Genomic DNA, 1,014,375 nt, shown 5'->3' with positions numbered 1-1,014,375 from the left:
ATGTTTCAGTTGGTATCAAACTCTTGCAATACTTTTATAATTTTAGGTTGATCCTAAATCAAAAATCTGCCCAGCTCCCAGACTTTCAAAAGCACTAAACAATGGGGGAATAGCTTTATATTTTAAAGAGTCTGTGGATTACTACAATCTGTAACTAAAACAATTTTTGGCACAAAGTGGTACATTGCTTCAATTAAAACCAGTAACCATTTAGAGGATCTGTTAACCATTCACTCATAACTCATTTCAACTCTCTGTATGCCAAATAATCTGGTTGACTGCCTTCATGAAGGAGATGATCTTTGAACATGCAACACTAAAGTATGAAGACACCAATCATTATGCCTCACCACCTTGCACAAGCAGCCAGTCTTGACATAACATCTTTGCTTCAGTTTACCTTTGGATAAATCCCAAACGTGGAGATAAATAATAGCTATCCACTGGCATTTTACAGTAAGCTCACAGAATGGTGCGGTTGGATTGAGGTATTTGCTACAATATTTTGCATAGTTTATGTGCAATAAGAAGGATGAAATTGCAAAAACATGTTTACAGCTCATCGTGACAATGAGAAAAGAGGATAAGAAGGACCGCTTTGTGGCATGGTGTGGAAACAATCATCTCATCTTGAACGTGACTAAAACAAACGAGATGATTGTTGATTTTAGGAGAAACAGGAATAAGTCAAAAACTATTTCCATCATGGGAGAAGAAGTGGAGGTGGTGGAGGAGTATAAATACAGTGCCTTGCGAAAGTACTTGGCCCTTTGAACTGGTCAACCTCTTGCCACATTTCAGGCTTCAAACATAAAGATAAATTCTAATTTATGTGAAGAATCAACAACAAGTGGGACACAATCGTGAAGTGGAATTAAATTTATTGGATGTGTCAAACTTTTTAAACAAATAAAAAACTGAAAAGTGGGGCGTGCAATATTATTCGCCCTTCTTGCGTTAATACTTTGTCAATAATAATAAGCTGTCAATAATTACAGCTGCAAGTCGCTTGGAGTATGTCTCTATCAGTTTTGCACATCGAGAGACTGAAATTCTTGCCCATTCTTCCTTGCAAAACAGCTCGAGCTCAGTGAGGTTGGATAGTGTTCGTGAACAGCAGTCTTCAGCTCTTTCCACAGATTCTCGATTGGATTCAGGTCTGGACTTTGACTTGGCCATTCCAACACTTGGATATGTTTATTTGTGAACCATTCCATTGTAGATTTGGCTTTATGTTTTGGATCATTGTCTTGTTGGAAGATAAATCTCCGTCCCAGTCTCAGGTCTCTTGCAGACTCCAACATGTTTTCTTCCAGAATGGTCCTATATTTGGCCCCATCCATCTTCCCATTAATTTTGACCATCTGCCCTGTCCCTGCTGACGAAAATCAGGCCCAAACCATGATGCTGCCACCACCATGTTTGACAGTAGGGATGGTGTGTTCAGGGTGATGAGTTGTGTTGCTTTTACGCCAAACATATAGTTTTGCATTGTGGCCAAACAGTTTGATTTTGGTTTCATCTGACCAGAGCACCTTCTTCCACATGTTTGGTGTGTCTCCCAGGTGACTTGTGGCAAACTTTAAACAAGACTTTTTATGGATATCTTTGAGAAATGGCTTTCTTCTTGCCACTCGTCCATAAAGGGCAGATTTGTGCAGTGTACGAATGATTGTTGTACTATGGACAGACTCTCCCACCTCAGCTGTAGATCTCTGCAGTTCATCCAGAGTGATCATGGGCCTCTTGGCTGCATCTCTGATCAGTCTTCTCCTTGTTCGAGATGAGAGTTTAGAGGGACAGCCGGGTCTTGGTAGATTTGCAGTGGTCTGATACTCCTTCCAATTTCAATATGATTGCTTGCACAGTGCTCCTTGAGATGTTTAAAGCTTGGGAAATCTTTTTGTATCCAAATCCGGCTATAAACTTCTCCACAACAGTATCTCGGACCTGCCTGGTGTGTTCCTTGCTCTTCATGATGCTCTCTGCGCTTTGAACAGAACCCTGAGACTATCACAGAGCAGGTGCATTTATACAGAGACTTGATGACACACAGGTGGATTCTATTTATCATCATCAGTCATTTGGGACAACATTGGATCATTCAGAGATCCTCACTGAACTTCTGGAGTGAGTTTGCTCCACTGAAAGTATAGGGGCCGAATAATATTGCACGCCCACTTTTCAGTTTTTTATTTGTTAAAAAAGTTTGACACATCCAAGAAATTTCATTCCACTTCACGATTGTATCCAACTTGTTGATTCTTCGCATAAAATTAGAATTGTATATCTTTATGTTTGAAGCCTGAAATGTGGCAAGACGTTGAAAAGTTCAAGGGGGCCGAGTACTTTCGCAAGGCACTGTACCTCGGTGTTCACCTGGACAACAGACTGGAGTGGAGATGCAACTGTGAAGCCATTTACAAGAAGGTACAGAGCAGGCTGTACTTCTTGAGGAAGCTTAGGTCCTTCGTTGTTTGCAGCAAGATGCTGCATATCTTCTATAGGTCTGTTGTGGAAAGTGTGATCTCTTCTGCCATCATCTGCTGGGGAAGCAGCATCAGAGCCAGGGACTTAAAAAAGCTCAACAAGCTGATAAAGAAAGCTGGCTCTGTTCTGGGGACCCCTCTGGAACCTCTGGAGATCATTGTGGAAAGAAGGATTCTTCATAAAATGAAGAACATTATGGAGAACCCTGAGCATCCTCTTCATGAGACTGTCCTACAACAACAGAGTGTCTTCAGTCAGAGGCTTCTTCAGATCTGCTGTAAGACAGAACACTACAGGACGTCCTTTCGGCCCACAGCCATCAGCATCTACAACGGCTCTTTGAAGAAACCTGCATAATATGATCTACAACAACATTTAATTTCACTTTGGGATTATTAAAGTATTTTTGAATTGAAGTAGCAAAGACACATTTTGCCTTTCTTGTGTTGCTGTATGTCTTGCATAATTATAAGTACAACAGAAAGTGCTTCAGTGTTAATTGTAAAATGTTGAAGTTAGAAACATGAATTTACTGTGGGAATGTCATTGCAAAACTATTAGACTTATATTATGAAGCACAAGCAATAGCTTAAATAAGTTCAGGTGTAACATTGGAACTCCACTGTGATAAAACCAATTAGTACAACTTAATTTAATGAACCCTTTTTGGCATTCACGTTTTTAGGGATATTCTAGCAGCATATGAGCATTTAGCTCATAAACAGAAATTTACTTCTAAGCCCCTGGGAGTGAATGAAGGCATAGGCATGGCCATTCACCTGCCCCCAGCGGAGCAGGGAACCCCTATTGTATTTGTACTGTTTTTTTATTATGGTTAAAAGCCCATGCAGGTTAAGGTTCCAAGCCCACTGAGTGGGCAGAACAGGGCATGCAAGGCATGTGGTTGATGCAAGCCATCTTCAGGGGATGCAAGCCATCTTTTTTTCCTCACTCACAGCGGCACCCCCAAAACTTTTTCATAGGGGGTCATCATCAGCCCAGATGATGTTTTACGGTTTCTTTAATAAGCAGATTCAGGTACCAGTTACGGGTGTTTGTGTTTCTACAAAACAGAATACATTAATAAAACATTTTGTATAATTCTTTGTAATCACAATGTCTCATAAGAGTAGATTACTGTAGGATCTCTGCTCCTCCCCTTCTGGTTGGTTCTGGCAGCTCATTGTCTGCAGCTGCAACGCATTCTCCTAATGAGCTCATGGGCTTCTTAAGGTAGCTGTTGATACAGACCTTTGCTGGAACATAACCTCAGTTATGTGGACTCCTGTCTGTCTGCCTATCCGTCTGCCTGTCTGCCTGTCTGCCTGTCGACCTGCCTATCTGCCTACCTGCCTGCCAACATCTGGTAATACTCCCTCCTAAGGACTGCACTGTAAATATTCTCATCACCAGTACTCTCTCTCTCTCTCTCCTTGGATTCCTGGGTTTACCTCCTCCTCCTCTGGCTTCTGGACAACTCCAGCTCAAGATTCCTTAAACAAAGTCTACAGTAGAAATAAACCTCATTTACCGTCTTACCGTCCTGTGTGCTGAGTCTGTTTCATCCTCTGGTTTTGTTCCACTTCGACTATCTAAGCAAGTCATGATAGATTACATAAATATTACAGCCACAAACTATAGTTTTAGCCCAACTAATTGGCCCAAAGGCCTTTATTTGAAACCTGAACTACATTTGATAATAAATTAAATATACTGTTTAATCATTACTTCAATCCTATGTTTCAATCACTTCTAATGTGGAGATTAAGTTAGAAAAAGGCAACTAAATATAATACAAATCACCAACTCAAGGTAAAAACATATCTTCGTTAGCCAAATCTCCTATTAAGTAAAATGAAGAAAGTAAGTATGAAGAAAATGTCCAGAACAACAAACCGAAATTAACAAATTATCCTTATAGATCAGTTTACACAACTCACCAATCTTTTGGACGTACACTCTCAAAGGTACTACAGGTCTTGTCCACATGAAATGCTGCAGCAAGAGTTCTGATGAAAATTAAAAAGAAAGATCATATTTCTCCTACTTTGGCTACCCTTCATTGGCTCCCTGTTAAATCCAGAATAGAATTTAAAATTTTCCTCCTCACATATAAAGCCCTTAATGATTTAGTTCCATCATACATCAGAGATCTGATGTTCCATATGTTCCAAACAGAGCACTTCACTCTCAGACTGCACGGTGGCGCAGTTGGTAGCACTGTTGCCTTGCAGCAAGAAGGTCCTGGGTTCAATACCCAGCCGGGGATCTTTCTTCATGGAGTTTGCATGTTCTCCCTGTGCATGCGTGGGTTTTCACCGGGTACTCTGGCTTCCTCCCACAGTCCAAAGACATGCCTGTTAGGTTAATTGGTCAATCTAAAATTGCCCTTAGGTGTATGAATGGGTGTGTGCATGGTTGTTTGTGTGTTGCCCTGTGATGGACTGGTGACCTGTCCAGGGTGTACCCAGCCTCTTGCCCATAGACTGCTGGAGATAGGCACCAGCTTCCCTGTGACCCACTATGGAAGAAGCGGTAGAAAATGACTGACTGTTAGTAATACTCAAAGTTTCAAAGGAATGAGTTATTACATATTCCATATGGGAAAGGTGAGGATAAATCAATAGTCAAAAGAAAAGAAGTAGAAATATGGCAGAACAAATTGGAATGAAGACAAGAAAGAATTTTATATAAAATACAAAATACAAAAATCAGTAGTAACAACTTTGGAGAAAGAAGCTAAAGAGAAGAATAACAATGATGAGATTACAGGTACAGTACAAACCAAATGTTTGGACACACCTTCTCATTCAAAGAGTTTTCTTTATTTTCATGACTATGAATATTGTAGCTTCACACTGAAGGCATCAAAACTATGAATTAACACATGTGGAATTATATACTGAACAAAAAAGTGTGAAACAACTGAAAATATGTCTTATATTCTAGGTTCTTCAAAGTAGCCACCTTTTGCTATGATTACTGCTACGCACACTCTTGGCATTCTGTTGATGAGCTTCAAGAGGTAGTCACCTGAAATGGTTTTCCAACAGTCTTGAAGGAGTTCCCAGAGATGCTTAACACTTGTTGGCCCTTTTGCCTTCAATCTGCTGTTAACCTGCGATTTCTGAGGCTGTTGACTCGGATGAACCTATCGTCCGCAGCAGAGGTGACTCTTGGTCTTCTTTTCCTGGGGCGGTCCTCATGTGAGCCAGATTCTTTGTAGTGCTTGATGGTTTTTGAGATTGCACTTGGGGACACTTTCAAAGTTTTCCCAATTGTTCGGACTGACTGACCTTCATGTCTTAAAGTAATGATGGCCACTCGTTTTTCTTTACATAGCTGCCTTTTTCTTGCCATAATACAAATTCTAACAGTCTATTCAGTAGGACTATCAGCTGTGTACTGTATCCACCTCCTGCACAACACAACTGATGGTCCCAACCCCATTTATAAGGCTTGAAATCCCACTTATTAAACCTGACAGGGCACACCTGTGAAGTGAAAACCCTTTCAGGTGACTACCTCTTGAAGCTCATCAACAGAATCCCAAGAGTGTGCGGAGCAGTAATCAAAGCAAAAGGTGGCTACTTTGAAGAACCTAGAATATAAGACATATTTTCAGTTGTTTCACCCTTTTTTGTTCAGTATATAATTTCACATGTGTTAATTCATAGTTTTGATGCCTTCAGTGTGAATCTACAATATTCAGTCATGAAAATAAAGAAAACTCTTTGAATGAGAAGGTGTGTCCAAATTTGTGGTCTGTACTGTAGGTCATACATTTTTGAATGATGTTCTTTATATAATAGGGAAAACAACAAATGAAAAGTGTAAGGGTTGTGGAGAAAAAGAAAAGTTTAACTGAAAGAGAGAAGCTAAAGAGAGAAGCTAAAGAAAAACTGTAGAAGAGGCACGGCAAGAATGAAGTTTGAAAGGAATTTTGGGAACAGAAGGGGACAAAGAAGAAACTAATAATGTGGAAAAGCAATATTTACATTTCTACAGGATACAAAACTGAAAAATAGAATTTAGTTAGTGGAGCTTGTGGCGTTACATACGCTTGCAGAGTAGATAGCGTTGTGCACCCTTAAGCTGTTTGCAACGTGCCATTAAAAGAAAGGAAGAAGAAGAAGAAGAAGCGTCGAAGGTTCGTTTCACGGTACTGGAGATGGCGGGAACAGGGGGCGGTTGTTGAGACTGGCTGGTAGGAAAAAGTAGGATCAACTAATCGCTGCCGAGATTGAATTTTGATAACAGTATCGAGCAGATAGATACTGAGAAATTATTTACTTTTGGAAGTGGCGGTAAAAGCCATAAACTGGTATGTGAATGGTTCAGAATGGACACACAGGAGGACAATATGGACTTTGATGAATGGACGCCAGTAAGTAGAGGGAGAGGACGGGGAAGAGGTAAAGCAAAAGAAGGAAATATGTTAGAAAGCCAAAGGAGTAAAAGAGAGCTGGAAGAAAACAGTTATGAAGAAGAGAGAGTATTTAGGAGGAAAATTGGAAGGGAAGAATGTAAAATAATATTAAAGATAAAAAATGAATAAGAAAAATAGAACCTGAGTCCTATTTCACTATCTAGAGAGAAAAACAAAAAGATGGGAGATGTTGAAATGGTGAAGGTATTGAGAGATGGAAATATACTGGTGTCGTGTTAAACCGAAGAACAAAGAAGAAAGGCTTTAAAAGTTGAAAACATTTGCAAGAAAACTTTGACTGAGAGGATTACAGGAGAAGATAAAATCATTCAGTGGGGTAATTTATGGCATTCCTCTGGAGGAAGATATAGACAAATTTAAAAAAAGCATTGTTGGTGCAAAGGTAAAACATCTCAAAAGATTGACAAAAAATATAAATGGAGAAAGAGTAGGAAGCCTGTCAATTTTAATAGACTTTGAAGAAACAGTGTTGCCACAAAATGTCAAAATAGGATATTTGAGTTTTTCTATGAGGCCTTTCATACCCCCACCACGAAGATGTTATAAATGTCAGAGATATGGCCACATTGCAGCTGTCTGCAAAGGTAAGAAAAGTTGTCCAAAGTGTGGAGAAGATCACAGAATTGAAGATTGTGGGGAAGAAATGCAGGAACAATTTTGCAATTGTGGAGGGCAACATAGAGATTCAGGGGATGTGAGGTAAGGAAGAAAGCATAAGAAATTCAACAAATTAAAATGACTAAAACCATAAGCTATGCTGAAGCAGTCAAAAATGTCCAGAATGAAAGAACAAGGAATGCAGGTCAAATTAGGATTCCAGATTATCAACAGAGAAAAGTAGAATCAGAGGAAAATGTCACAATGTCTGTGGAAAAACTGATATTATTTGTAGCTTATGTCATTAACTGCACTGAACAGGCTAAACACAAAACAGAAAAGATTAAAATAATAGTCAGAGGAGCAGAAAAGTTCTTAGGGTTTAAAGAAGGATCTTGGGAATATATTAATAAAACGTTGGAAACAGATGGGAGGCCAGGAGGAACCCCAGCTGATAGAAACATATGATAATATTACAATGGAATGCAAGAAGCTTAATTGCTAATGGACAGGAATTTAAAGGGTATATAGATGGAATTGATGAAAAACCAGAAATTATATGTATACAGGAGACTTGGTGAAAGCCAAACCTAGATTTTGTGTTTAAAGAGTATAATAGAGTATAATAGTATCAGAAGGGATAGACGAGGAGGATGTGGAATATTTAAAAAAAACAAGGAATACAATATCAGATATTAGGAAAAGGTAAAAATTTTGAATACATAGTAGTTGAAATTTATGATAAAAAAGAAAAATGTAAGATAATACATTTTTATAATCCATGTAAAATATTATTATTCAAGTTGTTGGATGAATTAATGGGGTATTTAGAAGGAAAAGTAATTTGGTGTGGAGATTTTAATGCTAACAGCACATTATGGGGAAAATGTAATGATAAAAATTGACAAATTATTGAAGATATAATGGAAATGAAAAATCTGGTATGTATAAATGTTGGAAGAGGAACAAGAATTAATGTAAAAACAGGTACAGAGTCTGTGATTGATTTAACAATTGAATCAAATTCTTTAGCTAATAACTGTGAGTGGGACATTGACAAAGATACAACAGTAGGCAGTGATCATTACCCCATTAAAATTATAACAGGAACATTAAGAAATAACAGGAATACAGGATTAATTAAAATATGGAACTTTAATAAGGCTAATTGGGGGAAATTTAAATATTTAATTCAAAAGAAATTGGAAGAAATAGATGAGTCAATTGATATAAATAGTTTAAATATAAATATGTGTAAAAAAATCTTACAGGCTGCAGAAGAGTCAATAAAAAAGGAGGAAGACAGAACAATAAAACAAATTGTGCCATGGTGGACAAAAGAATGTAGTGAAGTAATAAAACGAAGAAATAAAGCCTTTAAAGCATTAAAAAGTAACCCGATTTATCAGACTCTAATTGAGTACAAAAGAAAGAGAGCAAAGGTAAGAAAGATCATTAAGAATGCAAAAAGAGAATATTGGACAAACTTTTGTAATACTGTAGGGAGAGAAACAAAAATTTACCAAATTTGGAAAACAAAAGAATGAATGGTATTAGAAAATAATATGGATATCCTATATTAAAGTAGATAATGCAATTATAACGGAAGATAAAGAAAAAGCTGAAATATTAGCTAAAACATTTAATAAAATTCATAGTTCAAGTAATATTAGTGAAGAGGGAAAGAAAGGTAGGGAAATCACAAAGATGAAATATAAAGACTTAATGTGAAATAACGTAGATACAAATAATTTAATAAATGAGCCATTTACAAAAGGAGAGTTGAACTCTGTAACCAGGAAAACAATGTTAGTGAGCAACTAACTTTTATTGGTAAAAAAGTTAGTTGCTCACTATTTGCGGATGATGGAGCTATATGGAAAGGGGTCGTAATATCAAACTTATTGAAAAGAAAAGAAAATACAGGATGAGATTATTAGAATAGAACAATGGGCATATCAATGGGAATTTAAATTCTCAGTGGAAAAAACAAAAGTAATAGTGATTATACAGAAAAGGAAAATAGAAAATATAAAACTAAAATTATACAATCAAGTTTTAGAACAAGAAAAAAGTATAAAATTTTTAGGTATATGGTTTGATGAAAAAATTAGATGTACATATAGAAAAAATCATAGATGAATGCAAAAGAATATTAAACATTATGAGATGTATGGCTGGTATTGATTGCGGAGCAGATCGAACAGCATTAAAAAAAATTTATACAAGATTAATTAGATCAAATATTGATTATGGAAGTATAATTTATGGATCAGTAGCAAACACACATCTTATAAAATTAGACAATATACAACATCAAGCTTTACGAATGATGCCATTAGATCTAAGAAGGAAACAGTTAGCAATAAATTACTGGATAAACTTACAAAGCAATAATCCGGATCATCCCACACGTGATCTTTTAAAACCATGCTGGGAAAAAGAAAAAAAAAAACAAATTAAGAGTTTTGGTTGGATTATCAATAGTATAGCAGAAGAACTTCAAATATATGAAAAAGAAATAAGTTCAATGTTGCCTTTGCCAGTAGTACCACCGTGGCTATTACCAGAAGCAGTGGTGGATATGGCATTGATGGAAAAGAAAAAGGATCCAAAATGTAGTTTAGATTCAAGTATAATACTATATAGAATATATAAACAATTACTATCATTATGTTCAGATTTACACAGACACATCAAAAACAGTTGAAAAAATAGGAATAGCATTTGTAGTACCAGATTTTAAAATAAAAGTAGGAATAGGAATTACAAATGGATTATCAGTATATTCAGGAGAATTATTAGCCATATTGCTAGCAGTGCAGTGGGTGGAGGATATACAGGTCCTTCTCAAAATATTAGCATATTGTGATAAAGTTCATTATTTTCCATAATGTCATGATGAAAATTTACCATTCATATATTTTAGATTCATTGCACACTAACTGAAATATTTCAGGTCTTTTATTGTCTTAATATGGATGATTTTGGCATACAGCTCATGAAAACCCAAAATTCCTATCTCACAAAATTAGCATATCATTAAAAAGGTCTCTAGACGAGCTATGAACCTAATCATCTGAATCAACGAGTTAACTCTAAACACCTGCAAAAGATTCCTGAGGCCTTTAAAACTCCCAGCCTGGTTCATCACTCAAAACCCCAATCATGGGTAAGACTGCCGACTTGACTGCTGTCCAGAAGGCCACTATTGACACCCTCAAGCAAGAGGGTAAGACACAGAAAGAAATTTCTGAACGAATAGGCTGTTCCCAGAGTGCTGTATCAAGGCACCTCAGTGGGAAGTCTGTGGGAAGGAAAACGTGTGGCAGAAAACGCTGCACAACGAGAAGAGGTGACCGGACCCTGAGGAAGATTGTGGAGAAGGGCCGATTCCAGACCTTGGGGGACCTGCGGAAGCAATGGACTGAGTCTGGAGTAGAAACATCCAGAGCCACCGTGCACAGGCGTGTGCAGGAAATGGGCTACAGGTGCCGCATTCCCCAGGTCAAGCCACTTTTGAACCAGAAACAGCGGCAGAAGCGCCTGACCCGGGCTACAGAGAAGCAGCACTGGACTGTTGCTCAGTGGTCCAAAGTACTTTTTTCGGATGAAAGCAAATTCTGCATGTCATTCGGAAATCAAGGTGCCAGAGTCTGGAGGAAGACTGGGGAGAAGGAAATGCCAAAATGCCAAAAGTCCAGTGTCAAGTACCAACAGTCAGTGATGGTCTGGGGTGCCGTGTCAGCTGCTGATGTTGGTCCACTGTGTTTTATCAAGGGCAGGGTAAATGCAGCTAGCTATCAGGAGATTTTGGAGCACTTCATGCTTCCATCTGCTGAAAAGCTTTATGGAGATGAAGATTTCATTTTTCAGCACGACCTGGCACCCGCTCACAGTGCCAAAACCACTGGTAAATGGTTTACTGACCATGGTATCACTGTGCTCAATTGGCCTGCCAACTCTCCTGACCTGAACCCCATAGAGAATCTGTGGGATATTGTGAAGAGAACGTTGAGAGACTCAAGACCCAACTCTCTGGATGAGCTAAAGGCCGCTATCGAAGCATCCTGGGCCTCCATAAGACCTCAGCAGTGCCACAGGCTGATTGCCTCCATGCCACGCCGCATTGAAGCAGTCATTTCTACAAAAGGATTCCCGACCAAGTATTGAGTGCATAACTGTACATGATTATTTGAAGGTTGACGCTTTTGTATTAAAAACACTTTTCTTTTATTGGTCGGATGAAATATGCTAATTTTGTGAGATAGGAATTTTGGGTTTTCATGAGCTGTATGCCAAAATCATCCATATTAAGACAATAAAAGACCTGAAATATTTCAGTTAGTGTGCAATGAATCTAAAATATATGAATGTTAAATTTTCATCATGACATTATGGAAAATAATGAACTTTATCACAATATGCTAATATTTTGAGAAGGACCTGTAAAACCATTAAAAGCAATAATTTGTTCAGACTCAAGTTCAGCATTATTAAGTTTAAAACATAATCATTCAGATGGTAGGCCCGATATTTTGTTGGAAATTAATATTAGTGTTTTTATGGGTACCAGCACTTGTAGGATTTAGGGGGAATGAGATGGCGGACAGGATAGCAAAGAAGGCAACACAGAACAACATTAGCTTTATAATTAATATTAGTAGGTCAGAGGCGAGAAATATCATTAAACAGAAAATCAGCAAAGAGTGGCAAAAAATGTGGAATGAAGAAAGGAAAGGAAGATGGTTTTACAGAATCAACAAGATAGTAGGAGAAGTAAGAACTGGAAGAAGAGCAGAAAAGGACTTAATTCTACATTGTTTAAGATAAAGAAACATAATACAGGAAAATGTTATCATTGTGGAGAGGAGGAAACAATAGAACATGTAATATTGAAGTGTCAGAAATATGAGCAAGAAAGAACAATTTTGATGAGAGAATTTGTAGGTATTAAAGAAAATTTTTATTTGATAGATACTTTGCAAATAAGTTTAGTTAGCAGACATATTCAAATCATAGTTAGATTTAAAAAAAACTAAATTAATAAATAGAATTTGATGTAATAGTAAATAAGATTTAAAACTATGAAGAACCACACTCCATACCAGTCAGTGGCGGTAATGCACACCATAAAGTTATTTGCCAACCGCGAAAAACACTACAAGAAGAAGAAGCGTCACGTCCCGTCACGTGACTGCCATCATATGACCATTTGCGTAGACTTGCTGGTTAACGTTAGGAAAATGGCAGCATTTCTACAGTGGAGGAAATTTGTGTTCTTTGACAAGGACACGGTGAAGGATCCTATAGATAGCTTGAAAACATTTGCCCTTCCTAAAGGAATATCGGCCAGCGATTCCGGCCGGGGCCATGTTGTCCTGGGAGATATCCTTCTGTGCTGCAGTTAATGTTATGCTAGCTAGACAACTGATCTGATGCTTGCCCAGTGTTAGGCTAAAGCCAGACTTCAGAGATAAATACACATCCATCTCAGAAATCTGTTGCAGTTAATTTGGAAGTTGGAAGCGTAATCTGTCTGTTTCGAGACTAGTGCAGACAAGTGAAACTCCAGGGAAAATGAGCGAATTAACTAGTGAGACGAGCTATAGCTACACACGATGTTCCCCTGCTGAGCTGCGGATTACATCCTCAAGGTAAACATAGACTTGGGCTGATGAGTGAATAAAACTTGGTTTGTCTTTATTTATGTGAAATACTCTTTTGTGCGGACTCTTGTCTTATAGTTGAACTGCGATCAATGAACGTTATTAATTACACATTTTTGTCTTTGTTTATTTTGATGGATAAAGCCTGGTGAGGCGATGCCTTCCTCTTCTGATTAAATGTCCAGATTTGACCGAATCAAATCCCCATTCCATTGATTTTATATTAGGCAGTCTAGAGAAAAGTTATTTTCGGATTTTAGTATGAAGAGGGAAGTTGGATCCAGTAACTCCATGATCTGTGATGATGGCATCCAGACTGTTTTTGCAACAGTACCTTGAAGGATAAATTAATGACAAATGACCTTTTGTCCAGTTTTTTACTTAATCATTGAACTATAGGGGTTGGACAATGAAACTGAAACATCTGGTTTTAGACCACAATAATTTATTAGTATGGTGTAGGGCCTCCTTTTGCGCCCAATACAGGGTCAATTCATCTTGGGAATGACATATATGACATATACAAGTCCTGCACAGTGGTCAGAGGGATTTTAAGCCATTCTTCTTGCAGGATAGTGGCCAGGTCACTACGTGATACTGGTGGAGGAAAACGTTTCCTGACCCGCTCCGCCAAAACACCCCAAAGTGGCTCAATAATATTTAGATCTGGTGACTGTGCAGGCCATGGGAGATGTTCAACTTCACTTTCATGTTCATCAAGCCAATCTTTCATCAGTCTTGCTGTGTGTATTGGTGCATTGTCATCCTGATACATGGCACCGCCTTCAGGATACAATGTTTGAACCATTGGATGCACATGGTCCTCACGAATGGTTCGGTAGTCCTTGGCAGTGACGTGGCCATCTAGCACAAGTATTGGACCAAGGGAATGACATGATATGGCAGCCCAAACCATCACTGATCCACCCCCATGCTTCACTCTGGGCATGCAACAGTCTGGGTGGTACGCTTCTTTGGGGCTTCTCCACACCGTAACTCTCCTGGATGTGGGGAAAACAGTGAAGGTGGACTCATCAGAGAACAATACATGTTTCACATTGTCCACAGCCCAAGATTTGCGCTCCTTGCACCATTGAAACCGACGTTTGGCATTGACCAAAGGTTTGGCTATAGCAGCCCAGCCGTGTATATTGACCCTGTGGAGCTCCCGACGGACAGTTCTGGTGGAAACAGGAGAGTTGAGGTGCACATTTAATTCTGCCGTGATTTGGGCAGCCGTGGTTTTATGTTTTTTGGATACAATCTGGGTTAACACCCGAACATCCCTTCCAGACAGCTTCCTCTTGCGTCCACAGTTAATCCTGTTGGATGTGGTTCGTCCTTCTTGGTGGTATGCTGACATTACTCTGGATACCGTTCTCTTGATACATCACAATGACTTGCTGTCTTGGTCACAGATGTGCCAGCAAGACGTGCACCAACAATTTGTCCTCTTTTGAACTCTGGTATGTCACCCATAATGTTGTGTGCATTTCAATATTTTTGAGCAAAACTGTGCTCTTACCCTGCTAATTGAACCTTCACACTCTGCTCTTACTGGTGCAATGTGCAATCAATGACGACTGGCTACCAGGCTGGTCCAATTTAGCCATGAAACCACGAATGATGCGATGGGAGCGAGTGATTTACATTTTAACTCTATGTAGAGGCGCAAAGCAATGCAAAGAACGCGATGCGAGCGGTACGATTAGGGCGAATAGAGTGAAGCCGGAGCAAAGCGAAACCTTTGATGGACGTGAAGTGGATTTTGCTGGAGTTGGAAAATCAGAACTTTTCTGTCAATTTAATTAGGTATTGCAGTCCCTGCAAAGAAAGAAGGTAAAACAATGCCTACAACCCGCAAACATCACATATATAAAACGGACAGAAACATTCATGAACACATAGAATAAAGGATGGTTTGTGGGTGGCTTTGAAAAAAGCTGTTGAAATTTAGTCCTAAAAAGGACTGTTCAATAAGGCACAAATAAGGTTGTGAAGCACACATGGCCTTCACACCCAGCTTTCTATTGAGCTGAGATTTATTTACTAACTGAAGACAGATGGGTAGGCGTTCTGCAGCGGGGATGCGGTCCCTGTAGTTGGTTTATTTGCCCCCCCAACGCGGAGCAGCAGGTCCTCAAACTGGGTCCTGGATAGACGGAAGTACCACTGAAAGCGACCGTTATCCAGATGCTGCTAATGGAGTAGGTGGTACTACTCTCCAAAGGGGTTCTGTCTCTGGAGAATCTGGGGAACCCAGAGACGTCGAGGACGGTAGCGTTGTTCGACTTTCCATAAATAAAGCTCCGTGACTAACGTACAATCCAGGTCTGCCATGTTTAGTTGAACCCGGCAAGCAGCAGATAGGAGATCCTCCTATTGGATGGCGCGGTGAAGGGAGTGGAGCGTTGTTGGCCATTGGCCATGCGAATTGCTGTCGAAATGTCAGGTGAGCGACAGTACATAAATAAGGCGAAAAATTTGCTGAAATGGCCGTCGGTCTGAACGCACCATAATAGCTTAGGGGCGCAATGGTACATGTATTCGTACTAACACTATCCAGTTTGGTACTCACTAAATGAATGCATAGTTTTATACCTGAACACATGCAGAATGTTTATGTGCGAAACTTAAGTGCGCAATACAATGTTCTGTAGTGCAACTTTAAAAAGCGACACCAAAACTGAACCGAAAGGAGTCCCCACTACACAGTGCTATTTGGAAACATTAAGGTTTCTCATGCACCTACAGAGGAAAAAAGAAACGGTGGACCAAACCAGAAGTTCATGTTGGTGTCAGGCAAATTCAACAGTTATATGGTCTGTAGGTCACTCTTCACCTAAATTCCTATAAAATACTCAGGTACAGTTGGGATGCAAGGTTGTGGAAATATCCAAACAGCCACAGAGGGATTTAAACATGTTTATTCTAAAATTGTTTATTCTAATTAAAAAATTTCTGAACATTAACACCGACCATTTTTAAGTCGTTATATTGATGCATAATCAATCTATCCAGGGATTGGGTATGTCTGCTTATACTACTTTATATATATATCGTATTTTCCGCACTATAAGGCGCACTTAAAAACCTTTAATTTTTTCAAAAAATGACAGTGCGCCTTGTAATCCGGAGCGCCTTATAAATGGATCAATTGGTTAATTGGTTGATCCATACTGGTTGTACACGGCGCTCTGTCAAAATGTTTCAGTACGACTGGTAAACTACAAAGCCGCACCGCTTGCAGCATTACGGCTACCGTAGTCAGGGGCGTCGCCGAAGTAATAGCGGTAAACACCTGTACTGTGCTTACTCCTAGTCCAACACCACTTGTGTGTGTATAACGTTTGAATGTACTGTTGCAGGAATTGCCTGAACTATATGTGATTAGAAGCTCAGTGTGTGGGCTGTATGTTTCGTGTGTGTATGGAAGATGTTGACATTACTCCTCCGGATAGAGGTGGCGCTGTGTGCTGCCGTAGCTGAGAATCAAGAGTGAAGGAGTGACGTTGGTATTGTGTGTGTGTGGGGTGGGTAGAGACGGCGACCGGAGCAGTGGTGTATGAGTCTGTAAGCCCTGTGTTTTTACGTGCTGCAAAGTCATTAAAAAGAACCCCGAATCTCGTCAACAACTCAGTGTTTTGATGCTGTTTCTTCATGCTCAACTCAGCAACGTATGAGTGAGGGAGTTAACCCCGAGGAAACTAGTAACTTCGGCCCTGGAGAGAGCGTCTCCCCTGTGTCATCAGACTACGGTCAGGGGACAGAAACAGGAAAGGTTAACAGTACTAACGTTTGATTTAGTGCATCAAACTGTTTCTTTTACGTGTTTACTGAATCAGGGAAAAGTTCCCTTTCACGTTTTAACTAACGTTTGATTTCAACTTCATAGACTCCAATGCATTCCTAACGTGCGGTTGGCTCTATTCAATAGAATTCTATGTAGAGGAGACCTTACCATGAGAGTGAATGGAGTTATCAGAACGCTGGTTTGTAGTGTATTAATAAAGTTTGACTGACTGACTTATCTGACTGTTTTGTTGACATTCTCTTTAGCACAGCTCCATCTAGTAGATGCATAACGCAACCCCAGTCAAACGTTTGACTGCAGTAGCTTCTATTCTATGCGCCTTATAATCCGGTGCGCCCTATATATGAAAAAAGTTCTAAAATAGGCCATTCATTGAAGGTGCGCCTTATAGTGCGGCAAATACGGTATATATAAAGATTCTTTGATTACTGCTGACCGAAGTAAAAAAAAAAAAAAAATCTTGCACATTTGTTTTTCTTGATTGAAGTCCATGGTACCGAACTGTGACTTGAAAACCTGAATACTTACCAAACCATGACTTTTGTGTACCGTAACACCCTACTGATTATTAAATGTTATTTTTTAAAGAATGCTGTTTACTATTGATGCTTTTATTTGTCTTTGAAATTGTCTTTGTCCTTATCCTTTTGTTGTCAATCTTTCATAACATACTGTCTTATTTTAGCTTGTGTTCTTTCTTGACTGTTTTTCCAAAGGGTCATCTTATGGTCATTTGCTTGTTTCCCACCTATTGTACATTTTGGATTTTATGAAATAGGAGGAGGAAGCAACAAAAAGAACAAAACTTCTAACGCCTAAGCATCAGTGGTGTATTGTTCAGTCAGTCTAAATGTGATCAGTTGTTCCACTGGTGAGATTTCTTTATTTGTAAATTATACTCTTGAAACCCAAAATTTGGGTCCCTTTATTTAACACAAATGTAGAGCAAGTATATGAAAAAAACTGAATATTGTGAAAAGGGTAAATATTTTTTGTTACTCGTTTAGATTCATTACATATTTATTGGAGAAAATAAGTATTTGATACACTGCTGATTTTGCAAGTTTTCCCACTTACAAAGAATAGAGAGGTCTGTAATTTTCATTGTAGGTACATTCAACTGTGAGAGACAGAATCTAAACAATTATCCAGAAAATCACACTGTAGGATATTAAAATAATTAATTTGCATTAAATAAGTATTTGATAACCTGCCAACCAGCCGGAATTCTGTCTCTCACAAGCCTTAGGTTTTTAAGAAGCCCTTCTATCCTCCACTCATTACCTGCATTAACTGCACCTGTTTGAGTGTTTGGACATGTGTGTTTTAGACAATTAACAAGTTCAGTCAATCAGATTCCATCCTCCCACCATTAGCAAGAACAAGGAGCTAGGGACAAAAATCTAGACCTGCACAAGGCTTGGATGAGCTACAGGACAATAGCCATGCAGCTTGGTGAAATGGCAGCAACTGTTGGTGCAATTATTAGAAAAAACTCAAAATGCCAGTCAATCTCCCTCGGTCTGGGGCTCCATGCAAGATCTCACCTTGTGGAGTATCAATGGTTATGGGAAAGGTGAGGCATCAGCCCAGAACCACATGGGAGGACCTGGTCAATGACCTAAGGAACGCTGGGACCACAGTCTCAATGGTTGCCATTGGTTACACACAACGCTGTTATAGAATCAAGTCCTGCAGCACATGCAGGTTCCCCTTCAAGACATGTCCAGGCTTGTCTTAAGTATAACCGTAACCATCCGGATGATAAAGCGGAGCCATGGGAGGTCATGTGGTCTGATGAGACCAAGATAGAACATTTTGGTCTAAACTCCACTCACCGTGTTTGGAGGAAGAAGAACGATCAGTGGAACTGCAAGAAGACCATCCCTACCATGAAGCCTGAGGGTGGAATGTCATGCTTTGGCGATGCTTTTCTGCAAATGGGTCAGAATGCTGGATCATACTGAGGGGAGTGTGGATGGGGCCATGTATCATGAGAGTTTGGGCAGCAACCTCCTTCCTTAAGTTAATAGAATCGAAGATGGGTCTAGCTGGGTCTTCCAGCATGATAACAACCCAAAGCACACAGCCAGGGCAACTAAGGAGTGGCTCCGTAAGAAGCATTTCAAGGTCCTGGAGTGGCCTAGCCTGTCTCCAGACCTGAACCCAATAGAAAATATTTGGGGGAAGCTGAAACTCTGTGTTGCCCAGTGACAGCCACTTTCAATTGTTTTAAATACTTGTTTCCTGCAATAAAATGCAAATAAATTAAACATTATACAATGTGATTTTCTGGACTTTTGGTTTTTATATATTCTGTTATAGTGGAAGTGTACCTACAGTGAAAATTACAGACCTCTCCATTCTTTATGAGAAAACCCTGCTAAATCAACAGTTTATCAAATACTTATTTTCCCCACTGTATAGTAAAATCTTTCAAGCATTTTCTTTCTTGTCATTTTGATGCTTATGGCTTATAGATAATGAAAACCCCAAATTCACTGTCAAAGAAAAGCAAAATATTGTCCAAAAGTTCAGTATTCAAAGCTCATTGTGTCATACTAATCAGCTAATTAACTTAGACTGAGAAACCATTTAGAGAGGCTCTAATGGTCTCTCAACCTGTGTCAATAGGCTACAAAATCATAGGGAAGACTGCTGGCTTGACAGATGTCCAGAAAACAGTCATCGACAACCTTCTCAAGGAGGTTAAGCCAGAAAAGGTCATTCCTACAGAACTGGTTGTTCAGAGTCCTGTATCTAAACATATTCATCGAAAGCTGAGTAGAAGCAAAATCCTTTTAAGAATTTGGAGCAGCTTCATAATGAGTGGACTGAGACCGGAGTCAGTGCATCAAGAGCCACCACACAGACGAATCCTACAAACAGGCTACAAATGTTGCAGTCCTCGTGTCAAGCCACTCCTGAACTTGAGACGTCAGAAGCTTCTTCTGGGCTGACAAGAAAAAGAGCTGGACTGTTGCTCAGTGGTCCAGTTTAGTCCAGTTTAACGTTTCCAAAGTCAGTGATGATTCTGGGTGCCTTGTCGTCTGCTGATGTTGATCCACTGTGTTTTCTCAAGTCCACAGTCAACCTTGACATCTACCAGGAAATTATACAGCATTTCATGCTTTTTTCTGGTGACAAGCTTTATGGAGATGCTGATTTCATTTTCCAGCTGGACTTGGTACCGGCCCACACTGCCAAAGGTACCAAAAGCTGGTTTACTGACCATGGTGGTACTGGACTTGACTGACCAGCAAACTGACCTGACCTGAACCCCATAGAAAATCTAATTAGTGAAGATGAGAGACATCAGACCCAACAATGCAGATGACCTGAAGGCAGCTATCAAAGCAACCAGGGCTTCCATTACACCTCAGCAGAACCACCTCCATACCACACCACATTGATGCAGTAATTCATGCAAAAGGAGGCCTGACCAAGTATTTGGTACAGAGAAATTAACATACTTTTCAGAAACCTTTAATTTCTGTTTAAAATATCCTTTTTTATTGATCTTATGTAATATTCTAGTTTTTTAAGACACAGAATTTGGGGTTTTTGCTATCTGCAAGACCTAATCATCAGAATTACAAGACATAAAGGCTTGAAAGTTTTCACTATGTGTAATGTAATCTGTACTCATACAGATTACACTTTCTGAATTGATTGACAAAAAATACAATAATCTTTCAGGATATTCAAATTCTATGACATGTACTTGTATTATCTGCCTGTTGGGGTAACATTAAACTTCTCCATTTACTTGGACTGGACTTTATTGAACGAAGCAGAAACCGAGCCACAGATAGAAACATGATGTCCCTGTACAGATATCAAACATTTTAAATACAGGTAGGAATAACTATATAAAAGTTGACATAAAATACAGTCTTTAGTTGCTACACATCCTAAAATGTCTTGGCATAAATATTCTTAACTCCATAATATCACATATGGAGGGCCAGATCTGGCTGCTGATGCGCTCCCTGCAGCTGACCTGGTTCCAGGCCTACAAGCTGCGGGTGACCCACCTGTACCAGCTGAAGCAGCACAGCATCCTGGTGTCCGTGGGGCAGGACGAGCATGGCATCAACCCTCTGGTAAGTGCGGCCTCCTATAGTCACACACATGTTTTCTCATTGCTTTCTACCTGCTGAGATCTGAGGCTTGGGGAGGAGGGGCGGAAGCAGATTTGCCTCAAGTGCACCTTTTAAGCTTTTCACTTTGTGTTCCAACATTATACGCCTGTCTGTATAAAAAATCAGTGTGTTGTAAATATGAGAAATACATTTGAATATTAATCAAGATTAAAAGTTTAAGATATAGAAGCGGCACTAATTTTTCTTAGTGAGACCCACAGATATATAGCATAAGGACTGAATGGTGAGCCCACCCGTAATGTGCTCTTACTTTCCAGGTGAAGGTCTGGAACCTTGACAAGAGAGACAGTGGGAATCCACTCTGCACCAGAATCTTTCCTGCAGTTCCCAGCAGCAAACCAGCTGAAGTGTCTTGCCTTAGTGTACATGAGAACCTGAACTTCATGGCTATTGGTGAGAAAAATCTCCCCACGTTATAGTAGTTTTAGTCACATGTTTCACTGTTCCAGCTCAGTACCAGTGTTTCTTGGCAGGTTTCACAGATGGTAGTGTGGTTTTAACCAAAGGTGACATCACCAGAGACCGTCACAGTAAAACTCTGACTCTGCATGAGGGGAGCAGCCCTGTTACAGGACTGGCCTTCCGTCAAATGGCCAAAATTACACATTTGTTTGTTGCCACTCTGGAAAAAGTCTTTGTAAGTGTGTGTTCCACTGAAGCCTTGCAGTGTTTTCAAACAGCATGTCTGCCAGTTGATCCAAGAAGTTCTGACCAAATCACTTTTCTTTCTGTCTTCTGCATAGTGCTACACTCTATCTCACAAAGAGTATCCGAAAGTGGAGCTGGATACCCACGGCTGTGCCCTGCGCTGCTCATCCCTGGCAGATCCGTCCCAGGATTCCCAGTTCATTGTGGCTGGGGATGAATGTGTTTACCTGTACCAGCCTGATGAACGAGGGCCCTGCTTTGCTTTTGATGGCCACAAGCTTCTAGCCAATTGGCACCGGGGATACTTGTTCTTACTGATCAGACATGTGAAGTCACCCAACAAGTAAGAACAAAAATCTGGTTCATTGATCATATATACCACATACAGAAAGTTAAGGATATTTAGCTTTCTGGTGAAATTTATGAAAAATGTTATAAGTTCACACTACAGTGATATTATATCATGAAATAGGGCACTTAAGTAGAAGCATGCAATAGTGATTTCCTCATTTCAAACTATTTATTAAAACAAAAGACAACAACAGTGGTGGGTAGAATACAACAAAACATGTCTTTGTCTCAGCAACGTGTCATGTGACCTTGAGCATCAGTTAGAGCGTCTCCTACTGTTCATAAGTTGACTTATTGTGTGCTGAGTCTTGGCATCTTCTTGAAGGGTGGCCGTTGCGTCACTAAAGTTACGAGGTACAGAGTTACGAGCCTCTAGATGGTGACTCGGCTGATCCCTTAGGTTTTCAATGGGATTCAAGTCTGGAGAAAATACAGGCCACTCTATTCAAGGTACCCTAATCTCCAGCAGTTGTTCCCCTAATGATGGGACCTTGATGAGCTGGAGCATTGTCCATGAACATAAAATTAGGTCTATGTTGTTCATGCAGGGGCCAAATGACTGGATTAATGATGTTATTCAGGTAGCACAGGTTTGTCACTCTCCCATTCACAAAGTGTTGAGCAGTTTTATATTGGCTAGACACACTTGCCCACACTAACACCACCATCACCTCCACCAAAGACAGGTCTGGTGACAACAGTTGCTGATGCATAGCACTCTCTTTGACGTCTCCACCACTGTTGGTGGCCCATGGCAGACGATGATGCCTATCCTTGGTAGTGTGGTTAGGTACCCTTGCAGGTAGTCTAGCATGCAGACCACGCTGATGTAAACGGTTTTTAAATGGTCTGACTTAACACTTGGGTACCTCTAACCTCCCTTAAATGTGCCTTGAGGAAGTGGCTCTGTTCACTATGAAGTGGTCATCAGTGTGGTATGTGACCAGACTGCTGGTGACACTCTAAGCTCAGGGGCAACTTCCATCTGAGAACTTCCGGTTTGAAGCCTTGCAATCACAATTACAGGAGGTCAGAACCCAGGACCAAGTATGTGTGACCTCATAGTAACAAGAAGCTCACTGCTTAAGGAGTGAGTTTCTTGTTATTATCATGTCATCATGATTGTTAACCATGACTACTCACACATTTTGGAAACACACTGCTTTTACTGCACAAAAAGAACACATTTTTAACAATGTTTTAATTTTTTTCAGTTTTAATTTTTTTTTATTAATACTTTCCTGGTTTTACAATGCAGCCAAATGTTTAAGTCTTACATTTTTCTCAGATAGCAGGTAATTATTCGGGCTTTCTAAATGTGTCAAAACATTCAAAGCATTTTTATTAAAAGCTGAAAACCAGGAACCAAAACAATCTAACATGACTTTGTTGTAGCTCGACTCCAACAAGGACTCTAAGCAGACCATTCAGTGTATGCACGAACTCAGCGGTTCTCAAACTCTGTGACTGAGAACCTAAGAAACTTTCTGTGCCCCTGATGCCATAACAGAATGCCACACACATACCTATGGGAACTCCAAAACAAAACTTTACCAATTATAAATGTTTTTCTTCCTAATCTAAGACTTTTTTTGATACTTTTGTGTTGGAATCAGATTTAGATTTAGACTTGTTGTTATTGTGACAAGCTGAATTCTTCTGGATATTATTTTCTCTGTCTGAACTATCCTGAAAATCCTTCAGTTTGCTCTCTTTAGTGCTATGCCTCTTTTGATCTGTATAAACTCCTAAAATGAGGCTTCAGTTCCTTTTCAGTCATTTGCAAACACATACTTGATTTTACTCCAGTTTGTCCACGAGGTTAGATTCATGATGCTGCATTTGCATGTTGATTGCACTGTAAAGAGTGAATACATGAGCAGAAAATGGCCATTTTAAACACACTTGTAACAGGCAGATAAAGCCCAACATTATTCTTACCTCAGGCACATTTATAAGTATTTTCATTCAACTTAGAAGTTGGTTTCTGAAAGGAATCGAGACAGGCATTCCTTAAAAGATAAAAAAACAATCAAGAAAAGACTCCTGATTTTATTTACATTTTAATGGACTGGTATGCTAAATAATCTATAAGCATTTTAAAGATTTGTTTTCGCTGCACTAATGGCCTTTATTTGATTTTTTTTTTAAGTAGGCAGACAGGAAATGAGGGGAAGAGAGCACAAAGCACAGATTGCCATGGCTGGGACTCAAAGCAGGGGACTGAAGCCTCTATACATGTGTAGCGTGCTCTACTGCTGCGCATGTGCCGCTCCCTCTTTATATGATTTTTAATAATAAAAAAGTTTAACATCAGGCTCCAGCGATTAATAAACAGTGTACACGAAGGAAGCTGCTGACTGTGTCTGTTTTTACACCCAGAACAGGGTTTGGCAGCAGCGAGAGCTCACTGTCAGAAAAGCAGGTTTTAACCATTTATGACCTGGACAACAAATTCATCGCCTACAGCGCCTCATTCGATGATGTCATTGATGTGTTGGCAGAGTGGGGCTCCTTCTACATTCTGACCCGAGATGGAAAAATGTTTGTTCTGCAAGAGAAAGACACGCAGACAAAACTGGAGGTTAGCTCAAAGAGTGTCATCTGAAACTGCATTTCTAACCACCTTCGAGAAGTTTAGTATGTCTTTCACTTTGTTTTCACAATGGTAGTGTCTCTTGTTGTCTGTTAAGATGCTTTTTAAGAAGAACTTGTTTGTCATGGCCATAAACCTGGCTAAGAGCCAGCACCTGGACAGTGACGGACTGTCAGAGATCTTTCGTCAGTACGGCGATCATCTGTACTTGAAGGGAGATCACGATGGTGCCATCCAGCAGTATATTCGGTAATTCATCACTAATCTGTTTCCAGAGCTGCACCATTTATTGCCTCTTATTGGTTTTTGATGATTCTTTTAGTCAGACCTTAAGCGTCTCTTTAACCACAACACTCTTTTTGTGATATTTTAGACAAAGGGTGCCATGAAGGGTTTATGGTCAGCAACTGCAAAGCTTTCCATCAGTGTTCTCACTCTTTTTGTTCTACTGTGTTTCCACTCAGCACCATTGGGAAGCTGGAGCCTTCATACGTCATTAGAAAATTCCTGGATGCACAGAGGATTCACAACCTGACGGCGTATCTGCAGGCCCTTCACCGACAGTCCCTGGCCAACGCGGATCACACCACACTGCTGCTTAACTGTTACACCAAGCTGAAAGACAGCTCCAAGCTGGAAGAGTTCATCAAGGTGACTCTTGACAAGTTAATAGCGATAGAGAAAAATAAAGGAAAAGGAGGTCTGACTCTTGTTTCATTATTACTTTGCATACAAAGTAATAATGAAACAAGAGTTTGTGGTAAACAGGTCTTAGAGCTGAGCTCATTCTAATGTTTTTGTGTCTGTATTTTCTCAGAGCAGTGAGAGTGAGGTCCATTTTGATGTTGAGATTGCCATCAAGGTTCTTCGTCAAGCTGGGTACCACAGTCACGCCGTGTTCCTGGCTGAACGGCACCAGCATCATGAGTGGTACCTGAAAATCCAGCTTGAAGACCTGAAGGTGAAACATTTATGAGAATGAACTGATCTTCTGGGGCTGCTGATGGCACGGCTCAATCAGGACCAGTGGATGCCAGTTATGTGGCAGCCTCATAAATGTTTTACTTTTTCCAAAGCTGCAGTTCCACGACCGACCTGTTCAGCTCTATGTTTTACTTACCATCATCAAACATGTACCCTCTCGCATTACAAGAGGCTGAATTATAGTTGGATTTGAAAAAATGGCACTGAGAAAAGGTTTGATTTTTTTCCAAATGAGATGGTTCTCACTGAGAAGCCAGATGCTTACACAGAAGCACATATGAATGGTTATGAGTTCATCCTAAAGATACATTTTTGTGTTTTTTGTGTATTTAAAAGGGAGCACATTCAGTCACACTGAATAAGATCTTTGTAAGTGGAAGCTACAGAAACGTCTTTGGAATTCTTGATGACATGACATAAAACCTCAACTATATATCTGTAGAAAATGATTTAGTTCTTTCTGTTTAGTCCCCTGATCTGTTACCAGTTACTGTTTCCTTGGGTACCTGATACAAGGTGTTTATTATTAGCAGGTAAATCTATGCCTACCCAGTGGTAAATGACTCTTTAAGAAATTAACAACCAAGAGTTAAGACTACTGAGATAAGCTCAGAGTATAAACAGATGAAGAAATGTTGCAAATTTCTTGGTTACTCATAACACTAAGTCAATCATACTTTGTTTTTTCTAACTGCAGAACTATCAGGAAGGTCTACGGTACATTGGGCGTCTGCCTTTTGAACAAACTGAAAGCAACATGAAGCGTTATGGCAAGACACTCATGCACCATGTTCCTGAAGGCACCACATTACTCCTGAAGCGCTTATGCACCAATTATCAGCCCAGTGGAGACTCAGTTGAAAAAGTCAATTTGGACAGTAGTCTGTTTGTCAAGGTTAGAGAGTCCTGTGTAATCCTGCCTGATTAGTCGCTGATATCTATCAGTGCTACTGTCTCATGTGACTTCTGTGATTTTAATTCAAGGCAAATTCTGAAGAGTTCATCCCAATTTTTGCCAATAACCCTCGAGAGTTGAAAGCCTTCCTGGAGCACATGATCGAGGTGGACCCCCGTTCATCCCAAGGTGTGTATGACACACTGCTGGAGCTCCGACTGCAGGATTGGGCACATGAGCAAGATCCTGAGGTTAGTGCCAAACCAACAAATGAGATGTTATTTAACATAAATACCTGTATCTCTTTAAAACTTTGAGAGCTTTGTTTTCTAATGCGCTTATATTTGGCAGAAAAAAACAGTCCGGCAGGGAGAAGCTCTGTCACTGCTCAGAAGTGACAACACTGTGTTTGATAAGGCCTTGGTTCTTTGTCAGATGCACAACTTTAAAGAAGGTGTCCTCTACCTGTATGAGAAAGGCAAACTGTAAGTATTTTACTTTGTTTCCTTAGAGCAGGGCTCATCAGTCACATGTGCTCAGACCAGAACAGAGTTGCTCTCAGAAGGTTACAAATGACTTGAAGTTTTTATTAGGGGTTTACTTATAAATCACTATACATAAGTTCATTTTATGTAAAACACAAATTTAAGAAATGTTTCTTTTATTTCTGTATTTTCTTGGTCATTTCAAATCAATTCAATTCAAAAATACTTTATTAATCCCAAAAGGGATTAATAGTCCATTTGATCATTTTCATTTTACCCTAATCAATAAGTTGGTCTATTCAACATCACGCTGTGGCTGCCATTCTTTCCATTCTTTTCACATAATCCACTTGTCCAAATCCAAGTTAGCTAAGGCCTACCTATGTAGGGTGACAGGTGTGTCAGTGAGTCACCATAATCCAAATGTTTTGGATTTACGCTGCTTTAGCAAATTTCTGAAAGGAGTGTTTTCACACCCTGAATACGGTTACTGACCTGAAACTGACCCTTCACCCTTTACTTGCTCTTCATGTTATAGTGGCTGAGGAAGATAAATGTGTTACTGATGTAAAGTGTTGGGGACTGTCCTTCTTGCCAGGTATTAATTTGCATTAATTTGCCCCTTATGTATGGATATGGTTACCTGCAGTCGTTCAGCGCAGGATCATGGTGACGCATCCAGCTCAGCAGTGATTGGCCCCAGCCAAATAAAATTGTTTTAACTTACTTTAATGTTTAATCGTAAAACTGTATCAAGTAACAGTTTGTTTATGTAATGGTTTGCCTTGGTCAAGTCGCTTTTTGACTTTGCTTTTGTTTTTCCAGGGGAATGCACTGAAAGTCAATATTTGTATTTATGATTTATATATTGCATTACTGCTCAAAGATCTGAGAATTGAACAGTTGTCTGAATGAGCAGGTGTTCATTATAAAGATTGCCTTCATTGTATTTTCATTACATAACTTTAAGATTTATGTGTATGTGCAGGTACCAGCAAATTATGCATTATCACATGCAGACTGAGGAGTATGGAAAAGTAGTAGATGCCTGCAAGCGTTATGGAGACCAGGAGGGCTGCCTTTGGGAGCAGGCTCTTGGATACTTTGCCAGAAAAGAAGAGGACTGTAAGGCCTATATCAGTGAGGTCCTACATCACATTGACCAGAAAAACCTTATGCCTCCATTACTTGGTGAGCTGGTTGATGTACTATTTCATACCACGGTGTGTTCCAAAAGTGCAAACAGACATGATCATTCTCAAACTGTAATGTAAGACTTTTTGTTGATTAGGTTTAGTGGTGCTTTGCATGCTCAAGATAGGCTTACACAATTTGTTAACATGTTCCATGTCCTAACATTGAATCCTTATAAGCCTGATTTCAGTCCGTGACTGGCCATGTTTTTTCTCTTTTCCCCTCGTTTATATTCCCTGCCTACCACAAGGTTTTACCTAACTAATAGTAATAGAGCACAAACTGAGCATTGTGGATTTTGGTGGTTCTTATGAAACTTAATTGTATGCCTGATTTTGTTACCATGAGAAATGTGTGGAGTGTGGCTGCATTTTTTATGAGGGTTGATCCACAGCGTAAATAACTAATTCTTGTCCAATCAGTTGTGCAGACACTGGCACACAACTCAACGGCCACTCTGTCAGTTATTAAAGACTACCTCATCAATAAGCTGCAGAGAGAGAGCCAACAGATAGAAGATGATGAATGTAAAATTTGCCAGTACCGTGAGGAAACTGCTCATCTTCGCTCTGAAATCCAGGAGTTGAAAGCGAGGTGAGTCAAATAAAGGGAAACAACTCATTCTTGAAGCTCTAATGTCGCATTTGACCAAACCAAAACTGACAGAAGTGTTTCCACAGTGCCAAGATATTCCAGAAGACCAAGTGCAACATGTGCAACAGCCCCTTGGAGCTTCCATCAGTACATTTCCTGTGTAGCCACTCCTTTCACCAGCACTGTTTTGAAAGCTATGCAGAAAGCGATGCCGAGTGTCCAACATGCACTCCAGAAAACCGCAAAGTCATGGATTTGCTGCGCGCTCAGGACCAGAAGCGTGATCTCCATGACCACTTCAATCGACAGGTAAAAGTTTCTGAAGGAAAACGTCTTCAAATCGCTTCTTTTCTGATGACATTATTTACCTTTTTTGCTTTCATTTGTCTTTAACAAACCTATGAAAGTATTTTACAATATTTTAATCTTTTTCTGTATTCTGTGTTGTCTTCTGTTCCTGTTCTAAAACATTTTTTTAAAGCTCCGAAGCTCCAATGATGGTTTCTCTGTCGTGGCTGATTATTTTGGTCGAGGAGTGTTCAACAAACTGACTCTGGTCACTGATCCTCCAGGGAGTAAAACTGCTGCGAGTTTAGAAGTCAACCTGCAGCGAGACCTGCTGATCCACACCAAGCGAAACAGCTAGACATCCCAGTCTTTAACTATGTTCATAGGCGACACTCAGACCAACTACTCAACCTTATGCTTGCATGGTCATTAATTTATCAGCAAAGGCTCCACAAAAGCTTTATGCTGGAATTTGTTTTCTGAATCACAGTTTTGGAAATGTATTTTGTGTTTGCTTGTAATTCTTGCTCAAAGAGACTAACCATTTTTCACGAATATGACGCTGTTTATGAACTGGATAATTAATATTGTGAAAATAATTACGGTTTTTCCCTTACTCTTCATGCAACACTTTCTCTAGACCATCTAAACTTGAGACATTGTCTTTGATCATCACATCTAGAATTTGTATTTCGGTGTTATTGTTTGTAACAAGCTGTTCACAAAGTTTAACCATTTATTAATAATAAATGCCTCTAAACCACAAAAATAAAACTAGTTTTAAAGGTGATTAATTTTCTGCTATGGTTTTATTTTTACAACAATTTATTTTTCATTAATTGGGGCCTCTCCTTGCTGGTCTATTTAAACTACTGCTTTGTCACATAAATTGATCACATGTAGATATGATGATTTTAACTGGCCATAATTTGGGTTACTCCATAAATAAACCTGATGTGTTTAATATTAATCTCTTTATTCTGCCACAGTGTTATTTTGGACCTTTTGTAGAAAACATTGTGTTGCTTTAAAAATGATGGATGTGGGGCAGCATGTGGTATAGAGATAGAGCAGGCCCTGTATGCAGAGGCTGTTGGTCCTCACTGCATTCTTTCTGCGTTTGATTCCTGACCTCAGGACCATTGCTGGATGTCTTCCCCCTTCTTCCTCTGGCCATTTCCTGTCTGAAAACTGACTTCACTAGTGCCACATACAGGTCCTTCTCAAAATATTAGCATATTGTGATAAAGTTCATTATTTTCCATAATGTCATGATGAAAATTTAACATTCATATATTTTAGATTCATTGCACACTAATTTAAATATTTCAGGTCTTTTATTGTCTTAATACGGATGATTTTGACATACAGCTCATGAAAACCCAAAATTCCTATCTCACAAAATTAGCATATCATTAAAAGGGTCTCTAAATGAGCTATGAACCTAATCATCTGAATCAACGAGTTAACTCTAAACACCTGCAAAAGATTCCTGAGGCCTTTAAAACTCCCAGCCTGGTTCATCACTCAAAACCCCAATCATGGGTAAGACTGCCGACCTGACTGCTGTCCAGAAGGCCACTATTAACACCCTCAAGCAAGAGGGTAAGACACAGAAAGAAATTTCTGAACAAATAGGCTGTTCCCAGAGTGCTGTATCAAGGCACCTCAGTGGGAAGTCTGTGGGAAGGAAAAAGTGTGGCAGAAAACGCTGCACAACGAGAAGAGGTGACCGGACCCTGAGGAAGATTGTGGAGAAGGGCCGATTCCAGACCTTGGGGGACCTGCGGAAGCAGTGGATTGAGTCTAGAGTAGAAACATCCAGAGCCACCGTGCACAGGCGTGTGCAGGAAATGGGCTACAGGTACCGCATTCCCCAGACCTGGGCTACAGAGAAGCAGCACTGGACTGTTGCTCAGTGGTCCAAAGTACTTTTTTCGGATGAAATCAAATTCTGCATGTCATTCAGAAATCAAGGTGCCAGAGTCTGGAGGAAGACTGGGGAGAAGGAAATGCCAAAATGCCAGAAGTCCAGTGTCAAGTACCAACAGTCAGTGATGGTCTGGGGTGCCGTGTCAGCTGCTGGTGTTGGTCCACTGTGTTTTATCAAGGGCAGGGTCAATGCAGCTAGCTATCAGGAGATTTTGGAGCAGTCATTTCTGCAAAAGGATTCCCGACCAAGTATTGAGTGCATAACTATACATGATTATTTGAAGGTTGACGTTTTTTGTATTAAAAACACTTTTCTTTTATTGGTCGGATGAAATATGCTAATTTTGTGAGATAGGAATTTTGGGTTTTCATGAGCTGTATGCCAAAATCATCTGTATTAAGACAATAAAAGACCTGAAATATTTCAGTTAGTGTGCAATGAATCTAAAATATATGAATGTTAAATTTTCATCATTACATTATGGAAAATAATGAACTTTATCACAATATGCTAATTTTTTGAGAAGGACCTGTATTGTCTTTAAAATTGTGGAAGGGATTATGAAATGATAATTAGTACTAAGTCCAAATTTATTCATTCCTCTGGTAGATTTAGGTTTAGGTTAAATGTTTCTTGTGACTAAAAGTGATATTTGCGTTTTGGAGTTGACTGACAGTTTTTGTTTTTTTAAACGTTACCCGGAAATTTCGTCATTTGAGTTTCGCCCACTACTGCACGTGGACCAATAGGGTGTAGCAATAAAAAAAACTTAAGCCTCGCTCACGTTTCGTGGACCAATCATTCAACAGTGCGTGGAAAAGGGTGGGCGGGGCTGAATCTACAGAAACAATGCCGGTACGTCAGAACAACAGAGGTTACGTATCGGAAATAAAGACGTGTCCTTACACAATAAGAGCACAAGTGTTTTTTTTTGTTATTAGAGTAAAGCACTTTGGCTTAATTTTTAATAGAAAATATGTTTTCCATTAAAGATCAACGTTGCTACCATCTTGTAAACGCTTCCGGTTAGAATATACTACGTAGGGTCCTCCTATTCGCTCTGTGTGTTTTTAAGGCAAACCGGAAACGGCGTATGTGAACATTGTTAGTATGATAACAGTCTTGTACCGGCTGCATCTTCAGTGGACCCAATGAGGTAACGCCGCGTTCTGGGCCTGACTGCAACTAGTAAGTCGGTGATAAGGGGAACCAAACTTGGACAACAGAGAGGCTGCAAATCTAGGCAGTACCTTGTGAGCTGGTGTTAGAAACCCACACTGAAAACCCAGTGTGTGAAAACTCCTGTACAGCTTCATCTGATCACCTGAAGAAGGTAAGCTTGTGTTCTGTTTCCAAATAGCTAGCTGCTTGTGCGCCTTCTCTCTGGCGCTTTATTTCCGCTTAATAACGCTATTGTTTAATTTGTGGAGGATCGGTTTGTGTTATAAACATATAGTCGAATCTAAAGGTTACTTGTTCATTCTTTCAAAGCTAAACATGAATAGTTGGGTTAAACTTTAACTCCACCTCAGGAACTTACCTTTACTTCAACCAGTACATGCCTCTGTTTTCTAAACACCACAAGACAGCATGAAAAAAGTGAAATGATCATAACATTCCAGAGAGGAGGGGTGAAAGTTTTACTTTTCTCTTCATTTGTAGCGGCCTTGTCTCGTCATGCTCAGTCAGAGGTGCTGAATCGGATCTTAAATTGAGGGGAGGGGGGACCATCAGGCCCACTGACATTTAGGCGCATTCTTCATTCATTGTTCAGTGCCAATACTTGAGGTTTAACCAGAGGACATCCTGACGGTCTGTGTAATGCCACGTGTTTGCTAGCTGTCTACACTCAGGTGGGAGCAGGTGAACTTGGCGTCGTTTAATACATTTAGGCCTAGAAATATTTGGGCAGTGACACAAGTTTTTAAATTTTTATTTTAGCTGTTTTTGAAAACATATTATTGATATAATTATATAACCAATATGGGCTTAAAGTGCAAACTCTCAGCTGTAATTTGAGAATATTCGCATCCAAATTAAAGCAAGGGTTTAGTAATCACAGCTCTTTAATAGTAGCTGCCTCTTTTTCAAGGGACCAAAAGTAATTGGACAATTGACTGAAGGCTGCAATAAAAATAACAATGCTGCATGGGCTCTAACCTCCTTAACCTGTCATCAATTAAGCAGTTAAAAGGTCTGGAGTTGATTCCAGGTGTGGCATTTGCATTTGGAAGCTGTTGCTGTGAACACACAACATGCAGTCAAAGGAGCTCTCAATGCAAGTGAAACAGACCATCCTTAGGCTGAAAAAGGAAGAAATCAATCAGAGAGATGGCAGAAATGTTAGGAATGGCCAAATCAACAGTTTGGTACATTCTGAGAAAAAAAAGAGTACATTGGTGAGCTTGGGAACTCAAAAAGGCCTGGATGTCCAAGACAGCAGTGGTGGATGATTGCAAAAATCTTTTCCATGGTGAAGAAAAACCCCTTCACAACATCCAGCCAAGTGAAGAACACTCTCCAGGAGGTAGGCATATCAGTATCTAAGTCTACCATAAAGAGAAGACTTCATGAGAGTAAATACAAAGGATTCACCACAAGGTGCAATCTATTAATCAGCCTCAAAAATAGAAAGGCCAAAATTGCCTTTGCCAAAAAACACCTGAAAAAGCCAGCCCAGTTCTGGAACAGCATTATTTGGACAGATGAGACTAAGATCAACCTGTACTGAATGATGGGAAGAAGAAAGTTTGGAGAAGAATTGGAACAGCTCATGATCCAAAGCACACCACATCTTCTGTAAAAGATGGTGGAGGCAGTGTGATGGCATGGGCATGCATCGCTTCAAATGGCACTGGGTCACTTGTTTACTAATTATGTGACAAAAGACAGAAGCAGCCAAATTAATTCTGAAGTGTGTAGGGATGTACAGGGGTTGGACAATGAAACTGAAACACCTGTCATTTTAGTGTGGGAGGTTTCATGGCTAAATTGGACCAGCCTGGTAGCCAGTCTTCATTGATTGCACATTGCACCAGTAAGAGCAGAGTGTGAAGGTTCAATTAGCAGGATAAGAGCACAGTTTTGCTCAAAATATTGAAATGCACACAACATTATGGGTGACATACCAGAGTTCAAAAGAGGACAAATTGTTGGTGCACGTCTTGCTGTGACCAAGACAGCAAGTCTTTGTGATGTATCAAGAGCCACGGTATCCAGGGTAATGTCAGCATACCACCAAGAAGGACGAACCACATCCAACAGGATTAACTGTGGACGCAAGAGGAAGCTCTCTGAAAGGGATGTTCGGGTGCTAACCCCGACTGTATCCAAAAAACATAAAACCACGGCTGCCCAAATCACGGCAGAATTAAATGTGCACCTCAACTCTCCTGTTTCCACCAGAACTGTCTGTCGGGAGTTCCACAGGGTCAATATACACGGCCGGGCTGCTATAGCCAAACCTTTGGTCACTCATGCCAATGCCAAACGTCGGTTTCAATGGTGCAAGGAGCGTACATCTTGGGCTGTGGACAATGTGAAACATGTATTGTTCTCTGATGAGTCCACCTTTACTGTTTTCCCCACATCCGGGAGAGTTACGGTGTGGAGAAGCCCCAAAGAAGCGTACCACCCAGACTGTTGCATGCCCAGAGTGAAGCATGGGGGTGGATCAGTGATGGTTTGGGCTGCCATATCATGGCATTCCCTTGGTCCAATACTTGTGGTAGATGGGCGCGTCACTGCCAAGGACTACCGAACCATTCTTGAGGACCATGTGCATCCAATGGTTCAAACATTGTATCCTGAAGGCGGTGCCGTGTATCAGGATGACAATGCACCAATACACACAGCAAGACTGGTGAAAGATTGGTTTGATGAACATGAAAGTGAAGTTGAACATCTCCCATGGCCTGCATAGTCACCAGATCTAAATATTATTGAGCCACTTTGGGGTGTTTTCCTCCACCAGTATCACGTAGTGACCTGGCCACTATCCTGCAAGAAGAATGGCTTAAAATCCCTCTGACCACTGTGCAGGACTTGTATATGTCATTCCCAAGACAGATTGATGCTGTATTGGCCACAAAAGGAGGTCCTACACCATACTAATAAAATATTGTGGTCTAAAACCAGGTGTTTCAGTTTCATTGTCCAACCCCTGTACTTTCTGCTTAGATTCAGCCAAATGCAGCAAAGTTGATTAGATGCCCCACAAACAAGCAAAGACCCAAAAACAAGCAACAACTGAAGACAGCTGCAGTAAAGGCCTGGTAAAGCATCACAAAGGAGGAAACCCAGCATTTAGTGATGTCCATGAGTTCTAGACTTCAGGCAATCTGCAAAGGATTCTCAACAAAATATTGAAAAGTAACATTTTACTTGGGGTTATGCTTATTTGTCCAATTACTTTTGAGCCCCTGAAATGAGGAGCGTTTGTATAAAAATAGCTACAATTCCTACATGTTTCATCACATTTTTGTTCAATCGCTTGAATTAAACCTTAAAGTCTGCATTTCAATTCCGTTTTTGTTGTTTAATTTCAAAACCAATGTGGTGGCATGCAAAGCCCAAATCATGAAGATTGTGCCACTGTCCACATATTTCTGGGCCTAACTGTACAGGTCCTTCTCAAAAAATTAGCATATTGTGATAAAGTTCATTATTTTCTATAATGTAATGATGAAAATTTAACATTCATATATTTTAGATTCATTGCACACTAACTGAAATATTTCAGGTCTTTTATTGTCTTAATATGGATGATTGTGGCATACAGCTCATGAAAACCCAAAATTCCTATCTCACAAAATTAGCATATTTCATCCGACCAATAAAAGAAAAGTGTTTTTAATACAAAAAACGTCAACCTTCAAATAATCATGTACAGTTATGCACTCAATACTTGGTCGGGAATCCTTTGGCAGAAATGACTGCTTCAATGCGGCGTGGCATGGAGGCAATCAGCCTGTGGCACTGCTGAGGTCTTATGGAGGCCCAGGATGCTTCGATAGCGGCCTTTAGCTCATCCAGAGTGTTGGGTCTTGAGTCTCTCAACGTTCTCTTCACAATATCCCACAGATTCTCTATGGGGTTCAGGTCAGGAGAGTTGGCAGGCCAATTGAGCACAGTGATACCATGGTCAGTAAACCATTTACCAGTGGTTTTGGCACTGTGAGCAGGTGCCAGGTCGTGCTGAAAAACGAAATCTTCATCTCCATAAAGCTTTTCAGCAGATGGAAGCATGAAGTGCTCCAAAATCTCCTGATAGCTAGCTGCATTGACCCTGCCCTTGATAAAACACAGTGGACCAACACCAGCAGCTGACACTGCACCCCAGACCATCACTGACTGTGGGTACTTGACACTGGACTTCTGGCATTTTGGCATTTCCTTCTCCCCAGTCTTCCTCCAGACTCTGGCACCTTGATTTCCGAATGACATGCAGAACTTGCTTTCATCCGAAAAAAGTACTTTGGACCACTGAGCAACAGTCCAGTGCTGCTTCTCTGTAGCCCAGGTCTGGGGAATGCGGTACCTGTAGCCCATTTCCTGCACACGCCTGTGCACGGTGGCTCTGGATGTTTCTACTCCAGACTCAGTCCACTGCTTCCGCAGGTCCCCCAAGGTCTGGAATCGGCCCTTCTCCACAATCTTCCTCAGGGTCCGGTCACCTCTTCTCGTTGGGCAGCGTTTTCTGCCACACTTTTTCCTTCCCACAGACTTCCCACTGAGGTGCCTTGATACAGCACTCTGGGAACAGCCTATTCGTTCAGAAATGTCTTTCTGTGTCTTACCCTCTTGCTTGAGGGTGTCAATAGTGGCCTTCTGGACAGCAGTCAGGTCGGCAGTCTTACCCATGATTGGGGTTTTGAGTGATGAACCAGGCTGGGAGTTTTAAAGGCCTCAGGAATCTTTTGCAGGTGTTTAGAGTTAACTCATTGATTCAGATGATTAGGTTCATAGCTCGTTTAGAGACCCTTTTAATGATATGCTAATTTTGTGAGATAGGAATTTTGGGTTTTCATGAGCTGTATGCCAAAATCATCTGTATTAAGACAATAAAAGACCTGAAATATTTCAGTTAGTGTGCAATGAATCTAAAATATATGAATGTTAAATTTTCATCATGACATTATGAAAAATAATAAACTTTATCACAATATGCTAATTTTTTGAGAAGGACCTGTATCTGTGAGAGTGAGCTTGCATGTTGTAAATGCCCCGGGACATAAAAAAATAAATGGACTAAATGCCATGCGCATGTGAGAATTTAAACTTTTTGAGATATTAAACAAGAACAATAGCATATTTTTGCTTTGAAATCAACTAATGTGCTGGTCTTAAGTGTGGGTCAGTTCCTGCTCACTGCCAGTCAGTTTGATGAAAGAAGGCTTCTATACTTAACTCTCCCTTACAAATAAATAAAACAAAATCTGGTTGTGGAAAAGCACAGACAGTCAACTCCAGCCTAACTTGACAAACTAATGAACCAACTAACACAAACTATTGCAGTATAAACAGCAGAACATCAATAAGCAATGGACAACTACTACTACATTGTTGCTTAACTCTGTATTAATATTACAGTAACACAGTATTTTGTACACATAACTGTATTAATCAATATATATTATTTCAGTAGTAGTAGTTTGTTTCAAACTAGAGCTAATTAGATCATGTTATGCTTTTTAAAATCTGAAATCGTTTTGTCTTTACAGCTCATCATGGGAGTGTGGGTTCAGATGTTGGTTGCTCTCACCTTCCTCATTCTAGCCCTGTTCCCCCCTTTCACAGGTAATGATCCTTCAGTATGCAAAGATGGTAAAAAGAACGTCCTGGTACATTTGATAAGGATTAGTCGCAAAACGGTTGATCCTTGATAAATGGCTACAAAATATTTGACCTAAGTGCCTTACTAATCAATGCAAGCATTGATACGTTCTCCAGTTCTCCCAGCTAAATATAATGGTTGTCTTTGTGTTTGTAGTGACTGTAGCTGTCATGTCAATTGACCTTGGGAGTGAGTGGATGAAAATGGCAATAGTAAAACCTGGAGTGCCCATGGAGATTGTACTCAACAGGTGAGTGGGAACTGGTGTTTTCTTTATGATCAGATGAGGCCAGATAATCACGATGAAGCACGTATACAAAAGTTTAGATTTTCTGAAGAGATACTTGGTGATATGGAAATCCTTTTTCCCTCTTCTTCAGGGAGTCTAGAAGAAAAACACCCACAGCAGTGTGTCTTAAGGAAAACGAGAGACTCTTTGGAGACAGTGCATTAGGAGTGGTATGTTCTTTCAGTTTCGGTAGACCAACTCAGATATGTCATCCTGATCCAAATCACTGCACTTGCAAAGTACAATAAGTTATCAAAAATGAATGCACATCACTATTATATGGTGTCATTGATCACTGACTTTGTGTTTCAGTCAGTGAAAAATCCCAAAACGGTTTATAGACATCTCCAAAGCCTTCTGGGTAAAAGGCATGACAACCTCCAGGTGAAGATCTATCAGAAACGTTTTCCTGAGCATCAGCTGCAGGATGACCCAGTAAGAGGAACAGTTTACTTCAACAGCTCACTGTAAGTTTTAATTTTTCCATTCTTTTGAATATCCACATTTGTGTATTCCTTCTTATATTTCCTCTCTAAAATAGGAGCTATGTCAGAAGAGTTAAAAAGAGGAAGAGGAAAAAAATAGTTCCCAAATAATTTTCTTCAAGGATTGTGTGTTTGCTTCAAACCTTGAAATGTGGTGTTTTCAAGGACTTCAAATTGCTTGAATTTTGAATAAGTACTTGACAGCCACTTTGTGTTTGTATCCGGAACTGCTGATGTTTACTTACCTTAATTGGTGTCTTTGCATAAAGTTCTCTGAAGCTCACATATCCATATCCATGGAACATGTCTAATTCTCATTGGTCTGTGCCGTTTGAGATGTGTGCAGATGAACTTCTAGCTAAATAAGCAGGACAGGGCTTGATTTGACTATTACTTTTAGCCCGTCATAAGAGGGGAAGCCTAACGATCCTATCTACAGGTCCTTCTCAAAATATTAGCATATTGTGATAAAGTTAATTGTTTTCCATAATGTTATGATGAAAATGTAACATTCATATATTTTAGATTCATTGCACACTAACTGAAATATTTCAGGTCTTTAATTGTCTTAATACGGATGATTTTGGCATACAGCTCATGAAAACCCAAAATTCCTATCTCACAAAATTAGCATATTTCATCCGACCAATAAAAGAAAAGTGTTTTTAATACAAAAAGCGTCAACCTTCAAATAATCATGTACAGTTATGCACTCAATACTTGGTCGGGAATCCTTTTGCAGAAATGACTGTTTCAATGCGGCGTGGCATGGAGGCAATCAGCCTGTGGCACTGCTGAGGTCTTATGGAGGCCCAGGATGCTTCGATAGCGGCCTTTAGCTCATCCAGAGTGTTGGGTCTTGAGTCTCTCAACGTTCTCTTCACAATATCCCACAGATTCTCTATGGGGTTCAGGTCAGGAGAGTTGGCAGGCCAATTGAGCACAGTGATACCATGGTCAGTAAACCATTTACCAGTGGTTTTGGCACTGTGAGCAGGTGCCAGGTCATGCTGAAAAATGAAATCTTCATCTCCATAAAGCTTTTCAGCAGATGGAAGCATGAAGTGCTCCAAAATCTCCTGATAGCTAGCTGCATTGACCCTGCCCTTGATAAAACACAGTGGACCAACACCAGCAGCTGACACGGCACCCCAGACCATCACTGACTGTGGGTACTTGACACTGGACTTTTGGCATTTTGGCATTTCCTTCTCCCCAGTCTTCCTCCAGACTCTGGCACCTTGATTTCCGAATGACATGCAGAATTTGCTTTCATCTGAAAAAAGTACTTTGGACCACTGAGCAACAGTCCAGTGCTGCTTCTCTGTAGCCCGGGTCAGGCGCTTCTGCCGCTGTTTCTGGTTCAAACGTGGCTTGACCTGGGGAATGTGGCACCAGTAGCCCATTTCCTGCACACGCCTGTGTACGGTGGCTCTGGATGTTTCTACTCCAGACTCAGTCCACTGCTTCCGCAGGTCCTCCAAGGTCTGGAATTGGCCCTTCTCCACAATCATCCTCAGGGTCCGGTCACCTCTTCTCGTTGTGCAGCGTTTTCTGCCACACTTTTTCCTTCCCACAGACTTCCCACTGAGGTGCCTTGATACAGCACTCTGGGAACAGCCTATTCGTTCAGAAATGTCTTTCTGTGTCTTACCCTCTTGCTTGAGGGTGTCAATAGTGGCCTTCTGGACAGCAGTCAGGTCGGCAGTCTTACCCATGATTGGGGTTTTGAGTGATGAACCAGGCTGGGAGTTTTAAAGGCCTCAGGAATCTTTTGCAGGTGTTTAGAGTTAACTCGTTGATTCAGATGATTAGGTTCATAGCTCGTTTAGAGACCCTTTTAATGATATGCTAATTTTGTGAGATAGGAATTTTGGGTTTTCATGAGCTGTATGCCAAAATCATCCGTATTAAGACAATAAAAGACCTGAAATATTTCAGTTAGTGTGCAATGAATCTAAAATATATGAATGTTAAATTTTCATCATTACATTATGGAAAATAATTAACTTTATCACAATATGCTAATATTTTGAGAAGGACCTGTACACGCTGAGATTGGTGCCAGTCTCCATTGTTCCCCTAGTTGGGAGTTTGGAAATATGAGAAAAAAGCTAATTAATTTTGTTTCTTTTCTGACATTTTGGCAAACATTTCTTTTTTAAATGTGGTTCACTTGAATTGAGTTACTGAAGTAAATGAATGTTTCAATAATCTAATTCATTGAGATGCGCTTGTGTACAACAAACTTGTGAAACCAAACTTTTTCTTGTTTGGGTGAGTGTTATCAGAGTGGGAACTAGAAGGGGTCCTTGTTTTTAAAGGCACATATCACAATAGATTCCAGCAGTTCCAGATATCTGCCTGATGGTGAAAGCACAAGAACAACATCCTAACTGTCCTAAAAAACTACCGCCTTCAGCTGTGTGTCTGTTTTTTGGGGTAATGATGCTTTATTTTGCAGCACACATGGAAGTGTGGTCTTGCATCCTCAGTCTGAGGTTGGCCGATGACAATCTCTGCACTGTCAAACAAATAATTTTGTCTTAATTACCACTGATTCTATGTTTGTTTTTTGTGAAGAGATGCCTTTCATTTCAGAAAGGGACTTCTTGGACGAAAGAAAATAATTTAAAATCTTAAGATCGGACTTTAACTTTAGATGTGTAGTAAATAAATGCCTATATGCAATTTATTCCTGACGTTAGACCTTAGATATTTACCTTGAAAATTGCTTGAATTTGACTTTGCAACACATAAGAACCCTGCTATGTATTTTTGTTAAAATCACAGAGACAACAAAAAACAATTTTATTTACCGCTAGAACCATTGAGAGTTCAATTTTAACACTAGCTTTGTCCCAGGTGTTGCTCTGAAACGAGACCTCTCCACATCACACCTCTTGACTGATCCTAAAGTGGATCTCTTTAATATCTGTTCAGTTATAGAATATTTGTGACCTAAAAAGGACTTCATAACAATGTAACATTTAGGCCTAACTGCAGTGTGGGTTATTTTTAGTCAACTGAAAAAGTATAAATACAGTAATCCTAGCCAGCACATTACAATATGCCTGTTGCTATGGCGACTTGGGTCTTCCTGGTTGGTGATTTTGGTCAATCAATAAACATGACTGCAAATGGCAGCAGATTATCAACAACCTTACACTCTACAATATTTGAAACAATGGGCTTGGTTTTTTGGGAATGTTTGGCGTTTCTGCATCTTCAGTCTAAACAAGAACCTGAATCCATTTATTGTATTAGAAATCTTTTATTCCATTTGTAATTATGAGGAAGAAAATGTTGTTAAATGTTCTTTTTGTGGGTCATAAGGACCCCCTCTGGTGGTTCTATTGGGCTACTGAAATGTTAATGAGAACATTTACTCCCTTCAAAGCTCATGTCAAAAATATAAATCAAAAGGTTGTAATGAATTAAATGTTTGATTTTTCCAGAATAAACTGAAGTCAATCAAGGAATTGCTGTGGCGTTTGCATGTGTAAAAAATATTATGTCCAAATATGCAGAAGAGTGATGTGCATTCCAAGGCCTTGGGGTTCTGAGTTGTTGCATTGAGCTGATTAACAAGAAACATAACCTCTATGAAGCAGAGGAATCGGTTGAGTCATTCTGAAACTGTTAGAAAACATATTCAATTCAATTTCAATTCAGTTTCACTTCAGTTTATTTATATAGCGCCAATTCACAACACATGTTGTCTCAAGGCAACAGTCAGGTACATACATTCCAATTAATCCTAACAATTGAACAGTGCAGTCGGAGTTAGCTTTTTATTCAAATTGGATAAAAAGTTTTTCTATCTAAGGAAACCCAGCAGATTGCATCCAGTCAGCTCAAAGTTTGGGAAAATGTGTGCAAGTTTCAGTGGACTGGGTGTGTTATGAGGAAGAACAATGTCATTTGTTGGAACAGAGGTGGTATGCCTAAGAAAAATGCAAATGTGTTATGATTCTCTTGTTGTCAGCCTAATATCATGAAACCAGTACAGGATGCTGCTGTAGATATGGGGACATCAGTTTCAAGATTTTTTTTTTTTTTAGTCTGGTGATTCTTACTGGTTTCTTTTGATCTGTTTTTAACTCGTTCACTTGTAGAGAGACACAATATTCACCTGAGGAGCTGCTGGGGATGCTGCTGAATTATTCACGTGAACTGGCTCAGGAATTTGCAGGTTGGTTGGCATGAGAAAGATGATTGGTTGTAATCCAAAAACTGAGAATATATCAAGGACACCTTTTTCCTGTCATTCTGTAAAACTCACAGAACAGCCCATCAAAGATGCAGTCATCACCATCCCAGCCTTTTTCAACCAGGCAGAGCGTAGGGCAGTCCTGCATGCTGCACAGATGGCCGATCTAAAGGTTCTTCAGCTCATCGATGACAATGCAGCTGTGGCTTTGAATTATGGTGTTTTCAGAAGGAAAGATATCGACGGCACAGCCAAGGTGACTCCCAGCAGTATATGTTGAGTTGTCTGTATCTTTCAGATGCAGACTGATATATTCTTCCTCTCATCCAATATTTAGTGCAGGATAGTAAAGGTGTGAACCTGTTTCATTACAGAATGTCATGTTTTATGATATGGGCTCAGGCAGCACGACAACCACCGTTGTCTCATATCAGACGGTGAAAACCAAAGAGTTTGGTACCCAGCCACAGTTACAGATCCGAGGAGTAGGGTGGGTGCAGTGATCGCTAATGCACATGGCTGCTTACGGCTTCAGTCAATACATAGACTAAGGTATGCTTCATGTCGTCTGGGTGAAGGTTTGATCGAACTCTGGGGGGCTTTGCAATGGACCTGCGACTGCGAGACCACCTGGCTATGCTGTTCAACAACCAAAAGAAGAGTCCGAAGGATGTGAGGGACAACCACCGAGCCATGGCCAAGCTTCTTAAAGAGGCTCAGAGATTGAAGACTGTGCTGAGTGCAAATGTTGACTTCATGGCCCAGGTGAGCCGAGAACATCCTGCATCCATATGCATGAGGCTCAGTGCTGTGTGTGCTCCACAACAAACTCAGCCGTTTAAAATGACAAAAAAATTTAATTCTGGAAAACAAAGAAGTGTAACATGTCACTCCTTTTAATACTTCTGGTTCTACCTGAACTGATGACCCTGCAGACCAGCAAAAGCAGTATAATATTCTGGATTAGTACTGAGTACAGCCACCTGATAACCATGAGGCAAACTACTGAGATGTAAAAAATGAAATACCTGAGGCATAAAATTTGTTCCATCATGTAAAGTTTCTGTTGATCTGATTCTTTTTTTTTTTTTCATGCTGCTAACAATAGCAGTGTTTTGGTGGCAGTCAGAGTAGATTTTATGAAATGGAATGAATAAGAACATCTTTAATCAGCTCACACATGCTGACAAATATAAAATTCCACTGCACCATGCATGCTGTGCTGTGGCTATAGGTTCATCTAATTGATTATATCGTTAGCCTCATAGCATATTTATTTGAGTCTTATTAGCCAAAATATGACTCGGACAATTATGCTATGAGGCTGAGAGTCAGTGATTTGCAGTATTCACTCTTCCTGGATGTGCATGAAGAGACAATGGAGAGGAAAACTCCCTTTTAACAGGATGAAACCTCCAGCAGAACCAGCCTCAGTGTGAGCAGCCATCTGCCACGACTGACTGGGGGTTTAAGAAGGAAGAGCAGACAAACATAAACACAGAAGAACTGATCCAGGAGTACTTTCTATGTGAAAGAAAAGTAAAAAGTTAAAGGCAGTAGTAACTCTTAAAGTGGCTTCATCTAGGTGAGAAACACAGCTGAACAGATAAGTTCAGTTATCAAGTCTATAAAACATATCTTGCAAATGTCAGTTTATGTATAGCTCAGTTCTGAACATGTTATAAATACTTGTTTCTTTGTCACTGTGTTTTACTTTAACATGACCCATGTTTAACTGGTTGCCATGCCTTCCCCTCATCCTGCAGGTAGAAGGTTTGGTGGATGATATAGACTTCAAAGCAAAGGTGAACAGAGCAGAGTTTGAAGAACTATGTGCTGATCTGTTTGAAAGAGTGCCCGGCCCAGTGCAGGATGCCCTCACCACAGCAGATATGAAACTGGTCAGCATGTCCTCTCGCACTTCTTTCATTTAGATCCAACTAACTTGCAGACTAACAAAGTGCAGTTTATTCTGTCTAATAGAACATATGTACCTTCATCCCTGTCACAATAGTATTTTTAAACAATTTTCTAACTGGCAAAAAGTTATCTGTGCACAAAAGTTGCATCTGAAATAAAAATGAAATATTTTATATTTCTGCAAATTGTCAACAATTGACCCACACTGATTACCTTGTGCTACAGCTGTGACTATAAGTTGTCTTTCTGTCAACAGGAAGATATCGAGCAGGTGATTTTGGTTGGGGGTGCCACACGTGTCCCCAAGGTTCAGGAAGTGCTGCTCAAAGCTGTGGGGAAGTAGGTGTAAACACAATTTTACTGACGTTCAATTACTTAATTTAATTAAATGGGATGCATTCAGTGATGTTTCATTAAAGAACTGAGTTGGTTTGTGTTTGCAGAGAGGAGCTGGGGAAAAACATTAATGCAGATGAGGCAGCAGCGTTGGGTGCTGTATACCAGGCAGCTGCTCTCAGCAAAGCCTTCAAGGTGAAACCTTTCCTGGTTCGAAATGCAGCCATCTTCCCTATTCAGGTTAGACCTGCTCCTTCAGTATGTTGGCCTTGTATTGACATCCATTGACAAATTAAGCTCTTCATGAAGTGCTTTGCTTTGGTGATCTTATATGAATACTTTAGACTTTATTACGAATTATTATGCTGTAAAGGAACGGACTAAAATCGAATTGGACTTTGTGCGTTTTTGTTTTGGCTAAACGGAATGTTTCTGTATTTTAGAGTTTAGCAACCTGAGTGAACTTCTGTTGTGAATTAGTGCTATAACATCAATAAACCTGACAGAAGTAAAATGCTTTCATTCTTACAGGTGGAGTTTAACCGGGAGGTGGAAGAAGACGGGATCAAAACCCTGAAACACAACAAGCGGATCCTGTTCCAGAGGATGGCGCCTTACCCTCAGCGGAAAGTCATTACCTTCAATCGCTACACTGATGACTTTGCCTTTAATATCAACTATGGAGACCTCAGCTTCCTAAGTCAGGAGGACCTCAGGTTTGCTTTAAGACTTTCTGCTCTAGCAGAGACTGATAAAACTTTGTAAATTTTGCTGTCAGCGACAACCAATATAATACAAACCAAAAAGATATTTGTACATTTTTATCTCCTAATGAAGTTTGCTAAAATGTTGATGTTTTATTCTTTGTGAGTAATCTTGGTCATGGTTGTGTTTTGCAGTGTGTTTGGCTCGCTGAACCTGACTACAGTCAAGCTGTCTGGAGTGGGCGACAGCTTCCAGAAGCATGCAGATGCAGAGTCAAAGGGAATCAAAGCTCATTTTAATATGGATGAAAGTGGAGTATTCCTGCTGGATCGGGTGAGTTCCTCTACCAATTTATGCTCCAGCTGTAAACACCCTTTAAATTAACATTGTGCATTTAAAGGGAAAACGTTATGGAGAGATCTACTTCACTAAGGGAGGATTTTGTGTCCAGAAATTCACATTGTTTAAATGTACTCTTCATCACAGATGAGCAACCAACATGGACAGAATCTGCAAACGTAATCTAATTTGTTCATAGGAACAGTATAATAATTCTAAATATCATTAACAATCAGATAGTAAGACAAATCACAAAGAAACAAAAACGACTGACTAGAAACTAACAGAAAGGGTTGAGCGTTAAAGCACCTGGATGAAAAGGGATTACAAAACCTGAAGCAACCATCAAGTGTGGAAATCCATAAGAAGGAAGAGCCAGGGTGGGAGAAATCAAGTTGTATTCAAAATAATAGACTACTATAACTGAACTAACCAGATCTATCCCTGTTTTTGGTATAAATCATATTACCACATGGCAAATAACTTATATGCAGAGTCCTGAGTCTGTGTAACTGAATAATCTAACTGAAAGAGGTGTGGTCAAAAAAAAAAAGCAGAGTGGATTTCAATTACTGAAGTCATTCATTCAGTGAAGAAACAGGAGTCAATGAGATTACCCTTATTTAAGGATGATGCCAACACAATGTTGTACATGCAACTTCTCTCTGAAAACCTGACAAAAATGGGTTGTTCCAGGCATTAATCAGAAGAACAGCGTAATTTGATTTGAGGGGAAAATAATAAAGAAGTGTGGAAAATGATCTCCAATGCTTTAAAACAGAAGCAACACCAGAGAGACGTGGATGAAAGTGAAAGACTATGATTGGAATGGATCGAAGAATAGTCAGAATAACAAAGACCAATGATAAGAGTGATCAAAGAAGGTGTGAAGTTATCTGTGAGATTAGCTTTACAAAGGCGTTTTCCAATTGTCCCATTACTATTGGCAAGAAGCCTCCATAAAGTCCCTCTGTTGAAGAAAAGACGTGCTGAAGAGGAAACAGTTTGCCAAAGAACACTTTAATTGGCCTGAAGAGAAACATTTGGTGGACAGATGAAAGTAAAATTCTTTTCCAGTCTGCATTCAGGGGATCATGGATCAGTTTGCATATATCAAAATACAGGTCCTTCTCAAAATATTAGCATATTGTGATAAAGTTCATTATTTTCCATAATGTAATGATGAAAATTTAACATTCATATATTTTAGATTCATTGCACACTAACTGAAATATTTCAGGTCTTTTATTGTCTTAATATGGATGATTGTTGGGTCTTGAGTCTCTCAACGTTCTCTTCACAATATCCCACAGATTCTCTATGGGGTTCAGGTCAGGAGAGTTGGCAGGCCAATTGAGCACAGTGATACCATGGTCAGTAAACCATTTACCAGTGGTTTTGGCACTGTGAGCAGGTGCCAGGTTGTGCTGAAAAATGAAATCTTTATCTCCATAAAGCTTTTCAGCAGATGGAAGCATGAAGTGCTCCAAAATCTCCTGATAGCTAGCTGCATTGACCCTGCCCTTGATAAAACACAGTGGACCAACACCAGCAGCTGACACGGCACCCCAGACCATCACTGACTGTTGGTACTTGACACTGGACTTCTGGCATTTTGGCATTTCCTTCTCCCCAGTCTTCCTCCAGACTCTGGCACCTTGATTTCTGAATGACATGCAGAATTTGATTTCATCCGAAAAAAGTACTTTGGACCACTGAGCAACAGTCCAGTGCTGCTTCTCTGTAGCCCAGGTCTGGGGAATGCAGCACCAGTAGCCCATTTCCTGCACACGCCTGTGCACGGTGGCTCTGGATGTTTCTACTCCAGACTCAGTCCACTGCTTCCGCAGGTCCCCCAAGGTCTGGAATCGGCCCTTCTCCACAATCTTCCTCAGGGTCCGGTCACCTCTTCTCGTTGTGCAGCGTTTTCTGCCACACTTTTTCCTTCCCACAGACTTCCCACTGAGGTGCCTTGATACAGCACTCTGGGAACAGCCTATTCGTTCAGAAATGTCTTTCTGTGTCTTACCCTCTTGCTTGAGGGTGTCAATAGTGGCCTTCTGGACAGCAGTCAGGTCGGCAGTCTTACCCATGATTGGGGTTTTGAGTGATGAACCAGGCTGGGAGTTTTAAAGGCCTCAGGAATCTTTTGCAGGTGTTTAGAGTTAACTCGTTGATTCAGATGATTAGGTTCATAGCTCGTTTAGAGACCCTTTTAATGATATGCTAATTTTGTGAGATAGGAATTTTGGGTTTTCATGAGCTGTATGCCAAAATCATCCATATTAAGACAATAAAAGACCTGAAATATTTCAGTTAGTGTGCAATGAATCTAAAATATATGAATGTTAAATTTTCATCATGACATTATGGAAAATAATTAACTTTATCACAATATGCTAATATTTTGAGAAGGACCTGTACTTGAAGAGAGGTCATGTTACCTTGTGCTGAAGAGAAAATGCCCTTGAAATGGGTGTTTCAACAAGACGACCCCAAACACACCAGTAAGGGAGCAGCTTCTTGGTTCCAGACCAACAATATCAAAGTTCTCGAGTGGCCAGTCCAATCCCCGGACTTTAATTCAACTGTAAAAATGTGGAATATTGTCAAATCATCCTGGGCTGGAAAACCAATTCACAGATGCCAGAGTTTTATCGATTCCACGCATCACAAATGTGAAGCAGTTTATAGAAACAATATTTATACAAATATTAGTGTAGTGATTCACAGGAAAGATAAATCATAAAGAATTTTCATTTATACCGTAATTTTTTCAGTTTCTAAAGAAACTTGCAGACACCGCCATTTTATTCAACAGCACAATGTTAATTTTTCTTCATTTTCTGTAATCTGACAAAAAAATTATCACATTTTTCTTCATGGTTTGATTTAGAATATGTGTTGTGTTCCCAGTGCAAGGAAATAAAAATTATTCTATCCATTCTGAGCTTTGCTCATGTTTTTTTTAAACACGCTATTATTTTTGAACACAACTGAATCACCCTGCTGTTTGGCTGTTGTCAAATTGGTGCAGTAGTAATATCCCTGCTGCTTAATTTATACAACATACATTCATAGGAAGACATTTTAACCCATTATTTGCCTGTGGACTTTTTCCAATGCATAAGAATAACCTTAGCTTCTACTGAAATCCACAACAGGATAACCAAATCTTATCTCCTGAGATATTAGGTATCTGTTCTTTATCACCAAGAAACATCGCCTTAGACTAAAGTGGTACTATTCTTTCCAACCACTTAGAATACGTACAACAAATGACCAAAAGTCACTAATTATTGGACATTACCAAAGACGATGTATCTTTTGACACTTCCAAAATAGTGGGTCATTAAGTCCAGGTCTGTTCAGTCTAAATGGTGTCCAATGGTATCTTTGCATGATATGTTGTGTAAATGTACCTTTACATTTCCTTATACAGTGGTGTGAAAGTGTTTGCCCCCTTCCTGATTTATTTTTTTTGCATGTTTGTCACACTTAAGTGTTTCAGATCATCAAACAAATCTAAATATTAGTCAAAGACCACACAAATAAACACAAAAATGAATGTTTTTTTATATGAAGGGAGAAAAATAATTTCAGAAAAGAACATATTAACAGTAAAATGTGGTGGTAGTGTGATGGTTTGGGGCTGTCTTGCTGCTTCAGAACCTGGAAGATTTGCTGTGATGAATGGAACCATGAGTTCTGCTGTCTACCCAAAAATCCGGCCATCTATTTGTGGCCTCAAGCTGAAACAAAGTTGGGCTCTGCAGCAGATCAATGGTCCAAAACACACCAGCAATTCCTCCTCTGAATGGCTGAAGAAAAACAAAGTAAAGACTTTGGAGTGACCTAGTCAAAGTCCTCACCTGAATCCCATTGAGATGCTGTGGCATGACCTTTTAAAAAGACAGTTCATACTCAAAAACACCCATGTGGCTGAATTACAACAGTTCTGGAAAGACGAGTGGACCAAAATTCCTCCACAGCGCTGTAAAGGACTCATTGCAAGTTTACGCTTGATTGCAGTTGTTGCTGCTAATGGTGGCCTACCCAGTTATTAGGTTTATGGGGCAATCACATGTTTACACTTGGCCATGTAGGTTTGGAATTTTTTCGACCTTACTAATAATAATTATTTAAAAACAGCATTTTGTGTTTACTTGTGTTACAGTAAGTGTGACAAACATGCAAAAAAAAAAAGAAATCAGGAAGGGGGCAAAAACCTTTTCACACCACTGTATATATTCCAGTATTTCTAACCATTCTCATCCAGGCGTCATTCTCAAACAAAGTCCCAAAACCCTTTCCCCACAAAACCGGGGGGGTTGCTGTAATCCCGGCTGTGGTTCTCCTGGGGTTCCTGTGCTCTGGGGGGCCTTTGGATGTCTGTGGTTCGGATCTCCTCCGTATCTATCCCAGGTCAATTCAATTCAAAAGTACTTTATTAATCCCAAAGGGAAATTGAATAAATTAAATAGAAATTAAATAGGTCCAGGAGGTCTGTGGCTCCTCATACTCACTAATTGCATATTTCTATGGTGAAACCTTGTATAAACAAGCACGATCACACTCAGACCCACAGGTGTTTAGATTCAGGTGTTAACAGATACACAAATGTTCTATATTGAGCCGCATTTACCACTAAATACATCTTGCATTGATAAGTACTGTGCACTTTTTGGTAAAAAAGCTGGTAATATGGATGTAGGGTGTTATCTTGTATGTCTTCATCCTTCTTTCTTTCATCCATTCTTTTCTTTTCTCCTCTCCCCTTTCTGTTTTTGCCCCACCTCTCTCAGTTTTGTGCTTGTTTTTTTTCCTTTTCATTTCTGACTTCGTGTCCATAACAATTGAAATAATCCCAAAGCTGTTTTTTAATAAAGTATCTTTTATAAAAATCAAGCAGAGCTTTAAAGCGTTAGCTGTAATGCTCCACTTGTGAAAGTAAATCTGTTGGGCTTTTTCTTGCCACTTGGACAACAATTCTGAGCTACTCTGCTGGACAGGACATAATAAAAAAAATAAAAAAATCAGGTTTTGAACCCAAAGTTTAACAGAGCTGCGAATAAAAATTGCCTTCGGCCCTCTCTTTATTTACACTAATTAGATGTAACAGTCTCCTCACATTATCCATTGTTCATTGATCTACTTTCCATAAATCCTACTTGATCTGAATGTATAATAGCTGGTGGTATTTCTATAATAGCTGGTACTACTTTTATATATCTTTCATTATATATCTCTTTTAACACTAGTGCCAGGATATCTGTAAACTGCCATTAAAACTAGACAGGAAACCTGTGTAACCCAGGTGATTTCCCATTTCTTCATACTTGGTCCAGAATTATTCCCCGTCATAAGATAAGATGGACTTTATTGATCTCACAATGGAGAAATGATCTTGTAGGGTGCAGATAGTTATGAAAAAATTGCAATCAAAGAAGAACAAGGTATATGTGCAAAAACAAGTGGTAATAATAGAAAAATATAAAATAACATGTATAATTAGTAGCGGAGGTGATTGTGCTAAAGTGACAGTGATTGCAGGTATTTACAAATACAGAGGTCGTTGGGGCTGCCCAGCAAGCCTGCTTGCTCAGGAGCCAGTTTAGGTTAATTTAGATCACTAAAGTTTGCCAGTTGCTCTTTTTTGGGGTATGTAATGCCTGAAAATATTGTTGTAGGACCTTTATTCATTTCCTTGGTCGTGGTCACCGCTGTGTTCTCTTATGGCTGGTATGGAATTACAAGGTTTGCATTGTTAACTTTCTGGCCAGCAGTTGGCCATTTTTTTTTCTCTTTCCTCATAAAACGAAGTCAGCAAACCTAAAGCATTTTCTACTTTCCAATTGTATATTTCCTGGAGTTCAAACATCAGTTTACAAATGTTTTGATATTTCTGGTCCAAAAAACCTTCCGCAAGTTCGGTACTCCTATAGTAGTCTCCTATTGCTTAATCTCGCCCATATCTTCCCCCTTGCTCTTACATGCATATGCTTTGATTTTTCTCTTAATAAAGGCTTTTCATGCTTCCCATCAAATTGATTTTGTTTCGGTACTACCCATGTTTTTCAGAAAAGAACTGGAGATCATCCTATAAAAGTTAAATGTCTCATTAGACACCAGTGATGTCTCCATTTCCCGTTTCTCTCCAAATGTAATCTATAGCTGCATGGTCAGATAGAGCCATTGCATTCATTTTACGGTATGTAGCTTGCTTAGCGATGATGTTTGATATTAGGAACATATCAGTTCTCGTGTAAGATTTGACAGTGTGATTAAAAATGTTTGTCTTTCATGGGAAATATTTCTGGTCATTTCTGCCCATAATCCTTCCAGGAACTGTCTTAAGACTCCCTGATGGAGGCAGTGTATTTTCCTCCAATTGTTCTTCAGTTCTGAATGTTTGCAGATTCCATTGCAGTTTTGATGCTTTACTGAAAGGTGCAGGAGAAGGTCAAATTCAGTTCAATAAAATACAGTGTATTATTCCTTCTACAGGTGGAGTCTGTCTTTGAGACAATTGTGGAAGAGAAGGAAGAGGAATCTACTTTAACTAGTAAGTGGTAGTAATTTTTATTTATTTTTTAGATTTCCATTATTTTATTTTTTAAGTCACCATCATCATGAGCAATTGCTGAACAATTAATGATCTGTTTTATCTGGTTTATTCAGTAGAAACACATGACGGGGGTGAAATTTGGTTTAACCAATCATCTGTTCTCCACCAATCAGATCAGAATCGGCTTTATTGAGGCGACTGTGGCTCAGTAGGAAGAGTAGTCGTCTTGCAATCAGAAGGTTGTGGGTTCGATTCCAGCTTCCTCCTGCCATAGGTTGATGTGCCCCTGGGCAAGGCACTTAACCTCAAGTTGCCTACCGATCTGCGTATCGGTGTATGAATGTGTGAGGGTTAGTGAGTGCGATTGGGTGAATGTGGCTCTAGTGTAAAGCACTTTGAGCTGGAAAAACTTTATGACTGGAAAAGCGCTATATAAGTTCAGTCCATTTACCAAGTTTGTGCACACAAACAAGGAATTTGACTACAGTACACTTTGCTCTCCCTCTGCGTCTCTCTCGTTTTTTCCTGTTAACCTTACATGGGTTAACTGTGGAACACTTCCGGTTCCTAGGAACCACCACTTCTCGAAACTTGAGATAGTCCTTACACAAACAATGTTCAAAAAAAGGCCCAGCAGAGACTGGACTTCCTGAGGCAACTCAAGAAGTTCAACCTTCCACAGGAGCTGCTGGTCATCTTCTACACTGCTATCATTCAGTCTGTCCTGTCTTCATCCATCTCAGTGTGGTTTGGTTCATCCACAAAACAGGACAGGTCCAGACTGCAACGAATAATCAAGACTGACCTTCCCTCCATCCAGGACTTATACAGGTCTAGGGTCAGAAAAAGAGCTGCTAAAATCTCTGCAGACCCCACTCACCCTGCACATAAACTTAGGCATTTACCTTCGGGTGGCACTAAAGAGCGCTGTCTGCTAGAACCAGCCGCCACAAAGACAGTTTCTTCCTCAGGCTGTTTCTTTGATGAAGACTTGACAGTTTCAGAACCACACCATGCATACGTAGACTGATCTCCACTGAAAAAGTGCTATTAACTAATGAGTGCTATTCTTATTTCAGAAGACTTAAAAACTAGGTCCAAAGCGCTTTTTTTTTTTTTTCTGACAAGATTACACCTCATAGCAAAACGATGTGGAGGCAGCAAAACCTTCAAAGTGTATGGTCCATTAACTTAGAGTTAGTTCAAATCTGCTGAAGAGCCTTACATTTCACCTTAATATTCATCCCAGCAGTGATCTGGCAGATTCTGAATTGCCTGAGGGATTCGTTTCCAATCCGTAATCTTGCAAATTTTAGTTGTAGTTTTTAACCGTTAACAAAATTTGCTTTATTTCAGAACTGGGCAACACGATTTCCACCTTGTTTGGAGGAGGGTCCTCTGAGCCTACTACAAATGTAACTGAACCTGTCCAGGTAACTGTCCCTCAGTCTGCATGGCCACACAGCAATAGGATCCAACTCATAACCTGGCTGTGTAACAATATGATTTTTCTGTATTTATGTTTTAGATTCTGTCACTATGATAGTCCCTATGATAAAAATTAGAGACTTCTAATCCTTTGCAAGTGGGAAAACCTGCAAAATTGTCATTTTATCAAATACTTGTTCACCACACTGTATTTTTTATTTTCTTTGTTCAGGAGGAAGAAGAGGTTCTTCCTGAATCTGCAAAGGAGAACAAGGAGGGCCAGAAAGCCAAAGATAAAGAGACTAAAGATGATTTTGGGAGAAATACAAATGAAGAGAAAAGCCAGGAGAAGTCAGAGGACACAACCAGCAAAACTGAGACCCCGGTAAAATAATAATAATTATAAATAGTTAGCTGTTTGGACATCTGCTGCAGTTGTTAAAAATGTTATCTGTCCTCATTTAGGAGGAAAAAGGTGGAGAGAAATCAGAAAACGCAGAGAGTGAGAAGAAGGAAAAACCTCAAGTGAAAAGAACCAAGATATCTGAAGATGTCACGATGGAACTTCTCATCAATGATGTTGTGGATCCCACTGCTGATGACATTCTTTCCTCCAAAAAGAAGTAAATGTTCTAAATTCTTAATTCTTATATTGTGTTGTCTGTTTAATCTGTAAAACCAATGATTTGGTCTTTTCAGGTTACAGGATTTGACTGACAGAGATCTAGCAAAGCAAGAAAGGGAGAAGGTTCTTAACAGTCTGGAAGCCTTTATCTTTGAGACACAGGTAAGTGACAGAAGCTAAACAATTATTGTCATAAAAGTATTTAGCCTGATTAAGACCCAATATGAATAAAGTAGCTATGTTTGCTTTATGTGTGCAGGAAAAGCTTTACCAGGAGGATCACCAGCATGTTGTGACAGAGGAGGAACAGGAGCAGATCTTAACCAAGCTGAGGGATGCTTCCGATTGGATGGATGAAGAGGGCTACACCGCCACCACCAAGGAGCTCAGAGAGAAGCTGTCTCATCTTAAAAGCCTGTGTAAGGACATGTTTTTCCGAGTTGAGGAGCGGAGGAAGTGGCCAGAACTCCTAACTACCCTCGACAACATGCTCAACACATCGGCGTTCTTCCTCAGGTGGGTGTACAGCTGGGCAACGTAAGAAAGCTGTTTAAAATATCAGTCGAACAAAGGTCGAAGGAAGCAGTATAAGCTGGTTATGGTGCATATCTTTCTAAAAATTGGAGTAAAATGGATCATTCCAGACATTATTTAGAAGAATGGCATACTTGAATTTTAAAGAGAGGCAGTATAACGGCACAAATAATGGGCTGCTCAGCTGAAATGGTTTGTAAATGCTTTACAATGGAGGCCAAATCAAGAAAGATATGGAAGAAAATAGACTATTTCAATGCATCAAAGAATAGCCAAAATGACAAAGACTCAGCCAATCATCAGCTCATGTGTACCGTTTAACTGTTTATACTGTAGCAATTATAAGATGGCTATTTGTAGCCAAGCTATCAGCATATTGTTTTGCACATATTTGAATACATCAAAATACTTTAAATTGCTATGTTGCCTTTTTACACAAAAATTTGCCAATAAGTGAGCAGTATTTTGGTTCCAGACCAACAACATTACCATTATGAAGCGCAGTCCCTAGAACTTAATCCAAAGAAAACATCAAACATGCTGTTCTGAAGGCAAAACCAAGAAATGTAGTGAAATTGTGGAATGTGGTTCCATCATGCTTTACTGGAATACCTGTTTGTGGTTGCCAGATGTTGATCACAGATGTGAAGTTCTGAGAACAGAAAAGTTAAATCTTGGAGCATTTTTCAGTTCTACTGTAAAACTTTGAGTTTGTAAATATAGATTTTGACACAGCTGTTTGGGAACAGCATATTTTTTATTTTCCTCACACATTTGATCCCTTTTTCTTTTTTTTGTTTTTAAATGGAATGTGCATTGTTCTCACTGCATTCGTCTCCATAGAAAGAAAATGTCTTAAAATGGAAACTTTTTTTTTTTTTTTACTATTTTGAACACAGCTGTATGAAGCATTTTTTGTACGCAGGTTTGGACTGAGCTCTTTTTCTTTTACAGGAGTGCCAAACTGATTCCAGAAGATGACCACATATTTACAGAAGTTGAGCTAAATATGTTGGAAAAAGTCATCAATGAAACTACAGTAGGTGGTGCATATTAATTGTTGCTCTTGGCAGCTGTGAATGGGTGTTGCTCTATTTTTGTGATTTGAAGGGACTCTGCTGCTCACTGGTAGAAGACAGAAACACGTTTACAAGCCTGAAGCAGTGGCAATTGCTCTCAGACTGCCAGGGAAGCTCAGCTTCCCCTAAAATGTCAAAAAAATAAGTGATCAAATATATACTGTTGTGTGTACATGTCATTGACTAAATATGCACTACAACACGCTCAACTTTGGTTCAGAATCAGCTTCTTATCACTGGTGACGACGCGGCTTTCCTCTCACTCATTCCTGCAGCTTCACAGTGCTTTAAACAGTGAGTTCAATAGCGAAGCAAAAATGCTGGGCTTTGTCCCGCCCATTGGATGCTCAGCGTTTCTGAGGGTCTATGGGGCAGTGGGCTGGCCTCGGCTGGCTCAGACGCTCAGCTTCTGCATGATGATTGGATGATCTGCCTGAGGCTGAATCCCTTTTTGATTGACAGCAAAATGAGCGAATCCGCATTCTTGAAATTGAGCTTCCCCTCCTTGAAAGACCAGCATCCGCCACTGCTAGTAACGCAATAATTTTCATTCCCGCCATCTTCCATAATTCAACAATTGTTTTTTCTGCTGGTTCATGGACACCTTTCTTTAACTGTTCTATCTCACTAAGTTGTGGCAGTTTTTCTGTTGAATGTAGTCTATTATCTTGGTTGCAAGCTATAATTTAAGCTTCAAGTATGAAAAGCTTTTTAGTCCTTTCATATTGTGTTAGTTCTGGCAATCTGGCCTTTATGTTTGACATTTTTCTGCTGCAGATTTGGAAAAACGAGACTGTGGCAGAGCAGGAGAAACGATCTCCACGGGAGAGGCCAATTCTGCTGTCCAGAGACATCGAGTCCAAGCTGGTCCTGCTAGAACGGGAAATGAATTATCTGCTCAACAAAGCCAAGTTTGCCAAGCCCAAGCCAAAACCTAAAGCCAAAAATGAGACGAGCCCTAATGCAGGCAACAAAGCCAATGCTACAGCAGAAGAAAAGGTTATACCTTCCACAGATGAAAGTGAGAACCCGAAGACTGGTGGGTTATTAGCAGAGCATGTCTCACTTTGTATTGCACATGTTGTACATTAGACTTTAATACAATGTTTATTTTTTCCTAAAAGCAGAAAGCTTAGAAGAACAGAAGCTAGGTGAATCTCCGCCCACTGAGGAGAACACTCAACAAACATCTTCTGACACCCAATCACAGCCCACAGAAGAAACAATAAACAAAGGTTAGTCCATCACAGTACTGCCAAGAAATTCAGAATAACCAAGGCACATGGGAAAAGGTCTTACTGTGTTTTAAAGAACTCAAATTCTTCTTGTGGTGGATAAGATTTTTTTGTTTGGACAATTGTCTTCTCCGGTATTGGATGCTGTGAAGCTGGAAGGATTTTTACTGATACTTTTTAACTTTGGACATTTCTTATGATGCATCACCATAGCAACAAGTTGTTTTTGTTTGTTTGTTTTTTTTACAACCGGAAGCACCTGATTAATACCGTTTTTTTACAAGGTCAAAAAAATACTTGAGCTACAACCTCAAATGAATTGAAAAGGAGTCGCCGTGGATTCAGAGCAGGAACAAAGAGAAGAGAGCAAAGGAGGAAGTTCAAACCATCTCTTCCATCGATTCTGATGGGCAATGTGAGGTTGTTGGAGAAACAAGTTGGATGAACTCCAAGCCCTACAAAGGAGCCAGCCGGAGTATCGAGAATGCAGTATTATGTGTTTCACTAAGACATGGCTGCAGGATCATGTCTCTGACTTCAGCGTCTCTCTGCCTGGCTTTCTGACCATACGAGCAGACAGAGATTTAAAGAGGAGCGGCAAATGTAAAGGAGGTGGACTAGCAGTACTTGTGAACAACAAATTGTGTCATCCAGGACATGTTACTGTGAAGTGTCATCTCTGCAGTCCAGATATTGAACTGTTAGTAAGTTTTCGTTCATATTATTTAACCAGAGTTCACCAGTGTTATTTTGGCAACATTATACGTTCCACCTTTAGCTGTTGCCGATGCTGCATGTGATGCCACATGTTGTTGCTAAGCTACAGACGCAACACCCCAATGCATTTGTGGCAACATCTGGTGATTTTTACCATGCTTCACTCTGCTACACTTCCAACGTTTCAACAGTTTTTCAGCTGCTCTACCAAAGAAAACAAAACGTTTCATTTGTTTTATGCAGATTTCAAGGACTCATACATCTCTAAAGCAAGACCTCCTCTAGGCAAATCAGATCACAATCTTGTTTTTCTCTTCTTGAAATACACTGCTCAAAAAAAAAGGGAACACTCAAATAACACATCCTAGATCTGAATGAATGAAATATTCTCATTAAATACTTTGTTCTGTACAAAGTTGAATGTGCTGACAACAAAATCACACAAAAATCATCAATGGAAATCAAATTTATTAACCAATGGAGGCCTGGATTTGGAGTCACAAAAAATTAAAGTGGAAAAACACACTGCAGGCTGATCTAACTTTGATGTAATGTCCTTAAAACAAGTCAAAATGAGGCTCAGTATTGTGTGTGACCTCCATGTGTCTGTATGGCCTCCCTACAACACCTGGGCATGCTCCTGATGAGACGGCGGATGGTGTCCTGAGGGATCTCCTCCCAGACCTGGACTAAAACATCTGCCAACTCCAGGACAGTCTGTGGTGCAACGTGACGTTGGTGGATGGAGCGAGACATGATGTCCCAGATGTGCTCAATCGGATTCAGGTCTGGGGAACGGGCAGGCCAGTCCATAGCTTCAATGTCTTCATCTTGCAGGAACTGCTGACACACTCCAGTCACATGAGGTCTAGCATTGTCCTGCATTAGGAGGAACCCAGGGCCAACCGCACCAGCATATGGTCTCACAAGGGGTCTGAGGATCTCATCTTGGTACCTAATGGCAGTCAATCTACCTCTGGCGAGCACAGAAATGCTACCCCACACCATTACTGACCCACTGTCAAACCGGTCATGCTGAAGGATGTTGCAGACAGCAGATCGCTCTCCACGGTGTCTCCAGACTCTTTCACGTCTGTCACATGTGCTCAGTGTGAACCTGCTTTCATCTATGAAGAGCACAGGGTGCCAGTGGCAAAATTGCCAATCCTGGTGTTCTCCGGCAAATGCCAAGCGTCCTGCACGGTGTTGGGCTGTGAGCACAACCCCCATTTGTGGACATCAGGCCCTCATACCATCCTCATGGAGTTGGTTTCCAACCTTTTGTGCAGACACATGCACATTTGTAGCCTGCTGGAGGTCATTTTGCATGGCTCTGGCAGTGCTCCTCCTGTTCCTCCTTGCACAAAGGCGGAGGTAGCGGTCCTGCTGCTGGGTTGTTGCCCTCCTACAGCCTCCTACACGTCTCCTGGGGTACTGGATTGTCTCCTGGTAGCGCTTCCAGGCTCTGGACACTATGCTGACAGACAGCAAACCTTCTTGCCACAGCTCGCATTGATGTGTCATCCTGGATGAGCTGCACTACCTGAGCCACTTGTGTGGGTTGTAGAGTCCGTCTCATGCTTCCACGAGTGTGAAAGCACCACCAACATTCAAAAGTGACCAAAACATCAGCCAGAAAGCATAGGTACTGAGAAGTGGTCTGTGGTCCCCACCTGCAGAACCACTCCGTCATTGAGTGTGTCTTGCTAATCGCCAAAGATTTCCCCCTGTTGTCTATTCCATTTGCACAACATCATGTGAAATTGTCAATCAGTGTTGCTTCCTAAGTGGACAGTTTGATTTCACAGACGTTTGATTTACTTGGAGTTATGTTGTTGTTCCCTTTAATTTTTTTGAGCAGTGTATAAGCACCTTGTTCACAGGCAACCTGTAGTAAAGAGAACTGTGAGAAAATGGTCACAGGAAGCTGAAGAAGCTCTGCAAGGTTGCTTTGAGGCTACAAACTGGGACGCACTGTGCCAGCCACATGGAGAGGACATCAATGCCATGACTGAGTGTGTCACTGACTATATAAACTTCTGTATGGATAACATCATCCCCACCAGAACGGTGAAATGCTTCCCCAATAACAAACCTTGGATCACCAATGACCTGAAGGACCTGCTTAGCTAGAAAAAAAGAGCCTTCAGAGAGGGAGACAGAGAATTATTGAGGAGTAAACAGAAGCAACTTAAAGTCAAGATAAGAGACAGCAAGGATGTGTACAAGAAGAAGCTGGAGAGCAAGTTCCAGCAAAACAATATCAGAGATGTGTGGTTAGGGATGGAGAAGATCACGGGCTTTAAGCCGGACGATTGGACCGATGAATGACTGGACAGAGCCAATGAACTGAACACATTCTTCAATAGGTCCAGTTTAGAAACAAGTTCAGCATCCTCATCTCCTGCTCACAGCCAAACAGACATCCCACCTTCCTTTGACCCACAGCTGTCCAGTAGCACCTCAAATGTTTTATCTTCCACCTCAGCCCTAGACCCTTCTGCTTCTACATGTTCGCCTTCAACCATATCAGAAGATGCTGATGCTCCTTCGTCTCCCCCGTCCACCTGTGTGTCTCAAGAAGTCAGGTGAAGATGCAACTGGAGAGACTGAACTGGAATAAGGCTGCAGGTCCAGATCATGTCAGCCCTAGAGTCCTGAAGGGCTGTGCAGAGCAGCTCTGTGGGATTCTGCAGCACCTCTTCAACCTTAGCCTGGCCCAGAAGAAGGTTCCAGTGTTGTGGAAGACCTCCTGTCTTGTTCTGGTACCAAAGAAAACTCACCCATCAGTCCTCAATTACTTATTGAGCTGTTGCCCTGACATCCCACATCATGAAGGTCCTAGAGAGACTCCTGTTGGCCCACCTGAATAAGCAAACAACAAACTATCAGGACCCCCTTCAGTTTGCTTATTGCTGTGGAGTTGGAGTTGAAGATGCCATCGTACACCTGCTTCAACAATCCCACTGTCATCTGGACAAAGTCAGCAGCACTGTGAGGATCATGTTCTTTGATTTCTCCAGTGCATTTAATACAATCCAACCTGATTTGCTTTGTCAGAAACTCCAGAAGACTAAGGGGGAGGCCTCAACAATCTCCTGGATCAAAGACTACCTGACAAACAGACCACAGTTTGTGAGACTGAAGGGTTGTGAGTCTAACCAGGTAGTCAGCAGCACAGGAGCACCACAGGGGACTATACTCTCACCATTCCTTTTCACTCTGTACACCTCAGACTTCCAGTACAAGACCGACTCCTGTCATCTGCAGAAATACTCGGATGATTCTGCAGTCGTGGGGTGGATCAGAGATGGACAAGAAGCTGAGTACAGGAAGGTGGTGGACCGCTTTGTGGCATGGTGTGGAAACAATCATCTCCTTTGTTTTAGTCACATTCAAGATGAGATGATTGTTGATTTGAAGAGTAACAGGAAAGGGTCAAACACTATTTCCATCATGGGAGAAGAGGTGGAGGTGGTGGAGGAGTATAAATACCTCGGTGTTCACCTGGACAACAGACTAGAGTGGAGATGCAACTGTGAAGCCATCTACAAGAAGAGACAGAGCAGACTGTACTTCTTGAGTAAGCTTAGGTCCTTTAGTGTGTGCAGCAAGATGCTGTATATCTTCTATAAGTCTGTTGTGGAGAGTGTGATCTCTTCTGCCATCATCTGCTGGGGAACCAGATCAGAGCCAGGGACTTAAAAAAGCTCAACATGCTGTGGACTCTTCTGGAACCTCTGGAGATCATTGTGCAAAGGATTCTTCATAACATAAAGAACATTATGGAGAACCCTGAGCATCCTCTTCATGAGACTGTCCTACAACAACAGAGTCTCTTCAGTCAGAGGCTTCTTCTGATCTGCTGTAAGACGGAGCGCTACAGGAGATCCTTCCTGCCCACAGACATCAGCATCTACAACGGCTCTTTGAAGAAACCTTCAGAATGAGCTACAACAACATTTGATTTCCCTTAATTAATAAAGTACTGAATTGAAAATGCACAGTTGGATGTTCTGGATCAGTAACACTGAGGCTACCTAATAACCTAAATGTGGAAAAACATTCAGAAACTTTTCAGTTACAGAATGGTTTTCATATTATGTGCCATTATTTGAGTGCATTGTAGCAACAACACTTGTGTACCCTATAGTTGTCATTACGTCAGAACTCGGCCCCCCAATATTTCAGTTCCGTTTATTTGTGAAGTGCTAATTGGCACTTTACAAAAAAGGTACCTGCAGTATATAGAAAGCTAGTATAGCCACAACTGTCCTAGCACGCATTATCAGTCTCTGAAGTTTTCTGGCTGTGGAGATCGTCTCTTTGGCTTTTATGCTTGGGGTACAGTTGAGGCGCTGAGTTTTTGATTGTAAACAGCAGATGCCGCTGGAGATAACATCTGCGTGTATTCAACAAGTGGTAGCAGAAGAAGAGTAATTACTAACTAGAAAGTTTTTAGAAGTCAGTGTGACATCTGGCAATGTTTATTATCTCTGTTTATATTCAAAAAGATTCCATGCATATACTTGTAAAAACTGACGTGTTTTCAGACTGCCTAGTTGTTTGTAGTGCAGCTCACGCAGCTGCTACAAAAATAAGTTTGTTCATGACCCACCACAAAGAAAACACCACCATCAAATGTGAAGGAGTCAATATTTGGTATAATACCAAATGCCAGCAGGGCGCACATTTGAGTAACTGGTTGACTGACTCGGAGCTGCTGTACTTTCTTCACCCAGCAATACAGCGATAGTAGCAGGGAGTTCCTCACGAGGAGCCTTTAAAAGCAGATGTTGCATCTAACCATCTAATAAGAAGAAGTTATTCAACCCTAACAACACTATACTAACTTGTACTGACATCTGCTGTTGTGTATTTTCTTTTTTTCTCTAATACAGCTGTAAACATTGAGTTCATAAAAAGCTAAGTAAATCCAGACCTAACTGTATCCTTCTCTCGTTTCTGTTTAGAGTCTACAGAGGCCGCTGCACATGGAAACCACGTAGAAGATGAATTATAACAACTGGATCTGTGTTGGGAAAAAATATCACTATTTATTGACACATTCTCAGCTTTTTAATTGCCCCCTCTATTGTTATCCCCTTCCCCACCCCCCCACCCCGTTTTGAAAATCATTTTGAAAAGTCTGAATGCTTTAACTTTGGATGGCCAATCTGCTTAGAATGGGCCCGAACTCCACTGGTATCGGCCCAGCCAGTGTGGTGCCACTGGAGAGGATTGCTTTTGTATGATTCTTCGGGGAGAATTTAAATTGTTTTATTTTTTTATTTTTTAATCTGGCACAAAGTTGTTAGGCTGTTTGCTAAACGCTGTGAGCAAAGCATAAGGGAATTTAATTTCAGCATATCAGCAGTAATTACCTTTTTTGTAACTATAAATCTGACATTTACAGAGACCTACTTGATTAAGCAAGACAGGTTTTAATGGATCTGCAAACTGGAATACTGGAAGCAGTGTCTCCAAAGGTCCCACAGCATTTTTACCTAATCATCCAAATATCGGAGAGTGGTGTCTGATCCACTCCACATTAACAGAGCTTAGTCAGTGGTGAATATACCAGCTCTCAGTAGTTGTTCTTACTAGCTTGCATATGGTCGAGCTGTATTAAAAGAAAAGAGAAGCTTGGCCAGCTGTGGTCCGTCATTTAGCTATAAAGCTAAAGTATTGCAGATGATATGGTCAGTTTCTCCAGTGATTAGGCCTACTCCTCAGTCAGTCTTTTGTCTGATGTCTGCATATTCTCTGAGAAGTACTTGATGGTGTGAATGGTAAATAAGTCAATGGAGTGGTGTCACTGTTTTTTTTTTTTTTTACTTTTATACACCCTATGTGTTTTTTTTTTGTTTTTTTTTTCCCTCTCCAAACTGGTTCCAGTGCTAAATCAGAGCTGTTGCTGTTTGGGCACCAGTTGTTCATGTCTTCTACACTGAAAGAATCTACCCTTGGTCTGTCAAACTGGTTCTTACTCAGCCTGGTCAGAGAAAAAAAAGGCTTTCTTCTTAGTTCAATGTTTAAACTTCCAGGGTTGGTTTCAGTTTTAGTCTGAAAAATTTAATACTGAATTCCGAAATTGATTAAAACATTGAGTGAGCACTAAGGTAACATAAGGTCACTCTTTTTGTTTGACTTCGCTTGTCATAGTGAAGGAAGACCGATGTACCGCATTGAGTTTCTAAATTCCCATTTTTCACTTTGAGGCTTAAGTGTGTATTCACATACACAGTTATTTAAAACAGTAACTGGTGTTTGAATATTTGTTTTGGGGATATCAATGGAAATAATGTGAGCTGATAAGATAAACTGTCTCCCTACAGAAAATCCAAGCAGGAGGATCTAACATTGATTGAAACGAATGTCAGAAATGATGTTAAGGCAAACCAACCAGTTCTTTGATGTGGTTTTATAGAACCAGTTAAGAACCTGGTTAGTACAAGCACTTCTTTACAACTGGAACTGCTTTAACAAAAGACCCTTACCTATGATGCACCAGAACAGTCTCACATGCTTTCATTGGAGCTTTGGGTTGGATTTGTGATTCTTTGGAGCCAATGGAAAAACTGAAGTCAGAAAAAGATTAAATGTTTGCTTCTAAACCATAAAGTTTTTTTTTTTTTGTCATTTTAATTAGTCAATTTGGGTGTGAGTACATGTTTAATTTTACATTGAAGTAACAAAAAAAAAAAGTTGAGCACGTCCCAGAGTCCACGGCAACATCTGATCAGTTGCAGCTCTGAAGTATTTTTAAAAGCCTGTCTGCTACATGTAGGTGATCAACACTTAAATATGCTCTACTTCAGGTGACTTATTGCACACTGAAATGCTCAAACCAAATTGTTTCACTGATAACTTGGTTATTGAGAAGAAACTATTGAAGTCCTTTTAGATTTATTTATTTTAAATGTACATTGAAACATTTTGTCAAATGCAACCATGTGGAAGAGTTTTGTTTCTTTTTGTTAGCATACACACACACCTAGGGATGGGTCCCTTTCACATTTGAACTGATATGGTATCGATGCCCGTACTTTGCAATCAATACCAATACTCAATGGTCCCAGTTTTCCATACTTTTGTGTATGTTTGTGGTAATAAATGTGCATTGCATTTTGAAAAGTGGAGCCTTACTTTCGAGCGCTTTGCATGGCTGATAGACCATAATCGACCACCCTTCCACTCCCTCAGTGTCACAATGATGCGTTTAGGAACCGAAACATGGTGCCGTTTGATTTTACGTGAAATGGTACGCTGTAGTACTGACAGAATTTGGTCAGTACCTATAAAGGAAAGAATTCATGACCCGTCCCTACATATGCCTCAATTATTGTTTTTTAAGTGGTAATACCCTTACATCATTGAAAAACAAAACACAGCTCACTTTTGGTATTTTATATTGGAAGTTAACAATTTAAAGTTTATATTTAAAGATTAAAAGGAAGTGCTTTGCTCTGCTTGCTTTAAAGTTTTTTCTAAAGCCCCATGTAACAAAAGGAGTGACTTCTGCTCCCTACTATTCTCAACCTCAAATGGGCTATTCCATTTTCATCACATATAAAATCCAGGAAGTGCAGTGTGCTTGAGCAAAAGGCGAGGAGGACCAGAGAAAGACGAAGCAGGTTTATCAAGCGGAGCGGAAAAAAGTGTGAAAACATATTTTTCAATATTCCTACAACCGCTTTGGGTGGCAAAAATATTCACGGGTATTGGCCCATTGCAAGTGTGGACAGGGAACTGGACTGGATAAAGGACTGACGTCCAAGCTAGAGACACACTTGTATGAGCTGTAAAAGGACAACAATAAAAGGCTGCTTTAGTTGTAAATTCAAGGACTTGGAAAAAGCTCAACAAGCTAATAAAGAAGGCTGGCTCTGTCCTGGGAACTCCTCTGGAATGGTCACCAGTGGAAGTTCATCTAACTAATGGAAAACAAATCTAGGAAAGTTTTCCCTCCTTTCATTCAGGATCATTAGCCAACTTTTTATGTTATTTGCATCTTTCTGTTCCTTATGAAAAACAGAGCTCAAACAAAACTTTCTCAGAAGCCTCACTCTGGTCAGTGTCAAAAGTATTCATGATCAAGGTCACTATCTCATCCTGTCTTAGTCTTGATTTTTATCACAAGGAAGTTTGGAGTTTTATCCTCTATAATAACTTTACCCTCAATAGTTTTGTGGATCTCAGGTTTTTTTTATAAGATTGTGTAAATTTCTGACTGAACACTGAAGTGGTGTCTCCACCTAATGCAGTGCCCGCCATCTTATCATGTACGTTTCATGCACTAAATTCTCAGCTATATAATGCAAATATCACTTAATTCAGTCAGTCATGTTTATCACCACTCAATGACATGGCTCACTGCATATCATGGTTTGGGAAAAACTCAGGTTTTCATCTTGTCCTCACAGCTGTTAGTCCTGGAAACAAAATGAAGCAGAAAGCTTGTGCCAAGGTGACATGGCACAATAATATAAGACCAGCTTCAGTGCAGTTCTGCCATCAGCACACATGAAGCTGAGTCCACCTGAAATCACTTGGTTATTCAATTAGCAGACTGTTTATTATAAGCAAGGGGCAGATTGGGTTTCAAGAGCCGGTCTGCAGTAGGCGTTTGGCGAGGTCAGGTTTAAATATTTAACAGCAAACTTAATATAAACAAAAGTGGTTTTATTTTGACAGTTTTCTACAATTACAGAAAATATTCTTCCAGAATATTTTAAAGATCAGCTGCATGGGGGACAGTTCTTTGTACTGTTTCCATGCAGAAACAAGGTCTTCGGTTTGAATCCCAGCAGAGGCCTTTCTGTTTGTATGTTCTCCTATAGGATCTGTTGCTTTCTCTGGGTACTCCTGCTCCCTCCCACAGCCCAAAAACATACATGTTAGGTTAATTGATCACTTTAAATTGCTCTTAGGTGTGTGTGTGTTGGTAGGTAGTTGTCTGTCCTGTGTGTTGCCCTATAACAGACTGGCAAACTGACTTGAATGTACTCTGCTTCTCAGCCACCTTCCAGCAGTGGCAATTCAGCAAATTTCATAGAGGCTTTGTCCTCTCTGTAGCTGTTTCTTTGTGTTTGTCCGATATGGAGACATGATCCCTATTGTAGACATACATCCTCTTGATGTTTTTGGAACAATGCACTCCTATTTTAGATGTTCAATGAAAGGGTCTTTCTGGTGAATAAATGTATAGACCAGTGGCGGATGCTGGTCTTTCAAGGAGGGGAAGCTCAATTTCAAGATCGCTTGAATCAAAAAGGGATTCAGCCTCAGATAGATCATCTAATCATCATGCAGAAGCTGAGCGTTCAGGCTATTGAACTCACTGTTTAAAGCACTGTGAAGCTGCAGGAATGAGTGAGAGGAAAGCCGCGTCGTCACCAGTGATAAGAAGCTGATTCTGAACCAAAGTTGAGCGTGTTGTAGCGCATATTTAGTCAATGACATGTAGACACAACAGTATATATTTGATCACTTATTTTTTTGACATTTTAGGGGAAGCTGAGCTTCCCTTGCAGTCTTAGAGCAATCAACACTGGTATAGACAGATGCAACCAGGTGGCTAAATTTGAAATCTGTGTTGACCCCAGGAAGCCTTGCCCCACTAACACTGTTACTAAGAGGAAGAACAAAACAATTTGGTATAACTCATTAAAATTTGATAAGTTGTTTGGAAAAAGTACACTGTGAAAACTGCAGCTCCCCACTCACGTGACCGGCCTGTGTTCCTCTGCTAATATGGCGGACGGGTTGACGTGTTGCTGCAATGGGTTACAGGCATGCGTCTTAATGGTACGTGTGCAACAAGAGACGCCATCATCGGTCACCAGGCTACACTGCATAAAGGCGCAGGCGTTACTCCTGTATCAGCTTAGGGATAAACCATCATTTATAGTCATGTCTGGCAGAGGGAAAACCGGAGGCAAAGCCAGAGCCAAGGCCAAGTCTCGATCCTCCCGAGCCGGGCTTCAGTTCCCGGTTGGTCGGGTCCACAGGCTGCTGCGCAAAGGGAATTACGCGGAGCGCGTCGGCGCCGGAGCCCCGGTGTATCTAGCGGCTGTGTTGGAGTATCTGACCGCCGAGATCCTGGAGCTGGCAGGCAATGCAGCGAGGGACAACAAGAAGACCCGGATCATCCCCCGCCACTTACAACTGGCCGTGCGCAACGACGAGGAGCTCAACAAGCTGCTGGGTGGTGTGACTATCGCTCAGGGGGGAGTGCTGCCCAACATCCAGGCTGTCCTTCTCCCGAAGAAAACCGAGAAACCGGCCAAGAGCAAGTGAAAAAACATTGCTGTGGATCAACCGCTTTTATATCACTGTCCTCCCTTTTCTGTCTTTCTAAGACGAGGCAGTGCTTTGATTTGTGCTGTCTTCTTCATTAAACTGTCCCGTCGCTTCATGGAAGCAGGAGGCTGGAGGTGCCTGTGGGACATATCTTTTTTTCTTTAAGCAACCCCGAACGGGGATTTTGATCAGCTTTAGTATAAACCTATTTAGGGTACGTCGTTTATTTGTGGTGATTTCAATAAAGGGTGTTGGAACTGCTTTTTGTTTTGTTTTTGTCATCCGGGTATTCAAAGCGAGACAAAAGGCTCCAATGAATCCCCTTTCTCAGGGAATTTACCACTAGCTCTCACTCCTTTCTCCAACAATACATCCGGAAACATTTCCAAAGCATAGTCGGTTCTTTTTTTTTTTCAGTTACATACATGGAAGGTTCAGTATGCCTTAATGTGTTGGGAAAGTAATTATTAATCCTGCTAAACACATTATTTTTGTGCTTAATGAATATATATATATATATATATATCTCCATACTGATGTAAATTTGTTGGGGACAAAAGGATGCCACATCATGAGATGAAAATTAAACCACAGAGGGCTTAATTTGATGCGTTGTAAAATGGGAGTTTTACTCTCTTTACTCTCTGTGCGCCCCTGGGTCCGTTTCTCTCCAGTTCCGAGACCTAACCAGTAAAACCAGCAAAGTATTTACCTAGTGAAATAATGAGAAATGGTTAAGTATAAAATCGAGATGTAATGCCAAAATGATCAGTATACTGAGTGACATTCACCTTCGGTACCGGGCCCCCCTCAGCCCATCTTAGGGATGAACCGAGAGGAGCAAAGAATATAGTGTGAGTCCTGCTTTTATCTATGCCTGTTCTTAACCCTCCTAAAGGTTGTCATCCTCTTGTATCAGTTTATCTTTGACTATGTGTTGCGTCTTATGTGATATCAGCAGTTATGTTTTCTAAGCTGTAGCAGTGAGCGGTGCGGCTGATATATTTCATTAGGTCAGCAAAGAGATGATTAGAAAAGGCCACAGAATCATACATAAATAACAATCCCCCTGTTGAGGTGGGAGAAACACACCTCTCATCAATCAATGTGTCTAGTGCATATGGACCTAAACTAGAATATGGGAGGCAGTTCCTTCCGTCCATCGCATAACTCCGTCCCCCAAACGGAGTACCATCTCTATAGTAACTGCCTGCAGCCCTCAGTGTGTGCACCCCCTCTGTTTCCCATAGAACAGACACATGCTGATGTGTGTCTCAAATTCAAATGATTAAAACATCCCAAATAGATAATAATAACCTGTTGAAAAATTTAAAACAACAAAAATAATAAAAAGCTAGAAGCACAGCGGAAATAAGCAGCACAATGCGTATCAGTATATTGTAGACCCTGAATCGTAAACCCTGTTCAATTATCTATTCCAGTTGTCTGGTCCCCTCCAAGCCACATGAAAGGGTTGGTTATCCTCCTGGTGTGGCATCCTCGGTTTATGGTTGTGATTTAATTTTGCTCCCATTTTCAGGCTGGCTCTGAACAATGGGTTTCCTCTTCCTCATAGCACAGTATCATAATTTCTCCAACACTTTGGTTTGGTTCCATGGGATCCACATCATCACTTGTGCTCAAATATTCAGTGGACAACATCAGTGTGCTTTGGCACCACATCCATTTGATATTCTGGTAATCTCAAACCTCTGGTATCACTGGGACCAATCGCACGATCAATACACCTGAGGATGAGAGCTCAAATGCACGTTGCACAACAGCAAACACAACCTGTGATCAGCACAGCAGTCAATGAAGTGAATATACTCACCAGTAGGTTTCCCCATTTTCCAGACAAAGTCTCAAACATGTTTGTGAATTGTTCATCGATTCCTGAGTGCGATTTTAATTCGATGGACAGTGATTACAATCCTTTTAGGGCCTTCGTTAGAGATCCATCAGTTGCTGTAATTGTTGGGAATAAAAGAACAACAAGCCTCTCCAAAAACACCACACAACCTTCTTCTTTTGCTAGGATCATATCCAAAGCTATTCTAATTTGACAAGAAATAATTTCAACATCGAGTTTACACGGCCTTCAGTTGTCTCTCCTGTTTTGCCGTTGTGTCATTTAAAAGATTAGAATCGGTTCTAACAGGAAGCAGTTTGTATTCTAGCAGACATATCAAATTCAAAAACACATTTTCTGAAAGTTTCCCCCTGACGAAGTAGGCCAATCGGTGTCAGGGAATCCTGGATGGAGAGGGAAACCAGGGCACATCTTTCCTGTCCAGTCAATAGGTAGTCACCCCCAAAGCAATTATTCCCCATAAATCAGTTCTGTTCAGCAGCAAGTAAAGTTCAAGGCCTTGTATGAAGTTAATTTACAATCTAAGTTGTAAACAGCATCATCTATAAATAAATAACCCAGAAGCACATGGGAAGTTATAATTTCTATTCATGAAGTTAATTGAACTGATTAAATAGTTGAACACTCCTTTAACCCTTTATGCAATTTATCCCACAATGTTTCATATTCACAAAAGTTAACATTTGTTTGTTGATTATTCACACAGTTTTACTTTAGAAATCCTTCTCCCTTTTGTGATTTTTGATTTTGTGACTTTATTTCAAATTTACCAGGACATACTCCTTCAAACTTTAACCCAACAAATAGAATTTTTATTGTTTACTTCTTTGTCATGTTCCCTCTGTTGAAGTAACCCAGCCCACTCAAACATTTCTGAAACAGGTTCCACATAATTGTATTTTGTTAGTTGAAAGCAAAAAGATGAGTTAATCTTACCTTATGACGTTATGGTTACTGGAATAAATGTATTTAGTTCCACAAGCACATTTTTGATGTGTTAGCTGGAAATGAAATGCTAAGTCAAAAGATATCCAATTGAACCTATTCATATGTTCTTCCTCAGGTGCTTTCTGATTTCTCTGAGGTTTCCTTCGGAGGACGTCTCTCCCTTCCTGCTATATGATCTGCTTACCTTAGTTTTGCCCTCATCCAGAGCTCCATTTGTTTCTCCTGTTGGTTCTTTGGTTAGAGCCTCCTGTGTGTTATGAGACAAAAACTTCACAGCAGATTAAAATCTATGAAAACGTCAGTTGTTCTCTCTGTGAATTCAGACTGGGTTCACACCCCGACTGAAGAGAGGAGGTGAAAGGTCAGGCCATGGTTCTTCCTGTCAGCAACTCATGGGGAGTTAAACCCATGAGCTCAATGGGTGATGATCTGATGTAAAACATCACCAAGGGCAGCGCATCCAGCCACTTCATTTTTGTATTACTTTAGCCAATCGCTTTTTGATTGTGTGATTATCTCTCTCAGCCGACCTGGTGAAAGTGTCAAGGACATCTCTACATCCTTTCACTCTGTTGTCAGTACCCATAAAATCAATAACAGTTTCCTTTAGGGCTTGTTGGGAACAGAAAATGCTCCAGTACCTGTTTTCATGAGAATCTTATATGTAGATAATATAACAGAGTCATCTTCTCACCTTTAACCAAAAATCATATTTATATTGTAACCCAGTTAGTTGCTAATATATTGTCTGTTAACTAGTAGCCAATGTTAGATATGTTCAAACAGTTATTTTCCATAATTTTTGAAATCATCCCCAGAAAAAAGTATTCGCATCATTTACCATGAAGGTGTCCAGTGTTTTGGACAACCTCCTTTTCAAGCACGTTGATAATTTGATTATATCTACCTAAATTAGACCTTTAGGGTCCTTCCCCGTAACCTCTACCCCCAATACTAGATAACAGTAATTTACATATTCTGTACAAACTTAATTATACCATTATTTAGTTATTCATTCCTGTTAAACTTTTGATCACAATTACCAATATATCCATTTTCGTTTTTCCGTCCTATGATTATTATTTCTTTTTGTTTTCTCTGAAGTCTAAAGGTTAGTCAGACAAACCTTTGAGACAAACATTGAAACAGAAATTTAGACAAACTTAAGACATACAACACATGCCGGCTTCAGCCTCCCCTCTTAAAGAAGTTTGGGCGGCCAAATATTTTACCATCAAATTATTCAACCAGAACCCTATGGCAGAATGACAGGTTCTATTTGGTTCTGTTCCCATCCCAAAGAGAATTTAGATCCACTTTCACCACAAGAAAATTCATAAGAAATTTAAGTTTTCACCCTCTGAAACTAAAACCCAGAAAATTGTTCCAACTTGCGAGCATCTGAACACACATAGTGAACACCGACATTAGAGAAACACTAATAAAAAACAAAACCTGGTGCACTCTAAAACGTTCATTAGTTGTCTGAACACAATTATGAATCAAAACCCAGAACAAAAATGAGCTCACAGAACCTAAAACATACCATTTGATCCATGAACCTTTCACTCATGTGGCCCACATCATTCATATCTTGGGCCTTCATTCATTACACTCTTCTCAGCCACACATTTTCAACCCACAAACACAATCTTTCGATTCCTATTGTTCCTGAACCCCAGAGATCTCATGTTCTAAGTAATAATGTGTCAATGGACCCATTTGTCAGGCTGGTCCCAGCCACCTTTTCAGGCCTTCTTCACCTAGGAGAAAAATAAATGTTTAGGGTTATCGCTCACATCATCAGGCAATATAGTGGGATGACTCTTCATCAACCTTTCCAGAGAAATCATGAGTATTGTGACCAGCAATGCCTGAAAATAAACAGTTTGATCATACAGCCATCCCAGTACAACAATTTATCACAGACTTGGGTAGTGAAATCAGCATTTTTCTTTCTTTTCCCATCTTCATTTCACAACACATAATCATATTTGTACATTGTTATTTCCATTATTATTATATACAAAGAAGACAAAAATAAACAACATTGCAGTCTTGCTGTGTACCAGCGTATGAAGGAATAAAAGAAGATAATAGCAAATAGATTAGTTATAAACAGAATCATTTCGTTCAGAAAAAGGAAAGTATAGCCTACCTTTGTAGCACCTGGTGGTCTGACACAAAATCTATGGATACTTGACCTCTTGTCACCCTTTTGCAGCATCAAGTAGTGAAAGTTGAAAATTAATTTGTACTTTTGCCTACCACAATAAACCTATTTCAGCATAAATCGGTATGTATAATCCGCCAGGGATTTTATTGTTTTTAATTCCATCAATTAAATCAACTGTATCATTTAATGCAACTACCACTTTTGGTGAAAACCAAGTTTTAAATTTAGGATATTAATTTTAATCTTGTCAGAAGGCAATGGTAGACTTATTCTTTTCAAATTACATAAAGTTAACAGCATTTTTCCTCCTGCTGTAAGTCTTAAATGAGTTATAGTTTTTCCAAGTTTAATCACTGCAATTAATTGTTGTAAAGTTTTTCAAAAATTATCTTTTGGAGTCAGATAAAATCTGAGTCTAACTGGTCGAACTAAAATCCTAAATTTAATATTGGTTGGAAGCCTGTTGCCTTAAAATTGTCACGTTATCGTTCTGATAATATTTTTTACCTTCCAGCTCGTAAAAGAATTTTCCCACAACTGGTGCTGCCAGTCCTAGAACACGCTGATGTTATTTATGGCCATGCCACAGAAATCTTCATCCCCACAAACTTTGAAATACCCCATATTTAGGAATATTTAATCCAATTTAATTCACAACATGGCCTGAGAAATACTGATCAGTTATCTTTTTGTGTTTTACACCAAGAATTAGGAAAAATTTGACATTTGGCATTTCAGTTAAAAGCTCCATCAGCTTGGAATACTTTGCCTCACTTACTTACTGTATCACTGCTATTCATATTTCTAAGATGCCTTTACTTACTTTATTGTAAAACATCTTGCTCTTGCTTTCAGTAAGTCCAAAAGTTCATGTATTCTGGACTTAATCCTCACAGAGATATGCACATGAACTCTGGATCTGTGTGTGTTGTCTTATTTTGTGTTTTGAAGTTAAGTGTATGTGCCATGCAGTTGCTATGCTGGTGGTTGTGAGAGTGTGTGTTTGTGTGTCCTTGAGAATGTTGTTGGTATTTCTGTGTGATTTTTTTTCATACTTGTTTGATTCGTATTACTGCTGTTTATCTTCCTGTTCTGCAAGGACCCTTTCAAAAATGAGATGGTGCATCTCAAGGGGTTACCCCTGAAATAATCAGGTGTCAGTGCTGCCAATTATACTTTTTATTTCTTTCCATACATAATATGTGTCATGATAGGGTTAAATAAAGTCAAAATCAGGTTGAAGGACATTGGATCTTCCCTACAAATGTTTCTGTTTGGCCATGATAAAGCTGCTCTCTTGTAATCATCTGGTTCCATAACAATTTTTGTGGTATTCATCAGCAAGATTATAATGGCTCTGAAGGTTCTATTCTAATCTAGCTTTATTTTGATCTATCTATATTTTTTAATGCAGTAAGTCCTTATTATATTTAAGAATGGGGTCACTAGTTTTTATTAGATGCTATTATTTTAATAATGCTAAGTGCTAATTTAATTAGTTCTAGTGCTTTTTTTAATGTCTTTCCATACCTCGATTACAAAACGTTGGATTTGTTTTATGCAAATGTTAAGGACTCATACATTTCTACAGCAAGACCTCCTCTAAGCAAATCAGATCACAATCTTGTTTTTCTCTGGTCAAAATATGAGCCCCTTGTTCAGAGACAACCTGTAATAAAGAGGACTGTGAGAAGGTGGTCACAGGAGGCTGAAGAAGTCCTGCTAGGTTGCTTTGAGGCTACAGACTGGGACGTGCTGTTCCAGCCACACGGAGAGGACATCAATCCCATGACTGAGTGTGTAACCAACTATATAAACCTCTGTGTGGATAACATCATCCCCACCATAACCGTGAGATGCTTCCCCAATAACAAACCTTGGATCACCAGTGACCTGAAGGACCTGCTTAACAAGAGAAAAAGAGCCTTCAGAGAGGGAGAGAGAGAATTATTGAGGAGTAAACAGAAGCAACTTAAAGTCAAGATAAGAGACAGCAAGGAGGTGTACAAGAAGAAGCTGGAGAGCAAGCTCCAGCAAAACAATGTCAGAGACGTGTGGTCAGGGATGAAGAAGATCACGGGCTTCAAGCAGAAGGATGATCAGACCGATGGAGGTCTGGACTGAGCCAATGAACTGAACACATTTTTCAATAGGTCCAGTTTAGAAACAAGGTCAGCATCCTCCTCTCCTGCTCACAGCCAAACAGACATCCCACCTTCCTTTGACCCACAGCTGTCCAGTAGCACCTCAAATGTTTTATCTTCCACCTCAGCCCTAGACCCTTCTGCTTCTACATGTTCGCCTTCAACCATATCAGAAGATGCTGATGCTCCTTCGCCTCCCCCGTCCACCTGTGTGTCTCAAGAAGTCAGGTGAAGATGCAACTGGAGAGACTGAACTGGAATAAGGCTGCAGGTCCAGGTTGTGTCAGCCCTAGAGTCCTGAAGGGCTGTGAAGAGCAGCTCTGTGGGATTCTGCAGCACTTCTTCAACCTTAACCTGGCCCAGAAGAAGGTTCCAGTGTTGTGGAAGACCTCCTGTCTTGTTCTGGTACCAAAGAAAACTCACCCATCAGTCCTCAATTACTTATAGAGCTGTTGCCCTGACATCCCACATCATGAAGGTCCTAGAGAGACTCCTGTTGGCCCACCTGAATAAGCAAACAACAAACTATCAGGACCCCCTTCAGTTTGCATATTGCTGTGGAGTTGGAGTTGAAGATGCCATCGTACACCTGCTTCAACAATCCCACTGTCATCTGGACAAAGTCAGCAGCACTGTGAGGATCATGTTCTTTGATTTCTCCAGTGCATTTAATACAATTCAACCTAATTTGCTTTGTCAGAAACTCCAGAAGACTAAGGGGGAGGCCTCAACAATCTCCTGGATCAAAGACTACCTGACAAACAGACCACAGTTTGTGAGACAGAAGGGTTGTAAGTCTAACCAGGTAGTCAGCAGCACAGGAGCACCACAGGGGACTATACTCTCACCATTCCTTTTCACTCTGTACACCTCAGACTTCCAGTACAAGACAGACTCCTGTCATCTGCAGAAATACTCGGATGATTCTGCTGTCGTGGGGTGGATCAGAGATTGACAAGAAGCTGAGTACAGGAAGGTGGTGGACCGCTTTGTGGCATGGTGTGGAAAGAATTATCTCATCTTGAATGTGACTAAAATAAAGGAGATGATTGTAGATTTTAAGAGAAACAGGAATAAGTCAGAAACTATTCCATCATGGGAGAAGAGGTGGAGGTGGTGGAGGAGTATAAATACCTCGGTGTTCACCTGGACAACAGACTGGAGTGGAGATGCAACTGTGAAGCCATCTACAAGAAGAGACAGAGCAGACTGTACTTCTTGAGGAAGCTTAGGTCATTTAGTGTGTGCAGCAAGATGCTGCATATCTTCTATAAGTCTGTTGTGGAGAGTGTGATCTCTTCTGCCATCATCTGCTGGGGAACCAGATCAGAGCCAGGGACTTAAAGCTCAACAAGCTGATGAAGAAAGCATGCTCTGTTCTGGGGACCCCTCTGGAACCTCTGGAGATTATTGTGCAAAGAAGGATTCTTCATAACATAAAGAACATTATGGAGAGCCCTGAGCATCCTCTTCATGAGACTGTCCTACAACAACAGAGTGTCTTCAGTCAGAGGCTTCTTCTGATCTGCTGTAAGACGGAGCACTACAGGAGATCCTTCCTGCCCACAGCCATCAGCATCTACAACGACTCTTTGAAGAAACCCTCATAATGAGCTACAACAACATTTAATTTCCCATTGGGATGAATAAAGTAGTTTTGAATTGAATTGATTGGTCTCTTTTTATGTGTAGGATTCAAGAAGGGTCAGAGTATTGTGTTCATTAAATTGTGAATGTGAGTATTAAATCTGAACCATAGATACCATTTTTAAAATCTGGTTAAATTATGTTTAACTGTAACTGAGTCCTGTGGAAAAAACTCATTCCTCGTCAGTTTAGAAGGCTTAATAAAATTGAACACAAAAATGAAGAGCATGTTATGTATTATAATCTTAGTTTGTCTTACCCAGTTTTATAAACACACCGTACAGTTTCAGTCAGCTATAAATTACATTTTGTATTTATTTCAAGTAATTAAAGTTTGTTTCAGTTAACTCACGTTTTCTCCATTTCAGTCCAGTCCAGTAATTCTGTTAAGGTTCATTTCATCTTGTGTTAAATTTGAGTTCAATTTGATCATTCTGAACCTGACTGGAAAAAGTCCAAACATCTGTTAAAATCCTTTTGTTTCATCATAAAGAACTGACCTAATATTATTATGGTACTGTTGAGGATCAGACCTGCCCTTGTAGTCTAATTATTATTGTGGCAACCCTTACGTGGCATATAGATAATACCTTATTTAATAAATAACACTGAGTGTCAGACAGTTTAAAATGTTTTTACCCTTCAACCAGGCGGTCCATGGCCAGGGCTGCCTCCAGTTTGAATCGTTTCCCCAGACCTAAAAACTCAAAATTCCAATAAGTTTTATATCAGAAAACAATTTCAATTAAATGTACCCTGCCACATATACCAATATTTTTTTTAATGAAACAGACATTCATTTCACAAAAACAGACAGACAAAACGGACAGACATTTGGCAACATAAAAGTTTGATTACCCTCTTTGTAAAAGAATTGTGAAAAAATTGAGTACAGGTCTATGAGCTTTCTTATGTTTATCAGTATTTTCAATACAGGTAGAACTGTTGCTATCTTTATATGATTTGGAAAAATTCTGGAAACCTTATTGAGATATAAGTTTGGCAATGATCATCAAAACATCCGAGTTTTATTAGCGCTTTTAAGGTCCCTCAAAAACACTACAATGAAATCAGTCCTTCCCATTCACACACATTCACACACTGACAACTTTCCCCATGACTGTCATGAATATCCGCTTAATGGTTTTTATGATTTTATGTTTTTATAATGTAAAGCACTTTGAATTGCCCTGCTGCTGAAATGTGCTATAGAAATACATTTTTACTTACTTCTCTGTGAGAGTTCATTTGCAAACATTTGAATATAGTTTTTTTTTTATATACAGGTCCTTCTCAAAATATTGTCCCATTACTATTGGCAAGAAGCCCCCATAAAGTCCCTCTGTTGAAGAAAAGACGTGCTGAAGAGGAAACAGTTTGCCAAAGAACACTTTAATTGGCCTGAAGAGAAACATTTGGTGGACAGATGAAAGTAAAATTCTTTTCCAGTCTGCATTCAGGGGATCATGGATCAGTTTGCATATATCAAAATACAGGTCCTTCTCAAAATATTAGCATATTGTGATAAAGTTAATTATTTTCCATAATGTAATGATAAAAATTTTACATTCATATATTTTAGATTCATTGCACACTAACTGAAATATTTCAGGTCTTTTATTGTCTTAATACGGATGATTGTAGCATACAGCTCATGAAAACCCAAAATTCCTATCTCACAAAATTAGCATATTTCATCCGACCAATAAAAGAAAAGTGTTTTTAATACAAAAGCGTCAACCTTCAAATAATCATGTACAGTTATGCACTCAATACTTGGTCGGGAATCCTTTTGTAGAAATGACTGCTTCAATGCGGCGTGGCATGGAGGCAATCAGCCTGTGGCACTGCTGAGGTCTTATGGAGGCCCAGGATGCTTCGATAGCGGCCTTTAGCTCATCCAGAGTGTTGGGTCTTGAGTCTCTCAACGTTCTCTTCACAATATCCCACAGATTCTCTATGGAGTTCAGGTCAGGAGAGTTGGCAGGCCAATTGAGCACAGTGATACCATGGTCAGTAAACCATTTACCAGTGGTTTTGGCACTGTGAGCAGGTGCCAGGTCGTGCTGAAAAATGAAATCTTTATCTCCATAAAGCTTTTCAGCAGATGGAAGCATGAAGTGCTCCAAAATCTCCTGATAGCTAGCTGCATTGACCCTGCCCTTGATAAAACACAGTGGACCAACACCAGCAGCTGACACGGCACCCCAGACCATCACTGACTGTTGGTACTTGACACTGGACTTCTGGCATTTTGGCATTTCCTTCTCCCCAGTCTTCCTCCAGACTCTGGCACCTTGATTTCCGAATGACATGCAGAATTTGCTTTCATCCGAAAAAAGTACTTTGGACCACTGAGCAACAGTCCAGTGCTGCTTCTCTGTAGCCCAGGTCAGGCGCTTCTGCCGCTGTTTCTGGTCCAAAAGTGGCTTGACCTGGGGAATGCGGCACCTGTAGCCCATTTCCTGCACACGCCTGAGCACGGTGGCTCTGGATGTTTCTACTCCAGACTCAGTCCACTGCTTCCGCAGGTCCCCCAAGGTCTGGAATTGGCCCTTCTCCACAATCTTCCTCAGGGTCCGGTCACCTCTTCTCGTTGTGCAGCGTTTTCTGCCACACTTTTTCCTTCCCACAGACTTCCCACTGAGGTGCCTTGATACAGCACTCTGGGAACAGCCTATTTGTTCAGAAATTTCTTTCTGTGTCTTACCCTCTTGCTTGAGGGTGTCAATAGTGGCCTTCTGGACAGCAGTCAGGTCGGCAGTCTTACCCATGATTGGGGTTTTGAGTAATGAACCAGGCTGGGAGTTTTAAAGGCCTCAGGAATCTTTTGCAGGTGTTTAGAGTTAACTCGTTGATTCAGATGATTAGGTTCATAGCTCGTTTAGAGACCCTTTTAATGATATGCTAATTTTGTGAGATAGAAATTTTGGGTTTTCATGAGCTGTATGCCAAAATCATCCGTATTAAGACAATAAAAGACCTGAAATATTTCAGTTAGTGTGCAATGAATCTAAAATATATGAATGTTAAATTTTCATCATTACATTATGGAAAATAATGAACTTTATCACAATATGCTAATATTTTGAGAAGGACCTGTATATTCTTATAATACACATAATTTACTCATAATCCTTTTTGTTTCCATTAGGTCTGTTTTAAATGCTTCAATTCTTTTTTATTCCACCAAGAATCAATAAGGTGGTGTTAGTGGGGTCCACCTTGAAGGTGTTGTTTGTCCGGTTCGTCCAGTCTGGAGAAGTGTCATGTTATCATTGTCAGGTCAGTGAGGTTCACAAGTCAGTCAGAACCTTGGTCATTTGGTCTCGGGTCGTTTGGTCATTTGGTCTGTGCACATAATGTTTCATAGATCCAGCCTATGATCAGTCAGCAAAACTTCCACACAGTGTGATGTTATTTCTGCGGTAGGTGAAGTTGTTAGTGTATCATGTAGACTGACATATACTGTTGCATTTGGAGAGGATCTCAGATTAAATAAACATAGTTAGAGCTTCAATCCAGGTTCATTTTATGTCTGCAGACTTTAGCCAATTTTTCTTTTTGTATACATAGTTCTGTTAGCTCTCCATACTAACCCATGAGATGCTGGTTTGAAAACCTGCACCTGTTAACATTTTACTCCCATTTATCTTTCAACTTCCCCTGGATCTTTATTGGAGAAAATGAGTGCCATCGTCTTATCTCATGATTTCAGGCTCTCCCATGGTGTGATTTCCTGGTCTTTCCCTTTTTAGAAGGAACCTTTTCCTTCAGTTTTGTGTTCTGCTCCCATGTCAATGAAATCAATCATTATTTGCTTCCATGAAGCACTGTGGAGTGGAACGCTGCCCAGTCCTGCTTTTAATGAAACCTTTTGATTAAACTATTTGCAGATTTCACACGGTTGCACAAAATATGTTGTGACATTCTTCAAATTATCCTTCAATTTATGACTTTTGAGAAATGGGACCTGTTGCTCTGAACCAGCACAGTGACTTCTGCTGTTTTCCTACTTCCCCCTGTTGAGAGAGAAAAGGTTATCATATCTAAGGTTTTACTTCTAGAGAATGACATAAACTTCTGGTGGGCCGGTTTTGGCCCGCGGGCCTTGAGTTTGCCACATGCAGGGTAGTGTTACAATCTTTATCAGAGCTCTCAGCAGAGACAGGCCTCTGCTGTTTGCAGAAGTTTTATCTTTGTTTTCAGGCAGCTGCATGTCTGTGTCAAGTTTAATGCTGCAGTCATTTCACAGAGCTGAGGAGAGAATTTAACTTCTCTCAAAAGAGGAAAAATCACAAATGCACACAATCTGTCAAATATGGAATTATTTCCTTCTAAAATGAATCTTCTGCATGTGCTTTTCAACTGGCCTCAGCATTATGGCTATGTTAGTTAAAGGCTGCTCTTGCTGTTCTCTCTGTTCTTTAATTTTCAATCTAGTCTGACACCATGCTTGAGTAGACTAGGGTTGTTTCTTGAGTTTTTAACAGAAAGAGGGGGAGGGACACACTGAGTTATAAAACTATTTTCTTTGCCTGTTGTTTATGAATGGCAGTGCTGCTGAATGACAGAGTGGGAGAAAATGATTTACCTGTAAAATCTCCATGAATTTCCAAAATATTCCCACAACCTGCATGTATTTGCACCAGCTGTTAAGAGTCCAATTGTTTTGTGGTTTTAGATGGATTTATGATTCGCTGTTTGCTGAGAGTAAAGACTATTACTCTCATTCATGCTCACTCAGTTTCTCATGGGGCCGCCTCCATGACTTGCTTTTAATTCACAGCACTCAGTTCTGCCCAACCGGGACGTATGACACGCTATGTTCCAAGCTACCGGTCCAATTGAAAGCGCTCTAATCGGCTTCCAAGACACCAGAACACATTCACTCCACCGGAGGATGGATTCAGCGTCCTTGTTATCACCGCTAGGTTTCCAGTCTACACACTTCCTCAGTCCACCGATCTCTTTCACACAGTACAAGAAGTTATGTAAAAACATTAATCATCATTTACAGTACTACTGTTTACCGAGGCGAGCCTGTAAAAACAGGTGGGGACTTATTTTGTTTAACTTCGTACGCAAGTTTTCTGGAGTGTCAAGATCATTGAGTCTAGAGTTGCCAACCGTCCCTTGAAAAAGTATGCGTCCCGTATTGAGCTGAAACGGGACACACGTAGTCCAGTATTATTAGGTAGATCAAAAATGTTCACTAAAATGTCAATGGAATTAATAAATGATGGAGTGTTTTATATTTAACATTACGGTAAATTCATTACCAGCCATATCCTGCTCTGTGACCAATGAGCTGACAGAACCATAACACAGGAATATGACGATACATATTTTGGCTCATCTCATTGGCCAGCAGGTTTCCCCAGCGTCTCTTCGCCGCTCACGCGGCAAAAAAGGCGCGTGCTTGTTCAGCGCTCGTAACCCGCCTCAGGAGATCTACGGACACCGTGAAAGCTCAAACAACGTGTTTCGGCGAAGCTGTCCCACTTTTTGGCAACTGTGCTCTCGCCCTAGATAGGGAGGGAGAAAGAGAGAGAGAGAGAGAGAGAGAAAATAGGTTGTTTCCACATGCACGTTTTAGTTCACAAGTTCAATATTTTTTTCACAACTGTACAGTCATGGCCTTTAAGGCACAAGTGTTTATATTTACAACTTTTCTACAGACTTTTTGTTTGCACTAAATGCACTATTACGTAAATGTTTTGCATTATACTGTTATGCTTTTTTATATTGTTTTAGGTTAAGCAGGACGGAGATATTTTCAAGAGTGGTTTATTTATTTTAGGAGGATATTTATTTTAGTCTGGTAATTTTATTTTGCAAAAAGAATAAATTATTTTATAAATTTCTGAATAATTGTTTTTCCATGGATATTTGTATCAGTCAAAAACATGCATCGAATTAAACTCCGGTTCGAGTCAAATGTTTCCAAAGTCATTTCATCCTCTTGTATCAGTTTATCTTTGACTATGTGTTGTGTCTTATGTGATATCAACAGTTATGTTGTGTAAGCTGTAGCAGTGAGCGGTGCGGCAGATATATTTAATTAGGTCAGCAAAGAGATGATTAGAAAAGGCTACAGAATAATACATCCATAACAAATGTCACAGAGACATTTAAAGTGAAAAACTGAAATTCTCCACCTCAAAGGGTTTGGGAGTGTAGAGGCCAGTCAATGGTATTAAATCCTTCATCCTCCAGGAACTCCCAGCATAATCTTGCATGAGGCTGGGCATTATCATGTCTCAGGAGGAACCAGGACCCACTGTGGTGCAGTTGGTCTCACAGTGGGTCTAAGGATTTCATCTGAACACCTAATGGCAGTCAGGGTGTCATCGTTTATCCTGTACAGGCCTGTGCATTCCTCCATGGATATGCCTCCCCAGACCAACACCAACCCACCACCAATCCAATCATGGTGAACAATGTTGCAGACAGCTAAACGTTCACTGCAGCTTCTTCAGACCATTTCACGCCAGTAGTGGCATTCACCCTGGTCAAATGCAAAACTACTAAAAAACAATCACAATATGAGGAGGGAAAAAATGGCTGTGACCTCTACCTGGAAAACCATTCCTGTTGTTAATTTCATTAACACCAAAACAACTGACAGGGATTAACAACCTCCTCTAATACTTGACTGACCAAATCAATATTCCAGAAGTTTAACTGACTTGGTATTAAACTCTGATTAAAAAGCGTTTTTTTTTTTTTTTGACCAGTATATAATGCCAGCTATACCCTACTGACCAATCAATATTGATGACTTTGAATTTTTCTTTTAATCTGTGGCAAATATCATAACAAAAATGTATCTAGTTCTGAAGTAGTGGACTTGGTACATTGATAATTTAAATATACATGGTGTATGTCTATATCTATATCTAGAAGCATGTCTAGTCTGACTTTAAATATACTTGAGTATAAAAACTTTATATATTTAGTACAGTTATATTTTACAAAGGTAATACATCACAATACATAATTTTTCCTGATCTGAAGGCACTTTTATTTAAATATGTTTTATTCATGGTGAAGAAAAATATGCACATGCGTTTAGCTACAAATGTAAAAAGTTGTTCTATTGGTAAAATATTTCAGATATTTGATCATTGCTATTTTAATGGTCAAACATAGACTATATTATTCCAGGGGGGCAATTTGTTGTTCAGACAGCAGTCACACAAAAACAAGTGCACAACAACATTAAAAGAAAAAGTCTGAGGTCATCTTCACATGGTCAAGTTTACCAAGCTGACAGCAGCAGAAATAAAAGATCAGTTCATTTAACAGCATGGCATCCTGCAGCTCCTTCCTGATGGTAGCAGGGGAAATTCTCCCCGTAGAGGATGGCTGCGATCAGCCAATAGGATTTTAATGTTCACTAGAGATCAGGGGCCGAGTCCTCATAGACAGCTGTTATCTTAGCCTAAAAATTCCTAGTAAAGAGTCATAGGTTGAGAGTGATTCACATGACAGAAATTCCTATCTTAGTGAGGAGGTGTGCTTGACCCCGTTGCAAGGAATGACAGTCTCTTCTAAGAGCTCTGATTGGTTGTTGCAAAAAAAAAACAAACAACAAATGCACTCCTAGTAATCAATAGAGAGAAGTTAACTGATGATAGAATTTAGACAGGATTCAGAAATGTGTAAATAATGATGAGAGAACGTAACAAGAATAAATTATCACACAGCATCAACGTGTTTGAATGTAACTTATTTACATGCTCGTCAATATTTTGCTTATTATTATGTTTACTCTCCATCCTGGTGGTTTTCATACTGCATCTAATTCATATTAATTAATTTCATATTTATATTAAAATTCATCATTTTACTGTGATTGCCTTCCTGTATAATGAGGTTTATTTTGTTAAAACAACTAAAACAAAACAGAGAAAAAAGGTGGAGAAAACTGAACTGAACAGAGGAGCAGAACCTGCTGGTGGAGAAGAGAGGAGTGTTGAAATTCAATTCAATTCAATTCAAAGATACTTTATTGATCCCCGAGGGGAAATTAAAATTCCAGTACAACCCATCCAAACATACATCATGACACAAGACAAGGGGGGACGGGTCACCGAGGCTTTGCTGCCCACTCACAGGCGCTGCCCTTGCTAGATGAGAAAAGAGGCCACATTAGGTAAGTAGAGGGAAAAAAATCATATTTCACACTTTATCCTTAGCAGGATACAGTTTGAGATTGCAAAAAACCTCAGCACAAAGAAGCAACAGTTGACAAAACAACATCATGCCGGGAACGGTGAAGGTGGTGTGAGGGGGTGCATATGTTTATCTTGAGCATGTGTGTGTGTGCTTGTGAGTGTGTGCAAGTAAGTCCATGAAGCACTGTCACAGAGGCCATTGTCCTTGATGATACGTTGGAATGTTCATCAACCGGCCACAAAGTTCTGAGCAGGTCCACAGATGTTCTCAGGTAAGGGAGGGGGCAGAGGGAGCAGAGCGTCATGTTTACATAACTTCCAGGAGAAGTTGAAGATAGCCAGCCATCAAGGCCGTGCAGGGGAGCCAGATTCAGAAAAACACTAATTATTTGGGTTAGGCTGACTCTTAATTTACCGTCAGCCTTGAGAGTCTCGCTGGTGCTTCTCAAAGGCGAATCCAAATAGCCAAATTCCTGGTCTTTCGCCAGATCTGAGCGAACAACTTTCTCCAAGATTTATCCCATTTCACCCCTGAGTCCAGGAACTGCAACCTGCCTGCGATCCTAAGGATCACATCCAGTCTGCGATTCAGCTCACGTAACATCTCAGTCTGAGTGTGGATCGCTCTGAAGATCCCATCACACATGCCAGGCAGCCTTACAATGGCCAGAACAGCTCAGCAGCTGACACTCTCCGAATTTCTCGATATGCCAGGTAACCGCTGACTCCAAAAAGCAGAAATCCTGATATCAAACATCCAATTATATACACATCTTCCACATCCTCAACTGACATTATCGACAAACACACAATCCTCCACTTCTGCCAGGAGTCCATCGTGTATCCAGAGAAAAACGTCCAGTCCGGACAAGTAGATCAGGTAGATTTGGTCCTGGGATCATGGTCTGAACAAACAGATATTCCCAAGCAGATCAATGTGTCGTTCCTTCTGCTTTCAGCACCAGCCTGGAATGTGAGTAGCTCTGGTTCCTGCTGCATTCAGAAGCTAGAGAGGAGATAGCAGAACACTAGAGAGGCTATGGGAGATGTTCAACTTCACTTTCATGTTCATCAAACCAATCTATCACCAGTCTTGCTGTGTATATTGGTGCATTGTCATCCTGATACAAGTCACCACCTTTAGGATACAATGTTTGAACCATTGGATGCACATGGTCCTCAAGAATGGTTCGGTAGTCCTTGGCAGTACGCGCCCATCTACCACAAGTATTGGGCCAAGGGAATGCCATGATATGGCAGCCCAAACCATCACTGATCCACCCCCATGCTTCACTCTGGGCATGCAACAGTCTGGGTGGTACGCTTCTTTGGGGCTTCTCCACACCGTAACTCTCCCGGATGTGGGGAAAACAGTAAAGGTGGACTCATCAGAGAACAATACATGTTTCACAATGTCCACAGCCCAAGATTTGCGCTCCTTGCACCATTGAAACCGACGTTTGGCATTGGCATGAGTGACCAAAGGTTTGGCTATAGCAGTCCGGCCGTGTATATTGACCCTGTGGAGCTCCCGACAGACAGTTCTTGTGGAAACAGGAGAGTTGAGGTGCACATTTAATTCTGCCGTGATTTGGGCAGCCGTGGTTTTATGTTTTTTGGATACAATCCGGGTCATCACCCGAACATCCCTTTCAGACAGCTTCCTCTTGCGTCCACAATTAATCCTGTTGGATGTGGTTCGTCCTTCTTGGTGGTATGCTGACATTACCCTGCATTTCAATATTTTGAGCAAAACTGTGCTCTTACCCTGCTAATTGAACCTTCACACTCTGCTCTTACTGGTGCAATGTGCAATCAGTGAAGACTGGCTACCAGGCTGGTCCAATTTAGCCATGAAACCTCCCACACTAAAATGACAGGTGTTTCAGTTTCATTGTCCAACCCCTGTATATATATATATTAATGTGCAAAGGTTTTAGGCAGGTGTGAAAAAATGCTGTAAACAAAGAATGCTTTCAAAAATGGAAGTGTTAATAATGTATTTTTATCAATCAACAAAATGCAGTGAATGAACAAAAGAGAAATCTAAATCAAATCAGTATTTGGTGTGACCACCCTTTGCCTTCAAAACAGCATCAATTCTTCTAGGTACACTTGCATACAGTTTTTGAAGGAACTTGACTAGGTTGTTTCAATCATTTTGGAGAGCTAACCACAGATCTTCACATCTTTCTGTCTCTTCATGTAATCCCAGACACACTCAATGGTGTTAAGATCGGGGCTCTGTGGAGGCCATACAGTCATTTCCAGTAAGTCTTGTTCTTCTTCAAGCTAAAGATTGTTCTTAATGACTTTGGCTGTATGTTTGGGTTCTCTCACTTAGCATTTTGTAAATTGATCATTTATATTTCTGAAAGCATCCTTTGTACAGCATTTTCTCACACATATATACATATGTATATATATATATATATATATATAAATATATATATACTCTATACAGGTTGTGCTCCAAGCCCAACCTGAGGCCTCAAGACCAAATGTATTATCAGACAATACAATTTGCTGAAAGCTTTTAACTGCATTTTGTGGACTTCCTGATAGTAAAGAATTACAATAGTCCAGCCTTGAAATAACAAATTCTGGACAGTATATTTCAAATATTCGGTTTATTCCTGTGGTGAAAGAAGGTTGTTCTAGAAATCAGTTTTACATGGGACTTAAATGACATATCCTGGTTAAACATAACACCAAGTTTCTTTACTTTATTACCAAGGGTCAATTTAGTTCCATATTGATTAAGTGACAGACTAAGCAGTTTCTTTTCCAAAAAGATGATGACAACTTTGTTTGAATCTAAAAGCAGCAAATTTAAAGTCATCCAAGATTTGTCTTGAAGACATGTCTGTAGTCTACCTAACTAATTCAGCAGGATAAATGTGGAAACATGTAGCTGAGTATCATCAGCACAACAGTAAAAATGTATCCCTGTCTGATAACTTAACCAAGTGGAAGCACATATTTAGGAAAGAGAATTGGCCCAAGCAACCATGTGATACTCCACAGATAACCCTGGAGTGTGAAGATTTATTATTTACATGAACGATCTGGAATATGTCTGACAAATGGAGTTTAAATGAAAATTCAACATGGAAGACTCACCACCCTGCCACGTTCAATCACTCCTCACTGGCTGCACCAATCAATGGCAGGTCCGCACTCCTCCTCGGCCAATCATCTCCCAGGGCATCACTTTTAAAGACCTTCTGCATGGAAGACAGCGCTCTTCTGCTGAGCTTCGACCCTCCTCCACCCCTTCTCCACCATAGGCTCCCAACTCCTTCCATACCAAGGCCTACACCACCACCGGGATTGGATCCTAAAATGTTTATTCAAACCCACTTCATCCTCAGCGTTTATTCTCTGAGCTACAGGGAGCTCAGAGAATAGCCTTTAAAATACTTCTGTTAGTCTATAAATCACTGAATGGCTTAGCACCAAAATACATTACAGACTTGTTGTCAGTGTATCAACCACACAGACCTCTCAGGTCTCCTGGCTCAAATCTACTCTGCAGAACCAGAACCAGAACCAAACATGGAGAAGCAGCTTTTAGTTCTTATGCTCCGCTAATATGGAATAAACTCCCAGAAAACTGTAAAAGCACCGAAACTCTATGTTGCTTCAAATCAAGATTAAAAACCTATTTGTTTAGAGTGGCCTTTGACTGGGCCATCTAAACATTATTAGTTACGTTTTCAGTCCAATTTTCCTTTCATTTTCTTATCCATCATTCTATTCTATTCTATTCTCTTTATTTTATTTTTTAAAATTACCTCTGTTGTTTGATTTTCTGTATCACTGTAATGTTTATCCTCGTGTACAGCGCCTTGAGAGCCTTGATGCTGAAAAGCGCTATATAAATAAACCTGACTTGACTTGACTTGACCACCAGGATCGGATACCAGGAGGGGAAGACTTCCCTAATCATAATCCTAAGATGTTTATTCAAACCCACTTCATCCTCAGCATTTACGTCTTCCTCAGGGTTCCGAGCGCCAAATAAATAATCTTTCATTAATAAACTCTTTAACCGTATTCTTGTTGTTTCTCCATTATGTGAGTCTTTCCAGGTTGAAATAAGATTTAAACCGGCCTACTGCTGTTCCTATAATCCCTTCAAGCCTTTCTTAGAGAAAGCTGTGATCGACCGTATCAAATACAGCACTGAGATCTGATAGGGAAAGTAAAAACACAAGTCTATTATCTGAGGCCATGAGAATAAGAATAGTGGCTTTTACCAGTACTGTTTCAGAATCAGAATCAGCTTTATTGCCAAGTTTGTACATACAAACAAGGAATTTGACTCCGGTACACTTTGCTCTCTGGGTTTTTTTTGTTGTTGTTGTTGCTTGTTTAATGCGTTATAAGATGTTTTTATGCATATATCTTTATATTCTTAAATACATATATACAAATATACACATATACAACAGTGCATTTGCAACTTCAGTATGCAGTTGTTTGGTACTCTATTAAATGTTCATCAGAGAAACAGTCTGCGAGAAGAAACTGTCTCTGTGGCGGCTGGTTTTAGTAAACAGTGCTCTGTAGCGACGGCCTGAAGGTAAAACTCTAAACAGTTTATGTGCAGGGTGTGTGGAGTCTGCAGAGATTTTAGCAGCTCTTTTTCTGACCCTAGACCTGTATAAGTCCTGGATGGAGGGAAGGTCAGCCCTGATTATTCTCTCTGCAGTCCTGATTATTTGTTGCAGTCTGGACCTGTCCTGTTTTGTGGATGAACCAAACCACACTGAGATGGATGAAGACAGGACAGACTGAATGATGGCAGTGTAGAAGATGACCAGTAGCTCCTGTGGAAGGTTGAACTTCTTGAGTTGCCTCAGGAAGTACAGTCTCTGCTGGGCCTTCTTCCGAACATTGTCTATGTGTGAGGACCATCTCAGATCCTCAGAGATGGTGGTTCCTAAGAACCTGAAGTGGTTCCTACTAAGGAAAAATTAAAGAATAAGGAAAACTATAAAAACAAAGCAACCTCACATTACTGGACCATTAGTGTTTAAATTACTCTTCGAAAAAGAGTAAATTAAAACAGTACACTATTTGTCCATATTACGAAGGACTCTTCTAGATGTGTAGAGGGCTATTCACGCAATGAGGAAGTAACACTATGAACAATAACATCAAGTTTTGAATGGGTTGAAAATAGGTTGCTGCCCTCTGCTGTGTTTTTTGTGATAAAGAAAAACTGGAGCAAAGATCTACTATAATGGAGTTTAGACGAAAATGTAGAATGAAAGACTCACCTTTACCTCCTCCACCTTCCAATGAGTTTCTGTGCGTCTCCCGGCCTTCCAATCAGCATCCTGTCCACCTGATTCACCATCCAATCACTTTCCGACGCCTTGCTTTTAAAGGACCTTCAGCTGTGTTCATCCTCGCTTGTCAGCTGAGCTCATCCCTCCTCCACCCCACCTCCACCATCTTCCTTCCCATCTCCTCCCGGCTTCCTCGCTCCCTGGCCGCCAATCCACCACCAGTGTCGGATCGGGGGGAAGACATCTCTAAATCTAAACCTTACAAATGTTCATATTAACTCATGTCATTCTCAGCATTCGTGTCTTCCTCCCAGGTCCGAGCGCCAAAGAAATAACCATGTAATTTCACATCATTAAAACTTTTCTAATTGCCATCCCTTTTCTTTGTGAGTCTTTTCAGATTGAAATGTAATTTTCTCTCAGGGTCAAAGTATTCGGTTAGATTAAACTCAAAGGTTATAAAAATTGGCCAGACAGGACAGGGTTGTTAATAAAAACTGTAATTTGTTTACAGTGCCAATGTCAGAACAAGGTATAAAGACATGAGTGGGTAGATCTGCCAATATTTCGAGTAAAGTCATTTGAATCCAAGATAAGTATTAATGGCTACATTTAGGCTATCACTTTCAGTGTCAATATGAATGTTAAAATCCCCCACTATAATGACTTTATCAGTATTTACCACTAAGTCTTATAAGAAATCTGAGAACTGATCTAAAATTTGAGAGTAAGGGCCTGGTGCATGATACAAAACATGAAACAGAAGCGGTTTTACTGCTTTGCAGTTTGGAAGCAAAACTCTAGGGGTTAAAAATTCAAAAGAATCGTATCTATTAATCAGTCTGGGGCTAATCAATAAATTGGACTGAAAGATGTTTGCTACTTTGCTTCCTTATACAGTATTTGTGAAATACTGTGAAAATGTAAATAATTAGAAGAAACTGACATATGTATACCAGTGGTTTGGCCTAGTGGTTAGAGAGCAGGGCATTTGTGTCCTGAATAGGCTACAAGTACCCTGGTTTGAATCCCACAGCCTGCCAATGGCAGCCCACTGCTCTGTAAGGGATGGGTTAAATGAAGAAGATAATTTCATTTTAATGTACAATTGCAATGACAAATAAAGATTATTATTATTATAATCCTCTTGCTGTAGCCAGCTTTCTGTGAGATAAAATAAATTAATCTGATTATCGCAAATCAAGTCATTCACTAACAAAATCTTTGAAAAGAGAGTTCTTCTTTTCAATAAACCACATATAATTGCTTTATTTTTCTCAGTCAGTCAGTCATTTTCTACCGCTTATTCCATAGTGGGTCGCAGGGGAGCTGGTGCCTATCTCCAGCAGTCTATGGGTGAGAGGCAGGGTTCACCCTGGACAGGTTGCCAGTCCATCGCAGGGCAACACACAAACAACCATGCACACACTCATTCATACACCTAAGGGCAATTTAGAGTGACCAATTAACCTAACAGGCATGTCTTTGGACTGTGGGAGGAAGCTGGAGTACCCGGTGAGAACCCACACATGCACAGGGAGAACATGCAAACTCCATGCAGACAGACCCCAGGCTGGGAATTGAACCCAGGACCTTCTTGCTACAAGGCAACAGTGTTACCAACTGCACCACCGTGCAGCCCCGCTTTATTTTTCTTCTCAGTCAAAATAGTATTTCTTTTAATGAGATTTTATGATCTGTTTTCTTAGGTTAATTTCTAATCTATCTGAGAAAAACTACTGTCTGCCTTGTAACAGAAAGCAGAGCTAAATTAACTTTGAATGTTTGTAATAATTGCTTAACAGAGTGTTGGGCCCACATTCCCACCTTCTGGAGTTGTGTTTCAGAATTAACATACTTAAAGCAGTCATTGTTTGAATCAATCTTTCACAAATTTTCTTAACCTCTTCCACTGAAAATTAGTTTCTCATTCAAGTTTACCAGGGATTAAAAGAATAAGTTTTTAGTTGACTAACAAACCACATAATTGCCAAACTTATTATTATCAATAACTAGTATTTCTGTCATGGATCTGTACAAAAGAAACCTTAATGTTCTCTAGCTTCAAAAAACTGTGTCTGATTCCTAAACCAATGACCTGGATTTTTCATCTTCGAATCACATGACCATCTCTTGAAATAAAAAGTCAGGGGAAACCACAGTTGTGTGATGTCATGGAAGGTCCCTTAGCGAAGTACATATAGAGCGAGTGCAGAGGAAGCTCATAGCGCAAAGTGGAACAGTGAAAGAGTGAAAATGAAGCTGCAGCTTATTGCCTTCTCAATACTTGTACAAGGTGAGTTTACTTTAATTTCATTACTTTTTCAGTGCCAGAATCAGTAAATCATTTGTTCAGTCTTTTTCTTTTTGCTACTTGTCAGAGAATCTTCAGTGGACTTACATATTCTGATCTTTGGTCGAAACGTTTATGGTTTCGTTTTTAATTGTTTGAAGGCAATCTAAATGGCTTCTTATGATAAATTCCCGAATCAAATTAATATTGGAAATGCTATATTACTATAAAATATTCTCAGTGAAGATGTTGTGGCATTTGTACAGATGCCTCTTTGACACGTAGTATCAATCTGTGTTTGCAGACCAATAACACATCTGTACTTCTCTGCAGATACCTCCTGCAGAGAAACTCTGTTTGAGCGCATTGAATGAACGATTCAGGAATGGCTTGAAAAATGTTAAGTTTAAACTGCCAAATTGTGCAGATAATTTATTAGAGCAGTTATCAGTTGATTTACAAGGCAAATTAATAAACCTTAATTTAGTTTCAGATTAAAATAGGAATTACACATTTCAAATAAAACTCATAATGCCCTAGTTGAGAAAAATAAATATTTTTTGTAAAGCTTAAACTCATCAACAGTCTGGACAACTCATATCAGAAGGCAGACTTTTTCTCATAACATGCAGTGTTGCAATAATCCAAACAGTGTTAAATAATGGCAAAGGTTTATGTCTACTTTATATTTTAGAATGTAGGCAGTTGTTTTATTGAGAGCTTACACTTAGAAAACGTTTACCTGAACACCTGAGTTGATCTGTTCATTAAGAATCAGAAATCTCTCTAAGACTTTTAGAAAACATGTCATTAGATATGTGCTAGGCCAAAAGCACTGTCATACCCATTTAGTGGATTAGCGGTTTTGTTCCTGTTTAGGGTTAAGGAGTTTGTCTTTATAAAAATGTATACATTGGATAAATATGAAGATCATCAACAAAACAACAAAAGACTTCTTTATAAACGAACTGCAAGGCAAGCCTACAAAGTGAGAATGCAATTAGGCTAAAGATAGTGTCATGAGGTGAAGGAGTGATGCTAGAAAAAGGTACCTTTGTCATGTATGACTAAAACCATATAAGAGCTGTACTGTCCAACTGTTTACAGTCAAATTTAGTAAATTACTTTTACAAATTTAGTAATGATTAGTAATGGATCTAAAATATTAAAAATAGAGACAAGCTCTTGATGACCTTTCAAGCCCACTGTCCTGAGTGAGGGTGTCAGTATGCCCCCACAGATGTTTTCCAGACAATTTGTGTTTCTCAGCCCACAGGAAAGAAAAAATATTCAAAGCCCCCTTCAGCTGCCTACATCTAATCTATATTTTCTCTCACACCTGTTCCACTATCTCTCTCAGCTTTGAGAAGTGACCACATTATTTCCTGTCACAGCAGTAAAACAACAGGGGGGCTGCTTGCTTGTAGTGCTTCTTTTAATGTCACACCACCTCCACACACACATAAATGGGGCAGAGCAATTACAAACAGGGGAACAGATGAGTCAAACTGTGAGAAATAGCTTTAACCTCTGACAGCTCTGAGAAGGAAACACTCTTTCATTGTTCAAAGCTTTTTTTTGGAATTGTTCCAATGGATGATTGTATGGTGTATCTGCAGGAAAAAGTGGTTCAAACGACACTGTGAGAAATAGTGCAGTCACTGTTAAGAATGTATTTCAAGTTCCAAGTTTAGACTTTCAAGGAACTCAAAGTTCTCTATTCTGTTTTAGTTTCCCTTGCAGAAGAATTCCAGAATGTGACTGTTCTGAAGGGTCAGACTGTTGATCTACATTGTCCCGTTTTCAAAGCTCATCAGGGAAGTGTTGAATGGAGGGACCCAGGCAACAATATTATGTTCTTTAACGGTATTTCAGGTGAATATTGCATATGTCACATGTTCGTGAAACCCTTTTAGAACATTGCAAAATTGTAGAATTATGACTGAGGAGCATTTAAAAGTTTTTTATTTGTATTTTCTAGCATTGAGGGACAAACGATACAGCATCACCAAGTTGTCCAATTCACAGTTCTTCATTAGCATCACCAATGTCACCTTTAAGGACGGAGGTGTGTACACATGCACACAATATGAACCCAAATTGTCAGTGAAGACAGTGAGGTTGACAGTATTAGGTGAGTTAAACAATATAAATGTCAGATACTGAATAACAGAACATTTCTTGATGCAATCCTTTAATTCTAATTTGTACAACAGCGTTATAAGAAATTAATATTTGTTTTTGTTTTTCATTTATTTGAAGATCTTCCAAGAATGGCAGTAACAAGACAAGGAGGAATGTCTGTTGTAAAATGCAGTGCTAAGGGAAACAACCATCCTCCCAAGATCACCTGGAAATTTGAAAATGGATCTGAATTTCAATGTATGTTGAAAAAGAAGAATGGGAACTTAAACTTAAAATGTATTGAGTAAGGACTTGAGTGAGACAACAATAAAAGCACATGACAAATGGCAAAATAGGAAAGTAACCAATAGGTTGATCAAACTAGTGAACAGAGTTTTTTTCATCTTTACTCACCTTAATGGGAATACAGCATATGATGACAATTAAATAAATGTTGAGTTTGGTGATGATGTAAGACGTTTCTCCTGTGTAGTGGCTGACGCTAATAAACACTGTTCTCCTTCACAGTTCCTGCAACTATACATGAAGAACATAACATATTTTCCACAGTGGCAATATTACATGTTCTTCACGAGAAGAGCAGAGTCGCTGTGAAGTGCCTTGTTCATCACCCATACCTGCATGAAGGGCCTTTGATAAATTTTGTAAAGGTTGGACAACAGAGTAAGTACCTGATAACTAACAATTTTTGTCTAATGTCCTCCAGCAGGGAAAATATTCCCAATGGCTGTGGTATTTATTGAAACCAGTTCACAGTAAAGTACTTCTCCAATAAGGGGTGAGATTTACAGAACAGTAATAGTGCAGTTGTAGCGTCATAAAACAGGAAAAGCAGTAGGTTTTTTCCCATCAATTGCTTCATGTCACTGGCTTTGGCTCTGAACCTCACTGACCAAAACAACAGAAGCAAACCGACTGAAATCGTTTCCTCTTTCTGTACACCCAAAATAGTTAGGTTTCCTGTATTAAGTTGAATAACATTTGGGTTGTTTTCAATTTGTTCAGGTGACAGCAACTGTTTGACCTGAGACTTGTTGTTTCTGATCTTTATAATGTAAACTTATTTTCTCACACAGGAAAAAGGACCGTCCTCAGATCTACATCCATTCCATCCACTGTGCAGCCTGAAGGTTCTGTGAGGGGACTGAAGACAACACTAAGATCTTTTATACGTGGTAGCCAAGCAGTACGCTTTACAACCACAAACATAGTTGGTCCCTCATTGGAGTGGTCATCTTCTACACCCAATGAGCTGCTTGCTTCCAGTGACCCCAAGACTTTCATAGTGACCCCTGCACCTACTGCAGGCCCCGCTACATCTGTACTCTCACATCTCAACACTAGTGGTAGGTGAAATTCCTGTTTTTTTTTTTATTTCCCTACTCTATGTCCCGTGAATCATATTGCCAGTATTCATGGATATGTACTGTACTGAAGAGAGACTAAAAAGAAACAGTAACAGCAGAAAAAAACCCGGGCTACAGACGTTGCCACAAATAAAATGTTAATATATTAAGTCAAGTTTCACTTTAGCAGAGATAAATTTTTCACTTAGGCTTTTAGGGGAAGTCCTGTGTTCCTCAAAAGTGCAGCCAACTTGTTCAGGTTTTAGCAATAGAAACTCCACAAAACTAACAGAAAAACCATGAACCCAGATATTTTCAATGCTCTGTTATAAAGCACAGTGTTCTGTTTGTCTACCAGCAGCCAATGTCCTCCTGCCAGTAAAGAATGGATTTAGTGTTCTCTGACAGTGCTTAGCCAGCTGTGTACCAGTGTTTGCCTATGTAAGCTACTGGTGGATCAAGTCTAGACGTTTGTCTCCTTTCATTCACTGAGCCAAGTGAAGCCTGCTAGTAGCTACCATCTATTGGCTCAGCCAAACAGAGCATTGGTTCCTAGACCAGAACCAGTGCTACCATGCCACCAGGGTGAGCTGCCACTAACCCTAAGCTAACTGCCGCATGGGGCTGTTAGTATGTTATTAAACCAGTTCTCACAGTGCATGAAAACTGGCCGCTCACATGGCAAGTAGTCAAAATGGATCCTGAGTTTTCCCTAGAATAGTTTAAATTTAATTAACTGAGACTGTGTGCTGTGGCCTGCAGACCAGATAATTATTGAATTAATCAAAATTGTAGCAAATGGTTATTTTAATGAAAACAGACTTACTTTGCCAGCATATGATGGTGAAAAGATGCTTAAATGATGCTTATAAACACAACTTGGGGGTGGTGGTAGTGGGGGGTGTTGAGTTGGAAAGTACAGACTTATCTATTGTCGACTGTCGCCTAACCTCAACTGTGGGTTATGAAATCACACAGTCTGTTTCCGATGAGAAAAGCTCAGTGTGAGGTTTACACAGTCAATGCAGATCTTCTCTGTGTGAAGGTGAAACACTGAGCATTTGGCAATCCATTTTTCTATTATCTTCAAATAGCAAACATTGGCTGTTTGCATCGTGCAACTTGTTCTGCAGTAAATCATTTTGAACAATAATGTACCATTTTAACTTTTAAAACATTTTTCAATCAATTATACACTTGTTTTCTGGATTATCGTCAGATGGCTTGCTTAACTCTACCTTACCAGACCCAATTTGGATGAGGAATGACATCACCAGTGAACCAACGAACACTACAGGTGTGATATTAATTTTAATGTGTTTGCTGACATCTAGCGGTGAAACCGAACATATTCATTTAGCGTGCTTCTTTAAAACCAACTGGAGCTGCAATAACTAAATTATTCATTCTGATCATCCATCATCTATTCTTGCTTCGATACACCAAAGGCTACCGCAGACAGCCATACAACCACACACACTTTACCTAAGATACACCTAATATGGAGAGTGGAACACTAATTAAAAACCAACAGTTAGAGGAAAAATTGCTAATCTGCAGCTTACTACTTGTTTCTTATATCTTTAAAGGTGGTTTACAAGAGGATATTACCCTGCATAACACTACAGAGAAAAATATCACAGGTAAACACTTTTTAGTGTTAAATAGAAAACTCATATCTAAAAGTCTTGACATGGCATAATCTCTGGTGGGCTTTCAGTAAACTGTGTTATGATGTCTATTTCCAGATTACTTGGACTCCAATAAGCGAACAGGAATGAAACAAAACTCATCCTTATTAGTCCTTCTGGTGACATGCCTCATCTTTTGCCTTCTGGTTGTGGTCATTTTCTTTGCTATCAAGCTCAGGAGAGCACACATTGCCTGGAAGAGAGGTGAGGAGGCTAAATCCCTCTTTCCTATGTAAAAACACACCAAAATCAGTTTGCATCTGCGGTTGCTTTAAATGCTGAGAATGTACAGTATCTAAATGGTGTGCTCACATAGAATGTCCTCCATTTACATATACTTATCATTCACTTTGAAAAAACATCTTACAGTTTTTATTGTTACAGAGAATGAAGATTCCGACCCATCAGAAGCAAGCAGCAAATCAAAATCAAGCCAGGAAGAAAAGAATTCCCAAGGCCAAAGGCGAAGAGGTATGGTAGTTAATCCTATAATTGCTTTCACTTTAATATTAAACTTTGACAGCAGGAACAATAATCCTATTCCTCTAATAGAGTTTAAAACCAAACACTGAATGATTTCTTATATTTAAAGATGAGGGTTAAGTTTTATTTATGAAAAATAAAACTAAATGCAATTTGAAGCTCTAAATATGACCAGGGTATGGGTGTTGCACAGCAGTAGAAGCCTACTGCTTACATATCAACCAGGAAATACTGTAAATGTCATTTATGCCTTACATTTAGATATATATAAAGAAAATGAGTTAAACATTCACATTGCACTATTTCAGTAACTTCAAGTTTTATTTCTAATTTCTTACAGCTACAGTTTCCACTCTCTCTTGGCAGTACTAAGAAACATGGCTTTGAGTAATGTTTTTTTCTCAATGAAAAATCCCTGATTGTAAAATTCTCTCTGTTTATCACACAGGACTCTTCAACACAGTATTCGCACACTATGTTGTTGAGGATCCAACAGCAGTAACTTCAGTAATAAACCCAAATCCAATGACTCCAAAAGAAAGCACCACCATAGGGCAGACCTCCCAAAGTCAGGTGCAAACTGCTGTCAGAAGCGACATAAAAGAGACTTCACTTTAATAACCTGAAATGATGGAAACTGTCATGATGACATCACTGACTGAACTGCACCTGTAACAATGATTCCAGAGTCAACAGCAATTACATGTAGTAGCACAATAAAAGGAGGCAGGTCCTACCTTTGTACTCTGAACCTTTATTATTGTAAACATGTACCATTATGAGATGGTCATTAAAAGATCAGAAACAGCTGAGATGTGTGTGGTTAGGGTCAAATACTCATATGTAAAGTTTTGTTATATTATTTGTGAACTTATAAAGAATACTGAATACTATAATAAATTGTGAAAGACATACGAAGCCAGTCAGTTGCTAAAAGCCATGTATTTATCAGGAAACTATTATTTCTTTCAGTTGAAATTAATTCAGATATTCAATTACTGTCACCAACAGTCATGCTATGGAAAACATGTTTTTTTTTTCTTTCATATGCAATGTGAATATGAAGTGAAGCTGAGGAGGCTGAGGTCATTTATGACTACTACAAAACTGCATGTCTTCTTAAAAATTTGCTTGTTTACATCGTTTAGAAAGGAATGTATATGTTGTACAGCAGAAATGTAAATGTACGTATAAATTTTGTACCAATAAAGATTATTTTGCTACAAAACATTGTATGAGCAAGGATGAGCAGTGACAGTTTCAGTTTTTAACTTCTTTATTTAAAATGTGACGGACAGTTTCTCCCTAAATGCTAACATTATGAAACAGATTTCCTGACTAAGACTTTTTCTCACGAAGGCTGTAACAAACACACGAAACAAATAGAAAAAGATGTACATTAAAACAATGATTATGGCACACTGGGAATAATTACAATAATTAAGAATAACATTAGGAGAGCCCTGTCTTCACTCAGCCGTTTTTATCTAATGGATATCATCGTTTTTAAGAACCGTTTTCAACTTTCGCCATACGTTTACACGTGTAATCAGCACACTCCTAGTGACAATATGCGCTTTAGCCAACGACCTTTTACTTCTGTAAAGGAAGCCATATTTATGCACGTGCTCCCTTAAAAGCGATTATGAAAGGCTCAACCGATAAAACAGGAAATGGTGTGCATCATCAAGAGCGTCATCAGATATCATCAATATCATTGGTGCACTACCCAATGACTCAACGCTGATTGGCTGGGATGCCGGTCATATATAACGTTTCGAGAAGCAGAACGTTCCTTACCCTTCACATCCTAGAGAGGTCTCCTGTCTCTCGCTAATCTCCTGTTCCATCCCAGCATATCTTGTCAACCTCGGCCCAACGATTTGGTAAGATTCTATTTGTCTGTTAGCCGCCTCCTGGCGCTCGACGTCGTTATTTATTTTGGGGAGAGAGCACTGCTTTTGAGATTGCTATTTTTTTTATATAGGTATACTGTTAAACAAAACGTAGTTGAACTCTAATAAAAATCTTCTAATGTTAAGATGACTTAAAACCGTCGTCTATGGCAGAAATTGAGTGCACGTTGATATTTGTCAGCGGCGTGTTCTCACTGCGGTAGGGGGAGGGGTTTCTGAAGCGTTCTCGAATGTTCTCGAATGGCGGTAAAGCTTCCTGCAGTCTTTCCGGGTTTTTGTTGCCGGGTTGAGGCATACTGTTTAATTATTTATTTATTTATTTATATATATATATATAAATGTGTGTGTTTTATTATTTTATTATGCGCATTTACATTTTTCTCTTATTTCAGTAAACATGTCTAAGGGACCAGCAGTTGGAATCGATCTCGGCACCACCTACTCTTGTGTCGGTGTGTTTCAGCATGGCAAGGTTGAAATCATTGCCAATGACCAAGGCAACAGGACCACACCCAGCTATGTGGCCTTCACAGATAGTGAGAGGCTGATTGGAGATGCAGCCAAGAATCAGGTTGCCATGAACCCCACTAATACAGTTTTCGGTATGGAGGTTATGTTCAAAGTCAAAATTTGCTATTCTGTCAGAGCTTTTTGTGACAAATGTTTATGTTGAAAGTATTTTTCTGGAGCAATAAAACATTGCAGTGGCTTATCATTAAGGTGCAGATTCCACTAAAGCTATTTGAACTACCTAGTTTTCCATTAAATTGCTGTCCCATACTCTGTAATTATATTTTGTCGATTTAATTTCTTTTACAGATGCCAAACGGTTGATTGGCCGGAGGTTTGATGATGCTGTTGTACAGTCTGACATGAAGCACTGGCCTTTTACTGTAATCAATGACAGCACCCGCCCAAAGGTTCAGGTTGAATACAAGGGTGAAACTAAAAGCTTCTACCCAGAGGAAATCTCCTCCATGGTGCTAACAAAAATGAAGGAAATTGCCGAGGCTTACCTTGGAAAAGTAAGTTTGTAACTTAACATCTTTAAATGAAATCAGAAATAAGAAATCTAATGGCTTCCTCTCTAAAACTTTCAGACTGTCAACAACGCTGTTATCACAGTACCCGCCTACTTCAATGACTCCCAGCGTCAGGCCACAAAAGATGCTGGCACCATCTCTGGCCTGAATGTTCTGCGTATCATCAATGAACCAACTGCAGCTGCTATCGCCTATGGGCTGGACAAGAAGGTAAGCAGAAAACATACTGCATTACACTTGCACCGAGTCACTGCAGTTCATTTACTAACTGGCATTGCTTTGAATTGGTAACCTTTTAGGTGGGGTCAGAGAGGAATGTGCTAATATTTGATCTTGGTGGTGGCACTTTTGATGTTTCCATCTTAACCATTGAGGATGGTATCTTTGAAGTTAAGTCCACTGCTGGTGACACTCATCTTGGAGGGGAGGACTTTGACAACCGCATGGTTAATCACTTCATTGCTGAATTCAAACGCAAGTATAAGAAGGACATCAGCGACAACAAGAGGGCAGTCCGCCGTCTGCGCACTGCTTGTGAGAGGGCAAAGCGTACTCTGTCTTCCAGCACCCAGGCCAGCATTGAAATCGACTCTCTCTATGAGGGAGTTGACTTCTACACCTCTATCACCAGAGCTCGTTTTGAGGAGCTCAATGCTGACCTCTTCCGTGGAACCTTAGACCCTGTTGAGAAGTCTCTTCGTGATGCCAAGATGGATAAAGGTCAGATTCATGACATTGTCTTGGTTGGTGGCTCCACCCGTATTCCCAAGATCCAGAAGCTGCTTCAGGATTTCTTCAATGGTAAAGAGCTGAACAAGAGCATCAACCCAGATGAAGCTGTAGCTTATGGAGCTGGTAAGAACATGATTAGCAAATGATTTACTAAGGTGACTCATGCCAGTGCTCGAACAAGTTTTAGAAATGCCTCTTGTATCCTCAGCTGTCCAGGCTGCCATTCTGTCTGGGGACAAATCTGAGAATGTGCAGGACCTGCTCCTTCTGGATGTCACCCCTCTGTCCCTGGGCATTGAAACTGCTGGAGGTGTCATGACTGTTCTGATCAAACGCAACACCACTATTCCAACAAAGCAGACGCAGACCTTCACCACTTACTCTGATAACCAGCCTGGAGTGCTTATCCAGGTCAGCACTTTTTTTTATTTTTTTCTTCTTGAAATTGTTGGCCTCCACAGGATCCTGGCCAGTTATTTAATATATATATATATATATTTTTAAACATGTATTGAAATAAACTTATCCAACTTATTGTCTCAACAGGTTTATGAGGGGGAGCGTGCTATGACCAAGGACAACAACCTTCTGGGCAAGTTTGAACTGACAGGAATTCCTCCTGCTCCTCGTGGTGTTCCGCAGATCGAGGTGACCTTTGATATTGATGCTAATGGTATCATGAATGTTTCTGCTGTTGACAAGAGCACTGGCAAGGAGAACAAGATCACAATCACAAATGATAAAGGTGAGTTCTGAGTCAAACAATCAACAGTTACCAAAATATTTCTTGGCAGAGTTTCTGACTACTGTTTGCTTCCAGGTCGCCTCAGCAAGGAGGACATTGAGCGCATGGTTCAGGAAGCTGAGAAGTATAAGGCGGAGGATGATGTGCAGCGTGACAAGGTGTCTGCAAAGAATGGTTTGGAGTCTTATGCTTTCAACATGAAGTCAACTGTGGAGGATGAGAAGCTTGCTGGAAAGATCAGTGATGATGACAAGCAGAAGATCTTGGACAAGTGCAACGAGGTCATCAGCTGGCTGGATAAGAACCAGGTAAATGTTGAGTCTCCTTAGTGTGTTGCACAATCCTAAACTGCCCTAACGTGCAGTGTGTGTTTTTTGTTTTTTTTAAGACTGCTGAAAGGGATGAGTATGAACATCAACAAAAGGAGCTGGAGAAGGTGTGCAACCCCATCATCACAAAGCTGTACCAGAGTGCCGGTGGCATGCCAGAAGGCATGCCTGGCGGCTTCCCTGGAGCAGGGGGTGCCGCTCCTGGTGGTGGATCCTCTGGCCCAACCATTGAGGAGGTTGATTAAACATTCATCTCCTGAAACTACCTCCTGGGATGTTAAGCAAGAAGCCCTCTTAGAGCAGAAGTTACAACAAGCTTAAGAGTGTAATTGAATAGATCACAGCACTGACACATGGAAAACTAGTCTGCATTGCAAGCATTGATTTGACATGTCTGACTATTTTATAGGCAAATGTCACTTCCTTAAAAATAAAATTTCAAACTGAATCTTGTTTTTCTGTAATTTACTGCAACAAATTCACTACCTCCTGTTAACACTTTCTGTTAAAGATAAAGGAGTTTAATTCAAAAGGCAACTTAAGTTCCATCTTTTGTTAAATTGACTACATTTAAATGTTAGCCCAGGTAATTGGGTCTGAATTGAGCAATTGGTAAAATTTAAACTTCTCCCATACTAAGCATTTGCGTCAACCTAAGTTTAGACAACTTTGCCTGCCTGTAGGTAACTGACTCATTTTGCATAGGAATAGCTTTTATTACTGAACTTGTACTAATAGTACAGGTTACCTTTACTGCTCAGGATTTTCACTGATTCTAGTTCCAGACTCGTTACATGTGAGCTGACACATTGCCTGTTATATGCTGTTGCATCTGTAAATCCTAAGGGCCTTTGAATGTACTAAGTTTTAGCTTGTGGGTGTAAAGTATGCATCCAGATGTGAGCATTTTAACTGAACAAGTATTTAAAAATCGGTTCTAAACAGTTCAGTGCCTGTTGCTGTCCTTTTGGAAACTTGAGTCATGTTAATGGGAACAAATTTATCAACTTGGCCAAAGTAATACAAAAACCCTGGGTATTATCCAGTTCTAGCTTTGAAAAGGGGTTCAAGTTTCTAAATTAACTATGGATCCTTTTCTTTTAATCTTTTTTTCAAAGATTAAACTCATGGCTTTGAAAAACACATTCTCAGACAGGACTAGGGAATGAAACTGGTGTCTGCCTTATCAAACAAGTTCATGAGCATGACCAGACCGGTGAATAAATCTACATATTTGGGGCATTAAAGCCTTGAGTTTAATTTCATTCAAGTCAGGTTATTTATGGCACCAAATAATTCTTTTCAATGCCCTTTACAATCACGTGCAATTTAAACCAAATTATTTCACAATAAAAGTCAGTTGGTCACATAAAACTTGGTAAAAAGCTAAGCAAATAAAAAATTCAGCATTAAATCTGAATTTTATTTTTTTTTTTACAGTAAAAGACAGTGCTTGTGGGTTTTTTAATGGTTTTTGTTTTTGGTGCTGGTAAACATGAACTGCAGTATGTCAGAGCTGCTTACTAATGTGTTGGACAGCAGAGATGTTCTCTGTCATGGTGTTAAAAAAGAATATATCTCAGTGCTGTTCATGCAAATGAGCTTTTAGATGAATGAAAATGCAGAACATCCAGGTTTTCCCAGAGTCCATTGACAAATCTTTCAGCCTGTGGTTACACAGTGTGGCCGGTAGGTGGCAATATTTGTTATGATTGAAGTGAGGCTAGTACAAAAACAAATGTGGCAGCAAGAGAGATTCATGTCCTGCCTTTGTTAGTATTCCTGGTAATGTTGAAATGCACAATTATAAGAGCAGTTGAGAAATAAGAAATAATCCATTATCCTAATTCATTAATATAATAAAAAGATTTGTGATTTAACAAGTCGAAAACATTACTGGCATAACAGAACCTCGGTCTTTATCAGTGTTTTTATGCTACTGTTCTTAAGCATTTGTGTCATGAGAATTTCTTATGGTTATTACTATTGTTATATTATTGCTATCATTATTATTATGTTAATGATAGTAATGTAACAATAGTATTAATAATTGCTCTTGCTAATTGCAGTCATAACTGCTATTGCTATAATAATGTTGTTGCTGTTAATATGAATGTATATTTAGTTAGAAGACCTTTGGAAGATGTATGATATTTAGGTACTATGTAATTCTCTATGGTGAGGACATCTCATTCTGGTTTGTTTGCTCACATTCTGTTTTTTCTTCAGGCCCTGATAATCATTTGCCTCCAAATAAAGAAGGTCATTCTCAATTTAATTATGTAGTATGAGTGAGAGTCAGCTTATAAAGTAAATTGTTTCAGATATAAATGACCATGAAATATTCCAACAAAGGACTCATTTCACAGCAATGAGACAGTGGACACTACCCCTGCTTCCATCAGAGGCTGCCTTCTCCAGGCAAGTAAGCTCCTCACACAATGCCACTGCATCGTTTATAAATCTTATGGACATCCCTCATGCAAGCAACGCATTCCTATTTAACAGCTATTCATTGTGCTTCACTATTATATGAACCTATCTCACTAGAAATGTTGCAATAGGATTGTGGAGTACGAACACTTTTGTCGTTTCCTATTCAATGGTTGTCTTAATATTTCACTTGCTTTGTGTTTAGACACGTGTATCTTTGTGAGAAATAATAGGCTGTGGTGCTTTGTCAGTGTTGGGGGTATCACACCTAGCTGCATGTTGTTTATAATGCATTCTCCTACTTGTTTGAGGCTGAGTCATTAGAGAAACATCCCTTACCCTTTTAGCCTCATTGGAGTGAAGGGCCCTACACCACAGCAACTCTACCCCCAACGCACAACAACATGGCAGGAGAATTAGGCTCCCCTCGTCAGCACAGTAAGCACAACAAAGAGGCTCTCTGCTATTTATTTTAACGAGATCTTTTCATCACCATCAGAAAGAACATTTTAGCCTGCAATTTTCAAGCCATTTTATAAGCTGAAAATTGCCATTTGTGAACCATTCCCTCACTAGTAGCACTCAAATATGCTCTCATTAGTGAGCCTGAGGTGAAAATAGAAAAAAATTATCTGTAAATACAGACTCATAATCCCCTTCATGTGTTTCAATTTCAGAAGTCTCTGATAAGGCCTTGCTCTCTTTGTTTGAGGACATCATTATTTTAATAATGGTTTAATGCCCCTTGCTCCTTTGACCTTCCCCTCCAGATCTATGTGGCATTCAGGTGTATAAAAAGGTTTATTTGGACTTAAAATGTCAATTACCAACAACAAACTATGCTTAATGTATTCATGGACAAAATAAAATGCCCTCTTTGAATACTAAACATTGGAATATAAAGAAAATCTTTGCTCAGGCTGCTGCACTAGTGGTAGAAAACAGATGTAGGGAGGGAAGACATAAAGAATCTCCAATTACATTCAAAATACTAAGTAGCAGCAAGGGGCTACTTTCCAAATATACCAATCATCAGCAATTGTATGCAGCTCTATAAAAGTAAAAGCTTTGAGAATATGCTAGACTGTACCAGGTGTGCAGTAACTCAATGACAAGGTAGGAAGAAATCAGCAATGACATTAAAGAAGTAATTATTGCTGCCCCTCGTCCTGGGAATGGCTATAGGGCCATTTCTCAACAACCTGGACTTTATAGAGGGATCTGTACAGGTCCTTTACAGGACTGGAAACCAATTAAAAAATCCAACTGTGCAATGATCAGAGAAATACAAACATATTTGTTTATTAGAAAAGACATATTTAGAAAGAGGCTGAAAAGTTTGCCTTGTGTCAAAGGGTTGCCAGCAGAAAGTTCCCCTTTTCATTACAAGAAATATTCTTAATGGTATAGGTTTGCAAAGTTGCACCATACACAGGTGCCAAGGTGGCCCAAGAACACGACTGAGACAGACAGAGCCAGGGTTTGAACCAGCAACCCACTGGTGACAGGATGAACCCCTACCAATGCTGCCATTCTCGCCCCTAGAAATAAGATAAATTGAATTGATTAATTTATAGGTACCGAGGCGTTTCATCTTTCTAGATGAAACGACTAAAGGAGCTACATTCATTAACATTTACTTTTCCTTCCCATAGAAAGGACTCCTGGATCAGTGCTTCTGTGTTCTTTTTGTGTCTGCTCTATTCTCTCAAACCCCCAGTCGGTCGTGGCAGATGGCCGCTCACACTGAGCCTGGTTCTGGTTCTGCTGGAGGTTTCTTCCTGTTAAAAGGGAGTTTTTTCTCTCCATTGTCTACATGCTCATCCAGGAGGAGTGACTGTTACAAGCCTCTGATTCAATGCAATCTGCTGGGTTTCCTTAGATAGAAAAACTTTTTATCCAATTTGAATAAATAACTGAATCTAACTGCACTGTTCAATGGTTAGGATTAATTGGAATGTATGTACCTGACTTTTGTGAAGTGCCTTGTGACAACATGTGTTATATAAATAAACTGAATTGAATTGAATAGATAAGAAGTATCAGTTATCCTGGTTGACAGTCAACAGATTATTGTTGATTCATCCAACACTAAAACAATCTTAACTGGAGCAGACATAAGTCAGACATAAAAACGCTTGTGCTTACATAACAGATGCTTTCCAACATGAAAGGCATGAAACGCTTTCTTAAACAGCAAGGTGGTGAAGCTCAGTAAGAATGATATATTTGAAACGTCTGTTTCCTCGATACCACAAACAGCAGTATTACAGTGTTACTTCTACTCTGATCTTTTCTTCAGACAAGTTACAGTTTAACAAACAAACACCAGGAGCTGCACTATCAATGAAAATTCATCTTGTGCAACAAAGCTTTTGTTATTTTAAGATTTTTTAAGGATGTGCTAGACAGACTTTCATATTTTGAAAAATAAATCTTTCATGGCAAAATATCAAGTATTACCTAGTGGATTTTACAGGTAATACTTGTTTCATTGTTCCCAAATGCCTTACTGGCTGATCTATAAAACATTTAGACTAATGTACTCTATGTAGACAGAATAAATATGCCGAAACTGCTGTAAATGATATTTTCCTTAGTTTTAAATACATCTACAGCTTCTTAGTGTTCTAGTCAAAACAGACTGTAACAGTTCCTTTGGTGTTAACGGTGGTAAAAGGCTGTGATGGATAATGTAGCTGAGGACTAAATAAAACCCTTACCAATTTAAACCTTTTAAATGTCTATCTTCACTTGTTAAAGGTATCTAAAGGTCAGAAATTTACTTGAAAAGGATTAAAAAACTATTAAGGTGAAGCTATTGGTTGGGTTCAGTGTGAGCCTAAATTGCTTCCTTTTGTTAGTGATTTTCTCCTATGTTCCCGCCTTGGCATACACAAACAGTCTGTTCATTCACTCATATTTCTTGTGTTCCTAAAGTTTATAGTTTTGTTGTCATCTCAGACAATTGCCTCTGGAATATTCCATGTTTCGCTGACCTAGTCTGGAAAATTAGTCTGGCTAAGGAGCCTAGTGGCTTTTCTCTGCATTCTCCTCCACTATATAAAAAGAGCCATGTCTGGTTATGCAGTACCTATTAGGAATTGATGTGTACAACAAGAACATCAGAGACGTGTGGTTACCAATGGGCTCTTAGCCATCCCTGCACCTGGCACAGTGGCATAATTGGTCAGGATGGGATACATGGCCCATTTGTGGGGCCACAGTATTGTTTGTTGGATATAATACCCCCAGTCTTGTTCACCCATCTGAGCCCCAGCACTCTACAATGTCTCATATCATCACCATTTACATAGTCAAGAGCCGTTAGCTGTCTGCAGTGGTAAACAGAGCCAGAGCCTTTTCCTCTCTTTAAATCGTGTTTTTTCATCTTCCCTCTAAATTTGCCTGTCAGCTCTCTATTGCCTTATCTCCCCAAAGGCATGTCTTCTTCAGTGGAGCACCTAGGGAATAAAATCAGGAGCAGTCGTTTGGTTGTAGTCTATTTACTATTTCATTGTAATACTCTGTTAATTGGATGTGGTATAAGTACGCTTGAATGGATCAAAGCTAAATTAATCATAATGCTTATATCACTTTATTGTTATATTGTAATTAGTAAGTTAATGCAATATGTTACGTTTATTAAAATAGATTTTGCTTGAGGGTTTTTCTCTTGTTATTTGCTTATATATTATCTATATCTTTCCTATAGTAAGGCCTTTTATTAGAGTATGCATACAGTATCAATCTCTAGTTATTTAGGGTGTATACATATTGTGTTAACTTATCATCCCATTTGAGCTCATCCTGTGGATTAAGAGTTTGATTTAACTTGATAGATATTAGCTTATCATAAAAAATAACATTGTAATCTACAGAACTAAAAACAATCCATTTTGTTTGAACACATTATTATATTATTTTCCACTGTGTATCAAAATCTTTCTGAATAAGACAGCAGTGTTAAGTGTATAAATAGCTCCAGTTTTCTAAATCAATAGAAACCTCAACAGAAGCTTATTGTTGTTAGACCCTTTTAAAGTACCCCATTTGGTCTTTGACGAGAACTTCAATTTGAAGGCAAGTTGTGACAATTAGATGTGTCATTAAATGTACACAATTTTCTAAGGTCGCAAATGTTTAGCCCCGCTAAGTGGGAGAGTAGCAGTAGAAATGATTGGCTTCCTCGGGGCCTGGGCCTCCTTTGATATAAGACAGAAGTAGCAGATCAATCTTCTGCTATTGCACTCGGCCCTCAGAGTCCCCTCTTCTCTCGCAGGCCCTTACTTCAAAGCCAGGGGAACATAATGTACAATCTTTTAATAGCCTTAGACCAAAGCTCTTGGAAGCTCTCAGCCACTGTATACCCTGCCTCAGTCTAAACACCTAATCAAGATTACCTGGGCTGGCCACAATAGCAGCTAAATGCAATTCAAGATCCACAGAGCCTTTGAAGTCTTTATTGCTAAAACCAGATGTTTCCTGGATATAGGAGGTAATACAGCCAGTTGCAATTGGCAGACTTTGTTGTGATATCCTCCTGCAGAAAAGCAATTATTGACCTCCCATTTTACTAGAGAAGATATTAAACAACTTATCGTGCTCATAAAGCTTTTCTTATTGGGAAACTTTTTCCAGCTGATTGGGATTTTTGTAATGGCTGTTAAACAACAGTGGCCTGGATAATAGGTTAGGTGAGAGTAGAGGAGAGTTTGTGTGTATTTGTTGTGAGTAAGTTTGCATTCTGCTAGTTTGTATTCTAGTCAGTTATGCATGGCCCTTATCTACTGTGTCTTGAATAAGTATTTACCCCTTACAGATTTATTCTGTTTTTGCTTTTTTACTTACACAAATCTTTCAGATCATTACAAAATGTTAATACCAGCAAAGATAACCTAAATAAATACACTGCCTCAGATTATAAATTTCTAAATTCACTGTGATCAGCTACATTTTTCCGATGGATTTCGTCAGCCAAGCCCAAACCTGATTACTGCCAGTCCTGTAGATATCAAGAAATCCCTTTAGCAGAACCTGTCTGACAAGAGGAAGTCGGCTAAAAGTTCTAAGATAAGCAATACATTATGTTCTTATCTAGGGAAAGGAACTGATGGGAAACAAAGTCACTGTCATATTAATCTAGAAAAGGTTACAAAGCCATTTCGGTTTTGGGATACCATTGAACCACAGTGAGAGCCATTATGGAGACAACAGGAAACAGTGGTGAACCTTCCTAGGAGTGACCGGCCTACCACACCTACTTCAAGAGTTCATCAACAACTCAAAGAGGTCACAAAAGAACCCAGAATAACATCTAAAGATGTCCAGGTCTCATTAGAGTTTATGATTCACAAATAAGAAACAGACAAACATACCGGGCAAAAATGATACCGTTAGAGAGTTTCACTGACCAAACCACAGCCGACCAAAAAAAAAAAAAAATTCGCCACATTTGCCAAACATATCGATCCCCAAGTCTTTTGGGAAAATATTCTGTAGACTGATGACACGAAACCAGACATTTTTTGGAAAGGTTGTCTCTCATTTCATCTGGCATAAAACTACCACAGCATTTAAAAAAAAGAATGTTGTACGTTCGTCAAACACAGTGGTGATAGTGTGATGGTGTGGGGCTGTTTTGCTGCTTCAGTATCTGGATAAATTGCCGAGTGATGCAACCATGAATTCTGCTCTCTACCAGAAAGTCTTGAAGGACAATATTTAGTCATCAGTTTGTCACAATTAAGCACAAGTACACGGGTAGGACAATGATCTGAAACACACCAGAATCCAAATGTGATGCCTTGGTCTCATCCTAAATAGTCCATTCATGCTTAAAGCCCCTCCATTGTGGCTGGATTAAGATGGGTCGGCTAAGCTTCCTCTACAGAAATATAAAAGACTTGTTGCCTATCTTGCTTGATGGCACTTGTTGCGATCAAGAGTGGTACAAGCAATTATTAGGTTGTTAGCAGTTATTAGAAATTATTTTGTCATCATTAGAAAATTGCATTTTGTACTTAGTTATGCTAACATTAGCATTAAAAAAAGTTTGAAGATTGGAAGCATTTAAGTGACAAAAAAATCAAAAACAAAAATCTGTACAGGGAAAATACTAGATTTAAATCACAGCAATGTAAAAGCTCTGCTCTGTTATTATTCAGTACTGTAACTAGATGAAATTAATGTTGAATCTGATGAGTTCATGTGATATTTAGTGGTTTACAAGAGCAGATGTTGATCCTTTTTATAAAAAAGTACCTGTTTTTTAACCACTGAACATGCTTTTGTATTTTTTGATGTTACATAGATATTCCATGATGTACTTTATTTTTTGGAATGCATTAAGGGTTAGGGTTAGGGTTGAATGCATTTTTTTTGCAGAAGTGGAAAGAAATCTCCCAAATGATTTTTTTTCCATAACTGTTTTTATTTTGCTTTTCCAATATAGAATACATACAAAACTGGAATTACATGCAGCAAATGAAATACATAAAAAAACAACCCCATAAAACAAAACAAAACAAAAACAGAAAAACAAAACAAGTGCCCCGTCAGTCTCTTTACAGTTCAAGCAGTCCTAGATCTCTTCAAATCCCTTCCGTTTAATGAATGAAATGAAAGGTTTCCGGATATTTTAAAAAATGGGCCCTTTGCTCTTCAGCATGTATGTTATTCTTTCCAGTGGAAGAGATGATGTTATTTGCCGCAGCCACTGATCCAGTGTCGGTCTGAGGGACTTTTTCCAAGATAAAGATATACATCGTTTAGCATTGAGTAAACCTAGATCCATAAGTGCCCATTCATAATTAGTATAGTTGTACCCCTTTGTGTAAAGGCCAAACAGAGACAACTTGGCGTCTGTTTTTACACTTTTGGAAATCATCTTTCCAAAGACATCCCCCAAATGAATTTGATAGATCAGAAATGGCTTAAATAATAAAAACTCAGTTTCATGTCTAGCATTTTTAGTGTTAGTGTTTTAATGTTAGTAAAATCTACACAACTCTACTTGATGTCTGATGTCAAACAGACCATTGCTGGATATGGTAAATCTGGCTCCTCTCATTCACATTGACCTTCACCTTTTTAGTCTCAGAGAATTAGTGACATTGAGTGAAAAAGTCTTCAGTCTGTCAATGCCATTGATCCACTCAGATGGTCCTTTGCCACTGAGGGGAGCCTTAAAGTTGACTAAATGATTTTCATTACACTGTTAACAGACCATTTTCATTTCTCTGCTGTAAACCGAAACATCAGCAACAACTGAAAGGGCAAATTGATGTAATCTGATGTGGTGTAAAATAGGCAGACATGGCTGAAAATGCTTCAGTATTGATACCTTTCAAGTGGTGCTAGTTTTAATCGGTTGCAGAGTTTAGATGATAAAAACAATAACACCTGTTTGTATTTGTCCTTTTCTTCACCTGCAAGTTGCTTTTCCTCTGTATGTATTTAAAGGTGTATGTTAAGCTTTAAGGAGTCTGTAACCTTACATAGACCAAAGTTCCGCATAACTTCTAAACATATAGCAGCTTAGAACACAGTATCTCTTGTTTTTCCATGTTGTTTATGTTTGGTTGATGATGGTGTCCAAATGAAGCAGAATCCAGTTTTGATTAGAGAGTTGTGCATATGGAAACCTAATCTCAGCTGAGCTACCAGAGCTACCTGGTTGTTGCCAAATAGAGATGCCATCTCCATGCATTTAATTACCTTCTTGAAATGTAGAAGCAATCACTGATGGAATTGTTGCTGTGGGGCTTGCCAGACATTATTTAAATAAATAGAAGGGGTGCTGGGAATGAAATGGAAAGGACTGGAAAAAACATCATTACTTCGAGCTCTTGAGCAGCTCCCTTAATGTTGCCAACAGGAGCGGAATAAATATTTTCTCTCTGGAATGGGCAAAGCTGTTTTTTGCTAAATCAGTGGGATTAGATGCATGAGAAACACACTCACAGTCCCCCAGCTAAATAATTTGGTCAGATCATGCAAAGACGCGCCTCAGCCCTTCTTACCCTTGGGAAAGTATTGTGCCTCTTAGCACAGAGATTATCTTGGTTTATTTATTTTATTGTGGTCTAAATGGCTGATTAAGAGCAGAAGCTCTATCCTCTACATGCAAATTTTTGTAGGCGTCCAAGCTACTGCGCCTTTAGAAATTCATACATCTTTCTGATTCACAAAGAAAATCAGGTATAGATCTTAATATTAAGACCAAATTTTAAAACGAGGTTAGATCATAGAATGTAATGGGTTTAACTGTATATTTTGTATTGGATGTCATAACAAAACAGCAGATGGACCTAGATGTTTTAATTTTATTGGTGAGTGGACTATTGGCTATACTGTGTGTTGGTTTTATCTGCCAGTGTGTGTATGTACTGCAAATTTTGTCTTGAAATGTTTGTTCTTGTCCTGCTACCTAGAGTCAATTCTGTTTTGATTCTGTTTATTTTGTCCTCTGGTTTTCCTGCACATCAGATCCATTTGTAGGCAGTTTATTTTCTGTTTAATGTAGTATTTTGTTTTTTCACAGCACAAGAGGCCTTTATTTTTTTTTATTTTTCCAACAGTAGACAGACAGGAAATAGGGGCAGAGAGAGAGGGGAAGATATTCGGCGAAGATCTCTGGGTCCAGGACTCGAACCCAGGATGGCTACTTTGAGGACTATAGAGGTATAGCCTCTATGGGTCGGGTGCTTAACCCTTACACCACCAGTGCTGCGCCCTAATGTTTTAGTATTTAATACGCATTTTGAAATTATTAAGAATTTCTAAGCATTTTAGAGACACTACAGATAGCATCAGCAGGTAAGTTTAAGAATTGTGAAATTTGTTTGTGAACAAAGTTGAAAAGATCCTGTTATTTCTGTACACTCCTGATTCAAAATGAAATATTTCTTTTTTGGATCACATCCTGCCTTTCTGTCCTGTGTGTAGGCCCATTTACCTCTCCAATTCAGACTGTGACAAAATGAATTTTTCAACCAGTCTGATTCTACTGCCTAACTGCTTGATTTCCACCGGTTCTGTTTTCACTGGAGATATCAGTGTTGAACTGGTTTTATCTTGTCACCTACGGCTTAGCTAGACATGAAGCCATTTGGGTACATGATCTGAATATAAATTATTTATATACAAACGGAAGCTTTGTTTTCAAACACATAAAAAAGACACAGCACATTGTTTGTTTTTCTAATAATTTTATAACTTAAATCATAGGCATCGTGTCTTCTTCAGTTAATATGATTTTGCTGTAAAACTAATTTCCCACTTAAAGTTAAGATAGACAAACTTGTAGCTTCTAGGTTTTGGACATGCATTTGCAACATTTCTTAAATGTTTTGTACACACATGGTGCGTGAATGCACAATAAAATGCATTCACTACTGGGCATAATTATACAGTTCTTCCTTGTTCCTTTATAGTTTTCAACTAAGTGTTTAGGCTTTCTTGTAACTTTCCAAAGTGGATCTTTAGGGATGGCAACCGTTTGTTGAAACTTCAAAATTAAAGTTTACTTGGAATACATGATGGAGAAAGTACTCCATTAAAGTGAGTCTGGAAACATCTATGTTGTGTTTTGTTATGAAGGACTCAAACGCAGAGTAGAATTACAGTGAAGAAAAATGTTTTAATAAAAATGGAAATAACTTAAAATGGTCTTGCAAACGAACAAACTGATACAAGCGTCTGTTAAAGGGCAGAACCAGATAAACAGGCATGGTAACAGAAGGTTCCAGTGAAGAACAAGGACAGCTAGTAAGCATACAGGTCCTTCTCAAAATATTAGCATATTGTGATAAAGTTCATTATTTTCCATAATGTCATGATGAAAATTTAACATTCATATATTTTAGATTCATTGCACACTAACTGAAATATTTCAGGTCTTTTATTGTCTTAATACGGATGATTGTGGCATACAGCTCATGAAAACCCAAAATTCCTATCTCACAAAATTAGCATATTTCATCCGACCAATAAAAGAAAAGTGTTTTTAATACAAAAAACGTCAACCTTCAAATAATCATGTACAGTTATGCACTCAATACTTGGTCGGGAATCCTTTGGCAGAAATGACTGCTTCAATGCGGCGTGGCATGGAGGCAATCAGCCTGTGGCACTGCTGAGGTCTTATGGAGGCCCAGGATGCTTCGATAGCGGCCTTTAGCTCATCCAGAGTGTTGGGTCTTGAGTCTCTCAACGTTCTCTTCACAATATCCCACAGATTCTCTATGGGGTTCAGGTCAGGAGAGTTGGCAGGCCAATTGAGCACAGTGATACCATGGTCAGTAAACCATTTACCAGTGGTTTTGGCACTGTGAGCAGGTGCCAGGTCGTGCTGAAAAATGAAATCTTCATCTCCATAAAGCTTTTCAGCAGATGGAAGCATGAAGTGCTCCAAAATCTCCTGATAGCTAGCTGCATTGACCCTGCCCTTGATAAAACACAGTGGACCAACACCAGCAGCTGACACGGCACCCCAGACCATCACTGACTGTGGGTACTTGACACTGGACTTCTGGCATTTTGGCATTTCATTCTCCCCAGTCTTCCTCCAGACTCTGGCACCTTGATTTCCGAATGAAATGCAGAATTTGCTTTCATCCGAAAAAAGTACTTTGGACCACTGAGCAACAGTCCAGTGCTGCTTCTCTGTAGCCCAGGTCTGGGGAATGTGACACCTGTAGCCCATTTCCTGCACACGCCTGTGCACGGTGGCTCTGGATGTTTCTACTCCAGACTCAGTCCACTGCTTCCGCAGGTCCCCCAAGGTCTGGAATCGGCCCTTCTCCACAATCTTCCTCAGGATCCGGTCACCTCTTCTCGTTGTGCAGCGTTTTCTGCCACACTTTTTCCTTCCCACAGACTTCCCACTGAGGTGCCTTGATACAGCACTCTGGGAACATCCTATTCGTTCAGAAATGTCTTTCTGTGTCTTACCCTCTTGCTTGAGGGTGTCAATAGTGGCCTTCTGGACAGCAGTCAGGTCGGCAGTCTTACCCATGATTGGGGTTTTGAGTGATGAACCAGGCTGGGAGTTTTAAAGGCCTCAGGAATCTTTTGCAGGTGTTTAGAGTTAACTCGTTGATTCAGATGATTAGGTTCATAGCTCGTTTAGAGACCCTTTTAAATGATATGCTAATTTTGTGAGATAGGAATTTTGGGTTTTCATGAGCTGTATGCCAAAATCATCCATATTAAGACAATAAAAGACCTGAAATATTTCAGTTAGTGTGCAATGAATCTAAAATATATGAATGTTAAATTTTCATCATGACATTATGGAAAATAATGAACTTCATCACAATATGCTAATATTTTGAGAAGGACCTGTATATACTGAGGAAGGAGAGAATCAAGACAAAAGGAACAGAGGAGCTAATCAGAGGAAATGTGAGGCAGCTGAGGCAGATGGAAAGCAGAGCGGCTGAAGATGATAGAGATTGATTAACAGAGAGCTGAGCAGGCAAACAAAGAGTTAAGCAATCAAGGGAAAAGGTAAACAAAGATGTAACAGAAGTAATACTAAATATACAGAGAACAGAACATAATAATAAAAAAATGGATGGCAACATCTAGCAAACAATAAAGAACACTGAAAATGGCAAAAATTAAAGAACCTAATGACCTGCAAAGAAATCATAAAATAAACACAGTCAGTCAGTCAGACAGAAAATCGAAACCCAAACACCCCAGGAACATGACAGTCTAGGCTTACACCAATTCTTAGCTGGGCCAGAAGAGAAGCGCTCTCATCATGGAGCTTGTAATAGGATCACAGAGCCCAACCATTTAATATGCTTTGAACACTATGTTTCTAAGTCTTTCATCTGGTTAATACCAGTGACAGTGCTGCATAGTTGAAATCGAAAAAATGTTGAGTGGCTCCCAGACTCTGGAACTTTGGACTTGAGATCAATTAACTATGTGCTCTTTTTTAAAAGCAAGTGAAAAACACATCTTTTCAAATCTGCTTTTTATAAATGTCCCTTTTCTTAATTGTAAGAAACATATTGTTGTTGCAGTTTATTGTGATTTCATATCCTAAAAGGTACTATATAAATAAAGTTTTAATTATTTACTTAATATTAGACAAATAAACAATAAAAACAGCAATGGAATACTGTTCCCGCCATCTAATTTTGCTGTTTGTTTGATTACGGCCCTTCACATTGTGAATGTAAGTAACTGGACTGCTGACGATTGCCAGTCACAAACACTGTTTTCAGGTGAAATGATGGTTGCTGCTCTTAGCAGCACGTCTGGTATTCAGGGTCTAGTAAAAGTATTTACATTTTGGCAAGTTGCAGCCTCCAACTTCAGTGTATTATATTTGGTTTTACTTCTTTTTTTTTTTTTTTGCAAAATCTGAAAAGCAAATAATCTCTCAGCTTATCCAAAAACATATGAAGCAAGAGTTCTGTTAGGAATAACCTTGCCTACTATTACTTACAAATGAGCTTTTACACACACACACACACACACACACGCACACACACACAAACACACACACACACACACACACACACACACACACATACACACACACACACCATAATGATAAAGTATAAATGCAAATGTTTTCACTTTTGTTAGGATAGGATAAGCATCCTCACTGACGCACATTATAAGGACGAACTACCTTGGGTACATTGGGTTTGATTATGGAACGCTATGTAACCGGGTTGATGCTGCGGCCACACTTAGATTCATGGTTGGACACCTGCTATTACACATTCTATCAGGTAGACACCAGAATGGTGACACATAGTCTACTGATAAATGCTGAGGGTGTGCACATTCCATGCGATGGAGTGCCAGATTAAAAAACTACATGTGACCTTCTTTAAGGGCTGTTTCGTGACTTTGATCACCGAGCTGGTCCAGGACGGGAGCCTCAGCGCTGATTTCTGTAACCATTCCTCTGCCTTATTAAGAATAAAAGTGTTGAAAGTATAGAACAGTTTAGGAGTCATTCCTTTAAGAGGCAGGGTTTTAAACAGTGGTGTGGCTTCTGGAGGAGCTCCGAGGCATCTAACCGCCAGCAGGGTGGGGTAGCTCGGACAGTTCTAAAGAAAATTAAAAAAAGAGATCGTATCTTCATTGGCCCCGTTCCTTACAGAGCAATTTCCAGATTGCAGGTGTACTGATGGTTCTAATAGGTTCTAAAAGTACAATGGAAGGCAGATCTTTTAGTCATTAGGCAGTTCTCTTTCTATAGACAATACACTTGGCCCCTGACTTTCTGTGTTTAACCCTGTTTCTCTAACCCTGTGCTAGTCAAAGCAATTGTGGGAACTATTGCTGCAACTAACCGTGTTGTACTCTGGCAACTCAGGAAGTACAACCTTTCTCAGGAGGTGCTGATCATCTTCTACGCTGCCATCATTCAGTCTGTCCTCTGTTCATCCATCACTGTGTGATTTGGCTCATCCCCAAAACAGGACAGGTCCAAACTGCAATGAGCAATTAGGTCTGAAAAGAGGATCATCAGGACTGACCTTCCCTCAATTCAGGACTTGTACAAGTCTCGGGTTAGCAAAAAGGCAGCTAACATCTCTGTTGACCCCACACACTCTGGACACAAACTGTTAAGACTTTTACTTTGAGGTTGGCGCTAGAGTGCACTAATGACAAAAACGAGCCAACACAGAGACAGCTTTTTAACTCTAAAGTGTTTTTACATATTGTGGTTGTTGTTTTGGACTGATGTTTCATATAGGATGCGAGCAATGGAAACCAAAGTCAAATTTCTTGGGCATCTAGGTTCAGATGCCCAAAACACCTAAACTGACTTCTTTTAATTTGGAGTAGGAGCGGCCTCTACTCCAAGCTATCCCTGGATGACTGAGCCATATCTTCCAACAGAGGTGGCTCATTTGGAATACTTGTATCCAAGATCTTGTTCTTTCACTTCTCATGACCACATTGCCCAATGGCAATAGACTCGTCTGGGTCCACAGACCACCCCCACAAAGACTTAGGCCTCCGTACATGGATTGCGCACTTTACCTCTGCACCGCCGTGCCCGCCATTGTGATCATTTTTATCTGTTCAATGCAAGGGGTGGAGAAAAATAAGGCATGCAACAAAGAAGGGTAAAACAGTTCAAAATTCCACAGTAAAGATATTATTATTAATGACCTTTTTTGCTTGTTGATAAGCTATGGATACTGTCTAATCATTTTGTTTCTGCCAAGAGATAACTTAAAACCCTGAAGGAAACAGAGCACTTGGAACATTAGTTATTATTAATTGGTGAAATAGATTATTGATGTCCACAAAAGAAGATATGTCAGTAAATATACACTCAATGGCCATTTTATTAGGTACACCTGTCAAACTGCTCGTTAACTCAAATTTCTAATCAGCCAATCACATGGCAGCTACTCAATGCATTTAGGCATGTAAACATGGTCAAGACGATCTGCTGCAGTTCAAACCGAGCATCAGAAAGGGGAAGAAAGGAGATTTAAGTGACTTTGAACGTGGCATGGTTGTTGGTGCCAGACTGGCTGGTCTGAGTATTTCAGAAACTGCTGATCTACTGGGATTTTCACGCACTATCATCTATAGGGTTTACAGAGAATGGTCAGAAAAAGAGAAAATATCCAGTCAGCAGCAGTTCTGTGGGCGCAAATGCCTTGTTGATGCCAGAGGTCAGAGGAGAATGGCCAGAATGGTTCGAGCTTATAGAACGGCAACAGTAACTCAAATAACCACTTGTTACAACCAAGGCATGCAGAAGAGCATCTCTGAATGCACAACACATCGAACCTTGAGGCGGATGGGCTACAGCAGCATAAGACCACACCGGATGCCACTCCTGTCAGCTAAGAACAGGAAACTGAGGCTACAATTCGCACAGGCTCACCAAAACTGGACAATAGCAGAAAAACGTTGCCTGGTCTGATGAGTCACGATTTCTGCTGCGACATTCGTGCCATGTCATAAAGCACGAATCATCTCAGACTGGTTTCTTGAACATGACAATGAGTTCACTGAACTCAAATGGCCTCCACAGTCACCAGATCTCAATCCAATAGAGCACCTTTGGGATGTGGGGGAACGGGAGATTCGCATAATGAATGTGCAGCCAACAAATCTGCAGCATCTGTGTGATGCTATCATGTCAATATGGACCAAACTATCTGAGGAATGTTTCCAGTACCTTGTTGAATCTATGCCACGAAGGATTGAGGCAGTTCTGAAGGCAAAAGGGGGTCCAACCCGGTACTAGCAAGGTGTACCGGTGAGTGTATATGAGAGGTCAAACAAATAACTGGCCCTTTTAAGTCCCAAATCCTCCTTTCTGCTGTCTCCATATGGCGGCTTCTTAATCCAGTCAGAGGTTTCCGATGACTGAGGGCACAAAGCATCAGGTTATTGCTACTACTACTACTACTGCCCAAACACTACTAGTATTACTATACTACTATTACTATAAGATAATGAGCATGTAAACTACAGAGTTGCAGATTCTAAAAAGCCATTTGAAGATGTGTTAGAGGATGAAACGATTAGGAGAGAGGGCGCCTGTGAGGCTTGGGGCCACTAAAGATTACCAATTTGCATTTAATGGTTTAGTATTACTTGTCCTTGTTTAGCTGAGCTGTTCAGGTAGGTCCTCAAAAGAAAGTGACTCAGCAATGCTGCTATTAGTATTAGTACGCTGTGCTCCATTCAAAATGCTTTAATGTCAGCACTGAAACAAGCTTTAATCTGTTGTAACAGACACAATACGGGGGGGGGGCCCTGATGTTGCTTTCAGAGTCCTTCCATAGCCCCTCACTCATCACCCTTAACCACCCAAGTTTCCCACCCTGTTAGCATCGTGTCTGACAAGATTAGAGGCTCAGTCTGAAAAGCAATCTGCTTGCAGTACCTAAGCATAAAAGCAGATGAGCATGACTTGACAGAGAGGGGAAGCTTTGAAAGAAAGGCATCCCATTGTGCCAATTTCCAATGGTTGAGGGAAACTACAATCCCCCTCTCAAGGGCATCCAGTTCAATCTAGAGTGATTAGCTCTCCTTTGTCTGGGACAGCGTGTTGAATCCATGCAGCCATGTATCTTAAATCTTACACACACACCCAAACACGTTTTTTTTTGGGTTTTTTTTAAGGACATGTATTAAAAATACATCAATAGCGCATTAGTTGGATGACAGATTAAATTTTGCACAGTTTTGTAGTGTCTGTGCTCTGAGAGGTGCTAGGAGGAAGGTCCGATTATGATACTGCTTTCTGCACTCAGGGTACAGCAGCCTGCTGCTAAAGGAGCCTTCCAGTGCATTCACTTTGCCATGCAAGGAGTGATAGATCTTATTCAGGACAAAACCTGCATCCCATGCCCTTGGGAATCTGTCCATTCTGGAGAAGTCTGGGAAGCGCACCCAGTTCAGTACTGGTTCAGGTAAAGTGAAGTTGGGAGCAGACTGCAGGAGACACGGCCAACATGTGCAGCAGAGTGTGCGGCAAAATACAAACACAATATACAATTGGGATTTTATGTGACAGAGCAGCATGAAGTGACACCTCATTGTTAAGGTTAAGGAAAATGGTGCACGTGTTTTACATTTGTTTTACAGCGACAAATCTGAAAATGCGTTGTAAATTCCATTCAGCCAATTTATGCGAATGCAAAATTTATTTTCTTTTAGTTTGGATGGTGATAATCACTGAACAACAATTATCAATTGTTGCCAAAAATTCTCAGTTGGATTTGGGCCTGGACTTTGACTGGACCATTCTAACAAATGAAAATGCTTTGATATAAACTATTACTTTGTAGCTCTAGCTGTATATTTAGGACTGTTATCCTGCTGGAAGGGGAACTTCCAGTCTTTTGTAGTCTCTAACAGTTTATTCCATGATTGTCTTTATTTAGCTCCATCCATATATCTACAATTGTGATCAGCTTCCCTGCTCCTCAAGAGTAGCATCCTCGCAGCCGTGCATAACAATGGTGTGTTCAGGATGTTGGTTTTCCTTCTCATTTAATATTTTTGCACATTTTTCAACTTGTTTGCTGTGTCTACTACAAACTAAAAAAAAAAAAAAACTTCTTTAGGCTTTCTTCTTTCCATCCATCCATAAATGTCCTATGAAGTATGTTCTGTAACCACTGGGTGTATGTGTGTAATTGTTGGCAGCCACACGACTCTCAGTAGAATGATCCTATCACCTGCAACAAACTGTGTAGAAAACAAGTGCACCCACAAAAACACAGTGATATCAACATCAGTCACTCATTATATTAGCCAGAAAACTGACAGGCAAGTTTCTACAATAAAGAAGTAGGAGGAGGAACAACAACAATAAATGAGTAAAACATATAAAATCCCAAGAGCTAGTGTTTTACACAGGTATAGAAAAGGTTTGAGTGCAGTAAGAAAATGTATTTAAACTGAAGCTAGCTATTCTATAGACTGTATTAAATCCAGGAGCAGACAGTTTTAAGGAGTGTGTTGCTCTTGGTACTTAAAGGTTTGGCACAAAACAATGTAATAGTACATATATGTGCACATTTACACTGCTAAATAAAATAGAATGACATGTTTTAGACAAAGTGTTGCATCAAGTCAGTTAAACATCTGACATAATAATCTGTTTACTTAAGTAGTGACAGTTGTAGATGTGTTGATATGAATGTGATTAACAACAGGTGAACTAGAGGGGCAAAAATGAGGCAATACACAAAGCAGGATCGGTTTTATAGGTGGAGGCCACTGACGTAGGCCTTACACAGACTGAAGAGCATTAAAGTGCCTGTGACATCGAATTTTCATGATAAGTCCAATTACATTTATGGAAAGGAAACATTAATACAATATTTTAAAAAGTAAATTCATGCCACTGAAATGAACGGTTGTTGAGATACATGGTCGTAAATTTCACTAAAAAGGCATTTCCAGACTACTCCTTTGCGATTTTGTTGTGCTCTTTTATGACATCAGAGGGGAACCCCTGCAGGTAAACTGACTGTTGCTACAACGGCCAACAACACAGATATATTTCAGTCACTATCACAGAGAGATGAAGAGCACAAGTGCTGAGGACTGCGGACGTCGACCATAGTCTATTTTTGCCAGATGCTGGAGCACGGCCAGAGTCAATATGCACGAATCATACCGCACCACCAGGAAACAGAACCTGCACAACATCCAGATTTTCAAAATAATTCACTAAAGACAGACTAGATCTCGCTATATTAATAAATACATACATTTATACATGTATTAGCAGCTGGGTCAACTAAGGTTATAAACCGAGCAATTAATCATTAAATGCACCAAATTAAGCAACAAATGAACTCAGGAAACAAAACACATGAAAATATCTGGATGCATAAAAAGAAAACTTATGGAGTTTAACTTCCACAGAATGAGTTGTTTTGGACTTGCTACCGCATTTATCACCAACTTTTGTTGCGTGAGCTGCGTATGGTTCTTGAAGCACCTCTAGGCTTCGCAGTGGACCGGACCGAAGCAGATACAGTGTAAATCCAGGGTTACAGTAAATATGGCACTGAGTGAAACAACCGGAGGCGAAGTGAGAAGCATTCTTTTTACTTTATATTAGAATCTTCAGAGAAACATTTATTTAAATATATTGTATGCGCCTGTAATTTATCTTATTAGGCCCGAGCAGCAAAGCAGCTGCGAAGGCCTATTATAATTCGAATGTTTATTATTATTATTCTGGCGACAAATGAATTGCCTTTTTCGCGGCTTTAACATATACAAAAAGTCAGCAAATTTGGCGGAGCTATCAGTTGTGTGTGAAATTTACGTATTTTAAGGGTTTCACAAAAGTCGCAATAAAAATGGCACAACAGCGCCCCCCTGAAATTTTCAAAAAACCATCCGCATTGACCTTACTTTATCGTACAGTTATGAAATTTTGTACACTTGTAGAACTCCCCGAGAACTACCCAAAACTCTCTTGCACCCGCATCCTACAACAAACAGGAAGTCAGCCATCTTGGATTTAAGTTTAAATTTTGACCCCATTTTTGCCGTTTATAGCCTCCGTATTTGATCGAACTCCTCCTGGAGATTTTGAATGATCGCCTTGAAATTTGGTCAGTTTGCTCAGAAGGGATGGGGGATCTAAAGTTATCAAAATTGTGACTTTTTGAGCATGCTGAGGGGGCGGAGCCAGGCCTCAAAATTTTACGACTCCCCAAAAAAAATTGAAATTGTTATAGCTCTTACTAGGAAAGTTGCAGACACACAAAACATTCTGGTATTGATCCACATCTGGCCCTGAACAATATTCAATGGTCACATCCTGCCATCATCTAAGCCCCGCCCCCTGAGAACAGGAAGTGTCATGTTTTACTGTAAAAGGTCCAAATTTCACCCCTGTTACCTAATCAACACGAAACTGTCCCTAGTGACAGATAACAAGATGGTCTAAGTTGGTTTGGAACACAGAGACTTTAGGCGGGAGGGTGTGGCCATGGCGGCGTGGCGAGGACAGACGTCACGCCATGGCCTTACGTTGGCCTGTTATTTCCACATTTCTAAGCCGATCGCCACCAAACTCAATAGGATTGATACTGGTCCAGCCCCCTAAAGATTTCCAGTGATAAAATTGGTGGGCGTGGCCTAATTGCTCAACAGCGCCCTCTAGGAGCACTAAAACAACCAGCCCCAAGCCATGCTGTGTCCAAAGTGTATGACATTCAGTACACTTATGTAACTTCCCAGGACCTACAAAAAAGTCTCTTGGATCCATTGTCCAAACCCCACAGGAAGTCGGCCATTTTGGATCAAAGCCACCATTTGGTCTCATTTACACAAGTGGAATCTGAGCGAACTCCTCCTACAGCTTTTGACTTACAGAAATCGAAATCAATGAGTATGGTCTTAAGGCATTGGGCATTAAACGTTATCGAAAGCTTTTTGCTACATGAAAGTATGTGGGCGTGGCTAAGCCTCAAAATCTGACTTCTCGCCATGAAACACGAAACTCTTATAGTTTCTACAAAGAAAGTCACAGAGACATGAAACCTTCTGGGATTGATCTACCTCTGGCCCTGAACAATATTCACTGATCAGATGCTTACATCATCGAAGCCCCGCCCCCTCAGAACAGGAAGTGTCATGTTTCACTTAGTGTGGGCCATATTTGATCTCCTTCAACTAATCAACATGAAACTGTCTCCAATGACAGATAACACAATGGTCTAACTTCATCTCCAGTACTGACAGGTTTGGCTGGAGGGTGTGGCCGTGGCGGCGTGGCGAAATCTGATGTGACGCCATGGCGATACGTTTGCCTCTAAATTACACATGCAGGGTCCGATTTACTCCAAACTCAATATGGTTGATCCTTGTCAGCCCCTAAACAGCTCTATTAGATTACATATGAATTTGGCTCAACGGCGCCCCCTACGACACTTCAAGTGCTCTAGCTCCCTCATGCCTGATCGGATCCACTTCAAACTTACTGTACATCATCATGTATCAAAGCTGGACATGTTGACACAGTCAATACATTACATCACTCTAGCCCCGCCCACTAATAAACACATGACTGTAGCTTCCATATGGAAGGTCCGATTCACTCCAAACTGAATATGCTTGATTTTTCTCACCCCCTAAACAGCTCTATTGGATTACATTTAAATTTGGATCAATAGCGCCCCCTAGGACACTTCAAGGGCTATATCTCCCTCATTCATCATCGGATCCACTTGAAATGTAGTATACATGATCATGAGTTAATGATGGACATTTTGACACAGTCAATTGATGATGTCGTTTTAGCCCCACCCACAAACAAACAAGTGAGTGCAGCTTCCATCTGGAAGGTCAGATTTACTCGAAATTTTGAATGCTTTTTGCCAGACTGAAACTCTGCATGACTGAAAATAATATGACATGTTGCTCAAAGTGCCACCTACTGGCGACGTGTTGAAGTGACGCAGTGTCATCGTATGTAGGAGGCGATGCCAGGCTCCTGCGGTCGCTCAACAGCCCGAGTTGCGCTGAGGGGTGCGAGGGCCTTCAAAGCTGCTTGCAGGTTTCTAGTTTTAATAATTATTATTATTTCGGATTATTAATAATAAAAATAATATTTCTAATTAATAATTATTCTAATTATTAACAGTAACTGCCGATATCCAAATGTGCTTTTGCAATAAGGAAGTGTTCTTACCTGCTGAGCCTTGATCCACTTAGCAACAGCAGCAGCAACCTTTTCTTTGGAGATCTTTACCCATCAGATGCTCTGAACAGCGAGACTATAGCATCTGCTCCAAACTGCTTATACCTGAAAGGTTTGTCATTGAAGTTCACACAGTGAATGACTGGAGACTTCTCCTCTTATGTCACTTCCTGGCAACTTTGGACTTGCAAAATTTAACAATGAAATATGCCTATTTTGTCAAACGGTTGTTTTTAATCATGCCTTTAATGCTAATAGGATATCAATTGCTGCCCAATTTCTTAAATATTAACATATTTCCTTTCAATATCTGCATTTGAGTGAAAAGCGTGTCACAGGCACTTTAAGGAGATTCCAATGGACAGGCAGTCTAGAGAGCTCGACACAGCCACAGACACTCCTTAACCCATCAGCAGGAATGATACCTGCTCTTTTGTACACAGCAGAACAGGATGGGCACTGCTCTACAAGATGACTTGTGGTCCATCACTGGCACTCTGTGCTTTACACTTCTAAACCTTCTTTACTTTTCTTGAACAGTGTACATTCTGGTGAAATATACGTTTGCATTATTTTATTACGTAAACTCCGAAAGCCTCTTTGGCCTCATTTTTATGACTAAAAAGAAAACAATAGTGATGTGACGTTCACAAACGAATCGATTCTTTTGAACGACTCCTTACCTTGAACAATAGGACTCGAGTCTTAGTTAGTGAGAGCTGTTCTTTGTTTTTTACTACTTTGCTTTCTTATAATGCTACTTTTTCAATTTAATAACAGCCCCAGCCCAAAAGTTTAAATTACGTCATAGTGTTTAGGCAATTAAATACGAAAACCGAAAGAGCGGTAGATACAAGCATACAGCGAGCATGCTAATTGCCCACTGTTTGTTTTCGTCACGTGTCATGGTGGCAGGGTGTGCAGCGCTATGCCGACGTAGGCTGCGCGCAATGGGAGAGAGGAGGAGGACAGGAACAGTTTGCTTCTTGCTCGAGGAAAAAACAATGAGTGGTGCAACAAAGTCTGCGCAACCTATTTGGTTAATATTTTTAGTTAAGTGTTGTTTGCCATTAGTTTGTTGTCGAAGAGTTAAATTTAATGGTGTAGTTTGTGATTTTTATTTCTGCCAAAGTAACTCAAGTACACTTTTTTCTCTGCTATTTTGTTTTATTTTGCTTTTTTTATTTTGGTACTATATTACATATAGTGTTAACATGCTATTTATGCACACAACACTTAGTAAAGAACTACATGGGTATATCTTTTTGAAGATTACTTCATCAGCTGTTTTTCTTTTAATTTTCCACATTATATGATCTAATTGAGAAAGATGTGTAGCTCATTAAAAAGGACCATGGGAAATACAGGGGTTGGACAATGAAACTGAAACACCTGGTTTTAGACCACAATAATTTATTAGTATGGTGTAGGGTGTTGAAGCCGTCTCTGCTTCCCCGGGTCCGTTGATTTGGGTACAGGTTTCAAAGAGTGAAATAAACACAAGTACAATCTACTTTATGTTCGCCTCTGCAGAGTGAGAGCCCAACTCTGATCAACTCTTGCTTCCAGCTAGTTTTATTCAGTCTCAAGGGTGTGTTCAACATATACATATATCATGGCACACATGTATAACATAACATAACAGTCCAAATAAGGAATACTTCTGATTGTAACATGCAACTCATCCTCCCCTGTCTCTGGCCTTCCTTGTCCTCTTCTAATTTATGACCTTGCACTCTCTATGCTTCCCACTCCCTATGTTTTCACTCCCCTAGGCCCCTTTTATGCTTCACTCCCTAAGCTTGACCCCCCTATTTCCACACATTGCAGTTACACACATAGATAAGTCATATTACACACATAGATATTTTATATTCTACAATTCCCCCTTTTGAACTCTTATAATAGAGTTCACAAACTAAAATGTCCTTCTAAAGATAAGTAGAAATAATGCAAAAATATTACTGTACCACCTGTAAAAGAGAAAATCATTATACAACATGCATGCATCATATTATGCGTCCATGAATTCACACTCTGAGCCCTCATCTTGGTTATAGTCAATTTGCAACAGTGGCATCGTTGTCTTTGGATCCTTCTGCTCAATTGCAGAGGTGATGAGGCGCACCATCAGAGAACGAATGCATGGGACACAACAACATCCACAGGTTACCATTATAGCTACAAATACTGCAATAGAAATCATTAAAGACATTATCAAACCCTTCCAGTGTCCAAATATCCCTGACTTCCACTCCTCCAGGGGATTATCAATTCCAGAATGTTCATGCATGGTGGCGGAGAGGGTTTTAAGTCCCTCTAAGGCCCTTGACACTGAACCGTCCGGTGGAGTGTTATTGGGAATAAAAGTACAACACATATCTCCAAACATGGCACACACGCCACCCTTTTCAGCTAATAACATATCCAAAGCCATCCTATTTTGAACTGCCATGAGAGAAGTTGGGGCCAATTGTTCAGATAAACCTTCTACAGCATCTCGAGTTAGATTTGCCAGCTGCAAAACATTATAATGAATATAATTAATGCGGTCTACGTTTTTATTGGGAGTTACTGGGAACAAGGCAGCTATAATAGGGATGTTTTCAAATCCAGCTGATATTTGATCTGCAAGTTTATAATCATTCGGGACTCCTCGCGGAACTCCAATTGCATCTATATAGGTGGGGGAACCCTGACTCAGGTCAAAAGTGGTTGAAGTGCTTCTTCTCATAATATGTCTTTCTCCTCACTTTCTCCTGCGAGTGAGTGCCAACGCTTTATCTTGTTGATATGTCACAGAGGTAATATTAGGACCAATTAAAATCAACGGGGCCTGCAATCTAACCATTGCACATACTCCTATGGTGTTATCTGGTATATTAGTGAGAAGTCTATATCCTCCGCAGTAATAATATAATCCTGATCGTGCCCAGAGTCCTATCACTTTCCCAGACGTGGTGGTATTACACCAGTCCGAGGGAATTTGTCCTACATTCACCTTTGGGATGTTTGAGGTGAACTCGAAACAAAAATATGTCCCATTCAGCCTCTGAGGAGTGAATGGTCCTGTCTTAGTATTGTTTGGAATGGGAGGAAAGATGCTAGCTAGCATGGTACAGTTGGCTGGGGTGGCTTCTTTAGTTGGTTGTAACATGCAACTGTACCCCCAAGCATCTTCCGGGTATAAAGGGGCTGGGTCAGTGGTTAAGTGTGGCCTTGCAGATGCACATGCAATGCAGTCAGACCTACTTTGTTCCTTTGCGGTTTGTGTCATCCATTGCAGCCAAAGATTATCATCTGCATAACCTGTGGCCATCTGGATTATGTCTAGAGGCTGCAAGGTGGAGTAATCTACTTTCATCACCCCTTCTAGTTGGTCTTCTGGTTCTGGAACTGTAGGAGTGCTGGTGGCCTGCACCTGGGGAGTTGGTTTATTTAAATTGACTTTGATTAGTACCTGGGGGTCGGTCCCTGTTACCTCTACCCCTAAAGTGAAATACATCACCTCGTCCCACTTGTGAGAGGTGCGATGCAAACCTTCTTGTAACGATTTTACAGACAAAAATAGTGTATTGACACCCCCCAGTGTGCTATGCGTTAACGCCCGTACCAGGCTGATTTGTTTGTCTTTTTCTTTATTCCGTAAATTTATATATGTCAGGGTGGGTGTCCACATACCCGTATACCCCACTGCGTGACCCCGATTTCCGCAAAGCTCGTTTCCCCCATACAAACTCATAGTCCTGCCTGCAGCGCATTGGGTGGACACGTCGACATTGGCACACAAATACACATTATACCCCAAACAGGCAATCGGATTCTTTCCACACTTTATAACATCACACAGGTCAAACCGAAAAGTGGTAGTTGCTCCTAACGTGTAATTTAATTCTAATCCCCCATAACGCTTAAGGCATACGTCCTCAGATGGAGTTACCCTAGACCTTTTGGACACCTTCCCGGAGTGGTTTTCAGAAGATATCTGGAATGAAAGTTCACACAAATACCATAAGATAAACGTAACAATGAATACTGAGATTAACACTCCACCTATGATAAAACTCCTAGAGAGTCTAATTCCCTTTCTTTGGGTACTCATCATTTTTTTAAAACTTATAAAACTTAAAACATAAACATAGAAAGTTAAATCATAACCTGAAAAAGATACAAAAAATCAAAATGTAGTATAAAATATAAAATGTTCGCCAAACGGTGTATTCTGGGGTGGGAGAGAAGCTCCACCACTTCCAGTGAGAGAAACTCAATCCGTCCCGCCTCTCCTTATGCTATTCTTTCTCCAATTCAACTCCCAGGTGTAGACTGACCTGGAGCCTTGCGTTCTCACACCTGGGGATTATTCTGCCCCTTCAGTGGTGTGAGAAATCTGATCTTCAGCTCTCAGGTGTAGACTGACCTAGAGCTAATTTCTCTCACCCTGGGATTATTCTGCCCCTTCTTGGGTGAGAGAAGTGAGATTGACTTCTCCTGTGTTTTCGCTCAGATCCTCCTGGACCTGACAAAGGGATCGTTGAGGTGGTTCTGCTCCTGCACACTGGCTCCAGTGATACCAAGTAGCGCCTTTGCCCTTCAGCCTGACTGCATGGGTTGTCCTCTCTGTGACCTGGAATGGACCGGTCCACCTTGGCTCTGACCACTTTCTTTTGATGACTTTTAGGAGGACCCACTCAGCTTCTGATGTGTTAGTTCCAACCCTGGTCTCTGGTTCTGCTGAGATCTGTTTGGAGAAAGCTGTAACAAGACTGTGGAGAGATCTGTAATAATCACGATGAGACATAGATTGTTCACACTCAGTGAGAAACGGTAACCTTGTTTGTGGACCTGGGAATGGCCTCCCTGTTTGCAGCTCATGTGGGGTCAAACCATGTTTCTGATTTATAGAACTCCGTATAGACATCAGAGCTAATGGCAAGGCCGTAACCCAATTCATTTTGGACAGTGCACAGATCTTAGCCAATTTGGTCTTAAGGGTTCGATTCATTCTTTCAACCTTCCCCTGTGACTGTGGATGATACACAGTGCCAAATGAGTGTTTTAGTCCCAGAAATCTTTCCACTTCCTTGAGTTCCTCGTTTTTGAAATGTGTTCCGTTGTCAGACCTTATTTTAGCTGGAAAACCGTGTCTAGGGATATAATGATTTATCAAACACTTTACCACAGATTTGCTGTCTTCCTTTTTTGTAGGCCACGCCTCCGGCCATCCAGTAAATGCATCCACACACCAACAGATATCTGAACCCATTCACTCTCTCAGTCATGTCTGTATAATCAATGATAACCTCTTTTCCTGCTATTGGGTCTACTGGGAACTTTCCAGGTGCTGGCTTCAAGGTTGGTCTGGTATTGAACTGCCTGCACATCTCACATGAATTAATCCAATGCACTGCCATTGGTTTCAAAAAAGGATGCCACCAGTGTTCAAGATTTTTCAACATTTGCATTGTTCCCACATGTCCTACTCCATGCGCTTCTTCTAGAGCTACTTTGGTAAGACCTGGTGGCAAGATGGGACGTCCATCTTGGCTTCTCCAGAGACCATTCTGATCTTGTGAGCCCCCTCGTGCCTTCCAAACTGATTTTTCCTCAGGAAAGGCCCCCTTTTGTAGTTTCATTACTTCTTCCAGGGTGGGTTCTGGTGTCCACCCTGCTTCTGAACACAGCATTATGTGCCTGGGCTGATATCCTGCACACTGTTTAGATGCCCGGTCAGCGGCCTGATTACCTTGCGCTACTCTGGTGTTACTGCTGTCATGTCCTGTGCATTTAATGATGGCTACTTCTTGAGGGAGCAACAAAGCTTCAGCCAGCCTTTTCATTTCCTGTTCATGCTTAATGGGTTTCTGTCCTGCTGTCCTGAACCCTGTTCTCAACCATTGCTTTAGTTCAACGTGCACTGCACTTGTGACATATGCTGAGTCTGTGTAAATGTTTACTTTCTGTCCTTCTCCTAATTCTAAAGCAGCTATTACAGCCAAAACTTCTGCTCTCTGCGCTGATTGTGCGTCTGTCAGTTCTTCTGCCTGTACTGTGACAAAATCTGTCCCTGTGTCTTCCACAACCGCGTATGCTGCCTTAAGTCCTTCTGTGTCATGTCTGAAGCAGCACCCGTCTGTGTACAGGTTTCGGGCGTCTGTTAGGGATGTACTTTGTAGATCTGGTCTGATTTTTTCATTAAACTCCACTTTTTCTGCGCAGACATGTGGTTCTCCTGATGTCATTCTGTCTGCCATGTTTATTCCCTCATGTGTGTATGTGATGTTTGGGGCCTCCAGCACCTTACTCAGCCTCTGTTGTCTCAGTGGTGAGAGTGTGAAAGCCTGAGAGTTCACAAAGGCCACCACGCCATGTGATGTTAATATGTTAAGAGGGTGTCCCATCACTACATGAGCTGTTTTTTGGATTATTTTAGCCATCCCTGCTGCATGTCGGGTGCACTCATGATGTCTTTGTTCCATGTTGTCCAGCATTACACTTATATACATGAGGACTGTCCTAACCCCCCCTTTTTTCTGGAACAGCACACCATTGGCTGTGTGTGCTGTGACAGAAACATCCAAGTGGAAGGTGTAGCTTGTGAGAGGCTGGTTTTTAAGTTAATGAACGCTTCTTCAGCTTCTCTGGTCCATTCAAGCGGGGCAGTGAGATTTCTCATGCCCTGTTTTTTTGACAAGCTCTCTAAGGGGTGCAGTGAGGTCGGTGTAGCCGGGCACAAAAGATCTGCTATACCCTGTGAGTCCTAGGAAAGACAACATGTCCTTAACCAGGAGCGGTTTTGGGTGAGACAAAACTGCAGATTGGTGAGCTGGCGACATCCCCGTGCCAGGCTGGGAAACAACTCTGCCCAAAAAGTCAACCTGGCGTCTGCAGATCTGGAGTTTGGGTTTGCTAACCTTGTAGCCTTTTTTAGCCAAATGTGACAGGACAATCGCTGTTGCCTTAAGGCTTTCAGCCACCGTGGGCGTTGCAAGAAGGTTGTCATCCACGTACTGAATCAGAGTGGTGTTTGGTGGTAATAGGCAATCTTGGAGAGAGTCTTTTAGAACCTGATTGAAAATCCCTGGACAAAGCGCGAATCCCTGCGGCAAACGAGTGTATCTATACCTATGAGATTTATAGGTAAATGCAAAAATGTCCCTGCATTCCTCAGCTAAAGGAAGGCAGAAAAATGCAGGTAAACCAGCAATGGTCAGGGTTCAGATTTGTCAGAGCCACATACGGATTGGGCACGGGAACGGTAGGGGTGGCCAAAGCTGCATTTATGGTCCGTAAATCATGTGCCATGCGCCATTTACTTGTCCCTTTTTTCTCCACCGGCAGAATAGGTGTGTTCCATGAAGAGGAATGTGCAGACTCTAAAACACCTGAGTTCCAGAGGCCTTCCACTGTATCTTTAATGCCTAGTTCTGCTGCTGGCTTGTGAGGGTATTGGAGCTTCCATATTGGTTGGTCGGTGATCAACTGAAAAGTAATGGGGGAACATTTAATCAGACCTACATCCGTGGGCCCCTCTGCCCAGAGAGTGGAAGGCATTTTTTCCACAACAGCAGCTGCCAGTGGATGGTCTGTTTTTTCCCTGCCATGGTGTCTGTCTAACTGAACATGCTCCAGTGTGCCCACATCTGTGGAGTGGTTGAATATGCGATAAGTGTTACCTGAGGGTGAATAAAAAAGGTTAGGGTTGCCAACGGCTGCCAATCCTGTAGATTCAGGGAGCGTTTTAACACACCTCCAAGTTCACGTGCTTCATGACCTGGGTGCAGAGCCAAAGAAACATGAGGCACGCCATCAGACCACATCCTAAACCACACTTCCTGCTCTCTAGTCAAATGAACCTCAGCCACCACTCCTTCTGGTGCTACATAAATGTCTGTGGTAGCAATGTCCCAGTGCGTACCCTCTAACTCGTCAGCAAAGCTTTCCTGGTAGCATTCACAATTATTTCTATCATAAAACAAGGTGACATGCGGGGGTTCAGGAGGAGGAACATAGGGCGCCAGAGTGGAAACCCAGGATTTCCACCGATGGAAAGCTGAGAGAATGCCTCTGTGCGCAGTGGTTTCAGGTTGCAGCAAAACCCAGTATATATCAGCTATTGAGTCCTGCAGTGGCTGGAGGAGATACTGTCCATGTGAAAAAGAAGTGTTATTGTCACAAAATAACTGGATGCCATTGGGCAGGTGAACTTGCAGTCCATCAGTCCCACATAAAATGGTTGCTCCCAGTTTTTTTAACATGTCTCTACCCAGTAAATTTACTGGTGTGTCTGTGGAGACTAGATAACTGTGATTCAGTATTTGTCCACCAATTTCAGTCTTTAAAGGCTTGATATATGGCAGGACCTGCTTTGCCCCCGAGAACCCCATGACAATTGAAGTCCTGGTGGAGAGTGTGTTTGGAGGAGCCTTTTTGATGGTTGAACATGTGGCCCCGGTGTCCACCAGAAAAGGAAGGCTATTTCCGGACACAGTCACAGACAGCAGGGGGTCCGCAGTCTCGCTGTCTTCTGGGTTCGGTGGGGACCGTCAGTGGTGCTCAGGCCAGCGTCTAGGCTCGTCCCAGGCCGGTAATTGGAGTTGTGGTCCATATGCACTGCGTGCTGGGCCACCTCTGCCTCTGTATGGACGGGCCGGAGGAGCCATGGCGGGACCATAACACCCATACCCTCCGGGTGGACCATTCTTATGGGGGCAATCTCATTGCAGTAATAACACACATCAGCATTACCCAGCCTCCTCTGTGGTCCTCTCTGAAATCCCCTTGCTCTTGGCCCTCCCCGTCTCCCAAAACGACCAGCATGTCCCTGATATGGGACCGAGGCCTGATGCCACTGTCCTGCAGTTTCTTGATTTCCAGGAAATGGAGGAGCCTGAGGGGACTGAGACACTGCACCTTCATACATAATTTTAGATGTTTTACCCTCCTTCTTTTTTTCCCTGATCTTCAGTTTAGCTTCTGCTAATTGCATTTTCAGGAGCTGAGTTTGTAACGTTTTTAATTCACTCTCCTCATCTTGTTTTGCCTCTTTGAGTTTAGATAAATGATATATCAGGTGGCAATCCCATACTGCAATTTCTGATCCATGCAGATCTGGATTATCCTCAATGTTAGTTTTAACCTTCAGCGGTATCCCTCGTAGGACAGCATCCCGGAACCAGTCCCTTTGGGGACCAGCTCTGTCTGGATTAGTTCCTGTCTGTGTTTGCCACACGGATTTGCACTGATCTAAATATTCTCTAGGATTTGTGCTTGCGTTCCACTCAAATTTTGGAATGGTACGTCCTCTGGATACTGGATACATTTGTCTAAGAGCTGCGCCTATATGAGTGGAATATACAGTAAGTGGGACCTCATCTGGTACTGTTGTTGTACCTGCAGCAAGCTCTATGTCCCTACAGCTGTGTGGCTTCATGCATCGTCCAGCAATGGCCCGATAGTCACCTAGAGCTAACGTGGTACCTGCTGTCAGGGAGTTTAGAGTCTGTAACTATATAGACGCTCCTTCTGAGATGGGAGGCAATTTGTCACACAAAGTGGTAAGATCTCCCAGTGCAAAAGGTTTGTATCTATTTGCTCCAAATTGTTGTTGGAACAGTGGACCCATATAAGAAGATTTGGACTGAGTTCGGGGTCTCATGTTATAGCCATGTCCAGCAGGGGGAGGCATAGCCTCAGGTACTAGTGGCATTGGGGTTGAGGAAGATAACACAGCTTCCTCATTTTCAATTGGTGTCTGATTCTGTACTGTAATAGGTGGTGCCTGCATATGATAAGTTACTGCAGTCGGTGGTTCGTCTTTTATCCACCTCCCTGACACTGACATATTAACTGAGCCCTCAGTCACATCGGCTTTCAGAGGTGTGACCAATTCCATATCACTAGGTGAATGGGAAATATACGGGGTGGAACACTTTATTGGGCCAGAAACTGGCCGCAGTTTGTCCCGTAATACCCGGTCAGGAAATGGATCAGTTTGTGGGGCCTGTGATATGAATGATCCTCCAATTGACAATACAGACCCATCAGTGGAATGTGAGGACAGAAGAGAGGTGGGGGCCGAGCAGGGGGGTTCAGGAGGAGCCTGAGCAGTTCCTGGCCGTAAATCACATACTCGGACTTCTCCCCCAGTTACTTGCAGTGTAGGATACAAACCAGTAAGAGGAGAGGTGGGGGCCTTGTGGTGTGATAAAGCGGGCTGATCTGCTAAAAGTTCATATGATGGCGGCATTTCAACTGTACTGCTATCTTTAATCTGTTTGCTCTTCCAGTCTCTGTTCTCAGTCATAGCATGATCACTACTCACATGATCACTACGCCACAAGAATCTCATTTGTAACCAAAACGTTTCGTCTTTTTCTGCTTTATTTGCCAGGTCTTTCCATTTTCCTTTGCTCAACCAACTGCTGTCTTTAGACATTTTTTCAGCCAAATCTCTCTCTTTTCTTGCATTTTTTTTCCTTCAAAATAAACCACTTGCCTAGACTCTGTTTCTCTGTCTTGGTTTTCCCATCTTTTGACAATTCTTCATTTATTTTAGAATCCATCCGTTTAATCAACTTCTGTTCCTCTTTGTATTCAAATGTTTTCTTAATAGCAGTTTTCATTATTAACAGTTGAGTTTCTATCGTCTTCCATACAACATTCTGCTCTTTTGCACTGATATCCATTTCTCTATTAAATTCACTTTCCATCTTATAACAACGACTATCCTTTTTTTTAAAAGATATAGTTCTAATGCGTTATCTCAGTCACTCACTCATTCAAATCTGACCAACTTTCAAGACACCAGAACACATTCAACCCCCAGAAGCCTGTTTTTAGTGGCCTGTGTGTGTGTGTGTCTCACAGCTCATGGACTTAAACTATAAGTCTTGTCTAATGTTTGCCGGAGTGTTGTGTGTCCAGCTTATGCACTTTTCTAACCCTAACAAGTCTGTTTGTTGGTTTATTTATACCAACACACAGCTCATTCTTTTAATCCTAACAAAGTCTGTTTGTTGGTTATTTATCCAACACACAGCTCATGACCGGTCTTACAGTTATAATAACTGCTGTTCACAGCTCTTTAAAAAATGTCAAACTCACAAAACCTTTCTATATCTTAGTGTTATTCCCACCGCTTATATTGTTCCTTCTAAGTTTATGTGTTCATAATCTAAATTTTCACAGAGCAATATTTCGTTACTCATCAAAAACAGCAATCAGCAGTCTATCCTTCTGTTGCCACCGTAAGGTTTCCAGGTAGAAAACTGCACTCAGACACCCGCAATGAGAGACAGCTGCTTCTCCAGTCATACACAAATTTTCACTCACTCCTAACAAGTCTGTAACACAGATTATTTCCTCTGCGCACAGCTCATGAGTTTTTTACCAAAAAGCCTGGTCTTGCTGAATTCCTGTATTCAGCTCACAGTTCATTTATTTTATCACAAACCTGATCTCGTTGGATTATTTCCTCCAACTCAAAGTTTATCACTTCACAGGACTTATTGTCAGACTATGTGTTTGTGCTTTTATTACGTCTGTAATCCGGTTTTACTGAGGCAGAACTCACGTAAAACACGGCATTCACACCCAAGTGTTTTGCCTGATCTTAGTGTATTTACTTTTCTATAGAATTTAAGGTTTCTCAATTCCTTAGGCCACAAACCTAGCAAATAGTAAACCTCTGTCGAGGAGTACTCTGAACCGCCACGTTCGAGAAACTACTATATTTTCCACACAATAACTTTTCTGTAGAATTTGGGATTTCTCACTCTCCCGGGCCTCTGACCCAGCTTAACAGTAGACCTCCGTCGAGGATGTACTCTGAACCGCCACGTTCGAGAAAGTACTATATTTTTCCACACAATACCACCACTAAGTCTTGTAATTCTCTTAAAACAACATCTTATTCACCAGTTTAAATCCTAGTCAACATTTATAACATCCTTTTTCTTAAGTTTTGGCTGACTCAGACTTACTTAGACATCAGACACAATATTAATTTAGCCTATTGACAATCCAAAAGCAGAGTTTTGATTAAACAAGTTCTGCTTACCTGTTCTGTAGTTTTTGGCTAGCCGTGTCTGATGCCTGTTGGTCCTCGTCAGTGGTCTGAATTTCTTTTGCCTGTTGTTCCAAATCCCGGATGAGCCACCAATTGTTGAAGCCATCTCTGCTTCCCCGGGTCCGTTGATTTGGGTACAGGTTTCAAAGAGTGAAATGAACACAAGTACAATCTACTTTATGTTCGCCTCTGCAGAGTGAGAGATGGAGACTCCAGCCAAGTATCTGCGAGCCCAACTCTGATCAACTCTTGCTTCCAGCTAGTTTTATTCAGTCTCAAGGGTGTGTTCAACATATACATACAGGTCCTTCTCAAAATATTAGCATATTGTGATAAAGTTCATTATTTTCCATAATGTCATGATGAAAATTTAACATTCATATATTTTAGATTTATTGCACACTAACTGAAATATTTCAGGTCTTTTATTGTCTTAATACGGATGATTTTGGCATACAGCTCATGAAAACCCAAAATTCCTATCTCACAAAATTAGCATATCATTAAAAGGGTCTTTAAACAAGCTATGAACCTAATCATCTGAATCAACGAGTTAACTCTAAACACCTGCAAAAGATTCCTGGGGCCTTTAAAACTCCCATCCTGGTTCATCACTCAAAACCCCAATCATGGGTAAGACTGCCGACCTGACTGCTGTCCAGAAGGCCACTATTGACACCCTCAAGCAAGAGGGTAAGACACAGAAAGAAATTTCTGTACGAATAGGCTGTTCCCAGAGTGCTGTATCAAGGCACCTCAGTGGGAAGTCTGTGGGAAGGAAAAAGTGTGGCAGAAAACGCTGCACAACGAGAAGAGGTGACCGGACCCTGAGGAAGATTGTGGAGAAGGGCCGATTCCAGACCTTGGGGGACCTGCGGAAGCAGTGGACTGAGTCTGGAGTAGAAACATCCAGAGCCACCGTGCACAGGCGTGTGCAGGAAATGGGCTACAGGTGCCGCATTCCCCAGACCTGGGCTACAGAGAAGCAGCACTGGACTGTTGCTCAGTGGTCCAAAGTACTTTTTTCAGATGAAAGCAAATTCTGCATGTCATTCGGAAATCAAGGTGCTAGAGTCTGGAGGAAGACTGGGGAGAAGGAAATGCCAAAATGCCAGAGGTCCAGTGTCAAGTACCCACAGTCAGTGATGGTCTGGGGTGCCGTGTCAGCTGCTGGTGTTGGTCCACTGTGTTTTATCAAGGGCAGGGTCAATACAGCTAGCTATCAGGAGATTTTGGAGCACTTCATGCTTCCATCTGCTGAAAAGCTTTATGGAGATGAAGATTTCATTTTTCAGCACGACCCGGCACCTGATCACAGTGCCAAAACCACTGGTAAATGGTTTACTGACCATGGTATCACTGTGCTCAATTGGCCTGCCAACTCTCCTGACCTGAACCCCATAGAGAATCTGTGGGATATTGTGAAGAGAACGTTGAGAGACTCAAGACCCAACACTCTGGATGAGCTAAAGGCCGCTATCGAAGCATCCTGGGCCTCCATAAGACCTCAGCAGTGCCACAGGCTGATTGCCTCCATGCCACGCCGCATTGAAGCAGTCATTTCTGCCAAAGGATTCCCGACCAAGTATTGAGTGCATAACTGTACATGATTATTTGAAGGTTGACGTTTTTTGTATTAAAAACACTTTTCTTTTATTGGTCGGATGAAATATGCTAATTTTGTGAGATAGGAATTTTGGGTTTTCATGAGCTGTATGCCAAAATCATCCGTATTAAGACAATAAAAGACCTGAAATATTTCAGTTAGTGTGCAATGAATCTAAAATATATGAATGTTAAATTTTCATCATGACATTATGGAAAATAATGAACTTTATCACAATAAGCTAATATTTTGAGAAGGACCTGTATATCATGGCACACATGTATAACATAACATAACATAACATAACATAACATAACATAACATAACAGTCCAAATAAGGAATACTTCTGATTGTAACATGCAACTCCTCCCCTGTCTCTGGCCTTCCTTGTCCTCTTCTAATTTATGACCATGCACTCTCTATGCTTCCCACTCCCTATGTTTTCACTCCCCTAGGCCCCTTCTATGTTTCACTCCCTAAGCTTGACCCCCCTATTTCCACACATTGCAGTTACACACATAGATAAGTCATATTAACACATAGATATTTTATATTCTACAAGGGCCTCCTTTTGCAGCCAATACAGCGTCAATTTGTCTTGGGAATGACATATACAAGTCCTGCACAGTGGTCAGAGGGATTTTAAGCCATTCTTCTTGCAGGATAATGGCCAGGTCACTACGTAATACTTGTGGAGGAAAACGTTTCCTGACTCGCTCCTCCAAAACACCCCAAAGTGGCTCAATAATATTTAGATCTGGTGACTGTGCAGGCCATGGGAGATGTTCAACTTCACTTTCATGTTCATCAAACCAATCTTTCACCAGTCTTGCTGTGTGTATTGGTGCATTGTCATCCTGATACACGGCACCGCCTTCAGGATACAATGTTTGAACCATTGGATGCCCATGGTCCTCAAGAATGGTTCGGTAGTCCTTGGCAGTGACGCACCCATCTAGCACAAGTATTGGGCCAAGGGAATGCCATGATATGGCAGCCCAAACCATCACTGATCCATCCCCATGCTTCACTCTGGGCATGCGACAGTCTTGCTGTCTTGGTCACAGATGCGCCAGCAAGACGTGCACCAACAATTTGTCCTCTTTTGAACTCAGGTATGTCACCCATAATGTTGTGTGCATTTCAATATTTTGAGCAAAACTGTGCTCTTACCCTGCTAATTGAAGCTTCACACTCTACTCTTACTGGTGCAATGTGCAATCAATGAAGACTGGCTACCAGGCTGGTCCAATTTAGCCATGAAACCTCCCACACTAAAATGACAGGTGAATCAGTTTCATTGTCCAATCCCTGTAGCTATGTCAACGCTCATCTGTTGTTGTTACCTTTTTGGGTCAAATTGTTAATGAATATTATATATAATTTGTGAAGTTTTTGTGTTTCTTGAAAAAATTACTTAGGCCATTATTTTAGGAAAGTGACGATAACACGCATCAGTAGGTTTTTGAGGTGGCAGACGATGGATCGTCCCACACAGCAAGCAGTGTGGTTCTGCATATCCCAGCTGCAACCCCAATTTTAATGCACTTAAAACATACACTTTTACGTCATCAAAACATTTCACATTACCACAGACACACATACAAACTCCATCGGTTGGAGGGGCTGGGTTCGGGGGGCAAGGCATGGTCCCCTTTGCCCTGTGCCTTTGCTGGCTCATTAGGTAGTGGAGGTGTGGGGGTCTGTAACGTTGCCATGGAGGGAGCATTGGGGACCTGCCCTCCCTTGGTGGGGTGTTGTTTGTGCGGGTGCTCAGGCAACGTCCTGGAGTGGTGGGCTCCCATCAAGTGGCTAATAGTAGATGTATCGGGCTGGCCATGGTCATTTAGGCCCTCTACACTTGATGCTTCTGAGTTCCAGTTGCCACAGTGGGCTGATGCATGCCTGGTGTGTTGGGGTATCTAGGGGGTCTCCCCTGCTTGGGGCTTGCTGGTTTCTCTGTTGGAGGTTGACTGGGGTCCTGGACCACCAGGGGCACTGGGTCCCAGGCTTTGTCTGTGCAGTGGAAGATTGGGGTGTGGCTGGATCAGGGGACTCAGTGCCCTGCCTCTCACTGTGTAACTCTTTGGCTTGGGGGCTGCTGCTCCTGTTCTTCACTGACAACCCATCTCTTTGAGGGACCTATGGCTGCCTTGTGGTGATGACCTGTGCTGTGCATGTCTGCCTGGGGCTGCTGTGGCCTTCGGGAGCCAAGTCCACCTGTCCTTTGCTACTCTTGGGTCCTGTATGTTGCAGGCCTTCTACCGGGGTGGGGAGGTGTGGGGGGTGGTGGGGACGGGTGGTGGGACATTTCTAAATCTAAACCTTACAAAGAATCATCTTAGCTCATGACATTCTCAGCATTCATGTCTTCCTCCCAGGTCCGAGCGCCAAAGAAATAACCATGTAATTTCAGATCATTAAAACTTTTCTAATTGCCATCCCTTTTTCCTTGTGAGTCTTTTCAGATCGAAATCGTGGATTCTGCCATTTTCGCTTCATGACAGGCCATCACCTCCCCAAATCGAGTGTCAATAGCTTTGATTACAGCGGCGAGTATGTGAGAAGTAAACTAAGCCTGTGTCATTTTTTCAGATAGTTTAGCTTTCAGGCTTGTGATGGTCGGCACAATCTAACCAAAGAAGCAGTTCTTTTCTCCCTGGAGAAGGTTTATGGAGTAGGTAAGTGGTTGTAGAATAGTTGTGTACTCTTTAAGAAATGCAATCTCTTGTGGGTGGAGTTTAGACATACTGAAGGGATCACAGATGTCATCCAGCTGATCATCAGTGAGGCACATCAATTTCTCAGTGGCATGGTACTCTGAGCTCCACCTTGTCACTGAAGGCACCAGGCATCTCATCTTAGCAATTTCTTCAATGGCATCAGCAGCACTGGATGAGCGGTGGGCTTTGTTCCATATGGCTGCACATTTGGACATGGCAATTCGGTAGTGTTCTGTGAACACCTTGTGATGCTGCTTTGTCCAGGTCTGATGTTGCAACAAGATTTAAAGTATGTGCAGCACAGCGATGGTGAGGTGGCAAAAAATGTTTTTGTTCTTCTTCATCTTGATCTGCCTCAAAAACAGCTGAAACATCAGCAAATTGCACTTCATCTACACCATCAGTTTAGTCCTCTAATTCAGACCCAGACCCTCCATATTCAATAAAAGCTTTCACAAAATTGCTTCCATTATCAATCACAGTTGCACTGACCTTGCCCTGGATTTAAAATTGTGAATGGATCTCAGCAAGCTTGGCAGCAATTACATCATATGTGTGGCGCCCAGTTAGCCGCTCACAGGCCAGCGCTGCAGACCTTCGCTCCAATGTTTCAGGCTCAAGCCAATGGCACGTAATACCAAAGAAACTCTTATGGTGAGTTGTCCATATGTCTGCAGTTATGCAAACAGCTTGAATATTTCAGTGCCTCCTTCATTTTTTGAGTCTCATCTTCAATGCATTGCGGGAAAGTTTTTCTGGACATGGGTACTTTGCCCCCACTGATTCCGTTGATCATTTTCTGAAATTATGCGTTCTCAACTAGTGAAAAAGGTTGCACATCTGCTATAATGTACTCAAACACCAAATCATTTTGTCTTTTTTTGAGCAAGTGTGGAGGTGTCAAGAGTCGTTTGCTTGAGAGGAAGGGGTGTACTTGAGATGGAGTCATCTGATGATGGGTCTGGAATACCCAGTATGGTACTGGGATGTTTCCTCTAAACAACAAAAATACAGAGATCCAGTTTTAATGATTTTTTTTATATATAATGTACAGAGACAAGTAATGCATACAAGTGCACCCAAAATATCATAGATACAGAGAGTGCATTAGTTAAAAAATTTACAATTGTATTTTTATTAAGTAACCAGTTTTGTACATAAAAACAAAGCAATTATTGTTTATTACTAATTTCGTCTTTTGTTTTTTACACAGTTGCATGACGTTTTATTTGTAAATGTATGTATATAAATAGTATAGTCTGAAATATATTTCAAAAATTTGCTTAGAAGCCCACCACTGACGTTTCCAAGTGGTAATCAATAGTGGTAACAACACAGTTTTTCAGGATTATAATCTCTTTACAGACATTTTAATGACATACCTAAGGTAATAAGTTGATTAGTTCAGTGCTCCTTGCTGCATTTAACTTATGTGCGAATAATATTCAGCGGGACAGTTCTGCACGCAGTTTAAACGACACAGCCACAGCCAAGCGTAGGCTATTTGCACCTTTCTTTGTGTATACTAAATAGTATTGTGAACTTACATTCATTCCAAGTGGAGAGCTTTTATTAAAATGGAACCAGGCTCTTTTAAAGTCCACATGTACAAGGAAACCTTCACAAGCTAACGGTAAGCTAAAACGAACATCTACACCGTGACTGTGAGAAACACACATTATGGTAAAAAGTACTATCAAATAATGCACTAAAAATCAAAACTAGAGGCGACACACAGAGGTAATAAAATAACTTACTTTAAGGTGTTTCTTCAGATTAGATGTGGAGTCTTTGGACTCAGCTAGTTACACTGCACGGTTAGATTGCGCTAGCCCCTCTCTTTCTTAAGAGTGAAAAAATGCTTGACTTTCCAGGACGTGAATAAATTTTTTTCATCACCTGAGTTAGGTTGATTCGGCTGTGGTTGTGATTCCAACCACTCCAGCTTCTGTTCTGAATCCATACCTGACGACGTACGTGAACGCTGGTGTGGTGCTAGCTACTCTGAGACAGTGTTTTAGGTGGCAGAATGGTTTTCACTTGTGTTTGACCGAGGGTTGTTGTCTCTGGCTTGTATTTCCGCGTAGGCGGAGCGATCTTACAGTTGGTGTCACGTCAATTATGGAATAGCACACGCAACACATAGACTCTGATTGCCAAAAACATGTATTTATTCATTAATCTTTTGGGGGGCGAGTGGAAAACCCACAAGTATTCAATTGGTATTACAAAAGTAACTGTATTCTAAATACCCAGGTTTAAAATAGTAACTGTAATGGAATACAGTTACTTATAATTAGTATCCTAAATACGTAATGGCAGTACATATATTCCGTTACTCCTCAACACTGCTGACACAGTATCCAAAGGGTTGAAGGTCAAATCAACACAAATTACTTTTACATAAAGTGGCCTGCCTACTTTGATGCTGGATTCAGTCTTGATTTAATAAAGTTAATCATGCAAATAGGATTTTGTCTTCTAATTTGCAAAGATCTTAATTAGTTTTAAAGCTAACTGGAACTCATTCAAAATTCCTTAAAACAAACCTTTGTTCCTAAATATAAATGTTTGCCTATTTTTCTATAATACCACACCTCTCCAGGCAGGTATTCATAAAACAATAATTTACAGAGACTGAGGGCTGTTTGGCTATCAACCTCTGATTATCAGGTGGTGCCCTGACTTGGTCATTTTAATCTAAATTACTAACCCAAATTAAAGATTTTGTTAAGAATTGCTTTGGCATTTTACTAATAGTTATTCACAACCAAACCTTTGGTTACGCAACACTTTGAAGTCTCATTTGAAGGCTGTATAGCTTTTTAAACAGTTAAGATTATATTTAACATAAAGCACCTTTGTAATTTAATTGGTTTTCTAACACCAAACTGTAAAAAGTGAGCCTGTTTGACCAATTTACAGTGCCTTGCGAAAGTACTCGGACCCCTGGAACTTTTCAACCTCTTGCCACATTTCAGGCTTCAAACATAAAGATATAAAATTTAATTTTTTTGTGAAGAATCAACAACAAGTGGGACACAATCGTGAAGTGGAATGAAATTTATTGGATGTGTCAAACGTTTTTAACAAATAAAAAACTGAAAAGTGGGGCATGCAATATTATTCGGCCCATTTACTTTCAGTGCAGCACACTCAATCCAGATGTTCAGTGAGGATCTCTGAATGATCCAATGTTGACCTAAATGACTAATGATGATAAATAGAATCCACCTGTGTGTAATCAAGTGTCCGTATAAATGCACCTGCTCTGTGATAGTGTCAGGGTTCTGTTCAGAGCGCAGAGAGCAACATGAAGACCAAGGAACACACCAGGCAGGTCCGAGATACTGTTGTGGAGAGGTTTAAAGCTGTATTTGGATACAAAAAGATTTCCCAAGCTTTAAACATCCCAAGGGGCATTGTGGAAGCAATCATATTGAAATGGAAGGAGTATCAGACCACTGCAAATCTACCAAGACCCGGCCGTCTCTCTAAACTTTCATCTCGAACAAGGAGAAGACTGATCAGAGATGCAGCCAAGAGGCCCATGATCACTCTGGATGAACTGCAGAGATCTACAGCTGAGGTGGGAGAGTCTGTCCATAGGACAACAATCAGTCGTACACTGCACAAATCTGGCCTTTATGGAAGAGTGGCAAGAAGAAACCCATTTCTCAAAGATATCCATAAAAAGTCTCGTTTAAAGTTTACCACAAGCCACCTGGGAGACACACCAAACATGTGGAAGAAGGTGCTCTGGTCAGATGAAACGAAAATCCAACTGTTTGGCCACAATGCAAAATGATATGTTTGGCATAAAAGCAACACAGCTCATCACCCTGAACACACCATCCCCACTGTGAAACATGGTGGTGGCAGCATCATGGTTTGGGCCTGCTTTTCGTCAGCAGGGACAGGGAAGATGGTCAAAATTGATGGGAAGATGGATGGGGCCAAATACAGGACCATTCTGGAAGAAAACCTGTTGGAGTCTGCAAGAGACCTGAGACTGGGACGGAGATTTATCTTCCAACAAGACAATGATCCAAAACATACAGCCAAATCTACAATGGAATGGTTCACAAATGAACGTATCCAGGTGTTGGAATGGCCAAGTCAAAGTCCAGACCTGAATCCAATCGAGAATCTGTGGAAAGAGCTGAAGACTGCTGTTCACAAACGCTCTCCATCCAACCTCACTGAGCTCGAGCTGTTTTGCAAGGAAGAATGGGCAAGAATTTCAGTCTCTCGATGTGCAAAACTGATAGAGACATACTCCAAGCGACTTGCAGCTGTAATTGCAGCAAAGGGTGGCGCTACAAAGTATTAACGCAAGGAGGCCGAATAATATTGCACGCCCCACTTTTCAGTTTTTTATTTGTTAAAAAAGTTTGACACATCCAATAAATTTCATTCCACTTCATGATTGTGTCCCACTTGTTGTTGATTCTTCACAAACAATTTGAATTTCATATTTTTATGTTTGAAGCCTGAAATGTGGCAAGAGGTTGAAAAGTTCAAGGGGGCCGAGTACTTTTGCAAGGCATTGTAGTATAGATTGAACTTGGCTTCTCTGCAGGGCTTAAACAGTATACACATGTTGATGGGCTCACCAACAGGTCGGAGGCATTCATTTGTGTTGGGCTTGGTTTAGACACAAAGCGCATCAATGAGAAGGAAAATAAGATAAGTGGGATTTCCTTTCTTCCAGCCAAAAGACCGGAAGACAAGGACAGGTAAGTTCCCAGGATGAAGGTGTGTGTATTTCTTTGTAAGTGGATAAATTTTGACTTTGTGTGCATTTGAGTACACAGTTATATTCTAGGAATTAGATTATTACTGAAGACCTTATTTCAGTAACTCAATTCACTAAGTAAAATACGTTATATAGATTAATTACACACAAACTAATGTTTTCAAGCATTTCTTTCTATTATTATGGTGAGTTTATGCTTTCTGCTAATGAAAACTGGACATTTAACATTAGAATATTACATAAGACCAATAAAAAAATATATATTTTAATATGTAAATGTGAGCTTCATGAAAATTGTGTTTAATACGTGCTTAAAAGTTGTTTTTTTCAAAAGATGATTTTACTCTGACAAACGAGCCTCATTGGAACGTATATTCTAATTTACTGAACATGACTTTATTTAACTGTAAAGGCTAGTGCATGCCTGTCTGTTGAAAGATTGTGACCAACCAGGGAGCACTATGAAATATGAGAACATTAATCAGTAAGAACTTATCCACCTATCAGCATTGTTGCCTCTCAGAGATTGCTACACAGTAGAATACTTGTAGACCTCTGGTTTAAAACTTTGCTATAACTCAAAGAGGAAAAACACAGTTACTTGATTTAGAAATTCTAAAATGACCATACAGCTCAACGTGGCAGTTATTTTTGTTTATCTGTGTACAGACTGACTTTCACCTACTGAGTGTCACATGCTCTATGGAAAAATGGTTTCCTCATACTGTTTACACTCAGCCCTTTAAATGTAAAGATAACAAAGTTTCAAAACTGTTAAAAAATACTGTGATAGTCAAACAAATAAAAGCAGTTTGGCATGCCCTGGATTCCCGGAAGTAATACATGCAATGAGTTGCTAAATAACCTAAGCACCAAGGTAAGCACACAGAAGCAGTGGTCCGATTTGGACATTATTTGGGACACTTGGAGACAAGTTATGAATATGCAAATAATTTGAACTACATTGACTTGGCACATATAACAGACACACACACACACATATATAACCAAAGAAAGTAAGCTTAAAAGTCAGTCAGAGATAACTGAAGGACATTTTCTGTTTCTGCTGACCTTCAGTGACCATCAGTGTTGTCTCTGCAATCCACATATTGAACTGTTAGCGTAAGTTTTTGTCCATATTTACTCAGAGAGTTCACCACTGTTATTTTGGCAACAGTTTACGTTCCACTATCAGCTGTTGCTGACACTGCATGTGATGCCATCAGCTCAGTTGCTGCTTAGTGACAGACACAACACCCCAATGCATTTGTGGCAATATCTGGTGATTTTAATTAGCTTCACTATCTGCTACACTTCCAACATTTCAACAGTTTATCAGATGCTCTACCAGAGAAAACAAAATGTTTCATTTGTTTTATGCAAATATCAAGGACTCATACGTCTCCTCAGCAAGACCTCTCCTAGGCAAATCAAATCACAATCTTGGTTTTCTAAGCTCGAAATTTAAGCCCCTCGTTCAGAGGCAACCTGTAGTGAAGTGCACTGTGAGAAGATGGTCACAGGAAGCTGAAGAAGCCCTGTGAGGTTGCTTTGAGGCTACAGACTGGGATGCACTGTGCCAGCCACATGGAGAGGACATCAATGCCAAAACTGAATGTGTAACCAACTATATAAACTTTTATGTGGATAACAACATCCCCACCAGAACAGTGAGATGCTTCCCCAATAACAAACCCTGGGTCACTGGTGACCTGAAGGACCGGCTTAACAAGAAAAAAAGAGCCTTCAGAGAGGGAGACAGAATTATTGAGGATTATACAGAAGCAACTTAAAGTCAAGATAAGAGAATGCAATGAGGTGTACAAGAAGAAGCTGGAGAGCAAGCTCCTGCAAAAAAATATCAGAGATGTTTGGTCTTTGTAAAGTGCCTTGAGACTATGTGTTGTGAATTGGCGCTATATAAATAAAACTGAATTGAATTGGTCAGGGATGAAGAAGATCACAGGCTTCAACCAGAAGGACTTCCACCTTAGCCATGGAACCTTCTGCTTTTACATGTTTGCCTTCAACCAAATCAGAAGATGCTGATGCTCCCTTTGCCTCCCCCTTCCACCTTTGTATCTCATGAAGTCAGGTGAAGAGGTAACTGTAGAGACTGAACCAGAATAAGACTGCAGGTCCAAATAATGTCAGCCCTAGTCCAGAAAGAGTGTGCAGAGCAGCTCTGTGGGATTCTACAGCACCTCTTCAGCCTCAGCTTGGCCCAGAAGAAGGTTCCAGTGTTGTGGAAGACTTCCTATCTTGTTCCAGTACCAAAGAAAACTCACAACGTCTTGAATAACATCAGCAACTAAAACCTGACTGAAAAGAAAATGTTTGTAGGCTCACACCCATTTAGTTCTACAATGTCATCATCAAATCCAAACGGCGCTTTCTAGCTGCTGCACTAAACGCAATCATAGCTCAATGCTGATCATTATAATGACGAGAATATGCCTCCCACATTTCTATTAGGAAATCTTTCACCATACATACTATGGGAGGTACTTAAAATCTTTAAAACAATTCAGGAAGTCACAAAAAAGAAACAAATAAAAAACACCTAGAAGCCGTCGCACACGGAGTCTGCTTAAGGTTTGTTCCCAACACAACTATTATAATTAGATTAATTATAATTATTTTTATAGTATAAAGGAATCATGAGCTGTGGAGGCCATCTTGCCATTGCTATGGTGAAACACATTTGAGCATCACAAATACATTGCACATACTTTGAATGAAAATGCTTTCTATTCATAAAAGCATATTCACTTACAGCTGGTGTCCTTATAGCAGTACGAGTGCAGTCCATAGCTCTGATTACATTCAGAAATCAGCTCCTTGCTGCACATGAGAACCAGAGTTTAGGGGAACTTTACATATCTGAGCAACATACAGATTCGCCTGGCATGGCCTGGCTCAGGGATGACTTTTAAATACCTGATCTGTTGGTCAGCTCCCTGTGAGAAGCTCCAGTTGAAAGGTCTGCAGCGTAGTGAGAACCAGAACTGGCTCCTGCGACGGACGGTTCCTCCTGGTTTCCCTCTGCAACACTGAGGGGAGATCAGTGCAGAGCTCCGAAATAATTGCTGTAGGGAATCTAAACCGGCTAATAAGCCTTGCATCATTATGTGCCAGCAGATGTGTTACAATTCAGTTTCATCGCTCCAGTTTAAACTATAAAAGTTGAAACTCTTAAAAAAACATCAGGTTTGATACTTCATCAATTAAATAAAACTGAATAGAGTCATATTTAAGTGCTAAGTGGGACGCAAAAGTGTCTGCTGTCAACTTTGGAGAGAAGAAGGCATAGATTGCAGAGCAGTCGGTGTTGGGTCAGTTGGATCATGTTTTTTGAATGTGAACATATGCCAGGGGAGGGTTAATAACATAAAAAATAATTTTGTGTCACCAAACAACAATTGAAACAATCAAACACTTTGTATATTGTTAAAATATTGGTAAAACAAACAAAACAAATTCAGTACAATCATTGGAAAATACTTTATTTTTATGAACATAAATGTTCGTTTGAAATTCTTTGCAGGATGGTTATGTGACGTTATGTTTTAAAATCAGCAAAGCTATAATATACAGATTGCCAACCCCTACAGCAAACAATGCTCTTTCAGCACATGAAAACAAAGAAAGCTGGAAGACCTGATAACGTCTCCCCATCATGCCTGAAAGCCTGTGCAAATCAACTCGCTCTGATCTTCACAAGGATCTTCAACAAATCACTGGAGAAATGTGAGGTCCCCTCCTGCCTCAAACGATCCACCATCATCCCGGTTCCCAAGAAACCCACCATCCTAGGATTAAATGACTACAGGCCTGTAGGCCTGACGTCTGTGGTCATGAAATCCTTTGAGCGGCTGGTGTTGAAGCACCTGAAAGACATCACAGGCCCCCTGCTGGACCCCCTGCAGTTTGCTTACCGAGCAAACAGGTCGGCAGATGATGCTGTTAACTTAGGTCTACACTTCATCCTGCAACACCTCAACCACCCAGGTTGATCCTGTCTACTAACAGGATCCTGTTAGTAGACTTCAGCTCGGCCTTCAACACCATCATACCAGACATCCTCCACCAGAAGCTCACCCAGCTCAACGTCCCAGCCTCCACCTGTCAGTGGATTAACAGCTTCCTGACGGACCGACAGCAGCAGGTGAGACTGGGGAGCATCTTCTCCCGATCCAGATCAATAAGTACTGGTGCCCCCCAGGGGTGTGTTCTATCTCCACTCCTCTTCTCCCTGTACACAAATGACTGCACCTCATCGGACTTGTCCATGAAACTCCTTAAGTTTGCAGATGACACCACTGTCATTGGACTGATCCAGGACGGTGATGAGTCTGCATACAGACAGCAGGTGGATCGGCTGGTACACTGGTGCGGTCAGAACTACCTTGAACTGAATCCACTCAAGACAGTGGAAATGGTGGTGGACTTTCGGAGAACACCACCCCCATACACACCCCTCACCATCCTCAACAACACTGTATCAGCCGTGGACCACTTCAGGTTCTTAGGAACCACCATCTCTGAGGACCTGAGATGGTCTTCACACATAGACACTGTTCGAAAGAAGGCCCAGCAGAGACTGTACTTCCTGAGGCAACTCAAGAAGTTCAACCTTCCACAGGAGCTGCTGGTTATCTTATACACTGCCATCATTCAATCTGTCTTGTCTTCATCCATCTCAGTGTGGTTTGGCTCATCCACAAAACAGGACAGTTCCAGACTGCAACGAATAATCAGGAATGCAGAGAGAATAATCAGGGCTGACCTTCCCTCCATCCAGGACTTATACAGGTCTAGGGTCAGGAAAAGAGCTGCTAAAATCTCTGCAGACCCCACACACCCTGCACATAAACTGTTCAGAGTTTTACCTTCAGGCCGCCGCTACAGAGCACTGTTCGCTAAAACCAGCCGCCACAGAGACAGTTTCTTCCCCCAGGCTGTTTCTCTGTTGAACATTCAGTAGAGAACCAAACAACAGCATACAGATGTTGCAAATGCACCATTTTATTATATATGTGTATATTGTACATTGTAAATATGTATATTCTGTAATACAAAAACAAAACCAAAGAGCAAAGAGCTCCACTGATGCAGACATTGGCTGCACACCTCCTCATCTGTAGACGGGGCCACATGCCGGAGAATCTTTGCTCCTTGCGCCGTGTCCTCCGACTGGGCAGCCCAAGCTCTATTCGCATGGGTCTGTTCAACACCAGATCACTTACGAACAAATAATGATTTACTTTGGGTCTCACTCATTGGACTTTCTGTTGTTGACATAAACATGGCTGAAACCAGTTGACAACAGTGCCTTTACGAAGCTCCTCCCACCTGCCTGCTCTTTCTTCAACTCACCACATTTGGCTGGTCAGGGTGGGGGCATTGCTACCATTAATAAAGACCAATTTAAATGCAGACTTCTGCCTTCAGACACTTACTCTTCTTTTGAACTACTCGTGTTTGTAGTTGATTTCTCCCATCCTGTTTTATGTGCTGTAGTTTACCGTGCACCAAGATATAATAAGGGTTTTATTCAAGAATTCTCTGAATCTCTTGGTGACTTTACTCCAAAATTTGACAATCCTTTAGTTTGTGGGGATTTTAATATCCTTATCTGCTCCCTGAATAACCCACAGGCTGAGTTCTTGAGGCTTCTGGCATCTTTTAATCTGACACAGTTAGTAAGCGGAAAAACTCATCATCCTGGGCACACACTGGATCTTTTTTTTTTTACACATGGACTGTCTATCACTTGCTTTGAATCTCTGAGGCTGCTCTCTCAGATCATTTTCCATCACTTTTAAATTAGCAGCTCCCTCTCCAGCCAGTAGACCATTGGTAGTGGCCTGTCAATGTTGCATCCTCACTTCTGCTCCAGCTGAAGAGTTTGCAGAGATTTTATGGATTCAGTTTCTTACATCAATTCTATATGCCACATTATGTCCTAACAACTTCCTCTCTTCTTTCAATGACACCTGTCGAGAGATCCTGGATTCCATTGTCCCTGTTAGGCTCAAGCATCCTAAACCTAAACCTGAGCCCTGGTTACGTAATGTACGTGACCTCAGGAGGAAATTCAGAAAAGCTGAATGACTGTGGAAGAAGGACAAATTGTATGTATGTCTGGTTTTTTTAAGGAACAGTCTTGCTCATTACCAGAGATCCGTTAAAGAGGCAAAAACCCAATTTCTGTCTTCCATTTTCTCTAATAGAAGCCATTGCCCTAGGGTGTTATTTAACACAATTAACTCTGTCTTACATCCATCTACATCTGTGCTGTTAGATAGTTCTGTTACTACCTGTGAGAATTTTCTTTTTTTTTTTTCTTGACAAAGTGACATCTGTTAGACAGGCTTGTTTCTCCTAATAATGTAGTTTTCTCTGCTTTTCCTGTTGGTTCTGCTGTATTCGAGCAGTTCAAATCAGTATCTTTTTCTTCACTGAGCAAAATTGTGCAATGCATGAAAACTACAAATTGCAATCTTGATTATCTTCCAAGCTTTTAATACCATAGGTCCAGCTGTTTTGTCCTTTTTAATTCCTGTTTCAATTCAGGGATTGTGCCAGCTCACTTAAAATATGCTGTTGTGATGCCTCTTCTTAAGAAACCCCATCTTGACCCCTGATTTTATCTAATTTGTTTTTGCAATCTACCACTTGCCCTTTTTATTTAATGTTTTAGAAAAATTGTTTTTATCCAGCTACAACCATTTTTAGAAGAAAATCAGATCACTGAGAAATTCCAGTCTGGCTTTAGATCGCGACATAGCACAGAGTCTGCCCTTTTAAAGGTGCACAAGGACATTGCTATATCTGTCGATGAAAGGTGTCCAGTTGTCCTGGTGCTGCTGGATCTCATAACAGCCTTTAATACTGTGGATCACTCCTCTTGTCTCGTCTAAACAACTATGTTGGTATCCGTGGCTCAGCTCTCAAGTGTTTCACATCTTATCTTACTGATAGAACTTTCTCAGTTATGATTAATGACTTGGCATCCTCCACCCTGCCTCTGTCATGTGGGGTGCCACATGGCTCCATCCTTGGCCCCCTTCTTTTCTCCCTCTAAATGTTGCCACTTGGAGCGATTATCACACGGCACCACCTGTCTGTCCATTGTTATGCAGATGACATCCAGATCTATCTGTCCTTAAAACCAAGTGACAGTAACTCACAACATTGCCTTCTTGACTCTATTTCTGCAGTTAAACAATGATTGAGCCAAAAGTTCTTGTTTTTAAATTAACCAAAGATTGAGCACATTTTATTCAGTAATAATGCCACCACCGATGTTAGTGCTTTGAATTTTAATTCCAGCAATACTGTTAAAAATGTGGGAGACTTTTGACTTTTGATAAGGATTTTAAGTTTAGTAAGCAAATTAATTCAGTATTCAAGTCAAGCTTTTACCATCCTTGCCTTTTATCCAAAGTTAAGCCTTTTTTAAACCACTCAGACCTTGAGACGGCTATACACACTTTTATCAGCTCAAGAATTGACTATTGTAAAACTTTTTATGTTGGTCTCAGTCAGTCGTTACTCAGTCGTCTGCAACTAGTCTAAAATGCAGCTGCCTGGCTTCTTACAGGTACCACCAAAAGAGAGCACATCACTCCTGTTTTATTTTGTTTGCATTGGCTTCCTGTCTGTTTTAGAATAGATTTTAAATTTCGACTGTTTGTTTTTAAGGTTATGAATGGTTTGGCCCCATCTTATTTATCTGATTTGTTGTGTCTTCGTGTGCGTGGTAGATTCCTGAGGTCTTCATCCCAATTTTTATTAAATGTACCAAAGACTATGTATGTTCATTGGGATGGCAGGGCGTTCTCAGTAGCAGCTCCCAGACTGCGGAACCAACTCCTTCCGGACCTATGCTCTATCTCTGACCTGGGCTGTTTTAAATTGAAACTTAAAACTTTATTATGTCGAAAGGCTTTTAATATCCAGTAGTTTGGTGTCACATTATTCTAGCATTTTTATTGTTTTATTGCTGTTTCTGTTGTTGGTTGTTTGCCAATTACCTCTTATAAAATGTTTTTTCTTTATTTTTATGTATGCTTTGTAAAGCCCTTTGGTTGCCTAGTTGGCAGTTTTGAACGGGCTATACAAATAAATAAATAATAATAATAAAAATAGAAACACCAAATGTTGATAGGATGTTGACATCAAAACTGTACATCTGTTCTTTGTTCTTTTGACAGTATATAATAAGCAGAAAAATATCCTTTCTTTTTTGCTTGCTAAGAAAAAAGACATGACATTTAAGTCAAAACTACACAAGTTGTGATGGTAAAATCTAAACTGTAATATGTCAGCACATTTGAAAGTAAACATTACTGTGGTGATTGTTGTGATTAAAAATACATTAACTAAGAAAACATTGACATATGTAAGTAGATTCCCAAGTGCAGCTCCTATGTCTTTTGTTCCAGGGTGACTCTAAATTTTTTCTGTTTTCAGCTGAGCTGGGCCTAATCACTTACCGTACTTCACACAAACCCTTTAAGATGACCTTTTAGCCTGACATGTACAGGTAGGCTGAATATAATGGCCAATGGGGTGAAATAGAATTAAGCTAAACCATTACAATGTTCTCTTGGTCAGCGATTTACTTGTTCATCAGTCTGAATCTGGTTGGATACTATACCCCAGGTTTCTCCACCCCCCTTGGCAGTGTCTTCCACTTTAACCCTTTACATGTTCTATATTTCATTTCTTGATCAGATGAAGTCAAACACTGATAATCACTGGATTAGGTCCCTAAATTTTGTAGCAGTATAACACGCAGTAATTCCTCTCCAACACAAGACACCCATTTTACTAATAGAACCCTCAGATCATTATCAAAGCACTATTTACCTCTGTGCAATATTTTAATGAGATTATAGTCTCTATTTAACCCATCATGGACTCTTTGAAGTTCTGTGTTTTTAGTGTTAAGTCCTTAGATGCACAGTTGAAAACAAATGGCCTCGGTCTTTTTAATTTAATGAGAATCGCTGCCTATCCCAGCTGTGTCTCTTTGCATCTTTTTTCCTTCCACCTACTCATTTTTTGCTATTGAAATCCAGTTAATTGAAGGAGTCTTTCACCACTAAACATGAAGGAGACCAAATTAGCATCTCTTTCTGTTCATCAGGAAGCTAAGGCAGACCTGGATGCTTTGATGTGAAAAGTATGCTTTCAGTTGGCGGCAGGACTCCTGAAAATGAGCTGATGGCCCTGCTATTAGGTCCAAATGCAGATGCGTCCATGTGTTGCAAAACACTTAATCTTTTAATTGATCACCTTCTGTCTGGCCTATTCTCTTTGTGTGTGTGTATGTGTGTGTGTGAGAGAGAGAAAGAGTTTGTTTCCCCCTCACCGCCTTCTTATAAGGATTACATTTTGAAGATGAGATGAACGGCTTTTGAAAAGGTTGAAAAAGATGGTGAATGCAGCATAAAGAACAGCCAGGATTTACATGTTATCCTACAGCCCAACAGATGAAGTGTTTTCAAATCTGTTTTCCAGTCTTAAGTTAGCGGCTTTTACTCACATTATAGTCACAATAATAAACTATAGAAAATAAAACATTTCACAGAAATGAGTAACTAATGCCCATCGTTTGTTGCTAATTTTTCAGAAATTAAAAAATACTCAGAAAACCCAAAACTATTACATTCAACATAATGTACATAAAGTACATGTTAATGCTGTAAACTGAAATCAAAATCAAAACAAATGACAGAAACATTTAAAGGACTGGGTGGAGGGTTAAAAGAAAAGGAAAATCATAAATCAAAAGAAAATTATGTTTTTTGGCCTTTTTTGACAGCTTGAATAATTTGAGGCATGAACCCCTCTAACGGAAACAGATGTTTGTCATGAATAAAGTACCAACATTCCTGTATGGAAGATGACAACTGCTTTGTTGTGGGACTTTTTCTTCCTTATTTTTATTTTTCACCATAATTTTGGATCAAATATGCATCTAGATCCTTAGCTGGCAATGACATTAAATTTAAGCATGTTGAAAACTGCTCTCCAACGAGACCTTCTAAGAAAATGGCTTAATCATCAAGAAACATGCTGGTGTTATAAGAACAGTGTCATTACAAGGACACTTGAAGACTTTGTGTTTCATTGGACCGGAACCAAACTAAACATCCAGCATCATTTCTAATGCAGACTCCTGATTTATCAGTAAACAACTTTTTGTCCATGGCTTTTTCTCTCTCGCCCATTTTAATTTTCTCTGTTTGTGTTTAGCTTTTATCAATATTCTTAAACAATTTCTTTCTTCAATTTGCATGTGTCTTTTTCATTTTTTTATTGTACATTTCATATTTTAAATAAATCATGTTTTCAGTTAACTCTCCTCACCCTCTGATGCCTTCAGTGTTCCACTTTACTGTTCTTTTTCCACAAGCCTTCTAAATGTTAGAATCATTTGTTGCCAATGTCTGTGTAGACTGAACTTGTTGATGAACTTTTGGTTTCACCTAACAGCATGTTTCCTGTGGATCAAGCAGTTGTTTTTTTGATCAGCTGCTCATTAACACACTCAGACTTGTGTGGGTATTTGTTTTACAAATGCATTTCAGTAGTTCTATTTTGTTTCCATCAAGATTTAGGGATTTGATATCTTTTTCTTTCATCTCATCTAAAATGATTTGTAAATTATGGAGTCCAGGTTTTTATGTGAAACAAACCTTAAATGGCACTGCTTTTTTTATATGTGCAGTCCCCTGTAGTTTATTTTAACTACAGGTGAATCATATCTTAATACATGTTTTTTTTTTAACCAGACATGTTATCTTTAAATAATTTTCCACTTTGTCAGTACTTTGTTTGGAGCTAGCTTTGTCTGTACTTACCTGTATGTTGTTTAAGCTCCTATCATTTGCTTTTGCTTTGCCATGGTGATCATCTGACCATAGGTTCAGTGCCTAAAGATGCATTATGGGGTTGTTGAAGACTTGAAGGTTTCGTCAATTAAGGGCACCACATATGTGCACCAGCAATTAGCTTAGAATCAAGTGGACAGAAATGTTGGGAATACTTGGAGAACATGGTCCACAGTTGTTTGTTGATTGACATTTAATCTGTGTAAAAAATGAAATATATCCTGCAAGCTTGCACACCCAATTAATGCTGCTGGTGTGACTTTTTCTAAATAACACAACAAGCATGACCAAATTCTTCTCAACATTTATGTAAATATCTATATATTTTATTCTCTTCCCATAAAATGCCTTCATTTAGTCCGTCAATAAAACACATACCTTTGTAAGTAATTTGCATCAGTGAATTAGTACTAACATTTGCAGAAGTGAACTGGTACCAGCTGATTAAGAGTAAGGTGCAAGGAATATAACATTTTTATTAAATAAACAACATGGATAAAATGTGCAGATTTAAACTGAAAATACTGTGTGAGATCCGAATCTTTCTGGTCCCGACATATCAGTTGCCATCATGACAGGTAGGTAGTTTACATGGATTTACAAAGTTTTGCTTGTACTGCTGGATTCATGAGAATTAAACCAAAAATCTGTCGCCAATTTTTTTTTAACTTTATCTTTTCTCTAAGAATTAATAAATGTATCACTAAAGCCTTGAGCTCTAAAAAACTGCTTTTTATTGCCTCTTTGTGTGTTTTCTACAGAAAGTTAATGCGTCTTACATACAGTGATCCAAGAGTAAAAATGATAATTAAAATAAAAGTGTCCAACAATGCTGTTCTGTTTTTCTGCGGTTAAAAATTGATTTTAAGTCAATTCAATATATCTGTTCTTGCGCCGATTTACAACTGATGTCTCGACGCACTTTACAAAACAAACGATCCAATTCATATAGAGAATTATATAATCAATCCAATCATATGGACAGATTCAAATTCAATTCATTTTAATTCGATCCAAACACGTCTATAATAAATAATAATTTAAAAAAAACTAACCTGAAAAACCCCAGTAAAGCGGAGTTGGCAGCCCTCTGCTGAAGATCACTGAACTAAAGAGGACTGCTAATAAAAACCGCTGTAATTGTGTTTAGTGTGAAAATGAACGAACATTATAGTCCACAGATGGTTTAAATAATAAAAAAAAAATTGTGATATTCGAATTTTTTTAATCTGTCTGTTGCTGCTGAGGTTCTGCGGGATTTGTTGCCTCAGACACTGGCGCTTAAATCACAAGCGGCAACAAACGGCATAGACTAAATATAAAAACCGAGATTTCCCACTGGAAACAAAAAACAGCCGAATAAAGCGAGTTCAGTGCTGTTTCAATACATTTTGGTTATGTATGTATATATTTACAGACATTTTCCATTAATGTGAACAAATTGCAAATAACATTTAAACGGATGAAAAAAGAAAAACAGATCTTTTGGGGGGAATGACAGAGCAGATGTATGAGACGGGCGGAGCACAATACGTTTATAGTACAAAGAGCTAGACTTATGTACAGGAATTTACACAAATACAAAATAACACGAATTTAACAGGTTTAGACTTTGTACGGTAAAATAATAATAATAATAATAATAATAATAATAATAATAATAATAATAAGCTCATACTGAACTCGCGTGTTTCTGAGGAGAAAAGTCAGAGCCTGCGTTTTATTGGTTGAGGCCGACGCTTACAAAACCGCTTCTATAGTAGATGATCTGTGGAGCAAATGTCGTCCTCGATGTCCACGTCGTCGTCGTTTTCCTCCAGCATGTATGAGTCCGCTTCCAGGCCGTGTCTCAGCTCCTCCGCGCTCTTCTCGTTCAGGTCGCTCTCTGCGCTGGAGTTCTCTGCGCAGCGCTCCATCTCTGCGGGAGTTTTGCGCTCATCCTGCGCTTTCCTCAGCTGTTTCTTGTGCTTCATCCGCCTGTTCTGGAACCACGTCTTTACCTGTGGCGAAGAGATGAGGGCATTCAAAAATGAATCCCCTCTTTAGTGCCGTTCTGGAATCCTCCTCAAAAAATGAAATAAGAGATGCTTGATTATATTTATTTTTAGTTCGCCGCAGGGATGCTAAATCACAAATCCACATTTGATGTATTTTCTATTACACGCATACAGAGCTCGCCTTTGTCAAGTAGCCAATCTTAAGCAAAAAAAACAAAAACAAAACGTCAAATAGATCAGATGCAAAATCAAAGCCTCTAATTCTTGTAGAATAAGAAAAATGGAATCTATTATCTATATTTACATCTTGTCTCTCTGATAATTTAATAAAACCTTATAGATCATTTAGGCGCTCTTGGTTTGGTGGTTATAGATCTTCGTTGTCTTAAAACCCATTAAAAATCGGCAGCTATAAAATAAAATAACTGGCCCCAAAAACCTCACCAACTCACTGTAATTTTTTACCTTTTTTCCCCCAAAATGAACCATTCAGATTCAGCTGTTTTTGGTTTTCCCTGTAAGACTATCAGGGTAATTAACACACTGTTGAACTAAAATGTTCTCTGGATACCTGCAGAACCTTCAATGTTAGAGCAGGTATACTCTGCGGGTGGAAACACTATATTTATTAAAACAAGATGCGTGGAAAATGTTTGTTCTTGCATTGGTTCGGTATAAGTGTAAGGTGTGTTTGCGTGCACCTGTGTCTCGGAGAGGCTGAGCGCCGTGGCCAGCTCCACTCTCTCCGGTGTGGACAGGTACCGCTGGATCTCGAAGCGCTTCTCTAGTCCGGACAGCTGAGAGTCGGAAAACACGGTCCGGGCCTTCCTGCGCCGGCAGTGTTTGCCTGGCAACTCTGCGTGGTGCTGGAAAAGAGCCGGCATCTGGATCCCTGTGGAACATCGAACATTTATCTCTGCAGCGCATTTTAAAGTCCGCGCTCGTTCCTAAGCTGCCAAAGCGTCAATACTGTATCAAAGATGGAGATAGTGAAACAACAAATAGAACACAATCCCAAAACAGAAAAAAAAAAATGGATTTGTGCAAGTAAAGCAAATGTATCCTGCTCAACCTGTTTACGACTAAAAGTAGGTAAATAAATAATAAAACCCTAGTCCAACGAAAACAAACTGCCAAAAAGAAATAAATAAAAAAAAAGAAAATTATTTAAAAAGTAATCTGTGTTGCTTTTTTTTATAGTAAGTTGAACCAAAATCGATAGTATTTATATTTCAGAAATAATAAGTTAAAAATGTTAGTTGAAGAAACCGCTGGTGTTTTTATGTGAAGTTCATTTTCAACTAAACTAACTAAAACAGACGAAATTCACGCTTTAATCAAACTAAGCAAATTATTGTTCTATTCCCTTAGAAATAAACACCAATAGCATTTTATCCAGGAGTTTGTGGCAGTTTTCTCTTCAAGGCCTTCATTTGCGCCTCCAGTGCCCTCCCAGTGCTTACCAGGTGTGAAAAAGTACTGGTGATGCTCCGGCTTGTGGAGTGGGTGAGGATGTGGAGCCAGGATTGGCGTCGGAATCAGAGGATATCCATACTCCAGGATGGGCATTCTGGAAGTCAGGGAGCTGCAGAAGGGCGCGGGAATAACCTCTCTCAGTGGCTTGGGTTTGTGCAACAGAATATCCTCAATGAAAAACGACGTGGATCTCTGCGTGGGCGCCGCGGAGGCATAGTTCACACTCATGATAGAGATAGCGTTTTTCCACCTCGGCTTAAACCTGCACCGGCATCTGCCTGTCCCTTGTGAGCTTCCGAGGATTAAATGCACCCTCAGTGTGAACGCTGAAGGAAACGGTGCCGGGCATCACTCAGCTGTCGGTAGGAGGGGGCTTTATAAGAATTATTTAGACAGAGTGGAGGATTGGGGAAGCTGATTGGTCCATCAGCCAATTAGATTTTTATATGGAGGAGATGAGGCAGGCTCTTTGTTCTGATTGGTTCAGACGTATTCAAAGCCCCTGGAAAAAGTAAACTGATTTGGAACAAGCAGCGCACCTGTGACCATACAAGAAATCATTTAAATAGCAGCTAACAATCTGATGGAAGGTTGGGCCACAGGAACCTCTCTGGTCCCGGGCCCCACGTGGAACAGTGCTGCTAGATATCTGAAAATAATACAGCCAAGCCTTTGGTGATTTCTATAAAATTTTATTAATTTAAACAAATAAAAGTAGGCTATAAATTGGAGCGATCTATGTTGTAGGAAAAGGTTTTTTTTTAATTTATTTTTTTTACCGCTTTTAGTTTTCTTGAAGAAGGCACCTCTGATATAAACCATTTCCAGCAGTTGGAAGGCCTGTGATACAATTAGAATGAACTGTTTCTAAACCTGAAAATTAATTCATACTCCCTTTTCATGTTGGATAATTTTTTTTAATAGTTTTGCTGCATTCCTCACAGGAGGATTAGGGGCCACAGGTCTGTCAAGTAATTCTGTGCAGATTGAATGTAATTGTCAGTATTAAAATCTGTGGGAGTACAAGTGTCGCTCCTGCGCCCATTTATGAGAGAAAGCTTTGCGCCGTAATTTGCTGATCCGGTGTTTTCATCACATTTCCAATCAGTCTCCTTAATGCCAAAGTGCCTTAATATAGACAGAATTTGAGCTGCAATGGTATTAGGCAATTAAGAGGAGATTTTCGAGCGGAAGTTGTAATCCTTGGACTGGAGGACAAGATTGAGATGGTGAAAGAACAAATTAATTACTGAGAGTCATTTGCTGCAACTGCGCTGCAGTCTATTAGTGGGCTCAGGTTTTCCTTCATAACTGAAGTTGCAAATATAAAGTGTAATTGCAACAAAAATGGCGTCCTGTTGGTGTTAAAATGGTCCATGCTGAAGCCCACGTTGTCCATCCAGGGCCAAAGTTTTCCAGAACGTCTCCACATAGTCACCTGAGCATCGTTATATGAGCTTTGTCTCTACATAGAAGCGCATCAGAATGACATGTTGCTTTAAAAAGAAAAAAGGCAAACAGCTGACTGAGATGGAAGCACTGATGGATCTGTTCTCGAGGCATTAAGCGGCCTCGTTCATTGTGCAAAACATTTGAGTCGTTGTTGATACGTGCTTTGAAGAGCTGTTTAGCGTTTGTCTTTCAGCTTTTTAAAGCAGACATACAGTGCAAAAAATTACAAGCTTCAGGTCCGAACACTCATGTATGCAAGAAGATCACAAGTTCAGAAATAGATACTTCCACCGCCGACATCTTCACTACGAGTACTACTACTACTCCTAATGATAATAATAACAATAATAATAATAATTATTATTATTTGTAAGTATGCAGACATAAACTGACACAAATATGATTAAATTACTGACCTAGCCTTTTTTTGATCATGTCCTTACATTTAACAACAGCAAGAATTCTGGAATTGACAGACAGACAGTTTATCTGAATAAAAAACAATAATGAATAACAACAACAGTAGTAATAGCAACAGTAATAAAAGCAATGTTAATAATAAATAATGATCATATTAATGATAGTAGATGTACACAGTGAAAAAGGTGACAGGTATTTAGTCCAATTCTGTGGTAGTGTTTCTAACAGGGATGGATGAATTATAAAATATGACTGCAGCTGGGAGGAGAGATTCTCTGTAACGTTCCTTAGAGCAGCCAGTCTATTGCTGAACCTGCTCTGTCATTTGTCCAGTGTTTTTTATAGGGCGAGATTGCCAGTAGTTTTGCCAGCATCCTGTCCTCCACCATCTCCACCAGGGTGACCAGTTAAGAGCCCACAATAGACTCTGCTTTCTTGATGAGTTTATTCAGTCTATTGGCATCTTTTGCCTTGATGCCTGCACCCCAGGCCACTGCAGCAAAGAAGATGGTACTCGCCACAACAGACTGGAAGAACATCCACAGCAAACATTGAAGGACCTGAGCCTCCTCAAGAAGTAAGGCCCTTCTTATAGATGGCCACTGCATTTATGGACCAGTCCAGTTTGTTGTCCAGTGTGACACCCAGGTACTTGTATGAAGCCACAGATCCACATCTGTCCCACCAATACTAACAGGAGAGGGCAGGGGCTTGTACCTCCTGAAGTCCACCACTATCTCCTTCATCTTTTCCATGTTCATTTGCAGGTTGTTCTCCTCACACTACTTTATAAAGCAGTCAACCAGAACATAACTGAAGTCCCTCCTTCTCACCATGAAGTAACAGCCTGTGGATTGTTTTCATGGATTAATGATTATCTTACATTTAATAGGTCACCATGTTTTAAGCTGTATATCTTAGTTAAATTATACCATAAAGTCACCAAACAAAACTTTACCTGTATTATACTATACACAAATATTAAGCCTACAATTTAACTGGACTTCTAAAGTGTTCTTTCTTTTTCTGATCAGAAGAAACATCACAAACAATAAAGTGAAAAATATTATTGGTAAATTTAGATAAAATCAACATTTTTCCTTTTGATCTACCAAGAAATACCGACACAAAAAACAAAACAGTAATATAACCATACATACAATTCTACATCTATACACATAGCTCATCCATATTTCTGAATGTATGCATTTCCATACATGCACAGAGTTTTGTGCTCAGAAAACAGTTTAGTCATTGTAAGGAACCTTATAAGACAAACAGGTCTAATTTACATATGTGTTAACAATTAAATTTGGTCTCAATTTATTTCATATCAATCCAATTAATTTCATTACAATCAAATCATTTGGTCAGGTTCAGGCCTCATTACATAAGGTCCAGTTCAATCAGGTAATTATGTGGTACAGTCAAGTTTAGTTGATCATTTTTTTAAGTCAGTTGGTAAAAAAGTGGTTTGTCTAAGGAATCACAACAGATTGCAACAGCATTGCAGTTCCTCATACTGAACAAACATACAGTGACAGGGAAGAGGAACAACTGAGTCTTAACAGGCGGGAACCTCTATTATAGCCAAGCTCAGTATGAGCGCCATCTACAGGAACCAGCTGAGGATTAAGAGAACCGAAGAAATAGAATAGAAAAACATATACCTACAGCTCCAGGTGTTAATGGTAATGATAATTAGGGGAGCATTAAATGGAAATTATGTAATAATGGGGAGTTGAAGAAAAAAGCAGTGTGAGCAGTGCATCCTCCAGCTGCATAGGCCTATAGCAGCAAAACCCTGAGATAGTTCAATATAAACTGAGTCCCTATCGAAAGGAAAGTGTCTGTCTAATGGACTAAAGCTGGGAGCTGTTTCCACAGGAGAGGAGCCTGATAAGTGAAAGATCTGCTTCTCATTCTAGTTTTAGAAACTCTAGGAACAAGCGGTAAACCTGCAGTCTGAGAGCAACTTTGCTGTAAGAAAATATAGAACTATCAAATATCTAATTTAATATTTAGCTTAATTATTCAGTGCTTTCTATGTGGAAAGAAAAACAAATATATACTAGTTTAACACAGAGGAAATAATGCTAAAATTAAAGAATTATGACCCACCCGTTTCCCAAATCCATGCACAGATGCTGGTGTCTAGCGTTAGCTGTTAATTAGTGATAGGTGGGGTAGATCACCAGTCCCAGGGCAACACAGAAACACACAGGACAAACACACATGTACACACATTAAGGCATAAGGTCAATTTGGCATGGCTGTATCATCTGAAAAGACATCTACACTGTAATGCCAAAGTATTGGGTCATATATCCAAATCATTGAATTTTGACAGTCTTATCACTTCCACAGGTGTATAGAATCCAGCACCTTGGCATGCAAACTTGCCAGTTTGTGGATTGTGGGAGAACCTAGGCTTAGAAGGGGAGAACATAACTCTATGGAGAAATGCCCCGATGAGAATTTGAACCTTGTCTGTGCAAGGCTTTTGTGTCATCTACTGCATGCCTGTGCAGTCCCAAGCTGTGATCTTTCCTTGGAAATTTTATCAAAACTCACTCCAGTATTTTAGATCAGTGGAAGGCTTTTGTGCTTCCCAATAACGAGAAATGCCTTTACAATGTTTTATTTGACACTTAAAGGACATATTAATGTATGAAGAAGAACACGAACAAAACAGTCTTGTGCTGTTCAATTGACCCCCACAGCATGCTGAAGCCAAATGTAGCTTGAGCTATAAAAGGACAAGAAATTGCTCACACAATTGATTATCAGCTATTTTTTAAATTTTATTTTAGAAACATAAATAATACATTTACTCTACAGGCCAAACGTTTGGAACCAAGATCAAATTTGACTGGAAAAGGTAATTAATTAATATACTTTGCAACCAAAAAACATGATGAATTTAAAATATCAAAATCAATTTTACAAATTGTGAGGTATTTGGGGTTTTCCTGCTTAGAGTTTGCTTTCTTCAGACAACTTCCTCTGAATTTACAACAACATGACATGAATAACATATAAATCATATGAAAGCTCTTTGTTTTTCACTTTTGTTCTGAAGTTGTAACTCTTGAAAAATCAATCCTGTAGAGACTCACAATAAGAAACACAAAATGCGATTAGAGAAGTTACACAATGGATGTTTATTTGTTTGGCGCTCAGACCCCAGAGATATCATATTTCTCCTATTTTAGCTTCCCTTCATTGGCTCCCTGTTAAATCCAGAATATAATTTAGAATTCTCCTCCTCACATATAAAGCCCTTAATGATCTAGCTCCATCATACACCATAGATCTGATTGTTCCATATGTTCCTAACAGAGCACTTCGTTCTCAGACTGCAGGTTTACTGGTGGTTCCTAGAGTCTCTAGAAGTAGAATGGGAGGCAGATACTTTAGTTATCAGGCTCCTCTCCTGTGGAACCAGCTCCCAGTTTTAGTCCATGAGGCAGACGCCCTGTGTACTTTTAAGGCTAGGCTATAAAGCTTATAGTTAGAGTGTTTTACATTATCCTGAGCTATCTCTGTAGTTATACTGCTATAGGCTTAGGCTGCTAGAGAACATAATGACCACTTTCACTCACTCATACTACTCTCCAGTTTTGTGTTATTTGTTGTTATTTCAACTTTTAACTCTATGTTCACTATCTGTTTTTTTTCTCTTTTTAGAAGCTACATCCAACCTGGTTCTGTGTTTAGCTTTGGCACCTTCCTGGAGGGGGGCATCAGCAAAGCTGCTGCTGCCAACAACTTAATGCTCACCTTCTACCGATGATACACTTGGCCTACTGCTAGAGACTCTAGGACCTATCAGTAAACATACAGTTTGAGAACAGTCTGGGGATACCGCCATTTTAAATCATGCTCTAAGTAAAACTGTAATATCAAAAATGTTAACATTTTACAATTATTGAGCCTTTGTGATGTCACAGTTTCATTTTGATTACTACCCTCACTTGCACTGTCATATCAGTACGCCAACAGTAGGTAAATGATAAACGACCTGTACTTGTATAACACTCTATCAAGTCCAAGGACTCCAAAGCTCTTTACACTACATTCAGTCATCCACCCATTCATCCACCCGATCACACACTGGTAGTGGTAGGCTTCATTGTAGCCACAGCTGCCCTGGGGCAGCGTGACAGAAGTGGGGCTGCCATACAATTGGCACCACCTCGGGCCGTCTGACCACCATCAGCAGGCAAAGTGTGTGCAATATCTTGCCCAAGGACACAACGACTGAAACGGACAGAGAAGGGGTTCCAACCGGCAACCCACCGGTTATAAGATGAACCCCTACCACAGGCAAGAGTAGACAAGTGGTATCAAGGTAGGTGGTACATAAGGTCAGAGGTCAAAATGGGTTGACAAAATTTAGGTATTTTCAGGCCAACTGAGCTACATGATCTGAGCTGTGACATTAGTATACATATCATTGTGTTCTTAACAGCTCACATTGGTGGAGCTGTTATGCACCACCATCAGTGTTTGAGAAAATTAGTAGATAACCGTCTTATACCAATGACACAGTTAGAGCTGAACTTTGACTCAAGATGGCCACTGATCCTGCTGAAACAATGAGTCTTTTCATGGAACAGCTCCAACATGTTTGCATGTTGGCTCATTGAACTCACTTCATCAATATGAAACTTTACATTGTTATCTCTGTGTGTAATAGCAAGATGATTGTCAACGCTTAACCACTGACATTGCATAAGCTGTTGCTATGGAAACAATTGGGAGGATGTTCCCGATACCTGCACCCTCTATCCATGAGACTTTACATCCTGCACCTGCACCTGCACCTGCACCTGCACACACACACACACACACACACACACACACACACACACACACAAACACACACACACACACACACACACACACACAAACACACACACACACACACACACACATACACGCACACACACACACACGTATTTCTGGTAGAAAGGGGTTGGCCTACGGATCAGTAATTGCATTGCAATGAACACATTATTTCTGCTGGATTGAGGAATGGGGTCACCTCTGTGTATGCTCCACTTTGTTCTGGCCACATGAAACACACACACTTGCATTAAGTCCAGCAACGCTTTGATACTTGATGATACTGTTGCTCATTGTTCAATCTGATCCTACGCCTCTCACCTCTTTTTCATGGAGTGTTCTCATGGTTTAATTTTCTTATTTTTTGTTGTTTTTCTGGTGGGGAAGGGTACAGGATAATAGATACGGTATATCTTGTTATGTCTGAGGCATGAACATGTCACGGAGTGACATTTTGGACTTTGCTTGTGGCTTTGTGCTAACTTTTGTTTAGTTGTTTCCATTTTGGATTGGGCTTCATGTTTATTAGTTTCTTTTCCTCCCTCTATCATTTCCTAGTATGTATTGTAGTCCTGCTTTAGTTATTGTTTTCATTTGGTTTGTTTATTTTGTAACTTAGATTCTCCTTATGGACTCTTTGTTTATTTCTTAGGTTATTGTTTCTATGTTTCCCCTCTAGTTTCTGTTTACTTTAGTTTATAGTTATTCTAGTTCTTTATTTCCTCCTCTGATTTATTCTCTTGCTTAGTTTGTGTTTTCTGTTGTTTATTTAGTCCTTTCACTCTTCCTCAGCCTTTGTATTTGTTTCACCTGTTCCTTCTGCTTCCCTGCCTCCTTGTCGCACCTGTTCTCAGTTCCCTTGATTACCTGCCTTTGTCTTTCCCCAGTATATTAGTTGGTTTGGTGTCTCTGTTCGTCGCTGGTTCCTTGTGTTTGTCACTACCCCTTTCCCTACCATGACTATGTTTTGTTTATGCTTCGCTTATGCTACGTTTTGCCAAGGTACCTGCAGTGTTTTGTAAGTTTTGTATTTTGTCTCTGATTCATACCTGCAGTGTTTTTGTTACGTTTTTGACCTTTTTGAGAATAAACCAAGATGCGGCTGCCAAGCTCTTGTCTGCACTTTGGTCCGACCCAAAATCCCTCTTCGACAGAACAGGTTGCTTTTTGAAGAGCGGTGTGTATTCATTGAAGAGCTTTGTCTCTCTCCTGGATATCATTTCCCTCTGAAGAAGTTCCAAATGATGTCTCAATCCAAACCAAGACACTTAAAGTCCTTTCATCTCAACCGAAAAGTAGTTTCAGAATATCAGTACCATTTGCTATGTGTAACTTTTCATTGAGTTTATTTGATGATCCATCAACTCAGTTTCAAAGAGGCTAAGGAAGCAAATAAATTAGTTTAATCAATTAATATTTTATTTGAGGGCTGTTTTCTCAAACACCCTATTAACTGGAAGATGTTATGACTTACCTGAAATTCTGCACCAAACTTCACAGGAGGAAACTATCCTGCACTAAAATAAAAAACAAACAGACATGTATTTTAGAGACCTAAGTAATGTAGATGGATTTCCATTTTGTCATCTAGTTCTCTGTGTAAGTCAGTTTAAAGTGGACATCATTCCACCATTTTTCACTCTGTTCAAGCTGCTGGGAGTGACACTATATGAGTCCAGATTTCAGTCCTCTTCACCACACCATACCTAAAAACACCCAGACATATCTGAGCTGTATGAAACTAATTTCCTTATTTAAAATAACCCCTCCAAGCATAATATGGTAGAGTGGCATTGATATAAATATTTTGCCAATTAGATTTTGTAGCTTAAAAATAACAGACAGGCAAAGTGCATCATCTGTAGAAGGTGAGCATTAAGTTGTTGGCAACAGCAGCTCAGCAGAAAGAGTGAAAGTGGTCATTATGTCCTCCAGCAGCCTAAGCCTATAGCAGCATAACCACAGAGATAGCTCAGGATAATCTAAGCCACTCTAACTATAAGCTTTATAGCCTAGCCTTAAAAGTAGACAGGGTGTCTGCCTCACGGACTAAAACTGGGAGCTGGTTCCACGGGAGAGGAGCCTGATAACTAAAGGATCTGCCTCCCATTCTACTTCTAGAGACTCTAGGAACCACCAGTAAACCTGCAGTCTGAGAACGAAGTGCCCTGTTAGGAACATATGGAACAATGAGATCTCTGATGTATGATGGAGCTGGATCATTAAGGGCTTTATATGTGAGGAGGAGAATTTTAAATTCTATTCTGGATTTAACAGGGAGCCAATGAAGGGAAGCTAAAATAGGAGAAATATGATCTCTCTTTTTAATTTTCATCAGAACTCTTGCTGCAGACTTTTGAATCAGCTGAAGGCTTTTAACTGCATTTTGTGGACATCCTGATAGTAAAGAATTACAATAGTCCAGCCTTGAAGTAACAAATGCATGGACTAGTTTTTCAGCGTCACTCCTGGATAGGATATTTCTAATTTTGGCAATGTTCCAGAAGTGAAAGAAGGAAATCCTAAAAACCTGTTTAATATGGAATTTAATTTGCATGTCCTGATAAAGAAAATTACTGACCCAGCAAAGCCAACCAAAGCAAAGCGAACTTTATTTATAAAGCACTTTAAAAACAGCAGGCTGTGACCAAAGTGCTGACCAAAATGAATAATTTCAATGAAGACCATATTGGGTGAATTTCATCCCTATTTATGTCCTCTCTTAATAAAAGTCACCACTGCTTCTTCAGTCAGATAATGCACATAAATAATATGCCTTTCCTCTAACACAAACAGTTTTTTGTATAAGTGAATTCAAAGTATTCAAATTCTTTTCCTGGTGTGTTTTCTCTCCACTCTGTAGTAGTAAGAACCAAACAAATTCCTTGACCTGATCTAATCGCACTCTTCTCCCTCCACACAACTCTGTCTGCAAACAGAGATCAACTCTTAAGTAACTGGTGATCATTCTTCTAAATCTGTGTAAATAAAAAGCTTAACATTAGATAACTGCTTCCTGATTGTTTTCTACATGCAGATCTGTCAGCAATTCTCAAACATCACATGTGCCATTACAGAAAGCTGCTGACAGTTATATTGTCTGTTTCAGCTTGTTGTATTTTAGGCCCCTTACACATGGCGATCGTTTACACCACAACGGCGCTCATTTTCCCTCACAATGGCACGATTTAAAAACGGGTCCCATAGTGGAAGGATTTAAAAACATGACTGTCTCAGTTGTTGTGGACACAGGAAAAACTGAATCTTCCTGTTAGGGAAGCCCTGGCACATCCACAGGATTACTGTAATCAGTAGAAATGAATGCGCATCCATAGCATAATGGATGCCGACCTTTTTAAACACCACGGAACTCCCCAGAAGCAAAAGTTGAACCTTGATGTCTGTCCAAAAACACATATAAGTCCTTGATATTCTGAAATGATCATGCCTTTTTAAGCAGGCATTGTTTGTACGCATACACATGTTGTTGAGTTTTGTGTCATGTCAGGGAAAATTAATTTTCCCTGACATGACACAGTTTTAAATATTTCTACTAGTGTGTTGTGAATGGGGATAATTAAATTGCTGTCATTTAGATCTGTTAACAGAAAAAAAGAAACATTTCATTTGTAATGGATTGTTGTCGTGTGCACAGGGACTTATTGTGCAACTCTGGTGTCTAGGCCAGGATTCTTTTACAAAAGAGTTTGAATCTCAATGGACTGATCCTGGTAAAACAAAGATAAAATACATTGGTATCCTATGAATAGGATGGAAATAATCTGCTTCCACATAGCAAGCGATGCACGCTGTGCAATGCTTATGAATCCATTATTGTATATGTGCCTCTCAACGGCAGTGTGCCACTCAATGACAACATCAGTGCACCTCAAATCAGAGACTACATGGTACATGTCCATGAAGGCCAAGACAAAGGAGAAGTCAGCTACATTTCAGTATATTGTGCCCTGAACATAGGATTAAAGACATGTTGTCATTTACACAAAAAACCTATGCTTTGGAAGGACACATTGTACCATTTTTGAGTAAAACATAAGTTTAAATAGTGATTGAAAGGACACGTGAGTTTTTATTAGAAATATTTGCATGTACAATAGTCTCTCTTTAGAATCACTTTGCTCTAGCATCAGTGATTACCAAGTTATAGTGAATGGCAAAACTTTTCTCAACGACTGATGCATTTATTAACATATTAGCTCCCTTTGTGCAGCCTGCTCAGCACTCTTCTCTCCTGATTTTGGCTCTAGCCTCGTGGCGAGCGCTGCACCCTCTGCTTTCCATGTGAAAGCAGCTTTAGTTTATGTTTTACTAATTATCAAAACATAGTGTGTGTTAATGTAAAAAGTTTAATGCCTATGTCTAGATGGCAGGTAAAAATATCGTGGCCTGAAGAGCCAGGAGACACTTGATCTGGTTGCCTGGAGGGCATGACTTGCAATACTACCGTAGTTTACTATCTACTGATCAAGATGACCTACTGACATTTGTCATTGATCCAAATGGTGCCAGAAAGCTTTAAAATGAGATGGATAATTATTGACGGACCAACATCTTGTGCGCTGTCTGAATAAAAAACAAAGGTTCTGCTTTGATGATAAAAGTGTTTTTTGTTTTTAAATGTTCTGTATAGTGAGGCTACAGTGCCTTAGAAATGTCTTTGTAACTCTTTCCAGATTCACTTTGTTTTATATCTGTTCTTGAATTGCTTTAAATCAGGGCATAATGTGTTGCTGTCTTTTTGCTTACTTTTGTCAATTCATGATTTACAAGATTGGGGGTGTAGTCTTAATAAATGAAATCATCATTTAAAAGAAACCTTTTGTATTCATTCAGGGAATCTGTCATGTAACATTTACATTTATTTGATTTGTGACAAAAAGCTAAAACAGAATGACTTTGTAAGGAAACAATAACTTTTGCACAACTCCATTATAACCCAACCTATTGGGTTACAGTGAAGACAGATCTTTTCCACACATTCATTTGCTAAAGTGCAGTAACGTTTTTAACTCTAATTAAAATTGTGCTCTCAGTATTTGAAGCTTTGCAGATGATGCAGACAGATGTTTGAAGAGGAGACTCACACCAGGATAGATCCTTAGGCAATGACCTAACACAATGTTTTTGTCATTCTGACTATCATCTGGTTGTATTTGCTCCTCTTGCACCTCTGTCCCTCCCCGATGCCTCTGACACACACACACACACACACACACACACACACACACACACACACACACACACACACACACACACACACACAAAACCCGAAGATGAAAGGAGAAGAGTAGCTCTATTACCTGCATTACAGCAAGTTGCTCAGACCAATTGACAACAACAAAATGCCCCAGAAAAAGCTTTTTTTCTCCCTTAGATTTGAGTGCTGTACTTACATCTAACTTCATTTTTATAGACCACAGCCTATTTTCTTCCATCTGGAGTGTGGCAGCCAGAAGAGCATTTGATATCCTCACATGCACCATCAAAGTGGACAATATGCCACAGTGACAGAAGAGCAAATCCATGTTTTCTTGAATTCATCCATCTTTTCACAGATTTATTTTGTTATGGGAAGTTCCAATTTACGTGATATCATTGTCCATGCATTTGTTACTTCAAGGCTGGACTATTGTAATTCTTTACCATCAGGATGTCCACAAAATGCAGTTAAAAGCCTTCAGCTGATTCAAAATGCTGCAGCAAGAGTTCTGATGAAAATTAAAAAGAGAGATCATATTTCTACTATTTTAGCTTCCCTTCATTGGCTCCCTGTTAAATCCAGTATAGAATTTAAAATTCTCCTTCTCACATATAAAGCCCTTAATGATCTAGCTCCATCATACACCATAGATCTGATTGTTCCATATGTTCCTAACAGAGCACTTCGTTCTCAGACTGCAGGTTTACTGGTGGTTCCTAGAGTCTCTAGAAGTAAGAATGGGAGGCAGATACTTTAGTTATCAGGCTCCTCTCCTGTGGAACCAGCTCCCAGTTTTAGTCCATGAGGCAGACGCCCTGTGTACTTTTAAGGCTAGGCTATAAAGCTTATAGTTAGAGTGGCTTACATTATCCTGAGCTATCTCTGTAGTTATACTGCTATAGGCTTAGGCTGCTAGAGGACATAATGACCACTTTCACTCTCTCATACTACTCTCCAGTTTTGTGTTATTTGTTGTTATTTCAACTTTTAACTCTATGTTCACTATCTGTTTTTTTTCTCTTTTTAGAAGCTACATCCAACCTGGTTCTGTGTTTAGCTTTGGCACCTTCCTGGAGGGGGGCATCAGCAAAGCTGCTGCTGCCAACAACTTAATGCTCACCTTCTACCGATGATACACTTGGCCTACTGCTAGAGACTCTAGGACCTATCAGTAAACATACAGTTTGAGAACAGTCTGGGGATACCGCCATTTTAAACCATGCTCTAAGTAAAACTGTAATATCAAAAATGTTAACATTTTACAATTATTGAGCCTTTGTGATGTCACAGTTTCATTTTTGTGCTGTTGATTCTTCCATTTGGCATCAGTGAATGAACACATTAAAGGGGACAACAAGAACTAAAACTAAGAGAAATACTCTAATTTTTTTGGTTGCATTTATGAAAGACTTATAGGGCATCTTAATGGCCCTTGAAAGTTATCGACATTGCTGGACAAAATGGGTCTAAAGCTTTACATTACAGCTATATTTTCCTTAAATGCCAAAATCAGTTCTACTGAATAGAATTTTCAAGCCTCCAAATGGCTAATTTGTGCAGAAAGCGTTTTTGCAGCAAATAAATGGCAGCTTTAATCATAAGAGCATGTAGATGCTAGAAGCTCTCCACACCCACCCGTGAGACAGCGGCTTGGACGGGGATAGAAACCTTTCCACTTAACCACTTAAATGAATATATCAAGAAACTAATTTGCCATTTTAATTGCATGATTTAGGAAGACGCTATTTCACTTGCCCCTCTTCCATTTTGGTTGATTTCCAATGTGAGCACACATTAGATTGATCTATGAAAGACTGCAAAAATCACAACACTTAAGTCTTTTCATTTTCCAACCCTAATTAAATAATTGAAATTCTTGTCAGTGTCTGCACTCAAGCCTCACACAGACATTGCAGGCGTGCTGCCTAGCTGAGTAAATCCTGAAAGGCTTGTTTTTATCTTTGCTTGTTTGTAGCTTGTTTTTTTCACCATCAGCCTTTTTTCTTTTTTGTGCTTTAAGAGCCACAGATTCACTCCATCTGTTAAGCTCAAAAATAAATCAGTGCATCCATTTTGTTGAGATTTGCTTGTCCCATTAAGTGATTGCGCACAAAAATGGCAAGGGACATTTTTTCTGATACACTCCCTGACACAGCGCTGGTAGACATTAAGGACACATTATGGAGTCCCATTTTCTCCAAGCCACAAGGATATCCATTAACGTGGCACACAGCCCTAAATTTTTCCATTTTCTCCCTCACCAAACTTGACTTTTCACATTATTTCTGCCTCTGTTTTGTAATTTGCAGCCACAAATTATATCAGGGAAAAGCCATCTTGTAGCATGTGGCTCCCAGGGCTATTTGCCAGGACTTGATTCTGAAGCATCAAAATGGGACCATCTTTACAGCTAATTATGACTGACAGCAGAGTGCTTCAAAGTCCATTCAAGTTGGCCCACACTGCAAAGTTCTTTGTATGTGTGTGCGTGTGTATGTGTGTGTGTGTGGATGTGGTGTCATTTCTACACATGCTGTATTATATGGAGTAATAACTCCACTGCTTTGTAATACAGCAGGGTCTCTAAAACACTGTAAGAATAACTCAACAATTCATCTATGTTGTGTTTGCAGTATTTTTTTGCCTCAAACAAAAATAGTTACTTAGACAAACAGGTTGAAGTGATATTATATGAAATACCCTCCTTTAATTTTTTTAATTGGTACAGGAGACAAAGAGCGGTGATGAGGCATATTTGCCAAAATATTTGGACAAAATAAAAGAAACACCAAATGCAATTTTTGGAATGTTTTTGATCAAATTTAATTAGATCCTTAACATTTTCCTAAGTACAGCAATAAATGATTCCTCATTCATAGGTGAGCTGTTTCTAGTTTATTTTTTCCACGAATAAAGACAAGTCTGACAGCATGTTATGTTTCTCTATCACCTGCTACACCAGGGATTCTCAAACATCCTGTCCATAGCCTAAATCTAATCTCTAGATAAAATCAAAGGTCCAGAACAGTCTGGCTTAACTGTTTATCAGGCTGCTTTTATTTTGTCCTAAACGTTTCTTTCGATTTTTTTTCCAAAATTCCCATTTTTTTAAATTTCTACTTTTAAGAAGTGAACGCAATCTTTAACCTAAAAAGCATATAGTCATATAATTCACTTGTAAAATTTTAACAGTTCAATAAAAAACATATATTAATTTGGTTTAGTTTAGTGTTTTTTGTGGGGCTCTTACATGTCTGCCTGTGAGTTGTCTCGAAGTGTTGTAGCAATAAAAAAGTAGCACAAATGTTTTATATGAAAACAAACAAACTGTAATTTTATAAAATAAAAATCTTCAGTTTTAATTTTAAAATTACACTACATTTCATCTGTATTATATGGTCTGCAGGAGTATTATGACCTATCTCACCAATGTTTGGGATTTCCTTTTTGAAAGTAACAAACAGTTTATGTCCTCCTGGATGTTCAAGACAGTTGTATCTGCCAAAGCATAGACTTATCTGTGATGTTCTAACAACACTCTATATATATATATATATATATATATATATATATATATATATATATATATATAATCTTAATTTAGGTGACATAGAGATATCTAACAGAAAACCTTAAAGAAGGCCACCTATACAACGCTGTCAGGATCTCTTTGTGAATGGATATATTTTAACATTATCCTGATATGTAAACTAATACAGACTGGATTGTTTGGGTCAATACTGTAAACAGAGTAAAAAGTCAACTATAATGTTTTAATAAATAAATGTGATATTTAAAAACTGAAACCCGAAAAAAAAAACTACTTTTTTTTCTACCATGGTATCAAACTGCCTCCTTCATAATCTTACAGTTCCAGCTCTTTATGAACCAAAAATGTTCGTATTAAATCATTTCCTAATTTTGGTCATTTCGGGTTCTGTTCTATGATAAATCCAATAGATGGTGAAAGAAAAGACGTAACAGTGAACAGGTCAAGCGTTGTGCTGGGACAGGCACAATAACAGAGGCGTCAGAAGGCAATTCAAAGGCCACAGCAGCCTCCCGCTACGTTGACATTCTTGTTGTGCTATGCCCATTAATTCTGTTATTGTTGCTGCCATGGCGTCCTGGAGTCCTATCAAAGACTCAACAACCGGTGCTTAACCACACTCCATTCCCAGTTTCTCATCTCCCTCCACCCTCACTCTTGGTTGCATGTTCTGTTTTCTAAGCTATCCAACAGCATTGGGAGTGTGGACTAACTCATTTCATTTCAGCGTGGCTCGGCTCAAAAGACCATTATTACCTTGTAATAGCACGAGTCAAACCCAATTAAGCAAATCTGTATGGGGGCAGATGCCACCCAGTTCCCCACACTCCTTACCTTTTACCCGCAACACCCGCACACTTGTTACATTCAGTCTTTTACGTTCCTGCTGTCACTACACTTTTGTTAAGCCAACTTGATCTCTGGTGCATGATGGACAAGTGTTGCTGAGTTCTTGGTGATCAGTTTCCTCTTACAAGTGAACAAGAAGAAAAACCGGAAACTACCATGTTGTCTGCTGAGCCCATTGGGAGCGGGGGGCGGGGTGTGTGTGTGTGTGTGTGTGTGTGTGTGTGTGTGTGTGTGTGTGTGTGTGGGGGGGGGGGGGGGGGGTTACCAAAATCTTTTAATCCACTGTGAAGGCCAGTGAAATAAAGAGACTTATGCCTGTTTGGTAGCTACAGCGGGAATCCATGCAGCAGTGAGAGAACCAGTCTTCCAGTCTATTCACTCTCATTCAAGCAACATGCCATCCTTTAGCTCCACTGCCTTCTGTTCCTAGGGGTGTAGTCTGTTGGAGTTCACGCTACCTTGGATACTTTTGAAATTTCATCTTGGCCTTCAAACCCTGCTAATTCACTTTGCAGAAAGTTCTGACAAAAATAAAAATACTTTTACAAAAATATTTTTCCAATTTTTATTACCATCTTTAGAGACTATCTAAAGAAAACATGAGATGAATCAATATGACCATCCCAATGACAGCTTTGTAAAACCCCATGAATTCAAACCTTTCATGCTCAAATTCAACAGTATTGCACAAAAAATGTTTCATGTATTTCTCTATTTATAGAACATATAGAAAATTTATATTATTTCAGGCATTTACTTATTCAATAATAACAACATAATTTTGCTATTAAGTTGTTATTATTAAATAATTAAATGCTTGAATTGCAGATGTAACTATCATAGTCAATGAGTCAAAAAGGAGCAGATCATGTAATAACACTTTAAACATATACGTTTGCTATCAGTAAGCTTCACACCATTTCTAACCATAGTGAATAGAATGCTAAAATGCCCAATTTAAGAACAGCTTTTACATACCAAACAATCTTTGGGTATTAATACACTGTCATCCCATACTTTAATTAATGAAATGTTGTAAATGATGGCCTTTAATGCTATATTAGGCTCAACAGACCTTATACAAAATTAATAACGCCCTGGCTATTTAACAGGTTCACACCTTTGAGTTTGAATAATTGACTACAATACCTTTTACAGGTTCAGAGAACACTGTAACATTTAAAGCAACAGAATAGAATAGAATACAATGGAATAGAATAGAACAGAACAGAATAGAACAGAATAGAATAGAGTAGAACAGAACAGAATAGAACAGAATATAATATAATAGAACAGAATAGAATAGAACAGAACAGAATAGAATAGAAATATCTTTTATTGACAGACAAATGGAAGTATCCAAATACACACAACTATAATACAGCAATCTATAATTAATCGCTCACAATAGATTTTTTCCTTGTTATCAACTTCAGTGCATGAAAAATTGGTGATGATGCCTCTGCAAAAAAAAGGCAGTAATCTGTGATTATTACTAATATTATATTATTATTAAGTAATTAAACAAGACACTGCATGATCAGTTATATAAATTATCTTTACTGTGCGCTGTTTGAGAATTAATACACCCCAATAGAATGTTGATCAGTCACTTGTTTGCCTTAAGATAACAGATATTGATCTAATTACACACTGAGAACGTTCACATTGTAAAAGTGATGAGTTAATCTAATGAGCTGCACTGCAGCAGTTACTGTTACCACCTCAGTGTGTATAGAATGAACACGGAGGCGTTGAACAAGCAGGATATTGTTAGTATCTCCCCCGGTGGGTATTGCATGAATGAGAGCACTCAGCCATTTGATTTAAATGTGTGTGATCTCACTTCTCTTTCACTCCCATCTTTGTTGTCTTCAAAAAGGACAGGTCATAGTGGGTCAGTAGACACATGCCCATTAACACACTGTGCATGTGTGTGTGTTTGCATTGCTTTTCTGGATGGAAGGTTTTTTTTTCCTTTTTTCTGTTTTTAAGACTTATCCCTGCTGATTGCATTAACAGTTGGTACCTCCCACTTCCTTGGGGGGCTGTATGTAGGATCTCAAAGATGAGGGGGTTGATGTGGCTCTAAAGAAGCCCTGAATCCTTGGTCTCTGCACCTGAGAGTGGTTCTTGATCCTGACTCTCACAGGGTTTGGCTTATTTTCCCTGACGTCCTCCAACCTCCCCGGCCTTCCCAGGTGTGTGTGTGTGTGTGTATGTGTGTGTGTGTCTGTGTGTGTGTGTTTAAAAATTTAATTAACTAATTAATGGAGACAGAATTGAAGAAAGTAGCCAATTATTACAGATCATCATAAGCTTCTTATTGTAGAAGGGGTGCAGTGTCCAATGTGTGTGTAACACAGCCGTGTTTTCCATAATGTCTAAATTCTTTCTTCCCCAACAGAACAGCTATACGTGTTGAGACTGGATACTCTTATAGACATATTGCCACATCAACAACAGTCTTAAGTTTGGATTTTATTTAACTATACAGTTTGTGTCATGCAGCAGGGGTTTATAAATCTGAATATAGTGCTGTGAAAAAGTATTTGGGGAAAGGAGGAAAACACAGAATTTTGGTGAACCTTTCCAGGAGTTGCTGTTTGACCCAAAATAACTCTAACGACTCATTCAAGATAACATCTAAAGCTCCTCAGACCTCAGTTAAAGTCAGTGTTCAATATTTAATATTAAGAAGGAGTCTGGGCAAAAATTGCATCCATGGGAGAGTTTCAAGGCCAACATCAATTTTGACCAAAAAGAACATTAAGACCCGTCTCACATTTACCAAAAAACATCCGGATGATTCCTAAGACCTTTGGCAACATATTCTGTGGACCGATCAGGCCAAAGTGGTGTTGGGACCTACAGCCATGGATTTCAACATTAAAACTCCGAAGGGGGAAGGGGGGTAGCAGAGAACTTCCCACGATGACACTGCCGCATATAAGCCCCCACCTTTCCACAAGTCTTTCTCTTCCACACCGATGACCATTGGGATAGGAGGGAACAAAGCGTGCTGATGTCTTTTGCTGGCAAAAAGACATAAATTCAACTGGATCCAAAGCCATACGATCATCGATCATATGCAAAGTTAAGTAGAATGAAATACTGTCTGTGTATCCGGTATTTTCATTCATGAACGGGGAAATTAAGGTGTAAGAGTTGCTTACCTTTCTCTCCGAAGTCCTACAGAAGCAAAACTGTGTCGCAGAGAGAGATCCCCGGCAGAGAAGCTGTTTCTACAAGCCGAGTCTGAAGGACGGACCACGGCTTGCACCACCGTGTTTACGGTAACAAACAGCTGGTTGACGGACTGAACGAGTCGCCCAGCTCTCCGGAGCTAACCCTATTGTTCACAGAGCGAACGCAGAGGTTAGCTGAAAGCCAACCGGTTGTTGACTGTGGACGTTTATTCGAACTTCATTGCCCTTGGACAACGTTTACTCACCATGGTCAGAGGTTAGGTTTGGGCAGATTAACAGATAGGTTTAGGATGAAATTATCTAAATGTTTTCATGTTATGAAGTTTTGTTTTGTGGAACCTGGCTATCTTTAGTGCTAGTAGGCTAGCTACGACACGCGCCGGTTCTGTGTTCTTTGTATGTTTTAAAGTTAAAATAAACTTTATTTAAAGGGTGGTTTTAACCAGAACATTGCTCATAACGCGCCGTCCGTGCTTATGCATTTTAACCCTTTTATTAACCCTGGTATTTTAAAGGTATGTGTTGATTCTGGTGCTAAGCTCTCCGCTTCTTTGTTAGCTCAACGGCTAGCCGGTAAGGACACATGGTAGCACTAAGACTATTCAACAGAAAGTTGGTTGGTTTTCAAGCTAGTGAATAATCGTCCCTGAACATCATTTACTAGATTTGATAACTACTCGTAATCGTAAGTAAACACCATTAGGCCCCATTTCTCCATAAAGATTTGGCTCTTTTCCAAAATACCCCTTTTATAATCTTTCTTCGAATATTATTTCAATAACTAAAGGCAGCTAATTAGACACCGATGTGAAATGGTCATCCAGAAGGTTGGTTTTATTCAGTAGATCATTATTTAAAACATTATTTTATTAAAATAATATTTTATCTGATCTTGCATTGTGAAGGGTGGTCTAAACGTTTGCTGATTATTGCCTAAGTTAGTTCCAAGACTAACTTAACTTCACTTCCAGATTCTTCAAGATAATTCTTGGTTCTCAAACATAAACATTGCATGGTAATGTTGCATCACTCTTTTTGGTCATGATTTCCAATCATCTTTAATCAACTTGTTGATATTGTACATAGCCCATTAGTCTTCATTATTCTTTCATTCTGCTTGGTAGTTTAGTTGAATTGTTTTAGCATAGTAAAGAGTTTGTTGATTGAAATATGTTTGACTTTGAGTTGACTTATTTTTGTTAATAAATTCTTGTATTTTAAGAAATTGTGTGAATCCATTCCATATATGTGCAGAGTTTATGCTGTTCAATAATGCCAGAGCTCGTCTCGCACCTTTCTATTTTGTCCTAATACCATCGCCTTAATGGGGCTGGTACTCACAGGACAATCCTTAACAGACCGAAATATTATTTTATAAAATATTAAAATATTAATATTAAATATTAAATAATATTCTCAGATTCATATTTACAACATAGTGGCGTCCCCGGGTGGGCATTATTATGAACAGCTAGCACTGTATATAGATGTGAATGAATAAACCACAACTGCACATTGATATTGATGTACCAAGTGATTAGCTTAAAACCAGCTGTCACTGACCACAATAGGACTCAAAACATCAGAGTTCTAACATCAGATGTCACTGATTATATTTAAATCAATTCAATTCAATTCAAAAATACTTTATTAATCCCAAAGGGAAATTAAATGTTGTTATAGCTCATATTATGTAGGTTTCTTCAAAGAGCCGTTGTAGATGCTGATGGCTGTGGGCAGGAAGGATCTCATGTAGCGCTCTGTCTTACAGCAGATCTGAAGAAGCCTCTGACTGAAGACACTCTGTTGCTGTAGGACAGTCTCATGAAGAGGATGCTCAGAGTTCTCCATAATGTTCTTCATTTTATGAAGAATCCGTCTTTCCACAATGATCTCCAGAGGTTCCAGAGGAGTCCCCAGAACAGAGCCAGCCTTTTTTATCAGCTTGTTGAGCTTTTTTAAGTCCCTGGTTCTGATGCTGCTTCCCCAGGAGATGATGGTAGAAGAGATCACACTTTCCACAACAGACTTATAGAAGATATGCAGCATCTTGCTGCAAACACCAAAGGACCTAAGCTTCCTCAAGAAGTACAGTCTGCTCTGTTCCTTCTTGTAGATGGCTTCACAGTTGCATCTCCACTCTAGTCTGTTGTCCAGGTGAACACCGAGGTATTTATACTCCTCCACTACCTCCACTTCTTCTCCCATGATAGAAATAGTGTTTGACTTATTCCTGTTTCTCTTAAAATCTACAATCATCTCCTTTGTTTTAGTCACGTTCAACATGAGATGATTGTTTCCACACTCTAAGAGAACATTATAACTCGTGACACTCCAGGAGTTCACAAATTTAGACTTTTGTCAAAATTAATAACTCCAATATCTCCGTGCTAGTAACAATCAACTCTGCTACATAGGCAAAATTTTAGATGTTCTGACTGAGTCTGGTTTCTTCTGTGTAAGCAATAACTTGAGACTTGGTTCAACTTCAGTTAACCTCACTGTCCAGACAGTTGCTGCACATCTGTATCCAGAGGCTGTGTTTTGTGTAAGACCACAATTTGAAACTGAATTAACTTTGCAGTTAATTTCAGTATCTGACCTAATTTTGATGCATGTATCCATTCAGGAACTTTATAGTTTGTTTTATAGTTTGAAAAAAAAGGATTTATTGCCAGATTAAATCCCAAATTTAATCCAATCACCCTGCCTGCTATAAAGGGGGGTGAATCAAAAGTCAAATTGCAATTATTACACTTAGGAGGTGTAGCAATTTTCTTTTTCCTTTGCATTGTAAACAAAATTCCCTTAAAGGTTAAGAGTAGTGTCTAATCATATCTCCTACCAAGAAAGGTGAAAAATTAACTGTAAAATCACAAATATCCTTAGAGAAAGGAGTAGCATTGTAACACTTGGAGCATAGTGTTGTCATAAGTCACAGGTTGAATGATCAACTAGTGCACCCATTTTACAATCAAATGTTTCCAATATATGTATAGTCAGATATACATATATAGCTGGACATACATTTGTTAGATGTTGTTGCTTTTAGCAACATTCTCATAACTTTGTTGTTGTTTTGTAGTGTCTGCCAGAATGATGGAATCGCACTCCATTATGAATTCAGCAGATGTGGAGTTGCAGAAGGTGGTGGTTGCTGATCTCATCCGTTTGTCTCCAGATGAGCGGGATGCTTTAAATCCATTTGACCTTGCTGCATGTGATAAAAAGATTCAAGAATTACTTGACCTAATTGAAAATCCAACTAGAGAGATTCTGATTTCAGATGTTCTTTGTCAGCTTATCCTTGTTGTATACGCAGAAATCACAACTGGAAGCTAAAAGATATTCTCAATTACAGACTGACCACCAGATGGCCCTTCAAAGAGAGAATGCTGTGAAGTTTGAGCTCTCAAAAACCGAGGAGAGGAGGGAGAAAGCTGAAGAAAAGTTAGTGGACCTGAAGGCAGATGAGCTCAAGAAAGCTTCATCTCAAAGGGGGGAACAGACCCCCACCGTTCAGGTACCCAATTTGCATTTTCACTCACAGCAGCTGCAGCAGCCACAGCAGGGGGCAGACTCAGACAGCAGGCATCCAGCACCTAGGTCAGAGTCTCCCCTTCCTAAATTTAGCCAAAGTCTCCAACTTACTTCCACAGACCTTAACAGAAATGTTGGAAGTCAGATGGTCTCCAGTGGTTTTCTGCCAAATTCCATTGCAGTGAACAACCACCAACCAAGATGACCAAGTGCCGGACTCAGCGTGCACAAGTGGCCCCATTCAGTGGGAGGACCACCCCTCCAGCCTGATCGGCACCCCTCTCCTTTCTGACTCTGTGTCGACCCCTACGGACCAGGAGAGAAGCACATGGTTCTCAGGTGACTCAATCCAACCTGACCGACCACCACTTGCACAAGTCCATTCATTAGAAAGCTCTCATTTAAAGCATGAGAAGACTTGTCTCCTTCCCCAGAGGTTAGGTCAGGATCTTCCACCATTTCATGAACTTAACCAGCATGACTTCTCAGATGGACGTGGTCCACCTTGGGAGCATGGTGTCCGTTTCAAACAGCTTGAATTCCTTGCTAAAGACATAGAAGTTTTTGATCCAGGTAGCCAGGAGTCAAATATTGATGCTTACCTGTTTGAGGTTGAACATTGTCTTCTTGACTTGCGTTTTCCTTCTGATCGTGAGAAGCTGAGGCTTATTTGGAAAACAACAGCTAAGAGTGTTCACATGTTCATAAAAACTCTTCCTCCAGAAATCAGTGACAGTTATCCAGCTCTCTGTCAGGCTCTTAGAGAAGAGTACTACGTTTACAGAGATGAAGCCACTACCACAATTGATGTTTTGACAGTTTTGCAAAAACAGTACGAACCTCCCAGAGAATATTTCCACCGTTTAAAGACTGCTTATTTTCAGGGATGTTATGCTCCAGGTCTTGAAGAAGACCACACTTTTAAGTCGTTGTTTCTTCACAACCTCCACGTTAGCGTGCAGTATGACGTGACCATGCATTGCATAACAGAGAATCTCTCTATGCAGGAGACTCGTAGATATGCTCAGCTTGTGTGGGAAACACGTGTCCGTTCAGACAGGGCAGGAAAAGGTAAAGTTAGAGTGTTAAACATTCAAACTGAGAACAGGCCTAAGAAGAAGCGCAAAGTAACTTCCCAAGTGATACAACAGAACCAGGGGGGTGGTAACTGGCGTCAGCCAAAAGACAAGCCACCAGTTAAAAGACAAACACCTTTTCACAGTGCAACATCGAACTGTAAGGTTGGTGGTAAAGAGTGGAGCCACTCCAAAGATGTCATCACAAAGGAGGAGTTTGAGATGATCTGCAGGTGCGTTATAACTGAGGTAACGGCGTTCCTAAAAGACCTGGCAAGCTGTTTCAGTCCAGAATCAACCCTGTAAAATCTATCAAACAAGGTATGAAGATGGTAAATAATTTCCAACACCCTATATTCTGTTTTCATCTTTTTCTTTCTTATGGTTTGAACTTCAGAAAGTAAGGTTTAAAAGCAGTATTATTATGGTGTGAAAATTATTACATGACTTTTTTTTTTTTTTTTTTTGCTCTTTAAAACATTTTATTAGTATTAGTCTCTGCCCAAGCCTGCCTCACTCCTGTCCAAACACTAACCTCTGAACCGAAATGAACTGTTGAACTCTGCCTTGCTACAGGACCCCAGTGACTCTTTTCACATGGCTGAGGACGGATTGTTAGCCCCAAAGACTGAATTTAATCCCATTCTTCGGAACTAAAAAGGGGGGATGTTGGGACCTACAGCCATGGATTTCAACATTAAAACTCCGAAGGGGGAAGGGGGGGTAGCAGATTACTTCCAACAATGACACTGCCGCATATAAGCCCCCACCTTTCCACAAGTCCTTCTCTTCCACACCATCGGGATAGGAGGGAACAAAGCGCGCTGATGTCTTTTGCTGGCAAAAAGACATAAATTCAACTGGATCCAAAGCCATACGATCATCGATCATATGCAAAGTTAAGTAGAATGAAATACTGTCTGTGTATCCGGTATTTTCATTCATGAACGGGGAAATTAAGGTGTAAGAGTTGCTTATCTTTCTCTCCGAAGTCCCGCAGAAGCAAAACTGGTCGCAGAGAGAGAGATCCCCGGCAGAGAAGCTGTTTCTACAAGCCGAGTCTGAAGGACGGACCACGGCTTGCACCACCCTGTTTACGGTAACGAACAGCTGGTTGACGGACCGAACGAGTCGCCCAGCTCTCCGGAACTAACCCTATTGTTCACAGAGCAAACACAGAGGTTAGCTGAAAGCCGACCGCTTGTTGACTGTGGACGTTTATTCGACCTTCATCGCCCTTGGACAACATTTACTCTACACTAAGACTATTAAACAGAAAGGTGTGTTGATTCTGGTGCTAAGCTCTACGCTTCTTTGTTAGCTCAATGGCTAGCCGGTAAGGACACATGGTAGCACTAAGACTATTCAACAGAAAGGTGGTTGGTTTTCAAGCTAGTGAATAATCGTCCCTGAACATCATTTACTACATTTGATAACTACTCGTAATCGTAAGTAAACACCATTAGGTCCCATTTCTCCATAAAGATTTGGCTCTTTTCCAAAATACCCCTTTTATAATCTTTCTTTGAATATTATTTCAATAACTAAAGGCAGCTAATTAAACACCGATGTGAAATGGTCATCCAGAAGGTTGGTTTTATTCAGTAGATAATTATTTAAAACATTATTTTATTAAAATAATATTTTATCTGATCTTGCATTGTGAAGGGTGGTCTAAACGTTTGCTGATTATTGCCTAAGTTAGTTCCAAGACTAACTTAACTTCACTTCCAGATTCTTCAAAATAATCCTTGGTTCTCAAACATAAACATTGCATGGTAATGTTGCATCACTCTTTTTGGTCATGATTTCCAATCATCTTTAATCAACTTGTTGATATTGTACATAGCCCATTAGTCTTCATTATTCTTTCATTCTGCTTGGTAGTTTAGTTGAATGGTTTTAGCATAGTAAAGAGTTTGTTGATTGAAATATGTTTGACTTTGAGTTGACTTATTTTTGTTAATAAATTATTGTATTTTAAGAAATTGTGTGAATTCATTCCATATATGTACAGAGTTTATGCTGTTCAATAATGCCAGAGCTCATCTCACACCTTTCTATTATGTCCTAATATCATTGCCTTAATGGGGCTGGTATTCACAGGACAATCCTTAATAGACCGAAATATTATTTGATAAAATATAAAAATATTAATATTAAAATATTAATATTAAATATTAAATAATATTCTCAGATTCATATTTACAACAGTGGAATATTTTTGAATGTGTGTTATGTTTGGTATTAACTAACAGAGCATTTCACAAAAAGAACATAATACAGACAGTCAAACCCTGCGGTGGTAGGGCCACTTTGCTGCTCTTGAACATGACCTGCCGTAATTACTTACACAATAAATTCTACTCTCTGCTGAAAATCTTGATGCAGAATGTCCAGGCACCATTTCATCACTCTAAGCTAAAGTAGACTTTAGTCATGTAGCAAGAAAAGGATGCAAAGCCCACATCTGAGTGGCAAAAACGCTAAATAAAGGTTTTGAAGAGGTCTAGGGACCTTAAATCTGATTGAGATGCTGAGGCATAACCTTAAAGAGGCCATTTGTGCTCGAAAATCCTCCGATTTGGCCCCATTAAACAATTCTGCCAAGAAGAGATGGCCCAAATTCCTCCACAGTGATGTAAAAGGTGGTGGCACAACCAATTGTGGCACAACTAGTTATCAGGGTTAGGGGAAAATTACATTTAGGGCCATGTTGGTTGAAATTGTTTTCCCCCCTAATAAATTACATCATAATTTGAAACTGCATTTTGTATTTAATTGTATTTTATTTGTCAGATATTAACATTTGTTCGATGATCTGAAACATTTATGAAGTGTGCAGCGTTTTCACTGTACCGCTACAGCTTTACAGCTACAGTGCAATTCGTAACTGAATTCTGTTATTTCAAATCAAAAGCATGAAAAGCATTAAGCATAAAGCTCAGGACACATTAGAGAGGCACATTTATTTGTGCTCTGCTTAAAATCAGTCAAATTGAACGTATTTAGAATTAAATTGATTCTAACTGGAAGGTTTAATTCTATTGTTGTTGCCAAAAGAACCAAATATTTCTACATTAGTATTTACATCCCATAGAACTTATTACGGCATTCATTGCTTTAGATTCAAATTAATAATGGTATCAGAAGGTTTTCCCTATTTGAATTTTTGATGGCCTGCTCATCATGTTGGTGAGCAAATCATGTTCCTGCATCCTAACCTGTGTTTATCACACATTTGGTGTTAATAATTGTTTCAAGTAACTGTTTTTCATTCCTAAGCAGCCAATTAATGTCTTGAATCTCTCCTATGTTTTCTACCTCTGTTACTCAGGATCTTAATGGCAATAAGGGAACAAAGGCAGCACTTGGAAGGACGATTGAAGAGGCCAGTACTCAGTAATTAAGTAGTTCATAAGCCAATCTTTTTAATTATCCCCCTTACCAGATCCTACATTCTCTGGACGTCCTGATTAAATGCTTACTGACTTTGAATCCTATGAAATGTTCCTCTCTCCACCTCCTAATGGAGTCTAAAAGAGGAGTCATTTACCAATGGCTTTACTAGGCCGAGAGCCCAGATGGACTCTAAAATGTTACTTGAAAATGCAATTTCACCTGACGTTAGCAGGAGGCTTTCATGTACTTAAGCAGAGGTCATAGAAATTGCAATGCAATTAGCACTCTCCCTTTTAGAGTCTGCTTCATTTGAAAAGCAGTACACACCTTTTCACCACGATTCAGCATTAATCATTCATTTTCAGTGATAAATTGCCAGGCTTATGAGAGCCAAAATGTAATTCTGGCTGGCCACTGCATGAGGCTCCCTCTTAGACTGGATTTGCTAGACGTACATGGGGAGAGCTGAAAGCTTTTGAAAGATTTTTTTCAGGTGAGGACATCATGGGAGATCAAGCAACTTTTAAAAATCTTCGGTGCCACCTATTTAGAAACAAAGTTTAGAGCATGAACATTTTTAGTTTGTTCTGTCTGCAGTGAGTAAAGGGCTGTATTTACAGTCAAAGAACAAGGCAAATGTACTTTAACAAAATGCTATTCCTTTGAAAATATATAGCATAGCTGAAAATATATTACCACTCTCTTTGTATGCATGAACATAGTTTAAGGTTAAAACAATCAGCAACCTCTAAATCACCATAAAAAAACATAAAGTCATTCCAATTTTGTGCAATAAAAGGACTTCTTAAATGGAAGCAGATACTGAAAACTGCCAAGCCTCTTCAAAGCCCATCCCAACTCACGTTGAGCCTCTCAGCAAGATTCTAAATGCAGATAAGGAAGAAATGGGAAATGGAGGCCAAATTGACCCTTTCACAGCATGTTAAGTCACTTTGTATGGGCACCTGGAGCGGCTGCCCCCCTCCCATCAATAAAATAATTTAAAAACACATTATTCTCCTTTAAAAAGGACCTATTTTTCAGACCAGGTGATTCTTAAAAGAACCCAGGGATTAGTGACGCCCTGGACCAGGTAGTTTTAATTCAACCACAATCGATATGACTTAGACTGCTGTTGTGTTGGGAGTGAATATTAAAAAGGCTATTTCAGGTGAAATGTCTCTTGTGCATAGAGTCAATAAAAATAGATGGGGGGTACACAGAACTGCAAAGAATGGACTTCTGTTACAGGACTATGTTTAATTTGTTCAATCTGTATGGGTTTTCTTCAAAAGATTAAAAATAATCATTGGAATTGTGTATGCATAAAATGCTTATCTGCTGAGGTAAATTCTCCTTTTTGTCAATAGTTTAAAACGTATTCATGGAAAAAAAACTTTTTATTCATATTAATAACTAAGGTATTTCATTATTCACTTTCTAATGAATTGGAGAAATGTTAAGTATTGCATAAACAATGCCTTTACAGCAATATTGTGTAATTAAACATATACAAAGCAAGTACAGACTATACAGACAATTACTGCAATGTTTCACTGCAAAGGCTTTTGGTGATTAGTTAAAAAAACATGTTTTGACCAAGAAAATGATCAAAATAACTACATTAGGGCATACCTTTAGTCCCTTGTTATCTGTGTTTTGTTTCTTTGAACATACTTTTATAGATCTTCAGTACTTCAAAACGTCCAACTGATCCACTTTACCAAATTTACAAAGGTTCATTGTTTTATTTAGAGTGGTTCTACACCACTGTAAATGTCGTTTGTGGTTGTCGTTTGTGGTTGTTGGAAAAATGAAGGGTTCAGTTGTTTGTGGTGGAACAAAAACATTATTAGCAAAAACTGATCTAGAACTTGAAATATTATTAGATAATTTAATGTGAAAAGAAAAATAATTAAAAAAAATAAACTGAGAATATTTTATGATCTTTTGGTTTTCTCAAAATGTTAGAAACTGGAATCCAGGACTTATCTTGATCACTATTGCCAACTATGATGTCCACAGTTAGAAACATGTCAGTTTAATAAAAATAGAAAATGGTTCGTGTTTTTTCAAGATATTCACAGCTTAGTTGAATTTAAACAATTATTTAAAACACGCTGCATGTGTGTGTCCTTCTCTATTCGTTTCTGCAAAAACAGCTGCTAGATTTTATCAACAAAAGTTTTTAAAAGTTGCATTTTGTATAGGTAACAAGTTTCAAAAGTTGTATTTGAGTGTGTGTGTGTGTGTGTGTTTGTGCAGAGAACAAAACAACTAAGTGAGAAAATTTGTCATCACCACACCACTGCCTATCGCCCATGGTGCTGCTGTTTTGTTTGTCTTTTTGTGGCTGGATGGAGTTTTCCTATGACTGAGTGAAGCAGTGATTTGGCATGTTAGTGAGTGTGTTGTGGCTAATCAGACAGAGGGGCCACTGTAATGGACAGAATCTGGGCAGAATCACAGCTAGACCTGCCGTGGTGGGGAGTTGGTAATGCAACAATTTTTTTTCCAGTCTTAGCCACCGCTAAGGCGGAAATGGGGTCAGCAAAGGTGGAGGCAGCATCAAATTAACAGCTGTCGCTTTTCACTGTGGAGAGCTGCCTGGAAAAGAGTCTTAGCAATCCCTCCCATCTGCTTTTTGTATACACACGGAAGAATGTATGTACAAATTAAGGGCAGGACCTGTGCATATTACTTTCATTTTGCATCCCAGAATTCAGCCTTTCAGTGAGGTTATACTGAGAGAAAACACAGGGCAGCTGTGTGATGAAATGTGCATGGGGTAATTCAGTCACTCTGTTACTGAATGAGTCTATGTATTTGTAATCATACAGAAACAATTGGCTATTAAACAAATGCATCTCACAGGAAAATAAGACACCAGTGTGTAGATTGAAACTCTCAGTACTGGTCATATATATGCTCATATATATATATATATATATATATATATATATATTCACTGCTCAAAAAAATAAAGGGAACACTTAAACAACACAATATAACTCCAAGTAAATCAAACTTCTGTGAAATAAAACTGTCCACTTAGAAAGCAACACTGATTGACAATCAATTTCACATGTTGTTGTGCAAATGGAATAGACAACAGGGGGAAATCTTTGGTGATTAGCAAGACACACTCAATAAAGGAGTGGTTCTGCAGGTGGGGACCACAGACCACTTCTCAGTACCGATGCTTTCTGGCTGATGTTTTGGTCACTTTTGAATGTTGGTGGTGCTTTCACACTCGTGGAAGCATGAGACGGACTCTACAACCCACACAAGTGGCTCAGGTAGTGCAGCTCATCCAGGATGACACATCAATGCGAGCTGTGGCAAGAAGGTTTGCTGTGTCTGTCAGCGTAGTGTCCAGAGCCTGGAGGCGCTACCAGGAGACAGGCCAGTACACCAGGAGACGTGGAGGAGGCCGTAGGAGGGCAACAACCCAGCAGCAGGACCGGTACCTCCACCTTTGTGCAAGGAGGAACAGGAGGAGCACTGCCAGAGCCCTGCAAAATGACCTCCAGCAGGCCACAAATGTGCATGTGTCTGCACAAACGGTTAGAAACCGACTCCATGAGGATGGTATGAGGGCCTGATGTCCACAAATGGGGGTTGTGCTCACTGCCCAACACCGTGCAGGACACTTGGCATTTGCCAGAGAACACCAGGATTGGCAAATTAGCAACTGGCGCCCTGTGCTCTTCAAAGATGAAAGCAGGTTAACACTGAGCACATGTGACAGACGTGACAGAGTCTGGAGTCACCGTGGAGAGTGATCTGCTGCCTGCAACATCCTTCAGCATGACCGGTTTGGCAGTGGGTCAGTAATGGTGTGGGGTGGCATTTCTTTCCATGTGCTCGCCAGAGGTAGCCTGACTGCCATTAGGTACCGAGATGAGATCCTCAGACCCCTGGTGAGACCATATGCTGGTGCGGTTGGCCGTGGGTTCCTCCTAATGCAGGACAATGCTAGACCTCATGTGGCTGGAGTGTGTCAGCAGTTCCTGCAAGATGAAGACATTGAAGCTATGGACTGCCCCGCCCGTTCCCCAGACCTGAATCCGATTGAGCACATCTGGGACATCATGTCTCGCTCCATCCAACCAACTTCATGTTGCACCACAGACTGTCCAGGAGTTGGCAGATGCTTTAGTCCAGGTCTGGGAGGAGATCCATCAGGAGACCATCCGCCGTCTCATCAGGAGCATGCCCAGGTGTTGTAGGGAGGTCATACAGACACATGGAGGTCACACACAATACTGAGCCTCATTTTGACTTGTTTTAAGGACATCACATAAAGATGGATCAGCCTCTAGTGTGTTTTTCCACTTTCATTTTGTGTGTGACTCCAGATTCAGGCCTCCATTGGTTAATAAATTTGATTTCCATTGATGATTTTTGTGTGATTTTATTGTCAGCACATTCAACTTTGTACAGAACAAAGTATTAAATGAGAAAATTTCATTCATTCAGATCTAGGATGTGTTTTATATATATATATATAAAACATATATAGCAATTGTCCGCTTGCAGCCCAGATTCTTTGTGATTGACCTGACTCTGCATAGCAACAGGGATAATAATAATAATAATAATAGTAATCCGGCGACTGTGACTCAGTAGGAAGAGTAGTCGTCTTGCAATCAGAAGGTTGTGGGTTCGATTCCAGCTTCCTCCTGCCATATGTCGATGTGCCCCTGGGCAAGGCACTTAACCTCAAGTTGCCTACTGATCTGCGTATCAATGTATGAATGTGTAAGCGTTAGTGAATGTGAATGTGGTGCTAGTGTAAAGTGCTTTGAGCGGTCTGTATGACTGGAAAAGCGCTATATAAGTTCAGTCCATTTACCATTTAAGAAAAAGACTGGTCAGTACATGGACAGCAGTACAGTGAGGAGAAAGAACTGCTGTTTTTGCCATGGTGGATAATTTATCTTAAAGGGACAACAAGGATACAAAACCTACATTGATATTCTGGTACGAAATCATGTTATTCTTTCTTTTTCTCTTCTCAGTAGACAGTGTTTAAACCAGCATAGTATTACCACATAAAATGAAAAATGTAAAACGTACCTTTAAGACAAAAGTGGAACACGGTTGTTCTGCTGAGCTAAAACTAGTATAAAGAAGGAAGAGGGCCTGCTTCCTTTGTATGCTGGTGTTAGCCAGTCATCCTTGTTGTGTATTTGGCATGTAAAATATTTGCCGGAATGACTTATTTGGAACACTGCAAGAGCCGCCTGTCTATTTTTGAGTTGATTTTAAAGTTCTTTTATTTGTTTTTAAAGCCCTTAACTTCTAAACTTGCACTTTCCTTCTCAGGGACTATGATCAGCTGACCAGCTGTTGCTGGATGTGCCAAAGCCACACTGGAAGCTCAGACAGGTTACCACCCAATTATGGATCGGTTTTCATTTACAAATAAGCAGGGCCTCTTCACTAACCTATTTTTAAATTTGCTCTTTTGACCTACTTCTTTGTTTTGGCTTTTGCGCCAGTATAGAATTTTTATTTTATTTGTATTTTATTGTTATCTTGATGTTGCAGATTATTACAATTCCTTGTATTTTATTCTAATTTTAAGTACATTTTATTCTGCTTTATTTGTAATATATATATATATTTTTTTACAGCTGTCTTGTTTGTGGCAACTAAAAGTAAATATAAAGCTTTTAGTAGGTATGTGGTGAATAACTCCAAGTACCAGAATATGAAATTTTATATTTTTGCCTGGAAATGTTTTACATTTTAGGTTAATGTAGGCATTAATTATACACCACAGTTCTGTAGGAAAAATATTTTCTTGCTGCACTAGAGACCTTTATTTTTCAAATTTTCAACAGTAGGCAGACAAGAAATGGCAGAGAGAGGGGAAAGATATTTGACAAAGATCTCCGGGTATGGGACACAATCCCTGGATGGCCACATTGAGGACTGGAGCCTCCATACATGGGTCGCACGCTTAACCCTTACACCACCAGTGACGCGAAAATGTTTTAACGTAGTACCGATGATCAGAGCGCTTAAAAATTGTACATAAAAACTACACATTTCCCCAAGACTGACTTATCATGTAAACTTAATTTAGTGGAGTGTGAATCCTCCCAGTGATCCTCTTACCCCTCATGTCCAGCCATCCTCTACTCCACTGTGTGTGTATCTTCTGCTTTACAGAAATATTTTCTTATGATTAGACAGCGAGGGTTTCAATTTCCTGTACTTCTGGACTGATTATCAATGTCTTTATTCCTAAAATAAAGTTTTTACTATAAACATTTTTCTGTAGTTATCTAACATGAATTTGCCTGATGATAAAATAAAAATAAGTGTGTTAATCAGTATTTAGTAGTTGTTGTAAATCAGTCATCTAATGTAAACTAATGATTTAAACTTTTCCTGCTTATGGATCCAGTGCAACTTAAGGAATAATGGAAGGTATTAATCAACTATATAATTCTAAAGCTACTATTACTTATCAGTATCAACAAAATAAATAATTTATTAGCTATGAGTCGTTTAAAGGGAGTAAAGGTGTAATGCCATCTGCTGGACTGAAGGTGTATTGCAGTTTTCTTCAAAACTTCCTCATACCTCATTAGGCTGATTTAAATAAATGTCCTGCTGCCTCTCTGAGCAATGGAAATTGCATCCAAACCCCAGAATTCCTTTTGCCTGGGTAAAACAAATCCTGGGGCTTTAAATCCCGGGCCTTTTGGTAGAAAAGGGGCTCTAGTTTTCAGTTAGTCACAAAAGACACGTGTAAGTGATATGTCTAATGTAAGCTAATGTGAGCATGTTTCCTCCTTACATAAATATGACTCACTGATAAAGGCCACATTCCATCCATAAAATATTATCACACTGTTATAAAAGTGCAACATAGCCTGCAAATCATGCACAGAAAAACATAATATAATTATTAAAAGTTTTCTGCAAAATGCAAATGCACATCTCACTGTGGCTGTGGCAGACATAATCACAGATAGTAGACAGGGAACAGAAGCTGAGTTTTGTCTGCAACAAAAACTAAAAAGGAAAGAGGGGTACATATATAATTTTAGAGAGACTATTAAAAGACTCCATGTTGGTAACATGTAGTTTGCTGGAACAGAAATACTGTTAAAAATCCTATTCACAGGGTAGACACAGATAATATCTGCAAGTAGTTTCTTTCTTATTTGATTTCTTCTTTGCTTTTGAGCAAGGGCTTAACATCCAAACATGACAAAGGATCTTGAAAAAGCAGGTTGATTTGGTATGGGAAGTTAAAAGACTAAGCGGAGAAATGACAGCTGCTGTTCCACTTATGATGACAACAGGATTGCTGTTTTAGTGGCTGGCTGATAAGAACAATGTGGAGAGGAATGAATCCCTTAAAATGATACGTTGCCCACAAAATAAAACGCATCCACCAAATGGAACAAGTGTATTGTTTTCTCAATCAGACACATGAAATGTCTTTCATAGATCAGTATTTGGTGATTGTTTATACAGTCTGTGATGAAATCCATCTTCAGAGGAGGCTGTTGTACATAAAAAACACAGTGTTTTATTTACAGAATGTTATATTATGTGCATCACCTGGCTCATGTGGTTGTCATGCATTCTAAAGAATTGCACATTAACCATATTAAATCTCTTAGTGGCCTCTGGAAAGACATAAAGGGCCACATTCCACTGATTGGTTTATCAGATTACTTTGGTAATAAAATAACAAAACATTCACTGTACTCTAAATGTCGCACAGCAAACTTGTGTTTTTCTGAAATTAATAACAGATTAATAAAATTATTTTTGAAAATAAAAATAGCCAACTCATCACTACCCAACCAGTGGGTCTAGCAAACTCAAACAAGCAGTGAAAGTGAAATGGGAACATTTATCAGAGGAACACTTTTGAAGCATCTTCAACTGCCTCCTCAGGGAGACATTTTATCTTGATTGTTTTCGGGAAAATTAGGACATGAATCTACCTGGACCAGGTTCAGGTGCTGGGGCGGTCTGCCTGTCTCCATCCCCGGAAGGAAGGGGACCACCTCCTGGGTCTGGGGGCTGGTTGTCCCTATGGGGTATCAACACCTGGACCTTGAAGTATAGAGTATGTATGGGGAGTGAGTGAGTGTACGACGTCCATTGCTGTTTGTTTTTACGTTGGGTACGTGTGTGATTGGGACTGTGTGTGCCTGTTTTTTTGTGTCAGGTTGGGTCTTGCACTGCTCCCTCTCCTGGATCAGTTTAGGCCCCCCATTAAATGTGGGCCCTATTTGCTCCCTGCCACACTACCTGCCGGTAGTTGGTGTCTCTGCCCGCTGGTGTACTTGTGGTTCTCGGTGTCCAGGGCTGGGTGCTTTGGTGTGTGTGCAGGCTCACTCCCAGTGGCTGCTTGCCAGGGCCTGGACCCCTGGGCTCTGTCGGGCCTCTGCTTGGGGAGTGATATGTTCCGGGGTCTTGGGTCCCTGGGTCCATGGCTGGATCTGCTCGGGCATAGACTGCTGCCAGCGGGGCCTGTGGGCTTGTCGTTGCAGTTACCTGGGGCTTCTGCACTGTGGCTGCTGGGTGGTTCCCCTGGGACTCTCCCCTGCTCTTCTCTGGGGGGTTTGCGGTAGTGCCGGCGGTGGTTCTCCTGGTGTTCTTGTGCTCTGGGGGGCCTTTGGATGTCTGTGGCTCGGATCTCCTCCATATCTGTCCCAGGTCCAGGGGGTCTGTGGCTCCTCACACTCACTAATTGCATATTTTTATCGAGAAACCTTGTATACACAAGCGCATTCACACTAACAATGTTCTATATTGAGCCGCATTTACCACTAAATACATCCGGCTAAATACTAAATACTCCGGCTTAATTCCACAGTCCACAGACATGCGTGTTAGGTTAATTGGTCTCTCTAAATTGCCCTTAGGTGTATGAATGAGTGTGTGCATGCTTGTTTGTGTGTTGCCCTGTGATGGACTGGCGACTTGTCCAGGGCGTACCCTTTCTCTCGCCCATAGACTGCTGGAGATAGGCACCAGCTTCCCCGCGACCCACTATGTACCTTGCACTTTTCAGTAAAAAAGCTGGTAATATGAATGTTTCTGCAGGTGTAGAAGCAAGCAGGGTGTTATCTTGTATTCTCTTCATCCTTCTTTCTTTCCTCGATTATTTTCCCCATCTCTCCCCTTTTCCTTTTTGCCCCACCTCTCTCTCTTTTGTGCTTTTTGTTTTTTCCTTTTCATTTTTGTCTCCGTGTCCGCGTTAGCTGTAATGCTCCACTTGTGAAAATAAATCTGTTGGGCTTCTTCTTGGCACTCAGACAACAATTCTGAGCTACTTAGCCGGACAGGACATGGTAAAAAAAAAATAAATAAATAAAAAAATTTTAAAAAAGGACATGAATCTGAATGGCTTATTTTCAGAGCCTGCAGGTCATTGATGCCAGTTGCAGCATCAACCAAGAAATCCCTTGGTGGACACCAGCAGTGATGGAAGTTGTCAAGCTGAAGAATGATGCTTTCAGGGCTTGGTGTGCTCTGAGAATTCTTGAAACAGGTATCAGAGAGCAGTATGACTGCCACTTCTGTGCTTGCAGAACCAAAAACTTGGGTGTGGAAGGAATTTGAAAAGGCCATGAAAAAGAACTTGAGTTGGCCCTAAGCAAGTTCCCACAACAGAAAAAACAAGGACTATATGAGGAAGAAGCATATTAAGGATCTCCTTAAGCTAGTTACCATGTCATTCAGGGAGTAGGCTGAGACTGTGAGAAGCTGGATCAATTATCAAGGCAAAGGTTGCTGAAATAATTAAAAAGCTCTCCAGAGGCAGGGCACCAGGAGTGGACATAATTTTCTCTGAGATGACCACATATTGTGACATCTTGGACCCGGGCGGATGAGTGGGTGACCTGGATTATCAGTGTTGCACGGAGACAACATCAAGTTTGAATGGAGTCTTACAGATACACAATTTTTGAAAACAGAATGGTACACAGATGACAGGGTATTGGGTCTGTCCAGTAAGATGCAGTACATCGGTTCAGCATATTCCCCAAGTGAACCATCAGCAGATGCGTTTGTTTTGCTGCTAAGGCCCACTTCGCACTGGATTAAAGCCATGCTATGATTTTAAAATCTGTTTTGAGAAAAACTTCCCTATGGAAGTTGTGGTGGTTTATTTTCTTGGTAGCAGCATCTGGGTCCTGAGGGAGGCATGGGGGAGTGTGTTGACAGTTTATCTATTATGTGCAACTGGGTGCACACCTGCATGATTTCCTCACCAGAGAACTGACCCTGAACTGGCTATGCTGTCACCAAGACTGCAACCTCATCGTGCTCACATCAGGATAGCAGCGCTCCTCATAGGCTACTGCACTGCTCTTAGTTCATGCTTTGTTTTGAACCAAAAAGGATCTCATCATACAGGTGCACCAAACAACTTATGCTCCCCCTGCCAATAACTACTATGCTCTGCTCAGCCTCTGTGTTAATATAACTTGGTGTGCACTTGGCTCTTTGCTGGGCTTCCAGCTGGAACACCAACAAACTGCACAATATCTGTCAAGCTGTTAAAGATAAAGCCCTAGCATCGTTTATTATTCCTAGTGTTGATTAAGGAGAAAGAGGCTGCGAAGGTTAATTATATAAGTTTACAATAGTTGCAGTCATAGAAAGTTAGGGCCTTGGTTTCATTGGCTCACAAACATAAGAGAAGAATAAAGAGATTTGATTGATATTGGTGCATGATTTCTTCTGGCTGCCCATACCAAGGAGCACTGCGCCAGGTTGAAATGATCATAGTAATGTACTGGCGAAGGTAAAATCTCAAATTACGGCCGAAGTTGGAATCTTTAATCAACAGCCTACCTTCTAATGAGGTAGATCAGGAACACAAATACTTTGTACAGTTTCAATTTAGTTTATTTACATAATGCCAATTCATAACACATGTCATCTCAAGGCACTTCACAAAGTCAGGTACATACATTCCAATTAATCCTAACCATTGAACAGTGCAGTCGGATTTAGTTATTTATTCAAATTGGATAAAAAGTTTTTCTATCTAAGGAAACCCAGCAGATTGTATCGAGTCAGAGACTTGTAGCAGTCACTCCTCCTGGGTGAGGATGTAGCAACACTGGAGAGGAAAAACTCCCTTTTAACAGGAAGAAACCTCCAGCAGAACCAGAACCAGGCTCAGTGTGAGTGGCCATCTGCCACGACCGACTGGGGGTTTGAGAGAACAGAGCAGAGACACAAAGAGAACACAGAAGCACTGATCCAGGAGTCCTTTCTATGGGAAGTAAATGTTAATGGATGTAGCTCCTTTAGTCGTTTCATCTAGAAAGAAAGAACAGATAAACTCTGAGCCAGTTTTCAAGGTTAGAGTCTGAAAGAGAGCACATACAGTTAGTTACAGTAAAAGCTCAGTCAATTGCTATATCTAGGAGAGAGAAAGGGTTAAACACTGAAAGACAGGGCCAAGTGGATCATCTGTAGAAGGTGAGCATTAAGTTGTTGCCAGCAGAAGCTCGGACGATGCCCCCTCCAGGAAGGTGTTACAGGTAGATATAGAGTCAGGCCAGGAGTAGCTTCTAGGAAGAGAAAACAGAGAGAACGTAAAGTTAAAAGCTGAAATAACACCAAATAATGCAAAATTGGAGAGTAGTATGAGAATGTAGCAAAGAGAGTGAAAGTGGTCATTATGTCCTCTTGCAGCCTAAGCCTATAGCAGCATAACTACAGAGATAGCTCAGGATAACTTAAGCCACTCTAAATATAAGCTTTATCAAAAAGGAAAGTTTTAAGCCTAGCCTTAAAAGTAGACAGGGTGTCTGCCTCACGGACTAAAACTGGGAGCTGGTTCCATGGGAGAGGAGCCTGATAACTAAAGGATCTGCCTCCCATTCTACTTCTAGAGACTCTAGGAACCACTAGTAAACCTGCAGTCTGAGAACGAAGTGCCCTGTTAGGAACATGTGGAACAACCACATCTCTGATGTATGATGGAGCTAGATCATTAAGGGCTTTATATGTGAGGAGGAGAATTTTATATTCTATTCTGGATTTAACAGGGAGCCAATGAAGGGAAGCTAAAATAGTAGAAATATGATCTCTCTTTTTAATTTTCATCAGAACTCTTGCTGCAGCATTTTGAATCAGCTGAAGGCTTTTAACTGCATTTTGTGGACATCCTGATAGTAACGAATTACAATAGTCCAGCCTTGAAGTAACAAATGCATGGATTAGTTTTTCAGCGTCACTCCTGGATAGGATATTTCTAATTTTGGCAATGTTCCGGAGATGAAAGAAGGAAATCCTAGAAACCTGTTTAATATGGAATTTAAATTACATGTCCTGGTCAAAAATAATACCAAGGTTTTTTACTTTATTATCGGAGGTCAATTTAATGCCATCCAGGTTAAGTGATTGACTAAGCAGTTTCTTTTTTAAAGACTCTGGTCTAAAGACGACAACTTCTGTCTTGTCTGAATTTAGAAGCAGAAAATTTATAGTCATCCAAGTTTTTATGTCTTCAAGACATGCTTGTAGTCTGTCTAACTGGTTGGGCTCATCAGGATTTATGGATAAGTAAAGTTGTGTATCATCAGCGTAACAGTGAAAATGTATCCTATGCTGCCTGATAATTTTACCTATTGGAAGCATATATATAGTAAAGAGAATTGGCCCAAGTACTGAACCCTGTGGTACTCCACAATTAACCCTGGAGTTCAAAGACAATCACATAAAATGTGATTGTAACTTCTACACCCTTTAAGGGCAAAGTATTTTTTTGCAGGTGAACTGCTTCTTTTTCTTAAAGGTGCGTTTCAGCGTTGAACATTGCATCAGCCACTTTCGTGTAATTTAATGTGTGTGTACAGCCATAATGTTCATTTGATTTAGGGAAATGTTTACACATCAAAATATTTTCCAGTACGGTCCAGGGAAATATGTTGATTTATTGCTAATCTCTTAATATCTTCTTTAAGAAATTGCTTAAATTTGGACAACTCTCAGAGAGAGAAGAAGAAAGCAGAAGGAAATGCATGAGAAAAAATGCACGTTGTCTGCAGCTGAAATACATTAAACCTTCTCCATCAGGAGAAATAATGAATTAAAGGCCGCTGTAGCTCTGCAGTTTGCCAGTCAATGTTCTTTAGCTCTCCCCCAAACCACCCCCCTCACCACTCGACACATAGTGCTTCTCTTCCCTTTCCTCTGCAAGCAGTTGATTTGCCATCAATTGCCATCTTGTCTGGTACCATTAATGCACGCCCACAAAAGGATGGCACATCGCATTATCACCTCACTTCCTTTCAAATTAGAGCTGTGCGATGGCACAGCACAGCATGTGACTGGTTAACACTATCAGCTATTTGGAGGTATTGTTCCCTAATACGCAGTGTCTAAAGATTTCATCAGGCATTTGATGACAGAAATAAACCACTGCCCACAGGGAAATTGGACTGATTAATGGACTTATGTGTTGGAGGGGAGTCGATACAGCAGCAGACGCTCACATTGGGATGAGCAGAAATGTCATGGGCCATGAAGGGAGTCTCATCCAAGAAGCCTTGGTCTGCCTCATGCTCACCTCCAGTGTTGCCTGGGTTATGTGCATCCACTGGAAAAGCCAGGGATTAAACCTGTGCTGCCAGCTTTGTTGGCTACATGCAGCCTGTCCGAATTAGAAATGCTCATATGGGTCCAGAGCGTTTTATGTCATCCATTTCACACAAAAAGTCTTACCGTGAATACCAGGAGCAGCACTGAAACCCCATTTCTTTGGCTTTTGTGCTATTATTGTGAGATGGTTTTGTTCCCTCACTCAGACCAGCCCCCCTCAACACTGTTAAGTGCTCTCTTATTCCGCATAATGCACCTCTAACCCGCCATGGAACCCACAGGCGACCTCCTTCCACCATTTTCGGTTTCATAACACAACCTTTTCGCTTGAATTGTTTACAGATTTTAAAGAGGATGCAGATAGATTGCAATCACTCTTTAACAATCAGTAATACAATTGAAGGGGAAGAAGCAGTGGTCCTTACTTCCTCAAAGCATAAGTTAAAATACCTTAAGTATAGAATTTACTTTGATTATATATATTTGAAGTATTTTTTGAAGCATTTAAGTTTAAACAGAATGTTAAAGTTGTTTCATTGCTTCACAACTTACTTTTGCCAGAATCAGTTAAATGCATGTATACACCTTTTCTTTGTACAGATCAGCAGGCTAGCTTGTTGATCTTGGCCTATACGTGATGTGCTGTATGAATGACAAAGTTTCCCATATAATGGTCTAATGACAATAGTTTCGTACGGAACCAGTAACCTTCATAAAACATTTCTCCGAATGAACTCACAATAAGGATTTTTTTTTTAAATGTACCTTTCTTGTTGGGCTTGGAATCCATACTTTACTAAACTATATTCCCAAGATCAGGGAAAGTTTTACAAATAATAGCGACGATTTTAGAGGCTAGTGTTTTCATTCACTCCTTTACAAAGTTACATTTAAATCATTTACAGAAAAATTGGATTTAACTGCTTTCAGATTTGCATGAACTCCCACATACCAAAACTATGTAAAAGTAACATAAGGATGATTTTTAAGGTTAGATTTATTTGCACACAAATTATCTCAGGTAATCAGGGTCAACTGTTAATGAGGGTGTCACGGTTTACTTGATATTGGACCCCAGAATGCAGACGAGCAGGCAGCGTGATGGTAAGTGAAAAAAAAGGTTTAATTACAAAAACTCACACTCAGCAGGAGGCAGGAACAAAACAAACGGGCAGGCAAGACAGGCATGGCATGATCAAAAAGACAAGACTTGGTTAGAGAACTAGACATGAGCATGAGAGATGTCTCCGCGCCGACTAACAGAACAGGTGTGAATATACGGCGTGAAAACCAGGTGGAGCAAGGAGACACATTAACTTGAAGCAGGTGAACCGAATAAACTTAATTAACAGAACAAAACGTGACTGGAGCAAAACAGAGACTCTTGAACACAAACTAGAAAAACATGAAGCAAAAGCATAACCAGGTCCGCAAACCAAACTTGACAAAACATGAACAAAACAAAAGCATGACCAGGAAAATAAACAGAAACATGATTCAAAACTTGAACAGTGAAAAACATAAGGAAAAAACCCGAAAACAAAAACCAAACAACCCAAAATAATGACAGAGGGTTTAAAAAACTTAACTTATTTGACAGTTTTCTTTTTAGATTTGGATTGTGGAACGGGTAAGAATTCATGTGCCTTCAACTCTAAACTTAACTACGTCTATATTGCTTATTGTTCATCCTTGCTTTCATTGCAAGTTTGCTTTACCCTTATTAACTGAGTTTTACTCCCCCATGCTAGATTAAGACATTTTGATATGATGTGATGTTGGATGCTATTACCATGCAAATCAAAAGAGTTCTTGATCATTAAAAAAACCGAGAATATATAGTAGTATGAATATTATTGGAATATAAACAGAAGCATGATCACAACCACAATATATTTAGGAAATGAAACCAAACTGTATGGATGATGGACTGTATGGACCTTCCCAGATTAAAGCCTTGATAGTAGTGCCCTCTGGTGTCCAGTGTTTGAGTAACAGGTCTAAAACCAAATTGCATAAAAAACATGGCTAGAAATATGGAAGCACTGTAGTTGGAGCAGGTTCTGTCAGTATTCTTACTTTGTATCAAAACAAAACGCTTAAAAGGACTCAAAATCATTTTTATTTGCCAGCTGAGCACACTGTGGCTCATTTGCACATCTTTTTTCAGGCAAAGTACATGGGGGACATTTATAAAATCCTTCTATAGTATTGGATCATGAACCAGACACCATTAAGGTTAGGACTTTGTTCTATCACCTTTTTGGTGTTCTTTGGTAGACAATATAAAATAGCAATCTTTATAATTCTCATTACAATATTTTTGTGTAGCAGCTGACAGATCAGCTTTACAGTCTAACTTAGACTCTAGTTTTAAGATGGACAGTGATTTTCCTTGATGGTCAAATAAGGGCCACCGTTAAGTCTAGTTTTTATCATTTAAGAAAAATAGCAAAGGCAAAATCTATTCTTTCAAGGCATCAGTTGGAAACAGTAACCCATGCCTTCAGTTCACTCTAATTAACTCTATCTCGGAATTAGCTCACTTACAAGCTTGGAGCTGGTTCAAAAAGGTGCTGCACGCATTTTAACAGGAACACATAAAAGGGAACATGTTACCCCTATTCTGGCTTCGCTCCACTGGCTGCCTGTGTACTTCAGAGTCAATTTTAAAGTTCTTCTGTTTGTTTTTAAGGCTTTACACAGCCTTGCCCCCCCTTATTCAACCGAGCTTCTCCACTACTATACTCCCACTCGGTAACTTCAGTCCGCTGACCAGCTGCTTCTGGTGATTCCTAGTTCCGGGCAGAAGCTTAGAGGGGATAGAGCCTTCTCTATTGGGCCCCCTAGTTTATGGAATGTTTTATCTTTGCACATTTGACAGGCCCCTTCACTGTCCATTTTTAAAACTCGTTAAAAATTTATTATTACTCATTGGCCTTCAACCCAACTGGGACTTGATGTTTAATTGTTTGGTTTTTACTACGTTTACATTGAGTTTTTAAGTTATTTACATTGTTGTATGCTTACCTTTGTTATTTTATTTAATGTTCAGGACTTTGTTTTAGCTGTGATTGGTGTTAAATCACTTTATAAATAGAGTTGCTGAAGATGATTTAAAAAATGTACCAATTTATTTAAAAAACTTATCAATAAAAATGTGTAGGTCAATAAACACAATAAAGCGGTAAGTTAATTAAAAGAGTGCCATCTTCTTATGATTAGAAAAAACTGAAGATAGGTAGTTTTTAGGTAGTTTTGCCTTGTTATCCGTTGTTTGCAATTTCAACTGAAAACCTGAAACTGATCTCAGATGCAGGCTGCTGGCCATGTCACTGATTTGATATGCCTTTCCAGAAGAAAAGTAGTAATGCTTTTAGCACAGAAACAAAAAGCATTATTATGTTGAAAACAGATTTAATCATTACCAAACCAATTTCCAACAATGGAATGAAAAACATATATAATACTTTAATGTCCACCTGTTTGTTTCCTGTAGAGGTAATGACTGCCATCTTCCCTGCTCCTTTTCCTGACCTGCATCCCCAGATCATTGTTGACAGTATACATCTTTCTTCATGCAGTCATCTTTATACTGTATGGTTCACTGTCATGGCACAAAACAATATTTCCAGCATCAATTCCATGGACAATGCAGATTTGGGATTCATTACTGAATGTCACTTCCATCACATCATCCACAGTCCATGACTACTTCTCCTCAACCCAACGGAACCTTGCTTTCTTTGGTGTAGATCAGAATGATAGTTCAGTCGGGTGAAAATAACATTTATTTATTTAATTTAATTTAATTTAATTTCTTGTTTTTTTTGCCATATCTGGGATTTATGTCCTTTTTTCACAACATCAAACAGCTGACTGAACTTCCTCCTTGATTCCATATTTTTGGTGGTAGTGTGAGTTATTGAAGGCAATAAGAGTGCCTACACAGAGGAGGTGCAGGGAATCACTGATTGGTGTTTAGACAACAACCTGACACTGAACGCAGAAACGACAAAATAATTCATCATTGACTTCAGGAAACAGAAGTAGCAGCATTAGCCACTTCTCATTAACAATGACAGAGTATCCAGTTTTAGATTTCTGGGAACACAAATCTCAGAGGACCTCACATGGACATCAAATAACAACTTGTACTCGTACTAGTCATCTTCTGCTTCTGGGACCGGGTGGCTGGGGCAGCAGACTCAGTAGAGATGCCCAGACTTCCCTCTCCCCAGACACCTCTTCCAGCTTCTCCGGGAAGAGCCCAAGGTGTTCCCAGGCCAGAGACAGCCACCTTTTTCTGGTCAAGAACCATGGTCTCGGATTTGGAGGAGCTGTTCCTCAACCCAGCCTCATATGCAAAAAGAACAGACCACTGGTCCCAAAACCAGACCCCTCCGGCCCTTGGCTACAACTTGAAATCCTGTCAATGAAAGTTATGAACAGGGCCGGAGACAAAGGGCAGCCCTGCCAGAGTCCAACATGCACCGGGAACAGGTCCGACTTAATACAGGCAATGCAGACCAAACACCTGCTCCGCTTGTATGGAGACTGGATGGCTGCTAAGAAAGGGCCTCTAACTCCATACTTCTAGAGCGCCCCCACAGGGCACCACGAGGGACACAGTCAAAAGCCTTCTCCAGGTCGACAAAACACATGTGGACAGGTGAACCCTCAAGCACTCTGTAGAGGGTGTAGAGTTAGTCCAGTGTTCCAAGCCCAGGATGAAAACCACACTGCTCCTCCTGAAGCTGAGGTTCGGACTCTCCTCTCCAATACACTGGCATAGGTCTTACCAGGGAGGCTGAAGAGTGTGATCCCCCTGTAGTTGGAACACACCCTCTGGTCCCCCTTCTTGTGAAGGGGGACCACCAGCCCAGTCTGCCAGTCCAGAGGGACTGTCCTCGACTGCCACGCAATATTGAAGAGGCGTGCCAGCCATGACTGCCCCGCAAGATCCAAAGACTTGAGGTACTCATGGTGGATCTCACCCACCCCCAAAGCCTTGCCACCATGGGTGATGAAAGAGTCCAATTTCGAGTCTCCAGCCTCTGCATCCACCAGGGAAGGCGTGATGGCAGGATTGAAGAGATCCTCGAAGTACTCCTTCCAATGCCTGATAATGTCCCCATTTGAGGTCAGCAGCTCCCCTCCCCCACTGTCAACACTGCTGGAGAAGCACTGCTTCCTTCCCGAGGCGCCGGATGGTTTGCCAGAATCGCTTCGGGGCTGATTGGTAGTACTTCTCCATGGCCTCCCCGAACTCCTCCCAGGCCCGACTTTTTGCCTCTGCCACAGCCCAAGCCGCAGTACGCTTGGCCTCACGGTACCCGTCAGCCGTCTCAAGAGTCCCACAAACAACCACAGCCGATAGGACTCCTTCTTCAGCTTGACAGCATACCTTACTGCCGGTGTCCCCTCAGACCCTTTCTCTCCAACCTCCCCCCTGAATCTGGTCAGAGCTTTCCCGGAGGTGGGAGTTGAATTCATCCCTGGCCAAGGGCTCCTCTAGACGTTCCCAGCTGACCCTCACAATACGCTTGGGCCTGCCAAGTCTGTCCGGCTTTCTCTTACTCCAGTGGATCCAACTCACCACCAGGTGGTGATCAGTGGACAGCTCAGCCCCTCTCTTCACCCGAGTGTCCAAAACATGCGGCCGAAGGTCTGATGATACGACAACAAAGTCTATCATTGACCTCCTGCCTAGGGTGTCCTGGTGCCAAGTGCACTGATGGACACCCTTATGTTTGAACATGGTGTTCATTATGGACAATCCATAACTAGCACAAAAGTCCAGTAACAAAAGACCACTCGGATTCAGATCAGGGAGGCCATTCCTCCCGATCACGCCTCTCCAGGTGTCACTGTCGTTTCCCACGTGAGCGTTGAAGTCCCCCAGCAGAATAATAGAGTCCCCGGAAGGGGCACTATCCAGCACCCATGACAGGGTCGCCAACAAGGCTTTGTACTCCACACTACCGCTCGGCCCGTAGGCCGGAACGACAGTCAGAGACCTATCCCCAACCCGAAGGCGCAGGGATGCGACCCTCTCATCCACTGGGGTAAACCCCAACACAAGACGGCTGAGCTGGGGCGCAACAAGCAAACCCACACCAGCCCGCCGCCTCTCCCGTGGACCACTCCAGAGTAAAAGAGAGTCCAACCCCTCTCAAGGAGATGGGTTCCATAGCCCACGCTGTGCGTAGAGGTGAACCCGACTATTTTTAGTCGATATCTCTCGACCTCCCGCACAAGCTCAGGCTCCTCCCCCCCCCCAGCGAGGTGACATTCCACGTCCCAAGAGCCAGCCTAAGCATCCGGGGATTGGGCCGCTGAGGTCTCCACCTTCGTCCGCCACCTTCGTCTGCCACCCAATCATCTTTGCACCAGTCCCTCACAGTTACCCCTGCAGGTGGTCGGCCCACTGGGGGATGGCCTCGCGTCTCTTGTTCGGGCATGGCTCGGCAAGGAGCAACTCAGCCACCAGGCACTCTCTGGTGAGTCCTGACCCCAGGCCTGGCTCCAGGGTGGGACCCCGGCTCTGCCGTACCAGGCGATGTCACGTGCCTCTATATATTAGTCCTCATGAAGGATTCTTGAACCGCTCTGTCTGACCCGTCACCTAGAGCCTGTTTGCCATGGGAGATCCTCCCAGGGACATTTAAGCCCCACAAAACATAGCCTCTAGGATCATTTGAGCACTCAAACCCCTCCATCACATTAAGGTGGTGGTTCTAGGAGGGGGAGGGGTATATCTTCTAAGCCTATTTAAGCACTTTAAAAAATCTGCATTTTTTAAAGTGCCTAAAATAGAGGGCAACATAACTTCTTTACTTGAAAATCTCTTGGCCTCTAATTTGAAAGGTCTTTTCAGTTCTTATCATGTTTCAAGCTTATGTGTTGTTGGAACAGGATGCCGAATAAGACACCAGACAGAATGGCCAGGGTAGGTCAGCAACTTATATGACTTCAAAGCACTTCTTTGTGTGATTGTTCAGACTACTGGTGCTTTTATCAATAGAGGTATTTATTATAACAATATTAACATACATTTATTACAGTCTGTCACCACTTACACTTTATGTTAAGTTGTTCAGCTGTGTAAAAACACACTGCACATGTCCATTAAGGTTCTATATAATAATGCAAAGCAGATCATCTGGTTTGACAAACATTTAAAAGTTTTAATAAAAATTGTTTATACATTTCTACCAAGATAAAGAAAATACTGAGAAACATGTCAAAAAGACCTGACATGAACTAATTAGGCTTCTAGCGTGAAAGCCACAGGATAAGATATTCATGCAGTGGCTCTCATAAATCCTCTTAGTCAAGGATGCTTTGTGCAGATCCGGCTCAGACAAGACTCAAATATTCACGTCTGCACATAAGCAGACCTTTCATTCTGTCTTCACTGTCCATCCACAAGCATAGTCTAATTGAACTGAATTTTTTCCAACAACTGGGCTTTAACTGTCACTTAAGTGTTTAGGTTGTAACACATCTGTCTATTGCCCCAATGTAAAATTAAGGCTAAGAAAAAGAAAGGCAGGGAGTTGCAACCTGACAGCTTTTACCAAGTAGTTAATGAATGCTTTACTTAGTTTGGTAGTTAATGGGTGGCCCCACACAGATGACTCCTCAGATCACATGTTTTAGTCCGGTGTGGTGTGTGTGTGTGTGTGTGTGATCTAAAATGCATGTGCTTGCGAGACCCCTCTGTGCAATAGAAAGAAGGTTCAGTGTACTATTAATATTGGTTGTTGTGGCAGTCAGGAATTGCTCTAGTTGGAAAGAAAAAGTGAAATTAGGCAGGTTATGGTGGAATGTTGATCCCTGTCCTCTATTACAGGGGCTACTCTGGAAATCAATGTACAAAGAAGGATTCTTCATAAAATGAAGAACATTATGGAGAACCCTGAACATCCTCTTCAGCAGAATATCCTACAACAACAGAGTGTCTTCAGTCAGAGGCTTCTTCAGATCTGCTGTAAGACAGACCGCGGCAGGAGATTCTTCCTGCCCACAGCCATCTGCATCTACAACGGCTCTTTGAAGAAACCTGCATAATATGAGCTACAACAACATTTAATTTCCCTTTGGGAAGAATAAAGTATTCTAAATTTAGTATTCTAAATAAAGTTAGGCAGAGCTTGTGGACAGGTAGGTGTAAGAGGTAGATTGGACCAGTGTTGTGGTCTCTACAAAAGGGTATACCCAGTTGGGTTCTTCAGGGAAAGGCAAACATGCATCCTGGAGTACCTTTAATTGAAATAACTTAGTACGCATATTTAATGGCAGAATTAGCTCCGTTAGTGATTTAATCTATTAGAGAAGAACAGCTAAACCTATAAGTGCTGAGACAATAGTTATAGTTACAAGGTGAAAACGTGGGCACATATAATTAGTCATAGCAGTAGCTTTTTCAGTGGCTTTGTCCAGGACAGAGAGCAGGCTACACAGAATGACACAGAACGAGTTAGCTGTACAATCAAAAACAGAGAGCAAGAAGTTAATTGCAGGTGTAGTTCAGCTGATTGCTCCCTTCAAGAATGACACAGTTTAATGATGGGCTAACATCGAATTCCAGGAAGCAACTTCAGGTTTTCAAGGGTTACTCAGAAGGATACTGGATGGGAGTTCCTGGAGTAAATCCAGAAGGCAGAGAAAAAACAACAGGGAATTAATGCTGAAGGCTGATGTACCAACTACCACGAAAACTAGAGGCTTTGTTACCATGGCAAATGAGGCAGTTGTACAATCGCTCCCGCTGATCATTTTGTCCTTCAGCATGTAATCATGGAAGTAACTGTAGAACCTGATCTGTGTTTGGACTGCTTTGATCCTGTGGAGCTTCCTGAGTTATCAGAAATATTAGCTTCATCTAAACCTTCAACTTGTATGTTAGACACAGTCCCAACCAAATTATTTAAGGAAGTGTTCCCTCTGATTACCAGCCAGATTTTAGATATGATTAATTTATCCTTAGTAAATGGACATGTACCACAAGCTTTTAAGGTAGCTGTAATTAAACCTTTGCTTAACAAACCTTCGCTTGATTGAGATGACTTAATAAATTACAGACCTATATCCAATCTTCCATTCTTATCTAAAATTCTTGAGAAAATAGTTGCTAATCAAATGTGTGAGCATTTACACAGCGATGACCTGTTTGAAGAGTTTCAGTCAGGCTTCAGAGCTCATCATGGCACTGAAACAGCTCTACTGAAAGTCACTAATGATATTCTTACGGCCACAGATAATGGACTTGTGTCTGTACTTGTCCTGTTAGATCTCAGTGCTGCATTTGATACAGTCGATCACAATATTCTCTTAGAAAGGCTGGAATATGCTGTAGGGATCAGGGGAACAGCGCTAGGCTGGTTTAAATCTTATTTGTCTGACAGATTCCAGTTTGTTCATGTAAATGATAAATCATCTTTAAACTCCAGGGTTAATTGTGGAGTACCACAGGGTTCAGTACTTGGGCCAATTCTCTCTACTTTATATATGCTTCCAATAGGTAAAATTATCAGGCAGCATAGGATAAATTTTCACTGTTACGCTGATGACACTCAGCTTTACTTATCCATGAATCCTGATGAGCCCAACCAGTTAGACTTGAAGACATACAAACTTGGATGACTTTAAATTTTCTGACAAGACAGAAGTAGTCGTCTTTAGACCGGAGTCTTTAAAAAAAAAACAACTGCTTAGTCAATCACTTAACCTGGATGGCATTAAATTGACCTCCGGTAATAAAGTAAAAAATCTTGGTGTTATTTTTGACCAGCACATGTCATTTAAATTCCATATTAAACAAGTTTCTAGGATTTCCTTCTTTCATCTCTGGAACATTGCCAAAATTAGAAATATCCTATCCAGGAGTGACGCTGAAAAACTAGTCCATGCATTTGTTACTTCAAGGCTGGACTATTGTAATTCTTTACTATCAAGATGTCCACAAAATGCAGTTAAAAGCCTTCAGCTGATTCAAAATGCTGCAGCAAGAGTTCTGATGAAAATTAAAAAGAGATATCAAATTTCTCCTATTTTAGCTTCCCTTCATTGGCTCCCTGTTAAATCTAGAATAGAATTTAAAATTCTCCTCCTCACATATAAAGCCCTTAATGATCTAGCTCCATCATACAACAGAGATGTGATTGTTCCATACGTTCCTAACAGAGCACTTCTTTCACAGACTGCAGGTTTATTGGTGGTTCCTAGAGTCTCTAGAAGTAGAATGGGAGGCAGATCCTTTAGTTATCAGGCTCCTCTCCTGTGGAACCAGCTCCCAGTTTTAGTCCGTGAGGCAGACACCCTGTCTACTTTTAAGGTAGGCTTAAAACTTTCCTTTTTGATAAAGGTTAAAGTTAGAGTGGCTTAGGTTATCCTGAGCTATCTTCCTTATTTTTTTACCTCCGTCTTCTTCCCTCCCTGTTGGTGGAGTAAGGGGGAGTCAGGTTTAGCCTAAACCGACTCAGTTATGGTTGAGGTGCAAACACATCCTCCATTTCTGCTACCTGTATGACCCCCTCTCTTTTCCAATGGTTATGGTCAATCTGACAGAGAGAGGTATCCCAATCGTTGTGGTTTTTAGTATAACAATGGCTCTAGATGGACAAACTGTCTACTTTTAAGGCTAGGCTTAAAACTTTCCTTTTTGATAAAGCTTATAGTTATGGTGGCTTAGTTTATTCTGAGCTATTTCTGTAGTTATGCTGCTATAGGCTTAGGCTGCTTGAGGATATAATGACCACTTTCACCCTCTTCGCTACATTCTCACACTACTCTCCAATTTTGCATTATTTGCTGTTATTTCAGCTTTTAACTTTGTTCTCTCTTTTCTCTTCCTGGAAGCTACACCTGGCCTGACTCTGTGTCTACCTGTGACACCTTTCTGGAGAGGGGCATTGTCCAAGCTTCTGCTGGTAACAACTTAATGCTCACCCTCTACTGATGATCCACATGGCCCTGTCTTTCAGTGTTTAACCCTTTCTCTCTCCTAGACATGGCAATTGACTGAGCTTTTACTGTAACTAATTATATGTGCTCTCTTTCAGACTCTAACCTTAAAAACTGGCTCAGAGTTTATCTGTTCTTTCTTTCTAGGTGAAACGACTAAAGGAGCTACATCCATTAACATTTACTTTTCCTTCCCATAGAAAGGACTCCTGGATCAGTGCTTCTTTTTTCTCTTTGTGCCTCTGTTCTGTTCTCTCAAACCCCCAGGCGGTTGTGACAGATGGACGCTCACACTGAGCCTGGTTCTGCTGGAGGTTTCTTCCTGTTAAAAGGGAGTTTTTCCTCTCCACTGTCGCTACATGCATGCTCAGTATGAGGGATTGCTGCAAAGTCAACGCCAGTGACTGTCCACTGTCTCTACATGCTCATCTGGGAGAAGGGAATGCTGCAAGTCACTGACTGGATGCAATCAGATGTGTTTCCTTAGACAGAAAACCTTTTTATCCAATTTGAATAAATAACTGAATCTGACTGCACTGTTCAATGGTTAGGATTAATTGGAATGTATGTACCTGACTTTTGTGAAGTGCCTTGTGTTAGGATTATGAATCTGAGAATATTATTTAATATTTAATATTAATATTTTAATATTTTATCAAATTATATTCCGGTCTGTTAAGGGTCATCCTGTGAATACCAGCCCAGTAAGGCGATGGTATTAGGACAAAATAGAAAGGTGTGAGACGAGTTCTGACATTATTGAACAGCACAACTCTGCACACACATGGAATGAATTCACACAGTTTCTTAAAATACAATAATTTATTAACAAAAATAAGTCAACTCAAAGTCAAACATATTTCAATCAACAAACTCTTTACTATGCTAAAACAATCCAACTAAAGTACCAAGCACAATTAAAGAATAAGGAAGACTAATAGGCTATGTACAATATAAACGATTCGATTAAAAAGATGATTGAAAACCATGACCAAAAGAGTGATGCAACATTACCATGCAATGTTTATGTTTGAGAACCAAGGATTATCTTGAAGAATCTGGAAATGAAGTTTAGTTACCAAGCACAATTAAAGAATAAGGAAGACTAATAGGCTATGTACAATATAAACGATTCGATTAAAAAGATGATTGAAAACCATGACCAAAAGAGTGATGCAACATTACCATGCAATGTTTATGTTTGAGAACCAAGGATTATCTTGAAGAATCTGGAAATGAAGTTTAGTTAGTCTAGGAACCAACTTAGGCAATAATCAGCAAATGTTTAGACAACCATTCACAATGAAAGATCAAGATAAAATATTATTTTAACAAAATAATGTTAAATAATGATCTGCTGAATAAAACCAACCCTCTGGATGATCATTTCTCAATGGTGTCTAATTAGCTGCCTTTATTTATTAAAATAATATTTAAAGAAATATTATTACAGAAGTATTTTGGAAAAGAGCCAAATCTTTTTGGAAAAATGGGGCCTAATGGTGTTTACTTAGTTATCAAATTTAGTAAAATGATGTTTAAGGACTATTATTCACTAGCTTGAAAACTAACAACCTTTCTGTTAAATACTCTTTAGTAGCAAGCATGTGTTCTTATCGGTTAGCAGTTGAGCTAACAAAAGAAGCTGATAGCTTAGCACCAGAATCAAACACATACCTTTAAAATACAAGGGTTAATAAAAGGGTTATGATCAACCTTCTGTTTAAAATCACCCTTTAAATAAAGTTTGTCTTAATTTTAAGAACACACAAACAAAGAACACAAAACTGAACATGTGTGCTGCAGATATTCTGCTATCACCAAGATAGCTGAGTTCAACACAAACAAAACCAAACTTCATAAAATGAAAAACGTTTAGATCATTTCAATCTAAATCTTTCTATTATTGTTCTGTCTCGCTGCCCAAAACCTAACCTCATATTAACCATGCTGAGGAGTTGTCTGGGTGACGACGAAGTTTTAAGAGAGCTCTGTGAACGAAGCGGTTAGTTGCCAGTTAACCTCCGGAGCAGTGGCTTGGTGGCCCGTTCTGTCCGCTGACCACACTGCACGTTAACTGCCGTAATGCGGTCTCCGTTGTCCTTCCTTGGGAAACTGCTGCACTCTGCATCGGGCTGGGAACTCTCTGGAAACAGTTCACTTCTGCAGATCTCAGAGAGAACAGTCAAGCAATGCTTGTACCTTGATTACCCCGTTCATGAATGAAAATCACCAGACAGTGATTTATTTCTACTTATCTTGTGCATATGATTGCATGATCTTATGACACCCTTGGATCCAGTTGAAGAGTTTATGTCTGTTTGCCAGCAAAGAGACATTAGCGCGCTGTCTCCTCCTGTCCCGATGATCACCGGCATGGAAGAGGTCGGACCATTGGAAGGGGGTGCTTTTATACAGCCAGTGGCATCATGGGAAGTCCGCTGTTACAGTTTGATTGGCTGTGCCAGAAGCAGGTTAATGCAATTTATTTTAAAAGTTCCAGAAAAATTTGTACCGAAGTTTAATGTTGAAATCCATGGCCGTGGGTCCCAACACTTGAGACGACATGTGTTGTGAATTGGCGCAATATAAATAAACTGAATTGAATTGAATCAGCTGATAAATTACAGATGAATGAGTAACTTCTAATATCAGCCCTTCCTAGAAAAAAAAATCAGCTGTGCCGGGAAGGAGAGAGCATGAGACAAACACCAAACATAACTCACAACCCCAGAGTAATGAAATTAGACCTTCAGATTAGAGGTTTGGTTGTCTAGCATCCTCTAAGAGCAGTGATTACACATTTTTTGTCATATTTTATATGTATGTGATTTTAAATGTGACCTGTTGTGTTGCTACTCAGAATCAAAAAATCCTTTATTGCCATTGTCACAAGTAAAATGAAATTGAGAAAATAGCTATCTGGCATTGCATAAAAAACAAAAGCACTGACCAGAAAAACCTACAGCTGCTGCAACTGTGTGCACCACAATACTACTCATACTGTAATTCCCCATACTGCTTGTAAATAGAACACCAGAGGAAACTGCTACTTTAGCTTTGAACTGGTAAGATCCACATAGTTCATTATAAAACAACCTTCATGGACTTCCATGATCGTTGCTTAATTTTTTTTCTTATGAAGGCTACAGTTCTCACTAAGCTGTTTTTTTAACTACTGCTTTTTTGGCCATCCTCCCATACTGCCGCTGCTATGGGTATCACAACATCTGGGTCATGTTTCCTTAGAATAAATGGAAAATCCCTTTAAATAAGGGGAATTCCTGCTCCTCTTCCATTAGCTTTAGCCCTGCTTTGAAGGAGAAACTACTATCTGTAATTTCATCAGGTTTTCAGCAGCATCTGAAGATGCATGTAAAGGGACTGTACACAGTATTGAACACTGCTCAGCATGCCATTCATTGTAATTATTTCAACTTTATGTTGCCATGTGGTGCTATCAATTGAACTAAAATGTTTCTTTAGCTATTTATGTCTTGTGTATTTTTTTTAAACCTTCTTAAATGCAAAAAAACAAATCTCCAGAACTTCCTACAGGGTGTTGTTATTATTATTATGAATATATTATTTAATAATAATATTTTGTTGAATAATAATTTGGTCTGTTAAGTGTTTTCTGGTGAATACCAGCCCAATAAGGCGGTGGTATTAAGACAATAATGAAAGGGGTGAGCCAAGCTCTTGCATTATTGTAAAGCAAAACTCTGCATACACATGGAATAAATTCACACAATTTCTTAAAATACAAGAATTTATAAAAAAAAACAACAAGTCAATTCAAAATCCAACATATTTCAATCAACAAACTCTTTACTATTTTAGAACAATCTAACAAAACTACCAAGCAGAATAAAATAATAAAGAAGACCAACTATGTACAATAAGAACAAAAATCAAAGATAGGTAAAAACATTACCATTCAATGTTATTTATGTTTGAGAACCAAGGATTATCTTGAAGAATCTGAAAATTAGGCAATAATTGTTAAACCTTCAAACAATCCAAGATCAGGTAAAACATTATTTTAATAAAATAATATTTTAAAGAATGATTTGCTGAATAAAACCAAAGCTTTCAGTGGTAACTTTCCCCCAACAAGTAGCATACACTTATTGAACACCTTGATGTCAATAGCTTGCTGTGTTTGATGACACTTGCGGCTATTTTGTATGACTGTGTGGGTTCTGTTGACTTCTTCAGGCCAAGCCCTTCAGCTTGCTCTGGACCAATTTGTTGCCAAGTGTGAAGCTGCTGGGATGAGAATCAGCTCCTCTAAAGCTAGGGGCACAGAACACAATTCCTTTGCCCTATTGTGCCCTGATTCCCAGTCGGGAAAAGTATGCATCTGTCTGCACTAGTTGAGGCTACAAGCCATTTTATCTTTATCAAGTAGGAGGATTAAGGCCACATCTGCAGTTATGCGAGCACTGCTCCAGTCTGTTGTAGCGAACAAAGAGCTTAGCCAAAAAGCGAAGTTCTTAATTTACTGGTCTGCTTACATTCTGACTGTCAACTATGTACATGAAATATGGCTAATGACCGTAAGAATGAGAACCCGGATACAAGCAGCCGAAATAAGCTTCCTCCTTAGGGTGGCTGGACTCATCCTTAGAGATAGGGTGAGGCACTCCATCATCCAAGGGGGAGTTTGGAGTAGAGCTGCTTGATTCAGGCATCTGATCACTATGCCTTCGGTCACCTTCATTTTGAGGTTTTCCAGGGATGTCCCACTGGAAGAAAACCCTGGGAGGACCTAGAACTTGCTGTGGGAACACGTGGGATATACAGGCCTAGGAAAGACAATTTTTATTCAGCAGTGAATACAGGTAATGTGACTATTTTACTGCCAAGTAGCCAGACTGGTTTAGATGTACTGAAAGAAAAATATCCCAACAATCTTGACCAGACTGTAAGGCTATAGCTCAAACCAGATATGTACATGCACTGTATAAAAAGACACACCTTTTTTCTAACTGTCTGACATTAAATCAGGTTAAACATTTTAGTTTACAAACAAAATCCATTTGCTAAATGCCAGAAAAATTTAAGATGAACAGAGATGGGTGTATTCTGGTGCAAAATGTGCATATCAAGCAATGAAACTTAAAAGCAGGGTTCCCCTTCATGTTTAAAATTAACTAGTCACCAAAGATAAATATCAGCAATTTTACTTAGCCACATGTAAGGCGGATAAGCCAAAATATGAGTGTAGTTTTGGTCAAAAAAGAAACTTCCATGGTTTAAACTGAACTCAAATATATTTTATTGCCATTTTTGACCAATAACTTCACAGATATTGAGATTTTTGGGTTTCTTTTGTGTCTCCATTTTCACCATCTCCTGGTTGTTTACAATGTTCTAAATAATGTTGCCATACTTAGTTCATTTCTTTGTGGTTCTTAGTGTCACTAAGGTCTTGCCATATTATTTCGTTCCTTTAGGCTTAGTTTCTTACATATTTCTTGTTGTCTGTTTTCTGTGTATTCTAGTTTACTCCCTTAGGTTAGCATTTGACGTTTCCCCTTGGTTTAGTGTTTTCTTGTATCTTAGTTCAGCTCCCCCTGTGTTATTTAGTCTCCCTTCTTCAGTTTCCCTGCTTACCTTCTGCCTCAGCTCCTTTACATTATCCCCTGATTCACACACCCACATCCTAGGTCATTCTCCACAGTTCCATCAGTATTTCAGTATTTAAGTTGGCTCCTCATCAAAGATCACTCCTCAGCGTTCCCAGTCCATGGCCTTCTGCTGTTTCTTGAGTGCCCTTTTGTGGTCTACAGCAGAGTGTCATTCCTACAATTTCCTCTGAGCAGCTTTCAACACCAGAACCTCCTCATCTCCTGAGAGTAGCAGAGGGCTGGCTCTTTGTCGCCCCAAAGCACCTGAGGAAGCACCTAACCTCAACCTGCCGCCACATCCTTTGCACCAGTCCCCCGATAGCGTACCATGGTTTCTCCCAGTCACTTAGCCAGCCTTCTGACCTCCTCTGCCATTACTACCGGCACTCCAGAGCTCATCCGCTGTCGCAGCTGGCCTCCAGACCTTCTATGCTGTTTGTGTCCAGGTCAGCTTCTACAACTCCTCTATCTCAAGCCCCAGCTATTCCATGGTACTCTGAGGTTCGTTTACTGGACCTGTTGCCCACCAAGCTTCACACCTCCTTTGGACACTCCGGTTCACCTGGCAGATCTTTGTGTTTCCTGTTTTTGATTGTTACTTGCCCTTGGGTTATTCTGCTTTTCTGGGGTCTGTTATATTCTGTAGGTGTAAGGTTTTGGTTTTCTCTTCTGTTTTCAAAATTATCCCATTGTTTATTATGTTTTAATTGATCTTGTGGTACTTAGCTCATTTTTGGTGGTTATTAGTTCTTTCATTCCATTAAATTTAGTTTCTTACCTATATCTTGCATTATGTTCCCTTTGTATTCAAGCTAGGGTTAGTGGCTTCTAAAAGTATTCAAACCCCATGAACCTTTCCACATATTGTCACATTACAACCACAAACATAAAAATATTTTTATTGGAATTTTATATGAAAGACCAACACAAAGTGGTGTACAACTATGAAGTGGAACGAAAACTATACATGATTTTAAAATGTTTTTACAAATAAAAATCTGAAAAGGGTATTGTGCAAAAGTACTCAGGCCCCCTGAGTCAATACTTTGTGGAACCACATTTTGCTGCAATTACAGCTGCAAGTCTTTTAGGGTAGGTCTCTACCAGCTTTCCACATCTATTGACTGAAATGTTTGCCCATTCTTCTTTGCAAAACAGCTCAAGCTCTGTCAGATTAGATGGAGAGCATTTGTGAACAGCAGTTTTCAGATCTGGCCACAGATTGGGTTTAGGTCTGTACTTTGACTGGGCCATTCATTAATATGTTTTGTTTTAAACCATTCTATTGTAGCCCTGGCTTTATGTTTAGAGTTGTTGTCCTGCTGGAAGGTGAACCTCCGCCCCAGTCTCAGGTTTTTTGCAGACTCCAACAGGTTTTCTTCCAAGATTGCCCTGTATTTGGCTCCATCCATCTTCCCATCAACTCTGACCACCTTCCCTGTCCCTGCTGAAGAGAAGCACCCCCAGAGCATGATGGTGCCACCTCCATATTTGACAGTAGGGATGTTGTGCAGAATGATGTGCAGTGTTAGTTCTCCGCCACACGTAACATTTTGCATTTTGGCCAAGAAGTTCAAATTTCAGTCTCTAATAAACTTTCTTCTATAAATATGAAGCAGAGCATTACAGCATTAGCCGTAATGCTACACGTATGAAAGTAAATTTGTTGGGTTTCTTCTTGGCACTCCAGACAACAATTATGAGTGCTACTCTGGCAGACAGGACACAGTAAAAAAAAAAAAGATCGATTTTGGTCTTGTTTGATCAGAGCACCTTCTTCCCCATGTTTGCTGTGTCTCCAACACAACTTCTGGCAAACTGCATACAGGACTTATTATGGTTTTCTTTTAACAATGACTTTCTTCTTGCCACTCTTCCATAAAGACAACATTTGTGCAGTGCATGACTAACAGTTGTCCTGTGGACAGATTCCCCCACCTGAGCTGTGGATCTCTGCAGTTCATTCAGAGTCACCATGGGCCTCTTGGCTGCATCACTGATCAGTTTAAGTAAGTTTAGGTGGACGGCCTTGTGTGGATGGTTTCCATTTGTGCCATACTCTTTGTATACCACTCTGTGTTGGCCTTTCACATAAAATTCCAATAGAATATATTTATGCTTGTGGTTGTAATGTCACAATATGTGGAAAAGTTCATGGGGTATGAATACTTTTACAAGTCACTCTAGTTATGATACTGTCTGGACCACTTCGTAACTTAAAATGTGAAGTAAAGGCAAATAAATCTGAAAATTTGTCACATAAAGGTATATCTATACTCATGACTAAAAGGAATGCTTTTTTCCATAAAACTGTCCAAAGTTCTACAATTACAATTAAACACAATATGAACCTATAACATAACACACCTTGCTCTGCTTGCCAATGGTACAAACTGCTACAAGCAAAATAATTCCTGCGGCGCCATTAGCGTATGTCACATGTTAGCTAATAATAGTGGATTTGCTTATTGGCATGTAAGTTTAAAGGTGTTTGTAATTCATGTTACAGTGCTGAGTTCTGGCAGTTCTAGTACTAATAATTTAAAGGGACAGAAAAATAACTAATTACAGTATGAATGCAGCCAACATTTAAGTGTAAATGTTTATCACAAGCAAACACTCACCACTGTGGTAAATTGCGGCCAAACTGAGCTCATCACAGAGCACTTTTATTCTCCATGGGCGATGTGGAGAGTGGCAGCAACACAAAGGACCACATGACAGATCGCAAATGCACTCAGAGATAAAGAACTTAATTTCACGAAACATGTCCTGTGGTCTAATGAAACTAAAATTGAAGTGACTGACAGTAATGACAGTTGCTAAACAGTTGCTACAAAGAGAGTGTGTAAGTAAATTTTCAAAATAATTGGCATCAGGAGTTAGGAACAATATGTGGAAATATTGAAGCAACAGCTCAAAACATCAGCCAAGAAGTTAGGGAGAACAACATAGCAGATGTTTTTGAATGGCCATCACAAAGCCCTGAATCTCAGTCCCATAGAAAATTAGTGAAAGAGTTGAATAATGCTGAAAAAATGTGTGAGCACGGCAGCCTTCAAACCTGAGCTAGATCAGGAGGAATGGACCAAGATAGTTCCATCAAATTACTGAGAGAAGCTTGTTGAAGGATACGAAAAACGTTTTACCCATCTTAAACAGCTTAAAGGTAAGGGTACCAAATTTTAAGGAAATGCTTGTAAACTTATGAATTTAAAGAAAGTAAAAAAAAAAAAAAAATTACTCTCATTTAGTCAGAAAAATATGGTATTTGTCCATGTAAGTACAGGTAGTATATTTTTGTGCATCATGATAAGATCTTTTATTTTATATATTTTGTTTGTTAAAATTACATTTATATAATGAATTAGTTACATAAAGTGCAGACTCAACTTTAATTTGACAGTGTCCACATACAAACAGGCAGAAAGGTTAGATTTGCATCCTCCTCTTTTTAAAAGGACGAAAAGTTATTGGACAATTGATGGATGGATGGATGGAGATACATCATAGTAATTTACTTCTCTACGTCTCTGTTTAAATCCAACTGGAAAAATACAAAGTAAAAGAGCCTCTTTCCTTATTTAATAATAATAATAATAACTTTATTGATCTCACAATGGATAAATTATCCTCTCCATTTAACCCATCCCATAGAGAGCAGTGGGCTGTGCATTCAGGGGCTAAGGGTCTTGCTCAGGGACCCAAAGTGGCCGGCTAGGGGATTTGATTTGAACCAGGGTACTTGTGGCTTCTCCGGGACACAAATGCCCTTTATATTACTAGCATCTTTGGTCTGCTTTTGTCATGAACAAGATAATAATGTGACGTCACCTATACTCTGGATGAAGGTTATGTGGTCTACAGCAGAGTGTCTGGGTGGGCATTTGTGGCCCTTGGAATAATTTTTGTGTGGTCTTTTTTTGTTAACCATGTCCTTTACAGGTAAGGCCTTAAAGCTCTGCTTGATATTTATACAAGAAACTTTATTAGAAACTGCTTTTGGATTATTAAAGTTGTTACGGACATGGAGACAGAAATGAAAGGAAAAAAAAAGAAGCACGAAAGAGAAAGGAGGGGCAAAAAGGAAAAGGGAGAGAAGGAGGAAAGAATGGAGGAAAGAAAGGAGGATGAAAAAAATACAAGATAACACCCTGCTTGCTTCTACACCAGCAGAAATGTTCATATTGCCAGCCTTTTTACCAAAAAGTGCACGGTACTTATGAATGCAAGATGTATTTAGTGGTAAATGCGGCTCAATATAGAACATGTATGTATCTATTAACACCTGAATCTAAACATCTATGGGTTTGAGTGTGAGTGCGCTTGTGTATACAAGGTTTCTCCATAAAAATATGCAATAGTGAGGGTGAGGAACCACAGCCCTGCCCCCCTGGACCCGGGACATATACGGAGGAGATCCGAGCCACAGACATACAAAGGCCCCCCAGAGCACAGGAACCCCAGGAGAACCACCGCCGGGACTACCGCAACCCCTCTTGAAAAGAGCAGCGGAGAGTCCCAGAGGAACCACCCAGGAGCCACAGTGCAGAAGCCCAAGGGAGCTGGAGCGATGGGCCCACAGGCCGCGCTGGCAGCCGTCTACGCCCGAGTAGTTCCAGCCATGGACCCAGAGACCCGAGACCCCGGGACATATCACTCCCCAAGCAGAGGGCCAACAGAGCCCAGGGGTCCAGGCCCTGGCAAGCAGCCACCGGGAGTGAGCCAGCACACACCAAAGCACCCAGCCCCGGACACCGAGAACCACAAGTACACTGGCAGGCAGAGACACCAACCACCGGCAGGTAGTGTGGCGTGGAGAAAATAAGCCCCCCATTAGATGGGGGGCCTAAACAGATCCAGGAGAGGGAGCAGCCCAAGACCCAACCTGACACAAAAAACAGGCACACGCAGGCACAATCACACATTCCCACCCTCAAGCGTATGCATAAAAACACTCACAACCACGCACCCAACGTAAAGACAAGCAACAATGGATGTCGGAAACTCACTCACAGTGAGTATATCCCCTTATACTCCCAGGTCCAGGTGCAGATACCCCATAAGGGCAATATGCCCGCGGACCCCCAACCCAGTCCCCAACGACCCCCATTCGGAAAGGGGGCCATGTACAAAAGAAGGGTGTACATAGTCCAAACTAGCCCGCAAACCAGAGCCGTCACAGAATGAAATAGTCCGAACCCTCAATGAATTTCGATCCTAACCCATTGAGCCCCCCCCCCCCAATAAACTCCAACATAATTTCCCCCACGGGGCCACCCCCAACCAGCACAGATTTAGAACACATGCCCCCGAACCCCATTGACTGGAATCCCCTCCCTACAGCACATGGGTACGTCCCCACAGTCGAGCTTCATCTCTGAAAAGCCGACGAAGTGACCCACACAGTGCAAGCTCCACACACAGCCCCTCTTCAAGCACCCCCGCCACATCCTGCCCCCAGCTGCATCAGCTTGTTAACTCACTTTGGAGCAGTGGTTCCCAATCTGTTTTACTTAGATACCCCCAACAAACTGAGTTTAAACTAAAATTCAACATGAAAGACTCACCATCACCTCCAGCTTTGTCTAATTACTCCCCCATGCAGCTCTGCTCCACCAATCAGTGTCAAGTCCGCATTTCTCCCTGGCATATCATCCTTCAAGGCTCCGCTTTAAAAGATCTTCATCCATGGAACCCTTCGTTCTTCAGCTGAACTTTGACCCTCCTCCACCCCATCTCCACCATCTGGCTTCCAAACTCCTTCCAAATCTCCTCAGGCCTCCACTCCACCACCAGGATCGGATCCCAGGGGGGAAGACACCTTTAATTCTAACCCTAAGATGTTCATTCAAGCGCATGTCATTCTCAGCATTCACGTCTTCCGCTGGGGTCCGAGCGCCAAAGAAATAAACATTCACTAATAAACCTTTCTAATTGCATCCCTGTCTTCTCTTTGTGAGTCTATCTGATGCCATAAGCACACTAGTAATAGATACACATATGGGTTAAAGCACAATATGATGCAATTAAAGTTGTTAAAACAGTTGTTAATTGTTTATTTTCTTGATCATTAAGCAGTCACCAAACGAAGTTTATTTGCATTAGGCTAGACCATCAGCCACAAAGCCCAGTGTTTGGCTGACACCAGGAACCACCATCTGGTAACTAGACCCATCAGGCCACAAGATAAAAAAATCACCAACCACCAAATAAGAGGAGAACTCTTATTTGAGGAGAATAACAGAGACCTGGAGAAACCTTACAGTCACCAAAAAAGCTAACTGCTGCAATCAAGGAGCAGCAGGAGGAGATATGAAGATCACTTAAATTTGTGTCAGGCGAGCTCAGTACTCAGCAAAACAACAAGGTTTGCTTCTGGGTATGATGAAAGAAATCAAACAACTAAGGAATCATGCTAAGGATGATGAAAACAGGATGTTGGGGGTACAGGAACGGAAAGACAATCTGGAACAATACAAAAGACTAGGTGATGTGATTATAAGTGGGGTGGAACATGAACATTGAAGACGTGCAACAGCTTGAGACATGGAGAGAATGCCTCAACAGAGGAGCTGCAGACACGTCGATATTGTAGCTTGTCCAAATCTGTTAGAAAGAAAATAGGATTTCTACTTAGAAACTCATCTGACAGAGAACACACAAAATTAATTGTTTACCTGAAAAATTAAAAGCATGTATAACAAAGGGAATAATCACAGCTTGTAAAAAAATTATACTTCATAAAAAATGTTTAAAAAGTGACCTAAACAAATCATAAATAATTTATGGTACATGAAAATAAATTAACAAATAATTCAACCTGGAAAGACTCACATAAAGGAGAAACAACAAGAAGATGGTTAAAGAATTTATTAATGAAAGATTTCTTTGACGCTCGGACCCCTGAGGGAGACGTAAACGCTGAGGATGAAGTGGGTTTGAATAAACATCTTATGATTATGATTAGGTACGTCTTCCCCCCCTGGGATCCGATCCTGGTGGTGGTGTAGGCCTTGGTATGGAAGGAGTTGGAAGCCCATGGTGGAGAAGGGGTGGAGGAGGGTCGAAGCACAACAGAAGAGCAGTGTTTTCCATGCAGAGGGTCTTTAAAAGTGATGCCCTGGGAGATGATTGGCTGCCGTTGATTGGAGGAGCCAGTGAGGAGTGATTGGACATGGACGTGGTGAGTCTTCCATGTTGAATTTTCGTTTAAACTCTATTATTAGATTAAATAAAAGGAACTACTTTCAACAGCTGAGTAATCTCAGAAAATCTTGAAAATACTACATAACTTCATAACTATCCTATCTAGAAAAAAAAATACAACTTTACTGATATTAAAGAAATTGCAATTGAATTTAATCACTACTTTGAAAACGTTGAATATATATTGTAGTATTGTGGAGTTAAAAGATACAGATGATATGAACAGAAATATATTTTTAACAAAACAATTACTAGCTCTGTTAAGGGAGTTAAAGAAAAATAATTTTATCTTTTTTTTTTAAATAAGATAATGAATTGTCTAAAGACTCAACATAAAATGAGATGTGGATAATTAAACATATTACTGAATTTGTTGTAACACCTGACACAAACAAGTCCTTTCAAACATGTATGTTTCCAACTCAAATTCAAATATTAAAAGGCATTCCCATATAAAAATTGAAGATAAACATCTGCTCCCCAGTCACAGACTAATCTATTTTGTTTATCAATTTTCTGAGATGTAAGGATTATGATTATTGATTAATTAATATTTATCAAACATTATAATGAAAAAATCATTATTTAGGAAAGTAATTTCTTAACCAAAAATCATTACTTATGAATAGAAATCAGAGATGTCCTCTAGTGTTGTAATTATGGGCTCAAAGCTCTTAATAATTACAATTAGTTATTTATCATTAATAATTGATAATGTCACTGTTTATTCAACTGCTTCACCGAAGGTGGGGGAACTTGGACCTTATTTTGGCAGATAAATCACTCTTGCACGAAATAAACACAATTCTCTTATATACATATATGTGAAGATTTATTGAAGCAATATAGCTCTGATATACCCCCATTCTGGTCCAAAAACCTTCACCTCACTAACAAGCACTATTCAACACAAAGGGATAAAAATTATTACCTAACAATAATAATAAAAGAAAATATAAGTGCATTGAGTGTTTAGAGCACTTAATACAAGAATTTCCATTACAACTCCTTTCTTCTGATTACAAGGTAAACACAATTAAAAGGGAAATTCTTCAAAACCATCTCCCCTCTCAGCTAACAGATAATCCAAAGCCATTCTACTTTGCAAACTCATGTTCTAAGAGCTTGCTGCTCCTTGGTCAGAACAGTGAACCCTTCCTCTCTAATAATGGGCTGATTGAATTATAAGTTGTGACTGTAGGTAGTAAATGAGCTAGATAACATACTCCAGACCAATTAGCAGGCAGATACAGACATGATCTATTTCCACACATACAAACCATGTTCTTAGGACATGAGTACCCATCTCTACTAGGAAAAGTAACAAGAACCCTGGTTAATTTACCTGCTTGACCATACAACTTACTTCCATTCGGTAAGGCTGTAAGATTAAGAGTTAACACAAAGGGATCTGGGACCAAAGATCCTGAAATGGTAGAAGCAGCGGTTCTGATAAGACATGACTCAAATTTATGTCTTTTGATTAAAGCACATGAAACAGATATAATAGTTTTGCAACATTCTTTCTTCCCAAGGAAATAAGGTGTGTTTTCCTCCTGTGCGATACAAATATCTGTACCTATATCTGGATATCTTATTGATTCCTATTACCCCAAAATCTATAAAGAATTCCTGTAGTAGCACATATTAAATTAGGCTCACTAGAAAATCTACTAACATTTCTGCTTTGCCTTACAATATATATGTATGTTTCCTATGTGTCTCTCACTGTGGTGTGTGTGCAGTGAGGCAAATGACCTTATGATTTCTAACTTTCAGGCAATGCAATGGCCTTAAGTAGATTCGGAAATAACGTTGCACTGCCCAAGGGATTGTGCCCTTGTAAGAACAGTGTTCTTCAACCACCTCTTCAATCACTCGCCAGTGATCTGCTCACAGTTCTTTGTCTTGTGGTGGTCCGCTGTCCTCACACCTTTCAGGCCGTGGATGATCCAGTTGGAAGATGACTTGTGTCCTGGAAGCCAGATGACGCTGGAGGAGCTGGAGCTTTCCTGCAGCTTTCCTGGGTGACTAGTAGGATCTGATATGGGCCATTCCAGCGCCTGGACTTCCTGTGTTTTCTCCTAAATTCTCTGACCAGAATCCAGTCGCCAGGAATAAAGGACTGGAGGGTGGAAGTGGCTGTTTCTGGTAATGCAGCCTTCACCGTCTGTGAAACTTGAGAAAACACAGTGGACAGGTTTTGACAGTAAAACAACATCCTAACTTCACACAAAGATGTGGAAGAAAATGATCTTGGCAATATCCCCATATTACTTTATTCTGACATTCCCCTCTTCTGACGCAGGGTCCAACCCATGCGACAATCCAGCAAAAGGTTTAAACAAGAATGTTCTAGTAACTAAGATCACATTACATAGAACCAAATAAATGAATTCTGACATAACTATGTGTCACTATGAATTTAACGAAAACTACATAAATAAAATCCAGATGTTTTTAACTAATTCAGTTCCATTAACAACAAAACACAAACTTCAGTTGTTGTACAGTTCATCAATATCTCACTTAGAAATAAGTCACATATCATCCTGATTTGTCTTGTATGAAGATAAGTATTAGATTAATGGAAATCTAATGTAATCCGGATGCATAACTTTTAATAACTAGAATAATTGACCCTGAATATTCCACGATGAAAGAGAACTTGCTTCTCTAAAAGAATTAACTGGAAAGTATCAAATGAGCTAAGTTATCACTCTTTTGAAGATGCTTTTCTAACCCTAAAATAATATTTTAACCCGCTATATCTGTCCACGTCAAGCGTCACATGAGCAGCGGTTAATAAGCGTTCTTCATTGCAGAAAAAAGGAAAAGATTTATGCAAATGTGTGTGTGTTTGTACGTTACCCCCATCAGTTTCTAAATTGCTTCAGAGTCAGACAGTCATGGCACACAGTCCTCTATCAGTCCAAAAAAACAAAACACCCAGGTCCTTCCCAGGTGTGTTGGTGGGACACTCACTCCTTGTCCACTTTAACTTCTCCAGGAGGGAGAAAGAACTTTGCTCTGGCCTGTTTCTCTTCTGCCCGCATAAGATGTGCTTTCAATATAAATCCAGTGTATTGCTCTTCTGGCTCTGGCAAACAGCATGGATCATTGTGCATCTCAGTGGGTTTGGGCCAGACTTCTTCTGAGTTTCGTTCTGGTGGAAACTCACAATGTGATTTGCAGCAAGCAGGCAGGCAGGCAGGCTGGCAGGCAGACCCTCTCTCTCTTTCAGGCCAGATGTTGCACTCAAATCCCATATATATATGTGTGTGTGTGTGAGACAGAAGAAAAAGTTTAGTATAGGTTCAGATTTTGCACACAGAAATATTATCAGTCAGTCAGTCAGTTGTCCACCTGCCTGTCACTTCCTTCCATAACATGCACTATACTCCTTTCTTTTCCGACTGATCGCAATATTTAAGACAAACGAAACTTCCTGCAGGAAAGTTTTAACTATTTAACACCGTAATTGATGCACTCTGTGCTTTTTAATCTTTTTCTTATGTTTTTTATTTTTCTCATCTCCATCCATCAACTGTTTTACTTGAAACTATTTAAACTATTTAACTTATTTACACTCAAACTTCCACTCTGTGAAAAACCAAACTTATCTTCCCAAATTAAAGCACATTTAACACAATCATCCCCACCTTTTCCTTTCATTTTTTAGGAGATGATGGTTAATGTGTAATAATAATAAAAAATATATATATATACATTATATCATACAGAGCAACTTCTCACCCAGATATATTTGTAGACAAATAGTTCGGATCCAATCGGCCAGAAGCCGCAGGCGGGCACAAGGACTCCCCTCCTTAAAATGGAGGTGGACTGAGGACAATGTCTCCAGGCTGGCTAGACGTCCGTGTCCCCTCCTGCGGTTTCCTCTGACACGTTAGATCCTGTTCGTGACGCTAAATTGTTGTGGAATTTTCTTATCAAAGAAGGAGAGAAATTAACTCATTAAAAGAGCACTGGGCTTTGTCTTTATAAGTTTTATTCAAAGGCATTCAGCGTTTGAAGACCCTGTCACTGAGCTTAGTCAGTGAAACAGAGTCCCGATCGACATTTAATTTCATTCCCTTCTGGCGAAATGCTACCAACCAAATGATCCAGTTCCCTTATGGCGGAACTACCTAGTCGTTTCTGATATCCTTGTGGCGAGATCCTACCTAATTTATCTCCATCTCTTTTCGGCGAGATAATACCTTTCGAATTGCTGTCTCCTTTCGGCGAGACACTACCAGCGACTTCCAACTTTCTTTAATATTGAACTGTCTGAGCTCACTTCTAGGTGACTCTCCGGACCCCCAGAGTCCCCCGGCGTCGAGCGAAGCAGTTAACCTATACCGGCCTGATGTGAATTTACACACCGGGGCTTTCAGCCACCAAGCCTAGGTGCGGCTGTGAGGTCCTTCAGTCACTGCAAAAAAAACAAGATTAGGTTAGTTAAAAAAATTATCCAGCGTCGAAGGACCGAGTTAATGTTAGGTATTAATTAGTCAACTCAGAGGAAAGAAGTATGACACAGGGTCTCTGTTCTTCTTGCGCAAGAGGTAGCTCACATTTTGCAGCGCAAATCTACAAAGTGTTGGCACCCCTCTCTCTTTATTTGTACATGCTGGTTCACACACAGTTCAACAAACATTCAGGGTGTGTGTGTGCGTGGGGTCAGAAAGGTTAGGGTGCATGTGTTTTGATTTTAAACAGAGAGGGAGTGGGGACTTGGTACGAGCAGTCCCTAGATGTTGCTGATAGTAGCATAACTCACTCCTGTCCCCCATCTCCCTTTCTGTGGCATCAGAATCAGAATCAGAATCAGAAAAGCTTTATTGCCAAGTACGTTTTTGGACATACAAGGAATTTGTTTTGGCGTAGTCGGTGCAATACAATACAAACTAGAAAATTTCGGAAGAAATTTAGACGGGGCCTGCCTCTTGGTGCGTGCTTCTCGGACCGGAGCTTGCTATATTTTTATTGTCTATGCTATTTTCTATGCTATTATCTGCTTAAAATATTACTAGTAACTCTGGAAGACTGAGGCCTTTATTTTGAAATTTTCAGTAAGCCTTATTTTAAGAGGCCAACACTGGGTGAGCTCCAACATTAGTGTGAAGCCCATTCCTGAAATGATCTATTGTTTAAAATGCAAAGGCTTTTATTTTGTAGAGCATGTTTTGTCTTATTTTGAAAGTCCAGCATGGTTTTCCCTTCAGGTCTGGGTTAGTTCCATTAGTTAAATAGAACCCGCTTGCAATTTAAAAATCATTTTCTATGCACTTGTCAGCTCACAAAATCCATAGTAACTGTGGAAGGTGTGGGCTTTTATTTTGGAAGTTTCAGTAAGCCTGTTTCAAAGGACCAGCATAGTCCCATTCCCATCACTGGAGGACCTCCAACAGTAGTGTGAAGCCCACTCCTGCAATCATCTATTGTTTAAAGGCTTTTATTTTGTATAGAATGTTTTGTCTTATTTTGAAAATCAAGCATGGTTGTCCTTTCAGGTCTGGGTTATTTGTATTAGTTATATAGAACATGCTTGCTATTCTAAAACAATTATGTATTTTATAAGCTTTAAATAATCATTAGTAAGCATGGAGGGTTGATGAAAGAAATTGACCTTTAGGGTTAATCACAGTTGTGTGGGTGTTGAAACAGCAGTACATGCACAAAATGGCCACCATGTAGTTGCCTCCTATGAAGATGGACAAAGGGTTAGGGGTCGGGTCATGTTTAAGCCATAGAAATGAATGAATATCAATTAAAGTAAATGCAAAGTCCTCAGAAGGATAGTAATCCATGCATGTGTGTGTGGGAGTGTGTCTGTGTGTGGGTGTGGGTGTGTGTGTGGGTGTGTGTCTGAGTGTGAGACAGAGAGGCAGAAAGAAAGACAGAATCACATCCAGACATATACTGTAGGAGATACACAGAGCTATAAATAGAACAGTGAGGAATGAATCAGCCAATCAGCAAAGAGCGTCAGTGTAACGTGACACCTGCTGTTTCTCACTCACGCAGCACCTCACTCTCTGTCTCCCCTGGTCTAGGCATTATAACATGGAGGCGCATGCTCCTGAACTACTGGCCATAACTCGGAAACCGTAGGGGCGATCGATGTCATTCTTGGACCGTTTTTATCAGAACGGACAGGGGATCGAGAATATTAAAACATTTTTGTTGAAAATATAATAATAAAGGCACAACACTGGGTGAAAAGAGAGGGAAAATGGAGAAAAAGGCAAAAATTCCTGAACATGCTCCCGAACAAAGTCTAATATCTCGGAATCCGTACATGGTATTTGAAAATTTTTGAAACTGTGGGCGACAGCTATCCCTTGTCCCCAATCATGGAGATTTTCATAGCTCTATGTCATTCACAGTATAAAATATGATTATGGAAATAAATGGTGTCACTCATGGATTACAGGTCAAGCTCTCATTGAAAATACATGGGAGAAGGGCTACAGAAATCTACTGACTCTTGGCGATTGAGGGGTGTTTGACAGAAAACTATGACACTTAGAACAATTTTGAAGTTATTGTGTGAAAGCAGAGGCCCGGCACTACAAACTGACCGACAATTGTGACTTTAGAGCAAAATCTGTGGCCGTGAGGGCCAGTTGAAACTCATTTTTCCTGAAAAAATCCCCTCTTTTTACACTCTAGTAACTGCCATCTCCACTGTTAAGAGTGTGATTTTCTGGCAAACTTTGTGTCGCTTGGAGTCTAATTTTAGAGAAACCGTAGCAGTTATCAACAAACCGTTTTCATTTCTCAAGAGCCGGCGGATTTTCCTACAAACTGAAAGTCAAACTGTGTTTCTAGGTGAAAGTATGGCGATACAGTAAGCCTCAAAAACAGTGAATTTTGAGGATTCCTTCGCCCCTGACTCCATTCATTCCTATGGGGATTTTGGGGGGTGGTTTTTCGTTAATTACGTTGCCATGGTAACTCGAAACGCCAATAAAAGTAATAGCACACCTCACGGGACCGAGCCGGTCGTTTTGATGTATATATTGTGGGGGTGCACGCTGCGGTTCGGGCCGCATTAACGGAGACGGAAGAAAAATAATAAAGAGTCCAGTTTAGAGGTGCATAGTAATAGGTGCCTGCCATAGCAATGCATAGGAGAGCAGTGCATTGCATTGCGGTGCCTGCCATGCATTGCTATGGCAGGCCCCAATTAAACAGTATAAACATATCTACAATATAATATAAATATATGTGCACAGCTTTAAGTGAGTGAGAGTAAATATAGAGCAGTATAAGATGCAAGAGAAATACAACAGTGCAGGTGATCATTGTGCAAGTATGGCAGTGCATGTGGGAGGGAAAAGCGCTTTGTCCAGACATGAGTGATAAACAATACAAAAGTTTTCAAACCCTAACACAATGAAAAAACTCCAGTAATAAAACTGGGGAAAAAGCAGTGGTCAGGCGAGGTCCAGACCGCAGTTGCTTTGAATGGAAAAACTTTAAAAGTCCAACTTCTAACTCCTGGCTGATTTAGGATCAGCCGGGCAAAAACATGAACATGCACTTTGCCGATTCAGCACACTTGCACATCAAATCAAAACAGCTCAGCATAAAACACTTCAATCAGTATTGCATGCAACAAGCTGATACCTTGGATTAACTACTGGAGATTCTAAATCAGGTTAACTATGCCTCATCCTGCTCAGACCTCTAAATACACCTATCCAATGTAATATAAAAAAAAACGAAAATACTTTGACGTTGATTTCTTCTCTCCACTGGTTGAGGATGGGTCAGGTCTGAAGAAAAATGGGGAGGGGAGGATCAAGCGTCCGTGATCAACTCTAGAAAAAAAAACAATAAACTTCTCATCCGTTCAAAACGGGAAAAATATGAAGAACCGTTTAGTCGACTGAATCACAAGGGGAAACTCATCTCCTTGGAAATAAAACCTCTGTGGGTTTCCACCTTCGCCGGGTGACGGCGTGGTCTTCGATTGATATATGAATCTTCTGACCTTCTTGTATCAGACAGATTTCCAGCTATCAAGCTCTTCTCGGAATGGCCGTGTGGAGGAAACGTTCGTCTGCGTACTTTTGTCTCTAAAGATATGCACCTTCGTTGCTTCGTCCCGTGAGACACGCTGGAAATGGCAATGAAAGTTTATTTTCTGCTGCGATGTCTGTTGAGCAACATCTGTTGAGCTGCGCACGTTGAACTGCGCTGCCAAGTTGGTCTGTCCAACCAAAATGGATGACCCCAACAGAGATCTTAAAACAACTGTTTCTGTAATTTTATAGAAAAACTGTGTATTGACTGACTGCCAGTATGGATTTAGCTAATTTAATGGAAAACAGAGAACTTACTGTCAGACTCATTATTAACTTTAAAAAAATAAGTAGATATCCAGCGTTCTTTCCATGCCCTTGCCTGATCTACACGCTCTGACCTCGCTTTTTTGTCACAGATTCTCCTGCCTTGCCTTGCTCTTGCCGGATTCTTGCAGTTTCTGATTTCTGGACAGCAACCCTGTTTCTGGTCCTTCGAGTTTTGCCTAACCCCTTTCGTAAGCCAGCCTAAGCCTTGTGAATGATCTCTTCCTGTTTTTCGGATGTGGATTTGATCTCAGATGAGTTGTCAGTCACTGCTGCAGTGAAGTAAGCCTGTGACATCCATTGTCTCACTGAGACCTGCTGTGACATCACTGCCACTGAAACATTCCTTTGGAGATTAGAGGAGCAAGCTATCAGGACCAAGTTCTTCAATCAGTCTCTAAAAAGGTTAGTGACTTTTCTTCTGGGTCTTTCTGTGAGCCTTGATGCTGTTTCAGCCACTAAGCTCTCCTCTCCACTTACAGTTTACTGTTCGCTCCTGCAGAGGTCTCCTGAGTCCCACCAGCTTAATTACCAAAATAAATACTTTAAAAGCTCTGTGTTTGGTTGAAATGTTGGGTCCACATTCTGGTGCATTACAAAACATTGCTGAAAACCATGACCAATAAAATGATGCAATATTACTATTCAGTGTTATCTATGTTTGAGAACCAAGGTGTATCTTGAGAAACCTGAAAATGAAGTTAAGTTAATCTTAGAACTAACTAAGACCAATAATTGGAATACCTCCAAACAACCAATCACAATGAAAGATCAGAAGGGTAGAGAAAACATTATTTCAATAAAATAATAGTTAAAGAATGATTGGCAGAATAAAAACAACCTTCTGGGTAATTAATTCTCAGTGTTGTTAAATTAGCTGTCTTTATTTAGTGAAATAATATTTAAGGAAATATTTTGAATGGTAACCAACAACCATTCTGGATAACTGATTCTTAATAGTGTTGAATTAACATTTAGTAAAAAAATATTTAAGGGAATATTATTTTCTAGATTGAAAACTAATTACCTTTCTGAACAGTTGATTCTTAATGTATTAACTAGCCTTTAAAAGGGGTAATGGACTACTAAAATGGCGATGAGGAACATCTATGAACTTATAAGATGGCGGCGAGCTGTGTGCAAACATCTGACTTCCCTGTGCTAGCCTCAGGTGTTAGAAGCTGTAGCTAATAAAGGAAAGCTTATAGCTTGTGTACTACTTCCTAAAAATCAAACATGTAACTTAAAAAACAATTAATAGAAGGATTAAAATGTATATAAGCCTTGAAGGTGCGCTACAGCCGATCTGTGTTTAAAAAGCACCTTTTAAATAAAGTTTGTCACATAACAAATAACTAGCCTCAAGGCTGAAAGGTTTGTTCACATTAGCTGAATAAACAGCCTGCTAGCACTTAGATACTTCATCACAAACAAAGAAAACATAATGAAATAAACAGTATTTAGATTATTTAATCCTAAACTAATATTTTCGGCTCAAACACCACCTCTTACGTGAACCGCTCTAGGGCCTAGGGTCACAAGTTCAGGAGCGAAGCTGTCCCTGTCCCGTTCAGCCACGTGGCGGGCAGAACAAAGGACTGGTGGATACCCTCAGTAGCAGCAGGGGTTTGGGCTGCATCAGCAATTAGAACTGGGGGGATTCCAGCTGTGACTCCTCCTCCCTGGGCTGAGCTAGAAGTAGGTTAGAATGATTTAAAGAGGTGCACGGGGGTTCATACCAGCATTTGTGTACAGTTCAGTCCATGCTTCATCCATGTTTTTATTCCATGGCCCAAAACACTATATTGCCAAACGTTTTTGTCAGTCTACTTTTACATGTACATGAACTTTGACGACAGCCTGTTCTTAGTCTGTAAGGTCCAATTTGTTAATGGACCCACAGTTGCCAGCAATAGAAACTTTATTATTCTGTAAAACAAGGTTTCCACAAGGTTTAGCAGTGTGTTCATAGTTAGATGAGCAAATCAGAACTGCAGCCTCTGGTCTAATTCATCCCAATGGTGTTCAAGAAGGTTGAGGTCAGGACTTTGTTCAGACCAGTCGGGTTTCTCCACACCCAACTTTATACACTTCCAGCCATGGAAGTGATTGGAACGCCGGAATTCACTGATTTGGTGGTGTGACCCAGTACCTTTGGGAATAGATTGTATGTAGTGATATAAACTTCACTTTTAACAAAAAATAAATTAATACTAAACTGTAACAAAACTACATTTGTAATATTTAGCAATGGTCAAACAAAATAATGTCAGTCTCATGATGAATGTTATTCCAATTGATAAAGTGATTGAAAACTGATTTCTTGGAGTGATAAATAATCATGAAATGTGCCAATAGCCTTATATAATGCAAAAGGTGTAATGCAAAAACTATTGCATTATGATATAAAACAAAGACATGCTTGAACATAAAACTCTATAAATGTAATACTTGTTCTAATCGTTCTATACATGACTTCTTCTGTTGAAGTAGGGGGTAATACGTATAAAACCAACATTAAACCAATTTCTAGGCTACAGACAAAATATGTAAAAATTATAAAGAGTTAATAATTGAATTATTCAATGAATCAAACATTTATTAATTACAAGGCTTCAAATTATACAATTCAGTAGAACATTAGTGTACAAGGTGTACATAATCAATGGTCTAATAAGGTATAGATTATGTAACAATCTCTGTCCTAATTTTATTTAGAAGTAGTTTGATATTATGGAAATAAAGTATGATTAGGAAAAAAAAATAAAAAGAGATGCACCTACAGTATGTCAGGGTAAACGTGTAGAAAAACTGTGATAATGAATTAAGACACTTTGTAGGTTTTTAAAAAATACAAATAGTGACAAACAAATATCAAACTGAGGTTTGATTATTTTGTGAAGTGTGATATGTATAAATTACTGCATTGATTGGGAATTATATCTCTGTTGGTGTCGTTCCTTTTTTCTTCCTGTTTTCCATAGTAAAGATTAAAAAATGCCATTTGTGTGAAAGCTTCAAATCCAGCCCAGATGCCTCAGTGTTGAATTTAATATTAGCGTGTTATTATTTTTTAAATGTGCGAAAGATGTTGAGTGTCTCCACCCCTCACAGTGCTTGTAGGCCAACAAGTTGGAATCACTGCTCTAGAATAAACTTCTGTATATCAACTATTGCACCTAAAATTTGCAAGAACGAGCAACTAACGTTTGCCTCAATTTAAAGGCTATTTTACAGTTATTACTCCCGGGGAATCACAACATCACTTACTGGTTGATGGATTTCCTGTCAGTTGCACTGCCTCTTTTCATTTCATGTACAATTTATAACTGGGGTTCAGCTGTGGTTGTCATTATTTCGTTCATACCCTGCTGCAGCCACATCTTTATCGCTAAACTGGTTTTAATGTGCATGAGAAATATCTTTCAAAGATTCATGCTAACTTTAGCCAACAGACAGAAATGCTTTTCTGCCGTACAAATGCTAGAACTAAACACTATTGACTGAATGCTGGGGATGATCATAACTTGGGTAAAACCTTCAAAGAAATGTTATTTCACAAAGAGGCAGCAGAGGGCACTCAACTCATATATTTGAAAATTGCAGCTGCAGCAGTATTTTATAAACAAGAAGGTGTTTGAACTGTTAACATAAATATGTAGCGTTAGAAGCATTTCTAAAGGAAGATGGGTGTACTTTATTAACCATGGACCTTTTACTATAGTGGGAAAGGATTTACTTGTAATTATTTTTCATTCTAATTTATTTCTTGCAGTAATAACTTTTTTTTATTCCCCCTCCTTGTTAAAGGTTTCCTAAGCTAAAGCATTAAATCACGACACATTTCTGTACTCTGTGTCGTCCTCACCTGTGATGAGGCCTACCATGGCAAAGTTATCAGAGAATGTTTGTAGATGGCAGCTTGTGGAGTTGATGTTGAGAAGTCTGCAGTGTAGAGGGTGAACAGAAACAGGCTTGTGTCCTCACATGCTGTGGGAGGCCAGTGAGGTAGTCCTGTATCCATTTTTGTCAGAGAGACCAAAATAGTCAGCTGCAATAGAGAACCTGCAAAATCTGGAGGTGTGTTGTAAGACGTATTGCATCACTTCCTGTTTGCACTCAGTGGATTGTTTGGTGTGTGAAGACTCTCTCAATTTGGGCCCTGTCCCAATACCCACACTACACCCTACGCCCCTCTATGAAGTGTTTACTTTGTACAAGTGCATGTAGGGGTCGGAGTGCGCAGGTTACAAGCGTGCAAAATTGGAGAATTGGGACAGTAGCGGTTACGTCATCGACTTGCACCTCTCCACCGTAACTGCAACATCAAAAAGGGTGGGAACCAGCACTGTTTTCACAATCTTGCTGCTTAAAAAATATTTTAAAACTGCAGCAAGCAATTGTTTTGAGGAGAAGAAAGTGCAGGAAGCGAAGGAGGCTTTTACACCAGACTCTCGCCGCGGCAGTGTTTGTTTGAAAGGCAACTTCAGTGTTATGGCCTACTGACTGCCCAGACTCACTCTGAACCCAGTGGTATCTTACAATGTTGAGCGTGGAAAACCAGTAAAATAAATATTTGTCGGCATGCTGTCTAAAGATTACGCAGTTCTTATTATTCTGATTTGATGGCTGGTTACGTTGACGGTTGTGATTGGTTTTTGCTCAGAACATCATCTTCAGCAGTGAATTGTGGGTAGTATTAATATTAAAGTATTAATATTAAATATTAAATAATATATTCATATTCATAATCACAACACTGCCCATGGATCACCACCAACCCGTCTGCATTTCTAACAGATTTTCCCCGCTCAGCGACACACCCGCTGAGATGCCGCCTCGCTAACTGGCAGCTCCATAGTCAGAAATGTGGCACTAGAGACACCAACGATCTTAGTCAAATGTTTGCCAAGGGCCAGAACAAGTGACATCAAATCCTACCTGAAACGTCTGGCTAAGGATAGGTGCAAATACAGTAAGACCGTTATTTATGCTGGCTGTAATGACACCCGGTTGAGCATTTAGACTGTAATGATCTGTTTGAAGAGTTTAAATCAGGTTTCAGAGCTCATCACAGCACAGAAACAGCTCTGTTGAAAGTCACTAATGATATTCTTATGGCCTCAGATAATGGACTTGTGTCTGTACTTGTTCAGTTACATCTCAGTGCTGCATTTGACACAGTCAGTCACAATATTCTCTTAGAAAGGCTGAAACATGCTGTAGGGATCAGGGGATCCGCACTAGGCTGGTTTAAATCTTATTTGTCTGACAGATTCCAGTTGCTTCATGTAAATGATAAATCTTCTTCGAACTCTAGGGTTAATTGTGGAATACCACAGGGTTCAGTGCATGGGCCAGTTTTCTTTACTATTTACCATGAGTTGGTAAAATTATCAGGCGACATGTGATACATTTTCACTGTTATGTTGATGATACTCAGCTTTATTTATCTATAAGTCTTGATGAGCCCAACGAGTTAGACAGACTACAGGCATGACTTGAAGACATAAAAACTTGGATGACTTTAAATTGTCTGCTTCAGAAGAAGACAGAAGTTGTTGTCTTTGGACCTGGAATCTTTGAAAAAGAAACTGCTTATTCAATTAATTAATGTGGATGGCATTAAATTGACCTCTGGTAATAAAGTAAAAAACCTTGGTGTTGTTTTTGACCAGGACATGTCATTTAAATCCCATAGTAAACAAGTTTCTTGGATTTCCTTCTTTCACCTCTGGTATATTGCCAAAATTAGGAATATCTGGTCCAGTAGTGTTAATATTTAATATAAATACTTTAATATTTTATTAAATAATAATTCGGTCTGTTAAGGGTTGTCCTGTAAATACCAGCCCAATACGGCAGGGGTATTAGGACAAAATTGAAAGGGATGAGCCAAGCTTTGGCATTATTGAACAGCAAAACTCACACAATGAATTCACACAATTTCTTAAAATACAAGAATTAACTAAGATAAATAAGTCAACTAAAAGTCAAACATATTTCAAACAACAAACTCTTTACTATGCTAAAACAACCCAACTGAACTACCAAGCAAAATGAAAGAATGAGGAAGAATAATGGGCTATGTACAATATAAACAAGTGAATCAAAGATGGTTGAAAACCATGAGCAAAAGAGTGATTCAACATTACCATGCATGTTATTTATATTTGAGAACCAAGAATTATCTTGAAGATTCTGGAAATGAAGTTATGTTAGTCTTGGAACTAACTTTACTTATAGTTTGGTATACCTTCAAACAACCATTCACAATGCAAGATCAGATAAAACATTATTTTAATAAAATAACATTTTAAAGAATGATTTGCTAAATAAAACCTACCTTCTGGATGACCAATTCTCAACGGTGTTTAATTAGCTGCCTTTTCTTTAGTAAAATAATATTTAAGGAAATATATTTTTGAATAAGAACCAAACCTTTTGGATAAATGGATCTTAATGGTGTTTAATTAGTTATCATGTTTAGTAAAATATTATTTAGGGAAATGTTATTTCTTAGATTGGAAACTAACAACATTTCTGGGTAAATGATCCTTAGCTGACTCATAAAGTGGGCAACTACGTGTTCCTAGCTGTTAACAGTTGGAGCTAACAAAATAAACTTGTAGCTTGTCATTAGAATCATACACATACCTCTAAAATACCACTAATAAAAGGGTTGAAATGCATAAGCGTGGGTAGCGCATTATGGCCGATCTTCTGTTTTTAAAATCAGCCTTTAAATAAAGTTTGTCTAATCTTCTCTGCTCAAACACTACCTCTTATGTGAACCATGCTGAGGATCCTGGGCGTTGAGACAAACATCAACGTGTGAATAAACAAAGGGTTAGCTTGCAGCTAACCTCCGTAGCTATGGGGTGGGGCGGAACATTATACAGGCCCGGCCGAATTCCACACAGAGCGATACCTTTGTCCTTCCTTCAGACCGGGAAAACCGTTCCACTCTGCGTTCTAAAGTTAGGGTCTCTGCTCTGCTGAGAACTCTCTGGAAGTTTGCTTCAATTTGCTTCTGCAGACCTCAGAAAGAAAACTTTAATTACCCCTGTTCGTGAATGAATACTGGATACACAAGCAGCAATTCATTCCTACTTAACTATGTGCATATGATCCCATGATCGTATGACACTTTTGGATCCAGTTTGAACAGTTACGTCTGCTTGCCAGCAAGAAGACATGTGTTGGGACCCACAGCCATGGATTTCAACATTAAACTCCAGTACATACTTTTCTGGAACTTTCAAATAAATTGCATTTAACAGACTTTCAGCCACAACTTCAGAAGGGGGAAGTGGGGTAACAGAAGACTTCCCATGATGCCACTGCCTGCATAAAACCCCCACTTTCCCACAAGTCTTTCTCTTCCACACCGGTGACCATTGGGATAGGAGGGGAACAAAGCGCGCTGATGTCTCTTTGCTGGCAAAGAGACATAAACTCTTCCAAATGGATCCAAGAGTGTAATACGATCATTGATCATATGCACAAGATAAGTATGAGTGGAGCTCTGTTTGTGTACCCAGTGATTTCATTCATGAACGGGGAAATTAAGGTGTAAGAGTTGCTTACCTTTTCTCTCCGAAGCCCCCGCAGAAGCAAAACTGTGTCGCAGAGAAATCCCCAGTAGAGAACCCGTTTTTACAAGCTGAGTCTGAAGGAAGGACAATGGCCTGCACCACCGTGTTTACGGTATGCACAGCTGGTTAGCTGGTTAGCTGGAGCTAACCCTTTTGTTCACAGAACGAACGCACCTTCAACCCCCTAGGTTAGCTGAAAGCTAACCGCTTGTTGACTGTGAACGTTTCTTCAAGCTTTGCCCCTTGGACAACGTTTCCTCACCATGGTTCATGAGGTTAGGTGTTTTGGGCAGAGACAGATTTAGGATGAAATGATCTAAACGTTTTTCATTTTATGAAGTTTTTGTGAAACTCGGCTATCTTAGTGCTAGCGGGCTATCTGCAGCTCACGTGCCCTATTTGTGTTCTGTGTTTGTGTGTTTTTAAGTTAAGTCAAACTTTATTTAAAGGGTGATTTTAAACACAGAAGATTGCTCATAACGCGCCGTCCGCGCTTATGCATTTTAACCCTAAGCTATCCGCTTCTTTGTTAGCTTAACTGGTAACCGGTAAGAACACGTGCTTGCTACTAAAGAGTATTCAACAGAAAGGTTGTTGGTTTTCAAGCTAGTGAATAATAGTTCCTAAACATCATTTACTAAATTTGATAACTACTCGTAATCGTACTCGTACTCTTCGTCTTCCGCTTTATCCGGGACCGGGTCGCGGAGGCAGCAGACTCAGCAGAGACGCCCAAACGTCCCTCCCCCCAGACACCTCTTCCAGCTCCTCCAGGTGTAGCCCAAGGCGTTCCCAGGCCAGCCGAGAGACATAGTCCCTCCAGCGTGTCCTGGGCCGTCCCCTGGGCCTCCTCCCGGTGGGACGCGCCTGGAACACCTTCCGAGGAAGGCGTCCAGGAGGCATCCAGTATAGATGCCCAAGCCACCTCAACTGGCTTCTCTCGCTGTGGAGGAGCAGCGACTCTACTCCGAGCCCCTCCCGTATGGCCGAGCTCCTCACGCTATCTCTAAGGGAGTGCCCGGCAACCCTACGGGGGAAGCTCATTTCAGCCGCTTGTATCCGGGATCTCGTTCTTTCGGTCATGACCCAAAGTTCATGGCCATAGGTGAGGGTAGGAACGTAGACCGACCGGTAAATCTAGAGCTTCGCTTTTCGGCTCAGCTCTCTCTTCACCACAATGGACCGGCACAGCGCCCCCATCACTGTGGCAGCCGCACCGATCCGTCTGTTGATCTTCCGCTCCATTCTTCCCTCACTCGTGAACAAGACCCCAAGATACTTAAACTCCTCCACTTGAGGCAGGAACTCCCCTCCAACCTGAAGAGGACAAGCCACCCTTTTCCGGTCGAGAACCATGGCCTCGGACTTGGAGGAGCTGATCTTCATCCCAGCCGCTTCACACTCGGCTGCGAACCGCCCCAGTGCATGCTGTAGGTCTTGGCTAGAGGAGGCCAGCAGGACCACGTCATCTGCAAAAAGAAGAGACAAAATCCTCTGGTCCCCAAACCAGACCCCCATAAAAGTTATGAACAGGACCGGTGACAAAGGGCAGCCCTGCCAGAGTCCAACATGCACCGGGAACAGGTCCGACTTAATGCCGGCAATGCGAACCAAACTCCTGCTCTGCTTGTGCAGAGACCGGATGGCCCCTAGTAAAGGGCCACTGATTCCATACTCCTGCAGCACCCCCCACAGGGCATTACGAGGGACACAGTCGAATGCTTTCTCCAAGTCCACAAAACACATGTGGACCAGTTGGGCAAACTCCCATGAACCCTCGAGCACCCTGTAGAGGGTATAGAGCTGGTCCAGTGTTCCACAGCCAGGGCGAAAACCACACTGCTCCTCCTGAAGCCGGGGTTCGACTATCGGCCGGATTCTCCTCTCCAATACCCTGGCGTAGGCATTACAAGGGAGGCTGAGGAGTGTGATCCCCCTGTAGTTGGAACACACCCTCCGGTCACCCTTCTTATGTAGGGGGACCACCACCCCAGTCTGCCAATCCAAAGGCACTGTCCCCATCCGCCACACAATGTTGAAGAGGCGTGTCAACCATGACAGCCCCACAACATCCAAAGACTTGAGGTACTCAGGGTGGATCTCATCCAACTCCGAAGCCTTGCCACCACAGAGCTTTTTAACCACCTTCAGCCTGGGTGATGAAAGAGTCCAATCCCGAGTCCCCAGCCTCAGTTTCCACCAGGGAATACGTGATGGCAGGATTGAGGAGATCCTTGAAGTACTCCTTCCACCGGCCAATAATGTCCCCAGTTGAGGTCAGCAGCTCCCCACCCCCCTGTAAACAGTGTTAGCGAAGCACTGCTTCCCCCTCCTGAGGCGCCAGACGGTTTGCCAGAAATGCTTCGGGGCCAACCGGTGGTCCTTCTCCATGGCCTCACCGAACTCCTCCCAGGTCCGAGTTTTTGCCTCTGCCAACGCCTGGGCCGCGGCAGGCTTGGCCCCACAGTACCCGTCAGCCGCCTCAGGAGTCCCACAAGCCAACCACAGCCGATAGGACTCCTTCTTCAGCTTGACAGCGTCCCTTACTGCTGGTGTCCACCGCGACAGGCACCGCAGAACTTACGGCCACAACTACGGGCAGCAGCATCGACAAGAGATGTGGAGAACATGGTCCATTCAGACTCTATGTCTCCAACATCCCTCGGAATCTGGTCAAAGCTCTCCCGGAGGTGAGAGTTGAATACATCCCTGGCCAAGGGGTCCGTCAGACATTCCCAGCAGACCCTCACTATGCGCTTGGGCATGCCAAGTCTGTCCGGCTTTCTCCTCCTCCAGCGGATCCAACTCACCACCAGGTGGTGATCGGTGGACAGCTCAGCCCCTCTCTTCATCCGAGTGTCCAAAACATGCGGCCGAAGGTCTGATGATACAACAACAAAGTCGATCATTGACCTCCTGCCTAGGGTATCCTGGTGTCAAGTGCACTGATGGACACCCTTAGGTTTGAACATGGTGTTCATTATGGACAATCCGTGACTAGCACAGAAGTCCAATAACAAAACACCGCTCGGATTCAGATCGGGGAGGCCATTCCTCCCAATCACGCCTCTCCAGGTGTCACTGTCATTTCCCACGTGGGTGTTGAAGTCCCCCAGCAGAATAATGGGAGGGGCACTATCCAGCAACCCGGACAGGGACGCCAGGCTCTTTCCAAAATATTTCCTTAATAATATTTCTTCAAATATTATTTTAAGAAATAAAAGCAGCTAATTAGACATCGTTGAGAAATGGTCATCCAGAAGGTTGGTCATATTCAGCAGATCATCATTTTAAACATTTTATTAAAATAATATTTTATCTGATCTTGCATTTTGAGGGGTTGTCTAAACGTTTGCTGATTATTGCTTAAGTTGGTTCCAAGACTAACTTAACTTCACTTCGAGATTCTTCAAGATAATCCTTGGTTCTCAAACATAAACATTGCATGGTAATGTTGCATCACTCCTTTGGTCATGGTTTTCAATCATCTTTAATCAACTTGTTTATATTGTACATAGCCGATTAGTCTTCGTTATTCTTTAATTCTGCTTGGTAATTTAGTTGGATTGTTTTAGCATAGTAAAGAGTTGATTGAAATATGTTTGACTTTGAGTTGACTTATTTTTGTTAATAAATTCTTGTATTTCAAGAAATTGTGTGAATTCATTCCATATATGTGCAGAGTTTATGCTGTTCAATAATGTCAGAGCTCGTCTCACACCTTTCTATTTTGTCCTAATACCATCGCCTTACTGGGCCGAAATATTATTTGATAAAATATTACACTTAAATATTAAATAGTATTCTCAGATTCATAATCACAACACATGCACGCTGTGCCTTTCCTGTCCGGTTCCTGTGGGGATCCGCATGGAAAGAGACATGTTTGTTGGAACATGGGGTTTTTATTCAAGCAGTGACATCACGGGAAGTCCGCTCTCCTTCTGCTCCTGTCTGTGCTGGAAGTAGGTTAATGAGATTTAATTTGAAAGTTCCAAAAAAGTTCTTACTGGCCTTTAATGTTGTAACCCATGGCTGGGGTCAAACATTAAAATACAAGAATATGGGCTCATAATACAAACCACAAAAAAAACGTACCTTGCTGCTTTCACCAGGGTAATGCAAAACATAGATTTGTCTTTTACACAAACATTTGAATCCTGCTTACAATTGTTTTACAGCCAAGGCACACAATAAACAAAAACAACTAATTGAAAACTACAAATAGCATTAAATCAAAACTAAATATTTATAAACAATCAATGCAGTGTTTATCAAATAGATAAACATCTATGAACAATCTACACAGTTTGGAAATTCATTTTAACAATTTGCACATTTCATTTGGATAATTTACAGTCCATTGCAGCTACAGTCTCATCCTACTCTCCAATTTTGCATTATTTGCTGTTATTTCAGCTTTTAACTTTATATTATCTCTCTGTTTTTTCTCTTTCCATAAGCTAAATCTGACATGGCTCTGTGACACCCTCCTGGAGGGGGACAAGCTGCTGCTGTTGCCAACAACTGAATTCTCACCTTATACAGATGATATACTATGCCCTGTCTTCCAGTGTTTAAACCTGTCTGTTTCCTAGACATAGCTACTGGCTCAGCTTCTACCGTGACTAACTGTATGTGCTCTCTTTCATAGTCTAGACTTGAAAACTGGCTCAGAGTTAATCTGTTTAGCTGTCTTTCTCTTCTAGATGAAGCCACTAAAGGAGCTATAACCATTATAGTTTCACTTCTCTTTCCTATAGAAAGTACTGCTGGATCAGAGCTTCTGTGTTCTCTTTGTGTCTCTGCTCTGTTCTCTCAAACCACCAGTCGGTCGTGGCAGATGGCCGCTCACACTGAGCCTAGTACTACTGGAGGTTTCTTCCTGTTAAATGGGAGTTTTCCTCTCCAATGTTGCTACATGCATGCTCAGTATGAAGGATTGCTGCAAAGTCAATGCAAACGATTGTCCACTGTCTCTACATGGTCATCCAGGAGGAGTGAATGCTGTAAGTCACTGACTCGATTCAATTCGCTGGGTTTCCTTATATAGAAAAACTTTTAACCAATTTGAATAAAAAACTGAATCCGACTGCACTGTTTGATAGTTACAATTAATTATAATGTATGTACCTGACTTGAATTCGGTATGATTTGATTGAATTGACTTTGTAAGGTGTCTTGAAATGACATGTGTTGTGAATGGGCGCTATATAAATAAAACTGAATTGAAATTAAATTGGGACAGGCTGTCGTTCACTCTTGCCATCTCCAGCCTGACCCTCGGTGCAGGAGGTAGATGATGGCATCATCCACCTCGATGTCAGGTTGGTAGGCAAACTGCATCGGATCTCAAAGACCTCACCAGGAGTAAAGTCGGTCGACGACCAACATTTCTAGGGTCTTCATTAGACGCTAGATCAATGCTGCGGGCCTGTAGCTTCTGAGGTTTTTCAGATGTTTGGTCTTTAGCAATGGTACCGCACAGGAGGTCTTGCAAAACTGTGGTACTTTCCCCAACTCTTGGCACATGTTGAACATGTATCCCATGATGCCAAACAGTTGATCTGCCGAACACCTCAAGAGTCTGGAGCTGATGTTATCTGGACCTGCAGCCTTTAGCACCTTGATTTTTAGCTGCTTGTTCCTCACCTGAGGTGCTGAAGGGAAAAGGCTGGTGGTGGGGAAGGGGGGTTGCAGGATGAAGTCCTCTGAAGCAGAGGTCGTGGGTAATGGCTGAGAACTGAGGTCTAAAGTTTTGTGAGGGACAGAAGGGCAGTCATTGAAGATAAGGGAGTTGCATCAGGGGAGACTGGACTGGGGAATGATCCTGAGACATGGCTACAGGATCATATCCCCGACTCCAGTGTCTCTCTGCCGGGCTTTTTAACTATACGAGCAGACAGAGATTTAAAGAGGAGCAGCAAATGTAAAGGAGGTGGACTGGCAGTACTTGTGAACAACAGATGGTGTAATCCAAGACATGTTACTGTTAAGTGTTGTCTCTGCAGTCGAGATGTTGAACTGTTAGCAGTAAGTTTTCGTCCATATTATTTACCCAGAGAGTTCACCAGTGTTATTTTGGCAACAGTTTAAGTTCCACCTTCCGCTGTTGCCGACACTGCATGTGATGCCATGAGCTCAGTTGTTGCTAAGCTACAGACACAAAACCCCAATGTTTTTGTGGCAATTTCTGGTGATTTTAACCATGCTTCACTGTCTGCTACACTTCCAACATTTCAACAGTTTGTCAGCTGCTCTACCAGAGAAAACAAAACATTGGATTTGTTTTATGCAAATGTCAAGGACTCATACATCTCTACAGCAAGACCTCCTCTAGGCAAATCAGATCACAATCTTGTTTTTCTCTGCTCGAAATATAAGCCCCTTGTTCAGAGGCAACCTGTAATAAAGAGGACTGTGAGAAAATGGTCACAGGAGGCTGAAGAAGCTCTGCAAGGTTGCTTTGAGTCTACAGACTGGGACGCACTGTGCCAGCCACATGGAGAGGACATCAATGCCATGACTGAGTGTGTAACCGACTATATAAACTTCTGTGTGGATAACATCATCCCCACCAGAACCGTGAGATGCTTCCCCAATAACAAACCTTGGATCAACAGTGACCTGAAGGACCTGCTTAACAAGAAAAAAAGAGCCTTCACAGAGGGAGACAGAGAATTATTGAGGAGTTTACAGAAGCAACTTAAAGTCAAGATAAGAGACAGCAAGGTGTACAAGAAGAAGCTGAAGAGCAAGCTCCAGCAAAACAATATCAGAGATGTGTGGACAGGGATGAAGAAGATCACAGGCTTCAAGCAGAAGGATGATCAGACCGATGGAAGTCTGGACAGAGCCAATGAACTGAACACATTCTTCAATAGGTTCAGTTCAGAAACAAGCTTCACATCCTCCTCTCCTGCTCACAGGCAAACAGACATCCCATCCTCCTTTGACCCACAGCTGTCCAGTAACACCTCACATTTTTTATCTTCCACCTCAGCCCTAGACCCTTCTGCTTCTACATGTTTGCCTTCAACCATATCAGAAGATGATGATTCTTCCTTTGCTTCCCCCTTCCACCTGTGTGTCTCAAGAAGTCAGGTGAAGAGACAACTGGAGAGACTGAATAGGAATAAGGCTGCAGGTCCAGATCATGTCAGCCCTAGAGTCCTGAAGGCCTGTGCAGAGCAGCTCTGTGGGATTCTGCAGCACCTCTTCAACCTTAGCCTGGCCCAGAAGAAGGTTCCGGTGTTGTGGAAGACCTCCTGTCTTGTTCTGGTACCAAAGAAAACTCACCCATCAATGACTATAGACCTGTTGCCCTGACATCTCACATCATGAAGGTCCTAAAGAGACTCCTGTTGGCCCACCTGAGTAAGCAAACAGTAAACCATCATGACCCCTTCGGATTGCTTATCGCTGTGGAGTTGGAGTTGAAGATGCCATCATACATCTGCTTCAACAAACCCACTGTCATCTGGACAAAGCCAGCAGCACTGTGAGGATCATGTTCTTTGATTTCTCCAGTGCATTTAATACAATCCAACCTGATTTGCTTTGTCAGAAACTCCAGAAGACTCAGGTGGAGGCCTCAACAATCTCCTGGATCAAAGACTACCTGACAAACACAACCCTTCAGTCTCACAAACTGTGGTCTGAGTCTAACCAGGTAGTCAGCAGCACAGGAGCACCACAGGGGACTGTACTCTCACCATTCCTTTTCACTCTGTACACCTCAGACTTCCAGTACAAGACAGACTCCTGTCATCTGCAGAAATACTCGGATGATTCTGCAGTCGTGGGGTGGATCAGAGATGGACAAGAAGCTGAGTACAGGAAGGTGGTGGACCGCTTTGTGGCAAGGTGTGGAAACAATTATCTCATCTTGAATGTGACTAAAACAAAGGAGATGATTGTAGATTTTAAGAGAAACAGGAATAAGTCAAAAACTATTTCCATCATGGGAGAAGAGGTGGAGGTGGTGGAGGAGTATAAATACCTCGGTGTTCACCTGGACAACAGACTGGAGTGGAGATGCAACTGTGAAGCCATCTACAAGAAGAGACAGAGCAGACTGTCCTTCTTGAGGAAGCTTAGGTCCTTTAGTGTGTGCAGCAAGATGCTGCATATCTTCTATAAGTCTGTTGTGGAGAGTGTGATCTCTTCTGCCATCATCTGCTGGGGAACCAGATCAGAGCCAGGTACTTAAAGCTCAACAAGCTGATGAAGAAAGCATGCTCTGTTCTGGGGACCCCTCTTGAACCTCTGGAGATTATTGTGCAAAGAAGGATTCTTCATAACATAAAGAACATTATGGAGAGCCCTGAGCATTCTCTTCATGAGACTGTCCTACAACAACAGAGTGTCTTCAGTCAGAGGCTTCTTCAGATCTGCTGTAAGACGGAGCGCTACAGGAGATCCTTCCTGCCCACAGCCATCAGCATCTACAACGGCTCTTTGAAGAAACCTTCATAATATGAGCTGCAACAACATTTAATTTCCCTTTGGGGTTAATAAAGTATTTTTGAATTGAATTGAATGGTGAATGACTGATCAAACCTTTTGAGGAACTGGTTCAGATCATTCACCCACTCTTAAATCTCCTACAGCCTGGGGGTTTGTTTTGCTACCTGAAATTGTCTACAGCCTCCACCAAACCACACTAATGTTTTCCTGCTGCTGTTGGTCCTGCACCTTGCTCCTGCAGCTGTTTTTCCCATCCCTGATCTCCTTTTTCAGTTCCTTCTGCACAGCTCTTACCTCCTCCGTTTTTTCTGATCTAAATGATCTCTTCTTCTCCTTGAGGAAAGCCTTTATTTAAGGGTTGATTCAGGACTTTGTTGAGGTAAAATAATTCCACCACATATAATAATACAGCCTCAACACCCCAGTCCAGATGTTGTGAGAAAGAACAGATGAAGAGGAGGAAATTAAGATTAACACAAGTTTAATTTGGTAAGTGATAAGTCCAATAATTCCCAATGCATACTGAATACAAAAGAATGATACAAACAAAGAAGAATTTACCAAAGGGCCCTTTGGGAGAGACTTGGTCAGCAGCAAAGCGAGGCCGTATCACCGAGTGGTCTGCCTTACCATAAATGTTAAACCATATTATACCTTTTTCTTCAAAGCTTACTGACTGACCCTCCCCTCCAAGAATTATTACAAAGTCTGTATCGGCACTGTAAATTAGCCAACCCCCATGTGAGTACTTTATTATCTATACCATGCCCAACAGCTGACATTTATTGTTTTACTGCCCATACAGCTGGCATTTATTGTCCACAGCTGCTGGGAACATCCTAACACCCCTGCTCCAGCCTGAAGCCTGCTGTGACCCCTGACTTCTCCCACTCAGACTCACAATACCGTATTTTCCGCACTATAAGGCGCACCGGATTATAAGGCGCACCTTCAATGAATGGCCTATTTTAGAACTTTTTTCATATATAGGGCGCACCGGATTATAAGGCGCATAGAATAGAAGCTACTGCAGTCAAACGTTTGACTGGGGTTGCGTTATGCATCCACTAGATGGAGCTGTGCTAAAGAGAATGTCAACAAAACAGTCAGATAAGTCAGTCAGTCAAACTTTATTAATACACTACAAACCAGCGTTCTGATAACTCCATTCACTCTCATGGTAAGGTCTCCTCTACATAGAATTCTATTGAATAGAGCCAACCGCACGTTAGGAATGCATTGGAGTCTATGAAGTTGAAGTTGAAATCAGACGTTAGTTAAAACGTGAAAGGGAACTTTTCCCTGATTCAGTAAACACGTAAAAGAAACAGTTTGATGCACTAAATCAAACGTTAGTACATTCACAATATAGTAGCGTTAACTGTTGAATTCTCTCGCTGCTGCTCTATTCCCATGTTCGACTGCGTAGCTGACAGAGTTTGAACTCAGCATCGTAAGCGTGTCTCTTGAAAGGTGTAATTTTGGGGTCGTTATACACACACAAGTGGTGTTGGACTAGGAGTAAGCACAGTACAGGTGTTTACCGCTATTACTTCGGCAACACCCCTTACTACGGTAGCCGTAATGCTGCAAGCGGTGCGGCTTTGTAGTTTACCAGTCATACTGAAACATTTTGACAGAGTGCCGTGTACAACCAGTATGGATCAACCAATTAACCAATTGATCCATATATAAGGCACTCCGGATTACAAGGCGCACTGTCATTTTTTGCAAAAATTAATGGTTTTTAAGTGCGCCTTGTAGTGCGGAAAATACAGTACATGTTATTTTAGTCCTATGCTGCGAACTGAACTAATAGTATGAAAATAAATAATTTTAATTCTCAACAACTTGTAATTGGAAAAAACACCTTGCCTTCATGAGGGGCATGCTGTCAATGTCCTCACTATGAGGAGCACAGAGGTTTTCTCACACAATGGAACTAAAACAGTCTCTCAGAGCTTCTTCATTCTTCTCAGACCATCTCTTTATTGTGCATGTCAAAGTTGGTTCTCTGTGTACAAGGGGTTTATACACAGGGTGGAGACCAACCCAGTTGTGATCTAAGCCTCCTAGGGGAGGGAGAGGTGATGAGCTGTATGCCACCTTGGTGTTGGCATACAATTAATCCAGTATTTTATTGTCTCTGGTGCACTGGGTAACATACTAGGTGAAGGTGTGGGGAGTAGAGGACAGGAAGACATTATTAAAATCTCTAGAGATCACAAAAAGGGCATGGGGATGCTATGTTTGGAACCTGCTGGTAACAGTGTGAATGACATCGAAGGCTACCGCAGCATTAGCAGAGGAGGGAACAAACACAATAATTGCGATAACATATGTAATCTCCCCTGGCTCATAATATGGTCTTTTGCCAATAGCTTACAACACAATGTCCTTACTGCAGAGCATCTTTTTGATAGTTAAGAATTCTAGAATTGTGCCACTCATGGTGGTAGCATGTTGGAGTAACTCTTTTACTTTCATTCTGATATACATTTTGAACTCCGATTCCTCTAGAGGTGGATAAAAAAACCTTTTTTGGAGGATTATCCTCTCTGGTATCGTATGATGTCTAGCTGGAAGGACTTTTTACTTTTGGATGTTTGTTATGATGCGTCAACATAGCAACAAGGTGGTTTGTTTTACAACCGGGAGCAGCTTATTAATATCTCAAAAGCTCAAACAATACTTCAAGTAAAACCCCAAATCCCTGAACAGTTGAAAAGGAGGCCCTGTGGATGTCGAGCAGGAGCAAAGAGAAGAGAGAGAAGGAAGAAGTTCAAACCGTCTTCTCCATCATTTATGATGGGTAATGTGAGATCATTGGGAAACATGTTGGATGAACTCCAAGCCCTACAAAGGACCCAGCCAGAGGATTGGGAATGCAGTATTATGTGTTTCACTGAGACGTGGCTGCAGGATCATTCAGGGTCTTTCAGCCAGGCTTTCTGATCATATGAGCAGACAGATATTTAAACAGGAGCGGTACACGTAAAGGAGGTGGACTAGCAGAACGTGTGAACCACCGATCTGTCAGGTGTCGTCTCGGCAGTCCAGATATCAGACTGTTAGCAGTAAAATTTTGTCCATATAACTTACCCAGAGAGTTCACCAGTGTTAGTTTGGCAACGGTTTATGCTTCACCTTTAAGCTACAGGCGTTTGTGGCAATATCTGGTGAACCAGGCTTCACTCTCTGCTACACTTCCAAAGTTTCAACAGTTTTTCAGCTGCTCTACCAGAGAAGACAAAACATTGAATTTGTTTTATGCAAATGTCAAGGACCCATACATCTCTAATGCAAGACCTCCCCTTGGCAAATCGTATCAGAATCTTGTTTTTCTCTGCTTGAAATATAAGCTCCTTGTTCAGAGGCAAACCGTAACAAAGAGAACTGTGAGAAGATGGTCACAGGAAGCTGAAGAAGCCCTGTGAGGTTGCTTTGAGGCTACAGACTGGGACACACTGTGCCAGCCACATGGAGAGGACATCAATGCCAAAACTGAATGTGTAACCAACTATATAAACTTTTATGTGGATAACAACATCCCCACCAGAACGGTGAGATGCTTCCCCAATAACAAACCCTGGACCACCAGTGATCCGAAGGACCTGCTTAACTAGAAAGCACCTCGAGAGGGAGACAGGGAATTATTGAGGAGTATACAGAAACAACAATGTTTTATCTTCCACCTCAGCCATGGACCCTTCTGCTTCTACATGTTTTTCTTCAACCAAATCAGAAGATGCTTATGCTCCCTTTGCCTCCTCCTTCCACCCGTGTGTCTCAAGACGTCAGGTGAAGAGATGACTGGAGAGACTGAACCAGAATAAGGCTGAAGGTCCAGATCATGTCAGCCCTAGAGTCCTGAAGGCTTGTGCAGAGCAGCTCTGTGGGATTCTGCAGAACCTCTTCAACCTTAGCCTTACCCAGGAAACAGTTCCAGTGTTATGGAAGACACCCTGTCCTGTTTTGCTACCAAAGAAACCAACCCATCAGTTCTCAGTGACTATAGACCTGTTGCCCTGACATCCCACATCAAGAAGGTCTTAGAAAGACTCCTGTTGGCCCACCTGAGTAAGCAAACAATAAACTATCAGTTTGCTTATTGCAAACAGTAAACCATCATGACCCCTTCGGATTGCTTATCGCTGTGGAGTTGGAGTTGAAGATGCCATCATAAACCTGCTTCAGCAAACCCACTGTCATCTGGACAAAGAGAGCATCACTGTGAGGATCATGTTCTTCGATGTCTCTAATGCATTTAACAAAATCCAACCTGATTTGCTTTGTCAGAAACTCCAGAAGACTCAGGTGGAGGCCACAACAATCTCCTGGATCAAAGACTACCTGACAGACCACAGTTTGTGAGACTGAAGGGTTGTGTGTCTAACCAGGTAGTCAGCAGCACAGGAGCACCACAGGGGACTGTACTCTCACCATTTATTTTCACTCTGTAAACCTCATACTTCCAGTACAAGACAGACTCCTGTCATATGCAGAAATACTCTGATGATTCTGGAGTCGTGGGGTGGATCCGAGCTGGACAAGAAGCTGAGTACAGGGAGCTGGTGGAGCACTTTTTGGTTTGTAGTGGAAAAAATCATCTCCTTTGTTTTATTCACGTTCAAGATGAGATGATTGTAGATTTTAAGAGAAACAAGAATAGGTCAAACACTATTTCCATCATGGGAGAAGAGGTGGAGGTGGTGGAGGAGTATAAATACCTTGGTGTTCACCTAGACAACAAACTGGAGTGGAGATGCAACTGTAAAGCCGTTTACAAGAAGGGACACAGCAGACTGTACTTCTTGAGGACGCTTAGGTCCTTTGGTATTTGCAGCAAGATGCTGCATATCTTCTATAAGTCTGTTGTGGAGAGTGTGATCTCTTCTGCCATCATCTGCTGGGGAAGCAACATCAGAGCCAGGGACTTAAAGCTCAACAAGCTGATGAAGAAGGCTGGCTCTGTTCTGGGGACCCCTCTGGAACCTCTGGAGATCATTGTGCAAAGAACGATTCTTCATAACATAAAGAACATTATGGAGAACCCTCAGGATCCTCTTCATGAGACTGTCCTACAACAACAGTGTCTTCAGTGAGAGGCTTCTTCAGATCTGCTGTAAGACAGACCGTTACAGGAGATCCTTCCTGCCCACAGCCATCAGCATCTACAATGGCTCTTTGAAGAAGCCTGTATAATATGAGCTACAACAATTAATTTTCCTTTGGGATTAATAAATTATTTTTGAATTTGAATTAAATGACCAGAGTTGTACCATCTCATTCACAAACACTCCAAAACCCCTTCTCTCGTCTTACTGCTCTCGTTGGTTCTGTCAGCACACAATAAATGTTACCCATTCATGTTTATGTGTGTGTCGGTAAGCAGCACAGTTAGCATGGTAAGTCATGTCTCAGTTAGCATAACCAAGATGCTCTCTCAATAAGGCAGTTGAGGCAAGGGAAGGGCTGCCAAGTCATCCCGTTTGTTGGGAAGGGATCTAATATTTCCCATAATGATAGATGGAATAACAGATCTGTACCTGCTCCTCTGGTTGCGACATCTGATGCTGGCGAGGGTCCAATGCCTCTTCCTTCTCAGGGAATATTGGGTGGAAGGCGGCACAGCGGAGCTACCGAGTGCTATCAACTCATCTCTGGTGTAAACAAAGGGATCATGGCTGCTCACGTGGTGCCAGAAACAAAGTTTCTGTAAAAAAATAAAAACAAAGTCATCCACAAAATGGTTCACTCCTTTGCATGTACAAGATGGAAAAAGAAAACTGACAAAGAAACACACAACATGTCTAAATGTTATATTTTTAAAGAGAAAAACGCAGGACTAAATGGGAGCTGCTGAAACAGGCTGCATGCTTAAAATGTTACTTTTAAGACAAAAAATTATTTTGTACTGCAGGAATCTCTTTAAAGATGCTGAGATTGTTTTTCTGTCTAACATTTTCTGTCTGGTCCATTCTTAAGCAAACATAAATTGATATAGAGGTAATAGTTTAATACGACTAGTGGTCTTGTGTTTCCCTAGGTGGCCAGCCCAGGGAATGGAGTGGCCCAGATTAAGTACAACATCTCGGGCCTCTTGTGGGACCACTAGCCGCTTTGCCTGACCACACCAATGGTAAAGTATGCTGTTCTGTAAAAAATACCCCTCTTTGTTGTTGCCAAGCTCACCCTCAGAATCCTTCTGCTTAGCTCTCAAAAAAATGGCTGACAGCGCTGGGTCATTTTGTTGCACTTGAAAGATGTTTATTGGCATTTGAAATCCCAATGGTTCATCATGGGTAGCCTCATCTGGCAACTTTACAACAGTACCTCTAAACTTCTCTTGCTTTCTTTGACTTCTTGATTTCTTAGCTCTCCCGGGTTTAGTTTCTAAGTCAGCATCAAAGAAAGGTAAGGTACTCAAAGTTGGAAGATGCTCATTCACTTCTTTAGCTTTGGTCCTCGTTATAGCCACATTACAGTCTTTTGCTGGTTTTAACAAATCATAGAGCACTGGCAGGTCTTCAACCAAAACTACTGGGAATGACAGGTTATCAGCCACACCTACAGGTCCTTCTCAAAAAATTAGCATATTGTGATAAAGTTCATTATTTTCCATAATGTCATGATGAAAATTTAACATTCATATATTTTAGATTCATTGCACACTAACTGAAATATTTCAGGTCTTTTATTGTCTTAATACGGATGATTTTGGCATACAGCTCATGAAAACCCAAAATTCCTATCTCACAAAATTAGCATATCATTAAAAGGGTCTCTAAACGAGCTATGAACCTAATCATCTGAATCAACGAGTTAACTCTAAACACCTGCAAAAGATTCCTGAGGCCTTTAAAACTCCCAGCCTGGTTCATCACTCAAAACCCCAATCATGGGTAAGACTGCCGACCTGACTGCTGTCCAGAAGGCCACTATTGACACCCTCAAGCAAGAGGGTAAGACACAGAAAGAAATTTCTGAATGAATAGGCTGTTCCCAGAGTGCTGTAACAAGGCACCTCAGTGGGAAGTCTGTGGGAAGGAAAAAGTGTGGCAGAAAACGCTGCACAATGAGAAGAGGTGACCGGACCCTGAGGAAGATTGTGGAGAAAGGCCGATTCCAGACCTTGGGGGACCTGCGGAACCAGTGGACTGAGTGTGGAGTAGAAACATCCAGAACCACCGTGCACAGGCGTGTGCAGGAAATGGGCTACAGGTGCCGCATTCCCCAGTCCTGGGCTACAGAGAAGCAGCACTGGACTGTTGCTCAGTGGTCCAAAGTACTTTTTTCAGATGAAATCAAATTCTGCATGTCATTCGGAAATCAAGGTGCCAGAGTCTGGAGGAAGACTGGGGAGAAGGAAATGCCAAAATGCCAGAAGTCCAGTGTCAAGTACCCACAGTCAGTGATGGTCTGGGGTGCCGTGTCAGCTGCTGGTGTTGGTCCACTGTGTTTTATCAAGGGCAGGGTCAATGCAGCTAGCTATAAGCAGATTTTGGAGCACTTCATGCTTCCATCTGCTGAAAAGCTTTATGAAGATGAAGATTTCATTTTTCAGCAAGACCTGGCACCTGCTCACAGTGCCAAAACCACTGGTAAATGGTTTACTGACCATGGTATCACTGTGCTCAATTGGCCTGCCAACTCTCCTGACCTGAACCCCGTAGAGAATCTGTGGGATATTGTGAAGAGAACGTTGAGAGACTCAAGACCCAACACTCTGGATGAGCTAAAGGCCGCTATCGAAGCATCCTGGGCCTCCATAAGACCTCAGCAGTGCCACAGGCTGATTGCCTCCATGCCACGCCGCATTGAAGCAGTCATTTCTGCAAAAGGATTCCCGACCAAGTATTGAGTGCATAACTGTACATGATTATTTGAAGGTTGACGTTTTTTGTATTAAAAACACTTTTCTTTTATTGGTCGGATGAAATATGCTAATTTTGTGAGATAGGAATTTTGGGTTTTCATGAGCTGTATGCCAAAATCATCCGTATTAAGACAATAAAAGACCTGAAATATTTCAGTTAGTGTGCAATGAATCTAAAATATATGAATGTTAAATTTTCATCATTACATTATAGAAAATAATGAACTTTATCACAATATGCTAATTTTTTGAGAAGGACCTGTACATTCAATAAATATGGTTGTCCTTGTACTTCAATAAATATGTCAGCAGTAGGGTAAGGTTTCTCATCACCATGCACGCAACAGATTGGGATGGTCTCATAAGTACTGTGATGGAAATTATTTTAAAAACATTCCACAGTGTGTGACCTTTGGGTTACCTCACTCCCCTGAACCTCTGTGTTATTGGAGAAAGCTGTATAAGTCATTATCAGAAGTTTAATGGTTAAGGCCATTTTTTAGGGTGATGCCTTTGGGAGAGTAGATGGTTGTTCCTAGGTAACCTTGTCACCTTTGAACCCGAGAAGGGTCTAGGGTCGTAAAACACAGACTCTTTGCAGTTGAGATAACACTGTCATGTTCTGGTATAAATACTGTGTGTAAATGTTGATCGGGGCTCTGTTTCAACTGACTTGCTAGGTGATAGAGTCATTCAAACGCTGAATGCCTTTGAATAAAACTTATAAAGACAAAGTCCAGATTTTCTCTTGTTATGAGTCAACTTCTACCCACTTTGATAAGGAAATTCCACAACAATTTTAGCGTCACGAACAGGATCTAACGTGCCAGAGGAGACCGCAGGATGGGACACGGACGCCTGGCCAGTCTGAGAGTTGTTCTCAGTCCACTTCCATTTTACGGAGGGGAGTTCTGGTGTCCGCCTGCGGATTCTGGCCGATTGGATCCGAACTATTTGTCTTCAAATATATCTGGGTGAGAAGTTGCTCTGTATGATATAATGTATATTATTATTTTTTATTACACATTAACCATCATCTTCTAACTAATTAATTAGGTTCCAAAGTTGCGAGAGGGAGGACATCAGCTGAGGGCCCGGTTACCCTGCAAAAGGAATGGCAGGGAGGTTCTTATTGGTAACAATAAGATAAAGCAGAACACAGGGTTTTGCGGGTGGTTTTTAGCAATTTTCTACACCTCATAAAGGAGAAAAGCCAGTCGGCAGAGGTGCCGCTGAACAGGTAAAAAAAAATGGTTCCGGAACCTTGAGGCATCAGGGGTGTCTCCTTCTTCATACTCTGATTTATAAAATAATGAAAGGAAAAAGTGGGGATGATTGTGTTAAATGTGCTTTAATTTGGAAGATAAGTTTGGTTTTTCACAGCATGGAAGTTTGAGTGTAAATAAGTTAAATAGTTTAAATAGTTTCAAGTAAAACAGTTGATGAAAAAATAAAAAAAAACATAAGAAAAGATTAAAAAGCACAGAGTGCATCAATTAAGGGGTTAAAGAGTTAAAACTTTCCTGAAGGAAGTTTCGTTTGTCTTAAATATTGCGATCAGTTGGAAAAGAAGGTAAAAGTGAAAAGGGACATTAGAGATGCGAAAAGAAAGTTGTTTTAGAAAGGAGTATAGTGCATGTTGTGGAAGGAAGTGACAGGCAGGGGGACAACTGACTGACTGACTGATAATATTTCTTTGTGCAAAATCTGAACCTATACTAAACTTTTCTTTTGCCTCTCTCACACACAAATACACACATAAATGGGATTTGAGTTCAACATCTGCGTTTTTGAGTCTGGATTTTACCAGAACCTGCCCTTCTCCATGGCTACTCCACCAGAGACGCTTCTCCAGCACAGCCTGAAAGAGAGAGATCTGCCTTCCTGCATGTTGAAAATCGCAGTGTGACTTTCTACAAGAAAAAAAAAACGAAACTCAGAAGAAGTCTGGACCCACTGAGATGGACAACGATCCATGCTGTTTGCAAGAGCCAGAAGAGTGATACACTGGATTTATATTGAAAGCATCTTATGCGGGCAGAAGAAAAACCGGAGCAAAGTTTCTTCTTTCTCCCTCCTGGAGAAGTTAAAGTGGACAAAGAATGATTGAATGTCTCACCAACAGACCGGGGAAGGGCCTGGTTGTTTTTTTGGACTGATAGAGGACTGTGTGTGTAACAGTCTGACTCTGGAGCGATTAAGAAACTGATGGGGGTAACGTACAAACACACACACATTTGCATAAATCTTTTCCTATTTTCTGCAATGAAGAACGCTTATTAACCGCTGCTCATGTGACGCTTGCTTTACGTTGACAGATATAGCGGTTTAAAATAATATTTTAGGGTTAGAAAAGTATCTTTAAAAGGGTAATAACTTAGCTCATTTGATACTTCCCGGTTAATTCTTTTAGAGAAACAAGTTCTCTTTTGTCGTGGAATATTCAGGGTCAATTATTCTAGTTATTAAAAGTTATGAAAATGCAGAGGAAGTTACTACATCTTCAAAACTCAGCAGTAACCATGTGTTTCTATGTTATTCTCAAGACAGATCTCATGAAGGAGTATTTTTAAAACCCAACGAATGCGTAAAACCTGATGGGTTTCTCCTTCAGGTATTATTTTTTGTTGTCAGATTTTGTATCCCATAAATCTAATGGGTAGAGACCTCGTTAAAACAGGCTTAGTTCTACTGCAGATGGTCTTCATACAGTCTCTGACACAGTATTTACAGTTTGGTGCAGTTTTTGTCCACAAGTGTTAACTGACGCTTATGGAAAGTACAAATTCATTGTTTTTCACAGCAGCTGCTGGGAAGAGGTTATATTAGGTTTTTTCTTCCCTCTTCTGATTCATGCAGCGTATTTATTTACACTGTACCTTATATCAGGTCCTGACAAAAACTATGACAGGCTTGGTTCTGCAGTTTCCTTTTTTCTCCCTTTGGAGAAGGAAAGGACACCTAATCAGTTCTGTGCTGCACAGAAATATTAAAACACTTGTTGTTTTCTAAGATATCACCAGCTAAAAACTTTTAAAACTTTTGAGAGTAATTGGTTTTGTTAAACACATTTTCCTTGGTAAAAACAAACCTTTAAAATGAGAATGAAAAATTGGGTTATTTAGAAAGAATCTGATTGGACAGTGGTACCACATAAAAATTAAACTAATCTCATGTTTCCTAAAAGACTCTGCATGAAAAGGCCTTCAGAACCGTGGAGTTATTTTCCACCACAGTACCAAGTTTTTTAAGCATGCTTTTTCTTTATTTTAAAACAGATCTGGTTTTTGTTTTGTTTTTGGCTTTTTAGCATAATGTTTGTGTGAAGCTTCTTATGAACTGGGTTAGGAGCAAATATGATCTGAGGTAAATTAGGAGCTGTGAACTAATAATTTTAAATCTGATTATTGTCCAAGCAGAAATAATATATTTAGCCAATCCTTCAATCTCTGCAGAAAGTTAACACCATTGTTCAATGCAGTAGTACTCAACTTGTGGTTCCTGGACTCCTGAAGCCCGTGAGCCATAGATTTTAGGTCCATAAAATTATAATATTTAATTAAAAGTGGACCGATTACCTATTAAAATAGATCTAAGCCAATGATGAGTTCCAGTCATTTGGTGGCTTTGAAATGCAATAATACTCAAAATTTCTACTCTGGGGAACACAGATTGGGGTTGAAGAGTTTTGTTTTGGAACCAAGGTTAGGATTTTTATAACGGAATCAAGACAAGTAAAATCCTTCATTTTAGGAAAAGAAAAGAAATAAAGGCCCTCTTAACAGTAAGAGGATGGTCGGCTCAAACTCCAGTCTCCTTGTTTGATTTCTTAGGGTTTTAAAGATTAAAAGAATACATAGGAGTAGAAAGGTACACAAGGTAATTTCAGATTACTAAGAGATAAAATATTGGAACATTTATCAGCATTTGGATTATTAAAGAGGGGTTCTAGTAATAATTTTCTCCCCAACTCTCAAAATTTAAATAGCCCAAATTAAAGAAAATGATGTTTGTTCTTTTTTAAACACTATGTGGGAAAAAGTCCAGTTTGGAGACAAGCTTCTTATCTTAATTTCTGATTAAGTCAAACACTGCAGTTTTGTTTAGTTTGGGTATACCATAAAAATGTCAATGCTGACTTTTCTAATTTCCCCTCGGGGATCAATAAAGTATCTTTGAATTTGAATTGAATTGAATTAAAATACTTATTTGCATTTAACTTGAAATTCTGCAATACAGCTATGATCAAATTGAGCCAAACAAAAAGAGAATTATAACAAGAACTCTCAGGATTGTAGTTATTATTATAGAGTTACAGTACAAAGAATTAGCAAAAGGTTTCAGAATCAGTAAATTTGGATTCATTTAAGAGAAAACTGTTGCTGTGCTTCTAAATACTTTGAGATCGTTTTGGACTATGTGCACTCATTTTTTTTAAAATTTAGGAGAGAACACAGGAAGTCCAGGGCTGGAATGGCCCATATCAGATCCTACTAGTCACCCACACCGCTGTCAAGGTAGCAGAGCGTGTTGCCTGGTTACATGCATCACACTGCAGGAAAGCTCCAGCTTCATCTGGCTTCCAGGACAAGTCATCTTCCAACTGGATCATCAACGGCTTGAAAGGTTTGAGGACAGCGGACCACCACAAGACAAAGAACTGTAAGCTGATCACTGGCGAGTGATTGAAGAAGTGGTTGAAGAACACTGTTCTTACAAGGGCACAATAATCCCTTGGGCAGTGCAACGTTATTTCCGAATCTTACTTAAGGCCATCGCATTGCCTGAAAGTTAGAAATCATAAGGTCATTTGCCTCACTGCACACACATCACAGTGAGAGATTCTTTCCTCCCACTTTGACAGCGAGACTGACTCTGAGGGGGAAATCTCAGATGCTTTTATCTAACTTTTATGTTCATTGCTTGATATTTATCATTATGGTATTATTACAAATTTGAATGTGTTCATTTCCACTGTTGTTTAGTTGGACTATGGAAGCCTAACTTCCAGCAGGTTAGAGTTCCTGTTTCTAAATATATTTCTAGAGGAGCTTCCTACGACCGCCCACATGTATCAGACTGGTAACAGGGCAGCTTGAAGCCACTCAGGAGAGACAGCAGGATTTTTTGTTTTTTTTTGTTTTTTAAGTTGTGTTTATAATTTGTTTTCTTTGGAAAAAACTGTTTGCTTTCAGTACCAGAAGAAAGGACATTCCACTTCAAGGTCACGATGCAGTTAAATGGAAGATGGTCTGTTCTGATGCTAATGATTGGTATTGCAAGTATTTTTATAACTCTTGTGTTCATTTTGGTAAAGGTACAGCAAAGACAATGTGTGGTTAATCTGACTAATAATACTCATCAGCGGATTCGAAGAGAGATTCATCACTTTCCTGACTACTATGATCATACTGATAATGTTTAGTGGCAACTGATGCATCAAAACTGTGACGAATTATAGTGTAACGGAAAGCAGAAATGTTAGTAGATTTTCTAGTGAGACTAATTTAACATGTGCGTCTACAGGAACTTTTTATAGAATTCGGGGTATTAGAAATCCGATTAAAGATCCAGATATTTGTATTACACAGGAGGAAAGTACACCTTATTTCCTTGGGAAGACAGTAGGTTGCGAAGCTATTATATTTGTTTTATGTGCTTTAATCAACAGACATAAATTTGAGTCATGTCCTATCAGAACTGATCCTTCTACTATTTCAGGATCTTTGGTCCCTGATCCCTTTGTGTTAACTTTTAATCTTACTGCTTTATCTGAGGAAGGTTTCACTGTTCTAACTACGGAGCAGCAGGCTATAAGAACTATGAGTTTGCAAACTAGAATGGCTTTGGATTATCTGTTAGCTGAGAGGGGTGATGGTTTTGAAGAATTTTCCTTTAGTTGTGATTATCTTGTAATCAGAAGAAAGGAGTGTGATGGAAATTATTTTAAAAACATTCCACAGTGTATGACCTTTGGGTTACCTCACTCCCCTGAACCTCTGTGTTATTGGAGAAAGCTGTAAAAGTCATTATCAGATGTTTAATGGTTAAGGCCATTTTTTAGGGTGATGCCTTTGGGAGAGTAGATGGTTGTTCCTAGGTAACCTTGTCACCTTTGAACCCGAGAAGGGTCTAGGGTCGTAAAACACAGACTCTTTGCAGTTGAGATAACACTGTCATGTTCTGGTATAAATACTGTGTGTAAATGTTGATCGGGGCTCTGTTTCAACTGACTTGCTCGGTGACAGAGTCATTCAAACGCTGAATGCCTTTGAATAAAACTTATAAAGACAAAGTCCGAATTTTCTCTTGTTATGAGTCAACTTCTACCCACTTTGATAAGGAAATTCCACAACAGTACACATACTACTTGGTACAAGTAGTCTGTGAACCAAGGTCTGAGTACTGCCAGTATCTATCAAGGCTTTATGTCTTCTCCCATTGATTTTTACTGTGGTCATTCTCATTGGAAATTCCTTTTCTTGTTTTACATCCGAGTCTTGGCATGGCACAAAGCACATCTGGGTCAGCTTTAAAGGGTTTTGTGGACACATAGGTTTGATGTGCCCTTCCAGCCCACAAAGGTAACAAACTGGAATTCTTTTATTAAATTTATTATGAATATTTGCAGGCAGTTCATTTCTGGCGGGGATTTTACTCACACCTGCTGCTGAACTCTGTTAATGCCGAGATGGAGCTGGCCTACAGGTGTCCTTGTCTTTAAAGGAAGTGTTACTCCATGGCTGGCCCTTCCTTCGAGCAGCCACAAACACATCAGCGAAGGTGGAGGCTTCTGCAGCTGATTTCCAATCATGCTCTTTTATCCACACCTGGAGCTCAGGGGACAACATTCTTAAATACTGTTCCAGGATTAATATTTCACCAACTTCTTCCACTGTTTTACCTCTGGGTAGAATCCATTTCCCAAACAACTCCTTTAGCCTCACATACAGCTCTTTGGGGCTCTCATCAGGATAAACATACAGGGAATGAAACCTTTGTCTATAGGTCTCTGGATTAATGTCATACTTCTTCAAAATTGCTGTTTTCACATTATCATAATTTAGTGTCTCATCAACATCCATATGAACATAGGCACTTCTTGCCTTACCCGTAAGGAGAGGAATAAGCTGAAAAACCCAATCTGCTTTTGGCCATCTACAGGCAGCTGCAATTCTTTCAAATGTAACAAGGAAATGTTCAATATCATCTCCACTTGTCAATTTCTGCAACTTTGGCTCAAGAGAAAATTGCGACTGACCTGAAGATATATTGACTGGTGCAGATATAACCTGGGCCCGCTGAACAACTTCATAGTCATCCTCCTGTGTTTCTGGATTAGTTGAAGAGGGTACAGGGAGTGGAGATGTGCGGACCTGCACTTCCATTTGTAGTAGCTGAAACTGATGTTTTAAGGCTTTAAACCGCTGTTCCTGTATCTCACATTCTTGATTTAATTTTACCTCCCGTGCCCCCTGCTGGCCCATGAACGCCTGCAAAATCCCAGTCAGGTCTCTCAGTGTTGGTTCTTTATCATCTTCACCCCTAGTGTCTGCTGCTATTGTAAAAACTCCAGCCTCCATTTCCTCTTCTCCAGCACATGGTTCCTCTGTTAGTTGGGTCTCTGATTTGTTTTTCCTGGCTCCCCGGTGCATGGTCAAAAAGGGAAAAACATGGAGCGTCAAAAAAAGCAAAAAAAACCCCAAAAACTGCCAAAAACAAAAAAAACTGTGTCCTCAACTGGCAAATCCCTCTCCTGACACCATGTGTGAGGGACCGAGCTGGTCAAGCATGAGGACACAGTAATAATTTTCAAAGAACATGGGTTTTATTTCCCCAAAATAACAAAATTCGAATAACGGTTACGGTGCCCTTAAAAAGAGGTCCAGTAAAGAAGCTAAACTCAAGACAAAAAAATCAGGGTTAAACATAACAAAACCTCAAACTAACTGCTCAAACAAACAAACTGACCTCCTACAAACAAAGGGGACCTAAATACTGGCTGATCAGACCAGACTAACACACTGAGGAAGAGGGAAGGAAAACATATACAGAAATTTAACTAACACAAATAACTAAACACAGTTAGCTTAAAAATGTACTTGAATGACTAATAACTAAACAAAATAAGCAAATCACAAAAACAAAGAGAACTTATGCAAAAATTAGAATAAAGACTCCATGGTCTTCCCCCATGGTGGAACTCCAGATGGTATCACCCAATCAGTCAATCTGGAATTGGAGTGTGCCAGCCGGAGTCCATTGCTTCTCTTCAAGATACTCCCCCACAGCACCAGCAAAGAAAACACAAAAAATGTTAAATATTTGACAAAATTAAATATACAAAAGTTAACCAAATGTGCGCGCTACAATTAGAACTAATGCATTTCAATATTGTCAAATGAAAATATAAACAGAAACCCATGTATTTTTGCTGCAGTGAATGTGTATATGGAAACTCAAAATGAAAAAGTGTTTGTGTGTGGGGTTACCGACTGTGTGGCTGCAGGTGTGGCCATCACACTTCCGCTAACACTACTTCAACAACTGACGTACTTTTCCCATCTGCATAAACATAAGTTACCATGACTTTGGTAGGGGTTACTTTAGTTAATGCTTCTCCATAAGTTTTATCTGGTCCAGGAGTATTTTTATACCACATGGTAATATGTAGATCATCTGGTGTCATCTGATCTTGTAGTCGAGTATTGACATTTCATCCTTCTGTTAATAAAGCTGTCCCTATGTCTAGGGGTGGCTTATTTGGAACATCCAGTGAATAGTGGTAATAACGTGGTCCCACTCCTTTTAACACGAAATAATCTCCTTGGCTGAGTTCTGCTTTTCTCTTTACTACAATATGTCCTTCTGAGGTCGGAATTAATGCTAACCCCAGATGTAATAATCCATCTCGTCCCAATAGATTCACCGGACACTCAGGGAACATTAAAATAGATAGCTGGCATGACTGTCCATTGGGATCTCTTATCCAAACTGGTTCAGACTCACAGACTTGTGTCAATTTCCCACTAGCTGACCTTACTGTTATTTGTTGATCACTAAATCTGGAATTTGGGATTGTTTCTCTACAGGTAGTCCTGCATGCTCCGGTATCACAAAGAAAAGTAATTGATTTTCCATTCAACAGTAAGGTAACTTCCGGTTTTATGCTATCTAGGGAGAGAAGGTCCAGGAAATTTAGGAGGATATCTGTCACAGTGGGGTTTTGGAGTGGACCGAAGCGCAGACAAGAGCCTGGAACCAGCATTTCAAAAAGCAGTCTCTCAGCTTTAATCAAAAAAAGTCAAAACGTAACAAAAATACTGCAGGTACAGAACAGGGTCGAGATCCAAACACTTACATTACAGATACTCCAGGAACAAGGAGACTCAAGGCAGGGATGAGGATAAAGGGTCGAGTTGTAATGCAAGGAACCCACAAAAACATAATGAAACAAACCAACTAATATGCAGAGAGAAAACAAAGGCAGGTAATCAAAGGAACTAAGGACAGGTGAGGCAAGGAGGCAGGAAGGCAGAGGGAACAAGTGAACCTAATACAAGTAATTAACAAGACACCGAGCAGACCTAAAACAAAACTATAAACAAAGATAAAAATAAAGTATAGGAATCAGGGATAAACATGAACTGAAGGAAACTGAGAAACTGAAGGGAACATAAGAAACACCAAATCTAAGAACGAGCAAGGAACCCATAAAGCAAACCAGATTACAGAGTAATGAAACCTAACACCACACAGACTGAACTGACAGGAAGGGAAGCAGAGAACACAAGGTCTAGGAAGTAAACAAACAAAATGTAAACAATAAGTAAACACAACTTAACCAGAGGGGCTGGAGAAATATGATAATCAGTAAACAAAACAAAACACAAAGTCCAAAATGTCACATCCTGACAATATCCTGCCCCTGTGTTTCTGTTTTTTGTTTTTATCGGTGTCTGAGGTACTAGGAACAATTTCACTTGTTTTCTGTCCTAGTCATGCTGAATCATTATTTTTCCTCTCAGGACAGTCTCTGGCCAGATGTCCTTCTGTCCCACAACACCAACACCCTGAGGTGTATTGTCTGTAATTTCCTCTGCTCACTCCTTTCTGACACCTGCGGTTTTGTCCTCTGCCTCTAAATCTTCCTCTTCCTCTGTTGTTTTGATAATAAATCTGTTCTTCTTCTTCTTCTTGCTGAAAAAAGGTGTTGACTATCTTTTTTGGTTTTTTATCCTTCATTACTCTTTCTGCATGGAGGGCATGATTAACATAGTCTTTTAGATTTGCTGTGGGGAACCCTATAAAATCTCTCCTTACCCAGGTATTAATTGCATCCCTGGAACCAGCATGTAGTGCATTTTTTTAACTGCTGTCGATAAGCTCCTTGCTTGTTTTCATCTTCTTTTAGACCACTATGTATTTTAAACACTTTTGTCAGTCTAATCCTATATTCTTCAAAAGGCTCTTCCTCTTTTTGTTTCACTCTGGCTATTTCTGCATAGTCAGCTCTGCGTCTGTACCTGACTGTAAGCCTATTGATTAATTCCCTCACTCTGTTTGTTCTGCTGTTAAAAAGAGTAAAATATTTTCTAAGGTTACACAGAAAAAAAACCATGTCATGCCATGAACCTCCGTGACACGCTGAACAGCCTTCAGCGTCTAAAAACAATAATAAAAAAATAAACACAAATAAAACATACATGAGGTACAGCCATGGTGGGGATGGATTTATTCACCAAAGGGACTCATTTTATCCCATCCAATCCTGTCAAACCTCATCAGATCTTTGGTACAAAACAAAAACTTTCCACCTACTCTTTTTACTCCCTTTCTTTTGTCCTGCTGTTCTACTTTGCAAGTCCATCAAAAATTATTTCTTAGCCCTCTGACCTTTTCTGCTTTCCACAAAAACGTCCATTCTTATCTCCTGCATCACATCTCTCTCTTTTTAGTTACTTTTAACTAATAATCTACATCATCATAACCTTCTTTGTAAATTTTTCTTAAATCACGTGTACTTTTAATGTACTTTTAATTATTGCATCCTATAGATTAACATATTTTTTAGAGTTTAAACGACCATCATAATGATATGTGGTTATCCATTTATCTAAATATTTTAATTTTAATATTTTAATTTGATCCTGTGCTTCTATAAATTTCCAATCTTTGCATTGTTATTCATTTTTTGTTTATTTTATTCGTGCCTTTTTCCGTTTTTTTTTTTTTTTTTATTTGGTCCAGCATATAAATACCTAGGGTATTCTAAATACTGGATTATTCTGCTCAGTAGGGTGAAAAATCTCCTTTTGTGGTAATTCTCACTTCAACTCTTTCGAGTGGAGAATTCTTGCCTTTGCTTCCACAAAAGTTAGTCACTTTCAATCCCACTGCTTTGGTATGAGGCAAAACCTAGTGGTTTAAATCCTCCATTCATTTCTCACATGCACACATTTTAAATGCGGAATTTTCTTAGTACTTTTGTTTAAATACTTAAACGCGGACTCCGCCATACGTGAAACGCAGAATTTTCAGTATTACTTTTTAATACTTCGAGGACTCCGCCGTCATTTACACACGGAATTTTTAGTATTTACTTCTTAATACTTTTCCAGGACTCAGCCGTCCTACTTTTACCTGTTAGGGCCTAGGATTCACAGGGTTTTATTTCACGCAATGACCCCCAGTCATTCGTCACACTTTTTAAGCCAAATTCAACTCACCACTTTGTCCTCTCCTCTCTCTCAGAGTTCCGTCAGCCGTCAGACCCCAGCGGGCGGGCCGAGATCCAGTCCCGGAAAGGGTCTGCAGTCTCCCTGATGAAGACTGCCGTGCGCACAAGCTTTACTGGTATCTACCAACCCGCTGGAATCATCAGGCGTAATTGGAATCTGGCTCCGAAGGACCAAATTAATGTCAGGTTTAAACAACCTAAAATACTTATAACATCACAAAAAGAAGAGAGAGACAAATAATTAGTTATTTTACTCGCAGTGAGGAGAATGGACAGTTACAAATCTCCTACCGCTCTGAAAACCATCTGTCCGACCCTCTCTTTTTATTATCTTTCGGGGGTCCCTAATTACAAAGAACGTTACTCTCTAAGGATGGGAAAAACAGCTGCATCGTAAACAGGTCATAAACACCATTATCTTTTAACAACACACTTCCACAGTCTCCTCCAATCTTAGGATCAGTGCGTCTTCGTTCAGCGCAATCAGCCTTCATCTTTATGACCTCCTCAACTGCTTCCTCCTCATCTCCACTTTTGATGGTTGCCTGCAGACAACTCACACATCTTCACACATATTCAAGGAAGAACTGAATATAATTTATTTCTCCTTTGACTCATCACGATTAGTGGAACTAGGGAGTGGACAAAGTTGGGACTGCAATGCAAATCCTATGTATTGCAGTCCGTTGTGGTGAAGAGAGAGCTGAGCCGAAAAGCGAAGCTCTCGATTTACCGGTGGGTCTACGTTCCTACCCTCACCTATGGCCATGAACTTTGGGTCATGACTGAAAGAACGAGATCCTGGATACAAGCGGCGGAAATGAGCTTCCTCCGTAGGGTGGCTGGGCACTCCCTTAGAGATAGGGTGAGGAGCTCGGCCATCCGGAAGGGGCTCGGAGTAGAGCCGCTGCTCCTCCACATCGAGAGGAGCCAGTCGAGGTGGCTCGGGCATCTATACAGGATGCCTCCTGGACGCCTTCCTCAGGAGGTGTTCCAGGCACGTCCCACCGGGAGGAGGCCCAGGGGACGGCCCAGGACACGCTGGAGGGACTATGTCTCTCGGCTGGCCTGGGAACGCCTTGGGCTCCCCCTGGAGGAGCTGGAGGAGGTGTCTGGAGAGAGGGACGTCTGGGCGTCCCTGCTGAGTCTGCTGCCCCCGCGACCCGGATAAGCGGAAGACGACAAGTACGAGTACGAGTACTCTTTAGTATCAAGCATGTGTTCTTACCGGTTAGCATTTGAGCTAACAAAAGAAGCTAATAGCTTAGCACCAGAATTAACACATACCTTTAATAAAAGGGTTAAAATGCATAAACGCGGACGGCGTGTTATGATTAATCTTCTATTTAAAATCACCGCCTTGGGCCCCCCCCCGGAGGAGCTGGAGGAGGTGTCTGGGGAGAGGGACGTCTGGGCGTCTCTGCTGAGTCTGCTGCCCCCGCGACCCGGTCCCGAATAAAGCGGAAGTAGACGAGTATGAGTGCGAGTACGAGTACGAGTACGAGGAAGAACTGGCTTATTTTATAAAATGGTAACTTCCACCAGGTGTAGGAGAAATCATTTAACTTTGAGAAACATCTGGTATTAGGGAGTTAGCTTGGATCTTGGTTGCGCATATTTGAAACGAAGAAAGCTTTTGTCATCTTTTGACGGATTTCAAGCTGTTGAAAACTTGGCAATTGCTGGATTTTGGCAATGTGGAGAGATAAGGGGCTGATTTTCTTTTGTTATTATTATTATTAATATTATGATGGAGTAGCAGCTGTGTGAATGCACGACACAGGGAGAAACCTAAAACGACAATTTTTCTTGTCACTTGGTTTGAGTTGGAAGGCTGGGGCTACCCTGCTTGAGCCACAGTTTAGCCAAGTGAGTTTGCTTTTTCTTCCGGTTTACAGAAAGAGTTGATTACACTAACATGACACTAGCATCAGTTGTTTGAAATGAAAAAAATTATTAAGCAGTAAGCAAATTTTCATTCTCTTTGTTTTTAATTGGATCCTGTTAGCTCAGGTGCTGAATACACAAACTGAGTGAACTGGCTAATTTTGGGTTAAACTGTGATAGTGGAAAAAATTACATAGGTATTCCTGTTTAATATCATTGACAGTCTGGTCAGCACTTCTGGATATCATCAGGATATCGTCTGTTTTTCCTATGTGTGTCCTAAATCAGCTTCTTGTCTATAAAATGCCCCGTTGAGACCAGATCTACTCTTGCCAGGCTCGCATGGCGCCTGGAATGCAAGGCCTTCTTCTGATGTGGAGGTTTTGTTTACCCAAGAGAAGATCTCTCTCTTCACTCCAGAGGTAGATATCTGATGCCCAAGGACTGTTTTATCTCCTTGTCTCCCCTGTATTGTGAACTACATTTTCAGTCTGTGAAAGAGCTATGAAAGGTTAGCAAGTTCCTATCTAGAGCAGAGCGGGCAGACCAAGACACTGGTTTGATGTATTCTCTGTCCGTTCTCAATTCTTGCAAGAATTAAAGTGCCACTTTGATGAATTCTCACCGATCTCCTTTGTTAACGGAATTTATTGAGGTGCATTTCTTTATTTTCAATTTACAACTGCAGCATGATTTTTCTATCCAGGAAACAAACTGACTAATGCTGTATGCGAAAATATTTAGTTTTTACCACAAACACATCTGTTATAGAACTAATAAACTGTTATTTTTAATAGGAATCCTACTACCAAATACCAAAAAAATTTTTTTTTAAAATTATTTTAGGGTTCATAAAAATTCTTAATTAAGTCTCTTCTGTGATTGCAAAAATTAAAATGCTGATTCAATTCAGGTTCGCGAGGGAGCTGGTGCCGATCTCCACCAGTCAACAGGGAAGAGGTGGGCTCCACCCTGGACAGGTCGCCAGTCCATCGCAGGGCAGCATATAGGGCCAACAACCATACACACACCAATTCACACCAACTGAGAGAGACCGATCAACCTAACAGTCATGTTTTGGCCTCTAGGAGGAAGCCAAAGACAACCCACGCATGTCGACCTCAGGACCTTTTTGCTGCAAGTACACAGTGCTACCAACTGCGCCACTATGCAGCCCACAATTCAGTTCAATTCAATTTAGTCTTTTCATTTTGTTTAATTTCCATTACATTTATTGAAAAAATACTTTATAAATCTCCAAAGGGAATGAAATTCTGTTATAACTCATACTATCCAAGTTTCTTCAAATAATTATTATAGATGGTGATGAAGACACCCCCTTATTGTATTACAGTCTTGTGAAGACAGCCCACTTTAAAGTTACCCACCTTTCACACAATGCAACAGGAAACAACACTCGTCAATGATTTTTACCTCTGCCTTCCTCCCTCCCTGTTGGATGGAGTAAGGTGTCAGGTTTAGCCTAAACCGGCTCAGTTATGGTTGAGGTGCAAACACACCCTCCATTTTTGCTACCTGTATGACCCCTTGTCTTTTCCAGTGGTTATAATCAGTCTGACAGAGGATGTATCCCAATCCTTGTGGTTTTTAGTATAACAATGGCCACCTTTGGGCTCTACATGGACAAACTTTATCAGTTTATTATTTTACTTAGTACCCCAAAACATAGCCCATTCTAAAATGGCCAAACTCTAACACTCAGTAGTTTATTCTAACCTCCCCAACAACCCCGCACCATTCCAAACCCTTTGTTAAGTTCCTAGAGACGACATGTGTTGTGAATTGGCGCTATATAAATAAAACTGAAATGAATTGAATAGTGGAGGAAAATCTGGATGTTCTTTATTTAATGAAACATCCTTCTATGTACAATCAAATCTAGAGGAGTTCCCAGACCAGAACCAACCTTTTTTAATAGCTTGTTCAGACTTTTAAGCCACTGACTCTGATGCTGCTACCCCAGCAGATGATTGAGGAGGGATCACACTCTCCACAACAGACTTATAGAAGATATGCAGCATGTTGCTGTGAACAACATGCTGCATCCAGAAGTACTGTCTGCTCTGTACCGTCTTGTAGACAGATCTTCCAGGTAAATGCAGAGGTATTTAAACTCCTCCACTACCTCTACTTCTTAATCCAGGATGGAAGTGCTTTTTGGCATGCCCATGTTTCACCTAAATCCACAAACATCTCCATTTTTTAGCTCACATTTTAAAATTTTAAATGAGCAAATGATTGGGTTTAAACAGAAAGCATGATTGTAGATATTTTCTTGTGTATTTAGTTTTTATTGGTGAGGCCCTGTACCTTGGAGAAATTACAGGAGCTGGATGAACTGGTGTCTGGAATAGAATTCTCTATAAAGCCTCAACCCCAGTTGGTTTGTTAAAGAATCTTCTTTTTTGTATCAAGCAGCTTTTCTTTCTCTGGTAGTGTCTTTTTAAAGTATTTCTTTACTATTTATTTAATATCATATTTTTCACAGTCCATATGATGATGTCCAGATATTGTAACACCAACCTTATAATTGAGATGCTCACTTAATTTTGGAAAGTAGCTGATGTATTTCCCCAACAAGGCAAACATGCTCAGTATCTGTCATACTGATTGTTGTTACTTTTATTGACTGTTTAGCTTTAGAAGAGTTAATCTAACAGGAAAGGTCACATCATATTCTATTTGCATAGTGAATATTCAGTTTTATCATTGTGTTTGAATTTTGCAGACCTTTACCTGTCTGGCTGCTTTCTGGTTACAGCTTCCTCTTTGCCTGAGAACTTCTCAGTTGCGAAAAGTAGAAAAAGCAAATATTTTACCAAACCTCAAAAAATATCAAATACATTTATGTAAAAATTTTGAATATTTAGAAAAATATCCTACACATTTGTTGGGACCCACAGCCATGGATTTCAACATTAAACTCCAGTACGAACTCTTCTGGAACTTTTCAAAATAAAGTGCATTAACCTTCTTCTAGCACAGCCAGGAAACGGGATAACTGCAGACTTCCTGTGACGCCACTCCCCAAATAATAGCACAGCTGTTGCTACATCCGCTGTCTTTCCACACGGCCTCTAGCGGGACCGGTCAGGGGAGGCCCAGCACGCTGATGTCTCTTTTCTGGCAAACAGACATAAACTCTTCAAACTGGATCCAAGAGTGTCATACGATCATCGATCATATGCAAAGATAAGTACGAATGAAATACTGTCTGTGTATCCGGTATTTTCATTCATGAACAGGGGTAATTAAGGTACAAGCATTGCTTGACTTTCTCTCCGAGCCCTGTAGGAGCAGACAGGATGGGCCGCCCAGCTACAGCTCCGGAGCTAACCCTTTTGTTCAGAGCGAACACACCTTCAATACACACCTTCAATACCGAGCTAACTGCTTGTTGACTGTGGATACTTTCTTCAAACTTCGCCCTTGGACAACGTTTCCTCACCACGGTTCATGAGGTTAAGTGTTTTGGGCAGAGACAGATTTAGGATGAAATGATCTGAACGTTTGTCATTTTATGAAGTTTGGTTTGTTTGTGTGAAACTCGGCTATTTTAGTGCTAGCAGGCTATCTGCAGCACACGTGTTCAGGTTGTGTTCTTTGTGTGTTTTTAAAGTTAAGACAAACTTTACTTGAAGGGTGATTTTAAATAGAAGATTAATCATAACACGCCGTCCGCGTTTATGCATTTTAACCCTTTTATTAAAGGTATGTGTTAATTCTGGTGCTAAGCTATTAGCTTCTTTTGTTAGCTCAAATGCTAACCGGTAAGAACACATGCTTGCTACTAAAGAGTACTCGTACTCGTACTTGTCGTCTTCCGCTTATCCGGGTCGCGGGGGCAGCAGACTCAGCAGGGACGCCCAGACGTCCCTCTCTCCAGACACCTCCTCCAGCTCCTCCAGGGGGAGCCCAAGGCGTTCCCAGGCCAGCCGAGAGACATAGTCCCTCCAGCGTGTCCTGGGCCGTCCCCTGGGCCTCCTCCCGGTGGGACGTGCCTGGAACACCTCCCGAGGAAGGCGTCCAGGAGGCATTCGGTATAGATGCCCGAGCCACCTCAACTGGCTCCTCTCGATGTGGAGGAGCAGCGGCTCTACTCCGAGCCCCTCCCGGATGGCCCTGGAGCCAGGCCTGGGGTTGGGACTCGTCGGAGAGCGCCTGGTGGCTGGGTTGCTCCTCGCGGGACTCGCCTCCACGCACAGCGTGGGCTCTGGAACCCATCTCCTTGAGAGGGGTTGGACTCTCTTCTACTCTGGAGTGGCCCACGGGGAGAGGCGGCGGGCTGGTGTGGGTTTTCAGCCGTCTCGTGTTGGGGTTTACCCCAGTGGATGAGAGGGTCGTATCCCTGCGCCTTCGGGTTGGGGAGAGGTCTCTGACTATCATTTCAGCCTACGGGCCGAGTGGTAGTGCAGAGTACCCGGCCTTCTTGGCGTCCCTGTCGGGGTTGCTGGATAGTGCCCCTCCCATTATTCTGCTGGGGGACTTCAACGCCCACGTGGGGAACGACAGTGACACCTGGGAGGAATGGCCTCCCCGATCTGAATCCGAGTGGTGTTTTGTTATTGGACTTCTGTGCTAGTCACGGATTGTCCATAACGAACACCATGTTCAAACATAAGGGTGTCCATCAGTGCACTTGGCACCAGGACACCCTAGGCAGGAGGTCGATGATCGACTTTGTTGTCGTATCATCAGACCTTCGGCCGCATGTTTTGGACACTCGGGTAAAGAGAGGGGCTGAGCTGTCCACTGATCACCACCTAGTGGTGAGTTGGACCCGCTGGAGGAGGAGAAAGCCGGACACACTTGGCAGGCCCAAGCGCATAGTGAGGGTCTGCTGGGAACGCCTGGCGGAGCCCTTGGCCAGGGATGTATTCAACTTCCACCTCCGGGAGAGCTTCGACCAGATCCCGGGGGATGTTGGAGACATAGAGTCCGAGTGCACCATGTTCTCCACTACTAAAGAGTATTTAACCGAAAGGTTGTTAGTTTTCAAGCTAGTGAATAATAGTCCCTGAACATCATTTACTAGATTTGATAACTAAGTAAACACCATTAAGCCCGTTTCTCCAGAAAGATTTGGCTCTTTTCCAAAATACTCCCTTAATAATATTTCTTCAAATATTATTTCAATAAATAAAGGCAGCTAATTAGACACCGTTGAGAAATGGTCATCCAGAAGGTTGGTTTTATTCAGCAGATCATTATTTAAAACATTATTTTATTAAAATAATATTTTATCTGATCTTGCATTGTGAGTGGTTGTCTAAACGTTTGCTGATTATTGCTTAAGTTGGTTCCGAGACCTTCACTTCCAGATTCTTCAAGATAATCCTTGGTTCTCAAACATAAACATTGCATGGTAATGTTGCATCACTCTTTTGGTCATGATTTTCAATCATCTTTAATCAACTTGTTCATATTGTACATAGCCCATTAGTCTTTGTTATTCTTTAATTCTGCTTGGTAGTTTAGTTGGATTGTTTTAGCATAGTAAAGTGTTTGTTGATTGAAATATGTTTGACTTTGAGTTGACTTATTTTTTTTAAATAAATTCTTGTATTTTAAGAAATTGCGTGAATTCATTCCATATATGTGCAGAGTTTATGCTGTTCAATAATGTCAGAGCTCGTCTCACACCTTTCTATTTTGTCCTAATACCACCGCCTTACTGGGCTGGTATTCACAGGACAACCCTTAACAGACCGAAATATTATTTGATAAAATATTAAAATATTAATATTAAATATTAAATAATATTCTCAGATTCATAATTCCAACAACATTAGTAGCAGAGTCGAAACACTGTAGCATTCCTTACTAACATACTAACAGAAAAACAACACAAACAACACAACTAATAAAACAACTTTTTGTTGTCAGTCAGTCAGTCATTTTCTACCGCTTATTCCATAGTGGGTCACGGGGGAGCTGGTGCCTATCTCCAGCAGTCTATGGGCGAGAGGCAGGGTACACCCTGGACAGGTCGCCAGTCCATCGCAGGGCAACACACAAACAACCATGCACACACTCATTCATACACCTACGGTCAATTTAGAGTGACCAATTAACCTAACAAGCATGTCTTTGGACTGTGGGAGGAAGCCGGAGTACCCGGTGAGAACCCACGCATGCACGGGGAGAACATGCAAACTCCATGCAGAAAAACCCCAGGCTGGGAATCAAACCCAGGACCTTCTTGCTGCAAGGTAACAGTGCTACCAACTGCGCCACCGTGCAGCCCAATATGTAACTTTTTGTTACATATTGTTTTTTTCATAAATACTGCAACAACATGGTTTTGTAAGTTTAATGAATTAGACAGTATTACATGAAGTTGAATATCTGTTGGTGCATTGAGATGATTTTGTTATGATGTGACCTCCAGGGACCAACAGGGTGCCAAATTGATTATAGAGCAATGATCTCTGACAAGTAAGCTATTTAAAAAAAAAAAAGGGTGGGCCACCATGTTTAGCCTTAAAGCTCAAAGCAGGTGACCTGGTCTCCCTATTCTCAGCAGCAAGCGGAGCACTCTCTATTGACTGCACATCCAAATAAACAATAAAAAACTTGTCAAGTGCATAACTGAGATATAATGTATGTTTTTAGCTTGGTGCTCAAGCACTCTTCTTTTTTTATCTGCCCAGGGCAACAGCCTATACCAAAAACATTCATTGAACGTTTCCAGCAAGTTATTTACTGGTTAATACAATGCATTTGCCTTTTTCTTTTTTTTTTGCATCAGTATAAACAAACCTATTTGTAACTGGTGTGTGATTCTGCTCAGCTCTATTGGGAGACATTGGGCAATGGTTCAATGGTTCAGGAGAAGCTAATTTGTATAGCTAGACAGTCACCAAGTCACTAGGTTTTCTATTGATGGTCTGGTACTGTTCTGCCACAGGTCTTCACTGAAAGAAGTCAAGAATGTGCATATGAGCGCTGGCTGAGACAATGTTCTAGAGGGAAATAATATAAACCTTTAAGAACATTTCGTTCCTTCATAGAAGCATCACACCACAATACAATTGTGGGGTTAGGCTGGCTAGTCATTATTCCCACTTCCCACTGATATCTGTCTGCCTGTCTGTATAAATGCTTACTAACCCATCCTTATATTTGGAGACTGTAGCTGGTTATTGAGTTGAGAAGATTTTACACAGGTCTAGATACATATCCAGTCAGATGTCGGATGGTGTATTTAGAAGTAGGAAAAGAAAGAATGATTCTTAGTGCATTTACTTTTCATTTAATTGTTAGTTGTTGCTTTAACACTTCACTTTAATAGGTGTCAGCCTGGGTGTGGTTAATGAGTTTTACTAATCTGACATTTATTATTGAAAGGGAGTGTTTTTATGTTTTGAATTTGAATGATGAAAAGCAAACCTAAACTCCTGAGTTTTAAACAGGCATTCACAATTTTTTCATTGGCTGCTGTTGCCCATGATTCCACCTTGAGCTTTTGACAAAAATCAGTCTTTCCTCTGGACAAGCACTTGTGCTAGACGAGCACCGGTTTTACTTGTGTACATAAAGCCGTAACTCCAGTTGAGCAGTCACTGTCAATCAGTGTGGACAAACAGAAGCACTGATCGGCTAAATATAGGCTGCACAATCGTAAACAATTTATAATAGATTTTTTATGAAATTGCATGCATAACAGTGAACTTCTATGTAAGTGTTTCTAATAAAATTCTTAAACATGTTCTTAATACTCATGTTCTAATTAATTGATGTGTAGCAAGCAGATTTCAAACAGGTTTGATTAAACAAGAACCTGCTACTGTACATAAAAACATACTTGATATGATATATTATGCTTTTTTTAACAAAATGATTTAATAACATTTCTTAACTATAAGGACTGTAAAGAAAGATCACATTTATTTCTACTTTAATATGTTTTCTGCCTTCTCTGTGGGCACTTTGATCAAAATTTGTTGTTTTTAAATGCGCTATTTCAACAAAATTGGGCCAGAAGTATGGGCCAGATGATTCTTATTTAAAGTGGAAGGCACTGCCACGGCCAATGAGTTCTATAGGAAGAGCTGAATTACAGTTGGAGAACCCTCAAGCTCAGCAAACTCTGGTAGAGGTCACTACCAGACTTTTGTGAAGTGCCTTGAGATAACATGTGTTGTGAATTGGCGCTATATAAATAAACTGAATTGGTAGAGCTTGTGGAACAGTTCAAATGGAAGGAGTGTAGGTTTTTTTCAAATGTATATTTTATCTAAGTAGGTGTAAATTGGAACTCGATTTACAAATTGTCAAATTGGTTCAAGGAGGGATGTAAATGTCTCCTCCTTGAACCTCCACTTTAACGTGGTGGAGGTGTTTGAGTGCTCAAATGATCCTAGAGGCTATGTTTTCTGGGGCTTAAATGCCCCTGGTAGGTCTCCCATGGCAAACAGGCTCTAGGTGACGGGTAAGACAAAGAGCAGTTCACAACACCTTCCAGAAAGACTAGGCATGTGACATCGCCCGGTACGGCGGAGCCGGGGTTCCACCCTGGAGCCAGGCATGGGGTCGGGACTCGTTGGAGAGTGCCTTGTGGCTGGGTTGCTCCTCGCAGGACCCAGCCGGGCCAAGCCCAAATGAGAGACTCGAGACCATCCCCACGTGGGCCCACCACCTGCAGGGGGAACCACGAGGGACTGGTACAAATAGGAGACCTTGGTGGCCCGATCTCTGGATGATTAGGCTGGTTCTAGGGATGTGGAATGTCACCTGCTGGGGGGGAAGGAGCCTGAGTTTATGCGGGAGGTCGAGAGATATCGACTAGAAATAGCCGGGCTCACCTCCACACACAGCATGGGCTCTGGAATCCCTTTCCTCGAGAGGGGCTGGACTCTCTTCTACTCTGGAGTGGCCCACGGGTAGAGGCGGCGGGCTGGGGTGGGGTTGCTTTACTCAGCTCAGCCGTATCATGTTGGGGTTTACTCCAGTGGATGAGAGGGTCGCATCCCTGCGCTTTCAGGTTGAGGACTGGTCTCTGACTGTGGTTCATACGGGCTGGGCTGTAGTGTAGAGTACCTGGCCTTCTTGGTGTCCTGCATAGTGCCCCTCCTGAGTACTTCATTATTCTGTTGGGGGACTTCAACACCCACGTGGGAAATGACAGTGACACATAGGGAAGCGTGATCGGGAGGAATGGCCTCCCCGATCTGAATCCGAGTGGTGTTTTGTTATTATTATACATCAGTGCACTTGACACCAGGACATCCCAGGCAGGAGGTCGATGATCGACTTTGTTGTCGTGTCGTCAGACCTTCGGCTGCATGTTTTGGACACTCGGGTGAAGAGAGGGGCTGAGCTGTCCACCGATCACCATCTGCTGGTGAGTTGGATCCACTGGAAGATGAGAAAGCCGAACAGACTCGGCAGGCCAATGTGCATAGTGAGGGTCTGCTGGGAACGACTGGCAGAGCCCTCGGCCAGGGATGTATTCCCACCTCTGACAGTGCTTTGATCAGCTTTGACCATATTCCGGGGGATGCTGCTGCCTGTAGCTTTCGCCGTAAGGTCTGCGGTGCCTTTCATGGTGGCAATCTCTGAACCTGGTGGTGGACACCGGCAGTAAGGGATGCTGTCAAGCTAAAGAAGGAGCCCTATCAGCTGTGGTTAGTTAGTGCGACTCCTGAGGCGGCTGACGGGTACCGTAAGGCTAAGTGTGCCGCGGCTCGGGCTGTGGCAGAGGCAAAAACTTGGGCCTGGGAGGTGTTCGGTGAGGCCATGAAGAAGGAATACCAGTTGGCCTCATAGCCAATTCTGTCAAACCGTCTGGCGCCTCAGGAGGGGGAAGCAGTGCTTCGCCGACATTGTTAACAGTGTGGGTGGGGAGCTGCTGACCTCGACTGGGGACATTATCAGGCGGTGGAAGGAGTATTTTGAGGATCTCCTCAATCCTGCCATCACTCATTCCCTGGTGGAAGCAGAGGCTGGGGACTCGGGGTTAGACTCTTTCATCACCTAGGCTGAAGTCAAGTCAGGTTTATTTATATAGCATCACCCAGTTGGTTTAACAGCTCCACAGTGGCAGGGCTTCGGTGCTGGATGAGATCCGCCCTGAGTACCTCAAGTCTCTGGATGTTGTGGGGCTGCCATGGTTGACACCCTTCTTCTACATTGCGTGGTGGTCGGGACAGTGCCTCTGGACTGGCAGACTAGGGTGGTGGTCCCCCTTCATAGGAAGGGTGACCGGAGGATGTACTCCAACTATAGGGGGATCCCACTCCTCAGCCTCCCTGGTAGGCCTACACCAGGGTATTGGAGAGGAGAGTTCTACCGATAGTCGAACCTCGGCTTCAGGAGGAGCAGTGTGGTTTTCGCCCCGGCTGTGGAACAATGGACCAGCTCTACACCCTCTGCAGGGTACTCGAGGGTTCATGGGAGTTTGCCCAACTGGTCCACATATGTTTTGTGGACCTGGAGAATGCATTCGACTGTGTCCCTCATGGTGCCTTGTGGGGGGAGCACCAGGATTATGGAGTCGGGGGCCCTTTATTAGGGGCCATCCGGTCTCTGTACAAGCGGACCAGGAGTTTGGTCATATTGCAGGCACTAAGTCAGACCTTTTCCTGGTGCATGTTGGACTCCGGCAGGGCTGCCCTTTGTCACCGGTCCTGTTCATAACTTCTATGGACAGGATTTCTAGGCGCAGCCAAGGACAGGAGGGGTTCTGGTTTGGGGACCAGTGGATTTCGTCTTTTCTTTTTGCAGATGATGTGGTCCTGCTGACCCCCTCTAGCCAAGACCTATAGCATGTGCTGGGGCAGTTCACAGGCGAGTGTGAAGCAGCTAGGATGAAGATCAGCTCCTCCAAGTCCGAGGCCATGGTTCTCGACCGGAAAAGGGTGGCTTGTCCACTTTAGGTTGGAGGGGAGTTCCTGCCTCAAGTGGAGGAGTTCAAGTATCTTGGGGTTTTGTTCACAAGTGAGAGGAGAATGGAGCGGGAGATCGACAGACAGATCGCTGCGGCTGCCGCAGTAATGGGCGTTGGGGTGAAGAGAGAGCTGTGCCGAAAAGCGAAGCTCTCGATTTACCGGTCAAGTCAAGTCAAGTCAAATTTATTTATATAGCACTTTTCAGCAACAAGGCACTCAAAGCGCTGTACATGAGGAAAAACATTACAATGATACAGAATGTCAAACACAGAAAAACAAAGCAAATCACATTAATAATACTTGGGAGTTTACTGGTAAGGGCTGGTTCTAATCCAATCTTTCTAATAGAGGTAAATAGATCATTAAGTCCTCTGTGGTAAGGAATTCATCCTGTGCTACGAGAAAGGTCTAAACTTTCAAAAACTAGCTATGTTTGGCTTTCACTGGTTTCACTGGTTTGAAATTTGATCAATTACGTTGAGAGACCAGCTGACCAAATCCATAATATACAAGTTTGGAAGATATGCAAAGCGAGGCTCTGAGAAAAACAGACAAAAAGCAGAAGCAGGGATGAGGAGGGAGGGAGAGAGAGAAAACGCGCATGTACTCCACCGAGAGCAAGAGAAAAAAAACACATTTAGGTCGGTGTACGTTCCTACCCTCACCTATGGCCATGAACTTTGGGTTATGATTGAGGCGACTGTGGCTCAGTAGGAAGAGTCTTGCAATCAGAAGGTTGTGGGTTGAATTCCAGCTTCCTCCTGCCATTTGTCAATGCGCCCCTGGGAAAGGCACTTAACCTCAAGTTGCCTACCGATCTGCGTATCGGTGTATGAATGTGTGAACGTTAGTGAGTGCGATTGGGTGAATGTGGCGCTAGTGTAAAGCGCTTTGAGCGGTCTGTATGACTGGAAAAGCGCTATATAAGTTCAGTCCATTTAACATTTACCAAAACAAATTCCTTGTATGTCCAAAAACGTACTTGGCAATAAAGCTTTTCTGATTCTGATTCTGATTCTGATTCTGATTCTGATTCTGATTCTGATTCTGAAGAACGAGATCCCGGCTACAAGCGGCTGAAATGAGCTTCAATTCAATTCAACTGAGTTTTATTTATATAGTGCCAATTCACAGCACATGTTGTCTCAAGGCACTTCACAACAGTCAGGTACATACATTCCAATTAATCCTAACCATTGAACAGTTCAGTCAGAGTTAGTTTTTTGTTCAAATTGGATAAAAGGTTTTTCTGTCTAAGGAAACCCAGCAGATTACATCTAGTCAGTGACTTGCAGCATTCACTCCTCCCAGATGAGCATGTAGAGACAGTGGACAGTCACTGGTGTTGACTTTGCAGCAATCCCTCATACTGAGCATGCATGTAGCGACAGCGGAGAGGAAAAATTCCCTTTTAACAGGAAGAAACCTCCCGCAGTACCAGGCTCAGTGTGAGCGGCCATCTGCCACGACCGACTGGGGGTTAGAGAGAACAGAGCAGAGACACAAAGAGAACAAAGAAGCACTGATCCAGGAGTCCTTTCTATGGGAAGGAAAAATAAATGTTAATGGATGTAGCTCCTTTAGTCAATTCACCTAGAAAGAAAGAACAGATAAAGTCTGAGCCAGTTTTCAAGGTTAGAGTCTGAAAGAGAGCACATACAGTTAGTTACAGTTAAGCTCAGTCAATCGCCATGTCTAGGAGAGAGAAAGGGTTAAACACTAAAAGACAGGGCCATGTGGATCATCGGTAGAGGGTGAGCATTAAGTTGTTGCCAGCAAAAGCTCGGACGATTCCCCTCTCCAGAAAGGTGTCACAGGTAGACACAGAGCCAGGCCAGGTGTAGCTTCTAGGAAGAGAAAAGAGAGAACAAAGTTAAAAGCTGAAATAACAGCAAATAATGCAAAATTGGAGAGTAGTGTGAGAATGTAGCGAAGAAGGTGAAAGTGGTCATTATGTCCTCAAGCAGCCTAAGCCTATAGCAGCATAACTACACAGATAGTTTCAGTTCAGATTATTTAGTTAAACGGCACTTATTTACAACAATGGCGTCTCAATGCACCCCACAAAGGGTCCCACTGATGGTTATTGTTAAACTAAAAACCACAAGGATTGGGATACCTCCCTCTGTCATACTGATTATACCCATTGGAAAAGAGAAGGGGTCATACAGGTAGCAGAAATGGAGGGTGTGTTTGCACCTCAACCATAACTGAGCCGGTTTAAGCTAAACCTGATTCCCCCTTACTCCATCCAACAGGGAGGGAGGAAGGCTCCCTCCCTGATAACCTAAGCCACTCTAACTATAAGCTTTATCAAAAAGGAAAGTTTTAAGCCTAGCCTTAAAAGTAGACAGGGTGTCTGCCTCACAGACCAAAACCGAGAGCTGGTTCCACAGGAGAGGAGCCTAATAACTAAAGGATCTGCCTCCCATTCTACTTCTAGAGACTCTAGGAACCACCAGTAAACCTGCAGTCTGAGAGTGAAGTGCCCTGTTAGGAACATATGGAACAATCAGATCTCTGATGTATGATGGAGCTAGATCATTAAGGGCTTTATATGTGAGGAGGAGAATTTTAAATGCTATTCTAGATTTAACAGGGAGCCAATGAAGGGAAGCTAAAATAGGAGAAATATGATCTCTCTTTTTAATTTTCATCAGAACTCTTGCTGCGGCATTTTGAATCAGCTGAAAGCTTTTAACTGCATTTTGTGGACATCCTGATAGTAAAGAATTATAATTGTCCAGCCTTGAAGTAACAAATGCATGGACTAGTTTTTCAGCATCACTCCTGGATAGGATATTTCAAATTTTGGCAATGTTCCGGAGGTGAAAGAAGAAAATCCTAGAAACCTGTTTAATATGGGATTTAAATGACATGTCCCGGTCAAAAGTAACACCAAGGTTTTTTACATTATTACCGGAGGCCAATTTAATGCCATCCAGGTTAAGTGATTGACTAAGCAGTTTCTTTTTTAAAGACTCTGGTCCAAAGACGACAAATTCTGTCTTGTCTGAATTTAGAAGCAAAACATTTAAAGTCATCCAAGTGTTTATATCTTCAAGACATGCTTATAGTCTATCTAACTGGTTGGGTTCATCAGGATTTTGTCACGGTGGGGTTTCGGCGTGGACCGAAGCGCAGACAAGAGCTTGGAGGCAGCATTTCAAAAACAGTCTCTCAGCTTTAATCAAAAAACAGGGTCGAGATCCAAACACTTACATTACCGACACTGCAGGAACATGGAGACTCAAGGCAGGGATGAGGAAAAAGGATTGAGTTGTAACGCAAGGAACCCACAAAAACATAATGAAACAAACCAACTAATATGCAGAGAGAAAACAAAGTCAGGTAATCAAAGGAACTAAGGACAAGTGAGGCAAGGAGGCAGGAAGGCAGAGGGAACAGGTGAACCTAATACAAGTAATTAAAAAGACACCGAGCAGACCTAAAACAAAACTATAAACAAAGATAAAAATAAAGCATAAGAACCAGGGATAAACATGAACTGAAGGAAACTGAGAAACTGAAGGGAACATAAGAAACACCAAACCTAAGAACGAACAAGGAACCCATAAAGCAAACCACATTACAGAGTAATGAAACCTAACACCACACAGACTGAACTGACAGGAAGGGAAGCAGAGAACACAAGGACTAGGATGTAAACAAACAAAATGTAAACAATAAGTAAACACAACCTAACCAGAGGGTCTGGAGAAACATGATAATCAGTAAACAAAACAAAACACAAAGTCCAAAATGTCACATCCTGACAGATTTATGGATAAGTAAAGCTGAGTATCATCAGCGTAACAGTGAAAATGTATCCTATGCTTCCTGATTATTTGACCTATTGGAAGCATATATATAGTAAAGAGAATTGGCTCAAGCACTGAACCCTGTGGTACTCCACAATTAACCCTGGAGTTTAAAGATTATTTATCATTTACATGAACAAACTGGAATCTGTCAGACAGATAAGATTTAAACCAGCCTAGTCCTGTTCCCCTGATCCCTACAACATATTCCAGCCTTTTTAAGAGAATATTGTGGTCGACTGTATCAAATGCAGCACTGAGATCTAACAGAACCAGTACAGACACAGGTCCATTATCTGAGGCCTTAAGAATATCATTAGTGACTTTCAGCAGAGCTGTTTCAGTGCTATGATGAGCTCTGAAACCTGACTGAAACTATTCGAACAGGTCATTGCTGTGTAAATGCTCACACATTTGATTAGCAACTATTTTCTCAAGAATTTTAGATAAGAATGGAAGATTGGATATAGGTCTGTAATTTTTCAAGTCATCTCGATCCAGCGAAGGTTTCTTAAGTAAAGGTTTAATTACAGCTACCTTAAAAGCTTGTGGTACATATCCATTTACTAAGGATAGATTAGTCATATCTAAAATGGGGCTGGTAATCAGGAGGAACACTTCCTTAAATAATTTGGTTGGGATTGGGTCTAACATACAAGTTTTAGGTTTAGATGAAGCTAATATTTCTGATAACTCAGGAAGCTTCACAGGATCAAAACAGTCCAAACACAAATCAGGTTCTGCAGTTATTTCCAATGTTGTCTCACTTGCTGATGATGAAGTAATCATCTTTGGGAGTATGTCAAAGATTTTCTTTTTAATAGAATCAATTTTATTTAAGAAGAATCCCATAAATCATGACTGCTAAGAGCTAAGGGAATGGATGGCTCAACAGAGCTATGACTCTGTGTAAGTTTAGCAACTGTACTAAAGAGAAACCTAGGATTATTCTTGTTCTCTTCTATTAATGATGAGAAATAAGCTGTTCTGGCTTGGCGAAGTGTCTTTTTATACAACAGTAGGCAATTTTTCCAGATTATGTAGGAATCCTCCAGGTGTGTAGAGCGCCATTTTCTCTCCAATTTTCTAACATTGTACTTTAAAGTATGCAGCTCTGAATTAAACCAAGGAGCCTGCAATGATGAAGAAACACTATGAACAAAAGAATCAATTTGTGAAGGGGCAGAAACAGAATTATTGCCCTCCACTGTGCTTTTTAGTGATAATGAGGAAATCAAAAGTGGAACTTTGAAGGTTGTTACAGCATCGCCTGATAATGATCTACTATAATGACATTTTCTTTCAGGTGTGGAGTACTCAGTTAAATTAAACTCAAAGGTTATTAAGAAATGGTCAGACAGGACAGGGTTATGAGAAAATATTGTTATGTCTTTACACTCAATGCCATATGTCAGCACAAGGTCCAGAGAATGAAGACAAAGGTGGGTAGGTTTGTTAATGTTTTGAGCAAAGCCAGTTGAGTCTGAGATAGCATTAAACGCTACGCCAAAACAAATTCCTTGTATGTCCAAAAACGTACTTGGCAATAAAGCTTTTCTGATTCTGATTCTGATTCTGATTTAGGCTATCACTTTCAGTGTCAACATGAATGTTAAAATCCCCCACTATAATAACTTTATCTGGATTTAACATTAATCAGATAAAAGGTCTGAAAACTGATCTAAAAATTGAGAGTAAGAGCCTGGTGGACGGTACAAAACAACAAACAGAAGTGGTTTTAGTTCTTTGCAATTTGGATGAGGAAAACTAAGGATTAAATATTCAAAAGAGTTGTAACTATTGATTGGTCTGGGACTAATCAATAAATCGGACTGAAAGATGGTTGCTACTCCTCCTCCTTGCCCAGTACTTCGAGGAATGTGAAAATTTAAATAATTAGTTTAGTTGACTCATTTATAGTAACATACTCCTCTTGCTGCAGCCAGGTTTCTGTGAGGCAAAATAAATCAATCTGATTGTCACAAATCAGGTCACTAACTAGCAATGTCTTTGAAGAGAGAGATTTATGTTCAGTAGGCCACATTTAATTGTTTTATTTTTATTTTCGGTCTGAGTTGTGTTTATTTTTATGAGATTTTCCTGATTTCCTCCTTTTAGATAATTTTTTAATCTATTCAATTTTGGCCGTGGGCAAGACACTGTCTTGATAGGGTAATGGGTGGGTAGCAGTACAGAAGCTGCAGAGAGGAGTATTAAACTACGACCCTGCTTCCTGGTCTGAACCCTGGGTTGTCAGAGTTTTGGAGAACTAATAAATTCGGCCAGATTCCTAGAAAGAAGAACTGCTCCATCCAAAGTGGGATGGATGCCGTCTCTCCGGATCAGTCCAGGTTCTCCCCAAAATGTTCTCCAGTTATCAATGTAACCCACATTGTTTTCTGGACACCACCTAGACAGCCAGCGGTTGAATGACAGCATGTGGCTAGACATGTTGTCACTGGTCAGATCGGGGAGGGGATCAGAGAAAATTGTCCGACATTGTTTTGGCAAACTTACACACCGAAGCAACACTAACTTTGGTGACCTCTGATTGATGTAACCGGGTGTCATTACCGCCAGCGTGCAAAACAATCTTACTGTATTTACACTTATCCTTAGCCAGCAGTTTCGGGTATGATTTGATGTCGCCCATTCTGGCCCCTGGTAGACATTTGACTATGGTTGCTGGTGTCTCTAGTGCCACGTTTCTGAATATGGAGCTGCCAATTACCAGAGTTGGCTTCTCAGTGGTGTGTCGCTGAGCGGGGAAAATCTGTTAGAAACGCAGACCTGTGGTCTGTGATCTAGGACTATGCTTTCTACGTAACGTCACCCAGCCGGCCTGAGGCCCCGGCTGCGCAGGCTCTGCTGGAGGACTGCTACGGGGGAGCTACCCTCGGGGGAGCTACCCTCCGGGCCTCCAATTCTGACACCCTCGCCTCCAAAGCTACAAAAATGCTACATTTATTACACAAGAAACAGCAGAATGGGTAGCCGTGGTGGAGCTAAAGCTAATGCTAAGCTAGCGACCCCTTACCACTACTAGAAAAACCGTGTAAGACACGGAGAGTCCCCAAATGTTAAATACAGCAACAGAGCATGTGTTTTAACGTTCTTATGTATTAAAACAAGTAAGAGATATCACAGTAGAGAGAAATCAGATCAAACGAGAGACCCTTCACACACAAACAATTCACCAAGTGCAACAGCGAAAACAGGAAGTGACGTTACCCAGAGCTCCAGCCAACTCTTAGGGTTAGATTCCTTAGAATCAACGTCTTCCTTCGTAGAGTGGCCAGGCAATCGCTTAGAGCTCGGCCATCCGGGAGGAGCACACAGTAGAGCCACTGCTTCTCCACTTTGAGAGGAGCCAGTTGAGGTGGCTCGGGTATCCATACCGGATCGGGAGGAAGGCACATCCGGCACATCCCACAAGGAGGAGGCCCAAGGGATGGCCCATGACACGCTGTCATACCTGCTTGTGTTTTGAGTTCTTGAGTTTGTCTTTTGTTATTTTACCTGGTCTATTCCTTTGTTTTCTGTCTCCCTGCACCCCAAGCCCACACCTGTTCTGTGTTTTCCCCTGATTGTCTGGTCACGTGTGTCATTGGTTCCGCCTGCTGTCCCTTTTTTTATTTAAACCCGTTTGTTTATTTTGTTCCTGGCTGGTTCCTTAAGTGTTGTTTGTGTTTTGTGTGCTCGCCTGATACCCTCTCCGTGTCCAGCCATGAGCAATAAAGTGTTGTCTTACCTGCAAACTTCGAGCTTCAGGAGTTCTTCCCCGAATATTAGTCCAACAGAAACCCACATTATGACAGAAGGAACCAGCCAACGGGACCAAGCGGGAGGAATGGTGAGGGAATTCAAGAGGGGTGAGGTTCTGGCCAAATAATTTTTTCACCTGGTGACCTTGCCCAGCTAACCATCGAGAAGGCTGGAAATAGCTGGCAGCCTCCAAGACTGGCTCGAGGTGAGGAGGGATTTTTTTCCCTGATCCTCGGATCCACCACAACATTGAGGTCCAAGTGAGAAAGGGCCCTGGAAGAAATCATCGCTTCTATGAGGAGATCTACTACTCCCTCCTCCACCTGCCTCTCCACCGAAGCTCGACACGGTTTTCCGACTCCTAATCCTGTTCCTGGTCCAGTTCCGGAGGGGTTCATGGAAGAACCGCCTCCACACCCCGATCCTGTTCCACGTTCTGTTCCAGAGGGGTCCCAAGCCGAGCCGCCCTCACACTCTGTTCCTGCCCGTGAGGGGCTCGCGGATGGACTGCCTCCACTTCCTGCTCCTGTTCCCGGTCCTGTCCTGGAGGGCTCCGAGGACAAACTGCCTCCATCCCTGGTTTCCGTTCCGGAGGAGTTTGTGGAGGACCCGTCTCCACTTCCTGTTCCTGTCCCTGAGGGGTGCGAGGACGCACCCTCTCCGCTTGCTGTGTCTCGGCGGCTCTGCCGCAGATCTCCACAGCCTGGCCAAAGGTCCCAACGGTCTTCACACCGCGCCTCTGAGCTCCACTATGGGTTCTCCTGGTTCCACTGCCGACCGTCAGATCATCGGCACCTACGTCGCCGGCCTATGATCGCCTGCCCCTACGTTGCCGGCCCGCTGATCGCCGGATCCTAGTCATACATGCAAAAGTTATTTAACAAGTTAACAGGTTAAATTACCACAGCTGATGTTTAATTGATTGACATTCCATTACACTAAATCAATACACAGTGACCTGGAAAGCAATAAGAACACACAATTATAAAGGAATTTGAAATGCATGGAAAAAGTTTCTTTATAAGTTTTCTTTTAAAGTTAAAGAGTAGGTATTGTGTTCAGATAAACTAAACAATAGCACCAAGACCCCAAAGACTGTAACTATCCATTGTCCATTAAAAGAATTTCAATGTCAGGCCTAGGACTGAACAAGAAAAATAATAAACAATACCTTTTAAAAGTAAAAACTAGCTAAGCTGTCTCTGCATTAAGCTACATACAGGTCCTTCTCAAAATATTAGCATATTGTGATAAAGTTCATTATTTTTCATAATGTAATGAAGAAAATTTAACATTAATATATTTTAGATTCATTGCACACTAACTGAAATATTTCAGGTCTTTTATTGTCTTAATACGGATGATTTTGGCATACAGCTCATGAAAACCCAAAATTCCTATCTCACAAAATTAGCATATTTCATCCGACCAATAAAAGAAAAGTGTTTTTAATACAAAAAACGTCAACCTTCAAATAATCATGTACAGTTATGCACTCAATACTTGGTCGGGAATCCTTTTGCAGAAATGACTGCTTCAATGCGGCATGGCATGGAGGCAATCAGCCTGTGGCACTGCTGAGGTCTTATGGAGGCCCAGGATGCTTCGATAGCGGCCTTTAGCTCATCCAGAGTGTTGGGTCTTGAGTCTCTCAACGTTCTCTTCACAATATCACACAGATTCTCTATGGGGTTCAGGTCAGGAGAGTTGGCAGGCCAATTGAGCACAGTGATACCATGGTCAGTAAACCATTTACCAGTGGTTTTGGCACTGTGAGCAGGTGCCAGGTTGTGCTGAAAAATGAAATCTTCATCTCCATAAAGCTTTTCAGCAGATGGAAGCATGAAGTGCTCCAAAATCTCCTGATAGCTAGCTGCATTGACCCTGCCCTTGATAAAACACAGTGGACCAACACCAGCAGCTGACACGGCACCCCAGACCATCACTGACTGTGGGTACTTGACACTGGACTTCTGGCATTTTGGCATTTCCTTTTCCCCAGTCTTCCTCCAGACTCTGGCACCTTGATTTCCGAATGACATGCAGAATTTGCTTTCATCCGAAAAAAGTACTTTGGACCAATGAGCAACAGTCCAGTGCTGCTTCTCTGTAGCCCAGGTCAGGCGCTTCTGCCGCTGTTTCTGGTTCAAAAGTGGCTTGACCTGGGGAATGCGGCACCTGTAGCCCATTTCCTGCACACGCCTGTGCACGGTGGCTCTGGATGTTTCTACTCCAGACTCAGTCAACTGCTTCCGCAGGTCCCCCAAGGTCTGGAATCGGTCCTTCTCCACAATCTTCCTCAGGGTCCGGTCACCTCTTCTCGTTGTGCAGCGTTTTCTGCCACACTTTTTCCTTCCCACAGACTTCCCACTGAGGTGCCTTGATACAGCACTCTGGGAACAGCCTATTAATTCAGAAATTTCTTTCTGTGTCTTACCCTCTTGCTTGAGGGTGTCAATAGTGGCCTTCTGGACAGCAGTCAGGTCGGCAGTCTTACCCATGATTGGGGTTTTGAGTGATGAACCAGGCTGGGAGTTTTAAAGGCCTCAGGAATCTTTTGCAGGTGTTTAGAGTTAACTCGTTGATTCAGATGATTAGGTTCATAGCTCGTTTAGAGACCCTTTTAATGATATGCTAATTTTGTGAGATAGGAATTTTGGGTTTTCATGAGCTGTATGCCAAAATCATCTGTATTAAGACAATAAAAGACCTGAAATATTTCAGTTAGTGTGCAATGAATCTAAAATATATGAATGTAAAATTTTCATTATGACATTATGGAAAATAATGAACATTATCACAATATGCTAATATTTTGAGAAGGACCTGTACATGTGTTTTTTGTATAAAGCAGTACCAAACTGTCCTCTGACCATCTTTTCTTAAATTTCATTTGCAGAATGAGGAAAAAGAAAATTATACTCCTATACGTTAAAAACAAGAAACAGCTTAGGTATTCTGTAAATCCTTTGACATATACTGTAATAAAAGACGGATTAACATGTCTGTGGGCCCTGGACACATACAGGCCAAGAGGCCTAAAGTAGTACATAAAAGAAATGTTTATTTGCCAAGCATTTTGTTATGCAGCACACAGTTAGGCTGCACTTTGCCGTTTAATTGCCATCAACAGTCTGTTTGTTTTTACTTAATAAGCCTGTCTGAATGCCACTGAGCAACATACAGTATAATGATAGTAACAATCATCCTGCATTCATTATAATTTTGTTTGATTAAGATTCATGCATTTACATATAATGTTAACCATAACAACTCAAACTGGTAGTAAGTTCAAAAGAACAATGTGAAAAAAAGCTTACATTCCTCCTTGATGAACTCTGCAAAATTATATTAAATGTTAGCTCCTGTACCAGTTTGGAATCAATAAGTGACAGGTTGTCAAGGCATCTGAGTCATCCTGGTACTTAGTTCAGTTTTAATTCTGGCCAATTGGGAAAAGGAACAATCAGGTGGTGACAGGTAGTGTCAGATAGAGACTCAACTAATGTGTAAATTGGGAAATATTACCTGTAACCACAATAAAGTACCTATGTCTGAGAGACTAATGTCTAAATCCAGCAGATAGGCAAAGGACATCAGGTTTGCTTGGCCCATAACCTCACCATCAGTTCTGCTGTCTGACATGAACAGGGCTCCAAACAGGTCACACAGATGCTTCCAAACATCCACTCTATGGCTGGGGGAGTTTATCAAGTCATCAATAGTCACAATAAATGTCTCCCCTAGTAATCTTCTTTTTCATTACCTGTTGTGTGGATGGTCAAATTTGTACATTTGACACACACACGATGCTTGGCATAGCTTCATTTTAAAGTCTGCAAAACGATCAGTTTGTATTGAGACAAAATCAAGCAGATACTACAAAAAACATTCCACATTTTAGATCTATTAAACCCCTTACAAAATGCCCTAGTGTCCTGATGATTCCTCTCCGGTAAAAAAATGTCATTTTTTTTTTTAACCAATTTTCTGAACTCTGCCTATCTTGTGATGAATATATTATGAACTATGGATCTGTTTCTCGTGAAGTTCTGAACTGACTGCTTAAGGAGAAAAAATATCACCACTGCCTGAAGTCAAACTGCTTCAAAATGATCCAACTTCAAGTGTACAAAAACCAAAGCAGATTTCATTCTAATGATTTTTTAAAGCTGTGTGTGAAAAGCAACCTTTTCATGATATCAGCTTTTAGAACCAACGTCAGGAGCAAGAACTGTTAGTAGTTGATTTCTGTCTGACTTTATGAGTCACATCATCACATTATTGTGGAGAAATGTGGACCACACTCCTTTAAAATATTACTTCAGTTCATTTGAGCTTTACAAACATTATTTTATGCACAGCTCCCTTAAATTCCCTCTAAACAATTTCAGTTAGGTTAAAGGCTGGAGTTTTACTGGACATTTGCAGTACAATGATTCTTGATTTTCTTTTCAAGCTATTCTGCTGTAGACTTTTGCTGCTTTTTGGGAACAATGGCCTGTTAATGATCAATTTCAGCCAAGCTTGGCTGTTTGGAAGACGGCCTGCCATTTCAGTCTGGAATACTTTGGTATACATAGGTTCATGTTCAACTCAATCACACCAAGCTGCACAGGTTGTATGACTACAAAACAAGCCAAAATCATCAACCATCCATCCTTGGAAACAAGGATGACAGTATGAAGTGCTTTTGCTTATGCTGTGCAGAAACACTTCATACTGTCATTACCAAGGGCGGATGACAGCTATAATACACTGCATCATGTTACCAAACATGCTGCTGTGTATTATAGCCGTACATCTCTGCTTTGGTCTCATCTATTTAAAGGACATTGTTCCAGAAGTCTTGTCGTTCAGTCAAATGCAGAATTGCAAACACCGCTTGAGCTGCCATGATGTTTTTAAAGAGAAGAAGGAGCCATTCTGGCAACCCTTTTAGACAAGCCATTAAACATGGTTAAGGTTGCAGATGTAGCTCTTGGGCTTTCTAGTTTTTCTTGGCTTGGCTCTGACATTGGGTTGAATTGGTGGTATGTCCACTCTTGGCAACTTAAATGGTTTCCAGTTGTAGATTATCTTTTTACTGTAAAATAATGCATTTGTTTTGTTTGGAAATTTCTTCAAACTAATCTTAGATTAATCAATCCAATGAACCTCAGCAGTTGGCCAGTAGCACTAAACTCACATCTAATGAAGACCCTCGAAAGGTTGGCATTTTCACCTTTGGGGGAGGTATTCATTTTCACAGTTTTTTTTTATTTCTTGTAAATAGTCTGTTGTCAAACATAGCTGCACATGTTGTACATTGCACACTATTTGAGTTTACTGTAAAGTCTCTTTTTCTTAATTTCTGTTTTTATATTTTTATCCTTGTGTGAATCTGCATGCTTTGACTTGCCTGTCACTTTGCAGCTGTTACACCTGAGGGACAATATATGTTACTTCTATTGTGGTCTATACAGAGCAATCTAGAAAAGATGGAGGATGAAATTACTTTTTATCTCTGTATCTGCATGAAATTGAAGCAGGGTCCCTGAACACCAGTGCCTACGAGCCCCTGGGGGTGCTATTCCTACTTTGCTACATGAGAAGATTTTTGAAAGATAATTCATTCTTCATTTCACACAGAACATTTTGTGTTTACACAGAAAATACTTTATTTCCATACAAACACATATATTGACACTCTGCTATGCTTACATGCAAACACTACTTGTACATACAGGTCCTTCTCAAAATATTAGCATATTGTGATAAAGTTAATTATTTTCCATAATGTCATGATGAAAATTTAACATTCATATATTTTAGCTTCATTGCACACTAACTGAAATATTTCAGGTCTTTTATTGTCTTAATACGGATGATTTTGGCAAACAGCTCATGAAAACCCCAAATTCCTATCTCACAAAATTAGCATATCATTAAAAGGGTCTCTAATCATCTGAATCAACGAGTTAACTCTAAACACCTGCAAAAGATTCCTGAGGCCTTTAAAACTCCCAGCCTGGTTCATCACTCAAAACCCCAATCATGGGTAAGACTGCCGACCTGACTGCTGTCCAGAAGGCCACTATTGACACCCTCAAGCAAGAGGGTAAGACACAGATAGAAATTTCTGAACGAATAGGCTGTTCCCAGAGTGCTGTATCAAGGCACCTCAGTGGGAAGTCTGTAGGAAGGAAAAAGTGTGGCAGAAAACGCTGCACAACGAGAAGAGGTGACCGGACCCTGAGGAAGATTGTGGAGAAGGGCCGATTCCAGACCTTGGGGGACCTGCGGAAGCAGTGGACTGAGTCTGGAGTAGAAACATCCAGAGCCACTGTGCACAGGCGTGTGCAGGAAATGGGCTACAGGTGCCGCATTCCCCAGACCTGGGCTACAAAGAAGCAGCACTGGACTGTTGCTCAGTGGTCCAAAGTACTTTTTTCAGATGAAAGCAAATTCTGCATGTCATTCGGAAATCAAGGTGCCAGAGTCTGGAGGAAGACTGGGGAGAAGGAAATGCCAAAATGCCAGAAGTCCAGTGTCAAGTACCCACAGTCAGTGATGGTCTGGGGTGCCGTGTCAGCTGCTGGTGTTGGTCCACTGTGTTTTATCAAGGGCAGGGTCAATGCAGCTAGCTATCAGGAGATTTTGGAGCACTTCATGCTTCCATCTGCTGAAAAGCTTTATGGAGATGAAGATTTCATTTTTCAGCACGACCTGGCACCTGCTCACAGTGCCAAAACCACTGGTAAATGGTTTACTGACCATGGTATCACTGTGCTCAATTGGCCTGCCAACTCTCCTGACCTGAACCCCATAGAGAATTTGTGGGATATTGTGAAGAGAACGTTGAGAGACTCAAGACCCAACACTCTGGATGAGCTAAAGGCCGCTATCGAAGCATCCTGGGCCTCCATAAGACCTCAGCAGTGCCACAGGCTGATTGCCTCCATGCCACGCCGCATTGAAGCAGTCATTTCTGCAAAAGGATTCCCAACCAAGTATTGAGTGCATAACTGTACATGATTATTTGATGGTTGATGTTTTTTGTATTAAAAACACTTTTCATTTATTGGTCGGATGAAATATGCTAATTTTTGTGAGATAGGAATTTTGGGTTTTCATGAGCTGTATGCCAAAATCATCCGTATTAAGACAATAAAAGACCTGAAATATTTCAGTTAAGTGTTCAATTCAGAAAAAAAGAAATATCATATTTCTCCTATTTTAGCTACCCTTCATTGGCTCCCTGTTAAATCCAGAATAATCCGAATGCAGGTCTACTGGTGGTTCCTAGAGTCTCTAGAAGTAGAATGGGAGGCAGATCCTTTAGTTATCAGGCTCCTCTCCTGTGGAACCAGTTCCCGGTTTTGGTCCGTGAGGCAGACACCCTGTCTACTTTTAAGGCTAGGCTTAAAACTTTCCTTTTTGATAAAGCGTATAGTTAGAGTGGCTGTGTCACGTTCTGAGGTTTAGGTTGACAAGAGCTAGGCAGCAGCATGTTGTAGAAAAACTTAACCTTTAATTCCAGAAGTTCTTCTCAAAGAAACGAAGCAAAGAACACTCCAGGTACAAACATAGTCGAAATCCAAAACTTACAAAAGTTGACTCTGCAGGAACAGGGAAAACTCTGAACATAGTCGAGAGTAGAGAACGGGGTGGTGAACGGAAGGAACCAGCCTCAAACACATAAACCAGACTAACTAATATACCGAGGGATAACAAAGGGCAGGTAATCAAAGAAACAGGGAACAGGTGTGACATGGAAGCAGGGAGACAGAGGGAGCAGGGGAACCTAATACGAAACTAAAGCATGGGAGACTACTAAACAAGGGACTACTTGCATAAAGGGACTACTTAACAAGACAGTGAGCAGACCTAAACGAAACTATAGACCAAGATAAATAAAGCATAAGAATCAAAACATGAACTAAAGGAAACTGAGAAATTGGAGGGAACAACAACCTAAGATCTAAGGACTAAATAGAAACCATAAGGAAACCCTGACTACAAAAGTAAACAAACCTAAACCAACACTGATAGAACAAAATGAGGATGAAGCAGAGGAAAGGAGGACAAGAATAAAAGTAAACCACGATGTAAATGTAAGATAGTGACATAAATATTCCAACAAATGGTGCTGTTGTTCTGTGGGTGTTCTTTGGAAATGCAGCAGTTCTGGGATGTTTGTCCTAGTAGGGACACCGTAGCTCTGAGGTTTTGCCGCGAAAGCTACTATATCCTACACAGTTTGCTTTTACTGCCTGTAAGGTAAGCTGCATCTGCTGTGTACTACAATACAATATACACCAATAGGTGACTAATATTGTTCATGCAGCTAATTATTTAGGATGTTAGAAGGGTTAAATAACTGAGTTAATGTATGTTTACCAAACTACTGTTTTATTGACAAGATTTAAGTTATCACACAGACACATATTAGAGCAGTGTTTATGCTTGATATTTGAAGACGGTGAAGATGACGCTAGAAGAACCACTGTTACAAAGTACAGTTAGTGCAATGTGGGTGCATACTATTGTCTGTTGTATGCTGTTGAACTGAAGAAGACAATTACTTTATTTTATTGTTTTATTTTGTTCTAAACAACTGAACGTGCTAAACACAGTTTGCTTTTACTGCCTGTAAGGTGAAAGAAGAGTGACTGGAGGAAATAAATGCTTCAAGGTCTCGCCACAACGCAGAATCCTGTGTCTGGTGCCTCTGTTTCCGCCTGGAACACACCTCACCTACATCCAAAACACAACGCAGAGTTCACGGAGTGTCTTCCACAAGCTACGGACGCACAGAGGGACAGATTGGGTTACATAAACAATAACTAAAGCTGACCTAACAGGAGGGAGAACTACAACTATAGAAACTAAACATAAGGAACTAACACAGAATATAATAAACCACAGAAAAGGAAGAACAGAGGAAGATGAGGAAGAACAGATAAAATAAACTAGTAAACAAGAAGAGCGCAAAGAGAACAAATACCAAACCATAAATAAACACAGAGATACTAAATGAGAAACTAAACTAGGGAAGACAAGGGAACTAAAATAATAACAAGAATAATCGTAATGATAATCATAAGAAAACCATAACAAGTAAAAAGAAAGAAACCACTAAAGGAACTAGGAGCGAGAGAACTAAACAAACATGATACAAAACCCAAAAATAGAAACATCTAAACCAAAAGTAACACAAAAACCACAAAGTCCAAAATATCGCACCCCGACAGGCTGAGGTTATCCTGGCTATCTCTGTAGTTATGCTGCTATAGGCTTAGGCTGCTGGAGGACATATTGACCACTTTCACACTCTCTGCTACATTCTCATACTACTCTCCAGTTTTGCGTTATTTGCTGTTATTTTGCTTTTAACTCTATGTTCTCTCTGTGTTTTTTTCTCTTTCTAGAAGGTACATCTGACCTGGCTTCATGTTTAGCTGTGGCACCTTCCTGAAGGAGGACGTCGGCCAAGCTGCCGCTGCTAACAACTTATTGCTCACCCTCTACAGATGATACACTTGGCCTTGTCTTTCAGTGTTTAACCCTGTCTCTCCTAGATATAGCGACTGGCTGAGCTTATACTGTGACTAACTGTATGTGCGCTCTTTCATGGTCTAGACATGAAAACTGGCTCAACGTTCGTCTGCTAAGCTTTTGTAGAATATAAACTATCTATGTGTGTAACTGGAATGTGCAGATAAAGGGCATAAATTGGTGAAGGACAGGGGGAGTAGCGGATAGGGAGTGCAAGGTCATAAATTGGTGAAGGACAGGGGTTGCAGCGGACAGGCAGTGCCGGAGACAACATAAGATGAGTCTGCTAGTAGTAATAACAAGAAGCACTCCTTATTTGGACATAAGGAACTGTTATGCTATACAACTGAGTGATATGATATATGTAAAAAAGGAAATGTTGAACACACCCTGGAGACTTAATAAAACGAGCTGGAAGCAGAGAGAGAGCAGAGTTGTTGCTCGCAGGTGTTGACTGGGGCATCTCCCTCACTCTGCGCAGAGGCGAACTTAAGCTGATTGTACTTTGTGTTTATTTCACTCTTTTGAAACCTGTGCCCAAATCAACGGACCCGGGGAAGCAGCTTGGGGCGTCATCCGGGATTTGGGAAAACAGGTGAAAATTGGGATCACTGACAAGGACCAACAGACACCGGACAAAGGCTTGCCAAAAACTACAGAAAAGGTAAACAGAACCTGTTTTATCAAACTCTGCTTTTGGATTTTCGATAGGCTAAATTAATATTGTGTCCGATGTCTTAGTAAGTCTGAGTCTGCTAAAACTTAAGAAAAAGAGTGTCATAAATGTTGACTAGGATTTAAACTGGTGAATAGGATGTTGTTTTAAGAAAATTACAAGACTCAGTGGTGGTGTTGTGTGAAAAAATATAGTAGTTTCTCGAACGTGACGGTTCAGCATATGTCCTCGACGGGGGAGTATGATTAAGTTGGGTTAGAGGCCCGGGGGACTGAGAAACCTTGAATTCTACATATAACTGAGAACAAGACCAGGCAAATGCACTGTGTATGAATGCTGATGAGTAACGGAGATATTTCTCTGATCTGCCGCCAGTAAATGGACAGTCTCCTCCTGGCCCATCACCGAATGCTCCTTCCCCCTCAGCCCCCGCCTCTCTCTGCTCACATTCCACTGCTGGGTCTGCACTGTCCTTTGGAGGTTCATTCATTTCACAGGCTCCACTAACTGACCCATTTGCTGACCGGGTATTACGGGACAAATTGCAGCCAGCTTCTGGCCCAATAAAGTGTTCCACCCCGTATATTTCCCATTCACCCAGCGATATGGAATTGGTCACACCTCTGAAACCAGATGTAACTGAGGGCTCAGTTAATATGTCAGTGTCAGGGAAATGGGTAAAACAAGAACCACTGACTGCGGTAACTTATTATGATGCTGCTGTGCAGGCACCACCTATTACAGTACAGAATCAGTTACCAATTGAAAATGAGGAAGTTATGTCATCTCCCTCAACCCCAATGCCACCAGTACCTGAGGCTACTCCTCCCCCTGCTGGACATGGCTATAACATGAGACCCAGAACCCAGCCCAAACCTTCTTATATGGGTCCACTGTTCCAACAACAATTTGGAGGAAACAGATACAAGCCATTCACACTGGGAGATCTCACCACTTTGTGTGAGAAACTTCCCCCTATCGCAGAAGGTGCCTCTATATGGCTACAGACACTGGACTCCCTGACAGCAGGCACCACTTTAGCTCTAGGTGATTACAGGGCCATTGATGGACGATGCATGAAGCCACACAGCTGTAGGGACATAGAGCTTGTTGCGGGTATAACAACAGCACCAGATGGGGACCCATTTACCTTCTCTTCCACTCTCGTAGGCATAGCTCTTAGACAAATGTATCCAGTAACCAGAGGACGTACCATTCCAAAATTTGAGTGGAACGCAAACACAAATCCTAGAGAATACTTAGAGCAGTGCAAATCCATGTGGCAAACACAGACAGGAACTAATCCAGACAGAGCTGGTCCCCAAAGGGACTGGTTCCGGGATGCTGTCTTAAGAGGGTTACCGTTGCAGGTTAAGACTAATATGGAAGATAATCCCGACCTACCTGGGGCAGAGACTGGAGTATGGGTGCGCCATCTCATGCATCATTTATCTAAAGTCAAAGAGGCAAAACAAAATGAGGAGAGTGAATTAAAAACGTTACAAACTCAGCTCCATGCAATTAGCAGAGGCTAAACAGAAGGTGGGGGAAAAGAAAAAGGAGGGTAAAACACCTAAAATTATGTATGAAGGTGCAGTGTCTCAGCCCCCTCAGGCTCCTCCATTTCCTGGAAATCGAGAAACAGCAGGACAGTGGCATCAGGCCCCGGTCCCATATCAGGGACATGCTGGTCGTTTTGGGGGACGGAGAGGGCCGAGAGCAAGGGGATTCCAGAGAGGACCACAGAGGATAGTGCTGATGTGTGTTACTACTGCAATGAGCCTGGACACTGGGCCCGAGATTGCCCCCATAAGAATGGTCCACCCGGAGGGTATGGGTGTTATGGTCCCGCCATGGCTCTTCCGGCCCGTCCATACAGAGGCAGAGGTGGGCCAGCACGCATCGCACACGGACCACAACTTCAATTACCAGCCTGGGACGAGCCTAGTCTCTGGCCTGAGCACCACTGAAGGTCCCCACCGACCCGAGAAGACAGCGGGACTGTGGACCCCCTGCTGTTTGTGACTGTGTCCGGAAATAGCCTTCCTTTTCTGGTGGACACTGGGGCCACATGTTCAACCATCAAACAGGCTCCTCCAAACACACTCTCCACTAGGACTACAACTGTCATGGGGTTCTCGGGGGCAAAACAAGTCTTGCCATATACCAAGCCCTTAAAGACTGAAAATGGTGGAAAGACATTGAATCACAGTTATCTAGTCTCCACTGACACACCAGTAAATTTACTGGGTAGAGACATGTTGATAAAACTCGGAGCAACCATTTTATGCGGGAGTGATGGACAGCAGGCTCACCTGCCCAATGGCATTCAGTTATTTTGTGGCAATAACACTTCTTTTTCACATGGACAATACCTCCTCCAGCCACTGCACGACTCAATGGCTGACATACACTGGGTTTTGTGGCAACCTGAAACCACCGCGCACAGAGGTATTCTCTGTGCACGGGAAATCCTGGGTCTCCACTCTGGTGCCCTATGTACCTCCTCCTGATCCCCCGCATGTCACCTTGTTTTATGATAGAAATAATTGTGAATGTTACCAGGAAAGCTTTGCTGACGAATTAGAGGGTACGCACTGGGACATTGTCACCACAGACATTTATGTAGCACCAGAAGGAGTGGTGGCCGAGGTTCACTTGGCTGAAGAGCAGGAAGTGTGGTTTAGGATGTGGTCTGATGGCGTGCCTCATGTCTCTTTGGCTCTGCACCCAGGTCATGAAGCACGTGAACTTGGAGGTGTGTTAAAACGCTCCCTGAGCCTACAGGATTGGCAGCCTTTGGCAACCCCCAACCTTTTTTACTCGCCCTCAGGGAACACTTATTGCATATTCAACCACTCCACGGATGTGGGCACGCTGGAGCATGTTCAATTAGACAGACACCATGGTAGGGAAAAAACAGACCATCCACTGGCAGCTGCTATTGTGGAAAAAATGCCTTCCACCCTCTGGGCAGAGGGGCCCACAGATGTAGGCCTGATTCAATGTTCCCCCATTACCTTTCAGTTGATCACCGACCAACCAATATGGAAGCCCCAATACCCTCACAAACCACCAGCAGAACTAGGCATTAAAGATACAGTGGAAGGCCTCTGGAACTCAGGTGTTTTAGAGTCCGCACATTCCTCTTCATGGAACAAACCCATTCTGCCAGTGGAGAAAAAAGGGACGGGTAAATGGCGCATGGCACATGATTTATGGGCCATAAATGCAGCTTTGGCCACCCCTACTGTTCCCGTGCCCAATCACTATGTTGCTCTGACAAATCTTAACCCTGACCATTGCTGGTTGACCTAGCCAACGCATTCTTCTGCCTTCCTTTAGCTGATGAATGCAGGGACATTTTCGCATTTACCTATAAATCCCATAGGTATAGATACACTCGATTGCCGCAGGGATTTGCGCTTTCTCCAGGAATCTTCAATCAGGTTCTGAAAGACTCTCTCCAAGATTGCCCATTACCACCAAACACCACTCTGACTCAGTACATGGATGACATTCTCCTCGCAACACCCACTGTGGCTGAATGCCTTGAGGCAACAGCAATTGTCCTGTCGCATTTGGCCAAAAAAGGCTACAAGGTTAGCAAAGCCAAACTCCAAATCTGCAGACGTCAGGTTGACTTTCTGGGCAGAGTTGTTTCCCAACCTGGTACGGGGATGTCCCCAGCTCACCAGTCTGCAGTTTTGTCCTATTCAAAACCACTCCTGGTTAAGGGCATGTTGTCTTTCCTAGGATTCACAGGAAAGATCTTTTGTGCCCGGCTACACCGACCTCACTGCACCCCTTAGAGATCTTGTCAAAAAACAGGGCATGAGAAACCTCACTGCCCCGCTTGAATGGACCAGAGAAGCTGAAGAAGCATTCATTAACTTAAAAACCAGCCTCTTGCAAGCTGCACATTTGGCACACCCAGATTACACGTTGCCATTCCAGTTGGATGTTTCTGTCACAGCACACACGGCAAATGGTGTGCTGTTCCAGAAAATAGGGGGAATAAGAACAGTGCTAATGTACATAAGTGTAATGTTGGACAATATGGAACAAAGACATCATGAGTGCACCCGACACGCAGCAGGGATGGCTAAAATAATCCAAAAAACAGCTCACGTAGTGATGGGACATCCTCTTAACACATTGACATCAAATGGTGTGGTGGCCTTTGTGAACTCTCAGGCTTTCACACTCTCACCATTGAGACAACAGAGGCTGAGTAACGTGCTGGAGGCCCCAAACATCACATATACACATGAAGGAATACACATGGCAGATAGAATAATTACCGGTACACCACATGTCTGCGCAGAAAAAGTGGAGTTCAATGAAAAAATCAGACCAGATCTACAAAGTACATCCCTAACAGATGCCCGAAACCTGTACACAGATGGGTGCTGCTTCAGACATGACACAGAAGGACTTAAGGCAGCATACGCAGTGGTGGAAGACACAGGGACAGATTTTGTCACAGTACAGGCAGAGGAACTGACAGACGCATAATCAACGCAGAGAGCAGAAGTTTTGGCAGTAATAGCTGCTCTGGAACTAGGAGCAGGACAGAAGGTTAACATCTACACAGATTCCGCATACGCTACAGGAGCGGTACATGTAGAACTCAAACAGTGGCTGAGGACAGCATTCAAAACTGCAGGACAGAAACCCATTAAACATGAACAGGAAATGAGAAAGTTGGCTGAAGCAAGAAGTAGCCGTCATTAAATGCAGAGGACATGACAGCAGTAACACCAGAGTAGCACAAGGGAACCAGGCAGCTGACCAGGCAGCTAAACAGTGTGCAGGCACATAATGCTGTGTTCAGAAGCAGGGTGGACACCTGAACCCGTCCTGGAAGAAGTAATGAAATTACAAAAGGGGGCCTCTCCCGAGCAAAAATCAGTTTGGAAGGCCCGAGGGGGCTCAGAGGATCAGAGTGGTCTCTGGAGAAGCCCAGACGGACGTCCCATCTTGCCACCAGGTCTTACCAAAGTAGCCCTAGAAGAAGCACACGGAGCAGGACATGTGGGAACAACGCAAATGTTGAAAAATCTCGCAAACTGGTGGCACCCTTTTTTGAAACCAATGGCAGTGCGTTGGATTAATTCATGTGAGATGTGCAGGCAGTTCAATGTTAGACCAACCTTGAAGCCAGTACCTGGAAAGTTCCCAGTAGACCCAATAGCAGGAAAAGAGGTTATCATTGATTATACAGACATGACTGAGAGAGTAAATGGGTTCAGATATCTGTTGGTGTCTGTGGATGCATTTACTGGATGGCCGGAGGCATGGCCTACAAAAAAGGAAGACAGCATATCTGTGGTGAAGTGTTTGATAAATCATTATATCCCTAGACACGGTTTTCCAGCTAAAATAAGGTGTGACAACGGAACACATTTCAAAAATGAGGAACTAAAGGAAGTGGAAAAATTCCTGGGACTGAAACACTCATTTGGCAATGTGTACCATCCACAGTCACAGGGGAAGGTTGAAAGAATGAATCAAACCCTTAAAACCAAATTGGCTAAAATCTGTGCACAGACCAAAATGAATTGGGTTACTGTCTTACCATTAGCTATGATGTCTGTACGGAGTTCTATAAATCAGAAACATGGTTTGACCCCACATGAGCTGCAATGAACTGCCATTTCCAGGCCCCCAAACAAGGTTACCGTTTCTCACTGAGTGTGAACAATCTATGTCTCATCGTGATTATTACAGATCTCTCCACAGTCTTGTTACAGCTTTCTCCAAACAGATCCCAGCAGAACCAGAGACCAGGGTCGGAACCACCACCTCGGAAGCCGAGTGGGTCCTCCTGAAAGTCATCAAAAGAAAGTGGTCAGAGCCAAGGTGGACCGGTCCATTTCAGGTCACAGAGAGGACAACCCATGCAGTCAGGCTGAAGGGCAAAGGTGCTACTTTGTTCTCTGATGGTGCGCCTCATCACCTCCACAATTGAGGGGAGGGATCCAAAAACAACGATGCCACTGTTGCAAATTGACCATAACCAGGATGAGGACTCAGAGTGTGAATTCATGGACGCATAATAAGATGGATGCATGTTTTCTTAATGATTTTCTCGTTTTACAGGTGGTACAGTAATATTTTTTCTTATTTCTACTTATTCTTAGAAGTACTTGGTTAAAGGACATTTTGGGGTGTGAACTCTTATTGAGAGTTCAAAAGGGGGTGTTGTAGAATATAAACTATCTATGTGTGTAACTGGAATGTGCAGATAGAGGGCATAAATTGGTGAAGGACAGGGGGAGTAGCGGATAGGGAGTGCAAGGTCATAAATTGGTGAAGGACAGGGGGGTGCAGCGGACAGGGAGTGCCGGAGACAAGATAAGATGAGTCTGCTGGAAGTAATAACAAGAAGCACTCCTTATTTGGACATAAGGAACTGTTATGCTATACAACTGAGTGATATGATATATGTAAAAAAGGAAATGTTGAACACACCCTGGAGACTTAATAAAACGAGCTGGAAGCAGAGAGAGAGGAGAGTTGTTGCTCGCAGGTGTTGACTGGGGAATCTCTCTCACTCTGCGCAGAGGCGAACTTAAGCTGATTGTACTGTGTGTTTATTTCACGCTTTTGAAACCTGTGCCCAAATCAACGGACCCAGGGAAGCAGAGACGGCTTCGACACTGTCTTTCTCTCTTAGATGAAGCCACTAGAGGAGCTATAACATTCCAATTGATCCTAACGCTACATGCTCATCCAGGAGGAGTGAATGCTGCAAATTACTGACTCGATGCAATCTGCTGGATTTCCTTAGATAGTGTTTGATAGTTGGAAATGAATTGGAAAAAAAAGGAATTAAATGGAATGTATGTACCTGACTTGAAATCTGTATGATTCAACTGAATTGACTTTGTGAAGTGCCTTGAGACGACGTGTGGTGAATTGGCACTATATAAATAAGACTTAATTGAACTGAAATGAATTGAACTGCCCTCATGACCCAGTCCCAGGTAAGCAGAAGACGATGTGTATAAGTAGAACTAGTATGAGTATAAACACTTTTATGCAAGATTTAGAACAGTATGTGACATAAAGCTGCCGATTTCCTTTCACTGAAAAGGCATAATGGCAAGTTTGAGCCAAAGAAAACACAGCAGCAGCTGTTTTTTCTGATGCCAAAACAGTAATACAAAGTTTAATAATATCATTGGATATTATTGATAAGGGCAACATGGACAGTTCAGCCTGGGAGCATTATAAGAGGGGTGCCTGATTGCCAATTAGAAATTAAAAAAATGATCACCTTTTTACTTCTTAGCTGCGCCTGAATTGGTTGTGTAGTGCATTTTTGCAAGTAGATTTAGTGAGTTGGGCCCCCTTGTATTAAGTAGGCTAACCTGTTTGCTGCTGACAGCAGGTCACATGACTGGGCTGCAAACCATTTTCCCCTGAAAGCTTGAAAGGGTTTTCTGGATTTTAGTTGGTTTTGAGTAGGCACATTTCCTTGCAAAAATATCATGATTACTCAAGGTGAGGTGGTGTTTGTTTTTTGTCAAGTTACTAATTTTATTTATAAAGTTATGGTTTGAATTGTAAAGGTCAGGCTGGTGATGATTTTGGTGTACTTTCTTCTGTTTGTTTGAGTTTTTGGGGTTTTCATGGAGCAAAGCCTTATAAAAACACCTGTTTTGTTTGAGAGAATGAAAGCTTTAATAACCTTCAATAACTTCTCTGTTGAGACCATCGAAGCAGTTGTATGTCCAGGCTGGCATTCATGCAAGAACCGCCAAGTCCGAGTCAGTAAATAATTTACACCTTCCCAATGACTATGAGTTACTCTGGACTGGCTTCTTAAAAATAAATGAATACAAAAATTAGCGAGTCTTTTAAACAACTGAATAAAAATAGATCCGCTAAATATGACTTAATTCAAAGAGCCGTAAATCCTATCTATATTTCTCAAAACATTGGTTAGTTTGTCTCGCTCTGTCTTTTTCTTCTCGTTAAAGTTAGTTGAGCGTAAAACAGAACTCCACTGGAGGTCCAGCCCATCAGGGCATGGTGCTGTTCCTTGGTTGGCAGCCTCTGAGCCAGGAAGCATCTTTTTGTCATTTTGCTTTGGATTCACTCATTTATCCAAGCGTTTTTCACTCATTCAATCATAAAACAAAGTGATTTACAGACATGAACGGTAGGTTTCTTGCCTAAAGTTTTTATTTAATAATAATGTTTAATAATTCAATAAAACACAATATGTTGCCTCTCTGTTTTGTCGCAGTTTTGGGTCAGGTTGTGACCCAAAACTTGAATACTGATCCTGACTTCCTGATGGCCCCAGAAGATATAATCCCGATGAAAATCTCTGGCCTTTGTTGGACCTTCAATAGCAATTTAAGCAAAACCTTCTAATATTCGATTTTTATTAAATACACATTTAACAATTTGGGCATATTTACACACTTGGGAGTACGGGAAACTGCTTGTATGTTTTTATCGAGCTAGTTACAAAAAGGCCAATAATGTCTAAGTAACAGCAGAAGAAAAGTGGCCGGTATTAGCGCTACTTTGGCTAATTGATCAAATTAGTGCCGGATGTGGGTTGATTTGCGCTTCAAAATAAAAGCCTCTCATAATGAACACCTGAGTATCAGCAGGTGTCTCTTATTTGATAGCAACAAGCCGGAAGAGATCGCCGCCTTTGCTGGTAACTTCCCTCCTTCTCTGCTTGGATCCTCGCTGGTGAAGGTGGGAGTTTGTTGTGCTCTGCATCGACAGATGTTTAACAGCCAGCTCGGAGGACTGGAAGAATTGGGAGAACTGGATTTTTTTGGATTTTCACAGATCGCTGATTTCCGAGTCGACCCCAGCAGGCAGCCGATCGACTGACAGCATGAAGAATCCGGTGTACTGGGCTGTGCTGATCGGAATGACGATCCTGTTCATGGAGCAAGGTAAATGTTGGAATACTTCTTATTGTCGCTTATGTGTGGTTTGTATGCAGTAAGGTTGCTGTTAATTAATGTGATGCTTTGCTGATGTTTCGGAAGGCGTTTGCTCCTTTCTGACCGCATCATGACAGCCGGCTAAGCTTCTACTTCAGTAAAGCGATTAGTGAGATGCAGTTGAGCGCTCTTGGCTTTCTTGAAGTATTTTTACAGCAGTTCTGTTGGGCTGCATCCTGTGAGTATTCTGTAAAAGTTTAATCGTGTCCAGATGATCCTGACTAATCAGGTTGTTGTTAGTTTTTTTATTGTTTACATGTTTCATATCAGTAATAAGTATAAAAGAGAGAGGAGGTGAAGCGTGCATGCAGCCAGGGGTCACTGTGATACACCTGCAGCGGCTGTCCTTTTCCCTGGTGTTTTCTCCTTGCTGTTTCTCTTTGCTGCAAAGTTGATTACGCATTAGTTCTTTAATCCACATTGACAGCATGGTCAGGTCACACAAGTTAAGCCGTGTATTCTCCTCTGGCAGCTTTACTCTCTGAGTGGAGAACAATGGAAGAGCTCAGTCTGTCTAACCTTGTCTACACCTGTCATTAAAGTCCCCTCAGGTACCAGACTGAGGGCTGATGCGTAGCTTTGCCTAAAACAGTCCAAATGTTAAATGTGGTTTATCAGCTCTTATCTAAATGTTATGGATTTATCCTTCTTTACTTTTAAGCTCAATTATCAGTGTACACATATTCTGTAATTCCTCTTTGCCCTTCCATAATTATCCCTTGAGTCTGGATAGAATAGTTAAATACACCAGTGAATTGATAAATCAGCAAAATAATGAAATCAAAGACAGCAAGTGAACATTTTGTCCTTAAAGCTGATGTGTTTAGCAGCTGGGAAATGAGTTAACATATGCATTGGAATTTGACAAGGACCAACATGTGATGGCTGGAACAGTGAGTCCCGGAATTAGGTAAGTAGGGGCTCCTCAGGTCCTCCTCAGAAATGAAAGTCGATAACAAAAATAATATTTGTACAAACATACTAAATATATACATTTTCCAATGGAAACAAAATAGTTCTTGCAAACAAATTATAATGATATATTGGTAGTTGATGCAGTTTGCATTGTTGTTATACCCCAGTTTATTTTACTTACTAGTAAATGCTTGTATACTCGAACAGTAGTTGGGTGTCGGAAACTGAGAAGGCTGGCAACCACAGAGCTAGAAGGTTGGATCAGAAGATCTCCAAAATTGCAGCTGTGTTGGGGTCAGTCTGACATGGTCATCATCTATAAAAAGTTGTCCAAGGAAGGACCATTGGTTAATTGGCGACAGGGCATTGATGCATATGAGGAGGGAAGGCTTGGCCATGTAGTACGATCCAACAAATGAGCTACTGAATCTCACATTTCAGAAGAACTTAAATCTGGTTCTGATAGCTGTCAGAATACACTGTGCATCACAGGTTGTTGTGTATGGGCCTGCATAGCTGCAAACCAGTCAGGATGCCAGTGCTGGGTGCATGACCTGGACTGACGTAGTCTTTAACTTTCCTAGATCAATCAAACACCTTTATTACAAACACAAGTTATTTAACACAGAGTGAGGTAAGTATCATTACTGAGTTAGTAGTAGCAGTAGAGGTAGTAATAGCCTTAGCTGTACTAGCAGTGCACTGAGAAACTGGATGGTGACTGGAATTGGCCAATTTTCTTCCGGATTGGCCGGTTGGAACCCTAAAAAAATCCAACCTTGTCTGATCAGTGAACACGTTTATATGTAAGCGATACCAGGTTCCATGGACAACAGCACTCTTAGGTGTGGAACCTGTTACTGAGTAAAGAAGACTCATTGTTACATTTTTTCATTACAATTGATGAATTTAAAAATTAAATCAGAGGAACAACATAGGTTTAAGGGGCTATTTAACATGAAACTGCTTCCTCTAACATGTAGAAACATTTCTGCTTTTCATTTAGACTGCAAAAGAGCAATACTTTAAGCAAATAACCGAAAGGCTCAAAGAAGTATTGCAAAGTTAATTTGTTTTAGCCTTTTAAGCTTTAAACCTCTGTCTGTCATGGGACATGACTTGAATTTGAAGATGTTGGGAGCATTTTCAGGCTAACTGAGATAACCCCTAACAGAAAATGCTAAAGATAATTAAAAATGTGAACTCCTTAAATATTTTGTTTTAAAACAGAAAAACCCTTCTCTACAGCAACTATTTTATCTCACACACAACATGGTCTTTGACCCTTTCTCTTATAAATAATGAATGGCTGCTCAAGACAGGCTCAAAAACAAATATTGTCTATGCTGTTTTTATACTGTATCTAGTTATGGTAAGATAAATCGGTTAAAAATTGTAATGACTGGTTAAAGCTTTACTAAAAATGGAGATTGAAAATTGGCTGAATGAATGTATATATAGAGTAGAATAACAATCCATGTTGCTATTTGCTAGAGTACAAAACAACAGCATACAGATGTTGCAAATGCACCTTTTTATTTATATATGTGTATATTGTACATTGTAAATATGTATATTCTGTAATGCAAAAACAAAACCAAAGAGCAAAGTGTACTGGAGTCAAATTCCTTGTTTGTATGTACAAACTTGGTAAATGGACTGAACTTATATAGCGCTTTTTCAGTCATACAGACCGCTCAAAGCGCTTTAGACTACCGCCACATTCACCCAATTGCACTCACTAACGCTCACACATTCATACACCGATACACAGATCGGTAGGCAACTTGAGGTTAAGTGCCTTGCCCAGGGGCACATCGACATATGGCAGGAGGAAGCTGGAATCAAATCCACAACCTTCTGATTGCAAGACGACTACTCTTCCTACTGAGCCACAGTCGCCTCTTGGCAATAAAGCTGATTCTGATTCTGAATCAGGTACCTTGTTTATCTTGTTTATTTATTTACCGTTTCTCTTCTAATACATTAGCAAACAGAACAAAAATAAAATTTATTTTGCAGCTGTCATTCATGAGGTACTGTTTTAGCTTACATAAACACATACCATAACAGTAACAGCAACTAACTAGATTAACTTGATGAAAATGTAAAAACGATATGTGAAACATGTAAAAAAGTATTGTCCTTTTCAATCATAGTAACCTGCGGAAGTGTCTGACTGCTGACCACCATTCCCAGTTATCTTTTTATCACTCACTTTATCTCCAAGCCTCATCGTTTTTTTAAAAGAAATTACTACAGGCTAAAGTGGATTAACCTGTTTAGTGCACATCAGAGCAACCTGTGTTAATGTGTGAATTGACGTGCCTAAAATTATGCACCAAACCGCTCTGCCACTTACTGATGTGTTTACTTACTTACTGCACCTCACAAATCCAGAGTAGGCATACAGCTTTTTTAGATGCTAATGCATCAGAGTAGTACTGCTATGTAAAATGAGTTCTGTTTGGCGCCGTCTGCATTTAGCTTGCTGGCAGACATTGGAAACAATACTTTTCCCATCACATCTTTACTTCTGTTGCGCATTGAGTTCTAAAAATATTTACGTGGTTCTATATGTGTGACCATTCAAATTTACCATTAACATTTTTTTGTAGTCAATATCATTGATTACCAAAACTAACTGTAGAGCACATTTTGCATAGGTGCACTCTTAACCCTAAGTTACAACAGTGATAGTCCAATGTCACAAGCTATTAAGTTAAACAGACAAAGCACTAATTTCAAAGGCCCCATATACATCCTGCTTAAAGTTAACATTGTACTTGCTGTGTTGTAGTCAGTGGCTGACTTGACTCATGTTTCTTTCTGCATGTCCAGACAAGGTAAAATCCTCAAAAGCTTTCCCTGTAGGGCAAAATTTTATTAAAGGCACAAAATAAGGGCTGGAACATGTCAGCCCTTATTTAGAGGAATATATCATTTAAAAATGCCACTGTCCTGTTTGATAAAACAGTAGAAAATAAAACACTTACTATAAGTGTTAATATCCTTTATGAAAGTATGTACATTTGAGTCAGTTGTGTGTTGGGACCCCAGCCATGGGTTACGACATGTACAGTTATGCACTCAATACTTGGTCGGGAATCCTTTGGCAGAAATGACTGCTTCAATGTGGCGTGGCATGGAGGCAATCAGCGTGGCACTGCTGAGGTCTTATGGAGGCCCAGGATGCTTCGATAGCGGCCTTTAGCTCATCCAGAGTGTTGGGTCTTGAGTCTCTCAACGTTCTCTTCACAATATCCCACAAATTCTCTATGGGGTTCAGGTCAGGAGAGTTGGCAGGCCAATTGAGCACAGTGATACCATGGTCAGTAAACCATTTACCAGTGGTTTTGGCACTGTGAGCAGGTGCCAGGTTGTGCTGAAAAATGAAATCTTCTGCCCTTAATAAAACACAGTGGACCAACACCAGCAGCTGACACGGCACCCCAGACCATCACTGACTGTGGGTGCTTGACACTGGACTTGTGGCATTTTGGCATTTCCTTCTCCCCAGTCTTCCTCCAGACTCTGGCACCTTGATTTCCGAATGACATGCAGAATTTGCTTTCATCCGAAAAAAGTACTTTGGACCACTGAGCAACAGTCCAGTGCTGCTTCTCTGTAGCCCAGGTCAGGCGCTTCTGCCGCTGTTTCTGGTTCAAAAGTGGCTTGACCTGGGGAATGCGGCACCTGTAGCCCATTTCCTGCACACGCCTGTGCACGGTGGCTCTGGATGTTTCTACTCCAGACTCAGTCCACTGCTTCCGCAGGTCCCCCAAGGTCTGGAATTGGCCCTTCTCCACAATCTTCCTCAGGGTCCGGTCACCTCTTCTCGTTGTGCAGCGTTTTCTGCCACACTTTTTCCTTCCCTTCAGACTTCCCACTGAGGTGCCTTGATACAGCACTCTGGGAACTGCCTATTCGTTCAGAAATTTCTTTCTGTGTCTTACCCTCTTGCTTGAGGGTGTCAATAGTGGCCTTCTGGACAGCAGTCAGGTCGGCAGTCTTACCCATGATTGGGGTTTTGAGTGATGAACCAGGCTGGGAGTTTTAAAGGCCTCAGGAATCTTTTGCAGGTGTTTAGAGTTAACTTGTTGATTCAGATGATTAGGTTCATAGCTCGTTTAGAGACCCTTTTAATAATATGCTAATTTTGTGAGATAGGAATTTTGGGTTTTCATGAGCTGTATGCCAAAATCATCCATATTAAGACAATAAAAGACCTGAAATATTTCAGTTAGTGTGCAATCAATCTAAAATATGTGAATGTTAAATTTTCATCATGACATTATGGAAAATAATGAACTTTATCACAATATGCTAATATTTTGAGAAGGACCTGTACATACCGTGAAGCATGGAGGTGGAAACATCATTCTTTACACTCTTAGAAAAAAAAATTACTTAATTGAACCTTTAAGGGTACAAAGGCTTATCACTATGGTGGTACCCACAAAGGTGCTGCTTGTACCCTCAACAGTGGGTACTTACTTGTACCCTTATAGATTGTATCTCATAAGTTCAGAATTGTACCTTTGGTGACAATGTTTGTACCCTCTTAGAAAAGTAAAAAAAAAAAAAAAAAAAGAAACAGACAAAAATGACTTCATTTACTTTTAACTGTATAAAACCACCCCAAACCACCACATTCACACATTCTTAGGTAATGTACAAAATGAAAATTTATTTTTCTATTTTCACATTTCAGGTTTTTCATTTCATTAGAAACTTACACACAATGTCGAATTGTAACATACAAAATGTCATCAATTGAGTACATGTCCTTTGCCTGAAAGTCCATTTCATCTCCTGCTTTCAGTAAAGTTCATTCTACATCAACTTTTACTCTGTATGCATGAAAGTGGCGGTCAAACGATAGGGGAATCAGCATAGTTCAATATGGAACTGCTTGAAGCAGATCCTGTCTGATTGCAGACACAGTGGTGCATTGAAAAGTTTGCACATCCAGCTGGGGCACCTATTGCAAAGTTTGCAAATATGCCGTCCCTTGGTCAAACGCTGGGAAGCTGGATTTCCACTGCTTGTGGGGTCAGGTTAGTGGTGGGTGACTGGTGGGTGACTGGTGGGATGGGACGAGAGCATCTCCCTCTCCCTTGTGGTGAGATGAAGTTACCATGGCTGGGACCACTGCAGGATGGCTGCTCATCAGAAGAGAGAACGCTGATGGAAGAAAATTGGAAAAATTGTCAAGTCCCACACTCAAAATCATTTGCAGTGTAGCTTAAATTTCTCCAAACTGAAAAAGTTTTTTTCAATTACAAGTGCTTCATTTTTCCTCATTTTACACATGAGAAATAAATAACTATATACAACGCAAAATGTCAGTACCTGTCACCGGAGGACTCTTCATCAGTGGGGTAAGTGCTGAAAGTAGAATGGATAACAAATGAAAATCTTTCATTTTTACAGTAGCAGCAAACACAATGATTTCTATCATTGTAATATACAAATAATAGATGTGTCTCACATTATGTTACATAAACACTTTCTGGCAAATAATAATAATGATAAAATTGAGCTAAACACAAAATTTGTTCTAAATCTTACAAACTATTTATGCTAAAAACATACCTCAGTTCAGAAGAGGAATCCTCCACGCCACTCTCCTCTATGAACCGTAGCGGCCGTTTTATAGTCGTTGCCGGTCTTCCATACATTATATGTGTGTCTTGTAAAATGTAGACACAACCAGAAACGCGCAGAAACACTCAGAATACCTACTATATAACGTTGTCTAATGCTAGCTTACTCCATACTTCTTTCTATCTCCTTTTCTCCCTCTCTCGTCTTTTTTCAAAGCTGCGGTTTTCGCGGTAGGGTTCACATTACCGTAATATACACCCAAGAATATAAGTCGACAGGAAGCAGTGATTCGCAGCTCTCTGTGAGCGTTGTAAGTTTTCAGATTGAGCGAACTTTCACGGAGTTACGGTAATACTATTTCGGCCGTGCAAGGAACATAGCGCCGGCGCTATGGCGGTACTTAAAGGGTTAATGTTCGTAATTTCCATGACCTCTATGCGTGTTCAGCAGATGATCTCACTGACAGCGAAGTTATGCTGGAATGATCAAGACGCAAGAAAAAAGTGTTTCAAGGAGTTTCTATATCATGGCTATTGTTTGTGATTGGCTCCTAATCAGAGTTTAGATAATCATACATAGAATCCTCTATTCTCGTCTATTTGTTTTTTTACCAACCCAAATCTGTTGGCACATGTACAGAAGATTATTTCTCCATATCGTCTGACATTTCATCTATGCCTCCTTCTGGCCAAAGACAGAAAACATTTTTGCGTCTCAGTTAGCAACTGAATTTCAAACGTGCTAAATTCACGCACTAAAATTCTGCCCGCAATCCCTTTCAGGTTTGGAAAATTGCATTGCGATGTGCGGGTTGCACATCCTTGTCCCATGCATTTGCACATTTGGGTCATTATCATGTGTTTTGCATTTTCATGAAGGCAGACACGCTAAAAGGTTTGCGCCTGCAGTTCTGTTGATTTTGCACACGCAATCCGATTACCACGTCATTTGTAGCTTTGCGGAGGCATACAGGTTTGCGTGCGGTTTAGTACACGCAAACCTTTTGAAGATCAGGCCCTAACTCTTCTCACCTTTGGTGCCATGACAAACTGAGAAATCTCACGGCATAACAGAAAAACATGCTAATATTTACATTGTGTGCCAGCAGAAAAGGCAACAACCTAAAAAGGCACCATTTCTGAGAGGCAGATCCAGTGACACCAAATTTCTGTAATCTCTCTGGTAAAAGCACTGGTTTATTAGCTTTGTCATTTTGACCAATGCATATTTATTGCAGTTCTTTATTTATCTATTTTATTGTTATGTGCTTTTCTGTTTGAGCTTTGCAAATGACTAGTTTCATAACAATTATACCCTCCAACAGATCATGCATTATGCCCAGTGGTAAAGCTTTTGGAACATCAAAATACTGTAATTTGTCAAAAAGAGTGGAACTATTAACACCATATGTTGCTTCATTATCAGGATTCTGTTGAATGGGTGCAAGGTGGCACTGATGAACCTCAGATGTTCTTAAAACAAAGCTGTCTGCCTTGAACAAGTGTTTAATATCATCATAAGTAGCCATACAATAGCAACAAATTCTACCAGAGTTAAATGACATTGTGAATCCACTCACCAGATAAAGTTGCAAGAGCAGCCCTAACTGTGTGCTCAGTGTCATTTTCAGTGTAAAGTCAACAGTGGCAAGTTTTTCAAGATTATCTAGTAGAGATTTTAAGACGACATTCAAGCCAAACTGCTTAACAAATGAGTACCGTACCAACAATGCTAACTATATGTCTCTGCTGAGATCTATGCCTTTTATGCAAATTCCCTACGCTGTAATGAAATGCACATAGTTTGTGTTTGTTTCGAAGATTTACTACTTCAAATTCATCTTCATAAGAAGGCAGCCGCAGTCATTTGGATGAGCTTTGAAAAAGGGGTGTTGTCTGAAAATGCTGCCATCACAATAGTCTGTTAGAAACTTATTGTCCATCTTTGGATTATGCTCAGAAAAGATATTATCCTGAATGTCATCATGTGAACAATAACTTTTCAGCACTTTATTAATGGGTACATATGAATATGAGGCAATGGTTTTTCCTACTGAGTTTCTTAACTTATAATGGATAGGTTCAGTCATATCAAGCTTAGATTTGCAATGGTTTTTCATCAAATATGGAGATTGAATAGCCTTTATTTCTTCGCTAAAAAAATCATTAGAATGGAAGGGACTGGAACATTTTCCAGTTCTGGAGACTTTGAGATATCAAAACCACTTTTCTGCATGTGGTAACCAATAAAAGCATCATAATTCTCCTTGAAAAAAACACATAAAAAATTTAAGATTATCAACAATCTGCTCTTGAACAGAAACTGGAAGATGATTTTTCTCTGCATTTTAAAAGACTTTAAGATTTTTTTTAAAACTAATTAACAGCTCACCATAAGAGGGAGGAGATTCAATAACTTTTTCTGTCAAAGGTACACCGAAGTTATCAATGTCAAGCTCACCTTCACTTTCATCACATTCGTTGTTAGGACCTAAAATTTTGACTCTGTTTTCTGTACACATGTCGTCTAAAAGACTCATATTTCATAAATGTGGACTGTCAATCAGCTTCATCAGCTTAATCAAGGTGAAAGCCCTCCTTGGGCTTTTGGGGCAATGGTAGGGATGAGGCATAGTGTCAATAGAGATTTATTTTCCTGGTGACAGTTAACGGTAGAGGCTGGTCCCCATCCTCAAATATTCTTTCAGTGTACCTTTGGAGGAACAAAGGTGTTAGAGTGTTCTTCAGGTATCTTGGGTATGCCAGGTTGAAGATGATGTAAGTACAGAAAGCTGAGATGAGCCTTTCATCAACTGTTTGGGTGTGATACACCACAACATTGTCTGCTTTCCCAATGATTGTAGGTCTCCTGGTAAAGTCCATTATACAGTTTTGGCCAGTCAAGTGAATTGTTGTTTATAGGGATGTGAATATTACAGTCTAGGGAATTATCTTTTCTGTTCAATTTGCATTATATTATTAGATAGAATGCTTCTTTCTTTTAATGTTAGGAGAAACATTTTCCTTTTTGTTTTTACAGCGCAGGTTGCTAAGGTTCCTATAGCTCATAAACGGATATTGATTAGAATGAATGCAAACACTGGTTTGAGATCATTTATTGCATAATTGCAGCATTAATAGTAATAATAACAATACAATAAAAAAAAAAAGCAACAGCCCCACTTTGTAATAGATACCGCAAAATGTAATAATGTTATTATATAATGTAGGAGAAACTCTTGCCAAAGGTCTTAATGGTTCTTATTACATTTTATGGCAATTATTACAAAATCTGGTTTCAGTGACAATGGTTTTTGAAGCCAGGATTTTTTATATTTAATACATAATGCAGCGGTATCACATAATGCAGCATTACACAGCCTTACAGTGTGAAGTAGCTAGCAGTGTAAATTAATCAAATTGTAAACATACCTCGGGGTCGAGCTGTCTCCACCTTCTGGTCTGGTTCCTGAACGGTCCGAGAATGAACCGCTGCCGGGTTCCGACCCCTAGTGGTTCGGAGACGAGCCACAATCTGTTCCTGCTCCTGTCCTGGGGCAGCTTGAGGTCGAGCTGCCTCCACCTTCTGGTCCTGTTTCTTAGCGGTCCGAGGACGAACCACTGCCTGGTTCCGACCCCTAGTGGTTTGTGGATGAGCCGCTTCTCGGTTTGGTTCCTGGGTGGTTCAAGGAGGAGCCGCAACCTGTTCCTATTCGGGAGGAGCTTGAAGCTGAGCAGCCTTCACCTCCGGTTCCAGTTACTGAGCGATTGGTGGACGAACCGCAGTCTGCTCCAGTTCCTGGTCGGGACGGGTTCAAGAGAGAGCTGTCTCTTCCCCCTCTTCTTGTCTTTGGGGGGTTCGGGGATGCACTACCCTCATCTGCCATGCCTCACCAGTCCCGTCGCAGATCCCTGGAGCACCGCCACAGACCTCCATTGCGGGCCGCGTTTTTGGTGGATCTGAGAAGGATCCCGGCTATGCCGAGCTGGCCTCGGGTGCATCGGTCACCCCGATGATGGTGCCAGGACGAGCTACTGCGAGAGTTCATCAGGCGTTTCCACCAGTCTCATGCTTTGCTGCTGGACTATCGATGCTGACCGCCAGGTGAGCTGGTTCTTCATCGCCAGCTGCCTGGGTCCCATCCCTGCTGTTGCTGCCGCCTCCTGGACCTCACCGTCTTCATTGTCCTGTCCCTCCTCCCTGAACCTTTGGTCTGGGATGACCACCCGGGTTGTCCGTCTTGAACTCTGGTTAGGTAAGGGACGATGGCGGTTGCCCGCAAACCGAGACCCTCTCCGCCCACCCTGGTCAGGTTGTGTTTGTTTTGCTTGGACATTTGGGGCATTTGAGATCCGCCCTTGGGGGAGGAGCTATGTCATGCTGTCCATTCCTTTAGTTTCCATGCCATTACTGTCCGACTCAACATATTTCTAAACAGACTAATTTGTCCTTCTTGTAAGGGAACACAAACACAGAAAAACAAATCAAATGACAATAATAATCCTTTGGGGTTTACTGGTAAGAGCTGGTTCTAATCCATCTTTCTAATAGAGGTAATTAGATCATTAAGTCCTCTGTGGTAAGGAATTCATTCTGTGCTAGAAGAAAGGTCCAAACATTCAAATACTAATAATATTTGGCTTTCGCTGGTAATCCTTCTGAGAAATCTGAAAATCTATGAAAAGTAATGAAATCACACATTCATGTAAAGTAAAATAGGAGGAAAAAAAATCATATTTCAGAATATTAGCAGAATACAGTCTGAAGTAGTACAAAAAACCTCAGCAGGGGTAAGCAACACACACATAAATTACAATTTAGCAAGGGTATGGTGGAATCTTGAGGGTGCGAATACATAACTCTGAGTGTGTTTGCAAGAATTAGACTGTCAACACTGATAGAAGCACCATTGTCCTTGAGAAGAGAGGTGGAGGTTTTATCAATCTGCCGCATAGTCCTATCAGCACACAGCTGGTAGGGGAGTGCTGGGGAAGAGCGTCGTGTTTATATAACATCCAGGAGATATTTTGTCGATTGCCAGTTAGCAAAAGTTGCCAAGGCATCTGGGACGCCAGATTTAAAAAAACAATAAATGTTGTGGTTCAGGCAGTTGTGAATTTCCAACCACTTCAAGAGTTTTACTGGTATGTCTCAAGTGCAAATCCAAATAGCCAAATTTCTGGTACTTTCTGTAGATCTCGAGTGTACAACTTCTCCAAGATTATATCCTTTTACCTCTGTGTCCAACCGCTGCCAGGCTGCAATTCTGTTAAATAATCGTGTCCAGCTTGCGATTTTGAGTGTTGATCGCTCTACAGAATCCATCCAACATTGCAGGCAGCTTTGGAATGCTTTGAACAGCCGCCCACATTTTGTGAATCACTCGATAAGCAAGGTAACCTCCAACTCCAAAAAACAGAAATCCTGTCATCAAAAGTCCAGATATGTACACATCGTCTACGTCCTCGACCGACATCATAGTCAGGCACACAATCTTTTCGCTGTTGCCAAGAATCCATTGTGTATCGAGAGAAGAACTTCCTGTCTGGACAAGGGGGCTCTCCTTTACCCTGTCTTCCCATTGAAAAAATTTGATCAGTTACGTTGAGAGTCCAGCTGACCAAATCCAAAATTTACAATTTTGGAGGATATGCAAAGCGAGGCTCTGAGAAAAATACAGACAAAAGCAGAAGCAAGGATCAGCGGGGAGGGAGGGAGAGAAAACGCGTGTCTTCCACAGAGAGCAAGAGAAATCAATCACAATTACAAAACACAATAAAAGGTGCATACCCTTAATGCAGATAGGTATGTACTCATAGCCATCTGCATTATGTGATGGGAATAACGACGTTAAAATAAACGGCGTTACTCTTTGAATTGAATTGAATTAAAGGCGTTCCTTTTTTCAGTAAGGAGTAATCAAACAAATTACTTTTTTCAACGTTACATCGTTACTGTTACTGACACAAAATATTAAATGAGGCACGTTATAAACTAAAACTTTATTGAAGCTCTTGTCATGTGTCGTGGCTCACAGCCACAAGAGCTAAGCTGTTTTTCTTTGGTGATGGAAGGAGCGACAGGCGAGACAATCGCAGAAGTGATGATGAGTGGAGAACAGGAGGGCTTCTTAAAGAAGAACTAACAGGCCTGTGAGAGCCAGGATTCTTACTGGTTGTTAGGTGATTGAACGCAAATGTCATGCAATAAGATGCATGTTAATTACTTAACATCACACAATGTGGTTTTCTGGATTTTTGTTTTAGATTCCGTCACTCACAGTTGAAGAGCACCTAAGACTTCTACAGGCTTTGCAAGTGGGAAAACCTGCAAATTTGGAAGTGTATGAAATACTTTGTTCACCACACTGTAGTTCCTTAGAAAAATTCATTTAAATATTTCAAAGTTGTATGCAAATTGTTATTTTATTTTTTTAAATAGCAGTTTCTGGTTTCATCAGTGGAGATGCATTACCAGCACATCTGGTCTCCATGAAATACTACAACACTCTGTGGCGTCTGCACTGCCACCCAGACAGAGGTTTTCAACCCTTTAAAACAAAGAAAAGGGCCAGTACAGGGTGACACAATATTGGCTTGCATTCATGTGGGAAAACCTACAAAATCAGCAGTGTATCAAATACTGGTTCTCTCCACTGTATGTTAAAATTGGCAGTAATGGAACAATAACAACTCATAAACACTAAGTAATATGACTTAGGAAGGTGACAGTGGCTACTGGCATTTACCGATCATTTATTTAATAGGTCTCAAACACGGATTTTATAATCAACCTTTAGAAAATAGAACGTTCAAAACCAGAGAGGAAAAATATCCAAACAATTAAAAAAAACGCCATCTAGACCTATATTTATTATATTTATGATTTATATATTTTCCTAAATTTATGATGACATTACATTTTCCACCCACCCAGTTTGTGAAGTTGTTGTGTTTAGTTTCAAATGAAGTAAAATCATCATGGAGCTAACAAAGACAGAAAGACATCTCTTTGAAAACCTGAGTTCAGGTTCATATATCGCGTCAAGTAATACACATACTAGATCTGGTTTAGCTTCATTAGATACTAGAAAATGTTTCAAAAACACTTGACGAAAAAGGTTCAAGATCTCAGCAATAAGCTTTAAAAACTTCCCTCATTCTCGTGTCAGCTAAATAAGTCCTGTCCTATCCAAGTAACAGCTTGGCTAATTTTCTTTGACTGAAGTAAAATATATGCACAGATAGTGAAGACTGGTTCACATAAATGTTAAATGGAGAAACTAAAACATTTAGCTGTAGTTCCATTTAACAACCATCCCTTCATGAAAACTTATTAATACAACAGTGGAGAAAAAAAGATGATTATACTACCAGAATTGAAAAACTGTCACTGACCATGAAATTATAGAGACTGCTCACAGTGGAATTGTACCTTGCACACTTGTCCACATTGATCCATTGGACATGTAGAAAAGATTTCAAAGCACATGACTTGCAGAATTGGCAAATGCACACCCTCATGTTTATGTTACCACTGTGTCATCAGAATGAGTGTTTTCCTAGGAGTAGACTTATCTTCATAGTGACCATGCGGATATGCTCATTGTTTAACAAAGTGTGAAACAGTTCTGAATAGTTACTAATATTATCCATCCCTCAAATAAACATGACAAACCAATGTTTATATCAGTAGAGCCTTCTCTTTGTTGTGTTTAAACTTCAAGTGTTCTCCCATGTTATAGTGGTGTGGTTTATGTCAGAACTGTTTTTAAAAAAATATATATTTGTGTTTTGTCAATTATTTATAATTAATAACAAACCTTTCGACAGAACATGATATATTGTTGGAAAGCCTGTTCATTTTCCTTCAAATAGTGCCACAAATAATGTTTGTGGGTTGAGGAACACACTTGAATGGGTTACACCCATGAAAAACCTGTAAGACCCTGTCAGTGGCAAAGAGGTTATTCTGCAATTGACACTTGTTTGGTGTCCTTTTTTGAATTCTGTGACTTGACTTTGAAGAAATGAGGTATATTAACAATTTATGTGTTTATTCATTTAACAAATAGGGGCCTAAGTAGTGTATCGGAGAGCTTTACAGCCTGGTACTTTCTCATGCTGGTCACAAGCTTGGTCACACACTGTTGTGGAATGACATCCCATTCCTAATCTAGCACTTGTCATAAGTCAGCCAAAGTGGTTGTTCTGGACACGGGCAAACCACTAAAGCTGATCCCACAAGTGTTCCACAAAATTGCACAGTGGGGTTTAGATGTTGACAGCAGACACCTTTTTAACATCCTCTTTACTCAGAAATTTTGAAGATAGTCTCTGAAAACCCTGCTCTGTGGGGGCGGGGTGTCAGGTTCAAACAACCTAAAATACTTATAATCATCACAAAAAGAAGAGAAAGACAAAGAATTAGTTATTTTACTCGCTGCCAGGAGAACGGACAGAGATGTGCTTTCAGTTACAAATCTCCTACCGCTCTGAAAACCATCTGTCCGTTCCTCTCTTTTTATTTTCTTTGGGGGTTCCCTAGTTACAATAAATGTTGCTCTCTAAAGGATGGGAAAAACAGCTGCAATGTATACAGGTCATAAACACCATTATCTTGTAACAACACACTTCCACAATCTCCCCCATCTTAAGATCAGTGTGTAAATTGTTCATTAAATATAAGTGTCCTAAGATGGTCGTTTTGAGTTGGAGGTGCAGGACCAAAGCGCAAGCAGGAGGACGGGAGTTGCATGGAGAGTTGAAGAATATTTTAATAACTGATGTAAAACACGGATCTCAGGCAATGTACAGGCAGGAACAGAGAGACATAGATACGGGGAAGTGCGCAGAGCGTCCAACAGAGAACAATGAAAACCAGAAGGTGTAAATACTAGGGTAAGGATCAGACTGGACCAATGAACAAAGCAGGTAAACAGAAGGAATGAAGAGCAGCTGGTAGAAGATGCATGACAACTCAAGGAGGGAGGCTATTTAACGCAGCTGATCAGGGAATCCAGAGAAATAGCAAAACATCCAAGTGGACAGAAATAACTAAACAATGGAACCAACTAAAGAACATTAACAGGGAGAAACAGATCTACAAGGAAATACAAACTAAAACATCTAACCTAGGAATCCAGGAAAATAACAAAAACCTAAACACCAGAATAAATCTAATAAACCTGGCAGACCTGTAATAAAGCAGGGTGCTTGGAGCGGGGCTGTGTGTGGAGCTTTTGTGGGTGTGGCTTCGTCAGCTTTTCGGGAATGGAGCTTACCTGCGGGGGTGTGCCCCTGTGCTGTGGGGAGGGGATTCATGGTGTTTGGGTCTGGGGGCATGTGTTCAATATTTGTGTTGGGGTTGGCCCTGTGGGGAAATTCATGTTGGGGTTCATTGGGGGTGGGGGGCTCATGGGGTTGGGATCGGAATTTGGGGAGTTGGGACTGTTTCATCCTGTGGTGGCTCTGGTTGGCAGGCTAGTTTGGACTGTTAGAATTATGATTGTTGATTAATTAATGTTTATCAATAATTATAATTAAAAATCATAATTTGACAAAATTAATTTCTTAACCAAAATCCTCATTTATGAATCGAGACCAGAGATGTCTTCTGGTGTTGTAATTGTGGCTCAACACCTTTGATAATTACAACCGTTAAATACTCAGTAATAATTAATAACTATTACCAGAGATGTCACTGTTTAATTGACCATTTCTGCCGAAACGTGTGGAACTTTTAACCTTATTTTGACTGACGAATCACTCTTGCACAAAATAAACACAGAACCCCTTCTGTTACCATCTATGTGAATATTTATTAAATCACAGCCCTGATACACTCGCTCTTCCGATTTAATAATCTTCACCTACTCAAACATGCAAAGTTCTACATTAAAAGGGGGTAAAATATCTAACTAAACAATAAAGTAAAACAGCAGTGGGTGCGTATGGGATCAAACCAGCAGTTATGGCAAAAATGATAATATGACAAAAGGGGTGTGGTGGTGAGTGGAGGTGGGGGCGCAGCTCCAACTGTAACTCAGTTATACTCAGTCATAAAACCTCCCCCAACTCTTGAGCAGACAAAGGGTTATAAAACATTTGGTGGCAAGCTTGCAAGCAGTGAGGTTGAAGACAAAGAAAATGGGGAATTTCACCATGAGGTTATTTTAACAGTCCAGTCTCACAGCGCACCTGCGCTTGCTCTCAGGTGTTCAATAACCCCGCAAAACACACACACAAAGCTGGGTAGCACAGTGGCTTCCAGGCATCCAACACGGCACATCAAAGTTTCAATAAAAAGGTTACATGCACATATCATTCAGAACACATTAGATTAAATAGCGAATCTCATCGCACTAAAACCTCCTCTACCCTGCCCAGACTTTCTAAGAAAAAAATAAATAAAAGATGGGTTTTACTTGTTGTCGTCTTCCTTCTGAGTGGGGTTGAGAGAGAATGGGGTGGAAGTTGGAAGTTACTGTGCGTCCACAGTTAACTTTAGGAAAAGCGGTCAATCTTCGTCCTCTGGCCTCCTTGGCGAAAGGGAAAATATGATCTGACCATCACAGTCCTAGACCAAGACAAAACACGGTGGCGATTCGTCTCCTCAAAACTCCATGTTTTTTAGTTACATGTTAAACCCACGTCTTCGATCGGCAAAGTGAAATTTCTGGCCTTCTTATTCCAGAAACCTCAGTTATAAATTCTTCGTTGGCCAAAGAGAGAGAATAAATTAAATCCACTCGGGACTCTTCTCCAGGTGATTCTTCAGATGTTCGTAAACGTACCACGGTCTCCAGCTGAAAAGCTAATGTTCAAAATGGGCGCCTTCATAAATAGCGCCCTGTGACATCAGACTTGGGGCGCCCCGTCATATCAGTCGCAATGTCCGATGGGATCTGTAGGAATGGACTGTCCTGGATACAAAATGGCCGATGCCGTTGGAAAGGCATAGTGACGTCCAACAACGTGCAAATGGTCCAATATTCAGCAAATAAGTGGTTCAACATTCCCCCCTAGGTTCAAAGGGTGGGATGAATCGTAGTATTTGAAGCTACTGGGACCATTCTGTCCTTTGCTGACCAATCAGGGATTCGTGGCATAGCAGAACAAACAAAACTGTCTCTGTGTTCCTCAAAACCTATGACTGGGCAGGATAGAGGTTAGCCTGTGCAGGACTAAACTCTGACTAACTCATACCTTTCTACATTGTTCAATGAGAAAATACAGGACAATACATTCATATCACCATTACATTCTTTGGTCATCAGCTTTGGTATCCCTGAGACAAACTGAAACAACAATAAAAGACACCATATATATATATATATATATATATATATATATATATATATATATATATATATATATAAAGCAAAACAAAAACAAACCAAGAAAAACCAAAAGCATGGTTCTTAGCTTATTCGTCCAACCAACTTCCATTAGGCGCTGGAACCTGGCTGTGTCATTGGCAAAGGTGGTGCTATGAACCATGGGGAAATGAATGTGGGGGAATCAATCCTGACCTGTAAACGGCTGACCTGCCTGTATGCGGTGTGTAATCTAAAAAAAACCGACTGTTTAAAACAGGTTTAGGCTTAAACCATTATCTCTTCCAAATGATGATGGGTTTTAATATGACTCTTGTCTCTAAACTATCTAGATGTGAAAAGAGGGAGAAAAAGAGTAATTGAATTGCAGTACCTAGGCTATAAGCCAGGTGTGTTTGTGGAGGTTGCAAGGTGTCTGCTGTGGTGGACTTAGGATTTCTCTACTAAGTTCAGCAGAACTAGGCCAGTAGGTATCTGTGCCTTGGTGGGACTGTCTACAAATGAACCAACCTCCTTTAATAAGATTTTGCATGAAATCTCTGGCAATGTGTGTGTCCATTAAATCATTCTTAATCACTTCTGTGAGGGTATGCAGTGCATGCAGAGTGTTAATGGGAAAAATATTGTGCCAACTTACAGTTTAATACTGTGTCCTAGAAGGTAGTTATATGTTTAACTGATTCTGTTGTAGAAAGTTGTTAGCGATTAGTGCATGTTAGTGTGAGTTCATGAAACATTCACCTATTTAACTAGTCCTACACACTGGTCTCTCCTTTCCCGGACATGGAGACAAGCTCTGTTCTTGGGGAGGGGAGTTCGATGTAGGACTTCATCTGGTTCAGCAAAACAGCAGCAGCTGGGATGACGGTGTCAACCTTTTCTGACAAGCATCCAACCCACTTGATGAAGCTGCATGTCACAGTTAGGAGGAATTTGTTACCTCCTGTTAATTTTGGAGTTGGTTCAACCCAGTTGGTCTGAAGGTGGAACCAAGGTAATGTAACCCCCCTTCGCTGAAGCGGAGGTTGACTGATTGGCTGGGATGGCTGAAACTGGCGGCAGGTTAAACATCCTTTGATGTAGACCTGGGTGTCGTGAGACGTTGGAGGCCAGTGCACCATCTGTTGGAGGGTGTGGAGTGTGACTTTGTAGCTCCTATGGCACCCTACAGGAGAGTAATGGGCGTAGGATAATGTGACCCCCCTTTGGTTTGTTGGAACAATGTCCACAGCATGGGAGAGTTGTTTGATGCCAATCTGCACACTGGAGGTACACACTCTGTCTGTCTTAAGGAGAGGGCGGAGCCCGTCTGCTAAAAGGAGTGTGTGGCTGTGTTGTGCCTCAGTTACGAGGGGGTCTTTTTGGCACAAGCGGTCATACAGCTCTCTAATGGTTGATGAATTTCCCAGCCAGAATTCTAGTAGCACTTCTGGTATGAACATGGTTTCCAGGTGTACACCTTCCACCACTTTGGGGTTGTAAGTGTCCACACCTGGGTTCTTTAAAGAGCCAAGCAATGCATGACTGCATCTGACAGGAGTTTCTTGGATGGCTGGGTGCAGCTGTGTCTCAGAGGTGCACATGACCGGCTCTGATGAGGGCCTGAGAGGTTCTTCGGGCTCCTCTAAGTTGGTGATCTGGTGGGCCACAAAGAGTGGTTTGCTGCTTACACCCAGTGGGTTTTGCACCTTCGCCTGGACTCAGAGTTGGTCCTGGTGGCAGTCAATGAGTGGGGCCAGCCTGTCCAGCAGGTCCTGGCCACCAAGAAAAAGCTCTTTGTTTAATGTGCACATATAGATGGGGTGCACCAGAGTCATGTCTTCGAGTGTGATGTCCAGCTCCACCCAACTAGTGATGCATGATTGGTTTTCGGTGCGGCTGGTGATGATTACATCACAAGTGTCGGCCTGAAATGGTTCATTGAAGGAGAGCATGGCTCTAATAACCTCCTCAAACATGATTGAGCACATCAGGTTGATCTCTGATCCTATTTTAAAATGGAAACTCAGTTGGAAACGTCCTCCTATCATGATCAGACAGTATAGATGACGTGCATGTCCATGAACCTGTTCTTCACATGGGTTCTGGTTGAAGGCATTTCCTGTTCTTCCAATGCAAGGCTGTTCCTTTCTGCATGTAGCCGTAAAACCCTAGCCTCGCCCTCTGGTCCCTTGGTCGGGCGAGCACGTGTTTCCCACGCCATCTGAGCATATTTGCAGATCTCTTGCATGCTCATGGTCTTGGTTCTGCAATACATAGTAACATTGTATCGCACACTTTCATGAAGGTTGTGGAGGAACAGGGATTTAAAAGCATGTTCCTCCTCAATGCCGGGCGCATTGTGTCCTTGGAAGTAAACAGCTCTCAAGTGCCGGTAATACTCCTTGGGTGCTTCGCTATTCTTTTGCTGGATAGTGAAAGCACCAAGTGTGGCGGAAGCCCGGTCCGTGTTCACAGAATATTCTTCCCTTAAAGCTTCGCAAAGGGTTGAATAACGGTCTCAGACTGCGGGGGTCGGGCTCTCCATGAAAACATGGACGCTCCTGGATGTTGTCTTCCAGATGAGCTTCAGTTTTTCCCGTACTGTTGGGCAATACAAATCTAGAAGACAACGTTCAACTTCCCTAAGATAATCATCAATGTTTGATTCTGCACTATTAGGGTCGAAACGCTCTATGTCTTTGGCAAGGGACTCAAGCTGGCGGGTGCGCAATCCACTCTCAGGGATTGGTGCCGGCCCATCTTAGTCATCATCGGAGAGTTCACTCTGGCTGCACTCAGGGTGTATCAGTGCATCACGCCTCATCCTCGGAGGAGGCAGTGGAGGCTGCTCCCGGTACAACGGTGGGTCTTGTGCTTCCCGGACTCGGGTCCTGGGCAATGGTTGAGGGCAGGGTAGGAACCACCTGAATCCCAGGGGCGGCTTTCCTGTCGCCTTGGCGGAGGTGAGAGATCGTAGAAGACCGTACTGCGAGTCAAGTTTGAAAGCTGCTCGCATCTGAGCCGTGAACTATTTACACCTGCTGGGTCCCCGGCCAGGTACCATTCATGGCTGCTGATTGCAGTGGGGTGGGGCACCGCACCACTGAACCTATTCTGACTACTCACACCTGTTCTTGCCACGGTCTGTCCTTTGGTGGGTTTTTAATGACTTGGAGCAACTCCTGAATCCTGGCTTCACATTGCTCAATGCCATAATCATTGAGACCTTTACGCTCCTCTGGGGACAACAGAATCAATGACCCAACCACCTCTTGTGCCTGAATTCCTATGGGGTCCTCCACCATACACACATCTCCAGCTGCAGTCTGGGATGTTCCCTCCATCTTTGGCTCAAAATGCACAATGCAAACACACAAAACTGTTTATCTATTAACCACCACTAAAGAAATGAGCAGCAACGCAACAGACTGAGTTGCTCAGTGACCAATGATTACTAAATTAATTAGCAGCACACAACAGGCTAAGCTGTTCAGTGATTAAATGATTGCTAAATTAATTAGCAGCACACAACAGGTTAAGGTGTTCAGTGATTAAATGATTGCTAAATTAATTAGCAGCACACAACAGGCTAAGCTGTTCAGTGATTAAATGATTGCTAAATTAATTAGCAGCACACAACAGGCTAAGCTATTCAGCTAGCTGTCTGATTTCATATATGTATCTTCCAGGTGTATGGGTTTGCTTAAAATGGGCACACAGGTTTGACCGTTCAAACTGTGGCTTACCCAAGTCTATGCTTTAGTGGGAGTAATCAAGCAAACACACACAAAAAGGGAAAGAAAGAAGAAGAGAAAGAATGTAGAAATAACCCAAAACCAAATTCAATATAAAATTTAAAAAATGGGAAAACGAAACTAAAACATTCAATGCTGTTCTTAGCTTTAAATAAATGTTAGTGTTCTCTAATATGGGTCACCTACCTTCCTGTTAGACAACTAAGTTAGTTTTATGAGTCAGATCAAAACATGCTTCACACAATAAAACCCAGCAAAAACGTTTAAATTTTATCCAAAAGTGGTAATGAATGATCTGTAACTTCAACTTTCAACTTAAGTTATGCCCTTTTGATCATAGGTGATGGAATTATCTGCCTGTGTTAATGAATTGAGTGATCAAAATAAAGGTAGGAAATGCAATTCTCACTAGTGACCACCAGATGGTATTGAGTGCAGGCCTGCGGTTTGGGAAATCCAGCTGCAATTGCAATTTTATTAAATGGCCACCAGATGTAGGTGTTGTTCTCTACCTGGCTCGGGAGAATGTTGGTCACAACTGTAATTACGCCCAGCGGACACTGGGGGCAGGTCTGCTGCTTATCAGCGCTGGTTTTCAGCAGCTGATGCAGCAGGGCTGGCCGGCTGGAAATTAACTTTAAATTTTCCACAAGTTAAACCAACTTTCACCCTGCATCCACAACAAACACCTCTGAAAGATTATTTTACCCTCTGCAGCAGAACTGAGCAAACTAGTCAAAATATCCCCTAATTCACAAACGTTCTGTGCGAAAATCTCACAATAAAACGTCTAGTTAACGGAGATCACAATTGTTTATTCTGTGCAACAGTGATTTGATGTCTGTCTTTTTAAGGCCCACCCAGGGACGCCATATGTGCAAAATGGGCGCCTTCATACATAGCGTCCTGTGATGTCAGATTTGGGGCGCCCCGTCATATTAGTCGCAATGTCTGACGGGATCTGTAGGAACGGACTGTCCTGGATACAAAATGGCCGATGCCGTTGGAAAGGCATAGTGATGTCCAACAACGTGCAAATGGTCCAATATTCAGCAAACAAGTGGTCCAACAGGACCATGTAGACCCCTCTTTTGTACATGGCCTTCTCTCCGGATGAGGATGGGGGTCGTCCAGGCTGGGGTCGCTAAGGTTCAGGCACCCGCCCAGCACCAGGGCTGGGCTAGCCTGGAGACAGGCAGGTGCTGGGCTGGGGCGGTCTGCCTGTCTCCACCCCCGGAGGGAAGGGGACAACCTCCTGGGTCCTGGGGCTGGTTGTCGCTATGGGGTATCGGCATCTGGACATGGGAGTATAGAGTGTGTATGGGAAGTGTGAGTGAGTGTACGACATCCATTGCTGTTTGTCTTTACGTTGGGTGCGTGGGTGAGTGTTTTTATGTGTACGCATGAGGGTTGGAATGTGTGATTGTGACTTTGTGGGCCTGTTTTTTGTATCAGGTTGGGTCTTGGACTGCTCCCTCTCCTGGATCAGTTTAAGCCCCCCATCAAATGTGGGACCTATTTCCTTCCCACCACACTAACTGCTGGTGGTTGGGGCTTCTGCACTGTGGCTGCTGGGTGGTTCACCTGGGACTCTCCCATGCTCTTCTCCTGGGGGGGTTGCAGTAGTCCCGGCAGTGGTTCTCCTGGGGTTCCTGTGCTCTGTGGGGGCCTTTGGATGTCTGTGGCTTGGATCTCCTACGTATCTGTCCCAGGTCCAGGGGGCCAGATCTGTCGCTCCTCGCACATAAGCGTGATCACACTCAGACCCACAGATGTTTAGATTCAGGTGTTAACAGATACACAAATGTTCTATATTGAGCCCCATTTACCACTAAATACATCCAGGATTTATAAGTACCGTGCATTTTTGGTAAAAAGCTGCTAATATGAATGTTTCTGAAGGTGTAGAAGAAAGCAGGGTGTTATCTTGTATTCTCTTCATCCTTCTTTCTTTCCACATTCCTTTCTCCTTCTCTCCCCTTTCCCTTTTTGTCCCACCTTTCTCTCTTTCGTGCTTCTTTTTTTTCTTTTCATTTCTGTCTCCATGTCTGTAGCAATTGAAATAATCCCAAAGCAGTTCCTAATAAAGTTTCTTTTATAAATATCAAGCAGAGCTTTAAAGCGTTAGCTGTAATGCTGCACTTGTGAATGTAAATCGGTTGGGCTTTTTCTTTGCTCTCAGACAACAATTCTGAGTGCTACTCTGCCAGTTAGGACACGGTTAAAAAAAAAAAGGAAAAAGAAAAAAAAAAAAGAACATACCACCTACTAGTGGCATGGTGTGGAATCTACACCTTTTTCAGGTGTCTACTGTTGTCGATAAATGAAGATTGTAATAAAAAAACATCATTGTGTAGTTGTGTAACAGAAACAGGAAAATAAATCCCATTTTCAGTGGATCTCTGTCTTGCAAACAGGGCCTTTGTCTTTTCCTCTTTGTTTGCCTGGATTGTGGTGCTCCGCATCTTTTGTGACAGTTTGAATGTTCGCCCAGTACGTGTGTGGGTTCTCTTTGGTATGTGTGTGTGCATGGTTGTCTGTTCTGTGTGTCTTTGTGTTACCCTGTGTTCTTTCACCAATTAGGTTTTTTACTGCAACCTAAAAGGTGTGACATCCTTGCGCGCAATTGCAGGTGTGCAAATGAGGCGAATAGCCCCTTGCAGCAGCTCCTCCATTTCACTAGAGAGCAATTCTTTGCTCCAGAGAATTTCTCCTTCTCTGAAGCTGTATGTGAGGTGGAGCAGCTTCACCTCACACATGGTCTCTGAAGAACAAAGGGTCCGTAGTTTAAATAATAACAACGCTGCTCCTTGCGCTGTGAGCCCGTGCCACTTAGAAATCATTGTTTAATAAGTTACAGTTGATCAAGGGCTTCTTATTAATAAAGTAGTACACAGATCCTGGTTTTAACTCATCTGAAGTCTGATTGACTGATTCAAGGTTTTACTACGGTATGTACCACATGTGTAAACAGCCACAGTTATGTACATATTGCTCGCTAGTTGTGTTTGAACAGATAAGGCCGATTTCTAAAAACTGCTAATTATCAGTATATCTTATTGACCTCAAAACTTGTTTATCCGTAATTAACCTGTAATTTATTGTACATCCAAGTATCATACTGTTCTTTAAATTTGACATAAAAATACCATTAAAAAGATTATGTTAAAAAAAATGTGTACTAGAGCTGATTTTCTTTAAGGTGAGGCTGGTTGTTAGTGGAAGTTCTAGCAGAGAGTGATTCATGCTTTTTGCTGCAGATACCAAACAATCAGTACACTGAAAATGGAAGCATGGTCTCCACTGACCTGAACGGTCTCCAATTCCACTCACAGTAAGCAAGCAGAATCTTACCCATAGTCAGATAACCAGGGTCTGTGCAATTACTTCCCAAATTATTTCAAAAGGTTCCATCAACCCATCCATTTTCTATACCCGCTTCCTTCGCACAGGGTTGCAGGAGTGCTGGTGCATATCTCTAGGGGTCTACGGGCGAGAGGCAGGCTACACCCTGGACATGTCGCAAGTAGATCGCAGGACAACACACAGACACACAAGACAAACAACCATGCACACACCCATTTACACCTAAGGGTAATTGAGAGAGACCATCAGTCAAAAAAGTCATGTTTTTGGCCTGTGGGAGGACGCCGGAGTACCCAGAGAAAACCCAAGCATGCACAGGGAGAACATGCAAACTCTATGCAGAGAGGGCCCAGCCAGGAGTCGGACCCAAGACCTTCTTGCTGCAAGGCAATAGTTCTCCCAACTGCGCTACTGTGCAGCCCCATAACTAAAATAATAAAATCATACTCATAAAGTCATAAAAAATTTATTAAAATCGCTTCACCACATTCTGCTTTGCATGGATGGTCTTGTTATGTTCTTTAACTTAAATAAATGATTCGGCCTATAGTATATCATGTGCTTTTACTATAAAAATTTACATACTGTGATTTTCATGCTCATAATGAGATTTATCAGTTTGGTGGTAAGCTCAGAACAATTTCAACCCACATCAGATATCAAATGGAGTACACGCCTTTATGTCAGACACTGTAGGGTTGTCACAAAACAAAAATACCAAACTTGGTAGTTATACTAAAAAAAATAAATTATACTCGATACCATTTTCGATACTGCTGCAACCTTACATGTTTTTTCTAATATAGAACAGAAACATTTTACAAATTAAAGTGTGACAATATTCTTATTGTCTTAAATAGTACAATCCTTGTAATCACAGGCCCTGCTGTCACTAAGCTGTAGATCAAAAATAAATGAGAAGAATGCCTGCAAACCCTCCTTTAAAAGTGACAAACTTATCAGTTTTTTAATTGTAAGAACACAGTCAGTCATAGCTGTGCTATGCCATCCAACCCTCAATACATTTTTTCTCAACATGCATTGGCAAGAAACTAGTAGAATTATCATGCCTATTACAGTCAAATTACTGCATCAGATAACTAAATAAGGCCACCTTCACAACAGATTAAGGCCACCTCATGGTATCTGTTAGCTCTGCAATTGTAAGAGATGTCTCTGATGCTCATCAGTTTTTTCCAGCTGCTTTTCCAGCCATCCCATCCCAATACTTGCTTTCAATAGCATTTTTGCAACTTGCAGAATTTCCCTACACATAGAGAACATTTTATGTGCTTCCACTGTCAGTTTCAGCTTTTCAAGGGATAAGGCAACACTATGAAAAATTAAAAAAATTTGTCAATACTATATGTAGGGGGAGGTTTCCCATCCCATAACTTTGGCCCAGCATTATGCTCTTGTGCCCATATCTTGATGAGTGCGGTCAAGAGGATTTGCTTACATAAAACCCCAAGTCTGCAAGTTTTTCACTAGTCCCTCTGAGCTAAAAATGCTGGAAGTTGGGTCTCATGAGTCGTCCAGTGACTGATATGAAGTTCTAGTAAAAATCCTATTAGCCTCTACTTGTGCTTTTTCCTCCTCGTTGTCCTCAGTCCTCATCACTAAATATGATACCAGGGCTTTGTAGTTTCAAACACACCTTAGGCATTTTGACTGCAATCTGAAAAAAAATCACAACTCACAGCACAGCAGTTACCCAAAAACCAATCCATGCACATTTTGGAGATGTACGCTCCTCTTTCCAGCTAAGAACCCTAATCCACAGGGAATCTTGCACTTACCATTATATGCAAGGAGTCTGATGATGGCAGTGCATTAACAGCGCTTTAACTGATGTGCAGATTATGTATGTTTGTTTCAGCTGCTGGGTGAGACCCAGCTACTGGGTCTTGCAGCCAGTGCAGTGGGGGAACACCACCCACACACAACTGAGCCACCAACAGCTGTGAATAAATTGGAGTGTTGGCAGCCAGATGTGAAAGGGAAGAGATTGTTGCCTTTACATAAGGTCAGCGTAGCCAGTTCTGCTTCAAATTCTCTGCTAATTAATCCATGGTGGTGTGTGCAGACTACAAGTTATGTATAAGCTATAAGTGCTGCTAACTGGCTCCTTCAGGCTGCCCGCAAAGAATAAATAATAAAAAAATTACAATTTAATTAAAGTATGTGAATAAGCAGACAAATAAAACACCACAGTGTGCACAAGCAAAGAATTAGTCTGTCAAATCCAAACCATAATTAATATCAACCATAATTTAGTAAAAATCCTATTTATTAAATAATAATAAAAAAACAATAATTCCAGAAGTACAGGTAACTGATATCGTGACTGTATGAGGACCAGTAGAACAAGGTATGTGGCGGTAGGGCGTAGCTGGGGCCCCACCTTGAAGCTAGGCCCGGTGTCCGGATTTTTATCAGTGGCTGCATGACATCACGGGGATTCCAGCTGTGACTCCTCCTTCCCAAACTAAAGTAAGAGTGGGTTAATGCATGCATTTAAAGGTGCAGTTCCTACCAGCATCTTAGATTGTGCGCAGTTCAGAGTCTATGTTTCATTCACGTTTTTATCCATGACTGGGGGCACAGTATGGCTAAACAGAATCACTGACCTGGTTCAGATGTGAAAACTCAGTAACTCAGACACACAGGGAGGGGCAAGAGCTTTAAAAACAAATAATAAGAGTTTATAATATCTATTCTAAAACATACAGGAACTCAATGTAAAGACGATAAAACAGGTGTGATGTGTTCCTGCTGGTGGGTGTTAGATAAAAGGTGAGCTGCTGCATTCTGAGCAAGTTGGAGGCGTCTGAGGCACAGCGGGGGGACACCGATGTAGAGAGCATTGCAGTAGTCGATTTTGGAGTTGATATAAGTGTGGCCAGCCTTTTTCACGTCAATGTGGTTTAAAAAAGGCTTGACCTTGGCTAAAAGACGTAGATGATAAAAAAATAGATTAAATTACTGAAACTATTTGTCTATCAATTCTAAAATCCTTTTCAAATATTACCCCTAGGTTTTTAAGACAGTCACTAAAATTGACAGAACGCCAAAGTCATTGACAGCTTCATTGCCAAATATTATCCATTTGTTTTTTGTTCGTTTTAATAACAAAAGATTCTTGGGCACAGTGGTGGCACAATGGGTAAAGTGCCTGACCCATGTCCGGAGGCTGCAGTCCTTGACACAGCTGTCACGGCTTCGAGTCCCGGCCTGTTGACCTTTGCTGCATGTCTAATCCTCTCTGTCTCCGCATAATTTCCTGTCAGTCAGCATAATAAAGGCCACTAGTGCCACAAAGAAATTCAGGCTTAACCAACGTTTGACTGCAGAGATGCAGTCAAGAGAGTGTTGTGCTTTGTTGCGTCTTGGGCTTAGAGGTAAATACATCTACAAGTTATCTGCATAGCAGTGGAAATTGACATTATGTTGAGTTATTATAGATCCTAGCAGAAGCAAGTATAATGAAAATAAAAAAGGGTCAAGAATGGAGCCCTGTGGCACCCCACACAAAAGAGGAGCGCTGCTGGAGGAGAGATTATTCATCATAACACAGAAGGTTGTGTTGGTCAGGTAAGAGGAGAACCACTTTAGCACTGTACCACAGAAGCCAATATTCATGCTGATGGGACAGGAGGACAGAGTGGTTTATAGTGTCGAAGGCTGCTGTTAGGTCTAGAAGCACCAGAGGTACAGGGCACCCAGAGTCCACTGACACTTCAGGATGGATCAGAGATGGACAAGAAGCTGAGAACAGGGAGCTGGTGGACCGCTTTGTGGCATGGTGTGGAAACAATCACCTCATCTTGAACGTGAATAAAACAAAGGAGATTATTATAGATTTTAAGAGAAACAGGAATAGGTCAAAAACTATTTCCATCATGGGAGATGAGGTGGAGGTGGTGGAGGAGTATAAATACCTTGGTGTTCACCTGGACAACAGACTGGAGTGGAGATGCAACTGTGAAGCCATCTACAAGAAGGGACAGAGCAGACTGTACTTCTTGAGGAAGCTTAGGTCCTTCAGTGTTTGCAGCAAGATGCTGCATGTATTCTATAAGTCTGTTGTGGAGAGTGTGATCTCTTCTGCCATCATCTGCTGGGGTAGCAGCATCAGAGCCAGGGACTTAAAAAAGCTCAACAAGCCTATAAAGAAGGCTGGTTCTTTTCTGGAGACTCCTCTAGAACCTCTGGAGATCATTGTGCAAAGAAGGATTCTTCATGAAATTAAGAACATTATGGGGAACCCTGAGCATCCTCTTCATGAGCCTGTTCTACAACAACAGAGTGTCTTCAGTCAGAGGCTTCTTCAGATCTGCTGTAAGACAGACTGCTACAGGAGGTCCTTCCTGCCCAAAGCCACCAGCATCTACAACAGCTCTTTGAAGAAACCTGCATAATATGAGCTACAACAACATTTAATTTCCCTTTGGGATGAATAAAGTTGTTTTGAATTTTGAATTGAAGGGACTTTCAGCAGAGCAGATTCAGTTCTATGCTGGGATCTAAAGCCATATTGAATTTTTTCTAAACCGGAATCTTCTTCAAAAAATAGTTGAAGTTGCATAAAAACAATGTTTTCTAAAACTTTGGAAAGGAAACGATACACTAATTCAGTAGCTCCAGATTTTGATGTGGCGAAGCCCTAGCTTGTAGCCACCCTGGGTGATTCTCTCCTTCCCTCTTTATTGTTTTGCGGCTATGTGTGCTTCACATATTCATGGATTGCTGCAAAATGTATTGCTATAGTTGTCATTAGTGAAAACTATACTATACTATACTAGTAGTGTCAGCAGTGAAAATTAAGATCCACAAATGACTACTCCCTTACTCAGCTTCACAAATCTAGTCTTCAGTCAATCATGGTACATTCAAAGTTCGTGTGGCTTGTCAGAAACTCCCCGAAGCATTACCTTTGTACCCCAAACGTGCAAGTCCTCTGACCTCAAAATAAAGTAACTTATCCACAAGCCACCAGTAAAAATAATTACAACCATCTTCTGACTTGTATGCTTTCAGAGTTTATTGTGTTTAAAGTTTAGAGTAGTTTATCACTTTTGTCCCCTTGGACCTTTACTTTGGACTGAATCTGGATTTGGTAATGTGCACTGCAAATAGTAATTTCTTTTCAGTATTACAAATAGAGCAACAGTGTCTAAACATTGATCTCACCACCTTTAACATAGACATTTTGGGCTCTAGTAAAAAAAAAAAAAAAACTCTTACTAGACCTTTTTCTTTAATGATTGAATTATTAATTCAATTCAAAAATTACCTATTTTGCTTATTGTTTGCTGAGTGTCTTTAAACCTCTGTATCCTTTTGTGAATCTTCAATGGTCTATGTCTTAGATACTTATAGATTAAGTAGATTATTATTGTGGTTTTCACAAAAAACATACATAAATAGAGACAATCCCAGACCACACAGGAATGATGCTGAAGGTAAAGTCTATTCAAATCACCCTGCACTGGTTTGAAGGTGGAGACAATGCTGTGCAGTTCTCTGAAAATCCATTGTGATCTCTCATTGGAGCATCCTTTCTTTTACGCTAGCCTGCAGCCAAGAAAAAGATTATGTATTTCTGGCGCTGGCAACTCCAGCCAGCACCATTCATATTTCTTCCCAATTATGTGTTCCAAACATCAAAGGAAAAACAAAGGCTCATACATATGCCTTTTGTGTATTCATCTAATTCCCTGTGGGAGACTAACAGAAACCTATTTTTCCTCCCTTTAACAGTTGTTCTTGTTGCTGTATTAATGCTGATCGGTTGATGGTTTCAATTTCTTTAGATTTACCTTCCACTATATGCCTGCACTCATGTTTTCTGTGTTTTGAAACATATTCAGACAGGGACATACTGTTTATTAGAAAGACTGTAATGCATTGTGATGTGGTATGGGGTTTTTGGGACTTTTTTGACTTGTGAATGCACTCCCACACACATGCACTCCCACACAGTAAAAGTGGTGGACAAATTTACTGGTGTGTTTCATATGAAAGTAAACCCACAGTAGGATCATCAATAGTTTCACACACTTATGGGGGCGATGGAGAAGCTACAATGTTATCTAAATATGTAAGTTCTATAGAATGAGAATGACTCGGTCCTGTGTCAAAGCTTTAACTACTTCACCTCTTTGAAGATCCTCAGAGACTCTCTCACCAGATGGTGAGTCTCTAAGAAGTTGTTTGCACAGGGAATCTCTTTGCCATACAACACAGTAACCGGGAGTTAATTTTGCCATTACTATGCAAAAATATTCTCTGTTCATTAACCTAAGGTTTTAGCTCAAGCTTTCAGCCAGGAAGTTTGTGGTTTGATCCCTGGCTTATAGAGCCAAAATGATCTTAGGAAAGATATTAAACCTAACATTTTTCAAGATGCATTCATTGATGCATTCATGTCAGAAAAAATGTTATTGGTATAAAGAATAAACAAAGTGTGTACACAAATGTGTGCTCTAGTTTGTATCAGGAAAGCACTTTTAGTTTGTTGTGCTGCACTACTTAATGGTAGACAAAAATTGATGATTTTAAAGGAAACCTCTTTTGGTTCACACACTACAACATTAAAAGCAAAGATGTATAAATTTTGCACCCATAACACCTCCAGTGTTAGCATGTATCCCAGCCAGGACCTGTCTTATTGTGAAGTTAAAATATGCAGTAAATAACATAGGATAAAAGGATCTGAACAAAATTACTAGAAGTATTGTTGTCCCTGAGATGAAGTTTTCTCTGTGTAAGAATCTAAGAGAAATAGGAGAGCAAAACTATGTCCTTTTCCATAAGAGTTAAGCTGCTGGTGAAAAGATTTCCCAGAGCAATCCTCCTTTTATTGAATATTGTTGACCCTGACTGGTTTAACTTAGGCATTCAATCTGTGGACACACTGCATCAGTATGCTGCCAGGTCATGCCAGTCACAACATAAGATAAGATCTGATTGGTGTGGAGGTTTCTACTTAAAGAAGACTTAAAGCTAGCTGTTTGCAATCCAAACAGTGAGGTGTTTACAATGAAGTCAGGTGGAAGCAAAAGCTGTTTAATATGAAGCAGTATTTTCTACAAAGACTTGTTGCTGTTCATTCAGGCTGCCTACAGTGGAGAGCAGAATGAAGGAGGTGCTGTTCATTGCACTCATTTGTCTTTGGCCCAGAGCCAACTTAAGTGTATACAATGGAGACTTACAGGGGTTGGACAATTAAATTAAAACACCTGGTTTTAGACCAATGACATATACAAGTCCTGCACAGTGGTCAGAGGGATTTTAAGCCATTCTTCTTGCAGGATAGTGGCCAGGTCACTACGTGCTACTGGCGGAGGAAAACCTTTCCTGACTCGCTCCTTCAAAACACCCCAAAGTGACTCAATAATATTTAGATCTGGTGACTGTGCAGGCCATGGGAGATGTTCAACTTCACTTTCATGTTCATCAAACCAATCTTTCACCAGTCTTGCTGTGTGTATTGGTGCATTGTCATCCTGATACACGGTACCGCCTTCAGGATACAATGTTTGAACCATTGGATGCACATGGTCCTCAAGAATGGTTCTGTAGTCCTACGCACCCATCTAGCACAAGTATTGGGCCAAGGGAATGCCATGATATGGGACCCCAAACCATCACTGATCCACCCCCATGCTTCACTCTGGGCATGCAACAGTCTGGGTGGTACGCTTCTTTGGGGCTTCTCAACACCGTAACTCTCTCGGATGTGGGGAAAACAGTAAAGGTGGACTCATCAGAGAACAATACGTTTCACATTGTCCACAGCCCAAGATTTGCGCTCCTTGCACCATTGAAACCGACGTCTGGCATTGGCATGAGTGACCAAAGGTTTGGCTATAGCAGCCCGGCCGTGTATATTGACCATGTGGAGCTCCCGACGGACAGTTCTGGTGGAAACAGGAGAGTTGAGGTGCACATTTAATTCTGCCGTGATTTGGGCAGCCGTGGTTTTATGTTTTTTGGATACAATCCGGGTTAGCACCTGAACATCCCTTTCAGACAGCTTCCTCTTGCATCCACAGTTAATCCAGTTGGATGTGGTTCGTCCTTCTTGGTGGTATGCTGACATTACCCTGGATACCATTGCTCTTGATACATCACAAAGACTTGCTGTCTTGGTCACAGATGCGCCAGCAAGACGTGCACCAACAATTTGTCCTCTTTTGAACTCTGGTATGTCACCCATAATGTTGTGTGCATTTCAATATTTTGAGCAAAACTGTGCTCTTACCCTGCTAATTGAACCTTCACACTCTGCTCTTACTGGTGCAATGTGCAGTCAATGAAAACTGGCTACCAAGCTGGTCCAATTTAGCAATGAAACCTCCCACACTAAAATGACAGGTGTTTCAGTTTCATTGTCCAACCCCTGTAAGTATTTCAGCCAAGCTTGTCTGTTTTATTATTTTGAGCTGGTATGGAGCATGCTTGGTTTGGAAATGCAGGGAGCCTTTTGGAAATATAACTTAAGGTCTACATTGTTTATGAAATACACATGGACACTGATGTTTACAGTTTGTAATTCATGCTGCATTGACCATAAATATAAGGTGCTAAAGGCAGTTTTATATGTCAAATACAAATCATTTTGCTGTCAAGCAGGTATTTACTATTTCAAAGCAAGCACAGTGGGATGCTGGCTCTGCTCCTTTATGAATAAACAATGACCACTCAGGAACAATGAACAGAAAGGATTTGACTTTTGGTAATTCTGTTTCTTAAGAAGAAATCAGTCAGCTAAAACTATTATTTTCACCTATTATTAGAATGCTGAAAAGTGTCCTATTTGTTTGTGACAAACATGAAGTCAATTATGGATAATTAAAAATATTTTAATTATAAGTTCTGATCTTAAAATCCAAAACCATTCCAGCATACATACTGAGACTGGGGGCTGGCTCCACAGGAGATGTCTGATAACTGGAGCCTCTGCTTTTGGACCTCAACATAAAGAGAATGAAAACAAAAGCACTAATACAAATTAATATAATTAATGGCAGAAAATATCTGGCCAGCGATGTTAATGAATTGTGTTATGAAAAAATCTGTTTCTTGCATGCACCAAAATTGTTTACTTTTGTAGTGAAATGCTAGCTACCCGTGAAGTACAAGACGGTTATGACTCAAAGGTCAGAAGTGAAAGTATGTGACGAAGGGGAAAGTTGGAGTTGTTACACCCATGAACCTCTGGGGTTACTGATTTGCCCCACAAGGCACTGAAAAGTAATTACCTGGTTCTATATGAGGCGATTTCTCTGCCCAGGGGATAACCTTTTAACTACAGTATAACAGCCTCTAATCACCCTGACAAGTAATACAGGAGATGCAGGAGTTCACATTCACAGAGAAAGGAGAGCCTGATCAGTTAATTTATCACAAATGCAGAAAGAAGAATATTGCAGGGCTTGGTAAAAGAGGTAAAAGGCAATTGTTACACTCAGAAGCTCTCATACAACTTATACTGTTTCATAATACTCAGCCCTATTTCTTTTATATGCAGATTTGTTTGTCCCTCAGACAGGACACAACCTATTCATTCTTGATAAAGCTGTTTTTATTTGGCTGGCTATGTCATATTAGGTTGAATTTTCCTGACCCACATGCAAAACCACACAGAGACAATTTCAAAGTTTTCTGAAAAGGTTTATTTTCACTGGGGCAGGAAACAGAAGTTTGATTCTTCTGTGAAGGAGAGTGGGAATCTCCAAAAGGATCATAGTGAGGGAAATGAGTGGGCTTACTGTCTGGATGCGTACTCTACAGCTCCAAGGTGGGTAATCATTCAGGTGGTGAGCTAGCCTGAATGGGTTGTTGTGGGGAGGCTTGGATTAGAGTCCGTGGTAGTGATGGAGAGCGGGAAGGCAGGGTGAAGCGGTCAGGTGCTGTGGGAATTTGGCTTGGTGAAGAAAGATCCAGTGCAGCAACAGATCTCAGTGCATGACAGGAAGGAAACCGGGATCGATCAGCATCTTGACCTGGAGAGCAGCAAAAGAGGCAGGCTTGGCAAGGAGGATTTCTCAAAAGGTTTTCACAAAACGTTCACAAAAAATAGGCAGAGTGAGAACTGGGAGACACCGAGGCTTGAGTTACCACAATCATGGACCGTCAGGCAAAGAGTAGTTGTCCCACAGCTCCAGGCAGATTGTCAACAGGTGTGCTGCATCAGCTGCACACTACGCCCACCAGCGGCTCTTCACGAGGCAGAGACTCACAAACAGACAGACATACACAGATCATGACAGCCTTCAGCAAAAAAATGAGGTGAAAAAGACCAAAACCATTTACAAACTGTTAACTCAGAGAGCAGGGAAGTAGGGAATACAGCTGGGGAAATTAAAGAAAAAAAGGTAAGAAAGCAATGAGAGAATGAACTGAGAAAATGGGATGTAGGTGAGAGAAATGAGAACAGCAATGATTTCTTTGTTCCATGTTGGTCCTCTTTCTAACAGCCATAGCAACCACAGCTCAAATTTGAGTTGCCAAGAAAATGGATATCAGTATTCCTTTGAGCCTTCTTCCCTCTTTCCCCACTAACCAGACTTCACATATGCTGCTTTTATCAACTATGCGTGTTTTGAAGTCAGAGCTACGTGATGCTCCTCAGGTGTTTTAGACTCACTTTGCAGTCTAAAGCATTGGTATTAATTATGTGCTATAGAGCCATTTCTGTTGGTGAGAATATGGCATCACAATTAGTTTGAAAATAGTAGTTTGAAAGCCTATTCCTCTTTTTGAAACTAGTTTATTTTAGATCTAAATATCACATTTCATAAAGTTATGACCTATTGACATTAATTACATTGATACTAAGATAATGCTAACATACTGTTTTCCTCACATTAAGCATCATCCCAATTACCTTAAAACAAAACCACAAGGGTTTACGCTGCTATTTACAGGGTCAGTATGGCAACCTGTCACAATAAAAGACTTATACAGCAATCTGAGCTTGAAATAGTATAACGCTAAGAAGAACCGCTTACAGTATCCTTTCTACTCAGAAAACACATCCATGTAAATGCTGAACATTGTGTGTTCAGGCTGCAGACTGTAATTTATCCATGACAATTGTCATTTAATACAGCAGCCAAGTATTGGTGAAAGTTTTAAGAAAATTAGAAAAAAGTATTACAACTACTACTTCTACCAATAATAATGGTAAAATTGATTGGTCTTGGTCCTATGCGCTGCTGCATGTTTTTTTCTTTAGCAGTTATGTTTTTTTTTAAATCATGTTGTGATTTAGATTGATCATTATTTTACTGTTAAAATAATAGATATTCAGTGTTTCAATACAGTCTTTGCTTTTATTACTTTTCAGGTCTGGATCAGTATGGAAAAAAGAAAACAGGAGTATGGGAAAAATGTTTCAGTTTCTAAACTTTATTTTTTATTTCTCACTTTTCACTTAAGTTAGTTCTGTTCTGTTTCTCTTTATTCTTTATTATTGTGTGAATGCCTACAACATTAATTAATAAAGAATTAATACAGATTTTCTCTTTATTCTTATTCTTATTATTATTGTTTGAACGAAGGCATTCAACACTATTGAGGTGCTGTTTCTCTTTATTCTTTATTATTATCAGTGAGAATGCATTCTCACTTATTGTTTTCCTGTTTTTCTTTATTATCAGTGAGAATGCATTATAATTTTTTACAGGGTCACACCTCACAGACAGATTTTTGTAGAAACTTCAAAAGAGTCAAGATTGTTTAGCAATGCCTGCTGATTCATGAATCAAATGGATAGCCCTTATAGTTTCCGAGTTATTAGACGTTGTTCGAGAGCATGTTCGGGCAGTTTTGTCATTTTCTCTATTTTTCCCTTTCTTTTCACCTGGTGTTGTGTCTTTATTATTATATTTTCAACAAAAAAGTTCCGCTGTCCCTCCTGATAAAAACGGTCCAAGAATGACGTCGATAGCCCTTATGGTTTCCGGGTTATGGGCGGTAGTTCGGGAGCATGTGCCTCCGTGTTAAAATGCCAGGCCAGGATGAGACAGTGTTGGGCTGCCTTAGTGAGAAACGGCAGGTGTCAAGTTACACTGACACTCTTTGCTGATTGGCTGATTCATTCCTCACTGTTCTATTTATAGCTCTGTGTATCTCCTATTGTATATGTCTGTATGTGACTCTGACTTTCCTTCTGCTACTCTTCTCACCATGTCTCACACTCACACATACACACACACATCCGTGTTTTACTATCTTTATGAGGACTTTTCGGTTACTTCCTTTGACTTCCATTAATTTTCCATGATATTTAGTGCCTAACCCTGACCCTAACACTAACCCTAACCCTAACCAGTTAATACCTAACCCTAACCCTAACAATAACTCAATTCATACCCTAGTCCTAACCTAACCCCTGTCCCAAGAACGGAATTTGAAAAAGAGAGGACCAGGAAAATGTCCTCACTTTGTCAAAATGTCCTCACTTTGCGATAAAAATATGAAAAATGGTTCTCACTCAGCAACAAGTACAAGAACACACACACACACACACACACACACACACACACATCCATGGATCCATGGATTACTATCTTTTTGAGAACTTTCCATTGACTTCCATTCATTTTCATTCATTTCTATGGCCTGAACCTGACCCTACCCATAACCCTTTGACCATCTTCATAGGAGGCAACTACATTTTGTGTGGGCTTCTTGAACAGCATGTACTACTGTCCCAAGGTCAGAGAGATTTACAGGATACTGTGCAAAATGATGAAAATGCAATTTATTGCCATTTTTAACTGGTCTTCAGATTTTGATCAGGAGTGTGTATATTACCAGTTGCCTGAATTTGTTATTTTGAAATCCTCTTATTCATTTGTATTAGCATTAAAAGAGGGGGAGCGGTATCTGATGGGGTGTCAGGATGTGCAATTTTGGGTATTGTGCTTGTTCATTTGTGACTGTTCTGTATATTCTGTCCCTTTGGTTTATTTACTACGTTTCATTATTTTCTCTGTTTTCCTGTGCTCTCCTATCCCCTTCTCAGTGGCCTACTAGTTCCTCCCCTAGGCCTTAGTTCCCTTTCGGTTATTATTTACTCAGTATTCATTTCCCTTTATATTTGCAGTTCTTTCCAGCCTTATTCCTAGTTTAGCTCCCTGTGTTAGTCTTTATTGTTTCAGTTCATTCTGACAGGTTAGCTTGTAGTTATTGTTTGCCACTATATTTAGTTACACTTAGAACCACTACATGTAGCAGCGAGAACACGGAATCTCACTTTCTGCCCTCTGCCAGAGCAGACAGCATGAAAAGCCATTCCTTCCAGCAGTGAACCACAAAGAGAAAATGTCAGCATAATATCCAACTTAAAACTAACATCTTACTTAAACTTAACTTCACTGAAGGACTACACGCTGACATTTAGAGAGAAGGAGAAGGACTATCTGTCACGGTGGGGTTTTGCAGTGGACCGAAGCGCAGACAAGAGCTTGGAAGCAGCAATTCAAAAAGCAGTCTCAGCTTTAATCAAAAAAGTCAAAACGTAACAAAAACACTGCAGGTACTGAACAGGGTCGAGATCCAAACACTTACATTGCAGACACTGCAGGAACAAGGAGACTCAAGGCAGGGACGAGGATAAAGGGTCGAGTTGTAATGCAAGGAACCCACAAAAACATAATGAAACAAACCAACTAATATGCAGAGAGAAAACAAAGGCAGGTAATCAAAGGAACTAAAGACAGGTGAGGCAAGGAGGCAGGAAGGCAGAGGGAACAAGTGAACCTAATACAAGTAATTAACAAGACACCGAGCAGACCTAAAACAAAAACTATAAACAAAGATAAAAATAAAGCATAAGAATCAGAGATAAACATGAACTGAAGGAAACTGAGAAACTGAAGGGAACATAAGAAACACCAAACCTAAGAACGAACAAGGAACCCACAAAGCAAACCAGATTACACAGTAGTGAAACCTAACACCACACAGACTGAACAGACAGGAAGGGAAGCAGAGAACACAAGGACTAGGATGTAAACAAACAAAATGTAAACAATAAGTAAACACAACCTAACCAGAGGGGCTGGAGAAATATGATAATCAGTAAACAAAATAAAACACAAAATGTCACATCCTGACACTATCCAATCAAAATGGCTTGAGGTTAGAGTCGGACATCCGACTCCAACCTAATATCCAACCCCTCCCCATCCCGCAAGTTGCAGGTGGGGGTTATTGGTGGCAGAGCATATTATGATTAATATAGTTTGTGTTTATTCATCAGTGTAAAAAGCCATTATGTCACTTGGTCTTTCTCGTACTCGTATTCATAGTCTTCCACTTATCCGGGACCGGATCGCGGGGGCAGCAGAGACTCCCAGACATCCCTCTCCCCAGACCCCTCCTCCAGCTCCTCCGGGGTTAGCCCAAGTTGTTCCCAAGCCAGCTGAGAGATATAGTCCCTCCAGCGTGTCCTGGGCCATTCACTGGGCCTCCTCCCGATGGGACGTGCCTGGAACACCTCTCGAGGAAGGCGTCCAGGAGGCATCCGGTATAGATGCCCGAGCCACCTCAACTGGCTCCTCTCAATGTGGAGGAGCAGCAGCTCTACTCCGAGCCCCTCCCGGATGGCCGAGCTCCTCACCCTATCTCTAAGGGAGTGCCAGGCCACCCTATGGAGGAAGCTCATTTCAGCCGCTTGTATCCGGGATCTCGTTCTTTCGGTCATGACCCAAAGTTCATGGCCTTAGGTGAGGGTAGGAATGTAGACTGACCGGTAAATCGAGAGCTTCGCTTTTTGGCTCAGCTCTCTCTTCACCACAACGGACCAGCACAGCGCCCCCATTACTGCGGCAGCCGCACCGATCCGTATGTCGATCTCCCACTCCATTCTTCCCTTAGTCGTGAACAAGACCCTGAGATACTTGAACTCCTCCACTTGAGGCAGGAACTCCCCTCCAACCTAAAGTGGACAACCCACCCTTTTCCGGTCGAGAACCATGGCCTCGGACTTGGAGGAGCTGATCTTCATCCCAGCTGCTTCACGCTCGGCTGCGAACTGCCCCAGCACATGCTATAGGTCCTGGCTAGAGGGGGCCAGCAGGACCACATCATCTGCAAAAAGAAGAGACGAAATCCTCTGGTCCCCAAACCAGACCCCTCAGGCCCTTGACTGCGCCTAGAAATCCTGTCCATTAAAGTTCCATTCCTCCTGATCACACCTCTCCAGATGTCACTGTCGTTTCCCACGTGGGCATTGAAGTCCCCCAACAGAATAATGGAGTCCCCGGAAGGGGCACTATCCAGCAACCCTGACAGGTTCGCCAAGAAGGCCGGGTACTCCGCACTACCGCTCGGCCTGTAGTCTGAAACCACAGTCAGAGACCTGTCCCCAACCCGAAGACGCAGGGATGCGACCCTCTCATCCACTGGGTTAAACCCCAACACGAGACGGCTGAGCTGGGGGGCAACAAGCAAACCCACCACAGCCCGACGCCTCTCCCCGTGGGCCACTCCAGAGTAGAAGAGAGTCCAGCCCCTCCCAAGGAGATGGGTTCCAGAACCCACGCTGTACGTGGAGGCGAGCAAAACTATTTCTAGTTGATAACTCTCGACCTTCCGCACAAGATCAGGCTCCTTCCCCCCCCATTCCACGTCCCTAGAGCCAGCCTAAGCATCCGGAGATCGGGCCGCCGAGGTCTCCACCTTTGTCTGGCGCCCAATCCTCTTTGCACCGGTCCTTCACGGTTCCCCCTGCAGGTGGTGGGCCCACTGGGGGATGGCCTCACGTCTCTCGTTCGGGCTTGGCCCGGCTGGGTCCCGCGAGGAGCAACCCAGCCACCAGGCGCTCTCCGACGGGTCCCGACCCCAGGCCTGGCTCCAGTGTGGGACCCTGGCTCTGTCATACCGGGCGACGTCACGTGCCTCAATTTAATAGTCGTCATGAGGGGTTCTTGAACCGCTCTTTGTCTGACCCATCACCTAGAGCCTGTTTGCCATGGGACACCCTACCAGGGGCATTTAAGCCCCAGACAACATAGCTTCTAGTATCATTCGAGCACTCAAACCCCTCCACCACGTTAAGGTGGCGGATCAAGGAGGAGTGGTCTTTCTCTATATACTGTATATGTGTGGATTGAGGGCAGGTTTTGAGTGGGGTGGGACGGGTACACAAATAGTTATGGTCAAATCACCAACCAATTCAAATATTTTTATTTTCAAAGACTATTTTGCTGAAAATATTGTGTTAAAAAGATATATAAACAAGGTTTTCATTATTTTAGCAACAGTTTGGCAAGCTAGAGTGAGACAGATGAAGCAGGAGCTGATCTTACATCTCATCACCATCATCACATTGTATACAGGTCCTTCTCAAAATATTAGCATATTGTGATAAAGTTCATTATTTTCCATAATGTAATGTTGAAAATGTAACATTCATATATTTTAGATTCATTGCACACTAACTGAAATATTTCAGGTCTTTTATTGTCTTAATACGGATGATTGTGGCATACAGCTCATGAAAACCCAAAATTCCTATCTCACAAAATTAGCATATTTCATCCGACCAAAAAAAGAAAAGTGTTTTTAATACAAAAAACGTCAACCTTCAAATAATCATGTACAGTTATGCACTCAATACTTGGTCGGGAATCCTTTGGCGGAAATGACTGCTTCAATGCGGCGTGGCATGGAGGCTATCAGCCTGTGGCACTGCTGAGGTCTAATGGAGGCCCAAGATGCTTCGATAGCGGCCTTTAGCTCATCCAGAGTGTTGGGTCTTGAGTCTCTCAACGTTCTCTTCACAATATCCCACAGATTCTCTATGGGGTTCAGGTCAGGAGAGTTGGCAGGCCAATTGAGCACAGTGATACAATTTCCTTCTCCCCAGTCTTCCTCCAGACTCTGGCACCTTGATTTCCGAATGACATGCAGAATTTGCTTTCATCCGAAAAAAGTACTTTGGACCACTGAGCAACAGTCCGGTGCTGCTTCTCTGTAGCCCAAGTCAGGCGCTTCTGCCACTGTTTCTGGTTCAAAAGTGGCTTGACCTGGGGAATGCGGCACCTGTAGCCCATTTCCTGCACACACCTGTGCACGGTGGCTCTGGATGTTTCTACTCCAGACTCAGTCCACTGCTTCCGCGGGTCCCCCAAGGTCTGGAATCGGCCCTTCTCCACAATCTTCCTCAGGGTCCAGTCACCGCTTCTCGTCGTGCAGCGTTTTCTGCCACACTTTTTCCTTCCCACAGACTTCCCACTGAGGTGCCTTGATACAGCACTCTGGGAACAGCCTATTCGTTCAGAAATTTCTTTCTGTGTCTTACCCTCTTGCTTGAGGGTGTCAATAGTGGCCTTCTGGACAGCAGTCAGGTCGGCAGTCTTACCCATGATTGGGGTTTTGAGTGATGAACCAGGCTGGGAGTTTTAAAGGCCTCAGGAATCTTTTGCAGGTGTTTAGAGATAACTCGTTGATTCAGATGATTAGGTTCATAGCTCGTTTAGAGACCCTTTTAATGATATGCTAATTTTGTGAGATAGGAATTTTGGGTTTTCATGAGCTGTATGCCAAAATCATCCGTATTAAGACAATAAAAGACCTGAAATATTTCAGTTAGTGTGCAATGAATCTAAAATATATGAATGTTAAATTTTCATCATGACATTATGGAAAATAATGAACTTTATCACAATATGCTAATATTTTGAGAAGGACCTGTATCTGCCTTGAATTGAACAATGGTGACGTGAGAAGAGCTGCTTTAAGTAAACAACACTCCAGCATTCCCCTTCTACGCATTTGATACAATAGCATGTTTGATTTCTTGTTAAGTTTGGATAATTTCTGCATTGACCAGTAACGAAGGGTCACACAATGCTATGAAGATGCTTAGTCCACAATGGGGAAGACGGTCACGTCCCAGCAAACGTAACCTAACCCCATCCTGACACAGTAGAACACCCCAACAAAGCCACAGATATACTTTATAGATGTAAGAGTGCCTCGATAAAATGCATTTATTTAGTTCACCCCTAAAAAACCCTCCTAATTCTTAACTCAGACATGCCAAGGTCCCTTCTGATTACTGACACAAAACAAAGAGTTTAACTCCAACATTGTATGTTTACGATTTAGGGGTTAAGAGCAAATATTTCTGTGAATTTGTCGTGAAAAAAATCTGAAAGAGTTATGGTATAAAAATTGTGCTTGCAACAATACCTCTTAAAATGTTGTGTACTGGACAACATTTTGAGAGGTATATAGGAAGAGACAGGACATGACCTTACCGTAAACCTACTGTCCTCTGCCACATATAATAAGCTTTGTTGTGAAGAATTACCATATTTATTTACGTTTGGATAAACATTCATAATGTTAAGACACGTTTATTCTGTGTCAAAAATTCTAATTGGTTCGCTTTTTCTACATGTTTCTCTCTTCATGTTATGAGCTCAATCCCCTGAAGATTCCAATTCTCCACTGCAAAACTTTGTTCTTCACTGTCAATTATAGTAGGCCAATGTTTCCTCTCACCCTATTATTACAAATCAGAAAACAATTACATATCACTCTGACTGCATGATTGCCTCCTGTCACTCGAGCCCTTTTTTCCATAATTGAATATTTAGCTCAATGATCACTCAGAGCACTGATAAAAGAGGCTCCCACTTACAGCACACTTCCTCTACGTAAGCCACCCTGCTTTGTTGATGATAAATGTTTGGTAGAGGAGAACATTTGGTCTGATGGTGTGCTATTAACCACCCACAAGACAGGCCTCCAGATAATGAGTGATAAATATCTTCCTTTCAGTATTTAGCCTTTTCAACAAAGAAACTGCCCCTGAAATACAGGTCCTTCTCAAAATATTAGCATATTGTGATAAAGTTCATTATTTTCCATAATGTCATGATGAAAATTTAACATTCATATATTTTAGATACATTGCACACTAACTGAAATATTTCAGGTCTTGTATTGTCTTAATACGGATGATTTTGGCATACAGCTCATGAAAACCCAAAATTCCTATCTCACAAAATTAGCATATTTCATCCGACCAATAAAAGAAAAGTGTTTTTAATACAAAAAACGTCAACCTTCAAATAATCATGTACAGTTATGCACTCAATACTTGGTCGGGAATCCTTTGGCAGAAATGACTGCTTCAATGCAGCGTGGCATGGAGGCAACCAGCCTGTGGCACTGCTAAGGTCTTATGGAGGCCCAGGATGCTTCGATAGCGGCCTTTAGCTCATCCAGAGTGTTGGGTCTTGAGTCTCTCAACGTTCTCTTCACAATATCCCACAGATTCTCTATGGAGTTCAGGTCAGGAGAGTTGGCAGGCCAATTGAGCACAGTGATACCATGGTCAGTAAACCATTTACCAGTGGTTTTGGCACTGTGAGCAGGTGCCAGGTCGTGCTGAAAAATGAAATCTTCATCTCCATAAAGCTTTTCAGCAGATGGAAGCATGAAGTGCTCCAAAATCTCCTGATAGCTAGCTGCATTGACCCTGCCCTTGATAAAACACAGTGGACCAACACCAGCAGCTGACACGGCACCCCAGACCATCACTGACTGTGGGTACTTGACACTGGACTTCTGGCCTTTTGGCATTTCCTTCTCCCCAGTCTTCCTCCAGACTCTGGCACCTTGATTTCCGAATGACATGCAGAATTTGCTTTCATCCGAAAAAAGTACTTTGGACCACTGAGCAACAGTCCAGTGCTGCTTCTCTGTAGCCCAGGTCAGGCGCTTCTGCCGCTGTTTCTGGTTCAAAAGTGGCTTGACCTGGGTAATACGGCACCTGTAGCCCATTTCCTGCACACGCCTGTGCACGGTGGCTCTGGATGTTTCTACTCCAGACTCAGTCCACTGCTTCCGCAGGTCCCCCAAGGCCTGGAATCGGCCCTTCTCCACAATCTTCCTCAGGGTCCGGTCACCTCTTCTCGTTGTGCAGCGTTTTCTGCCACACTTTTTCCTTCCCACAGACTTCCCACTGAGGTGCCTTGATACAGCACTCTGGGAACAGCGTATTCGTTCAGAAATTTATTTCTGTGTCTTACCCTCTTGCTTGAGGGTGTCAATAGTGGCCTTCTGGACAGCAGTCAGGTTGGCAGTCTTACCCATGATTGGGGTTTTGAGTGATGAACCAGGCTGGGAGTTTTAAAAGCCTCAGGAATCTTTTGCAGGTGTTTAGAGTTAACTCGTTGATTCAGATGATTAGGTTCATAGCTCGTTTAGAGACCCTTTTAATGATATGCTAATTTTGTGAGATAGGAATTTTGGGTTTTCATGAGCTGTATGCCAAAATCATCCGTATTAAGACAATAAAAGACCTGAAATATTTCAGTTAGTGTGCAATGAATCTAAAATATATGAATGTTAAATGTTCATCATGACATTATGGAAAATAATGAACTTTATCACAATATGCTAATATTTTGAGAAGGACCTGTAGGTCATTTTTCCACAGTACACACAAAGTGCTAAAAGACTGGCACTGTAAAAAAATACCTTTAGGAGATTAAAGAGTTTGAAATGAAAGTGTTGCTTGGGCCATGGCTCATAAACCCGTACCAACTAGTATATATAAGTACCACTGGGCTGCCCTTAGTGGTACTCTGTTAATTGTTTGCAAGCTAAATATGAGAAAATTTGTTCTGACTTTGTGCTAATAAGCATCAAAGGGCAAAAAGGTTATTTGTTCAAGCAATTTGATCTCTGCTTCATCAGAAACTACTGGAAAGTGGAAATAAAATTCCAATAACTCATAGAATGAACTGAAGCACACCACATTGAACCAGAAACGAATCACGGATATGCTCAATGACCAGCCTAACTGTGGGGTACTATTAGCAATTCAAGTTAATAAAAATGTCATTTTTTTAGAGATGGAGATAAATGGTGGGTGATTATGTTGGGGGGCGGGGTTGGCAGGGTTGTAGAAAAATTTGTTTTTACCAAGACAGAGACCGATGATTGTCACTCAGAATCAGCTTTATTATAATCTTGCAAGAGAGAAGGATTTTTTACAGCATTGGAGATTTGCTCAGTAGTGCTGCCAAATCGTTCTGCCTAGACAAAGCAAAAGTTCTCCTTATAAGCTACAACAGTTTTCAAGGTAACTTGAGAGACCCAGAGAGATGAGGTCCCCGACATAATCTTAACAGTGTGGCATACATATTATCTCACACAGGTGCAAGCAGAAGGCTGAGAAACCATTATACTAAGACTAAATAAGAGAAGAATGGAACAACACTGAGGGTTTCTAATAATTTTGTCAGTTCCTGCGGAGAATCAAGGAGCAAAGAAAGCAAGGCACAAAAATTTTCCATAACAATCCACCCTTTTCGATCATAATGTAACAAGTTTCATATGTTATTGAACACCCAAGAAGATTTTTACTGAATGACAATGAAGTAATGTTCAAGAAAATGAATTTCAAAATGTGAATTGATTAGTAATAAAATTAATAATGAAAACGAATCAAAAATTGATTATATGAAACACAGTAATAAAAATTGACTAAATAATGTAAAATGAATAATGAAACATTATCACAAAGCTAAACACTAGAACAAATCTACTATAACTGTCATCCTCTTTGTTGGAAACAATTTGTCACTCTGATGGAAACAAAACATCTCTCCAATCAACAATCTTTTAAGGAATGATCAGATAAAATAAATACACAAATAATATGAAGAATTCAAACACTCAAAAAAATTAAATGAAGAAAATATAGTAGAATATATTAGTACACCAATATACTACCAAAAGGAAATCATGAGTTATCAAATACCTTGTGTGTGTTCGGTACACTTCTACATCATTAGAATTAGGAGGATTATTTGAATAGATGTAAATTGAATATTGGTAAATTTATTAGAAAGCATCATCATCATGAGAGTCACTTTCAGACTCATCAGAGCAATCCAAGGGTTCCCCTTCACCTATGACGAGGGGCATCTGATATGACCTAGAGGTAATCAATCTATTAACTAGAATACACAGGCAAGGCACAGCAAAGGATACTTGCGAAGGTGGCAGAAGAAGTCATACCTGCAATAATAAAACCCTTCCATTTACCAAAGGTAGCAGTAAACCAATCAGACAAAGAATCAGCACCAGAGTCAGGGTACCAGGGAGCCAATTTGCATAATCCATCCAGAGCTCTGGTTACTGAACCATCAGGACCCATTATTTGGAATAAAAGTACAACATAAAGGACCAAACATGGCACAAACATCTCCCTTTTCAGCCAACGATATGTCTAAAGCCATTCTGGTTTGCCAAAAAATAAGAGAACTGTAGGATAATTGGTCAGTTACGCCAATACATCTCTGGTGATGTTTGCTAAGCGCTGCATATTGTAGTGGACATAATTAATGCAATCAACGTTTTTGTTAGGCGTAATCCAAAGACATATTGATTCAAACCCATTGGCTATAGGATTGGCTAACTTATACTCATCTGGAACACCACATGGGAGAGCAGGAGTAGTGAAAATTTGTGGTCTGGCTGAAGAACAGGCAATACACTCTGTCATGTTAGTGCTTTTAGCGTAAATGCAAACACCAGTAATACCTAGAACATCATCAGGAGGTTTAGGTTGATCCACAAACTGAATTTGAAACAATCCCAGTGGGTCTCTTCCGGAAACATCAGCTCCTAAAACCAAAACAAGTTCATTAAGTTCTGCATGATTAACAGTAGGTCAGGGGTTCTTCCACATTTCTCTGACAGTTATTACCAGGGGATTATATCTAGTGGTGTCAGCTCGTTGGGTGGACTTGTCTCTAATCAAACTGATGTGTTGCTGCCGGCCCTGTGGAATATAGTTAGAGTTCAGGTTGACATAACCTTTTGGATTTGAATTTCAGTACACATAAATCCAGTCCGGACACCATTTTCCAGTTGCTAGCCTCCCAGGTGTGCGGACACAAATGTACACATCTGCATTCTGAAACCAACTGTCATAACCTCTGTGGGGTACAACGTCACAGAGGTCAATCCTCGCTGCCGCTGTGGTATTCTTAGGGTTACCTTTACGGTTACTTGTCTCAGTTGTTCTGATGTGGAGACAGCTCTGTCAGACCTGATAAGCTTTGATAAAAATAAAAAAAACATGGAAAGAATAAACCAACATAACATAATGATGAAGACAGAGAACAAACATGCAAAAAGTCCCATCTTCTGTACATCTTCAATTTGGGAGACTTGAGGTAGATAAAAGACATCTTCTCATCCGTGATCTCATTTAAAGCAAATGTTGCACTGCCCAAGGGATTATTATGCCCATTGTAAAAACAGTGTTCTTCACCCACCTCTTCAATCACTCTCCAGTGATTAGCTTACAGTACTTTGGTTTGTGGTGGGCCGTTGTCTTTCATGGGGTGATCTCCTTTCTTTACATCCTGTGATGGTTGGAGCAGGCCTAGTGCTCCAGCCCGTTGGCTTGGGCCGACGTCCCTCAGGAGAGGAGTCATCTGGAGGATTAGGAAGCCGTCTGCGGTAAGCAGCCACTGCTCGAGCCACCAGCAGAACCTTGGAATGGACTCTGTTTGCGTTTGGACCTTCGATGTCTCTTCCTTGGCTGGTCCAATAAACCTTGCTGCAGTTGGTGTAATCTGACTGCATCCTGCTAATGGCAGACAGCTCCACCTGGAGAGAAGGCTCAATATATGGTTGCAGACAAACTTCTACAGTAATAGCTGTTTTCAGTGGCCTTCAACAGTTCTAGAATAAATAAACTATTCTGTGTTTTCATTGCACCAAAACAAAATGAAACTTGTGTCTACCCTTATTTTGCATGAAATTAAATTGCGGTGGTTCATTATTACCCCAGGTGCTTAACTCAGTTTGCATCATAATAAAGCTCACAAATCTTCAAATAGGGGTATTTACTTTGATAAGTAAGACTGGTCCATTCTGAGTCTGCATTTTATCCACTGTATCACTTGGTAATGTCAAACTTTAGATCTGCTGCAGTCTGAACTCCTTTATTTCCAACAATTGGTTCAGTTACTGAAGGTTAAAATAATTAGGCCCGAGCAGCAAAGCACTGCGAAGGCCTATTGTAATTCAAATAATAATTATTATTATTCTGCCGCGAAATGAATTGCCTATTTGGCAGATTTAACATGTATGAAAACACGCAAAATTTGGCGCTGCCATTAGTCGCGTGTGAAATTTACGTATTTTAACATGTATGAAAACACGCAAAATTTGGCGCTGCCATCAGTCGTGCGTAAAATTTACGTATTTTAAGGGTTTCGCAAAACTTGCAATAAAAATGGCTCAACAGCGCCCCCTAAAATTTTCCAAAAAGCCTCCGCATTGACCTTAGTTTATCGTACAGTTATGAAATTTGGAACACTTGTAGAACTCCCCAAGACTTAGCTAAAACTCTCTTGCACCCATGTCCTACAATAAACAGGAAGTCGGCCATCTTGGATTGAAGTTTCCATTTTGACCCCATTTTTGCTGTTCACAGCCTTCGTATTTGATCACACTCCTCTTAGAGATTTTGATTGATCGGCTTTAAATTTGATCAGTTTGCTCAGAAGAGATGGGGGATCTAAAGTTATCAAAATTGTGTCTTTTTGAACATGCTGAGGGGGCGGAGCCAGGCCTCAAAGTTTGACGACTCGCCAAAAACATTTAAATTGTTATAGTTCTTACAAGGAAAGTCGCAGACACACAAAACATTCTGGTATTGATCGACATCTGGCACCAAACAATATTCAATGGTCAGATCCTGCCATTATCTAAGCCCCGCCCCCTGAGAACAGGAAGTGTCATGTTTTACTGTGAAAGGTCCAAATTTCACCCCCGTCACCTAATCAACACAAAACTGTCCCCACTGACAGATAACAAGATGGTCTAAGTTGGTTTGGAACACAGGCACTTTAGGCGGGAGGGCGTGGCCATGGAGGCGTGGCGAGGAGAGACGTCACGCCATGGCCTTACGTTTGACTGTGATTTCCACAATTCTAAGCTGATCGCCACCAAACTCAATAGGATTGATACTGGTCCAGCCCCCTAAAGATTTCCAGTGAAATAATTGGTGGGCGTGGCCCAATTGCTGCACAGCGCCCTCTAGGAGCACTAAAAGAACCAGCGCCAAGGCATGCTGTGTCCGAGGTGTATGAAATTCAGTACACTTATGTAACTTCTCAGGACCTACAAATAAGTATCTTGGACCCATTGTCCAAACCCCACAGGAATTTGGCCATTTTGGATCAAAGCCACCATTTTGTCTCATTTACACACGTCGAATCTGAGCAAACTTCTCCTACAGCTTTTGACTTCGAAATCAATGAGTATAATCTTAAGGCACTGGGGATCAAAAGTTATCAAAAGCTTTTTGCTACATGAAAGTATGTGGGCGTGGCTAAGCTTCAAAATCTGACTTCTCGCCATGAAACACGAAACTCTTATAGTTTCTACAAAGAAAGTCACAGACACATGAAACCTTCTGGGATTTGTCCATAGGATGACTGGAACAATATTCAATGGTCAACTCCTGACATCATTGAAGCCCCGCCCCCTGACAACAAGAAGTGTAATGTTTCACTTAGTGTTGGCCATATTTAATCTCCTTCACATAATCAACATGAAACTCTTTCCAATGACAGATAACACGATGGTCTAACTTGGTCTCCAGTACTGACATGTTTGGCTGGAGGGTGTGGCCATGGCGGTGTGGCGAAGTCTGATGTGACGCCATGGCGATACGTTTGCCTCTAAATTACACATGCATGGTCCCATTTACTCAAAACTAAATATGGTTGATCTTTGTCACTCCCTAAACAGCTCTATTAGATGACATTTCAATTTGCCTCAACAGCGCCCCCTACGACACTTCAAGAGCTCTATCTCCCTCACGCCTGATCGGATCCGCTTGAAACTTACTGTACATCATCATGGATCAATGCTGGACATGTTGACACAGTCAATACATTACATCACTTTAGCCCCGCCCACTAATAAACAAATGAGTGTAGCATCCATATGGAAGGTCCGATTCACTCAATACTGAATATGGTTGATCTTTGTCAGCCCCTAAACAGCTCTATCAGATTACATTGGACTTTCGATCAACACCGCTCCCTAGGACATTTCGAGTGCTCTATCTCCCTCATATATCATCTGATCCACTTCAAATGTAATATACATCATCATGGATCAATGCTGAACATGTTGGCACAGTTAGGGCCACCCACTAAGAAACAAGTGACTGCAGCTTTGATCTAGAAGTTTGGATTTCCCCCAAATGTTGAATACTTCCCGCAAGACTAGAATTCTGCATGAGTGAAGATCATGACATAACGCTCACAGCGCCTCCTGGAGGTCACATTTGAAATTGAACGGCAGGCACGTAGGTGGCGTGCAGGAGGCGATGCCAGGCTCCCGCGGTCGCTGCACAGGCTGAGTTGCACTGAGGTGCGAGGGCCTTCAATGCTGCTTGCAGCTTTAATTTTGTTTGTATTTTTACCTTTTCCATTAAGCAGAAACTACTTTAAGAATTACATGGATCTTCATCAAAATATCCAGCAAAGGAGAATTAATCTTTTGACTAATTTAGAAGAATTAATCCCGTACATTCAGACAGGTTTCTTAGGATGAGGCCTTGGGGAGCTGGGCACCAGTTTTATAGACAAAACACAAAATCTCACAATGTCACAAAGTCCTCACTGGAGATATGAGCAAGCCTCCCCATAGTTATAGTACTGCTCCCATACGTGCTAAAACTTTTGTAACGCAGTGTTTCTTTTTTTTTTTTTATTAAGGCTGACATCCCCTCTTTGTACGCATGGTTCAACCCATTAGTCAATTTAGCATTTCTCTTTTGTCTTTAATGATTGAAAAAAATGTTTTAGCAACCAAGACCACATTAAATATAATTTAAAGAAATTAAGAATCTATTTCCTTCTTGCCAATAGATTGCTCCTCAAAAGGTTCATTTTTTACATTAATATAAAATCTATTTTCCCTATTAGACTGTTTATTTTATAATTGCATTAGCTTCAGTTTGTGTAGTGTTGGACCACTTGTTACTGAGTATTGGACTATCTGCACGTTGTTGGACGTCACTGTGCCTCTCCAATGGCATCGGCCATTTTGTATCCAGGACAGCCCGTTCCTACATATCCCATCAAGCATTGCGACTGATATGACTGGGCGTCCCAAGTCTGACGTCACAGGACGCTATATAGGAAGGTGCCCATTTTGAACACACGCCTTCAGCTGGAGATTGTGACCCGATCACCAACATCTGAAGCATCACCTGGAGAAGAAGATTCCTGAGTGGATTTCATTTATTCTCTCTCGTTGGCCAATGAACAATTCATAACTGAGGTTTCTGGACTAGGAAGGCCAGAAATTTCACTTTGCCGATCGAAGACGTGAGTTTAACACGTAACTAAAAACACGGAGTTTGAGGAAACGAACCGCCACCGTGTTTCATCCCTAGTCGACTGCTGATGGTCAGATCCTATTTTTCCTTTTCGTCAAGAAGGCCAAAGGACGGGGACTGACCGCTTTCTTGGAGTGTAACTGCGGACGCGCAGCAACGCTTTAAAACCCCCCCTTTTTCCTCTCACTCGCTGCCCCAGAAGGAAACTTCACCAAGTAAAACCCATCCTTTATTTTTATTTCTTTATTAGAAGGCCTGGGCAGGGTCAGAGGTTGTAGTGCGATGATAATCGCTAGTTAGAATCTCATGTGTTCTGAATGATATGTGCATGTAACTTTGTTATTGAAACTTTCATGTGTTATTTTGATATCTGGAGCCGCTGCGTTCCTAGCTCTGTGCGTGTTTTACCATCTGAGAGTCAACGCAAGTGTGTTGTAAGACTGGACTGTTAAAATAATTCACCATTTTCCTTTGGCCCCAATATCACTGCTCGCTAGCTTGCCGTCAAAAGCTTTATAACCCTTTGTCTGCTCAGGAGTTGGGGGAAGTTTTATGAGTCAGAATAACTGAGTTAAAGTTGGGGCTGCGCCCCCCACTCTCCACTCGCCACCACACCCCTTTTCCATATTCTCATTCCTTCTTTTTGCCATAAGTGATGGTTGATTCAATACACACCCACTGCTGTTTTCTTTATTTTTGCTTAGTTAGATGTGTTACCTTGTTATGTAGAATTTTGCATGTTGAGTAGGTGAAGATTAATAAATATCCACATAGATAAAGAGAGAGTGTTTTGTGTTCATTGTGTGCAGAAGTGATTCGTCAGTCAAGATAAGGTTAAAGTTCCACACGTTTCGGCAGAAACGGTCAATTAAACAGTGACATCTCCGGCAATAGTTATTAATTATTACAGAGTATTTAACGGTTGTAATTGTCAAAGACGTTGAGCCACAATTACAACACCAGAAACATCTCTGGTCTCGATTCATAAGTGAGGATTTTGGTTAAGAAATTGATTTTGTCAAATTATGATTTTTAATTATAATTATTGATCAAGATTAATCAATCAATAATCATAACTCCCAACAGTAGGTAATGTGGCATTTTCCTTTAAATTTCATTTGAAGTCATGCATATAATTTTAACCTAGTTAGAACCACATAGGATTGATGCTTTTAAAATATTTATAGCTTTTGTTAGCTCCATGTTTTAGCCATTTACATCATTAGAATTATTCATTAAGAATGAATTAATTTATCATCATGTATTTCAAATGAATTAGTATTAATTAAATTGGTCTCAGAGTTCAACACTGTGAAATTACCTAAATACATTTTTGAAAAAAAAAACCTAGTTGTTTCTATTTGCAGTCACCTCAGTTTTAACAATAAAACATTAAATGTTATGAAGTTCATTTTAATATTTCAATTATAAATGAGTCACATCATCTTGATTTGTCTTGGTTTAAGATGAGTAAATTTAAATCATGCAGGTTTAATGCATAAATCCCCCCAATTGAACATAATCATTAATTATAGTATAAGATTATGACTCAGGTTTGTTATCAAAATATATTCCTTATTTGTGGCATATCTTGAACTTTCAGCTAGTTTAATTTATTGGCACCAGGATAAAGTTTTCAGTCCATTAAATCCCCAATGATTCTACAAGCAAAACTAATTATTTGAATCAATCAATTTTATAAACATGCATTTTAACACAGTTATCACAACAAGCCCCCTTTATTATTCTCACTTTTCTTTCAAACAGTGTTGAACTCGGGAAGGGAGGGGTGTGCGTTTCCATGGAAGTTAAGGTGTGTTCAAACCTGGTAGGTGGGCGGAGCCAGGCGGAACCAATCCCATAGGCTGTCTATAGGTGGGCTGTGGGTGGTCCCCACAGTTCTGTCCTTCTAACCCATCTTAGTGGACCTTAGACTGCAGAACTGTTAACATCAACTTACATCAAAAACACGCTGCTTCTTAGGAGTTAAGAAGCTTTCCTGAAAACTGAAGGTTTTAATCAGTCTGGGTTAGAAAACATTATTCTAAACATGAATTATTATAGAATGCAACATATGAACAAACAATCATTCATTCCAATGAAACAAAGACAAACATCACATCACAGACAGAGACACAGTTGGCCAAAATTTTGTAAATATCAAATTTTATAAATGTTTTAATGATGTCAAATCTACTCAGTGACTTAATGAAGCTTCAGGAATTTAAAGACATTTTCAACAATCTCTTTTCAAAAATGTTTTTCTTAGAATATCTCCAGATGCTTTGATTGATAATCATCAGGATCCTGTTTAAAGATAAGTGCACACAATTCAAAGCGATCTCAATTAATTTAAAAGCACTGCAGCAGTCTTCTCTTATATGAATCCAAATGTTCGGATGTGGAAACTCTTTGCTAATTCTTCATACTTTAAACATTGTAATGACAGCAGAGTTCCTGTTAAATTTCTCTTTTTGTTAAGTTTAATTTTGAACACAGCTGTATTTCAGAATTTCTCTGCTCAGGTTAAATGCAGACAATTATTTTTAGGCTAGCATTGACAATTTATGGTTATACCCAGACACTAAACAAACACAAACACTGCAGTGTTAAAACTTAAACAGAAAAATTAACAATTCAATTTAATCCCCAACTAGATTTTATTTCACTATAGCACTTCAAAAGGGACTGGACATAATTTTCTTTAAATCAGGGTTATTAAAGTTTTGAAAGTTGGGGAAGAAAATTATTCTCAGGATCCCTCTGTTATAATTCAAATGGTAGAAAATGTTCCATTATTTGAAATATTGGTAATTTGAAATTATCTTTTGTGCTAATTTAAAAATATATTTTGTACTAATTTAACATTTGTTTGGTACTCCTAGGTAGTGTAGGATTTAATTATTCTTTTACCCTATAAGTCCCCAAAACTGAAACCTTTATTTTCAAACTCATCCAAGTTGTCATGAAATCAAACATTTCTCCCTGGGGAGGAGACTGGAGTTTGAGCCGCTCTTCCTCTTTAATGTTAAAAGGGGAGCCTTTATTTATCCCTAAAATAAAGGACTTTACCTGCCTTTTTACCCCATAAAGGTCTTTCCAAGGATTTTTATTCCTGAACCCTAATTACTTCTGCCTTTTTTCTGTTATAAAGGACTTTAGTCACTATGAGTTTTAATTTCCTGAATCCTAACCCTGGCTCCAAAACAACCTTCAGCCTCAATCTGTGTTCCCCAGAGTAGAAACCTAATTTGAGTATTAATAGATTTTAAAGCCAGAACCCATCATTGGCTTAGATCTTTTATTTAATAAGTGCAGTATTTTTTATTTCTCATTTTTATTTGAATGTACTCTGCTCAGTTAAATGGCATACCTTTAACCTTTATTGATTTATTTAAATTTTCTTCACTGACCCACAATCTATGGCTCACGGGCCTCAGGCGTCCAGGAACCACAGGTTGAGGACCACTGCTTTAAACACTGATGCTAGCTTTCTGCAGAGATTAAAGAAAAATTGATTAAATACATTAAATATTTTCAGACTAAAGGGTTTATTATTTCTGGCATCAACAATAACAGATTTGGGAGTTTCAATCACTAGTTCACAGCTCTAAATTAGCCCCACATCATATTTTCTTTTAACCCAGAGTTCATAAGGAGCTTCAGACATTATAATAAAACGACACAGATCTGTTTTGGATTAAAGGAAAAGCATGCTTCAAAATTTGGTTCTGTGGTGGGAAATAGTTCCACAGTTTCTGGAAGAAGGCCTTTCTAAGCAGAGTCTTTAGAGAACATGATATTAGAGATTTTGTGGTACCACTTGTCCAATTAGATTCTCTCTTACCTTCAGAACCAAAAATACATCTTTCCATTCTCATTTTACAGGTTTTTGCCAGGGAAGATGTGTTTAACTGAACCCATTACTCTGAAACATTTTGCTGTTGGGGTGTTAGAGAAAATAACAAGTGTTTTTACATTCCAGTGCAACACAGAAGTGATTCGATTTTCTTTCTTTTCCCAGAGGAGAAAATGCAGAACCAAGATTTTCATAGTTTTGTGGTACAGTGTAAGTCAGCAGGCTTAATAAAATCAGAAGAGTGGGAAAACCAGCTAATTTAACCTCTTCCCAGCAGCTGCTGTAAAAACAATGAATTTGCACCTTCCATTCAAGCTCTAGTTAACGCTTGTGGCCAAAGCTGTACCCCACTGGAAGTACTGTGTCAGACTGTACGGAGACCCTCTGCAGTAAAACTAATCCTATTCTCAGAGGTCTCTACTCGTTACATTAACGGGGTACACTCTGACAACAGGAAACGATGCCTGAAGGGGAGTCCATCAGGTGCTACACATGTGATGGACTTTAAAATGCTCCTCTGTGGGATCTGTCCTGAGGCTGACATAGAAAACACATGGTTACTGCTGAGTTTTGGAGGTGTTTAAAATTCCTCTTTCTTTTAAGGACTTTTAGTAGCAATATTTGATCCTGAATCTACCATGATGAGAGAGAGAACTTGCTTCTCTAAAACAATTACTTTATGACTTTTGGAAAAGAATCTCTTTAACACAGGAATAACATTTAACCTCTTGTTACTTTTGTCAAAGTCAAAACCACATCAGCAGCAATCTTCATTGCAGAAAAACAGAAAAGATATTTGCAAATGTCTGTGTGTTTGTACGTTACCCCCCTCAGTTTCTTGACTGCTCCAGAGTCGGACTGTTGTGGCATACAGTCCCCTATCAGTCCAAAAACCCAGGCCCTCCCCTGGCCTGTTGGTGAACATTTGCTCTTTCCTTGTCCACTTTAACTTCTTCAGAAGGGAGGGAAAACTTTGCTCCAGCCTTTTTCTCCTCTGTCTGCATAAGATGTGCTCTCAAGATAAGTCCAGTGTAACGCTCTTCTGGCTCTGGCAAACAGCATGGATTGTTGCCCATCTCAGTGGGTTTTGGGCTTTTTACCAGACTTCTTCTGAGTTTTGTTCTGGTGGAAACTCTCACGCTGTCATCTGCAGCAGGCAGGCAGGACCTCTCCCTTTCAGGTCATGCTGAAGAAGCGTCTCTGGTGGAGTGAAGTTGTGGGGAGGGCAGGTGTCTAATGTCCAGGGAGTGCTCAAATCCCCATGTGTATGTGTGTGTGTATGTGTGTAAGAGCCAGAGAAAAAACTTTAGTACATGTTTCAGATTTTGCACAAGCAGAAGTATTGTCAGTCAGTCAGTCAGTTTTTCACATACCTGTCATCCATTGTCTTTTTTTGTTCTATTTTTCTCTTTTGTCGCTTCCTCGGTTCTTTTTAATATTGTAGGGCTGCACTTGGTGCGTTGTGGTCCATATTTTTTCACACGTTTTTCCCTGGGGAGGAGGAGGTAATCCCTTAGAACTGAACCGCTGTCCCATACTGACAGCCTTGCCACACCCTTTACTTACTGATAATGGGGGGAATATTCTTTTAAAACCTGCAGACGTCTCCACAAGAATTTAAAGCTTTCTGGCACCCTAATCGCCTTCCCCCTAACTTACTGGTTAGGAGAGCCTCACTCAACCGTACATGGAGGGTCTCTACTGATGAATCGCTGTTCATTGCGGTGCAGCGTGGCATCAACCGTGCCAGCGAGGTCTGTGCACCTCGCTCCTGTTCCAAGGAGGGAAAAATCCCAGATGCCCTTTGTCCCCAGTAGAAAACTGTCAGTTTTAACCTTTTAGTTAAAATTTAAGAAGTCCTTATTATTATTAACCCTTTTATTATTTTCTCTATTTCTGCTTTTTTTTTATATTTTGCAATTTAATTTATAGGCCTTTGGTTATAATTATCAAACTATTAAGCAAATTAATATTGATGAAATTAATTAAATCATGCTGATTCATTGTTTCTCATCATCTCTAAGAAAAATAATATGGTTCTTTTGGATTCCAGCGCTGAGTCTCTAAGAACACCGAGTCAGCAGTCCTCCTCCCCTTAACACTAAAAGGGTTTGAGGCAGGGAAGCTCTTCCCAGGTTGATCAGACACTCCTGCTGATGTCCTCGGAAGAACCCAGTCAAGGAATCCCATCCTCGTTGCCATTTGTTGTAGAAAAATTTGTTTTTACCAAGACAGAGACCGATGATTGTCACTCAGAATCAGCTTTATTATAATCTTGCAAGAGAGAAGGATTTTTTACAGCATTGGAGATGCACTCAGTAGTGCTGCCAATCATTCTGACTAGACAAAGCAAAGGTTCTCCTTATAAGCTACAACAGTTTTCAAGGTAACTCTCATGATACCCAGAGAGATGAGGTGAAACCTGTTGTCCCAGACATAATCTTAACAGTGTGGCATACATATTATCTCACACAGCTGCAAGCAGAAGGCTGAGAAACTATTACTCTAAGACTAAATAAGAGAAGAATGGAGCAACACTGAGGGGTTCTAATACTTTTGTCAGTTCCTGTAGAGAATCAAGGAGCAAAGATTGCAAGGCACTAAAATTTTCCATAACAGCAGCCTTCTGCAGTCAATAGGTACAGACCCCCAATCCTTCTGTGGTCCTCAGATTAGCTTAATAACTGTGTAGAGAGCTTGAAGGTGTATGCTTCCATGGCTAAGCAGCGACACTGTATTGCTACGTGTAGTTGAACTCGTTGTCTTGAAGTCCTGAATGAGGAACCATGTGTTGTGTTTTTCACTGTAGGAATGGCAATATAGTGTTCAAACTACTAACGTTAAATAAAAGATTTCTTTTTATTTAACATTAGTCTTTTTGTTTTCTCAATTCTCAAAAATATGCAAATTAGGGTTTTGGTGGTACAGACATTGGCTTTCTCAGTCCACATGACAAATGTCTTCAGTACAATAATCTGCTGATTTTATTGACTCGAGTGTTTCACAGACATTAGGCACTGTATGGACCAACAAATAAATATCTATTGTGAGAATTGGTTGGGCTTCATTAACGGAATGTGGTTTTTAGTGTACAATGACTTTGAGCGGACAGCAGGACTAAAATTCTATTTATTCACAATTTCATTGGTGACTTGACATTTAGCACATGCTTTATCCCTAAAACAAACTGGCAGGAAGGCCCCAGTGCTGCCACAGTTGAAAAATGATGGTGGTCCAAACCATAAATCTCACAGCCTGGAAAATTATTTTCTGACATACAATAAAAAGCTATTTTGTGCATGAAACTCCAACTTCCAGTTAGACTACAGATAATAAAAATATTGTACTCCTGTATTTCACAGTTTTGTTTGGCAAAATGATGTTATTTAGCTTGTGGTTCTGAAATCAAAGGAGGACAAAAACAAAACAGGTAAGAGATGCAATCAAAATTAAGTTAGGATCAAATATTTCCAACCATTATACCATTATGCAGATAAACAAATAAACAAACAAAAAATATGGGAATACAGCAGAGAGACCAAGGTCCAACAGCTCCTTCATCACATCAAAACAATCCCTGCTCTGTGTGCAGGTTGGTGTGTGTGTCTCTACCTCCTCTGGTGTGACCGGCAGGTGTGTCCTTACAGCTGAAGTTTACCAGGCCTAATCAGGAGAAGCCTTAAGAAGGATGGATTCCCTAAGGCAGATTCCAGATTGTTTTGCTCCATGAGTGGAAACCAGTTTCCCAGTTCATGCTCTGTTTCTGGATTCCAGTTTTCTGCCTCCTCCATCTAAGAGCTTGTTGATTAACTCACCTCAAAACTCCCTATGCAATTCTCCTCAGTGTTCCTCTACCCGCTCACCTGCTACATGCTGTCAGGACTTCTCTACAGCCCTCCACCATTACTGCCTGTCCATCCTCCAGTGCTTCACCGCCTCTCTCGTCCTTTCCTGGAGAAAGAAGAAAGAAATCATTACCAACAAGCAGCACGTACCACCACCTGCCAATCTCATTTTACTTCTGAACACTGTTAATTTCTTTGCACCAAATACTTGGTCAGGCCTCCTTTAGCATGAATTACTGCATCAATGTGGTGTGGTATGGAGGTGATAGAGGTGGTTCTGCTGAGGTGTAATGGAAGCCCAGGTTGCTTTGATAGCTGCCTTCAGGTCATCTGCATTGTTGGGTCTGATGTCTCTTATCTTCCTCCTGATACTCAATAGATTTTCAGTGGGGGTCAGGTCAGTTTGCTGGTCAGTCAAGCCCAGTACCACCATGGTCATTAAACCAGCTTTTGGTACCTTTGGCAGTGTGGGCCGGTGCTGCTGGAAAAAAAAATCAGCATCTCCATAAAGCTTGTCAACAGAAGAAAGCATGAAATGCTCTAAGATTTCCTAGTAGATGTCTGGGTTGACTGTAGACAGAAAACACAGTGGATCAACATCAGCAGATTAATGGCACTCAGAAACATCACTGACTGTGACTTACTGTGGACATCAATCAACATGGATTATGTGCCTCTCCACTCTTCCTCCAGACTCTGGTACACTGATTTCCAAATTAAATTAGACCAATGAGTAACAGTCCATTCTCTGGTTAAAAAGTGGCTTAAAAATTAAGAATATAATATTTGTAGCCAATATGTAGGATTCATTCGTGTGCAGTGGCACTTGATGTGCTGACTCCAGTCTCAGTCAGGGCTCCACGAAGGGCTTGACCTGAGAAACGTGGAATGTGGGATGAATCCTCATGGAGTTGGGTAATCTCAGTCGTACAGCAACAGGGTTGATGATCTTGGAGATTGGGAAAGGTCCAACAAATCGGGGTGCCAATTTCCGGGATTCTACCCTTAATGGGAGGTCCTTGGCAGAGAGCCAAACTTTCTACCCCACCTGGTACTTAGGGGCAGGGATCCATCTCCGGTTGGCCGTTCTTGACTGAACCAGTGACATTCTGATCATCGACCTCCTGGCCTTTCTCCATATTCTTTGGCACCTTAGGGCAGCCGCTTGGGCGGACGGAACATTAGCTTCTCTCTCCTGAACTGAAAACATGGGTGGCTGGAAACCAAACACAACATGAAAAGGAGACAAACCAGTGGCACTTGATTGCATAGAGTTCATGGCGTATTCAACCCAGGGCAAATTTTGTGACCACTTGGTCGGGTCAGACTCACATAATATACGAAGTTTGGTTTCAGCTTCTTGGTTGCCTCTCTCGGTTTGGCCATCAGACTGAGGATGAAACCCTGAGGAAAGACTAACAGAAATTCCCAACAACGAACAAAACTCCTTCCAGAAACGTGACACAAATTGGGGTCCTCTATCGGAAACAATGTCATTTGGAATTCCATGGAGCCTGAAAACCTCTTGAGTCAATATCTCACCCATCTCCTTAGCAGATGGAAGCTTCTCCAAGGGGACCAGATGAACCATTTTTGAAAATCTGTCAATTATGGTTAGTAGTACAGAGTGACCATTAGACCATTAGGCTTAGCTCGACAACATTGAGTGCATTCAGTCTTTGACATCCTTGACCAGCGATGGCCACCAAAACTGAGTTCGAACTGTCTGCTCTCATTTAGTTTGTCATCCAGGAATCAGCAGAACCATTCAATGACAAGACTCTAGTACCTTAGGCACAAGGCGTTCAGGGACAAAACAGTGGTCAGGTGGACATGATGGTGGGATAGGCAGATCCCTAATGGCTTCCTGGACCTCCCTTTCCACCTCCACTCGGGACACAGACAACCTGACGGTTTCAGGAAGGATAAACTCCTCTTCACCCGCAGACTGAGATTCTTCAGGCTCTTGAATCCGGGATAGGGCGTCAGGTTTGCCATTTTTACTCCCTGGCCTGTAAGATAGGGAGAAATTAAAACGACCAAAAAACAAAGCCCACCTAGCCTGTCTGGGGTTTAGCCGTTTTGCTGATTTCAGGTACTCCAAGTTCTTATGGTCAGTCCACACCATAAACGGCTTCTTAGTCCCTTCCAGCCAATGTCTCCACTCTGTCAACGCCAACTTGACAGCCAATAACTCTTTGTCTCCCACGTCGTAATTCCGCTCAGCCTGTGGAAGAGTCCTTGAAAAGAAGGCACATGGGTGAACACGATCATCCTCACCTCTTTGGCTTAATACAGCTCCGACCCCAGTGCTTGAGGCATCCACCTCCACGATGAACTGTCTCTCTGGGTCAGGAGACCGTAACACTGGAGCTGACGTGAAGAGTTCTTTTAACCTATTGAAGGCCTTCTCTGCATCCTTATTCCACACAAATTTCACCTTGGAAGAGGTAAGAGCATTTAGGGGAGTAGCAACCAGGCTGTAATTTCTAATAAACCTCCTATAGAAGTTTGCGAAGCCCAGAAATCTTTGAAGCTGCTTGCGATGAGTTGGAACAGGCCATTCCAATACGGCCTTAACCTTGGAGGGGTCGACAAGCACTTGATCTGGGGAAATGATGAAGCCCAAAAAGGAAGTGGTAGTTATGTGGAACTCACATTTCTCTGCCTTGACGAACAACTGGTTTTGGAGAAGACGCAGGAGAACAGCCCTGACATATTTTCTGTGGGTTTCCAGATCTTGAGAATAAATCAGTATGTCATCAAGATAAACAAATACGAATTGACCCACCATGTCTCTTAGAACGTCATTGACCAATGACTGAAAAACTGCAGGAGCGTTAGTAAGTCCAAATGGCATGACCTTGTATTCATAATGGCCCGTAGGCATGTTGAAAGCCGTTTTCCACTCATCTCCTTCTCTAATTCGGACCAGATGATATGCATTCCTTAGATCTAGCTTAGAAAATATCTTGGCTCCCTGGATCTGATCAAAAGCTGTGTTCATGAATAGTAAGGGATATCTATTTTTAACTGTTATCTCATTAAGGCCTCTATAATAAATGCATGGTCTCAATGAACCATCCTTCTTCCCAACAAGAAAGAAACCAGCACCTGCAGGAGAGGAAGAGGGTTGAATGTGCCCTGCCTTTAATGCCTCATCAACATAACTCTTCATGGCCCTGTGCTCTGGACCAGACAATGAATAGGTTCTGCCTTTAGGGGGTGATGTGCCAGGAAGCAAATCAATAGCACAATCATAAGGTCTATGGGGTGGCAGAGCTGTGGCCTTGATTTTATTAAAAACCTCCTTTAAATCATGGTATTCTTGCGGTACCTTGGATAAATCCAGATAGGTCTCCTCAACCTCATTTTCCACACTGACTTCCGTAGCTGCAGACAAAAGACAGTCAGCGGAACATAACTCAGACCAACTCAAAACTTCTTTTTTCTTCCAGTCGATGTGAGGGTTGTGTTTCTGCAACCAGGAGGCCTCTAGGACTACAGGAAGTTCAGGAGAATTAATGATCATGAAAGTTACTTTTTCTTGATGATTACCTCCAACTGTTAAGGTAATCTCCTCCGTCCTGAGATGTGAATTGTTCATGCTGTGACCATCCAAAGCTAGCACGTTTCTTGTGTCAGCTGACGGAATAAGTTTTATGCCGTTCTTATTTGCAAATGTTTCGTCCATAAATTCAGTATCTGCTCCTGAATCAATAAACACGACCCCCTGGAGAGACAAAGAAGAGGTTTGAAAATGGGCAGGAAACAAAAAGGAGGAGGCAGATAGTTGACTTCGGCTCAGTAGAGACCTCCCTTCCTCTGCTGAGCCTGTCCTTTTAGTGGACACCTGTGTGCTAAATGTCCCTTCTCTCCACAATAAAAACAGAGCTTGAATCTTCTCCGACGATCTTTCTCCTCAGGGGTAATCTTGGTTCTGCCCAATTGCATGGGCTCACAATTATCATTTTCCTCAGTGAGAGGTGACCGACTCCTTCTCTCATACCGGTGTGCAGAAACCTGAGTTAATGATGAGCGACCCCTCTCATGGCGCTTCTCCTTCCTTCTCTCTGCCAACCGAATATCAATGCGAGCAGCCAAATCCTCGAGTTGTTTCAGGGAAGAAGGATAATCACGGGTCGCTAGTTCATCCTTGATGTCTTCGTTTAATCCTTTCATGAATGCATCCATTTGTGCTGCCTCATTCCAACGGCTCTCTGCAGCCAACAAATGAAAGTCAATTATATAGGTCGAGACAGGTTGATCACCCTGTTTGAGGGACAATAATCCTCTTGTGGCCTCACGACTTGGAATGACCGGGTCAAAAACTCGAATGAGTTCCTTAGACAAAGTTTCATAAAGATCACAAGATGCAGACCTGTTATGCCATTCAGCAGTTCCCCACTGTTTTGCCTTTCCTGCCAGCAGAGATATAACAAACGCCACCTTGGAACGTTCAGTGGGAAAGGATGACGGCTGAAGCTCAAAATGAATTTCACACTGAGTTAGAAAAGCTCGACATTGGTCTGAGTCATTGGCGTGGCTCCCTTACCTCTGCTCCTCTGCTTCTTGCTGTCCCAAACACCTTCACTGCAACGAGAAACGGAAATATGTAAATCTTTATCTTCAGCGAGATCTAGTGTCCTAAACTATAAGATCAGCAATGACACTGGCTGAGGAGGAAATGAGAGGTCAGATTTTATAGACAAATAATATATCTGGAAATCCTTATGAAGAGAAGAAAGGACGTCCTTAAGAAGAAATGTGAGATAAATAGTGCTCCTGCATTAAAAAGGCATAGTATAAGAAACAAGTTGATTGTATAACAAATTTACTACACTTAAATTTACTGCAAGAAGATCCTCTGGTTTAGAAGTTTGGAAAATCTCATTGGCATCATTAAAACCCAACAGGGACAAAGCTGGAGAAAGAGATTGGAACCTACAGGACCTGAGCAGGTGGATCTCCGTGTTACTTGGGCGTGGTTTCTTTGTGACGGTGGCGGCTCAGAGACAAGATTGCCAGAACGTAATATGGAAATTATTTCCTCCATGCCGGAACCCAACCAGGAAAGGGTCTCATCAACGTGAGTATGCCACTGTTGTGCTGGCGATGGGTCCATTTTTGGCCAGATTTCTCTGCTACGAATCAGAAAAAAGCGGACCCAAGATTCAGCCAGACACAGTACTGAAAGTTTAAAAGGTTTATTCAGCCACAGGAAAACGTCACACAGGTAACACTCCTCACAGCTTCCAGGAATCACTGAGGCAGAAAGAGGGATTAGTGTCTTGTAGTCTCTCCAGATTTTGCAGGGATCAGAAAAGCCAATAACCTGCTTTTGTCTTGAGTGGAACTTGAAACCCAGAGGGGAAACCTCAGTGGGTGGCAGGCAGTGATCTCCACTGCACAGGTAAGAAGTGACTCCAGGCTGAATAATCCGAGGGCTAGGCTGGCTCAATAATCCAAGGACAGAAACAGGGTCAACGATTGGAACAAGAGGCGTCAGGCAAGGTGCAGGCAGAGGCATAAACCAGATGCAGGAAACAAGGTCGGCAACCAAAATCCAAATAGTCCGACAGGGAGCAGGCAGAGGCAAAAATCCAAAAGGCAAGGCAAGGTCAAGAACAATGATCAGACAGGAAGGAACGCTGGATATCTACTCACACGAATGGCTTTCAAAAATCTGGCACTGTCTGCTTGTCAGAGTCAGTATATATCAGGGAAGACACAGGTGCTTGGCATTCCACAGATTGCACTACACTACAGCAGCCACCAGGTGCATCTAATCTGCTGATTGCAGCCAGGGCGACAGGGTAGAGCAGACCTGCCAGAATCATAACAAGTTGAATCTAAATAAGATTAAACATTCAGTGTAAAATAGCCCTATCATTTGTTTTATGCTTTTGTATCATTTATGGCAACACTCACAAGATGCTTGGGAGAGATGATTGTGATGGATCTCCAGTCTCTGCTTATAGTAGAAGACCAAGGTTTCAAAGGATTTGTGAGAGCCCTTGACCCGAAATATAAACTCCCAGGAAGAAAAAAGCTGATAGAGACTCATCTTGTAGAGATGTTGGATGAATGCAAATGCAAAATAAGGGCATCTTTGCAAAATGCATCTAGTTTTGTACTTACCACTGATAGGTGAACTTCAGTGTCCAAAGAGGAATATTTGACTATAACATGTTATCTCATTGAAAACTTGTAAATGAGGGAATTTGGTTTTCAAACCCACACTTTCCATGGGGAGCATAATATCAGTTTAACGCTTTAAAGAAGAATAGGGCATACTGTAACTAACATTGTGACAGACAATGGTACACATATGGTTGCTGCAGTGCACATGGCTGGATAAAGACATCAACCATGTTTTGCACATAGACAAATTTTATTTGTGAAGGACAATTTTCACCACAGAACACAGGCCACACAAAGGCTCAGGTTGAAAGTGGTAGGGCACAAGCTAATCCAGTCAGTACACACCCACTGGAATTCAGTTCTTTACATTATAGAGTGGCTTTGTGAAAAGCCTTTTAAGGATTAATGCATTGTGCTTTAATGACTGAGAATCATCCCTCATCATGCAAACGGTAAATGTACTGACGCCATATGAGGAAATGACACGGGCAGCTTCTGCTGAAAAGTGTGTTGCAGTCTCCAAACTGATTCCGCTTATGTCACTCATTCACAGGGCTGTAGCAGCCTGTGAACTTTAAGGCAGCTCCTTTGCCACACAGGAATGGGTAAACCTATTCAAGCCTGTATTATCTACATGTAATAAAACAAAGACAGAAGTTAGAGAACACTTGGAAAATTACAATGCTTCAACATTCTGTCAAGATTATCAGAACCAGAATAAGCTTTATCGCCAAGTTTGTACAAACACTGAATTTGACTCCGTTCTCAATAATAAAGAATATCTTTTTTAAATGTACAGGGGTTGGACAACGAAACGGAAACACCTGGTTTTAGACCACAATAATTTATTAGTATGGTGTAGAGCCTCCTTTTGCGGCCAATACAGCATCAATTCGTCTTGGGAATGACATATACAAGTCCTGCACAGTGGTCAGAGGGATTTTAAGCCATTCTTCTTGCAGGATACTGGCCAGGTCACTACGTGATACTGGTGGAGGAAAACGTTTCCTGACTCGCTCCTCCAAAACACCCCAAAGTGGTTCAATAATATTTAGATCTGGTGACTGTGCAGGCCATGGGAGATGTTCAACTTCACTTTCAGGTTCATCAAACCAATCTTTCACCAGTCTTGCTGTGTGTATTGGTGCATTGTCATCCTGATACACGGCACCGCCTTCAGGATACAATGTTTGAACCATTGGATGCACATGGTCCTCAAGAATGGTTCGGTAGTCCTTGGCAGTGACGCACCCATCTAGCACAAGTATTGGGCCAAGGGAATTCCATGATATGGCAGCCCAAACCATCACTGATCCACCCCCATGCTTCACTCTGGGCATGCAACAGTCTGGGTGGTACGCTTCTTTGGGGCTTCTCCACACCGTAACTCTCCCGAATGTTGGGAAAACAGGAAAGGTGGACTCATCAGAGAACAATACATGTTTCACATTGTCCACAGCCCGAGATTTGCGCTTCTTGCACCATTTAAAACCGATGTTTGGCATTGGCATGAGTGACCAAAGGTTTGGCTATAGCAGCCCGGCTATGTATATTGACCCTGTGGAGCTCCCGACGGACAGTTCTAGTGGAAACAGGAGAGTTGAGGTGCACATTTAATTCTGATTTGGGCAGCCGTGGTTTTATGTTTTTTGGATACAATCCGGGTTAGCACCTGAACATCCCTTTCAGACAGCTTCCTCTTGCATCCACAGTTAATCCAGTTGGATGTGGTTCGTCCTTCTTGGTTGTATGCTGACATTACCCTGGATACCGTGGCTCTTGATACATAACACATAAGACTTGCTGTCTTGGTCACAGATGCGCCAGCAAGACGTGCACCAACAATTTGTCCTCTTTTGAACTCTGGTATGTCATCCATAATGTTGTGTGCATTTCAATATTTTGAGCAAAACTGTGCTCTTACCCTGCTAATTGAACCTTCAAACTCTCCTCTTACTGGTGCAATGTGCAATCAATAAAGACTGGCTACCAGGCTGGTCCAATTTAGCCATGAAATCTCCCACACTAAAATGACAGGTGTTTCAGTTTCATTGTCCAACCCCTGTACATACAGTACAGACCAAACGTTTGGACACACCTTCACATTCAAAGAGTTTTCTTTATTTTCATGACTATGAATATTGTAGCTTCACACTGAAGGCATCAAAACTATGAATTAACACATGTGGAATTATATACTGAACAAAAAAGTGTGAAACAACTGAAAATATGTCTTATATTCTAGGTTCTTCAAAAGTAGCCACCTTTTGCTTTGTTCCGCACACTCTTGGCATTCTGTAGTTGAGCTTCAAGAGGTAGTCACCTGAAATGGTTTTCACTTCACAGGTGTGCCCTGTCAGGTTTAATAAGTGGGATTTCAAGCCTTACAAATGGGGTTGGGACCATCAGTTGTGTTGTGCAGGAGGTGGATACAGTACACAGCTGATAGTCCTACTGAATAGACTGTTATAATGTGTATTATAGCAAGAAAAAAGGAGCTAAGTAAAGAAAAACAAGTGACCATCATTACTTTAAGAAATGAAGGTCAGTTAGCCCAAACAATTGGGAAAACTTTGAAAGTGTCCCCAATTGCAGTCGTAAAATCCATCAAGCGCTACAAAGAAACTGGCTCACATGAGGACCGCCCCAGGAAAGGAAGACCAAGAGTCACCTCTGCTGCGGACGATAAGTTCATCCAAGTGACCAGCCTCAGAAATTGCAAGTTAACAGCAGCTCAGATTAGAGAACAGGTCAATGCCACACAGAGTTCTAGCAGCAGACACATCTCTAGAACAACTGTTAAGAGGAGACTGTGTGAATCAGGCCTTCATGGTAAAATAGCTGCTAGGAAACCACTGCTCAGGACAGGCAACAAGCAGAAGAGAGTTGTTTGGGCTAAAGAACACAAGGAATGGACATTAGACCAGTGGAAATCTGTGCTTTGGTCTGATGAGTCCAAGTTTGAGATCTTTGGTTCCAACCACCGTGTCTTTGTGCGGCGCAGAAGAGGTGAACGGATGGACTCTACATGCCTGGTTCCCACCGTGATGCATGGAGGAGGAGGTGTGATGGTGTGGGGATGCTTTGCTGGTGACACTGTTGGGGATTTATTCAAGATTGAAGGCATACTGAACCAGCATGGCTACCACAGCATCTTGCAGCGGCATGCTATTCCATCCGGTTTGCGTTTAGTTGGACCATCATTTATTTTTCAACAGGACAATGACCCCAAACACACTTCCAGGCTGTGTAAGGGCTATTTGACCAAGAAGGAGAGTGATGGGGTGCTGCGCCAGATGACCTGGCCTCCACAGTCACCGGACCTGAGACCAATCGAGATGGTTTGGGGTGAGCTGGACCGCTTAGTGAAGGCAAAAGGGCCAACAAGTGCTAAGCATCTCTGGGAACTCTTTCAAGACTGTTGGAAAACCATTTCAGGTGACTACCTCTTGAAGCTCATCAACAGAATGCCAAGAGTGTGCGGAGCAGTAATCAAAGCAAAAGGTGGCTACTTTGAAGAACCTAGACTATAAGACATATTTTCAGTTGTTTCACACTTTTTTGTTCAGTATATAATTCCACGTGTTAATTCATAGGTTTGATGCCTTCAGTGTGAAGCTACAATATTCATAGTCATGAAAATAAAGAAAACTCTTTGAATGAGAAGTGTGTCCGAACGTTTGGTCTGTACTGTATGTACACAATTTGCTTTACAATGGAATATAACATGAGAACAGTCCAAGTACGCATGGTTTTCAGTCAGGTGTTCATCAGAGAAACAGCCTGGAGGAAAGAACTGTCTCTGTGGTGGCTGGTTTTAGCAGACAGCAGTCTGTAGCGCCGACCTGAAGGTAAAAGCCGAAACAGTTTATGTGCAGGGTGTGTTGGGTCTGCAGAGATTTTAGCTGCCGCTCTCCTGACCTTATACCTGTATATGTCCTGGATAGAGGGAAGGTCAGCCCTGATGACTCTCTCTGCAGACCTTATTGTTCGTTGCAGTCTGGACCTGTCCTGGTTGGTGGATGAGCCAAACCACAGTGATGGATGAACAGAGGACAGACTGAATAATTGCATTTTAGAAGATGATCAGCAGCTCCTGAGGAAGGTTGTACTTCTTGAGTTGCCTCAGGAAGTACAGTCTCTGCTGGGCCTCCTTCCGTACAGTGTCTATGAGTGTGGACCATCTCAGGTTTTGAGAATTGGTGGTTCCTAGGGAAGTGGTCCACAGCAGTGTTGTTGAGTATGTATGTGGGGTGGTGTTCTCCAAAACTCCACAATTATCTCAACAATCTTGAGTGGGTCAAGTATTATGCAGAGGATTATAATAACAATAACAGCCCTTATTAGACTGGGCCTTGCAGGCATAAAGTGCTTTTCTAGTACTGATGTTTCAAACTGATGGTTAGATTTGTCTCAGTAGCTCTTCCAGGAGGACCCCATGTTGACCTCCATAGAATCATCCCTACTCTTTCAGGACGAAAATATATCCTGCAAAAGCAATGCATAAAGTTCAGGATCTCCAGCATTGCCAGCTCACCACACTCGTGTTGGCAACAACTTTTAAGAATGTAAGAACTTTAAGAGCAGATATCAGTTGATTTCTGTTTTGTTTTTTTAAAATGACTTCATAATATCTGATATAAAGGTTTAGGGATGTCTTTAATGTAATTCCTGAACTGGAGGGCCTTCTCTATAAGGACAGGGTAGTAGGCTTTACGGCTAAAGGAGACTGTCATTGATTATCACATACAGTATATTAAGTAATAGAAGATTTTAAATGTCTGCATGAAACGTTTTACATCATACTGCTTTTTCCAAATGTGTTTAAAATTAAAATAATTTCAGTAAATACATACATGTATTTAAATTTAAGCAATTCGATTCAAACAGCATTCTCTGCAGCAATAAGTAGTGTTTGCAATGAGACCAACAGGAAAATGCATCAAATGTACAAACTACAGAAAAATAAAAATGTAATGAATGTATAACCCAATACGTAATTTCTACAAGCAGCATTATAATATTATATCAGTTGGAAATCATGTCCTGTTTTATTGCTGTTTACACAGAGTTCGTATGAAACAAATTTCATGCTGATGAACTCATCTGTTTTCAAGCTGAGCTTCACAGTAAAAATTACTGAATATCCGAGAGGATTTTGACAATGATGTTTGGATTGTGAAGACACCAGTTTGAGATTATTTTCTCAGTCAGTACTGTTTGAGAATCTTACAGCTACAGTAAAAAGAAGTTTACAATAGCTGTTCACATCTGATTCCTGAATGCAGGTAGAAACGATGAAGACAGCAGAGCTCTTTTGAAGAAAAACAATTTTTGGAGTATATTACCAATTTTTTGGTGCTTTCATGGAAGTTTGCTGGAAAGGAGTCGGGTGTACAGGATTTTAGGTGGTTAAAAAGTAGGATTGTCTGGAAAGAAGCATGGAAATTACTGTGGGAATGAACAGTGACTCAGACCGGCAGTATAAAAGGAGAAGAAATGTACATATTCTGTTTATTGTTAATGTTTTCAAATTTGATGAAGTTTGTTGGAGAGGATTCAGGTACAGGTAAAGTACAAACTTTCTTGCAACAGTTTACTAGTCTGAAACTTTTCCTGCTAAACATTTTCCAAATAATTTCTTCCATTATTCCACTCATCCCTCTTAACCCTTAATGTTCTGGAATAAATAACTGATATCAGATGTTTAACTTATGGGTTAAGTCTTTCTAATTATTTGGGAAGTGAATATGTTGTTACCTGGATCTCTTAGTCTGTCATAATTTTAGTAATTTGTTTGACCCACATGCAAACACACTCAGGAAACCAGAAAAAGTTAAAAGGTTTATTTTACAAGTTTGATAAATGTGCACAGAAGATTCAGTCGAAGAGGCTCAGGTTTTGCAGAACTCCCTGGAGAGAAAGGTTCAGATTAGTTCAGAGTTCTTTTAACAAAATGTCCCAGAAGATCCTAACACACTTGTTTACTTTTGTCAAGGGTTGTAAATACTCCGGAGGGGTTTTACCGTTGAGAATGGGAGACGTCAGTCCAAGAAGAACGGTAATGCTCCCAAGTCCCAACATAATCATACTCCAAAACTTTTTCATTGGAAACGGATCTGAACAGCACACAGACCAATCGAGCACACATAATGTCTGTCTATGAAAAAATGCTATTTGAACATGTCCAGATTGAGTTTTGACATGAAAACATATTCTCAATTCAAATTCAAATTCTAAAATAGTTTTTTAATTCTAAAGGGAAATTAAATGTTGTTGTAGCTCATATTCTGCAGGTTTCTTCAAAGAGCTGTTGTAGATGCTGATGGTTGTGGGCAGGAAGGACCTCCTGTAGCGCTCCGTCTTACAACAGATCTCAAGAAGCCTATGACAGTCTCATGAAGAGGATGCTCAGGGTTCTCCATAATGTTCTTTATGTTATGAAGAATCCTTCATTGCACAATGATCTCCAGAGGTTCCAGAGGAGTCCCCGGAACAGAGCCAGCCATCTTTATTAGCTTGTTGAGCTTTTTTAAGTCCCTGGCTCTGATGCTGCTTCCCCAGCAGATGATGGCAGAAGAAATCACACTTTCCACAACAGACTTATAGAAGATATGCAGCATCTTGCTACAAACACTGAATGACCTAAGCTTCCTCAAGAAGTACAGTCTGCTCTGTCCCTCCTTGTAGATGGCTTCACAGTTACATCTCCACTCCAGTCTGTTGTCCAGGAGAAAACCGAGGTATTTATACTCCTCCACCACCTCCACTTGTTCTCCCATGATGGAGATAGTATTTGACTTATTCCTGTTTCTCTTAAAATCTACAATCATCTCCTTTGTTTTATGCATGCTCAAGATGAGATCATTGTTTCCACACCATGCCACAAAGCGGTCCACCACCTCCCTGTTCTCCGCTTCTTGTCCATCTCTGATCCACCCCACAACTGTAGAATCATCCGAGTATTTCTGCAGATGACAAGAGTCTGTCTTGTACTGGAAGTCTGAGGTGTACAGAGTGAAAAGCAATGGTGAGAGTACAGTCCCCTGTGGTGCTCCTGGGCTGCTGACTACCTGGTTAGACACACAACCCTTCAGTCTCACAAATTGTGGTCTGTTTGTCAGGTAGTCTTTGATCCAGGAGATTGTTGAGGCCTCCACCTGAGTCTTCTGGAGTTTCTGACAAAGCAAATTAGGTTGAATTGTGTTAAATGTACTGGAGAAATCAAAGAACATTATCCTCACAGTGCTGCTGGCTTTGTCCACATGAAAGTTGGTTTGTATGATGGCATCTTCAAATCCAACTCCACAGCAATAAGCAAACTGAACAGCGTCATTATAGTTTGTTTGCTTATTCAGGTGGGCCAACCGGAGTCTCTCTAGGACCCTCATGATGTGGAATGTCAGGGCAACAGGTCTATAGTCATTGAGGACTGATGGGTGAGTTTTCTTTGCTACCAGAACAAGACAGGAGGTCTTCCACAACACTGGAACCTTCTTCTGGGCCAGGCTAAGGTTGAAGAGGTGCTGCAGAATTCCACAGAGCTGCTCTGCACAGCCCTTCAGAACTCTAGGGCTGACATGATCTGGACCTGCAGCCTTATTCCAGTTCAGTCTCTCAGTTGTCTCTTCACCTGACTTCTTGAGACACACAGGTGGAAGGGGGAAGCAAAGGAAGCATCAGCATCTTCTGATATGGTTGAAGGCAAACATGTAGAAGCAGAAGGGTCTAGGGCTGAGGTGGAAGATAAAAGATGTGAGGTGTTACTGGACAGCTGTGGGTCCTGTGGGTCAAAGGAAGATGGAATGTCTGTTTGGCTGTGAGCAGGAGAGGAGGATGCGAAGCTTGTTTCTGAACTGAACCTATTGAAGAATGTGTTTAGTTCATTGGCTCTGTCCAGACATTCATCGGTCCAATCTTCCGGCTTAAAGCATGTGATCTTCTCCATCCCTGACCACACATCTCTGATACTGTTTTGCCAGAGCTTGCTCTCCAGCTTCTTCTTGTACACCTCCTTGCTGTCTCTTATTTTGACTTTAAGTTGCTTCTGTTTACTCCTCAATAATTCCCTGTCTCCCTCTCTGAAGGCTCTTTTTTCTAGCTAGGCAAGTCCTTCAGGTCATTGGTGATCCAGGGTATGTTATCGGGGAAGCATTTCACCGTTCTGGTGGGGATGGTGTTATCCACACAGAAGTTTATATAGTCAGTGACACACTCAGACATGGCATTGATGTCCTCTCTATGTGGCTGATGCAGTGTGTCCCGTCTGTAGCCTCAAAGCAACCTCACAGGGCTTCTTCAGAGAAGTAAACCTGCTCATTGCACAGAATATTATCACTACTTGAAATTCTGTTGTTTATTAACACCAGGATTCTACCAAGGTGACATTAGCTGCTTAATTAGCAGTCTGGTATTTAAAAAGACTCCAGACTGCACTCGTTGACCTTAACGAGTTGTTATTTTCATATTTTACAGAAAATTGCTGTAAATGAATAATAAAACTTATGACTAAAAATACTATTTATTCATAAAATTGTGGACCCATGGATGGGGTCATGTTTTTGGTGCCACATCGGTAACATCATCAGGCTGCACTTTGTTAGGTGAGGAAAAGTCATAAAAGACTCAACACACAAGCTTTTTTATTGGAGCTGTATTTACTTTACAATGCCTCACTGCGATGCTTTTGGCTGTAATTTCCAAACTAAAGGAAACAAAAACTAAGTGAGGAAATTGATAGTAAGCTACAGCATATGCAGTTTGGTCTACAGTACATTTCTAGTTATTTTGAATGTTCACAGAGCTCCCAAGAATCCCAAACGGCAACCAATGCTCAAGCTAAAGACATAATTTTTGGTGGTTTTGAGTCAATGAAAAATCACTCAAGCAGTGCTTAAAATGTGGTTTCTTTACTATTGTAGGCAGTAAATTGAAGGGTCATATTTGTAACTTGAGCTATAATGTATTAATGGCTGTAGTTACAGATGGAAGCTTGAGACCAAAAAGCAGAAAACCTCTTCACAACATCAGTGTTTTTAGTAGAATTCACATTACAAAGTTTGAACGTTTCTGTAATAACATCAAAAATAACTGAAGATACATATTTTTAAATAAGGAAGAGGGTTGTGTTTCCTGTATTTGTAAAAACATGGTCTTAAGAAGAGAGAGCCTTAGTTACCCACCTTGCAAATATAAAAGGATAGACTTGTGCTCTGGAGAGCAGTGAAATAACTGTATTTAGTTTGCGAAGACAAAAAAGTGACACAAAAGTATATAACAGATAAGCATTAGTATTTCGACCCAATATTTCTCCAGAAATCTACAGTAAAATTATTAATATTTATTTTTTACATAAACATGTATGTGAAAATTGTAAATATGTCATTAATATGAATGTTCTTAAGGTTACTTTTCTGTTTTCTTCTTAATTTCTCAACCGTTGCTTGAATAGACGTCTGGTCTGCTCTATTACCGTAACGCACCTTGTATGCATGAAGCTAATCTTTAAAAGAGAGCTAACGTTGACTGGCGTGACTGTTGGCTCACTTCACTGCAGTGAACTGTGCTGGGTGACACAGAAAACATAACAGCAATAACCCCGATGATTATGCCAGAAAGCACTGAAGTCTTGAGTGCTGTGCTCTGCGTATTCCGTGGCTCTTAGGGTATCCACAATGGCGTTGTTGATGCTAACGTTCTGGAGAGCAATTATCATCCCGATCATTTGAAAGATGTCATCCAAACAACTCAAAATGGTATTATGTAATAAATTATTCCCCTCAGTTTAATCTGCTAAGGTAACCAGAACTGAATGAAGTTCAAGAAACTCCACCATCCTTCGTAAACCCTAAGCTGGTACAGTAGCTGCTCAGGGAGCAGGTACCCAGGAAACTAATCTCTATGTAAGGCTCAGCCAATGAGGATGCAGGTCCAGCCTGTTGATGCTGATTGGCCCACAGTCATTCAGTTGTAAAGTGACATTATGAAATAAATGGCCATGGGGAGAAATCACCCTAATAAAATAAAAGCTGTTTTTTTTTTTTATTAAAAGCTGACTTTAAAAAAATGACATTTTGAAATAATAAAAAAAAACCCTGCTGGAATTACACAAAAATAGCCTCAACAATAATTTCAATTATTAGGTTAAAATTTTATATGAAAATTATTTTATTTTATAAAGCTGATTTTTTAAGGAAAATTAAATCTATTTCATAATAATGAGCTGAGAATTTAATATGCATTCAATTATTTCATTGTCACATTTAATCATTATTATAAATTTATTGATGTAGATACTTATTTCATAATATTTAATTTATTTATGTGATTTGGCATTCCATACACCACCACCATGAGTTTATTAATTCATTAATGGACCGTGGCGGCTGTGTCACGTTCTACAAAGGAGCTTGGTGGTTGGAAATCATGAAAGGATCTATGGACATACTTTAAATATGATTCAAATGAAAGAAAAAACAAATGTATTCTAGAGAGAGACGGATAAATATGCCCACAAACTAGGTGGGAAAAGAATACAAATTGGCTTGTGATAAATTTCATTGTAAGCTTAAAGTTTTCCACATAATTGCACATTTAAATCATTCAGTTGCGGTCTATATAAAGTGTAACTACCATCCTTTGGTCTGAATTCCTCATTATTGTAGCTCTACAGGCTCCTGTTCTGAGGTACGTCTGAGAACCACTAGTTTTGGTGCAGCCTATTTAAATGCTATTTAGGCACTTCACACCCTGCCCCCCTCCAGTTCACAGAGCATTCCACTCCACGGTGTCCAGCCATTTTGTAATTTGATAACAGAGATACAGTTATCTAGTGGTACAGAAACCTTTAATTCCCAAATTTATTAAAAGCTGTCAACAACAGAAGACTTGTTCATCCAGCCTTACTGTGCAAAACTGCTGTAATAATGATGTAATAATACTAATCAAAACACACAATACAGTTATGTCATCCGGGAGCTCCTCCTAAACAGTTAGTGACCACACAGCACAAACATAAGCAGAAGGCACGATGCCACTGTTATCAAAACAAGGGCCAGGACTTCGCCAAACCTGGTGCAGAAACCTGAAGTTCTCTTCCTTTTGGGTATTTCAGCACCAGCCTGGAATGTGAGCAGCTCTGGTACCTGATGCATTCAGAAGCTAGAGAGGAGATAGCAGCACAAACTTCTCCACAGACGGGGAGCGTTGTAGATGACCATTTAGGCTACTGAGATCATCATGTACAATACAGCTACCTATTCTCAACATTTACATCTTCCTTCTACACTCACCAGCCACTTTATTAGGTACACCTTGCTAGTACCGGGTTGGACCCCCTTTTGGTCCATATTGACATGATAGCATCACACAGATGCTGCAGATTTGTCGGCTGCACATCCAGGATGCGAATCTCCCATTCCACCACATCCCAAAGGTGCTCTATTGGATTGAGATCTGGTGACTGTGGAGGCCATTTGAGTACAGTGAACTCATTGTCATGTTCAAGAAACCAGTCTGAGATGATTCATGCTTTATGACATGGCGCGTTATCCTGCTGGAAGTAACCATCAGAAGATGGCTACACTGTGGTCATAATAGGATGGACATGGTCAGCAACAATACTCAGGTAGGCTGTGGCATTGACACAATGCTCAATTGGTACTAAGGGGCCCAAAGTGTGCCAAGAAAATATCCCCCACACCATTACATCACCACCACCAGCCTGAACTATTGATACAAGGCAGGATGGATCCATGGTTTCATGTTGTTGACGCCAAATTCTGACCCTACCATCCGAATGTAGCAGCAGAAATCGAGACTCATCAGACCAGGCAACGTTTTTCCAGTCTTCTATTGTTAAATTTTGGTGAGTCTGTGTGAATTGTAGCCTCAGTTTTCTGTTCTTAGCTGACAGGAGTGGCATCCGGTCAAGGCTTGACATGTTGTGTGTTCAGAGATGCTCTTCTGCTTGCCTTGGTTGTAATGACTGGTTATTTGAGTTACTGTTGCCTTTCTATCAGCTCGAACCAGTCTGGCCATTCTCCTCTGACCTCTGGCATCAACAAGGCATTTGTGCCCACAGAACAGCTGCTCACTGGATATTTTCTCTTTTTCAAACTATTGTCTGTAAACCCTAGAGATGGTAGTGTGTGAAAATCCCAGTAGATCAGCAGTTACTGGAATACTCAGACCAGCCTGTCTGGCACCAACAACCATGCCACGTTCAAAGTCACTTAAATCACCTTTTTCCCCATTCTGATGCTCGGTTTCAACTGCAGCAGATCATCTTGACCATGTCTACATGCCTAAGTGCATTGAGTAGCCGCCATGTGATTGGCTGATTAGAAATTTGCGTTAACGAGCAGTTGGACAGGTGTACCTAATAAATTGGCCGGTGAGCGTATGTATATAGGGCTTAGATTATTGTACTGTATCTTGTTTAGAGTTTGTATTTATATGTATTTGAGTTTTTCCAATTTTTACCAACTTTTATTTTATTTTTTGAAAGCCTTGTACAGTATGGAAATATTATATATATAATAATTCTGTATTATATTGTTTTTTAATTTTGTTCACTTTTTATTCATGGTCATTTATTATTGTTTCTATTATTTATTTATCCTGCCTAATATTACCTTACTAGAGGTGCACCTTTAACCTGTCCTGCTGTTGAAGCCATTTAATTTCCCCCTAGGGGGATGATAAAGTTAATCTAATCTCTATATTCATAATTATGTTATAGAAATTTCAATGCTCATTTATTTGACTATTAAGAGGGTGGATCCCTGTGCAATTGAAACGGTAGCGTTTAATTAATTAACTGTTATTAATTGTTCGGAAAATATCCCTCTTCTCTCTCTGTCTTTCCATCATCTTCTCTACTTAAGACACTCTTAGGCTCACTAAATGTCCTCCTCACTACTCATAACATTTCTTAATTCTTCATGAATAACTTTTAACTTACAGAGGAAAAATTCTAAGAAAAAAGATTTTTCTTAGAATGATGTCACTAGGAGCTACTTTAAGTTTTAGGATTCTTTGTGAATATGGGCCCAGGTCTTTTACGAGATCACTTTTCGATAGTTAAACTAGCATAAGTATTCTACATGTACCTCGCCCTGTTCCTTATATCTGTTGCTGACCTGAAGATGCTTACCAATCTCTATGAATTTTTGAGCATTGGTGTGAGTGATTGGGTGATTGTGGTTCTACAGAAAATTGCTTTGAGTGGTCGGTATGACTGGAAAAAAGGCTAAGCTTAGTTGACTTACCATTAACTAATCACTAATCACAAATATTAAACAAATCTTTAACCAGAGGGGCAATCATGTCATCAAAACCTGTGAAAAATATCCATACAATGAAATTGCAAAAACACATTTAAAAAACATTTTACTCAAAATGTATATTCCTGTTAGGTATTAATTAGTCAACTCAAAGGAAAGAAGAAATCGACACAGAGTCTCTGTTCTTTTCTTGCGCAAGAGGTAGCTCACACTCTGCAGTGCAAATCTACAAAGTGTTGGCACCCCTCTCTCTTTATTTATACATGCTGGTTCACACACAGTTCAACAAACATTCAGTGTGTGTGTGTGTGTGTGTGTGTGTGTGTTGGGTCGGAAAGGTTAGGGTTCATGTGTTTTGATTTTAAACAGAGAGGGGGTGGGGACTGGTACGAGCAGCCCCTAGATGTTGTTGATAAAAGCATAACTCACTCTCCCCCATCTTCCTTTCCGTGGCATGTGGGAGGGACAAGCAGTTAGAGCAGACATGAGTGATAAACAATACTAAAGTTTTCAAACCCTAACAATTCCATATCCAAAATAACTTTTTGATGCAGAAGCTAAGCTAAACCATTAGATTGTAATTAAACATTATGATCTAATTTTCTTTATGGCAAAAATGAAACACACCCTCTGTTAATTCTTTACTCTCTCTCTACTAGAATTCTGGAATTGTGCCGCTCAAGGTAGCAGCAGGTTGGAGTAGCTCTGTTACTTTTCATTCTGATTATTTTTAAAGACTCTTGTGGTGGATAAAAATAGATTTTTTTGGACAATTATCTTCTCCGGTATCGGATGTTGTGCAGGTGGAAGGATTTTTGCTGATATTTTATTACTTTTGCAAATTTGTTATAATGCGTCACCATGGCAATGGAATGGTTTTTTTGCAGCCGGGAGCAGCTGGTTCATATCTCAAAAGCTCAAATAATACTTCAACTACAACCCCAAATCCCTGAAGAGTTGAAAAGGAGACGCTGTGGATGCAGAGCAGGAGCTAAGAGAAGAGAAAGAAGGAGGAAGTTCAAACCATCTCCTCCGTCGATTCTGATGGGCAATGTGAGATTGTTGGGAAATATGTTGGATGAACTCCGAGCCCTACAAAAGACCCACCCAGAGAGTAGGGAAGGCAGTATTATGGGTTTCACTGAAACACGCCTGAAGCATGGCTGCAAAGAGAACTCACCCATGAGTCCTCAATGACTATAGACTTGTTGCCCTGACATCCCACATTGTGACGGTCCTAGAAAGACTTCTGTTGGCCCACCTTATTAAGCAAACAAAAAACTCAGTTTGCTTATTGCTGTGGGGTTGGATTTGAAGATGCCATCATACACCTCCTTCAACAAACTCACTGTCATCTGGACAAAGCCAGCAGCACTGTGAGGATCATGTTCTTTGATTTCGCCAGTGCATTTAACACAATTCAGCCTGATTTGCTTTGTCAGAAACTCCAGAAGACTCAGGTGGAGGCCTCAACAATCTCCTGGATCAAAGACTACCTGACAAACAGACCACAGTTTGTGAGACTGAAGGGTTGTGAGTCTAACCAGGTAGTCAGCAGCACAGGAGCACCACAGGGGACTGTACTCTCACCATTGCTTTTCACTCTGTACACCTCAGACTTCCAGTACAAGACAGACTCCTGTCATCTGCAGACATACTCGGATGATTCTGCAGTCGTGGGGTGGATCAGAGATGGACAAGAAGATGAGCACAGGAAGGTGGTGGACCGCTTTGTGGCATGGTGTGGAAACAATAATCTCATCTTGAATATTAATAAAACAAAGGAGATGATTGTAGATTTGAAGAGAAACATGATAAGGTCAAATACTATTTCCATCATGGGAGAAGAGGTGGAGGTGGTGGAGGAGTATAAATACCTCAGTGTTCACCAGGACAACAGACTGGAGTGGAGATGCAACTGTGAAGCCGTAAACAAGAAGGGACAGAGCAGACTGTACTTCTTGAGGAAGCTTAGGTCCTTTGGTGTTTGCAGCAAGATGATGCATATCTTCTATAAGTCTGTTGTGGAAAGTGTGATCTCTTCTGCCATCATCTGCTGGGGAAGCAGCATCAGAGCCAGGGACTTGAAAAAGCTCAACAAGCTGATAAAGATGGCTGGCTCTGTTCTCGGGACTCTTCTGGAACCTCTGGAGATCACTGTCGAAAGAAGGATTCTTCATAAAATGAAGAACATTATGGAGAACCCTGAGCATCCTTTTCATGAGCCTGTTCTACAACAACAGAGTGTCTTCAGTCAGAGGCTTCTTCAGATCTGCTGTAAGACAGACCTACAGGAGATTCTTCCTGTCCACAGCCATCAGCATCTACAACGGCTCTTTGAAGAAACCTGCAGAATATGAGCTACAACAACATTTAATTTCCCTTTGGGAATAATAAAGTATTTTAAATTGAATTTATGGATTTTATGTCATTTTAATTGAAACTCAAGTGTATAAAACCACATAACAAAGATTCAGCCCAGTCAGGATTTATTATAAACAGCTGAATACAACATGGAAAATATGAAAAGTAAGTACACCCCAGTTACAAAAAATATGTACAAAATATGTAAACCCTAGAAATTACCATCAATAGGTTATATAAACATTTTATTTGTCATCTGTCCTTGTAAAGTGAATCCAAGGGTTCCCTTCTAAAAAGTAAAACATGTGTTTCATTCTTTAAGAAGAAAATTAGCAATTTCAACCCTGTTTTTTCTTACAGAGGTGATGAGATGATTTCAACAAAGCCTCCACTCCTAAATAATTCACTGTATTAAATCTGATCGTATGTCTACATACATCATTGCAAGCTTTTAAAGCTCCACCTGTTTGCCTCAAGTAACTTGGTAAATAGCTTAGTTTGATACTAGATGTTTTTATGTGTCTCATTCTACCCTGATAAGGATTTTTAAGGCTATGATTATGATAAGTTTAATTACAATTATGACTGCAATCACAACAGTAATTGCAAATGTAAACAGGCATCGCCTTTAATAGCTTGAGTTAGTGATTTAGGAGACATGGAGGACCTATAAAACCTATCTTTTGAGCTTAATGTCTCTCCAACATGTAAGGACATCTAGCAATGCCTTTCCCAGTCTATCTGCAGCGAATCTTAAAAATCTTACAGCTCACTTCAAAGTACAGCCTATACAGGAAATCACTTTGAAGGATCTCTGAGGATAAGTGAATCTCAAAGAAGAACCTGAGCACCTTTACCATCAAAGAGTGTCCATTGGTTATCTTAAGGCCCAGCTTTAGGGAACAAAGAGGAGTGGAATGCTCTTCCCTGGTGAAATCCAGCAGTGAAGCACAATGGACTTTGAATTTGAGTTGGTGATTGCATTGGGATTACCACAAGCGTGGTAGATAATAAAAAAAAAAGTCGGGAAGAGAGTTAGGTGATTGTTCTCTATTAATATTCCAAATATGTCCCTATCATCTTCCATCTGTAAATCACCAGATTTGAATATCTTTTTAAGCCTATAGAATGACAATGTCATTCTGGGATGTCACTGTTTTCTTGTGGATTTTTGTGTTTATTTTCTACTTGAAAAACTCAACTTAAAAACTTAAAAATTATTCTGTTTCAGTTTATCACAGTCACCATTACAGGTCAGTTTTTCTACAGCTAGAGTTTAATGCACACAGGTAAATAAGCGGACTCCAGAACAGAGTAGTGTACAGCTTGAAGAAGCTGCAGCTTATCAGTTGCACATCCATGAAGAGAAATCTTTCGTTTCACCACATCCCAAATGTGGACTGTTGGTTTGAGTTCTAGTGGGTGTGGAGGCCATTTGTGTACAGTGACCTCATTGTCATGTTCATGAAACCAGTTTGAGATTGTTAGAATTATGAATCTGAGAATATTATTTAATATTATTATTTTAATATTTTATCAAATAATATTTCGGTCTGTTAAGGGTTGTCCTGTGAATACCAGCCCAGTAAGGCGATGGTATTAGGACAAAATAGAAAGGTGTGAGACGAGCTTTGACATTATTGAACAGCATACACTCTGCACATATATGGAATGAATTCACACAATTTCTTAAAGTACAAGAATTTAGTAACAAAAATAAATCAACTCAAAGTCAAACATATTTCAATCAACAAACTCTTTACTATGCTAAAACAATCCAACTAACTACCAAGCAGAATTAAAGAATAGGGAAGACTAATAGGCTATGTACAATATAAACAAGTTGATTAAAGATGATTTTGGAAAAGAGCCAAATCAGTCAGTCAGTCATTTTCTAGCGCTTATTCCATAGTGGGTCACGGGGAAGCTGGTGCCTATCTCCAGCAGTCTATGGGCGAGAGGCGGGGTACGCCCTGGACAGGTCGCCAATCCATCGCAGAAGAGCCAAATCTTTTTGGAGAAATGGAGCTTAATGGTGTTTACTTAGTTATCAAATTTAGTAAAATGATGTTTAAGGACTATTATTCACTAGCTTGAAAACTAACAACCTTTCTGTTAAATACTCTTTGGTAGCAAGCATGTGTTCTTACCGGTTAGCAGTTGAGCTAACAAAAGAAGCTGATAGCTTAGCACCAGAATCAAACACATACCTTTAAAATACCAGGGTTAATAAAAGGGTTAAAATGCATAAGCACGGACGGCGCGTTATGATCAATGTGCTGTTTAAAATCACCCTTTAAATAAAGTTTGTCTTAACTTTAAAAACATACAAAGGACACAAACCGACACGTGTGGTGCAGATAGCCTGCTAGCACTAAGGTAGCCGAGTTCACACACACAAAACTTCATAAAATGAAAAACGTTTCGATCATTTCATCCTAACTGTTAATCTGCCCAAACCTAACCTCTGAACTGTGGTGAGGAATGTTGTCCAAAAGACGATGAAGTTTGAAGAAGGTATCTACTGAACAATGTCTTATATTCTAGGTTCTTCAAAGTAGCCACCTTTTGCTTTGGTTACTGCTCTGCACACTCTTGGCATTCTGTTGATGACCTTCAAGAGGTAGTCACCTGAAATGGTTTTCCAACAGTCTTGAAGGAGTTCCCAGAGATGCTTAGCACTTGTTGGCCCTTTTGCCTTCACTCTGCGGTCCAGCTCTGCCAAAACCATCTCAATTGGGTTCAGGTCCCGTGACTGTGGAGGCCAGGTCATCTGGCGCAGCACCCCATCACTCTCCTTCTTGGTCAAATAGCCCTTACACAGCCTGGAAGTGTGTTTGGGGTCATTGTCCTGTTGAAAAATAAATGATGGTCCAACTAAACGCAAACCGGATGGAATAGCATGCCGCTGCAAGATGCTGTGGTAGCCATGCAGGTTCAGTATGCCTTCAATCTTGAATAAATCCCCAACAGGGTCACCAGCAAAGCATCCCCACACCATCACACCTCCTCCTCCATGCTTCATGGTGGGAACCAGGCATGTAGAGTCCATCCGTTCACCTCTTCTGCGGCGCACAAAGACACGGTGGTTGGAACCAAAGATCTCAAACTTGGACTCATCAGACCAAACATGGTCTAATGTCCATTCCTTGTGTTCTTTAGCCCAAACAAGTCTCTTCTGCTTGTTGCCTGTCCTCAGCAGTGGTTTCCTAGCAGCTATTTTACCATGAAGGCCTGATTCACACAGTCTCCTCTTAACAGTTGTTCTAGAGATATGTCTGCTGCTAGAATTCTGTGTGGCATTGACCTGTTCTCTAATCTGAGATGCTGTGAACCTACAATTTCGGAGGCTGGTGACTTGGATGAACTTATCATCCGCAGCAGAGGTGACTCTTGGTCTTCCTTTACTGGTGCGGTCCTCATGTGAGCCAGTTTCTTTATAGCGCTTGATGGTTTTTGCGACTGCACTTGGGGACACTTTCAAAGTTTTCCCAATTGTTCGGACTGACTGACCTTCATTTCTTAAAGTAATGATGGCCACTCGTTTGTCTTTACTTATCTGCTTTTTTCTTGCCATAATACAAATTCTAACAGTCTATTCAGTAGGACTATCAGCTGTGTACTGTATACACCTCCTGCACAACACAACTGATGGTCCCAACCCCATTTATAAGGCTTGAAATCCCACTTATTAAACCTGACAGGGCAAGTGAAAACCATTTCAGGTGGCTACCTCTTGAAGCTCATCAACAGAATGCCAAGAGTGTGCGGAGCAGTAATCAAAGCAAGAGGTGGCTACTTTGAAGAACCTAGAATATAAGACATATTTTCAGTTGTTTCACACTTTTTTGTTCAGTGTTAATTCATAGTTTTGATGCCTTCAGTGTGAAGCTACAATATTCATAGTCATGAATAGTCATAAAGAAAACTATTTGCATGAGAAGGTGTGTCCAAACTTTTGGTCTGTACTGTGTGTATATATACAGTGTATATACATATATATATATATATATATATATATATATTTTAAACTACTTTCACCCCTGGGTACAGTAAGTAGGTATAGTACTTCAATATATTTGCAGACATACAATTGGAACCATTTAGTTAGATTCACTATAAAGTTTTACTTTAAACTTATACTGTTTTTGGTCAGACACTAATTTTCTTTTGTAGAGATTTAAGGCTTTGTGATGGTCACCCGCTAACATCGACTTTGTTGTTTTAGTCACTTGTAACTAATTTGGTTGGCACACTTAGGGTTATTTTGGAAGACCCATTTGTGCCCACCCTTTAACCTCCTGGCTGATGTCTTAAGATGTTGCTTCAATATTTATCCCAATTTTTTTCCATGATGCTATCTAGTTTTTGAAGTGCACCCATCCCTCTTGCAGCAAATAGTGGAAGATATTATCAAGCTTGTGCGATTAGCCATTTTCCACCACATGTACAGATAGTCATGATGGCCAAACTCAATTTTAGTTTACAACATCTCTCTGACCCACGGCAAACCAGGTGAAACACAGCAGAAATCTTAGCATTGCATTGTATTAGACAGGCAGAGACCATAGACACATTCCTGTGGACAGTCTGTGGGGGGGCTGCCTAGAGCAGCAACATGTTTCCTACAATAAAGCTCCCCACGATTTGAAGAAACAGCATCCCAGTGACTATTTGTATAACAATGTACTCTACCTGTGCATATACATCCATGTTGAGAAAGAGTAAAATAGGGAAGCAACAATGGATAATGAAAAAATACCTCACAGTGGACCATTCACACAATAAAAAGAAAGATAAAACTACAGTTCTTGGAACAGGATCACCGCAAAACTATGATCTGTTTTGGAAAACTATTCCAATAGTACTGATGGTTATCATTGCAATGTTAACTGCTTAGTGAGTGTTTATCTCAGGCTGTTTGCTTTCTTCACTCTTGTTTCAGCATGGCACTTTATTGAAGAAATAAATAGAACTGCATATGCATTCTACTTTATCCATTGGGCTTTGGCTGAGGGAATTATTGAAGCATATTGGATTCATAGATCATTGTTATCGGCCAGGGGCTACTAGTATTATTAATATTCTGACTGTAAAGATCACTGAAGTGTTCCCCTGTTCCTTCTGGGTTATTACAATGTTCTTCTCAGCTTCAAGATTTTTTTTGTCTACTGGCTGTGAAAAATAGTGTAAAGTTAATATTTTCTTTTTTCTTCTGGAATTGAGCTCAGAGAATTACAGATGCATTTTTTAGCTAGTTTGGTGTTGACTGCTATGTAACTAATGTTTTTATCAAGGATTTTCTGCTGTCTCTTCATATAGAGTCAGTTTAGTAAAATGTATTTATGTTGAGAAACTGTGGAAATGTGTTCTTAGAGAGCATGCAGCTCATGTCTCGACTATGGAGTGTATATTTATAGTGTATTGAACAGTGAAATCTTTAGCCTAAAGTGGATGTTTCTGCTCCAAGGTTGTGCATTTTTTATAGCAGGTCCTTCTCTATCCATTGTACACACTTCATGTTTCAATTTGTTTCCTTTTAGAATCTATCATCAGTGCCATGTAAAAACATTAGATAACTTTATAGGTTTTTGACATCGTGGGCAGCCTTTTGTATTGTTGTGCCTAAACCACTTTTGGATCTAAAAGGTGAAAGTGAACTTCAAGTTTTCTCTTTACAGCATGTCTGCTTATGCAGTGGTAAAACAGATTTTCAGACTTTGTGAAAATCATTGTGCTTATTTGCATTTTCCAACTTCATCATCATCTAAGGGAATTTCAAGGCTTATAATATGTGAAAAAAATAACGTTGGCCATGTGTCTCCCGGCAATATCATCCTTTCAAAGAGAATGTATGACAGAACAATGAATGATGAAGATTGATAGGAATTTGCCTTTTAAACAGACTGTAGCGAAAATGAAAAGGAAGGGCTTTGGGGGAAACAAAGTATTCCTTTTATAGTTTCTTTTGTGAAACTTCAGTCTTTTTTATCGGGACAGTGTCTTATTAGGGCAGAGGGTAGAGGCCTGGTATCTTTAGATGCATTTGTACTTCAGGTGTATTTCATCAACTTGAACATTTAAGAACCCAGATCAAAATGTTCTTCAGTTAAATAATTCCATGGTAAAATAGGTTTCCTACCAATATAGGGAATGCTACTTTTCTTAATCCACTGTAACCTCAGGAACTGAGTGACTTATAAAATGTTATGCTTGAGTTTTGTGTGCACAAGATTAGTTGGAACACCATTAAACTATGTGAGGAAAAGAATTCATATTTCCTTATGTTAAAACAGAGAATTAACATTCTTGTATTAGTCCAGCACATCAGCAAACAGCTATGCACAGAAACATCGTTAGAGGCAAGACCTGAGCTGACTGAGGACGGTAACTGTATCAGCCAGAAGTTGTTTCACATCTGCTGCAACACAAACCTCTACAGAAGATCCTTCCTCTCCACAGCTAGAACCATGTGACTGTTTAAAGAAACTTAGAGAATGAGCTGCTACAAACACCTAACTTCACCTCAGGATTATTTTAAGTATTACTGAGTTGAATGGACTTGATTAAAACTAAATTAAATTTAGGGAAATTCTGCTGGCAACATGAAGTGAAATGTTAAAGGTAAAAGAAGTGCAGCAAGTGTAATGTATATTGTTCTTTGACTGTATTGAATGTATATTGTTTTTGTAGAATGTTAAGTTTAACCATTTCATGTGTCAGACCCTAACTCTCTATCATTGTTTCAATTTTGCTGCCCGATACCTGTATGCTGAGGTCACATTGCACAGAGAATATGTGTACATGTCAACACAGGCCACTGTTGCAGATGTGCATGTATTTCAAATTTGTCCTAAAAGAACACATTACTGATTAAAGCTTCCAGTTTCGGTCATCTGTGTCAAATAGAATTTGAGTGCATTGTATTATAATTGGTATTAAATTGGAATCCCTGCAATTGAATTTAAATCTTGATATGATTGGACTCATTTGGTTTAATATGCCTGTATGTGAATTCGACTTGTTTGCCTTGTAAACTTGTAAACGGCATTTGTTAACCAGTTATTACATTAACTGAATTTAATAAAATTACTGCAAATGAAGGAATCTGTACAATGAAAATGCAACAACTGGTCTATTGAATGCACTGTAGCGGTGAAATGGCAAATATAAAATGACAAATAAACTCTTTTTTTATCACATTTGTTTCAATAATGTTAAAAAACTAGAATATAAAATATGTTTCGTTTATGCTCTGATTTTAGGATAGAAAAATGTACAAATAGTTTAATAAACTCTATTAAACCTAAAAATAGTGATGCCTGTGTTTGTGGTTCAAACATGAATGGTGGAAAGTCTGTATATGCCAGTGTATGAAGGAAAATTCCAAAAGACAGTTTCAGTGAAAACCTTGTTATCTACATTCCCTCTTCCAGCTTTCCCTATTTCTTTCTGTTTAATACTGAGTTCAGAAAGAAGGATGTTCAGGCAATTACTGCCTGGCCAGGCTGTCTCCACACTGACACACTTTCAGTTGTGCTGTGAAGAGCCCCTATGTCAAATATATGCAGATGTTATGGCATGTGGAGTTGAACAAACTGATATGAATGTGAGACAATTGATTAAAAATAGAAGTAAATTGGAGAATTTGCGGTCACCTCTTCTCGTTGTGCAGCGTTTTCCGCCACACTTTTTTCTTCCCACAGACTTCCCACTGAGGTGCCTTGATACAGCACTCTGGGAACAGCCTATTTGTTCAGAAATTTCTTTTTGTGTCTTACCCTCTTGCTTGAGGGTGTCAATAGTGGCCTTCTGGACAGCAGTCAGGTCGGCAGTCTTACCCATGATTGGGGTTTTGAGTGATGAACCAGGCTGGGAGTTTTAAAGGCCTCAGGAATCTTTTGCAGGTGTTTAGAGTTAACTCGTTGATTCAGATGATTAGGTTCATAGCTCGTTTAGAGACCCTTTTAATGATATGCTAATTTTGTGAGATAGGAATTTTGGGTTTTCATGAGCTGTATGCCAAAATCATCCGTATTAAGACAATAAAAGACCTGAAATATTTCAGTTAGTGTGCAATGAATCTAAAATATATGAATGTTAAATTTTCGTCATGACATTATGGAAAATAATGAACTTTATCACAATATGCTAATATTTTGAGAAGGACCTGTATAAACCACAGCTGCATAATATCAGGAAAACTTGTGATAGCTGAACATTGTGATGCCGATATAAATTCCAACCTACATGTTCCAAATTTTTTATGTGTTTGCCTTCATTATAATGTCCCTGCATCTCTTTGTGAGCTTAAGCATTCTGGCCGCTCAAAAAATATTGCTCAAGTGTGGCTATCAAGGGCAGTGAAAGTCCATGCAACTTGTCAAAAATATTACTGGTATGAATAATTTGCTTGTGTTGGGGTCATCCATTTTGGTTGGACAGAGCGACGAGGCTGCGCAGTTCGACTTGCACAGCTCAACATGTGTCGCAGCTCTGATGTCACCCGGGATTATAAAACCCACGGAAAACAAAACTTTCATTGCCATTTCCAATGTGTCTCATGGGATGATGCAACGGAGGCGCATATCTGAAGAGAAAAAAGCTTGCAGGCAAGGTAAGTTTTCATCCACACAGCCATTCCCGGAAGAGCTTGAAAGCTGGAAGGTCAAAAAATTCATAAACCAATCGAAGACCCTGTCGACACTCCAGTGCAGGTGAAAAACCCATAGAGGTGTTTCCAAGGAGACGAGTTTTCCTCCTTGTGTTGTTCAGTCGACTACAACGGTTCCTCATATTTTCCCCGTTCTGGACGGAGGAGAAGCTGACCATTTTGAGTGATCATGGACGTGTGACACCCCAGCCCCCCATCGTTTTTCTTCAGACCTACAATCCATCCTCACAACGGAGAAGAGGAGAAATCAACCAAAGTAATTTCGATCTTTTTCCCTATTAAATCGGATAGATTTAGAGGTCTGGGCGGGGTGAGGCATAGTTCATGGTGATTTAGAATCATCAGTAGTTAATCCAAGGTATTAATTTGTTGCATGTAATATTAATTTAAGTGTTTATGCTCAGCTGTTTTGACTTGCTGTGCAAGTGTTGCTCTATTGCGGAGCACGGATGCGATAAGCAAGGTGCATGTTCATGTTTTTCCCCGGCTGATCCCAAATCAGCCTGGAGTTAAGAGTTGAACTGTTAAAAGTTTTTCATTTAAAGCAGCTGCGGTCTGGGCCTTGTGGCCTGACCACTCCTTTGTCCCAGATTTATTACTGGAGTTTTTCCACTGAGTTCCCGCCTCAGAGTTTTATGACCCTTTGTTTGAGATTTGGGATGATCAGCTGTTAGTGGCAAAGGGCGCGGCCCCACCGTTCTAACAGCTGATGGCCACTATCGAGACATCAGTACACCAGGAGGGCTTCACTTTCCAAGTAAACCCAAATTGCACATTTTGTGCATAAAACTGGTGGTTTGATCTTCATAGACACTCAATGCGCATATGTTTTTCATTAGTGAGAATTACAGTTGCAACCACAGAAATTAAATAATATAATTAGTTTTCCATTAACAAAGGCAGATAATCCCATGACCAATGATCAAAGGATATAACTTGAGCTAAAATTGTTATTGATTATTCATTACCACTTCTGGTCTGAAATGTATGTATTTTTGCTGGGTTTTCTTGTGTGTGAAGCATGTGTTGGTCAGACCTATACAACTAACTTTAGCTGTCTAACTTTGAAGATCCTCCTAGAAGGTAAATTACCCGTAGTGTGCATCAATAAAATTCATTTGAAGCTAAGAATAGCGTTTTAATGTTTTAGTTTGCTTGTCCCTGTTTTAAATTTTTTTTTCTAAAAAGAAAATTATTCTTTTTTTTGTTTTGCTTGATTATTTCCATTAAAGCATAGACTTGGGTAAGCAAACCTGTGTACCCATTTTAAGCACACCCAAAACACCTGCAATATATGTATGAATCATACAGCTAGCTGAGTGCTTAGTCTGTTTTGTGTTGCTAGGTGACTTTAGCAATCATTCATAGAACAACAGCTTGGTCTGTTTTGTGTTGCTGTTAAATGGTTTTAGCGGTCATTCATAACTGAACAGTTTGGTCTGTTTGTGTTACTGCTAATTGATTTTAGAGGTCGTTTATAGTTGAACAGCTTTGTTTGTTTTTTTTTACATTGTTTTGTCATGGGGCATGTTGGTCAATAAAACACCCCAGGCTGCAGCTGGAGCTGTGAGTCAGGAGGACTCCACAGGAATGCAGGCACAAGAAGTGATTGGGTTGTTGATTCTGTTATCCCCAGAGGAGCGTAAAGGTCTTAATAATTGTAGCATTTAGCAATGTGAAGCAAGGATTCAGGAGTTGCTCCAAGTGATTAAGAATCCACCAAAAGACAGATGTGTTAGGACAGCTCACTCTTTTATATCAGCGAAGATTAATGTTGGAAAGAGACCTGTGCGTTAATCTGCAATTTAAGCTGGATGACAGTTTGCGGACAGTGGATGTCTTTAGGTGGAAACTATCAGAAGCTGAAGTTAGGTTGGAGGCAGCTGAGGGTAGCCCTCAGGACCCCCCCCCCCCAACATTACAGGACTGAGGGGCAGAGATAAAACCCACCTCACAGGTTAAAACCTTTGAAGGTGGTGAGCTATACCTGTAACACCGTGAAAGAACCTTCTGCTCAGAGCTGGAAAACGTAGAAGCTGCTCTCCAGAGATTTCCTTCCCAAGCTTGTGGTTTTCCCCACACAACCACAGAGTCCACAAAAAGGTATGAGTAGGCAGATGAGATTCAGTGGTGCGGTGTTCCACCCCACTGTAATAGACAGCCGTGGACTCAGTAGAAGTAAATAGTTAGTTCATGGTTTAGGGGCAAGCAGCACTGTCCACTACGGTCCCTCACCTCCACCAAGGCGACAGGAGAGCCATCCCTGGGACTCAGGTGGTTCATAGCCCCCTCAACCGCTGCCCAGAACCCGAGTCCGTGAGGCACAGGGCCCACTAGTATACAATGAGCAGCCTCCAGTGCCTCCCCCAAGGGTGAAGGGTGATGCCCTGACACATGAGGGATGTAGCAGGAGTAAACCAGATAATTACTCAGCTGGGCCAGCACCAATCCCTGAGAGTGGATTGTGCACAACTTGTGCCAACTTGAGCCTTTTGCCCAAGACATAGAGCGTTTCGACCCTAATAATGCAGAGTCAAACATTGACGATTATCTTAGGGAAGTTGAACGCTACCTTTTAGACCTGTACTGCCCATTGGCTCCTGAAATGTTGAAGCTTCGCAACACTTAGTGCCTTCGCTATCCAGCAAAGGAAACATGAAGCACCCGGGGAGTATTACCGGTGCCTGAGAACCGCTTACTTCCAAGGACACAATGCTCCCAGCATAGAGGAGGACCATGCTTTTAAATCTTTATTTCTCCACAACCTTCATGAAAGCGTGCGATATGACGTTACTATGTTTTGAGTTTTACAGGTGCACACAGAGGACGACAGTCCTGTGTTTGAAGGCCGAGAAGTGCCTTCAACCAGAACATGTTAAGAACAGGTTTACAGAACAACGTAGGTTTGGTCAGCAGGACCGGGGTGGTACCAAGTACCAACCAAAGTCCAAGTTGCCGGACAAATTCCGGTCGAACAGACAACCTGACCATCACGTGAGGCCCAAAGGTAAGCCTGATGGTAAGGACTGGTGCCAACATGCTGGAAGGACCCTGAAGAGAGATATGGAGGATGTCTTCTGCAATGACAAAAACAGTGCGGCAGGCATGCGCCCAACCTCCTACATCATTAGAGGCAGCTGACCATCCGGTGAAACCGGATCCAAAGCTCCTGTCAGCATGACTAGGCGTGGACCCAGTCTCCATAGCCACGAGAGCCTACCTGAGCAGATGGGGAGACAAACTCGAAGAACCCCTTGGGACCTCACCAGGAGAAACACCACAAACCATTTTTCTAAGGTTCTTAGGTGAACTGAACCAAAATAAACATGCATGTCACATATACTGTCCGACCATTGTTGGAGGACATTTCAAACTGAGTTTCCATTTTGAAACAGGATCAGAGATCACCCTTGTTGGAGAAAGTGAGTATAGCAATGCACTCCCTCAGTAAACCATCTCTGGTCGAAGCTTGTGATGTAAGCATCACCAACTACATCCAAGACCACATCAGTAGTCAGGTGGAGCTGGACATCACAACCCAAGACGTGACTCTGATGCACCCCATCTATATGTGCACATTGAACACAGAGCTCTTACTTTGTGGCCAGTACGTGCTGGATAGGCTGGCCCCGCTCATTGACTGCAACCAGGACCAACTCTGGGTTCACATGGAAGTGCCTAAACCACTGGGTGCAAGTAGCAAACCATCCTTTGTGACCAACCACGTTGCCAGCCTAGAGGAGCCCAAAGAACCTCTCAGGCCCTCGACAGAGCCAGACATGGACACCTCTGGTACACAGCTGCACCCTGCCACCCAGAAAACTCTTCTCCAGAGTCATGCATAATTTCTTTGCTCTTTAAATAACACTGGTGTGCACCTGAAAACTATTTTCATTCCAGGAGTACTCCTAGCACTCTGGTCGGTAAATTATCATCAACCAGTAGAGAGCTGTATGATCACTTGTGCCAGGACGATCCCCTTTTAACTGAGGCACAACGTAGTCACAAACTCCTTCCAGCAGACTGGTTCCGCCGTCTCCTTAAGACAGCCAGAGAGTGCACCTTCAGTGTGCAGACTGACACAAAACAGCTCTCCCATCCTTTCAGCATTTTGCCATCAAACTAATGGGTAGTCACATTAGTCTACACCCATTACTCTCCTCTAGGAGGTACAAAGCAACACTAAAAACACTCCAACAGATGGTGCTGTGGCCTCCAACGCCTCAAGACAGCCAGATCTACATCCAAGGATACTTAACCTGCTCCCAGTTCCAGCCATCCCAGCAACTCAGTCAACCTCTGCTTCAGAGAAGGGGGGTTACATTATTGTGGTTTCACCTACCGACCAACTGGGTCGAACCAGTCCCAAAATCAGCAGGAGGTAACAAATTCCACCTGTGACATATAGCTTCATTGGTTGCTTGTCAGCACCAAATGACACTGCTTTTCCAGCTGCTACTCTTTTGCTTAACCAGATAGAGTTCTATATATTGAACTGTCCTCCCCTAGAACAGAGCTTGTCTCCATACCGGGGGAAGGAGAGACCAGTGCGTAGGACCAGTTCAGACAGGTGCATGTTTCAACACTTACACTAACATGCACTAACAACTTCCCTTCCACAGAAACCATTAAAAATAGAACTACCTTCCAGGACACAGTGTTTAATTGTATGTTTGCACACTACATTTCCATTAACACTGCATGCACTGCTGACACTCACAGAAGTGATTAAGAATGATTTAATGGACACACAAGTTGCCAGAGATTTCATCCAAAATCTTGTTAGAGAAGTTGGTAGATGCTTGGAGTGCAATTCCATCCATTCAGTCATTTTCTATACCGCTTCTTCCATAGTGGGTTGCAGGGAGCTGGTGCCTATCTCCAGCAGTGTATGGGCAGGAGGTGGGATACACCCTGGACAGGTCACCAGTCCATCGCAGGGCAACACACAAACAACCAAGCAGACACTCATTGACACACCTAAAGGCAATTTAGAAAGACCAATTAACCTAACAGGCATGTCTTTGGACTGTGGGAGGAAGCCGGAGTACCCAGAGAGAACTTGCTTACTTGTTTCCTGCTACTGACTGCACATTGTGTTCAACATAGAGACAGTTTGGGGAAAGAAACTGTCTCTGGGCGGCTGGTTTTAGCCATTAGCGCTCTGTAGAGCCGACCCGATGGTAAAGGTCTAAACAGTTTGTGTGCAGGGTGTGTGGGGTCTGCAGAGGTTTTAGCTGCCCTTTCCCTGACCCTAAACCTGTATAAGTCCTGGATGGAGTGAAGATCAGCCCTGATGCAGACCTGATTGTTCATTGCAGTCTGGACCTGTCCTGTTTTGTGGATGGGCCAAACCACACTGAGAAGGATGAAGACAGGACAGACTGAATGATGGCAGTGTAGAAGATAACCAGCAGCTCCTGTGGAAGGTTGTACTTCTTGAGTTGCCTCAGGAAGTACAGTTTCTGCTTGGCCTTCTTCCAAACAGTGTCTATGTGTGAGGACCATCTCAGACATTGAGGTGGTTCCTAGGAACTGGAAGATATTTACAGTAGTCAGTGTTGTTGAGGATGTTGATGGTAGGCAGTGTAGGGAGTGTTTTCTGGAAATCCACAGTCACCTTCACTGTCTTTAGCGAGTTTAGCTTCAAGTAGTTCTGAGCGCACCAGGGGACCAGCCAAACCGCCTCCTGTGTCTATGCATACTCATCACTGTCCTGGATCATTCCAATAAAAGTGGTGTCATCTGTAACTTCAGGAGTTTCACAGATGGGTCCACTAAAGTGCAGTCATTTGTGTACAGAGAGAAGAGGAATGGGGAGAGAACACACACCTGCAGGGTGCCAGTGCTGATGGTTCTTGAGCGGGAGAGCGGGAGAAGATGCTTCCCATCCATTTGATACAGTCGATCACAATATTCTCTTAGAAAGACAGGAATATTCTGTAGGGATCAGGGGAACAGTGCTAGGCTGGTTTAAATCTTATTTTTCCAACAGATTCCAGTTTGTTCATGTAAATGATAAATCATCTTTAAACTCCAGGGTTAATTGTGGAGTACCACAGGGTTCAGTACTTTGGCCAATTCTCTTTACTATATATATGCTTCCAATAGGTAAAATTATCAGGCAGCATAGGATAAATTTTCACTGTTATGCTGATGATACTCAGCTTTACTTATCCATAAATCCTGATGAGCCCAACCAGTTAGATAGATTACAAGCATGTCTTGAAGACGTAAAAACTTGGATGACTTTAAACTTTCTGCTTCTAAATTCAGACAAGACAGAAGTTGTAGTCTTTGGACCAGAGTCTTTAAAAAAAAAACTGCTTAGTCGATCACTTAACCTGGACGGCATTAAATTGACCTCCGATAATAAAGTAAAAAACCTTGGTGTTATTTTTGACCAGGACATGTAATTTAAATCCCATATTAAACAGATTTCTAGGATTTCCTTCTTTCACTTCCGGAATATTGCCAAAATTAGAAATATCCTATCCAGGAGTGACGCTGAAAAACTAGTCCATGCATTTGTTACTTCAAGGCTGGACTATTGTAATTCTTTAATATCAGGATGTCCACGAAATGCAGTTAAAAGCCTTCAGCTGATTCAAAAGGCTGCAGCAAGAGTTCTGATGAAAATTAAAGAGAGATCATATTTCTCCTAGTTTAGCATCCCTTCATTGGCTCTCTGTTAAATCCAGAATATAATTTAAAATTATCCTTCTCACAAATAAAGCTCTTAATGATCTAGCTCCATCATACATCAAAGATCTGATTGCTCCATATGTTCCTAACAGAGCTCTTCGTTCTCAGACTGCAGGTTTACTAGTGGTTCCTAGAGTCTCTAGAAGTAAAATGGGAGACATATCCTTTAGTTATCAGGCTCCTCTCCTGTGGAACCAGCTCCCCGTTTTAGTCCGTGAGGCAGACACCCTGTCTACTTTTAAGGCTAGGCTTAAAACTTTCCATTTTGATAAAGCTTATAGTTAGAGTGGCTTAGGTTATCCTGAGTGATCTCTGTAGTTATGCTGCTATAGGCTTAGGCTGCTGGAGGACATAATAACCACTTTCACCCTCTTCGCTACATTCTCACACTACTCTCCAATTTTGCATTATTTGCTGTTATTTCAGCTTTTAACTTTATGTTCTCTCTCTTTTCTCTTCCTAGAAGCTACACCTGGCCTGACTCTGTGTCTACCTGTAACACCCTCCTGGAGGGGGGATTGTCCAAGCTTCTGCTAGCAACAACTTAATGCTCACCCTCTACCGATGATCCACATGGCCCTGTCTTTCAGTGTTTAACCCTTTCTCTCTCCTAGACTTAGCTACTGACTGAGCTTCTACTGTGACTAACTCTATGGGATTTCTTTCAGACTCTAACCATGAAAATTGGCTCAGAGTTGATCTGTTCTTTCTTTCTAGATGAAACGACTAAAGGAGCTACATTCATTAACATTTACTTTTCCTCCCCATAGAAAGTACACCTGGATCAGTGCTTCTGTGTTCTTTTTGTGTCTCTGCTCTGTTCTCTCAAACCCCCAGTCGGTCGTGGCAGATGGCCGCTCACACTGAGCCTGGTTCTGCTGGAGGTTTCTTCCTGTTAAAAGGGAGTTTTTCCTCTCCACTGTCGCTACATGCATGCTCAGTATGAGGGATTGCTGCAAAGTCAACGCCTGTGACTGTCCACTGTCTCTACATGCTCATCCAGGAGGAGTGAATGCTGCAAGTCACTGACTGGAAGCAATCTGCTGGGTTTGCCTAGATAGAAAAACGTTTTTATCCAATTTGAATAAATAACTGAATCTGACTGCACTGTTCAATTGTTAGGATTAACTGGAATGTATGTACCTGACTTGAAATCTATATGATTTGACTGAATTGATTTAACACATTTCAAAGTTACCCACCTTTCACACAATGCGACAGGAAACAACACTCTCCAATGATTTTTTACCTCTGCCTCCCTGTTGGATGGAGTAAGGGGGAGTCAGGTTTAGCCTGAACCGGGTCAGTTATGGTTGAGGTGCAAACCTGCCCTCCATTTCTGCTACCTGTGCGACCCCTTCTCTTTTCCAATGGTTATAATCAGTCTGACAGAGATGGGTACCCTCAATCCTTGTGGTTTTTATTATAACAATAGCTACTAGTGGGTTCTAGATATACAAACCTTATCAGTTTATTATTTTACTTAGTACCCCTACACATAGCCCATTCTAAAATGGCCAAACTAACACTCAGTAGTTTATTCTTACATCCCCAACAACCCTACACCATTCCAGACCCTTTGTGAAGTGCCTTGAGATGACATGTGTTGTGAATTGGCGCTTTATAATTAAAACTGAATTGAATTGAATTGAATCCTTACCTCCAGTCAGTCAGGAAGCTGGTGATCCACTGAGAGGTGGGGGCTGGCACTCTAAACTGGGTATGCTTCTGGTGGAGGATGTCTGGGTTGATGGTGTTGAAGGCCGAGCTGAAATCTACAAACAAAATCTTTGTGTACGTCCCTGGGTGGTCAAGGTGGTGCAGGATGAAGTATACACCCAGGTTGACTGCACTGTCTGCTGACCTGTTTGCCCAGTAAGCAAACTTCATGGGATCCAGCAGGGGGCCTATAATGTCCTTCAGGTGTTTCAACACCAGTTGCTGAAAGGATTTCATGACCGCAGACGTCAGAGCAACAGGCCTGTAGACATTTAATCCTTTGATAATGCTTTTCTTCGGGACCGGTGTGGTGGTAGGGCATTTAAAGCAGGAAGGAACCTCACATACTGTAGTTCCAGAGACTTGTTGAAGATATGTGTGAAGATGGGGGTTAGTTAGTGCAGGTTTTCAGGCAGAGAAGGGAAACACCATCAGACACTGGAAGATCCTATTAACGTCTTCTTCTCTGATCTTTAGTGCAGGCATGGGGAGAGAGGAACGGCTTGTAGTTATTGGTGGGAGATATAGTTTGACCCTTTGTGTGAGATTGAGGTGTGAAAGGCTGGTAATCAAACCTACAGAAAAAAACAGTTCAGATCCTCAGCCAGGCCCGGTGTCATCACAGCATGGGGGATAGGGCTCCTATAGTTGGTAATAGTCTGCAAACTCCTCCACACTAACCCCCAGATTCCCCATCCTCCATGCTTGCTCGGTTCTGTTCACGTCCGTTCACGTCCATTCACGTCCGACCGAAGGAGCAACTCCGTTGTTATGTTAATTGATGAGGACGGTTCCACATTGTGTCAGGACTTGAACAACGGATGAACCCAGAATGCAGACTAGCAGGCAACATGACGGTAGGTGAAAAACAATTTAATAAAAAACAAAAACTCACTCACAGATGAGGCTGGAACAAAACAACAACCGGGCAGGCAAGACAGGCATGGCATCATCAAAAACAAGACTTGAGCATGAAAATGAAAATGAAAAGATGTTTCCGCGACAACTAACTGAACAAGGTGTTTAAATGGAGCATGGTAAAGGTGGAACACAAAACTGATTAACATGGTGCAGGTGAACCGAATAAACTTAATTGACAGAACAAAACGTGACTGGAGCAAAACATGGCTTGAACAGAACGCAAATCCAAGGAAACAAACTAATAGAAATATAACTAGAAAAACATGAAACGAAAGCATAACCAGATCCAACTTGAACGCACATGAACTAGAAGACAAAAACTAAAGCATGACTAGAAAAACAATAAACAGAGACATGATTAAAGACTGGAGCAGTGAAAAACATAAGGAAAAAAACAGAAACCAAAAACCAAACAACCCCAAATCATAACACAGTGTCTTTGTGCTGAGTGTTACTCATCTCTATTTGTTGGTTCTAATTAGGATCAGGTGGTACTTAGAGATACTATTAAATAACAGAAAGTTAACATCCCTTAAAGAATGACTAATGTTAAGGAGCATGAAGCAGTTTGGAGATGGTCTCGTGACCTTTACCTTTAACATGGATATCTAACATCTTTCTGAGCTCTCCAGACAGCTCCTGCTCTGGCTTTCTCTGTTTCCTGTAAGTGTTGTAAACACAGTGGTACAAAACTAGCTAGCACAATGTTCACTTTTAATAGGCTGAATGATAAGCCATGATCAATGACCTCTTTAGAGGTACTATTAAATCTGTCCATACTGATTAAGCATATGTTTGTAGAATAAATAGCATATTCCTTTGGTTCATTGCATACTGAAGGCTTTATGGTACAGATAAGACAATTGCTTTTAATTGAATAATTTTTCATAATGTTTTATTGATCTGCAAGAGTACCATCAAATGTTTCTGTGAAAGTACATTCACACATTTGAAACCATTTACAGCCATGTCTTCACTGTTATTAAAGTTTGCCAAGATGCTAAGTTTTTGTCAGGAGAGTAATGTAAGGAAACGAGTTTTCAAAAAGAAATATAACAAACAGCATTTCGAAAGAGCATTTGAAATCAGACAGTGACCTGTTTACTGAGGCAGAAAATAGGTTAATGTTGCTCATATTAAGCTGGAGATGGCATTTGATTTCCTTCCTGAACCACTTAAGGACAACTGAGGTGTAACCAGGAAGAATGTGTCATCATACTGTATATGAGGGTTAGTCAATAAAATGATTTGGCTGTCCACAAATTAATCAAAAGCACAGGGCCAAATTTCATGGCATAAACTTTTATATTTAAAAGTGAATTTTAAAGGCAGGATTTAATATGTCTACTAGTGTTTTTACAATTAAGCCCGAAATTATCCATACCATGGATACAGTCGTAAAAATATTTTCACCTAAAGTTTGTTTCTTAAATCAGACAAGCCTCTCTAAACACAATCAGATTGTCATCTTCTAAATAATCAGTGGAAACATTTTATTTGGCATTACTGCTATCAAACAGTTTTTAAAATTGTTGGCAGCTTTTTTTGTGTTTCCACCTGTATTTTGATGATTTTCTTTCAAGTCTTTGAGGTTGGAAGGGTTCCTTCCCACATCCAATTCAAGGAGTATGAATAATTTTGGGCTCAACTGTTTGTTGTTAGTACCTAGGACTGCACAGTACGACAAAAATATATCTTCTTCAATGACAACATAAAGAGTTATGTTGTTGTTCAAGCAGTTACTTGTATGTTGTCGCAGTTCTTAATGATATGTGCCATTCCTTCATGCTTAATAATATATTTGGTGATGCTTGTTGATTAAAGCAGCAGGGAATGTTTTACAGGCTCATGAAGCCGTTTAACTAAAGTCATCAAAATATTTTTTTTCCATGTAAGTTTTTCATTGCCAATACAGACGACATGCCAGATGCAGTTTTTTTAAATACAGTGTTGCTAAAAAGAAAATATTTTTCTTATTACATTTTCCAGTATTTGTATATATAACTCAACAACATGCTATCCTGATATAATTTTGAACCAACATTAACTTTAAAAATCCATAAATACAAAATATATCAACCTATTTTCAAATAAAATGCTATGATGTCACTCTTTGACTGATGTTAAAGAAACACTTCAGTTATTTAATAGCTCATGTACCTCTCACAACCACTTGAACTTAATTAGAACCTAAAAATAGAGATGAGTAACACTCTCTTCTTATGTATTTGGGGTAACAGCTAGGCTTATCTCAAGGTATCTGAGAGAAGCAAGATTTGTCTCAGGAGAAGGGATACGCAGAAATGGGTGGCTGCATGGTTTGTGCATCTGTAGCTTTGTGTAGAGCAATTTTTTTATAGATAAATATATTGTAAACATGATCTCTGAACAAAGGTTGAAGGAAACATCTTCTTACCCAACATACAAGAATAATGTAGGTAAAAAGACCCTGATAAACTGAGTTTCTGTCAGATCCTGGTCATTTTTGCCTGCTACTAACCCTCTTCCACCAGTAGGGGCGTTAGGAGCTGAGTTCTGGGTGGTCAGGTGTTTCGCATGAGTGTCATCAGCTGGAGGACTATAAGAAGGAGGCAAGCCAGTACTTCGACGCCTGAGTGTTTTGCCTCTTCGTGGTTGATCAAGCCTCGTTCATGAGAGATATCAGAAGGAACTTACCAACAGTTTTTAAGGACTCTGGATTCTTGTTTTGTTCCGCTGGCAGCCAGATCTGACGTTGTCCTCACAGCTTCAAGCGAACCCTGTCCACCCTCCACCATAACTCTCAGGACTCACCTGCTACGGCAGTGTTGCATAGCCCGCCACTCACCAGGATCACAACCTCTCTCCCTGGCGGACTTAACCCTACCCAATGTAAGCTTTCTCTATAGAGTATGTTTGAGAATTTCAGTAGTGGTTCTTACCTGCGTCTGTTTTCCCTTGCAGTCTCCCTGCTACTTCTGTTTCCTGCACCTGAGCCTGAAAATAAAGTTTTATTAAACGTTTCTCTGTTTAATCATGTTTTTCTGCATGTGGGTCAAGTCGGCCTTAAACAATATGACAGAACACTCAGGCCAGCCGGACCCCGCAAAAAAACTACGGAGAACCGTTTCGGAACAGGGTCTGATAATCCAGGCGCATGACTCAACCCGCGGTTCGCTCCTCGAACAACAGCGACAGGTTAGTCAACAGCTGGGGGAGATGACGGCACTCATGCAGCACGCCCTGAGTGTAACAACTACAGCACCACCGCGGGCCGCTGCGGAGCTTCCTGTCACGCAGCAACTTCCGCATGGCCGAGACGTCACTTTCCCCTGCCTGGAGAAGTTTTCCGGTGAGGTGGGAGGTTGTCGTGGGTTTTTGTTGCAATGCTCCCTAGTATTTAACCGTTCCCCACAGTCTTTTCCCCATGATGATGCAAAGGTATCCTATATTCTAGGTTTGTTATCTGGTAGGGCACTCCGATGGGCGGAGGCAAGATTTACTAATTATAATCATTTTGGCTGCACTTACGACGAATTTGTGAAAGATTTTAGATCCATTTTTGACCTAGAGATGGGTCAGACTGATGTGGCTCGTAGATTGTGTATGCTTAAGCAACACAATCGACAGCTCACGGAGTTCTCCATAGAGTTTCGAACCTTAGCGGTTGCGTCTGGTTGGAATTCCAGTGCCCTGAAGTCAATGTTTTTTCAGGCTCTAGACGAGAATTTAAAGGATGAACTAGTTTAATTGGAAGAACTGGAGAACCTAGATGAATACATTGATTTAGCCCTCTGGTTGGATATCCATATGCGGGAGAGGAGGCGGACCCGCGCTGAGCGGTTTTTTCCTAGAGTGCAATCTTTTACCACTCACCAGACGCCGAACCGGCTGGTACAGGCTTCAGGTCAGGCTGAGTCTGAGCCCATGCAGCTCCGACGGGCACGGTTGTGTGATGATGAGCGGAATCATTGACGAGAGGCCAGGCAGTGTTTTTACTGTGGGTCCCCAGAGCATTTTGTGTTGGCTTGTCCAGCTCGGCCAAAAGGTTGGGTCCGCCGGTTCTAGCAGGGCAACCGGTGGACCAGAAGCCTCTTGGCATGCCCTCACGTTTCACATTACCTGCCACATTAGTATTTAATCAACAGAGCCTAACTCTTTCCGCCCTTCTAGATTCAGGTTGTGAACTGAGCTTAATTGATCAAGATCTGGTAAAACATGAACCATTAACCATGCCACGTCAAGTCTTAGCCTTAGATGGCCGGATGCTCCACAGTATAACCCATAGAACACTTCCCTTGGAATTGGTTTTACCTGGTAATCATAGGGAGCTCATCACTTTGTTTGTATTTCCCATAGTACAGAGCTCTCTAGTGCTAGGGTTTCCTTGGTTGCAACATCACAACCTGCATCTGAGTTATGGGTAGAGTCTTGGTCCACACAGTGTTTGTCATCCTGTCTCCATTCAGCTGTTCCTCATAGTACTCCTGAAAAGGAGAGAGAGGTTGAACCCACCGATCTTACTCAAATACCATGTGAGTATCATGACTTAAAATCAGTATTTAGTAAGTCTCGGGCTCAATCTCTCCCAGCGCACCGTGAACCTGTTCGTTTTTGTTTACCTTGATGACATTTTGGTCTACTCTAAGACTCCTGCAGAGCATCGCCGGCACGTCCGGCTTGTCCTACAGCGCCTTTTGGTGAATCAGTTGTACGTGAAGGCCGAGAAGTGCGAATTCCATCAGTCTTCCATCAGCTTCCTGGGCTTCGTCCTTGAGGGTGGGCAGGTTCGCGCCGACCCCAACAAGATCAAGGCGGTGGAGGACTGGCCTATTCCAACTACTCGGAAGGAGCTAAAACGGTTTCTGGGCTTTGCCAATTTTTATAGGAAGTTTATTCTGAACTACAGCCAGACGGCCAGTCCCCTCACAGCCCTGACGTCATCCAAGGTGCCGTTCATCTGGACTCCGGAAGCAGACAACGCATTCGGCGCTTTGAAGACCAAGTTCACCCAGGCACCAGTGCTCGTTCATCCTGATTCAGTAAAGCAGTTTGTTCTGGAGGTGGACGCTTCGGACACCGGGGTGGGAGCGGTGTTCTCCCAACGCCAGGACCTCGACGCAAGATTCCATCCGTGTGCCTTTTTCTCCCGTCACTTATCTGCGGCGGAAAGGAACTATGATGTAGGTAACAGAGAGCTCCTGGCTATTAAGCTCGCCCTGGAGGAGTGGCGCACTGGTTGGAGGGCGCTGAACATCCAGTGCTGGTCTGGACAGACCACAGAAATTTGTCTTACATCCAGTCAGCAAGACGGTTAAATTCCAGACAATCACGTTGGTCTTTATTTTTTTCTCGCTTTAATCTATTGATCTCTTACAGACCTGGTACCAGAAACACTAAGTCAGATGCCTTGTCACGACAGTTTTCCTCTAGTGAGACGGAGAATCCTGCCTCCTAGCTGCACCTTTGGAGCCGTGACCTGGGAGATTGAGGACAGCGTGCGGCAGGCCCTCCTTGCTGACCCGGGACCAGGATCTGGACCACCTAATCGGATGTATGTTCCCAGTGCCGTTCGGTCCCGGCTCATTACCTGGTTTCACGCTTCAAGGTTTGCCGTCCACCCGGGAGCTCGTCGGACCATTGCCACTATAACCAGATGCTTCTTGTGGCCCACTCTACACCGGGACGTTAAGGACTATGTCTCTGCTTGTAGAACTTGTGCTCGTAATAAGGCATCCAATCGGCCGTCTGCTGGCCTTCTGCAACCGCTGGATGTTCCTCCTCGACCTTGGTCACACATCATCGTGGATTTTGTCACTGGTCTTCCAAACTCTCACGGTATGACAACTATCACGACTATAGTGGACATATTTTCTAAAGCCTGCCATCTTGTACCCCTCAGAAAATTACCATCCGCTTTCCAGACTGCCAAGCTTATGGTCAAACACGTGTTCCGTTTGCATGGGATTCCCCAGGACGTGCTGTCTGACCGGGGGCCTCAGTTCACCGCCCAGGTGTGGAAGGAGTTCTGTGCAGCGTTAGGGGCCAATGTTTCTCTAACTTCCGGTCACCACCCGCAAACCAATGGCCAGGTAGAGAGACTGAATCAAGAGATGGAGGCAGCTCTACGCTGCGCGGCATCTTCCAGTCCCACTGACTGGAGCGACCACTTGCCCTGGATGGAATACTCACACAATTCACATGTGTCCACTGCCACTGGTTTTTCCCCATTTGAGGTCTCGCTGGGGTTTCAACCGCCCGTTTCCTGTGGATGAAAAGGAGATTGCTGTTACCTCTGTACGACAGCACGTCCAGCGATGCAGATGGATCTGGGCGGCTACCACCAAGGCATTGCAGCGGTCTGCTGCAGCCAACAAGCACTACGCCGAGAGAAGACTGATACCCGCTCCGGCCTATCGCCCGGGTCAGCAGGTGTGGTTATCTACACGGACTGTTCCGCTCAAGTCTCTGTCCCGGAAGCTATCTCCAAGGTTCATCGGTCCTTATGTTATTGATTCTGTGGTTAATCCTTCATCTGTACGTCTACGTTTGCCCCCTAGTTTCCGGGTCCATCCTGTGTTCCATGTATCTCAGATTAAGCCTGTCCAGTCCAGCACGCTCTGCCCTCCGGCCGTGCCCCCTCCACCCACCCGGGAGTTCCTAGGCCACCCGGCCTACTCAATCCGCCGGATTGTGGCCTCCCGTCGACGGGGAAGGGGGTGGCAGTTCTTAGTGGATTGGGAGGGTTACGGTCCCGAGGATTGCCTCTGGGTTCCCCGGTCTTTCATCCTGGACTCTAGACTGATTCAGGACTTCTGGTCGTCCCAGGCCAGTTCGTCTGGACTGCCCGGAGGCGGTCGTTGAGGGAGAGATGGTGTCAGATCCTGGTCCTTTTTGCCTGCTACTAACCCTCTTCCACCAGTAGGGGCATTAGGAGCTGAGTTCAGGGTGGTCAGGTGTTTCGCATGAGTGTCATCAGCTGGAGGACTATAAGAAGGAGGCGAGCCAGTACTTCGACGCCTGAGTGTTTTGCCTCTTCGTGGTTGATCAAGCCTCGTTCATGAGAGATATCAGAAGGAACTTACCAACAGTTTTTAAGGACTCTGCATTCTTGTTTTGTTCCGCTGGCAGCCAGATCTGACGCTGTCCTCACAGCTTCAAGCGAACCCTGTCCACCCTCCACCATAACTCTCAGGACTCACCTGCTACGGCAGTGTTGCATAGCCCGCCACTCACCAGGATCACAACCTTTCTCCCTGGCGGACTTAACCCTACCCAATGTAAGTTTTCTCTATAGAGTATGTTTGAAAATTTCAGTAGTGGTTCTTACCTGCGTCTGTTTTCCCTTGCAGTCTCTCTGCTACTTCTGTTTCCTGCACCTGAGCCTGAAAATAAAGTTTTATTAAACGTTTCTCTGTTTAATCGTGTTTTTCTGCATGTGGGTCAAGTCGGCCTTAAACAATATGACAGTTTCAGCTGACCGGAGATTGAAATTCATAACTACAGCTTTGTGCACATTAGGGATGGACAAAATAGCCTATAAGCTATAACTCAGTAGATTTGGCCTTTATCGTGATGTAAATAGACATCACGATATTCAAAATTGGCATGTTTATTACTGTATTATTGTTGGACCCCTTAGTGGTTCCCAATATTTTTTGACTTGTATAACCTCTGAGCCATTTTGTTGTACCACAGGTACCCCCTCAGTCAAATGTGTAAGCGAAAATAGAATGTACAACAACTAATTATTAAATGAAAATCATTTTATTTAAACTCCTTAAGTTGAACATTTAGTTCTTTGGCATTTTATTCTTTTCAGGTCAAATTAAACATAAAGATAACTCAGTTGAACTGAACCGAATTGTTTCTGTAAAATTGAATAAGTAATCTAAATAAATACAAAATGCTGTTGTTATAACAAAAACATGAGCTCCTTTGAATATGTCCCCAATAAACAAACATTTAAACGTAAACAAATTAGGAACAGATCACTTTCAGGCTCACTATATCAGTTTTACGTTGTTGTCATCATTTAACTGTGCTGTGACGAGACACCTGAGCTAGCTTGTCTTTGACAAGTTTTGATAGATCTAGTGGCAGCTCTTACTTTTCTCTCTTTCCCTCTCCCGTGTAAGGATTATGATTATTGATTAATTAATATTCATCAAAAATTATAATCGTCTCGTCGTCTTCCGCTTTATCCGGGACCGGGTCGCGGGGGCAGCAGACTCAGCAGAGACGCCCAGACGTCCCTCTCCCCAGACACCTCCTCCAGCTCCTCCGGGGGGAGCCCAAGGCGTTCCCAGGCCAGCTGAGAGACATAGTCCCTCCAGCGTGTCCTGGGCCCTGGGTCTCCTTCCGGTGGGACATGCCTGGAACACCTCCTGAGGAAGGCGTCCAGGAGGCATCCGGTATAGATGCCCGAGCCACCTCAACTGGCTCCTCTCGATGTGGAGGAGTAGCGGCTCTACTCCGAGCCCCTCCCAGATGGCCGGGCGCCTCACCCTATCTCTAAGGGAGTGCCCGGCCACCCTACGGAGGAAGCTCATTTCCGCCGCTTGTATCCGGGATCTCGTTCTTTCGGTCATGACCCAAAGTTCATGGCCATAGGTGAGGGTAGGAACGTAGACCGACCGGTAAATCGAGAGCTTCGCTTTTCGGCTCAGCTCTCTCTTCACCACAACGGACCGGAACAGCACCCCCATTACTGTGGCAGCCGCACCGATCCGTCTGTCGATCTCCCGCTCCATTCTTCCCTCACTCGTGAACAAAACCCCGAGATACTTAAACTCCTCCACTTGAGGCAGGAACTCCCCTCCAACCTGAAGAGGACAAGCCAGCCTTTTCTGGTTGAGAACCATGGCCTCGGACTTGGAGGAGCTGATCTTCATCCCAGCCGCTTCACACTCGGCTGCGAACCGCCCCAGTGCATGCTGTAGATCTTGGCTAGATGGGGCCAGCAGGACCACGTCATCTGCAAAAAGAAGATACGAAATCCTCTGGTCCCCAAACCAGACCCCCTCCGGCCCTTGGCTGCGCCTAGAAATCCTGTCCATAAAAGTTATGAACAGGACCGGTGACAAAGGGCAGCCCTGCCGGAGTCCAACATGCACCGGGAACAGGTCCGACTTAGTGCCGGCAATATGAACCAAACTCCTGCTCCGCTTGTATAGAGATCGGATGGCCCCTAGTAAAGGGCCCCCGATTCCATACTCTTGGAGCACCCTCCACAGGGCATCATGAGGGACACAGTCGAATGCTTTCTCCAGGTCCACAAAATAGACAGACCTTACGGCCGCAGCTACGGGCAGCAGCATCGACGATAGATGCGGAGATCATGGTCCACTCGGACTCTATGTCTCCAACATCCCTCGGCATCTGGTCAAAGCTCTCCCGGAGGTGAGAGTTGAATACATCCCTGGCCAAGGGGTCCACCAGACGTTCCCAGCAGACCCTCACTATGCGCTTGGGCCTGCCAAGTCTGTCCGGCGTTCTCCACCCCCAGAGGATCCAACTCACCATTAAAATCATAATTTGGAAAATATTAATTTCTTAACCAAAAATCATCACTTACGAATAGAAATCAGAGATGTCCTCTGGGTTTGTGATTATGGGCTCAAAGCTCTTTAATAATGATTAATTATTAACCAAAACCACAAACTGTCACTGTTTATTCAACCGCTTCACCCAAGCTGGGGATCTTTGACCTTGTTTTGACAGATAAATTACTCTTGCACGAAATAAACACAAATGCTTCTCTTAATTATATATATGAAGATTTATTGAAGCCAAATAATCCTGATATACCATTTTTCTGGTCCAAAAACCTTCACCTAACTAACAAGCACTGTTCTACACAAAGGGAATAAAAATGACTACCTAACAATAATAATAGAAGAAAAATATACATGCATTTAGTGTCTATGAAGATCAAACCAGCAGTTTTATGGACAAAATGTGTAATTTGGGTTAAATGGAAGAGAAATCCTCCAGGTGTTCTGATGTCAAGCTTGCAACGATCAGCTGATGAACCGGTGGGGCCACGCCCCTTTAGCCACAACCAGCTGAAAGCCCCAAATCTTTAAATAAGAGTCATAAACTCTGAGGCGGGAACTCAGTGGAAAAACTCCAGCAATAAAACTGGAACAAGGAGGGGTCAGACCATGAGGTACAGACCGCTGTTGCTTTGAATGAAAAACTTTAAAAGTCTGACTTCAAACTCCTGGCTGATTCGAGATCAGCCGGACAAATCAAAACACAGCTCAGTATAAAATACTTCCATCAGTATTGCATGCAACAAGTTAATACCTTAGATTAACTACTGGTGATTATAAATCACCTTCACTATGCCTCATCCTGCCCAGACCTCTAAATGCACCTATCCAGTTTAATATAAAAAGAACAAAATTACTTTGAGCTTGATTTCTTCTCTCCACCGGTTGATGGATCAGGTCTGACGACAAAGGAGGAGAGGCGGGGATCACGCGTTCATGATCAAATTATGAAAACAAAACGGTAACTTCTCGTCCGTCCAGGAGGGGAAAAGACGAAGAACTGTTAGTCGACTGCATACGCAAGGAGGAAAACTCATCTCCTTGGAAAATAGAACCTCTGTAGGTTTTCACCCGCGCTGGGTGTCGGCGTGGTCTTTGATTGGCAAATAAATCCTCTGATCTTCTCGTATGAGACAGATTTCTAGCTTTCAAGCTCTTCCGGGAATGGCCTTGTAGAGCAAAAGTTCGCCTGCGAGCTTTGTTTCTCCAGATATGCACCTCCTATGCGCTGTCCTGTGACAAATGGCCCCGAAACTCTGCATCTCAGCCTGTTTATACTCCCAGTAACGTCAGAGCTGCGACGTCTGTTGAGCTGCGCATGTCAAAATGTGCGACCAAAATGGATGGCCCCAACACCCGGTAGCGGAGCGTCGTCCATGTGAACAACTATGATATCCCTGCTCTAGTCTTCCCCACCTGTAGTTGTTTTATTGTGCCTTTTGTGCTCTTTTGGTTGATAAAAGTTTGGTGGATTTTACACCTGGGTCCTAATAAAGCAACACACATCCAAGAATTATCCCTACTAACTGATGATGTTTACCCCTCATCTTGGAAATAAAATATTAAATGTTTCCACGTACACCCGGTTGAGAATCACTGCATTTATGCAATTTTGAACTTGACTGGAACTCCCCTCTCCCAGAAGCATTACAGCTGCCCTTTTCCCTAATTCCACAACAGAAGTGACATTTAGTCCAGTTACGAAACAAAAGTTAAGCTCCAGTTTGGCTCCTAAACCTGGAAACAGTTGGGTAGGATTGCAAGTCAGTCACTCAGTCAGTCAGTCATTTTCTATCGCTTCTTCCATAGTGGGCCATGGGGAAGATAGTGTCTATATATATATATATTTTTTTCTCTTGCTCTCAGTGGAGGACACACGTGTTTTCTCACCCCCCCTCCCTGCTTATCCTTGCTTCTGCTTTTTGTCTGTGTTTTTCTCAGAGCCTCGATTTGCATTTCCTCCAAACTTGAAAATTATGGATTTGGTCAGCTGGACTCTCAATGTAAGTGATCAACTTTTTTTGACGGGAAGACAGGGTAAAGGAGAACCCTCCTGTCCAGACAGGACGTTCTTCTCTGGATACACAATGGATTCTTGGCAGCAGCGAAAGATTGTGTGCCTGACTACGATGTCAGTCGAGAACGTAGAAGATGTGTACTTTTTTGGACTTTTGATGACAGGATTTCTGCTTTTTGGAGTTGGTGGTTAGCTGCCTTATCGAGTGATTCGCAAAACTTGGGCGGCTGTTCAAAGCATTCAAAGCTGCTTGCGATTTTGGATGGAGTCTGTAGAGCGATCAACACTCAGACTGAAATGTTAAGAGAGCAGAATCGCAAGCTGGACACGATTCTTTAACAGAATCGCAGCCTGGCAGCGGTTGGACTCAGAGGTTAAAGGACATAATCTTGGAGAAGTTGTACACTCGAGATCTGCAGAAAGTACCAGAAATTTGGCTATTTGGATTCGCAATTGAGACATACCAGTGAAACTCTTAAGGTAGTGCGAAACACAACTGCCTGAACCTCAACATTTATTGTTTTTCTAAATCTGGCGCCCCAATGTGGCCTTGGCAACTTCTGCTAACTGGCTATCGACAAAATATCTTCTGGATGTTATACAAACACAAAGCTCTTCCCCAGCACTCCCCTACAAGCTGTGTGCTGATAGGACTATGCGGCCGACACACTTAGACTTATATATTCGCACCATCAAGATTCCACCGTACCCTTGCTAATTCTTTACTTATGTGTGTGTTGCTTACCCCTGCTGAGGTTTTTTGTACTGCTTTAGACTGTATTCTGCTAAGAATACAGTCTGCAATATGTTATTTTCCTCCTATCTTACTTTACCTAAATATGTGATTTCATCACTTTTCATAGATTTTCAGATTTCTCAGAATCAGAATCAGAATCAGAATAGCTTTATTGCCAAGTACGTTTTTGGACATACAAGAAATTTGTTTTGGCGTAGTCGGTGCAATACAGTACAAATTAAACAGTATAAACATATCTACAATATAATATAAATATATGTGCACAGTTTTAAGTAAGTGAGAGTAAATGTAGAGCAGTATAGGATGCAAGAGCAATACAACAGTGCAGGTGATCATTGTGCAAGTATGGCAGTGCAAGTAAAGCAGGAGTCCAAGCTGAGCGTTAATGTAACGCATAGAGTTACAGGTTACAAGTGTCCTGTCAGCAAAAAAGGGGGGGTGTGGGGGAAAGGGAGAATGTCAAGGTGGTTTCCGGGCTTTGTTAACCAGGCTGGTGGCAGATGGGAAAAAACTGTTCTTGTGGTGTGAGGTTTTGGTCCGGATGGACCGCAGCCTCCTGCCAGAGGGGAGAGTCTCAAAGGATTACCAACAAAAGCCAAATATTATTAGTATTTGAAAATTTGGACTAAAGCTGTTTTTACACCAATGACCATAGATTTTTAGATTTCTTAGAAGGATTGTATTACAACTATTTCATACCAGTGAAAGCCAAACATTATTAGTATTTGAAAGTTTGGACCTTTCTTCTAGCACAGGATGAATTCCTTACCACAGAGGACTTAATGATCTAATTACCTCTATCAGAAAGATTGGATTAGAACCAGCTCTTACTAGTAAACTCCCAAGGATTATTAATGTAATTTGATTTGTTTTTCTGTTTGATTTTTTTGTATCATTGTAATGTTTTTCCTCATGTACAGCGCTATATAAATAAACTTCACTTGACTTATCTCCAGCAGTCTATGGGCGGGAGGCGGGGTACACCCTGGACAGGTTGCCAGTCCATCGCAGGGCAACACAGACACAAACGACAAACAACCACACACACACTCATTCACACCTAATTTAGAGAGACCAATTAACCTAACAGTCATGTTTTTGGACTGTGGGAGGAAGCCAGAGTACCCGGTGAGAACTCACGCATGCATGGGGAGAACATGCAAACTCCACCCAGAAAGACGGATTTCATTAAATGACATTACAAGCTAGGGTTTTAGGTTAAAAGGTAATTGCAAAGAAATTGGTTAAGCAATCAATAAATAAAGCAGTATTAATTTGAGATGAAATAGAAAATATTGTCAAGACAGAAAGCACACTTAATGTAATAACAACTGTTTTACAAAGCAAGCAAGTTACTCATCCCTTGCTGTCAATGCAAATGATAAAGTTCAGCATCCGAGCAATTGCTTTGGTAATAATTTCTTCTTTATACAGTTAAACTGAGTAGTAACTCTGCTTCTGGTTTATCAGCTTTTGGCATACAGCATATTTTGTGTAGTGTCTTACTGAAGGGGAATTCCTATATATCAGGAGAAATAAATCTCATACACAGAAACACAAATATTTTGCAACAATGACACAGCAGCATTCTTCCATGCATGCCCAGTATCTGCTCAAGAAACACAACAATTATTTGAAATGTGGGCTTTTCATTAAGCCCAAGTTTCTATATTAAAAATATTTTTTTTATTCCTCCGATTTAATATTTGTTAAAAATTTTTTTTTAACATGTCCTGTCCAGCAGAGTAGCACTCAGAATTGTTGTCTGAGTGTCAAGAAGAAGCCCAACAGATTTACTTTACCAAGTGGAGCATTACGGCTAACGCTTTAATGCTCCACTTGATATATATAAACAAAACTTTATTAGAAAATGGGTATTATTTCAATTGCAATGGATACAGAGATGGAAACAAAAGGGAAGAAAAAAGAAGCAAGAAAGAGAGAGAGGTGGGGCGAAAAGCAAAAATGGAGAGGAGAAAATAATAGAGAGAAAATAGGATGAAGACCCTAGAAGATTGCTCTACACCTGCAGAAACAGCATTGCTACCAAAAAGTGCACAGTACTAATGAATGCAAAATGTATTTGTTGGCAACGTAGCTCAATATAGAACATCTGCGTATCTGTTAACACCTGAATCCAAACATCTGTAGGTGTAAGTGTGAGCGTGCTTGTATATACAAGGTTTCTCCATAAAAAAATGCAATAACAAGTTTAAGGGGCCACAGACCTGCCCCCCTGGACTGACGACAGACACGGATGACATCTGAGCTACAGACATCCAAAGGCCTCCCAGAGCACGGGAACCCCCAGGAGGACCACTACTAGGAACCACCTCATGCGTACACATAAAAACTCTCACAAGCACACCCCCAACGTAAAGACACACAACAACAGTGCCTGCCAGGCAGACCACCCCAGCACCAGTCCAGACTAAAAAATAAAGTAAACATGCAACTGCCGGGTACCCGCATTCAGCCAACCAGTCGCACCGGGCTGAGCACAACCTGCCAGCAACCCCTGCGCAGGTAAGCTGGTTAAAAATCTTTAACTTTTTCTCTCTGGTGCCAGCTACATTCACATTTCATGTGACAAACCTTGGTTTGCCCATAATTGTGCGTGTGTAGTTGGACATCGTATGTCAACATTGAAACAGATAGCCCCAAGTGAAATCATAGTTGGTACTTGGGGTTGCCGGATGTAAAATCCAAAAGAAGAGATATAGCAGAGAAAAGACAGAAAATTAAGAATGTGCTGGAGGTGAAAGATAGAGGGTTGTGTTAAGAAATATTTGTGTGTGTGTGCATACGTGTTTGTGTGTGACAGAAAGAAAAAAGTGACAGAGAGATGTGGTAACAGACCGACTGAGAGGAGAACAAAAGGAGTGGATACTCAAAAGCCCAGCCTTGGGCCCACCTCCATCTAATAATGTAAACATTATGCTGAGCTGTGCTTTACATTAGATTATAACTCACTTATCTAACCTCTTATCTAACCAGTGTTATGCACTGCCTGGCCTAAAAAAAAGTCGTGACCAAAAAAAAAAAAAAAAGGTCACACACTTTTGATTATGAATCTGAATATATTATTTAATGTTAATACTTTAATATTTTATCAAATAATATTTCGGTCTGTTAAGGGTTGTCCTGTGAATACTAGCCCAGTAAGGCGGTGGTATTAGGACAAAATTGAAAAGGGTGAGCCAAGCTCTGACATTACTGAACAGCAAAACTCTGCACACACATGGAATGAATTCACACAATTTCTTAAAATACAAGAATTTATTAACAAAAATAAGACAACTCAAAGTCAAACATATTTCAATCGACAAACTCTTCACCATGCTTAAATAATCCAAGTAACTACCAAGCAGAATTAAAGAATAGGAATAGGGAAGACTAATGGGCTATGTACAATATAAACAAGTTGATTAAAGATGGTTGAAACCCATGACCGAAAGAGTGATGCAACATTACCATGCAAAGTTATTTATGATTGAGAGCCAAGGATTATCTTGAAGAATCTGGAAGTGAAGTTAAGTTTGTTTTGGAACTAACTTAGGCAATACTCAGCATACCTTTAGACAACCATTCACATTCATTGGAAAAGAGCCAAATCTTTCTGGAGAAATGGGGCTTAATGGTGTTTACTTAGTTATCAAATTTAGTAAAATAATGTTTAGGGAACTATTATGTACTGGATTGAAAACTAACAACCTTTCTGGGTAAATATTCTTTAGCAGGCAAGCACGTGTTCTTAGCTGTTAGCAGTTGAAGCTAACCAAAGAAGGTGATAGCTTAGCACCAGAATCAAACACTCACCTATAAAATACCGTTAATAAAAGGGTTAACATGCATAAGCGCAGACGACATGTTATGATCAATCTTCTATGTTTAAAATCACCCTTTGAATAAAGTTTGTCTTAACTTTAAAAACACACAAACACAGAACACAAAACTGAGCCTGGAGTTCTACTGTTGTTTTTCTTTGACTTGATTTCACGATAATTCAGGATTTTTTACTGGCCGCATTTCTTCTCGAAGATGATGGGTCCCCTCTATCCTTTGAGTTTTATATAATGCGTTTGGACAGTTCTTAAATCTTGGTAGTTTCTGCAAGAAACATCTCCTTAAATGTTTTCTCTGCTTGATGCATGCCAATGAATTACCCTTCTGAAACAGCTGACATCTTTTTCACGATCACGGGATTTTTTTTTCTTTTGACATGGTTGTTTAAGAAATGAGAAGCAACTCATTGCACTAGTTGGGGTCAAATAACTTGTTGCCAGCTGAAACATAATCGCCCCTGCAGTAATTATCCAATGGGAGGCTCGTACCTATTTGCTTAGTTAAATCCAGATGGCCACTTTTTTTTGGCCAGGCAGTATATGTTTTACACAGCGTCCCAGCTTCATTGGAAATGGGGAATTTGGAAATGTTGTAGATCCAGCTTAACTAAACCTGACCTGACAAATTTGATTGTTTTCTTAAGTAAACATTTGAAATTCTAAAAATATTTGTAAAGCTAAAAGCTGATTTTTATTACATAACATATTTTTAAATGTTGCCCCTTGAGTTTCATGACACCTACAACACCAGTCAAAACTTTGGACACACCTTCTCCTTCAGTGGCTATTTTTATTCATACCTCTGGGAACTCCTTCAACACTGTTAGAAAACTATTTCAGGTGACTACCTCATGAAGCTCATTAAGAGCTTTCTTTGCAACATAATTCTATGTACTTTTGCTTCATTGTTTTCATGTCTTTACTATGTATCTGTTTATATTATACATACTATGTGTCAGTATAAAAAGCATAACGTAGGGTTTGGCAATGGTGGCCAGTAATAATCCAAATTGAACCACTACCTGAAACATTGCTGAAAACTACAGAACACAATATATTACTGATCTGCATTAATGACTATCAGTAATAATTAGTAATAATGTTAAACCTTAACAGTTCTTTCAGTCTATGCTCACAAGTACAAACTATACTGAATAACTTAACTCACAATCCAAGACATTGCTGCGTACACAGTGTGTAGCTTTGACAGCGGACAGAATGTGATCAATGCCTTTAACTAAACAGCACGGCCAGGTCACACCAATGAAAGGTTTGTTTCACTCACTAAAGCTGAGGCCTGACTAAAGGAGGAATGCAGCATGGCGTTTCTTCTTTTAGGAAAATGTCCCAATTACTATGTTAATATTATCCTAAAGATGCCAAATAAGCTCACTTTAATGTGGTTAAGTCGAGACTGTCTTGTAGAACTGCATCTGCATCTGTTGGAAACACTGCAAAGGTTTCCAGATAATTCATCAATTAAAAAAACCCAGGAAAGTACTTTGTGAAGATGAACAGGGGCTACTGTATCATTGGATGTACACTGCTCAAAAAAATAAAAGGAACACTCAGATAAAACATCCTAGATCTGAATGAATGAAATATTCTCATTGAATACTTTGCTCTGTACAAAGTTGAATGTGCTGACAACAAAATCACACAAAAATCATCAATGGAAATCAAATTTATTAACCAATAGTGGCCTGGATTTGGAGTCACACACAAAATTAAAGTGGAAAAACACACTACAGGCTGATCCAACTTTAACGTAATGTCCTTAAAACAAGTCAAAATGTGGCTCAGTATTGCGTGTGGCCTCCACGTGCCTGTATGGCCTCCCTATAATGCCTGGCATGCTCCTGATGAGACGGCGGATGGTCTCCTGAGGAATCTCCTCCCAGACCTGGACTAAAGCATCCACCAGCTCCTGGACAGTCTGTGGTGCAACATGACGTTGGTGGATGGAGTGAGACATGATGTCCCAGATGTGCTCAATCAGATTCAGGTCTGCGGAACAGGCGGGCCAGTCCATAGCTTCAATGTCTTCATCTTGCAGGAACTGCTGACACACTCCAGTCACATGAGGTCTAGCATTGTCCTGCATTAGGAGGAACCCAGGGCCAACCGCACCAGCATATGGTCTCACAAGGGGTCTGAGGATCTCATCTCGGTACCTGCCGTGCGGCCCTCCAAAGAAATGCTACCCCACACCATTACTGACCCACTGTCAAACCGGTCATGCTGAAGGATGTTGCAGGCAGCAGATTGCTCTCCACGGTGTCTCCAGACTCTATCACGTCTGTCACATGTGCTCAATGTGAACCTGCTTTCATCTGTGAAGAGCACAGGGCGCTAGTGGCAAATTTGCCAATCCTGGTGTTCTCTGGCAAACGCCAAGTGTCCTGCACGGTGTTGGGCTGTGAGCACAACCCCCATTTGTGGATGTCGGGCCTTCATACCATCCTCATGGAGTCAGTTTCTAACCGTTTGTGCAGACACATGCACATTTGTGACCTGCTGGAGGTCATTTTGCGGGGCTCTGGCAGTGCTTGTTTGATTGTCAATGAGTGTTGCTTCCTAAGTCGACAGTTTAATTTCACATACGTTTGATTTACTTGGAGTTATATTGTGTTGTTTAAGTGTTCCCTTTATTTTTTTGAGCAGTGTATTTTCAAGAACCAACTATATATGCTGCAGTGTCCTGCAAAGAACTGCCTCATCCGCCATAACTGCCAAAGCTGATCATCAAGCAGACAGACTGATGATGGGTCCAGTCGAACCCATGTACACCAACATGGCTGCACATGAAACATGATTCAATTCAATTCAGTTTCAATTCAGTTTATTTATATAGCGCCAATTCACAATACATGTTGTCTCAAGGCACTTCACAAAAGTCAGGTACATACATTCCAATTAATCCCAACCATTGAACAGTGCAGTCAGATTCAGTTATTTATTCAAATTGGATAAAAAGTTTTTCTGTCTAAGGAAACCCAGCAGATTTTGTGAATGCTGCAAGTCAGAGACTTGCAGAGTGTCAGAGTGAATGCTGCAAGTCAGAGACTTGCAGCATTCACTCCTCCCGGATGAGCATGTAGAGACATGGGACAGTCACTGGCGTTGACTTTGCAGCAATCCCTCATACTGAGCATGCATGTAGCGACAGTGGAGAGGAAAAACTCCCTTTTAACAGGAAGAAACCTCCAGCAGACCGACTGGGGGTTTGAGAGAACAGAGCAGAGACACACAAAGAATACAGAAGCACTGATCCAGGAGTCCTTTCTATGGGAAGGAAAAGTACATGTTAATGGACGTAGCTCCTTTAGTCGTTTCACCTAGAAAGAAAGAACAGATAAACTCTGAGCCAGTTTTCAGGGTTAGAGTCTGAAAGAAAGCACATATAATTAGTCACAGTAAAAGCTCAATCAATTGCTATATCTAGGAGAGAGAAAGGGTTAAACACTGAAAGACTGGGCCATGTGGATCATCGGTAGAAGGTGAGCATTAAGCTGTTGCCAGCAGAAGCTTGGACGATGCCCCTCTTCAGAAAGTTGTCACAGGTAGACACAGAGTCAGGCCAGGTGTAGCTTCTAGGAAGAAAAAAGAGAGATAGATCCAGAATATTATGTATTTAATTACAACATGGAGCATGAGGTGTAGCCTCTCAACAAAAAAACATTAAAACGTAGTATGTGAGTGCGACAAGTCAGTGAATTTAGCCCGCATCAAGTTCCCACACCCCTCTCATCTTATGCCCTGCCCCCTCTTGTCAGATTGGAGCCAAAGTGTATAAGAAAGAGTTGAAACTGGAAAAAAAAAATAATTTGAAAAAGAAAAAAAACTGATTTAAAACTGAGACAGGAAAAAAATGTAAAACATAAAAATGTGTAATGAAGTTTTGACGAAAATTCAATCGGGAAGATTCCCTCCTACCTCAGCCGGTCCAATGGCTCCTCCATGCGTCTCCGCCAATCCAAACAGCACCAAGCCAGCACCTTCTCTTCAGCCAATCATCTCCAAGGCTTCGTTTTGAAGATCCTAATCAGCAAGGTTCTCTAGTTCTTCCGGTGAGCTTTGAACCACCTGCTCCCTATCTCCTCCTTCTGGACTCACAACAACCTGATCCTTCAGGCCTCCACTCCACCACCAGTCGGATCCCGGGGGGAAGACATCTCTAATTTAATCCTAAAAATCCTCATTCAATCCCTCATCCTTCACAGCGTTCAGGTCTTCCCCCGGGGTCTGAGTGCCAAAGAAATGTATATAAAAATAAACTTCTAATACCCTTTCTTTGTGTTTTCCATTTGTGAGTCTTACAGGATTGAAATAGAAAATCAACTGAATGATGTTTTCAGTCGAACCAGCTTTCCATAAGATGGCTCCACATAAAACATGAGCATGTTTTAATTACAACACAAAGAGGAGAGAGGTGTGTGTAGCAACCGAGCAAGTGAACATTAAATGCTGGTACCTAAGTGCTGCAAGTCTCCAAATGAAGTCCCCCACTCTGATGATGGAAGAGTGATTAATGTATCTAACAGTGGAACTGAATGTCATAACTGCTGTGCAGGCATTTCACATAACTGAGTCGACAACAGCAGATTATGGCTTGAACTCCTGGCCAACATGCACAGAAATCAATCATATAAAAAAATATAATTAAGTTTAAATAATGTTGCGATTATGAATCTGAGATAATTATTAAATATTGAATTTTAATATTTTATCAAATAATATTTCGGTCGGTTAAAGGTTATCCTGTGAATACCAGTAAGGCGATGGTATTAGGACAAAATAGAAAGGTGTGAGACAAGCTCTGACATTATTGAACAGCATAAACTCTGCACATATGGAATGAATTCACACAATTTCTTAAAGTACAATAATTTATTAACAAAAATAAGTCAACTCAAAGTCAAACATATTTCAATCAACAAACTCTTCACTATGCTAAAACAACCCAACTGAACTACCAAGCAGAATTAAAGAATAGGTAAGACTAATGGGCTATGTACAATATAAACAAGTTGATTAAAGATGATTGAGAACCATGACTGAAGGAGGGATGCAACATTACCATTCAATGTTTATGTTTGAGAACCAAGGATTATCTTGAAGAATCTGGAAATGAAGTCAAGTTAGTCTTGGAACCAACTTAGGCAATAATCAGCATACCTTTAGACAACCGTTCACAATGCAAGATCAGATAAAATATTATTTTAATAAAATAATGTTTTAAATAATGATCTGTTGAATAAAACCAACCTTCTGGATGACTAATTCTCAACGGTGTCTCATTAGCTGCCTTTATTTATTAAAATAATATTTAAAGAAATATTATTAAGGGAATATTTTGAAAAAGAGCCAAATCTTTCTGGAGAAATGGGGCTAAATGGTGTTTACTTAGTTATCAAATTTAGTAAAATGATGTTAGGGAAATATTGTTTACTGGATTGAAAACTAAACCTTTCTGGGTAAATATTATTTGGCAACAGGCACGTGTTCTTACCTGTTAGCAGTTAAAGCTAACAAAGAAGGCTGATAGCTTAGCACCAGAATCAAACACACACCTTTAAAAATACCGTCAATAAAAGGGTTAAAATGAATAAGCGCGGACGGCGCGCTATGATCAATCTTCTGTTTAAAATTACCCTTCAAGTAAAGTTTGTCTTAACTTTAAAAACATACAAAGAACACAAAACTGAACACGTGTGCTGCAGATATTCTGCTAGCACCAAGATAGCTGAGTTCAACACAAACAAAACCAAACTTCATAAAATGAAAAATGTTTAGATCATTTCATCCTAAATATATCTCTCCCCAAACTCTAACCTCGTTTGAATTGTGTTGGGGAGGAGTTGCCCGGGCGACGACGACGTTTGAAGAAAGCTCCCTGAACAAAGGTTTAGCTACCAACTAACCTCTGTAGCTGTGGATGAAAGACGGCTTGTTCTGTCCGCCAACCAACTGCACATTACCGTAACTACGGTGATGCGGGGCCATTGTCCTTCCTTCAGACTCGGCTTGTAGAGACAGCATCTCTGCACGGAACTCTGGTGCACAGTTTGCTTCTGCAGGCCTCAGAGAGAAAGTAAAGCAATGCTTTTATGAATGAATTCTTTCAAGAGTAATTCATCAGTACTTAACTTAGTGCATATGATTGCGTGATCTTATGACACCCTTGGATCCAGTTTGAAGAGTTTATGTCCGTTTGCCAGCAAAGAGACATTAGCGCGCTGGGCCTCCCCTGTCCCGGTCCTGCAGAGGAGCACTGGAAGAGATCGGACCATTGGAAAGGGGGCTGCTTTTATACAGCCAGTGGCATCATGGGAAGTCCGCTGCTACCTCCCCCCCTTCCTCAGTTGCTAGAAGTTGGTTAAATGCAATTTATTTGGAAAATTCCAGAAAAGTTTGTACCGGTGTTTTAATGTTTCCATGGCTGTGGGTCCCAACAATAAGATTCACAACAGTTCAAGTTTGTAAACACAATCATTAACCTTGTCACTGCTTGTTTCAGCCTCTGCGCCCTTGTTATAGGGAGTTTTCCGCTCCACTGTGGCTACATGCATGTTCAGTATAAGGGATTGCTGCAAAGTCAATGCAAGCGACTTTCCATGTTCATCCACGAGGAGTGAATCTGACTGCACTGTTTCATAGTTAGGATTAATTGGAATCTATGTACCTGACATGAAATATGTATGATTAGACTGAAATGACTTTGTAAAGTGCATTGAGACATCTTGTGTTGTGAATTGCAGCTATGTTAATAAAAAAGCTGAATTGAAAACTGAATTATAGTCCATCATGGCTTGTGAATCATCAGAATCATATTCTGACTCTTCCGAATCCACATTAAAAATGGTCACTCATCCAGCATTGCAACACACTCCCCTTCAAACTCAGATCTTTCGGTCATGCCTCATTGTTTATAATTATTCTGGCCCTTATGCCTGTCCCTAACACCCCTTATAGCATCAACCCAGGAGTTCACTACACAGAAACATTAGTTTGGGTGGAATCTGTAATTAGACTGTCATCATTTTTGTGTCCTGCTATGTTTTTATTATATCTGTACAGTTGTTGTAAAGTAATATTACCACTGGTCATTTACTATTAAGAAAAAGTGTAAACTATGTTTTAATACACATTTGAAACATTCATTCTTTTTGCTTTGTTGGACAGAGATTTTTTTAAGACACTGAGTTTTATGAAACATGTTTTTGTGAATAAACAGGAAAGGAAGCTTTTTCAGTGTTTCCTTGGCATTAAGACCAACTTAGAATGAGACAAGCATAAAAAAATGCATACTGAAAACACTGATTGAAGATGTTTTACAACACAGTTTAATAATGTGAGAAACCCTCACGCCGTGATTTCCAAAAACTGGAAATTGTAATTTTTCAGAAACATACATAAAGCCTAGTCTCATTCTTGTATGGCCTTGTACCTTGAGCCTGATATGTCACAACACCACTTGATAAGCAGAAACACTCTACAAGAAAGCAAGGGCCCTCATCCAACATTCCAAAGAAATGTATAAAAGTTCCATTGTTCGGTTGCACATATGAGTGAGAGTGTTTGTGCATTGCTGCCTGTCCTGTGTGTCTTTGTGTTGTCCAGTGATGGACTTGTGACCTGTCCATTGTGTACCCACCCATTCATTAACTGCCGGAGATAGGCAGTAGGTGCCTGCCACCTTGCAAAAACAGAGTGGTTATAGAAAACAGAGGAATGGATGTACAAATCAAAGCCATCCCCTGTTGGCCATTTTGGTGATTCGTGATTAAGCCATTAGATTAAACTTTATTTTTGCTTGATACGTAGTTTATTAGCTAACATTTAAGTTCAAGTACAATCTTTAAGGTCACCTTTGATGTTGCACTGCTTCTTTGTAGCTTAATTTTCTTCCTCTTCTGGTTCCATCAGGAAACCCCACAACATTAAGCAGAACACGAATCCATTACTATAGCACTTAATTCAGCTTTTTTACTGCATGTTGACACCTGCAATTTATATAAATCATGTGTGGTTATGATGAATATAGATGGAAATACCAACTTGGCTGGGGGAGCACATTACATACGTCCCTTGGCCAAATTGCTCCAAACTGAGTCCCCAAAGCTGGTCATATTGTTCTATTGTGAGATAAAAAATTACAGTATGGAAATCAGTGTAATAGCTTCTTTTACCTCAGTTAGTTAACATAGACTGATGAAATATATGCACTGTATATTACATTTCCTTTAGACATTTTTATTTAGTTTTTTTTCTGTTTTGGTAAAACCCATGTATAAGACACATGACCCTTGTTTATACCCCCTGCCATTCTGTTGCAGTAGAATGCAACGAAGTAGCTTGACTTCATCAGAAAGATTGACTGTGTGACACGTAGCTGACCTTTCTTCATCCTATTCCAACTGCCAGCCATTTATTTCTTGTATACCCCTAAAGCAGGCTAAATGTGTGCTTCACTTAGGGGAGCTACCACAGGAGGAGAACATTGTATCTTTCCCCCATCAAGCCACAGAGGATAAAGGAGACTCTTCTTTTTCAATCCTTCTTCGCTCTTCTACTAATTCTGTTTTGTAGTCAGACTTGGGAATGGAGGGAGAGGAGATCAGTGAAGGAGGAAGGTGCGGAATACAGATCAGTAGCAGAGAGAACTCATGCCCAGATTATTCAGTCTGCCTAATTGACCTCTAGTTCAGAGACAACCTGTGCTGCTGCACAGTCTGCCCTTCCCCAGACCACCTCAGACTCCCACCCACCATGATGTTATTATACATGTTTTGTACGTGTTGTTGCAAATTGGAACGCTTGGAAGCCATCTGTCTTTTTTTGGAGTCCCTCCCTCTTTACTCTTAGAAAGGCAAGACAAAGGAAACAAAGTCAATTCTTAATCTTTACAGCAGAGGCAGGACCATTCAATCCCCATTCATGTTTTATAGATTAAAATAGAATAGAATTTACAGGAAATTGCTTTGTTACAGCAGCACCACTTATGAAACACCAAAAACAGAAGTGAGCTAATGTTGATCATTGTAAATCTTATACATTTAAGTAAAAATAAGAAAGAAAATCTTTCAGTTCACATTAGGCACAAGGTGTTATTCCTGATTTATGTTTAACATTCCTGGCTGTGTGTTTCCATATAAAATCATCACTATCTTAAATTAATTATTATTATTAGTAGTAATTATTACATTTTACGTTCAATTTAAACATTAAAATCTAAGCAGTGTTTTGTCAACATTAGTTTTACATGGCTGTGACAATGCAGATCTGTTTCCCAGCAGACCTCCCCAAATATAGCTGCTCAGTCTAATGAGATTAATGCACTAAAATATCATGAGATTTCATTTAAATCTGTGGGAAAAATGACAGCAGTAATACTGGGCATTTTAGTACAGGTTGTCTAGATTTTTATTCTGGTATCAGTAAAACTCTCATTGCAAAGGAACTCAACATAAACACTGTCCCACATGCACATCCTCCTGGGACCTCATCAACACACACACCAAAGGAGCCATACAATTTATTTGTCAGGTCATTGACAGATACACTGTTCTCACTTAAGCCTCATGGGCAGCAATAATACACTCATATTTTTTACTCGAGAGAGAAAAAAAGCAGAAGATGTGAGATATTTCTTATGAGGAATCCATGCATTTTCGTGTCTTTGTGGGTTTTGTGCTGTTATGTCCGTTTGGATCATAAATGGCATGTGGCAATACTGGAGTGTTACTGGATGCTACTGCCCTAGCAGCACTTTTCAATTCAGTTTTTATTTATATAGTGCCAATTCACAACATATGTCATCTCAAGGCACTTCACAAAGGGTTTGGAATGGTGCAGGGTTGTTGGGGAGGTTAGAATAAACTACTGAGTGTTAGAGTTTGGCCATTTTAGAATGGGCAATGTGTCGGGGTAATAAGTAAAATAATAAACTGATAAAGTTTGTCCATCTAGATCCCACTGGTGGCCATTGTTATACTAAAAACCACAAGGATTGGGGGTATCTCTCTCTTTCAGACTGAGTATAATCATTGGAAAAGAGAAGGGGTCGCACAGGTAGAAGAAATGGAGAGTGTGTTTCCACCTCAACCATAACTGAGCCGGTTTAGGCTAAACCTGACTCCCCCTTACTCCATCCAACAGGGAAGGATGAAGGCAGATGTAAAAATCATTGGAGAGTGTTGTTTCCTCTTGCATTGTGTGAAAGGTGGGTAACTTTAAAATGGGTTCAGTCAATTCAATTGAATCATATAGATTTCAAGTCAGGTACATACATTTCAATTAATCTCAACTATCAAACAGTGCAGTCAGATTCAGTTATCTATTCAAATTGGATAAAAACGTTTTTCCATCTAAGGAAACCCAGCACATTGCATCGAGTCAGAGACTTGTAACAGTCACTCCTCCTGGATGAGCATGTAGAGACAGTGGACAGTCACTGGCGTTGACTTTGCAGCAATCCCTCCTACTGAGCATGCATGTAGCGACAGTGGAGAGGAAAAACTCCCTTTTAACAGGAAGAACCAGGAACCAGGTTAAGGGTGAGTGGCTTTCTGCCACGACCGACTGGGGGTTTGAGAGAACAGAGCAGAGACACAAAAAGAACACAGAAGCACTGATCAAGGAGTACATTCAATGGGAAGGAAAAGTAAATGTTAGTGGATGTAGTTCCTTTAATCATGTAATCTAGGAAGAAAGTACAGATAAACTCTGAGCATGAACATAAAGTTAAAAGCTGAAATAACAGCAAATAATGCAAAATTGGAGAGTAGTGTGAGAATGTAGCAAAGAGGGTGAAAGTGGTCATTATGTCCTCCAGCAGCCTAAGCCTATAGCAGCATAACTACAGAGATAGCTCAGGATAACCTAAGCCACTCTAACTATAAGCTTTATCAAAAAGGAACCTTTTAAGCCTAGCCTTAAAAGTAGACAGTTTGTCCTTCTAGAGCCCACTGATGGCCATTGTTATACTAAAAACCACGATTGGGATACCTCTCTCTGTCAGATTGACCATAACCAATGGAAAAGAGAGGGGGTCATACAGGTAGCAGAAATGGAGGGTGTGTTTAGGCTAAACCTGACTCCCCCTTACTCCATCCAACAGGGAGGGAAGAAGATGGAGGTAAAAAATAAGGAAAATAGCTCAGGATAACCTAAGCCACTCTAACTATAAGCTTTATCAAAAAGGAACGTTTTAAGCCTAGTCTTAAAAGTAGACAGGGTGTCTGCCTCACGGACTAAAACTGGGAGCTGCTTCTACAGGAGGAGCCTGATGACTAAAGGATCTGCCTCCCATTCTACTTCTCGAGACCAGTAAACCGGCAGTCTGAGAACGAAGTGCTGTGTTAGGAACATATGGAACAATCAGATCTCTGATGTATGATGGAGCTAGATCGTTAAGGGCTTTATATGTGAGGAGGATAATTTTAAATTCTATTCTGGATTTAACAGGGAGCCAATGAAGGGAAGCTAAAGTAGGAGAAATATGATCTCTCTTTTTAATTTTCATCTTTTAATACACCTTTCAGTGGAGATTCCTGAGTTTGTGCAATAAGCCAAGGCTGCTAATTGAAGTCTTGTACTTGGTGTGATAAGATAAACTTGCTTACACCATCTGTTTTAGTTCATCCAGAGATGAACTAAGACTCAATAAATGTAAGAGCAATATCACTGTTTTCATAACTTACATTGCAAATTAACATAAGGAAAGACGTTTTGACCTGCAGTTCCATCTAGTTGGAAATGAAAAAAGAAACAAACCTGCAGTTCAATGTTGATTTACCTCCTGGTTTATAACATTATATCAATAGTAATAGGTTGTGTGTGGCTGTTTCAACCTGTGTGTTTTACCTTCAGCACAAATATTACCAGAGTCAGAAATCAAATGGTGTCATGGGATGATCTCACTGACATCTGTTCTGTTTTCTGACAAAGGTTTCAGCACTTCAAAATGAGCACTACATTTGGTGAGGTATATTTCTCTTCTATACAACTGGTATATGATAAATAATGTGCAGATTATCACGTGGTGGAATTCACGTGTACTTTGGTGTGTGTCTGTAAAGAAAATGGGTCTGTGAGGGCTTGATCTTTAAAGATCCCAAATGGCTCATGCTAATTTGTGTGTACTATAAATAAATTGCACATGCAATAAGTGGGCGTGCTGCTCGCAATCTTCAAAATTGCGCGTGCGATGAATATTAGGTGCAAAACAAGTGCAGACCGCCCAATTTAAATGAGGAAATTGCGTGTGGTACTGGCTGGCTGCTACTGGCTAGAACAAGAGGAAAAGCTAGCAGATCCTCTGCTGTGTTACTGGAAATATGCAGGGATTGATCCAGTTGCTGATTTTTTCCTTCTGTTCCGTTCGGCCCTTGCTTTTCTCGACTGTTACATTTGTTAACTTTTGTAGTCGTGACAAGATTATTTTTCCTATCTTGCGTGACGTAATTCGCAACAAATTGCCAATCAATATTAACAAATTAACAGACAAGCATGTCTGTCAATTTATTACAAGTTTGCCTTACTTGTTCTTTTAATTATTTTCGGAGATTAACTGGGTTCTTTAGTTTTTTTGAGAGTCTGTGTTTGAAGAGTTCAGAGTTAATGATAAACAGCCATAATATTTAAGCCTGAACGTAATATTAGCTATAGCTTTGCTAAATTTAACGTCATAACTGTCCTACAAATAATTTAAATTGAACATTTATGTGCATAAAAATAAATTATTTTCCAATGATTTTACTGAATTCGTTTGGTTTGTTTTGCCAATATTTTAACGATATACGTGTTTGATTGTTTCAATTGTTTTTTGGTGACAAAAATAATTTTTTACTGTATAAACAAAACCCTCCCCTGGCATATATGTTCACATTTAAACAATATAATCAAACTGATCCAGCTCCAATTGCTCTGCAATGACACAATGTTACTGTCAATAATGCAATGTGTTTAGTTTAGGTTAAAGCATACATTGTCTTTTTCACCACATGGAAACACTGCCTTTAAATGATGATTTATTCACCTGCTAAGAAGTCATTTAACATCTAGTTTGCAAATGAAGGATTTAATCTGCACTATAATGTCTTTATTTCTTTCCTATTAATTATATTACCAACATAAAAGCACAGTGGGTATTTTGCATGATGTGCGATTACAGTTAACAGGCTGTGCGCGCTAGATCATTAATGTTCGTATATTCCATGACCTCTGTGCGTGTTCAGCAGATGATCTCACTGACAGCGATGTTATGCTGGAATGATCAAGACGCAAGAAAAAAGTGTTTCAAGGAGTTTCTATATCATGGCTATTATTGTTTGTTATTGGCTCCAAATCAGAGCTTAGATAATCCTACATAGAATCCTCTATTCTCATCTATTTTTATTATTATTTTTTTTTCAACCCAAATCTGTTGGCACATGTACAGAACATTCTTTCTCCACATCATCTGTCATTTTGTCACAGCAGACATTTTTTGCATCCCAGTTAGCACCTGAATTTCAAACATGCTAAATTCACGCGTTAAATTGCGCCCGCAATCCCTTTCAGGATTGGAAAATCACATTGCGGGTGGTAAAGGATTACATTTGCATATCCTCCTCCCATAAAGTTGCGTGTTTGGGTCATTATCATGTGTTCTGCATATTCATGAAAGCAGACAAACTAAAAACCTTCAGTACACGCAAACCTTTTGAAGATCAGGCCTTAAGTGTATAACATGAATTTGCTTCTCTGCCGTGTTGGGCAGAGTAAAGTTTCACAGCTAGTTGCATAAAGTAGGAATTACATTGACAAGTACTTACACCGAACTTTTAATATTTACTTCACTTGTTCGTTCTCGCCTTTTACCTCAAGAAAAATAAAGTAGTGTCGGTACTTCCACTTTGAAAATGCAATCTTTCCCTCCAGACCCGACATTGTTGCAGCTTACATCTGCTAGTTTGTCTGAGCAGGGCTGCTGTGTGCATTTGTGATTTCTGTGTACACTAAACACTGCCTCTAATTGGCTTACTATGAAAGCTTACTCTACCTTAGCCAATTATTATCACTTATGCATTTTTGTTGCCTCTCGCTTCTCCCTTCACGAAAGAAAAACAGTTTAGCTCTTGTGGCTGTGAGCCATGACAGATGACAAGAGCTTCAATGAGAAGCTTTAGTTTATAACTCACCCTATTTAATTGTCGGTAATGGTACTGGTGTTGTAACGCTGAGAAAAGTAATTCATTTGATTACTCGTTACTAAAAAAAGTTTCTTGTATCCATACCCCTTGAACCTTTCCACATATTGTCACATTACAACCACAAACATAAATATATTTTATTGGAATTTTATGTGAAAGACCAACATGAAGTGGTATACAACTGTGAAGTGGAACAAAAAATTATACATGATTTCTTTTTTTTTACGAACAAATAACTGAAAAAGACATTATACAAAGGTATTAAGCCCCCTCAGTCAGTACTCTGTGGAACCACCTTTGGCTGCAATTACAGCTGCAAGTCTTTTAGGGTAGGTCATTAGCAGTTTGCTGATTTAGTGACTGAAATTTTTGCCCATTCTTTTTTGCAAAACAGCTCAAACTCAGTCAGATTAGATGAAGAGCGTTTGTGAACAGCAGTTTTCAGATCTTGCCACAGATTCTTGATTAGGTTTAGGTCTGTACTTTTACTGAGCCATTCTAACACAGGGATATGTTTTGTTTTAAACCATTCCATTGTAGCCTTGATTTTATGTTTATGGTCGTTGTCCTGACCACCTTCTCTGTCCCTGCTGAAGAGAAGCACCCCCAGAGCATGATGCTGCCACCACCATATTTGACAGTGGGGATGGTGTGTTTAGAGTGATGTGCAGTGCTAGTTCTCCGCCACACATAGCGTTTTGCATTTTGGCTAAAATGTTAAATTTTGGTCTCGTCTGACCAAAGCACCTTCTTCCACTTGTTTGCTGTGTCTTGGCTGCTTCTCTGATCAGTGCTCTCCTTGTTAAGCCAGTAAGTTTAGGTGGACGGCCTTCTCTTGGTCAGTTTACAGTTGTGCCATACTCTTTCCATTTCCAGATGATGGATTGAACAGTGCTCCGCAAGATGTTCAAAGCTGGGAAATCTTTTTATAGCTTAAGCCTGCTTTTAACTTTTCCAAAACTTTATCCCTGATCTGTCTGGGAAGTGTGACAATATGTGGAAAAGTTCAAGGGGTATGAATACTTTTACAAGCCACTGTATATGGTCATTAATTTCACTAAAAAGGCTTTTCCAGACTACGTGATTTTGTTGGGCTCTTTTATGACGTCAGAGGGGAACCCCTGCAGGTAAACTGACTGCTGCTACAATGGCACTAACACAGAGAGCAACAGAGAATCTGATGTTTCTTTAGATTTATTTCACTCATTATCACAGAGAGAGATAGCAGAGTCAGGAGAAGAAAGTCAGCCTTAATCCTATGGCAGAACACTGCGGCGTGCGGACGGCCATCTAATTCAACCAGTCTATTTTTGCCAGTCAATAAGCATGAATCGCACCACCAGAAAACAGAACAAACACAAAATCCGGATTATCAAAATAATTCACAAAAAATGGACTAGATCTCGCTATATTAATAAATACACACATGTATACGTGTATATATAAGCAGTTATTCACATTGATCAATTAGATCAGTTACTGGGTTAACTAAGGTATTATAAACCGAACAATTAAACATTAAATGCACCAAATTAAGGAACAAATAAAGCTTCTCTGCACTCAGTGAACTCACCCGTTGTAGAACAAAACCCGAGAAAATATCTGGATGCATAAAACATGAAAAATGAACCAGTTTAACTGGTTTAACTTCCACAGAATGAGTTGTTCTGGACTTCCACACAACACAGCGCGCCACGACGGCAAAGCAAGGAACCCGGGCAACGCTACCCCATCCCCCGCCCACAGGCGCAACAAGGCAGACACCACGAGCACCGCGCCCACAACGGAACCCCCTGAATCCACACCAGGATGGGACAACTCACCCGGCAAGTGGTCCCCGGCTAATAGCAAGCACCCGGGGCCGGCGTCCCCCACCAAGCTCCTTGCAACCACACAAACACACGGGCAGGCTAACAGCTCCAGGCCAAGCACAACCCGCCACTGTTTTTAATGCAACTTGGCTTCTACCTGAACAGTTTATCATTGGTGCTCACACAATCAATGACCAGAGACCTCCCCTTAGACATAATTTCTAAGTAACTTTGAACGTGCAAAATTTATCATCGAAATATGCTTATTTTGTGTCTTTTATCACGTCTTTAACCCTAAAATCATGTCAATTACTGCCCTATTTTTTCAATTTTAAGATGTTTTCTTTCAATTTCTGCATTTGTGGGAAAAGCGTGTCACGGGCACTTTAACTAAATGATGTCAAGGACAAATTTCACTCTGCAGTCTAAACACACAATCATTATTTATCCTGTTGTACTTCCATGAGTGGAGTTTGCTGTTTTAATTAGTTTTATTAGTTTATTTATTTATGTTATTTAAGGTTCTGAATGCAGTACATTTTGAAGATTTGCAGGAAGTTGTTTCTCGGTTAATTTTTAAAATACTAACTGTCGAAAATGTTATGATGGTAAGCATTAAAACCAGTAAATGTTTTATCAGTAATTGTTTTTCTGCCCCCAGTTTTAAATCTACACTGAAGAAAACTGATTTCAGACAAACTGGTCAATCAACATGATCTCTTGTTTGCTATACCTAGCTGTTCCATGTTAAAGGAGCTATTTTATTTATTATATATGTCATGACAAAACCTGAATCAAAGACGTCCAACGGTATTCAAAATAATTCTGATGCAGATCGATGTGATGAAGGGTACTTTTAAAAATTTAAAGGAGCCATAACATTTTGTATTGAGGCAGCATTAGCAGCTACGAATGGCCACTTGATTCTTTTCACGTCATTATTTTTGTTTAATTTACAAGGACAAAGTGTAGGTAGGATAAAACTTTAACAATGTGGGCATTAAAAGCATGGGGCCCACATAAAAAGAATTCGTACAGAACTCCAGGGACAGTCTCCTTTAAAGAAGGGAAATTTGTTCAAACCCTTCTGTAGACATTCGGTTTTGTTGACAAGGAGAGCCTGGTGGTGTATTATAGGCTTGTGCTATAAAACACATGGCTCAGAGGAGCTGAATTAAGGTGTGCTGAAGGAAGGTGAAGGTAGGATAGTTTCTTGATGCAGGTGTGTGTTTGATATCATCTTTTTATATAGTGTCCATACAACACCAGTGTCATGATATGACATCCTTGGACTTGGTTTGTGTTTTGTGTTAACTTTTGTTTAGTTCTGTTTCCCTGTGTTGTTAATCAGTTCCACCTGTGCCCTCTGCCTCCCTGCCAGCTTGTCACACCTGTTCTTAGTTCCTGTGATTACTTGCCTTTGTTTTCTCCCTGTATATTAGTTGGTCTGTGTTCTTTGTTCTCTGCTGGTTCCTCTGTTTATTTACTCCTTTAATTATGCGGCTGCCAAGCTCTTGTCTGTACTTTGGTCCGATCCAAACTCAGAAGCTGACATTAGGAACCAGCCAGAAAAAGGACCAAGCAGACAAACAAGAAGAGCTGAATAAGTGGGTGCGACAGCAGGAGGATAATTTGAGAGAAAGGTATGGAGAAGAGGTGGAGATTGTACCTTCACCCATGTTGCTCCAGGAAATGGAGGAAGCTGAAGGACGCCAACCGACACCGGTAACTCCAGTCTCCATACCGTGTCGGATCCGCTCCAATTTGCCTCCAACAGTCTCAGCCACCCCCGCCTCTTCATGCCGCGGTCGCCCACGCCACAAGCGCTCCACCCCAGCTGCAGCAGCTCCGGCCGAGCTCAACCTGCTCACATCTGCTTCGCCGGAGCCATCCTCGTCTGCAGCGGCCCCTGATGCGGCCGAATTCCCCGCTGGTTTCAGCTCCCGCCCTGGACGACGTCGTCGCCGCGGAACAGTCGCCATTGGGGAGGTTCGGATGGGCGCCTCCAACCCTTCTATGGAGGGTCCATCTGCCATGGCCTCCTCGCAGCCGCTTTCCCCGGAGTTGGTGGGTGGTCACCCAGCGCCCTCTGCAGGTCACGGGTCGCCGGTGCAGCCTCCAGCCCTGAGTTGGGTTCAAGCCAGACTGGAGAAAATGAAGAAGGACTTCATGGAGGGACGTTGCTGTAATTTTGTGCTCCATCTAATGGATCATCCAGAGGATCTGAATCTGGTGCACTCTGTTCTACAGGCCAAATTCATTGCGGAGGGATGGCTCGACGCTCCAGCTCCTCTTTCTGCTGGAGGTCCTCTCAACCCTCTTCTTGTGGCTGTTAGAGCAGCAAAGAGCTCCACGGATTATGAGCCACAGCCGTCCACCGTCAAGCTTCATGAGCCACAGCGTGCTGCCAAGCCTCTGAACTCACAGCCTGCTGCTGCCGCCGGGTCTACAGAGCCTCAGCCGGCCGTCGCCGCCGGGTCTTCAGAACCTCCGGGAGGAGCCTGTGAGTGGGCTACCTCTACTTCCTCGTCTGATCCCGGAGGAGCCTGTGGACGGGCTGCCTCCACAACCGGGTCCGGAACACCTTTTGTTTTTTCTTTGGGGGGTGCTCCTGGCTTTACAGCCTTACACACATCCACATGACAAACAGCCTGACATAGACACACAGCCTGACACACAGCCTGACACACAGCCTGATATAGACACACAGCCTGACACACAGCCTGACATAGACACACTGCCTGATATAGACACACAGCCTGACTCTTTGCCTGACACACCAGAGCCTGACTCTTTGCCTGACACACCAGAGCCTGACTCTTTGCCTGACACACCAGAGCCTGACTCTTTGCCTGACACACCAGAGCCTGACTTTTTGCCTGACACACCACAGCTAGACACACCAAAGCTAGACGCCAGGTCCAAGCCTCTGCGGCCCCTGCCTAGGCCCAAGTCTTTGCCGCGGTTCTCGCTTCGTCGCAGACCGCCTAAATCCTTGCTTCATGGGTTTGCCTGGCATCTCCGCCGCCGGCCTCCGGGCAGCCTGCATCCTCGCCGCTGGTTGCTGCACTGCAGACCTCCGAGACGCCTGCATCCACGTCGCAGACCTCCGAGACACCTGCATCCTCGCCGCAGACCTCCGAAGACCTCGCTTCTTGGGTTCCTCTGGCCACGTCGCCAAACTCCTGACCTTCAGCTTCTTCGTCGCTGGCTTCTCTGCCGCTGGCCTCTGGATCATCAGCCTCTTCGCTGGCTACGTCACTGCAGGCCTCCAGAACACCGGCTTCTTCGCCGCTGGCTTCGACGCTGCCAGCCTCCGGATCATCGGCCTCTTCACTGGCTACATCGCCGCAGACCTCCACGGCTTCGCCGCCGACCGCTCAGAACTCTGTGGTGCAGGTCCAGTCGCCCGCCTGAACTCTGTGCCTGTTGGGGACGACCTCCTGGTCGCCCGACTGAACTCTGTGCCTGTTGGGGACGACCTCCTGGTCGCCCGCCTGAACTCTGTGCCCATTGGGGACGACCTCCTGGTCGCCCGCCTGAACTCTGTGCCTGTTGGGGACGACCTCCTGGTCGCCCGCCTGAACTCTGTGCCTGTTGGGGACGACCTCCTGGTCGCCCGCCTGAACTCTGTTTTTTGTTTCTGGCCCTCCTTCCGAGGCCCCCCTCCGCCCACCCTGGTTGGAGTATTTCTGTGTTTTGGACATTTGTGTTTTCTAGTGGTCGTCTGGGATCCGACCTTGAGGGGGGGGTTATGTCATGATATGACATCCTTGGACTTGGTTTGTGTTTTGTGTTAACTTTTGTTTAGTTCTGTTTCCCTGTGTTGTTAATCAGTTCCACCTGTCCCCTCTGCCTCCCTGCCAGCTTGTCACACCTGTTCTTAGTTCCTGTGATTACTTGCCTTTGTTTCCTCCCTGTATATTAGTTGGTCTGTGTTCTTTGTTCTCTGCTGGTTCCTCTGTTTATTTCCTCACTGTTCTGCCATGTTTCATTTCCCTGATCAGTTCTTTGTGTTTTGCTACTTCCTCGAGATTGCTAATTAAAGATGGAGAGTCCTTTAATTATGCGGCTGCCAAGCTCTTGTCTGCACTTTGGTCCGATCCAAACTCAGAAGCTGACAACCAGTTCTGTCAATTGAAAGGATCTGGAAATATTTTTGTGAATTTGAAACAGCCTGGATCATTACTGTTTTCATTATTGAACACTGTGGATTTATGCTATATCAAAAAGGGGAATTTACCCAACTGTTGTAAAAGTTTATTTAACTAACAGTTATGTGAAACAGTATATATTAGCCCCACAGACAAATGTTTGTTATTACACTCTACCATGACCTATTATGGTCAAGTGGCTTTATCAATAGCTGAGAGCTAATATAATATGATGCATTCTAAATGTTATCTTGTTTTTCATTATAAAATTACTAATTAATAATAAAGAGACCTCATAATTGTATGTTAATTATATCTAAAACAATTCAGTTCATTCTCTGTTAGAATATTATGGTTCTAACTGCAGAGCAGCAGTGATGGGAATAACGGGGTTAAAATGAACGGCGTTACAAATGGTGTTACAGTGGTTTGTTCAATCAGCACTGTTCAATGTATCATCCGGAAATGGAAAGAGTAAGGCACAACTGGAAACCTACCAAGACAAGGCCGTCTACCTAAACTTACAGGCCGAACAATCAGAGCACTGATCAGAGATGCAGCCAAGAGGCCCATGGTGACTCTGGATGAACTGCAGAGATCCACAGCTCAGGTGGGGAATCTGTCCACAGGACAACTATTAATCGTGCACTGCACAAATGTGGTCTTAAGGGAACAGTGGCAAGAAGAAAGCCATTGTTAAAAGAAAACCATAATAAGTCCTGTATGCAGTTTGCCAGAAGCCATGTTGGAGACACAGCAAACATGTGGAAGAAGGTGCTTTGGTCAGACGAGACCAAAATTTAACTTTTTGGCCAAAATGCAAAACGCTATGTGTGGCGGAGAACTAGCACTGCACATCACTCTAAACACACCATCCCCACTGTCAAATATGGTGGTGGCAGCATCATGCTCTGGGGGTGCTTCTCTTCAGCAGGGACAGAGAAGGTGGTCAGGACAACGACCATAAACATAAAATCAAGGCTACAATGGAATGGTTTAAAACAAAACATATCCCTGTGTTAGAATGTAAAATTTAACTTTTTGGCCAAAATGCAAAACGCTACATGTGGCAGAGAACTAACACTGCATAGGTTAGAATGGCCACAGATTCTCTTGCCACGAGAATTTGTGGCAAGATCTGAAAACTGCTGTTCACAAACGTTCTCCATCTAATCTGACTGAGATGGAGCTGTTTTGCAAAGAAGAATGGGAAAAGATTTCAGTCACCAGATCTGCAAAGCTGCTAGAGACCTACCCTAAAAGACTTGCAGCTGTAATTGCAGCAAAAGTTGTTCCACAGAGTATTGACTCAGAGGGCTTAATACTCTTGCACAATGCCCCTTTCAGTTTTTCGTTCATAAAAAAAAGAAATCATGTATAATTTTTCGTTCCACTTCACAGTTGTATACCACTTCATGTTGGTCTTTAACATAAAATTCCAATAAAATATATTTATGTTTGTGGTTGTAATGTGACAATATGTGGGAAAGTTCAAGGGGTATGGATACAAGAAACTTTTTTTAGTAACGAGTAATCAAACTAATTACTTTTCTCAGCGATACAACACCGGTACCATTACCGACAATTACCGTACTTTCCGCACTATAAGGCGCACTTAAAAACCTTAACTTTTTTCAAAAAATGCGCCTTGTAATCCGGAGCGCCTTATATATGGATCAATTGGTTAATTGTTTGATCCATACTGGTTGTACACGGCGCTCTGTCAAAATGTTTCAGTACGACTGGTAAACTACAAAGCCGCGCCGCTTGCAGCATTACGGCTACCGTAGTCAGGGGCGTCGCCGAAGTAATAGCGGTAAACACCTGTACTGTGCTTACTCCTAGTCCAACACCACTTATGTGTGTATAACGTTTGAATGTACTGTTGCAGGAATTGCCTGAACTATATGTGATTAGAAGCTCAGTGTGTGGGGTGTATGTTTCGTGTGTGTGTATGGAAGATGTTGACATTACTCCTCCGGACAGAGGTGGCGCTGTGTGCTGCCGTAGCTGAGAATCAAGAGTGAAGGAGTGACGTCGGTATTATTGTGTGTGTGGGGTGGGTAGAGACGGCGACCGGAGCAGTGGTGTATGAGTCTGTAAGCCCTGTGTTTTTACGTGCTGCAAAGTCATTAAAAAGAACCCCGAATCTCGTCAACAACTCAGTGTTTTGATGCTATTTCTTCATGCTCAACTCAGCAACGTATGAGTGAGGGAGTTAACCCAGAGGAAACTAGGAACTTCGGCCCTGGAGAAAGCGTCTCCCCTGTGTCATCAGACTACGGTCAGGGGACAGAAACAGGAAAGGTTAACAGTACTAACGTTTGATTTAGTGCATCAAACTGTTTCTTTTACGTGTTTATTGAATCAGGGAAAAGTTCCCTTTCACGTTTTAACTGACGTTTGATTTCAACTTCATAGACTCCAATGCATTCCTAACGTGCGGTTGGCTCTATTCAATAGAATTCTATGTAGAGGAGACCTTACCATGAGAGTGAATGGAGTTATCAGAACGCTGGTTTGTAGTGTATTAATAAAGTTTGACTGACTGACTGTTTTGTTGACATTCTCTTTAGCACAGCTCCATCTAGTGGATGCATAACGCAACCCCAGTCAAACGTTTGACTGCAGTAGCTTCTATTCTATGCGCCTTATAATCCGGTGTGCCCTATATATGAAAAAATTTCTTAAATAGGCCATTCATTGAAGGTGCGCCTTATAATCCGGTGCGCCTTATAGTGCGGAAAATACGGTAAATAGGGTGAGATATAAACTAAAGCTTCTCATTGAAGATAGCCATGATATAGAAACTCCTTGAAACATTTTTTTTTTTGCGTCTTGATTATTCCAACATCGCTGTCAGTGAGATCATCTGCTGAACACGCACAAAGGTCATGGAAAATACAAACATTAATGATCAAGCGCGCACAGCCTGTTAACTGTAATCGCACATCATGCAAAAGACCCACTGTGCTTTGATGTTGGTAATATAATTAATAGGAAAGAAATAAAGACATTATAGTGCAGATTAAATCCTTCATTTGCAAACTAGATGCTAAAATGAAAAAAAAAGAAATCATGTATAAATTTTGTTCCACTTCACAATTGTATACCACTTTGTGTTGGACTTTCACATAAAATTCCAAAAAAAATATATTTATGTTTGTGGTTGTAATGTGACAAGATGTGGAAAGTTCAAGAGGTATTAATACTCTTACAAGCCACTGTAAGTGTGATCAAATTTTTCCATAATTGAGTAGCCCTAAGGGAAATACAATTTTGTTTCAGTGAACAGTTTTTGAATATATATCTGGTTCCTAGGAACCACCATTTCTCAAAACCTGAGATGGTCCTCACAAATAGACAATGCTCAGAAGAAGGCCCAGCAGAGACTGTACTTCCTGAGGCAACTCAAAAAGTTCAAGCTTCCTCAGGAGCTGCTGGTCATCTTCTACACTGCCATCATTCAGTGTGTTCTGTCTTCATCCATCTCAGTGTGGTTTAGCTCATCCACCAAACAGGACAGGTCCAGACTACAACGAATAATCAGGACTATAGAGAGAATAATCAGGGCTGACCTTCCCTCTATCCAGGACTTATACAGGTCTAGGGTCAGAAAAAGAACTGGAAAAATCTCTCCAGACCCCACACATCCTGCACACAAACTGTTTAGAGTTTTACCTTCAGGTGGCACTACAGAGCACTGTTTACTAAAACCAGCCGCAGCAGAGACAGTTTCTTCCTCCAGGCTGTTTCTTTGATGAACACTTGACAGTCAGAGTTCCAGAACAACACCATGCATACTTGGACTGATTTCACACCTTGTCCTATTGTAAAATCAGTTGTGTAGATATGTACACAAGAGTGCCAGAGTCAAATTCCTTGTTCGTCTGAACAAACTTGGCAATAAAGCTGATTCTGATTCTAAACGTTTTACCAATAAATTCAGTGGTATTTGTCATCAATATATTTAGTATTATATATTTTTTTATATCTATCAACATAAATGTTATTTTAAACATTTTAAAAGGCTGATTACTGAGTGAAAATAAAATTAAGACATATTGAAAAAGAATATTTTGAGGAAAACAAGCTTATATGTCATAAGAAATATACTGTATATCGGTGTGAATAAAAACCATGTGCAGTTATATACAGTGGAGACAGTGGAGTTAACCTACGGGCTCCATCTTTATGGCATCACAGCTCTTTGCTTCACGCTGTAACAATTGCTAGATGACATATACAGGTCCTTATCAAAATATTAGCATATTGTGATAAAGTTAATTATTTTCCATAATGTCATGATGAAAATTTAACATTCATATATTTTAGATTCATTGCACACTAACTGAAACATTTCAGGTCTTTTATTGTCTTAATACGGATGATTGTGGCATACAGCTCATGAAAACCCAAAATTCCTATCTCACAAAATTAGCATATCATTAAAAGGGTCTCTAAACGAGCTATGAACCTAATCATCTGAATCAACGAGTTAACTCTAAACACCTGCAAAAGATTCCTGAGGCCTTTAAAACTCCCCGGCTGGTTCATCACTCAAAACCCCAATCATGGGTAAGACTGCCGACCTGACTGCTGTCCAGAAGGCCACTACTGACACCCTCAAGCAAGAGGGTAAGACACAGAAAGAAATTTCTGTACGAATAGGCTGTTCCCAGAGTGCTGTCTCAAGGCACCTCAGTGGGAAGTCTGTGGGAAGGAAAAAGTGTGGCAGAAAACGGTGCACAACGAGAAGAGGTGAATGGACCCTGAGGAAGATTGTGGAGAAGGGCCAATTCCAGACCTTGGGGGACCTGCGGAAGCAGTGGACTGAGTGTGGAGTAGAAACATCCAGAGCCACCGTGCACAGGTGTGTGCAGGAAATGGGCTACAGGTGCCGCATTCCCCAGACCTGGGCTACAGAGAAGCAGCACTGGACTGTTGCTCAGTGGTCCAAAGTACTTTTTTCGGATGAAAGCAAATTCTGCATGTCATTCAGAAATCAAGGTGCCAGAGTCTGGAGGAAGACTGGGGAGAAGGAAATGCCAAAATGCCAGAAGTCCAGTGTCAAGTACCCACAGTCAGTGATGGTCTGGGGTGCCGTGTCAGCTGCTGGTGTTGGTCCACTGTGTTTTATCAAGGGCAGGGTCAATGCAGCTAGCTATCAGGAGATTTTGGAGCACTTCATGCTTCCATCTGCTGAAAAGCTTTATGGAGATGAAGATTTCATTTTTCAGCACGACCTGGCACCTGCTCACAGTGCCAAAACCACTGGTAAATGGTTTACTGACCATGGTATCACTGTGCTCAATTGGCCTCCCAACTCTCCTGACCTGAACCCCATAGAGAATTTGTGGGATATTGTGAAGAGAACGTTGAGAGACTCAAGACCCAACACTCTGGATGAGCTAAAGGCCGCTATCGAAGCATCCTGTGCCTCCATAAGACCTCAGCAGTGCCACAGGCTGATTGCCTCCATGCCACGCCGCATTGAAGCTGTCATTTCTGCCAAAGGATTCCCGACCAAGTATTGAGTGCATAACTGTACATGATTATTTGAAGGTTGACGTTTTTTGTATTAAAAACATTTTTCTTTTATTGGTCGGATGAAATATGCTAATTTTGTGAGATAGGAATTTTGGGTTTTCATGAGCTGTATGCCACAATCATCCGTATTAAGACAATAAAAGACCTGAAATATTTCAGTTAGTGTGCAATGAATCTAAAATATATCAATGTTAAATTTTCATCATGACATTATGGAAAATAATTAACTTTATCACAATATGCTAATATTTTGAGAAGGACCAGTATTACGCTGAGGTAAGGGTGAGAACAACTGGTGAAGGCTAGACCATACAAATTCACAGCGGATCACTTCCAGCATTTGAGGTTTTTGCGGCCATCCGGACTACGTAGGCCAGTCCTTTGAAGGATGCAGACCCTGATTTTGGACACAGCACTCAGACACTTCCCTCATGAAGAGCAAAATATCGAGGCACGTGACGTCGCCCGGTACGGCGGAGTCCGGGTCCCACCCTGGAGCCAGGCCTGGGGTCGGGACTCGTCGGAGAGCGCCTGGTGGCCAGGTTGCTCCTCGCGGGACCCGGCCGGGCCAAGCCCGAACGAGAGACGCGAGGCCATCCCCCAGTGGGCCCACCACCTGCAGGGGGAACAGTGAGGGACCGGTGCGAAGAGGATTGGGTGGCGGACGAAGGTGGAGACCTCAGCGGCCTGATCCCCGGATGCTTAGGCTGGCTCTAGGGACGTGGAATGTCACCTCGCTGGGGGGGAAGGAGCCTGAGCTTATGCGGGAGGTCGAGAGATATCGACTAGAAATAGTCGGGCTCGCCTCCACGCACAGCGTGGGCTCTGGAACCCATCTCCTTGAGAGGGGTTGGACTCTGTTCTACTCTGGAGTGGCCCACGGGGAGAGGCGGCGGGCTGGTGTGGGTTTGCTTGTTGCCACCCAGCTCAGCCGTCTCGTGTTGGGGTTTACCCCAGTGGATGAGAGGGTTGTATCCCTGCGCCTTCTGGTTGGGGAGAGGTCTCTGACTATCATTTCAGCCTACGGGCCGAGTGGCAGTGCAGAGTACCCGGCCTTCTTGGCGTCCCTGTCGGGGGTGCTGGATAGTGCCCCTCCCGGGGACTCCATTATTCTGCTGGGGGACTTTAACGCCCACGTGGGGAACGACAGTGACACCTGGAGAGGCGTGATCGGGAGGAATGGCCTCCCCGATCTAAATCCGAGTGGTGTTTTGTTATTGGACTTCTGTGCTAGTCACGGATTGTCCATAACGCCATGTTCAAACATAAGGGTTTCCATCAGTGGACTTGCCACCAGGACACCCTAGGCAGGAGGTTGATGATCGACTTTGTTGTCGTATCATCAGACACGGTGATGCGGGCCATAGTCCTTCCTTCAGAATTGGCTTGTAGAAACAGCTTCACCACCGGGTCTCTCCTCGACACAGTTTTGCTTCTGTGGGGCCTCGAAGAGAAAATGTAAGCAACTCTTACACTTTAATTTCCCCGTTCATGAATGAAAATACCGGATACACAGACACTACTTAACTTTGCATATGATCGATGATCGTATGGCTTTCGATCCAGTTGAATTTATGTCTTTTTGCCAGCAAAAGACATCAGCGTGCTTTCCTCTCCTATCCGGTCCCTCTGCAAGGCCGAGGAAGAGAGCGATATGTGGGAAGGGTGGGGGTCTTATACGGGTAGTGGCATCACTGGGACGTCCTCTGCTACCCCCCTTCCCCCTTCGGAGTTGTGCTTTATTTTGGGTAATGACGCCACAGGAAGTCCGCAGTTATCCCCTTTTCTAGCTGTGTCGGAAGAAGGTTAATGCACTTTATTTTGAAAAGTTCCAGGAATGTCCGTACCAGAGGAAGCTCATTTCAGCCGCTTGTATCTGGGATCTCGTTCTCTCTGTCATGACCCAAGGTTCATGGCCATAGGTGAGGGTATATATATACATATGTGTATATATATATATATATATATATATATATATATATATATATATATATATATATATATATATATATATATGTAGGTATGTATAAAATAAAGAGACCCATTAAGTGAGAAAGGCGTTCTAAACCTTGACCTGTAGTGTATAAATGTGCTACGTGAACTGCAGTCACTGCTACTTTCTTCTTAAAAACAAGACTGGATAAGGCACATGGGAGACACTTGGTGGACGCTCCAAAAGCATCTTTGCAAAGCAGAGTAGACCAAAATAATAATAAGATTTAGGGATCAAATATCTTTTGATTACGTTGTTTATATGAGTAATTGCACAGTCCTAATATCATCATTACATCATTACATTTTTTGGTTCTTTTAAATGACACAATAGGATTGATCAGGAGCCAATGGTGTCACAAATTAGAGCAGAGAGAAACCTTCATTGCCAATATTCATTCCAAATGAACATTTCTCATTATGCCAATCCCAAAAGGTCTGGGCTGCATGATGACATATTCTGTGTGCATTAGTATAGGCAGGTTTTATTTGAGTTCTTCTCATTTCTCTACTGTCCAAAAACATGACCAGTGAATGAGTGTTACTGAGAGATAGAGGGTGTGATTGATTGTTCGTCAGCTTCCTTTCCTGTGCAACTTCTCTCACCCTTTGTTTGCACAGATTCTGTCAGCACAGATGGGTGCATTCCCATCTAATGTTATGTGACACCAGCTCTACTTGTGCAGCGGTCAGAATAAGTATTGCAGATCAAATGTAATCTGATTCTGGGTTCACCCTGGATTCAAATCTATCCATGGCGCATGCATCTGTGATATTTTTAATGGAGCAAGCATGACACAATCAGTAATACAATCACAGCATCTGTCCAGAACAAATCCTTGTTTCTCTGAAGAGGGATGAGGCAGAAGATCAAACATAGCTTGCTACTGTGCCCTTCTGGTCTGCATGCCTGGCTATTACTTTCAGTTTGGTTTGTCTGCCTCTTCTTCTCTGTACACACATCCTCCACCTCCACCACTTGCAACAACTAAGGTATAAACGTTATCGTGCCACACCACACATTATGAGCTAGTTTTTCATTATATTTTTTTTAAAACTCATATTTCCCCTCATTTGTTTGAGCTCACCAACTTGCATCTTATCAATGTTGTGCAACATTGATAGCTTTGACCTTCTTTCTGTCTTTATTTCCCATTTGCTCCTACTGTCTTGTTCTCCTTCAAGTTGTTTGTTTCATTTTGGTACAGTGGTGCAGTATTTTCCAAAACAGATTGGAAGAGAGGGGAAGGGGCAATGGGGGGTGAAGGGCGGGGAGGTGTGCCAGAAGCCTCTGCTCTGTGCCTGGCCTTGTCAAATTGATTGATGAGAAAGGCAGGCTTGTGTTCTTGGCAGGCTGGGGATTCATCCTCCTGGCAGTTCTGATATACTTATCTTGGGTTAAAGTGGCGGCAGCGGTAGAGGTGGGAGGAGTTGCCATCACGTTGCAAGGGTGTAAAAAGGAGATTAAGGTGCTGCACATCATGCTAAATGAGATTAGGCACCATCTGATGCACTTGCTACAATGCCATATGTGCTAGTTTCTAATTTTATTCCTTCTGAACACAACCAGTCAAAAGGCAGAGTCATGCAGGAGAGATGAAAATGAAACATGGTTGAAGTTAATGTTTGTTGTCTGCCTGACACTTGAGCACTGGCAGGCCAAAGCATATATATATATATATATATATATATATATATATATATATATATATATATACAGAGAGAGAGAGAGAGAGAGAGAGAGAGAATATATCTATATAGATAATATATATCTATATCTGTGTAGATAGATATATCTATATAGACAATATATATCTATATCTATATAGATATAGATATATATTTAGATATGAACTGCTGAATAGCTCTCCTTTTGTGATAGATGATGTCTCATGTGGAGAGTTTGGTTTCCTCTGAATTACTTTCAGCTAAACGTTTGTGGAATTTCCCTCTCCTTTTTCTGTAACTTAGAGAGAGTAATGGTGCAACATTGTTCTGATCAAATGTCCAGATCCTTCTGTGCAGCATCAGATGTTAGTTATATTGCCACTGATACACCTTTCCAGAACATGTGGTACAATTAAAGTATCAGCAAATCATTTTAGCAATTGCATTGGTTAAGTTTTAGGTGGATGATTAAGTTAAACCATGCTGCATAAACATAATAGAAGTGCCTTTATCCAAACTCCTGACTTCAAACTGTATTTCTGGAAATGTGGAATAATGTACTTTAGATGCTCTTCTGAGATTCTTCAGAAATACAGACAGATTCTTAAACTAACTGTTATTTGCAATTAAAATTAAGCATTTACCCAAATTGCATCTATTCAAAGTGTTGACTCAGATGGGCTGAAAACAGATGTGCACCACAATCTATCACATAAAATCCTAATAGAATACAGTTCCACTTTTTAGGATGCTGTACTTTAAGACTGATGGATGTTACTGCTTTAGATTTCACACAAAGACTATCTGTGTTTTGTGTTATGTTTAGTTACCAGTTAGTCTGTCGACTTTCTTTCATTCTTTGCCCCTCCCTAACTTTTTCTGTTGGCTTTGTTGGTGCCAGGAAATTGTACATTTGTGTAACATTTCAGCCTTCAGAAATGTTGGTCGGAAAACTATATTTGATAGCTAGTCATTTATAATAATAAATTCCTATTCATAAATACCTATTGGTAGTGTAAACTATTTGAAGGTTTAAAGTTATCAGCCCCATTCTCTGTCTTTAACTTTATGCATTTAGTAAATGCAGTATCTTATTACAAGTCTGTGAGGTTTTTGTTTTCAGGCTATAAGCAGTGGGAAGCACGTATTGATACATTTCTCTTTTATCGCTCTCTCTGTACAATTCAGGCCAGTTGTCCTCCTACCAGAGACTTAATACAGGGAAAAGCCAGAAGAGTACGAATTCTGCCAGTTTGCTCATGCGTGTTTGAAGAAGCAGACTTTGCTCACTGGTGCTGCGTAACATTGTCTCTGAAATACCTTCACAGAGCAACAGCCGGGAAGAATTGGCTGGTGCTGCTGGTGTGGAAAAAAAAGATTGCTTTTGACAGGTTTCTCACTCTGTCATGATTGAGAAGCAACCTCTTATTCACTCAAGCACTCAAAACCTCAGTTGCTTCTTCCGCTTTCTAACATCATAAGCAGGAGGTAACTGCAGGCTCTTCTTCTCTGACTCACCGTTCTGTCACTGTTTCAGCTTCAGCTTCTTGTTAAACTTTAATTTTGTTTTTGTCATATATATTGTTCTAGCTGCACGTCCCCTTATATTCCTCTCAAGCAGAATTAGGTAACAAAAGCACCGTTTTCATGTGCATATCTATTTTAGTAACAGTGTTACTAACAGTGTACTTTTTTCAGTAACGAGTAATCAAAATAATTACTTCTTTCATTGTAACAACACCGTTACCATAACCATTACTGTCATGTCCCACTCGATCTTTCCATTAACCACTGGTCAGCGGATCTGTTGTCGTATTAGGTGAATCTTCAGTTTTATTTTCTTCCAACTTAACTTTCTGTTTGTTTCTCTACAGGTAATAAAACAACAAGTCTTCTTACATCCCTGTGAAGGATAGTGGCCTTAATTTTTTCCCTCTTTGTTGGACGAGTCGACCTTTGCTTCAGATTCTTTGTTATAGAAATGCAATAGGGACAACATTTACATCTCTCACAACGCCTTTGTTGTCAGGTTTGGTACTTATGAGTTTGCCCAGCACAAACTGTCCCCTAAGTGCATTTTGGTCACACAACCAGACGATAACCCCAACAGTGACATTTCTCTTTGAAGTGTGCCACTTGCTTCTCACAGACAGGTTTGGACCTGCAAGTTCCCTCCAGCTTTCCCAGAACTTTGTCACATTCTTTTGCATAGCTCTAAGTCGTTTAAACGGATACCTCAAAAAATCAAATGTTTTTACATCACCACTCTGGGATGCTCGGCCAAGCAAAAGATTTAGGTGTGATATAGTGGATGCAACCCTCTCGACTTTGTAATCTGGCATCTATCGGGTTCTTGTTTGCAAGGTTAGCAGCAATATAAATGGCTGTATGAAATTCACTGTAACTTAGTGCAAATACTTGACCAAGATTTTGGAACGCTCTCTTCACAATGCCAACAGTGGCTTTGGCAGCTCCATTTCTGTGGCATGAGTCAGCTGGAAGGATTTCCCACATCCAGTCAGTCCTGTTTTTTGTTGCAGCTTCTTCTAGACCTGCTATATTTTGGCTGTCAAAGTATCTGTACAGCTCCTCCAAAACTGACTTTGCTCCAATAAAATTGGTGCCTGGATCAGACCAGATCTTCCTTTGGTGAGCTCGGATTGCTGATAACCTCTGATAAGCCATAAAAACCATAAACCACCGCTCTGTCTTTTGTAGTGATGGGAAAGATTACACCATCCTGTGCAACAAGAAGAATGTCTCTCAGGGCATCCTCTCGTTCCATCACAGAGATCACTCCTGCTGAAAAGACTGCCTCTCACTTTGGTTTATCCCCATCTTGATTTTTTACGATAAACTTATTGGCTGCTTATGTGGCTAACATCTACCAGGGTGGCCTCTGCTGCTTTATTGGGGTAGTCTGACTGCAAGGTAATCCCTGCTTCAGCTTTGGTTCTATTGTCCTGGCCCTTGTCGTTATAGCAACGAATGCCATCTTTTGCAATTTAGTGATACTTTCTTTTATGTTAGTAGCAAATTCTTTAGACGATTTAATTGGCCACTTCTCTTCTGGTGAGTTCAAAAACACCAGATCTTGTTGCCATTTGGAATTATTTAAATCTTGAGGGCTGGCTCTTCTGGTAATGATGTCAGCAATATTTTGGTGCCCAGGAATCCACCACCAGTCTTCGGTCCTTGTGTTGCTTTGGATCTCACCAATCATATTTGCAAAAGAAAGTCTAAAATCCATAGCTCTCCTGCTGAATTACTCCAAGAACTGTCTGGCTGTCAATAAAGTGATACCACTTGTTCGGCTGTGCGTCTCAAAAATACTTTTTTAATCTTGAACGCTGCTCCACATATCTCTGCTTAAACAGCCTCACCTCTTTGCTCCATTGGAGTAATTTTGGCCTTAGATTCCACCAGCCTGATGATTGGGCCTTGACCTGACCCGCACCTCAGATACAACACTGCTCCATAAGCACTTCCATCTGAAAATGTAACTGCCAAACAGTCACTGCTGTCATGGAAGGGAGTCAATGCTCTGCTAAACTGGATTTTACCAAGCTGACTATACTCTTCAGAGAGCTTAACTGCATCCTTCCTGAGGTTATTTGAGAGTGCTAAATCCCAGGTGTCCCTTGCTTGGCTGCTCACGTTCTTTGCCCCTTGGAATGCTTTGTGCACCAGGATTGCTCTTTCTGCTTGCCAGGAGTAACCAAGCCAACAAGATCGTACAGACCCGACACCTGACTGAGAAGCTCTCACTGTGTCAAAAGGTCTGGTGTGTGGGCTCTGATTTAGCCCAGCAGGAGGTTTTGCCCCAAGTAGCATTTTTTCTTCCTTTTTAAAAAGTTAATTGCAACCGGGGTTTCAGTGCTCGAATGATCCTAGAGGCTATGTTGTCTGGGGCTTAAATGCCCCTGGTAGGGTCTCCCATGGCAAACAGGCTCTAGGTGATGGGTCAGACAAAGAGCGGTTCGAGAATCCCTCATGATGACTACAGAATTGAGGCACGTGACGTCGCCTGGTACGGCGGAGTCGGGGTCCCACCCTGGAGCCAGGCCTGGGGTCGGGACTCGTCGGAGAGCGCCTGGTGGCCGGGATGCTCCTCGCGGGACCCGGCCGGGCCAAGTCCGAACGAGAGACACGAGACCATCCCCCAGTGGGCCCACCACCTGCAGGGGGAACTGTGAGGGACCGGTGCAAAGAGGATTGGGCGGCGGACGAAGGTGGAAACCTCGGCGGCCCGATCCCTGGATGCTTAGGCTGGCTCTAGGGACATGGAATGTCACCTCGCCGGGGGGGAAGGAGCCTAAGCTGGTGCGGGAGGTCGAGAGATATTGACTAGAAATAGTCGGGCTCGCCTCCACGCACAGCGTGGGCTCTGGAACCCATCTCCTTGAGAGGGGTTGGACTCTCTTCTACTCTGGAGTGGCCCACGCGGAGAGGCGGCGGGCTGGTGTGGGTTTGCTTGTTGCCCCCCAGCTCAGCCATCTCGTGTTGGGATTTACCCCAGTGGGTGAGAGGGTCACATCTCTGCGCATTCGGGTTGGGGAGAGGTCTCTGACTATCATTTCGGCCTACGGGCCGAGTGGTAGTGCGGAGTACCCGGCCTTCTTGGGTGCTGGATAGTGCCCCTCCTGGGGACTCCATTATTCTGCTGGGGGACTTCAACGCCCACGTGGGAAACGACAGTGACACCTGGAGAGGCGTGATTGGGAGGAATGGCCTCCCCGATCTGAATCCAAGCGGTGTTTTGTTATTGGACTTCTGTGCTAGTCACGGATTGTCCATAATGAACACCATGTTCAAACATAAGAGTGTCCATCAGTGCACTTGGCACCAGGATACCCTAGGCGGGAGGTCAATGATCGACTTTGTTGTTGTATCATCAGACCTTCGGCTGCATGTTTTGGACACTCAGGTGAAGACAGGGGCTGAGCTGTCCACTGATCACCAACTGGTGGTGAGTTGGATCCGCTGGAGGAGGAGAACGCCGGACAGACTTGGCAGGCCCAAGCGCATAGTGAGGGTCTGCTGGGAACGTCTGGCAGAGCCCTCGGCAAGGGATGTATTCAACTCTCACCTCCGGGAGAGCTTTGACCAGATTCCGAGGGATGTTGGAGACATAGAGTCCGAATGGACCATGTTCTCCACATCTATTGTCGATGCTGCTGCCCGTAGCAGCAGCCGTAAGGTCTGCGGTGCCTGTCGTGGCGGCAATGCCCGAACCCGGTGGTGGACACCGGCAGTAAGGGACGCTGTCAAGCTGAAGAAGGAGTCCTATCGGCTGTGGTTGGCTTGTGAGACTCCTGAGGCGGCTGACGGGTACCGTGGGGCCAAGCGTGCCGCGGCCCGGGCGGTGGCAGAGGCAGAGGCAAAAACTCGGACCTGAGAGGAGTTCGGTGAGGCCATGGAGAAGGATTACCGGTTGGCCCCGAAGCGATTCTGGGAAACCGTCCGGCGCCTCAGGAGGGGGAAGCAGTGCTTCGCCAACACTGTTTACAGTGGGGGTGAGGAGCTGCTGACCTCGACTGGGGACATTATCGGCCAGTGGAAGGAGTACTTCGAGGATCTCCTCAATCCTGCCATCACGCATTCCCTGGTGGAAACAGAGGCTGGGGACTCGGGGTTGGACTCTTTCATCACCCAGGCTGAAGTCACCGAGGTGGATAAAAAGCTCCGCGGTGGCAAGGCTTCGGTGTTGGATGAGATCCGCCCTGAGTACCTCAAGTCTTTGGATGTTGTGGGGCTGTCATGGTTGACACGCCTCTTCAACATTGCGTGGCGGACGGGGACAGTGCCTTTGGATTGGCAGACTGGGGTGGTGGTCCCCCTTCATAAGAAGGGTGATCGGAGGGTGTGTTCCAACTACAGGGGGATCACACTCCTCAGCCTCCCTGGTAAGGCCTACGCCAGGGTATTGGAGAGGAGAGTCCAGCTGATAGTTGAACCCCGGCTTCAGGAGGAACAGTGTGGTTTTCGTCCCGGCCGTGGGACACTGGACCAGCTCTATACCCTCTATAGGGTACTCGAGGGTTCATGGGAGTTTGCCCAACCGGTCCACATGTGTTTTGTGGACCTGGAGAAAGCATTCCTTGTGCCCCTCGTGATGCCCTGTAGGTGGTGCTCCAGGAGTATGGAATCGGTGGCTCTTTACTACGGGCCATCCGGTCTCTGTACAAGCGGAGCAGGAGTTTGGTTCGCATTGCCGGCACTAAGTTGGACCTGTTCCCGGTGCATGTTGGACTCCGGCAGGGCCGCCCTTTGTCACCGGTCCTGTTCATAACTTTTATGGACAGGATTTCTAGGCGCAGCCAAGGGCCGGAGGGGATCTGGTTTGGGGACCAAAGGATTTTGTCTCTTCTTTTTGCAGATGATGTGGTCCTGCTGGCCCCATCTAGCCAAGACCTACAGCATGCACTGGGGCGGTTTGCAGCCGAGTGTGAAGCGGCTGGGATGAAGATCAGCTCCTCCAAGTCCGAGGCCATGGTTCTCGACCAGAAAAGGGTGGCTTGTCCTCTTCAGTTTGGAGGGGAGTTCCTGCCTCAAGTGGAGGAGTTTAAGTATCTCGGGGTCTTGTTCACGAGTGAGGGAAGAATGGAGCGGGAGATCGACAGACGGATCGGTGCGGCTGCCACAGTAATGGGGGCGCTGTGCCAGTCCGTTGTGGTGAAGAGAGAGCTGAGCCGAAAAGCGAAGCTCTCGATTTACCGGTCAGTCTACGTTCCTACCCTCACCTATGGCCATGAACTTTGGGTCATGACCGAAAGAACGAGATCACGGATACAAGCGGCTGAAATGAGCTTCCTCCGTAGGGTGGCCGGCCACTCCCTTAGAGATAGGGTGAGGAGCTCGGCCATCCGGGAGGGGCTCGGAGTAGAGCCGCTGCTTCTCCACATCGAGAGGAGCCAGTTGAGGTGGCTCGGGCATCTATACCGGATGCCTCCTGGACGCCTTCCTCGGGAGGTGTTCCAGGCACGCCCCACCGGGAGGAGGCCCAGGGGATGGCCCAGGACACGCTGGAGGGACTATGTCTCTCGGCTGGCCTGGGAACGCCTTGGGCTCCACCCGGAGGAGCTGGAAGAGGTGTCTGGGGAGAGGGACGTCTGGGCGTCTCTGCTGAGTCTGCTGCCCCCGCGACCCGGTCCCGGATAAAGCGGAAGATGATGAGTACAAGTACGAGTACGAGTAATTGCGACAATAACATGGAGTTTTCTTTCTCCACAATGTACCCCAGACCAAGCGTTTTTCATCTTCATCTTGCATTTGGTTTGGTAGAATCACGGTCTTTGTTTTCACTCCGTCCTGCTTGTTACTGCAATCCTTCCTCCCACTTTGCCCAGAGAACACCCAAGGTTTTAGTTTAAACCCCACAGCTTTGAGGATGTGCTCCACATTTGTCGTGATTTCCTTCAACCTATCTAGGTCATTATGGGATATCAGAAAGTCATCAAAATAGCTGTTATTTTGAAGAACATCCCACTCCTCTTCAAGACAAGTGAAAGGGGGTAAGTTTGCAGTTTCTCGCATTGCCAGTTGTGCAATGCATCCTGGTGGCTTCTCTTGTAATTGCATAGTCTCCGATTTTCATCCTCAGAGTCACGCCAAAGGAATCTATGCAGATGTACCTCTCTTTCTTCCAGCCAAACATAGTTGTACATTTTTTTTATGTCTCCTAATTCAGCATAAGCTCCTTCTCTGAATCTTAACAGGACAGTGCGAATCTGATTTAGGACATCTGGACCATTCATCAGCAGGTCATTCATACTTATCCCTTTGAATTTCTGACTGCTATTCCGCACAAGTCTTACAGGGGTCGCCACTGAGTGTGCAATGAGGTGGCTAACATACAACACTGGGCCATTCCATTTAATGATTGCTTCCTCAGACAGTTTAATCGCAGCTCTTCGCTCAAGCATGTTATGTACTTGTTCAGTGTAAGCAGCTTTCCACTCAGGTTCTTTGGCCAGTTGCTTATCTGTCCTGAGGAATGTAGCTTCAACTGCTTTTCTATTGTCAGGGCAGGGACGCCAGATATTACAACCATGGGTACTTAGCGTGCCAATGAGATTCGTCTGTGTGACTGTCTCTTGCATTATAAGTGAGGCCCTCTCTCACAACTTCAAGCTCCTCTCCTCAGCAAGACTCATCTCCTTGCTACCCGGTTGACAGTCCTTGCATCCTGCACAAGTAGCCAGGTTTGCAGTATGAATTGTCATCATGTACTTGGTACATGCTCCTACATTTTTGACAGCGGCTCTTTTCTCAACCAATGTTAGCGTCTTGAACTGCTAGCAAAAGTAGAGTCTTTTTCCTGTGCTTTACATCGCCACCGACACAGCCTACAGGGTCATTTCCTGCTTTAACTAACTTGGTTCTAGCGTGTCTTGGCTACTTTCGGGTCTCCCTCCTGCTTGATTCTTCCTCTCTCAGTTGCTCTGGTTGCTCATAAATATTTTCTTGCTCTTTCAGAAATGCCAGATTATCAAACCAGTTCTCTGGTACCACAGCATTTTTTTTATCAGCAGCATAGAGAAGCCACTCCTTCTTCAGAGCTTCAGGAAGTTTAATTTCAACTGACTTTGTCACAAGAGGGTTCTTAATGGCACCCGTGTCTCCAAGGTCCCTTAGGTCCTTAACAGCTTGAATTAACTCCACGATCCTTCTTGGCTGTTGACCTTTAATTGCAGGAATTCTCTGCAGCTCTTCCACTATTTCATTCGCAATGTCTGTCTGGTTTCTATTCCGGTCCTCCAGGACACAAAAAATATCTGGAGTGTTGTATGAGGCAAGGCAGAGATCTCTTGTGATGTCCTCATCTAAACTATACAGTAGTTGCCCCTTTTTTACTTCTTTGGGCCAGTTGGTTCTCCCTGTTTTTGAAGGGCTTCCCAGTCCCTTTTCCATCTATAAAAATCACGCTTATTTCCAGCAAACTTTGGGAGCGATGTTGGTTTCAGCTTAATGGCTGGTAGAAAATAATTCAGGGAAATTGCCATTTGCTCCTCTCTTTCTCTGTCTTCTTTTAGCCAGGCTTGAATGAATTCTGCTGTCCTAGAAACCAGTTTGGGGACACTCAGCTCCAGCGCTCTCAGCCGATCTTGAATCTCCTTCTGAGTGTCACGGGGGATCCACCCTTTCCAACGACAATGAACCTCCTTTGTAACTTTTAACAGCTCCTTCAGGTGACTTAGGGTGAAGTCATATGCCTCCTTTTCCACTCCTAGTTTTATAGTGGCATCGTGTTCACATTCGACTTCTGCTACTTGAAGTGCTATCAACACTTCCGCCTTTCCAAAGGTGCTCCACAGAGTCTTAAGCCATTGACCTCTTTTAAACTTGCTTCACAATTACTTGCAGTTTTTTCCAAGGTCAGCTTGTTGCTGTTGTTGAAATCAGCACGGCTTCTTCATCTTCACCCATTTCTGACTCCACTTCAGTGATAATACCAGCTTCCGTTGCTGTCATGAGTTTTCCAGCCTCAATGTTGAGTTTGTTGAAACTATCTTTCAGTTCTTCTTCAGTCATGTCCTCATGCATCCGAGTTAATCTATTGATCAATCAAGTTAGTGATCTTTTTGCTGTCGTCCTTTCTGTCTTCAGTTGCTCAATAGACTTCTCACTAGCTAGTTCTGCAATATTTCGAATCAATCTTTCAATTGTTCACAGGGGTGAAGGAGAACACAATGGTTTCAGTTACCGTAGCATTTCTCTTATCTCTTCAGTAGTTTTTACTGTCAAGTCTGCCCTTGATTTGTGCATCTTCCCCACTTGAAAGGGAAGGATGCACCTACGCAGTTTTCCCATAATTGGATTCCACTCAAAGACCAAGTAGTTATTTTCTTTTATCTTTCATTTATTAATCAGTGTCAGTAAAGTTGTTTTTTTTAATAGTTGGATATATAAATGCTTTCAAGTTGTTATCAAAATTACTTATTTTTTTCATGTTAAATTTATACATGATTAAACTTTTAACTTCACCTACTCCATCAGTTAAAGTCACAATACACATATTATTTGAACAACATCAAATTCTCACATTAATACGCTAAACATTTACAAGGTATTACGACTACAATAATATATTTTTTAAGTTCAGGTGTAGCAAACACTATACAGTTGTTAATAAGCCCACCAGCATACAGCTGATCTAGCAGCTAAGCTAAAGCTAACAGAAAACAACGAATCTTAGCAGTAAAGTAGCACTAAAGCCTCTTAAAATCAAAGTCTCTGCCTTACTGGCTGCCTCTCTGCTTGTTTGTAGATGTATCCAGCTCTGCACAGGCTTGCCACATGAACAGGTTACTGTCTAAAGTGACAATACACTTGCACTGGCTTCTTTACCTTCTCTGCTGCTTCTGATCATGCTTTCATTGTCCGTCCCCCTTTATAGTCCATGTAGTACAAGCACCCTGTCGTTTAGTCCTGTTCTGTTCAGATTGTCAGTAATTTAACACAATTGCATTATTTTTCTTCTTTTCTTGACTTCACAGAACCGACAGTTAAATGGGCGTTTTATAAACTAAAGCTACCCATTAAAGCTCTTGTCATCTGTCGTGGCTCACAGCCACAGGAGCTAAGCTGTTTTTCTTTGGTGAAGGTAGGAGCGACAGGCGAGACAATCGCACAAGTGATGATGATTGGCTAAGGTAGAGTAAACTGTTATTGTAAGCCAGTCAGAGGCAGTGTTTAGTTTACACAAAAACCACAAACGCACACGGCAGCCCTGCTCAGAAAAACTAGCCGAAAGATTGCGTTCTCAAAGTACAGACACTAGTTTATTCTCCTTGAGCTAAAAAGCAAGAATGTACATGTCAAGAAAATTCTAAAAGTTCGGTGTAAGTAGGCTACTTGTTTATGTAATTCCACTTTGTGCAACTGGCTTAGAGACCTTAGAAAAAAATCTAAAATCATAGACACATTTAAACTTTCCCTGGTAACTTACTGGTAACTTACTGGTTTTATAGTGGAGTAACTCAGTTACTAACTCAGTTACTTTTTGGGAGAAGTAACTAGTAACTTTAACTATTTACGTTTTTAAAGTAACATGCTCAACACTGATCTTAGGAAACCATTTTATTTTCTTTGATCCAAATGAAATATCATTACCATATTAACAAACCTTACTGCTGCTTGAAAAGTGGTTCTGAACCTGAAATATTTTCATGCTCAGTAGGGAATAGTGTAACCAATCTGATTCAGTGAAGATTATTCAGAAATTAGTCCTAAATAAACCTTCTCACTTGTCCAAGTCAGCTTCCTTTGTAGCACAGGTGACTGTATGTGTTCACCATAAACTGCCTCTGTGCCAAACTCATGCAGTTCTTTCTTCAAGGGTTTTTAAAATCAGATCATAAACTATGGAATAAGCGGTAGGAAATGACTGACTGACTGACTGACAGATCATAAATTAACATTAAGATAATTGAGTTTTGACATCACTTAATCTAGTTAGAATTGGCTAAGTCCACATCTCGGTGCATTGAGCAATGTAGATTTTTCCCTGCAACCCTGGTACGAGATACTTTTTTAAATATTAATGCGTGCTTTATTATCAAACTCATCTGTAGTGCTTATTGCTGAAAGGCTAGATTTTAGTCTTATCTAACTCAAATACATGGACGATTATGCTCATTTATATTTTAAGACTTTATGCAGAAATTTACTAGATGTGCCAATACATTTTTCTCCATTTTAGCAGCTAATGATCTATACAATGACTTTCTAAGTCTGAATATAGAACTCTTTTAGGATACAATTTCTCACTTATCCATATTTATTATTCATTTTTCTTAGTCAAAATTATGTAAATTTTCTTCCTGGATTTATTTTTTTTTTTTAACATTTTTTAATTTCATTCCTTTCAGGTCATTGTGTGTATGAACTTGTGTCATGTGGTCAATGTTTAAACACTGAAATTGTGGTTTAGCTGTGCAACCCTAATGTAATACCAAATTTTTGTGAAATATCTTTATGTAGCCTGCCTCCCTAAAACTGTCCACCCCTTGGGGACACAACCATATCTCTGCTATTCACTTACCATCATTAATATAAAGTGCAGGGGAGTTCACTATAATAAGAGAAACTGAGCATGGGCATATTTTACATATTTTGCATTAGAGGAGCCTGTGAAAATCAAATTAACATAATTATTCATTAAATGTGCAAACAATCCAAGATTTTCAATAACCAACAGGCATGCACCTTCTGTCCACAACTGCTCAGTATGAAAGAAACTGCACTGAAACAATGACATCCAGTAGAAAAGTGTAATTTTTAATAATTTGACTTGAAGAATAGGAATTTGGAAAACCTTTACTGAATACAATTGTTTGTGTGCAATAAACTGAAAAGCCAGTTGTCATCATTGACATCTGGAAAGACCATATAAGCAAATATAAATAAAAAATAACAAGCAAGCAAGCAGAGACCTTGACAAACAATAACTTAGGTGTTGCAGCATTAGTGAAATGCACCTAAATAATTGATGACGGAAGTCCTGCTCTGCATGTAAAACGTATGAGTATATATTCACTGCCTTATATACTGCCTTGCTGTACAGCATGCTGTACAACAATAAAGCTTCTGGTTAGATTGATGTCTTTATTTACTGTACAGCAAATGTACTGGTTCTTATTATAGTCACTATGGATGTTTGATGTACAGAAAATATTACAGTCACGTTGGAGGCCAGACTTTAAGAGGACCGCTCCTGCCATGATTAAGAATAAATACAGAAATAAATAAATTACTCAATAAAATAATTACTTGGCCAAAAAGTAGAAATATAAATTAGCGCACCATCAAATGCAACAAAATAATAAAAATAGATGTATTCAATTATTGATCAATTAATCAGATATAAATATATTTCTATTTTAATCCACTATTTTTTATTTAAACTACTTTTCAAAAAAAGATTTTCTTGAACTCTATATTTTTCCTTTGTTTATTTAATGCAAGTGGATTTCTTGCTGTTTTATTTTTTCTACCCCTTTTATTCCTTTCAAATTTATTACCACTCAAGTATATTTCAAACATGTTTTTTTTTTCCTTAAAAATATCTTTTTTCAAATTATTTTCCTGTCCTTTTATTTCTTAAGTACTGATATATTTTCCTCTCTAATATACTCCTGTTGTGTTTTTTACCCAACGGATTTCCCTGAGCCCGTTTATTTTCATCTTTCTTTTTTACATTTCTTGGTCGCTGTATTGTCTTTTCCTCCTCAACATGAGGAAGAAATGTAAATGAGAACGGGTCAGGAATGAGACAGAGGGGGCAGTCTTCTCTCCTTTTGGCTGCGGTCAAGCCTCTTGGAAGTAGCTGCTGAGCCTCTGCCTGGTTCTGAAAAGGAGCTAGCAAAAACAGCTAACTCAACTTCTGTCACGTTGCTAAAGAAGTCAGCAGCATTGTGGATTTGGTGTTAGTTGGGATTGTTTACTGTATCCTGTTCACTCTAACTGAGAGAATACTTCAGTTTGCCGAAGTAGTAAGAGTAAGTCACATTTTCAGATGGGCTTTCAAAATAAAAGCATCACTCAATGATAGACTTTTCACAAAGAGGAAACAGTGCAAGTACTTCAACATTATATTAGCATCTTTAAACATTTACAACACTACTTTATGAATAATATTAAGATATACATTTTTCAAAAATAAATCTTAGTAAATATGGCCGATATTATTCAACATATTAACCTTTTTAAAGTAAACTGTCATTCAAGGATAATTGTTGATGATTGTTGTTGATGAAGAGTTCAGTTTCTATAAATGTCGATATGTTTTATTTATATTTCATGTGGCATTTCTAAATTAAAGCCTCATAAACATGGGGAAATTACCTACATCGTCATCTAATGTGGGATTCCAGAATTAAAGCAATACTAAAATGGCAACATCTAACCTTTTTGTGTATTCATAACACCATTAAAAGAAAATTGTGTCTTTGTAGAATTAAGCTACATCATCTTTATATGTCAATTCATTCATGTCTGATGTGGAAATTTAAAATGAGACCTCTGGAATATTCTAATATTACTTATATTTACACTATAATCATCAGCTTAAAAGAAAAATGTCTGCCAGACACTAATTCCTGTTAAGGTTAGGAGTTGACCATCTGTCAATAAAAGAATACAGTACATATCTGCTGTTAAAATCTGAAGCAATATTTCTCAGCTTACATGCAATATTTTGTCCAGAGGTCTAACACCTGTAGGCTACTCAGATTTGCAAACGTGAGTTACAGTTGTACTGTGAAATATAGTATATAGTATGGGGCGGCTGTGGCTTAGGTGGTAAGAGTTCGCCGTGTAACTGGTGGGTTGCCAGTTCAAACCCTGTTCTATTAGCCTCAGAATGCTCCCTGGGAACCGTACAATGGCAGTCCACTGCTCCCTGAGGGATGGGTTAACTGCAGAGGACAATTTTGTTGGAATGTACAATTGCAATGACAAAAAGAAAATTATTCTAGATTCCTTGTTTCTCCAATAATTGTCTCTACATGTAGGACTACTCTGACTGATGCAAGCTCTGTTTTGGCCTTTACTTTCCCAGGGGGTCAGGCTATTTCTTTGAATCATTTTATAAATAAACATCTTTATGAGGCTTTCATTTAGATATGCCACATTAAGTATAAATAATTAACTCTTGTACTGTTTCCCCTAGTTTGTGAAAAGTCTGTCATTGAGTGATGCATTTATATTGAAAGCTCGTCCGAAAACATGACTTCCTCATACTACTTCGGCAAACTGAAAGATTTCTCACATGCTGGCCTAATGGTGCGTTCACACCAAACGCGGATTCTGCGATAGGAGCGGCCAATTTACATGTTATCCCTATGTAGAGGCGCGTTCAGGAGCGGAGCGGCACGAGGCGGTGCGAAGGAGACGAAGGATGCCGAGCAAAGCGGGAGCGAAGCGAGAGCGGTGGACAAGTCCTTCCGCACTAGAGGATTTGTGAGGATTAAACAGATCTCAGGTTCGAAACCTTGGGCAGCTCACCATCCATTCGAGTCACAGTAATGACCGGGATCTATGGAACCTGGCCAGTTCCCATTTTCTTGACACACTGTCAACCAAGGGTTTGGATATCAGAATCAGAATCAGAAAAGCTTTATTGCCAAGTACGTTTTTGGACATACAAGGAATTTGTTTTGGCGTAGTCGGTGCAATACAATACAAATTAAACAGTATAAACATATCTACAATATAATATAAATATATGTGCACAGTTTTAAGTGAGTGAGAGTAAGTATAGAGCAGTATAAGATGCAAGAGCAATACAACAGTGCAGGTGATCATTGTGCAAGTATGGCAGTGCAAGTAAAGCAGGAGTCCAAGCTGAGCGTTAATGTAACGCATAGAGTTACAGGTTACAAGTGTCCTGTCAGCAAAAAAAAAGGGGGGGGGGGGTGTGGGGGTAAGGGAGAGTGTCAGGGTGGGTTCCGGGCTTTGTTAACAAGGCTGGTGGCAGATGGGAAAAAATTGTTCTTGTGGCGTGAGGTTTTGGTCCGGATGGACCGCAGCCTCCTGCCAGAGGGGAGAGTCTCAAAGAGTCTGTGACTGGGGTGGGAGGGATCAGCCAGAATCTTCCCTGCCCGCTTCAGGGTCCTGGAGGTGTACAGTTCCCGGAGCGACAGTAGACTGCAGCCAATCACCTTCTCAGCATACCGAATGACACGCTGCAGCCTGCCCTTATCCTTGTCTGTAGCAGCGGCGTACCAGATGGTGATGGAGGAGGTGAGGATGGACTCAATGATGGCTGTGTAGAAGTGCACCATCATAGTCTTTGGCAGGTTGAATTTCTTCAGCTGCCGCAGGAAGAACATCCTCTGCTGGGCTTTCTTGATGAGGGAGCTGATGTTTGGCTCCCACTTGAGATCCTGGGAGATGATGGTTCCCAGGAAGCGGAAAGATTCCACAGTGTCAATTGTGGAGTCACAGAGGGTGATGGGGGCAGGTGGGGCTGGGTTCTGCCTGAAGTCCACAACCATCTCCACTGTCTTTAGAGCGTTGAGCTCAAGGTTGTTCTGGCTGCACCAGTCCAACAGATGGTCCACCTCCCATCTGTACGCGGACTCGTCACCATCAGAGATGAGTCCGATCAGGGTGGTGTCGTCCGCAAACTTCAGAAGCTTGACAGACTGGTGACTGGAGGTGCAGCTGTTGGTGTACAGGGAGAAGAGCAGAGGAGAGAGAACACAGCCTTGGGGGGAACCGGTGCTGATGGTCAGGGAGTCAAAGACGTGCTTCCCCAGCCTCACGCGCTGCTTCCTGTCAGACAGGAAGTCAGTGATCCACCTGCAGGTGGAGTCAGGCACACTCAGCTGGGAGAGCTTCTCCTGTAGCAGAACTGGGACGATGGTGTTGAAGGCAGAGCTGAAATCCACAAACAGGATCCTGGCATAGGTTCCTGTGGAGTCCAGGTGCCGGAGGATGAAGTGAAGGGCTAGGTTGACTGCATCATCTACAGACCTGTTGGCTCTGTAGGCAAACTGCAGGGGGTCCAGGAGGGGGTCGGTGATGTCTTTTAGGTGTGAGAGCACAAGGCGCTCAAAGGACTTCATCACCACAGAGGTCAGGGCGACGGGTCTGAAGTCATTAAGCCCTGTGGTCCTTGGCTTCTTGGGAACAGGGACGATGGTGGAGGACTTGAAGCAGGCAGGCACATGACATGTCTCCAGTGAGGTGTTAAAAATGTCTGTGAAGACTGGAGACAGCAGATCAGCGCAGTGCTTCAGGCTGGCTGGTGAGACAGAATCCGGACCAGCAGCTTTCCGGGGGTTCTGTCTTCTGAAGAGTTTGTTTACGTCCCTCTCCTGGATGGAAAGAGCTGTCCTCGGCGTGGGTAGGGGGCTGGTGGGGGGGAACTTCAGGGTGGGGGTTGGAGGTGCCAAGGCCCCTCTTGAGGTTGGAGAGATGGGGGTGGTGGATTGTGGCTGCAGCTGTTGGGGGGTGTCGTGGGGGATGGTTGCAGGACTGTCCCTTTGTCTTTCAAAGCGGCAGTAGAACTCGTTCAGGTCATTGGCGAGGCGTCGGTCGTTGATGGAGTGGGGGGCTTTCGGCTTGTAGTTGGTGATTTGCTTGAGCCCTTTCCAGACAGACGCAGAGTCGTTGGCTGAGAACTGGTTTTGGAGCTTCTCAGAGTACAGTCGTTTGGCCTCTTTCACTGCCTTGCCAAACTTGTACTTTGCCTCTCTGTATATGTCTTTGTCCCCACTCCTGAAGGCCTCTTCCTTATCCAGTCTTAACCTTCTGAGTTTAGCTGTGAACCAGGGTTTGTCGTTGTTGTAAGTCACCCTGGTGCATGATGGTACACAGCTGTCCTCACGGAAGCTGATGTAGGAAGTCACAGCCTCTGTGTACTCGTCCAGACTGTTGGTAGTAGTCCTGAACACATCCCAGTCTGTACAGCCTAAACACGCCTGGAGATTCTCCACAGCCTCACTGCTCCACTTCCTTGTTGTCCTCACAACAGGTTTGCAGAGCTTTAGTTTCTGCCTGTATGCAGGAATCAGGTGGACCATGATGTGGTCGGATTGGCCCAGTGCAGCACGTGGGACGGCGTGATAAGCGTCTCTGATGGTGGTGTAACAGTGATCCAGAATGTTGTCCTCTCTGGTCAGACATTTTATAAACTGTCTATATTTGGGGAGTTCGTGGGTCAGATTACCTTTGTTAAAGTCACCAACGACGATTACTAAGGAGTCCGGGTTGGTCCGCTCCACACTCAGTATCTGGTCGGCGAGCATGCGCTGTGCGACCTGCACATTAGCTTGCGGCGGGATGTAAACACCGACCAGGATGAACGAAGCGAACTCACGGGGGGAATAGAAAGGCTTACAGTTTATGATGAAGGCTTCCAGGCCTGGAGAACAGTGCTGCTGAATCACTGTCACGTCGTTGCACCAACCAACCACTGTTGAGGTAAAAACAGATTCCTCCACCTTTTGCTTTGCCGGAGAGTTCCGTGTCTCTGTCCGCTCTGTAGAGCTGGAATCCTGCCAGCTGCAGCGCAGAGTCCGGTATTAATCCACACAGCCACGTCTCCGTGAAGCACAAAACTGCCGATGAATAAAAGTCCCTGTTTTTCCCCAACAGCAGTTGTAGTTCGTCAATTTTGTTGGGAAGTGAGCGCACGTTAGAGAGAAATATTCCAGGTAACGGTGTTCGTAGTCCACGCTGGCGAAGTCGTACCAGCACCCCAGCCCGTTTGTCCTCTCTTACGGCGTTTCACCGCGTGAACAAAGGTGAGCGCATCTTTGACCAGAATGTCCAAAAATTCCAGAGCAGTAGGCAGAAAAGTTGGAAATAACTCCTCTGGTGTAGTAGCCCTGATGTTCATGAGTTCTTCTCTGGTGAGAGAGCTCCGGGTACCATCACAGAAGACCGTTTTAAAGCAAAAAACAAAACAAAACAATGCGCACCAACACGCCGAGGCGACCATCTGCGGCGCCATCTTGTTAGCTATAGCGCTACAATATCTTGCGAGATCACATAAGATGGTAGAAAGGCAGAGAGAGAGGGCATTGCCAGTAACATAAAAGAACTGCAGAAATCACCCCGGTCACACATGTCCTGTAGTCTAATGAAACAGAAATTAAAGCTTTTGGCCATAATAACCACAATTACATTTAGACAAAAAACTGAGAACACTATCCCAACTGGGATGTACAGGGTGATATGATCTTGTCATGTGGGTGTTTTTTAACTATTTGTGGCACTAGTGAGTAGTTATTTTGTAAGTTTACCGACATACAATGGGTTGGAGAGAGAAGTACGCTTGATGACTGCGTTGAGGACTGTAGCCTCCATACAGGGGTCACACGCTTTACCCCTGCCCCAGCGCCATGCCGCTTCATGTGGGTATTTTGATGGCGTCATGAGTACAGAACATTATATGGGAATATTGAAGCAACATCTCAAGACATTAGCCAGGAAGTTAAAGCTTGGGTCTTCCAAATGGACAGTGACTCTAAGCATACCTTCATATTAGGAACAAAGTGACATACAACTTCATGTAGCTTAATAAACTATTGAGAGAGACACAAATCAAATTTCTGAGATAACTGTTTAAAGGATTAACCGGAGCCGCGCGTAAAAATCCACGTGTAAACTTGTTTTCGTGGGCAAAGCTGATCTACAAACCAGGTGCAAATCGAATTGCGTGTTTAAAATCAGTGGAACAGCGGGCGCAAATGTTTTAGCATGTTTGCCTTCATGAATATGCAAAACATAAGATAATGACCAAAAAAAGGGAAAATTCATGGGAGAAGGATATGCAAATGTAATCCTTACCACTTGCGATGGGATTTATCAAACCTGAAACCGATTGCGGGTGCTGTTTTTGCATCTATATTTAGCACTTTTGAAAGGCAGAGCTAATCAGAAAGCAAAATGTTGTGCCATGTTACTTAATAAACAACTATAAAACCTTAACAGCAACTGAGACCAGAAAACCATCATGTAGCCAAAAGGACATAGAAGGAAAAACAAATACGAGCACCCAGAGAGTGGAGGAGGTAAATACAGATGTTTGCAGTCGTATTTAGATGTAAGTCTGACAGTCAGCTTTTGTAGGTTTTGTAATTGATATTTCATGGTTTAACAGTAGCCATTAATATTTTCATGTTTTTTAAATGTTGTGCTGTTGTTTTTTAGCAGTTTGAGATACTTATATAAATGCAATGATATTATTATTATTATTAATATTATTATTATTATTATTACCTCGAACTCCATAGCCTCAAACTTAATCTTTTTTGTATGGCCACTCTGCTCTCCAAGACTCTCTATTGATTGAAGTGTTTTATGCTGAACTGTTTTGATTTACTATATGAATCCTGTGGAAGGGCAAAAAGCGATTGCGCTCAAGTTTGGATGCATTCATCCTGCTGATTGCCAATCAGCCAGAAATTAAAGCTGAACTTTGGAAGTTTTTCAGTTGAAACAGACTGCAGTCTGGACCTCATGGTCTGGCCACTCTATTGTTCATTCCATCATTTTATTACCCTTAGGCAGTTTGTTCAAAGATTCACTAAAGTGTAGAAAGGTATTTCTGGGCAAATTTGATTCTTTTGAATTTATAGCTCTCAAGGTAAAGAGCCTGGTCCGAACCATGTTCTTGAATATTTACAGGCCTCCTAAGTCCAAAACAAACTTTTGCAGTGATTTAAATGAGCTTCTAGTTGTGATATGTGTTGATGATGACTGTTTAATTATTGTGGGAGACTTTGGACTGTGGGAGGAAACCGGAGTACCCAGTGAGAACCCACGCTTGCATGGGGAGAACATGCAAACTCCATGCAGAAATTGAACTCCATATATATGGATATAATATAATTCATATTGACAATCCTGTAGACAGAAGTGCAATAGAACTGTGACACTAAAACTTTGGTTTGACTCAACATGTTAAACAGGAAACGAACAAACAGGGACATATTTTGGACTTGATCATCACTAAGGGTCTAAACATTTCCAATGTGTCTGTAACTAATGTTGCCCTATCTGACTTTTCTGTATTTTTGAAGCATCATCTCCAATGACTCAGTCAGCCAAAGCGACATTATAAGGACGGTGCTGTTGAAACCTTTAACCAGATTTACTCTTCTACTTCCACTTTGCCCTGTAACACTGTAGATGAGCTGGTAGACAACTTTCATTCTAAAATCTCAGACATCATTGATTCAATTGCTCCAATTATAGTGAAGGTCATTTCTGGGAAGAAAATGTCTCCGTGGAGAAGTGCTAGTCAGAAGTGAAATAATGGAGTGTTGAAAAGCTGAACGCAGGTGGCGAAAGACTGGACTCCAGGTTCACTATAACATCTATAAAGAGAGACTCTACAGATATAACTCACAACTGAAAAATGCGAGAGAATCATTCATCTCTATTGGACCACAGTGCAGCATTCGACACTGTTGATCACTCCATTTTATGAGAGTGCCTGAAAAACTGGGTCGGCATTTCTGGAACAGCACTTGATTGGTTTAAATCCTATTTGAAGGACAGGTACTTTTTGTGTCAGTAGGTAAGTAGGGTCCATGTTAGGGCCTCTCCTATTCAATATCTACATGCTCCCCCTAACTGAGATTATAATAAACAACAACATAAGTTATCATATCTATGCAGACGACACACAGCTATACATTACAATGTCACCAGGTGACTATGAACCCATTCAAGCGCTTCGTAAATGCTTAGAAGGAATCAATGCATGGATGTGCCAATATTTTCTTTAGCTGAACCAAAACAAAACTGAAGTAATAATTTTTTTGGACCTTAGGAAGAGCGTTTAAAGGTTAGCACACAGCTTCAGTTAATACAGCTAGAAACTACCAATCAGGCTCGAAACCTGGGTGTAATGATGGACTCGGACCTGAACCTTCAGAGGCACATAAAGACGATGACAAGGTCAGACAGCTGCAATTGATCCAAAATGCTGCTGCCTGCATCCTTACTAAGACTAAGAAAGTGTAGCACATCACCCCAGTTCTAAAGTCCTTACACTGTATCTCAGAGAATAGACTTTAAAATACTTCTGTTAGTCTATAAATCACTGAATGGCTTAACATGTAAATACATTACATGCTTGTTGTCAGTGTATCTACCACCCAGACCTTTCAGGTCTTCTGTCTCAAATCTACTCTGCCTAACCAGAACCAGATACTGAGAAGCAGCTTTCAGTTCTTATGCTCCACTAATCTGGAACAAACTCCCAGAAAACTGTAAAAGCGCTGAAACCCTAAGTGGCTTTAAGTCAAGATTAAAAACCTGTTTAGAGTGGCCTTTGACTGCGCTATCGAAACATTATTAGTTAATAACTTTCCTTGCATTTTCTTATGAAGTATTTTATCATAAAGTTTTTATTTTTTATCTTTTTTATCATCTTATCATTTTAATTATAATTTTTTATTAATTATTTGTGTTTATGCCACTGTATGCCACTTTTATGCCACTGTAATGTACTTTTCCTCTTATGCCTGTTTACCTTTTTTTATGTACAGAGCTTTGAATTGTCTTGCTACTGAAATGTGATACATAAATAAACTTACTTTTCTACCGGGCTCCTGCCTAAGAGTTTTACGAGCCGTTGTTCAAGATTTGGGGCTATCAGCTGCTAGTGGCTTAGGGGGGTGGCCCTACCGTTCTATCAGCTGATAGCCGCTGACGAGACGCACACATGGAGAAAGGATTCACAGCGTAGTGGTTTTGTCCTGTGTTCCAAGTTAATCCAAATTGTGTTATTTTCATTTGTCCATAAACAGCTGGTTTTATCTCTGTCTACCCTCCAACACATATCCTTATTTTTAGTTATTAGTGTACGCCTTTTGTAGAATAGTGCATGCTTAGTTAGGTGACCGTTGTTGGACCAGAATAGTTTGATTATAAGAAGGACTATTGGTTTAATAAATTTTCACATAGATAAAGAGACAGCGTTTGTGTTTATTTTGTGTCAGAGTGGTTATCTGTCAAGATAAGATTAGAATTCCACGGTGAAATGGTTGATCACACAGTGACATTTGTCATGGTTTTGGTTAATAATTATCAATTATTAATGTTAATTAAATCATTGTAGTTATTAAGTTCTGTGAGCCCAATAATCACACCACCCGGGGGTATCTCTGATCTTTATTCGTAATAAATGATTTTTGGTTATAATTTATTTGTTCTAAATTAGGATTTTCATTTATAATGTTTGATAAATATTTATAATCAATAATCATAAACCTTACATGATGATGTGAATAAACAATAATTTGTGATGTGTGTGTTTAAATTTCACACCTGCTCGCTTAATACATGTTCTGTTGTGCCCTAAACTCTGACAAACTCTAGCTCTGCCTGCTCTGTGCTTGCACTCAGTTCTGTCTCTGCGCTCACAACTTAAAAACGTATATATAAATGAACTACACCACCAGCCAAACACAGACAGGTCTTTTTCATCCATTTAGAGTATTCCTTCCAAATACTGCATTCGGTTGGATGAAAAACAAACAACCACAACCATCAAATCAAAATGCTATACCAAGTGGCAGAAGAAAAAAAAAGTACAGGATGTTAAGGAAAGAACAAGAGAACATAATATAATAAACATTTGGAATTTGTAGCCTAAGAATATTTAGTTAAGGAGAAAAATATGTCTACTTACATTGTGCATTTTAGGTAATATTTCTACATCTCCTAAGCCAATGTTAGACCTGTGAAAAATATTTCAGAATTTGACAGCAGATTTTAAGAGATAGACCAAAGAGATACGACAAAACAAATTCCTTGTATGTCCAAAAACGTACTTGGCAATAAAGCTTTTCTGATTCTGATTCCCTAATATTTTTCTGTCTCATTTTCAGGATTGCATTTCTTCCAGCTGCTTGCAAATAATGAATTGTCACAAAACTTGAAACATCCAAAAGGCTTGTCAGCACTTAAAAGAAATGTTTCATTGTCATAAAGCCATTAAAATCTTTTCCATCTACTATTCTGAAGAGTGTTAATAAATGTCAACAGGAAAAATGAAAATGGATAGAGAAGATTGAAATGGTGAAATTATGAGGGAACAAGTAAATGTTTTGCAAGTCAAAGACAAGTCTTTCCACCCGAATCCTGAATGAAGTCCTGAATAAAGGCATGAAACTCCCAAGTAAAGTCCAAAGTCGAGGCACTGGTAGTCCTTCTCCATGTCCTCACGGAAGTTCTTCAAAAACCGGGTTTTTGCCTCTGCTACCACCTGTGCTGTGGCATGCTTGGCCTCACAGCACCCGTCAGCTACCTCAGGAGTCCCACAAGCCAACAAGAACTGATAGGACACCTTATTCAGCTTGACGGCATCCCTTACTTGCAGTATCCTCCACTGGTTTCAGGGATTGCTGCCACTACAGGCATGGCTATGTGCAGGAGCTATGGGCAGCAGCACCAACAAAAGAGGTGGAGAACATAGTCCTGTTGGATTCTAGGTCTCCATAGATTCCATAGAATCTGGTGAAAGCTCTCTCATCGAGTTGAAAACATCCCTGGCCAAGGGCTCTGGCAGACGTTCCCAGTAGACCCTCACTACATACTTCGGCCTGTAGTAGGGCGTAACAACAATCAAAGACCTCTATCCGACCTGAAGATGCAGGGTGCTACCCTCTCATCCACCGTGGATCGGGTCATCGAGTTCTCCGCCTTTGAATGCCGCCCGATTCCTCCTTGTTCTCTCTGCAGGTGGTGAGCCCACTGAGGATGGCCTCATGTCTCTGGCTTGGCGCGGTGGGGTCCCGCAGGGGTAACAGGGCTTACTGGAGCCAGGCCTGGCTTCAGGGTGGGCCCTGGAGAATTTGCGAGTCAGTGCTGTGGAAGACCAAGTCAAAAGTCCTTTATGGTTTTCTTAAATCTAAAGTAAAAAAATTATAAGTCACATAACTTGAGTCCACATCTCTGCTATTTGGTCCAATAAAGAAATCCCATCAGTTGACTTCAAGATAAGAAGGTTTTCTATGATGGGTTTCAGCAGAATTAAATAAGAACAATTAAAGTTCTCACAATGCTATCATGGTTTTTTAAAATTTTTTTAAATTGACTACAAGAAATGAGAGGGCAACAATGATCTGTTTTAAGCTTAATTATCTAACATTATATTACACGAAGACTTCAGTGTTTAGTTGTTCATTTTATGACCAAATTAGTTTTCTGACTTTCCAACACAAGCACCTTGGACTTATAAGGCAAACTTTGCCTCTGCATTATGATCAAGTGCAATTGGGGACAGTAAACAGAGTTTGAGTATATTGGAAAAAAAGATTTCTCTCCCATGGTGATCACACATGGTGTAGAAGATACTGCAGTATCTTATTATGAGCCGCCCCCAACCTGTCTTCAATCTGTTTTTCATTCTTTCCAATGAACCTATTTCTGTCTCACGGGTCTCAGGTTCATATTTGCTTCTAATCTGAGAATTTCACAGGGAACATGCTTCCACACAGTTGTCAAAACTCCTGTCAGTGACAAATTTGCTCATCTGAACCACAGTGAGTTCACATTTCTGCATGGCTTTTGCTTTCAAGCTGAATTTTAAGTTTTGGCAGAGTTTCGTAAACCTACATATCCGTTTTTATTCCACCTCTTCCTTCCTTTTCTGGGAGCCTTAAATAACAAACCTGCAGGCAAATTATTATTCTTAGTACCTTGTTAGATTGACAGGCATTACGGGCTTTGCACAACTTTAAACTGCCACATGAGAAAGAGCAAATCTATTGCAGCTTCCATCTTTTACTCTGTAAGTTGTGTCAGAACAGAGAGAACTTAACCTTATTTTGAATACCTAAAAAAATATCATGGATTTAAACTCATTTTGAAGATTTGACCTGAGTTTTGTCTTTCCTTCATCTGATTTGTTTATAAATGGTAAATGGACTGAACTTATATAGCGCTTTTCCAGTCATACAGACAGCTCAAAGCGCTTTACACTAGGGCCACATTCACCCAATTGCACTCACTAACGCTCACACATTCATACACCGATATGCAGATCGGTAGGCAACTTGAGGTTAAATGCCTTGCCCAGGGGCACATCAACCTATGACAGGAGGAAGCTGGAATCGAACCCACAACCTTGTGATTGCAAGACGACTACTCTTCCTACTTTTCAGTGTAGGAACTTATGATTATTTATTATAAATATTTATCAAAAAATATAATAAAAAATCATAATTCAGAAGTAATACATTCCAACCAGAAATCATTTTTTACAAGAGATACACTGTGGTGTTGTGATTATTGGACTCACAGCACCTAATAATTACAATTAGTTAATTATCATTAAAATTTAAAATAATTTTTAACTGAAACCCCGCTAAATGTCACTGTTATCAACTGTTTTGCTGAATGGTGTGGAACACTAACTTTATTTTGACAGTTAAACACACTTACATAAAATAAACACAAACTATCTATGTGAAAATTTATTAAACCAATTGTCCCTCTTACAATCAACTATTTTGGTCCAACAACGTTCACCTAATTAAGCATGCACTATTCTACGAAGGGGTAAATTAACAATGAAAAATAAAGATGCGCAGTGAGTATAAAATGAAGATCAAACCAGGAATTCATGGACTGAGTGATCAAAGCTTCGAATTGACCTGGTATATGGAAACAAAATGAGCAGCGTATCGTTTATCCCATAGACTGGGCCTTCAGCAGCGGCATAGCTCTTTACCTGCTAACAGCTGAGAGCGAGCTGCTCCAGCACCCAGTCATAACACCCCAATGCAGGAAATCATTGAAAAACACAAAAGGCCATAAACGGTGAGACAATGGGATGAATAGCACAAGGCTCGGACAGCAGCTTCTGTCTGCTTCCTTAATAATACTTCAATAGTCAAACTTTAACTCCTGGCTGATTGGGGTTCAGCAGGACAAAAACACAGTGAACACGTTGACATTCAAACTTGCCTCTTTGGTCATGTATTAGCTTTGTTTCACCTATTCCTAATAGTCTTAAATATGATACTAGTTACATTACTAAGGTTGGTTCTCCCTACATTTCAACATGTTCGATTTTTTTGTATTAAACTAGCTCCTCGTTGTCTTCCACTTATTCAGGGCGGGGTCACAGGGCAGCAGACGAAGTAGAGATGCCCAGACTTCCCTCTCCTCAGATACCTCTTCTAGCTCCTTTGAGAAAGCCCTAGGCATTCCCAGGCCAGCTGAGAGACATAGTCCCTCCTGCGTATCCTGGGCCATCACCGGGCCTCCTCCCGGTGGGACATGCCTGGAACACATCCAAGAAGCACCCAAAACAAATGCCCGAGCCACCTCCACTGACTCCTCTATGTGGAGGAGCAGTGGCTCTACTCCGAGCTCCTCACTCCATCCCTAAGGGAGTACCCAGCCACCCTGCAAAGGAAGCCCCTTTTTAGTCGCTTGTATGCGGGATCTCTCTTGTTCTCTTGGTCATGACCCGAAGTTCATGCCCATAGGTGAGGGTAGGAACAAAGAACCACCGGTAATTCCAGAACGTTGCCTTTTGCCTTAGCTCTCTCTTTCAACACAATGGACCGGCACAGTGTCCTCATTACTGTGGCAGTTTAACTGTCATTAAACTATATTAAACTAGCTCCTGATGTAAAAGACCCTGCTTCTCTGCCAAGCAACACAAGATCTAGATAATCCTGGTGTACACCAAACATAAGAACTAGTTTAAAGAAAATAGCATAAGCTCTGTTATCAATGTCTTATATAAATACCCCTCTCCACCTTATAGCACCATCTACAAATAGCACATAAACAGTTCCCGCTGTGTCAAAACAAGTTCAACGTTCAAGACATTCATGATCATTGCGCTCCACCTAAGAATTCTAAAATTAACATAGTCTAAACTTGAACGTTTTCCCATTTATTAGTAGTTTTTTCTTGAGATGGAAGTTGTTTAATGTTTCTATGTGAAGTCACATGCAGATTATTAAATTAATTGTGTGTCCTCATGCAATCCCATCTCTGCCAGGTTGTTTATATTTGGTTTGGTCACTTTTGTTCTCTGTGCCCAGGCTATATTTTTCATGGGACTAGTTTCCCATTACAGTCTGCTGGCATTCACATATATTTTCTGTTTTTGTTGCCACAAAGCTAACTAGTTCTGACAGAAAAGTCCCCTACTAATAACTTTGTCTTTAATCATCATAAGCTCTAAGCTCAATGTGGTTTTTGCTCCACTTACCGTAAAATTCAGATGTTACTCAGCTTGACAAAACAGCCACTTACCTAAATGAAAAAGATTATTTGTGTTGTTTTCCAGATACACATCTATGTGTGGTGATCAGAATAAAATAGTAGGACCTGGCAGAATTTCTCAACACTTTTTTATGCTTAAATTGAAAAAACCTTTATATACATAAAAATCCCTATGTATGAAATCTGGATTTGTTTGTCTTTGCTTTGTACATCCCAATCAATTGGAATTGACTGTAAATAAGGCATTATTAATCCCAGAGGAGAAGCAATGTCACAGCATGTCAGTTACACATGCTCCTAAATGTAGTTGAGACATGCGAAAACATTTGGTTTGGAAGCTGATCATTAGCGCCAAATTTAAGAGTGACTGGGACAGTGTGTGTAAAACTGTCAATGCTTTGCAATCAAAGCAGCACACACCCACTGAAGAAAAGAAAAAAATGTTTTGACATAAAGGTGGAAATAAAGCAAAGGACAGTGGCCCATTATTAAAGTGTGACAAAAAGGGATGTGGGTGTAGGGTATAAAGGGTGAGATTGAGGAATTCTTGACTTTATGCCTCTTTGTTTATTGACACAAGTACTGTAAACACAGAGATGCAAAGGAACTTGTTAGAATGCTCTGAATCTGTGGTTTATTTTGTAAAATAACTGTATGATTTCATAGTACAGGTTAAATGTAGTATGAATATGCATCAGATTTCTAAATATTTTATTAAGCCGGGCCAAAATATGCCATTTTGTACAATGTGCATGAACATTACAATCTTCCCTACAGAACACTTGAAGGAGAAAGAGTGCTGCACTTTGTCAGTTTGGTCAAGCAGTGTCTGATTTGTATTTATTCATTAAAACTGCTTTTGTTTTTAAATTTGTGCATAATTTAGATTTAAAATGGAATATTGCATTGCTTCTGGGTGCACAAATGGTACAGGGTCAACAGCAAGTTTATTCACGTTTCCTAATGATCCACAACGGCAAAAGATTTGAGTTCACGCGTCTAAGTTTAACAGACACATACAATAATAAGGTAATCCAGTTTTACGTGGTCTTTATTGAACACTATATAGGACAGCTTTTATTTAGATGGCGGTCCATGCCTACACAAAACTACCTTCAACGGGCCAACATTACTAACATGTAGCTACCCACCATATAGCATTTGCTATATAATTCCTATCAGCATTCCAGTCAGGAACGCTTACCTCTTCATTTCCTAGCTGCCGGATTGTTTGACCAAAATGATGTCACATAGCAACAGCCTTAAAAACAACAATTCTGATTTTCAGCTCTGCTTTCAAGCTTCGTTTAGCTGTTTTTTCATTACATTTGTGCATTATTTCTATCAGAATCTTTAATAAATCACTGTATTAAGGCAAAATGCAAAATGTTTAGGTTTTTTTCTTCATTTGACCTTTAACCGGCAAAAAACACTTGGCCCCTGATGATATTTTCATGGATTTGTACTGATGCACATCAGAGGGATTCATATTAGGATCATTAGATTATTTTACTTACCAAGAAGCCACCCATCCTGTGACTTTAGCAACTTCTAGTCTGTGTTCAATGATGTCATTCATCCAAATTTAATTGAGGTTTTCTCAGCAATTACAAACTCTAAATAAATAATCCTGGTTCACATTAAAGCTAATACTTATGAGATTCCATCAGAAGTGTATCACAGTAGCTGCTGTAGATTTTTCTCACTTTGCCAGAAGTTTTTTTTAAATTGTGCAGTATAAACCTTTTAGAAATATCACGAATAAGGCTACAAACATTTGATAACCCTAAATCCACTTGTGGAGATTACCTGTGCAAAGATTCACTCTGCTGAGGTCAACTAAAGCAAAGTTACAGAGTTTTTAGTAAATACATACCTAGGCGTTTTGCCCATTGGCACAGTATGGCACATATTGGCACCATTTACAAACAAATTGTGTTTTTCCTTGCAATACATAATACGTTTTTTTTACATGTTTGAAATAGTTCATTTTAACATACTTTTAGCGCTATTTACACATACAGTATGTTCACAGAGTTAAACCACTGCTTTTTTTTTGTCTAAACAAACTTTATTTTAGCTGACCAGTACCCACCTTCTCTGTAACAAATAATACAGGTTGATGTTTTTTGTATTAAAAACACTTTTCTTTTATTGGTTGGATGAAATATGCTAATTTTGTGAGATAGGAATTTTGGGTTTTCATGAGCTGTATGCCAAAATCATCCGTATTAAGACAATAAAAGACCTGAAATATTTCAGTTAGTGTGCAATGAATCTAAAATATATGAATGTTAAATTTTCATCATGACATTATGTAAAATAATGAACTTTATCACAATATGCTAATTTTTTGAGAAGGACCTGTACAGTAACAAAGCTAAACTATGGCATTCAGTTATAATTACACCATACTGATTTTGATAAGTTTAAACAGATTTTTTTTATGTTAGAAGAGAAATGATATCTTTACATTTGACTATGCCTCCTCTGTGTACTGCTTCCTGAAAGCCACACTTGGACAACCTTTTAATTTTTTATACGTGTGCTGTCACGGTGTTTCAGGCATACCATATTGAGCAGATGGTTGCCTACATGTGCCAGGGCACTTTTGCTCTACAAAAAGGATATTTCAAGACAGTATCCTAATAGCATGATTAACTTAATTATTACCAGATTCAATTCAATTCAATTCAGTTTTATTTATATAGCGCCAATTCACAACACATGTTGTCTCAAGGCACTTCACAACAGTCAGGTACATACATTCCAATTAATCCTAACCATTGAACAGTGCAGTCGGAGTTAGCTTTTTATTCAAATTGGATAAAAAGTTTTTCTATCTAAGGAAACCCAATCCAGCATTAACATAGGCAGGCCACAATGATGTTATAGTAACCCGTGTTTGCATGACCTTCAACCATTTAGAGTAATTGTGTGCTGGTGCGTGTGTATGTTTGTGTGTGTGTGTGTGTGTGTGTTGTTGTGGAATTTTCTTATCAAAGTGGAGAGAAGTTGACTCACAAGAAGAGAAAAAATCCAGACTTTGTCTTAATAAGTTTTATTCAAAGGCATTCAGCGTTTGAATGACTCTGTCACCAAGCAAGTCAGTTGAACAGAGCCCCGAACGCTATTTTCACACAGTATTTATACCAGAACAAGACAGTGTTATCTCAACTGCAAAGAGTCCATGTTCTATGAACCCAACCCTTCTTGAGTTCAACAGTGACAAGCTTATCTAGGAACAGACCTAACTGCCCTAACTGACATTGTCCTAAAGATGGGTCTGAACCATTAAACGTCTGATAATGGCTTTACAGCTTACTCCCTAACACAGATGTTCTGAGGAATAAGATAAAAAAAAAATCATACACGGTGAAATGCTTACTGCAAGAATTTCCATCACACTCCCCCCTTGTGATTACAAGACAATCATATAAAAATTCTAGCAAACCAACACCCAGAAAAATAATCAAAAGAAAAGAAAAAAAAAAAATATATATATATATATAAATCAAACGCCGTATAGTCATGGCCCCACGAAGAGCTAAGGTTCGCAAATCACCAGGAAAACAAACTGAAAGAGCAAGAATAACAACACCACAAAAGAAAAAAACATCAAAACTCCACATATACCACTAAAATGCTGAACATCAGTAATAACTCCCCAAACACTTTAGAGTTAGCACATCATTAAAGCATCTTAAGCAACATAAAATCCATCGGTATCCATACCTTCTGTCACCTCAAATGCAGAATCATCACAATCATGACAAACAGAAATTAAGTTCACATCCTTATCAACAGGCAACATAGAAAAATGTATCAGTCTCATTACCATTCCCTAACCATTGGAATAATACAACATGAAAGAAACATCAAAATCAAAAAGAAACATAAAAGAATCACTCCAATCTTTACTAACCAAGATGTCCATCCACCAGTAAAGAACCAAGACCAAGGATTCCAAGAGGAACTCATATTCTCCTTCCGTTGGGTCGTCAACAAGTCCTCAAACTTATCATGGATACTTGTCATGTTCTTAGACACATCAGGAATAAAAGTGCAACATTGTTCCCCAATTAAATGACAAACACCACCCCTCTCAGCTAACAGATAATCCAAAGCCATTCCATTTTGCAAACTTATAGCCTGCTGCTCCGTAGTTAGAACAGTGAAACTTTCCTCAGATAAAGCAGTAAGATTTTCTAACTCAACTGACAACTCATTAATCCTATGGGCGGCATTAGCATCACCATAACTAGGAAAAATTGTACCCAAAATCCCTTTCCAATGTGGGATCCTAGCTCTCTTTTGCCGTTTGAGCATTGTCTTCCTCTCTAATAATGGGCTGATTGAATCATAAGTCGTGACCGTAGGTAGTAAGTGAGCTAGATAACATACTCCAGACCAATTAGCAGGCAGATACAGATATGATCTGCTTCCACACATCCAAACCATGTTCTTAGGACACGAGAACCCATCTCTACTAGGAAAAGTAACAAGAACCCTGGTTAATTTACCTGCCATGCCATACAATTGACTTCCATTCGGTAAGGCTGTAAGATTAAGAGTTAACACAAAAGGATCTGGAGCCAAAGATTCTGAAATAGTATAAGGATCAGTTCTGACAGGACAAGGACTAGATGTATTAATGTGGGTCAAGGCACATGAAACTGGTATAATAGTTTTACAACCCTCCGTCTTTCCAAGGAAATAAGGTGTGCTTTCCTCCTGAGCAATACAAATATCTGGATCTTTAATCGGATTTCTATTACCCCAAAATCTATAAAGAGTTCCTATAGACGCACACGTTAAATTAGTCTCACTAGAACATTTACTAACATTTCTGCTTTTCCGTACAGCATAATTCCTCACCCAAGGAAAAATGACCTCCACCAACCGGTTATCTGGAAAGAAAGTAGCTAGAGTATAAGCAGTATCAATAGGAACTGGTACCAAAAATGGTTGATCATTAATAGCATGTGGAATCAAACAACAAACATAGCAACTATCATTTCTTATCTTCCTCACGGTTTGATGCATTAGTTGCCACCAGACATTATCAGTATGATCATAGTAGTCAGAAAAGTGATGAATCTCTCTTCGAATCAGCTGATGAGTATTATTAACACAATTCCTCAAATTAGCCTTACATTGTCTTTGCTGTACCTTTTCCCAAATGAACACAAGAGTTATAAAAATACTTGAAATACCAATCATTAGCATCGGGAACAGACCATCTTCCATTTAACTGCATCGTGACCTTGAATTGGAATGTCCTTTCTTCTGGTACAGAAAACAAACTTGAGCTTTTTCTCAAAGAAAACAAATTATAAACAACTTTAAAAAAAACAAAAATCCTGCTGCCTCTCCTGAGTGGCTTCTGCGCTTCAAGCTGCCCTGTTACCAAACTGGTACAGGTGGGCGGTCGTTGGAAGCTCCTCTAGGTAGGAGGTTCAGAACCAGGATGCTGCTCGGGTGGTGTTCCAGTGAACACCTTGCAGTGCGTAAAATGGACCCAGGTGTCACATTCCTGGACCTTTACGGCAGTGTGAGTCACCAGCAGAATTTGAAACGGACCTCTCCACCGCTTGTCTCTCCAGTGACGTCTCCTGGTATCTCTAATCAGCACCCACTGTCCTGGCTGGAACTGGTGCAGGGGTCTGTCAGCTACTGGGGATAAGGCAGCTTTCACCGTATGATGAGAGAGAGAGAGGGAACGTGACAGAACCTTACAATATTCCAACATGGAATGTTCAAAATGAGCAGTTGTTAGTGTGCTTAGGTTAGTACTAGGTCTTCCCCCTGTATTTGCAGGTCTCCCAAAAAGGATTTCAAAAGGACTCAAATTAGCTCTGGATCTATTCCTCATCCACATATACATAAGAACCAGAGGGAGAGCTTTTGGCCAGGACAAACCTGTTTCTTCACAGCATTTAGCCAACTTATTTTTTATTGTTCCATTTTCTCGTTCTACTGCTCCACCTGATTGTGGGTGGTAAGCACAAAGTGTCTTCAACTGGAAACCTAGAAGCTTACTAATTTCTTGCAAAGCTTTGTTAACAAAATGTGTCCCGTTATCACTGGAAATCACCTCTGGGATTCCCCAGCGGGGAAGAATCTCTGTCAACAAAGACTTCGCTACAGCACTGCTGTCTGCATGTTTTGTTGGAAACGCTTCAACATATTTAGAAAACATGTCCATGACCACTAAACAATATTTCTTTCCTTCAGCAGGTGTCAACTCAATGAAATCCATCATCAAATGCTGAAATGGGAAGCGTGGAGGTGGATGTGCCGCCTGTGATTGTGCAGGAACCCTCGAGGGGTTGTGAGAAGCACAGATCAAACATCTTTTACAATAATTTTCAGCTACCACTGAAAACCCATTTGTATACCAATATTTTTTAACCATATCCAGCATTCCCCCTTTGGACACATGATCCAATCCATGCGTCCATTTAGCAAACCAGGGAAAAAAAAATGTTTAGGCAGGCATGGTCTACCATCAGAAACATGCCAGCCAGAACTGCTGTTAAAGATACACCCAGCTCTTCGCCATTTTTCTTTTTCCTGTGAAGTAGCAAAAGATTGCATTTCAGGAACAGTGACAGCTTGCGGATCAGTCAGAGAAAGAAAAGATTAATTTGAGGAGAAAGGCCTAAAAGCTGCGGTTGCATTACCTGCATTACCCCTAGAAACAAAATCAGACTGTCCTGTGTGCGCAGCACACTTAACCACAGCCAAACGTGCGGGTAACATAATAGCATCCAAAAGATCAGACACTTGTTTAGCATTCAATATAGGTTTTCCATCTGATTTCAAAAAGGAGCGATGTTTCCACAAGGCCCCGAAATCATGCACCACTCCGAAACAATATCTTGAGTCTGTGTAAATAGTCACAGTCTTTCCTTCTGCCAACTTGCAAGCTTCAGTCAAAGCAATTAATTCAGCTGTTTGAGCTGAGTAATGCGCTGGCAAAGGACCTGAGCGCAAAACAGCTGAGTCAGAGCACACTGCAAATCCTACTTGGTTCAGACCTACGGGAGGAAGACCCATCTACATACAAGATAAGATCAGGGTTAGTCAAAGGGGTGTCTTGCAAGTCAGGATGAGGGGTACAAACAACATTTAGGACAGCTGCGCAGTCATGACTTTCACCATCCTCCTCAGTAGGCAGTAGTGTGGCTGGATTTAAAGTGTTACAACGTTTAATTGTAATGTTGGGCATGTCCAATAATATTGAAGAATACCTCAGCCACCTTGCTGCTGATAGATGAGACGTCTTTTGTTCCAGGAGGATGATGGAAACAGAATGTGGAACAAAAACTGTCAATAGATTATATCCAACAATGTCACGTGATGCTAACACTGCTTTCTCAGCTGCAGCAATAGCTCGCAAACAACCAGGCAGCCCAGCTGCAACTGGATCAAGCTTACTGGAATAATAAGCCACAGGTCGCAATTTATCACCATGGGATTGCAACAACACAGATGACATGAAACCAGATTTTTCATCCACCATTTGAATAAATGGCTTGTCAGAGTTTGGTAAAGCCAATGCAGGCGCAGAAGACAGGGCTGTTTTTAAATCAATGAAAGCCAGTTCTGCCTCATCTGTCCATTCAATTTTGTCTGCAGCTGCCAAGCTCCTCCCATATATTAAACTGGCCAAAGGCGCTTCCAGCTCAGAGTAATTCAGAATGTGAGCTCTGCAATAACCTGTCATACCCAAAAATGACATCATTTGTTTCTTGGTGACAGGTTTTGGGATTTTCAGAACTGCTTCAATGCGCTGAGGGGACAGTTTTCTGCTTTTATGTGAGAGAACATAACCAAGAAATGTCACTTCTTCCTGTACAAACTGCATTTTAGATCGTGAAACTTTGTGACCCTTTTTATGAAGATGTTGAAGCAGTTTCAAGGTGTCTTTCCTACACTGATCCGCTGATCCTGCTGATAATAATAAATCATCAACATACTGTGTAAGGACAGTTCCAGGAGACAGAGTCAAATCAGCCAAAGAGTCCTTCAGAGCTGTGTTAAAAATAGTTGCACTGTCTGTTTATCCCTGACAAAGACGAGTAAAACAATATGGCTTCCCATCAAACTCAAAAGCAAACCAATACTGACTGTCCTTGTGTACAGGGACAGAAAAAAACGCATTTGCCAGGTCTATCACTGAAAAATATTTAGCTTCTGGTGGAATTTGTGACAGAATCGTAGAAGGGTTCGGAACTGATGGTGCACGGGCCACAACAGACTGGTTGACAGCCTGAAGGTCCATGACAAATCTCCATTCATCAGGCTCTCCAGGGGGCCTAATTTTTTTCACAGGGAACAACGGTGTTCTCACAGGTGAATTTGGACAGGGTACAATTACCCCAGCTTTAAGGAGGGAATCAAAAACAGGACGAATTCCCTCCAAAGCTTCCTTCTTCAATAAGTATTGTTTCTGACATGGCCTGTAGTTTGATTTAGGAGTAACAACAACTGGCTCACAATCTGTAATAAGACCAACGTCATATTTGTGAGCAGCCCACAATGAATCAGGCAGCTCCTCAAGATCTGCATCCGCAGAAGAAGCCGTAACTAAAAACAGATGTGAATGTGAAATCAGTTGCACTGTACGATTACAGGAAACAACAGTGGGACAATATCTTTTAAAAGCATTTTGAGAAGGAGACGCAAACACATATGGGACATCTGTCTCCCTCCAATCCGTGGCAAGGAGACAACGTCTAACAAAAAACCCCACATCCTTCCATTCCATATTTTCAGACTTGGCCAATGATACATGCGGCACCGAACCAGAAACTTGAAAAAAATGCAGCTGTTCAGAGGTCAAAGTCACAGATAAAGCTGCCGTGCGATCATTCCAGTACATGTCAGAGAGGTGCACTCTCTCATTTGTAATTTTGTACCAACTGTCCTCATAATCAAAATCAGGTCCTTCAGATACATGTGAAGTACAATGCAGATCATCTGCACTCATTAAATCACAACCAGGTGCCACAGCATTTACTGCCAATGTGACAAAATGTTGAGGTACAGGACCAACTGGAAGCTTCCACTGATATGCATATAAGGGTTGATCTGGGGCCCAATGTACTGCAGTGTAGTCATAGTCAAAGTCTTTCTGAGTGTGAACTGTCAGTCCATCAGGGTTTGAAATAATAGCAATATTTAATCTGCACATCAAATCTCTACCCATCAAATTTAAAGGACACAAAGGAGACACCAAAAAAGAATGTTTTAACTGCACTCCCTGTGGAGTGGAACACTTTAGAGGAACAGAAAAACTTTCCCTAACTGTTTCACCTGAAGCAGAGACAGAATGAACATAACGACCACTCAATTTTGGCTGCTCTTTGATACATTTTTGATACATTACAAGTGTAATATGGCCTCTGTAAGCAACCTATGTGAATCAGTATTTTCATGCAACTGTGTGTGTGTTTGTGAAACCTCACGCTCCTTAAGAGACCCCTCCTCAATGCAAGTGGCAGCCAGATCCAGGGTCCCGTCCTCCCCCCGTCAGTTACCGGTGTCCGGCTGCTGCAGTTTCTCTGGACATTCATTCCTCCAGTGTCCCAACTTTCCACAGTTATGGCAAGCATCGAAGCGAGACCACTGTCCCCTTCCCCGGCGTCCCCGGCCTCGTCCTCGAGGAAAAGAATCACGTTGATTTGTACTGTAATACAGGGTCAGGGCAGCGTTATGCAAATCAGTCTCTCTTTTGTCCGCTTTTTTCTTCTTCCTGTCGTTGATAACATCATCGCTGTGTAAAAGCTCCTCAAAACGCACCCCATGTCTCCAACCAACATAAAGAGTCTTAGTTTGTGCTGCGATCTCAGGGAGAAGTCCTTCCATAATATATCCACACAGCATCTTTTCCCAGGGGCCCAAAACAGTAAAGTCAGTGGGGCGCTCCATACCTGAATGTTTATTGAACGCTTCTTCCATCCGGTAAAGAAAATCAGCGACAGTCTCATCAGGACGTTGTTTGACTTGTAGCACGGCACAATCACTCCTCTGTGGAAATTTTGTGATCAAGTCAGTGCACAAATGTTCTATGGCATTATACCATGGTCCATTACGATGATTTAAATCACCATTTTCACCTCCAGTTGTCACGACAAGGCGCACTGCAGGATCTGGCAATCTCAGACCAACTAACTCTCCAGGTTTGATTTTTGCTGCAAGGAGCCGGCAAATTTCTGTGCCGGTAGGTCTCATTTCAAGGCATAAAGCTTTAAATTCCATAGCAAACTTTCTTCCGTCTCCTACGGGATCCGGAAGTAACGCGGCGCTGGCTTGGATGTCTGCTGCAGTCCACGGTCGAAACACCAACTGAGGCTCATTTGTTCCGGCTACTTCCAACATAGGGCATTGATACTCTCCTTCCTCTTTTTTATCTTCTTCTCGTTGTCTTCCACTCCGTAGCCATGTAAACTCATGAAAGCTAACAGGAGAGGAGAGGAAAGGTATTTGCTGGTCCTGTGATGAACCTGGTCGCTGCTCATCTGTAGGCTGGTGCATAATCACACCTTCTGCTCCGCTGGGGCCGCTGTGCTGAGTGAGGTCAGCCTGCACTGCAGGTGGATGTGTGGGTTGACTCACGGGCTGATACTGAAGCGGACTGGCGAGTTGTCCTGGCTGACTTGCGGACAGATTTGCTGGTTGGCCTGCTGCTGGTTGGCCCGCTGCTGGAGGAGGACGGGAGCCTAGATCGAGGTCTGCCATCTGGAGGGCCCGCAACTCCGTCTGTAAAGATGGATATAGACAGGAGGGTGAAGCATCACTAGGTCTATATGGAGGTGGAAACGTGGGGTCATCAACGGCACGACCAGCATTGTCATACCTGTTTCCCACGTCCCCGGACAAATCTTTTCCCCCTGCCATCTGTTTCAATTCAGATTTTCTTTCCCTACGCATAGCCTCCGTAATCCATTCATTCCAACATTTTATCCATTTTTCTCTCTGATCTAAATCTTGTTTTTTAATCCTTTTTTTATTTTTTATTTTCTCCCAATCACCATCCATCAACTGTTTTATTTTATTCAACTGATTTACACTCAAACTTCCACCTTGTGGAAAACCAAACTTGTCCTCCCAAATTAAAGCACATGTAATACAATCATCTCCACCTTTTTGTTTCATTATTTTGTCTGGAGAAGAAGACACCCCTGATGCCTTTGAGGTTCCGGAACCCATTTTTTCTTTTTACCTGTTCAGCGGCACGTCTGCCGACTGGCTTTTCTCCTTTATGAGGTGTAGAAAATTGCAAAAAACCACCCGCAAAACCCTGTGTTCTGCTTTTTGTTATTGTTTCCAATAACAACCTTCCTGTTTACCTCTACAGGGTAACGTGGCACTCAGCTGATGTCCTCCCTCTCGCAACTCCAGAACCTAATTAATTAATTAGGAGATGATGGTTAATGTGTAAAAAAAATATACATTATATCATACAGAGCAACTTCTCACCAGATATATTTGTAGACAATTAGTTCGTATCCAATCAGCCAGAAGCCGCAGGCGGGCACCCGGACTCCACTACCGTAATATGGAGTTGGACTGAGGACAACGTCTCAACGCTGGCCAGGCGTCCGTGTCCCCCTCCTGCGGTCTCCTCTGGCACGTTAGATCCTGTTCGTGACGCCAAAATTGTTGTGGAATTTTCTTATCAAAGTGGAGAGAAGTTGACTCACAAGAAGAGAAAAAATCCGGACTTTGTCTTAATAAGTTTTATTCAAAGGCATTCAGCGTTTGAATGACTCTGTCACCAAGCAAGTCAGTTAAACAGAGCCCCGAACGCTATTTTCACACAGTATTTATACCAGAACAAGACAGTGTTATCTCAACTGCAAAGAGTCCATGTTCTATGAACCCAACCCTTCTTGAGTTCAACAGTGACAAGCTTATCTAGGAACAGACCTAACTGCCCTAACTGACATTGTCCTAAAGATGGGTCTGAACCATTAAACTTCTGATAATGGTTTTACAGCTTACTCCCTAACACAGATGTTCTGAGGAGTAAGATAAAAAAAAAATCATACACTGTGAAATGCTTACTGCAAAGATTTCCATCACAGTATGTTGGTGAGCATATGTGTTCAAATAAGTGTGTTTGTGTTGAGTGGGTTTGAGTGGGAGTTTGTCATCTGGAAGTGTACGTTTGTAAGTGTAGTGAGATAGGTAGAAGGTCTGGAATCCACCTCAGGGTAGCCATATGCCCCGCACCGAAATAGGTCCCCAGCAAAGCCCCCAGGCCAAAGAGGAACAGAGTGAGACGTAGGGCACCGATCCAATCACAGCCCCGCGCCTTCCAACCAGCCCAATACACCAAGAATAACTAAATATTAGGATTTGTGAGAATTTCTGGAATTTACAAATTTTCTGGCTGAATTTGTGACGCCCTAAGATTAAGTTATAACACAGTTACGATAGCTAAAGATAAATCATTAAATGGCATGAATAGTGGAGAATTCAATTCAGTTAATTTACATTTATTAAAAATACTGCATGAACTGTTTGAGGAATCAGTGATGAGGGACTACAACGAGTGAATGTTATTTGAATAATGACTGTTGACATTTAGAAGTTAAAATGTTTTAAGTGAAGGGATTGCTCTGGCCAGAATCCAAGCCACCCAAGCAGGTTCTTTTTCAAAGATTCTGGTCGAAGGATGACAACTTCAGTGTTCTCTGAATTCAGAATCAGAAAATTTAGGCATCTAAGCTTTTATGTCTTCCAGACATTCCTGTAGTCTATCTAACTGGTTGGGCTCATCAGGATTTACAGATAAATAAAGCTGAGTATCATCAGCAGGATAGTGAAAATATATCCCATGCTGCCTGGTAATTTTACCAATTGGAATCATATATGAGACTAAAATACACCCTTTAATCAAAGTTTTTGACAGGTGAACTTGTGACCTTAGGGGGGGAAGAACAGGTGGGGTGGGGGGTGTGACCGAGGGGCGTAACCGTGAATGGTGATTGGATTAGGGGCAAGACCTTAAATGAACCAATTAAAATACAGGGGTGTGTTTAAGGGTGTTATTAATTAATTGTATGTTTTTCAGATGTTAATACATCTGAAAAATACATGCAGCCTTTATACTTTAAAGGTATATTCAACTTAATGCTGGACTGTCACATGAAATCCTAATAAAATGAACTGTGTAACCTCACAGAATTGTAAGTTCATTTTGCTTTACAGCAGGACCCATTCGCTGAATATATGAGCCAGTTTGAATCAGTTCAAAATAGAAAGACCTAAAACTAAATAAAGTAAATAAAGATTGTGCTTCCCTACCGCCATAGAATGAGCAGAACCTTCCACTTCTGCATCAACATCAGAAAGAACTCAACTCCAAGGGCCTCCTCTGCTAAAATGTTTGAGTAAGAGACAATCTGCACCGACCACTTGTAGAGATGATCTAAACAGAGAAACAAATGAGCTGGGGAAAAAAGGTAAGACAAATATGAAATTAACAGAAACTTTACGAACCCTCAGTATACTGTTTCCATGTTATAAACTGACTCTAGCAATGATGTGTTTGTTTGGAATCATGAGAGACTCCATTTTGGAAAAGGAATGATAATTTTAGTTATCTTTGGATTTTCTAAAACATTTTTTTCAACTTAGAGCAATAGTTATCAAGGGATTTAGAGAAAAAAAACTGTTATTTTGTAACTGAACTCCCTGTCAACCTCAACGTCGACCTCAACCTCATCCTTCTGATTCAGTTTCCACACTGAGTGTGTGACACAGGCAATAAAGTGATTAGAGCTCTCCCAACCCCTCCAAAGTTTCAAGACATAGGTTCATGAACAGGTGAGACCCCCAGTTACGGCCTGGTGTATGTCCAAGGTCACTGGTTTCTCACTGGTAATACATGCTTCTAAAATTAAATTGTTGTTTTGGGATATTGGGAATGTTTATACAGACAGCTTCCCATGTCAGAGCTATGTGAGTTATGTCCACCTTCAGTGCAATCCTTTAGGTGTCTTGGACAATCCACAAGAAACAGCTAAATGAATATGTAATTTGGTAAATGGACCTCTTCTGCATTTCAGGGTGCTGGTGTTGCACCCTTAAAACAACTTAAGGAGATTCCACGCAGATCTTCATTTTTGTGCAACTTTATTAGAACAAAACCCGCGGTTCGAGCGTACAGCATGTGTATTTTTTTTTAATTAGAAAAACCAACAAAACTGGTCATGAACTTTCTACATCATGTCGCTCTTAAAGAAATAGTAATATATCAAAATATATGAAATAGAATAAGGTAACTTAAGTGCATATTTAAACATAAACTAAACAAAGTGTTCACACCACTACTAAATTAAATAAGTGCTTGACCCATGACATCAATACACCATGACTTAGGCATTATCACGTTCTGAACATATTTTCAGGGTGTTACACCCTCCCCCACTAAAATAATAAAATGATTGCAGAACATTTTATACTTTGGAACTTAAAGAAATATATCTTTACCAATAACTCCTAGCACACTCATTCTGGTAGTATTCAGCTAGATGGTGCTCTTTCAGAGTAATAACCAATACTACACATCAAATGACTACAATTGCATGTATACAGAAAAAGTTAATTTTACTAATATTCCTGCTTCAGTGTATTAACTTAAGTTTTTGGTACATTGGTAGGCCTCCCAAGTCCATTAAGTTACATATGGCTAAAACTGCCATTCCACCTTATTAAATGTATCCACATTTAACATACCCTGAAATGTAGTACAACTTCTTACAGACTACTTTGACGTTACCTTTCAGAATGCACACTTCCTTCTGTAAATAAACCACTGACTTGTAAGTGTAGCTTTAGTCACCAGAAATACATCTCTGCAAAATGACTATTACACATAACTGAATATTTGCACCAACTGAATAATGAAATATTTACAATTAACTTTAACCACCATGCGAAACCTTTTCCCTATTTCTGCAAAAATATGAAACTAGGTTTCCCTAACTCATCATTGGTGAAGATGGGTTTTGGTTGATGTGTCCTTGCGGAGCGTCGCTCTCATTCCACCTCCTGATCACTCTCTGAAGACACATTTGCATCCTCCTCAGGCATTTCGAGCTCGGATGTCCGACCCTCAGTATCCATGTCTGGATCTTGGTCTATATCTTGGTCCTGTATGTTTCCTCCCTCATCTCCCTCATATACTTGATTTTCGACCTCAGCGAAACCACTGTCATCCTGGAACTGATTTTGTTTCTGTCCAAGTCCCCTAGTTTGGGTATCCCCCACCGGTCGTCTTGATCTGGACTGAAAAACTGGGGCCTGAGGGTTGAGGCGGGGATCGCCTCCCTGACAAGCAACATAGACAGAATACTCATCTTCACTATAACCGTCAGAATCCTCATGTACCCTGTCCCTAGTTTGTTGTGATTGTCTGTTTGCTGGTTTGTTCTGGATGCATTTTGTCTTTGGATCCCCAGCGTTCAATCCATCAGTAAGATAAGGACAGGGTAGTAGGACAATCCTATGAAGAACTCTTTCCCTCCCTTCTCCATCCAGTGGTGTCACCACATAAACTGGGCTATTTTGTCCTCTCCTCTCATTTACAATGTGTACTTTGTTTTCCCAGTATGCACGTATTTTCCCAGGCCCTCCTCTTTCAGATAGGAGGGCCTGGGGCATTTGTTAGTCCAAATGGTATCCTCAGCCATTCATAAAGGCCCCATGGCGTGATGAAGGCAGTGCATGCTCGGCTCTCCGGACTAATAAAGCCCTGATGGTAGGCTTTGGCTTGATCTAAAACAGTGAATCAGGAGTTTCCACCAAGATTTTCCAGGATTTCTTGTATCCTTGGAATAGGATGTGTGTCAGGGTGTGTCTTTTCATTTAATTGCCTATAGTCCACACAGAGTCGAATGGTAGAATCTTTTTTTTCCTCACTATTACTATTGGTGATGAGTACGCAGAAGTTGACTCCTGTATCCATCCTCTACTGAGTAAATCTTGAATGTGCTTTTTCACTTCTTGGTACAAATGTCGAGGGATTGAATTGTACAGGTCCTTCTCAAACAATTAGCATATTGTGATAAAGTTCATTATTTTCCATAATGTCATGATGAAAATTTAACATTCATATATTTTAGATTCATTGCACACTAACTGAAATATTTCAGGTCTTTTATTGTCTTAATACGGATGATTTTGGCATACAGCTCCTGAAAACCCAAAATTCCTATCTCACAAAATTAGCATATTTCATCCGACCAATAAAATAAAAGTGTTTTTAATACAAAAAACGTCAACCTTCAAATAATCATGTACAGTTATGCACTCAATACTTGGTCAGAAATCCTTTGGCAGAAATGACTGCTTCAATGCGGCGTGGCATGGAGGCAATCAGCCTGTGGCACTGCTGAGGTCTTATGGAAGCCCAGGATGCTTCGATAGCGGCCTTTAGCTCATCCAGAGTGTTGGGTCTTGAGTCTCTCAACGTTCTCTTCACAATATCCCACAGATTCTCTATGGAGTTCAGGTCAGGAGAGTTGGCAGGCCAATTGAGCACAGTGATACCATGGTCAGTAAACCATTTACCAGTGGTTTTGGCACTGTGAGCAGGTGCCAAGTCGTGCTGAAAAATGAAATCTTCATCTCCATAAAGCTTTTAAGCAGATGAAAGCATGAAGTGCTCCAAAATCTCCTGATAGCTAGCTGCATTGACCCTGCCCTTGATAAAACACAGTGGACCAACACCAGCAGCTGACACGGCACCCCAGACCATCACTGACTGTGGGTACTTGACACTGGACTTCTGGCATTTTGGCATTTCCTTCTCCCCAGTCTTTCCCCAGACTTTGACACCTTGATTTCCGAATGACATGCGGAATTTGCTTTCATCCGAAAAAAGTACTTTGGACCACTGAGCAACAGTCCAGTGCTGCTTCTCTGTAGCCCAGGTCAGGCGCTTATGCCGCTGTTTCTGGTTTCAAAAGTGGCTTGACCTGGGGAATGCGGCAGACACATGCATCTTTGAATCAATCTCTAGAATGGAGTCATAACAGGCGTAGATGATCGGCGTGGTAGTATAAGGCAGCGGTTGCCTAAATCGCATTTCCAATCTTAACTTTCCGCAGGAAACTCGAGATAGAGCATCTGCGTCCTCTCCCGGGTTAAGGTTAAATGCGAATAGAGAGTATCCTTGATTAAATTTCTGACGTGTTATACTCAGTGGAAGATCTTTTAGATGTCGTCCTCTAGCCGTAAACAAGTTGTAATACTTTTTCTGGCACAGCACCTCATCACTCTCCTTTTTGGTCAAATAGCCATTACACAGCTTGGAGGTGTGTTTGGGGTCATTGTCCTGTTGAAAAATAAATGATGGTCCAACTAAATGCAAACCGGATGGAATAGCATGCCGCTGCAAAATGCTGTGGTAGCCATGCTGGTTCAGTATGCCCCCACACCATCACACCTCCTCCTCCATGCTTCACAGTGGGAACCAGGCATGTAGAGTCCATTCGTTCACCTCTTCTGCGCCGCACAAAGAACCAAAGATCTCAAATTTGGACTCATCAGACCAAAGCACAGATTTCCACTGGTCTAATGTCCATTCCTTGTGTTCTTTAGCCCAAACAAGTCTCTTCTGCTTGTTGCCTGTCCTCGGCTGTGGTTTCCTAGCAGCTATTTTACCATGAAGGCCTTATTCACACAGTCTCCTCTTAACTGCTGTTCTAGAGATGTGTCTGCTGCTAGAACTCTGTGTGGCATTGACCTGTTCTTTAATCTGAGCTGCTGTTAACCTGCAATTTTCCTCTTCAAAACTCGTACATACGTCCTTTTTGAAAAGCTGTCAATGACGGTTAATAAATAATTATAACCATAATTTTCCTTAGCCAGAGCTTGCATTTCACAGAGATCGGCCTGGAACTGTTTCAATGGTCTGGTGACAAAAAGTCTGTTTCTCGGGAGCTTTATTCTTGCAGGTTTATGTAGACTATACGTATCTTCTCCTGATAAAAAATCTCAAATTTTTTCAACCGCAACCTTCTTTCCCGTTTCATCTTGCATAGCCCTCCTCAACCTTTCTATACCCCCTAAACTTCCCGGATTTGAAGGGTTGTAATATACTTTCTTCATCAACCTGCCATCTCTGCCTTATGCTCACTCTGATGATTATTTGTTTAATAATGAGAAAAAACACACCAGAGGGTAGATTTATCCCTATTTTTATTCATATAAACAAGATAAATGTATTCATATAGTCAGTCAGTCATTCAATTCAATGAATGACTGAAAACGTTCGGGAATAACTTTCGGGAAAAGTTATTATTTTCCCTCTTTAATTGTATTTAATAGTAAAAAAGAAAGAAGAAAAATCAGATAATGCATATTAATTCAAGTACTGGAATACTGAAAATGATACAAGTCATCAAACATGTGAGATCAGTTTGTCAGTCTGTAGGACTCTGAAATAGAGTTAAGTTGTTTGAGGTATTTATCTTCGGCCATGCAATCATACATGTCCGCTATTGCACTGTGGATGCCTTGTACCGGTTTCAGTTCGTATAAAACTGTCTCTGCAATTGTTTTCACTCTGAAGTCATCTGCTTGACTTGAAGTATCAGAAGATTCTGAATAGCAGGAACGAGTTTGGGATTTACGAGTCGTCGCACGATGTGTTGAAAGTTGACTTGGTAATAATCCTCCCCAAATACCTCCAGGCATTGGTGCTGACGCTGGCTCGAGTGGTTTGTTATGCACCCATAACAGGTTTCTCTGAGATAGTTCAAACAGGTTATGTTGAATAAATGAAGTATCGCTGTTTTCACCATATTGATGAGGGTTGTTGGGATCCAGCCGTCAATTTCATCCCCCTGGTTACTCTCATCCTCCGCTAAAGGCTGAGGGGCTGGCATCGGGTCCAGTGTTTGTGGAGGGGTTTTGGGAGAGTAGCTGGTAGTTACTTCGTCCTCCACAACCACCTTCTTGTCTTCAGGCTGGATATCTGCGTCTATAGACAGCCATGAATAGCGGCGATGGTGAGTAGAGGTCTGGAGAAGGCGGTGGATACAGTTTCATGTTGTATCCTGTAGGTGATGCAGGACTGAAGTGGGTCTCAGAGAATGAGGACGTTGAGGTGGATGGTGAGAAGAGGCCCGGGGAAGGCGGATGATACGGTCCAATGTTGAAGCTTTCATCGTGCTGAGGAGAGAAGTGGATCTCTGCTCGGTGGTTGTAAAGATCCCTGTATGGTGTTTTATCGTACGCCTCACTCATTCTCAGGATTCAGTTCTCAGTGTCTGTGAGCTTGCCGTTATCCCCAAATATATATCATAGGATGGGGGCGGGTCCTCCGAAGAGGGTGTGGTTTAGACGTAAAACAGGTAACGTCAGCATTTGTTTCACTGACATGACATCAATCCAACAGCGTGAGTTGTGGAAAAGGTTGGAAAGACCCTGTCCAATTTCACTCATCTTCTCTGCCCATGCTTCAAACGGCAGAGCCAGCATTGTCTTGAATATGCCACAGTCCTGATTGAACGCCTCCGGCACAAACAGATCTGAGGGGTGCGTCTGGTTGTTCTTGCATCTGCTTGCCCGAAAAGACCAGCGACGAGTCCCAGTGGTTTTTGACCCCAACACTGCACTAAAGAGAGGTTCGCTCTCAGCTATTTCAACATCGGATTGAATATGAAACATTCTCGCCCATTTTGCAGGTTGAGGAGACAGTTCATTTTTTCCTTCACCCTCCCTCTGCTGCATTGAGACTGTTTCAGGGCTATCATTAAGATGCGGGATTGCAAGCCTTAACACAGCCCAGTCGTTGTGTTTTGTCTAATTGGTTCAATTAATGTCTCGCCCCTAATGACGACATCCAATCAGCATAAACGGTTACTCCCCTCGGTCATACCCCCAACACCACCTGTTCTTTCCCACCCATGACCCCATGACCCCCCCTTAAGGTCACAAGTTCACCTGTCAAAAACGTTGATTAAAGAGTGTTTTTTAGTCTCTCATTTATATAGCAAAGAGAATTGGCCCAAGCACTGAACCCTGTGGTACTCCACAATCAACCCTAGAGTTCGAAGATGATTTATCATTTACATGAACTAACTTGAATCTGTCAGACAAATAACATTTAAACCAGCCTAGAGCTGTTCCCCTGATCCCTACAGCATGTTCCAACCTTTCTAAGAGAATATTGTGATCGACTGTATCAAATGCAGCACTGAGATCTAACAGGACAAGTACAGACACAAGTCCATTATCTGAGGCCATAAGAATATCATTAGTGACTTTCAGCAGAGCTGTTTCAGTGCTGTGATGAGCCCTGAAACCTGACTGAAACTCTTCAAACAGATCATTGCTGTGTAAATGCTCACACGCTTGATTAGCTACTATTTTCTCAAGAATTTTAGATTAAAGCGGAATATAGGTCAGTAATTTAGTAAATCATCTTGATCAAGCGAAGGTATCTTAAGTAAAGGTTTAATTACAGCTACCTTGGCAATACTTGGCAATAAAGCTGATTCTGATTCTTAAAGGCCTGTGATACATATCTATTTTTTAAGGCTAGATTAATCAAATCTTGAATGGGGCTGGTAATCAAAGGGAACACTTCCTTAAATACTTGGTTGGGATTGGGTCTAACATACAAGTTGAAGGTTTAGATGAAGCTAAGATATTCAACAACTCAGGAAGCTCCACAGGGTCAAAGCAGTCCAAACACAGATCAGGTTCTACAGTTACTTTCAATGTTATCTAACTTACTGAGAATGAAGTAATTATGTTCGGGAGTATGCCAAAGATTTTATTTTTAATAGAATCGATTTTATTTAAAAAGAATCCCATAAAATCATTACCTAATTGCATAGAATAGCTATTAAAGATGCCATATTCACTGCAGTGTCTACTACAAATTTTAGCTGAAAATGTGTCAAAAAAACTTATGTTTGCAGCATTGACTCATTTGGTAAGTGCTAATTAGTAAGCAAAGTTGTACATCTCTGAGACTGCTTCAGGACTTCTGCCAAATGAAACTATTTGTCAATAGATTTGTTCAATGTCTTTTTTGAGGGGCACAGCATGCTTTTTTTTATAGCAGAAGGTAACAAAAACTTCATAGGTCTTGAATGTTTTTTTTTTTTTTTTGTCTTATTTTCTTTGTTTTATATCTTATGTTCAGAAGTAACCAGTTCCTTTCTCTGATATTCTTGTATTATTGTGAACTCATTCTAAGATGAGTACAAAAGACCATTTTTTTGTATACTTTTAATAAAGCAGACTGTCTCAAAATTGTATAGGTGGATTTTTCATTTCCTGCAACGTAAAGCAAAAATATTTTTTTAATGAATAACAAATAATATTTACAAGAGAAACAAGCAATCAAAAATAAAATATTTACAGTGTTTAGTTCCCTCAGGGAAGCATTCGATGTCAGTAAGTTACTTAGTGACATTTTTATCTGTGCATAGATCCAGGTTTTTTTAAATGAAGACTGTTTGGAATGCTCGATTGGCTTCCCTAAAGTCACACCAATCTTATCGCCTGTCATTATCCTTGGGCATGAATTTCTGCATTCATTACAGACTTTATCGAACGTTCTGCATGCAGTACATCAGCTAAGCCTTTAATGAAGTCATGCCATGAAGTTTTCCATCTGTAGCATAGCTTAGTTCTGTCAGCATCCTGGATACGCCACCATCTCCAATTTCCATGCAGCAAGTAGCTCGTTGAAACGTTTACTGTTTCAGCTAAAGCGTTGTTGCTAAGAAAAATACATTTCCATACACACTAAGCTTTAAAAAACTTAAATGGTTTTTAGGTAAAACATGAAATCAAAGTATTTTTAGTAAAAAATCAATAGTGTTTGTGATTAATAACATAAGTCCTAATTTTTATAAGAAAATATAGTTAAACAAGATTTGTTTAGTTATGTGTATTTTAACCATCAATCTGTGCTGAAAAACCTAATTCAAATGAGCTGAAAGGTTTGCTGAAACTCTTCATTAAAGCAATGTAAAATAAGCAAAAAAATAACAGTAATTAAAATTGAGTACATTATTTAGACCTAATATTAAAATTTAAACACAATATAAAACCCCACACACACGATCAATTTACAGTTCAGTTCATTACAATGCAGTAAAGTCCAACATTGTTGTATAATTCGTATTATAAATTAAACTAATCAAATTATTTATTTTACAGTTCTTATACAATCTAATTCATGTAAACACAATAAGTGCAATTGCTATATTATACCTCAATGCATTTCATACGACTGCACAGTGACACACTGTTGCCTTGCAGCAAGGAGGTTTTGGGTTTAAATCCCAGCATAGGGTCCTTCTGCATTGAGTTTGCATGTTTTCCCCATGCATGCATGGGATCTCTCTGGGTACTCTGGATTTCTCCCACAACCCAAAAACATGACTGTTAGGTTAATCGGTCACTCTAAGAAAATTGCTCTTGTTTTTGAGTGTGTGTGTGTGTGTGTGGATAGTTGTCTGTCCTGTGTGTCTTTGTGTTGCCCTGTGTTTGGCCAATGACCACTGGAATTTGGCAACAGCCCGCAGGACCCTGCAAAAGAACAAGCGGCTATGGACAATGTATAGCTGTGTCTGTCTTGTAAACCATAGCTATATTAATTAACCCCATAAATACAGTGGACTAATGTTTATTGAACAGCTGCTATGGCAATGAAAGAAGAAGGAATGGACCAGTGCTTTAAATGCATGGCTATCTATTCAGTGAAATTATCCAGTGAACACGGATCAGTGAAGTAAGAAATTAAACTGTAGCCATCACACTGCATAATCACTTCATTAAGACCCAAGTCAGCTTTTTTGAGTTTGTTTTTGAAAATGGAGTGAAGTTGGATGGTGAACAGGGTTAGAAAGACAAATCAATGGGGGGATTAGTACAAGAGGCCAGATGGTTCATAGAGGGGGTTCAGATGGAGTTCTGAGCACCCAGAGTTGAGGAGGAGAGGCAAGCAGATGGCAAATGAGAGGCCTCATAAAATCATATTACCACTGGTGTTATTGTTGTCATGATCACAGGTGCCATCTTCAATAAAGGTGCTTATGTCAAAGACTAGTTTGAAGGTCTTGGGGCTGACTGATTGGAAAGGAGAGCTTTGAAATATGAATATTTATTTGTTTGATCTAGTTGATGGTAATTAGTCAAAAGAGGATTGTTTCACTCAGCAATTCCCATTTGTCTTAGTGCTGATTAGGAACTGAGTAATGTGGAGCTGTTGTGTGGGAGAAGTCATTCGGCCCTCTTCAACCCTCTGCACATTCAGTCCTCTAGTATCTTTTACACCATCATGTGTAACTTTTTTAATGAACCTTGCTTTGCTTCACCACTTATTAGAGTGCACATTTAAATTATTTCTTTAAAAACATTGAGCTTTGTCTGTTGTTAAACTTGCAGTATATTACAAATGTACATGATGTAGAAAAACTAAATGAAAACTTTTGTTTTATCATTTGCTTTGTGAACATTGATCCTTACAGGGGGGTTCATGATCATACTTCTTACTTGGACAAAACTTTTTCTGAGAAAGTCACTTGTTTAAGCTCATTATGTATACCAAGACATTTATGTCACTGTGCAATAATCACCGGAAGTGAAGGGGGTTTGAATCCAAAACCATCATTAGAGGACAATAGGAACTATCACCTGTCATAAGATGACAATGAGCTGAATAATATCATTTCTTTTGACCACTATATTTGGTAATTTGTTGCTTACATTAAAAAAGTTAGCTAAATCTTTGACATGATTTGTTCCTTTTATCAAATAAAATATAAAATTTGATTTGTAGACTTAATCAAATAAAAAACTAATCTTTTTAATTGATCACTGTTTCATTTGATATTCATTTGATAGCCAGTGCAACACTTTAATTCTTCCACTGTAGATCTGTTATCTCAGTTGGTAAACCTTACGTTCTTCTGCCATAGAGTTGGCCAAAAATTAAACGCAAGAAAATATTAGTATCCAGAAAAGTCTATTCCTAATTTATAATGATGGTTACACAAATCAAGCCCAAATAAACAGGGCTCCCTGCATTATCTCTGATGATGCTCACTTTGGTGAGGTGCATGGAAAAGACTTTTTTAAAAAGATCTTTTGGTTTGTTTTAATGCAGCTGTGTATATCTGATAACTTTACACAGAAAAGTTGTTTAAGACTAATTTTTAAATAGTTTTTCTCCTGGCCACCCTTCCAAAACATACTTGCTTAGTCTTTTTGATTCTTTGTGCCATGAACTTTAACATTCAGTAGGCTAACTGAAATGTAGCTCTGACCTTGGGGGAGCTCAGTGTAATATGGGCTGTAATATATCCTTGAATGTTTTCCATTCCATAAACATATGTTTCACAAACATTGTCTCACTTTCACTCTCTCTTGCTCAATTCCTAAGTGTTTTGAAATGACCATATGACCCTTAGAATTATGGGCAACAACAAACTGTACAACTACTGCTGATGTCTTAAATCCTTTACATTCTGTTAATGCACACTCTAATGTTCCTGACAGGCAAACTGCCAAAATATTAGTTTTTATAGAGGTGCTGACAGCTGCTGATGATCACCTTTTCAATGCATTTGACTAGCTGCACCTGGCTGATTTGAACTCTCATTTTCCATGGAAGCAGCCCTGTGGGTATTTTATGACTTGTTGAGTTTGGCAGTACTCATACAGCATGGTGTTCACATGCCTGGTGGTTTCAATCTTAAATACTTATTATTCATCAGAGTTAATGGCAGTCTGTCTTGTAGGGACAATCTTGCTTGAGTCAATGAAGTTGTTTTAAGGATTGCAGCACACACTGTGAAATGGCATAAGGAACTGATGACTTATGCAAAGCAAACAAGTGGTTCTCAGTAACTGAAGCTTGATGTGAGGCAAAGCAGGAGGCAATATTAGCCTTATGGATGACATAAGGCAAGTTAAAAACAAATGCAGAGAAATAAAAACATATAATCTGGGCACCTTTATATATAATCTAAGATAATGAGCTTCATTAAATAAAAAGGCTTTATTTTGTAACCTTCTTCTGGTAGATACCAGTTCAGTTTAGTCTGCTTTTCTGCTTTTCATTCTAAGATTTCAAACATTAGTGTAACAACTATTAACCATGGGCTGCACAGTGGCGCAGTTGGTAGCACTGTTGCCTTGCAGCAAGAAGGTCCTGGGTTCAATTCCCAGCTGGGGGTCTTTCTGCATGGAGTTTGCATGTTCTCCCTGTGCATGCGTGGGTTCTCACCGGGTACTCTGGCTTCCTCCCACAGTCCAAAGACATGCCTGTTAGGTTAATTGGTAACTCTAAATTGCCCTTAGGTGTATGAATGAGTGTGTGCATGGTTGTTTGTGTGTTGCCCTGCGATGGACTGGCGACCTGTCCAGAGTGTACCCTGCCTCTCGCCCATAGACTGCTGGAGATAGGCACCAGCTCCCCTGCGACCCACTATGGAATAAGCGGTAGAAAATGACTGACTGACTGACTATTAACCATATGAGGCAAAATGTGCTGCAGATTCCTTTATAGCAGTAATGGTTTTGAATCCAACAGAAAATAAGAGTTCTATGATTTTCCCTATTTATGCATATTTCACTACTCTTTATCTGATTTTTACTCAGCTCAAAACAAAGCATGACATAATGTGTTTGGATGTGTTTCTTCAACACATCAACAAACAGCAGGAACTTACTGTACTTTTTTTAGTATTGGACTGGCTGATCATTGGTCAGAGCTGACTGGTCAATGCCGATGACTTCATTTCAATTTAAGCAGAACGTTTGAAGGTCTAAAAGAGTCCACCTGAAATCACTCTGTCAATCTAATTATGTGGGAGAATGATTGGCATATAAAAGAGGCAGAGTTACTTCAAGAGTCATTATCAGTCAAAATAGACACATGCAAAGAAACCTCTGTTTCAGAAGGCGGCAAAAAAGTCACTTCTGTCCAAAGGTAAACCCCATCAATGGGAGGCTGAGGTTCTGCAGGAAGATAGACAGCAAAAGACTGGTTAAGAGTTATTCTGCTTCAGATTTTTGGGACATCTGGATGATCTTGAAAACAAAAGACTTGCGCTAACATTGTGCCAAGAGCCACACTACGTAAGTGGTGTGGATTTAAAATTCTGCCAAAGAACAAAGAGCAGGATAACGTTGACCTTAAGGAGCACTTTTTCCAACAACTTATGCACTGTTTTCAACTCTTCAATATACAACAGAAGCATGTAAAAAAGATCAAATATTCCCAAAGCCAATAAAATCCTTCACTGCCAGAATTCTTTGCCACGACTGCACACTGTTGTCTGGGCTTTGGTGAAAGGAAACGTTTTGTTTCTTGCTACTGTGCTGAAAATAATAGGACGATTGTGTCACCAACAAACAATTAAAAACAACAACAAACAATCTGTCAATATTTTGTTCGCCTGCCAGATGACTTGCTGGAAGCACAATGCATCAGTGACAGTGTAATAGATTGTTTAAACATACTGAGAATATTGCATGTCTTTGATTCCCTTCAATCTGCTAGCAGATTTCCCACAAGGTGAGCTTGAAAAAGGAGGAAATTAAAAAGATGACACAAGTGATGTCTCTGCATGGTGCTCTAGTACTTATGTATTCAAGATATGCACACAGAGGTTTCTTTGTACACCTATTGTACACCTATGCTCTCACAGTTGTATACCAGTTGTCAATCATAATAGCCTCATATTTCCCCGAAGCCTTCATGCCGGTGTCATGCAGGAACATTCAGGTGAGTGTATGTACACGTGTGTGTCTGGGCACTGTTGAATCTGGGCATGCAGTTCAAGCTGGTGCATATTAAGATATTTGTCATGTCTTGCATTAAGGCTGTGTTGAGCAGCATTACAATGTAGATGGTGAATTCCTTTGATGAATAATAGAGCACATTTATGGAGCCTTCCAGGGAGCCGAGATACCTAGCAGAAAAAAATGAAAAGAAAATCTGTTGAAGGAAATGTTTGAGAACAAAGGATCATGAATAATTGAAAGGGTTTAGTTTTAAAATTTGCATAATTTGACCTTCTTGAAGGTCACATCTGCTGTTGTTATGTTTGTACCGTTAAAATAATATAGCTCATTGTTGGCTCAGATCAGTCAACACCAGGAGAAGTGATTACCTTCCATTTATCAAAGACAACATGTTCAAGTACAACATAGCCAATAAGTCAACTGATGTCAGCAAGACCTTGGTGTAAATCTGAACTTTAGAAAAACCATTTTCAGCTCCAGATGTGTGGACGTGAAAACTGAAGTCCTAATTATGAGAAAGGCAGAAATCAAACATGATAAATCTTATTTACTTCCAAATATAATACACTGTAAGAAAAGACATACAGGAATGCTAATGTTGTACAAACATGAAAAGGTTTTCTAACATTAAACACTAAGGAAAAACCCATCCAAATATTTTTCAAACCTACCTGAAAGTGGTTTCTTTTCTACAAAGTGTCTCGATTTGTAAATGTAAAATTTTTGTTTTTCTTTTGGGTTTGTTTTTAGCATCTCTATGTTATTATTTGTTGAGCCTTGCTTCTGATCATTATTGTTTATCTTCTCCAGATGGTACTTTATTAGTTCATGGTTCATTTTTAGTTCTGTTACATCTGTTAGGAGTGTCTTTTGGTCTGTGTATCTCTGTTTAGTTGCAGTCATGTTTCGGTTTCCACTCTCAGCCACTGCTACCATAATCAGCTTCATTCAGTCTACCTGCTTTCATGCCAATCAATCTCACTGTTTTCACTTGTTTTTTGCTCTATATGTACAACAATGTACTGTTTTATTCATGCCCGTCTGTTTATGTCAATGCCTGCTTCTGCCTTTACATACCAGATTGTAAGTTTTCACTTTTTTTTTCATTTAACTTTAACTCACCATGCTGCTTTTGCTTGCCTGTCTGCACTGGGGTCCACTCCAGGAACCACATCCTAACACAAATACTAAATGCCCTTGTGTTGAACTCTAATGTTAGATCTTAAATCAGAAGAATTTTAGATATATGTTTAATTCAGCAAATTAAACACAGTTGAGAATTAGTCACCTGAAAGGTTGGTCTATTCAGGAAATAATTTTTTGAAATATTATTCTGTTGAAATAATGTTTTATCTGATATTGCAGTGTGATTGGTAGTTTAAAGGTACCAATTATTACCGAAATTAGTTCCAAGACTAACTTAACCTCATTTCTAGATTCCTCAAGATAATCCTTTATTCTCAAACATAAATAACATTGAATAGTAATGTTGCATCACTCTTTTGGTCATGGTAACTATCTTTGATTCATTTGTTCATATTGTATATAGAGTTCATTGGTCTTCCTTATTCTTTCATTCTGCTTGGTAGTTTAAGCTGGATTGTTCTAGTGTTTGTTGATTGAAATATGTTTGACTTTGAGTTTAATTATTTTTGTTAATAAATTATTTTATTTTAAGAAACTCTGTGAACATATGCCATGAGTTTGCAGAGTTTTGCTGTTCAATAATGCCAGAGCTTGGCTCACACCTTTTCTCTATTGTCCTAATACCACCGCCTTGTTGAGCTGGTATTCACAGGAAAACACTTAACAGACCTAATTATTATTTAATAAAATATTAATATTAAACGTTAATAATTACAACAATGGTATATAATATGGGCCATAACATCGATATCAAACACCTTAAAACTACTTTTTGTGATGAATTAATGGTATAAAATTTAATAGCAGATGGAAAAGAGTATACTAACATGTGCCATTACTGAAGCTGGAAAAGACCATCTCCAGAGTAGGACCATTTACCCGTGAAAGGAAATGCTGGGGAAGTGAAATTGCCTGGGTAAATTTGTATCGAAATGCAACCTGGGTTATCCAAAGCCTTGGGCTTTCTACAAGAAATGGAAAGGGGGATTTTAATGGGAAAATCCAAGTCAAGTCTTAAGTCTTTTCCCCTAATTCAGAGTCAAGTCTCTTAACATCTTAAATAAACATTTCCTCATCAAATCCAAAACATCTAGATGACCTCTAACCTGCATCGCTCTAGGCTAGGATTCTAAATGCCTACTATTTGTCCTTACGCCTAAATTACCACATGAACATTTGATAATTAGCTTTTGATCTTTTAATTGTTATTAACAGTTCTCTTTTAATCTTCAACATTTAAGTTACCATCCAACAACTGCTAAAGACTGCTTTATATTATTTAGAAAATTGATCAAATGTAAAATTTACCCTATTAGAAACATAAATAGCCATTTATGCTCTAAGAAAAATAATAGGGATTAAAACCTAATGCATTATGTTTAAAGGTTACGGGTCACATTGTACTTACTTCCAAAAAGAGAGATTTTAGCTACGCTTTGAAGCCAGATGTATTTACATAAAGTAAATTAAAACACATTTTCCCACCTAAAGGACAAATTACCTCTTCTATGTGAGTCACTCCATTCCGCTCATGTACAAGGTGTTACTATGTAGCGCTGCTCAGTAGAATAATTCTTCATGCTAAAGGCTCATTTTATTTCTTCACTGGCTGATAAGTTAGTGTGACATTAATTCTGTGCATTAATCATTTGCTTTGGACGTTCCATTGTGCTTAACCTTGACTTCAAGACATAGAGAGGTAACTTTTGTGTGTAGTTTCCTTCACTTTTTGATTTGGTTTGAGTCCATGTATATGGGATTTGTAAATGTTTTCTTACAGAATTTATTTGCCCATGGACGATATCAGAATATAGCATCTTCAAATATCCATACATTCAAAATAGAATATGAAATAGATGTGATTCCCTGTAGTCTTGCTTTATATACACTACCGCTGAATCGTTTTAGAACCACTCTCTTTTAATGGTTTTCTTTATGTTTATGACTATTTACATTGTGTGTAGATTCTCACTGAAGGCACCAAAACAGTGAATGAACACATGGAATTATGTAGCAAACAAAAAAATTGTAAAATAACTTTAAATATGTTTTATATTTTAGATTCCTTAAACAATCAGCCCTTTGCTGTGATGACTGAAATATTAACCTTTGGCCGTCTCTCATTGAACCTCTGGGAAGTTCTTTCAAGACTCTTTGAAAAACTGTTTCAGGTGACCACCTCATGAAGCTCATGGAGAGAATCAAATCCATCATCAAAGCAAAGGTTGGCTATTTTGAGTATAAAAATGTTTTGAGTTATTTCCCACCTTTTTGTTTAATACATAATTCCTTGTGTGTTCATTCATATTTTTTTTGCCTTAGATGAGAATCTACAATGTAAACAGTCATAAAAATAAAGAATCCCATTAAGTGAGAAAGTGTATCTAAAACCTTTGACCGGTAATGTACTTTCTAAACACTGTAAAACATATTTTCTACCCTGTAGAACCCTGTAGAGTTATTCTCATCTTTGCGTAGCATCCTCCATGAACAAGGTGTATCCTGACTCCATGTTGAATCAATTATTTGTATACAGTATTATTTCTGTTCAGGGTTGTGATGGGCGCTGGTGGTCAATGGGCATGAGGCAAAGTACACTTTGGACAGATCACAAGTCTATCACAACATTAACAAACAGTATTTGACGAACAACAATTCATGTACTTTAAACCAAGGGCAAATAATGTAACATGTTTTCTTGCTGTGATTTAACACAGCTAACCACTGTGCAGTTGTGCCAACAATTTCCAACGTCAAATCCCCAAGAAAACCTTAATAATATTCTTGCCAAGTGTAGCTAAAGGGAAATGAAAAGAGTGAAATATAGGTCTCAATATTAAATTTTTCATCTGTTTTTTGCAAATGAACTAAATCAGGAACTGCTTTGAATTCTCATGGTACTCGGTGACATTATTCATGGCACACATTTCTTGAATCTAAAATTCTTACAATCTTTTGTGATTTAAAAAAACCAAAAAAAAAAAAACCTGTATGAACTAAAACTAGGCATGATGTCATCCATCATCTTATTTGAATAATATAAACTGCCCGAATGTTTTTCTTTTTTTTCGGCTAAAAATGTACTCCCCTTACTTAGCACACAGTAGAACGAAAGGCTTAGCCTGCTACTTGACCAAGCAAAGGCCTCCATATCATCTGAAGGCAGATGAGATGGAGTGGAGTGGATGTTGATAAAATAAGGCCCAAGTGCACTGAAGCGCCAGGATGTAGTAAATCAGCCATACAATTATTTGATCAGTCATTTGCAACACGAAAATCTGTGGTGATTTGTCTTCCATGATCAGCTAGTTCAGTTACATTACAGAGGTCCCACAGAGAACTGGGACAGTTTTATTTGGTTTGTCCTTTTGGTACAGGATTTGAACTCATCACTTAATGCTTTTACAGCATTTCAAACAGCCTGGAAGGTATAGTGTTTCCATCACTCATTAAATGTCATTATTCATTGTTCTAGGTTTTTTTTTATTTAAATTCTGGTTTATGCACTTTGACATGTTTACATGATTTATCAGCTAAACCTTTTTTTAAAACTAATGTCATAAAAATGGTGACAGATTTAATAAATTAGAATATTATTGAAAATTTCATTTATTTCAGCACCTAAGTTTACTAATTGAAACACATTGTAAAAATCCACAGACTGATATATTCAAGCCTTTATGTTTATTATGATGATTTTCTAAATTTAACATTAGAATATTACATGAGAAAAAAAAATATATTACAGAAATGTGGGGCTTAATGAAAGGTACGTTTAATACCTGCCTAAAAGTTGTCATTTTAAAAAGATACTTTCAGTCTGACAAACAAGCCTTGTTGGAATGCATATTCTAATTAATCAGATGTGACTGTATGTCTCATTTATCCTTTTCAAATATTAGTTGAACTCGATCCTTTATTATGATCTAGACTAATTTTACCTCTCAAGCCTCTCTATCTGTACAACATTGCTTCAACATATTGGAGTTTGCAGACATCAGTTCTTGTACAGCTGATTGCACTCACCTGATTTTTGTTGATCTCTGTTGTATTTGTTTTCTGTTCCCTCATTGTTGGGTTGTCTGCTGTAATCACAGTTGTCTTTGTTGTCCACCTGGTTCCTGGATTTTCTTTCTATCCTGTAAGTTTTTAATTTCATTAAATATATCCATCCACTTTATGCCTGCAATGTCCTGTTGCCACTTGGGTCCATTGCCACCACAAACCATGACACTAAAGGTCCTGAAACAGCATTTCAACCAGGTTGTGGTGTAAACATTGATTGACCCATTTTACCAGTTTATTTATTTTATTTTCCACCATTCTGTTGTAGATTTGCTGCTGCTGGCATATTTATCATGTGTCATGACAACGTTTTGGGCTGCTGGAAAGATAGTTTCACATTTGACTCTAGAAGACTTTAAAAAATTGATAAGCTTATGGAGATTTCAAGGACTGCTCAGGTATGAGAACAGGTCTGAGACTTTGGTCTCAGATGATCAGAGGACAAGTCCTGTGATTCATTTGAATGCAGATTTGCAAACTTAAGGCATGCAGCAAGTTTACAACTCTTCCAAATAAGCTTTGTTTCTTCAGTCTTATAATTGTACTGTGAGGAACATTGATATATAACATAATAATTGAGACCTATAGAATTTGGGATGTAGCTTTTGAGTTTTGCCAGTTTTTTAGAGCGTTACACAGTCTAATTCTTTGTGAAACTGACTACAATATCAGCTTGTAAGAAGACATTTTCCTTCTATGAATGAAGGACTTCAATTGGTTTGGAAATTGTTGCTACCCATCTCATATTGATGGGAAGCAATAATTTCTTCTGTGTGTGGCAGCTAATGTATTTGATCATTGGCATTGTGTTAACACACACTTGTATGCTCTAGATCAAGGGTTACATATGGTCAGGCTACACCATGAGACATATCTGAATTATCTTCTGGTAAAATTTTTTGTGCTTTTTGGTTCTAAATAATTGAAACACCACAACCTGGACAGTTGGTTTACTGCTTTTCATACAAGCAGTACCTGACTGGATACTCAGTGCCTTGAGCATCTATGTGTTGCTTGCACAGCACAATACCCTCATAGCAGGGAGGCAGATCATTGTCATTGCATGCAGCTCTGTAGAGCAGCAGACAGAGGCTGGAGGAGGGAATCGACAGACCTGGCTTCTGTTTCAGCAGCAGAGTTCAGCTGTATCTGTTATAAAATAAAACTGGAGGGATCTATAGAGGCACTAAAGTAAATAGCACATCCAAAGTTTTTTAAATGGTCAATTGGTAATTTCTGGAGGAGAGAGGATAGAGGTGGGGAAGTACAGGAGAATCTAGTTAAAACTTACATGACAGTGGATGTTTAAATTGCAGACTCCTTTTAACATTATGGCCATTGAAACAGACCCCCCTCTACATAGCAAGTTTCAGTTATAAACCCTGCTTCATATCAACAGGCTGTCAACACTCCTGGTGTTTTTAAAACTGGTCCCACTTACTGATAATCAGTGAACTTACATATGAACATGAAATATATAGATGTTGAAAGCAGTGAATTTATCTCAAAGTTTTTTGGTGGTGAACTGTGAACAATACTTAATTACACTCTAACCGACTGGTAAAAAAAATAGTTTTCACCTTGTTAATCCAAACATCGGATAAAAAGATTATTTGTACATGTGAAGGTATTGACATCATCTAACATGAACAATTATCCTTCTTTAACAGTCAGTCAGTCAGTCATTTTCTACCGCTTATTGCATAGTGGGTCGCGGGGGAGCAGGTGCCTATCTCTAGCAGTCTATGGGCGAGAGGCAGGATACACCCTGGACAGGTCGCCAGTCCATCGCAGGGCAACACACAAACAACCCTTCTTTAACAGTAAATATGAAAATAAAGTTCCTGAAAATTTATTTTTTGATACAAAAAGTGGTCAAGTAGATAAATCTTAGCCGGAGTTGCATTTGCTTCATGTAAAATTATCCTGACACTGGCTTGTTGTAGTACCCCACATTTGCACCATCTCTTTTGTTTGTTCTCATTCTGATACTGATGCCTGAATATCACTTGGCTGACTAAATGTTTCCCTTCTGCCTGGTTGTGTTGCTCTTAATGAGAATCACTGGGATCACTTAATGGGAATCACAATATGAGTCAGCAGTAGTTCCAGACCCCAACAGGTGTCAAGTCTGTTTTATCAAAATTTAATTTTTTTCTTTTACTGGGTATGAAGTTTGAGATGTATTTATAGTAGTGGCTCGCCAGTGAAAAAGCTGTAGAAAGCTGTTTTTACTGTAACAGAAATACTGCTCATCCTTGCTGTTTAGTATGCAGGACACCGGGTTTAATGCATAAACATCATGTAAATTACAAATCCTAAAAACTTGACATGGTTTTACACAATGTTTTTCTTAAACAAGAATGGCACTAAAGATGCCAAGAAGTGGTGTAGATGGCAATAAGAATCCAAATGCAGAACACACAGGAGACAGGCAGATGAAAAATAAAAGGACATATGTTCTCTATAATATTGGGACTATCCCTTCACCCTCTTACATAGTCCACATATATCAGGGGTGTCAAACTCCAGTCCTCGAGGGCCGGTGTCTTGCAACTCTTGAATGTGTCCCAAGTCCAACACATCTGAATTAAATGACTTAATCACCTCCTCATGCAATCAAGTTCTATGGAGCCCTGCTAATTCTTTGATTATGTCATTTAGGTGTGTTTATACTGAGACACATTTAAAAGTTGCAGGGCAATGTCCCTTGAGTCCTGAAGTATGATACCAGCGATATATGTGGAGTAACTCTGTAAGACTTTCCATGAGAAGGCAGTACAACCCATTAATGTGATGAAGGAAAATATTTACAAATGTACAATGTAGAATAAATCATCCAGGACTTGGCCTGCAAGATGCAAGAAGGTTCTGCCTAACACAGTCTGCAAGACTAACCCAAAAGCATTAGGGAAGGTCCCACAAGATTGCTCACATAATATAGTAACATCAGTCCAAGGGCTTCTGCTCAGCATATGATCCTCAAAGATCTCCCACATCCGGACAGTTTAATGTTGAAAGACTGAGATGTCTATGTATGCCTGTCCAGCACTAATCTATATTTTAAAATGTAAAGGCTTTTATTTTGTAGAGTATGTTTTGTCTTATTTTAAAAGTCCAGCATAGCTGTGCTTTCAGTTCTAGGTAAGTCCCATTAGCTGAATAGAACCTACTTGCTATTGTAAAATCACTGTGTGTGTGTTATTGTCAGCTTAAAATATCACTATTAACTTTAGGAAATTGAGGTTTTTGTTTTGACAGTTACAGTAAGCCTTATGTTGGAAGGATAAAGTAAACCCACTTCCATCATTAATTAAGGCCCAACAGTATTGTTAAGACCAGTCCTGCAATTATCTGCTGTGTGACATATGAATGCTTTTATTTTGTAGAGAATGTTTTGTCTTCTTTTGAACGTCCAGCATAGTTGTCCTTTCAGGTCTGTGTTAGTTCCATTAGTTATGTAGAACTTGCTTACTATGTTAAATTCCCAGTGTACTATTTTATCAACTTTAAATATAGATAGTAAGAATAGCAAGTTAAATCTTTACAGTATCTGTCAGTTTGAGCTTGAACAGCCAAGCTGAGGCCTTCTCCTGTCAGCAGAGACAGAGTTCTGTTGCCATGGAGATGGCTCCCAGGTTGTCAGCACACGTGTGTCTGTATGTGTGAGAGAACAGCTGCACTTGATTGACTTCCCAAGTCTCCATACCTTTGAATCAGAAAAAGGTGTCCGAACAAATCGCTGCTGTACCATGTACGAAAACCGTACATGGTATTTGAAAATAATAATTCTACTTCATTCACATTATAAGAAAAAGGAATGTTGTCACTCTTGGATTCCTGTTTAAACTGTCACTGAAAATACATGAGAAAAGGCCTTCAGAATTCTTTGACTCCTGATGATTGGGAGGGGTTTGACGGACAACCATGAGACCTAGAGCAATTACAAAGAGATTGTGTGAAAGCAGAGAACCAGTCCTACAACTTGACCGAAAATGGTGACAGTAGAGGGAAAGTGCACAAGCCCTCAAGTTGGACACTTGTGCACTTTGAGGTCAGATGCTCTAGATGCGCGTCAAAAATGCTCTAGACGCGTCAAAGCAAAGTGTGGACAGTCGCGTGTTGGGAGGAACTACCTTTGGTTATTTTCCTTTGCCGGTCTCTTGTGTACAATGGCAGATGCAATCGAGAGAGTGGTTTGGCTTTATTTGGTGAATAATGACAGGACGGCCACAAACCGCGACAATAATGCCCCTTTTCCACTGGCTTGTTTTAGGCACTGCGGCTCCGCTCCACTCAGGTGGGGAGTGGCAGGAGAAGCAGCGAGGAGAGACTCCTCGCTGTCTGGACTGGTGAAGCTCCATAGTTTGCCTGAAGAATTTCCAATTTTATGAGGAAGGTTTTGTCTCAGCCATGACAGTAATGACACAGACTTTAACCCTCCTGCAGTCCTAGCTAAGCGCTAGTACAGAGCGAGGCAGATACGTATGTCTCTTACAAAGCTGAGCTTCTCTGCATCTATTTAATGTTAATTTCAGATTTATATTAAAATTCATCATTTTACTGTGATTGCCTTCCTGTATAATGAGGTTTACTTTGTTAAAACAACAAAACAAAACAGAAAAAAGGTGGAGAAAACTGAACTGAACAGAGGAGCAGAACCTGCTGGTGGAGAAGAGAGGAGTGTTGAAAGGTAGATTTGGTCCTGGGATCATGGTCCAAACAAACAGATATTCCCAAGCGGATTAATGTGTCGTTCCCTCTGCTTTCAGCACCAGCCAGGAATGTGAGCAGCTCTGGTTCCTGCTGCATTCAGAAGCTAGAGAGGAGAGAGCAGAACACCAGAGAACTTCTCTGCAGACAAGGAGCGTTTTAGATGACCATTTAGGCTGAGGATGCTGACTTCATCATGTACAATACAGCAAATACTTTTTATCCTCATTTACATCTTCCTTCTATGTATATAGTGCTTAGATTATTGTACTGTATCTCAACTAGAGTTTGTATTTATGTATATATATATATATATATATATTTTAGAGTTTTTAAAATTTTTACCAAATTTATTTTTTTACAGTCGGTAAATATTTAAATAAGTCTGTACTATATTGTTTGTAATTTTGTTCATTTTTCTTTATAGTTATTTATTATTGTTTCTATTATTTATGTATCATTCCTAATATTACCTTACTAGACTTGCACCTTTAATCTGTCCTGTCGCTTAAACTAGTTAATTTTCCCCTAGGGAGATGATAAGATTAATCTTATCTCTATATTAATAATTGTATGATTGTTATAGACGTTTATATGCTAATTTATTCAACCGTTTAGGGGCAGATTCCTGCGCAATCGAGCCAGCAGTGATTTATGTATTTGCTGTTATTCATTATTCAGAGAATATATCTCCTTTCTCTCTGTTTTTCCATCATCTTCTCTGCTTAAGACACTCTTAGGCTCATTAAAAGTCCTCCTCACTACTCTTTACATTTGTTTACCTTAGGAGCTCTCTTAAGGCCTAAGATGCTTCGTAAAAAACGTTTATCTTACTGAGAGAAAATTCTAAGAAATCTTAGAATTTCTCAAATTCTAAGATTCTTAGAATGAAGTTACTAGAAGCTACTTTTAGTCTTAGGATTCTTTGTGAATACGGGCCCTGGAGTTCAGGCCTGCTTTCCAAATAAGCGGGACAAGCCTGAAATGTCTTACATATTGGTAAAAAAATAGGGATAGTTGGAGGTTAAAGTGGAGGAGGAGGATGCGAGGATTCCATCTGCAAAAGTACATATTGAGATGCTTTCAAACAGAGGCTGAAAATGGTTTAGGGAGTGTTTTTTTTCAAATGTTTATTATTTCGTTATTCCACTAAATCATTGCACCTAAAGTATGTTGCCTCTAAATTAAGACATGTATGCTATTTTGGAATTATTTGAACATCTGCTTGAAAGAAAATACATCACAATTACATAACTGTCAGTGAACCTTAAAATGACAAAGACACACATGCTGTTTCTGAACAGACATAGCCTTACTAAGAAAGTGTACAATGATGCGTTTCTTGGCATGTAGAGTTGATTTTAATGTCATAGTGCTATGTCACCTGAATCACAACCAGAGGTGAATACAAGTCGTACCACATGGCTCCCCATGTCATGATGCCAAGAGTTACTAGCGTGGCCTTCTACAACATTGGCAAGATTTGGACTCTCCCCTCAGCGCAACAACATGTACAAACAATGGCCTTCTGTAGTGACACAGACATTTATTGCTAAACATGATCACTCATCGTCATTATATGCCTCCTGGTCCATAATTCCAAATACAGCTGTCTCTGCTCTGCTGTGAAAGGCAGCCTGAGCATAGGATGAACCTGTAGTATGGTAGTAGTACAGACATGGACATAAAGAATCCAACTGTCGCACAGATGCAGATGTAATGGTTGGTGCATAATAAAACATATTTTTCTTACTGTTTTCTGTCAGGGGTCACTAATACCACCCTGAACTGTGTGAGTGCTCATAGCATCTGTGAGCCCCACATGTCAGACATTTGGAAACCCACAATGTGACCCCCATTCATAAGGTGCTTGAAATGCTGTTTAATGTATTTTTAAGGCATTCTCTGTTTTCGGTCCCTTTACTTTCTGTTTGACTCACTGTCTGATGATCTGATAACTGCCTGTAACAATATTACGTACCGTGGGATGTCATCATCTACAGTATACCGTCTGGTGAAGAAGTTGAAATTAAAACTAGAATAGTTGTGGATCCTTTAGCAACTCTGTGATTTGTGCAAATTAACAAGTCAATATGCTAACTATGGTACAGAAATACACATCAGGATTTCAGACAGCTCTACTCTTTACAGAGCTTCAAATAAACAACACGTCAGCACCCAAAAACCATGAGCCTTCCAAATAGACAAAAAACCTGCAGGGGTTGTGCCAGTGGCTATGTCTATCTATTTTGTTCATTTATCAGACAATTCAATTCAATTTAATTCAATTCAATTCAGTTTATTTATATAGCGCCAATTCACAACACATGTTGTCTCAAGACACTTCACAAAAGTCAGGTACATACATTCCAATTAATCATAACCATTGAATGGTGCAGTCAGATTCAGTTATTTATTCAAATTGGATAAAAAGTTTTTTTGTCTAAGGAAACCCAGCAGATTGCATCCAGTCAGAGACTTGTAGCATTCACTCCTCCTGGATGAGTTTGAGAGAACAGAGCCGAGACACACAAAGAACACAGAAGCACTGATCCAGGAGTACTTTCCATGGGAAGGAAAAGTAAATGTTAGTGGATGTTGCTCCTTTAGTCGTTTCATCTAGAAAGAAAGAACAGATAAAACAAGAACAAATGAAGAATTGAACTAAACTTTGCATTCATGCCTAGCAAGTTTTTTTTTGTTTTCTCAGCATCCTGGAAAGCTATGAGGATGGGGATAAATATAAGGATTATGACAATGATTGTAGTCATATCTTCATTATAACTTGCCTGACAAAGCCAAAGAATATCTAAGAAATTAGAAAGTTAAACATATTCTGAGATGCAATAAATCAAATGTCAGTGAAGTAATTGAATCTCATTTTATGGAAGTCATTGTCAGTGAATATATTACTGATAACACAAGGTCATGCACAAAATTAGAACTGTATGACTTGTTTTATGAAGCCCTTCCTTGTGTCACAGAAAAAGAAGGTTAGCCATAGAGAACATCAGAAAAAGACATCTATTGCACAAAGAACCAATGTGGTGAAAAGCAAGGTTGAAGTATTGGACTGCATCAGGTTTCTTCAACTGCTACCATCAAATAAGTCGTTAAGATTCATGGCACACATAAAACTGATAATGTACATGGTCTAACTGTGATTCATGTCACCTTCAGGGTGGGTAAAAACCTGTTTATGTGATGCACAATTCTTCATTACTTTTTAGTATCTGTTTTCATGCTGCCTGTTATTGACTGTGTCGGCAACTGTTATTGATTGACCTGATGTTTGAAGATAAAGTTGCTAATATGTTGAAAAAAACTGCACATCAAGCAGAGAAAAAGCAATACTGGCATTCAGAATTTCTTTGTTGACTAATACTGAACTTGCTGATTTATCTGTGCCTGAATAACTCAAAATAAGAAGGAAATAAAAAAATCCTTGTTCTTAAAAGTGAGTAGTGTCATAGTTGTATTAACACTTTTGACCCACATACAGAGGAACACTTAGGAGACAGAGAAAAAATTTAACAGGTTTATTTAGAAGATGGTAATGGATCTGAAACAGGAACCGGGGTCGTCACTCTGTACAGAAATGAATGTATGGTGAAATGATGGAAACGGGGACTGAGAAATACTGAGGTTTAGTGTTATTATTGATGCTTACAGGTGGTGGCGAGGAGTCCAGCTCAGGGAGAGAATATTCAGAGCCTGGAGGGAGAGAGGTTGGTTCTGCTGCTTGGTTTAGGGTGGCTCCAAGGTCAGCAGCCGGAATCACTGAGTGGGTCTTGGAGCAATCCAGAATATGATCCACTATGTGTCTTGCCTTGAGGGTGGGCCTTAGGTGCAGATGCTAGGGCGGTTGTTGGAGGGTGGGCAGGATTCGCAAGAGGCAGGTGTGGTTTGAGAACTTGGGACAGTCAGCTGATTCTTGATCCGGAAGATCTTAAGGTTACTTGCACTTGGAGTTTTACATGGACAGGAACTGGAGCCAGGGCTAGAGATTAACCACATTGGCAAAACACTCAGTTAACAGGTAGCACCTGTCGCCCTCTGGCACCGCGAGCTCTGGCGGCGTCTAGAGGCTAAACAATGTAATTAGCATGCAAAAAGACAAAGCAGAAATCCAGGCTCTGACAAGTAGATCAAAACATTCTTTACATTGTACCGGCGTCCAAAAACTACCATGATTTTCTTTCATCCCTTTAATATGACATTGAGAAATAGGAATTCCAGTTATAGGTTTATCTAGCATACTGTCAGATAAATACATGTGTAACCTTAAATGAAGCACTGGAGCATGCAGCCTCCTCCATGATACAATAAAGGTTTACTAACGAAGCTGAGCTGGAGAACTTGAGATCAATTTATTAAAACAGCTGTGTGCCACAGAGCCATGATTCATTTTAATTGAATTGTAACTCTCCTTTGACCAATCAATGCTTAAGCAGAAAAACATGATTAAATAAATGAACCACTCTTTTGGATAATGAAACATGGTCACAAAATGCAAATGTAATCATTTGTTTTTCTCTTTTTGTGTTTTTTTTCTAGGTAAGTGAAACAAACTGCTAAAGCTGATTGAAAGTGGACTGCCTTGAGGTATCACATTCATCCACTCCTGGAACCTGGGAAAGCACTCAGTTGTCAGACTAATGGCATCCTTTGTTTTGTGAAGTTAACATACCCACTGAAAATCAAATGGCTTCATGGAATAAAATCTAGTTCTTCTGCAACAAATTAACAGAAAGAGAGTTCTCTTGGGAACAGGTTAGAAAACTTTGCAGAGGCAACAATGCTCAAGTCAGTTGATAAAGATTGTGTTTCAAACAGGATATTTTCTTGTGACTCATTAAAAACGTAAAAAAGAAAAATAGGTTTTGTAGCATGAACATAGTTTTTAGAGTATTTATTGATAATGGTAACCAGAAAGGAAATGATCGGGCTCTTAAATGCTTTACTCTCAAAGGTAAAATAATTTTTAAGTTATCTTAAAATGTTTTGTAACTATGATGATGTCATTTAGCAAAGTTACACAAATCACTGGCTCCCAACATTCTCTTTTTCTTTTCTTTTTTAGTCTTGGTGTGTTGGTGTATGTTTTATTTTGTATACAGGATGCTGACGGCGATAAATATACTCAGGTTGAGCTGGAAATGTAAAGTGTGAAGCTCCCAGGTGCACTGATCCACCTCACCAACAGACACATAATGTCTGTTGCATTACATTGTATTTGGTTCTAATTATATTAATTTAACATAGTCTGGAAAATTATAATGACCTGTTTAGATAAAGGTGAAAACAAATTAATAATTTAACCAATGAAATAACTTTTAGATTATTATTTTTTTTAGGTAGTTGGGTTGTGACAGTTCTGATTCCAAAAGGACAGACATAGACCTACAACAAGAGACACCTCTGCAGACATTCATGTTTTTACTGTTGGAAAAGGTTTTCGATAGGATTTCAACAACTGCTGCAAGTTAAATAAGCAAATGTGTAACTTGTTTATTTCTAACAGTTTATTTCTAACAGTAGTGCATACCTTATAATGCACTACACTGTTTTCTTGGTTTTTACTGTAAGTTCATATGTGTCACAAGTTCTAATTCCTAAATAAAGAAATATATCATGAGCTAACACTCTGCAGCATAAACCCACATTAAACTGAAACCGTTATGTTTTTATGAGTCAAGATGATTTGTAAGCCTGTTTATTTCCTTTAAAACACAGTATTTGAAGTTAAAAGCACAGTATATGTGGGTTAGGCACTTATTGTGAATGTTTGAATGAACGGTTTTACAAAATAAAGATGCTCCCCTCACCATGGCAATAACACTATAATGTCGGTTCCACTGAGTTTAAGACCCGTGTTGTGGTGTCTGAAACATCTGACAAACACGTAACAAGTTAAACCAGTGGAAAGCTGCTGTCCTGCAAGTCTGGTTGGAATGAATGAATGGATCTTTACCAGTCCTCCACAGGACTTAAAAACATGCTGATGAGGTTATTCCTTCATTTCAATCATTTCTGTCGGAACAGGGACATATCTGGTACGTACAGGACACCAGTCCCTGAGAATGGGAATTGGACACCACTTATGCCCCTGGCTTGATTTGACCTGCCCGGAACAGCCCCACAAAGCTCTGTACGTTGTGTGTTGCATTACCATAGACTCGCTTTTGCTCCATTGAAGGGAACACCTCCTGGAGGCGTGGCTTTATAGCATCATGTGTCGTGCTGCATAACCGCAAATGAAACACGTGATGGCAGTATTGGAGCACTACCGTTCTTCGCCAACCACCAATGTAAAGAAGAAGAAGACCGAGATGCATTACAAGAATAAGAAGAAGGAGCAATGGAAGACGTGGGGCCTGTGCTGTTGCTATTTGTGAGGTTGATTGGGGTTCTTCTTCAGTTCCAAGAAGATATGAACCGAAGATATAAACTCACTTGAATGCACGTTGAAATGACGGTTGGTTTTTTTGCAATCAGTGAACAGCCGTTTGTTCACGTCACATACATTACCGACTCGGCCTCGCTTAGCCCTGCTAATAAGAAGATACCAAAAAAGTAGGTACCAGTACTGAAATAACGGTAATGGAAATGCTTACGAAGCGAGCCGAGTGGAGCCGAGTTGGGCCAAATCGAGCCAGTGGAAAAGGGGCATGAGTCAAAACAGACTCTCAGAGTCTCAGGGTTTGAGAGTCTGCTTGAGGCAGATGATCAAGGGCCTCATGTGCGAAAGAGTGCGCAGCTTTCATACTAAAAGTTTGCAGTATGGAGAAATTCTGTAACTTGAGGGGCACAAAAAAATTCAGATGTACGAAGCCGTGCGTAGACATGTCACCGCACATCCAGCTTTCATACATCCCAATTTGCAGTGGATTTTACGTGGCTGCATGTGGCACTTGGACCGCCCGGTCCCCCCCTCTAAATACATTTGCAAAGTAGTATACGACGCTAAAGTCACGTCACAACAGGTTCAGTGGAACACCACGCAGCAAGGTCTGCAGTCTGCACTTCACTCCACATCAGATTATCCAACCTAAAACTGCTGGAGGGAGAAGGACGGTAAATAAAGCAGCTGTCCCCTTATTGTTTAAATGGAACAATTACTCAATTACAGCCTCCAAGACCAAGTGTCTGGGACCGAGTGAGGAGACCTGAGCCAGATAACCCAGCAGAAGAGCAGCCAGCGGACTGCTTTCCTAGTTTGGACCATGACTGTTGCTCTGTCCCAGAACCCACATTTACTCTGAAAAACAAAGTACTTGTAGGAGTATTTTTACTTCAGTACAGTTTTAGTTACTCAACCCACCTCTGTTCCTCAAAAATGCAACAGACACAGACTTACAGTTTATGTTTGGTCATAAGCTTTATTGTTCAAAAGTTATTTTTTTACAAATGCGGTGAACATCGTTAATCGTCACCTTGGGCAAGCCCTGCAAGCACCTTGTATAAAAAGCCATTTTCAATAGACCAGAAGTTACCCCACCGCATATCCCTGAACACAGAAGATGATGTGCAAAGAGGCTATAAAAGCCGTAACTCACCCATCAGATGTCCAAATAACCATGGCAACGGTGCTGTGACAGTCAAAGAAGCGGTTCCTTTCGGCGGAAAAACTCTAAGAGAGACTGTGTCTGCAGGCCATGATAGACATTTGTAGTCAGTTACAGCAAACCAACAACTTCTTAAATGACATCAGCGACTCAAACCTGGCTGAAAATAAAACGTTTGTCGGCTCGACAATGTGTATATCTAAACCAAACGGCACTGTCTAGCTTCTGTAGTAAGCTCCTTCATAGCTCAATGCTGATTTGTTTTTTCTTTTCTTTCTGCTCTCAGTGGAGGAGGACGCTTTTTCTCTGCCTCCCACACCCCTCCCATTTCTGCCCTGCTTCAGCTCTGTGTCTTGTCTTCTTTTTGGAGCCTCTTTTTGCATATCTTCCAAATTCTTAGTTATGGATGTGGTCAGCTGGTCTCTCAATGCAATTGATCAAATGTTCTCGAGGAGAAGACAGGGTGAAGGAGAGCCCAACTTGCCCGGACTGGACGTTTTTCTCTGGATACACAATGGACTCCTGGCAGAAGTGGAGGATTGTGTGTTTGTCGATAATGTCAGTCGAGGATGTGGAAGATGTGTATATAATTGGATGTTTGATATCAGGATTTCTGCTTTTTGGAGTCAGCGGTTACCTGGCACATTGATAAATTCGGATAATGTCAGCAGCTGTTCTGGCAATTGTGAGGCTGCCTGGCATGTGTGATGGGATCTTCAGGGCGATCAGCACTCAGACTGAGATGTTATGTGAGCTGAATCGCAGACTAGATGTGATCCTTACACAGGATCGCAGACAGGTTGCGGTTCCTGGACTCAGGGGTGAAATGGGATAAATCTTGGAGAAAGTTGTTCGCTCGGATCTGGCGAAAGACCAGGAATTTGGCTGTTTGGATTCACCTTTGAGAAGCACCAGCGAGTCTCTCAAGGCCGACGGAAAATTAAGAGTCAGCCTAACCCAAATAATTATTGTTTTTCTGAATCTGGCTCCCCTGCACGGCCTTGATGGCTGGCTATCTTCAACCTCTCCTGGAAGTTACGTAAACATGACGCTCTGCTCCCTCTGACCCCTCCCTTCCCTGAGGACATCTGTGGACCTGCTCAGAACTTTGTGGCCGGTTGATGAACATTCCAACGTACCATCAAGGACAATGGCCTCTGGGACAGTGCTTCATGGACTTACTTGCACACACTCACTTGCACACACACACATGCTCAAGATAAACATATGCACCCCCTCACACCACCTTCACCGTTCCCGGCATGATGTTGTTTTGTAAACTTGTTGCTTCTTTGTGCTGAGGTTTTTTGCAATCTCAAACTGTATCCTGCTAAGGATAAAGTGTGAAATATGATTTTTTTCCTCTACTTACCTAATGTGGCCTCTTTTCTCATCTAGCAAGGGCAGCGCCTGTGATTGGGCAGCAAAGCCTCAGTGACCCGTCCCCCCCTGTCTTGTGTCATGATGTATGTTTGGATGGGTTGTACTGGAATTCTAATTTCCCCTCGGGGATCAATAAAGAATCTTTGAATTGAATTGAATAATCGCGTGAATATGCTTCCTGTTTTTTCTGTTAGTAAGACTGTCACCACACACACTATGTGAAGTACTTTAAATCTTTAAAGCCATTCAGGGCGTCACATAAAAAAATTGAAAATTACCTTGTAGCCAGCCATCATGCACAGAGGTTTGTTCCCAACAAAACTTATTAAATGAATTATAATTATTTCGATAGTATAAAGGAATGATGAGTTGAGGAGGCCATTGTGCCACTGCATTTGCGCATCACAAATAGGTTGCACATATCTTGAAAAAAATGTCTATTAATGAAAGCATTTTCACTTGGAGCTGGTATAGCCGTATAAGCGCAGTCCATTGATCTAATTACATTCAGAAATCGGCTCCTCGCTGCAAATGAGAGCCACAGTTTAGGGGAATGTTATTAATTAGAGCAACATATGGATGAGGCGGTCCCCTATGGTAGTCATGGCACGGATCAGCGATGACTGTTAAGTACCTGGCCTGTCAGTCAGCTCCCTCTGAAAAGCTCTGGTTAAAAGGACCGCACCGTAATGAGAACTAGAATTGGCACCAGCGATGCACAGTTCCTCCTGGTTTCCCTCTGTAACACTGAGGTCAGCTACATGGCCTGGGCAATCTAAACCGGCTGATAAGCCATGCATCATCATGTACCAGCAGGTCAGTACAATCTCTGAAGAAAATGCTCCCTCCAACTTCTTCCATTCTCCAACTGTGCCAAAGCTGCCATCATTCCACAGTTATGTGCATTTTTTTGCAGCAATTTATGGACATGTGTGATTTGTCTCCAACTTGTCCACCTTAGGAATCATCTAACATGACTTGTTTGGAATCCAACGCTGTTTTATTTTTCATTGAGAATGAAAGTGCCCCTTAGAGATTCACATGCGTTTTATGCTTGTCAGCACACAGATCGATGAGCATTTCTATCTACAGGTGGCAGAAACAGAGGAAGTTTCACAGTTTATATCTGAATGAGGTTGTTTCCATAATTTTCTGAGGTGTGTTAAATTAATTATTTAATTTAATTAATGTCTCACATGACTTTGCTGAAGATGGAAGCCAGGGCTGCTACAAGGAGGAGAAAAACAACGGGCACAGTGATAACAAAAGAAAAATCGCAGCGGGACAACCAACGCTCTTCTCCGGCACACAAGACAGAGGAGAGAAAAATCGAGGAAGCTAGCTTGAATAGAATACTCGCAGAACTGAGAGATTTTAGACGTGACAGCAAACACATGTGGCAAGAACTACAACAGCTGTTCCCTGATTTTCATGTGGCTTATGTTTTTTACCTGCCTAAGTTCTTGTGCCAGGTCAGCAGTTTGTTTATTTTCAATTAAACCTTTTCACCAACTCCACTCATCCTGCATTTTGGTCCTACCTTAAAACTCAGCATGACACAACTATCCAAAGAACAAGGTGGTATGGCAGTACCGTAATAAAATAAATATTTTCACTCTGCACAAATTAAACCCCTGATGAATCCATGTAATACAAATTACCATGCTCGGTGGAAATACATTGCATTGTCTCTTAAATCAGACCCCCCTTTAAAAGCAGTCTTTGGGAATAAAGATTTAAAAAAAAGATCCAGTACGAGGTTGAAAATGCCTGGATAAAATCACATTAAAAATCTGGACAGAAGCCAACTGTCGAGGTAGGAAAATTTTACTGGCCGACTGTTAACTCTTACATTACTCCTCCCCTCTCATCAACTCTTTATTTGGCACCCCAAAGGACAATCCTCAGTCAGAGATCAGTTGTAGTTTCCACAAGTTTATTAAAACCAGTCTGAATTCAGAGAGGGAGACATCACACTCACACTGCTACTTGAAAAACTCTGTGTGTTGTCTCACTGGGCGTTGCGTTACATTACATTTTATACCTCACGCTGCTATGCAGTACACATACACAATCATTCTGTCTGTGGATGTCTCCCCAGCAACAGTATCAAAGAAACAGAGATACATTTCATCATTTAATTAAAGAATTGTTTCCCACACGTCTTCAGGAATCTTCAGGGAGAGGAGTACCATTACTCCCTAATACACTGCTTCTCACGATACAGACAGAAAACACCTGCAAGCTTTAACCTTGAATAATAAACACTCATTGTGTAAAAACTGGACTCTATAATACTAGAGGCTACTGTTATGTTTTTTCTAACTATCATAACTAAAAACTCCAAATAATAATCAATCTATAAGCAGTAAAGTCCCAAACATATCTTAGTCTTAGCTACTAATAATAATGCTTTTATATTTCCACACTACTAATAATAAGGCATTTATATTTCCACACAAACAAGAACACAAACTACATGAAAGCTTGAGGATTATAAAATGGTGTGCCTATGACCCTTATTTTAAGCCCAACCAAACAGATGCAAAATTCCGTAACTGGGTGTCCAATGGTATAACACATTTCTTATTATGGGATAAAGGTAAAATAAAAGAATTCCAAACACTTTGAACAAGTTACAATTGACAAATTACAGGATTTTTACAGATATTTACAGATTATCTCTCTCAGGAAACTGTCAGACCTCCGAATGAGCGAGACCCAGTCCTTTGCAAAATATTAATATATCTTGATAAATATAAATATATACAGCGAAAATTAAAAGGAGTATTATATCACGACTAAATCAGGGGTTTATGAATAAAGATACGCTATACGTGAAAACTAAATTTCAGTAGCAAGACAATTCAAAATGCTGTACATGAAAAAAAGAAACATAACAGGAAAAGTACATTGCAGTGGCATAAAGGTAATTAAATAATAAATAAATAAAGAATAATTCAAAAGATGATAATAAAAAGATGGTAAAAGATGATAATAAAAAATACATAAAATAACAAATTAATGATAAAATGATTGATAAGAAAATGAAAGAAAAATTGGACTGAAAACTTAACTAATAATTTTTAGGTAGCACAGTCAAAGGCCACTCTAAACAAATAAGTATTTAATCTTGATTTAAAGCAACTGTTTCAGCGCTTTTACAGTTTTCTGGGAGTTTATTCCAGATTAGTGGAGCATAAGAACTACAAGCTGTTTCTCCATGTTTGGTTCTGGTTCTGGTTCTGGTTCTGCAGAGTAGATTTGAGCCTGAAGACCTGAGAGGTCTGAGTGGTTGATACACTGACAAGTCTGTAATGTATTTTGGTGCTAAGCCATTCAGTGATTTATAGACTAACAGAAGTATTTTAAAGTCTATTCTCTGAGCTTCAGGGAGCCAGTGTAGGGACTTTAGAACCGGGGTGATGTGCTCCACTTTCTTAGTTCTAGTGAGGACGTGGACGTAGGATGTAGATTTTTTATTACTCCAAAACAAAATATTCCCTGTGTTGGGGAGAAGCCTAAGTGCTGGAGACAATGTGGAAGTCAAGAGGCCAATCACTGGCACATAATCTGGCTTGGATTGTTTGGTTATAAATCAACATTTGATAGAGATTCACAAACATATAGAAAGCATTTTTAACATGAAAATGCCTTTTAAATTCACCTACTTTATCCTGGGTAACACAGAATTTCTGCCTGACAACATAAGATACTTGTACAGAATCTTGCTTACAGCTTGCAAAAGAGCTATCACCAGACTCTGGCTCACCTTGAACTCCCCTACTCTGGAAAGAAGGACTGAATGTGTTAATGAAATTTATCAAAAGGAAAAGTTAACTTTTTCACTCCATTTACAGATGCACACGTTCACAACCCTATGGTGGAAATGGGTATCCTATGTAAATCTAATGCAACATACAGGAGTAATATACGAAATAATAAACTAAATAATATTAATATTAGTTATTTCACCAGTAGTATCTATCAACAAGTTCTTTGTCTGCCCTCACACTAAGTAGGTATCAGCAATGCCTCTTTTCTTCACAAAAATGGAAATTAATGAGTTGGTGTCATAAAGTGGGTTTTTGATGGACCAAAATGTAAGGAGGAACTCCTGAAGCTCGAGGTTTTCAGGTAAGATGAGTCTTTATTATCCATGGCAGGACACAGACAGGGTAGCCAACACACGAGATCGCACATACACATAACATAAGGAACCAGCGGGGAACGACGAAAACAAACAGGCTTAAATACAAAACTGAACAACAGGGGGAACCAATGACAAATGTGACAAGATGATCAGGGGAAAACACAAGAGTTCAGGCAGCCGGCCCGGAGGCCGTCCCTGGCAGACCCGGAGTTCAGGCAGCCGGCACGGTGGCCGTCCCCAGCAGATCCGGTGATTAGCGGGCGGTACCCAGCCGATCCGGCGATCAGCAGGCCGGTGATGTAGGAAAAGGCGATCAGCAGGCTGCTGACGTAGGGGCAGAAACTGCTGGGGCCTTCGACGAGGCCGTGGAGATCTGCAGCGGGGCCGCAGAGGCATAGCGGCCCTCAGGGATAGAAAAAGGAAGTGGAGACAGACAGCTAGTCCACGAACTCCTCCGGAACGGGAACCAGGGATGGAGGCAGGTCGTCCTCGGAGCCCTCCAGGACAGGACCGGGGAGAGGAGCAGGAAGTGGAGGCAGTCCATCCACGAGCCCCTCACGGACAGGAACAGAGTGTGAGGTTGGCTCGGCTTGGGGCCCCTCCAGAACAGGACCAGAAACAGGATCGTGGTGTGGAGGCGGTTCATCCATGAACCCCTCCGGAACAGAACCAGGAACAGGATCGGGGTGTGGAGGCAGTTCATCCATGAACCCCTCCGGAACAGAACCAGGAACAGGATCGGGGTGTGGAGGCGGAAATGGGGACACATTTATGTGGCTCCACATGGGGAGGTGTTGCCCTCCCCCTTCCCATATCTTTAAATGTGGTCAGAGGCCTCTTGTGAAAATCAAGCTGCAGGCAAGATGGCAGCCTAAAAATAGCCTAAAAATGAATAAAAGTGAAGCAAATCAGAAAAGTGGCAGGAAATATACAAACCAGCAAATGTTTGAAGTGATTCAAAAACAACATACCTGACACTAATACTGAGCAAAATGATTACCTTACCTGCATTAATAATTTTAACAGCAAACATGGAATGTAGCTATTGCTGCACAAGTAGAAGAACACAATGACAAATGTGCTTGCCAATGTAGGTTCTCACCTTTAAAAAAGCCAAGCAAAAGAAAATTACTATTGGTGGATGAGACAGTCCATTGCAAGTCTACGACAAGACAACACTTTCCCCGTGTCGCAAGGTCAAAGTTGTTATTCTGCATACTTGCTAACCGTCTACTCAGAGGCCAACATGTTTTTTGAGATACAATGACTACATTTTAAAATTAAATAAATTACTTGTGATGCCCTTTTATATGCTCTCTCTTAAACGTTCCAGCCTGTGTAAATCAAATTATTTGGATAACTATCACTGTTGTTGGGTCAACCATCATTTTGGTAAGGTAAACGACTGTACTATGCAACTCAGCATACATTGCAACAACGGACGTTGCAGCTCAACAGGCATTGGAGCTCTGACGTCACCAGAGTCTATAAAAACCAGAGGAAACTTACTTTTAACCATCATTTCAGTCTGTAGTATCACGTTCAGAGGCAAGTCTCTGGAGAAAATAGAAGGACAGGTTTACTTTTCCTCCACACTGGCCATTCCCAGGAGCTTGAAAGCTGAAAATCTGTGTGATACAAGAAGATCAGAAGATCCATATCCCGATCGAAGACCGTCAGACGTGACCCAGGTGCAGGTGATACCACAGAGGTTTTGTTTCTAAGGAGAAACGTTTGCTCCTTGTTTTTCAGTCGACTGCATAGGTTCCTCATATTTTCAACGTTTTGGATGGAGGAGAAGTTGAGCATTTTGAGTTGATCATGGACGTGTGACACTCTGGTTTTCTTGTTTTTCTTCAGACCCATGGCCCACCCTCAAGCTGGTGAAGAGAAGAAATTGATGTCAAAGTAATTTTGTTCTTTTTATACTAAATCGGATCGATGTATTTAGAGGTCTGGGCAGGGTGAGGCATTCTTAAGGTGAATTAGAGTGGTTGCGCTCCGAAAAATTTGGATGCATTGTTTGTCCTGCTGATTGCCAATCAGCCAGGAGTTAAAGTTGAACTTTTAGAAGTTTTTCATGCGAAGCAGACTGCAGTCTGGTCCTCGTGGCCTGGCCACTCCTTTGTCCATTCCATCATTTTATTACGCCTGGGGTTTTTCCACAGAGCTCCCACCTCAGAGTTTTACGACCCTTTGTTTGAGATTTGGGGCTATCGGCTGTTAGTGGCTAATGGGCCAGCTGCTAGATGCTCTGTGCCTGGGGCGTGACCCTACTCTTTACCAGCTGACAGACCCTATCGAGACGAATCAATGAAAGAAAATTTCACAGAGTTGTGGTTCTGCTCCACTTTCCAAGTTAATCCAAATTGTTGTGTTATTCTCATTTGTCCATAAACTGCTGGTTTGATCTCCATCTACCCTCCAACACATATCCTTATTTTTGATTATTACTGTACACTTTTTGTAGAATAGTGCATGCTTAATCAGGTGAACGTTGTTGACCAGAGTAGTTGGTTGTAAGAGGTACAATTGGTTTAATAAATGTTCACATAGTTAAAGAGACAGTGTTTGTGTTTGTTTTGTGTAGGAGTGATTATCTGTCAAAATAAGGTTAGTGATCCACACCGTTCGATAAAACGGTTGATAACACAGAGACAGCTTAGTTTTGGTTAATATTCTTCAATTATCAATGATAATTAGCTAATTGTAATTATTAAGTGCTGTGAGCTCAATAATCACAACCCAGAGTGTATCTCTAGTCTTTATTTTTGATAAATATTTATAATCAATAATCATAATCCCTTACACTGTTCAGCATATGGGCCAAAGTGCATCCAGAACAACTTTTGTTTTTATTAGTGAGTAAGTACTTCTACAGAAACCTGAGAAAATGATTACCAACAGTTTTCTGCATATTGTCTTTTCCTTTTTAATTCTATGTTTGCCCAAGATATGAATGAAGTATCACATCTTTGGATCTTTCGTGGATAGTGAAACAGTTGTTAATGTTTATATACAGACTTGTCCTTCATGCTTTGCAGTTAAAGCATCTTGTCACAAGCAGTGCCAAAACGTCTCTCCACTGATGCATTAAGCTAGATATTATTCTAATATAATGTGTCTCCAGAGAAAAGTGTTTACTTGCTTCCAGAAGCAAACTCAAGGTAAATGTACCTTCAGCTTTGCTCAGATGCTCTTGAAAGAATTAGGTGCAGCAGTTTTAGCACGTATATGCAAGAGAAAATACAAAGTCACACAATAAGTTAGTGTGTTTCTTTGAGTTTGCTGTGTTGTTTATTTTGCTGCTTTGTTCAGTCCTTGAAACAAGGCTGCAGACCATAGCAACAAATGAGTACATTCTAAAAAGCAATTGGTTGCACTAATGGATCAATTTAGTTAAGATTAGAATTGACAAGCAAGCCTTAGCTGATACAAATTTACTGCAGAAAGTGCTGACAGTTTCTGAGCTGATCACAGTACAACAACATTTGCTTTGTAACTGCAGATTAGCTTTAGGTGACATTTTTATATATAGCAACATTGCATATGTGTTGGGTTTCAAACTCCAAAGTCAAATGCTGGCTTTGGAAAAACATATAGAAAAAGAACAGATAAGTTTGTAAAACAAAGAGTGAATGTGCTAGACTGAGAAATATATGATACATGCTATAGTCCTATTGTTTAAAACCAATTGTGTACTTATTTTTGTATTGCATTATGTACTTATAATTGATTATTAGATCTAAATAGAAAATGACAGGTTGTGCTTAAAGTTTAAGACAATTTTCAATTTGAAAGAATAGTTAGAACCCAGCTAATTTATTTGAGTTAGTAAGTTAATTAATTTGAGCCAAGCGATATAAAAATGTTTTAACAGATTTTACCAAATGTATGTTTTCCCACTTGCAAGGCATATAGATTAATTAATTTGCATCAATTAACTTGCATTAAATTGCATTTCATTGCATGATATAAGTATTTGATACATTAGAAAAACAAAACTTAATACTGGTTACAGAAACCTTTGTTTGCAATTCCAGAACATCAGACGTTTCCTGTAGTTCTTGACCAGGTTTGCACACACTGCAGCAGGGGTTTTGGACTACTCCTCCATACAGATCTGCTCCAGATCCTTCAGGATCCTTCGCTGGGCAATATGGACTCTCAGCTCCCTCCAAAGATTTTGGATTGGGTTCAGGACTCGAGACTGGCTAGGCCCCTCCAGGATCATGAGATGCTTCTTAGGGACCCACTCCTTAGTTGCCCTGGCTGTGTGCTTCGGGTCATTGTAATACTGGAGGACCAACCAACAACCCATCTTCAATGCCTTTACTGAAGGACGGAGGTTGTTGGCTAAGATCTCCTGATACATGGCCCCATCCAGCCTCCCCTCAATACGGTGTAGTCGTCCTGTCCCCTTTGCAGAAAAGCATCCCCAAAGGCTCACGGTAGGGACGGTGTTCTTGGGGTTGTACTCATCCGTCTTCTCCCTCCAAACATAGTGAGTGGAGTTTGGACCAAAAAGCTCTATTTTTGTCTCATCAGACCACATGACCTTCTTCCATTCCTCCTCTGGATCATCCAAATGGTAACAGGCAAACTTCAGACTGGCCTGGACAGGGTTTTAATCCATGTGTGTTACTAATGGTCTTCTTTGAGGCTGTGGTCCCAGCTCTCTTTAGGTCATTGACTAGTCCCTGCCATGTAGTTCTGGGCTGATCCCTCACTGTCCTCATGATAAGGATTATGATTAATTAATAATTAATATCTATCATGACCAAAAGAACGAGATCCCGGATACAAGCGGCTGAAATGAGTTTCCTCTGAAGGGTGGCAGGGCATTCCCTTAGAGATAGGGTGAGGAGCTCGGTTTTATAATCCCGGATGACGTCAAAGCTGTGACGCCTGTTGAGCTGCGCATGTCAAACTGCCAGCCTAATTGGTCTATCCGACCAAAAGGGATGACTCCAACATCATTGATGCCCCATGAGGTGAGATCTTGCATGGAACCCCAGACCGTGGGAGATTGAGCATCATCTTGAACTTCCATTTTCTTATAATTGCTCTAACAGGTGTTGCCTTCTCACCAAGCTGATTGGCCATTTTCCTGTAGCCCAGCCCAGCCTTGTGCAGGTCTACCATTTTATCCCTGATGTCCTTACAGAGCTCTCTGGTCTTGGCCATTGTGGAGAGATTGGAGTTTGTTTAACTGAGTGTGTGTAAACAGGTGTCTTTTATACAGACACGTTAGGTACAATTAATACAGGTAATGAGTGGAGAACAGGAGGGCTTCTTAAAGAAGAACTAACAGGCCTGCAAGAACCAGTATTCTTACTGGTTGTTAGGTGATCAAATACTTTGTTTTTTTATTTTTTTGGTTTCATCAGTGTAGATGCATTACAAGCACTTGTGGTCTCCATTAAACACTACAGCATTCTGCGGCCCCTGCAATGCCACCCAGACACAGATTCTCAACCCATTAAAACAAAGAGAAGGGCCAGTACAGGGTGACACAACATGGGCTTGCATTCACATATTTACTGGCTCCAGCTGTGGCTGTGACACCTGTAAACCTCACATTCCAGAAAATGTTATGATTTAATAACCCTATAATTACAAAGAATGTTCTAGGCAGTGAGAACCATTGATAAATGTCCTGCGATCCAATAACTTAAGCTTGATACGATTTCAGATGAACAGGGCATGGTGCCTTCGCACACCTCCTAACTCTTGCTAATGCATAGTGGAAAACGAGTAAATCTAAGCAACTCGATTCCACAGTTGGGTGGGCCTTAATGTGAAACTCTTTTGAGTGTGCATCTGTGCAGTAACAATCATTCAAAATGGAAACATTCTTACAAAAGAAAAAGAGCCACATAAAACTCAACTTGACGCAAATCAGTGATGACTCATTAAATGGGAAGGAGATAAACAGCTATTAAAATACATGTAATGGAAGCATACACAGATTTCACCATTAAATAGAGGTTCACACACACTGTAGTAAAATCTACCCTCTAAGCAATGTCACTGTGTTTTATTCTTCATCTTGAATCCTACCTTTCTTATGCTTAGTCACAATTTAAAGGTGATTGTGAGGAAAGACAACAAAGTTTATAGGTTGAACTTGACTTGTAGTTTGTTTAGCGTAGGGTTTTTACTCGTTTCAGTACTGCTTATCTGTGGGTCTGGATGTCATTGCAGTCAGTACTAAAGAAAAAACAATCAGACCTGGTTTGTAAAGGAATTCATTAAGAGCAAATTCTAGTTTCTTCACTACTCTAAATTATAAGTATTAACTGAAAAAAATGCCTGTTCCTAAAAGGAGATACACAAGATTTCAATGGCATCCTGACCATAAGCCTATTTTTAAAATAAATTCAGACTCATAATTAAACTTATATTTTAATGGTGTTTTAATTATTTTCAAATAAATAAACATGAAGACTTTTTTTTATAACAGGAAAAAATCTGATCCCTGTCAGATGTATGGATTCTTTATAACCAAAGAATGTTCTGAAAGCAGGACTATTTCAGCAGTTATGGATAGATTTGCATTATTATTTTACCATAGATGACCTGAGACAGAACACATACTTGGTATTGATTCATATGTGGATGCAGAACCTTGTTCTATGCTGTAGTGACTGGATTTCTGGCCCTTTTTTTTTCCAGTATTTTAGATGCAAACTGCAGGTCACAGACGTTTGTAACTATCTAGGCAAACACAGTTTTAATATCTTTTGAAAACAAGTGTATTTCTATTTTAACAAATAAATGTCTCTATTTGGAGGCCCTGGTAAATCCTTCAACAGGACAAAAAAAGAAGGAACAGTTCATCTAAATTATTTGATGCTTATATTATGCAACTATTGATGTTTCTTTAGCATTATATTAAATGCCTGGTGATGTTTTTAATAGCAGTTATTATCCAGCATTACGCACTCATACGTAGACAAACGGTGACCTTTTTGGCTCCAAGTGTTTCACAGGTAAGGTGAAACCTTTTCACATTAGTGTGTTAAAGGAGCAGATGGGTCTTCAAGCTCCTCTGTTTCATCATAACCAGCCCTCACTGCATTGCCTTAAAGTGGAGGGCTTTGGATTGTTTTTAAGACAATTGTTTTGTGGAATATTTTCAGTTATAGTTGAACTGTTTGACAGCTGTTGATAGACCAATGATTTATCCAATCACCTAAATTGGGTTTTAAAGGGGATGTATCCTGCTTTTGAATAATTCCTTTTCAGACTTAAATCATTCAGTTATGGTCTATATAAAGTGGAACTGCAATGCGTTGGTCTGAACTCCTTGTTATTGCAGCTCCACAGGCTCCTCTATTATGGAGGGAAATTTGTCTTTTTATCATTCAAACAAACAAAAAGTAATTTCAGCCAAAAAAAATATTATTTAAGCAAACACAAACTAATTTCAACCAAAAAATATTATTCAATCAAACAAAAATTATTTCAATCAAAAAACGTTTTTGATCAAATCTTTTAAAAATGCAATGTAATTATTTTTAAAAGTCAAGTTTTGTCTGCAAAACATGACAGAAATCTTTGGTTACAAATCTCAAACTTTTGGTTTTGAAGCTCCCTTTTTTTTGGTTGGAGTGAAAACCAAAGGGGCAGATCATGGGCTGAGGTAGAATTTTGACATGATTTTCCTAAATTTTATCAGTGTTTATGCATAAATGCAATAGTCTATCAGTTTGTTTTATGCTTTTTGCTATGTGATTACAAATTACAGCACTTTATGGCATTACTCACCAGAACACTTCCTCAAGCTCCTAGAGAGTGACAGAACTCAAGGGTGGAGAAACCTACAAAGCTGAAGTTGGGAATTTATTTCTACCTTGAACATATGCTTTAGTTTAAAAATTACCATTCCTTGACTCTTGAAACCTAGACTAGATTTCACAATAATTGCAGATTCTTTTAAACCCTGTTTGTGATTTGTGAAAGCTTTATTTGATTTGTGCAAGTTCAATAAAGGGCCATGTTAGTGCTTTATTTGCTTCTGGACCACATTAGAATTGTCTAGCTCAATTGTCAAACTCTCTAAACCTGCACTTGATTTTTCTAAACTAATAGCACATAGAGCAGAATTTAAAGAAACCTCAAAAACAGGCTAAAACATGTAGGTTAGGGGTGTCCTGTGTCCCGTAGTTTAAGTAAAAATGTACAGCTTTAAATTTGCAAAACCTTTTATTAATATAGTGGTACTTTGTTATACAGATTTTGACGTGCTTTCATCGCTCAATTCAAATTCAATTCAATTCAAAAATACTTTATTAATCCCAAAGGGAAATTAAATGTTGTTGTAGCTCATTATGAGGGTTTCCTCAAAGAGCCGTTGTAGATGCTGATGACTGTGGGCAGGAAGGATCTCCTGTAGCGCTCCGTCTTACAGCAGATCTGAAGAAGCCTCTGACTTTGTTGTTGTAGGACAGTCTCATGAAGAGGATGCTCAGGGTTCTCCATAATGTTCTTAATTTTATGAAGAATCCGTCTTTCCACAATGATCTCCAGAGGTTCCAGAGGAGTCCCCAGAACAGAGCCAGTCTTCTTTATCAGCTTTATTTTTTTAAAATTTAATTTCATGTTTTTATTTAAAAAAAATTTTTTTTTTTATCTTTATTGCATTAGAAGCTCCTCTGTCACTGCAAAGAAAGGCATTCATATATAAATTATTCTGATATTTCTTTTCTTTTCATGATTATGATGCTCCCATGTTCATACCTCTCCTCCATCTGGCTACTCTGTGTTTCACTGCTTCAGACCTGGTTAATGTTATGATCTTTTCCAAAGCAGTTATCGATCCCTGAATTACATCACATATTAAATGTTAAAAAACATTTTGTAGATATTGGAATATTTACTATGCATTGTATAATGTTATTGAAAACATGTTATTTTACTTTTTACTTACATATTTCATAATTTCAGACCTTGCTTCTCCTCACCAACTCCTACCGTGAGCTACCAGCCGGTAGCTCACGGAGCCCCAGATAATTTCTTTGTTAAATTCTTTTTGTGGCACTAGTGGCCTTTATTGTTTGGTAGCTGGGCAGGAAGGCAGAAAGAGAAGAGGAAGACATGCTGTACATGACTCGGGAACTCATGTAAGATGCTGTAGTGCTGTACACACAACTGATGACATTCTACTTTTTCATGAAAATTTCTGTTTATACATTCTATCAATACAAGCAGTCATGTTTTCCACTTTATATTTTATAATCTATTATCTACATACAGAGCCATACCCCTTGTTCATTTTTCTTCGTCGTCGTCTTCCGCTTTCGAATGTGTGCCTCGAGGTGCCTTGCGGGTGGTGCTCCAGTAGTATGGAGTTGGGGGCCCTTCATTAGGGGCCATCCGGGTCTCTGTACAAGTGGAGCAGGAGTTTTGTCCGCATTGCCGGCACTAAATCGGACCTGTTCTCGGTGCATGTTGGACTCCGGCAGGGTTGCCCTTCGTCACTGGTCCTGTTCATAACTTTTATGGACAGGATTTCTAGATGCAGCCAAGGGCCGGAGGGGGTCTGGTTTGGGGACCAGTAGATTTTGTCTCTCCTTTTTGCGGATGACGTGGTCCTGCTGGCCCCCTGTAACCCCCTTCCTCCTGTTTTCTTGCGGCAGAGTTGGCCATCAGAGCACTCTTTGTCCTTCTCTTCCTTTTTCCTCCAGCACCCCTGCCCGTCTATCCCCTCTTCTTCCTCTTGGCTCCCAGAACCATGATCGTAGAGGGAGGAAAATCGAGGTTTTTAATAATTCCCCAATTTGCAATAATTTCAATGAAGGTGTTTGCTCCTTTGCCAGCTGTCCTTTTCACCATATCTGCAGCTTTTGCAAGGACGCTCATCCAAAGTCTGTCTGCCCCCGCCACAAATCTCTTTACAAAATTAATCGTGGACCCAAAACCTGATCTCCCGTCACCTTTCCATCCCTGTTATTATTTCATAATTGGCTCTCTTCTTCAACCTTATCCAGACCGACCTTTTGTTGATTTCCTCCTTACTGGCCTTTCTCAGGGTTTTTTAAGAGGTGTTCCTCCTTCCCCTACTTCCACCCTTACTTGCGCTAACCTCCAGTCTGCACACAGCGAACTGGAGGTTGTTGCCCCTTCTGAAAGGGGTTACCAAGGGTTACATGATAGGGCCGTTTAAATCTCCCCCCTTCTCTTCTTTTCGCGTTAGCCCTTTGGGGATAGCCACTTGCAAAAATTCAGGCAAGAAACACCTCATTATTGATCTTGCAGCTCCTCATTCTGGCCCTCATCCGAGCATTAGTTCCCTTATCCCCTCATCTCTCTCTAAATTTCAGGTCTTCTGCCGTCTCTGCCCCATCAGCCATTGCTCTCCCTACTCCGATTCCTCCTTTCAAAGACTTGAAGCTAGACTAAATTCATTCCTTTCTCCATTGCTGCAGTCAGCCAAATTCTATTTTAAACTAGGTTTAGCTTCTTCTACTCTCAAATCCTATTCTTTTGCCTGGCAAACCTTCGCAAAAATGTACATCGCTCATAAACCTCCATTGTACCTAGTTCTCATTCAAATGGTCTTAGCTTTCATACTTTTCTACTTTGAACACCGCTGTTTCAAGCTCCCCTATTTTCAGAGTTTATTGGCGGGCATCAATTTCTTCTCTGAAGATCTTCTTTCTGAACTTTCTCCAAGTCTGTTCTCAAATCATGTCATCAAACTTCTCCTTGAAGGCATCTCTAAACACTACATTTCTCAGCTTGATTCTCATAGACCTATTACTCTCCCCATCCTTAAAAACCTCCTCACAGCCCTCCGTTCTGGCCCTCTTTCTTCCTACCTAAAATCTCTACTTTCCAGTGCTTTTCTTCTCGCCTTCTATGGATTTCTCAGGCTAGGTGAATTTACTTCCCCTAATAATGTGTTCGTTCCATCTAGACATTTAGCTTTGGTTCTATCCCGATTATTTCAAATTCTTTCTCTAACATTCTAAATGGAGAGGTTCATGTTTCATCTCTATCGCTCATCTAGATGGCCCGTTCTGCCCCTTTCAAGCTATGTTTAAGTTTGTACTTAAACGTCACAGACGCAACTCAGCTAGTATGCCCCTCTTTCTCACACCAGAAGGAGCCCTCATGTCCTCCTCCTGGTTCCTTAGGTTTCTGAGGCAAACTTTAGCTCAGTGCAACCTGCCTCCTAATCAGTTCTCAGGCCACTCATTCAGAATTGGGGCAGCCACTACAGCAGTAACGCAAGGAGTTCCTACAGTTTCCCTCCAACAGCTCGGCCACTGGTCTTCTTCAGCATTCTCTTCATACGTTCGCCCAGACCTTCACTGCGTGCTAGCTGCTCAATGATCTCTCAGCTCTTAGGTAAGAGCATCATGAATTTAACTGGTGGTGGGTGACATTTTGCAGATCTACCTCTTCCTAAGCAAGAGCCGCTTTATCGAACCTCCTTCTTCCTCAGCCTCTTCAAGGTCTTCATCAGTCAGTGGCTATCAGGCGCAGCTAAACCTTCTCTCTCCCTCGCTCCTTCATACAAGCCAATCCCTCACTTGCCACCTTGTCAGGTACAGCCAAGTCTTCACTCTCTTTTCACTTTAGGTTCAACTATTTCATGCCCTCTCTTCGCCTCATCAGGCTTGTCTAAATAATTATCCTATGCCTGGTCAGGCCATCATCTTTCCCTCCATACGCCAGCAGGGCAAGGTTTCATTGTCATCCTCCATGCCTAGTCCGGCACAAATAATCTCCTCTCTACGCCTTGTCAGGATGGCCAAGTTCTCACCCTCTCAACGCTTGGTCATGCACGTCCAAGTCTACTCCCTCTATGCCTAGTCAGGCTTTCTTCATTCTACCTTTTCACCTTGTCAAGCACAACCAAGTCTGCACCCTCATGACTAGTCAGGCTTTATTATTTTCTTCTACACCTCATCAGGCTCATCCAGGTCCGTATCCTCCACGTCTAGTCAGGATTATATTATTTCCATTCGACGCCTTGTCAGGCACGAACAGGTCTCACCCTCTACTCGCCTCGTCAGGTTCTGCCGAGTCCTCATCCTCTTGCCTAGTCAGGCTTTTATTATTTTCCCTTTACGCTTTGTCAGGCTTGTCCAGGCCCGCATCCTCCATGCCTAGTCAGGTTCATATCGTATCCCCTCCACGCCTTGTCAGGCACAATCAAGTCTCACTGCTCTCTCAGGATCTTTTACTTTCCTTGTCAGGCTCAGCTAAGTTCGCATCCTCCACACCTAGTCAGGTTTATACCATCTCCAAGCTCAGTCAGATTTATCTTTCCTCCTTCACTCTTTAGGGTCAGATTAGCTCTTACTCTCAACACCTCGTTATTTCAACTTATAATCAGAAGTTAAGCAGAAAGAGCTGTCAGGAATTTTTTCTCTTTTTTCTCCTTCACAATATTAAAAGTTTATTTATTTTTTCATTTATTATGTTGCTCATTGTGCTAAGTAGCCACTAACAGATTAAAACAATACATTTATGAGGAAGACTGAATTGAGTAGAGAATAAAATCCCCAGCTGGAGCCCACCCCCACAGCAGTGTTTCCTAATGCCTACAGTCAGGCAGAGGCTTACCCCTTATCTACACTGAACTTGGAGTCCTCCCTGTGTGGTGGAGAGAAATTCTGGATAAGATGACTTACTGCTGTCAGCGATACAATTAGACCAACCCTCCCAGGAAGCTTTCCTGATGAATCACTGGCAAACCTTTGATTAGATGTGCTGTGGCAGAGCTCATAATGAAGTTTGGCAATATACAATTACTACATTTTGATGATGTGATAATATCATATTGTTTTATGACATGCGCGCTACTTAATATTTCATAACACTTTGCATAACTATTAAGTAGAGTATTTATATTAAAAGAAATGTAACAGAGTAGACTTTCGTTTTCTGGAAACTGGCATGCTTTCTGATAAATCTGAAACGTTGAGAGGAGAGACTATAAGACAGGTTTGTTCATATCAAGGTAAGGTCAGTGAGTTGGCTAAAGTCAGATAACTTGGTAGGACTAATCATTAAAGGGCTTCCAACATATAATTATTAACTTCCAAAGCTTTTTAAAACTGAAACCATAACTTTCAGAAATTAATTATGTGGCATTCAGAATATACGCCTTATAAAATGAACACTCATACAAAAATTTACTTTTTGTGTTTGCTGGTAATGTGTCTGTTGCAGGAAGCAGGCTTGATTTGCGAGGAAAAGTGAAAGAAGAAAAGACTGTAACACATAAACCCTTGGGCCATAAGTGTACCCCAAGTCCTCTTGAAAGCTTGTTAATGTAAAATAGTGTGAAGAAGAATGTGCCTCTGTCAACTGTCATTGACATTGCTCTTTTATTTGATAAGATGGGTTGATTGCCAAGTGATAAAAACATTTTATAATCTCACTTTGGAAAAAACATTCTATTCTGTCTTGTGTGTTTTTTTTTCAAGCTAAGCTTTGAACATCTTATTTCAGTTAAGAATGTTTGCTTGTCACCCTATTACAGAGACCTACAGAGACTGCAGTTTCGTTTGTAAATGCAGGGTATAACAACCTGTAGTTAGACTAGAAGGATTTGCACCCACTAGCTGCCTGGAAGTGTCAAAACAGTATCTATTAATGTGGTGTAACAAAATAGAATCCCAACCCTTACCCAATATTTAACCCTGACCTAACACACTCAAAACTGCTGGGTAAAAACAACTAAACTTGGGTTATTCTGCTAACCCAGGTTCTAATTAGGGATGTTATATTGGTTTGACCCAGCTAGCTCAGGCTTTCTAAATGTGTTAAAATTACTTATTCTATATGTTAAAATATGTTGAAAACAGCAACTCATTGTCATATTGCTTTAACGGATTTGACCACATGCAGAAAGCAATTCAGGAGACAGAGTTTTACGGTAAAGTGTTTATTTACCGTGCAGTGACGTGGGCAGGGAAACTGGAACCAGGAAACCAACTGTAAAAATAAACAGGCTGGTAAGCAGGGAATACTCAGGGTCAAAACTAAAGAATAATAATTCAGCCTTACTGGGTTGAAGGAATGATTCGCCAGAGTGTGAGGAGCAGAGAGACCAAATAGTTGTTTACCCGTGAGACAGATGAAGGTGGATAATGGAGTGCCAGGATGATAAGATGGTCCAGGGTTTTTCAGAAGTAGGTGCAGTGTGTTGGGAGTTATGATTATTTATTGATTAATCTTGATCAATAATTATAATTAAAATCATAATTTGACAAAATCAATTTCTTAACCAAATCCTCATTTATGAATCGAGACCAGAGATGTTTCTGGTGTTGTAATTGTGGCTCAACGCCTTTGACAATTACAACCGTTAAATACTCCGTAATAATTAATAACTATTACCAGAGATGTCACTGTTTAATTGACCGTTTCTGCCCAAACATGTAGAACTTTAAGCTCATCTTGACTGACAAATCACTCTTGTACATAATAAACACAGAATGCCTTCTTTTATCATCTATGTGAATATTTATTAAATCACTGCCTGGTACAATCCGTTCTTCGGATTTAATAATCTTCACCTACTCAACATGCAAAGTTCTACATAAAAGGGGTAAACTATCTAACTAAGCAGAAATAAAGCAAAACAGCAGTGGGTGTGTATGGAATCAACCAGCAGTTATGGCAAAAATAACAATATGACAAATGGGCATGGTGGTGAGGGGCGGTGGGGCGCAGTTCCACTGTAACTCAGTGATACTCAGTCATAAAACCTCCAACCAACTCTTGAGCAGACAAAGAGTTATAAAACTTTTGGCGGCAAGCTAGCAAGCAGTGAGGTTGAAGACAAAGAGAATGGGGAATATCACCATGAGGTTATTTTAGCAGTCCAGTCTCACAGCGCACCTGCCCTTATTCTCAGGTGTTCAATACCCCACAAAACACACACAAAGCTGGGAGCGCAGCGGCTTCCAGATGTCAACACAGCACATCAAAGTTTCGATAACAAGGTTACATCCACATATCATTCAGAACACATTAGATTCTAAATGCACTAAAAATCTCCTCTACCCTGCCTGGCTATTCCTAATAAAGAAATAAAAAGATTAAAATAAAGGATGGGTTTTACTTGGTGAAGTTTCCTTCTAGGGCAGCGAGTGAGAGGGAAAAAGGGGGGGTGAAGCGTTTGCTGCGCGTCCGCAGTTAAACTCCAAGAAAGCGGTCAGTCTTCATCCTTTGGCCTCCTTGGCGAAAAGGGAAAAAACGTGATCTGACCATCAAAGTCGACTTTGGATGAAACACGGTGGCGGTTCGTCTCCTCAAAACTCCGTGTTTTTAGTTACGTGTTAAACTCACGTCTTCGATCGGCAAAGTGAAATTTCTGGCCTTCTTAGTCCAAAAACCTCAGTTATGAATTGTTCGTTGGCCAACGAGAGAGAATAAATGAGATCGACTCAGAACTCTTCTCCAGGTGATGCTTCACATGTTGGTAACCGAACCCGGTCTCCAGCTGGAAAGCGGGGGTTCAAAATGGAGGCCCTGTTATATAGCGTCTTGTGACGTCAGACTTGGGACGCCTCTTCTTATCAGTCGTAGTGTTCGACGGGATATGTCGGAGCGAACTGTCATGGATACAAAATGGCCGATGCCGTTGGAAAGGCATAGTGATGTCCGACAACATGCACATGGTCCAATATTCAGCAAACAAGTGGTCCAACAAGTGGAAGGAGGAGGGTAGACAGGGTTCTTGAATGGTATCCAAGGAGCCAAGAATTCAGGAGGCTGCCAACCAGTGAGGTCCAAGAGGTTTGAGTCTTTGTTCATGGAGCTAGATAGCTTCTTTCCAGAAGTGGTAGATTCAGGCAGAGTTCCATATGAAAAGACAAGGTCAGGTTCTGGTAATCCTGCAAGGTAACAAATACAAATTACTAAGAGTCAAGGCAAGGAACAAGTCAAGGTAATGTGGCTTGAGCTGTACCACTAAGGGACAACACTCTGGCAGTGAGTTGCTGGCAGCCTCCTCATAATATACTCTTCAGTAGATAATCAAGGGAATGATGAACACCTGTCACCTCTCCTCCAGGTTCCATGCCATCTAGGGGCTAAGCACAGTAAAAGCACCAAAACAAACAGACAAAGCACAGATCCTGACAATCATAACCTGAATTAATAAAGTTTTGGCTGAGTCAAAACAATTACAAAATGAATATATATACATACAGTACAGACCAAACGTTTGGACACACCTTCTCATTCAAAGAGTTTTCTTTATTTTCATGACTATGAATATTGTAGCTTCACACTGAAGGCATCAAAACAACTGAAAATATGTCTTATATTCTAGGTTCTTCAAAGTAGCCACCTTTTGCTTTGATTACTGCTCCGCACACTCTTGGCATTCTGTTGATGAGCTTCAAGAGGTAGTCACCTGAAATGTTTTTCCAACAGTCTTGAAGGAGTTCCCAGAGATGCTTAGCACTTGTTGGCCCTTTTGCCTTCACTCTGTGGTCCAGCTCACTCCAAACCATCTCGATTGGGTTCAGGTCCAGTGACTCTGGAGGCCAGGTCATCTGGCGCAGCACCCCATTGCTCTCCTTCTTGGTCAAATAGCCCTGACACAGCCTGGAGGTGTGTTTGGGGTCATTGTCCTGCTGAAAAATAAATGATGGTGCAACTAAACGCAAACTGGATGGAATAGCATGCTGCTGCAAGATGCTGTGGTAGCCATGTTGGTTCAGTATGCCTTCAATTTTGAATAAATCCCCAGCAGTGTCACCAGCAAAGCAACCCCACACCATCACACCTCCTCCTCCATGCTTCATGGTGGGAACTAGGCATGTAGAGTGCATCCGTTCACCTCTTCTGCGCCGCACAAAGACACGGTGGTTGGAACCAAAGATCTCAAACTTGGACTCATCAGACCAAAGCACATATTTCCACTGGTCTAATGTCCATTCCTTGTGTTCTTTAGCCCAAACAAGTCTCTTGTGCTTGTTGCCTGTCCTCAGCAGTGGTTTCCTAGCAGCTATTTTACAATGAAGGACTGATTCAAACAGTCTCCTCTTAACAGCTGTTCTAGAGATGTGTCTACTGCTAGAACTCTGTGTGGCATTGACCTGTTCTCTAATCTGAGCTGCTGTTAACTTGTGATTTCTGAGGCTGGTGACTCGGATGTACCTATCGTTCGCAGCAGAGGTGACTCTTGGTCTTCCTTTCCTGAGGCGGTCCTCATGTGTGCCAGTTTCTTTGTAGCGCTTGATGGTTTTTGCGACTGCACTTGGGGACACTTTCAAAGTTTCCTCAATTGTTCGGACTGACTGACCTTCATTTCTTAAAGTAATGATGGCCACTCGTTTTTCTTTACTTAGCTGCTTTTTTCTTGCCATAATACAAATTCTAACAGTCTATTCAGTAGGACTATCAGCTGTGTACTGGATCCACCTCCTGCACAACACAACTGATGGTCCCAACCCCATTTGTAAGGCTTGAAATCCCACTTATTAAACTTGACAGGGCACACCTGTGAAGTGAAAACCATTTCAGGTGACTACCTCTTGAAGCTCATCAACAGAATGCCAAGAGTGTGCGGAGCAGTAATCAAAGAAAAAGGTGGCTACTTTGAAGAACCTACAATATAAAACATATTTTCAGTTGTTTCGCACTTTTTTGTTCAGTATATAATTCCACATGTGTTAATTCATAGTTTTGATGCCTTCAGTGTGAAGCTACAATAGTCATAGTCATGAAAATAGGGACAACTCTTTGAATGAGAAGGTGTGTCCAAACTTTTGGTCTGTACTGTACATACAACAGATGTGTAAGCACAAATGTCAGGCTTCTGAAAATACTAGGTTGGGCCTGTTGCATGAATTACTGCACCAATGCGGCGTGACATACAGGGGTTGGACAATTAAACTGAAACATCTGGTTTTAGATCACAATAATTTATTAGTATGGTGTAGGGCCTCCTTTTGCAGCCAATACAGTGTCAATTCATCTTGGGAATTACATATACAAGTCCTGCACAGTGGTCAGAGGGATCTTAAGCCATTCTTCTTGCAGGATAGTGGCCAGGTCACTACGTGATACTGGTGGAGGTAAACGTCTCCTGACTCGCTCCTCCAAAACACCCCAAAGTGGTTCAATAATATTTAGATCTGGTGACTGTGCAGGCCATGGGAGATGTTCAACTTCACTTTCATGTTCATCAAACCAATCTTTCACCAGTCTTGGTGTGTGTATTGGTGCATTGTCATTCTGATACACGGCACCGCCTTCAGGATACAATGTTTGAACCATTGGATGCACATGGTGCTCAAGAATGGTTCAGTAGTCCATGGCAGTGACGCGCCCATCTAGCACAAATATTGGGCCAAGGGAATGCCATGATATGGCAGCCCAAACCATCACTGATCCACCCCCATGCTTCACAACAGTCTGGGTGGTACGCTTCTTTGGGCTTCGCCACTCTCCCGGATGTGGGGAAAACAGTAAAGGTGGACCTCATCAGAGAAAAATACATGTTTCACATTGTCCACAGCCCAAGATTTGCGCTCCTTGCACCATTGAAACCAACGTTAGGCATTGGCATGAGTGACCAAAGGTTTGGCTATAGCAGCCCGGCCGTGTATATTGACCCTGTGGAGCTCCCGACGGACAGTTCTGGTGGAAACAGGAGAGTTGAGGTGCACATTTAATTCTGCCGTGACTTGGACAGCAGTGGTTTTATGTTTTTTGGATACAATCCGGGTTAGCACCAAACATCCCTTTCAGACAGCTTCCTCTTGCGTCCACAGTTAATCCTGTTAGATGTGGTTCGTCCTTCTTGGTGGTATGCTGACATTACCCTGGATACCGTGGCTCTTGATACATCACAAAGACTTGCTGTCTTGGTCACAGATGTGCCAGCAAGACGTGTCCTCTTTTGAACACTGGTATGTCACCCATAATGTTGTGTGCATTTCAATATTTTGAGCAAAACTGTGCTCTTACCCTGCTAATTGAACCTTCACACTCTGCTCTTACTGGTGCAATGTGCAATCAATGAAGACTGACTACCAGGCTGGTCCAATTTAGCCATGAAACCTCCCACACTAAAATGACAGGTGTTTCAGTTTCATTGTCCAACCCCTGTACATAGAGACAATCAACCTGTGGTCAGGGGAGTTTGCTGGATGATCAAGTACAGGAACACCATTGTCAATGAACTAGCTTTTGGTACATTTGGCAGTGTGGACAGGTGTCAAGTCCTGCAGGAAAATAAAATCATCATCTCCATACAGCTTGTCAGCAGAGGGAAGCATGAATTGCTCTAGAAGTTACTGGTAGATGGTTACATTGACTGTGGACTTCAGAAAATACAGTGGACCAACAGAAGCAGATGACATGGCACCCCAAACCATCACTGTCCAAACTTCTCACTTGACATCAAGCAACATGGATTCTGTGCCTCTCCACTCTTCCTGCAGACTCTGGGACCTTGATTTCCAAATAAAATGCAGAATTTACTTTCATCTGAAAACAGGACTTCGGAACATTGAGAGAGTTCCATTTCCTTTTTCTCCTTAGCCGAGGTAAAACGGTTCTGACATTATCTCTGGTTCAAGAGTTCAAAAAGAAGTGAGCAATCCAAATGTTCAGACAGTGCAGACAAAAAGTATGGAAGAATGGGGGAGTCATCAACATTTGGAGCCTACTGACAATACATAACTTTTTTTATGTATAGATAATTTTATTACTATAAATCTACCCCCTGGAAGTCATAATTTGGTATTTTGATGGACCAATATGCGGGGAAGAACTCCTGAAACTCCAGGTTTGAAGGTAAGATGAGTCTTTATTTTCCACTGCAGGACACAGACAGGGTAGCAAGCACGCAGCAGGAAACACACATACACATAACACAAAGAACTAGCGGGGAACAAAGGAAACAAACGGGCTTAAATACAAAAACTGAACAGCAGGGGAAACCACTGACAGACGTGACAAGACAATCAGGGGAAAACACAGAACAGGTGTGGGCTTGGGGTGCAGGTAGACAGAAAACAAAGGACTAGACCAGGTAATATAACAAAAACACAAGCAGGTATGACACTGGATCTGTAACTGTGTCTACCAGCACTCAGCGCTGTGACTTACTTCAGTAAGCTGCGCTCTCAAGCCTTTACTGTTGTACTGTAAATGTATTATCTAGTGATTTAACTAAGGTAATATAGGTAATATAAGGTAATATAACAAAAACACAAGCAGGTATGACATAGCCCCTCCCTTTAAGGGCGGATCCCAGACGCCCACAAAACAAAAACAAAACAAACATCCGACCAGGGTGGGCGGAGGGGGCCTTGGAAGGAGGGCAAGAGTTCAGGCGGCCGGCCCGGAGGCCGTCCCCTGCAGACTCAGAGTTCATGCGGCCGGCTCGGAGGGTGTCCCGGCAGACCCAGAGTTCAGGCGGCTGGCCCGGTGGCAGATCTGGCGATCAGTAGACCTGCAACATAGGGGCAGGCGATCAGCAGGCCGGCAACGTAGGAGCCGATGATCTGATGCGGAGACCACTGGAACCCAGGCGATCGGTGCAGAGACCGCTGGGACATTCGGCAAGGCTGTGGAGATCTGTGGCAGAGCTGCCGAGGCCCAGCATGCAGAGAGGGTGCGTCCTCGCACTCCTCAGGCACCGGAACAGGAAGTGGAGACAGGTCCTCCACGAACTCCTCCGGAACTGGAACCGGGGATGGAGCCAGTTCGTCCTTAGAGCCCTCCAGGACAGGACCGGGATCAAGAGCAGGAAGTGTAGGCAGTCCATCCACGAGCCCCTCACGGACAGTAACAGAGTGTCAGGGCGGCTCGGCTTGGGACCCCTCCGGAAAAGAACTAGGAACAGGATCGTGGTGTGGAGGCGGTTCATCCATGAACCCCTCCAGAACAGAACCAGAAACAGGATCGGGGTGTGGAGGCGGTTCATCCATGAACCTCTCCGGAACAGGACCAGAAACAGGATCGGGGTGTGGAGGCAGTGCACCAATGAACCCCTCTGGAACTGGACCAAGAACAGGATTAAGAGTCGGAAGCAGCGGTGATGGCTGATCAGGAGCTAAACCATGAGCTGGAAAGCCACCTCCAGCTTCAGTGGGGAGGCGAGCGAAGAAGGGGGCAGGAGCCTCCTCATTGAAGCGGTGATTTCTCCCAGGGCCCTATGTCGCTCGGCCTCAATGATGTGGTGAATCTGAGGATCAGGAAAAAAAAATCCCTCTGTAATGACTGTAATGACTCTTGATACTTATCCATGGTCAAAAAAGTATGCAGTGTTTCAATGTTGTGAAATGCGTGAAGCGATACAAAGACACCCAAGAAGGCGGACCAGCGACTTCAGTGACGTCAATGAAAACCCCCCATTGCCAGTTATCTAACCTCTTATCAAACCAGTTTTACATGTTTTAAGCTAACCTGCTGTTGCTCCTAACAATTGGCCGAGGTCCGTTGTGATCGGGCTTCTTACCTCCGAGCCGGGGAACACAATGGAATGTGATGTTTTTTTCTCATCACTTGGGAGTTTCACCTGATGTTGGAGAAATTCACGGACCGTGGATTCGACGTCCTCCTCTGCCCGTTCTGGGATGCCGGAGAAGACAAGACTGTCCTGCATGCCCTGACCGTGTAAATCTAGAATGGCCTCCTTAATATTTTTATTTTCCCCAGACAGCTGCGTCATTCCATCAGTATTCCATCGCTGTCCCTCAGCATTTGGTTCTCACCTGTGAGCGAAGCTAGTTGTTCTGGCTGAACTCCAGAGACTCCTACAGAACTTGGAATTCCTTGTGGAGAACTTCCACCAGTGCGAGACGAGCATCCAGACTGGTTAGCTTCTTGTTGATAGAGTCCATGACATCAGTGTAGCCTTTCTCTGGAGAGATATTGGACGGACAGGTGCGTTTTGATGTTGGTGTGGTCATGGGTGGAGAGCTCCTATCTTAGCTTAAAAATTCCTAGCAAAGAGTCTTAGCTTAAGAGAGATTCAGTTCGCTGCTGAGAGAGACTCTAAGCAAAGACACAACAGAAATTTCTTAGTTAGGAGGTATGTTTGATCCTGTTGCAAGGTGTCTTCCAAGAGCTGTGATTGGTTGTTAAAAGAATCAACAACAATAACACATGCACTCCAAGTAATAAATAGAGAGAAATTAACCGATAGAATTTAGACTGTATTCAGAAAAGTGTAAATCATAAACATGACTTATGACTTAGCAAAATTAAATTAATTGTCACACAGCATCAAAATGTAAAATAAATGTATATATATCCCGTCAGCATTTTACTGTGATCGCCTTCTTGTATAAAGAGGTTTGATTTGGTAAAACAACCAAAACAAACAGATCAGATTAATGCGTCGTTTCCTCTGCTTTCACACATGCATTTAGAAGCTAGAGAGGAGACTGCAGCACACCAGTGAACTACAGAGGTTTTTCTTTTTAAATGCACACTACAACAACACACATCAACACCACATTTGAGCGGGCGGAGGTGGGCTTGGGGTCTTTTCACACCCCCATTTGCTGTTTGGCGTCTGGGGTCGGAGGCCGGGGAAGGGAGCGGGCCTTCTGGTTGGGATCTAGGCTGGGGTTGGGGTTCAGGTCTTGGGGGTTGTCTGGTGCTAGGGCTGGCTTTTTGGCTCTCTCAGGATCACTTGGATTTCCATTGGATCTCGGTCCCTGGCTTCGGTGCCCGGTCCGTCGGTTGGGGGAGCGCTGGGCTCCGGCAAGGGGATCTTGGCCGGGCAGTGTGCAATGTTGATTGAGATGTGGCTTCGCTCTGGTGCAGGGGATGGCCGGCCTGATTGGTGCTTGGCCTGGTTGGTGCTTGGAAAGGGAGGGTGTGTGGCTGGCATCCTCGGGCACCTCTGGGCTTTGGGTGTGGGGTTGGTGGGGTGCCCGGTCCTTGGCGTCCTGTGGTGGCCTTCCTTCAATGCTTCCTTCTGTGGCTCTCGCCCCTGGCCGTGTGCCGGGCTACGGTTGGCGGTCGGGTGGGTGGGTGTTGGAGCATGTCTTCTGTCTGCACTGGGGCGGCTGGGGGGATGTGCCTGGCCTGGAGGGGTTGGCCTGCCCGGCCCGGTTACCCAGCTCGTGCATATTTCCCTCTCAAGAACTGATGGGCTGGGGCTGCTTGGGTGGGCTTGGCGGTGTGCTGCTCTGCTGGCTGTTATGTCTGGGGGGGAGATTGAGGCGGCGGGCTAGAGGGTGGCCTGGGGGGGCTGCAGCATGTGGGTGTAGGGGTTGTGTCCTCTTCTTGGATGTGGGATCACCAGCATTTGGATCAGCTAAAGAGCGGTGGTAGAGCTGAGCTGGATAATGTTTCCACCTTGGTTATCGTTGCAGTGGCGGTGAACCCGGACCAGGTTCAGGTGTTGGGGCAGTCTGCCTGTCTCCACCCCCGGAGGGAAGGGGACCACATCCTGGGTCCAGTTGTCCCTATGGGGTATTGGCACCTGGACCTGGGAGTATAGCGTATGTATGGGGAGTGTGAGTGAGTGTACATCATCCATTGTTGTTTGTCTTTGCATTTGGTGCATGGGTGTGAGTGTTTCTATGTGCACGCATGAGGGTGGGAATGTATGATTGTGACTGTGTGTGCCTGTTTTTTGTGTCAGGTCGGGTCTTGGGCCCGCTGGTGTATACTTGTGGTTCTTGGTATCCAGGGCTGGGTGGTTTGGTGTGTGCTTGCTCACTCCGCGTGGCTGCTTTCCAGGGCTTGGACCCCTGTGCTTTGTCGGGCCTCTGCTCAGGGAGTGATATGTCCCGGGGTCTCGGGTTTCTGGGTCTATGGCTGGATCTGCTCGGGCATAGATGGCTACCGGCGGGGCCTGTGGGCTCTTCGCTGCAGCTCCCTGGGGCTTCTGCACTGTGGCTGCTGGGTTGTTCCCCTGGGACTCTTCCCTGCTCTTCTTTGGGGGGGTTGCGGTAGCCCCGGCGGTGGTTCTCCTGGGGTTCCTGTGCTTTGGGGGTCCTTTGGATGTCTGTGGCTCGGATCCCGGTCCCGGGGGTCAGGTCTGTGGCTCCTCACACTCACTATTGCATATTTTTACACAAGCGCGCTCACACTCAGACCCACAGGTGTTTAGATTCAGGTGTTATCAGATACACAAATATTGAGCAGCATTTACCAATAAATACATCTCGCATTGATAAGTACCGTGCACTTTTTGGTAAAAAAGCTGGTAATATGAATGTTTCTGCAGGTGTAAAAACAAACGGTGTTATCTTGTATTCTCTTCATCCTTCGTTCTTTCCTCCATTCTTTTCTCCTCTCCCCTTTTCCATTTTGCCTCACCTTTCTCTCTTTCATGCTTCTTATTTTTACCTTTTCATTTTTGTCTCCATGCCCATAACAATTGAAATAATCCGAAAGCAGTTTCTATTAAACTTTTGTTTTATAAATATCAACCAGAGCTTTAAAGCATTAGCTGTAATGCTCCACTTGTGAAAGTTTATCTGTTGGGCTTTTTCTTGGCACTCAGACAACAATTCTGAGCTACTCTGCGGGACAGGACATGGTTAAAAAAAAAGAAAGGATTGGAGAAGTTTTTAAAGAGTTGTGTAAATATTGCCAAAAAATAGTGTGACAGTGGCAAAAGTTTGGCAGTACTCAGCTGTCTTTTATATCTTATTGGTTACCAAGACACTGAAGACAGTTTTGATAAAATATGTTTAAACCCGTACCCTCACCCAATGTCTTACTCAGCAAACTTAGTTTTTGCACAGTACTGTTCACAGTACTTTGTTCAGGGAGATTAGTGTGGAAACATGGAGCCCATAACATTGACAAATGATGTTATTTCTCAGAATTGCTGTGCAGGACATACACCTTCCAAAAAGGTCAATTTGTGTCTCATAATTACACAGAATACTTCCCTGAAAGTATTGGAGATCAGCCAGGTGGATTGGAAATTGTGAGAAGGGTTATATTTGATCAGCAATGGTTTTGGCATTAGAACTCCTCAATGGATGGCATTCTTTGCTCAGTGTCTTTCTTATTGCAGAATCATGAACACCGAATATTTAGCCACAAGTAAGGCCTGCCGTGCTCTAGATGTTGTTCTGGGTCCTATTGTGACCTCTCAAATAAGTCATCAATTTTCTGCTGGTGAAATTCTGAAATACACCATCACAGGGCACTGCAGGTCTGTTGCCCTGATGTCTGTGGTCATGAGATCCTTTAAGCAACTGGTGTAGACACATCTGGAGTACATCACATGCTCCCTGCTGGACCCCTGCAGTTTGCTTACTTATTGGCAGATGATACAGTCACTCCTGACGTTTGCAGATGAGACCACTGTTATTGGTCTGATACAGGACAATGATGAGTCTGCATGTAGGCAGGAGGTGGATCAGTTGATCCACTGGTGGACTGATCCGACTGGATGTTTTTGTTTGCTTCATGTTGTCAGACAGGTGCTTATTAAATGTTTTTTTATCATTCCACAGGTCATGCGTTGGTGAAAAAAAACAACGTTGTGGTTATTCACGTTTAAATATTCAACAATTGGGACAGTTATGTTTTCACAAAGAGGCAGGCTGGTTTGGTTAGATTTTTTTCCCTAAATAAAAGAAATCATAAATTGAAAACTGCTGTTTGTATTTAGTCATGTTATGTTTGTCTAATATTAAAATTTGTTTGATGATCTAAAACATTTGACAAAGAAGCAAAAATGGAGAACATCTTTGAGGCACATACTTCTCTCTCACCACTGTATAAAAACTGACAAAATAAATGTATACATGTGAAAATAGAGCTTCAACTTTTCCTAAACAATTAGTAGTGTCAAAACAAACATTCCCCTCCTCTGCCATAGCCGGTACTTTAAGTATCTTCATCCTCAACAGGAACTGGATAGAGAGCCACTTGTGGCTTAATTGTCTTTACATTTGTAGGTGAAGTGCTGTAGAGAACTAATAAAGCAAGTCTGACTGCTCAGCTCTGGACCACATTGGGTTTGCCTCCTAGCAGAATGATTCTTTCCTATTTAACATTACTCTAAATCGAGGAGAAACTGTCGCAAGGGAGGCATAAATCCGGAATTAAATTTATTTTGCACTCAAACTGCTCTTTAAACAATTGGCAGAGTTGCCACTGTGACTTCTTCAGAGCAATTTATTGCCTACCTTGTGCTGAATGACCCTCCTTTCTAACCATCCATTAAAAGCAGGTGCTCATGGAAAATTATGCAAGGAGCTGGTTTCTTGTTTACCACAGAACTTCCTAGATTAGTTTTAAATTATGCAAATTTTCACCCATACATGCTCTGTCTTATTGGTTTTTCATCTGTGAGTGAAAGATTTGTCAAGGTTGAAGCTGACAAGTGAGCAAGTGGGCATCTCTCATGGAAGCAGCAGGGATGTAGAGCAGATGACAAGGACTATGTTCTGCATATCACCAGCACTTTTACGGTTGTGTCCTGAGTACACTTATTCTCTGGCTTCTGTGTGTATGTTTATGCACTTGAGATAAGTGTTTGAAAAGTGTTTGAAAAGTGTTTCTGCACTTTCATTAAATTTAGCTCAACCACTTTCCATTTTGCCTAGCATTGTCATCAATGCAGAGCCACCATTAGCAGCAACCAGCACTGCGCAGTTAAAGAGCCTAATTCAAATTTGGGGTGATTTCTTTTCAGAATGGAATATGCAACAGTTCCAGCAGTTTTGCTTTTATGCAATTATGTCCAAAGTGCAAGAATAAACACACACACACACACATATACATATATCTATATATGTATAGATATATGTATACATGTTTTTACTACATTGTGGGGGCCCCTGTGAAACTAAGGTCCGATTGGATCCACCATTTCTGTAAGGTTTAAAAATTTAATTCCTAAAAGAAATTGTAAAAGAAACATGAGTTAAAGTTTCAAAGACTCTTTTTGAAATTTTTACCTGATAGTTTGCTTCCTCTTGGGCACCACCCATGTCGGCAATGACGCCATAGCCTATGTCAAACAACAGAACTTTATGACAGGGTTTTAGGTTTATGTTATATTTAAAGAAAGCAGTTATTTAATGTTTCAGAAACATAGATTTTATCAAAATGGTCTGCCAGATGAAATGCAGACCAACATTTGCAACTGGTTTAAATAAAGGTCGCTGTTTGACTTTTACTTCAGAATACTAAGAACGTTTAACGGTATTTATTTATAAAAGTCTTCACATTTGACACTTTAAATGCACAAAAGTCATTGTATTTAACAGAAGATTGGTATTGTTAGCAAATTTAGTCACAGGGTTGTGTCCATCTGCCATTCTTTTCTCTGCTTACAACAATGGCCTTATATACAACACAGACAGAAAGACTCTTCCTGGTTCAATTTTCTCACCATCACCATCAAGAAACAGCTCTTCTGCATAATATATCAGAGCAGATTACCTATTATTGACTGAACTGTACAGGTGGTCGGTGATAAAGAGAGCCGCCCTCATCACTGCAGATATTGTTAAACCTACTAAACAAAACTGACAGAAAAGCTAAGCTTATATGTGTTCACAAAACCTTTTAATTAATCAAATTAAAAGCATAAAAGAAGGAAATGTTCACTCAAAAATTATATGGTAAAAACTAAAAATCAGCAGCAGTCAAACATACTTTAACTTTTGTGACAAAAAAAAGTAATGCTGCAGTTTTTCAAACTGGTGCATACAGGTCCTTCTCAAAATATTAGCATATTGTGATAAAGTTCATTATTTTCCATAATGTCATGATGAAAATTGAACATTCATATATTTTAGATTCATTGCACTCTAACTGAAATATTTCAGGTCTTTTATTGTCTTAATACGGATGATTGTGGCATACAGCTCATGAAAACCCAAAATTCCTATCTCACAAAATTAGCATATTTCATCCGACCAATAAAAGAAAAGTGTTTTTAATACAAAAAACGTCAACCTTCAAATAATCATGTACAGTTATGCACTCAATACTTGGTCGGGAATCCTTTGGCAGAAATGACTGCTTCAATGCGGCGGGGCATGGAGGCAATCAGCCTGTGGCACTGCTGAGGTCTTATGGAGGCCCAGGATGCTTCGATAGCGGCCTTTAGCTCATCCAGAGTGTTGGGTCTTGAGTCTCTCAACGTTCTCTTCACAATATCCCACATATTCTCTATGGGGTTCAGGTCAGGAGAGTTGGCAGGCCAATTGAGCACAGTGATACCATGGTCAGTAAACCATTTACCAGTGGTTTTGGCACTGTGAGCAGGTGCCAGGTCGTGCTGAAAAATGAAATCTTCATCTCCATAAAGCTTTTCAGCAGATGGAAGCATGAAGTGCTCCAAAATCTCCTGATAGCTAGCTGCATTGACCCTGCCCTTGATAAAACACAGTGAACCAACACCAGCAGCTGACACGGCACCCCAGACCATCACTGACTGTGGGTACTTGACACTTCTGGCATTTTGGCATTTCCTTCTCCCCAGTCTTCCTCCAGACTGTGGCACCTTGATTTCCGAATGACATGCAGAATTTGCTTTCATCCGAAAAAAGTACTTTGGACCACTGAGCAACAGTCCAGTGCTGCTTCTCTGTAGCCCAGGTCAGGCGCTTCTGCCGCTGTTTCTGGTTCAAAAGTGGCTTGACCTGGGGAATGCGGCACCTGTAGCCCATTTCCTGCACACGCCTGTGCATGGTGGCTCTGGATGTTTCTACTCCAGACTCAGTCCACTGCTTCCGCAGGTCCCCCAAGGTATGGAATCGGCCCTTCTCCACAATTTTCCTCAGGGTCCGGTCACCTCTTCCCGTTGTGCAGCGTTTTCTGCCACACTTTTTCCTTCCCACAGACTTCCCATGGAGGTGCCTTGATACAGCACTCTGGGAACAGCCTATTCGTTCAGAAATTTCTTTCTGTGTCTTACCCTCTTGCTTGAGGGTGTCAATAGTGGCCTTCTGGACAGCAGTCAGGTCGGCAGTCTTACCCATGATTGGGGTTTTGAGTGATGAACCAGGCTGGGAGTTTTAAAGGCCCCAGGAATCTTTCGCAGGTGTTTAGAGTTAACTCGTTGATTCAGATGATTAGGTTCATAGCTCGTTTAGAGACCCTTTTAATGATATGCTAATTTTGTGAGATAGGAATTCTGGGTTTTCATGAGCTGTATGTCAAAATCATCCGTATTAAGACAATAAAAGACCTGAAATATTTCAGTTAGTGTGCAATGAATCTAAAATATATGAATGTTAAATTTTCATCATTACATTATGGAAAATAATGAACTTTATCACAATATGCTAATATTTTGAGAAGGACCTGTAGTGTCAGCATGTTCTTATTTTTACAAATCAAATTTGTATGTGCACAGATGATCAAAACTTTTTCTACTAACAATTTTATCATGAAAAATGAAAACCAATAGTACTCAAACAAACCTACACTTTAACTTCAGTGTTTGAGGAAACAAAAAGTGTTTTCTTTCAAGCATTAAGCATTAAAAAGTTGCAAATTTTTTCTGAATTGTGCCTCTCATGCACACATTTAGATCTGGACATTTGTTAAAATAAATGCTAACATAAATTCACATAGACCTGTTTAAGCCAAAATGAAGTACTTACATTTGAACAAAAGAAGTGTTAGTTATTACTACTTTCTTCTAGCACTTTCCCACTGAATTGCAGTCATGACGTTTTTGACATAAAATGTTATGGCTTTCCAATTTCTATTTTTAAGTGCCTCTGGTGAAGTCATAATGCAGGCATCACATTCGGACTTTCCTTGTACTTAACCAGTTTGTATGAACTCCATTAGTGTCTTTTCCACAGCACAGATCTCCATCTGAGACCATCTCCGTCTGGTCGAGGTTTCTAAGAAAGGCAGGATATAAATAGTGAGATACTCTAAGAATGTAAACACTGTTAATAAACTTTATAAAATGTACCCAATTTGACATTTTATCTGAAAATATTAGTGATTATACAGTGTTACTTAGTACAAACCATTAAACCAAACAGTATGTCTACTTTTTTTCTTCTTCTCTATTTTGTACCAGTAACATTACGTTTGGACAAAACTTTAACAGCTCATTATATACAAAAATCCGCTAACTACAAGAAATTTGTTTTCTTTAAGAACTGGGGCTCTCAAATATTAAAATGTTGTATCCCACAATTCCACTTAAGAGAATTGTCAAATGATTAGTGAAATACAGGCGACTACAGTTGGCAGGAACCTTCATAGACAAGTAAAAACAGCTTCTAGCACTCTTAAAGAGATAGAATTCTTTACGTAGCCCTTCAAATTTCCACGGCATTTTACCAAGTGCTAATCGTGGAATATTATGCTGTTTCGGGTAAAATAAATAAAGTGGCCATGGCAACAAATAGACTGGATAATTTTAAAGAAAAAAAGACTACCGTATTTTCCGCACTTTAAGGCGCACTTAAAAACCTTTAATTTTTTCAAAAAATGACAGTGCGCCTTGTAATCCGGAGCACCTTATATATGGATCAATTGGTTAATTGGTTGATCCATACTGGTTGTACACGGCACTCTGTCAAAATGTTTCAGTACGACTGGTAAACTACAAAGCCGCACCGCTTGCAGCATTACGGCTACCGTAGTCAGGGGCGTCGCCGAAGTAATAGCGGTAAACACCTGTACTGTGCTTACTCCTAGTCCAACACCACTTATGTGTGTATAACGTTTGAATGTACTGTTGCAGGAATTGCCTGAACTATATGTGATTAGAAGCTCAGTGTGTGGGGTGTATGTTTCGTGTGTGCGTATGGAAGATGTTGACATTACTCCTCCGGACAGAGGTGGCGCTGTGTGCTGCCGTAGCTGAGAATCAAGAGTGAAGGAGTGACGTCGGTATTATTGTGTGTGTGGGGTGGGTAGAGACGGCGACCGGAGCAGCGGTGTATGAGTCTGTAAGCCCTGTGTTTTTACGTGCTGCAAAGTCATTAAAAAGAACCCCGAATCTCGTCAACAACTCAGTGTTTTGATGCTGTTTCTTCATGCTCAACTCAGCAACGTATGAGTGAGGGAGTTAACCCCGAGGAAACTAGTAACTTCGGCCCTGGAGAAAGCGTCTCCCCTGTGTCATCAGACTACGGTCAGGGGACAGAAACAGGAAAGGTTAACAGTACTAACGTTTGATTTAGTGCATCAAACTGTTTCTTTTACGTGTTTACTGAATCAGGGAAAAGTTCCCTTTCACGTTTTAACTAACGTTTGATTTCAACTTCAACTTCATAGACTCCAATGCATTCCTAACAAGCGGTTGGCTCTATTCAATAGAATTCTATGTAGAGGAGACCTTACCATGAGAGTGAATGGAGTTATCAGAACGCTGGTTTGTATTAATAAAGTTTGACTGACTGACTTATCTGACTGCTTTGTTGACATTCTCTTTAGCACAGCTCCATCTAGTGGATGCACAACGCAACCCTAGTCAAACGTTTGACTGCAGTAGCTTCTGTTCTATGCACCTTATAATCCGGTGCGCCCTATATGTGAAAAAAGTTCTAAAATAGGCCATTCATTGAAGGTGTGCCTTATAATCCGGTGCGCCTTATAGTGCGGAAAATATGGTACAGGAGACAAATATGTTTGAAGGATATGACCAATTTTTTGCAGAAGGTTTGTCACACTTCTTGTTCTTGGTCTTCTTCTATGTTGAAAGAACTGTAAATATAATGGCTCATATAAATACAATAATATTAAAACAAAGTAAAACAGCTACATTGTTGAAAGAGAAAGCTTACTGTCATGGAACACATCTTGGCTACAAAAAAAATCTTAGTTTGAATGTACGACTTTATTTAATTTCACCCCTTTATACAAACTGTCCATTTGGATCCTTTTTTCCACACCTACACAGTTTGAAGTTTTTTTTGTTGTTGTTGCATTTGAACTACAATGCATGTTTAAAATGTTAAGCCCGAGCATACCAGTACCGGTATGAACAGAGCAACACAGAGCAATGCCCATTTGATGCCATCTTTAAAACTAGATCAAACACTGCTATTTTTCCTAAATCCTTCACATTGTCAGAGGAAGAGGTCAACCAGCAACTTCTTACATTAACAGGCAGATGGCAGATACAGGACTCTCTGTTCTTCAAATAAAACAGGGCTTAGGGTGGGACATGTGTGGTGATCAATTCAATTTGACAAACTAACTTATTAGTCATTTGGATTTTGAATTCTGTCTGGTTTAATTGGAGTTTATAATTGGCTAATAGCTCAGCTTTAACCAGTTGGTATCGTATGCTGCATTTGTATCTATAAAACACACACACACACACACACACACACACACACACACACACACACACACACGCACACACACACACACACAAATCGAGGGGTCACACTTTGTGGGCCTCTATTTTGGAAGCCATGAGTGTTTTTCTTCTAAAAACGTTTTTTGGATGGTGAAATATGTTTTATTTAATTAATTAATTACTAGAATTAATAGTAGGGTTATTATTGTGATGTGCTGGAATCGGAAGAAAAATAACCTAAACAAAGATTTCAAAAAATCATCCAAAAACATAGCAGCAAATAAGTAAATAAATGCAGATATGATACAATAAACTGGCAAATTTCAAAGTATTTTAAAAGACAAAAACATATGGGCAGCAAAAAAACAAATGTGCATTTGCACGATTTCTTTGAGCACACAAATAATTTTAAATCGCACTTTTCTGACACAAAAAACCCTTTGAAGGCAAACCTCTAAAACAGAATTGCAATTTCTATATTTGGTGTAGATGATGATGTACTGTGTGTGTGTGTGTAAAGGGGGTTGTGAGGGGTGCAACCCGCTTTCACATTTATTTATTTATTTTATTTTCAGCCATTTTAACACATTGAGCCCTAAAGGGCCAATTTCCACCTAAAATTACATAACTTAAATAAACCAAGTATAGCTCACAGCTCTGAATGCAAACATTTGGTACCTATGTACAAGTAAGACATAAAATAATATTTTTCATTAGAACCACTATTGCAAATGTTTCTATGAATGATTTATTTGTGATTAAACAAAGAAAAAATCGAATTTTTGAGCCTCACCAAAATGTTTTACTAGATAAACATTGCAAAACACCATGAAAATCCTTTTAAACTCTTAGGAGAAGCCTCGGGTTGTATTCATCAACATATTGACTATAACTACTGTAAATGTGGACTGAATCAGTTGAAGCATATTTATTCCACAAAAGTTTTAATGGGTATGTGCCAGGCACAATTGGGATTTTGGCACATTTATCCAGATGTGCCAAAACAAAATGTGTTTTTCACCTCATCAAAGGGAATCTGGTCAAATCAAAAAGTTGATTTACATTGTAGGACTCCTTCTGCATAGCCTTTGGTCATGACATTTATTCTGTGTATCATCAAAATGTGCCATTTCGATTCAATTCAAATTCAAAAATACTTTATTCATCTCAAAGGGAAATTAAATGTTGTTGTAGCTCATTATGAAGGTTTCTTCAAAGAGCCGTTGTAGATGCTGATGGCTGTGGACAGGAAGGATCTCCTATAGCGTTCCGTCTTACAGTAGATCTGAAGAAGCCTCTGACTGAAGACACTCTGTTGTTGTAGGACAGTCTCATGAAGAGGATCCTCAGGGTTCCCCATAATGTTCTTCATTTTATGAAGAATCCTTCTTTGCACAACTAAAATTATTTGTACAACACTTACTCCTGTGAGAGATTAAAAAAAAAGACGACGTGTGATCTAGTTTTAGTGATGGCGCAAAATGGGCGGTGCTTTTTTCATACCGGTATGCTCGGGCCTAAGGGGTTAAGGTAGGCTTGCTGGTGTGCTTTGGTTAATTGTTACCAAAAAGTTCCACTTTTGTCTCCTTAGTCCACAAAATGTTTTTTCCAAAACATCATCAAGATGATTTGGGGAAAATGCCCGATGAGCCCTTGGGTTCTTCTTAATAATAATAATAAATCAAATCATTATTTAAAAAGTATTTTTTGTATTTTTTTTTTGTTGTTGCTGTATTTGGAATAAATTATAAAAAGCAAAAATGTGGCAAATACTTTTGTGGCATAATATAGTGAGGTGTAAGGTGAAACATAATAAAATGAGAAAGTTCCATAGATGATGATATATATCCTTTAAGTGGTACTTCATTACTTATATTAGTGTACAGAAGAATCACAGCATTAGTGCTGCCCTTGCATAAAGCAAATTGGTGAAAATTGAGTTAAACAAAGGAGACTAACACAAGAAAGGCTAAACTTATGTGAAATTCCCTTGAAGCTCAAGGCCAGAACTAACATAAGCAAGGGATCAACATAAAGAGAGGACCTGAGAAATGTACAAAACAAAACAGGACCTTACAGCAGGATGATCAGCTTGAGAAACAGATGCATTGAAAAACAATCCAGGACAGCTAACACAGGTACAAGAAAGGAAGACAAAGGGACTGATTGTGTTCATTAAACAGGTACTAGTAATGCTGTACAAATAAAATTATTTGTACAACACTTACTCTTGTGAGAGATTTTAAAAAAAGACGACGTGTGATCTAGTTTAAGTGATGGCCCAAAATGGGTGGTGCTTTTTTCATACCGGTATGCTCGGGCTTAAGGGGTTAAGGTAGGCTTGCTGGTGTGCTTTGGCTCATTGTTACCAAAAAGTTACACTTTTGTCTCCTTAGTCCACAAAATGTTTTTTTTAAACAGGTACTAGTAATGCTAAAAATCCAAGGAGAAGAAACCCAAGAGAACAAAATCTATACCAAAGAATTCAAAATCCAACGCAGATCTTTGAAAACCTGGGAACCATGGCAGAAATCTACATTTCACCTTCACTCAGAAACGTTATGGGCTCCACCAAGGGGCATTTTTACATTGTTTTACTTTACCTTTTTGTTTTGGCTATAAATCAGAATTATAATTCAATTCATTTATACAGTGCATATTCAGCACCATAAATTAATTCAATCCAGTCATGCAGACATATTCCAAGTCAATTACATACATTCCAAATTGTTTCTGGTTATCAAACAATGCAGTGAATTTCACTTTATTATTCAAATTGGTCAAAAGTTTGTTTTCTAAGCAAACCTAGCAGAACATATTGAGTCAGTGACTTACAGCATTCACTCCTGGATGAGTATGTAGCATGTCAGTGCAAAGGAAAACTAGCCTTAACAGGAAAAAACCCTCCAGCAGAACCAGACTCAGTATGAGCAGCAATCTATCATGACCAACTGGGGGTTTGAGAAGACAGAGCATACAAAATAACTCAGAAGCACTGATCCAGGAGTACTTTCTATGTTCAAAAGAAACTAAAATATTATTGGCAGTAGTAACTTCTTTAGTTCGGCTTCATCTAGGAGAGATACTCAGGTAAGCAGATACACTCTGAGACAGTTTTCAAATTTAGAGTATAAAGGAAAGCACAAACAGTTAGTCACAGTAGAAGCTCAGCCAATAGCTATGTCTAGCAGAGAGACAGGGTTAAACACTGAAAGACAGGGCCAAGTGTATCATCTATAAAAAGTGAACATGAAGTTGTTAGCAGCATTAGCCTAGCTGATTCCCCCTCTACAAATGTGTCACAGTTACATAGAATGCTCAGCCAGATGTAGCTTCAATGAAGAGAAAAACCATAGAGAATATAAAGTTAACACCTAAAATAATGGCAAATAAGACAAAATAGGAAAGTAGTAGGAGAATGTGATATAAAGTTGCATAAGCCTATAGCAGCATAGTTACAGAGATAGCTCAGAATAACCTGAGCCACTCTAACTGTAAGCCTAATCAAAAAGAAATATTTAAAGCTCAATCTTAAATGTAGATGGTGTGTCTTCCTTGAGGAATAAAACTGGGAGTTGGTTCCACAAGAGAGGAGCCTGATAGATAGCTGGAAGATCTGCCCCCCCCAGGCTCTAGGAACCACTAGTAAACCTGCAGTCTGAAAGCAAAGCACTCTATTAAGAGCACATAGACCAATCAGATATCTAATGTATAATGGCAGCCTTTCAGCTTGGTTTAACAGGGAGCCAATGAAGGGAAGCTAAAATAGGATAAAAATTATCTCTCTTTTTAATTTTCATCACAAATCTTGCTGCAGCATTTTGAAAATGAAAATAGTTCTGATGCTGTTAGATAACAAGGATAAAATAAATTTTGCTGTACTGTGACATACTGATACACAATATTTTCCTGTCTTTATATATTTAGTTTAAGTCCTTTGCAGGCTTCACAGTATATGTGTTTTTACTTGTCAATAGCTTGTGAGAAGCCTTAATAGTTTTTCCATTTTTGTTTTTTCTTTTTAAATTATCACCAAAATTCTATTCATGTCAAACCAATCAAAATGTTTCTACAGATAATATTGTGATGGGCACATTATTGGTTCTTACATGTTTAAATACCTTCCACTGGGCATTTAGTGCTACTCATCTCTCACACTCCAAGTAGCACATGAAAAAAGTGACAGTTTTATATGTTCTGTATTCATGTGAAAGCACCCAGTTGGCAACTTGAAAATCCCCAGGGTTATTTCAAAATATGTTTTTTCAAATTCTTGAAATAATGCAACACTGCCCCTCTCCCATGTACCCTTTAAAAATGTCTCATTGTGATGCTCAGTGACCAGGCCATCTATCACACTCACACAATATAGATCATATGGGCAAAGGCTTCTATAGCTGCTCTCAGATGCCACCTCCTTTCTTTTTCTTAGGCTCTGTCACAGCAGTGCAGAGACACACCAGGTTACGTGCCTGCCCCATAGCTTGTTAAATTCAGCAAGAGAGACAGCCAAAGAGTAAATGAGGAGTAGAGAGAGAAAGAGCATAAATGCAAAAAAGCACTGGCAGCAGATGTAGCAAATTGCTGCAAATTAATATTTGCTCATAAGGGAGCAGGTAAGAAATAAATACCGGTGGCAAAAAGGGAAATCACCCTGAATTAATAAAAGGGTTTTATGTCTTTACAGTGGGTGTTGCAATTTAAAAAAAAAATATGGTTAATGTACAAAATCTGGCACAAAAGATTTGTTCAATTCTAAAATGTCCAGAAATTCAGTTTGGGTCGCATGTGTGTCACGGTGTACTCATGTGATTTCCAATCCAGTAATATACGTACATTGATGGTTTGAACAATTTACTCAGTGAAGATTTTATTGTAAAAACATAAATTTTATTCTAATAAGTAATTCATCAAAAGTTCTATTCTTGGCAATATCACCTGTTGGCATAAATAGATAACTGCATTTTGCTCAAATCCACAAGAATAGCCATTTATTATGTTTCAATGCACTTTAGCATGACACGTCACATATGAGTTATGGGTGTAATTTGATGTGTATCAAAATTTCCACTAGAATGCAGCTTTTCCAATGTCTGTTTCGCTTAAGAGATTCCTTTTTTTAAGTACAAACAGAAAACAGAATAAACACACCACAAAAAGAGATTCATTACCACAAAGTAGATTATCAGCCAATAAACGGAAACCGCTAATCCTTTTGGTACTATGGATAAACTGATATAGAACATTTGAGTTTGTAGCAAAGTCAGAACGGGCCCGGACACTTGGAGACTTCACAGCACGAGTGGGAGCATGGTGCCTGATGGGGCAACAAATTTAGAAAATGTGGGCATTTTCTGAAAACCGTCCCCACCTTCTCTCTTCAAAAAACAATCTCATAAAAAAGAAACACAATATTCTGTCTGACGTATAACGTGACTCATGAGTGTAAGGCCTTCATGGCTAACATAAACTATCAATGTTGTTGTGGCAGAAATGAAGTGCATGTGAATGGTGGAGTAGAGGTCTAAGATACCCTCATGGTGTACCAAAGATCACAGGTTTAAACCTGTGTGTGTGTGTGTGTGTGTGTGTGTGTGTGTGTGTGTGTGTGTGTGTTGGCTTTATGCTTGTTCTAAGGCTAATTTAAAGAAGGTACAGCCAGATGTAGTTCAAAGACAGTCCCTGTGATACTGTTTCTTCGAGTAATGAGAAGCAATAACCTGTGATTGTGTGAACTGTACGCTGGCGGGCAGATCAGTCACATGTCTGAGTGCAACTGCAATCACATGACAAGTTTTCTAATATATTTTTTCTCATTTATGGCAAGTGATGTAAATGTAGCACTTTTAAAACACATAAAAAGCTAATTAAAAATTTTGCAATTATTTCTACTTTGAGAAGTTTGAACAAGTACAATGAAACATCGTTTGCATCCCCACTTTTAAAAATGGGTGAGCAGAGGAAAGATAAGAGAACACTTGGGGAACAGACGGCCTAATGGCAAAACTGAATCTGCCCATATTTTGTGTGACCATTCCTTGAAATACAATACATGGTCATAATCACATCAGAGGAAACACAAGAGAAAAAAGGAATTTAAAAAAGCTAATAAAATTACATGACTGATAAAAAAATTGTACACATGCATTTGAAATATCTTTGAAAAAATGCACCAATTGTGTAGCATAAATAAATATCCAGCATACATTTACAATAATGACATTGATAAGTATCCTGGAGGCTTTTCCTCAGACTAAAATTTAACCTTTGAGACATAATTAGTGAATAGCTATCTAAAGGTGTGATCTTGAAAGTGTTGTGGTGAACATGGGTGTGATGACAGGTAATTGGTCTGAATAGGGCTGCACTGCTATTTTGGTAGTTAGTATGTCAAACCTTCTCATTTACTATAGCAACATTTCTGTTAAAATCTATCTATACTTTCTGTGGGTGGCACTTCAGTTCTCAGTAGCATTAAGCACAACCTCTCAAGTCTGCACACCTACAGTCATACAAAATTGAGAAATCCCATGAAATATTCAGTTTGTTATTAAGAAATGTTCACATTTTGATGCCTTGTCTCATTTTTCTTCTTCTAGCATCTGCAGTCTGCACTTGGGTTGAACTTATTTGCATGACCAGACCTGGCCATGTAGGCAGTAGGTTTGAATGTTGTTCCCTTGTAGACTATTCTCCATGCAGTGGAATGGCTGATTTTAAAATCTTTTGAGATCTCTTGAGCTAATACAGTATTCATACTGAAGGCCCTCAGACAGCTGCCCAAAGTTTAAACAGGGCAATTGTTTTTCAAAAAGTGTGATTTTATTTTAAGTCAGACTTACAGTAAATGTTGAAGTGTCATAATTTTTTCCTTGGCATAATTTATATTTTGTCAAAAGGTCTTAAAAGGTCTTTTCATCACATTAACTTGGTTATAAATTGTGCCCCTTTTTCAAGATTACAGTACTGATGATGGATGAATTGATGGGTGAATAGATGGATAAAATGAATGTTTTATTTCAATTATTTTAATTTTGATAACATTTTGGAGAAAGACAGGCATCCATATATTGCCCAAATTCTTTTCATTGTCGTGATTTGAGAATGTTTGGGTTTTAGTTTGGGTTCTAGTTATTCTTATTTTTAGTTTACGTTTTGGATCTTGTCTCTGTTTATTCTTTTCTTGGCTGTGCTTTAGTTTCTTGTGTTCGAGTTCATGTTCAGTACGTTATGTTTTCCTGATTAGTTTGTATCTTTGAATTTCTGTTTTGCTCCAGTCACGTTTTATTCTCCTTGCAATTAGCCTCATTCGGTCCACCTGTACCATGTTAATCAGTTTTGCTTTCCACCTGTTCCATGTTCCATTTATAGACCGTCATTCTGGTCTTTCTTCGTGGAAACATTCACTCTGCTCATGCCAAGCCTGTTTTGTCAAGTTCTTCATTCATGCCAAGTTGGTTCTACATATGGTCATGTCAAGTCTGTTCTGCCTCTGTTCATCTATGCCTGCATCTGCAACCATCAACCTGCCTGCCAGTTTGTGTTCTTTTGATTATTAAATCTTTTACTCACCACCAATGCTTCCTGCTCGTCTGCATTCTGGGGACCTTACGCGCCGCGTTGTGATGTAATCAGCCCACAAGTACGCACTTGGAAGGATCCAGCCCCTGAATTGGGACACACCCTCGGCCTGCACATGGATCCTCCTCCTTCCTGTATATTGACCAAGAGGAGAGGAGCTGGATAGAAGAAGGCAGCCCTCCTCATTTGCATAATGAAGCAGAAATGCATACGGTAAAGGAAAAAGAGAGACGAGGAATAGTAAAAAGAACAAAGGCATGTGTAAGGAAAAGGAAAAAGAAAACATTTACATTTCTTGATGAAAACGCATGTCTAAGGAAAAGGAAAAAGAAAATATTTACATTTCTTGATGAAAATGCATGTGTAAGGAAAAGGAAAAATAAAACATTTACATTTCTTGATGAAAACACATGTGTAAGGAAAAGGAAAAATAAAACATTTACATTTCTTGATGAAAACGCATGTTTAAGGAAAAGGAAAAACAAAAAATATATATTTCTGCTTTTATTTTTAATTTTATCAGGATCGGTCCTCCATACCGCTGAGCTTTGTGGACCAGCAGCTAATGGGTGACGAGTTGAAAATACGGATACGACTACATTGCTACATGGCTGATATACTTGCATAAACACAATATCACATATTGTTGGTAAATTATACGTGCTATATATTGTTGATTTGGATGATCCAAATGCTGACAGGACATTGGCAGAAGCATGGTGCTCAGAAGATTTAATAATGATCAAATGCATTAGAAAACAAAGAGAAACTGAAGATGGAACCAGATTGATAGAACCAACAGAAGAATCCAGCAGCCTTTTTTTTTTTTCTCACAGTATTCTTGTAGTTTAGGTTGAAGGATGCTGAAGTAGCGAGCAGAACAATCTAAATGTTCTGTTGTCGGGTGTATTAACCCACACCAGGATCAGAACCTCTTCGGAGTGCCTGGTTAAATTTTATTTTTCATGGAAAAGTGCCGACATCAGTGGGGAAAGTCCTCTTCATTTGCGCTAACAACTTCAGGGAGGAGTGTTTCAGCAACCTCGGCCAGTATGAAGGACGATCAGTCGAAAGACTCCGTCTGTCTGAGGGGTCAGTTCCTTCCGTCTATGGAAGCTTGATTGTTGAGGTGTAAATATAACTTACTAACTGTTGTTTTGATTGCACAAATTTGTGCCCCCTGCTAATGTTAGCGCTGTGCGCTCGCTTTTAGCTCCTTAAGGACATCACCTTATTTAGTGTTTTGAATAACAATATTCAACAGTTTTGCTGTCTGTTTGGTTGCGCTTTTTGCCTTGGGAAACACATGATCCAATTGCATTCAGTGATGTTCTTGATAGTAGCTTTAGCTAACTCATTAACTATGTTGGAGTCTTGTTTAAAAGTTGTGTTCATTCAATTTGTGGTAGCATTATCATTTTAAAAGGTATCTTACATTAGCATATTGTGATAAAGTTCATTATTTTCCATAATGTCATGATGAAAATTTAACATTCATATATTTTAGATTCATTGCACACTAACTGAAATATTTCAGGTCTTTTATTGTCTTAATACGGATGATTTTGGCATCCAGCTCATGAAAACCCAAAATTCCTATCTCACAAAAATTAGCATATCATTAAAAGGGTCTCTAAACGAGCTATGAACCTAATCATCTGAATCAACGAGTTAACTCTAAACACCTGCAAAAGATTCCTGAGGCCTTTAAAACTCCCAGCCTGGTTCATCACTCAAAACCCCAATCATGGGTAAGACTGCCGACCTGACTGCTGTCCAGAAGGCCACTATTGACACCCTCAAGCAAGAGGGTAAGACACAGAAAGAAATTTCTGAACGAATAGGCTGTTCCCAGAGTGCTGTATCAAAGCACCTCAGTGGGAAGTCTGTGGGAAGGAAAAAGTGTGGCAGAAAACGCTGCACAACGAGAAGAGGTGACCGGACCCTGAGGAAAATTGTGGAGAAGGGCCGATTCCAGACCTTGGGGGACCTGCGGAAGCAGTGGACTGAGTCTGGAGTAGAAACATCCAGAGCCAACATGCACAGGCGTGTGCAGGAAATGGGCTACAGGTGCCGCATTCCCCAGGTCAAGCCACTTTTGAACCAGAAACAGCGGGAGAAGCGCCTGACCTGGGCTACAGAGAAGCAGCACTGGACTGTTGCTCAGTGGTCCAAAGTACTTTTTTCAGATGAAAGCAAATTCTGCATGTCATTCGGAAATCAAGGTGCCAGAGTCTGGAGGAAGACTGGGGAGAAGGAAATGCCAAAATGCCAGAAGTCCAGTGTCAAGTACCCACAGTCAGTGATGGTCTGGGGTGCCGTGTCAGCTGCTGGTGTTGGTCCACTGTGTTTTATCAAGGGCAGGGTCAATGCAGCTAGCTATCAGGAGATTTTGGAGCACTTCATGCTTCCATCTGCTGAAAAGCGTTATGGAGATGAAGATTTCATTTTTCAGCACGACCTGGCACCTGCTCACAGTGCCAAAACCACTGGTAAATGGTTTACTGACCATGGTATCACTGTGCTCAATTGGCCTGCCAACTCTCCTGACCTGAACCCCATAGAGAATCTGTGGGATATTGTGAAGAGAACGTTGAGAGACTCAAGACCCAACACTCTGGATGAGCTAAAGGCCGCTATCGAAGCATCCTGGGCCTCCATAAGACCTCAGCAGTGCCACAGGCTGATTGCCTCCATGCCACGCCGCATTGAAGCAGTCATTTCTGCAAAAGGACTCCCGATCCTGTACATGATTATTTGAAGGTTGACGTTTTTTGTATTAAAAACACTTTTCTTTTATTGGTCGGATGAAATATGCTAATTTTGTGAGATAGGAATTTTGGGTTTTCATGAGCTGTATGCCAAAATCATCTGTATTAAGACAATAAAAGACCTGAAATATTTCAGTTAGTGTGCAATGAATCTAAAATATATGAATGTTAAATTTTCATCATGACATTATGGAAAATAATGAACTTTATCAAAATATGCTAATATTTTGAGAAGGACCTGTATTGTCAGTAACATCAGTAATGTGATTACAAATTACGGGATGGAGAGGAAGGGGGACGGGGTGTGAAGTGGCTCATTTGCATTTAAAGAGGCCGCAGCAAAACGAGACGGTCAAAAAAGAAACTTAAAAAATAAGTAACATGAATGCGTGAGGAGCTACAGTAACGACTAATTCAAACCAAAGCATTGCAGTTCCACTTTATACGGACCACATTTGAATGATTTAAATTGGAAAAGGAAGGATTTAAAAGCATGATAGGTCCCCTTTAAATACAAGAGCAATAAAATAGGACCACACAAAATTGTCTATAGTTGCAAACTGAATCAACAGTTAAAATTAGGCTTATTCTGTTAAAATTCCCTTTTTATGTTTTTAAGTGTCTGAACTGGCAAGTAGATTCCTGCCTCTGACCTGTTGGTGTTAGACTGGGTCCTTGTGTCTGACCACAATGGTTTGCCTATCTGGGTCCAGGATATGCCAGCAGCTGCCAGGGTGCTGATATCAGGGCTCGGGTTTATCTGGGTCTGATTTTCACATGATTTGGGCTTCTTTGAAATAATATAAATGTAAGCTCTTCCTGTGAGCTCTTACTGTAGCATTCAATCAATATAGAGAAGGCCAGAACTGATGGTTAAATGACGATTTATTAAAGCCCTCTGTGTCATCAACCAACATAAGAGCTAGGCAGAAAACAAAAAACAATATTTACAATACAATCTTAACAATAAACCATTATGCACAGCTCATTACATTAGTACATTTCTTTTCGTTAGTCTAACCAAATTACATCCATGCCATTAAGGTTTCAAGCTGCTGAAACTCATACAGTTTCATCTCAGATACAATCCTTGTTCCCCTATCGACTAAAGCTAGACCTTTTATGCTTTTATTAACCCTTTAAATGGTCTTTTGTCTGTCAACCCATTAAACTTTCATCCTTTTCCGTTTTTACCGTTAAGCTGATTTCCGTGACCATATGTCTGCTCACAAGAAAGTTGCCAAAATAAAAGCATGTAACTTTCACTGTCTGAACACTTGGATTGCTCACTTCTTCTTGGGGGCGATCTCAACCTTGGTGCTGAGTACAACAGGGACTCAGCGCAGTTGGCAATTAATAAATATAGTACATGAGTGATTACGGACTTTGCGATGCATGGTGATCTCTTCGCCCTAACCTTAGAGAATATACTTCTTCTCACATGTCCACAACTGTTACTCTCATCTGGATTATTGTTTAGTCAGCAGCTCGTTGTTGACTTACATTTCAGACACTGAGATACACCCTATAGCTGTCAGCAATCATGCTCCTGTTTCTTAACTCTAGTAAATAACAAAGGAAACCCACAAAGCAAAAGCTGGAGGTTTAATACATCATTGCTAAAGGATGATTTTATCAAATATTTTAAAGAGGAGTGGACTTCATATTTGGAGTTCAATGAACTTCCCGGGACATCAACATCTGTTTTCTGGGAGGCAGGGAAAGCAGTGATGAGAGGTAAAACAATCTCATTCTCATCACATAAGGATAAAATAGAAAACAAACGTATTCAGGAATTTGAAGAAACCATTAAATTGTTAGATGCTTCCCAGGAAGCGGTAATGCTGGGCAAACTACATAAAGCAAAACTAGAATTAAATGAAATTATTGACTTTGACTTAAGACTTCAAATAGAAAACTTTGAACATGGCAAACAATCCGGTAGCTTTTAAGCTAACCAGCTAAAAGTAAATAAAAAAAGACAACTATATTTGCTGTTAAAGACTCGACAGGGAATACAGTTTATGATCCTGAAAGCACTTTCAGAGATTTCTACAAAGCTTTATACTCACCATAGATAGACCCGTCAGATAACGACAATAATCAATTTCTGGATAAAGCAACACTTCCTAAATTATCAGATAGTCATTTGATGGCTCTGGATATACCACTGACATCAGCTGAAATCCAGGAAGCCCTCAAAAACATGCTCAATAAAAAGGCCTTTGGGAAAAAACCCATTATGAAATAAAAGTAGATTTTTTGAAAATGACTTTTTTAAATAAAACCTGTTGGAATTAAATAAAATGCCTCAACAATAATTTCTATTATTAGGAAAACATTTATGTAAAATAATTGTTTATATTATGTAGCACATTTTTAAAGGAAAATTAAATATGTTTCTGTCATCTGTGAGGGTTGTGGATCAAAGTGCAGAGACTGGCGGGGAGTCGACATGGCGAGGGAAAACGATGATTTATTTAAATCAAAACAAAGGCAAAACTCAGAGGAAGGCAGGCAGGACGAAACAGAGAGTTCAGGAGTCCATGTCTGACAGTGTACCAAAAACAAAGGGAACTAGACACATGGAAGGTGACGCAACAAACCAGCGAGGAAACTGAGAACATGACCAACTAATATACTGAGGGAGACAAAAGGCTGAGGAACTAAGAACAGGTGTGACAAGGAGGCAGGGAGGCTGAAGGAACAGGTGGAACTAATCCATAGACTAACATATGGCTAAGGGACTAATTAACAATAAAGAGAAACACAGCCCTAAGCAAACCTATAGACAAAGACACATAATCAAATGAAGCATAAGAAAACTAGAATAACCATGAACTAAAGGAAACAGAAGAACAACAACCTAAGTATAAACAAAGAACCCAGATTACAAAAGTAAACAAACCTAAAACCACACTGACTGAAATAACTGGAAACAAGCAGAGAACATGAAGACTAGAATAAATACAAACAAAACGTAAACAATAACTAAAGCTGACCTAACAGGAGAGAGAACTAGAACTATAGAAACTAAACCAAGGAACTAAACTAGAAAAGAGCTCTAACTAAAAAGAGAAACGAACATCGAGCAAACAACCACAGAAAGGGAACGAAAAGAGAAGAGGAGGACATTGTTTTAGCAAACTTACACAATGAAGCAACAATAATTTTAGTGATCTCTGATGGCGGTTATCAGGTGTCATTACCGCCAGCATCAATAACAATATTATTGTATTTATGCTTATCCTTAGCCAGCAGTTTCAGATAGGATTTAATTTTGCCCATTGTGAATTTTTGACCATGGTCGCTGGTGTCTCTAATACCACATTCCTGACTATGGAGCTGCCAATTACCAGAGTCGGCTTCTTAGTGGGTGTGTTGCTGAGCGAGGAAAATCTGACAGAATAAGGATGGTTGTGACCCGTGGGCTGGGACTATGCTTTCTATATACCATCACCCGGCTGGCCTGAGGTCCCGGCTGTGTGGGCTCTGCTGGAGGACTGCTATGGGTAGCTACCGTTTGTGGCTCTGTGCTGGCTAAGGTGCCTCGGCTATCTGCTGCTTTTTTAACAGTGCAGAGCCAGGCACCCAATTCCGACACCCCCGCCTCCAAAGCAACAAAATTACAACCACTTATCACGGCGAGAACAACTGTGTGAAACATAGAGTGTTCCCAAATGTAAAGGTTAGAAACAGACTACATGTGTTTTAACGTGCTTAAGTGTTAGAATAAGTCAGAGATGTCACAGTAAAGAGAGATCAGATCAAATCGAAAGAGTCTTCACACACCAAACAATCCACAACAGCAACCGTAAAAACTGAAGCAATACGCCTTACCCAATAAGGACAAAAGTAATTCCCCCCTTGTTAACATTTAATGCACTGCCGGTTTAATTTGGCTCAGTTAAGGTCAATGTTCAGTACTCTAATGACCAACTAGAATGTAAAGGTTGCTTTACTGCTTTAGAACTGAATAAATTGGTGTTATTAATATAAAAATGTATTCTGTTCCATACAAGAAAATTCTTCATAATAATTTGTGCCCTCAAATCCACTTGGGTTTTACAGCACAACAAATAAAATGAATGTTTTAGAGTGGCCTAGTTTAAGTTAGGACTTAAATCCAGACTAGAGATTATGAGGCATGAACTTAAACAGACTTACTTACTCCAAAAATCCTGCAATGTGGCTAAAATAAAAACAATTTTGCAAAGAAGAGTGGGTCAAAAGTCCTCCACAGTGATGTAACAGACTTATTGCCTATTACCGCACGACAGCAGCTGTTCCCACCATGAGTGACACAACCAGGGATTTTAGGATTCACTTAGTTCTTCACTTAAGGTCAGGTTGATTTGGATACCTCTCTTCTCTTTAAATGAAATAATCATATTAATTACCTTTTAATAATCTTTATCTGATATTATCATTTGTTGATTAGTTATTACACTTAAGTGTATAAAAAAAAACCTTAATGATGCAAATACTTTTGCATAACATTATAGCTGATAAATGCATGACATTGGAACTGCAAAACACAAGCTATAACAAGGTTAGCCAGAGCACTCACATGTTGAGTCAGTTTTGGCAGTTGTGAAATTGTTATGACATTATTTGAAGATCTGCTGTCCTCTAGAGGAGAACAAAGTACATCACGAGTCACCAGCAGCAATGCAGCATATTATAGTGGACAGGAAAATGATAATGACATATTTGATGTTTACTTAAAAAAACACTCTGATCTTATGTACCTAGTGAAATAATGTTGAGCAGGACTTTAGTTCCCTGAAGACAAAGGAAACAATGTATTTAAAAAACTACTGCAAATGTGTGTAATCACAGTTGTACATTAGGAACATTCGCTGATTCAAAGATCAGAGCTGCATGCATTGTAAATTTAGATTTAATAATGTTATCAAAAATTGAAGCCAAGAAAAGTAAAAAGACATTGTCATAATTTTTTGAAAGCAGTTAATATAAGTTACCGTACTTCCTGCAAAAGAAAGAGACCAGTTAACACGGGGGGTTGGGGGGGTGCTGTTTTTAGGAAGCATCACTTCTTATAATGTATTATTAAAAAACTATGAGTGCAGTACAATGTGTACATTTCTAAATATGCTTTGTTTAATAAAGCATTTAATACATGATTGTTTTTTTAAACACAGTTGAGGTATAAACATTACTATTGACTGGCACTGTTTGTGTAGTTCCAGTGCTAATAATCTCTCTACACTCTTACTTTACAGTTTATCTTGTTATCCTGGAGAAATGTCACATGTGTATCTATTAAAAATAGAAGCTCTGTTGTTCAGGGCCTTTATCTTTTTCTTGGTAAATTTGAAATATATTGTACGTTTGCCCAGTGCATTTACAATTCTCTGACACATCAATGGATAAGAAGCTGCAGAATAATACGACTTACAGCAGCTGCCTCAAAGACTCTCAAAGCTGTTGTAGCTTAGCAACAGCCTGGGAAATGGGATCAGAAATGAAGGGATGGGAGAGATAATTGGTAGAGGATGGGGGTGACTAGAGGTATTAGAGCAGGTTAATGACCAGCATGTTAAATCTCAAGCTCCCACATGTATTTTCTTGTTAATGTCTATTTAGTTTGTCACAACTTAATTGTTTGTCATTAATAGATGAATACATAAGGGAATTATTAAAAATACAAATCTGAGTCTGCTAAAGCTTTTCTTCACTAAACAGAATATAACAGCAAAGCACTGTGGTGCTGGTATTTTAATATTATTTTAAAGATGTGCACAGCGGACTGAAAAAACTATTTGCCCCCCACAGATTTCTCCTGTTTTGGTTTTTGGTCAAACTAAAATGTTTTAGATAATTAACAAAACATAACATGTACAAAAAAAAAAAAACAGTTTTCAAATTATGATTTTATGTATTAGGGAAAGAAGCTTTCCAAACCAACCTCGCCCTATGTAGAAAATAAACTTGTTAAAGTTTATTTATACCCTTGTTAAATCATAAATTAATTGTGTTAGACCACATTTTTCGGACAGCCAAGTTGAATTTTACTAGCTACACGAAGACTGATTAATGATAGACTTGTATTATGAAATCACATAAGAATCAAGTAGAAAATCAAGACCATTTAAGACCTCATGAAGCAACATCTAAAATAAAGAAATGTAAAAGTGCATGAAAAGCAAAGTCACTGAAATATATCAGTCTGAAATGGGTAAAAAAGCCCTAACCTTGCCCCTAGCCTTTACACCTACTTTTCTAGGAGTGTCTGGCCTAGCAATATTATTCAAAGAGCGCATAGTTGACATAATCTGGAGGTAAAAAAAAATAAACATCTAACCCTGACATGGCAAAAATGGCCTCCACTGTCAAGTTCCAAGGAGAATATTAAACCTGCAAGCACCTTTGAACAGCCCTCTCGCCTCAGTGCCGCTCCACCATGTATGGTGACCACAGGTGTCCCACATTGCCACCTTAATGCCTTCAGCAAGTGTGCCACTCAGTTCCGCAAGTACCCACTAGGTGGTAGTGGTACTATACTAATGTGTTGAACATTCGCCTATGAGGAAGCACACATAATTTAATGTGGATCTGGTAATATATCAGGGAGATATAGCTGTTTAAAATGTTCTAGTGAGCATAGTTGAGTCAAATTCCAATGCAATCCAATTGATCTGTTTTTTGGTCCAGCCAACAGTTAGTGTTCAGAACAGGATTCAACATCCCCTTGTTCCGCATCAACAGACACAGCTTGAAACTTGAGTCAGAGTGTGAAAGAAAGAGATCCACCAGTGAAACATGTCACTTCCTGTTACAAGTGGGTGGAGTCAAAGTTATGTCTGGTTCTGTGATGGCACGGAAGAAAACTGTTTGGTACAGCTCCGACCTTGTGTGTGGAAGTTATTACTCGTTTGGCTTTTAAGGCAAGAAGTCAGATTTTGATGCAGCAAAAAGCTTTTGATACATGGCCGACTTCCTATGGGGTTTGGACAACGGCTACAAGATACTTTTCTGTAGGTCTTGAGAAGTTATATATGTGTACCAAATTTCTTAATTCTCAATTAAAGCATGGCTATGGGCTGGTTGTTTTAATGCTTCTAGGGGGGCATTAGGCCATGTGCAATCAGTTTTAGCCTGAATTTCTGTTTGAGCCTGACTCAGGTCTCTCATATTCAATTTGGTAATAATATTTCTGGAAATAAGAGCCAAATATTTGCCCAGAGCCACAACCTCTGGCCAAAAGTCTCAGTAGTGAAGACCAAGTTACAAAAAGTTACAGAAAAACATCAAACCTCCTGTTCTCACAGGGCAGGGCTTAGGTGATGTCAGCATTTGACCATTGAGTTTTGTTGGGAGCAGATGTGGATCAATCACAGAAGGCTTCGTGTCTCTGCGACTTTCTTTGTAGAAGCTATAACAATTTCTACTTTTTAGCTAGATTTTAAACTTTGAGGTCTCCAAAAGACTTGAGATCCCTCACGCCTTCTGAGGAAACCCACAAAATTTCAAGCAGATCGATCAGATCCTCTTGAAGGTGTTGCATAGGTTAGAAATTGGCAAAACTTGTCAAAATCACAAATTCAATCCAAGATGGCCAACTTCCTGTTTATGGCATGGGTTCAAGAGAATTTTGAGTAAGTCTTGGGAAGTTCTATAAGTGTACCAAAATTCCTGCTGTTATGGATGTATGATTCTGTGGCCTTTTCTAATCATCTCTTTGCTGACCTAATGAAATATATCAGCCGCACCGCTCACTGCTACAGCTTACACAACATAACTGTTGATATCACATAAGACGCAACACATAGTCAAAGATAAACTGATACAAGAGGATGACCCCCTTTAGGAGGGTTAAGAACAGGCATAGATAAAAGCAGGACTCACGCTCCATTCTTTGCTCCTCTTGGTTCATCCCTAAGATGGGCTGAGGGGGGCCCAGTACCGAAGGTGAATGTCACTCTGTATCTGTTCAATTGTATACTCTGTATACTGATCGCTTTGGCATTAAATCTTGATATTATACTTAACCATTTCTCATTATTTCACAAGGTAAATACTTTGCTGGTTTTACTGGTTGGGTCTCGGAACTGGAGAGAAACGGACCCGGGGGTGCACAGGGGGGAAAGAGGGCCAAAAACCACCCATTTTACGACACTACCTCTACAGGTGTTTTAAAAAATAAAAAATAAAAAAAATAAAAAATCAAAGGGATGCTGTGGAATAATTTCTATTGCGGCTTTTGTGAAACTGTTGAAATACTTAAATTTCAGGCATAACTGAAGTGTGTGCAAAATTTGGTGAGTTGTGATATGTTTAGACCTTCAAAAAGCTAACTCATTCGCTTTCACTGCTCGGGCATCATAACATATTATTTATAAGTACTTTACATTATTAAACAATCTCAAAGTGCAACAGCACAGATCAAAAAAAGTAAAAATAATTAGCAGACATGAAAACAGGAAAAATCCTTTAGCACAGGGGTAATGAAAAAGAAAAGCCAAAGGTCTCTTAACAAGGAAGGTGTTTTGTTCCCTTTAAAAACCTTCCAGCGTCTTTGAGACATTAGGTTATTAGAGAAGGAATTCCACAAGTATGGAGTAGCAGAAAATGAATAAAATTGACATTTAAAAAAAAATCAGCTTTATGTAAATACTCAGCGTATTCTTGTCTGGTATTAAAATCTTTTTGAGGATCTGAGACATCTAAGTGTGACTAAACAATAGACGATGACAGAATGAAAAGAAATCTGTAAAAGGGAAATACTTTTCCACAACAATGCATATTAGTTTTACATTTTATTACATGGGATGACATTTACCTGTTACCTGTTAAAGGAGGGTAGCTTTAACAATTTGTATACGTTATGGTATTTCATAATATTATACCAAAAATTTGAAGTTACATTAAACGCTATGAATGAAAGCTAAGGAATCACTACACCTGTAATGGTGTAATGATCTGCAAGATAGTATTGAACCTAATGTATTTTAAATGGGCTTTGTTGACTCATGTTTCAATCAGTTGATTCACATTAAAGGATTTATAGTAGCTATCAGCCACCCAAGACAGACTGTAAAAATTAAATTAGTAAATGCCATCTAGGGCCAAAATATAACATGATTTATTAAACAGCACACTTCTTTAGGTGAACAAAGCCTGTTTTCTGCACCTCATTTTAGAGGGTATAATGGGTCAACTTCTCCTCATTACTCCTCCTACAGGCTTTTAGATAAGGAACACTGTAGGTGGATATAGATTACTCAAACCCTATGCATTGAGAGAACCTAGAGTTTGGAGGACAATGTATTCCTAAATTCTTTCATTTCCTTATCTAAACTTTAGGGATGAACGAAAAATGTTTTGAGTTGTACTAACTCTATAACATCAGCACGTCCTTTGGAAATGTGTTGTAGGTTTAGGGCCTGTTTATTAACAACAAAGTGAGATTGCTTTGCAGGTTGTTTCTGATTTTGACAACAGCTATCAGCTGACACCATTAAGGTATTTATAAGGTATACAGTTACCTTGAAGTGAAATATAATACTATGCATAGTTAGGGTTCTTAAATAATGTATTGCAGTGTTGGCTATTTAAGGGGTAGATGATCAAATGGCTGGAGTGTTGAGATGTAATAATTGTTTTGAGGAACTGAAAAGAGTACATTTTCTATAGTTAAACATCAAAATAATTGTCACGATTGAGTTAAATGTAAATATTCCATCCAGTCTTAAAGAAACATTTCAGAAACTAATCCTAGATAACATTAAATCAACTCATGACGAACACGTGATTTATATTTTAATAATGCAATTTTTACAGTAGTAGATGTTGATATTTCAGGCAATTACACTGAATCTTACAGCATGGTAGGTAGCAGTGTGCCCTTTATATCTTAGCTGTGCTGATAAGCTCCAAGATCAAAGGAGGATTAACCGACAGGCAATTAAACTTAATTGAAGTTGTGCAAATTTACATGAATCCAATTATAAATTACTTTAAGATGTAGTTTGGAAAAAAAAACTTAAAAAGAATATTTTTATTGTTGTCAACAATTGCATGGCAAAAAGAATATAATGCTTTTTAAGTTGGGTATTTTTTTTAAGCGATTACCTCTTTATAAATCTTTAAAACAGTTATAAAGTATTATTTTGTAACTCCATAGCATAATTCCTTAGACCAGCCGGAGACCTTTAAATTATAATTCTATAGTAACTGGACGGTGAAATCGGAGAGCACATTTCATTTTCATCTCTGTGCATCAAGTACAGTAGGTTGGCTGCACTTTGCCTGTATTTCCACTGAAATTGAATATTTATTTCCTTTTTTGACAAGACCAATTTTTATTGGTTGTTTTGTGCATCTCGTACATAATTAACTTTAGAGTGTGTATCACATAGTGGAGGGCAAAGTCAGATGAGAATAAAAAAGAAGATGATTCATTGTTAGTTATGACCCAATATGTCCTCAGCATAATAACACCCCCCTACCCCTACCTCTCTGCAGTAAACCAGTGTAATACTAAACTACAGCTGTGGGCATGCAGTATGTACTGTTTAGGGAAAGGCTCTCTCACCACAAGTCACTTGAATTTACCTGATAAAAGTCACTCCCATTAGATATCTGTGCCTGAAAAAACATGTTTTTATCTTTGGATTTGATTGTTTTGTACTTTTTTGTTTTCTCAAGTAGGTTCATTGAAGAACAGGAAAACAATGAGATAATCAGCCTAATTTTTTTACTGTGTTGCATTAAACGACCATTCTTGCAGTACGATTACCAACCGTGAATGCATGACTGCAGTTGTGGGAAATACTTCTCTCGATTGCACTCTAAACCTAACTGGTACACTATATCACTATGTTGACACTGCCTGACGAAACCGTCTAAAGAGCAACATACATAACCTCAAATGGCCAATGGCCTTGTTTGATAAACTGGAATAGAACTGAAAACAGATAGTGGAGAGTACAGCTAGTTTTGCCAGAGGCATCATAGAATTGCTTTCTCTAAACCATTGACATCACTGCGATCCACTATGTTCAGTAGGGGATGAAGTTGGATATGCAGTGATTACTGTTTTCTTTCTTGAGGTCAATTCAAGATGGCGGTCACATCATAGACAATTTTCTTATAATATCACAAAGCTGTGAGCTAAAGAGATGGAAAATGTGACAAGAAAGTGACTGTTTCAAAAGATTGACTAGACTGAGAAGTAATATACTGTTATTCAGTAAAATAGCCAACTTGATTAGGGAAAGCAAGGCGAGTTTATGTTTATAGTGCTATTCATACACAAGGCAATTTAATTAAGCTGTTGGTTTAATCACTGAAGCAGAGTTGTCCGAGTGTCAGCAAACACACCTGCCTTTTCTGGTTACCAGGGAATGTAGCATCACAGAATGGTTAAAGTTTGCCCTATTTGTATAATGTTTTGATTTACTTGTTTATACTTGTAGTGTAATGAACCACTGCTCTGTTTCTTTGAATTATTTTTGAGCGTTTGAGCAGTCGGCCCGATAACATGTTTAACACTATGAGGAGTGTGAGCCTGGTAATCTGTATAAGGCAGAGTTCATCATGCAGCAGGTTCTGATGAAGCTTGTGAGTTGAAGTAATTTGTTTAACCTTTCCTGTTTGATGAAAGTGCAATGTTGTCTGTCAGTTGCTGTATCTAATATTTCACTTTAAAATGGATGCAAACCATACAGTCATCTCATCTTGAACATAAATAAAACAAAGGAGATGATTGTAGATTTTAAGAGAAACAAGAATAAGTCAAACACTATTTCTATCATGGGAGAAGAATTGGAGGTGGTGGAGGAGTATAAATACCTCGGTGTTCACCTGGACAACAGACTAGAGTGGAGATGCAACTGGAAGCCATCTACAAGAAGGGACAGAGCAGACTGTACTTCTTGAGGAAGCTTAGGTCCTTTGTTGTTTGCAGAAAGATGCTGCATATCTTCTAAAGGTCTGTTGTGGAAAGTGTGATCTCTTCTACCATCATCTGCTGGGGAAGCAGCATCAGAGCCAGGGACTTAAAAAAGCACAACAAGCTGATAAAGAAGGCTGGCTCTGTTCTGAGGACTCCTCTGGAACCTCTGGAGATCATTATGCAAAGAAGGATTCTTCATAAAATGAAGAACATTATGGAGAACCCTGAGCATCCTCTTCATGAGACTGTCCTACAACAACAGAGTGTCTTCAGTCAGAGGCTTAATAATAATAATTTATTAAATTGGTTTGTTGTTCTGGACATTTTCTGCCAGCTCTTTTTACATAATAGAAGATATGGCTAACAAAGATAAGTTTTTACCTCGAGTTGGTGATTTTTATTATAATTAGTTGCCTTTTTTAACCTGATCTCTAAATCAGAAGTGATTAAAAAAGGGGATTGGAATATTGTTAACACAGTATATTTAATTTGTTACCAAATATAGTTTACGCCACAAATAAAGGCCTTTGAGCCAATTAGTTAGGCTTAGCACCACTTGGCCCGAATGACTAGTCGCCCCTGGTCAGCTCTATGATGTGTGACAAAGAGTTTTTTTTTTCCACTGTTAACATTTTGAATGATTCTGGTTATACTATATTTGAATGAAATGCTTAAAAAGAGAAGAATGCTATTATAATTTTTAAATGATTAATTACGAATATTTGATTATCATTATATTATAACATTGACTTTTTTGTAAAATGCCTTAAAAAGATTTGTGTTGGGAATTGGCAATATCTAATTGAACTGAATTTAAAACTGAATTGTATTAATGACTGAAACACATTTTTATAATATATATAAAATATAATATACATTATATCTAATTGTTATTTTATTATTACAAGAAATATTAACACAAAGGCCTCTTTCTAAAGTTCTCTTACTAAATGTTCATTTGTAAGCACAATCCACTGCTTCCATATGCCAACACCTTTGCCCAGAAGTAGAACTCGTATTCATTTGAGCAAATTATACTACCCATGAGAAGGCCAGCCTGAAAGCCCAAGGGACCCACTCTGAGTATGTTCACCTGCAATTATAAGAACAAGGTCTTCCTCCGTATAGAAATGTACTTCTCCTCTCCTAATGACCATTGGTGTCTTCAGACAACAACCTTCCATTCGGTGAACACATGGCTGTTTTTGTTTCTAAAATAAAATATGCTCCAATGTTAGCCTGGATGCAACAGATGACAGTGTGTACACTAACCCCAAAGGTAAACTGATTAAAACCTCTTGATGTAGAACAATAGTAATACTTATTTTATTTCTTTGTGATGCACTTGTTCTGAGAAAACAATGACATTGCAGTCAATCAATTCTACAGCCAGTGAAGTTTTAAACATAAGCTGTTTACATCTGCAGGTCTCAGTATCCACCTTGATACTCCTTACTTGACTACTCCAATTATTTTCTCATATTTTTCAGTCTTCTGTTGCCGTAAAACAAAATCTCTTGCACAAAGATATGATGTTTTTCCTAATTATCAAACAAAGGCACATATAGACATTGCATACATAGGTCCATGTGTGCCTGTGTGTAAGATAGTTTTGGATTTATATTTTTACATATTTTCCCACTAGATGGCAGAAGAGTTCTACTGCTTTGCACAACCTGGAATCTGGGTTAGTGTTTTCCTCTGAAAAAAAGGATTTCTACCTCATTGGAATCCAAAGATTCTGCTCAGATTGTCATTTGCACAATGCCATTTTTCTGGTGTCAAATAGGTCTTTATTGTAGACGAAAACACTGTCTTCCTATTGCGACTTTCTGACAGGATGTCCTGAAACTGCAGAAGCACACTACATATATAGAATATTTTTTATTTCAGGCTGAGTGGTAATGGAGGCTAATTTTTATATTCTTATAGAGTGCATAAATAGAATCCGTGGCCTCATAAAACAGCATTTCTGAGCCATATTTGCTGATTCACAAACTAAAAAGCTTTCTCAGTCTATTGTGTTTTTCAATGAACAGTTTAAAAAAAAATTTGCTTTTTGCTTAAATAGTGGAACAATAAGTGACTGTGAGTAAATATTGTGCTTGGTGGCCCACACGTGTGCCCTGCTATTGGCATGGAAACAAACAGGCATGCCTGATAGAATGGCTTGAGCAAGCAGAAAATAAATTTCCTGCTCCATGCACACGAGTTCTCTCCAGTTTCATCCTTATTAATTTCAGTGCTGCTACTGTCACTGATAGTAAGGAAGGCAAGGACTGTTCATACACAAACCATTTCTCTTCTTGGAAGAATTGATTTAATGACAACGTCCTGTTGCCGCAATCAATGGGGCAGATGGAAAAGTGCATTATGAAGGAAGAGTGATAATGAAAGATCACAAAGCTATTCCCATTACTCTAACTAGCATCATTAACACGCCACTCTGTTTTTTTCCCAAAGTACCCGAGGAACAGACCATTGGTGGAATTTTCTTCTTCAAACCCTTTGAAACTGAATTTTGTTTTTCATTTAGTGATGTTATGTCTAAATCAGAGCAAGTGTTGTGTGATGCATCATTGTGCTGTTTGATTCTTACCCATTCATATGAAAAGGTAATATAAATTTTACGTCAGCTTCAATTTATCAGTCATCATCCACATTTCTCCTAGAATTCAGCTGCTTGTCTTGCGTCTTCTTAAACAAAGAAATATGTACCGGTCCTAATCCTACTCACACAGGAAGTTAAATGTTGTCAAAGTGTGAAATATACTTCTAGGTTTTGCTTTGTTAGTGACTCTATTTAGGACTAAATATGAACGGGCAACTAAAGACCAAGATGCAACATTTGCAACAAATTTTTAAAATAGAGCTGTATGAGTAGGGTAAGGCATAATTAGAAAAGTAGAAAAAAAAATCTTACCTTTGTGTCAGGATCTGTCTGTGTATTAGTTTCTGTTTGTGTTCATTTAAACCCGGTTTAGTCTTTGTTTACCTTCTGTCTGTGTTATAATGTTAACTGGTCTCACTCCCTCTGCCTCCCTGCAGTCTGTTCCACACCTGTTCTTAATTTAACCTGATTACCTGGTCTTGTTGTTCATTGGTTCTCCCTGCATTTCCTATTTGTATATATGTCCCTTAGTTGCCATTTGTTCCCCGCGGTGTCGTTGTCATCGTCTTGTCATACACAGGTCAGATTTCATGTTAGGTCACATTAGATTACGCCTGGTTTCTCTATCCTGTGTCCTGGCCGGGTTCTGGTTTCTCTGCCTGGTCCATGAATGAGAACAATACATCTCAGACTTACCTTCATTCATCTGACTCCTGGCGTCGCCTTCTATGTACTTTGGTCCTACCCACAACCACACATCATGACACTTGTGAATCATCTGAGTCTGCTTATTTGATCAGTAGCGGAGAGAGCTAGGATTTCATTGCTTTTGCAGAAGCATTGGCTACAATTAACAAATGTGACCTGTGATTATACATGAGGAGAAGCACCTCTTTTTGATGGCTTAACTTAGTGTGGTTTATGAAGTGCTCCAGAAAGTTGACATCTGTAAATAAATTGCGTGTGTTTGCCAGTACGCACTACTTTTTAGCATTTGGTAAATGATTCACATATTTGTACCTTAATCCTGATTGGAGAAATCTGAAGTGTTACAACTGACCCACATTACAACCATTCCCAGTCTCTAATAAGAAAATGACCAGGGACAAACATCACAGTGTCTTATACCACACAAGCTTTTCGTTTTCTGAGATTTACATCACACAAAAAATACTAAAAGTTTAACAGAACAATGTCATTTTGAAAGAGAGAATGTATCCAGAGCCGGTTAGGTTTAAGCATTAGTTACCTTGGTATTAAAGTGCTTGTGACACACTTTTCCCACAAATGGAGAGACTTAAAGAAAGCATCTTAATATTGAAGGAAATGGGCAGTAATTGACATGTGGCCCAATCGGGCCACAATCCTGTGGTCTCATTCAGTAGGGAGGAACTTCTCAACATCAGAGAGTCCTCTCTTGGGACTTTTTCACCATTTTTCATCGATCCGAGGTTCACTGAGCTCCTGGCAAGCAGAGCTGCGGCACTATACGGGATACTGCGCCGAAAGCGTTGGAGGGGAAAGCGTGCTGGCGCGCTGGTAAAGCTCTGCAAAAGAGGACTTCACACACCACTGCCTTCAATCCACCTGGCAAATGTCCGCTCTCTAAGCAACAAGATGGACGAACTGCTTCTCTTCACCAGCAAAAACACAGACCTCCGCGGATCAGCGGTTCTCTGCTTCACCGAGACATGGCTGAGTGAAAACATCCCGGCCGGCGCACTGCTGATGCCGGACTTCCAGCTGTTCAGAGCGGATCGCAGCGCGGAGCTATCGGAGAAGAACCGAGGAGGCGGAATCTGCTTTTATATAAATGAAGGTTGGTGCAGAGACGTAAAAGGGCTGAGAAAAACATGTAGCCCGGATCTGGAGTCATTTTCTATAATCTGTAAACCGTTTTATTCACCGAGAGTTTTCCTCGTTTATAATAATCGGCTCATATTTTCCACCGGATAGCTGCACTTCTGCCGCGGAAAAACATCTTGCTGAGCTGATTACAGACGTGGAGAAAAAATACACAGACTCTTTCATCATAATACTGGGAGATTTTAACAGAGCAAACCTCTCCCATGAACTCCCCAAATACAGACAGCATATTAAGTGTCCCACCAGAGACAAAAACACACTGGACCATTGTTACACAGCTTTAAAGGACTCATATCATGCTGTTACCAGGGCTGCTCTGGGTTTTTCGGATCATTATCTAATCCACCTCATCCCAACCTACAGACAGAGACTAAGAGCTTCCAAACCCAAGGTTCACACTGTTAAGAAGTGGACTGAGGGTCTAGGGTCAGGAAAAGAGCTGCTAAAATCTCTGCAGACCCCACACACCCTACACATAAACTGTTCAGAGCTTTACCTTCAGGCCGTCGCTACAGAGCACTGTTCACTAAAACCAGCCGCTACAAAGACAGTTTCTTCCCCCAGGCTGTTTCTCTGTTGAACATTCAATAGAGTACAAAACAACAGCATACAGATGTTGCAAATGCACCTTTTTATTATATATGTGTATATTGTACATTGTAAATATGTATATTCTGTAATGCAAAAACAAAACAAAAGAGCAAAGTGTACCGGAGTCAAATTCCTTGTTTGTATGTACGAACTTGGCAATAAAGCTGATTCTGATTCTGATATAAGGATTAAAGACCTGATAAAAGACAGCTGTGACATAAAATAAGCATATTTCGATGTAACATTTTGCAAGTCCAAAGTCGCCGAGAAATTATATGAAAGGGAAAGTCTCCGGTCATTCATTATGTGAGCATCATTGATAAACTGTTCCGGCAGAAGCCAAGTTGCATTAAAAACAGTGTTAATATGGTCAAGCAGTGCATCGCTGGTGGTGGCAGCAATACTACGACAATAGCCGTTAGTCTGCACTACTTTCCTGAAGCGAGGATCAGAGTATCAGAGCTGGAAAACTGAGAAGAGACAGATGGGCTGGTTCCACCAAGTACAGCCATTTTTGATCAGATGACTTCTCGGCAAACTGCTTCGAACAAGAAACCTCTGAATTCACATGAGAAATGTCAGAGGTCGGGATATTTGACAGACGAAGGAGAATGTTGAAACAGAGTCTGAAGCCACGCTGTTTAGAGTATCTGATGGGTAAAGATCTCCAAAGAAAAGGTTGTTGCTGCTGTTGCTAAACGGATCAAGGCTCAGCAGGTAAGAACACTTCCTTGTTGAAAAGGTACATTGAGATTTAGGCAGTTATTGTTAATAATTACAATCTGAAATTATTATTTTTATTATTAATAGTCTGAAATTATTATTATTATTATTAAAATAAGATAAATTACATGTGCATACAATATATTTAAATAAATGTGTCTCTAAAGATTCTAATATACAGTTAAAAAAAATGACACTCCAGGTAGTGTCTTAAGATCTTGACCTGGTGCATTTAATGTTTAATTGCTCGGTTTATAATACTTTAGTTGACCCAGCTGCTAATCCATGTATACATGTATGTATTTATTAATATAGCGAGATCTAGTCCGTCTTTAGTGAATTATTTTGTAAATCTGGATGCTGTGCAGGTTCTGTTTCCTGGTGGTGCGGTATGATTCATGCATATTGACTCTGGCCGTGCTCCAGCATCTGGCAAAAATAGACTCTGGTCGATGTCCGCAGGCCTCAGCACTTGTGCTCTGTCATCTGATGAAAGCTGACTTTGTTCTTCTGACTCTGCTTCATCTCTCTGTGATAGTGACTGAAATATATCTAAAGAAATATCATATTCTTCGCTGCTGTCTGTGTTGCTGGCCGTTGTAGCAACAGTCAGTTTACCTGCATGGGTTCCCCTCTGATGTCATAAAAGAGCACAACAAAATCGCAAAGGAGTAGTCTGGAAATGCCTTTTTGGTGAAATACAGGGTTTAGACAATGAAACTGAAACACCTGTCATTTTAGTGTGGGAGGTTTCATGGCTAAATTGGACCAGCCTGATAGCCAGTCTTCATTGATTGCACATTGCACCAGTAAGAGCAGAGTGTGAAGGTTCAATTAGCAGGGTAAGAGCACAGTTTTGCTCAAAATATTGAAATGCACACAACATTATGGGTGACATACCGGATTTCAAAAGAGGACAAATTGTTGGTGCACGTCTTGCTGGCGCATCTGTGACCAAGACAGCAAGTCTTTGTGATGTATCAAGAGCCACGGTATCCAGGGTAATGTCAGCATACCACCAAGAAGGACGAACCACATCCAACAGGATTAACTGTGGACGCAAGAGGAAGCTATCTAAAAGGGATGTTTGGGTGCTAACCCGGATTGTATCCAAAAAACATAAAACCACTGCTGCCCAAATTACGGCAGAATTAAATGTGCACCTCAACTCTCCTGTTTCCACCAGAACTGTCCGTCGGGAGCTCCACAGGGTCAATATACATGGCCGGGCTGCTATAGCCAAACCTTTGGTCACTCATGCCAATGCCAAACGTCGGTTTCAATGGTACAAGGAGCGCAAATCTTGGGCTGTGGACAATGTGAAACATGTATTGTTCTCTGATGAGTCCACCTTTACTGTTTTCCCCACATCCGGGAGAGTTACAGTGTAGAGAAGCCCCAAAGAAGCGTACCACCCAGACTGTTGCATGCCCAGAGTGAAGCATGGGTTGGATCAGTGATGGTTTGGGCTGCCATATCATGGCATTCCCTTGGCCCAATACTTGTGCTAGATGGGCGCGACACTGCCAAGGACTACCGAACCATTCTTGAGAACCATATGCATCCAATGGTTCAAACATTGTATCCTGAAGGCGGTGCCGTGTATCAGGATGACAATGCAGCAATACACACAGCAAGACTGATGAAAGATTGGTTTGATGAACATGAAAGTGAAGTTGAACATCTCCCATGGCCTGCACAGTCACCAGATCTAAATATTATTGAGCCACTTTGGGGTGTTTTGGAGGAGCGAGTCAGGAAACGTTTTCCTCCACCAGTATCACGTAGTGACCTGGCCACTATCCTGCAAGAAGAATGGCTTAAAATTCCTCTGACCACTGTGCAGGACTTGTATATGTCATTCCCAAGACGAATTGACGCTGTATTGGCCGCAAAAGGAGGCAAAATACACCATACTAATAAATTATTGTGGTCTAAAACCAGGTGTTTCAGTTTCATTGTCCAACCCCTGTATATGACCATACAGGTCCTTCTCAAAATATTAGCATTTTGTGATAAAGTTCATTATTTTCCATGATGTAATGATGAAAATTTAACATTCATATATTTTAGATTCATTGCACACTAACTGAAATATTTCAGGTCTTTTATTGTCTTAATACGGATGATTTTGGCATCCAGCTCATGAAAACCCAAAATTCCTATCTCACAAAATTAGCATATCATTAAAAGGGTCTCTAAACGAGCTATGAACCTAATCATCTGAATCAACGAGTTAACTCTAAACACCTGCGAAAGATTCCTGAGGCCTTTAAAACTCCCAGCCTGGTTCATCACTCAAAACCCCAATCATGGGTAAGACTGCCGACCTGACTGCTGTCCAGAAGGCCACTATTGACACCCTCAAGCAAGAGGGTAAGACACAGAAAGAAATTTCTGAACGAATAGGCTGTTCCCAGAGTGCTGTATCAAGGCACCTTAGTGGGAAGTCTGTGGGAAGGAAAAAGTGTGGCAGAAAACGCTGCACAACGAGAAGAGGTGACCGGACCCTGAGGAAGATTGTGGAGAAGGGCCGATTCCAGACCTTGGGGGACCTGCGGAAGCAGTGGATTGAGTCTGGAGTAGAAACATCCAGAGCCACCGTGCACAGGCGTGTGCAGGAAATGGGCTACAGGTGCCGCATTCCCCAGGTCAAGCTACTTTTGAACCAGAAACAGCGGCAGAAGCGCCTGACCTGGGCTACAGAGAAGCAGCACTGGACTGTTGCTCAGTGGTCCAAAGTACTTTTTTCAGATGAAAGCAAATTCTGCATGTCATTTGGAAATCAAGGTGCCAGAGTCTGGAGGAAGACTGGGGAGAAGGAAATGCCAGAAGTCCAGTGTCAAGTACCCACAATCAGTGATGGTCTGGGGTACCGTGTCAGCTGCTGGTGTTGGTCCACTGTGTTTTATCAAGGGCAGGGTCAATGCAGCTAGCTATCAGGAGATTTTGGAGCACTTCATGCTTCCATCTGCTGAAAAGCTTTATGGAGATGAAGATTTCATTTTTCAGCACGACCTGGCACCTGCTCACAGTGCCAAAACCATTGGTAAATGGTTTACTGACCATGGTATCACTGTGCTCAATTGGCCTGCCAACTCTCCTGACCTGAACCCCATAGAGAATCTGTGGGATATTGTGAAGAGAACATTGAGAGACTCAAGATCCAACACTATGGATGAGCTAAAGGCCGCTATCGAAGCATCCTGGGCCTCCATAAGACCTCATCAGTGCCACAGGCTGATTGCCTCCATGCCACGCCGCATTGAAGCAGTCATTTCTGCCAAAGGATTCCCGACCAAGTATTGAGTACATAACTGTACATGATTATTTGAAAGTTGACATTTTTGTATAAAAAACACTTTTCTTTTATTGGTCGGATGAAATATGCTAATTTTGTGAGATAGGAATTTTGGGTTTTCATGAGCTGTATGCCAAAATCATCCGTATTAAGACAATAAAAGACCTGAAATATTTCAGTTAGTGTGCAATGAATCTAAAATATATGAATGTTAAATTTTCAACATTACATTATGGAAAATAATTAACTTTATCACAATATGCTAATATTTTGAGAAGGACCTGTATATCTCAACAACCGTTCATTTCAGTGGCATGAATTTACTTTTTAAAATATTTTATAAAAATTTCCTTTCCATAAATGTAATTGGACTTATCATGAAAATTTGATGTCACAGGCACTTTAAGGCCAAGCAGGCAATGAAACAGCTCTGAAAAGCTCTTAAAACCCAGAGTTTACCAGACGTTTAATCTCTACTGCTTTAAAGCTACACCCTAAAACCGGACCACAGGTCAGATCAGGGACATGTGCATGAAATGTATTGGTATATTTTAAACATTACCTAAAGCGTCACCTTTGAAAAAAAGAGTCTGATCCATTCCATCCAACTTTTCTAAAATAAAATTATCATTCACATCAGGAACTATATGTATTCCCAAATATCATAAGAAAAAATATAGTATAAAGTATAAAAGTTTTAGGAGTGGCTAATTTTTAAGTAAGATTTAGAACATCATTTTATTTAACCTCAAGTCAAATAAATTTTTTATTTGTACGCATATTTTTTATATGTCCTCCTTTATTCAGTCATTTTGTTATAAAACAGTAAGAACAGGAAAACCTAAAGGAAATTGTGGCTCTGGAGGAGGTAACAAACACGAAGCAGAAAACTAAAGTTTGATTTGTTCTACATGTTTATGGTTCCATCAGTACAGTGACTGTGGACTGATTCATAGAAATCATACTCTGAGATTCCACTTTTTCTCCCATCTGAGAAGTAAAAGGCAGTCTCACGTTTTATTATTACTACAGTCTCCATATAATGAGATAGCCTGGTCTGTTCCTTTCGTTTCTTGTTGAGGGTGAATGACTTTCAGGTAGCAATTACTTCATAAAATAGTCCTTTAGATGAGCCTTCAGACTTTACCTTCTGGCAGCCTGTGATGAATTGACAATTGGTACAATAGAGATGAGTTTCTGGTTAATAGGACAGTGTCCAGACTGGTGCTCTGATACACATCTTTGTATTCAGATGTGTTAAACCACCTGTTTTCCAGTGGTTTAACACATTTGAAAAGGATGACTGAAGCACCAAACTGGGCATATAACGCTGATTGCTTGTCAGAATGCAGAAAACTGATCGTCTCTCTTGGATTCCGGGCTTAATAAACCTTTACAACAGTATACAGCTATATTCTGCACAACTTAGCAAGTCTGCTGTTGCTGTGCTGTTTTACAGAGGTGAGCAATATTCCAAAATCTTCTCAGATCTTGCCTAATGTTATTGCTGTGGTGGTGTTTTTCTTCCCTTAATTCCCAGAGCACTGAGGAGTCCAGGTGTTATTGCAGAGCAGCTTGCAAGGCAGAAAGTGATATGTGATGACAGTCAGCTCGTGCTGCAGTTCTGCAGCATTGTGCCCCAGCATTCCTGGGGGAAAGTCAGATCCTTGGGTCTGCGCAGCTGGCACCACCTCCTGCCAACAGCCACAGCTCCCCATCACAGATGTTCACGCAGTCCTCTCAGCTTCTAGCTTTTTGTGTTGACCTCATTCACAGAGACAGGCAGCCACAAAGTAAATGTGGGCCTTTGCAGCCATCAATGAACATGTTTAGTAAATTTGCTGTTCTAAGAGTAGATAGCTTGCTGGCCAAAATTGTGCTGAGGACAGTATGGGGATTGTTCAAATCACCCATGGCAACTGGCAAGTGACCACCCTGTTCTTCTATTCATTATTTCAAATAATCAAAGCGAGACCTGAATATTTATCTTACTGTTTCAACTACAATGGCTAGTTTGGGTGGTTTGAAGTGGGGTTCTGTATAGTCATTGTCAATAGTAGCTTACTTAACTGTAGTAGAAAGATTATATTACAGTGAGCTCAAAATCTAGCTACATTTCAGAATGGCGGAAGTTAACAGCTAGTGAGACCAACTCCTTCTGTTTTAGGCTACCTTAACAACTTGAAACAACTCTTACTGTAAATGGCCATAACGGTGGGAAGGAACACCATGTTAGCAGATATTAGCAGTCTACCATTTCACTTGTCCACTGTTATGTTTGCTAATGTTTTGTTCAGTCAAACAACTTTTGTGTTTCATGTTGAGTAATGTTGGTTGAGCCTCAGCATGGACTCCTCATTCTGCTCTAGCTTTGCCAAGAATGGACTAAATCTTTAGATTTTGCATCATTTATGCAACAACATGGAGGAGGATATGTCCCTGCTTACCAGGTCTCATAGTTGTCTGAAAATGATTTTGGCAGACTTCAGAGAACTTCGCTTTAAGAAATCCAAACATGCCAGGTTTACAAAGAAACATTTTTACAATGATAAAATCTCCACACATAGCTAATGAACATGGCAATAAATATATAGTGCTACCAAATACCATGTTAAAAATAACCACCTTTTGGTGGGACCAGGAGTGTCTGTGTTGTAGATATTGTAAACACACACAAAAAATTCACCATGCTGCACAATGGCACAGTTATTAGCACTGTTGCCTTGCAAGGTTGAAAGGTCCTGAGTTCAAATCCTGACTGAGGCTTTCCTGAAAGAGGTTCTTTCCTGGTTCTTTCCAGGTACTCTGAGTTACTCCAAAAACATGCATATTAGATAATTGGTCACTCTAAAGCGCCCTTAAGTCTGAATGTGACAATGTATTGTTTTCCTTCGTCTGTTTTGCTCCAGAATGGATTGGTGACCTTTTTAGGATGTGAACGCCTCTCACCCATTGATCCTGGGTGGATAATATATTTACATTCACCAATGTATACCTTTGAAGTAGGTTACACATCCTTATAACTAAAGAATATCCACCTTATTCATGGTTTGTTGCCATAGGATTGATTGTGTTTCAACTTGTGATTAGATAGCTGCAGCAAAACTTTGGAACATTCGTTTGTTTTTGTAGCTAATCATGTCTATGGTGCTGTATTTGTGAAGTTACTGGTTTGCAGGTTAGCTAGACATCTTTTGGGTTGATTTAAAAGGGACACGCTCACAAACCGACATTTATGGAGATGACTACTTGTCCAACGTTTCCTGTTTCACCTTTAACCTGATAAAGTTATGGTTTTAGTGGGTGTGAAACAAAACAAAGTCAAACAGGACTACAGGTCCTTCTCAAAATATTAGCATATTGTGATGAAGTTAATTATTTTCTATAATGTAATGATGAAAATTTAACATTCATATATTTTAGATTCATTGCACACTAACTGAAATATTTCAGGTCTTTTAATGTCTTAATACGGATGATTTTGGCATACAGCTCATGAAAATCCAAAATTCCTATCTCAAAAAATTAGCATATCATTAAAAGGGTCTCTAAACGAGCTATGAACCTAATCATCTGAATCAACGAGTTAACTCTAAACACCTGCAAAAGATTCCTGAGGCCTTTAAAACTCCCAGCCTGGTTCATCACTCAAAACCCCAATCATGGGTAAGACTGCCGACCTGACTGCTTTCCAGAAGGCCACTATTGACACCCTCAAGCAAGAGGGTAAGACACAGAAAGAAATTTCTGAACGAATAGGCTGTTCCCAGAGTGCTGTATCAAGGCACCTCAGTGGGAAGTCTGTGGGAAGGAAAAGGTGTGGCAGAAAACGCTGCACAACGAGAAGAGGTGACCAGACCCTGAGGAAGATTGTGGAGAAGGGCCGATTCCAGACCTTGGGGGACCTGCGGAAGCAGTGGACTGAGTCTGGAGTAGAAACATCCAGAGCCACCGTGCACAGGCGTGTGCAGGAAATGGGCTACAGGTGCCGCATTCCCCAGGTCAAGCCACTTTTGAACCAGAAACAGCGGCAGAAGCGCCTGACCTGGGCTACAGAGAAGCAGCGCTGGACTGTTGCTCAGTGGTCCATAGTACTTTTTTCAGATGAAAGCAAATTCTGCATGTCATTCGGAAATCAAGGTGCCAGAGTCTGGAGGAAGACTGGGGAGAAGGAAATGCCAAAATGCCAGAAGTCCAGTGTCAAGTACCCACAGTCAGTGATGGTCTGGGGTGCCGTGTCAGCTGCTGGTGTTGGTCCACTGTGTTTTATCAAGGGCAGGGTCAATGCAGCTAGCTATCAGGAGATTGTGGAGCACTTCATGCTTCCATCTGCTGAAAAGCTTTATGGAGATGAAGATTTCATTTTTCAGCATGACCTGGCACCTGCTCACATTGCCAAAACCACTGGTAAATGGTTTACTGACCATGGTATCACTGTGCTCAATTGGCCTGCCAACTCTCCTGACCTGAACCCCATAGAGAATCTGTGGGATATTGTGAAGAGAATGTTGAGAGACTCAAGACCCAACACTCTGGATGAGCTAAAGGCCGCTATCGAAGCATCCTGGGCCTCCATAAGACCTCAGCAGTGCCACAGGCTGATTGCCTCCATGCCACACCGCATTGAAGCAGTCATTTCTGCAAAAGGATTCCCGACCAAGTATTGAGTGCATAACTGTACATGATTATTTGAAGGTTGACGTTTTTTGTATTAAAAACACTTTTCTTTTATTGGTCGGATGAAATATGCTAATTTTGTGAGATAGGAATTTTGGGTTTTCATGAGCTGTATGCCAAAATCATCCGTATTAAGACAATAAAAGACCTGAAATATTTCAGTTAGTGTGCAATGAATCTAAAATATATGAATGTTAAATTTTCATCATGACATTATGGAAAATAATGAACTTTATCACAATATGCTAATATTTTGAGAAGGACCTGTATTTGAGGTAACCACTAAAAATCAGACATGTCTACTCCTTCCAAAAAGCCCACAAAGCAAAATGTTTCCCCCACCTTATGGTTGGACTGGGACTGGCACCCAGAAGCTTCTGAAAAGGTTTAACAGAACTGCTTAGAGCAGACATACAATGTTTTAAAAAAAACACATCACATCAGTAATAATTCATCAGTACATGACATCCCAATCTTTTCATCCCAGACTACATAGTTAAGCTCATCGAATGCACAAGCTTTCATTGATTTATAAGGTGAGAAAATACATTTTTACCTGTGTTCTCCATTACATTGAAGCTAAATATTCTGGTATACAGAGTCCATTTCTTCAGATTATCCTCCAGACTGTCACAGTTTACTTGATATTGGACCCACAATGCAGACGAGCAGGCAGCGTGATTTTAAGTGAAAAAGATTTAATAACGAAAACTCACTCACTACAGGAGGCAGGAACAAAACAAACGAGCAGGCAAGACAGGCATGGCATGATCAAAAAACAGGACTTGAGCATGAGAGTGAAAGATGTTTCCGCGAAGACTAACAGAACAGGTGTGAATATATGGCGTTAAAACCAGGTGGAGTAAGGAGACAGATTAACTTGAAGCAGGTGAACTGAATAAACTTAATTAACAGAACAAAACGTGACTGGAGCAAAACAGAGACTCTTGAACACAAACTAGAAAAACATGAAGCAAAAGCATAACCAGATCCGAAAAACAAACTTGACAAAACATGAACAAGACGACAAAACAAAAGCATGACCAGAAAAATAAACAGAAACATGATTCAAAACTTGAACAGTGAAAAACATAAGGAAAAACCCAAAAACCAAACAACCCTACATCATGACACCAGACAGCTGAAAGTTAAAGGTGCAGCTCTTAATATTTTGTAAGCATGAAAGTTATATTCCCCCATGTTTTAAATACATCTTTTCTGGAATCAACTATTTGATTACATATAAAAATCCATGTATGGAAGTTCAAGCAAAACATCATGGGTTATAGGAATAAGGTGAGCAGGTACATAGATTTTTATAAAATCTAAATCATTCAGATTTTTTGTAAAGGAAAAAAAAAATCTCACAGTTGGAATACTTCACAGAGTCTGTTTTCATCATTTCTGATGCACACTTATATATCATGATCATTATTAAAGATTAATTATATTTTTAAACAAAGCATTTTCTTTTCAATAGCAGCACAGGATTTCTGTAATACTGCCTCCCAATTTTCATTCCATGCCTGTTGTAAATAAATTTCGTTTTTATTCATGCAAAGGTTAATTGTTTAACAATATCTGTAATGTAAACAGCTGCTGTTTGTTTTCAGTTGAAAGCTTGCTCTTTGCCTAAAATTCATTCTGAAGTAGAGAAATATATCTGTACCCTCACTGCCCTCACAAGAAGCAGCAAGCAGCCCACCACCACCCTCAGTCTCACCAGCCTCATATGCTTAGTCAAATGGAATTTTCCTTTTACAGAAATAGAGCAAAATGTCATCAGCACTGTGGAAAAGCCTTCACATGTTGTCACCCTCACTCTCTTTCTCTCTTTCCTTCTGTTTTAGTGATTTCCTTTATCAATTAAGCCTGCTCTCAAGATTGTCTTCAGCTATTTCATTACAGTCAATTAGCCCGGAAAGAGACAACGTGAGACAGAGACGAGCCTTTCAGGCAGCAAACAACATGAGTAGCAGGGTCTGCATACCAAACAGTAACAGCAATAGGCAGCTGGCCAAGCTGCTCTCAGACTAGCTGAGGGCATTCACCCCTCTGAAGACTAATAATCTTTCTAGGGTCCTCTGTGGAGACTAGTAACATACACTCCAACCTTATGCCAAAGGCTTTGGCTAAATTGAATATTTTAATAATTTTATGTTCTGTTTTTAGCTCAGTCTGTAAACCAACACTGACAAAACTTTTTGATCCTACTTCATGCAGCAGTTTTGCAACTAAATATACTGTGTGTATGTAAAACAAAAACTATTTAAATCTATGCATATAGCTGCTTCAGTTTTGTGTTCTGTGATTGGTTTTAGCTTGACCACACTGCTGTACATACTAATTTCATACTAAATGGTAAAAGGTTTATCATGTGGGACAGTTTTATTCCCCAAACACTTTCTACAAAAGAAAATTGCCATGAATCCCACCAATTTACTATAAATATTGGCTGAAACTAATTTACACATTTGGAACAGTGGGTTTTTATAAATAGTTATTTCTCACCGGTTATAAAATGGTCAAACACTGAAAACCGTTGTAAATCCCTAAAGCTGCTCAGTTGCACCTAGTTGTAAAAGTAAGTGAAAAATTAACTGTCTGCTTGTTCCTGTCTAGTGTAGTTTTGTTCATTCATCGTTGCTTAACTTTTATGCTCATTAAATATTTTTTGGTGCTAAAAAAAAAATCTAAAAAGTACACAAAAGGTAATGTAAATGTAACAACTTTATTTAAATAATAATAATAATTATTACTATAAAGAACTCACTCATTTACCTCGGTTATTGGACCGCAGCAGGTCCATATTACTGTTTGTCTTGTTCTATTGTAACTAAAGAAGGAAGTCAGTGCGCACAACTCCAAAGTGGAAAAAATGGGAAGAATGAATGTGTGCATGGTTCCGAAGGAGCTCAAAATAATCTGAATAACCCACACTCCAAGAAATCCTAAAAATTCCTGCGGTCAAAAATGAATGAATAATTTTCGGCTACATACCGTCCTAGGCTTAAGCTGTAAATTCTATTGTAACTCATAAAAAAATGTTTTCTTATGTTGAACAAAATGCCACTTTTGTGTTCCTGCAAACAGTTATCCACATGTTGAACAGCAAATTTACATCCAAAGCAAACTGTGGCAATCAGGAGAACAGTCAACTCAGTGGGGAGTGAAGGACCCTTCTACAATTGAATCAAATGCAAAATTAAAACTAAAACGGGAATTTATAGAGAATATTTATGAAATACCTTTTGCCCTTTTACCCTCTTTTGTAGCCTTGTCACAGTATATTGGAAGTCCACCAATATATGAAATTTTGGCAGAATTCTTTTGATTTTTCCATGACATCAATGAAAGAAGCATTGTGCTTGAGATGTGCCACAAAATACATCCACAAGTGTCCTCCAATTATCTCAAATGTTGTGAAGAGGCAAATAATGCCATGACATCATCATCATTATCTGGGCTTTCCCAGACTGTGTAAATGCATAGTAATCTTAGTGTATGTATTTGATGTATTGTGCTAGAGAGACATGGGTAGACATTTATGTAATCTTTATAAGTACCTTATTGTTCATCCAACATATTTACTATGTTATAATTAAGTTTATGCTGAAAGAATTCTGCTGGCTCTGTTCCATCTGTGTTGGAGATACTGCATATTGTTGATGGTCCAGTTTGTGGCTATTAAACATATGGCTGCATAACAGCTGGTCAACTCTCTTGAAGAACATCAGCTTACCAGAGCTCTTGGGAATCCAAATGGCTTCTTGGGGAGATCGCCATATGCCTGACTATGCATTTTACTCCAGCTGTATGTGTGTTATTCTTTTGTTTTACCCTCTCCATGCTGTTGTTGATGTGTTTCACTGTGTTTAAATAATTTGTGATTTGCTCTTCGTCACAGAGGCTGGTTTTTCAAATGTGCAGTGGCTGGACAAAACTATTGTTATGGTAATAAACTATCATGGACTAAAAACAGGAATAGTTTACCTAACAATTGAAAGTTCTACTTTATATAGTACTGGGTAGTGGATAAGGCCGTTCTGAAGGACACACGAAACAGGCTGCTAATGGAGTGATGCCACAAAGCTTTATGTTAATGCAAAATGAAATTTCTGAGCTGCTATAAGCTTTGGCAGAGACAAAGAGATAAGATCAAAATGTCATTTATCGATCACAATCACAAATCGTCATGAGTAAACAAGAGAAAGATGGTGTGGTTCTCACAAGCACAAGTGTATTTATGTGGTTGAACAGAACCCCATGTTCATGTCTATTCATATAATTTCATGTAATGTTGGTCTATGTTACTGGTACAGCCATGTTTCCTGAGGGAGGAGGGGTTTATTGTTTTGGACATCACCAGGCTTGGTTCTTGGACTACTTCAAGGTCCAGGCCTGGTTTTATTGTTTTGGAGGGGAGGTAAATACCTGCAGTGAGATGAATAATGGTTTAGGAGTTAAACACAGCAGTCGGCTGTGTTGTGTATGACATAATGTGAGCCTCATATGACAACATTGTTGACTTCAACATTTATTTGGAGACCTATACAGATTGACTAGCTAGGATCAAGAGGCAGTAATGTTTCATCTCTACAATGAAGGTTCTGAGGTCTGACCTGCAGACTTCCCACATGGTAGATATCATGGACTGTAGATCATAAAATCCTTAAATCCCTTGCAATTCCACAAAGAGAAATGTTCTTAAACTATAGGACTATTTTCTCACGCAGTTGTTCACAAATTGGTGAACCTCACCCCATCCTTGTTTGTGAATGACTGGTTTTTTTTTGGAGATGCTTCTTTCATACCCAATAATGACACTTACTTGTTTCCACTTGTGGAATTTTCCAAACAGGTATTTTGTCCCAGTTTTTTTTTGGAACGTGTTGCAAGCATCAAATACAAAATGAGTGACTATTTGCAAAAAAAGTTTAACAGTTTGAACATTAAATATCTTGTCTTTGTAGTATCTTCAATTGCATATAGGTGGAACAGGGTTTGCAATGTATTCTGTTTTTATTTACGTTTTACAGAACATCCCAACTTCATTGGAACTGGGTTTGTAGTTCCTTCCCTTGTGTTTAGTTTCTCAGTTTATTCTTGTGTTCTGTTCTTTATGCTTTTGGATTTATTTCTCAATTCATTGTCAGACCTTTCCCTTGGTTAGAAGTATGTTTGTGTCTTAGTTCTGCTCCCTCTGTGTTAATTAGTCCCCCTCCCTCAGTCTCCCTGCTTTCTTTCTGCCTCAGTTGATCCACATTGTACCCTGAATAACTCACCTGCAGTCAATGTTGTTCTCGGAATTTAAGCTTACTTTTTAACAATAAAATCTTCACCATGCTTATCCCTAATTCCTGTCTGCGTTTTGGTCCTGATCCAACTCTACAAAACATGATACTCATGGCCAGTAGAGCTTGCTTATAGCTAAATAAAAAAATACAATTGTTAGCTTGCTGGTAACAATATCTAATTTTGCTTTGGACAGTTTACTGACAAATGTATTTCCCAACTAGTTGTAAAACTGGCTGTGCGCTCTAATGACAACACCAAGAAGCTCTCTGTGTTGATGTATGAAACGTTTGGTAGCCTACCAGTGTGTAGTTATTTACGGAGGGGCCCTAACCCAAATCAGGAACACTGGGCATTTGTCCAGTGGGCGGGTGCACTTTTGAGCCGTTAAAGTCTTTTTTAATCATAACTGCCTCGTAAACGTCCCACACCTGGTTTATACTAGCTGTCTCTGCTACAGCACACAGGGACTTACGCTTGAAGGTCAAACTGTTTTTGGGGTCTTTGGTGACAACATTGTAGACTCTTAAAGTCCTTCCATTTTTACAAGAATATGCCTGGTTATATATGAACATAAAGGGAATAATTATTACTACATGTTTGATAGACTTGTAGGACTTGGTTACTTGATAGACTTGTGTAAAAAGTTTAACTTAAGAGCCCAAAATTTGGAGTTATTGTTACATTATGAATGCAATTCCTCTTCAGAAATGTCCTTTGCTACCAGTTGTTGAATACAGGCTGCAGCACAGTCAAAAGTGTGAAAAACGAACTACAGAACTTCAACTGTGCCTCAATCAAAGGTATGATACCAAGGGGATGTATGTCGCAGCTGTATTCTATGCTGCTCAGTGAATGCATAAATACTTCTGAAGACGAATAAAAAGAAGAAAGGGAGTTGCAGAAAAGCTGCACGTAAAAAAAGGAAAATTTTGCAGCAACAGACATTAAAAGGCAATATGAAACAGAAGAAGAAAAGACAGAGTAAAGGCAGTTAGAGTGAAGAGTGAGCAGTTGATGATGTGTTGAGTAGTAACGCTACTGAGGGAGGCAATGACTGTGTGGAATAAGGTGCTAATGTTTTAGTGACCATGCCAAATTGTTTGTTTTCTTACTTCAATTCAATTCAGTTTATTTATATAGCGCCAATTCACAACACATGTCGTCTCAAGGCACTTCACAAAAGTCAGGTACATACATTCCAATTAATCCTAATCATTGAACAGTGCAGTCAGATTCAGTTATTTATTCAAATTGGATAACAACGTTTTCTATCTATGGAAACCCAGCAGATTGCATCCAGTCAGTGACTTCGCTGTCATTTTTAGTTAAATAATGCACATTTACTGCCAGAACACTATTGTGCAAAATAGTACCTACCCTAACCCTATATGTATGTATTAAACTCTAAATATGCTAATTCACATATCGTCTCATGGCACAATCCAAAAAAAGATAAATTCAGTCCAATCATACAGACAGATTCCAAGTCAATTGCATACATTCCAGGTTATCCTAGATATCAATCATGGTGGGCCACATTAACCAAAAATGCCTATCCCAAATTTTTTTCTGGACTGGGCCCATCATAGGTTTCCTTACATAACATGTCCTGGTGGTTTGAAAAATGTATCTGTTATATTGGTTTGAATGTAAGAAAATACAGTATTTGTGATATTTGAGTTGCAGTTGCATTGATTCTGTGGCAGCGTTACTCGGTATACATGGCATATTAGAGCTGTGGTGCTTCGGTGAACAAATCTGTAGCAGTCTGTCTTATCTGGTGATCAAATTGTGCACACTGCGGTGTCTTACACCTTTTGAAACATGATGCATTTATGCTGTCATATGACTTGGATAATACATCATTCAGTACTTCACATTTCATTAGACTGTTGCTCTGGCTGCATACATTTTAGCTTGTAAGTTTACAGACAAGGCCCTACCACAGTACTTAGTATAAATAACCAAATCTTCCGAAGAATCTGTGGTTGGGCTGCATTACATCTGCGTTTGTTGTTGCCAACACCAAAGAATTATCTAACTGGTTTTACGATTATTATGTGCTTTGTCAGGTTTTACTAATCACTTCTTTTATATTTGTTTTTGTTAAATAAAGATGTGACAGCAACAAGAAGCAGTTTAATCTCTGAGCACAGAAAATGTAAAGGTATCATGCAGTGTTGTACAATAGAACAACACTTGCTTGATTTAGCATTATCTCGATTACCATTGCTGTTTGGTTTGGCTTGGCTAAAATAATGATTCTGAATGCTACAAAGAAAAATGGAAACGAGAAAAAAGACTGGCTCTACTGGGAGAAATTAAATCGAGCTGCTTAGTGTAAGATGAGCTAATTAACAGGCAGCATAGTGCTAAAATCTAATCCGATGTAAAATCCGTCCCATTTTCATGGCCTATTTCTCTTAAATTTCTCTTAAATGCACCTAGCACTGGGCTTGTCTTCTGTAAACACGTGCATGACTTTATATTTATGTTAAATATTTGCTATAATGTTGGAACAAATGTAAATCATGTTTTCCTTGCAATAAATAGATGTTTGCTATTTGTTAGGAGGCACAGAAATAAAAATGACAAACTACAGTGTTTAAAAAAACATAAGTGAGCATAGAGGATTCCTGCATTTTTACCTCCATTAAAACTTTTAAAAGAAGCAGCAGTATGGTATCCTTTCAGAAAAGAGTCATCTGTGGCTTAAACTTCTTGTCCAACTTAAATTGGCTAGTTCCTAATATAGAATGTATCTATTTTTTCTGTTGCTGTTTCAATAAAACATTGAAGGCCACAAATATACCCCAGCTATGTCCAAGTCACTCCTACAATTTTTCAGTCTGCACATAATGTTTGACTCCTGAGATAAGTCCCTGCCTGGTCGGACAGATCCTTGTTTGATTTAAATAGGCCTCAAAAAAGTTATTTAAGCATCCTTCTGCAATATGTAGCTGTTGATTCTTAATGCTTACTTCCCCTCACCTCTGAATAACTGTGAAATCAGAAAAAGCTACTCATGCGTCTGTCATGATTTGTGGGTGTTTTTGGGTTCTTCTTCTTCTTCTTCTTATTATTATTATTCTTGATAGGTTTTGAATCATGCTTCTGTTATTTTCCTGATCATGCTTTAGTTTTTGTCTTCTAGTTCATGTTTTGTCAAGTTAGGTTTTTTATGCTCTAGTTTCATGGTTTACTAGTTTACTAGTTGTGTTTAAGTTTGTATTCTAGAGTCTCTGTTTTGCTCCAGCCACGTTTTGTTCTCTCCTGTCTTCAATCATCTTCATTCGGTTCACCTGCACCTAGCATTCAGTCTCTTCGTTTCACCTGGTTTTATATATACACATCTGTTCTGTTCATGCCTCGCGGAAACATTTTGGATCACTCTCTCTGTTCATGTCTTGTCACTCTGCTCATGCCAAGCCTGTTGTGTCACAGTTAATCTGTTTATGCCAAGCCAGTTCTGTCAAGCCTGTTTTGCCTAAGTTTGTCCATGCAAATACCTGTCTGCCTGCAAGTTTCTTTTTGGTTATTAAATCTTTTTTCATCTCACGACGCCATGTTACTTCCTGCTTGTCTGCATTCTGAGGTCCTCTGCTACGCAAACCCTGACAGCATCAGCCATTTTTTTCTCAGGTAAATCTGAATTGAGCTAATCCTGCGTTCAGTTTGAAAGCATTTGGTACCTCAACGATTTGCATATAAATACACAGTGGGAACCACATTTGTTGGGAGCACTGCTAAAGGTGTGTTCGAAACTTCTAAATAACCCTAATTTTCTGTTGTATCGAACAGTAGTGTGAACACAAGGGAAAGAGAAAACAAAATCCAACCCTTTATTTGAGTTAAATTATTTTTCAAATATTTTTTTATAAAGACAGGAACTGGGGTGGAGAGAGGGAGAAGGGACTAGAACAATGACTAATAGTGCGTTCAGACCAAACGCAATTTGAGCGTCAAAAAGGCAGCCAGCGCCTCAAGTTGGACGCTTGTGCACTTTGAAGTCTCACGCTCTAGACGCACGTCAAAAATGCTCTAGACACGCATCTGAGCAAAGTGTGGACAGATATGCGTTGGGAGGAGCTACCTTTGGTTATTTTGCTTTCCCGGTCTCTTGTGTACAATGGCAGATGCAAGAGTGGCTTGGCTTTATTTGCTGAATAATGACAGGATGGGCATAAAACCTCCGCTCCACTCAGGTGGGGGGTGGCAAGAGAAGCAGGGAGGAGAGACACTGCTGTTTGGACTGGTGAAGTTCCAGAGTTTCCCTGTAGAAATTCTAATTTTATGAGGAAGTTTTTGCCTCAGCCATGGCAATAATAAGGACACGGACTTTAAAGCGCAAGACTGCGGACTTTTGACCGCGGTAAAGTTAGTTTTAGGTTGGATATTCGTGCTCCGCAGACTTCCTCCCGTTTGGTCTGTTGCAGGCAGTCTGATTATGGGCAGTTGCTCTCTGTCTGCTCCCTCCTCCTGCAGACGCTGGTTTGCGGTTAAGGACCCTCAATAAATGTCAGAACCAAACACGCTGTTTCATGGTCATGGTGGTATTGTTTTGTGTGTTTTGAGAGACATGTTTGTGTGTCTGAACAGCTGATTTTACGTGTGATGAGCTGGTTTAGAATGTTAATAAATACAGTGCTCCTGCGTGTAATTCAGAAAGTTGAAAGCTGTCCGTTTTCTCTTCTGCCTTTTTGCATGGTTTATGATTAGTAAATAATAAAATGGTCTGTCCCATGACAAAATATGTCATTATATTAGAAAGCTGAGTTTCTCTGATTGGTTGATGTGCCCGTCAACCTCCAAAAGTTCAGATTTCCTAACTCCAGCGTCTGATGCTCAAATCGCATTCGGTCTGAACGCACCATGAGGCCTACATTGGTCGTGTATTCTACCACTAAAAGATTCAGTGGCAGTACCCAGTACCGGGAAGAGGGGAGAGCTCTCATCCAGGACCCATTATGGCTGCACTTTGGGTCAATAGATACTGAGGGGGGGGGGGGAGATTGGGAGGATAAAGCTGTAATATTATGAAAATAAGGTTGTAACATTACGAGAACAAAGTCGTTTTTTTATGACAACTCTTACAAAAAAGCGCAGTCTTCCATGTGTTAAAATGAGGAATGTTGAGCATCTTGTGAAGTTATACTTTAGTATCGGTTTCACAAATAAGGACATTCTTAACCTTTTAGTACATCAGCATCAAATTATTACCAGTATCAGAACTTTGAAAGGATTGCGCAAATGACCATCTGTTTCGAAGAAAGAACCACACGATATTGCTTGTTTTGTGGAAGATGAGCTGTCATTACTTTATTCTCGTAACATTATGACTTTAGTCTCGTAAAATTACGACTTTGCACTCGGAATAAAAAAATAAATAAAATCTCTTTGGCAAATACTCAGTCCTAGAGAACAATATGAACCAATATAGGTTTTTGTTATAGTACCGGCAAGAATTTAAAACTACTTTCACTCCTGGTTACCAGATAGGAGATGGGCAGATAATGAAAGGTGGAAGACAATCAAGCAAAGGTCTCAAAGTTGGCAACCATCCCCTGGACGACTTTGTCGAGAACTTTAGTGTCCGTATATGGGGCCCTACCGCTACACAACTCAATGCCTCTATTCATTTCTGTTTCTTCTGAGTTCTGAAATCTGTTATCTTGAACCTCACATCTAAAATATCCTACATCAAAGCTTTAAACTGGCAAAATTGGTTCCACTGTTTTTAATGACTAAGTTTAAAAAATTTAAAATCTTTTTGTCATGATTTTTTTAAATTTTATTTTTATTTATTGTATTGTATCTCATTATATTGGATGTACCTCAGCACCATTTAAAACAATCCAGCACATCAATAGGCTTTCCAAGGAATAAATTATAAACAAAGAAATAAAATAAATAAATTTATTTATTCAATTGAAAAGTTGAAAAAATTAAGGAACAATTATCATTGACAAGGTACTGGTGGCGCAATTATGGTAACACCACTGCCATTATTGCCTAGTGAAACCCCTTTATGCCAAGAGGACATCATTTAGACTTCTTCTACATTTCTCAAGATGGGAGCATATACAGATAGGGGTTTATGACCACTGATTTTTGAATGGTCTCTTTAGATCATCTAGAGTTCTTGCTTCTCTCTTAGGCTCTCCTCTGTTCAGCTCAATCCACAGTTTATTTACAGGATTTAGGGCTGGGAATGTAGATGGTAGTGAAGAATGGTAGATTTTGTGTGTGCAAAGGCATACAGTGGGGAGAATAAGTGTTTGACACACTGCCAGTTTTGTAGGTTTTGCAAGTCTTTTCTATCAGGTAACCTGTAACTGTGAGTGACAGAATCTAAAACAAGAATCCAGAAAGTCACATTGTGTGATTGTTTAAGTAATTAGTTAGCATTTTATTGCATGATGTAAGTATTTGATACATCAGAAAACCAAAAATCTTTGTTTGCAATTACAGATATCCGATGTTAGCCCCTTAGCCAGCGCGGAGCCACCGAGGGTAGCTCCCCGTAGCAGTCCTCCAGCAGAGACCGTGCATCCGGGGCTTCAGGCCAGCTGGGTGACAGTACGTAGAAAGCATAGTCCTAATTCCCAGCCCACAGGTCACCACCAACCCGTCTGCGTTTCTAACAGATTTTCCCCGCTCAGTGACACACCCGCTTAGAAACCAACTCTGGTAATTGGCAGCTCCATAGTCAGAAACGTGGCACTAGAGACACCAGCGACCATAGTCAAATGTCTGCCAGGGGCCAGAACGGGCGACATCAAATCCTACCTGAAACTGCTGGCTAAGGATAAGCGCAAATACAGTAAGATTGTTATTCACGCTGGCGGTAATGACACCCGGTTACGTCAATCGGAGGTCACCAAAGTTAGTGTTGCTTCGGTGTGTAAGTTTGCCAAAACAATGTCGGACTCCATAATTTTCTCTGGTCCCCTCCCCGATCGGACCAGTGATGACATGTTTAGCCGCATGCTGTCATTCAACCACTGGCTGTCTAGGTGGTGTCCAGAAAACAATGTGGGTTACATTGCTAACTGGCGAACATTTTGGGGAAAACCTGGTCTGATCCGGAGAGACGGCATCCATCCCACTTTGGATGGAGCTGCTCTTCTTTCTAGGAATCTGGCCGAATTTATTAGTTCTCCAAAACTCTGACAACCCAGGGTTCAGACCAGGAAGCAGGGTCGTAGTTTAACACTCCTCTCTGCAGCTTCTGTACTGCTACCCACCCATTACCCTATTAAGACAGTGTCTCGCCCACGGCCAAAATTGAATAGATTAAAAAATAATCTAAAAGGAGGAAATCAGGAAAATCTAATAAAAATAAACACAACTCAGACCGAAAACAAAAATAAAACAATTAAATGTGGCTTACCGAACATAAGATCTCTCTCTTCAAAGACATTGCTAGTTAGTGACCTGATTTGTGACAATCAGATTGATTTACTTTGCCTCACAGAAACCTGGCTGCAGCAAGAGGATTATGTTACCATAAATGAGTCAACTCCTACTAATTATTTAAATTTTCACATTCCTCAAATTACTTGGTGAGGAGGAGGAGTAGCAACCATCTTTCAGATTTATTGATTAGGCCCGGACCAATCAATAGCTACAACTCTTTTGAATATTTAATCCTAAATTTTCCTCATCCAAATTGCAAAGCAATAAAACCTCTTCTGTTTGTTGTTTTGTACCGTCCACCAGGCCCTTACTCTCAATTTTGTGATCAGTTTTCAGACCTTTTATCTGATTTAGTGTTAAATACAGATAAAGTTATTATAGTGGGGGATTTTAACATTCATGTAGACGCTGAAAGTGATAGCCTAAATATAGCGTTTAATGCTATCTTAGACTCAATTGGCTTTGATCAAAACATTAACAAACATACCCACCTCTGTCTTCATTCTCTGGACCTTGTGTTGACATATGGCATTGAGTGTAAAGACATAACAATATTCTCTCATAACCCTGTCCTGTCTGACCATTTCTTAATAACCTTTGAGTTTAATTTAACCGAGTACTCCACACCTGAAAGAAAATTTCATTATAGTAGATCATTATCAGGCAATGCTGTGTAACAACCTTTAAAGAATCTGTTCCACTTTTAATGTCCTCATTATCACTGAAAAGCACAGTGGAGGGCAATAATTCTGTTTCTGCCCCTTCACAAATTGATTCTTTTGTTCATAGTGTTTCTTCATCATTACGTGATGCATTAGACAATGCAGCCCCCTTGAAAAAGAAGGTAATCATTAATAGGAGGCTAGCTCATTGGTTTAATTCAGAGCTGCGTACTTTAAAGCACAATGTTAGAAAATTGGAGAGAAAATGGCGCTCTACACACCTAGAGGATTCCTACTTTATCTGGAAAAATAGCCAACTGTTGTACAAAAAGACACTTCGCCAAGCTAGAACAGCTTATTTCTCATCATTAATAGAAGAGAACAAGAATAATCCTAGGTTTCTCTTTAGTACAGTTGCTAAACTTACACAGAGTCATAGCTCTGTTGAGCCATCCATTCCCTTAGCTCTTAGCAGCCATGACTTTATGGGATTCTTCTTAAATAAAATTGATTCTATTAAAAAGAAAATCTTTGACATACTCCCGAAGATGATTACTTCATCCTCAGCAAGTGAGACAACATTGGAAATAACTGCAGAACCTGATTTGTGTTTGGACTGTTTTGATCCTGTGAAGCTTCCTGAATTATCAGAAATATTAGCTTCATCTAAACCTTCAACTTGTATGTTAGACCCAATCCCAACCAAATTATTTAAGGAAGTGTTCCCTCTGATTACCAGCCCCATTTTAGATATGATTAATCTATCTTTAGTAAATGGATATGTACCACAGGCTTTTAAGTTAGCTGTAATTAAACCTTTACTTAAGAAACCTTTGCTTGATCGAGATTACTTGAAAAATTACAGACCTATATCCAATCTTCCATTCTTATCTAAAATTCTTGAGAAAATTGTTGCTAATCAATGTGTGAGCATTTATACAGCAATGACCTGTTTGAAGAGTTTCAGTCAGGTTTCAGAGCTCATCATAGCACTGAAACAGCTCTGCTGAAAGTCACTAATGATATTCTTATGGCCTCAGATAATGGACTTGTGTCTGTTCTGGTTCTGTTAGATCTCAGTGCTGCATTTGATACAGTCGATCACAAAATTCTCTTAGAAAGGCTGGAATATGCTGTAGGGATCAGGGGAACAGCGCTAGGCTGGTTTAAATCTTATCTGTCTGACAGATTCCAGTTTGTTCATGTAAATGATAAATCATCTTTAAACTCCAGGGTTAATTGTGGAGTACCACAGGGCTCAGTACTTGGGCCAATTCTCTTTACTATATATATGCTTCCAATAGGTCAAATTATTAGGCAGCATGGGATACATTTTCACTGTTACGCTGATTATACTCAGCTTTACTTATCCATAAATCCTGACGAGCCCAACCAGTTAGATAGACTACAAGCATGTTTTGAAGATATAAAAACTTGGATGACGTTAAATTTTTTGATTCAAAATTCAGACAACACAGAAGTTGTCGTCTTTGGCCCGGAGTCTTTAAAAAAGAAACTGCTTAGTCAATCACTTAACCTGGATGGCATTAAATTGACCAAGGCTGGACTATTGTAATTCTTTACTATCAGGATGTCCACAAAATGCAGTTAAAAGCCTTCAGCTGATTCAAAATGCTGCAGCAAGAGTTCTGATGAAAATTACAAAGAGAGATCATATTTCTCCTATTTTAGCTTCCCTTCATTGGCTCCCTGTTAAGTCCAGAATAGAATTTAAAATTCTCCTCCTCACATATAAAGCCCTTAATGATCTAGCTCCATCATACATCAGAGATCTGATTGTTCCATATGTTCCTAACAGAGCACTTCGTTCTTAGACTACAGGTTTACTGGTGGTTCCTAGAGTCTCTAGAAGTAGAATGGGAGGCAGATCCTTTAGTTATCAGGCTCCTCTCCTGTGGAACCAGCTCCCAGCTTTAGTCCGTGAGGCAGACACCCTGTCTACTTTTAAGGCTAGGCTTAAAACTTTCCTTTTTGATAAAGCTTATAGTTAGAGTGGCTTAGTTTATCCTGAGCTATCTTCCTTATTTTTTACCTCCGTCTTCTTCCCTCCCTGTTGGTTGGAGTAAGGGGGAGTCAGGTTTAGCCTAAACCGGCTCAGTTATGGTTGAGGTGCAAACACACCCTCCCTTTCTGCTACCTGTATGACCCCTTCTCTTTTCCAATGGTTATAATCAGTCTGACAGAGGGAGGTATCCCAATCATTGTGGTTTTTAGTATAACAATGACCATCAGTGGGACCCTTTGTGAGGTGCCTTGAGATGGCATTGTTGTAAATAAGCGCCACTTAACTAAATAATCTGAACTGAAACTATCTGTGTAGTTATGCTGCTATAGGCTTAGGCTGCTGGAGGACATAATGATCACTTTCACCCTCTTCGCTACATTCTCACACTACTCTCCAATTTTGCATTGTTTGCTGTTATTTCAGCTTTTAACCTTGTTCTCTCTTTTCTCTTCCTAGAAGCTACACCTGGCCTGGCTCTGTGTCTGCCTGTGACACCTTTCTGGAGAGGGGAATTGTCCAAGCTTCTGCTGGCAACAACTTAATGCTCACCCTCTACCGATGATCCACATAGCCCTGTCTTTTAGTGTTTAACCCTTTCTCTCTCCTAGACATGGAAATTGACTGAGCTTTTACTGTAACTAATTATATGTGCTCTCTTTCAGACTCTAACCTTGAAAACTGGCTCAGAGTTTATCTGTTCTTTCTTTCTAGGTGAAACGACTAAAGGAGCTACATCCATTAACATTTACTTTTCCTTCCCATAGAAAGTACTTCTGGATCAGTGCTTCTGTGTTCTTTTTGTGTCTCTGGTCTGTTCTCTCAAACCCCCAGTCGGTCGTGGCAGATGGCCGCTCACACTGAGCCTGGTTCTGCTGGAGGTTTCTTCCTGTTAAAAGGGAGTTTTTCCTCTCTGCTGTTGCTACATGCATGCTCAGTATGAGGGATTGCTGCAAAGTCAACGCCAGTGACTGTCCACTGTCTCTACATGCTCATCCGGGAGGAGGGAATGCTGCATGTCACTGAGTGGATGCAATCTGCTGGGTTTCCTTAGATAGAAAAACTTTTTATCCAATTTGAATAAAAAGCTTACTCCGACTGCACTGTTCAATTGTTAGGATTAATTGGAATGTATGTACCTGACTGTTGTGAAGTGCCTTGAGACAACATGTGTTGTGAATTGGCGCTATATAAATAAAACTGAATTGAATTTAATTGAATTGAATAGATATTAGACGTTATCAGAGCTGTGTAAGGACATCAGGGATAAAATAGTAGACCTGCACAAGGCTGGGATGGGCTACAGGAAAACAGCCAAGCAGCTCGGTGAGAAGGCAACAACCGTTGGCTCAATTATAAGAAAATGGAAGAAGTTCAAGATGACAGTCAATGTCCCCTCGGTCTGGGGCTCCATGCAAGATCTCACCTCGTGGGGCATTAATGATGATGAGAAAGATGAGGGATCAGCCCAGAACTACACAGCAGTACCTAGTCAATGACCTGAAGATACCTGGGACCACAGTCTCAAAGAGGACCATTAGTAACACACCACGCTGTCATGGATTAAAATCATGCAGCGAATGTAAGGTCCTCCTGCTCAAGCCAGCACATGTCCAGGCCCGTCTGAAGTTTGCCAATGACCATCTGGATGATCCAGAGGAAGAATGTGGTCTGATGAGACAAAAATCGAGCTTTTTGATCTAAACTCCACTCGCTGTGTTTGGAGGAAGAAAGATGAGTACAACCATCCATACCGTGAAGAATGGAGGTGGAAGCATCATTCTTTGGGGATGCTTTTCGGCAAAGGGGACAGGACGACTGGACTGTATTGAGGGGCCTTGTATCAGGAGATCTTAGCCAACAACCTCCTTCCCTCAGTAAGAGGACTGAAGATGGGTCCTGGCTGGGTCTTCCAGCATGGCAACGACACGAAGCACACAGCCAGGACAACTAAGGAGTCTCTCCGTAAGAAGCATCTCAGGGTCCTGGAGTGGCCTAGCCAGTCTCCAGATCTGAACCCAATTGAAAATCTTAAAGCTGAAAGTCCGTATTGCCCAGCAACAACCTTGAAACCTGAAGGATATGGAGAAGATCTGTATGGAGGAGTGGTCCAAAATTCCTGCTGCAAGTTGTGCAAACCTGGTCAGGAACTACAGGAAATATCTAATATCTGTAATTGCAAACAAAGGTTTCTGTACAAAATATTAAGTTTTGTTTTTCTGATGTATCAAATACTAATGCAATGCAATAAAATGCAAATTAATTACTTAAAAATCGCACAATGGGATTTTCTGGATTTTTGTTTTTCATTTTGTCACTCACAGTTGAAGAAAACCTATGATGAAAATTAAAGACTTCTACATGCTTTTGCATGTGGGAAAACCTGCAAAATCGGCAGTGTATCAAATACTTATTTTCGCCACTGTATGTGTGTTAATTTGACCATATGTTTTAGAATAATATCCTGATGAAAAACCCAATTATGACCGTTGCTCAGTTGACTGGTAGAGTCCACCAGATAAAAATATTAAAATTGTTTAAACAGTTCATGATTCCACACATTGTAGCATGGTTTCCGGGGACTTTTAAGAAATAAAAAGCACACAGCATCACAGATCTTTTACCATACTCAATAGTGGCAATGATGTGCTTTTCCACATATTCATACTTTCTTTCACAATAGACCCACATAGAGGGTTTGTTGATAAAAAGCTCAATCTTAGGCCCCATTTACAGGACGTTTTCTGATGAAAATGGAAAATTTTAGTTGGGTTTCTACAGTTGGTTTACACCACAACGACACACGTTTTCCCAAATATGGCCCAATTTGAGAACAGGTGTGTTCCCAAATTGCTCCCAATTACACAGGAGTGTAATGGTTTAAAAGCATCCCGGTTTCCATTTTCGTATAGATGGGAAAAAGGTAATCTTTCTCACGGGGAAGCCCTGGCTCATTACTGAAATTAGTAGAAATGAATGCGCATGTGCACAACATAATGGCTGCCAGTTTTAAAACCCAAAGAAGACGAAGACATCAGCAATAACAATGGTGGAATGCAGAGTGTGAATCTTTAGAATCTACAGTGGTTCTTCAACAAAGTCCTCATTTTCTCCTGTTTTGTAGTCAGGAAGTGTCTGCCCATGTTGTGGAGTTTCAAAGAACATATCGCCCTCTAGTAACGTGGTGGGAGAATTACACAATCTCTACTGTTGCCATTTGAACAGAGATTGTAATTAAAATGTCGTGTTGATGTGTTTACAGAAATGAAAAAATAAAAATCCTGTTTTTAATGGATCCTTGTCATGTACATGGCCTTAGGCTCATCTAACAAACGCACAGTTCCAGTTACAGTTCCAATAACTGATGTTATGTTTGTGACAGTACGACAGAAAAGGCTCTTTTCTAGCATGACTAACGAACAATTGCTTAGCATCTAGATTTAGTAGTCTAATGGTTGCTATGAATACTTAATGATCCCTAGATGCCACTCATTGCTGCAGTTCTCTAACAGAGAGTTTTGAATATTGTTTTTTTACCTCCTTTACCATTCTGCTTACTGAGTGGTAGGCCTCTGTCTGACATCATATTTAAACTCTGAGGTATAAAAATGCTTTTGTTACATTTATTTCAATGGGATTATACATGTACCACTGTTCCACTGGTGAATTTGGTTAAAACAATTAATTCTTCACATGGGATTTTTTTTCTCTATGTTATTTTTCAGTGTGAGATTATGCTACTGCAAAACTGACAGTATATACCTATATATTTTACACATTCAATAATGTTTCCTACAAATGTGGCTATCACTGTAACTCTGATCAAAAGTAAAATAATAAATTGATAGTATTTATTTTATTTTCATAAGCTCAACCCACAAAGTGTGGCAAAGAAATTGGAAATTATTTGTATTGGACAAAAACAAATTAGACAGTATTCATTGGAGCCTGTTGATTTAAGACTTTTTCACTGCAGGTTTTCCGCATGCCCCTTTACTCTTCTATGTACAAAGGGGACTGCTTATGTGAGATTTTCATAAAGCAAGAGATGTCACAAGCTTTCAACCCACTACCTCCCACTATCAATACCTAAGCCATTCAAATTATCTTCATGAATACCTCCAGTGTTTCCTGTTCATGCACAGATAGATTATATATCATGTTTTTAATTGATCCCTTTGGGGTGGTAGCTCACAGTGAGGGGAGATTCAGCAACACGCTGGTATGAACTTTAGTCTTGTGATTACCATGCAAACATAGCATTTTAGATACCTAGCTTCAGGCAGCTGTAATTGGTTTTGAATAGACATATACACTGTGGCAGATTGCATATTTTCATTGCAATGTTAAAAATTTAAACAGTTGGATCAGGATTTATTTGTAGTACTCTGAGTAATAGTTTTTTGTTACACATCCTGTACATTTTCGTTGTTCAGTCTTGGAGTTCCATGTTCATTTACATCAACAGGAGATTTATTTTTCCTTTGTCTGTTGTTGGAATTCCGGATCTTCATGTGCCATGATGGGTGATAAGCATTCATTTTAATGTGCTATCATTCATCTTCTATACTGCTTATTCCATAGTGGGTCACAGGTGCCTATCTCCAGCAGTCTACGGACGAGAGGCAGGGTACATCCCTAATGCTAATGCTACCATCCCCATGTTTTCTGCTGATATAAATGCTATTTTATCATTGCCAAAAGCTATGTCCTCTTTCCATCTAATTTAAGTATTTTTAGGTGTATACCTTTATAATTTACATTTCTGTAATTTGAAAAAGCTGTTATTGTCCCTCATATTTTTGCAATGTATAAAACTAAATGTTTATGGATTTGAAGGTCACGTCTAGGGCCCATTTCTTGGTGTTTCTTGCCACCTGTGCAATAAGACGGAGTCTCCTGTCTGGCTCTGAACCCCACAGTCATGCCCAAAGTTGTGACAGTGATATAACTATGGTTTGTGACTTCTTCAGTTGAAGATTTCTCCTACATGTTTCAACATTCAATACATTTCTAAGTGTTTAATTAGCAAATATGAATAACAGGTTGACCCTGCTTATTACAGTTTATTAACTTGTAAGAAATGTCCTGACTGATAGTGACTGGTTTCAAGGCCCAACTGTCATAATGGGTTCTGAACCGAGAGACTCTAGAACAGCACACCAGAGAGACAGGAGAGGTTTAAACAGGTTTATTGAAATGTAGTTTTTGGGCAGTGTCAGGATTCCGTAGCCAGTGGGCTTCAGGGATCGTCTCACTAGGAAAGAGAGAGCGGTTACTATCAGGCAGGTGGTTCTCATTGTTAAAGAGTTCCAGGCTTACTTGTAGATGAGTGTGTTGGTTCTGAGGAGAAGTGAGCAAGCCACGGAGATTGAGGCTGACAAGCGAGCATGCGGTGTGAGCAGGTTCCTCCAGATGGTGAATAGTGTGTGAGGGTGGACAGGCAGGGCAGGTGAAGTTAGGAGCGATCTTGCAATCTGATCTTGTGGATCCAGAGCGGTCCTTGGACTGAGGTAAATTCACTGAATTATTTACCCTTGGGCAGGAGGTGGAACCTCAGCGGGTTCTCCAGGAAGCGGGTTTGCTGACAGCCAGCAGGGTAAAAGCCAGAACCACAGAGGATTTATGCAGAACAGGGTCTTGTTGTCAGCAAACTTCAGGGAGGAACAGAGCTGGGGTTAGCAAAGGCAGGTTAGCACAAAGGCAAACACAGAGCAGGGTTTGTTGGTCTGATTACCACTCAGCAGAGTAAACAATCCAACGCCTCCTCCAGGGTCTTAGCTGCTTAAGAAGCTCCTCAGTGATTGCTCTTGATGTGTTGCAGCTGTGCGGCTGCACCTGCCTGTCGCACCCTGGTGGAGGAAAGGAGAAACAACACTTACACAGCACAATAAACCTGCACACAGCTCCGTGGTCTGACAGCCACTTTTCCTTATGACAAAACATGGATGATTCAAAGATCATCACCAGGTTGTTCTTGTAATATTTGAGGGAGGTACACTAGATGGATGTTCTGATCGCATGTTTTCCTCATACCAGTGTTTTAAGGTAGAACTGTGTGTAAGGCTGGTCCATCGCATGAAAAACAACTCACTCATGGATAGTATCAAAATGCAATGTATGATTCTATAAGCATGATATAGGAGTCATGTAGGGCTGCACAATATATCGCAAATATATCGTCATCACAAAATCATTGTGTGCAATATTCATATCGTAAAGGATTGCTTAGAGTGCAAGTGTTGATGAAAATTCAATCGGGAAGACTCCCTCCTACCTCTGCCAGTCCAATGGCTCCTCCATGTGTCTCCGCCCATTCAGTCAGCGTCAAGTCGGCACCTTCTCTTCAGCCAATCATCTCCAAGGCTTTGCTTTAAAGATCCTCATCGGCAAGATTCTCTCGCTGTTCGGCTGAACTTTGACCCACCTCCTCCCCATCTCCTCCTTCTGGACTCACAACAACCCGATCCTTCAGGCCTCCACTCCACCACCAGTTGGATCCCGGGGGGAAGACATCTCTAATTTAATCCTAAAAATACTCATTCAAGCGCCCATCATTCACAGCGTTCAGGTCTTCCCCAAGGGTCTGAGCGCCAAAGAAATGTATATAAAAATAAACTTCTAATACCCTTTCTTTGTGTTTTCCATTTGTGAGTCTTACAGGATTTAAATGTATTTGAATAATTTTGAAGTTGTATCTTTCACGCTAATGCAATATTTATCGAGTAGGACAGAGTCTCACGGCAGCAAAAGCTCATACCAGACTCAAATGACATTGCCAAAATGCTAAAGGTCACATACAGTAGGAAGTACAGATTAGAAAGGAAAGTAAGAAAAAGAGACATGTATTGCACCTTTTGAGGTGGGGGCAAAAATTCTGAGAAAATGTGCTTTTACTTTAAAGTAAATTTCTAAGATAATAAATCTCTGTTACCTTTATTCAGCAAAATAATCTGAAACCAGTGAACCTTTACACAACATAAGCTGAAGCTGCAAAGAGAAGCTAGACATTTCTGCAAATTGTATTTTACTAGTTTTGTGCCATGGCTGTAAAACCTCCAATGCCACTCTTCTGCAGAGGTTTGATTGAAAGAATATCTCTGGGGAAAATGACTCCTTTCCATCCATATATGACATGTACTAAAGAGGTGTGAGTGTGAGTCTGCATTTTTGTCCCCTCTAACCTGACTATTACTTCACTAAAGCCCTTAAGGTTGCCTTATCCCTCTGGGGTATTACATGTCCTCATCCCTGTCTCTGGACACTTTGAGAGCTGAGATGATCCTCATTAAAGTGTGTGGACAGAGGGCATGTGTCTTTGCAGTTTTTCTTGTCCACACACTGAGAAACTCAATCTGACAAATCCTCTTATAAAGATATCACTCTCCCTCCATCCAGTTCCAGCCTCTGTTCCCATTAAACATTGGGGCCTGATTCGTCCTCTGTTATATGCTCCCTGCACTGATCAGGAGCAAGCAGCAGTGAAACCAAGACAGGCAAAGTGGATGTTTGTAAGAAATGATGAATATCCTTGGCTGAACATTTCTTTCAAGGATTTGACAGATGAGATATGGTGATCACCATCAATATAGTCTCTGTGGCATAAAGATGAAGGGTCAGGTTGCCATCCCATCAACTACAATAATTGAACTGTCGAATAAACTGCATACCCCTCTTCTTGTATTCTTCTACCTCTTTTGTGAAATTTTCATCAGCAAAGGCAGGGAATTATTTCCTGTCTTCAGTTACGCAGCTGATTGGTGTACTGTTGAGGACTCAGCTGACAGTAAAGCTGATCTACCAACATGTTTTTTTTTTTATTAAATGGAAGCTGTGTTCCCAAAAAAGAGCAGTTCAGAAGAGATCAAGGTGTCTCACCGTCAAATGTGAAAGAACACCATCACTTCTTGATTTTCAAGTCCCATTTAAACCCAACTCAAACTTTGCCTTTCACGGGTCCCAGGTGGATAATAATTCCAAGTGGCTACTAATCTCTGGCATAAGACAATCTTATTTACATACAATAATATTTAAAACTTATTTTCTTTTTTGTTTATTGTATTCTAGGTTTTTATCATACGAAACTAAAACACTATATGACAAACTGTTGAAAGCTATGCAAAATAACTGAATAAATGTGGAGTGATTAAGATATAGGGATGTATTCAAACTCACAATATAGAAAAGTAATGAGTTTTTTTAAACCCGGAGGAAACCACAGCAACACTGAACCTTTTTAATAAAGCAGTATAGTTGATTATGTAATTGTTTGAGGTTTAAGCAGGTTACACTTAAAAACTTAAAGTGATTCTTTGCACCATTAATGACCATGTATCTGAAACAAGATGCGTTTGTGCAACACAGGGTAGTACGCTCTGAAGCCCAGAGTTGAACCTGATGTTGTTGATGTGAATTATTTTTTTACGTTTGTCTTTACGCTGAAATATTTAGGTGTTTTTCTACTATGATTGGACTTAGGTTGGTATTTTATTTGTTTTAAAGTGATTTAGATGGACAGTGTCATATGTTCACTATTGAGAAGAGTCATATTGGTAAAAGTAAATGTTTCTATTCTATTCTATTCTATTCCATATTGCACTTATCTTAACATTTCCTAGCAATGTTTTTTCGTTGTAAGTTAATATACCTGAAGATATGGTGAGTTGAATGGCGTTTGTTTTACACATGCACAGCCTGGCAGCTCTGAAGGTGGCATTGTATTGGAATACTAAGCTGTCTGAAAGTGTCTTGTTTCTTTTTTTTTTCTTTTGTCTGTTTTTTGCTGACTTTAAAAACCAATATAATCAATGATCAGTCAGTCATTTTCTATACCACTTCTTCCATAATGGGTCACAGGGAGCTGGTGCCTATCTCCAGCAGTCTATGGGCGAGAGGCGGGGTACACCCTGGACAGGTTGCCAGTCCATCGCAGGGCAACACACAAACAACCAAGCACACACTCATTCACACACCTAAGGGCAATTTAGAGAGATCAATTAACAGGCATGTCTTTGGACTGTGGGAGGAAGCCAGAGGACCTGGTAAGAACCCACTCATGCCCAGGGAGAACATGCAAACTCCATGCAGAAAGACCCCTGGCCAGGAGTTGAACCCAGGACCTTCTTGCTGCAAGGCAACAGTGCTACCAACTGTGCCACTGCGGCCCCAATCAATGATATTGCTTTAAAAACCTAAAAAAAACAAAAGTGTAACAACATTTGCAGAAAGTACTCTTAAGCCACGTTGGTATGTTTTTGCTTCAGGAACAGACTTTTAAAAATAATTAACAGCTCAGCTCAAAATGGATAATACTGACAGGAAATGGCAGGATTTTGGAAGGTTACACACAAAACGTGTTTATGAGAGATGGTAAAAACTCATAATTGTTGTGATTATCCTTGGCAATGAGGCTTAGTAGACATAATTAGACTTAAATCTATGTTGGTAGTTTTATCTTCATACTGACTTGTGTGCCTTTTTCCTCAACTATTAATAATAAAATGTATGTTTTTTTTCTTAATCGTTTTGAATTTATGTGAAAGGACTGAAGGCTCACACCCTAATCTTTAATTTTGAAAGATTATAAGCAAAGTGTGTTATGGCTTGCTGGCAACAAACCAAACAGGACAAGAAAACAAGAAAGCTACAGATTAGACAAAAACTTTAAGATATTATGCATTTCCTAACTTTTTCTGATATTAATACTTATGTATGTAATGTAACTATCTCTAAAATGAAGATGCCATCTTTAACATTATTTGGTTATTTTTGTGTTCTGACATTCAAAATGGACAAGAATGTGAATAATAGCAGCTAACATGTGAATTCAGCTATAGTAGTGTAAAGGATATGTAATCAGAGAGAATTAAAGAGAAAAAAGAGATCTGAAAAACTTGAAGAGCTGCAGGAGAGCTCAACTTTAAAAAACTTTGGTGTTATTTTTGGACATGTCAGGCGATGTCATTAAAATTCCATATTAAACAGATTTCTAGCATTTCCTTCCTTCACCTCGGGAACATTGCCAAAATTAGAAATATCCTATCCAGGAGTGATGCTGAAAAACTAATCCATCCATTTGTTACTTCAAGGCTGGACTATTGTAATTCTTTACTATCAGGATGTCCACAAAATGCAGTTAGAAGCCTTCAGCTGATTCACAATGCCGCAGCAAGAGTTCTGATGAAAATTAAAAAGAGAGATCATATTTCTCCTATTTTAGCTTCCCTTCATTGGCTCCCTGTTAAATCCAGAATATAATTTAAAATTATCCTCCTCACATATAAACCCTTAATGATTTAGCTCCATCATACATCAGAGATCTGATTGTTCCATATGTTCCTAACAGAGCACTTTGTTCTCAGACTGCAGGTTTACTGGTGGTTCCTAGAGTCTCTAGAAGTAGAATGGGAGGCAGATCCTTTAGTTATCAGGCTCCTCTCCAGTGGAACCAGCTCCCAGTTTTAGTCCGTGAGGCAGACATCCTGTCTACTTTTAAGGCTAGGCTTAAAACTTTCCTTTTTGATAAAGCTTATAGTTAGAGTTGCTTAGGTTATCCTGAGCCATCTCTCTAGTTATGCTGCTATAGGCTTAGGCTGCTGGAGGACATAATGACCACTTTCACTCTTTCTGCTACATTCTCGTACTACTCTCCAGTAGGCATTATTTGCTGTTATTTCAGCTTTTAACTCTATGTTTTCTCTCTGTTTTTTTCTCTTCCTAGAATCTACATCTGACCTGGCTCTGTGTTTAGCTGTGACACCTTCCTGGAGGGGCACAAGCAGCTGCAACTTAATGCTCACCTTCTACAGATGATACAGTTGGCCCTTTCTTTCAGTGTTCAACCCTGCCTTTCCTAGACATAGGTACTGGCTGAGCTTCTACTGTGACTAACTGCATGTGCTCTCTCTCATACTCTAGACTTGAAAACTGGCTCAGAGTTCATCTGCTTGGCTGTCTTCTCCTAGGTGAAGCCACTAAAGGAGCTACTACCAATAATGTTTCACTTTTCCTTCCCATAGAAAGGACTCCTGGATCAGTGCTTCTTTGTTCTCTTTGTGTCTCTGCTCTGTTCTCTCAAACCCCCAGTCGGTCGTGGCAGATGGCCGCTCACACTGAGCCTGGTTTTGGTTCTGCTGGAGGTTTCTTCCTGTTAAAAGGGAGTTTTTCCTCTCCGCTGTCGCTACATGCTCATCCAGGAGGGGTGACTGTTACAAGCCTCTGACTCGATGCAATCTGCTGTGTTTCCTTAGATAGAAAAACCTTTAAGCAATTTGAATAAGAAACTGAATCTGACTGTTTGATCATTAGGATTAACTGGAATGTATGTACCTGACTTCATCTATATGAATCTGTATGATTCGATTGAATTGACTTTGTGAAGCGCCTTGAGACAACATGTTTTGTGAATTGGCGCTATATAAACAAAACTGAATTGAATTGAAATAAATTGAACTAAAATCTTATGATTTAATTGTACGTGTATGTTTTTTGAAGTGACATCGTCAACAATTAACTTGATCTTTAAGACTTTATCTTGTGGAAAACTAATTTAAAAAGTGATAAATTTAGCTCTGGTATTCAGATAATAAGCTGCAAAATTAATTCATTAGTTATTAAGTTAATTAAGGTGGTTGTTCTAATCCCAAAGCCATAGAAATAACTTCCCAAAGCTCCAGCATACAGTGTACACATGTCATCTGGGGAAGATGTTTTGATCTTGTCAGAAGGGGTTTCAGACAAAATTATCTTTTGACTTTTACAAAGTCAGCACAAAAGGATTTATACATTTAACCAATTCTCGCATTTGGGTGCTGGGTCACCATTTACAGGGCAGCAGTACAGCAATAGAAAGTCCTGTCATAAGATGGATGAAAATGTTTCGACTCCCACAGTCATCCAGAGCGTGCTGGCTGACCAACTAGAAGGTAGGAGTGGGGGATCTTTTTAAGTCTAGGCTGCTCACAGCTTTTGTATGTCTGTCTCATCTCACAATTCATCAACCAAGCTTGACTGTCAGGCGAACCTTTAGCTCCAGCTATCCATCAGGGCCTGTCACCCAGCCATCATAACAGCAAGAGTCCAGCCATTCGAATTCCATTAGTCTATTAGCCTTGGCTACACTGCCAGCCAGCCAGCTAGCACCTTGTTTTGGACTCCAAGAGATTATAAACTGTATCAGTGAATACCTGCAGCCATTGCTGCTCCCTCTGACTTCCCCAGGGATATGCTGCTGTGACCGACATTATTGTTTTTCTGTCTTTTCACAATTTCTACCACACAAAACATTTCTGCTTCTTTTGACCTGTCTCTTTATAGCCTGGGAAAATAAGATCTCAGCCTAGTTTTGTAATCATGTTGCTAAATGTCAGAACATAAAAATAACAAAATAATGTTAAAGATGGCATCACTATTTTAGAGATAGTTACATTACATACATAAGTATTAATATCAGAAAAAGTTAGGAAATGCACAATATCTTAAAGTTTTTGTCTAATCTGTAGCTTTCTTGTTTTCTTGTCCTGTTCGGTTTGTTGCCATAAATTGTGCAATAACAGTAAATTATCATGGTTGCTTTGAATGTATTAATATAACAATAAATTTAGAAGGCCATTTATCATAATTTTTACAATGAATGTTTCCTTTTTAACTGTAGCTGTATTCATTGACATGTATAAAATCGAGAAAAAAAAACAAAACAAACTTATGGCCACCGAAAACAAAGCCCAAACTTGTGAAAGAAGGATGAAGCTATACTTGGGATTATCACAATTTCCACCCAAAACAAAAGCAGCGACAGACAAGTGTCCAGCTCAGCTTTGAGCTCATAAATTGAAGATTTACATGGTGACATCAGTTCAGGATGTCATCTGGGTGTAGTAGATTGGAGACCTAACAAACCAGTATCTGATGGAGAAATTAAAAAATGTTTTGAGGTAAGCCCAGTCTGTTTGTAATTTGCCACAAACATAATCACTGTTTGTTATTAAAAACTAATTCCAAACATCAAAATTGTGGCAGCATTCAGATAGACACTGTAATATGTGTTTAGGTTCTGACCAGCATTGTTACTCAAATACCCACAGGCGTCAGCACTCCCATGTCTCCTAACAGCTTTATAGACATGCAGTGTTTGTGCAAGTTTTTCTCCATATGATCAGTTTTTCTTATACTTTTTTACTCTTACACATCAATGTAGCTTTTATTAGAAAAAAGATTTTTCTTACCTAATAAAGGTTATTCTCATAAGCAACAGCATCGTCTTGATCAGGTTAATTACTCTCTGCACAAACTATTTGTCACGGTTCTGTCACGGTTCACTCTTGATATTGGACCCCACAATGCAGACGAGCAGGCAGCGTGATGGTAAGTGAAAAAGATTTAATAACGAAAACTCACTCATTACAGGAGGCAGGAACAAAACAAACGAGCAGGCAAGACAGGCATGGCATGATCAAAAAATAAGACTTGAGCATCAAACTTGACATGAGCATGAGAGTGAAAGATGTTTCTGCGAAGACTAACAGAACAGGTGTGAATATATGGCGTGAAAACCAGGTGGAGTAAGGAGACAGATTAACTTGAAGCAGGTGAACTGAATAAACGTAACAGAACAAAATGTGACTGGAGCAAAACAGAGACTCTTGAACACAAACTAGAAAAACATGAAGCAAAAGCATAACCAGATCCGAAAACCAAACTTGACAAAACATGAACAAGATGACAAAACAAAAGCATAACCAGGAAAATAAACAGAAACACGATTCAAAACTTGAACAGTGAAAAACATAAGGAAAAACCCCGAAACCAAAAACCAAACAACCCTACATCATGACAGAACCCCAAACAAAAACAGAGTTCAGGCGGGCGACCAGGAGGTCGTCCCGAGCAGGCACAGAGTTCAGGCGGGCGACCAGGAGGTCGTCCCGAGCAGGCACAGAGTTCAGGCGGGCGACCAGGCCTGCACCAAAGACGTGGAGGCCGACTGAGCAGAGTAGAGGACTTCCCAGACACTCTATGGAACTCCAGAGGCGTGGAGCCTGGCGAACCCTCAAAGGCTGAAGCAGAGCCTGGCGAACCCTCAGAGGCTGAAGCAGAGCCTGGCGAACCCTCAGAGGCTGAAGCAGAGCCTGGCGAACCCTCAGCTCTGGGTTCAAAAGCCACAACGAGGACAAAACGTTCCTTAAACTCCTGCAGACTAGGAACAGCAGCTGAGGCGTCGATCGGACCCTCCGTGACGTGAGCAGGAGCTGAGGCGTCGGCCGGACCCTCCGTGACGTGAGCAGGGGCTGAGGCGTCACCGAGACCCTCAGTGGCGTGAGCAGAGGCGTCGCCGGGGCCCCCGATGACTTGAGCCGGGGTGTCCCTCTTAAAAACGTCTTCTGCGCCGTGTGGAGGGGGTAGAGGCTGACTTAGGGTCAGGCTGAGGCTGTGGTGTGTCTGGCCTGGAGTCAGGCTGAGGCTGTGGTGTGTCTGGCCTGGAGTCAGGCTGAGGCTGTGGTGTGTCTGGCCTGGAGTCAGGCTGAGGCTGTGGCGTGTCAGGCTGTGGACCTGACGTGGGCTGCTCTGCAGCAGCTTCCTGGAGACTTGACGTGGGCTGCTCTGCAGCAGCTTCCTGGAGACTTGACGTGGGCTGCTCTGCAGCAGCTTCCTGGAGACTTGACGTGGGCTGCTCTGCAACAGCTTCCTGGAGACTTGACGTGGGCTGCTCTGCAGCAGCTTCCTGGAGGCTTGACGTGGATGATGGAGGATGGCAGTAAAACAGCCTTACTGCCGCTTCATACTCCATCTCGATCTGCTTTATCCTCTCCATCAGCTCAGGAGAGGAATACAGGAGACCTGTCGTCCTGAGGATCTTGATTTGGCTTGCAGTGAACCTCAAGCGCTGCTCCAGCTCGGCAGGTGTTGCCCCAGAACACCAGGCTCGAGCGAGCGCAGACGGCATGGGCGGAGGTGCAGCAAGCCTGGGAGACAGTGCTGTGGCAGACGAAGATGCGGGCTTACTTGCTGCAGCCCTCACGTCAGCTGGCAGGGAAACCACCTCCTCGCCAGGCGACCGGCTGGGAATCCCTGTATGACGGTGATTCTTGCGGCGGGAGGAAGATGACGTCTTTGTTGCCGGTACAGAAGCAGGTGAGGAACGTCGGAGCTGAGGCGGAGGGACAGAACAGCCCTCCCGAACTCTCTGGCGCTGGGCCGCCTCACGCTCCATCTGTTCCAGCAGCAGAGGAGACGGCAGAACCTCCAAATCCGTCGGCGGAAGTCTCATCGCCTCCTTTATTTGCTGCTTAACCCAGCGATCCTTGGCGCTCTCCTGCCTACTGTCCGCGAGGTCCATGTTTGGCGGAAACATTCTGTCACGGTTCACTCTTGATATTGGACCCCACAATGCAGACGGGCAGGCAGCGTGATGGTAAGTGAAAAAGATTTAATAACGAAAACTCACTCACTACAGGAGGCTGGAACAAAACAAACGAGCAGGCAAGACAGGCATGGCATGATCAAAAAATAAAACTTGAGCATCAAACTTGACATGAGCATGAGAGTGAAAGATGTTTCCACGAAGACTAACAGAACAGGTGTGAATATATGGTGTGAAAACCAGGTGGAGTAAGGAGACAGATTAACTTGAAGCAGGTGAACTGAATAAACTTAACAGAACAAAATGTGACTGGAGCAAAACAGAGACTCTTGAACACAAACTAGAAAAACATGAAGCAAAAGCATAACCAGGAAAATAAACAGAAACATGATTCAAAACTTGAACAGTAAAAAATATAAGGAAAATCCCCGAAACCAAAAACCAAACAACCCTACATCATGACACTATTGTCTTAGTTGAGTTATAAACAATTTTGGGCCCCTTTCCCTCAGCTTGGGTTGTTGCCAACCTTAAATTCTTTCATGAGCTTTTTTACATTCCAGTTTTTTAATAATATTGTGACAAAAAAAAAAAATGCTTCAAATGGAGAGGGGAGAAGGAATCTATCCTCACTACCTGTTCTGGCATCCATGGAGCACGCCCAAATTTTCTGAATAGATGATCTTTGCAGCAAAAGTGTTTTATCTGTGTTGCCAATTAGTGGCTAAACATCTATTTAGCATATTCCCATTGAAACTTTTTTTTATTTTTATTAAGAAAACAGTCTTTTAGCTCTCTATAGTTCTAGTGAGTAACAGGCTTTGAGACGATGCATTTATAGGTGGCACATCATCCATATCTATGATAGTGCTATTGTTTTTTATTGGATGTGAATCAAAAGACTGTTTTTATTTAAGAAAAGTTAAATTCAGTTCAGTTTTATTTCTGTAGTGCTAATTCATAACACATGTCATCTCAAGACACTTTACAAAGTCAGTTCAATCGATTCATACAGATTTCACAGTGTATTTTAAAATTATTTGTTCACTTTGAGAACCAATGGAAAGGCCGATTTTGATTAACTTGTGTTTTCTAATTTCAAGATTTTTAGGTTTTCTGACTCTAAAATATGATAATATAGTCACCTTTAAAATATTAGAAAGTAAGAGTATTAGATACAAAAAACCTAAAACCCATAAATAAGAAATAAAACAAATCAGAAAAAAAAACATTTTATGATTTTCTTTTTTTTGTAAATCGATGCAAATAAATACAAGGGAATTATAAAAATTGATGTTTAGGCAGAAACAATAGCACTGATGCCTCGCAACCGGGCAAGGAATAAGAAGCCATATAAAATGGATGGAACTTTCAGAAATAATTTTGTATAATATGCTGGTCAAAAAAACTAATTAAAACATAAACTGACTTATTTAAATGTAATTTATTACTGTAACAAGACAAGGAATGTTTTTACTTTGGGATACAGTTTCAAATTCATACTAAAATAGGGATTGATGGTGTAGGGGTTAAGCGCGCGACCATATACGGAGGCTACAGTCCTCAAAGTGGCTGTCCTGGGTTCGAGTCCCGGACCCAGCAACATTTGCCAAATGTCTCCCCTCTCTCTACCCCTCTTTCCTGTCTGCCTACTGTCAAAAAAATAAATAAACAAATAAAGGCCACTGGTGGCAAAAAAATATCTTTAAAAAAAAGAATATTACACTTATATTTCCCGGACCTGTATTGTTGTAATAATATGTCCTTGATAAGCTTGCTCATTTCACCAACATTACTCACAGTGACAGGCCTCTGTTGTTTCTTTGTATCTAAGCTACAGTATTTTATCTATCCTTGCTTTTTTGAGAAGTAGAGAAGAGCAATGTTGTCTCAACTTCAGCAATGGCACACATGCTTTTCGTGTAATCCTTCAGGCACTCAATTTGCAGGCAGCGAAGTGTGAAGCTCTATAATGATGGGTTATTGACCCATTTACTGTTTGGCAACAAATGTAGAAGTAAAGCCAATGGATAGTTCCTGTTGTTCCATGTGATATTCAGAAGGTGCTAATCTGCTGCTAAGGGTAATGTAGATTAAATTGATCATTTGGTTTTCTAATAATGAGCACTCAAATAACGACTAACATTTCATTGTTTAAGGTCAGCGAATCAAGACCAGTGGTTCAAATTCAACATGGCAGGAAAGGTTTAAATCTCATACAAATGTAGAGGCTGTGTAATTTAAATGCATTGTTTTGTCAACCATGATCCGTGATCTTATAATTATATAACAATAAAAACACTTAAAAAATGCCTGTGTTGTTGTTTAGGAATTTTTGAGTAGGGTTTTGTGGACATCTGATAAAAACTAAAGATATATAACTAACACAGAGTACAAGTTCAACTTAAATGACCCATAGAAATTCATCTGTTGGGAAAACGCACAGACTGTCATCTGCATAGTACCGATATGTGGTCATATGTCTGCTGCTGTAATAATTCTCACGGCATTTGGGGTTCGTTGAGTGCTACAGGAAGCTGGATATGCACATTGGCCCATTTTGTCTTTACCAGTGATGTTAACATTGGGTTTGATGTCGTTTCAGGTGAGAAATTAGCTTCAGTGTAGAATGAGCTACGTCCATTATTGATGAAAAAAACAAAATAAAAACTTTAGTGGTTCAAAATGATAGACTTTAGTGATGGCAAAGAGCTCCCTGCTTTGCTTTGGTGCTACTTGTTAAAATTGCACAGTAAAACGTTGTGCACTTTAGTTCCACACTGAAATGTTCTGCATATGCCTGGGTTTAAAACAACCCTGATTAATTCCTACATAGATACTCCATAACTACTTCTAACCTAGGTGTGCTTCCTGGCTATGTCACCTCCTGAACTGCTTTATTTACCTGCAAATCATGGTCCTTATGTGTGTTAGCTTGTATTCAAATGAGACCATTTATTCTAATTCTTTTTCGTACCTAATGTTAATTGTTAATAAGTTTACTGTATTACTGGGATGTTTAGGAGTGTTTCTTTGAGAGCTCACTTTTATTTGGTGATGAGACTACATCTGAAAAAATCTGACATGTTCGTTTTTCAGTTTTAGAAGTATATCCTTCAGGGATGATTTTGTAAATCTTGAAGGAAGTATGGTTTATTTAATTCCATCAGTCACTCTGTAGCATGAGGACGACTTGTAGCACACAGAAGTAAAATATAAATTGTTTTCCTGAATTGAAGCTCTAAATAGTTCATCCATTTTGCAAATAATTAAACAAAACAAAAAAACGATTGGTGGTAGGTTATGTCATGCAGAGGAAATGGCAAGATGGATTTACATCAGATTACGTTTTTTGTTCTCCTTTTAATATTGTTTTTGTACCCTTTTCTCCCTGGTCTGCCTCCCTTGGGGTTCTGCTGGTTATCTATCACAACATAAGAAAGGGAAACCTCTGGATATTACTTGACAGGGATTCCTCTCTATGATTCCATGCAGCTTTCTCAATTCTCTTGTGGTCATCGTAGCAAACTGTAAAGGACTCATAAAAGAATGCTGACATGTCATTATCAGAAACACTGTGGGAAACTGAGATGGCCATGAACAGCTATTCAGGTATGAGTAAACATAACTGTACTTCCATGTTTACCAACAAGATGAAAATTTCTTATGAGAGCCTTTAAATATATCACCTATATTTTATCAGTTTTGCTTTGAAATAGTAATTATCCACATTTGTGATGCACCATGAGCAAAGTAGGAACAAGCCAACAGAGCGCAATTGGAGAAAAAGAGGAAAAACCATCCATTTCTGAGAAAAGAATGATTTTCCTTTTATTGCTAAATGTGGAAGTTGAAGTTATGAAGGAACCACTCAGTTTCTGAGGTTTTAAAATGGTAAATTTTGTGTTTAACCTTCGCCTGTTTTCAGCGTAAAACCAAGCCGGCCCGCATCTGCATATCGGGGAGGGAAAACCCACAGCTCATTTAAATAGTGGCTTTCTTTGCCTCCCGCGCTGGCTTTTGTTATGCGTGTCAGCCAATAAGCTGCGTGCTTGATGTAAGCACATGGATACTTAAAGCAGCTGCTATTTGAAAAAGAATGTGTTTCTTCAAGATGGACCAGCTGAACACATCGGCCAAGAACTGAACCGCAGCGGAGCCGACGACGACACTGGACTCTCTTCAGAGTCTGAATCAGAAGGAGATCAAGCGGAAGAAATTTAATTTACCGATCCTGGGAATTGATTTTTGGACTGGTGGCAGAGGAGCTAGAACCTAAGATATCAGAAGCTATTGCCATCAAACATTTGAAGAAGACAGAGACAGTGAAAGATCCGTAACTTTGACTGTAAATGCTACGGGAGAAAAAAGGTGAATTCTTCACTTGGGACACAGCCCTGTAGCCGCAAACTTTCTCCAGAGCTCATGTACAACATACGAATGGGTTCTTTAGCAGCAGAACGGGAGTGGCTGGACATGAGATTCATTGGACATCTTTGTTAGGGTTATGAATCTGTAAATATTATTTAATATTAATATTTTATCAAATAATATTTTGGTCTGTTAAGGGTTGTCCTGTGAATACCAGCCCAGGAAGGCGATGGTATTAGGACAAAATAGAAAGGTGTGAGATGAGCTCTGACATTACTGAACAGCAAAACTCTGCACACACATGGAATGAATTCACACAATTTCTTAAAATACAAGAATTTATTAACAAAACTAAGTAAACTCAAAGTCAAACATATTTCAATCAACAAACTCTTTACTACGCTATAACAATCCAACTAAACTACCAAGCAGAATTAAAGAATAACGAAGACTAATAGGCTATGTACAATACAAACAAGTTGATTAAAGGTGGTTGAAACGATGACCAAAAGAGTGATGCAACATTACCGTGCGATGTTATTTATATTTGAGAACCAAGGATTATCTTGAAGAATCTGGAAATGAAGTTTAGTTAGTCTTGGAACTAACTTAGGCAGTAATCAGTATACCTTTAGACAACCATTCACAATGCAAGATCAGATAAAATATTATTTTAATAAAATAATGTTTTAAAGAATGATCTGCTGAATAAAACCAAACTTCTGGAAGACTAATTCTTAACGGGGTCTCATTAGCTGCCTTTATTTATTAAAATAATATTTAAAGAAATATTATTAAGGGAATGGTAAAATATTTAAGGATGTATTTTGGAAAAGAGCCAAATCTTTCTGGAGAAATGGGGCTTAATGGTGTTTACTTATTTAATAAATTTAGTAAAATGATGTTAGGGACACATTATTTACTGGAATGAAAACTAAACCTTTCTGGGTAAATATTATTTGGCAGCAAGCACGTGTCCCTACCTGTTAGCAGTTAAAGCTAACAAAGAAGCTGATAGCTTAGCACCAGAATCAAACACACACCTTTAAAAATACCGTCAATAAAAGGGTTAAAATGCATAAGAACACAACCTGGATACGTGTGCTGCAGATATTCTGCTAGCACCAAGATAGCTGAGTTCAACACAAACAAAACTAAACTTCATAAAATTAAAAATGTTTAGATCATTTCAATCTAAATCACTTCTATATTATTCTGCCCAAACACTTAACCTCATGAACTGTGGTGAGGAATGTTGTCCAGGGCGGCGAAGTTTGAAGAAACGTCCACAGTCTTTAAACGGTTAGTTACAGCTAACCTCCTTAGCTGTGGGGAGTGGCGGCTATTCTGTCGGCCAGCCAAACTGCAAGTTACCGTACCCACGGTGATGCGGCTCCAGTTGTCCTTCTCTCAGGCAGGGAAAACCGCTTCACTCGGCTTGTAGAGACAGCATCTCTGTAGGAAACTTCTCTGGGACAGTTTGCTTCTGCAGGCCTCAGAGAGAAAGTAAGCAATGCTTATACCTTAATTTACCCCTTTTTATGAATGAATACCGGATTCTTTCAACAGTAATTCATCAGTACTTAACCTAGTGCATATGATCGATGATTGTATGACACCTTTGGATCCAGTTTGAAGAGTTTATGTCTTTTTGCCATCAAAGAGACATTAGCGCGCTGCCTCTCCAGCCAGTCTCTCAGCGGAGTCCGGGTGGTAGAGATTGGACCGCTGCTCAGAATTTAACACCATCATTCCAGACATCCTTATCGCCAAACTACTGGAATTACAGATCCCCCCTCCCCACCTGCAAACTTTCTGATGGGCTGTCCACAATCCGTGAGTATCGGCCCCCATATGTCCTCCACAATTACACTTGGTTTCACTGGTTCCCCTCAAGGCTGCGTCTTGGGCCCTCTACTGCGTGCCTTGTACACATACCACTGCTCTCCAACCCACCCAACAAACCATATTATCAAATATGCGGATGACACGACACTAGTTGGTCTCATCAGTGACGGAGATGAAAACGCATACAGGACTGAGTTTGAGGAACTGTCGCACTGGTGCTCAGGACCACACTCCCCTTCTCATAGACAGAGAACAGGTGAACACTATCACCACTTTTAAGTTCCTGGGAACTCTCATCTCCACAGACAACTCTTGGACCAACAAGTTGTTCTTCCTGCATATCCTCACGAAGAACAACCTGGACACATAGCTGCTGCTCACCTTCTATCACTCCTTGGTGGATAGCGTAATGACGCACTTACTGGGTGTGTAGTACACAGGCTCCACAGCTGAGGACAGCAAGGCAGTTCAGAGGGTCATAAACACTGCCAAAAAGATCATCGGCTGCCCTCTGCCCAGCCTGAAAAACATTGCCATGTCCTGCTGCCTCAGAAGAACAAAGGCCATCACAGGTGGCCCCTCACACCCTGCCAACCCCGTTTGACTTGTTACACTCTAGGAGGCGCTGCAGGTCAACAAAATCCCACACCAACAGAATGACTGACAGCTTCTTCCCCTGGGCCCCCTCCGCTCCTAGGACCATAACCAACCCAAACGTCACTTTGCCTTAATTAATGTTAACAGCTGCTTTAAATTGTAACATTGCAATTTCTAATTGTATTCATCCTTCAACTGTAATTTATTCACTTTGAAACTGTTATTTATTATTACATCCTCTGATAACTGTGTAACAAATGTACATATTTAAATACATATACAGTACCTACTTGCACAAATGCACTGTTTACATCATATTATAATATATAATATATTATAAATATAAGCCCCTTGTTCAGAGGCAACCTGTAATAAAGAGGACTGTGAGAAAATGGTCACAGGAAGCTGAAGAAGCTCTGCAAGGTTGCTTTGAGGCTACACACTGGGACGCACTGTGCCAGCCACATGGAGAGAACATCAATGCCATGACTGAGTGTGTAACCGACTATATAAACTTTTGTGTGGATAACATCATCCCCACCAGAACTGTGAGATGCTTCCCCAATAACAAACCTTGGATCACCAGTACCCTGAAGGACCTGCTTAACAAGAAAAAAAGAGCCTTCAAAGAGGGAGACAGAGAATTATTGAGGAGTATACAGAAGCAACTTAAAGTCAAGATAAGAGACAGCAAGGAGGTGTACAAGAAGAAACTGGAGAGCAAGCTCCAGCAAAACAATATCAGAGATGTGTGGTCAGGGATGAAGAAGATCACAGGCTTTGGGCAGAAGGATGATCAGACCGATGGAGGTCTGAACAGAGCCAATGAACTGAACACATTCTTCAATAGGTTCAGTTCAGAAACAAGCTTCGCATCCTCCTCTCCTGCTCACAGCCAAACAGACATTCCACCTTCCTTTGACCCACAGGACCCACAGTTGTCCAGTAACACCTCACATTTTTTATCTTCCACCTCAGCCCTAGACCCTTCTGCTTCTACATGTTTGCCTTCAACCATATCAGAAGATGCTGATGCTTCCTTTGCTTCCCCCTTCCACCTGTGTGTCTCAAGAAGTCAAGTGAAGATGCAACTGGAGAGACTGAATCGGAATAAGGCTGCAGGTCCAGATCATGTCAGCCCTAGAGTCCTGAAGGCCTGTGCAGAGCAGCTCTGTGGGATTCTGCAGCACCTCTTCAACCTTAGCCTGGCCCAGAAGAAGGTTCCGTTGTTGTGGAAGACCTCCTGTCTTGTTCCGGTACCAAAGCAAACTCACCCATCAGTCAAACATTAAACCATCAGGACTCCCTTCAGTTTGCTTATCGCTGTGGAGTTGGAGTTGAAGATGCCATCATACACCTGCTTCAACAAGCCCACTGTCATCTGGACAAAGTCAGCAGCACTGTGAGGATCATGTTCTTTGATTTCTCCAGTGCATTTAATACAATCCAACCTGATTTGCTTTGTCAGAAACTCCAGAAGACTCAGGTGGAGGCCTCAACAATCTCCTGGATCAAAGACTACCTGACAAATTGACCACAGTTTGTGAGACTGAAGGGTTGTGAGTCTAACCAGGTAGTCAGCAGCACAGGAGCACCACAGGGGACTATACTCTCACCATTCCTTTTCACTCTGTACACCTCAGACTTCCAGTACAAGACAGACTCCTGTCATCTGCAGAAATACTCGGATGATTCTGCAGTCGTGGGGTGGATCACAAGAAGCTGAGTACAGGAAGGTGGCGGACCGCTTTGTGGCATGGTGTGGAAACAATTATCTCATTTTGAACGCAGCTAAAACAAAGGAGATGATTGTAGATTTTAAGAGAAACAGGAATAAGTCAAAAACTATTTCTATCATGGGAGAAGAAGTGGAGGTGGTGGAGGAGTATAAATACCTCGGTGTTCACCTGGACAACAGACTAGAGTGGAGATGCAACTGTGAAGCTGTGAATCTACAAGAAGGGACAGAGCAGATTGTACTTCTTGACGAAGCTTAGGTCCTTTGGTGTTTGCAGCAAGATGCTGCATATCTTCTATAAGTCTGTTGTGGAAAGTGTGATCTCTTCTGCCATCATCTGCTGGGGAAGCAGCATCAGAGCCAGGGACAAGCTGATAAAAAAGGCTGGCTCTGTTCTGGGGACTCCTCTGGAACCTCTGGAGATCATTGTGGAAAGACGGATTCTTCATAAAATAAAGAATATTATGGAGAACCCTGAGCATCCTCTTTATGAGACTGTCCTACATCAACAGAGTGTCTTCAGTCAGAGGCTTCTTCAGATCTACTGTAAGACGGAGCACTACAGGAGATCCTTCCTGCCCACAGCCATCAGCATCTACAATGGCTCTTTGAGGAAACCCTCATAATGAGCTACAACGACATTTAATTTCCCTTTGGGATTAATAAAGTATTTTTGAATTGAATTGAATTGAATATTATATAGTATATATTTTCAGTTGTACATATCATGCCTTCTGCAGTGTATATTACACTGTATCTATCATATCTCTATTTTAAGAGAAAACATTCTTGTTATTTTTTTGTTTATCTTATGTGGTGCATGGTAGCTCAATGTGAGCACCCTCAGTTTCTTTGTACTCCCCAGTACAATAACAATGAAGACTATTCTATTCTATTCTATTCTATTCTATTCTATTCTATTCTATTCTATTCTATTCTATGGATCAATGAAGTCAAATGTTTTTACTCTACACTATTTGGGACAACTCTGGACAAACAGTCTTCTGCAAACCTTGAGTAATACCATTAGACTAAACAGTTATCAGTGTTTGCTTCAATAATAAGTTAAAATAAACCTTTTCAGCTTTGAACATTTGACTGTAGTCATGGGTATGTAGAGTGATGATAAGGAGTAGTGTATGGGAAACAATCACCAGCCCATTGTGCTAAAATGCATCACATTCCAAATGTGAAGATTTCTTTGAAATCAGAATGCACATTTATTGAACTACAATCTCCTAAGGACTGATTTATTCCAAAGCGGCTGTGGTCTTTGTTGGCACAGGGAGTTAATAATTACCAGATGGACAATAATGAGGAGCTGTCATGTAAATGTTGAACAAAGGCATTGTGCCTTGGGCTTTTTCTTTCATCAAACAAAATGCACTCTGAGGGATGCTCGTCTATGTTTTAGGTGAGGTTTGAGGTTATTTGGGGAGGGCTTTGGGGGGTGTTTTACATTAGATGGTACTTCTTTAGTAAAATAAACGGGATCTGGGTGTGTGCCTATAATTAGCAAATCATTCCATATGTATTACATGGTTTATATTACTCTTGACTGTGACAGTGAACAGTGCTGCAATCTGTTTTTTTTAACACTTATACTATGACTTCGTTCCCATGCTGAGTTTGTGCAGGACACTCTGCAAACCAGCAAACTAGGCTTTTACATTATTGAAACTCTGCTTGGAATAATTTGTGGAAAAGTCCAGCAATGCCGGAAACTGGCAAATCCTCGAGGCTCCGGTGGAGGTCGGCCTTCTAGTATGACAATCCTGAACATACAGCCAGAACTACAATGAAATGGTTTATATCAAAGCAAAGCATATTTATGTTTTAAATAGGACAAGCCTTTTTGTGGGCAATCCTTACAGTTTGTTTGAGCCATTATTACATCCTCAAAGCTGGAGGAAATATACTGGGGTCACATCACCAGGGGGATGTTACATCACTGGGGGGAAGGTGGGAGGTTGAGAGATATCTGCTAGAAATAGTTGGGCTCACCTCCATGCCCATCATGGGCTCTGGAACCCAGCTCCTTGAGAAAGTTAGATTCTATTGTACTCTGGAGTAGCCTGTCGAGAGACGGCAGCGGGATGGGGCGGGTTTGCTTGTGGCCCCCCATCTTATCCCAACAAATGAAAGGGTTGCATCCCTGTGCCTGTCTCTGTTTCGGCCAATGGGCCAAGCTGCAGTGTGGAGTACCTGAACTTCCGGGCATCCTTGGTGGCGGTGCTCGATGATGTCCCTCTCAGGGACTCTACTGTCATTCTGCCGGGAAACTTCAACGCCCCCATGGGAAATGACAATGACACCTGGAGAGGAGTGATTGGAAGGACTGGCCTCCCTGATTTGAGCCCGAGTGGTGTTTCATTATGGGACTTCTGTGCCAACCACTTTGTCCATTGTCCATAACGAACACCATGTTCAAGCAGAAAGGTGTTCATCAGTGCACTTGGCACCAGGACACCCTAGGCCGGAGGTCAATGTCTTGACTTCCTAGTTCTGTCTTCTGACCTTCTGTAGCATATATTTTACATTTGGGTGAAGAGAGGAGCTGAGCTGTCCACGGATTACGACATGGTGCTGAGTTAGATCAGCTGGAAGAGGAGGAAGCCGGACAGACTCGGTAGGCCAAAGCGTATAGTGAGAGTCTGCTGGGAACATCTGGTGGAATCTGCAGTCAGGGACGTATTCAGCTCCCACCTTTGAGAGGCTAGATACATAGAGTCTGAGTGGACCATTTTCTCTACCTCTATTATCGATGCAGCCACCTGTAGATGTGGCCATAAGGTCTGCAGTGCCTGTTGCAATGGCAATCCCAAAACTTGGTGAACTCTGAAGGAGTCCTATCTGGCCTAGGTGGCTTGAGGGATGCCTGAGGCAGCTGACAGGTACCATGAGGCAGAGGGTGCCACGACCTGGGCAGTAGCAGAGGTAAAATCACGACACGGTCAACAAGTGTAAGTATGAGGAGTATGAGATAATAATATTAATAATATACCTTTATTTATCCAGATAAAATCTCACTGAGACTGAGATTTAAAATCCCTCTCCCTGATCATCTTAGGCCCCCCATCAAATGTGGGGCCTATTTCCTCCCCAGCACACTCCCTGCCGGTGGCTGGTGTCTGCCCACTGGTGCATTGGTGGTTCTTGGTGTCCGGTGCTGGGTGCTTGGATGTGTGCCGGCTCACTCCCGGTAGCTGTTTGATGGAGCCTAGGCCCCCTGGCTCTATCGGGCCTCTGCTGGGGGGTTTATATGCACTTGGGTGTCGGGTCTCTGGATCCATGGCTGGATCTGCTTTGGCATAGCTGGGTGGTGGCAGGGCCTGCTGCTCCCTGGGGCATCTGCATTGTAGCTACTGGCTGGTTCCCCTGGGGCTCTCCTTTGCTCTTCTCTAGGGGGTAGGTGGTAGTCTAGGCGGTGGTCCTCCTGGGGTTCCCGTGCTCTGGGGTGCCTTTGGATGATTGTGGCTTCGATCTCCTGGGTCTGTCTTGGGCCCTAGAGGGCAGATTTGTGGCCCCCTCATACCCACTATTGAATATTCTTATGAATAAATCATATATACACAAGGGCACTCACACATACACCCACAGATGTTTGATTTCAGGGGTTTACAGATACACAGATATACTCTATGTCGAGCTGCCACTAAATATATCTTGCATTAATTAGTACTGTAAACTTTTCAGTAACATTGTTGTTGTTATATGTGTGTAAAAAAGGTGTAAAAGAAGGTGGTATCTTGTATTCTCGTCATCCTTCTTTCTCGCCCCTATTTTTATCTCCTTCTCTCCCTTTTACCTTTTTGACTCATCTCTCTCCCTTTCTTGCTTCTTTTATTCCCTTTCTTTTCTGTCTCCGTGTTCATTACATTCAAAATAATCCCAAAGAAAAAGTTAAGAATTATTTTTTAAATATATTAAATGGAGCATTATAGCAAAAGCCATAATGCTTCACTTGTGAAAGTAAATCTGTTGGGCTTCCTCTTGGCACTCAGACAACAATTCTTAGTGGACAGGACATGTTAACAAAAAAAAATAGATAGATAGATAGATAGATAGATAGATAGATAGATAGATAGATAGATAGATAGATAGATAGATAGATAGATAGATAGATAGATAGATAGATAGATAGATAGATAGATAGATAGATAGATAGATAGATAGATAGATAGATAGATAGATAGATAGATAGATAGATAGATAGATAGATAGATAGATAGATAGATAGATAGATAGATAGATAGATAAAACACACACACACACACACTCACAGGCACACACACAGTATCAAAGTCTTTTCAGTACTGTAGTCAAGACAACCTCTCACGTAACCGAGTCAAGACCAAGCCTTTGAGCTAGGCAAAACCAGATTCAATGCCAACACAAAACCAGTAAGAAACCATTTCAATACAGCAACTAACTGTAGCAACTGTGCTGGTGTGCATAACTCTTTCAGTTAACTACACTGCCACAACATTTAGATCACCCAAACCTTACAGACTCTTGACTAATTGCCTCTTGTCTAGTAACTCTGACTGAGCAGGTAACCAGATAAACATACAAATTCTGAGGAGTGCTTACTTACAGCTAAATCTTAAATGACTTTTGCATACTAGGTGCACAAAGGAGCATTATCGCAAGCCTTTCCTCTCAGCAGCTGTAAGACTTCATAGCCATCTGCAGGCTGTACAGACAGGAATATATCCATATATTTGCAATGGAAAATGTTTCTCTCTGTTGTTTTCTCACCTCTCTAATCTTCTCATCTTCAGTACATAGGTGCACAGGTGGGAGTATAGACATTTTCTAAGATAAAAAAAAAACATTTGTTGCATTTGAATGCAGCCAGGAGTTTCATACTAAGTTGCAGTAAAACCAAAACAAATAATGTTTCAGTTGTGGTCTTGACAAATCTCAATAAAAAAAAACCTACGTCCAGTATGTTTAGGACCATAACACAAGACTTTGACATAACACAAGACGTTGAACACGTGGTCTCAGGACTAGTCTTGAAAACAAAACCAGTCTCAAGTACCACAACACTATGGTCAAGTAAGGCTGCATGATAATGCTAAGAATGGCTTCCACAGTTTTTGAAAGAAAGGATAACTATTTCCTTTTCAAGATCAAATCTGTCCAGTGTTAAAAACTGTGAGCATCTCATTAAACCGCATCCTAAAACATGGCACTGATGAAGATTTCCACTTTAGCAGTATAATTGTTTTTTTTTATTATTTTGTTGCAACTATAACTATTTTAAGAGCTTTCCTCTGGTGAGCAGAGACATGTCCCTGTCCTGTCAGAGCAACCTAACGTTGACAGATTACAGTCTAAATCAATATGAGACCCAATTATGACGGTCATAGAAAAAGCAGAAACAAAGCAAGAGAACCTACGTTTACAGTTTGGTTCTGTGGTGTGTTAATTAATTCAGGTGAGTATTGCTGCACAACACGTCTTACTTTCAAAGAAAAAAAACTGGGATTGTGGAAGATTATATTCACTTTGAAATGTTGCAGAATGATTGGTTATGTAAAAATCACAAAGTCCTGGATCAAAATGAATTTAAAATATGTGTTTTTTCAGTCTGGGTGGATTGCTTCCATTCAGTGCTATAGAAATACTTAAGGTTTTTTAAAATATGGAACAATTTACTCAATTAAATGTTGAATTTTACCAGAATATTTTAACAACTAACATCTGTGCCCTTTTACAATCTTTTACAACATTAGGCCATTTCCAAATGGCATATGAAATTTCAGTGACTTCTTAAAAGTAGTTAAATTATTCTTTGCACCATTATTCTCAGGCTTTCCAACAACTTTAATTATGAGGAGCAGTTTGGTGAATAATATTCCACCATGAATAGGGTCGATTCAGTAGCTAAATCTGGCCATGTAGTATTTTTAGTGAGCTCGAATTGATAAAGTAAAATGTATCAAAGGAGTCGCTGCACAGTTTATACATGTATGAATAAATAACATTTTAGAATATTAACTAAAATGATAAGTTTAATTGGAGAAAGGTTTGAATATGCAGCACAGTTTAATACATTCTAGCATACTGAATAGAAGACTTGGAGCTTATTTTCAAATTCTGTGCAGTGCTGACATAGGTTCTTATGTCAGATATCAGATGAATGTGAAAAAGTGAGCAACACTTCAGATGAATGTGAAAAAGTGAGCAACACTTCTAATTTTCAAAAGATAAGAAGGAATGTGGTATTCAAGTTACATTTTCAAACCAGTAAATGGGAGCCCCTTTTAAGTCTGAAAGTACCTACCTCTTTTAGTATAGAATGCATGTTTGTGAATACTTCTGCATGTCAGCAACATGCACACATGCGTATTCACACTATATTTTAGGTAAAAAAAAAAAAAAACTTTTACCCAGAGATTTACGTTTTTCCGCAAAGACTCCAGGGGGTGATCAAGATCACACCTCTAATGTGGTCCACAACTTCCATTTTATAAGCCTCAGCCAGTCCTTGGTGGGTTTATTGGGGTCTTTGGGTCATTGTCATGTTGCAGGGTCCATTTGTGCTTCAGCTTTATTTATTTTTAGGTGGTCTTGCACTTTTCTCACGCACCCTCTTTTTAAATGCTGAGATTACATATTTTTGCTGTACACTGAGATAGAAAATGTCTGCCCCAAATTCGGGTTGCTGTAGAGGAAAGGCTCCCAGGCTGATAACATCCTGAAGCAAAGCTCCATTTGGGAGCTAGTGTCATGCGAAACTGCAAAGGCACCTATGGGGAGCTACAACTTTCTCTTATCTGACACACTCAGTCCTAATTTCATTTCTGCCTAACGAGCCACTTGATCATCCTGCCAACATGTGCTGCCTGATCAACTTGAGCAGAAGGTTAGAAAAACATAGTAACTGCCCACTTGAGATATTTAAAGGACCTTATCAACAACCACCCCTAAAAGCCAGCAACCACTTCTGGCCCTATTCTGGCTTAAAATGCAAGCTTGTTACTGATGGTAGTGGAGGGCTTTTATAGGTTACTGAATAAGGTGCCGTTTCATATTGTCCTCTTTTTATCATTTTAACAATATAATCAGAGAGCCTGACGAACCTCAGCAAATGAGCTTTTATTGCTCCGAGAAAGGTATGTTTAACATGCAAACATTTGTGATTGTTGTAGATGATACTTTTATAATTGGAGAGGGTTTTGATGTGTGCTGGTATTTATTCTAATTTTTAGGCCTTGAATGGGCTTATTTCATTTAACTCAAAGCTATTCTCTTCTTCATTGAAAAGGCCCAGCCCTGAGCACTGGCACAGCTCAGCATGCACCTTTCTGTTCTTTAAAACCAAGGTTAGCATCCCGTTGGGATGCTGTCTCATTTATCAGAGCAAACTGGAGTCCAGTTGGAGGTCAGGGGAAAGGCCTTATTTGAAATGTTAAAAAAGAGCTGTGCATTAATATGGACCAAAGGACAGCCTCTGGAGAATCTCTCTCACTGTTTTTTTACAAATCCTAAAAATTCTTATCTAATGAAGATAGTTTGCTGTTTCTTTCATATCCAATCAGCCCTATACCTCTCCCCATTTGATCAATTGTTTACAAATGACTTAACTAAAATGCTTTACTGTGTGTTTAGTAAAACTTTGTTAGCTCATGTAATTACTCTGAAGTGGTTTGTAGAGAATGAAGAGAGATGATGGAATTATTCAGGGATTTATTCTAAATGAACAACCAGTAGATTGATGTAGATACTGCTGGCAGAAAAACAATATATTGAACTTTTTGTGTTTTGCCTCTTTCAGCAGCAACCACCGCAACATGACTGATTTCTGTCATTTTGTTAGGGCTAAGGGACATATTCCACTTTAGCCTCCCTCTTATGATCTCGTAATTTTCTAAATTCTAACTCTGTATGTTTAACTTACTTTACTACTTTACTGTGGACACTGTACCTTACTGCATGCCATCTAAACACTCTGAGGTTGATGCAGCCTTTTAGCTGGCTTCCTGTAATATAGTGCATGCTATTGATTTGCTCAATGCCAACATGCAAATATGATTGAGTCTAATTTCACAGATTTGTATTTTCCAATAATCTTCATATTTTTATTTTTGAACTTGAGTCTAGTTTGAAGAAGTTGTGTCCTACATGATATGTCATGTGTCATTGTGAATTTTTATCTTACATGTGAATGGAAATAATGAATACTAAAAAAACAACAACAACAGGTAAACATGGAAAAATTGGTTACTTTCAGCTTTACATCAATGTCAAGTGTCTTCCCTGTGGGCCATGGTAGGTTTGCAGAACTTATTTCCCAATTTCTAACTTATATTAAAGCTGACCTTAGGGCAGATGCCACCAGAACCAAATCTGCTTTTACTCAAGGTCTATCTAAAAGGGGTGCCTTATTTCTTCACTGTTGTATCAAAGTCACCATTCGATGTATTGCACTGGCTTCCTTAGATGAGCAGCTTTTTTTTAAAAACTATTTTACAATTTATGCAATGTCTATGTAAAAAAATAATTTGTATTTTAAGTGAATGAAATTGGAGTTTGTCTGAATTTGAATCTAAATCTCACAGTTTCAACTTTATCTGCATTGGACCGCATAAAGAACTGAACTAAACGTAATACATTGGTTAAAATTATATTTCACATAATTTGATGAGAACTCGGCCAGTTAGCCTTTTTTTTTTAATGGTGCCCACATATAACATTTGTTGGAAATTACCCCATATAAAATAAACTGAGTTTGAATGAGTCTAATTCAGCCTAATGATGGAAACCTAATTTTCTGTGCCTGTATATATATTTGACTGAAATATCTCAAGGGGACATAGCACCTTCATAGTTTCAAACCAGCATCCTTTCTAGGGGATTTTGTTGATATTTGACTAGCCCTCATTAGCCTGGCCTTATTTTCAAGACTAATGAGCCTTTACTTCTTTAAGCTCTTTGCCAACAGGAGGCATGCCTTGGTGGAATATTGCTCCAATCTGCAGATAATAACTGAGTATGTGAAGGGTGACAGAATGTTTCTGTCAAGTAAAAGAATAATTTTAATGTCAGATTCACATTTTCTCCCTACAGAACCTTCATTGCTACTATATGTGTCACAATTAACTGCCACTGTCAAACATTTATGTAAAGCTTCAACCCTTTATCATATTTAATATTTGTTTTATCAATAGTGTTATGAAGAAAAAAAACTTTCACATATGACATATTATTGACAGGGACAGCACTTATCTGAGGCCTGTGTCCTGCCACATACCAGCTGTACACTTCATATCTAAGTATATCTGTCCTCTTTGTGCCAAATAATGCTTAGAGCTGGATTTGTAATCGGAGCTGGCACGTGTCCTGTACAACTTAAAGGTTGTTAATAATACGCAAACTACAAACAAACAACCCAAAAAATCTGTTTACAGTTGTTAGTGGTAAATTGGATCTTCATTAATTCTCCAACAAAACATGATCAGTCATCAACAAATTATTCTCTTCAGTTTATTTCTGACTGAAGAGAAATCCAATTATTTAACACTTCACTTCAGTTCTGCTATTATATTATACAATACAATAAAATCCACTTGGTCATAAAGTACCAATTTACCATGACGTGACATGACATGAAGGGGAAATACAATCTCCATGTTTCCTGAGGTATACACCTTTTCATTACCTGGTCTGAATTTGTTTTTTGGGATTACATCTGAATTGAATCAAACTGGACTCTTTGGATTTAATATGAATGTGACTGTTGTGAGAAAACAGAACTTATTAAATATAATTGCACTTCAATAGTACCTCTTTTACTTTGTGGAAATCGGGTCATGATTACTTTTTGTGATTTAGCACAATAAACCGAATTGAATATTAACTTTCGTCAGTATGGAGATGCTTTCTGTGGGTTAAAATAAATAAATATTGAGGAAGTATGGACAGTGTATAGAATATAGACTGTGGTCAGGAATAAAACATTCTAATTTTATGGAAGACGTGTCCACCAGAAGAACATGCTGTATATACTGGGCTGGACTGGAGAAAGGACTTACCAGGGCAATATGCCAGATCCCCAAGGTTTTTAAGGCCTCAACATAGTTTTTCTTTGTTTGAATAAATCAATCTTTTGAAAACATTGTAGCTTGCAAAGATATTAAATACCTTAGTGAGATGAGCTGTTTTAACTGAATTGATTTTCATGTAACCCCGAGTCCCCAGCCTCTGTTTCCACCAGGGAATGCGTGATGGCAGGATTGAGGAGATCCTCGAAGTACTCCTTCCACCGCCCAATAATGTCCTCAGTCGAGGTCAGCGGCCTCAGCTCTCTCTGAAGTCACCGAGGTGGTTAAAAAGCTCCGCGGTGACAGGGCTTCGAGGGTGGATGAGATCCGCCCTGAGTACCTCAAATCTCTTCAACATTGCGTGGCGGGGGCAGTCAAATGCTCCAGGAGTATGGAATCGGGGACCCTTTCTTAGGGGCAATCCGGTCCCTGTACAAGCGGAGCAGGAGTTTGGTCCGCATTGCCGGCACTAAGTCATACCTGTTCCCGAGTCCAGGGCTGCCCTTTGTCTCCGGTCCTGTTCATAGCTTTTATGGACAGGATTTCTAGATGCAGCCAAGGGCTGGAGGGGGTCTGGTTTGGAAACCAGTGGATTTCTTCTCTTCTTTTTGCAGATGACGTGGTCCTGCTGCCCCCCGCTAGCCAAGACCTACAGCATGCGCTGGGTCGGTCCGCAGCCGAGTGTGGAGCGGCTGGGATGAAGATCAGCTACTCCAAGTCAGATGTCGACCGGAAAAGGGTGGCTTGTCCTCTTCAGGTTGGAGGGGAGTTCCTGCCTCAAGTGGAGGACTTCAAGTATCTCGGGGTCTTGTTTACGAGTGAGGGAAGAGCTGAGCCGAAAAGCGCAGCTCTCGATTTACAGGTCGGTCTACGTTCCTACCCTTACCTATGGCCATGAACTTTGGGTCATGACCGAAACAACAAGATCCCGGATACAAGCGGCTGAAATGAGCTTCCTCCGTAGGGTGGCCGGGCACTCCCTTAGAGATAGGGTGAGAAGCTCGGCCATCTGGGAGGAGCTCGGAGTAGAGCCACTGCTCCTCCACATCAAGAGGAACCAGTTGAGGTGGCTCGGGCATCTATACCGGATGCCTCCTGGACGCCTTCCTTGGGAGGTGTTACAGGCACATCCCACTGGGAGGAGGCCCAGGGGACTGCCCAGGACACACTGGAGGGACTATGTCTCTCGGCTGGCCTGGGAACGCCTTGGGCTCCCCCTGGAGGAGCTGGAGGAGGTGTCTGGAGAGAGGGACGTGGGTGTCTCTGCTGAGTATGGTGCCCCCGCGACCCGGTCCCGGATAAGTGGAAGACGACGAGTACGAGTACGAGATTTTCATGTAAATAGACTCAGAGTTTGTTTAACTGACTGGATTGATTTGATTAAATCACTCTATTGTAATCTCTTGTAAAGTGTGTAAAGCATATATGTGCCTGGTGTATTTATGATATCTAAGGGTTGTCTATAAAAAGATTTACTCTGAGATAGTAGAATGGAATTACAGTTCATACACAGTGGCTCTAAACATGTTTAAAAGCCTGCAAAAATATCAGTATTTTGTGATGCAAAAACACATAGACTGCGACATATGCAGTATATACAGTTCAACTGAAAAAAAACGTTTTATAGAAAATAATTAACTAAAAAACTGCAATTCTCTGGTTGCATAGATGTTCCACCCCTTAAAATAATACATTGTTGATGCAGCTTTCAATTTTGTTTTAGCATTTAGTCTTGGATTCACACATGGCATTAATTATAGTGAGACTGCAAATGCCTGAAATCTGAAATAAAGTTCAGCTGTCCTGACATCTACTCATCAGCATCCTTTAACTACAGTGCCTTGCGAAAGTACTCGGCCCCCTTGAACTGGTCAACCTCTTGCCACATTTCAGGCTTCAAACATAAAGATATAAAATTCTAATTTTTTGTGAAGAATCAACAACAAGGGGGACACAATCGTGAAGTGGAATGTAATTTATTGGATGTGTCAAACTTTTTTAACAAATAAAAGTGGGGCGTGCAATATTATTCGGCCTCTATACTTTCAGTGGAGCAAACTCACTCCAGAAGTTCAGTGAGGATCTCTGAATGATCCAATGTTGTCCCAAATGACTGATGATGATAAATAGAATCCACCTGTGTGTAATCAAGTCTCCGTATAAATGCACCTGCTCTGTGATAGTCTCAGGGTTCTGTTCAAAGCGCAGAGAGCATCATGAAGACCAAGGAACACACCAGGCAGGTCCGAGATACTGTTGTGGAGAAGTTTAAAGCCGGATTTGGATACAAAAAGATTTCCCAAGCTTTAAACATCCCAAGGAGCACTGTGCAAGCAATAATATTGAAATGGAAGGAGTATCAGACCACTGCAAATCTATCAAGACCCGGCCGTCCCTCTAAACTCTCATCTCGAACAAGGAGAAGACTGATCAGAGATGCAGCCAAGAGGCCCATGATCACTCTGGATGAACTGCAGAGATCTACAACTGAGGTGGGAGAGTCTGTCCATAGGACAACAATCAGACGTACACTGCACAAATCTGACCTTTATGGAAGAGTGGCAAGAAGAAAGCCATTTCTCAAAGATATCCATAGAAAATCTCATTTAAAGTTTGCCACAAGCCACCTGGGAGACACACCAAACATGTGGAAGAAGGTGCTCTGGTCAGATGAAACCAAAATCAAACTGTTTGGCCACAATGCAAAACTATATGTTTGTCATAAAAGCAACACAGCTCATCACCCTGAACACACCATCCCTACTGTCAAACATGGTGGTGGCAGCATCATGGTTTGGGCCTGCTTTTCGTCCGCAGGGACAGGGAAGATGGTCAAAATTAATGGGAAGATGGATGGGGGAAAATACAGGACCATTCTGGAAGAAAACCTGTTGGAGTCTGCAAGAGACCTGAGACTGGGACGGAGATTTATCTTCCAACAAGACAATGATCCAAAACATAAAGCCAAATCTACAATGGAAGGGTTCACAAATAAACGTATCCAGGTGTTGGAATGGCCAAGTCAAAGTCCAGACGTGAATCCAATCGAGAATCTGTGGAAAGAGCTGAAGATTGCTGTTCACGAACGCTCTCCATCCAACCTCACTGAGCTCCAGCTGTTTTGCAAGGAAGAAAGGGCAAGAATTTCAGTCTCTCGATGTGCAAAATTGATAGAGACATACCCCAAGCGACTCGGAGCTGTAATTGCAGCAAAGGGTGGCGCTACAAAGTATTAACGCAAGGGGGCCGCAACAGAATCTGAGACCTGCCTGGTGTGTTCCTTGGTCTTCATGATGCTCTCTGCGCTTTGAACAGAACCCTGAGACTATCACAGAGCAGGTGCATTTATACTGAGACTTGATGACACACAGGTGGATTCTATTTATCATCATCAGTCATTTGGGACAACATTGGAACATTCAGAGATCCTCACTGAACTTCTGGAGTAAGTTTGCTGCACTGAAAGTAAAGGGGCCGAATAATATTGTACGCCACACTTTTCAGTTTTTTATTTGTTAAAACGTTTGACACATCCAATAAATTTCATTCCACTTCATGATTGTGTCCCACTTGTTGATTCTTCACAAAAAATTTGAATTTTATGTCTTTATGTTTGAAGCCTGAAATGTGGCAAGAGGTTGACCACTTCAAGGCGGCTGAGTACTTTCACAAGGCACTGTAAATCCATAACAAGCAAAGATGATTACAAAGGGTCGAAATGATCTCATGGTACAAAGGTATCAATCAGGTGAAGAGTACAACAATGCCAGAGCATTATACAAATACCATGGTAGAGTAAAGGTACTTTCAGATAATATGAGAAAAAATACACAATTACAGGATATTTGTTCAAACTTGATGAAAAGAGCACACAGAAACTGTCCAGAGAGTCTGCCAAGGGCCCGACAGAAACATAGAAGGAGCTGCAGGAGTTTCCAGAAAGTCTAAAAGATGAGGAATTAATTTAGTTTTTATTTATATGTCAGAAAATTCTTTCACATGCCATCTTTGGTTGCTGATTACCTTGCAATGTAATATGGTCTGTTTTCTGTAACATTCACTAAATAGGGCATTAGATTGTACAGAGCTCTGGACACTGGAGATGTAAAAAGAAACAACCACTGAGATGCAGAAAAGAAAAGGACTACTTAAGACAACAAACAAAGTCTTTGGTGTCTGCAAACAGTTGCCTTTTAGTGCAGTGAAAAGAGCCTCAGCTTTTGTCCTCAGCTTTTAAAAGTAAACCATTGTTGTACACTGGCAAAGGCATGACTAGGTCAAAGGCTCATGGTACTGTTAAATCTTGGTCCAAATTATTCTTTTGAAACAGAATAGCATTCATGTTTGTTGTACATGAATATAAATTGTTTTAGTTCTAGATTTTAGGTCTGAATGGCTGAAAATGATGCAGAATTTAATATGCGATGTTACTGCTGCTGATTAATCTATGTTTTGTGAAACAAAGTCTTTGTGAAAATTGTGTAAATGTATCTAACAGGACTAGGACTTGTTGTTGGTTGTATGTGTGTATGGAACACCGGAATCAACAGAATCAGTGAATATGACTGAATGTGGGCACTATACCTTACATATAATGAGTAATAAACTCCAGCAGTAAATCAGTATTTACATACATTTAAAGCATTTTGTGGTGCTTCTGATGCTTTTGATTTGCTGGTGTTTTGAGCATTTAATACTATGGCTTTATGACTTGCCACATAATTCCCAAAGTAGAGAGGAGCAACTTGTATTGTGAAATCGACTGCAGCTGTATTTGACCTTCACTAGTTATTGCTCAGGGACCAGGGGCTGCCAGCAGTCTTAGCTGCTCATATTTAGATTGCCTCTATCAGGCTTACAGAAAAAATGATGCTATTGCAAGTCTTGTGATGTACAGTTATTGTTGCTATGGGATTAGTCTATTGTAAGCATCTAACAGATCAAAGGCCAAGGACAATTCCACTGCAATTTTAACAAACTGATGAAAAGATGAGCTCCTCTGAATCCCAGCATAGCATAAAATGTGACCTGGTGCATTCCACATTATGTTGGAAGAGTTATGAAGCGTGGATGGATAGGTGAGATGGGGGAATGCAGCTAAATCAAAACTGACTGTTTAGTGTGAATTTTCAAACCAAAACAAGTTGTTCCAAGCTGTGTGTAATTCACCCCACAGATGATGGGTTTTACAGCCTTTGCGCATGTATTTTGTCCACAGAAGATCTGTAAATCTGTCAAGGAATGAGTCAGTTCCATTTTCCTGAAAGTAATCTCATTTGCCTCCGGTGCCAATGGAGCATCAAATGTCGGTGCTGGCTCCCATGGTTGGATGCTGCGGCTGTCTGTTTTTCTGAGTTTAGCCTGGGAATAAATCCCACCTGTCCCACATGAGGTGCTTCATCAACCACAAAAATCCATTATCCCAGGAATGTTTTAAAGGGGTAATGGAATCGTTATCTTTATTTTGCACTAGGAGAATTTAATTATATGCTGTAATAAAAAGCTCTCCTATTCTATCAGTGTATAAATATCTGTTCTTTTTTATGGATCTCATATTGTTGTGTGACAATGTTCCTGGGCTGATACGTATATTTTGGAGTATGGACTTCCAGTCACCGGCTGCAGTTCTGGTACTGCTCTTTCAGTTTTGTGTTTATTCTCTGCATTGCTTATCCCACAGATACGATAAGATGAAGCCTCATTTCATACAGCATATGCTTAGCAAACATTACTTGGCATTTGCCTGCAAACCTGTTGTGAGCTATTAAGATGAAAATGAGCTGGATCTGAGCATGCATCATAAAATAGATAAAAGTAAATATTTTATCACACTGAAGCTTTTTACATCCTTACAGGATTGCATTTTCTCCCCTTGCTCTAAATGTTGTGTGTGTGTTATGTAACTGTTGTATTTTGTACATATTTACTGAGAATCCGCAACATTTTGCACCATGGACTATTGTAGTTGTTGCACATTCTTTAGTGAAATGAAAACATTTCCAATGTGAAAGAGAAATAGTGTGATAATAATTACTGTATCCACTGTAAGTTGAAGGAAAGGTAAAAAAACCTCACTATTCAAGTGGTTAAATTAAAATAACTGCAAAATCAGTAATACTCTGCCTATAATTCACTTAAATCATGAAATTAAAATAATTCATAATTATGTAAAAGAAGACTTAAGATAAAACATTTTTTTCTTGGAGTTGATCAGTACTTTTGTCTAACTTTGATTTTTATTATGTATCTTTTACTAATATGTACTGTACATTCAGTTCCCAAATGTGGAGGAAATGCTGTACACTCACTTCTGGTGGCAGAAACAAGGACAGCAACCACACATTACAGATTCTACCAAGTATTTTTTATTAAACAAAGTCAAAGTGGAATAGTTGATTAAATGCTGAGGACACCCCAAAAATCCTTGATAAAAAAATATGTGATAACTAAGAATTCAAAGAGAGTACTTTATTTTAATTGTTACAATATAAAATGAGTGATCAGCAAATAATTGCAAGTGGCATTTTACAATCACACAATAAAATGCGATTGCCTGGCAACCTGTCCAGGGTGTACTCCACCTCTCGCCCATAGACTGCTGGAGATAGGCACCAGCTTCTCCGTGACCCACTATGGAAGAAGCGGTTGAAAATGACAACAAAATGTCAGCTTCTAAATGTTATTAATAAAGCTATACTGAACTTTTGACAACAAAATCCATTTTTGTTGAAGTGTTAAGAAATAGTTGTGTTTAGAATCAGAATTCTCCATGGGACTATGACTGCCTGTGTCAAACCAAGCGCATTTCAAAGCACGATGGTGTGTTGCAGTAAGGGGCTACAGTGTGGGTGGAAGTTCTAAAATTTTAAACAGTGTCTTCCTGACCTTTTCTTTTCCAGGCATTCTATAAGATTTTTGGAACTGTTTTCTTGTTTAGGCAGGCATCCTTTACCAATAAAACTAACTAATAAAGAACTGTTTATACAAGTAAAGGGATATTAAAGATTTGTTTGAAGTGGAGGTCTGTTGAGAGGTCAAGAGCTGTTGGTAACTTACCTGCAACAGTAAGATGCTAGTGTTTTTCTCTTCATTTAAAAAACAGATGTCATAGCATTGTCATGTTCTTGTTTTAAGAGCTGTTAAACTGCATCATGTTTGCATTATATAGTTATTTACATTGAATTCTAGAGTTGTTTACACTGAACACTGGCAGTTCATCATCTGTTACCACTGACAAGTGAAACATACTGCAAAACAGCATTTGTTAAGTGTACTTAGCCCATGACAGTATTGCAGTAAAAATTCTGAAAAATAGAAAGAATATTGCAGACATTTGCTTGTTCGTTCGTTCGTCGTCTATCCGGGACCAGGTAGCAGGGGCAGCAGACTCAGCAGAGACACCCAGACGTCCCTCTCCCAAAACACCTCCTCCAGCTCCTCCGGGGGGAGCCCAAGGTGTTCCCAGGCCAGCCGAGAGACATAGTCCCTCCAGTGTGTCCTGGGCCGACCCAAAGTTCATGGCCATAGGTGAGGCCAACATTTGTTTTTATAATAAATTAAAAATGCACAAGAAGTTGTTGAACATTCATAATTATCTGGTTTTATTTACATTTTAGAGCAAAACAAATTCAGACACCTGTATTAACATCTTCCTACATACAATTTTTTTAATGTTTTTTTCTTTAAACACAAATCAGTGAATATAACTGCAAAAATCTGCTGCTGTGAGTCACACGTGCTGCTTTACAAATCACACATTCTTAGTGCCGTGCTTTCACTTATGCCCCAAACTTACCGCAGGTAGTGGAGCAAAACAATCTGTGACTTGAAAGTATTTCACATAACCGTGCAGCAGTGGGCGCTGCCTGCTCCAGACTCATGGAGTATGTTCTATTAGGAAATACATATGCCGCCATGTTGAGGACTATGGGGCCGCCTCAGAGGGTTGTCTGGAGTCACAGCTGAACGTCAGCGACTCAGTGTATATTAAATTGGCAAAACATTCCAATAGCTCCTTAAGATGCAGAAATTAAACCATTCTGTGTTTAATATTATTCGTCTTTTTAACAGAACAGCGAGGCCTCTTGGAACCTGCATAAGGTGTTCGTTCGCGTAATCTGAACAGATTTAGTGTATATCTTATTCTCTCCTGATGATCAATGCACCAGCCAAAAATACTACAAAGGTCTAAAATACTGCTTGATTTATGTTTATCAAGGTGTGTAAGATTTAACATGTTCTGAAACTTCTATCCCTTCACAAATTACAAATTAGTACTACTGTTTAGATTTTATGTCGCCTGAAATATCGCTGGTTAAAAGCATTTTTTGAATCACAGGCCATGTCAGAAGGTGAACTGAATAGATTAGGTCCATCTCAACATTCATCTGTTATTTTAATCCTGTGTTTAACCTGTTAAGCTACATGAAACAATCAGCAGAAAGATGCGCATTTTTTGTCATCCCTAAATCTAGATCAAACTCCGTAATTCAATATTTTGAAGCAAAAAAAAAAACACAAACACAACAAAATTACAACAGAAAAACGCTGCAATCACAGAAAATAGACAGAAGCACAATTAAAAATGCTGCAAATAAGAAAACAACAGCAAGTTAAAAAAGCTGCAAACTCACTCCACAAAACGGAAGTGCAGCAGACCACTAGGGGGAGACGACCACCAACTCATTGGACTAGACCCACAGTAAAGATATTAACAGAATTGTCCAGATGACACATAGAGGAAAAAAATAAAAGGTAAGTTTTTCTCATGGATATTCAATGTTCTTTCATCTCTTTTTTTAAACAAACAGTCGTAACATTTCACAATATTGGAGAACAACAGCATATTTACCTCTGTAATATTTGTGGTCGACTCCCTCTAGTTGACTGAGGCACTTCCATTTTGTCGTGCAAGTTTGCCGCTTTTTCTAACTTGCTGTTGTTTTTGCTAATTGCTTTTGTATTGCTATTTTTTTTCTTTTTGCTTCTGTCTATTTTCCACGATTGCAGCATTTTTCTCGTACTCGTACTCGTCGTCTTCCGCTTATCCGGGACCGGGTCGTGGGGGCAGCAGACTCAGCAGAGACGCCCAGACGTCCCTCTCTCCAGACACCTCCTCCAGTTCCTCCAGGGGAGCCCAAGGCGTTCCCAGGCCAGCCGAGAGACATAGTCCCTCCAGCGTGTCCTGGGCCGTCCCCTGGGCCTCCTCCCGGTGGGACGTGCCTGGAACACCTCCCGAGAAAGGCGTCCAGGAGGCATCCAGTATAGATGCCCGAGCCACCTCAACTGGCTCCTCTCGATGTGGAGGAGCAGCGGCTCTACTCCGAACCCCTCCCAGATGGCTGAGCTCCTGACCCTATTTCTAAGGGAGTGCCCGGCCACCCTACGGAGGAAACTCATTTCAGCCGCTTGTATCCGGGATCTCGTTCTTTCGGTCATGACCCAAAGTTCATGGCCATAGGTGAGGGTAGGAACGTAGACCGACCGCTAAATTGAGAGCTTTGCTTTTCGGCTCAGCTCTCTCTTCACCACAACGGACCGGCACAGCGCCCCCATTACTGTGGCAGCCGCACCGATCCGTCTGTCGATCTCCCGCTCCATTCTTCCCTCACTCGTGAACAAGACCCCGAGATACTTAAACTCCTCCACTTGAGGCAGGAACTCCCCTCCAACCTGAATAGGACAAGCCACCCTTTTCCGGTCAAGTACCATGGCCTCGGATTTGGAGGAGCTGATCCTCATCCCAGCCGCTTCACACTCGGCTGCGAACCGCCACAGCGCATGCTGTAGGTCTTGGCTAGAGGGGGCCAGCAGGACCACGTCATCCGCAAAAAGAAGAGACGAAATCCACTGGTCCCCAAACCAGACCCCCTCCGGCCCTTGGCTGCGTCTAGAAATCCTGTCCATAAAAGTTTCTGAACAGGACCGGTGACAAAGGGCAGCCCTGCCGGAGTACAACATGCACCGGGAACAGGTCCGACTTAGTGCCGGCAATGCGGACCAAACTCCTGCTCCGCTTGTACAGGGACCGGATGGCCCCTAATAAAGGGCCCCCGATTCCATTCTCCTGGAGCACCCCCCACAGGGCATCACGAGGGACACAGTCGAATGCCTTCTCCAGGTCCACAAAACACATGTGAACCGGTTGGGCAAACTCCCATGAACCCTCGAGCACCCTGTAGAGGGTATAGAGCTGGTCCAGTGTTCCACGGCCAGGACGAAAACCACACTGCTCCTCCTGAAGCCGAGGTTCGACTATCGGTCGTACTCTCCTCTCCAATACCCTGGCGTAGGCCTTACCAGGGAGGCTGAGGAGTGTGATTCCCCTGTAGTTGGAACACACCCTCCGGGGGACCACCACCCCATTCTGCCAGTCCCGAGGCACTGTCCCCGACCGCCACGCAATGTTGAAGAGGCGTGTCAACCATGACAGCCCTACAACATCCAGAGACTTGAGGTACTCAGGGCGAATCTCATCCACATCTCATCCACCCCCGAAGCCTTGCCACCGCGGAGCTTTTTAACCACCTCAATGACTTCAGCCTGGGTGATGAAAGAGTCTAACCCCGAGTCCCCAACCTCTGTTTCCACCACGGAATGCGTGATGGTTCCCCCTCCTGAGGTGCCGGACGGTTTGCCAGAATCGCTTCGAGGCCAACCGGTAGTCCTTCTCCATGGCCTCACCGAACTTCTCCCAGGCCCAAGTTTTTGCCTCTGCCACAGCCCGGGCCGCAGCACGCTTGGTCTCATGGTACCCGTCAGCCGCCTCAGGAGTCCCACAAGCCAACCACAGCCGATAGGACTCCTTCTTCAGCTTGACAGCATCCCTTACTGCCGGTGTCCACCACCGGGTTCTGGGATTGCCGCCGCGACAGGCACCGCAGACCTTACGGCCGCAGCTACTGGCAGCAGCATCGACAATAGATGCGGAGAACATGGTCCACTCGGACTCTATGTCTCCAACATCCCCCGGGATCTGGTCGAAGCTCTCCCGGAGGTGGGAGTTGAATACATCCCTGGTTGAGGGCTCCGCCAGGCGTTCCCAGCAGACCCTCACTATGCGCTTGGGCCTGCCAAGTCTGTCCGACTTTCTCCTCCAGCGGATCCAACTCACCACCAGGTGATGATCAGTGGACAGCTCAGCCCCTCTCTTCACCCGAGTGTCCAAAACATGCGGCCGAAGGTCTGATGATACAACAACAAAGTCGATCATCGACCTCCTGCCTAGGGTGTCCTGGTCCCAAGTGCACTGATGGACACCCTTATGTTTGAACATGGTGTCCGTTATGGACAATCCGTGACTAGCACAGAAGTCCAATAACAAAACACCACTCGGATTCAGATCGGGGAGGCCATTCCTCCCAATCACGCCTCTCCAGGTGTCACTGTCGTTCCCCACGTGGGCGTTGAAGTCCCCCAGCAGAATAATGGAGTCCCCGGGAGGGGCACTATCCAGCACCCCCGACAGGGACGCCAAGAAGGCCGGGTACTCTGCACTACCACTCGGCCCGTAGGCTGAAATGATAGTCAGAGACCTCTCCCCAACCCGAAGGCGCAGGGATACGACCCTCTCATCCACTGGGGTAAACCCCAACACGAGATGGCTGAGCTGGGGGGCAACAAGCAAACCCACACCAGCCCGCCGCCTCTCCCCGTGGGCCACTCCAGAGTAGAAGAGAGTCCAACCCCTCTCAAGGAGACGGGTTCCAGAGCCCACGCTGTGCGTGGAGGCGAGTCCGACTATTTCTAGTCGATATCTCTCGACCTCCCGCACAAGCTCAGGCTCCTTCCCCCCCAGCGAGGTGACATTCCACGTCCCTAGAGCCAGCCTAAGCATCCGGGGATCAGGCCGCTGAGGTCTCCACCTTCGTCTGCCACCCAATCCTCTTTGCACCGGTCCCTCACGGTTCCCCCTGCAGGTGGTGGGCTCACTGGGGGATGGCCTCGCGTCTCTCGTTCGGGCTTGGCCCGGCCGGGTCCCGCGAGGAGCAATCCGGCCACCAGGCGCTCTCCGACGAGTCCCGACCCCAGGCCTGGCTCCAGGGTGGGACCCCGGCTCCGCCGTACCAGGCCATGTCACGTGCCTCGATATTTGAAGCATTTTTCTTTTGCAGCAGTTTTTTTGTTTTTTTTTTGTTTATGTGTTTTTGAGTTTGCTTCATTTATTAATTGTGGAGTTTGCATCATTCATGTGTTTGCAATGCATTTTTACCGTTTGCTGCGCATTTGCACCTAGTGGTCACCGTATACTATGGCTTGCATGCTTGACATTTCCATCGGTTGCCTTCTGTGAAAGTTAAGTTATTTTTTTCTCAATAGTTATGGTGGTATTACTCTCTAAGTGCTCTTACTCCAAAACTATAGAAACAAAGTAATATCTGTTGGGGAAAAAAAAAACGTTATGTATGTCAAATAATTTATTTTTATATTTATTAGCAGCACTGTGAGCAGAGCTGTTACATCCTCTTTGGTGTCCTTCAGTGAAAATATTACCTATGCAGGTGTTGCCCTTTACTTCCTAAGATAACATTTTTGTAGCAATCAAACAGGGCTTTGAGCTTTATAATTTAAATGTCAAGGAAGCTGGGAGTCAGACCATATCATTGCAAATAATAATACAAGTTTTAATTTTAAGGACACTGTTTAAAAACAGACATTTTCAGATCATTAAAAACTAAACACATTTTGGCATTAATATTCTGATTTCTGTCTGATGTACAGTTTATTAGAGGTGATGAGCACACGCAACTTGTAAACTACAAAGCTGGATGTGCAAATAAAGAGAGACAACAAGAACTAAAAGATCTTGTAAGAATAATTTACATTCAAATTTAAAGGTCTTCTTGCTGTCTGCTACAAGGCTAAATGGATGCAGTTCCGGGTTGACATACAGGGGTTGGACAATGAAACTGAAACACCTGTCATTTTAGTGTGGGAGGTTTCATGGCTAAATTGGACCAGCCTGGTAGCCAGTCTTCATTGATTGCACATTGCACCAGTAAGAGCAGAGTGTGAAGGTTCAATTAGCAGGGTAATAGCACAGTTTTGCTCAAAATATTGAAATGCACATGACATTATGGGTGACATACCAGAGTTCAAAAGAGGACAAATTGTTGGTGCACGTCTTGCTGGCGCATCTGTGACCAATACAGCAAGTCTTTGTGATGTATCAAGAGCCACGGTATCCAGGGTAATGTCACCATACCACCAAGAAGGACGAACCACATCCAACAGGATTAACTGTTGACGCAAGAGGAAGCTGTCTGAAAGGGATGTTCGGGTGCTAACCCGGATTGTATCCAAAAAACATAAAACTATGGCTGCCCAAATCATGGCAGAATTAAATGTGCACCTCACTTCTCCTGTTTCCACCAGAACTGTCTGTCGGGAGCTCCACAGGGTCAATATACACAACCGGGCTGCTATAGCCAAACCTTTGGTCACTCATGCCAATGCCAAACGTCGGTTTCAATGGTGCAAGGAGCGCAAATCTTGGGCTGTGGACAATGTGAAACATGTATTGTTCTCTGATGAGTCCACCTTTACTGTTTTCCCCACATCCGAGAGAGTTACGGTGTGGAGAAGCCCCAAAGAAGCGTACCACCCAGACTGTTGCATGCCCAGAGTGAAGCATGGGGGTGGATCAGTGATGGTTTGGGCTGCCATATTATGGCATTCCCTTGGCCCAATACTTGTGCTAGATGGGCGCGTCACTGCCAAGGACTACCGAACCATTCTTGAGGATCATGTGCATCCAATGGTTCAAACATTGTATCCTGAAGGCGGTCCCATGTATCAGGATGACAATGCACCAATACACACAGCAAGACTGGTGAAAAATTGGTTTGATGAACATGAAAGTGAAGTTGAACATCTCCCATGGCATCTCCCTGCACAGTCACCAGATCTAAATATTATTGAGACACTTTGGAGTGTTTCTAGAATTGCGCCGCTCAAGGTGGCAGCAGGTTGGAGTAGCTCTGTTACTTTTGATTCTGATTTATTCTTTTTTGGGAACTATTCCTCTTGTGGTGGATACAGTTGATTTTTTTTTTTTTTGGACAACTGTCCTCTCCGGTGTCATGCTGTGCAGCTTGGAGGATTTTTCCTAATACTTTCTATTTTTGGACATTTGTTATGATGCATTGCCATGGCAAAGGGGTTGTTTCTTACAACCGGGAGCAGCTGATAAATATCTCAAAAGCTCAAGTAATATTTCAACTACAACCCCAGATCCCGGATGAGTTGAAAAGGAGATGCCGTGGATGCAGAGCAGGAGCTAAGAGAAGAGAGAGAAGGAGGAAGTTCAAACCATCTCTTCCGTCGATTATGATGGGCAATGTGAGATCGTTGGGAAACAAGTTGGATGAACTCCAAGCCCTACAAAGGACCCAGCCAGAGTACCGGGCATGCAGTATTACGTGTTTTACTGAGACATGGCTGCAGGATCAAATCCCCGACTCCAGCATCTCTTTGCCAGGCTTTTTAACCATACAAGCAGACAGAGATTTAAAGAGGAGCGGCAAATGTAAAGGAGGTGGACTGGCAGTACTTGTGAACAACAGATTCAATTCAAAGATACTTTATTATTTAGATGGTGTAATCCAGGACACGTAACTGTGAAGTGTCATCTCTGCAGTCCAGATATTGAACTGTTGGCAGTAAGTTTTTTTGATATTATTTGATAGAGTTCACCAGTGTTATTTTGGCAACAGTTTACGTTCCACCTTCCGCTGTTGCCGACACTGCATGTGATGCCATCAGCTCAGTTGTTGCTAAGCTACAGACACAAAACCCCAATGCTTTTGTGGCAATTTCTGGTGATTTTAACCATGCTTCACTCTCTGCTACACTTCCAATGTTTCAACAGTTTGTCAGCTGCTCTACCAGAGAAAAAAAAAACATTGGATTTGTTTTATGCAAATGTCAAGGACTCATACATCTCTACAGCAAGACCTCCTCTAGGCAAATCAGACCACAATCTTGTTTTTCTCTGCTCGAAATATAAGCCCGTTGTTCAGAGGCAACCTGTAATAAAGAGGACTGTGAGAAGGTGGTCACACGAGGCTGAAGAAGCCCTGCGAGGTTGCTTTGAGGATACAGACTGGGACACGCTGTTCCAGCCACACGGAGAGGACATCAATCCCATGACTGAGTGTGTGACCGACTATATAAACTTCTGTGTGGATAACACCATCCCCACCAGAACCGTGAGATGCTTCCCTAATAACAAACCTTGGATCACTAGTGACCTGAAGGACCTGCTTAACAAGAAAAAAAAGAGCCTTCAGAGAGGGAGACAGAGAATTATTAAGGAGTTTGCAGAAGCAACTTAAAGTCAAGATAAGAGACAGCAAGGAGGTGTACAAGAAGAAGCTGGAGATCAAGCTCCAGCAAACAATATCAGAGATGTGTGGTCAGGGATGAAGAAGATCACGGGCTTCAGGCAGAGGGATGATCGGACCGATGAAGGTCTGGACAGAGCCAATGAACTGAACACATTCTCCAGTAGGTTCAGTTCAGAAACAAGCTTTGCATCCTCCTCTCCTGCTCACAGCCAAACAGACATCCCATCCTCCTTTGACCCACAGCTGTCCAGTAACACCTCACATTTTTTATCTTTCACCTCAGCCCTAGACCCTTCTGCTTCTACATGTTTGCCTTCAACCATATCAGAAGATGCTGATGCTTCCTTTGCTTCTCCCTTCCACCTGTGTGTCTCAAGAAGTCAAGTGAAGTTGCAACTGGAAACACTGAATCGGAATAAGGCTGCAGGTCCAGATCATGTCAGCCCTAGAGTCCTGAAGGCCTGTGCAGAGCAGCTCTGTGGGATTCTGCAGCACCTCTTCGACCTTAGCCTGGCCCAGAAGAAGGTTCCGGTGTTGTGGAAGACCTCCTGTCTTGTTCCGGTACCAAAGAAAACTCACCCATCAGTCCTCAATGACAATAGACCTGTTGCCCTGACATCCCACATCATGAAGGTCCTAGTGAGACTCCTGTTGGCCCACCTGAATAAGCAAACAATAAACTATCAGGACCCCCTTCAGTTTACTTATCGTTGTGGGGTTGGAATTGAAGATGCCATCATACACCTGCTTCAACAAACCCACTGTCATCTGGACAAAGCCAGCAGCACTGTGAGGATCATGTTCTTTGATTTCTCCAGTGCATTTAATACAATCCAACCTGATTTGCTTTGTCAGAAACTCCAGAAGACTCAGGTGGAGGCCTCAACAATCTCCTGGATCAAAGACTACCTGACAAACAGACCACAGTTTGTGAGACTGAAGGGTTGTGAGTCTAACCAGGTAGTCAGCAGCACAGGAGCACCACAGGGGACTATACTCTCACCATTCCTTTTCACTCTGTACACCTCAGACTTCCAGTACAAGACAGACTCCTGTCATCTGCAGAAATACTCGGATGATTCTGCAGTCGTGGGGTGGATCAGAGATGGACAAGAAGCTGAGTACAGGAAGGTGGTGGACCGCTTTTTGGTTTGTAGTGGAAAAAAAATCATTTCCTTTGTTTTATTCACATTCAAGATGAAATGATTGTAGATTTTAAGAGAAACAGGAATAAGTCAAAAACTATTTCTATCATGGGAGAAGAATTGGAGGTGGTGGAGGAGTATAAATACCTCGGTGTTCACCTGGACAACAGACTAGAGTGGAGATGCAACTGTGAAGCCATCTACAAGAAGGACAGAGCAGACAGTACTTCTTGAGGAAGCTTAGGTCCTTTGGTATTTGCAGCAAGATGCTGCATATCTTCTATAAGTCTGTTGTGGAAAGTGTGATCTCTTCTACCATCATCTGCTGGGGAAGCAGCATCAGAGCCAGGGACTTAAAAAAGCACAACAAGCTGATAAAGAAAGCTGGCTCTGTTCTGGGGACTCCTCTGGGACTTCTGGAGATCATTGTGGAAAGACGGATTCTTCATAAAATGAAGAACATTATGGAAAACCCTGAGAATCTCTTCATGAGACTGTCCTACAACAACAGAGTGTCTTCAGTCAGAGGCTTCTTCAGATCTGCTGTAAGACGGAGCGCTACAGGAGATCCTTCCTGCCCACAGCCATCAGCATCTACAACGGCTCTTTGAGGAAACCCTCATAATGATCTACAACAACAATTAATTTCCCTTTGGGATTAATAAAGTATTTTTGAATTTGAATTTTGGAGAAGCGAGTCAGGAAAAATGTTGCTCCACCAGTATCACGTAGTGACCTGGCCACTATCCTGCAAGAAGAATGGCTTAAAATCCCTCTGACCACTGTGCAGGACTTGTATATGTTATTCCCAAGACGAATTGACGCTGTATTGGCCGCAAAAGGAGGCCCTACACCATACTAATAAATTATTGTGGTCTAAAACCAGGTGTTTCAGTTTCATTGACCAACCCCTGTAGTTCGGTAACTTTAATTTTTCTTTCAATATTAATGTGCAGTTAAACTTAAACGTTTTAATCACATTTATTGTTAGGCATTCAAAATTCTTAGAAAATGAATTGCTGCACTGTTTCTCAGCTCACACATGTTTTCTGCTCACAAACTCTAATAGAATGACAGTTTCAAGACTTTATGACAATCAACAGACCAAACATAAAGCCTGCCTTGACTGTCTAAGAGATGACCAGGTGTCCTCCCTGCTTTACTGGGAAAGAGGATTACTTCAGGGGGTGTTTGGTGATGAAGGGATGGGGGAATTAATAGGACAGCTTGCTGACTGTAAAAAGTGGGGGTGGGGTAACAGTTTGCAGGTATTGTAAAGGGAGCATCAATCTGTAACAGCTGAGCTGCTATTAACCCTTACTGTCTTACAGTTCAGTGTGAGCCTACCAAACATGAGACAAGTTTCAAGTACCAGCATGTAAAGTAAAATAAATACTCACCATCGCACATCATGTCCTCCAACAATCATTTCAAACCACCACCACAGCATTCGGTTTGACCCGCTCCAGTCACTGTGGTTCCTAATATTTTTGTAATTGCTGTTTAGTTTTTTGAGCTTATCGAAAAAGCCAGTAATGGAAATGGTCACAAAATGGGCTAAATGGGAGTGGAGCCTGCCAAAGTAGAGCCCATGAAACACAGGCAGAACATACAGGCATAATTGAATAATCCCTTTAAAGAAAGAAAATAGTCACAATATTAACATAAGATTTTAAATTTATTTTATTTTCTTAAATACTTTTAGTTTTGTGTCAGATATAACCAAAAATATGCATTTCAAAAAGTTAAACTTTTGTCTTGTCACCCCACAGAAAATTTTCCCAAATGAAATTTGCATCATCAAGATTTTTTTTCGGCAAATGTGAAGCAGGTGTTTAAGTTTTGTTTTTTGTGGCACTAGTGGCCTTTATTTTGTAAGTTGTCTGACAAGAAATGGAGTGGATATAGAGGGGAAGACATGCAGCAAAGGTCAATGGGTCGGGATTCGAACCCAGGATGGCTGCGTCGAGGACTGTCCCACTGTTCCTGGTTTTCTGTGTTAGTAGACAATGTCTCTCTCAGTGGTTCGCTGTAGTCCCAAAGTGCTAAAAATGACTGTAACCCTTATGAGACTGATAGATGCCAATGGTGTTGTTTCTGATTTATTTTTTAATTTATTTAGATTGTGGCAGCATCTCATACAAGTGTAAAAGCTGCTTAGATACAACCTGCAACTGCAAATAATCCATTTTATTATCCAAAAGGTAAAGCATTAGTAGGGAAACCAAGTTTTTAAACATGACCTGTGTGCCTTTCATCATCACTTTGTCAGCTCAGTCAGCTGGCTTCTTCTTAACAGCTCCTTTTCCACACACACCTGTATAAAATCTTTCATACAACATTTAGGGTTGTTTTAGTCATCATCAAAACCAGAAAAACCTTTGTTTGCAAAGCCAAAAATTAATAGAATTTTCCTGGAGCCAGAAAAGCTGCTGCGAACCTGTGTATCACTATTCGAGAATGTACACAGTCATGAAAAACTAAAACATGAAGTATATAAATAGTTCTTAGTTTATTGAGATTGAACCTACTTTATCAACCCTAAAAAGCTAATTTACTAAATAAAATATTGTAGACCTGATTTGGTTTCCAGATGTTTTCATACATAAAATTATTGCACATAACTTTATATATGAAGCATAACACCTAATCATGTTAGCATTAAAGACAATGATTTAATTTACTCTTAAATCTTTTCCAAATACAAATACATATACATTAATAAATAAAAATTTTCTCTAACCATGACAAAGACTCGCTTTACAATAGCATGGCATCAAATGCCTCTTTGTCTGAAAATAAAGTAAACCCTTTAAGTGCACTTACCATCCCTTGCGGTCCAAAAGCCATTGCTCTAGGGTGAGGAAGACAATTTTACCAGCATCAATCTCTTTATTAGAAAGTAATGGTCACTTACATTTAGGATGTCTAACCCCAAAGGGCTTTTAGTATTGATTGCTCAAGCCCACAGTAATAAAGATCTTGGCAAATACTCTTTGTGAGGCTTAAAAAATGCGTATGAGATAGGGAGCAAGTTAGAGGTCTCTTTTGGACAACAACCAGTTACCATGACAGCCGTTTAAAACAGAACTTGCCCTACATGTCACTGCTGCTGTTTGTTTCCCAGTAATTCTTTATTTTGTATATGAGCCAGACTTTATGTGCCCACATTTGTGAATGTTTCAGTGTAATCACTTTAAATATCATATGTATAGAAACATGGACTTAAGAAGACATAGACAGAAATGTGGTATATCATTGTAGGGTTGAGGCCCAGATTGTAAAGCATTAAGGTAAAGCTCCATCTTAAAACAAACAAAGTGTCCACCGGACTGATTTGCTGAGATGCTTCCACTGAGGTGTTTCCTCGAGTTTGCAAGGTAATATTCCACAAAGATCTCATTACCTAACATCCTGGTCAAAAAGAGTCTCAAAGAGGGAAGATGGTAATCTGGTAGTAATCAAGATGGTATCATTGTGCAGAGAGAAACAGGCAGTTGTTTAGATTGCCATCTACAGAGCAAGTATAGCTTGTTCATTGAAGCAAGTATAGCTTGTTCATTGAGTGTAAAAACCGAACACAATATGTGAAAAGAACTATATACAGATGCCAGTCATGACAGATGCATTATTATCCCAAAAATGATCACACTGCATGATCTTTCATATACAGGTCCTTCTCAAAATATTAGCATATTGTGATAAAGTTCATTATTTTCCATAATGTCATGATGAAAATTTAACATTCATATATTTTAGATTTATTGCACACTAACTGAAATATTTCAGGTCTTTTATTGTCTTAATACGGATGATTTTGGAATACAGCTCATGAAAACCCAAAATTCCTATCTCACAAAATTAGCATATCATTAAAAGGGTCTCTAAACGAGTTATGAACCTAATCATCTGAATCAACGAGTTAACTCTAAACACCTGCAAAAGATTCCTGAGGCCTTTAAAACTCCCAGCCTGGTTCATCACTCAAAACCCCAATCATGGGTAAGACTGCCGACCTGACTGCTGTCCAGAAGGCCACTATTGACACCCTCAAGCAAGAGGGTAAGACACAGAAAGAAATTTCTGAATGAATAGGCTGTTCCCAGAGTGCTGTATCAAGGCACCTCAGTGGGAAGTCTGTGGGAAGGAAAAAGTGTGGCAGAAAACGCTGCACAACGAGAAGAGGTGACCGGACCCTGAGGAAGATTGTGGAGAAGGGCCGATTCCAGACCTTGGGGGACCTGCGGAAGCAGTGGACTGAGTCTGGAGTAGAAACATCCAGAGCCACCGTGCACAGGCGTGTGCAGGAAATGGGCTACAGGTGCCGCATTCCCCAGGTCAAGCCACTTTTGAACCAGAAACAGCGGCAGAAGCGCCTGACCTGGGCTACAGAGAAGCAGCACTGGACTGTTGCTCAGTGGTCCAAAGTACTTTTTTCGGATGAAAGCAAATTCTGCATGTCATTCAGAAATCAAGGTGCCATAGTCTGGAGGAAGACTGGGGAGAAGGAAATGCCAAAATGCCAGAAGTCCAGTGTCAAGTACCCACAGTCAGTGATGGTCTGGGGTGCCGTGTCAGCTGCTGGTGTTGGTCCACTGTGTTTTATCAAGGGCAGGGTCAATGCAGCTAGCTATCAGGAGATTTTGGAGCACTTCATGCTTCCATCTGCTGAAAAGCTTTATGGAGATGAAGATTTCATTTTTCAGCACGACCTGGCATCTGCTCACAGTGCCAAAACCACTGGTAAATGGTTTACTGACCATGTTATCACTGTGCTCAATTGGCCTGCCAACTCTCCTGACCTGAACCCCATAGAGAATCTGTGGGATATTGTGAAGAGAACGTTGAGAGACTCAAGACCCAACACTCTGGATGAGCTAAAGGCCGCTATCGAAGCATCCTGGGCCTCCATAAGACCTCAGCAGTGCCACAGGCTGATTGCCTCCATGCCACACCGCATTGAAGCAGTCATTTCCGCAAAAGGATTCCCGACCAAGTATTGAGTGCATAACTGTACATGATTATTTGAAGGTTGACGTTTTTTGTATTAAAAACACTTTTCTTTTATTGGTCGAATGAAATATGCTAATTTTGTGAGATAGGAATTTTGGGTTTTCATGAGCTGTATGCTAAAATCATCCGTATTAAGACAATAAAAGACCTGAAATATTTCAGTTAGTGTGCAATTAATCTAAAATATATGAATGTTAAATTTTCATCATTACATTATGGAAAATAATGAACTTTATCACAATATGCTAATATTTTGAGAAGGACCTGTAATTTCACCAAAACAACAAAACTTTGGTGCTTTGTTGAGAACCAATGCAGGTTTCCACCGGTTTTGGGAAACAAGCATACTTCATCACCAGCATTCACTTTCCTTCTAAGTTACACAACATGGAAGGAAAGCAAAGTAGCAGAGCTTGATGACCTGCTCACATTTCTTCTGTGTTTACAGATATTTATTTTAATGCAAAAAGAGAACATCCAAACACTACAGTAAATATGGAAAAGGATAATACACCGCCATCGATTCTGTACGCAACAGCTTTGACCCACTCACGATTCACCCAGAAGAACCAAGTATTCTGCATAGTCTGAGTTTAACCATGAAACCTCTTTTTTTCTTTGCAAACATGCAACACTGGTTTGAAATCATGTTTGGGAACTGGAACGAGCTCTGAACAGCTTTGGTGGAAAAGGGATATTAATGTAGAAGGCAGCTGTCCTTGAATGAAGGTCCTTATTTTCTACTTGCCAGTCAAATAGATAATAAATATTACCCGTGACCCAATAATGAACTAGATTTATTTTGTGACTGTCATTTTTTTCCTCTTTTGTTTGTAGTATGTAGCATCAGACAGAAACTTTGAATGCCAGTTCACTTGGAGACAGTGGAGTTCCTCAGGGTTGTCCCCTCAGCAGTACTCTGTTTAACAGCAACAAGGCAACAGGAGTTGCTTTAAATGAGTTGATAGAGGTTATGCTCTTTGCATGATGACACTATGATTGTACACAAAGATGCCACTCTTTGACTTTTACTATTGTCTTTTCTTTCACGAGATCTTCGTTCTTCCTAAAAGATCACAGTTATTTTAGACAAACATAATAATTACGTTAGGTAACTATGAAGGGATAGTTCATTATTTTTAGAAGAGGCTTATGTTAAGAATGTATGAACAGCAAATATGTTATCTGTAGTTGGTAAGTCTTCTAGCATCTCGATTTTATATAAATACAGACCAGTTTTGCTGTGTGGTGAAAGTAATAGTTAATTTAAATGGGGTCGGTTCCAGACTGATTTCTTTCATTTAAAAAGAACTTCAGTCTGAACACAAAAATTGTGTATCTTTAATTAACTAAAGGAATTCAGAGTAAAGCATAATGTACATTTTCACTATTTAGTACCAATTCATATAAAATTGTGGTCATGTTTAAAAAAAAGGATGCAAATTTTGACTTGTCTCTTTTTGAACAGTCAAAACCCCAATACAATTGGCTACCTTAGTACCTGAATACAGTTTTAATAATTGGCAGTATAACTCTATCAGTGCTTTCTTTAAGTTTATCTATACATTCTTACTTTCAGTTTTGTTTTTAACCTGATGCCAACCAGTTCAGCATCAAGAGACAGAATATAAGACAGCAGCATCGCAAAGAGCTGCACAACAAAATGTAGACACATTTTTAATAACTCAAATGTCTTATAATAAAAACCTAAGCAGTTTTTACCATTTTCACATCAGATTTTCTTATTCCTTAACTGATTACCTGAAAACAAAAATAGCTGACACCACAAAATATCCTCAGGATCATCTAGGGTTGTGCCCCTTTTTCTCGACTTCAAGTCAAGCAGCGCCCCCCCCCCCGGATCCTGGTGGTCAGTCTGAATACTTGCTTTCACACTGGTCGTTATATATACAGGTCCTTCTCAAAAAATTAGCATATTGTGATAAAGTACATTATTTTCCATAATGTCATGATGAAAATTTAACATTCATATATTTTAGATTCATTGCACACTAACTGAAATATTTCAGGTCTTTTATTGTCTTAATACGGATGATTTTGGCATACAGCTCACGAAAACCCAAAATTCCTATCTCACAAAATTAGCATATCATTAAAAGGGTCTCTAAATGAGCTATGAACCTAATCGTCTGAATCAACGAGTTAACTCTAAACACCTGCAAAAGATTCCTGAGGCCTTTAAAACTCCCAGCCTGGTTCATCACTCAAAACCCCAATCATGGGTAAGACTGCCGACCTGACTGCTGTCCAGAAGGCCACTATTGACACCCTCAAGCAAGAGGGTAAGACACAGAAAGAAATTTCTGAACGAATAGGCTGTTCCCAGAGTGCTGTATCAAGGCACCTCAGTGGGAAGTCTGTGGGAAGGAAAAAGTGTGGCAGAAAACACTGCACAACGAGAAGAGGTGACCGAACCCTGAGGAAGATTGTGGAGAAGGGCCGATTCCAGACCTTGGGGGACCTGCGGAAGCAGTGGACTGAGTCTGGAGTAGAAACATCCAGAGCCACCGTGCACAGGCGTGCAGGAAATGGGCTACAGGTGCCGCATTCCCCAGACCTGGGCTACAGAGAAGCAGCACTGGACTGTTGCTCAGTGGTCCAAAGTACTTTTTTCGGATGAAAGCAAATTCTGCATGTCATTCAGAAATCAAGGTGCCAGAGTCTGGAGGAAGACTGGGGAGAAGGAAATGCCAAAATGCCAGAAGTCCAGTGTCAAGTACCCACAGTCAGTGATGGTCTGGGGTGCCGTGTCAGCTGCTGGTGTTGGTCCACTGTGTTTTATCAAGGGCAGGGTCAATGCAGCTAGCTATCAGGAGATTTTGGAGCACTTCATGCTTCCATCTGCTGAAAAGCTTTATGGAGATGAAGATTTCATTTTTCAGCACCTGCTCACAGTGCCAAAACCACTGGTAAATGGTTTACTGACCATGGTATCACTGTGCTCAATTGGCCTGCCAACTCTCCTGACCTGAACCCCATAGAGAATCTGTGGGATATTGTGAAGAGAACGTTGAGAGACTCAAGACCCAACACTCTGGATGAGCTAAAGGCCGCTATCGAAGCATCCTGGGCCTCCATAAGACCTCAGCAGTGCCACAGGCTGATTGCCTCCATGCCACGCTGCGTTGAAGCAGTCATTTCTGCAAAAGGATTCCCGACCAAGTATTGAGTGCATAACTGTACATGATTATTTGAAGGTTGACGTTTTTTGTATTAAAAACACTTTTATTTTATTGGTCGGATGAAATATGCTAATTTTGTGAGATAGGAATTTTGGGTTTTCATGAGCTGTATGCCAAAATCATCCGTATTAAGACAATAAAAGACCTGAAATATTTCAGTTAATGTGCAATGAATCTAAAATATATGAATATTAAATTTTCATCATTACATTATAGAAAATAATGAACTTTATCACAATATGCTAATTTTTTGAGAAGGACCTGTAATGTGACAAACACTGACTGTCTGTGGGCACAGTTTTCCACAAGTCTGTGGTTCCTTCTTTTCAAACTAATTTTAACCTCTCATCTTCAGAGAGTTCAATCAGCTCCAACTACTGCCTCATCTGCCACCAATGAGGCTTGTAAACTGTCTGAGTCAGCAGTGAAAGGGTCAATGAGGGTTGCGATATGTGGTCTTTTTTCTATTCAGGTTGCAGAACCTGTCCTCAAATCTCTGCTGTAGGCTTTCAAACAGTGTTGCGTAGTAAGTCATTCTCCCTTTTGAGAGTCTCTTCACTTGCTGCCGAAAAGGAAGGAAAATGATTGTACTCTCATTTATGAAGATGGATGTGAAAGAGTTTAAGTTTGTTGTAAAATGCAAAAGCACTCTGAACCAGGTCAGGAAGAATTTTTCATTTACCCTGCAGATAAAATTCAGTTTGTTCAAATGGTGCAGGACGTCAACTAGAAACCCCAAAATCTAAATCCCATTGGTGGTCATGTAGCTGCGGGTTGATCTTATGTTTCTCTTACATAAAGACCTTAACTGGGTTAAAAGTGCAAATAAACAGGAAAGCACATTACCTCTTGAAAGCCATCGCTCAGTGCATTAAAAAAGATCACTAGGAAAGTCATCATCAAGTTCAGCAATGAGGTTCTCGAACTGTCTATGATACAGTGCATGAGTGTGAATAAAATTAACACCTTCTTAAACAGGTTTCATGATGTGACCTTTATTCAGTCTCCTAGATACCAGGTGTTCTTAGTGGATGATGCAATGAAATGTCCAAAACTCTGGGAAATGGTTATCAGACCTATGAGGCTGTTTGCAGAATCTGTCATAGCTGGTACACCATCTGTGGTCATTGCTGTTAGCTTTTGATAACTGCAAATTTGCCTTTTCAACAACCTTTTCAACAACATTTATTTGAGACTCTTTCAGCTCAGTGCCACAAGTCCTGTCTCTTAATGGCACAAAGTGATCAGTGTATACTAACATTTCAATTGAGGTATTAATATCACATATTCTGTGTTCAACAGTGTGTCGTGACAGCTGCACTTCAGACACTTTCTTCAAACTCTCATTTTCAGGTGTAAGGATAGCCAAAACATCTCGAAGACAAGATTTTATAAATTCACCTTCACTGTATGGCTTCTTGTGGCGTAACTAAGTATTTAACGACTATGAAGCTCTTTGCTTCAATAAAGACTTGAACTTATGCAAATATTTTATTGACATGACACAAGCAATATCCCATGTCACTTGATATGATGCTAACATGACCGTTTCTGGGTGTTGGTTTTTACATGAGTCTGCTTCTTTGATTGACATTTTAATATGTTAACATTGTGCTTTTAAGTTTTAAGAGTGCTCAAGCCTCACACAATGAGTGTGAGAAGCATGCATTTTCCTGACTTCACACGCACACATACCACACATGACATTCCTCACGCTGGAAAATAACAAAGCTAGAGGTGCATGGATCGATGGAAAATATTGTTGCCAACTCGGGATCAGTATCGGACCAATACTAGCATGGTGAGTTTGACACATTAGTTTCAAATTCTCTTCTATGCATCCACCAAATTTCTCAAATTTCAGTTCAGCCGAGCGCAGCTTCTCTCTCACTGTGCAAATTCAATTCAATTCAAAAATACTTTATTAATTCCAAAGGGAAATTTAATGTTGTTGTAGCTCATTATGTAGGTTAGATTAAACAACACCTCTCTCTCCTGCTCACTGCCCTCCCCTCCCTGCTCTGGCAGGAGAGCTTTAACAGCAGCCCGTGATGGCGGAGAGGAAGAGAAGCGCTTTGTGGATGTTATGCACTGCGGCTGATAAGTATGGAAAGCCATCTAGTTCAAAAACACGTGACTTCTGACGCGTTGACAACACATTGACAACACCTTGACAACACGTAGACATGTTGTTTTCGCGTTAACAACATGTTTTTCAATTCAATTCAGTTTTATTTATATAGCGCCAATTCACAACACATGTTGTATTCAAGGCACTTCACAACAGTCAGGTACACACATTCCAATTAATCCTAACAATTGAACAGTGCAGTTGGAGTTAGCTTTTTATTCAAATTGGATAAAAAGTTTTTCTATCTAAGGAAACCCAGCAGATTGCATCCAGTCAGTGACGTGCAGCATTCCCTCCTCCCGGATGAGCATGTAGAGACAGAATCAACAGAATGCCAAGATTGTGCAGAGCAGTAATCAAAGCAAAAGGTGGCTACTTTGAAGAACCTAGAATATAAGACATATTTTCAGTTGTTTCACACTTTTTTGTTCAGTATATAATTCCACATGTGTTAATTCATAGTTTTGATGCCTTCAGTGTGAAGCTACAATATTCATAGTCATGAAAATAAAGAAAAATCTTTGAATGAGAAGGTGTGTCCAAACATTTGGTCTGTACTGTATATGTAAATATTGATAAAACTTACTTTTTCTTAGAAAGATTATGTCCCTTTTGTTATCATAATATATATATATATATATTTAAAAACTGTAACAGATTACTTGCTTACGAATAGTATATATCTGTAATATAAAACGTACAATATAATTTTTACCCGTTTTTACTGACAGCGAGGAAAATGTTGATAGTTTTCAAAACCTTTATGTATCTATACATTTAATGTTCATTACTTCCCAATATGGCACAAAAATATTCAAAATAGTTTCTGCGTTTTAAAAATTATTTCAATAAAAATCTTTACTAACAGGGTGGAACAGAACGTAACAGGGTGGAAAATCTTTGTTTCCAATTCTAAAATCCGACGATTTCCATCTTTTTTTGCCACTTAGAATGACTGGAACTCCAAATAATGTGGTATTACAAAAACTGGATGTCATCTGTATGTCCTACTTGATTTCCTTGAATTGTGAAAATTGAAGGAAACAAAACATTACATTAAATGTGTGCATGAGGTTCCATATTACATGGAACATGAGATGTAGAGCATAATGAGAAGAGACAAAGCATGCTTCAGTTCAGAATATTACAGGAGACATTAATAAGAAATCATATTTTATTTTGGCTATTTTGTGATTCATATAAAAGCAATGAAACACCTTAGCACATTTCCTAATCATGAAAAATCAGTGCAAAATAAGCAGTTGGTAACAACACAAGATTGTTACAAGTTAACATCAAACCTGAACTGGTCATTAACATTGACAAGCAAACCATCTCATGAATGGCATGAAGTTGATAAGCATCTACACTATATCAGCTCTTCAATTAACCTCCATGTGGGAGGACTGAGCTGCAGATATCTTTTATTGACAGCATTTGGCTCCTCTGTCAGGCAAAGTACCTGGCTGTCATCATACCAACTGATGTCTTTCCTTCGGCTGGGCCAATAGTATTTGTTGATTCCATTTTTATGAAGACAGTCACCTTCAATGTTCTCATCCTCCACTTTGTTGATGATGCAAACAGGAAAAAAAGTTCCACCAAATTAAATTGCATAATGAGATTAAGTTAAGTCTGGTTTATAAAGTTATTTAAGAAAAAATTAAAGTTTTGGAATCATATAGCCTAAATTTACTGAGAAGGTTTATTACTTTGCACTGCGGACAAGATTAAATTGAGCGTTTGTGTCACCAAAAAGGTGTGCAAAATACAAATAAACATTATAAATGCATTTTATTTATGTTCAAGTTATTGAAAACATTTAAGTGCATAATCAAATTACTTTCTTGTGAATAGTTGGCACATTCAATAAAAATCTGCATAAGAGAAATATGTGGACACAAAATGTTGCTGCAAAAAAATAATCACCCCCCTACCTACAGCTATCCAATATGCCATAGAGGGCTCAGTTGCAGGATTTAGCTTATTTTCTGTTGCGTAAAGAGGACGTATGATATAAAGTATGGCATTTCCCCACAATAGCATATCTGAACCGACTGTTATGATGTCTGTATGGGTAACTGCTTACATAGTGCAGAAAGACATTAAATAAATTGTACAAAAATACAAAAAAATATCAGGCTGAAATGATTAAGATAGCAAATAAATGGAATGGGACAAGGGCTTTGTCTTCCTGATGTGTTTGATGTACGCAAGGAGAACCGAGGAGTGAGACAAGAAGGTGTCTCAGAAGGACCATCTCTCCTGTTAGTGGCGTTCATAGAGAGGATGGATACTCTGATGGGTGCTGGCTGCTGCTGTCTTCTCAGTTTAAACTCACGCCACACACTGGACATGCTGTGTGGCCATAGAACAGAATATAAATTGCATTATCGTTGGGCAGTTTTCTCACAAGAGTTTTAACAAGTTGTCTCCTTATTTAAGTCCTGCTTGACATGATGCTCAGGTTGTTGTTTGACCTTTGTCTGATAAGTCAACTATACTTCAGCAAAATCTCCCACTGCTGCAGGGGATGTTAAATGGCTGGTATAATAGGGCAACTTCAGCATGGGTTAACTAATTCTGCATTTAGCATCTAATAATGTATAGCTGATTGTAATTTGACACTCCTTTAAGCCAATTCTAAAGGTAAAGCTGAGAAAATTCTATATGAGCTTATTGTTCTGTGTCATTAATCTCCAAACTATTAAGAACACACTAATTAGCCACATACACACTGGGCAACACGGTTCCTTCACTACAATAAACAACAGAAAATGTTTATTTTGAGTCAACCTCAAGTCAAGCCCAAGTCGGGGCTCCACGAAGGGCTTGACCTGAGAAACATGGATCGTGGGGTGAATCCTCATGGAGTTGGGTAATCTCAGCCGTACAGCAACAGGGTTGATGATCTTGGAGATTGGGAAAGGTCCAACAAATCGGGGTGCCAATTTCCAGGATTCTACCCTTAATGGGAGGTCCTTGGCAGAGAGCCAAACTTTCTGCCCCACCTGGTACTTAGGGGCAGGGGTCCGTCTCCGGTTGGCTGTTCTTGACTGAACCGGTGACATTGTGATCATCGACCTCCTAGCCTTTCTCCATATTCTTTGGCACCTTAGGGCAGCCGCTTGAGTGGACGGAACATTAGCCTCTCTCTCCTGAACTGAAAACATGGGTGGCTGGAAACCAAACACAACATGAAAAGGGGACAAACCAGTGGCACTTGATTGCATAGAGTTCATGGCATATTCAACCCAGGACAAATTTTGTGACCACTTGGTCGGGTCTGACTCACATAAAATGTGAAGTTTGGTTTCTACTTCTTGGTTGGCTCTTTCGGTTTGGCCATCATACTGAGGATGAAACCCTGAAGAAAGACTAACAGAAATTCCCAACAAAGAACAAAACTCCTTCCAAAAACGTAACACAAACTGGGGTCCTCTATCGGAAACAATGTCAGTAGGAATTCCATGGAGCCTAAAAACGTCTCTGGTCAATATCTCACCCATCTCCTTTGCAGATGGAAGCTTCTCCAGGGACACCAAATGAACCATCTTTGAAAATCTTTCAATTATGGTTAGTAGTACAGAGTGACCATTTGCAACCAGTAAACCTGTCACAAAATCCATCACAATGTGCGACCACGGGCGAGGGGGGATGGGCAATGGGTGCAACAACCCCGCAGGGGGGCGACGAGAAGGCTTGGCTTGACAACATTGAGTGCATTCAGAAACAAAGTCTTTGACATCCTTAACCAGCGATGGCCACCAAAACTGAGTTTGAACTGTCTGAATGGTTCTGCTGATTCCAGGATGACAAACGAAATGAGAGCAATGACAAGACTCCAGTACCTTTGGCACAAGGCGTTCAGGAACAAAACAGCGGTCAGGTGGACATGATGGTGGGATAGGCAGATCCCTAATGGCCTCCTGGACCTCACTTTCCACCTCCACTCGGGACACAGACAACCTGACAGGTTCAGGAAGGATAAACTCCTCTTCACCCGCAGACTGAGATTCTGCAGGCTCTTGAATCCGGGAAAGGGCGTCAGGTTTGCCATTTTTACTCCCTGGCCTGTAAGACAGGGAGAAATTAAAACGACCAAAAAACAGAGCCCACCTTGCCTGCCTGGGGTTTAGCCGTTTTGCTGATTTCAGGTACTCCAAGTTCTTATGGTCAGTCCACACCATAAACGGCTCCTTAGTCCCCTCCAGCCAATGTCTCCACTCTGTCAATGCCAACTTGACAGCCAATAACTCTCTGTTTCCCACGTCGTAATTCCGCTCAGCCTGTGACAGAGTCCTTGAAAAGAAGGCACATGGGTGAACAGGATCATCCTCACCTCTTTGGCTTAATACGGATCCGACCCCAGTGCTTGAGGCATCCACCTCCACGATAAACTGTCTCTCTGGGTCAGGAGACTGTAACACAGGAGCTGACGTGAAGAGTTCCTTCAACTTATTCAAGGCCTTCTCTGCATCCTTATTCCACAAAAATCTTGCCTTGGAAGAGGTAAGAGCATTCAGGGGAGTAGCAACCAGGCTGTAATTTTTGATAAACCTCCTATAAAAGTTTGTGAAGCCCAGAAATCTTTGAAGCTGCTTGCGATCAGTTGGAACAGGCCATTCCAATTCGGCCTTCACTTTGGAGGGGTCAACAAGCACTTTATCTGGGGAAAAGATGAAGCCTAAAAAGGAAGTGGTAGTTATGTGAAACTCACATTTTTCTGCCTTCACGAACAACTGGTTTTGGAGAAGACGCAAGAGAACAGCTCTGACATGTTTTCTGTGGGTCTCCAGATCTTGAGAATAAATCAGTATGTCATCAAGATAAACAAATACGAATTGACCCACCATGTCTCTTAGAACATCATTGACCAATGACTGAAAAACTGCAGGAGCGTTAGTAAGTCCAAATAGCATGACCTTGTATTCATAATGGCCCGTAGGCGTGTTGAAAGCCGTTTTCCACTCATCTCCTTCTCTGATTCGGACCAGATGATATGCATTCCTTAGATCCAGCTTAGAAAATATCTTGGCTCCCTGGATCTGATCAAAAGCTGTGTTCATGAGTGGTAAGGGGTATCTATTTTTAACTGTTATCTCATTAAGGCCTCTATAATCAATGCATGGTCTCAACGAACCATCCTTCTTCCCAACTAAAAAGAAACCAGCACCTGCAGGAGAGGAAGAAGGTTGAATGTGCCCTGCCTTTAATGCCTCATCAACATACTTCTTCATGGCCCTGTGCTCTGGACCAGACAATGAATAGATTCTGCCTTTAGGGGGTGATGTGCCAGGAAGCAAATCAATAGCACAATCATACGGTCTGTGGGGTGGCAGAGCTGTGGCCTTGATCTTATTAAATACTTCCTTTAAATCATGGTATTCTTGCGGTACCTTGGATAAATCCGGATAGGTCTTCTCAACCTCATTTTCCACACTAACCTCCGTAGCAGCAGACAAAAGGCAGTCAGCTGAACATGACTCAGACCAACCCAGAACTTCTTTTTTCTTCCAGTCAATATGAGGGTTGTGTTTCTGCAACCAGGAGGCCCCTAGGACTACAGGAAGTTCAGGTGAATTAATGATCATGAAAGTTACTTTTTCTTGATGATTACCTCCAACTGTTAAGGTAATCTCCTCCGTCCTGAGATGTGAATTGTTCATGCTGTGACCATCCAATGCTAGCACATTTCTTGTGTCAGCTGACGGAATAAGTTTTATGCCGTTCTTATTTGCAAATGTTTCGTCCATGAATTCAGTGTCTGCTCCTGAATCAATAAACACGGCCCCCTGGAGAGACATGGAAGAGGTTTGAAAACGAGCAGGAAACAAGAAGGAGAAGGCAGTTAGTTGACTTCAGCTCAGTAGAGACCTCCCTTCCTCTGCTGAGCCTGTCCTTTTAATGGACACCTGAGTGCTAAATGTCCCTTTTCTCTATAATAAAACAGAGCTTGAATCTTCTTCGACGATCTTTCTCCTCAGGGGTAATCTTGGTTCTGCCCAATTGCATGGGCTCACAATTATCATTTTCCTCAGTGAGAGGTGACCGACTCCTTCTCTCATGCCAGTGTGCAGAAACCTGAGTTAATGATGAGCAACCCTCCTCATGTCGCTTCTCCCTCCTTCTCTCTGCCAGCCGAATATCAATGCGAGCAGCCAGATCCTCGAGTTGTTTCAGGGAAGAAGGGTAGTCACGGGTCGCTAACTCATCCTTGATGTCTGCGTTTAGTCCTTTCATGAATGCATCCATCTGTGCTGCCTCATTCCAACGGCTCTCTGCGGCCAACAAATGAAAGTCAATTATATAGGACGAGACAGGCTGATCACCCTGTTTGAGGGACAGCAATCCTCTTGCGGCCTCACGACTTGGAATAACAGGGTCAAAAATTCGAATGAGTTCCTTGGAAAAAGTTTCATAGAGGTTACAAGATACAGACCTGTTATGCCATTCAGCAGGTCCCCACTGTTTTACCTTTCCTGCCAGCAGAGATATAACAAAAGCCACCTTGGAACGTTCAGTGGGAAAAGATGATGGCTGAAGCTCAAAATGAATTTCACACTGAGTTAGGAAAGCTCGACACTGGTCTGGGTCTCCCCTGAACATCTCAAGCGGAGATAGGTGTGGCTCCCTTACCTCTGCTGTTGTCCGTGTCACTTGGGCGTGGTTTCTTTGTGACGGTGGCGTCTCGGAGACAAGATTGCCAGAACGTAATGTGGAAATTATTTCCTCCAAGCTGTAACGCAACCAGGAAAGGGTCTCATCAACATGGGTGCACCACTGTTGTGCTGGCGATGGGTCCATTTTTGGCCAGATTTTTCTATTACAAATCAGAAAAAGGCGGACCCAAGATTCAGCCAGACACAGTATACCATAGTGGGTCACGGGGAAGCTGGTGCCTATCTCCAGCAGTCTACCGGCGAGAGGCGGCATACATCCTGGACTGTGGAGGACCGATCCCGACAAAATTAAAAATAAAAGCAGAAATATATATATTTTGTTTCTCCTTTTCCTTAAACATGCGTTTTCATCAAGAATTGTACATATATTTTTGGGCCAAGTAGCAGCCCAGTGCTGCTACTTGGCCCTGGTTTGTCCTTATGGATGAGGTGTTGGGACAGAGGTCTTCCACAACACCTCCTGTCCTAATTGTCTCCATCCCTGAGGACACTCCAGGGCCAAGCGGAGTGGTGGGTAACCAGACAGAGAAGGAAGACAGTGAGCCAGCAGGAAGGGGTCAGAAAAGAAAGAGGGACAGATATGAGGAGATGATGGAGTTGATCAGGGAGGACATGAGGACACAGAGAATGGACAGACTGTTTTCCATCTTAGAAAGAATGGTACTGAAATAAGGTGCTATATAACAAATAATATTAAATGTTGTTCAGATAGTTTCTTAAAGTTTTAAACTATTCTAATACATTTTAATATTGTTTTTGTCACCAATGTATTTTATTTCCATTTGACCTAACAATACATCAACTTCATTTAAATTTCTAAACACAGTTTATTTTGAAAATTACAAATAGCATTTTAAACAGAATGTGGAAAAAAGAACATTCAAACAGATCAAGATTACAAAACAAAAGGCATAAAATAAAACTATGTACAAATATTTACAACGGCGACAGCAGGATCAACCTGAGTGACCGGTTCCTGGAAAAACCTCTTCAACAGAACAAAAAGGCAGATGTGAAATCAAACTGTCCACTCCGGAAGCAACACTGATTGACAATCAATTTCACACGTTGTGCAAATGGAATAGAAAACAGGGGGAAATCTTTGGCGATTAGCAAGACACACTCAATAAAGGAGTGGTTCTGCAGGTGGGGACCACAGACCACTTCTCAGTACCTATGCTTTCTGGCTGATGTTTTGGTCACTTTTGAATGTTGGTGGTGCTTTCACACTCGTGGTAGCATGAGACGGACTCTACAACCCACACAAGTGGCTCAGGTAGTGCAGCTCATCCAGGATGACACATCAATGCGAGGTGTGGCAAGAAGGTTTGATGTGTCTGTCAGCGTAGTGTCCAGAGCCTGGAGGCGCTACCAGGAGACCAGGAGACGTGGAGGAGGACGTAGGAGGGCAACCACCCAGCAGCAGGACCGCTACCTCCACCTTTGTGCAAGGAGGAACAGGAGGAGCACTGCCAGAGCCCTGCTAAATGACCTCCAGCAGGCCACAAATGTGCATGTGTCTGCAAAAACGGTTAGAAACTGACTCCATGAGGATGGTATGATGGCCCGACGTCCACAAATGGGGGTTGTGCTCACAGGCCAACACCGAGCAGGACGCTTGGCATTTGCCAGAGAACACCAGGATTGGCAAATTAGCCACTGGCGCCCTGTGCTCTTCACAGATGAAAGCAGGTTCACACTGAGCACATGTGACAGACGTGACAGAGTATGGAGACACCGTGGAGAGCGATCTGCTGCCTGCAACATCCTTCAGCATGACCGGTTTGGCAGTGGGTCAGTAATGGTGCGGGGTGGCATTTATTTCCGTGTGCTCGCCGGAGGTAGCCTGACTGCCATTAGGTACCAAGATGAGATCCTCAGACCCCTTGTGAGACCATATGCTGGTGCGGTTGGCCCTGGGTTCCTCCTAATGCAGGACAATGCTAGACCTCATGTGGATGGAGTGCGTCAGCAGTTCCTGCAAGAGGAAGACATTGAAGCTATGGACTGGCCCGCCCGTTCCCCAGACCTGAATCTGATTGAGCACATCTGGGACATCATGTCTCGCTCCATCCACCAACGTTGCACCACAGACTGTCCAGGAGTTGGCGGATGCTTTCGTCCAGGTCTGGGAGGAGATCCCTCAGGAGACCATCCGCCGTCTCATCAGGAGCATGCCCAGGTGTTGTAGGGAGGTCATACAGACACATGGAGGTCACACACAATACTGAGCCTCATTTTGACTTGTTTTAAGGACATTACATCAAAGTTGGATCAGCCTGTAGTGTGTTTTTCCACTTTAATTTTGTGTGACTCCAAATTCAGGCCTCTATTGGTTAATAAATTTGATTTCCATTGATGATTTTTGTCTGATTTTGTTGTCAGCACATTCAACTTTTTACAGAACAAAGTATTCAATGAGAATATTTCATTCATTCAGATCTAGGATGTGTTATTTGAGTGTTCCCTTTATAGATAGATAGATAGATAGATAGATAGATAGATAGATAGATAGATAGATAGATAGATAGATAGATAGATAGATAGATAGATAGATAGATAGATAGATAGATAGATAGATAGATAGATAGATAGATAGATAGATAGATAGATAGATAGATAGATAGATAGATAGATAGATAGATAGATAGATAGATAGATAGATAGATAGATAGATAGATAGATAGAAAAGATAGATAGATAGATAGATAGATAGATAGATAGATAGATAGATAGATAGATAGATAGATAGATAGATAGATAGATAGATAGATAGATAGATAGATAGATAGATAGATAGATAGATAGATAGATAGATAGATAGATAGATAGATAGATAGATAGATAGATAGATAGATAGATAGATAGATAGATAGATAGATAGATAGATAGATAGATAGATAGATAGATAGAGAGAGAGAGAGAGAAAAAAAAAAGTATTTGAACACCCTGCAACTTTGCAAGTTCTCCTACTTGGAAATGTAGTTTAAGGGTTCCCTTTATTTTTTTTTCAGCAGTGTATATATGTATATATATATATATATATATACATATATACACACCACCAGAACATGACTACTGTATGCAGGCAGGTATAATATTATAGATGTGATTAATGTATGAGGGGTATGACTAATTGTCATATTTTGTGAGCACCATCTTCTAATTCTGCATATTCCTGATTACATCTAAGTGATGTGGTCCAGCCAGCCCTTTAAACTTGATGATGTGGACAGCGGAAAGAGGCATCACAAACATCTGAAGACCACCTGTGTGATGCTTTGCTCACCATCCAGAAAGACAAACCACAGGTCTCAGTTGCAGCGTCCCATCCATGTCTCTGACCTTGCGAGAGATTTAGCCACACCGCCAGAGACTTTCTGCCTTTTTGTTCTGTTGAAGAGGTTTTTCCAGGAACCGGTCACTCAGGTTGATCCTGCTGTCGCCGTTGTAAATATTTGTACATAGTTTTATTTTATGCCTTTTGTTTTGTAATCTTGATCTGTTTGAATGTTCTTTTTTCCACATTCTTTTTAAATAGCTATTTGTAATTTTCAAAATAAACTGTGTTTAGAAATTTAAATGAAGTTGATGTATTGTTAGGTCAAATGGAAATAAAATACATTGGTGACAAAAACAATATTGAAATTTATTAGAACAGCTTAAAACTTTAAGAAACTATCTGAACAAAACTTAATATTATTTCTTATATAGCACCTTATTTCAGTACCCTTCTTTCTAAGATGGAAAACAGTCTGTCCATTCTCTGTGTCCTCATATCCTCCCTGATCAACTCCATCATCTCCTCATATCTGTCCCTCTTTCTTTTCTGACCCCTTCCTGCTGGCTCACTGTCTTCCTTCTCCGTCTGGTTACCCACCACTCAGCTTGGCCCTGGAGTGTCCTCAGGGATGGAGGCAATTAGGACAGGAGGTGTTGTGGAAGACCTCTGTCCCAACACCTCATCCATAAGGACAAACCAGGGCCAAGTAGCAGCAGTGGGCTTTTCACTGACTCCCTCTCCTGACCCTGGATACTTACAATCCTAAAGTTAGAGGGAATAAAAGAAGAGTTGACTAAACAGAGAAACCAATAAGACTTTGAGAAATATTTTTTATTTGTGTGTGACATGAGAAGTTCTGAACAAACTTTATATTTCCTTTTAATATTGTCCCACTTTTTTTTGGCCTGCAAGGGGGTGATCTTCCCCTGTTGGTCCATCTTCTCCAGAATTGTCCTAAACAAGCAAAAAGAAAGAGGGAAAACCAAAAGAAGTATGTTAATCACTGGATGGATATTTATGAAACTTAGAAAGATAGGAGTTATTGAAACTGGACAGAGACTGACTGCAAAGAATGTAGTTATTGTACCTCCAAGCCACAGTGGCTGAGTTTTTAACTCCAATAAAAAGGTGGTGGTTCTCACCCCAGAGCTTAATAAACTGGCCCGTCTGCTCCCTTGTCCCTAAACAAAAACAACAACAAAAAAACATCTTGCTTAATATCAGTGTAAAAAAAGTCTGTTTTTTTTATTTTCCATTTGTCTTAATTTGCAGAACATATTAAAATATTTCTATGCAAATGCCTAAAACAAGCTCTTTCAAACTTTTCACTTCTTTACTGAGATTTGCTTGCATTTGAAAGTGTATTTCTCTTCAACTGTACCTGGAATCACAAATTATAATGCTAGCTGAATTATAAATATACTTTTAAAAACACATATAGCATATTTCTTCATCAAAAATGAATATTTAAAAGCTTATTTATTCTCAATCACACTCTACAGCGATACGGTAGGATTACATAAAATCGTCCATTTATTCAGGTTAACTTTAATATCACCTGTAATGTCAAATCGACTTACATGAACAAATGACACAATACATTAAAATAATACTAACATAAACTGTTAGAAATCACTTGTGTTTAACGTTCACTGTGATGACTGGCAGCAGGAGCTCAGTGCCGACAGTCCGGTCAGATCTCTACCGGGCTGGCTCGCCCCACCGCCGGTAGGGCTGGTGAAGCAAACCGGCAGTTACTACGGTGGGAGCGGAAAACTCCGAACACGTCGGAGCACGTTTGAAATTAAGCGATGTCTTGATAAATCAAGCAGATTTTTCACGTCTACACAGTTATATTCCTGCACTAAAAACATTGTAAAAGTTCATTTGTATCACAGAAAGTGTAATTTTTCACAGTTTACTCACAGCTTTTGCCAGTGTGGTCTGCCATGGCTGCCCCTGTTTGACCAAAACGCTTCGACCCGCAATGAATCATGGGAAAAGATGGACCGAGAAGGATACTCACAAGTCATCCTTCAAATCGGGCAAAAGAAGGACACATTTGTCGGCAGCATCTGATAGACCTTACGGGCCGCGCTGTGATGTAATCAGCCCACAAGTACGCCCTTGGAAGGATCCAGCCCCTGAATTGGGACACGCCCTCGGCCTGCACATGGATCCTCCTCCTTCCTGTATATTGACCAATAGGAGAGGAGCTGGAGAGAAGAAGGCAGCCCTCCTCGTTTGTATAATGAAGCAGAAATGCATACGGTAAAGGAAAAAGAGAGGCGAGGAAATGTCAAAAGAACAAAGGCATGTGTAAGGAAAAGAAAAAAGAAAACATTTACATTTCTTGATGAAAACGCATGTGTAAGGAAAAGGAAAAACAAAACATTTACATTTCTTGATGAAAAACGCATGTTTAAGGAAAAGGAAAAACAAAATATATGTACATTTCTTGATGAAAACGCATGTGTGAGGAAAAGGAAAAACAAAACATTTACATTTCTTGATGAAAACGCATGTGTAAGGAAAAGGAAAAAACAAAATATATATATTTCTGCTTTTATTTTTAATTTTGTCAGGATCGGTCCTCCATACTGGACAGGTTGCCAATCCATCGCAGGGCAACACAGAGACATACAGGACACCTACAACTACGCACCCATCCATTCACACCTAAGGGCAATTTAGAGAGACCAATTCCTCTAATAGTCATGTTTTTAGACTGTGGGGGGAAGCCGATTTGAACACTGACAAAATCTTCTGTGTTCCTCTTCATGTTATCTTTCAACGTTGCGTTTTCCTGAATCAATGACGACACAATAACACTGAACTCACGTTTAAGGGTATCCTGGGTGTCATCGTCTGGCAAGAGGGATGCACCTTTACCGTGACCTTAATTGTGACTCAGTCAGGCAAAATTAGTAAATTTTGAAATGGATGGGTAGACCTTAGTAGATGAGTAACTGAGATTGTGAATGTTTTTCTTGGTTCTCAGTGTGGCAGGGGAGAAGGGTATGGAGTACATGTGTGCTGTGCCAACAAGTAAAAATGACTTGTGTTATGAGGTCATAGAACTTTCTGGTTTAACTGTTCGCCCCTAGTGGATTGGTTTTAGTAACAATAAAGCAATAAAGATGACTGAACTGCAGACGTGTTTAAAGCTTCCTCACTAGATAAAGAATTCCAATGCCGGCTAAAGTTAATAATAGTTTCAAAATAAATATGTCTTTAAAAATAAAATACCCATTAAACAAGAAGTTAAACAAGAACCTTGATAGATCAGTCAAGTACTGTAGCTGTGAGCTGCAGGGAGAAGAGCCTCGTGTTCCTCGTGAGCCGCAAGTTCAGCATTCCTGCTCTACACCAAAGAAAAAAAATCTCTTGTCCAAACTTAGATTATACATCCAAGCCAACAGCTTGACAGGGTCTTTGTGACAAGTCTTAAGTGTCGCAGTTTTTTCCCCTCCACATGCTCATATTCTTAAAACGTGAAAAGACTCAGCAGGGGCTCTTCTAAAGCTTATTGTTGGACTGGCATATAAAAGCACTTAAAAGCATAAGGCCCTCACATTGAGAGGAAAGCACTTTTATTTATAACATCTTGTGATGTATCATTACAGTCATGTGCACCTGAATGTGCTGATCAAAACCTGCACTGCACAAATCGACTGCATCTGGAAAGTCATCACTGGAAAGAAAGCAGTGATGATTGAATAGCTTTCTATGGATAATCAATTACAGTATTATATTTCTGGTCTAAGACGGAGCATTATTCATTGAAATAAACATAGCCATGTTTTCATTGTACAATTTTTGTAAGTTTTAAGTGACATTATTATTCAAATTGTTACCTAAACACTAGTCCCAAGCAACTCAGTTGTTGCTGGGAATAAAAATGTTCAAGTTCTGATTTGTCTCAAAAAGTAAATAAACTGAACAAAATTAATTTTAATTTAGAATCAAGAGAATAAAATTGAGGTTATTTGGCATTGTTAAAATGTCAGGTTTTCGTGTTGTAAAATATTAAGACTTTAATTAATAATTTCAAACCTTAAGTGAGTACGTAAAATTGTATTTCTATAGTACCTTTCACAGACATAAACATCACAAAGTGCTTCACAAAGAACAAAATAATTAAAACAGGAAACACATGAGTAAAAGGCAGATCTGAATAAAAAATTTCTTTAGTAGTTTTTAAAAGAGTCTGTGGAGTCTGTGCAGCATAGTGGAAGAGCATTCCAAAGCCTTTGAGCCACTGTCTGAAAACCTCAGTCTCCATCGCTTTTGAAATGGCTGTGTGGTACTACCAACAGCATTTGGAAGTTAACTGTGCGTCCACAATTAACTTCAGGAAAAACGGTCAATCTTTGTCCTCTGGCCTCCTTGGCGAAAAGGAAAAATATGATCTGACGATCAAAGTCGATTTCGGATGAAACACGGTGGCGGTTCGTCTCCTTGAAACTCCTTGTTTTTAGTTACGTGTTAAACTCACGTCTTCGATCGGCAAAGTGAAATTTCTGGCCTTCCTAGTCCAGAAACCTCAGTTATGAAGTGTTTGTTGGCCAACGAGAGAGAATAAATGAGATCCACTCGGGACTCTTCTCCAGGTGATGCTTCAGATATTGGTAACCGAACCCGGTCTCCAGCTGAAAAGTGGGGTGTTCAAAATGGAGGCCCTGTTATATAGCGTCTTGTGACGTCAGACTTGGGACGCCTCGTAACATCAGTCGTAGTGTTCGACGGGATATGTCGGAGCGGACTGTCCTGGATACAAAATGGCCGATGCCGTTGGAAAGGCATAGTGACGACCCGCACCATGCAAGTAGTCCAATATTCAGCAAACAAGTGGTCCAACAAGTCTAAAAAAATCAGCACAGTATAGTTTCCAGAGTTGGCCACTATCAGCAAGTCTTTTTTAATAACGCTGTCTCTATGGAGCGCAATTTGCAAAAAACAGATTGAAAGGTATCCATGATGTCTTTTTCCTCCAAAAAGCGTTTCGGTTGTTCTGCTACAGCCTTTAATTAAAATGGTAATTTGGGGATAGGTCTGTGGTTGTCACGAATAGAATAATGTGATGTGCTTCATTGGCAGACAACAGCTTTTTTTTTTTTTAAAAAGCAAGGCACCGAGCCAGAACAAAGAGAAGAGTTTATCAGTTTTACAACACTGGGGCCAATACAGTGAAATATATCCATGCAAAAACATGTAGGGGGCTAGAAGACTGTTTCATTTAACCCAACACTGTGATATCTTTTATTGACACTGGGGTGAAAATGTACTAGAGTTGAGAGAGGGAGTATCCAGACATTTTGTAGATATACAGGTCCTGGTATGGCAACTTTGTCAAGGAAATAATTTAAAAAGGGATTGTAATCTGCATATGTGAAAGCAGTTCTAGAAGAAAGAAATGCTAATGTTCTTGACTGGATCAAATAGGGCTGAAACAATAATATTAATTGTGATTAATTGATTATTGAATTAATTGTCAACTAATTTAGTAATTGAATAATCGTTAACTGGAGTCTACAGACTAAAACATGCAATTTGCTGAAAGAACAACCCACTCAGAGCAGTAATTAAGCCAAAACTGTGCAAACAAAAATATACATTTTGCATTTAAGATGAAAAACCTTGTTTGTCAATAAATATGCCCTGTCCACTACCCTAATCATATAACTTTAACTGGTTCAAATTCTGTATCTCCTACAGCACATTTTGCTGTCTGATTATTAATCAAAAATAGTCAACAGATTAATTGATTTGGGTAATGTGTGGAGAAACGAGTTTCACAACATTGCCAGACACCTGAATAGTTCTAAAAGTTTTATTAGGAAACAGGAAGCAGGATCTGGACACACACGTCAAGGGGATCTGGAGCTCTAAGCAGGAGAGGATTAGGTTAGTGGAGTATTGGACAGGCTTGACCCGGGACACGTGGAACGTAGGGTGGATCCTTATAGAGTTGGGGAGTCTTAACTTGACGGCCACCGGGTTAACCACTTTGGAGAAAGGGGCCGATGAACCGAGGTGCCTACTCGCAGAGGAAGATCCTTAGTAGACTGCCAAACTCTTTGTCCCTCCTGGTAGTTGAGTGCAGGGATCCTGTGACAGTTGGCTGCACGCGTGTAGACTGCTGAGGACTTAAGGAGTTGGGCACGGGCCTTGGTCCAGACCCTTCGGTACCTCTGGGCAGCTTGGTATGTGGATGGGACTATGGCAGCCTGATCTTGGGTGGCAAACACCGGTGGCTGGAATCCATACAGGACATAGAAGGGGGACAGACCAGTGGCACTGCAGGCGATGGAGTTCATAGCATGTTCAACTATGGGAAGGTGTTCTGCCCATTTCGTGCCATCCTCTACACACAGGATGCGCGGACGGGTCTTCATCTCCTGGTTGGCACGCTCCGTCTGGCCATCAGTCTGGGGGTGGAAACCTGAAGACAGACTCAGTTCAATGCCCAGGGTTTCACTAAATTTGGCCCAAAACTTGAACTGAGGGCCTTGATTGGACTTTTGGTCTTTTGGAATCCCATGAAGCCTGAACACCTCTTGTAACATGATTGTGCTTAGTTCTTTAGCTGAGGGTAGCTTCTCCAAGGCTGCTAAGTGGACTATTTTAGAAAATCTGTCTACTATGGTAAGAACGACAGACTTACCCCCAGACTGTGGCAGACCAGTGACGAAGTCCAAAGCAATGTGGGACCAGGGACGTGAAGGTATGGGGAGTGGCCTCAGAAGACCCGCTCGCAGTCGGCGAGAGGGTTTGGCCAGGGAGCATTGGGTGCAGTACCCAACGAACTCTCTAACGTCCTTTTGCAAGGACTCATGACAATTTGTAAAATAATTGTTCGCTGCAGCCCTAGTGTCAAACAACATATAATTATTTTCTTTAATGTGAGGAGGTTTGCAAAGATAATTGGTTCTGGCATTTTTAAGGAGCTCATTTAAAAAGCTGATGCACTCCTTAATGTAACTTCTATGAACCTTAAGCTTAGTGTTTTCCACTGTTGTTCTGCCTAATGACAAACTCTCCTGATGTCAAATATTTCCTTATTTATCAAGGGACACTTTGTGCACTGGACAGTTCTCTGTTATAAAGATGCTATTGTTTTCCAAAATGTCATTACAATCTGTAATAAAAGATGAAACAAGTGAGTCATTCATCAGGTTGAAATCTAAAGAGGCCGAATTAAAAGGAGAAAGAAAAGTTTGAGGAGTATGTTATTTATGTTCTTTATGATCCCTCTTTGGATCATCAGTCAATGGGGAGCTGGTTTAAGATTAATAGACACATTAAATTATATACAGCTGTGATCACTTAATATATGCTTCACCGAAACATATTCCACATTAAGGCCTAAGGAGAAAACAAGGTCAAATATGTGGCATTTTTTGTGTTGGGACTCACACATGCTAAGTACAATTCAAAGAGTAAAAGAGATAAAATCAGTAGCCGCGTTACATGAAACATCATCAATGTCCAGTCTAAACGGAGCATGTCTTGAAGAGTGCCATGCACAGCGTTGACAGCCAGGTGTCTCTTACACCAACTGATAGTGGCATGTAGTTTATGCTCCACAAATCCGAAGAAAGGTTACGACGAGTAAATCTCCAATATAGAACGTGATTACCTCCATCAATGCAGGAACTGATAAAGGATCCTTAGTTAAAAGCAAGACACTGTCCTGCGCTGGACAGGCTGCAGGTAACAAGGCCCGTGACAGGATGACAAAGGTAAAGTTGAAGAAAGCAAAAAGCTCCCCATTTCCCGGCGAGGAGTCTATGGTAGAGTCTTCAATGAACCTGTACGCTAGCTCTGGATCCCCTCTTTTGCTTCTTGTATCTGGGATTCCCCAGGAGGCACCCAGGTGAGCAGCAAACAAACCGATGTAGAAAACTTCCTCTGAAACTGTTCCAGCTATCACAATAATCCACCCTCAACTTATTGATCGATATCATCGCAAAGAGAAGAGATGGAATAAAGCCGGGATTGCATGAGCAACCTGCAAACTGATGTGGAATTTTATGTCCTTAAGCTAATCTTAAACCTTCAAGCACCACCCTTATAAAAAATATAGCCTACCTAATAAATCTGTCAGATCTACTATTTCCGTGGCAACGTCTAAAGCTCCTTCACCACAATTTGTTGAAAATTACAGGTCTATTTCTATTTTACCCATTTTTATGAAAGTCCTGGAAAAAGTGACAGTAGAATAAATGATTTATTACCTTGAACTTGATTTAAATCAGGATATTAGATAGGAATGGGCAGCTGTTTACCACAGTAAATATATCAAAAGGTCATTAAGACAAAGGTAATGTCATAGGAGCAGTGTTTTTAGACCTGAAAAGGGCATTTGATAACCACAGCATAATTTTGGAATAATCTTTAACCTTTCTAAGCATTCATTCTGTTTGCTTTTTATCTCGAATGAGGAGACCAAATTGTCAAGATGACTGGTACCCAAGCAACACCCAAAAAACAATCTGGAACATCATTCTATAAGGTTCACAAGGTTCCATCTTGGATGCCTTGCTGTTTAGTTTTTATGATGTGCCAACAAGCTGTAAATAACTGATTGTATGCTGATGACACAATCAGTTATTTATTAGCCAAAACCACGATTGCTGCAGCAGGGATTTTAGAAATGAAAGACATATCAGAATGGCTTACAAACATATGTTGCATACTCCTTACTAGACATAAAATATTCTTGGATGCAATGATATTTGCATATATACGTACTATGCAACTAGATGAAACCAAGCTTTACAATCAACAGATAACCACTTAAATCATTATATCAAAAAGTCTAAAACTTAATAAAATGACAATGAAATGGTACCACTGTCTAAACATTGAAAAACATAATTTTCTCAGTTTTGATTCTTTTATCAGGTTTTGTTAAATTAGACAATTTTTAAATGTGTGAACTATTTTGGCCCGGCTAGAATTTGCCCAGTGGTACAAAAATAAACAGAAATAGAATCACTCCAGTAGGACCAGCAAATGACAAGCAGTAAAAACAACACACTATTTCATTGCAATATCAACAGAAGAAAAAGAAAAAAACACTGAGTGATTTGAAATTGGTTAACTGTAAGGTGAAAAGCTTGGTAAAACAAAATCAACCTTATGTTCACCAAAGAAGCAATTATAAAAAACACCTACGTAGTCATTGTGACTTTATTAGACACTATAATTTTATAATAAATTTTAGATGATTTCCTTAGATATTTAGATCAGATTACTTTTTTGGTACTGAAAGTTGGAAATTACTTTTGTATTATGTTTAATTGGGTACTTGTTTATTCAAGGTATTTCATGGAGATATTTAGTTGCATATTGTTGCACTGTATTGTGTGCAAAAGCCTAATTAGGACAATAACTGAAAATCAATCACTGACTAGAAATCCTGTATGCAACACATCTATCAAATATTACACTAATCATAACCTTTTAACAGAGATGTGTACATTTTGAAATGAATATCCTTTGAAAAACCATGTAAGTTGACAGTTTAATGCTAACTTCCAATGAATATAATTTTTTTTTTATATGTACTGTAACTATTGTTACCCCAGCCCTTGTTTTGTTGCTAGCCTCGTTGATCTAAACTTGTTCATGTTGCTACTGTAAGCCTAAAAAATATTCCTTTATACACAAGCATATTTGTTCAGTTATTGTTCTTATATGTGAGTCATTTTCATTTGTGACTTGATTGTCTGTGTCAGTTCAACTCACATGAAATTATATGATGCATGAGATATTCCACCTACTCATTATTTCATAAAAATAAATTGTAGAAGAATTTAGATTTTGGATCGCTCTTCTTTACAACATTTTTCTTTTAGATTTTTTAGTTTGTTGAGCCTTAGGGGCATTCATTTTTGTGCAAATTTTTAATTGTGACACAAATGAGTTTCAGTTCCACCCATCACTGTTCTTCACATGTGAGCGGATGGTAAAAACATGTTGTGTTTTCTCCAAATATGGAACTTTGCAATGCTTGTGGTTGCTTCAGATGAAATCTAAGCCATGCTGCCATGTTCTTGTTTCTAGAGACGAGACTTTCTGCTGACAATTTTTTATATAAGTCATATGTGTTCTGCTTTTTGTGATCACACTTTTATGAATTTTAAGATTTAATACTTTGATTAGTCCTTCACATTCTGAAGTCTTCGGGGTTTTTTTTGCTAGCCTCCACTCCTGAGAAGATTGACATCTGTGTTTTCAGCTGTAGAGCAATCTGTTAATGAGACTGATGGGTTCCTATTTGTTTTGTAATTGACTGATAATCATTCCCAGATTGACTGAAATTAAAAATAGCTTCCTAAAGATCCCTTTGAGTGTCATTTCTCTTTGCTCCACACAGACATAAATGTTCCAGATCAGTAAACTGCCTCACACGTTTGCTTTTACAGAGATGCTGAGAACAATTTATTCAATGCATTTGATTAGCTCGATCTGAATTCCACCTACAAACCTAATTTAGTGAGGTTGGTGGAGTTTTCTCACACTGGCTCTTAGTTTTTATAAGTCCTTTTTAAAATCCAAATTGTGTGCCCATGTCCTTAAACAGAGTCACTGAACAGATTATTAAGCCCCAAGTTAGGCACCCAGAGAAAAACAGAGTTCAGTAATGGGGTCATATTTTAGATCTGCATGGGCCTGGGTGGTCAGGTATTTTACATCTGAAAACAAAGCAAGCCTAGAGAAAATGGAATTGTAATCCCTTAAAAATGAATAAATTCTTCTGTTTTGCCAATTAGGAATAGAGATACCTATTATAATCTATTATCATCGATACCCATAATAATAATTGGTATCACTTTTATTTATGCACTTATTTAGTTATACACCTTTTTTTTAATTTTATTGTAAGTCGAGTAAGTCGAAAACACACAAGGCATGAATAATAAATTATTATATATATTATAAGATGCATCAAAACATAACACATAATTGTTTATTACATAACTCCCTTTGACTGTATTTGCGTAAGCAGAAAGTGTTGCTGAGAGCCAGCCAAAAAAAAAAAAAAACAGAAACATCTGAGGCAGACTATCAACGGAAACTTGGCATCTCTCTCTCCTTTAACACTACAGTGTTTTTCCCTCGCCTTGCATTCATTGTTAGATTAACTGTATGTTCCACGTTGACATTGTGAAGGGATTTGTCTGCATTTGCGCGTATTGTTTGCACTTACTTCCTAAAGAGAAACAACTGGAGAGAAAAGCACGGTTGCTGTCGAATGACAGCAGATAGTAAGAGTGTATGTTACCAGCCAGATAGGGTCGGGGTGTGTGTGTGTGTGTGTGCACCAAGGCTACCTGCACACAGATTTGGATTTGGACTACTGAACTGGGGTTGAATTATCTCATCGGGGTTGTTAACGAGACGCCTCATTGTCTCGCTGCGGGATTTTGGGGGGATTTGACGCCTCTTGGGGCTGGAGACGATGCCTTTCCGGCGATATTATGTCGCTTTTCCCAAATGCACGCTTCTTGTCTCTCTGAGGATTTTGCTTCTTGTGCACGCAGGGTCTCCGGTCCACAGTCAGGGGGATTCTCAGTCCGACAACAAAGTGATGGACAATATCACTGTCCGACAAGGAGAGACGGTCTTCCTCAGGTAAGTGCTCATGCATTCATATAGCTGTAGGTCTGCATTGTGGTTTGTTTTGCTGCTGGTTTGTTTCTAACTGTTGTGCGGAAGTTGAGCGCTGTCTGTGGGCTGTACTGGAGCACTGAGTGCAGCAGGGATCGACATGTGGAAGCAAGTGGTTAAGTGGTGTTGCTTTTATCATGAACCACCTGCGGTCTGAAGGGAACCGGGATTCCACGGGATTAGTGCCAGAAGAACATTGAACGCAGAAGCAATAGCCTGCTTCTAATCTCTGACAGCTGTCAGTAACACATTTGGCTGCATGTGTAACTAGCGACGATTATTTCACAAGCGGCTGTCGAGTAAAACATCTGATTCGGGAGGATGACGCTGTTTGGTCGTGATGAGTTGAGTTGATAAGCAATAGCCTACTGACAGGGCTGACCTTTCCCCTCCTCTGCTCTGAGGGAGGCTTACTGGACTCACACGGATTAGGTTGCCAACATGAGCACTCGAAGGCAACATGAGCAATATTTACAGCAGCTGAAGGAAGAGTCCTATATGGTAAAAACGTCATGATATATGTTAAATAATCATAGAATAGAATAGAACAACGCTTAGATGTCCCTTAGCAGGAAAAGTGACGCTGTGGTAGCACCGATTTCAAACTACTGTAAAAAAAAAACACGCACAAAAGAACCCCCCATTGTATAACAAGTTTATTTTAATTATGAGAGAACTTGACGTGGGATGCTAAATATGTGGAAAAAGCCTTTAAAGAACTCCATTATCTATTGCATCTCTAATTATTTTTTCATCATAGTGATGAAACAGTCTGTATCCCTACTGAACTAGCGCTCTGTTGTTGATAATAAAATTTATAGATAAACAGTTGTTTTGGAAATAAGTGGCTGTGGAGCCTGAACTGAGCTATGATTTAAATGTTAATGCCAAATTTACATATACTTTTCTAAATGAATTATACAATAAACATTTTCTGGTTCATATATATGATTTCCTTTTTAATAATCTTATGTCTTTCTACATATCTCTGACACATGCTGCAGTCAGGTTTGTGCGTAGAGTAGTTGATATGATCAGCCTGCCTTCCAGTTTTCCGGCTCTTATCCAGGACAGCTTCTAACCAACATCACTGCAAAATCCCTTTTTATTGTTTTGCAATATGGAGCATTCAGCTGATTTCCTGCATCAAACATAAAAAAACTGTGGTGAGGAAGCTTTCGTTAGAATGATTTAAAGCTCAGAACCATTATCTGCAAGTTTGTTGAGAGTGTCATGCGTGTGGGAAAAAAAAAACAATAACCATAAAACATTATTTTTGTTAGATTGACAGATAATTAGGAAGGAACGGCTTGTGTCTTATCAGCATAAGAAGTGAAGTAAAGAATTTATTGGCTAAGTGTCCTGAGGAATTTTACTTGTTGTGGCAATATCTAGTAAATTTTAATCAGGCCTCATTCTCTGCTACACTTCCAAAGTTTCAACAGTTTGTCAGCTGCTCTACCAGTAAAAACAAAACATTGGATTTGTTTTATGCAAATGTCAAGGACTCATCCATCTCTAAGGCAAGACTTTCACTAGGCAAATCAGATCACAATATTGTATTGAATCGAACTGTAAGAAGATGGTAAAAAGTTGACAAAGCCATGTGGGGTTGTTTGAAGGCAACTGTGGTGCATTATGGTGGCAGCCACATGGAGAGGACATCGATGCCGTGACCCTGTGTAACCGACTATATAAACTTCTGTATGGATAACATCATCCCCAAAAGAACAGTGAGATGCTTCCTCAATAACAAACCCTGGATCACCAATGACCTGAAGGACCTGCTTAACAAGAAAAGAGCCTTGAGAGAGGGAGACAGAGAATTATTGATGAGTATACAGAAGCAACTTAGCCAAGATAAGAGATGGCAAGGAGGTGCACAAGAAGAAGCTGGAGAGCAAGCTCCAGCAAACCAATAACAAAGATGTGTGGTCAGGGATGAAGAAGATCACAGGCTTCAAGCAGAAGGAGGACCAGATAAATAAAAGTCTGGACAGAGCCGATTAACTGAACACAAGCTCAGCATCCTCCTCTCCTGCTCACAGCCAAAGAGACATCTCACCATCCTTTGTCCCAAAGCTTCCCTGTCAAACCTCAAATGTTTTATCTTCTGCATTAGCCATGGACCCTTCTGCTTCTACATGTTTGTCTTCAACCAAATCAGTAGATGTTGATGCTCCCTTTACCTCCACCTTCCACCTATCTGTCTTTAGAAGTCAGGAAAAGAGGCAGCAGGAGAGACTGAACCAGATTAAGGCCTCAGGTCCAGATGGTGTCAGCCCTAGAGTCCTGAAGGTCTGTGTAGAGTAGCTCTGTGGGATTCTGCAGCACCTCTTTAACCTTAGCCTGGCCCAGGAGAAGGTTTCAGTGTTGTGGAAGATCTCCTGTCTTGTTCTGGTACTAAAGAAAACTCACCCATCAGTCCTCAGTGACTTATAGACCTGTTGCCCTGACATCCCACATAATGAAGGTCCTTGAAAAACTGCTAACAAGCAACCTACAGGATCCTTTGCAGTTTGCTTATCGTCGTGGAGTTGAAGTTGAAGATGCCATCATATACCTGCTTCAACAAACCCACTGTCCTTCTGCCATCTAGAAGAAGGGACAGAGCAGTCTATACTTCTTAAAGAAACATAGGTCCTTCAGTGTTTGCAGCAAGATGTTGTAGATCTTCTGTAAGTCTGCCATGGGGTGTGCCTTTCCTTCCATCATAATCTGCTGTGGTAGCAGCATCAGAGTAAGTGACCTAAAAAAGCTGAACAAGCAGATAAAGAAGACTGGCTCTGTTCTGAGGCTCACCCTAGAACCGCTAGAGTTAATTGTACAAAGAAGCATTCTTCATAAAATTAAAAATATTACAGATAACCCTGAGCCTCCTCTTCATCAGACTGCCATTTAACAGAGTTTTTTCAGTCAGAGGCTTCTGCAGATCTGCTGTAATACTGACTTGTGCAGTAGATCCTTCCTGCCTACAGCTGTCATCTAAAACTCTTTAAGGAAATATGTATAATATGAATTACAGAATTTAATTCCCCTTTCGGATTGATAAATAATTTTTTTATTAAATTGAATTGAGATTTGTTTATGAGGTGTTAGCAGATTTAACTTCACAGCAGTACTTTAACCCATTATTCGTTCTTAATCTGACGGAGAAATAACTTCATACAGACTCGAGTTTCAGCTTAGAGTGGAGAAGGAGAGAGATTCCTTCTGCTTTCACTCCATTTTATTAACTATCACATGTCACAGAACAACAACATGCTTCATTGGCTATTCAATTAACATATCACTTCCTTTACTGACTTATGGAAATAAAAGCTTACACATATTTATATAACCGGGAGCATAAACCTTAACACCCCCACTTGCTCAGGTTGTCAACTTTCATGAACAAAATGATCTTATTACATTCCGAAAACAAAATGTTCATACTTGATCAACTTAAATGTTGTCGCGGGCTTGGTCATTATGTCTGTGACCATCTGGTCCGTTGGACAATAGCTCAAACAGACTTTTCCATTTTTCACAGTTGATCTGACAAAGTGGTACTTTATGTCAACATGTTTACAACGCTGTCTCTTCACAGGGTTCTTAGCTATTGCTATAGTACCCTTGTTATCTTCATAAACCTTAGTTGATGCATATTCATAGTCTATACTCTGAAGTAGCTGCATCAAATATAAACACTCTTGAATGGTAGCAGCTAAAGCCATATATTCATGTGGACAATGCGACTGTAGGCTGCTTTTTAATATTCCATGAAATCAGTGGCCCTTTTTCACACAAACTAACACAATAACCAGTTGTGCTACAACGATCATCAACATCAGCTGCCCAATCAGCATCACTGTATGCATGTAATCCTAGATTCTCATCTTCAAATTTTTTGTAACATAGCTTCTATTCAGAAGTACCTTTGAGATACCTTAACACATGTTTCACAGTAGTCCATTGTTTCTCTGTAGGTTCTGCAAAATACTGTGACAGCTTACTGACAACAAAACTTAAGTCAGGTCTTGTACAGGTAGTTAAATAAATAAGACTGCCAACAGCTTCTCTGTATTTTTTGACATTGTCCAATTTTTCTGAATCATCGTTATAGTCCAGTTTTTGTTCACAAGGCGTAGTTCTGGGTTTGCAGTCTTGCATATCAAACCTCTGGAGTATTTTCTTTACATACCTTGTTTGAGACATTTTTACACCGTTTTCACTCTGTTCAAAATTGATACCAAGAAAATGTCTTAGTTTTCCCAAGTCCTTCATTTTGAACCTTGCTTTTAAAACCTTTTTGACATTATTCATTACTTTTTCATCGGTAGCAGCGATGATCAGTTTGTCCACCCATACCACAAGTATGACCTTATCATTTCCTGCCTGCTTGATGTTCACACAGTAATCTGCTGGATTTTGTACAAAATTGTTTTCACACAAGTAATCATGCAAGGTATTGTTCCAATTTCTCCCAGCCTGTTTCAGACCATATAATGATCTGTTCAATTTACACACCAGCTGTTCATTGTCATTTGATTCTTCTTTATAACCTTCTGGTTGTTCCAAATATATTTCATAGTCTATAGGTGCATGAAGATAAACGGTTTTAACGTCCATTTGGTGGAGGATAAGGTTTTCCTGTGCCGCTTTCTGCATCAGAACTCTAATGCTAGTTAAATTCGCAGTAGGAGAGAAAGTCTCTTCATAATCGGTACCCTTCTTCTGACTATACCCCTTTGCAACAAATCTAGCTTTGAAGTTATCATTTCCATCTGCATTCTTTTTCACAGCATAAACCCATTTTCCCCCCACTACCTGTTTGCCTTCAGGAAGGGTTGTAAGAGTAAATGTGTTGTTTTCTCTAAGCGATAACATTTCCTCATCCATTGCTCCTTTCCATTCTTTTGAGTTTTGAGAATGTACAGCTTCTTCAAATGTTAGAGGTACATCACATAGAAGTCTGTAACAATAATCAATATTTGTCAATACTTGGTCTTCGATGTCCTCATCCGTTACATATTCATTCAGGTAACTAGGCTTTTTCCTCATCCTAGAGGGATAACGTGTTGTGTTTTGGTCTGTATCACAGATAGTGTCAGTTTTGCTGTTCGCTTCCAAGAAGGTGGCTGGATCCTGACTCTGCTCAGGTATTTCTGACTCATCTGGCTCGTTTCTTATCCTGTTAGGTATGTCAGAATCATCCTCTATTATCACATCAGTTTGCGTCTGTTGCTCCAACATCTTTTTGGATACGAACTGCACTAGCCTGTGTTTTTGGATTTTTTATTTGTGAGGGAAATAGATTAAGTAGGCTGGGCTATTTTTGTCATATCCTACAAAAATTCCCTCCTCACATTTTGAGTCAAGTTTTCCCTTGTCTTGTTTGTAAGTGTAACATGCTGAACCAAACTTCTTCATCCTTGATAAATTTGGTCTTTTCCCACTCATCATTTGGTAAGGAGTTTGTCTTGTACGTCTGTTAAAACATCTGTTTCTTATTGCGGCTGCTGTTTGAACTGCGTAAACCCACAATGCTTTAGGTAAGTTACTCTCTATTAGCATACACCTCGCCATGTCGAAAAGTGTGCGCCAGTTTCGTTCGGCAGTGCCGTTCTGGTGTGGCGAGTATGGGGCTGACGTCTCATGTCTGATACAGTTCTTGTTTAGTAGCGTTTAATAACACTTCCCAGTAAACTCTGTACCATTATCAGATCGTATGCACTTAATTTTGTCGTATGGCGCTGTGTCTGCGAAAAACCTTTCTGTTGCCTGCACAGTGTCACTCTTATGTTTCAGAAAGTACACAAAAACCGCACCAGAAAAGTCGTCAGTGAACGACAACACAAACCTGTAGCCCTCTGTTGACTCTGGGTCTATCGGTCCAGCTAAATCTGTGTGAACCAATTCTAATGCTGTTTTAGCTCTCTTATCTGGTTCCCTGTTTCTTGATTGGGTGAATTTTCCTTTAATACACACTTTACACTGTTTTGTTTATCATTTTTTCCCTTAATGTCCATCCCTTCTACAACACCCTGTACATTTTGTACGTCATCATAGTTACAATGCCCCAAACTTTCGTGCCATGTTTGAATATCATATGAACCTTTGCACTGATCGTCCCATTCATAACTCACAGTTTGCAGATAGTACAATCTATTGTACTCTTTGATGGGGAACTTTGTTCCATCTATGTGCTCCAAAATATCTTCTCCCTGTTTGAAAATCACTGTTGTACCATTACTGGTAGCTGCTTTCACTGCAAAGATATTTTGTGGGTAAGAGGGGATGTACAGCGCCTGCTTCAGGGTTGTCTTGTGAGGTCTCCCTTTGCTGTCCATCAAAGTCACTTCTGCCTCTCCCCGTCTTTTTGCTACTCTGTTGTACCTGGTGCCATCTGCTAGCTCTATACAATGCTTCTCAAGTTTGAAGTTGTCGTCAAATTTCTTAAACTTTTCCAGGTCAGTGCTGATGTGCGAGGTCGCTCCGGTGTCCACCATCAAACCCTTTGCTTTGATTCCACTGCTCCTCTTGATATCCTGATCCATATCGCTCAGCCGGAAAGCATATTCTTTGCCATCCTCTTCTTCAGCAACTTTCTGCACCTAATCCTGCCTTTTTTCCGCATCTGAAGCACACCATGTCGACACCGCTTGATCTCTGGTCACCTACACACGCCTTTGCATACTTTGTTCTTGATTGGGCCCGTGCCTTCATGATGTTGTCTTCTGTTACTGCCACGCACATTTTTTCAGTATCTTCATAACTTCTCAATTTACTAAAAGTCATTGAGGCTTCACTTTGTGTTACATGGATGATAAATGGTTTGTATGACTCTGGTAGTCCTTTCAAAATCATAGCAATGAGCAGACCATCACTCAAAGTTTCACCAGTGTTTCGTGGTGCTGTAATGGCGGCTTCCGCTCTTAAAACATAGTCCGTTACACTCTCACTGTTAATCTTCTGTAGTGAGGTTAGTTCTGTATATACACTAATAACACGGGGCTTACCCTTCCGTCCGTCATCAGCAGCTTCGCGCATTACTAGCGACAAACTCGTGTCATCCAGGAACTGAATAAGCTCTGCGTATGCCAGAGACTAAAATACACCCTTCAATCAAACTTTTTGACAGGTGACCTTTGACCTTAAGAGGGGTCATGGGTGATGGGGAGCGGAGGTCATGGGGTCAACAGGGGTGTGTCCGAGGGGCGTAACCGTGGATGCTGATTGGTTGTCGTCATTAGGGGCGATACCTTAAATGAACCAATAATAATACAGGGGTGTGTTTAAGGGTGTTACGGGGAAGTCCTTAAATGTACCAATTAAAACACAGGGGTGTGTTTAAGGGTGTTATTAATAATCTGTATGTTTTTCAGGCGTTGTTACATCTAAAAAAGACATGCATCCTTTTATATTTTTAAAGGTATAGTCAACTTAATGCTGGCCTGTCACATGAAATCCTAATAAAATGAACTGTGCAACCTGACAGAATTGTAAGTTCATTTTGCTTTACAACAGGACCTATTTGATGAATATTTGAGCCAGTCTAAATCAGTTCAAAATAGAAAAATACCTAAAAAAGTAAATAAAGATTGTGCTACTACATCGGTAGAACGAGCAAACCTTCCTCTTCTGCGTCAACAGACTGGAAACCAGGAGAAAGAGGTAAGACAAATATGAAATTAACAGAAAAACTTTACAATCCCTCTGTATACTGTTTCCAAGTTATAAATTGACCCTAGCGATGATGTGTTTGTTTTGAATCATGAGAGACTCCATTTTAGGAAAAGGAATGATAATTTTAGTTACCTGTAGCTTTTCTAAAACATTTTTTTTTCATCGTAGAGCAAATGTTATTCTGTAACTGAAATCCCAGTCAACATCATCCTCGGCCTTCTGATTCAATTTCCTGACCAAGTGTGTGACACAGGACAATAAAGTAATTAGAACTCTCCCAACCCCCCGCTCCAAAAGAGTCAATACATAGGTTCATGAACAGGTGAGACCCCCAGGGCCTGATGTATATCAAAGTTTGCTGGTTTCTCATTGCTAATACGTGCTTCTAAAAGGAAATGCTTGTTTTTTGATTTTGGTAAAGTTTATAGACACAGCGTCCCCATGTCATGGCTCACTGAGTTTTGTCCACAAAGAAACAGTGCAATGAATAGCTAATATGGTAATGGACCTCTTTTTTGCATTTCAGTGTGTTGGCGATAAAAACAGGTTTAGTTTCACAGTAGTCACAGAGACCTCAGAGTTGCCTACATCATCAGCGTCAGGTCTGCTACAGCTAAAAAAAAGGTTTAAACTTGTTACACTGAAAAATACTAGTAGAACTGTAGTTTAAAAACTTGTTACATTGAAAATACCTGTACTGACAAGAAAAAAAAAATGTCGGTAAATATTTCAGGAAACGACGGAATTGTTACATCTGCTTCTAATGATTCTCAGAAGTACGATGCCATCTTTACAAGTAGGTATTCATCTTTAAGAAATCATTAAATGCATGTGAATGTTCTCTAATATTGTTTATATATATATATATATATATATATATACTGGTCCTTCTCAAAATATTAGCATATTGTGATAAAGTACATTATTTTCCATAATGTCATGATGAAAATTTAACATTCATATATTTTAGATACATTGCACACTAACTGAAATATTTCAGGTCTTTTATTGTCTTAATACGGATGATTTTGGCATACAGCTCATGAAAACCCCAAATTCCTATCTCACAAAATTAGCATATCATTAAAAGGGTCTCTAAACGAGCTATGAACCTAATCATCTGAATCAACAAGTTAACTCTAAACACCTGCAAAAGATTCCTGGGGCCTTTAAAACTCCCAGCCTGGTTCATCACTCAAAACCCCAATCATGGGTAAGACTGCCGACCTGACTGCTGTCCAGAAGGCCACTATTGACACCCTCAAGCAAGAGGGTAAGACACAGAAAGAAATTTCTGTACGAATAGGCTGTTCCCAGAGTGCTGTATCAAGGCACCTCAGTGGGAAGTCTGTGGGAAGGAAAAAGTGTGGCAGAAAACACTGCACAACGAGAAGAGGTGACCGAACCCTGAGGAAGATTGTGGAGAAGGGCCGATTCCAGACCTTGGGGGACCTGCGGAAGCAGTGGACTGAGTGTGGAGTAGAAACATCCAGAGCCACCGTGCACAGGCGTGCAGGAAATGGGCTACAGGTGCCGCATTCCCCAGACCTGGGCTACAGAGAAGCAGCACTGGACTGTTGCTCAGTGGTCCAAAGTACTTTTTTCGGATGAAAGCAAATTCTGCATGTCATTCAGAAATCAAGGTGCCAGAGTCTGGAGGAAGACTGGGGAGAAGGAAATGCCAAAATGCCAGAAGTCCAGTGTCAAGTACCCACAGTCAGTGATGGTCTGGGGTGCCGTGTCAGCTGCTGGTGTTGGTCCACTGTGTTTTATCAAGGGCAGGGTCAATGCAGCTAGCTATCAGGAGATTTTGGAGCACTTCATGCTTCCATCTGCTGAAAAGCTTTATGGAGATGAAGATTTCATTTTTCAGCACGACCTGGCACCTGCTCACAGTGCCAAAACCACTGGTACATGGTTTACTGACCATGGTATCACTGTGCTCAATTGGCCTGCCAACTCTCCTGACCTGAACCCCATAGAGAATCTGTGGGATATTGTGAAGAGAACGTTGAGAGACTCAAGACCCAACACTCTGGATGAGCTAAAGGCTGCTATCGAAGCATCCTGGGCCTCCATAAGACCTCAGCAGTGCCACAGGCTGATTGCCTCCATGCCACGCCGCATTGAAGCAGTCATTTCTGCCAAAGGATTCCCGACCAAGTATTGAGTGCATAACTGTACATGATTATTTGAAGGTTGACGTTTTTTGTATTAAAAACACTTTTCTTTTATTGGTCGGATGAAATATGCTAATTTTGTGAGATAGGAATTTTGGGTTTTCATGAGCTGTATGCCAAAATCATCCGTATTAAGACAATAAAAGACCTGAAATATTTCAGTTAGTGTGCAATGAATCTAAAATATATGAATGTTAAATTTTCATCATGACATTATGGAAAATAATGAACTTTATCACAATATGCTAATATTTTGAGAAGGACCTGTATATATATATATATTGTTTCTTTCTCTTAGAACCCACCACTGATGACCTTGAGGATTTCATCCAGAATATGGTAAGTACCGTATTTTCCGCACTATAAGGCGCACCGGATTATAAGGCGCACCTTCAATGAATGGCCTATTTTAGAACTTTTTTCATATATAGGGCGCACCGGATTATAAGGCGCATAGAATAGAAGCTACTGCAGTCAAACGTTTGACTGGGGTTGCGTTATGCATCCACTAGATGGAGCTGTGCTAAAGAGAATGTCAGATAAGTCAGTCAGTCAAACTTTATTAATACACTACAAACCAGCCTTCTGATAACTCCATTCACTCTCATGGTAAGGTCTCCTCTACATAGAATTCTATTGAATAGAGCCAACCGCTCGTTAGGAATGCATTGGAGTCTATGAAGTTGAAATCAAACGTTAGTTAAAACGTGAAAGGGAACTTTTCCCTGATTCAGTAAACACGTAAAAGACATAGTTTTCCTCGGGGTTAACTCCCTCACTCATACGTTGCTGAGTTGAGCATGAAGAAACAGCATCAAAACACTGAGTTGTTGACGAGATTCGGGGTTCTTTTTAATGACTTTGCAGCACGTAAAAACACAGGGCTTACAGACTCATACACCGCTGCTCCGGTCGCCGTCTCTACCCACCCCACACACACAATAATACCGACGTCACTCCTTCACTCTTGATTCTCAGCTACGGCAGCACACAACGCCACCTCTGTCCGGAGGAGTAATGTCAACATCTTCCATACACACACACGAAACATACACCCCACACACTGAGCTTCTAATCACATATAGTTCAGGCAGTTCCTGCAACAGTACATTCAAACGTTATACACACACAAGTGGTGTTGGACTAGGAGTAAGTACAGTACATGTGTTTACCGCTATTACTTCGGCGACGCCCCTGACTACGGTAGCCGTAATGCTGCAAGCGGTGCGGCTTTGTAGTTTACCAGTTGTACTGAAACATTTTGACAGAGCGCCGTGTACAACCAGTATGGATCAACCAATTAACCAATTGATCCATATATAAGGCGCTCCGGATTACAAGGCGCACTGTCATTTTTTGAAAAAATTAAAGGTTTTTAAGTGCGCCTTATTGTGCGGAAAATACGGTAATGTTAAATGCATCGATATTTTATAGTTAACGAATAAATCAGCTAACATTGAACAAATTTATAGATTTGATGAGAGAGGTAAACCCGAATGATCAAGTTGGAGGAATCAGCGGCAGGAATCGACAGTCAAAGTTGCGAAGGCAGATTATCTTCAAAAATGAGAACCCGACAACATCTGAACATTCTTCTAACAAAGAAATTAAAGCTGAATCTTTAAATACACCTCTGCAAATTATCATAATTTTCCCTGAAAACACACCGGATAAGTTACCAGCTGCTCCCGGGCCAGAAAGTAAGCCCTAAAAACTATTTGTTTTCTTTGAGAGTGAATGTGTATTGTTAGAGACTTGTTTTAAACCTCAGTTAAAAACTGTTTACAGATTTGACGGTGAGTGTACCTCTGGAAGACACAACAGCACCAGCTGATTTGATCAAGCAAACTAAAGCTGAACTTGGAATACAGCCATCAGCGGTGGATGAGCAAGGTGGGTAAAAATAAATAAAAACAACAATATATATATGTATTTTAAGCATAGTTCAATACAATATCATATAAATCTGTTTACAGATGCACCCAAAGATGCAACACTGAAGCCGCCCACCAGAAGGTCACTTTTCAAAGATCAAGGCAGCGTTTCACACAAGCGCATCAGTCCAGTACAAGAAGTGAAATCTGGATGTTTTATCGAACAGACTCGAAGTAAGATAAGAATTCCTTTATAAACCTACAAGTAATAAAGTTAAAGGGGTTCACTTCCCCTTAAAAAACTCGTTTATTTAAAAACTATTATTATTATCGTTTATTTATGAGCGCTGTGCTGCGTAACTTTGTTTTATTTTGTTTTTACAGAATACTTAACACCAGCCAAAAGACAGCGACTCTCTGCTCTGCATACCAGAGCAACGTTTAGTGAGAGCCTTAATGAGCGGTACGTTTAATTCATACCTACTGTATTAATTTGAATTCCCCCTATTTTTTTGTCAGCTTTAATTTGTTTATTTCAATATATATATATATTTTTGTTGTTCATTCTCTTTACAGAGGCAACGTTGATGGTAGGACAGATCCGTTCCAGACCTGCACATCAACGTCGCAGAAAGAAAGTTTCTACGGCCACATGGGACTGTCGAAATAAAACCTCATCCCTTACGCTTCTGGCTGCATGTCAGATTCTGTTACAGAAGCAGTTCGCTGACATCAAGGTGATTTTAAACTGAAGTGATCACTGTGGTTTGTTTTTTTTGTTGTTGTTTTTTTTTCTGTAGGTTTGTTTGATTTTTCTTATGCTCATATAAATGGATAACCGAATCAGACTTGCCCTGGATGAAATAAAAAATTTAGTAACTGAGCTTAACGAAATCCCTATACCTGCAGATGTTTTAGAGGATGAAGCATCTCTTGTTAACAACCACAATGAAGATCAGCACGGTGACTTTTTAAACTTATTCGATCAGGCTCTTGAAGATTTAAATAGAACACCGTCTCCACCCAGCATTCAGCAAAATGAATCAGATGGGTCTTCTTCTTCTTCTAATACTCATGTTAATATGGATAGGCAGATCACACATGCGCTGAATGAGAAAAGGAATGTTGTTGCTCAACTTAATGAAATTCCTGTTAATGCAGAAGTAGCAGATAACATCGGGTTAAATGCATCTCCTGCTAACAGTGAAAATGTAATAAATCAAAATCTGCACGGTGACGTTTTACACTCATTAGAACAGGCTCTTGAAGATTTAAATACAACGTCTCCACCTGACAGTCATCAAAATCCTTCAACATCACACAATGCTGATCAGCATGGGAGTAATTTCAATCAGGAGGTAGCAGTCAGTTCTGATCAAATAGGGCGAGATCCTCCAGTGGTTGTTGAACGTGAACGTTTTAATAACAATCCCGCCGCCCTGTTCAGGGAACGCTCCGGATCTAGCCGCATTCTATACAAACATAATGCGTATTCTCATTGAATTAGCCGACGCCGCAAGATCTTTAACCAGACGTAACGATGTTGTGCAGCTGGAATTAGTGGCTGAAAATCTCAATCGTCACGTCACATTTACTGTTACCGATGATGGAAATATGATCCTGCCTGCTTTTTAGAACATTCTGGACGATTTAGTACAATCGAATGCTGATGTGCCTGTAGACAATAACCTGGAATTTGTTCTTCAGGTTGTTAATGACCCTGCAGGAGGGTCGAAACGTAAGGATACAGGAACGTTAGACTGTGAACTGATTAATAAGAAAATGCGTCACCTGTATGTTGTAGATAATACCGGTAATCAGTTATGTTTTGCAATCAGCCTCGCACACGTCTCTGACCCTGAGCTTACGGATGACCGTGCTGTAGAACTAGGGAGGAAATGGCAGGACCAAGCAGACCTCGATGAGCAAACAGCAGTTACTTTTAGTGATATTGGTAAATTTGAAAACATTCTGAAGAGAAAAATTGTAGTGTTTCACAGAACCACGGGCTCTACTGCTCTGTGTAAATTTGAGACCAGTTTCCCTCATCGTTCAAACCCTCTGTTTATGCTGTTATTTCAAGGTCATTACTATGGGATAGAAAATCTCAAAAGTTTTATAGGGTGCATATATATCTGTGGGTACTGTTACAGCGGGTATGAGAATACAAACACACACCATTGTGAAAGTTATTGTCCAGTGTGTCAAACATATAAATGTATGCAAGAAATTAGCAATCCTGTAACCTGTGCAGGCTGTCAAAAAATCTGTCTTAATTCTTCATGTTTCAGCAGACACAGAACCGCGCAACAGAAATAGTGCTGAAAGGCCTATGAGTGACTGTGAGTTGGTAAAACTGTGCAAGGTGTGCAAACGGATATACGTTATTCCAATCAGTAAACCGAATAAACCACACATGTGTCATGTAAACTGCAGTATTTGCGGTGAAAATGTACCTCCCGGACTAGACATTACATGTGATGATCATAAGTGTTACATTCAGCCTTGCAGTGCAATTAATCAGCTTGATGATAAACTGATTTTTTATGATTTTGAATGCTTCATCAATGGGAGCGGTGTGCACACCACCTTTGTGGTCTGTGCTAAAACGTTGAAAGGTGATGAATGGCACGCTTATGGGTTAGACTGCACCCAAAAATTACTACTCCATTTAAGGAGGCCGATGTATAGCGCACAACGCGCGTGGGTATGACAGCTACCTGATTCTCACAGCTATGCTGCAGTTAGGTATTAAACCTCATCTCATCATGCTAGGAAGTAAAGTTCTCTGTTTAACCGACCCTGATTACAGGTTAAAATACATTGATAGCCTGTCCTTCATGTGCATGAAGCTTAGTGCCATGCCGAAAGCGTTAGGCTTTACCGATCAAAGCAAGGGTTTTTTCCCCCACCTATTCTCCTCCGAAAAGCGCCTCCGGTACGTGGGGTCATATCCTGCTCCATCCTGCTACGCTGTAGAACGCATGAGTCTTCAAGAACAACAGGTGTTTAACAGCTGGTACAGAGAAGCGAGCAAAGAGGTCTTTGACTTTAAGAAAGAAGCTATTCGTTATTGTAAAAATGACGTTTAAATTATTTTTCAAGGATGCTTAAAATTCAGAGACGAGTTCTTTAAGGAGACAAGTGTGAATCCATTTAAATGCATCACGATAGCATCTGCGTGCATGAACGTTTTTGTAACTAATTTCCTTCCTCCTAAAACCTTGGCCATTCCTTCACCTCTGGATTACAGACGTAGCTGCAAAACGTTCTCCAGCCATTCAATGGCTCGGCTGGATTGCAGACAGCAGAACTATATTTATCGAGCATGCATTAAATAGGGGTGAAAAGAAAATCGGGCCATATTCAGTGGATGGGTATGCAGAGATTAACGGTGTCAAAGTTGCGTTTGAATTTTACAGCTGTTTTTTCCACGGCTGTAAAAAGTGTTACATGCCTCATGACAAGTGTCCATTGAGAGGGGTCGCATTTGAACAGTTTCACGCAGCGACAATCGAGAGAAGCAAGGTGCTCCAAACTGTGTACGGCCTTCGTCTCGAGGTCATCTGAGAGCATGAGTGGACTGAAATGAAAAAAACCCACCCGGGGGTGATCAGCTTTCTTGAGAAAGTTAATGCACCCGAACCGTTATCACCCCGGGATGCTCTGTATGGTGGACGCACCTGCGCTATGAGACTGAGGTACACAGCGGGGCCGGGTGAAACTGTACACTACGTTTTTCCCCTCGGTCACCCCACCATCATATGCAAAGATTTTGATGACCCCAGCAGCTACTTCGGTATAATCAAAGCTGTGGTCTACCCACCACGTGGCCTGTTGTTCCCCGTTTTACCTTACAGAACTTCCCAAGGTAAACTTGTGTTCATTCTCTGCCGCACATGCGCTGAAATAAATAACCAGTCAGGTCCCTGCATGCATAATGATGAGGACAGAGCTCTGACGGGTGTGTGGGTGAGTGTAGAGTTTTGTAAAGCGTTGCAGTGTGGTTATCGCCTTGCTAAAATCACAGCGGTGTGGCATTTTGAAAAGAGCAGTGACACAATCTTCAAAGGGTATATCAACACCTTCCTGAAAGGTAAGCAGGAGGCTTCAGGCTACCCGTCTGAAGCAGTGGATCAGGAGAGCAAGTCAAAGTATGTAGCAGACTACAAACTCCATCAGGGTATCCAATTAGACCCTGAGAAAATCGAGGTGAACCCTGCCAAAAGGCAGGTAGCAAAACTGTGTTTAAACAGTTTTTGGGGGACATTTGCGCAAAGAAGTGATCTGTGTCAGACCACAGTCATCACTAACCCTGATGAATTTTTCAGCTTCATGTTTTCGAGTAAATATTTATTTCAACCCTGAAATGTGTGTAGTGCAATGGAATTTCAGTAAACGTGTCATCTCTCCACCAAGCAAGGCAAACAATGTGTTTATTGCAGCATTCACCACCACATATGCACATTTAAAACTTCTCAGCAGCATGGAGAAGTTTGGACAGATTGATTTATATTGACACGGATAGTTTGATTTATGTGACAAAAAGTGGTGAAACTCCTTTGGAGCTTGGAAATTATCTGGGTGATCTTACTGACGAGTTAGATGGTGACAGCATTTTGGAGTTTGCATCAACAGGACCCAAGAGTTATGCATACCAAACTAAAAACCGTAAAAAAATAGTGATACATGCTAAAGGTATCACTCAGACGCATGAATGCAGAGAGAGGGTCAATTTGGACAGCATCAAAGGGCTTGTCAAGGGCTGCTTACAGGGGTCAGGTGAGGGTGTCATTGAAATTCCTCAGCACACTATCAGGAGGGATAAAAAGAGATTCCGTTTGACAAACGCAACATTTCTTAAAAAGTTTTGGTTGGTCTGTGATACGTCTTTTTTCTGACAGGACAACTCTGCCTTTTGGTTATTAGAGCTTAAGAAGAAGAAGGAAAAAAAAAAAAAATAATAATAATAAAAAAAAAAAAAAAGGTTCCATGGATTTACAGGAGATTGATTTTGATCCTAGATTTAGAGCACCTTTCTCATGTATGATTGTTGGACCCAGCGGCTGCAGGAAAACTTTCTTTGTAAAAAGTATTTTGCAAAACTGTAATCATGTCATGGATATTGTTCCAGAAAATATTGTATGGATTTACACATCTTTTCAACCCATGTATGCTGAATTGCAGAAGATGAATAAAAATATTACCTTTGTGGAAGGATTGCCTCATTCTTTTGAAGATGAAAACCTGTTTCCTCCTGATCAGAATCATCTGATTATTCTAGACGATGTTATTGCTCAAGCCTCAGATGATGAAAACGTGATGAAGGTCTTTACCCAGTTTCGTCACCATCGTAATATGAGCGTCATGATGTTGACCCAGAATGTTTTTCATCAGGGAAAGTTCAGTCGCACCATCAGCCTGAACGGTAATTATATGGTATTGTTTAAAAACCCAAGAGATAAACTCCAGCTGAATATACTGGCCCGCCAAATGTTTCCATCTCAAAAGGGTTAGGGTTCTTGGAGAGTTTTGAAGATGCGACGAGAGAAGCTCATGGATATTTAATAATTGATTTTACGCCTACCTGCCCAGAACATTTCAGACTGAGAACGGGCATACTTCCTCACCAGTGGCCTGCTGTGTATGTACCCAAAACAAAGTAAGTCATCATGTCTGCATGTATAAAAAGGAATGCCCCATTATTCAGAGCTCTGTACCAAGCTACTCCTCAGAAACGTAAAGATATTCTCGAACACTGCTCTCCTGACTTTCTTCAGGCTCTGTGTGAGATTGCTCTGAATATTTTAAAAGGTAACATTAAACTATCGCCCTCTCAACACCGACAATTGAAGAAACAAAGAAAAATCATCAGATTGGTGGGTGATAAAAGAACCGGAATAAAAACTAAACAGCTGGCACTCAAAAACCAGGGAGGTGGTTTTATTCTCCCCATCTTAACGGCTCTTGCTCCCTTGATCTGTGATCTAGTGGGTGGTATAATCAGGCGATAATGTCTCTCAGAACATCGCAGAAGATGCTTCTCATTTCCCCTCATCAATTCAAGCGTCTGACCCAATCAGACACGTCCATCAGACAGACGGCTGAGGAGAATTTGGATGCTGAAATGAGAGCGATATTAAACGAGCCCGGTTTGACTTCTTATGAAAAAATCAAGAAATATGATGCGCTTTTGCAGAGGTATCTGACTACTCAAGCAAGGTGTGAAAGAAGAACAGCGGGTGAGTTTGACGCTGCAGCGTGACACAGAGGTTCCTGAACATGAGCGTTCCCAAGAAAAACAAGGCCCGGGGCAGGACGAGGCCCCTAAGGATCAGGTTCTTACGGAAGTACTGAAAAGCCTACCGAAGCATAACCGTAAAAATGCCGAGTACATTTTGAAGAAATTATCCGAAAGAAGTGAGAGTTGGACTTCGCGAGGTGAAGTTGTATTTGAAGGAAATGTTGTAAAAGGGTCCCACATGATTGACTTGTTGAAAAATCTCATGCTACTGTTTAAAAAATCTGGAGCACCGCAACCCCGAGGATGGTCTGACTTTCTACATACCTTGTCAGAGGTAAACATCCAAAAAACCTTCAGTCATTAACCCTTATGCTCGTGATGAATATAGACGTTTCAAAACAGAGGGAGAGGGTACACCCCCCAGCGTTAAGCAGAGAAGAACAAGAAGAAGAAGAAGGCGGATAACTCATTCCCCCCATTGGTCGAGATCCGAGCTGGAAGATAAAAATGCTGATGGGAAGTCAAAAAAGTCTCTTCGTAAGACGACACTACCACCCTGATGGATTACATTTTCACCATAAACTGTTATAAGAAAATGAAACATGTAGCCTATTTCTTTTATTCAATAAAATATTTATTGATTATATTTTGTCAAGACATGCCTGTTAGGTTAATTGGTAACTCTAAATTGCCCTTAGGTGTATGAATGAGTGTGTGCATGGTTGTTTGTGTGTTGCCCTGCGATGGACTGGCGACTTGTCCAGGGTGTACCCTGCCTCTTGCCCATAGACTGCTGGAGATAGGCACCAGCTCCCCCGCGACCCACTATGGAATAAGCGGTAGAAAATGACTGACTGACTGATTATATTTTTCAAGTCTAGCTTCGTTTTCTACTTCACACACTAACATATGATGTCATTACACAAATATTAAAACATAAGAAAAAACAAACAATGAAAAAAAAAATGACAATTTAAATTCCATAACAATCCAGAAACATCTCCAAAGAGCATGTTCCGTGAGTATAAAATGTACAACTTTGATTAATGACACATTTCTGATATTTTTTCACAAAGTTAGATACCATTAAATCATTCTTAATCACATCTCCGGTGTACTTTCACAACACTTGCTGCAGTGATAATCCGCACGCTCTATGACATAGATAAAAAAATGCAATGGTGACCGCACACAGTGGACAGAGTGTTTTGAAGCTGATTATTATGATACAATATTTTTGAGGATCTGTCTTCTAAAAATGTTACGATGCTTGACGGGTAGAACTCGAAATCCGGAGAGAATCCATAAGAGTCAAAAAAGCTGGCTTGACCATTCTCATCCAAAGTCAGAGCTATCCAGTGTTCTCCAGGCATGTGTGTTCACAATAAAGTAGGCCGGCCCTGGGAATTTGTCAGCTAGCAGCGGCAGCTGGTCGCACGGCCACACACCACAAAACAAATCTCCCAGCAGATGATGCAGCAGGTTCTCAATTTCATGATTATTCATGTCTGATTAGATTAATAATAATCCACCAGCACACGCTTCTTTGACTCAATCTCTAAAATAGAGTCATAACAAGCGTAGATGATCAGCGTGGTGGTATGAGGCAACGAGTTTCTGTAACGCATTTCCAATCTTAAATTCCCACTGGAAACTGGAGATAGAGCATCTGTGTCCTCGCCCGGGTTAAGATTAAATGCGAATAGAGAGTATCCTTGATTAAATTCCTGACGTGTTATACTCAGCGGAAGATCTTTTAGATGTCGTCCTGTAGCCGTAAACAAGTTGTAATACTCTCTCACTGAATTACCTTGGTTAAAATTGGGTTGGAAGGCCTTAGCTGGAATTTGTCTACCATCCTTACACAAAGCTAAATATTCCATATCAAAATGATTAAAGTCAAACGGATTGAGATCGCGTGTTCCTGTAAAAGCGTCATGATCCAGTAATGCAATCACCACACACTTGGGGAAGATGCCTAAGAAAAGATTCTCTTGGTTGCATACCCTTGAATTTTCAGGGATGGAATATGTTTTTTCATTCACACGTGAAAATGGATAGAGAGCATTTGCTTTCATTAAAGCTGAAGCATGCCCCAATCGAATGGCTGGAGAGACAGAAACGTTTTTGATGAAAAGAGATGCTCCTAATATCCTAAGTTTGTAAGTGGAGTCTCTTGCTGCCATGAGACAAAAGGCATCGTTGGCTCTTGTAAGTTTAATTTTGAGGTCAACAGAGTTTAAAAGAAGTCTCTCACAGAAAAATATGTCTGCATGCCGGGGGCCTAGGAGATGCACCTCCCTGGAATTTGCCGTAAAGCCTGCTCTGCTGTTAAGACCTTGGTTAGGGCCGTTAGTTATAACGATAGAGTTCAGAGACCTGGCTGTGTCTTCATAAAAAAGACCACAGCTAAACTGGCTTTTTAAAGAATCCTCAGAAAAGTTTAACAATGTATCAATCATGGCTCTATATGGATGGGTGGCGCTGGATTGTGAAATCAATCAATCTCCGAGAGTGACATCACACTGACTGAAGATGGTGTTTAACGGGTAGTTGATGAGCCCTACAGGTGCATCATCCGGCAGGTTTGTTCCATCCTCGTTAGTAATTTTCACTCTGAGATGCAACAGCGTATCGTAAAGAACCAGATACTTTTCTCCGTCCCCCGGAATGAAAAACTCGATCGGGCCTCCATTGGTGATTGCTGATAAAGGCTGGATCTCGGTGTAAGTTTTATCTTTGATCGATATCTGCGTCATCGGGGCAGAAAATAAGTCCAGCCCTGGCAGCGTGGACTCTGATGATTTGTTATGTAAAAGAGCCATTATTTAAATATGTCAAAACTTGCGGAAGACTTCCTTCCTCTTCGTTTGTCAGCTGCGACTGATCTCCTTTTTTGTTTGTCGTTGTTTTTTAACCATCCTTAAACAATCACCAGGGGGTCTTGTTCTGGGTCTTTTGGATAAAACCATAATTCCTGAAGCTTCTTGACCTTCGGTGTGTGTAGAACCACTCATTTTACTCACGGCTCTACCTATGACATCTGAAGCAATATTTGATGCAGCCGTTTTAAGATGGGGTTTTTGCAATAGCAAACCAGAGGGGATACGAAGTGGAATAATTTTGAAAATAATGATCCAATTCTGCGTCCATACATTACCGGAGCCCCATAAAAACCTGGCAGATTACTGCCTGATTGACTTACATAGTAATTTACAAAGCGATTTGGATCACGTCTCAGACTTAGCTGTGCCATGTTCTCTCTTGCCTGCTTGATGCAGTGTTGAATGACCAGGGTAATATGAATGATAACCAATCAGTCTTAGAGGTTATATACATATCTCTGGAATAGTTTATACAAATAAAATTTATCTCAGGCTACGTTGTGATATCACCGGTCTGAAGTGTAGTCTTATGACGGTCTTTCCGTAGACGAAATTTACATGAACGCCTTGGTCCGATTTAATTTCTATATTGATATTTTCAATATGTCTTCTGGAAACTGGAAGGTAGTGGGCGGGGTTAAATGTCAAAGTAACCATATCACTGAAATCGCCTTGTACTTTGACGGTCCACAGTAAAGGTGCAAAAGTGTCGCCTACTATTTGAGGGCTGACCACGTTGCTGTAACAGTATAGGTGATAGAAACCAGCCTTTATATCCGCCAGAAAAGGAGCCAGTTTTGGTTCAGATACATGAATCCATTCCCCTGGTGTCACGCCCATCATATAAGCTAGAGTGCTGAAGAAGCGTATTTCATACGGACTGCTTGTTTGAAATGCAAATCTCTTTTGAACTTTGCTGAATTTAATGCGGATACCCGAGTTCATGTTTTTGAAAAACTTGTCCATCTCTGTCTCGAGTTGAATAACGCTGTTATAGTAGCCACTTCTGATCCTTTGCGTATTGATCTCCACATCACCAACCTTCCTCCATTCAAAGTAGGCATCATAATCCGGTAAATTATGCCATGTATGAGGGTATGAAATCTCTGCTAATGCAACCATCCATTGGCCTTCTAAATCAATATGTTGAGCTAAATGTACACGGAAACTCGAACTGGTATTATTTTTAAACACTTCCTTGCTAGCGTTAGAGGGAAGGGTAACGTAAAAGCCATCATCCTCTACCTGACGGTTCATGATGCTGTGTCAACTGTGAGGTTTAGTGCAAACCTTTTTATACGTTTCGAAGTTCATCAAACCTGATCCAACTGTTGAATTTCTCAGGCCAGTTTTTCCAGCTTACAAAAACCTGTTTGACACCCTTGACCGTACGTCGTTTGAATATTTTTTCCACTTAATACATCTTGTCGTTATATATTTTTACTTTTTGAAGTTCCTCTGCGTAAAAAGAACCCTCGATAGGTTCTCCATCCAAATTTTTGAGTTTGTATACAGGAGGAGATCGGGGTATCCGCTCATACACTGTAAACACTTCATCAGTAAAACTCTGTATTTTTTGTCAAACACTCCACGGACCTTGGATATTCTGACAAGATCCCCTTGTTTAGATGTAGTCACTGAGTCCTTGCAAAATCTGTTGGACTTGACATCATACAGATTCTGAAACACTTGAAAGGCCTTTTCTGAGGTCACTTCAATAGGGCTCATTTTAATGCTGGAGTGGTAGGTATGGCTGTAGCTTCTAGCTAGGTTTTGCAGGACATCGACGTACCGTCGGGTGTTAGCTTTTGCTTCACTCGCTGTGGCAAAATGTTCAATACCGTGTTTCTCCATTAAAACCTTACATTTCTTGTTAACAAATTCTTTACCGGCATCAGTCTGAAGTTTTTTGGGGATCTGACTTTCTTTAAAAACTGATTCAAATGCCTTTACCACCTCAGCGGCTGTTTTCCTCTTCAAAACTCGTACATACGACCTTTTTAAAAAGATGTCAATGGCGGTTAATAAATAATTATAACCATCATTTTCCTTGGCCAGAGCTTGCATGTCACAGAGATCGGCTTGGAACTGTCTCAATGGTCTGGTGACGAAAACTCTGTTTCTCGGGAACTTTATTCTTGCAGGTTTATGTAGAGTATAGGTATCTTCTCCTGATAAAAAATCTTTAACTTTTTCAACTGCAACCTTCTTTCCCGTTTCATCTTGCATAACCCTCCTCAGCCTATCTACACCCCCAAAACTTCCCGGATTTGAAGGGCTATAATATACTTTCTTCATCAGCCGTCTTCCTGCCATCTCTGCCTTATGCTCACTCTGATGATTACTTGTTTAATAATGAGAAAAAAACACACCGGAGGGTAGATTTATCCGTTTTGTTTTTTGTATTTAATAGTAAAAAACAAATCTGATAAAATGCAGATTAATGCAGATGAATTCAAACACTACTAGCTTTTAAACAACACTTTTGGGAAAGGTTAATATGTTCCTACTTTAATTGTTTTTAATAGTAAAAAGAAAAAAAAGAAGAAAAATCATATAATGCAAATTAATTAAAGTACTGGAATACTAAAAATGATACAAGTCATCAAACATGTGAGATCAGTTTGTCAGTCCGTAGCACTCTGAGTTGTTTGAGGCTTTTCTCTTTGACCATGCGATCATAAACGTGCGCTATTGGACTGTGGATGCCTTGTACCGATTTCAGTTCATATAAAATCGTCTTTGCAATCGTCTTCACTCTGAAGTCATCCGCTTGTATGCGTTGAAGTACCAGAAGATTCTGAATAGCAGGAACGAGTTTGGGGGTTACGAGTTGTTGTACGATGCGTTGAAAGTTGACTTGGTAATAATCCTCCCCCAATACCTCCAGGCATTGGTGCTGATGCTGGCTTGGGTGGTTCGTTATGCACCCCATAGCAGGTTTCTCTGAGATAGTTCAAAGAGGTTATGTTGAATAAATGAAGTATCGCTGTTTTCACCGTATTGATGAGGGTGGTTGAGAACCAACCGTCAATTTCGTCCCCCTGGTTACTCTTATCCTCTGCTGAAGGCTGAGGGTCCTCCATCGGTTCCAGGGTTTATGTAGGGGCTTCGGTAGAGGGTGATTAGCTGGTAGCTACCTCATCCTCCACGATCACCTTCATGTCTTCAGGCAGGACATTCGCGTCTACAGACTCGGCCATGAATAGCGGCGATGGTGAGTAGAGGTCTGGAGAAAGCAGTTGATATATTTTCATGTTGTATCCTGTTGGTGATGCAGGACTGAAGTGGGTCTCTGAGAATGAGGATGTTGAGGTGGATGGTGAGAAGAGGTCAGGGGAAGGCGGATGATATGGTCCAATGTTGAAGCTTTCATCGTGCTCAGGAGAGAAGTGGATCTCTGCTCGGTGCTTGTAGAGATCCCTGTATGGTGTTAGCTCACTCATTCTCAGGATTAAATTCTCAGTGTCTGTGAGCTTGCTGTTATCCCCCCGTATATATATCATAGGAAGGGGGTGGGTCCTCAGAAGAGGGTTTGTTCTAGACGTAAAACAGGAAATGTCAGCCTTTTTTTCACTGACATGACATCGATCCAACTGCGTGAGTTGTGGAAAAGGTCGGAAAGACGCTGTCCAATTTCACTCATCTTCTCTACCCAAGCTTCAAACGGCAGAGCCAGCATTGTCTTGAATATGCCGCAGTCCTGATTGAAAGCCTCCAACACAAACAGATCTGAGGGGTTCGTCCGGTTGTTCCTGCGTCTGCTTGCCCGAAAAGACCAGCGACCATTTGCTGTGGTTTTTGACCCCCACACTGCGCTAAAGAGAGGTTCTCTCTCAGCTATTTCAGCATCGGATGGCATATGAAACATTCTCGCCCATTTTGCAAGTGGAGGAGACAGTTCATTTTCTTCTTCTTCTTCTTCCTCCCTCTCCTGAATTGAGACTGTTTCAGGGCTATCATTAAGGTGCAGGATTGCAAGCCTTAACACAGCCCAGTCACTGTGGGTGAGAGTACACAGAGCCAATGATCCATTAAATACCTCGTCTTGATCCAATTGATACAGGCAAAGCTCTCCTGTTTCATACATGAAAATGTAACCCCAGCTACCACTCAGGCCATATGGCTCCAAAGACCATTCTTCCTGCAGAGTGTCGAACGGGGGTCTTTGTACCCTGCAGATGTAGTATGTTGATTTCTTAGGAGCATTCAATTCACGGGATGAATGCTGGTAGACGGTCACTGGGGTTTCGCACAGAACTGACGTACCTCTTGGCCGACCCGAGGTCTGATTTTCAACCGTTGTTGTTGAAGTTGATGTTGGATCCTCATCATCGGTAAAGTATGTTATGACGGGAATTCCGATAGGTATCTCAGATGAGGAAGTAGATGATATAGATGATGCAGTTGCTTGTTCATCATCTTGGCACGCGTTGCGTTTCTCCTCCGCTTGACGATTAACTCTCTTAACTGTAGCCATTGCTGAACGGGTGTTCTTTTCCAACGAATGCTGCATGTAAAGTGCAGAGTTTTATCCCTGTATTTAAAGTAAACACTAAAGCACGCCCCATTGTTTTCATTGGGTTATTCAAGGTTTAACGAGGCTTACAAACACAGCCCTCTATTTTTAATTGGTGCTGATGCCATACAGTTTCTGATAATACCATATTTGTCTTGTTCTATTTATAACATACACACCCCTGTGTTTTAATTGGTTCATTTCAGGACTTCCCTGTAATACCCTTAAACACACCCCTGTATTATTATTGGTTCATTTAAGGTATCGCCCCTAATGACGACAACCAATCAGCATCCACGGTTACGCCCCTCGGACACACCCCTGTTGACACCATGACCTCCCCTCCCCCATCACCCATGACCCCCCTTAAGGTCAAAGGCCACCTGTCAAAACGTTTGATTGAAGGGTGTATTTTAGTCTCTCTTATGCCTCTTCATTTTTTGTGTCATCCTCATCCTCTTCCTCGTCTTCCTCTTCGGGCTTTAAAATTATGTCTTTCAAGCCTTATAACCGAAGGTGGCCTAAAAACTTTGTCTCCCACAGTTCGTACTTCTCCGCATCTCTGTCAAAAACTAACCGTGACCAGCGGTTACTTGTTTCGGTAGCTCTCCTGCTCATTCTGTCTTTAGCTTTAGCAACCTAATCCCCACTGGACACGTACGTTGCGAGTTTCCTCAGGAGCGCTTAATAAGTTTCTGGTACTCACTCTTGCTCGGGTCTTGGTGTGGGCCTGGGCCCATAACCTGTTAGCAGATTTAACTTCACAGCAGTACTTTAACCCATTATTCGTTCTTAATCTGACGGAGAAATAACTTCATACAGACTCGAGTTTCAGCTTAGAGTGGAGAAGGAGAGAGATTCCTTCTGCTTTCACTCCATTTTATTAACTATCACATGTCATAGAACAACAACATGCTTCATTGGCTATTCAATTAACATATCACTTCCTTTACTGACTTATGGACATAAAAGCTTACACATATTTATATAACCGGGAGCATAAACCTTAACATGAGGTAACAAATTGAACTAGAACTGGAAGCAGTTATGATCGGGTTCCAAGCCTTCCTTGCAAGTCCGTCTCCGTCATGTGCACCGCCAACCCAGCACGTGACTACCATTTGAAACAGACCCATTTTCCATAGGGGCAGGTTAGAACTTGAAATGTGTGTGGATTAATTCTGAAACATCCTTTAAAACGTAATACACACTATAGAGTCTTAATACTCAGCATTTGTGGGCTTCGAACCACCAACCACAGGATCACCCAAGTCATACAGAATCAAAGGGAAGATCAGAGGTAGAATGTTGTACAAGTATCATTTTAAGGTAGCATTCGGTAGGTTGCAAAATCAATATTTTATCATTAAATTCCAAAAATACTTTCAGATGAACGTGACTGTAGAAGGAACTATATGAGTGTTTATTTAAGTGCCTCAATAAATTACCTTTTCAACCAAAAATCGTTTGTCATTTCAGTAGTACTTAGCCAGATTCTAATATGAACCCATTTTCCATAGGGGAAAGTTAGAACTTGAAATGTGTGTGGATTAATGCTGAAGAAACCTTTAAACGTAATACACAATATACTGTTAGAAGTCAGCATATGCGTGTGAGGAACTCGCAAAACATTTAAAAAAAACAGCCAATGTGGAGATTCAAACCGCTGACCAATCAAACCACAGGCTTAGCTCTTAACCATTGGCCCAGCCAAGTCATGCTAAACCAATGGGAACATCAGAGGTAGAATGTTGTACGGCTACTGTGGCTCAGTAGGAAGAGTAGTCGTCTTGCAATCAGAAGGTTGTGGGTTTGATTCCAGCTTCCTCCTGGTGTATGTCGATGTGACCCTGGGCAAGGCACTTAACCTCAAGTTGCCTACCGATCTGTGTATTGGTGTATGAATGTGTGAGCGTTAGTGAGTGCGATTGGGTGAATGTGGCTCTAGTGTAAAGTGCTTTGAGCAGTCTGTATGACTGGAAAGGCGCTATATAAATTCAGTCCATTTAGTCCATTTACCATCCTGGTAAGGTAGTAAAAATGGAAAAAAAAATTAAATTCACATAACATGCATGCTTTGTTGGAAAAATCTCAAAAAATTCATCAAGAACATCTTTAATGCAAAGAACATGCATGGATTTCCTCAGCCATCACACTTTGAATTTTTTCATCCAATTAATTTAAAATCTCAATTATTGATTAGCATACATCTTTATAAATTAATTGTACAGAAGTGGGGAGCCCAAATAGAACAATGTTTATGGGGTATTATAGGCATTGTCTACTTAAGTAGTGTGTAATTTCCACTGCGTTTGGCTTAACACAGGGATGTCAAACTCCAGTCCTCGAGGGCTGGTGTCCTCAAATTTTTAGATGTGTCCCTTGTCCAACACACCTGAATCTATGGCCGAATTACCTCCTCACTATGCAGTAAGTTCTCCAAAATGCTGCTAATGACCTAATTATTAGATTTAGGTGTGTTGAAGCAGAGGCAAGATTGCAGGACACTGGCCCTCAAGGACTGGAATTTGACAACTGTGGCTTAACAGAACTGGAGATACAGCCGCTAGCTTTATTACCAAACGTCGTATCTTGTAGTGACCCGCTCTGAGATAACTTCAGCTAGAATAGGAACTTTTCAGGATTACGCACAGAACATATCCATAAGAGTCAAGAAAGGTAGCACAAGTGATTTTTAGGGAACTTTATAAGCGAAATGTCTTAGCTACATTTTTGCCCCTACGCCCACTTGGCCAATCCTTAGCAAATTGATAATATAGTCTCTAGGTGGTATCCTGAAGGAATGTATGAAATTCCATTCAGGCATTTTGGCTATATAAATTTCTCCTGCTTATAGCGCCCCTTAGGCTTGGATCCCTCTGAAAATGAGTATATACCTTCAGTGTGTCTTTATGCACTACTGGTATGAAAATTATTTGTACATCTTAATCTATGTTAAAGTTGGTCAAAAAAAAAACCTTTTTTTTTTTCACTTCAAAAAAGTTTGTTCGCATATAACTCGCAAATGTAAGAACATTTTTGAAATCGGTTCCATATCGCTACATCTGCAGTTTCACCAGGCCTGGTGTTGCTTCGATTGCCCTTGGGCCTAAGGAGTAGTTAATGAAAATAGATTTCACATATTACGCAACATTGTTGCTAATTAACATAACTTTATCAAATTTGTTTCAAAACTCAAATGATTTAGAATGCCTTGCATGGCCTTCACTCGCTCCCGTGGGCTTGGAGCCCTAATTACTATGTCTGCAACAAAGCTGCCAGGGTCTAATGCTCAGTGTCATTGAGAAAGTTGAGTATATTAAGTTTAAAGTTCTGAAAGTTAACAAAGCAAGATACCATGTTCTCTGTTTATTCGTTGACCCATTTTCTAAAAACACCACAGAATAATTCTAATGACCAGTTTATCTAAGCTGTGACCCCTCACCGAACAACCTACTAAAACAATATTTGTATCATGATGAGTTTGGAGGTTGAACCCAAATGCAGAATAAGGTTGAAATGATGAAAAAAAGGATTAATGAAAAATAAACTTACAAAACTTAGAAAAGACTAGGTCAGGAACTCAGGCAGGTGAAAAAACATAAACTGGATGAAAGCAGGTGTATGAAAATCCAGGCAACAGAGATGGAAGAGCTCAGGACTGGATCAGGTCAAAGACACAGGTTAGGTAACAAGGATGATAATGGGGTGTTAATGGAAGGAACCAGTGGAGAACAATGCAAACCAGAGAGCTTATAAACTGAGTTAAGTGAAGTGAGAACCAATGAGCTGGGAGACTGGGTAATCAGAAGTGAATATGGCAGAGGTGTGGACCAGGGCTGCAGGGAGACAGAGGGAGTGACCAATTAACACAAATGAATAAGGAGAGCATGGAGGTGACCAGAATACAAGATAACAATGACTAGACTAAGAACATAAACAAGACTCGGAAATGAACAGAAAAGCACCTGGCTGAGCAAAAACTAAATAAACACAAACCTAACAGACAGATAGTAAATTGTTACTAGGTACATTCTAGCATACATAATGCTCTAAAACATACAAAACCTCCCTAAACCAATGTTAAGCGATGTTTTATTAAACTTTTACAATGGAGATAATAATCTATTCATGAAGGGAAATTAAGAAATTTGCTAAAACATTACAGCAGGGCAGAGACTCAGCTGCGCCTAATCTGCATACAGGGCCAGGAGGGCTGTCAGTGAGTGAAGAGTAAAACATACACAGAGGACTTGTGCATTGCAGTCATCAATGCACGTGTCACAGGTTTAGACATGCCTATGCATTCAGAGTGCTGAGTGATATGCTAAAGGGTAGGAACAAGAATGAGATATATTGTTTTATTTGAGCTTGGGTGACAAACATCATGTAGTCTTGCTATCTGTTGACTGCTGCTCTTTCCTAAATGTATCTACATTAGAGTTTGATATTTTTATTACATTTGATGTGACCAGTTAAACACAGATGGTAATTGTTATGAGAATAATCTCAGTGTCAAACATGTCATATAAATTTGAATATTTTAGTGAATAGACTCACTAAGTGAAACTCATATAGATTAATTAATGAAAAGTTTCCTTAATACCTGCTAAGGGTTCTGATTTTGATAAGGTAATTTTAATCTGACAAATGAGCCTTAATTGAATGCATATTCTAATTTATTGAAAATTATTTAACATTTTTGCTCATACCACAAAACTAAGAGCAGTGAACAGTCAAACTATGGTTTAATGTGTTGTGCTCAGTGATCTGGCTAACTACTAGCAGTTGGAAGGATGAAGAATTGCAGCAAAGCCAAAATGTGCTGCAACTGACTGGTTTCACTTTAGGTAGTGAGTGTTCTGAATATAACTTTTCATAACAGAATGTCAACTGGATTGAACAAAAAAACAAAAACAAACAAAAAACAAAATAGAATTTGAAACTAACTGTACCTGTGGGAAAAGACACATACATTTTTTCTCAATGACTGAAGATAAATCTGACAAGATTTTTCTCATTTTAGGTCAGTTAGGATTACCAAAATAATCTCTATATAATGTCAGAATAATGAGAGATAGCATTTATTTTAGAAAATATTTTATGCCTTTCTTTAGTTTTTGGAAGTTTATATACAGTAATTATCAAACAATGCAGTCAAGTTAGTTTATCATTCATTATTATTCAAAAGTGTTCAGACGCTTGCATTGTTTTGTTGACTTTGCAGCAATCCCTCATACTGAGCATGCATGTAGCAACAGTGGAGAGGAAAACTCATTTTTAACAGGAAGAAACCTCCAGCAGAACCAGAACCAGGTTTAGTGTGAACGGCCATCTGCCACGACCGACTGGGGGTTTGAGAGAACAGAGCAGAGACCCAAAAACAGAGAAGCACTGGTCAAGGAGTACTTTCTATGTTAAAGAAAAATGTAGAGTGTTATTGGCAGTAGTAGATCCTTTAGTGGGTTCATCTAGGACACAATTTAAGCTAAACAAAAAAATCTGAGCAAGTTTACAGGTTTATACGGTGAAAGACAGCTTATGCAGTTAGCAGCAGTAAAAGCTGAGCCAATTGCTATGTCTAGGAGAGAGACAGGGTAAAACACTGAAAGACAGATTCAAGTGTATTATCTATAGGAGAACATGAACACAGTGAGGGAACGTGCATTTAAAAGCTGACATGACAGCAAATAATTGAAAACTGGAGAAAAGTAGGAGAATGTGGCAGAGATGAAAAGTGGTCATTATGTCATCCAGCAGCCTACGCCTATAGCAGCGTAACTACAGAGATAGCTCAAGATAACCTAAGCCACTGTAACTATAAGCTTTATAGCCTAGCCTTAAAAGTAGACAGGGTGTCTGCCTCACGGACTAAAACTGGGAGCTGGTTCTACAGGAGAGGAGCCTGATATCTAAAAGATCTGCCTCCCATTCTACTTCTAGAGACTCTAGGAACCACCAGTAAACCTGCAGTCTGAGAACGAAGTGCTCTGTTAGGAACATATGGAACAATCAGATCTCTGGTGTATGATGGTGCTAGATCATTAAGGGCTTTATATGTGAGGAGGAGAATTTTAAATTCTATTCTGGATTTAACAGGGAGCCAATGAAGGGGAAGCTAAAATAGGAGAAATATGATCTCTCTTTTTAATTTTCATCAGAACTCTTGCTGCAGCATTTTGAATCAGCTGAAGGCTTTTAACTGCATTTTGTGGACATCCTGATAGTAAAGAATTAAAATTGTCCAGCCTTGAAGTAACAAATGCATAGTCTAGTTTTTCAGCATCACTCCTTGTCAGAGATAGACACACAGATAAACTCAGAAAGGTATGAAATGAAGGCAGCGCGTGCTGCTGGAACCCAGCCTTTTATTGAAGAAAGGAAAAAAACACTCATGTTACAGCATCGTGGGTGTGACCACGCACAGTTTCACAAATACAAGTTCCACTGAATAAAACTGGTTCTATCCAGATACTGATACAGCACACACGTCCACATCTGGCACTCAAGGACACGAAGATTGACTGGTGTGCGAACAGCCTCCCTTCCAGAGCACCCCCGCATACACAGAAGTTCCTGCACAGCCTGCAAAGCAATCACCAAAATGCAACTCTAAGACAAGATGACAATTCTGTTAATAGTTCATAAAAGTACTCCAAAGATAAATGTGAAAAGTATTCAAACCACTTATATCAAAGTTCATTAAACTAAATAAATGAAAATATATTTTAATGATAAATCATAAGGATAAAGAACCTTTTTAAACTAAGCAATGATAATTCATATACAAATCTTCCGACACTCCTGGTTAGGATATTTCTAATTCTGGCAATGTTCCAGAGGTGAAAGAAGGAAATCCTAGAAAATGGGATTTAAATGACATGTCCTAGACAAAATTAACACCAAGGTTTTTTACTTTATTACCAGAGGTCAATTTAATGCCATCCAGGTTAAGTGATTGACAAAGCATCAAAAGGTAACTAAACGGAATAAACACACATGGAATTATGTAGTAAACAAAAAGTGTGTAATCACTCTAAATATTTTTATATTTTAGATTCTTGAAAATAGCCACCCTTTGCTTTGATGACTGCTGTGATATCTTGGCATTCTCTCCATGAGCTTAATGGTTTTCCAAAGAGTCTTGAAAGAACTTCCCAGAGGTTCATTGAGAGACGGTCAAAGGTTAATGTTTCAGTCATCATAGCAAAAGGCGGCTACTTTAAGGAATCTAAAATATAAAACATATTTCAATTTCTTTTACAATGTTTTGTTTGCTACATAATTCCATATGTGTTCATTCACAGTTTGGATGCCTTCAGTACGGTGGCCGGGAGGTGCAAGCCAACATTACAAAATCTGAAACTCTTTTACACAGCTCGAGACAAATTCACATTTCAGAAAACAATTTAACAGGATGTGAAACACTTTTACAAGTCCCCAAAAAAAATAACATTTCAGAAAACACTTTAACAACACACAAAACACATTTACAGGTGATAAAACTAACGGAAAGGACCCGTTCCAACTCCGAGGTTTATCCGGAAGTGATAACATGAGTGCTCATTGTGACCCAAGATGGACAGCGATTGAGCGGCATTTTGCCCATTGAGTAGATTAATGCGGTTTTGTTTTTCAAGCAAGCTCAATTTGTAACAGTTGCTACTCGAAATGGTACTTCTGCCACAGGAGGGAGCAACAGGGTGCCAGACCATCAGTAATAACCTCTAAGATGATGCCATCGCAGCTGTTGCTGTTATTTGTATTAGTTCATTTCCCCAAAGTTTCTGTATTTATTGCAACAAAACGGTTTGTTTCCAGTGATTACTCTCACTTCAGGATGACAAGAGAACAGTTCCAGATTCCACTCATCGAATTTCATTAAGATCTGATGTGGAATTTTAAAATTAAAACCCATTCAACTTTTACTAAGTTGAAGAACTTAGTAGAATATATTCATGATATCATGTTTTATTGTCTGATCATTTGTGATCTCTTAGTCCTATTTCAGGTGCTATCTGCAACTGCCACACCTATTTGCAGTCCAGTATCTAAGCAACTGAAAGGGTTGTTGCGAAAACAGGGCCACACCACGCGATTGCAGTTCATCTTGGTTCACCATGAGCGCTAAAGTTTTCACTTCCCAGTCAGCCTCAGAGGTACATTTCCTTTCCGTTAGATTTTGTCATTTGTAAATGTGTTTCGGGATTTGTAAAAGTGTTTCACATCTTGTTAAATTGTTTTCTGAAATGTAAATTTGTCTCAAGCTTTGTAAGTGTGTCAGATTTTGTAATGTTGGTTTGAACCCCCCGGCCACTGTACTTCAATGAGAATCTACGAACAATATAAATAGTCATAAACATAAAGAAAACCATTAAATGGGAAGTAGCCTGAGCCTGAAGATTTATCATTAATATAACACAAACTGGACTCCGCTGGACAAACGTGATTTAAACCCACGTAGTTCTGTTCCCATTATCCCTACAGCATGTTGAATCCTTTTTAGGAGAATGCTGTGTTTGACTGTGTGAATAGCAGCACAGAGATCTAACAGGACACACACAAGTCCATTATCTGAGGCCATGAGAGAGGGATGCCCAAAGGATTTGACCCAAGTTAGAGTTTAAAGGCAATCCTACCAAATAAAAAGGAAATGTAGGTAAACTTCTAAATGTTAACCAAGTTAACAAAACTCTAAAAATTCTCTGTCATTCTGACATTTAGCAAATGGAAATAATTTTGGAAGTCTGATCTAAAACTGGGAAACATTTAATCTCATTTAATTCATACAAATGGTAAAGTGTCTTTTTGTGGTGTATGGAAATATGAGGTTTAAACTGTAGCTTTTTTGTAACTTTCCTTAACGATCTAGTGTATAGTTCTTTACATGAAGGTATGAAAGTTAGTTACTTGAAAACAATTTGAGGCATCTTTTATTTTTCATGGCCATGCTTATTCCAGTAGACCAAGGGAAAGACAAAATACCTCCTGAGACTACATACAATGAATGTCACCACCCCAGCCAAAGTTTGCTGACAGCCACATGAGACACTTATCAGCCTGCACAGACCATGCTGGTCCTAAAAGCCACACCATGTTAACAATGATTCAGTTTTCTTGTAGCTGCCTGATCATCAGTCTGGTGTTCAGGTTAAATGCTTCATGACAAAGCTTTGTTCCCATGAGTAACAGGCTTTTATTTGCCTTGATATTTCTTTTGTTTCATTGTTCCATGCATTAATGAATTTGCGTTCTTTACATAAGCACACAGTCAATCACACAGCCTGGATTTTCTTCCAGTCCTATCTTACAGTTAAAGCATCTATCCCTTCAAGAGGGCATGCATTTTACTCCTTATATGTTATGAGCCACAATTGGAAAGCCAGTCCAGTTAACAATTTGTTTTGTAATTCTATGTTTTCCCCTTGTCCATCTCGCCTGGCTGCCAGCCACTTTCACCTATTGTCTTTTCAACTGATATTGTCTTTGAGAGAGGTCTTTTGCATTAAAATGTGAAGACTATGGTCATGAGAATGGCAGCGTAATGAATCACCATACATTATCAACTGACTTTCATTATTTTCCAATTAATTCAGACGTTTTTAGCAAGAATTCTACTTGAATTGTTCATTCAAGTAGAATTCTTGCTAAAAACGTCTGAATTAATTGGAAAATAATGAATGGATTTCTTATGTATTCTTTCAGTTTAACCCAGAGATACTCACTAATAGGCTCAGAGCAGGTATTCCTTTTGGTCCCATGCGGATTCAATGAATCAGCTCATCTTGCACTGATTATATCATTGTATTTGCTCTTGACAAATCTGTAACCCATATAAAAAGCCAACATAAAGTTGCTGTTACTTTAAAATTGTTAAAACATAAAAGAAGACAAAAAAATTTTAGGAACCACAACATATTTTCAATGGTAAATTTTATTGAAATGTGTAGAAAATAAAATACTGCTTAGTTCTTGCTAGGCAAGCATTTAGCATAACCAGCAAATAAAATATGCATGAAACAAGCTTTGACCTTTTCATTCCATGCTGTATTAACAAAGGGAACTGAAAAAAATTGGTTGCAAAGATGCAATTTGGTTAAAGTTTGTTCACCAAAATAAAACAATTTGAAAGATGTTCCTTTCCAGTCAGCTTTGGTCCTTGATGTTCTGTTTAGTTCCTCTGATGCTCTTCACTGGTTCAGTCCAATAGTCAAACGTTATGTTAGTGTCAGAGCATTCTGATGAGTCAGGTCGGAAATGTGGGGCTTTGACATTCCTACTACACTGATTAATTTCGTTTATGTAGCAGCAGTTAAGTCACTCCTCCAGCTCACCCCCCTAAGGATGATTGGTTCTAAGTTGGCTTGCCATCTCCCTTGTCTGGGGAGGATTCCAAGTTCAAATAGGCTTTCTTTATTTTAGCTTTGGCGAAATGTTTTCGATGCACTTCTCTTTAAAGTCAGAGCTGCTTTGTCTCATAGTGTTGTGCAGACATGGAATATATAATCCCACAGTTTTAACCGCAAAATTCTGCAGTGTCCTATTCACAGCTGTGTATCGGCTCATCTGTGTTTCTCTAGCTACTTTCACACTTTTTTTACTCCCCTGATTTGCCAAGCAAAGTAGTCACAGGCCTGCATCAGTTGAGTTCGGTAGTAGTAAGCTGAATTTGTGGGTTGTAGGAGTCATGTAACGTTTGTGTGACCAGCCAATCGCAGGACTTACAAGCATATACAAGACTCAGAAAATCATTTGGGGCATGACGTGTATGAAGGTAAGATTTGTAGTAGGCCTGTCACGATAACAAATTTTGCTGGACGATAAACTGTCCCAGATATTATTGTGATAAATGCTAATATTGTTGTTTGTAGACCATTTTCAACTAATATAATGATAACGGTATAATAATGCAAGTAGCTACACCCTCTTAAAGATCAATAAACTTTAATTTCTAAAGAACACTTTTAACATTGGAACAGGAAGACATTTTAAATATCCAAACTAAGTAAAGCACTAAAAACAATAAATAAAATGAATTATGAAGACTCTGTGACCAAAATGAACCTTCAAAAAATATTAATCATTAGGCCCAGACACGATAAACTCCAGTGATTGTGGACTCTCAGGAATGCGGAGATTGTAGATTTTCTTCGTCCATCCATCCATCCATCCATCCATCCATCCATCCATCCATCCATCCATCCATCCATCCACCCATCCATCCATCCATCCAGATTAATCAATTTATTAAATTTTTCTCTTTCATTTCATGAAAATAGAGAAATTATTTTCAGAAATTTTATTTTATTTCAATCATCCATCTGGAAGTTGACTTGACTTCAAACCTATACCAACTATATACGAGCCATGAAACATGGAACATTGTAAAACGAAATGGCAGGCCCTGCTATTGTCAACACTAAAAATAACAAAAAATGCTTGTGGTATTACACGTTAGCTAGTTTCTCAGTTTTTAGTGCACATCTCAAAACAGGCCTAACTTCACTTGTATAACTTAAACTTTAAACTAGCCTAAAAAAATAAATGAATAAGTGAAAATACCTCGTCTTATGGTAGAAAACATTTCCCCTTTAGAGTATTTTAACTGTATTTACTTAAACAGAAAGTCAACACTGAATGCCTTTACCAAAACATTCCCCCTTTTGGGACCAATATAGTGCAAAACAAAGCTGCATTAGATTTAACAAGAGAAAGTATAGCTTATGTATACAAAACATAATTCCAATAAATCCATGATACAGTCGTGGAAAAAATTATTAGACCGCCCTCGTTTTTTTTCAAATTCTTTTTCTCAATGTATATTACTTGAAGAAAACAATAAACAAGAAAACAAGGGTCGTCTAATAATTTTTTTCGTGGCTGTATGTAAACAAGATGAAAAAGTTACTTTTTAAACATATATTCATTGCATAGTCCGCAAAATAAATATCATATTCTTGCTGTCATTTGGGTTTTTTTCTACACATTTTGGACAAGAAAAAGCTACTGCATCTGGCTTCAGGCATGCCCTGGAGCATGTAATAATGCCCCCTCCTACACTAAAAAACCCCTCTGATGGGGCACTAGTAGCAGGGACTGAAAGATATTTTTTGGCCAGTTTATTGAGCCTTGGAAAGTTTGGTTTGTGGTGCTTCCACCACTGAAGTGAATCAGTGTCTGGGGTAGGTTGTCAGCTCAGTTTCTATTTCATAGTCTCAGTCATGGGGAGACGACACTTGCACATTTTGTTTTTTTTGGAGAAATGGACTGAACTTATATAGCACTTTTCCAGTCATACACACCGCTCAAAGCGCTTTACACAACATTCACCCAATCGCACTCACTAACACTCACACATTCATACACAGATCGGTAGGCAACTTGAGGTTAAGTGTCTTGCCCAGGGGCACATCGACATATGGCAGGAGGAAGTTGGAATCGAACCCACAACCTTCTCGATTGCAAGACAAGTTGGAGCAACACATAGCACGTTGTAAAATCAATTTAAAGGCTGTTGCCTTTAAAGATGGAACCACTACTATGCCACAGTCGCCTCAAGTAGCATCTTAAGTCATTTTGTTATTGGGTAGAGCCTGTTCTTTGCACATACACACAGCTGTACCACTTAGCTGGTGTGATACACTTGTTTCAGCAGGCAGAGACATCAGAAACCGCCCCTTTTTTGATGTTTTCCACCTTGCCTGTCAATGTAGGTTGTCCGGATCCTGGAATCCATTACTGAGGCCATGTCTCAGAGTTTGTCCTGCACATTGTTGCTGTATTTATCATTAAGGTACTGCCTTATGTTTTTTTTATTCTTTTAATAAGCACAGGGTCCTTGTATGCTGAGACCGGAGTCTGATTTTAAATAAATGGAGAACCAGTTTATTATAGAAAACACTGACATATGCCTCACCAGACAAGGCATCAGGAAAGTCTTGGAGGGGTCTTACAGTCTTATTTACAGATTCCAAAACATCATTGTCTTGTCAAGATGCTGGCTTTTCTTGTCTTAACCCAAGACACAAAACTATCGCTTTTTCCTGTTCCAGAAATCTCTCTATATAAAATACAAAATAGAATTTACTATATATATATAGATTCGATTCCTACCTATGGCATTATGTAGTTTATCTTCACAATAATAACAACACATAATGTTGGTGCCGCTGTCTGTTGTCATACAGATGAGTCGGTCTTCAGAAAGGAGTTCAAAGCGTCTTTAAAGCCTTCAGCAATGAACTGACTTTTGTGGTCATCAGGAAAGTAAGCTGTATGGAGGCAGACACTTTGTAGAGCCCAGTTGTCATGGACAATATGCACTTTCAAACTCATATATGGCTCTATTGTCCGCCTGTACCACAAGTGTGTTGTGGCAGAGTAAAAACTTACATCCGCCAGCTCTCTTGCAATCCTTCACGTGTGCAGTTGTATAGGTGGGGCAAGGCAACTTCAGCAAAATATTTCCGGGTAGGTTGTACATACCTGACGCCTAAAGTTTTCGGCAGGTGAATGAAGCCAGACTGTACAAATTGGCACACTATCTTTGGCAATAAACATTGCTCTCCACCGGGCCCCCGTTTTTTCATAGGGAACAGTGTGAAAATGATTCCTGTAAGGTGGGTTGTTTCTTGGCATGGATTTCTGGTCTGTTGTTGTCCTGAGCTTTTCGTAGAGAGCAGCATTTCTGCCACTCCACCAAGTGCTTCTGTTTGAAGTGTTGAAATAAATTCATACTGGTTCCATCTTTAGTAGCAACAGCCTTTAAATTGATTTTACAACGTGCTATGTGTTGCTCCAAGTCTGTGGTCGTGAAACCGAACCAGTTCCATATAACTAATGAAGTTGTGCCTTTTTTAGGAACAAGGTCATCATGGCCAGCTGCCATTTTCGCCATTCTTGTGAGAGATGAGCCTTCCGCCTTCATTCTTCTATTGTGGAAATCTACCGGAGCTGACAGATAAAGATTTTTCCATTTTCACAACTAACGTTTATCTGGAAGCAATTTCTGCTTCCATGTGTCCTTTATTAGGGAGACACCAGGAGCCCATCTTTTGCCAATTTTTAAAGGGCTTGCCACGTTGACAAATTAAAACCATCATCCCATCTCGGGATTACTATGATCTTAAATGCCTTCTGTGGTCTTCAATTTAAGCCGAACAAGTCTGTTGATATAAGGTTTGTTTCATACAAACCTGGCTTACATCTAGCGCTCACCTCTGCAAAGAGGGTTGGTGACCACCATGTGTATAGCTCATGGCAAATTCGGCATCCTAATGCAGCATATCTTCCCAAGATTACAACAACTCGATGAAGAGGGTTGTTGGTCACCATTTGTCTTGGAGGAACAGAGAAAGTGGAATTCCCTATGTCCTGTGTGTGCACTGCATGTCTACATTGAGTTTACACAGGAATTAAGGTTGTCTGATCATCTTTGTGTGTACTTTGCCAACCTCGCCAGGTGCAGAGCCCTATCAAAACTGCGCCTATCTCATTGGATTGTGGAGGCCGTCTCTTTAGCTTATAGAAGCAGGGGTCTCCCACTGCCTCAGGTTGTGAGAGCCCACTTTAGGGGTACTGCTGCCCCATGGGCATTATTCAGAGGGGGTTCTGTTTAGGACATTTGTGTGGCTGCTAGATGGTCATCACCGCACACATTTTACAGGTTTTATCATTTGGATGCGACGGCCCAATCACATTGTTTACTGCTCACACTGTTTTTTCTGCTGGTTCAGAAATGCCACAGTTGTTTTCTGGCTGGACCCGAGCTTGATAGCTGTTCTACATGCTGTGTATATATGTTCCGGATTACATGTGTTGTACCGAGTGTATCGACTGACAGGGAACAAAATATTAGAATTAAAAATTGCATATAGTAATTTTTTAATATTTTCTGACATGTATACAGCAGGCAATAAATTAGAAAAAAGGTGCAAGTAAATGCAAAAATCTATGTTTCTCTTCAGTGCTTTTGATGTATCATCAGTCAGTTCGTCAGTCATTTTCTACTGCTTCTTTCATAGTGGGTCGTGGGGAAGCTGGTGTCTATCTCCAGGAGTCTATGGGTGGGAGTTGGGGTACACCCTGGACAGGTCGCCAATCCATTGCATTATTGAGCCACTTTGGAGTGTTTTGGAGGAGCGAGTCAGGAAACGATTTCCTCCACCAGTATCACGTAGTGACCTGGCCACTATCCTGCAAGAAGAATGGCTTAAAATCCCTCTGACCACTGTGCAGGACTTGTAAATGTCATTCTCAAGACGATTTGACGCTGTATTGGCCGCAAAAGGAGGCCCTACACCATACTAATAACTTATTGTGGTCTAAAACCAGGTGCTTCAGTTTCATTGTCCAACCCCTGTAGTTCTACATTGTTTTGGCAAACTTACACACCAAAGCAACACTAACTTTGGTGACCTCCGATTGGCGTATCACGCTGGCGTGTCATTACCGCCAGCGTGAATAACAATCTTACTGTATTTACACTTATCCTTAGGCAGCAGTTTCAGGTAGATTTGATGTTGTCCGTTCTGGCCCTTGGCAAACATTTGACTATGGTCGATTGTGTTTCTAGTTTCACGTTTCTGACTATGGAGCTAACAGTTACCAGAGTTGGCTTCTCAGTGAGTGTGTCGCTGGGTGGGGAAAATCTGTTAGAAACGCAGACAGGTTGGTGGTGACTTGCGATTTGGGGTCCAGGACTATGCTTTCTACTTTCCGTCAACCAGCCAGCCTGAGGTCCAGGTTATGCGGGCTCTGCTGAAGGAGTATGGAGAGCTACCCTCGGTGGCTCCGCGCTGGCTAAGGGGTCTCGGCTATCTGCTGGTTTTTCAACAGTGCGCAGCCAGCCTTCCAATTCAAACACCCTCGCCCACCAAAGCGACAAAAATGCTACATTTATTACACATACCATTATCACTAAAGGAGGCAGAGGAGTAACTGAAAATCTGACACAGAGAAACAGCAGAACGGATAGCCATGGTGGAGGTTGTTGTAAATTTGGGAGTTGTTTGGCCTTCTTTCCCCCCTGTGCACCACCGGGTCCATTTCTCTCCAGTTCCGAGACCCATCCAGTAAAACCAGCAAAGTATTTACCTTGTGAAATAATTAGAAATGATTAAGTATAAAATCAAGATGTAATGCCAAAATGATCAGTGTACAGAGTATACAATTGAACAGATACAGAGTGACCTTCGGTACCGGGCCCCCCTGAACCCATCTTAGGGATGAACTGAGAGGAGCAAATAATGGAGCGTGAGTCCTGCTTTTATCTATGCCTGTTCTTAACCCTCCTAAAGAGGTGTCATCCTCTTGTATCAGTTTATCTTTGACTATCTGTTGCAGCTTATGTGAAATCAACAGTTATGTTGTGTAAGCTGTAGCAGTGAGCGGTGCGGCAGATATATTTAATTAGGTCAGCAAAGAGATGATTAGAAAAAGCCACAGAATCATACATCCATAACAAGGTAAAGCTAATGCTAAGCTAGTAACCCCTTACCACTGTGAGAAAAACTGTAAAACACAGAGGGAATACAAACGTTAAGTGCAGCAACAGAAAATATGTGTTTTAACGTGCTTATGTGTTGGAATAAGTCAGAGATGTTACAGTAGAGAGAAATCAGATCACTTGAGAGAGCCTTCACACACCAAACAATCCACCGAGTGCAATAGTGAAAACAGGAAGGGACGCAATACACCTTACCCACATTCTGAAACAGCGCCAGTCACCGCTATGTGCAGCAAATTATTTAGAGCCACAAATGTTACATTACCATTTGAAAAAAGACAACATATTATTTTTAATAAATATTTACTGTAAGAAATTTACTGGCATTTTTAAAGAGCCACCATTTTATTTAATTTATTCCAGAAGTCTTGGACTTCTGGTCTAAATTCTCTCTAGCAAATTTCAATCTGGGCAACATGTTTTTCTTAGGGAGCAAAGCCATCCTCCTTGCACACCTCCCTGGAATGACAAAAGTGCATAGTTTCTTGCTGATTGTACAGGCATGCAGTTTTACATCAACAGTAGCAAGAGTCTTTTGAAGGTCCCAAGATTATTGTTTACGGTTTTTGGAAACATCTGTTAGTTCTTTGCAGTCAGCTTTTTGGGTGAAATTGTTTTGACGGCTAGACCTAGACATGTTGGAAGAGGTTTTGCATGTAGAATTTCCTGAAAGCACCTTGGCTGATTTGAAATCTGTTTGAGACCTCTTTACAACCCTTATCAGACTCATTAACTGCTACAATCCTCTTTCTGAAGCCATCAGCAAGTTACTTGGACCTCCCCATGGGATGAATGGTCACTCCAACAGTCAGAAACACAGACTTAATGTGTGAGGTTTAAACAGGGAAAGTCTTCAAAATGCTGAGTAATTTTGTTCTAATCATGTGCCCCTGAGGTGATACGCCTGTGTGTAATATCACCAAATTTAAGTTGGAATACATAGGAGGCTGTTCTTTGTAATACCTTCAATTCAATTCAGTTTAATTTATATAGCGCCAATTCACAACACATGTTGTCTCAAGGCACTTCACAAAGTCAATTCAATCGAATCATACAGATTTCAATTCAGGTTCATACATTCCAATTAATCCTAACTATCAAAAATTGCAGTCAGATTCAGTTATTTATTCAAATTGGTTAAAAAGTTTTTCTGTCTAAGGAAACTCCGCAGATTGCATTGAGTCAGTGACTTGTAGGATTCACCCCTCCTGGATGAGCATGTGGAGACAGTGGACATTGGATTTGCCCCACAGGAAAATGCATTTTTTATGACATTGCCAAAATACTTTTTCTTTGGTTTTCTTTAGGATTGTTAAAGTTGATAATAAAATGTTTACTCCATATCTCCAAACATGTTAGAAAAACCAATTACCTGTTTTAGTGTGTCCTGTTTTTTTAAGTTTGCACCCTTTTGGTTTCAGATCTGTAAGGGACCAAATATTTATCAAAAGAGTTTATTATAATTAAAAAGATGAAGTAGCCATGGGAAAATGCTGGAGTCCAAAAAGTAGAGAAAGCTAACATTTTAAAGAAAGCAAAACACTTCTCTAGGATAGTTTGACTTTGCTGGATGCAAGCTTTCTATATTAGTTTGAGAAGTTGCCTACAATGTCACCCTACTTTTCTGGTGAAAAACTGTTGTACCCATGACCAGAGATCAAATGAGAAAAGTTAATGAAGGGTTCTGGGTATCAGCTGTGTGTCTGGGTGTCAATTGTCATACTTTGAAAGTGATATCTTCTATTTTTTCAATTAGATTCAGAAAAAGACAATGACTTCTTCATTAACCTGTTGTCCTTCACATAGGAAACAAATTTCGAGCAGTTTTAGTAAATTAGAAAATTATTCCTGATTGGCATTATGTTCAGCAGCTCAAATTCTGTTACCAGCTTTAGTTTTCTAAAGCAACTGACATGGGATTCATACCAGATCTCAGCAACAACCCAAGTAATCCACACATGCAAGGAAATCAAAACAAATTAGTCCATAAAATAAGTTATGGATGAAAAATGGAATGGCACAGGGACTGCGTATTGAACATATAAAGAAAACGATAAGAAAAAAAGGCACAGGAAGCCAAGACAAAGTAGAAGTCAAGGGCCCAGCTAAAACCTGGTAGTATTTAGTAAGCATTTCTGCTGCTATGTCTAAATCACTGCCAGCTGGCTTAAAATTAACTGCTAACCTATGAAAAGGTTCCTCATTACCAAATGATTGTGTACTAGAACTCCCAGGGTCGTTAATTTGATGGTTTTGAAAATTTAACATGCCATAACCCTGGTTTATTAAAACTGTTATCTTCCTGGCATCCTGACTTTTTCTAAACCTGTCTTTTGTATTCCTATGTCTCTTTAAAAAAAAAAATAAAGTAAATAAAAGACCTAAGTATTTCTACCTCTATCTACCACATTTTGACGGCGCTATTATTTACATTGATATTTTTTTTTTTCCGCGGCTGAGTATACGTGCGAGCGTTGCCTAGCAACCGCCTCTCTAGAACGCACTCTGAGAGGGAGATTGCTGGCATCCTACAAATAGCTTCTAGAAGGATATTTTCTGCTCAAGAGGCATTTGAAATGTTTCAAAAATTAAATGATTGTGATTCTGGGGCAAGAGGAATTTTGACTCTTGGTCAGTAGTCCATTCCAGTGACAGCGGGTCCCCTGGGCAAAAAGTTGTTGTCGAGTTGTCCCATTAGCAGGAGGTGGTGACGGATTATTTCAAGGTAGTAAAAGACTAGCCTATGTAACGATTTTATCATTTAGGCTATAGTTTACAGATTAGTAAACTAATAATCTATAAACTATTTATATAGCAACAGTGCCACAATCAACACAGGTTCAGAGACAGGAAGACGAACCAGGTCCCCAGTCCCCAGCTATAAACCCAGCAATCCAGCTCACTGGCAGAAGAGAAACTACAAATCAAGGTACTGTTAATGGACAAAGAAATAAAAAATAAGTTAGGTCATAGATAGGTATAGTAGCCTAGTAACAACGATCTATTCTGCGCTCTACAGCGTTTTCATTGCAAGACGAGCACACACCTGAGACGGAGGAGGAGATAGGAAAGGATGGTACTTGTGCGGACAGTGGTAGGGGAGGAAGAAAGAAGAGGGATGCGTCAGAGCCAGAACGCGTTGACTGGCAGAGGGACCCACCACGTACGCAAAGCGCCTGATCCAAGATGCCCAGACCGCATTCCTCTGCTTGGTGGTTGCCGAAATGCTCATCCACGTTCAGGGCTGTGCTTTGGCCCGCAGAGTTTTAGGAGATGATGCCTCCTTGGACATGAGTGTGGATGAGCTGAAGGCATTTTTAGCACTAGTTTATGTCCGTTGAGTGAAAGGGGGGCGTAAAATATACATGCATCTTGGTATTATTTTTCAGTACTATTTATAAATAATAATTAAACATAATAGTTTTTGATCGAATACTATTATTAATTCTTGTCAAAACCATAATTTTATAGCGTGCAAGAAAACTTTTAGCATTATGACCAATGAAATGCGATGATGTCATCACTGCCCTTGCATTCAGAATACTCACCGTCAAATTGAAGGGCTTGGGAGTTCTAGTAGTGTTAGAATTCTGGGAGTCCTAGTGTTAATGTCCATGGTTCTTGCTGAATTTATAAATGCCTGAATGTTAAGTTAGTGTCATTGGAGCCATAATCTGGAAGTGGAAAGAATATAATGTCAACTTGAACCAGCCATAGCCAGGTGCCCCTTGTAAGATTTCTGACAGAGTCACAGGTACAGTTTTTTTCTCCATGAAAACAATTAGTAATAGACTCAACCGGAGTGGTCTTTGTGCGCACTCACAGCTGATGACTGCAGTGCTGAAGAAAAAGCATGTTGGAATTTGTTTAAAGTTTGCTGCAGAAGATCTGGACAAGGCAGTGAAATTATATACGAATATAATCTGCTCAGATGGGACCAAAGCAGAGTCTTTGAATGTCAGTGCACATACCATGTTTAGAGGAAAAGTAAGTTTGCACTGCACACCAAAACTCCATGCTGAGAGTGGAATTTGCAGGTAGGAACATCCTGGTGTGTTGTGTGCCACTGTGGCACAATGGAAAAAGTGGTTGTCATGCAATCTGAAGGTTGCGGGTTTGATTCCAGCTTCCTTTTGTTACTTATCAGTGTGCCCCTGGGCAATGCACTGAACACCAAGTTACCTTATGTGTCATGTTTGGCTGGGAGTCTGTGGCACCAATGTGCAGAGCAGGAGCCTTGAGCCGCATGGTTAGTTGAACAGTTCTTTTAATAATAAACACAGAAAAACTTACAAGGAGGCAGGGCACAGAACACAAATTAGGTGACAGGGTTGAAGCAGGTGGTCAGCAGTACGATCCAGTGGTGAGAATAAATACTTAGATAGGTTGGGGAATGGACCAATGAATAGGGGAGCAAATCAGAGGCAAAATCAGAAGCAGCTGGTGGGACAGAAATGTGCAGGGAACTCAAGGAGGGAGGCTAGTTAACTCAGATGATCTGGGAGTCCAGGAAAACAACATAACATCTAAGTGAACAGAAATAAGTAAGCAATGGAACTAACTAAGAGCACTAACAAGAAGAAACCAGATTTACAAGAAATACAAACTAAAACATCTAAGTCAGGAATCCCAGAATGTAATCTAAACACAAGAATGAATGATGGTTCTAATAAACATGAATTAACTGAAATAGCAACAGAAATAGAGTTCAACCTCAAAACCTAACAGAGGTAGATCTTTACAGTATGCTTGACCGTTTGATCGGGGTGAATGAATAATAAGCACGATGAGTCTGTAATCATTGAACATCTCATGTCACTAACAGTTCCATAATAATGTTTTTATACCTGGTCTTATGCCTGCATTGTTTTAAATTTCTTCTCTGATGCTGGTGTATCGCAACAATTTCCATCAGGGGAATAATAAAGTACCTACCTACCTAGACAACATTACCAAACACAATAGAAAACTCAGATTTGCCTGATTTCCATGCATACAAATATGTGCAAACTTGATAGCCCGTGCAAACCATATCTATAATCAGGTGTAACCAGGAGTGCATCTGTCAAATGAGCAAAAAAGCAAGCGCCATTAATTTAGCGTTTGCCTTCATGAATATGCAGAACATATGCTGCTCAACAGAACGTGCAAAATACCAGGAAGAGAATATGCAAATGTAAATCCATACCATCTGCAATGCGATTTATTAAACCTGAAACACATTGCGGTTGCAGTTTTTGAGTCTCTAACAGCACGTTTGAAAGGCAGGTGCAAACTGGCATGCAAAAATGTCTGCGGTCAGTGTGGCGAGAAGCAGGATACATTGACCGAGACAGAGAGAACCTTCTGTGCGCATGCCAACATATTTTGACTGTAAAATAAAAATAGTAGACATATTATTTAACCAGCAATGTTATTTTGGAGCTGCAGTATTTTTTATTTGCAGTGCACCATCACTTTATGGATACCCTTATGTCTGAATGCACTGGCAGAGCAGTACTATAGAAAAATGCCACACATCATTCTAGTTGTCTGCAGCTTGGATTGTATTTCCCCATCTTTCAGATCTAACGGGATAACAAGAGTTTGCTGTTTACAAATGATGAAGCTGCAGCTAGAGGTAACAATGTTGTGATGTGAACAACATCTAGTTACCCTCAAGTTCATTCTTCATACCTAATGCTTTGATATAGCTGTTGTTTGATGTAACCCCTGACTCGTTTCTCTTCACATTGCCATATCTTATCATTTATTTTGTAAAATAGGCAAGCATGTGCTGCTGTTTTAATTTCAAGCTTATTAAAAAAGAGGGATGAAATTGAGTGAGAGTATTAAAGGGTAGGATTAGCATGTAGAGACAATCCTCTGTGAAATTACCACAGCAAAAGGCAGCTGATGTTACCTTTAAACCTGCAATGTGTCTTCCCGATCCACTGTTTACCTGTTTCCCTTCAGTATTAATTAACCCGTTGCTCACTTCTCATCTGTCTATAATTGTTGCAAAATTAGGTGATCTAGTCATTTCATTTGGCATTCCGGTTTTTATTTCATTGTTTAAGACTCCCAGTGGCAACATCCAATAAACCTGCCGTTTAATATTTCTGAATAAGGTGGCTTGTGTTGGTAAAAGATTTAAGAGAAATCCATATTTCTTTACAGTGGAGATATCATTATTTTAAATCCTTCCTTTTCACACTTAAATCATTCAGTTGTGGTCTATATAAAATGGAACCGTAATGCTTTGGTCTAAATTCCTTGTTATTGTTGCTCCACAGGTAGGTTCTGAGGTGTGTCTGAGAGCAATCTGTTTTTGGTGTGCTCTCTTTAAATGCTATTGAGGCACTTCACCCCCCCCCCCCCCCCCCAGGTCAAAAAGAGCTCCACTTTAACCTGTTCAGCCATTTTTGTAGTTTGATAGCAGAAATACAATTATCTAGCGCTGCAGAAACAAGACAAAAACAGCAAAAACAATGCCAAACTCTTACATTACACATACAAAGTACAGTTATGTCCTCAAGGAGCTAAAAGCAGAACACAGCACCAACATAAGCAGAAGGCACAATGCTACTGCTATCAGAACGATGGCCAGGACGTCATATGAACACACAATAAATACAAATACAAATAAAATAAAGTTTGTTGTCATTTTAGCATTATTTGCAGCTTACCGCTTTCCTGTGTCCATCGTTTCCATAGACAGAAGGAACTGACCCCTTAATCAGATGAACTCTTTCAGCAAATCCCTCTTGATACTGGCGGAGGTTGCTGAAGGCAAGTGCTGAAATAGGAATTTCTCCACTGATGTGGGTAGATTTCCATGAAAAATAAAATATTACCAGGCACTTTCAAGAGATTCTGATGCTATGGGACAGTGTAATAAATTGTGTGGGTTAATACACCAAACAGCTGAACCGGACGTATCCTCTTTCTGCGTCGGCATACTTGAGCTTGGACTACAAAATTGCAGCAAGAAATGTATATGGCGGATATGCGAAATTGGTCAGCCAGAAGTCCATGACCTTATTTAGCTGTTCTGCACCAAAGACTCTGACGTAACATTTCAGAAAACATAGCAGATGATAGACAAAACTGAACGGAATGAAAAATATGATTCAAACAATATGTAAAGATATTGACGCAACACCTGGTGAGACTAAATTTAACTTTTCTGCACTCCCATAGACTCCCAAGTACACAACAAAAATGTATTTAAAGACTACAAAAGTGGGTTTTGCATGAAATTGTAATGGAATTTTCTTATCAAAGTAGGAGAGAAATTTACTCATTAAAAGAGCAAAACCGGGCTTTGTCTTTATAAGTTTTATTCAAAGGAATTCAGCGTTTGAATGACTCTGTCACTGAGCAAGTCAGTTAAGCAAAGCCCCGATCAACATTTACATACAGTATTTAAAGAGTATGTGGGTGTTACCTCAACTTCAAAGAGTCTGTGTTTTATGGCCCTAGACCCTCCTCGGGTCAGGGGTAACAAAGTTATCTACGAGCAGACCCATCTGCTCTTCCTGAGACATCACCCTAAAGCATGGGTTTTAACCATTAAACGTCTGATAATGGTTTTACAGATCAACTCCTCTAAGGTAACAAAACACAGAGGTCAGAGGGGAGAGAGGTAAGGGAAGTTCAGAGCATTAAAAATAATTTTCCACAACAATACGTTTTGGACGACATTTAGTGAATCAGTAACAGCTACATAATTCTATATACTTTTGCTTCATAATGTTGATGTATGTCTACAATGAAGGAAGTAATAAAAATTAGGGAAAGCGATTATATGACTGAGGTGTGTCTAAACCTCTGACTGGTAGTGTATGTTTACTTATGGTCAGATCAGTTGTTTCCATTTTGTTGCTCCGAGGGCTGTGACAAACAATCATACATGTATTGTGTGAAACTATTAACCTGTTAAGCCCTAAGGGGTTTTAGAGTAATTTCCGCCTGATATTACACACCTTAAATAAATCAATTATAGCTCCACAGTTATAAGGCCTACATACAAACGTTTGGTACCTGTGTAAAGGTAAGACATAAAAGAATAGTTTTCCAGTGGAACCACTATTGTAACTGTTACTATGTCTGATAAAAAAAAAAAACAAAATAAACATTTTGAGCCTTGCCGAAAGTTTTCTTGAAGGAAAATTGCAAAACGCCATGGAAATACTTTGAAATTCCTAGGAGAACCCCCAGGTTGCATTCATCGACATCTTCAATATAACTGCATCAAATTTGGACTGAATAAGTTGAAGCATATATGTTCCACAAACGTTTTAGAGGGCAATGTGCCAGGAGAAATGGCAGTTAGGCAAAGGGTGCCAAAACTTTCCCAAATGTGTTTTTCACCTCATAAAAAGGAAATAAAAGGGAATCTGGTCAAATAAAAGTGCTGATTTCCATTGTAGGAGTCCTTCTGCATATGACATAGCCTTTGGTTATGACATTTACCCTGTGTATCATCAAAATGTATAGTTGCAAACATAACTGGAAGCTAACAGATTAGCGCGCAAGCTAGCAACAACCAGCAGACTGTAATGTGCAAGCAAATTACATCACCAGAAAAGGTGCTAGAAAGACAGGTTATGCCTTGTTAGAAAGGTGAGTGTCTCTAGTTTGTTATCATATGAGACATGGGGGGTGCTGCAAAGAGAAAGGTGCTTTTTGTACCATTTTGTTTACACAGTCAGCAATGTCTGAGGGACTGTAAAATGTCATTGCCTGTGTTTAACCTGCTGTAAGACAAAAAGGTATTTGTGCAAAACTCATTTGTTGAATTGTTTTGTGAAGATTAAAGCCTCCTCTTGCGATATATAAGAAAAACAAATTGGTGGTTTTACCTGGTAATAGACTGCCAAAAAGGGCCGTGGACTAGTGTCAGCCATAAGAGGTTAATATTTTTTGCACCCTGGGATCCCCCAAAATGAGCCGGACAGTGTTGGTGAGGGGAGAAATGTCTGATTTCCCCACTTAGATCCATTCGAAGGAAACAGCAGACAGATTCCATATTTTGACCATGCCTTTTTTGCAGAAGAGGAACAGAACTGCTGTGAATGCACTTTGTAATAAAAAAGGTGATTTTGACTCTTTTCTAAATAGAAATCCTTTGTAGTTATGAACAAAGAAAATATTGCTTTTGGGCCATCCTCTTTGGTGTTGCTGTCTCATCTCCCATTTTAATTTATTTACTTCCTTTTTTTATTTCAGTAAACAAAATCCACTGAGTACTTTTAATCAGAGCTGATATTTTTGGAAACCAGAGTAGAAACATGTAATACAGCAGCACCTTGGAATGGTTTACCTTATCTCGCAATAATGGGTTACAGACAGAGAACGGCTTTTCATATAGGGAAGTAATGGGGCTAAGAGGCACTAAAGGGCAGGGTGGAGGTAGATGTTCAGCTTAGTCCATCTGGTTTTGAAGGCAGATTTCAAAAATAAATGTTAAATGTTCTCTGCATTTTCTGTCAGTATGTCACTGTTGGAGAAAAATACATACATATGTAGAGAATTAAGAAACAATTTAGGTGTAAATGTGAAAATTGTGGCTTGTCGTATAAAAGAGCTTTTGCTGAACAGAAAAAGCCCATTTACATCAAACATATTTGTAAATTTAAATTTAAATTAAAAGTAAGAACAGCTTTTTGCACCACACCACAAAAAGGAGCTGGATATTTTCATAGTCACAGTTTTGGGTCAGAAAATTTGGTCCTTTTACATCAGCTTTGTTTTTTTGAGCTGCATTTTGCTCTTTCCACATTAAAAAAAAGCGTGTCTGGTGGTGGGAGTCACTGAAGATGCTCTGTGGTTTCCTCATATACAATTCTGTTGATGGAAGGGAGTTTGCTGATACTGATTCAGGAGTTGTCTATTGGGCTTTTGTTCAAAGAGATAAGGCTCTTCCCATGAAGCCCAACACAGACCACACAATAATAAATATTTTACATTTAACTATACACTATACACAAGTATCTATACACTATACATTAGGCTAAATGAAGATGTTTTTCTAGTTTGTCATGGTAAAAATGCTGTTAAATACATAAAATGTTTATGTTATCAGAATCAGCTTTATTCATCAAGTTTGCGGACACAAATAATAAGTTTGATTTTGGTTCCACTCTGCTCTCAGATAAGACATTTTAAATATAAATGTATAATAATAGAAAATAAAAGATACATGTTTTTTGTTTAATATGTATTTATCCAGTGCTTTAACAAAACAGGAAAACAAGGTTGAATTAGTGCAAATATGCATGCTATCAATCTGGGCATTGTGACAAGTGTTCATCACAGAAACAGCCTGGGGGAAGAAACTGTCTCTGTGGCGGCTGGTTTTAGCAGACAGTTTTCCACCAACCTGAAGGTAAAAAGTCTAAAAAGTTTGTGTCCAGAGTGTGTGGGGGCTGCAGAGATGTTAGCTACCTTTTTTCCTGACCTGTATAAGTCCTGGATAGAAGAACGGTCTGGCCCTATGACCCTCTATGCAGACTTAATTGTTAATTGCCGTTTGGACCTGTCCCATTTTGTGGATGAGCCAAACCACAGAGTGATGGATGAACACAGGACAGAGTGAATAGGTGGGCCTTTTTCTGAACAGATTCTACGTGTGACACGGGTCCCAACAAAGGGTAGTTCCTAGGAACTGGAAGTGATCTACAGTAGACGCAGGGACATGAGGATGGTGAGAGGAGTCAGTGTGGGGGGCGTTCACAGGGCGCCCACCATCATCTCCACTGTCTTGAGCATGCTGAGCTGATCTACTTCCAGTCTGTATGCAGACCCATCATGAGCTGCAGTGGTACACAGAAGCACAACATCGGGAGTGGTGGACTAGTTGTTAGAGAGCAGGGAATTTGCGTCCTGGAGAGAAAACTAGTACCCTGGTTCGAATACCACAGCCGGCCACTTTGGGTCCCTGAGCAAGACCCTTAGCCCCTGAATGCTCCCCGGGCACCGCACAATGGCAGCCCACTGCTTCCTAAAGGATGGGTTAAATGCAGAGGATAATTTCTCCACCCCTCCTTGAACCGCCACCTTAACGTGGTGGAGGGGTTTGAGTGCTCAAATGATCCTAGAGGCTATGTTGTCTGGGGCCTAAATGCCCCTGGTAGGGTCTCCCATGGCAAACAGGCTCTAGGTGATGGGTCAGACAAAGAGTGGTTCAAGAATCCCTCATGAGGACCAAAATATCGAGGCACGTGACGTCGCCTGGTACAGCGGAGCCAGGGTCCCACGCTGGAGCCAGGCCTGGGGTCGGGACTCGTCGGAGAGCGCCTGGTGGCCGGGTTGCTCCTCGCGGGACCCGGCCGGGCCAAGCCCGAATGAGAGACGCGAGGCCATCCCCCAGTGGGCCCACCACCTGCAGGGGGAACCGTGAGGGACCGGTGCAAAGAGGATTGGGTGGCGGACGAAGGTGGAGACCTCAACGGCCCAATACCCGGATGCTTATGCTGGCTCTAGGGACGTGGAATGTCACCTTGCTGGGAGGGAAGGAGCCTGAGCTTGTGCAGGAGGTTGAGAGATATCGACTAGAAATAGTCGAGCTCGCCTCTACACACAGCTCGTGATGGGCTCGTGAACCCATCTCCTTGAGAGGGGTTGGACTCTCTTCTACTCTGGAGTGGCCCACGGGGAAAGGCGGCGGGCTGGTGTGGGTTTGCTTGTTGCCCCCCAGCTCAGCCGTCTCGTGTTGGGGTATACCCCAGTGGATGTGAGGGTCGTATCCCTGCGTCTTCGGGTTGGGGAGAGGTCTCTGACTATCATTTCAGCCTACGGGCCGAGTGGTAGTGCAGAGTACCTGGCCTTCTTGGCGTCCCTGTCGGGGATGCTGGATAGTGCCCCTCCCGGGGATGCCATTATTCTGCTGGGGGACTTCAACGCCCACGTGGGGAATGACAGTGACACCTGGAGAGGCGTGATCGGGAGGAATGGCCTCCCCGATCTGAATCCGAGTGGTGTTTTGTTATTGGACTTCTGTGCTAGTCACGGATTGTCCATAACGAACACCATGTTCAAACATAAGGGTGTCCATCAGTGCACTTGGCACCAGGACACCCTAGGCAGGAGGTCGATGATCTTGTTGTCGTATCATCAGACCTTCGGCCGCATGTTTTGGACACTCGGGTGAAGAGAGGGGCTGAGCTGTCCACTGATCACCACCTGGTGGTGAGTTGGATCCGCTGGAGGAGGAGAAAGCCGGACAGACTTGGCAGGCCCAAGCGCATAGTGAGGGTCTGCGGGGAACGCCTGGCGGAGAAAAGGGTGGCTTGTCCCCTTCAGGTTGGAGAGGAGTTCCTGCCTCAAGTGGAGGAGTTTAAGTATCTCGGAGTCTTGTTCACGAGTGAGGGAAGAATGGAGCGGGAGATCGACAGACGGATCGGTGCGGCTGCCACAGTAATGGGGGCGCTGTGCCGGTCCGTTGTGGTGAAGAGAGAGCTGAGCCGAAAAGCAAAGCTCTCAATTTACCGGTCGGTCTATGTTCCTACCCTCACCTATGGCCATGAACTTTTCGTTCTTTCGTTCTCTGCCCCATGACCGAAAGAACGAGATCCCGGATACAAGTGGCTGAAATGAGCTTCCCCCGTAGGGTGGCCTGGCACTCACTTAGAGATAGGGTGAGGAGCTCGGCCATCCGGGAGGGGCTCGGAGTAGAGCCGCTGCTCCTCCACATCGAGAGGAGCCAGTTGAGGTGGCTCAGGCATCTATACCGGATGCCTCCTGGACGCCTTCCTCGGGAGGTGTTCCACCGGAGGAGGCTCAGGGGATGGCCCAGGACACGCTGGAGGGACTATGTCTCTCGGCTCTCGGCTGGCCTGGGAACGCCTTGGGCTCCCCCCGGAGGAGCTGGAGGAGGTGTCTGGAGAGAGGGACGTCTGGGCGTCTCTGCTGAGTGTGCTGCCCCTGCAACCCGGTCCCGGATAAGCAGAAAATGACGAGTTCGAGTACGAGATAATTTCTCCATTGTAAGATCAATAAAGTCTAAATTATTATTATTAACAGCCATTTATAAAGGAAAAGCTACTGTATTAGAATTCATCATTAATGTACTTGGTGCCAAAAATAGTTACCGCTCTTTTAAGCAGATTTACATATAGTCTACATTGATGTATTTACATTTTATGGTTGTAGAGAAGCCAAATAACATACCATCAGGGCAGTTTTGCAGGGCTAAAGTGCGCAGCCCATGTTCGGATGCAGTCCTTGACGCAGCTGACACGGGTTTGAGGCCTGGCTCTCTAACCATTGCCACAAGTATTCCCTCCTCTCTCCCTATTTCCTACTTTTTGAGGCATGTATATTTGAAAAAAAAAAAAAACAACACATACCAATCCAGCCCTTTCTCTCCAAGACAACTTTGATTTTTAGTATCTAGTAGTTATTTTAATAAGATGTACACTTTATCTGTCAAGAATAAATCATATTGTCACAATCATTTCATGTTAAAAGGTTAAAAATAATTTGCTCCAACTTTATGGGGAGCAGCATTCAACTATCTGTCAGTATCTATGTGTCTTGTAGTTTCTTGTAGTGAAAGTAGATAGGAGAATTCACCTTTAGTAGGGAGAAACCTTCAAGTCAATGTTAGCAACCATCATGACTGGGGGTTGGAGAAGACAGAGCATACACACAAAAACGATGAAGTGTTTTCTATGTTATGGAAAAAGTAGAAAGTTAAAGGCAGTGGTCACTCATTTATGAGCCACTAACTACTGAGCCATTAGTAAAATTTACAGGATGGAAGACAGTACACATAGTACGTCCCAGCCAGATGGGTCATGGCCTCTCAGAGAGTTCCTAACTTAGCTGCAAGATGTAGCGGAGCCCGTGGTGGGGCAGAGGGTGCGGCTGCTCTGGGCCCAATGTTATGAAGGGGCCCATGCCGCCAACCACCAGACTGATGGCGAAAAACCCCCCAAAAAAAATTAAGTCGCAAAGTTGGTCTCATACTGCTGTATTTGTAAGGATATACAGTAAGTGTAAAAAACAGGGAAATATCAGTCCAGATCAGAGCGTTTCTGAAATAAGATTAAGCAGTAATGTGACCATTGTGCTGAAATAGCCTGTCGGCAGTTGTGCTAGATTATCAGCGGTTGGCTGTTTAATGATAAAGCCACAGCAAAGTCCATCGTGCTAAAATAGCGCAAATTGTGCTGCACAACTCATCCTAATCCACACTCTCTCCAGTTTGTCCTTCGGTCTCCGTTGCCAGTTATTAATGCTACTAATTGATCAGCTGTGTCATACAGGCTGTCAATCCGTAGTGTCTAATGTTGGATTTGTACGTACGTAATATCTGGCTGTTTACAAAGCAAATTGAGTCTCTTTGTTGATCTATGATTCTATTTCATATTTTGATGGTTCAAATTGTGTTCTTTTAACTTTTAAAGCTAAAGCCGTTCATTCAGGCCCTTTTTGGCAGCGACCAAATACAGCTCAGATCCAGATCAGATCAGTAATGTGAATTGTTAACAAGTGAAATAGCCAAACAGCTATAATGGGTCACTACAAGTCCCTGCCCCTTCTGCAATGTGATACTAGCTCTGCATCTGGTTGAAAGGTACATTTGGTCCAGAAAACACTGTGCAAACAAACAGGCATTCTGCCCTGGGGCCACCTCTGGAGGTGTCTGTGTGCTCTTGAAATATCAAAACTTAAAACCTGAAAAACGCATACAGGTATTTTTTGTTACATACATCAGTAAGGACTATTTCCCAGGTGGGGGTAGCTGTGTGTGCAACACTAGGAAATGAGATTTGGCCTATATTAATTCCAATCAGTTTTCTCAATTTGCAGACAGTTTAGATTTAATCACCGACTGTCCAGTTTTTGTTCAGTATTTTAATTTATCTTTGAAAGTTCTGATATTGTTGCAGGCAATAGCAAGTAATACATTATTTGGAATTATGTTTAATAAATGTGGCCAAAGTAGAAGGTATTATGAACACATTAATAAAAGGTTATAACTGTTCTTAATTGTCTTTTCTGCCTTGTGGAAATAAAACAATAATAAGTGACAATAATAAATGAATGTCTGAATGTCTTTCCATTTAGATGTAAAGAAAGTTGACTATATAGTGTAGACAACCAACACTTCACTGGCTTTCAGACTTGGAGACCCTCAGGATGTTTATTGACCTCCAGGGCCTTAAACTCTTCACAAACTCAGTGCTTTGATCGAAAAATGGTTGCCAAGCTGTCACGGCTCCTTATGCTTCTTGAAAAAAGTGACATCTGTGGATGTGTGATGATTTCTTTCAGAAGCATGGAATCTAAATTTGTTGATTCAACAACAGTAATTTTAGTAAAAGGAGGGGCCCGGTATTATTTACTGTCCAGAGCTAAATCTAAATTCTTGTTAATCTAAAGGCTTGTAACTTTATTTAGGAACAAGCCTTTAGGTCCTTAGTCATTTTAGCAGATTTTTTCTAGTGCTAGGGGTAAACATTAAATATAACATGATAATTTGCTGTTTAAAGAATAAAAACTGTTTTACTTGTGAAAACATTTACCTATGAGACACCGACAGACCTTAAATCTTTGGGTAAATGAGGTCCCTCACAGTTGGGGTCCTCAATGCAGGAAAGCTAGTGTACTTTCAACAAGGGAGTCGAATAAAGACGTCAGCTTGCTGAATGTAATGAATAATGTTAGTTAAAAAAAGGTATGTCTTTGTTTATTACGTTTGTTTGAAAAAAACACAGATCTACGTTAACAAACAGTGAACTACAGGCTATGTTATGTCATAATAACCTAAATGGCTCATTCCTAAAAAATACATTTTATTGTTTACTTTGGTTGTGATTTACTTAACTCTACAGATCTGTTGGGGAAATCTCTGAAACTTCTCATATGCTTTTCAATGTTTTCACTCCAGCTTAATAAATGATTTTATAAAGGTATTTCTTTTCAGCTTTCAGTGAGCTCATCCCCCACCACACCTACAATTAAGTGCAAAATTCTTCCCACTCCCGGCAGATTTAGATTTAGAGTTATTTTTAAATTTGACTAACACTTGTGAATGTCTGTGTAAAGGTGGTGATTTTCTCAACTTTTCTCAAACTGCTTAAAAACATTTAAAAGATTCTTAAGAGCCCTCAAATCTGTGCATGTGTTTTTTCTTGTGTGTTTGTGATGAACTGGAGACTTATTCTTCCTTTGTCCCAGCTGCTGGATTTGGACTGTTTACTGTGACCCTTAAAGAGATTAAGCAGCTATAGAAAATAAGTGTATTCAGCACCATGTTTCTGTTGGTCAGCCCTGATATTTCAGAGGAAGGAGCACAAAACTATTTTTCACTGGTATTAAAGAACGTGCAACTTGTAGTAAGGCTAAAGAAACAGTTTTTTTCTGGCCTGGGACCCAGTTCAATTAAACCTGATTTAATTCAGTAAATTTGATGCAGTTTTATTCATTTCTGGTAAATTCAAATCATTTCGTTTGAGTGAAGTTCAGTGCTAATGTTGGAGACCTGTATCCATCCAAACCAAGCTAAGAAAAAAGAGAATTTTATGTTTTTTTTTTTTTTCCAACGTCTTTCTATTATTTTAATATAAACAGCACAGAAACAATAACAAGAACACAAACACCACAGAACTCCCTCCCAACCCACCCGTCCTACACCGGATCTATTTCTCCAAAATGTATCCATCTTGTACTCATAAGACAGCCAAAGCCTAATTCAGGTTTGTGCAGAAATGATACAACCATCATTTGACCATTACACAAATTTTTCTGCAGAAATTTCTTCAATATATGATATAAATGGTTGCCAAATATCACAGAATTTTGTAACAGATCCCCTGACCGTATATCTAATCTTCTCCAAATGAATGTGAGACATGACCTCTCTTAACCAGTGTCCATATACCAGAGGATGTGGATCCTTCCATCTACAAAGAATGAGTCTCCTGGCCAATAAAATGCAGAAAGCTAACATAGTCTCCTGATGTTTGCTGAGGGAAACATCTGCTGGGGCCACCCCGAAAAGAGAGATGAATGGTGACGGATGCACAGTTCGTCCAAATATTCCTGAGAAAATGTCAGAGATAGATACCCATGCAACCTTGGACAAGTCCAGAACGTATGTAAAAGTGTAGCTCGAGATTGTTTACATCAATCACGAGTTGGATCCACGTCCTTTCCAAACTTGCACACTTTGTCCTTGGACCAATGCAGACGATGTACCACCTTGAATTGGACTATTGCATGCCTCAGATATATTGAGGAAGAATTAATATTTTAAAACAACCTTTTGCCAAACGGAATCCGATTTGGATTCCTCCAAGTCCATCTCTCACCTGTATTTCAAAAAGTCCAAATTGGTGTCATTATATGAACTGAGCAATGTATAAACTCTGCTCATGGAACGTTTTGTGTGAGGCTTCCATTCCAGAATATTATCCACAAGAGAAGTGGAAGGACATAGAGGAAAACACCCAGAGTTTGACATTACAAAATGTCTCAATTGCAAGTACCTGAAGAAGTGTGATTTTTGAATATCAAATTTCTGTACCAACTGTTCAAAAGAGGCAAAAATATTATCTACACAGAGATCATAAAATTACTTTATTCCTTTTAGACCCCAAGCATTGAAAGCTGAGTCTATCAAAGAGGGGGCAAAGATGTGATTATTTAATACTTTAGCAGCCAGCAATAACTCTGTTCTCTTAAAAGCCCTCCTACACTGATTCCAGATTTTTACTGTGTGTTTTACAACTGATGTATAGGAAGCCACTGATTGTTTAAAAGGTAATTGGGAACAGAATAAAGCAGGGAGAGAACTAGATGTGATTGAATTCCTTTCCAAGATCACCCAGCCTAGAACAGGAGTGTCCTTCTCCAACCAATACAATTAGGTTCTAATATTGGCCGCCCAGTAAAAATACATGAAGTTAGGGAATGACATGCCTGCAAGACTACGAGGCAGTTGCAACATCTTACTGCCAATCCGTGGATGATTTGTATTCCAAATAAATGTTGGTAATTCAATGTTCAAGTTGGAAAAGAAAGATTTAGTAAGGAACACTGGCATGCTCTGGAATAGATAAAGAAATTTGGGCAGTTTTGACATTTTAATCGAGTTGATTCTACCCCCCAGGGATAAAGGCAGGGATGCCCACCTTGCAATGTCTTTCCTAAGATCCACCAGTAGAGGGAGATAGTTTTCCTTAATGGCAAATGGTTCAATCGCAATTGCGAATAAACGTGGTGAGAGTGGACATCCCTGCCTCGTGCCACGTTTTAATTCAAGATAGCTGGATAAATTACTATTAGTATGAACTGCCGCCATTGGCGAGGTAAACCGTAAATTCCGGACTACAGAGCGCACCTGATTAAAAGCCGCATGCTCTAATTTTAGAAAGAAAACCAATTTATTACTTGCACAGGCCGCACTGGATGTTAAGCCGCGGGTGTCCCACGTTGTAATACGATTTACACAGAAAGATATTACAGGTGAGGAATTTTTAACTTTTGACTTAATCCGTATAGTAATATAAACAAATGCATATTGCAAATGCTTTTTTTCGAACAGTGGCTAACACAGCTACCTTTAAATATACGTACGTTATCAGTAGCACACAAATTTCTTTGCTAATGCTTTTTTAATGAACAGTGCACAAACAAATTTCCAATATCTCCTAATGACTGATATACACTGCAGCCTACCAGGTCAAAGGCCATTGATCGCCTCCTTCATCTTCTTCCTGCGCACTGAAACCATCAAAGTCCTCTTCTTCAGCGTCCGAATTGAACAGCCTCAGGATCTCGTCATTCACTTCAGCCTCTTCGTTGACGCTCTAACTTGAGCGCACCCGGTCCCCTTAATCACGCAGCATTCCAGCCTTTCAAAACCCACTGGTGATTTTTTCATGTTGATGAGGGTGAATATAAATGTCTGATTTACAATACCGGTAATTGAATTGTGAAAGTGCTCTTGATTTATCGCACAAATTCATTGGACCTCTTTGAACTACTCATCAATGTGATTGGTCTACTGTTACCAGGCAAAATGTTTTTGGCGGCATGAAAAAAAACATGCAATAGCTGCACCGTTGTATAGGCCACAGTGTTCAAAGTGTGGGAAAAAAGTAGCGGCTTATATTCCGGAATTTACGGTATATCAACTTCACCTATGAAAGAAATTTAGGACCAAAATTGAATACCTCCAAAGTCTTAAAGAGGTAGATTCACTCCACCTGGTCAACACTTTCTCTGCGTCTAATTAAAGTAAAATCTCATCACAGGTATGACCGGTTAGGGTGGGAGTGTACAACACGTCAAACAGTCGCCTAATATTGAAGAAAGATTGGCAATTTTCTAAAAAACCTCTCTGGTCAGATGAGACGATTGTGGGGATAATCCGTTCAACTCGTTTTGCCAATATTTTTGTAAGAATTTTAACATTGGTGTTTAGGAGTGATACCGGGCGATGTGAACTGCAGTTTAAAGAATCTTTCTCTTTCTTTAATAGCTGAAACAACCATTCATTCCAGCATTGTCGCAACATTTTACCCTTGGGCAACGTTTATTGCAGCGATATCCTGGCCAGCTGAGTGTTGCCGTTGCTGCTGCGCAAGTAGGCACCCAGCCTTCTCACCATGCTCGTAATAGCCATATCTAGATTAGAATGGTAAATACTCGGTCTGTTGGGTAGATAGGATGTTATATTAAGTTTTAGTAATGTACGTTTCTTCAGTAAATCTTGTGAAGCAGATTGGCTCTATTCCCTGTCTAGCTGTAGAATCTTATTTGTTACCAGTTGTAGCCGCTCCAGGCTTTCCTTTTTTTAATTTGCAGAGTAAGATATGACTTGACCCCTCAAGTAGGCCTTCAATGATTCCCATACAGTGCCAGAAGGCATCCCCGGTGTTCGATTAACATCAATGAAAAATTGTATTTCTGACGAGAGCATTTTGACAAAGTCTTCTTCGGATAAGAGTATGGAATTAAGTTGCCAAGGCAGATAGACCAATTGTGTAACCTGGACATTCAGTTTCATTGTTAGAGGACCGTGGTCAGAAATGACTATCATTCCATAATCACATTCTCTCACTAAAGGCAAAATCCATTTATCAAGAAGAAAACAGTCAATCCGTGAGTAAGTCTTATGAACAGGGGAGAAGAACGAATAAGATCTTGAGATTGGATTTTGAAAACGCCACACGTCTACCACACCATAAGTTTTAAGAAATGATTTAATTGACTGGGCAGATTTAGAAAGACTTATTTTACCCACTGTGCTACGATCAAAAGATGATAGCACACAGTTCAAACCACATTTCAAAGATTATGTGTTGAAATGTTAGGCAAATCTGAAAAAAAAAGTATAAATGTGATCATCCCAGTTTGGTGCATTTGCTGAGGCTAAAATAACCTGAGGTGCATATAACTTTCCCACCACTATGACATAGCATCCAGCAGTGTCTGCATGTACACTAGACACTAGACAGATACTAGATCGCAACCCCTCTCGATTTAGATTGGAAATTAGATTGAAACACCTGACCAGACCATCGCTTGCTCAAATGCATACAATCTGCTGCCTGCACATGGGTCTCTTGTAAAAAAACAATAATAGTATTAAGCCATCTCAAATGTGTCATAATTTTCCTAAATTTAACTGGACCATTGATTAATTTCACATTCCAACTCACACAGTTAACTGGATGACTGTTGAGGAGACTATTAGAACTGCTCATTTATGGCCAATTAGACTGTAATATGATGCACACAAACCATCACAAGAAGATACCTGCCAAATAACACTTAAAACAGACAGATCCGGTATAGTCCCACCGCTTTCTCCTGCATAAACAAGGAGAACACAACAAACAGAAGATCCACACATTCGTGCTTGCATTGGAAAACATAACACCCTGCCAGGGCTCCCGCCACGCCCAGGTGACAGTAGAAAATAAATAAGTATACAAAAAAAAAAAAACGTTTCCTCAATTTAAAACACTTATATTCTTATATGTACCTTGCAACTGTTGAAGTACCCCTTTAAAGGGGCCTTCTGCGCGTTCGTTTATTCACCGTAACCTGGAGGAATTCACAACACATTAGAATAAATCACACGGAGACAGCTGTATGTCATTCAAAGTACATGGACCAGGGGAAGCTCTCATGTGATCAGGACACACACCGAGACGACATCGGAGCTTCTCACTGGGCACATTGCTTTTATTAAAACACACATTAAAATGGGCAGTGCCCTGTTTACAGTTTTTTGTCACATGTAGTCACGTACACACTTTTCTGGCTTACCATATTTAGACAGTCATTGTCCACCAGCTGCACCCCGTATCTACTGATATAAGCAGGGAGTAAGTCAGTCTCTACTTTTCACACACTCCTGCAGTTCCCAGTAATTTTCCACTTCACCTCCCTGTGAGAAATACTTTTGCAGACCACACAATACACAATGTCTTTATACTAACACATGTTACACATTTTATTTCCCACACTGGTTATGAACATAGTAATAATAATGATGCACACACATAATATATTTCCACATAACGTAAATGAAATATAAGATACATCTTTAACCACAACCTAAACAGTCACTTTGTAAGTCTCACATAAAACTTAAATTTGTCACCTGAAATAATGTCTGAAGTTAAATCAAAATATAGCTCGGGACATTTGATGTTTGAAGGCTCAATACAACCTGAGACACATAATGGTCAACCGAGAGTTGGACCTGCAATTATCTCCGGTCCTCACTGCCCACCACCAATATGATTTTCTTTTTAATGTAATCCATGGCTTTGTTGGCATCCATAAACTCCTTCTCCTCCACCCCGTGAAAGATGCGAAGCCGCGCTGGAAAAAGCAGGCTGTAACGGACATCCCTCCGGTTGCGAAGAAGCCTCCTCACCTCCGTGAATGCCGCTCGATCCTTGGCCACACTCGCTGTGTAATCTGCTGCAATTATGATCGGTGCCTCCTTAAAGTGAAGAGAGCGGCGGCTGCGCACCCGGCATAATATTTCCACGCATTCTTGATAGTTGTGGAGCTTAGCAACAATGACTCGCGGTTTATCACCTGACTTCCTCCCACCCGGAATTTGATGGGAGCGGTCAGTCAGCGTTACCTTATCCAACTGCAGCACCTCGGCTAGCAGCTTAGCAACCGCTGTGGTGGAGCTAGATTCTGGCGTCTCAGGAACTCCAATGATCCACACGTTGCCCCTCCTCATATGTCCCTGCATATCTTCACAGTTTTTCCTAAGCCCATTCACCTCGTCTTTCAGCTCAAACACTGTATTGTGCAAAGCAACAACCTCATTGGATCAGGTTGATAAACCGTCTTCCACCTCTTTAACGCTCAGTCTGCACAAAGTAGCATTGTGCCATTAGTCACTTCCCCTCTCACTGCTTGTAGCTCGCTTTTAACAAAAGTGAAGTCTTCGGCAAGAGCATCTTTAATTTCTGATTTAATCGTGGTTGAGATATCAGTTTTTATAGAGGCAAGAATGTCAGACTTCCACGACAATACGTCCCCCTCGCTGGGGGTCGGCGAAGGAGGTGTTGAGTTCACGGCATTAGATGTACTCTGCCCAGAGGCGGCTTCGGGCCTAGCAGCCCCAGAACCTGAATGCTGGTGTTTTCTCAAGTTTGTGGCCATTATTCTGCCCTTCCAGGATAAATTCACTCAAGAGTCGAGTTTAGATACATAAAAAAGTTAATGTGGCAAGAATATATAATCGGAAACCGTGTAGAACAAATGATTGGAGTGGGAGCCCGCGCCAAACACATCTTACTCCTCATCAGCCATAGAGCACCCCGAATTTTATGTTTTGTTGTAGTTTTATAGTTCTTATTTTATGAAAGCTCCAATTTAAACAAACACAAAAAAGAAAACACACTGATTGTGTTTTTGATATTTTTATGTAAATGTGTTATAATGGACTGAATTTATATAGAGCTTTTCATACCAACTAGAGCCACTTCACAAACGTGCATACATTCATTCAGGAAGCTGGAATTGAACCCACAACTTTTGAATTACAAGACGACTACTCTTATCACTGAGCCAAACCAATATAAATGACAGATAATATCACTGTCGGACAGAGCTGACTGTGAATCCATTCCCAAATACCCGTGTTCCAGGTTTCAGGTTAAACCATCACATCATTAAGGGATTCAGAACAAATAGTAGATACATTTTCAAAAACCATCACAGAAAAGGATCAGAATAAAAAGTTGAACAAACCGGTTGCAACCCAAGATGGTTTACCTTCATGGAGTCGAGAACTGAAAGTGATTACTGAGGAATTTTGCATTTTCATTTACAACAATATCTGAGCATTCCCATTTTCAGATTGATTGCTGATATTTTTACATCCTTCTAAATGGAAGTAGTAATTAAAGCATAAAATAACTGACTCACAATGTATAAGTAACGTGTTTTTAGGTCATTCCTAATAAAAGGTAGTTGGCACTTCTACTAAATGTTTTGTAACTTAAAAAACAGACTCACTGCATCTGGGATAAACATGAAAAGAATAAATAAAAGGATTGTCATTTCTTTTAGAAATACATTTAACTGTAAGCTGGAATCTTAGAGTATAATATGTTGAAATAGGATGACTGTGTTTTTATTCAAACTTATGTGAAATGTCGAATAAATCCCAAACTTTATTATTTATTGGCCTGCTGACAGTTTTCTTTATTTCTCTTCTCATGTTTTACTCCAGTGCCTATTATCAGCTCTTTGCACACTCTGGCCTTCTTAACCAATTCCCACTGCCAATTATTACAAGCCAGACAACTGCTTGTTCTTCATCCAATGACCCTGAGGCAGTGAGTGTAACTGGCCACAATATCAGAATCAAGGTGATAGCAGAATCATATGGCAGAGGGGAGTTGAAGAAGAAATAAATAAATAAAAAGCTATACAAAAACAAATTGGTCACCACTTTAAAGCCAGTGCTATTTAAAACAGAATGGAAATCCCTCAGGGTAAAAATAACCATTATTCACTGGACAGAAAGTGACTTTAAGCAAATATCCCATGAAATGATAGGAACTCTTAGTGGAATATATCGACATTGTTTGCTAAGAATTTATTGAAGCATCTCATTGAAAAGGTGTCTGTGCTTTGATACATGGTCATTGAAAACATCAACTTTATAAACACACTAAACACTGCGTATGTTTGGTGTAGCACATTAGTTTTGTATGAAAATCTTTTAAAAGAAACTGCCATGCTGAGTTAAAGTAGGACCTAAATGCTGCAGGATGAGTTCAGTTGGTTAAAACGTTTAATTGAACATAAACAAACTTACAGCTGACCAGGCACAGGAGCTCAGGAAGGAACCAGTGGAAGGAACAGTGCAAACCAGAGAGCTTATAAACCGAGGGAAGTGAAGTGAGAACCAATGAACTGGGAGAGAAGTTAATCAGGAGTAATATGGCACAGGTGTTGACCAGGGCTGCAGGGAGACAGAGGGAGTGACTAATAAACACAAATGAGCAAGGAGAGCATAGAGGTGACCAGAATACAAGATAACAATGACTAGACTAAGAACGTAAACAAGAACCACATCTATTAGAATATAACTAAATGTATCTAACACCAGAACACAAAAAAACAACAAAACTAACCAGAAAGAATCTAAAGAACGAGAAAGGAATGGAAAAGCACCTGGCTGAGCAAAAAGTAAACAAACACAAACCTATCAGACAGATCCTGACAGAAACCAATGAAAGAACTGTCAATGGAGCTTTTAGCCAATTAAAAAACACTCACCTATGTATGCTTAGAGAGTATCTACATTTTGAAGAATGTTTTGTTTATGTGAATAAAGCCTCATTATCTAAAAATTATTCAGCAAAAGCTAGATATCATAGCCTAACTGGACTAAAGGGATACCCTGGGGCAAAAAAGTATTGAACAACGTAATATTTTTCTTAGAAAATCCATTTCTAATAAGGATATTGAGACAGAAATCACACCAGGTGTTGGTAACAACACAAGTAATCCAACATACAAAACATAAATGAATGAATAAACTACGTATAGTGAAATGGAATGACACAGGGAATAACTATTGATTATGTTTACTTAAACTGTTTCTATACTTTACAGAAAAGCTCTGTTATTCATACTTCATACCATTTTCAAAACCATGACAACCTTTTCTAAAGGACATGAGATTTTTTTTTTAATAAAGAACAAATAAATATAACAAATATGTATGGCAACATGTTCATTAGTCCAATCCGATAAGTAGAAGGCAATTTACCCATGTAGAAAAATAAAATAAAATGTTACTGTCACTTTCCTGTGTAGCAAAACAGTAGATAAGATGAGTGTGTTTAAATATTCTTTGTGGAAAGTATAATTGCAGTTATTGCTGTTATTATGTACAGTACAGACCAAAGGTTTGGACACACCTTCTCATTCAAAGAGTTGTCTTTATTTTCATGACTATGAATATTGTAGCTTCACGCTGAAGGCATCAAAACTATGAATTGACACATGTGGAATTATATACTGAACAAAAAAGTGTGAAACAACTGAAAATATGTCTTATATTCTAGGTTCTTCAAAGTAGCCACCTTTTTGCTTTGATTACTGCTACGCACACTCTTGGCATTCTGTTGATGAGCTTCAAGAGGTAGTCACCTGAAATGGTTTTCACTTCACAGGTGTGCCCTGTCAGGTTTAATAAGTGGGATTTCAAGCCTTATAAATGGGGTTGGGGCCATCAGTTGTGTTGTGCAGGAGGTGGATACAATACACAGCTGATAGTCCTACTGAATAGACTGTTAGAATTTGTATTATGGCAAGAAAAAAGCAGCTAAGTAAAGAAAAACGAGTGGCCATCATTACTTTAAGAAATGAAGGTCAGTCAGTCTGAACAATTGGGAAAACTTTGAAAGTGTCCCCAAGTGCAGTCGCAAAAACCATCAAGCGCTACAAAGAAACTGGCTCACATGAGGACCCCCCCAGGAAAGGAAGACCGAGAGTCACCTCTGCTGCGGATTCATCCGAGTCACCCTCCTCAGAAATCGCAGGTTAACAGCAGCTCAGATTAGAGAACAGGTCAATGCCACACAGAGTTCTAGCAGCAGACACATCTCTAGAACAACTGTTAAGAGGAGACTGTGTGAATCAGGCCTTCATGGTAAAATAGCTGCTAGGAAACCACTGCTGAGGACAGGCAACAAGCAGAAGAGACTTGTTTGGGCTAAAGAACACAAGGAATGGACATTAGGCCAGTGGAAATCTGTGCTTTGGTCTGATGAATCCAAGTTTGAGATCTTTGGTTCCAACCACCGTGTCTTTGTGCGGCACAGAAGAGGTGAACGGATGGACTGTACATGCCTGGTTCCCACCGTGAAGCATGGAGGAGGAGGTGTGATGGTGTGGGGGTGCTTTGCTGGTGACACTGTTGGGGATTTATTCAAAATTGAAGGCATACTGAACCAGCATGGCTACCACAACATCTTGCAGCGGCATGCTATTCCATTCGGTTTGCGTTTAGTTGGACCATCATTTATTTTTCAACAGGACAATGACCCCAAACACACCTCCAGGATGTGTAAGGGCGATTTGACCAAGAAGGAGAGTGATGGGGTGCTGCGCCAGATGGCCTCCACAGTCACCGGACCTGAACCCAATCGAGATGATTTGGGGTGAGCTGGACCGCAGAGTGAAGGCAAAAGGGCCAACAAGTGCTAAGCATCTCTGGGAACTCCTTCAAGACTGTTGGAAAACCATTTCAGGTGACTACCTCTTGAAGCTCATTAACAGAATGCCTAGAGTGTGCGTAGCAGTAATCAAAGCAAAAGGTGGCTACTTTGAAGAACCTAGAATATAAGATATATTTTCAGTTGTTTCACACTTTTTTGTTCAGTATATAATTCCACATGTGTTAATTCATAGTTTTGATGCCTTCAGTGTGAAGCTACAATATTCATAGTAATGAGAATAAAGAAAACTCTTTGAATGGGAAGGTGTGTCCAAACCTTTGGTCTGTACTGTATATTTTATTATTATTGCTTATTTTAGTGTGTATCTGTGTGCTTCCATTAGGCTTTAAATTAGCTGCTGATACACTTTTCTCACTGATGGACCAATGAAGTATCATTTGTTCTATTAGAATGAACCATGAATCTGGTTCATTCAAAACAATTTTTACAGTGTAAACATGCATCTAGTCCATGCAAATGTATTTAGCAGGAACACTGTTTAATTTCAGTGTTTCTGGTAATTTTGCACCATATATTCTTTGTTGATTAACAAGAGTGTGAGGGGAATATTGATACTGGTTCATACCTGTGGTGGTATAGAGGGTTGCGTGGTGCGGACTCTGAACCACCACTGTGCTGGAGACACACATCTAGAAGGGAGAACTCAGAATGACTAAACATCCGAGTCGAGCTATCTGTTAGTAACTAATATTTGAACATTTAATGTCATCCTATGCCATCTGGCATGTTTACTACTTCACCGTTGCAGATACAGCAGTGTTACTGAGCTTTTTAGCTTTTTAAGGTCAGCTAGCATCAGGGCTTGGTATCCTTTATCTTATCCTGTTTGCCTTGTTGGCAAAATACTTCCATCTGCATTGTTTACTACAGAGAATTGGATAGGCCTTTCTCCGGACATACATGCCATGTTACCAGAGTTTTAAACTTCCAGCAGCAGTTCACCAGTTTGATTCTTAGCCATGACTGTTCAAGTGTGCGTCAACAAGGGAGGGGTTCAGTGCATTTGTCAGCAGCACTGCTGTGTGAATATGTATAACTGCTTAGGGCGATGAAAGTGGCACAGTTTATATCTATTTTTATGCATATGAGAATCTTTAATTTATTCATGTCTTTAATACTAATTATATCAGAATATTGATTATTCTGACAACCCCACTAGTTTAAAGATCTAACTGACCGGGACCATGCCAGTTCAAACCTAGCTGGTTCTGATTTCTCTTTAACTGACAAGGCAGAAGCCAAGAGGAAATGCTGCAAATCTAAAGGCTTGATGCAATCAACCTTCCAGTGTCACTACACGTTTGCTCAGGAGGAGGTATTGCTGCAACGTTCTTGTATCAGTGTGTGTTAATGATCAGGTGTGCTTCCTTGGATGGATAACATTTTGCCATTTGGCATTATAAACTTAATTAGAATATCATTGTATTAGAACTAAAGTATGGTTGAATTGGAGTCTCTGTCATTGAACTTGACACTGTGTTATGTCTCAGGACTGGTAGGTTTTCTGACATTAAAATATGCTAAAATATGCCCTTTAACTGTCGGAGGGTTGCTTTCTCTTTTCTGTGTCTGCAGAGACTGGTGAAGCTGAAATGTTGCTATTGTTGTCTAGTTTCCTTTTAATTCTCTGTCTATCAGAACACACTGGTATTGGACAGATAAATACAAAGACTCCTCCTGGTGCTGCCATGTTTACACTGGGAGTTATTTTACCCCATCTAGATACCATTGCTTTTCTCCTTTCGCTTTTAAGTCCACTTAATTCTGAATCAATGATCATCAGCAGAGGCCAGAGGTGACCGTAAATGCCTGACAGCAGTGCACTATTGATCAGCATCCACCCAGAATAATTTAAACAGCATATGTCATTATCGATATGGCCAGTTCTGACCCAGATTCAGTGTTACCACTCACAGTGCTCATCAGGGCAGCTGATAGCCGGAACAGTGTGAGAGCCAGCTGAATGCTGGTTAATTACAACAGAGAATTGTGCATTCCCTGACGATAGCCTTTGCAAGCAGCCTTTGTTTTCTTGTTTGTTTGAAATCTTTCCCCGTAATGGAGTGGTGGGTATTGAGGTCGTGATAGATAATAAACCAGCAGTGCTTCATGTGTTTTCAAGGGATCAACTGTAGTCAAATATCTTAAAATTCTAAGTGTTAGCATTATAAGACCTGCATTTTCAGCTGATCAACTGGTGTCTGTTTGAAAATGCTACTTGCTCTACTTCCTATGGCCATGCCCTAAAAAACAGTAAGTCCGACTGACTTAAAGGTCAAATAAATTTGTACTACAAATGAATAAGTTGAGTCATAAAACATGACTGCCATTTGTTCAGTTTCTATTGACATTTTTAGCACAAACTAATAAGTAATTACAAAACACTTAAAGGGATAGTTCAGAGTTTTGTTAAGAGGTTCCGACTATTAACTATCTTACCTGCAGTAGAATGCTCTTAAAATTTTTAATTTGATGAAACAGAGATAATTTCTTTTACTGATGGCTTTTCTGGGGAACACTCAGAAAAAAGTTAATCTCTATTTAATATTTTGGTCATATGTACAGTACATTACAAACATGTTTATACCTCTTTAATTTTGAAAGGCAGTGATATGTGTTACTAATATATAATATTTTTTAGGTTTTTGTAGGTTTTTATGTCCATATCAGGTTCAGAGAGATTTTGCCCATTCTTCATGGATAGCTCCTCTGAACATCAATTTTAAGTTTGGCCAGCTTCTCTGTCCTTGATGAAGAAAGTCATTCCCACAGCATAATGCTGCTACCACAATGTAGCATTGTGGTTATAATGTATGCAATGTTAGTTTTGTACCCCATGTCTTCTTTGACCACATGCTTGCTGTGTTCCCTACGTGGCCTGACATAAATGCAGAAAAAACCTTCTAATGGCTCTGATTGAACAATGGCATTCTTTTTCCCATTCCCTCATAAAGGCTACTGTTAGAGTTAGAAAGCTGATAAATACAGACAAGTGTAAAATAAGACACAAGTGACATAAACAGGTGCACAGATACCACTCCAACTTGGAGGCAACTGCAAATAAATGGCAGTTCCACACATCCATTGAAATCCATCTATTGCATAAGTGCCCTTTAGATCATGGACCTTTCCCCTGGTCCAGCTTGGTGGAAAGAATAATAGTAAGTCGTGTTACACATGCGCATTGGAATAGGCCCCACTGGGATGGAACCGGTGCCCACAACACAATGAGAAAAATGGGAACCTGCATGAAACTCCACATAGTTGGACACAGGATTTGTAACATTAAACTGTTGAAACTGTAATATCACAGTTGTAAAATGTTGCATTACTCATTACCACGCAGAAACTGGTACTGGTACCAGAAACAGTATTTCTGATAAAACACTCATCTCTTGGCGCTCGTACTGGTCTAGCTGTCAACCTGGGCTGGCTGGAAGAGATAGGAAGTTCAGTACATACATAACAACCAGAAATGTTTCTGGACTTGGTTACAATTTTTGCATATTGGTACTAGCTGTTAGTCTCAAACAAGTAATTTATATCTTGTATAAACATTCCATGGAAATCTTCATTTATCCACCTCTTTAATTTCTGGAGATTATTAGATTGTGGAAATGTCTGGCATATTATTAACACAATCAGGGCACACGTGATAAATACAACTAAATGTTTCAACAACATCTTTCCTTTAGATTTACCTGTCAGTCTCTCTCTCTCACCCCTAAAGGCTTAGGAAAGACCTTTGGTTTCTTCACTGACATTGAGACAAAGCCTCCTCTAGATGGCGACAACCCCTTTGTAGTCAGATTTGATCATTTCCAGCCTGTGGATGAAAGACTGACAGGCTCACCTCTTTACAGTGTGCTTTGTGTATCCAGGTAGGTCTCTCTTGAATTTTCAAAGCAGTGGGAGTTGCCAATAACACTTGGAATGGAACCTCCCACTTTGGATCAGATCACGTTTTCTTCTTAATGGTCTTAATCAGCACCCAGTCACCTTCTTGCACGTCACCAGGAACCTGTAGGGCTTCAGAAACATCATTTGGCAGCTTATTAACATTTTGTATGTCTCTAAACTGTAATGTCTGCTAACGTCCCATCTTGTTGTGGATCTTTTAGGTCTTTTTTGTAGATCAGGGATATAATGAGGTCTGCCATGTATTATTTCAAAACGTGTTAATCCACCCTGAGCTGATGGGGTTATCCTCATATTAGGTTTTACTATATCTAAACATTCAATCCAATTTCTTTTTGTTTATTCCATTGTCTTCCTAAGCTTCCTTTAAACTGTCCCATTTGTTCTTTCTACCAACCCTGCACTTTGGGGATGGTAGCTACAATATGTTTTCAGGTCAATCTTGAAACATTTACCAAGTTCTTGTATGACTTTTTTAACAAAATGTGTTCCATTATCACCATAAATCCTTCTTGGAATTCCAAATGTGGGTATTATATATTTAAATCCATATGTTGTTGTTCACTACCCTCCTGTTGAGACATGGCTCTGCACATTGCTCATTTGCAACTCATTGAAACATTGATTTAAGTAATATAGGCTTTCCTTCAGGGCATCTAGTAATCCCTTCACATTTACTCTCAGCTAATTTAGCTGGTAACAGCACAGCATCTAATAATTTCAGTAATAACTGCATTTTTCCATTATGCTCCCAATTATACCTTTATTTTTAATTATTTATTTCCATACATAATATGTGCTGTCCAAGATGTTAATAAAACCTGTATGGAGTCACGATAGACAAGGTTAAATAATATTTAATTTGATCTTTCCTGTGAATGTTTCTCTTTGGCCATGATAACGTTGCTCTCTTCTAATCATCTTGTTCCAATAACAAATTATTTGTGGTATTCATCAGCAAGATTATAATAGCTCTGAATAATCTATTCCAATCTAGCTTTATTTAGATGCATCTATTCTAATCTATTTTTTATTCAATGCAGTAAGTCCTCATTATATTTAAAAATGAGGTCACTATTTCTGTTAGCTGCTATTATTTTAATATTGCTTGGTTTACTTTGAGTTTCATTAGTTCTGAAAAAACTCACTCCTCATCAGTTTAGAAGGCTTAATAAAATTGATGAACACAAAAATGAAGAGCGTGTTATGCCTTATAATCTTAGTTTGTCATACCCAGTTTTATAAACACACCTGTACAGTTTCATTAATCTCTTCCCTTTTTAATTATACTTTGTATTTATTTCAAGTAACTAAAGTTTATTTCAATTAACTCAAGTTTTCTTAATTTTAGTCCAGTCCAGTAATTCTGTACATTTAATCTTGTGTTAAATTTTGAATCTAATTTGATCATTCTGAACCTGACTGGAAAAAGTCCAAACATCTGTTAAAATCCTTTTGTTTTACCATAAAGAACTGACCTAATATTATGGTACTGTTGAGGATCAGACTTGCTCTTGTAGTCTTTAATTATTATCATGCACATATACCCTAATTTTTACATAACATGAAACAAACATTTCACAAAAACAGACAGACAAAATGGACAGACATTTGCCGCATAAAATTTAATTACTCTGTAAAAGAATTTCGAAAAATTGAAAACAGGTCTATGAGCTTTCTTATGTTTATCAGTATTTCAGTACAGGTAGAACTATTGCTATCTTTATATAATTTTGGAAAAATTATGGAAACGTATTAAGGTATAAATTTGGCAATGATCATTAGAACATCAGACCTTTATTAGCGCTTTTAAGATCCCTCAAAGACGCTCTTTAATGAAATCATTACCATTCACACACATTCACACACTGACAACTTTTTCCCCATGACTGTCATTAATATCCACTTGATGGTTTTTAGCATTTTGTATTTTTATAATGTAAAGCACTTTGAATTGCCCTGCCTGCAATGTGCTGTACAAATAAATTTACTTAATTACTTCTCTATCAGAGCAATTTAATTTACAAACATTCCAATATAAGTTCCTTTTTATATTTTTAAAATGCACATTGTTTTCTTATCATCCTTTTTGTTTCCATTAGGTCTGTTTTGAATGCTTCAATTCTTTTTTATCCACCAAGGATCAATAAGGTGGTGTTAGTGGGGTCCACCTTGAAGGTGTTGTCTTTTGGGTCCGTCCAGTCTGGAGAAGTGTCAGGTTATCATTGTCAGGTCAGTGAGGTTCATAAGTCAGTCCGAACCTTGGTCATTCTTTCTGAGGTCGTTTGGTCATTTGGTCTGTGCACATAATGTCTCATGGATCCAACCAATGATTAGTCAACAAAACGTCCACACAGTGTGATGTTATTTCTCCAGCTTCCACCTATTGAAGAAAAATGTATTGTTAATAAATGAACTGCATTTCCCAGGAACACTGCATTCCTCCTGGATGATCATCACCTTTTGAAAAACTTCATTATTATGTTAGTCAGTTGTTTCACATATTCAGTCAGATCACTAAACATTGCAGTAGGTGAATTTATTAGGATCTCTTGTAGACTGACATATACTTTTGTACTTGGAGAGGATCTCAGCTTATCCATGTATGCTGCTGCAATGTCTATCATCTCCTTGTTCTCATCAACTTCCCCTTTTCCTTCTTTAACAACATTCTGTTCTCCCTTATCCAGTCATTGTTGACTGGGTTGTCCAGTTTGACAGTTTCTAGCCCAATGACCATGCTGTCCACAAACCCAGCATACATAATCTCTTCCATCATCTCTCCCTCTCACTTGCCTCCATCCACGCCCCCTAAGGCCTCCATTTCCTCTGAAAATTCCTCTCATTCTACCCCTCCCCCTACTTACTGGTCCTGCATAAAATATTTCATCTTCCGCATAGAAGGTATCAGTAGGGGATTGTTTTTTCTTTCCACTGACCACCTTTTCAGCATGCATTGCCCAGTTCTGCCAGCTGGTAACCGAGCAGGTGGGTAGATCAATATTATGTTTTGTGACCCAGTTACGAATCTCATTTGCCTGGAGGGCATTTTTGAACTGTTGATAGGGACTGTCATCAGCATTATCAGAATCAGAATCAGTTTTATTGCCAAGTTCGTACATACAAACAAGGAATTTGACTCCGGTACACTTTGCTCTTTTGTTCTGTTTTTGCATTACCGAATATACAAATTTACAATGTACAATATACACATATATAATAAAAAGGTGCATTTGCAACATCTGTATGCTGTTGTTTTGTACTTTATTGAATGTTCAACAGAGAAACATGTTGCAGTCCACTATTCCTTTTAAACACTTCTTCCATTCTCAGTCTATACTCAATGACTGACTCTCCTATTTTCTGTTTAGTCTGGTTAATAATGATATAATCTGCTCTCTGTCTAAACTCCCATTTGACATTGCCCCACAGCACCGCAAATTGTGCTGTCAAATGTTGGCTGTCATGAGCCAGAGACTGCCCTGGATCATTATCCTCCATCGGATTCCAGACACCCTGCACTCTTCCCCAATCTATGCCTAATTTTGTCATTATTACTTGTTGGATCTCCACCCCATTTAGATGATAACTTCCTCTCAACATGTTCAGTCCATTAATAAACCCTTCTGGATGCCCTTTTGGGTGAGGAATGCCCTCCACTGCCTTTTTAATGTCCTCTAGGGTCCAGGTTCTATAGACTAACATAGTTCTAGGTACACCAGCAGCAACATTGGGATTTGGAACTTCTATCATAGGAAACAGATCAGCAGTGTCATTGAGACCATCCAGTTTAATTGCCTGTTTTCTCCACCTAGTATTTTTTGCTACTGGGGAGCTGGTTATTAAATTTGGGCATCCCTCTCTCATAGTTTGTGAAGTCGGAAAAACTGATGGTGAATATGGTGGTGCCTCTTCGGTTATTTGTCCCACTGGTGCTGAGGGTTCAAACACTATCGCAGCCGCAACAGCGGGCTGGGGCTGTGGCTGCCTGCCCCTCCCCCTTAGTACACAATGGTCATTATCTTCTTCTCTGGCAACTGCTATATATACCTCCTTGCTCTTTTTATCGTTCTTTTATAAGCTTCAGCAAGCCAATTTTTTTGCCCTTATTAATTCTTGATTGGGTTTTTTCCTTTTTCTAAGTTTGTCTTTCTGTTGCAATCCCTGTACCAAATGGGTACAAGCAGAAACCGAAAGAAAATCATAATCATAATCTTTCTGCCATTTAGCGAGATTTTTTACTGTATCTGGATCTTTTGAGTGCATAAACTTTGCATCTCCTTCTAACGGGGACTGCTTCCGGATGCAGTTCCCCATTTTAAGAGTTTTTTTTTATCTATTAAAAACTATTATTTAGAACTGAGTTCTACTTCTATTAATTTATATTAGCGCTACTTATTTGATTCTCTTTGCTTTATTATATATGCTTTTATCCTATATACAGGTCCTTCTCAAAAAATTTGCATATTGTGATAAAGTTCATTATTTTCCATAATGTCATGATGAAAATTTAACATTCATATATTTTAGATTCATTGCACACTAACTGAAATATTTCAGGTCTTTTATTGTCTTAATATGGATGATTTTGGCATACAGCTCATGAAAACCCAAAATTCCTATCTCACAAAATTAGCATATCATTGAACGGGTCTCTAAACGAGCTATGAACCTAATCATCTGAATCAACAAGTTAACTCTAAACACCTGCAAAAGATTCCTGAGGCCTTTAAAACTCCCAGCCTGGTTCATCACTCAAAACCCCAATCATGGGTAAGACTGCCGAGCTGACTGCTGTCCAGAAGGTCACTATTGACACCCTCAAGCAAGAGGGTAAGACACAGAAAGAAATTTTTGAACGAATAGGTTGTTCCCAGAGTGCTGTATCAAGGCACCTCAGTGGGAAGTCTGTGGGAAGGAAAAAGTCTGGCAGAAAACACTGCACAATGAGAAGAGGTGACCGGACCCTGAGGAAGATTGTGGAGAATGGCCGATTCCAGACCTTGGGGGACCTGCGGAAGCAGTGGACTGAGTCTGGAGAAGACACATCCAGAACCACCGTGCACAGCCGTGTGCAGGAAATGGGCTACAGGTGCCGCATTCCCCAGACCTGGGCTACAGAGAAGCAGCACTGGACTGTTGCTCAGTGGTCCAAAGTACTTTTTGCGGATGAAAGCAAATTCTGCATGTCATTCGGAAATCAAGGTGCCAGAGTCTGGAGGAAGACTGGGGAGAAGGAAATGCCAAAATGCCAGATGTCCAGTGTCAAGTACCCACAGTCAGTGATGGTCTGGGGTGCTGTGTCAGCTGCTGGTGTTGGTCCTCTGTGTTTTATCAAGGGCAGGGTCAATGCAGCTAGCTATCAGGAGATTTTGGAGCACTTCATGCTTCCATCTGCTGAAAAGCTTTATGGAGATGAAGATTTCATTTTTCAGCACGACCTGGCACCTGCTCACAGTGCCAAAACCACTGGTAAATGGTGTACTGACCATGGTATCACTGTGCTCAATTGGCCTGCCAACTCTCCTGACCTGAACCCCATAGAGAATCTGTGGGATATTGTGAAGAGAACGTTGAGAGACTCAAGACCCAACACTCTGGATGAGCTAAAGGCCGCTATCGAAACATCTTGGGCCTCCATAAGACCTCAGCAGTGCCACAGGCTGATTGCCTCCATGCCACGCCGCATTGAAGCAGTCATTTCTGCAAAAGGATTCCCGACCAAGTATTGAGTGCATAACTGTACATGATTATTTGAAGGTTGACGTTTTTTGTATTAAAAACACTTTTCTTTTATTGGTCGGATGAAATATGCTAATTTTGTGAGATAGGAATTTTGGGTTTTCATGAGCTGTATGCCAAAATCATCCGTTTTAAGACAATGAAAGACCTGAAATATTTCAGTTAGTGTGCAATGAATCTAAAATATATGAATATAAAATTTTCATCATTACATTATAGAAAATAATGAACTTTATCACAATATGCAAATTTTTTGAGAAGGACCTGTATATATATATATATATATATATATATATATATATATATATATCAGAGGTGCATTTATTATATATATCTTGTACCATCAAATCAAAACAGAATTCCTCAACAGGCCCCCAACATCTCCCACAAAACAGGCTTCTAGATCAAAACCTAGTTTTGATCCGGTTTTCCGCTTTGAGTCCTACTCCCGGAGAGTGCAGGGGTTTTAGACTGAGATTTGATGGAACCTAATATCCAAATCAGAATTCCTTACGACAACTCTCAGCTGTCAACAACTTTGTGTTAACACCAGCAAGGTTGTGGGTTGTCTCACTGAGAGTGCCGTATGATTCTGCAGACACACACACACATATACCAACACACAATCACTTATAGGCCTAAATCACTTAGACTAGGTTTTCCGTTTTTTTATGCACTATTTCTTTTTAAACTCAGGATTTTTTCCATGGAGTCGGTTGCTTTTGAATCTCCTTAGGGGAAATTACGAGGACCTCTAAACTCAAAGACTCCTATTTATTTTTACTTATTTAAAAAATGCTGTTATGTTAAACGCCAAGCATACCGGCTTGCATATTTCTCTTTATATACTCAGTTGGTTCTGTCTCACCTGTGCGTTCGTTCACACTATCTGTCGAAACGCATTGATCCACCTCCCAGTGCCCCTCGGTCGATTCGGCGGTTACCAACACAGAATTCACTGTGCAGGATTTTTGTATTCCAGACGTTCTGGAGGCTGCGCAGACTGGAACCCCACACGCACCGCTGGGTCCCGGATGGCAGATTTCTAGCGAATCTGGCTCGAAGGACCAAAGAAATGTTAGAGTTGGAAAGCTGATAATTACAGACAAGTGTATAAATAAGGCACAAGTGAACCAAGTAAGTTTGACTTGCAAGGGTGAGACAGTCCTCTGCCAAACAGCGACTTCCTTCTCAAAAAGAGAAAATCCTTGCACCAGCCTTTTATTTACAACTCACATTCCAACAAGCAAAAAGCGGGAATTGGTTCAGCCAATTCTTACAGAGATTTCAACTTAGAAGAGTGGTCATTCCCATGTATGGTATAAGCTTGTCATGTCCAGGGATTGATCCACTCCAGACCACAATCTTTAACCTTCCACAAACCCTTTTACACACTAAAAAAGCAATCACTGGAATCATCTTAACTAGAGTAGAACTTCAAAACATAAACATAGTTTAAACTAAGAAACGATAACTTGTATACATTTTTCCAACAGCTAAACTTTGTAAAGTGCATGACTAATACTTGTCATATCCACAGGTTCTGTGCAGTGGTTCTGTGCTTCTCCTCTAGAGTTACCAATGGGCCTCTTGGCTTCTTCTCTGTTTAATGCCTTTCATTGTCCCGTCTGTCATTTTACATGGACGGCCATGCCTTGGTAGGTTAGCAGTTGTGCCATTCTCTGAGATTTTCAGAGCTTTAACTTCTACCTGAATTTATATGCTGTTACATAATCAATAAATAATTTCTGTTTAGGGTGTCAGGCCACCCCTCCTTGAACCACAACCTTGACGTGGTGGAGAGGTTTGAGTGCTCCAATGATCGTAGAGGCTATGTTGTCTATGGTTTAAATGCCGCTGGTTGGGGGCTTGTGCAGGAGGTTGAGAGATATCGACTAGAAATAGTCAGGCTCACCTCCATGCACAGAGTGTGTTCTGGAACCCATCTCCTTGAGAGGGGCTGGACTCTCTTCTACCCTGGAGTGGCCAGCGGGGAGAGGCGGTGGGCTGGGGTGGATTTGCTTGTTGCCCCCCAGCTCAGCCATCTCGTGTTGGGGTTTACTCCAGTGGATAAGAGGGTCACATCCCTGCACCTTCGGGTTGGGAACAGGTCTCGGACTGTTATTTCGGCCTACAGGCAAAACGGTAGTTCAGAGTACCCAGCCTTCTTGGCGTTCCTATCGAGGGTGCTGCATAGTGCCCCTCCCAGGGACTCCATTATTCTGCTGGGGGACTTCAACGCCCACGTGGGAAATGACAGTGACACCTGGGAGGTGTGATCGGGAGGAATGGCCTCCCCGATCTGAATCTGAGTGATGTTTCGTCATTGGACTTCTGTGATAGTCACGGATTGTCCATAATGAACACCATGTTCAAGCATAAGGGTGTTCATCAGTGCACTTGGCACCAGGACACGCTAGGCAGGAGGTCGATGATCGACTATGTTGTCATGTTGTTAGATCTTCAGCTGCATATTTTGGACACTCGGGTGAAGAGAGGGGCTGAGCTGTCCACTGATCACCACCTGGTGGTGAGTTGGATCCACTGGAAGAGGAGAAAGCCGGACAGACTTGGCAGAGCCCTCCGCTAGGGATGTATTCAACTCCCACCTCTGGGAGAGCTTGGACCAGATTCCGGGGGAGGCTGGACACATGGAGTCCGAGTGAACCATGTTTTCCCATCTATTGTTGATGCTGCTGCCCATAGCTGTGGCCGTAATGTTTGCAGTGCCTGTCCCGGCGGCAATCCCCGAACCCGGTGGTGGACACCAGCAGTAAGGATTGGTGTCAAGCTGAATAAGGAGTCCTATTGGCTGTGGTTGGCCTGTGGGACTCCTTAGAAGGCTAACGGGTACTGTGAGGCCAAGTGTGGCGTGGCCCAGGTTGTGGCAGAGTCAAAAACTCGGGCCTGGGAAGAGTTCGTTGAGGCCATGGAGAAGGACTACCGGTTGGCCTTGAAGCGATTCTGGCAAACCATCCGGTGCGTCAGGAGGGGGAAGCAGTGCTTCGCCAACACTGTTTACAGTGGGGATCGGGAGCTGCTGATCTCAACTGGGGACATTGTCGGGTGGTGGAAGGAGTACTTTGAGGATCTCCTCAATCCTGCGGTCACGCATTCCCTGGTGGAAGCAGAGGATGGGGACTCGGGGTTGGACTCTTTCATCACCCAGGCTGAAGTCACGGAGGTGGTTAAAAAGCTCCACGGTGGCAAGGCTTCGGGTACCTCAAGTCTCTATATGTTGTGGGGCTGTCATGGATGACACGCCTCTTCAATATTGCATGGCGGTCGGGGACAGTACCTCTGGTCTGGCAGAATGGGTTGGTGGTCCACCTTCATAAGAAGGGTGACCAGAGGATTCAATTCAATTAAATTCAGTTTCATTTATATAGCGCCAATTCACAACAAATGTTGTCTCAAAGCACTTCACAACAGTCAGGTACATACATTCCAATTAATCCTAACCATTGAACAGTGCAGTCGGAGTTAGCTTTTTATTCAAATTGGATAAAACGTTTTTCTATCTAAGGAAACCCAGCAGATTGCATCCAGTCAGTGACTTGCAGCATTCCCTCCTACCGGATGAGCATGTAGAGACAGTGGACAGTCACTGGTATTGACTTTGCAGCAATCCCTCATACTGAGCATGCATGTAGCGACAGCGGAGAGGAAAAACTCCCTTTTAACAGGAAGAAACCTCCAGCAGAACCAGGCTCAGTGTGAGCGGCCATCTGCCACGACCGACTGGGGGTTTGAGAGAACAGAGCAGAGACACAAAAAGAACAAAGAAGCACTGATCCAGGAGTACTTTCTATGGGAAGGAAAAGTAAATGTTAATGGATGTAGCTCCTTTAGTTGTTTCACCTAGAAAGAAAGAACAGATAAACTCTGAGCCAGTTTTCAAGGTTAGAGTCTGAAAGAGAGTACATATAATTAGTTACAGTAAAAGCTCAGTCAGTAGCTATATCTAGGAGAGAGAAAGGGTTAAACACTGAAAGACAGGGCCAAGTGGATCATTGGTAGAAGGTGAGCATTAAGTTGTTGCCAGCAGAAGCTTCGACAATGTCCTCCTCCAGGACGGTGTCACAGGTAGACACAGAGTCAGACCAGGTGTAGCTTCTAGAAAGAGAAAAGAGAGAACATAAAGAGAAAAACTGAAATAACAGCAAATAATGCAAAATTGGAGAGTATTGTGAGAATGTAGCGAAGAGGGTGAAAGTGGTCGTTATGTCCTCCAGCAGCCTAAGCCTATAGCAGCATAACTACACAGATAGTTTCAGTTCAGATTATTTAGTTAAACGGCGCTTATTTACAACAATGTCGTCTCAAGGCACCCCACAAAGGGTCCTACTGATGGTCATTGTTATACTAAAAACCACAAGGATTGGGGTACCTCTCTCTGTCAGACTGATTATAACCATTGGAAAAGAGAAGGGGTCATACAGGTAGCAGAAATGGAGGGTATAAGGGATCACACTCCTCAGCCTCTGGGACGAGGTGCATGCAGCACTTTTCAGATTTTTGTTTGTAACAAAATTTTAAAACAAACAAAAAAAATTGTTTTGTTCCACTTCAATATTATTATGCACTAATCTGTGATCATCTATCAAGAAATTTCTGTGAAATACATTACAGATTGTTGTTAAAAAATCCAAAACTTTTAGGGGGAACAAGTATTTTTGGATGGCACTTTGGTTATTTCCATTGAAGACCACAGCAGGTGTTGTCAGTGAATAATAGTGATTTATATTGTGAAATTGATTCTGCAAAATATAACATGTTAAGAGTATTCCACCACAGTGAGTTGAGTAACAAAGTCAATGTGCTAGAAAACGAAAGATTTCATAGGGGTGCAATAAGAATCACACTAAATCCTCCAGCCATTAACAAACATAGAAATCTGCTCTGGGTCTCTTATTATTTTTATTTGCGTTATAAGGTAACAATTTGTTTTTTGACCTCTGATATACTGGAGTTCTGTGGCCTATACCAAATCAATGCAATCAATGCACAATACAATGTGCCCCTGAATATGTTTTATTATTTGCGAAGCAAAGGGGGGGGGGGGGGGGGGGGGGTAGCCTTGTTTTCCTTTATCAGGCTTAGCATTGTGTCAAGCTCAGTTAAACAAATCACACACACTGAGCCAGGATTATTATCAGATGAGATGGTGAATTTGTCCCACCAGCTTCTATCGTTTCCATCTTTTATCTTAGTGAAAACAAATGGTAAAGAGAGTGGGAGGAGGGTGACACACTGCCTGCTAACTGGCCTGTGTTTATGTGTCCCCACATTAAACACTGTGTGGATATATCTTGGCCATGTCTGTTGCTGAATCCAAAGCATTTCCATCGGGACAAATTATATCCTCTCCAAGAAATGTTTCCTCCGCTCATTTAAGGGCCTCCCCAGAGAGGGGAAGAGGCCAAATCGAACTCAGCTACATCACCCGTGGGTGACCTCCCTGAGCTTGTGGGTGATAAACTAGAGCAGCATTGTGTCCATAGAACAGTTATGAAACAATGGAGAACTGTGCATGAATAAATTCCAAAATGTAGTACCACTACTCGTACCCTCGCTTTTTCTTGCAGTTTTTCTTGTAAATCATTTAGTGTCGTAACATCTTTGTAAATCACAGTGTTGTTTTAATATAGACTTTTCTTGCTGGAATTTGTGGGATTTTATTTAATCAAAACTAGAATATTTTGCTTGAAGCACATTAAATCTGGATTAAATCAATGTCAAATAAATATTCAGGGCTGCATGAGGAGTCCTGTTGTTGGAGGTGTTGCCTCACAGCTGAAAGACCCTGGATTTAAATCCCAAACAGACACGCTCCCTGTGTGGGTGTTTAGCTGCAGGAGGCCTTTGTGCCCTTCACAAAATATGTTGTTTCAAGAGAAAAGAACATTATGTGGAAATATTGAAGCAGATCTCAAGACATCAGGCATGGAATTAAAGCTTAGACACAAATTAGTGTTCCAAATAGACAATGACTTTAAGCATACTGCATTCTTTTTGTTTTTGTTTTGGTGAAGCCATCACAAAACCAGTTCTGTACAAAATGCAACAACACAATGTCATTCTATTCTATTCTTTTCTATTCTTGTCACAAGCTAGTATGACACAGCCCCTCCCTTTAAGGGCGGATCCCAGACACCCACAAAACAAACAAAACAAAAAAAACATCCGACCAGGGTGGGTGGAGGGGGCCTCAGAAGGAGGACAAGAACCAAAACCAAAACAACCCGATCAGGGTGGGTGTTGGAGTGTGGAATGAGCGATCAGCTCAAACCAACAGTCAGACTCAGAAGAATGACACAGAGACTCTTTCTACTCGCAGCAAGGGTAATCACACTGATCTGCAGTGGACTACAGAGGTGTGATTACCAACAGAGTTTATTTTATACAGCAAAGTAAACAGACATATCAGGTTACAAAATAGGGGTGCCAGACAGGTCAGGCAGAGTTAGAGAGTGGAAAGAGGAACAGCTGGTTCTGCTTTCGGGTGTTGCGAAACCACCTACACAGACCAAAATAACAAATGAGTGCAGAATGTTTCGGAACGCTGGGTCACATCTGCATGTGACCTTTTAGAATAGACAAGAAATATATGTGAGTGATAATGGTGAACATCAATGTATATACATTCAACCTAACAGTGGGCGAAGGGGGCCTCGGAAGGAGGGCAAGAGTTCAGGCGGACGGCCAGGCGGAGACCAGGCGGAGACCAGGCGGAGACCAGGCGGAGACCAGGCGGAGACCAGGCGGTCCGGAAGCTGTCCCCAGCAGACCCGGGAATCAGGAGGCCGTGACGTAGGAGCAGGCGATCAGGAGGCCGGCGACGTAGGAACAGGCGATCAGGAGGCTGGCGACAAAGAAGCCGACGGTCTGGAGGCCGGTGGCGGGGCCAGGAGAACCTATGGTGGAGCTCAGAGGCGCGGTGCGGACACTGCTGGAACCCAGGCGAGCGGTGCAGAGACCGCTGGGACCTTCGGCGAGGCCGTTGAGATCTGCGGCGGAGTCGCCGAGGCACAGCAGGCAGAGAGGGTGCATCCTTACACCCCTCAGGGACAGGAACAGGAAGTGGAGACAGCTTGTCCACAAACTCCTCTGGAACTGGAACCAGGGATGGAGCCAGTTCGTCCTCGGAGCCCTTCAGGACAGGACCGAGAACAGGAGCAGGAAGTGGAGGTAGTCCGTCCACAAGCCCCTCACGGACAGGAACAGAGTGTGAGGGCGGCTTGGCTTGGGACCCCTCCAGAACAAGACCAGGAACAGGATCAGGAGAAAGGGAAAGTCACCTCGAGCTTCGGTAGAGAGGCGAGCAGAGGAGGGAGCAGGAGGCCTCCTCATAGAAGCGGCAATTTCACCCGGGGCCCTTTGGCGTTCGGCCTCAATGGTGTGGTGGATCTGAGGATCTTGAAATAAAAAGTCCTTCTATGACTCCAGCCAGTCTTGAAGGCTGCCAGCTATTTCCAACTTCCCCCATGGTGAGCTGGGAGAGGTCACTGGGTGAGAAAATAAATTTACCAGTATCTCACCGCTTTTGAATTCCCTCTCCATTCTTCCTGCTTGGTTCCGTTGGCTGGTTCCTTCTGTCATAATATGGGTTTTTGATGGACCAATGTGCAGTAAAGAACCCCTGAAGCTCGAGGTTAGCAGGTAAGACGAGTCTTTAATGTTCATGGTAGAAACAGACAGGGTAGCGAACACATGCAAACATGCCCAAGGAACCAGCAGGAAACAACGGAAACAAACGGGCCTTAATACAAAACTGAACAGCCGGGGGAACCAATGAAAAACATGACCAGACAATCAGGGGAAAACACAGAACAGGTTTAAAGTGCTTACCATTTTCAGCATAATATATAGTGACACTGTTGTTGACATAATGGGGTTTGGAGATGGAAGACATTATTGTTTAGAAGTAGGATTTCTTTACATATAGTTTTGTAGTAGGGCCGGCTAACACAACCTCAATCAAACTGCATGCACTAGCACCAGTACGTTTTGTTGCATGGGCACCTTATATATTGCTGTCTTGTTAAACACTTGCCATCGCACCTGGACTTAGCAAGAAACGTAGAGCAAGAAACGTAGAGATTCCTGAAAGGCAATGTAAGCTGAGTGGAGCCATCACCTTTGCAGACATTTTGCAGGCATAGAAAATGCAGGGTGAACACATCATAGGGAGACATTGTGGGGGACAGCAAGATATGGTGCTTGCTGGCAACACAATGCCACAATGCTTTGTTTAAAAAAAGGAACATATATGTTTGTGTTCACAGTCAAGTGAGTCACATCAAACGAGAATATGGTATATATATCTATGTATATCTATATCTATATATAGATATAGATCTATATCTATAGATATAGATCTATATCTATATATGTATGTATAGTGGCTTGTAAAAGTATTCATCCCCCCTTGATCTGTTCCACATATTTAAACTATTGCTAGTGACTATGTCAGTCACTAGCAGCTGTGCAGATCTAGTGACTGACATTTTTGCCCATTAATAGTTGTCCTGTGGACAGATTCCCCCACCTGAGCTGTGGATTTCTGCAGTTCATCCAGAGTCACCATGGGCCTCTTGGCTGCTTTTCTGATCAGTGCTCTCCTTGTTCAGCCTGTAAGTTTAGGTGGACGGCCTTGTCTTGGTAGGTTTACAGTTGGGCTATACTCTTTCCATTTTCAGATGATGGATTGAACAGTGCTCCGTGAGATGTTTAAGGCTTGGGAAATCTTTTTAATAGCCTAAGCCTGCTTCAAACTTCTCCACAACTTTATCCCTGACCTGTCTAGTGTGTTCCTTGGACTTCATGATGCTGTTTGCTCCCCAATATTCTCTTAACCAACCTCTGAGGCCATCACAGAGCAGCTTTATTTGTACTGAGATTAGATTACACACAAGTGGATTCTGTTTAGTCATTAGTAATAATCAGGCAACTTCTAAAGGCAATTGGTTGCACTCAGAGTAAAGGGCCTTAATTCTTTTGCACACCACACATTTTAGTTTTTTATTTGTGAAAAAAAAAAGAAATCATGTAGAATTTTCATTCCACTTTACAATTTTAACCCACTTTGTGTTGGTCTTTCACATAAAATTCCAATAAAATATATTTATGCTTATGGTTGTATATATATATATATATACATACACTCAATGGCCACTTTATTAGGTACACCTTGCTAATACCGGGTTGGACCTCCTTTTGCCTCCAGAACTGGCTTAATCCTTCGTGGCATAGATTCAACAAGGTACTGGAAATATTCCTCTGAGAGTTTGGTCCATATTGACATGATAGCATCACACAGATGCTGCAGATTTGTCGGCTGCACATCCATGATTCGAATCTCCCATTCCACCACATCCCAAAGGTGCTCTTTTAGATTGAGATCTGGTGATTGTGGAGGCCATTTGAGTACAGTGAACTCATTGTCATGTTCAAGAAACCAGTCTAAGATGATTCGTGCTTTATGACATGGCGTGTTATCCTGCTGGAAGTAACCATCAGAAGATGGCTACACTGTGGTCATAAAAGGATGGACATGGTCAGCAACAAAGTGTGCCAAGAAAATATCCCCGACACCATTCCATCACCACCACCAGCCTGAACTGTTGATACAAGGCAGGATGAATCCATGGTTTCATGTTGTTGACGCCAAATTCTGACCCTACCATGCAAATGTCGCAGCAGAAATTGAGACTCATCAGACCAGGCAACGTTTTTGCAGTCTTCTATTGTCCAATTTTGGTGAGCCTGTCCCAATTATAACCTCAGTTTCCTGTTCTTAACTGACAGGAGTGGCATCCGGTGTGGTCTTCTGCTGCTGTAGCCCATCCACCTCAAGGTTTGATGTGTTGTGCGTTCAGAGATTCTCTTCTGCATGCCTTGGTTGTAACGAGTGGTTATTTGAGTTGAGAGTTACTGTTGCCTTTCTATCAGCTCGAACCATTCTGGCCATTCTCCTCTGACCTCTGGCATCAACAAGGTGTTTGCGCCCACAGACATTTGGATGATATTTGGATGGATGTTTTCTCTTTTTCAAACCATTCTCTGTAAACCCTTGAGATGGTACTGTGTGAAAATCCCAGTAGATCAGCAGTTTCTGAAATACTCAGACCAGCCCGTTTGTTTCACTTGCCTGATTGTTATAAGTCTGCATCTGGCAAATAGTACCTGGATACTGTCCATCTCTGCATGTAGAGTCTTCTCTGCTCTTATGAACGTTTTATTAATTAACACGGGAAAAAATAATTGTTTTATGTTAATGTAGGTAAAAGTGTTAAATTATTTATGGTGATTGTATTCATGTCATTTTATCTATTAAATTAAACCAAGATACAAACAACATTATTCAATAGGCTTGTGAAGGATATCATACCAAACATTCACTAAAATTAAGAAAATTCAGAATGTCGAGTAGCCCAGAATATACATTGATCCATGATCAGTGAACCATTGTGATAGCCTAGATATGGAACCAATCTAAGACTGCTGTGTGAACTGACAGAAATAAATATTGCATTAGAATATAGGCATGAGTGGCTTTTATCTGTCCTTCACCTCCTTTCCACAGTTCACACACTGCAAGTAATTTAGTAATTCTAAATTGTCCTTAAAGGTTGTGCATACTTGGTGCAAGGTTTTCTCTATCGCATATCTTTGCATTAGCTCTGGAATAGGTTGTAGTTCAAGATGCACTCTGCCATCTGACTGTTGCCCGCTATGATAGGCAGGTATAAGTCTGAGGCAGGTATACAGGTCCTTCTCAAAATATTAGCATATTGTGATAAAGTTCATTATTTTCCATAATGTAATGATGAAAATTTAACATTCATATATTTCAGATTCATTGCACACTAACTGAAATATTTCAGGTCTTTTATTGTCTTAATACGGATGATTTTGGCATACAGCTCATGAAAACCCAAAATTCCTATCTCACAAAATTAGCATATCATTAAAAGGGTCTCTAAACAAGCTATGAACCTAATCATCTGAATCAACGAGTTAACTCTAAACACCTGCAAAAGATTCCTGAGGCCTTTAAAACTCCCAGCCTGGTTCATCACTCAAAACCCCAATCATGGGTAAGACTGCCGACCTGACTGCTGTCCAGAAGGCCACTATTGACACCCTCAAGCAAGAGGGTAAGACACAGAAAGAAATTTCTGAACGAATAGGCTGTTCCCAGAGTGCTGTATCAAGGCACCTCAGTGGGAAGTCTGTGTGAAGGAAAAAGTGTGGCAGAAAACGCTGCACAACGAGAAGAGGTGACCGGACCCTGAGGAAGATTGTGGAGAATGGCCGATTCCAGACCTTGGGGGACCTGCGGAAGCAGTGGACTGAGTCTGGAGTAGAAACATCCAGAGCCACCGTGCACAGGCGTGTGCAGGAAATGGGCTACAGGTGCCGCATTCCCCAGGTCAAGCCACTTTTGAACCAGAAACAGTGGCAGAAGCGCCTGACCTGGGCTACAGAGAAGCAGCACTGGACTGTTGCTCAGTGGTCCAAAGTACTTTTTTCGGATGAAAGCAAATTCTGCATGTCATTCGGAAATCAAGGTGCCAGAGTGTGGAGGAAGACTGGGGAGAAGGAAATGCCAAAATGCCAGAAGTCCAGTGTCAAGTACCCACAGTCAGTGATGGTCCGGGGTGCCCTGTCAGCTGCTGGTGTTGGTCCACTGTGTTTTATCAAGGGCAGGGTCAATGCAGCTAGCTATCAGGAGATTTTGGAGCATTTCATGCTTCCATCTGCTGAAACGTTTTATGGAGATGAAGATTTCATTTTTCAGCACGACCTGGCACCTGCTCACAGTGCCAAAACCACTGGTACATGGTTTACTGACCATGGTATCACTGTGCTCAATTGGCCTGCCAACTGTCCTGACCTGAACCCCATAGAGAATCTGTGGGATATTGTGAAGAGAACGTTGAGAGACTCAAGACCCAACACTCCGGATGAGCTAAAGGCTGCTATCGAAGCATCCTGGGCCTCCATAAGACCTCAGCAGTGCCACAGGCTGATTGCCTCCATGCCACGCCGCATTGAAGCAGTCATTTCTGCCAAAGAATTCCCGACCAAGTATTGAGTGAATAGCTGTACATGATTATTTGAAGGTTGACATTTTTTGTATTAAAAACACTTCTTTTATTGGTCGGATGAAATATGCTAATTTTGTGAGATAGGAATTTTGGGTTTTCATGAGCTGTATGCCAAAATCATCCGTATTAAGACAATAAAAGACCTGAAATATTTCAGTTAGTGTGCAATGAATCTAAAATATATGAATGTTACATTTCATCATGACATTATGGAAAATAATGAACTTTATCACAATATGCTAATATTTTGAGAGGGACCTGTAAGTCTGAACCTGTTGTAACTTTCTTAAGCAACCCATTAAACACAGGGCTTCAAAGAGTTCATCTTTGTGTGAGTGTTTGTCAGGAACATGGTCTGCATGTATAGAATCAAACACATTGTGTAACTGCTAAAGGTTAACAACAGCACAGTCCTCCCACTTAATAATGATTAAGTTCCTTTGCTGCAAATTAAAAGTTTTAACCCATCCAGACTTGAACTACTTCTTTAAATATATGGGGAAGGATCCTCTGGTCAAGCACATCCCACAGATGCTAGAGTAAATTGAGATCTTAAGCCAGGTCAAGACTTTTAACTACTTGTTGTGTTTATCGCATTATTCTGGAGTAGTGTAACATGTGGCCAAGAAATTATCATCCTTTTTCTGAGTGGCAACAATACTAAAGAAGGTGTCATTTTTTCTATGTAACATTTACATATATGGTAAGATGCAAGTTTCCCTGCAAAATATTGTGATAAAACATTAGTTTTCCTGCTATCTTGCTTCCATCTTCTTCTGTCTCCTGATGTTATGTCTTCTAATAGTTAGTAGAAACAGAGATTGGGCTTTCTGCTTGCTGTAAAATAATTAAAATTAAAATAGTAATTGGCTACCTTGATCTTTGTGTTAACAAGTAAAAAAACAGGTGTACCTAATAAAGTGGCCTATGAGTAATGCAAGCATTTGCTTCAGTGACATGAAGTCTTACATTTCTTGTTTTGTACATTATATGCACATCTATATATTATATGATTCTTTGTAGTCAGATTTTTAAAAAAAGAAAATAATTACAATTAATCTACTAAAAGATTCAATTGATCTAATACCATTACATAACATTACTTGATTACCCGATGTTACGTAAAAGATATAAAGGTCATGCATTTATACAAACTGTACATGTCTATTCTACATGTTCTCCTGAGTGGCAATGCATTCATTATGACTCTTAGGGCCTGATCTTCAAAAGGTTTGTGCACACAAAAACACATGCAAACTGAATTGTGTACCTAAATCTGATCTACAAACCAGGTGCAAATTGAATTGCATGTGTAAAGTCAGTAGAACAGCAGGCGCAAACTTTTAGTCCTACCTACATGGAATCTTTGAAGGCCCCTAGTGTGTTGCTAATTGGATCCCAAGTACGACACAAAACTTCATTTTAATTTAAGGGCTGTTCACCCTGGCGATCTAACAAAGAACAGTCAGACTAACGTCTCAAAAGCCTAGATGGAACTTGTATTCTGACATTTAAAAGCCTGCAAACTTTAGATGCAGGATGTATCAGTGAATTTCAAATACAATATTGAGGTTGCAAGTGGACAAGTTTGTACAAAGTGTAATTTGTCCATTGATATGCTGACATTTTGTAAAAATGATTTATTATAATCCACAGTGCACTTAATGTTAACCAATTCCATGTGGGCAAAAATCATTAAAAATGTTTTTAGGGAAGATATATTTATCAAAAACAACTGGTAGAAGTTACGTTACTTTCTGTTTTGTGTTTTATCAAAGTACAGAGTACACATTAACTTTATTCTGAGGTTCTCGAGACACCTTTCCTCAATAATGTATAATGAATTAGAAATATGTTGCAGTTACACATAAGTCAGGATTAATCAATATTTTTCTAGATTACATTAAAAATATTTTAAATTACAACTTTTAACCTAAAATCAAAAAAGAATGGGCACAAATTGACACTCAAATTCTCATTTCTGATCCAGGAATATTCCTATTGTTTCGGATTAGAATGATTGAATTCTAATGATATTTATTCTTGCACCACACCTCTCCCTTGGCAGCTGATACATTGGGCCGATGTGATCATTATCAAGGCTTTCTGGCCATGTAAATCATTAAAAACAAACTTGCACATAGACATGTAAAGCCTGAGTATGGTTCATTTAGAGTCTAAAGCTAACCTGAAATGCATGTCTAGGGGAGAAAACTGGAACTTGTTTGCATACATGAAATGTAGTTCTACAAAGAATGTTTAATGTCAGCCAGGATCTTTCTTCTTCAGAGGCAACAAAGTTTGTCTGTGATCTGGGTGCTTTAAATTTGGGTTCTTTAAATCAGGTTGTCGATTGATTATAATTCAGTATGGTGATTAAGGATTTGATCTCTGGAACTTTGAAAATCAAGTCCATAACATATGTGAACATTTGGAAGCTATACATCACGTCACCATGATTTAACAGTGATGGACAATTCCCAAAGTGTAGTTAGGTTCAAGTTAGGTGTGTTGGAATTATGATTATTGATTAATTAATATTTATCAAGAATTATAATTAACAATTATAATTTGACTAAATTAATTTCTTAACCCAAATCCTCATTTATGAATCGAGACCAGAGATGCCTTCTGGTGTTGTAACTGTGGCTCAATGCCTTTAATAATTTCAACTGTTAAATACTCAGTAATAATTGATAACTATTACCAGAGATGTCACTGTTTAATCAACCGTTTCTGCCGAAACGTGGGGAACTTTTAACCTTTTTTTGACTGACGAATCACTCTTGCACAAAATAAACACAAACGCCTTCTCTTTATCTATGTGAATATTTATTAAATCACAGCCTGATACAATCCGCTCTTTCGATTTAATAATCTTCACCTACTCAAACATGTAAAGTTCTACACAAAAAGGGGGTAATATATCTAACTAAACAATAAAGCAAAACAGCAGTGGGTGCTTATGGAACCAACGAGGAGTTATGGCAAAAGTGATAATATGACAAAGGAATATGGTGTTGAACGAAGCTTTGGGAGCACAGCCTGCCAGAAAGTGTAGCTCAGTGAGATGCACAGTCATAAACCTCCCCCCCAGCAAGGTTGTAAACCCCGAGGACAAAGGGTAATAAAACCTTTGCCGGCAAGCCTGTAAGCAGTAAAGTTGAAGACAAAGAAAATGGTGCACGCAGGTGTTCGCAAGGTAGAGACACACTTGAGAGACACGGCGGCCTCCGAAAGTACCAGCAAGTTTCAAAACAATGGCATGCACATACAATTCAGAACACATTAGACTCTAAATGGTGACTCTAATTGCACTAAAACCTCCTCTACCCTGCCCAGACTATTTCTAAGAAATAAATAAAAATAAAGGATGGGTTTTACTTGTCGTTGTCTCCTCTCAGCAGAGGGAGAGAGAAGGAGGGGGAAAGTTGGAAGTTAACGTGCGTCCACAGTTAACTTCAGGAAGAGTGGTCAATCTTTGTCCTCTGGCCTCATTGGCGAAAGGGGAAAATATGATCTGACCGTCAGGAGTCGACTGGATAAAACAAGGTGGCGATCAGTCTCCTTGAAACTCTGTGGTTTTTTTTTTTTGGTTACGTGTTAAACTCACGTATTCAATCGGCAAAGTGAAATTTCAATTCAATTCAATTCAGTTTTATTTATATAGCGCCAATTCACAACACATGTTGTCTCAAGGCACTTCACAACAGTCAGGTACATACATTCCTATTAATCCTAACAATTGAACAGTGCAGTCGGAGTTAGCTTTTTATTCAAATTGGATAAAAAGTTTTTCTATCTAAGGAAACCCAGCAGATTGCATCCAGTCAGTGACTTGCAGCATTCCCTCCTCCTGGATGAGCATGTAGAGACAGTGGACAGTCACTGGCGTTGACTTTGCAGCAATCCCTCATACTGAGCATGCATGTAGCGACAGCGGAGAGGAAAAACTCCCTTTTAACAGGAAGAAACCTCCAGCAGAACCAGGCTCAGTGTGAGCGGTCATCTGCCACGACCGACTGGCCTTCTTATTCCAGAAACCTCTTTTATGAATTTTACATTGGCCAACGAAGGAGAATGAATGAAATCCACTTGGGACTCTTCTTCAGAATGATGCGCTCAGTTGCTGGTCCGGTCTCCAGCGTGAAAAGCAGCTTCTTTCAAATGTTCGTCTTCCTATATTGCCTCCTGTGACGTCAGACCTGGGACGGCCTCGTCATATCAACCACAGTGGCCGCTGGGTTTTGTAGGACTGTCTATCCTGCGGTACAAAATGGCCAATGATGTTGGAAAGGCATAGTGGCGTCCAGCAACGTGCAAATGGTCCAATATTCAGCAAACAAGTCGTCCAACAGGTGAAGTGTTCTTGATGACTTGTAGTAGTTTCTAAATATTTTGATGTTGTTTTCCAAAAGTATCTGACAGAGATAGAATCCACCCGGCTGTCTGTACACTGAATCAGGTTGGCAATGAAGGTGTTTACTGAAAGTGTCTGATGCTTTCAGTACCACACACCTTCCTCAGAATAATAAGCAGCAAGACTACAAACCAGGATGATCACTTTGAAAAGAGATGAGAAAACATTTAATGTCTAATCAACACGAAAGACATGAGGAGCCTGAAGACACTTAGTGATGCAGCTAAATATAACTGAATGATCTGGCAAAAATGTAAGTACTTTATTTTCTGTTAGACTAATTTAATGTACACAGACAATGCCAGTATAGAGATTGATTGTGTACCTCATAGGCTTCTTACCCAAAATTCCTGGGAGAAAGAGCAAAACAATGTTTAAGAACCAGTAGAGAGGGAGGGACTGAGCATGAGACTTTGGGGAACAGGATACTACCCAAACAGGTCATCAGTGGTGAGCATTACTTTGTCTTCATGACAGCAAAGTTCTATAGCAGAAATCAGTTAATCTTTTCAATGAGCTACTTTAAGATTGGCACTTTATATAAGATGATCTTGGTGGTACAGTGGCGATTGCATCAAGAAGAGTACACTTACAGCTCAGTACAAACTGTTGGAGACACTTCAGAGAATATCAAGATTGAAAAAAATAACATCAAGCATTGTATGAATGGCAGTGTGAATATGTAAAAACAACTACAATACTGTTTGTGTCACTGCTATGTAATTTACATATGTGCTATGTAAATGTCAAATCTTGCAGCATTGACCTTTTAGTAAGATTAATCAGTTTTATGCTATACCATGCAGTCACTCTGTCTGCACTGACAAAGATTTGGAATCTGCAAAGATTACAAATAAGAAACGCTAAATTGCTTGTTATAAAATTGAAGTTGTGTGTGCTACTGGCTCTCATCATGGAGAGTTTGGGAGAGCAGAGAGGCCATATAAAAAGACATGATATTCAAAGTCATGGAGTTGGAGCCAATAATAATAAGAATAACAATAATAACAGGAAGAAGTTGAAGAAATATTATAATGTACTTTTATAAACATTTGAAAATATAAAAATAATAAAAGCTAACGTTTACAGATGAAATTTCAATCATAAAACCTGAAAGAGCTGACTTTGTCAGCCTCTTCCCCGCCGCATGCTCTGACTACTTAGTTGGCACCCCGCTGCCCCTGGCCTGTGAAAGCTGTCAGCTTTAATGATAATAATAGCAATACATTTTATTTATAAGCGCCTTTCAAGACTCTCAAGGTCGCTTTACATCAGTAACATAAAAACAGTATATTGTGAACAAAGGTTAAAAGTACTAAAAAGAGACCAACAAATTAAATACAGATAAATGTTTGTGGTGTAGCATGTGGGGAGGTCAAGTGAGGTATGCTAGTCTGAACAGGTGAGTTTTAAGAAAAAATTTGAAAGTGTGCAGGGATGATGTTATTCGGAGATCCAGTGGCAGTTTAGAGTTTTGAACTAATTAAAGTTTATGGAGGGATTTGTGGGGTAAACCAAAGAGCAGCACATTGCAGTAAACACAATGGCCTCTACTTGTATAGCGTTTATCAAGTCCCTAGAGACCCCAAAGCACTTCACACTACATTCAGTAATCCACCCATTCATACACACATTCACACACTGATAATCAAACTGGGATGTGACCAAAGCATTGACTAAAATGGCAGCGGCGGTAGGGGTAAGGGGTTGATATAATGGAGGTGGAAGTTTGCAGAGCGGGTGATGTTGCTAATATAAGCTGTGAAAAAGAGGCTGTTATCACGGATGACACCTAGACTCTTGACCTGTGGGGAAAAAAGGACAGTAGTGTTTTCAACAGATAAATAAAATTTGCCTGATTTGCAGATTGTGGATTTTGTGCCAAAAATAAATATTTCAGTTTTATTTGAATTACGTTTGAGGAGATTATGAGAGAACCAAAAGTTAATATCTTGTAAATAGTGAAAATAGAAGGAGGGGGATAAAGATGCGGCACGTCATTAGGAGAGGTAGAGTTGGGTGTCATCCACATGGCAATGGAAATTGATACCATATTTTTGACCAGGGTGGTCTCTGTGCTATGATAGCGCCAAAAACCTAACTTAAATTGTTTATGCAAGTCATTTTCACTGAGGTACTTATGAACTTGAGCTACCACCTTTTGTAAAACTTTTGACAAAAATGGGAGATTGGAAATTGGTCTGAAATTATTAAGCGGGGATTAAGCAAGGTTTCTTAAGTATTGGTGTAGAGATTGCTGTTTAAAATAGTGCAGGAAAAGAAGTGAGGGAAGAATGGATGATGTCAGTAATGAGAAGCAAGAGTGAGGGGTGACAAAATTTGACCAGCTTTCTAGGCAGGTGGTCCACTGTACAGGTGGAGGGCTTTGATTTATGGATTATTGAGGATATTTCTCTGATGGACGGCAGACTGAAGCTAGAAAGTGAGTGAGAAGAAGGTGGAAAGAGTGCTAAACAGTATTTGCAACCATAGTTGTGTTGCAAGAATGGGACAGATGCAGGTGAATGTTTTCAGTTTTAGAGGTAAAAAAAGTCTATAAATCTGTTGCATAGGGTGGAGTACATATGTGTGGCAAAGGTGTCAGGGGGCTGGAGAATATTTCTGAGTGTAGAGAACAAAGTGTGTTAATTTCCATTAGCAGACTGGATGAGGGAACCATAGTAAACATATTTTGCACTGGAAATGGCATCTTTGTATTTCAATGTACATCCTTGTGAATAGCATGTCCAGTTTTCCTTGAAAGCCAGTACAGACGGCGACCCCTTAGATTTAAGCCGATGTAGCTCTGGTGTGTACTGGGGTCAGAATGAGAGAAGCTTTTCAGTGGTGCCAATGTGTCCAGGAGGCTTTGCGGTCCATTATTATAACGAGAAATCAGTTTATCAAGGGTAGTCAACTTGTCTCTGCTGGGAAGATTTTTAATAGCAGAAGAGAGAATTGGGAGATCAATGTTCTTAAGGTTTCTGAACGTGATGGAACGGGTAGAGTTAGTTTTGGTAAGTTAGCCTTGAAAGAAACAAGCTTATGATCAGAGATAGGAAAATCAGATACTATACAGTTAAAAGGGATTACACCAGCACAACCGACTTGATCCAGAATGTGCCTCTTTGAGTTTGTAGGGAAATCTACATATTTTTGCAAACCACAGCTGTCCAAGCAGGATGCAAACTCCTTTGTGAGAGTTGACAATATTGTTACAGGGAGCATAAGGTGGGAATGTACTCAGAAATTTCATAAAAAAATTTAGGTTTGGGCTTAGGTGGCTGGTAAGTAGCAGATAAAATGGCAGAGCCATGAATTTTTAGTGCAATGGATTCAAATGTCTGGTGAGTAGAGTTGGGGAGAGAGGATATCTTGTACTGCTCATTGTAAAGTTCACAAACCCAGGTGGAATGGTGAGGTTGAGCTCTGCAAACTCAGCTGGTCACTGTCATGTCTCGGTCAAGCAGAGAAAATCTAGTTTATAATCATTTTATGAGATCATAAATAAGTGGACCTTTGTTGGAGAGAGAGCGAATGGGAGATGCAGCAGTTGCCGGATCCATTAATAGTCTGCCTGGGAAGGCTAGCTAGCACAGGGTGGTCCACAGTCCATCCACCCAACATTCTAGAGGGGCGACGACAGGAAGACCGCAAGGATGGAATTGGGTTTGTGCTGTTGATGGTATAGCTCCTCTTAGATCCCCCCTGTAAAAGTTTCCGACTAGGGGTCAGATAGAACACTGGTTGAGGGCTGGATAGATTCTGGAGTCCATGCTGACAAAGGCTTCTGTAGTGAACAGCAGAGTTAGCGACACAGGCTGGAGATGGGACAGGACAGAATCAGCAAGTAGTGTGCAGACAATCAGGTTTGTAATCTCCATAATGGACATTAACCACATTTAGTAGCCAGGGTGTGAACATAGAAAAATACTGTACTTGAAGCAGAGCTGATTCAAGGCAATTTGAGGATGTAGGCTGGCAGTGTAGGATAATGGCTGGACCTGGTGGCTGATGGAAGAGCCTGCTGGGTAGGCCTGGTAATTGACAAAGACACTCTGGTGGCTAGCAGGTAGAGCTGCTAGCTCTGGTGGCTGACTTGTGGAGTAGCAACAGCAGCACAGTGCCTCACCATCTCCACGGCGGCGGCAGTAGCAGCGGCTCATTCTGGGACAAGCACATTGTTGGAATCGAGGGATATGACTCGGTTGACGCAGTTCAAAGAAGATAGTCCCTGCTGTTTGGGGTCATTAGCATATGTTTGCTGTTCAACTCATTTTTCACACACAATTTACATAGTGTGACATCTTCAACACTCGAGTGAAGAGTGGCAGAGTTGTCAACCAATCACCACCTGGTAGTAGCGAGTTGGATATGGCAGGGGAGGCTGCCAGACAGACCTGGTTAGCCCAAATGGGTGGTGAGGGTGAGGGTGAGCTGCGAAGCTGCAGACCCATATTGATGAAATAGTTTGGGGGTGGAAGGAGCAGTTTGAGGATCTTATCAATCTGGTCACCATGAATACCACACAGCTATTGCTCCAATAAAGCTTTGAAATTCAATTCAATTCAGTTTTATTTATATAGCGCCAAACACATGTTGTCTCAAGGCACTTCACAACAGTCAGGTACATACATTCCAATTAATCCTAACAACTGAACAGTGCAGTCGGAGTTAGCTTTTTATTCTGTCTAAGGAAACCCAGCAGATTGCATCCAGTCAGTGACTTGCAGCATTCACTCCTCCCGGATGAGCATGTAGAGACAGTGGACAGTCACTGTCGTTGACTTTGCAGCAATCCCTCATACTGAGCATGCATGTAGCGACAGCGGAGAGGAAAAACTCCCTTTTAACAGGAAGAAACCTCCAGCAGAACCAGGCTCAGTTTGAGCGGCCATCTGCCACGACCGACTGGGGGTTTGAGAGAACAGAGCAGAGACACAAAAAGAACATGGAAGCACTGATCCAGAAGTACTTTCTATGGGAAGGAAAAGTAAATGTTAATGGATGTAGCTCCTTTAGTCGTTTCACCTAGAAAGAAAGAACAGATAAACTCTGAGCCAGTTTTCAAGGTTAGAGTCTGAAAGAGAGCACATATAATTAGTTACAGTAAAAGCTCAGTCAATTTCCATGTCTAGGAGAGAGAAAGGGTTAAACACTAAAAGACAGGGCTATGTGGATCATCGGTAGAGGGTGAGCATTAAGTTGTTGCCAGCAGAAGCTTGGACAATTCACCTCTCCAGAAAGGTGTCACAGGCAGACACAGAGCCAGGCCAGGTGTAGCTTCTAGGAAGAGAAAAGAGAGAACAAGGTTAAAAGCTGAAATAACAGCAAACAATGCAAAATTGTTTGCTGTTAAAATTGAACATTTAGTTATTTCTGTTCATCATCACAGTATTTTGAATATAGTTAAATACTGAGTAACTTTCACTAAACATATATGTCACATTCTGGTGGCAAAGTGCTTTTAGTTAAATCTGGTTTGTGTGGAATATGCCCCAATAAACACTTCTGCTGTATTAAGATAGATTGGAGGCAGATTGAGATGATTTCATGACAATAGTCTAAAAGGGGTTAACCTGGATTTTAGGTGAACTAATATCTTCAATTATTATCTTATGGTGCTGGCCACGAACTGGAATAAAATAGAGCAAGTAATTGAAAAGCAGGTAGAATGGCAAAGTAAATGATCTAGCAGTTTTCTTTGAGAGATGTGAACTTTGCCGAAAGGCAACTCTGCCAGTTCAGTCATTTTACATTTCGGTATACTTTGTGATTCATTGTGAACTAAGCTTCAGAAAAACATATTACATGCCATTATCGTTAACTTGTTTCCATTGTAGAGCAGGTTTTCTTCTATAAACCTTACAATAGAAAGTAAATCTGTTGGGCTTCTTTTTGGCACTCGAAAAACAATTCTAAGTGCTACTATGCCGGACAGGACATGGTAAAAAAAAGAAATAATAGAGAGTGCGATTTCTAAGAAAAGAGTGGAAAGGCCTGTTTTGCACAGCACAAAACTTCAGTTTAAAGTTTTACAGTTACTACATTTAAATAAAAATTTTTAATAAATTTTGGAGCATTACATATATCAACACTGTATAATAATAACACCAACAAAGATGTGTAGTGAACAAGAACTACTTGAAATGCAATCAAGATTCTTTCAGGGAACTATCCTTTTAGCATGATATTAAGAAAAAATGATTTATCTTCCTAATCTTAATACAGCTGAAAGGAGTCAAACTACCAATAAATAAGAACTAAGCAAAATCTCTGTTTAGATAGGAGAACCTGTCTTATGTTATAAATACTTTATTTGTGCTTATTTGGCTTCACTTCTCACTTTTGGTTAAGTGCTTTGTTCCAAAACTCTGGATGCTATTAATGTGTGTTTTCAGTGCAAAAAAAAAAAACGATCCTTGTTCTGTTACAGCAAAAGCCGATTTTATTTTAAGCAAAGTTCATTAAAGTCATATTTAATACAACCTATTTGGTCAATATTAAAGACAAATATAATTAAGCCTCCCTGGTAAGGCCTACGCCAGGGTATTGGAGAGGAGAGTCTGGCCGATAGTCGAACCTTGGCTTCAGGAGGAGCAGTGTGGTTTTCGTCCCGGCCGTGGAACACTGGACCAGCTCTATACCCTCTACAGGGTGCTCGAGGGTTCATGGGAGTTTGCCCAACCGGTTCACATGTGTTTTGTGGACCTGGAGAAAGCATTCGACTGTGTCCCTCGTGATACCCTGGGTGTCTCTGCTGAGTCTGCTGCCCCCGCAACCCAGTCCCGGATAAAGCGGAAGACGACGAGTACGAGTACAATTATTGAGAGAAAACTTTTCATTGAGGATTATTTCTTAGTATTTATTGCATAAGCACTTTAATAAGTGCTAAGTAGAACCTGATATGTAACTAATGTACCCATTAATTAGCAACAAGTTAATGCCAGATTTGTGTTTCTGAGAAGGAAAAGGTTAAGTACAAAAAACATTTTAATTAGATACACATATTAGTGAAAGAAATTATATTTCTGTATTTATTCAGGTATTAAAAATTATAGACTTCAGTAACAAAATCTGGAAAAACTGCAATCAATCATTTGACTTTCAGTAAGTCCTAAAGTAACGGCTTATATCCTTTCTGTTAGTCAAAAATGTGAACAAATAACACTAACTAAACTGATTTCTCTTGAAAATAGATAAACTAAGTATATGTACTTTATGTTCCCCTGATCTAAATCTCATAGAAAATGTATAGAAATGAATGGAAAGAGAGATTTAAAAACAAATGTCAGTTTCAGAGCATAGATGCTTTTGCCTGGATTGTGAAGAACAACTAAACAAAATAATTTTTTAAGCATAATTGTAATTTAACTGGCCATTATTGTCTGTCTGTTGACCTTATGATATGCTATACATCAAGCATTAGATCTGGGAATAACTGTTTTAGATGTGGAAAAATTAATTTACTTAAAATTTTTATTTTGTTTGTTTTTGCTTTGCAGATGTGAACAGGGAGACATTGTCACACACACAGCATGGCTGAACCGCTCCAGTATACTTTATGCCGGAGAAGACAAATGGTCGGTTGATCCCAGAGTGAGTCTGGTGACCCTTAACCAAGAGGAGTTTACCATTAAGATTGAAAATGTGGACATGACAGATGAAGGACAGTATGTGTGTGCAGTCCAGACAAGCAGCCGGCCGAGAACAACCTCAGTACATGTTCTTGTCCAAGGTAAATGAACATCTGGCTACTGTTGTGAAGGTGGACTGAAATATTAGTGTTGAGAGGCTTCCAAAACCATTTGGGTATCTAATCATGCCTTTTTTTTTCTCTGAATATAATGTACTTGTTTATATAAATTTCATTTTGATAAAAATTATAGAACAAGTTTAATTTGTAAATTCCTTTCCTAATGTGTACAGACGAAGATTTATTCCAGCGCATGCTTTAGCTTTATTTATACCCTAGTTACACTAATGTGTATTTGCTTTCCATTTAACTGTTGTTAGAAGACACAAAGTCTTTGGAAAATATTGTCCCATATCACCTTCTTGCACACGTGGCACTGTAGCAAACACAACACATTCACCAGTTAAGACAGCTGCCATGGACATTTCCGCCACAAAGGGTGTTAATACTGTAGAGAGGGTGCTGCTGCAATACCCTTAAAGAAAAAATGAAAATAAAAAAGTAAATAATATGCTACCCTGATTGGTTCCATTTCCTTTTGCTCTCTATTGACACAAAAACAGAAAAAAGACTGAATTCAGATAAACATATAACATATAAACATTTCTTAATGATGTGATACTTGTATCCAAACAATTACTTTAGGTGTATTAAAATAAGAGTGGGATAATCTTCTATTCGGACCATCCCTAAAGTGGATTGTACCAGCTATGACACTCCCATTACTTAAATGAACTGGGGTCACAATAAATAGGTTGATTCAAAGCAAGTAGATCAGGAAATATTTAAATTCATTTACTTTTGGGTTTTCTATTTAGAGTTTGGTTTGGCAAATTGTCGGAATGTCACCACTATTTGGATTATTTCCTTAAATTACAGTTTCACTAATGTTAGCAGGAAGGCAGGGTCAGAATGGGATTAAAGATCCGCTCTCGACTTTTCCATGGATTTGCCTGCTTCCCAGATACATATTGACATCCACCAAAAAGACTGTCCTGATATCTGTATACATTATAATACACACTCTGAAGTGCATCATAAAAACCTTCTACACACACCCTCAGGAGAACCTCGTACTCGTACTCGTCGTCTTCCGCTTATCCGGGACCGGGTCGCGGGGGCAGCAGACTCAGCAGAGACGCCCAGACGTCCCTCTCTCCAGAGACCTCCTCCAGTTCCTCCTCCAGGGGGAGCCCAAGGCGTTCCCTGGCCAGCCGAGAGACATAGTCCCTCCAGCGTGTCCTGGGCCGTCCCCTGGGCCTCCTCCCGGTGGGATGTGCCTGGAACACCTCCCGAGGAAGGCGTCCAGGAGGCATCCGGTATAGATGCCCGAGCCACCTCAACTGGCTCCTCTCGATGTGGAGGAGCAGCGGCTCTCCCGGATGGCCGAGCTCCTCACCCTATCTCTAAGGGAGCGCCCGGCCACCCTACGGAAGAAGCTCATTTCAGCCGCTTGTATCCGGGATCTCGTTCTTTCAGTCATGACCCAAAGTTCATGGCCATAGATGAGGGTAGGAACGTAGACCGACCGGTAAATTGAGAGCTTTGCTTTTCGGCTCAGCTCTCTCTTCACCACAACGGACCGGCACAGCGCCCCCATTACTGTGGCAGCTGCACCGATCCGTCTGTCGATCTCCCGCTCCATTCTTCCCTCACTCGTGAACAAGACCACAAGATACTTAAACTCCTCCACTTGAGGCAGGAACTCCCCTCCAACCTGAAGAGGACAAGCCACCCTTTTCCGGTCGAGTACCATGGCCTCGGACTTGGAGGTGCTGATCCTCATCCTAGACGCTTCACACTCGGCTGCGAACTGCCACAGCGCATGCTGTAGGTCTTGGCTAGAGGGGGCCAGCAGGACCACATCATCCGCAAAAAGAAGAGACGAAATCCACTGGTCCCCAAACCAGACCCCCTCCGGCCCTTGGCTGCATCTAGAAATCCTGTCCATAAAAGTTATGAACAGGACCGGTGACAAAGGGCAGCCCTGCCGGAGTCCAACATGCACCGGGAAGAGGTCCGACTTAGTGCCGGCAATGCGGACCAAACTCCTGCTCCGCTCGTACAGGGACCGGATGGCCCCTAATAAAGGGCCCCCAATTCCATACTCCTGGAGCACCCCCCACAGGGCATCACAAGGGACACAGTCAAATGCCTTCTCCAGGTCCACAAAACACATGTGAACCGGTTGGGCAAACTCCCATGAACCCTCGAGCACCCTGTAGAGGGTATAGAGCTGGTCCAGTGTTCCACGGCCGGGACGAAAACCACACTGCTCCTCCTGAAGCCGAGGTTTGACTATCGGTCGGACTCTCCTCTCCAATACCCTGGCGTAGGCCTTACCAGGGATGCTGAGGAGTGTGATCCCCCTGTAGTTGGAACACACCCTCCGGTCCCCCTTCTTATGAAGGGGGACCACCACCCCAGTCTGCCAGTCCAGAGGCACTGTCCCCGACCGCCACACAATGTTTAAGAGGCGTGTCAACCATGACAGCCCTACAACATCCAGAGACTTGAGGTACTCAGGGCGGATCTCATCCACCCCCGAAGCCTTGCCACCGCGGAGCTTTTTAACCACCTCAGTGAATTCAGCCTGGGTGATGAAAGAGTCCAACCCCGAGTCCCCAGCCTCTGTTTCCACCATGGAATGCGTGATGGCAGGATTGAGGAGATGCTCAAAGTACTCCTTCCACCGCCCGATAATGTCCTCAGTCGAGGTCAGCAGTCTCCCGCCCCCACTATAAACAGTGTTGGCGAAGCACTGCTTCCCCCTCCTGAGGCGCCGGACGGTTTGCCAGAATCGCTTTGATGCCAACCAGTAGTCCTTCTCCATGGCCTCACCGAACTCCTACGAGATTTTGCCTCTGCCACAGCCCGGGCCGCAGCACGCTTGGCCTCACAGTACCCGTCAGCCGCCTCAGGAGTCCCACAAGCCAACCACAGCCGATAGGACTCCTTCTTCAGCTTGACAGCATCCCTTACTGCCGGTGTCCACCACCGGGTTCTGGGATTGCCGCCGCGACAGGCACCGCAGACCTTACAGCCGCAGCTACGGGCAGCAGCATCGACAATAGATGCGGAGAACATGGTCCACTCAGACTCTATGTCTCCAACATCCCCCGGGATCTGGTCGAAGCTCTCCCGGAGGTGGGAGTTAAATACATCCCTGGCTGAGGGCTCCGCCAGGCGTTCCCAGCAGACCCTAACTATGCGCTTGGGCCTGCCAAGTCTGTCCGGCTTTCTCCTCCTCCAGCGGATCCAACTCACCACCAGGTGGTGATCAGTGGACAGCTCAGCCCGTCTCTTCACCCAAGTGTCCAAAACATGTGGCCGAAGGTCTGATGATACGACAACAAAGTCGATCATCGACCTCCTGCCTAGGGTGTCCTGGTGCCGCCTCTCCCCGCTGGCCACTTCAGGGTAGAAGAGAGTTCATCCCCTCTCAAGGAGATGGGTTCCAGAGGACACTCTGTGCATGTAGGTGAGCCTGACTATTTCTAGTCAATATCTCTCAACCTCCTGCACAAGCCCCCTACCAGGGGCATTTAAACCCCAGACAACATAGCCTCTACGATCATTGGAGCACTCAAACCTCTCCACCACGTCAAGGTTGTGGTTCAAGGAGGGGTGGCCTGACACCCTAAACAGAAATTATTTATTGATTATGTAACAGCATATAAATTCAGGTAGAAGAAATAAAGCTCTGAAAATCTCAGAGAATGGCACAACTGCTAACCTACCAAGGCATGGCCGTCCATGTAAAATGACAGACGGGGCAATGAAAGGCATTAAACAGAGAAGAAGGCCGGGTACTCTGCACTACCACTCGGCCCGTAGGCTGAAATGATAGTCAGAGACCTCTCCCCAACCCGAAGGCGCAGGGATACGACCCTGTCATCCACTGGGGTAAACCCCAACACGAGATGGCTGAGCTGGGGGGCAACAAGCAAACCCACACCAGCCCGCCGCCTCTCCCCATGGGAGAAAAACAAGATTGTGATCTGATTTGCCTAGAGGAGGTCTTGCTTTAGAGATGTATGAGTCCTTGGCATTTGCATAAAACAAATCCAATGTTTTTTTTAATCTGGTAGAGCAGCTGACAAACTGTTAAAACGTTGGAAGTGTAGCAGAGAGTGAAGCATGGTTAAAATCACCAGAAATTGCCAGTTTTGTGTCTGTAATTTAGCAACAACTGAGCTGATGGCATCACATGGAGTGTTGGGAACAGCTAAAGGTGGAACGTATACTGTTGCCAAAATAACACTGGTGAACTCTCTGGGTAAATAATATGGACCAAAACTTACTGCTAACAGGTCAATATCTAGACTGCAGAGACGACACTTCACGGTAACATGTCCTGGATTACACCATCTGTTGTTCACAAGTACTGCCACTCCACCTCCTTTGCATTTGCCGTTCCTCTTTAAATCTGTCTGCTCAGAAAGCCTAGCAGAGAGACGCTGAAGTCAGGGATATGGTCCCGCAGCCATGTCTCACTGAAACACATAATACTGCATTCCTGATACTCTGGCTGGATCCTTTGTAGGGTTTGGAGATCATCCAACTTGTTTCCCAATAATCTCACATTGCCCATCAGAATTGATGGAAGAGATGGTTTGAACTTCTTCCTTCTTTCTCTTCTCTTTGCTACTGTTCTGCATCCACAGCGCCTCCTTTTCAATTCATCCGGGATTTGGGGTTGTAGTTGAAGTATTATTTTGGCTTTTGATATATCAATTAGCTGCTCCCAGTTTAAAAAAATAACAACCCCGTTTCCATGGTGGCGCATCACAACAAATGTCCAAAAGCAAAAAAAAGTATCTGCAAAAATCCTTCCAGCTACACAGCATCCAATACCAGAGAGGATAATCATAAAAAAAAAACGATTTTATCCACAACAAGAGAAATTTGAGTTCTTAAGAATAATTAATCAGAACAAAAAGTAACAGAGCTACTCCAACTTGCTGTCACCTTGAACAGCACCATTCTAGAATAGAATTGCACCGCATGGTTGCTTACTACCATGTTCTCTATGTGCTGCAGTACTTCTTTCAGCAGCCCCAGCCCATAAGTCTGTGAGAAGGAAACATGTACCAGCCGGGTAACCGGGCTGGGTAGGCCAACCGCTCCAGGCCAAGCACATCCCACCAGCCGCCCCAGTGCAGGCACAAGACATGCTCCACTGCCCCACCCACCCGACTGCTAACAGGAACCCTTTGCCCAGCCAGGGAAAAGAGCCACAGAAGGAAGCATTGGAGGAAGGCCACCACAGCACGCCAAGGACCAGGACCCCGCCAACCCCACACTCAAACCGCGGAGGTGCCCCGGGATGCTGAGCACCCACCCTCCCGCATGCACACCTCATCACACCGAGCAGGCCAGCCAGCCCCTCCACCTAAGCAAAGACACATCTCAATCAACACTGCACACTGCCCGACCAAGACCCTCTTGTCAGAGACCCCCCCCCTCCCCAACAACGGACCAAGCATCCAAGGCAATCCAAACAATCTTGAAAGGGCCGAAAAGTCAGACGACAAACAACAAACGGGGTGTGAAAAGACCCCAAGTTTACCTCTGCCCGCTCAAATGTGGTGTTGATGCGTGTTGTTGTAGTGTACATTTAAAAAGAAAAACAGGTGGGGAAGAGGGTCTGCCATGCCTCCCCCCCCACCCAGAACCCTCAATCTCTACATGCAACTTAACCCTTAGAGGTGAGCGCAGACACCAGAGGTTAGAGTAATAAAATGCCCTCCCTCTTGATGCCATTGACCGCATTGGGCTTATTTTCTATTGTGCATCATCATATAGAAATGGTAACTAATCAAAAAAAAAAAAACTACATTCTTTAACTCCTTTGATGTACAGTTTTACAGCTCAAGTCCCAACGGAAAGAAAGTTATGCAGTAATGGAACAATGCAGTATATTTTTAAATGCAACTATTCAAATGCACTACCGGTCAAAAGTTTTGGAACCATTTTGTCATTTAATGGTTTTCTTTATGTTTATGACTATTTCCATTGTACATAGATTCTCACTGAAGGCATCAAAACAGTGAATGAACACATATGGAATTATGTAGCAAACAAATAATTCTAAAATAACCTGATGTATGTTATATATTTTAGATTCCCTGAAGTGTCTTGGGCAAATTATTGCCATACACCAACCACCCCCCTACCTTCAGACCCATTGCTTTCACTAAGGATCTCAGATGAAGACTTAAATAGGCTCTTTTAGCACCTGAAAACAAAAAATGCCTCAGGACCTGATAATTTGTCCCCATCATACCTGAAAGGCTGCGCTTACCAACTGGCACCCATCTTCACTGAGATCTTTAACAAGTCACTGGAGCTGTGTGAGGTCCCCTCCTGCTTCAAATGCTCCACCATCCCAGTACTCAAGAAACCCACCATCACAGAAATAAATGACTACAGGCCTGTCGCCCTGACGTCTGTGGTCAAGAAATCCTTTGAATGACTGGAGTTGAAGCACCTGAAGGACATCACAGGCCCCTTGCTTGACCCCCCACAGTTTGTCTACTGGGTAAACAGGTCGGCAGATGATGCAGTCAACTTGGGACTACGCTTCACCCTGCAACACTCTACCACCCAGGGATGTACACCGGGATCCTGTTTGTGTACTTCAGCTCAACTATCAACACTATCAACCCAGACATCCTCTACCAGAAGCTCATCCAGCTCAAAGTCCTGGCCTCCAACTGTCAGTGGATCACCAGCTTCCTGAAGGATCCGCAGCAGCAGGTAAGGCTGGAAAGCATCTTCTCCTGCACAAGAACCATCAGGACCGGCGCCCCCCACGGGTGTGTTCTCTCCCCACTCCTCTTCTCCCTCTACACAAATGACTACACCTCAGCAGACCCATTTGTGAAACTCCTGAAGTTTGCAGATGACACCACTGTTATTGGACTGATCCAGGACAGTGTTGAGTCTGCATACAGACAGAAGGTGGATCGGCTGGTTTGCTGATGTGGTCAGAACCACCTGGAACATAACCCGCTCTAGACTGTGGAGATGATGGTGTACTTTCTGGGAACACCACCCCCACATACCCCCCTCACCATCCTCAACAACACTGTCTGCTGTGTACCACTTCCGGTTCCTAGGAACTACCATTTCTTTGACACCTGAGATGTTCCTCACACAAAGACAATGTTCGGAAGAAGGCCTAGCAGAGTGTACTTCCTGAGACAACTCAAGAAGTACAACCTTCCACCGGGGCTGCTGGTCATCTTCTACACTGTCATCATTCAGTCTGTCCTGACTTCATCCATCTGATTGTGGTTTGGCTCATCCACAAAACAGGACAGGTCCAGACTGCAACAAACAATCAGGTCTGCAGAGAGAATCATCAAGGTTGACCTTTCCTCTATCCAGGACTTATACAGGTGTAGAGTCAGGAAAAGGGCAGCTAAAATCTCTGCAGACCCCACACACCCTGCACCAGACAAGGAGGCCCACTTTCCCCCTTATTATTTGCTATTTTTATTGTACCACTAGCGGCAGCAATCAGGCTAACTAAAGATATTAAAGGCATAAAATGCATGAAAATTGAACATAAAGTCAGTCTTTATGCGGACGATGTATTACTTTTTCTCCAGCACGTGCAAACCTCTCTCTCTCAGGTAATTGGATTGATCAATCCTTCCTCAAGATTGGCATTGAGTAGAAATGCTTCAAGTCATACAAGGTCACCATGATTGAATAATTATTTTTAAGATGTCTACACCTCAAGAAACATCTGCGTAGCGTGTAGAGAGAGCAGTAGTTAATTTCAAATGACAAATTTCTGGTACACTCTAAATACAAATCAGATTTATTGGATAGAGGAGTTGAAAAATATGCCAAATTCTATTTTTACCCATCTGCATCTGACCTCTACTGTTACCTGATAACTGGATAAATTGGTGTATAAGGTAACTACCACACACTTATGAACACAAACCTAATATCTTTCAAGCATTATTATTGTATTGTTGTCACCAGGTAAAGTCATGTATGGACAGCACAGAGAATTTTTTTTTATAGTAACAAGGTAATTTATTAAAATAGGTATAAATAAAAATAAAAAAACACTCTTAACCATAAAATGAACCTTATCAACAAGTGATAAACTTTAAAAGAATGTGAAGAGACACTGAAGCTGGAAATGATGTTGGATAGATCACTGGGAGCTGTCCAGAAACTGGATCCATGCGGGTGTTGCCCTCGGCCGTCTTGCATGAAACCAAAAAGAAGGGATTTTATTGTAAACTTAGGTTAATATGAACAATCCTAATGACAACATGGATTCTTCTTTACAAGGAACATAAAAACTGCTCTAAATGATTATTAATAGACCCTTGATTGAAATATTGTTCTCAGTAATCATAGCACACTTAAACCATCTTCAGAGATGCAGGCTCAAGCTCTCAAGCTAATAAATATACTACTTCCTGATAGTAGAGACAGGCAGTGTCTGCAGCACAACGGCATTCAGGAACATTCAATTATCATACAATATAACTCTAACTATTCTGCTTTGGTTACTCAAGTCTTTTTTTCTAGGCAAGAGATACCATTTACCATTTAAACTGTAAAAAATTACAAACTACAACTCTACAATTAAATTTGAGATTTGTTTGTTGAAAAACAAAATAGTACAACCATGGTACCCGGGTCCAATCCTACTCCTCACGTGGACGAAGGAAGACAGCGCGGCCTGCCGAGATCAGGTCGTACTCCTCGGTGTGAACTATCTCCAACTCCCGCTGAAGCCTGGGTCAGTTGTGGGCCTTTGCATCTCAAAAACCACCATAGCGAATCTAAAAGCAGGCTTATTTTCAAAGGACTGATTCCATATTTGGCAGTTTAAGGTAAAACGTCTCATCTAAAAACATCCCAAAACATCCTTTAAAACCAGACTTCTAGATTATTTTAAACAAAATATAACTTTCTGCACTCACCTGCACCTAGCTGGCTGGCTGTGCCACCAATGTTTAGAGGACAGAAGTGGTATTACAAAAATACACATACAGAAAAAAAAGAGGACAGAATTTTTTTTTTCTTCCATTTGCCTTTCCGGGCTTGAGAGAAAAAAAGACTTAGAAAAACAAGACAAGAGAAAAATATTTTCCCACTTGCCTTTCTGGGTTGGAGACAAGAAAAAAAATAGACTTAGATAAATACACCAACATTTATTTCCTACTCTGTTGACTGAGATAAAAAAAACTGTTTATTTTTCAAAATGAGTTTTTATTGAGCTGTTGTCAACAAAATATAAATACATAAACGAATAAATACATATATAAATCATCAGAGTTCCGATTTAAAACCTTTGGTGATTAATCATACCTCTTTCTAATTTATTGTGAGGTTATGATAAGCATGTACTGACAGCAGGTTTTAAGGCCATTTGCAAGTTACAGTCCCAACCCAAGAAAGAGCTTCAATGTCCATCACTGCAACAAAGGCTGAGCTGGATATGTTGAACTGCACAGCCCAGTTGGCCCAAATGGATGACCCTAACATCCCCCCTTGGTTCAAAGAGTGTGATCAATCAGTCTTTGAAGCTATTGGGTCCATAGGAGCTGAAAATCAATTATCCGTGAAGAATACCAAAAACTAAAATACTGTCTCTGTGTTCCTGTTGGCAGGAACAGGAGTTCATAGTTCAGTTCGCCTCTCAAAGGCCTGTGACTGGGTAGGATAAGGTTAGCCTGAGCAGGGCTAAACTCTGACTAACTCATACCTGTCTATGTAGTTCAATGAGGAAATACAAAACAATACATTCACATCATTATCACATTCGTTTGGTCATCAGCTTTGGTAACCATGGGACAAAGTGAAACAACAATAAAAGAAGCAAAAATAATAAGATAACCAAATAATTGTGTCATAGCTTAGTCATCCAATTACAGTCAGGCACGGAAATCAGCCTGTGTCATTGGCATAGGTGGCGCTATGGACCATCGGAAAATAAATGTGAGGGAGTCAATCCTGGTTTGTAACCAACTATGCAATGTGTTATCTTAACAAAAACCAACGTTTAACATGGGTTTAGGTTGAAACACATTAGCTTCTTCAAATGATGATGAGATTTAACATAACTCCTGTCTCTAAATGATCTAGATGGGGAAAGGGGAAAAAAAATGGAATTGCACTACTTGGGCTATCAGCCAGGTGCGTTTGTAAAGGTTGCAAGGTGTCTGCTGTGGTAGACTTTAGGATTTTCTCTACTAAATCCAGCAGAACTAGGCAAGTAGGTATCCGTGCCTCGGTGAGACCGCCTACAGATGAACCAACATCTCTGATAAGATTTTGCATGAAATCTCTGGCAACTTGTGTGTCCATTAAATCATTCTTAATCACTTCTGTGAGAGTCTGCAGTGCATGCGTGTTCATGGAAAAATAGCGTGTAAACATACAATTAAACACTGTGGCCTGGAGGGTAGTTCTATTTTTAATAGTTTCTGTTGAAGACCCAAACATGGAGAAGCAGCTTTTAGTTCTTATGCTCCACTAATCTGGAATAAACTCCCAGAAAACTGTAAAAGCGCCGAAACTCTAAGTTGCTTTAAATCAAGATTAAAAACCTATTTGTTTAAAGTGGCCTTCAACTGTGCCATCTAAACATTATTAGTTACGTTTTCAGTTCAATTTTCCTTTAATTTTCTTATCCATCATTCTATTCTCTTTATTTTATTTTTATTTATTCTTTTTTTAATTACCTCTGTTTGATTTTCTGTATCATTGTAATGTTTTTCCTTATGTACAGCGCCTTGAGTGCCTTGTTGCTGAAAAGCGCTATATAAATAAACTTGACCTGAAGGGAAGTTGTTAGTGGTTAGTGCATGTTAGTGTGAGTGTTGACGCATGCACCTATTTAAACTGGTCCAACACACTGGTCTCTCCCTTCCTGGACATGTAGACCAGCTCTGTTCTTGGGGACGAGAGTTTGATGTAGAACTTCATCTGGTTCAGCAAAAGAGCAGCAGCTAGGATAACGGCGTCATTTGGTGCTGACAAGCACCCAAACCACTTAATGAAACTGCATGTCACAGTTAGGTGGAATTTGTTACCTCCTGCTAATTTTTGAGCTGAAGGTGGAACCAAAGTAATGTAACCCCGCTTTGCTGAAGTGGTGGTTGGCTGAGTGGCTGGGATGGCTGGAACTGGCAGCAGGTTAAGCACCCTTGGATGTAGACCTGAGTGTCGTGAGACGTTGGAGGACAGAACGCCATCTGTTGGAGTGTGTGAAGTGTGGCTTTGTAGCTCCTCTGGACCCCTACAGGAGAGTAATGGGCGTAGGCTAGTGTGACCCCGCTTTGGTCTGTTGGAACAATGCTGAAAGCATGGGAGAGCTGTTTTATGCCAACCTGCACACTGAAGGTGCACACTCTGGTTACCTTATGGAGATGGCAGAGCCAGTCTCCTGGAAGGAGTTTGTAGCTAAGTTGTGCCTCAGTTTAAAGGTGATCTTCTTGGCACAGGCGGTCATACAACTCTCTACTGATTGATGATTTTTCCAGCCAGAGTGTTAGAAGCACTTCTGGTATGAATGTGCTTTCCAGGTGCACACATTCCACCACTTTGGGGTTGTAAGTTTTCAGACATGGGTTCTTTAAAGAGCAAAGCAATTAAGCATGACTGCGGGGATAACTGTTCTGGGTCACTGGGTGGAGCTGTGTAGCAGGGGTGCCCGTGTCTGGCTGTGACGAGGGCCCGAGAGGTTCTTTGGGCTCCTCTAAGCTGGCAACCTGGTTGGTCACAAAGGATGGTTTGCTGCTTGCACCCAGGGGTTTTGGCATTTCCACCTGGACCCAGAGTTGGTCCTGGTAGCAGTCCATGAAGCAGGGCCAGCCTGTCCAGCAGGTCCTGGCCACCAGGGATAGCTGGCCAGAACCTGCTGGCCACCTTTGTTCTTATAGGCTCTGTGGGGACTGAGGAAGCTACAGATTTAGAAGCTACAGAACTTCTCACCCCTCTCATATTAAATGCACAGGTCTTTCCTACTATTATGTTCTTGAGAACAAGGTTGAAGTCCTGCATGTGAACGTATGGAGGTGTCAAATAAAACTGCAGGGAGGAAGCGAAAAAAAAAAAAAAAGCTCACTTTGGGTTTGTCAGGGACACCTCAGACTTACTGCAGACAAACATGTTAAAGTTGATGTGAGGCTAGGATACTTTTTCAGATTATGAAGTACACAAAAATACCAAATAAAAAGAGGCATGGAATTTGAGCTAACGTTTGTTGCCATTATCAGGGTTTCTGCAGGTTTTAATTTAAGAAATTTTAAGACCTTTTTATGACCATTATGAATTAAATTTAAGACTTTTTTGAAACATAAAAAACGTAAAGAGGAAACAATTCCCAGATTTCCTCATTTGCACTGTATGATTGATGCCTAATCACTGTGTGAAGGACCCAGAGCACCTCCGCTCTTAATGTTGGCTCTGACCCAAAAGCGACGTGGAGATCGCTTACTGGACTTGCGGTGCTGCTGTGTGAGTCTCGCCTGGGCAGTGTGGAGATAGTGCTGGGCCCGGGGCTGGATAGTTGGCAAAACTGGCTGATGGCCTTCGTTTGCTGGAGACCCTTCATAGCACTTAAATGCTTTTCACTCTTTGAATGTGACTCTAACGCCCGTACACCCATCGTTCCAAGTTTAATTACTTTTTTGCATTAGAAGCAGCAGGCTTCAAATACGTTGTCCGAATTTAAAGAGCCGCTTTCCTTTTAACTTCCGTCAGGTGTAAGGCCAGCCTGCCTTATATGTTCTAAATCACTTGGACTTATAAAGATTGGAAATCTAAAGAGACATTATGAAACCAAACATAAGAACTTAAATCAAATCCACCGCCTGGGTCTGACAGTAGGACAAGGAGAATAAATGAACAGAGTATGAGCGAGCTACACAACTGATGACACGGCTGCTCTTACAGCACAACAGCGAGCATACAAGTGTTCACTGCAAGTACAGTGAATATTGGAAAAACACAAAAAGCCTTTCACTGACTGGGAAATGATCAATGATTGCAGGAAAGTTGTGGCAGAAACACTTTAAGAAGGACAACTACTTAAGGAAAAGGTTAAGCAAATTGCCATGCCTGCCACAAGCACAAGGAGAGCAGAATTGTTTTTCTGAGATGTACAGACCCAGGTCAACTGAGTTATTCAAAGTGCATTTAATATTGGTACTTAATTGCATTGCACTTTTCTGTTCAGCAGATGGTTTCATGGGCATATGAATAATTGATCAGTAGTTAAAAAACAAAAGATCTGGTGTTAATTAAATGTTAAATAAAAATAAAAGGAAATATTCTTGTCAGTTGGTTTTAAATGTTTGGAACACAAAGTGTTTGGATGATGGAGGCAGTGACCTCCTGCTATTTTAGTTGGAGCCCCTGCTCTAGTTTTTGCCATTTCTTGTAGCAATATCTGGAGCTTCCACTCTTGGGAAGAAATTACCCTAAATTTTTCGGTTGTAAAATTTGTCGTTGTCGTCGTCTTCCGCTTTATCCGGGACTGGGTCGCGGGGGCAGCAGACTCAGCAAAGACGCCCAGACGTCCCTCTCCCCAGACACCTTCTCCAGCTCCTCCGGGGGGAGCCCAAGGCGTTCCCAGGCCAACCGAGAGACATAGTCCCTCCTGTGCGACCTGGGCCGTCCCCTGGGCCTCCTCCAGGTGGGATGTGGGACGCAGCTGTGAGGGTGCCCCATGGCTTCATCTTTGTTTAAATCTCATTAACTGTGCAGAATCTTTTGTGTGGTTTTGTTCATTTAACTTTATATAAAACCCTAACTGAGGTTGTATTTTTATATTATGACACTATGTATACTAACATCAGAAATATAGTTGCTGCAAAGCTCTAACTGTACAGGACTATTTTCACATTCATTGACAATTTTAGAGAGCTTTTTGCATCAGTTTTGTAGAGTGTTTCCTAGTAGATAATAATTATCACATGGTCCAGAATGTATCTGAATAGAAGTCTACAGTTATTATATCATTTAGCCGTTGTTTCTATTAGTCTGTCGGCACACCTGCCCTGTGGCACCTCCAAGTTTTTATCTCTACATAAAAATAAAATAGTTCCAAATCAATTTAGTTATGACTCAAATGTGCTAGAAGCATTTATGCAGCTGCTTTATGTGATACAGAGCTCATTCAGATTTAGAGATAATCCCCCACATATATTTTTTTACTTTGTTTTGTGACCCCTTTGGTTCACTCAGTGCCTGTGATCTCCTTGATCAGACTGAGTTCTCCCATGTATTTTAAATTGTGAACTAGTACCTAAATTAGGCTAGAACTTTAGACCATTTTTTTAAAGAACTGAAACAGCCCTGTACCACCAAATTGGAAGATGCAAAAATGAATCAGATCCTATGTGAAAAACTTGCATTTTCTTCATAATCCTCGCTGTTTATCATTAAGCTCACAATGCCTTACTGCCAGCTGCGTCTCTAATGTACACAATGTGTAAAACATTTTTATTCGGTTGCTTTTCAAATGCTTTGCATTCTTGTAAAATCCAGCATTGGAAATTCCTACATCTCCACCAGCTGTTAGTTTTCTGGAAGTATCTTGGTTAAAGACACCTTTTTATTCCAAGTTATCAGCCATAATTTTGTGGCTGCCAGGAGATCAATATAGTTTGGGACATGTATTTTAATCAGTCGTCATTCATTGTAGTTGTGTGAAGGAGATTTTAAAGAATGAAGCTTAGCTTCACTTTAAGTCTTTGAGTCAACCTAGCCCTTCACTTCATCCTCCGGCACCTGGACTCCACAGGAACCTATGCCAGGATACTGTTTGTGGATTTCAGCTCTGCCTTCAACACCATCGTCCCAGTTCTGCTACAGGAGACGCTCTCCCAGCTGAGTGTGCCCGACTCCACCTGCAGGTGGATCACTGACTTCCTGTCTGACAGGAAGCAGCGCGTGAGGCTGGGGAAGCACGTCTCTGACTCCCTGACCATCAGCACCGGTTCCCCCCAAGGCTGTGTTCTCTCTCCTCTGCTCTTCTCCCTGTACACCAACAGCTGCACCTCCAGTCACCAGTCTGTCAAGCTTCTGAAGTTTGCGGACGACACCACCCTGATCGGACTCATCTCTGATGGTGACGAGTCCGCGTACAGATGGGAGGTGGACCATCTGTTGGACTGGTGCAGCCAGAACAACCTTGAGCTCAACGCTCTAAAGACAGTCGAGATGGTTGTGGACTTCAGGCAGAACCCAGCCCCACCCGCCCCCATCACCCTCTGTGACTCCACTCTTCTCGATGTGCAGCGTTTTCTGCCACACTTTTTCCTTCCCACAGACTTCCCACTGAGGTGCCTTGATACAGCACTCTGGGAACAGCCAATTCGTTCAGAAATTTCTTTCTGTGTCTTACCCTCTTGCTTGAGGGTGTCAATAGTGGCCTTCTGGACAGCAGTCAGGTCGGCAGTCTTACCCATGATTGAGGTTTTTGAGTGATGAACCAGGCTGGGAGTTTTAAAGGCCTCAGGAATCTTTTGCAGGTGTTTAGAGTTAACTCGTTGATTCAGATGATTAGGTTCATAGCTCGTTTTTTTTTTATTATGCGTTATAAGGTATATTTATGCATATATCTTTATGTCCTTAAATACATATATACAAATATACACATATACAACAGTGCATTTGCAACTTCAGTATGCAGTTGTTTGGTACTCTATTAAATGTTCATCAGAGAAACAGCCTGGGGGTAGCACTGTTGCCTTGCAGCAAGAAGGTCCTTTGTTCGATTCCTGGCCTGGGGTCTTTCTACATGGAGTTTGCATATTCTCTTCCTCCCAAAGACGATATGCCTGTTAGGTTAATTGGTAACTCTAAATTGCCCTTAGGTGTACGAATGAGTGTGTGCATGGTTGTTTGTGTGTTGCCCTACGATGGACTGGCGACCTGTCCAGGGTGTGCCCTGCCTCTCGCCCATAGACTACTGGAGATAGGCACCCTGTGACCCACTATGGAATAAGGCCAGCCGAGAGACATAGTCCCTCCAGCGTGTCCTGGGCCGTCCCCTGGGCCTTCTCCCGGTGGGACGTGCCTGGAACACCTCCCGAGGAAGCCGTCCAGGAGGCCCCTCCTCACCCAATCTCTAAGGGAGTGCCCGGCCACCCTACGGATCTCATTCTTTCGGTCATGACCCAAAGTTCATGGCCATAGGTGAGGGTAGGAACGTAGACCGACCGGTAAATCGAGAGCTTTGCTTTTTGGCTCAGCTCTCTCTTCACCACAACGGACCGGCACAGTGCCCCCATTAATGCGGCAGCCGCACCGATCCGTCTGTCGATCTCCCGCTCCATTTTTCCCCCACTCATGAACAAGACCCCGAGATACTTGAACTCCTCCACTTGAGGCAGGAACTCCCCTCCAACTTGAAGAGGACAAGCCACCCTTTTTCGGTCGAGTACCATGGCCTCGGACTTGGAGGAGCTGATCTTCATCCCAGCCGCTTCACATTACACACAAGCACACGTTAGACAGCAATAATAGCAGTTGAAGGAGTTTTATATACATCAGAGTGTAGTTCATATCAAGTAAGAGGGAGTGTATCAATGTCAATGTCAATAGCAAATTCTCTTGGAGGTTTTGGGATTTTAGTTTCTAAAACAAACGTGAAAAAAGGACAGTCGTTAAACAACTCCTTAACAAACATATTGTTATCAAACCAATCTTCATGAACAATGCCCTAATTTTGAAACTGATATCTTGAATATTCCAAATGTAACATTTGTGAGGAGATATGTTATGTTTGTACACCAATTTTCAACACAGAAGCATCTGTTTGTGAAAGTTATAATGTTTAAGAGAAAGCTTTCCTATTATGGAGTTTTGAGAAAATTCAATCTGGAAGAACCCCTCCTCTGCTCCGTCCAATGATTCCACCATGCTTCCCTGCTCCGGCCAATCAGCATCGAGTCAGCATCTCCTCTTCAGCCAATCACCGTCCAAGGCTCCGCTTTAAAGATCTTCACTCACGGACTTCCTCGCTCTTCAAGCTGAGCTGTGACCCTCCTCCTCCCCATCTCCACCATCTGCTTCCTAGCTCCTTCAGATTTCCCTACCTCGTCAGGCCTCCACTCCACCACCAGTTGGATCCCTGGGGGAAGACATCTCTAATTCTATTCATAAGTTGTTAATTGAAGCTCACTTCATTCTCAGCGTTTGTGTCTTCCATTGGGTCCGAGTGCATAAGAAATAAATATTTGTAAATTAACTTCTCTAATCGCCAGCTATGCGTCTTTTCATTGTGAGTCTTACAGGATTGAATTGTAGTTACACATTAAAATAAAACCAAGATCTCCTTAAGGATTAAAAATGTGTGTTGGATATAATGCTGCATTGAGTTAGAAATCAATAAAAATATTTTAATCCATTTTATCACAAAATTAAAGTTAGGGGTTTCAAACTCATACTAATTAAAACCACCTGAACTAAATTCATTAACGATCACATTTTCCAAATCAAGTGAGATTTTTTCCTTTTAAGTAAAATGAAAAAGAACTGTGTCAATTTTTAATCAGAGGTCAAGAGGAACTTCAAGAGCTGTTCTCGCAAGAGCTAAACAAGGATGACCTTCAGCTTTAGAGAGCAAAACGTCCTGTTATGGATACATTTCTCTGTGAGCATAAATTAAAACTTTGTTACAAAGAAGTTACAGTTTTCTCTGCTATAGAAAGACCTTTAGCAATGATGTTTTTTAATGTAAGTGGCTAAGAGACAATTTATTTTGTTCTATTTAAATCCTTGGGTGGTTCCATTTGGCGGTTTAATTCAGCTTCTACCACATACATTCATTTTTAATTGATAGTTTTATTATTAAACGTCACTTTAAGCAACCAAACAAATACATTTTACTTTTCTGCAATGTGATAGGTTAATATAAAGGGATTCATTAATTTTGTTTCCACAGAAGACTCTTTACACCTTTGTTTCAGTGACTTGTCATTTGTAAAGAAAGCTAAATTCGCAAAATCATCTGTGTGCTGTTTTTTGATACGATAAAACATTTATTAACACATGCAACCATTTTCTGTCTTTTTGACTTAGTGCCTCCAAAAATCATCAATCTTTCGAGGGATATAGTTATAAATGAAGGATCTAATGTGACCCTGATGTGTCAAGCCCGCGGCAAACCAGAGCCTTCCATCAGCTGGAAATTTATCTCCAATTCAGGTAAGCTGGTTGTCTAATAAGGAGTGTCATTACTCCTGAGAAGTTTAGCCTGATTCATTTTTAATGCTTTGTGTTGCTTCTGTCTCTTGCCCTTCCCCACATCCTGCATGTTTTCCACATCTATCAGTGACTGTGTCTCACCCCTGGTGGATTTTTCGCTTCACTAACTCCCATCATTACCTGTTCCAGATCATCATTACAGCACAATCATTTACTGGAAAATAAATTGGCCCTGTTGTAATTGGACTAATTAATTAGGATAACTGAATGGACGTAAATATTTTATGAGTGGTTACTGATAAAATAACACAGAGAAGATTAAAATAGGGAGGAACATTGTTTCTAGTAGCACGCCATGCCCAAATCTTTTTCCTTTTTATTTCACTTCATATATTTTCAGTGGGTTTGCTTCTTTATTACTTCAAGAAGACTGAAGCAAACTGAATTATGGTTGCTATTTCTGTAAGCCTGTGTAGCCATGCATGGTCTAATTAGGAAAGACACATGTATTTATATGCTTTTAAGACCTCAAACTCTGTGGTGCAATCTGTGCTGTTTATTTAAGCTAGTTTGTGTGTTGAGATCCTAACACGGTGTAAATGTGACTAACCTGCCTGTGAGGAGATAAGTAGCGAAAGGAAACAGTAATTGTTTCTTTGGAGAAATAGAAACAGTGCGCCAGCTGTTTCCCCTGGAAATCACAGCCAAATGTTTTTCACACATAGATCTGGGTGTAATGTAATGGTTGAGCGGATTGCTTGGAGAGACATATTTTTATTTTCCAAAATGACTAAAGCACTACATTTATGAAACTAATGAACTGGGAGACCATTGTGGTGGGTGGTGGGCATACAAAGCACTTTATTTTCATTGCAGAGACCACAATTCTAATTTAAACTCTTGTGTCCACGGTTATGTAACAAATACAATTTGTACATAATTAGATTTATTTTTGTGAACCTTTACTGACACACAAAAAATACCATTGTATTAGTCCAATTTTAGGTTTCCGACTTATCTTTAAAAAAATGGTTGTCCTTAAAAGCTATGCTTTTTTTTTACACCTGTAAATATTTCTGCCGACATTTTTAACCTCATTATTCTCAAATGTTGCTTTCATTTAAATGAAACCTCCTTTATACATTTACAGGGGTTGGACAATGAAACTGAAACACCTGGTTTTAGACCACAATAATTTATTAGTATGGTGTAGGGCCTCCTTTTGCGGCCAATACAGCGTCAATTCGTCTTGGGAATGACATATACATGTCCTGCACAGTGGTCAGAGGGATTTTAAGCCATTCTTCTTGCAGGATAGTGGCGAGGTCACTACATGATACTGGTGGAGGAAAACGTTTCCTGACTCGCTCCTCCAAAACACCCCAAAGTGGCTCAATAATATTTAGATCTGGTGACTGTGCAGGCCATGGGAGATGTTCAACTTCACTTTCATGTTCATCAAACCAATCTTTCACCCGTCTTGCTGTGTGTATTGGTGCATTGTCATCCTGATACACGGCACCGTCTTCAGGATACAATGTTTGAACCTTTGGATTCACATGGTCCTCAAGAATGGTTCGGTAGTCCTTGGCAGTGACGCGCCCATCTAGCACAAGTATTGGGCCAAGGGAATGCCATGATATGGCAGCCCAAACCATCACTGACCCACCCCAATGCTTCACTCTGGGCACGCAACAATCTGGGTGGTACACTTCTTTGGGGCTTCTCCACACCGTAACTCTCCCGGATGTGGGGAAAACAGTAAAGGTGGACTCATTGGAGAACAATACATGTTTCACATTGTCCACAGCCCAAGATTTGCGCTCCTTGCACCATTGAAACCGACGTTTGGCATTGGCATGAGTGTATGCGACCAGCATAGACAGCACAGAAGCAAACACCTCTATATTAATATTATTTTAAACTTAAATGAACCACAGTGTTCCACTCAAAAAAACTGTTTTTGCTACAGCTTCAGATGGGGTGATAATGTGATTGTTTGTAAACTGGCCACACAGAAGAGATCAGGAGAAAAATAAGTGAAAAGATGGAATTAAGTGATTTCTGATTCAACTACATGTGGCTGAAGTCCAGTAATATGTTCTCTCTGGTGCTGCTCAGCATGAAGCAACCAATGTGTATTAAATGTGCTTTTATTAATGCATAGCCCCATGCCAATGTGTTTTGTCCTTTAGTCAGTTTGTTATCCTGGACACATTTTACCCACAAAGAATAGTAATAGTGTAAATTTCTGGAATGTTAATATTGATTTAATTAAAACTTTGTGAAGCTGATTTAAATATAGAACTACCTACATAAAGTTTCTCAAAGCAGGATGGCCATGTTTTTTCCAAGACAAATTAAGTGGTTAGTCGGATTTCAAAATCCAGTGAACTACCTCAGTAAACACCAATGCAGGTTCCAGTTCCAAAGTAAAATGGATACAGTTCCACAAAAACAATGACATGTTCCTTGTTTTGAAGTATAGTAAATAAAGTTAAGCTTTACAACCCAACATACCGACTTCAACCCCATGAAGTTGGTATGTTGTGTAAAATGTAAATTTAAAATCAGAATACAGTGATTTGCAAATCCTATTCAACCTGTATGCAATTGAATACACTACAAATAAAATATATTTAATGTTCAAACTGATCAACTTTCTTGTACTGTAGTGGATTCAGTTGAATATACAGGTCCTTCTCAAAATATTAGCATATTGTGATAAAGTTCATTATTTTCCATAATGTAATGATGAAAATTTAACATTCATATATTTTAGATTCATTGCACACTAACTGAAATATTTCAGGTCTTTTATTGTCTTAATACGGATGATTTTGGCATACAGCTCATGAAAACCCAAAATTCCTGTCTCACAAAATTAGCATATTTCATCCGACCAATAAAAGAAAAGTGTTTTTAATACAAAAAACGTCAACCTTCAAATAATCATGTACAGTTATGCATTCAATACTTGGTCGGGAATCCTTTGGCAGAAATTACTGCTTCTATGCGGCGTGGCATGCAGGCAATCAGCCTGTGGCACTGCTGAGGTCTTATGGAGGCCCAGGATGCTTCGATAGCGGCCTTTAGCTCATCCAGAGTGTTGGGTCTTGAGTCTCTCAACGTTCTCTTCACAATATCCCACAGATTCTCTATGGGGTTCAGGTCAGGAGAGTTGGCAGGCCAATTGAGCACAGTAATACCATGGTCAGTAAACCATTTACCAGTGGTTTTGGCACTGTGAGCAGGTGCCAGGTCATGCTGAAAAATGAAATCTTCATCTCCATAAAGATTTTCAGCAGATGGAAGCATGAAGTGCTCCAAAATCTCCTGATAGCTAGCTGTATTGACCCTGCCCTTGATAAAACACAGTGGACCAACACCAGCAACTGACACGGCATCCCAGACCATCACTGACTGTGGGTACTTGACACTGGACTTCTGGCATTTTGGCATTTCCTTCTCACCAGTCTTCCTCCAGACTCTGGCACCTTGATTTCCGAATGACATGCAGAATTTGATTTCACCCGAAAAAAGTACTTTGGACCACTGAGCAACAGTCCAGTGCTGCTTCTCTGTAGCCCAGGTCAGGCGCTTCTGCCGCTGTTTCTGGTTCAAAAGTGGCTTGACCTGGGGAATGCGGCACCTGTAGCCCATTTCCTGCACACCCCTGTGCACGGTGGCTCTGGATGTTTCTACTCCAGACTCAGTCCACTGCTTCCGCAGGTCCCCCAAGGTCTGGAATCGGCCCTTCTCCACAATCTTCCTCAGGGTCCGGTCACCTCTTCTCGTTGTGCAGCATTTTCTGCCACACTTTTTCCTTCCCACAGACTTCCCACTGAGGTGCCTTGATACAGCACTCTGGGAACAGCCTATTTGTTCAGAAATGTCTTTCTGTGTCTTACCCTCTTGCTTGAGGGTGTCGATAGTGGCCTTCTGGACAGCAGTCAGGTCGGCAGTCTTACCCATGATTGGGGTTTTGAGTGATGAACCAGGCTGGGAGTTTTAAAGGCCTCAGGAATCTTTTGCAGGTGTTTAGAGTTAACTCGTTGATTCAGATGATTAGGTTCATAGCTCGTTTAGAGACCCTTTTAATGATATGCTAATTTTGTGAGATAGGAATTTTGGGTTTTCATGAGCTGTATGCCAAAATCATCCGTATTAAGACAATAAAAGACCTGAAATATTTCAATTAGTGTGCAATGAATCTAAAATATATAAATGTTAAATTTTCATCATGACATTATGGAAAATAATGAACTTTATCACAATATGCTAATATTTTGAGAAGGACCTGTAAATACTTGACTATGAAACACTATGAAACAGGCGCTCTAAAAAGGCGCCCCATGTAAAAAACGTTTTTGGAATTTTATCAAATATGGAGTCAGGATAAAAGGCAGAACACTGTTCTAACTAAATCAATTTACCACCCCACCCTCCACCACCACACACACCTATACACACTACTAATTTGAGAAGTGTTGGTTATTTAGCAGCTCTTTTTGGAGACATTTAGGATTTCATCCTAGCTATCATCATGTTTAAAACAGATGCCCAGATATGTTACCTATGGTTGTTTGCGGTTAAAAGCAGAATGTGAGAAAGTCATACTCTGTTTTGAAAATTAAAGTTGACAAGAACAAGATGAAATGTCTTCATTTTTTATTTATTTTGAAATAAGGTATTTCATGTGGTGGAGGGGTTTGAGTGCTCAAATGATCCTAGAGGCTATGTTGTCTGGGGCCTAAATGCCCCTGGTAGAGTCTCCCATGGCAAACAGGCTCTAGGTGATGGGTCAGAAAAAGAGCGGTTCAAGAATCCCTCATGAGGACAAAAATATCAAGGCACGTGACGTAGCCCGGTATGGCGGAGCCGGGGTCCCACCCTGGAGCCAGGCCTGGGGTCGGGTCTCGTCGGAGAGCGCCTGGTGGATGGGTTGCTACCCGCGGGACCCGGCTGGGCCAAGCCCAAACGAGAGACGCGAGGCCATCCTCCAGTGGGCCCACCATCTGCAGGGGGAACCGTGAGGGACCGGTGCGAAGAGGATTGGGTGGTGGACGAAGGTGGCGGACGAAGGTGGCGGACGAAGGTGGCGGACAAAGGTGGCGGACCAAGGTGGCGAACGAAGGTGGCGGACGAAGGTGTCGGACGAAGGTGGCGGACGAAGGTGGAGACCTCAGCAGCCCGATCCCCGGATGCTTAGGCTGGCTCTAGGGACGTGGAATGTCACCTTGCTGTTGGGGAAGGAGCCTGAGCTTGTGCGAGAGGTCGAGAGATATCGACTAGAAATAGTCGGGCTCGCCTCCACGCACAGCGTGGGCTCTGGAACCCCTCTCCTTGAGAGGGGTTGGACTCTCTTCTACTCTGGAGTGGCCCACGGGGAGAGGCGGCGGGCTGGTGTGGGTTTGCCTGTTGCCCCCCAGCTTAGCCGTCTCGTGTTGGTGTTTACCCCAGTGGATGACAGGGTCGTATCCCTGCGCCTTCGGGTTGGGGAGAGGTCTCTGACTATCATTTCAGCCTACGGGCCGAGCGGTAGTGCGGAGTACCCGGCCTTCTTGGTGTCCCTGTCGGGGGTGCTGGATAGTGCCCCTCCCGGGGACTCCATTATTCTGCTGGGGGACTTCAACGCCCACGTGGGAAATGACAGTGACACCTGGAGAGGCGATCAGGAGGAATGGCCTCCCCGATCTGAATCCGAGTGGTGTTTTGTTTTTGGACTTCTGTGCTGGATTGTCCATAATGAACACCATGTTCAAACATAAGGGTGTCCATCAGTGCACTTGGCACCAGGATACCCTAGGCAGGAGGTCAATGATCGACTTTGTTGTCGTATCATCAGACCTTCGGCCACATGTTTTGGACACTTGGGTGAAGAGACGGGCTGAGCTGTCCACTGATCACCACCTGGTGGTGAGTTGGATCCGCTGGAGGAGGAGAAAGCCGGACAGACTTGGCAGGCCCAAGCGCATAGTTAGGGTCTGCTGGGAATGCCTGGCGGAGCCCTCAGCCAGGGATGTATTCAACTCCCACCTCCGGGAGAGCTTTGACCAGATCCCGGGGGATATTGGAGACATAGAGTCTGAGTGGACCATGTTCTCCGCATCTATTGTCGATGCTGCTGCCCGTAGCTGTGGCCGTAAGGTCTGCGGTGTCTGTCGCGGCGGCAATCCCAGAACCCGGTGGTGGACACCGGCAGTAAGGGATGCTGTCAAGCTGAAGAAGGAGTCCTATCGGCTGTGGCTGGCTTGTGGGACTCCTGAGGCGGCTGACGGGTAACGTGAGACCAAGCGTACTGCGGCCCGGGCTGTGGCAGAGACAAAAACCCGGGCCTGGGAGGAGTTCGGTGAGGCCATGGAGAAGGACTACTGGTTGGCCTCGAAGCGATTCTGGCAAACCGTCCGGCGCCTCAGGAGGGGGAAGCAGTGCTTCGCCAACCCTGTTTATAGGGGGGGCGGGAGACTGCTGACCTCGACTGAGGACATTATCGGGTGGTGGAAGGAGTACTTCGAGGATCACCTCAGTCCTTAAATGGCAGGAGGTCCACTACCTCCATCATCCAAACTATTTGCGGTCGGAACATTTTAAATCAACTGACAAAAATATTTTCTTTCACATTTATTTAACACTAGATTTTCTGTTTTTAACTACTGATCAATTATTCATACGCCCATGAAATCATCTGCTGAACAGAGTACAATCCAATTTAGGAACCAATATTAAATGCACTTTGAATAACACAGTTCAAGCTGGGTCAGTACATCTTGGTAGAACAATTCTGCTCTCCTTGTGCTTGTGGCAAGCATTGCAATTTGCTTAACCCGTTCCTTAAATAGTTGTCCTTCTTTTCCATCTAAAGGTGTTTCTGCCACAACGTCCATGCACTCTTTGATCATTTCCCAATCAGTGAAAGGCTTTTTGTATTTTCCTATAATCCACTGTACTCTGTACAGTGAACATTTGTATGCTTGCTGTTGTGCTGTAAGACAGTGATTTTCAACACTGGTGCTTGAGGCACACTGCCCTGCAGGTTTTAGATGTTGCTCTATTCTAATACACCTTAGTCTGATTGCAGCTCAGCAAAAGCCTGTTAATCAGCCATTAACTGAAATGATGTGAGCTGAACCAGGGAAACGTTTAAAACATGCAGGGAAGTGTGCCACAATTACCAGGGTTGAAAATAAGAGACTGTAGCTGCATTTACATAACAAATGTAAAGAATTGTTGATATTCAATGTTAAAAAAAAACACAATTTCGCAAATCTGGTGTTTCCATTAAATAAGAAATACAAATTACATGTGAACAAGTTTGTTTAGGTGATAACTCATTAAAAAACATGGCAGCGACCGATGTAAACACTTGCAAACACTTGTAAATGCTCGCATTTCTTTGCTTTTTGGAATCTAAAATGCTGGTAATGCCACAAACTAAATTTTAAATATACTTTGTCTCATGGTAAATCCCAACATGCCACACCATCATCCTCCTACTACTTCCTGAAGTCTTCTTTGTCTTTTTCGCCAGTAGTAACATCCAGTTGTTGATCAGGTGACTTGTGTGATGCGAAAAAAGTTTTTACTTTGCACTTCTGTGAAATACACCAACTTCGATATGGACAAAGTAAACATATCAAACCTTGTCAGACCCAGGCGGTGGCTTTGATTTAAGTTCTTATGTTTCATAATGTCTTTAGATTTCCATTCTTTATAAGTCCAACTGATTTAGAACATATAAGGCAGGCTGGCCTTACACCTGACGGAAGTTAAAAGGAAAGCGTCTCTTTAAATGTGTGATATTTATTGTCCACTTTATGTATTTTTGACAAAGCCATCTTCTTTTACTCACTCACCTGTGGACCACCAAGTCATTGTACTGTGGGCAAGCATGAGCTCCCAAGCTAGTAACTTAGCAGCTATTAATAGTAACGTTAATAGTGCCACATCATTTTTAGTCTTTAGAAAATTTCCCAAATTTGTCTTGTTTTTTTTTTTTTGTTTGTGTTTCTGCATTGTGTTTATTTTCTGGATTATTAGTTTGTGTTCTTATGTGGCCATCACACTACTATGTATCAGGCTTTTGATTCAGTGCAGTTGGAAGACATGTTGCTATAGCAAAATAACTCTCTTTTATTACCTTGAGACTGTAGCGCACATGAATTGATTAACGGATTAGCCAGGCGGCCATGGAGTGCCGCAGCTCACACTCACCATGTAAACCATACAGGTCCTTCTCAAAAAATTAGCATATTGTGATAAAGTTAATTATTTTCCATAATGTCATGATGAAAATTTAACATTCATATATTTTAGATTCATTGCACACTAACTGAAATATTTCAGGTCTTTTATTGTCTTAATACGGATGATTTTGGCATACAGCTCATGAAAACCCAAAATTCCTATCTCACAAAATTAGCATATCATTAAAAGGGTCTCTAAACGAGCTATGAACCTAATCATCTGAATCAACGAGTTAACTCTAAACACCTGCAAAAGATTCCTGAGGCCTTTAAAACTCCCAGCCTGGTTCATCACTCAAAACCCCAATCATGGGTAAGACTGCTGACCTGACTGCTGTCCAGAAGGCCACTATCGACACCCTCAAGCAAGAGGGTAAGACACAGAAAGAAATTTCTGAACGAATAGGCTGTTCCCAGAGTGCTGTATCAAGGCACCTCAGTGGGAAGTCTGTGGGAAGGAAAAAGTGTGGCAGAAAACGCTGCACAACGAGAAGAGGTGACCGGACCCTGAGGAAGATTGTGGAGAAGGGCCGATTCCAGACCTTAGGGGACCTGCGGAAGCAGTGGACTGAGTCTGGAGTAGAAACATCCAGAGCCACCGTGCACAGGCGTGTGCAGGAAATGGGCTACAGGTGCTGCATTCCCCAGGTCAAGCCACTTTTGAACCAGAAACAGCGGCAGAAGCGCCTGACCTGGGCTACAGAGAAGCAGCACTGGACTGTTGCTCAGTGGTCCAAAGTACTGTTTTCGGATGAAAGCAAATTCTGCATGTCATTCGGAAATCAAGGTGCCAGAGTCTGGAGGAAGACTGGTGAGAAGGAAATGCCAAAATGCCAGAAGTCCAGTGTCAAGTACCCACAGTCAGTGATGGTCTGGGGTGCCGTGTCAGCTGCTGGTGTTGGTCCACTGTGTTTTATCAAGGGCAGGGTCAATGCAGCTAGCTATCAGGAGATTTTGGAGCACTTCATGCTTCCATCTGCTGAAAAGCTTTATGGAGATGAAGATTTCATTTTTCAGCATGACCTGGCACCTGCTCACAGTGCCAAAACCACTGGTAAATGGTTTACTGACCATGGTATCACTGTGCTCAATTGGCCTTCCAACTCTCCTGACCTGAACCCCATAGAGAATCTGTGGGATATTGTGAAGAGAACGTTGAGAGACTCAAGACCCAACACTCTGGATGAGTTAAAGGCCACTATCGAAGCATCCTGGGCCTCCATAAGACCTCAGCAGTGCCACAGGCTGATTGCCTCCATGCCACGCCGCATTGAAGCAGTCATTTCTGCCAAAGGATTCCCGACCAAGTATTGAGTGCATAACTGTACATGATTATTTGAAGGTTGACGTTTTTTGTATTAAAAACACTTTTCTTTTATTGGTCGAATGAAATATGCTAATTTTGTGAGATAGGAATTTTGGGTTTTCATGAGCTGTATGCCAAAATCATCCGTATTAAGACAATAAAAGACCTGAAATATTTCAGTTAGTGTCCAATGAATCTAAAATATATGAATGTTAAATTTTCATCATGACATTATGGAAAATAATGAACTTTATCACAATATGCTAATTTTTTGAGAAGGACCTGTATGTCCATCACTGCTACAGAACAGATGTAAAGCTGTACGACTCAAATATTACAGGGATGGCCCAATATTATCATGACTTAATCTCATTGCAACGCAGTTGAAATGCTTCCTTCACATATGCATGCTGGGTGCTTTAACTGAGGGCAACTGACCAAGTTTCAGATTTATTTGACTTACAATTATCTGACCACTTAGGGGCACTGATAGAGCAATAACATTTAATCCCTAGATAGTTAGATGATCCTTTATTATAGAAAAAAGATGGTGATGACACAGAAAAGTAAAGTTCTTGGTCATGATGCAGCAGAACACGGTGAAATATTGATTTGGTTTTTCTGTTAATTGCTATATTTATGTTTTAGATTTAGTTCATTTCAATATTCTGATCACCACACCATGTTCTTTGTTACCATTTTTTACCAAGAGTTTTCTTTTTCCATTCTGTATACAGCACAGTCTTGCCCTCAAAATTACCTGCCTGTATTATGTCTGAAGTTTATTTGTGTTTTTGGCCTAACTCCATGTATACCCATCACAACTAATGGTTTTATTTATTTGCCAATTTTATCAGCTCCTTTTCAGTATCACACTGGGAGGAAACTTGGCAAGATAACTTTAAGAACATAGAGACACAAAGCATAGCACAGCAACATGTCCTAATTTCTGGTAGAGCACAAACTTTTGTTTAGTATCTTACACCTTCTGTGCAACACTTCCAGCCTGGGGCCAGTCAGTGTGGGCCCATGCAGTACAAGTACTCTTGAGTGTTTAAAGAGAGTGAATTAAAAAATAATGAGACTCACAGTGTGTGTGTGCGTGCGTGCATGTGTGCGTGCGTGTGTGTGAGTGTGTGTGTTCAACAATCCGAAGGACTTCAGACTACTGATGGGGCACTCAGAGAGAGACAGCTAGCCATCACATTTGATGTATAGTTGGCTTTAGGGGCTTCTGGTGGATCAGAAATGATTCCTGGGTTTCCTGCAGATCACACAACCTGCATGTTTTCCAGTTGAGGTGCCCAGTCATCACATGCTGCAACAGGGCCGCCAAAACAAACATGCAGAGCAACGTTTCCTGTTGTATTTCTGTAAATATAGTTGTTATTAGATTTTTCGTTTCCTTTTAGCTTCCAACCAGAATATAGTTGAAACCAGATATTTACATACACAACATGAAAATACACTTTTTTTTCTCCCTTTCTGAAATTAAATCAGAGTAAACATTTTCTGTTTTATATCAGTTAACATTACCAAAATAACTTCCAGTTGTTTAATGTCAATAATAAGAAGTTTTTTAGAGATCTTTTTAAAATGCTCTTCAAACTCAGAAAGTTACATATGTTTTATAGTATTTGGTAAAATTCCTTTAGAACAGTATGACTTAGTGCAAATATACTGCATATCCTTTAAAGGTCTCTCCCAAACGTTTGCTGGAATTGTGGACTGATTCCTGACAGTACTGTTAGCCTTGCTGACACACCTTTTCAGCTCTGCACACACGTTTTTCTATGGGATTGAGATCAGGGCGTTGTGATCGTCACTCCAAAACACTGACATTGTCCTTGAGCCACATTATTACTAATGTGAGGTTATGCTTACGGTCCTTGTTTATTTTCAAGACTCATTTCTGCTCAAGCTTTAACTTCCTAGCTGACTACTTGAGATGCTATAGTATTTATACATACAGGTCCTTCTCAAAATATTAGCATATTGTGATGAAGTTCATTATTTTCCATAATGTCATGATGAAAATTTAACATTCATATATTTTAGATTCATTGCACACTAACTGAAATATTTCAGGTCTTTTATTGTCTTAATACGGATGATTTTGGCATACAGCTCATGAAAACCTAAAATTCCTATCTCACAAAATTAGCATATCATTAAAAGGGTCTCTAAACGAGCTATGAACCTAATCATCTGAATCAACGAGTTAACTCTAAACACCTGCAAACGATTCCTGAGGCCTTTAAAGCTCCCAGCCTGGTTCATCACTCAAAACCCCAATTATGGGTAAGACTGCCGACCTGACTGCTGTCCAGAAGGCCACTATTGACACCCTCATGCAAGAGGGTAAGACACAGAAAGAAATTTCTGAACAAATAGGCTGTTCCTAGAGTGCTGTATCAAGGCACCTCAGTGGGAAGTCTGTGGGAAGGAAAAAGTGTGGCAGAAAACGCTGCACAACAAGAAGAGGTGACCGGACCCTGAGGAAGATTGTGGAGAAGGGCCGATTCCAGACCTTGGGGGACCTGCGGAAGCAGTGGACTGAGTCTGGAGTAGAAACATCCAGAGCCACCGTGCACAGGCGTGTGCAGGAAATGGGCTACAGGTGCCGCATTCCCCAGGTCAAGCCACTTTTGAACCAGAAACAGCGGCAGAAGCGCCTGACCTGGGCTACAGAGAAGCAGCACTGGACTGTTGCTCAGTGGTCCAAAGTACTTTTTTCGGAAGAAAGCAAATTCTGCATGTCATTCGGAAATCAAGGTGCCAGAGTCTGGAGGAAGACTGGTGAGAAGGAAATGCCAAAATGCCAGAAGTCCAGTGTCAAGTACCCACAGTCAGTGATGGTCTGGGGTGCCGTGTCAGCTGCTGGTGTTGGTCCACTGTGTTTTATCAAGGGCAGGGTCAATGCAGCTAGCTATCAGGAGATTTTGGAGCACTTCATGCTTCCATCTGCTGAAAAGCTTTATGGAGATGAAGATTTCATTTTTCAGCACGACCTGGCACCTGCTCACAGTGCCAAAACCACTGTTAAATGGTTTACTGACCATGGTATCACTGTGCTCAATTGGCCTGCCAACTCTCCTGACCTGAACCCCATAGAGAATCTGTGGGATATTGTGAAGAGTACGTTGAGAGACTCAAGACCCAACACTCTGGATGAGCTAAAGGCCGCTATCGAAGCATCCTGGGCCTCCATAAGACCTCAGCAGTGCCACAGGCTGATTGCCTCCATGCCACGCCGCATTGAAGCAGTCATTTCTGCAAAAGGATTCCCGACCAAGTATTGAGTGCATAACTGTACATGATTATTTGAAGGTTGACGTTTTTTGTATTAAAAACAATTTTCTTTTATTGGTCGGATGAAATATGCTAATTTTGTGAGATAGGAATTTTGGGTTTTCATGAGCTGTATGCCAAAATCATCTGTATTAAGACAATAAAAGACCTGAAATATTTCAGTTAGTGTGCAATGAATCTAAAATATATGAATGTTAAATTTTCATCATGACATTATGGAAAATAATGAACTTTATCACAATATGCTAATATTTTGAGAAGGACCTGTAATGTCAATTCTTCATTATTTCATCTTATAAGTAAAGCCTCGGTCTCTCCTTTCCTGGAAAATAGACACTTGACCAAGACAGACCTGTTAGGGTAGTATTCCCAAAAAAGCAAGCAGTGAATGATGCTCTGCAACTATGAGTGTGTCAAATGTTGATCAGTTGAAATAGTGAATTGAGCTGTTAAGAGAATGCCTTCATCACGTTTCAAGACATTTTCAGCATGATCGCTGTGTTCCAGAATGATTTCGCTATAGAAAATATGAATTGTGTAACAGCTCAACTGCTTGCCTGTAGTGAAGCAATTAAACTTAATATGTGCCACCTCAATAGGAAATCATGATGTCTATTCAGTTGGCAACTCTCTTTTAAAACATCATAAAATACCCAAAGGGAGGGTGGGAAGTGTAACTACATTACCAGAAGAGATTTTACTAAAGAGAGCTTTTTAAGAACATTCAAGCTGTGGTTTCTCACTGGTTAAAAGTAACAGACATAATGACAGCCCATTTACAGTAAAATAATCAGCCACTGAACAATAACATGTCCCTTTAGCTGATCCCTACTGTTGGAGTCATCCATTTTGGTCGCACAGTTGAACATGCGCAGCTCAACAGACATCGCAGCTCTGACGTCACCCGGGATTATAAAACCCGCGTAAAATAAACTTTCGTTGTCATTTCCAGCATGCCTCACGGGACGACGCAAATCTGTAGGCGAACATGTCCTCCGGCCATTGCTGGAAGAGCTTGAAAGGTGGAATTCTGTCTGATACAAGAAGGTCAGAAGATTTATATAACAATCGAAGACCACACCGACCCCCGGCGCAGGTGGAAACCCATAGAGGTTTTATGTCCAAGGAGATGAGTTTCCTCCTTTTTGATTCAGTCGGCTAACGGTTCTTAATATTTTCCCCTCCTGGACGAATGAGAAGTTTACCGTTTTTTTTGTTTTTTTTGAGCTGATCACGGACGTGCGTGTTCATGTTTTGTCCGGCTGATCTCAAATCAGCCAGGAGTTAGAAGTTGGACTTTTAAAAGTTTTAATTCAAAGCAACTGCAGTCTGGGCCTCGCCCGACCACTCTTTGTTCCAGTTTATTACTGGAGTTTTTCCACTGAGTTCCCGCCTCGGAGTTTATTATTCTTTGTTCGAGATTTGGGGCAATCAGCTGCTATTGGCTAAGGGCGCAGCCCACCGTATCAGCTGATCGCCGCTATCGAGACATCAGCACCAGGAGGACTTCTCTTTCCATTTAACCCAAATTACACATTTTGTCTATAAAACTGCTGGTATGATCTTCATAGACACTCAATGCGCTTATATTTTCTTTAATTATTATATATATATATATATTAAGAGAAGCGTTTATGTTTATTTCGTGCAAGAGTGATTTATCTGTCGAAACAAGGTCAAAGTTTCCCCACCTTCAGTGAAGCAGTTGAAAAAAACAGTGACATTTTCTGGTTTTGATTAATAATTTATCAATTATTAATGATGAATAACTAATTGTAATTATTAAGAGCTTTGAGCCCATAACCACAACACCAGAGGACATCTCTGATTTCTATTTGTAAGTAATAATTGTTGATAAGAATTTATTTTCCTGAATTATGATTTTGAATCATAATTTTTGATAAATATTAATTATTCAATTATCATAATCCGTACAGTACCAACACATGACTTGTAGCCAAAGTTTGATCCAAATGTCTTTAAACTCGATCCAGTATTTTTAAACATTCAGACAATTAAATATGCAGGCACAATTATTTTTCTCTATTATTAATAAAATAAAAGCAGCACAATAATAAATGCAAATCACATTGCACGTTTGCTTCCCTAATTTATTTCTTTTTGCACTTGTAGCCACAAAACATATTACCAAACAAAAAGAGCTGTAATCATTTCCTCTTCTATCTTTCAGTAAGAATGAACATTGGACTTCCATCCTAAAAGCAGCAAGAAACACGTTGACACACAGCTGAAATCAATGGAAGCTCTTATTTACAAAGCGTTAGCAGAGAGGCAGATAAAATGGAATTTATTGACACTCTCCCAGAGATGTTTGTAAAGCTCAAATACTGCTTTGATCGTCTTATGGACTCTTAAGGATATGTGCCTGCTTCTTTTTCTGAGGGACAGTAAAATACCATCAAGTATATACTCTGGTTTGTGTATTAAATCACACAACGTCATGAGAAAAAAAATTGGTGGTGTTGTTGATTCATGCCAATTGTACTGTAGTGTTTAACCATAAACAATATCTGTTTTTTGTTTAAATCTGCATGTTTATCTATCTCTATTTGAAAAACAAGACTAATTACACATTTTCATTTAAATTCTATTGTTGATGATTCCAGCTTTTGTTTTTAGCTATGTTAAAAGTTTATTTCTCTCAGCCAGATGATCCCTTCTCTCCAAATATAAGATGTGACAAGGGTGGAAGCTCTAAAAGGCAAGAAATTCTTCTAATGTCAAAAATAAATAAAAAATATTTTGTAAATTATTGGGAGATTTTAAAGTTTGTTTTTTAACAGAATCTGTCTGATATATATATTTTTATATATAAATGTTTTTTCATTATTCTTTTAGTTGACCCTGAAAATGAAATGATAAAGAAATGTTTTGATAAATTAACTCCAATCAATTGTACCTTCTCTCTGTTTCTCTAAAATGTTTTTTTGTTTCATAAAACAAAGTTCAGCCTTGAAAAGCAATTAGGGAAGGAAAAAAGTGAAAGTCTCCTTTCTATATAAGTTTTTGTGTTCATTTTTCAACAAGTAGAACACTGCACAAACAAAGAATCACTTAAACATATTAAACAGAATAAACAACAAAAATGGTAGATAAAATAAAAAAATAAAAAATGGCTTGTACCAAGGAACCACTGTCTACCAATGAACGGAGACTAAAGGTTGAATGAGCTTACAGATTACTCATGTTTTTCTCTGCCACCATGGTCAGTGCTGTGATAGTGTACCTTGTATTCCCCCTGCATTATTAAATAGTCATTTTCATAAATGTTTCAAAATGTAGGGTACCAACCGGAGGTTTGACATGACTAATGCTGTTTGAACTGCAGACAAACAGTCTGTGCATTCTTTTGTATAAAGTATATAGAAAATGTCAAAGAGTAATGTTCTTTTCTCATCACTTGTTTCCCAACGTTGAACAAAGAAAAAATAATTATTTCACAAATGAAAATAAAAACTCCTTGTTTCATCAGAAAAGAATATTATATAACAAAAATCTTTTTTTACCTGATAACCTGATGATAATCTATAAGGTGATCAGATATAAGTTTTTTTTTTAATCAGACCCTAAACAGTTTTGAACTGGCCCTTTAGGACTTCTATTAAGAATTCAATGACTATCTCACCCATTCTAACTACAATGTTACAGACTCTGTGTCAGTGACACATCGGTTACCATAGCAAGTGATGTGGTGTGTCAGGATGCTGTAGCGAGTGCCATATTGGTTGGTGTGTTGTGTAGACTTCCCAAAAGATCCTGCTGTTAACTATCTCTTTCTTTATTCCTACATTTCATAACCTATGGCTGTAAAGTTTCATGGTTTTTAGTTTTGTGTGTGTCACAAAGCACTATGGAAGCTACTGACCAGCTAAATCTACATTTCCAGCAGATTCTCTTTGCTAGAAACTTGTTAGGAAGACGTTAAGCTGCCTTTTATTGTGGTAAAACATACCCAGAGCTACAGTATTACTATGATCCTTTTTTTTCCCACTCAGCCTTTTAATGTTTGCTTTCTTGAAAGAGGAGAAAACATCAAAAGGGTCCGGGTAAATTAGGAAATTCCATTTGCTCGAGCCTGATATCCAGCAGACACACGTGTACTTGCATCTTACACAGACAGAATTCAAGAGTTAAACCTCATTAAACTTGCAATGTGGTTTATCTTCTTTTCTTCTTTTTCTTTTCCCATACTTTATTACAATACTGAAGTATTTGTTTCTTATCGCCAGTCAAAATAACCTTAGTGTGACAAATAGCTACTTCATCTTGAAGGTTTTTCACTCCAGTGACCTTTTGCCCATGAGCAAGCGGGTTACAGCGTTTCAATTTCCAGTTTGTTATGGGTTACATTCACAACCATCTAAACAAATCCTTTCTGCCATTCCACTTCAATTGCTTTATCTCTGCCTGAGTTTATCAATTTGAATCCAGTCTCATTGTGTCCCCTCATTCTCTTTCCTGAAATGCCTATATGTCTCAAGCATCTGCTCTACTGTCTTTTTTTCCCCTTAAGTTACTCACCTTGTCCTGCGCCCAAATGTCTTTGTCGCCTTTAATTTTCTACCTCATTTTCTTCTTTGCCCTTGAGTTTGAACATGGCGGTTCAGGGACACAGAGAGGGTACATTATCTTCTGCCCAGCCTCTCCTGAGACTTCCTTGCTCTGTCTGCTTTCTTCTCCTGAAAACCTTCTTCGGTGTGGTCTCCCTGATGACCTGCCATGTCACCTTATAGGCAGTGTAGGACGAAGTACTCCCTTACTAATGAATAGGCCACAAAGTCAGCTGTCCTATTTAACAAATACTAAGACACTAAAAGCCAAGGGTTGCTTTGCGTTGCAACTACAAAAATAAGTAGTATTTTTGGTTATGTTCTAAAGGGTTTTGCCATATCGGTTCACTTTCCTGTGCTTAGATTTTGTTCATGCTTTTCTCTCCATTTAGCTTTCTACTTTATTCTTGTGTTCTTTATACTTTGTTATTCTTGTTAGTATTCACAGTATCTTTGTTAATTTCTGTCATGTTTTTGATTTTATTCTCAGCCCCTGCCTCTTTAATCTGCATTATTTTTCCACCTCCATGCAAATCAATCTCACTGTTTTCACCTGTGCAATGTTCTTTATTTACTTCTCTGTTTACTCCTCGCTGGAGAATCCTGTTTTCGCTCATGCCATGTTTGCCCATGTTCATTCCTGACCAAGAATCACCTCTCTGACAACATTTTCCAGCCATTACAATGAGTCACCACCCTTCTCCTGCCCTCCAGCATGATGCAGCGGGGGTGCACATGCCTTTATATGCTGCTGCTTCGTCTCCAATGCCACAGCCACATATCCTCTGTCCACCTCCCCAGCATACGGCAGCGGAGCCCATGTCCACCACAGCAATGATTCCCATGTCTTCCTCCTGCTGCAAGCAACAGCAACATGGATCGGCTTACAGGCTTTCGTCTGCTGAAGTGGCAGCTCCCAAGTCTGCTGCCACAATGGCTGCAGCAGTGATGCCCACCTCCCATGTTTCCCACGGTGATGCCTCTGAGGTCTACAACTATGTTACCCATGCCATGGTCATCCTTGCCTGGTCAAGTCACCTTGGCCATTTCTGACGAGTTCGAGGGCATTGCCTGTCAGATTAGGCTTTTTAGAAGATCCGTTCATCTCTATTCCTCTCATGTTTTAGGTGAGAAATGAAAGGAGATTGAGTGCAACTATGAGGCAGCAGCGAGAGGGTTTTAATGTGGCCCAGTTTTGCCGCAACCACAGCTTTTTTTTTGCCTCTGTGGCTCAGCCCTACATCCCTAGTCATGCCAGTGAGGGTCTGGTTGACGTTTCAGCTTGTTTTGGAGGGTCTGGTTGACGCCTCAGTTCCTGCCTTTGAGGAATGTGAATTCCTGTTCCGGTGTTCTCCAACGAGGGTGTTCATGTTGGACCCGCATCATATTCATGTCCATGAGTTTTCCAACGAGGGTCTTCAGGTGGACTGATTCCTGTCCAATTCGCCTCGTCAAGTGTTCTTCAGGTTTCCATCCTGTGCTCCAGAGCCTCCAAGGTTCTCCAGGCTTCTATGTCCTCCTCCGGAGTTCCGTGGAGTGTTCTTGAGGCTTCCACGCCATCCAGAAAGCCCCTGTCCTTAATTGAGACAATTTCCCCTCACAGCCTGGAGAAGGAGGTATCAGGACCATAGCATTGTACGTCTCCTTGCGTGCACGTCCAAGTAGCAAGAGACACTGAAGTAGCCGAAACATGCCTCCAGTTCAGTTCACACATGGATGACCTGACAACTCCGCTAACCAAAACCAGCACCCTTTGTAACCTTTTGCTTTTGCCCTAGGCACGGGACTCAGGTGATGGCTAGTTAATAATAATTTATCCAGAAAGTTTCCAATCTATGAAATAATATTTCCCTAAATATTATTTTACTAAATGTGATAGCTAATTAAACACCATTAAGAAACATATATCCAGGACGGTTGTTGGTTCGCATTCGAAACAATATTAAAATTTAAAAAATATTTTTTTTATTATTAATTTCTTGGCACTCAGACAACAATTCTGAGTACTACTCTGCCGGACAGGACACGGTAAAAAAAAAAAAAAACTTTTGCTGAGTTCACAAGCACAGAAGTTGTCTTCCAATCAGAAAGGTGTAAGTTAGGTTCTAGGTTTCTCCTGCCACATGTCAGTGTACCCCTGGGCAAGGCACTTAAGCCCAAGTTGCCTACTTGTTGGTGAACGAACCTGTGCCTAGTAGAAAATATGATGGGGTGAATGCACTGATAAATACGAGTGTGACAAAATATGTCAATTTTCAATCCTAATCTCAATCATCCAAGTAAAATCTGGATGATGCAATGAAAGAACTTTTCATTTATATACTAGAATTTTATTTATATATTATTACTACAAAGGATTGAAATAAGCATAAAAATATCAGTAAATGGACAGTCAAATCTGGGCTGAATTATTGTATACTAATTAAACATTCTTTAAAACACAGATTGTGATTTCTCAAACTTTTACTCCACACATTAAAACTGAATTGAATGGTTTAACTGTTACAGTTATGCTACATGAGTTCTTTACATGACGCTTCTTATAGATGGTCATTTGACACCTACATTTTGGGTTCTATATTTTGATTCATTTTAGTAATTTCAATGCAGTTTGATTTGATGCCAAAATGTGCAGCTCCCCACATACTCAGGTTGGAGGGATTAAAGGCAGTTTTCTGAAAGCAAATTTAAAGTAATTAAACTTTTGATACAAAATCATGCTTCTTTCCAATGAAGCAAGACGAACAACATAGGAAGAAGACTAAGAAATACTTTAAGAATTAAAAAAGACTTTTATTTCACCCTGATTGAATAATAGAACTCTATTTCAGTGCTGATGCAAATATTCTGTTTGCCTGCCTGAAACAACCTAAGAAATTCTTGGTTGGCTTGTTTCACAAGCGGACAGAAAAATAAACTACAGCTTCATCAAGACGTTTATAAAGATAGTGTTTGTAACTGTAATTAGGAGCTAATAGTTATTTTAAACAACTGAATTGTGTGTCTCAGACAAAAACTGTTTATGACCTAAAATCCAAAACTTGCTGCCTTCATAGTGGTGTTCACAATTTTTGATAGAAATGTTCTCAACTGTTCTGCACCTAAAATATTTCAGATAGTAAAATCTTGTCTTCAGTCAGATTATTTTCCACATTCCCCTGAAGGCTGCTATGATTAAACTTCTTTGAGAGATGCTTCATCTGGGTTCTGTAAAAACAAATAATTACAGGCCCAACTCACAAAGATGGTGAGTCCCCTCCTTTACTCCCGTTCCCACTCTTTCTCTACCCAGACAAATTCCACTCCAATATTGTTTTACACAGGACTATCTGTGATTGGCCAGTCTAAACATACAACTGCCTCTTTCTTTTGATTGGCAGCTCCGCTCACCGACATGATCTGTTCATCTGTAGGTGGGTAAAAAGACTAGAACAATGTACTGTCCCAAAATGTTGCTTGTAATTTGCACACATGCTAGTCCAGATTTTTTACAGAACCTTAGTTTAGAGGACACATGGATAAAAAGGACATCTTCACAATGGTCTAAGTTTCTGCACTGTTAAAATAATGAACAAAACATCCGTGGTGAGACTGACACTTCATTTTGGTGCTTGTGTGTGGGGAGCCTGGCAGCAGACATTGGTTAAACATCAGACAATTTAAGGAGCATGACAACGACCCGAAGCACACAGCCAGGACAACTAAGGAGTGGCTGTGTAAGAAGCATCTCAAGGTCCTGGAGTGGCCTAGCCAGTCTTCAGACCTGAACCCAATCAAAAATCTTTGGAGGGAGCTGAAAGTTGGTATTGCCCAGCGACAGCTTTGAAACTTGAGGATCTGGAGAAGATCTGAATGGAGGAGAGGTCCAAAATCCCCGCTGCAGTGTGTGCAAACCTGCTGAAGAACTACAGGAAACATGTGATATCTGTAATTGCAAACAAAGGTTTCTGTACCAAATATTAAGTTTTGTTATTTTGATGTATCAAATACTTATGTCATGCAATAAAATGCTAATTAATTACTTAAAAATTACACAGTCTGATTTTCTGGATTTTTGTTTTAGATTCTGTCACTCACAATTGAAGAGTACCTATGATGAAAATGAAAAACTTTTACATGGTTTGCAAGTTGGAAAACATGCAAAATCAGCAGTGTATCAAATAGTTGTTCTCCCCACTGTAATTAGACTACTTGTGAACTGGAGATTTCAATACCATATCATCAGCTGATTCTTTAAAATGGAAAAAACTAAAATCTGTTTTAAAGGAAAAATAACATAGCTGGTCATCACACTGTGAATTCCACCCCACTGATACCAGGACACATGCATATGAGCATAAGGGACACACTTCAAAGATGTGACAACGTTAATTATGTTTTTTTTTGTGGAACATTTTCTCATGTTTAGACACACATAATATGTCTTATTAAAAAATCAGCATTATGAAAGCAATTTTATAGTGTGAATACTTCATTTTGTATTTTCACATTAGAAGATGTTTAGATTTGTACTGTTTTTAAGGCCAACTAAATAAAATAAAAGATTTGCCATTTTATTTTCCTAACATGACTTTTTTTGTTATTGACCTTTGTAAATCCTTTGTTTCACTTATGGTCTGCAGGGTAATGTTTAGTGTTTAGAGGTGCTGAGTGTTTGTGTCTCTGTTTTTTTGTGAGGGTTAGTTTTAGTAAAAATGTATCAGGAAATAGGGCAGAAATGTAAAAAGTGTTTCTTTTCTGTTGTTCCAAACTGTAACCCACTCTCTCCATCAGGTGATGAGTGTCAGAGAACTTTTCTTTACCATAACAGTCCTCCCAAGTGCAATTTACTAATGTATTCAAACCCAGCCGAGTGAGACTGTGGACAATTTATTACTCTCACTTTCAACATGTTTGGAGGGAACTTTAAGCTTTTTGTTTTCTACACTGAATGCTGTATTACGTCTCTCTGTCAACCATGTCCCATTGATACAAGTAAAAGAAACAGATCTGGTATTTTATGTCATTAATATTATTATGTATTAAAGCAAATTAGTTTGCTTGCAGGCATGAGAGACAGACTAAAAGGGAGAATAATATGAAAGTTATAACAGACAAGACAAAATGAGTGGGGGCTGAACAAAACACTAATCAAGTGTCCTACTCTGAACATGTTATTGTGCTCAGAACCCATCTTTGTACGTGCAGAAAGTGACAATACACGAGCATGAAAGGTAGACAGAAGTGGTTATATGTCACAATATTTACCAGTGTAAGCTTCAACAGACACAATTTATCTAGTCATGTAAGATCAAACTGCTGCAGTACAATCAAGAGAGAAACCTCACCTCACTACAGTTGCTCAATTTAATTCCTGGTGTTTTGAAAGTCAGTGCCCCACTGCAGTTTATAAAGCATCAAAATAAATGTTATTTGCTGTGGATCACAATTCAAAAGCAAGGAAGAAGAAATTATGAATCACATAGTTTTACAAACTATCCATTAGCCTTTGTAATGAACATCTTCCTTCTCCTCTCATCCAAGAATATGAAGAGATGCCACACAGCGACACTGATGATGCTACCAGATGTTGACTCATTCTATTAACTGTTAATGACCCTCTCCACTCCGTGTGTGTGATCTTTCACAGGGGACCTGGCTTCAGATGATGAGCTGCTAGAAATTTCATCCATCTCAAGACAGAAAGCAGGGGTGTATGAATGCACAGCTGTCAATAATATCGACACAGACGTCCAGACTGTAGACATCACTGTCAATTGTGAGTTCACATGGAGAATTATGTTTGCTCATTTCCATTATTTATGATATATGTATTTTGAGTTATTTACATGTTATATGATACATACAGTACAATGAATAATTATGGGGAATATGTGATGAGGGCAATTTAGCTAGGCTAGCCATTTTGGGATAATTCACCTATTTTAGTTATTTTAGTTATTTTGTATTAGCAAATGTATTATTAGTAAATGTTTTGTAAATGTTTTGACTGACCAACACATCCTTTTCACTTTGACCTCATAATCCTTAAAACCAGTAATGGCAGTACGATCAGAGGTCAGGTGGGCAGTGGCAGACATTGAGTCATGTTACTCAATATTTATATCAAAGCACAAAAACAACGGTGCATAGGATCACACTTTGAGGCCTGAATTCATACTGGTCACATTACTGTTTGTCCACAATAATATGCACTTATAGAAGTATCTCAGTTATGTAATACAAATATAATTTATTTTGTGGTCAAAACCTTTTAGGAAAAGAGGGAAAAACCATATCCATATAAATAATCAACATGTCCTGCTCCTAACGAATGTCATCTACAAATCAGAACACAAAATAACCTGCAGCCATCCAGAAAACAATTTACCAAAGCCATCACCTTCAGATATCATTTATGTATCCCAAACAGGAATTACACATTCTAGTTACTCAAACTATCTATTTTTCTTTGATAAATCATTGTAGATGGTGATGGTCATGGGCAAAGAGGATCTCCTGTTATTATTTGTATTACAGCAGGTGTGAAAAAGCATCTGACGTAAGACACTCCTCTTTGTACAATCATCTCCAGAGGTTCGAGGACATTCCCCAGAACAACAGATGTCGAACTTCTTGAAGTTACTGGCTCTGATTCTGCCACCCCAGCAGATGATGGCAGAAGGCATTGACCCCTCCAACACATGCTTAGAAAAAATCTGCTTTATCTTGCTGCAAACACTGAAGGACCCAAGCTTCCTAAAAGAGTCTGTACTGCCTCTTCTTGTACACAACTTGACTGTTGCACCTGCAGTGCAGCCTATTGGCCAGGTGAACACCAAGGTATTTACAGTGTGTGAAAAAATATTTACCCCCTTACAGATGTCTTCTGTTTTTGCTTTTTTGTTCCTCTTAAATGTTTTAGATGATCAAACCAAAGTTATTATTAGACAAATATAACCTGAGTTAAACGAAAAAGCAGTTTTCAAATGATAATTTATTAAGAGAAAACAAACTCTAAATCCAAGAAATCCAAACCAACTACAGGTCCTTCTCAAAATATTAGCACATTGTGATAAAGTTCATTATTTTCCATAATGTCATGATGAAAATTGAACATTCATATATTTTAGATTCATTGCACACTAACTGAAATATTTCAGGTCTTTTATTGTCTTAATACAGATGATTTTGGCATACGGCTCATGAAAACCCAAAATTCCTATCTCACAAAATTAGCATATTTCATCCGACCAATAAAAGAAAAGTGTTTTTAATACAAAAAACGTCAACCTTCAAATAATCATGTACAGTTATGCACTCAATACTTGGTCGGGAATCCTTTTGCAGAAATGACTGCTTCAATGCGGCGTGGCATGGAGGCAATCAGCCTGTGGCACTGCTGAGGTCTTATGGAGGCCCAGGATGCTTCGATAGCAGCCTTTAGCTCATCCGGAGTGTTGGGTCTTGAGTCTCTCAACGTTCTCTTCACAATATCCCACAGATTCTCTATGGGGTTCAGGTCAGGACAGTTGGCAGGCCAATTGAGCACAGTGATACCATGGTCAGTAAACCATTTACCAGTGGTTTTGGCACTGTGAGCAGGTGCCAGGTCGTGCTGAAAAATGAAATCTTCATCTCCATAAAGCTTTTCAGCAGATGGAAGCATGAAATGCTCCAAAATCTCCTGATAGCTAGCTACATTGACCCTGCCCTTGATAAAACACAGTGGACCAACACCAGCAGCTGACACGGCACCCCAGACCATCACTGACTGTGGGTACTTGACACTGGACTTCTGGCATTTTGGCATTTCCTTCTCACCAGTCTTCCTCCAGACTCTGGCACCTTGATTTCTGAATGACATGCAGAATTTGCTTTCATCCGAAAAAAGTACTTTGGACCACTGAGCAACAGTCCAGTGCTACTTCTCTGTAGCCCAGGTCAGGCGCTTCTGCCGCTGTTTCTGGTTCAAACGTGGCTTGACCTGGGGAATGCGGCACCTGTAGCCCATTTCCTGCACACACCTGTGCACGGTGGCTCTGGATGTTTCTACTCCAGACTCAGTCCACTGCTTCCGCAGGTCCCCCAAGGTCTGGAATCGGCCCTTCTCCACAATCTTCCTCAGGGTCCGGTCACCTGTTCTCGTTGTGCAGCATTTTCTGCCACACATTTTCCTTCCCACAGACTTCCCACTGAGGTGCCTCAATACAGCACTCTGGGAACAGCCTATTCGTTCAGAAATTTCTTTCTGTGTTTTACCCTCTTGCTTGAGGGTGTCAATAGTGGCCTTCTGGACAGCAGTCAGGTCGGCAGTCTTACCCATGATTGGGGTTTTGAGTGATGAACCAGGCTGGGAGTTTTAAAGGCCTCAGGAATGTTTTGCAGGTGTTTAGAGTTAACTTGTTGATTCAGATGATTAGGTTCATTGCTTGTTTAGAGACCCTTTTAATGATATGCTAATTTTGTGAGATAGGAATTTTGGTTTTCATGAGCTGTATGCCAAAATCATCCGTATTAAGACAATAAAAGACCTGAAATATTTCAGTTAGTGTGCAATGAATCTAAAATATATGAATGTTAAATTTTCATCATTACATTATGGAAAATAATGAACTTTATCACAATATGCTAATATTTTGAGAAGGACCTGTATGTAAGAAATGGAATTATTTCTAAACTTAATAAATTGTTGATCCCCCCTTGGCAGGAACAGCTTCCATCAAGTGTTTGTGATAACTTTAACATTACTGTTGAGGAATTGTGGCCCATTCTGCTTTGTAGAATTGTTTTAGTTAAGCTAAATTGGAGGATTTTCAAGCCCAAACAGCCTTTTATGGTCATATCACAGCAGGGATGTCAATCAGATTTAAGTCCAGACTTTAACTAGTTGGGCCTTCGTCCATTTTGACAGGAAACAAACATACTACAACACCTCCCAGCATGCATTGCAGCTCTGATGTCACCACCAGAATGATAAATAGCTAGCTCAAGCTAATGCTAACTGCTATTCCAGTGTGAACCATTGTCAGTCACACAAAGGAAGCAATCCCTGGAGAAACAGGAGCTTGTGGGGGGGGGGTTCACTTGTCTTCCACACTGGCCATCTCCAGAAGCGCTTGACAAAGCTGGAAATTTGTCTGATATAAGATTAGAAGATTCAACATCCCCACGGAAGACCTTTCAGTCACTATCCAGGTGAATGTGAAAACCCACAGAGGTTTTTCTAAGGAGACGAATTCCTCCTTGTTCGTTTCAGTCAGCTGTCGCGGTTCATCATATTTTTCCCTGTATGACCACAGAGGAGAAGTTAACCGTTTTGAGTTGTTCATGGATGCATTACTACTCAAGGCTTCACCGTTTATTAATTCTGCTCCATTTTCCAAGTCAATCCAAATTGTTGTTTTTTTTCCCCATTTTTTCTATAAACTCATGGTTTGATCTTCATCCATACTAAGCACGCTATCTTATTAATAACATGCTTAATTAGGTGAAAATTTGTTGAACATAAATTGGTGGTTCCAAAATGGACTATTGGTTTAATAAACACATAGATAAAGATGTGTTTTTTGTGTAAGAGTGATTAACTGTCAAAATAAGGTTAATGTTCCACACCATTCCATAAAGCAGTTGATAACATAGACATTTAGCGTGGTTTTGGGAAATAATTACCAATTATTAATGATAATTAACAAATTGTAATTATTAAGTGCTGTGAGTCCAATAATCAGACCCACAGAGTGTATCTCTGATCTCTATAGTAAGAAATTATTTTTTGATAGACTGTATTACTTCTAAATTATGATTTTTTTCATCATAATTTTGATACAAATTTATAACCAATAATCACAAATCCTTACACTAGACCACTTGTTTTTGTTTCTTTTGAACCATTCAAACATCGGCCTGTTGGTGTGATTTGGATCATTGTCCTGCTACAGACCCCAAGTGTGCTTGAGCTTAAAGGCAAAAAGTGCTAGCTGGACATTCTCCTTCTGGATTTTCTGCTAGGCAGCAGGATTTGAGGGTTCCTAAATGACAGCAAGTCGTTCAGAATACACACCTTCCAAAAAGTTCCACTTTTGTCTTGTCAGTCCACAGAATATTTTCCTGAAAGTCTTGGAAATCATCAAGATCATTTTTGGTCAATGTTAGATACGTCTTTGTGTTCTTTTGACTCAGCAGTGTTTTTGGCCTTTTTGAACTATGCATAGCTTTAGATGTTCCAGCTTCTCTGGAAAAACAGAACCACAAAATGTGGTTAATTGCAGTTAATTGATTTAACAATTTGTTTTGGGTAGCCCTTTTCCTTCATTAAAATAAATTGTCACTTAAAAACCTCTTGTATTCACTCAGGTTATCTTTCTCCGATATCAATGTTTATTTGAAGATCTGAAATACTTATGCAAGACAAAAAGGAAAACAGAGTAAATCTCTGAGGTGGCAAATGAGAACAGTAAACTCCTCCACCATCTCTACTTCTCCCTTGCGATATAACTGTTTCTCCTAAGTTCTACAATCATCTCCTTTGTTTTGTTCCCATTCATGATAAGAGAATTGTTCCACACCATGCAAGTTTCTGATCAGTTTCTTCAGCTTAATCTTCAAATGTCTAGAGACGGGCAAGCGAGAGGGGTAGACCCCGGGAGCACCAGCATTTCCTGATTTGGTTGAAGACAATGATGAAGAAGCCACTGGATTCATGACTACGGTGGAAGCATTTGAGGTGTGATAGGAAAGCTATGGGTCACGGTGGGATGGGAGATCTGATGAGATGGGAGATCTGGGGCAGAAATGGATGATGCTGAGCTTATTCCTGGTTCAGTTCATTAGCTCTGACCAGACTTACATCTATCTGATCCTCCTTTTGCTTGAAGCCTGTGATTGTCTTCATGCTTGATGACTCATCTTACATGTTGTTTTGCTAGAGCTTGCTCTCTAGCTTCTTGTATATCTCCTTGCTGTCTCTTATCCTTAAGTTGCTTCTGTTTACTTCTTAATGATTCCATGTCTCCCACCCTGAAGGCTCCTTTTTGTTTAATAGTTCCTTCAGGTCACTCATGATCCTGGGTTTGCTGTTGGACATGGTGTTGTGCACACATATGTTTATATAGTCAGTCACACACTCAGGCATGGCACTGATGTTATCTCCATGTTTCTGACCGAGTGCATTCCAGTCATTAGCTTAAAAGCCCCACAGAGGTTTTTTCACTGTCTTGTGAGAATATTTTCACAGTTCTTTTTATTACAGGTTGCCTCCGATTCAGTGGTTTATTTACAGAGCAGAGGAAAACACATCTCTGATTTGCCAAGAAAAGTCCTGCAGCAGAGGTTTATGCACCCCTGAAATTTCCATAAAACAAATCCAACATTTAGTTTTCGTAGGTAGAGCAGCTGACAAACTGTTAAAACATTAGAAGTGTTGAGGGAAGAGAAACGTTGGAGTTGGTGATATTGCATTCCCAATATTTCAGCTGGGTCTTTGTCAGCGCTTGAAGGTCCATTTTGTTTTCCAGAGATTTCACATTGCCCATTATGATCGATGGAAGGGTTTGAGGAAGTTTGAACTTCCTCCTTCTCTCTTTCCTCTTTGCTCCTGCTGGGCATCGACATCAAGTCATCTTTGATATGCAATTATTTGGGACTATTTGAGCTTATTATTTGAGCCAAATGTTAATTAGCTGCTCCCATTTGTAATAACGTACTGGCTGCAATAGTTATGCATCATAACAACTGGCCAAAATAAGTAATTTCAGCTGCAGTTCATAAATTCTTTCAAATAGCAATGTATAAACCAGAAAAATGAGGGGGAAACATTTCAGGAAGACACATCACAAGGAATGTTACAGAGCAACTCCAACAAGCTGCCACATTGTGTGACACAGTTCTACAAACATATACAGCGGCTTGTAAAGGTATTCATACCCCTTGAACTTTTGCACATATTGTCACATTACAACCATAAACATAAATATATTTTATTATACAACTGTGAAGTGGAACGAAAAGTATACATGGTTTATTTTTTTTATTTTGTTTTACAAATAAAAACTGAAAAGGGTATTGTGCAAAAGTATTTAGCCCCCCTGAGTCAATACTTTGTGGAACCACCTTTTTCTGCAATTACAGCTGCAAGTGTTTTAGTGTATGTCTCTACCAGCTTTGCACATCCAGTGACTGAAATTTTTGTCCATTCTTCTTTGCAAAACAGCTCAAGCTCAGTCAGATTAATTGGAGAGCGTTTGTGAACAGCAGTTTTCAGATCTTGCCACAGATTCTCAATTGGGTTTAGGTCTGGACTTTGACTGGGCCATTCTAACACATGGATATGTTTTTGTTTTAAACCATTCCATTGTAGCCCTGGCTTTATGTTTAGGGTCATTGTTCTGCTGGAAGGTGAACCTCCACCCCAGTCTCAAGACTTTAGCAGACTCCAACAGGTTTTCTTCCAGGATTGACCTGTATTTGCACCCGGATAACTAGAACGCCTATGCTACTTCATACCACAGTTTGTCCAGGCCCACATTACAATACATCCTGTGTTTCTTTGTCAAACTATACAAGGATGTGATTATACTTAACCCTGTCAAAACCAGCTAAATTTATGTTTTTCATTTATTTCAATTCAGTTTAGAGAGAGCACATATAATTAGTTACAGTAAAAGCTCAGTCAATTGCTATATCTAGGAGAGAGAAAGGGTTAAACACTGAAAGACAGGGCCAAGTGGATCATCTGTAGAAGGTGAGCATTAAGTTGCAGAAGCTTGGACGATGCCCCTCTCCAGAAAGGTGTCACAGGTAGACACAGAGTCAGGCCAGGTGTAGCTTCTAGGAAGAGAAAAGAGAGAGAACATAAAGTTAAAAACTGAAATAACAGCAAATAATGCAAATGGAGAGTAGTGTGAGAATGTAGTGAAGAGGGTGAAAGTGTTCATTATGTCCTCCAACTTCTTAAGCCTATAGCAGCAAAACTACAGAGATAGTTTCAGTTTATTTATTTATATAGCGCTTGTTTACAACAATGTCGTCTCAAGGCACCCCACAAAGGGTCCGGAACCGCGCGGGGCCGCTGGGGAGGCCAGACCAAACCTTCGAGTGCCAGAGCCCGGCCAGCCCAAAACAGGCCACGTGTAGGGGCCCTAAGTAAAATAATAAACTGATAAAGTTTGTCCATCTAGAGCCCACTGGTGGCCATTGTTATACTAAAAACCACAAGGATTGGGAGTACCTCTCTCTGTCAGACTGATTATAACCATTGGAAAAGAGAAGGGGTCACACAGGTAGCAGAAATGGAGGGTGTGTTTGCACCTCAACCATAACTGAGCCGGTTTAGGCTAAACCTGACTCCCCCTTACTCCATCCAACAGGGAGGGAGGAAGGCGGAAATAAAAAATAAGGAAGACAGCTCAGGATAACCTAAGTCACTCTAACTATAGGCTTTATCAAAAAGGTAAAGTTTTAAGCCTAGCCTCAAAAATAGACAGGGTGTCTGCAATTCAATTTATTTCAAAAATACTTTATTCATCCCAAAGGGAAATTAATGTTGTTGTAGCTCATATTATGCAAGTTTCTTCAAAGAGCTGTTGTAGATGCTGATGGCTATGGGCAGGAAGGATCTCCTATAGTGGTTTATCTTACAGCAAATCTGAAGAAGCCTCTGACTGAAGACACTCTGTTGTTGTACAACAGTCTCATGAAGAGGATGCTCAGGGTTCTTTATAATTTGCATCATTTTATGAAGAATCCTTCTTATTCTTCTTCTTAGTCTTGTTATTATCATTATTCATCATTTAATTGAATATTCAAAAAGTCAACATTCCCATCAGTAATGTGAAAGGTTGTAATTGTTTAGCTGAACTTGCAGCATTTCACATTGTTTCAACTGGGCTGAAATGATCCCCTGAGCAGTCCTAGATATACTATACATGGTCAAAACTCCTATTTTGCCGTATGTCACATACAGTCATTATTAATAAATTAGAATATTTTTGAAAAGTTTATTTATTTCAGTAATTCACTTCGCCTAGTGAAATACTTTATATAAATTAATTACACACAGACTGAAGTTTTTAAGCCTTTATTTTGGTTAATCCATCTTTCCATAAACTCTGACCACCTTCCCTGTCCCTGCTGAAGAGAAGCACCCCCAGAGCATGATGCTGCCAAAACCCTATTTGACAGTGGGGATGGAGGGTTCAGTGTGATGTGCAGTGTTAGTTCTCCTCCACACATAGCATTTGCATTTTGGCCAAAAAGTTAAATTTTGTTCTTGTCTGACCAAAGCAGCTTCTTCCCCGTTTGCTGTGTCCCTAACATGGCTTCTGGCAAACTGCATACGGGACTTCTTATGGTTTTCTTTTAACAATGTCTTTCTTCTTGCCACTCTTCCATAAAGACCACATTAGTTTTCTTGTGGACAGATTCCGCCACCTGAGTTGTGGATCTCTGCAGTTCATCCAGAGTCACCATGGGCCTCTTGACTGCTTCTCTGATCAGTGCTCTGCTTGTTCGGCCTGTAAGTTTAGGTGGACGGCCTTGTCTTGGTCGGTTTGACAGTGAAGATGGTGTGTTCAGAGTATTAGTTCTCCACCACACGTAGCGTTTTGAATTTTGGCCAAAAAGTTCAATTTGGTATCGTCTGACCAAAGCATCTTCTTCTACATGTTTGCTGTGTCTCCAACATGGCTTCTGGCAAACGGCACTTCTTATGGTTTTCTTTTAACAATGGCTTTCTTCTTGCCACTCTTTCATAAAGACCACATTTGTGCAGTGCACAACTAATAGTTTTCTTGTGGAAAGATTCCCCCCTTCTGTGCTGTGGATCTCTGCAGTTCATCCAGAGTCACCATGGGCCTCTTGGCTGCTTCTCTGATCAGTGCTCTGCTTGTTCGGCCTGTAAGTTTAGGTGGACGGCCTTGTCTTGGTCGGTTTGACAGTGAAGATGGTGTGTTCAGAGTATTAGTTCTCCACCACACGTAGCGTTTTGCATTTTGGCCAAAAAGTTCAATTTGGTATCGTCTGACCAAAGCACCTTCTTCCACATGTTTGCTGTGTCTCCAACATGGCTTCTGGCAAACGGCACTTCTTATGGTTTTCTTTTAACAATGGCTTTCTTCTTGCCACTCTTTCATAAAGACCACATTTGTGCAGTGCACAACTAATAGTTTTCTTGTGGAAAGATTCCCCCCTCCTGTGCTGTGGATCTCTGCAGTTCATCCAGAGTCACCATGGGCCTCTTGGTTGCATCTCTGATCAGTGCTCTCCTTGTTTAAGTTTAGGTGGATGGCCTTGTCTTGGTAGGTTTACAGTTGTGCCATACTCTTTCCATTTCCAGATGATGGATTGAACAGTGCTCCGTAAGATGTTCAAAGCTTGGGAAGCCATATGCCTGCTTCAAACTTCTCCACAACACCTGTTCTGGTGTGTTGTACTTCATGATGCTGTTTGCACCCCAATATTCTCTTAACCAACCTCTGAGGCCCTCACAGAGCAGCTGTATTTGTAATGAGATTAGATTACACACAGATGGACTCTGTTTAGTAATTATCAATCAACAGGCCACTTCTCAAGGCAATTGGTTGCACTCAGAGTAAAGGGAGCTGAATACTTTTTCACACCACACTTTTTTATACATTTCAGTTTTTTATTTGTAAAAAATGTTCCACTTCACAATTGTATACCACTTTGTGTTGGTCATTCACACAACATTCCAATAAAATATATTTATGTTTGTGGTTGACAAAGGTAAAATATATTTTCGATAACTCCTCCTACATTATAAGCTCAATCAAGGTGAAACTTTATACATACCATCTACAGAGTTAGCGGGAAAAATGGTGTAAAGTCATTCTTAAATTTTTGAATGTTTTTTAAAGCTACGTGCGGACAAACTTTAATCACAAGCTAGCACAATAGTTAATTGACTATATCTGTACAATATTTCTTGATTTCCAAACAAGGTTTGAGATCCTGATAGGGGATGAGCTATTGTGTGTATACATTTAGTTTGAAACATATTCAATCATAGGGGGCGCTATAGGCACAAACGTTTATATCTGCTAAACGGATTGATGGATTGACACACAACTTGGTAAATATGCTCAAGACCTTGGCCTAAGGACATACTGTTAATATGATTAAGAAGTTGGCGTGGTCTGTATGCTATTTCACATTTGACCTTTGAACTCAGTGAATTTGAAAGATTTTGTCAGGGAAATCACAGATCATATGCAGAATTGTACTACCTAGGAACATAAAAAACTTTCTGAGTTTCACCACTAAATGGCGCTGTTATAATGTAAAATGAGATTCGGTGAATATCTGTGAAATGGCTGCTTATTCTTTATTCCTGGATGTTCTTTGAGGTCATTCTAAATCATGTGAGTTTGTAACAAAAAAATCGTAGAGTTAAGCTAATTAGTAATAATCTTGCGTAACTTGCGAAACCTATTTTCGTTTACTCCTCAGGGCCGAGGCGAATCGAAGTGAAAATGTTGTTGGTTAACTTTTAGAGAATTTTCTGACAAACTATGGTTATAACGTGACTTTTTAAATTTTGGTCATTGTTACTAATATTATTAAAATGATCATTAAAAGTAGGGACATGATAAACAATGTACATTATTCCACATATAGATATGGTTATCTGAGAATATTTAGGGAATTTTATGAAATACCATGTATTTTTTTTTAGAAATCTTTCAATTTGGCTAAGTACTATGGAAATTCAATTCAGTTCAATTCAGTTTATTTATATAGCGCCAATTCACAACACGTCATCTCAAGACTCTTCACAAAGTCAGGTTCATACAATCCAATTAATCCTAATCATTGAACAGTGCAATCATATTCAGTTATTTATTCAAATTGGATAAACAATTTTCTATCTAAGGAAACCCAGCAGATTGCATCCAGTCAGTGACTTGCAGCATTCACTCCTCTCAGATGAGCATGTAGAGACAGTGGACAGTCACTGGTGTTGACTTTGCAGCAATCCCTCATACTGAGCATGCACGTGGCGACAGTGGAGAGGAAAAACTCACTTTAAACAGGAAGAAACCTCCAGCAGAACCAGGCTCAGTGAGAGCTGCCATCTGCCACGACCGACTGGGGGTTTGAGAGAACAGGGTAGATAAGATAGATGTAGCTCCTTTAGTCCTTTGGGGGGGGGGGGGACTACAGTCTGCACTGTGGCACTTCTAGTGTTAAGCCAATCCTTTGCAACCTTTCACAGGTGGTCTGTTAGTGTAGTGGGTTACGCCTTAAAGACTCTTCCAACACTCGTATTCCACAAATAGTGCTTTGAGAGGATTGCCATATAACATTCTATGCCTAATCTTCCCATTGAATCCACATGACCCGAGTAGTCCAATGATTAAAAGTGTAGCCTGTAGTATGAAAGGTTGGTGGTTCAAAGTTGACAGTTTTTTTGTTTGGGATTTTTTTTTTTTCCACATAATTTCTGGATTATAAGACTCTATACTGTGAATTATGTTTTAATGGTTGTTACAGCATTAATCCACACTCATTAAAAAAAAAAAAAAAGTTTTTATTTTTGTTTTTCTCACACCAGTGTTGTGGTTTGCTTTATATTACATATGACCAATCACAGAGTAGTCAAAACTGCTGCAGACCACAGATGTCAGCATTTTGTGTGAAGCCTGCCATGTAAAGGGCCAGGACAGGGACCCTGAAGATCACCCATGCTACTTCCCCAGAAACTGTGGCAGATCAGTGATGTTGTTTATAATGAAATAGGGATTTTTAATTAATTGTTAATTTTGGGACATTGTGTTGTACAAAATGCTTTATAATTTTTTTGTTGAAGACCATTACATCTAGGGACAGTCTAAACAATGTATATTATTGCTGTTATAGACATGGTTAATTGAGAATATTTTGAAAATTATGAGGCGTAGTGATTTTATGAAACTTGCATAAAATGCTCTGTTAACTCAAAATACAAATTACAATTTTTTGGTGAAACATATTTGGTCTCAGGCCATGGGACTTTTATATCATACTTCTGTCATTAAATGCTTACTTTAGTAAATTTTAAGAATTTAAGGAGACACTGGATCCTCCATGATTTTTTAGTGTTTCTTCAATGTTAGAATGTTGCCACAAGCACGCAAGTGCTAACCTATATTAAATGATGATTGCGTGCTGTGATGGCGGGGCACATGACGTGGTGTGCTGGGAGTGGCGGGGCTTGGGGCAGACTTGCTGGGAAGGGCTTGGAACCCATTCATAACTGCTTGCAGTTCTAGTCGAACTTGAAATTGTCCTCAGCAGTTTGTGCAACAACCTATTGAACATTAGGTCAGGCATAGGCAGAATAGAACTGTTCCTACGTGTGCTGTGACCCCAGTGAAAACATTTTGTGTTTCACTTTAATAGTAACCCACCTGCCTGACCAGAAGAGATCAATGTTGAGCTATTTCTATGCATATGCTAAACTCAAAGTTTCCATTCTGCTTTAAAGTGATTAAATTATTGTAAAGTGTCTGAAATAAAATAAGTAAACACTGATGTTAAAATATACTTTTTCTAAATACTCAAAAGTTGATTTTTACCCACTTATTCATATTAATAAAACCCTTTGTGTGCTAAGCTGATCTGTTGCAGGTATAGTCATTGTTCATAAAGATAGGATGATCAGCTAATTTTAACAAACATTTTTATATAGGTTGTACACATTTTATATCTTCCTGATTAGAAAGTATTCACTTTAGAAATACTGGACAATATAGGCCTGCAAATTAGGAAAACTGCAAAAAACAGATAGAAGTGAGCAGAAATAGCCTACTGAGTCTATAAAAGCCTGAAGAGAATTAGGTCAGTGATCAATACCAACACAACTAAGAAAACCTTGACAAGACACTGGAGAAATACTCCTGCAGAGTGGCGAACAGAAGATGGCCTGTCACTGTTGTCAGGACTAGATATGGCAGCTCTGGACTCATAGGTCCTCTACAAAGGCTTGATGCTTATACAGCCTGCATAACTGATCATTTTATATTTGAGCTCTAAAAATATAAAATGATCAGTTATGCAGGCTGTTTAGTAAAAAAAAAAAAACAATCACAAAATGCTTAATGTGATGAGTCAACGAACTGGACTACATAAATACTCATGAACAGGCATCATGAAGACACAGTAAAGTTAAAGTAGGTACATTGGTTAGGAGGAGCACCCTAGGCAAGGCCATTTTATTTGTTGCGCATTTCAGCAATAAGACAGTTTAAAGTGCTTTACATGATAAAAAAGGACATTGCAGGGACAAAAAAGACATTTCAAAAAATAACAGTGCAGATAAAGGTCTGATAAAGGAAAGGAAAGAAAGTTGGACTGCAAACTAAAGATTAATGAATGCATTTGATGCTTTTGGGTCCATAATTGTTTAACATAAAATCCGACGTTTCTCCCTGGGGAGGATGCAACTCCTTAGAACTGTTCTGACCCATTATGTGTCTCGATAATAATATAATGATAATAATGGTAATTATATCAGTCCATGTCTGGACCAAGAGTCAGAGACTCCCTGGTGCTCTGTACCTTCCTCCTAACTTCTTCCAGGAGAGCCCAGCTCAGCCACGGTCTGTCCGGGAGGGTTCTGTTACAATGAACTGCTTCTCACTGTGGACAGCGAGGTCCTTTACGCTGTCTGCTCCAAGATGGAAAATCCTTATTAACCTTTATGCCCAGTAGAAACTTTTACCAATATGTTTCAGTTAATAGTTTAAATTGAGCATTTAAAATCATTTTTAAACAAATGGGGTTTTAACCTTAAAAGAACCCAGGGTTTCAGTATTTTTGCAGTTTTCTGGAAGTTTATTCCAGATTAGTAGAGCATAAGAACTGAAAGCTGCTTCTTTATGTTTGGTTCTGATTCTGAGGATGTGGAGTAGACTTGAACCAGAAGATCTGAAAAGTGTGGACGATTGATACGATAACAGACCTTTAATATATTCTGATGCTAAGCCATTCTGTCATTTATAAACGGAAGTATTTCAAAGTCTGTTATCTGAGATACAGGGAGCCAGTGACTTTAGAACTGGGGTGATGTGCTCTACTTTCTTAGTTTTACTGAGGACGTGGGCAGCAGGGTTCTGGATCAGCTGTAGTATTTTGATTGTATTTATAAGCAGAACAGTGAAGATACTGTTGCAGTAACCAATTTGACAAAAGATAAACATATGGATGAGTTTTTCGAGATCCTGCTGGGTTATTAGTCCTTTAATACTGGAAATGTTCTTCAGGTGATAGAAGGCTGACTCAGTGGTTATCTTTGTGTGTAACTGAAGGTTCAGGTCTGAGTCCATCACTAAACCCAGATTGTGGGTCTGATCTGTGGTTTCTAGCTGTATTAACTGAAGCTGTGTGCTGACTCTTAATTGCTCCTTCTTTGGTCCTAAATAATTACTAACATTTTTTTTTATTCAACTGGAGAAAATTATGGCACATCCGTGCATTGATTTGGTTTATGCATTTAGCTAATGCTTGAATAGATTCATAGTCACCTGGTGACATTGAATGTAGAGCTGTGTATCATATACAGGGGTTGGACAATGAAACTGAAAAACCTGGTTTTAGACCACAATAATTTATTAGTATGGTGTAGGGCCTCCTTTTGCGGCCAATACAGTGTCAATTCATCTTGGGAATGACATATACAAGTCCTGCACAGAAGTCAGAGGGATTTTAAGCCATTCTTCTTGCAGGATAGTGGCCAGGTCACTACGTGATACTGGTGGAAGAAAACGTTTCCTGACTCGCTCCTCCAAAACACCCCAAAGTGGCTCAATAATATTTAGATCTGGTGACTGTGCAGGCCATGGGAGATGTTCAACTTCACTTTCAGGTTCATCAAACCAATCTTTCACCAGTCTTGCTGTGTGTATTGGTGTGTTGTCATCCTGATACACGGCACCGCCTTCAGGATACAATGTTTGAACCATTGGATGCACATGGTCCTCAAGAATGGTTCGGTAGTCCTTGGCAGTGACGCGCCCATGGAATGCCATGATATGGCAGCCCAAACCATTACTGATCCACCCCCATGCTTCACTCTGGGCATGCAACAGTCTGGGTGGTACGCTTCTTTGGGGCTTCTCCAAACCGTAACTCTCCTGGATGTGGGGAAAACAGTAAAGGTGGACTCATCAGAGAACAATACATGTTTCACATTGTCCACAGCCCAAGATTTGCGCTCCTTGCACCATTGAAACCGACGTTTGGCATTGGCATGAGTGACCAAAGGTTTGGCTATAGCAGCCCGGCCGTGTATATTGACCCTGTGGAGCTCCCGATGGACAGTTCTGGTGGAATCAGGAGAGTTGAGGTGCACATTTAATTCTGCTGTGATTTGGGCAGCCGTGGTTTTATGTTATCCACCCAAACACCCCTTTCAGACAGCTTCCTCTTGCGTCCACAGTTAATCCTGTTGGATGTGGTTCGTCCTTCTTGGTGGTATGCTGACATTACCCTGGATACCGTGGCTCTTGATACATCACAAAGACTTGCTGTCTTGGTCACAGATGCGCCAGCAAGACGTGCACCAACAATTTGTCCTCTTTTGAACTCTGGTATGTCACCCATAATGTTGTGTGCATTTCAATATTTTGAGCAAAACTGTGCTCTTACCCTGCTAATTGAACCTTCACACTCTGCTCTTACTGGTGCAATGTGCAATCAATGAAGACTGGCTACCAGGCTGGTTCAATTTAGCCATGAAACCTCCCACACTAAAATAACAGGTGTTTCAGTTTCATTGTCCAACCCCTGTACATAGTTATGGTAACTTATGTTGTTGTTTGTTATGATCTGAGCTACCCGGAGAATATATATAATGAATAGGAGGAGTCCAAGGATGGAACGTTGGGGAACCCTGCATGTGATTTTTGTTAACTCTGACATAAAGTTACCTACTGACACACAATATCACAGTCTGTTGTTCAACCTGCCTGTTACTAACGTTCTCTCACCCTAAGAGGCGCTCATGGTTCGACCCTCCGCTCTCTCCTCCACCAACAGCGGCAGGTTAGTCAGCAGTTGGAACAGCTCACAGCCTTAATGCAGTACACTCTGGGAGTTATGCCCGCCTCACCACCGGAGGGCGCTGAGGCACCTCCTGAGTCCCAGCAACTTCCTCATAGTCGGGAGGTAGTTTGCCCTAGCCCGGAGAAGTTTTCTGGGGAGGTTGGTAGCTGCCGGGGGTTTCTCTTACAGTGTGCCCTTGTCTTTAATAGGTCTCCACAGTCATTTCCCCATGACAATGTGAGAATTTCCTATGTGTTGGGCCTGCTGACCGGCAGAGCACTGCGGTGGGCTGAGGCTAGGTTTTCAAATCACAATAGTTTTGGCTGTTCCTATGACGAGTTCATTAAAGAATTTAGGTTGACGTTTGACATTGACATGGACCGATCTAGTGTGGTTCGCTGTTTGCGAGCGTTAAAGCAGCTCGGCCGGCCCCTGACAGAGTTCACTATCGATTTCCGCATACTGGCAGTTGCGTCGTGTTGGAACTCCAGCGTGCTAAAATCTACCTTTTTCCAGACTCTAGATGAGAGTTTGAAAGACGAGCTCTCCCTTCTGGAGGAGCCCGAGGGACTTGATGATTACATAAATTTGGCCACCCGCCTGGACAACCGGATGAGGGAGCGGTCCGCTGCTAGACCACATCTCGTCTCCTCTCCGTTGTCTCTGTCTCAGCCGGTGCAGCCTCCGAGCCAGTCTGAGCCTGAGCCCATGCAGTTGGGAGGGGCCCAACTTCCTGATGATGTGCGGCAGCGCCGCAGGAGGGCTGGGCGATGCTTTTACTGTGGATCTGCTGAGCACTTTATTTCTGTTTGACTGGTCCGCCCAAAAGGGCGGGTCCGCCGGTTTTGATGGGGGACCCGGCGGACCGACGACCACCCTTGCTCTCCCGCTTCATTCTACCGGCTACGTTGCTGTTAGATCAACGTACTATTCCCTTGTCTGCTTTATTAGATTCTGGTTGTGAGCTAGACCTGATAGATCAGGAGTTGGTCAGAAGACAACGCATTAAGACCGAGGTTTTGCCTATTCTGGCTTTGGATGGCCAGACTCTCCATTATATTACACACAGAACTGAGCCTGTAGAATTAGTGTTATCAGGGAATCACAGAGAACGCGTTACGTTATTTGTTTTCCCCATTTCCCAGGCCTCGTTAGTCCTGGGTTTCCCATGGCTACAGAACCACAATCCTCACCTGAATTGAACTGAATTAAGAGTCGAATCCTGGTCACCCCGGTGTTTATCTACCTGCTTACAATCAGCTGTTACTCCTAGAATTTCTGAGGAGAGGGTGGAGGATGACCTTTCAGACCTCACCCAGGTGCCGCATGAATACCATTACCTTAGCCCCGTTTTTAGTAAGACACGGGCCCTTTCTCTACCACCTCACCGCCCCTATGATTGCGCAATCGATCTTCTGCCAGGCGCCCCATTGCCCCCATTGAGAAATATATTGGGGAATCGCTCGCAGCCGGCATCATTCGGCCATCCTCGTCCCCGCTCGGTGCGGGTTTTTTCTTTGTTGATAAGAAAGATGGCTCCCTACGCCCTTGCATCGATTATAGGGGGTTTAATGCAATTAAAAATAGGTACCCATTACTTCTTCTCTCAGCGGCTTTTGAGCCTGTTCATGGGGCTACTATCTTTACCAAGCTCGACCTTAGAAACGCATATCATTTAGTTAGGATCCGCCGGGGGGATGAATGGAAGACAGCGTTCAAGACACCTCTCGGGCACTTTGAATATTTAGTGATGCCGTTTGGACTGTGCAACGCACCTGCAGTTTTTCAGACTCTTGTAAATGACGTCTTAAGAGATTTTTTGGATGTATTTGTTTTTGTATATCTAGATGACATCTTGATTTTTTCTAAGACTGTTGAAGAGCACCGCCGTCATGTACGCTTGGTTCTGCAGCACCTCCTGGAGAACCAACTATTCGTTAAGGCGGAGAAGTGCCACTTTCATCAAACTTCCATCAGCTTTTTAGGTTTTATCCTTGAAGGTGGACAGGTTCGCTCTGATCCGGACAAGGTGAAGGCTGTGGAGAACTGGCCAACCCCAACCTGTCGAAAGCAGTTGCAGCGTTTTTTGTGGTTCGCTAATTTTTATAGGAGGTTTATCCAGAACTACAGCCGCATCGCCAGTCCTCTGACAGCATTAACATCCGTCAGAGTACCCATCACCTGGTCTCCCGAAGCTGAAGCAACTTTCAGCCTGTTAAAAGAGAGGTTCGCTCAAGCGCCGGTGCTCATTCATCCTGATTCCAGAGTGCAATTCACCTTGGAGGTGGATGCTTCTGACACTGGGGTGGGAGCGGTGCTCTCCCAGCGTCAGAGCCAGGACGGCAGGCTTCATCCCTGTGCCTTTTTCTCCCGTCACCTGGGGCCTGCAGAGATAAATTATGATGTTGGGGACAAAGAACTGCTGGCCATTAAACTCGCCTTGGAGGAGTGGCGGCATTGGCTGGAGGGGTCTGAGTTACCTGTGCTGGTTTGGACCGATCATAAAAACCTGTCATATATTCAGTCAGCCAAACGTTTAAATCCCCGTCAGTCATGTTGGTCTCTTTTTTTTTCTCGATTTAACCTGTTAATTTCTTACACACCTGGCACTAAGAACGTTAAGCCCGATGCTCTGTCTCGGCAATTCACCTCGGATGACACTGAGAAAGAAGCCGCACCCATCCTGCCCCCAAGCTGCACCGTAGGAGCTGTAACTTGGGAGATAGAGGACTGCGTGCGTCAGGCCCTCCTTGCTGACCCGGGCCCGAGGACCGGTCCGCCTAACCGCATGTTCGTTCCTGCAGCAGTTCGGGGCCGGTTGATTGCCTGGTTCCACTCTTCAAGAGTTGCCATTCACCCGGGGGCCAGTTGAACTATCGCAGCTGTTGCCAGGCGATTCTGGTGGCCCACACTGCATCGTGATGTCAAAGAATTTGTATCTGCCTGCCCAGTATGTGCACGGAACAAGACGTCGAGCCAACCACCCGCGGGCCTCCTGCAACCGCTAGCTGTACCTCTCCACCCTTGGTCCCACATTGCAGTAGACTTCGTCACAGGATTACCATCTTTTTGCGGTATGACAACCATTATGACTATTGTGGACAGGTTTTCTAAAGCCTGTCATCTGATTCCTCTTAGGAGATTGCCATCAGCCCTCCAGACCGCACAGCTCTTGGTAAAACATGTATTCCGGCTCCATGGAATACCCCAGGACATAATGTCGGATCGGGGACCCCAGTTCACCGCCCGGCTATGGAAGGAGTTCTGCACGGCTCTGGGGGCGAAGGTTTCTCTGACTTCCGGTTTCCACCCTCAAACCAACGGGCAGGTAGAGAGGCTCAACCAAGAGTTGGAGGCAGCGCTCCGTTGTGTTGCATCCTCTGATCCCGTCGAGTGGAGCACCCACCTGTCTTGGGTCGAGTACTCGCATAACTCGCACATCTCAACAGCAACTGGATTTACCCCGTTTGAGGTCTCCCTGGGTTATCAACCCCCCCTGTTTCCGTCCGATGAGGGGGAAATCACTGTGACGTCTGCGCGTCAACACATCCGCAGGAGCAAGCGCATCTGGACCGCAGCTACAAAGGCGCTGCATCGGACGGCAGCTCAGAACAAGCGTTACGCCGACAGGCGCCGTGTCTCGGCCCCGACCTACCATCCGGGTCAGCAGATGTGGCTCTCCACACGGGACGTCCCTCTCAAGTCCCTCTCCCGAAAACTATCTCCCAGGTTCATCGGTCCTTACTCCATCGAGTCCCTGGTTGGGCCAGCCTCAGTTCGACTTCGTTTGCCTGCCAGTTTCCAGATTGAGCCGGTTTTTCACGTCTCCCAAATTAAGCCGGTCCAGACCAGCACACTTTGCCCTCCAGCTGTGCCTCCGCCACCGCCCCGGGATTTCCAGGGCCACCCAACCTATTCAGTCCGCCGGATCGTGGACTCCCGTCGACGGGGCCGAGGATGGCAGTACCTCGTTGACTGGGAGGGATACGGTCCGGAGGATCGCTCCTGGGTTCCGCGATCCTTCATCCTGGACCCGACGCTCGTCCGGGACTACTGGGACTCCCAGCCCGGATCTTCAAGACCGCTGAGTGGCGGTCGTTGAGGGGGAGGTAGTGTCACAGTCTGTTGTTCAACCTGCCTGTTACTAACGTTCTCTCACCCTAAGAGGCGCTGGAGCTGCAGACCGGAGTGTTGACAGGTGTACGTCATTGCTTCATCAGCTGGAGGACTATATGAGGGTGGTAGTGTTTACCTGGTCATTATCTGCTGAATTCTGGAAGCTCCACTTGTTTTTTTGAGCCTTGATTAATTGTCCGTCTTGTTTCCTTCGTCATAGGCTGTTCACGCCAAGCTGGGGTTTCCTCCTGAACCCACCTCCTGTCAAGACTGGAATCTGCTGCTGCCCTTGCGAGTCCTCCAGCTGGAAGCGCAACCTGTCCACCACTTTGTTACCTGGAACATCAGATCGCTCCAATCGTTTCCGTGCAGGCACTACCACAGACTTGAACCGGTTTCTCCCCCTGGCGGATCGATCGCCTTCCGGAAAGTGAGCATAGGTCTTTGTTTGAATATTCCAATCTGTTCCTCCGCTCACCTCTGTTCTTCTTTTGCAGTCTGTTTCTTGATCGCTCTGCCCACCTCGTTCCTGAGTCAAAAATAAATAAAAGAAAAACTTAATTTACTCTTCTCTGTCTGAGTGTCCTTTGCATGTGGGTCAAGTCGGCCTTAAAAACTATAACACACAAAGTCCACCCTAATGAATGTTTTACAGATGTTTTTGTAACTACATTTATTTAAATCATATTTTTGCAGACAATATAACCTATTTTTTATTAGTTTTCAGTTTCAATTCTCCTACTTTGTTTCTTCTGAGACTTATTCTATCTATAATAAAGGCTCAAGGCCACAATATTAAACATGAAGACCTCATACATTAATTAATGGTTTTTGTTGTTTTGACCATATTCTTTTTAAATTTTAGCCAAAATATGAGACTGGGTTATGCATACTTTGATGTAAAATTATTTTCCACTTAATGAATTCTTGTTTTGTCCAATCCCATGCCACTTGTACATTATAAAACAGTTGCAAATAAACAAATCTCTTTCAATTTTATCGTTAAATAATACACTCAGGTCCAGCGTGCTGAGAGACTATAATTCCATGAGCAGCTCTCAGCTGGCACAAAACACGTTTTGTTTTACTATACAGTATTTCTGCCTTCATTTATTTTTTGCCAGTATTATGTGCTTTATTTATTCTTCTAACATATATATACATTTATTTAACAAGATAATGTGAAAATAATTTTAAATAATAAAGAATAAAAAACAAATAAATTCTGTCTAAAAATTCAGTGTGTTTTCTTTCTAATAAAAATGGGTTTGTTTATCATATATTTGTAACAAGACTTAAAATTGTTACCCTAAATATAATTTGTATCATACATTCTGTTAAAACCCCCATGGCATAAATTCCCTTTGCTTTGAATTTAATTCTTAATTTGGTGTCCCATTAAAGTCTGGTGGCACTGATAAACTGTATTTCTGATAAAAAATGTCAGCTTTATAGATACTAAAAAAATTGATGAAGAACATTTTCATGGAGAAGAATTATTCCTTTTCTGCAGTTAATGTGTTACTTTCAGCTCAAAGGCATGTTGGAGTTAGTCATGTTGGAGTTACACAGTCCAGGTGGAATCTTACGCGATACAGCTTGGACAGACAACCTAAAATCAGCCTTCTCTGTCTGCTGCGGATTGAGAAAAAGGTCACTCATGTTATTTCATCTAAACCTGATTATTGCACCACTTCATTCTAGAAAAAGCACAATGTCCAGACTGTGGCTGATACAAAATGCCACTGCTAAGCTTTTAAAATGGACCCAAAGAACATTCCACAATTCCCCAATTTGTTTTCTTCAAAGTATGTCTTAAAATGTATTTAATAGATTTTCCTGGTTGCTCCTAGAGCCCTGCTTATATCAGTAACCTTTTAACCTTTTACGAGATGCAGTGAAGCTTGACATCTTGTGGACATTCAATAATAGTAGTTCCAGAAATTCAAAACATTTGCAAAGACTTCATACTATTGTGTGCTTATTTCACAAGCCCTCTTCTTTCTAAGCAGAGACATTTGATGACGGAGTATAACAAGTATTAAACAAATTCATTATTTTTGGGAGGTTGCAGTACTATAATCTAACATATAAAATGTAGAATTTTTTCAGTGGGGAAAATAAATCCTGTTAAGAGATCATTTGTTTAACTAAATCACTGGTGGCACAATTACTGGTACACCAAACAATGCATCAATGAAGCAGTGATCACAGATCATTTTTTAACTATTTTTTCCCTTTCTAAGTTGATCACAGTTGCTGGAAACTTAAAATTTGCAATCCGTGACGTTCTGTTTCCCTGGGGTATAAATGTGAAGAGATACAGAGATATACAATGAGTAGAATGGTAAGGGAGGAAAGATAAACCTTCAACGCTTACTATTGGAGAAAGTCAGCAAAGATTGGCATCGACGTCCCACAGTCTGTATAACAACAATTAGATACTCTGCACTTGCCCACTGGTTGTCCTGGAGGCATTCCAGAAAATCCTTCTTTGTTCTACGCATCTGTAAACATATGAAGTTTTCTAAACTCTACAGGAACTTTAAGTAAAGGTCTGTTTTTTGGTCTGATGATAACCTGGGATTTAAATGATCTGAGGAATAACCCTGTGACATGTTAAAGGAGATTTAGTACTATCCGTTTAGTTAAACAAGCTGTGCTAAGTTTTAACAGCAATAATTGTGCCACTAGTGATTTTGTTAAAAAATATTTTTCAACATGGGGTTTTCCTCTGAAATAAATAAACTCAAGCCACAGGATTGGGATTTTCTAAAATACTCAGTGTGGTAAATAAACAATTTAAAACTTTTTATAGCTCTTTTCCAGGGGTACCAATAAATGTAATTTGTACACAATCATCTACATTACAGATATGTTTAAAGCCCATGGCTGAAGTAGGAAAACTACCAGAACCTCTTTGTCCTGATAAATTTAACTTATTTCTGCCTCGCAATTGCCAACATAGCACCTCTGTCTGCTGCTGTCTCCTGGTAGATGCTCCGAGCGTGTCAGAGGGCAGAGATGCTGGAGTGACGCTGGGTCAGAGAGGAGTGCTCGAGTGTGAAGCTGATGCAGTGCCTGAGGCAGATTTTGAGTGGTATAAAGACAACAGAAGGTAATCACAGTAGAATTACACTTTTACATTTAGGAGAAGGAAGTAAGACAATAAGACTTAAACAGATATTTGTTGTGCAGTTTTAATTAGGCAATTTGATCAGGGTCCAGTCTTGCAGATGATAGAATTGGGGTTGCAAGTACAATAATAATTTTTCTAAGGTTTACCTGCTGGCATATTTTTTTTTCCATATAGGGTCCTTAATGGTTTTGATGACATTGAGATTTTCAACACTGGATCCCTGTCAAAGCTGACCTTTTACAATGTATCTGATGGTGATTATGGGAACTACACATGTGTTGCCATCAACAAACTAGGCAACTCAAACACAAGCTTCCTTTTGTATGGTGAGTATATTTGTGTGAAAAATAAAATATAGTTGATGGGTTTGAAAAACTATTTCAGGCCCTTATGTTCTACAGCTGTTCAGAAGAGCGGGTTTTAGCAGTCATATTAGACAATCAAACATGAAAGTAAAAAATTATGTTCATTGTTACGATGTTTTTAGCTGAACTGTACGTTAGTGGGTTTCTTCAGCATTGGCAATCTCTTCCAACAGCATGTTGTTACTCTTGCCTACTACTACAACCTTTGCCTCTGGCATCTTCTGGCAATTCTTACTCCTTTATTTTATTGATATGTATAGAAAGAGCAGTTAGAATCCACCTTTCCATTAGGATGGTCTATTACTCTATCAGTTCTGAGAAGTTAGAACTAAAAAAGCAGAGTCCGTTCTTTAAAGGATTCAGTACCAGGCGCCCTGCTGGGCCATCCCACACTTTATCATCTTCAGTGCCTCCTCTCAACATTTTGTTCAAATTGTTAAAATGTAGGATACCTGTTAATGATGTGAAAAGGATTTTTGGCTAATTAAAATGTGCTCAAATTATAATCAGCCTCTTTTCTGTCACGCATTTTGTGAAAATAACAACTTATCTGCAAGTGATAACATGAAAAGTGTTAAAAATAGCTCAGGTCTAATCAGTCTGGAAGATCAAGTTTCAAGTCCTGTCACAAATTATCAGTTGGATTTAGGTCTGGACTTGGACTAGGCCATTCTAACACATGAATATGCTTTGATCTAAACGTGGTAGGTTTACAGTTGTGCCATACTCTTACCATTTTGAGATGATAGATTGAACAGTGCTCTGTGTATTATTCAAAGCTCAGAAAATTGTGTAATAAAGTAATTGGGGTATAAATATCCTCACAACAAGGTGCAGTTTTTTTCACTAAGGTTCTTTAAAATAATCTCTAAGGATTTCGTAGAACAGCTGCATTTATACTGAGATTAAATGAAACACAGGTGGACTCCATTAACTAATAGGGTGACTTCTGAAGGCAGCTAGTTTGGGTTGTTTTATTTGGCGGTATCAGAGTAAAGGTTACTAATTACAAATGCATGCAGAAGTTATTGAACCATAACATTTTCCTTCTGCTTTACATACATTTACAATACACTTGTAGTTATAACTTGACAAACGTTCAATGGATATGAATGTTTTTGCAAGGCAGTGTAGCAGCCTATAGCCTGTCTGAACAGGCTTTTATGGCAATATAAAGCCACAAGGAACAGATAGAACACTTTTGGGTGAAGAAGCTACATTTTCCATGTCAAACTCAAGAAAAATGGCTGCACTGTTTCTAAATTTCCTGTTTATGCCTAGTATTTAAGGTGACCCTGAAATTATAGATGGAATGATCACTTTATCAACATATGGCAAGGAGAATTAAGATGCTGATATGTTTCTGTAAGTAAGTTGGCCTTCCTGCACAACCTGCAGTTCAATAAAGCTGTTGGCAATTTTTTTCTTTTGACCTCTACATGATATAACTGTGCAACCAGAATTTAAAAAAACCTCACAGGCCTTTCTCAAGTATTCTCAATGACGTGTTGTTCTTATGTTACGATTTATGTTTTTGTTGCACTTGTTTTCCTGATGTAGTGGTAACTGAACCCACTAGCTCAACACTATTGCAAGGTTAGTAATCCATACCAGCATGTATTTTAGCTATGTAAAGAAAACATTAAATGCATGCTGGTAAATCCTGGAACATTGCCATTTTCACAGACTGATTGTTGGTTCTGTTTTCATTTCTGTATTTGCCTAGAAGAAATATATACAAGTACTCATAACCCACATATTGTCACATTAAAACCACATACATGAATATATTTTATTGGAATTTTATGTGAAAGCCCAACACAAAGTGGTAGACAATTGTGAAGTGGAACGAAAATTATACATGGCTTTTTTTTTTTTTTTGAAAAACAAAAACTGAAATGGGTATTGTGCAAAAGTATTCAGCCCCCTGAGTCAATACTTTGTGGAACTAGTCTTTTAGGGTAGGTCTCTACCAGCTTTGCACATATAGTGACTGACATTTTGGCCTTTTCTTCTTTGCAAAACAGCTCAAGCTCAGTCAGATTAGATGGAGAGTGTTTGTGAACAGCAGTTTTGCTTTCCCTGTCCCTGCTGAAGAGAAGCACTCCCAGAGCATGATGCTGCCACCACCATATTTGACAGTGGGGATGTTGTGTTCAGAGTGTTAGTTCTCCACCACATGTAAGCGTTTTGCATTTTGGCCAACAAGTTCAATTTTGGTCTTGTGGACCAAAGCACCTTCTTCCCCCTGTTTGCTGTGTCTCCAACATGGCTTCTGGCAAACTGCAAATGGGACTTCTTATGGTTGTCTTTTAACGATGGCTTTCTTTTTGCCACTCTTCCATAAAGACCACATTTGTGCACGACTAATAGTTGTCCTGTGGATAGATTCCCCCACCTGAGCTGTGGATCTCTGCAGTTCATCCAGAGTCACTGTGGGCCTCTTGGCTGCTTCTCTGATCAGTGCTCTCCTTGTTTGGCTTGTAAGTTTAGGTGGACGGCCTTGTCTTGGTCGGTTTACAGTTGGGCTATACTCTTTCCATTTCCAGATGATGGATTGAACAGAGCTCCGTGAGATGTTCAAAGCTTGGGAAATATTCTTATAGCCTAAGCCTGCTTTAAACTTCTCCACAACTTTATCCCTGACCTCTGGTGTGTTCCTTTAACTTCATGATGCTGTTTGCTCCCCAATATTCTCTTAACCAACCTCTGAGGCCATCACAGAGCAGCTGTATTTGTACTGAGATTAGATTACACACAGGTGGATACTGTTTAGTCATTAGCAATCATGTGGCACTCAGAGTAAAGGGGGCTGAATAATTTTACACATTGCACTTCTCACTTTTTTTTTTGTAAAAAATGTAATAAATGATGTATAATTATCATTCCATTTCACAATTGCATTCCACTTTGTGTTGGTCTTTCACATAAAATTCCGATAAAATATATTTATGTTTATGGTTGTAATGTGACAATATGTGGAAAAGTTAAAGGGGTATGAATACTTTTACAAGCCACTGTAATCTCTTGGCTCTTTTATTCCTTCTTAAATCCTGCATTTTAACATCCATGTATGTTTTAATTTTTGTGGGACTGGTTTAAATCTCAAAGAGGATAAATTTCAAAGCAAACTGCCCTACATTTATAATATAAATCATTGTGAAAATGGCAAATTCAACCACCTTTTATTAATCATGTTTCATCTCTCTCCTCTTTACACCTAACTGGCCCTCTGTGTGACATTGGCTTCATTTTGATTTTTGCATGCTCCTGTTGTAAGTATTCATATTTTATCATTTATTATGTTTTTGAGTAAATCTGTGCACCTGTACATCCGACTGAGCATAACAGTCTTCCAACACAAACACAGATTTAGAGATGGTGGTACTGTTTGTTTCTTCTAAATTATTCAAACAGCTATAATTTCTGCGGCTCATGTGTACAAGTCTCTTAGAAGTGACTAACCGGTGCTGCTGGGAAAGGGATAAACACCTCACCTATTTCATGCTCCTTGTAGCTGTTAGTTGCAGCATCTTTTCAGGAAAGCCACTTTCTTAAGACAGCAGGAGTGTATTAATGGCTTTTCTTTTGAATATGAGTGAATATAATTATTCTAATAAAACATATGCAGGATTAAAGATAATCCGCTGTGGCAGAGCGACTGGAAATAGACCCCAAAGGATACTGTGGACTAGTCAAAATTCGGGGGGAAATGATTAGTCACTGTATCAAAAGCTTCATAGTACAAAGTAAAAGATTGGCTTCAAATGTTTTTAGATTGACCTCCTTTCTCAGAAGAACAAAATAAAAACCATATGTTTCTCCATCTGTGAACTAACAGTCACGTCATGGTAGGTACGTACTTCGGTTTTGGGGCTACAGTTGGTTAGCAAAAATAAAAATAAATCCCAAAATCTAATCTAAAAATATGACTTAATATACAGACAAACAATCAGCTTTCGCTAGGCAAGGAATCTATGCTGGCTGTAAGTCAAAAAAGTAATGCTTTTCAGTATTTCTCTTGTTATGAGAGTAGTGCAGATTAACTTAAAAAAATTCATAAAAATAAATAAATAATTCTAGTAAGTTATTCAGGAAAGTCACATAGGCCATCTCCTGTGTGGCATTAAAAACCATTGTTACATTGGTCTACTTTGGAGTTTCCCCGATTTCAGTAGCAGGCCAGATCATTCCCAAAAATGCCTCTGCTGTTCAATGTTTGTTCAGCTGCAGGTTTCATTTGGTATCATGTTATAAAAAAAAGTATTTGAAGATGGCTATAAACTTGGTTACCAAAGAAAAAGCTTATTCTGCATTCCATTTGTCTTGGAAGTTAGAATTCGTTTTTTGGGGATGCCATAAAACCCACCTGAAGTGTGCCTCTGTGGAAATCAAATAATGTAGATCATTTCATCATTTCATTGTGTACCTAATAGTATACAGCAAAATGAGACAGCATTTCTCTTCAACAACAAATAATGGTGGAACAAAAATTAAATACCCAACAATGGACAAAGACACTAAACAAAAAGTTAAGTGCAATACATTCTCAAGAGAAATTCAGCCTTTCAGTATCTTGAGGCAGGAAGCTTCTGGTCGTGCTGCTTTTGATGATGTGTTACCATTTGCTGCTGATTAGACTTTCCATGGGAGGGTTTGAGGTGTCTCTGACAATACTCACGCCTTGACTCCGAAACAGATCCTGGACAGTGCAGCTTCCCCACTATCCTCTGCATGGCCTGTTTGCTGCCATGTAACCAGGCTGAGATGCAGTATATCAGAACTCTCAGCTAAAGCTCTGTAGAATGTTGTAAGGATGCTCGTTGGGGGGATGTTTGTTTCAGTTTCTTCCAAAATTGCAGTCTCTACCAGGCTTGTTTCATGATCCTAAGTGAGGTCATCACAGGTCTGTACTCCAAAGATTGTAATTCACTCTCTTTATACAACACTTACTGATGCTCTTGGTGTGTGTTAGTTTGTGACCTCAGTAAATCAGTGTTGATGTTCTTTGTTTGAGCACGTTGAGCACCAGGTAGTTTTCTCTGCACTAGCCATCTGGTTGACTTCCTCCCTGAATGTTCATTCATCATTTTTATGAATTAGTGCCACAACTGTGGCTTTCTCTGCAAATGTAATGAAGAGGTTTTCTTCATGTGCATGTTTGTGTGTTTGTTGTGTGCACAGCAATGAGCACGTAGCCTTGAGGGGAACAAGTGCTAGGCATGATCAAGTTAGAAATGTTTGTTGTAGTTAGAACAGACTGTGCCAGGACTCTGTCAGTAAGTTCAGGATCCAGAGACAAGTTTTTAACCCAACCAGATGAGGTTTCCCTTTACCGTCTGTGGGAAAATAATGTACAAAATCTGGCATCACTGTCTTTATATTCCAAATGAGTGAGCACTTCAAACAGAGTGGTGGATATTGCAGTGGGGGCAATAGGCAAACTGGAATGGATCTAGTGATGCACGGTTGTTGGCTGTGCTGTGTAGTTTAACAAGTTGCCCAAATATTTAGTTATTCAGAAATGACAGAACATGTTTTTTGCTACTGGTTTCTGTAGAGGTTTTGAAGCATCTGGGGATGATGGCTGAGGAAGACATTAAAGACGTCGGTTAGAAGATCTGCCAGTTCACCTCAAGCTTTGAAAACACACTCTGGGATGCTTCTATAACCTGCTGCTTCATGTGGGTTGATCTTGCTTAAAGTCCTTTGAGTGTTAGCTGTGTTGATGATGAAAGCTGACATGTCATATAGTGGAGGGGAGCCAGGTCTTTTTCTAGCTCTTAAACACGTACCAACTTGCAGAAAAGTTGTTGACCCTGCCTTGAAGGGAAAAGTTGCTGCCTTCAGGCATGTAGGTGGTTTTATAGCTTGTTAGTGCTTTGATTGCCTGTCACCTTGGTCTGGTGTTCCCTTTGTCACAGAGGTGCCCCTGTGTCTTGATCTCTTTTGAAAATGCAGACTTGCTGCGCAGAGAGCAGCCTTGTGCCCTGTCCCATTGGCTGCAAATGTGGCTCAGTCACTCACATTGATTATCACAAGAAATCACTAACATTTAAACTGTAAATAAATAGTTTGTTCTTGCAGCTTTCAGTATGATTTATACAAATGGAAGTCATGGTGGATTTTAGGGTTTTGAGAAATCTGCAACTTTCTCAGTAATAATTCCAAATCTTAGTGTTGGAAGGATGGAAGTTGTCATTCACAGGTTCGAATGCTGGAACTTGGAACTGACAACTATCCAGTACAAGTGGACTGTTAGTCCAATGTTAGTTATTATATAAGCTTGAGAGTCCAAATAGGAAACCGATGTTTACTCCATCTCATCTAAGTTGACACTTGGCCTAAATAACGTTATGTAATCACTGTATTCGTTATAATCAGTTTGTTTGATGCATATTATCACAATGCCACACACTGTGTTTCATTCTCTAACAATAAGCTGATTTATCAGCAGACAGAAGCTTCATCTAACAATTCATCCATCAGTAGTAAAGAAGTCTGTGAAACTTACCCAAATGTATTTCCCCCTTTTTTTTCCTTCCTGTCAGGACCGAGAGCAGTTCAGGATGGCAGTGGCGGTGCGAAGGCAGTGCACATTCACACCTGTCTCCTCTTTGTAGCATTTCTGCCCTTCCTGCTACGTTTTTGAAGAGGATTGGATTTGAAAATAATTGCTTTGTTTGCGTGTGTGTGTGTGTTTTTCCCACCAGAAACTTAAACTGATGCACAATGGAGTATCTTGCAAAGCACTGATTTTGACCTATTTAATAAGATTTGGTTGTCTCTCTTTCCTCTTTCAACTGAACGTTTTCAAGATTTTTGTCTAAGTTATATAAATTTGTGTTATTTCCTTTGACATTTCAAAAGCTAAGCTGATATTTAAATGTCTTTATTTTATTCCAGTGGTTCTTTGATTTTTAATCACATTGAATATTAATTTCAACTGCAGGAAAATGCAAATGTAAATGTAGAGCTAGTATGAGAGTTGAATGATAAATACCTCACAGTCAAAGAGTGAAACAGGAGCAATGGAGAGTACCAGAAGACTGGGAGCCTGACATTATCATGTTGTAATGTATAATTATCATTATTCAGTCTGCTTGTTGGAGGCAGAACTTTAATGTATTTTTCTTCTCAGCGTTGTAATATTATTATAATATATTGGGAGTTGTGTAATGCTAATCTTTATTTTAATTTTCCAAAAATATTTAGTCTTGAATATGTTTAAGGTGAGAACAGAAAAGATGAAATTGTAATTATTTACAAATATATTATTGATTCTGTCTTTGTTGCGTTTTTTTTTTTTTTTTTTTTTGGTTTCCTGTATAATCTGTATGCAAATATGTTAAGTATATTCATAATAATATTAAGTACTTAGAAATGGTGACGGAGTTAATTCCATTTTTGTAATGCAAATTTATGAATGTTTCTTCCTCATGCCATTTATACATAACACATCATTATTTGAAAACAAAATAAAGTGGGCCTGCTCATGTTCAAAACAAGCACTGGAAGATTTACTGAATCATTCTCAATGTGTTAACAGAAAATAACCTGCATGCACTAAAATATAAATAATTGAATGGGTTTAAGATTTCACACAAACGTTTGGGGTTTTCCTTGATGAACATCAGCTGTACCAATACTGCGCTAACCATGTTTGCGGTTGGTGAAATTCAAATAACCCACATTTTTTGGGAAACTATTCAACAGTTTGTCTCTTTTGTTTTTTAAAAACAAATTATGTTTGTTCTCAAATAAGAAGAAGTCAAACAGGGAGTTGATTTTACCAAGTGCCATGTGCTGCTCCTTGATTGATCAAGCCATAAAGAGAAAACGCTTTATCAACATGTTGATATACAAACAACTAGGGGTGTTACACATCTTGAGCCATGAATTCTTGTAATATTAAGAAGAAATTATATTTCACAGAGTAAAGTCTGTCTCACAAAGCACCATTCAGTTTATTTTGGCATGGGAATGAGGCCCATTGGTAAGTTCCATGAAACCTTGTTTTATAGTTGTTTAAGATTCTTATTAGAAAGATAAAACCGAAGTGGTTTTTGAGTTGCGCTGTTGTGTCAATAGTGACACCCAAGATAGACTTCTCATTAGGTAAGACACCCAGTTACAAAGACAAACAAGATACAAATCATTAGTAAGCAGAGTGATAATACTGCAGCTGGCTACCATTAGAAGCTAAAGTTCGCATCTGCTTCACAGCTTTCCTGTTGGTGCCAAATTAAAGGGCTATAAAGAGTTTAGACTACAGTCTAAGAAATAAAATGTTGGATTTACTTAATTAAGACAACAGGTACCACACAGCTGTATTGTTTGAATAAGAAAAGCAATGTACTATTAATGTGAGAAACATATATTAAGCAAATTTAACTTGGTTATCTTAATATATTGCTAAGTTCAATAACCACAACAAAATTATGTTGAATTTATTGACAATAGATTTGATTTAATATGGACTAGTAAACCTGGAGGTTATAGTTACTGAAAATGTCAAGAGCTACACTGTGTAATATGTGCTGGGGACATAATAATGAAATGTAATTCCTCAAGCAAGCCATCATCGGCTGAACACACAACGTGTGAAAATACAGTGGCTTGTAAAAGTATTCATACCCCTTGAACTTTTCCACATATTGTCAAATTACAACCGCAAACATAAATATGTTTTATTGGAATTTTACATGAAAGACCAACACAAAGTGTTATACAACTGTGAAGTGGAATGAAAATTATACATGAGTATGGCACAACTGTAAACCGACCAAGACAAGGCTGTCCACCCAAACTTACAGGCCGAACAAGGAGGGCACTGATCAGAGATGCAGCCAAGAGGCCCATGGTGACTGGATGAACTGCAGAGATCCACAGCACAGGAGGGGTGAATCTTTCCACAAGAAAACTATTAGTCGTGCACTGCACAAATGTGGTCGTTATGAAAGAGTGGCAAGAAGAAAGCCATTGTTAAAAGAAAACCATAAGAAGTGCCGTTTGCCAGAAGCCATGTTGGAGACACAGCAAACATGTGGAAGAAGGTGCTTTGGTCAGACGAGACCAAATTGAACTTTTTGGCCAAAATGCAAAATGCTACGTGTGGTGGAGAACTAACACTCTGAACACACCATCTTCACTGTCAAATATCGAGATGGCAGCATCATGCTCTGGGGGTGCCTTTCTTCAGCAGGGACAGGGAATGTGGTCAGAGTTGATGGGAAGATGGATGGAGCCAAATACAGGACAATCTTAGAAGAAAACCTGTTGGAGTCAACAAAAGACTTGAGACTGGGGCGGAGGTTCACCTTCCAGCAGGACAACGACCCTAAACATAAAGCCAGGGCTACAATGGAATGGTTTAAAACAAAACATAAACCCAATCGAAAACCTGTGGCAAAATCTGAAACCTGCTGTTCACAAATGCTCTATGTCTAATCTGACTGAGCTTGAGCTGTTTTACAAAGAAGAATGGGCAAAAATTTCAGTCACTAGATGTGCAAAGCTGGTAGAGACCTACCCTAAAACACTTGCAGCTGTAATTGCAGCAAAAGGTAGTCAGTCAGTCAGTCATTTTCTACCACTTCTTCCAAAGTGGGTCGCAAGGAAGCTGGTGCCTATCTCCAGCAGTCTATGGGCGGGAGGCGGGTACACCCTGAGTCAACATTTTGTGGAACCAAGGTGGTTCCACAAAGTATTGACTCAGGGGGCTGAATACTTTTGCACAATGCCCTTTTCAGGTTTTTTATTTAAAGAAAAAGAAATCATGTATAATTTTTGTTCCACTTCAAAGTTGTTTACCACATCATGTTAGTCTTTCACATAAAATTCCAATAAAATTATGTTTGTGGTTGTAATGTGAAAATATGTGAAAAAGTTCAAGGGGTATGAATACTTTTACATACCACTGTACCTCTAATTTCAAAAGAATATTTGCTACAATCTAATATTTGCTACAATCTGACAGTCCTCAGCAGTTTCTCCAAGATGATGTGGAAGGTGACCTCCTTTCACTACTTACAAGTCATTATTTGGAGGCCTTCTACTATTGTGTTATCTTCATGTTTTTCATGGTTGTTCATGGGAGAACAATGCTCTCTAGTAAACAACATTTCCAGGGCAAGGTGAACAAAAATCCAGTCCTGGTCTTATCCAATTTCGATGGAAACTTTCCTCATGCAGTTCGTTTTTGAGGACTTGCACCTTACTGGAGAGCTTATTCCCTTAAAAACTTTCTGAATAAACTCGAAAGTGTATTGTAGGTCCTTGGGTTAGCTCAAGTTCAAACAGTAGATCAAGCCAAACAGGGTTGTGCAGCCATTTGCCACATCCTTCTGGTCTTTGAGCACTGCACATCCTTCAACAGTGATGTCAATATCCTCAGATGAACTTGTTGCCCTGCTTCTTCCTGTTGGATGACATAAATACTCAAAACCACTTTCTTCATTTCTCCCACTGAATCAACATCAACATCCTCAAAATGGGAGAAAGAAACAGTATTAATGTAAATTCTGTATTATGAATGTATATGTAATTTATGATACGCTATACAAACAGTTTAACATTGCATTTTCTATATTAATTAGCTCTAGCAAAAGCAAAGGGATCAACAGTGTCATAACTTACCTTGTACTTCTTAAAAAGGTTGTTAGGATATTCGTTCAAGTAGACGCATAACGTTTTTAGTATGCATTCTGCCTTATTTTAATGCCTCGATTCATGGGACACCAAAAACAGATTTGTAATTTTGCTTTGTAATACAGACAGACTGACCACATGTGTGAGACATCCTGTCAGAAGGGGAGCCCAAAATCTTGTTTATTTCTTTGTTATTGTATAAATAAGTTTAAACAGCATTTCATTTGACATAAGGAAATAATTCAGGATTTAATTTCTGTTATAAAAAATGTTTCAAGATGAATTCACTTAAAACAGCTAATGATGGGTTCTGCCACATTTTGTCAACCACTAGACAGCAGCAGTTATGGTAAAGGGTAAAATTTCAGCGAAAATGTTTCTTCCTTTGTCGAGAGAGAGACCGGTGGGGAATGATGGTGGCGTTTATTTTGCAGTTATGTACATTGTTTAAGATGCTGTTTGGAAAAGTACGTAAAAATAAGGACAAACAGGATGTAGAACCAAGCTCCAGAATTGGTGTGTGATTCACCGCTGCAACACATGTATAGATTTGTGTCCACCTAGTCCAAAAGAATGACACCTACAATGATGTACTTAACTTCTCTTATAAAAGATTAAGGCACTTGATGATTAAAGATGCAGTAGGGAGTTTTGAGAAAACCATGGACATAGCCTGAAAATTTGAACAAGGACACCTTACACATCCCTATGTAACAGTGGTTAAGTTTTAAAATTCCACTTGCTTTATGTATAAGTGGAATGGGTAGGGCCGTCTATTTCCTGGACAGTGATGGGAGTCGCCACGTGGACTGTGTGGGAAACCTTGGGGGGGGATTTCCCTCCTTCCCGCCATTTGCTGTTTCCTTTGGGACATTGAGGTGGGATTCTGTACTTGTATTAAAAAAAAAAGGGGGGAATGGAAAAGAAACCCCACCTTGTTTCACAGAAGCAGTAGCAGCACTCCAGTAAGTGAATGTAGTCGTGTTTCTAGCCATTGTGCAGCATTGCTTTGATGTGGGTTTCTGGAGTAGTTCCCACCTATATTGTGCTTTGCTATTCGTTCTTATTTGGATCTACTGCTGATTATGGTGCTCTATTTTCTTGGTGGCTGTAATTGAGATTTTGTTGAATATTTCATTTGAAATATTTTCTTTACATATTGAACTCAGCTTTTTTTTTCTTCTTTTTTTCTCTTTTCTCTTCCCCCTTTTTGAATTTACTGTTTGGATAACTGCGCAAAAGAAGGAGAATCAAAGAGATGAACTGCTCAATCATGGCAGATTTTCCCAGTTTTGGCAAAGGGAGGGGGAAGGTTAGCTTTTCCCAGCTGCATTCATTTGGCAGGGGTAGGGCAGGTGGGCTGATAGCTCCAGTTTCATCCACACCTGGGGCCATCTTTGTTGAGTCACATGAGGAATCTGTTGATGGGGCCTGTGATAATTTACATCATCCCAAATCAGACACCGAACCCACTACAACGAGCCTTTATGCAGAGATAGCTGAGTTTTCTATTGGGGATAGCATTGCATCTTGTATTGAGTCTCGTTAAGGCTGTAGAATGGGAAACAGTGGAGTTGGGTCTGCCAGTAATGTGCTCTCAGAGCCTTCACTGTTGAAGAGCCTGTGTGTTTTAGAGGGGATGGGAGTGAAGTATGCAATGTTCAAGAAAGGGAAGAAATGATGATGACCTATTTGAAAAGAAAGGGGGTACCAGTAGCTGAGCAAGTTGACAAAGTGCTTAGTAAACTGGTGGGGAGGGCACGAGAGATAGTCAGGGTGGGCATACGTAGTAAGCCATCTTTATGCCTTAAGGTGGGCCCAGAGCCTAGTTTTGAGATCCTAAAACAACACTTTAGTGACACTGTTCAAACATGCCTTTAGCTGACTTTTACGCAACATTACCTAACTTAAGTGAGACCCCTTTCGATTACTGGCTGCGGTTGAACAGAGCCATGGACCTGACAAAAGACTGCCTCAAAAGACAGAATAAGTCCTTTGCATACCTGACAAAAGAACTGACTGCAATGTTTATTCGTCACTGCCCAGATTCGGAACTGTCTCTTATTTTCAAGTGCAAGCTTCTGCAGCAGTGGACAGCTGCTGACGTGCATGAGAAGTTGCTGGAACATAGCAAAGATCAGAAGTACGGCCCTCAGCTAAGTGCATCCAGTGCCTTAAGTTCTCAGCAACAGGAGGTAAGTCCTCATGTGCAACAAGTGACATCCAGTAGTAAATATACAGCACCAGCACCAGCCTCTACCTCAGTACCCTCTGCTGGACTTAATTCACAAGCGCCTGCTGATCGTCTTTGTTGGGGGTTATGATTATTGATTGATTAATCTTGATCAATAATTATAATTACAAATCATAATTTGACAAAATCAATTTCTTAACCAAAATCCTCATTTATGAATCGAGACCAGAGATGTTTCTGGTGTTGTAATTGCGGCTCAACGCCTTTGACAATTACAACCGTTAAATACTCAGTAATAATTAATAACTATTACCGGAGATGTCACTGTTTAATCGACCGTTTCTGCCAAAACGTGTGGAACTTTTAACCTTATCTTGACTGACAAATCACTTTTTGCACACAATGAACACAAAACGCTCTCTCTTTATTTATGTGAATATTTATTAATCTTCACCTACTCAACATGCAAAATTCTACATAACAAGGGTAACACATCTAAATAAGCAAAATAAAGAACACAGCAGTGGGTGTTGAATCAACCAGCATTTATGGCAAAATTGAGAATATGGCGAAGAAGTGTGGGGTGAGTGGAGAGTGGGTGGGGGCGCAACTCCAACTGTATTCAGTGATGTCTTGATCATAAAACTTCCCCCAACTCCTGAGCAGACAAAGAGTTATAAACCTTTTGGCGGCAAGCTAGCAAGCAGTGAGGTTGAAGACAAAGGAAAATTGAGAATTTTACCATGAGGTGATTTTAACAGTCCAGTCTTACCACACACCTGCGTTGACTCTCATGTGGTAAAACACGCACAGAGTTAGGAACGCGGCGGCTACAGATATCAAAATAACACATCAAAGTTTCAATAACAAGGTTACATGCACATATCGTTCAGAACACATGAGATCCTAATTAGCGATTCTGATCGCTTCCACAACCTCTGACCCTGCCCAGGTCTTCTAATAAAGAAATAAAAATAAAGGATGGGTTTTACTTGGTGAAGTTTCCTTCTGGGTCAGCGAGTGGGAGGGAAAGATGGGGGGTTGAAGCGTTGTGCGCGTCCGCAGCTCAACTCCAGGAAAGCGGTCAGTCCCGTCCTTTGGCCTTCTTGACGAAAAGGAAAAATATGATCTGACCATCAAAGTCGACTTGGGATGAAAACACGGTGGCGGTTCGTTCCTCGAACTCCGTGTTTTTAGTTACGTGTTAAACTCACGTCTTCGATCGGCAAAGTGAAATTTCTGGCCTTCCTAGTCCAGAAACCTCAGTTATGAATTGTTCGTTGGCCAACGAGAGAGAATAAATGAAGAAGGAAACTAGTTGGCCTACATGTGGAGGGGGCAAGTGCTAGGCCTGAAGATGCCCCTGAAGAGACTGATTTTGATGATTTGGAGTCTATATACCACACCGTTTGTGAGGAACAACAGCTAGGACGTCGACCAGTACTTCAGAGCACCCACAGATTAAAACAGCATGATGTTCTATGAAAATGTGACTCTGGGTGACAAAGTTTCTGTTAAAGCAATGATTGGCCTGAACCCTCAGCACCGATCTGATGTCACAGCTGTTACATCATTCAGTATTGCAGACCTCCACCTTGCAATCCACTGATGTTGTTCTGATGGGTTGTGGCGGTTCAAGAACAATTCCATCAGGTGTGTGTGATGTTGCAGTGGAGCTGTATGGCTGCAAAGTTGTGGTGCCTATGCTGGTGGTTGCAGGACTAAGTGAGGACCTTATTGTAGGCAGCAACCTTATGAGGTATTTGGTTAATCACCTGAAGGAAAAAGGGGATTTAGGGGAGACATGCAGCAAGACTTTGAATGCTGAGGATACGTCTGATAAAAATGTGTTGAGCTTAATGTCGGAAGTGGTGGTTCCAGAGAGTGTTGGTGATAAGATTGGAACTGTCAAGATAAACAGAGCTCTCACCTTGGAGCCTTTGACTGAGCACCTGGTTTGGGGCCGGCTGCAGCTAATAAATAGTGAGGAGGTGGGCAGTATTGTAGTGATGGAACCCACAGCAGCAAGGTCAAGGCCAAGATCAGTTATGGTCGGGAGAACGGTGGCATATCTGACCAGTGATGGGTGGCTCCCTGTAAAAGTGTTAAACCCCTTTGATAAGCCAACGACTCTAAAATGAAACATGAAGTTGGCTGATGTGCTGGGGTGGAGAGCTTCAACCTCACTGGCTGCTACTTACAACAGAACATACAACTGCCGACTGACTCCGCACAGTGCAATGATGAGCAGAGTCTAGTCACTGATATCTCTACCCTGCCAGATCATCTGTCTTCAGAGCAAGTGACAGGTGGCAGTAGCCCTTTGCATGTAGTGCTGCAAAATCTGGGGCTGTCTGATATTGATATCGACTCATATGAAGTGTCAACAGCTAGCAAAGAGCATCTGGTCAACCTCATAGCCCAATTTAAGTCCATCTTCTCACGAGACAAGCTAGATTGCGGCAAAGCTAAAGCCTGTCTCCATCGGATTCGAGTGGAAGATGACGAGCCGTTTCGGTTACCATGCCGACGTGTGCCACCAACTCATTATGAAAAACTAAGACAGGCTCTGAATGAAATGGAAGAACTTGAAATAATTCGGAAGTCTTGCAGTGAGTTTGCATCACCATTGGTCTTAGTTTGGAAAAAGACTGGTGATTTACGAATTTGTAATGACTTTCGCTGGCTTAATGCTAGAACTATCAAAGATGCCCACCCACTTCCGCATCCAGCTGATACGCTGGCTGCTTTAGGAGGGAACAGATTTTTCTCTACGATGGATCTGACTTCAGGTTATTATAATGTGGAGGTGCATGAGCAAGATCGTAAGTACACAGCATTTACGTCGCCATTTGGGTTATACGAATATAATCGTATGCCACAAGGATTATGCAACAGTCCGGCAACCTTTATGAGGATGATGTTGGGCATTTTCGGAGATCAGCACTTCCTCAGTGTGCTGTTATCTTGACGATGTCCTGGTTTTTGCCCCCACAGAAGAAGTGGCACTGCAGCGCTTGCATATGGTTTTCCAGAGACTGCAGGCTCATAATCTCAAGTTGGCTCTCAAGTGCCACTTCCTGAGGCAATCTGTAAAATTCCTGGGGCAGATTGTTAATGCTGAAGGGATTAGGTCAGACCCTGACAAAATAGCATCCATTACATCCCTTACGGAATCAGACCTCATCGAAGAAGGTTCAAGTGTTCCATCCCAACAGAAGGTTCGCTCGTTCCTGGGAATGGTGATGTTCTATCAACAATTCATTCAGAACTGCTCATAGATGCAAGACCTTGTTCCGGCTGACATCTGGCGATAAAGGTCCGAGGAGAAGGCGCCGGCTGGCACTGCAAAGCTTCGTGAGGAGGATTGGATGGATGAATGCAGGAGAGCTTTCTGTGAGTTGAAGCAGGCATTGTTGGATCGAGTACTCCTGTCCCATCCAAACTTTGAGGAGCCCTTCCTTCTATCTGTTGATGATTCCAGCAGTGGCCATGGTGCTGTGCTGTCTCAGGTTCCTGCTGGGGCTTCTACATCAAGGCCCATCGTCTTTGCCAGTAAGACACTCAGTCACGCACAGTCCAAGTATCCTGCACATAGGCTGGAGTTCTTTGCGTTGAAGTGGGTGGTGTGTGATAAGTTTCATCAGTGGTTGAGGGGTCATCCGTTTACAGTATGGACAGATAATAACCCTCTGACTTACATACTGTGTAAGCCAAGATTGGATGCATGTGAGCAGAGGTGGATTGCAAAACTAGCACCCTTCCAGTTTGACATAAAATACATTCCTAGTCCTAAGAATGTGGTTGCTGATGCACTGAGTAGGGAACCCTTTGTGCAGCCCAGTGCCTCCCATCGCTTAATAACAGTGCCATATCATGATATTCTGGCTGAGGCAGAAGCAGTTGCCATGGGTGGAGTACAGGAGGCCTTTAGATGGACTGTTCACTTAGCCGAAAAGACCCCAGGTGATGGCCAGCCTATTATTTCTCAGTGCACAGCTGTTGTGCAGGCTGGGGGAATGACATCTTCTGAGGTGGGAGCTGTTTTCCAAGTTTTTATAGACCGTGAGTCCAAGGTGTGGCCACATGCTCTTCTCCTGCCTCAGTTCTCCCAGACTGTGGTCACACCAGATCTATCTGATTCTGCAGTCTTATTACAAGAAGAGCTAGGGAGGCGGCAGCAGTCTAATGATGCATTGCGTAGGGTGATCTTCTATGTGGAAAAGGGCCGGAGATCATCAAGGAGAGAACGAGCTAATGAAGTGGTTGATACAAAGAGACTTCTGAAAACATGGACCAAGTTGACTGTGAAAAATGGTGTACTGTATAGTCTCTAGGAATCCTGTAACAAAGGTTAAAACCTACCTGTATGTTGTTCCACCGGCCCTGCGCTCTACTGTTTTGAAGGGGGTCCATGATGAGGCATTCATGTTTGCATACAACTGCACCGTCCATGAGGCGACTGGCTATGCGCCATTTCTGTTAACGTTTGGCATGGTGCCGAGACCCCCAATTGATGTAATCTTTGGTTTAGTCATTGACCAACATAACATCACGGAATATGATCAATATGTTCTGACATTAAGGAAAGACCTCAAGGAGGCTGTGGACATCGCACAAGAGGCGGCATGTAGACAGTTGCAGCGCCACACAGATTTCTATAACCAGAAAGTTAGGGGATCCCCTCTGGAGGATGGTGACAGCGTCCTTTTGGCCAACAAAAAGTGGCGTGGCAAAAGATAACTTGCAGATCGCTGGGAGAGTGTTGTCTATACAGTCATTGACAAGAATGACACGAGTCACATCTTTAAGCTGCAGAATGGTGCCACAGGGCAGTGGAAGGTTGTACACTGCAATCTGATTATGCCAGTGAACTTTCTCCCTCTTGGGGATGACTCTTTTCAGGACGAAGGGGGTGTATCTTCTCGCTCTGGCTCGCTGATGGTGATGGAGAAGCTGTCTGCGACGTGTCTGTGGCATCTGCTGGGTACAAGACAAGAGCTTGGGTTTCTGACTTACCATCTGAGGTGTCCGACGAGTTGCTGATGACTGAGGATGCTCAACTGGAAGGCGCTGTTATGGAGGTGCCATCCACTGCTGAACGTGACACAGAATGTTTGCCTTTGGTTGAGGTTGATGGCTCACCTGAAACCGTTGCTCCCACTGGAGACCAAACTGTTGTTGATGGGGTGGGACGGACTCATGCTAGGTCAAGGGTGGGAAGGTTACTTAAACCTGTTTCTAGATTGATTGAGATGATGCATCAGAAGACAGAAAAGGTTTCTGTCCTGCAGGGTGCTAGTTCCGTTTATTGTGACTGAAATGGGACTTGGGGTTTCATAACTGTGGGGATGCTTTTGTGTTGATTTGTCTGTGTCAGGATGACATATGGTTACAATACAGTGAAATATGTAATGGGCATTTTTTTTGGGATTGGCCATCTTCTTATGCTGATTCTTTTGAGAATAGTCCTCTGACTGGAATTTCTTTGTAACCGTACTGTCTGGGATTGCTGAGCTGATTGATCACATTTTAATAGCTGTGTATGAGCTATTAGGAACTGTCTTTGTTTGTGTTTTTGTTCTCTGTTCTTTTCCGGGTTGCTGTGGTGTACCTGGTTTAGTTTTTTTTTTTTTCGGGTGCAAGTGGAATTCAGCAGGGGGGAATGTAACAGTGGTTAAGTTGTAAAATGTCACTTGCTTTATGTATAAGTGCAATGGGGAAATAGCGCCCCCCTCTCGGTGTGGGTGATTATATGCTGCTGGCTCCGGTAATCTGTGCCAGTCAGTGAAAGCTGCACCAGTGTGCTGTGCGAAGCTGGAGCCGATTGCACTGACACGAACCCATTATGTTCTCACGCAGGAAATAAAATGTCTGATCGACCAGAAACTCCTTGTCTTCCTTTACAAAAAAATCACACAACGCAGAGTCGAGGTGACTTTGAGACTTTGGAGTGCAGCAAGAATCAGTTACACCTAGAAAAAGGTTTTCTCCAATTTCTATTGATTAGCGGATAAACTTTGTTTTTGACAATTTCTGATGCAAAACCATCAAGTATATCCGACTTAAGTTTGGGACTTGGAGTCAAAAGAGTACCACAGTTTAGGAAGGCTTGGTTGGCCCTTTCCAACTGAATCTGTGCCTCATAATTAAACTGAGGTATGTTGAAATTTCGGGGGCATGGCTGTGATCTAAGGGATCAACCTGAAAACTGAAAATGTGGACTCAGAGGGGGAGAGTATCTCTGTGTATGCTGCTGTGGCTAAAGAACTGTCATCTAAACACTGTGAAACTGTGGTTGTGACTCATCTGTTAAGTAAATAACTAACTTTGCTCTTGTCTTTCATTTCTATGATCTTTATCAACTTCACAGACTCACGGTCAAATTCAATGTCTCTGCACTGCAGTCTGAAATGTACAAGCAATCTGAATTTCCTTTTAATTTCTCCTTTGAGAACCTCTAGTAAATCTGGCATGCCACTGGGCAAAGTTAGTTTCGATGCACTGTCTGCTCCTAGTACAACCCTCAGTGTTGCAGGCATCTTGGTATTATTCTCAAAGTGTCATACCCAGCCAATGATTGAGTTTTTGGTTTGTGTTTTTTATACCTGGTCTGGATCTATGTTTACCCTTAGTTCTGTGTCTTGTCTTGTTAACTGGTTTCACTTCCTCTGTTTCCTAGTAGTGTCATCCACACCTGTTCTGTGTTTTGCTTGATTACTTGGTCTTGTCGTTCATTGGTTCTCACTGCATTTCATGTTTTGTATTTAAGTTCCTTAGTTGCCTTTGTTCCCTGCTGGTTCCTTGTTGTGTCTTGTGAGTTGATACACTGTCTAGCACACCGTCATGTCTAGATGGTTACTCTGTGTCCTGGTCTGGTTCTGATCCTACATACTCCTAATGTCCTGCCTGGTATTGTGAGGATAATTAAAACTCAACTTACTTTCATTCAATGGAATCCTGGCATCTTCTTTGCATGTTGATCCTACTAAAAACCCGCATTATGACAGAAAGACAAAAACAAAGCACTTAATAACTTTCTTAGATACATTTCATTAGCATTTACATAATGAATTTTAGCACTGCCGCACCTTGCATAGAAGTCAGAGATTTAGTAGCTGAAAAACACTTTTTTAAAGAATTTTCATTTCTGTTACATGTTCAAATTGTTTTAAAGTCAACATTTGTAAAGATCCAACTTTGTGTGATTTGTAAGTAGAATAAATATTAGTTTAAAACGTACAGTTCTGAAACACGCAACTTACTGATTCACAACGATTCAGATGGTTATTGATGTGAGAAAATTAGTCAGGGCACTAGTATGTAACGCATTAACATGCCCTCGACTCAGATTAGTTTCCATGATTTAAATGAGCATTGGCATTCCTAGTATATGCATGAATCACCTTTAAGCCTAATACAAGAACATCTGAGTAACAAATTTATGTCTGGGTCCAAGCTTAAAAAAAACTGAAAACACTTCAGTTGACACAATGTACAGTTGCGAGGGTTTTAGCATGGTTGAGACTTGAACAATAAGCTGAGCTTCGGTGCATGTCTGAAATTTGCTAATGCCAGCCTGTATACAGGAATAAAGGTATCTTCAAAAAATTAGGGCAACAAAGTGATACTTACAGTGGCTTGTAAAAGTATTCATACCCCTTGAACTTTTCCACATATTGTCACATTACAACCGCTAACATAAATATATTTTATTGGAATTTTACATCAAAGACCAACACGAAGTGGTATACAACTGTGAAGTGGAATGAAAATTATGCATAAGTATGGGACAACTTGAAACCTACCAAGACAAGGCCGTCTACCTAAACTTACAGGCCGAACAAGGAGAGCACTGATCAGAAATGCAGCCAAGAAGGTCCATGGATCTCTGGATGAACTGCAAAGATCCACAGCTCAGGTGGGGGAACCTGTCCACAGGACAACTATTAGTCGTGCACTGCACAAATGTGGTCTTTATGGAAGAGTGGCAAGAAGAAAGCCATTGATAAAAGAAAACCATAAGAAGTGCCGTTTGCAGTTTGCCAGGAGCCGTGTTGGGAACTCAGCAAACATGGGGAAGAAGGTGCTTTGGTCAGACAAGACTAATACTGAACTTTTTGGCCGAAATGCAAAATGCCGTGTGGTGGAGAACTAACACTGCACATCACTCTGAACACACCATCCCCACTGTCACATATGGAGGTGGCAATATCATGCTCCAGGGGTGCTTCTCTTCAGCATGTGCAAAGCTGCTAAAGACCTACCCTAAAACACATGCAACTGTAATTGCAGCAAAAGGTGGTTCCACAAAGTATTGACTCAGGGCGGCTAAATACTTTTGCACAATGCCCTTTTAGTTTTTTATTTGTAAAAAAAAAAAAAAAAAGAAATCATGAAATCATGAGATTTTGTTCCACTTCAAAACTGTATAACACTTTGTGTTGGTCTTTCACATAAAATTCCAATAAAATATATTTATGTTTGTGGTGTTAATGTGACAATATGTAGAAAGGTTCAAAGGGGTATGAATACTTTTTCAAGCCACTGGATTATAATTAAATAGATTTTGATTTCAAAAGATTGATGTAAAATGTAGAGAAAAAATGTATTACATGTATTACATGTTAATTACTTTGAATTAACTAATAATCAGAGACGAATTGAGTAGAAATTACTTAAATATCCATTACATAAAAATGAAGTTTTATTGTTTTTAAGTAAAATTCAAATTAGATTCGCTAATGACTGAATAAGAGAAAATTTAATAAGATTTTTACGCTAAATTTAACTTGTATACACTAAATCTCTTATCAATAACTTATAATAATCTTGTATAATCTCCTAAATACATTTTCTTGGTGGAAGTATGTTTTACTGGGTTAAACAGATTATCACACATGGAGCACAAGATAAACATTTATTCAATCAACAACATTTTGGTTATTTCAAAAGTGACAAAATACATCAACATAAGAGATACAAATACATGTCTATAGCCCAGAGATATACAGTGGGTGTGTTTAGAGGTCACATAAAGAATGTTTTGATCCTGCGACCCAAAGTTAAATACATTTTGTAAATTATATGCCTTAAAATTAAACTCTAACTTCAACGTTAACATGAAGTTTGAACACACTTTACTCAGTTTCCCTTATCTCTGTTACTTCTTGATGACTTTTTTAATCATTCAATATAACTGCAGAACAAATATTAATCACTGGTGTATATGGTATATGAATAATGTAAAACTACCTTTTATCTCAATTTAAAAGTTTAATCGGAAAAAACTGCACACATCTAAGGGAAAGTAATATTTCCACAGCTATAGGACTAGACTGTCCACAATTTAAAAAATTTTTTACACTTGTTTCAAAGCTATTGTGTTATAGTAATAAGAAAGATAAACAAAGAAAAGTTTCACTAGTGCTTCTTCCATTTTGTTACTTGTTACAGATGCATTGTTACAGATGCATTCCTAAGAAAATTGTAGGTATTAAAACACAAATATTACAATAAAGAGCATAAATACAGTGTGACACACAACAGTCATTTGGGTAGGATCTGAACAACTTGAAATAAACTTGAAAACTGAGAAGATAGCTGCATCTAACAAAGAGAAAGTAAAAGCTGTCAGTGAGCTTACATGCCTTTCATGCTTTCAGGGTCCTTGTTTAAGCCAGTAACTTATTCTTGAGACTGTTGACTGTTGGTGACAGTCTTCCACAATCCAGTTCAAGGAAAAGTTTCTGGAATACTTCCAAGGTGTACCTTGGCTCTTTGGGATTGCCAAGATCAACTGGATATTTCAACCCAACAAGCATTGTGCATGCCCTTGGAAAATTAGCCGGAGCGACCTAACTCTCACAGCACAATACCAATGCCATCATCCTCAGATCCAGGTGGCTTGATTTTGTAGATTTTTATCCTCAGTTCAGAAAGAGCCTTTGACACACAATCCCCATCAGCATAGTGCCTCAGCAACATAACTAACTAACTTAAAGGATAGGCTGTAAATGTAAATATAGTCTCTGACATTTTCTGCATTCTATAATTTTTTAAATTTTAAATCAATATTGGACATGTTATTGACTTTATCTGTTATGCTTCACCTGAGCTGGTGGCTTCACCTGGTCCGGCCATCTCTGAATTTGGAGCATGTTGTGTTTGGTGGAAACACGGTTTTATTACTCCCCACTGTGACATCATTTCAACACTTTTCTACTCGTAGCCACAAACTTGAATTCATGTCCACAGTAGTGAGGATAAAATTCGTAGTCGCTGTCGCAGGCCCCTCAAGCATCTCCAACGGACAAGGTAATTAACTCCTCTGCTCATCTGATTTCCGCTAATGTGACACTAAATGACCTTAAATTTGGATCAAAAGTTGAGCTGTTTTAGCAGGAGGTGAAATCTGAGCATTAAGATCTTGGTTATTGGTGACTCAATCATTCATTTTGTAGAGTTACCTAGTGTCTTCACTTACTGTCTCTCTGGATGAAAAACAGCTGACTTTATTGAACTGATTCCTGCTCTTCTTGAGATCTACCCCTCTGTTCACACTGTAATGATTTACACTGGTACGAATCATGTTGTGGCGACCTGATTGGACACGCATTTTGTTCACCTCCATGCCCATTTCTTTTTTTACGACGTGCGTCCTCCGGCGCAAAGAGCGTTATTGTTTTCTGGTTGGAACGCCGCTGGGAGAACTGACGCGTGGCAGTGGAGTGTGTGGCATTGACAGTTCGTGAGACAACAGAAGCAGATCTTGGATTACCTGAGAGTTCGTCTGGCTCACATCAGAAGCTCACCTCGGATCGAGTTTCAAAACGCCGGTACCGTGAGTGACAAAACAACCTGTCAGCTTAAATATGCTGATACAGGTTACTTAACTTTGTGTGCGGCCGAGCACAGTGTTTGTTTTTTTGCTTCCTTGTGCGTGTATAAAACACGAAGTGGAGTTTTTCCTTCTATTAATTGTTTGGATGGATTGGACTGGCGAGAGGAAAATCCTAGAATGGCTTATTTTTTGTTTGAACTGAACTGAAAATGAGTGAACTGAGGAAATCCCGAGCCATGTCCTTTAAGTGAAGAGTTAATTTCTTATTGTATGGACTATTATTGATTTTTGTTGTTTTTGCTGTGGACAATTAAAAATTGTGCTTTTTGGGTTATTCTTAATCATGTTTCATGTTGTGCGGTGTTTTGGATTGCAGAATAAATATGTCAGGTGAGAGACTTGACTGGCACCCCAGAAATAATGTTTCAAACTCTGATTCCATAATACTGCTACATAAAAGAGTGGCACCCCAGATGGGACTTGAAACCAGAATCCCTGGCTTAGGAAATTCACATGACAAGACCAATCACTGCAACTGGACATGTTGTTGTGCCAACTTATCCAGAGGATGTACTTGGTGAGAAACATCTAAGAGCTGCAGGCCATCCTAGATTGCAGTCAACCATAAGGGAGGGTAAACCCAATGATCTTTTTGAGACATCTGGCCATTTATCCTTCCATGGCGAAACTAGGAGCATGGGGAAAAAGCCCTATCAAACTGCAGTTTCCAACCTTTGGAAAAGTAGATGACTCCGCTGATCCCCTTCAGTACCTGGAAAGATGTGAGGATTTTTTGGCCCTAAATCCATTCATTGATGAGGAGCTTATGGCTACTCTTCGTAACATGCTACATGGTACCTCCCGGAACTGGTGGGATGTGGCACGTCATAAAATCCAAACCTGGAAAGAATTCAACAAACAATTTCATGCTGCTTTCTTATCAGAAGATTATGAGGATGAGTTGGCTGAAAGAGTGCGCAATAGAATTCAAAAAGAAGATGAAGGCATCAGAGACTTTGCCTACATGTATCAATAACTGTGCAAATGTTGGAAGCCAGCAATTCATGAAGAGGACATTATTAAGATAATTTTGAAAAACATTAACCCCCAACTAGCTAGCCAACTGAGAAACCTCTCTGAGTTAAACTGAGTTACCTCTGTGGATGAACTTGTCCGTCTGGGCCAGCAGCTGGAGAAGGACCAATTACAATATGAACAGAGGAAAAGTTTGGGGAAAACAATTCAAAAACCTTCTATCAGTGAGGCTGCTGCCTTTCCAAATGTAAAAAGTGCACCAAACCAGCATCACCCAGCTACTTCTAACCGACCTTCTCAATTGTACTGTTGGTGCTGCAAAGGACACCATGCACCAGCTTCATGTCCTCAGTGGAGGAATGGCAAACAAAGGACTCAACTTCAAACCCATCCAGGCCACAAACTTCAAGAAATTCTCAGATGCATGGTCAAGTAACATTCCACTCTCCGACTCCCCCAGATCACACAGGAGCTAGTGCCTCTGTCAGCTATTCTCCATCACCTGCTGAAACCCATCTGCCCTGTCAGCTGATGATTCCATTGAATATTGGTCATTGGACAGGAATTGCCATCCTGGATACGGGCTCATCTTATACCCTGCTAAATGAGGATATTTGGTCAGAAATAAGTGGTCCATATGGTGTACTCAAACTATGGACCAGGGGACCTCTGTATCTAGCAGATAGAGAAGGTCAGCAACCACTGGGATGGAGTGAACTTACTTTGACCATACACCCTAAAACAGTGACATTACCTTGTGTAATTCTGCCTGCCAAGAGCATTGCTTTCTCTGCAGTAGCTGGTCTTGACTTCAATTTCTTCTCCAGCTTACAGTTTGATGTCACTGAAAACAGTTACTGGTTTAAAAACAATAAAAAACAACGTTATCTATTTTTAAGTGCATCTACTATAAAGCCCAAAGATTTTTCTCATCCTCACATTGCTTTTTTTTCCTGCTATGTCTCCAGGGCATTTACCATCCCTTTCTCCGCGCAATGATCTTCTCGGAATGGCCATGGATAATGCCCATCTGGATTACTTTGTAAAAAGACAATTATTCCATCAACTACAAAACAATAAAATTGTTTGTACTTATACTTCGGGGCGCACTGGAGTCCTCACACATAAGGTTTTTCTCACTCAGAATGTGCCTATCAAACAAAAACCTTACCGGGTGTCACCCATCAAACGTCAGACCATCAAGGAGCATGTTCAGGAGATGTTGGAGAAAAACATTTTAGAGCCATATGCTGCTCCAGTGGTCCTTGTGCCAAAAAAGCAAGAAGACAAAACCAAGATTTTGTGTGGATTACAGAAAACTAAATGCTGCCACACACACTGATGCATATCCCATTCCTAACATCCAGGAAATATTGGAATCACTGGCTGGAGCAGCTATTTTCACAACTTTAGACCTCAACAGTGGCTATTGGCAAGTTCTAATGGACGAAGACAGCCGTGAGAAGACTGCTTTCATCTGTCACATTGGGTTATACCAATTTAAAGTGATGCCCTTTGGACTTAAGAATGCTCTTGCCACCTTCCAGCGGTTAATGGAAGTAGTTCTAGGAGACTTAAGAGGAAGTAATTGTTTTGTTTCTACCTAGATGATATCATCATCTATTCCACCACACCAGAGCAGCACATGTTTGATCTACAAGCTGTTTTTGGCAAACTACAGATGGCAAATCTAACAGTAAATATGAAAAAGAACCAATTTTTCCATACCTCACTCAGGTTTCTGGGTCACATTGTTTCTTCTGCTGTAGTAGGAGTGGATGCAGAAAAAATAAATCCTGTTCAGGACTTCCCGATTCCACAGAACATCAAGGAACTGCAACGATTTCTCGGAATGGCCGGATGGTACCATCATTTTGTGCCAAGATTTTCACAGCTCACTGAACCTCTCAACGCTCTTAAACGGAAAGGGGCAAAGTACATCTGGACTCCTCATTGTCAAGCAGCTTTTGAGGCTCTTAAACAACACCTTGTTTCACCGCCAATACTTGGACATCCTGATTTCAACCTCCCATTTATTGTCTACACAGATGCCAGTGAAGTTGGTTTGGGTGCTGTCCTCGCTCAGCCAACAGGACTTGGGTCAGAACATGTCCTTGCTTTTGCCAGTCGTACACTAAATAGAGCAGAAAGAAATTATTCTACCACAGAACAAGAGTGTCTTGCGGTGGTATGGGCTCTTGAAAAATGGCGATATTATCTAGAAGGGAAACACTTTACTGTTGTCACTGACCATTCTTCTCGTCTGGGTTTTTAAAACCACAAAACCCAGTACAAGATTGATCAGGTGTGCTCTTCGTCTTCAGGAGTTCTCCTTTACAGTTGAATACCGTAAAGGCAGATACAATACAGTGCCAGATGCTTTATCAAGAGCGCCAGTGGACATCAATCAATTCCCCACCTGCTTCTACTGTGTTACACTCCGTGAAGGATACATCACAACAACTACAAATAACAGATGAAGATATCTGGAAAGCACAGCAGGAGGATCCCGATGAGTTTTTATGAAAAAATAATTGAAACCGGAGAAATCAGTGAAAGCCCCACCACCAAATTCACTATTGTGGAAGATAAAGTGTACAAAGTGACACAATTGCCTCATAAAAGGCAGCATCAAATCTACATTCCATCACCTCTTCATCAGGAATTACTTAATTACTATCATGACAATCTGTTATCTGGCCACCTTGGACGATATAAAACCTAGAAGCGATTGCAAGCACTTGTGTATTGGCCCAAGATGAGCTTGGACGTAAAACATTACGTGTGCAATTGTAAGATGTGTCAGCTTTACAAACCTGAAAACCGGAAACCATATGGGAAGGTTCAACAGACTCTTGTCAGCAAGCCCTGTGAGATGCTGGGGGTAGATCTCATGGGACCATTTCCCCGCAGTACCAGGGGAAATCTGTATTTAATAGTCTTTGTTGATTATTACACTCGCTGGACAGAAGTATTTTCTTTTCGCAAGGCAACAGCGGATACCATATCTCATATCCTGACCAAAGAAATAGTCACCCATTGGGGTACACCAACCTACATTCTCTCAGACCACAGTTTGTATCGTCTGTGTTTTGAGGAAACCTGCAAACGATGGAATCTCCAGCTGAAGAGAACATCGCACTACCATCCTCAAACCAACAGAAAGGATAAATGGCAACTTAAAGACAATGATTGCATCCTATGTAGAAGAAAAACATAAAACCTGGGACAAGTACTTATCAGAGTTTCATTTTGCCCTCAACTCAGCTGTACATGAATCTTCAGGTGTGACCCCTGCTGAAATCAACCTTGGACACTCTTTGAGGGGACCCCTGGATAATGAGCTCCACCCACACCTTTGTGATCCAGATTCACTTGCATATCCCACAGCTGTACGACTGATGGAACTCAAACAACTTGTTACCCACAATTTGAAAAAGGCACGCAAGAAGCAGAAGAAATATTATGACAAAAGAAGGAGAGAAGCGGACTTCAAGGCACAAGATCGTGTTCAGCTCCGCACTCAACCCAGCTCAAGAGCAGACATGTTTTATTCTGCCAAACTTGCTCCACGTTGGAAAGGACCATACCGGATTGTCCGGAAACTAGGACCTTTTAAACTATGAAGTCGTCATGGAAGACACTGGGGAGGATCTTCGTGTAATAAATGTGACACAAATTAAACCTTGTTATTCTACCAATGACGAAATCGACAGAGAGCAGAAAAATGAACTCTTAAAGATTTTTGAAGAGGACAGCGATGAGGAAGAATTTCCTGGATTTTCAAGTGGATGATATGATTTAGCGCCTTCTCAGGTTTCGGCTTTCTTCAGGGGAGGGGGAGTGTGGCGGCCTGATTGGACGCGCATTTTGTTCACCTCCACGCCCATTTCTTTTTTTACGACGTGCGTCCTCCAGCGCAAAGAGCGTTGTTGTTTTCCGGTTGGAATACCGCTGGGAGAACTGACGCGTTGAACAACAGAAGCAGATCTACAATGTGATGTCTACAATATCTTTGAAACTCCACTATGAGCTTGAATCGTTGGCCAGTACAGTTGAGAGCTTGGGGAAACAGTGTGTTCTGTCTGGCCTAGGGGCATTTTTAGGGTCTTGAAACACTGAGGGCTTTAGCCCACACCCAAAATATTTCAACTTTTATCAGACAGCGGCCAAGTTTCTAAGTCATTTAAAGTTAAAATAACTTGGGACATGTACCAGTTCTCTGTCTAGGCTGGGTTTTGATTGAATGTAAATTATTGAGAATCAAACAAAGAATTTTACTTGTTTTGTTTTTTTTTGTTAGAAGTTGAATAAATGAGAAACATAGTTTAGGGTTGATTAAAAACCATTTTCCAGATAATGACACATTTTGTTGTATTTAGAAAAAAAAACAGAATTTTTGCTGACAAAATGTGTTCTTAAACTCAGAGATATTTACTATGGGCCACATAAATGTGCTTCCATTCTCATCTATGTAAATTACCTTTTTAAACGTTACCCTCTCATCCAAATGTTTCACTCTTGAGGATCCATGGTCTTAATTTCTAACATTTCAAAAAAGGAAACTAGTATAAAGTTGATTTATTTAAAACTTAGTCGAACGGTAAGACTCTAAAAACACATTTATTAAATTTAATTATGCTAAGAGCTTTCCAAACAGTCAGTCAGTCAGTCTGTGACTGTTCCTTCTTTTAAGAACCTGTTCTGTTTTACTGCCATCTTTTCAGCCCTTCATTCCACTTATGAAGAAATTTGGCCTGCCAAAAATAATAAATGAAACATTTACAGCACAGTCTGTTGTTCTCCACTGAGCATGTGAGCCATGAGTTAAGTTCTAACTATTAAACACTTTCTGAGAGAAATGGGTGTTAAGTTGTGGTGTTTGAAGCCGGAGGCTTACTTTTGCACTTTCTACTATGTCTCAGTACTATGTGTATAGTACTGAGACATAGAACTGGACTATAGGACTGGCTACATCAATGAGATGCAATTATATGATCTGAATAACCTTTTTAATGTGTTTAGTAACTTTTATTTTGACGGAACTAAAGGATCTGATATTTTTCACATCATGATTGATCCAGCTAGAAGCTCACATAGAGGATTCCTACTGTTTTCTATCACGGACAGGCCATTTAACTTTACCTGTAGCTCAGGTGAGAGTCCCTATACTCTGTTCCTCATCATGACCCTGATGATGCTCATTAGAGTAAACCTCTGCATCATGTCTTGCTGGGTGAACAAGTGATTAGCTTTAACTTACGATCAGGTCATTCTGAGCCAGCATTCATGTTTTATCACTAACTTAAGCCTGAGTTATGCTGCTCTGCTTCCACAAGTTCCTGTGCGCAAACCCGCACCAGACTCAGCTCTCTGGTTTTCTCCGCGGTTGCTCTGAAACAAGCCATGTTCGAGGCACGCAATGTAACATTTCGGGTAATGATAGAGGAAGCTCTGGACTGAACAGCCGTCCTGAACTTCTCCAGGATGGATTGAGTGCCAGTCCGCTGGTGCCTGTGCGCGTATTTGTGCAGTCACAGTGCCGCCTGTGAGCGGAAATAAAAATGTTTTGTTTTTTTCTTTTAAGTCATTGCCAGGTTAGGTGAAGCGGGCAGTGATTATATGGAGCACAATAGAAACAAATTTAGATAGTTTTTTAGATAAAAATGTGAAATCCAATGCCTTTTTGTGGCTTAGTGTTTCAGCCCTGGAAGTCAAGTTCTAATGACGTGCCTCGTCATGCCCCATTCCCTCCATGACTAAAAGCTCTGAACGTTTCAGTTGTCTTTTTAGTTTGCATTTGCTACTGGGATTGGTTTTATTTCTCATTTTGGACCAGACAAGATCTTTCTAGACAAGATGGACTAGATCCTAACAGAAAGTGAACAGAGATCTGGACCCATAATCTTATACCTTAATTGCTTTTAGTCTTAAATGATGTCTTTCACAGCATGACCATGCTCAGTTTTATACTTTGTGTTCTAGCTCTGTTTTACACATGGGAGCTCATGCTGTTGATGTTTCGACCATCTCTTCATGTTTTATCATTCCTGTCAGAGTTACTGAGATAAAGTGTTTGTGTAAAATGTTGGAGAACCGTCAGGAGGCCATTGTCTGGTTTAATTACTATAAAACCTGTTCCTGCCTCCTATCACAGTAGCCTGTGATTAAATGGTGGTTTATGGAATGTCAGGTCTATTATCAACAAGCTTTTGGCTAATGATTTTACTGTATTTCCTCATATATTCTTGATCTTATGTTTTTAACTGAGACCTGGGTTGATATTAATGCACCTATAACTGAGGCTTCTCCTCCTGAGTTTTCTTTTCTGAATTCTTCAAGACTATCTTGTCGCGGTGGGGGGTTTGCTGTTCTTTTTAAAAAAAAGTACGCCTACATCTACAGGAAATTGTAACACTTTTGAGCTTTTAACATTTTATACCTGTAAGCGTTCTGCTCCTATTGGTCTACTATATCTCCCTCCTGGCCCCAAAGGTGACTTTTTAACTGAGTTTTGCAATCTTTCCTCCATCACTACTGTTAACTATGAGAAAGTTATTCTATTAAGTGACTTCATTCATATTGATGATCGTTCTCTTGATTTAATTATTACATTAAGCTTCAGCCTAGTTAATCTTTCTAATATCAATACCTATATCTATGTCCATGATGCCATTTTATTTAGTTTTCCTTTAGCAGTTGAAACCACAAGCAACAAAGCCCCACATCGTTCCAGACCTATCACATCTCATCACATTTTTATAAAAATGTTCAACAATGTTTAACTGTTGGCTTCAACAGTTAAATTCATCTCACTGTACTGATGATCTGGCAACAGAATTCTTGAGCAGATGTGCAGCATCTCTAGACACTGTAGCTCCTTTTAATCAGAATCAGCTTTATTGCCAAGTTCGTACATACAACAAACAAGGAATTTGACTCCGGTACACATTGCTCTCTGGGTTTGTTTTTGTGTGTTATAAGATATATTCTGCATATATCTTTATGTCCTTAAATACATATATACAAATATACACATATACAAGGTGGAATTGCGACTTCAGTATGAGGTTGTTTGGTACTCTATTAAATGTTCATCAGAGAAACAGCCTGGGGGAAGAAACTGTCTCTGTGGCGGCTGGTTTTAGTAAACAGTGCTCTGTACCGATGGCCTGAAGGTAAAACTCTAAACAGTTTAGTTTATGTGCAGGGTGTGTGGGGTCTGCAGAGATTTTAGCAGCTCTTTTTCTGACCCTAGATCTGTATAAGTCCTTGATGGAGGGAAGGTCAGCCCTGATTATTCTCTCTGCAGTCCTGATTATTCGTTGTAGTCTGGACCTGTCCTGTTTGGTGGCAGTGTAGAAGATGACCAGCAGCTCCTGTGGAAGGTTGAACTCCTTGAATTGTCTCAGGAAGTTCAGTCTCTGCTGGGCCTTATTCCGAACAGTATCTATGTGTGAAGACCATCTCAGGTCCTCAGAGATGTTGGTTCCTAGGAACCTGAAGTGGTCCACAGCTGCTACGATGTTGTTGAGGATGGTGAGGGGGATGTATGGGGATGGTGTTCTCCGGAAGTCCTCCACCATTTCCACAGTCTTGAGTGGGTTTAGTTCCAGGTAGTTCTGACAACACCAGTGTGCAAGCCGATCCACCTCCTGTCTGTATACAGACTCATCACTGTCCTGGATCAGTCCAATCACAGTGATGTCATCTGCAAACTTCAAGAGTTTCACGGAGCAGTCTGATGAGGTGCAGTCATTTGTGTACAGGGAAAAGAGGAGTGGGGATAGAACACAACCCTGGGGGGCACCAGTACTTATTGATCTGCTGCTGGAGAAGATGCTCCCCAGTCTCACCTGCTGCTGTCAGTCTGTCAGGAAGCTGTTGATCCACTGACAAGTGGAGGCTGGGACGTTGAGCTGGGTGAGCTTCTGGTGGAGAATGTCTGGTATGATGGTGTTGGAGGCCGAAGATGTCTTAATCCCATTCTGCTTAGTCTAAACCAACGCCTTGGATAAATGACCATGTTCACACCATCAGGAGGGCACGCAGACGTGCTGAGCGGAAATACAAATCTCTTGATCTGAGCTGCGACTTCTTTATCATGAAAAACCTTTTAAAAGATTATAATAGAGTGGTTAAAGAAGAAAGTTCTAAATTTTTCTTAGGCCTCATCGCTTCAAATGTTTTTCAACTCTAACTAATTTATAAATCCCCCATTTCTAATGAATTGTCTTCTGAGAAATGTTTTTTGCAATTATGTTCATTTTTATGAATACAATTTCTAATATCAGTGCTCAAAGACGCCTGTACCAGTCAGTATGATTAAGTAAATCACTTTTTCAGTTCATTAAAACTCTTAACTCAGTCTGATTTATTAAGGACAATCAATGGTATGAAACCATCCTCCTGTTTTATTGATATTTTACCAACAAAATTGTTTAAGCAAGTTTGTACTTTATTAATCCCTGATATCCTAACAGTTTTTAACAATTTTTAACATCTTTATACACAGGGGTATTTTTAAAACTGCTGCTGTTGAACCATTATTGAAGAAACATCAAACTGGATTGTAACAATTTTAATAACTTTAGACCAATCTCTAAATTACCTTTTATTGCTAAACTTTTAGAGAAAGTGGTTTACTCTCAGGTTTTAACATGGTGGAGGAGTTTGAGTGCTCAAATGACTCTAGAGACTATGTTGTCTGGGGCTTAAATGCCCCTGGTAGGGTCTCCTATGGCAAACAGGCTCTGGGTGACGGGTGAGACAAAGAGCGGTTCAGGATGCCTTCATGAGGACCAAAAAATCGAGGCACGATGTCCGGTACGATGGAGCCGGAGTCCCACTCTGGAGCCAGGCCTAGGGTCGGGACTCGTTGGAGAGCGCCTGGTGGCTGGGTTTCAGCGTTGGCTCTGGAACCCAGCTCCTCGAGAGAGGCTGGACTCTCTTCTACTCTGGAGTGGCCAGCGGGGAGAGGCGGCGAGCTGGGTGGGTTTGCTTCTTGCCCCCGAGCTCAGCCATCTCTTGTTGGGGTTTACCCCAGTGGATGAGAAGGTCGTATCTCTGCGCCTTCGGTTCGGGGACAGTTCTCTGACTGTCGTTTCGGCCTACAGGCGGTAGTGCGGAGTACCTGGGCTTCTTGGTGTCCCTGTTGAGGGTGCTGCATAGTGCCCCTCCCGTGGACTCCGTTACTCTAAAGAGGAATTTAACATTCACGTGGGAAACAACAGTGACACATGAAGAGGCATGATTGGGAGGAATGGCCTCCCCGATCTGAATCTGAGTGGTGTTACATTATTGGACTTCTGTGCTAGTAACGGATTGTCCATAATGAACACCATGTTCAAGCATAAGGGTGTTCATCAGTGCACTTGGCACCAGAACACCCTAGACAGGAGGTCGATCATCAACTTTGTTGTCGTGCCGCATGTTGTGGACACTCGAGTGAAGAGAGGGATTGAGCAGTGCACTGATCACCACCTGGTGTTGAGTTGTATCCCCTTGGAAGAGTAGAAAGCCGGACAGACTTGGCAGGCCCAAGCGTATAGTGATGTTCTGCTGGGAACATCTGGCGAGCGCCCTTGGCCCGGGTGCTCGAGGGTTCATGGGAGTTTGCCCAACAAGTCCATATGTGTTTTGCGGACCCGGAGAAGGCATTCAACTGTGCCCCTTGTAGTGCCCTGTGGGGGGTGCTCCACGAGTACGGAGTCGGGGGCCCTTCATTAGGGGCCATCCGGTCTCTGTACAAGCGGAGCAGGAGTTTGGTCCGCATTGCCAGCACTAAGTCGGACCTGTTCCCGGTGCGTGTTGGACTCCGGCAGGGCCGCCCTTTGTCACCAGTCCTGTTCATAACTTTTAAGGACAGGATTTCTAGGCGCAGCCAAGGGCCGGAGGGGGTCTGGTTTGGGGACCAGTGGATTTTGTCTCTTCTATTTGCATATGGCATGGTCCTGCTGGCCCCCTCTAGCCAAGACCTACAGCATGCACTGGGGCAGTTCGCAGCCAAGTGTGAAGGGGCGGGGATGAAAACCAGCTCCTCCAAGTCCAAGGCCATGCTTCTGTTGGAGAGTGCGGTCTTATCACTGAGCTAAAACAAGAACTCAGATATATCTCTCTCCCCAGCCTTCACGGGAGGGAACTTTTATTTCTCACAGTGCACAAAAACATCTTCATCAAAATTCCCCCCCTCCTGTCGTTACAGGGCGGTTTTATACAGATACAAAGCATTGGTGTGGATTGGGGTCCTCTCGACCAATTGAAATCATCATCCTCATTTACGTAAAACCTGGGGCATCTACAAAATTGCTTCCTATTACTTTTCCAGGAATACACATTCAGCCAAACATCTGGAAAACATCAAGTTGGCCTACGTGACAGTTTACAGTAACATTCACATGATTTTGATAAACTCCTCATTCCTGAGCTAAACTGGACTGCTGAATTGATGTCACACTGACCTGGCAGGGGTCAGTGTATCACAAGATTTCCTGGCTGGACTGCAACAACAGGCCCATTAATCATTTCTGACGCCAAGAACTTTTCACTAATGTAATCTATTTCCAGAAGGCTTGCATGTTTACTCAGAGTGAACAATTCTTCACAGAATTCATCTTGTAATGGTAAAAACAATAACACTTTCAATCTAATCAAACAAAGCTTTAAGCTTCCACACTTCTTGACCAGAAAAAGGTGGCTTGTCTTCTTCAGGTTGGAGGGGAGATCCTGCCTCAAGTGGAGGAGCTCAAGTATCTCGGGGCCTTGTTCACAAGTGAGGGGAGAATGGAGCGGGAGATCGACAGACGGATCGGTACAGCTGCCGGAGTAATGGGGATGCTGTACCAGTCCATTGCGGTTAACAGAGAGGTGAGCCGAAAAGCGAAGCTCTTGATTTACCGGTCAGTCTACGTTCCTACCTTCATCTATGGCCATGAACTTTGGGTCTTGACCGAAAGAACAAGATCCCAAATACAACCAGCTGAAATAAGTTTCCTCCACAGGATGGGCAGGCACTCCCTTAGAGATAGGGTGAGGAGCTCGGAGGGGCTCGGAGTAGAGCCGCTGATCGTCCACAGAGGAGCCAGTTGAGGTGGCTCAGGCACCTATACCCAATGCCTCTTGGATGACTTCCTCGGGAGGTGTTCCAGGCATGTCCCACCGGGAGGCGGCCCAAGGGATGGCCAGGACATGCTGGAGGGACTATGTCTCTCGACTGGCCTGGGAACGCCTTGGGCAACCTACAGAGCTGGAGGATGTTTCTGGGGAGAGGGAAGTCTGGGTGTCTCTACTGAGTCTGCTGCCCCCGAGACCCGGTCCCAGATGAAGCTGAAGATGATGAGTATGAGTACGACGAGTAGGAGCACTTGGTCAGGTTATCAGTAATTTCAATGTCTCCTTTCATTTCTATGCAGATGATTAACAGATTTATTTGGCTATAAACCTATCATAACTCTCTACTTTCAATAAACTTACTCTCTGTCTTTAAGACATCCAAACTTGGATGTCTGATAATTATCTCTTACTCAATAATGATAAATTATGTTTGGACCAAAGGCCAAAATGGATCAAGTAACCAAGTCCCTCTCTGTGCTTGGTTTTAACTGCACTTATGATGACAGGAATTTAGGGATCACTTTTGATTGAGATCTTAGTTTTAAGAACATTACAAAAACAGCCCTTTTTCCAATTAGGAATATTGCCAAAATTAGATCATTTATTTCATTCTCTGATGCAGAAACTCTCATTTATGCCTTTGTCTTCTGCCACCTTGATTACTTTAATTCTTTATTTGCTGGTCTGCCCCAGAGTTCCCTAAATCGTCTCCAACTAATACAATACACGGAAACTGGAGTTCTCACAGGATTCCATAAATATCAGCACATCACTCCTGTTCTCTCCTCACTGCATTGGCTACCTGTGGGTTTTAGAATCGATTAAAAAAAATGTTTTGTTTGTTTTTAAATCCCTGAATGGTCTTGCTCCATCAGATCTTTCTGATATCTTGACTGGAGACAGAGAGAGGAAGGGCTTCAATGGTCAGGGCTCCCAGGTTGTGGAATGCTCTTCTGATAAATATTAGACAGGCCTCTTCATTGCCATCATTTCAATCTTACTTTTATAATAAGGTTTTTAATACTTGAATTTCTCTTGTCTTATTTTATTCTTGTTGCATTTGTCTTTTATTCATTTATTTTTATTTTATTAGATTTTGCATATATTGTGAGTTTATTGTTGTATCATTTATGATGTTTTAATAGAATTTTTGAATGTAAAGCACTTTGTAACTGTTGTTTAAAATGGTGCTATACAAATAAAGTATTATTAAATTAGAGTTGTATTCACAAGACTTTGCACTCACAGCTTTAAGATTCATACAGGCATAAAAACAATCCTAATCCAGACATCTTCTCAGACTCACGTGTATGACAGCAGAATTTTGTGTCCAACCTTGTTATTGACATACGAATGAGTGGTTAGAATCATGAATAAATTTTTTTGACAGCTGTCTTACTTCTGTTTTGTTTATTTAATCCTTCAGGAAGTCTGGAAGTTGTACCATTTTATAATCTTGTTTTGTTTTTATTTTATTATCTTTTCATTTTATTCTTGTTCATTATTCATCCATTTAGAATGTTTAGAATAATTTTTATGTTCATAGACATAAAAAATATAAAACTGTAAATAAAATACATTGAACCATTGGTTCAAGAACTTAAACACCAACATATCAACTTTCTGAACATAGTTTAAAGCAATTTGTTTGTAGAGCAACTTATTTAGGTATTCAGTAAATTAAACACTGAAATAAGCCAAACATTAATTATTAGATATCATCTGAATGAATTATATCCATCACTCTGTGATGAAAGCCAATAATGTGCCAGGAGTCCGACATCCTCCCCTGATTTAGTGAGCCTCGAACTTAGCTGTTAGTGCAGTGGGAGCAGACATCTCCCAACATCTCAGAGCACTTTTGAGCGATTTCTTCATAAACTGAGCAGATATTTCAGGTTTACACAGATACATTCTCACCTAGAACATCATAAAATATTATTTTGTGTCTCAGAAAGTGTGATATATGAATGTTTTTTTTTCACACTCCTCAGTCATTGCCACTTCCTTGTGAACAATACGGTTTGTTCTATGGGTCTATCCGTCCTTCAAATCTGGGAAAAATGAGGATGCATTTGTCAGCTGCATTTGGAGGAGCCTTCAAATTTGGACAGCTTTCGTCACTACGCTGTGACATAATCAGCTTACAAATGCAGCCTTTGAAGGATGAAGCCCCTGAATTCTGACACCGCTACAATGGCACAGTGATCATATAGAAGTGACGTTACGGTCGTACAAAACACACAGTGAACCTTTATAACTCTACAAGAAAAAACACATCACCATAAAACAACATTGCACATATTAAGCACACAGTCTGTGTTTAATCTCACCTATAACACAAAACAGAGCTTCAGATGAGCAGTGGCGCAACACATCACATTGCTGACTGAGCTTCTCACCCACATCCTCCTGCATCTGCTGTAAAATGCCGAAGAGCATCAGTCGGTCACTCTGAAAGCTAAATCACTACTGTCATCTACTGGTGGAAATATGTATTGGCTTATGTTTGTGTCTAAAATGGATGAGATTTGCAAAATACATTGCAAAATAACACAAACTCAGATTTATCCAATACCAAGAAATAAAAAAGCTAAAAAAAAACTGTTAGATAAGGGTGCCAAAGAATTTAAAATAGTTATTCATTTTAAGCAAGTACTCAGCCAATCCTCCAGTAGTGGTGAGATTTTGAGTTGGAAAAACACATTAAGTGTTCATCTGGAAGAACCCTCATTTAATTAGTGGTATTCCACATTTGTTTCATGCTTGTAGGAAGTTGAAGCATGTCTTTAAAAACAAGTCAATTGATTCTTAATTCATTGTTCTGCTTGTAAGTAAACTTTGTAGACCATCGGGTAAGAGTCATAGGACATAGGAAAACACAGGTTACACTCTGAAAAATAAAAGAAAAAAGTGAAAAACTGAAAGACCTCAGCTCAAAGTTCACCTGAATAAACAACTGAAGATGTAAAGAAATTGTGCTAATCAGTGCATCAGTGTGCCAAAATACATTTCCACATCATTTATAAAGAATAACCCTGCCAAAAAATAGGGAAAGCTTGCAGAATACCCTGAAGACAAAATCCAGATTTTTTTCTTCTCCTGACTTGCCTTTTCTCTCAAGGTCCTCATCCATCATCTTTCTTTTGAGCTTAACCCCTTTGTGACTTTGATATTAAGATTTGTACACCTTGATCTGAAAAAAAGAGCCAATATCCAAATCAAAGAGGCATGAAACAGATAGAGCCATTATTGAAACTGATTGTGGTAATCATCGACTGAATCTGACAGGCTAATCATGGTTTGTTTCCACACGAGAGGAGGAGAGACAGAGAGACTGTAGATGATTATTCATCCCCCAGTGATGTTTGGAAATGACATGGTAATTATTCTATCCTAGCTTGAGGGATGGCACTACTGATCTCCTGTCTACCCTGGACAGTCATTTTGCCACACAATTAACCGCGTTTAGACTGAACTGAAGTTTGATCACCTTTCAGGGAGCTCTGCACTTCATCAAGATGGCTGCTGCCAGTGTGCACAGGCAATCACCACCTAACTGTTATTTGGAAAACAAGCTGGACAATAGTTACAGATATAAAATATGAGTAAACAGAAACATGCCACAACAGCCTATACTTTATAGTGTGGTCATTCTGTCTCTATATGTAAAAGATCGATCATTTATTTATTATTACTTTATGTTTAAGACTATGAACATGTAAAATAATATTTTAACAATTATGTAAATAATGTCAGTTTTATCTGCAATCATAATTCATATTGACTAAAGCTTAAACAGGATCGGGCACTTAGTTATTTAAAACTATTAGATATGAGGGATAGCGGATCTATTGGAAGGATAGGATAAGGATCAGAACTGTCAGGTTCTGTTGAAGAGGAAAACCACAGAGAAGATTCATAGATGTAGTGAAGGATGCAGGGGCTTGGTGTGACAAAGAAGGATGCTGAGAAGGTGATCAGCTGCGGAGAATCCTAAAGACAGCAGCTGACAAAAGAAAATTGGAAATGTATGTTTACACATATTAACCTCTAAAATATTCATAATGTCACATGTTGACGTTTTTTTTTTTTGTCTTGCATTTTCATTTACAAAGGTGCTCGTTTAATAAAACTTTCTTGGACCAATATCTACTCTTTACCTTTATGAAATGCATGAACGGGGCTTTATTCTGCGCATAAAAAAGTAACCAAGTAACATTTTCCTTTTGAGTAACATTTTACACTGGTAACTTTACTTGTATTTAAGTAAAGTTTTATCAAACTAACTTCATGTCTAGTTGAGTACATTATTTTTTAATTCTTCCCAACTCTGAAAGCCAGATGTACTGAAGATGCTGGAGAGTGAGAAGATTAGGTGGTGGAGCAGAACAGAGTCCGTTGCTGCAGAGGTTACTCATCAGTGAACAATGTAGGTGTACAAATACAGCAGATGTCCAGTTTTTTCCCCTCTACTTTGTCAGGTTCGAGTTAAGTTTGAAAGGTATTTTGTTGAAAGGCAAGAAACTATGTGGCTTTATTATAGTCAGTGGTGGGCAAAGTACTCGGTTTCATTACTGGAGTCAAAGTACAGATCCAACTGGTCAAATATTACTCGAATAAAAGTAAAATAGCTCTGTCAAATTAAAAGTTAGCACACAGCTTCAGTTAATACAGCTAGAAACCACCAGTCAGGCTCGAAACCTGGGTGTAGTGATGGACTCAGACCTGAACCTTCAGAGGCACATAAAGACAGTAACAAGGTCGGCCTTCCATCACCTAGAACATCTCCAGGATTAAAGGACTAAAGTCTTAGCATGACCTTAAAAAACTAATTTATTGGTTCATCTTGAAGTAGAATTGATTATTGCAACGGTGTCTTCACAAGTCTGCCTAAAAAGTTGATCAGACAGCTGCAGTTGATCCAGAACGCTGCTGCCCACGTCCTGACTAGAACTAAGAAAGTGGAGCACATCACCCTGGTTCTAAAGTCCCTACACTGGCTCCCTGTAGCTCAGAGAATAGAGTTTAAAATACTTCTGTTAGTCTATAAATCACTGAATGGCTTAGCACCAAAATACATTACAGACTTGTTGTCAGTGTATCAAGCATCCAGACCTCCCAGGTCTCCTGGCTCAAATCTACTCTGCATACCCAGAACCAGAACCAAACATGGAGAAGCAGCTTTTAGTTCTTATGCTCCACTAATCTGGAATAAACTCCCAGAAAACTGTAAAAGCGCCAAAACCCTAAGTTGCTTTAAATCAAGATTAAAAACCTATTTGTTTAGAGTGGATTATTAGAGTATTAGTTAAGTTTTCAGTCCAATTTTGCTTTAATTTTCTTATCCATCATTCTATTCTGTTTTTTTTAAATTACCTCTATTGTTTGATTTTCTGTATCATTGTAATGTTTTTCCTTATGTACAGCACATTGAGTGCCTTGTTGCTGAAAAGCGCTATATACAGGTCCTTCTCAAAATATTAGCATATTGTGATAAAGTTCAATATTTTCCATAATGTCATGCTGAAAATTTAACATTCATATATTTTAGATTCATTGCACACTAACTGAAATATTTCAGGTCTTTTATTGTCTTAATATGGATGATTTTGGCATACAGCTCATGAAAACCCAAAATTCCTATCTCACAAAATTAGCATATTTCATCCGACCAATAAAAGAAAAGTGTTTTTAATACAAAAAATTTCAACCTTTAAATAATCATGTACAGTTATGCACTCAATACTTGGTCGGGAATCCTTTTGCAGAAATGACTACTTCAATGCGGCTTGGCATAGAGGCAATCAGCCTGTGGCACTGCTAAGGTCTTATGGAGGCCCAGGATGCTTCGATAGCAGCCTTTAGCTCATCCAGAGTGTTGGGTCTTGAGTCTCTCAACGTTCTCTTCACAATATCCCACAGATTCTCTATGGGGTTCAGGTCAGGAGAGTTGGCAGGCCAATTGAGCACAGTGATACCATGGTCAGTAAACCATTTACCAGTGGTTTTAGCACTGTGAGCAGGTGCCAGGTCGTGCTGAAAAATGAAATCTTCATCTCCATAAAGCTTTTCAGCAGATGGAAGCATGAAGTGCTCCAAAATCTCCTGATAGCTAGCTGCATTGACCATGCCCTTGATAAAACACAGTGGACCAACACCAGCAGCTGACAGGGCACCCCAGACCATCACTGACTGTGGGTACTTGACACTGGACTTCTGGCATTTTGGCATTTCCTTCTCCCCAGTCTTCCTCCAGACTCTGGCACCTTGATTTCCGAATGATATGCAGAATTTGCTTTCATCCGAAAAAAGTACTTTGGACCACTGAGCAACAGTCCAGTGCTGCTTCTCTGTAGCCCAGGTCAGGCGCTTCTGCCGCTGTTTCTGGTTCAAAAGTGGCTTGACCTGGGGAATGCGGCACCTGTAGCCCATTTCCTGCACACGCCTGTGCACGGTGGCTCTGGATGTTTCTACTCCAGACTCAGTCCACTGCTTCCGCAGGTCCCCCAAGGTCTGGAATCGGCCCTTCTCCACAATCTTCCTCAGGGTCCAGTCACCTCTTCTCGTTGTGCAGCGTTTTCTGCCACACTTTTTCCTTCCCACAGACTTCCCACTGAGGTGCCTTGATACAGCACTCTGGGAACAGCCTATTCGTTCAGAAATTTCTTTCTGTGTCTTACCCTCTTGCTTGAGGGTGTCAATAGTGGCCTTCTGGACAGCAGTCAGGTCAGCAGTCTTACCTATGATTGGGGTTTTGAGTGATGAACCAGGCTGGGAGTTTTAAAGGCCTCAGGAATCTTTTGCAGGTGTTTAGAGTTAACTCGTTGATTCAGATGATTAGGTTCATAACTCGTTTAGAGACCCTTTTAATGATATGCTAATTTTGTGAGATAGGAATTTTGGGTTTTCATGAGCTGTATGCCAAAATCATCCGTATTAAGACAATAAAAGACCTGAAATATTTCAGTTAGTGTGCAATGAATCTAAAATATATGAATGTTAAATTTTCATCATGACATTATGGAAAATAATGAACTTTATCACAATATGCTAATATTTTGAGAAGGACCTGTAAATTAACTTGACTTGATTACTTAAGTTAAAGTACTGAATACTTACAACAATGCTTTATTCCTATATAAAGCACCGTTTTAGATCTTTAAAGACGCTTTACAATTTCATGCATTATTCATTTACTTCTTAGTCACACTCAGTGGGGGAAGTGTGGCTGCCATTCTCCATCTATGGTCCCTCCAGACCACTAAAATTACACAGTTACATGGGTGGAGTCCTTGGACCACAAGATTAAGAACAGCATTGTCAATGCCTTTTTGAGATATTTGTTTTGTGTCCATAAGTTTCCATGGTTCACACGTCTCTTAAACATTGAGTGGCGGTCGGGAACAGTGCCTCTGGACTGGCATACCGGGGAGGTGGTCCCACGTCATAAGAAGGGTGACCGGAGGGTGTGTTCCAACCATAGGGGGATCACACTCCTCAGTCTCCCTGTTAAGGCCTACGCAGGGGTATTGGAGAGGAGAGTCCGGCCGATAGTTGAACCTCAGCTTCAGGGGGAGCAGTGTGGTTTTTGTCCCGTCCGTGTAACACCGGACTAGCACTGCACCCTCTACAGGGTACTCGAGGTTTCATGGGAGTTTGCCCAACCGGTCCACATGTGTTTTGTGGACCTGGAGAAGGCATTCGACTGTGTCGAATGGCTGTGGGGGGTGTTCCAGGAGTATGGAGTCGGGGGCCCTATATTAGGGGCCATCCGATCTCTGTACAAGCGGAGTAGGAGTTTGGTCCGCACTGCCTGCACTAAATGACCGGTGACAAAGGGCAGCCGTGCCATTTCTAGTCACAGCCGAGGGCTGGAGGGGGTCTGGTTTGGGGACCAGTTAAGGGAGAATGGAGCGGGAGATCGACAGACGGATAGGTTCGGCTGCCACAGTATTGGGGACGCTGTGCTGGTCCATTGTGGTGAAGAGAGAGCTGAGCCGAAAAGTGAAGCTCTCGATTTAATTCAATTCAATTCAGTTTATTTATATAGCGCCAATTCATAACACATGTTGTCTCAAGGCACTTCACAAAAGTCAGGTACATACATTCAAATTAATCCTAATCATTGAACAGTGCAGTCAGATTCAGTTATTTATTAAAATTGGATAAAAAGTTTTTCTATCTAAGGAAACCCAGCAGATTGCATCGAGTCAGAGATTTGTAGCAGCCACTCCTCCTGGATGAGCATGTAGCGACAGTGGACAGTCACTTGCGTTGACTTTGCAGCAATCCCTCATACTGAGCATGCATGTAGCGACAGTGGAGAGGAAAAACTCCCTTTTAACAGGAAGAAACCTCCAGCAGAACCAGGCTCAGTGTGAGCAGCCATCTGCCACAACCGACTGGGGGTTTGAGAGAACAGAGCAGAGACACAAAAAGAACACAGAAGCACTGATCCAGGAGTACTTTCTATGGGAAGGAAAAGTAAATGTTAATGGATGTAGCTCCTTGAGTCGTTTCATCTAGAAAGAAAGAACAGATAAACTTTGAGCCAGTTTTCAAGGTTAGAGTCTGAAAGAGAGCACATATAATTAGTTACAGTAAAAGCTCAGTCAATTGCTATGTCTAGGAGAGAGAAAGAGTTAAACACTGAAACACAGGGCCAAGTGGATCATCTATAGAAGGTGAGCATTAAGTTGTTGCCAGCAGAAGCTTGGGCGATGCCCCTCTCCAGAAAGGTGTCACAGGTAAACACAGAGTCAGGCCAGGTGTAGCTTCTAGGAAGACATAAACTTAAAAACTGAAATAACAGCAAAATAATGCAAAATTGGAGAGTAGTATGAGAATGTAGTGAAGAGAGTGAACGTAGTCATTGTGTTCTCCAGCAGTCTAAGCCTATAGCAGCATAACTACAGAGATAGCTCAGGATAACCTAAGCCAACTATAAGCTTTATCAAAAAGGAACGTTTTAAGCCTAGCCTTAAAAGTAGACAGGGTGTCTGCCTCACGGACTAAAACTGGGAGCTGGTTCCAAAGGAGAGGAGCCTAATAAATAAAGGATCTGCCTCCCATTCCACTTCTAGAGACTCTAGGAACCACCAGTAAACCTGCAGTCTGAGAACGAAGTGCTCTATTAGGAATATATGGAACAATCAGATCTCTGATATATGATGGAGCTAAATTATTAAGGGCTTTATATGTGAGGAGGAGAATTTTAAATTCTATTCTGGATTTAACAGGGAGTCAATGAAGGGAAGCGAAAGTAGGGGAAATATGATCTCTTTTTAATTTTCATCAGAACTCTTGCTGACGCATTTTTAATCAGCTGAAGGCTTTTAACTGCATTTTGTGGACATCCTGATGGTAAAGAATTACAATAGTCCAGCCTTGAAGTAACAAATGCATGGACTAGTTTTTCAGCGTCACTCCTGGATAGGATATTTCTAATTTTGGCAATGTTCTGGAGGTGAAAGAAGGAAATTCTAGAAACCTGTTTAATATGGGATTTAAATTACATGTCCTGGTCAAAAATAACACCAAGGTTTTTTACTTTATTACCGGAGATCAATTTAATGCCATCCAGGTTAAGTGATTGACTAAGCAGTTTATTTTTTAAAGACTCCGGTCCGCAGACGACAACTTCTGTCTTGTCTGAATTTAGAAGCAAACAATTTAAAATCATCCAAGTTTTTATGTCTTCAAGACATGCTTGTAGTCTATCTAACTGGTTTGGTTCATCAGGATTTATGGATAAGTAAAGCTGAGTATCATCAGCGTAACAGGGAAAATCTATCCTATGCTGCCTGATAATTTGACCTATCGGAAGCATATATATAGTAAAGAGAATTGGCCCAAGCACTGAACCCTGTGGTACTCTACAATTAACCCTTGAGTTTAAAGATGATTTATCATTTACATGAAGAAACTGGAATCTGTCAGACAAATAACAGGTCATTGCTGTGTAAGTGCTCACACATTTGATTAGCAACTATTTTCTCAAAAATTTTAGATAAGCAATTTTAGATTTACCGGTCGGTCTACGTTCCTACCCTCACCTATGGCCATGAACATTTGGTCATGACTGAAAGAACAAGATCCTAGGTACAAGTGGCTGAAATGAGCTTCCTCCGTAGGGTAGCCGGGCACTCCCTTAGAGATAGGTTGAGGAGTTCGCCCATCCGGGAGGAGCTCGGAGTAGAGCCGCTGTTCCTGCACATCAAGAGGAGCCAGTTGAGGTGGCTCGGGCATCTTTACCGGATGCCTCCTGGACGCCTCCCTTGGGAGGTGTTCCAGTTAAGTTCCACCGGGAGGAGGCCCAGGGGACGGCCTAGGACACGCTGGAGGGATTTGACTTTTCCACAATATTTTTAAATTTGATATCAATTGTACATGCACAAGTAATAAATGCTTGTATGCTAGTGTGTGAGCGTGCACATATGTGCACACACAGACACAAGGTAAGGCAAGGCCATGGATGCTCCGGTAGAGAGTTGTTCTCGTCTATAACAGGTACAGTCATCATTACTGCATCTGCGAAAATGCAGTATGTATGCAGCCTGCCAAACCTGAGCTCACCCACTGTACAACAACACTAGTAGAACAATAATTATTACCTTTTTTCATTTCGAGCAGTATAAAGCTGCATATTGCCACCTACAGTATAGGGGTGTGGTGTGTAATTTTACAGTTTGTCGGTGGGACAAAATAGACGCAAACTACATTAACAAACACTGCCAACAGAAGTAACGAGTAACGAAAGCCTTTATAGAAATGTAGTGAAGTGAACAATTTTATCGTTAATTGTAGAGGACTGAAACTAATACGTTTCCCAAAAAAATATTACTCAGGTAAAGTACAGATTCTCAAAAACTTTACTTAAGTACAGTTCTCAAGCAACTTCGTTACAGCCGACCACTGGTTATATTTTACCACAGGCTAAATATGTATACATATATATTGTTGCTATAAATTATATTGGCCATCTGAGAATACAAATTGTCACAATAGCACTGTAACTATGTGGGTAGGGTATATATATTTATAGGTTTAAATTTCAACCCAAAAGTTAGAAATGGGTCAGTTTGTCAGGAATTCTCGGGCCACTTTTACTCCCCAGTCCGCCCCTGACAGCCCCATCTACTATTGGAGGTTCTCCAATATCGAGATTTGAAAAACTAGTGGAGACATACCCCAAAAGACCTGAAGGTGTAACTGCACAGAAAGGTGGTTCAATAAAGTATTGGATCAGGGGAGCTGATCACCAAAATTGGTGAGCTTGCAAAATTGTCCCTCGACTTCACAACTATTCATTACTTTATGTTGGCCACTCACAAAAAATAAAAGCACATTGAGGTTTGAGGGTTGTAACTTGACATAATAAGAAAAAGGGGTATGAATAATTTTGCAAGGCACTGTTGGGCCAGTGTACAAAAACCCTACCGGCCGGAGGAGGTGGCTCTGTGAGAATCAAATAATCTGCCTAATAGCACAAATGATAATCAGTTGCTGTGGATAAGTTGCTTTGGGCAGGTTGTTTTTCACAACATTTGGTGAGCTTTTAGAAATGATGGACTTGTTACCATGTAAAAGGCAGAATATATATCATATGAATCTTTTAAAGACATCTCAACAGATTGTGGGTATTCTGTATGACAAGCCTCCACTAAAATAATCCCCAGGAAGCTCAAAGATTTACTTTCAACAGCCATGCCTTTTACTCTTCAACTGCACTGTTCAATTGTTAGTATTAATTGGAATGTACAGGTCCTTCTCAAAATATTAGCATATTGTGATAAAGTTCATTATTTTCCATATTGTCATGATGAAAATTTAACATTCATATATTTTAGATTCATTGCACACTAACTGAAATATTTCAGGTCTTTTATTGTCTTAATACGGATGATTTTGGCATACAGCTCATAAAAACCCAAAATTCCCATCTCACAAAATTAGCATATTTCATCTGACCAATAAAAGAAAAGTGTTTTTAATACAAAAAACGTACACCTTCAAATAATCATGTACAGTTATGCACTCAATACTTGGTCGGGAATCCTTTTGCAGAAATGACTGCTTCAATGCGGCGTGGCATAGAGGCAATCAGCCTGTGGCACTGCTGAGGTCTTATGGAGGCCCAGGATGCTTCGATAGCAGCCTTTAGCTCATCCAGAGTGTTGGGTCTTGAGTCTCTCAACGTTCTCTTCACAATATCCCACAGATTCTCTATGGGGTTCAGGTCAGGAGAGTTGGCAGGCCAATTGAGCACAGTGATACCATGGTCAGTAAACCATTTACCAGTGGTTTTGGCACTGTGAGCAGGTGCCAGGTCGTGCTGAAAAATGAAATCTTCATCTCCATAAAGCTTTTCAGCAGATGGAAACATGAAGTGCTCCAAAATCTCCTGATAGCTAGCTGCATTGACCCTGCCCTTGATAAAACACAGTGGACCAACACCAGCAGCTGACACGGCACCCCAGACCATCACTGACTGTGGGTACTTGACACTGGACTTCTGGCATTTTGGCATTTCCTTCTCCCCAGTCTTCCTCCAGACTCTGGCACCTTGATTTCCGAATGACATGCAGAATTTGCTTTCATCTGAAAAATGTACTTTGGACCACTGAGCAACAGTCCAGTGCTGCTTCTCTGTAGCCCAGGTCAGGTGCTTCTGCCGCTGTTTCTGGTTCAAAAGTGGCTTGACCTGGGAAATGCGGCACCTGTAGCCCATTTCCTGCACACGCCTGTGCACGGTGGCTCTGGATGTTTCTACTCCAGACTCAGTCCACTGCTTCCGCAGGTCCCCCAAGGTCTGGAATCGGCCCTTCTCCACAATCTTCCTCAGGGTCTGGTCACCTCTTCTCGTTGTGCAGCGTTTTCTGCCACACTTTTTCCTTCCCACAGACTTCCCACTGAGATGCCTTGATACAGCACTCTGGGAACAGCCTATTCGTTCAGAAATTTCTTTCTGTGTCTTACCCTCTTGCTTGAGGGTGTCAATAGTGGCCTTCTGGACAGCAGTCAGGTCGGCAGTCTTACCCATGATTGGGGTTTTGAGTGATGAACCAGGCTGGGAGTTTTATAGGCCTCAGGAATATTTTGCAGGTGTTTAGAGTTAACTCGTTGATTCAGATGATTAGGTTCATAGCTCGTTTAGAGACCCTTTTAATAATATGCTAATTTTGTGAGATAGGAATTTTGGGTTTTCATGAGCTGTATGCCAAAATCATCCATATTAAGACAATAAAAGACCTGAAATATTTCAGTTAGTGTGCAATTAATCTAAAATATATGAATGTTAAATTTTCATCATGACATTATGGAAAATAATGAACTTTATCACAATATGCTAATATTTTGAGAAGGACCTGTATGTACCTGACTGTTGTGAAGTGCCTTGAGACAACATGTGTTGTGAATTACTTTTGTTCTCCACACTGGCCATTCCCGGAAGAGCTTGACAAAGCTGAGGATCTTGCTAATATAAAAGATCAGAAGATATACGAATCGAAGACATGCTGGGTGCATCGCTACTGTTGAGAATTAAAATAATTTAGTTTCATTCTATGTGTTCAGTTTGCATGTGTATGCATAAAACTGAAATATATCGTGTATTGTGGACCGCAGGGAGAGAGAGAGGTCACAGCAGGGTTCAGGCTGGAAAAAGGTCAGGATGTTCGCCAGCAGCTGTAAGCAGTAAATGCCGGCTGTTGGGTATGGTATAGATTATTAAGTACTCCCATGGGGGTTGACTAATTTACAGCGGTGACACAGACTTCGTAAATAATTCTTGGAGGGGAGGTTTCAGCAGTCAGCTTTGAAGTTTGTTGAGGATATAAAAACCTTTTAATACTGATGGTCAGACTGTCAGGATGTGACAGTTTGGACTTTGAGTTTTATTTTGTTTACTGATTATCATATTTCTCCAGCCCCTCTGGTCAGGTTGTGTTTACTTATTGTTTACATTTTGTTTGTTTACATCCTAGTCCTTGTGTTCTCTGCTTCCCTTCCTGTCTGTTCAGTCTGTGTGGTGTTAGGTTTCATTGCTCTGTAATCTGGTTTGCTTTATGGGTTCCTTGTTCGTTTTTAGGTTTGGTGTTTCTTATGTTCCCTTCAGTTTCTCAGTTTCCTTCAGTTCATGTTTATCCCTGATTCTTATGCTTTATTTTTATCTTTGTTTATAGTTTTGTTTTAGGTCTGCTTGGTGTCTTGTTAATTACTTGTATTAGGTTCACCTGTTCCCTCTGCCTTCCTGCCTCCTTGCCTCACCTGTCCTTAGTTCCTTTGATTACCTGCCTTTGTTTTCTCTCTGCATATTAGTTGGTTTGTTTCATTATGTTTTTGTGGGTTCCTTGCGTTACAACTCGACCCTTTATCCTCGTCCCTGCCTTGAGTTTCCATGTTCCTGCAGTGTGTGAAATGTAAGTGTTTGGATCTCCTGCAGTGTTTTTGTTACATTTTGACTTTTTTTGATTAAAGCTGAGACTGCTTTTTGAAATACTGCTTCCAAGCTCTTGTCTGCGCTTCGGTCCACTCCAAAACCCCACCGTGACACAGACAGACCACTCAGTGAATACAGTCTAGCTTTGCTGATCTGAGTCTCTCCCTAAGGCCTTAGGTAATCTTTCTTCTTTTGTATTATTCTTTTGTATTCAATTATGCATTGGAAATCATTGGACCTATCCACCTTATTCCTGGGAGGGCCTATGTAGTTACGATTATGGGTAGAACTTCCGGCGGAACACCGGAAGTAGTTTTAAGCTAGTCTTACTGCTCTTGCTTGTGGTTCGTTGCTAATCTGCTTATAGTTTAAAAGTTACAGTTGCGTTTTCTAGAGGATATCAAGCAAAAGTTTTGTTTTCTAAAATGTCTTTGCGGAGCTCTGGTACGTGTTGCGCTGTTCGTGGCTGTACTAATAACCAGACCAAGCTTAATTTGTGGCTTCAACAACAGTGCGTTGAACATGCGCCTAATACTAAAAGTCAGTGTTCTTGTGAAAAGCGGTACAGTTTTCATCGTCTGCCCACCGATGAGGGTAAAAAAAGAATGTGGCTGAAAAATCTGAATTTGAAGAGACCACCCAAAACGCTGTATGTATGCTCGTTTCATTTTGTGGACAAAAAGCCAACGGAGGAAAACCCGCATCTTAGTTTGTGGCTGGGCTACGACAGACCACTGGAGAAGAGACGCCGGATCCTTAGAAGGATTGACAGCAGCGACATGAAATCATGTATGATTTCTTGTGTAAGGAGACGGATTGTAGCATTTTACCGGCAATGATGTCGTTTAATATGACTATTTGCTGTGTAAATGTGTATATAGGTGCATGTGTATGTGTGTACTTCTTATCTATTTAGGACATTTCCTGGTATGTTTCCTAGAGACGTTTGTCAGGGTTAGGCATAAATGCAGTAACTAAAATGTGTGTATATATATATATATATATGTGTATATATATATATGTATATATATACATATATATATATGTATAGTCATATATATATATATGTATATATATACATATATATATATGTATAGTCAGTCAGTCAGTCATTTTCTACCGCTTATTCCATAGTGGGTCGCAGGGGAGCTGGTGCCTATCTCCAGCAGTCTATGGGCGAGAGGCAGGGTACACCCTGGACAGGTCGCCAGTCCATCGCAGGGCAACACACAAACAACCATGCACACACTCGTTCATACACCTAAGGGCAATTTAGAGAGACCAATTAACCTAACAGGCATGTCTTTGGACTGTGGGAGGAAGCCAGAGTACCCGGTGAGAACCCACACATGCACGGGGAGAACATGCAAACTCCATGCAGAAAGACCCCTGGATGGGAATCGAACCCAGGACCTTCTTGCTGCAAGGCAACAGTGCTACCAACTGTGCCACCTTAAAGCACCTTATATGTGTATATATATATATATATACATATATATGTATATATATATATATATATATATATATATATACACATATATATATATATATATACACATATAAGGTGCTTTAATGTTTTGGCTGGGCTCTATGTCTGCTTTAAGGTAGAGAAGATTGTGTCCCACCTCTTTTAACAAAACGCGACCAACTTTATTACTATGGAGATACTGATACGCTTCTGAGCTTTTTAGATTACTCATCGCTTTGCCATCTGAAGCAACCGCGTTAATGACGTAACTAAATATGCTAGTGTAGGTTATCTGCGGCCACCTTTTCAGATCGTCCTCCCATCCCTCGATAGCTGTAGGTAGCGGTGTAACAGTACTGCCACATTTGAGCTGTGTCAGCTGATGTTCCCACATATTTTTGCCCCAAATGTTCGAAAAAGGAAGATTAGTGCCTATTGTTAGCATGAAAACAAAAGCCGGTTCCGGTTGGCGGCGGAAGTCGTACCCATAAATCGCGCAAGGCATCCTGGGGGATAGGAATAAGGTGGATATATCAAATTAAACGTGTTAATTGTAATTTCCTGCTCTTCTCTGTTCTTTCTCACGACATCCAGACTGGGTGAGGTTGAGGCCGTATTATTATATCTGGTAGAATTATTTTACCTCAACAATTTGGTGCCGTGACCCGGATGTCGTGAGCACAACCGAAGGGGATCACATCACTGGCGGGGATGAAGGTAAGTGGTTTTTAATTTGCGGATGAACCTGAGGTGTATTTATTGGGCCGCGCGGAGGCGGTTTAGAAGAGCGGTTAGGATTAAAAACTCTGTGCCTCAGAGCTGGTCGTTGGCCTAGCCCCCACTTCTGCCGGACGTGGTGTCGTGGATCGTGCTGAGAGTTCCACACTTAGAATTTGGCTCATCCAAAACGTGGATATAGTATAGTCGGGGACGTCTGGACTTAGGAACGGGTTGGCTCACCCGGAGGTTTGCGCTCTTCTCGCACAGGATGAAGTAAATAGGACGGTTTGTCCCGCCGGGGTCGATTAGCAACTAGAAAGTGTGGCCTTTGAGGTCAGGAGTAACATCCCAGGTCAGGACGTAAATGTTACACTCAGTTAATTGAGAACCTTTCTCTTTGTTTCCAGCAACCGTAGGGTTTCAACTGTCTGCTTTGCTTCTTTGCTTTGTTTATTACCCTAAATACAGGTGGATCAAGCAAACGCAGAAAAGGATAGAGTGGGTGTGTTGAATGAGTGAAAATATGCACGAAATGTGGAAAAGGCAGAGAGAAATCAGAAGCCTTTAATGCAGCTGCTCGCGTGGCAAGGAACTAAACACCTCCAACGTACATCAACCATAATAATCTGTTTACTGAGGCCATGGCTAAATGAGCTAGACAGATTATCAGCTGGTGTAACTTTAGCATTTGGAAATTTCAGACAGATTTTGGGTCGCAGCACTACACGCAGTAACCTCCAAGTTATTGATAATGCGGCCCGCACATCTCATCAATCCGACGCCACACCTTATTTTGCTGTGGCTGGAGGGATGGGAGACGTGCTGCGTGGCATGTTCACATCTAAAAAATTCAGAGACCATGCTTAACTTTTTCTGGGATGGGCGAACACAAGTTGTTTCTTTATGAGGCGGTAGAAACCTGCACTAGACAGACTGACTCGATGGAGTTCAATATTTTAGACAAACTGTGATGGATGGAATACTTGAAGGAAAATAATGGGAGGAAACCCAGATTTAGAAAGGTGTGGTCACGCTAGGTGGGAGAGACATTTGTTACACCACATGCAGGAATATTTGGAGGTGAAAAAAAAACAGATAGAACACGAAAAGAAACAGTCTGATGCACTAGACAAACAACTTAAAACTGTCCAATTAACCGCTGTAAGATAGAAGAGGAATAGTAAAAAGGCCTGATAAGATAATGTACACTGCAGAGGCTGAGAGTGAAGCAAATTGGATAATGGCTCCCGTTACATCTCTGCCCACTCCAACAGCTCAGGGGGAGGTAAAATCTCCCCAGGCAATACGTGGCCGCGCCAGAGGTGGGCCCTTTGGAAAGAGGGCCGGACGAAGGGGTAGACAGGGAGGAGCTGGTTCCTCCTCCTGCCTAGTTTGTGGGCAGACGGATCATGGACCGCAGCTGCCCCCAGCGCTATGGGGCACGCCCAGAAGGAGCTCCTCCATTCTTGCATCAACCTCTGGCACAACAAGCTCCTGTCACAGTACAATGCAGCACTCATACCTGCACAGGGCTGTCAGTATCCTGTACTGGGATGGGGACAACAGTGACACACCCCACAGGGAGGTCCAGACAATGGGAAAACGGCAGAACCCATTGTTCCAGTGGAATTAGAGGGACAAATTGCTATTTCTTGTGAATACTGAAGCCACTTTTTCCACGTTGAATAATCCTCCCTCATCTAATAAAATGTCTTCTCTGATGGGATTCTCTGGGGTTAAACAGACTCTGGCTGTGTCCTCTTCACACTATGGTTGGAAAACAAAAACTGTTGCATTCGTTTGTTGTTTCGCCCGACACACCTGTGAATCTACTCGCCAGAGACATTTTGATTGCATTGGGAGATACAATACTTTGTTCCATGGATGGTTTGGTTGTGACTTTTCCAGACGAAAACACGCTGCATGCAGCGGATGGCCCCGGATCACATCAGTATTTACTGCGGTCTGTAGAGGAGCCTTATGTGGACATTTATCGGGGCTTTGTTGAGCCTGAAACCCCTTCTGTTGCTGGGGTGATGTTCAGTTTCCTCATCTAGAAACTCTGGATTCAGGCCCTGGCTCCTTGCGGCCCAATACCTGCTCTGCCACGTGTAACTATGTTTTATGAGAGAAATGAGAAATCAAACAGATTGGTATCAGGAACAGTTTGAGGAATATTTAGAAGGAAAATATGGGCCATTTCCTCTAAAAACATTTATGAAATGTCTGATGAAGCTGTATCTCACATATCTCTAACCTTGCACCCAAGTCATCAGACTAAAGAACTGGAAGGAGTTGTAAAAGGTTCCCTTGCAACCTACTGCTGTCCCAGCCCTTTATTTCTCTGCCTCCACTAACACTTACTGTATTGCAGTTGTTGCCTCTGATTCTGCCGTGCTAGAACACCGGCAGCTATCTCGAGTACATGGCAGAGAATTAACTGATCACCCTCTGGCTGAGGCTGTTTTATCCAGTTGTCCACCACATCTATGGGCTCAAGGACCCACTGATGTTGGATGTGTGAACATTGACCCTGTGGAATTTAAGTAGCAAGATGTCTTCACCATCTGGCGAAACCAGTACCCACATTCTCCTGCTGCAGAGGCGGGAATGGCTGACACCATTGAAAGACTGTTAAAAGCAGGCGTGTTAGAACCCTGCCAGTCTGTCTGGAACACCCCCATTCTGCCTGTACCAAGGAAAGTTATAGGTAAATGTAGAATGGCTCGCGATTTAAGATAAATTAATAGCTCTGACAGCTGACTAGCTGAACACTACAGGGATGTCTTCTCGTTCACTTATAAGAATCAGCAACTGAGAGACATCAGGTTGCCTCAAGATTTTGCCTTATCCCCGGGTCAGGTTCTCAAATCAGGTTCTCAAACAGCAGCTCCAGGACTGCGTGTTGCCGGCTGAGGTGGTTTTCTGATTATAGCCCGAACAGCAATCGTGCATATTGAAGCTACCAAATCTATTCTTTTACATCTTGCAAAAAAAGGTTTCGAAGTGAGTAAAAATGAAATACAGATTGTAAGAATACAGGTTAATTTTTAGGAACAGTTATTTCAGCAACAGGAACCCATATTTCTTCTGCACACAAATCTGCCATTTTACATCATCCTAAACCACGCGTGGTGAAAGACTTGATGTCATTTTTGGGTTTGACTGCCTATTGCAGAAACTATGTCCCTAATTACACTGGTTTGACAGCACCACTGGGTCTTTTGATAAAAGAGCAGGGTATGAGAAATCTTAATGCATCACTGAATTGGAACACAGAAGCGACGAATCATTTATTAAGTTTAAACAGCTGCTGTAGTTTGCTGCATAGTTGGCTCTTCCTGATTACTGTCTTTCTTTTGAGTTACATGTTTCTGTAACAGCAGTGTTGTTTCAGAAAAAACAAAGAATATAGAGAGGTGATTCAGTATGTTAGCTGTATGCTAGGTGATTCAGTATGTTAGCTGTATGCTAGATAATATGGAAAAATACATGTTGATTTGAAACAATGGTTGAGAAGTGGATTTGTGACTGCAGCACAGAACCCAATCAATCAAACATGAAAATGAAATTAGATTTGTGGCTCAAGCCTTGTTGTTGCCTAAAAAGTAGCAGGTTAGGCAGCTTCAATTTATTAAGTGTTGAAGCTGAGACCTTTGAACATCTAAAATTGGAAAAAATCAAACAACATTAAAAGGGGTCCTCCCCTGAGGAACTTACTGTGTGGAAGAGAAAATGAGCAAAAGAAGAAGATGGCCTTTGGAGAGGCCCTGATGGTGAAGTTGTGATGCCACCAAACATGAGAGAACACATTTTGGAAGAGGCACATGGAACATTGCATGTAGGTATTTTACAGATGCTTATCAATCTGGAACAATGGTGGCATCCATATTTAAAATATATGGTGAGAGAGAAGATCAAGATCAAGAACTGTTCCATCTGGATAATTTAATCCAAAACTTACTGTGCACATAATGTTGCTCTCCAGGTAAGTTTAAATTACACCCAACCTGGGAAAGAGATACTGAACCAAACATTGAAAACAAAATTGGCTAAAATCTGTGCACAGACTAAATTAAATTGGGTGGATGCATTGCCAGTTGCTTTGATGTCTGTCAGGATGTCTGTTAATTAGTCCACAGGTTACGCCCCACATGAACTACAGACTGGGACCTGCACAGGAGATACCAGGACAAACAGGTGAAGCTGCACAATTATCTTCTAAAACTTTCTTTAATGAGTTGCAGACCCTAGTGACAGAGTTCTTCAGAGGACCTGAGGGAACAAGAGACCCCCCTATGGTACCAGGAGTCACCTGAGTGTGGCTCAAGGTCATCAAGTGGAATGGCAGGAACCCAGGTTCACAGGCCCGTTCCAAGTCCTGGAAAGAACATCTCATGTGGTTCGTCAGAGAGGAAAAGGAGAAACCTGGTATCATTGGAGCCAGTGTGCACCAGCTGAGGAGCCTACAAGGTCAAAGGCACCAGAGGTTTCTTTAAAGGGGCATAATAATCCCCTGGATCGGGAGGCTCACCGGTGATCGCACTGAGCTGAAGAGGATTTATCCACTCCAGAGACTTTTTCTTTTAGTTTTCAAGATTGAAAGAAGAGGATTTATCCACTACAAGGAGTCATTACATTCAACTAATCAACAGATAAATTCAGGACTGGGAATCAGGAACATATGTGACTCTTTATTCTGATTATGTGATCATTGAATGTGGTGTTTCTCTGTTTAATTAATCTTTGGATCATTGTTGATGCTATTGTTGTTTTATGTATTTGATGTATGACATTTAATCGATAGCCTTGAGTAAAACCCACAGTGTGTGCAGGTTATAAGCTCCCGGATAAGTGGTATTCATCTGGTCTGGTGTGCAATGTTTGGTGACATGTGCTGTACCTTTATCCCAAATAATACTGCCCCCGATGGTTCAGTGACTCGAGTGTTAGAAGACTTGCGTACGTTAAGTAAGGAAATGCATGAATATTCAGGAATTGGCGGGGGACTGGAAGAGTGGTTCACCAACACCTTTGGTAAGTGGAAGAGTATTATTATGCCTTCCCTAAACACGAACAGCTTCAAATGGAGACACCGATTTATGACTTTGGGTCACGTTTAATGTCCATTTGAATTTTAAGTTTTCTCTTTAAAACTGCAGAAATAAGCAAATACAAAACACAGTAAGTTTCTGCATTTGAAACATAAAGTACAAATAATTGCTTGTGAAATCATATCAAAGAAAGGCATCATGCAGTAATGACCATAACTTGCACTGATCGCCATTAGCATACATTAGCAATCATATTGTGACAAATTTTCATAATAATACACTCATCAGATCAAAAGCTTGGTACAGCACATCATGAAACAACATCGAACTCACAGGCATATGCTCCTTGTAGCCCTGTAGAAGATAATTTCCACTGTAACTCGTGCTGCAACTCCACTCACTACTTAGCCAGAAAAACGTGTACAAACCGAAACTTCCTGTTACGAAGATACGAAGCTGTAGTACTGCTAAACCCCACTAGAGGTCATCGTTGTGCTGCTTATTTTAATTGTCCTTAAGGGACAGCACAAGTACACCTTAATAAAATGGGAATGGTTGGTCATATTAACTTCCTGTTTGTGGCACATTAGTATATGTGAGGGGGAAAACTTTTCAAGATGGGTGGTGGCCATGGCGGCCATTTTGAAGTCAGCCATTTTGAATCCAACTTTTATTATTTCAATAGGAAGAGGGTCATTGGACACATCAAACCTATTGGGAATTTCACAAGAAAAACAATGGTGTGCTTGGTTTTAACGTAACTTTATTCTTTCATGAGTTATTTACAAGTTTCTCTTTGTTTACAGCCATTGACATGTCGCCGAGGTTAACAAAGATAGCGGGGCCATTCTTCATCAATGGAAACCTCAAGGCCACTGGATATGCGAAATTACTACATCTTTATGCACTGAAGCTGGCATGTTCCCTGGGTTTTTCCAGCAAGATGGTGCACCACCACATTATGGGTGTCAGGTCCGAGCATTCCTGGATAAACAGTTTCCTGGAAAGTGGATTGGTCGTCGTGGGCCAGTTGAATGGCCCCCAAGGTCTCCCAATCTGACCCATTTAGACTTTTTTCTCTGGGGTCATTGAAGGCAATTGTCTATGCTGTGAAGATACAAGATGTGCAGCACCTGAGACTATGGATACTGGAAGCCTGTGCTAGCATTTCTTCTGCGGTGTTTCTATCAGTGTGTGCAGAGTGGGAGATGAGGGTTGCATTGACAATCCAACACAAGGGGAGCAGCACATTGAACACATTTTATAAGTGGTCAAAAACTTGTAAATAACTCATGAAAAAATAAAGTTATGTTAAAATCAAGGAAGCCATTGTTTTTCTTGTGAAATTCCCCATAGGTTTGATGTGTCACATGACCCTCTTCCTATTGAAAAAACAAAAGTTGGATTCAAAATGGCTGACTTCAAAATGGCCACCATGGCCACCACCCATCTTGAAAAGTTTCCCCCCTCACATATACTAATGTGACACAAACAGGAAGTTAATATGACCAACCATTCCCATTTTATTAAGGTGTATCCACATAAATGGCCCACCCTGTATAATTATCTCATTGCTGATTTCATTGTCTGTATTTTTGAGTATTCTAGTAACGTGTGGATGTTTTTGTGTGCCATGTATTCGCTCACTTACAGTAAGGCTTATAACGTTAACTATTGAAAAAGGGGCACTCACTCATCAGCCACATCCATATAATATGATGCAAAATGTTGATGCTGAAGGTTGGGAATTAGTGGCCCAGTTGTAATTCATTCCTTTCCTTTATTATTTTGCAGAGTACTAATCTTTTGGTGTGCCTATTTTGACCTTATTATTCTTTTTTATGTGTTACTTATCATTGCTACATCTTTGAATGTTGACCACTTTTGCAGAGGTCAAAGGAGAATTGTTGACAATTAAAATAATTTAGTTTCATACTATGTGTTAAGTTTGCATGTTAATGCATAAAACTGAAATATATTGTGGACCGCAGGGAGAGAGGGGTCACAGCGGGGTTCAGGCTGGAAAAAGGTCAGGATGTTCGCCAGCAGCTGTAAGCAATAAATGCCGGCTGTTGGGCATGGTATAGATAATAAAGTACTCTCATGGGGGTTGACTAATTTACAGCGGCGACACAGACTTCGTAAATAATTCTTGGAGGGGAGGTTTCAGCAGTCACCTTTGAAGTTTGTTGAGGATATAAAAACCTTTTAATACTGATGGTCAGACAGACCACTCAGTGAATACAGCCTAGCTTTGCTGATCCGAGTCTCTCCCTAAGGCCTTAGGAAATCTTTCTTCTTTTGTATTATTCTTTTGTATTCAGTTATGCATTGGAAATCATTGGACTTATATATCAAATTAAACTTGTGTTAATCTTTATTTCCTGCTCTTCTCTGTTCTTTCTCACGACATCTGGACTGGGTGAGGTTGAGGCCATATTATTATATCTGGTAGAATTATTTTACCTCAACACTTCCCAAGGTAAAGTTAAAAGAAAACCAAAGAGGTTTCTTTTCCAAGGAGACACATTTTTCTTCTTGTTTGGCTCCAGTCGACTGCCAATGGTACATCATATTTTATTTCCCTTGCGCTGGAGGAGCAGTTGTATGAGGGATCAAAGTAACAAAAATTAACTTGAGATGAATTGAAGGTGTGAAATACTGAACATAGTAAAAATGAGTGCCGTTAAAAACCAACATGTAATTAATATAGCCACTGTGAAAATTAGAATCTGTGAATTTGGAGTTCATTAAAATGATAACATGTAAGATATTAATGTTATAAATATTAAGGTTATCAAATTTAACGTTGCCTGTTTTCATTCACTGCCTTGATTTTAACGCCTCGACTTTTACCAGTTTGGATTTATCGTTAAGGACCTGATCTTCAAAAGGTTTGCATGTTTGCATCCACAAAGCTAATCTACAAATGACGTGGTAATCGAATTGCGTGTGCAAAATCAGCAGAACTGCGGGTGCAAACTTTTTAGCGTGTCTGCCTTCATGAATATGCAGAACACAAACGCACAACTTTATGGGAGGAGGATATGCAAATGTAATCCTTTACCACCCGCAATGCGATTTTCCACACCTGAAAGGGATTGCGGGCGCAATTTTAGCGCTTGAATTTAGCATGTTTGAAATTCAGGTGCTAACTGGGACGCAAAAATGTTTGCTGTCTTTGGGCAGAAGGAGGCATAGATGAAATGTCAGATGATGTGGAGAAAGAATGTTCTGTACATGTGCCAACAGATTTGGGTTGGAAAAAATAAAAATTAAACACTTTTTTTCTTGCATCGTGATCATCACAGCATAACATCGCTGTCAGTGAGATCATCTGCTGAACACGCACAGAGGTCATGGAAAATATGAACATTAATGATCTAGCGCGCACAGCCTGTTAACTGTAATCGCACATCATGCAAAAGACCCACTGTGCTTTGATGTTGGTAATATAATTAATAGGAAAGAAATAAAGACATTATAGTGCAGATTAAATCCTTCATTTGCAAACTAGATGCTAAAATGACTTCTTAGCAGGTGAATAAATCATCATTTAAAGGCAGTGTTTCCATGTGGTGAAAAAGACAATGTATGCTTTAACCTAAACTAAACACATTGCATTATTGACAGTAACATTGTGTCATTGCAGAGCAATCAGAGCTGGATCAGTTCGATTATATTGTTTAAATGTGAACATATGCCAGGGGAGGGTTTTGTTTATACAGAAAAAAAATCTTTTTTGTCACCAAAAAACTACTGAAACAATCAAACACGTATATTGTTAAAATATTGGCAAAACAAACCAAACGAATTCAGTAAAATCATTGGAAAATAATTTATTTCTATGTACATAAATGTTTAATTTAAATTTTTTGCAGAACAGTTATGACGTTAAATTTAGCAAAGCTATAGCTAATATTACGTTCAGGCTTAAATATTATGGCTGTTTATCATTAACTCTGAACTCTTCAAACACAAACTCTCAAAAAAACTAAAGAACCCCGTTAATCTCCAAAAATTATTAAAAGAACAAGTAAGGCAAGCTTGTAATAAATTGACAGACATGCTTGTCTGTTATATTGTTAATATTGATTGGCAATTTGTTGCGAATTAAGTCGCGCAAGATAAGAGAAATAATCTTGTCACGACTACAAACGTTAACAGTCAAGTGTAACAGTCGAGAAAAGCAAGGGCTGAACGGAACAGAAGGAAAAAATCAGCAACTGGATCAATCCCTGCATATTTCCAGTAACACAGCAGAGGATCTGCTAGCTTTTCCTCTTGTTCCAGCCAGTAGCAGCTAGCCAATAGCACACGCAATTTCCTCATTTAAATTGGGCGGTCTGCACTTGTTTTGCACCTAATATTCATCGCACGCACAATCTTTGAAGATTGCAAGCAGCACGCCCACTTATTGCACGTGCAATTTATTTATAGTACACACAAATTAGTACAAGCTGTTTGGGATTGTTGCCCATTTTCATTCACTGCCTTGGTTTTAGCGCCCCCATTTTTACCACTTCAGATTTATCATTAGGTGTATTAGATTTAACGTTGCCCATTTTCAATGCCTTGATTTTAGTGCCCTTGTTTTTACCACTACTTCTATTTGTAAGCAATGATTTTTGGTTGAGAAAATTATTTTTCTGAATTATGACTTTTAATTATATATTTTGATAAATATTAATTAATCAATAATCATAATCCTTACACCTGCATTATGATTTTTTATTATAATTTTGATAAATATGTGTAATCAACCTGTCCAGGGTGTACCCCGCCTCTCGCCCGTAGACTGCTGGAGATAGGCACCAGCTCCCCCGCGACCCACTATGGAATAAGAGAGAATTTAAGTACACCCTTTCATCAAACTTTTTGACAGGTGGGCGGGACCTCCGGTGAGGGCGGGATTTCCGGTTGGCGCCATGTGGTTGCCATGTGGGCAGGAGGTCACGTGGTCAAGCAGGTGGTGTGTCCAAGGGGGCGTAACCGTGGATGCTGATTGGTTGTCGTCATTAGGGGCAATACCTTAAATGAGTCAATTAAAACACAGGGGTGTGTTTGTTATAAATAGAACAAGACAAATATGGTATTATCGGAAACTGTTTGGCATCAGCACCAATTAAAAATAGAGGGGGGGTGTTTGTAAGCATTGTTAAACCTTGAATAACCCAATGAAAACAATAGGGCGTGCTTTAGTGTTTACTTTAAATACAGAGATAAAACTCTGCACTTTACATGCAGCATTCGTTGGAAAAAAGAACACCCGTTCAACAATGGCTAGAGTTAAGAGAGTTTATCGTCAAGCGGAGGAGAAACGCAACGCGTGCCAAGATGATGATGATGAACAAGCAACTGCATCATATACTTCCTCAACGGAGATACCTATCGATGATGAACAAGCAACTGCATCATATACTTCCTCAACGGAGATACCTATCAGAATTCCCGTCATGACATACTCTACCGATGATGAGGATCCAACATCAACTTCAACAACCATGGTTGAAAATCAGACCTCGGTTCGGCCAAGAGGTATGTCAGTTCTGTGCGAAACCCCAGTGACCGTCTACCAGTATTCATCCCGTGAATTGAATGCTCCTAAGAAATCAACATACTACATCTGCAGGGTACAAAGACCCCCGTTCGACACTCTGCATGAAGAATGGTCTTTGGAACCATATGGCCTGGTTGGCAGCTGGGGTTATATTTTCATGTATGAAATAGGAGAGCTTTGCCTGTATCAATTGGATCAAGATGAGGTATTTAGTGGATCACTGGCTCTGTGTACACTCACCCACAGCGACTGGGCTGTGTTAAAGCTTGCAATCCCGCACCTTAATGATAACCCTGAAACAGTCTCAAGGCAGGAGAGGGAGGAAGAAGAAGAAGAAAATGAACTGTCTCCTCGACCTGTAAAACGGGCGAGAATGTTTCATATACCATCCGATGTTGAAATAGCTGAGAGAGAATCTCTCTTTAGCGCAGTGTGGGGGTCAAAAACCACAGCAAATGGCCGCTGGTATTTTCGGGCAAGCAGACGCAGGAACAACCGGACGAGTCCCTCAGATCTGTTTGTGTTGGAGACTTTCAATCAAGACTGCGGCGTATTCAAGACAATGCTGGCTCTGCCGTTTGAAGCTTGGGCAGAGAAGATGAGTGAAATTGGACATCGTCTTTCCGACCTTTTTCAAAAGTCACGAAGTTGGATCGATGTCATGTCAGTGAAGAAAACGCTGACGTTTCCTGTTTTACGTTTAGAACGAACCCTCTTCTGAGGACACGCCCCTTCCTATGATATATATACGGGGGGATAACTGCAAGCTCACAGACACTGAGAATCGTATCATGAGAATGAGTGGACCGACACCATACAGGGATCTCTACAACCACCGAGCAGAGATCCACTTCTCTCCTGAGCACGATGAAAGCTTCAACATTGGACCATATCATCCGCCTTCCCCTGACCTCTTCTCACCATCCACCTCAACATCCTCATTCTCAGAGAACCACTTCAGTCCTGCATCACCTACAGGATACAACAAGAAATATCTACCGCTTTCTCCAGACCTCTGCTCACCATCACCGCTATTCATGGCTGAGTCTGTAGACACGAATGTCCTGCCTGAAGACATGAAGGTGGTCGTGGAGGAGGAGGTAGCCACCGGCTACTCACCCTCTACCGAAGCCCCTACACAAACCCTGGGACCGATGGAGGACCCTCAGCCTTCAGCAGAGGATGAGAGTAACCAGGAGGACGAAATTGACGGTTGGTTCTCAACCACCCTCATTAATACGGTGAAAACAGCAATACTTCATTTATTCAACATAACCTCTTTGAACTATCTCAGAGAAACCTGCTATGGATGTATAACGAACCACCCGAGCCAGCGTCAACACCATTGCCTGGAGGTACTGGGGGAGGATTATTACCAAGTCAACTTTCAACGCATCGTACGACGACTCGAACCCCCAAACTCGTTCCTGCTATTCAGAATCTTCTGGTACTTCGACGCATACAAGCGGATGACTTCAGAGTGAAGACGATTGCCAAGATGGTTTTATATGAACTGAAATCGGTACAAGGCATCCACAGTGCAATAGCGCACGTTTATGATCGCATGGTCGATGAGAAACATCTCAAACAACTTAACTCTGTTTCAGAGTGCTATGGACTGACAAACTGATCTCACATGTTTGATGACTTGTTGTATCATTTTTTTTTTTTTAGTATTCCAGTACTTTAGTTAATCTGCATTATATGATTTTTCTTCTTTTTTCTTTTTACTATTAAATACAATTAAAGTAGGAACATAGTAACCTTTCCCAAAAGTGTTGATTAAAAGCTAGTAGTGTTTGAATTCATCTGCATTTTATCTGATTTTGTTTTCTGGTTGTTTTTTGTTTATATTAAATAAAAAAAAAAAAAAAAAAAAAGGATAAATCTACCCTCCTGTGTGTTTTTTCTCATTATTTAACAAGTAATCGGCAGAGTGAGCATAAGGCAGAGATGGCAGGAAGACGGCTGATGAAAAAAGTATATTATAGCCCTTCAAATCCGGGAAGTTTTGGGGGTGTAGATAGGCTGAGGAGGGTTATGCAAGATGAAATGGGAAAGAAGGTTGCGGTTGAAAAAGTTAAAGATTTTTTATCAGGAGAAGATACCTATACTCTACATAAACCTGCAAGAATAAAGTTCCCGAGAAACAGAGTTTTTGTCACCAGACCATTGAGGCAGTTCCAGGCTGATCTCTGTGACATGCAAGCTCTGACCATGGAAAATGATGGTTATAATTATTTATTAACAGTCATTGACATCTTTTCAAAAAGGGCGTATGTACGAGTTTTGAAGAGGAAAACAGCCGCTGAGGTGGTAAAGGCATTTGAATCAGTTTTTACAGAAAGTCAGATCCCCAAAAAACTTCAGACTGATGCCGGTAAAGAATTTTTTAACAAGAAATTTAAGGTTTTAATGGAGAAACACGGTATTGAACATTTTGCCACAGCGAGTGAAGCAAAAGCTTCAGTGGTCGAGAGATTTAACCGCACATTAAAAACAAGGATGTGGAGATATTTTACAGCTAACAATACCTGGCGGTACGTCGATGTACTGCAAAACCTAGCTAGAAGCTACAACCATTCCTACCACTCCAGCATTAAAATGAGCCCTATGGAAGTGACCCCAGAAAATGCCTTTCAAGTGTTTCAGAATCTGTATGATGTCAAGTCCAACAGATATTGCAAGGACTCAGTGACAACGTTTAAACAAGGGGATCTTGTCAGAATATCCAAGGTCCGTGGAGTGTTTGACAAAAAATACGAACAGAGTTTTACGGATGAAGTGTTTACAGTGTATGACCGGATACCGGAGTGAAAATTACTAACGAGAATGGAACAAACCTGCCAGATGATGCACCTGTAGGGCTCATCAACTACCCGTTAAACACCATCTTCAGTCAGTGTGACGTCACTCTCGGAGATCGAATGATTTCACAATCCAGCGCTACACATCCATATAGAGCCATGATTGAGACATTGTTAAACTTTTCTGAGGATTCTTTAAAAACCCAGTTTAGCTCTGGTCTTTTTTATAAAGACACTGCAGGTGCTCTGAACTCTATTGTTACAACTAACGGCCCTAACCAAGGTCTTAACAGCAGAGCAGGCTTTACGGCAAATTCCAGGGAGGTACATCTCCTAGGCCCCCTGCATGCAGACATATTTTTCTGCGAGAGACTTCTTTTAAACTCTGTTGACCTTAAAATTAAACTTACAAGAGCCAACGATGCCTTTTGTCTCATGGCAGCAAGAGACTCCACTTACAAACTCAGGATATTAGGAGCATCTCTTTTTATCAAAAAAGTTACCGTCTCTCCTGCTGTACGACTGGGGCACGCTTCAGCTTTAATGAAGGCAAATGCTCTGTATCCACTTTCACGTGTGAATGTAAAAACATATTCCATCCCTGAAAATTCAAGGGTATGCAACCAAGAGAATCTTTTCTTAGGCGTCTTTCCCAAGTATGTGGTGATTGCGTTACTGGATCATGACGCTTTAACAGGAACACGCAATCTCAATCCGTTTGAGTTTAATCATTTTAATATGGAATATTTAGCTTTGTGTAAGGATGGCGACAAATTCCTGCTAAAGCCTTCCAGCCCAATTTTAACCAAGGTCATTCAGTGAGAGAGTATTACAACTTGTTTACGGCTACAGGACGACATCTAAAAGATCTTCCACTGAGTATAACACGTCAGGAATTTAATCAAGGATACTCTCTATTCACATTTATTCTTAACCCGGGCGAGGACACAGATGCTCTATCTCCAGTTTCCAGTGGGAATTTAAGATTGGAAATGCGCTTCAGAAACCCGTTGCCTCATACCACCACGCTGATCATCTACGCTTGTTATGATTCTATTTTAGAGATTGATTCAAAGAGGTGTGTGCTGGTGGATTATTATTAATCTAATCAGGCATGAATAATCATGAAATTGAGAGCCTGATGCATCATCTGCTGGGAGATTTGTTTTGTGGTGTATGGCCGTGCGACCAGCTGCCGCTGCTTGCTGACAAATTCCCAGGGCCGGCCTACTTTATTGTGAACACACATCCTTCACACATGCCTGGAGAACACTGGCTAGCTCTGACATTGGATGAGAATGGTCAATCCAGCTTTTTTGACTCTTATGGATTCTCTCCAGATTTCGAGTTCTACCCGTCAAGCATCGTAACATTTTTAGAAGACAGATCCTCAAAAATATTGTATCATAATAATCAGCTTCAAAACACTATGTCCACTGTGTGCGGTCACCATTGCATTTTTTATCTATGTCATAGAGCGTGCGGATTATCAATGCAGCAAGTGTTGTCGAAATACACCGGAGATGTGATTGAGAATGATTTAATGGTATCTAACTTTGTGAAAAAAAAACAGAAATGTGCCATTAATCAAAGTAGTACATTTTATACTCACGGAACATGCTCTTTGGAGATGTTTCTGGATTGTTATGGAATTTAAATTGTCTTATTTTTTTTTTTTCATTGTTTTTTTTTTTTCTTCTTATGATTTAATATTTGTGTAATGATATCATATGTTAGTGTGTGAAGTAGAGAACGAAGTTAGACTTGAAAAATATAATCAATAAATATTTTATTGAATAAAAGAAATAGACTACATGTTTCATTTTCTTATAACGGTTTATGGTGAAAATGTAATCCATCAGGGTGGTAGTGTCATCTTACGAAGAGACCTTTTTGATCTCCCATCAGCATTTTTTGGATCTTCCAGCTCAGGTCTCGACCAGTAGGGAGAATGAGTTATCTGCCTTCTTCTTCTTTTTCTTCTCTGCTTAACGCTGGGGGGTGTACCCCCATTTTCAATCGATGTACCCTCTGTTTTGAAACGTCTATATTCTTCACGAGCATAAGGGTTAATGACTGAAGATATAGGGATGTTTACTTCTGACATGGAGTGTAGAAAATCAGACCATCCTCGGGTTTGTGATGCTCCAGATTTTTTAAACGGAAGCATGAGATTTTTCAACAAATCAATCATGTGGGACCCTTTTATAACATTCCCTTTAAATACAAATTCACCTCGCGAAGTCCAACTCTCACTTCTTTCGGATAATTTCTTCAAAATGTACTCGGCATTTTTACGGTTGTGTTTAGGAAGGCTTTTCAGTACTTCCGTAAGAACCTGATCCTTAGGGACCTCGTCCTGCCCTGGGGCTTGTTTTTCTTGGGACCACTCATGTTCAGGAACCTCTGTGTCACGCTGCAGCGTTAAACTGACCCGCTGTTTTTCTTCTTTGACACCTTGCTTAAGTAAAGTCAGATACCTCTGGAGAAGAGCATCGTATCTCTTGATTTTTTTCATAAGAAGTCAAACCCGGCTCGTTTAATATCGCTCTCATTTCAGCATCCAAATTCTCCTCCGCCGTCTGTCTGATGGACGTGTCTGACTGGGTCAGACGCTTGAATTGATGAGGTGAAATGAGAAACATCTTCTGCGATGTTCTGAGAGACATTATCTCCTGATGATTCCACCCACTAGATCACCGATCAAGGGTGCAAGAGCCGTTAAGATGGGGAGAATAAAACCACCTCGTTGCTTTTTGAGAGCCAACTGTTTAGTTTTTATCCCGGTTCTTTTATCACCCAACAATCTGATGATATTTCTTTGTTTCTTCAATTGTCGGTGTTGAGAGGGTGATAGTTTAATGTTACCTTTTAGGATATTCAGTGCAATCTCGCACAGAGCCTGAATAAAGTCGGGAGAGCAGTGTGCGAGAATATCTTTACGTTTCTGTGGACAGGCCTGGTACAAAGCTCTGAATAATGGTAAATTCCTTTTTATACGCGCAGACATGATGACTTACTTTGTTCTGGGTACGTACACAGCAGGCCACTGCTGAGGAAGTATCCCCGTTCTCAGTCTGAAATGTTCTGGGCAGGTAGGTGTAAAATCGATGATTAAATATCCATGAGCTTCTCTTGTTGCGTCTTCAAAACTCTCCAAGAAGAGACCCTTTTGAGATGGAAACATTTGGCGGGCCAGTATATTCAGCTGGAGTTTATCTCTCGGGTTCTTAAACAACACCATATAATTACAGTTCAAACTAACAGTGCGACTGAACTTTCCCTGATGAAAAACATCCTGAGTCAACATCATAACACTCATATTACGATGGTGACGAAACTGGGTAAAGACCTTCATCACGTTTTCATCATCTGAGGCTTGAGCAATAACATCGTCTAGAATAATCAGATGATTCTGATCAGGAGGAAACAGGTTTTCATCTTCAAAAGAATGAGGCAATCCTTCCACAAAGGTAATATTTTTATTCATCTTCTGCAATTCAGCATACATGGGTTGAAAAGATGTGTAAATCCATACAATATTTTCTGGAACGATATCCATGACATGATTACAGTTTTGTAAAATACTTTTTACAAAGAAAGTTTTCCCGCAGCCGCTGGGTCCAACTATCATACATGAGAAAGGTGCTCTAAATCTAGGATCAAAATCAATCTCCTGTAAATCCATGTGACTTTTTATTTTATTTCTTCTTCAACTCTAATAACCGAAAGGCAGAGTTGTCCCGTCAGAAAAAAGACGTCTCTTATCATACACCAGTCGAAACGTTTTAAGAAATGTCGCGTTTGTCAAACGGAATTTCTTTTTATCCCTCCTGATCGTGTGCTGGGGGATTTCAATGACACCCTCACTTGACCCCTGTAAGTAGCCCTCGACCAGCCCTTTGATGCTGTCAAAATTGACCCTCTCGCTGCATTCATGCGTCTGAGTGATGCCTTTAGCACGTATCACTACTTTTTTACGGTTTTTAGTTTGGTATGCATAACTCTTGGGTCCTGTCGATGCAAACTCCAAAATGCTGTCACCATCTAACTCGTCAGTAAGATCACCCAGATAATTCCCCAATTCCAGAGGAGTTTCACCACTTTTTGTCACATAAATCAAACTGTCCGTGTCAATATAAATCAATCTGTCCTGTAACTTCTCCATGCTGCTGAGAAGTTTTAAACGTGCATAAGCGGTGGTGAATGCTGCTATAAACACATTATTTGTCTTACTTGGTGGATATATGACACGTTTGCTGTAGTTCCACTGCACTACACACATTTCAGGGTTGAAAAAATGAAAATAGTTAACCCTGTATTTACTCGAGAACATGAAGCTGAAAAAGTCTTCAGGGTTAGTGATGACTGTGGTCTGAGACAGATCACTTCTTTGCGCAAATTTCCCCCAAAAACTGTTTAAACACAATTTTGCAACCTGCCTTTTGGCAGGATTCATCTCGATTTTCTCAGGGTCTAATTGGATGCCCTGATGCTGTTTGTAGTCGCTTATATACTTTGACTTACTCTCCTGATCCACTGCTTCAGACGGATAGCCTGAAGCCTCCTGCTTACCCTTTAAAAAGCAATGAATGTAACCTTTAAAGATTGTATCACTTCTCTTTTCAAAATGCCACACCTCTGTGATTTTAGCAAGACGATAACTACACTCCAACGCTTTACAGAGTTCTACACTCGCCCAAACTCCCGTCAGAGCTCTGTCCTGATCATTATGCATGCAGGGACCTGACTGGTAATTTATTTCAGCGCATGTGCGGCAGAGAGTGAACACAAGTTTACCTTGGGATGTTCTGTAAGGTAAAACAGGGAACAACAGGTTACGTGGTGGGTAGACCACAGCTTTGATTATACCGAAGTAGCTGCTGGGGTCATCAAAATCTTTGTAAATGATGGTGGGGTGTCCGAGGGGAAAAACGCAGTTGGCGTTTACATAAAGGTACAGAGATGTGTAATCCACATAGTGTACAGTTTCATCCGGTTCTGCTGCGTACCTCAACTTCATAGGACAGGTGCGTCCACCATACAGCGCATCCCGGGGGGATAGCGGTTCGGGTGCATTAACTTTCTCAAGAAAGCTGATCACCCCTGGGTCTGATTTTTTCATTTCAATCCACTCATGCTCCCATATGACTTCGAGACGAAGGCCGTACACAGTTTGTAACACCTTGCTTCTCTCAACAGTGGCTGCGTAAAACTGTTCAAATGCGACCCCTCTCAACAGACACTTATCATGAGGCATGTAACACTTTTTACTGCCGTGGAAAAAACAGCCGTAAAATTCAAACGCAACTTTGACACCGTTAATCTCTGCATACCCATCCACTGAATATGGCCCGATTTTCTTTTCACCCCTATTTAATGCATGCTCGATAAATATGGCTCTGCTGTCTGCAATCCAGCCGAGCCATTGAATGGACGCGCTGGAGAACGTTTTACTGCTACGTCTGTAGTCCAGAGGTGATGGAATGGCTAAGGTTTGAGGAGGAAGGAAATTGGTTACAAAAACCTTCATGCAGGCTGATGCTATTGTGATACTTTTAAACGGATCCACATTTGTCTCCTTAAAGAACTCGTCTCTGAATTTTAAGCATCCTTGAAAAAGAATTTCAACGTCATTTTTACAATAACGAATAGCTTCTTTCTTAAAGTCAAAGACCTCTTTGCTCGCTTCTCTGTACCAGCTGTTAAACACCTGTTGTTCTTGAAGACTCATGCGTTCTACAGCGTAGCAGGATGGAGGAGGAAAAGGCCCCACATACTGGAGATGTTGTTCAGAGGAAAATAGGTGGGGAAAAAAACCCTTGCTTTGATCGGTAAAGCCTAACGCTTTCGGCATGGCACTAAGCTTCATGCACATGAAGGACAGGCTATCAATGTATTTTAACCTGTAATCAGGGTCGGTTAAACAGAGAAGTTTACTCCCTACCATGACGAGATGAGGTTTAATCCCTAACTGCAGCATTGCTGTGAGAATCAGGTAACCATCATACCCCCGCGCATTGTGCGCTATTAAGGTGAAGCCTCTGTACTTCGGCTTCCTGAAATGCAGGAGAAATCTTTGGGTGCAATTCAGTCCATAAGCGTACCATTCATCACCTTTCAACGTTTTATCACAGACCAGAAAGGGGGTATGCATGCCGCTCTCATTGACGAGGCATTCGAAATCATAAAAAATCAGTTTATCATCAAGCTGATTAATTGCACTGCAAGGCTGAATGTAACACTTATGATCATCGCATGTAATGTCTAGGCTGGGGGGTACATTTTCACCGCAAATACTGCATTTTACATTACACACGTGTGGTTTATTCGGTTTACTGATTGGAATAACGTATATACATTTGCATACTTTACACAGTTTTACCAACTCACAGTCACTCATAGGCCTTTCAGCACTATTTCTGATGCGCGGTTCCCTGTGTCTACTGAAACATGAGGAATTACGACAGATTCTTTGACAGCCTGCACAGCTTACAGGATTGCTAATCTCTTGCATGCATTTATATGTTCGACACACTGGACAATAACCTTCACAATGGTGTGTATTTGCATTATCATAGCTGGTGTAACAGTAATTACAAATATATCTGCACCCCATAAAACCTTTGAGATTTTTTATCCCATAGTAATGACCTTGAAATAACAGCAAAAACAGAGGGTTTGAACGATCAGGGAAACTGGTCTCAAATTTACACAGAGCAGTAGAGCCCGTGGTTCTGTGAAACACTACAATTTTTCTCTTCAGAATGGTTTCAAATTTACCAGTATCACTAAAAGTAACTGCTGTTTGCTCGTCGAGGCCTGCCTGATGCTGCCATCTCCTCCCCAGTTCTACAGCACGGTGATCCGTGAGCTCAGGATCAGAGACGTGTGCGAGGCTGATTGCAAAACATAACTGATTACCGGTATTGTTTATAATATACAAATGACGCATTTTCTTATTAAACAGTTCACAGTCTAACGTTCCTGCAGCTTTACGCTTAGAACCTCCTGCTGGGTCATTAACAACCTGAAGAACAAATTCCATGTTATTATCTACAGGTATATTTGCATTCGATTGTACTAAATCGTCGAGGAAGTTTTCGAAAGCAGGCAGGATCATATTTCCATCATCTGTAACAGTAAATGTGATGTGACGATTGAGATTTTCACCCACTAATTCCAGCTGCACAACGTCGTTACGTCTGGTTAACGATCTCGCAGCGTCGGCTAATTCAATGATAATACGCATGATGTCTGTATAGAATGCTGCTAAATCTGGAACGTTACTTGGACAGGGTGGCGGTATGGTAAAAGGTCTCCTTATTTCATGGTTATTAAAATGTTCACGTTCAACCACCGCTGGAGGATCTCGCTCTATTTGATCAGAACTAACTGCTACGTCCGTATTGAAATGACCCCCGTGATGATCTGCGGCACGTGACGTAGAAGGATTCCGATGAGTGTCAGGTGGATCATTTTGCTCAATACTGAGTGGACAAAATGCGCTATTTAAATCGTAAAGAGCCTGATTGATTACATTTAAAACGTCACCGTGCTGATGTTCATTTATTACATTTTCACTGTTAGCAGGAGATGCATTTAAAACGATGTTATCTGCTACTTCTGCATTAACGGGAATTTTGTTAAGTTCATTAACTAAATTTCTTATTTCATCCAGGGCAAGTCTGATTATTTGATCAGAACTAACTGCTACGTCCGTATTGAAATGACCCCCGTGATGATCTGTGGCACGTGACGTAGAAGGATTCTGATGAGTGTCAGGTGGATCATTTTGCTCAATACTGAATGGACAAAATGCGCTATTTAAATCGTAAAGAGCCTGATTGATTACGTTTAAAAAGTCACCGTGCTGATGTTCATTTATTACATTTTCACTGTTAGCAGGAGATGCATTTAAAACGATGTTATCTGCTACTTCTGCATTAACGGGAATTTCGTTAAGTTCCTTAACTAAATTTCTTATTTCATCCAGGGCAAGTCTGATTCGGTTATCCATTTCTATGAACATAAGAAAAAAAATAAAATAAAATAACCTACAGAAAAAAAAAACAAAAAAAAAACACAGTGATCAGTTCAGTTTAAAATCACCTTGATGTCACCAAAATGCTTCTTTAACAGAATCTGACATGCTGCCAGAAGCGTTAACGATGAGGCCTTATTACGAAGATTCCGTGAGGCTGTAGAGACTGTCTTCCTGCGCTGTCCGTTTCTGTAGCCAATCTGTCCTACCATCAACGTTACCTCTGTAAGGAGAATGAACAAAAAATAAATAAATACATAAATATATATATATATATATATATATTGAAATAATCACATTAAAGCTGGAAAAAAAACAAAGGAATTCAAATTAATTCAGTATGTATGTATGAATTAAAACGTACCGTTCATTAATCCACTCACTAGCGTTGCTCTGCTTTGTAGCGCAGAGAGTCGCTGTCTTTTGGCCGGGGTTAAATATTCTGTAAAAACAGAAGACAATAAAAGTTATCTTACGCTGCGCAGCACAGCGTTCATAAATAAAACGAAAAATAGTTTTTAAAATACACAAGTTTTTTTTTTTTTTTATCTTACTCCGATTCTTTGCGGTAAAACCTCCAGATTTCACTTCTTGTTGAACTGAAACGGTGCCTCTCTGCTGAAAGCTGTCTTGATCTTTGAAAAGCGACCTTCTGGTGGGCGGATTAAATGTGGCATCTTTGGATGTATCTGTAAACAGGTTTATATGACATTTTAATGAACTATGCTTAAAATACATATATATTGTTTTTATTTAATTTTTATTTATTTTTTCTTCCCTGCTGCTGCTGCTGCTCGACAGCTGTGTCTTCCACAGAGCTCTCAGTCGAATCTGTAAACAGTTTTTATCTGAGGTTTAAAATACATTCACTCTCAAAGAAAAATAGCTGGTTCCTAGGACTTACTTTCTGGTGGTGGTGCCGGTAACTTATCCGGTGTGTCTTCAGGGGAAATGATGATAATTGACGGAGGAGTATTTAAAGAATCAATTTTAATTTCAGTTGTGGTTGGGGTTTTTTCTTGTTTGGAAATAATTCGCCTTCTCAATTTTGACTGTCGATTCCAGCCACTGAACCCTCCAACTTGATCATTCGGGTTTACCTCTCTCATCAAATCTATAAATTGAAACATTGTCAAGGGTTAACTATAATATATATATATATATATATATATAAACAATATATATAAACAAAATTAGAGAACATTCACATGCATTTAATGATTTCTTAAAAATGAATACTTACTTACTTACTTACGTTTAAAGATGTCATTGTGCTTTTGTGAATTATCAGAAGTAGAAGCCAGAATTTCCGGGTTTCATGAAATATTTACCGACATTTTTTCTTGTCAGTACTGGTATTTTCAATGTAACAAGTGTTATGGTTCAAAGACATTCAGCATTTGAAGACCCTGACACTGAGGTTAGCCAATGAAACAGAGCCCCCGAACAACATTTTACACACAGTATTTATACCAGAACATGACAGTGTTATCTCAACTGCAAAGACTATGTTTTTAAGACCAAAACTCTTCTTGAGTTCAAAGGTGATATGGTTATCTAAGAAACAGACGTAACTGCCCCTTCCTGACATCGCCCCAGTTGGATATAGTATAACTGTAACTCCCCCTGAATAACCTTTTACTCTAAGATGAAAAAGTAAATGTTTTAGAAAAGCTACAGGTAACTAAAATTATCATTCCTTTTTCCTAAAATGGAGTCTCTCATGATTCAATAACAAACACATCATTGCTAGAGTCAATTTATAACTTGGAAACAGTATACTGAAGTTCTTTTTTTTTTTCTGTTAATCTCATATTCGTCTTACCTCTTTCAGCTGCTTTTCCAGTATGTTGACGCAGAAGCTGAAGGTTTTTCTCGTTCCATCGATGTAGTGAAGCACAATCTTTTAATTTACTTTTTAGGTCTTTTCTATTTTGAACTGATTTAGACTGGCTCATATATTCAACAAATAGGTCCTGCTGTAAAGCAAAATGAACTTACAATTCTGTCAGGTTACACAGTTCATTTATTAGGATTTCATGTGATAGGTCAACATTAAGTTGATTATACCTTTAAAATATAAAAGGATGCATGTCTTTTTTTTGTTTTTTAGATGTATTAACGCCTGAAAAAACATACAGATTATTAATAACACCCTTAAACACACCCCTGTGTGTTTTAATTGGCTCATTTAAGGCCTTCCCCGTAACACCCTTAAACACACCCCTGTGTTTTAATTGACTCATTTAAGGTATCGCCCCTAATGACGACAACCAATCAGCATCCACTGTTACGCCCCCTTGGACACACCACCTGCTTTACCACGTGACCTCCTGCCCACATGGCAACCACATGGCGCCAACCGGAAATCCCGCCCTCACCGGAAGTCCCGCCCACCTGTCAAAAAGTTTGATGAAAGGGTGTACTTAAATTCTTTCTAATAAACAGTAGAAAATGACTGACTGTATAATCAATTAGCATAAACCCTTACACACTGCATATAATGACACATAACCTTTTTTCAAATCCAGAAGTTTCAGGTCTTTTATTGTCTTAATACGGATGATTTTGGCATACAGCTCATGAAAACCCAAAATTCCTATCTCACAAAATTAGCATATTTCATCCGACCAATAAAAGAAGTGTTTTTAATACAAAAAATGTCAACCTTCAAATAATCATGTACAGCTATGCACTCAATACTTGGTCGGGAATTCTTTGGCAGAAATGACTGCTTCAATGCGGCGTGGCATGGAGGCAATCAGCCTGTGGCACTGCTGAGGTCTTATGGAGGCCCAGGATGCTTCGATAGTGGCCTTTAGCTCATCCAGAGTGTTGGGTCTTGAGTCTCTCAACGTTCTCTTCACAATATCCCACAGATTCTCTATGGGGTTCAGGTCAGGACAGTTGGCAGGCCAATTGAGCACAGTGATACCATGGTCAGTAAACCATTTACCAGTGGTTTTGGCACTGTGAGCAGGTGCCAGGTCGTGCTGAAAAATGAAAACTTAATCTCCATAAAGCTTTTCAGCAGATGGAAGCATGAAGTGCTCCAAAATCTCCTGATAGCTAGCTGCATTGACCCTGCCCTTGATAAAACACAGTGGACCAACACCAGCAGCTGACACGGCAACCCAGACCATCACTGACTGTGGGTACTTGACACTGGACGTCTGGCATTTTGGCATTTCCTTCTCCCCAGTCTTCCTCCAGACTCTGGCACCTTGATTTCCGAATGACATGCAGAATTTGCTTTCATCCGAAAAAAGTACTTTGGACCACTGAGCAACAGTCCAGTGCTGCTTCTCTGTAGCCCAAGTCAGGCGCTTCTGCCGCTGTTTCTGGTTCAAAAGTGGCTTGACCTGGGGAATGCAGCACCTGTAGCCCATTTCCTGCCCACGCCTGTGCACGGTGGCTCTGGATGTTTCTACTCCAGACTCAGTCCACTGCTTCCGGAGGTCCCCCAAGGTCTGGAATCGGCCCTTCTCCACAATCTTCCTCAGGGTCCAGTCACCTCTTCTCGTTGTGCAGCGTTTTCTGCCACACTTTTTCCTTCCCACAGACTTCCCACTGAGGTGCCTTGATACAGCACTCTGGGAACAGCCTATTCGTTCAGAAATTTCTTTCTGTGTCTTACCCTCTTGCTTGAGGGTGTCAATAGTGGCCTTCTGGACAGCAGTCAGGTCGGCAGTCTTACCCATCCGTATTAAGACAATAAAAGACCTGAAATATTTCAGTTAGTGTGCAATGAATCTAAAATATAAGAATGTTAAATTTTCATCATGACATTATGGAAAATAATGAACTTTATCACAATATGCTAATATTTTGAGAAGGACCTGTACATGCATTTGGCAGACTTGCCTTTTAAACTCTGTAACTCTAACTTTTTCTAAGCAAATTTTTTTTTTGTCCTTGCAGAAGTTTCTTGCAATAGTTTGCTGGAATTTTGGCTAATTATTTTTGACAGAACTGGTATAACTCAGACAGTTTAACTGATCATAAAGAATTTCTTCTGTCAGACATTGACGTCAGTGCTTTTTCCATATTTCTGTTTTGAAGCCAATTGTTTTATAAACACAATAATGTATTGTGTGTATTTAGCGAGGGGCTGCCATTTTCTCACTTGATGAGACCTGCATTGAATTTTTTAAGGGAGGACGCTTCCAATTATCAAGGAAATATAAAGAACAGCTGGAATAACAATATTTTTCTTTTCAGAACATTTTAAACTCTGTATGATTTTACAAAAAATGTCTCACTTATTGTATTTGTTTTAGTTTTTTCAAAGCATGTAACAAGGAAAACTCTAACCAAACTATTATCAAAACAAAGAAACTTGAAACAAGGCACATGGTTGATCTTTTACAACCACATACACTGCAAAAATGATAACACAAGTTCAGAACGGTTTAACCTAGTGCATCTTTTCCATTTATTCCATGTTTTATCAAATTTATCGGACTGAAATTTACTGTAAAATGAGATGTAGAATGAGAATGAGATTGTAGAATGAGATTCAACAAACCATGCACAATCTGTTGCCCATCACTTAGAGATGAAAGATACAAGCTCAACCATTTCTTTGCAATATCTTTTCTAGCAGCTAAACTTGAAATACCATATAAACGTCTACTTCCATCTTACTTCATCTTACTTCCATCTCAGAATGAATTATAAACCGTAAATTATTGTTTGAAGGACATGATCAAGGTGAAAATGACACTTTAGGCTCCACTGTTTACCCAGCATCCTGAGTATCCAGAATAGTGTATACAGTACTTTGTGATGCGTGTGTATACAAAGTAATTTACCAGAGATGGCGCCAGTGTTTGCGGCCTCCCGTCTGTCGCTGTCAACTTTGTGCTTGATTGTGCAGCTTATTTTGATTGTCACAGCAAATGTCAACTCTCTACTGATGTACGGTCGCCAAACATGCAAACATCTTCAAGTTTCAGTCAACTATGTACTGAAAACAGACAATGCCAGACGTAAAACTTTGCTGCCCCTTTTTTTGGGGATTCCAACTCACCTGATCCGCACCCCGATTCCATCTCTGCGCCGAAGAAGTGAGAGTCACTGGGGTAGACACACGGGTGTCTTGTGAAGCATAAAGGGTTTTTTGTGGCGTTCTTCATCTGCCTCTGTTAAAGATTATGCATCAGTGCAAGTAAAGCAGGAGTCCATGCTGAACGTTAATGTAACGCATAGAGTTACAAGTTACGGGTGTCCTGTCAGCAAAAACAGGGGGGGTGTGGGGGAAAGGGAGAGTGTCAGGGTGGTTTCCGGGCTTTGTTAACCAGGCTGGTGGCAGATGGGAAAAAACTGTTCTTGTGGCGTGAGGTTTTGGTCCGGATGGACCGCAGCCTCCTGCCAGAAAGGAGAGTCTCAAAGAGTATGTGACCAGGGTGGGAGGGATCAGCCAGAATCTTCCCTGCCCGCTTCAGGGTCCTGGAGGTGTACAGTTCCTGGAGCGACAGTAGACTGCAGGCAATCACCTTCTCAGCAGACCGAATGACACGCTGCAGCCTGCCCTTATCCTTGGCTGTAGCAGCGGCGTACCAGATGGTGATGGAGGAGGTGAGGATGGACTCAATGATGGCTGTGTAGAAGTGCACCATCATAGTCTTTGGCAGGTTGAATTTCTTCAGCTGCCGCAGGAAGAACATCATCTGCTGGGCTTTCTTGATGAGGGAGCTGATGTTTGGCTCCCACTTGAGATCCTGGGAGATGATGGTTCCCAGGAAGCGGAAAGATTCCACAGTGTCAATTGTGGAGTCACAGAGGGTGATGGGGGCAGGTGGGGCTGGGTTCTGCCTGAAGTCCACAACCATCTCCACTGTCTTTAGAGCGTTGAGCTCAAGGTTGTTCTGGCTGCACCAGTCCAACAGATGGTCCACCTCCCATCTGTACGCGGACTCGTCACCATCAGAGATGAGTCCGATCAGGGTGGTGTCGTCCGCAAACTTCAGAAGCTTGACAGACTGGTGACTGGAGGTGCAGCTGTTGGTGTACAGGGAGAAGAGCAGAGGAGAGAGAACACAGCCTTGGGGGCAACCGGTGCTGATGGTCAGGGAGTCAGAGACGTGCTTCCCCATCCTCACGCGCTGCTTCCTGTCAGACAGGAAGTCAGTGATCCACCTGCAGGTGGAGTCGGGCACACTCAGCTGGGAGAGCTTCTCCTGTAGCAGAACTGGGACGATGGTGTTGAAGGCAGAGCTGAAATCCACAAACAGGATCCTGGCATAGGTTCCTGTGGAGTCCAGGTGCCGGAGGATGAAGTGAAGGGCTAGGTTGACTGCATCGTCTACAGACCTGTTGGCTCTGTAGGCAAACTGCAGGGGGTCCAGGAGGGGGTCGGTGATGTCTTTTAGGTGTGAGAGCACAAGGCGCTCAAAGGACTTCATCACCACAGAGGTCAGGGCGACGGGTCTGAAGTCATTAAGCCCTGTGGTCCTTGGCTTCTTGGGAACAGGGACGATGGTGGAGGACTTGAAGCAGGCAGGCACATGACATGTCTCCAGTGAGGTGTTAAAAATGTCTGTGAAGACTAGAGACAGCTGATCAGCGCAGTGCTTCAGGCTGGCTGGTGAGACAGAATCCGGACCAGCAGCTTTCCGGGGGTTCTGTCTCCTGAAGAGTTCGTTGACGTCCCTCTCCTGGATGGAAAGAGCCGTCCTCGGCGTAGGTAGGGGGCTGGTGGGGGGGAACTTCAGGGTGGGGGTTGGAGGTGCCAAGGCCCCTCTTGAGGTTGGGGAAGTGGGGGTGGTGGATTGTGGCTGCAGCTTTTAGGGGGCGTCGTGGGGGATGGTTGCAGGACTGTCCCTTTGTCTTTCAAAGCGGCAGTAGAACTCGTTCAGGTCGTTGGCGAGGCGTCGGTCGTTGATGGAGTGGGGGGCTTTCGGCTTGTAGTTGGTGATTTGCTTGAGCCCTTTCCAGACAGACGCAGAGTCGTTGGCTGAGAACTGGTTTTGGAGTTTCTCAGAGTACAGTCGTTTGGCCTCTTTCACTGCCTTGCCAAACTTGTACGTAGCCTCTCTGTATGTCTTTGTCCCCACTCCTGAAGGCCTCTTCCTTATCCGGTCTTAACCTTCTGAGTTTAGCTGTGAACCAGGGTTTGTTGTTGTAACTCACCCTGGTGCATGATGGTACACAGCTGTCCTCACAGAAGCTGATGTAGGAAGTCACAGCCTCTGTGTACTCGTCCAGACTGTTGGTAGTAGTCCTGAACACATCCCAGTCTGTACAGCCTAAACACGCCTGGAGATTCTCCACAGCCTCACTGCTTCACTTCCTTGTCGTCCTCACAACAGGTTTGTAGAGCTTTAGTTTCTGCCTGTATGCAGGAATCAGGTGGACCATGATGTGGTCGGATTGGCCCAGTGCAGCACGTGGGACGGCGTGATAAGCGTCTCTGATGGTGGTGTAACAGTGATCCAGAATGTTGTCCTCTCTGGTCGGACATTTAATAAACTGTCTATATTTGGGGAGTTCGTGGGTGAGATTACCTTTGTTAAAGTCGCCAACGACGATTACTAAGTGTGATTGATGTTGAGAATGGGTGTAGATTCCCTCACACTTGTCACAGAGTCTGTCAGTACAGCATTTTCCATTGGATGTAAGAAGGCAGAGGTACTTCTAAAAGTAAAAAAAAAGTACAAATGATCAACAGGATGCAGGCACTGTAAACGCACTTAGAGAGAACATCATCATTCCAGCTTGCCAGGTGAAGATGGTGAAGTGCAGCGCATGAGCCGGCCGGCTTACAGATCAGCAAGGAGTCCTGTTTGAACTTTTCTTACAATCACAACTACCAGAGGGGCTAAGGGTCAAAGAAGGAATAGTGTGTCTACAACATGGTTTATTGGTGTCATCTGAGAATTCCAGTCAACAATGATAATGCTCATGACATTGTTTTGCCTCCCAAAACAAATTAGGGCAGATCCAAGCAGTAAAGACCATGTATGCTGCACCAAGTGAATCATTAGAAATTAGGCAGGTAGAGACACCCATCCTGTGGTGAAAAGGACATTATAACAGAATCAGAAATAAAAGATAAGGTAAAAGAGAATCAACTTGGAGCTGAAAGTGAAAGTAGTGGGAATCCACCAGTTCCCATAAGCCATCTTTCCCCACCACAGCAACAAGTGAAATAACTCCTGCAAGAGGAGTGTGCAGCCCTCTCCCAAGATGATTATGATGTTGGAACCATCCCCTCATTGCAGCCTAAAATATGACTACATAATCTGACACCAGTGACAAGAACATATGGATCCATCCCCAAACCTCTGCAAAAGGGTGCTGGATAACTACGTCCAAGTCAAAGTATTCTACCCCAATAGTTTATGTAAGGAAAATGGACGACAGCCTCCGGGTGTGCTGCTATTACAGGGTGTTGAATAAGAAGTCTCTGCAAGACCATCAACCCATCCCCCGCATACAGGACATGCTGAACAGCCTGACTTTTATGTTCGTGGTTTTCGGTCCTCGACCAGGGTAAAGCTCATCACCAGGGCTTTCACTGCATTTTCAGTGAAAACTGAGGGCCCTCACTGCATTTATCACGCCCTGGGGCCTGTATGAATGGGTGAGAATACCTTTTGGGTTATCATTGGCACCATCAGAATTTCAGAGGTCCATGGAGGAGTGTCTGGGAGGACTTTGGGACAAGGTATGTTTGCCCTACCTGGATGACAATCTCGTACATTCAAACAAATTTGAAGATCACCGGAATCATCTTAGAAGTAGATTGCGCCGTTACCAGAGAACTGGAGTCAAACTGACACCAAGAAAATGTGACATCTTTAAGAACCAAATGAAATGCATTGGAAAGCTGGTCACAAAAGATAGATATACAATGGACCCTGCAGATATTGCTCCTGTGCAGACTTTGAGACAGAGAAAACCCTCAATGGTGGGAGAGCTGAGAAAATGAATGGGGTTTGTCTCCAGCTATTTCAGCTACATCCCAAACTTATCCTGTATAGCCAAGCCTGATGATCTTCTCTCTTTAGACCCCAAGGAGAGGGGGAAAACTAAGCAGAGAAAGTGAGAAGGGGCGGGAAACGTAATCAGAACAGTGGATTACAGTTATCATCATCTTAACCAATCAATTGGTGGGTAGAACATCAAGAGGTTCTCCACCAACCTCTGGATTTTCACCAGTATTGGGGTACACAGATTTTGAACAATGCTTCATCCAGGATTGTAACGCTTCACAGAAGAGGCTTGGTGCTGTGCTTCCTCAGAGATGGCAGGGAACTTTGGCAGTTATAGCATATGGATCCAGGATGCTAACAGCCCCAGAAAAAAAAAAAAACACCTTTATTCAGGGAAGCTGGAGTTCCTGGATCTGAAGTGGGCCATATGTGAGAGGTTTAGAGATTATCTCTATTATGCACCACCATTTACTGTTTATACCGACAACAACCCTCTGATATATGTGCTCTTCACAGCTAAATTGAATGCGACCGCTCATCATTGGGTTGCTGGGCTGGCTGATTTCCAGTTCTCCACAAAGTATCACCCTGGCAAAGCAAACAGAGATGCCGACGGACTTTCCCGGATGCCACTCAGCATGGAGGAATACATGCAGGCTTGCACACAGATAGTACACCCTGAGGCTTCTATTGGCCTTACATGCAGGATGATGTTGAACACCATGTCACTTGTGTGTGCAGTTGTTTGAAACGGAAGCGGCCTAACAAACCATCTTGAGCCCCCCTTATAAACATGATCACTACTTACCTGTTTAAATTGGTCTCCATTGATTTCTTGCATCTCGAGAAATGCAGTGGTGGGTATGAGTCCATCCTCGTAGTGATGGACCATTTCACACAGTTTGCTCAGGCATTTTCCAGCAGGAACAAAGCTCCCAAAACAGCCGCAGAGAAAATATTTGATGATTTTGTGTTGAAGTTTGGTTTCCCCACAAGGCTGCATCATGACCACGGGAAGGAGTTTGAAAATAAGCTATTTTCAGCACTGAAGAAGTGCAGTGGGGTCAAAGGGTCAAGGACAACGCCATACCACCCCTAGGGGAATGGCCAGGTTGAGAGGTTTAATAGGATGCCGCTGGCTATGCTGAGACATTTGCCCGATGTGGACAAAACAGATTTGAAATCTCTGGCCAAAGTTGTCCATGCAAACAACTGTATACGGAGTAAAGCTACTGGCCACTCTTTCCTCTTATTTGGTTGCCAACCCAGACGTACCATTGACCTCATGTTTGATCTCCATGCAAAAGATCAAAGTTCATCTCACCAGGGTTATGCAGACAAATGGAGGGCAAGAATGAGTGAGGCCTATCAGCATTCATCTAAAACAGTCAGTAAGCAGGCAGTGAGAGGAAGGCTGTATCCAGGATGCAGAGTGTTGGTTCGAGATCTGAATTAGAAAGGACGACCAGGAAAGTTGAGAGCATTCTGGAAAGAGCAGGTGTATGTTGTTAAAAAAAGGTAACATACAGCCGAAAAGTGAAAAGGAGCGACTCAGAATCATCCACAGAAACCTGCTGCTCCCATGTGATTTCCTGTCACTTACAGAATCGGTCGTTCTCACTCAGTCAAAAAAAAAAAAAAAAAAGACAAAGGGAGAAACAGAGACATGAAGGAAGCTCTGATGAGGATGCTGATGAATGGAAAGCCATTATTGGTCCACAGCTACAGCATCAACATCGGCTGGGAGCTGAAGCACCAGAGTCCCACCCAAATAGAGGAGAGATGCAAAGCAACTGGATGGATAACGGATCGTTGCAACAACCAACATGGGATGAGGCTGTGGATGCACCACAGGAAGATGACGTTCAACCAGAAAGTCTGGATAGTGGGGATGAGTCTCATCAGTTAGCTCCCAGTGACCAAGAAGGTCTCTGCAAGGTGACATGTCACCTTGCAGAGTGGGAAAGAATCTTTTTTGAGTTAGAAAACTAAAGTTGAGGTTTACTTATCACAACTTAGGACCAGCCTGTTATATCATGTGAAGGAGTACCATGGGGTTGCACAGTTTCAAGTTAAGTTAACAAACTAAGTTGACATTCTCTTGAAAGATATGATGCGTAAAGGTTTTGGTATTCTAGTTAAAACGCCTGATAATAAGAGGTACCCACACTTAGCTAGTTGGTTATAGTTAGTGTTAACACTGAAAGTGGAGCCTGCTTATATGGTGAAGTACCTTACTCTCAGGGTAGATTGCAGATGTTCATGCTACAGGAGTGTAGTGGTGGATTGTCATCGTGCACAATGACATCAACCACAGGAATGTGACATTAACAGGAGATATGTCATGTTCTGGGGACTAGATACAATATAGCATCTCTTCGGAAATACGAACTCTGACTCCTGCCTGGAACTACTTTGCACATTTGTTAAGTATCTTAAGAACATGTACACTGATTTATTTCCAATAAGTTCTGGTACCTAAATGTCGGGACGACGTTGTATTTTGAGGGGAGAGTGTGGGAGAATAGACTTTGGGCACACTTTAATTTGTTTTATGCTGTATCAGCTGTTGAAGGACACTCATGGTTGCTGTCATGTCTGTTTGTTAACAGCCCACAACAATAAAAGGAACCCTCAAAAGGAACCCTGATTATTCAAGTCTGCAACACACCCAAGCTATCCAGGAAGAAGACAACTTTATGAATTTTTCTGTACCTTGAAGTCCTGACCTCAGACTAAGCTCGTTGTTTGCTCCATTACTAATAAGCCCCAGCTGCACTTCTCTAAATGACACCACTGTGATTTGAAGCATGAGCACACTCACTTAAGCATTTTAGTAAGATAATTAGATTTCTACTCTTGTAAATTGACCATAAAAAATATGTTTTTGTCATTCAGACTATATGACAAAAGATTGTGCCTGTCTGTTTTAGTGGGAGTTCCTGCTAAACGTGATTCTCTTGTGAAATGCATAATGCAACACCATGACCACAGTGGACATGTTTTTTTGTTTTTTTTAGGTGTATAGCTTTTTATAAGCAGTGCCAGTCAAATGACTGAGCAGTGTTTCAACCTCTCTACAGTTGTTCAACCTCAAAAGATCTTTAACTTATGCAAACATCAGCCGAATGCAGTGATGTTGCTGGAAAGACTGATGAGGTCATGTAACCCAAAGGCAAACATACTGCCCCTGAAATCAAAACTTAAAACATGGCCAGATTATGGTTTGTGATAAATTTATCAATAAATCAAAATGGTTTTGTCAAATAATTTCTTCTAGAAATGGAATATAACAGCTTGGAGTTACTTTTTATCTTCAGTGAGGTTAAACCTTTCTTCTTTGTGAACAAAACATATTCTGTTATGATTTGGTGTTTTTTGGTTTCAGGTTTTTTCCTTATGTTTTTCACTGTTCCAAGTTTTGAATCAGGTTTCTGTTTATTTTCCTGGTCATGCTTTTGTTTTGTCGTCTTGTTCATGTTTTGTCAAGTTTGGTTTTTGGATCTGGTTATGCTTTCGCCTCATGTTTTTCTAGTTTGTATATTAGAGTCTCTGTTTTTGCCGCAGCCACATTTTGTTCTGTCTGTCAATTAAGTTTATTCGGTTCACCTGCACCATGTTAATCAGTTTTGTTTTCCACCTGTACCATGCTCCATTTATACACACCTGTTCAGTTAGTCGTCGCGGAAACTTTTCTCATTCTCATGTCTTGTTCGCAAACCAAGTTTTGTCTTTTTGATCATGCCATGCCATGCCTGTCTTGCCTGCCCGTTTGTTTTGTTCCTGCCTCCTGCTGAGTTTTTGTAATTAAACCTTTTTTCACTTACCATCACGATGCCTGCTCGTCTGCATTCTGGGGTCCAATATCTTGCAAACCCTAACATATTCAGCCCATCAGCTACTGTACTTGTAGTGTTACAGTTTTGCCTATTTATTCTGAAACTAGGTAAAAAACAATAAATGTTAATATGTCAGCAAGACTAATATATCAACAGAATAATGTTGTAAAAATATATTTTGTACAGTCACCTCATAACAAAAACATTCTCAGGACATACATAAAAACAGGTATAAATCAAAGCTAGCTAAATTTAATTGATCAATTTCTGTTATGTTCATTTTCTTTTTAGAGTCCAACTTATTCTCATTTAAATAATATTTTAAGCAGTCATATGTAGGCCAGCTTATATATGACATTTTCCAGGAAACCAGCAGATTGCATTGAATCTTCATTTTTATTTGAATACCCTCCTGAAAAAGCAAGATTGCTCATCTGCCTGAGTGGCCAACTTAAACCCGCTATGAGACACAGTGATGTCCCTAATTTATTTTTTGTTACACCAAAATTACCCCTAGCTTCCTGTCAATGTAATATTTTCAGTACAATCTGTGTAACATGAACAGCTCCATGGATCTTCTGATCTTTTTGTATCAGACAGATTTCCAGCTTTCAAGCTCTTCCGGGAATGGACATTGTGGAGGAAAAATAAACCCGCCCGCGAGCTTCTATTCTCCAGAGATAGTCCCGGAGTGTAGCGGTTAACTACAAGTAGAAATGGCAGTTAAAAGTTTGTTTCCTCTGTTTTGAGCTCTGACGTCATTTGCTGTGACTGAATGCAGTAAAGTCGTTTACTTGACCAAAATGGCGGGTCTGACCTACAATGCACTCCTAGTGCAAATCATCCTGCTTCCCCATCTTTATTTCCACCCAGCTTACTAACATGACTGCAACGATACTTAGCTTAAAGCAAGAAAACAGAAGAACAGCTGGAGCACTTTAATTTAGTTATATTTGAACATTTTACTAAAAGCTAAAAAAAAAAAACATGTCGACTTGTCAAAAGGAGACAGATGTTTTCTTTTCTAGTCGGTCTGACATAAATTTGTGAATACAAAACAAATGACAAATGCTTTATTAATAGTACAACATCACAGGATTTTTCAAAGTCAGTCATTGGTTTTGATTTAGTTGTGTCATGCCGAGATTTTATTGGCCCCATGTGACCACACTTCTCTTACAGTATATTCTTTTGCCGGAGGTTGTTCTCCAGCTTTTTCCTGTACACCGCCTTGCTGTCTCCAAACTCAGGTTTAGGTTGCTTCTGTATACTCCTCAATAGTTCTGTGTCCCCATCCCTGAAGGCTCTTTTTTCTTGTTTTAAAGTTCTTTGAGGTTACTGGTGATCCAGGGTTTGTCACTGGGTAAGCATTTCACTGTACTGGTTGGGATGGTCTTTTCCACACAGAAATGTATATACTTGGTCAGCCACACACATTCATGGCATTGGTGTCCTCTCCATGTGGCTGGCACAGTGCAACCAAGTCCAAAGCCTCAAAACAATGCTATAGTGCTCCGTCAGCCTCCTGTGATCATCTTCTCACAGTTCCCTTTGTACAGCAGCTGACAAACTGTTCAAATATTGGTAGTGTAACAGAGAGTGAGGTATGATTGCAATTATCAACTCTCCACCATCAGCTATTTGCACCCCAATGTGCGTGTGGCAATATCTGGTGATTTTAAATAGTTGCCAAAATAACACTGGTGAACCTACTGCTAACAGTTCAAAATCTGGGCCCAAATGGGCCCAACTATCAAACCACGTTCAAACACATTATGGTCAAGATTTTATTTTTTTTCAAAATAGGCCTGTTTGTGAAGAAAAGTATATGAGCTTTATATTTAAGTTACATAAACTCTTTTTAAGTTTTTTTTCTTCCTAATTATCCTTGCAGCAGTGGGAAAAAAAAACCTTTACCCCATCCAAAGCACTGAATGGTTTGGCTGCCGACACAACTTCTGACTTTGACTTTATTAAGTCGCTCTAGTAAAATTTAAAGTGCTCGGTGTGCTAGAGGCAGAGAGAGAAAAATATGCAGCTTCAATCTGTCCCTCTGCTCTAGGTCAGACAGCCAATCCATCACTTTAATAGAAAGAAATGATACTGGGTCTGTCACCTGAAGAACACTTCTCAAGCTGCAGGTACAGCCTAGCAGCTGGACCACTCATCTGTGTCCTCTGCTGTAATGGTGCTGACAAACTCAGCAGTTTCTGTCAGAGATCCGTTGTGCGTCTTTGCTAGTGGAAATTATAATTAGGACAAGTCTGATAGGTAACGTTTGGAGGATTGTAAATGTTAGTGGCTCAACGTTTTTGTATTTTTCACGAGACTGACGTTACTACCAGGCACATCCTCACTGCAGTGATCACAGGATTTTTGGCTGGAGGTGAGCAGCTCTGAATTCAATGAAGAAACCACTAGAACCTCAGTTACTTAAGGAAGATTCGGCCCATGGCCTTTGGAGCGCAAATCTAAGCATGTCATACAAGCAGAAGCATAAATTATGAATCATTTCGATTACTATGAGTATGGGAAGCTAAACGTGCCATGATTCAAACAGGTAAGATATTCTGATGAAGGAATTTAGTGCATCTCCACATGTATATTAAACAGGTAGGATATTCTAGTGGTTTTAGAAAATAATTTGTCATTCAGATAAATTGTCCCAATGCTACGCATAACTGCTAAACTGCTACTTCAATCTTGTCACTTGAAGAATGTTATCCGATAATTATATTTAACATGAACACCAACCGTTATGGTTTTCGGCATGTAAACATGACAGAAGCAGTTTTTGAAGGGTAGCACAACAGATATACGGCTATCTAGATGCCACGGTAGGAAAATAAAACAATAATCAGATATTTTGTTTTGGATTTAGATAGCTAAATCAAAAATCAAACACTGTGGATTTTTAATTAGTTTGATATCACATTTTTATATTTAGGTTTTAAAAAACGGAAAAACAAAAAAACAACACCGTTGTTTTGAAACGGAAAAACCACAGAATGAATAATGCATGGATTTTTTTTACCATACTCATACTCGTCTTCCGCTTCATCGGGGACCGGGTCGCGGGGGCAGCAAATTCAGTAGAGACACACAGACTTCCCTCTCCCCAGACACCTCCTGCAGGGGGAGCCCAAGGCGTTCCCAGGCCACCCGAGAGACGTAGTTCCTACCAGCGTGTCTTGGGTTGTCCCCTGGTGCTCCTCCCGATGGGACGTGCCTGGAATACCTTCCAAGGAAGGAATCCAGGAGGCATCCGGTATAGATGCCTGAGCCACCTCAACTGGCTCCTCTCGATGTAGAGGAGCAGTGGCTCTACTCCGAGCCCCTCCCGGATGGCCAAGCTCCTCACCCTAAGGGAGTCCCCGGCCACCCTACGGAGGAAGCTAATTTCAGCCGTTTGTATCCAGGATCTCATTCTTTCGATCATGACCCAATGTTCATGGCCGTAGGTGAGGGTAGGAACGTAGACCGACTGGTAAATCGAGAGCTTCGCTTTTCGCACATTGTCCCCATTACTGCTGCAGCCGCACCGATCCATCTGTCAATCTCCCGCTCCATTCTCCCCTCACTCGTGAACAAGACCCCAAGAAACATGTCAGCAGCTCCCCACCCACAATGTAAACATTGTTGGCGAAGAACTGCTTTCCCCTCCTGAGGTGCCGGACGGTTTGCCAGAATCGCTTCGAGGCCAACCGGTAGTCCTTTTCCATGGCCTCACCGAACTCCTCCCAGGCCCGAGTTTTTGCCTCTGCCACAGCCCGGCCACAGCACACTTGGCCTCATGGTACCCGTCATCCGCCTCAGGAGTCCCACAAGCCAACCACAGCCAATAGGACTCCTTCCTCAGCTTGACAGCGTCCCTTACTGCCACTGTCCACCACCGGGTTTGGGCACCGCAGACCTTACGGCCACAGCTACAGGCAACAGCATTGACAATAGATGTGAAGAACATGGGCTACAACATTCCCCAGAATCTGGTCATAGCTCTCCCGGAGGTGGGAGTTGAATACATCCCTGGCCGAAGGCTCTGCCAGATGTTCCCAGCAGACCCTCACTATGCGCTTAGGCCTGCCAAGTCTGTCCGGCTTTCTCCTCTTCCAGCGGATCCAAATCACCACCAGGTGGTGATCAGTGGACATCTCAGCCCCTCTCTTCACCCGAGTATCCAAAACATGTGGCCGAAGGTCTGACAACACGACAACAAAGTCAATCACTGACCTCCTGCCTAGGGTGTCCTGGTGCCAAGTGCACTGATGAACACCCTTATGCTTGAACATGGTGTTCATTATGGACAATTCGTGACTAACACAGAAGTCTAATAACGAAACACCGCTCGGATTCAGATCGGGGAGGCCATTCCCCGGGGAGGCCGATCACTCCTCTCCAGGTGTCACTGTCGTTTCCAACATGGGCATTGAAGTCCCCCAGCAGAATAATGGAGTCCCCGGGAGGGGCACTATCAAACACCCCCAACAGGGAAGATAGGAAGGCCGGGTACTCTGCACTACTGCTCAGCCCATAGGCCGAAACGACAGTCAGAGACCTGTCCCCAACCCGAACGCCCCCGACCTGTTCAGCATCAGCAGCTGTTTGGTATGATTGTTTGGTATCAGAATCAGAATCAGAGTCAGAAAAGCTTTATTGCCAAGTACGTTTTTGGACATACAAGGAGTTTGTTTTGGCGTAGTCGGTGCAATACAATACAAATTAAACAGTATAAACATATCTACAATATAATATAAATATATGTGCACAGTTTTAAGTGAGTGAGAGTAAGTATAGAGCAGTATAAGATGCAAGAGCAATACAACAGTGCAGGTGATCATTGTGCAAGTATGGCAGTGCAAGTAAAGCAGGAGTCCAAGCTGAGCGTTAATGTAACGCATAGAGTTACAGGTTACAAGTGTCCTGTCAGCAAAAAAAAAAGGGGGGGGGGGGGGGGGGGGGGGGAGGGAGAGTGTCAGGGTGGTTTCCGGGCTTTGTTAACAAGGCTGGTGGCAGATGGGAAAAAACTGTTCTTGTGGCGTGAGGTTTTGGTCCGGATGGACCGCAGCCTCCTGCCAGAGGGGAGAGTCTCAAAGAGTCTGTGACCGGGGTGGGAGGGATCAGCCAGAATCTTCCCTGCCCGCTTCAGGGTCCTGGAGGTGTACAGTTCCTGGAGCGACAGTAGACTGCAGCCAATCACCTTCTCAGCAGACCGAATGACACGCTGCAGCCTGCCCTTATCCTTGGCTGTAGCAGCGGCGTACCAGATGGTGATGGAGGAGGTGAGGATGGACTCAATGATGGCTGTGTAGACGTGCACCATCATAGTCTTTGGCAGGTTGAATTTCTTCAGCTGCCACAGGAAGAACATCCTCTGCTGGGCTTTCTTGATGAGGGAGCTGATGTTTGGCTCCCACTTGAGATCCTGGGAGATGATGGTTCCCAGGAAGCGGAAAGATTCCACAGTGTCAATTGTGGAGTCACAGACGGTGATGGGGGCAGGTGGGGCTGGGTTCTGCCTGAAGTCCACAACCATCTCCACTGTCTTTAGAGCGTTGAGCTCAAGGTTGTTCTGGCTGCACCAGTCCAACAGATGGTCCACCTCCCATCTGTACGCGGACTCGTCACCATCAGAGATGAGTCCGATCAGGGTGGTGTCGTCCGCAAACTTCAGAAGCTTGACAGACTGGTGACTGGAGGTGCAGCTGTTGGTGTACAGGGAGAAGAGCAGAGGAGAGAGAACACAGCCTTGGGGGGAACCGGTGCTGATGGTCAGGGAGTCAGAGACGTGCTTCCCCAGCCTCACGCGCTGCTTCCTGTCAGACAGGAAGTCAGTGATCCACCTGCAGGTGGAGTTGGGCACACTCAGCTGGGAGAGCTTCTCCTGTAGCAGAACTGGGACGATGGTGTTGAAGGCAGAGCTGAAATCCACAAACAGGATCCTGGCATATATGGGACATGTGGGAAGGCTCCCTCGTTTGATCTGATTTCTCTCTACTGTGATACCTCTTACTTGTTCTAATACATAAGCACGTTAAAACACATACTTTCTGTTGCTTCTTTTAACGTTTGGGGACTCTCCGTGTTTTACACGTTTTTTTCTAGTAGCGGTAAGGGGTTGTTGGCTTAGCGTTAGCTCCACCATGGCTACCCGTTCTGCTGTTTCTCTCTCTTGAGTCTCCTCCTCTCTCCTGCTCTCTCTTTCAGATGTTCAGTTACTCCTCTGCCTCCTTTAGTGATAATGGTACGTGTAATAAATGTGGCATTTTTGTAGCTTTGAAGGCGAGGGTGTCGGAATTGGAGGCCCGGCTCCGTGCTGTTGAAAAACCAGCAGATAGCCGAGGCCTATTAGCCAGCGCGGAGCCACCGAGGGTAGCTCCCGTAGCAGTCCTTCAGCAGATCCCGCGCAGCCGGGGCCTCAAGTCGGCTGGGTGACAGTACGTAGAAAGCATAGTCCTAGATGCCAGCCCACAGGTCACCACCAACCCGTCTGTGTTTCTAACAGATTTTCCCCGCTCAGCGACACACCCGTTGAGAAGCCAACTCTGGTAATTGGCAGCTCCATATTGCCAGAATCCTACCTGAAACTGCTGGCTAAGGATAAGCGTAAATACAGTAAGATTGTTATTCATGCTGGCGGTAATGACACCCGGTTACGTCAGTCGGAGGTCACCAAAGTTAGTGTTGCTTCGGTGTGTAAGTTTGCCAAAACAATGTCGGACTCCGTAATTTTCTCTGGTCCCCTCCCCAATCTGACCAGTGACGACATGTTTAGCCGCATGCTATCATTCAACCGCTGGCTGTCTAGGTGATGTCCAGAAAACAATGTGGGCAACATTGATAACTGGCGAACATTTTGGGGAAAACCTGGTCTGATCCGGAGAGACGGCATCCATCACACTTTGGATGGAGCAGCTCTTCTTTCTAGGAATCTGGCCGAATTTATTAGTTCTCCAAACCTTTGGAGTTTGGAGAACTAAGAACTCCCTGCTTCCTGGTCTGAACCCAGGGTTCAGACCAGGAAGCAGGGTTGTAATTTAACACTCCTCTCTGCAGCTTCTGTACTGCTACCCACCCATTACCCTATTAAGACAGTGTCTCGCCCACGGCCAAAATTGAATAGATTAAAAAATAATCTAAAACAATCAGGAAAATCTCATAAAAATAAACACAACTCAGACTAAAAAGAAAAATTAAACAATTAAATGTGGCTTACTGAACATAAGAACGCTCTCTTCAAAGACTTTGCTAGTTAGTGACATGATTTATGACAATCAGATTAATATATTTTGCCTCACAGAAACCTGGCTGCAGCAAGAGGATTATGTTACTATAAATGAGTCAACCCCTACTAATTATTTAAATTTTCACATTCCTCGAAATACTGGGCAAGGAGGAGGAGTAGCAACCATCTTTCAGTCCGATTTATTGACTAGTCCCAGACCAATCAATAGCTACAACTCTTTTGAATATTTAATCCTTAGTTTTCCTGATCCAAATTGCAGAGCACTAAAACCACTTCTGTTTGTTATTTTGTAACGTCCACCAGGTCCTTACTCTCAATTTTTAGATCAGTTTTCAGACCTTTTATCTTATTTAGTGTTAAGTACAGATAAGGTTATTATAGTGGGGGATTTTAACATTCATGTTGACACTGAAAGTCATAGCTTAAATATAGCCTTTAATGCTATGTTAGACTCAATTGGCTTTGCTCAAAACATTGACAAACCTACCCACCTTTGTCTTCATTCTCTGGACCTTGTGCTGACATATGGCATTGAGTGTAAAGACATAACAATATTTTCTCATTACCCTGTCCTGCCTGACCATTTCTTAATAACCTTTGAGTTTAATTTAACCGAGTGCTCCACACCTGAAAGACAATTTCATTATAGTAGATCATTATAAGACAATGCTGTAACAAACTTCCACTCTTGATTTCCTAATTATCACAGAAAAACACAGTGGAGGGCAAAACTTTTGTTTCCTCCCCTTCACAAATTGATTCTCTTGTTCATAGTGTTACTTCATCATTGCGTGATGCATTAGACAATGCAGCCCCCTTGAAAAAGAAGGTAATTATTCATAGTAGGCAAGCTCCCTTTTTTAATTCAGAGCCGCGTAATTTAAAGCACAATGTTAGAACATTGGAGAGAAAATGCCGCTCTACACACCTAGAGGATTCCTACTTCATCTGGAAAAAGAGCATACTGTTGTATGAAAAGACACTACATCAAGCTAGAACAGCTTATTTCTCATCAATAGAAGAGAACATGAAAACTCCTAGGTTTCTCTTTAGTACAGTTGCTAAACTTACACAGAGTAATAGCTCTGTTGAGCCATCCATTCCCTTAGCTCTCAGCCGTCATGACTTTATGGGATTCTTCCTAAATAAAATTGATTATATTAAAAATAAAATCTTTGACATACTCCCGAAGATGATTACTTCATCCTCAGCAAGTGAGACAGCATTGGAAGTAACTGTAGAACCTGATCTGTGTTTGGACTGCTTTGATCCTGTGGAGCTTCCTGAGTTATCAGAAATATTAGCTTCATTTAAACCTTCAACTTGTATGTTAGACCCAATCCCAACCAAATTATTTAAGGAAGTGTTCCCTCTGATTACCAGCCCCATTTTAGATATGATTAATTTATCCTTAGTAAATGGATATGTACCACAACCTTTTAAGTTAGCTATAATTAAACCTTTGCTTAAGAAACCTTTGCTTGACTTAATAAATTACAGACCTACATCCAATCTTCCATTCTTATCTAAAATTCTTGAGAAAATAGTTGCTAATCAAATGTGTGAGCATTTAAACAGCAATGATCTGTTTGAAGAGTTTCAGTCAGGCTTCAGAGCTCATCAAAGCACTAAAACAGCTCTGATGAAAGTCACTAATGATATTCTTATGGCCTCAGATAATGGACTTGTGTCTGTACTTGTCCTGTTAGGTCTCAGTGCTGCATTTGATACAGTCAATTACAATATTCTCTTAGAAAGGCTGGAATATGCTGTAGGGATCAGGGGAACAGCGCTAGGCTGGTTTAAATATTATCTGTCTGACAGATTCCAGTTTGTTCATGTAAATGATAAATCATCTTTAAACTCCAGGGTTAATTATCTGTCTGACAGATTCCAGTTTGTTCATGTAAATGATAAATCATCTTTAAACTCCAGGGTTAATTGTGGAGTACCACAGGGCTCAGTACTTGGGCCAATTCTCTTTACTATATATATGCTTCCAATAGGTAGAATTATCAGGCAGCATGGAATACATTTTCATTGTCCTTATGATTCACACATATTGACTATGGCTCTGGAAAAAATGTATTCTGGTTGAATTAGATGGCCGTTCGCACACCGCAGATCTTGTACTCTGCCATCTGATGAAAACTGGTTTTTTTCTTCTGACTCTGCTGTCTCTCTCTGTTATAGTGATTGTAATACAGGTCCTTCTAAAAAAATTAGCATATTGTGATAAAGTTCATTATTTTCCATAATGTCATGATGAAAATTTAACATTAATATATTTTAGATTCATTGCACAATAACTGAAATATTTCAGGTCTTTTATTGTCTTAATACAGATGATTTTGGCATACAGCTCATGAAAACCCAAAATTCCTCTCTCACAAAATTAGCATATCATTAAAAGGGTCTCTAAACGAGCTATGAACCTAATCATCTGAATCAACGAGTTAACTCTAAACACCTGCAAAAGATTCCTGAGGCCTTTAAAACTCCCAGCCTGGTTCATCACTCAAAACCCCAATCATGGGTAAGACTGCCGACCTGACTGCTGTCCAGAAGGCCACTATTGACACCCTCAAGCAAGAGGGTAAGACACAGAAAGAAATTTCTGAACGAATAGGCTGTTCCCAGAGTGCTGTATCAAGGCACCTCAGTGGGAAGTCTGTGGGAAGGAAAAAGTGTGGCAGAAAACGCTGCACAACGAGAAGAGGTGACCGGACCCTGAGGAAGATTGTGGAGAAGGGCCGATTCCAGACCTTGGGGGACCTGCGGAAGCAGTGGACTGAGTCTGGAGTAGAAACATCCAGAGCCACCGTGCACAGGAAATGGGCTACAGGTGCCGCATTCCCCAGGTCAAGCCACTTTTGAACCAGAAACAGCAGCAGAAGTGCCTGACCTGGGCTACAGAGAAGCAGCACTGGACTGTTGCTCAGTGGTCCAAAGTACTTTTTTCGGATGAAAGCAAATTCTGCATGTCATTTGGAAATCAAGGTGCCAGAGTCTGGAGGAAGACTGGGGAGAAGGAAATGCCAAAATGCCAGACGTCCAGTGTCAAGTACCCACAGTCAGTGATGGTCTGGGGTGCAGTGTCAGCTGCTGGTGTTGGTCCACTGTGTTTTATCAAGGGCAGGGTCAATGCAGCTAGCTATCAGGAGATTTTGGAGCACTTCATGCTTCCATCTGCTGAAAAGCTTTATGGAGATGAAGATTTCATTTTTCAGCACGACCTGGCACCTGCTCACAGTGCCAAAACCACTGGTAAATGGTTTACTGACCATGGTATCAGTGTGCTCAATTGGCCTGCCAACTCTCCTGACCTGAACCCCATAGAGAATCTGTGGGATATTGTGAAGAGAACGTTGAGAGACTCAAGACCCAACACTCTGGATGAGCTAAAGGCTGCTATCGAAGCATCCTGGGCCTCCATAAGACCTCAGCAGTGCCACAGGCTGATTGCCTCCATGCCACGCCGCATTGAAGCAGTCATTTCTGCAAAAGGATTCCCGACCAAGTATTGAGTGCATAACTGTACATGATTATTTGAAGGTTGACGTTTTTTGTATTAAAAACACTTTTCTTTTATTGGTCGGATGAAATATGCTAATTTTGTGAGATAGGAATTTTGGGTTTTCATGAGCTGTATGCCAAAATCATCCGTATTAAGACAATAAAAGACCTGAAATATTTCAGTTAGTGTGCAATGAATCTAAAATATATGAATGTTAAATTTTCATCATTACATTATAGAAAATAATGAACTTTATCACAATATGCTAATTTTTTGAGAAGGACCTGTATCAGATTCTCTGCTGGTGTCTGTGTTGCTGGCCATTGTAGCAGCAGTCAGTTTACGTGCGGGGTTCCCCTTGACGTCATGAAAGAGCGCAACAAAATAGCAAAGGAGTAGCCTGGAAATCTTTTTAGTGAAAGTTATGACCATTTATCTCAACAATTGTTCATTTCAGTGGCATTGCTTCGCATAAATGTAATTGGATTTATCATGAAAATTGGATGTCACAGGCACTTGAAGGTATTATTAGCGCCTGTGAGTGGGCAGCAAAGCCTCGGTGACCCGTCCCGTATGGGTTGTACTGGAATTCTAATTTCCCCTCGGGGATCAATAAAGTATCTTTGAATTGAATTGAATTGAATTTTTTGAGATGTTGATCAGCTGCTCCGGGTTGTAAAAAAAACAAACAAAAAAAAACATATTTTTGCTATAGTTACACATCATAACAAACAAAGTATAAGTAAAAATCCTTCCAGTTGCACAGTATGCAGAGGGAATTCTGACATCCAAAACAGCAATGTTTTAGCCAGCAATGGAGGAATGACAGTTTTTAAAAAGAATAATCAGTATGAAACTAAGGGTGTATTCACACTTGTCACTTTTGGTGCGCTTTAAACGGACCAGAGTTTGTTTCTCCCCCTTGGTCTGGACCTTTTGTGCAGGTATGAATACACCCAAGTGAACCCTGGTCCGGACCACACAACCGGACCAAGACCCGCCTTTTGAGGTGGTCTCGGTCCGCTTCCAGACGGACTCAGGTGCGGTTCGCTTATGGTCTGAATGTGAACCGGCCCTGATCCAAACCAACTGCAGAAAACGTACGTCTCTTTGGACTTAACAAGCCACCAAAGCAAAGGTGCAAATGTGTACATTATACTCAAATCATACCTGGCCAGCTGATTGTGGGACAGGGCACGCAGAGCCCACCGTCTTCTTCGCCGTTCAGCACGCATTGTCCAACGCTGTTCCAAACTTATAAATAGAACGTCACAAAATCTGTGTTGAATGAGCTGCTCTTCACTCTCACAATAATATTGCAGCTGTAATAACGGCACAAATATGCAGAATAGAGGTGCAGCACGTCTACAGCTGTTTTCCTAGATTTCCGGGTGTGTGCTCTGCTCCGCCCCCGTCATTTCTGTCCAATGGGAACAATGATCGTCACCCGCGTGGCTTTGTTTACAAGTAATAGTTCACTTGCAAAGAGTACAATGTGAAAGCAAACTGCAACAAACCTAAAAAATAAAGTTCGCTTTTGCTCCGGACCAAACAAGCAGACCAAAGGACTTTCCTGGTGTGAATACACCCTAACAGAGCTACTTCAACATGCTGCCACCTTGAGCGATGCAGTTCCAGATTCTGACCCTATAGGTTTTTTTCACCTAAAAAAATAACATCAAGAACAGGAGGACTGAAAAAACAGTACATACATGTGCTATTCTCTGTGTTTGTTAAAAGGATGGCAACAGAAATTTAACTTTATCATTCAGCAGTCTTGTTAAGCCACTTTTAATCATTTTATTGGTTTTCACCAACCTTTACAAGTTGACAGTCTTAGTAAGACTCCCTTCCCTTGATGGGAAAAGATCTATAAAGGTAGGAGTTGACTGAACTGCAGCCTGGGACAAAGACTCTGTTGAAACATGTGCCTGCAAAGCCATTTCTTAAAACGGCAGCTGATGTTGATCAGAAAGCAGATGGGCAGTTCGATATCTGTCATCCCCAGACAATACACCAAAACTTCAAGATGGTTGGGTTGTGCAACAATAGGTTTGGTGCCAAAGAAATTTGTTTACAAAGTAATTTAGATTAAAATTACCAAGTAAGTATACCACCTAATCAGTGGCGGATGCTGGTCTTTCAAGGAGGGGAAGTTCAATTTCAAGATCACTGATTGGCTCATTTCGCAGTCAATCAAAAAGGAATTCAGCCTCAGACAGATCATCCACTCATCATGCAGAAGCTGAGTGTCCGGGCCAGCCGAGGCCAGCCCACTGCCCCATAGACCCCCAGAGACGCTGAGCATCCAATGGGCGGGACAAAGCCCAGCATTTTTGCATTGCTATTGAAGTCACTGTTTAAAGCACTGTGAAGCTGCGGAAATGAGTGAGAGGAAAGCCACGTCATTACCAGTGATAAGAAGCTGATTCTGAACCAAAGTTGAGCGCGTTGTAGTGCATATTTAGTCAATGACATGTACACACAACAGTATATATTTGATCACTTATTTTTTGACATTTTAGGGGAAGCTGAGCTTCCCTTGCAGTCTTGCAGTTCACACCGAACGCGGATTCTGCAATAGGAGCGGCCGATTTACATGTTATAGTGGCGCGAGGCGGTGCGAGAGCGATGGACAAGTTGAAAAAATTGAACTTTTTTCTAAATTTGCATCACGTCAACCAATCAGGGACTGGATGTGGCTGTGATGTAGGGTGAAGGACCGCAGCGGAGAAGAAGCAGTTGTCAGTGAAGATGGAGGACCAGATCATAGTGGGGGTGTGCGGCAAGCCAGAGTTGTATAACTCAACTAATTACTTTTACCGAGACAAGTACAGAAAGGAACTGGCCTGGTTATGTTTAGGCACAAATATCTTATATTTAGGAGATGTGGACATTAAAAATCGGCTGTTTTTTTATTGAGCTGAGATTTATTTACTCACCAAAGACAGATGGACAGGATTTCAGCAGCGGGGATACAGCGCCGGTAGTTAGTGTCCCGGAGGCCGATTCGTCTCCCAACGCGGGACAGCAGATCTCCGAACTGGGTCCTGGATAGACGGAAATACCGCTGAAATCAACCGTCATCCAGATGCAGCTCCTGGAGTAGGTGGTGGTACTCTCCGAACTGTTCCCATCCCTGAAGAATCTGGTGAACCCAGGGACGTTGACGTCGGCGGCATTTTTCGGCTCTCCACAGGTAAAACACAGTAATTAGGTCCGTGAAATCTATGTCTGCCATGTTCAGTTGAAACCAGCAAGCAGCAGATAGAAGCTCCTCCTATTTGATGACGTGGCGAAGCATTGCCATTGGTTGCCATTTGGCAACGCGGAGTTCACGCGGAATGTGAAGCGAGCAACAGCACACAAATGACGCGAAATATTCGCTGAATCCATGTTCACTGTGAACGCACCATTAGAGCAATCGCCACTGCACCTAATAATCATGAATAAATACTTTAACTGCTCACAGTCTTTGTCTATTGTTATTTTATTAATACCTGCCTGGTAAATCTGGTACAATAGATGAAGGAGTGAATTCATGCACTGGTGTTTTTGAACAGCTAGTCCTAGCCACAAATACAGAATAAACACAAATAATCTTCAAAATAGTCATTTATTAACCAAATAATTTAACTTCTTTTTAAATACTTCAATTAACAAACTCTTTAACTAGGCTGGTAACATTCAACTTATACTGCAAAGTAAAAATTTGAAGTATAGGATATACCTCCGATACTGGTGCTGTTAGCTTCCTTAGCCTCTCTAACGTAAGGCAGTTAAAGTAAGGCAGTTGAATGATATGTTGCATATGACCGTCTTCAATGTTTTGACGGTAATCTCCCTTTCTTTTTCCAACAGATATGAATCTGCTCTTGTAAAGACTGTTGGGCAGCTGTATACACAAGAGTCCATCTACTAAAACGCTACAAGTTAGTTAATGACAATTTTGGACACTCATACCCATGCATTTATTCTGATTGCCCTTGTATATTCCAAATTGGAATGCTTTTTATAGTCATTTAAGCAGGTCACATACTAATCAAAGTGTTGAAAATATGGTGGATGTAATTTTCTAATTTAAACCATATTTAATAAACTGAGTTAACACATAGTATGACTGGGTACTCAGGATTTAAGTCACTGAACATCTGCATTACATTTATGGCTGGAAAATATATCTGTTTATAAAAATTTGTGATTGAGATTGAATATGTTTTGGGTTTTTGGATATGGTAATCATGTGATACTACTTGTGCCAGACTTGGTTTTAAGCTGTGTGTTAACCTTCTTCTGCACTATGTATTTTTGTCTGGTTGATATAAGTGCTTCACATGCATTCCCACTATTACCACCAACATGTCCCAGCTGGACCACTACTCTGAGAGTTGGTCATTGATCATCTATGTGAATAAACATCCAGATGCAGGCGTTGATCAGTCTCCAGAAGATGTTGACATTATAGTTAAAGGTGTGGAGGTGCTTCATGAACTCAATGATGTCGGCACAGCTTGGGCCTTACTGTTTGGGATCATATGAGCTGAACCTGAGCTATCCAACTGACCTCAGGTACACTTTTGAATTCATTCAGAAGATGCTGATGGAACTTGATACACACAGGCTCTCAACCAAAATCCAGGTACTCAAAAACAAACTGCTGGAATGAATGCATGAAACCATTAGTTTTGTGACCTGGGGGCTCTTCAGGGTACTCAAATGTTTTTGTTACCCTGTTAACTTGAGTGGTAGTTTTGACTGATTTTTTGTAATTTCTTACTGTTAATGTTTTTACCTGAAAGGTTGAAGTTTCAAATTGAACTCTAAGCAACTGACCAGGGGACCAGATTTGGCCTGCTGATGCTTTTGTGAAGTCCTTTGTAAGGGCTCCTTAATTTGGCCCACAAACATAAGATTGTTTGGGTTTTCTTGTTATAATATTTGTCATTATGTGTCAAAACTGTGTGTACAACAGTTTCAGGCAGTAAGATGGCTTTTATTGTAGCCACTGTCAGCCATACTGGGTAAAAGATTCTGGCTACTGGTGTTCTGATGCTTATTTACATTGTCTCCTGCAAAGTCATTACAGGTCCTTCTCAAAATATTAGCATATTGTGATAAAGTTCATTATTTTCTATAATGTCATGATTAAAATTTAACATTCATATATTTTATATTCATTGCACACCAACTGAAATATTTCAGGTCTTTTATTGTCTTAATACGGATGATTTTGGCATACAGCTCATGAAAACCCAAAATTCCTATCTCACAAAATTAGCATATCATTAAAAGGGTCTCTAAACGAGCTATGAACCTAATCATCTGAATCAACGAGTTAACTCTAAACACCTGTAAAAGATTCCTGAGGCCTTTAAAACTCCCAGCCTGGTTCATCACTCAAAACCCCAATCATGGGTAAGACTGCCGACCTGACTGCAGTCCAGAAGGCCACTATTGACACCCTCAAGCAAGAGGGTAAGACACAGAAAGAAATTTCTGAACGAATAGGCTGTTCCCAGAGTGCTGTATCAAGGCACCTCAGTGGGAAGTCTGTGGGAAGGAAAAAGTGTGGCAGAAAACGCTGCACAACGAGAAGAGGTGACCGGACCCTGAGGAAGATTGTGGAGAAGGGCCGATTCCAGACCTTGGGGGACCTGCGGAAGCAGTGGACTGAGTCCGGAGTAGAAACATCCAGAGCCACCGTGCACAGGCGTGTGCAGGAAATGGGCTACAGGTGCCGCATTCCCCAGGTCAAGCCACTTTTGAACCAGAAACAGCGGCAGAAGCGCCTGACCTGGGCTATAGAGAAGCAGCACTGGACTGTTGCTCAGTGGTCCAAAGTACTTTTTTCGGATGAAAGCAAATTCTGCATGTCATTCTGAAATCAAGTTGCCAGAGTCTGGAGGAAGACTGGTGAGAAGGAAATGCCAAAATGCCAGAAGTCCAGTGTCAAGTACCCACAGTCAGTGATGGTCTGGGGTGCCGTGTCAGCTGCTGGTGTTGGTCCACTGTGTTTTATCAAGGGCAGGGTCAATGCAGCTAGCTATCAGGAGATTTTGGAGCACTTCATGCTTCCATCTGCTGAAAAGCTTTATGGAGATGAAGATTTCATTTTTCAGCACGACCTGGCATCTGCTCACAGTGCCAAAACCACTGGTAAATGGTTTACTGACCATGGTATCACTGTGCTCAATTGGCCTGCCAACTCTCCTGACCTGAACCCCATAGAGAATCTGTGGGATATTGTGAAGAGAACGTTGAGAGACTCAAGACCCAACACTCTGGATGAGCTAAAGGCCGCTATCGAAGCATCCTGGGCCTCCATAAGACCTCAGCAGTGCCACAGGCTGATTGCCTCCATGCCACGCCGCATTGAAGCAGTCATTTCTGCAAAAGGATTCCCGACCAAGTATTGAGTGCATAACTGTACATGATTATTTGAAGGTTGACGTTTTTTGTATTAAAAACACTTTTCTTTTATTGGTCGGATGAAATATGCTAATTTTGTGAGATAGGAATTTTGGGTTTTCATGAGCTGTATGCCAAAATCATCTGTATTAAGACAATAAAAGACCTGAAATATTTCAGTTAGTGTGCAATGAATCTAAAATATATGAATGTTAAACAGCTCCAAAGAAGACTGAGCTCTGTGCAGTAAACAGAGAACTCATAGTCCAATCAGTCTGGGCTTTGTTTGGAGGTGTGCGAAACTTGGAATTTTGGTATTGATCCAATACCAAGTAAATACAAGGCTAGTAAAATAATTCCCTAATATATGGCTCTGTGAATTATCAAGGTGAATTAACAAAATGATTATAATTAGGTCTGTAAATGTAATCCGCATGTAGCCTAAATACGAATACTATTTTTCCTTCAACAGTTAACAAAAAGAGTTATTATATTTAGCCATATTCATATTTCAGGGTTAAGGTTTATACAAGTGTATACTTTTGAGTTCCAAAAAACAATATATACTTTTTTTAACTGGTTAAATTTATAATAGTTGATAACTGTGCTTAAATTGTATCTCTGATCACCAATAACATTGCTGAAAACATTTACTTGAATATTCCTGATTTTTTGCTGAAAAGCCTATGCCAGAGACCTCTAGGGATCTCCCTCCTCCTTCCTGAACAATTTTTACAGCTCAGAGTTCTCTCGAGGCAAGTGTGAAATGTTTATATATGTTTCTGTAAATTTGTGGTGTTTTCACAGTAGCAAATGACTTTTCTGCAGACATCATGTGGCAGTGTCCTTACCAGCTGCAGTGAATAACCTCAACAAAGCGCTTCTCTACCTCTCCACCTTCACGGGCTGCTGTCTCTACTCTCTGATGGCAGGGCATGGAGGGGAGGGGCAGTGAGCAGGAGAGAGAGATGTTTGCACAGAGAGAAAGAAGCTGCACTTGACTGAACTCTATGAAAAACTTCGAGAAATTTGGTGGATGCATAAAAGAGAATCTGAAACTTAGACTTTTCAAGTTAATTTGAAGAACAAAGGTAATAACAATACATAAAGCAATTGTTATTGGAACATGTAATGTTTGTACATGTAAAGCAATTTTATGCTTCACATGTGAGGAACAGGCTGTTTTGATTATTAATTAATAAAGGCCTGTTTTAAGAAAAGTTGTGACTTTTCCCGCCTCTGTTAACAATTGTTTTCTATTTTTAACATTTGAATTAGACGAACTAAACTCAATTAGAACTAACGTAACCACATCAAGTTACTCTTACTCAATAATCCTGTATTGCTTTTAAGTGTATCCAGTTAATTCGCTGAACTTAACTTTTTCAAATAAGTTTAACGTAGGCTTCATACATTGAAAGAAAGTAACCAAATTAAGTTTAAGAAGCTTAAGTCCAACATATCTAATTTTTAAGTTTATGTAAGGTTCTTTCATAGGTTTAGTTTTCATTTTTCATTAATTTAATGATTATATGCTGGCCATTGCCTACAAAATCAGTTGTCCTCAGATAGGAGATAATCATTTCAACTTGATAAAAAAAAATTTATTTAATTGTATATCCTTACCAAATGAAAGATGTTAAGGTTTTTATGACTTTGTATTATTTATCACTCATCTAAGTGCTTTTCCCTCCTTACATGTTACAGGAAGGGAGATGGTCACAAGAATGAGTTATGCTTTTATTCTTTTATTATTTTATTATTTTATTAGCAGCATCTGGGGGCTATACACCAGGTGCCTACTTCCCACTTCCTCTGTTTGTTTATAATCAAGACAAATGAACCCTAAACTTTCTGACCCCCCACACACACACACACACACACCCACCCTGAATGATGTTTGAACTGTGTGTGACCAAGCATGTATAAATAAAGAGAGAGGGGGCTAATACTTCGTAGTTTGTGTTGCACAGCTACCCTTGCTGCAAGTATAACTGACTCTGTGTCATTCCTTACCTCTGAGTTGACTAAATAATACCTATCATTAATTTGGTCCTTCGGAGCCGGAGATTATAAGAACTAAACTGATTTTATCTTTCTTTGCAGTGACTGGCGGATCTCCGGGAACAGCCTGACGTCGAGTTAAGCGCTGCTGCACAGCCGCATCTAGGCCTGGTGGCTGAAAGTCCCGGTGTGTGACATTCGCATCTGGCCGGTGGATCATTGTCTTGCTCGATGCCAGGTGACTCTGGGAGGTCCGACAGAGTCACCTAGAAGTCAACGCCGAGGTGAGACAGTTTTAAAATACAGTACATGAGATAAGAGTAAGTGCTATATAAATGAAAGAAGAAAAGTACTTAAAAGTAGTTTGGTAGTGTGTCACCGCAAGGACACTGCATTGGAAAGGTTTTATTTCGCCGCAAAGAAATAGTGATAAATTTAGGTAGGATCTCGCCACAAGGAGATCAGAGACGACTGGGCGCCGTAAAGTGAACTGGATAATTTGGTTGGTAACATTCCGCCGGAAGGGAATGAAATTAAGTGTTGAATAATAAAGACAGCTCATAAACTAAACTAGGTCGACCATACATATTGCTGAAGGGACATAAATATGTTAAAATACTAACTGTGTGAGTGTTGTTTTGTGTGTTTGGAAGACTAAGCATTTTGGAAGAATCTTAGTAGGATTCTGCTGGTATTGTGTTTTCTTTTGCCCAGAATAGAAAGACGTATTGGAGATTCTTGGAGATAAAGGTCGGGTTTAATCCCAGAAAATTAACACCGCTGCGAATTAGTCGCAGTAGAAGGGCGTGTTAATGTCCTTTCCTTGAATTTTATGCCAGTGAACTTCTATCTGGGACATTTATAGTATTGTGAACTAAAATTAAACATCATGGGGAAGAAACAAAGTAAACTAATTAACTTGGAAGGGGATGTAAAATTTATGGAGAATTATGTAAAAGGAGCAGGTATGATCTGTCATAGGTGGAATAAAAAACATGGTTTCTTGGGTAAACTAAATATTAACGACATCTTAAAATTGCAAAGGGATTTAAAATTAGAAATAATGAATACCAAGAAACCAACTAAAAAGGTAACAGAGAAAGGTCGAGTATAAATTCTCAGACAAATGGCTGGAACAAAGTAAATTAAGAAACATGCAGAGGCAAGATAAGGACGAGAAGCGACAGGAGAAGCTGACAGCTGCAGTCTTGGTGCGCCCACATGAGGATACAGTGGTCGCATCCGGACAACGAGGTGTTCAGCCCCCTGCCGTGCAGGAAGCTGGACAGGAGCCTGGAGCACAACAAATTGGAGGAGAGATAGAAGGAGCTGTAGCAGTTCCTAAAACTCCTATAAGTAAGCAAGAAAAAATAAGCAATGCTTTTAAAACAGAAGAACAGAGCTCTTCTAGTGAGTCCTGGTCTCCTAATTCCTGGGGGGGGGTACAGGAGTGCGAACTAGGAGTAAAGATAAGAAAACAATTCCTAGCATATACCCAGGCGAAGCCTTAATGGCTCACGAACAGAAATTTCATCCATCTGAAATAAATTTAGAGGGAGACACATTTCCTCTAGTTGAGGTAGCAAATCCAAATATAGGTGACGCTAATCACCGACAGCCGCCAACTATTCTAGTATATAGACCATGGACACAGGAAGACAGAACTGCTGCTTTAAAAGGTATCCCATCGATACAAGAAGGCGTGGAAGAATTTCTAGAAGTTATTACAGAACTCAGAGGAAGCTTTCATCTTAATGGCAGAGAGATGCTCCAGTGTTTTACCCAGCTGTTTGGTCATCGCTGGTGCAGAGTAGCAGGAGGTTTCACTGGATGTGATGACAATGGTGACATATTGGCACATAATTCACTAGATTTAAGGGACGCCTTACGCTTACTGTTTGAAAGAATTCGAAGAGTTTATATACAGACAGCAGATTATGGTAAAATCTCACAATGCAAACAGAAGGATGAAGAAGACCCACAAGATTTCTTGGATAGGATGAGACGTGTTTTTAGAGCAAACTCTGCTATACCATATGATGAAGCAGAGGCAGGAGCCTATCAACAACAGTTGAAGAGAGCCTTGTTGCAAGGCCTTAAAATTGAACTCAGACGGTATATAGATAAACACTGGGTTCATCAAAATACAGGAACTGTTACACAAGCTTTGGAATATGCGGAGCACGCTCATAAAACACAGCGAGATAGGAAGACAGATACGTTTGGAATGCAAGACAATTTAATGGCTTTGCATCGTTCAGGGGCAAGCGGGCAAAGAGGACGGAGGGGATTTAGGGGTCACAGAGGAGGAGGAGGAGGAGGAGGAGGGCCACGACACACCTACACACAGAGCAATGTGTGTCTGAGGTGTGGAAAAATAGGACAATTTTACAAAACCCTGGCGCAAGAGATGACAATTGCTGGATTTGCAATGAGCCAGGACATTTTGCAAGAGAATGTAATGAAAAGCAGGTGTATAACCCCAACTCTACCCAGAATTGACAATTACAGCCAAAGCCTCCACCTCCTCCCCCACTAGCAGAGAGAAACAATAGTGAAATAGAGGAAGTTGACATACAAGCAGCATTGGAACTTATAGCACTAAGTAGGACGCAAGATTTGCCATATAAAAACATAATAATAAATGGCAAAGTATATAGCTGTTTGTGTGATACGGGGGCATGTAGAACTGTGCTAACTAAACCTCCACCCGGAGTAAAATATTCTAACACCGCAGTGCATGTTAGATCAGCAGCTGGCACATCAGAGGTACATTACCTAAGTGCACCAGTAACAATAACAGAACCTGAGACCAAACTTACTTGTCAGGCTCCCGTTCTAAGTCAAAAATGTCCAGTAAACCTGTTGGGAAGAGATCTTATGCAAAAGTTGCATATAAATATAGTATCAACAGAAACAGGTATGAAGGCTGTAGTGGAAGAAGATGCCCTAGTCCTAAATGAACTCTCACAGCCACATTATTACTGGTCCCTCGATCTAGGCCCCACACCAACAGCTCGAGAACTGCTGAGGAGAACCAGAGAAAAACAAACTTCCCAAGAAACACAGTACATGCCAGATACTGAGCTCCATGTAACCATGAGATATAAAAATACTGCAGGGCCAGATCATCAGTGTGATACTGTTTTTCATAGAGAAAATAATCAGACTGTTACCATACAGCACCTGTATGTTGACCCCAAAACAGGGAAATCCTCCACCTCAATCATACTGTCAGGAAGACAGCTTCAACAGTTTAAAGGCAGTACACCTCATCTGTCATTAACTAAACCTGTGGGGGGTCAGTGGAAAGAATTAGAAAACTTTATACAGCATGCTGAAAGAGGGAGATATGAGGCATTAACAAGCTCTGACTGGAAAGTAGATCCTAACACAGGAATCTGGAAACTCACTCTAGGGTGGATAGTCAAAGTTCATCCAAAGACACATTTGGATGAGGCAAAGTGACAAATACAGGGCCTAGCTGAAAGCAAAGAGAGCAACAGGCACCCTGCCCTAGCTGCTGTCCCACCTGAACTGTGGTCCCAATCATCAACTGATGTAGGACTTATAAAGGGGTTTCCACCATATAAGGTTAAATTAATATCTGAAGAACGGCCAGTAGTTTGCCAGTACCCCTTGAAGCCAGAAGCTGAAGAGGGTATTAAGCCAGTAATACAAGATATGTTGAAGTCAGGAATATTAAGGGAAGCACCTGATGCTACATGCAACACACCAATCTTTCCAGTACAGAAAGCCAGCACAGGAAAGTGGAGGATGGTTCAGGATCTTAGACCGATAAATAAAATAGTGTGACATGTGGTTCCAGACGTCCCGAATCCACATACATTACTACATTCATTAACTCCAGATAAAAAATATTTCTCAGTGGTAGATCTTAGCAATACACTTACACCAGACTACCACAAGGCTTCAGTGAAAGCCCACATGTATATACACAAGCCTTAAGATACTCCATGAGTACCTGTGTGGCGCCTGAACATAGTCAAGTCCTGTTGTATGTAGATGATATTCTTATAGCTTCAGACACTCAACAACACTGTGAGAAAACTACTATAACAGTTTTGAAACATCTCCACCAGACGGGGCACAAAGCCTCTAGGGATAAACTGCAGTTTTGCAAGGAGAAAGTGATTTATTTGGGACATATGTTATCACAACATGGTCATTCCCTCCTAAGTAGTAGAAAAACAGCCATATAGGTAGCCCCAAAACCACGAACTAAACAACAAATGATGTCCTTTCTGGGACTGTGCAATTTTTGCAGAGAATGGCTACCAGACTATGCAGCCATTGTACAACCCTTGCAATCTATGATCTATGGCAAAGACATGACATTAAAAGACAAAATCACATGGATTAAGGAAGGAGAAGTAGCATTCACAGAGCTAAAAAATCTGCTTCAAACAACAGTCACCTTAGCTCTGCCGGATTATAGCCAGCCTTTCACACTTTGTGTAGATGCATGTAAGGGTTATATGAAAGCTGTATTAACCCAACCATTTGGCTCCAAAAACAGACCTTTAGCATTTTATTCTAAAAAACTGGACACTGTGGCATCTGGATTTCCAAATTGTTTGCAGAGCTGCATCGCAGCAGCAGAAGCTGTGAAGCAGACAGCTGAAATTGTGCTGTGCTACCCGCTCACACTGAAAGTTCTTCATTCAGTGTCACTTATATTACTACAAACTTCACTTCCTTTCTTGACTCATACAAGGCATATTACGTTGACCTCATTGTTACTCTCACAACCAACTATAACTTTGCAAAGATGTGGTCCACAGAACCCTAGCACATTAATTCCAACAGCAGAAGATGGGAAACCACATTCTTGCAAAACAAAGGTTGAGGAAGATACAAAACCTAGGCAAGATATCTCTCAGACTCCTCTGAAAAACTCACAAAGAATCTTTGTAGATGGATCAGCATCAAAAGATGAATATGGAAAAAACAGAGTTGGTTATGCAGTAACCACTGAAACTAAAATTATAGAATCACAGGCCCTGCCCCATACATGCTCAGCATAGACTGCAGAGCTGTATGCTGTTATCAGAGCGTGTGAACTATATGAAGGAAAAATCCTAACCATTTATACAGACAGCCAATATCTATTCAGTTCTATTCACCATTTTGCTAAAATATGGGAGAATAGTGGGTTTAAGACATCATCTGGAACAGAATTAACACATTTTAATCTGTTAAAACGACTGCTGTTAGCTATCCAGCTACCTGCAAAGATAGCACTTTGTAAATGTAAAGCGCATCAATCTGATGAAGCCATGGAAACGAAGGGGAACACCTTTGCTGATATTTCTGCTAAAATAGCTTCGAGGCTTCCCCTCACTTTGAAAATGTCAGATCTCTTATTTATAGATACAGATGTGCTGAAAGATTCACAACAATCTGCACCAGCTGCAGAAGTTAAATCTTGGCTGAATAGAGGGGTCATAAAGAAAGATGACATTTATAATTTGGGAAATAAGCCAATATTACCAAAGAATTTATACAAGACGGCGGCCCATGCGACACACGGGGTTTCCCATGTGTCGAGCGGGGGGATGGTACACTTAGTAAATCTACATTTCCATACCATAAATATTTCTGATTATGCAAAAAACTTTTGTAGATCATGTATTATCTGCTGCAATCATAATCCACAGGGGAACATGAGACCCAAAAGAGGCCAGTTCCCAACAGCTATTCATCCTTTTCACACGATACACATGGATTTCATAGAGTTATCGTGGTCAGGGGGAAAGAAATATTGTTTAGTGGTTATAGATGCATTTTCAAAGTGGGTAGAAATGTACCCTGCCAAACACTGTGATGCGCTCACAGTGGCGAAGAGTTTAGTGACGCATTTCTTCCTTACATATGGTATCCCACAAATCATAAGATCAGATAATGGGACTCATTTTGTAAATAATGTAATAGAACTGTGCTCTAAAGCATTAGGGTTTCAGTTAAAAAACCATTGTTCTTACCACCCACAATCTGCTGGGCTGGTTGAACGAACAAATGGAACAATAAAAAATAGATTAAGGAAAACAATGGAAGAAACAGGGAGGCCATGGCCTGAATGTCTATCTCTGGTTAAATTATGGATGAGAATAACTCCAAATCAAACTGGTCTTACTCTATTTGAAATAGTACATGGAAGACCTTTTCCATTGCCATCAGAAATGGATGACATAGGAAAAGTACAGCAGGAAACATCATTAGCTGAATGGATGAATAAAATGTTACAAACAAAAGAAATACAGTTGTCCAGTAGTCTGCCAGTAAATTCTGCTCCGATTTCACAGAACAACCGGAGGCCTGGGGACCTGGTCCTGATTAAGACACTTCACAGAAAGGACTGGAGCACCCCCTGCTGGAAAGGGCCATATCGTGTTCTCCTGACCACACCGACAGCTCTGAAAATCGCAGAGAGACCATCCTGGATCCACAAGAGCCACTGTAAGCTAATATTGCCGTTACAGGAGTCCAACCAACCGACGGGGTAACAGGGGAAGACGGGTACAAAGGGGTTGGAAACCCATATGGTCCAACATCTCAAACCGGCAAAGAAAACAACTGACCTGTGCCCAATTCAGCATGGCTTTTTGTAACGTGTGGACAGAACTGATAAGCCTGAGCTTAAACCTGGTAGCAGGGCTCTTTCTCTGTTTAAGACAGGATCCACAGGATGTAACATCACATGAGAAGAGATGGACAAAAAGCAGATGATTATGATGACATGTTGTAAATGAATATATCTTCAATGCCTGAGTGTATTCATACTTGTACTTCATAAAATGACCTTATAGCAGAAAATCGAAAGAAGTTGCTGTTTAAGTGAAATGAGAAAAAGTGCAATGATGATATGAACAAGGCTTGTTTTAATTCTTTAATTTTTTATTATTACATTTTGTTTCTTTGTTTTATTATATTGTTTCACTCTGCCATGATTGGTGGTTGCCTAGGGGCGGAGGAACCGTGTAAGTGTTTCCCACAAAATAATCTATTTTCCGTCCTGTGGGTTTGTGCTTACACAGAGTGTTTCATTTTACATGTATTTACTCATGACTTATTCGTGATAAAACAGGGGGGAACTGTTAGGGTTTTTATGACTTTGTATTGTTTATCACTCATCACTCAAGTGCTTTTCCCTCCTTACATGTTACAGGAAGGGAGATGGTCACAAGAATGAGTTATGCTTTTATTCTTTTATTCTTTTATTAGCAGCATCTGGGGGCTATTCACCAGGTCCCCACTTCCCACTTCCTCTGTTTGTTTATAATCAAGACAAATGAACCCTAAACTTTCTGACCCCCCCCCACACACACACACACACACACACACACACACACACACACACACACACACACACACACACACACACACACCCTGAATGATGTTTGAATTGTGTGTGACCAAGCATGTATAAATAAAGAGAGAGGGGGCTAATACTTCGTAGTTTGTGTTGCACAGCTACCCTTGCCGAGTTGACTAAATAATACCTATCAAAAGAGTACGAGCGGAGCGGAGCAGGAGTTTGGTCCGCATTGCCGGCACTAAGTCGGACTTGTTCCCGGTGCATGTTGGACTCCGGCAGGGCTGCCCTTTATCACCGGTCCTGTTCATAACTTTTATGGACAGGATTTCTAGACGCAGCCAAGAGCCGGAGGGGGTCTGATTTGGGGACCAGTGGATTTCGTCTCTTCTGCTGGCCCCCTCTAGCCAAGACCTACAGCATGCGCTGTGGCGGTTCGCAGCCGAGTGTGAAGTGGCTGGGATGAGGATCAGCTCCTCCAAGTCCGAGGCCATGGTACTTGACCGGAAAAGGGTGGCTTGTCCTCTTCAGGTTGGAGGGGAATTCCTGTCTCAAGTGGAGGAGTTTAAGTATCTCGGGGTCTTGTTCACGAGTGAGGGAAGAATGAAGCGGGAGATCGACAGACGGATCGGTGCGGCTGCCACAGTAATGGGGGCACTGTGCCGGTCCGTTGTGGTGAAGAGAGAGCTGAGCCAAAAAGCAAAGCTCTCAATTTACCGGTCGGTCTACGTTCCTACCCTCACCTATGGCCATGAACTTTGGGTCATGACCGAAAGAACGAGATCCCGGATACAAGCGGCTGAAATGAGCCGGGCACTCCCTTAGAGATAGGGTGAGGAGCTCGGCCATCCGGGAGGGGCTCGGAGTAGAGCCGCTGCTTCTCCACATCGAGAGGAGTCAGTTGAGGTGGCTCGGGCATCTATACCGGATGCCTCCTGGACACCTTCCTCGGGAGGTGTTCCAGGCACGTCCCACCGGGAGGAGGCCCAGGGGACGGCCCAGGACACACTGGAGGGACTATGTCTCTCGGCTGGCCTGGGAACGCCTTGGGCTCCCCCTGGAGGATCTGGAGGAAGTGTCTGGAGAGAGGGACGTCTGGGCGTCTCTGCTGAGTCTGCTGCCGCCGCGATCCGGTCACGGACAAGCGGAAGACAACGAGTATGAGTACAAAAGAGTACATTGAAATCTGTATTAAAAGCTACAAACTGTGAGTTTTGAACAATATTTACTATTATTTTGTGGTTGCTCAAAATGTGTCCCACATATTTGTCACAACAGTCAGAAATTTATCAAAACAATAAAATCAGGCAACTACAAGGATAGCTACATTCCCGAGGACCCCATTTTCAAACATCCAACTCCACTGCGTGCTTCGAGAATACTCAAACTCTCTTAAGTTTGCTATGTTCTCTTAAACCTGTTCATATTTTTGGACAGTGCTACTGTCACAACCATAACATGTCAACACCGTCCTTTTTGTATAAAAAACAGATAATGACATAAATGTTTATTTTTTAAGAAGAGGTCTGAAGTAGGTAGCAACAGAGGGGAAACAAGATGGCTAATGTGAACAATTCATGCATATTATGAGAAAGTAGGTTTTTGTCACCACAGTGATGTACAGTCTGTGTCGTGACAAAAACCTCCAAATGGTCCTCAACAGAGGCTAGAATGTTATTGTTGATCACAATAAATACCAATATGACCTGCAATGTTTCATGAACTTCTTTTATATTTTTATTTATGTAATTCCCCCTATATTTCTTCCATATCGTCCAACCCTAGGGGCGAGGTCTGCCTTTCCTCTCTCTCAATTCACTATGTTGGGACCCACAGCCATGGATTTCAACATTAAAACTCAACAAACATCTCTGGAACTTTCAAAATAAATTGCATTAACCTACTTCCGGCACAGCCAGAAAACGGGGTAACTGCAGACTTCCTTTGACGCCACTGTCCAAATAAAAGCACCGCTCTTGCTACATCCTGCCTCTTCCACTGCTCCTCTGCGGGACTGGGATAGGGGAGGCCCAGCGCGCTAATGTGTCTTTGCTGGCAAAAAGACATAAACTCTTCAAACTGGATCCAAGGGTGTCATAAGATCACGCGATCATATGCAAAGTTAAGTACGAGTGAATCACTGTTTGTGTACCTGGTGATTTCATTTATAAAGAGAGGAAATTAAGGTATAAGCATTGCTTTACTTTATCTCTGAGGCCTGCAGAAGCAAACTGTGTCCCAGAGGATTCCCCGTAGAGACGCTGTCTCTACTAAGCCAAGTGGAGCGGTTTTCCCAGTCTGAGAGGACGACAACAGGAGCCGCATCCCGTGGTAACATGCAGTGTGGTCAGCGGACAGAACGAGCCGTCTTCCAGCCACTGCTCCAGAGGTTAGCTGAAAGCTAACCCTTTGTTTACTGTGGACGTTTCTTCAAACTTCGTCGCCTGGACAACTCCTCAACACGTTCATACGAGGTTTGGTGTTTGGGCAGAATAATATAGAATGATTTAAATTGAAATGATCTAAACGTTTTTCATTTTATGAAGTTTGGTTTTGTTTGTGTTGAACTCAGCTATCTTGATGCTAGCAGACTATCTGCAGCACGTGTTCAGTTTTGTGTTCGTTTGTATGTTTTTAAAGTTAAGACAAGCTTTACTTGAAGGGGGATTTTAAACAGAAGATTGATCATAACGTGCCGTCCGCGCTTATTCATTTTAACCCATTTTTTGACGGTATTTTTAAAGGTGTGTGTTTGATTCTGGTGCTAAGCTATCAGCCTCTTTTGTTAGCTTCAACTGCTAACGGGTAAGAACACGTGCTTGCTGCCAAATAATATTTACCCAGAAAGGTTTAGTTTCCAATCCAGTAAATAATGTGTCCCTAACATCATTTTACTAAATTTGATAACTAAGTAAACAGCATTAAGCCCATTTCTCCAGAAATATTTGGCTCTTTTCCAAAATATGTCCTTAAATGTTTTACCATTCCCTTAATAATATTTCTTTAAATATTATTTTTATAAATAAAGGCAGCTAATGAGACCCCGTTGAGAATTAGTCAGAATTAGTCATCCAGAAGATTGGTTTTATTCAGCAGACCATTCTTTAAGACATTATTTTATTAAAATAATATTTTATCTGATCTTGCATTGTGAATGGTTGTCTACAGGTATGCTGATTACTGCCTAAGTTGGTTCCAAGACTAACTTGACTTCACTTCCAGGTTCTCAAACATAAATAACATTGAATGGTAATGTTGCATCCCTCCTTCAGTCATGGTTTTCAATCATCTTTAATCAACTTGTTTATATTGTACATAGCCCATTAGTCTTCCCCATTCTTTAATTTTGATTGGTAGTTAGTTGGATTGTTTTAGCATAGTACAGTTTGTTGATTGAAATATGTTTGACTTTGAGTTGACTTATTTTTGTTAATAAATTCTTGTATTTTAAGAAATTGTGTGAATTCATTCCATGTGTGTGCAGAGTTTTTCTGTTCAATAATGTCAGAGCTCGTCTCACACCTTTCTATTTTGTCCTAATACCATCGCCTTACTGGTCTGGTATTCACAGGATAACCCTTAACAGACCAAAATACTATTTGATCAAATATTAAAATATTAATATTAAATACTATTCTCAGATTCATAATCACAACAACTAATATGCCATGTTCATTTGGCTTATGTCTGGGATGCACAAAGTGCACCTACCTAAATAGCATATAGTATAAAATACCCATTGTGGGCTACGTATCTCCAATCATTAAAGCCAAATGAAAATGGCATGACAACATAGCTATCTATGGAGGAGAGAAGGAGAAGAAACAAGGAATATTAAAAGAAGCGTAGAGAAAAAATCCACAGTGATGCAGAGTTGAAAGAAAAATACATCAGAAGGGAAAGGCAAAGATGGAAGAAGACAATGGAGGACATGAATATAAAAAATATCTGATTTGAATGAAAGGGAAAAGAGAAGTCACAGAAAGGCTTGTAAATGTAGAAGGCAAGTGTCAAGAGAATGCAAGAGAAGGCGATTCGATAACCCAGAAACTACCCCAGACAGTCCAGTGGATCAGGCCATTCCCAAGCCAGCACGAAGTAGGTAGGCTATAGCTACATTCAAGCAATTATCCAGAGGGTTCAGGATTTCTACCATAATGCAGCACGAATGACAACTGAAAAACAGGACACAATCACACGCAAGAAAATAAAGCTTTAGATAATGTTTTTGACTGATACAGTTTGGAGCCTCCACAAGGAGTTCACCAAGGAGGAACCAAGAGTGAAGCTCAGTTATTCATTCTTCTTTGCCTTATGTCTATTCTATGTCACAGCACCAAGACCGTCAGATCGTGAGAAATGCCAATGTCAGTACAATGAGAATGCTAAGATGATGCTTATAGTCCTAAGAGAAAATGGTTTTGTCAAGTCTAGCAAACTGGAGGATAGTTTTGAACATGTCTGCTGTTCACAAACAAGCGACGCATGTCTTCTGCACTCCTACACCCGGTGTCTCCGTCAAACATTCGCTTCCCATACCACAGCAAGATCAGACCAATGTTGAATGGCAGCAACGGGAAAGGGTTCAGGATTTAGCAGCTCCACTTCAACACAAGACTTATGATGCACAGTGGCACACTGGGAGAGCTTCTCCAACATTAAGAAGATAAACTGAAGACAGAAACAATGACACGTGCTCAGGTCAGAACAAGACCAGAGAGTACAAGAGCATGATCGATTATTGCAATGAGCACAATAATTGTGCATGTGGACTTTTCTGAGGTGTGAAAATGCAAGTATAGTTCTGAGGTACAGTCATGCCATTTTGGTCAGAACCTCCCACAGCTCAACCTGCACACTGGCATGTACTACACAAAAGAACAGAAAACAGGCTTTTGCACAATATCAGAATCCAAGCAAGAAGACATGTCTGCCATTTGGATTAACATGGAGCCAGTCCTGACAGATATTAATTTAAAGTTTCCAGAAGTTGATACTATTCTATTCACTTTTGGTCAGATGGCTCCAGCAAGCAATACAAGAACAAGAAGAACTTTTCTCTCCTCTGCAGTGTCCCTCCAACTCTAGGTTTCAAGAGAAGATCCTGGAATTCTTCCCCACCTCACATGGGAAGGAAGCCCCAGACAGCACTGTGAAAAAGACTGCAGACAGCCTTATACTGAAGAGGAATGTAACTGTGAATGGGAATATCTTCCATGAGATGATTGGCAGAAGCCTCTGCAGAACTAAGCTCTATTTCATTACTAAAGTTGACATGCAGCCATATGATCCACTTCTCTCTCAACCACTAAAACCTGTACCTGCAACAAGGAAACTTCACCAGGTCACACGACACATTGAAATGACTCTGAGATCCATTGCAGATCACTGTCCTGTTTCTGCAGTGAGCCACAGATGTGCGAGTGTTTCAGCCCAACAATATCACAGTTGATCGGCAAACCACCCAGGGCACAGGCTGAGAATGATGGTCCTAGACCAGTGCAAAGAAGGAAAAGTCCTTTAGCAATGTTGATGGAGGAACTGGAAAAGGAGGAAAGTGAGCAGGACAAAATGGAGCGGGAGGAGAGCAAGAACCACTAACCAGGAGTTGTCCTGATGGGACCTATCTGAGACAGATCTATCTGCTGATGTAGTTCATTGAGGAGATTGGCTTGCTGTCATTTATGACCAGAACTGGTAGTTACCAAAGGCTGTCACTGTGGACGCTCATTATCAAGATGTGGAAGTGGGGTTTTTCCACCCTCATGGGCCCAACACACGATTCTATCCAAAAGAAGGTGGAAAGGATATGTTCTTCAAACTTATTTGACCATATTCTGGTCAAAATTGTGGAACCGTCATCACCAGGTCGTGTAAGCAGGACAAGGGAGATATACAACCTGTCTGCTGAAGTCATCGACTTCATAGAGGAGAAACATATACACCATATACCTCTGATAAAGCTAAATCAGTGGTGGAGTGATGTAAAACACTCGGGGAATACTGAAAGGAGTTAGCAAATTCTTATTATTTTTGTGCTAGATGTGGTTTTTGTGCCAGGTGTTTTGTGGTATTTACACAGAATGCTTTCTGTATTTTTTAATATTTCAGTATATGGAAAAGAGACTGTAAGACAGTTAATTATTTATCTGTTCTTCATATCCAATATACAGTTTATAGTCTAGTATACTAATTGATCCTATATGTTTGTTATTGAATGTTTGCCACAGTGCTCAGAATTGTTATTTGTTATCTGTTCTTCACATCCAATACAGTTTTCAGTCCAGTTTACAGAAGAATATGTATTATTTTATGAGTAGCGGGAACTAAATGGCATATATTCTGTATTATTGCTACTGGTTATGACTTTATTTTTTACTATGGTTTGATATTGAACATGATATGGGGATGGGGTACTTTTAATACAGTGCTCAGAATTGTTATTTTTGTACCAAACATTTAAATAAAGTCGATGAGCATGAAGCCATTGACTTGAATGGTATAAATTTAGGTATTGTATGTTGTAATGAGGACACTGTCATCACTGTCAGATGGCCTTTTATTTATTTTAAACATATTTAATATATTTTAAACATATTTGTTTAACAATATGTTTCTTCAGTGCTGTTGAGTTATTTAAGTAAGTCTCTTTCAATACAAAAATATGTAAAAAAACCCAAAACCTTATATAAACTTATATAAAAAACTTAACAAAAGAGAATATTCAACATTTACCAGTATTTATGTTTATTAAGAGTGTCACATAATGATTTTAAAACACTAAATACATATTAGACCAAGTAAATAAAAAATAATTAGCTTTTTATTGTGTCCAACGGTGTTGACAAAAACAAAGTAATAACTGGAAAAATGCATGTTTTATGAAACAAATACAAAATAGGGAGGTTGCACAGGTACATTGCTAAACAGCCAAGACCTTGGTCTATAATAATTTTGTAATTTTACTTTTTATTTTCTAAATAAAAACCTGTTTTTTCCAAATTCCCAAGAATTGGTGTTATGTTATTAAAATTATATTTTAAGAATAATTTACCAAATTACAAAACCAATAACCTTTTGAACAAATTATTCTTAATGTTGTGTTTGTTAACCTTTAGTGACTTATTGAATGGAGGTATAGATAGATTCCTAAGATGGCGAGAAATGTTTATGAACTCTCACATGATGAATGGATATGGATTAATGGATCATGATCTCCTTAAAATAGGAGTTTGTTTTGTTTGCCATGTTACAGCTGAATTTGTCGGTGCACACCCAATCCCGGCGGACATAGCTAGAATTTCTGGATTCGGACACTGTCAGAGGGTCAGGTGATGGAGAGCAGCACTGGGCAGATGAATTAAACGGTTACTTCAAGAGGTTTAGTTCTCCCGCCACTCCCTCTGCCCCGTTCCTGCCCCCCCCCCCAGCCTTTTCACACCTCTCCAGACCAACAAACACTCCTCTCTTCCCCCGACTACCTGCAGCAACAGCCAGCTCCTCCACACCTATGTCTCCAGCCCACTCCATTTGGACTGTACACAGCACGAGCCCACATCTGCCCACCACCCCCAGCAGTTCACCCCAGTTCCCCGCTCACTCCCCCCTCTCCCTCACGTCAGACGAAGGGCCTCTTGTACTTGCGCACAAAAATCTTGCAGCGCAATGTTTTACGCACAACTTGGCATGTACTAAAATGAACGTAGTGTGAAAGTGTGCGTAAATCCGCGTAAACCTTTGACCTAGTCTAGCAAGGCTATTTAGCCTCTCTTAGGATTTTGTGGATCTGAGACAGTTTTTAACTAGTTTCAGTTTGCTAAACACCCTTTCTCCACCTGCAACAGTCACAGGTAATGTACCAAAGATTTGGATTGCAACGCATACTTAACCAAAAGTCACTGCCAGTAGCTGCGTTTCCATTACAAATGTGCGCAAAACTTCAGCAATATTTTGCTAATGTCAAAAAAACACAATTTTGCTGTTTCCATTAAGCAAATTTATTTTTGTAATTACAAATCGTGCAATTTGATGTTAATGGAAACACAGCTAATGGTACAGCAGCTCACTAATAAACCAAAACAGCCATCCAGTGTCTACATTATCACTCACTCACCATCAAAGGCATCATTGGATTGCTAGGGGTGAGCATCTGCTGTGGGTCAAACTAAGATGAAGCAGCCATTGATGATTCTGGAGCAGCAGAGCATAAAGGTTTATTGTACTTTAAATGTTATGTTTCATGAAAATACTGATAAAAAACTAACTTATTCTTGGACAAAATCTAAATGAGCTTCTTAGTACCAAAGCTCTAGGCAGAAACCTTCACTTTCCCAGGCAAAAAAATGTTTGTAAACTGTCCAAAAGTTTAAATTGTCGTTTTTACTTTGCTGTTGTCAGCTATTATGGTGTCTTTTATTTTATATTGCTATGAAAAGAAACAACAACAAATTGTTGAACATTTAACTTTTTTGTATTTAGGCAATTCATTTTACAAGACCACACTAAACACATCATGATAACGTAACTGGCCTTGGTCTGATGCTCATAACTACTGAGTAGAATTGAATGCATTATAATACAATTCAATGCAGTGTCTGAGTGGCACAGTGTTATGTGTGAAACACACAGTCACTGAGTAGCCCCTAAATTAGTAACGTTCAGTTATAGCTCCTCTAGGAACCGCTGCTCTACCGTTGGATCTTTTCTCTTTTTCTTTAATGAACCGGCGATTTGTCCAGAGTGTAATGCGGCCAGATGACAGCTAACGTAGGCTCTAGACTGCGTCCCATCAAAGGTAATGTTACAGACATAAAATTAATACACAAGTAGGCTACTTTAAGCTACTCTGTAGTTTTGTTCTCACCATTCTTAGAAAAATATTTTTTGGTGTCCTGGGCCCCTGCTCTGCTGCTCCTACTCCTAGCCTCCTTCTCAACTCTTCCCTCGTGTCCAGACTGCGTTTTGGGGGCCATCTTAAGCCTGCTGGAGTTCGCTTGCGCCTACTTAATTCTGATGAGGAAGAATGAACTGCGGTGTGGACAATTTTGGTGTGGACCAAACCATTTTTTAAGAAGGGGCAAAGGGGTTATTGGCTTTGTTTTAATTTGGATTCATTCATATGAATATATAATAGTTCAGTTCATAATATTTTGTCACAGAGGCTACTGGGGACTACAGGGGTTGGACAATGAAACTGAAACACCTGTCATTTTAGTGTGGGAGGTTTCATGGCTAAATTGGACCAGCCTGGTAGCCAGTCTTCATTGATTGCACATTACACCAGTAAGAGGAGAGTGGGAAGGTTCAATTAGCAGGGTAAGAGCACAGTTTTGCTCAAAATATTGAAATGCACACAACATTATGGGTGACATACCAGAGTTCAAAAGAGGACAAATTGTTGGTGCACATCTTGCTAGCACATCTGTGACCAAGACAGCAAGTTTTTGTGATGTATCAAGAGCCACGGTATCCAGGGTAATGTCAGCATACCACCAAGAAGGACGAACCACATCCAACAGGATTAACTGTGGACGCAAGAGGAAGCTGTCTGAAAGGGATGTTCGGGTGCTATCCCCGATTGTATCCAAAACACATAAAACCACGACTGCCCAAATCACGGCAGAATTAAATGTGCACCTCAACTCTCCTGTTTCCACCTGAACTTTCCGTCGGGAGCTCCACAGGGTCAATATACACGGCCGGGCTGCTTTAGCCAAACCTTTGGTCACTCATGCCAATGCCAAACGTCGGTTTCAATGGTGCAAGGAGCGCAAATCTTGGGCTGTGGACAATGTGAAACATGTATTGTTCTCTGATGAGTCCACCTTTACTGTTTTCCCCACATCCGGGAGAGTTACGGTGTGGAGAAGCCCCAAAGAAGCGTACCACCCAGACTGTTGCATGCCCAGAGTGAAGCATGGGGGTGGATCAGTGATGGTTTGGGCTGCCATATCATAGCATTCCCTTGGCCCAATACTTGTGCTAGATGGGCGCGTCACTGCATCCAATGCCTCAAACATTGCATCCTGAAGGCGGTGCCGTGTATCAGGATGACAATGCACCAATACACACAGCAATACTGGTGAAAGATTGGTTTGATGAACATGTAAGTGAAGTTGAACGTCTCCCATGGCCTGCACAGTCACCAGATCTATATATTATTGAGCCACTTTGGGGTGTTTTGGAGGAGCGAGTCAGGAAACGTTTTCCTCCTCCAGCATCACATAGTGACCTGGCCACTATCCTGCAACAAGAATGGCTTAAAATCCCTCTGACCACTGCGCAGGACTTGTATATGCCATTCCCAAGACGAATTGATACTGTATTGGCCGCAAAAGGAGGCCCTACACCATACTAATAAATCATTGTGGTCTAAAACCAGGTATTTCAGTTTCATTGTCCAACCCCTGTATGTGTGGGCCCTAGCACACTGTGGCCCCTTAGAATTGTCATCACATTTTCCCCCTATATGACGGCGCTGATTCTAAGTGTTGGCAAAAAACCTTAAGCAGGCTCTGTGCGCGATGACTGGCTTCTAGGTGATTTTCTATTTTTTATGCAGCGTCCTGAATGGTTTTAAAGATTTAAAGAACTTCACATAGTGTGTGTGGTGACAATCGTCCTAATAGAAATATGGGAGGAATATTCACATCATTATAATGATCAGTGATTGAGTTAAGATTGAGCTTAGTGCAGCAGCTAGGGTGCCATGTGGATGTGATGCCGACATTGGGTTCGAGCAAGAAGTTGTTGGTTTGCTTTAATTCACTACAAACTACATTCACTACAAACATCCCTCATGGTGTGTAAACATAGTCTTTCAATTCTCTGTTGACTGGAACCGGTTGTTTGACTGTCACAGCATCGTTGCCACGGTTATCAGGCACGGTGACTTCCGGGTATTTCAAGTATTTTGCATATGTATTGGGGACCGGGCGGTCCAAGTGCCACGTGCAGCTACGTGAAATCCACCGCAAATTTGGATGTATGAAGGCTACATGTGCGTGACATGTCTCTGCACAGTTTTGTACATCTAAATGGTTTTGTGTGCAGCAAGTTTCAGAATTTCTCCCTACGGCAAACTTATAGTATGAAAGCTGCACACTCTTTCGTACATGAGGCCCCAGATGAGGAAAGAGCTGAGGCCCTCTACAGACCAGTTGCCTTGACCTCCCACCTTATGAAGACTATGGAGAGGCTCATCCTCACCCACATCGGCACTGTGATGAGCCCCACTGCTGCCGTTTGCCTACAGACCCAACATCAGAGTAGAGGACGCTGTCATCTACCTGCTGCAGCAGGTTCTCACCCACCTAGAGACCACCGGGAGCACTCTGAGAGTTATATTCTTTGACTTCTCCAGCGATTTCAACACAATCAGACTGTTGCTGCTGCGGAGGAAGCTGAAGGACGCGGGAGTGGAGGAACACCTTGCTGCCTGGACCATTGACTATTTCACTAGCCAGCCACAGTATGTGAGGCTGCGCAGCTGTGAGTCAGAGGTGGTAGTCTGCAGCACCATTTCTTTTCACCCTTTACACCACGAACTTCACCTACAACAAGGACAGCTGTCATCTCCAGAAGTTCTCTGACCACTACCTTTATCGGCTGTGTGAGGGGAAGAAGCTAGAGTGCCGGTCAGTCATCATGGACTTTGTGGACTGGTGTGAGCACAATCACCTGTGCTTGAACACCAGTAAGAGGAAGGAGATGGTGATCGACTTCAGGAGAAGGACACCCGCGTGTTCACCTCAACAATAAACTGGACTGGTCCCATAACACCAACACACCATACAAGAAGGGCCAGAGTCACCTCCATCTTCTGAGGAGCCTGAGGTCCTTGGGAATGTGCAGGCCTTTGCTCAGGACTTTTATGACTCTGTGGTAGCCTCTGCCATCCTCTATGCTGTTGTCTGCTGGACCCCAACAGCACAGAGTGGAACAGGAAGAGACTGGACAAGCTGGTTAGGCAGGCCAGCTCTGTCCCGGGCTGCCCACTTGACTCTGTTATTCAAGCTCACATCCATCATGGACAAAACCTCTCACCCACTGCATCAGTCTGTAGTGGCCAATTGAGACACCCTCAGTGCAGGAAGGAGTGCAGCCGCAGGTCCTTCATCCCCACCGCTGTCAGACTGTTCAATTCTATTGTATAATAACTTGCGTGATAACCTCTGTAATTGTAAATACCTGCAATTAATGTAACTTTAGCACAATCACCTCGACCGCTTGTCGTACATTATTTGATTTTATTCAATTATTACTACTTGTTTGTCACATTTAACTAGTTCTTCCATGATTGCACATTTTCCCAACTAACTGCACCCTACTTGTGTGTTAATTTCTTCATTGTGATTTCAATAAAGTCTATCTTATCTTAGAAGCCATGGATCTCCGTGGATTACCATCCCCAGGGGAAGGAGACAAAGGTAGTGCTTCAAATGAAGCCAGAAGTGAGGCTGCAGGGCTGGCACCCTAGCAAGGCTCAGGAGACTTCCACACAGACCACCGCTTCCCAGCCCTTTTCTCACCAACGCCAGATCCCTTGCCAACAAGATGGATCAACTGAGGCTACAGGTATCCACAAATAAGATTATGAGAGACAGTTGCATTCTGTTAGTAACAGAGTCCGGGCTACACTCATCCATCACTGATTCTGCTATCGAGCTAGCAGGCTACACAGGGGTGGGACAGGATGTGGGACTCTGGTGGGAGAAGAGGATGGGGTCTCTGTGTGTACATTATTAACAGCTGCTGTACTAACACAGTGACTGTAGACAGCCACTGCTACTTGGGCCTGGAGTGTGTGACTGGTAAATGCAGGCCCGTCTATGTCCTGAGAGAGTTCACCCCAGTCTTGGTAACTGCTGTTTATATCCCACCGGATGCTACTGCGAGCTCATCTTCTACATAGTAGCATTAGAAACCTGCAGAGCAAGCATCCCGACGCTGTGCACACTATAGTGGGGGACTTCAATCATGCAAACCTCAAAGGCAGTGCTCCACAAATTCCACCAGCATGTAAAGCGTACTCCCAGAGAAGCTAACACACTGGACAAGGTCTACACCAACATCAAGGCTAGGCCCCTACCACACCTGGGCCATCTGACCGCTTCTCTGTTTTTAATTCCTGCTTATGCCCCCCTCAGGAATACTGCTCTTACCATCACAAAAACTGTGAAAACTTGTCCCAAGAATGCCTCCCAAGAGCTGTAGGACTGCTTTGACATGACCAACTGAGGGATTTTTGAACATTCTGACCTCGAGGTGTTCACAGACAGTGTTCTCTAGGTTTTATCAAGACCTGCATAGACACTGTTACTGTGGAAAAACACATCCAGACATCCACCCCAACAAGATGCCCTGGATGACTAGGGAGGTTTAGCAGCTGCTAAAAGAGAGAAACAATGCCTTCAGGTCAGGCAATAAGGGTCTTGACAGCACAGCCTGAGCAAACCGGAGGAGTGGCATCAGAGAGACCAAGTCGGATTATAGGATGAGGATCGAGGACCACCTGGACAACAACAACAGCAGGTAGGTGTGGCAGAGGATCCAACAGCTCACCAACTACAAGACCAACCTCAGTGCTGCCGAAGGTGACGCTTCACTTGCAGGGAAGCTAAACCTCTTCTTTGTCCACTTTGAGTTGGTGCCACCACAGGCTGTATCACCACACCCTACAGCAGCTTCACATTCACTGTGGAGGAGCAAGAGGTGAAGCACACACTTAGGGATGTCAAGTTGAGGAAGGTTGCTGTACCCGACATAGCTGGAATGGTGCTGAAGGACTGCAATGACCAGCATTGCAGCAGTCCTCCCTAGGGTTTTTAACCTTTCCCTGTCCAAATCCACTGTCCCACCCTGTCTGAAATCCTCCATCATTGTCACCCTGCCCAAGAAACCCCACATTTTCACTATCGTTTTGATGAGACTACCAGCCAGTTGCACTAACACCAATTGTCATGGAATGCTCTGAACATCTGCGATGGACTGGCAACCTGTCCAAGGTGTACCCCACCTCTCGCCCATAGACTGCTGGAGATAGGCACCAGCTCCCCCGTGACCCACTATGGAATAAGCGGCAGAAAATGACTGACTGACTGCTCTGAACATCTGGTCTGAGCTCACACCATATAATTCCTTCTGAAAGGTTTTGACCTCCAGTTTGCCTATAGGACTAATAGAGCCACTTAGGATGGAGTAGTGGCAGCCCTCCAAGCTGGACTTTCCCATCTAGAACACTGGGGGAGCTATGCATGGCAGCTTTTTGTGGACTATAGCTCAGCATTCAACACCATCATCCCCCACAGTCTGGTGAACAAACTGAAGGACACTGGACTGTCACACTCCACCTGCATGTGGATCCCCAGCTTCCTGTTGGGTCACAGGCAGAGGGTCAGACTATGTCAACATACATCTTTGGCCCACAGCCTCAGCACCAGTTGGCCCCTGCTCTATACCCTCTACACCTACGACAGCACTCCTGCTTACAACCACAAATAGGATAATGAGGGCAAATCTCAGTATTTTTCTGCTGTGTATAAAATAAAAATTAATCAAAACAATCCTTTCGAACGGCATGGTTCTCTGAGTAGCCTCACCAGGTTACTGTAGGAGGCGCTGCAACTGTGTAAAGCAGCCAAACTCAATGTCTATGAAGAAGAGTACAGGTTTGAATACCCTACCGCTAAAATAAAGACCAGAAGAGTGCAGCTGACGGTGAGATGTAACAACAGTAACCTGTTAAAAAAATATTCAATTTCAATTTCATTCTTCTCCAAATAAAAGTTCACCAGTCTCCACCCTCCATAACACTGTTTAAGTTTAGTTAGAATAGTTACAGCCCATTGATGATGTTTGATTTGTGTTGCCGCATTGTTTGTGAGCAGGTGTGACAGACTAATTATGTTTCTATAGCAAGAACTAATGTTTCCGTCGTAATGTTTTTTTTCAAAGCTCAGCTTTAAGGGGAAGAGTGTGATGAAAAGACAAAAATGTGATGACGGTAAGAGATTAAATAGATGCTCAAATCTTGTGTTTTGAATGTGTTTGTGTAGTCTGAGCAATCATCATCCATATAAACTAATTAATGTCATTTCAGTGAGTCATCATGGTTGTGCCTTGAGTCCCTGTTGCTTCAGATGATGTTGGTCCCCATGGATTCTCACACACACACACACACACACACACACACACACACACACACACACACACACACACACACACACACACACAAACACACACACACACTCTTGTTTTGCTATATGTAGTGAGGACCATGTGTTGACTCCCATTGACTTCCATCGATTTTCAGTCATTTTCAACCCTTTCTATGCCCTAACCCTGACAATAACCCTAAACATAACCATTACCAGTGCTTACCTAACCTTAACCTGAACTTAAAGTCAATTCACACCTTAGCCCTAAACCTAATTGTTAGCAAAATAGGTCATGAGCACCAGCAAAATGTCCTCACTTTGGTACAAACGGTCCTCAATTAGATGGTGAAATCGGGAAAATGGTTCTCACTGTGATGCCAAGACAGGAACACACACACACACAAATACATGACACATTCAAGTCACTTATGTTTTAAATAAATGCTTCCATTTTAATTACGGTTTGGTCCTCATTGTAACTGATGTGCAGGGGAATAATGAGTAGTGGACCTCAGTATTTTTTAAGTCTGACTAAGGCCCTGGCTGACAGTGGGTTGTACAGACATCAATTTGCTATTCAACATCTCTAAGACCAAGGAGATGATAGCCATTTTGGAAAAAAAATATTTTACCACTTATCATTAATATGGACAGTGTTCAGAGGGTGGCAGACCTCTGCTAACCAGGAGTCCAAATTGAGAAGGATCTGACCTGAAGTGTGAACACCTCTAAGCTGCTGTAAAAGTCCCAGTTGAGACTTCACTTCACCTGAGGGTGCTTAGGAAATATAACACCAAACAGAGACTGTTGGTGTCCTTTTATTGGTGCTCTATTGAGAGCATACTGACCTACTGCATATGTGTGTGGTTCACCAGCTGTACAGTTGCTCAGAGGAAAGCGCTCCAGAAGGTCATTACCATGGCCCAAAAGATTGTTGGCTGCCCTCCCCCCACATTTGAAGAACTTCACAGCTCCCGCTGTCTCCATAATATCATAAATGACACTTCTCACCCAGACTATGCTCTGTTTGAACTTTTACTGTCAGGCAGATGCTACAGATAAGTTAAAGCAAGGACAAGCAATTTAACAACAGTCTCCATCCAACAGCAATAGCTGATACAGCCAAAATGTAAAGGGAAATGCAAAAATGGCAATGGTGCAAACGGTATGAATGTGTGCATGTGTGTTTTTTTTTATGTTTTTAAGAAACTGCTCTTATGCACTGACTCAATAGCTTTTTCTTAAATTTGTTGTACTTGTACAATGATAATAAAGGATAATATATTCTATGTTCCACATATACGTTTAAATGTCCTACTCCTAAATACTCCTAAATTTAGGAGTATTTAGGAGTATTTAAACTGCTCATTGAAATGAAGTTTATCTAAACTTTATATACCAGAATTTGCATACAACTTTATATTTTTGTCTCTCTAATTACATATTTTTTACAAATTACTTTAGATGTTATGATCAAACAGTTACACAGTACTTAGGTAGCCATTTTACTAAATACTTTTTTACACTAAAGTAATTTCTTGGATCTCTACTTTTTACTTGATTAAAATTATATTGAAGTAATACTATTCTTACTTGAATACATTTTTTTGCTACTCTGTACCCTCTGCAAGAGACCACCAGAGCATGTTCATCTCCAGCATGGAGGTATTTCTCCTGTTTCATATTGCTTAGCCAGCATTTATATTAGGTTCAATTTCAATTAAGTTTATTTATATAGGGCCAATTCACAACTAACTTCGAGGCATTTTACAAAACAAAAACAACACAAAAGTTGGTTATTGTTTGTCCTAATGAATTTACAAAACAAGTGGTGGAAAATATTATTAGAGATACTTGGAAATTCTTAATCGAACTAAAAATATTAAGCTCCATAAAGAGCAACTGGGCACATGTTGTTATACATTTTAGTCTTCAGTTGGACAGGCATCTAGTGGTCACACAGAACTCCAGTAACTTGCCTTCAGTGAAGCTGTCTTCACACAGGCATGGCATCAAAGACGGTACCGCTTTTGTCAGAAACATGTGAAGAAGGTATTTAAACAGGGTATACCTTTGTTGAGAGTCCAGTCATCCATTTATTGTACTGTAATATTAAGCTGGAGCCCATTCTCCTCCATTGTTATGGTTTTTGCTTTAGGTAATTTAATTTCAATCAAAAATCACAGACATACAGGAGTGTCCATCGGCATGTGCATTGGGTATCCAACTTCAAGTAAAATCATATTTACTCTTTTTTTCTCTGCCATCAGTGCTGGTATGCAGCCAATCAAGTTACAGATTACACGTATACATTATACCATATAGATTAAATGCATGGAAATGGCTTCTTGTAAAACTGTAATTTAAGAAACCCCTAATGCTTTCAAAACCGGCAGAGATAATAGTGACTCATTTTCTCAATCTAAGACATCAGATGTGAAAAAACATCAAAATCAGTTTACAAAGAGTTCACCATTTACGTTTACAGAATGTTTGCTTCGTGGAGTTGAATGAATGAGCAGTGAGGCATTCACCAAGCCAACCTCCCCCTGAAAATATGATTAATGAGATGACAACCATCAACCTTCACAGTCTACAGTGCTTTCATCCGAGGCCAAGAAATAGGTTTTCTGCAAAAAAAGAAAAACAAAGCCTAAGAAATGATTACACCTCCAAGTATGAATCAGAAAAGGACAACTGAAAGAGCTCTCATTGTGTGCACATGTATTTTTATAATACCAAAGAGAAGTACCCTTTGGGTTAAACATGCTGTAGTGACATGATTACAAAGCTCATGTTTATAGAAGTAAACACATGCAAATGAAGCTGTCATAGATGGTTAATTGTTATAGGTGGTGATTTCTTTAGATATGTGAGTGCTATCTCTGACATGAGTCATAATTATTTATGAAGTAATAAAGCCATCTCAGTTCCCCTTGCTTTGATGTAGCTTTTATAACTCCATTCAATTTTGACTTAACTGTGCCACTTGTTCTGGATTTTATATCTTTAGGAAAGAATAAAACCTTAACATCTAAACATAGAAAGGAGACATTTCATATGCTAGGAGCAAAATTTACAAGATAGTACTATTTGCAGAATTTCCCAAGAGGAACAATTGGTTTCTTGATAGATGGTACATCAATTAAGTTGTATAGTATTATACCACTTTATTTTATTAATGCATAATTTAACACTGCTCACATGAAATGTAAAATTATTCACTACCAAAAAAATCAGGTTTAGACTCATCATTGCTGTTACTTCCAAGGAAGTCTCAGCGGATCATGCAATGCATCGGTCACATCAGGAGTTTCAAATTACCTGGGGCCATAAAGGGCCCTTTTGTGTGGTCTCTAACCAAATTTGGCCTAGCAGCACAGGCAGATCACACAGAGTAAATAAAATGTTGTGGTCCATGAGTAGTTTCAACTTCATAGGCTGCATTAAAACTGGAATTGGTGGGACGTAAATTTGCAACAGTACTGTAAAAGGAAACAATCCTTGCCATTAATCACATTAAAGTAGTTAAACACATAAAAGTAATTTGCATTGTATTCTTATCAGGATTAATTAAAATAAAGTAGGAAGTTATTCACTTGAAGTTTGCCCTTTTTCTTATTTGTATTGGATCTGATTTCCTTTTAAAGTGCCAAATGGGTGAAAGGTATCCAAATTGTGTGTCGGTGCCATGTTTGTATTCCACCTGCAAAACTGGCCTCTCTATTGCTGTTTATGGACAGCAACATATTGTTTCCTGTTGTTAATTTATGGCAAAAGGTGAACTTAATAAATAGCACCAAACTAGCATATTTTAACTTTACATGAGGCACTGTAAGCTTTTCAAGTCATGCTCTTACCACATCTTGTTGTCTTTAAATATTCAGCGTCACCAATGACCTGTGGGTTAAATTAACTACAAGATGCATCATGAAAAACATACATTAACAACAGGGTTATGAGACAAAGTGAGCTGATTATAATATGTCCTTCAGAAAGTTCTCTATAGTACTCTGATCTGAGCACTTGTTCAGATATTTCTTTGTTTACTGAAGGATGCCAGTGTCTGCTCCCACCCTTGTGCTGGATCCTTTACAACCTGCAGTTCTAAAATAGACAATGAGGACAAACAAAGAATGGGTTAAATGGCTCACTGACTGTGTGCCACACAGTTTGTTTGGTTGGGGAGTTTTCTATCTGTTGTGGTCTGTCCTATGTTCAGCAAACACGGATAATATGTTTGCAATTTAAAAAACAATGTACACCAAGTGTTCAGTGGGAACAAATTTATTTTGTTGATGTGTCTATTGAGTAAGCATTTAAAATCATCAACATTTAAGTTTGTCTCCTTCCTGACATTTTAACCCCTAGCCCTAGGCCCCCTAGATGAGTCTATTTCGAGGGAAAACACAAATAGCTCATTTTATGTGTTGTCTTAGATACTATATGTTACTAGGTTCAATCTACATTTGTTATACCAATTTGTACTGTACCTAATTGAACTTAACATGACTGAATTGAATATAAGCAGGATCTGTTCTTTATAAAGTGCCTTGAAATTAACAGTAAATGTATGTATAAATAAACTGAACAAATGTGTTGGAATAAATGTATATAGATTTATCTTATATCTCTCCCCTACAACCAAGGCAAAGAAAGTAAAAATTATGCCAGAAAACTCTACCGCAGATGAGATTACTGGAATATCTGGAACAAATAATAACTGGCTATTGATGGTAGAACAAGTGGCTAACATGACTAAAAAAGATTATGTTGTGTGTATGGGCCCCAGGCCTTTGTTACAAGTAATTCCAGCTGTAATACCACAACCCTGTATGATGGAAGTGATGAATCAAACTAATCCTAATGAAACATGTCAGCACTGGGATTCTGCTTTCCTGTAACTAGAGCAGATAAAAGTAAACCGTTATTCCATAAATGGGTCACCACTGGAAACTACACATGTATAAATATGACAGAGAGAGGCAATAAATTAGGAAATCTCACTGCAGTATGGTGTACTACAACTGTAAAAGTAAATAAGTATTTTAAACTAGTCTCTAGAGAAGACATCTGGTGGTGGTGTGGTGACAACAGGTTGTTTGATTGATTACCTTCAAATGTATTGGGACTCTGTGCTCTAGTTACCTTAATGTTACCAGTTTTGGTATATCCTATGTCAGTAGATGAAGTAACAGATGGACTATCTAGTGTAAACCCACATGACTGGCATAATACAAAGTGCAGAGCTGCAACTTGGCAGACTTAGGGAGACCCTACGTACATCGATGCTATAGGTGTACCTCGAGGAGTGCCTGATGAATATAAATTAGCTGATCAAGTAGCCACAGGATTTGAATCAAGTATCTGTTGGTGGTGTACGATGAACAAAAACGTAGACAGGTCAACTATATCCACTACAATGTTCAAAAACTAAGAAATTGAACACAAAGCGGGTTTGAAGCTGTCCATGACCAATTGGCTTCAACTTCCCTGATGGCATTCCAGAATAGAATTGCTTTGGACATGTTAGCTGAAAAAGGAGGAGTTTGTGCAATTTTTGGAGAACAATGCTGCACATTCATAACTAACAACACTGCTGCTGATGGCAGCCTCACCAAAGCCATAGAAGGTTTGAGATCTCTAAATGGCAAAATGAAGGAGCATTCTGGAGTAGACACCTCGATGTGGGACTCCTGGCTGGATGTGTTTGGGAAGTATAAAGTTTTAGTATCATCAGTAATACTTTCCTTTGCAGTATTTGCTGCAATTTTGACATTTTGTGGATGTTGTTGTATTCCCTGTCTTCATTGTCTTCTTAACCGTCTCATCACCACAGCTATTTCTACTATGGAAGATAGAGTTACCCAGCTCTATGCGCTACTGAAGCATCAGGATGATCAGGATGATGATGATGATCCGACTGACCACTTTTCTGACCTATGCCCAGATCCATCTCTATATGATTCTGTGATTTAAATGTCAGTAAGTGCCTCTTAGTGTAATTGTATTTGTGCTCATGAAAAATGATCTTACAGTTAAAACTCCAAAAGAAGTGGCTGTTTAAGTGATATGAGAATATGAGCAAATATAAGATAAACAGGGGGGAAATGTTGGAATAATTGAATATAGATTTATCTTATATTTCCTCTTTTTGTTAACTTTACTATTTGACCTTTATAACCTTTCATGTTGTATGTATACATGTGATGAGTTGTTTTGCAGACAAACAGGAATGGTGGAAATGGGATAACAGCTGATTGTGCTGAACAAAGAACGCACATATCTTAAGATTATGGGGACTATGCAAGTGTGTTTGTACAAGATAATGGTGTACATGATCTATGTCACGTTGCTACTGTTTGTTCCCCACCCTTTAGAGCAGCAACATTTATGTTACTAGGGACCACCTTAAAGATAATAAAAAGAGGTGTTGGAGAGATGTGTTTTCAGAGCGGTAGGAGATTTGTAACTGAAAGCACATCTCTGTCCGTTCTCCTCGCAGTGAGTAAGAAACTAATTCTCTTGTCTTTCTCTTCTTTTTGTGATGTTATAAGTATTTTAGGTTGATTGAACCTGACAAAATGGATGTTCAAATTTCAGCTTATCAAATAGTCTAGTCTTTTACATTAACTTTATGTTTATAAGGCATAACAATATCATCCTATTTCATGTACCAGCATAATTACTGAGCGGTGTAAAAGAATAAACAAATGAACTAAAAAGTGTGCACAACATAGACAAGTACATTATCCTATCTCTATATTAGGGTGTATTTACACCTGCCACTTTTGGTCTGCTTTAAATGGACCAGAGTTCGTTTCCTCCGTTGGTCTGGACCTTTTTGTACAGGTGTGAATACACTCAAGCGAGTGTTTTGGTCTGGACCAAACAACCGGACCGAGACCCACTGTTTGAGGTGGACTCGGTCCGCTTCCAAACGGACTCTGGTGCGGTTCGCTTATGGTCTGAATACGAACTGGCCCCTATCTGAACCAACTACAGAAAACGTACATCTCTTTGGACTTAACAAGCTGCCATAGCCAGTGGCAAAGGTGTATGTTGCACCAGTGGCACTGGAATAGGGGGGGCCAGGGTGCCATTGACCCCCCCCACTTTACGGCCCTGGCCGGCTGTGATCTGGTCCCAACAAAAATTCACGTGTGCTTGACCCGACTGTGCTGAAAGGTTGTGACGGATCTCTCTCTCTCCCTCTCTGGTGCTCTCGCTGTCTTGAGACAGACAGAGTCACAAACAAAATGTTTGTGCCTCTTGAAACCTGACAACATCCGCAAAAACACGCGCAGCATGATATACAGTACAGATCAAAAGTTTGGACATACCTTCTCATTCAAAAAGTTGTCTTTATTTTCATGACTATGAATATAGTAGCTTCACACTGAAGGCACAAAACTATGAATTAACACATGTGGAATTATGTACTGAACAAAAAAGTGTGAAACAACTTAAAATATGTCTTATATTCTAGGTTCTTCAAAGTAGCCACCTTTTGCTTTGATTACTGCTCCGCAAACGCTTGGCATTCTGTAGTTGAGCTTCAAGAGGTAGTCACATGAAATGGTTTTCACTTCACAGGTGTGCCCTGTCAGGTTTAATAAGTGGGATTTCAAGCCTTATAAAAGGGGTTGGGACCATTAGTTGTGCTGTGCAGGAGGTGGATACAGTACACAGCTAATAGTCCTACTGAATAGACTGTTAGAATTTGTTTTATGGCAAGAAAAAAGCAGCTAAGTAAAGAAAAATGAGTGGTCATCATACATAGAGAAGAACGTGTTCAGTCCTCCTGGACCTCCAGTAATCCACTGACCACCACTGTGTCAGATGTTGGATAGTGGATGAGCATTTTGAGGTACTTTGGACCGCGTATTTCTGACTGTCGGCTCACTTGACTGCGGTAGCAGGTAGCAGGAGGAATAAACATAGTGGTCAAAATACATAAACAGCGACTGTAAAGGGCAACTTTTAAAGAGAGAACAGGAGGAAGGAGGGTTCTGGGCTAAAGCCCCCAATATATCAAGACACTAAAAATGGCCCTTAAGTACGCACCAACATTATAGTGTGACAAAATTGAGTATGTGCAACGCAACACCCCCACGGCCCCCCCACCTCTAAAAAGAAACTGGCGCCACTGCGTTGCACTGCAATTCCACCTGATAAGCTTTATGTTGCTTAGCAACGCTACTGGCATGTTGAGGGACAGGGCACATGCATTCTCTGATGCTGTTCAGAAATTATAAATAGAGCTTCGCAAAATCTGTGTTGAATGAGCTGCTCTACACTCTCACAATAATATTGCAGCTGTAATAACGGCAAAAATATGCAGAACAGAGTTGCTGCATGCAGCATGTCTACAGTTGTTTTCCTAAATTTCCAGGTCTGTGCTGTGTCCCACCCCCCGTCATTTCTGTCCAATGGGAGCAATGATCGTCACCCGTGTGGGTTTGTTTACAAGTAATAGTTCACTTGCAAAAAGTACAATGTGAAAGCAAGCCACACCAAACAAAACAAAAAAAAAGTCTGCATTTGATCCGGAACCAAACAAGCGGGCTAAAGGACTTTCCGGGTGTGAATACACCCTTTGAGAAGAATGGACAATTCGCCAATTGGTGCGTTCAAGCCAATGGCAAATGACGAGACAGGAGTGAGTGATTTGTAGGTCAACCCTATGTAGAGGCGCATTCAGGAGCAAAGTGATGCGAAGGACGCGATGCAAATTTCGCTCGAATTGAAAAATTTGAACTTTTCTGTCAATTCACATCACATCGATGGCCCTCTTTTCAGCACAAAAGTTGTTATACAAGTATGAAACTCACAGCAGTTGCTTAGGATACATCTATGTTCATGTAGGAAATTACATTTATTCATAAGTATTTAATTTTCAGATACATATGTCAGCAACCCTGATTTCTAGGTTGCTGATCAACTATTATTCAAACTACATAATTATTCAATAGTTATGGCTACCATGCTACATTCTGTTGTCATATCAACTCTTGCCTGGTGTATTTTGGTGGTTCACGTCAATATGTGTAGGCACAAAAATGTTTATTATATTTAGAAAGAAAGCTATGCTGATGTCCTGGACTCAATCGACAAGAAACTAACCAGCCTGGAAGAAGTTGCATCTTTGGTGGATCCAAAAGTTTTTAGTGAGGCTCCAGGTTTCACAGCCCCGGTGCAATATCCAGTTGAAGAAGGATGCTATGGCTCAACAGAAGAGCTACAGGATTCCCAAGTGGTTGGTGCCAGAGCTGAAGAAAGAGATTACTCTGATGTTGGAACTTGGCATCATTGAAATATCCACAAGTGAGAATGGTGCATTCCGGTGAATGTGGTACCCAAAAAAGGTAGAGATTTTGAATTAACTATTGCTATCTGAATTCTTTGTCTGACAGGATACTGTAGGCTTTGAACAAACGTAGACAACCATTCACAATGCAATATCAGATAAAATATTATTTTATTAAAATAATGTTTTAAAGAAAAATCTGCTGAATAAAACCAACCTTCTGGATGACTAATTCCCAACAGGGTCTCATTAGCTGCCTTTATTTATTAAAAGGGAAATGGTAAAATATTTAAGGGAATATTTTGTTAAAGAGCCAAATCTTTCTGGAGAAATGGGGCTTAATGGTATTTACTTAGTTATCAAATTTTGTAAAATTATGTTAGGGACACATTCTTTACTGGATTGAAAACTAAATCTTTCTGGGTAAATATTATTTGGCAGCAAGCACGTGTCCTTACCTGTTAGCAGTTGAAGCCAATAAAGGAGGCTGATAGCTTAGCACCAGAATCAAACACACACATCTTTAAAAATACCATAAATAAAAGGGTTAAAATGCATAAGCGCGGACGGCGCGTTATGATCAATCGTCTGTTTAAAATCACCCTTCAAGTAAAGTTTGTCTTAACTTTAAAAACACACAAACACAGAACACAAAACAAGCACGTGTGCTGAGCAGATAACCTGCTAGCACCAAGATAGCTGAGTTCAACACAAACAAAACCAAACTTCATAAAATGAAAAATTTTCATATCATTTCATCCTAAATATCTCTATTACTCTCTGCCCAAAACCTATCCTCATGAACCATGCCGAGGAGTTGTTCGGGCAACAACAAAGTTTGAAGAGAGCTCTGTGAACAATGGATTAGCTTCCAGCTGACCTCCGGAGCAGTGGCTGGGTGGCTGCTCTGTCGGGCCGACCAAACTACACATTACCACGGTGATGCGGCTACTTGTTGTCCTTCTCTCAGGCAGGGAAAACCGCTTCACTCAGCTTGTAGAGACAGCGTCTCTACTGGGGACTTCTCTGGGACAGTTTGCTTCTGCAGGTCTCAGAGAGAAAGTAAGCAATGCTTATACCTTAATTTACCCCTTTTATGAATGAATACCGGATTCTTTCAACAGTAATTCATCAGTACTTAACTTAGTGCATATGATCGATGATCGTATGACACCCTTGGATCCAGTTTGAAGTGTTTATGTCTGTTAGCCATCAAAGAGACATTAGCGCGCTGGGTCTCCCCTGTCCTGGTCCCGCAGCAGAGCAGTGGAAGAGATCGGACCATTGTAAAGGGGGGTGCTTTTATACAGCCAGTGGCATCATGGGAAGTCTGCTGCTACCCCCCCTTCCTCAATTGCTAGAAGTCGGTTAAATGCAATTTTTTTGAAAATTCTAGAAAAGTTTGTACCGGTGTTTTAATGTTGTTTCCATGGCTGTGGGTCCCAACACTTTGTATTATAGTCGCTACATAATTCTCAGATATTTCTTGTTTTTTTGTGTTGATTTAGTTAATTTATAATGTTTTACCATTACACTTCTATTTTCTGAAATAGAAAAATGTCTACAGACATGAGCTTAAAAAAACGACCTTTAATTGGAAGCAGTCGCTAATGATTTGGAGGACTACACAAAATGAGATGTCTCTTCTTCTGCTCTGTGAGCAAAAAGATGTCCATTTGCCTTTTTGTATTTTATTTATTGGCATTAAAATAAATAATCAGTTAGTAAATATTTTCTCTTTGTCTCTGCAGTTGTGTGGCCAGTTAGTCATATAGAATGAATGTGTTCACTACATCAAAGGCCATATCACTCTTTTAAAACTCCCCTGCAGGCCTCGTCACTAGCTTGCTTGGTGGATTAAATGGTGCCAGAGCAACAACCTCCTCATCTGTTCACTAGATACATCAGATGATATGAAGTCATCTTATTCCAGTATAGAATTGTTTTGTGAATATGGCTACAAACTGCCTAATTGAGGCTGGTTGCATATACAGGGGTTGGACAATGAAACTGAAACGCCTGGTTTTAGACCACAATGATTTATTAGTATGGTGTAGGGCCTCCTTTTGCGGCCAATACAGTATCAATTCGTCTTGGGAATGGCATATACAAGTCCTGCGCAGTGGTCAGAGGGATTTTAAGCCATTCTTGTTGCAGGATAGTGGCCAGGTCACTACGTGATACTGGTGGAGGAAAGCGTTTCCTGACTCGCTCCTCCAAAACACCCCAAAGTGGCTCAATAATATTTAGATCTGGTGACTGTGCAGGCCATGGGAGACGTTCAACTTCACTTACATGTTCATCAAACCAATCTTTCACCAGTATTGCTGTGTGTATTGGTGCATTGTCATCCTGATACACGGCACCGCCTTCAGGATGCAATGTTTGAGGCATTGGATGCAGTGACGCGCCCATCTAGCACAAGTATTGGGCCAAGGGAATGCTATGATATGGCAGCCCAAACCATCACTGATCCACCCCCATGCTTCACTCTGGGCATGCAACAGTCTGGGTGGTACGCTTCTTTGGGGCTTCTCCACACCGTAACTCTCCCGGATGTGGGGAAAACAGTAAAGGTGGACTCATCAGAGAACAATACATGTTTCACATTGTCCACAGCCCAAGATTTGCGCTCCTTGCACCATTGAAACCGACGTTTGGCATTGGCATGAGTGACCAAAGGTTTGGCTAAAGCAGCCCGGCCGTGTATATTGACCCTGTGGAGCTCCCGACAGACAGTTCTGGTGGAAACAGGAGAGTTGAGGTGCACATTTAATTCTGCCGTGATTTGGGCAGTCATGGTTTTATGTTTTTTGGATACAATCGGGGTTAGCACCCGAACATCCCTTTCAGACAGCTTCCTCTTGCGTCCACAGTTAATCCTGTTGGATGTGGTTTGTCCTTCTTGGTGGTATGCTGACATTACCCTGGATACCGTGGCTCTTGTTACATCACAAAGACTTGCTGTCTTGGTCACAGATGTGCCAGCAAGACGTGCACCAACAATTTGTCCTCTTTTGAACTCTGATATGTCACCCATAATGTTGTGTGCATTTCAATATTTTGAGCAAAACTTTGCCCTTACCCTGCTAATTGAACCTTCCCACTCTCCTCTTACTGGTGCAATGTGCAATCAATGAAGACTAGCTACCAGGCTGGTCCAATTTAGCCATGAAACCTCCTACACTAAAATGACAGGTGTTTCAGTTTCATTGTCCAACCCCTGTAGATTTTTTTAAATCCATTAGCCACTTAATAGGCTTCAATTAAAAATAATAATTATTATTAGACAGTGATACAAATGGGACCCTATACAAAGTTAATTTCTTGAAAAACCTTTTGATCTTAAAAGACGCGAGGCAATTGCCTGATAAAATTTTAATCACCTTTAATTATATTAAACCTTTCAACAAAGTAACTAGCCTTTAACACCTTAATGCTCAAAGATACATGTACACAAATGTCTAACTTACTTCAGTAACCTGAACTTCCACTAAACATAAAATGTCATTCTCATAGTGTGACAGTCTGAACCAGTTACGAATGGTGAGAGTATGATTAAAATGATTGGAGGAGCAAAATATTAATCCTGTATGGTAATGTAACATGGTGTATACATGTCTGTAGTGAACATGTTTGTCTGACTTTAAGTTATAATTTCCCTGTATGAATTTTATTTAAAAGAGGAAATCAGCTTTTTCATACCCGAGAATTGTATAATAAAATGTCATTTGATACTTGAACAGTAGTCGATCAAAACTCTTGATCTAAATAGACTGTTTATAAATATTAACATATAGTACTGATAAAATGTACCTTTATAATCTGATAATTCAAACCCACAATAAATATAAAAGTCATAGACCTCTGCTAAACAACAATTGCATTTTAACCTGTTTTGAGTGTTCTTTAAATTCTTTTCTATGTGTATGACACATTTAGAGCAAGTAATGAAATAATGGGTTTGAAGATTTTGACCGATGTCAAAAAAGATGCCACGGGGGTACCTAATGCCAGAACTATATTTTTGGAGCAGGACCAGTTCTTCTGTGGTCAAAATGCCAAAAAACAACAAAAAAACACTGAAATAGCACTTAATGGAACTTTCACAAATCAAAAAACAGTCTCACAAATCCCAAACTGAGTTTAAAGATTCTGCTATTAGTGTAGAACAATCTAGTTAAGGTTTAAAGTGTCTAAGTACTGACGCTTTGGAGCATGATCAGTTCTAATGTAGTCCAGAGGCAAAACAGCACTAATATGGCACTATTAAAGTTTCACAAATCAAATAAAGCTTTAGTTCCATAGTTGCACAAGGATCTCACTAAGAAACACCATGACAGAACAATCTGGCCAACAAGACCAGCATGGACCACCCTCACTGAACAAGGCATTCTACTCAGTCAACATGACTCCATGCTCCAAACTCTGACTCAACAACACAGCTCTGTTGCCCAAGCTTTGGATACATTGATCAAACAAATTCAGCAGTTTAACTCCAGACATCTGTATTCCCCCACTAACTCCACCCCGTCTTGCTCTTTCCACAGCTCTCCTTGGTTCCACCTATGCTCCTGTATTCCGAAACGCCATCTCTCGGACATCCAACCATTTATGGGTGAAATCAACAATTGTTACTTGTATGTCCTCTTGTGTTCAGTCGCTCTCCCATCTGTTTTCTTGACAACAGAAGTAAGATATCATTGGTCTCCTTCAGGATAAAGCTCTCCGGTGGGCAGAGGCAATCATCAATGGAAACACACTTCACTTAATCACAATTTATCGAGTTGTTTAAAAAAAACCTTTTCACAAAGAATCGACAAAGAAGAATCTGCTCAAAGACTCTAGACTCTTAAAGAAGGAAATAGATTATTGGTAGAGCTCACCATAAAATTTCACTCCCTTGCAGGTGAATCAGGCTGGAGCTCTCCCACTCTTAAAGGAGCCTTTCTGAATGCACTCAACAAAAAACTTAAGGATATGTTGGCATGCAGAGATAAACGCAAGTCCTCAGAGGACTTAATCAGTTTATCCATGCAAAAAAAATGTCGCCTAAGAGAACATAATAGGGAAAGAAATTACTTCCCCCATGCTTCCAGGCCTATTGTTTCTAAACTCCACGTGATGTCAGAGGGTAAAATGATAGGGGCAATGTTTTTTTTTTTTCACCACCAAAGACACCTCAGTCATCTTAGGTTAGCCCTGGCTCCAAACCCATAATGCTTACATAAATTGGACAAATTCACACATTGAATCTTGGAGCTCACATTGTTTATCTACCTGTTTATTATAAGCCTGTTGTTCCTGATTCCCATTGGCTCTGTCTTTTGCACCTTACCACCCCAACAATTGCACTATAGATCTTCCTGGTACAACTCTGTGGTCAGGGCTACTTTACAACCTTTCATACTCTGAACGTGAGGCGATGGAGAAATACATCCACGAGTTCCTTTATGGAGGCATTATATGTCTCTCTTCTGCGCCAGCCACCAGTTTTCCAAACTAGTTCACTGCAATATCTACCACCTTGACTGTATTTGTAAAAGTTATGAGTGGAAAACATCTTCAAAACTCACATAGGTAATTTTGAGTATTTGGTCATGCCTTTTGGTCTCACTAATGCCTCAGCAGCCTTCCAAGCCTTATTAAATGACATTCTCTGAAACTTCTTGGATTTCTTCACATTTATCTATCTACAAATCCTGATCTTCACTAAAGATCTGGAAGAGCACAAACACCATGTCAGACAGTTCCTCCAACCACTCTTAGAAAACTGCCTTTTTAAAACTACAAAAACCTTTCTGGGCCATGTTTTTGAGGGTGGACAGGTGAAGACAGACCTGGAAAAGATTAAAGCAGTCTAAGATTGGCCCATACTCAAAACAAGAAAGCAATTCCAATGGTTCCAAGGTTTTGCAAACTTCTACAGATGTTTCATAAGAGATATCAATTTGATTGCCGCTCCTCTCAGTCCTCTAACCTCCACTAAAAGATTTATTTTCTTAGTCCCAAAGGCAGAAAAGGCTTTCTCTGAATTAAAGAGGAGGTTCTCTGCAGCTCCTGTCCTTGTTCTTCCTGATCCAGCCACCCAGTTTATTTTGGAAATTGATGTTTCTGATGGTGGGTTTGGTGCATTTCTCACACAGAGGGCTCCTTCCGATGGTAAGATTCACCCCTGTGTTCACCACTGAAAGCTTCTTCAGTTGTTCATAGTTGGTGTCTGCAACACTGTCTGACAAACAAACACTATGTCAGTGTTGCCATTTAACATTTTTTAAACATTAATATTAGGTTAAATGCAACCATATATATGTAGATAAATAGAATGTCCAACATCACTGGAAAAACAACAAATTTCAAGTCAGTTCTTTTTTAATAGGGATTTAAAATAAAGTGATTCAAGATAATTGACATCAATACTTGTCATGTTGCTCTATTTGGAATGCAAAGTATGACACAGACCTTTAACCTTAGTGTGAAGAAGTCATAGCTTCAAAAGAAAAAAAAAGAAAAAATGCTATAGATAGAAATGACATCCTGTGAAATACACTGACTGGCCAGAAAAAGTGTCCTTGTGGAGAAGAAGTGCAGTTACTAATGTTTCAGCTAGCTAAATCTGTGTGATAAGTAGCCAGAGTCAATGACAGGGACCAACTGGTCTTAATATATGAGTAGTAGAGAGTGGTTCAGATAGCATAAAATAATTTACACACGGACTGTCAGTCCTCTATCACTGAGAATATAATGTGCTTTAAAGACATTGGTCTAACTGTCTCAGTAATCCTAGTTACACAAAAATAATACTCTGGAAGAAAAGAAATGTTATGTTTTTCTTTATGTTTTTTGGCCAGACAATGTAATCCATACCTGACTGACTCACAATCATCTTCACAAGTACATATGTGAGTAAAGTACAACACACTCCCATATACATCAGTCTCATCCAGGTTCTTTTGTCTTTTACACAATTCTTATAGGTTTGCACAAGAGTGGAGTGAACAACAGAGGGACATCACATTGGAAACCACTTGTATTTTCTACTCAAGGGGGACTTTAGTCAGAGGGCTGACTGAAAACTGCCCCCTAAAAGTTAGTCCACCTTCCATTAAATAAAAGCTTGACCCTTCAGTCCTGGAAAACTTCCACTGTTGATGTCGGGCACATCAGGTTAAAAGTACACATTCACAACACATGAATATAGCTTCATAGCAGCTACAGGGAACATTCATACATGTTGACTGTGTGGTCTGAGAGATGTTTTGCACAACATGTTAAAAATTAATCCAAATAAATTCTTAAGCAAGTTTATCCAGGTTTGACACAACATGACAATGAAATATTCACTGATTAACGGTACATAAAAAAATGAACAGATCATTATGTCAAGAAAGAAAATTTCTAATTTAATGCTTTATATACAAGTTTATAATTAATTATTTATTTTCATTTTCTTCTCACAGTTACATGACTATCAGGATTGCACAAATGTAATGTAGAGTTACTGATAAATAATAAATACAGGTAAAGACAAAAGTTTAATGCAAATAATAGCATATAAATAATATTGAGCAAGGATGTCCCAATCCGATCCCCGGTGTCAGCCAATCACAACACTTTAAAATGATTGATCCCTAAAGATCCTGAAGAAACTCAGCTTTTACCTTGATACCAGATTCCCCGCCACCCCCTGAGTGAGATGGGTTGCAGAGAAACAAAGAAAAAGCTATTTGTTCTCTTACAAATTTCTTTTGCTTTTTGTCATACTTAAATGTCTGGGCACTGCTCTGCTGAGGACAATCCATTATCTAATTTTCCGACAGTCCATGGAGAATTTACTGGTATGTTTTGGCTCATTGTCATCGTGCGGTGTCCCGTGCTGCTTCAACTTTAAATATTATCAGATGGTCTCACATATTCCTCAAACGCCTTCTAAGTCACTTTAGAAATCATGGTGAATTCTATAACGGTGAGATAGTTAGATCACAATGCTGCAAATTGCTTTATGCTAAACTGTTCTGGTGACCAATTTGAGACTCATCCTTCCAAAGAGCAACAGTTCAATTCAATTCATTTCAATTCAGTTTATTTTATTTATTTATATAGCGCCAATTCACAACACGTCGTCTCAAGGCACTTCACAAAAGTCAGGTACATACATTCCAATTAATCCTAATCATTGAACAGTGCAGTCAGATTCATTCATTTATTCAAATTGGATAAAACGTTTTTCTGTCT

General features: G+C 40.9%; 7 protein-coding genes across 14 annotated transcripts; 6 read left to right on the top strand and 1 right to left on the bottom strand.

The window, feature by feature from the left end:
• The first annotated feature begins 12,736 nt into the window (after nt 1–12,736).
• Nucleotides 12,737–30,011, top strand: vps11 (VPS11 core subunit of CORVET and HOPS complexes). The gene is made up of 16 exons (XM_047379624.1): nt 12,737–12,925; nt 20,978–21,126; nt 21,444–21,579; nt 21,660–21,823; nt 21,930–22,177; nt 24,568–24,769; nt 24,879–25,030; nt 25,246–25,432; nt 25,599–25,742; nt 26,463–26,660; nt 26,750–26,911; nt 27,012–27,145; nt 28,134–28,336; nt 28,762–28,933; nt 29,020–29,242; nt 29,415–30,011. Exons 1-16 carry the CDS (start codon nt 12,745–12,747, stop codon nt 29,577–29,579), a joined length of 2,820 nt encoding a protein of 939 aa, XP_047235580.1. The 5' UTR covers nt 12,737–12,744; the 3' UTR covers nt 29,580–30,011.
• Nucleotides 30,012–32,289: 2,278 nt separating this feature from the next.
• On the top strand, nt 32,290–65,086 carry hyou1 (hypoxia up-regulated 1). Of its 2 annotated transcripts, none has more exons than XM_047379577.1 (24): nt 32,290–32,487; nt 37,877–37,952; nt 38,146–38,239; nt 38,370–38,448; nt 38,591–38,745; nt 42,882–42,958; nt 43,051–43,232; nt 43,351–43,466; nt 43,555–43,741; nt 44,743–44,877; nt 45,153–45,235; nt 45,340–45,472; nt 45,764–45,948; nt 46,132–46,270; nt 52,784–52,841; nt 54,201–54,277; nt 54,505–54,657; nt 54,738–54,895; nt 54,972–55,059; nt 55,157–55,413; nt 56,386–56,470; nt 57,288–57,549; nt 57,635–57,745; nt 63,436–65,086. In XM_047379577.1, exons 2-24 carry the CDS (start codon nt 37,883–37,885, stop codon nt 63,483–63,485), a joined length of 2,934 nt encoding a protein of 977 aa, XP_047235533.1. In that variant the 5' UTR covers nt 32,290–32,487; nt 37,877–37,882; the 3' UTR covers nt 63,486–65,086. The 2 variants fall into 2 exon arrangements, with proteins under 2 accessions (XP_047235533.1, XP_047235534.1); XM_047379578.1 differs by having other exon boundaries at nt 32,292–32,487; nt 57,638–57,745.
• A 3,135-nt stretch (nt 65,087–68,221) lies between these two features.
• On the top strand, nt 68,222–69,028 carry LOC124876508 (histone H2A). Its single transcript, XM_047379359.1, has one exon. It carries the CDS (start codon nt 68,270–68,272, stop codon nt 68,762–68,764), a length of 495 nt encoding a protein of 164 aa, XP_047235315.1. The 5' UTR covers nt 68,222–68,269; the 3' UTR covers nt 68,765–69,028.
• Nucleotides 69,029–93,212: 24,184 nt separating this feature from the next.
• Nucleotides 93,213–100,224, top strand: LOC124876142 (cytotoxic and regulatory T-cell molecule). The gene is made up of 11 exons (XM_047378671.1): nt 93,213–93,334; nt 95,063–95,206; nt 95,313–95,465; nt 95,594–95,713; nt 95,984–96,139; nt 96,553–96,822; nt 98,042–98,119; nt 98,412–98,465; nt 98,571–98,717; nt 98,898–98,984; nt 99,445–100,224. Exons 1-11 carry the CDS (start codon nt 93,295–93,297, stop codon nt 99,612–99,614), a joined length of 1,419 nt encoding a protein of 472 aa, XP_047234627.1. The 5' UTR covers nt 93,213–93,294; the 3' UTR covers nt 99,615–100,224.
• A 503-nt stretch (nt 100,225–100,727) lies between these two features.
• On the top strand, nt 100,728–104,209 carry hspa8 (heat shock protein 8). The gene is given in 10 exon segments (XM_047378670.1): nt 100,728–100,882; nt 101,305–101,514; nt 101,732–101,937; nt 102,013–102,165; nt 102,255–102,810; nt 102,896–103,098; nt 103,234–103,432; nt 103,508–103,740; nt 103,821–103,924; nt 103,926–104,209. Coding segments are annotated over 9 exon segments (2,016 nt in total). The 5' UTR covers nt 100,728–100,882; nt 101,305–101,309; the 3' UTR covers nt 104,083–104,209.
• A 55,580-nt stretch (nt 104,210–159,789) lies between these two features.
• On the bottom strand, nt 159,790–163,276 carry bsx (brain-specific homeobox). The gene is made up of 3 exons (XM_047379663.1): nt 162,914–163,276; nt 162,152–162,342; nt 159,790–161,453 (listed from the first exon to the last, which is right to left on the bottom strand). Exons 1-3 carry the CDS (start codon nt 163,152–163,154, stop codon nt 161,208–161,210), a joined length of 678 nt encoding a protein of 225 aa, XP_047235619.1. The 5' UTR covers nt 163,155–163,276; the 3' UTR covers nt 159,790–161,207.
• A 147,997-nt stretch (nt 163,277–311,273) lies between these two features.
• Nucleotides 311,274–875,964, top strand: ntm (neurotrimin). Of its 7 annotated transcripts, XM_047378903.1 has the most exons (9): nt 311,274–311,510; nt 700,541–700,631; nt 802,987–803,219; nt 821,256–821,381; nt 844,446–844,574; nt 867,950–868,070; nt 868,266–868,417; nt 870,017–870,052; nt 875,008–875,964. In XM_047378903.1, the coding sequence occupies exons 1-9, from the start codon at nt 311,450–311,452 to the stop codon at nt 875,106–875,108; spliced, it is 1,050 nt and encodes a 349-aa protein (XP_047234859.1). In that variant the 5' UTR covers nt 311,274–311,449; the 3' UTR covers nt 875,109–875,964. The 7 variants fall into 6 exon arrangements, 5 of the variants coding, with proteins under 5 accessions (XP_047234859.1, XP_047234858.1, XP_047234857.1 ...); XM_047378902.1 differs by lacking the exon at nt 311,274–311,510 and having other exon boundaries at nt 700,045–700,631; nt 875,020–875,964; XM_047378901.1 differs by lacking the exon at nt 311,274–311,510 and having other exon boundaries at nt 700,045–700,631.
• The last annotated feature ends 138,411 nt before the right edge of the window (nt 875,965–1,014,375 follow it).

This window comes from Girardinichthys multiradiatus, chromosome 11 (genome assembly GCF_021462225.1).
Source record: "Girardinichthys multiradiatus isolate DD_20200921_A chromosome 11, DD_fGirMul_XY1, whole genome shotgun sequence".
In the NCBI taxonomy this organism is placed as follows: domain Eukaryota; kingdom Metazoa; phylum Chordata; class Actinopteri; order Cyprinodontiformes; family Goodeidae; genus Girardinichthys; species Girardinichthys multiradiatus.
This window is presented reverse-complemented; position numbering and strand designations above follow the sequence as displayed.

Bases quoted from the DNA above. Each gene is read 5' to 3' on its own strand.
- LOC124876508 (XM_047379359.1), top strand. From the start codon at position 68,270: ATGGTACGTGTGCAACAAGAGACGCCATCATCGGTCACCAGGCTACAC.
- LOC124876142 (XM_047378671.1), top strand. From the start codon at position 93,295: ATGAAGCTGCAGCTTATTGCCTTCTCAATACTTGTACAAG. The intron at 95,714-95,983 runs GTATGTTGAAAA...TCTCCTTCACAG, and splicing joins AAATGGATCTGAATTTCAAT to TTCCTGCAACTATACATGAA. The intron at 98,718-98,897 runs GTGAGGAGGCTA...TTATTGTTACAG, and splicing joins ACACATTGCCTGGAAGAGAG to AGAATGAAGATTCCGACCCA.
- ntm (XM_047378901.1), top strand. From the start codon at position 700,459: ATGCCTTTCCGGCGATATTATGTCGCTTTTCCCAAATGCACGCTTCTT. The intron at 844,575-867,949 runs GTGAGTTCACAT...GTCTCCTGGTAG, and splicing joins TGTAGACATCACTGTCAATT to ATGCTCCGAGCGTGTCAGAG. The intron at 868,418-870,016 runs GTGAGTATATTT...TTCCTGATGTAG, and splicing joins CACAAGCTTCCTTTTGTATG to TGGTAACTGAACCCACTAGC.
- hyou1 (XM_047379577.1), top strand. From the start codon at position 37,883: ATGGGAGTGTGGGTTCAGATGTTGGTTGCTCTCACCTTCCTCATTCTA. The intron at 42,959-43,050 runs GTTGGTTGGCAT...TAAAACTCACAG, and splicing joins ACTGGCTCAGGAATTTGCAG to AACAGCCCATCAAAGATGCA. The intron at 46,271-52,783 runs GTGAGTTCCTCT...TTCCTTCTACAG, and splicing joins GAGTATTCCTGCTGGATCGG to GTGGAGTCTGTCTTTGAGAC.
- vps11 (XM_047379624.1), top strand. From the start codon at position 12,745: ATGACCATTTGCGTAGACTTGCTGGTTAACGTTAGGAAAATGGCAGCA. The intron at 12,926-20,977 runs ATATCCTTCTGT...CCATAATATCAC, and splicing joins GGGCCATGTTGTCCTGGGAG to ATATGGAGGGCCAGATCTGG. The intron at 22,178-24,567 runs GTAAGAACAAAA...TTTTACACCCAG, and splicing joins CATGTGAAGTCACCCAACAA to AACAGGGTTTGGCAGCAGCG.
- bsx (XM_047379663.1), bottom strand. From the start codon at position 163,154: ATGAGTGTGAACTATGCCTCCGCGGCGCCCACGCAGAGATCCACGTCG. The intron at 162,343-162,913 runs GTAAGCACTGGG...GATGTTCCACAG, and splicing joins CCAGTACTTTTTCACACCTG to GGATCCAGATGCCGGCTCTT. The intron at 161,454-162,151 runs GTGCACGCAAAC...TCTTCGCCACAG, and splicing joins TCAGCCTCTCCGAGACACAG to GTAAAGACGTGGTTCCAGAA.